General features: G+C 36.8%; 8 long non-coding RNA genes, 3 other non-coding genes and 3 pseudogenes across 14 annotated transcripts, besides 16 other annotated features; 8 read left to right on the top strand and 6 right to left on the bottom strand.

The window, feature by feature from the left end:
- Positions 29,676–30,288: an enhancer, noted in NCBI's record as "H3K27ac-H3K4me1 hESC enhancer chr18:37773350-37773962 (GRCh37/hg19 assembly coordinates)". NCBI's record gives its function as "activates a minimal SCP1, AML or CMV promoter by ChIP-STARR-seq in naive H9 embryonic stem cells {active_cell/tissue: H9 hESC(naive)}" and the evidence as "EXISTENCE:reporter gene assay evidence [ECO:0000049][PMID:30033119]".
- Positions 30,289–30,902: an enhancer, noted in NCBI's record as "H3K27ac-H3K4me1 hESC enhancer chr18:37772736-37773349 (GRCh37/hg19 assembly coordinates)". NCBI's record gives its function as "activates a minimal SCP1, AML or CMV promoter by ChIP-STARR-seq in naive and primed H9 embryonic stem cells {active_cell/tissue: H9 hESC(naive and primed)}" and the evidence as "EXISTENCE:reporter gene assay evidence [ECO:0000049][PMID:30033119]".
- On the top strand, positions 79,170–79,748 carry RPL17P45 (ribosomal protein L17 pseudogene 45; annotated as a pseudogene).
- Positions 101,746–102,945: an enhancer, noted in NCBI's record as "P300/CBP strongly-dependent group 1 enhancer chr18:37700693-37701892 (GRCh37/hg19 assembly coordinates)". NCBI's record gives its function as "activates an origin of replication core promoter dependent on BRD2, BRD4, P300/CBP, MED14 and CDK7 cofactors, with strong dependence on P300/CBP, by STARR-seq in HCT116 cells {active_cell/tissue: HCT116}" and the evidence as "EXISTENCE:reporter gene assay evidence [ECO:0000049][PMID:35650434]".
- LINC01477 (long intergenic non-protein coding RNA 1477) lies at positions 124,441–157,388 on the bottom strand. The gene is made up of 4 exons (NR_110791.1): positions 156,567–157,388; positions 153,255–153,315; positions 140,902–141,022; positions 124,441–124,662 (listed from the first exon to the last, which is right to left on the bottom strand). It is a non-coding gene; the product is annotated as a long intergenic non-protein coding RNA 1477 (long non-coding RNA).
- On the top strand, positions 157,209–159,279 carry LOC105372081 (uncharacterized). The gene is made up of 3 exons (XR_935407.2): positions 157,209–157,472; positions 157,714–158,102; positions 159,193–159,279. It is a non-coding gene; the product is annotated as an uncharacterized LOC105372081 (long non-coding RNA).
- Positions 181,318–181,852: an enhancer, noted in NCBI's record as "OCT4-NANOG hESC enhancer chr18:37621786-37622320 (GRCh37/hg19 assembly coordinates)". NCBI's record gives its function as "activates a minimal SCP1, AML or CMV promoter by ChIP-STARR-seq in naive H9 embryonic stem cells {active_cell/tissue: H9 hESC(naive)}" and the evidence as "EXISTENCE:reporter gene assay evidence [ECO:0000049][PMID:30033119]".
- Positions 203,306–204,046: an enhancer, noted in NCBI's record as "NANOG hESC enhancer chr18:37599592-37600332 (GRCh37/hg19 assembly coordinates)". NCBI's record gives its function as "activates a minimal SCP1, AML or CMV promoter by ChIP-STARR-seq in primed H9 embryonic stem cells {active_cell/tissue: H9 hESC(primed)}" and the evidence as "EXISTENCE:reporter gene assay evidence [ECO:0000049][PMID:30033119]".
- On the bottom strand, positions 245,752–264,564 carry LOC124904349 (uncharacterized). Its single transcript, XR_007066451.1, has 3 exons — positions 264,430–264,564; positions 246,931–247,009; positions 245,752–245,816 (listed from the first exon to the last, which is right to left on the bottom strand). It is a non-coding gene; the product is annotated as an uncharacterized LOC124904349 (long non-coding RNA).
- Positions 253,076–254,050: an enhancer, noted in NCBI's record as "OCT4-NANOG hESC enhancer chr18:37549588-37550562 (GRCh37/hg19 assembly coordinates)". NCBI's record gives its function as "activates a minimal SCP1, AML or CMV promoter by ChIP-STARR-seq in naive H9 embryonic stem cells {active_cell/tissue: H9 hESC(naive)}" and the evidence as "EXISTENCE:reporter gene assay evidence [ECO:0000049][PMID:30033119]".
- Positions 298,520–299,044: an enhancer, noted in NCBI's record as "OCT4-NANOG-H3K27ac-H3K4me1 hESC enhancer chr18:37504594-37505118 (GRCh37/hg19 assembly coordinates)". NCBI's record gives its function as "activates a minimal SCP1, AML or CMV promoter by ChIP-STARR-seq in naive and primed H9 embryonic stem cells {active_cell/tissue: H9 hESC(naive and primed)}" and the evidence as "EXISTENCE:reporter gene assay evidence [ECO:0000049][PMID:30033119]".
- Positions 298,807–383,378, top strand: LINC01901 (long intergenic non-protein coding RNA 1901). Its single transcript, NR_187474.1, has 4 exons — positions 298,807–299,020; positions 301,845–301,875; positions 361,425–361,530; positions 381,802–383,378. It is a non-coding gene; the product is annotated as a long intergenic non-protein coding RNA 1901 (long non-coding RNA).
- LINC01902 (long intergenic non-protein coding RNA 1902) lies at positions 333,681–381,965 on the bottom strand. Its single transcript, NR_151703.1, has 9 exons — positions 381,762–381,965; positions 359,526–359,621; positions 358,274–358,434; positions 357,763–357,905; positions 354,709–354,786; positions 352,706–352,844; positions 347,224–347,286; positions 341,159–341,253; positions 333,681–337,322 (listed from the first exon to the last, which is right to left on the bottom strand). It is a non-coding gene; the product is annotated as a long intergenic non-protein coding RNA 1902 (long non-coding RNA).
- Positions 383,379–471,678: 88,300 nt separating the features above from the next.
- On the top strand, positions 471,679–1,016,750 carry MIR924HG (MIR924 host gene). Its single transcript, NR_024391.1, has 4 exons — positions 471,679–471,769; positions 472,314–472,345; positions 688,059–688,216; positions 1,014,885–1,016,750. It is a non-coding gene; the product is annotated as an MIR924 host gene (long non-coding RNA).
- Positions 523,240–523,741: an enhancer, noted in NCBI's record as "H3K27ac hESC enhancer chr18:37279897-37280398 (GRCh37/hg19 assembly coordinates)". NCBI's record gives its function as "activates a minimal SCP1, AML or CMV promoter by ChIP-STARR-seq in naive H9 embryonic stem cells {active_cell/tissue: H9 hESC(naive)}" and the evidence as "EXISTENCE:reporter gene assay evidence [ECO:0000049][PMID:30033119]".
- Positions 537,886–538,456: an enhancer, noted in NCBI's record as "OCT4-NANOG hESC enhancer chr18:37265182-37265752 (GRCh37/hg19 assembly coordinates)". NCBI's record gives its function as "activates a minimal SCP1, AML or CMV promoter by ChIP-STARR-seq in naive and primed H9 embryonic stem cells {active_cell/tissue: H9 hESC(naive and primed)}" and the evidence as "EXISTENCE:reporter gene assay evidence [ECO:0000049][PMID:30033119]".
- Positions 545,052–545,154, top strand: RNU6-1242P (RNA, U6 small nuclear 1242, pseudogene; annotated as a pseudogene).
- MIR5583-1 (microRNA 5583-1) lies at positions 546,895–546,953 on the bottom strand. The gene has a single exon (NR_049847.1). It is a non-coding gene; the product is annotated as a microRNA 5583-1 (primary transcript).
- On the top strand, positions 546,897–546,955 carry MIR5583-2 (microRNA 5583-2). Its single transcript, NR_049848.1, has one exon. It is a non-coding gene; the product is annotated as a microRNA 5583-2 (primary transcript).
- Positions 558,186–572,741, bottom strand: LOC101927857 (uncharacterized). Of its 3 annotated transcripts, none has more exons than XR_007066448.1 (4): positions 567,999–568,114; positions 567,013–567,228; positions 566,183–566,252; positions 558,186–560,355 (listed from the first exon to the last, which is right to left on the bottom strand). It is a non-coding gene; the product is annotated as an uncharacterized LOC101927857 (long non-coding RNA). The 3 variants fall into 3 exon arrangements; XR_007066449.1 differs by lacking the exon at positions 567,999–568,114 and adding an exon at positions 567,687–567,775; XR_001753416.3 differs by lacking the exon at positions 558,186–560,355 and adding an exon at positions 560,487–560,574 and having other exon boundaries at positions 567,013–572,741.
- On the top strand, positions 601,499–601,551 carry MIR924 (microRNA 924). Its single transcript, NR_030628.1, has one exon. It is a non-coding gene; the product is annotated as a microRNA 924 (primary transcript).
- Positions 631,512–632,414: an enhancer, noted in NCBI's record as "OCT4-NANOG hESC enhancer chr18:37171224-37172126 (GRCh37/hg19 assembly coordinates)". NCBI's record gives its function as "activates a minimal SCP1, AML or CMV promoter by ChIP-STARR-seq in primed H9 embryonic stem cells {active_cell/tissue: H9 hESC(primed)}" and the evidence as "EXISTENCE:reporter gene assay evidence [ECO:0000049][PMID:30033119]".
- Positions 657,206–657,835: an enhancer, noted in NCBI's record as "NANOG-H3K27ac-H3K4me1 hESC enhancer chr18:37145803-37146432 (GRCh37/hg19 assembly coordinates)". NCBI's record gives its function as "activates a minimal SCP1, AML or CMV promoter by ChIP-STARR-seq in naive H9 embryonic stem cells {active_cell/tissue: H9 hESC(naive)}" and the evidence as "EXISTENCE:reporter gene assay evidence [ECO:0000049][PMID:30033119]".
- Positions 657,836–658,466: an enhancer, noted in NCBI's record as "H3K27ac-H3K4me1 hESC enhancer chr18:37145172-37145802 (GRCh37/hg19 assembly coordinates)". NCBI's record gives its function as "activates a minimal SCP1, AML or CMV promoter by ChIP-STARR-seq in naive H9 embryonic stem cells {active_cell/tissue: H9 hESC(naive)}" and the evidence as "EXISTENCE:reporter gene assay evidence [ECO:0000049][PMID:30033119]".
- Positions 833,510–834,219: an enhancer, noted in NCBI's record as "NANOG-H3K27ac-H3K4me1 hESC enhancer chr18:36969419-36970128 (GRCh37/hg19 assembly coordinates)". NCBI's record gives its function as "activates a minimal SCP1, AML or CMV promoter by ChIP-STARR-seq in primed H9 embryonic stem cells {active_cell/tissue: H9 hESC(primed)}" and the evidence as "EXISTENCE:reporter gene assay evidence [ECO:0000049][PMID:30033119]".
- On the top strand, positions 887,982–888,861 carry RPL7AP66 (ribosomal protein L7a pseudogene 66; annotated as a pseudogene).
- On the bottom strand, positions 895,666–909,434 carry LOC101927879 (uncharacterized). Of its 2 annotated transcripts, XR_007066450.1 has the most exons (4): positions 909,355–909,434; positions 905,743–905,856; positions 896,552–896,780; positions 895,666–895,851 (listed from the first exon to the last, which is right to left on the bottom strand). It is a non-coding gene; the product is annotated as an uncharacterized LOC101927879 (long non-coding RNA). The 2 variants fall into 2 exon arrangements; XR_001753422.2 differs by lacking the exon at positions 905,743–905,856.
- Positions 1,038,847–1,039,875: an enhancer, noted in NCBI's record as "VISTA enhancer hs851". NCBI's record gives its function as "enhancer in: midbrain (mesencephalon)[4/6]" and the evidence as "EXISTENCE:transgenic organism evidence [ECO:0001131][PMID:17130149]".
- Positions 1,054,488–1,055,446: an enhancer, noted in NCBI's record as "OCT4-NANOG hESC enhancer chr18:36748192-36749150 (GRCh37/hg19 assembly coordinates)". NCBI's record gives its function as "activates a minimal SCP1, AML or CMV promoter by ChIP-STARR-seq in naive and primed H9 embryonic stem cells {active_cell/tissue: H9 hESC(naive and primed)}" and the evidence as "EXISTENCE:reporter gene assay evidence [ECO:0000049][PMID:30033119]".
- Positions 1,105,108–1,105,307: a silencer, noted in NCBI's record as "fragment chr18:36698331-36698530 (GRCh37/hg19 assembly coordinates)". NCBI's record gives its function as "represses an EF-1alpha promoter that drives an FKBP-Casp9 reporter gene in an ReSE screen in HepG2 liver carcinoma cells {active_cell/tissue: HepG2}" and the evidence as "EXISTENCE:reporter gene assay evidence [ECO:0000049][PMID:32094911]".

The raw sequence follows: 1,137,431 nt of genomic DNA, 5'->3' as shown, positions 1-1,137,431 counted from the left end.
CAGAATGAGGCTGTTCTCTGAAGCTCCCTTATCTATGGAGAAACCAGATCTCCAAAAAAGGAATGCAATTGCTTTCCATCTCTTCCCTGAAATTTCATTAACCAGAGAAGATTAAAATTCATATAACAGAGAAAGAGACTGAAAATTAAACACCACACCTAGGGCCCAGAAGGATTTCAAACTTTGTCCCAAGCCATATTTTGTTCGCTGATCCCATTCAATTTTGAAAGAGTATCATTCACAAGATAATGTCTGCCTCCTGAGTCCATTCTTTCTCCCCTAAAAGTTATTTCCTTCTATACTCCACCTCCCCTTCCCCTATAAAAAAGTATATAAGCATCTACACTCCATTGAGTTATTGGGCATTCTCCTGCAATTTCCCAGTGTTATGCATGTTGAAATGAATTTGTATGGCTTTTTTTTTCCTATTGATCTGCCCTTTGTCAGTTCATTTTGTGTGAACCTTCAGTGAGTGAAGAGAAAATCTCCCTCTTGGCCCCTACAGGTTTGGCACAGGGAACAGGGTAAACCAAATCTACTCTGCTCTTCTGTGAGCTGCAGTCAAGGGAACCCAGGACCTGACAAGCCAGCAAAAGGGTCTTACCAGTCAGATTTCCGGTGGATCTCTGCCTATGGAATTTTGTCCAGCAGACAATAAAAATTCTGCTTGTCTCTTTTTTCTTTCCAAATTTAAGATTAATGCAAGAAAAGCATTTGTATGACTCATCTTAGGTTTGGCAACTCTTGTGTGTGTGTTTTATAAATATTCACATGATATGATCCTTTTTTCTCCCAGAAATAGTCTGTTTTTTCCTTTGTCTTTGACTTCCTGTCATTTTGTAATAAAGAGAGGTACCATGGGGTAGAAATGGGAGCCCCCATAAGCCCATTGTGTGAGCCTTTCACAAACTGGTAAGTTTCACAGTTTTCATCAGACCAGCATCTGTTTAGATAACTTGTGCTCTGGATCCTCAAAATAAAAACCAGATAAGGTTGCCCTCTAGTCTTGTTTTATGTCCTTGAGAGCTTGACTTATGACCAAGTGAGAGCACTCTCTCTTGGTCTCCACCACTCAGGAGTATGTGATTCTCAGGTCATGTTCAGTGGACGGGCTGAAAGGTCTGGGAACCCCAACACATATAAAATATGAAGCAGCATACTCTTTATTCTAAACATGCCAAGCTCTCAGAGGAGTTTATCTTAATTTAGAGTCTCATACAAAAGGGAATTTTGTTGTCTCAATTTTGTTGCTTGTTTAGTGCAGGGAAAGTCTAATCCCAGACATGCCTGCCCAATGTCACAGATTTAGTGGGTCTGGGACCAACATGTTTACATGTCCATGTGCTCAGGAGGAGATTGGAGTTATTATCCCCACAAACATCATCCTTAACTGCCCATCGTAACGAAGATCCTTTGCTATGTTAGCATATCTCTGGAAGTAAATTTTGGTGGAAGTTGGGGGCTGCCTCTTCTATGCCCCCTCCAGAAATATGTGTTGCTTATATGGTTAAAACTTATTCTAAGCCTGGAAAATTAATTCCTGGTCTTTCTATGAAGAGGTTTATTGGACTGAGACACTATTGACATAAATGCACAATTAGAAATCCTCATTGTCAATGGTCAGACAACAGAACTTTCGATTTAAAAAAGATTTATACATTTGAAAATACTTTTGCAGATATCTCACCCTAAGCAATTGCCTTATTTGTATTTATGGGATGATCAAATTTTAAAAGACACATAATAATGTCATACCTAGCCTCAGAAACAGTTTTGAGAAAATTAAACAAAACAAAAAACAGAAGTATGACCTAGAACCAAAGTTAAAATCATTTATACACTCAAGCTCCCTACTTTTATTCTCTGCATGATTTACAAAACTGCCATTCCAGTCTGTGGTCTGGTAGTTAAGATTTCATTATTTTATTGCTGTAGCCTGGGTTTAACTCCTGGTCAGAAAACTGGTCCCCTAGAAATGTAAATAATTATGTGACTCAAAAGAGACGCCTTCAGCCACCACTCAAATCAGAAGCCACAAGCAAGCCTGGCAGGTGCTCCTGCAGAGTAGCTGCTGTGGCTCCCTCCACCTCCGTTCCCTTGGCTCAGGTAAAAGGCTGTCTGCTCAGACAGCAAAAAGTTTGCTGCTTGTCCTAGATAAAAATCTAATAATAAAATATTTAAAAGCTTTCCTTTCTTAAAGCTCTATGGGCAGAAGTTGGCTTAACTAATAGCCAATGTTTCAACATATACATGTATTTTTAACTTCTTTGTTCTCTTTTGAATTCTATCTGTCACATGGAAATGTCTTAGTTGACTAGACCCACCTGCCTCCCACTTTTTTCCCCACTCTAACCTCTGTTAACTGAAAACTTAAGATCTCCCCAAACTGCCTCCTGTAAGACTTGTTCTTTCATTTACTTCTGCCCTTCCTTTCTTTTGCCACATTTAATACCACTTGAAGGAATCTAAAAGAGACTTCTAGTGACTCTAAAACCATCTGAAGCACAACAAAAACAGCATCACTGACCCCCTCTTTTGGAGTCCTCTGTCTTTCTCACAGAAAACCAAGTGTCATAAACAGGTTCCTCTCTGATCTAAAGTCCTACTCTCTTTCACACTGAGGTCCCTGATCTCTTTGGCTTTTGAATACATGTGCAGATATGTGTGTTATATGTCTACTACATGTGTGTATATATCTGTACATGTGTTTGTGTATTGTCTAGATGGCAACAAATAGATTTAGCATTAACATTCATAAATTAAGTGAATAACTAGCTCAAAGTCTTTTAAATTCGTGTCATTTTAATAATCTTTGGTAAATAAAGTTAGTTTAAAATTTTAAAAAAATCTGATTTCAATGTAGGCATTTTTGCTTGGGCCTATGGGCCAGAAAGATTTATACTGTCTCTAATAGGTGTTATAAGGTCATAAAATAGTTGCTTCTATAATATTTTTGACCCTTGCTTGATTTGTCTGTGAGTTAAAGCTATGAGGGCTGCCTTCTGGGTCCCCATATAGCCTTGGACAAATCTTGCTATGAGCTTATGTCTTTGGTTTTGAGCCTTTTGATTCTAGGGTCAGATATGTGGCCAGGGTGAGGCCTGCAGACATATGTGTGTCTGCAGCACCTGGGCTATCAGCTATACAGTAGAGCCAAATCTGATATGGCGCCATCCTCCATTGCCCAGCTCTGCCTCTTGGTCATACTGAGAGGAGCTGGATAATCCAAGAGTCACCTTCACAGTGCTGTCCTCAGTCCGGGGCTCCACACCTATTGTGTAAATCCAGGCTCAAAATAACAGTTAATGAGGCAGGATGAGCCAAGTTTTGCTTTTGTTAAAAAAAAAAAAAAAAACTTAAATGGCTAACTTTAATTTTCAAAAACAACTAAAATGTATTTGTTAAAAGTGAATACATTAGGTAAATATAAATAGGATAAATGTTCTCAAATGATCGTGTCATAGTTTCAAAAATCTTTCAGTAATTTAAAATCAAAATCATGTAATGCTAAATCAAGTAATAGATAATCATAAAATATCTGAGTCATTTATATTAAAGAAATAAATAAAATACTAGAACATAAACTACTATATATAGCTGTAAATGTATTTGCTTTCTAAATTTATTTTAAAAATAAAATATTTGGGTATGTGATTAAGTATGTTCTATTCTACATAAAAGTGTTCTATAAAAAGCTTGTATTTCTAAAAATTATAAAACAATTTTATTTTACAAATACTAATATGATACAAATTTAAATCGCTTACTTCCTAGATTTATCATGGTAAATTAGAGTTATTAAAAGTTAAAATTGTAATTAATATATGTAATTGAAACTACTAAAAATAAAGAAAAGTATGCAGAGAGGATAAGATATATTTTTGGTGAAGAAGATTTGAAAAAGACATAAGAATGGGGTTTTTATGACAGGTAATTTATCTACACATTATTTAAATGTTGTTTATAAATAAAGAAATAAAATGATATAAATAAAACAACAAATAAAAAATATGAGTTATAAAAAGTAAATCTCCTAAAATAAATTTTATGTGTAATCAAACTCACTAAAATTAAATAAATGTATTATAAATATTCCTTTTTTTAATTGAGCCTTAATATCAAAAGTACACTAACACAAAACTAAGACGTGGTGTTCTCCTTTAAACAACCTTTTTCTGGCCAGGTGCGGTGGCTCATGCCTGTAATCCCATTACTTTGGGAGGCCAAGGCGGGCAGATTAACTGAGGTCAGGAGTTCCAGACCAGACTGACCAACATGGTGAAACCCTGTCTCTACTAAAAATACAAAATTAGCCAGGTGTGATGGTGCATGCCTGTAGTCCCAGCTACTCAGGAGGCTGAAGCAGGAGAATCACTTGAACCTGGGAGGTGGAGGTTGCAGTGAGCTGAGGTTGTGCCATTGCACTCCAGGCTGAGCAACAAGAGCAAAATTCTGTCTAAAAGACAAACAAATAAACAAACCAAAAGCAAAAAAAAATTTTTTCTGTAATAGTGATAAAAGTCAATATTTTTTGTTCACCATTTGAATAAACTAAAAATTACTGAAAAGACAAAGAGAAATTCTGTATGCCTTACTGTCTTTTATTAAGTCTTCTGATTATTTAGAAAACTATGTGTCTTCTTTATGAAAGACTGAAGATATTTGCTTTTTGAAATATTTTAATAATCACTTTGGCTAAATTAAAGACTTTTATGTTACAATAATGTGACTTTATTCTGAGTAAGTGTTTTAAAGACTTATTTTTGAAAAAAAAAATTCCTAAAATCAATATTAAGTCTTTTTGACTGCAAACTAAGTTTGGGATGGTCCGGAGGACCTCTTAAGCATCTGAAAGAGATAATAATTGACTAATATAATTGCTAGATTACATGGGAAACAGTTTCAAATAAGAAATAATGTTTAACTTTCTTTGTTATATTTGTATGCAAGTTCTCAATATATTTTCCAAAATTATATAATATTATATAAAATGCTAAAATTCTGATATGTATTGGTATACGTTATCAGTCATAATTATGATTAGTACATTTGATTGTTGTAGAACATTGAAAATGACAAAATTTCCTTGTCAATTGTGTCTTTAACTATGGCCATTTGAAAACTTGGCTTCCTACAGTAAATTTCTTTCTTCTGATTTCTTTTTTTCTGAAACCACTTTGCAAATCCTAGTGCTGTTTCTTCAAGGAGGTTGATGGAAAAGACTGAAACAAGTACCCTTAAACTCAGGTTTCTGACAACTTTGGGAACATACCATTTGACTGGGTAAAAATTCTAAAACTTTAATGAAAAATAAAAACTGGACTCATAAAATTGCTTACTTGACATCAAGCAGAACAAGAATATGTGGGGCTGAACTAATGAAGGACTAAAATGATTTCTAATGATGTTTTATTTGACACATTGTTGATAAAATATTTTGTTTTCTAGAATTAAGAAAACTTTTTCATTTTAACCTATCTATAGATTTACAGCAACTTAGTCAAGTATTCTTAGTAAGAAAAACTGAAACATTTACCTTTCTCTCCATCTGATTCCTCTGAAATTCAGAAATTATTTGTGAATATTCTCGTTTTATGAAAATTTAGTTATTTGTATGAGGTCAAATAGAGTATTTTTATGTTTTTGTTTTTGTTTTTTGTATCAGGACACAATTGTAAATACTGACCATTTCAAAAAGACTTTGACTGAAATGTCGTATTTTCAGATATGACCACACTACTTTGAGATAATACAGTTGCCTTTTATGAAGAAAAAAAAAAAGTCCCTTCAACAAAATTGGTCTGGCACTTTGTATACCTAGTTTTCTTACAGTGTTCAAGATCTTGTGGTAGGTAAAGAATGTCACTTTTCAACAGGCCCAGGAATCTCAAGATATTTTGGAAACCTCAAAGAAAGAGAAATATACCCAATTTGTACAGGTATTTTAGACCAAGTCTGATGAGTTGGCTTGGCTACTAAGTCATTGACTTGCCTCTTAACCCTCATGAGACCTTTTAAAAGTCTAATCTGAAGTTTCCTATAAATAAATTCCAGTAAAGAAAAGTTAAAAAGAGCCATAGTCAAAATATATAGTCAATTTAGCACAATTCTTGCTAAAGTTATGTAAATAATGAGATTAAAGACTAAACTTATTTTGCAAACAAATTAGTCTTACTGTGATTATCTTTGGTAGAAATGGGAGTCAGGGAGAAAAATTATATTTTAGAAGAAAACTATATTGCACCTGTTACTCAGTTCTAGATCCTAGCCCAGCCCTTGTGTTTGAGATCTTATTACTTACCTACAATCTGGACTGGATCCTGAATTTTTAATTTACTCCAATATCTGGCTGTGACTTTCCAAATTAGCATTTTCCTTTTTTTTCTTCTACTCTTCTGGTTTAGAAGCACTAAATATTAAAACTGTCCTTTAAAAAAAATTAGAGCAAGTTAGCCAACGTGGCTTTGAAGAAAAATTATTACAACAGCTTATATTTGGATACACTTTGTATATACAAACTACAAACCAGAAAAATCTGTGAGATAGGCACTGATCTCAAAGGACTCTCCTCCAAATTCTAAATAAACTAGTTTATAGACTACTACAGATATTAACTTTGTTTTTCTTCTGTTTTCATAGAAATCCCTTTTATTAATGATCTGTTTGCCTACATGATATATAAATGCCTGGCTTTGACAGCCTATCTGCAACACCATCTTATAAGATAAAACACAACTGTTTAATTAGATGTCCTATTCCCAGGAAGGGAAAACTGTTTAAATGGGATCCTCTGACATTCAGCTATGAGCTCAATTTTTTCCTCCATAGCCACTAACTCATTTTAAATATGTGAAACTTACAGGGACATTTTAAACAAAGAAAAGTTGGTGATCAGAGACTGACAGCCCAAAATATATTGCTATGACATGCTAAACTAAAGAAGTAGCCTAATGTCCTCTCTGACCTTCATCCTCTCCTCTGTATCACAATACATTGTCTCTTCCAAAGCATAGAATGAAGCTATTTTCTGAAGCTCCCTTATCTGCCTAAAAACCAGACCCCCAAAGAAGAAAACAATTCCCTGCAATACTTTCCTTGAAATGTTATTAATAAAAGATTAAAACTCCTATTACAGAGGAAGATATTGAAAATTAAGCATCACACCTAGAGTCTAGACAAACTTTGAACTTTATCCCAAACCATTATTTTTCTTTCTTGAGTCCCATTCAATTTTCAGAGACTCCTTCACAAGATAATGTCTGTCTCTTGGGTTCATTCATTCCCCCCTGAAATCATTTATTCCTATGCCCCAATCTCCCTTCCTCTACAAAAAAGGGTATATAAGCATCACTAGGTTACTGGTGAGAGAGGAGGAAGGAAGAAACCACTCAAGCAGACAGTTTGGGCGGGTCCTCAGTTGAGTTCTTTCAAACAAAAAAAACAGCCTGCAGGCACAGAACTCGGAAAAGAAAGGAACTTGCACAGGGATGCTTGCCTGAGACATGTCCACAGCCCCAGATATAGGAAAGGCTATGTAAGAGACTTGCCCAAACATACCCACAATGGAAAATTCCATCCCTTGACATATGCACAGTAAGGGGAATAAAGCAACATGGAGTAACACAAGCTGAGGGCTGGCATGTGCACTACGAGGAAGGGGTAGAGCTACCACACAAATTCGCAACTTATGCAAATGAGACACCCAGCCCTCATTGGTTTCTTATAAAAGCCCCTGTATTCAACTGTGAAACAGCAACTGTTTTGGGGAGGCCCTTTCTGCGGCAGTGAGCATTCGCTCTTTCTTTCACTTATTAAACTTCTGCTCTAACCTTACCCTTGGTGTATCCACATCCTTGATTTCCTTGGCCATGAGACAAAGAATCACACCCCAGAAAACAAGGCCAGCTTCACTGGGTCATCACTTCTCTGTAATTCCCCCATGCTATAAACATTAAAATAAATTTGTATGTTTTTTCCCTTCTATTAAGCATCTTTTGTAGTTCATTTTCAGTGATCCTTCAGTGGGTGAAGAGGGAAGCTTTCTCTCCTTATCCCTATAAGAATGGTACCTGACATAGAGGAATCTTAGGAAAATGTTTATTGAATAAATTTTATGAGCCAGGCAAGTATAGCTTGCACATGAGGCAAGTCACTTTAGGTGGAGAAGAGGGTCAGTGAAATTAGATAGTATATTGTCAAAATGGTTCAAAATTTTTGTTGTATATTGTAAAGTTTTATTAGGAAATAACTTTAAAAATCCAAAGTACTATCACTGTTGCTGCTATTGTTCTTTTTCATTTTGTTTGAGGGTTGGTCATTTGGTGGTAAATTTTGGTTTGACAGGTATTGAGGACTTGGGGAAAAGTTAATGAAGTAATTCAGAAAAGAATGCATTGAACCAATGTTCAATGTGCTAATGATTTTTTTGCTGTTTCCAGAAGTAATCAGAATTTCATTTTAATGATGGTTGAATCCAATTTTTCTCAATATTAATTAAGTTTTGGTTGAAGCATTTACAAAAAATAAAGAATAAACTTCAGAAAATAAAAAATTATAAAATATTATACACTAAAAAAACATTAAATATTTTCTTATTTAAGATTTTGATATTTCATTTGGTTTATCTTATCTACTTCTTATTCCTTTCAGAACTTTTCAATAGCTTTTGAAATTTTTAAAAGGTTAAAACTTTTTAGATTTTATTCCCAAATTATTCAAGCCTAAATGTTACATTTTAATGATGAAAATACATATTAAATTATATTTAAATAGTGAATTGAATAAAATTAATACTGGTGTACAATTAATTTTATAATCCTAAATTTAAAAATATTTTTGTAATTAAAATTTAAATTATATAAATATAAAATTTAAATTTAAAAATTACCCTAGTCATATTGAATTTAAAGTTATTTTTATTTTAAATTAAATATTAATTTTTTTAAATTCAGAAGCATTTGAAAGAAATTACCAGAAAAATCCTATCACATAAGACGTTGCTAACCTTTGGAAGCCATGAAAGTCAGTCTGAATAATTCCACTTGGTAGCAGTTTGCACAAATAGCCAACATCAAAAGGTTTACTCAGTCAATGATAAGAAAAGAAAGTTCATATTATCAGAAAGAATTATTATATCCCCCTATATGATTGCAATCATAAATTTGAAGTATATTAAATATAAATGCAAAATTTTAAAGAAAGAATTAAATGGTTTGAAATGCCAATAATTCTTAGGCTAAAAACTAAAGATTGCCCAGGTCAGGGGATCACTCGAAGTCAGGAGTTTGAGACAAGCCTGGCCAATATGGTGAAACCTCGTCTGTAATAAAAACACACAAAAAAAACATTACCTTGGTGTGGTGGTGCATGCTTGTAATCCCAGCTACTTGGATGGCTGAGGTGGAAGGATTGTTTGAACTCGGGAAGCGGAGGTTGCAGTAAGCCAAGACTGTGCCACTGCACTGCAACAGAATGAGACTCCATCTCAAAAAAAAAAAAAAAAAAGATTGACAAAACAAAAAGTGAAATAGAAGTTTAGAAACATACCAGCTCAATCTTAAAATGTAAAATAAAAAAGCAGAAAAATACATGCCAACATTTTTGTTACTGTGATAAAATATACTTTTATAAAACATTTACTATTGAATATTCCTAGTAAAATTCTTATAGGTTCATTTTTAAAATATTAAACTTTTGGTGAAATAGTTATTTGGGAAATTAATCATTTGATGAATCAACTTTCAGCTGTTTCTAGTGAATTGACTCACAGCTAAATAATAATCACCTAAACCAAAGTTATGAGATTAAAATCTCATGGAAAAGAACAAAAAGTTGTGAGATATGAATACCAATTAAAAAAATAGAGTCAGAGACAGTTAAACCATTTGCCAAAGTCTCCCAGCTAGTTAGTATCCAAACTAGCACAGAGTTCAAGTGAACAGATTTGTCTTCTGGTGTCTTTTCAGCTTTGTAACCCTTGTTACAGGAAACAAAGAGGTGGAACAATATAATAACTATCTTTGTTCATTTTGTGAAAAATTATTACACGATGCCTCCAGTGCTACTCAGTGACAGTGGTTATCTCTGGATATGGAAGAACAGATTATTTCTGTTTTCTTCTTTGTGTGTGTGTGTGTGCCTTTTTTTGTATTTCATAATTATTTTCAATTTATATGCTTTTATTACCTTGAGAAAAATCAGTACAATTTATTATGTTTAATGTGGAAAAGTACTTGGAATAGTAACCTATAGTAACATATACTTAGTTCATTGATTTGTTAAATTTACATTATAATAAATAACTTATTTGCTTGATGGGAATATGTTTTTGTCAATTTACACAGTCTGTGGTTCCAAAGATACTTTAAGTAGCAGAGTATTGTTGTTTTATTATGTCTAAGTATTACCCAAACAAGATGTATCAGTGAGAATAAGCAAAGCTCATACTGATATAAGTAACCTCCAAATCTCAGAAAGTTTATATTTCTTCCTCAAATAAATACAATGTATGAATATACATGGATGTGTGTGTTTGTGTGTTGCCAGGGCTAGGATGGCTCTATTCCATATTACCCACTGATGAACAAGAGAAGAAAAAAGATAGAGAATTGAGAATGGGCTTTTTGGTCAGAAAGTAAGTTTATTTTTGCTCACTTTTCATAAGTCATAAAAATTACATGGCTCACCTCATGGCAAGAAAAATGATCAGTGTAGCCTTTTCAGGTTCAGGAAAGAAAAGAAAGTGGACTATTGATGAATGGTAGTAATGCATACGAGATAAGACATTTTTCTTTTTTCCTCAGTTATAAGGGTTTTCTAAAGCTTGATGCCATCTTGGAAAATTACTCTTCCCCTGTACTTTCAATCTAGTGGCTCTGGTTTACCCCAGAAGCTTAAAAAAAAAAAAAAAAAAAAGGACATTCCTTTGACATCTATCAAACTCTGAGGATTAGGGGAGGACAAATGAGAGATAATGTATGTAAAGCACTTTGACTAGCTCAGCAGGAAGGAGCTATCTACATTCAAGGCACTATTAAAAAATATGCTGATGAAACAACCTCTAGAAAGATGAAGCAAAAGAGAAAAGAAACAATTGTCAGCCCCCTTCTGCCTCCCTCAATTTCCCAAGGACCAAAAACAGCAAGACTTTCCAACATTGTCATCTCATGTTAATCCATTTTCAGCGGTTCCATGACTTTAGCCGCTCTGGCCAATACTAGTGTATCAATAGTATCGCAATGGCCAACTAAAAGACTCTCTACAGAGCAAGTTTGACTCTATCTCTGGAATCCTTAAAACATTAACAAGGATATTGTCTGTCTCTGTAACTTTAAAAGTCATTATGATTAGCATCTCCTGTGTTTAATCAGTGTCCACTCTGCTGTTGACTGGCTAGATTTGCATATAAAATGCCTTATGCAGATAGCTAGGTCCTCTCCTTGTGTTTAAGGAAAATGAGCTGTTGGAGAGTAAAAACTAACCCCTAATTTGAAGAGGCAAGATAATGCAAATGAAGGGAGATGCAAATCTGGCAGTTTGTGTCAATGTAAATAAATCCCTTAATAAATACTTCTTATAAGAAAGGGGAAAAAAATAACAGCAACAACAAAAATCTGCTACCTGGGAAGGGCTGCATGCTTTAGTAAGTGCTCATGACTTCATGAAAGGCTCCTTCTCTTACATTGGTATTATTTTCTCTTCCCATGTTTTCTTAAACAGAGGAAATGACATGGGCCTTCATTTAGAAAATTTTACAGTTCTTTAGGACGTATTTTTAAAATCTGTAATTGAAAGGATTCTAGTAGATGATATTAACGTCCTTCAATTACTTTTGTGTATATATGTGATATGGTTTGGATTTGTGCCCCCACCTAAATCTCACGTCCAGATGTAATCCCCAATGTTGGAGGAGGGACTTGGTGGGAGATAAGTGGATTATGGGAGAAGATTTCCCCCTTGCTGTTCTCATGATAGAAGTGGGCATTCTTGAGAACTACTTGTTTTAAAGTGTGTGGCACCTCCCCCTTTATTCTCTTCTCCCCCTGCTCTGGCCATGTAAGACGCCCCACTTTCCTCTATGCCTTCTGCCATGATTGTAACTTTCCTGAGGCCTCACCAGCCATGCTTCCTGTATAGCCTGTGGTACTGTGAGCCAATTAAAACGTTTTTCTTTATAAGTTACCCAGTCTTAGGTAGATCTTTATAGCAATGTGAGAACAGACTAATATAAGATTACAACAGGAAAAGCACAGCAATATCTCCAAAACCAATGTTGTGTGCTTTGATCACTTTTGTAATGTTCTGTCAAATTTCGAATCCAAATTTATGCTTCAGAATAAGCTACTTGTCTTGTTTAGATTGGGTTGATACAGCCCTGCATAAGTTATGTGGTTACATTTAAGGATTGTGTTGCAGTACCAAGAAACCTGTCTTTCTGTCCTTGTGACTCTCTGGAACACAAATAAACAAAGTTTTAATAAGTAGATTCTTGAGACTAATTAAGTGCTCTCCAACTGTCAAGCTGAATATCAGTGGGACTTGAGAAAGGAGCATTTCTACTCATGCTACAAAAAAAAAAAAGCCTTTCCGAACACAATTTATATAAACATGAAATGTTGGGTCTCAGAACATGATACCCCAAAACATGGCACCTTGACAATTGAGAAAAACTGCAAAAGTGAGGTCAGTCTCACTTTCCCTCACCTTTGTCTGTGAAGCATGGTCATAAAGGAATTCTCTGACTTACCTCACCTGAAGTAGGTCATGAGATGCTCATTCTGGAGGGCTCCTGATCTATATTCAGAGGAAAGGAATGCCATACAGAGAGGCTAAGAATAATCTGAACAAACAGGTCTTGCTGAGTTCCCTTTCATTTATTACCATTAATTAGGTCATATCTCTTTTTATCCAATTATATGTCTACATGACAATCCATTTTTAAAGAAACCTAAGCATAAAAATACACTATTTGCCACAGGTCTTTGGGTCTTCAATTCTGAAGGCTCTGTGTCACATAAAACTTTGATTGATAAATTTGTTATGCTTTTCTCTTGTTAATATGTCTTTTTTTAATAGGGATGTCAGTCATGACCCTTTTGATGAGTAAGGGAAAGATATTAGTTTTTCTCCCCTACAGAAAGAAAGTAAAATAAAATGGAATTTTTTTCTTTCATAACTGTTTCCTAGCATCATGTCCCCTCAATATTGTGAATCCCAAATAACAGACTGAGTGAAGAGTGCACAACGAAGAGAGACGAGAGAAATCAGATTGGTGTTGTGAAATCCTGCCATACATGCTTTTTCTGACCAGTGTATCATGTGATGATCACTCAGGTTGAGTGGTTGTGTCTTTCTCCCATATCAACCTCTATCAGATGACTGCCATAACTATGTAGAGTAGGTGGCTCTGTGTAATGGTAAAAGAAGTATGGCATTCAAGATGATCATGGAAAAGAAATATTATCTAGACCACATCAACTTAATGAGGATCCCAAAATGCTCCATAACTCTGATAGAAGCTACTTTTGACAGGTTACATTGATTCCTAAAAATTAATTTATTCATAGAAAAGAAAGCATTTTCTCTCACTCTTTCAGAAAAAGCCCCACTAACATGTACACACACACATTTCCTTTTACTCTGAATAATGATTTGTTTTTCTTTTACTCAGTCATAATTAACCTTTCCTCTTTATTTACTTTCAATAGAGGGAGGGACAAGACCTTACACCGTAACTAGATAACTCTTAAGCAGTTAGCTAATTCCTTGGTGGTTGGCTGAAAATAAAGCTTCTATTCTTTTCCAGGGTCTGAGATTTGCAGTAAAGTGGATCCCAGGACATCAAACTGATGACATTGACTAGTGGCAAGATAGTTCTGCTCCTATTCCCTTTCTTCCCTCCTTCAATGCCCCATAAAAAGAGTTGAAAGGTTTAGCTCTCAATAGTAACTAGAGAGATGAGAATACATGGTGAAAAAAACAAAATATTAAAAGGCAAACCCTATACAACTTTCAGAAGAAATCTAAATTGCAAAGCTTGAAATCAGCAGGGTCTCCCATAATGGTTTTTGGAAATACAGTGCTTAGTTTTGCTTTCAGCCCCATTTGTTCTCACATTTTTCTAAAATAAATTATTATTCTTTTCTCAATTCTCTTAATCTCATACTTTACTTTTCTTAAATTGAATAGATAAAATATAATTATGGTTTGAAAATTCTATCTTCCTTAGAAGAAAATTAGAGCCTTCCTTTACATGTGGCTAATTGAGGGCTGGGGATTGCTAATGTAGGCAGATAACCACCTTAGATATTTAATCAGAAAAAGAAGATTTTGTTTTTATGTAGGCGTCAAGCAAGCATTATCTGTAATCAAGATTTTATTTATTTCTTTTTAGTTCATTTTTTTAAAAATGTATTTTCCAAATTGCAGCTACCTTGGGTTTGAGGAAACTGTCCCTCACTTGAACATACCACACCCCTGGCATTCTGCTGTTACGTAAGTATTTTCATAATTAAGCAATAATAATTTCTCAGCACTGTGTGCCTTGAAATGTTCCCCCAAAAACAGAAGTGCATAGTCTTAAAGCATGCCTTTTCTCAGGCACAAGTGTGAAGAATGAAATTAAAACTATCAGCAACCTGATACCTGTTCCTGGCAGAGGAAACTGATTCCCCTTTGATCTGTCTGTTAGCAAAGTAGTCAATGGGCATGTCTTTACCAATTTCTCCTTCCTCTTCAGCATGAAGTTTCTGCAGAGCTTCAAACTGTTCTTGTACTGAACAGATTAGGCAATCACTTGGAACCACTTGCAATTAGGAACAATTAACCTCCTTTTCTCAGAAATTGTATCCTTAAATATTTCTTTGGTTTTAGTACTCTTCATGTTGTGTTGAAAAAAGTACAGATGGTAGTAGAATAAGTTTTAAGATAGTAACAGTTCAAAATAAAATGTTTTATGAAATGACAGAAAATACAAGAAATTTAGAACCAGAAAGAATTTTAGAGATTGTGTTCTCCTGTAGATTTTAGAACTTGACTCTGCAGAACTCTCAGTGAACATAGCTCAGAGTGAAAAGAAAGCTGAACACCTTGAGCTCTGCCACTTTGCCCCAACCAGCATGGTTCTGCTCAGTCTGCCCAATACTTCAGAGTCTGTGATAGAATAGGAAGAACAAAAAAGAAATTTTTCTTTGTTTCAGAAAGAAAAATCCATTACTAAAAGGATAAACTATATATGTAAAACTATCGTTATATTTGAAAACCACTAATTTAACCAAGTCATCCATTTGAAAGTTGAAGAAGTCCCAAAGTTGTCTAAATAAAAAAGTAAGAGCTCAAACTAGAAATCTGCCTGTTTTATATCTATTTTCTGTTTTTCAATATGATACTGCCTTTTTCACTTGTCACTAAGCTGGTGAGACAAATAATTCGAAGAAGTGGGGGTGCCAGGTGCAGTGGCTCATGCCTGTAACCCCAGAACTTTGGGAGGCCAAGCCAGGCGGATTGCTTGAGCCCAGAATTTCAAGACCAGCCTGGCCCACTACATATTTTTGTAAATAAAGGTTTATTGAAACATAGCTATGTTCACTCATTTTTTTTCATATTGTCTATTGCTGTTTTCATGCCTTAATGGCAGAATTGAGCAGTTTCAGCAACAGCTATATGACCATTTAAAGCCAGAAATTTGAATGTAATGGGAATATATGCTAAATATTAATAAGAGACAAAAGAGGAACAAGGTCCTTGATTATTATGAGGTGTCTTAAAGGAAAGCTAAAGAATTTTGACTTTGATCCATAGGCAATAGGAACTATTGTGGATTTTTACTTAGCAGGGGAGTGATGTGATGAACGACATACTTTGGAAAGCTTTATAAGGCATAATGAGAAGGAAGTATCAGAGCCTTGAGAGAAAAGAAGTGGATGGAATGTTATTTCTTTTGTGTCGCTCATATCTTCTTTCATATCTGTGGACTCAGCAACTGCTCTCATGGTAGGATAAAAGCTGTGACTCAAGGGTAATGTGATAATGAAATGCATCTCCTTCTAGCTCCCTAGTCATGCCACATGTCATACAATACACTGGATCACACCCACTGCACCACCAAAATGCCCATGCTTGAAAAATTGTGATGGGAATAAAGAAATTCCGGCACCTGGGAAAGGAAACATTGGCAGAGAAGAAGGAAGTGTCACAAGGGAGGTTGAGTCATGCCAGAGACACCCTCAGTCACTTCCCAATTAGATCACTGGTGGCCTTTATGGGCACTCAAATGAGGTGCATGATCAGGAAAGGATTGGAGAAATAATTATTTATCTAAGAGTTGCCCAACTGGCAGAAAAGCTGTCCTCTGGATGAGTGGGGTTGGAGTTGAATGGTTTGTTTTCGTTGTTGTTTGTTTGTTTGTTTGTTTGTTTGTTTTTGATGGAGTCTCTCTCTGTCGCCCAGGCTGGAGTGCAGTGGCGCGATTTCTGCTCACTGCAAGCTCCGCCTCCCAGGTTCACGCCATTCTTCTGCCTCAGCCACCCGAGTAGCTGGGACTACAGGCACCCGCCACCATGCCCGGCTAATTTTTTGTATTTTTAGTAGAGATGGAGTTTCACTGTGTTAGCCAGGATGTTCTCGATCTCCTGACCTCGTGATCCTCCTGCCTCGGCCTCCCAAAGTTCTGGGATTACAGGCGTGAGCCACTGTGCTCAGCCTGGAGTTGAAAAGTTTTATGAGACTGAACTTCATCTTGATCTCAAAAGTTGGCTGGGCACAGTGGCTCACATCTGTAATCCCGGCATTTTGGGAGGCCGAGACGGATGGATCACTTTAGGTCCGGAGTTCAAGACCAGCCTGGCCAACATGGCAAAACCCTGTGTCTACTAAAAATACAAAATTACCCAGGTGTGGTAGCGCATGCCTCTTATCCCAGCTTCTCAGGAGGCTGAGACAGGAGAATCACTTGAACCTGGGAGGCAGAGGTTGCAGTAAGCCAAGACTGCACCACGGCACTCCAGGCTAGGTGATAAGAGCAAAACTCTGTCTCAAAAAAAAAAAAAAAAAGTCACATACTTTCCTCATTCACTTTGCCTTGGTGAGTCAATGAGTAACCATGGGGATCCCTAATGGTACTCGAGGCTCCTCTACTTTGCCATACCCTTTTCCTCCTTCATCTGTATTAATTCACACTTTTAATTTTCATTTGATATTTCAACACTTGTTTATCTATTTTCAACCACATAGTTCCTCAATTTGTTCAAGTCCATTCATTTGAGGGTGAATTTTGTGATGGATGAGCAAGTCATTGCCTCATGTCCTCCAGGGTACTTTCACAGTTCTAGCCATTGTATGGTTGCTTAAAGAATGTGAGAGGTTATTCTACTGAATTAATTTTGCTGTTGGTGAAATTAGAGGGAGACCATTTAAACAAACAATTATATAGTCTACGTGTCAGAAAAGAAGTGCGGGATTGTCGAAGACATAGTGACTTAAAGGCCTTTGACAAGACCAGTTAAATCTCAAAGAAAGGTGAGCTCAGCCATCATCGCAGCCCAGGGAAGGGAGCCCTGTCCCTCACTTTCCTAGCAGGCTGCTCCTTGTTTGCTCTTCCGGCTCTGGTGAACGCTTCAGTTTGCAGCAGGCCTTATAACAGTACCATGCATAACAATCTGTCACTATTATTCATGGCTTTTCTCCAGTCTCCATACTTTTGACATTGCCATTAAAGAGATTCAGTGTGCTTAGTAGCTCTTTAAAAAATAAATAATTGAAAGCTAAATTATATTAAACTGAGCCAATGCTGACCCCTTCACCTCAGTCCATTGCTATCTCCTTAAATGTATTCCTTCTTAAATCATATTGTAATTTGAAGATGCTGAAGTCTAAGTTTTCTGACTCAAATGCAGTTCCTTCTGATGCATAATTCATTTTCACTTTGTTACTGGTGCTGCACACGCAATCGCTTTTTTGGCAGCTAAATGTAGGATGAAATCAACAACTCTGTAAAGGGTGAGGAATCGGAGTGGACATCTTGGCGGAAGAAATATTAAGCATGTCACAATGTTTTGTACTCTGTCTGGTGAAATGGAGACGAAAACCTCCAACAATCCTCAGTTAATGGGAGAGAATGGCGTTTTACGGCTGAAAATTATCTACCACTGATGTCATGCTGATGTTGCATTTAATTATTCTACACATCGCAGAAGACAATGACTTCTGAATGTTTTCAAGCCTCACAATTATTTGATGAGCATCTTTTTGGAGTTTTGCTGTTTGTAAGAAAGAAAACTCCCTTGGTTCGGTTTGCCTGTCACTCTCATATTCCCTAAGGGGTTCCAATCCCCAACAAAACATATGATCTTAAAGCAAACAGAAACTAGGCAGGGAAGTCTCAGAGTGAAGAGATTGTCAGCGTAAATAAGAGTTTGGATATTTGGAATATTAGGTAAAATTAGAGCTGTGACTGAACATTAAGTTGGCCTTAAATTAAAAAGCAAAGGGACCTAATATTATACACATCCAGAGATGTACCATTTCATTGGAACTTTAAAAACACATGTCGTAGGCTGAGTGGCATGGCTTATGACTGTAATGCCAGCACTTTGGGAGGCCTAGGTGGGAGGATCATTCGAGCCCAGCAGTTTGAGACCAGACTGAGCAATATGGCAAAATCCCATCTCTATCAAAAAAAAAAATTAAAGATACAAAAATTAGCCAGGCATGGTGGTGCACACCTGTAGTCCCAGCTACTCAGGAGGCTGAAGTGGGAGTATTGCTTGAGCCCAAGAGGCAGAGGTTGTAGTGAACCAAGACTGCACCATTGCACTCCAGCCTGGGCCATAGAGCAAGACCCTGTCTCAAGAAAACAAAAACAAAGCGCATTCTTTCTTCAAAATAGTTGTGAAATCAGAAACTTTGCTTCTGGTGCCCTCACATTGCTTTTAAAAAAAAAATGCTGAACATTTGACACATGAAATTTAGCAACATTCATGCTAAATGAATACCAGAAAAAAAAATTAAAATTGCTTAACATTTTAAAAATATATTATCACAAGATACATTTCATCAGTGAGCACCAAAAACAAAAAATGTGCTCTACTGCATTTCCAAATCTTTACTCCTTGTCTTATTTCCTATCTTGGGGAAAATTCCACCACTAACTCTTCCCTCAGCTCCTACCTTTTTGGCAAGGCCTTTTTCAGGTACCAGGTCATGACTGTCTGTGATGTGAGCATTCCAAATGCATAATTATATATCCGTTGTTTCAAATTTCATAATCGAGGACCATGAAGAAGACTGTGTGAGCATGAATGTGTGCAAGTGTGTGTGTAAAATGCAGCAGGAGGAGGATAGACAGTATGCCTTCTATTTCTAGTAATTAAGCTGTTACCTTTTCGGTCTGTTTATAACAGTGTGCTGCTGTATTGCATTGACTCTTTCTGAACATCCTGATAGAAGACAGTTGAAGATAAATTTTCAGAAACAAGGGATAAACAACCCAAAAGGTTAACTGTTTGGAGAGACTGCTTGATCAGGGCTGATTAAAAAAAATAAATCTTTGTAGCTTGATGCAAGGACAATGAGTGACTAAGGTAGGACACAGAGAGGAACACTGTACATTCCTCTCTCATCCATTCAGAATGACAAATTTGAGAGGGAAAAGACTTATGAGGTTCAAGGGTAGCTGTGGGATAAAATTTAGTCAATCAGTCAACATACTTATATGGAATCCTGAAATGAGCAAGCCCCATGCTAGGCACCAAAGGAATATCTGAGAACTGAAAGACAGCCTGAAGCCCTCATGGAATTTCTTAGGTGATAACAAATATCTCAAAGTCTTGAAATAGACACTGAAAATGCAGTATCAGATAACTCACATGAACACTTTTTAAATGACCTAATCCACATCACAAGAATCAGAATCCCTCTTGGTCACGAATGAACCCCATTATTTCACCATGCCCTTTAAGATTAAGTAGTATTCATTCATAGTTTCTCTGTTTACAAAAGTTTCTTCAGGCCAAGGACAATGGCTCTTCTTCTTGGGTGTGTATGTGTGTGTATTTTCTGGCTTGTTTATTCAGTAAACTAAAAAGGAAAATTGATTTTAGTGGACCATGTCTTTTTTGTTCTAAATTTGATGAAGGACGGAAGAGGTTTCCTAGGTAGTGGATTGACCATAGATTATCTTTGGCCTGGGTATTGCAATACCTATGAAGGCAAGAAACTTCCCTGGAATATCACAGCCCCTCCTAGCCTTGCCCTCTCTGGATATCAGTATAGGTTTATGATGCTTCATAGGCAATAATCCCGTAACTAAGGAATGTTTACTTAAGTAAGTCCAATCAAGCCAATGGTTGCAAGAAGATATTTTTGTTGACTTTTTCCTCTACTATCTCTTTTGGCATTTCCATTCTCCCTCTTCTCTTTCATTTTATTAGAATGTCTCTTATACTGAAAGAGTTGTCTAAAAGATCTACCTACCAATATAATTAAGCCAGGTGACACACAACATGGATCATGAGACTAGTATCTAAATTTAATAAGGATTTGCAAAGAAAAGACTAAATTCTCTAAGATCCAAAATATTAACTTGATAAAGCAAGAGTATGAAAGGCATTCTGAAAGTTCATCTGATCCCATGGCTTGTTAGGTGCACAGCCTCACTCAAATACTGGCTACTCAGGAAGTTCAGCCTAATTCCTAGTCAACTCAATATGGGCTTATATAATTCCCCTTTAGAGAATCGAGAAAGGAAATATGAAAGCACTCTACTTGATTTGAAAAAAAAACAAATATCAACAACAACAAAAAAACAGATAATTGGAAAGAATAATGAAATTCTTTGTAGAAGACTAGTGATATATATTGACTCTATTTAAATAAAAAAATAAAAGTCATACTTGTAAAACACAAAAGTTAGAAAATTATTTACATTTTCTTCAAAAAGCAGTGTTCTAATAAAAATAGCCAGTTCCAAGATCAACACTTTTATCCTCTTAATTATTAGCAGCAATGATTTATTCTCTCTCTTCAGTTTTCTTGACCCCTTCACAGAATGCACATACATTCTATTAATCTCACTGGTCCCTAGTACAGGAATCAGTTAAGTGTTTTGTATGATCCAAAAGTGAATATTTATTTAACATTTCAAAGGGTTATAAAAACAAACAAACAAAAAGCAAAAATGAATACATGAAAGACTGAAAAAAGAGACCAGAAGTAGCCTGCAAAGCCTACAATATTTACTATATGGCCTTTTATTTAAAAAGTTGCCAGTCTTTGTTCTAATAAGTAGAGCTAATCCTGTAAGTATGGACAAAATTCCTGAAAGATAAAGCAATGGTCAAGGTTGGAGAGGCTTGTGAATTGTGCTTTGAAAAACACTGGCATTTAATTAAATGGTGAAGCTAGAAAAGGCAGTAGAAAGAAATACGGAAGGACTCTTACACTCAAAAAAAGTCAATGAACATGAAAAAGTAAATGCAGGACAAAGAACTCAGATATGTCACTGATGGACTGTGTTTGTGGTACCAAAACCAATGGGAAAATACCAGAAGCTGTGGGATGATGATATTCAAAGGTCACACTAATCTAAGCCTATATTACAAGTTCAAGACATGAGACTCAAAACCTGAGCAAAATTTACTGCCAAAATGGGACAGAAAAGCAGAGGAACGCACAAGCAAGAAATGACAAACCAGATGAGCAGAAATATTGGTGACTTGGAATATAAGCCCAAAAGTTAAACAAGGGCCATTGGTTGCATTTAAAAGGGACTCCAAAGAAAGGATGAGTCTCCTAATACCATATTTTTCTTTTAAATGGTATGCAACTGTGTTTGCCATTTGGAATATGTTTTCACTTTATGTCCTGCCTGTATCTAAAATGCAACACTTCTAAAATTTAAATGATCATAATGCTCAAAAAATTAGCTCCTTTTCTAGACCATCGGAGGATGGTTGATTTTATCCACCACCCACCAGGTGAATTGGTGAATTGGTATGTGGCCAACTCCCTTAAGAATCACCTTGGTCTTGGCCTCAGTCCAGTGCAGAAAGAAATCTATCATTCTGTTCAACTCTGCCTCAAATAACTTGTAGGCAAAAGTGACATGCGCCTGTCTGTAACATCAGAAGAGCAAAGAAAGGTGATATACTGAGTAACAAAGCAAATTTCCCCCAGACATTTCCATGGAATCAACAAAATTAAGGTACATTAGAAAAAGAGAGTGATAAATGTATGTAATATAACCTACATTTCTCAGCTTTGAACTATAATATTATAGACTGAACTAAAGTTCTGTAAGTACATTCCAGGCTCCTACATTATAGTGATGTCAGCTCTTGTCAACTGAGCAATTGTCTAGATAGTAAACCACATACGAGTCTGAGGTAGAGCTTGGAATGAGCTTATGCATACTATGAGGATGCTATGAGTACCCAGGTGCTCAAAAAGAAGAAAAACGAAAAGGGTAAGAGTAGCTCACAGATGTCTATTAAAAACTAATGTGAAACATTCAAGGAAGGCAATACATGCTAAAGGAAGAGTTTCCCCTTTAAAGTCATCTCTTCTTACAATTGTGATATAAAGATCAATATGCAGCTCTGGTGACCCTTCTGATTTCACCAGACAGAACTGAAAATTAGTCTTGTTATTTTACGGGTCTCAAGGTTTCATATATATACATATATATATATAGCTGTATATACATATACGTGTGTGTATATATATCTGTATATACATATACGTGTGTGTATATATAGATCTGTATATACATATACGTGTGTGTATATATAGATCTGTATATACATATACGTGTGTGTATATATAGATCTGTATATACATATACGTGTGTGTATATATAGATCTGTATATACATATACATGTGTGTATATATATACACATGATACTTTGAGATCCACAAATATCTCAATATCCATAAATATCTCAAGGTCATAAGTATATATATGCACACACACACACACACATATATATATGAGCTTGAGATCCATAAAATATATATATGGATCTCACATATATATAAAATGTATATATGTGTGTATATATGTGATGTGTGTATATATGATGTATATATATGTGTGTGTGTGATATACTGACAATAGATATACTGACAACAATGATATACTGACAATAGAATATCATTATATATGCATATGTACATAATATATACACACATATATATACATCATATATATACATCTATATGATGATGATTGCCTGATTGCCAGGATATCATTATTCAACTCATTCATTCACCTTAATCACTTGGCTTCAGGTGCTTTTGCTCTTAAAAAAAAAAGTTGATTCTAGGGCTGGGGCATCTTATATTAAAAACCGTAAAATATTTAAAATGTTAAAAACATTCTCCTTGACCCAGTCAAACCTTATGTGCAAAGAGCCTTGTATGCAAATGTAACCTATTAGAGACAATAAAATGCAGACTCTAATATTTCTTTTTACCTTTAAAAGCAGCGTGGTTTTGGGGTGTTAGCAGGAGAGGGCATACAAGGTACATGTTACTCACTCATCACTTGAGATTTCCTCTTTCCTTATAGCACAAGGACTCTAAACTTCCCCTGTTTGAAAATCTGCCCCTTTGTGTTTTCCTTGCCTTTTTCAGTAACTATCATTTTTTAAGGTTTAAGTATCTCTGGACAAGTTATCAAATGCTATCTGTGTGCTTTGATAAGAATGATTTCATTAGATTTCTTCCTCTCATTGGCGAAATCAGAATAGCATGAGAATACTATTGATCTGAAAGGGAGAAAAGATGGGTCATGAAAAAGGAGCAATGAGGACACGTACCTTGAAGGGATGAAGAAAAATAAAGGCAAACTTCAATGATGTTGCAATTTTAGTAGGGCTTACTCTGACCACTCTGGTTCTTTGATTGTTTCCCTTACCTCCTGAGGTTAAGCCTGACTGATTTTCTTTTCTCTTTAAAATAGTGTTCAGCAAACACCACACATGTGTTGAGTTTGAAAGGAGAAGAATGCTACGAGCTCTCAAAGGGGTGGTGGAAATTATAGGTAGCAAAAATGTAATTATCCAACTTGGAGTTTTTCCAGGCCGGATCCACCTGATCAGAGACATTAGAGCAAATGCATTACACTTTTAAAAAGTCTCCTGCTGAGCTCACTGAATGAGAGTAATATCATATTGCCTATGTTTCTGGTAAATAAAAAACATCATTAACAATAACACAATGTGAAGAGCCTGCTGAAATGATATACTGTATTTAGCCACGATGGTCCATCAAAATCATGAGCCTGGCTTTGGAAAGGGCTGGACGCACTGGAGGGGCAAACAGTGATGATTAAAAAATGCAGTCAGAGTGAGAGCAAAAATCTTTCTAGCTTCTTCTTACAGGAACTTTCTTCTTCAAAAGCAATCACACTTGGAAACTTATTCCACTTCAGAATAGGAGGAGGCTATTGTACTGAATGTGTGTAAATAAAAGGGTTTGTTCTATTCTGGCACAGTGGCACAATCTCCAAATCAAGGCAAATGCATTTGCAGTGATGGGTCTCTGGCTGGGTACAGAGCTGGCAAAGCTGAGAATAAAAGAGAGATCAACAATGGATGGGGAACAATGAACGTGTCACTCCTCATTCCGAACAGACTAATTTCATAAAATTTACAAATATTTTGAAGTGTTTTTAATATGCAGATATTGCCTATGATATTATAAGTTATGAAAGAAGTGTGACATGCTGCCTTTCTGAAAATCATTGTAATCTACTTAGGGGATGGGGCATGGAAATTATAACATGAGAAACAGGCTAACGAAAAGGTATTCAATTCTCTAAAATAAAATAGACATGTTAAAATGTGCTATGGGAATTCAGTGAAAGAGGCTTTGTGAACAGTAGATGGTATCAATAAAGACATCAAGGAGAAAGAGATATTTAATATGAATATTGAATTTAGATAAATATGAGGTAGAGCAGCTTTTAGGCACAAATATGGCCACCCTAGTTGTTTAAGGCCACTCTTTGTCCTCAGTGGATGGAATTGGGTAGACAACTTAGATTTGTACATACAGAAAAGGAAGCAGAGACAGTACATGTATTGGCATGCAACATATCCAATATATTATATACAGAGGAAGAATTAGATGATATATATAAAATCCATGTCTCTCAATTGGTCACATTTAGTAAGTGTAATGTGTATTGTAATAACTGTAATATCTATCAAAGAGACTAACTTTGGAGAGCCCACTGTGCATACTCATATCATCTCTAACTTTCACAACCATGCCTATTATTCTCATTCCCAGATGAGAAAACAATTGATTACTCAGAGAGCAATCAATCTCTGAGTTTGATTGCTCAGAGACAGACAGGAAGAGAATACGGCAGGTTCATTCTCACTTCTGTGGTGATTAAAAAACCAAACAAAACAAAAAACTAGACTTTTTCCCATCACCATGCTATCCATATAGACCTGCAATATAGAGGAACCATTTTTGACAAAATATTGAAAGAATTGTGTGAATTGTGCTCAGTTCACAAGTAGTATGTGACACTGCAGGAGCACCGTCATCTTGGACACTTTAAGTTCCAGCTCCGTTTCTAACCTCATGCATTTCAAGGAAATCGCTTCTCTTCTAACAACAAGCAGCCAGGAAGAGCAGACAGTAAAACACAGATAAGACAGCTTGGGGACAGAGGGAGGCGGGAAAGTCTCTTGGGTAAACACCAAACTTCACACTCATACAATGGGCCCCAGTAAAACAGTGGGCTTTAATAGGTGCATTCCTTTCCTTTTAGGTGCACTTAGGGAAGCTAAAAGCAGACTGAGGGGTATGCCTGCAGCTGCAGGAAGATGTATGGGAACAGACACAAGACTCTGCCTCCCAGATAAGCACACAAAGAGACACAGAAACAGTTCAAGCCTCTGATAAGGTCTGCCACCTTGAATCCTAAAAAACTCTGAGTCTGTAAGAGAGAGTGCCTCTGACCTAACTCGGCCTGAAGCCCCTCTCAGGTTTATTCTCCAAAATAAACAGTCTTTGACTGTTGAGCTGCTTTTAGGGTTTCTTTCCTCTTTATTTAATGGTTACAGTATGCTTGCATAAGAAAGAACTAGAATTTTGTACTGTGGAAAGCCAAAGATGAAGAAGCAGCAGCACATAGATTGTGTCATCTTAGAGAACCAGGGCAGGCCCTTTCTTCTCAATGCATCCCTTCTTCTGCATTTCCTGCATCAAGCCTATAATTTTTAATAACATCTTTTACTTTTCTCTAGAACTAGCATGATTTCAGGTGGCGCGAAAGCATTGACCTTCCATTATTACGTACTTTCTTGAATGGAAAACTAAGGAACACACAAAAGGAGTGAGGGTAGAATATAGACATTCTCTTCTCAAACTGGGTCTGTGCCCCACTCTGGTGATAGATACTTTTTCTGATAACTCCCTGTTCTTTTAAGGTATAGAAATCCTAATAAATTCTAAGCATCCTGAGTAATTCAACAATCTACAAACAAGTTAAGGATATCACTGCATTGTTAGTTGTGCCTTCACATTTCTTTTGTTGAATGGATGGTCTACTTCCCTTCAATATTCTAAGCCAACCCTTCTGTTAACATTTTATTCAAGTCAACCTCTGTCCCAGAAGTCTACAAGATCCAGAAAAAAATGGTATCACATCTGACAGCCCTTTCTTTAAAACAACATAAGCCCATCCTCTACCAAATTTTAATTGAGTGCACTTGGCAATTAGCAAATGTTGTGTGATGATGGTGATGAAGACAGGTGATATAAGTTGGATTTCTGCCCCTTCCAAACCTCTTATCAAGCTATGATCCCCAGCATTGGAGGTAGGGCCTCATTGAAGGTGTTTGGGTCATGAGGGTGGATCCCTCATTAATGACTTGGTGCCCTCCCTCCAATAATGAGTGAGTTCTCATTCTATTTGTTCACATGAGAGCTGGCCATTTAAAAGAGCCTGGCATAGCCCTCGCTTCCCCTCAACATGTGACATGCCAAATCCCTTGCCCCTTCCACTATGTTTGGAAGCTCCCAGAGGCCCTCACCAGAAGCAGCTACTAGTGCCATGCTTTTTGTGCAGCCTTCAGAACAATGAGGCAAATACATCTCTTCTCTTTATAAATTACCCAGCCTCAGGTATTCCTTTATAGCAATGCAAAATGGACTAAACACAGTCCAGAAAACATCAATATTTGAATTTTTATATTAAAATAATCACAAATCATCATATCATATATTTGATCAAATAACTCACTGTTTTTGTCAGCTAGATAATAGTGTGTGTATATGTTTGTGTGTGTGTGTGTGATATAATGCTTTCCCCTTGTCTTTTGATGCTTACACTCTAATATACAAATCTCTATAAATGTACTTGGAAAGACTCTACATAGGGCATCGACTCTGGCAGGATTTCAGAACTCTTCCATTAAAAATAAATAAAATTCTAGAAATTTTATTTAAAATGTGAACTTTGGAATCTGTCATGGAAATGACAAGAAAATTAGTGTTCCTAAGTGTCTGGGCAGAGAATGGGAAACCAGAAAGTGAAGTGAGCTCTACAGCTGACTCTTGCTGGGGAGTATCTGCCTGCCATGGCCAGGAGCTAATTTAGCTCAAGCCCTTTTGTACTCTGCTATGCTTATTATACTAATAAGTTCTATATGGAAAAAAGACAAGGTGCTAGAAAAGAGAATGAGAAAGTTATTAAAGATTGGACAAGCAGTAATACAGGAATGGTATCTCCAAGGAAGTGTTTTTCAAGGAGACCTAAGAGATGAGATAATACAACACAGCCTGAGAAGGCATTAATGTGAATTTAAGGGAGCAATATCTGTGAAGGCCAATTGTTGGAAAAAGAAATGATACCTTAGAGCAACTGAAAGAAGGTCATGTCAATAACACCTTTGAAGTGAAAGAAAGTAAGTTGGGTAGAGGTTGGTCACGCAGTTATGAGTCAAACACATGCAGTATAGAGTTCTGGCAATTAAAATAAATTTCTATACACAGTATAGTCATTAATGGCTTTTCACCAGAGAGGTAGCATAATTTTTTTTGTTAGTTTTAAAATTGTTACTTGTTGCTGCTTTTGTTCATGTGGGTTTTATCTATCAGAAAGTAATGTTGAGACAAAATTAAATATTTGTTAATTTATTTTATTTTTGTCTTTTTCTCTTTTTGTGGAGAATGGGGTCTTGCTATGTTGCCCAGGCAGGTCTTGAACTCCTGGGCTGAAGCTCTGCTCCCTCCTCAGCTTCCCTAAGTTCTGTATTACAGGTGTGACCCACTGCACCCAGCCATTAATTTATTTTAAAGAAAAATGTAAAATAACCAATTAAATGTTAATGTCAGTAGCATATTTTTCTGAAAATAATTATTTAAAAAATCATGTTAGAAGAAATAGAAGAAATAGTTTCTTAGGCCATTTTTGCTTTGCTATAAAGAAATATCTGAGGCTGGGTAATTTATAAAGAAAAGACTTTTAATTAGCTCATGGTTCTGCAGGCTTTAGATGGCATCTGCTCAGCTTCCAGAGAGGCCTCAGGAAGCTTACGATCATGGAGGAAGGTTAAATGGGATCATGCAAGTCACACAGCAAAAGCAGGAGCAAGCAAGAGAGACTTGCGGGGGAGGTGTCACACACTTTTAAGTGACCATATCTCAGAAGAACTCACTATTACAGAGACAGGACCAAGTCATGCAGGATTTGCTCTCATAATCCAAACATTTCCTACCAGGCCCCAACTCCAACCTTTGGGACTACAATTCCAAATGAGATTTGTGCAGGGACAAATATCCAAACTATGTCAAATAGTATTATTGCTTTGAATTTTTGAAAATTTATTTGATGACTGATTGAATAGAAGATAGCTAGGTTCTCATGTGTGTATCTGCCTTTAATCTGATGCAGTATCACAAATCATGTAGCCTTTGGAAAACTCCACCATAGGCTCATCAGAAAAGTGTGAGTTAAAAAGACAAATGATGTCTTAGTTTTATTATGAAAATAGTTTTGACCTTGCTGACTTTCTGAAAGGACCTTTGGAATCCCCGGAAGATCCTGGGCCACACCCTGAGGACTGCTAAGCTAGATGGAACACATACAAGTTGGGAATTTAAAGGCCTTCGCAATCTATATTCTTTCAAATATATCTTCTGCTTGTCAAAATCTTCCTCCAAGACAAGCAGAAGCCAAGGCTATTGTATCTATATGGAAAATGAAGCTTAAAACAAGACTTACGCTAAGACCAGAACATAGAGTTAAAGCTAACTTGACGTACAGTATTCATGGATAAAAGAGAAATAAACTGCTAGATGTCAGTCCTACAGAGGCATTGGTCTCCACAGGACATCAGGCTACAAAAAATAAATAAGAAGCCAGGGGCTTAGGTTTCAGATAGGTGAGGGAGAGGCTGACCATCCCCCTGATAATTTTCAAAAAGTAAGATGAGAGAAATTTCCTGCACTGGAGAAGAGTCCCTGCAGAGCCGCAGGGACTTTAGTAAATATTTGCAGCACAGTTATAATTGGCAGGGAAGATATTTTAAGGACAATTGTATGTCAAAGTATGTATCCTTAAAAAATTCAGTAAGAAAAATATCAACATTACAAACAAAAGCAACAGCAAAAACCAAAACAGGAGAGCCAACCAATACAAATAGGAAATAAACTCATAAGCTTATTAGTAAACACAAACTGTGAAATCACACGAGTCCGTGTCCACATTTCACCCATCATATTGACAACGTTCAATCACCTGAAAATACAGCTAGTTATAACATAAGCATTTTAATACACTGGTGGCGGGAGTTCCAAATTTTGCTTTTCTAGAATGAAACTTGGCTGACTGTCACAAACTTACTTCAAGAATCTCTACTTCCAAGAAGGTTACCCAAAGAAGGCTTAAAATACATTGTCAAAATTTTATATATGTATATTAAATAAAAAACTTGTGAGTCCTCATCCTGGCTAACACGGTGAAACCCCATGTCTACTAAAAATTCAAAAAATTAGGGGAGGAGCCAAGATGGCCGAATAGGAACAGCTCCGGTCTACAGCTCCCAGCGTGAGCGATGCAGAAGACGGGTGATTTCTGCATTTCCATCTGAGGTACCGGGTGCATCTCACTAGGGAGTGCCAGACAGTGGGCGCAGGCCAGTGGGTGCGCGCACCGTGTGCGAGCCGAAGCAGGGCGAGGCATTGCCTCACCTGGGAAGCACAAGGGGCCAGGGAGTTCCCTTTCCGAGTCAAAGAAAGGGGTGACGGACGCACCTGGAAAATCGGGTCACTCCCACCCGAATATTGCACTTTTCAGACCGGCTTAAAAAACGGCGCACCACGAGACTATATCCCACACCTGGCTCGGAGGGTCCTACGCCCACGGAGTCTCACTGATTGCTAGCACAGCAGTCTGAGATCAAACTGCAAGGCGGCAGCGAGGCTGGGGGAGGGGCGCCCGCCATTGCCCAGTCTTGCTTAGGAAAACAAAGCAGCTGGGAAGCTCAAACTGGGTGGAGCCCACCACAGCTCAAGGAGGCCTGCCTGCCACTGTAGGCCCCACCTCTGGGGGCAGGGCACAGACAAACAAAAAGACAGCAGTAACCTCCGCAGACTTAAATGTCCCTGTCTGACAGCTTTGAAGAGAGCAGTGGTTCTCCCAGCACGCAGATGGAGATCTGAGAACCGGCAGACTGCCTCCACAAGTGGGTCCCTGACCCCTGACCCCCGAGCAGCCTAACTGGGAGGCACCCCCCAGCAGGGGCACACTGACAGGGTACTCCAACAGACCTGCAACTGAAGGTGCTGTCTGTTAGAAGGAAAACTAACAAACAGAAAGGACATCCACACCGAAAACCCATCTGTACATCACCATCATCAAAGACCAAAAGTAGATAAAACCACAAAGATGGGGAAAAAACAGAACAGAAAAACTGGAAACTCTAAAACGCAGAGCGTCTCTCCTCCTCCAAAGGAACGCAGTTCCTCACCAGCAACGGAACAAAGCTGGATGGAGAATGACTTTGACGAGCTGAGAGGAGAAGGCTTCAGATGATCAAATTACTCTGAGCTACGGGAGGACATTCAAACCAAAGGCAAAGAAGTTGAAAACTTTGAAAAAAATTTAGAAGAATGTATAACTAGAATAACCAATACAGAGTAGTGCTTAAAGGAGCTGATGGAGCTGAAAACCAAGGCTCGAGAACTACGTGAAGAATGCAGAAGCCTCAGGAGCCAATGCGATCAACTGGAAGAAAGGGTATCAGCAATGGAAGATGAAATGAATGAAATGAAGTGAGAAGGGAAATTTAGAGAAAAAAGAATAAAAAGAAATGAGCAAAGCCTCCAAGAAATATGGGATTATGTGAAAAGACCAAATCTACGTCTGATTGGTGTACCTGAAAGTGATGGGGAGAATGGAACCAAGTTGGAAAACACTCTGCAGGATATTATCCAGGAGAACTTCCCCAATCTAGCAAGGCAGGCCAACGTTCAGATTCAGGAAATACAGAGAACGCCACAAAGATACTCCTCAAGAAGAGCAACTCCAAGACACATAATTGTCAGACTCACCGAAGTTGAAATGAAGGAAAAAATGTTAAGGGCAGCCAGAGAGAAAGGTCGGGTTACCCTCAAAGGGAAGCCCATCAGACTAACAGCAGATCTCTCGGCAGAAACCCTACAAGCCAGAAGAGAGTGGGGGCCAATATTCAACATTCTTAAAGAAAAGAATTTTCAACCCAGAATTTCATATCCAGCCAAACTAAGCTTCATAAGTGAAGGAGAAATAAAATACTTTACAGACAAGCAAATGCTGAGAGATTTTATTACCACCAGGCCTGCCCTAAAAGAGCTCCTGAAGGAAGCGCTAAACATGGAAAGGAACAACCGGTACCAGCCGCTGCAAAATCATGACAAAATGTAAAGACCATCGAGACTAGGAAGAAACTGCATCAACAAACGAGCAAAATCACCAGCTAACATCATAATGACAGGATCAAATTCACACATAAAAATATTTACTTTAAATGTAAATGGACTAAATTCTCCAATTAAAAGACACAGACTGGAAAATTGGATAAAGAGTCAAGATCCATCAGTGTGCTGTATTCAGGAAACCCATCTCACGTGCAGAGACACACATACGCTCAAAATAAAAGGATGGAGGAAGATCTACCAAGCCAATGGAAAACAAAAAAAGGCAGGGGTTGCAATCCTAGTCTCTGATAAAACAGACTTTAAACCAACAAAGATCAAAAGAGACAAAGAAGGCCATTACATAATGGTAAAGGGACCAATTCAACAAGAAGAGCTAACTATCCTAAATATATATGCACCCAATACAGGAGCACGAAGATTCATAAAGCAAGTCCTCAGTGACCTACAAAGAGACTTAGTCTCCCACACATTAATAATGGGAGACTTTAGCACCCCACTGTCAACATTAGACAGATCAACGAGACAGAAAGTCAACAAGAATACCCAGGAATTGAACTCAGCTCTGCACCAAGCGGATCTAATAGACATCTACAGAACTCTCGACCCCAAATCAACAGAATATACATTTTTTTCAGCACCACACCACACCTATTCCAAAATTGACCACATAGTTGGAAGTAAAGCTCTCCTCAGCAAATGTAAAAGAACAGAAATTATAACAAACTATCTCTCAGACCACAGTGCAATCAAACTAGAACTCAGGATTAAGAAGCTCACTCAAAGCCACTCAACTACATGGAAACTGAACAACCTGCTCCTGAATGACTACTGGGTACATAACGAAATGAAGGCAGAAATAAAGATGTTCTTTGAAACCAATGAGAACAAAGACACAACATACCAGAATCTCTGGGACGCATTCAAAGCAGTGTGTAGAGGGAAATTTATAGCACTATATGCCCACAAGAGAAAGCAGGAAAGATCCAAAATTGACACCCTAACATCACAATTAAAAGAACTAGAAAAGCAAGAGCAAACACATTCAAAAGCTAGCAGAAGGCAAGAAATAACTAAAATCAGAGCAGAAGTGAAGGAAATAGAGACACAAAAAACCCTTGAAAAAATCAATGAATCCAGGAGCTGGTTTTCTGAAAGGATCAACAAAATTGATAGACCCCTAGCAAGACTAATAAAGAAAAAAAGAGAGAAGAATCAAATAGACACAATAAAAAATGATAAAGGGGATATCACCACCGATCCCACAGAAATACAAACTACCATCAGAGAATACTATAAACACCTCTACGCAAATAAACTAGAAAATCTAGAAGAAATGGATAAATTCCTCGACACATACACCCTCCCAAGACTAAACCAGGAAGAAGTTGAATCTCTGAATAGACCAATAACAGGAGCTGAAATTGTGGCAATAATCAATAGTTTACCAACCAAAAAGAGTCCAGGACCAGATGGATTCACAGCCGAATTCTACCAGAGGTACAAGGAGGAACTGGTACCATTCCTTCTGAAACTATTCCAATCAATAGAAAAAGACGGAATCCTCCCTAACTCATTTTATGAGGCCAGCATCATTCTGATACCAAAGCCGGGCAGAGACACAACCAAAAAAGAGAATTTTAGACCAATATCCTTGATGAACATTGATGCAAAAATCCTCAATAAAATACTGGCAAACCGAATCCAGCAGCACATCAAAAAGCTTATCCACCATGATCAAGTGGGCTTCATCCCTGGGATGCAAGGCTGGTTCAATATACGTAAATCAATAAATGTAATCCAGCATATAAACAGAGCCAAAGACAAAAACCACATGATTATCTCAATAGATGCAGAAAAAGCCTTTGACAAAATTCAACAACCCTTCATGCTAAAAACTCTCAATAAATTAGGTATTGATGGGACATATTTCAAAATAGTAAGAGCTATCTATGACAAACCCACAGCCAATATCATACTGAATGGGGAAAAAATGGAAGCATTCCCTTTGAAAACAGGCACAAGACAGGGATGCCCTCTCTCACCACTCCTATTCAACATAGTGTTGGAAGTTCTGGCCAGGGCAATTAGGCAGGAGAAGGAAATAAAGGGTATTCAATTAGGAAAAGAGGAAGTCAAATTGTCCCTGTTTGCAGACGACATGATTGTATATCTAGAAAACTCCATTGTCTCAGCCCAAAATCTCCTTAAGCTGATAAGCAACTTCAGCAAAGTCTCAGGATACAAAATCAATGTACAAAAATCACAAGCATTCTTATACACCAACAACAGACAAACAGAGAGCCAAATCATGTGTGAACTCCCATTCACAATTGTTTCAAAGAGAATAAAATACCTAGGAATCCAACTTACAAGGGATGTGAAGGACCTCTTCAAGGAGAACTACAAACCACTGCTCAAGGAAATAAAAGAGGATACAAACAAATGGAAGAACATTCCATGCTTATGGGTAGGAAGAATCAATATCGTGAAAATGGCCATACTGCCCAAGGTAATTTACAGATTCAATGCCATCCCCATCAAGCTACCAATGACTTTCTTCACAGAATTGGAAAAAACTACTTTAAAGTTCATATGGAACCAAAAAAGAGCCCGCATCGCCAAGTCAATCCTAAGCCAAAAAAACAAAGCTGGAGGAATCACACTACCTGACTTCAAACTATACTACAAGGCTACAGTAACCAAAACAGCATGGTACTGGTACCAAAACAGAGATATAGATCAATGGAACAGAACAGAGCCCTCAGAAATAACACCGCATACCTACAACTATCTGATCTTTGACAAACCTGAGAAAAACAAGCAATGGGGAAAGGATTCCCTATTTAATAAATGGTGCTGGGAAAACTGGCTAGCCATATGTAGGAAGCTGAAACTGGATCCCTTCCTTACACCTTATACAAAAATCAATTCAAGATGGATTAAAGATTTAAACGTTAGACCTAAAACCATAAAAACCCTAGAAGAAAACCTAGGCATTACCATTCAGGACATAGGCATAGGCAAGGACTTCATGTCCAAAACACCAAAAGCAATGGCAACAAAAGCCAAAATTGACAAATGGGATCTAATTAAACTAAAGAGCTTCTGCACAGCAAAAGAAACCACCATCAGAGTGAACAGGCAACCTACAAAATGGGAGAAAATTTTCGCAACCTACTCATCTGACAAAGGGCTGATATCCAGAATCTACAATGAACTCAAACAAATTTACAAGAAAAAAACAAACAACCCCATCAAAAAGTGGGCGAAGGACATGAACAGACACTTCTCAAAAGAAGACATTTATGCAGCCAAAAAACACATGAAAAAATGCTCATCATCACTGGCCATCAGAGAAATGCAAATCAAAACCACTGTGAGATACCATCTCACACCATTTAGAATGGCAATCATTAAAAAGTCAGGAAACAACAGGTGCTGGAGAGGATGCGGAGAAATAGGAACACTTTTACACTGTTGGTGGGACTGTAAACTGGTTCAACTATTGTGGAAGTCAGTGTGGCGATTCCTCAGGGATCTAGAACTAGAAATACCATTTGACCCAGCCATCCCATTACTGGGTATATACCCAAATGACTATAAATCATGCTGCTATAAAGACACATGCACACGTATGTTTATTGTGGCATTATTCACAATAGCAAAGACTTGGAACCAACCCAGATGTCCAACAATGATAGACTGGATTAAGAAAATATGGCACATATACACCATGGAATACTATGCAGCCATAAAAAATGATGAGTTCATGTCCTTTGTAGGGACATGGATGAAATTGGAAATCATCATTCTTAGTAAACTATCGCAAGAACAAAAAACCAAACACCGCATATTCTCTCTCATAGGTGGGAATTGAACATTGAGCTCACATGGACACAGGAAGGGGAATATCATACTCTGGGGACTGTGGTGTGGTGGGGGGAGGGGGGAGGGATAGCATTGGGAGATATACCTAATGCTAGATGACGAGTTAGTGGGTGCAGCGCACCAGCATGGCACATGTATACATATGTAACTAACCTGCACAAGGTGCACATGTACCCTAAAACTTAAAGTATAATAAAAAAAAAAAAAAGAAAAAAAGAAAAGAAGTGAGGAAAACCAGGAAAAAAAAAAAAAAAGAAATGATAAGTGTTTGAGATGATGGATATGCAAAAAAAAAAAAAATTCAAAAAATTAGCGGGGTGTGGTGGCGGGCGCATGTAGTCCTAGCTACTCGGGAGGCTGAGGCAGGAGAATGGCGTGAACCTGGGAGGCGGAGCTTGCAGTGAACGGAGATCACGCCACTGCACTCCAGCCCGGGCGACAGAGCAAGACTCCCCCTCAAAAAAAAAATAAAATAAATAAAAAATAAAAATAAATAAATAAAACAAAAACTTGTGAGTCCTTACAGTTAAGAAATGCAAACATAAGTAAATAAATGGGATGAAAAGAACACTTCTTTATAGTAGAATGCTTATTAATAAGTGGGGAAGACAAAATGGATTTGGAACATCACCACTTTATAATCATCACAGACATAATGATTCAGATGAAAATTATTAATAAATGCAAACATTTTATGATGAACATGATACTTAGAGAGGCTCTCAATATGCGTTCATTCAAAGAGAAAAGCAGTAACTTTAAAATGAACAAACTTGGCACACCTTAAACAAATCATCAAAGTTAATGTGACTAATAATGGGACACACCAACATCCCTGATTGATGAACTGAGACAGCATAACTTTATGTAGTATTTGTGCCAAGAATGAGTAACCTGAATCTAATTGTGAGGGAACACAAGTGAGGGAATGTCTACAAACTAAGTAGGCTGTTTATGCTTTTCAAAAGTGTCTATTTCATGAAAGACAAAGAAAAATTGAAAAACTGTTCCAGTTAAGAGTCCCAGTGAGTCATTATGGTTTCTAAATGCAATATGCAACCTGAATTGGATCTTGGGGAAAAGTTGGCATGAAGAATACTATTGAAACAGTTTGTGAAATTGGAATATGGAGTCTAGATTGAGTAATATTCCTTTATCAATATTAAAATTCCTGAATGTATTAACTGCACTATGGTCATTTAATTGTTTGTAGAAAATGTACTCTGAAGAATTTATGGTTAAAAAGCGTAATGTATGCAATTGTCACTGAAAGGGTGTAGAAAAATCAATACATAAATTTATATCTTGGCTGGTCACTGCGGCTCATGCCTGTAATCCCAACTTTGGGAGGTGGAGGCAGGAAGAGCACTTGAAGTCAAGAGTTTGAGACCAGTCTGGCCGACATGGTGAAGCCCCATCTCTACCAAAAATACAAAAATTAGCAGGGCATGGTGGCACATGACTGTAATCTTACCTACTTGGGAGACTGAGGCAGGAGAATTGCTTGAACCCTGGAGGTGGAGGTTGCAGTGGGCCGAGATCATGCCACTGCACTCCAGTCTGGGCAACAGAGTGAGACTCTGTCTGAAAGAAAATAAAACAAACAAACAAACAAAAAGTACTATATGTTATATCTATGTCTATATATAATGATAGAAGGATTAAAAAAATGTGGCAAAATTTTAAAAATTGTGAATCTGAATAAGGCATATTCAAGAATTCTTTATATTATTCTTGAAACCATTCTTGAAATTTATCTGGACATTTGAAGATATCCAAATAAGTCTGAAAAATATCACAGGTGTTCAGGTGCATGGGTGTTCATGGAAACCCTATTTAATGTATATTTAAAGGACTGCAAAATTTTCTCCAAGTATTGCTTTATCTAGATTCTATGGGTTTTGATATGTTGCACTTCCATTCTATCTAAGTAATTAAAATTTAAATTTAATTTTGTTCTATTTAGAAGAATGTTAATCACTTTCTAAAGGTGAAGAGAATTTGTGGTTGTTATGGATCTAGTTTGCTTTGTTATTCTTTTCTTTTTTAAACAAACTTTTCCCTCCTCATTCTTCTTCTTTTCTACTTTGCTTTTTTATGTTGGTTTTATGTTGATTTCTAATTTACTGCATTGTGATCACTTGATGAGGTCTGTGTAATATCAATTAAAAAGTATTGAGACTTTTACATTGGACCAGGATATAGGCAATTTATGTAAATATACCATGTCTGTTAAAAGTATTATAAAAGATTGTGTATATTGAGAGACTGAATATCCAAACAGAGAATAGCTTGATCATATGTAAAAGTAGAACTCTGACCCAAAACCTGCAGGAACCCCTTATCTACAATAACCAACCAGGAAGCCACGATTGTAGGAAATCATGCTGCTATTTCAGTACCAATCCAGTAAGCCAAACAATAACTTTTTTAACCATCACTCCGAAATGGCCAGGACTTGTTTAATAACGAACTGCTTTCCTAATTTTTTATCTCCACTTCCAACTTAGGACCAGTCAGAGAAAGCCAGATATGTACCCCCTAACCAGTGACATAGCATGTGCTGCTTCTACTTAGCCAACCTACAGCTTCCCCATACTAAGCATCTCTGTTAGAGCAGAACTGAAGCTTCCCTTTTGTTCGCTATAAAGCTTTACCAATCCTCCGCCTGCCTTTCAATTTCTGCCAAAACACAAGTAACAATGACTGACTCTCTTGCTATAGCAAGCTCTGAATAAATAACATTTGGTTGCTCTTCATTTATTTCCATGATATTTTGTTTGAGTTCTTTCCGTGTCTCTGTCTCTGTCTGCCTCGCTGTCTCCATCTCTCTATAAAAACTCATGCAAACATATCAACCTAAACACGAACACGGTGAAAAAATAAATAATCTAAATGCTCAGAAATTGGAAGATAATTAAGTACGTTATGAATCATCTACATAAAGAATAATTAAATATTTACATTAAAATTATGCTGTTCAAACATGAGGTTAAATGATAGCCCTTAATATATTGGAAAATACTTTTTTTAATAAAGGACCGTATATATATTTTTAAAAATCAAGATATGAAATTTCATAGGATGGCAGTCTAAATTTTTAGAACAACAGCAATAATAAGTTGTCTACATATGGGGAAAATAAGATCACTTAATTACTGAATATAGTAACAGTGACTTTTTGAAAGTGGAAAGATTATATAGTTTTTATTTATATGTAATTAGCTGCATTTTCTAAATTCTCTACTGTAAGTATGAATTTGTTTTATAAACAGGATTTTAAAAATCAACAAATGGTCTTGGAAAACTGCTTAATGAAGTATCAGTCGCTTAATGGAAGTTGGGAAAAGAGAAAGTTTAAGTCTATATAGGACGTAACTATATATATGTATAGTGAGAGATAAATTTAGTCACAGAAATTCAAATTACCTGTTTAAATTTATTAAATATTGCTAGGGCATACTAAAAATGTATATCCAAAGGGTTAATGACCTAAGCTCAAGGAAAATCTAAGGGGTCTGTAATGAGATAAAGTCAAACAAAATGTGATCAAAGAAGATGAAATGCACTTGAACTGGCAAAAAATCGTAAAAATGTCATAAAAATCCGTTCTGTGTATTAAGCTACTCATTTTTGGTGAGTGTGGTGGGCAGGGGAAGCAGCTTTAGGGAACCATATTCAGCAACTTATACATTTTTTTTTAACCCACATCTGTTTTGTTAGCAAAACCAGCAATATAATTTTGAAAATCCCATTTGAATCCCCCTATCTCAAAGCTCAAGGCAGTGCATTCCCTATAGTGAATTTGTTGTTATTTGTTTACTCTGTTTTTAAATGACATTGCTAACAATAATCCTCCCCTGGGATCCCACTGCCTCCAGCCCCCACCAAGGACAAACCCAGGGACTATTATGATGAACATTTAAACACATGTGGAGCATGGTGTTCACAACCGTCAAGGGGCACCCTCACACCAAAATCTAGAAGTTAGGGTGTGAATCTTAACTCTTTCCAGTCCAAGTCATCGTAGCAGAGCTTGCCAGGCCTTAACTTCATACCTCCATACCTTGAAGGCAATATCTTAGCACTAAAGCTTATAACAAATTCCCTTAAAAGAAATAAACCTCATGGCACCCAATACTAGATTTTAATCACTTTAATTTATATTGTTTCAATACCTTATTCCCAATATATTTTCACTGCATAAGACTCACACTGTTTTATTTGATAAGAAATTTTTCTTAACACTTTTAATGTAAAAGTGTACTCTGTTTTTTTTATATAAAAACAATGACAATTAATTTTATTAGGTTTTTAAAAATATTTTCCTTCATTTTTGTTGTAAAACACACATAACACACAATTTGCTATCATGATCTGTTTAGGTGTACAGTTCAATGATATTAAATACATTCATAATATGTTACCATCCACCTCTGTAACTCTCCATTTTGTAAAACTGAAACTCGATACTTATTAAACAATAATTCCTCAATATCCTGCCTCTGATCCCTAGAAAATACCATTTACTTTCTGTCTTTATGATTTTGACTACACTAACTAGCTAATATAAGTGGACTCACACAGTATTTGTCTTTATGTGACTTGGCTTATTTTACTTAGCGTAATGTTCCCAAGTTTCATCCATGTTGTAGCATATGCCAGAATTTTCTTCTTTTTTTTAAAAAAAAAGGCTGAATTATACTCTATTGTATGCATATACCACATTTATTTATCTATTTACCCATCTATGAACACTTGGGTTGTTTCCACATTTTAGCTGTTTTGAATAATGTTGCCATAAATAAAGGTGCACAAATATATCGTTGATACCTTGCTTTCAATTTTGGGGGGAATATACCCACAAGTAGAAGTACTGGATCAGATGGAAATTCCATTTCCAATTTTGGGAGGTACCTGGTACGTTATTTTCCACAGTGGCTATCTATTATTTTTTAGTAGAATGTTCTGTATGTGTCTGCTAGATCTAGTTGGAATATTATAATTTTTAAGTCCTCTATTATTTTATTTATTTTCTATCTCTTTGTTTCTGTCCATTACTGAGAGTGGGCTATGGAATTTACCAACTGTTATTGTAGAACTCTCTATCTCTTCAATTCTGTCAGTTTTTGCTTTGTATATTTCAATGGTCTATTATAGGTATCTAAATGTTTATAATTGCTATATTTGCTTGCTGTGTTAAAAATTTTTATTAATATATAATTTCCTTATTTGGCTTTTTACATCTTTTTTGACTTAAAGTCTATTTTATCTAATTTTAGGATAGCCATTCTTGCTCTCTTTTGATTACTATTTGCATAGAGTGTATTTTTTTCCATCCTTTCAGTTTCAATCCATTTGTCTCTAACTTAGAGTGAGTCTCTTATAAACAGCACATATGTGCATCATGTATTTTTAATCCATTCTGCCAATTTTGACTTTTCATTGAAAAATTTAATCCATTTACATTTAAAGTAATTATTAATAAGAATGAATTTATTTCATCATTTGCAATTTGTTTTTTATATGCATTATAGCTTTCTTATCCCTTGTTTCCTGTCACACTCTCCTCTTGTGTATGTGTGTACTTAAAACAATGTTTAAATTATTTTCTCATTTTTCTTTTGTGTATACTCTGTAGCCATTTTTTGTAGTTACCATGGAGATTATATTCAGCATCCTAAAGTTATAATACTATATTTGAATTTATAAGAGCTTAAATTCAATAACATGTGAAAACTCTGCTTCTTCACAGTTTGATCCTCATTCTTTTCAGTTGTTGATGTGACACAATTACATGTTATAAACTGTATGCCCCTCAAAAGTACTAATAATTCTTTCATATGTGTTAATCTCCTTTTTCTATTTTTCCTTTTCTATTTTTAAATATTTTAATAGGCTCTTACATGATGTAAAAAAGTATATATTTTCAAATCAAAATTACAATAATATTAGTTTTCAAACTAATAATTGTGTTTTTTAAAAAATGTGTTAGTCTCCTAAGTCATCCAAAATTAAAAAGTAGAGTTACAAACCGCTGTTATAATAATACTGGCTTTCAGAATTTTTCATTTATTTACCTTTATTGGCAGATTTCTTTCTTCATACAGCTTCAAGTTTCTGTCTGGTGTCCTTTCATTTTACCCTTTAGGACTCTTGAAAATTTTGTGCAGAGCAGGTCTGGTGATACCAAATTTCTTCAACTTTTATTTATCTGGGAATACCTTAACTTCTCTCCCCACTGCTGGAGGACAGTTTTTCTGGTATGGAATCCTTGGTTAACAATTACTTTTGTTGTTGTTGTTTTGTTTTAGCACTGTGAATAATTGCCTTTAATACTCTAAATTTCTGATGAGAAATCTACTGATAATCTTTTCAGGAATCCTTGTACGTAAGAGTCACCTGTCTCTTGCTGCTTTCAAGACTCTTTCTTTGTTATTGTCTTTTTTTTTTTTTTTTTTTTTTTTTTTTGAGACAGAGTCTCGCTCTGTCACCCAGGCTGGAGTGCAGCAGCATGATCTTGGTTCATTGCAACCTCCATCTCTTGGGTTCAAACGATCCTCCTGCCTCAGCCTCTCAAGTAGCTGGGATTATGAGCATGCACCACCATCCCTGGCTAATTTTTGTATTTTTAGTAGAGAGGAGGTTTCACCATGTTGGCCAGCCTAGTCTCAAACACCTGACCTCAAGTTATCTGACCCTTTCTGCTTCCCAAAGTGTTGGGATTACAGGCCTGGGCGCCTGCGACTGGCCTGTCTTTGCATTTTGAAAGCTTGATTATAATGAGCCTCAGGGTGGGTCTCTTTGAATTCATCTTGGAATTTCTGAGCTTTTTGGATATTTGTATTTATGACTTTTATCAAATTGATAAATGTTCAGCCATTATTTTTTCAAATATTCTCTCTGCCCGTTTCTCTTTCTTCTTCTCGAACTCTCACAATGTTTACGTTGATCTGCTTGATGGTGTCCCACAAGTTTCTTAGGCTCTATTCACTTTTATTCAATCTTTTTTTTTCTTTTTCTCCTACTCAATAGTTTCCATTGTCCTGTCTTCAAGTTTGCTGATTCTTTTAGACTGCCTGCTCAAATCTTCCTTTGAATTCATCTAATAATTTTTTAATTTCAGTTATTATACTTTTCAGTTACAGAATTTTTGTTAGGTTTCCTTGTAAGTTTTCTATCTCTTTACTGATATTTCCAGTTTGTTTACACATTGTATGTTGACTTTCTCCACCTCTTCCTTTAGTTATTTGAGCATGTTTTAAAGTATTTGTCTAATAGATCTGTCTTCAGATCTCTTTTATGATCAGTTTCTATTTATCTATTTATTCCTTTGAATGGGCCATACTTTCCTTTTTCCATGTATGCCTTATTTTTTTTGTTGTTAAAGCTAGAGATTTGAATAGAATAATATGGTAAATTTGGAAATCAGATTCTCCTTAACTGGGGCTCACTTTTTTTGTATTTTTTTAAACTATTTTATTGTTATTGTTGTAGGCTATCTGTGTACCAGGGAGTAGCCTAAGGGGTAAAATTAAGATCTTCTCAGTTTTTTTCTGAGCCCACACCTTTTCCTGGGCGTGCACATCACTTTCTAATTTTCTCTACATATGCAAATGCTTTTGAATATTTTAGTCTTTAATGTGAGGCTCTAGGAGAAGAAAAAGTGAGGGGATTGAAAGCCACTAGCCCTTTAAGTTCTTAGAAGTTAGTTCAGCCAGAAAGGAAATTGTTGCAACAATGGTAAGAGGTGCTACAACAATGGATATCCATCTCTTTGTCTGTATCTCTTTAATAAGAGCAGCAATCAGCAACCAGAGCACAGATCCCCAGTATGTGGAGGACAGGGTTCTTTTTGCTTATTGTGGCTCCTGCAAGCGGCTTGCAAGCTGTTCCAAGACCACAAGCACAGCTGCTAGGGAATGGGGAATGAGTAGCTGCTACTGTGCTAAGATCTGAAATTGACTTAAATTAACTACAATTTGCAGCCCAAGACTCCCCCTGCATGTTACAAACCTTCAATACACTCCAGACTTCCAAAATAGTTACTTTAGATAGATTCTGTGAATGAGTACAGTTGTCTAGGTGGGAGACAGCTTCCTCATGCTCTGTATTCTTCCCAGAATCTTTAGAATATTTTATTTAAATTAATTTTATAATGCACAAGAAGAAAGAAAGTGGAATAAAATTATTTTGATTATTTCAATTAGATTTTCTTATGAAAATAGTACATTTGTTACATGCAGAAAATATTAAAAGATAGAAAAGAGGAAATATTTTCACATATAATTTCTCCTGAATGGAGAGACACTAAATTTTGATCTATTTTTCTGTCATTTCCTTGGTTTTAGTGTTAAAAAGTTTTAAACTAAAATAGGTATTTAAATATGTGGCACTATGTGGTTGAATGAACAATAACAACAAATCAAAAATAAAATGAAAACAAAATGAGACTTTTGTTTTAACCTGTCAGATCAAATGTTTTTATCTGTTTCTTTCTAAAACTACACAACGATAATTTTAAAAAGGTATAAACTTATGAGGAAAATAAGAACAATATGGGAAATTACTCCAGATAAGTGATGTCAGCAAAATGTGGAAAATAAAAAACAGAGTGACGAGTGGTATTTGACTCAGCAGAGGAGGAGTAAAAAGAAACTTGAGATCCTATTGAAAAAAAAAATTAAAGCAAGCATATTTGTACTTCATAAGCCTGGAGAAACTCGTACATTAAAGGGAACTAGGTAACTTCTATAGGGAGTGGAGCAGGCCAGAAGGATCTCTTCCACCACCCAGCATAGTTAAAGACAGACGTTCCCATCTTGCAAAAGGAAACACAAAGCCAGTCTCCAGAGAAACTAATTCAGAGACGCTTTGGAATTTGGACATCAGCAAAGCTGAGAATTAGTTAGTGTCATGACATCCTTGGCTACCCTAGTATCTAATAAAACATGACATCTTTAGAATTATTCTGAGTATAACATAAAATGAAGAATAAAAGAAATTGCAAACTTAATTGACCAAAAAACTGAAATGTGACTAGAAAGAAATGATTTTTCTTATTTTAGAAAAAATCTGTACCAAGATTCATAACATGAGGAAAAAGTTAATATATTTAGTTTAGCAAAGTACAGTAAAAGAGGTAAAATGTGGCTTGATTGAGATGCTAGGCTTACTTGTTATTGAATTTGAGCTCTATGATGATAACATCCATAGATCAAGGCAAAAGACATTGGAGAAACCATTTCTACTTAATAACTGTTCATATCTGGTGGTTATAGAATAGTAATTCAGGAGAAAGCATTCATCTCAAGTCAAATGTGCAGAAGAAAATATCTCCTTTACAATCTCATAAATTCAGATTTAGAAAATTAGAAGGGATCTTAGATATCACTTAGGCAAAAATTCTACTTAATTGAGAAGTCTTTTTAAAAAAATATTCCTGACAGCTTGCTATTCAAAGTATACTTGGTCATTTTAGTATCCTCTATATTAAACATCATGCCTTCTTATGTGTTTGGTGAATATATATATATATATATATAGTTATTAGACATACATTTGTGTCTTTGGAATTTCCATCACTTAATCCTAGTTTTGTACTGAGGACCTATTCAAAACAATGAAATCATTCTTGTAGTGAACAAGAGTTCACTACAATTTAGTTTTCTAACCTAAATGTTCCAAATTATTTGACTAGTTCTCATATTACAGAATTTTGAAATATTTTACTACCCTGCTTTACCTATCCTGAATTTATTTTGACTTGTTATTTTCTTTAAAAATTGTAGGGCCCCAAATATAATGAAAATTTCTAAATTCTTCTAAACAATTTAGCTAATCCTACCTTGTTTTGAACACTAGATTTTGCCTTTATTTTTACTATTTAGGATTTAATTGGCTATTTTGAAAGTTAAATTACTTTCTAGCCTCCTCAGATCTTGGAGTCACCCATAATTTCAAGACTGTAAGAAATATCTCTTGATTTAAGCTTTAAAATATGTATCCAAATTTACATTTATCCTTATTAACTATCTTGGTTCTCACCTGTGATGCATCATTCTAGCCTAAACTTTTTCTACCAAAAGTCTCTGACTAATGATTTAGCTATTCATCTGGCTTTGTAAAAAAACTAAGGACATGATATAAACTTCTATTTCTACATCTACTTTTAAAAAAAATAAATCAAATTTATATAATCTCGATGGAAGCAGGAGGGGTCTATGCCAGTCTAGATGTTGCTTACTGCTGTTTTTCCAAACTCTAGCAACATGGCAGGCACATGACACATATGTGTGCAAAGAAGAAACACAGCCCTGAGACATCTCTTTGGATTGACATTCATCCTTTAAGAAACATAGTCCAACTAACCTTGACTTTATTTAAAATGTCAACATATTTTCTTTCATTTTCTTCAGACATATTGAATTAGAAAAACTTTGCTGATCTCTAGAAGTATTGTTACTGAAACTTTTTGCATTTCCATTCTGAAAACAGTATCAGAAACAGGAACAGAAGATGAGTTTAACATGTTATTATTTGTTTTTTGGTGAAAACACATTTGGTGAAAACACTTTGTTTCCATTACCAGTTTTTCCTTTTTTGAATATGGACAAATAGATTATTTAGTAATCACCTAGACAATTCTAGTAGTTATCAAAGTCAGGTCCTTGAGCTATAATTTTCAGAATCTACCTTTCTCTCCTTTTGGACAACTGATATGAGACTTTTGCATTTCTAGCACTTCACTGTTCCATTCTCCCAATTATTTTATAATGGCTACATGACTCTGAAATTATATATGCAATATTTTCTTATTTAAAATAACCACGCTTCCTCTTTTAATTTCTCTGCCTTTATTAGACTGTAATTTTTTAAAAATCTGATTGTTTTGCCTTTTACAGTTTTAATCTGTTTTTCTGCTTTAATAATGAAGATGGAAAGATATGTATTTCTTATGGGTGAAGATTTTCAGATCATAGAATGTGTCACTAATGGAGGTTATCTAGAGTCATTTTACTTTTTAGAAGACCCGAATAAAGAGGGCTAATGCTAATTAGTTCTGTTTTTTAAATTAGGAGTTTGTCTGTGAGCAGACACATGGTTTTATGACCAATTGGTACTCTTAAAAGAGCCTATCCTCCTTACTATCAGTTCCTTTAGCTTTCTCGGTGCACAATCTAACACATTCCTCCTGAAAGCATATGTCCTTTCCAAGCTTTGGGAATTCACCGAGGCATGAGCAGCTGTGAAAAAGTCTTCAGCCTAACACCAAGATGTTTTTCCTTGACTCATCATTCTCCTTTTGGCTTCCCAGGGGATTTTCTTTCTGGGGCTCAGAAAGATTTGATAAGACAATTGTTTTTCTTGTCTTCCCTCAGACTAAAATTTCTGGATATCTTCCTTCTGACATTCTCTGTGTTGTCATGTTACCTCATTACCTGGACGAACAGCGTTTGCATTCCTGGTGCCCCAGCAGCTTGCACAGGCAGGGAAGTTTGATCTTTTTCGGATTTTGCGGTTATATTAGATGAGATGTCCCTGTAAGCTAATTACTTTGGCAACCAAGAGGGCACCAACAATTCTGTCAGGCATCCATGGGGGCACCTTAATAGTGTTTTAAACAATGTGTACAGAAGGGGTTAAAAGCTACACAGGGAGGAGCAGAGCCTGAGGGAAAAGACACTGCAGGTGTGTGGTTAACAAGGAACTAATTGGGTAACCAGGCAGGAGGAGAAGCAAGCATAAAGCTGGTCAACAGGCTTGTGTAGAATTCCAGCAGTTAGCTGGTGCTGAGCCCTTGAGGAGTTGAAATAAAGACAAGTTGAATCTGGAGTCTATTTTTTCCTGTGATCTTTGCTAGAAACTGCAAATTGGGACTTGACAGCTTTCTTCGCCTCCTGTTGCTTTGTTTCAGGTGGTATTGTTTTGAACTAGCTAAGAGCTGACATTCTGGATGTCTAGCCTGGGTGTCTTGTATCCAGACAGAAATGTACATCAACTCTTAAAGACATGTTACTCTTTCTTCTCCTCTTAATGATCTCTGAGTATTGTGAGTGTGGTAGTAGATAGTGAAATGAGTGTTGGCCTGCTGTTCAGGAGACTTGTTTCTAATTCCAATTGTACATCCAGTCGTGTCAGCTTGAGCCAGTTACCTCATCTATATGGCCTTTGCTTCTTTCCAAGCTGCAAAAAGAATGACGTTCTATGTGTTTCCCTTTTGAATGTCTTTGTGCTCTAAGTTTTTTTTTTTGTAAGATTGATTAGTTTTCTTTGTTGAAACTTGACCAAGTGTGAATAAATAGATGAGGCAATATGGAAAATACACAGAGAACAGAAGACATGTATTCTGTCTTCAATAATTTTTCCAAAAAATGAAAACAAGAGGAGTTCTAAACACTGTGATATAGATGGGTGAAAAGGCCATTCTGCAGAAGCTAGCATGAGGATGCATACTCCAGAGAGTACCTGCAGGTTTCACAAAGAATGTGTCATGTTCTGAATGTTCGTGTCCCCCCAAATTTCATATGATGAGATCCTAACCCTCGAAGTGATGGTATTAGGAGGCAGGGAATTTGGGAGTTTATTAGGTCATGAGGGTGGAGCTCTCAGGAATTGGACAGTAGCCTTACAAAAGATACTCAAAAGAGACCTCACTAACCCCTTTCACTGTGTGAGAACACAGCAAGAAGACATTGTTTATTAAGTCAGAAAGCAGGCCTTCACCAGACATTGAATCTGTCTTGATCTTGGACTTCCCAGCCATAAGAACTATGAAAAATAAATTTATAAGCTATCCAATTTATAGTATTTTGTTATAGAAGCCTGAACAGACTAAAATAGGACAGGTCTTGGAATAAGCCTTCTTGAAGAAGCTGTCTTTGATGGGATACCCCAGGTAGTTCTCTAAGCTGGAGGAAACATTGAAATTATGGCTCAAGATTGATAATAAACCTATTGAGGGGAGCATGCAAGAAAGAGATCGATCAGACTGAAGTGGAGACCTGTTAATGAGGAGCAATAAAAATTGCTTTCTTAGGTAGAGAGAAATTATTGATAGCCCAAAAAGACAGGCAGGCAAGTCTTAGGGAAGAGACAGAAAACATGTTAAACTTGAGAATATTTTGAAAAACAGTATTTACAAAAATTATTCTGGCTGTTGAGTAACATATAAGATTAACTCAATTTTAATTATCATTTTTCTTTAAATGATAATAAAGCATATAATAAAAAAAATCTTTGCTGCAAACAAAGTAAGTTCCTAGAAGTTTCCAAAGGAAAGTGTCTGTTCACTAATATCCTTAAGCTTCTCGCTTTAGTTCATGTTATAAAGGTATACTTTCTCTGAGCTAAAATAAGTTGGCACCAAAGAAATATAAATCAACAATTTGGCAGTCATTGAATGAAAGACATCGTCTGATCATTTTTTAGCATAGATGCCAAAGGAGCTAATGTAGAGAGTCCATATGGTATATCATGTTCACAGGACTCAAAGTTGTGCACCAAACTTCCTGAAGACATAATATATTTGTTTACATGGTCAGTTCACAAATATGGGCATGCAATTTCCATTGAATCCAACACTCCCTATTGTCCTACACCTATTCCACTGGACTCCTTTATGGTTTGTGAGGTCACTCCCAGATATAACTGCAGATTAGGCTTGGCACTAACACTGAGTGAGCTGAGTCTTTGCAACCCATTTAAGCTCTCTAGCCTCTATATTCACATTTGCAAAATGAGAATGTTTGATGAAAGTAACTCTATTTCCTCTTCTAACTATGAAGTTCTGCAATACTTAATAAGAGATAATATTTTTATAACATGATGGTGTGATATGACAGTTTGGAAAGAGGGGGGAAGGTAACTTTTAAAGACCAGATTAATGAAATGCAAATTGCACCCATATAACTTTTATTTTAAAGAAATTGCCTCATTTGTGCTGATTTTTCTGAACAACCAAATCACAATTCTTAGAGAAATTTGCAAAATCAGAATCCTAATACCTGACATGCCTTTCTCCACCCACCTCCATTCAAGTTTCAACTTAGAGGAAAGAAAGAACATTTTTAAAGGAGCTTAGAATTAGACTCAAACAGCGAATTCTATAGTTCAAAGACATTTTACACATTTTTAACAATAGCTGCACTAACACTTTAGCAATTCATTGAAATCAGTGATTCCCTTAGATTAGCTACAGGAAAGTTCAACTTCTGAATAAAACTTGCTGGTTGAAATTTTATATAAAAATAGAGATATTCCATGAGATTTATAATATAGGATTACCAATTTCCAATTTCTGTTTCTCAATGGACAGTGTCATCAAGCAAAACTGACATTTATTTAAGTTGAGCACACATTCAATCTTATTTCTACAACACATCCTTTATTAATTACTTTCTTGTCTTTGATATGAGTTGAAGCTATGACATATAGCTTCCACACACCACCAAAGACCAATTTTCCTCCTCTTTTACTCTTGTCTAGCCAAATCCTTCAAGTTGGTTATTTATTTCTTTATATTGAATCTTTAAAGAGTGCTTGAATAACAAGCATTACATTTTCTTATTCAAAATCCTCTTTCATGCTATTTTCATTGTTTCTGTGAGTGAATGTTTGTATGTGTGTTCATGGCTGGATAACAAGTACAAAAATAAATGACTGACAATCATATTATGAGTGGCTTCTACAGTGATATAGGGATAGATTAAATTACATACCCAGTTTCCTCCATGTCTCTCACATGATGCCCTGAAGTCTTAATAATAATTGCTAATGACAGTGAATTTGTGGTTTTATTATTGAAAAACCTGTTTCTACATTTATAAAAATACTCGATGCTCTAAACATATCTACTTACCCCTTTGTCCAGGCCTTCCCTACTTCATGAACATACTCATGATAAATGCAAGCAATCAGTGTCTCCTTTGGTTTTCCTACTATTCAAAAGAAGCTTCAAAATATGATGTCATCTAACATGTTTCACCAATAATTATAAAATATGAATTTATATGATAAATAGGTTCCTGGAAGCCCATAGACATTAATTTTATTTATTCAGTCCATGTTTATTGAACACTTTTCACGTATCAAGCTTTCTGTATGGATCAGAAGACAGTGGTCTACAAGACAATATGATCTTTGCCATTTCAGCTCTAACATTATGGGAAAGATGTCATACAATGAATAAGTAAGTATAAATAAAGAAGTTATTTGTGAGAACTACTATAAAGAAAAAAAACAGAGCTCTGTGGTAGGAAGTAAAGAAATAATGTTTCAGTAGCTTGAGCTATGTTAGGCTGTGCAGTGAGCTAAGGAAGACCTCTTTGAGTAGGGGACATCGAAGCGAAGTCTTGAAATTGTAAAACACCTAGTCATGCAAAGGTTTAGGGCAGAGCCTAGAGTACAGCAGAGGTAGAAATGCAGAAGCAGGAAAGAGCTTGGTGGCTTTGAGCAGGGGCTAGAGTGATTGATTTCCAGGAGGGATTAGAGCAGAGTTTGCAAGGTGGGAAGTGATAAGAGCAAAGATTGCAGAGGCTGGATGTTGCCATATCATGAAAAGTCATATAAGTCACATTTAGGAGTTTGTGCTTAATCTAAGTGAAGCTGAAGATTTTTAATATTAGACTATAAGGTCGATCATCTACTTTCTCTCCTGGCTGTAGGGAATAGATTGAAGAGCAGCAAAAGCAAAAACAGGAAGTCCAGTTAGAAAGCAGTCCTGGGCATCGTTACCTGGACAAAACTGATTGCTCTAGAAATGGAGATAAACGGTCAGATTGGAAATATATATAGTTTGGAGGCAGAAAAATTAGAGCTTTCAGTTATATTTTCTATAGAAAGGAATCAAGGAAAAATCTTACTTTTCAGATCTGAACAACTTCATGTTTCATAGCATCATTTAGTATGAGAAGACACAGGGACAAACAAATCTGTGTGTTTACATATGTGGGCTCATGTGTGTATCAATAATTCTAGTTTTAAAATGTCTATGAAATATCCTTCAAGTAAACATGTCCATTAAGAAACTGGATACAGTAGAGTTGTCTCAAATTACATGAGGAGCATGAGGAGTTATTGCCTAAATAGTTAACTTTGAAAGTCTATAGGATACAGACCTTTCTCAGCATGCAGAAGGAACAGGGTCTATCTCTTGGAGAAGTATTTTAGATAGCCAGAGAAATAGAACCTAGGACAAATAGTCAACACATGAGGACATGGCTAGACATACAAGGAATCAGAAAATTTTTCAAGTGTTCTCAGGAAGCTTTTAAAGGATGATTAAATTAAAGGCCAATAAAAAGCAATCAAAAAGATAAACCAATAAAAAAAGGCATATGTACACTTAAATGCCTTAATAGGCACATTTGAAAAGCAATAGAAACCACTAAAATTGATTTTTTAAATATATTTTATTGGCTAGGCGCTGTGGCTCATGCCTGTAATCCCAACACTCTGGGAGGCCGAGGCGGGCAAGATCACGTGGTCAAAAGATTGAGACCATCCTGGCCAACAAGGTGAAACCCCGTCTCTATTAAAATACAAAAATTAGCTGGGCATGGTGGCACTTGCCTATAGTCCCAGCTACTCAGGTGGCTGAGGCAGGAGAATCGTTTGAACCCAGGAGGCAGAGATTGCAGTGAGCTGAGATCGTGCCATTGCACTGCAGCCTGGTGACAGAGCAAGACTCCTTCTAAAAAAAAATAGATGATAGATAGATAGATAGATAGATAGATAGATAGATAGATAGATAAATAGATAGATAGAGATAGAGATATATTTGACCAAATATATTCAAAATGTTATCATTTAAAAATGTGTCAAAATAAAAAAATTATTAATCAGATATTTTACTTTATTTGTCACTAAGTCTTTGATTCGTCGTGTATTTTACAGTTCAGTTTATGTCAGTTCGAACTAGCCACATTTCAAGTTCTAAATAGCCCCATGTATTTTGGGGCCACCATGTTGGACATCATGGGGCTGGAAAATTTTGTATGAATAATCTGGTAGAGAGAAACACAGGATAAAGAAAAGATTTCTTCTGAAAATCTGTTATTTTTCAGAGGAGTAAAAATGTTTGTGAGATTTAGATCTAGGACATAAAGTGAGAGTGGTATTTGGAGGAGTGGCACTTCCTTGAATATAACAGCAGAGAGAGAGAGAGAGAGAAGGATGCAGATAAGAGTAGAATAGATTTGTCCACGAGACCATATGACTGTAATTTAGGAAAAAATCATATTTTCTTCCTGAAATATGAGGGAAGGCCATTAACTGAGTGGAATGAGAACGTGGCGTTCTATCTGAAGAGAGCTTTCTAGGACTTCAGGAAGCAGTGCCTAATACATATTATTCAGTCACGATTTGACTTAACTCTGCCAGAGTTCTTTTGGGTAGTCCTTACCTCAGATGTGGAGTGGGCATCTAAGTGAGCATTTAATCCTCTCTCTCTCCTTTTTTCTTCTCCTTCTTCTGGTAAACATTCTTGTTATTCCATGTTCTTCGACTTCAACAACTGGCTTTTCACAATCCAAGGGAATGTTGCTTACATCTGAATTGAACAAAGTTTTTCAATGTGAGGACTCTACGTATATGTGTGCGTATTTCAACAAATACTGCATTGTGTACTTTGGAATTGTGCTAGCTGTGTTCCTACTGGATCATGTTATAGGCATGAATATCACTAATGAACAATTGGTGGTACTGCAGAATTTATGTTTCCCTTTTCAGCCTCGGTTTCTGCTTTCCCAGCTCCACCTCCATACATTTAAACTCTCAAAGTAGAGAAAAAATGAAGCCAGAAAAACGAAACCCAGAGATCCCCGGAAGGTCATATGGAGCAAGAACAGGATAGATGGCTGCCCTGTTGTGTTGAGAAAATAAGAAGACAGGAGTTGAGAAGTCAGATTGTATAAAAGTTACTGCTTTGTGCTGTGGCAAGGAGGAGGAGGAGGAGAAGAGCGATGTCACTGTGCACACTGCAATAGAACTGTTCAGTTTCCAAGAATGTCAAGGCTTTTAAATACAGGTCACTCCAAATCAATCCGCATTGCACTCCCCCAAAATAAAGAAAACAGTAAAACAGCTCTTGATGTAATTTATTCTTTCAGACCTGTGGCAGAGAGAGTTTTCTAAACCTTTAAGCTGTGAGTAGTTTTCTTTCTTTCTTTTTTTTAAAACTATATATCCCACTCACTTATCCCACACTTTCTATTTTTAGTTTTCTCTTCTGATGAAACCTTGCAGATCATAAAGTTAACATTCTCTGAGCAAGATTAGACTGCATGATTCCCAAGATTTGATTTCTATTCAGCATTCTCTTTATTTTTTTTCCTCTGGATTTCAGTATTACCTCCTCATTCTGTAAATATTGCACAAACTTCTGCTGTAATTTCTAATGTGCATGAAATCTTAGATAGGGAAGATACTGCAGGATTCCTTGTTGCAAGTGTTTTGAATAGGGGAGGAGAAGAGGAAAAGAAAAAAGTATGGTCCAAAGTTGACATTAAACATTTTAAAATTATGTTGCTTTATGCTTTTTCTCTCTATTCCGGACCCTTTTAAAATCTGTTCTTTTACAGGTTAGGACTTGTTCCTGAGAATAAGCCATTACTCAAATTCACCTTGTTTTTCTCCGTGGTTAATGAAACAGCTTACCATTGAGGCACTATTTAATTTCTACTTCTCTATAGGCCTTCCAGAATATTCCAAAACTTTTTTCTCTTTCTGAACTCTCATTTTTCTAGGAATGATGTAACAGGGCAGAGGGAACCTACAAGTAAGAATCTAGTTACATTATTCAGACAAATCTTACTTCGAATCCTGACTCTACTTCTCAGAATTATGCCACAAAAATAAGTAATATATCAGATTCCTATCTATAAAATGAATAACTCCTCAAACTAATGTTATAAAGAGTAAGTCAGATACTGTTGGCAAAACTATTTGCATACTGCCTCAATTTTAACCAATGCAATTCATCTGAGTCCAATTGGGCTGCTATAATAAAAATATAGAATAGGTGGTTTAAACAACAAACATTTATTTCTCACAGTTCTGAAAGCTGGGGAGGCCGGAATCAAGGCGCTGGCTGATTCAGTGTCTGGTGAGGGCCTGGTTCCTGGTTCATAAGTGATTCTCTCATTATGTTTGCACATGGCAAAAAGAGTGAGAAAGCTCTCAGGAGTCTCCTTTTAAAGCAATCAATTCCATTTATAAGGGTAGAATCTAATCACCTCCCCAAAATCCTCGTCTCCTAATATCATCATATTGGGGGTTAGGATCTCAACATATGAATTTAGTAAGAACATATACATTCAGTCCACAGCAAAAGTAAATAGTTATCACCCCCATTAGTTATGGTAAATAGGACAACAGGAATAAATGGAAGAGAATATCACTGTGCATATTTTTAATGAAGGATCTTGAGGATCACAATATTAGAAAACAAGACCAAAGGTAGCAGCAGAACTAAAACTAGAATTGATACCTTCAAACCTTTTGTTTGCAGGTGATCACATAGGCAGTTAATCACCAATTTGAGAAGCAGTGTCACACAATGGATGAATCACATTTGAAGTCTGAAATTTATGCATCTTAATTCTATACAAAAATGTCTACATGATGTAACCACATATAGTCATGCATCACCTAACAAGGATAAATTCTGAGAAATGCATTAAGAAATTTCGCTGTTGTGCAAACATCCTAGAGTGTACTTACACAAACCTAGATGGTATAACCTACCACATATCCAGGCTGTATGATATAGCTATTGCTCCTAGGCTACAAGCCTATACAGCATGTTACTATAATGAATATTGTAGGCAATTATAACACAATTATAAGTATCTGTACATGTACACATACCCCAACATAGGCAACATATAGCGGAAATACAGTATCAAGCTTTTTTTGTTTGTTTTTTGGCACACCTGTACAGGGAACTTACCATGAATGGAGCTTGCAGGTTTGGAAGCTGGCCTGGGTGAATCAGTCAGTGAGTGGTGAGTAAATGTGATGGTCTAGGACATAACTGGACACTACCATAGGCTTTATAAGCCCTGTACATTTAGGCTACACTAAATTTAGTTAAGAATATTTTTATTATTTCAATACTATATTAACGTAAGCTTACCGTTACTTTTTAATCAATGTTTATTTTTTAACTTTTTTACTGTTTGCTAATAACACTTAGCTTGAAATACAAACACATTGTACAACTATACAAAAAAATTATATTCTGAATGTATAAGCTTTTTCTTTTTTAAAATTTTTTTCTTTTTTCTTAAACTTTTTTTTTTTGTTAAAATCTAAGACAAGAATACACACATTAGCCTAGGTTTATACAGGGTCAGAATCGTCAATATTACTTTCTTCCACCACCACATCGTGTCCCACTGACAAGTCTTCAAGGGCAATAACAGAACTGGGGCTGTCATCTCCTATGACAACAATGCTTTCTTCTGGAGTATCTCCTGAAGGGCATATATATATATATATATATATATATATATATATATATATATATATATATATATATATATATATATATGGTGAGAGAGAGAGAGAGAGAGAGAGAAAGAGAGAGAGAGTACACTCTAAAATAATGATAAAAGAATAGTATAGCAAACACATAAACCAGTAACATAGTCGTTTATTGCCAGTATATAATTGTATGTGCTAGACTTTTATACAACTGGCAGCACGGTAGGTTTGTTTATACCAGCATCATCACAAACAAGTGAGTAATGCATTGTGCTATGACATTTTCAGCACCATATGCCATCTGTGATGGACCAAAACGCTGTTACACAAATATGGCGGTATACTTTGCGTAACATCTCTAGCCTATTTATTACTAACCTGTATCTCATAGGATTTATTTGGGTTTTATACAACATATTCCATATAAAACAATCATGGGCACATAGAAAGGGCCAATCACAGGTAAGGAGAGAGAGGGAGGCAACCCTTCAAATGCAAAGCTTCAGAGAAGGCTGGGGGCGAATATGAAGTAAACTGGGAGTGGAGGTGATTTGAATATCTAAGTAACTTTCTGCCTGGTGTGTGCTTTGGAATACGTGGCCAGTATTGGAAGTCCAATATTGGTTTAGGCTGAGGAGCAACATGTATGGGATAGCATAAGGATGAAATTGTGAAGAATTTCAGACAACAACAGCAGGAAGTTTTTATATGCTAAAATTTCAGTTTTATTCTTCCTTTCTTTCAATGTGTTTACACTTATGTTTAGAAAATGACATAGTTTTTAAGGTTACAACTGTGCCAAAATTTAAAATAGAATCTGTTAAAAATAGCTACTAAAAGTTAGGTTGCTTTCAATTCTGGAGCAAAGCAGTAGACATCCACTATTTTTTGTGTGTTTGTATATGTGTGGGTGTTGCAGGTATGTCTGGAACAATTCCATGTTTTTATCTGCCAACTATATGTTATAGTGTTTGTCTTAAAAAAGTCTTGAACTAAATGGTGTTATTTTTCTGTTTTTCACCAAGTTGAGCATTGTTTTTTACTTTTTATTGACATGTTATGCACTAGAATTGAGGGTTTTGATTTTTAACCACTTAAAGCTCCATTTTCTTTCTTTTTATTTTCTGTTTTTTCAGAAGTGCTTTTCTATTTTCATAAACCAAACACAGTTGACTGATAATTTCTCCCTGAAAGACATTGGAAGATGGCTTCCAAAATTAATGGTGTAAGACAAGTTTACAAACTGTCAGGCTTTGAAGTGAAAATTAGTGTGTCATTCTTTCTGAAAAGAGCAGAGCACAGAACTGACTGCTACGTTATAAGAATCTCTCAAGGCAAAAATACATTGTTTAGATGAGAGGACAAAAGTTAAACAAATGTTTTATTCTCCATCTCACTTCCCAAATTCCATCACCCTACCTATGCTCACACACACCCACACACAATTGGAAGAACAAATTATTTATTATTCTAGGAAATCAATACCCATGGGAATTATATGATGGTAAATCTTGGCATTCCACTTAAAAAAAATGTTGTATTGACACGTATAACTGAAGAGGGCCACATGGAAGAAATCTGGAGACAATGTGATTATTTTCTAACTTTCTAAAGTTAAAAAAGTCTCTGTTATTCAAAATTTGATGGTCCTGTTGAGAAAGAAGCTTCAGAAAAATAAGCTAACATTTTCAAATAGAGTCAAATATTGGCTTTATATTCAGGCCAAAATTCTAGTATCACTCAAAACTCTGTTTCAGCCACTATCTTACAGCCTTAAAATATTAGAGCCGTAGATTCCTCAAAAACTGTAACAAAAAACCTCTTCATTGTTTAAGTTGATAGAGGGCTTGGGATACACATTGTTGAAATTAGGCAGATTTGGTTGCATTCCAGACTTGCCTTTTCTTTTTAATGAAACTGTGAACAATTTACTTAATTTCCTTGAGTCTCAGTTTTGTATGACTATAATTGTAAAAAAAAGAAAAAAGGACACAATTCACAGGTCTTCTGAAAGGATTAAATTATACAATAGATTTAGAGCATGTGGCACATAGCTGAGATCTGTAGCAGGAAATGTGCCCATGCTGAAATGAGGAAATAAAAATTTTGATAATGGGAGCAGAACCTACTCTTGGGAGGAGGGATGTGGAGGTCTGCTTTTCTGAAGCAGATTTCATACTGGAGCATGTCTTTATGGGAATGCGCCATGTATTTCCTAGAGACAACTGGGCATGAAAAATTTCAGAGAACACATACTATACTATGCTATGTTATACTATACAACTATGTAGTTGAAGATCTGCCCATGTATTCCCTAAAATATATGTTATTGCAAAATTCATATTACCCCCCAAAAATTCTGAGTCCAATTCTCCTTCTCCAACTCTTATTTGCCAACTGTCCTTCTCTTACCAGAGAATGATCTTAGAGTGATCTTCCCCATGGTGCATTGACTTTCTTTTTTCTTTTTTTTTTTTTTTGAGACAGAGTCTCACTCTGTCACCCAGACTGGAGTGCAGTGGCATGATCTCGGCTTACTGCAACTTCCCCTCCCATGTTCAAGTGATTCTCCTGCCTCAGCCCCCATGTAGCTGGCATTACAAGCGTACACCATCACACCCAGCTAATTTTTGTATTTTTAGTAGAGACGGGATTTCACAACGTTGGCCAAGCTGGTCTCGAACTCCTGACCTCAGGTGATCCACTTGCCTTGGCCTCCTAAAGTGCTGGGATTACAGTATTGGCCACCATGCCCAGCCAACTTTATTTTCTATCCATCTAAATATCTACCTATCTATCTATCTCTATCATATGTCATCTATCTGTTAACAAATCTATCTCAATTAAAATTCAGAATGAGATATTGTGAGATTGAGATATGTATGAGTATATTTATTTCAATTGATAAAGTTAAATTCTTTCAACAAAAAGATGACATAGTATAAAAATGATAAATTATTAAGGAATTTCCTGTCATCTACTGTTTTAATAATGATGGTCACTTTCAAATCATAGTATTTAGCTTCCATTGTATACACTTAATAGAATAATTTAACAATTTTATATTTAAATGTCAACATTTATAATGTATTTATTTTGTATCCTTGTGTCATAAGTTTATGATAAAAACTTTTAGATGTCAAGTTAAAAATATGTTAGAGGGTAAATAGTTTTTCAAAAGTCTTTTTGTGGTACATGAACAAAGACGTTCATGGACACCTGCCATAATTGTTTACTAGAATTCTAAAAGAGCACACAAAACTCTTAGAAAACATCCTTTCTGCTTTACTCCATAGAACTAAACATTTATACGTGTGTTTAACATCAACACATGTTTTCTTTAAAAATGTTGCCTAAGTTAAATACACAATGAAATTATTATAGTGCAATTACACCCTGGGAAGTTATTAGGAACTGCATGTTAAGATAAATTTCTATTTTCTCTATAATTGCCCTGGTCAGAGACCTGTACCTGGAAATTAATGTAAGAAAGTGCATTCTATTGTATGCCAAAGAGGAGCTCCATAGAAGTCTTTAGGAAAAGAAAGTCTACAGGTTTGATTGTCTTGATAGACACTCTATTTTTGGTAAGCCATAAATATAGTGTCTTTTGGTATTCATTGTCATTAAATTCTTTCAAAATATGTTGAAACCCTTTAGGATTCCCAGTTGTGTGTTGGACTTGTTCTTCACAAACCCATTGTCACTCAACACAGCATTAGAGAAGCTGCCTATAGCTTCTAAAAGATGTCTAGCACAGAATGCCCTGTCTAACTTCTCTGCCTTAATTGAGTAATTCCCTCTTTTGTGTTCAAACCATCAATCATTCTAAAACTTTTGTCAGAGCCCAACTGTTCTTATAAGACTGCTTCATTCATGTCATTATCTGAAATTCTATCATACTTCTTCATAGAACTGTACTGTTTGCCACTTCATTGCATCATACTTTTATAAAAGGTTATACTTGAGCCTTCCCCTAAAGAAGAGACTGCATAAATAAGAGACTATTTCAGGTATTTTGGAATGTTTTCTATCTTTCATGATATTTAAGGCACTAGACATTTCACAAATTCTTCATAGTGGGCTGCTTGATGCTATTTGCCATATTTCTTCTCTGAAACCTAGTCCTAAGACATTATAACATTTCCCCTTTACTTGGTACCAAAAACTTATTAAAAACAAATTATTTCAAATAAAATTACTATAGATAATAATTCATGTCTACTGTTCATTAATAGCCTGGTTTTCAGAAAGCTACTTTCAGTCTAAATAATGTAATTATAATTGCTTCAAACTGAAAGTGGTGTGGCACAAAACCAAGTCTAACGCCCTCATTTTTTAGCTGAATTAAAGGCCTTTTTGATTCAAATTTCCAACCACATAGCAAGTTAGTTAAATCTAGATTTAAGACTAGAACTCAGGCTCCTGATTTCTGATCAAGTGTTCTTGGTTTAATAACATAATGCCTTTCAGACCGTAACCCAGAGCTGCTTTTTTGATGAACATGCTCTTAAACATATACACTTTGCAATCACTCACTGGTTCCCTGCTTCCTTTCACTTCTCTGTGAGTAATAAAAAGTAGGCTATTGACTGGAGTTTGAAAACATCAATGCATCACAATGTTATTAATATAACACATACAGAACAAGTTTACAGTCACAACTTGGGAGAGTTGTGGTGGGTTTCTCCTTACTCTCTTTCCACTTTCCTTTCGCTGATGAAAGATCTTTAGTAACAAACTGAGACACTATCCCTTTATGTAAGATCTTTACTTTGAAAGATATAACCATCTTTCTTAAAGAAAACACTGTATTTTAGACCAAGAGAGCATCAATCAAAACAAAGTGACAAATTCCATATTGTAATGGTTATGGCAGTACAATTATTTAATAGTTGAAATAATTGGCCAAGTATACTGGCTCACGCCTGTAATTCCAACACTTTGGGAGGCCTAGGTGGGTAGGTCAAGAGGTCAGGAGTTCGAGACCAGCCTGGCCAACATGGTGAAACCCTATCTCTACTAAAAATACAAAAATTAGCTGGGTATGGTGGCAGGTACCTGTAGTCTCAGCTACTTGGGAGGCTGAGACAGGAGAATCCCTTGAACCCTGGAGGCAGAGGTTGCAGTGAGCCAAGATTGAGCCATTGAACTCCAGACTGGGTGACAAGAGTGAAACTCTGCCTCAAAATAAAAGAAAAAAGAATAGAAAAAGAAATAATCAGAGTGTTTTTTATTACTGATAATAATATACAGAGTTACAAAAGAAGAATTATGACATTCAAAGGAATTCTAATGTAAAAAGATTGAAAAAAAGTTGTGATTCAATGAAAGTGTAAAATTCTAGACTAATTTTAACCAAGAACTTGGAGTGGCCAGGCATACCCTTAGCAATCAAGTATAGCGGCATAGTGCAAGAAATGAAGGGAATTCAGTATACAGTACCAACCGCAAGATATTAAGTAGGGGTAGATTAGACTAAGTAGGTGGCAGGGCTTTGGCTCTTACGGAATCTGGAGTAATTCTGCTGGATGCATGCTAGTTTCTAAAGATGACTTTTACTGCCCTTTTTAAAGTCGAGGCCAAGTTGTCTTTTCCTCACGTCTCTTCCCAGAAGCCTCAGGTAAACTTAGGGAGGGATGCAACAGTTCTAATCTGGGTTCTGGTCAGAATCGACTAGAGAAAATTAGAGGAGTGAATATGCCCTCTGAATATATTTTCCCGAATGCCTTCTTTAACAAACTTTAGGTGCTATGTTAGCACAATATTTGTTTGAATATGAAAATAATTTAGAAGAATCAAGTAAAGCAAGAATGTGAGACATGCTAGAAAGGTCATCAAAATGTGGCACCCTTTTATCATCTTCTTGCTTCCCATCAACTGATGACACAGGCTTCACACTCAGATTTGCTCTCCTCCACCTTCTTTTTATGAATGTTGGACCTTAGCAAAGTTTCTAATGTAAAAGGAAAGCTAAATCATCTTCCAAGTCAATGATTCCAATAGGAGTTTTTTTTAATAACTTGTTCATGTTCTCACCTGCCCAGAAATGTAACATTCCCTAGAGAAAGTGGAAAGACTGTTTTATTAGCTGTTTACAAGTCTTATTAGAGCAATTTAATGAAAATTCTATAAAAAACAAAAACATAAGGGGCAGAAAATATGGAAATGTTTACCCAAACTCAGATTTGAACAAATAAACAGAATAGCTTTAGTGTAATAATAAGAAAGAATTTTTCCTATAGCAGTGGCCAACCCAGTGGCATAATGGCACAGAAAAATAAAACACACTTTGGTGGCCTTTCTTAAAGGCAACTTCTCACTTATTTTATTTTTTTAACCTTTTCTCAAGGGTCTTTCACTCAATGCTCATATTTAGTGTCAAGAATTTTGACCATAAAAAAGGCTCAGAGAACACAGAGCTTCATTTGGGGGTATATTATTTTTTCTTTTGAGAAAATTGAGATTTATTTTAAAAAATAGGAAAAAAAGAAGTCCAAACCAAGGTACAAAGGCAAAGGTTTACAAAGAAAATACGCATTTTATACACTGGGAACCAATTTAATAAACAACCTCTCCCTGCTAGCTTGTGATTAAACTAAATTGCCAGCCTAAAATTTTCTGTGCAGAATTTCAAATGTCAACACATTATATTGCGATTCCTCTTAATTTCTCACAAAGAAAATGCAAAATGAATTCATTATGCTGGAGTAAGTGGAAAAAATGATGAGTTTCTCCAGAAGAGTATGCAATGGGGAGAGATTGGGCAAGACGATTATATTGAGATATTTGAATAGCTGGCCATTAGCAAGAGCATCCCCATTACTCTGCTGATAATTATATCTCTTCTGCTATGACTTCCCAGTAGAATAGTAGAATGTTCCCAGTGCTGGAGATAATGAAAAATACCATTCAGGTGGTACATATATGCCAGGAATAGAATGCAGTATTTCTTTCCTTTCTGGTTTTTGCTCTGCCTTAGCCCCATCAAATCCAATTCCCTGTATCTTGTCACTCTAAGGGCACACAGCTACACAATATATGTTAATATGTGTTTGGTTGTTCTTTGTTGTGTACAGGAAAAATAAATGGATCTTGAAAATGGAGATGGCAATGGAATATCATTCTTCCAACATAATTATCTCCTGTGTTTAGAAAGCCTGGTGTTTTGCTGAGTACATTTCTGTTAGCTATTATGTAAATGACTTTCAAAACCCGCTATAGTTCAGAGTGAAGGCTATGGATGGGATCTTATAAGGATAAAACTCTTTTTTTTCTCTGTAAGAAAGGAAAAGTGGTTGCATATTCTTTTAATTAATCCATCACTTTACAGACACTTTTCATTTTAGCAATCAAGTGCAATTATACAAACAAAAAGGGATAAAAAAATGAGATCAAACAATAACACCCATTCATCTCCAATAACAATTTCCCTCCCTCTCTCCTCTTTACTTTTTTTTCTCTGTTTTTCTCATTTGAACATTTCATACAATCTCTCATGTGTTATTGCCACCTTATCATCGTGTGGCATTTTTATTGCTCTTTATTTTCGGTTTGGGGAAATCTTGCTGGGTACTGTATGTCTTCACAAATTCATTAATTTTACAGAAAACTCAATTTGCATCCCCCCCCTTTGCTCTATCACTGCTATTTTTAATTCTGGATCCTTTCTTGAGAGTTTCATTTTAAAATTATATACATATGAGAAGAAAAGTTCCATCCAAACAGCTTACATTTGCATCCTGTAGAGGGCAGTGAAACGTTACATTGGTTTTACCCTCCATAAGGGTTGAATTGAGAACTGCTCGTTTTTCCATATTTTGGCACTCACTGGAGAACAGGACAAAAGAGCAGCTAAATTACCCGAGGGTACCTTTTTTTCTATTGAGATTGTATTTGCATTTAGAGTCAGAGAGGTGTACTTTATTATGTGAGTGCTTTCTAGTTAAAATATTTACCTGGAAATTTATTCAGAATGCAAAAGGTTGCAATGTGTATTGACAAGTGGCTATGACTCAAACCACAGGAAATGAAATATGTGTATTCATGGGGTCAGCTTTAGGATTCATACTCAATATTCAGTTAATATCTAATTGTAGTCAAAAAGACTGGTTTATATAGTCCATGATTAATGATAATTTCATTGTAAAATGAACCACTTTTAGTCTGGAAAATTTAATTCATAAATTGTACCTTGAAAAAGGCAATCACAGGAAAAAAATCACATTCACTTAAAATTTGCATGTTTTATCATCATATAATCATTAGTTTGTAACTAAGTGTAATGGTGAACATTATCTTTTAAAACTTATTAAATTATTTTTACATATTTTAGAAAATGCCTAATTTCCCCCCAAATTTAAGATATGTTAGCTTATTGATATCTAAATGAATCACATTTAAATTTAATGTAAGCCAAAATACATGGGTGTGTGTAATATATGTAGTATGTGTACTATTGGTTGATTGTAATGGCATATAGCCAATATATTACACATTCTAGGTATCCTAATTTTCATAACAGTCTTATTAATTCTGTAATAGACCTATAGAATATTTTGTACTCAATATGCAATGAAAATATGTCATGAAATATTTCAATACTTTCACCATACTGTATGATCAAATCAGTGTTATTTGTGATTGATTAAAACCTGTATACCACACCCTAATATTTATTTGGACACAACCCCTAACTTTTAATAAGGATATCTGTAACAAGACACTGTTATTTAGCATTACCCTGAGTGAATTCCCTTTGTTTCCTCCTGTTTTAATCTTCCTTTCTCTCTCCCAATGACTTTCCATTACATTTCCAAACTATTTTCTTTTTTCTTTGAGATGGCAAAACCTATATGATCAAGGTCTCTACTGCTGGTGCCTAAATACTTCCAAGTTTCCTTGTCATGTGTATGTTTTTCTTTTTTCTCTTTCTTGTTTATCTTTCATCTCTTTTTCTTTGACTATTCACATTCATTTCTTTCCAGATTCTTACCAGCTAATCCTCCTCTTGCTTTTCCAAAATTAAATTTACTAAGTTCAACTGGTCCTGGCCAGGGTAAATTTGCTCACAGTCAGAGGGGTACTATATCCCCCTTAAGAGCAAGTCCTGTCTGGGAGGTTGTCTTTCCTATTCTAATCTCTGTTTTGTGTAAAACCTTTCTAATTTTATTAGTTTAGGATAATCTAATATTGGCTTTTCTAATCATTTGTCTACTTTTTAACAAATAATTTCTTTTTCCAAGTTTTTGAGTCAAAATTGTATGTCAACTTAAAATTAGTAATACTGTTACTCTTAGCCTACTGTTGATTTCCATTGTAACTGTGCTAGCTTAGATTCACATTCTGCTATGAAGGTTTATACCCAAGGGTGCCCTTTGCCTCCAAATTTTTCCTATGATATGGGAGCCCATTCAGCCTGTAAGGGCAAGGGTACCTCTTCCAGGGTAACCATCACTAATAGGTATATAAAAAGTCTCACCTCCTGTGTAAACTAGTTCAACCATTGTGGAAGATAGTGTGGCAATTCGTCAAGGATCTACAACTAGAAACACCATTTGACCCAGCAATCCCATTACTGGGTATGTACCCAAAGGATTATAAATTATGCTACTATAAAGACACATGCACACGTATGTTTATTGCGGCACTATTCACAATAGCAAACGTGGAACCAACCCAAATGTCCATCAATGATAGACTGGATTAAGAAAATGTGGCACATATACACCATGGAATACTATGCAGCTATAAAAAAGGATGAGTTCATGTCCTTTGTAGGGACATGGATGAAGCTGGAAACCATCATTCTCAGCAAACTATCACAAGGACAGAAAACCAAACACCGCGTGATCTCACTCATAGCTGGGAATTGAACAATGAGAACACATGGACCCAGGGCGGGGAACATCACACACTGGGGCCTGTCATGGGGTAGGGGGAAGGGGGAAGAATAGCATTAAGAGAAATACCTAACATAAATGACGAGTTGGGTGCAGCACACCAACATGGCACATGTATACATATGTAACAAACCTTCACGTTGTCGTTGAGCACATGTACCCTAGAACTTAAAGTATAATTGAAAAAAAAAGTAAAACAAAAAACAGACAAAAAAACTCCCACCTCCTATCGTTCAAGGGGCAAAAATTTAGGAACTATACTGTATGTTTTACAGGTGGTCCCAGCCCCTGTGGTTCATAATGGTCAACTTAAAAGCACTAATCCACTTGCATTGGCTTTCCCACTGTCCTTGACTAATGATCCCTGATTCTTTACTCTTACTCCCTGGGTTATCTACTAAATGAACCACTTGAACAAAGGTCCTTCCTTGACTGAGGCACTACTTTATAGGAAACACAAGTTAAGATGCTCATCTTAAAATACAAGCAACATAACACATGATGATAATACGAGATGGTTGACATGTTTACATAGCTCTCAGTATAAATTTAGGGGATAGGAGCGCAGTTTTGATATGTGGATATACTGTGTAACAGTGAAGTCTAGGCTTTTAGCTTAGCCATCACACAATTAGATATTATACAAATTTGACTTACTGGATGCATTACATTTGAGACACAGCATGACATTTGATACCTTGATTTTCTAAGTTGTATCAATTTGTATACAGACTTAATAGTTGTCATAAAACAGAATTCTAAAATTCGGGCTTATATAAATATCATTTTAGCCAGTTGTACAGTGACAAAAATTATAAATGCCAATTTGTAAAATAACAGTAAAAGTTTATTTCATACCTCAAATTCTAAGATTAAAAAAAATCAATCAAATATAACTGGTGGAAGAATGTTAAAACATTTAATTCAATCACCTTTTAAACCTTGGATTAAATGAATACTTATAGGAACTATAAACAAAAATATATATCAAAAAGTAGAATTTTCAGATATACATAGAGTGTTCTGCAAGATAAACTATATTCTCAGTTCAAAAGAAGTTTCAAAAAATGAAAAATAAAGTTTTTTCTGACCAAACATAATTAATTATAAATAAAATTAATGGTATTTAGAAAATCTTGAATGTTTGAAAGAAAAAAAAATATTCTAAGCCAAAGAAGAAACACAAAATGAATTAGAAAATATTTTAAAATAATGATACTAACATACCAAAACCTTTGTGATGCAGCTAGAAAGTGTTTACTGTTTTAGCTATATCTTGTATCTTGTATAATATTTGTATTTTGTATATTTGTATCTTGTATCTTTGTAATATTTGTATCTTGTATCTTGTATCTCAATACATATATTTGTATATGTATTTGTATCTTGTATCTCAAATGTTTATTTAAGATAATAAACAATTGAAATCAATGATGTGATCTTCTACATTAAGAAGCTAGAAAAGAAGGCCAAACAGAAGATAGAAATGAGCTTTAAAAAAGAATAGTTTTCAAGAACACGGAAAACAAACAAATAGAAAAATAAATAGAATTATACTGCAAATCTAGGTCCTCGGTAGATTGTTGAATTCTAACATATAGCTAAGGAAGAAAATTTGTATTTATTTATATATTTTTTAGAGATAAAGTCTCACTCTGTGACTCGGGCTAGAATGCAATGGCATTATTTTGGCTCACTGTAGCCTCAACTTTCTAGGCTCAAGCATTCCTTCTACCTCAGCTTCCTGAGTAGCTGGGATTACAAGTCTGCACCACCATGGCTGGTTTCAAACTCCTGGCCTCAAGTGATCCTCCTGCCTCAGCTTCCCAAAGTGCTGGGATTACAGACGTGAGCCACCATGCCCAGCTTCTAAGGAAGAAATAATACTAATTTTTACACAAGTCCTTTCAGAGAAAGGAGGAGGAGGAAATACTTTCCTATTAATTTTTTGAGGCCAATAGAACCTTGAAACCATAACAAGACAAAAATACTACAAAAAATACGAACAAAAAATAATATATAAAAAAGTTTTATAAATACAGTATTCAAAAACTGAATGAAATAACGTATAAATAGAATAACTCAGGATGAACAGGTAAAATTTGTCATAGGAATGCAGCATTGGTTTAACACTTGAAAGTGAATCAGTATAATTCAATACATTAACAAAATCAATGAGCACATGTATATAATCACCCCAATATAGTCAGAAAATGGATTTGATAAACTTCAACCCATATTTATCATGAAAATTCTCAGCGAGCTAGGAAAAGGAGGAAATTCAACAATCTGACCAAGGGCACTTACAAGTAATTTATAGCTAGCATCACACTAATGGTAAAAAACGATATATATATTTTTCCTAATCTTTGGAAAAAGACAAAGATGTCTCCTATCACACACATGTTTGATGGAAATCAATCTTGAACATCAGAACTAATAAGAAAGATTTACATTACATAATTGAAAGATTTATTATAGTCCAGGTACGGTGGCTCACACTTTGTATTCGCAACACTTTGGGAGACGGAGACAGGTGAATCACTTGAGCCAAGGAGTCCAGACCAGCCTGGGCAACATGGTGAAACCCCATTTCTGAAAAAAAAAAAAATTAGCCAGGCATGATGGCATGCACCTGTAGTCCCAGCTACTCAGGAGGCTGAGATGGGAGGATTGCTTGAGCCTGGGAGTTTGAGACTGCGGTGAGCAGTGATCATGCCACTGCACTCCCACTTGAGCAATAGAGGGAGACCCGATCTCAGAGAAAAAAAAAAAAGATTTATTATAAGGCAACGTTAATCAGGACAGTGTGGTATTGGCTTGATCCTCAAATCAATGGAATATAAGGGTATAGAAATTGATTTAATATTAGATAATCAAATAATTTTTGACAAGGATGTCAATGCAGTGCAAAGAAGAAAAGTCAATACCATGGTATTTGAGCAATTACAAAGGAAGAAATATAAATCTCCAATAAGTACATGGACAATCCTCAATGCTACTGGTCATAAAGAAAATTAAAATGGAACCACAATTAGATACCACTATACATCCACTAGAATGACTAAACTTGAAATGGCTCACAATATTAAGAATTAGTAAGATGCAAAACAATTGGAATTCTCATAGCTGGGTAGTGAGAGTGTAAAATAGGATAACCATTTTGCATATTAAGCATTTTCTCATAAAGTTAGTTATACATTAAACTTATAATCTAATCATTCTACTTCTAGACATTTACCAAAGAGAAATAAAGACATATGTACACAAAAACATGTAAAAGAAAGGCTAATAGAAAAATTGTAATATAATCATATATTGAATACTGCTCTGCAACACAAAGAGACAAACTTGTAGTATGTGCAATAAAATGAATGAACAAGTTATTACACTGAAGAGAGAAAAAGACTAACTTTAGAGTAGAAAAGCCCGACAAATGGTATCTTAGGTGATCAAGGTCAACATTAATAATAATAAATAATTTGATATTTTGCACGCTTGGTATGATATAATGAAAATGGCGCTTTCCTCTCTCATCTTTCTACCCCAAACCCACAGCTCTATTCTAATTATGAAAAAAACATCAGACAAATCCCAGCTGAGGAAATTCTACAAAATACCATATCAATAATTTTCAAACTTATCAAGTTTATCAAAAACCAAAGAAATTCCAAGAACTTCCATAACGCAGAGCATGTAATGACTAAAAGTAGTGTCTTATCCTTGATGCAATCCTAGAACAGCTAAAGGACATTAGGTAAACAGTAAAGAAATCTGAATAAAGAATGGGCTTTACTTAGTAATAGTGTATCAGTATTGGTTCATTCATTGCAACAAATGCGCCATAGTAATGTGAGACTTTAATAATAAGGGAAACTGAATATGGGGTTTTTGAGGTCTCTCTGTGTTATGTCAATTTTCTTAAGTCTAATATTTTTTAAAAGTAAATATTTAAAAAATATTATGATGAATAAAAAGCTGGACATACAGGTGTACATACTGTACAATTTAACTTGTGGTATGTTTTAAAACAGACGACACTAATATGTGATGAAAAGAGGAATCAAAGCAGTGGTTGCCTCTTGGGAAGAGGAGTATAGATTGACTCCATTCAAGAGAATCTTCTGGAGTGAGAAAAATGTTCTGTATCTTGATAGGGATGAAAGTGATATGGATTTAATCATTTTCAAAATGTGTTAAATTGTGCATTGAAAATCTTTGCATTTAAAGTTGGGAAAAAAAAGAATGTAAAAGAAAAAGTTACTGAGGCCCAATAGTGAAGTATTCAAAAATCTACCTTCTTTCTGATTTACTTGTCCATCTGAAATGAGAGCAGACTTTTTTTTTTTTTTTTTTTTTTTTTTTTTTTGTAGCTCTTTGCCTTGTGAAATCTTTGCATAAAAGCTCCTTGGTAAGTACAAAGGCTCATTGTGACTGTACAGTATGACTCACTGCCAATAGAACTTTTAAATATGGAACTTTACTCCAAAATTTTACCCTCCTTTGTTTCTTGATCTGAATACATGTGGAATGAACTCTTTCTATAATCAGGATAAAATTTTCCCATTGCTATTATTCTCCAAATCATACTCTTTGCCCAACTTTATTTATGTTTTCTTACCACTCTGTTACTCAAATGTCCTTATAGTTGTTCACATTTTTGTTCATATGAAACAACTATTGTGTTGCACTCCAAAGCCCTTATTTTTACATATGTCCTACGAATGCATCTTATCACCATTTGTTGTTCATTCTCTTTCATATTTTAAGTCTCCATTTTAATGGGAACACAAAAAGAAATCAAAGGACAGAAGAGGAGAAAACAGAAATAAAGAGGGAATGAGAGAGAGAGTGAAGAATGAAGAGAAGATACCACGCTGAATGAGAAAGAGGGCCCATGACTCAATCAAGGTCCCCTAAACAGCCCAATGAAACTTAAGCTATCACTACCACGGCACTTTTAAACTAAATCATGCCTGCTCTTCCCACTTAAGATCTCTCCCCCTAAATTTAACCCTATGTGGAGACATTAAGGACATATTTATATAGGTTTATAATAAATAAAAATATGATATATAATTTAAAGGTGGCATCTTTTTACAATTGCAATGAACTCCATGATTTAATTTTTCTTTAACTTAATCTATACTACCTCATTTTGTAAATATCTGTTTTAATGTAATGTAAAGATTTGAGACACAAAACATCCAAAGCAAGCTACAAGTATATACCCCATGGCCTTGAACAGAGCTTGCTCATGTAGGATTTTAGTTTTACAATATTCTGATTGAGAATAGTTGTTGTGCAATACATACATAGAATAGTAATTCAATGAGAATTAGTATACAGCAACTATAATTAAAATTGTTCTGAAAATAATTGCTTCTTTTTACTGATTCCAAATGCATATATTGCTATTTCAATGACAAAATATCACTAAGAACTTTAAATATAATTTTCTAGAGGAGTGCAAAGTGCCACTTAATAAACAGTTATAGTTAATAGAATGTCCAGCAACTGAGAATTTGCTCCATTTATTTTCTTACCAAGGAAATAATGAGTGTTCAAGATATTCATGGAACTGTGCTAAATGATGTTAATTCTAGGAGAGGAACTGAGCTCCGTGTAGAGATGGCCACACAAAAACAGCAACAAAATAAATGGAATCAAATGGGTGAAAGCATTTCAGGAAAAGAGAGAAATTATTAATTACAAAAGAATCATCCTCAGTGAGAAGTTAATGAACATTGATCAAGTATATAATAAATAAGCATAGAAATACAAAGAAGTATCCAATCAAATAAACCAAAACAGAGCAAAATTTCCAAATACTGGGTTGTCACGGAGGCAAAAAGAGCAGTGCAAGGTCATCTAAGAAAATTTTGTCCAACACAAAGTGGAGAAGAACTTAAATATAGACTGATCTGACAAATGGACTGACAAGACTGATTCAGGTCAACAGTCTCCAGCTTGTCACTGAAATAAAAATATTGGGACCACTTTGTCAATTATGGATGTCAAATTGATGGGGGTAAAATAGAAAAAGAGAAAGTATGAAAGAGACCACAAAGAAGAGTACACTCTAGCTTTCTCTGTGAGAGATAACAAAATTTGAATCAGTAATCCCTAAGATACTTGCCCCAAGACCATAACTAATGTTCATGACCATATGAAAATAGGGCTTCTGACATTTTAGCCAAATGGTCTCTTCACGGATGCAGGCAAAAGCTCTACATCTTAAATATGTTGGAATGATCATTGAGAACTTCTTCACAGGTTTGATTGAAGCACAGACTACTATTGCTGACTGATAAATCAGGTATAGAATAAAGTAAAAAAAATAAATAAATAAAGATACCTTGCTCTAAGGAATTATTACGTAAACGTTCACCACAGCCCAGGAATGTATTATATGATGGGTAGCTGGAAGAAAAAGAGAACATAGGTAGTAAGGAGACATTCTAAAAAAGAGATATCAAGATGTAGGTGGAGAGTGTTGGAAAAAAAATATATTATGAGGCCTGATCCTAAAGCATGAACATTGTAAATAAAATGGTGGTATAGGGAGAGGGAAGGCAAGAGGAAGATACTTTAGGCAGGATGTACATCATAAACACAACAGAGGTTTATACTACAAAGTAAGTATATTCCAAATGTGGACTCTTGGGAAGTCAGCAGAACTCACTGATCTGCAGAAGAATATTGTTAGAAAATAGGGAAAGATAATAATATAAACTAGACATTATTCCAAGCTCATATTATAGATGAAAAAACTAAGACACAAAGAGTTTAAACTTGCTTGCTTGTTCAACTTGCTGGAGATAACGTAGCTAGTGAAACTCAAAATTGACTATAAACAAAGTGGCTCCAAAATTTATCTTCTAACTACTGTATTATACTTAATCTCCATATTTGATAGGTAGAGTGCTAAGTTCACCATCTACCTGTAACAAGTTTTCCAGACCTATATGAACACAGTAAAAACTATTTGTAACCAGTAAACAAATATTCTTTCTGTGAATAGCCTTACTCATCCCGTTAGTCTGTGCCCTGTACTCTGAGATACACAACAAGAAACAGTGAAACTTCAGAAAGGTTAAAAAGGTAAACTCAATTCATCTCATTACCCTAGGCAGAGCATTCTGCCCTAAAAGTAAACATGAATCTTGATCAAGCACTCAACTGAAAAAATGGCACAGATTATCTTTGTTTGATTAGCTATTACCAAGTTGTAGTCAGAAGGAAGAGAATGGCCAGTGAGAAACTGCCCTTTGAATAATCTCAGTTTATAGTTTAGAGGGAAAGTTTAAACAAACAAGGAAATAAACAAAATTCTATTATTATTGTCACATTGACTTAGCTCCAAAACTGTGGCATTAACACTCATAAAATCATCGAATTTAGCCCACAAATTGTATCATGCAGTTTGTCACACAGGGAATTCACGTGCAAAGAGGAGGTGTCAAATAAACTCAAGCTGCCTGGGAGAACCTTTAAGTGTAATTTCTTCTAGGTTTCTATTGGGGTATTTAACCTGCTTTGGGAAAATGCCACTCATGCTTATTATTGCAGTCTTTCTTGCCACAGAGGCTCCAGCTAACGCCCCCGCAGGGATTGCACAGTGAGCCCCATTTTTCAAGCACTTTCTAACTCAGTCATAAAAATTGGATCTGTGCGCAAGCTTGTCCCAATTGTGGTGCACTTTCTAGCTTGTTTGTTATAACCAGATGTATTTAAATTTTGTTCAGCTGTTTTTGAAGGTGGAAGGAAAATGATATCTGCTTTTCAGATGAATTTTGGCAATACTGGGAATCTGAAGGGAGTGTGATTTTAAAATTAAACATGAACTTTTAGATTCTATTAAGACCATACTTTTGATCTGAGGCCACTGCCGATGGGCATTTCTATTAGCAAGCAAACAGAAAATAAAACCCAGTGGAAATCATCCAGTTAAAAGGGAGCTGACAATTCAGTTCCATCCCAGGCCTTATGCTAATAGTCAGCCAATTGTGGAATTCTGTGACCTCCATGGGAGATGCATTCTGGCTCTGTGGAACATCAGATTGGGAGTTTGGGCCTAGATACAATTTTGGCTAGAAATTGAGAGGCAGGCACAATGAGAAGGGAAATTTTGATCACGTAATAAATACATGGAAGGAAAAAAAGAGACAAGACAAATTCAACCAACAGATATTTTTGAGAGCCTACTATGTGTCCAAAAGACTGATGAAAGCTTCTTCAGAGAGCGGCCATAAATATTGCGAAAGATGTGTAACAATGCAAACATGAAAGAGATGGCTGGAAACCAGAATGTGTCAATGTGTGCCGCAGATAAGTGCCCAGGGACAGAAGGCTTATGTTACTGTGGAAAAGATGCCATGCAGGGGCTCCCTAACATCATTTTTCCTTTGTGCAGCAGGGGAAATTTGAACTAGGCCCTGGAGGATTTGGCAAGAAGAGAAAGGAGACCTGCATGAAGAGAGTTACAGAGTGAGGATAGGATATGCAAGGCACTTCTAGAGGACCATAGTAGCAGGACCAGATGGAGTAGATGATGGATAGTCTCAGATGCCAGAATAAGGCTTATCAGCTTTATTTTAAAGTAGTGTTTAAACAGTTAATGAGGGCTTTTTTAACAGACTAGAAAGAAGTTTAAAATAATGTTTTAAGGTGGGCATGGTGGTTCACGCCTGTAATCCCAGCACTTTGGGAGGCTGAGGCGGGTGGATCTTGAGGTCAGGAGATCAAGAACAGCCTGGCCAACATGATGAAACCCTGTCTCTACTAAAAATACAAAAATTAGCCTGGCATGGTGCAGTGCACTTGTAGTCCCAGCTACTCAGGAGGCTGAGGCAGGAGAATCGCTTGAATCCAGGAGGCAGAGGTTGCAGTGAGTTGAGATCACTCCATAGCACCCCAGCCTGGGCAACAGAGCAAGAGTCTGTCTCAAAGTAAGAATAATAATAATAATAATAATAATAATATCTGGCTTTAGGAACCAGAAAGAATTATTTTAAGACTAGACTAGAGGAAGCAGGAAACCACTTCAATTAATAAGGTCTAAACTTTTGTGGTTATCAGAAAAAGAGATAGGAGGGAAAAACAGCTTGGACTCAGTGTCTTATTTTGTGTGAGGAATGGGAGGAAGGATGAAGAGAACTAGTAGGTGAGATAAGAAAACACTGAAGGACATGGTGCCCCAAAGTTCCTCGCTTTGAGGTGAGGTTCTTCTGTCTTAAACTTCAGGCTGTGGGTCTTTCCTGCCTGGCAACCTCAACATAGGCATCAAAGTTAGGGGTAGGGTATACATCCTCATTCTTGTGTTTTGAAGGAGAGGGAAAATGGAAGATTGCCTCCTAGAGCAGGGATCTCAAAACCCCCAGGCCATGGACCGGTGCTGGTACCCCTTCATGGCCTATTAGGAACCAGGCCACGCAGCCGGAGGTGGGTAGCAGGTGAGGCGAGCTAGGAAAGCTTCATTGGCATTTACAGCCACTCCCCATTATTTACATTACCACCTGAGCTCTGCTTCCTGTCAGATCAGTGGAGGCATTAGATTCTCGTAGGAGCGTGAACTCTATCGTGCATCACAGGGGCAAAAGATCTAGGTTTTGCACTACTTATGAGAATCTAATGCCGGATGATCTGTCACTGCTTCCTATCACCCCCAGATGGGAATCACCCCCAAACCATCCCCCCATCCCAGTCCATGGAAAATTTGTCTTTTATAAAACTGATCCCTGGTGCCAAAAATGTTGGGGACTACTGTCCTAGAGAATAATTTAATCTATAGTGGGGATAGAGTTGGCTACATAACTTCCATTATCTTATTCTTCACTATCGGTGTGCTCCCATCTTTCTTTTGCTAAGCAAAAAGAATAAAAGCAACAACATTGATAGTAACAACTTATTTTCCTAAGTTCCTTTGATAATAAAGAGGTCAGTGAAATCAAAATTACAAGCACCTAGTGGGAAGTTCAAAAAATCTCCTAGAGGAGTTGACTTCTTTGAAAGAAGGTCATTTTTCTTTTCTTTATAGCTGCTTTCTTCTGCTTGCTGTCTGGAACACAGTTATGATGGCTAAAGGTCCAGCAGCCATATTTTGACCATAAGGAAATTAAAAATGAAAATCATGAACAAAGATGACAGGAAAACAACATAACTCCAAACACACCATATGTACCTGGGTTGCCTACCTCTAAACTTTATGTGAGAGTCTCCCTCAAAGAAAATAAATCTCTGCTGTTATTTTGAATTCTTATCAGAATCTCAATTCATTCCTAACGGACACAAAGAGAAAGAAACATTAATTAATCACAGACATCTTGAAGATGTAAAACTTTTCTTGATTATGTTTTCTGTGGTTAGGAACTACTTAGAAATACATTAAATATGGTTAGTAAAAATGATTTTGTCCCTAGACCTAGTAAACAACAGACACTCAGCAAGTATTCACAAAATGTTTGTTGAATAAACCTGCAGATAGATAGGTGAATAAATCAACAAATTTGCCAGCAGCTGGGAGTAATGGCTAATACTTGTAACCCCAGTGCTTTGAGACACCAAAGTGGGAGGATCAATTGAGGCCAGGAGTTTGACATCAGCCTGGGCATAGGGAGACCTTGTCTCTTCAAAAACCTAAAAAAATTAGCCAGGCATGGTGGTGGCACACACTTGTAGTGCTAGCTCCTTGGGTGAGTGAGGCGAGAGGATTGTTTGAGCTCAGGAATTTGAGGTTACAGTGAGCCATGATCAGACCACTGAACTCCAGCCTGAGTGACAGAGTGAGACCCTGCCTCTAAAATAAATAAATAAATAAATAAATAAATAAATAATAACTTACCATTTATTTTGTCCCAGTGTGATTAATTTCATCTTTCCTTTTCCAGATATTTGGCACTGACACCCTTGCATCTCATCTGTATTATTATTGATAGCAAAAAAGACTCACATTAGCCAAATAATGTTTATTTTTAACTCTTTAATATCTTAGTACCTTGTGGGCAGGGTAATTTATTGCATATAATCATATTAAAAGATGTTGAAAATAGGTAGACAAAAATCAATGCCTAGAAAGTCTGAGTACTAATATACTAAATATTTAAAGAATAATTACAAATCCATAAGGGAAATGCCTTTACAAAAATAGAAAAAAAATTAAAGATTTGAATGGTGAAGTAACACAGAATGGTTCTCAGCTTCACATACTATTAAACATCACAAAAAGGGAAAAATAATTACTATTTTCACTAAACAGGTTAAAAAATATCAAAAAGTTGGTCTGGAGAGGGAAATATACATTCTCACTTATGTTATGTTGGTGGGAATACAATTTGGTGTAACTGTTCTGGACAATGTAGCAGTAACATCTATCAGTACCGAAAATACATGTACCCACTGAGCTAGTAATTCCATTCAAAGGGACTTATTATATAAATATATTTGCACATACTAACAGAAATGTACATACAATAATGTTTGTTATTAATGGTTTAAAAAGGGGCATAAATATATTTTCACAGAGGAGCTCTTTATAATGATCTACATTTCATAATGTAAACTTTTTATTTATATTATAAAATAGCGGGCTAAAAATAATCTGGATCTTTATGCGCTAAGATGGAATGAGCCACAGGACACAATAGTTAAGAAAAATGATGGACAGCTTTTGTGTATGTATGCTTGTACATTTATCTGTTTTTAGTATTATACATAAAACAATCATGTTGGTTAATGTTCTTTATCTTCCTAAGGTCAGAAACTGGAATTCTACCCTTGAGCAAGTTATTTAGTAAATTTTGTCAACTAGAGGAGGGTATTAGAATGGTTCAATGCAATTTACCCCCATTAGTAGAGAAGGAAATTAAAGTTATCTTTTACCCTGACACCATTCTATCACTTTCCTTTGGGGCCCATTGCACAGTAATGTTTAATACCTGAGCTAGGAATTCAGTCCAAAAGTAGGTCCTAGTAATATGAAGAAGCAAGCTCTAGTTACTCTGATGAATACTTTATCTGGTTCATGGGAAAATTAAATTTTCCTTGCCCTTGGGCTGATCAGATCAGGCTCATGAGATGTTGTGTATCTTCTTCAGCCAAAACACCAATAAGGTTATTGGTCATTAAATTATCCACTCCATAGTCCAGCATTGTTATTTGATTTAAAGATGTCCTACAGTAGCGAATCCCACAGACCTATTATCACTATATTTAAGGTTATTGCCTTTAATTTGTTTCAAATTTGCCAGCCTTTCTGCATTGCCTCTAGTTCCTTTTTCTTTCTTGCTGTACCAAAGTACAATAGAATGGAGTATATGTGAATTTTCTGTTCTTCTGTGCTGTCAGTTTGCTTGTTACTTTGCTAGAGTGCTAATGATGCCACATTTCATTATCTTGAGTGTTCTCTCACACTGTCCCAAGTTCTTTTATTTTAGTCCAGGATATCCATCTTTTGGAAGATAACTTTAAAGTTTACTCTGGACCTCCTCCAGGTTAAATAGTTCATGACAATGACAAATATCTACAATGATGTGTGACCTTGAAAATGACTGACATTTTAATTTTGCTTGGATGATCTAAAATGCCAAAAGGCACAAATATGATCTAGAAATTTCATACAACTCTGGCAATATTTTTACTGATTTTTTTTTTCTGTAGATGAAGTTTTAAGAGATAAAATGACATAGGAGGAAGATGGAAGGAAATAAATAAACAGGCTTTGGAGTGAGGAAGTACTGGTTTTGAAACCCAGAACTGCTACTTACTAATTATATCACCTTGGATAAATTATATTGATTCTCTGAGCTTTAGTTCGCTCTATAAAATGAGTATAATGATGAATACTCAACAATTTGTTCAACCTAACACATAACGAGTGTTCAATACATTTAGATCTTATTATTTAAATAGAGAGTCAATTTACTTTTAAGTATATTTATATACTTATCTGAATACTTCATCCGGAAAACCCCACAAAATTATGCAAATCAAGAAGTTCAAATCTTCATGTTCACTTTAAGAACATTCTTGAAACTGCCCAGGACATCAAGGTTATGCTTACATGAAAAGCCACCAAGTATCTGAAAGATGTTATTAGGTTGATGCAAAAGTACTTGCAGTTTTTGCCATTAAAAGTAATGCCCTTACCACAATTACCAACCTTACAATCATGGAGTTGGGAGGTGTGCCCAGGCCAAGCAGTGGGGCTGGACACATGGTCGGTGGCCCAAAAAGATTGCTGAATTTTAGATGCACATGCTTAAATCATGCAGAGAGTAATGCTAAACTTGAGTTTCAATGTATTATAGATTCTCTGATCATTGAGCATATCCAGGTGAATAAAGCACCTAAGATGCTCTGCCAGACTTACAGATCTCATGGTTGGATTAACCCATACATGAGCTCACCCTACCACATCTTGATTATCTTTACTGAAAAGGAACAAATTGTTCTTAAACCGGAAGAGGAGATTTCACAAAGGAAAATACACCCTAGAAGAAATTGAAGAAACAAAACTTATGGAATGGGAATAAATTCAGCTTCAAATAAATGCAATTAAAAGTGAAAAAGAAAAAAAAAAAAAGAAAGATCACTTCTGCTATTTAAACCTGGAATCTTGTTTGATTCAACCATTGAGTAACTAGGAAATCTTCTGGTTTCTCATATGTTAAATTGAAGTGTTGAACAAGAAGTTCCCTAAGGTTCTTTGCAGTTTCATCATTCGTGATTTAACAATACGTGGCCTTTCTAGGTGCTTCTTCACTTCTTCCCTCATTAGTCTGTCAATGAGTATAAATAGTATGTTTATCTATTTATCCTCGGGCAATCTCTGTTTTTTCTCCCCTTCTCTAAATTATGAAATCGCTTCCTAGTTCTTGATTTGCGGGGGGTATGCTGGTAAATGGTCAACAACTAGTACGCCACCAAAAACAACAACAACAAAAAAGACTCCTGATTTGTAGATTTGTAGCATTTGCTAATTGTTATGGTGTAAACACTCCCATACATGGTTTATTTGTTTAATGCTATCAATGTGACATTTCTGAAAGTGGAGATAAAAGAGAAGAGCATTAAGGCACCATTGTAATATCACATACAGATACAAGAGACAGTATACATAACAGAAGAGATAATATAAAATGTAGTAATTATAAAGTGATACATTCTGAGTATTGATTACTTTTGTTTCTAGTATTGTTTATTCAAGTGTAATTCTATGATTTAATTTTTAATAAGGGCTGGGTTAAAAAGTCTGCTTGGAAAATTTCTGAAAACTTAATTGATCCTTGTAAGCTGGTATGAGCTGACTCCAGCACATTATTGGTACTTAGTTCTGAAGTTTAATTTGAAAGAAACTCTCTTATTGGAAGATAGAGAATATTATACCTTCCAGTTACCAGAGTTTTGAAAGGCTGGCTGAGCTTCCAACCACCATGCCTCCAACTGTAGGAAAGAAAAAAGAGAATTGGTATATCACACAGTTTAATGTTAACTATTTGCAATGATATTTGTTCTAGATATAATTAATGAGTATTTTAACTTTAAATGTATATGTGTGTATATCTATATAATACATATATTGTTCATCAATTGGTGATTTATAAAATTTAAAAAATGTTCTTATTGTCTATACATTTTAATTGCTTGTGAAGCTAAAAATCTGAGAGTCATAGACATGAGAACTCTTTGTCAGTGAAGTAGAAATATTTATATGCATTTCTGAAAGTAACCAGTAACTATTGAAAGAAATTATGATTTTTACAAACTGCTATAAACTGTCAGAAAAAGGACTGTAATTAGGACAATGGCCAAGATGATCAAGTTCTTTGTGATAAATTATTTGTTATAAATGCCTAATTCTGAGGCTATTGCCTCACCTGTTATGAAAAATCTATATAGCTACAGATGGGCATTTTGAAGAACAAAAAACAGACCATAAAACATTCAAACTCTCAATGTCAGATCTAAAGGCAAGAATAAAATTAGTATATAATTTGCATATCAGTAGTAGGTAAAAAAGAGCAATGTTGGTCTAAAGTAAATCAAAGGAATAATACCAATATTATCATAAAAGTTAGTTTTTACAAAATATGTAAATGGACGCATAGGTTGATAAAATTGATGGTACATTGCTCAAAGTTGCCTCGTGAATGAATTTGAGGCATTCTCCAGTAGTTGTGCTATTTCTGAAGAAAAAAGAAATCAGATTCATATGGACACAATCACTGTAATAAATAAAAAGGTAGGTGTAGCAACTGCGGGAAGGGTGGCAGATAAGCAAGAAGCTCATAGTTGATTAATTGAAAATGGCTTCCCTAGGAACATGATAGACAAGCTACTAAAAAGAATATTTCTCAATTTACATAAATAAAGAAATCAAGAATGGATGGTCAGGAAAGTGAAGGCAGCCACCCAAGAAAAAAAATCGTAATTGTATGGCCAGGCGCAGTGGCTCATGCCTGTAATCCTAGAACTTTGAGAGGCCAAGGTAGGCGGATCACCTGAGGTCAGGAGTTCGAATCCAGCCTGTCCAACATAGTGAAACCCTGTCTCTACCAAAAATACAAAAAGTAGTCAGATGTGGTGATACATGCCTGTAATCCCAGCTACTTGGGAGGCTGAGGCAGGAGAATTGCTTGAACGGGAGGTGGAGGTTGCATTGAGCCAAGATCGTGCCACTGTACTCCAGCCTGGGTGACTGAGACAGACTTTGTCTCAAAAAACAAACAAACAAAAAAATCCTAATTGTATATCTATTTCTGAACTTAACTCAATTTTCAGGCCCAAAACCTATAGATTGAGAGAAAAGCAGGGAAAAGCAGAATTATTATGAGAAAGGACACTGTACTATCACAAGAAGTATATGTGACAATGATACTCTTAGTTGTTATCAAAAAAGATCTATGAACATTTATGCAAGTAACCATGCATACACTGATGGAGGGGAAAACCGAAACATTTTTAAGATGATTGATTATAATATATAATCTGTCATCAATACACAGATACTCAAAACCTTATCATGCCCTTAATACATGATTATGGTAGGGTCAACTGGGGGCCACATAATAAGTAGAATGCTGGAACAAGTTTGGCTCACAGTGATTCCACTGGATCCATGGATCCACCCATGGACATTTCTCTTTTTCTTAAACATGTAGTTGAAATATACATAGCTTTTGGAAGAACACCTATATTATTTCTTTGGCTTGTAGGATAAAAGCTATCATAATAGCGAAGTTCATGTGGAAGTCTCTAATACTGTTTTTCTCCAGGACCACATGGTAAATCAAAAATAATATTATTTAATTGTGTGAGAGATGGCACACTTAAACAACTAAAGTACATGTGTGTAAAATCTGGCTACAGCAAAAGACAGAGAGATACTAAAGGGGGATATTAGACTGCTTCAAACTCAGTGACATATTATTCCCAAATGCAGCTGATGTGCTTATGTAGTATTTTTGCTCAGGTACATGGTTTGGTATCATTGAACTGGTGTAAGCATTCTTTTCCATTCCTGTCATAAGGGAGGATTAGAAATATTTGGCATTCATATGGGGCAGAGAACAATTTACATCTTTCTCCAAATTCCAATAAAAATTCTATTTATAAAAACAGGTGTCAGACCGGATACAGCCCCTCAGATGCAGTTTTTCAATTCCTCATCTAGTGACCAGGATGGAAAGGGAGGTAAATCCTGAGAGTTTGTGTGTTTCATGCATTGTTTTTCAAGGAAAAGTAATGTGTGTGTGTATGGGAGAGCGGAAGAGGGGAGGATACCAACCATTAATAAGGAAGACTAGACCGCTTTTGTAGTCCCAAATGATTCAGGAGAATCTGGAGATTTATAAATTTATGATCGCATTAACAAAGATGCACAGATGTCCTCTTCCCACGTCTCTTTCCCAATCAGGGCACATCAGACTTCTATGGGCTGCAAATTTACTCTTCTCTGGAGCTCTGTTACAATTCTGCTTGAGACCTGGGCCTGCTTCTTCCCTTCTTTGCCCTCTGTTTGCAGGAGATGAGTTCTTTTTTATCATATCAATTTTATATGTTACCCTCTGATTTTCACCCTTAGTCTTTAATGGATAATTAATCATCTTCCACCACTCATTGATTTTCACCTAATCATCCATTGCCCAACAAGGGCACTTAAACTCTATTGTGCTTAGAATGGTTACTTTCCCTCAAATTATCAAAGGCATTTTACATTACCCTAGGCTACGCATTTGCGTCCACCACTTTGCCATTCCATTTTAGTGCTCATGAAAGATTTGACAATTGTACGGTTACTACATGACAGTGACTATCAATGCTCTACCTTCCATCAGTGGTCATATATTCATTGCTAGCTGGTTAGTGGAGAATTCTACTATAAAATTCCGTTTTGTGCTTCATTTTCATGGACCACCTTTACAGTAACCATTGCAACTAGGAATTCCTTAGGAAGCTGGCTCTGAGATAGAAATTTGCATTTTGTTGTTGTTGTTGTTGTTGTTTTTGAGACAGAATCTCGCTCTGTCGCCCAGGCTGGAGTGAAGTGGCGCAACCTCGGCTCACTGCAAGCTCCGCCTCCCGGGTTCATGCCATTCTCCTGCCACAGCGTCCCGAGTAGCTGGGACTACAGGCACCCGCCACAATGCCTGGCTAATTTTTTACATTTTTAGTAGAGACAGGGTTTCATCCTGCTAGCCAGGATGGTCTCCATCTCCTGACCTCGTGAGCCACCGCGCCCGGCGGAAATTTGCATGTTAAAATTTGTTCTGAATTAGAGCGAGAGGCCCAGACTCTCTAACTTCTACATTGACCAGTCATTGGGTGCAGGATGTCCCTTGGCAGAGAATGAGACTTTGAGTGAGTTGAGTCTTTTTGGCAACAGGTAGTTTCTGCGGGGGGAGGTTTTAGTCACTAGCAATCAGTCATCAACTTTCCTAGTAGCTGGGACAATAAGTCCTCAAAGTCGGAGTGAAGGATGGAAGCTGGATGGCACAACACAGTGTCTGCTACAGGGGTGTTATTATGGAAGAGGCAGTAATGAAGAGGATCTTTGCCTTGTGAATGTATAGGGTTTCAAAGGTTAAGATGATAAAGCTCACAAACAAAAGTCAAGGGACAAGAAAGAAAATTATAGAAAAGGGATAGCAAATGGCCCATTCATTTGGTAGAATCATAATAAGATACATACATACATTGCAGCAGTAAAAGTTGAGACTACTCATATCCATTCATAAAGGGCTATGTGAAGCCAGACTAAGCAGTTTGAAATATTTAGTCTGTCTCTTTCTTATATAGACATTTCTCCCCCGTTGTCAAGTTTCATGGGATCAAGACCAGAACTAGAGTGAGGCAAGTAAGCCACTTACAGTACACAATTTAAGGAGGCACTCATTTCTAGATACAACAATGTGGTGCGAAAGTTTGCAAATATCTCTTTCTCTTTGGCACCACTGAAGAGACCAATCTATTTTTTACTAAATGTTGTCTTGCCTTTCTTTCAGATTTAACTTGTGGTTAATAATCCATCAGTCAGAAGGATGCTTATCATAGAAGAGCGGGAAGGGAATTATTACTTCTGCGTAACCCACCCGGTTGATACTTCCTTAATCACATAATTTTGGGAGACCATCACCATTAACATTGAATCATCATCTTCTGCCCATCTCTTTGTTCTCTTTCTATTGTTTCTGACAGTCATTCAAAAGGACATTCTTTAAACACTGCTAGGCCAGTAGAGTAATAATATACGACCAATTAGGAATGCGAAAAAAATCATAGAAATTGCTTTAAACAGTCTACCTGTTGGAAGCCAGCTTTTTCCATGCTTTCTCCAATACCTCATCACTTTAAGAAAATGAAACTTGAAAGCTAGTCACAAGAATGGACTTGCTCTTGATTTTCACATTTACAGAACTTCAGTGCTTTGAATGGAGTATTTTCTTAAAAAAACTGAGGAGAGGCAAACAGATGAAAACATCATCAGACCACTGATTCCAACTTTAGCTACTTTATAAAATGCATTAACTAACATAGATTTAGGTATTAAAAGCAATCTAACTTTGAGCATACATTTCCAAGGAAATATAGCACAAGAGAAATTAAAAATATATGGCATCAGAATATAGACTAAGGTTACAATCATTGACACAATCAGATTATTTCAATCCATTATATTATGCATGTAGGCTTATTAACCATATTAAAGATACCTCATTGCTAATTTGATTTGAAGATGTAGAATCAGTCCATGCCTAATATGAACAGAAAACATGAAGTTTAATATAGCAATCATGCCAAGGCAACCTTGTACAGTATCAACTAGGAAATCCTTCAGTGAACTTTGTGATGCATGTGCCCTTATACCATACAAAACAGGGACGGGTGAAGGTAGAGAGCCACAACCTGGAAGTGTTTAGCACATAGGGTCTAGTTTATGTCCCAGATATTCTCTGCCAGGGAGAATTGGTGACTCCTGTTAAGTTTAAACTTCTCAAACTGGTGTACACAGACAGCTATGTCAGAGTGGATATGTGAACCAACAGAATAAACATAGGCCAACTTCCTAGGGCTTTCCATTTTTAGCATTAAAAATTTAAGAAAGTGAACTGAGAAGCAATTTTAAACATTCTTATATTACAACAAACACCAATATATTATGGAATAAAATGCAAGATATGCATGAATTTATAAGATAAAACGGGAGACTTCAAAGAAATTTCACACTTGCTATGGGCCATTTCAGTCTAGATCCCAGAGCCCTAGGCACACATGTCATTTTCTCTGTGCTGATAGGGATAAATCATTGAACAAAAAATTGAAGAAGTTCTTTCTTAATATAGGTTTGTTTTGTGGAATCTTTCTGAGTCCATTGGCATTTGGAGGAGGGGAATTAAGTGTTACCAATGAGATGGACAGTCTACTTAGTGAGATTTCTAATAATTTCAGGCTGAAACATTACAAAAGACTTAGCAAAAGATATAACATTCTAATTTATCCCCAAATGAATGGCAAAGTAAGTCCTAACTGGTGTGAGCTACTAAACCACTAATAAACCCAAAGCGCCTGAAAAAAGAGGTGTCCCTGTTCACTCTGCCTCTGAAATAGTGAGGAAAAGAATCCTAGGTTCAGGGTGGCAGACTCAGATTAGGAGTTGAAAATTAAAGGGTACTCTTTCAAAGAGAGCACAAATTTCCTACAAATTTGTTACTTTCTATACCAGAAGTAACAGATGCGCTGTCAAATCCTAGTTACAGAGCAAGTCTTCTGACAAGATGAGGTATTGACAAACAGCTCACAGGCCACATCTGACCCACTGCCCACTTTTCTATATTTCACAAGCTGAATGGTTTTTACATTTTTAAATGATTGGGGAAAAGATTAAAATGACTTACTGACATGTAAAAATTATCTGGTTTTTTTTTTTTTTTTTTTTTTCCTGAGACAGAGTCTAGCTCTGTCACCCAGGCTGGAGTCCAGTGGCGCCATCTCAGCTCACTGCACCCTCCACCTCCCAGGTTCAAGTGATTCTCTTGCCTCAGCCTGCAAGTAGCTGGGATTACAGGCACCTGCCACCATGCCCAGATAATTTTTGTATTTTTAGTAGAGTTGGGGTTTCACTGTGTTGGCCAGGCTAGTCTCGAACTCCTGAACTCATGATCTGCCCACCTTGGCCTCCCAAAGTGCTGGGATTACAGGCGTGAGCCACCATGCCTGGCAAATTATCTGAAATTTAAGTTTCAGGGTCAAAGTCTTATTAAAACACAGTCACACCTATTCGTTTAATGTATTGTGATGGTTGCCTTGTGCTACAACAGCATAATTCAGTAGTCAAAGCAAAGCCTAAAATAGCTACTATCCTGCCCTTCACAAAAGCTTGTCAACCTCTGGTTGAGTCTTGTAACTTCGTGTGTGGTCCTAGGACCAATAGCGTTGGTACCACATGGATGATTGTTAGAAATGTAGAATCTCGGTCACAATTCTGTCTCTCCCAAATAACACTTTGCATCTTAGTGAGTTTCATCATTAATTCTTATGTACAGTAAAGTTCTGGAATCATGCCCTGGGCCATAAAGACCTTGGAGAGATACATGCTTTAACTGGCTAAAGAAAAAGAGAGGAAGAGAACTGAGTCTTAGACCAAGACCACATAAACTAATACTTTCCATGGTCCCTGAAAATAAACATAGATCCACAGTCATTTTTTTTGCTCAAGAAAAAGTTTATTAAATAAATATATAGCGTGCACAGCAGATGATCAAACTTGTTATGATTTCTCCAACCCAAGATTTTGGTCTTTCAGGAAGTTTCTTCACTGAAATAAGATTCCATGAAGCCACCTGAGTACTAGGGTATCAGTGTGCTGAAATATAACTCTGATGAGAAGTGCCTGAATTCCGTTAGCCAAGTAGCCTCAGTTTGGTCATATCGAAGAGTCTGTTTGAGACTTAGTATTATATAGACTCCACTGAGTTTTGTGTTGCCACAAAACTCTCTCATTGTTCTCTTTGTATCTTAATGCCCTCTCCAGCCCCAATAAACACACATTCAAAGATACACACACGCGCGTGCGCACGCACACACACACACACGCATCCTGTGGTAAATTGGACAGTTCCCACAATTCATCCTGCTTTGTATACCATATATGAAAAGAGAAGTGAAAAATCATCTTTATTAGCTGTAATCATAAAAAGGATTTAAAAATAAGATGCATTCTTCTATTTTCTTTTTTGTTTCTTTTTTTTTTTTTTTTTTGAGACGGAGTCTCCCTCTGTCGCCCAGGCTAGAGTGCAGTGGTGCGATCTCGGCTCACTGCAAGCTCCGCCTCCTGGGTTCAAGCGATTCTTCTGCCTCAAGCGCCCACCACCACGCCCGGCTAATTTTTGTATTTTTAGTAGAGACGGGGTTTCACCATATTGGCCAGGCTGGTCTCGAACTCCTGACCTTGTGATCTGCCCACCTCGGCCTCCCAAAGTGCTGGGATTACAGGCGTGAGCCACCACGCCTGGCCTATTTTCTATGACTGAAACTGTAGACATGAGTGGTCAGAAAACAACAAAACTAAGGGAGACAGCTGTAAACACAAGTGGACTGAGAGCTGTCAGTGAGAAAAGGGATTTGTACAGTGTTGTCGAGATTCGAAACTACTACTCATGTATTTGTTGCTGGGGGTGAACAAATCCATGAAATGGAATGTATGTGAACTCCTTAATTTAGAAGAGCCAAAACTGTCACCACAACTCTGAGGTAAATTGTAACAATAATAGCAAACTTTCCTTGTGATGCAGACTTCTGAGTTTTCCCCAACCATCACTAGTGCTTTAGAAAGAATCTAGTAACATCTTGCTATGATTTGTAAATATAGACCTACTTAAACTCACACTTGCATTGAACACTGTGCTGAATAAATTACAGACATTAGCTCATTTAATTCCTACAACCCAGTGCCTGGTAAGATAGGCATCATTTTCTCTATTATAGAGAGGTAGTAAATGACCTTCAAAAAGACTCAATAACTTGCCCAAGTCACATGACGTTATAAGAAATGCCAGACTTTAACCCTATACTATTTCCACCTCATTATATTGTCAAAGGTGTTGGGTCTCTGACCAGAGATTTCATTTAAATATCAAGAAGTTAAGACCTCAATACTCTATTGTTTCTAATTAATTTGCACAAAGTCTTAGCCTTATGAATTCTCTAGGTACCATTATCATTTTAGAGCTAACTGGAACAAACTCATAATACCAAAACAACAGTGGGAAGCTTTGTCTGTCCTACTTGTGCACACTTAAGATTGATGTGTACCATTTTTTCTTCTCTCTCTAGACAATAAGCAGAGACCCTTTGTTACAAAATATTTATATGTACAAAATATTTATACAAGCTTCAAAATAGAGATCTGTTGAATATTGGGTGAAAGTACAAACAAAACGCTCCCCAAATATAAGGCTTAATGTGTTGTAATTTTTCACTAACACAAAGTACATTCATATGTGATGCTAACCTGTGTGGGAGATAAAAACTTGCAAGAGCAATAATAAACCAAGCTTTTTTCAATACTAGAAGGACTAAAAGTTTCAACATATCTCTTGTACCTTTCTTATACATACCAGATGTGATGGATCCCCTCACTATTTCACCTTTTACCCTGAATCATGAAAATTAACAAGTCAGTGGCTAAAAAGCCTTAATTACCTTGCTCATAGAGCTGGGAAGACCTTCTTGTCCATTCTTTCTGTTCAGTGATCATTTGTCTTTTGTAAAGCATGGTAATTTGAATACCAGGACAAGATAAAACAGTCATCATCATTCCGTTGAACATGGATTGCCAAATATTCACTCTTTTGGAAACATGTATCAGTAGCTCTATGATGGTAATTTGTGCTGTTTAAACACAAGTCCTTGCGACCTCTTTCCAAATTCCATAGAACACCTTTAATTTATGACAAGGTGAGGTGTTGGGGAAAAAAATCATCATCAAGATGGCAGATTGAATCACAAATGAAACTTAGAGTAGTTCTGAATACTGTTAAAAATAAAAATGTGTAAACAACTTAAAAGCATGAAATGGACAAATGCAAATTGTATTTCAGTTTTCTCAAAAAAAAAACTTGCAATGATTGAATGAGATAATACAATCAAAGCATTTAAAGTGACTGGTGCACAGTAAGTGCTCAGTAAATGTTAGTAATGGTTTAATAATTATTAGTTGCATTCAAGAATGCACTTTATTTTGGCCAACAGGTTTCATCAAATATTAATGACTTTCTGTGTAATACGGTAGCTTTAGAAAGTGGAAATTGGACTGTTGTAGGCTGACTAACGTGGAAATGACAGGCAGATATATTCACAGCACTCAGATGTGAAAGTCATGCTTCCTCATGGGGCCTTTCATGGGACACCTACCCTGAGGACACAGAGTTTGAATGTCCTTCACTCCCAGTGGGAGTCCCATTTCTAGGACACAGTGGCCTGTCATCTCTTTCAGAGAAGCCACAGCAGGAAGCCAAATTTGGGCTTAATGAACAGCCTTTGGGGAATTCCAGATAAGTGGTCATTAATGCTCTGCATATTTGCAAGGTGAATCTATCTCATTCTTCAACAGGTCTTCACTACAATTGCCTGTGCACTCATTCATTCATCTCACACCACAAAAGGTGAAGGGAAAATGTAAGGCTACTACGCACCTTGCAAAGGGTCAAATAGATATTCAGAACCCAGAATGGATTATAGGCCGATGTCCACTGTAGTGTTTTCGTGTCGGGGGGCAGTGGGGGGCATTACGTGTGTGGGGTGACTGCTTCCCTGATTAATATACATTCATAAATATACAAATGTATATTTTAGAAAAAAATTACATTATAAAGTATAATATAATCTTATAAAATTATATGATAAATAATAGATATTGATAAATTTATATTTCAGAATAAATTATAAAGGAGAGCAGTCTGCCTCATTTCCTGATGTATATTTGTTATATTTAATAGCATCTTCTTCACGACAACACTCCCTTATGTTTGAAACATCGTGTGTTTTTCCTGAGCACCGTAATATCTAGGTCTTCAAATTTATTGCATAAAGTATATAATATAGCCATTTGTGATTCTTAAAAATGTATTTGTTTTAATGGGCCTTTCCCTCTTCTCATATCTTGTATATTTTCGCTTTCTCTCTTTATTTCTTAATTTAGCTAGTAATTTGCCTGTTGTATTAGTCTGTTCTCATGCTGCTAATAAAGACATACCTGAAACTGGGTAATTTATGAAGGAAAGAGGTTTAATTGACTCACAGTTCCACATTGCTGGGGAGGCCTCACAATCATGGAGGAAGGCGAAAGAGGAACAAAGTCATGACTTACATGGTGACAGGCAAGAGAGCTTGTGCAAGGGAATTCCCGTTTGTAAAACCATCAGATCTCATGAGACTTATTCACAACCATGAGAACAGTATGGGGGAAACCACCTCCATGATTCAATTATTTCCACCTGGCCCTACTCTTAACACGTGGGGATTATTACAATTCAAGGTGAGATTTGGGTGGGGGCACAGCCAAACCATATCATCTATTTTGTTAAATTTTTCAAAAAAATGTAGAACGTAATTTATTCATTAGATCTGTTTATTCTCCTCTTTATTCTTTTTTATTCTTTCATTCTTTGTGCTTTCTTTGTATTTGTTCTGATTTTCTTTTTCCAGTTTTTGAGCTGAGACTAGGCCATTTTTCCCATTCTTTCATTTTTACTGATATTAGGGTTTGAAAATGCTATGAATTTTCCTCTGACCACTGCTCTAAATGCATCTCCTATGTTATGATGTGTAGTGTTTCTATTGTCATTATTTTTTCATGAAAGTTTAAAATTTCAGTTTGTATCCCCCTTTATGTTAAAGATTTTATAGAATTCTTTCCACATGGAAGGGTCTTTTTGTTTGTTTGCTTGTATCATTGTTGTTGATAATTTCTAGTTTACTGCATTTTGATCAGAAAGTTGTTTATATTTCCACATTATGGAAATTGCTAATGCTTTTTTTATAACCCGATTTATGATGAATATTTGGAACTGTACCATGGACACACGAGAAGGAACTGTGTTACCTACCATCAGGGTATGAAGGTCACTACATATCATAGAGTCTTATTGATTATATTGTTTTGATCTTCCATATCCTTATTGATTGTCCACTTGATTGTATTTTGGAGTGATCAATAAATGCATTCTATTATTAATGTGTTTATTTTTTACATTTTGTTTCCTATGTGTGGCCACCGTGTTACTTGGTGCATAAATATACATTCATTGTGAATTGTGTTTTTTAGCATTAAAAAGTATTCCTTGTCTTGACATTTAATGGTTTTGGTTTTAAATTCTACTTTGTCTGATATCAGAATTGCTACTACTACTCCCTCTCTCTGTTTCCATTTTCATGGTACACATCTGTCCAATTCTTTATTTGTAGTATTTATGAGTATGTTTAGTTTAGGCATCTTTCTGTTATAAAGTATATAGTTAGGTCCCGTTTTGTGAACCAATAGCAAGTTTTCTTATTTTATTACATGACTGAAATCCACGCACATTCTGGAATCCACTTACTGGTAGGCTTGAGCTAAAATCTGTCATAATATTTTATTATTACACATTATTTTATATTTGTTGTGTTTTCTTCTTTACATGATATGTATATTATGTATTTAAAAATATTTTATGTTGTATTTAGGAAGGTTTATATTTTTGTTCTAGTGATAACCTTTGCATTTTTATTTTTAATTAAGTGATCTTCACTACTTGTTTTCTTATTTAACATTTTACTATCTGATGTATTGATTTTTTTCCTTAGTGTGCTTTAATGCCTACCTGTTGCTTATACAACAGTGCACTTATTCTATTTTTTTGTTTTAGTTTCCTGTATTTTTCCATTATTTAACTGCATTATTTCTACTTTCTTATAACAAACAAAATTTTTACATTAATACAAACTTTTTTTCTTAATGTGTAACATACGTATATTAGTTAGCAACCCTCATTCCCCGTCTTTGTTTAAGTCTTAGATACATATTTACATAGTTATAAATGTTCACCATTAGTCTATCTGATGAATGTTTTCCAGTCATTACTTTGCTGGATGAACCTTTATCCTTTAGTAGATTCTGTAAGCAGGGGTAATGGCTGCAGAAGTCCTTACATTCTTGTAAGTTTAAAACTCTTTGTCTATGGCTTTGACATTTAAACAATAGCTTCACTGGTAATACAATTCTTATTTCACACTCTTTTCCACTGAATGGTTTATAATTCTGCTCTATTGTTGCCCTGATTTGTATGTTGTTTTATCAAAAGTTTGATACCAGTCTAATTCCTTTGCCAGTGCAAATTCTCTGATCATTTTCTCCTGTAGTCCTTGAGGATCTCATCTTTATCTTTGAAATTAAATAATTCTACTAGAATCAGTCTCAGAGTTTATCATTCTGGAGTCTACCCCTCCGCCCCAACCCAGGTACTTAGTATAGATTCAAGTCTTTTTCTATTTCTGGCAAGTTTTTTTGAATTACAATTTAATTTTATTTATTTATTTATTTATTTATTTATTTATTTATTTATTTTTGAGATGGAGTCTCGCTCTGTCACCCAGGCTGGAGTGCAGTGGCACGATCTCGGCTCGCTGCAACATCTGCCTCCCAGGTTCGAGTGATTCTCCCTCCTCAGCCCCCTGAGTAGCTAGGATTACAGACACCCACCAGCATGCCCGGCTAATTTTTCTATTTTTAGTAGAGACAGGTTTCACCATGTTGGCCAGGCTGGTCTGGAACTCCTGACCTCAGATGATCTGCCCTCCTTAGGCTCCCAAAGTATGGGATTACAGGCATGAGCCACTGTGCCTGGCTGAATTACAGTTTTAAATATTAGCTCTGCTCCATGTTTTATTTTTCTTCTTTAGGGAACTTAATAATATAAGTATTAGTTTACTTTCTACTCTCTGGCCATTTTTACTTTATTTATGTCATTTTCACTCTGTTAGTTGTTTTTCTGCCTTTTCTTCAATGCATTTTATTACATTTTTATTTAAATCTATTTTCCTGAATGTTTGCAATTCTTTTTCTTATTTAGGAATAATTTTTTTCTTTCATTTATTTACTAAGTTCAATGAACTCTCTTTTCATTTTTACATTTTTCCATTTTGGTTTATTTTATTGATTTTTGGATTCAATCTGATTTTTCATATTCTCAAGTGTTAGTGTGAGACTATTTGATTCCACTGGGATTGATAAAATTACAGTTTTTGTCTGCTCCAGAGTTACTTTTGGAGGGGCAAATCATCTTCAGTTGATATGCATGAAGATATGTATAAAATGCTATTTTTGAATTTCTGCAGTAGCTCTTAACTTTCTTTGTCCATTTTTGTAGAATTTGGACGTTTCAGTGGCATCTTCTTTCAGTGAAGCAAATTCTAGGTGCTTTGGTGGGGTTGTTTGCTTGTCTTTTGCATGTTTGGGAATAATAGTTATGGTGAGTTCTCTGATTTTATGGTTTTGTCTTACAACACCTTCTATCCTTAGATTTTCCACCATTTTCTTCCTTTTCCTTCTATTTTCCAATTGTCAAAGGGTGATTCTCCCCCATTCTTGACCTATATTCTTCCCTGCCCTTTTAAATCATACCTGCCACCTTTGAGTTGAAGGTACCTTAATGTTTCCTCCCTGTAGGTAGTGCTCTGATTCATGCAGACCCATTTTTTTTTTTTCTATTTTCAGACTTATTTACACTGACAGTCTTTTGGGGCAAAAGTTTAGCATAAAATTCAGGCTTCTCAACAGCTTCCGCATTCTGCATTTCCCACAGTTGTTCTGGGTCTGCCTTTGTACAGGGCAGGACCATAAGATATAAGCTGGTATTTGATTATTTTTCCTTTTACTCACAGTTATTTTGAAGTTTGGACAATCTGTTATGATAATGGTGTCGTTTCTGTATTGATTTGCATTACCTTTCTGATAATGTTTTAACTACAGGGAAATTCCTACCATGTAGGATTTTTGATAATAATTTATACTTGCTCCCTCAGGCCTGGGGTGAGATAAAACTTGTTCTTACTAACTCTGAAAGTCTGTCAATTTCTAGTGGGTTTTCTGTATCCTGACTACCTCTGTAAATAAATAACCCCTTTATTAAACTTTCCCCATATTACCTGATTTAAATGTCCTGAATGAGGTAACAAAATATATTATTTATGTACTTATTTATACCAGTATATATAATATGTTTTGATTAAGAGTGTTAGTGTTGTGCTATTTGGAGTATAGATATTTATATTAGCAATATTTCTGTTGTCGATTTTACACTTTAGCAGTTGAAAGTGACTTTTTGTCTATTGGCCATAATTTAATCATGTCTGATATTAGGATTATGAATCTTGCTTTCATTTTCTTTGAGTTTTTCTAGAAAGTTTTTGCCAGGTTTTATTTTTTGTTATATTTTGGAGTTACTTTTATATATGTGTGTACATGTGTGTGGTGGCTTATATTTATGGATTTACTGTAGTTAGAATTTTGCTTTCACTTCAGATCACATCTGAAAGTCATTTTCTTTTGAAAGATGAGTTCAGCCAGTTTAAATTTATTGATACGGCATACATATATGGACTTAAGGTTTATCTTTTTATGGCATTTTGAAATAGTTTTCTGCGCCCTTTGTTTTGGTTTGTTTTACATGTTCATGTTTCTGATATTGAAGAAATGCTGTATCTTTTTTCTTATCTTTATAGTACTAGCCTCAAAGTTTTAGACAATTTCTATTAGGTGGCCACTACAGTCATTTCTCCTCTTATCTACAAATCTCTCTAAGTTATTTTCACTTAATTTATTAACTAATATCTACCTTTATATTTTAATAGATTTATACTTAAATTAATTTGATTGATTTTGTCTCCCAACTTCTTAACTCTTTCTTTCCCCAATTTTAGTATTCGTATAATTTCTTAAACATGCAGCGTTTGCATTCTATTCCAACACCTCGTCCCCACATTAGTCTTCATCATAGGTCTACAGATATATGCCGATATTGGATACTGCCAATGCTCTTGCTGTACTTTCCCTAGTCATACCATGATTGACTAGTCTTGAACTAGAATTTTTAACAATTTCACATCAGAAAATATTTCATGAGTTCTTGGATTTTAAAAGTCATTTGTCACTTGATGTTATAATTGATTGGCATTAGATCTAGATACAAAATCCTTAAGTCATTTTCTATCTTCAAGAAATGTGTAGGTGTTGCCCTAATGTCTTCTGGTGTTGATGGTTGCCATAGAGAAGTCACAGGCAGCCTTGTTTGTTTCTTTCATTCCCATCTTACAAGAGAATTGGTTATTTCTCACTGAAGTCCTAAAAATTCTTTTTTAAAAATTCATTTGAGCTTAGTGCCTTTATTATCATGCATTTTAGACTTGATCATCATCAGTGTTCCCTGGCACAGGTATCTTATAATATATAGAAATGAAATGATTTTTTAAACTCTGTAAAAATTTTCTTTTTTTTTTTTTCTTTTGATAAGGCGTCTTGCTCTTGTCGCTCAGGCTGGAGTGCAATGGCGCGATCTCTGCTCACTGCAACCTCCGCCTCCCAGGTTCCAACAATTCTCCTGCCCCCACCTCCTGAGTAGCTGGGATTACAGGCGCCCTCCACCATGCCCGGCTAATTTTTTGTAATTTTAGTAGACACGGGGTTTCACCATGTTGATCAGGCTGGTCTGGAATTCCTGACCTCAGGTGATCCACCCACCTCGGCCTCCCAAAATGCTGTGATTACAGGCGTGAACCACCACACCTGGCCACAAATTTTCTTGACTTTACATAGTTAAATATTTTCTCTTTATGATTTTTTTGTTTTTATTTTTTCTTTAAGGACTCTGATAATATGTAGGCTCAATGTTCATTTCCTCCTTTTTTTTTAAATTTCCTCCTTTACTCATATTTCCTTTTGCTTTTTCATTTTCATGCCCTATGGACCTAATTATATTTTATTTTGTTCATTTTTATTTCATCTACATTTCTGTGATTACTTTATGGTTTATGCTATTTATTTCCTGAGCTATTTCAGCTCATGTTCCACTTCCTACTCCTACCCCACTTTCGCTTTCTTTAATATATTTTCGTTTATATTATTGCTTTACAGGAAAGTTGAGTATATTTTTTCAATGATAATGATATATTTGGCCTGGATAGTTATCTACATCTTGGCAACATTTTCTCAGGTAGTATTTCTTTCCCTTTTGCCTTATAATGTCCTGTGACACCTGTGTTTATATTTATTACTTTAAGTGAAAATGGTGAATTTATGTTGTACCAGATATTTTCAGAGGACTTCTGTGGCAGTTGAATGTCCAGAGCCTTTTTCTGGTAGAGTTGGGATTTTCAAAAAATTTATATTTTTGCATATGGGTCTCTGCAGTAGAATTCTGGCCAGTAGAGATAGGCCAATGGGAATAACAGAGGGTATTTTTTTTTTTTTTGCATTTTAAGGGTTCTTTTTCCTTCAACATCATACAGACAAATTATTTTATTAAAAAATGACTTATTTGTGTGTTTGGAGGTTCGCCCTATCATCTGCGCTTCTTACCTAATCCCATGATGTCTACTGCACCAGCCAGCACAGAAAACTACACTATTTTCTTTAAATATACAACTAGCATCTTAGAAATATTTGTTATTGCCTCATTAAATTAAATTAATAAACTACTTTATCTGCAGGAGTTCATAGTCTATTTGGTGTTATAACACAAATAAAAACCAGTAAATGAAAGATCTAAAAATTATAATGGGATGATACAGGCAAGATTTCAAAGAAGTAAGATGTTCTTATCACTACATGCCCAGAGCAAGAGAAAATGAGACAATGTTTAAGACCATGCATAGAGAAAAAATAAAATAAAATAATACAACAGTAAACAAATGTTCATTAGTAAGCCATTCTCTGTTGCATGTTTAGTGATGTTATCTAGCATCAATATCGTATATGATTTTAGTTTCAGGTTGATATTTTGTAATCAATGCTCATTTAGACTTAGCAATACATTTTATTGATTTCTTTGCTCAGTGCTGTTTCTTAAACTCTATTATCTTCTCTAGGATTCATTTACTTTACTTCCTGGAATGTATGCTCTAGTAATTCTTTCAGACTTGAATTATGGAGGATAAAGTATCTATGTCCAAAAAAAATTTTAAATGTCTTTATTTTGCCCTCAAAAATTAATAATAGAATTCAACATAATTTTCTCTAAGAAACTTGAGAGAAATGGGCTTCTTGCGTTCATTATTACTGATGAGAATCTGAGGTCAAATTGGAATACTTTGAAATCTCTTTTATTCCCTTTTTTTCTCTTAAGACTCTCTGTTCTCTTTATCATTGAAGTTTGTGAATTTCACCATGCTATTTTTATGTGTAGCATCCTTTTTATAAATCACACTTAACATTTTGTGAGCTTTTTCATTCTATTTATACATGTTTTCTTTTGTTTTGAGATGGGGCTTTTCTATGTTGCCTAAGCTGGTCTTGAACTCCTGGGCTTGTATGGTCCTCCTGCCTCAGCCTCCCATGTAGCTGAGATTACAGAGGTGAGCCACCACATCCAGCCTAGCTCTTTCATTCTAGAAACTTATATCCTTCTTCAATCCTGAGAATTTTGAAATTTTATGTTTTTGCCTATTTTCCTCTCCACTTCTCTATGATGTCTCTCTAGAACATTGTTTGGCATTATTTGGCTTACAATTTCCAAATTTCTGCACATGTGTTTTCCTGTCTTCATTTCTTTTTTTGTAAATATACCTTATAGAGTGGAATCATCTCCTCAATTCCACCTTGCAGCTAAACACATTTTTACTCTTCAGCGTTTTAATAGTCTACTATTCAACTTTTTAATTCACTTTATTTCAAAATTAACTTTTCAGTTTGCAAGTTGAATCCTTTTTAGACCACTTCACCATCCTGAAACTAAAATGTTTTTTCTAAAATAATCATAATAATCTCTGTGTCTCTCAGAGGAGATGTATATTATTTACCCTAGTGCATTGTTTGTTCTCTTTACTGTTTCTATGAGTACATATTCTTCTATTTGCCAAGTTTTCTACCTCTCCTTTATAGTATGGCTCTCCCCAGGTATTTGGTTATGCTTGGTTGTGGATTTATCTTTGTATTGAGATCCACTGTTACCTCTCTGGTAATGCTGTGTCTGTTTCCATAGATTTTGTGGGCTGTGAGCCAGGTTACACCACTGTAGTTTATATTGATTTCTGGGTAGATTTTTAGGAAGAAAAAGCAGAATTTTAGCTTTCTGGAGTATTCTCTTCTAGGTGTGGGGTTACCCTATTTTCCTTGAGCTTTAGCAGCCATTCAAGTCATTACCTTGTTCTTCACCCTAAGAATTCACATTCATTATTATTGTCTGTTCCAGTAGTCACTGTTGTTTGCTGCTTGGCCAAAGATTTGACAGTGAAGCAAGATGTAGTATTTCCCAGCTGTGCCACTCAGACTAATACTCCTGCAATTTTCACAGCCCCATCTTGTTTCTTCTATAACGTTTGTAAATGTTATAAACCACAACATTTGTAGAATCACTTTGACTTATTGTAGCAGTCTGTGGACTCACTCAAGTAGCCCTTCATACTTTAGGTATTAGTCATGGTTCCCCATCCAATGGAGGTGTTCCTCTGATGTCACCATGCGTTCATTTTCTTAGTAACATATTTTCTACTGATACTATACAGTGAGGATGTAAAGGAGGCTGTTTTGTGTGTTCTGTCTGCTCTTTTGAATGCATAGAGTAGGAATTAAATGTAACACTCTGCATATGGATGTGGGCACATCTCTGATACTTTCACATTTATATCGCTGGATATATAGTTCCATCTAATTGTGAGTTGGGAACAACCATCAACCCTTGCAAGACTGATACCTCAACACTCTAACCTGAGAACTTCTGGGTTATAAATATTGTCACTCTTACTGCTGAATCTAGTTGGGAAACATTTGAAAAAATTTATGAGACATGCCCAACTGAAACAGCCATCTTCCTTTCTTCTCTGTATTTAAATCCTAAATTACCTAACCACATTCCTTTTAGAATAATTATGCAACAAAGAATGAGTAGGCCAGATTCAGTGGCTCATGCCTATAATCCCAGCACTTTGAGAGGCCAAGGCAGGCTGATTGCTTGGGCTCGGGAGTTCGAGACTAGCTTGGGCAATGTGGCAAAATCTCATCTCTACAAAAATTATGAAAATTAGCAGGGCATGGTGATGTGTGCCTGTAGGCGCAGCTACTTGGAGGGCTGAGGCAGGAGGATTACTTGAGCCTGGGATGCAGAGGCTGCAGTGAGTCATGTTCATGACACTGTATTTCAACCTAGGTGACAAAATGAGATGATGTCTCAATAAAAATAAATAAATAAATAAAATTAAATATGCCCTATATCCATGTCTTTTAGAGCTCAACCCATTCAAAAAGCTTTCTCTAACCCATCAGCCTAATTTAACTCATGCACTCTATCATCAGGGTTTCAAAGTCAGGAATAAGGATGTTTCTCAGTGAGAAGGAAAGCCCATCCTGCTTGTCGATTGCTACCTTCTAGCTCCCAGTCTAACTGGAGATTTTGCTTCTTAAATATGTCATTATCACATGAGAGTAAAGATTTTTGTCATGAATATTGGCAAAACTGCATCCAGCAGGGAAAATGTTTGCATAGGCCACCAAAATCTCCAGAAACAGGAGTATCAAATGCCGCTTGTTGCACCTGTTCTGTTCTCGACATCAGTTCTGCTAATGTTTTATCAAACTATTCTTTTAATATCGTCAATGACTCTTAGCAACCTAATTATCTGTCTTGCCATTCTTATTGCTATAAACTTTTTTAAAAATTATATGGCCCAAGCTTTTTCTTCCTTACCTATAGGCCACTTTACCTTTATCTACTTCACCTACTTCTGCCATCATCTTAGACTGTGAATAATTTCCACCCTTCATTTACAATGCTACCTTCAAGATATTTACAATTCTTATTCATGTCCTTGTTTAGCCTTCCTTTTCTATATCTCTAGCTTTCCCAAACTCTCCTGTTTATCTCTGGAGACTTGTTTTTATTCTTTATATATTTCTCTAGATTTCTTGTTTCCTTCCAAAGAAAACCAAATAATACTGGATGTTCCAGGTGCCGTGGCATCCAGGAGGGGAGGCGTGCAGACATTATCCCTCCAAACTGTGTGTGTCCTCTTTAGAGTAAAGCCTCAGAACTGATAATAGTGCCACACATAAAAACAAGCATCATCCCAGTCAACTAGCCCTGTCAATAAATCAGAGAAACCCACCATTCACTGGCTGCTTTCACTGCTCCTAGGGTCTCTGCGATAGAAGAGGGCATAATTCACTCCTCACAAACACTTAATACCACATTTCTACGATTTACAATCTGATAATATTCAAATACTATTGCTGTATTATGCAGCTCACAATTGCAGATGCGATTCCATAACAGCCTGTCACTTTGGCATGCATTATGTAAGTTGGTATAAAATTGCCTGTCTTAAAACTCTTCTTCAATTGCAACCCAATATCATCGTTTCACACAGAGCTTTGGGAACATTAAAAATTCAGCTTCTTCCCTATTTAGCAAGTTCTGCAAAAGGGAGCAAAACAGACAAACAGATGTTCCCTCTTCTGAGTCCCCAGGAGGTCTGAGGCAAAGTAGAAAGACCCCAAAATGATACAACAGCAATGACACTCAAGATACATTTGTTCAGTTTTTTTGTTGTTGTTGTTTTTAAGAAAAAAAAAAGAAAGGGAAAAGAAAGAAATCTCTTACTGTCTCCTCTGGAAAAGTAGAAATACTCTACATTGGTACTGGTAAATGCTTTTCCACATAGGTGGAATTTTCTAGGAGGTTACCACCTTACAAAACTTCCTCATCTTACAGTTGTTCACCATTTTCTCACATAGTTTTCTGGAAGGTGAGGTGATGTGTGCATTTTGTATCGCTAATAATAGATAGTTTCTCAGAAACTAGAGTGTCAAAAACTATTCCAATTCTACCCCCAATTTGCCCTGATGACAGATCTTTTAACAGGACACACATCTTCCATTCCTCAATTCAGAATATATGGCTGAACACGAATACACCCTCAGGGAAGGTGGTGCAGGGATTCTCATTCATCTTAAGTGGTAAAAGACAGATATAAAACATTTTCCAATTGCAAGTTTTGATAGAAAAGGATAAAAACCAAGGCTTCTGATCTAAACTTAGGAAAGTGAGAAAGGCAGCTATAAAAGGCATAAAATACCATACTGTAAAAGGAAGATAATTTTTTAATAAGATATTATCTGAGCAAGAATGCTGAGTGAGGAAGAAGTCAGAATATCGAGTTTCTAGCACTGGCTCTGTTTCTAAGGAGCCACAGGATCTTGGCCAAGTCTCCTAACCTTGTGGGACTTCGTGGTTGTCATTATTGTTAAGCTAAGGGTATGGGGTACAGAACCTTCCATCTCTGAGCCACTAGGAGGGCTTTGCTGAGGAGCAGACTAGAATATATTACACACTTTAATGTCTTCAGGCTTAAATCAATGAGAACTTAAAAAGGAAAATAGTGAAGGTAACATAGAGAGATAATACATATAGACAGATGGTTTGCCAATTAGTCATTAAGATTTTTTCCTTTTTTCTCCCTTCTTGCTTTGCTGTCCTCTGCCTTTGAAGATGACTGTGTTAATGCAGCTGACTCTCCACGTTTGGGTGTGGCTGAGAAGATGAAAGAAGGCTACAGGATGTAGTTCCCTTTCCTGAGCAGGCTTGTTGGGGAGGATCAGTCTTTCCTGCTCCCACTTTGCTTTACGCCCCTGGTTATTCAGAGACCAGATAATCCTTAGTGACAGCAGTTGACCACTTCCACAAGACTTCAGAGAAATACACCCAGCTCCCATTTCTAAGAAGAGGGATTTCTCTGATGGTTTGGGAATGATTTCCTCCTTTTGTGAGGCTGCAGCTGCAAGGGAGACAAGGGGAGAAGGCTGCAGCTGCATTCTGAAGGTTTCTCTAAAGAACAAGCAGGGGCAAGGAATTAATAGTTTAAAGCCAAATCAAACCAAAATGCAACAAACTAAAAACCAAAAAAACCCCATAACTTGAGAAGGGTGAAAATTTGACTTTATTTCTTTCTAAGTTTACCTGAAATTATCTACATTGTTTGCAAATGTAGATAAATGCATTGTCTACAAAGATTTTCATAATTGGGCATTTTTCTATTTTTGGTGCTCAGCTTACTTACTTAAATGCATTGGTAAAATTGACCACTTACTGGGATTTGAGTATTCATCCTGAAGTGATCCAAATCCTTTCACTGTAATCTGCATCGGCAAAATACCAAATACAACAGATTGCTTCCAGAATGCTGGCCTCAATATTCACATGTCTTATAGTAGAAAGAGAGAGTCCTGGACTGGATGGGAGGAACCCAATATTCTAGCATTGCCTTTTCCCCAACCAGTTATAAATATGGGTGAATCACATTGCCTTGGAGATCCTGAGTCTTTGCTCTATAAAATAAGGGGGCTGATGTATTTGGCTCTTGAGAGACTCGTCAGTACCAGGGTTTAATCTTTACCATTAACAGTCTAATTAGCTTCCATGTTTCCTCCTGCACAAATATGCTAGGCCTTGCATTCTCTACTACACAACTTCATTGTTTTAAGCTGGAGGCAATTAGAAAAATAAACTGCTTTGGGGTGGAGCCAAGATGGCTGAATAGGAACAGCTCCAGTCTACAGCTCCCAGCGTGAGTGACACAGAAGATGGGTGATTTCTGCATTTCCAGCTGAGGTACCAGGTTCATCTCTCGGGGGAGTGCTGGACAGTGGGTGCAGGACAGTGGGTGCAGTGCACTGTTCGTGAGCTTAAGCAGGGCGAGGCATTGCCTCACCCGGGAAGTGCAAGGGGTCAGGGAATTCCCTTTCCTAGTTGAAGAAAGGGGTGACAGACGGCACCTGGAATATTGGGTCACTCCCACCCTAATACTGTGCTCTTCCAATGGGCTTAACAAACGGTACACCAGGAGATTATATCCCGCACATGGCTCGGAGGGTCCTACGCCCACGGAGCCTCACTCATTTGCTAGCACAGCAGTCTGAGATCAAACTGCAAAGCGGCAGCGAGGCTAGGGGAGGGGCATCCGCCATTGCTCAGGCTTGAGTAGGTAAACAAAGTGGCCGGGAAGCTCAAACTCAGTGGAGCCCACCACAGCTCAAGGAGGCCTGACTGCCTCAGTAGGCTCCACCTCTAGGGGCAGGGCACAAACAAAAGACAGCAATAATCTCTGCAGTCTTAAATGTCCCTGTCTGACAGCTTTGAAGAGAGTAGAGGTTCTCCTAGCACGCAGCTTGAGATCTGAGAACAGGCAGACTGCCTCCTCAAGTGGGTCCCTGACCCCCGAGTGGCCTAACTGGGAGGCATCCCCCAGTAGGGGCGGACTGACACCTCACACGGCCGGGTACTCCTCTGAAACAAAACTTCCAGAGGAATGATCAGGCAGTAGCACTTGTGGTTCACCAATATCCACTGTTCTGCAGCCACCGCTGCTGATACCCAGGCAAAAAGGGTCTGGAGTGGACCTCCAGTAAACTCCAACAGACCTACAGCTGAGGGTCCTGATTGTTAGAATGAAAACTAACAAACAGAAAGGACATCCATACCAAAAACCCATCTTTACATCACCATCATCAAAGACCAAAGGTAGATAAAACCACAAAGATGCAGAAAAAACAGAGCAGAAAAACCAGAAACTCTAAAAAACAGAGCGCCTCTCCTCCTCCAAAGGAACACAGCTCCTCACCAACAATGGAACAAAGCTGGAAGGAGAATGACTTTGACGAGTTGAGAGAGGAAGTCTTCAGAAGATCAAACTACTCCGAGCTAAAGGAGGAAGTTTGAACCAATGGCAAAGAAGCTAAAAACTTTGAGAAAAAATTAGACGAATGGCTAACTAGAATAACCAATGCAGAGAAGTCCTTAAAGGACCCGATGGAGCTAAAAACCAAGGCATGAGAACTACATGACGAATGCAAAAGCCTCAGTAACCGATGCGATCAACTGGAAGAAAGGGTATCAGTGATGGAAGACAAAATGAGTGAAATGAAGTGTGAAGAGAAGTTTAGAGAAAAAAGAATAAAAAGAAACGAACAAAGCCTCCAAGAAATATGGGACTATGTGAAAAGACCAAATCTACATCTAATTGATGGACCTGAAGGTGATGGGGAGAATGGAACCAAGTTGGAAAACACTCTGCAGGATATTATCCAGGAGAACTTCCCCAATCTAGCAAGGCAGGCCAACATTCAAATTCAGGAAATGCAGAGAACACCACAAAGATACTCCTTGAGAAGAGCAATTCCAAGACACATAATTGTCAGATTCACCAAAGTTGAAATGAAGGAAAAAGTGTTAAGGGCAGCCAGCGAGAAAAGTCGGGTTCCCCACAAAGGGAAGCCCATCGGACTAATAGCTGATCTCTTGGCAGAAACTCTACAGGCCAGAAGAGAGTGGGGGCCAATATTCAACATTCTTAAAGAAAAGAATTTTCAACCCAGAATTTCATATCCAGCCAAACTAAGCTTCAAAAGTGAAGGAGAAATAAAATACTTTACAGACAAGCAAATGCTGAGAGATTTTGTCACCACTAGGCCTGCCCTAAAAGAGCTCCTGAAGGAAGCATGAAGCATGGAAAGGAACAACCGGTACCAGCCACTGCAAAAACATGCCAAATCGTAAAGTCCATCAAGGCTAGGAAGAAACTGCATCAACTAAAGAGCAAAATAACCAGCTAACATCATAATGACAGGAACAAATTCACACATAACAATACTAACCTTAAATGTAAATGGGCTAAATGCTCCAATTAAAAGACACAGACTGGCAAATTGGATAAAGAGTCAAGACCCATCAATGTGCTGTATTCAGGAAACCCATCTCATGTACAGAGACACACATAGGCTCAAAATAAAGGGATGGAGGAAGATCTACCAAGTAAATGGAAAACAAGAAAAGGCAGGGGTTGCAATCCTAGTCTCGGATAAAACAGACTTTAAACCAACAAAGATCAAAAGAGACAAAGAAAGCCATTACATAATGGTAAAGGGATCAATTCAACAACAAGAACTAACTATCCTAAATATATATGCACCCAATACAGGAGCACCCAGATTCATAAAGCAAGTCCTTAGTGACCTACAAAGAGACTTAGATTCCCACACAATAATAATGGGAGATTTTAACACCCCACTGTCAACACTAGATAGATCAACGAGACAGAAAGTTAAGAAGGATATCTGGGAATTGAACTCAGCCCTGCACCAAGCAGACCTAATAGACATCTACAGAACTCTCCACCCCAAATCAACAGAATATACATTGTTTTCAGCACCACACAACACCTATTCCAAAATTGACCACATAGTTGGAAGTAAAACACTCCTCAACAAATGTAAGAGAAAAGAAATTATAACAAACTGTCGCTCAGACCACAGTGCAATGAAATTAGAACTCAGGATTAAGAAACTCACTCAAAACTGCTCAACTACATGGAAACTGAACAACCTGCTCCTGAATGACTACTGGGTACATAACAAAATGAAGGCAGAAATAAAGATATTCTTTGAATCCAACGAGAACAAAGACACAACATACCAGAATCTCTGGGACACATTCAAAGCAGTGTGTAGAGGGAAATTTATAGCACTAAATGCCCACAAAAGAAAGCAGGAAAGATCGAAAATTGACACCCTAACATCACAATTAAAAGAACTAGAAAAGCAAGAGCAAACACATTCAAAAGCTAGCAGAAGGCAAGAAATAACTAAGATCAGAGCAGAATTGAAGGAAATAGAGGCACAAAAAACCCTTCAAAAAATCAAGGAATCCAGGAGCTGGTTTTTTGAAAAGATCAACAAAATTGTTAGACCACTAGCAAGACTAATAAAGAAGAAAAGAGAGAAGAATCAAATAGACACAATAAAAAATGACAAAGGGGATATCACCACTGATCCCACAGAAATACAAATTGCCATCAGAGAATACTATAAACACCTCTACGCAAATAAACTAGAAAATCTAGAAGAAATGGATAAATTCCTCGACACGTACACCCTCCCAAGACTAAACCAGGAAGAAGTTGAATCTCTGAATAGACCAATAACAGGCTCTGAAATTGAGGCAATAATTAATAGCTTACCAACCAAAAAAAGTCCAGGACCAGATGGATTCACAGCCAAATTTTACCAGAGGTACAAGGAGGAGCTGGTACCAATCAATAGAAAAAGAGGGAATCCTCCCTAACTCATTTTATGAGGCCAGCATCATCCTGATACCAAAGCCTGGCAGAGACACAACCAAAAAAGAGAATTTTAGACCAATATCCTTGACGAACATTGATGCAAAAATCCTCAGTAAAATACTGGCAAACCAAATCCAGCAACACATCAAAAAGCTTATCCACCATGATCAAGTGGGCTTCATCCATGGGATGGAAGGCTGCTTCAACATAACGAAAATCAATAAACATAATCCAGCATAGAAAGAGAACCAAAGACAAAAACCACATGATTATCTCAATAGATGCAGAAAAGGCCTTTGACAAAATTCAACAATGCTTCATGCTAAAAACTCTAAATAAATTAGGTATTGATGGGACGTATCTCAAAATAATAAGAGCTATCCATGACAAACCCACAGCCAATATCCTACTGAATGGACAAAAACTGGAAGCATTCCCTTTGAAAACTGGCACAAGACAGGGATGCCCTCTCTCACCACTCCTATTCAACATAGTGTTGGAAGTTCTGGCCAGGGCAATCAGGCAGGAGAAGGAAATAAAGGGCATTCAATTAGGAAAAGCGGAAGTCAAATTGTCCCTGTTTGGAGATGACATGATTGTATATCTAGAAAACCTCCTTGTCTCAGCCCAAAATCTCCTCAAGCTGATAAGCAACTTCAGCAAAGTCTCAGGATACAAAATCAATATGCAAAAATCACCAGCATTCTTATACACCAATAACAGACAAACAGAGAGCCAAATCATGAGTGAACTCCCATTCACAATTGCTTCAGAGAATAAAATACCTGGGAATCCAACTTACAAGGGATGTGAAGGACCTCTTCAAGGAGAACTACAAACCACTGCTCAAGGAAATAAAAGACGATACAAAAAAATGGAAGAACATTCCATGCTCATGGGTAGGAAGAATCAATATCGTGAAAATGGCCATACTGCCCAAGGTAATTTATAGATTCTATGCCATCCCCATCAAGCTACCAATTACTTTCTTCACAGAATTGGAAAAAACTACTTTAAAGTTCATATGGAACCAAAAAAGAGCCCAAATTGCCAAGTCAATCCTAAGCCAAAAGAACAAAGCTGGAGGCATCATGCTACCTGACTTCAAATTATACTACAAGGCTACAGTAACCAAAACAGCATGGTACTGGTACCAAAACAGAGATATAGACCAATGGAACAGAACAGAGCCCTCAGAAATAATGCCACATATCTACAACTACCTGATCTTTGACAAACCTGACAAAAACAAGCAATGGGGAAAGGATTCCCTATTTAATAAATGGTGCTGGGAAAACTGGCTAGCAATACGTAGAAAGCTGAAACTGGATCCCTTCCTTACACCTCATACAAAAATTAATTCAAGATGGATTAAAGACTTACATGTTAGACCTAAAACCATAAAAATCCTAGAAGAAAACCTAGGCAATACCATTCAGGACATAGGCATGGGCAAGGACTTCATGTCTAAAACACCAAAAGCAATGGCAACAAAAGCCAAAATTGACAAATAGGATCTAATTAAACTAAAGAGCTTCTGCACAGCAAAAGAAACCACCATCAGAGTGAACAGGCAACCTACAGAATGGGAGAAAATTTTTGCAACCTACTCATCTGACCAAGGGCTAATATACAGAATCTACAATGAACTCAAACAAATTTACAAGAAAAAAACAAACCCATCAAAAAGTGGGCGAAGGATATCAACAGACACTTCTCAAAAGAAGACATTTATGCAACCAAAAAACACATGAAAAAATGCTCATCATCACTGGCCATCAGAGAAATGCAAATCAAAACCACCATTAGATAGCATCACACACCAGTTAGAATGGCAACCATTAAAAAGTCAGGAAACAACAGGTGCTGGAGAGGATGTGGAGAAATAGGAACACTTTTACACTGTTGGTGGGACTGTAAACTAGTTCAACCATTGTGGAAGTCAGTGTGGCGATTCCTCAGGGATCTAGAACTAGAAATACCATTCGACCCAGCCATCCCATTACTGGGTATATACCCAAAGGATTATAAATCATGGTGCTATAAAGTCACATGCACACGTATGTTTATTGCGGCACTACTCACAATAACAAAGACTTGGAACCAACCCAAATGTCCAACAATGATGGACTGGACTAAGAAAATGTGGCACATATACACCATGGAATACTATGCAGCCATAAAAAATGATGAGTTCATGTCCTTTGTAGGGACATGGATGAAGCTGGAAACCATCATTCTCAGCAAACTATCGCAAGGACAAAAAACCAAACACGCATGTTCTCACTCATAGGTGGGAACTGAACAATGAGAACACATGGACATAGGAAGGGGAACATCACACACTGGGGCCGGTTGTGGGCTGGGGAGAAGGGGGAGGGATAGCATTAGGAGATATACCTAATGCTAAATGATGAGTTAATGGGTGCAGCACATTAACATGGCACATGTATACATATGTAACAAACCTGCACTTTGTGCACATGTATCCTAAAACTTAAAGTATAATAATAATAATAATAAAAAGAAAAATAAACTGCTTCATTGTAAGTAAAAAGTAAAAGCTGAACAAGCATACGTATGAAGAAATCTTAAGACCCAGGAATTTTCTTAGAAGTCATAACTGACATTAGGCTTGGCCATTTAAATTGTCTTGAGTAGACCATTTAAGAGTGCACTGTAGGAAATGTTAAAGTTAAGATGAATAAGACATTAGGAGCTCAAAGATTTTATTTTCAAATTTTTGACTTCAAAGATTCCAGTTTAAAACCATGTAAAAATCACTTTTTGTTGATATTTAAGATAGAAGTTTTTCACCAGCCTCTTCAATAAAGATAGAATTGAAGATACAGTGGCAATCTGAAACAACTCTGACATATATAGAAACCAAGAATATGCAGAAAAATCAATAGAGGTGGAGAAGGATAGAGTCAATAAGGTTCTTGATAGCCTCAAGGGCAGATTCAAATGAAGAGTTGAACAATCGTTTGCTAAATCTAATAAAAATTAATGACAGTATTTCCATTCTCTGTACATTTATCAATTCACTTAATAAATAAGTAGCTGTTAGGAAAATGCATGAGATACTAAGGATATATGAGTGAACAAGATACATCCATGAGATTGACCCCTGTCCTCAAGAACTACATAATTTAACAGAGAATGTAGTCAGTGAGCAAGTAATTTCGAGTATAATGAGAGTTATGAAAGGGTAAGGGGGGCAAACTAACTTAATCACAAAGACAGAGAAGTACCTTAAGAAATGTCCTGTAACAAATATCCTTTAACTTGAAAACTTACAGATGGGTAGGGGTAAGACAGGCATTGGTCAATAATTGCTACCCGCCTATGAATGTCTCGCCTTGGCTGCAGCTGGAGGCTATGGCTAAGGTAAAATAATGATAATGGTGGGTGAAGATGCCTGGGAACAGTACAAGTGAGGAGGAAGAACTTGAGCAAGAATGCATACAACATAGGATAAATATGTTTTAACCCCCACCCCCTCTGATTAGACATAAAAAAGGAATATAAGAATGACTAAACTAACATTCCCCAGAGAGGTGGGTGGAGCCCCCAATTCCTGAAAAATTGGGGGCTCCACCCACCTCTAATGTATGGGCTTTTCCCAGCTTTGTGGAAATTGGATTGACTAGCCAGGAAGCAAGAGGTGTTAGAATGTAGAATCCAAATAATTAATGTGAGAGGCAAGTACTTTATACATCTGATATGGTTTGGCTCCATGTCCCCACCCAAATCTCATTGTAATCCCCACGTGTCAAGGAAGGGGCCCGGTGGGAGGAGATTGGATCATGGGGGTGGCTTCCCCCATGTTGTTCGCATGATAGTGAGTGAGTTCTCACAAGAGCTGATGGTTTAAGTGTGTGGCACTTTGCCCCTCACTCTCTTTCCTGCCTCCATGTAAGACATGTCTTACTTCCCATTTGCCTTCTGCCATGATTCTGCCTCAGGTTTCCTGAGGCCTCCCAGTCATGCACTGTGAGTCAAGTAAACCTCTTTTCTTTGTAAATTATCCAATCTCAAGTAGTTCTTTATAGCAGTGAGAGAACAGCTAATGCAACATCTAAAAACAAAAATGTACTAAGAACCCCACAATCTAAAGAAAGCCATGGAAAATTGCAGACAGTCTCTCCAGAGTTCATTAAAATTTAGCACAAGTGACCATAGTACAATGCGCATCTACCTCACTATCTTTATCTCACCTAGGCTATAGAAGTAAGCATTGTGATGGGGGAAGAGCCACTCGTTTTGTAACAAATGCCTTGTTCCATTGTCTACATGGAGGTCCAAGAAAATCTCCAGTGAATATGTGAGGTGCTGATGAGAAGAGACTGGATCTCATTTCCAGGTTGTATATCTGCATAGGTGGTCAAATTGATAATCTGATTATGCCAGTGGTAGAAAAGCAAACTGGATCAAAGAGACAGGTGAATAAAGGAAGGGGCAAACATTACTCACACCAGTTGGCTGGGCAAAATAAGCTACCTCTAGGTCAAGTGGACACTGTGGAAGCTAGGCTTAAGACATCTTGCCTGAAGCTTGCACAGCAGAGCTGCCCACTAAGTAAATGCTTCCAAGTTGCAAAAAGTAAGTAAAGCGATTAAAATTATGCCCATTAAGGTAAAGGGACATTTGCCTCTTTACCTAACTTGGGGTAATTTTTATCCCTTTGCCCTGTCCTAGTTCTTGAGACAAAGCTTAAGAGAAAGACAACTGCAAAGGAGTGAAAGGGGCAGTGAATTCTTACATCAGCAATAGCAGAGAAGAGAATTTAGAATCAGATGGGAGATGGAGCTTTTCATGTGGACTCACCAATTTTAATACCTAAAATAGCTAAAATGTTATACAATCTTCCCAGAATGTTACTAAAGATAGGAAAAAGGAGGAGGGCTTCAACATAGCAACATAGTCTCCAACATAGGTTAGGGCCATGATTAGAATAAATAATATCATCTCATCTTATACCCCAGTAGAGTGAAATTCCTTTGTGAAAACGTTGGAATGAATTGTGTGTGTGGTCCCCAGCCCAAATTGCATACCACTTTCTGTCAGTCTGTTGCTGTAATTTTGAATTCAGCTACTTTCGTCAAAACACGTAGGGTTTTGAGTACACCTGGGCCCAGAGAATAAGCAATTCTTTTAAGACAAAAAAAACACACAAATATGCAGCAATGCAAGTCTCCCTAGAATGAAGGCATTATTTTACAATAAACACAGAATAAATTTTGCTCTATTCCTCATTTGTGAATAGGATGCTTGCTTTTCCTCAATATAAGCAAAGTGTCCTTAATCCACTCCAACCCCAGGAATGACATTATCTTGAAAGGTGATGTCAAATCTTTGTCTCTAGAGAATAATAAAGTGAACCAAAATAAAATAAAGTAAAACTCTACTTAGTGTATACAATGATAACATTTCTCCTCAGCCTCATCTTGCTCTTGCCATGAGTGGGAGTTGCAGAACCCTGGCAGATTTAAAGAGCTGGGTAGGTGCAGTGCTGAGCACCCTGAAATTGAGACACAGCTCTAGATCAGGGAGTGGAGTATTTATGTCCAGTGAGTGGTATCTGTTGGAAGGAATCTGCAGAGTTCTAAGTGTATTTGTGGTGGCTGAAGTCATGGATGTGAATGATTTTGCCTGGGAAGCAGATATAGAATTTAAAAAGGAGCCTAGGAATTATGTTTAAGTAAATTTCATACTGAACAGTACTATTGTGCTTTTGCTACAACCTATTTTCTCATTTTATTTTTATTATTCCAATATATATATATATAGATAAGACAGATATTTTTAAAACTTTATTTTTAAATTATTTATTTAATTTGTTTTATGAAGACAGAGTTTCTGTCTGTGTCACCCAGAGACAATAGTTTCTCTTTCAGTCACTCGGCTGATGTGCAACGGCACAATCATAGCTCACTGCAACCTCAAACTCCTGAGCACAAATCATCCTCCTAACTCATCCTCCCAAGTAGCTAGGGCTACAGGCAGGCGCCAACACACCCAGCTAATTTTTCACAGAGACAAAGTCTCACTGTGTTACCCAGGCCAATCTCAACTCCTGGGCTCAAGTGATTCTCCTGCCTCAGCCTCCCAAAGTGATGGGATTACAGGCATGAGTCACTGCCCCTGGCTGGGTATGACAGCTATTATTCTTCCTTTTATATATTAGGAAATGGAGGCAGATAATGTTTAAATCTAAGTGGCAGATCCAGAAGGCGAAATCCAGAATCATGTTTCTTAGTCCAATGTCCTGTTCATTACAGCCCAGTCAATTTCTATGTTTTTCCCTGCATCAAGAAAAACATTTAACCTAAATTATATGAATAATAGTTTGAATAGTTAGCAATACCTCTAAAAAGTAGATTGTTAAAGGGAGAAACGTTTCTTTTTTAAATCTAAACCCCCATATATAATGATGATGATATCATATAGGCTCTCACTATGCTTTAACAACCTTAAATACAGAATCATCTTTTGGATTTGATGCATATTCCAGGTCATAATCCTAATGATATGTTACGACACTTTTTCCCATACACCAAAAAATTCATAGGCATTCTAAATATTATCCCCCATCTACTCTCTTTATGAAAGTGATACACTACCTCTAATTAGCCTGAACTCTGTGATTCATTTAGAATATTTCATGAAGCTCTATTTGTTACCAACAGATATGGCACACTCTAGGTGACTGGTCCTATCCCCTCAACCCCAGTGGAAGTCAGCTGATGAGAATTTACATTTAGGTTCATAAAAGAGCCCTGTGTTCATCTTAAGGTTTCTGTTTCTGTTTAGAATTGCAAGTGAAATGCCCTTTTCTCTATCAACTGTCAAATTGTCAAAACACACTGAGCTTGTTTGAAGTTGGGGTATTGGAATGATGGGGAGACCATCTGCTCTCTCTAACATGATGATTCCCCATATTTTGCAGGATGTAATTATTCAGTCCCTTGTACCCAGGCTTTTTCTAAGTCAAGACATTTCAAAATGTCCACTATTAAATGCTTTTCAAATAGGAAGCAGGATTTTATGACCTTGCAACTGCAGGATCGGTGGTTTTATGCTTCCTAGCCTTTGTCAGAATGTGTATGTGCTTCCCCCATGCAGGCTATGCATCAGTTAGTGTTGATTCAGTAAACGAGGTTTTGTTTCATTACCACAGATACTGTGTCTATGGAGGACAGATTGCATTTCCTGATAGAACCTCTTGGTCTTAAAGCACACTTCAGTAGTCCTAGCTCTCATTTGTGGTGTTCAGTATAAAACAAGGAAACTGATTATAAAAGATTCTGCAAGAAATAAGGAGAGAGGTAGACAGTGGCATATAAACAGAGAGCAACTGAGAAATGAAAGTATTCAAAAAGTAATACCTCTTATGAAATATTACTTAGATCACAATTTAGTTAAAAGGGTATTAATGCCCAGAAAGTCTTTGATCTTCTTCTCCCGGAACACAGAGGATGGTCTAGCTTATTGACAGATTTTAGTGGAACATGCTATGACCGAAGTTTACTCCTGGAAGAGAGAAACTCATAAATTTCTGCTCACACAGAGTTTTACAGTTAGGAGGCTCACATAACCTTTATTGACCTTTAGAGAGAGCTGTCAGCCTGCTGTGCCTGATTGTTTGTAGTGCTTTATATAAGACAACATATCTTTAAAGGCGGTACATGTGTCCTCCGACTCTCTATAACACAGATCCTGGTTATAATGAGAATGCCTTGAAATTGCTCGCCTGTGCCATTGTTGTGTCTGGCCCATTAAACCCTGAGCTCATGAAAGAAAGAACGTTACATTTAGTCTCTACCAGGTCAGAGACATATGCTTCCCTAAGAAAAGTTCTGGCTAGAAAGAAGTGATTGATTGGGTGTTTTGAAGTGTTTATACAAACACGTGAACTGGTTACACAGAAATATTGTACCTCTGGCCTGAAGAGACAGTAATGGAGGTGGCCATCTGGCAGCCTGCACCCTGTCTCAAATTTGCTCTTTTGGAGAGATGGTGATAGAGATGAGAGAAGTAGAGGTGACTTTCCTACTAAATAATGTACGGATACAAGATTATTTGTATTTAAGGCAAAGTAACTAGAGGAGTAATTTGCAAACTATTTACTCTTTATTGACCTGTTATTCCTTTAATTCCCCAGTGATGTGGAAATGATTCTTCTAAATATTAGAATAATTGGTTGATGACTTGATGATCTTGAAATGGGTTGATGTGAATTCCATGTGAAACTGGAACATTTTTTGTCTCCACGGAGAAATATAAAATGTTTCAGAGAAATATAAAATTGTATTTGCAAAGTAAGTGATATGGTGTGTGTCTTGAGGGGAATCAATGCTTAGCTGGGGCAGAATCAGGATTATTCTCTCCAACGAATATAATTCTTTCCATGGTTCTAGTACAGCAGAGAATATCAGACGTAACAAAGCACACTCACACAAGGACTCTGGGGTTGGAGAGAGTAGCTGTACCTAAAAAAACAAATTAAGGAGTAATCTTGAGGTACATAACACAGTCCTGGAAGCTGAGTCTGAGAATAACTCAGGGGAGCAGGTGATGATCTTGAAGCAAGGTGCTAGCTGCCCAAGAAAAACCTTCATGGAACAGAAACACAGGGAGAATCAGAAGACCCTGGAAGGCTAGATATCCAGATTTACACAGGGCAGGTTCTCTTCTATTGCCGTGTGGGTCAAGATTCACTCTCTGCAGTTTATTGAGTAAGAAAACAAAATTATATCAGAAACCTCTTGAATCTCATATGTTGTGTGCGTAAGTGTAAATATAAGATAAATATGTTATAACATATGTGTTCTATAGAAAACTATTTAAAATGTATATGGTTTTGGATATATTACTAAAAGGCTTTTCAGGCTAATGTGACTAATTTGTAATTCTAATTTTGAAAAATTTCCAGGATAAAATTATTTGTGGCATAATCTCTGGTGATTATTCATTCTTTCATGTATTGGGATAGACACAGATGAGCATTTTAAGAAAAAAATTCAGTCTTGTTTTAAATTTCTAGTTGGTTTCGCTACAGAAATAAAGGGACCATTTATTTATAAAAAAAATTTATTGTGCAACTTTATTTTCCTAGAGAGGACTATGCTCACATTCTTCACTTCTCACTAGTTAAGTTACAGTACACCTATTATCCGTAAATTTGACAGCCTCAGATTTATATTTGGGAAGTGCCTCTGAAGACGTATGTATCTATGGCTCTAGGATTCTCAAACCTGATTCTTTCACGCACAGAATCACTCAGGATGCCAAGCACCCATCTCACATATATACATGCACTCACACACACACACACACACACAAAGACACATTCTTTGTCTTTGCGCCTACACACACACACACACACACACACACACACACTCTGGGGACACGACTTACAAGAATCTGGTTTCATACCACATGTGGGGGCCCAGACATTGATATTAAAAATTTTAAAAATTAGCTTCCAATGGAATTCTAATTTGCAGCCAGAGTTGCAACCCACTGGTCTATAGCATGTAGTAATCTGCAGTTTTGCTGAGGCACAAAATTGAATCACTTGTGCTTGGAGTGAGTGATTCCGTTGGTGAAGGAGGTCAGCCTGCCAGTCAGCTTCTACACCTCTGGACAGCCTGGTTTTGCTCTATTTAAGTTTGTATACACACTGACTCTTATGAAGAAAACAACAAATTCGAAAAAAGCAAACAAACGAAAGCAAACCAAAACAACACTTTGCTTCATCTTCTTTGTGAAAACTGGCTGAACAGAAATAAACCGCTGCTCATGTCTCAGATATAAAGGAAGAGATTGTGAAGAAATCTAAGAAAACCCAACAGTAGGGGGATCAGTTAAATGGATTTTAATTAAACAATCTTCTATTACCTGTTTGCCCCTTATTTATTTGGTGATCCCTTTAGGATTCTAAGTTACTGCAAAAATGATACGGGTTTGCCTGATTAGCTAAATGATAGATTGTATTGGCCTTATTAGGTCCAGGATACATCATAACTCCAAGACTGGTTGCAGACTTGCTCAATAATGAACATTCTAAACAAGGAGAGAAGCATTTGGAATTTTATGCCATGGATGTGCATGCTAATGTGTATATGTATGCATACAAGAAAAAGCAAGAAAACACATTTTAAAATCTCCTTTGTATTGAAACAGTTCCTCCTAGAATTGTAGTGACTCACAACCATGACAGCCACTGATTTTCTCCTCATCCCAAATTAGACGTCTGTCTCTCAGAACTCTCCTTTATTTATTATTGTTAGCCCTTGGCACCTTGAGACACTCACTGCCCATGGGCTCTAAAGGGTCTGAGCTACTCTGTCTACTTTAGTAGATATTATTGAGATATTACTTTAGTAGATATTGACATTTACTAGATTTAGTAACAATATAATATCTAGAGGCAGAAGACTCATAACTGTTTTAATGAGAGAGTCTTTATTTTTTTTTCTTGTTTGTTTTTAATGAATTCAAATCTTATCTTCTGCCCACTAGAGGCTCCTTACTAAATATTCAATCCACACTTTCTAATGGGTTCCCATTTAGCCAATGGCATGTTCTTTCCTATTATCAATCATTCATTCAGAAACTTTTACTTGGAACTTCTCTTAATCTTTGCATCACGGGAAGGCTATAGAAGTAAGAATAAACTGTTCATTTTTCCTTACTTTTTTTTAATACTAGACATTCTTTTATGCCATAAGGTTTTTGTACCCCTCACAGAGCCAAGTAAGTAGGTACCTCAATCAATGTAAGCCTCTCCATAGGTGCCCCAGTTTTTGACAAAGTCCGTTTCTCAATGCTATTTTGATTCTCTTCTCATACTCATCAATTTAAGATTCAGACTATCATTCCAACTGTATTCAATATGATGGAATAAATGACACTGAAAGAAAGATTTTTCTCCTAAAAACCTTACTTGGTTAACTGGGCCACTCGATATTTGCATAGTTAACTTACAATTCCTATTCCTCTTTTTCACATGCCAGTCATACATGGATTCTTCCTGTATAGAGGCAGGAACTCTACAAAGAACAACTCTGCTCACTGATGCACAGAGATAAGCCCCTGGAAGCCCTTTCACTTAAGGAACTACATCAAACTAGGATCTTTAACCCTCCATCATTTATTTGTCCAGAATAGTGAGCACTAATCTCTGAAAAGTCTTGCACAATACTCCTACTGAGAATACAATTGCTTTCTGCCCCTGCCTTGCTAGTATTGAGCCTATATGTCATGTTTGAGTACTCCTTGCCACTAAGACCAACAGAACCCTAACATCTTCATATCCTATCCCCTACATATTGGTAAATTTCTTGCTTACTAGTTCCAGGTAAGACCCACTGACTGGCCCTGATGACAAAAATGGCCCAAGAATAACAGTTGTTTTTGCAATAGGAACCTCAAGTCTGATTGCATCAGCAGTCCCAAATGTATGTCCACTCTTAGCATATCCCCAAATGCAGTATTGCACTTTTGTTGTGTCCAGGAATAGCTTCAAAATAAATTTCTTTGCATAAATGAATCGTGTCTTATTACTATTTGTATCTTCTCATAATGACCTGCACATGCTTTGGATATAGTGGAGAATTCATTTATATTAATATATAAATTGGCACAACAAAATTGCACTTTATTACAATTGACAGACCTCCCTGGCTGCATTTTAAAAATGTCAGCCTCCTTGCCCTTCATTTTTTCCTTGAATTGCAGTTAGTCATGTCTCATTCAAAATTCCTGGAAACTTTCTTATTATTGCCTGATTTTAATTTCCTCTGAACTAAAAAAGCAGATAACTAAAATTTCCTAGAATTTGTGCAAAGTTAAATGGGACTCTTAAGAGTTTGTGGGATTTTCTCCTATAGATTAAAAAAATGTAATTATCGTTGAGCTTTGACATGAGGCTTTTGGATGCTGATGAGACATCACATTGCTGCTGCTTTTGCTGTTGCTATTTTCTTTTTCCATTCTCTTGCCCCTTCCCCTTCTCCTCCTTATTTTGCTTCCTCTTCTTCTTTTTTTTAATTGACTACTATGCTTAAATGATATGAAGCTGATGGAAATTCAAATTTATATTTCTAGAAATATGTGCCTTTACCAATTGATCATAAGATCTAATGGAAACAACAGTAATATCGCAAAAGGGTCAGGAATTACCAGTATAGGGGCTGCATATATCTAAGCATCTAAACTGGTAAACTCAGAATTAAAAACTGAACTTTTTTAGTGCAATATATTTTCTCTGTTATCTCTGCTTCCTATATGGGAATGAATGAAGAGGATAAAATACCCTGTAAGTGATATTCAGTTAAGTTATTTTAGTAGTAGTCTCATTACATCTAGCCATTGAAAAAGGCAGAAACTGAGCCCCAGGGACATGTAATGACTTGACAAAGGTCATTTTAGCAGTAAATGACATAGAAAAGAGTGGTTCCCAGAGACCTGACCTCTCAACCCTGCTTCACCATTCTCTAACATTCTACTTTCCCCTGATACTGCCATAAATGCTTATGTTAGTTGGAGATGACAAAACAACAGCAACACTTCTTACTTTCCCTTTTAAAAATTATTGTTCTTTTCTCAAATTGATTGTCAATTTTTAATACATACTGGTATTAATGAAGTGAACTTTTCCTAATAGATACACACATATAGGCCTAAAAAGTTGTACATTTGGTTTGCCCTACTAAACCTAGTGTTTTGCTTCTTTGATCTTAATACGATTGTAAAGATTCCAGGTCTTAATCCCACATAAAATAAGGAGAGGAAGAAGAAAGAAAAGAGGAGAGGGAGAGAGAGGAAGAATGGAAAAGGATGAAAGAAAGAAAAAGAAGTAAGGCAGGAAGGCAGGGAGGAAGGAAGAAAGGAAGAAAGGAAGAAAGAAAGAAAGAGAAAGAAAGAAAGAGAAAGAAAGAAAGAAAGAAAGAAAGAAAGAAAGAAAGAAAGAAAGAAAGAAAGAAAGAGAGAGAGAAAGAAAGAAAAAGAAAGAAAGGAAGAAAGGAAGAAAGAAAGAAAGAAAGAGAGAGAGAAAAAGAAAGAAAGGAAGAAAGAAAGGAAGGAAGAAAGAAAGAAAGAAAGAAAGAAAGAAAGAAAGAAAGAAAGAAAGAAAGAGAAAGAAAAAGAGAGAAAGAGAGAGAGGGAGGGAGGAAGGGGGAGAGAGGGAGGGAGACGGGTGGGAAGCAGGGAGGAAGGAAGGAAAGAAATGAAAAAAGAAGAAGGAAAATAAGGAAGAAAAGAAAGAAGAAAAGGAGAGAGGGAGATACTTATTTTCTTTCTTCAGTTAGGACCACAGAATAAGAAACTGTCAATATCCAATTTGTATAGTCAAAAATATTTTCAGCTGTCAACTAGTCTGACCATTTATTGCCAAACAGAAAATATTAAGATAAAAAGCATTTTAAACTTTATCTTACTATGTGATCAGTCTGTGAGGTGCTCAAAACATATTATGCAAGAAAAATGAAAGGCCAGATGTTACCCAGATATGGGAAAGATGACAGTCATGTGGTATGATGCAGGAGGAAAGTGCACATAAATCTGCCTACCTCTCTGTTTATCATTTTCATATTATACTTCTATTCCTTTTAAGTCTTAACATCTCCATTTGAGAATAGGTGTTTTCTTTTTCTAAAATAGATAACACCTTAAACTTAAAAGTGTCACTTTTATTTAATAGCTATCACCTTAACTAGGAAATTATTGGCCAATTAAAACCCAGAATTTGACATGAATTAGTTCTTAGGGAAAGGTGCCTGTCTGATTTCAACTCACCTCGTAATCAGTTAGTTCATGTGATAGAATGGGCTGTAGAGATAGAAAAAGAACTGATATGTCTCACTGGAAAAACACTAGCTAGTGAAGGTTTTGGCACACAATTCAGCAAGTGGAGGTGTGGAGTTCCTGTGGAGAATGGTGAAATTTCTATCAGCCAAGTAACCCACTCTCTGAAGTGCTCCGTTCTGGTGATGCTGCAGTTTTCTTATTAGGAACTTCTGAATGGTTAAAGGCTGTCCTTGCATTTACTTGGAAGCATTCACTTAAAGACACTTCTCCATGTTGTGTCCTAGAGTCAAAACAGAATAAAACAAAACAATAAAAAAACCACTAAATAGCATCTTCAATAAAGCACTGTTCATAGACAGTCATAATTAAAGATGCCAACCAAGATACCTGTTTGCTTTTTCTTGGCTATAAGAATTCAGTTTGGGCCGGGCATGGTTGTTCACGCCTGGAATCCCGGCATTTTGGGAAGCTGAAGAAGGAGGATCCTTTGAGCCCAGGAGTTCAAGACCACCAAGGATAGGGAGACCCCATCCTTACAAAAACTAAAAAACAAAATTAGCTTGGCATGGTGGCACATGCCTGTGATCCTGGCTACACAGGAGGCTGAGGTGAGAGGATGCATCACTTGAACCAAGGCAGTCAAGGCTACAGTGAGCCATGATCACACCCCTGACTGCACACCCTGAGTGACAGAGCAAGACCCTATCTCAAAAAAAAGAACTCAATTTTTAGTTTTATGATATTCTGAATTCATATTGATATTTCCTATAATGGCACTATATTTCCAAATAGAACTCATTTTGAAGGCAGCTGGAATCAGAAGACAACTGTGCAAGAGAAAACCATCTTATCCAGATATTTTAAATTAGTTAGTTAGCTTGGCAAATATGATCCATCCATTCATCAACAAATACAACTTATGGAGTACCACATTCTTCTACAGGATAGAAATATGAAGAAGTATAAGGGATTTTTCTCAGAATCTGTGAGGACACAGCATGATGCTGGGACCTTCTGTGCTTTTCCTCATGTTCTTAGTGTTCTCTCTCCTCCTGGGCTCATGGTGGGATTGTTCTTCTTGATATTTTGTCAGGTGGAGTAAAGTGTCTAGTTCTGTTCGAAAGCCTGTCAGTGGAAGTGAGATGTTTGATTGCTCATTTTAGATTCTGCAGTCTTCTCTCCTTTACTTCTACAATGGCAGTGGCAATATCGCAGACAGTAGCTGATCTGTTAGACAGGGTACCAGAATGTGGACAAAACAGAGAAAGAGCATTTTATTCTCGCTGAATGGAGGTAGATCAATAAGTTGTGTTGTTCCAAAATATGGAGATACTTGTTGCTGTAGAATAACCTAGCCTCTGTTGACTAGTAGGCATGATCAACATCTAGACATCTCTAAGCAGAAAGCAATTACTTGTACTTACAATAGATTGATTATATATACATATATATATACACACGCACACACCTCAAAATATGTGTTTACTATGCTAATCATAAATTAGACTTAAACTAAAACTCTGTGCTTTCCAAGTTTTCTGGGCCAGATATCTGATAAGCAAGAGTATATATTTGTAATTTATCAGAAATAATGAAACATATCCACTGTATTAGTTCCTTAAGGCCACCAGAACAAATTGTGCAAACTGACGGGCTTCAGAAAACAGAAATTCATTCTTTCACATTTCTGGAGGTCAGCAGTCCAAAACTGAGGTGTCAGCAAGGTCATAATCCCTCTTTAGGTTCTAGAGAAGAATCCTTCCTTGTTTCTTCTTAGCTTCTGTTGTCTCCATAATTTTTAGTGTTTCCTGGCTTGTAGATGCCTCACTCCAATCTCCACCTGCATCTATATATAGGCTTCTTTTCTTCATATCTTTATGTCATCTTCTTAAGAGGATGAAAGGCATTGAATTTAGGGTGAACCACATTCTGAGGTTCCAGGTGGACATGAATTTTTTAGGGCGGGGGGTGCATTAGCCAAGCCAGTACACCAGCAATGTATAGCCTACTTAGAGTGTCTTTGTCCTGAAATTAATGTCAAGGTTTAGGGTTACCAAACAAGCTTAATTTTAATTACAGATAACTAATTAGGACCTGCATTAACATATTGCATTGTCTGAAGAAGGTATGTTTTAAAAAATTAATGCTGGCAAGGTGTGGTGGCTCATGCCTGTAATCCTAGCACTTTGGGAGGCCGAGGCAGGCAGATCACCTGAGGTCAGGAGTTTAAGACCAGCCTAGACAACATGGCAAAACCCCATCTCTACTAAAAATGCAAAATACAAAAATTAGCTGGGTCTGGTGGCAGGGGCCTGTAGTTCCAGTTACTTGGGAGGCTGAGGAAAGAGAATCGCTGGAACCGGGGAGGTGGAGGTTGCAGTAAGCCAAAATAGTGCTTCTGCACTCCAACCTGGATGACAGAGCAAGATTCTGTCTCAAAAGAAAAAAAAAGTGCTTTGGCTCCAATAGCTTATCTGATGAATCTACTATTAGGTCCTGAAGTAATGAGACCCAGTGGTTAATGAATTTTGGAGGAAAGAGAGCTGAGAACATAATGTACTTTTTGGCTGTTAGAATTCAGTAATTTAGAAATCTTGGTTATCAGTAGATGATAGTTTAGAGACAAAGGAGCTTAGTCAGGGTATCTGAAAGAAAGAGCTGTATGTCCCTGAATACAATTTCATTTTTATCACTGTTTTGCTAAGGGATGTTCTTAAAAGCTTCATAAGTCTTGGTCTCTGAGATTATTATTTATTGCTTATAATAGTACCATGTTGCACTCTTATTTAGCATGGCACATCAGAGAATACGATGAATTTTTTCTACCTTAAATCCCTGCAGAGTACAATGATAGAGACATAATGCATCTGCATACACATGCAAGATAGTTTGAATTTAATGCATTTCATATCATTAAAGTTAACATTTCATGTATTATATTTCCTCTTAGAATACACTTGCATACATCCATATCCATATAGATATATGCACGCACACACACAAAATCCCATTATGTAGATCAATTTACTTGATCACAATGTTCATATCCATAAAGCAGTGAACTTCCCAAATCAGATGCATACATAAAAGCATTGATGCATAAAATTTCCATCTTGCAAGTACAGAGAAAGTTCTAGTAGGCATTTAGTGCCATGACAGGTCACTTAGGTTACAACTAGCTATATAGGACATGCTAATAAGATTTAACCTTCTTTGTCTGTTGCTGAAGAGGGGGAAAGAGCAGAGGGGTGAGACTTTCCTATCTTTGAAGATATCAAAGAAAATTAAAAACAACCACCTTCCCTCTGATCCCTGTGGCTGAATGTTTCTGAGCAGCATAAATTAGATACACACAAAAAGAATATATTTTTAGGGTGACAATGTGAGCTTTTAATACACTCTCTACTGATCATAGCATAAGTGAAATGGATTAAACATAATTTGATGGAGTGTCTGTACAGAATTATTTCCATAGTCATACTTGATATGACTCTTCATCTAAAGTAAACCCCACCGAGATTAATATTTAAAATGGAAAGCTAAAACTCAAAGTGCCATGTGACAACACTTAAGTGAAAATTTATTAGACTTGTCATTTCTGTTAATTATTGTCATTTCAGCTAATTAATAGCCATTCCTGTTGGTTATTAGATGTGTCGTTTCCCCTTCTGAGCTGCCATCTACAGTTGCTGATTCTGGTTTCATCGCATACCCTCAGGCAATGGGTCAGTGGCAACCCAGTGGATCCTCACACCAGAAGAACTATTCTTCATTCTGCCAAAAGACAGAAAGATTAGCAAAGAAATCATTAATAATGCTTGTCCTTACTTTCTAGGGTGGGAGTAAAGTGGCATTATTTTGTTATAAACAAAAACAAAAGAAGCAAAAGGGATTGTCTATGGGCTAGAGGTAATCTATGAGGAGTTTGTCTACAGCTTAATTAAACTCCAGAAATCTCATGAACTCAGCAACGTTCACTTCCCCAGGGTCTTGCAATCTATAGTGGACAACAGACTGAGAGGTGTTGGCTGAAGAGTAGCTTAGGAACAGCAACACGAGGGTGATTATCTTTGAAAAATTCTCCTTGTCTGAAATTCTCTCCGTGGATCTTGGAGCACTGGGTGTATGTGTGTGTATGCATATTATTTTCCCTCCAGGGAGTCCTGAAGTATAATCTGATGATGATAATAAAGAGCTTAATCTAGGAATTCTATCAATAAAATGCATTTCAGGTATCACAAGAAAGAAAACAAGGAATGCAGATGTTATATTTAAAAGAAATATCAATACACTTAAGCATCCCTAAGCAAGGAATATGGACACCAGATTTTGTTATCTTTAGGGTTTGATTGGGAATCACGGCATGGTCCACATGAATAAAACAGGCTGTGATAATCATAAAGAATATTTATGGCAACATTATTGGATAGCTGGATAAATGCCTTCTCATTATATTTTGGTTTTATATGTAATTAAAATAAAATAGAAAATTGAAAAATTGTTTTGGAATCTATTTAGTAGAAGTAACCAAATTCATCAAATAAATTACTTTTTCTGGAGAAAAACCTCCAGGATAATCAAAATACTCTATTATTTACTTACTTCAATTTGTCACTTTAGCCTCAGAATTCCACCCTTTCTCCAAAGGCCTTCAAAGTTCATAACTAAGTCGTTTTCAAATAAACCCATTCATACTAATATCATTGGCTTTTCCTCCATATATTGGTTTAAAGCAGTCATTCTGAATCCCTTTGAAATGTCTATTCTGTGTTAGTGAGGTGCTGTATTCTGGTCAAGAGTTATTATTCATAGTCAGAGTTCAAGATCATCTATCATACCTAATGCAACAAAGAGAAGGGAGGGCAAGAGAGTGTCTACAATCTGGCATAGTCTAAGATACACACCAAGGTTCTAAATACATGCATGACATTGTCGGCCTTTATAAGATGCTTCTTAGAGGCAGTAGCAGTAGAACAAAACTGAAGTTCCTGTAGCCTAGAAAACAAATCCAAGTATTCATTGGTCTGAAACTAGACACTTCAGAAAGTATCTTGTCCAACTTAATATCTCGACCACTACTGTCAGCTTAGCAGCTGAAATGTCTTATAGAAGACTAACAAGTAGATAGGATTTTGTTCATTGAACCGTTGAAGTTGGTCTATGTTTCATACCCCTAGACTGTCAGAACTTAAGTGTTGAGTTGGACACACCATCAACCTGTGCCTTCTGTGAGGTTAGGAAACCAACGGCAATCTAAAAGGATTATGTTAGACTTCAGAATCGGATTTCTAGAGTCTGAAACAAATAAATCAAATGCTGATAAATGAAAGAACATACACTATAGATGGTAGAACCTAGTCAATTAGTGATGAAATCAACAATTTACACCTAAATTACAAGTTGGCGTGATCATTATAGTACACAAATTTTCTGTTCTGCTCTGTATGGATAAAACAAAGGGAATGGAAAAGGATGCGAAATGATTCCCAATCTCTTCCAAATATAATTTTTAGATGCATTGAGGCCTGCTTTCTAATCTGTCTCAAGAAACCAGAATAAACATCATGGCAAAAGTGGGAGAAATTTCTCTCTATATGAAAATAGCCACTAGACACAATTGAATTGTTTGTTACCTGTGCAGTTTCCCCTCAAGCCTGAGAAGTTTGTTTCTATTTTCCTACCAAAAACTGGCAATAGGATACAGGTGTTTGCCTGGAGCAACCGTGGGACAAATTGGAAAGGGAATAGAAAAATAGCCTACTGCACGTGAGTGTGCATGTGTGTTTCACTACAATCAATCACATTTTCTTTGACGTTGCTTCATTTATGGATTATTGCAAAAACACAGGAAGAATGTGAAAAGATAATGTTGTAAAGCCACAGGAATGAAATTGGTGGGAGGAACCCATTTCTTACTGTGTTCCCAAGCACTTCTGCACTCAGAATCCCAGCATTGTTTAAACCACCATTCTATATGAGAAAGCTAATCAAATGACACTCAGGAAAATTGACTTGGGCTTTCAATCCAGTTTTAGATCTCTAGTGTACTTATTTCAAATGGCATTTGTTATTCTCTGCATATCCTTAGGAACATGCCCTGTCAAGAAATGCCATACAACTTCAAACCATGTTTTTTCCCACCTCTATAACTTTTTATGTATTCCCTTTTTACATTTTATTACAGCATAACATCTAAAAAATGAAATAAAGATTATAGGCAAAGCTTCAGGACCTTGAGTTCTATGCCTTGCCCTGAATATAAAACTGTGTTGATAGGAACCACTGTTATACCTCTGTAAATTGCTCAAATCTCCCCACTGACCATTGCTGTAATTATTTCTGCTCGGAAATAAAAGGTTTGATGGGCAGAAAGACTATTTTTTATGTCCATTTTTTTCTTCTATTTACCTGAAGTGCATATTTCCACTTGGTGGTGGATTCTGGAGATATAATTTATACATATATCTGAGAGGCAAGTAATCAAACAAAAATAAAGAGAAAAAAATAATCAATTTCTATAAATTTTTAAGTTAATAGGGAGAATTTGCCCTACTTCATCATATTTTAATGATATCAGATTCGTTAGGTTAATTGTTCTTTCTGAAGTTGTGTAATATAGGGAATGGTTGGGGGAGGGAAGAAGTGAGGGAGGGAGGAAGGAAGGGACAAAAGAGAGAGAGAAGGAAAGCTCAAAGTAGAAGTGAAATTTTACAGAGACAAAAAACCTTCATCCAAAAATTTCTGCATTAATACAAAAGATGCTATGGTCAGCTGACCTTAAAGGCATTGAGTTTGTGATACTTTAAAAAAAAAAAAAACTATAGATCATTTCCTATGTATTTCAAATATCTATGTCCCATACTTTCTCCATTCTTTTGCCTCTGCTATAACTTTTCAATATGACTCTCACTCTTCTCCTCTGGCTCAAAGCTAATGTAGGACTGATTAGTTCCTATGTTCACTTTGAACACATTCTTCCCCTCTGAACATACCCTATGACTTGATTTTTCTCTACAATTTATGGAAAAACAGCAAGTATGACAAAATGAGACCATGGGCCATTGTTGAGGGGTGGGGAAGTGGTGTATGTAGGGAAGAGAGGAGATATGAGTTCTGTCTCTCACAGACACCTACTGTGTTGCTTTCCTCCTCTGTCCATTGTAAGTCAGACTCAGTCATCCCTAAGGACTATTTTGTAGATCAAAATAAGTCACAAATCACTCCCCTTTAAGTAAGAAGGTACTCAAAAAGTATTAGGGAAGAGTAATTTTCGTTTATAACAAAATTAAAGTCATGACTAATAGTAAATCAGGACAAAAGGATGAAATAGAGAAATAAAGTTAGAGAGTATCAAAAATTGTTTATTTGTTGGGGTGGGGATCATTGTTTTATTGTGTGATTGTATAAACTGTTAGCTCATACACTTTTCCAAAGGCTCAAAAGTCAAAAGCCTTTTGTTTTTGATCTTTTTTATTTCTCTTTCTCTGTGTGTGTGTCCCTGTCTCAGTCTCTCTCTCTCTCTCTGTTAGTTCTTCTTACTTTGTTTCTTTCCTTTCCTCCTCTGCTCCTTAATTTCTTTTCTTTTCCTTTATTTCAGCTGGGTTTAAGGAGCCACATTAAAGCCTGGTGACCTCAGAATACCTTTCCTGGAAAGAAGACCCCTCTGAGTATGGAGGTCCCACACTAATGAGACCCAGGCTACAGTGTGGAAAGTGCTTGCTCCAGCATCCAATTCTCAGGGGATTGTAGGAATGAAAGTTTGTCGCAATCTTTCCTGTTTTGTAAAGAAAATATGAATGGAAAGATGCTAACTGTGGTCCCAGAGGATGTGTTTGCCCTGGACCTGAGAATACATAGATTTTCTCTGTTTGTTCAGTTTCTGAGGAAATTCTATACCTTGTACTCATGTCTTACATTGATGTATATGACCGCAAAGTCTTTTAGACTGTGTCCACATATGCCAGTTTAGCTAGTGGAGATGAAAAAAAAAAGACTCAGCTACTTCTTAGGATCACTGGATTTAGAGGCCATTCTACCCACTTACAGATGAGGAAACTAAGGCTGTGAGAAGCAAGGCAACTTACACAAAGCCACAGACCTAGTTGGAGGCAGAAATGACACTAGAATCTTTCTGTCCACAGACCAGAATGAGTAACACTGTAGTTATGAAAGTGAACTCATCCCACTGGATGTACGCTTCAGTTTAATCCCTTAACAGGCATTTATGGAACATCATTTATTACCAGTGAGAGAACCCTAGGCTCATTAGTCCAACAGAATGGCCCAGTTCAAACTTACTATGGTTATGCAAAGTCACCCCTCGTTTTAGGAAACCAAGAATGTTTTTGCAATGACCAGAGCTCTAAAAAGCATCCAAGATAAAAGCAAAAATGCTTGAAAGGAGGAAAATGGTGAAATGGAAATCGTTAGTGTGAAATGCAGAAAGAGTACCTGCCAGCACACTGATTTCCCCATGCTTTAGTTGACTTCAGGTTTAAGAATTGTTTTTGATATGCATATCACTGCTTCTTGTTCGAGTTAATTTGTTTAAACATTCATGAAGGAGAAGGTTTTTTAATAGAAATGTGCCAAATGTTTTTTTCAATTACAGACAAACTAGGGTGTTTGCTGATCCATGAACAACGTGAATATTCAGTTGTGGAGAGTTTTACTGCCTAGTAACAAAGTTTTTATTTTTACCCTCTCTGTTAAATGCCAGAATCTGTAAGGAAAATGATAGAACACCGCTTTAGCATCAGCTTCCTCACAAATGATTTGTTTTGAATAAGGCAGTGGTTTGACAGTAGCTTTGTCGGGATTGAAAACAAAAACAAACTATGTATAGGCAAGAAGCAGTAGAGGAAATGACGCTGTGGGCTGAAAAAATCAGTGAGGATGCAGCAAGACCAGCAAGAGCATAGGTGAGACTACGTTCTTTTTATAATCCAATAGGTTGAGGGCAGTGTTGTGTGAAATTGGGTCAGAGACTCCAGGGAAGTTTGTCTTCAGAGGCATCCCAGCTGACCTTCCAAAAACAGTCTGGCTTACAAGTGACAGTGGTGTGGAGAGCCAAAAAGGGTCAGGAGAGAAGGAAGAGGCTCTATGAGAAGGTGGAGCAGAAACTGTCCCATTTCTGTTTTGCTCATATCTTGTCCCAGCCCTAACAGAGTCTCTGGCAAATAGTATAAGCCTAATAGATCTTCTTGAATTAAAAATGAATGAATACAGGCAATAGACAATAGGAGAATTCCTAAGCAGACTAGCAATTACACGTAGGAAAAGTCAGTTTCAAATAACCTGTCCCAGTTAGGAAGTTTGTGGTTCACAAACAGGATTCTTCTCTAAGAAAGTAAACAAGAGATTTTCATAGTGAAACTAGGGCATAGTCTTATGAGAATTTCATTTTTACAGGCAGAATGGATTATTACTGTGATGTACTTGGTTGTGAACATCCAAGATCTTAAGCTACTGACTTTAGGCTTTCTGTATTCCCTCAACCCAAAAACTGGATCAATTCCAGAGACTGAGATGAAGCAGATGGGGAAATTGACCCCAATACAAAGCTACAAAAGAACTAAAAGCCAGGGAACAATGTAGTCATGTGCCACCGCATAGCAACATATATGCTGGTGGTCCCATATGATTATAATACCATATTGTTACTGTAACTTTTCCATGTTTTAGATACACAAATACTTACCACTGTGTTACAATTCCCTACATTATTCAGCACAGTAATATGCTGAGCAGGTTTTGTAGCCTAGGCTATACCGTACAGCCTAGGTGTGCAATAGGGTATGCCATTGAGATTTGCTTAGGTATACTCTCTAAGGTTGGCACAATGACAAAAATCACCTGCGGCATTTCTCAGAACTTGTTCCTGTCATTAGGCAACACACATAACTGTAACACAAATAGTTTCAATCGCTGTTTATGGAATTTGGGACAGAAAGGAAAACCACTGACAGATTTTTTTTCAAATTATCACTAGAGAAAGGTAGCTGTCACCCCCTGTCAGAACCATGAAGGAGTGGCCCCACTCCAAATTCCTTCCGTCTGGGAATACTGGTGGATTTTATTGACTAGAAAAAAAACTATTGTCAAGTTAAGCCTGATCACCACACTTCATGAAACTCTGTTCTCCACAACCACAGCCTCTCTCTGGATACAGGTGTCCCTGAGACTGGTAGCATTTAAGTCCATACCACTGAAGTCTCTGCAATCAGCAGAGAAGGCTTGGCTTTCGTTAGCTGCCCACCTCTAGTGTTGCACCATCACTGCTTCCTTTATCTAGTTGACTGTTGATTGGCAGAACTTGCAAAAGATATTCCTTCCTTTTGTCCTTAGGGAAAAAGAATAACGTTTCGTGTTATATGCTCTATTTCCAGGATATCAGGCAAGAACCCCTTCTCTCCTTCTTCAGGTTTTTCATGAAGCAGCCTCGGAATTTCAGTCTTTTATTGAAGACTAGATTAAAGAAGGGGGCATTGGTATGTGTATTTTCTGATGTAGAATATGCCAGATGAGAATAATACTATAGGTGCACATAGATGCAATGTATTTATTTGAAGTCTAGGTCAAGCTCCTTAGGAGATTGACGGCAGATGAAGCTAGGGTGATGCACATAGATTGTTCATACTGAGTTCACTCTGGACAATATTCAGACAAATTGAAATACGGATTGTCTCATCTGCTAAACCTTAGCAACCAGTGAAGATCCATGGGGACTGCCATTCCTAGGTTAGAAATAACGTTGAATGATGGAATAGCATGTGGAGTGATGATAGTGGTTCCTGACTGATAACACATAAGCAATCACCAATTCTAGTGATAAGGCTGATCTTATTACAAATTATCTTAAATTGTGCTGGTAACCTAATAACTAAATTTAAGTTTATTCTTTAGCTTAGTTTCATTTAAAACTGTGATTATTAGAGCACTAGTGTACAATGGAAGTGGCTGAGGGCCGATACAGAGGGAAAGAGAAGAAATGTAAATGGCCATCAGGTGGAGTGAGGGTATTGTGACTCTTCTTCTTTATTTAAAGTAGCTTCACTTTCATTTGTTTTGTGTAATAACATTTTGCATAATATTTCCCTTCCTTAAAAATGCTGATCTGTTTGCAATCTGAGAGATATTTATTGAGAGAAAAGACTACAAAGTTTCATGTATGAGAGAGTTCTTAATTTTCTTTATAAATAGGTAAATGAATTTAGTGACTTCTAAAGATCTAGTCTCAGCTTATCAATCGCAGCCCAGGATCCATAAGATTTAAACAAGCTGGACTGATAAGTCTTGCTGTCTGTTTGTACCTTCCCATCAAGGTAAAACGAAACCTCCAAGCTAATTCAGACATAGAATTCATCTTCTCAGCTCCTCCACTCAGGCTACTGTATGGCTTTTAAGAAATCCCACAACTGTAACCTTTAGGGCCCCCAACAAGCAATGGTCCCTAACAACAACTTTGGCTCCATTCTTCCAATTTTTGTGATCAATCTCTCTCATTTCTTTCTGAATTTTCTTGAAAAAAAATCACTAGTACTATAATGTTTCTGAAAAATCACCAGTAGCAGTTCATGAACCTCCAAAGCTGACCTCAATCCCTTCCAGCAAAAATTTTACTTTACATTTTAACAGAAAAATTCAGTTGATTATTGAAAAAAAATGCATCAACTTCTTGCCTCCACAACTGTGAATATAGCTCGGTGGTAATGTTTAGCCTTCTTTCTTTTCATTGCAGAAGATAAAATATTATTCCATTTCTTCAGTATCAATTGCTCTATCTCTGTGCTCAGTCTCATTATGACAGATTTCCTCTAAGGAATTACTCAATCAAAAATTTGCCTCTCTCCCATTGCCCTAAATCTTTCCCATTTATATTTCAGTTCAAGAGTATCTTATCTTCATTCTGCCTTTGACTCCATGTTTTTTTCTAACTACCAGTTAAGTTTACTCAAAGCATCAATGAAAACAATGTATGTGTGCGCATGTGTGTGTAAAATACTACCATAGAATAAATATACATATATTACATATATGTATATTCTATGGTAGATATTTATGTCAATTAGGCTATTCCCAGCTAAAGTAACAGAAATCAAATTAGGACTGGAATAGAAACATAAGAATGTTTTTAAATCTTGTATTCTAAGAATTCTGGAAGCTTGATTTTTCAGAGCCAATTACCAAGGTTTCATATCCCCTCTTCCATTTTCCAGATGTCAGCTTTCAGTTTTAGGTTTGTCCTCTTGGTTACAAAATGACTGCTGTATCTCCAGAGATCACAGCTTCAGACAGTTACACTGAAAAGCTAGCAGTGGAGAATAGGACATAAGTATTTCTATATCTCATATTTAAAACTTTCACATAAGCTCAACAACATGTTCCTCCTCATGTCTCCTCATGTTGTCCAGGGTAACCACTGTGCAAGATTCATCCCCTGGAACTGAGAAAGGGCCCAGGTCCCCTAACACTTATCGCACTTGATACCCAAAGCAAATCATAGTTCTATGAACAAGGAAGATGCCAGAGCAAAGGGGGTTCCAACATGTGGGTTTTTTTTTTCCACTCTGTTGCCCAGGCTGGAGTGTAGTAGCACAATCTCGGCTCACTGTAACCTCTGCCACGTGAGTTCAAGTCATTCTCCTGCGGCAGCCTCCCGAGTAGCTGGGACTACAGGCGTGGGCCACCACGCTCAGCTAATGTTTGTATTTTTAGTACTGATGGGGTTTCACCATGTTGTCCAGGCTGTCCTTGAACTCCTGACCTCAGGTGATCTCTCTGTCTCAGCCTCCCAAAGTGCTGGGATTACAGGTGTGAGCCACCACAGCCTGTCCAAAATGTTCTTTAAACTAGAAATTCAATTAATCAGGGTCCCAGACCTGAGCATCATTGTTGGTTACGGTTTTGTTCTGCTGCATACACAGGCTTTGCTCCATCAAGGTATTTTGTTATTTGACATTTGTTATTTTTTTGTTAATTGACTTTAGGATTAAAAAGAAAGCAAGCATGGTGCGTGTATGTTTGTAGATATGGCAGAGGAAGTGAGAAGTGTGGAGACAATTCAATAAAAGTTATAAATTCATGACTAGGTTACTGAACGGAATTCATAATCATTCATAACACTTGACTGCTTCTTATACATTTTGGGAAATCTACCATTTATATAGCCATAGGCCTACTGGCCCAGAAATAGAAGAAATTAGAACAAAGGATCAGGTTGGAATTCAGGGCTGAATAAGCATTCTGCATTACTCTAAATCATAGTCCTGTTGCATTACACGCTGTTGCGACCACAAAGGAATGATTTTGACAAAGTACAGAGAGAGATCTCTACTCATACCTGTGTTCCTTCAGGCTAAGGACCTATCATGACTTTTCAATGATAGCATGGAATACTGGAAACTTAAAGAGGAAGCTCATATTGAACAGTAGTTTCTGTTAGAGGAGAACTTGAACATTAGTCAGCTTTGGTGAGCAGATATTCTGAGAACATGTTCGTATGAGATGGCTGAACCGAGCTCTAATTTTTCCTCTCATTTTATGTTATCTGTCATTATTCTGGCACCACCTCATCTTCCCACTCATTCTTAGCCTCTGCCTCTCCTTACATTTCTTCCTGCTCTCCTATTTTTTTTCCTCCCATCTGGTCTTTTCTTTTTCTCCTCAATCCCTCCTTTTTGATTCCTTCATTTTCCTTTTCTTCTTTCTCTCTGATTTATTTAACCCCAGTAGTCAACTGGAGTAAATGTTTTTACGTATTGGACACTATTAGGGATCCACCCTGTTCCTCAAATCTTGACAGGATCAAGGTAAACTGCAATGAGCAGAGCCCTTGTTTAGTCAAGTTTAACTATGTAGACAAACAATCTAGATAAATAATTCCCAATTGCTGCTCACAAAAAACACCATTTTCCTCCTTTGTACTGTTTTCAGGCCTTAAATTTTTTATGTTCCTGCCTTAACACTTCACTTCACAATGCCTCCATAAAAAAAAAAAAAATGTCTTTTTCTCTTTTGTTAAGAGAGGAGTATCTTCCCAAGCAGCTATCTCTCAAGATGTGTTGAAATCCCAAGAGGAATAGTGTTTTACATTTTTAAAAAAATGCTTTCCCAGGTTTTATCTTGTTAGATACTCCCCAGAATTATGTGAAGTAGGCAGAAAGGTAAAACTGCTTCAGAGAAGTTAGGGCAATAATGTTACAAACTAATTAAGGGCAGAATTAGATCTGTCTCTGTCTTCATAATACTGGTCCTATGAGTTTGCATTAGAGTACTTTTGTATGAAATGAGCAGACATAAAGATGGTGAATATACAATAAACAAACATGTATGTTTTTCTTCCTCTATATTTTCAAGGGAAAGTAACGTTGCAATTGCTCACCCTATGGAAACTGGAATTGCTTCCTCTGGGTTACAGACACACCCTTATCTCTACAGGTCCAGCTGTGTGTCTCTGTCCTTTACTCCATTTTACTCAGCTATGTGATGTGGCATCAGTGCCGGTCAAAAACGGAGCATTTTTCCTTCCTTACTTCTTTCTTTCTCTTTTTCCTCTCTCCCTATCATCTTTCCCTGTCCTCCCACTTTCCTTTCCATGCTCCCTTTCCCCCTTCTCTTTCTCTGTCTCTGCTTCTACTTTCATTTTCTTTATTTCTTTAGTTTCCTCACTTGCTCCTACGCACACTCCCAAGAACAGAGAAAAAAAATCCGTGATTGCCTGCATTCACGTTCTCTTTGCTTTCATCCTTTTTCCCCCTCAGTCTTATAATGTAATGCCAATTATTAGAAAATATAATTCACTGTGTCTCACACTATTATTTATAATCTACTCAAGCATTTTCTTCACATTCTTAATATCCCCGGTGTCGGGGAGAATTACAGCTGGGAAGCTGACTGCAGGACTCTGCGTAACAAGAGGAGAGAAGAACATTGTTTTCACAGGCAAATTTTCTGTTGTGTGGTGAGCTTTCATGATTTTTCTGGAATAGTTAGATATTTTTGTTATGCCTTTAAAATTATTTTTGCCAAAAAACTCAAGGCAGTCTATGATTAAGTTTTGTCTTTTGTTTTTTTGTAGGGATAAGAAATTTTATAAAATCAGTAGACCATTTTAAAGGAAGGAAATTATAAAGATACCTAGTAAATAATGATTCTTGAGCAGTTTAAATCCATTGTTTGGCTCTGAGCATGAATGGCTCATTCTATACATTCTACACCTTTATTAACTTTCCCCAGCCTCTGGGCCTTCTCTCTCTCTCTTTCTCTTCCCTTTGGCTCTCTCTGTCAACACACACACACACACACACACACACACACACACACACACACATCAGGGTAAGCTCTCTGTGTATACATCAATGAAGTCTTGATTTTTCCTTCTTAATTTAGCAATTGACATAGTCTGTGTTCTGGGCAGTCTGGTCTATCTGTATGTATTTATTTGGTCAAGGATAAGATTCATGAACATACCTGGAGTCAAGACAATGCTGGACAGAACAAATAAATAGAAAAAATAGTATACATTTTGGAAATAGGATTGCAATAGGAAAGAAAGTGAAGAGAGCAGTTGAGAAATAGCTCATTTCTGCTAGGTTAGCAATATGCCATCTTGTCCCTTGGATATGAGAGAAAGCTAATGGAAGTTAATATTAAGACATTGGGTATTCTGTGAGGCCCACAACACATACACACAAACACACATACACACGCCTCTTCTTTCTGTACCATGAGCTGCAGAGACTTTGGCTGTCCTGTCTTGGTGACTGCAAATAGTCACCCTCTTGAGCTCCTTCTCCTCGAATAACTCAGAGGTAGACAGTAGTCTCTCTCCCTACCTGCTTCCCTCCTGCTCCCTTGCCCTACTCTACTTCAAATAAGCATATAGATGCCTTACATTTTGAGACTTTCCATGCTAATCATGACAGGAAAAGAGACATATAATAACAATAATAAACTAGAAGGAGTTACTAACCTTTTAGGATTTTATGTATGATCAAGCTCTCTAGCGTGCATTTTATAAAATGTTCTGAAATCCACCCATCCATGCAGCTAAATGATACTCTTGCATAACATTTTTATAAAGTAGATCATAGTCCTAGTAGAATCGTTTTGATTTTATCATACATATATGTCCTTACTGTTCAGCTCCACAGTTTAATTAATGAATCAGTCCATCATTTAGAATTTTGTTTTCTTTTGTTTACTTGTATTTTAAATCCTAACTAGACACTATACATTTCTCTATACGAAATAGACCAAAGAGTGTAAAATCAGCCACTGTCTTCATGAAACATATCCTGTTTAGACAAGGAGTCAAAGACAAATTTAATTATATATGGCCCTAAACTATTGCCAGTGCTCAATGGTGACCAGCTAAGAAATACTGCATTCATTTCCTAGGAATGCTGTAACAAATTAGCACTAACTGGGGCTTGATTAAAACAATATAAATTTATTCTTTCACATTTCTGGAGGCTAGAAGTTTGAATCCAAAGTGTCATCAGAATGTATTCCTTCTTGGGTCTCAAAGGGAGAATCCATCCCATGACTCTCCCCCACCTTCTGGTGGTCGCTGGCACTCCCTGGCACTCCTTGGCTTGTAGAGGCATCACTCTAATTTCTGTCTCCATATTCACATGGTGTTCTCCTTTCTGTGTGTCTCCATCTAAAGAGACACTTAAAAGTCTTCTTATAAGGACACTAATAACATTGGATTTAGGGCCCGCTCCAATCCAGTATGACCTCATCTTAACTAATTACATCTGCAAATATCTTATTTCCAATTAATGTCATAATATGAGATTTTAGGTGGACATGAATTTTCCAGGACACTCTTCAACCCACAACAGATGGTAAACATGGGTCCTGCTACTTACAAGCTTAAACAAGATGTTATTCTTAAATATTTTATTCCTCTATCTGTGTAGTATATATTTTGCTTTTCTGCACAATAGGGAGGTTTACGTGTACTTTCAGGGTACATCAGGTCACATAGTTAATGGCTACTTAATCACTCTCCGGACCTTCATTTGAAAACCAGCACAACCACTCAGAGTCCTATGGCCAGTGCCCGAGAGTCTGGAAATGTACTTTGTTTTGATTTTAACCTACGGACTTGTAACTCACTCAACTGACAGAACACTCCTAAAATAAACTTTATAACTAAATAGCTATTACCTAAATCTATTTGTAAAGCTCCAAGTAAAGAACTAGGAGTTTAAAAATAAGGCATTAGCTTTAAAAATGTTCTATCTGGTGGTAAAGTATAAAGTATTACAACACACACATACACATATATACAGGGAAAGGGACAGGGGCCTCCCCATAGTCTCAACCACTTTCATTGGGTCAAAAGAAAATGCTTGATATTCAAACTGCATAATCTCAAACCTATTTAGAAAACAAACTCACTCACTCTCTAGTCCTCAAATATCTCTGATTCTTGTCATAGCGGGTGTGATAGAGACAGAGAAAGAGAGAGCCTTTGTTACAGTAATTTGATGTAACCTTGGAGTACTTTAGGCTCCAGGAGCAGGTCTCATGAAACAGTGTCTCTCTGTCTCTCTCTGACCTTCTCCTCTCTTTCTTTCATCTGCCCAAGGCAGGACTCTAATCTATTGTGGGTCGAAAGACCCTCATTGCATACCCTATAACAGGGGTGTCCAATCTTTGGATTCCCCGGGCCACACTGGAGGAAGCATTGTCTTGGGCCACACGTAAAATACACTAACACTAATGATAGCTGATGAACTATAAAAAAAAAAATCGTGAAAAAACAAAACCTCATAATGTTTTCAGAAAGCCTACAAATTTGTGTTGGGCTATATTCAAAGCCATCCTGTGCTGCATGCGGTCTGCAGGCCATAAGTTTGACAAGCTTGCCCTCTAGGGAGGAATACTACCCTGAGACACCAAGAAAGGTCTGAACAGACAGGCCTTGCTGGGTTTAGATCATGTACTTTTTGTGTAGTCACATTTCTATATAGTTTTTAATTATGCTTATGTAATGAAGCCTCCATAAATGGGCTTGGAAGCTCCTAACACTTTTCCCCATGCCACACCCTACACATATCTTTATCTGAATGCTTTGTAATATCCTTTATAATAAACTAGTAAATGTGTTTCCCTGAGTTTTGTAAGTTGCTCCAGCAAAGTAATCAAACCCAAGTAAGGGGTCATATGAACCCCAACCTGAAGCCGGTTGTACAGAAGTTCCAAAGGCCCAAACTTATAACTGTTGTCTGAAGGTGGGAGAACAGTCATGGGGACTGAGCCCTCAACCTGTGGGATCTGACTGTATATCCAGGTAGTGTCAAAACTAAATTAGAAGACAGCCAGCTGATGTCTGCTGCTTGGCATGCAGGGGAAACCCTCACATTCGGTCACAGAAGACTTCTGTGTTGGTTTTCTTCTGTGATGATTGTTATGTGGTATAAGAACAGAGAAAAAACAGTTTGAATTTTTCCTGAAGCAGTAGGTTTTCAGTCAATCTTTTAAAAATTGTGTACTAAACCTCTCCCCGGTCTCATCATGCACTTTTAAATTTATTTTGCCTCATAATAAAAATAATTTGTGAATACGGCTTAGATGAAACCCAGATTAGTAAGCCTTGACTCTAGACCCAGATGGCCTGGATTCAAATCCAAGCTATTGTGAAAATTAAAGATACAATGTATAGAAGATAGCTTATATCAAACAGCCAGACATAAACAGTATTCCATATGTATGAGGCATTTTATTTGTGTCATGACTCAGGGCCAGCTCCCTAGGCTTGCAACCTGTGCAGTCAAACCCAGGTCTGTCTTAAAAGCGGACCATATTTGGTTTAATGTCCTATTGTCACTGTTTTGGATTCCTAACACATTTTATCTTTGAACTTGTGTTTTATAAGTGACGTTCAATGGGACAATGGAGCAAGCGTGTGTGCAGAGGAGATTCTCTCAACATGCAGGATTACCTTCCTTGCTAACCATTTGCATTTAAAATTCACAAGGTACCAAGAACACAGAATTCCAAAGGACCCAAAGTGAATTGGAGTGCAATGAGACTGAAAAGTACAAGGTAAGTGTGTAACATCTATGACTGACTGGGGCCACACTTTTCCCAAGAGGCCACACTTTCCATTTGAACCAGAAGTTGCTTTGAATGCAGAGTAAAGATGTGTGCAGTCTAAGAGTGACGAACAATTGAGAATGACTGTCCTATCTTTTCTTACACAAGTCACTTCCCTGTATTTCAGCTAACAACTTACACTGAAAATAATGCCCTAGTTGGAAAGAGAAAGTTAGGGCAACACATAGAGAGTATTGGTGGAATGCAAGAGTATCAGAAAGTACAAAGTATCAACAAACAGTTGAGTTAGTTTTGTACAGTGTTTCCATTGTTTTGGTAAGAACGAAATATATATATGAATATATGTCCTTGAAATACAAATTGTGCAATTCTGGTGATTCCATATACAATTTAAATGTTCTTACATTTGAATTTAAAACTGAAATCGTACAATATAAAGATGAATAGTAATATTCATGCTAATCATTTAAATTTAATGTTTCAAGAATGGCATTAAATAGCAAATTTTAAAAAACATATGGTAAGTCAATCAGGAGACCTGGAATAAAGGAAAAACCTTATATTTCAATATCTTATGGTCACATTTTTCCTGCTTTTTAAACTGGAACCCTGCAGTTCCATTTTGCACTAAGCCTCAGAAATTATATAGCCAGATCTCCCATCGTTATTATAATCATTATCAACAGGTCTGGGCTGAAGCTGCATAGTTAAAAATCACTAGGAAAACTAGAAATAATCTTGCACATTTTTAAAAATTGCACAAATATTGGATTCTGAGGAATGTCAGATTAATTATTTTATATTTTGTTCACATTCCCCTCATGAAGAAAGTGGCAGCATAGTGTTTCGTATCATCCCAGCTGGAATTGGCCTCTCACTTCTCTGAATGGATGCATTATTCCAGTTGGACCGCTCTTGTGGCAGAGAGCTTATTCTCACCTGCATTGTGGTTACTCATGGTGCCTCAACTCTCCAACATCCTGAGCCTTGGGGGCATCCTTGTAGCACCCTTTATGTTGGTCAGACTTTCATACAGTATCGTCTTGTCTTTTCCTGTTGACTGAATGAGTGAATAGGCCAATAAGTTGAACAGACTATAGATTTCTGTAATAATTACTATGGGAAGAGGGGCATGCCGTCCTGAGATATTACACTGAGTTCTGGTTTTGACTGCATTTATTCTTTCACCAGAAAGAAAGCAGCAACATGTCAGTTATCATAGAGTGTTGTCTTCATCTCTCAGGAATGGGGCTGTTTGATTCCACTGTTTCCATTTATTACTGTAAGATAAATAATAGTTCTTCTAATTGAAAATGAGCAGAGAAGCTCTGACACAAGTGAGCACAGAGACACTAGACACAATTTCTAAAGGTAAGAACTGCCTAAGTCCGTGTTCAATGGATGCAGCATCTGCCCTATTTAAACATCTTCAAATCCAGATTCCATTTATGTAGTCCCACCCCGACCAGTGGAGACTTTCACCCCATATATTGCGCTGCACAATTGACTTGCTGCCTTCTGGGGATGGGGGGAGTTCGCTCTCTTCCAGTGCTTCATGTATCATCTGGTGCCAGAGGCAGTGAGAATACAACATTGGTGGACCAATGGACTGATCTAATATGGCAAATCCTATATTCCTGTTTGGGTACAAATGAATAACCTCATATAGTTCTGCACACATTCAACAAAATGATGAAAGGGAGAAAAAAGCCAAATGGAATTTCCTGATCATTGCATTCCATTTTATTTCTCTGTTTAAACTTTGTAAGTGAATTTAGTGTCTGTAGAAGGCAATTGATGGCTCTAACAGAAAAGGAAAGAAAAATGTTAAAGCCCCAAACCACAATTTGAGCACTGTTAGGCTTGGTTATCTTCCCTTGCTGGGATCCTCAGCAGGATTCTGCACCTTACAGACTGCAAATGTCATCTCAGCATTTTAGGGACAAGGGCTGTAGATTCTGCAGGATAGGGCTGCAACCCTATGCCTGCAGCCTTTTATTAGTAGGGAATAGCGGGTAGGGGCAAAGAGGGAAGGAATTGACTACCGGTATTTAAAGGAAAAGAAAGGCTGTCTCAATTTTGCTTTAAATTTCTCAAATCTCTCATATAAGGGATTATGCTTCATGCCAATCATTTCAGCTTCTTCATAGCCCACCCCATGAATATTTTCAACTTCTAACATTCTAGAACGTCCTACTATTTGCTTTCTCTGCCTAACTTATTCCTGTGCTGTATTTCTTTGTCCTACCTCCTGCATGAAGTCTTCCCTAATCAACCCAGACTGTAATATCCTTCTGTCACTGTAAGTTTCTGAAAAAGGTGTTATATATTACCTGTTTGTCATCGTGTTCCTCTGCACTTTAATTTTGTTTTTCACAAATATATGTTTCTTCCAATTAAATAAGTTAATTAAGAGAAGGTCTGGAATCTTTATCACCCACAGTTCCTGGCAATGCCTTTTACATAATAAGTTCATAATTAATATCTGTTAATAAAAATTACTGCTATTCTTAAACTGAGTATATGGAGACCATCTGCTTAAAATATATGTGTGTTTGTGTGCATGTGCCTAAGTAATTTTTCTCCATATATGTATATTTTAAATATTCAATAAAAGGATAAAAAAACAGTTGATTTTTCTCACTTTGATGTATCTACACAGCCTGAAAGTAGTTAAAAGACAGAACCTACATTTCCAAGTGCCAAGGTCCACTATAGACTTAACTTGTCCCAAGAGCAGTCTTATTTTCTCCCCCTATTGGGCGTCAAGGACCAGGAAGTCTGATTCCAACATGGTTATATGTGGAGGAAAAAAGGAAGAAAGAGGATAAATTATCCATTATAACCCAATCAGCTGATTTAAAAGATCAGTCTGTATTAGCCACAGGAGCAGACAAAATGTGCAGGACAAATGTGCAAAAGGCCCAATGGGCATAAATAGTATATGCAATACAAGGAAGCAATACTGCAGAAAGAGCTCAAAAATAATTGAATGTGAACACTATACACAAATCCAGATGAGATTCGAGCTGTGACCTTGAGGTGAAAAGGCTCCTTAAACTGCAACCAAAGCTTTCTATTCTGAAGGGATTAAATCTCTGAAAATTATTCTCTTTCTTTGCATTCATGTTTCACACTCTGTAATGCTCACATAAAAAGGGCAGATATACCCACACTTTGGTGTTTACTTTCTTGTGTTTCTTTTCTTCCCAGATAGCTGATATCGGCTTTACTGTAGATCAGTGTGGGTGAGCCTTTTTCACCTTTTGATTATGGTTTATAATTGTCAATACCAGGTTAGCAAGCTTTCTGATGGAAATTACCAGTGCACGGAAGAATGATAAAGCAATCTTCTCGGATGAGAGAAGTATAGACTCTGGGGTCCAAGTCATCTTTTCTAGGGCTCACAAAAATTATGAGGACATATTTAATAAACTTTTGCATGAAAATTGTAGCAGAATATCCCTCAATCCTATTGCCTTTGCATTGCAAACTAGACAATACCAGCAGAGAATGAAAATGTTCAGAAAGGCTAGGCAAGGTTTTGGCCTAACTGCTTTTCTGTGGCCTCATAGTTAAATTTGAATCCAACTCTAAAGACAGGGTTGCCAGTGGCATTTACAAATTTGATTCTTCCTGTCTCACAGGACAGGTGGCAGTGATCACAGAGCTCAAACTTATTTTGAATAGCAGCTACCACACAGACAGTGGTTTCTGAGTTCAGAGCTTGAAAGGATTAAAACTGGATTAGGAGGAGGAAGAATGTTTTCCCAGCGGGCAATATTTATAACAAGGAGAAGGCTTTTTCCCACCCACTCTACAAGAATAACACAGATAAAAAAATGAATCCGAGCAATGATTCTCAAAATGGCAAGATGTGGGCAGACTGAAGAAATACACCTTTCTAATTCCCAGGCAATTTATGTGTGTATGCCTAAGTATCCAATTAGCAGGCACAGATGCCATTTTGCATTAAAAATATAAGGTTTTACAACTGCAAACCAGCTGCACCCATAAATTTCACCAAACACTTTGCAGAGGTCTACCAAGAATTTGGACCTGAATATTTTATAACTATTTCCCTCAGCATTAAAATAATCAAAAATTGATCAGCATATTTTTTTGTCTGGTAAAATATTTTCCTCAAAGAAGAATAGGAAATAACAACATATGTGCAGTGGTAAGCCTCACAGAAATCAATGGAAATGGATTGTTTCTGACCCACGAAAAGCCTACATTGAACAACCGCTCTTTCTAGTGGAAACTTTTGCAATGATAGGAAAATTCTATAGCTCTATTTTTCATTACAGTAGCTACTTGACAAATGTGGTAATTGAACACTTAAAATGTGGCTAATGCAAGTGTCAGGGTATATTCTTACTTTTATTTAATTTTAACTAGTTTAAATAGCCACATGAGGCTGGTGGCTACCACACTGAATAGCATAATTCAAATTATTCATGCTGTTACTATATCAATAAACAAACAAATGACAGTCTGAAATCAAATAGACACCTACTGATTTCTAGCCATGTGACTCTATACAAGTTAACCTGTATAAGGCCATTTATTTCATAAAGCCAATAATAATGGTTCTTCTAGTATTGATGGATAATTAAAAGCACAATATATTTAAATTATTGGACCTCTTGTCTGAAAAAAAGTGGGTTGTTAATCAATGTTTTTGCATCTTCCCTATTTTCCCTTTCCTACCTTTCTAACTTTTTTCTTTTCTTTCCTTTCTTTTTTTTTTTTTTTTTTTTTGTTTGTTTTTTGAGACGGAGTCTTGTTCTGTCACCCAGACTGGAGTGCAGTGGTACGATCTCGGCTCACTGCAAGTTCCGCCTCCTGAGTTCACGCCATTCTCCTGCCTCAGCCTCCCGAGTAGCTAGGGCTACAGGTGCCTGCCACCATGCCCAGCTAATTTGTTGTATTTTTAGTAAAGACAGGGTTTCACCGTTTTAGCCAGGATGGTCTCGATCTCCTGACCTCGTGATCCGCCCGTCTCAGCCTCCCAAAGTGCTGGGATTACAGGCGTGAGCCACCACCCCCGGCCTTCTTTCCTTTCTTCTTTTCTTCCTCTATTAGATAAGGAAGAAGAACCAAGAAAAGTAGCAAATATAGAGTATCCTCAATATATTGCCCAGTATCCAATAAGGGATAATGCTATATCTGTTATTTCTTCATATACTTTGTTCTAAATCAAAACTTTACATGAAGGTTCTCACAATCTAACCTAACCCACAGGCAACATTTAGGAAATAATACACAATACAGTCAATGTAAAGTGTATAGGCCAGGCGTGGTGGCTTATGCTTGTAATCCCGGCACTTTGGGAGGTCAAGGCAGGTTGATCACTTGAGGTCAGGAGTTCAAGATCAGTCTGGCCAACATGATGAAACTCCATCTCTACTAAAAATACAAAAATTAGCTGCATGTGGTGGCAGGCACATGTAATCCCAGCTACTCGGGAGGCTGAGAATTTCTTGAACCTGGGAAGTGGAGGTTGCAGTGAGCCAAGATTCTGCCATTGCACTCCTGAGTGACAGAGCAAGACTCTGTCTCAAAAAAAAAAAAAAAATATATATATATATACATATATTAAATAAATAAATTGTACTTACTTCACTTGTTGTTCTTTTAATATGTACAGTATTAAATTTGATAAAAAAATTGTCCAATGACTTCATGAGAGGAAAAATGATTGTCATTGGACCTAGAAGAATAGGTTCAGACAGTGAAATGTCAGGAAAAACTAAAACAAAACAAAACAAAATAGAGAAGGAAAACAAAATGGGGAATAATTGCATATAGTTTACATTTTTAGTTTTGATATATTTAATAAATGTTGGCAAAGCTTAATTGTCAATGTTTAGAAACTTATTTGTTCAAATGAAGGAATTAAGCCCCCTATGAAGATGTGACTCAAATAGGACGAGGAAAACTTCCCAACTCTCCCATCCTCCTCCTTTCCCAGGCCTTCCTGCTTCACAGCTGCTTGGGAAGAAGACACATCAACCAGGGGCTGGTTTTAGCTTGTTGTTTCTTTGTACGCTCCTCACCCCAATGTGTTTCTTCTTTTCTTCCTCTTTATTCTGTATTTTATAATTATTTTCTTTTCAATTACACTCATTTTTATTTGTGTATTTGCTTGTTTGTTTGACTGTTCCATTTTCTCAATACATTTTTCTCTGGGTATAGTCAAGACGACTTAGTGACTTTGTTTGAAAAGTTGTATTTTGTGCTTGACAAGAGTTGGAAGAGAGCTTTAAGTAGTTGATTTGTACATTAAGTTTTCACTTTCCTTTTGAATCCTCAGGAAAGATGATCATAGAAATTGGCCATGTAACTAAAACCACCAGAAACTCTTGATCTGTTTGGAGGCAAATGACCCTTATCAACATGAGATTATTTGTTTTTACTAATGTTGAGAACCTGAATTACTCTAATTTACAATTTAGATTGTGCACCTGTTGAAGGAGGAAAGGTATCCCACAGAAGAAATGAAAGAGGTAGCTAGCATTTCACAAAAGTATAGGAGAAAATGCTTTCTTATAAATAAATTGAATAGAGCATGCACCCACACATAAATGTGGAAGCTTCAAACAAGTGGATCACAATTTAAAGAATAACTAAGATATTCATATGGAGCGTAGCAAAGACCCTGATGAGAGAATTGCTTCATGGTATAGAACAGCATGAGATAAAAATGGGATGGATAGACACAAATGGGTCAAAGGTCAATGACAAAAGGATCCTGGCTGGCTTAACAAAAATATTGTTTTTCATCCCCCCCCTTCACAGGTTTAAGGTTTCTTCCAAAGCTCCTGGTAAAGCATAACTAGCACCTGCCCCAGAACTCTGCAGTGTCTTTGCATCTAGATGTGCACACTTCTTAACACCTCAGACATTCCATTTAGTTGTTAGCTCTTGAGTTCAGTGGTTCTCAATCAATTTTTCAATTATCTTCATAAATTTCAGGTTAAGAGAATTTGAATGGATTAAGATGTTCTTACCTGACTAGGATTGTCAAGATGTTGAGTTTAAGCACAAACCTGGGTGACGGGCCTCTCTGTAGGACATGTCTGAGATCAGGGTGTTCTTTTTCTGCCTTGATTTGCTACTCATTAAACATGACCTTTAGGAAAATATCAGCGACCCTACAGCAAATCGTTGACTCAGATCAAACATAAAAAAAAAAAAGAAATAAAGAGGATACCAAGATCCAAAAGAAAATATTTTTACTGATGTTCTCTGATATTTGCACAATTATTTAGACCTATTCATATAATTTTTATATTACTAACTCTGTCCATTTCTCTCACCAGCTTCTGGAAAGACATCATGCAAGCATTATATTCTCCATTTAATAGATGCAGAAACTAACATCCAGAAAATAAGTGGGGTGGTTGAGGTCCCTCAGCATAAGGATGACAGAGAGAAAACAAAAACTCTGTTCCCTTTTCATAATGCAGCTTTTTCCCCCCCTTTGATGGCCTCATATTAAATTGTGCAGGAAATGCAAAGGAATACAATCCAAATAGACTCCAGGTAGGCGGGAGACCTTCTCTTAGGCTCACATCAAAGAGTGTCTTTATATTAGAAGGTAGGCTCTTGTTTTTAAAGTCTGGCATGTATTTTTTTTTCTTTTTCTTTTCTTTTGTTGCAGTCATTAAAATGTGCCACTGGTACCCTGTGTGCTGACTGTTGGGAGGTTTCTAAGAAAGGCATTGTTATTTATTATGTTCAAGAGGGTTTGTGGAGGAATAAATTGCATACACATAGTGTGATGGCAGCTGGCAGTCAACTGTGACTGCTGTTGTGCACTTCACAACATGTTTTATGTGGCTGGGAACATTTACATTAAGGTCAATTAGGTTGCCAAAATAGAGAATCGCAGCTGAGGGATGCTTAGTGGAGTGCATTGGTGTTTGGCAGGGGAAATGGAACTGATAATCCTACATGTGCTTGGTCTGCCAGCTGGTGGGTGGTCTCAGCCATGCTGCTGGAACACTATTCAATTCAATTCAGCAAATATTTATTGAGTAACTAGATTGTGCAAAGCACCAGGCAAAGTGCTCACGGAGAGGCAAGTCAGCACAAACCATGACGTGGGTCTTAGAAAGGTTTTTGATAACAATAGATCCCAATATCCAGCAATGATTACAGGATCACCATATGCTGGACACTGTTCTAAATGTTCCATATGTGTTTACTACCATAATGTTCATAGAAACATTATAAAATAAGTGCTCCCATTTCCTTATTTTATCAATGAGGAAACTTGGTTGGTGAGGTAGAAGAGTCATTTGTGCCTTTGTAAGAGTTTTCATAATTTTCTCTCTCTGGGCATATGACAGATGGCATTTCATTGTTACTTTGAAGTTGAATGTGGCCATTGTCTTGCTTTAGTCAAAGATATGTGAGCAGCAGTGATGTGTGTCACTTCTTGGGAAAGTGTTTAAGAGGTAGTGTATAACTTTTCTGCTGCCGTGGTCCTCATTTACCTTCCAGACAATGAAGACTCCATCAGTCTGGGTCCTGGAGTAAGGATGAATTAGAGCAGGGACATCACTGATATACAATACACACAAAGTATAACATAATTTAAGCCTCTGAGATTTTAAAGTTGTTTATTGTAGCACCATAACGTAGAATGGGCTGTCTAATAAAAGGTAGGATCAAGAATAATACACATAAGAAGTTAATTGACAAAAAATATATAGTACATGATTAAGTTTCAGCAAAAAATACCAATAATGAAAGCAGCTCTCATTTTTTAAGTGCTTAGCTAGTTGCATACATTTTCTTTAGAAACAGAAGCTCAGGGAGGTTAGTGGAACTACTTAAAATAATGTAAGAAGATACAGAACTATGAACAAATCCCAGTCTTTTTGGTTTCCAAAGCTCACACTGCTTCTAGTATATTCTGGAAAGAGTGCTGCAAAGGGATCACACTTCAATCCTATTTTCTTTCTTTCCTTTTCTCTTCTTTCCCATTTCTACTCTTTCCTCCTTTCTCCCTTGTCTCACTTCTTTAATTTCTTTTTCCCTCCCATTATTTTTCCCTACTTTCTACCTTCTCATTTTATCCAGATATTTATTGTGCATTTTCTTTATGCCCATGTAAGAGGTGTGGACTTTTCCTCAGTGTTGTCTTCCCATTACTATTCCTTGGCTGAAGTAATTCTTTAATCTCTCCTCTTCAGCCCTGTTTTTCTGTTTGTTTGTTTGTTTTGTGTGATTTTCTTTCTAGCTATCACTGCCTTACAAAACTGGACACCAACTCTCAGCCAAATAATTTACAGCATTATATTATTTTCTTTCCATCTTGGTTCTTTTCACACTTGGCTAACTGCAAAGTTGAGCATAACCTCCTATATTTTCAAGAACCATGTTAATGCCTACAACTGGGAAAAAGCAAAAAGAAGTTTTAAAAGACGGCAATAAAGAAATTAGTGTTGAAAGACAGTACAAAAGTAGTGATAATAAATTGCATGGTTTTCTTCTTACTGTCTGCTAGAATTTTCTCATTAGTCAGTTAGGTTAGACTCAGATGTTTTGCCTTTCCTCAATAGAATCAGCTCTTCCTGCACCAAATTGGCATAACACTATATGAAGATCACCAGAGTTAAGGCCAAATTTGAGTTATGGAGTCACAGTGTTTTACATAACTCATTCAATTCTTTTTTTAAAATTGGTGACTAGAAATTTTCTCCATTCTTACAACATTCTGTATTTCCACTCTAGAACTTCATTAACAATCGTGGATTCCTTTTGGAATCCATGATTCAAAACTGTTAGAGAGAAAGCTTTCTTTCTTTCTTTCTTTCTTTCTTTTTTTTTTTTTTGACAGAATCTCCCTCTGTGGCTCAGGCTGGAGTGCAGTGATGCGATCTCAGCTCACTGCAGCCTCTGTCTCCCAGGCTCAGACCTCCTGAGTAGCTGGAATTACAGGCACATGCCACCACACCTAGTTGATTGTTGTATTTTTAGTAGAGATGGGGTCTCACCATGTTGGCCAGGCTGGTCTTGAACTCCTGACCTCAAATGAACTGCCTGCCTCAGCCTCCCAAAGTGCTGAGATTACAGGCATGAGCCACCATGCCTGGTGTGAGAAAGCCATTTTTTTAACCCACAATGTGTCATAGTATTTGCCATATAATATTGAAATTGTATGTTCCTTCATTTAGCCCCCAAAAAACTATCAGTATGTTTATAGTGAACATCAAGATTTATTCATCTTCACATTGACATGTGCCTAGCCCTTCCCCTAGCACATCGGTGGCCTTCAGTAACTGATTGATAAGGCAAACTAAAGTGATACTTAACAGTTTCTTCCCTTGACTATAGTTCATTGCACTGCTGCCTTCTATTTTTAAGAGGTGACTTTAGTTCCAACCCACCTCAGTTTCTGCAAAATTCCCTTTTCTCTACAAAATGTCTCTTTTTCAAGACCCAGGTTGACAGTATATTTACTCAATAGTCACTAATTAATTATTCCAAGCCCAGTAGATTTTCTCAGTGCACTTTAAAGGGGCTGGCTTCTTTCCTATTTTCCTAAGTTAATTTTGTATGAAAATCTCATTAGCTTCTTGAAGAGGGCACTAGCAACTGGAAGCTTATTGCTGGGGTTTAAATGTGTGCCATTCAAAATTCAGGTGTTACCAATGTGATAGTACTAAGAGTTGAAGGCTTTAAGGGGTAATTAGGACATGAAGCCTCCTTCCTCAAGAATAGGATTTAGACCCTTATAAAAAGGCTTCACACAGCATTTGGCCTCTTGCCCTTTTGTCTCCTGCCATGTGAGGACACGGCATTCCTTTCTTCTGGAGGATGCAGTCTTCACTAAATAGCCAGTCTTGCAAAGGCCTCGATCTTGCACTTTTCACTCTCTAGAACTGTGAGAAATAAATTCCTTTTTAAAGTAAATTACCTAGTCTGTGATATTTTGTTATAGCAGCAGAAAATGGACTAAGACGCCTGTGTCCTTTCCAAGACTCCCAGTAGACTCACCAAGATAGGTCTTTTTCTTTTCTCAAATGGCCTCAATGTTTTTATTCAACAACAAAATATAATTTGCATATGCTGTGCCAAGTGCTAACTCAACTTTTTTCTGCTTCAGTCACATGACTCATTTATCTACCAAATTCTCAGAATTTGCTCTCCAAATTCTCGTTTGGAAAAAAAAGAAATCATTTCTACAGTCTACTATTACAGTTTGGCAATATAAGAATATTTAAAGCATATTAATAACTAATAATGTGAAGATTCAAAATCGTTATTTTTAAGGGGATGGCTGTATGGTTGATCTGAGCAAAAGTTTTGGAATTAGACAGACTTAGGTTAAGATCCTGGCTGAGCCATCTGTCAGATGTCTTCAAGTTACTCATCTCTGAGTCTTCAGTTTTTCATCTATAAAATGGTAATAAAATACAACTCAAAATTCCTATCATGATTAAATGCAATAACAGCTGGAATATTGTACTTCTATAATAAATAGAAGCTCTTGCTATTATAATATCATTTGTGTAAGCACTACTTGAAGAATCAAGATCTGAGAGAAGTAAAATAATCAAAGGAAGCACATTTCCTTAGACCCCTCCCAAGAACTTTCTCTTTTGTTTTCCTTCTTTGAAAGATGTAGAAAAATCCATCCACTAGGATAAGATCTGATGGAAGAGAATGCCTCTTAGTTTTATCATCACCATGGGTGGATTTTGATAAATGTTTGGTCAATTAGAAACTGAAATTTGTATCCTTCTTGCAGAAGTCTCCTCTCATGTCTCTTCACGAGATGCCTGCAGCACTGGGGCCTATCCAAATGGCCAGGCCCTTTTCAGTATTAGATGACCAGAAGAAAATGGAGTCAGCAACACTGCTGTCTGCCCTTAATACCTTATCTCAATAACTTCTATCAGAACAACACCATGAAATAACACATTAAGTCATTTCCTAACAACTTAACACCAAATTGAGAAATAAATTATAACAAAGGTGGAACAAAGTTGGAATTCTGGCTAGTTTATACCTGCAGTAACCATTGCAACGCACCAAAGGTATGTATGTCTATATATATATATTACTGTCCCAGTAGGGTATTCTCTAATCTCAAATGGAAGAAGTTGTTTCCCAGGGTACATTTGGAAATATCTGGAGAAATTTTGATTGTCATAATGGAAGGAAGGGGATGCCACTTACATCTGGCGTTAGAAGCCAACAATGTTAGTAAATATCTCACAATGCTCAGGACAACCACCCTATCACAAGAATTATTCAGCTTCAAATGTCAGCGGTTCTTAGGTTGAGAAGCCCTGTTCCAAATTATGTATACACTTATCACCAATTCTTCAATATCAGGTTTGAATCTGGAACTCATTGCCACACTTCAAATCTCTTGGGTCAGTGTTTTAGTTTGTTCTTACATTGCTAAAAAATTAACTGAGACTGGGTAGTTTATAAAGTAAAGAGGGTTAATTGGCTGACTGTTTCACAGGCTGTACAGGAAGCATGATGCTGGCATCTACTGGGTTTCTGGGGGAGGTCTCAGGAAACGTACAATCATAGAGGAAGGCAAAGGGGGAGGGAGGTATCTCACATGTGAGCAGGAGCAGGAAAAGAGTTGGCTGAGGTGCTACACACTCTCTCTTTTTTTTTTTTTTTTTTTTTTTTTTTGAGACAGAGTATCACTCTGTTACCCAGGCTGGAGTGCAGTGTCATGGTCTCAGCTTCCTGCAACCTCCACCTCCTGGGTTCAAGCAATTCTCCTGCTTCAGCCTCCCGAATAGCTGGGATTAGTAACCAGACCTCATCAGAACTAATTCGCAATCACAAGAACAGCACCAAGGGGCTGGCACTGAACCATTGATGAAAAAACACCCCCTTGATTTAATCATCTCCCACCAAGCCCAACCTCCAACACTGTGGATTACAGTTGAATATGAGATTTGGGTGGGGACACAAATCCAAACCATAGCTTTCAACAAAACTTGACTTCCTTTCTTCCACAGCAGAAGGTCACACTTCCTTGTTTTTTTCTTCCTGAGTCCCCAGTCTCAGAGTGCTCCCTGGTAGTTTCTGTCTACTCTCTCTATCTCTGGGTAGAGGATGGTATCATTCATGGGCCAAGGTCAAAAATGGGGTCTCAAATTTTAGTCCAGTCCTTTTAGTAAGTGTATTAGTCCATTCTCACACTACAGATAAAGACATATGCAAGACTGGGTAATTTGTAAAGGAAGGAGGTTTAATTGATTCACAGTCCTACAGGGTTGGGGAGGTCTCAGGAAACTTACAATTATGGCAGAAGGGGAAGCAAACACATCCTTCTTCACGCGGTGGCAGGAAGGAGAAGTACTGAGCAAAAGGGGGAAAAGCCCATTATAAAACAATCAGATCTCATGAGAACTCACTCACTATCACAAGAACAGCAGCATGGGGATAAACCACCCCCATGATTCAATTACCTCCCACTGGGCCCCCCCATGAAATATGGGGATTATGGGAACTACAATTCAAGATGATATTTGGGTGGGGACACAGCCAAACCATATCAGTAAGACTATATTATACATAAGAATCCTATAATGTTAAGGATCTAATGATAACCTTGCATTTCCAAACAGTAGATCCACAGAAACTATGTCTTTGAGATGTTCATATTTAATGGAAAAATAAATTTCAAATATCTTAACATTTGGAAAATGCTATGATGAAATTAGACAGATTTCTTTACTAAAGGACTTTTCTGGGCTTTTAATATGCTATTTTGTCTTGATAATCCACAGTAAAAGATGATGTATGAATCTTCCTTAAATATATTTCATCTCAAAATTTTTTTAAAAAAATAATCTTTCTGGACTCTTGCTCTGTAGTTTGCAACTTCGCAAATTATGACTTATCTAACTTGCTCATTTGACTGAGACCCAGAAAGTGAAAGGACCCATTCCAGCTTACGTGTCCAGGTTTTTCCAGGGAGGGGATCTGAATGTAAGAGTGTTGACTCTAATTCATTGTTCTTTACAATACATGTTAGATGACAAAAGAAAGTATTGATCTAGTGCATTCTTACCCTGCAAGCATTTCCATTTAATTGAATTTTTTCTTTAAAATGTAAGTATTCACACATTGACATATGAATAACTATAAACTGGTGTATCATATGCTGCCCTCTTCATGTATTTATTGACATAAAATATTTTGGTTTACAACTAGGTTTACACATGTTTGTTAACATATTTATGCATGCCTAAACCAGCTGTAGTTTTGTTAAGATTTCCCTAAATATTATCAGCTGAAGAAAAATTGTACTTATATTGGTGGAAATGATTTACCTAGTTCTATGAACCCATAATATTTTACATTCATATAAGAATTCTTTGGGATTATTTTATAGTGGAATGCACCTTATTTCACTAAAATACTTATTCTCACAACTTTTTCCTATATGATGTTCTAGGTAATTAAACATAGGTTATTAGAGTCTTATCTTGGGCCCACTCAAAGCAGAACTTAAGGAATAAAGGTGAGGAAAAAGAGGAAAGGAGGTAAGCAAAGAGGTGAACATTTTGATGTGATATGCTGTCATGTGGCTGCCACTCTGCAATGAGCTGCAAAGGTTTCTAACCTTTGTTATTTCTACTTTTCTACATTTACCAACATATATTGCTTAATTTGTCAAATTTCTAATTTTTAATAAAATCTCAACATAATCCACTTTATTTCCAAACTCAACTACCAAATTCTCAAGTTTTCTCTGACCTATTGGAAGGGAATTGATTTGATCCTTTTTCTGAAATTTCTAAGTGGCATATTCACATAGATCTTATTTATTTATTATTATTTTTTTTTTTTCTGAGAAAGGGTCTCACTCCATTGCCCAGACTGGAGTGCAGTGGCACGACCTCAGCTTCCTGCAACCTCTTCCTCCTAAGCTCAAGTGATTATCTTGCCTCAGCATTCTGAATAGCCGGGATTACAGGCATGTGCCACCACGCCCAGCTAATTTTTATATTTTTAGTAGAAATAGGGTTTTGTTATGTTGCCCAGGCTGGTCTCGAACTACTGGCCTCAAGTGATCTGCTTACCCTGGCCTCCCAAAGTGCTGGATTACAGACATAAGCCACTATACTCAGCCTGCATATCTCTTGAAACAGTCAGTATATTTTATGTTTTATAACAGGATTTTCTTTGGACCTGTCTGATATTCCTATTAGATTATAGGAGCCCTAATTTGGCAAATATATTCCCTTTTAAAAATCTCTGGATTTCCCACAGCACTTTCCAGAGGGTCTTGCACATTTTCCAGGAAATTTTAAACTCCATTGACATAAGGCAATTGAAGAAAATGCACAAAAGAAAATGTTTTCTTTATAGAAATCTTAAAAAATTGTTGCTGAAAGGAATAAGTTGATGTAGTTAGAAGTACAGTAGGCCTATGTTTCTAGTTTTTGCTCTGATACTAATTAGCTAAGCAACCTTGAGAAAGACATCTTACCTTTGTAGGCCTTCATTTTCTTATCTTTAAAATGAGCTATAGTGTTTTCTATATGAGCTACCACACAGGAATTTTCAAAAGAACAAACACTATCACATAAATATATTTTGGAGGTGGAGAGCACCATATAATTGCAAACACTATCATGAATAGAAAATAAAAGAGTCTTTGAGTAGGCCAGTACTTTGAAAACATTTAGTCCAGTCCTCTTATGTTAGTGATGAGTATACTGGATACTAGAAGGTTACAGAACTTGTTCAAAGTCACAGAATTGGTTGATGCCAGAGCATAGAAAAAAACACAAGAATTAAATCACCCATTTTATTTCTTTTAAAATTCGACTTCCAGCTGTCCAGCTTACCTGATCTCTCCAGATTATTAAATGGTTTCTCTCCTCCCATCCCCAGTGCTCACTTTCTGTGGCTCATGATTAGTCTCCTCCGACTCTTTGAAGAGGTCAGAGTCACTGTCGTTGGCATTTGTGTAAAATCTTTCTACCCTTCCGTGATTCTAGGCTTTTAGGGTTCAACTTTAAACTGATATCCCAGCCGGTTCCCTGGATGGCTGGTCATGCTGGGATCTTCATCTTCTGGTCTGTCTATACTAAACCAAACTGCCTTGAAAATCATAAATGAGTATCTTGACTTTGCTTATTTGATCACCTGACTTTGCACTTTATTTGAGTAAATCTTCCAGACAGATGGTGCCACCCAGCTGTTTGGGCATTTATACAGCACAGATGACTTTTCTGCCCCACAGTCAACAACTGCCCAAGTCAGCTCATGTCCTCAGCCCTTCCCCATTCTCTGGCATATTTTTGGTGAATTATCATTCAGGTACTCCCAGAGATGGAAAATTAGTCCTTTTAATTGCATTCTCACAATCCATGGGATTTTAAGCAGTAAGATTAGGTACAAAGTTTATCAACAAATTCTGGTCTTCTGGTTTCTAGACAAGTTATTCTGGTACATAATACTATCTTTTGTTATTAATTTTCATTAGTGTTATGATTATTATTTTGAAGAACATGAAAAATAGAAATACCTTATTCATTAACCCACAACTCAATTTGTATTTTTCTCATTCAAGGAAAGGATGTTATATTACTTGCCTTTGAATCTCATCAGCTTATTATTTCTTTTGACAGTGAAAAAAGTCAGGAAATCCAAGCACTTTCTGTTGGCAGTAGTCAGATGAAACTCATATATACAAAATGGAATGAAAAACTGTCTGATGAGCTAGACTTGAGGCAGGAGGACAGGCATCATATATCTTATTGTTTTATTTGCCTTCCTTGATCCTCCAATAACTATTCCCAATTTTGCTTTGCATCATCTGTTCTCCCAAAATATACTCCTTAGGCTTTTATATTTATAGGTCCTACTTGCCTTTTCATTCGTTTTATGTTCTTTTTTTCCCCCTTTTCTTTCCTCTCCAATTATTCTATGGAGGTTTTTTATTGACTTTAGCCTTTGATAGCTCTATGTATTTGAAAGTAGCCATTCACCACCTCCTGTGGAGAAGTACCAATAAAGTGCAAAACCATTATCACAAAACTGTTTCTCAAAGTTTTGTCACATCCCAGACAGTTTCATGAAGATATGCTGAAAAGATTTGTTTTGTTTGTTTTTGCTTTAGGGATTGCTAAGGGCAACAGGCAGTCTTGAAAGGGATTGTAAATCATGACTTATTGTGACACATCTTGTTTGTTGCAGGGGGTATTTGCTTTCTTTGGGCCAAAAATTTCAAAATTTTGTTCAAAACTATTTTTCGATGTCCCATGCCATATCAGAAAAATAGTGCATGTTTTCTTGCCTGAAATGGAGAAAACTCTCCAAATTGCTTTTAAATAATGTCCAATCTCAGGCCAATAAGCACTGTATTAAGTAGTAACAGACTGTGAGGAGACAGAGAGAGACAGAGACTCAGAGACAGAGACAGAGATTCTAGAATATGCAAAGACAACAAATTCCAGAAGGCTATTACAAAATGGAAGCAAGAACTAACGTCTGCCAAGGTAGATCATCTGAATACCTGGACTCTCTAAGGAATGCTCATTGTGTTAGGTCTCTTTTTAGGAAACTCTGTGGTGTTGAGATAGGCCACTGGGAGTTCTACTTGCATGATTTTACTCTGACATGGTGGGCCGCTATTCAGGCAGTGTCAACATACTTGCAGTGATGGAAGATGTTTGGGTTTATTCTGAGTGGAAAATGATGTATTTTTGTTTGTTTGTTTGTTTATCTGTACTTTGGAAGTCCTGATTGAGGAGCCTGAAGATATCCACACTGAGCATTGATCTGTGCATCAGTAAGTCTGGATCTAAAGAGGAAGATCCACACTGGAGCACAGGTCTTCTACAATGTAGTCATCGTGCCCTGTGTGGGGGCCACCATGGGATGGGCCCCAAGAACATGGTGTGAACAACAACAGCAAAAATGGTCTTGACCTCAGAGAGTTCAGGTCTACTCTGATGGGAAAGAAAATATTACACAGTGCCCACCTTTCCGATGGAGCTGAAGGAGACGGAGTCAGAGGGACTTAAAACAGTAACAACAACAACAAAGTGACATGGAATCCATGAAAGGGAGTGTGACAGATAAGCAACTTTTCAACTGTATTCGCATTTATAGAGTGTTTTAGGAAGGTAAATATTGAAAGGAACACAACGAAGTAAATGAAATTAGAAATGCACATTTTATTTTGTGAAAATACAATTTTTTGTCTGTACTAGGACTATATCAACCAGAAAGATAGCTCTCCATGAGACATCATGACTCTCTAAAAGATGCTTATTGTACAGATGATGTTTTTCTAAATTTACAGATCTTTTTCACCTTTAGTGTTTATGCCTGGTATACATTTTATCCTATATTATCTTGCACTTTTATCATTCATGAAACATTCAGCAAGTCTTTACTAGCTCGTTGGTGAAAGCAAAATGAATACACATTTCTCCCCATTTGGCAGACATTTTCTGAGGGTGTAAATTTAATAAAGTTATACTGAGAACTTCTTAACTACCTCCTATACACAAGATATGCACACACTGAGAGAATGGTGCAGATGTGTTAATTAGTATACATAGAAAAGTAAATAACAATTCATGGCAATCATTGTATGTAGGCAATCAGTAGGGTTTCTATTAGATTCATTAGTTCTTTCATTCACTCTTCCAATTATTCATTTGAAATATATCTTCACATTTCATTCAAAACCTAAGATTCTCTGATTGTATGATATGATGGCTTCAAATCCACTCACTTGTCTAGGTTTACCTTGAACTCTTCTTTATGATGTGTGTGCTCTCTTTCCAAACAGCCCTAAGAAAAGAGGTCAGAGGACATAATTTCTCTTTCTTCAGAGGCGTATTCTCTGAAACTCCTGGAAGCATGCTATGAAAGCAAGTAATATTCTCTCCATATCTACTTGCTAAAAGAATTAGTGTATATATGCACATAAACATACAAACAGAGATACATAAATACATGTATTTTCTAAATGTGGTGTCAATATCTCATCAATATTCTGTATCTCATCCTGGATTGAGTTACTTATCCCAAGGAGTCTCTTGCTAAACTGTAGAATAAAGTATCACTCAGGGCATTTTGATATATCCAAATTAATGCAGCTATTTTAATGCCACCATTTTTATCCAGGAGGTTGTTTGTAGAATTTTTTTTATTTGGTCCCATTAAAATATGAACTCACTGCATTTCTTTGTTCTTATTTATCAGGGAGGCCACTTAAGAGAAGTCATAATTATCAGCCCATTCTTGATCCTATCTCCAACACAATTCCCATCCCTCGAGTGAGGTAGGCAAATAAATTTTCCCATTGTGCCTTCATTTGTATTTATGCTTATTTCCTGTCTATTCAAAATTCTCCATATTTTCAGTCCAAATTGCAGAAGAAGCTAGTTTGGTTGGCTTATTTAATTACTATTAACTTTACTGAGTAGAGTCATTTATGGCTGAACATGTTATTGTTCATCATGGAAAGTATGGCTTGGTTACCTTTCAATAACAAAAGCATCTGATCCTGATCTAATCAGTGGCCAACTCTGCCTATAGGATACTTCACTACTTATTTCATAAGCATTGGTTTGTGGATAATGCAGGTTCACAAAGAAACAGATATTGGGTATAGCTTGGCTGACCAAAGGTGCTAATTTGCCTACAACAACCCCAGTTTGCATCCGCTGTTTAGCTCTCCCAGCTGTCTAACTCACCTATCCTTCCTCAAGTATTAATGTAGATACAGTGCCCTTTGTGTCATTGGTTGCTATCTTTCTATATGCATAGTTTCAAGGATGTGCCTATCTAAAATGATCAAACCTACACACAATTATTGCCTTCCAATAAGGATGGAATTCAAAGGCATCTCTGGTTACTATATCCACAGAGAATATCACAGGCTCCTTTAAATGCTGTTTGTCTTGGAATCCACAGTCTCCATATGTTGTATATTTTTCCTCTAATTCCATCATAATTCCACCCAGATGTTACCAGATCATCTATAAGCTATGGACTACATAGTAAATTGAGTTACCAATACAGTTAGTGAAGAGAGGATAATTAGAACACATGCAAACACTTATGAACAATGGCAGTAATAACCAGGCACAGATGAAATCTGAAGTCCTTTTTCTACTTCACAACAGTTTAGCAGTTTTTTTGTTGTTGTTGTTGTTGTTTGTCTCTTATTTTCTCTGTGGCATATTCTTATAGTCTTTGGCTTTCACCCAGAACCCCAGTTGGCTATAACTCTTAGTATAATGGTGTGAGACAAACCCCTGGTTGTTCAGAATCCAAGGCCTTTGTGGTCTTGCCTGTGCAATGCAGTGGTAGACTGTTGTTAACTTTTACCACTGACCATGGTCATACAAGAACCATAGCAGAGATTCCCCAAGTCCCAAATTCACCTGCTATGAAAATTCACACCTAAGATGTCTGCATAGCATGATAGCACCTATGATCACTTGTTTCTCTAAAATTACGGAGTTTTGAGATTGTTAATGTGCAGTTTTAGTTTCCAACTTAATGAAATGTAGGTCTTTTCTCTAGGTTGAATGATACTTCTTTTGCCTTTTATAATTGTAGAGGAGAAAAAGTAAAGATTTTGAAATTTATCCATTAAGAATAATCATGAGAGATTAAATCCAACACCTCCAAAGCACGGTGTCAAGATTCAAGTGTTATTGCAGGGAAAAAAAGAGATAATGTTTCAGATTGCAGACCACATCTTAGAAGCAAGTTCATCAGGAAAACCTCAAAAATCCCATTTTAATAAAGACATTTCACTTCTAGAGCAGTCACTATTGCTTGCTAATCCCAATATTCATTTTTCTATCCCAGTTTATCAAAATAATTTAACTTGTATTCAACTACCCACCCCTCAGGGAAGCTAACACTATTCTAAGTTCCTTTTTTTTTTTTTTTTTTTTTTTTTGGACCAGGTCTCACTGTATTACCCAGGCTGGAGTACAGTGGTATGATCACAGCTAACTGCAACTTTGATCGCCTGAGCTCAAACAATCCTACCTCAGTGTCCCAAATAAGCTGGGACCACAGGTGTATGCAACCACATGCGGCTTTTGTAAAAAATTATTATTATGATTATTTGTAGAGATGAGGTCTCACTGTGTTGCCCAGGCTGGTTTCAAACTCCTGTGCTCAAGCAATCCTCTGACCTCGGCCTCCCAAAGTGCTGAGTTTACAAGTGTGAGCCACTGTGCCCAGCCTATCTCAAGTTCTATCTCAAGTGTAGGCTGGTCGCGGTGGCTCATGCCTGCAATCCCAGCACTTTGGGAGGCTGAAGCAGGTGGATCATCTGAGGTCGAGACCAGCCTGGCCAACGTGGTGAAACCTTGTCTCTACTGAAAATACAAAAATTAGCCGGGCGTGGTGGTGGGCGCCTGTAATCCCAGCTGCTCGGGACGCTGAGGCAGAAGAATCGCTTGAACCCGGGAGTCGGAAGTTGCGGTGAGTCAAGACGGCACCATTGCACTCCAGACTGGGAGAGAGAGTGAAAAAAAAAAAGGCTGGGTGAGGTGGCTCACGCCTGTAATCCCAGCCCTTTGGAAGGCTGAGGCGGGCGGATCACGAGGTCAGGAGATCGAGAACATCCTGGCTAACATGGTGAAACCCTGTCTCTACTAAATACAAAAAATTAGCCGGTCATGGTGGCGGGCGCCTGTAGTCCCAGCTACTCGGGAGGCTGAGGCAGGAGAATGGCGTGAACCCAGGAGGCGGATGCTGCAGAGAGCCGAGATCGTGCCACTGCACTCCAGCCTGGGCGACAGAGTGAGACTCAGTCTCAAAAAAAAAAAAAAAAAAAGTCCAAAAACGAAGTGTAGTAATTCCATTACATTTACCAGTAATTGGTTTAAGGGTGAGCATATAACCCAAAAGGTAGCTGTGTTGAAGAGCTTCTGAAAAACAAGAAAAAAACAAATATATACATTAGATATTACTCACTCTGAAGAAAAGCGACAAGAAAGTTACTTCTACTTCTGCTACATGTTGGTTTGTTGCCATCAGATGTATGTAACTTCAGCAGTCCTTTGAAAGTGAGAGGGAGGTAGGGGTTTCACTTAGAGGAAAACCTGGAGGGCAAGCCCCCAGCCCTGCATGGAAAGTGTCTGTCCTACTGGGGAATGAGCCTAAAGTATGGGAAAACTCAGAGGAAGATAAAACTAACTCTCCCTTGGAGAGTTGTAAAATGTCTCAGAGAAGGTTAATGTTTCAAATGCAAATTAAATATTCGTTCATCAAGGACAAGTATGGCAGGAAAAAGTGAATCAAGTAGAAGGAATAGAATATGCAGAGGTGAAGAGGCTTAAAAGAGCATGTCAGAGTAGAGAAAATTTTTCAGTGGAATATTTAGGGTGGAATGAGTCAGAAATAAAGCTAGAAAAGTTGATCAAGACCAGATACTGGGCGTCATATTAGGAATGGCTTTAAAGGGTGTGAAATTTGAATGTAACTGTTGAGGAGCAGTTGAAAGTGCTTCAAGATTATACATATTCAGATTCACTGTTAGAAAATTTCTTGAAAGAATGAATAGGACAATGTAGACTTAGGAAGCAGGGAAAACCATGAGCAGGCAGTTAGAATAGTAAAATAGGAGAAAAGTGAGGGAACTAAAAGAAGAAATTTGTTTCACTTAATTAACTCTTGCCTTTGAGAAAATTTTATGCCCTGCAGCTGATAAAATGCCACGTAGATTTGAAACCTGGTTTCATTTCTGCCAATTTCTATGGCAAGTCTTTTTATAAAATGCTCACAAATATTTAATGTTTTCAACCTAGGATAACTAACAACTCTAATTTTTGATGTTCTTTCTCTCTTCTTAAAGAATAGCATCAATTGTCTTTATGTTGTTTTTCCTCTTTCCTAAATTACATTGAAAACTTCTGCCAAAGGCATAAAATCGTCATTTAAAAAAAAATTCAGTCAGCCCATCTGTTGCAGAAGTGCCACCTTCCCTGAAGACTGCTAACACAATTTTTTCCCTCTCTGGCAGTAAGTGTTTTTCTAAATTGCCCAGTAGAGTCTTTGAGAGAATCTCAAACTCTTCCCCCAACCTTTTTGGTCTCACTCTCTGAAACATAGGGTAAGACTTAGGCTAGGTAGATGGAAAATATTTTTTCATCACATAAATATTTCTTTCAAGTTGGGAATAACTTAGTCTTTTACACTCTCAAAATGTTCATTATATCTTCACTCTCCTGAGCCTTGCATGAACTTTGCTCTCTACATAGCCTATACTAGTAGGCTTTGATTAGCCATAGCACATTAGGCTCAGGCAAGAGGATCCCTGGTCCTGGACCCTGACTTTAGAGAGCACCTTTGCAACCCTCCTGTGGCATGGCAAGTGGTAGGTGTCCATGAAGCTGTACAGATGTGCTCATTTGGAGCCTGTGGCCCTCATTTGGACAATGCTCCAGGTATCCGGGACCTTGAGATTTTTGGCCAAAACAATCCCAGCCTCATTTCCAAACTGTACAGATCTCTTCACTAAGTGTTGCTTCTGAGGAAATGGTCACTGTACTCACCCTTGGGGAAGGGATGACCGTAGGGTAACTGTTTACAACAGACAGAGACTGAGTTTGATGTTCAGACTCTCAGTCTGATTTTCAGACTGCCATGCTCCTAGCACAGAAAACTGAAGAGTTAAGTAATTCTAAATTCAAATGTATTCTTCCAGGTTTTTATGAAGGAATATTCTTTAAAGTAGGAGGATCAAATATAATTTGATAGTTTATTATCTTGGTTTTTTAAAAAAGTAAATATTTAACATATGTTATGTAGGTATCCATTTGTACTATTGCTCCAGGAATCACATGTGGTAAGAAGTAGCAAATGACGAAGTATGATTTTGTGGGTTGTAGACAACTTTCTTGTTCTAAGATGTTCCTCTATAGCTAGTTGCTACAGCTGAAATCCTACCATCATTGTTCCTTGTTCAAACGTAAATTCACCTGAGGTTATCACTTCTGTGGGATTGGCATATCTAAATTCTTTCCGGATGGTAGTTTTAGAGAATATGTTTTAATATGTGGAAGATAGAAAAGCTATGAAAACAGAGATGGCTGTGTAGGTCTGAGAAAGACTCAGGGAAAACCACAGAGAAGAAGGAATGATAAAGGGAACCCACAGAGTAACTAAGAACAATGTGGTGGACTTGCAGAGATGATGGCTCCCAAAGGTGCGTCAAGTTCAGTTACATCAGATCATCATTTCTGACCTTCAGATCCCAAGTGCATTTTGCTTATGTCTTCTGTGGGTCTGGTCCAGGGCTAGTGTTTTTCTCAAATTCATAGCAAAGTGAAACAGATGGGACAGGACTACTGTACCCAATGCCATCTCTGGCACTGGCAGGTTTCACAGTCTTATGAAAACAACTCTCTGCCATAATTTTCTCCTCTCTAGGACAGAGAGAATATTTCCTGACAAATCTTATTCTTGAGGCATTTTTTGTTGGTTTTACCTGTGTTTTTGTTTCTCCCTTTTATTTAGTTTTTTTTTTATTCTTTTTTTTTAACTCAGATAATAATGACTTCGAAGGGGATCCTATAAAATAAAGTGTTTTGTACATAAATATATGAATAGGCTGCTAACGTTGTGTGTGTGGGTAGGAGGATGAGTTTGTGTTGGACTTCTAATCATGGTAAAGGCATTGTGCAACAGGAAACACCACACTAATGGGTTGAGGTTGCTGTAACTGCTGTGGTTTAATACAAGAAGGGGGCCACCTCCACCATTTGTAAGAGAATAGTACACAGAAACAGAATTCAAATAGTTCACCAAAAGCCAAGTCCCTGAAAGTCCTCTGCCAACAAGCTGGAGGTTGGATAGAACTCTGAGGTAATGGATGGTTCCAGGACCATTGGAAAATCAGAGTAGACTTTTGGGGTGAAATTTTCTTTAGTGGTTAGATACAGAATGTTACCTAGAAGGTGCAAAAACACCTAAAAGTGTGTCTTATCAAATTCAAGATTATTCTAAAATCAGATATTAATTCAAATGATTATTATAATAAAATTATGATTGAATGTTTACTGTATACATAATGTGAGATGGCACATATTGAGGGCTTACCATATGCCAGGCTTGTATTACATAAAACATTACCTCTTTTTAGTTCCACAGCAATTCCCCAAGAGTTAGGTAAAATTTTTATTCTCATGTATCAGTAAGGATCAGGCAGGAAAACAGATTCCATGACAGAGATCTTGAAATGCTTTGAGGAACTGGAGTTAGTGGTAATGCCTGAATGAGTGATAAGTGGCTGGGAAGCTGTTTGGAAAGGTGCCAGCAAAGCAAACTGTTACAGGAAAGGATCCTGATCCAGACCCCTAAAGGGTTCTTGGATCTCATGCAAGAAATAATTCAGGGCAAGTCCATAGAGTAAAGTGAAACCAAGTTTATTAAGAAATAAAGGAATAAAAGAATGGCTACTCCATAGACAGAACAGCCCTGAGAGCTGCTGGGTGCCCATTTTTATGGTTATTTCTTGATTATATGCTAAACAAGGATAGATTATTTATGCTTTTCCTTTTTAGACCCTATAGGGTAACTACCTGGTGTTGCCGTGGCATTTATAAAATGTCATGGTGCTAATGGAAGGGCCAGATGTCACTCTCGTCACCATCTTGGTTTTGGCGGGTTGTGGACAGCTTCTTTACTGTAAACTGTTTTATCAGCAAGGTCTTTAGGACCTGTATTTTGTGCTTACTTTCTATTTCATCCTGTGACTTAGAATGCCTTAACCATCTGGGAATGCAGCCGAGTGAGTTTCAGCCTGATTTTATCCAGCTCCTATTCAAGATGGAGTTGCTCTGGTTCACATGCCTCTGACAATACTACCAAAGACAAAGTTTGTTGTTTCAGTTCCAACCATGAGTTATATATTCAATGAAAATAAAAACAAAAACATTGAGCACCTTATATGTATCAGAGCCTCTACAGAAGGTCAGTGTGTTAGTCTGTTCTCATGCTACTAATAAAGACATACCCAAGACTGGGTAATTCATAAAGAAAAAGAGGTTTGTTGGACTCACAGTTCCACATGGTTGGGAGGCCTCACAATCACTGCAGAAGGCAAAGGAGGAGCAAAATCATGCCTTACATGGTGGCAGACAAGACAGAGCTTGTGTAGGGGAACTCCCCTTTATAAAATCATCAGCTCTCATGAAACTTATTCACTACTATGAGAACAGTATGGGGGAAACCACCCCCATGATTCAATTATCCCCACCTGGTCCTGCCCTTGACAGGTGGGAATTATTACTTTTTAAGGTGAGATTTGGATGGGGTCACAACCAAACGATATCAGTCAAAATATGAATAAACACAATTCACATTTCTTATGAGAGAGGCAGATATTAAAATATAAATTCAAATTTGGTGTGATAGTTGTTCAATAGCAGCATGCGCAATATCAAGGGAAGGTCTAAGTAACTCAGCACATGGGGATAGGGAATAACTTTACTGCAGAGGCAACGATGTGTCTACATTTTAAGGGGCATAGGATAATAGCCACATATCTTAAAAGAAATTTAACAGAAATGATTGGCAGAGTAAGCCACACAAAACAACAAGCTTTTATAATACCTAACTAAAACAGAAAAGGGTAACTTACATTAGGAAATGATTAGATACGAATTAAACTGTTGTACATATCTAACTGGCAAACTAACTTTTTAGCAGAATAAGATATTATTTTTGAGTCTATCAGATACAGTATTTTATGAACCAAACTATCTCAAACTTAAAAAGAAAAAAAATTAAGACTTAGATGCAAAGAAATCTTGATTGCTTTCCTCCAACTACCCCTTGAATGTCCTTCTTCTTGTCTTCACAACCCACTTCTCTCATATTACACAACCCCAAGCAAGGTGATACAATTCCAAGACAAATACATTCTCCCAAGCACTGAATAATACTTAATATTTCTCCTCAGGTGATAGGGAAAAAATGGGGTGCTTCTTGTCACCATTCAGATCTTAATAGTTAGGGAAGCTATATATACTCTGAAAAGACAAATGAGTTCAAAATAACATCTGAAAATAGCCAGAAGTTAAGAAGTTCCATAATAGGAAGCTGTAAAGTGCTACCCAAACAGATGAACAAGAGAAATCAAGCAGAGAGAAGCAGAAAGGCTGCTGATTACTTTGCTCTAATATAAATCATTCTGTTTGGGGCTTTGTTGGTATTACAGTCCCTAGAGTATGTGCTGTGCTGGGAACCTCTGGTAGCATCTGATTAGAAAGGTGCAGTTGTCAGTGCATTTCTACTCTTTGGAAATGTGAAGTGATGAAATATCAAAGTCAATATTTTTGCCAATCTTCCCTGCCCTTTGCAAATCTTGCATCTCTCCAGGGGCCTGAAATCTGCTGGTCCTGGAGCGGATCCATGTGTGACTGCCAACAAAGCCTCTCCAAGGAGAGGCTGAGTGTTTGATTCCACATTGGGCAGACAAACACACTCCGCTGTGTTCTCCCCAGTGAGTGGAGAAAACTCCAAAGGCAGACACAGTGATGGAGTAAAAGATTCTGCAGCAATGAACCAAAAGGCTCTGTTGTGATTTTATTTACCTATTTTGTTTTTTCTCTCTGTTTTTTAATAAAAATATTTAATATAAAATGGCTATGTTTTGAAGAAAATGATAAAAAATTAATATGGAGCTTGGAGCAATGTGGTAGAGGAAATTCTGCAAAATCCAGTGGAGTACAATTTGCTCCTGCTAATACCACTTTTAGTGGAGTCTTGTTCCTTTCATTTCTTTCTAAATAATTATGATAAAGCCTGGCTATCCTACCAGTACCTTTGACTAGATACACCCTCATACAATATTGAGTTGTCTTTTACTGATTTATTTCTCTTTTTATTTTTCTATCATCACTATCTCTTCAATGTTTACTTGTTTCCTATATATTTTAAATATTAACCATTTGTAGAAATGTCAAGGTGATTACCATTTTCTGCACTATAAGGCTTCTCACATGACCTGGAAAGAGGTTGTACCTATGCTCTAGAAATCTAGCTGTCTAGAGTAGTTCAGATCTACTTTGAGTCCAGGCGTGACAACGAGGAGTAAACTGCACGATTATCGTTCAAGAATTTTGTCAAGTGTACATGTTCTCAGGACAAAGCCCTGGGATTCTGATTCTGTATGAGTGTTTTGGAGCTCAGGAATCTGATTTTTGACATGTACTCTTAAGTGATACTGATATAAGTGATCACTAGGTCATAAATCAAGATGTTGGTCTAGAGTATCATGTCCAAATTCCTTAGTGAGTCATCCAAGCTTCCTCACCATTGGCTGTCGAATGCATGGTTAGTTCTCACAATTTCAAAGTACTCCAAGGGTATTCAGAATCATTTTCCCACTCTCTCTTTCTTCCCTATGCCCTCTTTACTTTCCTCACTTTACATTATATTACATGGTATAGAGTTTAGAACTCAGCTTTATTATCAGGCATTCTTTAGAGTCAGAAAATCTTCCCTCTGCAGCTTCACAACCTTAGTTTCATAATCACATGCAAGCCAATTTACACTTCTGTTCTCAGTTTCTTCATTTACAAAATGGAGATCATTCAGGTTGTCATATGAATTTAGGGCTAACTTCATGGGTGTGCAAGCTGTGCAGTCACATAGAACCCCAAACTTACAAGGGCTGACACCTAATTTAATGGTCTACTCTTGGTGTCTTCAGGCTCACAGTAATTTTTAAGACAGGAATCTTGCATTTTAATTTTGCTCTGCTCCTTGCAAAAAAATGGATTTGGTCTTGTTTGTGTTAAAAAAAAGATAATTTGGTAACACTGAATTTTCATGGATGCATAGATGTTATTCTTTTTATTATTCTTGCACATCTTCCTATTCTAACTTAAAACAGCTGGAGTCAGCTCTGCTTTGAAATGTTGGTTTATGAATGGTGGAGGAAATATTCAAACCAAGGTCTCCAATATAACCAAGGGGCAGATTTAGCTTTTCTGAGGCGAGCATCCCCATTTATCTGTGGTTCAAGTCCTCAGGCCCAGAGGCAAGGCTTCTGACTAGTCCCTGCCTTCAGAATGAGTTTCTTATATCAGCCATTGAACTAATAATTATTTATATCTGCTTTGAGACTGTCAGTAAAATTTATTTCCATAACTTCTAAAATCAAAATAAATGTAAAGTCTTTAACCCAAATTAGCAAATACAGGATTATACAAACACAGAAACCAGACATTAAAAAAAATTTCCAACTTTCCCTTTTGAAAAATCAATTATCCACATTTATAGGAACACCTAGTATTATTGTCTAAAATGTTGAACCTGAATTCAATAAGTATTCCATGTATAACTCTTAGTTTACTGGAAACATTTGGGACAGAGGAACAAATTCAACAAGAGAAAGGTTTTATAAAATAGATTTAAAAAATGTAACAACTCAATGTAATTACTGATCTAGGTTGGAGCTTGATAAGCAAACCATCAGGACATTGTGATTGACAGAATAGTATTCATATAGGGCTTAAAAAGGTAGACATATAGGCCAGGTGTGATGGCTCACACCTGTAATCCCAGCACTTTCGGAGGCCAAGGCAGGCGGATCATGAGGTCAGGAGACTGAGACCATCCTGGCTAACATGGTGAAACCCCGTCTCTACTAAAAATACAAAAAATTAGCTGGGCGTGGTGGCAGGCACCTGTAGTCCCAGCTACTCGGGAGGCTGAGGCAGGAGAATGGCGTGAACCCAAAGGCAGAGCTTGCAGTGAGCTGAGATTGTGCCACTGCACTCCAGCATGGGTGACAGAGTGAGATTCCATCTCAAAAAAAAAAAAAAAAAAAAAAAAAAAAGATGGACATACAGATCAACAAGAACCAAACTGGGAGTCCAGAAGTAGACCAACACATATATGGTAAGATGTATTTGTGACAGAACTGACAGAGTAATTCCGTAGGAAAATGATATATTTTTCAACAAATGGTGCTAGAACATTGGATATCTGTAAGAAAGAAAGTAAACCTTAACTCCTACCTCATATGGTATACAACTTCTCTTAAAATGGATAAAAGTTATAAAGGTAAAAGTTAAAGGTATAAAATTTATCAAATTAAACATAAGATAAAATTATATAACCATTTGAATAGGCAAAGATATCTTAGAAAACAAAACCACGACCATTAAAAAAAAATGAATAAATTGGACTTCATTCAAATTAAATACTTCTGTTTTTTGAATAATTCAATTATTTAAAATGAAACAACAAGCTGTAGAATTGTATCAGTAACACTCTTGAACCTCAAAATCAGAAGACAAACCCGTAAAAATTTGGGCAAAAGATGTGTGAACACATACTTTACAAGAGAAGATGTATGGATGGCAAATAAGCACTGATCTCATCATCATTAGTCATTAGAGAAGGGTGCAAATTAAAACAACCATGGGATGCCACTAGACAGCCACTAGAATTGCTAAAATTAAAAAGATTGGCTATAGGATGGCCAGAGTGTGAACCAAATAGATCTTCCATATTTGTTGGTGGGAATGTAAAACAGCACAACCAATTAGAAAATTAAGCAATTTTCCAGAAAGTCAAATATACACACAGTATATGACCTAGAAATTTCACTCTTAGGTATCTACCTAAAAGAAATTTTAAAAAATCTCCAAACAAAATTTGTTCTCAAATGTTTCTAACAATTTTTATTTATAATTAACTCCCAACACAAATGTTCTTCAACAGGTAAACAGATAAACAAAATGTTGTCATCCATATAATGGAATACTGCACAACAAACCACTGATACATGAAACGGTATGGCTGTATTTTTAAAACATCAAACTGGCTGGACACGGTGGCTCATGCCTGTAATCCCAGCACTTTGGGAGGCCGAGGAGGGTGGATCATGAGGTCAGGTCACCAGCCTGACCAACATAGTGACACCCCGTCTCTACTAAAAATAAAAAAATACAAAAAATTAGCTGGTTGTGGTGGGGTGTGCCTATAATCCCAGCTAATTAGGAGGCTGAGGCAGGAGAATCACTTGAACTGGGTATGCAGAGGTTGCAGTGAGCCAAGATTGTACCATTGCACTCCAGCCTGGGCAACAGAGTGACTCTGTCTTAAAAAAAAAAATCATACTAACTTAATGCAGATATAAAAATGTATGTACTATTTGATTATAGTATATAAAATTATAGAAAATGCAAACAGACTATAATTGGATCAGTATTTGCCTGATGCCAGGTGTCCAGGAAGAAAGATTGAATGAATTTTAAGGTGTGCAAGACAAATTTGGGGTTAATGGAAATGCTCTAAAATTTAATTGTGATGGTAGGTAAATATATGTGTACAGTTGTGAAAATTCACCAAAATGTACATTTAAAATGGGTGCATTTTATTGTATCTACATTTTGTTTTAATTAATTTAACATGGATTTCACGTAGTTGAGGAGTGTAATTCAAATTAATTGAATTAGCTGTTTATTACTACAAATCAAATTTTTAATGTAAAGCATATATTGTGCCAATTCAATATTTTACTCAGGCATGACTTTATGATAGTGACATTAAGGGAAGTTTGAAGCCATTTATAAATATAATCAACAACAAGGATTTGGTAAGGTTTAAGGCTAGGGCATTGTACAATAATTTTTTCTTTGGAAGTCAGAGGTGTGTGTGTGTGCATATCTGTGTGTGCATGTGTGTGTCTGTATACATGTTTTTGTGTGTATACATTTCTCTACTAAGTGTTTTTAGAGTTGGGTAATGGAAGGCGGATGTGAGATTTACAAAATAGAACAGGCCTAGTGTTAAGAAATACAGTGACAAAAAATGCACATATGCTCCACCAATTGAAGATTAATTTGAATTAAGGAGCACAATTTGAAGATACCAATTGTACCCATCTGCAACCATTCAGACTGTATTATCAAATATAACTAATGGAATTAAAGCTTGGATGTTATATGACTTAGCAAATGAAAATTCCCATCAGGAAAGTGGTTAATTCTATAACCTTGGTTTTTGATGGGGAGTGCAGATATGAATAAAATGATACAAACTTTAAAACTGAGAATTTCTTGTTAGTGAAGGAGAAAAAGACCCATAGACAGTAGTAGAGGAAACTGGAGCATAAACTTGTGGGTGTTTAGCTTTGCTGATTAATAATTTCTCTTACATACTCATACCTTTCTATTTAATTGATCTCTAACTAATTTTTCTTAAAGTGTGCTTTGCACAGCACCTGCAGAGAATCACATGCATGTTAAAATTGGGATTTAAGAGATGCCTCCAAACACACTGAACTAAAATATTTGTGAGTTTTCTATTGGAGGGACAACAAACACCCAGGTTAATTAATCTGTGGGTACCCTGAAGTTTGAAAACTTCAGTTAAGTTTGCATCTATTTAAATACCGATTGGATTTTGTAAAGTTCTGTAGCCTACATTATAAAAGTAAGCTCCTAGTTTTGGTCATTTAATTCATCCCATTTTCTATAAAAGAAGTGTGAAAAAGAGCTGAAGGAACCCCGTGAAGAACACCTGAGGAGCCCATACAGTTAGAGAATGATATTATAATTGTCTAATCTTGAGGCATGAAGTGGCCCCAGAAAAGCGGTCACAAGAAGAATTATGGTTCTTAAAATTGCAAAACAATATGAATGGGAAATGAGGTTTATAACATGCATATAACATATACATATATGTCTATATGTTCATTAAAATTTTTTTAAAGTGTCCAACTATTACTTACTGAACACTATTATTGGTTTATTGGTTAACTCATTCCTCACTTCAGCAATTCCTCATATATTTACTGCCTACTCTGAGATTAGTATTCTGAGGGATTAAAAAATGCTATAGCCAATGGAGGTTATTTTCCACTGAATGAGAACAGACAAATATACATCTCTTAAAAACAATTTAAGTTATACCTAAAACTCTACGGAACGCTATATAAATATTACACAAATAGAGAAGAGATGAGTGGAGGTCAAAATACTGGATAAGAAAGTTTCATAGGGATGATAAGAAGATAAGAGATGACCTGTTCTTTAAGTTGATTTAAGGTTGAATAGAATTCAAACCAGGCTGTTTGTCATGGCTGTCACTTGGGAAGGGATGATATGAGCAAGTCATACACTGCAGGATAGGGTACTTCCTCAGTGAGCTTAGAGGGGTGAAGGTGGCATATCTCAAAGAGTCAGCATATTGGGGTGAAAATAGGACATGAAGCTTAACTGCCAAACATTTGAATTTATTGGGGACATAAGTCATATACATCCCCAACACTGGTGAATAGTCAGTGGTCACTTAAAGAAGGAAGAAAATCATGTTGGGGGATAATCCTGAAATTAACAAGAGTGGGACTGAGCCTAGAAGAATGAGTAACTTATGTGAGTGGGAGGGGGGTATCCTACCAAAAAACTAGTGGATTAAAAAAGAGATATTTAAATATTTAAATAAACCAATTATTGAAGATTAATACGTTAAATAAACCAATTCTTGAATATATTGGCAGGACCCCTACCATAAGGTATCCTGGTGGTCATATTGAGGAATTTTTATTGATCTGGAAAGCCTAAAGAATCCCTGAAGGTTTTTATCAGAGAACAAATGCAACAGATTATGGCGAAAAAAAATTCTTGCTGCATGGTGAGAAGTAAATCAAAGAAGCACAAGGGTGGGTAACTAGGCCAGTTACAAAACTAATGTGGCATCCTAATTCATTTCGGAAATGGCAGCGAATTCTCTAGAGTGGGAATGAATATGGGGTGGGGGCTGAGATGTAGGAATGCAGACGAGTAACAGGAAGCAGCAGCAGGAATGAGCAGCATTTGCTATCGGACCCTCACCACTCACCCATCCCCAGACTCACAGAATCCCCATTCCTTCCTTTCTCTTTTGATAGGGGAGTACCAGAATATAAAAAAGCAAATATTCTCCTTTGTTTCTTAATTTGTTGTATTCTTAATTACCTGGTGCCCATGTGTATGCTTAAGAGTGTGTGTGTGTGTGCATGCGTGTGTGTGTGTGTGTGGTGTGGGGTGTGTGTGTGTGTGTGCGCCTGTGACTCTGTGTCTATGAAAGAGAGAGAGAGAGAGAGGTGGGTTGGGGTATGGGATAAGGATGCTTGTTCCAAATACAGGGGCGTTTTCTTGGACCAGTGTAATATCTTGTTGGCTAAATGGAGATGCCTGTCATCCTTCATTAATAAAAATTAACTGTAAATCTCCCTGCTTCCCACAGGAGGGCCTTTTAAACATTCCATCAGGGGCCTGTGGAGGACGTCTGGCGGCGAGTCAATCAAGAAGCAGCATGAACTGGCAGTAGAATCTACGAGGAATTTTAAAATATACATTTATATATACATGCATATACTCTTTTTTTTCGATCTGCCATTCCTAGGCAGACTTCCTCTGAATTAGCTTCCGTGGTCTCTCCACAGACAGTTGTTTTTCCCACTCTCCCACCCCAGCCCCTTATGCTTCCCTCACCACCCTAGCACCCCCACCCTCCGCCGCCCCCCTAGTGCTGGAGACCTGTGCAATATCATTTTCCGCATAATGAAATCCGGAGTGACATTAATATAAGTGTAATTTTATAGAAGGGAATGGCCCTGGCTGATGGTTTCTACCTGCTGTGTTTTGATGATAGACATCGGGATGTCACCATCTGTGTAATGAAATTTCACCTCCGTAATGGTTCAGACTATCAACCGTTCTTCCAAGCTGGCTCTGGGAATCTATTTATTTATTTATTTACGTATTTATTTATCTGCAAACGGGTGCTGTAGGCCTGTTTATCATAGAAAGTATGGGTGAAAAGAGGATTAAGTGCATTAAGGAAAGTAAAGGAGAAGTGGATGTAAACATTGGCTATTGCCCCATAAATACATTGATCGTGAGGTGAAGTTACAATGCCCAGTCCTGCAAATGAGTTTTTTCTTCTACATTAACCTACATAGTTCTCTAATTGGGACAGATACTGATGAGTTAATTTCAGATAAGTGTAAAATTAAGGTAAGTAACATATATGGAAAGCCTATTATGTGAATGTGTAGAAATTATCTCATTTAACTTCCAAATAATGTTGTCAGGATGCAATGACTTAGCAGGTATAAAGTTCCAGAAGACAAATACAAGACAAATGTGTAATACTCAGCAAAAGGTAGGCACTCTTACTCACTTAAGCAAAAAGTGAGACTCAGAGAGGATAATTAACTCGGAGATGAAACACAATTTAACCCAGAACCGTCTTCCTCATAAATTCATGCTCTTTTCATTACCCCAAGCTGCCTCCTAGGCACTGAGGCCAAATTGGGGTTGGTGAATTGGATTCAGCAGGGAAAATTTCAGATATGTCCAAATGCCCAAATATGGCTGTATAATTTCAAGTTGGAATATCAACTATTTGTGTCTCCAGTTGCCAGCAATGACCTAGATTTTGTTTGTTTTCTATTTCTCTAATGCTTAGCTGTGACAATGGCATTAAAAAGATAAAGGAGACAGGAGAGAGGATAAATATTGATATGTAATTATTTCAGTTAGATTGCAAACTGCTTATTCCATTACATAACAAGTCCATTTGTTTATGAATAGTTAGAACTACACTTCATATGATATCCAGGAACAAAATACACGTTTTTGATAATTTTTGAATATTATGGCTGATTATAGCTCCTACTCATTTTTTAAATAAAACTGCTAGTAGTATTATTTCATAACTATTCAGTGTTTTACTCTTTTCAATTCTGATTTTTTATTTTTAAACTAAAAAAAAAAAAAAAACCTAGGTTTCAAATTTCTGTCTCAACTCTTTTCATTAGTGAGATTATTTAACTTTGAGGTATGCCACAAGTAATAGATAATAATAATAGCTATATAATCACATTTTTAAATTATTTATCTTTGTTGTAAATATGTTTGAGCAGATTCAAGATTATAATGTAATTTTTGATAATTGAAAACTCTCATATGATTTCTTCATATCAGTAGAAAAGAAAGGAATAGAATTACTATTGTTTGCCACATAAAATTCAAAGTCTCTGTACTTGTATCATGGCTTGCAGAACCCACCTGAAATTTACATGAGTTCTCGGCCAAGTGTGATGGCTCACACCTGTATTCCTAGCACTTTGGGTGGCTGAGGCGGGAGGATCACTTGAGGTTAGGAGTTTGAAACCCACCTGGCCAACATGGCGAAACCCCGTCTCTACTAAAAATACAAACAAATTAGCTGGGTGTGGTGGTGCACGCCTGTAGTCCCAGCTACTTGGGAGGCTGAGGTAAGAGAATTGCTTGAACCCAGGAGGTGGAGGTTGCAGTGAGCCAAGATCGTGCCACTGCACTCCAGCCTAGGCAACAAAATGAGACTCTGTCAAAAAAACAAACAAAAAAAAAGAATGAAAAAATAGAAGAAATTTACATGAGTCCTGACAAAAGCTTGAGAATTCAGGATCTACTTGGGTAAGTGTAGTTGGCATTCCAGCCTCTTCTGAATAATGTGTGATTTTCCCATCTTCTTTCTTTCACCCCTTCTGCATAGTCACTCTTCGTGTTAACTTGGTTTATATCTCATTCTGTGTATTTGTCTCATATCTCCCAGTTCTATTAGAACCTCCCCAAAATGAGGAGCTAATTTTACTCATCTTTATTTCTTACAACACCTGGCATAATGCACTGAAAAATTAGGGACTCAATTTACATGTGTTCAATCACCCTCCTTTAACCAGCATTAAAGCTTGAACATCATTCCTGGTTCTTCAGTTCTCCTGCATGGAGTCTTGAGCCTTTCTTCATCACCTCAGTCAGAAGACTCTGTGATTGGAGATTCCAAGAGATCATCCTCGATCACCATTTTATGCGGGCAGAGCAAAGAATAAAAATGCTTAATACCTGGACAGATGGCCCAAGAGTCATTGGAGTGTGAAGCTGGCAATGTTTCCTTCGTAGTGAGCACATGCTTATCCACTTTAGAATAAACAAACCCAGTGGTATAGGTTTGTTTATCAACAGGAGGTAAGGATAGAGGTGGGGGACAAGTTTATTTTCTTGACAACTTCCATCTGCATCTTGGGCCAAAACCCCTGCTAACTCAAGATTAGAATACTTCCCTTAAAAATGTGTTTACAGTGACCAGAAACCTTTGCATTGATGAGAGACCAGAGCTTGGGGTACCTATCCCAGTTAATGCAGCCCCCTAATAATTTCACCTATATCTAGGGGCATCTACAGCCTCTAAAATCCCACCTTACACTTTACCTTATTCCATGCAATCTCCTCTCCAATTAAACCGAACTTCACCCAGTTTGATCTAACCATTAAAACACGGATGACAATCCTTTGCATTGAACGAGATGAGCTTATCCTAGTCAATGTTTGTTGAGCGAAGCCCAAATCTCACTCACCACCTTTTGTCTGTTTTCAATTTCTGCCAAACCCCTCACTTTTCCCTTTTGGGAAGATGTCATTATCTAAGACTCATTAAGAGAAATTATTCACCATAATGACTACAATTGTTACATGTACTGAGCTTCTAACCCTGAAAATTCAAGTTCAAACGTTCCTACATACACATACTGAAACACACACCACCCACACATACAAAATCTATTCTTTATTTCTGGTCACATTTTGTTGAATGCCCCTCCAGGGTATTAAAGCTTCTTCTGTTGCATTGACACTTACTCTCTCTTTCCAGATTAGAGGTGGAACATGAACAGTTCAAATGCAGTCCAATCTCCACACATTGGGTCTGGAGTAACATCAGCAAGATAATTACATATAAAAGTTGAGCTTCAATTAATTGGGAGTTCTAGGCCTATAAACTAAGGTTTAGGAAATTTGCCTTTGCTAGAGCTTTTGAAGAGCAAGAGGAAGGAATCAAGGTAACTCAGGAAAACTTAGAAGCAGGAAGAGCCAGTGGCCATAAATGGTATGAACAGATGGGCTTCTAAGGGGCAAGAGGTCTTGTGTTTCAGTGTAAGTGAGAGGCCAGTAATCAAGGTCCTATCCTACAACAGTGAAAGTGAGGAAAAGAGATCAGAGCTGGGATCTCATTAATTTTCTGTGAAGTTTGTAACAAGGGCATGTTGTCGCAGGTCTCAAATCTGTGATAGTTTTCCAGGTTTATGCAAACTGTGTTAGCTATAGGAATGATCTAGTCCCTTTTCCTACTGCTCTAAGTCTATAATTCAGGCAGAAGGATGCAGTCATGTGCAGCATGTTCTTCTGTTCTCATCGCTTTATTCTGTATGGAATCTGCTCAGTGGGCCCCTTTGGTGACGTTTTTTCTATTTTACAGAGGAAAGCCAGGAACCTAGTTATAACCTGACGGCATGACTTCTATATACCGGGACAGGGGTGGGGAGGGGGAAGAAAAAATCTCACATTCAACTGTAAAATGAAATAAAAAGGTAATAGCACATATATTGTTGAAATTGCATCCTATATTTTAAAATTTTGATTAAAAAACTTAAAGATTTAAAACTCTACCTTATCTAGCCTGTATTCAAGGGAAGTTGTCTGACATTAGCAAGGTTGTAGACAATGTAAGTGTCTCAATAGACGTTACTCAGAGCTCCAAAATCATCCTTCCAAACTTTTAGAACTGCAGAGCTTCTCATGCTGAAATTGCCTAGGGATCTCAAAGGCCTTCTCTGGCAACCCAGAACACAGAAATAAATGGATGAGATTTAGAGGAGTTAGCAAATCATAGCCTATAGGCCCAATCTAGCCCATCGCCTGCTTTTGTTAATGAAATATTACTGTTATGTATTGTCTATGGCTCTTTTTGTGCTATGTTTGCAGAGTTGAGGAGTTGTGATGTGGCCTGCAGTGCTTAAATTATTTGCTATTTGGCCCTCAACAAAAAAAAAAAGTTTGTTAACCCCCACATTAGAGAATATGAACATTAGAAAGTGTCATGTAAGCATCCTTTAAGTGACTATACAAATAGGGACAAACAACTAACAAAACAAATAAAATGCCATGTATATTATTTTATAAGTAGCTGATAAAAATCTTAACTCATATGACAAATAACGTGACATTTATCCTGAAGAAGAAGAGAGAAAGAAGGGGACACTAAAGTCTTATTTTCAAGATAGTCCATCATAATGGAATTTTTGATATCATTTGTCCCAGTTTATAGAAGTAAAAGAAAATGCAACTTAATTCAAAAACAGAAATTGGAACTTTCTTTTAAAGGAATGAGTAAGTGTTAAAATAAAAACACGCCTCATTCCCTAGTTAGAAATTATTTCCAAATCAGGTAATTTTCTTTATGAGGCATCCCAAACCCATTTACTTTTCTCCATCCCCAATGCCCACCTTGGCTCAAACCATCACTGTCTCCCAAATGAATTATTAGATTCATAACTGGTTTTGTCTATTCACATCAATTCTCTACAATGCTGTCAGAGTGTTTCTTCTACAGACAGACTTGATTATGCTTAAAACTGTTAAAAGCCTTCATACTGCGGGGAGGACAGAGCTTAGACCTCTTACTCTGGCCTATAAGGATGTCTCTCATCTTTCCTTCTCCATTTCAAATCATTGGTCTCAACTCTTGACCTCTTGTGCTTCCCACCATAAAAGTAATTAATTGCTCTTTCATCAATGGCTAAACTCTCAACATCCTCCCAGCTTTTGCCTTTACCTGTTCCTCTTCCTAGACTTTCTTTCCCCACCCCTGTCCCAATCTTCAAATAGCAAGACTGAGCTAGATAGGTATCTTCCCTTAAATCTTACCAATGGAAGCACACTCCATTTACTATCCTACTGTATTAATTGGTTACTTTTCTCTGTCCCCAAATAAGTAGAATCAGCTTCAGAACAGAGGTCATGGTTTCTTTATTTTTCTATCATTAGAGTTTAACATGCCTGGTACAATTTTGAAGCTCAATAAACTGTCTCAAATAACACAGTAAATGAATAAATAAATGGATGAAAAGAAGGATGAGAGAAAAAGACGAAGAAAGAGAAAAAGAACAAATTTATGCCCTCTTGCCCAAGAAGAATATAAAAATACAGTTGGTTTGGGGGGCATGAGGATGGGATCAGAGGCACATGCTACTGTAAGATGCAAGTGTATTTTCAGAGAAAATAAATTATAGTGTGTTTCTTGTATAGCAAACTGTAAACCTATCACCTCCTGCTGTAAATCTGACCCTCCATGGAATAAATCTGTCCTGTAATCTCAGTGTTTTTCATAAAATAGCATTCCATTCTTTAAAAGAGTAAAATGATCTAATCTGCAGTTCCAAAACTTCACTTTTCAAAAAAAAAGAAAGGATTATTGAAATTTATAGATTTGGCCATGGCAAAATGGCATTTATATTTTTCAGAGTTAAAATGAAATAAAATATATAACTTGTTGGGTTTTGCTTTCATGACAAATAGGCACTGACAAATACATACCACATTACCATCCTTGATTGCTCTGATGGAACTCATTTTCATCTTGTGTTCCTCTAATTACATGAAAATTGCATACTTTTTATGCATGACACATTTTGCACAGCTTTAGCAAAAGGTTGTGATGAAAAGGAGAAAAAAAAAATTTATCAGTTTTTCCCCTTTCACAGCAGCAATTGATCACCTTCCCAGCAATCAGTCTTGCTTTATGGGCCTACTTTTCTCCACTATTGTTGTAACCAAGTGGCAGCAGAAGGGCCTGTATACAAGAAAATATGGTGGGGACTTTTAGGTCCTTTTCTCTACTCTTAATAGATGAGATTTAGGATGCCCTTGCTTTCCGATGGTTGTTGCTGAGTTTTCTTTGCTTTCTACATCCCTGTCTGCCTGGATTTGAAGCTTTCACCTTAGAAAGACTGATAGGACTCCTGTATAAGAATCTCATCTCACCCCTTATTTCTCATTCATTCAAACTACTTTACATTTATAGCAAATATTTAAAATTGTAAAGCACTTTCCCACATTTTTTTTTTTACATTTTAACTCCACAATTAAATGTAATATATTTAGGGAAGGCAATTTTAATCTACCTTTTTAAAATGAAGAATGATTACATGACTTGTGGTTTACCTAAGTTGATGTGATTTATTTATTTTAAATCTTGAAGCTGACTCAGAAGTCCTGGCCTCCTGTTCCAGCTTTTCCCAGTGTTTGACTTCTCTTTACTGAAGACCTCGGGAAAGAGTTTTTCTGCTACCTATCCCTAAAATGCATACAAAGAATACATCAATAACAAATACCCGAGCAAATTACAGGCAATCAATTGGGTGTTTCTTTTCTCATTCTTTATTTCTATTCTTTCTGAGAAAGAAGGCATTGGCATTCAGAGGAAGCTCAGCGTCATTGTATTTAACTCGAAAGGGATTGTAGAAGGCACATCTCATTCCTTGAAAATAATGACAAATTATGCAATTTTTGTTTTACCCAACTAGATTGAAAACGCCTGGGGAATAGCCAAGCTGCCTGGCAAAGGGAGGCATTTGATGTTCAGGCTTTGGAGCTCAGGGAACGACATTGCTTTTTAAACAGGTGCGGGCTCCTAACGCTGCGCTTGCTTCCCTTTTTTGGACAGGCACAGCACCTGACCAACTTCGGGAGAACAAAGCCTCCATCTGGACCAAAGGGAAAGAGAGCTGGTCGCCTGTGGAGCAGCAAAGAACAAGGCTTTGCTTCCCTTTGAAGAGCTGGCGTTCTTGTTAATCACCTGGCAAAGTCTTAATTTAAAGAGGGACTCTTAGAGAAGGGGAGAATCCCAAGTATATTTGACTTTCATATCTACCTACCTTTCATCAGCTTTATTAAAATTGGTGATGTCTCATGTATTAATTGTGAACCCCATTTGTATCTGAATATGAAGTATTGCCTTGAGGTCCTCTGTCATTGCTCTCTGGTCCTGGGATGTACTCACATTGCTGCCTTCTCCGTGGAGTAATTATTTCTGGGGATAAATACTGTAGTGTCAGGCACACTGGATTACAACTGTTGCAGGGTAAACACAAGGGGACTTCAGGTTTTTAGAATGCCTAATTAGACGACAGTAAATGCACTGTGCAATGACTGAAAAATACAAGCCTGGGAAGTATTGCATTTTCACCATTGCAGGCTACGTGCATTGACACATTTCATATATTTATTCTTACGAAATAAATATCATAAAGGAATTATCTTGTCCTGTTAGAAAGACATCTCAAATATTCACTTTGGATAAATATATGAATCCACAAAGCCATAGTCTTGGGAGGGGAGGTCAGCCCCATCTCATGTGTGGAATATGTCAATGATTCCTCTGTATGTATCTCACCCAGCTTCCACAGTGGAGTGCTATTAACAATCAGAGGGTAAGGGATTTCTTGATGTTATACTTGATACTTGGTGTTGGATGCAGCCAAATGCAGGAAATACAAAAAAACTAGGGTACTTCTGGCCATAAAAGGGTTTGTAATCTATGCGAGAAAAATAAAATCATCTGTGAACGTTATTGCGAAAAATAGAATTAAGCATTAAAACAAAATCAATGAGAAATAAGAGTAAGAGAGTTTTAGTCAAAGAAATAAGTAACAGGGTCCATGGAATGGCAGTTTAAGATAAACCTTACAGCTTGTATGGAGTTAGAAAAGGAAGGATACAGATGATGTGTTTTTAGTTTTGATTACTTCAAAGAGAAAAGACATACAGTATGCAAGAATAAACCAGCAGAAATTCTAGTGGGGATGTTCACCATGTGATAGTCGAGTTTTGAAATGATCCCTGGATAAATGGAGACTTGACTTTAGTCAGTTATCAGATTAGAAATTAAAGATGAAGTTTGGCTTTTGATGAGAGGAGTGTGTGTATGCGTACACACCCATGCACGCATGTGTGCATACATTCAGAAAACCCCTTGCTGTCTCCTTGTCTCATGCTACAGATTTCCATGAGGTGCCACACCCAGATACAACCCATTGACATGTGATCTATACTCCAAAATATCCCTCTCTTTCTTCATCATGGCAAGCTTTCACTTTCTAGCCTGTTTCTAGCTGTCAGGCTACGGGAGTGACCAACAAAATGATCTGACACCAAGTTGTGTATGTGTAACTGCTGTAACACATGCTACTTCTTCCAAACTGCATATATTTGCAAAGGGTATGCCTAACCCGAGGAGCCAGGGGAATACCTCTCCAAGGGGCAGATAACTGAGGAGTTTGAGAACAGGAGGACATCTGAGTGTCCCTCAGTTTCCTCCAGATAAGTTGCTGCCTACTCACTGAAATGTATCCTAGGACAGGAAAGGGCTTGCTCTGTAGGCCTGCAGACAGTCCCAGGCCTATAAACAATGGAGCTTGTCATATTGGGGGTTGGAAGTGAAAAGATAGAGAGGTGGTGCTAGCAAAATCCCATTTAGAGAATTATTTATTATTCTAGTTTGTAGTTTATGCTTACAGTATCTGTAATAAATAAACATGCTCCAGAAGAAGCACAACTTAACAAGGAGTAGATGAGACTGAATGTGACAACTCCAGCCCTGTACAAGAGGCAGTGGCCCATTAAATGAATGTTCACAGCTACTTCTTAATGCTCTCCCTCAGTAATCAATTTCTGAAAATACCAAATAATTTTGAAACAGCCCTTTCTGACCTCATTCTCCAGTGATGCTGGACCAGCCCTTGCTGATTTGCCTACCTAGTTTTTAATCAATCAGATTTGACATTTGTGTTGTTTTGTTTCTCTCCTTTGCCTACCCCTACACCTTTTCTCTTTCCCTGGCAATATTAAATGGTAGCTGCCCTTTCTCAAGGTTAGGGTCCAAAATGTAGCTTAATATTTATAGATTTGGGCATCTTTGGAAATAGCAGCAGACGAATCTAAATGCCATTGCAAGGGGCTAGAACATTCTGATGCTGCACTAGGATTTGCTTTCTGTTCAGATAAAAAGACCCAAGATGCCCAGAGCCTGAACACAGACAGAACTTGAGAAAGAAATGCTGTCAGCCTGAAATATCTCCTATCAGACTTTTAAACAGGGTCTGATTCAGACAAAAGGGTTAAAAAAATCCAATTTGAGTCTTCTTTCTCTTTTTTGACTGATTAGATTATCCAGGTCATCCATAAAAAAAGTCTCCAATTTCCCAGTGTGTAAGAGATAATATCTGTGAAAGGGTTTTTAGAGAATCGACTTTTTAAATATACACTGTATAAAATAACCCTCCTATTTATTTGTTCATTTTTTTCTTTGAAATCTCAATTCCCTCTTCTTGTTTTTCCCCTCCTCTCGCATCCTTTTAGCTTCTTTCCTGCTCTTCCTTTCTCTTGTCATCATTCTTATTTTGAATATAATTATAGTTGTTAAGATGTATCTTAGTAAGGGTGGAATATTGGGGATGTGAGAAAGGGAGTCACCATAGAAGGTCATTGGAGTTCACGATTTTATATAGGGGGAAAGGAGAAAGAAAGGTTAAGAAGATCAAATGAAGATTAGTGAGATTAGAAGTGATGCTCCATTAAAAAAATTAAAAAGCTTTAGATAAGAGAAGAAATTGTTTTGACAGATGAGAAGATCACAATCCATACAAAAAAAAAAGTTTAGATTCTCAGGAAGCAAGTTGATAGTTACTGAAAAATTAACTGTGATGATGGGGAATATACTCAAGAAGTAGATGGTTGTCAAACTATGGATCACACAAAAGTTTAAAATTTTAAATTTTAAATTTTTTAGAAAAACATGGGCCAGGATCTTTGCCTATAAGATACACAATCTTAACAAGTTTTAGAGGTCAATAGTTTAACAAACTAATAGCAAAAGATATAGGTGTAAATCAGTGACCTGGAAGACTTTCTGGTAAGGGTATGTCTAAAATGGCTGCTAGAATAAGACAATGCTATTAATATGAATTATGTCAAATAACAAATACGCTAGGCAGTTAGTAGAAGGGAAGAAATCAAATGTGGTCCATATAAAGAATTGACCAAATAAGGAACTAAAACTGTAACTATACTGTAGCATAGATCAACAAGTATAGTCAATATGGGAAAAGTCCAGCTGCCTGCATGTTATTGCATAGTTCTTGAGCTAATTGTTTCAACATTTTTAAATCGTTACAAAATAATCAAAAGAAGAATACTATTCTATGACACTTATAATGTATATAAAATTCAAATTTCAGTGTCCATTAAAAAAGTTTAATTGGAACACAGCCAAGCTTACTTTTTTTGTCTGTAGCTGCTTTCATGCTATATAAAAGGGTTTAATTGTTGCAACAGAGACCATATGGCCTGTACAGCCTAAAATATTTACTATCTAGCTCTTTACAGAAAAGCTTTCAATTCTTGATCTGTAGGCTCTGATTTTGGGAAAATTGGGTTCTTGTCCATATATTTAATTCAATTAAACAGATATTAATTGAATGTCTACTACTTTCAGTGATGTGTTCTGTAATACGTGAAATTACATTGTAAATGTCTGTTCCTTTGGGATTTCTTTGATAAGCAAAATTGGTATGAGAATCTACCATAAGCCCGGTATAAAGATTGAAATAAAGAGGTCATTTTAGTCAATTAAGACTCTGTGTGAGTTTTTCTGGCTCAAAAAAATACTAATAAAAAGGAAAGGTTATTCTAAAAGGAGATCACACCATGAGTTTTGGACAACAGGTATCAGAAAACACATGTCCTAGAAACAAGTATCTGTTTAATAGTCCCAGAACATGGCTGTGTGCAAGTAAGAAGTAGCAGAATCAAGGTTAAAAAGAAACATTAATTTGGCTGAATTATTAAGTCCCTTCATGTGATGTTAAGAATTTAGATTTTTCCCCTGATAAGAGATCATGAATTTTTGACCTCAGATTGATTGTAAAGAAGAGTGAGTTTGAGATATATTTCAGAGATAGAATCAGTGAACCAACTAAATATTGGAGTGAGGAGACAGAAATGGGGAGGTTTCTGGATGTGTTGCCTGCATGAACAAGGGCCTTCCTAAGGTGATGATGAAGGAGGTAGTAAGAGAATGGGGAGGCTGAGGTCTGAAAGTAGGTTTGAGTGGCCTGTGGGAAATTCATGGGCACAGATTTAAGCACAGGGAAAAGATATCTCCAAGTGGATAAGAAGAGTTGAAAACGATCATTATAAGCCAGGAGCCGAAGGCCTGGGATAAGTGGGATATCCAGGGAGGGCAAATCAAACAGAAAGCAAGGGGGACGGGGAGCATGATTAGGACGATAATACTCTTTAAGAGTTATCAAATGGATATAATATCAAATCCTCCTAAGCCTCCTTCAGACTTAAGACCTTATAGAACTGAGAGCTAGATTGCACACTGAGTGCATGAGGAAAAGGGAAAAGAGCTTATAAAGGGCTGCATGGATCTCAACAAACACGACTCCGATCACAGTCATGGTTTTTGAGAGAGTCCTCCCTGTGCCCTTGATTCCTAATTACGAGCCTAATTTCCTATGGTTAAAAAGGAAATAGAAATAATTTTAAAAACTTTCAAAAAGCAGGGTGACTCTGTGGCCCTCTGCTTCTGGGACAGCAACCTCTCCTCCATCCCCAATTAGTTACATTGTCATTTCTTGATTTCTCACCCTTTTCAGAGGCTGATCATATTTTGTTTTCTACCATCTCCCTTTATTTCTTCCTTTGCCAGTTGCTAAGCACTCCCTTGTTGCTAAGTGGGATATGAGCACTTAATTTACTCCATTCTTTTTTCTCATACCAGATTTTAGAAATTGCAGATCCTGTTTAATCAATGTGTAAATGCAATGCTTTTGATGTATTTTTCCTAAGAGCAATATTTTGATCATTCTTAATGATACTTAATGAAGTCACCGCATGATTTCTGATTGTACCTAATTGAAGCTTGTGACTTGCATTTAAATATTATCATCTTACAGCTTTAGGTCTATGAGATGAAAATTTTCCAGGGCCCAAAAATATTAGAAAACATAAAGAATTGATGTTTTATTTTAAATTAAAAATTATTCTAAAATATTTTTATTTGTATGCTAATGCACATATATGAAATTAAGTGAAAACTGAAGCAAATTTTCCAAAATGTGTTTTGTATGTTGATGATAATGGGAGAAACCTCTTTGATGAACTTATTTAACCACTAGTTTAATCTTACAATGGAATCTAAAAAGCCTTAATATTAATACTTTTATACAGATCCTACATTGAACTATATATGGTATCCAAGTGCAAACAAAGCCTGGCTCTTGGAGGAGGTAATACCTTGGAAATTTATTTTTTCTTGAATCCTCTTCTACAGACCTAATCTCAGTGATTTAGTGCCTAAAAACCATAGTGCCAAAATTTTAACTGGATCCAAACTGTCTCATTCTTTTGATTTTGCTTCCCTTTCATCGAGATTTGTCCATCATGGGCCCCAATCCCCCAGGGTCCTTTTCTTTGCTACAAGACAGTGGGTAGTAATGATTTAATCAGAGACAATAACCCCTGCTAATATGTTAACTAGCTAATATATGAACCCTCCTAGGATAACACATTAGCCTTGACCCAGATCAGAAAGGAAAAGAGAAAAAAAAAAAAAAGAACTCTAGCTCCACTAGAAACCCTGAAGGAATAATGCCATTACAGAGACTTAACCCCATAGGAAGCCAGTGGGGGAACTACTTAAGGGAAGCTTTTAACATTCTCCGGTATCATGTGGCAGTCTTTATGTTGAGTCAATGGTGGAAATAAATAGTAACTGTGATGCTGACAGAAATCAATTTCACTAGTTAATTTTAATACCTCTCTCAGGGATTTCCATGAAGAATCATAAAGCACACCCAAAGCATAGATTTTGCGTATCTTTATAAGAGGAAAGAAGGCACCAAAGTCAAGGGGGGGGAATACTTTTATCATCCACATCACTTTCATTTCTTCTTAATGCTTTTTCTAAATATTAAGTGTTTATAAAGATATCTCTAATAAAATATTTGTTTTTGGAGTCACCTATATTGGTATTTCTTTCTATTTTATAAATAAGAAAGTCAAGACCCAGATGATTTAAATTAAATAAGGCGCAAAGTTTAGTAGACATGAAAGCTGAGACTCAAATCTAAGACTTTTAGTTCTAAGTCTGGGTCATCTCTCTATCTACCCAGGTATCTACCACCCTATTCCTCAGAGAGCTTGGGAAATGTCAGGTGTAACCAATACACACATGGAATCGTACTAGCACGACGGACCTGACTTCTGGGTCACTGAGCCCTATCCTTACCTCCATCTAGCTTCTGACTTCCCAACTCCCTAGAGAAAAACATTAAATCTATTGAAGCAGAAGGAGTCCAAAAGATAACAGTAAATGTGTTTTCCAATAGACATATTATCCTAAAGGCTGTTAGTTACTACAGTATGACTACTATAGTAGTACTGCTAGGAGTAGTACTAACCATGGTATAATCAGTGTAAGCTTGATCATTACTTGGACATGTATTTGAGGATTAAGTTAAGATTCTACTGAAAAAGATGCATTCCAACTGTCATACTGTCTCAACTATAGACGACTTGAGACAAATAATCCATTTGTGGCTTGAAAAACACCAGTATAAGACAGCAACCTTTCATCAAGGTTCTTAAAATATAAATATGGAAACAACATACAACAGAGTCTATTATGAACCAAAGCAAACTCTAATAGACATAGTAAGAATTCAGACAAGGAAGGGAACATTGCTACATATGAAGCATTGTGCTAAGTTATTTGCATGGATTATCTTGTTTAATCTTTTAACACAGCTAGGAAACAGAAAACATTATCATTCTCATTTTACAAGTGAAGAAACTGACATGGAATGGTAGGTAAATGGCTCAAGTCACACTGAGAGTAAGTAAGTGGTCAAGACAAGATTGAAATCCAGGCATCTACCTTTTGAACACAAACTGCATTCAGCCTCCTTGGCCTTGGTTCACACTCACACATATTAAGAGCTGGAATACAACTGGGAAGGCACAAAGTGGGACACTTTAAAAAAAAACTTACATTCTACTCTGGGGAAGTGATACAACATGGCTTAAATTACAGTAGAATTAGAAGTTCTCCTACTTCTTGAGCTGTCATATACAAAGACTTTATTAACTGGTCATTACTAACTTTGAAGCAATTCTCTGATGTGCTATATTGGTTAATATTTTTCTCAACTCTGTGGATAATAAAAAGTGTCTCAAACTTTAATATGCATCATCTGGAGACTTTGTTAAATAGCATACATATTCATATTTGTTAAATAGTGTATGCACTCATACATACTTCTGAGTATCTACTCAGAAGTTCTGGGCTGAGGACCTAAGAGTATGCATTTCTTACAAGTTTCCTGGTGATTCTGACATTGCTGATCCACGATCCACTTTTTAAGTATCTGGGATGTAGATTATATATTTATCTAACAGGCAAATGATAAAAAGCTGTTAGAAAATAAATACTTGAACCATTTCAATTACTAAACTTTGAATGGATTAACTAAAATTTGAGAACATTATGATTATTGGCAATAAAGTGCCTTAACTGGAAAGATAACACTTAATTAAGAAGAATATATAAGGGAGCATTCAGTTGGTTAAAAAAACACAAATAAAAAAATTGATGCCAACCGATTAATTAGCTCTCTCAAAGCCTCTGAGCTGTGAATGGTCAAGCCAGAATATAAACGCATTTAGATCTGGCTCCAGTGTTAATTATACTGACTGTGCATACTGTCTCTGAAAGGATGCAGATTAGAGTATGTATACACGCTTCATTTTAGGACACAAAAGGTTATTTGAACGAGCTTACAGCCTGTGAGGGAAGAAAGGCAATACGATGCCCAGAAAAAAAAAATCTAAAATATTAATTCTGTTGAGTCCTTGCACTCATACTTATCAGGCTACACTTGCAGTTTTGTACTTACCAATGGGTCACACTTTAGGTATGATATTGACAACATAAAATATGTTCAAATGAAATAAAGAGTCGTTTTTTAAAAGTCTTAGAAATATGTCAAGAGAGCTATTGAAAGAAGCAGTGATATTTAGAGTGAAGGAGAACATACCGAGGGATGATGTTGGTTAGTGAGAGATAGTAAAGAAGGAGTGGGATTGTTCTGTGCAAGTTCTGAGAACACCATTAGGACTAATAAATGGAAGTTGTAGCAAAACAATTTGTCAGCTAAATATAAAATATCAGCATTGGTAACATTCAACTGGAGGCCCACTGAATATCTTCAAGTAATCATACAGTTGAGATTCCAGTCCTGTGTGAGAGGTAAGAGTGGATGGCTTATGAAGATCCATCTCTAAGTCTTTGTGTGTAAATACTGTGAACTTAGAAATCACGTGATAAAGTCTTTTTGCAATATAGTACTCAAGAAGCAGCTTAGCTAACAGAATAAATTAAAAGGGGATTTTATTATTTAGTTACAGGTTGAAGGATATTAAAGGAAATCTAATTTATGACTCACTGAAAAATTGTATAAATTGCTTCCTCCTCTCTCTATTTCTGTTGTATAGCTGTTTAAAATAACCCACATGCTCTAAACCATAGAAATTTCCGCTTCAGATTAGCTACATATGGCATTTGTTTTCTCTCTCTCCTTCTCCCTCCTTTAAGCAAGAAGGAGAAAAACAGGAAAGAGAATCTGTTTTTGAGAAAGTAAAAAAAAGATTTGTTAGGTAGATTGAAGGGAGAAGCAGGTAACAGTTTCTCACTCCTCACCCCTGAGTCCAGGGTTGGAAGATTCAGAAAGTCTTTGCTCTGGTTCACTCTGGTCAAAGTCCAGCTTGGACTTCAGCATGCATATATTTATAGGGAGGAATGTATTGTAGCAGATATTAGAAGAAGGAGTATCAGGGAAAGCTGGCTTACTTCCTCTCAGTTATGTAACAGAAATACAATTATCACTAAAGAAATGGAAGTGCCATTCCCTTCAATTCTACCAATTTACACACTGTTGGGAAAAAAGAATAGCAATCTAAAATCTTGTAACTGCCAAATTGCCTTCCTTTCTTTAAGGATCTAACTCACTTCCTTAAAGAAATTATCATCATTTGATGACCATGGAATTTCTCCCTGGCTATATATAAAATAGAATCTGCAGAGTTGGTAACAGTTTAAAAAAATCAATCAATACTTCAGTCAATTTGCTGAGCGCTGACTATGTACTCGGTCACTTATTTAGTGTTCTGAGAGGATATGAGAGAGAAAAGATCTGGCCTTCAGAGGGCTGTGTTTTGAGTTCAATACTAGCTAGTAGTCAAATTCTCTTTCTAAATTTTGAATGTGTTTACATTTCTGTGTATGTTTGTGTGTGCTTATATCTTATATGCTAGTGTGTTTATGTATGTGGAATGGTGTTAATCTGCCAAAAGCAGAACCATACGTAGGTTTGTTGTTATTAACAATTTGGGACAAGACATCAGTTAAAGAGCTTGCATTAGAGGCACTAATTCTGGGAATTTATTTGTCTGTTTATCAAGAAGTTTCTACTGTTTTCTGTAAGTATAATAATGCCTAGTAAGCTGTTGCAGATTTCCACATCATATGCAACTAGACGGTAATATACCAATGTGTGGCTCTCAGCAGAAGTTGGAGTAGTTAGTTAGTGTCTTTTGTAATGGCTCTATTGATAATGGCTAATACACTATCACCGAATCATCGTAGAAACCGTGATAGATACACCTACTGTATACATAATGCTTATTGAATACTGCATACTGTTAGGAAAATGGCTCATAAAAATCCTCAATGTCTTTTTTGTCCTCTCCTCTTTTTCTGTTTCTCCTTCTGTGTTTGCTCAGTGTCACTGTGCTATGTAAATAACTGCACTGGGGTATGCGATGGATGAATGAGCATATGGATAGATATCCCTGTCATTTTTGTTGATAGTTCTAGAGACAATTCCCTTGAACAATGAAAAGTATAAGTTTAGATGGTCCAATGAACAAAAACTGTGTGCCAAATTTAAAAGAGAAATGAAGACAGTAGAAAATATATAATATTTCTAAGGCCTCATTTATTAGGCTCTGTGAGACAGCTTATGATGTAATAGAGGATACTGGTTTGGGGAGTTAGAACACCTGAGTTCTTGTCCTGATGGCTACTGACTACTGGTGTAACCTTGGGCAAGTCACTTATATATTCTGAATTTTGAAATGTGCATGTGTGAGTGTGTGTGTGTTGTGGGTGGGGATTGTGGTTAGTGTCTAAATCCACTTCTGGTTTTCACATTTTTTTGTTTTAGCAATTGATTCCATCAGAAAATTATTCAGCAAGCATTTATTTACTTTCTTTAAAAAAGTTGTGTCCACCTGTGAGGTGGCTCACGTCTGTAATCCCAGCACTTTGGGAGGCCAAGGGGGGGGCAGATCACCTGAGGTCAGGAGTTCAAGACCAGCCTGACCAACATGGAGAAACCGCATTTCTACTAAAAATACAAAATTAGCTGGGTGTGGTGGCACATGCCTGTAATCCCAGCTACCCAGGGGGATGGGGCAAGTGAATTTCTTGAACCAGGGAGGTGTAGGTTGTGGTGAGCTGAGATCATGCCATTGCACTCAGTCTTGGCAACAAGAGTGAAACTCCATCTCAAAGAAAAAAGGTTGTGTCCTTTAATGTGTAGAGAATATAAAAAGGTAAAGGGCATTGTCCTTTCCTCACTTTAAATCTAATTCATCAGAAAAAAATATACAAATCTAGAAATCAGAAAATATATAGCTAAAGGCTTGTTCATGAATTCAGATCATATAATGAGTAAACAAGAGGTTACAGAGAGCAATGGATGTGGTAGGATAATTTGTGAAAAGCAGTTGATGGGTATAATTCAGCTATGTAGTCTCACCTCTCCACAGAGTAATTCTCTGTCTTCCTTCCATACCATGTACTCTGCTCACCTGAACACCTGACCTGATACTAATCATTTATGCTTTGTCATGGGGGATAGAAACCTAGTCTTATTTTAAAGTCTGAAAGTTTAGACATTAGCAAAGGATTACAATTGACATGGGAGCAACAAACACTGAAACTCTAAGAATCACACCATGGAATCAACAAGCTATCCTTTTTATCATCACAATTGTTGCTATTAGAAAATAACTTTCTTGGTTGCAAAATTATCGGTATAAAATTAGGTCCTGTCCAGATTTCAGTTCTCTCCCAGGTAGAATTGCTTATAAGCACAGACTTCTAACTTAGAGATTTTATCTGTCATGCGGCAGAGTTCCAGAAGGCTGGTCCTATTATACCAGCAACATTATGAGGCTTTCAACATAGCTTTAGTAGACAGATTTTGGTTCCCTTTTGGTCAGAGTCTGGTGGAAGCTCTCTCTCAGGACCTGCCAGAACAGTAGGCAACTGTGGAAGCAGCAGCAATTAGTTAATAAAACTGTATTGTTCCTGACAGCTTTTACACATCTATTTTCTTCTGCTGACTAAGAAGGTCACCCAAATTCTATCTTTTCCAGCATCTTATTTTTGACTGGATCAAGAAAGAGCAGTGACAAACTCTACAGAGGTGCCACAGTGGAATTTTTAAGATTAATTAGAATCTTTGTTTTTGCTAGGGAATCTCATAAGCAGAAGAAAGAGGTTAAGTACAAGAAAGAATCTGACATTAATTCAAATTTAAGTCTTGGCTCCTACAGTGACTAGCTGTGTGATCTTGCAGAAGTTATTTATATTTTCTACATCTCAATTTATTTATTGGTAGTAATAATGAAACTTATCTAATAGGGTTGTTATGAGAATTTAAAAGGTCTATTTAAATAATTTATCACAGTGCCAAAATAGCAGTAAACATTTGTGGTTGTGGTGGTTGTAATCTTTCTTGAGACTAGAGAATGATGGATTAAAAACCAAGCTTCTGTATACAGAAGGAAAGACACTACAAAGTACTTGTCTGGTGGCTACTCCTCAACCTTCTTTGTTTTTGTAAAAATCACAACATAATGGCCTTCCTGAGACATGGGCATCTTAAGAGAAACCAAGGAAAGGGAAACCCAAGAAAGCTAGGAAATCATTGCAAAAGGTCTAGGAATTCATATTTAGGATAAGCAGAGACTATAGGTTGAGCAAATTATAGATATAGATACAGATAGATAAACAGATGATAATGTACTAGATGTATTGCATGCATATAGTACTCAATGTAGTAAAGTATATGATTAATAAAATATAAATTTATTTTGCTAGTAACTGAATTATGCTAAACATGCTATAAATCAGGAGAGACAAACAAACACCCACTATTCTGTGGAGGCTCAGAAAAATACGGGACATGCAAAAAACATCCCTGCAATGGACTTTCTGGAAACTTCTGCTAAAGGCAAATAACCAAGTGGCCTTTATGAAGGTCCCCTACTGGACTGGGTTCTCCTTGTCATTGAAGAAGATTTTGGAGGGACGAAAAGATATGATTACAACTGAGATAAGCACCAAATATATAAAGTTGGCTCCATGAAGATCCTCACCATTATTAACCCAACACCTAAGCTACCTAATGTCTATGTTTGCCAGAGAATTAAAAACAAAGAAAATGAGAAGAAGCTGTTGTTGTGTTTTTTTGACTGTACAGATACTTTTTGCTTGTTCTGCTGACATACAATATTAGTAAATAAAAAGAAGAATATGACTCCTTGATCCTCATTCCTACACAAATAGTGCAAAAAGGAAACTTGAAGGATATGACTAGACTAAAAGAAACAGCATACAATATTATGACCTTTTGCATAGAATCAAAATTTTGTGGCAAAATTTTACTGTCTAAAACCCTGAGGCAGAAGACTAGAGCTAACTCCAATAAATGGAACAATTAGAGGGGTAAATTATTTTTTCAATATATGTTGCACTGGTCTGAATTAAGTGGTAAGTTTTCTGTTCTTGAAGGTATTAAAACTGCGACGTGCTGGGAATATTGGAAAAAAACATACCCTATTCTAAAAGAACCTTGGCTGGATGACCATTTAATTCTGGTTTTCACGTATTTTTGTTTCGGTGCATTGATTCCATCAGAAAGTTGGAAAAAAAGGATTGAAAAGGAGTCCTGAGGAAACACTTGATTTTTCCGTTCACCTTGGATTGATCTTAGTAGGAAATTTTATGATTAGTGTTCAGTGCAGGCAACATGAAGCATAGAGCTGGTGCAATAACCAAAAATATAATTCTGTTCTTAAGAAAAAATATCAGATCCAATTGCTTCCTTTTTGGCCTGACTTATTTAGATCAGTTGATCAGCTCGAATTTACCAAGTGTTAGTTTGAGATCCCCCTTGGGAGAATGTAGGCTTTTATAAACCCTTTTGTGGAAGAGTGTGAGCACTGAGCATGGTGAGACATAGGGCTAGGGGTCTTGCAAATGTCCTTCAAGCCATGTTGAATCTGCCTATCCTGCTTCTAGTTTCTCCAAGTCCCTGAAGCCCTGCTGTTTCTCACTGACCACAGAGGTCACAGCAAGGGCCCTACCCACATATAAATTACGGTAAATTATACTCCTATTAGATTGGTCCTTTCTCCCCAGAGCAATAATTTTCAATAGCAGCAGTATAGGGCATCTCTGAGAGCATTTTGGAAATTTGGCTTGTTGGGGTTAGGGGTTGCATTTGTGTTTGGAGGATGCTACTGAAATGTAATGGGTTGGAAACAAAGAAACCAATCTATTGCCATGAATGAAAAATCTCACATGAAAAAAATTATCCCAAGCCCCATCCAACTTCTCAATGACTCACCAGTCTTTCACATATGTAAGCCTAGACTCTACATCTGTTTTGTACATAGAGTTAGTTGTAATATATGCTGGCTTTTCTGTAAATGCAACAGTCATGTATACCAAAGGAAGACCTTTTTTTTCAGAACTTTATCAAAATGTTTTGTTATTTCAGTAAATAATGTCACTGGTGACAATACCACTCCTGGTATTTTGACTATCAATCTCACCTGCTATATTATTCTGATTTGTAGTTCATGGAGATTTCCTGTTTAGGTGAGAGCATCCAACTACTTCATCGTGTTTCCTGGTATAGCACTGCCTATGCATTTAGATATTGAAATGTGTGTTTTCCTATGATATATAATTTTTTATTTTTTTCTAAATCTTAAAGTTAAGATGTTACATTTCTTTTAAAAATCTGTATGTTTGGCAGGGCACGGTGGCTCATGCCTGTAATCCTAGCACTTTGGGAGGCCAAGGTGGGCGGATCACAAGGTCAGGAGTTCGAGAGAATCCTGACCAACATGGCGAAATCCCGTCTCTACTCAAAATACAAAAAATTAGCTGGGCGTGGTGGCACGTGCCTGTAATCCCAGCTACTCAGGAGGCTGAGGCAGGGGAATTGCTTGAATCTGGGAGGCAGAGGTTGCAGTGAGCCGAAATTGCGGCACTCCAGCCTGGGCCACAGAGCAAGACCCCGTCTCAAAAAAAAAAAATCTGTACGTTTATAAGTTATGTTATTCATTAATTTCATTTCAGGATACTACACTAGCAATACTAGTATTGTACAGGAGGCATTTGTAGCTGTTAGCATTGAGAATAAATGCTCTAAAGAATTTCCTGTTCCAGGGCAGGCACGGTGGCTCACGCCTGTAATCCCAGCACTTTGGGAGGCAGAGGCAGTTGGATCACAAGGTCAGGAGTTCAAGACCAGCCTGGCCAATGTGGTGAAACCCCGTCTCTACTAAAAATACAAAAAAAAATTAGCCGGGTGTGGTGATGCGTGCCTGTAGTCCCAGCTACTCGGGAGGCTGAGGCAGGAGAATGGCATGAACCAGGGAGTCAGTGCTTGCAGTGAGCGGAGATCGTGCCACTGCACTCCAGCCTGGGCGACAGAGCAAGACTCAGTCTCAAAAAAAAAAGAAAAAAAAAAAAGAAAAAAGAATTTCCTGTTCCAGGTATAAGGCTTTCTCCAGTCTTCCAAACATCTAACTTCTAAACTTCTAGATCTATGATGACGAAATTTATGATCCTTATCCTTAGGAAACAAATCCATGGAACATCTGGTTATACTAATACCCTGCCAAAATGATTTTTCCAATTTGTTTATGTACTTCTTGGAAAATTATATGAGTTAATCATATGGGAAAACATATGATGTAGTCAGGCTGAAGTACATTCCTTACCTACCATCCCTTACGTATGAATCAATATACGCATTTGGTGTCATGTTATGCCTGAGTCCCAACTATTTTAAAGTGTCAGCTTCAGATGGATCAAATTTATTATTGGTGAATAGAAAACAACAATTCTGAAGTAAGAAAAAATGGTTCAGAACCGGAATTGAAGCACCAACTAAACTACTTCTTCCATAATTCTGGCAAGGTTCAATTTAGTGGTTAGTTAATTAATTGAAAAGGAAGAGACAGAGGAGGGAAAAAATGAAAAAAATAAAAGAAAACCTCCATCCATGTTGAAATGTAAATTGCACAAAAGTATTTGGTGCCCCCAGCAATGAAAAGCCTGTGGCAGGCCATGTATGTACGTACGCTCTCCTCTTTGAATTGTGCATGACGTGGCTGGCAAGAACATCTACTTTTAGTATCCGTTTCTCATGGCTAATATTAATTTTTTTTCTTTTATACCTTTAAAAATTGTTTCTCTCCCACTTTTTAAGTCTTTGTCTCTGTTTTTGTCTTCCCCTCTCTTTCTTCACACACAGACACACCACAGATATGCACACATTTTTACTTTTCTTTTTTTTTTTTTTTTTTTTGAGATGGAGATTTGTACCTTGTACTGTGCCCACGATGGAGTGCAATGGGATGATCGTGGCTCACTGCAACTTCCACCTCCTGGGTTCAAGCGATTCTCCTGCCTCAGCCTCCCGAGTAGCTAGGATTACAGACGTGTGCCACCACACCTGGCTAATTTTGTATTTTTAGGAGAGACGAGGTTTTACCATGTTGGTCAGGCTGGTCTCAAACACCTGACCTCAGGTGATCCACCCACCTCGACTTCCCAAAGTGCTGGGATTATAGGCATGAGCCACTGCGCCGGATACATTTTTACCTTTAATCAAGGCTCAATCGAGGCTTTTCCTTGAGAAGATTTTGGGACACCTTTCATATGCCTTGACTACTCTGTGTCTCTTCTAATTGTTCTTATGCATGCCATGAAGCCATATTCAATTTTCATCTCTCCTCTCTAGCATATTAACTCAACTTAACAATCAGTAGATATTAACTGAGCATCCAAGCTATAAAATATTCCACCATATGCTCTAGAACACTTCTTTGCTTAAAGACATTATATTTAATTTGGATAGACCAGAACACATATAAGTATAGTAAATCGATTTCCCTGGTTATCAGGAACTTTCACAGATTTTCCCTCCATAGAGCCTCAAAATTGTAAAGTAGGACATATTATCATTATTATCTTCACTTACAAGTTAATACAATGAAGCTCAGAAAGGTTAAATGAGGTTCCTGAGGGTGATGAATAATCAGCTCAATCTCTTGTCAGTTGATTCTTAGGTTTAAGTTAGTTCTGCTGTTGATGCTACTTCCTAGAAAATAATAAACAACAATAAAATCATTCCCCAAAGTATTATATAATTACGGTCCCTCTAGGGAATCATCAGTGAATATCCTTAAGAGTTCATAGAGGAGAGACAACCACTGTAAGTGTGATAGGTCAGGGGAAACCTGCTAAGCCTAATGGAAACGAACAAAGCATCCACTTCAAATACACAGGGCAGAGGAAGTTTTCAAACGGAAGGGAGTATAATAAAAAAAACTGAGGCAAGAATACATGAGACTTACTTGAGGAAAAGAGGATATCTAATGTCAATTGAGTCCTTAGTATGCCTAGGCACTGTTCCAAACGCTTTACCTGAAATTATTTATTGACTCCTCCCAGTACAATCACATTTTCGCAGATAATGATCTAAGAAACAATAACTTGTTCAATGCCTCACAGCAGAGGAAGGGTTTGAATTCCGAAGTCTGGCCTTAGAGCCTGTACACTTGTCAGGTTCGGCCATGCCACGTGGCATCTCCAACACTTTGGTGAGGTGGAATATGTCTATATCAATCTATCTATAACTAAATCTAATCTATATCATCTATAGCTATTGCTCTATCTATATCTCTATCCAGGTGAAAACAACCTCAGTTTTTATATTCTTCCCTTTACCTCCTGAGTTTATTTGCACATTTCAGTTATCTATACTTACATTGTTTTAGCTGTAGAGCATGGTTGGTCGGTTGGCTTTTTAAAGCATTTCCCCAGCACATACACAAATTATAATGCATTTCTTTCTTACTAGAATTCTCTGATACCAACACACCAGATATTATTTCTATTTCAGAGACAGAGAAAAATGCCCTATCTGAGGGTCATATGGTAACAACTTGGCTCTCTGCTTCTTTATTGTCTTTCATTCACAGCAAGTTAACTGAATCACAGCCTGCTGGGACATGTCACCATCTCAGATACCTTTCACTCTCTCTTCTCTCTCCATGTCTGGCTCCTACTTGGTCCTCCCAAAATGCTGCATGTCTGAAAAAGGATAGGAAATACATTCACCTTAATTCTAACTCTGAAAGTGGCAGAATAAGAGAAGAATTGGGGGGTGGGGGGGTGGGGGGCGGGGGGTGGGGCGGGGAAGGAAGCTCCAGAGTCCATCTTCCAGCAGCTGTTGGAGATGAATGATTTAGTGGCCCTAAAATTCTTAGAAGGCCAAGATACCACATCCCATGAAAGCCATCACCCTAAGGAGGAGATGAACCCTGAGGGAGCCTTCAGGAATTACCAAAAAAAAAAAAAAAAAATCTATTATGCATGACCAAAATAAGCTTCACGCCTAAGCTTTTGATCTGTTATTGACTCAGTTGGCTATATCCTCTACAGAATTGTGTATTTCAATTAAAAACAGAAGATAAGAGAGAGAAAGGGGGTAAAGTGTGAAACTTTGGGAGATTTTCAGCAATAATAGACTTTTACCCAATTAGCTGGCCTAACTTTCAGGAACTTTATCACCTCTACAATCTGTCAGGGCTGTTTTTCTTTGCTATCTTCTCTTCAAACAATTACAGGAAAGAAGTCTGAAAGGGTAACCAGGTCTGGCCTAGTTGCACCTGAAGGCTGAGGCTCCTTTTTCAGAGCAAGCTCTAGGCATTCGGCACTGGGCAAAGGTTTCCATCTTCACGCTCATTATAGCATGGGCTTCTTTAAAGCAGAAATGCCTGCCAAGCCCCAAATACATGTCCCATAATGAAGACAAATGTCCCCTTGAAGTGAGTTCAAACTGTGGAATTCATTTTGCTATGGAACTTTATTGCCATCTAATTAGAATGACATTTGGTCTGTCTAGTTATTATATCTGGAATCAAACCACAGACTTGGAGGTAAAAGCCTCTGGGCCAGGCGTGATGGTTTGGCCAGGCGTGGTGGCTCATGCCTGTAATCCCAGCACTTTGGGAGGCTGAGGTGGGCAGATTACCTGAGGTCAGGAGTTTGAGACCAGCCCTAGCCAACATGGTGAAACCCCGTCTCTACAAAAATACAAAAATTAGCCGAGCATGATGGCGGGTGCCTGTGATCCCAGCTACTTGGGAGGCTGAGGCAGAAGAAACACTGGAACCTGGGTGGCGGAGGTTGCAGTGGGCAGAGATCATGCCATAGCACTCCAGCCTGGGCGACAGAGCGAGACTCTGTCAAAAAAAAAAGCCCCTCTCTGCACTGTCTCCCTTCCAGAACTAAGCTGATTCCTTGTGTAGGGGTGGATGGTCTTCCTTTTGAGAGTCCTGGTCCTCACAGCCTGATTATTATTGAGGTCATTACTAGTAAAAGATGCCAGAGCTGAAAGCACCTGAGATATTTTGATCTGTCTTTTAAAATATGGCGAGTCTTTACTCAGCTGTGTTCCATTTCTGGAGTAAAATTAGTGGTGAGTGCCAGGGTGGGCTCTTTTCTCACCCTATTCCCTGGAATAGTGAAGCTATAAGAACACAGATATGGCAGATGTGCAATGCTTAGTGCCCTTTCTTTGGAGAGCTGACTGGCAGGGGGCAAGAATCACAAGGCATTTAATTTAGGGGATTGTCATCCGGAAAACTCAAATCCCAGCATTTAAGCTATATGGAAATGAATATATACAGCCTTCCCTTGGCATGTAGAATCGCTGTATTCTGTGATATTTCAAAGAGCATGGAGTCCAGGTGGTAGATCTTCACATAGGCCTAAGTGAAGGAAAGGGAAGTAAACTACCAGAGGAGTGGGATGAGGTGTACGTTACAATTCCTTTGGCTGAAAGCCTGAGTTTCCTCCCATCATGGACCTCAGATAGCAGATGTCACATCTAGATCTGCCTTGCATTTAATAGAACAATTTTGTCAGGAGCCCTCATGCAGCCTGCCCTGCCTCAGGACCCTCACATTCTGGGATAATATTTGTCTTTGTTCAGCCTTAAATAGCTCTTCGTCTTCCCTATTCTCACACCTTCCTTTCCCTCCATAGTGAGTGAGATATTTTGATATCCAAAATCAATAAAAAATGCACAGTGCATAATATAATGGGAGGCAGGTTGCCTATTCAGTTTATAAATTTCCAGGTTACTGAGCAACATCTTCTTTCATAAATGCCCTTAGCATTATTAGTTATACTTATTTTAAATTCATAGAATGGTAATACCAACATTTCTTCCATACCTGAATCTGGTTCTAGTGCTTGTTCTGTCTATTCAAACTGTGTTTTTTGCCTTTGAGTATGTCTCATAATTTTTTTTGGAAGCTGGACATCATGTACTGGTAAAAGGAACTGCAAGAAATAGGTCTTTAGTGATGTAGTTACTAAGGTGTAAGGTATGGGGAAGCATCCTAGAGTCCTCTGACTAGGTGTTAGTCTTTTAGTGAGCCTGTACCCCTGGGCTGTGAACTTTGTGAATGTTTCTCAGCTTTTTTGTTTGTTTGTGTGTTTGTTTGGGTTCTTTTCTTACCCCTAGGTGGGGCTGAATATCTAAAGGGGGTTGGAGTTGGATATTTCCCTTCTCCCAGGTGAGTTAGGCTCTGATAAAACTCCAACAGGTTAAGCTCTGGTAAATAATTTTTCTTGAGAACAGACCTTATTAAGAACAAAATGCTGTGACGTATTTCAAAATGATCACATTTGCCCTTCTGCAGAAAGAACAAGGGGCTTTTTCTCCAATCTTCTCTGTAAGAACTAGTAGAGCTTCCAGAGATAAAACTCACAAAAGTGGGCCTTCCTCACTAAGATTGCCCCCTTTCTTCCCATTTCTGGATCTGGACTTTTAATCTCTCACACTTGTCTACACTGAGCCTGCAGCAATTTGTCAATTACAGTTTAGATTTTTCTATGCTGGTACTGGTTCCTGTGAAGGGCTCTGATTTTGGGTTACTGCTTTCATAAGTTGTGATTCTCTGTGTCTGTCTGTCTCTCCAATTTTGGGGGCAGCAGTTTGCTCTATGACCTCAATTCTCTGATAGATCTAAGAAGGTTGTTGGTTTTAACCTTGTTCGGCGTTTTACTTGTTTTTAGGAAAGAGTGAAAATTTCCAAGCTCTTTACATACTGGACCAGAAACTAGAAGTACAATATTTTCTTTCAATAATCATGGTGGTTTAGTACTACAAATCCTCCAGTATTCCTACATTACTTTGCCTAATATAATAATCATTACCATTATCGGAGCACTATTCCTATACGGGATTAGATTTTGATGGTTAACTCTGTTATAGAACAGAACTGGGGTCTACTTGCCCAGCACAGTAATACCAGATATACACATTGAGGTTTTTGCAGTGACAGAAAGGAAGGCATTAAGTTACAGGGTGCCAACCAAGCAGGACCAGGCAGCTATTGTTTAAACCCTGACCTCTCTGCTGGCCTGCAGGCAAAGGTTTTTAAAGGCAGAGGTAAAATTCAGGAGGGAAAATTGTAAATCAACACACAGCTGTTACACATTGGTTTTGGCATAAGGACTGGATATCTTGAAGCAGGGACTTACAGGTTGTTGGTAGATTCAAAGATGTTCTGATCTGCAATTGGTTAAGGAAGAGAAGCTTTTCTTAAAAATGTGAATTCAGCAGAAAAAAAAAAATTTGCCTGGCTCTGGGGTGTGGTTCCCTCCAAGCCCCACAGGAAGAAATTTAGAACACAGAACAATGGTCAGAGTTCAGTCTTCAATTCCTCCTTATCTGAGGTCTGTGTAACAGCATATCTGGATATATTTGGTGGGGGTCCTTCGCGGGGAAATCCAGTTTTGGAAAGATAACTCAGAGACATATGTTAAGCTATTATCTTTAGTTTCAATAGGAAAACCAAACATCTCTGTACCTTACTCCTTGGCTATTGTTTTAGGCTATTACTTTCTTGCATCACAAGTTATTTATTTACTTCTCAGGGCTAGTTTCCCTTGAAGAAACTCAAAATTTTATTTTATTTCCATGCCTGGGAAAGTCGGGGGCATGCAGACCCCAAAAAGGGACTCTCTGCTCCATCTCATGAGGGTGTGTGGATTTTTATACGTGAGCCCAGCTATGGGAAACTTAAATGCCTACTGGATCAAGGCAGGTAATGAGCTAAACTGGCCAAGGCAGATCTGGGAGAATCCTGACACTCATGTTCTTGTCTAAAGATGGCAGTGCTACTCAGTCCCAGAAGCTGTTGCTATGAAGAAAGGCAGGCCAACTCCTGCTAGATTGTCAGGCTTTTCAACAAAAGCTACAGCTATAGATATGTTTTTTTATGTTAAATTTCTAAATTAGCTAATGGTGTCAGCTACTTCAAAGACATTTTAATTGATCAAAACAAAACATGCCTGCAGGCTATAGTCATTCAGTGGGCTCCCTGTTGTGGAGCTTCTGCCTTATAGCAAAAAATGTAGGTGCTTTACCCAGTTTTGCAGTTACCTATGCTATGGGAGTAAATACTCTTTAGAGACTAATATATTACTCCATGTTGAAAATAGTTAAATCAGTCATCCTTTACTCTTAAGCACAGTACTTAAGAACAAGTCATGTTTATCTGTTCACCAACTCACACTGACAAAGAACCATGCCATTAGATCATTGCGCACTAACCAGTTGCTCCTTCTGTGTAGATCTGCAAATACTTACTGGAAAGGTCTTACGAGGCAATAACTGTGCTACGTTCAACTGATTTAAGATGAGAAATAAAATACAGTCTTTTATTAAATACTTTACTTATATCCATATAGTGATATGCTATACAGCTGTAAAAAATAATGAGAACATGCTCTATAACTTGATATGGAACAATCCCAAGATAAAATATCAAATAAAAAATAAAGTGCAGGACAGTATACTGAAATTTGCCTTAAAAGGGGATATATATGTGTCTCTCTGTTTGTGTGTGTCTGTATGTTTGTGTGCTTATGGACATAAAATTTCTATTAAAGAACACATGGTAATTGATAAAACTAGTTTCTCTAGGAGGAGAATTAGGAGGAAAACAGACAGCATAGAAGGAAAATTTTTACTCCCAGGTTAAGTTTACTATATGCCAATTATGCTAATAAAATGGCAAACATAAAATATCCTTTAAGAAAATATCTATCAGTGGGTTCTTATAGCCATTGACTAAGTTAGATTTCATGGAGGCAGACACAGAAAGATATATTGGCATCACTTCCACCCTCCACCACCCAAACAAACTCATACATTTTTAAAAGTTAATAAATAAGTAGAAAATTAACACTATGCAAATATATTTCAGAAGCAAAGCTCTCCATGGCCCAGGCAGATTTTGTTTGCAAGAAACCAGCATTGTAAACTGTGAAACAAATCCCAAATTGAATTTTCTTGGTCCCCAAAACATATTCTGGCTGCCCTGCTGATGAGAGACCCGGGGAGCCACAGCAGAAATCTCTTAGTTATTCATAAATTCTCTCTCTTAAAAAAAGTTGTTGTTGTTGTTGTTTTAAACACAAGAGTGGAGATGAACTCCAGAGCTCAGAAACCATTTTCATGCAAAAACAGGCGGCTCAGTATACAAATAAAGACCTAGCTGGAAACCCTGAACAGAGCAACATAAATACTCACATCTGGTATAAATAAATAACAAGATACATTGTTTTACGATTAATGCCCAGCTCATGAATAAGTACACACAATGGAGATAGAAATATTTAATTTTGGGTTGTAGAACATAATTAGAAATTATTAAACAAAGTCAGAACACAGAAGAGACTTCTCAAAATGCACAGGCGCCGGGTACAGCCTGGGTGTGTTTGGAACCAGTTTTGTCCAATATCAGTTTGTTTCGTTTTTTAAAGACAAACAAGAAAAGCTGCAACCTTAGTGTTTCATTAAATAGTTCATGAGAGTCATTCACTCTCCCTTTTTTCCCACTTCCTTCTGGGAGTTTAATGCACTGTGATAAGATAAATATCTGCCTTTTAATGATGATCACACCCTATTAAAACGTCTCACCCTGTTACCGATAATGCATGAGATTATGAAAGACGGAAAAAAGTAAAAGTCTCATTTTCTCCTCCCTGCTGATGCCATTTGTTTACCTTTAGCATTACCCTAGCTTACACAATGAAAAAACAGCAGCTAATTTTACTACATTTCTGTTTATTCTACTTTGATTTCTCCCACAGATGAAATCCCTGCCAGTTTTATTATTTTCTTCTTAGATCAAGAGTCCTAATTTTGTTTCATTAAACTTAACTGGACTTATCATTACCGCTTGCTTTAATCAAATAGGATAGAATTAGGTAGAACGAGGACAAATTGCCAGGGTTCATTAAGATAGCAATGCCCAATCTGGAAGTGTGGAGAGGGCCTGCAGATCAAACCCACCATAGCTCCTAGACACATATAATTGCATGTGGCCACCATTATGCATGGACACCACGGTTCAAAGAATCAGGGGAGTGATTTTCTTCTGATTTTAATGTTTCAAGACTGTTCTGAATCAGAAGAGTGGGAAATTTATGCAGACTTTGTTTTTAAGTTTTAGGAGTAAATAAGTCAAGAACAAAGGCCAAAGAAGAACAAGTACAAAGAGTGTTATGATGCGATAAAACAGGACCCAAACGGTGTGATTCTTGGCTTTGTGTGGCATGTTACAGAAAGCAAAGGAAGGGCTTTTGTCCTCAGAGAGTATTGTCCTTTGCTCTGACTTTCTGTCTGAGTAACCTTTCTAGCTGATTTATCTCCTTCTTAGAGACCAAAATGGTAAAAATACTGAATCTCTTCTTTCTGGCCTTTTCCTCCATTCCCCTGCCAGCAACTTATTTGTTTTGAAAATTAGCCATTTAACAGGGCATTGCCTTTACCAGCTATTTGTTCTGCTGACCTATGGTGGAAGCTGGAATTGGTACTGCAAATGTGCTTCTCTAACAGGTCTGTTATTGCATTATTCCTTTATGGGGGCTTCGACGTAATTATACTAAATGTTGTTATAAACCCCACCGGAAGCCACCTCTCCGCTGACGTCTAGAGGACACTTTCAGTGTATATCTCCCTCATCTGCCATTAGCACGCCTCCATGTTCTTCCTAGTATATTAGAGAGCACAGTGAACAGAAACAAGGACTACATGATCCAAACGGAGAGTTGAATGATTTGACAAGAAGCCAACCAGCACTTAGAGGAAAACTAACTACCATCAAAACACTTCCTTCACAACAAAGGTTGAATCATAACCTTATTCCCCTAGCATATGAATTAGAAGAACAATTGTCTGATTATGATTAAAAAAAGAGCATTACATTTTATGTTCCACCATAATTGGTATTTATGACAATTTATGTAAACAGTAATGAAGCCTATGTGATTTTTGCGGGGAAATTGCATTATGACACCAATGATCGTTACTGTTAATTTTCCTGAAGATGATGGCAATCAGCAGGCATAGTTTCATTGTAAATAGGTTAATTTAAAATTCAAACACTGCTGCTATTTCAAAATGAGTTCACATTTGATTTCTGAAAGCTTTGGCCCAGTCTTTTTCCATGTCAAGATAAAAATGCATAGATGACGTGTATCAATGTATAAAACCTTGTTCTTCAGGGTTATCTGGGAATAAGCATGTATGTGATATATGTGCAAATGTGTGTCTTACATACTACATATCCTTTTAATTTTTTCTCTGTTTTTGTGCTATAGAAACAAGTTTCAAAAACATATTACTAATATAATCACAAAATATACTTATCACAAACTAATTTGCTATGTATTAAATAGTATAAGTGAAGAGTGACATGTCAGCATTTTCTATTATTTCTATTGTGTACTGAAAATTGCCAAATCAAACTTTTAGCAAACAATTAAAACATAAAATGATCTTTCTTTATTGACCTTGGGCTTCTAGCTAGTTTTGAGTTAAATTGTTGTTCGACCAGTACATAGTTTGGACAAGCCAGTTAATTTTTTTTTTATTTTAAGATATATGCTTCTTACAGTGTAGATCAATTTCTGCCAATTTGTCCAAGCAAAGTGAAAGGGTCTAATTTTCACCTTTGGACATTTGAAGAAAAGGGAAATTAACATTCTTGAATACAGACACACATGTGTGTGTGAATATATATATATATGTATATATATATATATACATATATATATGCATGTGTGGATATATTTAAACAATGAATGTCATAACAATAAGATATTTGGAATTATAAGGAAAAAGAAGAAAAATTTTAAATGCTGACCAGTGTCTACTTACTTTAAGTAATATTTGAGTAATTATAACATATTTTCACATTTTTGTAACTATAATATATGAAAGTTGTACTAATATGTGCTATTAATTCTTCTTAAAAGTAAAATAGTATAGACTATGACTGTGAATCATTGCGATAAATTTTATTGACAACAGAAATTAACCATGCCTATAAATAGCTCTCTTTCTTTCTCACTCTCTTTCTGTCTTTTTCTCTTTGAAATCAGTTTTTCGGTGGCCAATCAACTGCTCAGAGTATGTTATTCTAATGAGAAAAAAATGTAAGTATAATTGTTCAAAATGTATCATAATTTTGACTATACTATTTCTACTAGTTTGATCCTGAAAATTTTATTATTTTTGAAGAACTTGTGTGACTATGCCTATCTGTATATGTGGTACTTTTAATTAAAATACCATTTTCAAAAAGACATGCCCAGATTGTTTTACCCTGGACCACTCATTTGAAGAAATAGGGATTAGAAAACAAGTGTTAGGTATCTAAACACCTGGAAAGCTGGAATAAATCTAATATGATTTCTAATACGAATATTATGAAATAGTATGAAATCTAATACACTTTCAAAAACTTGGATGTGTATACCCTGAAATCGTATTGCTTTGTATTGATTATAATTTTTAAAAATCAATAATTCTATGTGAAAGTATATTTACTTGTGGGAAATATCCATATACCTATATATGAAGTAATACACTATATAATCTCAAGTAGGTACTTCTATTTCCCCCAAGAGAGGGAATTACAAGATGTTGAAGAGGTTGTTCAAGTGCTTTCTACATTTTTCTTGCAATATTCATTTGTAACTTATTTTTTTATTCAAATAACTATTGTTAGTGGACTAGTTCTAGCCAGCTGTAATGCTTTAAGGGGGAAATATGGAAGAAAATCTTAAAATTAAGAAAATCATGTATATTTATTAAATGTTCTGAGAATTAGCAGAAGGCTCCGTTTAATTGCCTCCTTTAGCACGTATTTCTTCCATAGGAGTTTACATTAGAATTACTGCTCTGAAATATAATCAGGGTGATATAGGTTTGCTACTTAATACTTTTTTTTTCTTTTTTACTATTTTTAATCGGCAATTCTCTGCTATGAGTCTAAGTTTCTGTTTGGTTCCTGGGTAATCACATTTATTGTTTTTCCATTTCCCTACACACAGAATAATTCCTAAATCCAGACAGATTCCTTAGTCAGAGACAATGAATTGCTTAACACGAACCCTTTCTCATACTTTAAAAACAGAATCAATACAAGGAAACAAACTAAAACTTATATTCCGTTACTGAGAATTCAGTAGTGTTGAGTCTGTATTTTCATATGAAAAATGAGAGTCTCAATTATTTCTCTAGTTGCCTCTTCACAGGAACGTTTTACTATACAATCTCAGGATTCTTGGACTTTTCAAACCTTTAATAATGCCACATTCTGTATGGGTCAGATATTAATAAAACCTAATTATGCAACTAAGTTTGATTTAGTTAATGTAGTAAAACAATTGGCTAGTTACTAGTCAAAGAAAAGAAACGCAACCAAATTAATTCATTAAGTAAATACAATTTAACTTGAGGGTAGGGATATTTACCTCAATCATAAGAACAAATAAAAAGAAAAGAAAAGAGAAAGAAAAAAAAATCCCCTAAAGCAAAATGTCAAACTAATGTTAATGATGATTGTGTCAATTGACAGATCTTCTTTGTGCATTCCTGTGACTCATAAGTTGTTTTGGTTATAGTATATCATAAATGAGTTCTGAATCTTAGGTTTGATATCAGTGTGGGTTATTGTAATTAATTGTGTAGGCAATATATTTAGTTTTCACCAAAATGTATTTCTAAGCTTAAATACAACTTGTGCTCATAAAAATGGCCTCTAAACTAATCTGAAATCTCAGAAATGGCTATTGGTCGGCAAAAAAAGAAGTTGTGGCTCCATCAACCCATAGTCAATTAAAAAACAAAGCAAAGCAAAATAAAAAATGGGAAAAAAAACCCCACTATCTCACTAGTTGTACTATATGATGAGATTGCTTGTTCAAGATAACACTTCCCATGCTCTTTAGAACCTGTGGGTATTTAACCAACATACAACAGGTGTAGAAATGGATTTGCGACCTGCATATTCTAAATCCATAGGGTCCTTCCTTACATTATAGATTGGGCACTGTAGCATAATTGGTAGAATCAAAGAAGTATCTATAATGATTTCATTCATGCATGCATCTTCTCATGATCTGCCAATAATTTGAATTCAAAAATGTTACCTGAATATGATGGATGAATTACACAGGTGTTAAAGGTTTTGGCTTATGAGGGGCCTTTTAACATCCTTTATTTTGTTGGAAGAGGATAACATGACAGCAGTTTCCCGTGTCTTCACCTTCTTGAAAGGGAGTACATAAATGCATTGATCATAGCATGTGGACAGTGTTACCAACATTTTCCACTGATCCACAGAACATGTCCACACTATAGCTGATCAGCTGGTGTTTCATACTCCTAATTGTATTGGGGTGGGAGCTTACTAGCAATTATGCAAACCTTATGCTCTCTGTCCTATTGGGGGAAAATGATTGACAAAGTAACTTACCTCAAGAGTTTCTGATCTGAGGATAGTCAGAGAGAGTCTAATTTCATTTGTTGGTATCTGTCTTTCATCACTCATGGCTGATGAGAAAGAAAGAAAATCACAGTCAAAGAACATTCTTTTATTTCCAAGAGGAAAAGGAATTTGACCACAAAGATGACAGAGTTACAATTCTTTACTTTTAAGGGGCAACCTTTGGAGGATGACTCTCATTCTAAAAATGCAGGCATTGCTTTTTTCTTTTGTACCCTATTAAGAATTGTGCATGAGACCACTCAGAGTAGATGGGGACTCTGGGTCAACAGAACAGTGAGAAAGGTGACAAATGGCAATTCATTTCAGTGTTTGTTTTCTTGATGATGGCTGCCTCTTTTTCCTGGTGTTCTCATGTTTCTGGGGTGCTACACAATGAGTTCTATGTCCTTTTAAATGGGGGCAGAGCTGCCACAGTGTAAACTAATAAATAGCACAATTGAAGCCTTCTTGGTCATGAAATACAGCTGATTCCTCTCAGTTACTTTATTCATCCTCTCAATTCTCTTTTTTGAGGGAAAAAAGTTATTTTTTGACTTTATTCTGACATATGTGGATTAATTTTTTTAAACTAGTGCTGCTTTCCTGTACCTTTAATGTGGTACAAATTTAGACGAAACGTCTATTATGCTTGCTAAATTAGATTAAAACCTCTTATCCTAAGAAAATTTCTACAGTTTTTTATTTGGTAATTGGGCTATTTATGATGTATTAACTTTATGTTTTACTTTTATTAGAAAAAGAGTTTGGCAAATGAGTGAGAAAGAAATAGAGAATTTTCAAACTGAGCTTATTCTAGAGATGTGAATAGAATCAAACCAATCAGGATGCCACATCTACCTAAAAGATAAAAAAAATTCTACCGAATCAATACACTAATTTCAGTTGTCTTATAATTAATATCTATCAATCTATTCAAATAGATATTCAGTGGTCTATATTGATCTCTAAGACTTCCTGAAAACCACTAGGGAAAAACAACAGCATGCCAATATGTGTTAATTGCACTCATATTGACATTTTGTAAGTGCCAGAATTTCTATGATAGTGAGAAGTCAAATATTAGAATGCCAAATCCCAGAAAAGTGATATTATAATATTGATTTAATCAGATAACATTTTCTCCAAAAATTCGAATCATCTTTTCCTTTAATCAAAGTCTCATATATTTTCTATCTTATCAGCCCTAATATAACACCTGCTGATTTTAGGGACCAATGTAGTTCTCACATATTTTGGCTTAAAACCTCTTCCACTGTTTACATTACATTTTTTTAACCTAGCTTATTTTATATACTATCATTGCAATCACGTGGTGCTCTCTCTTTCCATAATACCTTAGATTGGGTAATAGTTAAAAAGATTTGACACTCTCATAGGAGGATGAGTACATTTTCATTGATGTCGAGCTAAATTTTGTGATCTCTTTCAGTCAGTGAAATGGAAACTGAAGAGGCCTGTAGCACTTCTTAGTGGAAGCATAGTAAGATTAAAAAATAAAAATAAGAGGCCAGGCACAGTGGCTCACCCCTGTAATCCCAGCACTTTGGGAGGCCAAGGGGGGGGGGTGGATCACGAGGTCAGGAAATCGAGCCCATGCTGGCTAACACGATGAAACTCCATCTCTACTAAAAATACAAAAAATTAGCCGGGTGTGGTGGCGGGCGCCTGTAGTCCCAGCTACTTGGGAGGCTGAGGCAGGAGAATGTCCTGAACCCCGGGAGGCGGAGCTTGCAGTGAGCCGAGATCGCGCCACTGCACTCCAACCTGGGCGACAGAGCAAGACTCTGTCTCAAAATAAATAAATAAATAAATAATAAAAAAATAAAAATAAGAAAAATACCACAACATCTGCTTTGCATTGTACTCATTTTTTCCCTCAGTTGTGAACCTAGCAATGTCATACACAGAGATAGCTTTGCCAAATGAGTGAAGACCTTTTGAAACTCAGCCACCTCTGACCCACAGTGAGCATGTAAACAGAGCAAGAACTAAACTTTTGTTATTGTAGATTTCTGAGCATTTAGGAGCTGTTGACTATAGAGGCATAACTTAGCCCATGCTTACTGCTACATAAATTGATACCAGGAAAGGAATGTTCCTGTGTTGCAACACAGCCTAAAAAATATGGCATTGCTTTCAAGACAGAGTAATACAGGCATGGAAATGGAAACAATTACTGAAGACGTAGTTAGGAAACAGTAAAAGTTTTGATAGAATTCTCCCCTGCAACAACTTGGACAACAAGGTATGTACCAAATGGACTTGGATTTGAACTAAGTTAACTCTGGAAACTGGAATTTTATAAGCATGCTTTGGTTGCAATGGGCTATATTTGACAAATGACTAAAATATAGAGGTGATTTAACAAACACACAAACACATAAACAAAAATGATTGTGGGCTGGGCACTGTGGCTTATGCCTGTAATTCCAGTAATTAGAGAGGGCAAGGTGGGAGGACTGCTTGAACCCAGGAGTTGAAGACTAGCCTGGGTAACAAAGTAAGACCCTCATCTTTACAAAAATGAATAAATAAATAAATAATTAACTGAGTTCGGCAGCATATCCCTGTAGTCTCAGCTACTTGGGAGGCTGAGGCAGAAGGATAGCTTGAGCCTAGGAGTTTGAGGCTGCAGTGCACTAGAATCATGCCACTGGACTCCAGCCTGAGAAACAGAATCAGATTCCATCTAAAAAAACATGGCTGTGTGCAAATTGTAGAAAGGAGAGAAAAAATGACTGGAAAACATCCAGACTTCAGGATATTGTAATATTGAAAGCTGCTGCAGTGTGTCACCAAAACAAGAACAAGCTAAACAGGCCTTTGGAAAACAAAAGTACACACAATTAAGTGCAGAGAGAGAAAGGGATATCTCAAAAATAATGGTAGGAGTGATGTTGGTAAATAGAATTGTCTAGAATCAAAAAGTTAAGAAACAAAACAAGTTTTTGAAAAGAGTCACTACTGAGAGACACCCTGAATACTTGAGGTTGAGAATGACCATGGGGCTCTCTGACTTTTTAAATGTAAGCCTCAAGGTAAGAGAGATTCTCAACCAACAATAACAAAACAGAATGAGTTTTTATAAAGAGCCATCACTTAAAGGCATCCTAAATATTTGAGGTTGAAAATGACCCTTGGGCTCCTGACTTTTTAAATGCAAGCTGCAAGGTAAGAGTGGTTCTCAACCAACACTAAGACATATCCCCAAAGAACTGTGGATTGAGCAGCTGTTTATCAGAGAGTAATATCAGCTGTTTAAGGATACTCCCAAAGCCCAGGGTAGAGTTTCCTCATAACTCTGCCCAGCATTACTATAGACCAGTGATAACAATGTGTTTTCCACTCCTCACTTTCCAAATGAGAATGTGTATTGCAGTTATCATGTCCTCTTCTCAACAATGCATTTGCTATCTGAAGAGACTGGATAATCTCACTTTGGAGACATAAATCTCTGGAGTCAAAAGATCCACATCTGAGTTTGATGTAGAAATCATCATAAGATCCTGGATTTGAACCTGTTGCTATGATTGGATAAAACTGTTGTGTTTTTTTTTCCCCCTTCAAGTTGGGTAAGTAAAGAGCTTTTATTGAAAGAGACGATTGGTTTTAAACACATGTTCTGCTATGCACTGTGGATGTGTGTATATATACATCTCTGCATGTTGGCATGAAGTTGTTCCATTTGACTTATGGTGTTCCACCCTGTGACATTATATTTACCCTTATCTTTCTGCTTGATATCAGATTCAACAATGTTATATGTTTTGGCAAACGACATGAGAATAGAAGTGAAGTGTTTTAAGAGCACATTTCACCACAGTGTCTTTTTACTTCTGTTACAAGCCTGGACATAGCTTCAATGGAAAGCAGCTCCATTAGATTGGATATTAGAGTATCTAGTACCTGTTATTGTAAGCTACTGATTTATATACATCACCCTTTAAAAACCTTAGCTGTGAATGTATAAAATTATTGTCTTTATCCTTTCGATATTCCAATTTGTTGGCCTGTACTTGAGAAAGTAGACAACTATACAATTTGTCATCAATATAAAATTCATAAACACCAACCTAAACCCTGTGATCAACACTTTGGAGAAATCCTACTGTGGAATTCAAGTATGCTTGTTCTCTCACCATAACAACTGCTGCTTTGTGTATTATTTTTTCATAGCTTTATTGAGGTATAATTGACATACACTAAACTATACATGGTTAGCAAATACCATTTGGTAAGTTTTGAACATATTATACATATTTCAAACCATCACCACAACCAAAACAATTAACACATTCAGCACCCTCAAACATTTTCTTGTGATAATTTGTAATTATTTCATTCTGCTCCTCCACTCTAAGAGAGTCACTGATTTGCATTTTTTCAGTTTAGATTAGTTTGCATTCTCTAGAATTTTATGGAATTTGCTTTAAGCAATATATATTATTTCTTGTCTGGTTTCTTTCACTTACAATTATTTTCAGATTGAATTCTGTCATAGTGTATATCAACAGTTAATTCTTTTTGTTACTGAATAGTATCCCATTGTACAGATATATTACAATTTATTTACCCATTCATCTGTTGGTAGACATTTGTTATTCTTATGCTATGAGTAAACATTTTGTTGTCTTTGACCAAGGATTCTTGTGTCTTCTGCTAGCATTCATGGAACTAGAAGAGACTAACATGTTAGCTTCCAAGTAAGGTAAAACTTCAGACCCTTCACAATGTTGACAGTACATATGCTCAATATTTGCCTGTAATATATTTCTCATATCTGATTAATTTCTTTGTTTTCTCATCCCCATAACTCTGTCTCTCAGTTTAATGGTAGCTTGCATCATCTGAAATAAAACACTTATTATGAAAATAAGACTTTTAACTCGATCTTTGATTCATAGTGAATAATTTATTTCAACTGAAAAGTTTTAATAGTCTAGGTTTACTTTCAGTCTTTCTTCTTTCTCTTTGGGGTCCAGAAGTAGTGGCTTTTCCCTTTAAGGACTGTAATCTCTGTATTTTCAGTATTTTTTTCCAATTCTGTTTGAAAAATCAATACATTTTTGCCTTAACTCATCTTTCTTATAACAACTTGCTAAAGGCAGCCAACAATAGCCATGCCACACTTGTTCTCTGAGCGCTCTTTTTAACCACTTGTCCTAGGGTTGCAGATTCAATAGCTCTATCAAACACTGTGCAGAGGCACAGGAAGGAATTGTTTAAATTCTTTGTTTAATTAATTTAATTAATTGTTAAATAGAATTGTCTTTGCAACAACTTGGAAGGAAGACGCATTTTGTCTGCCACTGCACAGCATGGGTCTCCATCTTTCTAGCCTATGATACGTATCTTTTCACAGCCCACTACTCGACTGCTCAACAGCTGAGCCGTTGTCACCCTTTTTATCATCCTTATTCTTAAAGCCCCTCACTTTAAGAAATAAACATCTATATTTGCTAGGTAATAATAACTTTGAATCAAGCTAACTAAAAAATGTAGAGTAACACTTAATTTCTCCAGAATGTGAAGTATAAAGTAGATGTTCCTATCCACAGATGGTTTTTCTCCAGGCAATGATTCAAGGACCCAGGCTTGTTCCGTTTTGAAACCCTATTATTGATAACACATGCTATTCAAACTCACTATTCTCATCCGTACTAAGATGTTAAATATTGGAAGCTTGTCAAAAATCACCATGGTGATTACAGAGGCTGGGGATAAGGGAAATGGGGTAATAGGGAAAATGATTATCAAAGGGTACAAAATCTCACCTAAGAGGAATGGATGGATAGATAGATAGATAGATAGATAGACAGACAGACAGATAGATAGATAATTTGAGTTATTTTCTACAGCATGGTGAATATAGTTAATAATTGAGTATTGCATATTTCAAAATTTAAAAATTGAGAGAATAAACTTCAAGTATTATGACCACAAAAAAAGTTAAATATTTGAGGGTATAGGTAAGTTAACTAACTTGTTTTAAGTAATCCACATTGTATTAATAAATTATAACATCACTTTGTATCCCATAAATTTATACAATTGTAATGTGTTAATTTATAATTTAAAAAGTCGTAATCATGCATGGAAGACTGTACTGAATAAGGCCTGGAAGTTTCATACATTGCTTTCTGTTATGTTTTGCTAGCCACCTAACTGCAAGGGAATATGGAAAACACAGTCTAGCTGTTGGCCCAGGAAGAATAGATAATTACTTGGCCAACAGTTTTTCAGTCTCTGCAATAGTATACATGTATATCTCCATCACTAGAAAATAAGCTCCATGAAGGAAAATTTTGTGTATACTTGTTTAGTAATTATACTAAGTGTTTAGTATTCAATAAAATATTTGTTAGATAAATGAGTGAAAGTGAAGCAGCATCATTGTCTGGGGTAATGCCCAAGGTTCGTTGCCTCATGCCAAGGAAATCAAGGACACAGACACACACAAGGAGTGGGTTTAGGAGTGGAGGTTTAATAGGCAAAAAAAAGAGAAAGAAGACTAGCTCCCTCTCCTGAGAGAGAGGGGTGTTGGAGTGGGACTTCTGGCCAGCTGCGGAGTGCACCAAATTTTATGGACAGGCTTGAGGAGGCGGTGTCTAATTTACATAGGGCCCACAGATTGGTTGGACCAGGAGTGAGATTTAAATAGCCCACAAAGAAGCTGGCAACCCCACCCTAATTTCTTATTATGCAAATGAGCTTTCAACTTGGCCAGTGTCATGTTGTCTGTTCCTGACTGCACACGTGGTTAGAAAGGAAAAGGGAAGATGGAACCATGATTTTGAACAAGCCTAGTAGCCTTTTCCTATTGGCACAACTGCTGGCATTCACCCGTGCAAGCTTCCAGCTTGCTTGTCTATGTTTGCAGCTCGATTTTACAGGCTGCTCTTTGTTAGAAAAGAAAATGATTTTGAAGCTGCTTCTTAATAAAAAGAAAACCTTACTGAGAACTTCGTTACCCTCATTATCTGCCTAAATAATTTCTTTTTAACTCCTATATCAAAAGAATTAAGGAGATTTAATATGACCACACATCCTTGGAGATACGAATACTGGCACCACAGTATATTTTACTTTCCCATTTTACAAAGTTCTGAAGAGTAGAAGCAATATAAAAGTCAGCTCTGAAGACTATACTCATTCAATGTTCTAGATAATTTTTTATCAGTATTCTTCCAGAAATTTCAGTGGCTGAAATTATAAATATACTCAGATATGCATTGATCTTTAGAAATGTAGTAATATAAAAATAACATATTAAAAAATATTCACCAGTTCTATTTACAGAAGACTTAGTCTTAAACTTAGTTAAATCATGCCTCAGATTCAGCTTCCTCTAATATGTGTAAGTATGCTCTTTGTCCAGATGCTTGAATAACAAACATGAAAAGTTCGTATATACTTTGTTTCTTTTCCAGCTCTACCTAGCTCTTGTTCAGCTCAAATGTGATTACCATCTTTTTTTTTTTTTTGTCATAAACCAAATCAGGCTAGGTTTATGTGAAATTTTGGAGTTTATTTGCCTTGTTAATACAATAATATAGTTTAAAGAGTTTTTCATAGCTGAAGAAAGTTTATGTTGCTCGTTGAAAAAAACATGTCTTCAAAGACAATGTCACCTCCCGGCCATTGCAGCGATGGTGGTTATATTGGTATGAAAACTTGCGTGTGCTTGAAATATTCTTATCATTGACTAAGAACAGTGATGTATTTCCACAATGGGAGAAGGATGATGAGAAAGTCTGGAAGATAGCTCTGACTGAAGATTGTGGAGCACCATCTACATTTCTTTCTGACAAGGTTGACGTCAAGGGCGACATTAACAACTTGTTCTCAGTCTAATGACACATTTAGATTAGAGTGTGCAATGTGCACAGTCTCCTTTTTTTCTTCTGTTCATTGCCAGATGAGATATTTGATAGGTATCTCCACAGTAACCTTTCAGAATTCATTTATTTAGATAAGTCAAAATAATGAAATGCCAAACAAATTAAGAATGATATTTTTATATCAACTGAAAACAATTTAAATAGTCCTTATGCATAAGCTCTGTGACATGAATGATCTTTTTATTTCATGGCTTAAAAAAGTGAAGAATTTATTAGTTACTATTGCTGTGTTTTTGTGTACAGAAGGAGGAAGAAATGTCTGTAAACTGAGGATTCACAGCTACCCTTTTCCCTAGGAGTCTCATTAGACCTACCATAACCAATAAAAAGTTAATAATACATATTTGCAAGATCTATTTAAATTTCTAGTGTTTAAAATCACAATTAAAGAAAGTTGTCTTTTCCTCTGTTTTCATTCCCTTTGAGGAACTTCAGCTTGTATTTCAGGAAGATGTAAAGTAAAACAAGGTCAACGGTTCTAATTATTGTATTTTTGTGATTTGCACCAAACTAAGGTCATTATTCGCTTTTCTTCCCCCTCTATTCTGTTCTTCTGCAGTTCTCTTTCCCTGATGAATCTTATCTGCCTAGGATAGAGAGTAACTCAGCAGCTGCCTGCCACTACATTTCTGGCAGAGTCATCCTCTCTGAATGCTCTGACAAACATATTCTGCATGTACCCCTTCTTGGTGAAGTCTCAGTGAATATATCATCGATTTCAGCACTTTGTATAGTCCTCAGATTGCTTCACATCTATGCGTCTTTAAAATCTCACATTGATTTTCTTAAGCAGGAACTATGTAATATCTTTCTTTTAAATCTCTCATAGCAGTTAATATAATGTTACATGCATAACAAACATCCTGTAAAGAGATATTGAATTGGATCAGTTAAAGATAATTGTCATTTATGACCCTGGAATTGCCTGTTTTATTGACAAGAAGACATTAGTATGAATGAAGCCTGATATTTGTTGAAAGGTTGCTGAATGCCATTTTGTCTAACTTTCCATTTATTCAAGATGGCTCCCAGCATTCTTTCGTGTTCAGTGGATAACTAACGTGGGACTACAACAGAGAAGCATGGGCAGATGAAATGCCATACTCATTATCATGTGTAAATGTCAACAGAGTTCATGTTTAAAAAAAAAACACCTTTTAATGTGAGAATAGGCATTGGGCCATGCTTCCTCATGTACCATCTGTCACATCACCTTTGAAGTCCTACTGAATCCTCATCCTTTGAAGTCAGACACTCATCCTTCTACACAAAAGAAGCTGCTAACATGCAGCAGCAGCAAAGAGATGAAAGAGTGTGCCTCAGCTATGCTGAATATACTGTCGGTGTTTTAATTTAAAAAGCTAATATTCACCTTTGACATAGAAAATTGGCCTCTGGTTATAGTTCTTCTAGAAGTGTATTTGGAGCAGATGGGTGCAACCTTTACAGATATTTTCTGGCCAAGTAGTCATTTCAACTGTAAAATTTTCTCATAAATGTTCATTACAATATGATAGCAGCTATGATAAAAACAATTAAACAGAAGTAAAGATGACAAAGACTCTCTCCTTGAGCAAACTTTAGAGAGGTTCCTTTGAGCCTCTTTTGACCAGGTCTCACACATGGCCCCTGTTTTCAGCCTGCTGAGTCCAGTTTAAGCAAAACTCCTGTTAAGTCGGTTAAGGTATAATCCTTCCATTTTGATATCTGATTACCTCTGATATCTGATCAATTTCCTTTCCCTACATTGATATCTGATCACCCTGACCCACCTTCAGCAGGAATCCAATTAAGTTAGTTTAAAAATAATTCTCCTATGCTGACGTCTCCCTTTTGTAATTGTCCATCTACCGACTCTTATCATTCTGCTTGTTGGATGTGAATTCCAACCAGTTCTTGCTGTACTCCTAATTAGGCTCAATTCTATACTGTGATCTCTTTTCCCCCAATTTAACAGTTTCTAAATTATATCTGTTTTTACTACTTTACCTACTATCTGGCTCTGGTTCTTTTTAATAAAGCAGATAATCTCCTTGTATAGATAATATGACTAAAGAAAGATATGGTACATAGGATTAGGAAACACATCCTATAGTTGTATCTGTGGTATTAAATTTGCTTCAAATTGTTAGGAAATAGATTAGGTTTTGGCAGGAAGAAATGTGTTTTGTGTATTTTATTTTTCTACCAGAAGAGGTATTTTCAATTAGGATATACTTACTGGGTGCCTGCTATGTATTGTGTAATATGCTAAGCCCTTGGTGCAAGAAATGAAATACAAGGAAAACCACTCTTTTATTTACTTCACATAAGTATGTAAATATATATATATATATATATATATATATATATATATATATATATATATATACACACACACATAGATTTTAAATTTTTATTTTAGGTTTGGAGGTACATGTGAAGGCTTGTTACATAGACAAATGCGTCATGAAGGTTTGTTGTACATATTTTTTTGTTTTTTATTTTTTGAGACAGAATCTCACTCTATCACTTAGGCTGGAGTGCAGTGGTGTGATCTCGGCTCACTGCAACCTCTGCTTCCTGGGTTCAAGTGATTCTCCTGCCCCAGCTTCCTGAGTAGCTGGGATTACAGGCGTGCATCACCATGCAGGGCTATTTTTTTTTTTTATTGTTTTTTTTGTATTTTTAGTAGAGACAAGGTTTCACCACTCTGGCCAGGCTGGTCTCAAACTCCTGACCTTGTGATCCACTCACCTCAGCCTCCCAAAGTGCTGGGATTACAGGCGTAAGCCACTGCGCCTGGCCTGTTGTACATATTATTACATCACCCGGGTATTAAGCTTGGAAGCCAATGGTTATTTTCTCTGCTCTTCTACCTCCTCCCGCTCTCCACCTTCAAGTAGATCCCAGTGTCTGTTGTTTCCTTTTTTGGGTTCGTAAGTTCTTATTGTTTGGCTCCCACTTAAAACTGAAAACATATAGTATTTGGTTTTCTTTTCCTGTGTTGGTTTGCTAAAGATGATAGCCTCTAGCTCCATCCATGTTCTGCAAAATACATGATCTTGTTTTTTGTTTTTTTTTTTTAATGGCTGCATAATATCCTGTGGTGTATATGAACCACATTTTTTTTATCCAGTCTGTCATTGATGGGCATTTAAGTTGATTCCTTGTCTTTGCTATTGTGAACAATGCTTCAATTATGATTCATGTGCCTATGTCTTTATGGTAGAATGCTTTATGTTCCTCTGGGTATATACCCAGTAATGGGATGGCTAGGCCAAATGGTAGTTCTGCTTTCAGCTCTTTGAGGCATCGCCATACTGCTTTCCACTATGGTTGAACTAATCTACTCTCCCTCCAACATTGTATAAGGGTTCCCTTTTCTCCACAACTTCACCAGCATCTGTTATTTTTTTACTTTGTAATAATAGCCATTCTGACTGGTGTGAGATGGTATCTCATTGTAGTTTTGATTTGCATTTATCTAATAATCAGTAATATTGAGGTGTTTTTCATATGCTTATTGGTTGCATGTATGTATTCTTTTGAGAAGTATCTGTTCATGTACTTTGCCCACTTTTAAATGGGATTATTTTTCTCTCGTAAATTTGTTAAAGTTCCTTACAGATGCTGGATGTGAGACCTTTGTCAGATGCATAGTTTGTAAAAATTTTCTCCCATTTTGTAAGTTGTCTGTTTACTCTGTTGATAGTTTCTTTTGCTGTGGAGAAGCTCTTAAGTTTAATTAGATCCATTTGTCATTTTTCATTTTGTTGCAATTACTTTAGGTGTCTCTGTCATGAAATCTTTGCCGTTCCTAGGTCCAGGTTGGTTATTGCCTACCTTGTCTTCTAGAGGAACCCACTATTTCGATGAGTACTTGATCTTGTGTTGAACAAAATTAATAAACATAAATAAAATATACAATGAAGAGGTACGACAATAAGTTTCTATAGAAATTAATATTACTTTTAGTAAGGGCTTGAAAGAAAGCTTCCTGGAGGCGGTGGCATTTGAGCTCAAGTATGAGATAAGTATAAGTAACCACAAAAAAGTAGAATGGTAATGAATAAGAAAGAACAAAAGGGAAAAGAGAGGTGGAATTTAGGGCATTCAAAGCACAGGGCAGGAAGAGAGAAAAAAACAATTGTGAGATAGATAGATTCAGGTAGTTCTCAAGATGTGATCTTTAGAGACACTTTGGATCAGAAATCACCTAAGATGATGGAAAAATGTACGTTTCCAAGTTGTTGAAACTACTGAATAATCCTCTTTAACGGGTACTAAAAAATCAGAGTTTTAAAGACACTTTCTACTTTATTTTTATGTAAATAAAAATTTCAGTCTTTGGCTGAAGACACAGAATGTCTACTGTTGCCCTCAGTACAATTCAAAATATACAAGCCAACATTTTCCAGTCATTACTAATTTAGCACACAAATCACTCAACATCTTTCAAGGACCAGGTGATTAAGATTATTATTAAGGGAACAGTGAGGTTCAGAAGCTTCTACTTTTTAGAAAGACAAATAAACCTGTATAAAATTATGGCACCAATATAGAGAACTAAGAACTTTGGAGGAACATGCTGGAAAAAAATCCTGCAAACATAACACTGAGAGAATTGCTGAGCTCACAAGAAAGCAAATGGAATCTCTAAGGAAAAATAAATACTTTTTTAAAAAAAGAACTACATAAATAAATGATGGTGACTTGAAACAAGAAGGAATTGTAGACAAAAGAAATGATAACCCTAGGGTAAAATGGCACCAGTGCTGGGATCCACAGAAAAAATTGTATAGATTCTACTGTGTTAAAGAACTGTATTTGAGACAGAAAATTTAAGCTGGTGTGCTTAAATAAAATAAAAATAGTGTCAGATCAATGTCACACCCTACAGAACCAAGAGCAAAACTTCTCTGGAGTAAGGTACAGCGTTTCACTGAATAATTTCAATAAAATATACCTTTCAACCCCAAATCATCAGACAAGTAAGCAAGTCACCAGTCTTAAGAGGTAAAATAATAATAAATACAGACTCCAAGGGCTTCATAAATTGATATTATTAGAATAAATTATGAATTAATTATTTATAAAATGTTCACAGATATAAAATCGAAAATAAAAAATCAACAAATATTATATATATTCAACATTGTCCTACAGTTATAATTCATAGACAAGAACATAGGCAAGTAAAATAATAAAATCATTAATAAAATAATTTAGCGAAGTGGCTAGATGTAAGTTCAACTACAGAATGCATTGCATGTTAATATACTTGTAACAATGTAAACTAAAATATTAATATCATTTACAACATAAATTTAAAGAGTCTGAAATCTAGGAATGCATTTACCATAAGATGTAGATGACCTTTATAGAGGAATTCTAAAATTTGATAAAAATTCATTAGAGGAGACATAATACATACAGATATACCACAGTTATAAGAAAAGCAATACTGAAATATGTCTATATTTCTCAAATTGTGTTAACTGTTCCAAAATAGCAAAAGAAAAAAAAAAGAGCTACAATATACTTGGCAAGCTATTTCTAATATATGTGTAAGAACAAAGTCCCACCAGTAGCCAAGATATTTCTGAAGGAAAGATATAGTAAGACATAGCGATTACGGCAACTTATTTGTGCTGTGATAGTCAAATTGATAAATGCACAAACTCACCAATGGAATGAAATAAAAGGACCAGAAACAAACCCATACAGAGATGTAAGATAATATTGTACATAACTGGCAAAAGAAAAAGTTTAACTCTGAAAAATTGGTGGATATAACATTTATAACACTTTGTTGTTGTTTTTGGAATTTAAAAAATCTTTACCTGGCAGGGCGCGGTGGCTCACGCCTGTAATCCCAGCACTTTGGGAGGCCGAGGCAGGTGTATCACGAGGTCAGGAGATAGAGACCATCCTGGCTAACACGGTGAAACCCCGTCTCTACTAAAAATACAAAAAATTAGCCGGGCACGGTGGCATGTGCCTGTAGTCCCAGCTACTCAGGAGGCTGAGGCAGGAGAATGGTGTGAACCCGGGAGGCGGAGCTTGCACTGAGCCAAGATTGCGCCATTGCACTCCAGCCTGGGCAACAAGAGCGAAACTCCATCTAAAAAAAAAAAAAAAAAAAAACACCAAAAAAACTTTACCTTACACCATACTTATTTTTAGGTATATTAAAAACTTAAATGTAAACATCAAAAATCAGAGACTCTTGGTAGAAGATATAGAAATATAGCCTTATGACATCAGATTATGAAAAAGTTCTTGCTTTCGATACAAAATCCACAAAAAATAACAGAAACGGTATAATGAACCATATTAAAAATTAGCAAATTGTATTTATCAAAAGATCAACCGTAAAAAAGCAGAGGAAAGCCAAAACTGGCAGAAAACGGCTCCAACTCACGTAACTTACAGGGAATTTGTGTCTATAATATAAAATAATTTTAAATTATTCTAGCCAAAGAAATGCACAGATATATTTTTAGAGAAGAGAAAAAATAAAAGTGGGCAATACACATACAGAAAGACACCATGTTTTAAACCAAAATATTGACAAAAATTTTATCTGAAACTATCACGAATGTATGAGTGTGGAGCAACAAGAATCCTTCACCACTACTGGATTCAGTAGTTAGAATATCAGTGGGAAACCATTTGACAGTCTTCTAGAAATCCATATATGGGTATAAATATTACTCATTAGTTCTTCTCTTATAAATATGATTCTCTAACCTATCACACAAGAGAGGCACACGAGACTATTCATTCTGTAATGTGGTAACTGCAACATAACAACAGAAAAACGTGAAAATGATTCAAGCAAGATAATAGATAAATATTGTATATTTAATCAATAAATGTTATAGAGCAGAAAAAGAGGTACAAACTGAAATAACTCACAAATATAACAATAAATGTTAAAAACATAACATTTAATGGAAAAAAAACCCACAGATGGTATAAAATCAACAGGTTTAATCCCATTATATAAAGGTCTGTTACTGGTGAGAGGCCTCCATAGTCTCTATTTAATTGAATTCAGAAAACAATTGTAAAGCATGGGCTCTGGGTAGAGCTTAACTCTTGTTTCTTAAGCACACTGGGTTTGATCCTCTGTCAGTGGTCTGCTGAGACCCGGTCAGCACAGATTTTCTGACAAATAATTTCCCTTAAAGATGAAGCCCAAAATAGCTTGTGTAGCACGGACAGGACTGAAGCGGCATTCTGATAATGATCTCCTACGGTTAGCGAAAATAAGTTTTGAGGTAAAGCGGACACATTTATTTTCAAGGCGGGAGACTATTTTTCAATCACGTTGTCCAATTTCATTTTCATTAATGCTATTAGAACAAAACAATTTGTGACAAGAAATGAAAAGTAAATAAACCACATTAAGAAGATTCCAGTGTTATTGAACTCTTGGGCTTTTTCTGATTTAGGGTTTAAGTGTTCCTAGCTAATAAACATTCTATTTAGAAAAAATAAAATTAGAAAAGTCTATAGCAAGAAATTCTGCATTTAGATTTTTCATAAATTTATGTTTAGAGGCAGTCTTTCCCTCAGACTTATTTCAGTAGATTTTAATGGCTCTGTGCTCCCACTGGCTAATCATGGCAAATTTTAACTCATGTCTATCTGGAGAAACAGAACTTACATTCCCATTGAGGAATTATGTAAACCATCCAAGGTGATAAGACAACCCAAAAATGCTTGTTTCAAACTCTGTTTTTGCTTTGCTGTCCTTCCTTTTGTTTTGTTTCAAATAGTGGGCAATTGCTTCAACTTTCCTGCATAGATATAGCCTTAGATAACAGGCTCCCAGAAATGCTGAGCAATTCTGAAATACAGATACAACAGAACAATGAGAAGTATATTTTTCCTCTGACACAGGTAGCTATTGTGCTGAAAGGCATTTTTTTTCTGATATCTATATCTTACTAATGTTTATCCATTGTTAGCAGAGGCTGTGGGATTTGGAAATTATTATTAAGGTTTCTAAAAGTCTAAATCAAAATGCCACAGTTCTCAATGGCTTATGGTGAAGCATCTGAAAGTGAAAACAAGAAATACTTTCCCAGCCTCTGAGAAGATTCCACATATCATCAGAGCCAATTTGAAAAGGTATAATTATCCAACTCTCACACTCCGTGTTTAATTATACAATTCTAAAGAAGATTTCATATTGAATCACTGTATTCTTAACTCATAAATTTCTTTCAGGTCTTTACATTCTTTCTGTGAATCTTTTAAAAAGTGATCCGGCCAGGCGCGGTGGCTCACGCGTGTAATCCCAGCACTTTGGGAGGCCCAGGCGGGTGGATCACAAGGTCAGGAGATCCAGACCATCCTGGCTAACAGGGTGAAACTCAGTCTCTACTGAAAATACAAAAAAAAATTAGCCGGGCGTGGTGGGGGGGGGCCTGTAGTCCCAGCTGCTCCGGAGGCTGAGGCAGGAGAATGGCGTGAACCCGGGAGGCGGAGCTTGCAGTGAGCAGAGATCGCGCCACTGCACTCCAGCCTGGGCGACAGAGCAAGACTCCGTCTCAAAAAAAAAAAGGGGGGGGGGGTTTCATTTGGCTTTCAGTGGCACATGGAATCCTGCTAAGCTACAGTGCTTAAACTTACTTTGACTCCCTCCTATCACTCTTATTCCTGCTTCTGATTCATACACCATTAGTCATGCTCTCCTCACAATCCTGACTGATGTCTCTTCATCTTTCAAATCAAATTTATCTTCAAAGTCAGATTGAGGTCCACCTTCTCCATGTTATCTCCCTTACTTTTCTGCCCTAGGCCCCTCTCTCTTCGCCAATGGTATTGACTTCACATTGTTGGATCACTGCTTGATATGTTTGTACCTGATCTCTAATTAAAACAGAACCCCTCAAAAATAGGTATTAATTGAATACTTTGCTCTGTGGCCCCATACAGACCTAATGTAGGTAGAATTACATGTTGGAACATACCCATCTTAGGAAATGAATTGAATAAACATGAATGAAAAATAATAATTAGGAGCACCAGAACGATGCTCCTAATTCTTACATATGTAATAGTATTTTCTTACCAGTTGATATCTTGGGTGATTTTTGAATGGATTTTTTCACCCCAGGATCAAAGTCCCTAGAGAAATTCATTGCCAGTGAATAACAAAATAAGAAAAGATTTACACTGAATAGAAAATATCATTTAGCTCCAATGTCCGAACATTATATGAGATTTAGAAGACGCTAGTTTGTCCCTTCATTTCTCTGATACTAACTTGATAGGACCTTTTATTGGATGCCAGTTATTAGTGCCTTTCTGATGATCTCCATCTCCTCAATATGTAGCCTCTCATCTTTCAACCTTGAGTGCAGCTGAAAGCCAAAGCGAGGCTCAAGATCTTGAAAGCTATCAGTAGTTGATTTCTAATATCATGATCATAGAGGGCTTACTCAGAGTCCCTTTCATCTTATGCTCTTTCAAATGCATTAGAAACCAATTACTAAACAGGACAGCCATCATGCATTACTTTCCAATCTTTTTTTCTTTCTTTTTCCTACCTCTCATCTTCTTGGTGCTCCTAATTATTATTATTTTTCTTTCTCTGTATTACTTCCCTCTCATTATGTTGAAAATATGAAATAAAAATAATTGGAGAAAAAAGACTTGTAATTATATTAATGGACAATGATGAGTAGATGAACCATAAGTAATAGGGTCCCTGTTCTCTGTTCTCTGGAATCATTATCTATACAACTCCTATATACAGTTAACTTACTCTATCAGTCTCAGGTTCTTCTGTAATAGTAATCAAATTTCATAATCTCTGCTGTCACATCTTCTCTAATGCACTATGAGTCTAAGTTACCTCTTTGTTCTAGGATAGGTCTTAAAGAAGGGTTTGCCCTTAAGAACATCTGAGAATTAGGTAAAATTTATTTTTAAAGACATCTCCCCTGGCTTTTGTTCTGAGATCATTGTCATAGAAACAATGCCTGCCTGCTATTTAATCCTGCCCAAGGATCAATCTGTTAGCACCAAAGCAGGACTTACTGTCTCTGAGCAGCTTCCATTTTTCCATCTTGAGTAGTTGTCAAATATTGCCATATTTTATTTATTGATATGAGGAAAGTTCTAAGAACTTGCTAACTTAAAAAATCTAATGTATAATAAAGGAATAAAATGCAAATTTCCATAAAAGAAGTTATAATAAAAATATTACCAATCAGGCAGAAATGAAGTCTGCAAATAACAAATATTTCCCTAAGAGCCTAGTTCCATCTGGTAAATTTTCAAATAGTACGTCAGATCAGTGGGGGAGATAGTGTTGCTTACAAGTTTCTTCCTCTTAGGTCACTGACCTCTTCCCCAAAAGATCAAATCACAAGGGAACATTTCTACTGTATTCATTGCCTAAAGTGTGTTAGAATCTTTAATGCATGCAGGGAAGACAGTAGAACATGGGTGCCCTCAGAAGCCTGAGAACCTCTGAAAGGAGATGTTGGAGTCGACTTTCCCCAGTACAGAGATGTGTTTTATCAGAGATATTTGCACAGTAGTTAAGAGTATGAGCTTTGTAGATGGATCTGAGTACATAAAAAGGCAGCAATGGTTCAAGGGGTGGCTCAGGACTTTTTAAAATTCCCAAATCATTATCAGTTCTTTTCAGTTCCCAAATAAACATACACGCTAAGTAAAATTAGTATAATTGTGATTCAAATGCAGATTTAAGACACATGCACAAGTACAGCAGTCTAACCGAACTATCTCTGTCCTATACAAAATCATGAAGTCACTATGAAACCTACATCTTTATTAGCCCCAATGACCCATCCATATCCTTGGAGTCTTGCCACTTCAGTGCCTGCAGGCTGATTGCCAGCTTCTAGAATCTATGGCATTTGCCTGAGGGCTTTCTCTGAAGCTTAGGGAAATTACTCTGGCTATGGGTTATGGGGAAATGCCACTCCTCTCAGTATTCCTCAATTAATGACTGAGCAGAATTGATGTATATATTGCAGTTCCCTCCCCTTAGATTGGGATATGTTTGAGACATGTAGTCCGCTGTTTCCAAGAATTTCCACTTAAGATAAAGCTCCAATAATCCATAGTCATTGCCTACTTAAGGATGCACCTAATACTGGCCACTTTCTCTCAACTTCTCAGTTCCCTTCTTTCTACTGCTGCTTCCTGCACTTCCCAATCAACTACTTTTACTTAAATCTTTGACTAGGGTCTCTTTCTGTGGGAAGCCAAAGTAAGACATCCTGGATTTGCCATTTATTGAAAGTGAGCTCTAGGGATGATTAGTTATACTTTTTTTTGCCTCCATTTCCTTATCTTTAAAATAGGAGTAACAATAATACCTGCCTCATGGATTTTTGATGAGGATTTAGTAAAATAGCACTTCTAAATCACTTAACACAATGAATGGCAAATACATGGTAAGAGCTTAGTGAATATCAGCTTGATAGTAATTATTATTGTATCTCTCTCATGATTAGAAGTGGGGTACAGCAAATTTACTAAGAGCGTGCAGAAGTACATTTAAAATATATACATGCTAATATAAACCACCACTATCCTGTTTACAATAACAGGTTTTGTAGGGCTTAAATATTATACATACTCACAGTCCAATGGACTTCTTTGAGATAAGAATTTTTCTACATGCACCCAACTGCGCTGCTTATGGTATCAGTGGGTAGTCTACTTCATCAAGGCTGCCTAGGAAGCAAGAAGTACTTTAATGTACCCTAAACTTTAAGATGCAAAGTTCCGTATGCTTCTGCAGAAGAGTGGAATTGTCATTCCGGTATTGTCAAAAATGAACAAAAAGTATTGACAGGTCCATAAGCAACTTTGTGCATTTGGGGAGTTTACTGTCCCAGATTCATGGGTCAGAATATGTTCAAATTGATGACACTTTCTGGAATTCAGGAGAACAAAGGAAGAATCTCACTTCTGATAAGTTTATTTTGTCTCCCAGTCTACTGTAAAATCATGCTCAACCTAATGAAATAGAGCAGCCATGGAAACAATACTGCATTTTTTAATTTTGTAGAAACTGAGAACTTTGAGCCAGTGTGGATCATCCAAGATATGTGTGTATGTGTACACCTGTGAAAATTTCATAATTTACTTACAAAAATTAACCGGATCATTCAAACCTTCACTATAAACATACTTTTGCCTGAAATATTGTTTATTATTGTTGCGATTGTTGTTATAATTTGTTTGAATTATCAAAATAATAGATAACATTTTACAGAACAGTCTTCTTGTGGAGATGTGCCTATTTAAAATGTCCAGTCAGAGAATATTTATATCTGCATGCAATTAAATTTATGTGTTGGTAGATGGCACATTCTCTTGAGGAAACTCGATGGTGGCAAATTATTTTTTTGAATATAGATTTCCTTTAAAAATCATGAACACTTATGAAAAAACAAGTTTTTTAAGGCTAAAGTAGGATATCATTTTGAATCAAATGTTAATGTAGTTGGTCAGTTTTCTTGTCAATATGATTTAAAGTTTTTTTAAATGAAAGAAAATATTGTATGATGTGTATATTTATTTATGCATTTATGTATTTATACAGATGGCATCTTTCTCTTTTGTTCAGGCTCGCCTCCAACTCCTGGCCTCAAGTGATCCTCCTGCCTCAGCCTCCCAAAGTGCTGGAATTACAGATGTGAGCCATTGCATCTGGTCTGAAATTTAAAGATTTGTAGTTAAAATTAAAAATTAAAGATTTTTAAAATATTAAAAATGAAGATTTAAAACTTTCGTTTGTTATAAATGAAAATTATTCTAAATTGTATTCTAGAGGGCAGCACTAATTCATATTGATATATCTGATGTTTTTACCATCACCACCTCATATTTCATTATCTTATTATTTTATTATGACTCATAGTTGAGAGTACTGGCCCATTATGCTAAAATGTGAAATATTAGGGTACTGGTTCATACACAGAGACAAATGTAATTCCTGTGAAGCTTGATACAATATAAAGTGTGTGTGTGTGTGTGTGTGTGTGTGTGTGTGTATTGACAGAAATGGATAGAGAGAAATCAGATGATTTGGGTTTATGCCAATATGTATACACTTATACAAACAAAAATATTATAATTGAGTGATGATGATATGCTGCTGATAGCTCATCTATATAGGCATATGCAAAATCCAAGACAGAAATGAGGTCAGCTTCCAATCTGAAGTGCACTTTCACCTGATATAGTCAGGTCAATCGCTGGAAGCAAAGGGAGTGATCTCATTTGAAAAGTGTAAATAATAGTGTGGATTCTCCTTATTACTACAAACAGGATCTTAACCATGGTGTGTGGGATTGATAGGAATTCATTGGAATTATATGTATAAAGCATGAATGTGAGCTGGATTTCTGTATGTCTGCAAAACAGCCTGTTCTTTTCGTTTACATTGTCTTCACTATTGTGTTTTCATTTGCATGAGTTGGCTTATGCACATGTGTGTGTGTTTTATGGGGATGAGGGCAACAGAGTCGTTACAAAAGAAACACATGTGTTTGTGGGTGATTAGATGAATAATAGTTTTATTACTATCCGTTAGAGAGAGTTCTCTGCCTTGTCCCCGCAAGGTGTGAGTGGGAATTAAAGCGACTTGGCAATTACAAAGCTCCTGCTGCTGAATGTGAGAATAGGCACTGCAGTTATTGGCAGAGATATTCCCCCCCTTTCTTTCTTGAGGCTTAAGACTAGTTTGGAGGCCAGTCCTTTCTCCTCTGCACTCTACTGGCTGTTGCAGCCTGAAGCTAGCTTGTTATAAACCTACTTAGGCGGTGGGGAACTGTCACTCACCACTTCAGAATCAATGGTTGCAGATGGAAGCTTGGATGCAGTGCCTTTTCCCCCTGCAGTAACAAGCAGTTAATAGATTTTATTATAATTATTTTAACTGCACAAGCTCGGAAGGAAACTTAGAGGAGGTATGCAGGTTTGCTCATCAAAATCACACACACTTGCACACAACAAAGGGCAGTGGAATCTTTTGAAGGCATCCTTCTCAGAGCTGAGTGTAATATTAATAATGATACAAATAATAAATTCATTCTATGGGGAATTTGTTTGCATGAATCTGAAATGTTGGTTCATCAGAATTTTGCTAAAGGAAAGAAATAGTCACTGATTTGTCATCAAGGGAGTGGTGTTTTGTTGGTATACACACAAACACACACACACACACACGACTATGTCTCTATGGATATGTGCATATATATATGAACATATAGCTGAACTTTTTATTTTTCTCAGGAAAATAGAATGCTTAAATATTTTCAAAAACTGAGGGTCACATCTCAATTCAATGGAAGAAAATTCATTTATTCTGTTTCTTTTGTTAAACTTATCAGTTATACTTCCTGACCTGGAATTTGCCTTAATCCAGAGACTGTTTGATTAGGGAAGGCAAGGGTGCACTTTTGCCATCATCTCAAGTCTGTATTTACCTATGACTTCCTGCTGCAGTTTAGTAATCACACTGCATCTCTTTGGCTTTTCAATTTTTATAGTAGAGATTAAGGAAAGCTCTGAGAACAATTCATGAAAATAAGTACTGGAAATGAAAGGGTTCATAGAAGGACTAATCTAATACACACTTTTAGGGTTACTAGAAAGTCCTCTGTATTTAAAAAAATTCTTCTCAGTTGTATAACTTTAAATCCTACCAGTAATTACTTCATTTTTATAAGTTAATGCCTTTTGTTTAAGAAATGTGACATTATTCTACTATGAGCCACTGTTGTAAATACTATTCCCTTTGTCTCTTCTTTTCCTTCTCAATGTCTGCCTCCCCAGAGGGAGGCTGAAAATGCCAGAGAATGACATTCCCAGCATATCTTTCCATAGTGGTGGCCATTTGACCCAATTACAGTCAATAAGACATGGAGGCAAGTCTGTTGAAAGCTTCTGAGGAAGTTTATCTCCCTTATAAAACATAAGAAGAGAGCCCTTGCCCCATGCTTCTCTCTTTAGACTTTTTGACATGGCTACCACAGAGTTGCTGTAGAATCTGTCTAGCTGCTAAGCTTAATGACCAAGAGAAGGCATCACTCACTCATTGATTATGACAAAATGAAAACAGGAACAAGCACTTGGTAAAAATATTGGTAAGCCAGTGAAGACACTCTGGAACCATCTGTATGCCATACAATTTTTATGAAAAAACCTTTCAGAAAGCCTTTCCAGACTTTCTCAAAATTAAATGAGTTAGAAGAATAATAGAGCTATATATATTTTTTAATTTTATTGAGATATAAATATTAAAATATAATTCACCCACTTAAAGTGTACAATCCAATACTTTTTAGTTTTCTCAGAGTTGTGCAATCATCATCACAATTAATTTTGGAATATTTTCATCACCCCAAAAAGAAGCTCTAGAACCAGCAATACTCATTCCCCATTTCTTTCCCCTCTCCACCCCCTAGACCCAAGCAATCATTTATATACATTCTGTCTCTATTCTTGACATTTTAAAACAATTTCCCCTATCTAACTATAATTATATATTCTTTGACCAACCTCTCCCTATCCTCCTCTCCCCTAGCCAGCCAAGCCTCTGGTAAGCACCATTCTACACTCTACTTCTATGAGATTAACTTCTTTAGAATCCACATACAAGTGAGATCATGTGATATTTTTATTTCTGTACCTGGCTCCTTTTACTTAAAATGTCTTTCTGGTTGATTGATGTTGTCACAAATGACAAGAGAATTGGAGGAAATATTGCAAATTTTATATCAAAAAGACATTAATTTCCCAAATATATGTGGAACACTGACAACTCAAGAAAACAAATCACCCTATTAAAAAATAGGCAAAAGACCTGAATAGGCATTTCTCAAAAGACATACAAAGGACCAATAAGTATATGAAAAAAATGCTCTGCATCACTATCCATCAGGGAAATCACATGAAAACCACAATGAGATCACACCTTACACTTGTTAGAATGACTATTATCAAAAAGACAAAAGAGAGTGTTGACAAGCAAGTAGAGAAAAGGGAGCTCTTAAATACTGTTGGTGGGAACACAAATTAGGACAGCCATTATAGAAAGTAGTATGGAGCTTCTTCAAAATACTAAAAAATAGAACTACCATATTATCCAGCAATCCCACTACTGCGTATATGACCAAAGGAAGTGAAATCAGTATGTCAAAGAGATATCTGTACTTCCATTTATTTTTGCAGCTCTATTCACAATAGCCAAGAGTTGGAATCAACCTCAATGTCAATTGCCAAATGATAAAGAAAATGTGGTACATACAAAAAAAGAACTATAAGTTTCAATAGATATCAGGCAAAAATATAATAGTACAAATGCAATAACAATGTTATTCAGTTCAAAAATTTAATTTATACAAAGTAAATTACCCTGTATATTAAATAAAAGTTTTGTTGGGCTTTTCTTTTTAAAAAATAATATTCCATTCTCTCACTTTTACTTTTCCTGGACCAAATGTGATGCAAGCTATTTCATAATTAACGTGTTTGAAAAATACTGGGAAAGATAAATTAAATTGGGTAACAGCAAACTTAGCATTTATTATCATCAGTTTATTGTATATTAACTCTATCATGTGGTTCGCAAGCCCCTGCATTCCTTTTGTGTTTGAGAAAGAGAAAACAGTGTTGACTGAAGGACCCAACTATGATTTGGTTGAGGAATATAAGGTGACTCTTTTCCCTTTCCTTACCCAACCTGACAACTCAATTACTTTATTTCTGCCAGTGGAAAAAGAGCCAGGTTGTGGACAGATCAAGATACTAATATGATTGGGAGGTAAATTTTCTCTTAGTAACATTTATTTTTGTTCTCTTTTTTTTTTGAGAAAATATAGTCATTATAATAAAAATCAAAGGTATTACTTTTCAAATCCCAATAGATATGTTTTACTAGAAGCATGAATTTGATTTTGAAAATGTAGTTCTGACTCTATAATAAATTACATTAAATAATACATTTAACTTTTATAATATATTACTAAAAGAAGTTTTACAGAATTTCTTTCTTGACAACAGAGCCCTGCAAAAATGTGATAGGATTTGAGCCTCGGACTGTATTTGATGAGATCTTTGGGTTTTGTTTTTTTGTTTTCTTTGAGACGGCGTCTTGCTCCGTGGCCCAGGCTGGAGTGCGATGGCACAATCTCGGCTCACTGCAACCTCCACCTCCCAGATTCAAGTTATTCTCCCACCTCAGCCTCCTGAGTAGCTAGGATTACAGGTGCCCGCCACGCCTGTAATTTTTGTATTTTTAATAGAGATGGGATTTCACCATGTTGGCCAGGCTGGTCTCGAACTCCTGACTTCAGGTGGTCCACCTAGCTCAGCCTCCCAAAGTGCTGGGATTACAGGCATGAGCCACTGCACACGGCCTGTATTTGATGAGATCTCAAATCCACCTTTGAGAGGTTTCCGATCAGACTTCCTCTCACTCAGCTGACAGAGTGGAATGAGAGGTAAAAGTGGGAGAAGGAGCACAGGCATCTGCTCTCTGATTTATCCCCAATAGCGGCAGGCTCTTATGCTTATAGCACCAGATTTCATACAGTTATTCACATCTTACCTACCCTCAAATATAGACTACAAAATTTAGTCAATGGAAAATGTTTCTTCTATTTCCTGAGATGCCAGTAAGTTTATTTATTTCTTGAGACCTTGATAAGTTCCAAGATAATTTGTCACTCACATGCAAGCTTACTCACTCACTTTCTCATTTATTAATTCACTAAATTATTCATTTGACAGATATTTATTGATGACCTACTGTGAGTGTCATAATCTGAAGTAGACAATTATGATTCAGACACAGTCCTTGTTGTCAAAAATTTATCAGTGTCTTTATTGTCAAAGAGCTTATCAATGCTCTTGTCATCAAAGAGAAAAAGGAAAAGCTGACATCTGAAAATATGATAATAACCTGAGAGTTATATAGCTTAAGGGACAAGTAAAAAGGACCTGGAGAATTATACAGGACCAGGTTTTGCTAGTTTTCTTTGTAGTCATTTTCTTGCAGATTTAGACAATTCTCCCAAGGTAAAGCTGAAGAGCTCTGGATAACATAAAAAATAAGAGTACAGAAAGCTACTGATGGATTTCTTTACACCAGTGTTTATCAAACATTAGTGTGCATCAGAATCCCCAGTTTATGCACAGACTGTGATACTATCCAATCTTTCTCATCCCCATAATTTCTGATCCAGTAGGTACAGGATGGGGCCCAAGAATTGAATTTATTAAAAAAAAAAAATCCCCATATGCTGCTGGTGCTGGTGTAGGGACTGCCTTTTGAGATGCATGCTATCACTTGCTGTGGTTCTTCTGATGATTGGGGTATTACAGACACATGGGTATATGTGCAGGGGAATGGGGCCTGTAGAAAAGACTTCTTTTCAGGCTACTCTATCCAGGATGGGCTTTTACACTCCTCTTGTTCCTAGTAAACTTTCCAGAAGCTAGGTTGGGTTCCTAGTGACCCAGCAAGAAAGTGAAATGGGGAAGAAAATTGTTAAAGAGATTAATTGGCTGCTGGTTCCCCTAAAAAGACGGCCATCCAAACATATCAAAAATATGTATACTTCAGAAGTGGTGTCATTAACACACACTGAACTATCAAAAGTCTCATATTACTATGCCCTCAGATGGGTGCATATTCGTACTTAAGCTACTTCGTTGCAATGTAGAAGAAACAGAAAATGGATTATATGTTTCCATCACTTCAGTATCTTCACCTCTCCAATGCACTGCTCTTTTATAAAACCTGTCCCATTTCATGTGAATTCCTTATTACCCGCATAAAGACAGGATTGTTTTTTAGTTGTTAATGAATCCATTTGTTTTCAGTTTCTTTATCTGTAAGGTGGGGATAAAAATAGAATCCACCCCAAAGAATCCTTCTGAAGACTAAAAATCCTTACACATGTAAAGCATTTAGAATAAAAGGTACATAATAATCTCTGAATAAATGCTAGCTATAGTCATATATTTAGCTTTTTTAAAAAAATGTAAAACTTTAAACATAAAGTTGAAGTAATTTTACAGCAAATCCCTTATATCAACTATCTAGATTATTGATGTATTTCAAAGCAAATTTCATACATCAATAGAATTCCCTAAATATTTCACCATGTTAATGATTAAGTATAGCTCAATATTTTTATGGATTTTTCCTTTTGAGTTAAAATTTACATTTAAAGAAATCTTAAATGTACAGTAATTGAATTTTGATGAATGTGTATATCTCTGTAACCCAAGCCTCTATCAAAACATAGAAAATCACTTGAACCCCAGAAAGTTTCCCCATGCCTGTTCCTGTCAGTCCCTGCCTTTATTCCCATCCCAATCATCACCCCCATGAGTTATGACTATTCCACATCTTTGCCAACATTTGCTGCTATTTCTTTAATGTTGGCACATAGGTACTGGTGTCTTGGTATGGTTTTAATTTTAATTTCCCTGGTAACTAATTATATTGTGCTTATTTCCAATTCATATATCTTCTTTAGTGAAGGTTCTCTTTAAGTAATTTGCCATTTAACACATTAGTTTGTCTGTTTTTTATTTTTAGTTGTAGAAATTTTTACCTATTCCTGATATCATTAGCATGTCAGATGTCTGACTCGTGTGTATTTTACTACCAATTGTAGCTTTCTGATTTATATTCTTAACAGTGTCTTTAGATGAGCAGAACATTTAAATTTTAATGAATTTGAACCTATTACTGAGTTTTCTACTATGGTTCTTTTATCTAATTGCCAGTTCTTCTACAATACCACCCTGTCTTGATTTGATGCTGCGGCTTTACATAAAGTCTGGGAAGCAGGCAATGTAAATTCTCCTACTTTTTTGTTTTTCAAGATTGCTTTGGAAATTCTAGGTTTCTTGCATTTCCATGTCAATTTTAGAATAACTTGCCAACTTCTAAGAGCTATTTAATTGGAATTGTGTTAAGATTGTGATAACTCCATTTAATTTTGGACAGAATTGACATTTGAGAAATATTGAATCTTCTAATCCTTGAACACAGTGTATCTCTCCATTTATTCAGGCCTTCTTTAATTTGTTTTAGCAATACACTATGTTTATCAGTATAGAGGCCTTGTACATCTTTTGTTAAATTTAAACATGTTTGATGTATTTTGATGTTCTTATAAATCAGATCATTTTGCAAGTTTATTTTTTATGTTTTTGTTGCCAAGATAAATATCTTCATCTTTATTTTTGCATATTAAGCTTATTTCCTATAACCATGGTACATTTATAGGTTAGTTGTAATGATTCTTTTATACATCTCTTTGAATTGCCTATATCAATAACCATGTCATTAATAAATAGTTTTAATTCTTCCTTTCAAAACTTTGTGTCTTTTTTATATTTTTCTTGTAATGCAATGCTTAATACTTTCAGTGCAATAAAGACTAGAGGTAGTAAGAAACCTCTCCTCATCCTTGCCTTATTCCAGATCTTAGGAGAAAAGCATTTACTATTCCACCATTAGTATGATATTGCTATAGATTTTTCTTAGATAATTTTCATCAGGTAGAGGAAGTTACATTTCACTCCTAGTTCACTTAGAGTTTTTATCATGACATGGTGTTAAATTTTATCAAATTTTGATAATTAAATGCAATCTTTAAATTGATTTACATATACAAAGTTTTTTCATCTTGAATTGACTTTCATCATTTTTTGAGAAATATTTCTGTTTATCAAAGTTGTTGGTTTTCTTGGTGGAAAGTTGTTCTTGATGATTCCTTATTATCCTTCGTGACCTGTAGTTTACATACATATGCTCTTGCTCTCATTACTGATAGTGGCAATTTGTGTTCTTTCTTTTTTTCATTTTATTATTGAATTTTATTAATATTTTTAAAGAATCAACTGTTGCTTTATTAAGTGCCCATATATTTGGGGCTTTTTTATTTCATGGACTTCTTATATATTTATTATTTTCTTCCATTTGCTCAATTAAGGATTGCTTAGCTCTTTGTTTTCTAGCTTCTTAAGTTGAAACTTTAGGGTGTTGAATGTAGACATGTTTTTATTTTGCTAATCTAAGCATTTAAAGCAAAGCCCTAGATAACCTGCAACCCACACATGTTGCTATTTTGTGTTTTTTTATAATTCAGTTGGAAATATTGTCACCATTTTCTCTTTTATTCTTATTTATTTAGGTATTTATTTATTTTTTTAGACAGTCTTACTCTGTCCCCCAGGCTGGAGTGCAGTGGCTCAATCTCGGCTCACTGCAAGCTCTGCCGCCCGAGTTCACACCATTCTCCTGCCTCAGCCTCCCAATTAGCTGGGACTACAGGCTCCCGCCACCACACCCGGCTAATTTTTTGTATTTTTAGTAGAGACAGGGTTTCACCCTGTTAGCCAGGATGGTCTTGATCTCCTGACCTCGTGATCCCCCCGCCTCAGCCTCTCAAAGTGCTGGGATTACAGGCGTGAGCCACTGCACCCAGTTCTTTTTTTAAAACTCATGTATTATTTAGTAGTTTATTTTTAATTTTTTAATACATACCATTTTTGTAGATACAGTAAACAATTACTTTTTTATTTAACTTCATTCAGGTCAGAAAATATATCCTGTAGGAAATATATATATTAAATTTAGTGAAATCTTTGGAGTTTTTTTGTCTAGCATATGGCCTTTGTTGGTATATATATCATCTGCCCTAAACTTATCGTTACAAATTACGTCAGGAGTTTGATAGTATTGTTCAGGTCATCTAGTTGTTTACTGATTTTTTGGTTTTGTTGTTTCATCAGTTCCTAAGAGAGAGTTGCTACAAAACTGATTATTTCTCTCCAGAATTCCATCCATTTTTGCTTCATGAATTTTGAAGCTCTATTATTAGGTTCATATGTATTTATGATTATAATTTCTTTTCTATGAATTGACACTTTTATTATTACAGTTGAATTTAAATTGAAAACTATCTTTTGGATGGCATTCAAACCTCAATTCCATGCTTTTATGTTTAACAAGAAGAGACATGGAGTCAGATTAACATATGTGTGGTTCAGAGGTAAGATAGAGATTCAGGAATGGTTCATTTATAGAATTTAGATCTCTCCCGCTCTGACTATCTCCTTTCTCATACTCCCTACTTTCTCTTTCCAGTGGCTGTAGTTGCCACAAACTCTATCTTCTGGTTCTTCAGGCCAGTAAAATTGTGAGTGTGCTATCAGAGTTTTAGCTTTACTACACAGTGCAGACTGGGGCAGTCCCCAGGATAGAATTCTGGAAAAATGAGACTCTTACCCAGTATACTTTCAAATGTATTTTTTTTCAGTCTTGACTTCCTTCTAGCATCTGCTGGTTTTTCATCTCCATTCAGTGTCTTCAAATAAGTATTTCTTTGCCTCCAGAATTTATAGCTATCACCTGTGGAAAGGCTGTTCTGATAGGTGCTTATTTATGTATTCCTGAAAATGAAACTCTTAGTTTGGTTTTAAAATAATAATCATTTTCAGAAATTATTTCCCCACCCTCCCCCAACAGCCTTCTTCTCTCCCCCTCCTTCTCTTCCTTCTTCCATTTTTAGTCTTTTCCATTTTTAGTCTTCTTCCTTCTTCCATTTCTCAGTCTTGCCAAAGACTGAGATTTTATACCTTTCTGCCTTGCCTTTTGTACTCACAGATTTTAAGAAATGTAGTTCCTGGCGGGGTGCGGTGGCTCACACCTGTAATCCCAGCACTTTGGGAGGCCGAGGTGGGTGGATCACCTGAGGTCAGGAGTTCAAGACCAGCCTGGCCAACATAATGAAACCCCGTCTCTACTAAAAATATGAAAAATTAGCTAGGCATGGTGGCAGATGCCTGTAATCCCAGCTACTCAGGAGGCTGAGGCAGGAAAATCACTTGAACCTGGGAGGTGGAGGTTGCAGTGAGCCGAGATTGTGCCACTGCACTCCAGCCTGGGCAACAAGAGCAAAACTCCATCTCAAAACAACAACAACAACAAACAGAAAAAGAAAAAAAGAAAAGAAAAGAAAGAAATGTAGTTTCCACTCTTTTTCCTATTAAAGATAGCTGTCAAGCTTGCAGTTCTTATTTAAAGAGCTAGGGGAAAAGAGGATCACCATGATAATCTAGAGTTCCTTAGTTCATGAAGGAAGTAATTCATACTCATAGAAGAAAATAACACAAGGGACAATATTTAAATAAATAGGTAAAATTAGAGTTCTGGGTAATAAGTCTATGTTTAAATTAAGACAAGAGGAAGACCTGTAGGAAGCCAACTCAGATGTCTGGAAGTGAATCAAGTTCACTGTGTTTCAATACAAGGCAGCAACTCCAGTGGAAATCTTTGAGGTATGTAGAAAATAGGGGCAGGAGCCAGTGTAGCAAAAGCTACAGAAGCCAAGAATAACCCAGTGTTCCAGATCAAAGCAGATTCCAGGTTTTAGGAAGCAGGACTAATCCAGTTCACCCATTATTTGTTATCGTGTTTTCTAACATCCCCTCTGAAAACTTCAGGTCTGTTACAAGGCAGGGAAGCCTGAGCCTCCTGTAATGTACATCAAAAACTACATACTAGCAGGGACAGGGAGTCAAAGACTTGCATGGAAAAAGCAGAATTCTTCTGCTTAAAACTACTGTATAGAACAACCATATAAACCAACTTTTTAATTTCACCAAATATCGCTGTTCTTCATATATTCATTGAAGGAGTAAATGAAAAATTGAAAGATCAAGCCAAGGCTAACCATAAACCACAAATGGAACAGGGCAAGTTTATTTTTCTGTTTGATGAGCCAATGAACTATTATAACTTATCTTAATATTCCACATCCAAATTCAGTCACCTTAGAATGGCAGACACTTGAATATCTCCACTAAATCATATTTTCAGAAGAATGGAAACTTGAATTTCATAGTCACTTCCACAGAAATCATTCTTGATGTCATTAGACATCTCTTTGGAAGCCAGAAAACTTAAATGGCAGAAAAGTCATTAAACAACAATAAAATAACCAAAGTCTATGTTGTTAAAATTTTTTTTCAAGAAATATATTTACTGTAACTTATATTTAGATGAAGTTTGCAGCAGCAGATGGCAAGAATTTCAGGCAATTTGTAAGACGTGTCAGACATTTTAGCCAATGAGATAATAAAATGCAATAGCGCCTGTCTTTTTCCTTATATTTCTTGATAACCATATAAAAATAAAAATGTAAACCCAAGATTTCCCATATTTAAAAAAAAGAAAAGCAATTCTTGCATTCTGATGGAAAAAGTCCAAAAGATTTCCAAAGAGAACATTTAAGCAGATAGGATTCAACTCTCTAAGGAAACAGTTAACAACCAGGTAGAATAATTGTCATTTCACCTATATATTTTTATTCTAAAATTATAACTTATAATTATGAAAATGCATGTGATATTGAACATGGATACCTACCTATCTTTGAGTTTATCTCCATAACTGATTGTCTATAATGTCTTCTAAGATTCAGTTACTTTTCATAAAATAACAAAAAAAATTGTCTACATATTGTTAAAAAATTAAACTCAATATGTGTGAAAATTTATGTGAGATATATATGAGAATTTTACAGTAATTTATGTCTTTGTTATTATAATGAATTATAAAAATTATATCATAGGACCTAAGGGAACATTAATACATATTTTCAGAATTTTAATAATTTTTAAAAAATCATTAGAATGATTAGAGTACTGAACATTCCAAAAATAAAGAAAGAAAGAAAATAAGAAATAACCAGAGTATACTAACAAATTTATCTAAACTAGTGTTCTTTTATTCATATAATTACCAAGCTGTTGATAAAGTGACTGTCTCAGCCTTAGAAAATCTTGGTTTTAGTAAAGATTTGTCACAATTTCTCAAAATATTTTATGCATAAGATTTTAGAAATACTGACATATATAATTTTTTAATTTAAAAGTGGTTAATAATTATTTATAGCAGCATTGATTATATAATGGGGGAAATACTAGAATATGAAATACAGTAAGAGGTCACAGCATATATACCAGAAGTATATATGCAAAGAAACAAATATGAGCCAGGAAATGGGTAAATTATTGACAATCCATTCCTATAAATGTGTTGCATCCACATCCTTACTGCCAGTTTACCATTATAACTTCATGACCTGCAAGGCTTTTAGAGGTACAGGGGTTCTACATCTGGCATAAACATCCTATGATCCAATTTGTTGGTTCCACTTACAGAAATTCTGTTTTCATAGATCTGATTAGAGGGACAGAACCCCTTGATCTGAACAGTTTGGGAGGTGATTTTGATATGCAGTTATGTCTGAGAACTAGTAAAATAGTGTATTTCTTTATTTTGCATTTTCAGAGAAGTAAAATGAGTTATCAATGGTTAAAATATAAATATAAACTAACCCAGGACTCAAACTGTCTTTTGTTTGCTGTTCAAGAAATTCCAGCAAATTATAAACTTGTTACTGATCCTCTGTTACTGGATAAAAAACATATGGATAGTCAAATTTTATCAGATCTGATTTAAGGGTATCTAAAAAGGGTCTCCAATCTTACCATCAATGATAGGCACTTTAAAAAATATGTTTTCACCTAGAAACCTCTATAATATGAAGGCTTTTGTGACATAAAGAATTCACTATTCCAAATCAAAATAAATGGGCAGTGTGTGGGACACATATTCCTCAACAGGTATTTGTTATACAGTAGCAGCTTAGTTATCAGCAGTGATGTGCTGGCAAATGTTTAACCTCTGGTTTGTCTCCTTCTACGCCAAAAACCCTCAATTGTGAGTGTGTGTATGCATGTGTATATACACATATACTTACATATTTGTGTTGTAAGTTTTAAAGTTAAAAAATATAACACAATTTTAAAATAATAACAAAACATACAATGCACATTGAAAATTTCATATAGCCAATTGATATGCTTTGTTGATTTTTGCTGATCTCTTATGGCCAAAGCTAATCTATGATTGTAATTGACTACTGAGTATAGTTTAAGCATAAATGTTAGGTTGCTATACTTGTGTGTGTTTACAAGTAACAAGAAACTAAAGCAATGAAGGCATGCCCATACTTTATTCACTTAAAAGTGACATTATTTGCTGAATTGGATAATACTTTTCAAATACTAGAAAAATATTTGCTCAGTTTTTGTGGTATTCACAGTATAACGGCCACTGAGGTAAACATTTTTAAGTTTAATCTGCATTAATAACACATTGTCTATCAGTTTCTTAAGTCAAGACAATCAACAAAACAATAAATCAAGGCTTTATTTGTAGTGTTTTCTAGTTTCCATAGATTTCAAGAGACTACATGAAACAACTGAATATGGGGTTGGGAATAGATGTGCAGTAGACATCATGATGCCATACTTCCACGCTGCAGACAGAATAAACAAAAGTATCGTCAAAAGCAAAGATAATAGTCAATATAGTAAAATATACAGGAGGACATGTGTTATCCATTTTTTTTTGGTTTTTAATATAATGCATTTAATAAGTACATGGAATTTTATTTTTAATAATAGCTTTGTTTAATAACTGGCTTTCAAAATTCCTGACAATTTAAAAAATGGGGCTCTTAAGCCAGTACACCCAGCACACCACTGGTTCAGTTAATAGTTTGCCTGAAAAGATAAAGAAAGAGGAGAACACTAATATGAAAGGTGAATGCATTAGGGGAGGAAAACTTCAATTAAAAGTTGCATACTTTAAGATAGTGCAGTGGAAGTAAATTTTTTTCAAGAGAATTTCTCTTTTAGTCCTTTTCTCTTCATATTTGGTGTTAAACTGAGATTATCACCTAATTTTAGAAAATCATATTTTCTTTCTGGAAGAGTAATTTCACAGGAATTCATGGAGTCAGAAAAAAAATGATTTGTAAGGAAGTCAGAGATAAACCTGACACAAATAATGCCTGGGAACAATGATAGGCTTGACAAATTGGCCCCCATCACCACAGCCCCTGAATTATTCTGTTTTTGAGATCATTTTCTGGCTTGAAAGTAATATATTTTCTGAAGTTTAATTACAGATGAACTTTACCAATGCCCACCACGCCCATGCTTTTTCTTCTGGGTAAAATTTGGACAAAAGTGAGCATAGCTTATGAGATAGTTTTTACTATGAGTGTTATAAAATTTCAAAATATTTTCTGTGAGTTTATAGCCTGTAAATAGAACATTAAAAAGAAGTAAATATAAAGGAAAAATATATCTTTCTAAGGTTTCCAGTCAATACCTTGTCTATGTCAGAAAATTATTTTAACCAATAATATTCATTGAGCAACTATATACATGGTTCAAGAAAATTCTCAGTGAATTTTAAATTTTCAGTTGATTAACTTCTAAATATCTAATCATGTTTAAAAGATAAGTTCCTCAAACATAGATGAACTTTGCATATAATAGCTGTGAAAAAGTTAATGACAATTTTTGTTTTTGTTTTCTGCATGAGCCATAGTTATCAAAACATTAAACCCTTCTTAATTCAAAGTTTCATAAAAAACAACCTAGGAGGTTTTCTTCAGAGATGGCTTGAAGGTGTTGGAAAATGAACTTCAGAAAACTTTTAATCAGCTCTTATTCTGGGAATAGTCCTTTGACTTTAATTGAGTCACTTCAGTTCTTTTGGAGTTCAGTTTCCTCACCTATAAGATAAAAACTGGGTCCTGGAAGTGTTTCAAGGGTCAAAGGAAACCACCTGTGACAAATTCTGGAAAAAATATGACATTGGGTAACAGCTCTTGTCATTTCCATGGCATTGCAATATTTAGTAATATTTTCATGTTTTGAGCTGAACTGTTGACGTGCTCCAATTATAGAACTATAATAAAAGTATTTATGTATTTATTCAGTAATATAATTTATAGGGATGGGGGCAGAGAAATTCAAGGCAGAAAAGAGCAGGTTTCTGATGAAACCCAACCCTCAAGCTGAAAAGCGTGAAACCACAGCCCGAAGTAAGAACTTATATCCCTGTTTTCCTGCTCAAATGCTGCTTTTTCCTAAACCACCCATGACCCCACCCCATCCCATCCTGTGCCTATGAAAACCCCAGACTCAGCCAGAAGATGGAACGACTACATCTGAACGTTGGAGAGAAGTGGCTTGACTTCAGAGGGACATCTTGATGGCATAACTTTGGAGAGGAATCTGCTGGATATGGCCAGAATTCAGGGGAAGATTATCTACCCACCCCATCCCCTTTTCAGCTCCACTTCCCACTGAGAGCCACCTTCATCAGCAATAAAATCCCCTGCATTTACCATCCTTCAATTTGTTTGTGCGACCTCATTTTTCCTGGGTGCTGGACAAGAGCTTGGGAGCCACAAGTGTGGATACAAAAAGCTGTCACACTGGCCCTTTGCTCTTGCTGGCAAAAAGCAGCCACCTCACGTGAAAAAGCAGAAGGCCAACTGAGGTGCTAACACTTAAGCCCTCTGCAGATGGCAGAGCTAAAAGAGCACTGTAATATTCCCTCTGGGGCTTTGGAGGTCACAGGCACCCCCACCTAGACACTGCCACGGGGCTCACAAATTCACTTCTGCTGGCGCCCAAAAGTGTTTGCAACAGTCCCTGCACCCGCTCACCGGCGTTCTCCCTCCCGCGAGGGGTGGAACACAGAGGGTCTGAATGAGTGGAGTTGAGTCCTGCAGGCACACTGAAACAGCCAGCCAGTTCCAATGCTCATGCACTCCAGTTCCCACCTTATTCTCTCGTGCACTCCCTCACACAAGGAGTTGAGAGCAGCAGGCTGAGTAAACAAGGTAGCCCTGTTGCGAGTCCCAAGGAGGGGTTAGGGAAATATCCTGCTTCATAATTCATACCTGTGAAGCCCTGGCTACACCAGCAACTGGAACACTGAAGTAACTTCCATCTTCCAGTGTCTCTCTTGACCATACCTGCCTGTTTCCACAACCCAAAACAAAGAGGAAATGGAAATTTTTATACATTTGTATTCTATGCATATGTAAAATGTATATGTTATATAAACAAATAAATATATGTAAAATACATATAAGTATGTTTTCTATGTCAGCCATAATTAACAGGAGTTTGAGCTGCATGTTGTCAGAAATTCTAAAGGTTTTCAGTAGATATTCCTGGGAGATGACAGAAAAGAAAAGGACATCAAATTTCCTGCACAGAAAAGCTAATCATCCACTTAGTGAAATCAACTTATTCACAAGAAACTACTAGAAGTATTTTAGGACAAGAAATTACCATACCTTAAATTAAATGATAGAAATTATATGATATGAATTATATGACTTGAAATATAGGAGTGCTATGAACCTTTACAAACAGAGAAAAAGCGTATATGTGAGTGACTAAATGCATATATACAGGGAGGAAGTGCATTTCCATATTTATTAAGTATTTTAATTTTGTATAATACTGGTAACAACTTACTGGGGGGAATTTAAATGTATGTCCTTCACTCTTTGAAATTTTAGCAGTGGATTGGAGAAAAATAAATAAATAAAGCAGAATATAGACAGAAATTCATTAAGCAGAGATAGAAACTTAATATACTTAGTTTTTATACAGTGAGGCAGTGCTCACCATGTATCTTATGAAGGGAGGTCATCTTTGGTTGAAACTGACTGAGAAGTCCTATCAGAAAAGTAAGGACTCATTTGAAGTTTGTGGCTGATAAATGTTTCTCTACTGAATAGGAAAACAGAATTCTGGGAAGGAAGAACAAGGGAGTTGAAAATTGGAAACTGAAATAAAAGTAGGCTGTCTAAATAGTAGTCATGATTAACTGAAATGACAGATCGATTGTAGATTTAAGAATTAATACTAAGTGAACAGCAGAGGGATAATGGATTTTGGAAGTTAGGCTAAGGAGTTGGCACTGAATTCTCATGGGCAATGGGAGACCAAGGGGAATAGTAATTTCTCACAGAGAGATTCAGAGTTAACAATGGTATAGAGTCAATGTTTCTTTCTGAATGTCCAAGCGTGATTCCTCTAAACTAACTTAGATATCCCATGCATTGGGTAGTTCTCTTCATCTATTCTTCTCCAGCAGTACCTGGCTGGCTAAAACCTTTACTATGGTACCATCGTATAATACTTGCCCAGTCTGAAAACTAAAATGATGCCAGTGAAGCATTCACCTCAAGAACAAAACTTAAGGGACAGGAAAAAACTCAGTAAACAATATGAATATTTTAATGCAATATTTCTAAAAATAAAAATCAAGACAAAATTCCAAATGAGCAAAATACCAAAAAATTATATACAGTATCAGTATTCACCGTGTGCATGTCCTGTCTCATTTGATCCTAACAATCACCATGTGGAGACCACAAGACAATCACTGTTCCTGTCATTTAATTACCAAGGACAATGAAACTCAGAGAAGTTCACTCACTTGCTTGAAATGGGGAACCAGAACGCAAACCTAGATATTCCTATTCAAAAGTAGTATATTTTCTGCTCCAGGAGACTAGCAGTTCCTTTTATGGATGTTCTCTGAATAGATTCAGGGAAGAGGCAATTCAGAAAGCTCAGAACATTCATAGTTCTCACTGATTTAAATCTAGGAGGTTTGCTGTGTAGGATGCTGATTCTGTGATATATTTTTCTCTCTGAGTATTTCTGTTAAGATTTCAGTGGAATAAAGGAAAAAACTTTGAGAAGAGATAAATAGGATCATCCTGAAAGAAAAAAAATATAGAAATTTTACTTGAAAAGAGACTGAGAATAGACCGCAGAGTCTAGGTAGAAGAGAGTAAATTGCATGCTAATCGCATACAAATAATGCATGGACCTACTGTTTCATATACCTGCATATGACCCTCAGGGATAAAAACCAGCTGAATCCACTGCATCTCAGCATAGTCCCTGAATTGAATTTACTAGTAAAACCAACTCAGATGAATTTTTATTTATTATTTAGCCAATGAGAATGTTTCCAAGGTCACTAATTAGCAGTTTTAATCTCTTTAAACCCCCATCTTATTTGGATTCATGGCTCTGATCTACATCTTGTGTTCCCATCTGCATTTACTTTGATTTGCCACTTGGACATTCATACTGACCCCATCTGCACAATGGTGTCTGCCAGCCCAGAAGCTGGTCAGTTGCATTAGGGGTCTGGATGCTGGGCCTGGAGATGGCAATGAGGACAGTAGGCAGCAGTGACAGTTATCAGAGGCCAAGACCCAAAGCCAAAGCAGATATTCAGTTGATTGGGCCTAGGAGTTGGGACTAAAGCGCAAGGTGCACGGCAGGTGGACTGATGAGATTGCAGAGCAGCAGCAGTTTGGAGTTGGCAAGGTTTTGCTCACAGTTTGAGTGCAGCAGCCTTATTAGCAGGGTTGAAGCAGTGGTTTCATCCACTGAAGTTTCCTGACAAAAACATTGTCCCACTTTCAAAACTCAAATAAAATCTCAACAGGAAAGAAAACCTCCTGCGTGTGGAAAGGTATTGCTCTTTGACCAAGCACTTTGCTTCTGGTGGGAGAGAGAAGGGAAGAGAGGGTACCTACCTGCCCACCAGGTTAGTAATAAACCTCTGTTTATCTCAGTTATCCAACCCATAAAATGGAAATAGTAACTGCCTTATCTATAGCACAGATACATTATGAAAATTATGTGAAATAATGTGCGTAACAGAGCTTTAAAAAGAACAAAGCCTCATATTTTAAAAGTTGTCTTTTATGAAAAATTAGCATTGGTTTTGAATATACTAATATGTATCCTTTTGATTTCTTCTGAGAAGGAATTTAGAATCATCTGAGCTATTGTTAATCTTGCATTATTTCTTTTTTGTCCCCAAATTCCAGCTAAGGTGAACTTTGTATATTACCTAATCATAATCTTTTGGATATTTTCCTGTCTCCATGCTGAAACTCATACTATTTTTTTTTCTACCCAGAAAATGTTTGCTTTCTATTTAAGTCACAACTTTATCATTTCTTCAAATCCCACCTTAAATATCATTTTCCCCATGAAAAGTTTCTGTCTCCTTACTACTTTAAACTTCTAATATAATCTTTTGAGTTTTATTATGCTACAACTTGCCTTATCCTTACAACAAAGTCATTTGTGTCCTTGAATTATTCCTTCTCACAGATTTTAATCTTCTCTTGAGCAAGAAGACCTATAAGGCCTAGAGAAGGGCTCCACCCATATAATTCGTCAACAGATATTTGTCAATAAGAACCAGACTCACTCTGGAATCTTCCTCTACAAATTTCCTTTGGTAAAGTATATTTGAACAAATTGGAATGTCTTCACTGTTCTGAAATGGGAGGACTGAAATACAGCAGGAATTTCATTTTTTGCTTTTTTTTTTTGTAAGTGAAGATGCATATATTAGAGGAGTATTTCTTAAACAGCAATCTTAATAAATCTTTCTCCCACCATTGGAAACCTGGCAGAAAGTGTCTGGCAGAAGCCTTCCTGTGTAACCTTAGGACCCATAGTGAAGCAAGCAGCCTGTAAGATACAAAACAAATTTGTCTGACTCACCTGGAAGAAAAATTATTAAAATCTTAATACACAATAAATCACAGTAATATATGTAATATTCCCTAGCATATTTCTGTACCCAACAGGTGTTCAGTATATGCTAAACTAAGGACAAAATAAGCAAGAATAACAAACATGTTTTGCAGACACCAGAGTGCTAAATAGAGCAACCAGGGTAACTATTGATGAAAAACCACCTCAAATGGTCATTCCTCCCTGAATCAGATGCAGGACACAACCTCTGCACCCAGGGAGTTTGTGAGAGGAGTACATATGTGCAGAAGGTCATCATGCCTCTCATTGACAAGTTGGCCAAATCAAAGTGGATCATGTCAGCCCGGTTTGGTTTGCCCAAGGGGAAAGCATGCTGTCAGAATCCTTTACCATCTCAAGTCCAGTGAGAAGTTAGGAGAATGCAGTTGCAACATTAATTCCATTTTTCTTAGGTCAGTGGTTTGATGTGACTTGTCTTCAGACCTTGGGCAAAATGATCAATGCATATTTCAGACTGAAAGACCACGAGCTAGTTAACTCATGTGTTACAATGTATTCTTAACGAGACACTAGGAAACCTGGTTTCTGATGTTGTGTAGCGCTTTCAATGCATGAGCCCAAACTACTTAATGCAATCTTTAAGACTAGGATGACCATTTACCCTTCGTTGCCTGTCATAGTTCCTGCTAATACCTGTTATATCTACCTAATTATTAGTAGTATGCTTTTTCATTTCCAAGAGTACATATGTTTGGACAATAAATTATATGGTCATTCTACTTATCAATAGAGGATGGGGCAGATGACCTTTAAGATATTTTTCTGTTTTGTATTTCCGGAATTTTAACTAATTGAAAAACACATATAAAATGGAATCTAGTTAAATATATATACATATGTGTGTGTGTGTGTGTGTATATATAATTGTATAATTATATATAACATATATATAATTATATAATTATATATAACATATATATAATTGTATAATTATATATAACATATATATAATTGTATAATTATATATAACATATATAATTGTATAATTATATATAACATATATAATTGTATAATTATATATAACATATATAATTGTATTATATATAACATATATAATTGTATAATTATATATAACATATATATAATTGTATGATTATATATAACATATATATAATTGTATGATTATATATAACATATATATAATTGTATGATTATATATAACATATATATAATTGTATGATTATATATAACATATATATAATTGTATGATTATATATAACATATATATAATTGTATGATTATATATAACATATATATAATTGTATGATTATATATAACATATATATAATTGTATGATTATATATAACATATATATAATTGTATGATTATATATAACATATATATAATTGTATGATTATATATAACATATATATAATTGTATGATTATATATAACATATATAATTGTATGATTATATATAACATATATATAATTGTATGATTATATATAACATATGTAATTGTATGATTATATATAACATATATATAATTGTATAATTATATATAACATATATAATTGTATAATTATATATAACATATATAATTGTATAATTATATATAACATATATAATTGTATTATATATAACATATATAATTGTATAATTATATATAACATATATATAATTGTATGATTATATATAACATATATATAATTGTATGATTATATATAACATATATATAATTGTATGATTATATATAACATATATATAATTGTATGATTATATATAACATATATATAATTGTATGATTATATATAACATATATATAATTGTATGATTATATATAACATATATATAATTGTATGATTATATATAACATATATATAATTGTATGATTATATATAACATATATATAATTGTATGATTATATATAACATATATATAATTGTATGATTATATATAACATATATATAATTGTATGATTATATATAACATATATAATTGTATGATTATATATAACATATATATAATTGTATGATTATATATAACATATGTAATTGTATGATTATATATAACATATATATAATTGTATGATTATATATAACATATATATAATTGTATGATTATATATAACATATATATAATTGTATGATTATATAAAACATATATATAATTGTATGATTATATATAACATATATATAATTTGAGTGTCATATTGTACCTATGTTTTTATATTCTATACACAATAAATTCACATTACCAAAAATACCTTTGCAGAGTTAGACTCAAGCCATAGAGCTTATTGATATCCTCAATCCTCTACCAGGACTCTTTGATAGAGAGATGAGAATAGACAGAGTAACTTCACAGACTGATGTAAAACCTTTTCTTATTTATTTTTATTTTTATCTGTTCTCATCTTTGCTAGTCTATAAAGGAAGGGAGTGCTTTACCTTCTGAAAGTCTTGTCTTTGGGAGTTTACTGGGCTTCAGTCTTCTTGATGGAATGTTTCTCCACACACAAAAATATAAAATTTATAACAGCAAGAAATGTAAATTTAGTTTGTGGGTAAGAGTGAGAACATTAAAATAAGAAGGGCTGCCATGGATAGAGGCAGATTGACAAATGCTTCTGAATGAAGGAGAGATAAATGTGAAAATATGAGAAAAATGAGAAAGTGCATTCAGACTTGCTAGGTCATATCCTTGGCTGTGAATATTTGTCAGATGTTGTGACAGCTGTGCCTCATAGTATGACTTTTGGAAATAGGCTATTGTATTTGTTTAAAGAGGAATTCACATGCTTAGTCAATATCCTGGAGCCAGAAATATCAAGGAACATTTAAGACAAAATGAGAAAAATCTCAGGAAATGATAAGGCCAAGGTTTGAGTACAAAGTTTCCCCCAAAACACGCATAAACTTTGGACATGCATATGAATGGGTAAACAGTGACAGTTTTAAGTAAGTTGAAAAGAAAAGTAATAGCAAAGACAATGATGTATAGTGTCTTTAAAATTGCTTTGACTTTAGCCTGTGTCTTTGTCTCTTAGATTGCTCTGTTTAATGATGTTAAATAATCTCAAGTACCCTTTGAAGTTGGGTAACCCACAAAGCTCTTCAGAGTAGCTTTGAAGTTAGATTCTGTAAAGCCTCAAATGAAGTATAATTTAGGAATCCTGGATGTGGTATACATCTTCAGTCACTGATTTGAAAGTAGGCAGACGGAGACTGCATCTGAAAAGCATATAGTCCCATTATGTGCTTTTATGTCCCTTTATGGGAAGTTGAAAAGTTTGCCTGCTGAGATAATCCTATCTGATATGCCAAATCAATATTTTTTTTACATTTTCTTTACTATTGAAATTTTGGCTGTTATTAATATATTGAAAATTTTTGTTAATATTATTTCAAATATTTGAGTTATTAATGTAAATTACATCATGCCTTCATTTTGGCCAGAATGAAACAAAACTTGAAGGTAGAAAAATAAATGAAGAAGTGATAAAACGGTGAGGGTTTGAATCAATGTGACTATCTCTTCAAGATTTCAAGTTCCTAAAAGAAGGAATTAGGTAATTTGTATTTATCATTGTTTTGTGCCCAGCAAAGCACCGTATAAACTTTAAATCTTCCTATAGGCTTTCCAATTGAGAAGACACAGGAAGTCATAGAAGCCATTCATCTTATGGAGGAAACTCCTGCTGGCAAAACACTTTTCTGGATACTATTTGAGAGAATCCAAAGAAATGAAAAAGAGTTCCCAGTCTTTTGTAACTCTAACTGAATGCACTAAGATATAGCACTAGGCCTAAAAATGACATGGCACTCCCACTAAAATAAATATATATGAAGAAACACATATAATCATTAAATATAAGAAGAGATGCTCAAAGTCTTTAGTGATATTGAATTAAGTGAATAAAACCCAAAGTAAGGTTATATTTAATGCAATGTGATTGGCAAAAATTAACAAGTCTATAATACCAAATGTTGAAATACAAATAGGCTCTTTTAAACTCTGGTGTTGAGTGTAAACTGGTACAACCACTTTGGAAAGCAGTTTGATATGATCATCTAAGAGTGAATATTCATATAACCTATTATCACAATGATTTGACTCCTTGGTAAATACCTAGAAGAAAATCCTTACACATGTTCACCAAAGGTATACAACAAAATTTATAGCAACACCATTTGTAATAGCAACAATCTACGGAAGATTAAAACAACAAAAAAATTCATCAAAATGAGAATAGTCATATAGTGTGTGGTATATTCACACAATAGAATAGTATACATGTGTGAAAATAAACTCAAGTCAAATGCTACAATTTTGATGAACTTACTTAAGAATATTCAGTAAAAAAGTAATTTATTGGAACTAGAAGTTAAAACAACAGCTAATACTAACTTAATATAACTGAGGAATGTTTAGCTTTAGCTGTTTGTGTGTGTGTGTGTGTGTGATATATAAACACACATATATATTTATACATATGTTTGTTAATTTATATTACAAATACATTTCACATATGCATAGTATACAAATAGGTATAAATTCCCAGTTCTTAGTTTCTCTGGGTTGTGGAAGCAGGCAGGTGTGGTCAAGAGGAACACTGGAAGATAGAAGTTACTTTTAATGTGCTAGTTGCTGGGTTGGCCAGGGCTTCACAGGTATTCATTGTATTATTGAATAAATACATAGTTATTTTTATAAATTAGTGCTGTAATCAGAGTATTTCAACAGTTCAGTTTCTTACACAGAAATATTGCTAAAAATAACAATGTCATGGAAATGGAAAAAGCTGTTACACCACGTCCTATATTTTTCTTAGAATTTTCACATATGTTCTTTCCTTTGAGCTTTAAAACACTCCCACAACCCAGTGTTTATCTGATAGATAAGGAAACTGAGACTCAAAAGGACCGAAGTGATTCAGTCAAAATCAAGGGTCTAGTCCCAGAATAAGAGCTGATTAAAAGTTTTCTGAACTTAAGTTGTCTATTTTCCTACATTCTAAGCCACATACTTTGAAAATGTCCTCTGATATATTTTTTACAAAATTTTGAAATGAGAGGGATTTAATGTTTTAATAGTAAGATGATGCTAAGTTAATGGAAATCTCTCTCCTCCCTGTATACTACCTTGGCAACTAAGAGCAAAGTAAAAAGCTTTATTAGAATAAAATATAATATGTCTTTTCAGGCCTACACAAATGAGATTTCAGCTCTCTGAACATTGGCTAGTCATGCTATAAGGAGGCCAAAATGGGGAAGGAAATTCTTTTTAAAATATTTATTCATTCTTTGACTTATCAAGAAATAGAGAAGAATTGTCCTTCACCTTCACAAAAGAGTTTGTGCCTTTATTTGATCTAATATGAAAGAGAAGTAGAAAGGTTTTCCTGATCCCAATAGAAAATGAAATGTTTCTATATTCCCCAGTGGTGTCACTGAAGAAGTCAATACTGAAATAAGCGTAGCATAGACTTTTATTAATTATTTCAATCTTTGTGAAGTAGACATCCTTCTCCCCCCATTCTTTACAGATGTCTAGATAAAGGTGATGTCATCATCTCAAAGAAGATCAGAAACACTGGGACAAAACTTTTGATGTCTTTCAATATTGTAAATGAGTAGAGAAACTCAAGCCTCATACTTAGAGACTCATCTTTTTCTGAATAGCCTATCTAGGAATTATTTCTCTCCATGGACTCCATTGATTAATTTAGTAAACATTAAATACCTTGCAAAGACCACCTCAATAAATATACACATGGCTAGATGCTCAATGTGGCTGTAGACATTTAGAGGCAAGTAGGCCTCAATAAAAGCTGGAGTGGCCAGGGAACATTTTCAGAGAAGGAGAAACAATCCAGGAGACAGAGTATCACACTGAGTCAACAGGATATTTGTAGATTTGGGAAAGATGAGAGACATTTTAATCAAAGGAAGACACACCATTCTTATAAATATTCCCTGGACAAAGGGTTATCGCTCAGGCCCTGAATCCTGTGAATGCACATCAGCCACAGGAGAACCATAAGATAAATGGTTTGCTTCCCTAAACATGGCAACAATCTATTAGGGGACAGGCCTATGAGCTTAAGGGCAGAGCCTCCCTGCATTAAAAATTAGTTTGGGTAGGATTCTATATAATCGGCTGATGCAAAGTTTGATAATAGAAACTTTCTTCCTATTATAACTCTCCTATGACCTGCCCTGATATCTGGTATTTCATGAAAATAATATCATCATTGTGTATCTTATAGAAGCTTCAACCTCCAGGAGGCATTGCTTATGTGCACATGCCCCCGGGATAAAGGACATCCAACACCTTCAGAAGAAAGTGGTATTAAGATACGCTCAAAGAAAGGATTGTGTGGTTGGAAAAAAACCAGCAAGTAAAATTATCATTTAGTGGGGTACTCCAGCCTCAGAACACTGGGATAGGGCTTGTTAAAAGAAAGTTGGAAAGCCATCACAGTCGACCATTTTTTCCATTTTTATTCTCCCCAAAACCTCACTGAAACATGGCTTGAAAGGAGTGAATTTGGATATACTTCAGCAGTTCAATCTCTCCCCACCAGGGTGAGCCGGGTCATTTCCCTATTTTGGTGCTTAACCTAATTTGGAATCCTCTTTTGCAAAATGCCTTTACCACCTGCCTGAGGTGAAAGGAACAAAGCTCATGCCAACTGACAGGAATGTTTTCTGCAAGGCTGAGTTAACAGGGCAACCTTACATTATCTTTTGCTGAATAAGGAGATTTTTTTCCAAAGGTGAAGGCTGAGAACGTTCTTTTTTTTATTATTCATCTTTTAAATGAAACTCAGGTTAAGTGGAGAGCAGCCAAAACAGTGGATGTCACACACTGAGGGTGACGGTGGTTTTCTCATGTCCTGAGGAATGAAGGGGCTCACGGAGAAGGAAAATGTTCTTCTCTATAGACCATTGTTAGAAAAGCAACATAAATCCCACAGTGGAATATTCTCTATGGAGCACCCTTGTCCTAAGCAAGAATTTTCATGTGATGGCTGTCATGTTATGATTTCCCATTATTCATTAAGAAACAAGCCCTCAAAACTTGCCTGGCCCATTGCAACAATCTTTAAACTCCCATCCCTAAAACACAACCTTCACTCAGTCACCAAGGCCACTTTCTCCCAATATCCTCTATACCATGTCTTTCTGGGGCCCAGAGATTTTAGGGCCTCCCCAGCACCATTAGAATGGTGCTTGAATTTAATTTGACATTGAAAGTCTTACATGCAGGTCCTGGCTCACTTTTATAAATCAAAGCCCCCCATTCTATTTTAAAATGCTCTTCTATGGCCAGATCTCTGTGGCCAGTCAATTCTATGGACAGCTGCTTCTTACCCCGTTTTACTGATTTATTTTGTAGTTCTCTCAACTAGATACAACATATGTTCTTTCATAAAATCCTATCTACCCTTTACATCTTCTTTCTCCTCCTTAAAATCTTTCTGATAACTTCAGTGCATACTGCATTGCCTCTGTCCACATCTTTCGCAGTATTTATGGCTAAAAAAGCCCCACACTGTCCACTGCGTCATAATACAGCTTGACATGTTGTGTGCATCAAGTGTGTTCATCTCATTCATTTAATCAGCTAGAGTCAAAAAATTATTATTTTTGCAAGTTCAGTGCTGGATCTTAGGCTGGTTTCTCTCTTCCCACCAAAAACCAGCACAAAGATCATATTCATGATGACATTTTAAAATAATTTTGCATTAATTTAAACCATCAAAATAATAGTAAAATGAAAGCCATCCCCATTAAATGAGCTACAAATTTTGAATTGACTGCAAGAAAAAACACTTAGGGTACAGTTCTTTTTAAAAAAAATTGATGTTTTCTGCTTCAGGACAAGTCATAAAGGATGCTGTAGTAGGTTTAACAGTATTGTCCAAAATTTTATGTCTACCAGAAACCTCAGAATGTGAGCTTATTTGGAAACTGGGTCTTTGAAGTTGTAACTAGTTAAGTTAGGATAAGTTCAAACTGGATTAGATTTGGCCCTAAATCCAATGGCTGATGACCTTAAACAAAGAGGACACACTGAAAGACACACAGGGAAGAACCATGTGACAAGAGAGTCAGAGCTTGGAGAGCTATGGTTGCAAGCCAAGGAAGCCAAGAATTGCCAGGAGCCATCAGAAACTACAAAGAGGTGAGGGAGGAAGATGCCTCTTAGAGCTTTCAAAAGGAACGTGGCCCTACTGAAATCTTGATTTTAGACTTCTAGCCTCCAGAACTGTGAGAGAATAAATTTCTGTACAGTTTGTAATTATTTGTTACAGCAGCCCAAGGAAATGAATACAGATGTTGAGTGACGCATTTAGTGTTCTGAATGTAAGTGAGGCGTTTCACTCAAAATAGAAAGTTTGATACTAGCTGAAAAACAGTTCTGACCAGGGAAAATCTTCTTCTACAGATGGCCTTAAAAATAGAATAGCTTCTTTTTTTTTTTTTTTTTTTTCACGATGGTTTTGGTGTGATCCTCCTTGAAAAGAGGTGAATAAACCAAGTGACCTTTCAAGATCTTCCTCAATCCTTTGATACTGGGGTTTTATGAACTCTGCTCACTTGATAATCTAGGCCAGCTTTACTTATGCGTGTATACTTCCAGAACAGTTTTCTATCTCAAAACTTCTACTGCAGGCAAGTAAATTCCCTCATGGCCCCTACCTCTCTCTTTCTATACATATACACTAAGGTGCAGCCGTATCTGTGTTTATACTGATATATTTGTTTTTACTAATCTCCTTAGAAAGAAGCCCCTACAGTATGTCTTATAGGCTGCTTTCGTTCCCTATTTTTGGTAGCCTTGTTTGATATGGTCTTATTTTTATTTTTAACCAATGGGATTTAAAGTGTTTTATTAAACTAGTTAGTGACATTTCTATAAACTTCTGGATTAATCATAATTGTATAAGTTGCAATAATAAATAATCCATAACTGCAGAGGCTTTAAATAAAACAATTTCCCCCTTACCTACCCAAGTTGTACATCGTGGATCAGTGAGAGGCTTTGTCCTATACCCTACTCATTAGAGAAGGCACACTAATTGAGTTCTGCCATCTGGGATAGCTCAGAATCTGGAAGGGAACATGGGAATGGGGCACTGGTCCATAAAGGCTTCTACTTCCACATGACGGATATTATTTACTATCACATTTCACTGGCCAGAGCAATAATACATCCCTGCCTAACTTCTAAAGAGGAGAGAAGTGCAATCCTACCATGTCTTAGAAGGAAGAATATGAATATTGGTTATTAGTGTAAATAATGACCAGCATTCCAGACTACAAATCAGAGTATTTGTTACTTTACTTCATACACAACTTAATGGGTTCTCAATGACTGAGTCCTCCTAGTCTTAAAGGAATTTATATTCTAGATGAGAAAATAATTCTCCTTGGGGGAGAAGCCACAGACATGGAGTTGACCCTCTAAACACAGAATTTGAGTCGACCCTCTAAAGCAAAAGCAGTAATCTAAAGTCTTGGCTGGGCGCAGTGGCTTACGCCTGTAATCCCAGCACTTTGGGAGGCCAAGGCGGGCGGATAACCTGAGGTAAGGAGTTCGAGACCAGCCTGACCAACATGGTGAAAGCCCGTCTCTAATAAAAAATACAAAAATTAGCCATACATGGTGGTGTGCACCTGTAATCCCAGCTACTCAGGAGGTTGAGGCAGGAGAATCATTTGAACTTGGGAGGCGGGGGTTGCAGTGAGCCAAGATCGGCCACTGCACTTCAGCCTGGGCAACAGAGTGAGACTGTCTCAAAACAAAAACAAAACAAAACAAAAAAAGCATCAAAGCCAGAGAGCATATTTTTTAGTTTTTTTTTTTAAAGCATAAACTAGACCAAAAGAAATCTCTCCAGAACTACTGCAAATCCATAGATCAATTTCTCGAGTGTTGGTTATTCTCCGTTGGCCCTCCCACCCACTGCACACTTCTCTATACTTGTCTGTCCTGCCCTGTGTTCCTACAGCAAGCCCTTTCTTCCATATTTCCAGTTGCCAATGGGCTCTACTGGGACTATTGCCTCCCTGAAATCCTTTGGCCCTGAGGATAGTAGAGGCTTCTCACTGTTGCTAGTATCTGAACGCCTCACTCTTTTTTCCCCCTAAACCTATCCACACCTCTATAAAAATGTCTTCATTAGTTTCATCTGAACCTGGGGTGAATTCTGTTTTCTTCTGAGACTGACTGATAACACCTTACTTAATCCCAAGAATTGATGAAATGGTATGTTTTCCATAGGTGAAATGTAGGAGAAACAACAGATTCCTGTTGCATGTATCTATCATGACTCATGTAAACCTTTGCCTGAGGCGAGTTTGCAGGTCGATCACATTTGTATCATCTATTATTATGATGTTCTCCTTATTTCAATTTAATGAAAAGGCCTGTCTTTCACCCTTTAACATAGCACACAAAACTCATGATTTAAAATAATAATAAAATATCAAAAGCTCATACTTTCCTCAACACAATCCTGAAGTTTCTCCTGAGAGGAATAAAAGCTGTTTTTCTGGCGATAAAAACCCACCAAAAAGTTTATAAAGAAAACAAACTCCCCTCGGGCAGTAATCGGTGGTCAGACGGTATCTGACAAGCACAGCAGAATTTTAGCTATTGCTCTAGGGCTGTTCTTAGTTCTGGTCAATTCCTTTGCTAACTGGGATATGAAAGGAACCCAAGTGAAAATAGTCCAGAGGGGGGAAAAATAAGAAAGATAATGTAAAACAAACTCATTATATCTGGAATATTAAGATTTTTTTCTTAGAAGATTTTCTCCTTTTTGCCCTAGAGCACTTGAAAGTTCTGAAGATACATTTTATGTAAAATCTAAATAATATTTTACATAACACTTACTTTAAGTTTAAAGGCTTGCTACAATGAAACTGGTACTAAGTGGAGTTAAGGCAGCAAAATAAACTGAAGAGGCCTCATAAAAATATATAGGCAGTAGTTAACTGATGCAAGGAAATAAGCTTCATGGCATGAGACCTCGGATTTGCGTTAACACCTAAATTTCCCCTGCCTCATTCTGGAGTTCTCATGCAGTAGTAGTGTTTCCTCCTATACATTTTTTTTTTCTCAACAAGGAATAGTAGTCCTATTTCCTGACTAATTAGAATGGTTTATAATTAGGTTTTGGCCTGTAGGAAGGGATTAATCACTGTAAGAGGTGTGGGAAATTCAGCAGCTTCTGTTAGCAAGGGTATTCATGCCAACTTGGTATTTATTTATTTACTTCTATTTTGAGTTTCGTTTAATGGGAAGTTTTATTTTCTACAGATTTAATTTTGATGTCAGGGTTAAAGTTTCAAACTCACTCTCCTTTGTTCACACAAATTTTAAAGTAAATGTTCAAATTCACTCTCTTCCATACCCTAACCTCCGGGTTTAAAGTATTCATTGCATGCCTCAAGATTAATAATCTGGCGATTTTCACATCTTCTTCAAAGACATGTAATTTGGCTACATCTGGTATTCCCCACCACCACCAATCAGTTTTACAAATGCGCTGGGCTCCAGATACTCAGCTAGATGCTGTGTGACCTGAAAATACAAGGACAAAGTCTTTATAGGAGTTTAGAGGATAGCTGAAGACTATACCTTGTCAATAACAATACCAGCTAAAAATGGAAATCAGGGTCATTGTGCCAGGAATGCAGGATTAGATGTCATATGAGCTCTCTATATAGTAAAAAATATATTTTTAGAAACGATTGTTCCAATTACGTCCCTGCCACCAATGAAAGCTATGATTTGGGGAAGTCTTTTTCCTGGTTAATATAATAAGTAACATTATCTCTGCGGTTTCCTCCTGGTTTAAAAACTTGTATTATTATTTTATACAGATTTTTTTATACCAGATATCTTGGGCATGGGAAAGACTCTATAATTTTTACTTGGTAACATGACCACACTCTTAATAAAGATGTTGAAATAGGTGAGAATGACTTTTAGTGTAAAAAACCCACTCTAAATGGAGTCGCTACTCCTCTCCCACATTATAGAGTTGATAAAGTACCTGAAAATACTCTTTTTGTATAAGAACATTTTCTCATTTTGTATTTGGAAGATATGCAATTAAAAGTTTTATTAAATAAGTCATACATTATTGAAGTTGTGTGTGGTAGAAGTAAAAGTTGTAGTGTCTCAGTTTTTCATATTCCAATTCCTCTGGAATCAGTTTCTTCACTCAGGATGATGAGAGATAGGGCACACACTCTCCTACCCACCTCACATTCTTAGCATATAGCAGTACAGATCATTCTCATGAGTCAGACTTTCATTCTGCTGCTGTGACTAGACTTAAGAGTCAGAATCAAAGTGAGATGGAGATATGAAATAGAGATAACGGAATGGGTGGACAGATTTCAAAACAATGAACCCAGATATTCTTCTCATTTTATCCCTCAAATTGATTGGTGGTCTTGTCTCCCTCCTACTGTGCCAGTTCAAATCTCAACATACCTTATTCATCCTTAAAAGTCCAGTATAAATTTTTCCTTCTCAAAGCCATTTGTGGAGGACCCAGTTCACAGGGACCTAATACTCTGGGCTCCTAAAGCAGGCATTGTCTCTTCCTGGTGTAAAGTGGCTAGAGCATATGCTCTTCAACCAAATCTCTTGCCCTTACACCCTAGAAAGCCTATTCACTACTTATGTGACCTAGGACATTTTTCAGTAACTGCTTGTTTCTCAGATTCTCCATCTGTAAAATGAGGATGATAATACGACTTACCAAAGAGTTGTGGTGAGAATCTCCCATAAAGTAGAACTTGGCACAGAGTAAACATTAAATATCCAATGATGTTAGCTAACCTTATTTTATACCTCACAATATTCCAAGGTGTATGTCCTTTTACATAACTTGGCTATAAACCCCTTGAAATCAGTTTAAATATTCATAGTTCTGGGTCTTGCTCCCAGTGCCCCAGCAGAGTACAGTGAACACATCAGACGCTAAGTCAGCATTAGTCAACTGATACTTAGCAGTGGTTTCTGGTTTCTTTAAGACAGGAAATAAATTACAGGTGATTACATAGTGGAATAGGTTTTGGAAATGTAGCTCAGGGACAGGCTAACTGCCAGATATGCAGACTACATTAGGCCAGAACTGAGTAAACCTACATCTGAGTTTCTCCCTTGAAAGTTATATTCTGTGCGTTTGTGACAACTGTCTTCCCCAGCTCATTCTAGTTGTGCCCCATTTGGGAGAGAAGACAAAAATAACTCAAATTTAACTCTTGTCACAAATGTATATGTTAAAACAAGTACTTCTTGGTTTCTACATATTCTCTTCCTAATAAATATACCAGCATGAGTATAATCTCTTTTACTCACATTTTTGCCAGTGAACCCACAGAAACACTACAATATGTCAGCATTTCTTATGCTCTTAAAACATTTGTTTTTTTCTGAGAAGAACAGAAAACACAACAGCAACTTTTTTGAAAGTCCACAGTCCAAATGAAAGTTCATGAAGTTCCTCTGATGGCCCCAAAATTTAAAAGTGGCTTCTGTTAAAGTGGCCAGAGAGGCCCAATGATGGTCAAAAGCTGAAAAGCATAGATAAGAGGAATGAAGCAATAGAAATGAGGATAACATAACCCTCACTATACAAGATAGTAAGAATAAAATGCTCTATTTTGTAGAAAAGGACTCCTTCTAGACACACACAGGTACAGACATAAGCACACACCTTCAAAAATGACTAAAGCATAGAGAGAGTCGTTTCCAACAATAATAATTGCAACTACTTTATAAGTTCTAATTAGGTATGAGATACTTACATGATTAATCTGCAATTCTTAAAGCAATCTTCTAGGAAGCTGCTGTTATCTTATCATTTAAAGTTGACAATAAAGCTCAGAGAGCCTGCTCAGGCCTTGATTCTGGCACATGGCTGAGCTTGGTGCAGCTTAGGCAGCTCCTGTTCCATGCAGCACATAGATCTGCATTCCACTTGGCACCTTCACACTGAATCATCCTTTTACTTCCATTGTATGTGATTTACAGATCCACCCACATGATAGTTTAAAAAATAAATGGCTAAATTTAGTCAATGTTTCGATTATTCTAACTAAAACCTATTCAAATGCCCCAGGGACCATCAAACTATCCTAGACTACTTCACAAAAGCTCTATACTATATATATGCACACACACACACATATATATTTACATCCATATCTGTATCTCTATATCTGTCTGTATCATCTGTATTAGTCAATTTTCACACTGTTGATAAAGACATACATGAGACTGGAAAGAAAAAAAAAGGTTTAATTGGACTTACAGTTCCACATGGCTGTGGAGGCCTCAGAATCATGGAAGGAGGCAAAAGGCACTTCTTATATGGTGGCAGCAAGAGAAAAATGAGAAGGATGCAAAAGCAGAAATCCCTGATAAAACCGTCAGATCTCATGAGACTTATTTACTACCACGAGAACAGTGTGGGGGAAACTGCTCCCACGTCTCAAATTATCTCCCACCAGGTAGGTCCCTCCCACAACACATGGGAATTATGGGAGTACTAGTCAAGATGAGATTTGGGTGGGGACACAGAGCCAAACCATATCATTCCACCCCTGGCTCCTCCAAATCTCATGTCCTCACATTTCAAAACAATTCATGCCTTCCCAATAGTTCCCCAAAGTCTTATCTCATTTCGGCATTAACCCAAAAGTCCACGTTCTAAAGTCTCATCTGAGACAAGGCAAGCCCTTTCTGCCTATGAGCCTGAAAAATCAAAAGCAAGCTAGTTACTTCCTAGATACAATAGGAGTACAGGTATTTGATAAATACAGCCATTTAGAAGGGGAGAAATTGGCCAGAACAAAGGGGCTATAGGGCCCACGCAAGTCCGAAATCCAGCAGAGCAGTCAAATTTTAAAGTTCCAAAATGTTCTCCTTTGACTTTAGGTCTCACATCCAGGTCACGCTGATGCAAGAGGTGGATTCCCATGGTCTTGGGCAGCTCCACCCCTGAGGCTTTGCAGGGTATAGCCCCGCTCCTGGCTGTTTTGACGGGCTGGCATTGAGTGTGTGCGGCTTTCCCAGGTGCATGGTGCAAGCTGTCAGTGGATCCACCATTCTGGAGTCTGGAGGACAGTGGCCCTCTTCTCACAGCTCCACTAGACAGTGCCCCAGTGTGGACTCTGTGTGGGGGCTCTGACCCCACATTTCCCTTCTGCACTGCCCTAGCAGAGGTTCTCCATGAGGGCGTCGCCCCTGAAGCAAACTTTTGCCTGGGTATCCAGGCATTTCCATACATCTTCTGAAATCTGGGTGGAGGTTCCTAAACCTCAATTCTTGACTTCTGTGCACTCACAAGCTCAACAACATAGAAAAGCTGCCAAGGCTTGGGGCTTCCACCCTCTGAAGCAACAGTCCGAGCTGTATTTTGGCCTCTTTTAGTCATGGCTGGAATGGCTGGGATGCAGGGCACCAAGTCCCTAGACTTCACACAGCATGGGGACCCTGGGTCGGCCGGCGTAACCATTTTTTCTTAGGCCTCCAGGCCTGTGATGCAAGAGGCTGCCATGAAGATCTCTGACGTGCCCTGGAGACATTTTCCCCATTGTCTTGGAGATGAACGTTTGGTTCTTCGTTACTTGTGCAAATTTCTACAGCAGGCTTGAATTTCTCTCAGAAAATAGATTTTTCTTTTCTATAACATTGTCAGGCTTCAGATTTTTCAAACTTTTATGCTCTGCTTCCTTTATAAAACTGAATACTTTTAACAACACCAAAGTCACTTCTTGAATGCTTTGCTGTTTAGAAATTTCTTCCGCCAGATACCCTAAATCCTCTTTCTTAAGTTCAAAGTTCCACAGATCTCTAGGTGGGGGAAAAATGCAGTCAGTCTCTTTGCCAAAACATAACAAGAATCACCTTTGCTTCAGTTCCCAACAAATTCCTCATCTCTATCTGAGACCACCTCAGCCTGGACCTTATTGTCTATATTGCTAAGAGCATTTTGGCCAAAGCCATTCGACAAGTCTCTAGGAGATTCCAAACTTTCCCAAATTTTCCTGTCTTATACTGAGCCCTCCAAACTGTTCCAACCTCTGCCTGTTACCCAGTTCCAAAGTCGCTTCCACATTTTGGGTGTCTTTTCAGCAATGCTCCGCTCTACTACTAACAATTTACTCTATTAGTCCGTTTTCATGCTGCTGATAAAGACATTCCCAAGACTGGAAGGAAAAAGAGGTTTAATTGGGCTTACAGTTCCATATGGCTGGGGAGGCCTCAGAATCACGGCAGGAGGTAAAATGCACTTCTTACATGGTGGCAACAAGAGAAAAATAAGAAAGATGCAAAAGTGGAAATCCCTGATAAAACCATCAGATCTCATGAGACTTATTCACTACCATGAGAAGTGTATGGGGGAACCACCCCCATGATTCAAATTATCTCCCACCAGTTCCCTCCCACAACATGTGGGAGTTATGGGAGTGCAATTCAAGATGAGATTTGGGTGGGGACACAGAGCCAAACCATATCATCGTCTATATCTACTTAACTCTCTGAGGTTGTTTATTCCTTGCCCTGACTATTATAATCTATCTCTACCAAAACTATAAACTATTTCCATCCATCTTTCACATGGTATTTGACAACAACTGACAGATGAGCTATCTATCTATCTATCTGTCTATCAATAGATAGATCTTTAATCTTGTTTCCAAAACCTAATGTGTATTAAATAGTAACACTATAAACACACACATACACATATATACACATATGTGTGTGTGTATATATATATATATATAGAGAGAGAGAGAGAGAGAGTTGAAATAATGACAGTATCCCCCTCTATATTTTAGGGATGCTTACTTTTCCATGAGCAATCTTGAAGTGTTTGTATAGTACTGTTAAACATAATATTCAGAAGAAGATAAAGTCAGAACCGTCATACAAATGTAAAATCTAAACACATTAAACTTTATGGCTTTTCTTATATGAGGGAACAAGGAAGATGTTATCACCAGTTCAGGAAAAGTAATTATATATACATACACACACACACACACACACACACACACACATACACACCCAAAGGAAAAGAATTACAAATGAGTACAAAACTGTTTTTTTTTAAATACAGAAGCAGAGAAAATCAATGGACACTCTTTGAAAAAGATAGAGTTTGCCTATCTATGTGTTCCTTACAATTAATAAATAGGTGTGAAATGCAGGCATACCTCATTTTATTGTGCTTTACTTTATTGCACTTCACAGATATTGTGTTTTTTACAAATTGAAGGTTTTGGGCACCCCTGCATCCAACAAGTCTACCAGCATAATTTTTCCAACACCGCGTGCTTACTGCCTACTTTGTGTCTCTATGTCAGCACTTCTTAACAATAAATTAATTTTAATTAAGCTATATACATTATTGTTTTAGACATAATACACACTTAATAGACTACAGTATTGTGTAAATATAATGTTTATAGGCACTGGGAAACAAAAAAAAATTATGTGACTCACTTTTTTGCATATTGATTTTATTGCAATGGTCTAGAAACAAACCCACAATGTCTTCGAGGAATGCATATAATTGAATATAATGAATAGCATTCGAATCAGACAGTTCATAAGGTTGTTTTAAAGACAATGCTTAGTTTTCCATTGAAGTGCTTTTTTTCCCACAGTCTCTTCTCTTTTGATCAAAAATAATCTCAAATATTTTTCTTAATCACAACGTAAGTCTGGTCTCATTAGTCTTAGCTTTATCATTGACATAGAAACAGCAACAGTGTTAATTTACTACATAGGTCTTTTCATGTTTACTTTGCTGAAAATTTTCATTAGGAATCAGATTGGATTTTTCATAGCCTCTTTACACTAGGAAGCCAAGTCAAGAAACTCTCTCTACCAGATTTCACCTATAATACCTACACATTGAGTGATTTCTTTTCTTTTTAAGGTCTCTGAAATATTCTGAGGTTCTTGGGCCCGTCTGAAAATGATTTCTCCTACCCACTTTTAAGGCTGAGAATCCTAAAAGCCAGTTATAAGGCCAGTTTTACCAAGAGTGCTTCCTAAGCATTGATTCCATAAAGTCAAATGTGGTTACTCAACAGTGGCTGGTAATACATGATTAAATAATCATCATTCTCAAACATGACATTCCAGATAAACTTGGCTATCAGCCAATGTTTTCAATTATGTCTTGGAAAAAGATGGCAAATTCTTAATGAACCTAGGCAAATAACTAAACTGCCATGAAAACAAGAATACTCAATAATAGAGTTTGAAGTCTGTAAGAATCATGCATGGAAACAAAGAATAAGACGCCATTGTTGCCTAATATTATAAGGCAAAGCAACACCAGAACTCTGATAAATAGAAACATATTTGGGAGAACTCAGGCACTGACCCATCTCCAGAAACAGTCTATGGATAATATAATTTTTCTTATTTAAATAACGGTATATCCCTGGAAATTTAATGTGGGGAAACAGCACCTCTTCAGATTTGAAAAACTCTTTCTATAAAATTAATCAATATTAACTTGTCAAATAAACTTACTTATTTCTGGTCCCTGTTTATTATAAGGTAGAACAAATCTTTGTGATTTTTAAAGGAGACTTTTGAAAAAAATCTCAAAGATACGTTAGGTGCAAAAAATATGTGAGTTTATCTTAATTTTATTTTATTTTACATTCAAAATTCATTTCCAGGAAGAAGGAAAAAAAGCAGTTGTCAGGAGATTTGACCTCTCAAGGTAGAAATAATACTGGTCTACCTATTTAAAAGTGACAATAAAATATTTAAAAATAAACATAGAAAGTAACATGATTATAAAGAACCGTGGTTCTTTCGTAAGTGAAGAGTTTTTGTTTTCTTAAATAATCAAGGACATAATAAAATAAGCATAAAGCCCAGAAAATTATCTTGCTAAAACACAAAATCTGTGCAGATTACACAGAATTACATATCATGGCTTAAGGCAATAAACAAAGAAAAAAAGCAAGCCCATTAAAACTGAACAGACTTTGTTAAGATTTTAGCATATTTCATAGTTTTTTTCACTAAACATTTGCACACACTTTATAGGCATGTCTCGTTTTACTGTGTTTTACTTTATTATGCTTCACAGAAAATAGTTTTTTCCAAAATTGAAGGTTGTGGTAACCATGTGTCAAGCAAGTCTACTGGCACCATTTTTCCAATAGCATGGGATCACTTTGTGTCTCTGTGTCACATTGTAATTCTTGCACTATTTCAAACATTTTCATTATAATTATATCTGTTACGGTGATCTGTAATCAGTGATCTTTGATGTTACTATTTTAATTGTTCGGGGACATCATGAACCATACCTATATAAGACAGCTAACTTAATCGACTCGACAAATGCTGTGTGTGCCCTGACTACTTCACTGACCTGTTGTTTTCTTGCCTCTTTCCCTCTCTTCAGAACTCCCTATTTTTTGAAACACAACAGAATTGAGATTAGACCAATAAATAACCCTACAATTGCCTCTAGGTGTTCAAGTGAAAAAGTCGTGCGTGTTTCATTTTAAATCAAAAGCTACACCTTGGGAGGCCAAGGTGAGAAGATTGCTTGAGGCCAGGCGTTCAAGTCCAGCCTGGGCAGTAGGGATAGGCCCTCATCTTTACACAACTAAAAAAAAAAAAAAAAAAAAAATCAGCTGGGCATAGTTGTGCCCACCTGTATTCCCAGCTACTTACAAGGCTGAGATGAGCATATAGCTTGAGCACAAGAGTTCAAGGCTATAGTGAGCAATGGTTGTACCACTGCACTCCAGACTGGGTAACAGAGTGAGATTTTTGTCTCTCAAAAAATTAAATATAAATAAATAAAAAGCTAGAAATGGTTAAACTTAGTGAGGAAGGTCTCCTGAAAGCTGAGATAGGCCAGAAGTTCAGATTCTTGCACCAAATAGCCAAGTTGCGAATGCAAAGGACAAGTTCTTGCAGGAAATTGAAAGTGCTACTCCAGTGAGCATGCAAATGATTTGAAGGCAAAACAGTCTCATTGCTGATGTGGAGAAAGTTTTAGTGGTCTGGATAGAAGATCAAACTGGCCACGACAGCTGGTCTAATTAAGCCAAAGTCTAATTCAGAGCAAGACAGGTCCTAACTCTATTCAGTTCTATGAAAACTGAGAGAGAAGAGGAAATTGCAGGAAAAAAAAACATTTGAACCTAACAGAGATTGATTCATGAGTTTAAAGAAAGAAGCCATCTCTGTAACATAGAAGTGCAAAGTGAAGCAGCAGGTGCTGATTATAGAAGCTGCAGCAAATTATCTAGAAGATCTAGCAAAGAAAATTGAAGAAGGTGGCCACACTAAACAATAGATTTTCAATGTTAACAAAACAGCCTTCTGTTGGAAGAAAATGCCATCTAGGACTCTCATAGCTTGGGCGGAGAAGTCAATGCCTGGTTTCAAAACGTCAAAGACAGGCTGACTCTCTAGTTAGTAACTAATGCAGCTAATGACTTTAAGTTGAAGCCAAAGTTCATTTTTTCATTCCCCAAGTCCTAGGGCCCTTAAGAATGAAGCTTAATCTACTCTGCTTGTTTTCTATAAATGGAATAACAAAGCCTGGATAACAGCACACCTGTTTAAATAATGGTTTACTAGATATTTTAAGCCCACTGTTTATATCTACTGCTCAGGAAAAAAAAGATTATTTTCAAAATATTGCTGCTAGTTGATTATGTACCTAGACACCTAAGAGCTCTGATGGAGATGTACGAGGAGATTAATGCTGTTTTCACACCTGCTAACACAACACCCATTCTGCCCACCATGGATCAAGAAGTCATTTCAACTTTCAAGTCTTATTATTTAAGAAATACATTTCATAATGCGATAGGTGCCATGGCTAGTTATTCCTCTGATGGATCTGGGCAAAGTAAATTGAACACCTTCTGGAAAGGATTCACAATTCCAGATGCCATTAACAACATTCATAAATCACGGGACGAGGTGAAAATATCAACATTAACACGGGTTTGGAAGAAGCTGATTCCAACCCTCATAGGTGACTTTGAGGAGTTCAAGATGTAAAAGGAGGAAATAACTGCTGATGTGATGGAAGTAGAAAACTAGAATTAGAAGGGATGCCTAAAGATGTGACCGAATTGCTGTAATCTCATGATAAAACTTGAGCAGATGAAGAGTTGCTTCTTATGGATGAGCAAAGAAAGTGGTTTCTTGAGATGGAATCTACTTCTGTGAAGATGGCTACGAACATTATTGAAAAGACAACAAAGGATTTAGAATATTACTTAAACAGAGTGGACAAAGCAGTTGGCAAGGTTTTAGAGGGATGACTTCAATTTCGAAAGAAGTGGGTAAAGTGCTATAAACAGCCTCACATGCGACAGAGAAATCTTTCGTGAGAGGAAGAGTCAATTGATGTGGAAAACTTCATTGTTATCTTTTTTTGAGAAATTGCCACAGCCACCTTAACCTTCAGCAACTACCACCCCTGATTAGTCAGCAGCCACCAACATCAAATCAAGACACTCCAGTAGCAAAATGATTATGACTCACTGAAGGCTCAGATGATTGGTAGCAATTTTTAGCAATGAAGTATTTTAATTAAGGTATGTACACTGTTTTTTAGGCCTAATGCTATTGCACACTTACTGGACTATAGTGTAAACATAAATTTTGTATGGACTAGGAAACCAAAAAATAATTGCGTGACTTGCTTGATTGCAACATTCACTTTATGGCAGTGGTTTTGGAACTGAACCTGCAATATCTCTGAGGTATGCTTGTAATTGAAAGCAAATACAATTTTCTTTCCATGGCCTTTCTACAGCTTTTTATATCTATTCAGGTTTTTCCTTCACTACCCTCTTTCTTTTTCTAAAACAACCAGTCACTTTAGACTGAAATTATTATCTTTCCCTTTACTGAACAGAAGCAGATTACATCACTTCACCTACCAGGTGATAGTTCGCTGCCACTGTTGTTCCTAGTGCATGTTCATTCACTTAAGTAACTGTAACTTTTTACTAAAGTAACTTCTATTTCACAGAGAAAAATAGGAGGTGGATAATAAATGCATGCATGTATTATATTTAACACTGATAGCTGTTTTCATTAAACCAAAAATATTAAGCTGGTCTCATTTGCCAAAGACTTATCTATATTCTGTTCTCTTGATTTCTTAAAGTATTTTTAAGCTGGCTTATATAAAGATAGCATTTTTTATAATACATTTAAAGTACTAAAGTTCAATTTTCTGGAAATTTTAGGAATATTCAATTGATATGTGTTTATCTGCCAACTAGAACGAGTTTGTTTAGGAGGCTTTTTAGGCTAATCTATCAGTATCATCTGGAGATTGGAAAACACTACACATTCATACGGTCTGTGGTAAATGTGGTAAAGCCTTCTCTGAGTGATAGACCCAGGATATACATACAGTTAAAAATAGAGAGCTTCAGCTGGGCATGGTGGCTCACGCCTGTAATCCCAGCACTTTGGGAGGCCGAGGCGGGTGGATCATCAGGTCAAGAGACCGAGACCATCCTGGCCAACATGATGAAACCCCGTCTCTACTAAAAATACAAAAATTAGCTGGGCGTGGTGGTACATGCCTATAGTCTCAGCTATTTGGGAGGCTGAGGCAGGAGAATTGCTTGAACCCAGGAGACGGAGGTTGCAGTGAGCCAAGATGGCACCACTGCACTCCAGCCTGGGGACAGAGCAAGGCTCCATCTCAAAAAAAATAATAATAATAAAAATAAAAATAGAGAGCTTCACTTCTAAAGTTGAGCCAAGGATTCAGAGCAAATAAACAACCACAGAACCTTACTGGCCTATCAAAAACCTGGTCTCCTTCTCACTGGAAAAATTCTTCATTGTCTGGAGGTAAAAATAGATAATTGAAAAAGACTAACAAACTAGATTCTCTATCATCTGTTATTTAACAGAGAGTAAAAATTACCAAGTGGTCAGACCATGAAATACAACTCTTAATCAATAAAATTAATAAACCAGAGTATCTGTTGTCTCTTATGCAACAGGGAATAGATCTCTGTAAACAATTAAACCTCATACAGATATTATCAAATAATCAGTCAATAAAACCAAATATCCAAACATTGCTGCTAGCAATCGGGAATAATTTATTGGCTGAAAATAAACCAAAACCAAAGACAAAACACAAAATTAGTAGAAAGTAAAATTAAAATTGAATAAACAGAGAGTCATTAAAGCTCTTTTACCTCTTTGAAGTCACCTCTGGGGGCAAAGACAGGATGTACTTTTTCCCAAGATGCTCACCTCTGGTGAGGAAGGTTACCTGGCCCTGGTGGGAGAATCCACTGGGCATATTGGTGGAAGATCTCCAAACTGTTAAAAGATAAATTTCAAAAAGATGAGATAATGACTCTCTTATAGATGGAAAAATGAACATGTGTTAAATATTTGATGTTTCTCATATGAGAGAATCAGTCAGATGCTATAACTTGTTCAAAGAAAAAGTCAAAGAAAGCATAGATTTATACTAAATTACACATGGATGCAAAACTGTTTTTTCTAGGGCAGGAAAGAAGTCAATGAAAACTCTGTTGGAAAAGATAGTTTGCCAATTTATCAGTTACCTACAATTTACAAGAGGTACAAAATAGCCCAAAGATAATTAGCAAGGCTACAACTAGAGAGTTTATGAATGTGTGCTATGGGCACTGAAGCACAGCTCATATGTATCATTGTATAAAACTCACTTAGCTACTCAGTGTGGTGTAAGACTGTCACTGTTATCCCCATTTTATAGATAACAAAGTAAATAAGGTAAGAGCTCAGGGTAACAATTTACATTCAGGTGTTCAACCACAATGATTGATGTTTTTGTCCATTTTTACCAGGCATAAACCTGTACTATAACCTGCAGAGGATATAAAATAAGTAAAACTCTGGACTGATGAACTTTGCAAGTTTAAATAATGCAAATCATACGAACTTGCAAGAGAAAATATGTGAATCTAGTGACAATGTTTAAGAGCTCAAAGAGAGGTATGATCACTTAAAATCCAAATGCAACTTTTATCTAAGCATGAGTGTTCAGGATAAAAAGTCTTCAATTTATTTAATAAATTTGCTTTCATAACAGAAATAAAAACCAACACAATTTTTTCATATGCATACCATCTTACTCTGCTGTCAACATTAGCTTGATTTTTATTTTTGGCCCAGGCATTTATCCAGTCAAAGAAAAGGACATTTGACTGTAACTAGCCAGAAATGTGGGGCAGTCATGGCTGCATATTCAGTTATTTCAGAAAACAGCAGTTGCCTCCTGTGTCAGACTGAAACACCTTCAGTTGAACATCTTCAGTTTGACCCTAAGTCAACTCCTCCTATATCAGGTCATGCAGTAATAGGGGCTGTTTGACTAAGAGGTCATTGAAACTGGCATCAACCAGGAAACAATTCTTGAAGAAGAACAAACAGTAATCTGGAGAAAGACTTTGAAATGGAGATTGTGCTAGATGTTAAGGTAAACTTGAATTGTCAATGAGCTGGCCTCTCAGTGGCTGTCTTTCTCTAAAAACAAAACCTGCATCTCTGTGTTCTCTAAACAAGACTGTTTTCTGTGCTTCTTATAGATTTTTGTATTCAGATATTCTGGGGTTATCATCACAAAAAATGGAAACAAGGAAGTAAACTGAGACCGAATTGCAAATTACATTTTTAAAAGGCTTACAGTAAAAGAATGCAATAAATGGAAACTGTGATGAAAGTGAGAAGGTAGACCAGCAAAAATGAAGGCAAACATATCCAAGACCAACTGAGCCCTCCAACAGTGAGAATGGTACTTAGTTTCCCTCTTCACATTACTCATTTCCAATTCCTCTTCTTCCATCTTCTGTGGGCTTTCTCTTTGTAGTTTCAATATGGCTGTCAATAGCTCCCAGGCATAGGTGCTTTCTTGTATCTAGTTCAGGAAAAGTTGTGAAGTTTACTCTGTATGGAGCAGTTTGATCATGAGCATCCTCTGCATCACTTATTGTGACCATTGTGTTGGGATATGTTGATACATTAATCCAGTAACAACCAACTCTGGAGTTGGTAGTTAAGTAAAAGTGCCATCTAAACTTAGAGCACAATGATAAGATAAAGATGACTTTCCATAACAAGTATGGGGTCCTGTTTTCTTGGTGGAGAAACATTGGATTCTGGACAGATAGGAGCCCCATCCACCATCTTCTAAATTGATTTTGGAGAGCCATGCTGAGTGCAATCCTCACTTTCTTGTCATGAGGAGCCAGGAGCACCATTTCTGCTGTGACTGCACATGAGCCTATGTGAAATCAGTCAGTGCTTCTTTCTCTTTATCTGTCAAATGAAGGTAATGTTTACCTCATATGGTGAGAAAATACATAATCTGAAAATTTTTTTAAATAAAATTTCTATTTCCACACAAATGACTTTTTCAGGTTAAGATGTGGTTGCTTTCTTTCTTCAGCTCTCTTCTCTCAGTTCAAGTAAGGAGACAATGACTTGTATCAGTGTTACCACATTAAAAATAAAATAAATATTTTACCTGTCAACTCTATGCTGCCTCTTAATATATGTCAGAGAAGATCTGAGTGGGCTTGAAATGGCCCTGCCACCTGAAATAGAGCGTCTCTGGCCTCACAGGCTCTTCTGTCAATGAAATCCTGATGGTACTCTTGGAAGTGTCTCAGACATTCAGCAAAACTAAAGATTCAGGCTTTGATCATGGTGATCACTTATTGAAATTACATTCTTACAATTTGGTAGCACTTTTTGTCTACAAAACACTTAGTGAGTACTTAAAATATGGAATTAGACACATTTATAGGTTGCCACTATGCATACTCTCTTTTGGTTTGCCTGTGCATTCTTTTCTCTGAGTGTCCTGATAATACTTAATGTGTCACCAAATGAGTTTGATTGCTGACACAAAGCCTCAGAACTGACTACTGGCTTACCCTGCAGTTGTGCAGTGATGGCACATTAGGGGAATAAGAGTGATTCTGTCCTTTTCAAAGCTACTTCCTTCACTGTGGGGGAGAAATGAGCTGTAGTGCATCAGTTGGAAACTATGCTGATTATGGCTTATTTACAAGCAATGGACCTCCTAAAGCCAATATGGGTGACTCACACTATTAGGAAGAGAACATTGTGTAATGTACTGAAGATGCATCTTGGAAAATATTAGAAACATCTATGCAAAGATAAGCTCTGATAGGTCAGAAAAGGAGTTGCCAAGGCCAGCAATGAAGAGAGCCAAAAATAGGTTGAGAGAATCCTCTAACCTTTCAGCTTTCTGATGCTTACACCTGCCCTGCCAGGAAGCCCTGGTTCTGAGAGGATGACTCAGCCCTAAAAAATCTTGGGGAGTGCCAGTGTCACATATTTTACCTTCTCAGAACCAGAGGACAGCAAAATTAAAAAAAAAAAAATAGATCAGCTTCAATTAAAGACTTTTGGACAACAGTTTCTGTATAAAGGATAAATTTTTCTATCATTCAAACCCCAGATTATATAAATTGCTGGGTTTTTTTCTTTAAAAAAAATCTGAAAATACAGCCAGAAATATGATATGGAGGGCCGTGTCTACATAGAACTAGTTCATCATTCGGCCACAACTTGTCATTACAGCACAGAAATATGGAACTGATCAGAATTCCAAAAAATCTAGTTCAATTCTTTTTGTTTTTAGGTGAGGAAACTCAGGCCTGGAGAGAAAAAATGGTTTTAGAAAGTCACACAAACTTTAAATATAGTTTCTTTATATTTTAATACAGTTTGTTGAGTTGCTTCCAAATTGGATTATTTTATGTGAGAACTTCTTTAACATTTTGACCTACAAACGAAAACACTTGGATAAAATATATATTGCTAAAACATGTATTATGCACATGTCCATTCCTTCAAAAAGTAGTCAAGCCAGTTGTTTAACTTAAGTAACTTATTTAATACTTTAAAAACAGATAAATCAACTAAAATTCAGCCAGAAAGGAAAAACACAGTATATAATATTTTTAAATGTACCTAGCATAATTTTTTGACATTGTAATAAAAAGTGGGGTAAATGCCATTTCCTATTTAGGTGTAGATACAATCTTAATATCAGGTGCCTGTGGTTCTAAATCTTCACCATTCATCAGAATTACCTTGAAAACTTGTTAAAACACATAAGTTGGACCAATTCGAGGAGTTTCTGATTTGGTAGTTCCAGAGTGGGACCAGAATTTTCATTTCTAACAATTTTCCTGGTGATGCTGATGCTACTCCTTTGAATATCACACTTTGAACACTACTTGTGTTTGTGATATAAAATATAAAATTCTAACCCAGGAGTTAAAAAAAATGGATTCTAGGTTTAGCTCAGATAATATCTTGCCATGTGACTTTAAAAAAATGAACTGGATTTTTCTGATCAGTATTTTTTCAACTGAGAGGGGAGAAATTTAAATTGAGTCCAGTCTAATATACCGGAGTTGGCATTTTGCAGTAACGAGGGTATTAAGATACTTCAAACTTCACCCATGACTAGATTTAAATTCTTTGCTAAAAATCAACTCTTACCTCTTTTTTAAAAATCAATTTATGTAGTTGAAATCCCTGCTGATCCAAGATTTTTGCCATGGACTCAACCTACACTGATGTAGCTGTTGGTGCACACCCATATCTTAGCAGTCACCTCTACCCACAGAAGGCAGAGCACTAGGGAGCCCTGACAATCTCCGTCTGTGGGGCTGCTTTCTGGCCACAAGAGCATGTTCACACCAAGCACAGGGCAAGCTGGAAATGATGAAGAGTAAGTGCCTTGGAAATCTGATCTCAAACAATGACTAAGGCAAGTAAAAGGATAACTACACTGCTGCCTTGCACCTGGGTTGGGATATTTCAGAGTCACATTCTACGCTGGCCCCCCAAGTCCCCCAGTGGGATGGAGCTCCACTTGGCACAGTTATAACTGGCTTGATTGTGCATGTATATTGGCTTCTATTCTTTCTTTCCTCCCTGCTCCCTCCTGAAATCACCTCAAAAAATTAACTACTTTCACTTAAGTCCTTCTTATAGGATCAGATGCTTGAGAACACAAACCAGGGAATTGTTTGTTTGTATATTACCATGAATAACAATTCATTTTTATTCTTACTCTTGCTCAGTGTTAATTTAATACATACAGATTTGTTGATGTTAAAAAATTCTAGTAGTTTTGTGTTTCTAATCTACCCAATCTATGGCATTTCAAGTTGTAAGATTCTTGAAAAAAGGTAATTTTAGTGTCTCCTTTTTGGGCTTCATATTTAATGATCAACAAGCTTTATATCAGACAGTGATAGAATCACTAAGAAAAAGCTAATTTATTAAAAATTATTAGTTAATACATGTTTTAATCATAAAGTGTTTATATACAATGCACACTTTTGGTGATTTAAGTTTGGATTGCTTTATCTCACATTTAAACTCCAACCATAGTAAGCATACATTTATAATTATAGCTGGAATGGACCCTAGATTCATTTTTAAAACAGTCATCTCTCGATATATGAGGAAACCATATTCTATGGATTGAATGAGCTTCTGGGCAGGGAATTTGGGATTTAACTAGGAAGATAATTTGTAATGTAACTAGAATTTGTGACATTACTAGCGAATTTGTGACATGAATACGAAAAGTGTGATGTCCTAACTTCTAGGACATTTTTCTCACTGAGTTTCTAGAGAGTACAGCTGGGTTGGGATATTTCAGAGTCACATTCTACGCTGGCTCCCCAAGTCCCCCAGTGGGATGGAGCTCCACTTGGCACGGTTATAACTGGTTTGATTGTGCATGTCTATTGGCTTCTATTCTTTCTTTCCTCCCTGTTCCTTCCCGAAATCACCTCAAAAAATTAACTACTTTCACTTAAGTCCTTCTTACAGGATCAGATCCTTGAGAACACAAACCAGGGAACTGTTTGTTTGTATATTACCATGAATAACAATTCATTTTTATTCTTACTGTTGCTCAGTGCTAATTTAATACCTACAGATTTGTTAATGTTAAACAATTCTAGTAGTTTTATATTTCTAATGTACCTGATCTATGGCATTTCAAGTTGTAAGATTCTTGAAAAAAGATAATTTTAGTGTTAAAATTGGGCTTAAAGGATAAAGACCATTTCATTCCATTCTCCCTAATAACCAGAACTTTTTGAATGAAGAAGAAATCTCCTATACAGTATATCATTAACATCTAGAATGTCTGAAGGTTAAAACATATATAAGGACTTATATCCCAAATATAGCTACTTGAGTAAAAGGTGGTAGTGTTATGCCTTCTGGGCTAAACTCACAGAAAATTGAGGGAAGAATAGACTAAAACGCTAAAGCAGTTGATCAAAATGTTAAGAAGAGAAAACGTATTTACGGATAATATTAGGAGAGAGACTCTTATGGTGAAGATGGGAGGAGATATAAAAAAAAAAAAAAAGCACGCGGCTGGGCGCGGTGGCTCATGACTGTATTCCCAGCATTTTGGGAGGCCGAGGCAGACGGATCATGAAGTCAGATCGAGACTATCCTAGCCAACATGGTGAAACCCCATCTTTACCAAAAATACAAAAATTAGCTGGGCGTTGTGACAGGTGCCTGTAATCCCAGCTACTCGGGAGGCTGAGGCAGGAGAATCACTTGAACCTGGGAGGCAGAGGTTGCAGTGAGCCGAGATCATGCCACTGCACTCCAGCCTGCTGACAGAGCGAGACTCAGTCTCAAAAAAAAAAAAGCATGCAAGCTACATTTAATATTTACGAGAACCTTGGATACATCTGGATACATCTGAATAGTTTAAGGATGGTTAGGTTGTTTTGAAAATCTGTGTCCTAAAGAGTTTAAGCAATCAAATACCAAATTCTTGGGCTTAAAGGATAGCAAATAAGAAATGAAACAATTTGCTGTAAAATTGAAACTGAAACTGTTCCTCAAAGAGTAAGAAACTAATGACTAACATATTTTTGAGCTTGCAGGATAATCGATAAAGGAGACAGCACTGAAACTCCCTCCACTTGTGAGATCAAGATAAAACTGGCTGAAATAGGTTGAAACCAATATGGCTGACTGGAGCCTGTGCAAAGTGAGCTTACTAACATCACAATCTGAATTGCCACAGCATGCTTTATGCTAACTCCCCCTGAATTTGCACATGCAATCCATGAGGTAGCATAAAGAGATAACTGCGCATGCTCAAGGACTCTCCAGACCTCTCCTTTCCTTCCACAAATCACCTGCTAATCTCAGAATCCACCTCAGAAAATTTTCTAATAAAAAATATTGCCTTGAAGCCAGCACAGGCAGAAAGATTTGAGCTTGATTCCTATCTCTTTGTGAGTCAACTTGCAATAAAGAGCTGTTTTTTTTTTTTTTCGCCTCAAAATCTAGTGTCATAGTATTGGCTTCCAGTGCATTGGGCAGCAAGCCTCTTTTGCTAGGTGAGTTTCATGGTTTCTGTTCCACTTCATGATTAAAACATTAATATTACTCTTGTGTTTCGGAGTAAACCCAACTAATTTTTTAATTCAAAACTTTTGTGAAATATACCTGATAAAAGTTTATATTCTCTTCAATAGAAAAGCCCACAGCAGTATCACCCCCTAAAACATTGAAAACAAAAAGCATTACACATGCAGAGAAAAAAGGGAGAAATCTTTCAAACCATCAATTAACCAAAGAGTGAAGAAAAAATGTAGATGGCAGAAGCTCTAATAATTCTTCCAATATAGGTTCCAATGTAAGCCAATTGCAGGTAGAAAAACAACTATGGATATTAATTTTTGTTAGGATGTAATTTACACACAGTGAATGTCAGATTTCAAGCATAATGTCTAACAAATACGTGTAAGGGCATATCACATTTTTTGAACCCAAGAATCCTTCTAAGTCAACCTCCTCACCCTAGAAACAGCCGCTGACCTGATTTCTATCACCTAGATTAGTTTTGTTATTCTACAATCTCACTCAAATGGAATTGTACAATATTGACTCTTTTGTGTCCAGTTTCTCAACATAACACGTTTGTGTGCCTGTTGTTGAATATATCAGTAGTCTTTCCTTTTTTGCTATTGAGTAGTATGCCATTATATCAATATACCAGGAATTTTTCATCCATTCTTCTATCGACAGACATTTGTTTTCTATTTTTGTTTTTTTTAATGAAACTGCTATGAACACTGTTATACAAAGATCATTATAACCTTATGTTTTAATTTCTATTAAATGAATAACTAAATAAAATTACTGGGAAATAAATTATAGATATTAATTTAACTGACAAATCTCATGTATCCTAGAAAACAGTCTATGAGAAAGTATATCTGAGTTTTCTGAGTTTGGGACAGTCTATTATATCTCACGTTATTTTAATGTCTTCACTGATATTAACATGATTTCTTCTGGCATATATTAAATATATGCATTTAATTATTGACATATAGGCCAATAATATTAACCAACTTAAACTGAGTACCTCTGAGATACTTAAATAGTCTAATAATTGAAAAACTTTGATAGATAGTTAATTAGATTCTGTAAATTGGTAGCATGGTATAAAAGGTGCTCACATATTCTTTGAGATTGAACTTAATGTCAAAATCCATGTAGCTCAGGATTCTGACAGAGTCACCAAGGAACGGTTTGAGCTCACTAATTTACTAACGTTCTATAAAAATTCTACCCCCCCTATTAATAATATATTAGGTATCTTATGAATTAAATACAAATACCTCCAGCTAGATTCCATGGCCTGCCCAGCTGTCTTTCTATTGCTCACTCTGAATGTCTTCAGCATGTATTTTGTGCTGTGAACTTGGCTGTCCCTTCATTGAGATTTCCTGCTACTCAAGGTGTTTCTACATCCTCAATTTTGCCCATATTCTTTCCCACCTTGGGATATCCTTTCATCCATCTTTTTACCCAATTGTCAATCAAAACTGCTCTGGTTCCATCTTTTGGTGAGGCTGATGTTAGCTGTATGAATAAGCTTTTCAAAATTACAGTAGCTCTGAAAAAATTATCTCATGGGAATTGACAATCATTTAGAACTTTTTCACGTTTAAAATTTTTGTTTAATTTTGCTTCAGGTTATTTTATCTTATTTTTAGTTTAGCCTCACCATTCTATTGTAAGTCTGTGAGCATGTATTAATTACACAAGTAATGATAGTGCTAAGTGCATTGTATTATCAAACCTCTATGGCTGATTGATGGATTCTTATACAGGAATGTCCTTTACTACTCATTAAAGTGGTAGGTATAGTAGTCTCTAGGTAAAGTAATGGTTGCCTCCAATTAAGTAATTTCATATTTTAAAAGTACTTTCATGCACATCATTTTATAATGAAGTAGAAAAATAAAATTTCCTTTCTGTTCTACTTATATATTTTCCATTTTTAATCTGACCTGTTAGCTTTTGCCTTCATGTACACAATTTTAATGTATCTTAAACAAATTATCCTTTAGTAGGTGTGTCCCACAGTCAGACTCCAATTTTGGGTCTCAGTTTTTGACTCGTTATCAGTGTCACTGCTTGGGGACTTAGATTCTTTACCTATAGGTTAAAATGTTTCCACTTGTTAATTTCTAAAATTATTTCAAATTCTATAGTTTTCTATTACAAATATATGGATAATATGTTAAATGATTTTAGAAAATGTGGTAATCAATGTAAAATTGAATATAGGATTTTCCTGTTTATAATAAACATATTATAAAAGATGGTATTTATTTAGATTATAAAAGACAAATTTGAACTTTACTTTGCTTTAATGACATATATTGAACAGCATTTAAAAGAAAGTCTAGGTGTTTATTTTTTATTTTAAATAGCTTTAGTTTCCTGTAAGACAAATAGTTCTTTAGACATGGGCTTTGTGACAAATAGCATAGTGTTAAAATGAGGGCTCCTCAGCAAAGCTATGCTTGGGAAGGCCCCATGAAAAGGTAAACCCCGGTTTGTCTTGACATATTTTTCATGAGATAAGGTGGTCAGAAAGATATGGACAATCGAATTCTTTATCAAGGAGCTAATTTGTATATATTAACATATTTATTTGTTCAAATTTTCTGTGGAATCATATGCAAATACAGTTGTGGTGAAAAGAGTTTCAGACATCAATTCATATAATTTGCTTTGAGGATTATATGTGCATTCACCCAGACATCTACCTGGCATTTGGAGGACGTGAAAATTACAAGCAATAAATAAGTAAATATGTTTTCCCTTGTCTTTCGCATTGCCTGTGCCAAAAAAACAGTCAAATGAATTGTTCAGCATAATCAATATAATAGAAAAGAACACTTCCCCACAGATTGTTTGATAAAACACAAACAAATAATTAACAAAATTTCCACTTTTTTGCTGGCAGTGGTGCCATCTCCCTTACCTAATCAGAAGTTATTGCTCCCCTCTATTATCAGTGGCAAATCTCATGACTGGGAGCCACACTCTTTCTTCACATTGTGTCGATGGGTCATTCAGGAGGAAAATAAATGTGAGAACCTATGACCTGCTTTTTCTGCTGACACTTTTTGTACTTTCAATTCTAGGTGTTTACTATGAATCTGACTGTTCAAGTTTCTTAGAATGGCTCTCACTTGGTTGCATGCAGAAACTATAAAGAGCTGAGTCAGGAGACCAAAAAAAAAGGAGAGAGAGAGAGAATAGTCCAACCGAAGACAAAACGCTGGGTTTTGTAAAGCTTGGCCTGATATGAACCCTCACCAAAATGAGAGAGAGAGAGACATAGAGACACTAAAAGAAAAAAAAATAAATCCAACAAGAAATTATGAGTCTCATTAAAATGAATCTAGGTTGATTTACTACAGTTGTAATCAAAGGTTGCATGACCTTATAAGCTTTGCTACTCCATTTATAATAAATCTAGGCAGTTAAAAATAGATGAGCTTTAAGACAGATAATAAATGGAACACTTTGAAAAAGTACATGATTATAATGAAAGGTCTGCCCTACCATCATTGGACAACCCTGCTTAATAATTAGGCCTGTGGGCTTATTGGTTCAGAAGGTGCTTTGGCCATGTTAAGGAGTAGAATTGTCTACATTTTCATTTTTTTAATGCTGGCTCTAAATGCTGGGGATGCAGAGAGGCCCAACTTAGCAGCCTTTGGCTCCTGGCCAACCGTCACTATTATAATTGGAACTGAGTCCATCTACCAGTATGAAGCAACACATCTAGATTTAGATCATAAATATAAATGTCATCCACCATTATGAATAGGGAAATTATCAGGTCATCTAAAGCTATGCATTTTAAGAAATTATATCAACATTTATATGTGAGAGGAAAAGAAACAGTTTCTCTAAGTTCTTGCTTGGGAAACAGAGACAATACATAGTCTAGTTGCCTCCTTCTCTTTAAACAAAGTTTGGCAGGAGAGAAAGGAGAGACCTTGTGTGTATTAGAGAGGAGTGAAGTTAGTTTGTACCAATTAAGGAAAAATGTAATTTTATTATAGATTATTCTATATAGTTAATAAACATGTGGTACATCTTCTCATATGTCTATTATATTTCCCTGTCCCATCAATGTGAAGAATGGCATGTAACTTGTTTCGGCAAGTTGAATGTGAGAGAAGTGATTATGCCACTTTGAGAAAAATGTTTAAAGAGCTCCATGTTCTTCTACCATCTTCTGTTTCTCTTCACCAGAAGGCCAGCCATGTTGCAGCTACGGGCTGCTCCTTTAATCTGGACTCTATAATCAAGATTTATCTGAGCTAGGTATGTAGCATGAAAAAGAAATAAATTTTTGTTGTACGAGAACTCGGAGTTGGGGTTTTTGTTGTGTGTCAATATGTAGTTTATCCTGAGAAAGGGTGCACTCTGCCTGTTTATTGCATATTCAAGGGCAGATTAAGAGGTTGATAGAAAATTTGCATGGAAAGGGAATTAAGGGTATTTAGTAGCTCCAAAAGTAGGCCTGGCTAGTTTGAGGTAGAAGATAAAAGTAATACCAGTAAAAAGAAACAAATTTTTGACTTTTCAGGTGAAGGCTAAGATAGAGGAGGTCAGAGGATGAGGAATCCCAAATTCAGAGAAAAGAATACAGAAGACATTGATAGAAAATAATAAGAGGCCAGTACAAGTTGCTGACCAAGAACTAAGGAGGACCTGAAGACCTGAGCCGATGATAAAGTTCCCATGGTGAATAATGAATGACACATTTCTGAGGCAGTGATGCCAGATACAGAATGTGAAATTATTTTTTACTCAAAGATATAATTATACCCACTATCCACAAAAGCTCTGTAAATATCTATCTCACATGTCAGAGTTCGTATTGATCCTTGGGATAAATTAGGATGAAACTATGACAGCCATGAAGCAGTGGTAAACATAATGCAGAAAGCAAAATAAAAGGGAAGGCAGAAGAAATCTGCAGTAAGAGCTGACAAGAGAATAATAACTCAACCACATGTAGTTGCAGAAACTTGGCGGAATATGGGATTTGAGTTTTAACTGTTTGTTTGAGTGTTACAGTGCTTTTGCCTATGGGAACGTCAGTGTTACTCAAGAAAAAGTCACATATGGAGGGTGGAGGCTGCTAAAATCATGTCCTGAAGGCTGACCCAGTTCGGTGTGTTGAGGATTAGAGTCTTTCTGCTGACATCAACAAGTATGATCTGAGCATTTATAAGGAAATGCTCTTATATGGGGCAAAATGGAACCGTGATGCTTGGGGTAAAGTTTATCAGCATCACCATATCATCAATGTCATCACACTAAAGTTTGTATTTACCGTACAATATTATAATTAATTTGCATAAATTTTCTTATTGGATTGTTGTATGGACTCCTTGAGATGGGATAAACAGGTAGTAGACTATTTTTTAAATGAAAGAAAAAAATTATCAAGCTGATAAGTGGCTGAAGAAATATTTAGTACATATTAGAGCTGGGAATTTGGCTGAGGCTTTTTGATTTAGTAATACTTTTTTTCTGTCAGTGATTTTCTAAGAGGATAAACAAGAAATCAGAACAACCTTGGGCCCTAATCCATATCTACCTGGATGCAGGGATGTTAAGAAGGAAAGAAATCCCATGTTCCCTAACTCAAAGGAGATAAGAGTGTCTGCCATGGGGAACAACTGTTGCTGAGCAGGTGTGTTTTATTCCTTGGAGTAGAAAACAAGATCAAAATTCCTCAAACATATGAAAACAACATAAGCAAAATCTTCTCACATTAAAAATTATGGAAATTTATTCATATTTGTTTTAAATAGTCATTATTAGCATTTAAGGACTTAAACATATATACACACACACACACGCATGTATTAGTCAAGGTTCTCCAGAGAAACATAATATATCTACATATATGTAGATATATTTACTAAGAGATTCATTATAAACAATTTTCTCACAGAATTATGGAGGCTGAGAAGTCCCACAATCTGCTGTTTGCTAGCTAGAGACCCAGGAAAGCTGGTGGTATTTCAAAGGCCTACAAGCCAGGGAATCAAGGGTGTGGATTCCAGTCTAGGTCTGAAAGCCTAAGAACCAGGAGTTCCAAGGGCAGGAAAAGATCCAAGTTCAGCTCAAGTAGATAGGCAGAGTTTAGTCAACCTTTCCCCAACTTTTTGTACTATTTCTGCCCTCAGTAGATTAGATGGTGCCCATCAACATTGAGGTGGGTCATTTGCTTCACTCAGTCCACAGATTCAAATACTAATCTCTCCCAGATATATCCTCTCAGCAACATCCAGAAATAACATTTAACTTACAGCTATCTAGGCATCCCCTGGCTCAGTTTAGTTGACACGTAAAATTTGTCAACACAAATCTACCCTTTGTCAACTTGATACTCATAAACATCTCCTTAAACCATATTTAATCTCCAAATAAACATAGCAACAAGGTCATAATTCGCCTAACATGATACAGCTATTCTGCACACCACCTAAAATGCACTGTCTGTGAGTGATGTTTACTCTTCTCTTTGATATCTTATAACTTAAATACTTATATGGTTTGGATTTGTGTCCCCGCCCAAATCTCATGTCAAATTGTAATCCCCAGAGCCTGGTGGGAGGTGACTGGACCGTGGGAATGGATATCTCCCTTGTCATTCTCATGATAGTGAATGAGTTATCACGAGATCTGGTTGTTTAAAAGTGTGTAGCATCTCTCTTTTCAATCTCTTCCTCCTTCTCCAGCCTTGTAAGATGTACCTCCTTCCTCTTGGCCTTCCAGAATGATTGTACATTTCCTGTGGCATCCACAGCCATGCTTCCTGTACAGCCTGTGAAACTGTGAGCCAATTAAACTTCTTTTCTTTATAAATTGCCTCAGTCTCAGGCAGTTTTTATAGCAACACAATAACAGACTAATACAAATACTATGATGTAAAATTAATAATAATTAAATACTATAAAATTAAGTCAATACATATTACGTTATATGATAAGGAAATAAAAGAGGAAAGAAAACAAAGATATGTATATACACACAAACATATTCATAACAAATTAAGGAGAAAATACTCAAGACAATTACAGTACTTGTTTTTGTAACTACTCACTTGGTCATAGTTGGTATTTATAATTACCTTCTTCTCCTACCCTGTCTAGTTACTTTTGGTTTCAGAAAGCACCTCAATTGGTTGTAGTTCTTTATCTGGCAAAGTGATCCAAATCTTTATTCCTGAAAGGTCTGGGCCATAAGTAGTCCTGCCTGGATTGCGTTATTGTAGTTTTCCATTGACCTTAATCACAGGGTACAGAAATACTTAGAGACACCCTAAAGGATCTCCTTTAATCCAAACATACTCTTTTTTTTAACTTCTATCATACAATAGTGGTTTGATATTCTCTTGGTAGTCAGAATCAATCACCCCAGTCAACAGAGTAACTCCCTTCTTTGCCTATTGATCCAGATGCATGAGAAGTCTAAAGTCACCCTACTTACATTGAACTTCCAGTTCAATGGAATAAATTCCGTTTCTCTTGGTAGAAACCTTTTATCTCTGGAACTAAGATTTTTATATCAGCAGAGCATAAAGTCATAAGAACATAAAGCAATTACAGAAAGCATTAGTTTTCAATGGACACCTCAAAGTACATGGTAACTTGGTGGTTCATGGTGAAATATTCAGTATCTACTAAAACTCTATAGCAGTCTAAGAACTATTTCTCAAAAGAAGAGCAGTTGTCTTTGAAAGGTGATAGGGCTTTGCTCTAAAACTGTAAGAGCAATTTACCTATAGGAATTGCTTTGACAACAGTATCCTTACCTGCCACTGACACTATAAGTACCACTGGATCTGCTGAATCATATGGCCTATGTGGCAGAGCAACTGAACCTGCTGCAGAGCCTTCAACCATTTTGAGCCCCACTCAAAACTAGCTGCTTTTCAGACCATTTGGTAAATGCTAAATGAAACAACAAATTGGTTTCTAATTTTAATGTTGATTTTAATTGGCACACAACAATTTTTTTATTTGGGGATACAATGTAATGTTTTAATACACTACATTATGTAATGATCATTATGTAATGATCAAGTACAGGTATTTAGCATATTTATCACCTCATTAATTCCTCATTTATTTGTGGTAGGAACGTCTAAAATTCTTTCTTCTAGCTATTTTGATATATACAATACAACATCATTAACCACAGTCCCTCTACTGTACAATAGAATACCAGATCTTATTCTTATCTGACTTTGTACCTGTTGAACATTCTCTCTTCATCACTTCTGCTTATCTCTCTAGCCTCTGGTAACCACTATTCTCCTTTTTATTTCTATGAAATTAACTTTTTAAGATTCAAAATATGAGTGAGATCATGTGTTGTCTTTCTCTACCTGGCTTACTTTACATAACATAACGCCCTCCAGGTTCATCCATGTTGCCACAAATTACAGCATTCTATTTTTTATAGCTAAGTAATATTCCATTGTATATATGCACAATATTTTCTTTATCCATCATCCATTGATGAACACTTAAGTTGATTCCATATCTTGGTTATTGTGAATAGTGCTGCAATAAAATGAGATAGTAGATATCTCTTCAACACACCGATTTTATTTCCTTTGGAGATACACCCAAGTAGTAGAATTGTTGTACCATATGGTAGCTCTATTTTTAATTTTTTGAAAAATCTCCATTCTGTTTTCCATAATGGCTATACTAATTTACATTCCCTCCAACTGTGTATTAGAGTTACTCTTTCTCCACAGCCGCAAGCAGCATTTGATAATAGCTATTCTAATCAGGGTGAGGTGTTATCTCACTGTATTTTTTATTTGCACTTCCCTGATGATTAGTGATGTTGAACATTTTCTCATATACTTATTGACCATCTGAATGTTTTTTTTTTTTTTTTGAGGAATATCTAGTCAGGTCTTTTGCCCATTTTTTAACTGAAATATTAGGGTTTTTTTTTTCTTTTGCTATTGGGTTGAGTTCCTTATATATTATGGATATTAATCCTTTGTCAGATGCATAGTTTGCAAACATTTTGTCCCATTCTGTAGGTTGTCTTTTCACTCTGTTTATTGTTGTGCAGAAGTTTCTTAGTTTGATGTGATCCCATTTGTCTATTTTTGCCTTTATTGCCTGTGTTTTGAGTTTTTATTCAGAAAACCTTGCTTAGACCATTGTCATAAAACATTCATCTTGCTTGCTTCTAGTATTTCAAAATTTCAGATCTTACATTTAAGTTTTTAATCCTTTTGATTTAATTTTTTGTATGGTGAGAGATATGGGTCTAGTATTTCTTTTCTGCATGTGTATATCTAATTTACCCAAAACTATTTATTGAAGAGGCTGTTCTTTTCCCAATAAGTGTTCTTGGCACCTTTGTTAAAAATCAGTTGCCTGTAAGTGTGCGGACTTATTTCTGTGTTCTCTATTCTGTCCCATTGGTCTATGTGTCTATTTTTATATCAATACCTTGCTGTTTTGGTTACCCATGGCTTTGTAGTATATTTTGCCATCAAGTAGTGTGATGCCTTCAGTGTTCTTCTTTTTGCTCAAGATTGCTTTGGCTATTCGGAGTCCTTTCTGATTCCACACACATTGTAGGATTTTTTTTTTCTATTTCTGTGAACAATGCTATTGGCATTTTGATAGAGATTACATTGAGTCTATAGATCACTTTAGGTAGTATGGAAATTTTAACAATATTAGTTCTTCCAAGGCATAACCATGAGATATCTCCGCACTTAACTGTGTCTTCAATTTTTAAAAAATCAGTGTTTTATAGTTTTATTGTTTTTTATTTGTTTGTTTGTGTTTGTTTTGAGACGGAGTCTCACTCTGTTGCTGTATCACCCAGGCTGGAGTGCAGTGGTGCGATCTCAGCTCACTGCAACATCTGCCTCCTGGGTTCAAGCAATTCTCCTGCCTCAGCCTCTCGAATAGCTGGGACTACAGGCATGTGCCACCATGCCCAGCTAATTTTTGTATTTTTAGTAGAGACGGGGTTTCACCATGTTGGCCAGGCTGGTCCTGAACCCCTGACCTCAGGTGATCTGCCCACCTCGGCCTCCCAAAGTGCTGGGATTAGAGGCATGAGCCACCACGCCCAGCCCTATAGTTTTCATTGCAGAGATCTTTTACCACCTTAAATTTATTTCTAGCAACATTTTTTGTAGCTATTGTAAATGGGATTGCTTTCTTGATTTCTTTTTCAGAGTTTGCTATTGGTATATAATGGTACTAGTTTTTGTATGCTTATTTTGAATCCTGCAACTTTACTAAATTTTTTAGCTCTAACTTTTATTTGTGGCATCTTTAGGGTATTATATATATAAAATTATTTTGCCTGCAAACAGGAATAACTTGATTTTATCCTTTCCAATTTGGATGCCCTCTACTTCATTCTCTTGCCTAATTGCTCTGGTTAGGACTTTTGGTACTATGTTGAATAAAAGTAGTAAAGTGAGCATGCTTATCTTATTCCAGATTAAACACATTTTTATATGATATTGGCTATTTGGATTTCTCTTTAGGGAAATATCTATATGAATTATTTTTCGTATTAGGTGCCTCTCTTTTTTCTTATTGATTAGCATTAGTCTACACATTATAGATTATAAGCCTTTGTTAGCCTTTTCAGAGTCTGCTGTGTTTCTTACTACTGTTATTTCTTTTGCTGAAGAAAACATTCTAGATTTTTGAATAGTCAAATTTATCAAATATCCATATTCCTGGGGCTGCTTCTAAACTACTTTGTTTTATTGGTTTCTTTGTCTATTATTTTCCAATTCACAGTGGCTTATTAGTAAAGATATATATATATATATATAAAATCTCCATATTTGATAGTGAATGTTCTTTCATTTTGTCCTTTTTGTTAAAAGTGACTTGGTTATACTTGGTTCTTTGCTTTTCCATAGACATTTTATAATCAACTTATCAGTCACAAAAAAATGAAAAGTAGAATGGGATAACATTGAAGTTCTGACATTTTGCATTGGCTCTTACAGTTCATGCCTATGATAAATCTCTATTTATTTGGTGTTATTTTTAATACTGTCAATAAAGTTACATAATTTCCCCTACAGAAAAATTTCTGTAGAGGAATTGCACATTTTTGGTTAGGTTTATTCATATATACCTAGCATTATTGATAATATTGTGAATGGCATATTTTATATTTTAATTTTCTATAATTATAATATGAAAGTAGCTGATGTTTATATGCCAGTATATTGTTCAGCAATGCAACTCAATTTGTTTATGATTCTAAAATATTTTTTGAATACTTTTTCAGGTGTTCTATATTCAAATTCATAATCATACTATTTGAGACTGATCAAACATATTCCCAATAGTTATAGCTTTATTTTATGTGTCACTTTATTACACTGCCTGAGAACTCGAGTACAATTTTAAGAGCTGTAGTAATAGTAGATATCTTTGTATCAGTTGTAATGTCAAAGAGAAAAACGTTCAAGTTTCATCATTAAGTGTGTGATTTGTTTTAGATGATATGATTATCTATATCTACAAAAAAATTTACTTTTACAAATTTGATTTTTAATTATGAGTAGTTGTAGAATGTTTTCCAAAAATATTTTCTTGTTTGATTGCAGTATAAAATACTACTTCTTTAATTTCTTAATGTGGTGAATTACATTGAATCATTTTGTTTTTGGTGTAAATCAATCTTGCATCCTTGTAATCAATCCAAAATTATCATGATAAATTATCATTTTTATATATTGCCGAATTTCTGTTCAGCATAATTTTGTTGATCATTTTTTTTCTCTATTCTGGAATTATATTTGTCTACTCCTCTTTCCACACTGTTCTAGTCATATTTTGGTATAAACGTTTTGCTAGCTACAACAAATAATTTGGTGGACTCTCTTCTAATTCTGGAAGAATAATTGAAAAATTGACTTATTTCTACTATGAGTTTGTAAATCTATTTAAAAATCCATCTTGGCCTACTTATTTTTGTAGGAATATTTGTATTATAGATTCAATTTATTTCTTTGATTATATGCCTATAAAAGTCTTGTTTTAGATGATATGATTATCTATACCTACAAAAAAATTTACTGTTACAAATTTGATTTTTTTTTCTTTTCTCTTTTTTTTTTTGTTATACTTTAAGTTTTAGGGTACATGTGCACATTGTGCAGGTTAGTTACATATGTATACATGTGCCATGCTGGTGCGCTGCACCCACAAACTTGTCATCTAGCATTAGGTATATCTCCCAATGCTATCCCTCCCCACTCCCCCCACCCCACAACAGTCCCCAGAGTGTGATGTTCCCCTTCCTGTGTCCATGTGATCTCATTGTTCAATTCCCACCTATGAGTGAGAATATGTGGTGTTTGGTTTTTTGTTCTTGCGATAGTTTACTGAGAATGATGATTTCCAATTTCATCCATGTCCCTACAAAGGACATGAACTCATCATTTTTTATGGCTGCATAGTATTCCATGGTGTATATGTGCCACATTTTCTTAATCCAGTCTATCATTGTTGGACATTTGGGTTGGTTCCAAGTCTTTGCTATTGTGAATAATGCCGCAATAAACATACATGTGCATGTGTCTTTATAGCAGCATGATTTATAGTCCTTTGGGTATATACCCGGTAATGGGATGGCTGGATCAAATGGTATTTCTAGTTCTAGATCCCTGAGGAATCGCCACACTGACTTCCACAATGGTTGAACTAGTTTACAGTCCCACCAACAGTGTAAAAGTGTTCCTATTTCTCCACATCCTCTCCAGCACCTGTTGTTTCCTGACTTTTTAATGATCACCATTCTAACTGGATTGTGATGCTATCTCATTGTGGTTTTGATGTGCATTTCTCTGATGGCCAGTGATGGTGAGCATTTTTTCGTGTGTTTTTTGGCTGCATAAATGTCTTCTTTTGAGAAGTGTCTGTTCATGTCCTTCACCCACTTTTTGATGGGGTTGTTTGCTATTTTCTTGTAAATTTGTTTGAGTTCATTGTAGATTCTGGATATTAGCCCTTTGTGAGATGAGTAGGTTGTGAAAATTTTCTCCCATTTTGTAGGTTGCCTGTTCACTCTGATGGTAGTTTCTTTTGCTGTGCAGAAGCTCTTTAGTTTAATTAGATCCCATTTGTCAATTTTGGCTTTTGTTGCCATTGCTTTTGGTGTTTTAGACATGAAGTCCTTACCCATGCCTATGTCCTGAATGGTAATGCCTAGGTTTTCTTCTAGGGTTTTTATGGTTTTAGGTCTAACGTTTAAGTCTTTAATCCATCTTGAATTGATTTTTGTATAAGATGTAAGGAAGGGATCCAGTTTCAGCTTTCTACATATGGCTAGCCAGTTTTCCCAGCACCATTTATTAAATAGGGAATCCTTTCCCCATTGCTTGTTTTTGTCAGGTTTGTCAAAGATCAGATAGTTGTAGATATGCCGCATTATTTCTGAGGGCTCTATTCTGTTCCATTGATCTATATCTCTGTTTTGGTACCAGTACCATGCTGTTTTGGTACCAGTACCATGCTGTTTTGGTTACTGTAGCCTTGTAGTATAGTTTGAAGTCAGGTAGTGTGACGCCTCCAGCTTTGTTCTTTTGGCTTAGGATTGACTTGGCGATGCGGACTCTTTTTTGGTTCCATATGAACTTTAAAGTAGTTTTTTCCAATTCTGTGAAGAAAGGCATTGGTAGCTTGATGGGGATGGCATTGAATCTATAAATTACCTTGGGCAGTATGGCCATTTTCACGATATTGATTCTTCCTACCCATGAGCATGGAATGTTCTTCCATTTCTTTGTATCCTCTTTTATTTCCTTGAGCAGTGGTTTGTAGTTCTCCTTGAAGAGGTCCTTTACATCCCTTGTAAGTTGGATTCCTAGGTATTTTATTCTCTTTGAAGCAATTGTGAATGGGAGTTCACTCATGATTTGGCTCTCTGTTTGTCTGTTGTTGGTGTATAAGAATGCTTGTGATTTTTTACATTGATTTTGTATCCTGAGACTTTGCTGAAGTTGCTTATCAGCTTAAGGACATTTTGGGCTGAGACAATGGGGTTTTCTAGATATACAATCATGTCGTCTGCAAACAGGGACAATTTGACTTCCTCTTTTCCTAATTGAATACCCTTTATTTCCTTCTCCTGCCTGATTGCCCTGGCCAGAACTTCCAACACTATGTTGAATAGGAGTGGTGAGAGAGGGCATCCCTGTCTTGTGCCAGTTTTCAAAGGGAATGCTTCCAGTTTTTGTCCATTCAGTATGATATTGGCTGTGGGTTTGTCATAGATAGCTCTTATTATTTTGAAATACATCCCATCAATACCTAATTTATTGAGAGTTTTTAGCATGAAGGGTTGTTGAATTTTGTCAAAGGCTTTTTCTGCATCTATTGAGATAATCATGTGGTTTTTGTCTTTGGCTCTGTTTATATGCTGGATTACATTTATTGATTTGCGTATATTGAACCTGCCTTGCATCCCAGGGATGAAGCCCACTTGATCATGGTGGATAAGCTTTTTGATGTGCTGCTGGATTCAGTTTGCCAGTATTTTATTGAGGATTTTTGCATCAATATTCATCAAGGATATTGGTCTAAAATTCTCTTTTTTGGTTGTGTCTCTGCCCGGTTTTGGTATCAGAATGATGCTGGCCTCATAAAATGAGGTAGGGAGGATTCCCTCTTTTTCTATTGATTGGAATAGTTTCAGAAGGAATGGTACCAGTTCCTCCTTGTACCTCTGGTAGAATTGGCTGTGAATCCGTCTGGTCCTGGACTCTTTTTGGTTGGTAAGCTATTGATTATTGCCACAATTTCAGATCCTGCTATTGGTCTATTCAGAGATTCAACTTCTTCCTGGTTTAGTCTTGGGGGAGTGTATGTGTCGAGGAATTTATCCATTTCTTCTAGATTTTCTAGTTTATTTGCGTAGAGGTGTTTGTAGTATTCTCTGATGGTAGTTTGTATTTCTGTGGGATCGGTGGTAATATCCCCTTTATCATTTTTTATTGCGTCTATTTGATTCTTTTCTCTTTTTTTCTTTATTAATCTTGCTAGCAGTCTATCAATTTTGTTGATCCTTTCAAAAAACCAGCTCCTGGATTCATTAATTTTTTGAAGGGTTTTTTGTGTCTCTATTTCCTTCAGTTCTGCTCTGATTTTAGTTATTTCTTGCCTTCTGCTAGCTTTTGAACGTGTTTGCTCTTGCTTTTCTAGTTCTTTTAATTGTGATGTTAGGGTGTCAATTTTGGATCTTTCCTGCTTTCTCTTGTGGGCATTTAGTTCTATAAATTTCCCTCTATACACTGCTTTGAATGCATCCCAGAGATTCCGGTATGTTGTGTCTTTGTTCTCGTTGGTTTCAAAGAATATCGTTATTTCTGCTTTCATTTCATTATGTACCCAGTAGTCATTCAGAAGCAGGTTGTTCAGTTTCCATGTAGTTGAGCAGTTTTGAGTGAGATTCTTAATCCTAAGTTCTAGTTTGATTGCACTGTGGTCTGAGAGATAGTTTGTTATAATTTCTGTTCTTTTACATTTGCTGAGGAGAGCTTTACTTCCAACTATGTGGTCAATTTTGGAATCGGTGTGGTGTGGTGCTGAAAAAAATGTATATTCTGTTGATTTGGGGTGGAGAGTTCTGTAGATGTCTATTAGGTCCGCTTGGTGCAGAGCTGAGTTCAATTCCTGGGTATTCTTGTTGACTTTCTGTCTCGTTGATCTGTCTAATGTTGACAGTGGGGTGTTAAAGTCTCCCATTATTAATGTGTGGGAGTCTAAGTCTCTTTGTAGGTCACTCAGGACTTGCTTTATGAATCTGGGTGCTCCTGTATTGGGTGCATATACATTTAGGATAGTTAGCTCTTCTTGTTGAATTGATCCCTTTACCATTATGTAATGGCCTTCTTTGTCTCTTTTGATCTTTGTTGGTTTAAAGTCTGTTTTTTTAGAGACTAGGATTGCAACCCCTGCCTTTTTTTGTTTTCCATTTGCTTGGTAGATCTTCCTCCATCCTTTTATTTTGAGCCTATGTGTGTCTGCACATGAGATGGGTTTCCTGAATACAGCACACTGATGGGTCTTGACTCTTTATCCAATTTGCCATCCTGTGTCTTTTAATTGGAGTATTTAGTCCATTTATATTTAAAGTTAATATTGTTATGTGTGAATTTGATCCTGTCATTATGATGTCAGCTGGTTATTTTGCTCGTTAGTTGATGCAGTTTCTTCCTAGTCTCGATGGTCTTTACATTTTGGCATGATTTTGCAGCGGCTGGTACCGGTTGTTCCTTTCCATGTTTAGTGCTTCCTTCAGGAGCTCTTTTAGGGCAGGCCTGGTGGTGACAAAATCTCTCAGCATTTGCTTGTCTGTAAAGTATTTTATTTCTCCTTCGCTTATGAAGCTTAGTTTGGCTGGATATGAAATTCTGGGTTGAAAATTCTTTTCTTTAAGAATGTTGAATATTGGCCCCCACTCTCTTCTAGCTTGTAGGGTTTCTGCCGAGAGATCCGCTGTTAGTCTGATGGGCTTCCCTTTGAGGGTAACCTGACCTTTCTCTCTGGCTGCCCTTAACATTTTTTCCTTCATTTCAACTTTGGTGAATCTGACAATTATGTGTCTTGGAGTTGCTCTTCTCGAGGAGTATCTTTGTGGCGTTCTCTGTATTTCCTGAATCTGAACGTTGGCCTGCCTTGCTAGATTGGGGAAGTTCTCCTGGATAATATCCTGCAGAGTGTTTTCCAACTTGGTTCCATTCTCCCCATCACTTTCAGGTACACCAATCAGACGTAGATTTGGTCTTTTCACATAGTCCCATATTGCTTGGAGGCTTTGCTCATTTCTTTTTATTCTTTTTTCTCTAAACTTCCCTTCTCGCTTCATTTCATTCATTTCATCTTCCATGGCTGATACCCTTTCTTCCAGTTGATTGCATCGGCTCCTGAGGCTTCTGCATTCTTCATGTAGTTCTTGAGCCTTGGTTTTCAGCTCCATCAGCTCCTTTAAGCACTACTCTGTATTGGTTATTCTAGTTATACATTCTTCTAAATGTTTTTCAAAGTTTTCAACTTCTTTGCCTTTGGTTTGAATGTCCTCCCATAGCTCAGAGTAATTTGATCATCTGAAGCCTTCTTCTCTCAGCTCGTCAAAGTCATTCTCCATCCAGCTTTGTTCCATTGCTGGTGAGGAACTGTGTTCCTTTGGAGGAGGAGAGGTGCTCTGCTTTTTAGAGTTTCCAGTTTTTCTGTTCTGTTTTTTCCCCATCTTTGTGGTTTTATCTACTTTTGGTCTTTGATGATGGTGATGTACAGATGGGTTTTTGGTGTGGATGTCCTTTCTGTTTGTTAGTTTTCCTTCTAACACACAGGACCCTCAGCTGCAGGTCTGTTGGAATACCCTGCCATGTGAGGTGTCGGTGTGCCCCTGCTGGGGTGCCTCCCAGTTAGGCTGCTCGGGGGTCAGGGGTCAGGGACCCACTTGAGGAGGCAGTCTGCCCGTTCTCAGATCTCCAGCTGCGTGCTGGGAGAACCACCGCTCTCTTCAAAGCTGTCAGACAGAGACATTTAAGTCTGCAGAGGTTACTGCTGTCTTTTTTGTTTGTTTGTCTTTTTTGTTTGTCTGTGCCCTGCCCCCAGAGGTGGAGCCTACAGAGGCAGGCAGGCCTCCTTGAGCTGTGGTGGGCTCCACCCAGTTCCAGCTTCCTGGCTGCTTTGTTTACCTAATCAAGCCTGGGCAATGGCGGGCGCCCCTCCCCCAGCCTTGCTGCCGCCTTGCAGTTTGATCTCAGACTGCTGTGCTAGCAATCAGCGAGACTCCGTGGGTGTAGGACCCTCTGAGCCAGGTGTGGGATATAATCTCGTGGTGCGCCGTTTTTTAAGCCCGTCGGAAAAGCGCAGTATTCAGGTAGGAGTGACCCGATTTTCCAGGTGCCGTCCGTCACCCCTTTCTTTGACTCGGAAAGGGAACTCCCTGACCCCTTGCGCTTCCCAAGTGAGGCAATGCCTCACCCTGCTTCGGCTCGCACACGGTGCGCGCACCCACTGACCTGCGCCTACTGTCTGGCGCTCCCTAGTGAGATGCACCCGGTACCTCAGATGGAAATGCAGAAATCACCCATCTTCTGCGTCGCTCACGCTGGGAGCTGTAGACTGGAGCTGTTCCTATTCGGCCATCTTGGCTCGTCCCTCACAAATTTGATTTTTAATTATGAGTAGTTGTAGAATGTTTTCCAAAAATATTTTCTTGTTTGATTGCAGTATAGAATACTACTTCTTTAATTTCTTAATTTCTTTAATTTCTTAGTTTGCTTTGGTAAGTTATATTTTTCCAGCTATCTGTCTATTTCATCTATTTTCATATAAATAGGAATATAATTATTTAATGTAGTCCCTTATTAATGTCTGGAAAATCTATTGTAATGTCCTTTTACATTCCCATCATGCTTATCTATGCCACAAATCTCTCCTCTCCCTTTTTGTTTTGTCCTGCAATAATCCTGGTTGAAATGTATCAACTGTATCAGATTTTTAAAAAAATTACTTCTAGCATTATTAAGTGCATGTATTGTATGTATATTTATTATATAAAATATATATTTTTTAATTTTGAAATTGACTACCACTATTTTATAATTCACCTCTTTCACATAATCTCTGGGCTTATTTTTGGTACTGTTTTTCAAGATTCTTAGAACCTATAAAGCTCATTAATTTTTAGTTTTTCTTTTTCTCAAATATACATACATATATATCCTTCTCAGACAGACAGATAAATAGAGATATATATTCTTTTCAAGGCTATAAAAATGTCCACCTTAGTGCTACATTGGCTGTGACTCACAATTTTTTCTATTTCTATTATCATTTAGCTTAAAGAGTTTTCTAACTTTTATTTTCATTTCTCTAACTCAGGACTTGTTGAGAAATATTTCTTAACTTCCAAATATATGTGCATATCTGACATCTATCTATCAATCTATCTGTTATCTATCTAGCTATCATCTATCTTATTTACATAGTAGTCAGGAAGTGTATTCTATATGATATAAATCCCTTGAAATTTGTTAAGGCATGTTTTACAACAAAATATCCTATCAATTTTTGTAAATGAAGTCTGCTTTGCATCAGCTAGAGTCATTCCATATATGTCCATTGAATAATTCTATTTCCTTATCAATTTTTGACTTGCTATATCAATTGCTAGGATATATATTTCACAATGTTTGTAAATTTTCTATTTTGTTCAATGGATACCTTTTTTCTATATATTTGAGGTTATATTTTAATAGCATACATATTAAAATTTATATTTTCTTGATAATTTGAAACTTTTATCATTATAAAATAATTATCTCTATTACCAGTGTGTTTATCTCTATAAAATCTATTTTGTGTGACACGTAGTGTCTAAAACATAACCTTTTTTATTTTATGCTGTATATATAGCTCTTGTAAGTAGCATTTGTTTTCTTATTCTGATCTGAACATGATTGTGGTTGCCTTTTGCCTGAATAATTGAGCTTTTATATTTAATGCAGTGTAGGCTTACAGCTATTATGTTGTTTTGTAATCTTTATGTATTTTACCTGTATTTATGCACTCCTTTTTTATAGCTAAGTCTGAAAAAAATAACACATATACTTAACTAGCAAAAGTATAAAATTAATTAAAGTTTTTAATTTTCTTCCTGGATTACTGTTAACCCTTTATAACTACATGAGATCTATGTCTCTTTATTGTCTGGCACTATAATTCTATTTGAAAACTTAACTATGCTTTATTACTATTGTTTTATGTAGCCAGTATCTATTTAAATTGTCCACCTGTGTATTACTTTCAATACTTTTTGCATCACAGATAAAATATCAGAGAAATTTTATTATCATTCATATTCTCTCTGTCTGTAATTCATATTTTAATAGTCCTTAAAGAAGGATTTCTATGGATTAATTCTCTCAACTTTTGTTTTAAAATGCCATGATGTTTGCTTCACTTTTTCCAGATTTACAGATATTTTCATATGTAGAGAATAAATGCACAATTGATTCTCTTTGGTTCTTTGAGATATCCTTCCACTTTTTTCTCCACATTCATTGTTGCATTTTTGAAGACAGTTGTTCATCTACCTGTCATTCTTTAAAGGAAACCTGTGTTTCATTTGCTGACAGACTTTGGTTTTGCTCTGGTTTTCATTTTCAAAAAATTTTTTCTCCATTCATTGTTGCATTTTTGAAGACAGTTGCTCATCTACCTGTCACTCTTTAAAGGAAATCTGTGTTTCATTTGCTGATGGACTTTGGTTTTGCTCTGATTTTCATTTTCAAAAAATTATCTGTGATGTCTTAGTATGAATTTCTATATAATTATCTTGCTTTGGGCCGAATCTGTAGAATGGTTTATTATCAAGTCTGAAGAATTCGCAGTCATGATCTTTAAGCATGTTACCTCTATCAAGTCCTTTCTCCACTATTTTACTTGGATTCATTCTACTCTCTAAAGCTATATTCTCTCTCTTATATGTTATGTTTGGTTTTTCCATGTGCTTATTACGAATAATATCTTCTTAGCTATCTTCTATAGGTATTTTAACTCTAACTTCAGCTATGTCAATTTTACTGTTAAACATTTCACCAAGGTTTTAATTTGCTTTATTGTATTTTATATATATATATATTGCTCTATTTTGTTCTCTTCAAATCTGTATTCAGATACTTTCATTTGTTCTGCAGGTATCACCAGCTGTTTATTTCTTCAGACATAGTAAGTGTGGTCATTTTGTAATTCATTTCGGACATTTTCATTATTTAAAGTATGAGTTGGTCTTTTTCTGTTATTTGTATTTTTCACTCCTTGTTCAGTTTGCTCTTCTTTTGGGGGTGATATTTATTTTTAACTAAATGCTGGACACCCTTTTCAAAGAGTTTTGGTGTCATTCACAATGTTGGTTTTCAGTCTGTTTTGCTATTTTTCAATGGTTTATTTGAAATAAATTAATTACCAGTAAGGATACTCCTATGCATGTTCTCTTCTTTTAAAATTTAGTCAATACACTTCAGCCAATAAGAAAAAATAATTTATGCAAAAGGAAATATTATATTTTATAGTATCATTTCTCTAATTTCCTTTTATTATGTTTCCTTAAGCTTAATAAAACTGGTTATGATAAAAACTACACTGAACAGTGTCACTATTTACTTAAAAGGAATTTATCTAAAGCTAGCTATAGATAGCTTTAGATAAGTATGGGCAAAAACGTATCAACACTAATTTGTATTTCACCTATATTTTTGACAAAAATTTAAAACAAATATCTAATATTGATGAAAAAACATAATATGAAACATGTAGTAGTTTAATTGAGATTTATAAAGCATTCTTAATGATATACAGAGGTACTCATGATATAACATTTGGTATAATAATGAAGCACATAAAATTATTTAAATAGTATCATCTAAGTAATGCATAACAATACATAGAAGTTGTCTTTAGTAACAGAGAAAAAAAGAGAGAGAATGTTGTTTTCTGTTTAAATTGGGAAATTTTCAAAATTTATATTTAAACTGTATATTACTTAAGACCAAAAAGGAATACCTGGTAAACAAAATAAAAGCAAATGAAAGTAATTGTATGCTTACTTACGATGGCTTTGCATAGCAAGGGCAGCATTTTCTTCTTTACTTTTGTGTCTAATAATTCTAATCTGAAGATTATTGCTTTACAGGAATGGCAATAATACAAAAAAGAAAGAAAAGCAGTAATAACAGCAACAATTCAAAAAAAATACAGTTATGAAGTTCTATCTTCTCTTTGTCATTGATCAACCTTCTGTCATTTGCCTTTAGCCATAGCTTATTCTCCCCCTCAGTCTTCTTTCTAAACTTAGTTTCAAATACTCCTTCTATCCTGCCTATCTTGGGAGCCGATCACACTGTGCTGCAGCTTCCCCACCATGACCTTTGCATGTGTAGGCAACTTGTTGTTATTAATCTTGGTTGAGTGTCCTTCCTTGTTATTAATCTTGGTTGAGTGTCCATCCTCTCATCATCTTTGCAAATACTTTTAGGAATCAGAGCCTAGAGAAAGTTACCTGGGCCACAAAGCTGGCTCTTATCAAGTGCCATTTAATTTCTTTATTTTAATTGCTAGCAGAGATCTCGTTAGAAAGTGACTTTTTTAGTTTACCATCCTTTACCTATTTATAGGATACCTGTCCATGGATTATCAATAATCTTTACTCCAAGCTTATTAAGTTTGGTGTCTCCCTAAAATAAAGTTCTGACTGAACCCCGACTTCCTTTTTTTTCCTGTTATTGAATCCATGGTGGCACTCTGTATAACCAAACACCGCATGTTCTCATTCATAGGTGGGAATTGAACAGTGAGAACACTTGGACACAGAGTGGGGAACGTCACACACCAGGGCCTGTCATGGGGTTGGGGTGAGGGGGGAGAAATAGCATTAGGAGAAATACCTAATGTAACCAACGAGTGAATGGGTGCAGCACACCAACATGGCACATGTACACATATGTAACAAACCTGCAACATTGTACACATGTACCTTAGAACTTAAAGTATAATAATAATAATAATTAATAATAAGATTCTTATTATTTCTACACAGACAACAGTTTTTCCCCATTGGTGCACATTAGATACAAAATAGAACGCTTCTGGTTGCTTTTGCCATTTACTGTTCATTAAAGTAGCCAATAAGGCAAGACAGAATGAGCCCTTGTTCATTATCAGGATACAGAAACAAGGCTGTCATTCTGAAAGGGCCAGGACTATGTGTCCAAGATGGACAAAATATATCCCTATCTTTTTTGTGGTTATCTGAGATCCCAATGTTATCATTGTTTTTTCACCTTCATAAATGAAGGTGGCTTTCTCAAACTTCCCCTCTTCCCTTTACTTCCTATAGTTTTTCACTATTAAATATAAATTCATGGGCTTTTGTGTAGGTCAGTATAATTTAGAAATTATTTCTTTACATCCTGAACACCCCAGAAATAGGAATATTTTCATCCTTCAAGGGTGTTTTAAATACAACTATTTACCTGTATATATGTGCAGCCAGCCAGGATTATGTGCAAATATTGCCATTCACATGGTCTTTGCTCATTAATTTAATTGGCCTATAGTTATCTAGTCTCCCACAGGGAAACAAAATAGCATGAAACCCTTCACTATTTGTATTTTAAGAGGAAGGAAAAATGCTTTATTTGGAATATTGCAACTTTTATTTGATGAAAGTTACTATTAACATATTTTCATAATCTTCTCAGCCTAGCAACAGCAAGAGTAAAAGGTGTGAGGGCCATGTAATATTCATGAAATTAAGACGACTTGAGATGAAAGGGAGTTCCATTAGAGAGACCAAGTGTGACAATATGACACATATTTGCATATTTTACACTTTAAATCTTTTCAGCACATCCAAGTTGATATATGGATGTAAACATGCATTGCCAGTTTTTAGCATATTATAAGCCCTCAAGTCTTTGCATGCATTTTAATATGTTTCATTATTGCTGTAGATTTTAATTTCCAAACTGCACGGCTTTGATGGAAGAAAGCTGGAAGTCAAGGCATCTGGCCTCTGCCCCAGGCAACCACAGTCTTTTTCTTGAATATTTTGGGCAGAAAACCAGTCTATTTATTTGTGGGGCAGTGGGGGGGAAAATTTAAAAAAAAAAAGTGCTGCCCAGAAGCGCGTTTTGTTTGGTACACATACTAATTAAGTGTTAACTTAACCATCCTGGCAGGAAGCTAAAGCATTCAACTGTAGGTGTGCCGAAGAAGGCAAATTGTGTGGAGCTTTTATAATCCCTTTTTCCCTCCTTTAAGCCAGTCTCAGCTCCTATACTTTGAATGTAGAGATTATTGAAAACAGGTTAAAAAAAAATAGAGTTTCAAACTGTGTTTGTTCTTTAAAACAAGGGAAAAGATTTTCAGCTGCCCATTTTGTTTTCTGGAACAGAGTCTCTTGTTAGTAGAGGAAAGATCTTCCCATAGGTTAACAAGGACATCTTTGGCCCAAAGAACATGGCATCCAGATAAATTTCTCAGAGGTGTTTTGGCTTTTATATTTTACAAGGCTATATATTTAAATGGCTAAAGCATTTAGCATAAACTAAAGTGCAATCTTAGCTCGCAACGATCTTAAAAGAAAAGTTAACATAAGTTAAAATAATAAAAACAAAACATATAAAATTTGGCTTTTAGTCCATTATCTTAACCTTTAAGGAAAATAGATGACCTTTAAAGATAGTTTCTAATGATCACATTAAAATTTATTTTTATTGTTATAGAAGCATGAAGCTTTATCTATTAGCTTCTCCCAAGAGTTCAATAGCATTTTATTTTAATTTCCAGTTATATGTTAAACCATTAAATTCAGGAAATATTCTAGTTACCCATCTTCCCATAAATGATAGAAAGTATGGAGCAGTCATCTACTATTCAGGAACATATTTGGATAACTCACATATACAAAAATGCTGCAAGAAACATAATAATAATGGAAAAGAAATCAAAAGCGGCATTACTACTCGAAAGGAGTTTGTAAATAAATGAGGGAAAGATAATTCTTAGATTTTTAATACACATTTACCATCCTAAGAACATATTCATTGATTTGCAAATGAAACAAACAAAAAACAGAGGACTATTTTTTTTCCTGGTCATTATTTCTTTTCTAAAACTTTATATATAATTACAAAATAACTAAAATAATATTTCCATGAACTACCTTGGCCTAAGTTACAGTAGTTCAGCCAGAAGCGGTTGAAGCTCTCATCGCATTTTCAAGCTAACGTACAATCATATATTGCTGCAGCAAATAGCCAGTTTACCAAAAAATATCCCCGGTACTCAGGACACTAGAAGGTAGATATGGTCGCTTCCATCATTCTCTCCTTAGTGAATAACATGTTGTTGCCTTATGGAGCATAGGTCTGACAATACTGTCTTAGACAATGGAGGTTTCTAGCTGCTGTTTGGTTTCTCTTAGTTGTACCATTTTTCAGCTCCCCAATGTTGAGCTTTTTTATGGGTAGAACCATAGGTCCATGGCCCTACCTTTTGAGTCAACTTTGATAGAGATGGGAGGAAGTTTATCAGTTAGGAATTATGAGGTTAGCAATTCCTACTTAACATATCATGTCCTTTGTTATTGTACTGCCAAATATTCAGAATGTCTAATGACATAGAATGTGCTTTAAATTCTGTGAGGGCGTTCTACTGAACTATATTATAGCCCTCCATCATGTCATATTTAATCTTTACATTTTTCTCTTCTATTGTATCCTGTTTAGTAAAAACTAAGCTCCATCTTATCCTGTGGCCGTAGAGCTCAATCAACCTGGATGGCATACTATTTCCCTATCTAGACCCTGCTAGATTAATTTCCAAAGTGCTGAAGTCCTCTTCTCTAGCTTTTGCCATTGGCCGGGAATCTGCTGTGAATGAATTGCTCTTCCACAACAAGATGGCATTGTGCCTAATTACAATAAATATTGGTTTCAAGGGTTCTGCTCTGTACAACCATTGGGCTTTCTATCCTGATATGCACTGACCTGTGGCCAAGCTAGGTACATCTTTCAGAACCTTTGACTTGGAAAAAATCATCTTTGTTAGAGCCAGTATCTTCTGTCAACTCCATTTCCCTCACGCGTTCAGGTCCTAGCCTTCTCTTCCTCACCAGCAAACCTCCAGTTTTACAATGCCTTGTCCCAGAGCATAGTTGCATTAATTCATCTGTATGCTGCCCCATATGTGGCTCTACTTTGAGGTCTAAACAGAGTCTGCATGTGAGAATGCCGTTATCAATGCTATTGTTTGCTGTGCAAATCACAGTTGTCATAAATGAAAACATAACATTTGTTGATTTATCATTTTTGAATATTTGATCAAATGAGTCAACTCACTAATTTACAAAATATCAAGTTTTTCTAAATGTTTCATGGTTTTTCAAGTGAATTAAACAGTGTCACAAGGGGTGAAATCCTCCTCACCTTTTATGTTCCACGGTTCTTTTGTGGTATAACATCTTGCATGTATGATTATTTATTTCTGCTTTGACTCTTACATGACATTTAATCAAAAACCACAATCAGAAAACTAATTTAACAAGGATACATAACTCATGCTGAACCTTTCTACCTTAGAATAGAAACTGTGAACACAAAGTAATAAAATAAGCACAATATGTCATGAAAATAATAGAAACTTTCATTGAATGTTTACTAGGAGGCAAGCACTTTATCTAAATGACATTATTTCGTCCTCATGACAGCCTTATGAGGTAAGTTATTTTATCCCCATTTTCACAGAAGAAAACTGAGGTTTAAGTAGGTTAAATATCTTTATTAGTATTATACAGCTGGGGCATAGAAGCACATTGCTTTAGACTTAGCCATCAGACTAAAGAGCCTGCCAGCTTATGTTTTCTGGCATCCTACCTGCTGATCACAGTTTTAAAAAATCATCTGCCAATTCAAGGATTGTACAAAGAGGGTCTCTTGCTGCTTTAGTTTCTCAATAAGGGAGAGAGTAATATTTTAGCTTCTTTCACACAAACCTTTCTCTGACAGGTTCCAGATACTGGGTCAAATATTTTATATATCCTATGTTTATTGCCACTTCAAATATAAATTTCTTCCCTGTCTTCAAGGCCTTCTACTTTCTTATAACTGTGACTCCCCACATGTAGGTAAGTGTCCCCATTTCCTAGTGTATCCACCATCTACCTACTGCTACTATCAAGTAGATAGTCTCTCCATTGTTATACTGATAACTTTTTTTCCTCATATCATTTCCCAGAATGAAAGGCTCTCTGTGGATATCTCAAATCCCAGTCAATCTCAATTCTTTCCTGCTGTTTTATAGATCAGAGTTACCCTTCTCTTACAAAACTTTATTTTTGTTTTGCCCAGTTTCACATTTATTCACTTAACTGTTAGTTACCCATTTATTTAATGCTGAGTACCGATCTACGCTCAGATAACACAATAAAGAATGTCAAACTGAGCCCTGCCCCTATCGAAGTATAAAGAATAGAAAGAATAACCAATTATCATAAACTGGTGATTTTTTTATGTGTTTAAACAAAATATAGTAGAAATACAAAAGAATTGATGCAAAGCTTTCCAAAGACGGGGAAAACAAATGAACCATAGTGAAAGCAGGGGGTGTCGGGAAGGTAAGGGAGAAGCAGAAAGGAAGTCAGTGGCTCAGGTTGCACATTTTTTTAGAGAGTGGCTGGAGAAAAATGCTGGTATTCAAGACGGATAGAGCAGCAAGTGACTTAAAACCATGACGAAGAGCTCAGGCTCTTATCTTAAGAGTAAGAATGAACCATTGAATTATTTTAAACAAGATGGTTTAAACAGGCATAGGGAAAAGAGGTATAAAAGTGTGGATGTATGTATAAAGTTAAAGATATTGTCATTCTTGGTATTTAGAAAGATCACTCTGGCTCATTATGGAGAATAGATTAGCAAAGGGTGTGGGTGGAAATCAGGGAAACAGTTAGGAAACTGTTGCTGTAGTCCAGGTAAGACTGGATAGTGGCTCAATAGGATGATGGCAATAGGGACCAGAGATAAATGGACATATTCTAAAGATACTTGGGTGTAGAAGTCATATGACCTGGCAGTTGATCAGACATGGGAGGTCAGAAAAAGTCAGTTCTCTGACTGTGGGACCTAGGAGAATGGATGCAGGAGGAGAATACAAGTAAGGGAATAATAAATACAAACAGTGCTTAAATATCTACAATTTTATATTATTCCTTATCATCAAGTGCACAATTAAACCCTATCTCATAAGTCCAGGAACTGCCTAATTTTATTTCTTCTGCATTCTTTTAACAGCTAAGCATTGAGCTAAAAACTCAATGGATTCACACATGTTTTTCAATAGTTTGAATGATTAGTGTTGAGAGGTAGGACATTTAGGTTTGACTCAGAGATATCACTATGGAGTGTATTTTCCCCAATTATAAAATAACAATTGAATATAACATGTGTATAGATAGCTTTACCTTCATGCACCTGGTCTCAAAATAAAATTTCTAAAATCTGCTTTATAGAAAAATATGCGATCACAAAGTGAAGGTGGATGGGGAAAAATCAGTTGTCAGAAGCTGGGAGATGAGGGTATATTCAAAATATTCCTGTGGAATTGGGGGAGATAGAAAAACATAACAAAGCTGGCCAAGCTTCTTTCTGTAGAAATTCAGTCAGGCATCACAGCTCTTTTCCCCTGGGTTTGTGCTTTTCCTCTCTTCATGACTATCTATCACTGCTTGTAAAACTCCTCCACTAAAAGATCTTAAAGTTCACAGTAAAGCAATGCAATTATTCTGAGTCATTCCTTCTTACCTTTTAACCTAATCTTCAGAGGTGCCGGTACTGAAGAAGTACGGCTCCTGCCCAAAATGAGCCTAATCTTGTCTCTGAAAATAGCACTTCCTTGCCAAGAAGAACTTTCTCCTTTTGAATTGCTGCAATGATGAGAAAAAGAAGCCAGGATTCATTAATGGCCCCGGGCATGGTGGGTGCTAAGTCAGAGCGCCCTTCCTCTCTACAGAGAATAGCACTGTCTACTTACTGAAGGTTTTTCTTTTTTTTTTTTTTTCTTTTTATCCTTACAATGACTGTTGGCAGAAAGCTTTGAAACAGCTCATTACTGACTTCTAATTCAATAAGCTAAAAGGGTGAGGTGCAGGGCAATGCAGATTCAGATTTAACTATAATTTTTTGGAATGCCTACTATGTGGCAGGCTCTGCATTAGGCATTGCCATGACAACACCAAAATTGGGAGATATGAACCTGGTTAAGTAAATAAAAGAGGACAGCTCAGATACTGTCAGAAAGTCATCAGAGATAAAAAAAATCTGAATTCAGATCTTCAGATTCCAAATTCAGTGATCTCTTCACCTCTCACATCTGAGTTTGCCAGATTCTATTTGGCTCTTAACAAATGAGCTTACCCCCTACATTTCAACGAAGCCATTAGAAAGAAATGACATTTTCCCCTCTATTTTTCAATTTCCACTCAGCCCCATGCATTCATCTAGTCACTGCTCAGGTGAAAATGGAAGGTATTTTGGTCCTCTTTCTATTATTTTAGCCTCATTGGTCCCCTTGGGCTGTGCATCCATTGTCTTTTGCCTTCTTAGCTAAAATCACTCTCTGTGCCATCTGTCTAGCCTGCAACCCCTGATTCTCTACAAGACCTACTGTCTTAGTTTATTTGTATGGCTATAAGAAAATACTATCCATAGGTGGCTATTATTTCTCATAGTTCTGGAGCTTGGGAGGTCCAAAATCAAGGCATCAGTAATGTTGGTGTCTGGTATAGGCTCATTTTCTAGTTCACAGTTGGTGACTTCTCACTGTGTCCTCACATGATGGAAGGAGCAAGACAGTTCTCTTGAACCTCTTTTATAAGGGCATTAATCCCATTCATGAGAACTCAGCCCTCATGATCTTATTACCTTTCAAAGGTTACCACCTCTTAATAGGATCACATTGGTGAATAAGTTTCAACATATGCCATATTTTGAGGGAACAGCACCTTCAGACCATAATAGTCCACTGCTGTCCTCCCAAAATGTAGTCATTCTCGTAAGCAAAATGCACTCATTCTCTCCTGATAGCCCCAAAGTTTTAACTCATTTCAGCATCAACTTTAAAGTTTAAGTCCAGAGTCTTCCCTAAGTATAATCAAAATCAGATACGGATGATATTGAAAGAATTAATTTATATGAAGGCAAATTACTCTCCAACTGCGAGCCAGTAAAATTAAACATGTTATGAGCTTCAAAAGTACAAGGATGGGACAGGCATAGAATATACATTCCCATTCCAAAAGGGAGCAAGAGGAAACATAAAAAGAGTAACAGGTCTAGAGTAAGTTCAAAACCTTATGGCTTGAGAATAATCCTCGACTTGAGGTTCTGCCCCCCGAGCCCACTGAGGCAGAAGCCAAGCCTCTTCTGCAGCTTTTCTAGATAGGGGATGGCCACCCTAGACTCCAGATGACCCTGGCCCTACAGTTTTGGTGGACACAGCCCACACCACATTGGTTGTAGTTGGGTGCTTGCAGTTTGCACAAACTGAAATTGAAAGCTGGTGGTGGCTGTAGCAAACTAAGATTGGAAAGTAAGAGGAAAAGGCCCCACCACCATGGCTCCATTAGGCATTGCTCTAACGGGGGCTTCCTCCATTGGGCATGCCTTTGTAACAATTCTGTGTCTGGGTCTCATACACAGGATCTGGATGGCTCCATCCTTCAGATTCTATCTTGGTGGAGACAGCCATGCCCCAAAGACTTGTGCATACTGCAAGCCAGCAGAAATGGCACCACATGGATGCTGCCATGGTTTCTTACCTGTGTCCTATAGAAGGGTCACCATCACAACATATGCTTCACCTGGGCCTGCTGGAGTAAAACCTAGGGCAGCTAAGGAGCATTGCACTGGAATGCAGGGAACAGAGCCTTGAGGTGTGACTGGGTGAAGAGCACTGATGTCATGCAGGTGCCTCCATTTAAAATTGTTTTGCCCCAAGGCCTTTTCAGTCTGGGCCTGTGATGGCAAGAGCATCACTGATGACCTCAGAAATGCCTTCTAGGTTATTCTTCTGTTGGTCTTGATGAATAACATGTGGCTAATCTCTATGAATTTCCTTATTCAATTGTCTCTTGGCCACACCCTTGGTGCACTCTCCCAAACAAGCATTCTCACTTTTTACAATAGGAACAGGCTGAGATATTTCTACATCTTTAAGGTCTACTTCCCTTCTGATAAAAAAAAAAAAAAAAAAATTCCATTTTAAAATTGTTTCCAGCTTCTTGCATCTTACTACAAACATTCAAAAGAAGGCATGCTGCACCTTCACCACTTTGCTTAGAAATGTCTTCAGACAAATATCTATTTTATTGCTCATAATTTCTATCTTCCACAGAATATTAGGACATAAACAGAATTCAGCCAAGTTACTTGCCACTTTATAACATTGACCAGCTTTCCTCTACTTTTCATTAACATGTTTCTCATTTCATCTGAGACCTCATTAGAATGACTTTCACTACCCTTATCGCTGCAAACATTGTTTATGACCAATAAATATTCTCTAAGAAAATAGAGGCATTCTCTACAGTTCTTTCCTTCTTCTGAGCCCTCACATATTCATCTTTTATGGTCAATTCATGAAAATGTAGAATTTTTCTAGCAACTCTTCCAACATCTATTACACAGTTCCAAAACCACTTCTACATTTTAGGTATTTGTATAGCAGCACTCCAATCTTTGATATCATTTTTTTCTTAATGTGTTTGAGCTGCCATAACAAAATATCATAAACTGGGGAGCCTATAAGCAACAGAAATGTATTTGTCACAGGTCTCATAGCTAGGAAGTCCAAGATCAAGGTGCTGGCAGATTTGGGGTCTTTTAAGGGCCAACTTTTGATTTGTAGGATGGTATCTTCTTACTGTGTCCTCACATGATAGAAAGAGCAAGGCAACTCTCTGGGTCCTCTTTTATAAGGCATTGTTCCCATTCATGTGGGCTTTGCATGATGATCTAGTCACCTACCAATGGCCTCACCTTTTAATATTATCTCATTGGTAATTAAGTTTCAACATATAACTTTTAGGAGGAGACAAACGTTCGAACCTTAGCACCTACCAGTTAGCATTAAAACTTGCTCAAATCTAGAGCTTCTCACTTTACTCCATAACTCTTCATAGGCAAAAACCTATCATCTCACTAGATTAGGATATTTAAATAAATTATTATAAGTCAAGTGTTTGGCACATAGTAAATGCACAGTAAAGTTGACCTGTTCCTCTCAATCAATGTTGAAATACATTGCATCTCAGTCCTTATCTACATTGGATCTGTTTTCATGGTTTGGCATTGCAAAGCCTACTTTTATATTACTTTCTTCTGTTGATTCTCATGCTACCACACTGGGTTGTTTTTTTCTTTCTCTAGCAGCTTCTTTTTAGATTCCATTTATTAAATGTTAGGTATCTTTGGTGTGCTGACTTGTACCCTCTTCTTGACTCCCTCTATGCTCTCTTCCTTGTTCCTCTCATCTATTCCTATGAGTAACAATTTGATAATAACTCCAATTTTATATTCTTTAATCCAGAATATGCATATCAAAATTAATACTCTGAATATCTATTTGGACAACTCAAAACCACTTCAAACTCAGCACTCCCTTTTAGAAAATTAATCAACATGAAAGGAGAATAATTCACTATTTCAGAAGATAGTGACTTTTGCTATATACTAGATTACTGGCAATAGGAAAGGGGACAAATAGGTAGATTCTTAATATGGAAATGGCAGGTAGAAATGTCATGATTTGATGGCTGATTGTTTGTGGAAATGAAGAAAAGCATGTAAAGGCAGTAAAGTAGTTATCCTGGCTTAAAATTCGAAGAAGGAGAAAAAGTAAACATGAGAATAGATTAAGCTAGAGAGGTAGTCAGATTGTGAGAAGCCTGCACTTGGGCTTTTTCCTAGCCACAACGAGGAGCTGTTGGAGAGTTTTAGACAAGAGAAAAATGTAATCGAATATGTCTTACAGGGAGCTTACTCTGACTGCCTTGTGGGACTTACCATGCAGCTGAGTAAACAAGAGATGCATATGAAAAAATAACTAGAATCACTAATGGTTAAGTTGTGCCAACATGATTAACGCAAGTAATAAATGTGGCTGAAGTTAAGAGGAGGGACATTCTTTTAGACTGCTAAGGAAGGACTCACAGAAAAACTAAACATTGAAAATTTAAGTTAAGATATGGATGATGCATTAGCTCTAAGTAGAAAAAAAAGTAGAATGTTCTAGGCAGACAGAATTGATGTGGATATGAGTTACATACAGTAGTTAAAATCCACCAGGATTTTTTTTTTTTTTTAGGGAAACGTGAACTGCTCAACCTGCCTGGTACAGGGGATTCACATGGAGGAGCAGCTTGAGAAAGGGAAGAGACAAAAGCACTTGTGAGTGGCACTGAACTCAAAAATGCACACATCCTTTCCTAGGCAATTGGAAGCCATTTCAGAGTCCTGGAAACTTAGATAAACAATCTGTGCTTTAGGATAGTAAGCACGTTGGAAGGAAAGCCTGTAGCTTAGACTAGAGGGATTCAACACAGAAAAATAAGTATTGAGGGGCTTTATGAAGTCTGAGGTCATGAGGCAGTAAGCTAAGATAGCTTCAAAGGAAGTGGAATGAAACTGTTAGATATGACAATATCAAGAAAGAAGAAATACCAGGATTTTCAGAATACAAAACAATTAAATATATTGCTCTAGTTATCTAATATCCCTTCAAGGTGTAAGCAGGAAATACATTTGGCTCTAGTAAAATATAGCTCAGTGTCTCTTTTAATGGGGAGGGCTTACATACTGCAATGGGAAACAAGGTTGTTCTTATTTGCAATTTTTCTTCTAAGCTTACACCACAGCTTTTATCTTAGTACTGTAATGCATGACAATTTAGGAGTAATTGTTTGAAGATGATTACAAAGTCAGCAATGAATCCATAATTCCTGTCTAATATCTATTGAGAGGCTTCTAGTATAGGAAATGCTACCAGAGAGTACAATGAACACGGGAGAAACATTGCTATTTTGATGACAGGCATGTCAAAGGTAGGTAAAAGAAGTTGTGGAGACTTAGGAAACAAAATCTTCAAGTATGGTATATAAGCAGGATTTAATATCTTCCACTAAGCAAGCCAAATTAATCTCAGGACACCAGAATACTTGACTGGGTAAATGAACTTCAAGGACAATCGTGAGCTGCTTGCCAGCTGATGCTAACTGGGATTTTGAGTAGTTCAAAATAAATAGAAGAGGGTGTTGAATCACAGAATGAGGAAGAAAAACTCAGATCTCAGATATTTCTCATTGAAGAAAGAATCCAAAAAATAGTGCAGGCACAGGAACCAACCAAAAGAAGAGTAATAACAACTAGGGCAAACCCAGAAGAAGTTTGGGTACCTGAACTTACAGTTTAAGGCATTAGCCCAATAATTGCAAAGATAAAGAAGAATGGGCTATTTCTTAGGCTTTCTTTTACAAATGTTCCAAATTCTTTATACGTGTGTGTTATTAATGGTGATAATCATAGGTACTGTAGGTTTGAATGTAGCATTATTACAAAAGTCTAGTAAGAATCAACTGATAGTCAAAGTTTTAGAAAATTGTAAGCTATCCAGGGAATGTACTACTTTCCTCTGCACTATGCGCCTTTCAATGTGACAGTATGGCAAAAGAGTGATACAGGACTCCAGGTTAGTAAAATATTTTCTTGCTCCTTTATCATAATTTAAACCCTTACAACAATACAACTCCCACAGGTGCAGACAGAACCATTGGAAATACCATCAGTAAAGAGCTATCCCTTTAAAGAAAACAATGCTATCTTTCTGGAACCTGCTTAAAATGAAAACAGTCCTAACAGAGCAATAGTGGGAATTCCTAAACACTTTGGGAAGTGAAATAGCCTTTTCCTGCACTTTAAAGAATGCCTAAGGAAGCATAGGAACCCCAAGATTTCAGAGAAATAGTTAAATTAGGCAAAATAGCATAGAAAGAGGAAATGTTAGGACCCTGGAAATAAACTCCCCACTTTCACCCAGAACTCGTTTCAATGGTCTTCCTCTCAAAAATGTTTGACGAAGAAGGCCCATGTATGTTCATTTTATGACTGTCATTTTCTAAGCCTTCAGAGGGGAGTCTAAAAGTTAAATTAGAGTCAGGGAAGTACTTACATTGTTTTTCTTAAGGTTGTTAGTGTGTGATTCAGTGACACGTGGGGACACTCACTTTCCACACCACCCATAAAAACTTTGTTTGCAATTAGATGCTTTGACCCTTAGAGAAAGACAGTTATTCTCCCCCTGTGAAAAGAGAGGAACCAGATACTTATTTATAAAAGAACATTTCCTTAATACCCTAACATGAACCTGGAAAGTGACTTTCCCAAGAATATGACTCTTCTCCAAAACTAGAAGTAATTTATAGCTCTACACATCATCCGCCAACTTGCAACCATCACTTCTCTCAAGGTGCCGAAACAGTTTAGCCATCACATCTGTCTAAGGGGCAAAAACAGTTTTTGGTGGTGCTCTCTCTCTACACAGTTGTTAAGTAAATTCCAGATCAAATCAATCCTTCATGTGCAAAGCCAGGTGTGCTGAAAGGAATTCAAGGATACGAAAGCCAGGAAGTCTTGAAGCCCCCGCTAAAATCATGAAAACCAACATCAGTGTAGTATAGTGTGACGGTGAGGGAAAAGAATAGGAAATGAGAGAAGGCTGAAAGGCCATCTTGGAATGCTTGCTCTCCCACAGATTACCCAAATGAATCTGGGCAGATTATTCGAAATTTATCTGTGCATATGGGGAGTTTGCAAAATGGGAGTATGGAAGGATTGTTACTGGATAATCTCTTCTAGCTCTAACAGTTTATGATCTTACTGTGTCCTTTTCAGGCTTTTTGAGATAATCCCATTGCTGTTTAGTCCTATAGGAGGTTTGGGAAATTAATCAGTATCCTCTTCATTCTGAAAGCATTTGAGCAAAGCTCAAAGAAAGGAAGTGGGCAGTTCCAATCAGCTTGTTTACACCTATAACAGAGCTACCTACATGCTTATAGTCACAAATATTAAGTCTGCTACAGGTATGCATAGATGCATATAAAAAATAAAATACTGCATTAGGGCTTTGAGATGAATGATATTCATTTTCATCTGTGCTGGCAAAACTGTTTTTTCTCTGTTCGTTAATATTATATTTCATTTCTTCTTTTTCTTTTCTTTCTTAGTATTAATATTTATTCATACTAGTTCTTCTAATGTAGTACCTATATTTTCGTATATTATTTCATTTAATCTTCATAAGGACCTCATAAGGGAAAACATGTAAGATTTTTTTTCTATATTTAACAAAAAAAAAATAGAAATCCAGTTAGGATATGTGATTTAACTATTCGCATGCAACTAACAGGAGAAAGAACTGGAATTTGGACCTAGCCTCTTCCGATTTACTATTCCTTGTTTACTGATTGATCATATTGCAAAAACTAAAACAGAAAATTTAAACAATTATGTATTTAAAGTACATCTCTTTTATTTCCATAAACTTACAAAATCACTTTGATATTATGGAGGAAAAAAATTATTTCTTCTCATTCAAGTTTAAAATAAAGAAGACTTCATATGGCAAGAAAAGCCAGGACACTGATTTGACATGTAGATACATTAAACATTTTGCTAGTTAGAGTCCAGTGAAGTGGTTGATTCTGGAGACAACAAATGTATCATGAGGATCTACAGAACTCTGCTTTACGGAGCATTCTGGGCTCATCTCTAGAGCTTGTATCATGGACTAGACATCTTTATTTTAAAAAGGAAAATGTACTTCATCTTTATATTTTAAACAATTTTTCATCTCTTTCTTTAAAAGTCTTCTTCTCTAACACATATGTATTTGTTAGGGTTCTCCAGAGAAACAGTATCAATGGGAGATAGATAGACAAATAGATAGAAATGTATTATAAGTAATTGGCCCATACGATTATGGAGTCTGACAAGTTCCAAGATCTGTAGGGTGAGATGGCAAACTGGAGACCCAGGAGAGCTCATGGTGTCGTTTCAGTCTGAGTCTGAAGGCCTGAGAATGAAGGAAAGCAGCTAGTGTGAAGACCAGCAGGCCCAAGACCAAGGAAAACCAATGTTTCTGTTTGTATGTGAAGACACACAAAAAAAGCCAATGTCCCAGGTCAAGGGAGCCAGACGGGGAGAATTTTCTCATACTTAGGGGAGGGTATAGAACTTTTTTTCCGTTTGAGTCTTCAATGGATTAGATGAAGCTTATTGCCATTAAGGAGGAAAACCTGCTTTACTCAGTCTATTGATTTAAATATTAATCTTATCCAAAAGCATCTTCACAGAAACATCCAGAATAATGTTGGATCAAATACTTGGGCACCCAGTGAAGCTGATGCGTAAAATTAACCATCACAACACATTTATGAAGGCATCAGGAGGAAAATCGGTGGATGTTGAACTCATTCTGCTTAATCAATGGAGAACACCCTGGAAATTCCAGAGAAAAAGGATAAGCCTTCACACAGCTATATATCTATGTTTCTTCTCATAGTCTGTATTATAAGCTGAAATTTTTAGAAGTTCACTTGTTCGTTAGAACAGAAAGAAAAAAACATGGTAACAGTGACTTAAAATAACTTTTGCCTACAGTAGCTTCAAAGGATCTTTTTCAAAAGCATATTTTAAAAGTCCTGGGAAAAAATGTTAGTCTTTCTAGTTCTTATACACAAAAAAAGTAAAAATTTGGAGGGGGAGCTTTACAGAATATTTTTCTACTCTTATTAAAGTAGAAGAGTTTATAATCTTCTGGGACTCTTAGATTGGACTCAAAGGGTCTGTGAATTCCCTAAAATATATAATCAGGAATTCTTATATGAGGGGGTTTTTTTAGGAGATAGTTTATTACTTTCATCAGATTTTTAGTTTTTGGCCCCCTTAAAAACAATATTTAAAATCTGACATCCAATGATGAGGAACAGAGATTAAGAAATCTGAGCAGGGTATAACAACATCATAGGATAACTCACATATGGAACAAAGTGAAGAGATTTTCTAAAACAGGCTTGACTTTTGAGGTGATCTGAATCCCTGCTTATACCTGCTAGCAGGGTTTAAGAGGCAAAATAAAAGGGAGCCTCTAGCTATTTGTGGCCTTAGGAGAGAATCCATACTCTAATTCTTGAAACTGCTTCTTGCCCATGCTACTCCTTTTTTTTTTTTTTTTTTTTTTTTTTTTTTTTTTTTTGAGAGGGGTCTTGCTCTGTTGCCTAGGCTGGAGTGCAGTGGCAAGATCTCGGCTCACTGCAACCTCTGCCCCCTAGGTTCAAGCAATTCTGCTGCCTCAGCCTCCTGCGTAGCTGAGTATTGAGCGTGTTCTTGGGAGAACTGGTTGTTGTAAAGTGTGGCACTGCCCCCATTCCAACTCTCTCTTTTGCTCCTGCTCCCACCATGTGAGATGCCTGCTCCCCATTTGCCTTCTGCCATGATTGTAAGCTTTTTGAGGCCTCCCCATACGCAAAAGCCTATGCTATGCTTTCTGTACAGCCTGCAGAACTGCAGAACCATAAGCCAATTAAGCCTCTTTTTTTAAATAAATTACCCAGCCTCATGTATTTCTTTATAGCAAAGCATGAATGGCCTAGTACATATGCCTTGCCAAAACAATCACGTAAATCAAAGAAAGAAAATATGGCATTATAGAAATGTAGATTCTGACCCAAAGAGAAGCAAAGGGAGTTTTCTGGATGACAATAAAGAAAAATCTCAAAAGACAGCTGGGCAGCAGTTCTAGAGTTCACTCAACCCAGATTAAAACAAGCTAGAAGACACCTGGAAATACTGCTTCAAGATGACACAGAGAAAATACTTAAAGTATTTTAATGCATTGAAATAAATTTCAACAAAAAAGCGTAAAATAAATTAGTAAGAACTAATAGAAAACTAACAAACAGAAAAGAAACTTGAAAATTACTAACCAGAGAAAACAAAAAAATTTTTAATGTGTGTAGATCTAACCTAAATTATGATATAACCATTTCTGAACAATGGGGAGATACAAAGAGTGTATATATTTAAGGATGTGGTAGGCTAAGAAAGACTGCTAAATTCTCCTCTTTCTAAACAATTATAAAGTAAGGATTTCAGTATGCCATTTAGAGATGTATAGAAAAGTAGCAAATAAATCCATTAAAAGAGGCAAAGGGAGTTTTCTCTGGGTAACAAGCAAGGTGGGGATAGAGGTGAGGTCAGGAAACTGATTTTTACAATGAATTTGATTCAACTCTTCATGTTTATCATAATTAAAAAACAAAAACTAGAAGCATGCATAGCTTTGATAAAATAAAAACTAAAAAATACAGTGCCTATACATTGTAATTTCTCAATATTATTTCTATCAGTAGGAATAATTAAAGAACTGTAAAGATTTGTTCTCTTAAGCACCTTAAACTTTCTTTTTTTCAGTAGTATTTACATTATCCATTTTCCCAGTAAACACTTTTGTTCTATGATTAAGAAGTATATTTCAACATAGCATTGTCAGGGTTATCACAAAATCCCAGTCAGTCTGAGATTGAATTAATATGTTTCACAATACTTTACTTTTTGTATAGTTAAAAATATTATTTTTTTGTACAGAGACATAAGAAATGTGTGTACGTAAATACTGAGAAAACACAAAGTGTAACCATAATGTGAGACTCATCTTTCAATAATCTAACCAGATAATAGTTTTTAAGAATAACAATATTTTAGTGCATTCAATGTGAAATAGTATATTTATCTCATTTAATCCTGACCACATTCTATTTTAACTGCTACTATTTTAATTTTAGCACAGAAAATGTTAATATTATTAAGTAGCATTTATTGAATGTAAATGTGCAGGAGTCTGTATTAACATTTCCTTTAAATTACCTTATTTAAACCATTTTACAAATGAGTAAACTTAGATTCAAGAAGGCTAACTAATTTGTCCATGTTCACAGCTAATATAGGATGTAACTAATTTCAAAAATATTTTTTGACCCTAAATCCTGTGTTCTTAATTTCTGTATATATTGCCTGTGCCATAATTACTTATTCAATCCTACATTCTGGAGAACAAAATGAATGTTCGGTAGACTGTATTCTCCCAAACAAAAGTATGGCAATGGTTGCAAGAACATACACAGTGATCCCAGTAGGAGAGTGGGGAAACGTAATTATAAGAACTTTATCAAATTCCTTATCATTTGTAACTTCTCCAGCCTTCCCATCTTGGGTAGATCTTGCCTATTTTTTTGTAATGATTGTTGTAAGAACTAGAGTGGAAAATAATTATTGAGGAGATGGAATCAAAGTACACAGACAATTTTGTTTCATCCAAAGGAATGTCGAACTAAAGAAAGTGATGAAACTAAGATATGATATATAACAGATAGATTGAAAGGACTGACAAATCCTAATTTGTTATATCTGGTTCTGATTCTCCCTTAACTTCCAGATGCATTAGGATGGCCAATAACCAAACATGGCTGACATCAAGTAACTACTCTGTGTGTTTGGTTGTGTAGTGCCTTTTCTAGAATAAAAGTTCTTTGATTGGCATGAAAATATTTTAGAAAGATATTTGCACATTGAGACCTTCTTACATTGAGACCTTCAACTAGCCATTTGTCACCTGCCCACATCCAAAAGTCTATTCTTACCTCAGGCCACCTGTCTCTCCATATATGGTGAATGGTCAGGTGCAACACACAAACCTCTGCCTATTGGAAGGAATTCCTCTCACCACTGTCTGTTATGGCAACCACTGAGAAAGGATATATTGCTGTTATGGTCCATTTTTTATTTGTATCCACCTACTGAGCCCATTAACCTATAAAACAAACTTCACCTTTTTTCTCCCCTGTGAATTGGTCATATCAAGTCAGGCAGTCCCATCACAGGTGTGGTCTGTGGAAGAGGCATTGGTGCAAGGTGCAACTGTGGTGGATGCTGTGGAAGTCTGGGACACCTGCTAATGCAGCTTACTTGTGACTCCCAGTCTTGCTTATGCCTCACTCTGGAGGTACTACTTGTATTTTAAAACGGATTGTTGATAATGCCCAATCTTATTACTTGGTGGATCTACAGAGCCCTAATCAATGGGCATTTCTTGTCCTATAATCACATTATGATACTTGGTCAAATAATTTATTTCTTGCCTAATATTTCCTGAAAATCGTATAATTCCCTGTTGCAAATGGCATATACTTGGTGTAGAAACTTAATGGCCTACAATGTGATTATCCTACTAGTGCTTTCTCTGTACTCTGAATATCACCAAAAGAATACCTTTGATTCTATAGTCGAGAAGTGCTGCAGAGCCCCTTTTACTTCCAGACTCCACCAAAGCTGGTGGCCTTTAAACCTAAAGGACACTACAGATGTAGAAGTTCTCTCAATCTTATGAAGGCCTTCTTACAAGCTGTAAGGTATACGATATTTTATCCTATTTGCAAGCTAAAATTATTAGCCTGTAACAGTTTTGTGAATGCTGAATGAATAAAGACAAAAAACTGCTCTATCAGAGATGAAGAATTGTTTTACTCACAACACAGCCTGCAGCATGAGCATCATGCTTGCATCAGTTCTCCTTGACCACCAAGGCTGATTAGAGTGATGGAGAAGGACTAGGAACAAGCTGTACACATAATGGGATTGCATTACAGCCAAGCAACCCTGAGCTTAAGAAACCCAAATCTTTAAAAATGAGTAGTAAATCTGCCTGATCTATATCCCAAGGGAAGACCTGGACATTATCACCATGGACAGAAAAATAACAAAAAAAACCTACCATCTGCTCTAGAGAGAGACACTAACTATATGTTTAAATACTCTCTGCTATACATTTTTGAAAAGATAGTCCAGAATAAATGCAGCCAGTGCCTGTGCTTCCAAGGCTGTAGAAACACTGGAGACCCATAGAGAATTGTGTCCCAAAAGGCCTTCAATGTACTTGCCACTTCTAGTTCATTTGGTCCTATGTCTTTGGGGAAAGACTGAAGGCATCATTACCATATATATTGCCCAGGTTGTTGTAGGGCTACTCCCCACAGAGATCCAGTATCTCCTTCAGTTAATGGATTGCAGTAGAAAAAAAAATGAATGATGTCTGGAATCTTGGTAAAGGAATTATGACTTTTACGGAGACAGTAGGCGTTGCCTTCCTGATTCCTGTACTTGTATTTTTATTTCTGTACACTTCAAGCAATATTCTCGGGAGCCTGTCTAGCCCTTAGGAAGACTTGCACTATGAACCATCTCTATAGCTCTCAACAATTATGAACACACTGGCTGTCACTGTGACTTTGCTGCATATGATGATAACTATACCCACTCTTCTAAATGTTGAACGCTGACACCTGACATTTACTGAATGGGGCTACTATCAATTCCATTGTTTTTAGTGAGTTCAGTTATATAACAGTATCTCCTACAGTCAGCCCTGTTTCTCAGAGGACCACCACCACTCAGCTTCTTAGTGATGCTAAGAAGTCACTGCCACTGATGCTAATAATTCACTTATGTCACTGTCATAAATGAATTCATTGTTTTGATAAGCAGAGTGTTCCTCTCTGTATCCTCTAACAAAGCATGAACATTTTCTGGTCTTTCTAACTTTAGGTAGCATATCCAATTTCTGAGCCTCTTGATCCCCTTTTTACCCATCTTCCACAGTAGTTTTGCCATTCCTAGGTCATTTGAAATGGGCATTTCTGTTTCCATGTTTCTGAAATTTATCCTAACAATATGTTAGCATTATAACCCAGGGTCCTTTCTAGAGTGTTAAATTTTATTTTATTTCATTTTATTTTTTGGAGAAGAGTCTTGCTGTGTCTCCCAGGCTGGAGTTCAGTGGCACGATCTCGGCTCACTGAAAGCTCCGCCTCCCAGGATCACACCATTCTCCTGCCTCAGCCTCCCGAGTAGCTGGGACTACAGGCACGTGCCACCATGCCTGGCTAATTTTTTGTATTTTTTAGTAGAGATGGGGTATCACCATGCTAGCCAGGATGGTCTCCATCTGCTGACCTCGTGATCTGTCCACCTCGACCTCCCAAAGTGCTGGGATTACAGGCATGAGCCACCAAACCCGGCCTCTTTTTTTTTTTGGAGTGGGGGTGGTGGAGTCTCACTCTGTCATCAGGTTTGCAGGTTGGAGTGCAGTGGTGTGATCTCAGTTCACTGCAACCTCCATCTCCTGGGTTCAAGCAATCCTCCTGCCTCAGCCTCCCAAGTATCTGGGACTACAGGTACCTGCCACCATACCCAGCTAATTTTTGTATTTTCAGTAGAGACAGAGTTTCTCCATGTTGGCCAGGCTGGTCTCGAACTCCTGACCTCAGGTAATCTGTCCCCCTTGGCCTCCCAAAGTGCTGGGATTACAGGTGTGAGCCACTGTGCCCGGCCTGGAGTGTTAAATCTTGTATTATCAAATAGTGCTCCTATTTCAATAAAGTCTCACTTATCCAACTTTATGTTCTATCCCCCAGAATCAACACTATCACCATCTGTCCTGTACATACTCTCCTGACTCCTGCCTATATGAAGGCTAGGTTTTTAGCTCTTTCAAGGTAAGGTACCTTTCCTTTCCAGACAGTCCCAACAGTTCCCTTAATGTTGTGAATTAATTATTTTTGCCTATTGGTCAGAAAAAAAAATGAAGTGAGATCATGTTGTCTTTCAAGACAGAAGCTCCTGCATTATCTTCAGGCATGGAAAGTGTTAGCATTTAGCACACAATGGACTAAATCTGCAGCAAGAAGATTCAGAAGAATGAAAGCATTCACATTTGAGTACATCAACTCAGATGTCTCCATCCTCTTCTTACAGGCACGCTACTTCCATTTATCTCTACTAAAATTGAGAATGTAACTCTGCTATGCTTATAATTCAGTAAGACATCTGATCCTTAGCCTTTCCTGCTGTTGTGACAAGAGTGCTGTCTGGAAATTAAACTTAGCCTTTGATTGGTGTTGAGTCACTTTCAGGCTTTTATTGTTTTTCTCAAGATATAAACTGCCCTAAGCATCAACCATCAAATTTCGTAGCCCTTATAATGATCATTTCCTCCATATTGTTAGGGCACTGTTTGTTCATTCCTTTCTGTCAGTTTCAGTTCATCTCAGTTCAACACCTATAAAAGTTTTAACAATTGCCCTAATGACCATGCCAGAAGTCACCAGTTCGTCTACAACTACTACTGGCGGACCTTAGGTGGCCTTATTGTCAGATGACCCGGAGCTTCAAAATCTCAATTTTGCAATGACCTTTTGTTAAAGTCATTCTTAGTATCAACTGTCGTAGATTGGCTTTTAAGAAAACAGACTCTGAGATGGAGAACACCCTCGAGGCCAAAACTTATGAGTGAGTGAAAGAAGCAGGATTTGGCACAATTTGGCCTGCAATGCAATTATTAAAAGGCATTCAATGGACTTTTGGAGAACTCTGGAGGTGGATTTGCTGTGTGTAGTTACCCAGATTTGAGGCAAATGAAGTAGCCTTTTGACCAATCATTGGATGTAGGCTGCCAACAAAAAGGGGAAAAGACCTTGAGGTTGGATGGTCTCTTCAGACCAAGACAACCTCTAAAGTGTCTCAGCTGAAAACTGCCAATCGTTGACTGTGCCAATCCCACCTTTGGGAGTGAGTGCTTCTTTTGTTAAGGAGAAGATCTAGGTAACACAACACAGCATATATGATAGCAATAAAATAATTGAATCGTATTCTATGGCATAAAAGTATACCAAGTATTACAGAAGCAATAAATTTCCAAGTTCCTATAAGACTCTATCCCTTCACTTTATGTTCTAGATTCTACACCCTCTTGTCAAAAGAACTTTGTTCTTGTAATTATTCTTCCCACCCCAGCATCACCACTGTCTCTATTTTATCCCTAATGACTGTGTGAGTCCAGTGAGCATGGAAACATACTCTGGTATCTTCTATCAATTAGGGAAGAAAGAAGAAAGAAGCAAGGCAAAAGGTGTGGGGGAAAAGAGAGAAAAAATAAATTTTAAAAATCTTCTGAATATACATACACTTCTTCCAGCATTTCTGTCTTTGTCTGCTTCCTTATATAGAAACATTCTTGAATCAGTTATCTAAAATCTGTCTCCTCTTTCTTCGCCTCTCTCTTACTACCTTCTCCCTTCAGCCTACTCTAAAGAACTGATGCCACTCCATGACATTAAAACTGCTCCTATGAAAGTCCCTAACAACTAACCTATTGTCTATATTAATAATTTTTTCTCTTTATTTATTTTAGGGATTACTCTTGACACTTTTCTAGCTGATATCTACATTCATTCTTTAGGGAATATCATCTAATCATCTGGCTTTAAATACCTTCTACATATTCTAAACACCCAAAGCTCTACAGGTCTGACCTCACCTGTAAGTTATAGAACTCTTTGTTCTTTTATCTGCATGGCATCTCCATTTGGATGTCTATTAACACCACAAAGTTAACATGACTAAAATAGAACTATTGATATCCCCATACAACTGTTCCTTTTTTTTTTTTTTTTTTTTTTGAGATGGAGTTTTGCTCTTGTCACCCAGGCTGGAGTGCAATGGCATGATCTTGGCTCACTGCAACCTCTGCCTCCCAGGTTCAAGAAATTCTCCTGCCTCAGCCTCCCGAGTAGCTGGGATTGCAGGCACCCATCACCACACTGGGCTAATTTTTGTATTTTTAATAGAGATGGGGTTTCATGATGTTGGCCAGGATGGTCTCAAACTCCTGACCTCAGATGATCCACCATCCTCGGCCTCCCAAATTGCAGTGTGAGCCACCGCAACTGACCAACTGTTCCTTTTTTTAAAGCAATGGCATCACCATTGAACAAGTTGCTTAAGCAAAAAATCCATGTGTCATCCTTTATTCTAGTCTTTCCTTTTTTCCCATATTGAACTTATTACCAAGCCCAGTTGACTTTCTCCTCCAAATCACAATGCAGTATCTTCCAAGTTTTATGTCTTCTCTGTGACCATCTTAGTTCAAGCCATCATCATCTCTTACAATATTTTAATAACCTTACTGTCAGACCATGTTCCTCAACTTTTGCTCCCTCCTATAAATTACTCCACGCACAAGATAATTCAAGATTATTTTGGAATTTTAAATCAGATCGTAGACTTTCCCGAGTTAAATTATTTCAATAGTATTTATTGCAATTAGCATAAAATATAAACCCATACCTTGGAACACACAGGTCCAGATAATCAGGTGATACCTATCTTAGCTATGCCTCCCTTCTTGCTAGCTTCTCTCCAGTTGGAACCATACAGACCTGCAGTCAGTTCTTAGATGACCCGATACATGTTCTTTCCCAGAGTCACTGCACTGGCTGTGCCATCTGCTTGAGATTACCTCTCAGTTTGGGCCACTGCAAGTTCTATCTTACCATTAAATGTTTTTCAGTCTCTTGCTCAAAAAGAGCTCTCATGATCACCAATATAAGCAAGTTATCTCATTACGCTTTATCATATTACGCTGTTTATTTTCTGCATTTCACTCATTAATGTCTAATTTTATTTTATTTATTCTGTTTCTCTCTAATACAGCATAAGCTCAGGTAATTGATACTGTCCCTGGAATATTTACTGTCTCATCTTCACTGCTTTAGAATGTGCCGTGCACATAATAAATACCCAATATTCCTTGTAGGAAAGAATGGAGACAGGAAGGGAGAGAGGCTTACAAGAAAAAAAAAAGAAAGAAAAGAAGAAAATACAGATTATTCACCAAATTTTATTTGCTGAAGTTAGTTGCAGTAAAAGGCTAAAGTAAGGTACACATCATTGCAGATCGTGAAATACATTTTATTTTACTGCCTTAAAATTTTTTCCTGTAGAATTACATTAAATATTTGCAAAAAGGGACTATTTCTGGCAATTACCACATTATTATATTGTGCATGTAAAATGTTGCTATGTTCATTGAAAACAATGGATATAGCATTGCATTTAAAGTACTTATCAAGTTAAAGCACCTATGTTTTGAATGTAATTTCTTAAGTGTTGTGTGTCTGAGTTCAGGGATGACATTACATTTTTTTTCTTCTGTTCCACTAACTGAGAAGTAAGCATGTTTAACAAATATTTGCTTAAAACTAAAAGATTATAAATTTAAACAACTTTTCCGAAGTTTTCTTTTTGAGTAATATCCTATACAATTTGGATTATTTTTCTGCAAAATTGATATATAAACTTTTTCTTCTAGTAGGCTGGAATGAATTCCTACTAGACTGACAGTCATGCAGGTAACAACTATAAAGTCTGAATATGCACAATCACACACACACAATTCCTGAGACAGAACAGTTTTTGTAAGAGATTTGACATTTAGAAGAAACCAGCACTAGGTATTAGAAAGACAACTTAAGGTACAGGATAATTAGAATAACTGAAACTCCTTTAAAAACCTTCATATTTTGTGTTGGTAAGAACCAGATGACAGGACCCAGTGCAACCACAGCACCCCACTGCCCACCCACCCCAAAAATGGAGAGGAAATCCTGGGAAGAAGGCAGTTAAAAGTCTGCATATGAACTCTGGCCAAGTCTGTATGTGAACCTTGAACCATACTTGTTGGGGGAAAAACAGGACAGAAACAAATTATCTCAGAGCTGAGGCTAAAATAACTACAATTTGAGCAGTCACCTACTGCAAACAAGGCAGAGCTTGCAGTTTGATATTAATCAGGTTAGTTGCCTTCTAAAACAGGAAATGAAAGCATCCACATTCATCAGAGGAATGTAACTGAATCTATGGTCTCAATAGCATAATATTTACAATGCATCTGTGTCAATGTGTCACATTCATTTGGCTACTAATATTTCTCCATATTGTACATCAAACACACAAAATAACTAGTCAATATAACTGTTTTTCTTATGATCATTGACTTGCTGAGGACTTGTTCTTCTATTTTTTTTTCACATAGCGTAGTTCTCATTTAAGGGATGTATTTTATCCAGCTTGATTGTCCATTTTCTTTTCATTGAGGTTTTCTCTACACACAGTACTATGGCACTGAAGAGTTATTGGGGACTAATTGGCCAAGCAGGCATATATTCCAGCATCTTTCAAAGACTAGAACATAAAAACAACCAAATAGTTCAGAACAGACTGACATTAATCATCTACATTTGCTATCTTTCTCCCTAAGTCCTCCCTTTTATTTAAAAGTCCTTCCTTGCTGTGTGGAAACCATAACAGAGGAACAAGTATAAAACGTGTTAGCCAAGAGGACAGCAATTTTTTTTTATAAGAAGGCAATCGGTAAGTTAGTGAATTGTGTTCATAATCTTAATTTGAGCGTTTGCTCCCAAGAGCATTGTAACATGACTGATGAGGAAGGCTTTAAGCCCGGTGGCAACAAGCTTTTCTACCAATTTCAGAATTCCGCTAAGCAAGACATTGATGGTATGTTGAAAATGTGCAGGGGTAACTGTGCCTATTTTCTTTTAAATTAGCTCCATAGCTCCATAGATAACAGCTAACTGCTTATGTTCTGATCCAGACACATTAAATATGTTCATCATACTTAATGAGTTGATGTTTCCTCTGTGATAAAGGCATCAGCCAATTACTCAACTAGTTCTTTTTTTTTGACTGGAGATAGATAGATAGATAGATAGATAGATAGATAGATAGATAGATAGATAATAGGTTGACAGATAAATAGATATTTTAACAAAAAGACAAGTAATGAACACATATAATGATAGGCTTGATCTATTCTTAATTCCTTATCACAACAGCTTTTTCCAAGCATTTACCCAGTGGGATATTACAGAGCATCTCCTGGGTTTGATTGCTTAAGGTATGTGTAATTATGTGATTGTCTGTATAATTAAGGCGGTGAACAAGTAGGTTAAAATATACCCTGATTTTGATTGCATGCTTTTCAAAGAGGGGCTTTTAAGCAATATCCCAAGAGAGGCTAGTGTGAAAGCTCAAAAGAAGGTGTTCTGTCTGATGCCTATGGGAGACATGACGCAAACCCAGACAGCAAGCCTCATGCTTGTGTGTTCTCTCATGCTGTTGTGCTACAATGTACCAACGATCATTTGCTCCCTTAAAAATCACCCCAAAACTTAGTAACTTCAAACAACAGTCATTTTATTTTATCGCAATTCTGTGGGCCAGCAGTTTGGTCTGGGTTCAGCAGGGTGTTTCTTCTGTTGGTCTATTCTGAGATCATTTATGTGACTGCACTCTACTATGAGTTAACTTGGAGATGACAGACTTAAAACATTTACTCTTACAAGGCTTTATTCTCTAGAAGACTAGAGCTTCTTCAACCTTCTTCACATTATAGCACCAGGTTTTAAGAGGAAGAAATAGAGGCCAGAAGGTTTTTGAGGCCTAAGCTTAGAAATTGTACCCAATTACATTCACCTAATGTTATTTGTCTAAGCAAGTCACAAAGCCATTCCAGAAGGAGTGAGAAAACACACCTCATGTCAAAACCACATTGAAGAGGGCCATGTGTACAGGAAAAGGAGAAATGTTAAAAGTCATACTTAAAGTTTACTACAAACAGAAATTCTAATTCTCTACCACCTTGTCCTTCCCATAATCTTCAAGACAAATTCCTCCTAAGTTCTCACAGAACCCAATAGGAGAGAAAACTCTACAGGAGAAACAGAAACAAATAAGGGTTCAAAACAAAAACAATATATTCAAAGTATTTCTTCATATATCCTCTGGACTATTCAAATGTAGCACTTATAAGACCTGTTTTTAAATTAATTTCTATTTATTTGAATAACCATACTCCAAAGTGTTGTAGGTTTAAGTTACCTTCCTCAACCAAAGAATTCACATGTCCCAGAGTCAAACTCTGGACCTATAGTATATTTGTTCTATAAGAAAACATATTCTCAACAAAGATCTTCTGAGTTGATTTAAACACTTTTCTTCTTGGTTCTGCCTGGATGTTCCCCTTTCACTGAATTATTTTCTCTTGTCCATTGGGTTCCCTCCAAACCCCACATCCACCTCTACCTCCTAATAATTAACAAGACAACTTGTTTAAAACCTGATAATTTATTTCAATAAATTCTCAAGTCCTCCTTCAGCATGTTTTTGAATTTCATTCTTTAAAGCACAGATAATCCACTGATCATGTTTACATAGCACAGCTATGTATTTTTATTACCTGGTAGTGGATATTGTCAGTGCTCTATTTGGATCTCTTTGGATCCTTTTTAATGTTTGCTTTATTTTGCTTGTAATAGCCTGTACCTCTGACTCTTTTCAGAGGAATATCCTTGAAAAAAGGGGGTGATTTCCTGTCCTCAGAGAGAATGGGAAGTACCTAGGAGTTTGGATTCCTGGGGCAGCCCTTGGCAAATAATTCAATGGTATGAAAGCTCAGCTCCCTTGCCTGTAGAACTGGCAAATCTGAGGTGTACTTCATACATCCTAATCCCCCTATAAATCAGGCTGAAGTCACCTTCTGCAGTTCTTTGCCTAAAACTGTACTCTTGCTTGGCGTCCTTCCCTTTTCTGCTTAGCATCCCTCAAGCTCATCTATTTCTCCCAGGAACACATTTCCTAATAGATCACGCTGCACACAAATGCTTATCTCAGGTTTCTGAGTAATCTCACCTCAGATAATGAACCAAAAATCTGCATACGATTCTAAACTTTAAAAAGTTGTCTGTTCTCAACCCCATTTCTGTCATTTTATTAGCTGTATTAGGCTAATTATACCTGATGCTCCACCCTTTGTCTATGGCTGTGTCGAGTTGAATTTTATGATCTATGCAAGCTTGTACACGAATACATATGCTTTCTTTTTAAATATGATGTTAGATAACCTCTGCTTAATACTCACAAACACTCGAGTTAATTCCAATGTAGCAGAGAAATTTTGCTATACCATATTAAATAACCACTAAATCATGTGTTACATCAATAAACGAAAAGTAACTGATTGAGCTAAACATTAAGATTATTTCAGATACATGAAATAATCCTCCAGCCTAAAATATTTAATTCAAACTCAGAATTTCTGTAAGTCTGTCCTTCCTAGAGTCTTCATAGAAAATTCAACAAAGGTTCTTGCAAAATCCAACAGAAGATTTCTTTTTTTTGCAAATTCATTCCATAAATATTGGTGCTTATTGTTTGCAAGGAATAGATACAAGTTGGCTATAATGGGCTTTATCAGTGCTTAGGCAGTTCAGTAATAGCAACCTAGAGTATTTCTAAATCAATGCTATTGGCTGTCAAACATAATTAGACCAGTCAGTAATAGATGTTCCTAGTTCACTATTAATCTCATCAGTTTGTTGGCCAATCATTAATGTAAAAGCATAAATTGAGTGCCTAGTCAGTGCTAATGATTAAGGCATTGCAAGCTTCTGGGAAAAAAAGTAATCACAGCATTTGTGCTAAAATAAGAATTTTACTTAACTTTGAAATAAATAATATATCAAACAATAATAATCTAAATAGTGATTATGTAAAGTCTTTACAATTTGTATTGATGATAAGTGTTGGAGTTTAGAAGAAAAGAAATGAGGACAGAATTATGGACATCTTTACTGAGAAGTAGGAAGTAGACAAAAGAAGTGTGTTGGGGGTTCCCAAGACCACCCACAGGTTTGATGACTTTCTGAAAGGACTCCTAGAACTCAAAAACACTCTTATATTTGTCTACCATGGTTTATTACAGTGAAAGGCTACAGATGAAAATCAATTAAGCAGAAGGCCCATGGGCAAGGTCCAGGGAACACCAAGTACATGTTTCCACATGTCCTCTGGAGGTGTGCTTAGTTACCCAGAGACAATGTGTGACCATATTTGTGCAGCATTGCCAACCAGGGAAGCTACCCATGCCTTAGTGTCAATGGATTTTATTGGGGTTCAGTCTCATGGCCATGTAGCTCCTACATGTCTGACATTTAGTTTGCTTAGACTCCAGACTACTTTTCCCTCCAGAAAAAAACACAAGCATTTACCAAAAACTACATTATCAGAATGAACTTACATGGTCAGACTGGTCTGCTTGGCCAAAGACCTCAGGCATACCAAATCAATCTCATCAGGTAAAATATTTTACAAGCTCACAGATTATCTCCCAGGAGCTGGCCAGTGGTCACTGAGGATTGCCCTCCCTTTGGAAAGTCCAAGGTTTGAGCAACCCAGGCTTGCTAAATGAGTACTTTCCTGCCCAAGTAGCTTGGCAAGGAAAGTTTGTAAAAAAGTGATCAAAGTGCAATTTCAGCTTGAAACATTCAGTTTGACATACCAATTACTACATATTCCACTATCAATAGCATATCCACTGGTATTCTCCATTTCTGGAGAAATAAAAGTATGTATTAATGTTGCAGAAATAAGTTATGGGACTAGATGGATCTGTGATTGGAGTGGGTAGGAAAGTTGAGAACCCAGTTGTGTTTCTCTTATTTGAATGTAATAAAACATCATGAATTTCAGTTGTTTCATTATATCACTTCTATCTTATTTACTCTATTTCATCAAATCTTGTTTTTAATATTTTGTTCTTTTTAGAGGATGGAACATTTGTGTTTAGCAAGTTGACATCTTGTAACTGATGAAAATCCAAAGTGTGGGGTATATGAAACAAGCTCTTTTGGCTTCAAAATGTGCCACTCTCAGCTAAATCCTAAGCTCTTTGTCTTTATTTTCTGGTCTTCAAAAATATACTAGAAATGCTATTTGACAAAGGAAAGATAGTCTAATTCTGTAGGGAGAAATAAAATAAGAAGATCCTAGTGCCATTAGGGGCTTTACATATTTAATATGTACATATCTTATAACTTTTCAAATAAGAAGTAGATTCTGAATTAATAAGACTTTAAGAAAAAAATAAATTCAGCAATTTTAATGGTCATATTTAGGTTAGCATAACTCAGTAAACCAATAACAAACAACACAAATGAAAATATATTGAGCATTTAGTCTGTACATTTTATATTTGATAATTAAAAAGCATATGTCAATGTAAGTTGGCAGCATGGTTGTTTGTTTGTTTGTTTTTGTATTTTAGAGATGGGATCTTGCTTTGTTGCCCAGATTGGTCTCAAACTTCTGGCCTCAAGCTTTCCTCTGACCTCAGCCTCCAAATAGCTACAACTACAGGTGCATGTCACTATGCCTGGCTAGCAGCAATTTTTTTGTTTGTTTTGTTTTGTTTTGTTTTGTTTTGTTTTGTTTTGTTTTTGAGATGGAGTCTCACTCTGTCTCCCAGGCTGGAGTACAGTGGCGAGTTCTCGGCTCACTGCAGACTTCGCCTCCTGGGTTCAAGCAATTCTCCTACCTCAGCCTCCTGAGTAGCTGAGATTACAGTCACATGCCACCACACTCCACTAATTTTTGTATTCTTTAGTAGAGACGGGGTTTTGCAATGTTGGCCAGGCTGGTCTCGAACTTTTGACCTCAGGTGAGCTGCCTGATTCTGCCTAACAAAGTGCTGGGATTATAGGCATGATCCATCTCGCCCAGCCCTGACAGCACTTTAATGAAAATAATATATAGATACTTCACAAGGCCAAAGGAAAGAAGGGAACAGGAGGGGGATGGAAAGGGGAAGGGGAGGGAGGAGAGGGGAAGGAAGAAGGAAAGGGAAAAGCGAAAAGGAAAGGAGAGGAGAGGAGAGGAGGCTGGGCGCGGTGGCTCGCGCCTGTGATCTCAACACTTTGGGAGGCATAGATGGGCAGATCACAAGGTCAGGAGTTAGAGATCAGCCTTGCCAACATGGTGAAACCCCGTCTCTACTAAAAATACAAAATTAAAGTGGGGCGTGGTGGCTCACGCCTGTAATCCTAGCACTTTGGGAGGCCAAAGAGGGTAGATCACCTGAGATCAGGAGTTCGGGACCAGCCTGGCCAACATGGTGAAACCCTGTCTCTACTAAAAAATACAAAAATTAGCCAGATGTGGTGGTGCGCCTGTAATCCCAGCTACTAGGGAGGCTGAGGTGGGAGAATTGCTTGGACCAGGGAGGTGGATGTTGCAGTGAGCTGAGATCATGCCACTGCACTCCAGCTTAGGCAAAGAAGGGAAGGAGTAGGGAAGGGGAAGGGAAGGGAAGGAGAAGGGGAAGGAGAGGGGAGAGGAGGGAAGAAAAGAAGGGAAAAGGGAAAGGAGAGGAGAGGAGAGGAGAGGAAAGGAGAGGAGACGAGACAGGTAGGCATCTCCCAGTGTAAGATAATAATCACATCTGTTGACTGAAAAAATATAGAATGGCCTATTACAATAAATTATATTCATTAAATTTATTTTTATTGTAGTAGTCATATTTATAAGCATTTTGGGGGGTATTTTTTTGTAGAAACAGGATTTCACCATGTTGCCCAGACTGCTCTTAAACTCCTCAATTCAAGTGATTCACCAGCCTCATCCTCCCAAATTATTGGGATTACAGGTGTGAGCCACCACGCCTGGCCTATTTATACATATTTAAAGGAAACATGTTGAAAGTATGTTTATTGCTTGGTAGATACATGTTTCAGTGTGTATGTGGAGCTACATGCAACTTTATTTCCACAGCCTTCCTAGCATCTAAAAACCAAAGAATGGAACCACTACCCTTGATTAATCTACCTAACATAACACTTTTTATCACTTAACTCGATAAAGTTTGGTAAATCATTATTCCCTATGGCATGTCTGTAATTGAATTAAATTCTTCACTGTCTCACGAACATGCAATACCGAGTACTGACTTCATGGCTTATTTTGTGCTTTACTTCAATGTGGTATTTATTCTCTCTATAAATTCAAATATTATGCAAGTTAAGACCTATCACCGCTGTGATACCCTACTAGATTGTTCCAGTTTTTATTGACTGTTTAAAAGGTAAATTATCATAAAGGCTAGATTTTATGATATATGATTTAGCAATTAGACCTATTATATTATTAATATTAATAATTATTCACTATCATTTTACATGGTAGTCTTCTCTAAAAAATCTAGAACAGGAGCCCCCAACCCCTAGGCCACAGACCAGTACCAGTTCATGGCCTGTTTATAACCAGGCTACGCAGCAGGAGGTAAGCAGCAGGTGAGTGAGCAAAGCGTCATCTGTATTTCCAGACACATTACCACCTAAGCTCCGCCTCTTGTCAGATCAGCAGTGGCATTAGATTCCCACAGGAGTGCAAAACCTATTGTGAACCACACATGCAATGGATCTAGGTTGCAAGGATCTCAGTTCCTTGCTTCTTATGAGCATCTAATGCTTGATGATCTGTCACTGTCTCCCATCATCCCCATATGGGACCATCTAGTTGCAGGAAAACAAGCTCAGGGCTCCCAGTGATTCTATTTTATAGTGAGTTGTATAATTATTTCATTATATATTACAATGTAATAATAATAGAAATAAAGTGCACAATAAATGTAATGTGCCTGAATCATCCCAAAAGCATCTCCTACCCTGGTCCGTGGAAAAACTGTCTTCCACAAAACTGGTCCCTAGTGCCAAAAAGGGTGGAGACCGCTGATCTAGAACATGAGTTTCAAGGTCTGTAATTATAACTTCTACTTGTTAGATCTTCCCTCCTTTAATACCTAATTTCATTCCTGATGCAGAGCATTATTGCTTATCATATTGCTACCTATGAGGAAGTCCTCAGAGGATGTTTGTTTTTTCTAACAAGAGTTGAGGGTTTAAAATATACTGCTTCTTCCACATACCTTCTTGTTTAGAATTCCCTTCTTTCGGAGTCTACTAGTCATAGAAAAACTGCACCTGGTCTACCCTCTCCAATGGTAATCTTGTTCTCAGGTATTGATGTCTTATCATATTTCTTGCCTATATTTTCCATTTGGAATTAGATTTTATTAAATTCCATAATTTTTCATCTTTTTACACATATTCTGTTTCTCCAACTGGATTAAGTTAAAGCACAGAGTCAGAGACTGTATTTTATGCTTTTAAATATTACCTGTAGCAACTAGCACAGCTATGTAAGGGGAAAGTGTACTCTTGAAGTCAGTCAATGGTGATGCTAAAGGATAGACACAATGAAGCATAGAAGATTATACATCATAGTATATGACATGGAATTTCACATTTTTATTAATAATAAAAGTTTTCTATTTTACTCTATTGAATGAAGCTACACACAAGAAAATATCTGATTTCTTGGTAGGCACATGTGCATCATATAGTGGTGAAAATAATCAGTAAATTGTTTAATTGTTTTAAAGAATGATTCATTTTCAATATTTTCTTAGGATTACTAACGTAAGGAGAAAGACGCAAATCATTCTTATAGATAACAAAATTTTGTTTCTATGTAATAACGTAAGAGCCTCTCAGACATGAAACTTGGTCTATAGTCCTATAAATAATGACTTCTCCAGCCAAGCGACTCTGCCTTAGGCCCAACTATGACCTGAAGTCTCTGGTGAAGTGGAACTATGCTTGCTAGTAGTGTCACATTGCTTGGATTTTTCTGAGTCTTTTTCACACACCAAGATGGTTTGTCAGTGCATTGTGATTGTGTGCCAGGAGACACCTCATTACTGGTCTGCATGGAGACAAGAAGGAAGTGAAGGAAGCTGACATGGTTTGCATTAATTACATAGCTATCTGTTGTTCTTGCAGCCATCCAAGCATATAATAACTTAAGTAGAGTTTCACTGAGTTAGAAGCTGCAGACTCTTGTTATGTTTTAGCAAGCTGATTCTCTATTATAGCAGTCAGTACTTTTATGTAAAGCCTGACAAAGAGCAATAGGGGCCACAGACCTTTGTTTTCTCCTGGCACTCAGTGCCACTAGGATATTTTCAGTGTGCGAATACAAGAGAGGAGGTCATGGATCGTGCCTTTAGAGCCAGAGTTAACTCTTCTAATCATTTCAAGCTCACGTACGAGTCGATTCTGTTTCCAATCAGAAATTTGATCCAACCAGAAATTTTATCCAACTAGAAATATGTTACACTAAATATAAAAAAGAGGCTCATCTATTTTTATATTTTTTAATTAAAGACATTAAAAGTAACTACAACTTCTATCAAAGAATATATAGTTGCTCAAAAATCACTGATGGAAATGTGAGATACAGTGGCATGTTGTGAAGAATGGTAGTCTTTTTCATTCACAAAGCGGTGTTGGCACTCACAGAGTTTAGCAACAGTGAAAGCCAAAAGGGTTTCTTTCACAGAAGAAACAGTGTATTAGTCAAAATGAAAATACATCTCTTAAAATTTTGGAAATTGACGTTTACTTTCTTCAGTTGAGTATACCCTAAGTTATTATTGGGAAAAATAAGCAAAAGAGTTACACCTGGAGAAAGCAAAGGTCAGCTTGAGAATAAAGCTGTTAAATGGAGAGGCCTAAGGAAGTGGGGCCCCAGTGCTATTCTACCTAAACATAATAACAACAATGTATGACATTTGTATAGTCTCATTGAATCAGAGCTCAAAGTGTTTATCAAAGGAGAGTTAACACTCATTAATTAACCCATCTGGCTGCCCCTGTCTATGGCTCTAAAAATTAAGCAACAGTTTCTTCATTACAGACATTTCTAATTGCATTTATTACACTAATTAAGCATCCCTTGTGCTTTAATTAAGTGCGCAAATGTTGGGGCATAGGACCCATCTCCCCCAGAATGGAAGATGATCACCTCCAAACTGAAAGGATAAACTTGAGATACTTAATAGCACTTTAAATAACAAAGATTTGATAAAGTTTGAAAGGGAGAAAGAAGAATTCGATCTGAGAACCCTGATATTTCAGACACATACAAGTAATAAAAACTTTCAAGTGTATGTATCAATCAAGAAATATTTACTAAGGGTTTATTATATGCAGAGCACTGGGATGAAGCAAGTAAGGGTGACAGATAAGCATAACCCACTCTGAAGCTCAACTTTTGGAGGAGGAAATGCTAATTTCATTATTGTATTTATGTCCCCAAACACATTCCAAAAATATATGAGGCAGCTTATAAGCTAATGTGATCAAATAAAACAAATGAAGAAATGAAGACCTCTAGGGGAAGAATGAGCTAATTTAAAAATACTTAAACCCTCTAGAGCCAGAAGGGAGAATATATGAAAAGTGTAAAAGAGTTGGAATCAACAGTTCCAAATCTCAATCTTTTATGAGTATTTAATTCAATTATCATCTTATGGTTATGTTGGGGCACATTTGTCAAGATTTCAGCAATTACTGATTTTTGTGACATTAGCCAGTTATAATGTGCAAAAAATAACTGCTTCTGGTCCTGCACTCTGCAGAAAATCAGAGAAGCAGAGCACCCAATTCAATCAAGATGTTGTAGTTAGCGTCAAAGTCATTGCTTGAATATGGGAAGACGTGCCACAGTAACCATCCTGGACTCTCTATCTCCTAACTACTTCATAGACCAGAGGCTTATAAATTTCCAGGTAGCTTGTTAGAAATGCAAAATCTAAGATCCCAGCCAAGACCTATTGTATCAGTATCTTCACTTTAACAAGATACCCATGTGATTGACACACTTGTGGTTATGCTCCAGGACCATTGCTTACTCTTCTCTATGGGAGGTGAAAGGGTTGTCTGCTTTGAGAATGTAGAAGAACCTGAGAGTGTTTGGCCCAATACCTCTAGATTGTTCTTTTGGCTCCCCTATGTGTAGAGAGGGTACTTTTTGCTCTGTGTTTCATCATGATGTCAACTTCTTGAGACAGATTCCTGTTGAAGAGTTCTATGGTAAATTAGCTTTGTCTGGGATAGACAGTGTCAGCAAAGTACTAAAGTGCTAGAATAGCAAATTAGGAAACCAATGCAGAAACAATTCTCGTCAAGTGTTCCAGTCAGCTTTACTAAAAAAAATTGATTGTTTTATTCTCTATGTCTGATCCCTATGAATGATTTTTAGACTATAAGGGTTAATGGATGATCCCAATACTTTTTGTTTTAAAAAATACCGTATTTTTGGCCAGGCACAGTGAATCACATCTGTAATTCCAGTACTTTGGGAGGCTGAGACAGGAGGGTAACTTAAGGCCAGCAGTTCGAGACCAGCCTGGTCAAGAAAGGGAAATTTCATCTCTACAAAACATTTTAAAAATTAGCCAGGCGGCCTGCACCTGTGGTCCCTGCTACTCGGGAAGCTGAGGCTGGAGAATTGCTTGAGCCCAGGAGTTTAAGGATGCAGAAAAATACTTTGTGTATTTTTTGGCAGCTCTTAACTATTGCAATTTTTTCCTGTTACTGAGTTATTCGTGACCTCCATTTTTTTGACTAACTAGCTATGTCCTCCAAGAGATGTCTATTTCCTATTTCATTTGATAGGACTCAGATTTTTTAAACACGACCATCTTTTCACCAGATCACCAGGAGTTATAAAGCTTTCAAATCTCTTTAATCATTCCTTGCATAACTTATTTTTATTTGTGCAATCACGATTTAAGTAATTTCCACAAATATTTCTAAGTATTTATTCCATATCTACTCGAAAGTGATAAGGTACACTAGAGATAGACGTGAGAACACCTATTCACTCAGCTATCTTATATATAAAGAAAAATAAGAACGTTTCCATTTCCCTCTGACCTATTGATGTTACTTCAGTAATAGGAGAATGTAAATATAGCTCCCTTTTGGGGAATAGTATTAGTAAATTCAAATTAGTATAATTTAGTAACAACAAGGGAACATCTTGATTGGGTTTGGTCAGTTCTGAGTGTTGGCTCTTTAGGTGCCAGTTCATAATATTTTAATATAAAGGAAGACTCAGCTTTGCCTAACCCAATGCAAGACAGTATCCCCATCAGCCTTTGCAGGTCTGCCTCATAGTCAGTGTGGACTTTCTACAAGCAGATCAATTCCTTTGGCTAACTTAGCAAGAGCAGCACAATTTCCTCCACATCAAAATGGTCACATTTCAAAGAGGGGGCAGGAGTATCCGGAGATATCCTCTTACATTTTCTATTCACAGGGTAGCACCAACTCCAATACCTCCTAATAATTAACTAAAGAAATGTAAAAACATGAAAGGATTCAATTCGTTTTGTTTGAGGGCACATTGCAGAGAAGAACACATCATAACGCTGGTCAGTTTGAGCGGGACTGAATATGCAGTGTGAATCCACGTTACAGGAACAGATGCCCAGTGGGAAGAATGCTTAGGAGCTAAAAGGCCCTGAACTATAAAATATTCAATAATGGACTCCGGAGGTGTGTGAAGAATCATACATTAATAAGGATTAAAGTCACTTTGAGGTGATTGTATAGAGAGTGCCCATTTTTATATGGATGGAAGTTTTCAAGTAAGTTGAGAAAATACCTAAGAGAACAATTGCAGGAATGTATTCTAAGACTAGGTTTAGCTTTGTAAGAAATTTCCAAACTGGACAGGGTATGGTGGCTCACGTCTGTAATCCCAGCACTTTGGGAGGCCAAGGCAGGTGGATTGCTTGAGCCCGGGAGTTCGAGACCAACTGGGGCAAGACGGCAAAACCTTCTCTCTAGAAAAAAACACAAAAAATGAGCCAGATATGGTGGTCATGCACCTGTAGTCCCACCTACTCCAGAGGCTGAGGTGGGAAGATAGATTGAGCCTAGGAGGCTGAGGATGCAGTTAAGTCGAGAAGGAGCCACTGCACTCCAGCCTGCGCAACAGAGTGAGACTGCCTCAAACAAAACAAAACAAAACAAAACAAAACAAAACAAAACAAAGAAAACAAACAAAAACAAAGAAATTGCCAAACTCTTTTCCATTGTAGCTGTACTATTAGTATTGTCACCAACCATAAATGAAAGTTCCTGTTCCTCCTAATTTAAGCATTTGATATTGTCAGTATTTTAGATATGACATTGTAAAATGCATGTATTCATATATTATGTTTTTAAATTTTCAATTCCCTAATGACATATGATAGTAATCATCATTTTATAGGCTTATTTGCAATCTACATATGTTTATTATTAAACTGTCTGATCCTATCTTTTGCCCACTCTTAAATGGTTGTTTGTATTTTTATTGTTTAGTTTTCAGAGTTCTTTGAAGAACATGGTGACTATAGTTAATAACAATGTCACTTGAAAATTGCTGAGAGTAGATTTTAAGTGTCAGTACCACAAATAAGTATAGGAGGTAATACATGTTAATTAACTTGATTTAGCCATTCCACAATGTATACATATTTCAAAACATCATGTTGTACACTATATATGTGCACAATTTTTGTCAATTAAATACATAATTTTTTTTTAAAAAAAGAATTATTTGCATGTTTTGGACACAATTCCTTTACCAGATATGTGTTTGGCAAATATTTTGTCCTAGTCTATGTCCTTGTCATTCTTTTAACAATGTCTTTCATAGAAAGGAAGATTTTGATTTTAATAAAGTCCAATTTATCAATATTTTCTTTCATGGATCACGCTTGTGATGTTATATATAAAAAGTCATAACCAAACCCAAAGTCACCTACATTTTCTCCTGTATTCTAGAAATTTTTTTGTCATGTGTTTTACATTTTGATCCATAATCCCTTTTGAGTTAATGTTTGTGAAAGATGTAAAATCTGTGTTTAAATTATTTTATTTATTTTTTGCACATGGATATCCAATTAATTCAACACCATTTATTGAAAAGATATCCTTTCCCCATTGAATTGCCTTTGCTCATTTGTCAAAGATCAGTTGACTATATCTGTATGGATCCATTTCCGAGCTCTCTATTCTGTTCTATTTATCTATGTGTCCATTTTTTCACCAATATCATATTGTCTTGATTACTGAAGCTTTATGATAAGCCTCGAGATCAGTCAGTGAATGTCTATAACATAAAATAATGGGCCATTCAACTCTCCTTGGCATATTCCTATAAAGACTTTCATAAGTATCAGGGTTTGGAGGTCTTCTGTGGACACTGTAAGCATAAATAATTATCTAAAATAAATATTCAAGATAGTACATCTTAGGAAATAAACTCCTCTTTCAACCCATGTAAGTGAGTTTGTAGAAAAACTACATTTTGCTAGCCTCCTTTTAAGGAAAGTACTGAAAATTCCCAAATGGAGGAAATATAGTGTTCATATTTATGACACAGAACTAAGAACTGAGTCTTCAAGATAATTCGATAAAATACATTAAACACAAATAAGACTTGGCAGCTCAAACTTTTTTTTTGCCTTCTTCTGGGTTAAAGAGTCTCCCTCCTGAAGTAGTAGATACCAATTTTCCTGCAAAGCCCACTTGAACACTTACGAGATGAAGGTGATTGAACATAGCTTACCCCAATGGAGGGTTTGGCGTCAGAGAACAATAGCAAGTTCTAGTACAGCTGGTTGTGGAGCACAGCTTTTTTTCTCTGAAATGTCTCTTGTCTCGCCCTATCCTCCATAATTCCATTCTCCATAATACCTTGGCCCTCAGATCCTCATGTTATGGGGTATGTCAACCACTCCCTAACCAGTTTCTGTCTTCTCCAATTTTTCATTATAAATAACAACTCATTTTCCTTCTATAATAGAAAACTTTGATTTCACTTACCTTTTTCTTATTCCTTTTGGCACTTTGATTTTAGTTACCTTTTTTTTTATCGTAGAAGCCTTTATTTTAAGATGGATTTCAAGTCCTTTAAGTCATTTGATCCAGCTTATCTTTCTCATCTCTTCTCCCATCACGGTGCTAAACGTACTTTATTCTCTAGTTACACAGGACTGTCTTATGTCCACTCAAAACAGTACGAATAACATTCAAATCCCCATGGATTTGTCTTTTTCTAACAATCTACACCCCATTCTTCACTATTAAGATTTATCAAAAAACTTACATCAAGCTCCCTGGTTGGCCCTGTGTTTCCTTAGCGCATTTAGATTAAACGCAATGTGATATTAAAAAACACATATGATGGTGCTTGCTCTTTAACACTTGAGAAAGTTTAATTTTCTTGTCTTATCATATGTGTACTTGTCTGTCTTCCTAGGATGAGACTTATAATGAAGAGTTTAATTTTTTTTCAATTTTTTATTACAAAGATCTAGCATATGAATGAATGAGGAATGAATGAATGAATTTATGAATGAACAAATGCAGTAGTATTGGTAGATTTATTTCTTTTCTCTTTAATTGATGGAACACACCATTAGCGTTTCTCTATTTAGGCAAATACAAATAAAAAATCCCTTATTTCACAAATTGATCATCTGTGCAATGTTTAGGCCACAGACAATGCAGGGTTTCAAGTCTGCCTCTTCCTACAAACAGCAGAAGCAGGAGGAGTTCACATATCTGCGATTCTCCTTCATTGAGCAGATGCTTCAAATGAGAGAATATTTAAAACTTGTTGGTTATAATTTACATCGTATTAGTCCAGATAAAAACATGCATTATCAAAAGAAAAATTAAATGATCATTAAGTTAAATAGCTACTTTGTTATCATTGTGTTTGTTTCAATTTTATCAGTGCAAATAGCAAAAAACATTAATTTGTACAGAAATCAACATATTCATTTTGACCATTATATGTGTATATCTTCAGACTGAAATCATTTAAATAAAAACAATACTATGTGGTGAAGGTTTGCTTTAGATTTAAAAACCACAGAGGACTACAACCTTCTCCTTTTACAGGATGCAGAGACTGAAGTTCAAAGAATAGCTTGTTCAAGGTCGTTCTTGAGCTCTGACCTGCCTGGCTTCAAGAGGGTAAGGCTTTGTGATTCATTCATATGTACATGGGCAAGTAGGAAAGGACATTTATGTGATACTCATCAATGAATACCAGAAACATTTAAGTGAGGTATTATGTGAAGGAGAGAAATGTGTACGTTTTTGGATGAAATACTAATGAATAGGATTAGACAACTGGGTTTTAGGCTCTGGAATTTTGGCTTAACATCTGAGCAATGATTTAATTTATTGAGGCATTATTTTACTCATCCCTTTTCATTTTTCTCCCATTTGTTCTTCTCTTCCTTCTTGTTGCCCCTATCTTTTACTATCAAATGCATAGTTCAGGCTCCATCTCCTTTTAGATCTGTCTTGCCCTTTACCCTTGTTAAATTTCTTCTCCCCTCTAATTTTATAGTGTATAGAATCTAGAAAACACAAACAGCTCTTAGGTTTATTTAACAAGTATTTACTAATCAATCACTTTGAGCAAGGGTGTTTTAGAGGGACTGTAGAAACCAGTATTCTGTACGGTGAAACAGTATTTTCTAATTGATTCATATGCTACCTTGGTCTTCTAACTTCCCTTAAGGAAGCATGTATTTTCTGTTGCTACAACACTTAACAGAGGGATAAGTTCAGTTGGAAATCTGATTGATTGATTCTGTCTTCCTTGTCTATAGCCTTTTAAATACTGGTGGTAATTCCATGCATCTCACCATGGAGGCCAATTAAATGTCAGTGATAAATTACACTCTTCTTGATTTTTTTCCCAAAAATAACCCCTCCCCTAATCTCTTGACCTCTGTTCCCTACTCTGGATTTCATTGTCCCTGTGACTTGACTTCATACCGAGCTTTTGACATCTGCTTCTTTTTTTCTCAGTTTGATTTTTAAAAGGGATTCTTCCATTTCTAGCCTTATTGACTGTGTTTTCTCCCCCTGGGTCCTTTATGCTTCCCAGGCCTTCTTACAGATTTATTTCTAAATATTCCATTGTGAGATCCAATGTATAGAATTCCCATTTGGTTAATTAACCCCTACTGGAAATAGGATTCCACCAACTTCTACACTTACAACCAAAACAGAGAGATCCAGGTATATTTATGGAGAAAGACCAAGGAATATAAGTGTATGTAAATTCATACTTTTTTTTTTAATCTGGATTTTTCAAGGGGTGATATGATCATCAGAAAGAACCAGAAAAAGATGTATGGGGTTCTAGGAAAAGCAGTCTAAATAGACAGTGCATTTGTATAAAGGATTTAGTAGTTAATGTTGAAAATGTGGACTAGAACAAAATTACGGAAGCTTGGTCATTCTTTTTACAGTCTCTAAAAGTATGAGAAATTTTTTTGTTCCTTAAGGGCCATTTCTATTCCTGTAAGTTCACCAATTATCTTAACATTTCAAGCTGGCTCTTTGGACCTTGAAGAAGAAATTCTAAAGTTTGTGAATAATTTGGAAGGTGGTTTGCTACCTTTTTTTTCTTTTTTAGCTTGTAGGAGGGTGAATGTACTTCTTGCCCTGATTCAGTGTCTTATACTCCTTCCTTGTTTCCGGAACAGTAGTTAATAGCTACAATGCAATCAATATTACTTTACCCTCTATAGAATCTCCCATACAGGCAATATTGCAAACTGCTTTTTTCTTTAAATAATACAGTAACCAAGTTAAATAATAAATAATAGCCCAGAGAGAGGGGAAAAAAATGAATGTTGTGTACAAAGGAGGAAAAATCGGCCTTTCTATACTATTTGAAAGGAAGTTAGAAGTTTATGAGGTAGAGGCCCAGGAAGATCATATATCATGGGAATAACTGTTCTCTGTTTCAAGCTTTCTGGGATCTTCCTAATTTTATGAAGGCAGTTTTGAACTGTCACCTCAAGATGATGAGCTTTTCAAGGAATATGAGAATTTGCCACTAAAGTAACATAGTATTACATCATGGAAAAGAAATGGGCCTCAATTTTAACTCTGGATTTTGAGTATAGAATACAGTTTTGTAAAATATATCAACTAGTATTTAAATGTCTCCTAAATTGTGTGGAAGGCTCTTGTTTGACAAAATGCAATTAACACCAAGCAATGGATCTGATGAATATACTCAAAAATGGTACAGAGAATCAATATTAATATTCTTCCAAACTATGCATAATGATACAAAGCCATGGCCCAGGCTCTTACCTGCTCGGATTGTTCTGTTAGCTTGTTATATCTATGCAATTTTTGTAGTGCAAAACTCTGTTCATCCTTTGGAGTTCAGTTCAAGTGAAGTCTCCTCTGGGATGAAACTCCCAGAGGAATTGCCCTCTCACCCCTAGTTCCCTATCCCCATTCATATTACTTCCATTGAGGACTCTCTCAATAGAGCTTGGTATGATTGCTGTTATTTTATGCTACTTCCACTATTGAAGGCTCACCACTAAATTTCCCAGTTATTTATGCATAATGATTGGTCAATGACCCTTCACCCTAATGAAAAATCAGCCGAAGACAATAGAGTTTAAGTCCAATAAGTGATGAAGAGATACAGCTCTGAGAATGTGAGCAGAAATTTTGACTGCAGGATCTTGCATTTTAAAAGGTAGTATGTTGGTCAAAGGCCATTGAGTGACTATTGAATACACTCACAGAGGACACATTTCCACCTGTGCCATTGCTGATTAGGAAAAAGTCTATTGTATATTTCTAAGTTCTGACTCCTGGATTTATCAAAGGAATTAGTTAAAGAGCTGAGCCATTCAAAAGTATTTCATATCATCTGTGAAACACCTTGGATATAAGTGGAATGAATGTTTTTTTTCTCTTCTTACCCAAGACGGACCATCTAGAGTCTTTCATCACCCTCATATTGTCTTTTCCATTCAGGTTAAAATCTAAAAGAAAAAAGAAAAAAAAGTCCAACATTCAGAATCCCCAAGATGCATACGTAAATCCTAATAGAAAATGCTCAGTTCAAGGTAAATATAATTTAGCCATTAAAATTGGATTCTCAATTTCAGGGTATTTTTTTAGGAGGGATTTATGGTATATTTGGCTTAGCCAGAGAGAGAATGTGTTTACTCCTGATGAGATGTAGGTAAAGAAATGAACAATTTATTTTTCTCATGCATATCGGTACTTAAGTTTGTTTTCATTTCAAAGAAAAAATGAAACTTTCCCCACTCAATTTTAAGCTCATAGAGGTAAAGAATATGCCATATTTAACTTGTATTTTCAAGGTCTAGGACAGAGAATATCACATAGTAAGGAGGGACTATGTTAAGAAAAAATGAATAAATGGAGTACATAACTCCAGACCTCAATTGACTATGTTACTTACCTCAAAGATTTCTGGGAGCAAAAAAAAACAACAAAAAAAGAGGTCCCACAATATCTGACTCATTCTTCCTTACTGGTCCCAATACTCTTCTCATTGTGCACAATGTCCCATCTTTGAGTAAGCACAGGAGAAGGACAAGCACCAAGAAAGCTGCATGCAAAATGTGGAGGCTCAATCTATTTTATTTTTATTTATTCATTTACTTATTTTTGAGATGGAGTCTCACTCTGTCGCCCAGGCTGGAGTGCAGTGGCACGATCTTGGCTCACTGCAACCTCTGCCTCCCGGGTTCAAGCAAGTCTCCTGCCTCAGTGTCCCAAGTAGCTGGGAATACAGGTGCATGCCACCACGCCTGGCTAATTTTTGTATTTTTAGTAGAGACGGGGTTTCATCATGTTGGCCAGGCTGGTCTCGAACTCCTGACCTTGTGATCCACCCTCCTCATCCTCCCAAAGTGCTGGGTCACCAGTGAGTTAGCTGCACACAAGAAGCAATCAGACAGTTAGTACCTCTTAATGATCACATTAGATGTAAGAGACTCCAAGAGCTCCAAGCACTCAGAATAGGGAAATATCATGCAGGCTATAGGGGCAGGTAAAGCAGTGGGTTTCATTTAAGCTGGGATCTACTCCAGTGTCACTCCTTTTTTAGCTCTGTAACCTTGTTTGCTAATCAAAGCACTCCAAGTCTCCTTTTTCTCATCCATGAAAGCAAAAGCACAATACTTGCCGGGCTAAGTGTCTAAGGTTGTGTGGAGATCGCTGAGTTAGATTATCTAAAAGTAATTCGAAAATCATAAGCACTAGCAAGGATGTAAATGATTATTACCAGTTGAGAAGGCTTCAAGGAGAATCTATATGGTTTTAATATGAAGAAAGAAAAGGGTGGGCCTGCATTGAAAGCACAGAGGAAACATCTGAGCAAACCTCTGGGATACAAATAAATCTCCACATGTGCAGAATTTAAGAGTAAGGTGTTCTAATAGGTGCTGAGGTGGAAGATGTGGGGATCGTGAAATTTATGGGGGATCTTGATTTGCTTTTGTTTTTTTTTAATTCATCTGCTCTCCCAACCCCTCCACTGTAAATCTGTCAATGAAAGGCAACTGTGTCAGAGATACAGAGGGTCAGTTTCTGTCCCATTGGTTAGAACATGGGCTCACTATTACTTAGTAAAGCAATTGTTCTGAATCCTTTATCTGGCCTGTTATTCAATCTAGCTGTATTCGGAAAAAGAAATGCAGAAGAGAAATAGTGGATTTTTCATCCTTGAATAGGTGGTTTGTCAAAGGCCCAAACCTATAGCAGAACTGTTATAATGATTTTCCAAATCCACTCTAGGATTTTCCATTAGTATTCATTTTCTCTTCATATAAATGGCTACCAACTCAAATAGAAAGGGTTGAAAAAGTCTCCCTCAAATGAAAAATTCTGCGTGAAGCCTGAACATACAACCTTTCATAATTTATTTTAGAAAAGAGGGAGGAAAGCTACAAAGTTTATATATAAACATGTATGATTATATACATATATCAATTTGCATGAAAGAGAGGTTTCTCTGTGGCACAATGACAGCTAGTATATTCTAAAATAACTTTAGTTTGCCATTGATAAGGGACTAGAAAGAAGAATATGTGTGTTCATGAGTGTCCATGGGTGTCTCTAAATATGTATGAGTGTTGGGGGCAGGGAGGCAAATAATGAAACAAAAGAAGTAGTATCAGTTTCTGAATTCTAGTGATTTTTAGAAAGTAGATTAAATGCCTTTAAGAAAAAAAAATTACACACTTGTGATTTGCTGCAAACCCCATGACCAGCACATAAACAGATAGTCATTTAAAAAATATACAAGGCAGCCTACGCTAGCAGAATAAGTGCCATGAGAATGCTAGGAGGATATCTAGTTTAAATCTTAGGTTAATCATTAAGTCTCTCTGATCTTCAGTTTCCTTATCTATGAAATCACTGGAGTAGTTTCTACTCTTGTCTGTCTTAAAAGGTTATTTTGAAGCTCAAGTGAGATATAACATAAAAGCATTTGTAAATTGATAACAGATATTCAACTTTTAAGTGAAATGTTATTTTGGGATATATCTTCATTCACTAAAATCCTGTTCACAATAGTCACAAAAACCTGGTCCTTGAAAGCTGAAGTGTTACTGAGGGTAGCTTGATAAAGGATTCAACTGCCATTAGGCAGTTGTGGTCACCTTCCTTTGAGATGGCCCCAAGTGATGCCTGCTTCTTACCCTTATGTACAGGGTCATCCCACATTGGTCTTATGTTGGTCCATGTGACCAATAGGTTATGTTGGAAGCAATGGTATGTCACTTTCTACATTAGGTTAGGAAAGACATTGAGCCATTGAGAGTCATATATAAGGCTTCGTTATGAAGCCTCAGGGCTTAGGAGGAAGATGTAAAAATTCTTTATAAAACATAATGATAACAGCCAGCATTTGCTGAGGGCTTACTATATGCCTGGTCCTCTACTAGGCATTTTACAGAAATTGCCTCTTTAGATCCTCACATCAACTTGTACAAAAAACGTGAAAGTGACATTAAGTTTCCTTATGCTTCTCTGTGCCCTTTCTATTAGATCTTAGCATTGGGTCTGTTTTAGGACAGGAGCCTCTATTCAGAATTATGGCCCCCTTTTTTACAGATGCCAAAGAATTAGTTCCAGGATATAGTATATTGCCTCTTTCTTTCCTATAGACAATTTTTCTTTTAATGTTGTATTGAAAGCAAAAGTGAAAATTACCATCATATAACATGAATGCAATAACTGTATTGCTTTTAGTGAAAGGGCTATTTGTTCCAATGAGGATGCTAGTGTCAGAGAAAGGTTTGAGATGCAGTCTGAGCTTCCCAGAGAATGCCTTTATTAGGATAATTCCAAAATTGAAAAATAAAACAACAACATTGTGTGTTTTGGATTAGATGCACAGAAACACACACACACACACACACACACACACACACACAATAACTTTCTTTCCTCCTTCTTTGGGATAGGAAGGATGTGGATAAGTGTGTGAGAGCAGAGGAAGATTTATTATATAGACAGTGGATGGGTCATATTTCAAAGTGGAGTGTTCCAGGAGGTGCCTCTTCAAATTTCATTTCTCAATTAAATGGGGATAGCAGAATTACGGGCATTAATCCTCTTTGAGCTGAGACAGGGATTAAAACAAAAACATGTTTCACCCAGTCAGTAACCCTAGGAATCCATGAGACCTGAGCTGCTCAGATCAAATTTATTTTGAGAGCTCATTGAAGTATTTAAGCTCCCCTTGATTAGATGTTATAATGATCAGACAGAGAAGTACAATGAGCTAAACTTTGCTAAGAGCTTGACGGCATTACCAACCTAGTTTATTCTCAGACATGTGACAATTTCATTAATTTATTCATTTTAATTTGGAAAATTATTTGCTCTAGAAAAAAGACTTACATGAGGACTAATGTTCAATTTGTTTTTCATGTTCTTTAAATGCTAATGATATGTATTAGTTTAAAGGGCCTGCCCTCTCACTGATTCCCCATCCTGTGATATATGATATAATTACAATGGCAATTGATCTTTGACCGAAATGTTGGTAAAACGGAATGGAAGTTGCTTTTCATGTGCCAAGGTTACAGTTAAGGACAAAGGAGCTTGCACATTCTTGGAGATTGGCTTACAGAGCTCTGCCTAACCCCAGATATTAATTGCTTGCCTTTTATAGTCATCACGTTCACCTACTTGAACATCAAGAAGGGAATGAGGAAGAGCAAAAATGACTCATCAAGAGAAGATGGTTAGCCACTATCTGAAAGAAGTCAGAGGCAGGAACAAAGCTTGTCAAAATGGTTTGGTTTTGTAAGTTTATGGAGAAACTGGTACAAGCCTCACAATAGATAAGAATGACTGAAAGTTTTCTGCATCCAGAATGTGGAACCCACAAATCAGAAGGCTGCTCTCTTCTCTGCTACTAAACCTTTCTAAGCCTCTTCTTCCTTCATTCTAAAATGGTGTTAATAATAAATGAGCTGTACTCCTTATGAGATTCGTAAAGTATCCATGATTGCTGGAGAGAGAAAAGGACCTAAGAGGTCATTTAGGTAACTTCTTTCATTGTAGGTCAGCTCAAAGGAAACTTGAATTACATACATAATTATGGCTTCAGTAATTCAGTAGAAACTTTTAAGCATAGCTAATTGAAAAGTCTCAGTTTTAGCAAGGTTGAGACTTGCCAATCATTTATACCTAAGGGTTGATGCTTTATGTCACTTCATTTTCTTATACCTGCTTCAGCTAGAGAAGCCTTTGGAAATGCTCAGCACCTAAGAGGAAGGAGACTCAAGATATAGGGGGTGGGGATAGCTATATCCTACTAGTATGAGACCAATTAGTGGCTCAGTGCATATGATGCCTCAATCTTCCATTGACCTTACATGAACTTCATTGAGCCATTTTATCAGGGTAATCTATACATTTCATTGAATATTGATATGTCTAACTAGATCACCCCTCATGAAAAGGAGCAAGGCAGTGCTGAGTAAATGCAGGGCTAGATCTATGTCTAGAATAGTTAATAAAACATACCTCATAACTGTAACAAAATATAAAGGGAGAAGTTAAGAATAATAATGGAAGTAGAATTTTTAATTGTATAATTGTTCACAGTATTGGTTATTCAAAAGACTATTACCATGCCAACGAGGTAAGTGCACAAAAACTGGTCCAAATAAATTCAATGAAGAATTTGAGGCTTTCTGAGTAACAAATAGTTTACTAGAATGGCTGAGAAGCCAAGGGCAGTGTCTGACTCTGAACTATAAGAAAAAGGCTCTGTTTTTAGAGCCACACTGAAAATACAAAGAATGTCACTTCTGAATATAGAACCTAATTTCTCCCTGCACACACTTACACACATAGCTGAGTGGCCTCCAATCTTCTACCTGCCACAAATACCTTTAGAAAAACTACCTCTTTCCAATATTTTGCTGATTTTGCCTCTCTTTTCTGTTGAGGAAGAGCTGGAGAACAAGCTGAAGGTCACTTCAGATTTTCCAAATCAATGATTCATTTAGCAATGTAGTCATGGCTTAGAAAGGCAGTTGCATACCTGAAAATGAAAGGAAATAGGAGATTTCTGCAGCCCCAATGGGATCAGAGTGAGCAGCCCATATTAGTCAAGAGCCTGAGCCAGGATTTGAAAAGACATGCTACCGAACATTGAGTAAGCCAGTTTCGTTTGATTAGACAATGAATGCTTACTTAAGAATATTTGCGCTAATGCTCTCTGATTTAAGTAGGTTAGACTTGAGTTCCCAAGTCCCACTCATCTGTTTCCTAACAAAAAGCATCACATAAAAAGAAATTAGCCATGATTTATTTTTAAAAGTAAAGACTATAATTTGCAGGAAAACATTTATAAAACTTGGTGAAATTCTGCAATTAAACAGGAAGTAGGATAAAAGAAAAATAATAATAATAAATAAAAATAAATAAAACTTGATGAAATATATAAGACCTTCTGCAATAGTTATATTGTTATAATAAATATTTTAATAATTTCCAAAACAATGTCTGACCCTTAGGAAAGAATATGTTTATCACCATCTCTGTAGAAGTCATATTAAAAAGTATTCCTGGGGAAGAAAGGAAAAATTTAATTTTTAAATTAGCATGCTAGAAGTAGGTAAATAAATCAGAAGCACATCTTTCTTTAAATACTAAATACATAGCTGTAGGTAACTCACAAAAACAGACATGGAATACTTTATAGAAGACAATATTTTATAAAGTAGCTGGTATCAGCTTAGTATTCAAAGATTTCCTAGGAAAATGACACAAAAATGATTGTAATCAACAATAACACTGACTCTAATACTAATTAATTAGCAAAATTAATAACTTACATATTTCTCTCTGCCAGAGAAATGTATTTGCTAAAAGTAATAAGTAGAAATGTCTATAAGTGATTCTGAGGAAAACGAAGTATTCTGACTGATGAAGAAAAGTCTTAATAAAATATTGTTTTGCATCAATTTCTACATTTTAACTAAAAGTGTGCATACATTTTAGCAACTATAGTAATCAAATATGTATATATTGAGGTACTATTTTATAAAATATTATAATATTTTATTTAGAAAATTTTGGTCCAAATAATTCTACATTAAATAAATATCTTTGTCAAAATTTTTCAAAAACCTATCTGGATTGCAAATAAGTACTTTAAAAATCTGATGGTGGTATTTTATGATGAGAGTTAGTCTACCTTACCTTTACTAGTAATCTCCTTTGAGGCTCTGGAGTATCATATCATTTGGCTAACCACATCACTCAGTTTCTTCCTGCTGTCAATCTCTCACCTGCAGCCATGTAAAACCCCTGTCCTCTCTCCCTCTTTTTATAGACATATAGGTGGCTCAGTGAAAAGATAAATATAACTGAAAGAGTTAGAACTTGCTTCAACATGAATGATTGGTTCTATTGATCTGACTAAACTGACCTATCTGTAAGTTCAAAAACTAGATGCAGAAAATAAACTCATTTAAGCCATTTTTTTATTTTAAATAAAACACATACTTATTGTTATTTATGCAAAACAGTCAACTGAATTTAAAGAATTATTCAAGTGGCTACTACATAGGTAGGACCACACTAGCACCATCATGGCATTCTGAATCATGCAACAGAAACGGGATGTGGTTCTACACCAAAATATTTGTACTTGGTTTAGAAACAGAGTATGTATCTGTGTGATAAAGAGCAATATAAGGCAATGTATAATTAGGTACCAATATGTCTGGTTTATAGAAATAAAAACAATGAGATATCAAAAGAGAGAACTATGTTTAGACAAAGAAATCAGAACTGCGTCTCACAAGCGCTTTTTAGTAACAGGTATAACCTTTCCTGCTAAAATTATCTCTTTGCTGTATCCATCCATGTAGCTTCACCAGAAGTTGCCATGTGCTTACCTAACTCAGCTTTCTGGAAAGAGTATACTTGATTGTAGGATAACCTGTTATCAGTGCTGGACCAATACATCCCATTACCTGCCAAAAATATTTGAACTTTAGCTCAAGAAAGTTTCTGGAAGTTTGTAAAAAGAGGTAGAGGCTCCACTTCATACTTTTCTCTTCCTTAGATTAAAGAAATATAAGCTATCATTCTGCAGAAAAGAATGAGGGAAGATTGAGAATCTGTTTGGAATTTGAGTCCCTTTGTTTAGCTATTCTTTTTTTTTTTTTTTTTTTTTTTTTTTGGAGACGGAGTCTCGCTCTTTCACCCAAAGCTGGAGTGCAGTGGCACAATCTTGGCTCACTGCAAGCTCCGCCTCCCGGGTTCACGCCATTCTCCTGCCTCAGCCTCCCTAGTAGCTGGGACTACAGGCGCCCGCCACCACGCCCGGCTAATTTTTTGTATTTTTAGTAGAGGCGGGGTTTCACCGTGTTAGCCAGGATGGTCTCGATCTCCTGACCTCGTGATCTGCCCGCCTCGGCCTCCCAAAGTGCTGAGATTACAGGCGTGAGCCACCGCGCCCAGACCTGTTTAGCTATTCTTAATGCCAAGTCAAATTCTTATCCTTGAGTTCTATGTGACTTCCCATATCTTTATGAAATGTCCCTTTCTTTTGAATTTAGATTGAGTCGAGTCTTTAATTTGCCACAAAAGCCTTAATACAGAAATGAATGGGATTTTGTTTTTTAGCTCTAGTGCTTTATTCTTATTAGGAGTATCATGATCTATGAAAACTGTTTGGCTGACATGTGTTATTACAGTTAAGTGACATATCCCAGGCCATTTTGGAGTCTCCTCTGTATAACAGACACATGATATATTTTAGCAATTCTGACAACACCAAAAACTCTCTAAGAATTTTGAGAATGAAGATGCATAGCCCGGCATCATCTTCGTACTGATATTTGAGTGATAACTTCCAATATGTGTTTCATTACTGAAAAGTAGAAAATTATACCGTATTCAAGAAAGTCACAAAAAAGAGAAATAAAAATGCCAATGATTGATTTTTTTTTGTATCAGAGGAACATGTATTTGTTTATTTTGGTTTTCTATAGGTCTGTAAGATAATATGTCTTAAAATTACTAATAGTTTTTAAATTATTACAGCGTATAATTTTTAGTAAAGGGGAGAAAGTCTAAGAATGACTTATTCAATTAGAGCACATTATTTATCAATCTATTCATCTACATTTAATAAAAATCTCAATTTAGCTTTACAATAACCCCATTTTATAAATGGAAATATGTACACACATAGAATAAAAGTGTGCTCCAAGCTTATAAACAAAGTGGCAGATGTATCACTAGAATTTAGATTTATTGATAAAATTCATCATTTCCACCAAGCCATATTTAATTCTTCTTTAAAGTCTTAGAAAATTTTAAATAATAATAAAATAAGAGTAAGTATGAAGTCTGTGATCTACTAATATGTAGTCTTAGAAACGAATCCTATTTCTTATAGTTGATAACTAATACTTGATCTTTGGGTTTCTAGAATGAAAGAATTGTACAGTTAGGAAAAGCTTCAAGGGGATAACTTACATCTGTTCTTTTAGAAATGAGAAGCTAGAGTCCAGAGCTCCTCCTCTGTTTGTGTTACTTTGCTAAAATAATCAGTGACTGGAAAATCACGTGGATAACTTCAGCATTTCCCAGAAGTAGTACAACCAAGTTTTTATCTCCCTCTCAGCTTTAAACCTCAAAAGGGTTTTCTTCTCCAGGTTTGTGACAGTGAATCGGTCTCATACATATAGTATTTGTTTACTGTGTAATTCATGGATTGTCATTCTAAGGACAGAAAATAAAATGATTTAAGGTTAAATGTCTTATGTCAAAATCACAGATGTAATAGATTCCTAAGAGAGTATTAAAGCAGTAGGAATGGAATTACCCTTAAAAATTAAATGCTTAGCACTAAGAAGAAAAAAATGCCTGCCAAACAATAAAATCTGTGCATTTTCAACCTGGACACCTTGCCAAAGTTGATTCATCTGAAACATGTATGTGTGTTTACATGTGTTTTGTGTGGGGACATTGCTCGTATTTTGTGTAGGGCAGCATATAAGAGCTCCAGGGAAGAGGGACCCAAGCCATCAAAGATGTAAAAGCAAAATAATGTAAGACGTATTTAAATAGTGGCAAAGAGCCAACCATTTTTAGAAAATAAGTTTTATGTAGAAGAAAAAGAAAAAGTCACAAAAGAAATGGAAATGGCACCATGTTTTATGCTCTTTGCATATTGGACCAAATTTTGTACTTAATTTGGTAGCAATAATAAGTAACCCATGGCTTATAAACAGAGAAATGATAAAGATAAATCTGGAATGAATACATTATTAGATAGATTGATGAGGAGGTTGACTACAGCGGGAAGGTCAGTTCAGAGACTATTACAGTTACCTAGGTAATAGCAATGGGAACAGAAAATAGAAGAATACATAGGACTTCTAGTTAAAGGACTTCATAGGATTTACCAAGTTCCTTCCTCCCAGAATCTTATACATTTTGCATAACATTCTGAAGGGAAAACAAAATGAGGCATCACCATCACCACCACCAATAACAAAATCCATTGATTCCCTTAAGCTGTTTACCTAAGTCCACACTACTACTTAGAGGCACACAGGCCTAGAACTCAAGATTCTAAATTGTTTTCCCCAGAAACTTTTTGGTACTGCTACTTTAAGACAGCCTTAAGTTTGCTAATGTAGTTTTTCATTGTTAACATATCAAACTTTTTGATATCCAGACATTTAACTTAAAAAAAAAAACATAATTGAACACTTTCCTTAGAGGACTGAATGCATTCTCTCAGAGCAGTTCTCTGAGAAAGTCAGGCAAGCTATTCCCTCCTTGAATGTTAGCAAATAGAAAGTTACCTTTAATTCATCCTCGTGTCCTTTGAATAACTGTTTTGTTATTTCAATAAAGGTCAGAAGGCTTAATGCACAGAGAAAGGTTTGCTCAGGGTTTTTTTCTTTTCTTAAATGAACACAAATGCAAACCTTGTTCATTGGTGGCTTTGAAATACATGATTTCCTCAACGAAGAAGCAGTTGTGATCTTTAATCAGAGAATGAAGTCCAGAGTATTCTCAGGAAGAGACATAGCCTTATTTTAGTGCTGCCTTTTGAGTACTTGAGCCATCCCTGGGATGATAGAGGAGGAAAAAAATGGTGTTATTCCTGCAGAAAAAAAAAATGTGTTATTTAATATCTAATTTTGGGTTGAATTACAAGTACCATTTTATCACTATGACTATGTGGTTTAATTTTTGTGTGATTTTATTGTTTGTTTTATTTTTTAAAATGAGGCCATTAGTTTGAATTTTAGGCCAGATAATACAATTTTCTCTTTACATAGGGATACAACTTTCTCTTTACATAAGGATGCAACATTCTATCTCAGGGAGGATATGCTATCTCTATTCATGTTGATCTTTATAAATTAAAGCAAACATCCTTTTGCTCCCTTTCTATATCTTGCTAGACATTTTTCATGCATGTATCCAACTTACTTTTTTTGTTGTTTTTTGATGTGGTATGTATCTCTCTCTTCCAGACAGCTATTATCTCTGCCAGCTGGTATCTATTGTTTCGGGACTAGTGGACTAGTTGAGAGCTTACATTCTTCCAATTATTTTAAAAGTAGAAAGTTATCAACTACTGGAAGACATTGCTGTGTAAAATCAACAATAATAAATATAAATAATTGCAGCAATACATGTTTGTTGATCATTTATGAAACAGCAGACTGTATTAAAAATGCTTGGCAAATATTGTTTCATTTAGTCATTAAAAAAACACACTAAAGGGTGCACTGTTTTTACCCCTATTTTTCAATGAAGTCAATTTAAAGAAAGACAGGTGAGTTTAGGCAATCCCCTCAAGGCCATGTAGCTTATAGATATATTGCTGTATGTATTTTCACCCCTACTGTCCTATCAGCCCTCATGGAATCCACTCTAAGAGCCTGCTGAGATGCTAGAAGCAGCCCTACGTGCCTGTACATTTTGAAGCAAGGCATAGTTTATTGATGAACACAAACCCATCAAGGAAATATCTTCCTGAATGATGAAAAACTCTTTTTATTTTATGAGTAGTTTCTGGAATTTACGTATGTGGAAATATTACACAGTCAAATTTAATTTCTCAATTTAAATAGAAAATCAGTAAAAGAAAAAGACACTTTAGCAGTCTTTAACTTAGGTGTAAATTTGAGGGTTTTTTTTCAAACTTCACTTCTTTCCTCTTTTCATCAATTACAAAGAGAGCTAATGTCAATGAATTAGTTTTTGTTTTTATGTAACTGATTTAATGTTGTAATTTTGGAGACTCGAGTAGCTTAATGTAAACCCTATCATGACATAAAGATAACTGATTTCTGATCTTAAAAGTGCTGAACTGAATGAAAGGAAAAATAAAGTGCAGCTTTGAATTAAGATTTTGGTCACAAACCTTCAGACTATGGAATTCCAGTTCCATTTTTGGTTTTGATTGTCTAGGGCTCCAAGCAAGATCAAAGACCTCTTTCCAATTTCATTTTTAATGAGTTACTTCTTAAAAAGCAAAGCCTGCTGCACTCCTGGGTCTTCCACATTGGGACTCCCCTATGAGCTGATTCCAACTTCTCCAGCACCACAAAGAGATCTGTGTGTGATCTGTGTGTAGACCAGCTCACAACCAACAATACCCCAACTACCGTGGACACACGTCCAGAGTGGCCTCCATCTGCATTTAAATTCCAATGTTCAGAACTTGGAAACCCACCAAAATAGACACCAGTCTGCCCTGGCACTGAGTTTGGAGTTCTTAGGTGATTGCCATCCAAGTTCCTCTCTGGCAAAGCCCCACATGCTCTCTCTCCTGCCAAAGGGAAAGGGAAAAAAATTTTCACCATGAACAAAGAGAGGCAAAACATTGTCAAAATAAACCAAAACCCTGGGACAATAGGGTTCTACTAAAAATGTATTCCTATGTGAGCATTCATTAATCCTTGGTAATTTGTGGCTGTTTGAAACTTGTCACGTTATTTATTGTGCATCATACATAAGACTAACTGTAGAAACCCATGAGTAGATTAGGATGCTTTTTTTTAAACCCACACTTATGCTTTTCAGTCCATTTTATGTTTTTCCATTTTTCTTTGAAATTACATTTTTAAATGTTGTTAATTGGATCACAGCACTCTATAAAATGGATAATTAGATAATCCCAACATGATTTGAATTGTGACCAAAAGGAAATCTCATTTTGCTGGATTCATTTTTTCATATGGTAAAATTGGAGAATGACAAAGAATGAATTGTGAAGAACAAAAATAGATGACTCTGTGTGTGTGTGTGTGTGTGTGTGTGTGTGTGTGTGTGTGTGTGTGTGTGTGCGTGCAGATAGGAAGTTTTGGAAGAATGAAAACAGAAGCCAAAATCTGAGGAAACAGGAAGAAGAAAATAATGAAAGCATGAGAACATTCTACTTAGAGCATCCTCCTAGATTCACAAATCCTGTTACTGTTCCAGCTCAAAGTGGCTTGCAGTTCAGCAAACAAGAGAAACCATTTCAAGGACTAGATTACAATTCATATCTACAAACCATTAACTGAGTACTGTACACCCAGAACCATGATAAACCTGCCTGTCTCTGAATTGCAACAAACCCTTGCTATCAGACTTTTTCAGATGCTGTTTCTTTCCTTTCTGATTAGAAAGAAAACTTCCTTAAGCTTGCCCTCTTTTTTACCAGCTGCTATTGCACTTTTCATTTAGGTAATTTCCTCTCAGATGCCAGGATTCAGCTTAGTGCCCACATTTTCTGAAGACATTGCCTTGATCCCTTCCCACTCACCAAATATGTTTCCTCTGTGCTTCCAATGCATCCTATAGTTTCCTATTGGTGTCATTTATGACATTGTATTATGACTACTTATTATCGTGTTTGTCTTCACCAACAAACCAAAAATTCTCTAAGTCAGAAACCATAGGCTATCTTGTTTACAAATAGTACCTCAGTGCCTAGCCTAATATTTGATATATTGTGAGTTAAGCAAATATTTTTAGTCTAAATGGAAAAAAATAAAAAAAGAATGCATCACACAGTTTATCTTAGACCTGATGATCTACTCAAGCCATATAACATGTCCCTATGTTCACAGGGAAACTGGAGCACAGACTACCCACACTAGAACTTCCCTACTTATATTTATTCTATCCACCACAGGTCAACAAAAAGCAGAACTTCTTCATTTCTCTCAGGCTTCACCAAGGAAAAGTTGGCTTTAAACCATTGCTCCCAAGGCCCTTACATGATTCCTAATTCTTGTGTATACTACTGGCCCATCTGCCAGTGGGTTTGCCCAACCACTGGCTGAGTCATACTGTTTGAATCTTTGCTTCAGTGTCTCCTTAGAGAATTTCTCCTTCCTTTCCATTGTGCAGTCTTCCCACTTTCTGTCACCTCTCTCAACAGCTGCTGCGGGAGCTGCCTCTGCTCTCATTTGAGGGCATTACGAGTCTGGCCCCAGAGTACTGGTATGCAGAAACATGGCTTCCTTCATGCCAATATTGCTCAAGATGCTTTTGAAACATTTTGGGGGACCACTTCAGTGCTTTTTAGGGAGGCTGTCTTTTTATTTCAGAAAGATTTCAATAATGTCCTATTCTTCCCTTACAGAAGTTCCATTGAGGTGAAGCAATGATGCAAGGCTTTTGGCAACCGTTCCCCAGCTCCCAGCCACACATCGCTCCACTTACCTTGAGTGACAGCCTCCAAAGAAAAGGTAGGATTGGCCTATCCCCCAAAAGGAAAGCTGGCAAATGCCATCCTGGGGCCTGATTTTTGTTTTAAAAAGTAGCTCCAATGACATTTTAAAAATAATTATGAAGAGAAACAACCAAAATATATTCCCTATAAATTTATTTCCAAATGAGTGAATGCCAATAATTCTCTTTTGTTTCATGTAAAAGTTTTAGAAAAAGTAAAGTTGGCATTTCCTGCACATAGAAAATGTACAAACACATGTATGTGATATATGCACACACACACACACACCTACCTCATGAAACGTAAATATCTTAGAAAGAAAAATATGCTTTCACACATTAATCCTCAAGGAAGTTACCCCTACTTGATGGCAATACAGCCTAATAAAAGACTTAGCTCTCAACTTACAAGGGATGTGAAGGACCTCTTCAAGGAGAACTACAAACCACTGCTCAAGGAAATAAAAGAGGATACAAACAAATGGAAGAACATTCCATGCTCATGGGTAGGAAGAATCAATATCGTGAAAATGGCCATACTGCCCAAGGTAATTTACAGATTCAATGCCATCCCCATCAAGCTACCAATGACTTTCTTCACAGAATTGGAAAAAACTACTTTAAAGTTCATATGGAACCAAAAAAGAGCCCGCATCGCCAAGTCAATCCTAAGCCAAAAGAACAAAGCTGGAGGCATCACACTACCTGACTTCAAACTATACTACAAGGCTACAGTAACCAAAACAGCATGGTACTGGTACCAAAACAGAGATATAGATCAATGGAACAGAACAGAGCCCTCAGAAATAATGCCGCATATCTACAACTATCTGATCTTTGACAAACCTGAGAAAAACAAGCAATGGGGAAAGGATTCCCTATTTAATAAATGGTGCTGGGAAAACTGGCTAGCCATATGTAGAAAGCTGAAACTGGATCCCTTCCTTACACCTTATACAAAAATCAATTCAAGATGGATTAAAGATTTAAACGTTAGACCTAAAACCATAAAAACCCTAGAAGAAAACCTAGGCATTACCATTCAGGACATAGGCGTGGGCAAGGACTTCATGTCTAAAACACCAAAAGCAATGGCAACAAAAGCCAAAATTGACAAATGGGATCTAATTAAACTCAAGAGCTTCTGCACAGCAAAAGAAACTACCATCAGAGTGAACAGGCAACCTACAACATGGGAGAAAATTTTCACAACCTACTCGTCTGACAAAGGGCTAATATCCAGAATCTACAATGAACTCAAACAAATTTACAAGAAAAAAACAAACAACCCCATCAAAAAGTGGGCAAAGGACATGAACAGACACTTCTCAAAAGAAGACATTTATGCAGCCAAAAAACACATGAAGAAATGCTCATCATCACTGGCCATCAGAGAAATGCAAATCAAAACCACTATGAGATATCATCTCACACCAGTTAGAATGGCAATCATTAAAAAGTCAGGAAACAACAGGTGCTGGAGAGGATGTGGAGAAATAGGAACACTTTTACACTGTTGGTGGGACTGTAAACTAGTTCAACCATTGTGGAAGTCAGTGTGGCGATTCCTCAGGGATCTAGAACTAGAAATACCATTTGACCCAGCCATCCCATTACTGGGTATATACCCAAAGGACTATAAATCATGCTGCTATAAAGACACATGCACACGTATGTTTATTGCGGCACTATTCACAATAGCAAAGACTTGGAACCAACCCAAATGTCCAACAATGATAGACTGGATTAAGAAAATGTGGCACATATACACCATGGAATACTATGCAGCCATAAAATATGATGAGTTCATGTCCTTTGTAGGGACATGGATGAAATTGGAAACCATCATTCTCAGTAAACTATCGCAAGAACAAAAAACCAAACACCGCATGTTCTCACTCATAGGTGGGAATTGAACAATGAGATCACATGGACACAGGAAGGGGAATATCACACTCTGGGGACTGTGGTGGGGTCGGGGGAGGGGGGAGGGATAGCATTGGGAGATATACCTAATGCTAGATGACACGTTAGTGGGTGCAGCGCACCAGCATGGCACATGTATACATATGTAACTAACCTGCACAATGTGCACATGTACCCTAAAACTTAGAGTATAATAAAAAAAAAAATTAAAAAAAAATAAAATAAAATAAAATAAAATAAAGACTTAGCTCAGATACTACTATAGTTTATAGATTATGAGCCCACATTAATGGGAAGGTTAGAGAAATTAGAAATAGGTGGTTATTTTACCTCTTAATGTCATGTTTCTTAAGGCAGCTCTTTAAATAGTTCCATGAGTTCTTCCTTAAATGAACAAACATCACTCATATACAGACATTTATGCTGGGAAATGTTGACAAAGGAAACAAAATAATGCAAGTAGGTTCCTCAAGAACCTCCTTTGTATACTATGAAGAATGAGGCCTCCAGAGTTCTTGTTTCCTCCCTAACCTTGTTTATAGCCCTCTTAGCTTTTTGCTCTGTGTTTTAGCTCTAGTGTTGCAAATGCCTCCCAAACTGCTTCTTGAAGAGCCTTCCTCACCCTGTCATCCCAGACCAGGTGAAACCATTTTGGTTTCTACCCTTAAATAACACTGTATTTCTCCACAGCACTCAACACAATTGCGAGTTAAATAATCATTTGTTTACTGTTTTCCATGTGCTAGACTACAAAGCTCAATGAGAATTGGGGTGGCAGATATCTGGCTTGCCACTATAATTCCCAACATGGTTATATGTGGGTTTTCAGCAAATATGTCGAATGAATGAGTGGCAAGCTAATATCCAGGTGTGTTATGATCTCCGCATACTCCCTCTAACACGTTCATGGTTCCATGAAGGCAATAATAGGCTTTCCCATGTCTCCTGCCTTCAGAATTATTAAGATTCATCTTTAGTCTCAACAATTCCATGAGTTTCATATGGTTCTTCCCTCCAGAATGATTTTGCTCTTCTCAAGGTGTTTGCATTGTATATTTTGCACTGTTACTTAAGTGTGTACTCACTAAGCATTTTTTTCTCCCATTAGTCTGTCATAGTATATATTAGTCCATTCTCATGTTCCTAATAAAGATATACCTGAGACTGGGTAATTTATAAAGAAAAGAGATTTAAGGGACTCACACTTCCATATGGCTGGGGAGGCCTCCCAATCATGGGGGAAGGTGAAGGAACGAACAGCAAAGTCTCATCTTACATGGTGGCAGGCAAGAGAGAGCACGTGCAGGAGAACTTTCCTTTATCAAAACATCAGATCTCATGAGACTTATTCACTATCATGAGAACAGCACAGGAAAAACCCACCCCCATAATTCAATTACCTTCCACCCGGTCCCTCCCATGACACATGGGGATTATTACAATTCAAGGTGAGATTTCGGTGGGAACACAGAGCCAAAGCATATCATGGTACTTCTTTTTTTCTATCTTTTTTTTGGTGGTTCTAAGACAAATAATATATGATGTAGGAGAAATACAAACACACACACACACACACACACACACACACACACACGTACATGCACATATACAAACAGAAACCAGATAGACAGATAAGTGTTATCTCAGTGATTTTGTCTCATACTGATCCCACTGGCCATTTATTAAACTTAAAGGTGGTTTTGACATCCTGGGAATACCTCGTTTTCTCCTCAGAATGGCATTTTGGCCAATTAATCTAAGCTAAATGACCTTGACTATATTCAATAAGTACTCCTATCATCCAATTATTTTCCTTCTCTCAAACAAAGAATCACTTTCACAGTAAAAGATAAAACAGGGATGTGTTCAATCAATTTATATTGAACAAATGAATTATTGTCTACATATCTCTAGCCATCTTTTAAATACATATTAGATATCAAACAAATAGAGGGAAGTACTTGGTTTTAAGTGCTATAATCCTATTGACAACATGGCCTGTGGTTTTTGAGAATATAACAGCCAGGTTGGACTTGCTTATGTAAAGGTAAAAAATAACTCCCAAATCTCAGAAACAAACAAACAAAGAACCAATAACGTTTATTCCTTACTCATGTTATTTGTCAGCCACGAGTTGGGTGGCTCTGTTTTTAACATACTTAATCAGGAGATTGTCTGAGCAAAGCTTCTATGCTGTGCTTATGATTCCAAAAGTGGGAGAGAGGAGCCAGGCAAATGCATACCTTGGCCAAAGAAAAGTCAAGACAAACCTCCGAGGGTATGGAAAATGTTATCTTATGATGTGCCTGGAGGAAAGAAAACAGGCATCATTTAGAGCATAGCACTAATGTCTAGCACAGAAGGAAATTGCTAAATTTTGCGATGTAAATTATAGATTACAAAAGAATAAAAGAACTAAGGGAAAAAGGGAAGATAGACTTTACAAAACAAAAAGGACGTAGATCTTTGTTGTCAAGAGAGAATACATTGTAGGGCTTATTTTTAAAGGATTAAACTAACAATGAAATGTAAATTCTCTTATTCTCAAATATTTAAGGGGGAATAAACAGTTGCAACTTGAGAGACTTTAGTCCTGAGGGGTCCTGAGATTTCAGTACTTTAAACCAGTGAGGAAGGGACTTTATTTCAGGATTTAATGCCTGGAAAATGGGACTGGCAGGGCAGTCAGAGAATGGTTGCTAACACTGAGAAGAGTGGTGTCAAATCATGGGATGCAGGCACAGAATCTGGAATTTAACTGAGAAGCACTACATGAAGTCAAGCACAGTGGAGGGCCCTGGCGAGCACAGTGCTTCTGCTAACTCTCTCTGTTTGGAGTGACTCCCCACTATGGTGGACTGGTAAATGAGATGGACCTTCCAGGAGGAGCCTGTGCTGGCCATAGTGAGGGGATGTGTTCCACCCCAGGCTGATTGATAGGATTCCCAAATTGGAGGGCAATTTGAGGTGCTTACCAGAAAACTCAGGTAGAAGACAAGCTGGATGGAGAAGGAAAACCTGGTGGTGTGTGTGTGTTTACATTAAAGACATTTGCAAAGTCTGTATAGGAACTAGTTGTGTGGTAGGTTGATATTTACAAACAGCAGACCAGAAAATCAGATCAAGAGAGGGGTTCATGGTAAAGAAAATATTTCTGCAATTCATAAACCACACATGGTGACTTTTTTCAGAGTACAAGGAGGATAATTAGGCAAAGATATTTAAGAATGTGTTTGCCTAGGGAAACCAACCATGCTGAATTCAGTGCAGGGTAGTAGAGAGAAGAAAAGGTGCAGACAAATCAGATGTCTTTAAAGCAGAGGATGAAGCTGATAAACTCTGAAATTTCCAAACAATACCAGTTGGGACAAGCATTATCTATACCCAGGGTGTCCAATCTTTTGGCTTCCCTGGGCCACATTGGAAGAAGAACTGTCTTGGGCCACACGTAAAATACACTAATACTAATGATAGCTGATGAGAGAAAATAATTGCAAAAAATTTTATGTTTTAAGAAACTTTACAAATCTGTTTTGGGCCACATTCAAAGCCATCCTGGGCCACATGTAGGGCACAGACTGCGGGCTGGACAAGCTTGATTTACACCAAGGACAAAAAAGCAAAGTGCTCACATAGAATCTTCTGCAAGACCAAGAGGACTCTGGCCTCTAACTCTGCTATCTCCAGTTATTTTCCTCATGGTTCACATGGAGCCGAACCACTCTTGTTGAGTACCAGATATTACTCCGTGTACATTTTTCCTTCAAAGGTTGCTATGGAGTCTGACTTAGGTTTTCTCCACTGAGTTACCCTGGTAATTTTCCCAAGGTCAGGTAGATGTCAGATATGGTCTTCGAGAAAGTTTCACACCATGATTGTAACCCTTAGTGTGCTTTACTTGCCATTGGATCTCTGGCCAGATGATACCAACACCCTCAAATTTGCCTTCCCATGTGTGTAATATCAGGTTTCCAGAAGCATCCTTACTTATTTCTATTTAGAATTGAACTCTTAGTTGCTCAGACATACCAAATTCCAATGTCACCAAGTGAGTATTAATGCCTCATATGGCTAGGGGAAAATTTTGACTTCATTTTTTTACATATATCATTTGTAAATCTCTACTAAACTTTTAACATTTGCATAAAATATTCTGGCACAAATGTGGCAAAGTTATTTGTTTAATAATCAGTGATTGAGAAAGGACTATGTTCCTTGATTCGTGCTTATTGGTTGAATAGATGTGAGGAATGCCATCTTTCCTGTTGAAGTGTTCACAGGACAGTCTGGAAATAAAATAAATGGACAAATAGCTGTAGTTCAGCAAGTTCGGTGAGAGAAGATGGTGATGATGAAAATGGTAAAATCTCCTGTAGCCCGCAGCTACAGGACCCCAATAACTGTGCTCTCTGGGGTTCCAAAGTGTAACTGAGTGGACATACTACTGATCTGATACTTTTTACATTACTTGGGCTACTGTGAAGAAAGACTCATTTTTTTTGTGGTTGTTTTGTTTTTTAGAGAAAGGGTCTAGCCATGTTGTACAGGCTGGTCTTGAACCCCTAGGCTTCTGCGGTCTTCCTGCCTCAGCTTCTCAAGTATCTAGGACTACACACAGGTGTGAAGAATGACTGGTTTCTAACTTCTCTCTGAACTCTGCTCCCTCCGATTAATTTTAAATCTCACTGGGCCTCAGTTTCCATTTGCATTCACAAGAGGGCATTGCTCTTCCTCCAAGTTCTGTTTGAAGGGATAATTAGGGGAGGCATTGAGCTTCATAAGAGAGCCACTACATCTGGATGCCATACATATTTCTGGGGGCAGCCTTGCCTCTGCAGTGAGCCAGGGCCCTACATGGTTTCCTGCTTTGTATTCAATGGGTTAAGATGGAACAAAACAAAATTAAACAAAGCAGAATAACAATAACAACAAAGAAACCCACAGGCATCTGTGGACAGGACTGCAGTGAGATCCTTGACTGCAGAGGTTTCTGTCAAACAAAGAGGTCAGGAAAAGTGTGACTTATACACCATTGGTTACATATTTTGGCCAAGATGGGAGATGAAAGAACACAGTCAATATTCTGTGTAATTGTTGATTACCAGTGCTGCTCATGGCAATTATATTCCTGAGATGGTCAGGAAAATTGTATTTCTCTGGAGAAAGCTGCTTGGGAGTTATTTCATCTAGTACCCATATTGATACTATAAAATAAGAACTAGGGGATATAAAAATTAGAAAATCATTATTTAATCTCAGGAGTTTGTTGTTTCTTCTCTTTCTTTTTTTTTAAATTTAGCATCAATGAAAAGGATGAAAAGATTATGACTGACAGAGTTTCTGCACTCTTATTTGCCAATATATTGGGAAGCAACAGTAAGGAATTCATCTTCTATTAGCTGGACACAAAGACTGTTGGCATCTAAAGTGTTATGCCCAGGAAAGTAACACTTATGAAAAGGCTTGTGAGAGTGGCTTTCATTAGAACTTATCCAAAGGGTGCTGACATAATAAAGGCTAGAGCCTCAAGGTTCTCTGTTGGGTTCCAAATCTGGAAGGACATCAATCCTCTCTTCCTTTTTTTTGTTCTCCGTCCCTCCTCTCTTCTCTCTCTCCTTTCCTCTCTCTGTCTTCCTCTCCCTTTGTCTATATTTTCCTGCGGAAACTGTGGTCTGTATGTATCACATCTTACCCAGTGGCTAGAGTGATCTGAGCCCTAGAAATTCTGCTGAGTAACCATGGTGATTTTCTTTTCTGACATCCTCCCCCTCGACTTTCACTGACCACACCACTAGTTGCTGATGTGTAGAACCACTCCTGATGAACCTCATAAACTCTGACTTCCAAAATCTCCCACTACTAATACCAGGATTTGCATAATGCATGTTTCAAAGCAGGGCCATCATGCAGGACCTCCCAGTGGAATCACTAGGCTTTCCATCCAAGCTACCTAAATTTCAGAAAATTTTAATTTGACAAACATTCATTAGATGCTTACCATAAGCTGAATATTGCATTTAAATGCATATTAATAGTAATTTATATATTTTTAATTAACATGTATAATAATGTGTAATAAAGTGTAATTAATATATAATATTGATAAGATATATTACACTCTAGATTGCAAATCCAATGCTTAAGAATAACAGTCTTAGCGACTGTTTGATTATTATATGGCTGGTGTTGTATAAAGCACTCTTTATATATTAGTGCATTTCATCTCCACAACATACCAATGGGACAGTTCATATTACAATGTTCTCGTTTCTCAGGAGGAACTTGAGGTTTAAAGAGATTATATTATTTGCAGTCACATAGGTAGTTAGTTGTAAAGAAGACTCAAACCCAGAGTGCCTTACTGCAAAGACCATGCTGTCAACCACAGTACTCTCTCTCTTTGCTTCAACACAGGTAACATACCTCTTCTCTGTTTAGTGATTATGTGCTCCAACTTCATGATGTGATTGTGTCATTATTCTGTGAGTGGGGCCACAGATGCTGCTGGATTCATCTACTTCTAAATTATTGTAGAGATTCTTAGGTACGATCCCATAGCTGGGCTCACCTGTTCTCATATTTGCTTGCAAAGCGTCACTGTCCTGTTTTTAGCTCTGCGCCATTCTAGGGCATGGTGACAGTAGTTGTCACTTTAGGAGTCTGCATACCATCTCTGTCCTTTACATGCTCATAAAGATGGCACAAATCCCCCATCCAGTGCAACTAGCTTCTGCTTTTGAGAAGTCATCAGCTGCCAAAGCCTCCTGTTTCCTCTTAGTCAAAACCCAAGGACCAAAGAAGTCATCTGAATCCCAGATTACTTCCTTGGGATCTTTGTTCTTTATATTCCAACCTTAATCTGGTGGCCAGGCCAAGAATTAAAACAAAATTCTAAGACACTACGATGCTTCGCTGATGTCTGCATTACCTTACTCTCCACAGCAGAACTTTGCTAAAGTATTTAATTTATACTGAAAGTAAAAACCACTGTATAGCAAATATGGAAACCTATTTAGCAAATCTATACACAAATTGAAACCTGCTCCATCCTAGAAGTTTCTACTGTACATATCTGTCACTCAAACCCTAAATAGCCTCCAGATCATGCCTTATGGTTGAAGTCCTTAAGAGGTACCATCTGTGGCATGGCCAGGATAGGCTCCTCCTAGAAAAACAGGCTGTATAGTAGCCCCAGGGCATCTCTGCTGTTCTGTCATCACTAAATCCTGCCTTCTTGCCTATGGCTCTAATTTTCCTCTTTCATGCAAGGTTCTGCCTATAGGGTCATAGTGTCTAAGAATATCCCCCACATTCACCTTCTTCACCCACAGTAGCTGACAGTGAACTTGTATATAACCAATAACTGATGCTAGGATTTTAGTATGCGGTCTCTAGCAAACAGAAATATTTGGGCCAATTATGATTCTTTCACTGCACAGGTTCTCAATTTGCTGTCTCCCCCAGCATAGTCGGGACAGGACTGGGTTTTGTGGGATCCTGAGAACTAGGCAATTGAATATCTCTTTCAGGAAATCAATACAATATTATGAACAAAAAATCACAAACAATATTTTTAAATTAGTATTTATTTAGTATAATGAAATAAATGAAAATAAATTATAATTTTTAAAGGTGAAAAATTCCAGATATTACTATATAATGGTATAAAAATACTGATTTCCTAAAACACCTATATAATATTTTAATTTTGAAAATATTTTTGCAATCTTTAAATTAATGTACTATGTAATTAACTTTGTTTTGATATACAGCTTATCTACATGTATCTACATGTAGATACATGTAACTACTAACAAAATTGAGATACAGAACAGTTAATCATACCCCAAAATTTCCTCATATTATTTCTTTGTAGTTAAAACCATCTCTCAACCCTATTCCCTAAAAAAACAATGGTTTGTTCTCCTTCCATATAATTTACCTTTTGCGTAATGTCATTCAAAGGAAATCATATACTATTATGAATTTTTCAGATTGACTTTTACCACTAAAAAAAAACTTTCTGATTCATTCAAGCTGCGTGCCCATATACAGTTCCGTTGTTTTTATTGTTCAGTAGTATTCCATTGCATGGATGTACCCATAGTTTATCTCTTCATATTTTTTCTACACTTGTGCTTGTACACTATTCATAAGATTTTATAATATTCTCTCTAAGATAATAGAAAATCAGACTTTCTCCTAACAAGATTGAACTTTGATTTTTACTGCTGTAGTTTTAAAAAATGTATTTCAGGGCTGGGTGCGGTGGTTCACGCCTATAATCCCAGCACTTTGGGAGGTCGAAGCGGGTGGATCACCTAAGGTCAGGAGTCCGAGACCAATCTGGCCAACATGGTGAAACCCCATTTCCACTAAGAATACAAAAATTTGCTGGGCATGGTGTGTGTCTGTAATCCCAGCTACTCAGGAGGCTGAAGCAGGAGAATTGCTTGAACCCAGGAGGCGGAGGTTGCAGTGAGCCGAGATTGCGCCACTGCACTCCGCCTGGACGACAAGAGCAAAACTCTGTCAAAAAAAAAAAAAAAAACAAAAAGGCTTTCAGTTTTATCATGTTGTTTCTGGTGAATTTGGAAAACATTTTCAGATTGCTATCAAAGTTGGGGAAATCTCCATCAACTTTCCTTCATACTTGAGCAGTACAGTTTGGAAAAATTTTCTGCTGATTAGATCTCGCTACACACATTTCACTCGTTGATTTTCCTTCAGTTGCCCAATCCTTTGGGTGCCAGGAACTGAACGGCACATTCATAGGACAGTCAGCCCCTGACCCTATGCTTTCATGTTCGCAAGTCCTTCGAGTCAGCACAGTCGGAAATAGGAAAAGTCCTGGATAGCCATGCATCCTCTGATCTAGTAAGAACTTAATCATCCATAAAAGGATTGCAAATCACTTAACCATATCCCACTATATCAATCCAAATGTATCCTCAAATCAACTTTCCCTTAGCTCAGTGCAAATTTGCCTGCAGCCATTTTAATGCCATCTTGAGAAAGAGCAAGTGTGAAAGGGAGAAAAACTCAAAGTAGAAATAGATAATGGTCTTAATTAATGGAAGTTCAAATATCTTAGTCTGCAAATTTGTGAAGCTCAGAGGCTTTATTCTTAACCATTCTACTATAGCTGCCCTCCATAGAGACTAGGCCACAACATTAAATCCTGAGGTCTGGTTGGTTTTGAAAAACTCATTCTAATCCCATGTCTCTCTCAGAGCTCCTGTTCTGAGGATGGGAAATGTCAGGAACTACGGAGAATAGTATACTTCTAATTTCTCTCTTGGGTTTTAGAGAGTGGTTCTCAAGATAAAATTCATATATGCATTCTCTGTTTTCCCAGGTCTCTCTTAGGGTTTCAGCTGGTTCCAATCCTTATAATGCTTGCTCCCCGCTCAGTCCATTTCATAGAAAATATCTCATTTTTTCTCCCCTGATGGTCTTAGGAATATTCTCACATGTGCTCCTGAATGAATTATATTGGTTTCCCAAGGTAATCCACAAAATATTCATTGTCGATTATCTCTGCCAGGTATGTAGCATGACAATGTTCTCAGTGGACACCATACAACACTCTCCTAGAAAACCAGCACCTCCAGGGGACTTCTGTGGGCTGCAGCCACCTCTCCTAGCTCTAGAAATGTTTCTAAAGGGATCTACAGGTGAAGCTATCTAAAACTTAGTGGTGCTGCTATCCTGGAGTAAAATAGAGAAATGTCTTGTTCCTTGCTGATGGACAATGTGATTAATTGCTTTCAAAAATCAAACCATCAAACATGCTAAGCTAACATGCTTAGCACAAACATGCTAAGGTGCTAACAGCCTGAAGGACCCTTGTAAGTATAATATTTCCCTTTCCAGCTGAGGGGGGTGATTTTTAGAGGCAATTATCTGGTCCTTATTTCCCCAAGAGGGATCCTCTAATTCTAGGAAGCATCTTCTATACATTATTAAGATGTATGGAATGTGGTCTGAATGACAGTTATCCTGCTGCCCAGTGATGAAGCACCATGCAATCTGTGGGTGCATGACTGTTCATTGGAAGGGAACCCTATAATTATGAACTTTAGGACACAATTTGGTCTTATACTTGGTCTTATTATGTTCAACATGGAGATAAAAAATCAAATGTATTACATTTGTGAAAAAAAGAAAGTTGAAAATAATAATATACTCTATAGTAGAATTAATAATACAAATTATTAATAATTTTTGGAACCAATAATTTCACCTCCAGCACTGATTCTAGGAAAATAATCAGTGATGTGTAGCAGGATGTACAAATGTTATTTATTAAATAAACATTGTGAGTAGTAGTTGCTGTATTAATTTGCTAGGACTGCCATAACAAAGTAACACAGACTGATAACTTAAACTGAAGGCATCTATTTTCTCACAGGGCTAGAAGTCCGAAATGAAGGTGTCAGCAAGACTGGTTTCTTCTGAGGCTGCTCTCATTGGCTTGTATCTAGCCATCTTCTCTTTGTGTCTTTATATGATCTTTCCTCTATTTGCTTCTGTGTCCTAATCTCTTCTTATAAGGACACCAGTCGTATTAAATTAAAGCCCACCCTAATGTCCTCTTTTTTAACGTAATTTCCCCCTTAAAGACTTATTTCCAAATACAGTCACATTCTGATATACTGAGGTTAGGATTTCAACATATAAACTGTGGTAGGGGACATATTCAACACGTAACAGTCACATAATAGGAGACTCATTAAATTCATTTTGGTACATTGTACTTGATACTCTGCAGCCACTAACAATTATGATGTTTTGTGAATAGCTATGGGCATAAGACAATGTTTATGGTAAAGAGTTAGTTTTAAAAATGTGTTATAAGTCAGGCATGGTGGTTGTGTGACTGTGGTCTTAGCTACTCAGGAGGCTGGAGTGAGAGATCACTTGTGGCCAGGAGTTTGAGGCCAGGCCACAGTGTGCTATGATTGTGCCTGTGAATAGCCACTGCACGTCAGACAGGATGACATAGTGAGACCCTATCTTGAAAATACATACATATACACACACACATACACACACACACAGACACATAAAGTTGTTAAAAAGTTGAGAATATAATCAATTTTATCAAATTAAAATAATTTGTTGCCTTATCTGCTCATGAAAACCTAATTCCTTAAACAAATCTCACTGTCAAAACTTTCCGCAGATCACTTCAGAGTGATCCACAGATGCTCAGTTAAAAGTCAACATTCAAGGTGTCCTCCATGCCTGGCCAAACAGGGCCTAGGCCTGCCCTACTGGCCATGTAGTCTCTCCTGCTGTTCTTTCAGGCAGAACTACTTCCTTTCAGAAGCCACCACTGCTCTTGGCACAATGGTGATGCTGCCACTCTACTCTAGGCCTTGCAGTGCACCCTGCCTTTCTTCTTGTCTCGGTATCATGTCAAGCCCCCAGGCACTGCTTGGCCCCAGTGTTTTCCTGGTACCCTCCTGAGACCCTGCAGCACCAGGCAGCTCTTGGAGGGCCAAGGCTGAGTACCATCCTATGGTAAAGTGAGAAGGGGTGTCCTGTTCCCATTGTGTTGCCAGTTAAGTTGCTTGGGTTCTAATAGGATGCAGGTTTGTAGGTGAAATAGCACTTGCTGGGCCGGGCGCAGTGGCTCATGCCTGTAAATCCAGCACTTTGGGAGGCCGAGGTGGGTGGATCACCTGAGGTCAAGAGTTTAAGACCTGGCATGATTAAACCCCGTCTCTACAGAAAATACAAAAAAATTAGCCAGGCATGTTGGCGGGCACCTGTAATCCCAGCTACTTGGGATGCTGAGGCAGGAGAATCACTTGAAACCTTGAGGTGGAGGTTGCAGTGAGCCAAGGTTGCACTACTGCACACCAGCTTGGGCAACAAGAATGAAACTCTGTCTCAAAATACAAAATAAAAAAAAAAAGAAGAAATAGCATTTGCTGTTTCTAATTACAGATTTTCTGTTTCCTACAGCTTTTAAACATGAGTCAAATGGAGATTAGGTTGGGAGACAACTCTAAAGACAAAAAGTTCTGAAGGATTTCTAACTATCAGGTTGGTGCAAAAGTAAATGCAGTTTTTGCCATTGAAAGTAATGGCAGAAATTGCAATTACTTTTGCACCAAGCTAATAGTTCACACTAAGGTGCCTGGATCCGTCATCGTTCCAAGAGGTTGCAGACATCCCACAAAGGTTTATCAGATATGTCAAATCCCTACTTAGAACTAAGTTGGGATACCTGATGTGTATGTGTGTGTGTTTGCATCAAGATTTGTTCTAAATAATACAAATTATAATATGGTCATATATTCAGGGCATGTGTATGTATAGATATAGATATTTCTGCAGAGAGAAGGAGAAAGACAATTACTAATTACTATTTCTTCTGGATTGTATAATTATAAGTGTTTATTTTTCTCTTGTTTGCCTTCCTAATTTATATACTTTTTTAAGAAGCATTTATTATTTACACAACTTTTTTAGCCTTCTAAAACACAGGGGAAATACTGTCAATAAAGAAGGAATAACAGAGGAAAAGTTCAACAGGTCAGAACTAATAATGTCAATTTTAATAGATTTAATTTTAAAGTTCTAAGTTCTATTAAAAATTATTTGCATTTGTATACACAGGAAACTCTGGTCTATTTCCAGATGATATGTAATGGTTCTGAGGTTTTTCATTGTTCCTAGAAGATAAAGAGTCCACTTCCAGAGGACAGTCAGCAGGGGATGCCTGAGTTTGTGTGCAGTGTCCTCTGACGTGGATGCGAGAAATCCAGCCATCATTAACTTAAAGAAGAGAGGACTTGCACATCTTAGTAGCTTTCAATATCTGACAGGCTGCCTCATGAAATAAAGATAAGATGGATTTATTGGATTAGATAGGTTTGTCTAGAAAACAAAACTAAGGCCAATATTTTCTTCATTTTAATACAAATATATTGACCACCTACTCAATGCCAAGCATTGAAGATAAGAAGAATAAAAACAAAAAGAATGCTATAGAAGTAGGTATCTCTCAATACATTTTAAAATGACTTTTTGAAAACATTTACTCACAGAATAGGTTGATTTTTTTTCAGGTGGCTTTTAATATAGTGAGTCTCCCATCCTTAAAATGTTCTGAGTGAGGCTGTACAATCATCTCCCAAGGATGCAATATCAGGAATTTCTGAATTCAGATAACCTAGAGCTATGATTCTCAAACTTTAATGTTGAGCAGAATCACCTTGAGGGCTTATTAAAACACAGATCCCTGGGTGCTCCCCATAGATAATTTGCATTCTAGTAAGGTCCCAGGAGACACTGATGCTGTTGATCCATGGACCACACCTGGAGAAGCAATGGCCTACGATAGGATGTACCAGGTTCTTCCTTCCAAGATTTGTCATTCTAAGACTACAGAGAAGAATGTCTCCCTTCTCAAATGTATTTACTTCAGCTTACTGAAAAAGAAAAGATGGTTGAAGAAAAGAAACAATCTGCTCAAAAGCAAAAACTACCCAAAGTGATAGACCTGTTTCTGGGGCAGTGAGATGTTAAGAAGAAAAAGTTTCAAGCAAGCCTCCCCTGATGATTCTTGTAAAATGGTTTCAAATATATATTTTTTTCAAAGATCCCCAATTACACTGTACACAGCTCTTAGACTGCACTGACAAAGCTTTAAAAAATGATGCATTTACTCCATGCAGGCAGCAGTCTCTGGAGCCAAAGCCTCAGCGTTAGAGATGTGTCGCAGCTGGTTTCAGGGCTGCGTTGAAAGCTTCAAGCTTTGGCACGACTGAGCATTAACTCAGCATTAAGCAGAAGCTTTGACACTGGAGACTACAAACTTGGATGGATTAAATACACATTTTGAATATCTTACAAAATACTAGCATTAAGGGAGAGAAGGAGATTGTTAAAAAGAGAGAGTATGAAGGGTATAAAAAGCATGCGACATAAATGAGAAGAGACATTGGTCTGGCAAAGCTATCCTAACCTTTACCACAGCTCCCTTGTCTCTCGGACTTTAGAACACTTACATCCATCTTTTCAACAGGAGCGGCTTTTTGAGATATTTGAATATGTGTGTACTTACCATCAAAAGACAATGCAAAAATTTTTGATAATATGACACACTCTGCACTAGCAGATTTCATTAAGAGATTCAGGCAAATTGGAGCCCAGCTTCTGGCACCAGAGCAGCAAAGTCACCATAAAGTAAGCATTCAATATATTTGGATAGGTTACTAAAATATAAGTAATAAATAATGTCTTCTAGTTCTAACATGCATGTAACTTTTTTCACAATTTCACAGATACTGACTCATTTGATTCTCACCATAATTCATATGTTAGATCAGCATTGTCTCACCCATTGCCTTCCCCAACACATTCTCTTTTAAAAATATAGAAGATATAGTATCTGAGAGATTTAGTTCCTTGCCCAAGGTTATATAGAGGATTAAAGGAAGTATCAGGGCAAAATGCCAGTTTTACTAAAACCAAGTTCTCAGACTTTCCTTCGCACTATGCATACATTAGTTCCAATTCCCAGTTCTACCACTGTAAATAAATTCTACTCATATATTTAAACTCCACATTCAATGAGAGCCCTCTAAAGATTCTGGAGAATCTCTCTGTAGAAATATAACATAATAGTGATAACCAGCAATAACCTACTATTCTCACCATCCAATGTTTTAAAAGTAGGAATTTAAAAGTTTTCCTTTAGAATTGCCCAACTGGCTTGTCAGAATTCCACTTCAACTCCAGAGTAGATGTATCTGTTAAATACAAAGTTTCGTTCTTTTCCTTCCTTCCTTCTTTCCTTCCTCCCTTTCTCCTTTCCTCCCTCCCTCTTTCTCTTTCTTTCATTTTAGTGGTAGTGTTGAGGACAGGAAATTCTAGATCAGATTAATAAACTCAAGTGGACTAAGGAAACAGAAGTCATGCTGGCAAATTTTCACTGTAAGCATGTCTTAAGTAAACAGCTTCACCAGCTAAAAGAATGTTTTGGGATGCACATGCATATTCTGTCAACTTAGACTATATGTGAAAATTCTAACATGATTGTTTGCAGGTATTAATTAATCCAGCCATCTGATTGCTTTTTTGCTGGCCCAACACGATGACAAATTTGGTTTTTATTACTAAATTGCTTGGAAAATATCTAGATATTATGCTATTACAGTCCCAGATGCATTTTCTTTTTTATATTTCTTCAACCTCCAACAATTATTTATTAAACATCTACCCTTAAGTTCCTGAACTATAAAGTGGATAGATATGATCCTTATTTTCAGTAAGTTTGGAGAGTGGGAAGGAGACACACATATGTCCAATTATTTACAACAAATTGTTACCAGTAGCTAATAGAAGCTGCTATGATCTAAATGATTTTGTCCCCCGCAAAATGTATATATTGAAACCTAATCCCCAATGCAATAGTTTTAAGATGTGGGGCTTCCGAGAGGGGTTTACATCCTGAGAGCAGAGCCCATATGAATGGGATTAGCGCCTTTATAAAAGAGGCCTAAAGTAGCTTGTTCACTGACTTCACCATGTGAAAAAATAGCAAGAAGTCACCATCTGTGAAGCAGAGAGGGAGCCCTCATCAGACATCAAATCTGCTGGTGCCTTATTCTTGGATTTCCCAGCCCTTATAGCTGTGAAAAATAAATTTCTGTTGTTTACAAATTACTCAGTCTAATGTGTTTTGCTATAGCAGCCTGAATGGACCGAGACAGAAGTTTATATGGGAAGAAGTGCTGCACAATGAAGAAGTAATTGTTATCTGGGCATGCTAAGAAAACTTGTATAACAGATGCAATATTTTAATGAAAATCTGTAAGAAAGAGTCTACTAGGGCACAGCATATTGCATACAGGTATGGGTTGATAGAAATCTAAAAGGGTAAGACACTGATTTTGTCTATTCAATCTTACCAATGAAGATAATGCCACTAGGAGAACTTTGACACAGCTAGTGGCTGTTGTTACAGAAACTCTCTCTATCTTTGCATTCTAATGAGTTTAGAGAGTTGTAATGTTCTTCTCCACCTACCCTTCATTTAGGGTTGATAGGCACATCTGATATCACCACAATATTACAATATTATTGAAGATGAAAAAAGGTTTAGGGGCCTGGTTTATGCAGGTGGGTCATCTTAGAATGAATTCAATTTACAATTCTGCTTCTTCACTCTGCTTATCTAACCAAAAAGTTATTTGTACGCATATTTAGAAGTTAAAGCTGTAGTAAATCAAATATTTCCTGGTAGATAAGCCTATCATGGCTTATCTACCATGGCTGGTCCACAGGAAATAGATTCATTGGTACATCATAGGAGAGGGTACACCCCTAGCCCCATACCTGGAAAATAAGGTGACAAATATTAGACAGAAAGACCAAAGCAATTGGGCAGGAAAGCAACTGGCTTCAGGAACGACTGGCAAGTGAGTGTAGCAGAGCGGCAGGGAGCACGGGAAACACACACAGTGAGCATGAGGAAGCCTGGCAACAGAGAGTTCTATCCCCAGGCCATTCTGCAGACCTCAGGAATACTGGCACCAACAAGCCAGGTTCCCACTCCAGAAAACTGAGCTTGTTAAGATCACCTAATCAAGCACAAGACCTAGGGAACGTGAGAAGAGGGTAAAGCATCAGTATGGGTTTGTTCTATTCATGTGGCCCCTCATGTAGTCTGAGTAGTGAATTCAGGAGGCTGATACTATGGCTTATTTTAGAAAGGAGAAAACTGAGTGTCAGGAAATCCAGACAGAGAACAGTCACTGGGCCAGAAGCAAAGTTAAGGATGCTAGATCATTAAACTCCAGCCCAACACTTCCAAAATACCTTGTGACAAAAACTGACTGTCAGAACCCCATAGGGCTGTATCTCTATCTGTGGGGATGTCTGTGTGTTTCTGTACCTGTTTCAGAGGGGTATAAAAAGTGGGAAGGGCGAATGAAGATGATCAGGTTATTACATTACCCTTTAAGGTTTTAAAATCTGATGGCATTTATGACAATCATATTGTGATCCATCTACTAAAACATAAAAACATGGAGGCCTAATCTCTCTAGGTTTAGGATGCAGTTCTGTCTCTGGAATATCAAGTAACGCAGTATCGAATGTAAAGGCTGCCTTTGACTGAGGACACTCTGGGAAACAATTTTCCGCTGCATGTTAGCCTATCTGCAATCAAAGTGTGTGTGTATCTCTGATTTTTTTAATCCCTTCACTTCTTTCTCTCTCTTTTCCCTCATTGTGTCCTTACTTCCCCCGCCTCCCTCCCCCGCAAAACACTTTTCTCTTGCCTATGGAGATGGGCACCAAAAGGAAATTGATGCAGTGGCGGGTTTAATATGACATTTGAAAAGTGACTTTTTGATTTTCAATTAACCTTGCACAAAGAGGAAATATTGAAATTCGCCCCTTTGTTCTTGGCTGGATCTGCAGACAGGCTGGTTGGTACCAAGAGCTGAACCGGGTTTTGGGTGGGGCGATAGGGAAGGAAGAGGCAGGTTGAGGAAAGTAAGAGAAAATCTGGCACCTACCAAAGCCGCGCTCTGCTTCTATTTGCACGAAATGAGACAAGACTAGCCTGTACTAATTACTCTCAGAAGGGGGAAACAGGTAGGAGAGAAAATGCTCTTGTCATTTGTTTGACTTAATTGTATGCTTTTATGAGCCGTCTGGCTGGAAGGATTAAAGTTACTTTTAATAACACTTCCTTTCAGAAAGAATGTGATTTGAAGTTTCCCAGCAGGGCCTCCCAGTCAACAGCAGGACCCTTTCCCCAATCCCTGACCCCTCCCTTTCCCCCACCGCCCACCCCCCCACCAGTCAACCCTCTCCCCTTCCCTTCTTTGAAAGGCCCATTGTTCTGTTTGTAGAAGAAAGAGATGCTTACACCATAATATAAGACAATAAAGTTAACTCCATAAGTCTCCTCTTTCCGGATTTTCTATGCAATCTTTACTAAAGGCAGTAGTATCTCCCCCGCCCACCCAGCCTCTCCGCTCTCCCCCCTCCCCTCCTTAACTTCCTCCACCACCCTATTCCCTGCACTCCCCCCTACACAGCCCCCGCTCCTTTTTGCAAAAGGAAACATTGAAAATCATATATGGAAAATAAAGTAGCTTGGCGCTTTGGACCTCATTAAGCTGCGTGTGGACACCAGCGTGGTGACAGTGACAAGGTTCCATAAACACACGCATCGCAGGTGATTAGGGCAGCCCGCTTCCGCTGATGGACCTTCCGCTTTTTGTCTCTGTTCTTGCAGGGTTTCTGCTCCTTGCTCCCTAGCTGTTTTCTCTCGCTCTCTTTTTACCTTCTCACTGTTTTTGTCTGTGTTTCCTTTTGCTCTGCAGTTTCCACCGCGCCAGAGTCTTGACCCTGAGTGGCATCGGCAGGGTCTCCTGCGGCAGACCAGGGGTGTTGCGGGCTGCGCTGGGTGGGGGACCGCGCGCTGCACGTGCAGTGCCGCCCGGACGGCGGCGAAAGGACAGCGGTGCACCCCGCCCGAGGCCCCAGCGATCCATCAGGGCGGCTGTACGCGGGAAGACGCTTCATCTCATCCCTAGATGGCAGCAGGATTCTGAAGCTGGCGCAGCCCTGGGCAGCCCTTTCTGGTCTATTTTCCTGAACAGATTGCCAGGGGATACGGCGGCTAAACAGCCAGGCGCCTCCCCGGAGCGCAGCTCAGACAGAAGAGCAAGCCGGACAGACGCCGCTGGCGAGGCTTCGGGGGTCAGATCCTGCAGCTTGGACACCACATTCTCTCTTTTTGCACACAGATGTGCTACTGTGTAAAAATAAGCAAACAAACAAAAACGGGAGTTCAGCTTCTTGGAGAATGTGTCATGGTCAAGACCAGTGATTCTGGACGGTGACAAAAGTCCTGGAGGCCTGAGTGCACAGAGGACACACGCACAGATGCACATGAACTCATGGAGAAACACTGGTCTTCTCTGCCAGGGACCAGGCTGGCCATGCAGGAAGGGAGCAGGATGTGAAGATTCAGACTTTAGCTCCAGCTTCACTACCGTCCTGCCGTGCACTTTGGGGGAAGATTCGTTCTGTTCCTGAGCCTTAGTTATTTTATCTGTAAAATTGGGGTTATTATAGCTTTCAGCTCTGTGTACATACAAAAGACTGTTAGGATTATCAAGAGGAACAAAGAAGGGGGAAAAATCACTTTGGCAGGAACAGGCTCACTGCTGCAGCTTTTGGCCCAGAGCAGGCATTTTTCTTCAGAGGAAGCTTCCAAATGGTGCTACAGTATTTATTTTGATCAGCCAGATATGACTTATTTGAAAACAAAGGGCAGAGGTTGTTTCGCACCTTAAAAGCTGAGGGCTTTTGTCTCCAAACCACTTATTTTGTCCACACCCAGTCCCTCATCATGGACTTTGTCATCCCTTGGAAATCCTTTACATCAGAAATCTTTATCACCAGAAACTACACACAGTAGCCCAATAGCTGCATCCCCGAGGGCCCCAGGATGAAATAGGAAAAGCTGAAACTACTCTGGTTGGAGTATATGCTATATTGGAAAAAGTTACTGTTAACATGGTATATAACATACTGAGTGAGTCAGAAAATTTTCTCACCAAGTCTGAGTCAGAGGAAAAAAAATCAAAGATTTAAAAAAATTCCTCATATTACGTTCAGTACATTTTGCTTGTTTTCTTTGAGTTCTGTTCTCTTCTAGCACCATGGCAACCTTCGTCACACAAGGAGCAGGAGGACAAAGGTGACAGATGTTTACCTCTTTATTTTGTCTAGGGTCTTGTTTCCTTCACTCTCACCTGATTCAAACTTTCAGCAAATGTACAAGGGCCAGAAACACTTCCTCCTGACCCTGACCCCAGCAATTTTGTAATATGTGTAAAACCTTAAGTAACTTTGATTATTTACACCAAATAAAGTAGAGCTTCACAGTCTACAACTTTGCTTACTGGGGGTTTTATAGGACTCAAAGTAAAGCTGTTTCAAAATGATGAGGAGGTGGGACAAGGGGGAAAACAAGAAGAAGATACTATACAAAAGTCTAGCCATTGAGTTATCCTTCCTTAAAAACATTATGCCAGATCATGGGGCAGAAAACAGAGTCGAAATTTTCTATCATTTGACTACGTCCCCTGTTCGGTTTGAATATTAGGCCTAATTTGAACTATTATTAGCTCTAGCTTCCTGTAGCATCAACCCCAGAATTATTATCACATCAGTAATTCCAGCAGTCTCATACTATACTGTTGACTCACCACATCACCTCATCTTATAGCTTTCTAATAATCTCTCTCATTCCGCCAATTCTTCAACCTCATAAAGTCCTCTGCTTGAGTGATCCTCACACTATCCTGAAAATCAGCTTCTCTTTGTTCCCCACCTAGCTCTTGCCATAAGCCTTGCCAGCCTGACCCCCAAGCTTGGTCACCTGAATCATTATTACTAAGAGCCCTCCCACCTTCTCTTCTGGAAAAAGCATAACCCTAACTGGAAACTTATAGAGAGCATAGAAAAAGATCAAAACTACAATCTGCATTCTTTTCTCCTAGAGCCAGGGAACAAGACAATGTTGGTGGAAATCATCCAGCCTTGCTTATTGTTATCAACAAATTCACTGCACACAATCTTGGATGGACCTTTTATGCTGCCTAATATTTTACTTATTCTTGATTATTTATTTTTCACTAGTTATTTTGTTTACTTACACATAGTGATTCTTCTTTCCTGGGATCTTTAGTGAATATGCCAAAACATTGGCCTTCTCTTCAAGGTTTTTACCACCCTATACACTCTCATAGCAGGCAAACCCCTCAACTACCTCACAGAAGAATGAAAGCCACTGGGGAAATGGGCCTCATCACTCTGCTCCCCATCAAAATGTTTATCTACCTGTACTCCTTTCTTTACTTCCTTTCCTCCTGTCTCAAGGGAGAGAAGCCCTTTATAGTAGCACTCCATCCAGCAATTCTCTCCATCTCATCTTTTCTCATTTCCGCTAGGACAGAGATTCATCAGTTATTCTCCCTCTCTTCTATGTCTTTAACCACCCGCTCTGACCCTCACAGTGTTTTTCTTTCTATACCCATTCCCTTCTCATTCATGTATTAATCATCTGTCCTACTCTCTAGATGACCAGAAGTGCTGAGCCACAGTCATGTGTCACTTAACTACACGGACACATTGTGAAAATTGCTTCACTGGGCAATTTTGTTGTTATGCAAACATCATCATTTCCCTCCACAAACCTAGATGGTTTAGCCTACTACTCACCTAAGCTAGAGAGTATGACCCATTGCTCCTAGGCTGCAAACCTATAAAGCATAATATTGTACTGAGTAATGTAAGCAATTATAAAACATCGGTAAGTATTTGCACATCTAAACATACATAAGCATAGAAAAGGCATAGTAAAAATACTGTATTGTAATCTTATAAAACCACCGCCCTAGCTATGGCCTATTGGTGACCAAAATGTTGTTACCCAGCATATGGCGGTAGTTGTAGGATCTCACACACACACACACACACTCACACTCCAGTCCTCTGCCACACTTCTTTACCTTTGTTCTTCATCCATGTCTCTGTGATGTAGAATGACTTTCTGACACTTTTTTTTTTCCAGATTCTTGCTCATCCTTTAAGACTCAGGCTCAAGGATCATACTCTAAAGAGTAAATGTTTCTTAACATCCAACATAAGCTAAGATCCTTTTATTTTGCCCTTGCAGAGAGCACATACCTTTTGATAGCAGTTACGCACTCATTTTATCTCAATGTAATTTCTATTTAACACATTAGACTATGAGCTCCTGAAGGGCAAAAACTATGTCTTATTCAGCTTTATTTTCTTGGTGCCAAATGCCGGCCCAGGCACATAGTCTTAAACTTTGTTTTATATGAATCAGTCATATTGCCTTCTATACCTGTTGCCTTGTAAGAAAAACGTTTGCTTACACCAGCAGAATAGAGTTTCCTAAACTCTGTTCTGGGTCATCAGGCCCCTCTCCTCATTTTGGCTGTTTGGACTGTGCAGTGTACTAGTTTAAAGGCCAGCCAACCTAACTTGTCAGTTTTCTATAAGATGGACTGAAAGAGAAAGCTCTTCTGAAACAATCATGATATAATCAAGGAGACTTTCAAATTTGAAATGGATGCTGTAAAGGAGGAAGGTGGCAGCAGAAACAACAACTTCAAGGTCAGGAGACAACTAGAAGCTAGGAGACAAGAAGAGTTATAATGGTCCTTCAGTGAGCTGAGTTTCAAGAGCAGAAGTAATAAATGTATATTTAGATTCCAAGTAATAATTCACCTCAAGCTCTCATAGAAAGTGTCAGAATGGGGACTAGAACCCAGCTCTCTTTCTATTAAGACCAGTGCTCTTTCTAGTTCAACTTACATGTTTTGTTCATTATTTTATATAACTTAATGGGCATTTCTAAAGTTAGGTGTAAAATATTCAGGCCTTACCTAGTAAGAAAGAAAGGAAGACAGATACAAAGTTAGGAAGAAAATAAAAAATAGACCATTGAAATAGAAAGGAAGAGTGTGAAGTTAACAACTATGTTATTAGTTAACACATTATAAATTACTGAAGGTGGACTTTTTTAAGTTAAAGAGTTCTGCATAGAGAATAAAAATTAATGATCACAATTGATTGGTGTTTACTACAGCCAGGCAGTCAGTATATCATCATCATCATCATCATCATCATCATCACGTGTACTTAATGGTCACTACTTAAAGAACTAACATGTATAAGATCTTCACAATAATCCCTTGAGTAGTTACTATAATAAGGCAAACATTAAAAATCAGAAAATTGAGGTGCAGGAGTTAAGTAAATTGATTAAATTACACAGCCAAAAAGTTGAAAGCCAATAAATATACATTTATTCACATGAATTATCTAATTTAATCATTGTAGCAATTTTTAAAAGGAGTAATATAATCATATTTCACAGTTATATAGCTATCATTTTATAAAGGAGAACTCTGAGACATCAGTTGCGTAACATTTTGTGCTCTTTGCTGGTATGACCCTATTCTATCTGATATAAAAATACATGTCTTGGCCAGGTGTGGTGGCTCATGCCTGTAATCCCAGCACTTGGGGAGGCCAAGGCAGGAGGATCGCTTCAGCTCAGGAGTTTGAGATCAGCCTAGTCAACATAGTGAGACCTTGTCTCTACAAAAAATCAAAAAATTAGCCATGCATAGTGGCATGTGCCTGTTGTCACAGCTACTTGGGAAGCTGAGGTAGGAGAATTGCTTGAGCCCAGGAGATCAAGCCTGCCGTGAGCTGTGATCACACCACTGTACTCCAGCCTGGGCAACAGATCAAGACCCTGTCTCTAAAATAAGAAAAAAAAATCCACACCTTCTCTAAAGCATATTATGCTTTTGTCTTTCATTTTGAATATTGAGGAATAACTAGGATGTTACTATGAGCTCATAAATTATCTTCATATATGATCATTTTTGTTCACATGTAAATAATGTTTTTAAATCTTCCTTAGGAAAAATAATTTCTAAAATAACTCAGAAAATAAACTTGTAGCTCCCAGTCTGCTGTGGGTCTTCAACATCACATCAAAGAGGAAATTTGCCTTTAGACTTCTCCTGTTACTCCTTTAATTGTAGCTTCTGATCTCTTTCAACCTCCCAAAGTTATCTGTTCAGATTTTTTCTTAGACAATAAAGTTATAATAAAGCTATTATTTCCTTAGAAATATTTTTGCATCAGGGTGCCTCTTAAGCCTTGAATTAAAAGAGGACTCCTTGAGAAGACAGTAGAACCGTGACCCTCTCTCCTATATGTAGGGGTGAGGTTCACCAAGTAACCTGAAACAGACCAGCAGTGATCAGAAAAAACCCTCTGCGATGTCTTTTCTCAGTACCACATATATGAGGCAGTAGTCACTGACTGTTCTTAGAAAATGCTAGTGAGTAACAGCTTCTATTTGTTGAGAAGCTTAGTAAACCTGCCTTTCTGTTGGCTGAGGGGAAAAAAATGATTACTTTGGATAATGAGGCATTGGTTTCTGGATATAAAGACCAGGCTGATCTTTTTCTCCACCCACTGACAGGGAAAGTCAAACTGTTCCCTAAAATAAAATTTCTGGAAGAAAAGAGAATCTAGACTGGTATCCCAGTCCCAGTTTACGAGCCTCTAAGATTCTCAGGAACGTCTGATTTTTCTGTAGGGACTCCATGGTTGTGCATGAAATGGTATGGTGAAAAGTACGGAAAGAAGAAAGGAGGGAGGGAGGGAGAAAAGAATGAGTCTAATTCAAGATACTTGTGCAGACTGGGCAAGATCTGGGCTGCAGGAGCATCCTGTGAACAAAGAAATACTTCACTGAGTCAGAAGGCCCTGTCCTACAGAGTGATGCCTTGAGGCCAAAAATAAACAAACATAAGCAGAACTAATCTGTTTCTCCTTGGCCACTTGGAAGAGAATTGAAACACTTCAATGGATAAATTCCCATGTCCTTAAGAAATTACAGAAGGGAAGTAGGCGCCAAAAAATATTTGTCCTTAAGCGGGATTGGGTGGGTGGTTGGATTAACTAAACACAATCAGAAATTGAAGTATATACCAGTTCTGAATTTGTGGAACAAGTCGTACTGATCATAGGTTGAAATCATAGGGATCCCCTCTTGATGACCTAAATATCCCTTGTATCCATATGGATGTGTCTCTAGTGGTAGGAAAAGGAGTTGTAGGCAGGAGTTCTAAAATCACAACACAAAGGAGACCAATCCACTGTTGGCTTCCAAAGCCTACTGCCTTTATCAAGCACTGCCTTGTTCCATGATACTTGCCACCAGCAGCTCCATAAATATCTCTCAGTGTTTATTTTTATGGTCATTTTGAAAAAGACTTGTTTGATAGGTTGGAAAAATTAAAGCTTATAAAGGTTGAGAAAAAATGTCTTTAGTTTCAGCAGCCACAGTTCCTGACCTATGTATTGTGTTGGGCATGTCTGACTCAGAAACCTCTGTTGGACCCACCAGCAACCTTTATGTCCTGCAGCATATGGGTCCTAAAATATTCTTCCTCCATGAAAATTACCCCAGTTTTAATATTTCATTATCTTTGGATTATTTTCCTCCCTGAATTTCTGTAATAATTATTAGCAGTATAAGGGCCAAGGGAAACCCCCCTTTCACCCTCTGAAAGTTCGCTGAAAATCACTGACGAGAAGCTGACTAATAGGAGAAAAGGCACACACATGTACATGGGAGCCTTCAGAATGAAGACACAAAGACACAATGGAAATTGTCTATTTCTGTGCTTAGGTTCAATAACATATGGACAGCCATGTAGAAATATGATTGGACAAAAAGGGTATGATCTAATGCTTCTAGACCGAATGGGGAAACCATCCCGGCCTGTCCATCTAGATTCTTCTTGGCCTCTCTGAGCATGCATTCTTCCCTTCTTGGTATGGAGCAGGACCCTGTCCTGAATGAGGTTCTCATGTCCTACAGCCAAACAACGTAGGTCAGATAATTTTTTATGGCCAGTTTTTGCAAAGAAAGGCAGAGGGAAAGTTAGATTCATATTTTTAGGGTTTTTGGCTGGCTTTGGAAAACAGGGTTCAAGTTTCTATGACCCACCTTAAGGAAAAGGGGTTCTAGTTTCTATGGCTAGCCCTGGGGAAGGATAGGACTGGGAGACAGGAGGGCAGCAGAAGGTGAGAGGAAAACTTTTGCTTCTGAGGCTTTCATTTTGGGGTATTGTTTTCTGAGTTCCAACAGCTGCAGTATTCATCATGTCACATTTTTATATGCCACTCTACCCTGTTGTTTGATAGTAAGTATAGGGAATCTTACAACCTCAGGATAATGTAAAGCTCTTAGAAAATGTACCTAATGGAATGTTTGTCACATGTTTTTTTCCAGAGATCACTGGAATTCCACAGAAAACTATGGGTATTCTATGGGGGAAAAGGGTGGTGATGTGTGCTCTTTTAAAGATTTTGACGAGCTGTCTATTAAAAAATCAGCTTACTTTCATTTGACTTATACATTCATAATTTTAACCCTTTCTTTTTTCCATAGTAAAAAAATTTTAATAGTCACAAACCAAAAGGAAAAAAATATTTTTTAGTGTTTTGTTCAACAATACAAATAAAAAATTCTTCACAATGTTTTCAAATATAGAAGATGGATTAATTGGAGCTTGAGTGAAAATGGTTGAACAAAAATATAAGTATTTAAAATTGTTATTGTCAACCTGGAAAGATATCATTTTGTTGAGACATAGAACTTTACACTTGGTCATCTCTGTTCAATATTCTTATCAGTGTTAATGTACCAAGAATTACTTTAAAACTATAGATACTAAGATGTCATACCATACTTTCCACACCACACCAAGATGCTGGATTTCATTTCTTCCTTCAAATGTCCGTAGCGCTTTTTTGCCTCAGGGAGTTTGGAGCTGATGTTTTCTTTACACAAAATACTCATTCTACTCATTCAGTTTCTCCACTGCCTACCACATGTGACAGGGAGTAGCGGTGCTGGATGTATAGAATTAATGTTTTGTTGCCATTCCCACCAAAACACACAAAATGCTCACATAAATGCTTCAGATATATCCTAGCTGTCTTCCAGAGATTAGGGAACATATTTGTATATAAACAAATATTAAAATGGTGATGTCTACTTGCCAACTGAGTGAAGATGATGCTTGTATCAAACTGGTGACATTTGGGCTGAAATTTGAAATTTGGACTGCATAGGATTTTTATAGGCTAAAGATTGAGGACATTTATTTGTCCCACTATATTTTGGACTAGCCCATGACTCAAATATTTTATTGGATTGCATAGGATTTTTATAGGCTAAAGATTGAGGACATTTATTTGTCCCACTATATTTTGGACTAGCCCATGACTCAAATATTTTATAAAGTTCTGACTGCACATTTTAAAAATGGGCATGGATAAATGGGAGTATACAGAAAAAAAAGCAACTAATAGTAAAGTACAGGACATATCAGACAGGGCATTGCTGAAGGAATTGGACGTTGAACTTGAAGAAGAGAAGGAGACATGTCATGATGGTTTTTCACCATGATACCATGATACCCATAAAGAAGAGAGATTCACATTATTTCTTGAAGTCCCAGAGAGAGTTTAACAGAGGGCCATTTGGTAGAAGTTACTGGGAGAGAGAACTGGGCTCAGTATATGAAGATCCTTCTGCAGACTACAGTGAGTAAAATACAAAATAATTACATACTGGAATCCCTGGGTCTCGAAGGATTTACAAGGGGACTATGTGACTTTCTGCCTAAAACTAATAGAGGGCAGCATTGAACTGGGTGCAGGACACAAATAGATAATCTCTAACCTCTTGTCAAATTCTCATTGGTTTAGAGTGGCAGAGATTATGTTTATGCCTTGTTTTGTTTTCTCACTTGTAAAACTTGAGTGAGGATGATAGTTGTAATAACACTAATTAAAACAATAATAGCTACTTTATAGATTCCTAATAAAATTATATATTGTATGTGACACAGAAAAATAAAACAATAATAATTAACATTTATCAAGCACTTATTAGAGCTAGGCACTGTGCTAATCATATTTTGTTCCATAAATATTTATTTGTTGAATTGAATGCATTAAATATTGTTGTTGATATTAATGTTTTATAATAAAATAAATAGATGACCTTAATTGAATGATTATTATATCCCCTAGATCATGATAGATTCATTCTGGCTTTCTCTTTTTCCAAGCGTCATTGCTTACTTTGTGGAGAGACTGTCCCATCAGCAAGAGCAGTGTGCCTGGGTCTTTGCAACAATGCTGAGAAAAGGCTATAAACCCACCATAGCTATTCACACTTACACAAGCAAGAATTATATATTTCACATATAGAAATTGGCCCACAGTGTAGGAATTAAAAACATTAAATAGGAATTGGTAGGCTTGGGTCTAGTCATCAATTTGACATCAGCTTGTTATGCCACCTAACCTCATAGGTTGTGTGTGCACATGGGAAATAAAAGTTATTTATTTTTGCCTACTTTATTTCTATTATCTATTTTAGATTCAATATTCTCTTTTCTCCTTAAAAGGTGAGTCTGGATAAAGCTGAAATTTTTAAACTTTATAGTTGTTTTAAATGGGAATCCAAAGAGTCAGCAAATGAATCCTAGGACTGGAGGATTGGTACGGGAACAAATTTATGCAAATGCAATACATAGAGTAGATTGTAGAGAGTCCAGTGCCTTAAGAAGAAAAATTATAAGACAAGGGAAGCAATCAATTTTGCAAAAACTCGTTTCCTCATTGGGTGAAAGACAATACGATTTCTTACAGATAAGGAGTTCTGTGGTTACGTGTAATTTTTATCTATTCTCTTGTCCTTGTAGAAACTAAATATAAGCACAGGAGTCCTCTCTTCCCTTTGCTTCTAAGCTAGTTTTAAATTTTCTTGCTAGGAAATACAGCCTGTGGTGGCAATGCAGTGGTGCGGAGGAGGGAAAGTTCTGGTACCGGAAGATTTCCGAAGAGCTTTAACAAAGTGCCAAAAGGTTTTATTGTGCAACTCTTCTCACTGCGATAGTTCCCCTCCAGCCTGATTACAGAACCGCTGTCAGAACACAAAGTCATCGACTGCAATTAAAAACAGAAATAAAGCCTTGATATTTGAAAAGAAGTGTCCACAACGAACAAGAAGAAAGAAAAAAGAGAATATAATTCATGATAATTGAATTTCTATTTTGTGTGAGGAATTTAGGGACTTTATAACAATTATATGATTTAAGTGTTATCATATCATTTTTTACCAGAGGAAACAAGTTCACGAAGGCAAAAATTTTTCCTGAAGTCACACCACTAGTGAGGAACAAAGGTAGAATTTAAGCAAAGACCAGCTCATGCCTGCTCTTCGACATACTGTTCAAATATAGTATTGTTTTCAAACTATTTAACAGCCATTCTTAATTATTTTAATAGACAGTTCAATTGAAGAAGGCAACTAATCTTTATTTCTGAATTAAGTGGAAACTTTTTAAAATTAGTAGCTGGGACTATAAAATAGTAACTAAGGCATTGCCTATAGTTTAGTAGCAAAATTATCTAATTACCAATTAAAGTACAAATAGAAAAAAATTGAGCAAATTGATATCTTGGATTTATTTTCACTTTTCTCACTCCCATTTTTTGAGTTATTTTTATCAGAAGCTGTTTATGACATTATTATAGACTACAAAGTGTTACAGCTCTATATCTAGAATCTCTATAACTAAATGATCAGATTGTTGTCCCACCCTAGCAATAAAGAAGCTAATTGCTTCAAATACGGTGACATTCATAGTTATAGAATTAACACAATAATTCTGAAGATCATTTATTCACCAAATATTTATTGGAAACTAACACTTTTCTAGGCACTGGATATATAGTGGCGAATTGTAAAGGCAATGACACCGTTCAACTAGAAATTATTTACTGATACATACTTTGCAGAGAATTAAAATGGAGAAGTCCTAAATTATAAGAAGGAACCAGCAGCATAAAAATTAGGGAGGAAAGCATTCCTGACAGATAAGGCATTAGGAATAATGAGCCTTAAGGTGAGAACAAGATTGGCATGTTTCAAGATCAGAAAGAATGCTCTATGGCTTTAAGAGCATTGGCTCAGGGGAGAGGGCTATTAGATGAGAGCAAAGGTAGACTCAGGTCAGATTATATGGGTCTTAATAGACCAGGGTCAGAAATTTAGATTTTATTCTAAATATTTTGAAAAATTGTTAAGATTTTAAGCAGGAGAGACATGATCCACGTTACAATATTTGCAGACTTCCTGGTCTGTTGCATGAGAGGATAGACCAGGAAGGAGCAAAAAGATCAGTCAAGAGATAGGGGATACTGGGTCTATAGATGAGACTGGTAGAGACAGAGATGGAGTGAAGTCAACAGATGGGATATAATTTGGTGGCAGATTCAGCAGGTCCTACTTGTGAATTTTATGTCAAGAGAGAGGGAAGGAGAAGCATCAAAGGTGCCTTTTTGTTTGGCGTGAGCAATAGGATTGGCTGGCTGGTGAAGTAGGTAGCTGGGGAAATGAGACAAATTGAGGCAAAAGGAGATTGAGGGTGAGAGATGGGGAAGGTAGTGAAGAGTTCTGTTTTGAACATGATAAATTTGAGATGCATATTAGGCATCCCTTAGAGATACTCGCCTGGAGATGGGGGAGAGGTCAAGGCTAGAGATACAGTTTAGGAGTCATTATCATATAGATGAATTTGAGGCCATGGGAGTAGATGAGATTACCTATGGAGAGGAGATAAAGGATCCCAGGAATGAGCCCTAGGGCACTTGAAAATTTTGAAAGCAGTATTTTTCCTTAAATAAATATCTTCCTGTTTAACTAGTAGATTTAATTTTAGTAGTTTTCTATGAAAGGGTAATAATCCAAAGCAAAGCAATTATTATTTTTTCTTTGAAATTTTCTCTAATCCCTATGCCCTAAAGGCTATATATAAAGTTATAAGTAGTTTAATGAGAGAAATATGAAAATATAGGAATAATGCAATTGGTTTAAGCAGGTCTTCTTGAAGATTGCTTTGTACTTGATAGCATTTCTATCTTTGGACATTACCTGTCATTCAGCCTTCCCTAATAATAGATAGTGATTGTGCATATTATACCTCTCCAAACTCGGAAGGAAGTGTTATATTCTGTACCCTATGAACTATACCCTCATGAGTTTAAACCCTGCCAAAAGCACAGCTAGGGAGTACCTTTGTCACTGAGCAATTGTAGCTCAGTATTACTGAAATCTTCTTTAAGCTGCTCATTGAAGAGTACCATGGTGGCATTTCCATCCTAAGGAAGTCTCAGTTCCGAAGATCAGTGTTATTATGCTGTATCAATTCCATGGCCTGCCAGCTGCAGATTTGAAATAGCTACACTCCATGAAACCCAACTTTTAAATCCCAGAAAAGGGAGTTCAACCTTTTATTGTCCTAAAATAGACCAATGTGATATGACTCAGTAAGGGGTCTGATGGTGCCTTCAAAATTACCATCCTCAATGTTCTATGTGGGAAATAAAAGTCCAGGAGAACTTTTCGAAGGCAGGCTTTTGGCCTGCGTCTCTTGAACAATATCTTTTCAGTTTCTTCCTGGCTATATACATCATGATACATGATTGCTTATCAACCTGTGCTGGGAGAAGGAACTATTGCTTTTATGAAGGTGCATGTCTATTTTATGTGCAGGGCTATATCAAGTGGTTGAATTGCAGATGTAGTTTATGATTGATGTTAATAACATTGGTTGCTAATTTTTAAACATCTAAAAGTGTTGCATGAAATATAATACTTCCATGATTGCACAGGAGAGAGTGTAGAAAACTTAGCTGAATCTATTTCTAATTTCAAGTGAGATTTGTGTCCTTCAATATGCTCAACACCCCACCCCACACTGCCACTCCTTTTTGGGACTGTTTATACACACACACATGTATGCACTCTCACAGAGACAAACAAACACATTTGTCTTACCTTTGCCTTTCCAATTGTTTATACCTAACCCCTTATTCTGACCCTAAAAGTAATGATTAAAATCATCTTCCTGGATTCTCCTGTCTCCAGGTGAAGGGTGTGAACTTTCCTGCTCCTGTAACCTGCCTTCCAGATCTGCTTCCGGGTCTGGATTCTAATACTATCATGATCTTATCTGTGCTGCCTTTATTCGCAGACTTCTCTCAGGTCTGATGAGGATGTTCTTACCATAGCCCAGCTCCTCTGGTCTTAAAATTCCCTGTGATTCCCCTTCCTCTGTGATATCTACTTCTTTGATCTTTGGGTTCCTCATTATCTCATTAAATTTTCTCATTTAACACAATTTCCTCCTTAAATTTTCTCATTTAACACAATTTTATGATTCACTTGTCTTTGGATGGTAAATACACTTATATCTGGCTCTAGAAAGTCAAAGTCCCATAGAGAGGAGAATAATTCTCTTCACTTCCTTTAGGACACTCACTTGAATTCACTGCAAATGAAAATGAGAAGGTCTATGACAATATTTTCCAAAAGCATATACATTAATAATATGCCATATTTTCTATTACATTTAGTAAAATAATTATCCATCTGAATGTTTCTTTTATTATTCTTATTATTTTCATGCTTTTTAATATGATTTAGGTTTCCCTTTGAGGATTAAATGACTTGAAACAAGAAAAGTCTTGAGCATCTTTTTTTTCTTTGTACATCCTTTGTAAATCCTTGTCTCATTGACCTTTCCAAAGTAGAGATGATGACCAGTAGTATTTCTTCCACACTGACCTTCCACTTCCTATGCCAGTTTTCAACTCTTTACAAGTAAAGAAGTTAATAAAGGAAGAAGAGGAAACTTTGATGCTGCTAACTCTTAAGCAATTTAAGCTGTGACTTTACTAACCTTAAAGTAAACGAAGCCAGATCCACTAGCTGCATGATCAAATGCTGTTACAGGATAATTTAGTCCAGTTGAATATTACAGTAATGGGGGGAAAATATATTCTGTGCACATTTAAGTTTCTACTTCTTCAGGAGAATTAAATTGCTGAATGACCATGTACCTCACTGAAAGTATCTCAAATACATACATTCAGAAGGCTAATATAACAAGCAAATATAAGGAAAGATCTGAGAGATATAGAGAAGTTTAATACATTTCAAAGATAGAGAAAAATATCTAATATAAAATCACATTTTATTAGTGTGTGTAGGATCACATTGTTATTTTCCATATTTTCAAAAGAGAGAGAAGAGAGATTCCAGATACTTTTCATATCCTGGCATCTTAAACAATTGTGTGATCCAGCATATGTAATTCCCCCAAACATATATGTTTCTAAATTAAGCAACTACTTATGAACTGCATCCTATATTTGAACATCAAACCATTTCCATGTTAGATGGGATGGATCAGTAGTGGATGTTCAGTGGACACCCTAGCAGATGTTGATCAAGATCTGTCAATGGGCAGCATCCAGATAGCAATTCCCCCTTGAAGGTTCATAACATGTTAACTTAATTCAAGCGTTTATGGGATTTCTCTGTGTGTCTCTAGAACTTCCTACATTAGGATACTAACTTCTACTGCTTCCCAAATTCAAAGGTTCATCCCTAATTTTATATTGACTATCGCAAAGGAAGAGTCCCTCCCATTCATCCATGTACCCGTCCATCCATCCATTTATCCATCCATCCATTTATCCATCCATCATCTATACGAAAGGATTATTTATTGAGCAGCCACTCTTTGTCAAATACAGTGCTAGGTACATATAAACATATAAAAAAATTTGAAATGGCCCTTTGCCTCATATAATTTATCAACATTTTGCAAAGCTTACCTGAAATTCTCATTTTCATTATTTCTTATTCTATTTTTCACCACGAGTATGATTATTTTTTATGGACATAATTTTCTTGCTCTAAGAGTTCCTTTGTTTTTATTTCATCCACTTGCCACCTTGCTTACTCTAAATCATAACTAAGGATTGCCTAGCCTTTCATTTTTGTCCAGGAGCACCACTTCTCACACACCATTTCAGCAATGAAAATCTCTCCTTATGCCCTTCATTTCCTGCCCTTTTTTTAGTCTCTCTTCACTCGCTACAAAAAATATATATCCAAATTTTATTTATAGTTAGATGCTTACAATTAAAATGCCACAGTCCTTGTTAAGTTTCTTTAGTAATATCACTCGCTGCCAAAACTGTGGTAGCTGTAAATGAGGTTTGAGACTCATTTTTTTTCACAGACCAAACAAAACCTAAATTTATGTGCACAATTGGTAGCCAGTTTTCTTACTTCTGCAAACAAGATGCAATCAAGTGTTCAGGGACACGTGTCACCTTGATGCCTGTCTACCCAGTGGCAATTTGCTACCCTTCTTATTCTTTTTGTCCTCTGCAATGTTTTGTTGGCCCCCGGTTTCCTCATCATAATCATCATCATTTCTATTAGTCTCAGGTACTCCAACTTTAACTAACAAACTCAGTATTTCTAGACACAAAAGCCACAGTGCCTGTGACTATGTCACTTTCTGTATTAGCAGGAAAGAGAATAAGTAAGAGAATATGAGTGAGTTGAAAAGAAACACTTAATAGAGTGCTTATTTAAACATATTCTAAAATATGTTTGTCTACTTGACCTAACTACTGACTTAAATGCAATAAGAAAGCATTTTAACACCATTAGTATCTGGATTTCTGCCAGAGAAAGCTCCTTGCTTTATATCCCCTTAGGCTGTACTGATGAAACTACCTAAAAATGGGGTTTAATAGCATTTAATTCATTTTAAATGCTAAAGCAACCAGTAAAGTGTATCAGATGATTAAAAAAAAAAAAAAAGAAAAAGTACTGTAGAGGTTACAGAAAGTATTCCAGCCTGGACTTTCTTGCTTATATATAAAGTATGTCATGTTTTCTCCTGGAGTCATGGTGAAGACTTGTCTTTCACTAGGCAGTGATTCATGACAGACATTGTTTTGCTCCAAAAACAGTGACATTGCAGCTTTCACTCACGTGTTTTTCCAGTCATCACAGTCCAGTTCTGGTGCAGATATGGCTTATGTTGGCAGTCTTGGTGGTGGTTGGGGTAGCAGCATACTAAAATTCTTTCCACTCAATAAAATTAAGCAGTTCAAATTTCAGATGCAAACTGCTCAGGGACAAGATGCTAAGTGTTTCTAAGTGTTTTGTTGAGAGCCAGTGTTTAAGTAAACATTACAAATTATGGTTGTCTAGTAAATAACGTAGACTGAAGCCCTTGAGAAATTTATTATTCATAATATACATCATTTTGTCAGCTGGATCATGTAGCTTTTTTCTCAGAGAAATTGATGGAGGTTTTGGTTTGATCACTGGCACGGAACAGTAAGTACTTTTCAAAGACCCAGGCAAGGGCAGGGCTTAAGATTGTTCCAAGCTGAATCTCCATCAGAAAAGGCAGTCCAGAGAGGCAAACAGGTAGCCCATTCTCCCTGCACATGCTTTGACAGGGGGTTTCGGCATTTGGTCAGCTCAGCCGCAGCATCCTCATAAGAATACATGGTTAGTCCAGGTCTTCGTTTATTGTATTTGCCCTAAGGAGCTGCATAGAAATTATTCCACAGAGCCTATGGATTAGTCACTTGGGTACAATTTTTAGCTGAAAGTGTTTCTCTCCTTTCAAGCTCTATCATTTTAATATGTGTGTGCACATGCACAAATTTATGCATGTGGTAAAGTGAAATAAAGTTTAATAATACATTAATTTCTAATACTATCACAGATGAATTAATGATTGAATCCATTTTTTTCTGTTATTGTCTTGCACACTGCCCTCTATGTTCATATTTTTGTTTCAGTATGTATGAGCATTGGATTCTACTCATGAAATTGTTCATAAATGTAGTGAATATTCCTCGAGCTCCAGCTATGAACCAGCCCTGTGCTGGGACCTGGAGAACAGGCAAGCAGAGAAGTCAGTCCACAATTCCGATGCAATAATATACATACTGTGGTGTCAATAAGAATAGCGCTTACCAGAAGTGTAATGAAAAGACACTTATCTCAGCCTTTCAGGTCAGAGAGATCTTCCTGAAAGAGGTAACCTTTGAGCTGAGTCTTAAAATAGGAAATGTGCAGTGAAAAGGAAGAGATTCTCCCAACAGAAGGAGGAGTGTATTAAAAGTGCTGGAGAAGAAAGGAGAGGCCATGCAAGGGATTTGCACTTCACTGGGCTTGCCTGGAACTCTGCATTTGCTTGCAGATGAGGCAGAAAATGAGATATTAGAGAAGGTGAAAGATGCTGGCTTTGGTGCTTGGGGAAGAAGAAAAGAGTTATATGTGGCAGAGAAACTAAAAAGAATGTTCTTAGTTCCCTTTGTGGGTCTGGGAAATCAGTTTTCAGTTTTCTCATGTGTAAAATGAGATATTTAGACTCTACAATCACCAAGGCCTTTTCCAGCTTTAAGATTCTGTGATTCTGTGAATTTTTGGTACCTTGCAGGAAAACATGAAAGTATTCATGAAAACACAAATCAACATTCTCTTTTCTAGGAGGCAACAGTTTCATTATTTGAGATTTATATTTGGAAAATTGTTATTGTGCTAACCGTGTTTCACAAGCAATCACATCATTATATTATTGAAATGGTGTCTACTATTGGTATAAGGGAAAAAATAATTACAAACACATTGTCTTTTTAAGAATAGTTCAAATCTTTAAGAATGTTCTTTAAGAATAGTTCAATTTTTAAAGAAAATATGAGCCCTCTTGTCTTGTGCTTAAAATTTCTCAGTAAATTGAAGTGTTAATTGAAGCTAGTTTCCTGAAATGAAGGGCAAATATATTAGGTAAAATATAGTGGTAAAAATTCAACTAAATATTAGTCATCATTATTTTTATCAGAGTGGAAACTAGGCCAATAACTTTTAACTTTGGGAGTATTTATAAGAAAAGAAAAAATATAACTTATGAATTTGTTTACTTTGTTTACTGTGGAATAGAACTTCATGTGTGCTATATTTTCAGCCTCACCCTTATTAGTAATTGCTACCTTTTTATTAACCAAAATTGTAAATCAACTTACACATAATTATATGTAGATATAGACACGCATATCCAGACATATACTTTTTTCCAGAAATATGTGATAACCGTAAAACCCAAACATGACTACATATGTAATTAATAGACTTTATCTCATAACCCGTTCCTTAAATCCTTTAAGAAGAATTGAGCAAAGTAGTTTAATTATTTGAATACTTAAATGGAAAAAAAGTTTAAAAAAACACAGGGGCCCTGAGTTGTCTATTGAGAATCACACAGCAATCACTATAAGGAGATGGAAATAAATTTTGGTGGTTTAGAGCCATCTAATTAAACTTACCAGCCATACTGAACCCATTAATTTACTGTTTTTCAAATATCCCATATTATATCAGATAGTCTGGAAACTTTCAGAAACCCAGTCTCCCTCAGTTACAATAAAATTTTATTCAACAAATATTTGTGATGTGACAAAAGTTTGTCAACATGGAGTTCAGTGTTGAAGTTACAAGAGCAAAGGTAAGCCAATACTTGTTTCCAAGGAATTCATAGTTCCATGGGGATGTCACCCTGTAAAGTAGCAATGACAAGATTTGAAATAAATGCAAATAGGAAATAGGCTTGAGGTTCTTTGGAAAGTTACATTGGAAGGACTACAACCCTATTTGTGAAGATCCCCAATGGAAATGATTTCCAAGCTGAGATCTATTGAAGAAGGGGAAGTTAGAGAAAGAGAGAGGAATTTGGACTTGATAAATATTAGTGTTTACAGCCTGTGTGGAGGAAGGGAAGAGCAAAGAAGCCTGAGCAAAAGCAGCCAGAAGGGTGATGGGAGATGCATATAGCTTGAGTTTACAGAAGACTAGGACGTGAGAAATTTCTGGAACAGAATGATTGTCAAATTTGAAGCCTATAGAGATAATAGCAAGCAAATGATCAGAAAGCAAATGACGGATTCAGCAATGACAATGTCCTTAGTATCATTGACAAGGGTTATTCCATAAAATGATGGGAATAGAGCCCAAGGACAATAGGTTGAAGAGTAACTTTGAGATGAAGAAAGGTGACAACTCTTTTTACAGTTATAAAGAGAAAAGATGTAGTAGGGTGGAAAGAGGAAATGTTCCTGTTAGTGTTTTTTGTTTTAAATTATATGAGAGCCTGAGTAACTTTCAATACCAATGGAAAGGAATCCGGAGCAACAGTCAAGTAGAAAGAAATTCAACTTGACCCAAAGATGGTTGATACTGTAGGGTCAAATGCATACAGTTAGGGATGAGCATTAGATGGGAAAGGGGAGCTCTTTCAAACACAAAGAATGATTTACTGAAAAGCTATCTTGTAGGGAGGTGTTGCAAGTTGATGGTGTTTTAATCTAATAGCTTCTGTTTTCTCAGTGATGTTGCATATGGAAACAGCGCTGGAGTAGAAGGAATTAAATGTTTGAGAAAAGATATTTTAAAACAATACTGGAAATGGTACATTCATCTAGTAGCACAAAGGGCATAGTTGTGACTGGAGACCCTGAATGTTAATATAATATTGAGTATTTTTTTCAATAGTGTTCAGAAATCAGCTATAGGAAAAGAAGGACTCTTGAATGGATAACAATGTTGCTATGTTGAACAACAGAAGCCCGATCACATGACAAGAGACAGCAGTGAGGATTTATATAATAGATGGAAAAAAAACCTAGATAGGTGATCATACTACAGTATCAATGAGATTGAAGTTTAGATATATTGGGGATAATAACCAAGCAAGAGAGCTAAAGGGCAACAGATTGGAGTGTATTAGAATTTAATATTTTATAAATAGAACAGGTCAGCTGTTTGGTCTGATTTGGTTTGGCTTGATTTTGGTTTTATTGACAAAGCCTAAATTTTGGTCATAGGAGTGGATGGTAAGCAATTATTTTCTGAGACGAAAATGTTAAGGAACTAAAAAATGAGTATGTTGAATGAGTGGCCTTGATGTCATTTGGGACAATGGCAGAACCGTCTCCTTCTCCAAGTTCTAAAAATGAACTTAGATGACTGGCAAAACCCCCAGAGTGTGAAGGCTTGTAGCTGCTCACTGTAGCACACACCACTGCTCTCTCACTGTCAGCCAACATTGTGCCATCATTTCCTTTCACTGCTTGCTGTGGGATAGGGCATCTGCAACTTGCAGAGGAAAGGTGGCAGAAACAGGCATGCAGATTGATACTAGAAAGGGTACAACTCATCTGGACAAATGTATCCCAGTTTGAAACAAAACTCCAGGAGTGGACAGATGACTGATTAGCCAAAATGAAGTCTCTGAAATGTCCCAATAGATGAATAGAGAGCCAAGTGCAGAAGGCAGATTGGGACCCAGTTCTCTCTAGAAAAGTTCTCTCTAGAAAGACTGCCTTGATGTGGCTTCTGAGAGAATTCTATTCTGATAGGAAAGGACAATTGAAACATTTCAGCTCCAAAAACACTGACCATGGATAAATTCTGTGTTTCCCTTACTTTTATGTCATGTTTTCCTCTCACCCCTTCTTCTGTTTTTCTCTCTCACCCTGCCCTCCCTTCTCTCTCTTTGTCTACCCTCTCTCTGTCTCTCTCTCTCTTCCCTTCTCCATACTCTTTTCTATTTCCTATCTCTCCCCCTATCATAAAAAATAAGCTTCATTAAAGTTCAGGAACAGCCTGTTGTGGCAAAGAAATCTCTGCAGAAACTTTTGTTGCTGGGCTGTGGGCACTTCCTCGAGGTGTCCATGGTGCTCTTTGTCTGATTCAAGATTAACCAGCAGTTCCAGTTCAGCCCAAGGTCAGCAGGCTAGGCTTCCAGAAGTATCCTTTACACGCAGTGTTCCCTTAATTCTGCCTGCCCATGACCTTTCAACAGAGTATAATTCTGCAGACCTGACTCTGGTAATTTTTTGCCCAACCTGTAAGTATCATGTAGACACAGGGATGTACGCTCCAGTGCAGCTGTGCTGCCTGCCCTCCTCCTGTCTCCGCCGCTTGGCCTTTGCTCCTTGACTGCTTGTATGTCCCATTGGAATGGTACTTATCCATTTCCTTCACAATAAAATAAACTCACTCCATATATGATTATCAAATTCTGAAGGCCTTGGCCAGCTAGAGGTCACCATCAATTGTTGAGCAGCTCATTGTAGGACATCACCTCTTCCTTATTTCAGATGAAATGGCAACAAGAAGGAATTGGCAGGAGTGCTTTTCTTTCCTCTTTGTGGGAGAGATAAAAAAAAAAAAAGAAAGAGAGAGCAACACCTTCATGAATCATGCAAGTTGTCTTCCACCATGCCAAGGAAATTATCTTCTCTACACTACCCATCAATACCATTGACCTTTGTCATAAAAAGCAGGTCGCTTATATCTATATCCCATTAAAAAGCATCATCTTACAATCACTTCTTCAGTACTATTAAAGTCGCGTCAAAAAGAATCATTGACTTATTGTCAAACACATCCAGCCTTCCACATTAACGTACCTAGAGACACCTCACTAATCACCAGGCAAACAATGCCAGATATCCAGGAAGCCAGGGGAGCCAGGGGGAAATTTCTCAGGTCTCACTCTCCCTGGCTGACCTGTGCATTTGCTTTGTATCCTACACATTGGCACAGTCGTTAATATTTAGTTTAGCCACTTCAGCACTTATAAATTTAGAATAAATACTACTTTTTCACTTTAGCAGCTCAAAATGTGTCAATGACAGAAATTCTGTTATGTTCTAGAGGGTGCAAATAAGTTTTCCTGTCCCCTCTGGTCCTAATATAGCAGTGGGCATTAAATGGGTGCCAAATGACTTGTGTGTTGAATGTGTCTTTTGGTAAAATTAACTGGAAGCGTAGGACTGTTAGCTTGCCATGTGGCAGAGATTTGTATGTTATACGAATTCCAGGAAATAAAACAATTTTTGGCTTGGTTTGGTCAAGTAAGGCTTCCTGCTTTAAAAGGGGCATAAAAGTGGGGCTTTAATATAGGTCAAATTGAAATATTTGGATACGAATAGGAAGGGATTTCCAGACAGGAAACTGTATTAAGGAAAATCTAATTCTAGAAGTGGGAATACACAAGGAGGTGGGGAAAATTATGGAAAGAGAGATTTGTCTAAGGTTGGATGTGTGTTGGTGATAAGAAGATACATTTTCAAATGGGGAGAATATTTAAAAATGTCTGACTTCCAGACAAATATCTTTTGATTTTTTTCAAAATGCAGAGAGTAATTTTCAGAGGTTTTTGAGCACAGGAGATAAATAATAAAAGGAAAGAGAGTTATTTGGGGTTACCCTTCAGGTGAGCTGGATCCATGAGACATAAATGAAATTGCTGCAAAAACTGCCAGAGTAAGGAGATGAGCACATGGATTTTACTTGGAGAGGGATGGAATTGAGAAGATTTAGAAATAATTAGCTCACTGAACTTGTAGAGTTAAGACACTATGTGCCACTTAAACCCAGAATTCGATTCAAGTTTTCCTTCCTTCCTTCTTTCCTTCCTTCCTTCCTTCTTTCCTTCCTCCTTTTCTTCTTTCCTTTCCCTTCCTTTCTTCCCCTCACCCCTCCCATCTCCTCCCCCCTCCCTTCCCCGCTTCCCTTCCCCTCCTTTCCATTCTCTCAAAGGCTATGTTTTGATGTAGCCAATGTATGTTGGCTGAAATTGACTCTCCCATCCAAAATGAAAGGTGCTGGTGTGATCAGAAATCAGATGGCAGAGTGAAAAAGGCAGACATTCTAAAGTTAGAAAGACCTTGTCAGAAGTCCTGCCTCTGTACAGGATACTCAATAGTTCTGTGATGTGGTATTTCTCATATTTTTGTACCCATTATCTCTAATCACTTTGACCCTACAAAGTGTGTGATGTGTGTGTGTGTGCAGGCACAATCATCAGCAATCTACCTTCACTTTTCCAAGTCCCTTGGTCACACAGAACTATTCAATTCCATGACTCTTTCCCTTTTTGAAACATATTTTTACTTCGCTTCTGCATCACACACTCATGGCTTTTATCTTAAGTCAATGACTATACAATCTCAACCCAATTGTTTGGGTCGCCAATCCTGGTTTCAAACATTAAATGGTAGAGGGAATGAAGGCTAGGGCCTGAGTTCTCTTTTGTTGCTTATAATTTCTTCCAAAGTATTATCCAATTCCATTTATATATGGATAATTGTCAAATGCATATCTCTCCCTCTCATCTTTACTTAGAGCTTAAGATCCCCTGGACAACTGTTTTTATCATAGCCTAAGTGGAACTTTTTATTTACCCTCCAAAATCTGCTTCTCAACAAGTTCCCTGGGGAAATCAGTAAATGGGTCTATCACTGAGCAACTCCAGCTAAGAAACTGAGAGAAATGTTTACTCTCACTTCTTTTTTTTTTAATTATACTTTAAGTTTTAGGGTACATGTGCACAGTGTGCAGGTTAGTTACATATGTATACATGTGCCATGGTGGTGTGCTGCACCCATTAACTCGTCATTTAACATTAGGTATATCTCCTGATGCTATCCCTACCCCCACCCCCCACCCCACAACAGGCCCCAGTGTGTGATGTTCCCCTTCCTGTGTCCATCTGTTCTCATTGTTCAATTCCCACCTATGAGTGAGAACATGTGGTGTTTGGTTTTTTGTCCTTGCGATAGTTTGCTGAGAATGATGGTTTCCAGCTTCATTCATGTTCCTACAAAGGACATGAACTCATCATTTTTTATGGCTGCATAGTATTCCATGTGTATATGTGCCACATTTTCTTAATCCACTCTTACTTCTTATAGCCAATCCATCAACAACTGAAAATGAAAACCAAAACATTTCCCTAATCTATCTGTGTTCTATCTCCATTTCTATCATCTTGATCTTATCTACCACTATGTTTTGTTTTTTTTTTTAACCTAGACAGCTGCAGTGGCCTTTAACTAGATTTTTTGCTTCTATTTCATAACCCATTCTCTGTGTCATATCCCAGAATGAGCCTAGAAAATGGAAAGTAGATCATTGTTTCAATTCTGCCATGGTCTCACTTAACACTGAGAATAAAATACAATTCCTTACTGCAGATTTTATGATAGAACCTTGACTCTGTCTCTTGCTCTCCTTGGATCACTATGCTTAAGCCACAAGGGCCTTATTTCCATTCCTTTGACCTGCCTATCTCTCCCTGCTCCTAAGGCCTTTTGTAATAACCCCTTCCTTTGCCTGGAATGCTCTCCCCCCATACCTTCAATGTCTGGGTTCTCCACTTAACCATAGCCTAATGAGAAAAGCTGACCCATGTCTACACAACCTAAAATTAATGCTAGTAAGTAGCTGAAGACTTGCTATTAAAAGTGTGGTCCAAGGACCAGCAGTGCTGGCATCACCTGCAAGCTTATTAGAAATACAATATCTCCAACCTCACCCCCAAGGACTACTGAATCTGAATCTGCATTGTAACAAGATCCCCAGGTGATCTGTGCGCACATTAAAGTTTGAGATTCGCTGACCTAGCACTCCACTCTCTGTTTTTCTTTTACCACTTACATTTCCAAAGTTTCTCTTGTCTGTCAATGTTTATGTGTATGAGCTATACTTCTCCACTAAATATACACTCCATTAGAGCCTGGGCCTTGTCTACTTTGCTTACCTCTAACATGCTCAGGAACAAGAGTAATCCCTAACACTCTCATGATGTGTTGAATTAATAAAGAAGTATCCACATTTGACTGAGACTTCTCCAAAGCCATACTCTTTAAAGAGGGGAAGATTTGAGATCCAAACTCATCCACTCACTTCACAACTCCTCAGTTTATGAAATAAATTATGCCTCCCTTTGGTAGGCTGAAAGAGATCCACAATCCAAAAGGTGATTTGCCTTCAAACTGAATTGGGATTGAATGGAATGTTAAGCCTCCTTTAGCTTTTTGTTCAAGAATGGCTATAATAGGAGGGTTTCTGAGTGCTGTCCTCAGAGTTCTCATGAGTGACGCTGACCTATCAGTGGTGAAAGCTGAAGCTGAAGTTGTGTTTACCCCTTTGGCAAAAAAGTGAGTTTATATCACTGAGGTATTGCCATGTAAAGAATGAATTATAGCAGGATAGACAACAGACTGGCATGGGGCTGAGGGTGGAGTGCAGGTTGTGAGGAAATTCGGAAAGAGGAGAAGAAAAGATAGAGGAGAATATCTGATAAGTGGGTGACAGCAAAAGTTAATTCCCTAAAGCTATATGTAATTTCATAAGAGAAAAAGGACGGGTGCAGTGGCTCACGCCTGTAATCCCAGCACTTTGGGAGGCCAAGGTGGGCAGATCACCTGAGGTCAGGAGTTCAAGACCAGCCTGACCAGCATGTAGAAACCCCGTCTCTACAAAAAATTTAAAAATTAGCCGGGTGAAGTGGTGCATGCCTGTAATCCCAGCTACTCGGAGGCTGAGGCAGGAGAATCCCTTGAACGTAGGAGGTGGAGGTTGCGGTGAGCCGAGATCTTGCCATTGCACTTCACCCTGGGCAACAACAGTGAAACTCCATCTCAAGAAAAAAAAAAAAAGAGAGAGAGAGAAAGAGAAGGCACAAACCTTTCCTTCCCCAGAATTATTTTGTCTCTCTGTCATCATAACATGTTTTAATTTATCACTCCACACCCAAAAAATAAGATTATCGAAAGAGTGAACCATTGAACATATAATGAACTTTTGTTTACCCAAACAATGACTTGAACTCTGCAAACAGTGCTCAAATATACATATTTTCCTTTTCTGCCTTCCTCATGTTCTCTTGTACCAGTACCTCCTCTAGTTTTTCACACAGAATTCTTCATTGCTGGACAGCTTACAACTCTGCAACAGAGAAGAACTAATTAGCAGTACCCATGGTCTTAAATTAAGAATTTTTATAAGATAACTTAGATGCATTAGGGGCCCTTCTCTTCTATAAAAGCATGCATACAGCTAATTTGAAGTATGAAAAAGAGGACTGAGGCAGAGATGGCTAACTAGAAGGAACTATGGTGTGTGGCTCTCACAGAGAGGAATGAAAGAGGCCAGTAAATACAACACCTTCAAATGAAACAGATCAGGAAAACAGCTTTACCCAGGGAAAACGCAGAAAAGCAAAGCAGGGCGATGACCCACTCAGGAGCCACATGAAGCCAAGGGAACCTCTCTTGCCCAGGCAAGTGGAGAATGAATCTGTGACCCAGGAAATCATGCTTCTTCCATAGATCTTTGCAACCCTCAGGTCAAGAGATCCCCCTCATGAGCCACTTCAGCAGGGCCTTCAGTCTGAAACACAGAGCTGTATGGAATTTTGGCAGAGCAGCTGCTCAGGCCTATGTGGAAACTGAGGAGCTTTACATATTCTGGTTCTGGGCTTCCCAACAAAAGTGACTGCGTCTCTGGCAAGGCAGGAGGTTGGACCTCTGTACACACCCCTGGGAAGAGGAATGAGTTCAGGAGGATAAGCAGCAATGGTCTGCAAGCCCTACTTCAGTGGTGCCCCACAAGATAAGAGCCACTGGTTTGGAATTCCAGCCAGCCACCAGCAACAGTATTGTGCCTACATGGGACGGAGTTCCCGAGGGGAGGGCTGGGTCACCATCTTCACTGTTTGGGCTACTCAGCTGTTGCAGCCTGTGGGCTTTGGGGAGTACAAACCAAACTGGGGGTGGAAGGGATCCCCCAGCACAGCACAGCTCTTCTACCAAGATGTGTCCAGACTGCTTCTTCAAGGAGTTCCCTGATCTGTTCTCCCTCACTGGGCAGGACCTCCCAACTAGGGTCTCCAACCACCCTCACCAGTGTTCTTCAGCCAACAGAGGTTTGAAAACTTCCTGGGACAGAGCTTCTAGAGAGAGGGGCGGCCCACCATCTTTGCTGTTCAGGCAACTTAGCTGTTCCAACCTCCAGGTTTTGGAGAGCCCAAGCTGACCAGGGGCAGAAGTGGTACCCCAGCACAGCGCAGTTGCTCTACAAAAACATGGCCAAAATGCTTCTTTAAGTCTATCTCTGATCCTGTTCCTCCTGACTGGGTGAGACCTCCCAGCAAGGGTCTCTGTGTTGACACCTACAGGTGCATTCAGGTCAGCAATGGCTTCATACCTAACTGGGACAGAGCTCCCAGAGAAAGAGGTGGGTTGCCATCTTTGCTGTTTAGCAGCCTTCACTGGTGATACCTCCAGGTACTACAGAATTTGAAGTGACTGGAGACTGCAGCAGACCACCAGAAACCCACAGTAGCCCTACAGAAAAGTGGCCAGACTGTTAAATGAAAAAAATCAAAAGGTCAGCAACCTTAGAAATCGAAGGTAGATAAGTCCACAAAATGAGAAAGAATCAGCGCAAGAAACCTGAAAACTCAAAAAGCCAGAGTACCCTCTTTCCTCCAAATGATCACATCACTTCTCCAGCAAGGGTGTGGAACTGAGCTGAGGCTGAGATGGCCAAAATAAAAGAAGTAGAATTCAGAATATGGATAAAAATGAACTTCACTGAATTTAAGGAGCATGTTGTAACCCAATACAAGGAAGCTAAAAATTACAATAAAACCTTTTAGGAGCTGACAAACAGAATAGCCAGCATAGAGAAGAATGTAACCAACCATATAGAGCTGAAAAACACAATACAAGAATTTCACAATGCAATCACAAGTATTAATAGCATAATAGACCAAGTGGAAAAAAGATTCTCAGAGCTTAAAGACTGTCTATCTGAAATAAGACGGACAAGAATTGAGAAAAAAAGAATGAAAAGGAATGTAGAAAATTTCTGAGAAATATGAGATTATGTAAAGAGACCAAATCTATAGCTGATTTGTACCTGAAAGTGATGGGGAGAGTAGAAGCAGTTTAGAAAACATGTTTCAGGATATCATCCATGAGAACTTCCCCAACCTAGGTAGACAGACCAAGACTCACATTCAGGAAATGTAGACAATCCCAGTAAGATATTCCATAAGACACATAATCATCAGATTCTCCAAGGTCTAAATTAAAGAAAAAATGTTAAGGTCAGCTACAGAAAAAGGCCAGCCATCTATGAAGGAAAGCCTGACAGACAAACAGTGGACCTCTCAGCAGAAACCCTACAAGCCAGAAGAGATTGAGGGCCAATATTTAATATTCTTAAAGAAAAGAAATTCCAACCTGGAATTTTATATCTGATAAAACTAAGCTTCATAAGCAAAGGAGAAGGAAGATCTTTTTCAGATAAGCAAATGCTGAGGAAAATTATTACCACTAGACCTGTCTTACAAGAGTTCCTGGAGGAAGCTCTAAATATGGAAAGGAAAGACCATCACCAGCCACTATGAAAACATACTGAAGTACACAGATCAGTGACACTATAAAGCAACCACATAAACAAGTTTGCAAAAGGTCCAGCTAACATCATGATGACAAGATCAAATTCATACATGACAATATTAATCTTAAATGTAAATTGATTAAATGCCCCAATTAAAAGACACAGAGTGACAAGCTGGATAAAGAACGAAGCCCATTGTTATGCTGTCTTTAAGAGACTCATCTCACATGCAATGACACACATAGGCTCAAAATAAAGAGATGAAGGAACATCTACCCAGCAAATGGAAAACAGAAAAAAGCAGGAGTTACAATTCTAGTTTCTGACAAAACATACTTTAAACTAACAAAAATAAAAAAAGACAAAAAAGGGCATTGCATATTGGTAAAGGGTTCAATTCAACAAGAAGAGCTAACTATTCTAAATATACATGCACTCAACACAGGAGCACCCAGATTCATAAAGCAAGTTTTTAGAGACTTTAAAACAGACTTAGGCTCCCACACAAAATAGTGGGAGACATTTACATCCCACTGACAATATTAGACAGATCATTGAGACAGAAAATTAAAAAAGATATTAAAGACCTGAACTCAGCTCTGGATCAAATGGACCTGATAGATATCTACAGAACTCTCTACCCAGAAACAACAGAATATACATTCTTCTCATTGCTACATGGCACTTACTCTAAAATTGAACATATAGTCAGAAGTAAAACACTCCTTAGCAAATGCAAAAGAACTGAAATAATAACAATCTCTCAGCAGCACAATCAAATTAGAACTCAAGACTAAGAAATTCACTCAAAACCATACAATTACATGGAAAACAAATAACCTGCTCCTGAATGACTTTTGGGTAAATAATGAAATTAAGGCAGAAATCAAGAAGTTCTTTGAAACTAATGAGAACAAAGATACAATGTACCACAATCTTCTTGACACAGCTAAGTCAGTGTTAAGAGGGAAATTTATAGCACTAAATACTCATATCAAAAAGCTAGAAAGATGTCAAGTTAACAAAGTAATATCACAACTAAAAGAACTAAAACATCAAGAGCAAACAAATACCAAAGCTAGTTGAAAATAAGAAATAACCGAAATCAAAGCAGAACTGAGGGAGATAGAGACATGAAAAACCATTCAAAAGATCAGCAAGGCTGGGCACCATGGCTCAAGCCTATAATCCCAGCACTTTGGGAGGCCAAGGTGGGTGATCACAAGGTCAGGAGATTGAGACCAGCCTGGCCAATATGGTGAAACCTTGTCTCTACTAAAAATACAAAAATTAGCTGGGTGTGGTGGCAGGCGCCTGTAGTCCCAGATACTCAGGAGGCTGAGGTAGGAGAATCATTTGAACCCAGGTGGCAGAGGTTGCAGTGAGCTGAGATCATGCCACTGCACTTCAGCCTGGGCAACAGAGTGAGACCCCATCAGAAAAAAAAAATCAACAAATCCAGGAGCAATTTTTTGGAAAAAATTAATGAACCAGATAACTAGTTAGACTGATAAAGAGAAAAAAGAGAAGATTCAAATAAATATAATCAGAAATGATAAGAGGGTTATTACCACTGATACCACAGAAATACAAACAACCATCAGAGAGTATTATTAACACCTCTATACACATAAACCAGAAAATCTAGAAAAAAAAATGGATTAATTTCTGGATACATACACCCTTCCAAGACTGAATCAGGAAGAAACTGAATCCCTGAACAGACCTACAATGAGTTCTGAAATTTAAGTAGTAATAAATAGCCTGCCTACTAAAAAAAGCCAGGACCAGATGAATTCATAGCTGAATTCCACCAGATGTACAAAGAAGAGCTGGTGCCATTCCTACTGAAACTATACTAAACAATTGAAAAGGAGGGGCTCTTCTCTAACTCATTCTATGAGGTCAGCATCATCCTGATACCAAAACCTGGCAGAGATACAACAGAAAATGTAAACTTCAGGTCAATATCCTTGATGAACATTGATGCAAGTATTCTCAACAAAGTACTTGCAAATCAAATCCAGCAACACATCAAAAAGCTTATCCACCATGATAAAGTAGGTTTCATCTCTGGGATGCAAGGTTGGTTCAACATATGCAAATGAAAAAATGTGATTCATCACATAAACACAACTAAAAACAAAAACCACAAGATTATCTCAATAAATGCAGAAAAAGCTTTTGATAAAATTCAATACAGCTTCATGTTAAAAAAATCTCAATAAACTAGGCATTGAAGGAACAGACCTCAAAATAATAACAGTCATATATAACAAATCCACAGCCAACATCATACTGAATGGGCAAAAGCTAGAAGCATTCCCTTTGAAAACTGGAACAACACAAGGATGCCTTCTGTCACTACTCCTATAGAACATAGTGTTAGAAGTTCTGGCTAGAACAATTAGGCAAAACAAATAAATAAAGCACATTCGAATAGGAAGAGAGGAATTCAAACCATCCCTGTTTGCAGATGACATGATCATATATCTAAGAAACTCCATCACCTCAGCCCAAAAGCTTCTTAAATTGGGCTTTAACAATTTAAGCCCAATTTGTTTGATAAGCAACTTCAACAAAATCTCAGAACACAAAATCAATGTGCAAAAATTGCTAGCGTTTCTATACATTAACAAGAGTCAAGCTGAGAGCCAAATCACAAATGAATTCCCATTCACAATTGCCACAAAAAAAGAATGAAATACCTAGGAACACAGCTAACTAGGGAAGTAAAAGACCTCTACAAGGAGAACTACAAACCACTGCTCAAAGAAAGCAAAGATGGCACAAGCAAATGGAAAAATATTCCATGATCTTGGATAAGAAGAATCAATATTATTAAAATGACCATATTGCCCAGAGTGATTTATAGATTCAATGCTATTCCCATTTAACTACCATTGACATTCTTCACAGAACAAGAAAAAACTATTATAAAATTCTTATGGAACCAAAAACCAGCCCGAATAACCAAGAAAATCCTAAGCAAAAAGAACAAAGCTGGAAGCATCATGCTACCTGACTTCAAACTATACTATAGGGCTACAGTAATCAAAACAGCATGGCACTGATACAAGAACAGACACATAGACCAATAGAACAGAATAGAGAACCCAGAAAGGCTGGGCGCGGTGGCTCACGCCTGTAATTCCAGCACTTTGGGAGGCCGAGGGAGGCCGATCCTGAGGTCAGGAGATCAACACCATCCTGGCTAACATGGTGAAAGCCCATCTTTATTAAAAATACAAAAAAATTAGCCAGGTGTGGTGGTGGGCACCTGTATTCCCAGCTACTTGAGAGGCTGAGGCAGGAGAATGGCGTGAACCTGGGAGGTGGAGCTTGCAGTGAGCCGACATTGCACCACTGGACTCCAGCCTGGGCGACAGAGCAAGACTCAAGACTCGGTATCAAAAAAAAAAAAAAAAAAAAAAAGGAAAGACAGAGAACCCAGAAATAAGACCACAAGCCTATAACTATCTAATCTTCAACAAACCTGACAAAAACAAGCAATGGGGAAAGGATTCCCTATTCAATAAATTGTGCTGGAATAACTGGTTAGCCATATGCAGAAGATTGAAACTGGACTCCTTCCTTACACCATATAAAAAAATTAACTCAAGATGGATTAAAGACTTAAATGTAAAACCCAACACTATAAAGAAGCTGGACGATAACCTAGGCATTACCATTCAGAACATAGTAATGGGCAAAGATTTCTTGACAAAGATGGCAAAAGCAACTGCAACAAAAGCAAAAATTGACAAATGGGATCTAATTAAACTAAAGAGATTCTGCACAGCAAAAGAAAATATCAACAGAGAAAATAGACAACCTACAAAATAGAAAATGTTTGCAAACTATGCATCTGACAGAGGTCTAATATACAGCATCTGTAAGGAACTTAAACAAATTTACAAGAACAAAACAAGCAATCCCATTAAAATGTGGCCAAAGGACATGAACAGACACTTCTCAAAAAAAGACACAGGTGCGGCCAACAATCACATAAAAAAAGCTCAACATCACTGATCATTAGAGAAATGCAAATCAAAACCACAATAAGATACCATTTCATACCAGTCAGAATGGCTATTAGTAAAAAGTCAAAAAATAACAGATGCTGGCAAAGTTGTGGAGAAAAAGGGATGCATATACACTGTTGGTGAGAATGTAAATTATTTCAACCATTGTGGAGGACAATGTGTGGCAATTCCTCAAAGACCTAAAGAGAGAAATACCATTCAACCCAGCAATCCCATTACTGGGCATATACCCAAAGGAATATAAATTGTTCTGTTATAAAGAGACATGCACGCATATGTTCATTGCAGCACTATTCACAATAGCAACCTAAATGCACATCATTAACAGACTGGATAAAGGAAATGTTGTACATATACACCACTGTATACTATGCAGCCATAAAAAAGGACAAGATCATGTCTTTTGCAGGGACGTGGATGGAACTGGAGTCCATTATTCTTAGCAAATTAATGTAGGAACAGAAAATCAAATACTGCATGTTCTCACTTATAATTGGGAGCTAAATGATGAGAACACATGAACACATAGAAGGTAACAACACACACTGGGACCCTACTTGAGGGGGGGAGGGTGGGAGGAAGGAAAGGATCTGGAAAAATAACTAATGGGTAGTAGGCATAATACCTGGGTAATAAAATAATCTGAACAACAAACTCCTATGACACACGTTTACCTATGTAACAAACCTGCACATGTACCCTTGAACTTAAAGTATTAAAAACAACAATAACAAAAAAGTATAAATAAACACAGAACTGCAAATGTGAAAGATTAGCTCTGGAGTGAAAATGATCAAACAGAATGCCATAATCTGAGAGAAAAGAAAGAAAGAAAAGCCATGACAACCAAAGAAGAAAGCGATGCTTGCCTTTTGAGCCCATGGTTCTGATTGGTCTACAGAAATTCTGCCATTCTATCCTAGCCATTGGGCTGTATCCTCAGGTAAAATCACTGGGAGATTAATCAAAGCCAGCCAGAGTGAAAATTCATATTCTTTTGCTTGAAAAGAGAATGTGAATATCTCTATATCTCCATAATTTGTTTAATGTCTTTATATTAGTGAAATATAATGTCTCATAATGATTATAAGACAATTAAAAGGAAATTAAGAAAATAAAATAAAATATAATATGGATTTAAAAACGACAGCCTATTTCTTCAAAGAGATAGGCCACATGATCTTTCCTGTGCACCCCCCACAACAGGTTTAATTAGCTTCACACCTGCACTGATGTCTTTCCAGATCTTTTAACACCTATGTTCATATTGAATAATCTTATCAATTACTTTTGGACTAGGCTGTGATATCTATTTGAAAAATGAATGCAGCCATCTGCACAAGTTGGATTTACACATATACACATGCATACACATACAGGTGTCATGTACACATGCTATAGGAAACACAGGAGAGCAATATTAAACTCAACTGAATGCTTTTCAAAACTGCTTGTTACGATCCTGAAACACATTTCACTTTGTCAAGACACTGGAAAGGCAAAGATAGTGGTGGAAACAAATAATAATAATAATAATAATAATAATAATAATAATAATAATAAAGAATGAATAGCAAATCTGGTGTTTTCCAACTCAAGAAGCCAGAGTTGATTTTAGAAGTGGCAGAATATATACGCTGCTCCCAATTTTATTCAAGCAAAATCTTCCATCCTTGCCTTTGTATATGACTGGCCTCACATTTTGCAGTTACACACCAAAGCCCTCGGGAACTAGGGTTTTCGATCAGTGTCAGAGCATTTATATTTTAAAAAAAAATACCTTGAAAATGCCAGCTCTACCCCAGCTAGGATTGCTTCTCCTGTGTCCTGCAGTTACAGTTGTCAATATCAGTAGTATACATGACGTTTGAACTTCTTGCAAGTGACTTGCCCACACGCTCAGTCTCCTGAAAAATTTCAGTGTCTGCCCACCTGCTGTTCAAGTGTAGAGAAGAGATGAAAGATATTTTCTCCCGAAATTAAAAAGAACATAAAAATAAACAATTCCAATTGAATATCTTGATTTTTGTCAAGTCCTCCTCTGTCCTTCTTGTCAGTTTATCTTCTATAAGTAGTTAATTTCTTGCCACACCCTCTTTAACACAAGTAGATGCATAGGAAGACTGATAGGATACAATTATGATGATATGATACCTAAAATATATTTTTCCACTCAAGGCTTTTTTTGGTGGTGATAAAAATAATTGTAACTATGTTCATAGAAAGAATCAAGGAAGCCCATCTCACTCAAAGGAACTGATGCACAAATGCTAGTGTTTTGCTCATTAAAAAAACAAGAAATTTTCCTGTGCATTCCCTATGAACAATTTTATATAAGCCTTTGAACTACCCTAAATTTACTAATTTATCCATCCATTCATTCATTTATTTATTTGATTTTTGTTTATTTATATATGTTTTTTCTGTACTACTACTTTGGGGGATGATATGGTTTGGCTGTGCCCCCACCCAAATCTCATCTTGTATTGTAGTTCTCATAATCTCCATGTGTTGTGGGAGGGACCCAGTGGGAAGAGACTGAATCATGGGGTGGTTTCCCCCATGCTGTTTCTCGGAATAGTGAGTGAGGTGTCAGGAGAGCTGATGGTTTTATAAGCATCTGGCATTTTGCCACTTGCACTTCTTTCTCCTGCCAGCATGTGAAGAAGAATGTGTTTGCTTCCCCTTCTGCTATGATTGTAAGTTTCCTGAGGCCTCCTGAGCCCTGCAGAACTGTTAGTCAATTAAACCTCTTTTTTTTAAAAAATAAATTACCCAGCCTCGGGTATTCATAGCAGCATAAGAATGGACTAATACGGGGGATATCATATGATCATGATAAAAGGAATTAATCTGCCTACCCCACTTTCTGCTCTCAAATAACATATTTTTTTTTTTTTGCAGGGAAGATTAGCTATATACACAAAACAGGTAAAATAGCAATGCACTGATTAATAATGCAACAATTTAAGCATAAGGGGTGGAGTATTAAGTGTAAAAACGACCGCTGAGGAATGTTTTCCAGAGATATTGTATAGGCAGAGTAATCAGGAGGTTAGGAGGCTTTCACTGGGCATTTTATAAATAGCTAGGTGTTATAAAGTTAGAAAGAAGTTGGAAAGACATTTTCCATGTGGAAGGACAACATGAGCAACTGGAGGGAGGTAGCAATGTCACACATGGGAGGTGGGAAAAATTAATGTCATGAAGAAATGCCTATATTAGCTTAATTAATTCATTTGCTATTAATACACAGGTCTTCCTCTATCTCCCCAAATGTTTCTAAGACATTTTATTTAAACTGAAAGTTTTACTTTGTTACAATAAAGCCATTTTTATAGTTCAAGATGTGGGGAATGTGAGAATGAGGAGGAGACCTAAGCTACTCTCCTGCGAGGAGCAATTAGGGCTGGGATTCTCTCAGATGGAGAAATTCTGGTCACACAGCACCTCTATGAATCACAATGACAATAATTTGTGGTGGATCTTCTTTTTAGTTTTCTCTTTGTTTATTCCCTCAATCTTTGCTTCTCTGTATGTCTGGTCTTCTTACTTCTCCATCTATTCTTTGCTACTTTACTTTGTCCTCTTAGTTTTCATTCTCTATTTTGCTGTGTCTCTTTATTTATGTTTTCTATAAAATCTTCTTTGTCTTTGTCTGTCTCTTGATATTGGTTTGCTTACAATTCCTTACTCCCTGCTCTAACTCATCAACCGGATTTAGTGTAAGCTCCTTCTCATCACTAATTTCTCTCCCTATATTTCTACATTCTGATTCTTGAGAACAAGAATCCAATTGTCCCAGCTCACTCACCTAAAGCATCTATTTCATATTAGTCTATTCATGTGTTGCTGCACAGTCTAAGGACCGGCTGCCTTTGAGTCTGGAGCACTTCCCATTCAATAAGGCACATCTAGGAAGTAAGTGCTTGCTTACTTTATCCAGGAAGTACATGTTTGCCATCATTAAGTGTTTGCTTGCTTGGAACCTAGAGCTGGGGCTCCTCCCTCAAAAAGAGCTGTGAGCAAAACAGCTTTCTTAGAGGATACTGTGGAAATGAAGTAAGTCACAATGACTGACATATCAAATAGAAAATGTAAAGAAAATGTTGAATTTATAATCTGTTTCAAGAGAGATGGATAATTGGTATAGTAAGGAGTTTATTGAGCATATGCTATGCCATGGATAGCATCAATAAAATTGCGTATACTCTATGTTATTAATCCTTTATTTTATTTAATATCTAAAACAATTTTGCAAAGTAGTTAATGTTCCCATTTTAGAGATGGGGAAACTGAACCTCAAATGCAGTAACTAGTAATTGAAGTTCTCTCAAATGAAGTAAGTAGTAATTGATGAAACTTCGATTTTAATGTATGTTTATTAGACTTGAAAGAATTGGTCAGCCTTCTGCTAGCATTCCTCTCCTTCTTATTACACAACTTCAGAGAAAATTTAATTCAGTAAGTTGGTGACTTTATACTGGTATAATCAATCATTTGATTAACCAAGTAATTGATTTTGCTCTCTCACTTACTTTGACCTTGGGCAACATTGGGTAACACTAGTTTATGTTTGTCAAATGTGAAACTAAAAACAAAAACTTGTTGATACTAACTTTAATTTTAAAGTAGTCCTTTTAAAGTGCCTATTGATTTTAAAGTAGACTGTTCTTATTTTCTACAAGGATGTCACTAATGATATTGCTTAATTCATATATTTATTTAGGGTAAAACTTTTAAAAATGACTTTTTACACATAAGGGCACCATTATCCTAAGCAAAACATTTAGTAGTTAGTAGTAATAACTTTCCTGTTTAGGGAGCATGACATATTTATAAAACTGGATCTGGTATTACACCATCCATTCATGGTACAAATAAAATAAATTTATTTGTTAATTATTTCAATTTGAAACAGGAATGCATTGAGCACTTATTTGAGTACAGCTCCCTCCTAGGCACTGTAGAATGTCAAAAGTGGTATTCACAATATCTGGCTTCAAAGTATTTTAAGCTGATTTCATGTGTGAAATGTACTCAAAATTGACAGGGGATAAAAATAAGGCATAATGTAGGCAACAAAATAAATAGCATAGAAAAGGTGCACAGTCAGAGTTCAGAAAAATGTGTCAGTGTGGTCTGGAAAAAAAAGCAAGGAGAATGTGATGGAATTGGTGATGGAAAGCTCAAGATACAGAATTAAAGGAAAATAAATACATACTAACACATCAAAACTCATTTAATGTATACGCTGCTAAATCCTAAGCATATTTTATAGTGAAAAGTGCTGAGTGAAATTAGTTAGGATATAGATTTTATTCTATTTTAGACTTTGACATCCCAAAAATATATATTATGAAATCACTTTATTTTTAAAAATCACTTTCAAATTAATTATTATATTCTTGTCTTCCTCCTCATTTCTACAACAAAGAAAAATTATTTGGTCATTAATAGTTTCTCTATAACAGGTGTCTAATTACCTTAAGAACACTAAGATTTGCTGGAGTAATGAATATATCACTCATATCTAGATTTGATTTTGAAGAGTACTTTAGCCTCTGTGAAAAGTGAAATAACTCTCTGGCTTCCATCATTAAGTGCTTGCTTGCATGGAACCCAGAGAATGTGTGTACCAAGCTTTGCTTTTTTCTTATTTTAATTGTACATGATGATGAATGATTAGGGATCAAAGTCTATATTAGTCTTGCCTGATCAATTCTTCAAAACTGCTTAGGACAACAACCTGTCAATTCCATTCTGATCAGCAAAGCAAAGTAGAAAGAAAAGAATAAACAGGCCATTGACAATAGAAAAGATGCTTTTTCCAAGGGTGGGAGAAAATCTGTTTAAAAAGGACTTTTTTCTTCTTTTAATATATTACCGGGATTTCATGGACCTTTAATTTTTGTTATCTACCTTTTGGCTTTCTGGACTCTGAAAATGTAAGCTCTTCATTATCTGAAAGCTATTACAGATTTTACTTTTTCGTAACTCTGTTAGCATTGGAACGGCTTAAAATGCAAAAGATTAGTTTTAGGTAAAAAAGCTGGAGATTATAGAACTTTTAGTGTTTTGTATGATGCATGTGTCACACAAAAGACATGCATGTCATGTACAAGTCACACATGATACATTAATTTATAACTACAGGACACATACACGTCACTTGCTTGTCACACATGACACACACGTGATATGAGGAGCACACTCAACAAATGACATCTATGGCACATACATGTCACATGCATCACACATATCGCACACACGGCATATGTATGGTGCATACATGTCACATGTCATACATGACGTTTATAGAGTGCACAAAACACATAACATGTCACATGATACACATGACGTGAAATTCATAATACACATGACTACATAACACGAAACGTACATGTCAGCCATAGTACATATGACACTTCACATATGACATAACACATGCATATGACACATATATAACATGTCGCATACGACACGCGTGACACATGCCTGTCACATATATGACGCATGTCATGTGTGGCATATGTGGTACATATGACACATTTCACGTCCCATGACACATGCACATCACACACTTGTCACGACACACATGATGCGTATATGTCAGGCATAACTCATTTATGACAAATACATGTCACATAAGGCACATGACAAATACATACCATAAACTCGCACATGACACATGCATGTGGCAGGCATGCATGTAACATGTAACACATACAGGTCACACACATACATGGCACACATGGACGTCACATGCATGTCATACATGGCACATTTATGTCACATGTATGACACAAAGTGTCACATAACACACATGACCAAATAGAACAAACATATGCCCATATCACATATGTATGACACACGTCACAGATGTGTGACACGTGCAACACATACACGTCACACACCTGGACACGTGAAACATTCATATCACATCCGTGTCACCTAGGACACATGAAACATCACAAAAGACACATGTGACACACATACCACCTATATGTCACCCATGACCAATTCATGTCACATATAACACACATGTTACATAGGTCGAATGCATGATGTATATACGACACATGACACATGTCATATATAACACATATGGAACAGAATGTCCCGCATTCCTGTTACGTGACATATGACATGCTTCACATACAACATAAAGGAAACAACACAATGGTGTGACATATGTATCATATATAACACATGTTGGATATGCATGTCACACACGACACATGCACAACACATGACACATGCGTGACACATGTACGACACATGAAAGACACGTGCACGTCACATGCATGACACATGCACGACACATGCATGACATATGCCACATATGACACATGACAAACAAGTGACACATACACTTCACATGCATGACATTTCCTACAGATTACAAAGGACACATGTGACACATACAGGTTTCCTGCAAGTTACATATTGCACATACATGACACATGCATGTCACATGTCGCACATAACATGCATTAGCGTGTGATACATGCATGTCGCATGTCACACATGACAAACGCCAGAGATATATGGTACACATATGCCATATATGACACTTATACATAACACCTACATGGAAAACGCCATATATGACAGCTACATGGCACGTGTATGCAGGATATGGCACGTATGACACATGCATATTACATACATGTGACAGATGACACATACATGTCATGTACATGTTACATATGACACACTACACATTATAAGACACACAGGACACGTCACACGTGACACACGTAAGTCACATATGGCACTTGCATGTTATGACACATGTAACATACATACCACATTCGTGCCACATCCGTGACACAGATGACAGGGACATGAAATATAACTCTCATTTGACACAAGTCACATATGACACATGCAAACGTCACATACACGTCGCACATGGCATGCATATTTACATAGAAACTAACGTCTTACGAACGACTTGTATGTGACATACATGTCACACACATGTCACACACAACACGTATGTCGCGTGTATAACACAACACACGTTCCATACGACGCGTGTCGCCTATGACACATATGACACACATTTGTCATGTATGACCCATATGATCCCTGTATGACACACCACATGCATGCCGCATGTCATATTTCACACCTATGTCACGTGACTCATGTCTTATACATGTCGCATAAGATGCATATTTGACACATGTCACATATTTGGCATATGAAACGACATACATTTCATATGCTGTATGACTAATGCATGTCACACATGGCATATGACAAATATATGCCACATATGACATACATCTATATGTCATTGTGGCTTATTTGTATCATAAGTGATATATATGTGTCGTGTGTGATATATGTCGTATTTTTGTCTTGTCATATATTATTTCACAGATTACCCATATGTCTATATGACACATATATGTCACATATGACACATATGTAAAATATATTTTTTCCTTCTACCCAATGCCAAGTTCAAGACAGGCACGTTTTCTCAGCATCTTCTTTTGTGAATCAGTGGACCTCTTTGGGTTCCTACTTTTATGGAGTGGTTCACTTTTAGTGGTCAAGTTGACACTCCACTTTGAATCAGCATTGTTTCATTTCTTGTTCTTATGCTTTAGGCTTATATTAGACAAAGCTGAAATATTCAATGTTACAATCAGGTTTGAAACTCAGTTACCTCCCTGGTGTCTAATTTTCACTTCATTTGGAGGAAAACAAAGTTTTAAAGTTTTTATGTAATACTTTAGGTCTTGTCTTTTTAATTCAGGAGGGTCACCATGTTATTATTTAGGAAAATGAGATTACATTTGACAATAGACCAATCTAATTTTTTCTTAATGTAGACATCTGGGCTATATGCAAAGTTGCTGTCTTAATTTGTCAATTAGAAAGAAATCCCTTTGAGACAGCCAAGTGACAGAGGGTCCCTGGAGAAATTCTAACCAGCCTCTCCACTGAGGTGAAGCCTCGGGAAGTTCGCCAGGTTTGCAGCATTGAGGAGCCTGGCCCCTCCCCTTCCTGTGTGGAACTTGGGATTCGAACGGCAGGCGGGAAGTGCTCTAGCAGGGGAGTCTGACCTTGTGAGGGAATACCTGTGTCCCCCCTTTTTTCCCCTTTTTACCCAATAAAACCCTGCCTTACTCACCCTTTAAATCATCTGCGAGCCTGAATTTTCATGGCCGTGGGACGGACAAGAACTTTATCTTCAGCTGAACTAAGAAAAAGTCCTGCAACATTTTTGGCGCGCAATGTGGGGGCACCAGAAGCGGTGAGTGAAATGGAGACTCAAAACCTCTCACTGTTGCTTGACCTTTTCCTTCCTTTTTTGGGACCAACTGGTGAGCAGTGTCTCCCCTCCACCCCCAACTCCCTGCCGGAATGGGAGGCACGGCTCAAGGATCCCGGGGCAGCTGGCTGGCATTTTCCGCCATGAACGGCTGGAGCCTTCCCCTTCCCCGCCAAGAGATTCAGCTCCATCAGCCAGTAATCAAACTTTTCTCCCTGGTGGAGAAACCACTTGCATAAGAATAAGAGGTTCTTCCCCAGGATTTTTTTTTTTTTTTTTTTGAGACTGAGTCTCGTTCCGTCGCCCAGGCTGGAGTGCAGTGGCGCGATCTTGGCTCACAGCAAGCTCCGCCTCCCGGGTTCACGCCATTCTCCTGCCTCAGCCTCCCAAGTAGCTGGGACTACAGGCACTCGCCACCACGGCTGGCTAATTTTTTTTCTGTATTTTTAGTAGAGACGGGGTTTCACCGTGTTAGCCGGGATGGTCTTGATCTCCTGACCTCGTGATCCGCCTGCCTCGGCCTCCCTAAGTGCTGGGATTACAGGCGTGGGCCACCGCACCGGGACTTCCCTAGGCATTTTTAAACTGTTTATTTTCTTTCCCTTTCTGTACCCAATCAGCAAGTTAAGTTTTAAAGTTTTTTTTTTCTTTTAGAAGATGTTTTGCTAGGCCAGGCACCCCCCGCCCCCCGCCGCCGCCCCCTCCCGCCCGCAACAACCATCACTGTTTATATTTTCTGCAAAGTTTTGGTTGTGAAATTAAGCCTCCATCTTGCTTTATATCCTGCGGGCCATGGCCGGTAACCACTTGGCAAAGCTTTGTTTGGCAAGCCTGCCATAGGGGATGAGCCCTTTCTGGTTTGACATCTGCATGTTTTCCTAGAGCTGTCTCTTAAAGGGCCCCACCCAGCGACTAGGTTTTCTTCTACCTGTATGTGTACTGTGTGTGATGTGTGTAAGAAGAGCTCTGATTAATTTGGCTTAAAGAAAGACAAGTCCTTTGATCAAGTATTTTGTAAGGGAAGTGAAAAGCTATGGTACCTTTCAGCTCACGTGATTTTAATCTTTAAGAAATAAAAACAGTCCTAAAGACTATTAGTAAAATGTATGTCAGGTGCAAGGTATGCTAAGTGTTTTGAGGTTACAAGCTGCTTTTTGGGTTTTGAGAACTATTTGACTTGCTGGCTTCACAATTGGTAAGGCCTGGGAACATATGGAATTAACCACACCCTTAACTAAGAAGGCCAATCTTGGCTTTAGTTAGCACGCAATTAAAGCAACTTACCAAGTTTTACCTTACAGTTAAAAATTGCTAGGCTACTAGAAATAGATTTACATCCAAGGTGTGTAAAAACAGTAAAATGTGTTTTTTAGTAAAGATTATAAGAAGGCATGGAATGTAAACTTTTGCCTAGGGTTAAAGGATTGTTTTGTGTTAAATTAGGAAAGCTGAAGGTTCAAAGAAGTGGTGGAAGAATTGTGGAATTAATCTTTTAGAAGAGGTTCTCTGTGTGAACATAGTGACGAAATTCAAAAACAGGGTATTATACGGTTTTCTGTAAATTGAGCATTGAAATAAAAGCATAACAAGATTTTCCTAAGGCATTAATCTGCTCTTTGGCAATATTTGTAAAGGTTTATAAAGGTTTTTGCTTCTTTAAAACTTCTGCATCATCATTTGGGCAAAATGAGTAACTTATGGTAATCTTGAATTCTGTTTTGTAATATCAAGTGTTTGAAACCTCGAACATTTAACAGCCTTCCCAAAATCAAACTTCAGTTTCAAAATTGTCTTCCCTGATACCTGGCTTTTCAAATACTTCAGAGTGCCCCTGAAGTGTCCAGAAAAGAGAGGTACATAGGATTATTTGACATGTTTAGCTACAAGGGATTGCCAAAATGATGCTCAATTTTTCTTAGGTTATATCTTGGTGAATAATGCTAATATATGTTTCAAAATTGTATGGGATTTCTAAAATTTGCATGTCAATCATGATAGCATATACTTAATTATGATTAATTAAGATTTTGATGTTATTATAAACCTCAGAGATAACCAAACTTCTTTGTCAATTGTGTTTCTAAGTGGAACTACCCTGGGCATTTTGTTATTCACAAACAATTGTTGTCTTTTAAGTCTTTTCAAAAGATGGTTTATAATAAGCTATAGTAACAGGTGCTCTCAAATACAAGCTTCTGATAATTTTGGAAATTGTAACATTGGAATAAAGGAAAATGTACAGGACTCATGAAGAGCTGAAATGTTCATGAATATCAAGCAGAACAACAGTTAACTAAATGGACTGAACTCAGAAAGCTAAAGCAAACTTTTTGACGTTTGGTTAGGATATTACTGATCCATTTATTTTTCATAGTCAAGGGAACTTATTTTGAACTATTTATGGCCTTTAATAATTAAGCAAGGTGTGCCCTTATGATCAAGATTGGGAGTGTGTTTGTTTCTCTCTGCCTGGGTACTCTAGAATTTGGAAACTATCTGTGAATACTCTTAACTTATGGCAATATAGTTGTTTGCATCAGTGCAATAAGAATCCATTTCCTTTTGCAACAGAATGCAATTGGAAGAATTGGTTATTTTACTAAGGCTTTTATGGGAAGGGTATGCTTCCCTTTAAGGAGTCAATATCAGCTTACAGAGCTGATAAAAGCCCAATGGGGAAACTGGCCTGATACCCTTGTCTATGCAGTCCCTGTACAGGGTTCCTGACTGTGGTCAGTAAAGAATGTCACTTTCTAACAGGTCTAGGAGCTCCAAGTTTATCTTGGGACCTTAAGAGAGAGGATCATCCAACTCACAGGTGTTTGAGGATACAAACCCATGGTTGGGCTTGGCTTTAAAAAGTCTTATCTGAGATTCCTTGTGGAAGAGAATTCCATCAAAGCCAATCCAAAAGCCCTATGTAGAAATAATTATTGTGGCTGTACTTTATACAAATAATCAGGCCAAGTATAAAACTAAAGTCTATTTAAACAACTTAGTCCTATGATGATTTTTTTTTTTTAACAAACATGAGGAATGGAGAGAGATGAATCATGTTTCAAAACTTATATTTGTCATTAATTTCTAAACTCATTACTTGTTTTTAAGTTTTTGCCTACATTTTTAGACTAACCATGCTTGTTCGTGTGAACCAACCAGCAATCTCTGGTTGCAGCTCAAAAAGAACAAGAGGGATGGGTAATGTAGAAATCCAGATTAATATTCTAGTTCTGAGCAATTATCCTGCAGATCCTGCCAGGTGATGGAATAAATAGGATCCGCATCACCCAGAGGTTTCTTTTTGGGAAAGTAAAACCAAGGGAGCTAACCAAAGCCAAGCACCATGCACCCAAATCCTAGCAAGCATAACTATAGCTCCAAGTTATCTGGGTGTGTCACATGACATCATTTTCTCTCCCTTGTTGGTAGAGGACTCAGTTTCAGTTTCACCTTAGCATTTGGCTTATGATAAGCAGTCCATGCAACCCCTCGAGATACATTTTTGTTCCAGACTCAATTCCAAGCTTTGGGTCAAAGTCCTAGGAAAAAATACTGGATCTGACGGATCCAGAGGCAAATGACAACAGAGGTTAAAAGGCACAGCACAGGTGAGTGTGGCTGATTCCTGCTGATTAAGTCAACCCCAAGCTTCCTGTTTCATAGATAAAGGCCATGTTAGTATCCACGGCATAAATGAGGTCTAGGGAAACCAAGGCTACTGACAGCAGGGGAGTTAGGGCATATGTGGGAAGGAGTGGATGATTGCCACCCCCTTGGCCCCCTTGCTTCATGAGCGCAAGCTGCTTTGCAATTCATGGCAGCACCTGCCAAGGTCACTGGAACTTGGGGATGTGAGGATGGAAGAGGGAAAGAGGATGCTTTTCTCTCTGTCCCTCACTTACCCCTGGATATCTGTTACAAAGAGAAGGGAACCAGGGATGCCTGCTCCCCTCTTTCTAGATGTGTAGCCATTCATTTTCAGTCTGTACCCCTTTAGAATGCATCCTGAAACCCTGGGACTTCTTTGAAAAAATGCCTTCTTTTTATTCCTTTCTCGTCCTCGGTCCCCTCTTCACTGATAGGTAATTGTGTCTCCGTACTATGAACATACTCTCTTCAGATGCATCTTCCAAACTGAAAAGAGTTAATTTCCCAAACCCTAAACTTGTTGGCTTAAGATTGGGCCCAGGGGAAGAGAGCCCAAAAGCCCAACATGCCGGCAAAAGGGTAAAAGTTTTTTTTACCAGTCAGGCTTTTGGCCTCCCTCTCCCTCTGCAAACTGGTAAAAGGCCTCGGGATCTTTGAGCTGTCCTTACCCTTCCCCTTGTTTCATTTTGATACTTGTTTTCTAATAACCTGGTTTGTCTCTTCTTGCCTTCAGGCCATCAAACTCCAAACAGTCACACAATGGAGCATCTGACAATGACCCCTTCTGCTGGGAACCCTTAGATAGGCCTCTAAGGGAACTCTGCCGTTTCCCCAAAACAGTGCCCCCTGTCAGCAGGAAGCAGTTAAAGTTGGTGTTCTTCCTTATCCTTAATCTAATGGCAGTTAGATGAACTTCTTTAGAGGGGGAATGAGAGAGTCCCTGGAGAAACTCCAACCAGCCTGCCCACTGAGGTGGAGCCCCAGGAAGTTCACTACATTTGCAGTAGGGAGGAGCCTGGCCCCTGCTCTTCCTGTGTGGAACCTGGGATTCAAATGGCGGGTAGGAGGCGCTCTAGCAGGGGACTCAGGCCTTGTGAGGGATCCCTGTTTCCCCTTTTTTCCCCTTTTCACACAATAAAACCCTGCTTTACTCACCCTTTACAGGGTCTGTGAGCCTAAATTTTTGTGGCTGTGGGACGGACAAGAACTCCATTTTTAGCTAAACTAAGGAAAAGTCCTACAACACCGGGGTGCTAACTTCAGAGGCCATCAATTGGTTAACCAGAGTAATCCTAAAGATCTGGGACTTGTGTTCATAAAACCGGCCCCTGATCACCAGCCTCGTTACACCAGCACGAAGGGAAATTGTTCTCCCCTTCTTCCCATATAATTTTTAAATCATCTTGGCTGAGATTTCTTCCTGCATGACTTCACTTGATGTAAAAATTAACTTAATTTTCACCTTTTAAAGAAAGTGAAAAGATCAGGGATATTTAGGCCATGACTTTGCCTCTGAAAATTGCATTTCTTCCTAAGTATCACTGTGGTAGAGATACAACCTAAGAAACACCCTTCTTGGAATGAGAAGTGAAATACTGAAATATATTCATTCATTGGTTTCTTGTCATCAAGGATATAATCTAAACTTCTACTTTCTCTGCTATTCAAGATCCTCAAACTGTATAATGTTGTTCTCCACCTTTCTTTCCTTTGCCCTTTTATTCTTGTGTGCCTGCGTTTAAAATGGTGATAGATTGAATATGCTAAGATATTTCTTGCCTCTTTCTCTCTGAACATAACTTTATCCTCCTCTTCAATATATCAAACTGTTATGCTCCAATACCTATCTTAGATGCTTATTTGGTTATGGATCCTTCCTGAATTTTCTTTCCATCTTCTACTAATTTCTCCAAAATTCCCAGTAGAAGTTAGGTCAGATATAGCTATTCCCATTTTGTGAACCGTGGCATTTTGTTCAGGAAAAGTCACAGTGGCTAACATTAGTCTTTACATTCAATTAGTATTTATTGCTCAGATTGACTTGCTAGCTGGAGAGCCAGAACTAGCCTTTCAGTAGTCAGAATTACAGCCTGAAAACAGACTCACCATAGACAGCTGACTTCATATACCCACGGCTGAATATTCAGCCCAGTGATAGGTTTTTGAAGGATTTTTTGGTTGTTTTTTAATCTCCCCATAAAATCACTGCATTTCCAAATGGGGGTTCTAACCAGACATCTGAGTCTGTTTTCTGTTCTTGACATTGCGCTTGTGTCATAGTGCTTGCTTCTTGGTTGTTATTTTTTACTTTGTTTTTGTTTTCTATTTGTTTTGCTTTCTCTGGTATTTTGGTTTAAAAACAAATGACTATTGCTCTTATGTGTTTATGGAGTAAAACAAACAACAAAAACTACCTTGAAGAAGGCTGCCCAATTATCTTTAGGCCCACATTCTAAATAGAAATGAAAATCAAATAAATGTCTGGTAATACTTGTCAATGGTGGGAGTGAGGATGTGCTTGCAAAAGATAGACTCAATTGCTCGTTGAGCTGCTGGGCAGCGGCAGGGCCTGTAGGGTTGAGGAAGCTTGGTTGCTGAAAGCTGATGCGGGGAGCAAATAGACATTTTTGTGTGAGTTGCCTGGGTGCTGGGAGGCATCCGAATGAATATGAGGTGATGTTCAACCCCATTGTGTTTATATGAATACACATTACCATTTCCCGCAAGGAAGCTGATAACAGCACCATGATGCTTTGCTATAAAATCAGTTGAACATTTTCCTGCACATTTTACTCTCTTTAAAATGGCTCAGGAACAGACATAGGAAATGTCATTGCCTCTCTGTAACATTCTCTTTCCCCAAATGAGAACCCATTGGAACACATTGTAGGGGTGTTTCACTGCAAAAAGCTTGGCATAGACAACTGGAGCAAATGAGGGATTTTTCTTTAAAACCAGCAGGTTTGTGGGTTGTGTGTGGTGAGGGTGGGGTGTCATTCATTTTTTTTTCTCCCTGTATCTCTATGTTAAAGCTTACAGAAGCAGATAAAGAGCAAGGGGATTTAATTATGCATAAATAGAAGACAAAGACGAGTACTTAGGAGTATAATTAGTTGTGAATGTAGATATATGCATCCTTGTAGATACATTTTATTTGCATAAGAATATCAATGTTCAGAAGCACATGTGTGCAGGACATGTGTAAGACCTTTGGCAACAGAGGCACATTTAGAGGTTAGCATGGTATTTTGCAGATACCTTGAGTTAGCACTGAATTTGCTTTAAAAAAATGAGTGAAAACATGTTCCACTTAATTACAACAACAATAATATTGAACTTCTTCTTATATTTAAATGACTAACAAGGTTTAAATATATCCCTAAAATATTTTTAAAAGTAAAAAACAAAAAAGAAAGAAGAAAATTAAAGTCTCAGAGCTACGACTAGAGTTCTATTCGTAATTTAATTTCCTCTGGTTCTAAGCAGTCCAGGGGTTGAATCTAGGGATATATTGATGCAATTGGAAAGTAAGATCATGTGACTGGATGGTTAAGGTTCTGGATAACAAGTATATTCCTCTCTTGTATATATTTTATTAAAGAAATATCAGTACACATTGTGCTTTCTTAAGACGATGAATTCCTGTAGCTTGGACATTTCTGCATTTTTCATAACCATCCTTAATAACCTGTCCTAGTATTTAATAATAACCCCTTTCCTGTCAACAGTTATTGCTCAACCTAGATCACTTACATCTCTCCTGTTTTCCTGCCTATTCATTTCCTCCTGATCTGTCTTTGGTAAAATTTGAAGATAGTTAGGCTTTCAATTTTCATGTATAACTGATAATATTTTGTCATTGTTTTTCTCATCTCAGGACAGACCCCATGAAAAAGAGGTCCAGCCAGTATTTTTCCAGGGATGAAGAAGTTCTTTCACCATAGAAATAGACAAGAAAGGCTCAGTGACATTGGTCATTAAAGGACATTTAGGTGACAGACTTTCAAGTTGCTTAAGTAGTGAAATTGGTTCCTTAGTGACAAGAAAAGTTATTAGGGACATTAAGAAGATATCAGTGAATCAGAATTAAGAATGAGTTGGATGATATAGGCAGGAATACAGGGAAGAATTAGATCAGGAATGTATAGACAGGTCATAATGAGAAAAGTTGATGGAGAACTGGGGTTGGCAACCAAGGAAACAAAGGGTCAAAGGCTACATTTGGAGCTGGAGGAGCTGAGAAAATTGTGTGACTGAAGTTTGCTTGAAGATGGAAGCAAACAACAATATCAAACTTTACCTGAGTCTATACTCCCTATTTTTTTATGTTCAACTAACTACAAAGAACAATTATCTTCTCACATATTTTGAGATATGGCCCATCTCCCTTCTTCCACATAACTCCAATAAGACTCATGAACCACTTCCTCACCTATCTGCCTCTGTAACGGTGCAGGCCCTCTTTCTCTTCCTTGAACTGTTTTTCATTAATGACCCCTCTCCATATTCAAGAACCTGAATAAAATAATCTCCTTGATTGTCTGGTGCATTTTGTCTTTCACAAAGCAAGACACATTTTTTTTGAAAAGTTATCAGGTTATCAGTTAAACGTACATAGATTTATTGCTCAGTGTTACTCCCATCCAGGAAATAATAATTACACCTGAGTCCTAAAAGGGGAAGGAGAAAGGAGGAAGAGTAATTCAGGATTATTAAAATCTTCATCTTTTCTGAAAGAAGTTTCTTCTGAGTCTAACTCAAGAGACAGAGCAGTGTCCCAAAGCCAGGTGGATTGCTTAGTTTGGATCCTGATTCACCCCCAATTTCTACAGCATAGATGGATGTGAGTAAGTAATATGGGATGAAAGATGATTCTCAACAAGGATGATTGTACATTCCAATTTGAATGCCCTTTCTCCTATAATAAGGATAAAAACTGTGCCAGATAAAGCTACAGAGTTAATGGCCAGACTTTAGATTACGAAGCCCCAAAGAGTCTGAGGGTGGAGGTGAGAGAATTGATCAGCTGTAGGATGAAGAGCTTCAGGCAACAGGAAACTACAAATCCACCACCTTTACCAATCTGTTTTGTTAAACTTGAGAGGCTTTTGAGAGAGAAGCAGCATCTAGAAGGGGCAAATTTGCTTAGCATGTAAATAGATTGTAATTCAAGATGCTCAGATTTTACTCCTGAAGAATCTTATTTACTATAGCTGTGCAGGACCCTCCTGCGCTAGGCCAGAACTAGCACCCCTCACAGTCCAATTCAAAAGTGTCCCAACCTGCCTTAACTTGGTCACCCAGTCAGCCCTGAGTGCTGTCAGAATTTCCTGGGTGTCTTTGTGTTTTCCTTTTACAGGTCCTTCAGAGTGACCTTGAGGAGAGACCACCAGTCTAGAAAGTGAATTTGGTAGGAACTAGAAGCTCATTCATTTTCTGGAGATGGGGGTAAACTTAGTTACCTTCACACCACACTCAATCACTATTCCAACTTCAATCCCGAAGTAGGCTTCTTCCTCTAGTAAGGTCTCAGCGTATCGCCTTGAAGTACACCTACATTTCACTGACTTCCAGCAGTAGAGAGTCTGTTATACTCAACCAATTCACATCATCATGTGTTTTGTTTTACTAATTTTCTGTATTGGATTAATTTTAGAATAGGCAATATATGTGCACACAAGACCACAAAACAAAATGATAAATATGCAAAAAATATACAGTTAAAGTTTCTATTGCTTCCCTACCCCTAATCCTTGTTCTGCTTCCCAGAGGCAAACTCAGTTTACAGTGTGTTTTAGGCATATACATGGGGTGTGTGTGTGTGTAAAAGAGAGAAAGACGTGTATGTGTGTATGTATATGTATGTGTGTAAGTATTACAAGAGACATTTGCATTTCTCTTTTAATGAATAATTACATTTTCTAATGTCTCTGGCACCTTCTCAAATAGACAGTGGCTAGTGAAGTAACTTTCAGGAGATGTATATGTGTGTTTGTGTGTGTGTGTGTGTGTGTGTGTGTGCATACATATATATCTCATGAATATATATCTCCTGAAAGTAATTTAACTATAACATATATATATATACACACACACACATATATACACACATATATATCTCCTGAAAGTTATTTCACTAGCTCATATTTATATGTGACATCTCTGATACATTTTATAAGGAAACACTATATATTATACTGTACTCTTTGTTCTATACTTTGCTTTTTGATTTATTAACCAATATGTATTGAAGATCTTTTTAAATCCATACATAAAAAGCTACCCCATTATTTTGAATAGCTACCAAAATTCATCAGATGAATGTGCCATAATATAGTTCAGCAGTCCCCAACTGGTGGGCATATGGGTTGTTTCAGATATTTTCAAATATAAAATATCTGTACATGGACTTGTTTTGCTTATGAATCATTCTTGCCTGTGTGCCTTTATATCTGTAGGATGAATACCTTGAGAAGTAATTTCAAAGCCAAAGAGTAAATGTCTTTGTATATATGACATGTAATGCTAAATTGCCTTCTGTAAGTGTTATACAATTTTACAATGCCCCGGGATTTTTTCCCTCATATTTAAATGACACACTGTGGAATTAGCTTTTTGGTCTGGGTATACAAATAGTTAAAATATTTTTTGTCATCTGAAATTTGCATTTATCTTGTAATGTGTAATTACTTTTTCTAATGGTTATGACACCATCCCAAATAGACAGTGGTCATCTTGAATTTCAGAATCTTCCTTTGTATTACCCTCTCCCCCTCCATGGCATCTAGCCCATGACTCTGTATGTGAAAGGTATTCAAAATAGAGTTATTAATAAATTGATTCTACACCAAGCTTTGATTAGTTATCACCAGCATATGAACTCGTTGTGCCTGATTTTCCTTTCTTTCTCAGTTCCCAAATTGGCCTCATTATATAAAAAACAGAAAATGGTTCTCACCTACCCCTCTGTGCTATTGATATTTAATAAGGAATGTTTAAGTGGAAGATAAATATAAACTCAGTTTTATGTGTCAATAGAATAGAAGAGGATGTATGCAAATGAACTTCTTGACAGGATATAGGGCTTACAGCTTCTTTGGATGGGAATTCTTCACTTGTGAAGCCTGTTTTCCTTTGAGGGAGAAAAACAATATTTAATTCAATTTTTTTAAAAAAATTAAATAAAATGGTCATATGGTTCTCCAGGGGGGACATACTTCAGATTCTGAAAGGATGATGAGTTACTCTAAAACAAGTAGCTTTTGTATAAATTGGAACTGCTTCTGATGAGATATGGGGGAGGGAATGAGTTGATGTACTAGTCTAATGAGCAATATTGCTAAAAATCAATTCTAAACATCAGGGTGTGTTCACGGCAGGTAGTTGAGTAAAATATTCACTGAGGAGAGTATTACCTCAGTAAATGCTGCTGGTGTTGGTTTATTTTTTCATCAACCCTCAGTAACCCCAGGAGATCAGAAAACAGGTAGGGAAGAATAATTATTTATTGTTAATCCTAAATGTACTAAAATGCCTTTTTTTCTTATTTCATAATGACCATTGGTTTTTAATTTGACCAAATTAATGAGATCTAGTTCTCCTCAAGTCTAGGTATTTTTTTACTCGCAACTATGTGTTGCAACTTTGCATAATATTTATAAAGAATTTATAGAATGTTTAGTAAGTGACTAGTCCTGACATATTTACTGTACAAGTACAAGCAAAGACAGTTTCTAGATTTAAACACAACAAAGGGACATTGCATACTCATATAAAACAAGTATGACCTCTCTAAGGCAATAAATGAAGTACTCATGTTTCTCAGCCAGCTCCAAGTCCTCACTTCCTTGTTTCCATTCTTAATTTCCCCAATTACCCAGACAGGATTCATTTGAGTCACACAGTTATGAGTTCATATCCCACCCCCTCTGCTTACTATGTAGCCTCCAGCAAATTAATCCATTTCTCTGAGCCTTGCCTTTCCTTTGGTGTGACTTGAAAATAAATAAGATATTCCTCCCAGGTCTGTAAAATATATGTACAAATATATTTTACATACATTATTTAAGCATAACATGTAAAGCATTAAGCACATAGTAGGTATGCCGGAGATTTAAGACTTCAAAATTATCACTTGAAAAGCCTGCTGCTTCACTGTCCTCAGTTAATCATTTAGGTTTCCATTGTCTCTGTGATTTCCATTATCTTTCTTTTCCTTGGAATCCCTGCTGTCAGCACTCTAGTTATGCTCATGCATGTGGCCTATGATTTCTCCTTCTTGCTCACTCAGTTCGATATAGCAATATTTGTCTTCCTGAGGTTCTGCTTTCAGAATGGCACTACCCTGGCTCTCATTTCCTGCTGGAAAAAATAAAGCCCCTAAGCATCTAATAGTTATCAAATTCAGGACCTGACAGATATGTCTATTTTATTCTTGCCTCTTCCCCTTCATGTAGCCTTTCCTCAGTCACGCTCAACTTCTCACCACATTATTGTTCTGTATGCTTCCTCTAGTGGATCTTCTTTTATAATAAACTCTTTTTATTGCCCATGCACCAGAATCCTATCAGCCTTCAAATCTACCACAAATGAAACATCTAACCATCCCACCTCACTCACATTTCAATTTCTATAACTTTTTTTACACCCTTCTCAGTTAGAATGCTTAACACATACTTCCTTAGAATTATAGCTAATTGTTGTCATTCTTTATTTCTGCATAATGTTAGATTTTACTGAAAGAAAAGAATGAATATTTGGGGGAAGTAGGGGACTAGATTGTGTTAGCCTTGAGATGCAATGTGGCACAGTGGCTGAGAGGAAATGCTAGATCAGACTACCTGAGTTTCTATTCTCAATTTGCATTTTATTATTTGTGTTTAACAAGTTTGTTATCTTCAGCTCAGTTTCCTTAACCTAATTAATTAATTCAACAAATAAATGAATAAATAATGTATTCAAAAAATGTATTCAAGCAGCTACTATGTGCTTGAGTACAATGATGAACAGACTTCATAAGCCTGCGACTTAGGTGTTTACACAGGTCCCCGAAGTTTAGAAGGCCATGCACTTGGCTTAATGTTCTGCTGTCATTGTCTTGACATTTTTAGTATTTTTTCAACAAAGGACCCCATAATTTCATTTTTTGCTAGACTCTAGAAATTATGTAGCTGGTCCTGATAGTAAATAAGATAAATATGACCCCTGCTGTTATGAGGAGACTGAATATGAATAAGCAGATGAAAAAGTAAGAAAGGGAAATATCAGGCAGTTGTAAGTGTTATGAATAGCTAGGTGAAAACTTTAAATTTGGTGGTTAGCAAAAGCATCTCAAGGTTACATTTAAAGCTGAGATTTGAATGATGAAATGTACTCTGTAAAATGCTGCAGAAGAATATTCCAAGTAGAGGAAATAAGTGTGAAGATGCTAAGGCAGGGATGAAATTGAAGAGTTTAGGAAACAGTCTTTTTGGGAAAGAAAGAGCAAGGTAGAGAATGATCAAGCCTAAAGATTGGTCGTGGCCAGATCATTAAGGCCAGGATACAAGGGTTTGCATTTTATTCTAAATGTGATAGGAAGCCATTATAGGGTTTATAGTGAGGACATTAAGTTTGATTTATTTTTTAAAAGATCACTGTTTTCAATTATAGTGAGACAGAAATAGAAGCAGGCATGCCAGTAAGAAGACTACTGCACATGTCTAGACAAGCAATGGTGGTGGATTGAACCAGGACAATACACAAGCAGCTGGAGGGAAGTGCAAGTGTTTAGGATATATTTAGGAGACAGAGTTGATAGGACTGCTGACAGATGGGATGTGGAGGATGAGAGAAAGAGAGAGATCCAGGATAATAACTGTATTTTTGGTGATCATGTCATTTATTAAAATAAAGAAAATGGACAAAATTAATTTATGGAAAGATATTATGTGTTCTCTCTTAGGTATCAATGTGGATAAGTAAAGAGGGAAAATGAGTATCATCACTATCAAAAAACAGGGATAACAGCACCTACCTCATGTGATTAATATGCCTATTAAATCAGATCACGCATGTAAAGAACTCGGCTGCATGCTTGCCACCTAGAAATCCTCAATATATGTTATTATTTGCTATTTCTAAAATGCATAGCCAAGTGGAATTGTATATTACAAATCAGAGAACTTCATAGGAGTTAAAGTAGCTCTAGAAGGTCAAAAGGAAAGTTGGAGGAAAGAATAGAAAGATTTTTAAATAAGAGACAGCAGGTGCAAATTGTCCCTCTCTTTAATACATACCTTTTAGTCATTAATGCCTTCATACGTCTATAGTCTCTTGTTAGGAGTGTTTCCCATAATCCAGGAGCTGAGGATACAGCTCACACAATAGTGAAAAATAAGCTAGGCACAGTGGTGCACACTTTTATCCCAGCTACTCAGGAAGCTGAGATGGAAGGATTGCTTGAGGCCAGGCGTTCAAGGCTGCAGTACACTATGATTATGCATGTGAATAGCCACTGCACTCTAGCCTGGGTAAGATGGTGAGACCTCATCTCTTAAAAAAAGATGAAAATAATAGAAAAGTATGCAGCAAAGAGAAAGTGCACATTCTGTGATATGAGAAAGCAAGCTAGGTACAAGCACTCCTTCAAGTAGTCGGTAATTGGACCTGATTCAAATTCCCATTGCTATTCCCATCAGTGAGAAATAAAGCCCATCAGTAAGATCTGGCTTTATTTTGGAAGTCACAATATTCTTATTGTAAACATGAAGATTGAATTTAATAGGTAACATCTCTGTTTAAAATGTCCTTCTGGTGTTTTCTACATGTGTAAAGCTGTTCTAACCTATAGCAGGTCTCTAGAAAAAACTGTTTTAACATATTAATATCATTGGTTGGACAGTGTGGCAGGCAAAAGTTACTTAGGACTGGACTTGCTGTTAAGCCAATAGACACTTGAGTGACTTTTGGTGTATCTTATTTTCACTTATTTCTTCATCTTAGGGTGTGGAAAGGGCACCTTGAAGAATTCTAAATCTTATAAATCATATATCATAGCACATGCAAGCATTTGTTGTCTAGCATAGAGATTGCTGACAGTTATATTAAAATATTTAAAATTTTTATCTTTAAATATCATCTAAATATTGAGGTGATAAGCCTGTTCTCAAGTGATAGCCTTGTTTTCTAGATAGTATGTAAGCATAGTTTGGAGTATAAAGTAGTGCAAGGGAACCCTTCCTGGACATCAGAGATGTGGCTCTAGCATTGTCTCCGATTTGTTCCTAAGGCTCTGAATCATTTAGGATCTGTAGAATGGATGTAAAACTATGTGCTTTTCTATCACTCCTGTACCAGATGATAATTAAAAAAAAAACTCAAAAGGAAAGAAAAAGAAATGGTAGTGAGTGCAATTTGTAAAGACAGAGTTGCCCAAAGTGGAAAAGATTATTATAAATCGCATTTCTGCTGTCCAGAGACCTTTCCAGGGTCTCCACAAATTCATTTTCTGCTGACTAGTTCTTCTCAAGTATTTTCTGTGCAACACACTCACCAGGGTCCTTTGCATTGTCTCCATTCTATTGCTCTGCATAGGAAACTAAAAATACATATCTCGCAGATTTGTGTTACGCTAAATGATCATTTAAATGCTCAGATCGGAACCCCTGGAATTTTCCATCTGCCTTTCATCTGCTGGGCTGGTTCTGAAAGGGCACTGCTGAGAGCCTCCCTGCAGATTGGCTTTGCCGGTGGGTGTGATTGAAAATCTGTAGCTAACACTCGCAGAAACAGGGTAAGGGGATAGTTAAAAAGGACAAAAATAGAGATCAAAAAGATATAAACACACATCACAGTTTGATATTCAATATCATTTTTTAAATAACACATTTGCACGTTTTCAAGATCAGCCTCTCTGGGGTTTCTTGCAGGGGACAGAATATTCTTGCAAGTTGCAGGAAAGCTGATCTAGTTTTAAAGACAAGGGTAGAGGTGGCAAATTGCCAATTAGATTGGGGGTAGGGATGGGGTAGGAGAGTGGAGATGGATGGTCTTAATGTCCAGAAATTCATACTGATGACAGAGAGAGAGTAAAGACACACTCGAGGCCTGGGAGAAAGAAAGCATGCCAAATGTAGGAGGTGAAGCAAATCACACACATGCATTTTGTTTTCGCTTATAGAAAGAACACCCCCTCTTAAACATGGAGATCGTTATATAGAATGTCCAAGGCAAATTAAGGAAAATAATTATTGTAGCTGATGAAGCAGAAACCCTATTAGAGCTAAATGCTACTTCACAGTACTCAGTGGTGGAGGTTCTGAAGTAAGTGCATTTTTCAGCATCTTTAGTAAGTATATTAAATTAAGTTTTTAACCACTTTTCTCTTCCCCTTTATTTTCCTTTCTACCCTCCTCCCCTTGGTGTAGTTTCTCAGGCTGGTGGGACAGGGTTGGAGTTTGTAGAATGTGCTACAAGAAAGGAACAGCTGGGAAAGAAATCTATTCCCCACCTCCTTTTCCCCTAAGATGAAAAATAAATAAAAACTGAGAGGGGCAATTAATGGTGAAGGGCTGGGGCTTAAAGTGACAAGGAGTGACCTGTCACCACAGAAAACTGGGCAGAGAAGAGGCTATTGAGAAGCAGAGTGAATTCTTAAGCTTGTCTGACTTGTTTTCTGTTTTTACTCAAGGGGGCTCTTGCAACCTGAAAAAGATTCCTTTATCCCCTAGTCCCCATTTGTTCTGAAAAGAACAGGTCTGGGATGCAGCATAATTGCTGTTGATTTGAGATGTACATGTTTCTCTGCTTTCTTAGCTTATGTAGCCCTGGTTTTTTTGATTGATATTATTTGTTAGTGCATTTTTCTGTTTTATACTTGCTGTTTTTTAATCCATAAGTTGTATAGTTCTCTAATTAGATGACAAGTTTTTTGGTATAGGGTGTTGAGTCTTATACGGCTTGTATATCCCATGATGCTCCAGCAATATTTGCCATTATTAATCATATGATAGATGTGTATTAGAAAAGAGAGAAACAAATTATTTTTTTGTTAACCACAAATGTTGATTTTTTTTTCCTTAAGGAAGTTTCTAGTGTAAAGGAAGCCCTATGGATGTTCTGTGATCACCCACTCTCACATCCATAATGGGTCAAGGTCAGTAGTCTCCTGAACTGTTTTGGCCTTACTTTGTCCAGCCCTCTCTTAACCCAAATGCATAATTTCTGCTCCCACTTCATCCAGGGAAAGACAAGGCTTTCATGCAGGTCCTTCCTATCCCAGATGGATGTTCATACTCACCAGCACATGTTATCAATGCCATGTGTTTATATACTGAACCGTTGGTAGGTATGTGGAGAGGAACTCTGTTGTAAGACTTCAGTTTCTCACTTCAGAGTCATTATCAAAGTTTTACACATAGCAGCTACTCAATGTCTTTTTTTGCTGGGGAGAGGGTCTCACTCTGTTGTCCAGGCAGGAGGACAGTGGCATGATCACCACTCACTGCAGTCTCAACTTCTTGAGCTCCAGCAAACCTCCCACCTCAGCTTCTCATCTACTAGGGTCACAAGTGCTCACTAGCACACCCAGCTAATTAAAAAAAATTTTTTATAGCAACAGAATCTCCCTGTATTGCTCAGACTGATCTTGAACTTCCGGGCTCAAGTGATTGTCCCCACTCAGCCTCTCAAAGCTCTGGGATTGTAGGCATGAGTTATCACACCCAGGCTCAATAAGTCTTTGATACTAATTTTGATTATCAAAAAAGGGTTTCAGATTAGATAATTCCACAAAAACTGAAATACATGTTTGCTAATAAGCCTCAACTCCTCCCAACCCCCACAAAAAATCTGTTAAAGTGTTTCCATCAGCTGCAGTGAGTACTTGCTTCCCTTTGGACACTTCAGAGGGATAAAGGATAATTTGTATTCCATAGAGGGGAATGCCTGCTCCCTTTTTGCCACTCTGCTATGAGATCATGGAAATCTGTAGGTTCAGCTTCAACCATCATTTAGATCAGATCAGAGTAACCATAGTTCTCCTGAATTTGAATGACTTCTAACATTGAGGCTTACTTGGTACCAGTCCTGACCCTTAAGTGTGTTTTACATGTTTTTTGTATTTATTTCTTACAACAACCCTATGTGTCAGCTACTATTGTTATCCCCATTTTTCAGGTGGAATAATGAAGCATGGAATGTTAAATAACTTGACCAAGATCACAGAACTGTAAACAGCTGAGCAGAAATTCAGCCAGTCAGTTTGGCTCTGGCACTCAGGTCTTTAATCCACACAGCACATCCTCTTGATGATTTGCTGCAAGGATCAAAACCAGTATTATATAAATTGCTATAGTATATTAGATTTCCAAAGATGGTATGAGGAATATTGAGGGTGCTTTAAAAAAATGAAGGTGCTTACCAAGCTGGGCCATGCTAAGCTCCCACTCCATCTGACTTTACTTGGTCGCTGGCTGAAAATCCGAGATTTTCTCCTCAGCATTAGCAGAGAGAGACAGTGGCAACCACACATGCCTCATTCAGCCCATTGCCTTCTGAGGACTGTTGTGGCTATTTGCAGGAGTGACATATTTCTCCCTGTTCTCTGTAGTGAGCCAAGAGAACTGACTCTGAGAAGGCGTTCCAAGCTCTTTGTGCAATGGTGTTTAAAATGCAAGATTCCTGTCTGAGAGAGAAATGACTTGAAGAGCGTTAATGCAAACCCCCGTTCTGCTCTTCAAGCAGCTGTGTGCCTGGCAGACCCCATAGGCAGAGAAGGGACTTGCATGGGCCATGATGATACATATTCAGCAGTGAAGAAGACTTGATTCTGCACCTTGCCGGTTACAGCTGCCAGATTGTGAGTGATTGATAGAGAACTTTGTTAATGATGTGGAATTCACTTCTGGCATGCTCTGCCCAAATACGTATGCAATATATTATTAGTGCCCTCAACAACAGGCCTGTCCAGATGTGATTTAATTCAAAGCCTGATTACCTTTTTCTCTTTTTACTCTTATAATTGGAATGTTGTTGATCAGATTCTGCTTCTAATAAAAATGGCAAAGCACGCAGGATTTTTCTGAAACCATGTATTTGGCAGCAAACATCAGAACATCAGAGAGTGGAGGTAATGGAATGACATTACCAGTGGAGGAGATGTTACTGTAGCTTTGGGGAGAGCAACTTAGAGAGTCCTGGAGTCTACATTTTTAAGAAACACGGCAGGGGATGAGGAGGAGGAGAGGATTATCTTTGGATATTATTAGAGAAGATGTATTTATATAGATTCCTTTCCAAAAGATGAATCCAATCATCATCCCATAGACAAATGTGGAGTCTTAATGGCAAATGTTGATTTAATATTTGAGTCTGAGTCTTGCAGTAAAAAGACTGAATCGCATTAGAAGAGCTGGACTAGAACTGGGTAGACATGGAAACCTAATACCGCAGCAAATAAATCTGGCAGTGCAATTTAAAGCTGAAAAGAAATAGAAAGATAAATGATGTCATAAAAGATTCACAGGGGCGTTTTTAACTGAACTGCTAAATATTTAAAAACAGAATAGCCAAGGCCGTTTTGTATTAGAAACCCAAATGAGTGGCTCTCTCAATTTATTAAATTTAGTCCACTCAGTGTTTATCAAGCCTGTTCTATCTGAAAGGTACTGTACTAGGCACTGGGATGTTACTCAAGGAGATTACTGATTAGTAGGGGACATAAGGCAAGTAATAAGTTTGGAAAAATACTGTGCTGATGAGGCATCTTAGCTTGCCATTGCTGAAAGCCTATTTTAAGGAAGAAGTCGACACTCTACAGTATAGACTTCTTCTATTGTATAGAAGTGTATTATAATAGTTGCCTCCTACCAAGCTCCTATACCTTTTGTTAAATGACCCAATGGCCCTTGGTGTAAGCAGGGACAGCCAATGACATTTATATATCAGCCATCATTAAGAGGTCAATGACTTACCATTGAGTGACCATTCCATACTGGGTGAGAGCTAAGCCACTCCATCAGATCAGGTTTCTTAGTTTGGAACGCTGGGTTTGAGAAAGAGGATATGGAAGCAGGACAGTGGTAAAAGCACAATGCAAAAGGGAAGGGGTTATTCCTAAGAAACTTACGCCTTGTGACAAACCAGAGTTCACATCTGGTTTGCCCCAGAATGCTGCCTTATGATCAACCACTCTTATATTCACAGAAAACAGATTTTCCCATGGAAATTCATACTGCATTTGGACCTTGATGAGGAAATATGAGAAGTGCATGAAATGATACTAAGCAGAGACATTTTTAGCTGTTAAGGAGACTGCAAAGGGAAAATCACTTGCTTAAGGCCCCCACAGAATTTGCTGACTGAGGAGTAGGTTGATATGCTCAAGGCCACTGTTATTAAAAAGGAGTAAGAACACATGCGAAAGGATCCTAGAATCACAGCAGGTTTTTTTTTTCTGAACATTTACAAACTTTTAAAAACTGGAAGACTTTTAATAAAACTAGATCGAACTTTTAAGAGGTTTGAGCTATTTGTCTAGACTCGATCTGAGTGGAATAAATCATCAATGACTATGTCAAAGCAAACACCCTTTACTTACCAACTTCAGCCACCACCTCTGGTGACTTCATGTGTCACCCTTTTTTATGTTCAGGGTGTATCAACATCAAAAGACTTGGAGTGTAGTTGAAAGAACTGGCCACTTAAGTAGTGGGTATGCTTTGAGGGACAAAAGGGAGATTCCACCTGTCCCCAAAATAGCACAGTTTCATCCTACATTAGAGAGAGGATCTCCTGCATTAAGGAAAATAGAAATATCTCTGGGAAGGCATGTTTATCTTTTTTGTTTCTTATCCATTGGAAATATTTTATGAGATTTAGTCTATCAGCAAACTAGGCCTATAAGTACATTGGAGGGGGCCATATCCAGGACCTGTGATGTGTATAGGCAGACCAGACTGGTAGGGAAGAAAAGCAGAGATATCAAGTGGGGGACATGTGTTTGCCCTGGGGCTCTATTGGCCTGGAATTTTGTGGTAGGAGGAAGGCACAAAAAGTAGACTGGGCACAGTAGTTCATGCCTGTAATCCCAGCACTTTGGGAGGCTGAGGTGGGAGAATCACAACAAGGTCAGGAGATCGAGACCATCCTGGCCAACATGGTGAAACTCTGTCTCTACTAAATAGAAAAAATTAGCTGGGTGTGGTGGTGCGCACCTGTAGTCCCAGCTATTTGGGAGGTTGAGGGCAGAAGAATCGCTTGAACCCAGGAGGCAGAGGTTGCAGTGAGCCAAGATCGTGCCATTGCACTCTGGCCTGGTGACAGAGTGAGACTCCGTCTCAAAAAAAAAAAAAAAAAAGAAAAAAGTGGAAGAATGTTGAATATAAGTTTCACTCATTTTTAAATGATGCTCACGGCTGCTCATGCTATGAGTTTTCACAGATGAATATTTAAAATAAGTGTCTTTCTCATTTTTATACCCCACTCCTTTATCCAATCTTGTTCAGACTTTGAAAACATGTATCTTCATATTTGCTTCCCAACCTTTAAAAAGCTATTGTCGGAACGAATCTTAGGGTATTAGTTAATATTTGAATGTGAACTCCTTGTAGCTTACCCTGTGTTTCTTTCTGGGCACATTTGTAACTAAAGGGCTCAATTTTTAAGATAAAGGAATATGTTTCTAATCATGCAAAATTGTCAAAATAGGGCCTTTGAAAGTGAGGTTGTCTTCCTGGGTGCCTCAGTTTACCCCACAATGACAGGTTACTCTCGTCATTCTTCAGGCAGGGTCATGCAGGGCTGACATGATGAACCCTTCTATCTCCTTCTCCCCAGGCTGTGCCTCCCTTACTATGGGAGGCATACAGGCCAGGACTGCAGACCTTGGCCTATACATGAAATTATTCTGTGCTTAAATTCATGTATTCCAGAAGGTAAAACTCTGGTTCATTAAAGTGTGTTTTATTTATTTATTTATTTATTTATTTATTTATTTATTTATTTATTTTTTTTGAGACGGAGTCTCGCTCTGTCGCCCAGGCTGGAGTGCAGTGGCGCAATCTCGGCTCACTGCAAGCTCCGCCTCCCGGGTTCACGCCATTCTCCTGCCTCAGCCTCCCAAGTAGCTGGGACTACAGGCGCCCGCCACTACGCCCGGCTAATTTTTTGTATTTTTTTTAGTAGAGACGGGGTTTCACCGTTTTAGCCGGGATGGTCTCGATCTCCTGACCTCGTGATCCGCCCGCCTTGGCCTCCCAAAGTGCTGGGATTACAGGCGTGTGCCACCGCGCCCGGCCTAAAGTGTGTTTTATAATAAAACCTCAATCTGAAACATTTTAATAAAACCTTTAGATGACTAGATTTATGTTTATTTTGGATTTATGTTTATATGAATAAAAAAAGAAAAAAGACGAGGTAGGAGGAGACAGTAAAGTGTGGTGATTGCTGAACTTAGACATAAGAAGAAAAATAATCGCTAGGCTCTGTCTCAGGATAAAGTCTCATTTGACTACCTTTTACATCTTTTTATGACCTTATAATGTCTGAATCAGAATGATGCATAGAGGTCCTGCAAGGTCTTATATTGGGAAAAAAAATAAAAGGAAAAAAGAAAAAGAAAAAGAAATCAAAGATGTTTACAAGACTCTCCATGCTGAAACATGGAAGTAGACTGGCACATCAGAGTAATATTTTCAATATCAAATTTTGAAATTGAAAAATATGATCCTCAATGACCTAGAGAATTTAATTCATCAAATTTCTCATAATCTTACTAAGAAGTGTAGACAGTGACCCTTTGATTCTCTGAGTTGTATTGACAATAGAAAGGCTCAGTGTCCTGAAAAAAATTATAGTTAGCAAAATAATCTCTCTGATATCTACAGAGGTTCCTTGAAAGCCACTAATATCTTTGATCCATATTTTCCATGTCACATTTTTTAATGTAAAGCAACACTGTGGTTGCAATCATTTGCAGTTACCTAATAAAGAGTTACACTTTTCAAAGCTGCTTATGTCTAAGAAATCTTGGTTACTTATTTATTCCATATTGCTACTTTTCTAAATCTTAACAGTGGATATAAAAAAATCACAAGAATATAAGAGAATAGAGAATACTTGAAACTACCTTTTTATTTCATTATTCTACCACATTAAATTATTCCATTATAAAAATACCAACTAGTGGGATATATTTATCCTTGTTTGTTTTCCACATAGAATACTAAAAAAATTATGCATAAACTTGCTTCTGTGCTGTTACAGAAAGCATGAGTGATTTTCCCCTCACCAACTTGGACATTTTGAATGCTGTGAGATAAAGGTCTAAAAAGTGTTTCTCTTCCCTAAGCCATAAAATTGAAGACCCTGAAGGGTTCTGCAGTCATGTTATATCTAGGTGACTGACTCTGGAAATGCTTCACCAGCTTTACTGGAGGTGCTTAGTCAAGCAGTGGTCAGGGACAGCTCTACCATGTTCTCAGCATTCCTTCCCTTGAAACCAAGAAACCTTAGCAGCAGGCAGCATGCAACATTCAAATAGGACTTTTAAGTCTGACTAGATTGGCAGTTAGTGATTTAAGTAATGTGAAGCTTCTGTCAGTAGTGACCTCTTTCTCTAAGCCAGAACTTAGCAGACATGCAGGACCTCCACACCAATGTCCATGTACCCCGGCTCTAACATGGATTGGGTCTGGGCATGCAACATCTCTGCAAAACAAAATGTAGCTTGCGGAAGCTTAGCCTGCGACATTCACCAAATCTCTTCTGCTAAATGGAGTTTATTTCACTGTGAGAGTGTCCACCTAAGAGAACCAGAGGACCCAGAAGCATAACCCAGAGGTAGAGAGATATTTTTAATCCTTCTAGGTAGTTCAAGGTACTGTCCTCAAAGCAGAAACCAATGTACAGGAAAAGACAGCAGGTAATGGAGTGGTTTTGCACCATTACTGCCACAGTTTTACCTGAGCAATTCTTAAAACTGTGATCATGATGCCTACAGTAATTTACTGATCCATATTTTAAAATAATCAATTGTACCACCTTGTAAAACACCAGGGAACACCATTCCCACTGTGACCAAAGTGACTAATGCTGCCTAAGGTTATATAATCCACAAGCCAATGTTGGGGCCCTGTTGGCTCTTTCCCCTACATATTTTAGGAATTCTGGGTTCTCAGTTGTACACCACCAAAAGCTATCACATTTTTAAAAATTAAGTTTACTATCATAAATGTCACAATATTAGGGAACAAAACAGGGTTCTATAGAATAGCAAATATGTAATTTTAAGAAAGACAAGGATAATGGTGGGGGTGGAGGTAATCATTTAAAATCCATAAGTGAAAAACAGATATTGAATGACTGACTTGATCAAAGTTGTCAAGAAATTAGGGAGTAAATAAGTAGCTAGAGGAAAGTTATTTATGACCTGAATACGAGGACAATGTCTTTCTCTCCCTCTGTCCTCCTCTGTGAGATAGCCTTACCTTGTTCCTTTTATCAAGGAGACATTACATTCTGTAATATTTCTACCTCCCACATTGTCCTGTTTACAGTTTTTAATTTTTTTCTCCAAATTCACCTGTGACTCCCACAGAGCCAAGTCAGAGGTTTGCACAAATAAAAAAAAATACTTCAGCAGACTTTCAAGAATATGTAACTTTTTACTAAAATATTTTCCAGTTGGTGGTGTCCATATTTGACCCCATATCCTCCTCCATACCTCCAGGCTTCTGGTGGTATTTGCCAGGAATCACTGCTTTCACAAACAAAATCTGTATATAGGGGAGCATAAGACAAGGGTTTAATCTCAAAAGGGCCTTATCTTTTTCACACATTTCCTCTAATACAGAACTTGGTGGTATTTGCAACTTTTAGATCATAAGGGAAACACATTTTTACCACATAGTATACTAGAAATACCCATGGACTTGGAGTCAAGTGGGAAAAGATATATATTAAACTTGTCATTATGACTCTGGAATGCCTTATTCAAACACATGCACGTCTGTGACAACAAAAGATTTGTTCCTGCACAACCCCACTCAGCATTCTTCTTTTCAAAATGAAAATGCCACACACAATGCTTCTGAGAACACAAACTTCACTTTATTCATCAAATGATAAGATATGACTTTAAAAATAACAGAGAGAAAGAGAGGGAAAGAGACAAAAAGCTGGGGGTGGTGGGGCATGCTAGATGAATCCAAAGACATTTATTCAGTTTTGCCTGCAAATATGAAAAACTGATGGGCATGTTCTTAGGGGTCTAAGCATTTCTATGAGTTTTCATATTTCTTTGAAAAAGGACACTATGCGTTTGCTTTTTGAAGGCAGTAGACATTTCGATAGGAAAGCCTGCATTTGTTCTGCTTTTCCAGTTTTCCATGGTGTGACATTATGAACAATGATAGGTTTCAGGGACTTAGTAAAATGTGCTGTTGTCCTCAACAACTTGGCCTTCCTGCCTCATGGTGTAGAGCAGCATGGAGTTCAGCATACACTGTTCTGTATCATACCACCTGCATGCACAATAAAATCTCACACCCAGGCAGAGCTGGGGGGAGGAGGGATTATTCTTTTCTTTCTCTGTCTGTTTACACAGTTTTTGTTGCGTATTTATTCCTGGGATCTTCAAGGCAAGGTTCTGGTGCTCTGTAAATCACTAAACCACATCCATTCTTATGAAATCTGGTGATTCTACTGCATACCTGGTCACTTCTCCCAGCTGTCACTTCCTCTTTTGACAGAGGCCAAAACCTCATCAGACAAGGCCCTCATTCAAATTTGGATGGAATTCAATTACTTTGGTCCATGCTGTGAGCGGATGCAATTCCTCCAACTAGCTTGGTAGCATACAGACTGAGATGGTAAAATTCTACACATAGTTTTGTTGTTTTTTGTTTCTCTTTATCCTTTTATTTTCTCATCCTTTTGGGGAGCGTGGAGGAATAGAAGGAGAAGTCGAAGAGAGAGGTAAATATTTTTGTTTGTTTTTATGTATGTTGCAGGTAATTACCTAGCCCACCACTTATGATTGTCACCCAAAGGCCACCTCTAGCTTGGTACAGAGAATACACCACTTAACAAATTTTATTTGACCTCCAGGCCCATGGCCTTTTATGACCAGGCCAGTGGTATTTCCTGAGACAGCTGTCACTTTCAAAGATGAGAATCTTTTCTCTCCCTGCAAGAGAAGTTTAAATATGTACATATGTTGTCATTTGCTCTCCCAAAATTCTAAGTCCTGCAGTATCAACTTGTGCCAAGCAGTCATGCAGAAACATTTTAGACCTTCTCTCTGGGAAATGTCCCTGTGCCAGGGCAGGGTGGCAGAGAACAGTGCTGAGGATGATGGAAATTGGCTGTGTCTTTTGAATTAGAGTCAGACTTCTCCTCTGAGCAGAAGAGGAAGTAGCTGCCATGGGTGGTGTGTTAGTCCATTCTTGCATTGCTATAAAGAAATACCTGAGACTGGATAATTTATAAAGAAAACAGGATTAATTGGTTCATGGTTCTGAAGGCTGTGCAAGAAGCATAGCGTCAACATTACTCAGCTTCTGGCGAAGTCTCAGGGGGTTTTTACTCATGGTGGAAGGTGAAGCTGGAGCTTTCATGTCACATGATGAAAGCAGGAGCAAGAAAGAGAGAGAGTGCATGGGGGGAGGTGCCACACACTTTTAATTGATCAAATCTTGCCAGAACTCACTATCAGCATCAAGACAGCAGCAAGCCATGAAGGATCTGCCACCATAATGCAAACACCTCCCACTAGGCCCCACCCCCAATATTGGGGATTACAGTTCAACATGGTATTTGAGTGGGGACAAATATCCAAACTATATCAGGTAGCAACTGCCTGAGAACAGAGAAAAGGTGACATGTCAGGGACATCTGAAATATCCCCTATCTTATATAGACCTCTCCCACAGACTGGCTGATGACCCACTGCCCATATTTAATGAGTTTTTGCTTGATTTTAAGAAATAATACCAAAGCCATGTCATTGTGAAGGTGGGGAAAAGGCAGGAAAATATCACATCATCTTTTTCTTTGGCCTTTATCTGTCTGGGGTTGAGGTGCCTCCAGTTTGAGAATGGGCCCAACTACAATAGGAATGGAGACTGTGGCAGGCACTGTTCCCCCTCCAATGACTATAGCAATGATCTTCATGGTAGATTTCCTAGATGGTAATAATTGTCATACAAAGACAGGAATGTTCCCAAATATCACATTATTTTCAAATAACTCACACTTTATTATTGTTTAGATACTACCATGTTGACTGGGAGAAACTTTAACCACAGTTTTTTGGGATCCACCTCCTATGACCCTCACTTCCCTAGGGTTGTGCCAGTTTTTGGCAGGTCTTATAACTGAAGAACAGTTTTTGGTTGAGGGGGGCTTAGATTCTTGGATATTAACCCACAGAAGTCACTATTGAAATGTCCCTTGTTCCAGCCTGCATGGCCTCTCTAATTTCCAGATTTCATCTTAGGGTACAGTAGTCTCTACTATTACTTTACCAACAAGGGCATGGTCTGCTTGGAAGACTATAAATGTCCTTTTTGCTCCAGTCACAGTCATTCTTTCTGTGATATTTCCTTGTTCTTTCAGGGATCTTCTCATTGGGACTCAATCACACCCTTGCTCGGCCCTCTTCCTCCTTCCTCAATCTATTGTATCTTTTTTTCTTTATGACTCTTTCAAGCAGAAAGATCCTATCCCAAGTCATTAGTTTGGAATGTTCTGGAGTGGGATTTCATCTTCCTTATTTCAGCAGTTCTTTCTGCCCTCTTCTCTGAACACAGAGGCCTTTCAATGGGAAAGAAAGGGAAAGGGAAAATATAGAGAGGCATAAAGAAAATATGAACATCAAAATACAGTTTCACTACTCAGGCCTCCCTGTATCTTTCTGCAGGATGGTAACTATACACTGGCCCATGGCCAAGGGAATGAGTGTGAACAAAAATCTATCCAGGCCTTAGCTTGCCAAGCCATGCTGCATCCACCAAGAAGGGGCATCTCTTACCAGTTCATATGAGGCTACTTATGACCTACCAGTGGCCTCATTCAGTCTACATCCACATCATCAGGAATTCCTGAAAGCTGAGAGGAACTTTCTATTCCTGGTGCCTTTGTCAACACACATCAGCCTTCTTTGGTCTTTGATCCAGTCTCTCCTCTAACTGAGCATAGATATCATGTATAAAAGAATGTGATTTTATATTTGCCTAGTTCTGGCCTTGATTTTAAGAGAGCTCTATTTGTGGAAAAGTGTTTTGGTGTTTCAGAAAAAGAGAAGGTCATGAGTGAAGGTGCGGACCACATTTTCTGTTAAGAAATGCCTTTTTATCCAGTGAAACAACAAACTACAACCTGGGCTTGGAAAAGGAATGTTCTCAAAAAATGATGATGACAGCTCCAACTTTAATTCACTTCTCTGACTCTGACAATAAAGTGACAAATGAAATCAGTGACTCTCTTGGAAATAGCTATTGCTTTGGTTGTTAAAGAATGCAGCCCTACGCACCAACAGAAACATGTATCATCAGAGAAAATGGTTCCTCTTTACCAATTTTTCATTTATGTATTGAACTTTGTATTTACATATGAAACACTTGTTTTAAGGACTCTAGCAAATGCAAGTGTCTCTAAAAAGTAGACAGGTTACTGCCATAAAGTAGTAACATACTTTATGGTGGCCACATTTGTACAGTGGAGAGTGGTAGGGACAGGGAAACCTGGAGAGGCGTGCTTGGTCTAGAAACATTCAAACCATAATGTTAAACACACTTTTGGCCAATATTAAGGTTACATTTGGGCCATCTCACTGCAATTCCTGCCTGAGAGGATATTAAGTTAGGAGAAGGAAATGAACATGACTATGCACATTCACTGTTATCAGGCACCTTAACAATCTACAATGTCTTCTCATTTTGTAAATGGGTAAGCTAAGGCTCTGAGAGATTATGAGACTTCTCTCAGTTGACACTCTTCTAGTGGGGCAGAGCAAGGAGTCGATCACAAAATAAATGTGCTTTTAATAAAAGTATCATTTTATACTGTCATGCTACCTGCTGTAGAGACCTTATCATCTTATTGAAGAGTGGAGAGGTATATATATGAAAAGATGGGCCACTTGGGTGAATTGCAGTGAGAAGACCAGAGGAAGACAAGCTGCTTGAACTTAGGGTGGGTAAGAAAGGTTTTAATTTTTTCAGAGGTTGGGAGGTGGTCAAGAGCACATACATAATTGCATGAACAAATGCTGAAGTGACCACAAAGGTAGGCACTAGCACTGAACACTTGTATTTGGAGAGGAAGGAATAGAGGTGGTTAAGCAAGGTGTATTGGGTAAAAGGAAGAAAGAACTATGTGTGATCTTTATTGGAAAATATACTTTAAAAATCATTATTTCCAATCCATGAATAAAACCATAATTTGCCTCATCACTTCCAGCTTTAAAACTATGACTCTGTGATTTTATCCAATAACATTTCAATAGGTAAATTTTCCATAACTGTGTAAAACAAAGGAGTTGTTTTCTGCTCAATATGAATACTTAATTCTAGTTTATGTCAATGGGAAGAGAAGTGGAAATAGAAGAAAGTGCGAAAGTGCAAGGGATTCTGATTTTGAAAAGCATTTGCCAGTGTTTCATGGAATCTTATGGAAGAAATTAATTCAAATTGGCTTGGATATGAGCCTTGTCATATGCGTCAAAGACTCTCAGAAGAGTCCAAACCAATAATGATAAACAAGACTGTGTCTTGCTGGGAGGAGGTGGTTATTACTGTGCCAAAGGCTACATTTTCAAAACAGCAGTAATCAGTTAATTGCTCTAGTGTGTACCACACCATGGGGAACCCTTTCAGGGTTAGTTAGACTGCACAGAATTTTACAACTTGAAGGTTTAAAAGACAGGAAGAGAAGGGTTTTTTGTTGTTGTTGTTTTTATTTTACTTTTTTTAAGATTCAATAATACTTACCTAGCTTTGAAAATAGCCACAAACCCACTAGAGATACCAAGGGGGTAACCCTGATCATCATTACCTGAGATCATGGAATATAGAGCTCTTACAAATGGATGAGTTTAGATTTAATGCACTAGCCTTAGGCAAAATAAAGTAGTAAGTTGTTGGGCAATTTCTCCAGTGTTCCCGTGCCTCTTCCTTCTCACTAAAATAGTTTCTATTTGTTGAGAGCTAATAGAACACACTACACTTTTTCTACTAATTTAATCCTGAATATCCCTATAAGGTAGGTACTATTATTACTGCCATTTTACACATAAGAAAACTAAGGGTAAATGTCTTCCCAATCCCATAGCTCTTACATGGTGGAGATAACAAGCAAACCCAGAAATAATAAATCTCGAACACAAGTACCTAATTTTTGTAAGACAGTAATTGTCAAAACAACCGGCTTGACTTTTCCTGTATATATAACGGCTTTATTCTCTCCCACAATAAAAAATTTAAAAAATAAATTCTAAAAGGGACAGACATGACTTAATGTGCATGCCACTATAGTAACTTAGTATGAATATGACCTCTCTCAAAATTGGCATTTCAAATAAAGATTAGAGTCTTCCGTTAAATAAGTGAAGTTACTTTTACTAGTGAAACTTGAAGTATCACAAGCAACTTGTGAGGGGCGTGGATGAAGGAATAGTGCTTTGAGATTGCAAGGTATTCATAATATGGGCCACTCCAAGGGGCAACATTCAGTAGCATTACATGGGAATGGCGCCCATTGAGGTGGGCAATATGGCGGCCATGGAAGTGGGCAATATGGCGGTTCTGTTCACAATGTCTTTAAAATCGTGACACGTAAGCCTTGACCTAGCCCTGGGCTGTGATTCTAAGACAGTTGTTTCCTCCTCTCCCACTACCATTTACCATATAGGACATAAACAAAACAATATTGAAAATACTTCAGATGTACCTGGAGTATGAGTAAAATCCTAGGAGCAAATAAAATAATGTTTTTTTTCACCCCTGTAGAATCAGATATTTTCAAGAATTTTATTTTTTAAACTAAATTAGTAAAATTGGCTTTTTTGTGTTGTACTGTTCTGAGTTTTAACACAGGTAAGTTTAGGTCGCCACCACCACAATCAGAATACATAACAGTTTTAGCAACCTCAAAAATCTCTCTTGTACTGATATGTTGTCTATTACTTGAGTTTTGCCTTCAGGTAAATGGATTAATACATTTATATGACCCTCTGGAGACTGGCTTCTTTCATTCAGCATAATTCTTTTGAGGTATATTGATGCTATTGCATGTACAAGTAGTTTGTTCCTTTTCATTAGTATTAGTATTATTAGTATTTACGTGTAGAGACATACCACAATTTATTAATTCGTTTGTAGAAAACTATTCGGGTTATTTCCAGTTTGGAGCTATTATGTACAGGTCTGGCTTCTTTCATTCAGCATAATTCTTTTGAGGTATATTGATGCTATTGCATGTACAAGTAGTTTGTTCCTTTTCATTAGTATTAGTATTATTAGTATTTACGTGTAGAGACATACCACAATTTATTAATTCGTTTGTAGAAAACTATTCGGGTTATTTCCAGTTTGGAGCTATTATGTACAGGTCTGCCATAAATATTCATCTACAGGTTTTTGTATGAACATAAGTTTTCACCCAGGGAAATGCCTAGGATTGAAATTACAATGGCATATGATAAGTGTATATTCAACTTCATGAGGAACTGCCAAACAGTTTTCCAGAATGGTTGTACCTTTTGAATCCCATCAGGAATGTATGAGAGTTCTAGGTGTTTCACATCCTAGCCAGCAACTGGTACTATCACAGTTTTTTGTTTATAATCATCCTAATAGATTTGTAATAGTATCTTATCCGTGGTTTTAATTTTCATTTCTCTAATGACTAACGATATTGAACGTCTCCTCATGTCACATTCATCTTCTGTGTATCCTCTTTGGAAACAGCTATTCAAGTATTTTGCCCATTTTTAATGAGTTGTTTTCTTAATATTGAGATTTGATAATTGTGGTGGTATTAATAATTGTATACTTTTTTTTTCTCCAGTACACAAAGTTAAGGAGTATATTTGAAAAATTTTTTACATAGTCTGGAAATGTGTTGTGTTTCAGATATGTGCTTTCTCCCTGTCTGGAATTTGTCTTATTCTTCTAACAATGTCTTTCACAGAGAATAATTATTTTTTAAATTTTGATAAGGTATAACTTTTTTTTTCTTGTATAGACTGTGTTTGTTGTCATATCTGAGAACTCACTGCCTAACCCAAGGCCACAAAGACTTTCTTCTGTTTTTTTCTAGAAATTTTATAGTTTTATGTTTTATATTTAGATTTATGAATCATAATACGGTGTGGGGTATAGATTGAAGCAGGCTTGCTGTTTGTTTGCTTATTCATTTACTTGTGAAGGTCCAGTTTTCCCAAAACTATTTTTCAGAATATGATCCTTTATTCATTGAATTGACTTTCATCTTTGTCAAAACCAGTTTGCTATACTGTTGATTTATTCTTGGACTGTATTCTGTTTCATTGATTTATGTGACTTTACCTTCATCAATATCACACTCTTGGTTTTGTAGCTTCATAGTGGTTGTTAAAATCAAGTTGTATGAGTCCATCATCTTTGTTCTTTTTTTCAAAATTGTTCTGGCAGTTAAAGGTCTTTTTCCTTTCCATATATATTATAGAATCAATTTGTATTTTTTAAAGTTATATTTTTCTGAGATTTTATGTGGCATTGCATTAGCTCTAGGGATCAATTTGAAGAGAATTAACTTCTGAACTATATCAAGTCTTCCAATCCATTAACATGATATGTATCTACATTTATTTCGGTCTCCTTTGATGTCTTTAATTAGTGTTTATAATTGTCGGGATACAAATCCTGTACCTGGATGTATATTAGATTTATACCTAAGCATTTTATTCCTTTAAAGCTATCGTAAGTGGTATTAATTCTAAGTTCGGTTTTCAATTTGCTTTTTAGTAGATCCAATAAAATTTCCTATAAAGACAACAGTACAATTTGTGAATAGTTAATATTTTTTCTTTGCTCTCTGTACATCTTATAGAGTTGTTTTTCTTGCCTTATTTCACGGACTAGATTATTCAGTATGATGTATAGGAGTTGTAGAGCAAACGTTTTTGTCTGATTCCAGATCTTCAGGAGAAAGCATCCAGTTTTTTATCATTTAAAATGTCAGCTGTACTTTTTCTGTGAATGCTCTTTATCATGTTGAGGACATTCCCTTCAATTACTAATTTGCTAAGCGTTTTTTCTATCATTTATGCAAGTTGTTTTCTCAGATGAGTTTTCTACATCGATTCATATGTGCATGTGGTTTTTCTTCTCTATTCTGTAACTATAATAGATTACGCTGATTGATTTTCAAAGATTGAACTAGCCTCACATTTTCAGGATTAATCCCAGTTGGTGATGGTGTATTATTGTTTCAAATATTGCTGGGTTGATTTACTAGTATTTTGTGTCTATGTTTATGAAAAAAAATTAGCCTATAGTTTTTTTGTTGTTTAGTTTTTGGTGAGTTCTTTCAGGAGGATGTATGGTTTGTGTTTGGTCTTGGTGCCAGGATAATTTAGTGTCATAAAATCATTTGGGAAGTGTTTCTTCCTATTTCCTGGAAGAAATTGTGTAGACATATTATTAATTCCTCTTTAAATATTTGGTAGCAATCACTCGTGACACTACCTAGGTCTGGAGACTTTTTTTTCCAAAAACTTTTAATAATAAATTATATGTAATTTTTATTGATTTTTTTTTCTTTTTTTTTAGATACAAGATCTCACTCTGTTGACCCGATTGGTCTTAAAAAACTCCTGGGTTCAAAAGACCTTCTCATGTCAGCCTTTCAAAATGCTGGGATTACAGGCGTGAGCCATTGCACCTAGCTGAATGTAATTTTTAATAAATATAAGATTATACATATTATCTATATCTTCCTGTGTGAATTTTGGTAATATGACTATCATAAGATTGGTGTACTTCATCTAGGTTGTGACATTTATTTAGCATAGAGTTATTTGCGGTTTTCTCTTATTTTAATGTTTGTGCAGTTGGTAGTGATATCTCCTCTTTTTTTCTTGATTCTTATGATTTATGTATTTTTTCTCCTTAGAAATGTTGAACATGGCTGAATGCTTATCGATTTTATTGATCTTCTTTTAAAAATTGACCTTTGTTTATTTTTCAATTTCATTGATTTGTGCCTGTTATTATTTCCTTTCTTCTACTTGCTTAGGCTTATTTGCTCTTTTTAAAAAACTGTTTCCTTGGGTAGATTAAATTTTTTATTTGAAACATTTCTTCTACTCTAATATAATAATTTAATGTTATAAATTTTCTTCTAAACATTGTTTGCCTCAATCCCACAAATTTTGATATGTTGTATTTTCATTTTCAGTCAGTTCAAAATATTTTTTTAAATTTCCCCTGAGACTTCTTTTTTGAAAAACAGGTTATTTAGAATTGTTTTGCTTTGTTTCCAAGTGTTTGGAGATTTTTAAATTTTCTTTAAATTGTCAATGTCTACTTTAATTTCATTTTAATCAGAGAACACATTGTATGATTTCAATTATTTTAATTTTATTCAAGTTTGATTTATGAAACAAGAAATATTTTTTATTTTGATGAATCATCTATGAGCACTTGATAAGAATATGTATTATGTTGCATTGGGTAGAGAGTTCTGTAAATGTCAATTGTATCTCATTTATTGATAGTGTTATTTAGTCCTTCTACATCTTTCCTGAATTTTTGTCTAGTAGTTTTGACAATCGTTGAGAAAGGGATATTAAAGTCTCAAAGATAATTGAGAATTACTCTAATCCTACTTTCAGTTCTACCAATTTTTTCTACTTGCATTTTGAAACTCATTGTTTGGTGCATACATATTTTGGATTGCTGAATCCTGGGTAGATTGAACCTTTTAACTTTATGTAACATTGTTCTTTATTTCTTGTAATTTCCTTTGCCCTGAAGTCTACTCTGTCTTATATTAATATTATTTTGATTACCCAATTCTATTTATTCGAGTTTGCATGGTGTGATAGTGTGTAGTAAGAAATATATGTTTGGCTTTTGATCCTGGTTCCTGACGCAGAGCTCATAAATTCCTTGGAATTTCCTGGGTGATAGGAGCATCTTTTATTCTAATGAGGTGTCTCTTAAGGAGTTCCTAGATAGCCTGAGGATTGGGATTGATTGCCAGGGGAACTAACCATATGATTAGAAGATTAAAACTTTCAACCCCATCCCTCAACCTCTGGGGAGGGGAGAGGTACTAAAGGTTGATTTGGTCACTAATGGCCTATGATGTAATCAGTCACACCTATGTAATGAAGCCTCCATAAAATCTCCAAAGGGCAGAGTTCAGAGAACTTCAGGATTACTGAACACATGGAGGTGCCTAGATGTTTTTGCACTGGGAGATGGCATGGAAGATTTACCCTCCTTTCCACATGCCTTGCCCTGTGCATCTCTATCATCTGGCTGTTCATCAGAATCTTTTGTAATATCCTTTATAATCAATCATTTCATGTGTTTCTCTGATTACTGTGAATTGTCTTAGCAAATTAATCAAACCTAAGGAGGGAGTCATGGGAACCCTGATTTACAGCCACTCAGTCATAAGTGTAGGTGACAACCTACTACTTGTGATTGGCATTTGAAGTAGGGGACAGTCTTGTGGGACTGAGCTCTCAACCTGTGGGATCTTATGCCATCTCCAGGAAAATAGTATCAGAATTTAACTGAATTATAGGACACCATTGTCTTCTGGAGTGATAGTTGTTGGTGGGGTGAAATCTCCACACATTTAGGTGACCAGAGGTGACCTAAATTCTGTACTGAGAGTAGGAATAGAAACAAAACAGTTTTTTTTAATTCCTATTGCAAACACATGGTGTAATTTAATTTCTATCTTTTTACTTTTAACTTAATTATATCATTTTATTTGAAGTCAGTTTAACATAGGCAGCATATACTTGAGTGTTACAAAAATCTATTTTGGTAATCTCTGTTTTTTAATTTAAATAGTAAGTCATTTGCATTCATATTATTGATTTGTTTGGATTTAGGTCTACCATGTTATTATTTGTTTACTGTTCATTCTCCTTTTTATAATTGTTTTCTTTCTTTTATGACATTTTGAATAATTTGAATATTTTTAGTGTTCTTTTTAAATGAGTTTATTGAGTTTTTTAACATTGGTTTGTATATATTAGTGGTTTCTCAATATTACAATATGTATATTTAACATTTTAGAGCCTATTTAGAATTAATATTTTAACACTTCAAATTAAATGTAGTAAATTTACCACTTCAAATTAAATGTAGTAAACTTACTGCTGTCTACATTCTTTTTCCCTTCCTCTTTCATGTTGTAATTGTCATTTACATTGCATCCATATACACTGAAACTTCTTCACATAGGCCTGGTGTGGTGGCTCTCATTTGTAATCTCAGAGCTTTGAGAGGGCAAAGCAGGAGAATTGCTTGGGCCCAGAAGTTTGAGACCAGCCTGGGCAACATAGTGAGACCTCATTTCTAAAAAAAATACAAAAATTAGCCAGGCCTGGTGGCATGCACCTGTAGTTCCAGCTACTCAGGAGGCTGAGGTGAGAGGATCCCTTGAACCCAGAAGGTCAAGGCTGCAGTGAGCCATGATCGCGCCACTGCACTCCAGCCTGGGTGACAAAGCAAGACTCTGACTCAAGCAAATAAACTGACAAACAAACAAAAACAACAACAAAAAAGAAACTTCCTCCGGTAATATTACATATTTTTTCTTTAAATAATCAGTTTTTAAAATTTAGGAAGTAGAGAATACACGAGTATATTTATTCTGATAGTTATTATTTATTCTGTTCCTTTTCTAAAGTTCCAAGACTCCCTCTAGATCATTTCCCTACAATGTGAAAAACCTTTAACGTATTTCTAGAGTATATTTGCTGAAAATTAATTTTCTTTCTTTTTTCATATAAAAGTATTTTTATTTCACCTTCATTTCTAAAGAATAATTTTTTTTCCTGGAGATAGGAATACTGATGGCTAATTCTTTATATGAACATTTTATAAATTTTACTCTGCTTTCCTATGGTATCTATGGTTTCTGATGAGAAATCCACAGTTATTTGAATCATTGCTTATGTATATGAAAGCGTTATTTTCCTCTTGTTGCCTTCAGGATTTCTTTTTTGTCTTTAGTTTTCAGAAATTTAATTATGATAAACTTGGGCACGGATTTCTTTGAGTTTATCTTCTTTGGGGTTTGATGAACATTTTGCATTGCATTCTTCATCTAACTTGGGAAGTTGTCTGTCATTTTTTTCTTCAAATGTGCTTATTCTTCATTATCTTTCACCTTTCCTACTGGAACTTCAATGAATGCCAGACTTTTTTATATTATCTAACAGGTCAATGAGTTTCTGTCACTTTTTAGAATTTTTCTCTGTTTAGATTGGATAATTTTTATTCCTATATTTTCAAATTCATTGACTCTTTCCTCTGTCATTCCCATATGTCATGGATCCCATCCAGGATTTTTGGAAATTATATTATTTAGTTCTAAAATTTCCATTTGTTTCTTCTTTATATCATCTCTATCTGTGCTGAGACTGTTGGTTCATGTGAAGAATGTCTGTCCTTACTTCCTGAAGCGTGGTTATAATAGCTGCTTTAAAGTCTTCTAATTGTCCCTACTTCTGTGTCATTGCTGGATTGGTATCTGTCAATTATCTTTTCTCTTGTGATTTGAGATTTTCCTCATTCCTTTTTATGCCACATAATTTTTAATTTCTTATTATACATTTTGACAATTATGATAGCCTGGGTGTCTTGTATAAATCCTAAAATCAACATTGTTGTCATTTTAATTTGATTTGGTTTGTTTTAGCATGCATTTGGCCATGTTACACTTGGGATGCAAGTTCTAATCTGCCTTTTGTGACCTTGGTTCCATTGTCTGTTCAAGATTGTTGAGCATTTTCATTGTTATTCTGATTAGTCCCACGTGTGCACAAACCAGTGGCCAGCCTGAGACCTGGATGGAGATCTACTCTGCACCTCAGTTCTCAAAGCCTGAAATTTATTATTTATAGTCAAATTCCTGCTACACTGCTGACTTTGAAGATGGAGAAGGGATCACAAGCCAAGGATTTAGGTGGCATCTAGAAGCTGGCAAATGCAAGAAAAAGGATTCTCTTCTAAAGCTTTTAGAAGGAAACTAGCCCTGTTAACACCTTGACTATCAGCTTAGAGAAACTGGATTTGGACTTCTGGCCTTCAGAACTGCTTCTGGAAGTGAAGCATACCGAAGTGTAATTTTGGGAACAAGAGGCTGAAGATGAATAGAAATGAAGAATAATAGACATAAGCAGGTGGAATAACAAATATGAACCAATATGCCAGGTTATAAAATAGACAAGTAGGTACTGAAGTCACCCAGCAAAATGTTAGGACCTTGAGTGAAGAAGAGAACCAACAGCATATCTATATCCAAAATCGTGACTAAATAAGGTAGACTGGGAGATGCTCGGCTCAAATAGCAAAAGCTTCAAAACGGCAAAATGTTTTACAGAAAGAACAGGTAAGTATTTAGAAGATGCACTGAGACCCAGCATAAAAGCTGCAGACCCAAATTCCAGACCCAAATTCCCAGTCTCAGATGCACACAGAAATGGGCTCTGGTGGTAAATGAGAAACATGTTTCAGCCATATCACCTTGGGTGAGATATGGGGAGGTCAGACTCAGATTAAGAGAGATCAGATAGAGTTTTACAGTTGTTTTTAATACTTATAGTTCCCTGCAGAAAGTGCATCTGTATGACACATGGTCATATGAGTAAGCCCTTGGGTTTCTCATAGGACAGAATAATAATAAGGGAAACCATGGACAAGCACCTTTATTGTGGTGTCCACGAGAAGGAACAGGCAAAGCAGGGTAAGCAAGTTTAGGATTGGCTAATTCCAATAATTCAACAGCTTCTGGGGCATAGACACTGTCTCTGGTTATCTGGTACCTGGCACTGGGATGATCAGGGCTGTGTTTAGAGTCAGAGCCTGACATGAGAGGTGGTTGAGGTTTGGAATTAATGGGCTGAGCAAAAGGGGAAACTGATTGGCTTCTAGCCAGGGATCAAAACTGGGTCAAGACAGCATTAAAACAAAACAAAACAACTACATTACAAAACTGTGTTATTCTCTGTGCTCTAAATGCATCATTTAAAAAATCTAGGCTGGGCGTGGTGGCTCACGCCTGGAATCCCAGCACTTTGGGAGGCCGAGGCAGGCAGATTGCCTGAGGTCAGGAATTTGAGACCAGTCTGTCCAACATGGTGAAACCCCACATCTACTAAAAATACAAAAAAAAAAAAAAAATTAGCCAGACATGGTGGCGTGCACCTGTAATCCCAGATACTCAATACTCAAGAGGCTGAGGCAGGGGAATTGCTTGAACCAGGGAGGTGGAGGTTGCAGTGAGCCAAGATCACGGCACTGCACTCCAGCCTGGGTGACAGAGTGAGACTCTGTTTCAAAAAAAAAAAAAAATCTATCAAACCTTGTTATAATAACTTAAGAGCCTTAAGCAAACTACTGAAGTGTATTTCCTAAGAAAGATAACTTTTTTATTTTGGATTCTCATATTACAATGTTTTAATAATAGGTATGTTTTTCTCCACTATGCATAAAATGAAAGAAATGTCACATTTCTTTATCTTTTGAATGCAATCATATCCAGCTCAGAAACCTCTCTCAGGAGCATACTTGTGGGGGAGAGACTTCCCTCTGGGCAGTCCAACATTACAAACGCTGAGCTTCATTGTAAGACTCATTGTTCTAATCACCATGGTCCACTAGAAATCAGAGGTATCCACCTCTTTCACTGCAGGTCCCAATGGCATGATGATTAATGCTCAGTGTCCAGGCATCTATTCCCAGACCCTACTATGACTGGATACTTGTTGTATCCTGCATGAGCATTATGGCCAGTCACAGACCCCTCTACCCCTCTGTTTTTCCATGTGCTTAGAACTCAACTCTCTCCCAGGCTGGGAGCAGTATCTTTCCCTAGAAACAACAGCCCACATCTCCCTAAAGACAATCCAACAATATTATTTCAATCACAAATACAAATCAGTGTCATTTTGAGGGGTTTTTACATTTGCATTTACAGCTTTTTTTTTTTTTTCTTATGATTCAGAAATACAAAAAGATGTGAATTGCCCTCTGGGATAAAGGAACTCTAAACATAATAAGACTTGGCTGGAGTTCCTGGGAGAAGGAAGGGAAAATTTGTACTTTTTAAATGCATTTTAGGAAGAAGAGATTTTTTCATTCATTTTCAAATAAGTACACAGCAACAAAAGAATGGAATAACGGTTCATTAAAGAAAATATTGCAGTGAGGTGATAACTCATTCCTTCAGCGTGCACGTTGAGATGGGGTTGTAAAATTTATCTAAGATTTACAAAAGTTATTACACGCGTGCAGTTTGGTCTTGGTGAGGGCAGACAGAAAAACCCAGTGTGCCTCAGAACAATGTACTATTAATGCTTCAAATATGCTCCAAATACATCATTTTAAAAATAATAAAACATTTAAAAATAAAACAAAACAAAAAGTTAATTTTTTTCAAAGCAATAGAGGAACACTTAGTGTTCTCAACTATTGTTTAATGAGTTTATACAGTCGGGACCAAATAAAAACAACTAAATAACTTAATACAGATCACAATCAAACAGTATACTAATTTTTTTATGAGTCAGTTTGCTTTCATGTTTTCCTCAAGGTCCCTGAAGAACCTAATGTAGCGGTAGATAAGAATCATTTATAACCAGCACTTCTACCAAAATTCAAAAATAAAGATACTAATAATTTTCTAAGTACAGTTGGCTTTTGAACAACATGTGTTTGAACTACAAGGGTCCACTCATATATGGAGTTTATTCTGCCTCTGCCACCTCTGAGACAGCAAGGCTAACTCCTCCCCTTCCTCCTCTTCCTCAGCCTACTAAATGTAAAGATGAAAAGGGAAAAGACCTTTATGATGATCCACCTCCACTTAATGAAGAGTATACTTTTTCTTCTTTGTGATTTTTTTAGTGACATTTTCTTTTTGCTAGCTTATTGTATTATAAGAATACTATATATATATATACACACACACACACACACACACATATATGTACAAAATATGTGTTAACTATTTATGTTATTGGTAAGTCTTCTGATCAATAGTGGGCAAGTAGTAGTTATATGTGGGTTTTTGACTCTGTTGGAGGGTTGTTGTCCCTAATCCCTGCATTGTTCAAGGGCCAACTGTACTCAAACCATTAACTTTCAAGGAGGCACCTATTTTCACTCCACTTTAGCAATTTTATTTTAGCTTCATTCAAAAATATAAGGCTTTGTAGTTAGATACTGCAATGACCAATTTCAATCTAGTCAGTGTCTGTATAATTCTATGTTTAAGATATGTAGGGTCCAAATTAATGAGGTTTCTTGCATATCTCTTTTAGGCACATTGTTACTTTTCATTTTTGTTTATTTGCTTTTGCTTATATCAGATTATATATGTTTATCTGCACTTGTGAAATATTTTCCCTTTTCAACCAGGAAACTTAACTTTATACGCAAAAATAATACGATGTTGAATGCTTAAGTTGGTGATACATTATATTCAATGCAATACACTTTAAATACTTAATGTAAAGCAATTTGTAAAACAAAATATTATCTTAATCTTATAGAGTTAAATACTTTACTTTTTATATATTCTTAATTTATTAAAATTCAAATTACATATATCATTACTAAGAGAAGAAATTGAATATACATCAAGGATTTTCAACACAAATTTATAAAGCAAATCGTCAAAATATCCTATACTTTTTTTCCTTTTTTTTTCTTCATCAACTTTTATTTTACCTTCTGGAGTACATGTGCAGGATGTGCAGGTTTCTCATATAGGTAAACATGTGCCATGGTGGTTTGCTGCAGAGATTAACCCATCACCTAGGTATTAAGCCCACAATCCATTAGCTATTCTTCCTGATGCTCTTTCTCCCCCACCCCAACAGGCACCATTGTGTGTTTTTCCCCCTATGTGTCCATGTGTTCTCATTGTTCAGCTCCCACTTATAACTGAGAACATGCTTTATTTGGTTATCTGTTCCTGTGTTAGTTTTCTGAGGATAAAAGCTTCGAGCTCTATCCATCTCCCTGCAAAGGATATGATCTTCCTTTTTATGGCTGCATAGTATTCCATGATGTATATATACCTCATTTCCTTTAACCAGTCTATCATTTATCTGCATTTAGGTTGATTCCATGTCTTTGCTATTGTGAATAGTGATGCAACAAACATACACATGCATGTATCTTTATAATAGAATGATTTGTAGTCTTTTGAGTATATACCAGTAATGAGATTGCTGGGTCAAATGGAATTTCTGCTTCTAAATCTTTGAGGAATTGCCATATTGTATTCCACAATGATTGAACTAATTTACATTCTCACCAACAGTGTAAAAGCATTCATTTTTCTCCACAACCTCTCCAGCATCTGTTGTTTCTGACCTTTTTAATAATTGCCATTCTGACTGGCATGAGATAGTATCTTATTGTGTTTTTGATTTGCGTTTCTCTAATGATCAATGACAATTAGCTTTTTTTCATATGTTGTCTGCATGAATGTCCTTTTTTGAGAAGTGTCCATTTATGTCCTTTTCCTTCAATAGCTAGTTTATTGAGAGTTTTAACATGGAAGGATGTTTAATTTTATCAAAGGCCTTTTCTGCATCTATTGAGATAATTATTCATTTTTTTCTTTAGTTATGTTTATGTGATGAATTACATTTATTGATTTGTTTATGTTGAAGCAACCTTGCATCCCAGGGATGAAGCAAACTTGATCATTGTGGATAAGCATTTTGATGTGCTGCTGGATTCAGTTTGCTGGTATTTTATTGAGGATTTTTGCATCTATGTTCATTAGGGATATTGGTCTGAAGTTTTCTTTTTTTGTTGTATCTCTGCCAGGTTTTGGCATCAGGATGATGCTGGCCTCATAGAATGAGTTAGGGAGGAGTCCCTTCTTTTCAATTGTTTGGAATAGTTTCAATAGGAATGGTACCAGCTCTTCCTTGTACATCTGGTAGAATTCAGCTGTGAATCCTTCTGGTTCTGGCTTTTTTTTTGTTTTTTTGGTTGGTAGGCTACTTATTGCTGCCTTAATTACAGAACTCATTATTGGTCCATTTAGGGAAATAAGGCACATACAGACCAGAGTTTTTCCTGGTTCAGTCTTGGGAGAGTGTATGTATCTAGGAATTTATCTGTTTCTTCTAGATTTTCTAGTTTACATGCATAGAGGTGTTTAAAGTATTCTTTGATTGTTGTTTATATTTATGTGGGGTCAGTGGTGATATCGCCCTTATCATTTCTGATTATGTCTATTTGATTCTTCTCTCTTTTCTTCTTCATTAATCTAGCTAGCAGTCTATCTATTTTATTAATTTTTTTTCAGAAAAAAACAGCTTCTGGATTTGTTGATTTCTTTGAAGTTTTTTGCGTGTCTCTGTCTCCTTCAGTTCTGCTCTGATGTTGGTTATGTCTTGTCTTCTGGTAACTTTGACATTTGTTTGCTTTTGGTTCTCTCATTCTTTTAGTTGTGATGTTAAGTTGTAAATTTGAGATCTTTTTAGCTTTTTGATGTGGGCATTTAGTGCTATAAATTTTCCTCTTAACACTTCTTTAGCTTTGTCCCAGAGATTCTAATACATTGTCTCTTTGTTCTCATTGGTTTCAAAGAACTTCTTGATTTCTGCCTTAATTTCATTATTTACCCAGGAGTCACTCAGGAGCAGGTTGTTCAATTTCCATGTAGTTGTGTGGTTTTGGGTGTGTTTCTTAATCTTGAGTTTTAATTTGACTGCTCTGTGATCTGAGAGACAGTTTGTTATGATTTCAGTTCTTTTGCTGAGGAATGTTTTACTTCCAATTATGTGATCAGTTTTACAGTAAGTGCCATGTGGCGATGAGAAGAATGTATATTCTGTTGTTTTGGGGTGGAGAGTTCTGTAGGTATCTATCAGGTCTATTTGATCCAGAGGTGAGTTCAGGTCCTGAATACCTTTGTTAATTTTCTGTCTCCATGATCCGTCTAATATTGTTAATGGGCATTTAGATTTTCCATCATCATTGTGCTGGAGTCTAAGTCTCTTTTTAGGTCTCTGAGAACTTGCTTTGTAAATATGGATGCTCCTGTATTGGGGTCATTTATATTTAGGATAGTTAGCACTTCTCAGTGAATTGAACCCTTTACCGTTATTTAATGCCCTTTGTCTTTTTTGAACTTTGTTGGCTTAAAGTCTGTTTTGTCAGAAACTAAGATTATAACCCTTGCTTTTTTTGTTCTTTTCCATTTGCTTGGTAAATTTTCCTTCATCTCTTTTTTTTTTTCTTTTTTTTGAGATGGAGTCACCCAGGCTGGAGTGCAGTGGCACGATCTCGGCTCACTGCAAGCTCCGCCTCCCAGGTTCTTGCCATTCTCCTGCCTCAGCCTCCTGAGTAACTAGGACTACAGGCTAATTTTGTGTATTTTTAGTATAGACGGGGTTTCACCGTGTTAGCCAGGATGGGTTCGATCTCTTAACCTTGTGATCCACCTGCCTTGGCCTCCCAAAGAGCTGGGATTACAGGCATGAGCCACCATGCCTGGCCCCTTCATCTATTTATTTTGAGCCTATGTGTGTCTTTGACGTGTTATGGGTCTCTTGAAGACACCACACCAATGGAGGTTGACTCTGTATCCAGCTTGCCATTCTGTGTCTTTTTAGTGGGGCATTTAGTCCATTTACATTTAAGATTAATATTGTCTTTTGTGAATTTGATCCTGTCATCATGATATCAGCTGGTTATTTTGCAAACGTGTTTATGTTGCTTCATAGTGTCACTGGTCTGTGTACTTCAGTGTGTTTTCCTAGTGGCTGGTAATGGCTTTTCCTTTACATATTTAGTTCTTCCTTCAGGAGCTCTTGCAAGGCAGGGCTGGTGGTAACGAGTTCCCTCCCCATTTGCTTGTCTGAAAAGGATTTTATTTCTCCTTCACTTATGAAGCTTAGTTTGGCCAGATGTGAAATTCTGGGTTGGAATTTTTTTTCTTTAGAATATTGAATATTGGCCTCCCATCTCTTCAGGCTTGTAGGATTTCCAATGAAAGATGCGCTATTAGTCTGATGGTCTTTCCTCTGTAGGTCACCTGGCCTTTCTCTGTGGCTGCCTTGAAAATTTTTCTTTCATTTTGACCTTGGAGAATCTGATTTTTATGTGTCTTGGGGTTGATCTTCTCATGTACTATCTTACCGAGGTTCTATGCCTTTCCTGAATTTGAATGTTGGTCTGTCTAGCTAGATTGGGGAAGTTCTCCTGGATGATATCCTGAAGTATGTTTTACAACTTGTTTCTGTTCTCCCTGTCTCTTTCAGGGACCCTAGTCAGTCATAGGTTCAGTCTTTTTACATAACCCTGTATATCTCAGAGGTTCTGTTCATTCCTTTTCATTCTATTTTCTGTACTCTCATCTGCCTGTCTTGTTTCATAAATATAGTCTTAAAGGTCTGAGATTCTTTCCTCCACTTGGTCTGTTTGGCTATTGATACTTGTGATCGCATTGTGAAGTACTCATGTTGTGTTTTTCAGCTCCATCAGGTCATTTATGTTCCTCTTTAACTGGTTATTCTGGTTATCAGCTCATATAATGTTTTATCATGATTCTTAGCTTCTTTGCATTGGGTTACAACATGCTCCTTAGCTCAGCGAAGCTCATTATACCCACCTTCTGAAGCCTAGTTCTGTCAATTCATCCATCTCAGCCTCAGCACAGTTCTGTGTCCTTGCTGGAGAGGTGTTGCAGTCATTTGGAGGAGAAGAGACACTTTGGCTTTTTGAGTTTTCAGCATTTTTGTATTAATTCTTTATCATCTTTGTCAGCTTATCTACTTTTGATCTTTGAGGTTGCTGACTTTTGAATGGGGTTTTTGTGGGGTCTTTTTGTTGATGTTATTGTTGCTTTCTGTTTTGTTGTTGTTGTTGTTGTTTTTCAGTTTGTCCCGTCTTCCATAGGGCTGCTGCAGTTTGCTGGGGTTCCACTCCAGACCCTAGTCACCTCATGCTCTCCCATACCTGGAGATATCACCAGTGAAGGCTACAAAACAGCAAATATGGCAGCCTGCTCCTTCCTCTGGGGGCTCCATCCCAGGGGAGCACCGACCTGATGCCGGCCCCAAGGCTCCTTGTAGGTGTCTGGAGACTCCTACTGGGAAGTCTCACCCAGTCAGGAAGAAAAGGATCAGGGACTTGCTTAAAGAAGCATTCTGGGCCAGGCGCGGTGGCTCACACCTGTAATCCCAGCACTTTGAGAGGCCAAGGTGGGTGGATCATCTGAGGTCAGGAGTTCGAGACCAGCCTGGCCAACATGGTGAAACCCTGTCTCTACTAAAAAGACAAGAATTAGCCGGGCATGGTGGCATGTGCCTATAATCCCAGCTACTTGGGAGGCTGAGGCAGGAGAATCGCTGGAACCTGGGAGGCGGAAGTTGCAGTAAGCTGAGATCAGCTACTGCTGCACTCCAGTCTGGGTGACAGAGTGAGACTCCACCTCAAAAAAAAAAAAAAAAAAAAAAAGAAGCAGTCTGGCTGCCTCTTGGCAGAGCAGGTGTGCTGCGCTGAGGGGAACTTTCTTCATCCAAGCTGCCTGGACATTCCAAAGCCAGCAGGCTGAACTGCAAATATGGTGTTTGCCCCCCTCCCTTCAGTGGCTCCATCCCAGGGAGAGATCAGAGTTCTGTCCCTAACACCCTGGCTGGAATTGCTGAACTTCCCATAGGGAAGTTCTCCCCCGGCCTGGTGAGGAGAGATGGATTGGGGTCCCACTTAAAGAAGCAGTCTTGCCATGATCTGCCACAGCAGCTGTGCTGTGCCATGGGAAATTCCTCCCAGTCCGGACTGCCCAGACTCCCTGGAGCTGGCAGGCCAAAACAGCTGACTTGAGCCGCAGAAATGGCAGCTGTCCCTCTCCCAGATAACTCATTTCAGGCAGTCTCCAGTCTGCTGCCACTAGCTGGCTGGCCAATGGGTCTTTAACTTGTGAGGTGCCAGAGGTGCCATGGGAGTGGGGCCCACAGAATGACACCGCTTGGCTCCCTGGCTTCAGCCCCCTTCCAAGGGGAATGCACAGAGGATCTCCTATCTCACTGGAATTCCCAGGGCTGGAGTATGCAAAACCTCCTGGGTCTCCACGCATGCCTGAGTGGCCGCCAAGAATCCACACAGCTCTATGCTTCGGACCCAAGTCCTTGGTAACATGGGGTCACTAGGGCATCTCCTGATCCACGGGTTGCAAAGATCTGTAGGAAAAGCATGGTTTCCCGGGCAAGGTCGCACAATCAGTCACCGCCTCCCTTGGCTGGGGTGGGGGCTCCCTTTTTATGTGTATTTTCAAAACTCTTTTTTGAGTTCTAAGAAGGTAAAAAATAATCATGCCACTAGATTAGATAAAAATATTTTTGTAGAAATTGAGCAATTATCTATTTAACTCAGATCCATAGAAACTGACATTCACACAAGAATGGATTGTGGTTAGAATTCTGGAAGAGTAAGAACTGGTGAATATCTATGCTTTGTTAAAGAAGATTTAATTGTTTCATTTGCTTTAACAACATGCCTAGGATCGAATAGGGAGGGTGTACAAAAGCATCTTTGGGGCATTTTGGTGTCCGAGGGTGGTGAGGAATGCAGTGCATGTGGATAACAGAGTTCAATTGTTACTTCAAATAATCTGGAACTATTCAGATCACCTCAGTCACTATTTGAGGACAAGAACAATGAGCTGGGAACTATGTGGGAGAATTGTGGCTGCTGAAGTTCTGCTCACAGAACAAGTTTTTTACATTAATAACAAGGGGTTTCACCATCAAACCTTTGAGCTGGAAGACTGGTTTTCTGAGTGCATTTTTAAAGAATACCCATTGGAGATATTTGCTACACAATGTACAATAATTTGACATTCTTTGAAGCAGCCAACAGAAGAGAAGGATCAGAAAGATACAAACTTTTAAGACATTGCTCATTCTAGCTTACTTTGAACTTTAAAGCCTCTTTTTCAGTGATAACAGGGTCTACAATGAACGATCAAACTTGGAAATCACAGCTTGAAATGCCCATCCAGATGAAGTCATGCAGAAAATGAAACAAATCTGGCAGAACAAGACTGTGGTCAGAGAAACAAGACAATGTCAAAGAAAAGGGCAACAAGTAGATAATCAGTACCGATTTCTTTTCTTTCCTCCAACTCCCTCTTGCTCCCATGACCCAGTTTCTTGTCCAAAGGTAGGAATCGTAAGAGTGTACAGAAATAAGTCACATGCAGACCATATTGAAATACGCAGAGAATTCCATGGAGACTCTGATGGCTAGGTAAGCTCACTTTAGCTGCACACCCACTTCAAGAAGGTGAAGGAGACAATTCTGGGATAATAAAGATCTAGGAAGTATGTATCTGCCATATATAAGTCAGAGGTTCAGAATCAAGACAAGTGATGATGAAAGATGTCATGGTCCTCCTAACTGATTCAGAACATCTGTGTATGTCTTTCTTTTCACCTAGATTATATATTTGTTGAGACGAGGAGTTATCTTAGAGCTCTTAATGTTACCCCCAGTACCTTGTACTTATGGGGCATTTGATATGTGAATTTATTTTAGTAACTGTTTTTGCATGTATGTGTATCTCTGTGTGTGTTTTGTTGTTATTTGCTAATGAGCATTTAATATTAGATGATAATTTTTTCCCCAATTAACTGGTATTTATGGAGTTTTAAGGGTGTTTTTTTTTCTAGGCCACTGAAAACTTTCCAACCAAGGAAATTTTTTCTCATCTTGCCCTATCTAGCTACATTTTGAATATTTCCTTGGCAAAAATCATTAAGAATGACTCATTTCTCTAATTCTTCTTTTCCAGGGCACCGTTGAGCTGTTGCAACTGTTCTGCTGGTAAGTGCTTTTATGTGCTTGAGAGAAGTGGAGTGGAAACTAATTTTTCTGTGACCCATAATTTTATAATTTGTATTTTTAAGAAATAATCCATTTTCAAAGTCACTCTCCCTTAAGTCTTCATCTTTTGTTCTAACTTACTTCCTGTATTAGATTTGTCTTAAAATTAAATGAAAAGTAGAAGAGAAAAAATAGTAAAATCTCAGAAATAAACATAGAGCTTTTTAAAATATTAGAGCTGGGGACAAACTTGTTTGATACCTGGAGACATAATCTTAGGTTGAGTGGCTTGTTTAACATAACATGGTTGTCTGCTAATGGTTACAACAGAATTCAAAATTCCTAATTGTTCAGTGTATTATCTAGTAACTGATAGTGGCTAATTCCTGCCATGAAGTAAATAGAAAATATAAATATATCTTAGGTACTAGAAAAACAAACTCTATTGAGGATGGTTTTATATTTGCACGTTATTATGTTATGGAATACAATTATACAAAAAATGTATATTATATAATTTCATACAATTTTATAATAGCATTTAATGTTAAATGTGCTTTCATATACATTCTCTTTTGCATCTTTTTCCCATGAAATTTATCTTTTTATTATTCCCAGATTAAGCCTCATAAATATAAAATGGTTAATAAGTGATGAATCTGAGATTTAACTTTAGTTTTTAGTTTTTTTCTCTAGGAATCATGCCCAAAGACCCAGATTTCACCAGTTTTCTGGTGGAACAAAGTCTGTTAACTTTTATTCATGTCCTTGAATGGCCTATGTCCACATTCTTTCTCCTCAGGAGGTAGAGATTAGTTCTCTGCAGACTCCACAGCTAGACTGTGCATCTAGAATTATTTAAATGAATGTGTGAGGTGGCATCAACCCTTGACTTCATTCCAAACTGTAGCTGACCTTCACTTATATTGACCTTATTCTAAATTGGTCTATTTTTTTAAGTGAATTTAATGCTATCTGTTAAATTTATACAAATAGTTGGCTAGGTTTTTTGTTTTTTGCTTGTAAGAACCCAAAGAAGTAAACCAACAGGAAAAATAGATAAAAGTGAATGGAATTATATTTCTTGGATTTCACACTGAGTGGGAATTCATTTAATACATTTAATGGATGTTATCTTTGTTTTGTTTTGCTGTCACACAACACCTGAGGCTGGGTAACTGACAAAGAAAAGAGGTTTATTTAGCTCATGATTTTGTATGCTGGGAAGTCCAAGAACATAGCACCACATCTGACTTGTTTCTGGGGAGGGCTACATGCTGGATCAAAACACAGCAGAGAAGTGGAAAAGTGAGTGAGTGTGTGCAAAGAGATCACGTGGCAATAAAGGAAGCAAGAAAGAGTAAAGAAAGTGAAGCTCACTTTTATATCAACTTGCTCTCTAGTAACTAATACGTCTGTGAGAGCAAGGATTCATTCACTCCCATGGGAGGGCATTCATCTATTCATGAGACATCTGTTCCCATGACGCAAATATTTTGCACTAGGACCTACCTCTCAACATTGCCAGACTGGCAATTAAGCTGCAGCATGAGTTTTTGTGAGGACAAACCACATCCAAACCATAGCATTCTGCTCCTGGCCCTCTAAAACTTATGCCTTTCTTGCTTTCTTGGGTATAAAAATATAATCATTCTATCCCAATAGTCACAAAAGTGTTAACTCATTCCAGCATCAACTCAAAAGTCCAAAGTCCATGTGTAAGCCTGTAAAATCAAAAACAAATTATTTACTTCCAAAGTATAATAGTTGTACAGTCATAGGGTAACTACTTCTATTTCCCAAAAAAGAAATTTGTCCAAAGGAAGGAGTAATAGACCACACACAAATCTGAAACCCAGCAGGGCAGACATTAAATTTTAAAGCTCTAGCATAGAGCTTTCATTCCATGTGCTGTCTCCAGGACATACTGGAGCAAGGGGCAGATGTCCAAGCCCTCAGGGAGTCCCATACCCATAGCTTTGCTGGGTGCAGCCCATGTGATTACTCACAGGTTAGAGTTCTGTGCCTGTGGCTTTTTCAGGCTAGAATTATATCCTGGTAGTTTTACAGTTCTGGTATCATGGCAGCAGCCCGTCTTCAATAGCTCCACTAGGCTTATGGCTCTGTGGTGGCTCTGGCCCTGTGACAGGTTTTTGCCTGGGCTTCCGGGATTTTTAGTACACCTTCTGAAATCTGGGTGGAAGCCACCAAGCCTCCATAGCTCTTGAATTCTGTGCATGTGCAGACTTAACACCATGTGAAAACCACCAAGACTTATGGTTTACACTCTCTAGAGTGGTAGTACAAGTCATACCTGGGACCGTTTGAACCATGGCTGCTCCAGGGAACAGTGTTCCAAGGTGGGGCAGGACAGCAGCAATCTGGGCCTGTTCCCCAAAAGTGTTTTGTCCTCCTAGTCCTCTAAGCCTGTGATGGGAGGGGTGGCCTCGAAGAATTTTGAAATGCCTTCAGGGCCTTCAGGGCCTTTTTTCATTGTTCTGATGCATAGCACCTGGTTCCCTTTTATATATGATAATGTTACTAAGAGTAAGCAGTCTGTTTGGCTGCACCCTTGGGTTTCTCTCTGAAAATAGTCTTTTATTCCCTATCAGATAGCCAGATTGCAAATTTTCCAAATCTTTTTGCTCTATTTCCTTTTTCTCTAGAAGCTCGCTGTAAGTAGTTAGAGGTAACAATGCAGCAGCCTGAGCGCTTTCTTGCTTCAAAACTTCTTCCACCAGATGCACTATTTCATTACCCTTAAGTTCAGCCTTCCACAAACCCCTAGAGCATAGACAAAATGCAGCCAAATTCTTTCCCATAGTTAAAAAGGATGAACTTTCCTTCAGTTCCCAATAAGTTTTTTATTCATTTCCATGAAGAGACTTCATTAAAACAGCCTTCACCATTTATATTTCTTTATTATTTTTTAAATATTTAATTTATTTTAATTTCTATTTTATCATCTATAATTCTAGCAGCATTTTGGTCACAACCACTTAACCAATTTCTAAGAAGTTCTAAACTTTTCCTCACTTTGTTGTCTTTCTCTGAACTCTCACCACAATCACCCTTAATGTTGTATTTATGGCAATTCAGGCTTTTTGTAGTCTGCTCCAAATTTTTCCAGTCACTACTCCTTAACCAATTCCAAAGCTGCTTTATAGTATCTTTATAGCAGCATCCCACTCCTCAGTATGAATTTTCCCTCTTAGTCTGTTTTGTGTTGCTATAACAGAATACTTAAGCTGTGTAATTTACAAAGAAAAGAGATTTATTTAGCTCACAATTTGTGAGCTACAGGCTCACAGCTACAGGCTGGGAGTTCAAAAGCATAGCATCTCATCTGTCCAGCTTCTGGAGAGAACCACGTGCTGGGTTGAAACATGGCAGAGAAGCAGAAGAGTAGGCAGGCATGTGCAGAGAGATCCCATGGTGAGAGGGGAAATAAGAGAATGTCTAGGAAGCCAAACTCATTTTTATCACAACCCGACCTCTGGTAACTAATTTAGTCTCATAAGAGTGAAAATTCACTAACTTTTATGGGAAGGCATTAACCTATTCATGAGGGATCAGCTTCTGTGAGCTAGACACCTCCCATTAGACCATACTCCCCAACACTGCTTCACTGGCCATTAAACTTCAACATGAGTTTTAATGGGGACAAACCACATCCAAGCCATAGCAAATGTCATCTTCCCTAATAGATAGAATTCTTAATCTGGGAGGAGCCATTCACGGTGTATTTGGGGAATATTAAATACTTATGCATTAAAAATTACAATAAAATATAATCAGATGAAATTCAATGTTGACTATTCCTAATTTTTCTCTTTTAAGGCCAGAGTTCATGTTATCAGAAAGTACACTATTGGGGTCCCTCTGGTTTGAAAACATTGGTTAAAATATTATTGTCTCCTCTAAATAGTTGTTGAGTACCTCATATGTGTCATGCACTATGAGAGGAATAGGGAGTCTGAAAGAGTTTCTGCACAGAACTTTCTGTTCAGGGGGTGGTGGTAATTACTTCTCTTAAGGAGATTAGGATCTCTCAAAGAAAGCAGAGACATATATAAGCAATTACTTCATATTATGGTTAGTGATATGATATAATACAGCAGGGACTCCAAAGGAACCCAAAGAATAGACACACAATCCAACAAGGGAGAAAAACTGCCGAAAAATTTCTGGAAAAGAAGACCCATGCTCAAAAGCCTGGGGGACTGTTGGTCATTCTAGCAGAGGGATCACTGTGGACAAAGTACAAAGGACATAGACAAACCCTGAGAAAATAAAAGGTATTTCAGTGAGTCTGGAGTACAACACGCAAGGAGGAAAGTGGTGCAAATTAGGTAGGACTAGACATGGGGGAGATCTGACCTAAATAATGATAAAGAATAGAATTGTAGATACTCGGAAGTTGGAAGAAAGAGGACTTTCTGATTCGTTGAATATTAGTGGCAAGTCAGGAATCTAGGGTGAGCTTTACTTTTCTGACTCAGATAGAGGATAATTTGCTGTGCCCTTGACTAGGAGTGGGAATATGGTAGCAGGGAAAAAAAAGATCATTTCAGAATCTAAAAGTGTGCAAGGATTAGTGTTGCTTGAATTGCTCTAAAATATCCCCAAGACAAGCAAAAGGAAAGCATGTATAAACATGTTTTTATGCTCCACAGAAAACATTTTAAGAGTTTCATCCTGCCTGTGACCTGAAAGTGTGTGAACGTGAATGTAGACGTTTAGAGTCATTCACATAGGATTATTCTACCATTGCATTGGAAGGTGAAATGTTAGCATCTCTGTCTGAATAAGAGACATCTCTCTAAACACGAGTCTTCCTTTTTAAAAATATGGGTAAAGCCCTTGTGTGACTCCCAGGCACAACAGAAATCAGATATGTTGTTGGCAGGAAACCGGCATAAGTACAGACCCACAGAGTTTGTTGTTTTTGACACTGCTTCTTGGGAATCTAACATGCGCTTCTCATTCCTACTAAGAGGCTGTCTGGTCCCTGAGGCTTTTCTGATCAACCCAATTGAACAAGATAGTCTCCATCCTCTGAAGCCCATGAATAATATGTGTCATTCTTAAACCTTTATCATGAATTTCTTTGTGTTGTAGCTGCTTTTTGTTTTTCACTTGTATATGTCTTGCCTGTCTGGTAGCCTACTTGCTCTTTGAATCTAGTTATAATTTCTATACAGAACTCATTGGATCTTTATATCTGGCCATATAATAGATACACAATTAGACAGAGGATTTGGGCACTCATACTGGGAAATGTCATCAGTACTTCATATAGCTTCTTTAAAAGGTAACAGTTTTAATGAAAATACCAATCAATCTTCATGGCTGTTAAAGGGCATTGCTGCTGTGTCTTAATAAATTTAAATGATCAGATGTTCTTTAAGAAAATCTTGCTGATAGAAGAAGCCTAGTTATTTCAATAAAAGTATTAGACAATGTTCTGGTGTAAGAACAGAATTAAGAACCTAATTATAGTTCAACTATGCGGTAGTAGGCTACCTAATTTATAAAATTGATGCGTTTCAACAGGCATGGCTTTTTCTACTCTGTGTGAGAGTGCATGTGGTGTGTGTCCGTGTGTCTGTGTCTCTCCATTTATAGCATTGAACTGCGTTTTACTTTAATTTGAAATAGCTCTGTGTTAAGAGGTGTTGTGTGTTTGATGCTGTGGGCAGGCTGGTAAGGATTTTGGCAAAGATACATTCCTAAAAAGGGATGGTAACTGCATTATTGCACTGTACTTCAAGGCCCTAAGACATAATATAAATAAAATAAATTTAATTTATTAAAACATAAATCTATTCTGCCTACCTTGTACTTTCTGAAGTAGTCAAATATTCAGGATGGGATACTTACAACAAAAAAGGAGAACATGTACTGAATGGGCCAATGAAATAATAAAATTCGGAATGACATCCACTAGGTCAATCTGCCACCAAACGTTTGCCAATTGCCCACTTTGATGTTAGCTTTATATTTTGCACCATTTGGATTGCCAGGAAGGCAAAAAAAAAGTTTTTTTCCCTCAAAAATCTCTATAGCATTTCTCGGATATTGATGCTGATAGAAAGCAAAAAATTGAATGTAAATAGTATAAGAGATATAGAAAGAAATTAATATTAATTGAGAATACATTAAGTGCCAAGAAAAAAAAAGACCATTTAGTTCACATATACAGTATAATTAAACTTTATACTGAGGAAACTGAAACTTATTTGATTAGATAAGTTACTCAGATTCAGAAAGCTTGACTTTTCTGCTAACTAGATTGCCTCAGTATAAGGGCTAAACTCCACAGAAAGGGAAGCGGGAGATACCATATACACTGTTATTAGACAAATCTGAATTTGATCAAAGTCCCTTGTTTTTCCAATTAAAAAAAGAGCCAAATGAAATATTTTGCCCAATTTAAATAATTAAATGCAAGATTTGGGGGCTGTAACATAAATATTCAAAAGTCTACTTAAAACAGTTTAATTAAAACTTAGTATTATATGCTTTTTTAATGTTACATATTTAAAATGTGTTTATCTGGTGATATTGCAGTTTTCCACTCTCAATTACGTGAAAGAATTTTATTTAAACTACTCTTGGTCATCTTTAATGTTATTAGCTTCACTAGAGCTACACATTAAGTCATTGGATACACTTAAATTTTCCAAGGCTTACTATATTTATGGATGTCTGATATGTTTGAGATAGTGATTTTTTGTATATAAGTATTTTTATTTTCAAACAATCTCAAATTTTTGCAGGTACAATGCAGCATCTTTTCTTTTCCTGAACCACTTGATAGTAATTTTTTAATTAGATTTCCCAATACCCCTGGTAACTTCAGTGTATATGTTTGTTTTTATGAAAAAGGCATTTTTCTATATCAGGAGTCAGTGAACTGTGGCTCACAGGCCAAACCTCACCTGCTACCTGTTTTTGTAAATAAAGTTTTATTGGAACACTTCCACATTTATTTGTTTACATGTTGTATGTGACTGCATTTATACGACAGTGGCAGATTTAAGTAGTTGTGACTGAGGCTGTATGGCACACAAAGCCTAAAATATGTACTCTGGATCTTTACAGAAAAAAGTTTGCCAATACTTGTTGCGCATAATATAGTACAACCATGAAAACTAGAAAAGTAACATTGCTGCATCACTACTTACCACCTAATCTGTAGACTCTAGTCAAGTGTCTATAATTGCCCCAGAAATGCCCTTTAAGCAATCTTTTTCATTTACCTTCCATGTCTCTTTGGTCACATTCAATCTAAAATGCCTCCATGAAAGCCTTTCTTTGACTTTCATGACTGTGACACTTTTAACCATTATAGGCCAGTTATAGCAATTTGGGTTTCTTCTGAGGTTTCCTTGCAGTAGGAGTCAGGTTATGCATCCTTGGCAGGACTGTCACAGACAGACCCACCTGCTGGGTCCTTCCCATTGCACCCTTTCATGTGTGCTCAATTTGATCAATTGATTAGGGTGGTGTCCAGCAGACTGCTCCACTGGGATATTACTTTTCTTCTCTTCATATTTACTAAGTATTGTGTATTTTCACACAATATATTTGAATATATATTAGATTATATATAAATGTGTTATACATTATATAAATTTATTATATATAAATTATATATAATATAATGAATATAATATGTATATAAATATAACTTTATATAACATTTATTATATAATACATTATATATTAGATATATTTATATATAATATTATATATATGTTTATATATTGTCAGAGCATGTATGTATGTGTTTATGTGTGTCCCCAGGATTTGATGTGGTGAAGGGAGCTTAGTCATTACTTATTCTACTTCTTCAAAAAGGTATTTGCCTTAAACTGAAAATTATCTGAAAAGCAAGATCTTTTTTAAGATTAAATAAATAACAGTTTGCTTATTGTGGCATTTCAGACACTGAGACAGGTGGTACATAAGAATCATGATGACTAAAATATCAAACCACTGTATCATTTAATGAATCCTTTTAACTTCATTAGGTGTATATTTAATGATCCCTATTCATGTGGCACCTGTTATTTGTAGCCCGTAAGACAAATACATGAGAACATGTCTGCACATCACCATACAGCTCTAAAGAAACTCCTGTCCTCAAGTCTGAGCCTTCTGTGTTTTTCTTTTTAAACTCATACATACCCATCACTTCCATTACCACCTCTCATAGATAATAGTTGCTCCAAAAACATTTGTTAAATAAATGACCAAAGAATGAACGAATGATTATACACATGCTAAGACTGGCCTTACAAGCCAGCATACTATATTTTGCAAAAGTACTTCTGACTAATTCTTTGGAAACTATATGTTGCACACACACTTGAGAGTTATTGAAAAGCTGCTATATAATTAAAAATATTGATTCGTAGAAACATAAACCTAGAAGGGACAAATAAGCCAACTTTCATTTGGTCTGCGTCTACTGCACTTTAAAATGGAAGTTTATTTTTAAAAATCAAATAGGTTGTTTGGCACCCTGCAAAATAAAAATCATTGACTAGATTATTTTTTAAAAATCAATCCATTATCTTACAGTTGTGTAGACAAACACTTAGAGATTTCAGACAGGTAAACTAAAACATAAGCACACACTCAGCTGTATATCCTGAGATGCCCAGGGCCCAGAAAGCACACAGCATTTCTTTGTTAGCTCTTTGGTGAGGCTTACACACAGGAAGTTAAGGCTAAGGTTTTATATTTTTTTCTCTTTATCTCTCAAAGATATTTTAAATTTATTCTTCCTCCCTAAATTCTGCCCTAAATCAGAAACATTCAGGGAAAACCAATCCACAAGCATTTTCTTTTAACTTTTTCTGTGTTTCATCCATCTGTGAGCTAACTAGAATGAATTCCAAAGGCTTGGAAAGGATTAGGTTAAGATATAATCTTGAAAATACTTAATAAACATAGGGAACTGGAACACATAACATTCAGCCAGGAATCCAACTGACTTCTACTCAAAGTGGCCCCCTACGATAAGCCTACAGACTTGCAGAGCATGAATCCACAGATTTGATTATATTATCCCTCCATTTCCCTAGCCACAGGGGTAAAGCTTTTGCCTGCATGTCTCAGTGCCAATCCAAACAATGATATGACTTACCACTTACAGCCATGGCGCGTATTCCTCATCAGAAAGCTTTATGAATGGGAGCTCATTAATCAAGCAGTCATCCCAAGAGGCAGAGCAGAGGCAGAATCTGAGCTTGGAAGGTGTCCGGAAACTGCCAGGTGCAGAAGCATGCATTTACTCGCTCGTTCATCAGTGCCTGGATGTCAAAAGGGCTTTCTAAATAACTATGCTGAGTAATGCTCCAATTCTAGTTTCTGCATTTCTGCATATTTCACAGCCTGTGCCTATCAGCTCCAAGACAGATCCTAACCTTTGCCTTTAGACGGACATCCATTTGAAATCCGTCTTTAGCAAATATTAAGTTTGTGGGTTTGGACAACTTAGTTGAATGTTTTGATCATTAATTTTCTCATCCATAAAACCAGGATCTTTATTTTCTAATGTTGCTGAGAAAATTTTATAAGGTGACGTAAGCAAAGAACCTACCAGGGTCTGGTTACATGCCTGGCTTTCTATTAATTCTTTAAGAAAAAGTGTGTTATAATTGCTTCCCTGAAGCACTCTCATATCTCTGTTATTTTGGTCACATCATCATCATCATATCTCTTTTATTGAGTGTGACTGTTTGCCATGCTATTGCATGTGTGGGGAATGTGTGTATGTTTATGTATGCATGTATATATGTATGCATAGTAAATCACCTTTATGTATGCATAGTTAAGAAACCTGGAAGGGACTATGATTTATGTGATTTATTCATGTTAAGCAAATAATATTCACATTAACTCTGTGAATAAATATTGTTCTCATTTTACAGCTGAGGAAACCAAATCTGAAAGAGATTAAGAAACATGAGCAGTATCAAATGACTAGACAATGTCTCAGCTGAATTCAATCATCTTTTTAAACTCCATCTACCTGCTCTATCTGACATTAATAAACATTCCAAGAAGAATGTCTGCAAAGAGGAGAGACTGAGAATTACTAGCCACTCAATTAGGTCACTTAACATCTTATATTAGCTGCTCATTTCATTTGGGAGCAAGGAGAACTGGGTTCTCATTCTTCAGCCAATGAGCTGGAGAAACCTGGACAAATAATTTAATTGCTTGAGGCTTAATTGTCCAATCACTGAAATGTAAGAAAATAAGAAATAATCTTTAAATTTACTTTCAATTAAATAAAACACTGATTGTTAATACATATTTGAAAATATACTAGAAACTGAACGTGCAAATTAGGATAATGAATTGCACTCTAAATTTAAAATGCAAGAAATGATGTATTTTATTTCTTATTTATACATATATATTATTTCAAGAATTATAAATCTCAACATGCTTTCCATATAATAAAAATGTTTAATATATGTGTATTGGCCCTTGTTGTATGCAACCATTTTCCATCAAAATGTTCATCTAAATGTTCACAACCACTCAGTGAAGAAGACATGGCAGGTGCAATGCCCCTTTTGAAGATGAAAACACCAAGTCATTGAGAGTTTGAATGAGCTCATGTTTGTGAATATATTGTGTCTTCCTTAGGACTAAATTACTACTGTAGTGAGTTGAATAGTGTTGCCCCCCTCCACAAAAAAAAGCCTTCATTTCCAACTGAATTTTCCTAATGTGACCTTATTTGAAAATAGAGTCTTTGCGGATGTAATTAATTGGTGTAAGATGAAGTCATGCTAGATTAGGGTGAGACCCTAAATCTAATGACTAGTGTCTTATAAGAAGAGGAAAAGAGACACAGACACACTGGGAAAGATATTATATAATGAGGGTGGCAAAGATTGAAGTGATGCAACTGTAAACCAAGGAATGCCAAGGGTTTCCAGCATCCACAAGAAGCTAGGAAATGTAAGGGAAGGATCTTTTCCCCAGAGCTTTTAGAAAGTGCATGCCCTGGTGACACACTGATTTCAGAGTCCTAGCCTCCAGAACTGTGATAAAATAAATTTCTGTTGTTATAAGCCACTCAGATTCTGGATATTTTATTACATCAATGCTAGGAAAATAATACGATTACCAGAAGGTAGAAGTCTCAGCACCATGTTTTCTGATTATGTGAGCCTAGATTAGGGTGAGGACAATGAGGACAACACAAGTGGATAGATTTAAAGAATTTATTATTTCCTTCCACAACCATGTACTGAAGTGACTGGCATGATCTAATATATGATTTTAAGAGACTGTTAAAACAAAGGAACAAAGTTGGGGGCAAGGAAGCCAGAGGGAAGACTACACAGCAATGCATGAAAAAGATTATGGTGGATAGATACGGGTGAATAATGATGAAGATGCTGAGGTTGCTCAATTTATAATATACTGTTGTCAAATCATGGGGATGAGAGAGCTGCAATAATAGAAGTTAAGAGAAAGGAGTGTTTGAAATTGAGATTTTAGAGGGGTGAGGCTATTGATGGTGGTTTTGACAATGGGATTAAATGATTGAAAGAAGATGGAAGAAGAAACATTTGAAGTACAGAGGCAAAACAAAATAAGAAGTCAAATTTTTAAAATTTCATTTTAGTATGGTAAGAACACTTAATATTCAATCTACCCTCAACAAATTTTAGGTATACATTATAGTATTATTGATGATAGGCACAATGCTGTACAGCAGCTCTCTAGAGCTTATTCCTCTTGTGTAACTGAAATTTATGACCATTGATTAGCAATTTCCCATTTTCCCCACCCCCAGCCCCTGGTAACTACCATTCTACTATTTGATTCTCTGAAGTTGGCTATTTTAAATAGTTCCCGTAAGTGGAATCATGCAGTATTTGTACTTCTGTGATTGGTTTATTTCACTTAGCATAATGTCTTTGAGATTCATTCATATTGTTGCATATTGCAAGATTTTTTTCTTTTTTAAGGGTGAATAATATTTCATTGTATACTTTTACAATAGTCCCTGAATATGGCTGAATACTGTAAGTCATCTCTTTCTTAGCTTCCAAAGGGCAAATACTGTGTCCTAGTCATCTTTGCATTACTCATACTTGTCATAATCCTGTTACTAAAGAACTTAGAAAGTGCTTGCTGTAGGATTAAATTATTAGAATATTATCTATGTCTGATTAAGCTGATTTCTAAAAGAGTTTCTACTTCAAGTAATTAATGATGTGCTAGTGTTTTAACACTTGTGGTGTAACTGGAAGTAGACAAGATCAGTATACTTACACACACACACACACACACACAAACACACCCCCATACTGATTCTGCACTTTGGAAAAGCACAACGTAATCACCCAAAGTACCTAAAGCAGAAAAGGAGGTAGCGTGGCTGTCTGTGACCCAAGGCACAGGGATTCTGCTGTCAGCATGAGCTTTCATGGAAGAAAAAGGGGTTGAAAGCTACTTTCTCCGTAAGTAGTATGTTTATGTATTATTCACAGTAGCAAATAATTGCAAAATGTCAACATTTCATCTTCTTCTTAAGAGCTTCTTTAGTGACCTAATTAACCATTAAGAAGAAAAGATTTTTTAAGTGTAAATATGAAAAGTGAGAGTGTTTCTTAGCAGCAATTTGTGATCTTAAAATGTCACAAGCAGGCACATCACGGAGGTGCTACCAACCAGCACTTTTCAAAATATGACTCTGTGTCAAAAGCGTGTGCTGTGGATTTGTATTTTTTGTCTTTATTCTGAAACAAGCAATGCAAATATAGATACGGTTGCCTGAGAGATTTCCTTCTCTTTTTGAAAACCCTTCAACATTTTCTCTGACAGCCTAGGAAAGGTTGTTTTTAATCTATTTAATTTGAGGCTGTATTCTCCACAGATAATGCCATATTTTCTCTTTCACTTCCTGAGCATGTACAGGAAAAAAGGCAGAAATGTCTCTCCTCACACACACTACATTTACATATATATACACACACCCCTAAACATAACGTATATATGTTCAATGCACACATGCAACACACATTCACAGACACACAGCATACGCTAATATACAACCCAAACATGCATATATAACACAAATTATGCACATAACACACATGTACACATTTATATGCTGTCACGTACATACCACATGCATACTTATATAACCATAACATCTACATGCACTCAATCAAATGGCATATTTACATATAAATTTAAAGGCATCTCCTTAAGTCCTGACACACATGTCAAGGTGTGACATCTCCTGCGAGATCTCAGCTGGAAGCATTTCTGAAACAGTCTTTCTCACAGTTGACAGTAACCTGACCTTTTATTCAGACTGTCCACAGGGACCAGGAATGAGCAAGATATATAAAATGGGAAAACACAAACAAACATCTACAACCATGTAGATTTCTTTTAAAAAGGTCCAAGTCAGCTTTAAATCTATTCTACCTGGCTTACATCGCATATTGAGATATGGAAGTTCTGTTATCTGAAACAAAGATATTTTAAGAACATGCCTCTCTTTTGGGGGTGATGATCAAAGGCAGAGTCTAGATAATATACTATATTATGCAAATCAACATAGATTAAATTACTTTACACTGTTTTATTACAGCATGAAATTTCTAAAATCTTCTCAAGTAGTTAAACACCATCTGAAAATGTCCTTCCATTGTTACACACACACACACATACCCTTTATAAAAAACCTTTTAAGAGTATTTGCTTTTTCTATTTTTGTAACTACCGCCTTTGTAATCACCAAGCATAAATAGTGGGTGCTAATAATTTTTTGATGAATAAATTAATTCAACTTTAAGAATAAGAATTCATATTTAATTAAAGCATCAAATGGTAACTATAATATGTAATTTATTTAAGAACTACTGAGACCTCACTAGGAGCCAGGCAATATGCAAGACCTTACTAGATAGAAAATATGAGAAAACCCTGCCCTGCAAGAGCCTTCAGACTCTTGGGAAAGACATCCATTATAATATTTAACGTTACTGCTATGATAAGGGAAGGCACAGAATACTGCTAGAAAAACAGAAGGGAAATCTAACCAAACTTTGAGAGTCAGGAAACTCTTTCTCCATCTCAGGTCCTTCTTTACTTTCTGAACATAACTTTATTTCCGGAAGCAGGTACTTGGAGGCCTATGCACTGAGGCAAAGAAAGCCACATTGATGGTGAGGAATCAGAAATACACATTGTGGTATCACAATGTCTGCAAAGGCTTGAACCATCCATTCTAAGCCCACACTTTGTGGCAAATTTTGACAGGAAAAAAAAAACCGTTTAAGAAGCCATTTCAGATCTCAGTTTGGATGCTGTAACAATAATCCAGCTGTGAGACCAACTTGACTTTGTTGGGATTAATGACATCCCCCTATTTCTTTGCTGTACTTGTATGAGTCCATTTTAATGCCTTTCTGGGTTAGGCAAAAGTTATATTGACAGAAGGCAGATCATGGCTTTTTAGAGGATCGAATGAGGGCAAAAGTTATCTACAAATGGGTATGAGGGAATTTGGGGCCGTGATAGCAGTACAATATATTCTGATTGTATGGCTGCAGTTATGCATCATTATGTGTTGTTCAAATCTCACATAATTGTATATTTAAGAAGGTAACTTTTTGTTACCAATTTATTATTTTATTTCAATAGGTTTTGAGGGAACAAGTGGTGTTTGGTTACATGAATAAAATCTTTAGTGGTGATTTCTGAGATTTTGGTGCACCCATCACCCAAGCAGTGTACACTGTACCCAATGTGTAGTCTTTTATCTCTCACCCCCCTCCCACCTTTTCCCCCAAGTCCCCGAAGTCCACTGTATCATTCTTATGTCTTTGCATCCTCGTAGCTTAGTTTCTACTTATGAGTAAGAACATATGATGTTTGGTTTTTCGTTCCTTAGTTACTTCACTTAGAATAATGGTCTGGAGTTCCATTCAGGTGGCTGCGAATGCTATTATTTTGTTCCTTTTTATGGCTGAGTAGTATTCCCTGGTGTGTGTGTGTGTTTGTGTGTGTGTATGTATATAAACCACGTTTTCTTCATCCACTCTATCTGACTGATGGGCATTTAGGCTGGTTCTATATTTTTGCAATTGCAAGTTGTGCTGCTATAAACATGTGTGTGCAGGTATCTTTTTCATATAATCACTTATTTTCCTCTAGGTAGATATTCCCCTATTTCTATGCACAGTCTGTGTCCCTGTCTTGGACCTCCAGCTCTCATTGAGGGCTTCAGCTGCTGAGAACATTTTCCATGTGTATGTGGATATGTATCTGTGTATGTCTCTGCACGCGCATGTGTTGTTGTGTCTTTATGTCTATGTGAGTGTGTATGTGCATACGTATGTGTATAGGCATGTCCTACAGCACTTTGTTCATGACCAATTGGTTCCAGCATGTGCCTTGAATGACTGAGCAATGACTGGATTTCTCTGGTTCGGACATTGGCACTTCCAAAAGTTAGATAAAGTAGTTTGTGCCAAGCCATCTCTGTGGAAAGGATGATCTCTAGAAACAGCGGAAGGAGAAAATGTCTCTATGAGATTGAGTACAACAGCAACTAAAGGGACTGAGGTCATGCATTCCACTTCTGAGCTTATGGCCACGTCCAACTCTTACAAAAAATAACCTTTCTCTCCTGCACTCTTAGTAGTTTGGCCAATTTTATATGGACTTGTGCTATTCCTTTACTTTTTGGCTTAAGCGTATATATGACTCCCAAGGCCATGAAAGCCCTAACCATTTGGCTGAGGGTGGTATTTTCAGGAACTCCACCAGTGAAGCAGATACTATGTATTGGACAACATCATGTGTTCCTAATGATAGGTTCTTATTCAAATGACAATAAATATTGTTAGAAAATTCAGGCGTAAGTTTGAGTGACAATAGTGATAAAAGGAAAGTCTCAGCAGCTGGTCTAGCAAGGTTATCTATGATAGCTGCTTGTTGCAGGAAGCATCATTTGAGCGAGTTTACATGTTCAGTTCTGATATTTTCTCTAGAAGATGTTATTTTTTTTCTCCAAATTTTAGGTAAGAGACAAAAGACCAGTTGGGATGGCACAGACATTGTTCTTCCTCTTAGGGTTCCCCATTGGTTGTTTAAATGGAGATTACAGTGGGCCCCTAACCAATGTCATGATTTCATGTCTCTTTGCTCTCAGAGAGGTTTGGTAATCCTTGATTTGAAAGTGGTACTATTTATAGTACTATTCATATCCGGAGTAAGGAGAGTCATAAGATGCTGAGGATTTGGGGGGAAAATGAGCAAACAAAAAAGCAAGAAACAAAGTTCAGATGTACATATTAGAAATTCTCTGGGTTCTGTCTCTGAAAGAAAAAGGAAACTTATCTTTAATAACCTGTAAAAGGAAAAAATTAAAAGAACCAAAGTTCTTGGCCCAATAGCCTCCTTGCTCTACCATCCACAGGGCTCTATTTGAAGTTGTAACAGCCCATGTGTGGAGTAGATAATGTCACTATCCATGAGAAAACAGCAATGGGCTGGCTTCACACACGCTTCAGACTCCTGTAACCAGGCAATATATAAGCAGGTTGTGCAAGTGAAAGATTGGTGAATCCCGACAGCAGAGACTGCTTTTCCCCTTTAGTGACTAAAACCAGATGGAATAATCCTCACATAAAAAGCAGCCAGAAATTCTGTACCAATTGCCTGAATCCCAATCAGTTGTTTTTTTTTTTCTCATGGTTATGGTGTGTTTCATTCCAATTTCAAATCTAATCTCTTTTGGTTACTGACCAAAACTAGGTGACTCCTCTGAACTCCTGGTCTGTAGCAAATGAGGGAAGATGTCCTCACTGAAAGCCCATTTTCCCTCCTATCAGCAGTTGTTAAACTGTCTCTTATTACATTCTATTAGTTACTGCAGAATGTATGTCAGTTCCTAGGTTAGTTTCCACAAAACTCATCTCCCCAGAGATTTTCAAGTATAAATTCCAGCAATCATTAATTCAATTTACAGTTTATGGAAGTGAGGCATTTAAAACTATGATTCTTGTAGAAACAGATTCCCAAAGCAAATTGATTCTTATAATAAAATGTATGTCTTTTTGAGATGATTTTGCTTATATTCTGTTTGAAAACAAAGAAAAATATGTTGATTCTTAGTCACATCTTCTTCTCTCCAAGAAGTTTGTGCAAGAGGTCAAAGTAGTTAAAAGACTAACAAAGACCCTAAATTTCTTTCTTTCTTTCTTTCTTTTCTTTTTCTTTCTTTCTTTCTTTCTTTCTTTCTTTCTTTTTCTTTCTTTCTTTCTTTCTTTCTTTCTTTCTTTCTTTCTTTCTTTCTTTCTTTCTCTCTCTCTCTTTCTTTCTTTCTTTCTTTCTCCTTCCTTCCCTCCTTTCTTTCTTTCCTTCTTTCCTTCCTTCGTTCTTTCTTTCTTTTTCTCTTCTCTTCTCTTCTCTTCTCTTCTCTTCTCTTCTCTTCTCTTCTCTTCTCTTCTCTTCTCTTCCCTTCTCTTCTCTTCTCTTCTCTTCTCTTCTTTTCTTTTCTTTTCTTTCTCTTTCACAGCGTTTTGCTCTTGTCACCCAGGCAAGTACAATGGCATGATCTTGGCTGGAGTGCAATGCAGTGATCTTGGCTCACCGCAACCTCCGTCTCCCGGGTTCAAGCAATTTTCCTTTCTCAGCCTCTCAAGTAGCAGGGATTACAGGCATGTGCCACCATGCCTGGCTAATTTTTGTACTATTGATAGAGACGGGGTTTCACCATGTTGGCCAAGCTGGTCTCGAACTCCTGACCTTAGGTGATCCACCTGCCTCAGCCTCCCAGAGTGCTGGGATTACAGGCATGAGCTACCGCACCCGGCCTGAATTTCATTTTGCAAGGGGTGCAACCCTGTTGATTTGGGCACTGAAGACACTATGTTTTCTGTTCTAGCAAAAACTTTACACCAGATCTGTCTACTTCTCTTCACCTCCACTGATGACCAATTCAGCCATCATCACTCATCTCTCAGCTGGGCAACTTCAAGACCATTTCAACCGGTCTCCAGATTTCTAATCTTGACAACCTACCAGCCATTCACCATAGCAGCAGTTACTTAGAAACATGTAACTTCCCTGCCTGAACCTTACCAATGACTTCTTATTTCCCATAGAATAAAATCCAATGCCATATTTTGCGCACTGCTGCCTCCCAGGCCTTCTTGTGAATGACACTCTACCTTTTCCATTGTATATACTCTTCCTGGCTTTCTCTGCATTTTTCCAACAGCACTCATTATTAGTTCCATCTTTAGGCTTTGCACTTGCTATTGTCTTTGCCTGAGCTTAAACTTTCTGGTTTCTCTGTACCATGCAAGCTGTAGGTCAAATGCTCTCTCCTCAGGGAAGCCTTCTCTGATCACCCATTTGAGAGTAACTTCTCAGTCAATCCCTGTGACATAACCCTTTGCACTGTCTTTGCCCTTTACACTCAGGGCTATTTTGAATTATGAGTACACAAGCAGTGATAGCTAGCCACTGGTATTCTTTCTATAGATATTTTAGGAAATTTGATCTGAACTTCTATCATTGGATTATAACTTTATTAGTTATACTATTAATCCTTTGATATATTGTTTATATCTAAGGTTCATTCCAGCCACATAATCCCATGGTTGAACATAGAGTTATTTGGAAAGATTTTAAGACACAATGTTTTCCAATAAAAAAACGCTAGTATGCTGTCAAAGCATACGGCTTACACTAGGCAAAGAATAACGTGATTGTGAGCATAGAACGGACCAGGTTCCTATCAATATGCCATAAAAATTTGCCACTCCACTGATATGTGACCTTTATAGCTTGTAGCTTTTAAAGTCATACTCTTACCCAGTGCTGCATGTCATGCTCATTAAAATAACAATTAACCCTATAGACTGCTGAGTGGCATTAGTATCTTTTACAAGAAAAGCGCATGATTTCATTTCATGCAAGACGAATATAAAAGGTCATGCAAATAACTCAACTGTTTTCTTTCTATAAGTCACCATATGAGCTGGAAGAAAACCAGCACAACTTAATTCACAGGAACATAAGCCAACAACTTCATAAGGAAGATAAAGGTGAAGGAAATAGAGGCATGAAAATTTTACCTGTAGGGTGACATAGTAAAAGATACAAAATTGGGTTCCAGCAGTCATGTCTGAGAGAGATGGTTGGAAATCCTCATCTGTGCAGGGATGAAAATTCAAACATCCCCAGACTGGATGGATTTATCTTGCTACTTTATTAAGCAGCCTTGCATCCCTGGATCATTTGCATTTGCATTAATGACTCTATATTAATGTAATAGCTTTATTACCACACATAACCATTATTTGATCATCCAGTTCACAAATAGGTGTTTCTGTTTCTAATAATAATAAAACTGTTTGAACTTGAAGATGTTGGAGTTAAGCTAACAAGTCCAGCAATGGTTAAGAAAAACTTATGAATGAGATAAAAGGAAATGTTTTATTTATAAATAGTTGAAATAGGACTCCATTGTATAATATCATTTTTATAAAAATGCAAAAACAGAGAGGAAGTTGCATCTTTTAAATCTGACATTCCTTAAAAATGGGTATACTAAACAGCATGATAAAAACTTAACTATGGTGATATACGTTCAAATTCAGAATTGTTTTCTTTTCCAAGTGGTGAAATTGTGGAAAATATGCCTGAAGACAGATATATTTCTAATGGACAGATGCCTGTTATTTCCTGTAGCAATTATCTGTTGTGGAAATCTTCAGACAATTTAGCACATAATTAAAATTGTATATAGAACTATTATTTGTTTAAGCTCAGTTTTATGGATGGAATTAAAATATTAAAAACATGTATTGTTGTAAAAACTTTTAAGTTCACATTGTGTAATTTCCCATCTAATATGAAGTCATTGTATGGTACAGATACAAACTGTGGTTTCATTTCTGCTGTAATATTTCTAGTGATAGGGTCATCATCATCTGCCAATTTATGTAGTTCCAAGTACTTTAGGTTTTTTGGCATTGAGAATCAAAGTCCAATAGATTTCTGCAACCCACTCTTTCTACGGTTTCTGAGAGTACTCTACTCCTCTTCCACATACAACTCTCCAACTATTTAAGGACCTGTTTTGCAGTAAACATGTCAATCATTCCTCATAAGACAGAGTTTCTTGTTTCTTAATTACAAAACTAGTTTCCGGTTTCACCTCTTGTCTGAATACAATTTTTAGTGCATTTGATTTGTAACCAAAATGTGGTATCTGGAATTGAATGAAATTCTTTAACCATGGCCTATGTCCTTTCTTTTTTTAAGATGCCATAGTTCTATTAATGTAACCCAAATTTTGTTAGTCTTTACATAGTTACATACTTCATCATTGGCTCATATTATTTTGCAGTCAAACTTTTCTTATTTTTCTAATCATAAGCATGTAAATCTTGCAAATCTCCTCACCAGAAGGTGGTGACTGTGCTTAATATAATGCCCAAAGAAGCCAGAATGTGTTTTCCTCATCCATTCTGCCTAGCATAGTCTCATTTCATTTCCCACACTGTATATCCACTCAGCATTTTGCTCCCTAACTGTGTTTGTGCAATTTACTCTTATTTACATACCCAACAAGATTGCCTACAGATTCTATCTGTCTCAATCTTACTGGACTTTTTAAAGCTCATATCAAGTGTTTCCATCCATGTCATATTTCTATTTTTTTTTTTATTTTTGAGACAGAGTCTCACTCTATTGCCCAGGATGGAGTGCAATGGCACTATCTCAGCTCACTGCAACCTCCGCCTCCCAGGTTCAAGCAGTTCTCCTGCTTCAGCCTCCTGAGTAGCTGGAACTATAGAAGTGCACCACCATACCCGGCTAATTTTTGTATTTTTAGTAGAGATGGGGTTTCACCATGTTGGCCAGGCTGGTCTTGAACTCCTGACCTCAAGTGATCCACCCGCGTCGGCCTCCCAAAGTGTTGGGATTACAGGGGTGAGCCACAGCTCCTGGCCCCATGTTGTATTTCTTGATGAGAATAGTCCATTGTGTTTTATTCTGTCCTCTGAATTTTCACAGCTAAAGAATCCATTCCCTTTGAGATTAATCCCACAAAGTTTTGTATTATAATTGAGCTTTTTATAAAAAATATACTTTGGCAGCCGAGCTAGGACATAAAGTGTTTGACAAAAGAGATTTTATTCTTTGAATTTTTCTAAATATACCTAATGAAGACTCAGGATATTCACTCCATGAATACTTTAAAAGTGATAACAAAAATGAAAAAAAATATTGTCTATCACGGTGGCTTGAAGAAAATTAGACTTGGGTTTCTACCTTGAAGGAACCTTGCCATATATTTATGAGGCTTTCTCTCATTTCACGATAATTTGATTTTTGCATTGAGTGCTGGTCTGCAGAAGGGATTACAGAGAGAGAGAGTAGTTCCAGCACTGTTGCAAATTATCTATTCTGTTCATTATCAAAAGTATAATGTTGCTTGTTGGGCATTGTTTAAATTTTTGTCCCTTGGTATATATATGCCATTTGATAGGTTTTGATGTAGGAGTATGTTTTGCATAGTGTAATTATGTCTTGCATAATTCTGGCTGGATTCTGGGTATTTTCTTTTTTCCTGAAGGTTCTAAATCTTTATGTATGATCTTCTCTAAAAAGCACAAAATATATGTGAATGTGAGTCCCTGTGTGTCCACATATATGACATTTATTGAATGCCTACTGTGCACCACTCACCCTCTGCAGGATTTACTGGGATTGCTTTCACTTTGTAGATTAGGAAAATGAACCCTGAAGGAGTTAAATAACTTCTTCCAAGGTCACACAAATAATAGGGGGTGAAGCTGAGATCTGAGGTTCACATCCTTTCTGTCTTATTTGACTTTTATTCACTCTGCTACATTATTGGGACAGTGCTAAGGGAGAGAGAGAAAGTTAGAAAATTAGTTTATTATTAGTAAAAATAATTGAATTTTAAGTGTGTATTTTTAGACCCGGGTTCTAATTTCTAGAAACCCTGAGGAGTCAAAGGTGATACCAACACAGTCCTTGTACCTTATAGGCACTAGATGTTAGTTGAGTGTTTTAGTCATGGGGGCTCTCTAAGCATGGGTTTACAGACTACTTCATGGGAATATTTATGACCAGGTAATGAAATTCTTCCTTACATTACTGGTTATGATACTGGCAAACCTCAAATGCATTTGAATGGATTCAGAAATTGTAGGATTTAGAATCCCATGTGGTATTCCAGTTAGGAAGGGAGGCGGTAGAATTTTCAGCACACATTTCTCGTACCTTTTCCTGTGCCTCATCGACCTTTCTTTCAAACTAGGCAAGAGCATGCATTAACCCAAGCTGGACTTTAAAACCTCCTGAGAAACAGCCACACACTGGCACTGGATTGGCCAGGACTCTACTTAAATTATACTTATTGAATGATAGAAGAGTAGAAAACATTCTCCGGTCTCTTTTATTTATATAGTGATTTGAGGTGATAATGTTTTATTTTGATTTGAGTTTCAACATTTTAACTACTTAAGACCAACATAGCCAAATATTTTTATTGCCTTTGCTTTTGAGGGCAGCTTTTTTGAAAACCTGTCTTTGATGCAGGGCAGGTTTCCCTCTCCCTATGGGTGGGGTTTTAACACCAGTTTTTCTACAGCCACTCTGAAGGGAACCAATAAATCTCAGCAAGTTCGTAAGGTTTCACATTCTATTAGAGAAAGAGAACAAAGGAACAACAGAATTAGAGACAAATGATTTGACGGAGTGCCACGAAGAAGGTTCATTAGATACTAAAGACAAACCTGTGAAACATTCACCTGAAAAATGTTTGCATTTTTATAGAAAGGCCTGTTTTGGATGCAGTGACTGATTTGTGAGGGGTCACAATGACACCGGTGAAATGGCATTCTTTGTTCACTGAAGCTGCCACCCAAACAACCTGAATTTTAATCTCTTTCATTTTGAAATACATTTTCCTGTTTTCTATGAACAGTCATCAGGAGGCTTAATTAATGAATTAGTGTTTGTAGAAATCTTTGATATTCCAAGATGAAAGATTTTGCATAAGAGTAAAGCATCAGCACCAGCAGTAAAATGTCCTCTTGATGACAGAATGTGTAAAGTGCTAGGCTGGAATACATTTGACAACTGCAATTAAAGGGGTTTGATCCTGTTTTCCTGCTCCATTTTTTATCATGTACATTATTCTGGAGGATATGAGGCTAATAGGAAAGGTAAATTCTCATTGGCCAGAAATCGTGGATACCCACACATTCCCCAGCGGTTAAAGCAGGTGGAAAGTTTATGGGCAGCCTCTTTCTAGGGCAATAAAAGCTTCTTTTATTTCAAATTCTCTTTTTACACCAGTTGTTATTACTCTGAAAAGCTCCTGGCATTTGGAAGGCAATAAGCAGGGCATAAAATCCATTCTTTCCTGAACAGGTCCCATTCCTAGGACCACTTTTAAACTGACTAGTTTACAGCAAAGAAACAGACAGCCAGGTCTCCGGCAAAAGCTCTCAGGAAAAGCCGTGGACTGGAGACCTGCTAACTACCTCAGTACAGTACATGGGTGATAGATGAGTTGCCAATAGCATCTATAGCGATTTCCTTATGCTACTGAAATTCTCTGGATCTGAAAAATTAAGTTGACAGAATTCATGTTGTTGTGGACAGAGGAAATTACTTATAAGTCCCCATATTCTGCAGGATACCTCTTTCTTGATTTAGGGTTTCTTCTGAGATAATCCAAGTTCTAGCTCCTTCTCTAGTTAGGGTATGGATGGAAGTAAATACAGAGTTGGGGTAAATATTCAGTGCCTTTCCGGGGCAATAGTTTCAGTGTTCCATCTAATAAAATGATAGCCTATGTGATATTATTTTAGTGTAATAATCATATCAAATCATGTCTCATTGCATATCCAAGTATCTTTGTCAAATATCTCTACATGCCTTCCCTAAAGTCAGCCTCTGTCTTCTTTTCTAAGAGTGAATGGTTACTGTCATCTGTAAGGGAAGCTGAGCCAATGAAACTGATCTCATTTGTTTGGGCCTAACATGGAATGAAATTTCATGAAATATGTATGAAAGTCCACTGCTAAATTTCTAAAGAGAATTTTATGTCGGTTAACAATAAGCTTAAGACAGGTCCACATCTTGCAGTAAGTAGCCAGACCAATTTCAGAACCACAGTGGAAAATTTCTGAGAATAAAGGCAACTCCTAGGTGAGAAATAACTTGGAAACTGGGTGTGAATTTGGACTGATTGCTAGATTGTGCCATAAATTGGGTCCTGTTCACCTTTTCTGAATGATAATGGTACAAAAGTACTTACTGAACACAGTTGCAGAATTACAATTACTAATAAAAGTATTTTTTTTCAATTTAGTAAGCACTTTAGTAGAGAAAATTATATTAAATTTGTGAAATGACTTGCTCCAGCTGGCAGGATATTAGCCCCACTCTCTTCTATAGGTTTTTTGCACAAGACTGATAAAATTTACCTGCCATTTTTGTTTTTAAGTATGATTGGGCAGCTTCCAACTCCCTCCTTCTGAGCAGAGAAAGTGGAAAGCATGTTTTTGAGCACAGGAGGTTAACCTGCTACAAAAGATGGATCGGGGGAGGGATTTAGGGCAAGAAGTATTTGTTATCTTCAAGAGAGCTTTAAATTATTTTTCAAAAGAGCATTAATGAGGGAGTTGTCAAAGACACAATTGATAGAGCCACAGAAGGAGCAGGGCATGTGGCCAAGGATATAGTCAAGGTACTATTGATGGGGAACAGAAAGAATCCCTGCACCTACTCTAGAGTTGGTGGTTGGCTCAAGACCATGGTTTCCCAGTGTTTTTTGTTGGAATTCGTAATCTGACAAGTTAATGTGGGTTGATTTTCTTTCTCTTAATTTAAATTCTTTCTTACAATATTGCTTTTGATGATTCCAAGTGTGGCTATTCTATAGAGTTCTGCAAAAACTGATTAATAATTAACTAGCTTTAAAATATATGTCCAATCCCTCAAAAATTTTTTATGCTCACAAAACAAATTAGCTCTTCATAAGCAAAGGGATATAATGACAGGCAGTTTCATTATTAGCATTGAATACACACTATGTCAATGACCATGTGGTTACATGACTTAAGAAACTTAAATTTTGGATAGTATCTCAAAGTAATGTATCACCTGGGAAGGCTTGTAGTTAATCTCTACTGTTGTCAATTGGAAACAAAGACCAGGTCCCCTAATTCAATGCCCTATTGATGGGATGGATATAGCCCTGGAAATTTCTCCAAGAATCACATTTTGAAGATGTCTACCTACTGGACCCCCACCTCATTTCACCTACACACCCAAGATTTTCAGAAATGGATCATTCATACGTGATAGCTAAAATGTGGTGTGTTTGAATGTCCCCAGATGCATGGTTAGTTTGAAGAAAAGAAGAAAGAGATAATTTGGGAAATACAGCCACACAAATGTCATCTGTCCAAACATGAATAAACCAGGAAATGGTTTCTACTTTTAAGGTCAAATATAAAGCAAAATGGTAATTCTCATAATTTATTGTGCTTGTCAATTTGATAAATTTTTAAGGAGGATATTTATTTATTTTAAACAAAGCCTTTGGTCAAGAAGTTTATTTATCCACTGGTTTATTAGCATTTATATCAAAATTCTGAATTGGAACACTGGTTTTTCATTGTAAATTTTGCGGTCTACAATATTACCTAGGATATCTTATATTTGAAGTTGTCCTTCCACTCTAGTCATCAATGTATGTCCTTTCTCAAGCTCACACTTGTTTCTTCTCCCCATTGTGGGTGGTTGTGTGATATTTTACTGTCTCCAGTCAGCTCTTTCCTTTTGCCATCCTCTCTCTAATTCTTTGTTTACACTCAATTTCCTAAGGCTGATAACAGATCAAATCAGCATGCCTGTCCTGGAGAGTTCATATTTTAAAGGAGAAGATATTTAGGCTCAGGAAACAGGAGAGTAAAACATAGGAGAGATATGCTCAATGCCTCTGAAATCACATTCTATAGATGTTAATAAATGAAAATTTTCTTCTTCAGTTCAAGGTGTATTTATGTGCTTTCAGTTCATAAATTTTTACCTCTAGTCTTATTAATGCATTCTGATAATGCTGAGACAAGAAAGTAAATTTACATCACAGTATGAAGATGAGGAAATATGAGCCCTCAAGATGATTGTTACGAGAATTAGCAGCCACCTGCCAATTTCCTTAGGACCTAAACCAAGTGTTTTAATTTGAAATTTTATGATGATCTGTATATTTTAAGTCCAAACTAGAGACAGATACTGGAGATTCTACCTCACCATAGTCTGTATTCACAATGCACCTACCTGTCTTCTCTGAGACATACACAGATAACTTAACCATCAGCTTTTGTTTCCTCCAAGTACAATGATGACTAACTCACTGCTTTCTCTGCCCCTTGCCAACTTTCAGATTCTTGTTATAGAATCCCCTGGGAAAATCTATGCTTCATACATAAGTGATTATCAAAGGGGTTAGTTGTTAATATCTTTATCATAGTTAAATAAATAAATGATGGCAGAACCACAATGGGCACTAGGAAGCTAGTTTTTCACTATACATTTTGCAGTCTACAATATTACCTGGAGTATCTTATATTTGCAAAACAGGTTTTCATTACTTCTGAAACTCTCACACACACACTTTTTTAAGAGTAATACGCAAAATTTAACTAAGTTTAAATAATTACCATAAACCTATTGTTATTATGGAATGTCACTCTTCAGTTAAGAACTGGCTCTAAGTAGATGCAGTAAACCATCAATGAAATAAAGCTTCTGACAAAACCAGAAAAGCTAATTAATGATTTTAACTTCCTAAATAGGTTTCTGCTTTGGGGCTTAGAATTTCTTGTCTCAAAGCCAAGCTTGGTTCTGCTTTTATCAGAATTGATATCGTTAAATCTATTTTTACAAGAATATTTTTGTCAAATCCTAAGACAGGCCATCAGTCAGAATAAGAGTTTAAATATATTGGCTGGAAGATACATCTCATTATCAGTAATCAGCCTGTATCCTGGAGGAAGAGTTATTTGTGGATATTTATGCATGTGTGTGAACAGGTATATCTTTATCTTATTATTCTTGTTTTATTTGGGATCTTAGAGGAATTAGCGATAATGGTTATATTCCTTATAATATTTATAATAATTATCAAATCTATATTACTTATCATCTCCAAAACAGTTTTTAATAAATATACCTTCAATGCGTTTTGGCGTAACATAGGCAATGACAAAATTTCCATTTTATAATTATTGAAACTTGGTCCCAGGGCAAGTTATTTACTCAAGGTCACTGCAATATGTTGGGGACTTCACCCACTGACAGAGTCAGAAGGTTCCAGGAAAAGCAGAATGGTTAGCTCTGTATATTTCAGCATGTTAGATTAATATTTTTAATTTATCTTCGATATTCAGGGATGTGTTTATTAAGTGGTGACCCTGGGACAGACGTTGGGGAAATGGAAATATTATAAAAAAGTTATACTCCTCAATATAGATTGTCAAAACAGGCATACAGAAAAAAATGAAAACAACCAACCAAACAAATACAAAGCAATATGACCACAACCATAAGAAAAGCATGTGTAAGAAAATTATCCCACAATGGATGTACCCTAGGAGATCAGAGAGTACTTTATTAAGGATGTGATATTTGTGTTTAGTGCTTTAGGGGGTATGGGGTTGCTAAGTAAGGATTGAAGGAGAGTGAACAGAGAGCATAGCATGCCTGAAGGCAAAAGAATAAATGAGGAATCCATGGGACTATGGAAGGGCCTTGGTAAGGTCTGAAAATTGGGCAGGGAACAAATCATTAAAGGACCTACTTTACTGTACTAAGAATATAAAGTTTATTTTAAAGGCAATGGTGAGAACTCATTGCAAGGAGAGGATCCGTGGTGAGGTATTGGGAAATTATTAAACTGGTATAAGACATAAAGTGGTTCTAGGTTAGAACAGAGTGTGTGAGAATAGACAGGAAGAGGCAGATTCAAGAGATGATTAAGGGAGATTAAAGGATCGAAAGGAGAGTTTGGGTGACATATAATCTGCTCTCTAAACCAAGACACTTTTGAGAAACATGAAGGATGCACCACTAATAATTATGCCAGAATAAAAGGCACAAATAAGGATTATCCTGGACCACCAAACACAAATGGTCACCCTGATCTTAGTACAGGTCATACTTGCAGAGCCTCGCCTGATGCAGGATCAAGGAGACCAGAGAAAAGCACTCATTTTCTTTTTTGGTTGTTTATTTTTAATATTTTTTCGAGACAGGGTCTCACTCTGTCATCCAGAGTGGAGTGTAGTGGTGCAATCATGGCTCATTGTAGTCTCAACCTCCTAGGGCTCAAGCCATCATCCCACCTCAGCCTCCTGTGTAGATGGGACTACAGGCCCACACCACCATGCCTGGCTAATTTTTGTTTTCTTTTGAAGTTTTGTAGAGACAGGGGTCTCACTTTGCTGCCTAGGCTAGTCTCAAACTCCTGGGCTTGAGTAATCCTCCTGCCTCAGCCTCCTAAAGTGCTGGGATTACAGGCCTGAGCCACTGCACCTGGGCTCCAGATGTTTTTAATACAGAGCCAATGTTAGGGACCACTGGATTAGAATACAACATTCTTGAAAGAATGGTTTATTTTCTAAATTTCTTTGTATGTGTTCAAGTTCTTAATGCATTACTTTATATTTGGTAGATACTCAACCTTTTTTCATCCATTGTTTGGTAAGCAAGGTACCGAGTCCCTTCAGATGAATACATAAAACTCATTTGTAATTGCCATATTAATTGTGTGTATGCAAATGCATGGTGTTAGGGTACTTGAAAGAAAATTCTTTTAAGTGGTTAAACAGACCTTTATATAATCTTGTTTATGTGAGTAATTTATTTAGCAAACTCTTTTTCATAGATAGTGCAAGGGCAAACTTCAGTCCCACCACCTTCTGAATTATCAGTGTCCATATTAGTGAGTGTCCAAATTAATGAGTTTTCAGAGAGCAGATTGTTGAGCTGTCAAGACTGCAATGCTGATAGTGTTAATGCAGGGCTTTTTAATCTCAGGGAATAAATGAAGTTTTCCTAGATGGTAGCTGATCTACAAGATATTTGTATTTCATACCACTAATAAATGTTCATTAAAACATGTTTCATTATTAATTATACAGACCAGCATACAGAGCTCCAGTAAATTGTATCCCTATTATAATAAAAGTATTTAATTACAGAAGTTCGGTAGTAAAGCTTATTTTTGTAAAGCAGTTTTATTAGGTGTGTCATATGGTTTAAAAACCACAGAAGCAGACTTCACAGTACATCAAGACTGTTTAAACATACTGAAGAGGAGATTACTATGTTATGTGATAACTGATCTCAAATTTACAATTACCACTTTTTGTTATATTTTATCTAACATTAGTCTTGTTAAAGCATAATGGACTGGCCACTGGTGTTGAATAAATGATAGGCCTCATCCACTCTGTATCTTTGGTGCCAATACATCATCTGTGGTTTTCTGCATTTATATCTTGGCCCCTCATTATTAAGCCATGGTAAATCACGGCTTCCCAGAATGGAAATCCTGTCTGGGTATCTGGGTGCTTCTACATGGTAAGAACCTCCTCTGAGGAATGTACTCTTGGGGTAGTAGCTACTGTGCAGCAAATAAACTTAAGGCTTACTGTATACATTATAGTTGTGTGCTCATGGAAAATGTTGACAGTTTTGAGCTAGAGGAAACTGAGCCCCCATGAGGTTAAATGAACAGCTCCAAATTATACCACAAGGTTAGGCAAGCAGATGGGGACAGAATCAGCACAGAGCGGCAGCATTGTGTATTGTGCTTGGGAGATTCAAAGAGACAATGAATTATACCTTGCCTCTGCTACTTAGAATCTGTGACCTTGGTCAAGCTATTTCACCTGTAGGACTCAGTTTCCTTATACGTATGATGGTTAAGTCCTATCTGCCTCACTGGCTTGTCAGGAAAAGACCTACCATAGTGTCTGGCGCCCAGGAAACTTGAAAATATAACTTTTATTTTCCCCAGAAGCTAGATTTCTCAATTGAGGACCCGTCTGTTTTTCATTGGATCTCAGCTGCTGTTCCTCATTTTCACTGAGATTATGTTTTAGATTTATTATTTTTTCCTCAATGGCATATATGGCATATCTAAGAACAAATTCTAATGAGGGTGTTTTGGGATGCTGGAAAATGCTGCCTCATAATATTGCAAATGCTCCACTTTTGAGGTGGTGCTTGGGATGACACTAATCCATTGCAGAGCATATTAGGAGAGAGGCTCATAAATAAAAACTTTTAGCTAAATGAGTTCTAACTTCCCTTCATATCTGAGTTTCTATGGTAATATTTCCTTGACTTTTAGAATAAGATAGGACATTTGATAAAATTTTTTCTGACCCATTCACCTAGATCTCCTTGAGGACAGGAAGAAGGTCTCATTCACCCTGTCCTTCCTGTACCTGTAACTAAGCCAGACACACAAAATTTAACAAAACATCTGTATTTTATAGCCTCTAAAACCTGGAGGGGTAAAGTGAATTGCTCATGTTTCTACACACTTACTTGTAGAACTTGGAGTCATCACCTCACATCTATATATAAAAAGGGCCAGTACAATATTGAATTATCTACTGGCTCTAGAGGCACATACTGAATATTTGAGCTGCTATTTTTTCAGCCTGGTCTCATTTGATCCTCAGTGTTCAAATCTTTGCATCCCATATGTGAGGGTTCATTAGACTATGTGTGTGTGAGTATGTATTTAATAGATTGGTTGACCTTCCTGGGAAGTGACATGTAGGTATCATTTTTTTTTTCCTTTTTTTTAAGGTCAGAAGTTTTCCCAGTTGATTTCAGTTTGTTCAGAAATTAAGCTGTGGTATATCTGTCTCTTGGGCATGATAGAAGCAAGGTGACATAAAAATAAACAAGGAGAGCGTTTTCTTTTAATAAAGCTACACCCCCTTTGCCAAAAGGCTATCTTAAATTTCTGTACTTTAAACTAAGGTATATTTTACCATAAACTTTAAGGGTTTTTTTGTGGGTTTTTTTCCCCCTTTTTTTCCTGTTTTGGCTCCAGGGAAGAAACAATCCCTTTCTTGAGCCTTGTCTATGAGTGGCTTGCTTTGGACACAGTGGAAATAATTAACAGGGAGAATTATCCAACAAGAGGATTAGGCATTCATATGAGTAAGAATAACATCTGCAGTGACCTGATAAAAATGATACAGACCATTAAATCGCATACATCAGGGCATAAACTGATCACCAGCTGGGGAAAGAAATAAATCTCCCCTCCTGGTATAATATTGTACAATTAAGCAAATTTGGGGGTTTTGTGCCATCTTTTAGAACATTCATTTTCATCTAGGCTCAAAACTGAACTTCTGGATCTTGATTGTCTTCCCCTCAGCATTTCAAATGACTTAAATGCTCAAGGTTGGTGCTTAAATATACACTGTCCTTACTACCCACCCATGTCCCCATGGACTTCCTGTTTCTGCCACTCCAGTCAATAATGGAGTGGAGCTTTCTACTCTCATGCTTGTCCTTTTTATGGCCAATGGTACTCATCAAGGAAATGGATGGCCAAAGTTTAACATATAAGTTTGTAGCTAAGGGTTGATGTATGTTCTAAAACTGAACTAAAATGTTCCTGTATTCCTTCTTTCATGCATATGATGTGCCAAATAACTAATAAAATATCGATGTATTAATTATTTAATGATGTCCTATTTGAAAGATATTATTCTAGATACCAATAATATGGCAATAAATACAACAAACAATTTGCCTCATGGAGAAGATAAACAATTAAGGACAATTAGAGATGCCAAAGCAAACAAAAACTAACAGAAGAAAAAGGAAGAATAGACAATCAATAATAATGGATTTTAATAATAGATTGATTGAACAAGTAGGCAGAAAGATCAACAAAGAAATAGAAGACTTGAGAAATACTATAGCCAACCAGACCTAACAGATCCCTATGGAAACACTCCACTCAGCAACAGCAGAGTATATTCTCCTCAAGTGCATGTGGAATATCCTCTAGGATAAACCGTATGTCAGGCCATAAAACAAACCTCAGTAAATTTAAGAGGATAGAAATAATGCATGTGTTCTATGAGCACAATGGAATAAAGTTAGAAATCCGTAACAACAATTTATTTGGGAAATTTGTAATAATGGAAATTAAATAACACATTCATAAGCAGTCAGTGGTTAAAAAAGAAATCAAAACAGTTGAAAATACTTTTAGATGAACAAAACTGAAGGCACAAAATACCAAAACTTATAGGATTGCAGATAAAACTGTGTATACAGGGAAATTTATAGCTGAAAAACCTATATTTAAAACAGAAGAAAGGCCCCAAATCAATTACCTTCCTGTCTACCTTAACACACTGAAAAATAAGAAGAACTAAATCTAAAGGAGGAAGATGAAAGGATACAGTAAAGATTAGAATGAACATTAATGAAATAAAAAATAAAGAAAATCAATGAAACTAAAAGCTGGCTCTTTGAAAGATCAATGAGGTTGGCAACCTTTTAGTTAGACTGATCAAGAAAAAAAGAGAAAAGACTCAAATTACTAGAATCAGAAATGAAAAAGCATATCACTACTGACATTACAGAAATTAAAAAGGATTATAAAGGAATACTATAAAAAATTGAATGCCAATAAATTAGATAACTTTAGATGATATAGACAAATTCCTACAAAAATACAAGGTACTCAAACAGCGTCAATAAGAAATAGAAAATCTGGATAAACCAATAACAAGTAAAGAGGGGAATTAGTAATAAAAACTACCCATAAAAAAGTTCAGACCCAGATGCCTTCGCAGACTAATTTTATACAACATTTAAAAAGAATTAATAGTAATTCTTCACAAACTTTTTCAAAAATTACAAGAGGATGGAACACTTTGCAGTTCTTTCTGTGAGGTCAGTTTAATACCAAACCAAACAAGATAGCACACAAAAACAAAAATGACATCCAGGTATCATTTATGAATATGGGCTCAAAAATTCTCACAAAATACTAGCAAACTGATGCCAGCAACAAATAAAAAGAATTATACACCACATCTAAGTGAGATTTTTTTCTCCCATAATACACAGTTGGATCAACATAAAAAAGAATAATGTAATATACCAAATCAGTAGAATATTAAAAAGCATCATAAAACCATATGATCTTATTATATGCAGGAAAAGCATTTGGCAAAACCAATGCCCTTTTGTGATAAAAACACACAACAAACTAGAAATGGAAGGAAACATCCTCAAACTGGTAAAGAGTATCTATGAAGAACACAGGACTTACATCATACTCAAAGTGAAAGACTGGATGCTTTCTCCCTGAGATAGGAGCACAAAAATGTTTGTTCTCAACACTTTTATTCAACACCATACTAAAGGTTTTAGCCATAGCAGTCACACAAGAAATATAAATATGGTTCTAGCCATAGCAGCTACACAAGAAATATAAATATAAAAGCATCAAACTGAAAAAGAAGTAAAACTACATTTGTAGATGGCTCGATCTTGTATATAAAAATCCTAAGTAACCACCAAAAAAAACTACAAAATGAGTTTATCGAGATTGCAGACTATGAGATTTATATACAAAAATTAGTTATATTCTTTATAGTATCAACAAAAGTGCAAAACTAAAATTAAGAAAATAGTTCCATTTACAATATCATCAAAAAGAATAAAATATTTGGGAATATATTTAGCAAAGTAAGTATAAAGTGTATACTCTGAAAACTGCAAAACATTGTTGAAAGAATGTAAAGGAGGTCTAAATAAATGGAAAAATATATCATATTCATGGATCAGAGGACTTAACATTTTCAAGATAGTAATAATCCCCAAACTGACCTACAGATTCATTGCAATTTTTATCAGAATCCTCGCTGGCTTCTTTGTAAAAACTGACTAATTCTAAAATTAACATGGAATTGCAAGGGACTCAGAAAACCCAAAACAATCTTTAAATAGATTAACAAAATTCTAAGACTTGCACTTCTCAATATCAAAATGTGTAACAATAGTGATCAAGACAGTGTGTAACTGGCATAAGTATAGACATATAGATCAATGAAATATAATTGAATACAGATGTAAACCACATGTCTATGTTTAGTTGGTATTCAAAAGATGTGCTAAGATCATTCAATGAATGAAAGAATAGTTTTTTTAAGAAGTAGCTATGAGCCAAGTAGAAAACCACACATGAAATAATGAAGTTGAATCCTTCCCTAACACCATAGGCAAACAGTAACTCAAAGGGATTCATGCCCTAAATGTAAAGGCTAAACTATAAAACTCAGAAGAAAACATATGTCTAGAATAGGTAGTTCTATTGAGAAAGAAAGTAGGTTAGTAGTTGCTTACAACTGGGAAGGGGAGGTTGGATGATAGAAAAAAAGAGGAAAATAGCTAAAGATCACAGGGTATCTTTAGGAGATGATGAAAATGTTCTAAATTGACTGTAGTAATATTTGCACATGTCTGTAAATATACTTAAAGCTTAGAATTGTACACTTTAAATGGGTGAATTTTAAGGTATATAAATTATATCTCAATAAAGCTGTTTTACTAAGCCAACAGATAAATAAAAATTATGTCGGATGGGTTGAGTTTTAGACAGATAGATAGTGATGGAGATGAGTCGCTATTGTATATGTGGGAATGACTTGTTCTGACATCGTTATTTAGAGTGAGGCCCTAATTCTGACATAGTTACTTAGAGTGAGGTCCTATTTTCAATATACATTAGCACTGTGCTCTTATTGTTCAATATAGAAAGATCTCTTCTCATTTCCCTTGACAGATGTGGTAATTGGCTCCTCTGAAGGATCCATGGAAATGAGAGAAAAAGATGCTTAGAGTACTCTTCTAATAATTAAAGATTTATCCATAATCTTCATTATAATGAAAGTATAATTTGGATTGTACTACCATCAGCCCATTTCCTCCTCCACTTCCTTCTTTTTTCTACTTTTACTTCTCCCTTTTGCCTTATATAATCTTCCCCTCACTTTCTTTCCCTTTGTCCACTTCTCTCCCATGCCCTTTTAGCTCTTCCTTTCATTCTATTTGACTTTAGTTTCTTCACTTTTAGCATCAAAAAGAAGTGAAAGTCAAAATAGGAAACATACTTCTGTACTATCAGCCAAAAGTCCCTTCCTTCACTTTATAGATTTTTTTTTTTTTTTTTTTTTTTTTTTTTTTGAGACGGAGTTTCGCTCTGTCGCCCAGGCTGGAGTGCAGTGGCGCGATCTCGACTCACTGCAAGCTCCGCCTCCCGGGTTCACGCCATTCTCCTGCCTCAGCCTCCCGTGTAGCTGGGACTACAGGCGCGCGCCACCATGCCCGGCTAATTTTTGTATTTTTAGTAGAGACGGGGTTTCACCGTGTTAGCCAGGATGGTCTCGATCTCCTGACCTCGTGATCCGCCCGTCTCGGCCTCCCAAAGTGCTGGGATTACAGGCGTGAGCCACCGCGCCCGGCCTAGATTTTTTTTTTCTTATCGGACAAAGTAATTTGGTGATGTTAATTATATAGATAGTTTCTTGTGTGCTTCCTCACTATGTAAAATACAGTCATAATTATAATCCAGGGTTTCTCAGCCTCAGCATTATGGACATTTTATGCTGGATGATTTTTGTTGTCGTTGTTGAGAGAAGCTGTGCTGCACATTGCAATATGTTAAGCAGCATTCCTGTTTTCTCTGTACTTGCTAGACCCAAACACATGTCCACCTACAGCACTGGGAATCGATAATATGTTCAGATATTGTTCAATGTCACCTGGGGGCAAAATAACCCCTTGTTGAGAACTCTTACAAATCAAACCTGAAGATATCTTTTTTTGATCAACTCACATTGCTTCTTTGTTATAGGTTCTTTCACTCTTCCAAAAGAAAAGTAAACTTTGGGATGGATATGCCTAAAGGTGAGAGAAGGCCAGGAAGGTGGCTTACTTTTGATTTTGTCTTATTGTGGGATACAGATCCAGTGACCTTGTGAACAGGAGTGGAAATTTTCACTTCAACATTTGGACCATATTCCACATAAGATAATTATGTTTTATTATCTTTGGCTTTCTTGATGAAAATTCAACAGGGGCTATTTTTCCCCATTGTTTCTCAGCCCCAACACATAGTTTCAACATATATTAAGTAGCTTTCTGTTTCATTATAGAGCTAGCTGGCCTTCAACATTTGAAAGAATTGACACAAATCTGGGCAGAGTGTACTTAGATATGTCTGTTATAACTGCGGTGATGGCTACCTAAAGATAAATAATGAAATAGCCCATAGTCTCTCCAGGACTTTATTCTTTGTCTGGCTATTAGTGGCATCTCCCTTTCCACCCATTTTATTTTGATCATCAGGATAATAGACACTATTGTGTACTTACTTTGTGCAAGGCACTATATAAGGCACCACAAATTTCAATAAAAGATGGTAAGGAATGGAGCCAGAATTCAAGCACAAGACATTAGGAGAGCAGAGAGGGCAGGTGCAACCTTAAATATCAGTTATTCCCTGTATCCTGCAATGTTGTATTTGGATCGGGTCTTCAAAACACTTCTTGAGTATCCAGTTTATCAATGAAAATGTTGCCTCAAGAAAGGTAATAACAATAAATTAATCCCATTTCATTATTCATACCATTTTAACTACTAGAAATTATATTTTTTCTGGTATGATAGTTTTCTCTGCAATTTTTTTAAACCTTATTCATACTGGATCTCACAGAATAAGCCAAATTCTTCATATAAATAATAGCTTTAGGCGTATTTGAATCTATTTGTTATGGTATTTCTATCCCCTGCCCCAAATTTTTCTAGGTTAAAATCTTGTCTGCCCCTAACTCTTAGTTGACTGGCATGATTCTGTGCTCCATGCCTTGGACTTACTTCAAAGATTGTTTTCAGTCTCTTAAGTGTTGGGTGCTCAGATTTCAACACAGGACTGCACTCACCATCTGACAGCAAATAGCCCCCAGTTGCTAAAGACAGAAAAGCCTTAAGGCACATGTGCGTAGGGCGGGACCATCTCCATAAAAGTCAGCACAGCAACTTCCCCAGCGATGAACAGAAAATAAACCAGAGTTCTCAGGGAGGGCAAACCACCAGTTTTTCTAGAAGCCCTACAGCTTTTCAGCAAAGCTAAATCATCCCTGAGATGAGGATAAATTCCAACCCCTAGCATCAGTAGGCATATGTGCAAGGCCTTGCTATCCCTGAGTGCAATTGTCGAGCCAGCCAGGCAAAATATGTCCTTTGGGGTTGGAGTATGGAAAGATCAAATGAGTAATATTTCAAACATTTTTTTCTTTTGAATTAAAATGCACAGTTTAAGCCATATTTCAATTATCAGCTTGACATTACTCTGTAAGCAAATGACTAGAGTTAACAAGAGAGCTACTACATTTTGAGTACATTGATTTTCTGCTTGGTATAAACTCTAAATAGCCGATTAGAAAGCTGTGAATCAGACAGACTCAGTGTACCTAATACATCCTGCAATATATTACAAACTGGAAACATTCAGATCTTTGAAGGTGAAATGAATTAAAAGCACATGATTGTTACAACTTCAATATATAAATAGTAGCGACATACTAGCTCTTATCTGGCAATTTAAAAAATAGTCCCCATTTTGTTATGCACATCAACCTAATGCATAAAACTACTGAGCTTAAAGGTATAAAGATACACAGATTTATTTTTCAAAAATGACTGTGAAATGAAATGAATACTTAATTGAACAGTTTCCAGTTACAGAATATGCTGATGTGGCCCTCCATTATTATCATAAGCAGCAGGATATTTCCACTGCTGTGTCTCTCACTTATGTCTTGATTTGACACTCTGGTTGTCCATATTGAGCTTGGGCCTCCATTTTATTGATCACAGGAGTAGCTCATCAGCTTAAATAGTATTATTTGAATTAAGAATTAGTTGTCTTTTCTTAGCTGTATTCCTAGCACTGACAGTGTGACCTTGGAGAAATGACTTCACCTCTCTGTATCCTGAGTTTCTCTACCTATAAAATTATATTAATGAAATGATAGCACGTACCATGTCATTGAGAAGGGTAAAAGGTGACTGTAACAGCTCAGGCTTGTTGTTGCAATCATAATGTCAGGAAAAGAATCCTTGTCATGTTTCTAAGACCTCCTCTTTATAAAACCCTAAAAAATATATTTCACTATATTTTTGTTCTGAAATTTAAACACGATAATAGAATTGAGAAACTGGAAGGAGACTTTATCTATTGATGTGATTATTTAGCATATAAATTGCATTTATTGATGCAAAGCACCTCCCTGTAATTTTTGCAAGCTGTTTTCCTCACACAAATCCAGGTATCAGATGGTCTTTGAGCTCAGAAAACTCAAGCATGGCGATTTTAAGCCAAGCACAGTGAGTAGCCGCATACAAAGATGGAAGCAAATCTGGAAGAAATATTTGTACCTTCAGCTGCCTTGGTGGGAAAGACAACGTTATTTTCAGGTGAATTATGCCTTTCCTTTTACCTTCATTGGCCCTTACCCTACTTCTGGCACACCTTCAAGAGCCACTGTCCACTGTCAGATGTAATGACTTTGTGCCACTTCTTTCTTCCCCAGCAGAGTCAGTGGAGTGTTTTCTCCCATCTAGTTTTCTCAAGCAGGGCCAGGAGCTCTAGAAATATTGACGTCTCTCCATATTACAATATAATTCAGAAATCCAGTTTCAGGAATATGACAACATGTGGAGATTTTAATAATTAAAAAGACAAAACAGAACAGTGATGCACTGCCCTTCCTATAGGCCATTTGTATTTTCAAACAGTCGAACAACCTTTAAAATCAGATTTCAAAATCTGGGGGAAAAAAAAGGAGCCGTTTTATTGGAGCAGTGAATAATCTGCATTTATTTAAAATCATGCTTTTCCTGCAGGCACAAACTGAGCCTCAGGTGTTAGGTTAGCTATGATATTACCTTAATAGAAAGGTTAGTGACAACGCAGCCCAGTCCACGTTGCCAAGCTCCACTTCAGGCATTAGCCATGCTCTACTTGGTTGTGTTATGTTTAAACTGTCTTTTGTTTCAAAGATAGCTAGAGACAGTTTAGAGAATACAGCAATGAAAGTGACCAAATAAATGGAGATATTTTCTTTGAGGATATCATATAATCAGGCTCTTCAGTCTGTAAAAGTCAAAGCTGAATAGACTCAAAGTCTACAAGTCTATAAAACTGAAAAGAATAGAGAGAATTGAGATGGTCTTATTCATCAAATTCCAGAACAAAGGGTCCCCTTTGAAGCTTAAAAAAGGAGGATTTAGGATAAATGGAAAGAACTATTTTTTAACACAGTGGGGGATAAACTTATGGAACTCATTATCCAAATTTTGCTATTCATTAAAAATATAAATAGACTCAGACAAAGATTCATATCTGAATAAAGATCAGTAATGGGTTACTAAGGAAGGTCTGGTTTTAGTTTAATGGTAGAGAGCCTTTGCCTTATTTTCACCTATGTCGGGTTTTAAGTTCTAGCTCAGCCCTCACTGGAAAGATGACTTAACCTTCAATGTCCCAGTTTGTATTAGAGGTAATAGTACTTATGTGTCCAAATTGTTGGAATAATTAAATGAGATGAGGCACATTAACTTCATTGCAGCACCTGATGACGATGAAGGAGACAAAGGAGATAAAGGGGATGGAAGGGATAAAATGGTAGAAAAAAGGAGATGAAGAGGAAGAGGATGAGGAAATGATGAATGATGGTGGTAAAATCTTTCCAGGTTGATGTCTCGCCATTCTCAGTGGCATCTTGAACAGCACATTTCTGACATTCGCAGGAGAGTTCTACCTAGCAAATAATTATACTGTAGAGAATACAAATAGGGCACCATTTGAGAAACACAGATTTAAATCATAGGTCTGCATTGAGGAGAACTATTCTATTCATACCCTCTTAGTTATAGGTTACTAAGCTCTTTTGACAAAATTACACATACACATGCATCCACGCATATGCATACACATGTGGACAAACACACACACACACACTTAGGCTTGTTGGTCCAATGAATCATTAATTTAGTAACAGATTAAACATTTAAGTTTGTAACTTGATTTAACCAGGAAGCCCAACTAAACTAACTGAACAATTTCTGCTTTTAAATATAGGCTATCTTTCATTGTATACTAAATTCTGAAATATTTTCCCTTTGAATTGTATTTTCACTCTCCTCTATTTTTAGTATCTTCTGGAGCTCTGAAGAGCCAGACAACAATGAGTGAAAAGAAAGTAATTCCATGTAGAACACTGAAAAGCACTGTTCTGCACACTCTCAGCCTTAGATTTGTATAAAAATTTGAGTCAAGCATTTTCCTGCACCCTCTTCACTCCTTCCTGAGGATGGTCTGAAATGAAGTATACTATTTCTGATGGTTCACCAGTGATCATTCTTTGCTTTCCATGCTTGAGACAGCTTTTTTACCCTTCTTCTTTAATTTTATAATTTCTGATTTTGTTATTTGCTCACATACCATATGGCTCTTCTTTTCTGAAAATATGTGTTTCTCCCTTTTACCCACTGTAAAGCCAACTACACCTCCACAATTCTTCCTCAACAATCAAAAAGACTCACATGAAAAGGCCACCCCTTCGTACACACACACACACACACACACACACACACACACACACACACATCTTCCTCTCTTGTCCTCTGGAAAACACATCTCTAACTCGCGTTGTGGTGCCTTCACACTTCAGGCTGAGGTCCTGACACTCAATCTGCATAGCTCTTATCTGTCCTACACAGGAGGAGGCAATGGGGTCTGGGGGGCAATGGAGAGAATATTTGTTGCAGTTCAAAGCAAGCCATCTTTTTTTTCCTTCTCTCTTTTTTTGCCCTTTCAAGATAAATAGAAGTAGAAAGTACAAGCAGTTTTGATTAGCATTTAAAATGTTGTCAATTTTTAATGAAAGCGTAACCTCCAGCCATCAACTTCACACAAACTGGAGACAAGGTTGCAAAACGAATGCTAATATATTTGGCACACTTTCTCACACTTGTCCTTCTGTGAACTTTTCTTGTTGCTAATTTGTTATGTCAGCCCATGTTAGTAGGTTTCAAAAGTCCAAACTGGCAAGTGTGGTGACCCAAAGAGAACCAGCCTTTGGAAGATCTTTAAATTGAAACATAGGAGATGGGCAGTTTATTAGCTGTACCTATAGTCCTATAAATGTGACTATGTTAACTTGGAGGAGGTGCCAAGTTTCAGGAGTAATCTTCAGAGTCTTTCAAAATCCACTTCGTAATGTGACATTTTTATTTAGGAAATAAATGGTTGCCGGTCAGTTAACAACATTCATTGCCTGCAAATAATATATTTACCTATCTTGTGTTGATAAAGCCCAAAATTCCAACATGATTGCATGATACAGTGATTTCCCTCAATGAACTTACATTTTTAATAGCAAAACAAGGAAACATACATGAAAAGGATACAAAAACACTTGGAAAATACATACATAATTAGGAGAAGATCAAGAGTGAACTGGGAAGGGAAATTGATAATGATGTTGTTAGGGACCGTATACAACTGAATGTAGATTGCAGTGTCTTTCTCAGAACAACCAGCTATAACATGAGAGAATTCAGGACAGTCTGCTCTCTTACTGATAAATTTACTTGGAAGTAGCCAGGTAGCAAAATAGGTATATCAGGTTATCTCTGATAGTAGCACGTATTAGTCCATTTTCACACTGCTATAAAGAAATACCCGAGATGGGGTAATTTATAAAGGAAATAAGTTTAATTGACTTACAGTTGCACATGCCTGGGGAGGCCTCAGGAAACTTACAATGATGGCCATATGGGAAGTAGGCACATCCTACTTGGCAGCAGGAGAGAGAAGAAGGCAAAAGGGGAAGAATGCCTTATAAAACCTTCAGATCTTGTGAGAACACACTCACTCTCATGAGAGCAGCATGGGGGAAACCACTCCCATGATCCAAACACCCCTCTCCCTCAACATGTGGGAATTACAATTTGAGATGAGATTTGGGTGGCGACCCGGAGCCAAACCATATCATAGCACAAAATAGAGAGGGAAAACAATGAGTCATATTATACAAAAAAAGAGAAACATTTGATTATTGAGAGCTTTGCTTAAATCTTATTTAAAAGTGAAGAAAGGGAAAATAAACATACTCTTAACATATGGTCCTTCAGTCATGCTCCTAAAGGTGTTGGAAACATGTTCACGTGAAAACTTGTACACAAATATTTATAGCATCTTTATTCATAATTTCCCAAACTTGGAAGCAATCAAATGCCCTTCAGCAGGTGAATAAATATATAAGCTGTGGCATATCCAGACAGTAGAATATTATTCAGCTCTAAAAAGAAATGAGCTATGAAGCATGAAAAAACATGGAGGAAACCTAAATGCATATTACTAAGTAAAGAAGCCAAACTCCAAAGGATACATATTATGTGATTCTAATATGACATTCTGGAAAAGGTGCAACTGTGGAGTCACTAAAAAGATCAGTTGTTGCCAGGGGTTAACGGGGAGTGAGGGATGATCAGGCAGAGCACAGAAGATGTTTAGGGCCATAAAATACTCTGTATTATAATATAATGGTAGAAATATGTCATTATACAAAATATATCAAGAGTGAACACTAACATGTAAACAATGGACTTTGGCATACTTTCTCACACTTGTCTTTCTGTGAACTTTTCTTGTTGCTAATGTGTTATGTCAGCCCATATAAGTGATAGGGATGGGGGCAGGGAAGTGCTGGAAAGGGAAGGGCGTAGTCCGTGGCTAGGGCTCTATCTTGGGCCTTTGCCTACGGAGCTAGGTGAGGACAGGCATTTCTGTTTTCATGGCCAAATCCACCCTGACCTGCCTTGCCGTCATCCTGTGCCTGTAAAAACCCCAAGACCCTAGTGGGCAGAGACACAAGTGGCTGGACTTAGAGAGAAACACACCAGCCCAAGAAGACACAAGTGACTGGATGTCGAGAGGAACGCACCAATGTAAGAGCACACTGACAGGTGCCTGCAGGCCGGCAGGCCATCAGTTGGCAAAATGATGTGGAGTTTGGCCAGGGCAGTCGGAGGAGAACCCGGCTGCTGAGTAGCCCCACTCCAGAAGAAAACCACCTTCCTCTTCCATCTCCCTTCTGGCTCCTCCATCTGCTGAGACTGCCTGCACTCAATAAAACCTTGCATTCACTCTTCAAGTCCATGTGTGATCCAATTCTTCTGGTACACCAAGGCAAGAAACCCCGGCATACAGAAAGCCTTCTGTCCTTGCAATAAGGCAGAGGGTCTAACTGAGCTGACTAACACAAGCCACCTATAGTTGGCTAAACTGAAAGAGCATACTGTAACACACGTCCACTGGGTTTCAGCTGTCAACATTCACCCCAGACACTGCTGTGGGGTTGGAGCCCCACAACCTGCCAGTCTTCATGCTCCCCCTAGAAATTTGAGCAGTGGGACACCAAAGAAATGAGCCGCATCCCCATCGCATGCCCTGTGAGGAGTATAAGGGGACTTTTCCCATTTCATCAGTAGATTTCAAAAATCCAAACAGGCAAGTATGGTAACCCAAAGAGAATCAGTCTTTGGATGATCTTTACATTGAAACACAGGAGATGGGCAGTTTATTAGCTGTACCTGTAGTCCGATAGGTCCTATATGTACCTACAGGACTTTAGTCTCCTTGGGAGATTATGATGTATCAATGTTGCTTCATCAATTGTAACAAATAGACCATTCTGGCAGGGGACACTGATAATAAGAGAGGCTATGCATATTGGGGTGGGCAGGGGTATATAGGAAATTTCTGTACCTTCCAGTTAATTGTGCTGTGAACTTAAAACTTCTATATAAAACAGTGAAGTCTTTAAACAAACAAAAAAAAGTGAAAAAAGTATGTCAAATTATTTTCTACTGCAGGAGTATTTAAAAATACATATATTGGCTAGGCACAGTGGCTACCATCTGTAATCCCATCATTTTAGGAGGCCAAAGCAGGCAGATGACTTGAGGCCAGGAGTTCTAGTCCAGTCTGGCCAACATGGTGAAACCCCGCCTCTACTAAAAATACAAAAAAATTAGCCAAGCGTGATGGTGCACACCTGTAATCCCAGCTACTCGGGAGGCTGAAGCACAAGAATCCTTTGAGCTGAGAGGTTGCAGTGAGCTGAGATTGCACCACTGCACTCCAGCCTGGGGGACAGGGCAAGACGCCGTCTCAACAAATCATAATAATAAAAAATAAAAATATGTATATTATTTAGGTTAACCCGGGTTTACTGTTCTCTCTCCTTTCTCTCTGCTTCTTTCTCTTTCTTGTTTTTATTCACTGATATTTTCTACAAACCAGAATGCTGTTTTAGGGTCCATTTGCAGCAGACAGTATATGAGTTATGTAACTTGGGTAGATTTAGTCAGAAAGGCCTTAAATGCAAGATGTTATTTATTCCAGTGCTTTTAAAAAACTTCAAATTTTATATATGTGTGTATATATATATATATATATATATATATATATATATATATATATTTATCTATATAAACACTTTGTTTTGACACAGGGTTTCACTGTGTCACTCAGGCTAGAGTGCAGTGGTGCAATCATAGCTCACTATAGCCTCCAACTCCTGGGAAGAAGCGATCCTTCTGCCTCAGCCTCACAATTATTCTAGTACTATTATGAGGAAGTTCACATTCTCAGTTTTTACTGGGAATGGAGCTTGAGGAATATTATTTTCTTCAGGTGTGTGGCATGATACTTTATCTTGTTGATCTATGTGGACCTATGGATATTAGTTCATCAAATGTAGTAAGCACTTATTTGCTGTGTGCTTATGGATTTCAACAAGAATATGTGATTTTTTCTGGACAAATATACACAAATTCACTCTCTTAGGGCCTATTCTTTTCAAATTCTTTTACCATCTTTTGAGAACTGTTTAATACTCTAGAGAAGGCTTTTCCATTGTTGTCATAGGAGAGTTTTCTATTAGTGACTAATCTTAAAAATAAAACATCTTGTCAAAAATAGAATTTAATGAGCTAGCTCTTCATTTTATTATAAACTGAAATATGCAAAGCAATAAAAAGAAAATCAAAGATTGAGTCTTTTAATATTGTAATGTGCCCCAGCACACTTTAAAAATAATAGTCTCTTAAAAGTATACAGTCATAAAAGTAATATAGATAAGCTTACAATAAAAATAAGCATATTTATATTGTCATTTTCAGGCTTTTGTGTTTAACTCTAAAGTGTTAATGTATTAAGTGTCTAAGTTAATTTAGGCAGAAACACGCACATACACACTCACATACATACACACATCTTTATTAAAAATAGGAATTGCACACAAAGATAAGATGGAAGAATTAAAACTAAAGGTCATGAAATTTGATCATCTCCATATTTAAGGTTACTCTAAGTACTCTGCAAATAACAAGGTGCTTTAATGCCGCGCCTGCACTTTCGTCTCATTTAATGTGAAACCTGTGAAAGATTGTTCCTGAAGTCATTATCTTCAACTGTTGAGAGCATAGATCATGACTAAGTGACTGAAGTGCCATGGGAACTCTCAATGGGATCCTGCTCAGCATCTGATATATGTCTCTTGGTATCCATCAAACTCAGTTGATATGCAAAAGATAAGAAAGACAGAACTTTAATTTTTGTGTGTGTGAAGTTTCCTTCCTGCTTTTGAAATGCAGGCCCAAGATAAGTTAGTTGAGAAACTGATGCCCAAGAAAATTAAAAGTCAATTTTAAAAAGTCATGTGAGAGAATTTTTAAACATTCCTATGAGAAAATGTTTTCTGGCTCATTCAAAAGAATACATATTGCAAACATTTGAAATAGTAAAGGTTTTGTGAATCATACCTTACTTATTTCCACTTTCTAGGCACTTTTCTGGTTAATCTATGTAACAAATATGTTCTGAATATCTAATACTTATAAGTGTATATAGAGGAATTTGCCATAAAATAATTTTACTTTAAGAAAAGAGGTAGCTGGCTTGAGTGATCGGGGAAAGCACTTGATATGAACTTTAGAGAGAAGAATGTCTGAGAAGTGATTTCAAGGTTAAAGAATCACATCAGTAAATCCACAAAGGGGAGTCTACAGGATTGCTTGTAATAAGTAGAGATTATTAATAGCAGAAAATAGTGTGCATCTGAAAAAGTAGGGGTGACTACTTTAGTTGGATGAAGGCTTAAAAATTTGGGACTTGGGGCATTGAGAAACCATTGAAGGTTTTGAGGAAGAAAATGACACTAGTCAAAGTAATTGGAAAGGACAACTCTTCCAGAAGCATATACATGATAAGGTGGAACAGGGAGAGACTAGGGGCAGAGAAATTCATTAAGAGGTTGTTAAAATAATGTGAGGCACAGTACAATAGGGATTTTAACTGTGGCAGCCATTGGAAAGACACCAGGGAGAGCATAATTTACATCAAAGGAAGATTCTCTAGACTCTAACTGAGAAAAGTTATGGGGAAAAGGGAAATGTCTGAGTCAATATTATCCAAGGCTCAAAAATAGGTAACAATGAAAATGAGAGATACTTTTCTGTCTCTGTGAGGGAAAGAGGAAAAATTCTTTGATTTAAATTTCAAGTGTTTTCAGTTTGCTTTGTTCATATCATCTGAGGGTAACAGTACAACAGCTACTTGTAAAGTCAGGGTTGGGTATTAGATCAACAATCTCCCCTGGATATTCACAATAGAAGTCCTCTGAATAAAGAAGGCAATCAGAGAGAGAAGATATTACCACAAAGAGCATAAGCAAAAGATCAGAGAAAGCAGGGCATAATAGACTGAATAATGACCCCCAAAGATATCCATATATTCATGCTTTGAACCAGTGGTTGGTACCTTCTAGGCCAAAAGAGACTTTTCAGGCTGGGTGTGGTGGCTCATACCTAAAACCCCAGCACTTTGGGAGGCTGAGGCAGGCAGATCACTTGAGGTCAGGAGCTTGAGACCAGCCTGGCCAATGTGGTGAAACCCTGTCTGTACTAAAAGTATAAAAACTAGCCAGGAATGGTGGCACCTGTAATCCTGGCTATTCTGGAGGCTGAGGCAAGAGAATCGCTTGAACCCAGAAGGTGGAGGCTTCAGTGAGCCTAGATTGCACCACTGCACTCTAGCCTGGGTGACACAGTGAGACTCTATCTCAAAAAAAAAAAAAAAAGAGAGAGAGAGAGAGAGAGACTTTTCAGATTTAAGTAAATTCAGGACCTGGGAAAGGGAAGATTATCCTAGACTATTCTGGTGGGCTGTAAATGTAATCACACGTGTCCTTATGGAAGGAGGCAGAAGGAGATTGACTACAGATGAAGAAAAGGCTATGTGATGATGGAAGCAAAGATTAGAGTGATACAGCCACAACTCAGGGAATGCTGGAAGCCTTTAGAATATGGAAGAGTCAAAGAACAGATTCTCACCTAGAGCCTTCACAAAGAACCAACCCTGCTGACACCTTGAATTTAGCCCAGAAATAACTGATTTCAGACTTCTGGCCTCCAGAACTATAAGAGAATAAATTCTTACTGTTTTAAACCATTAAGTTTCTGGTATTTTAAAAAAATTATTATTATTTTTTGCAGCAGCAAGAGGAACCTAGTACAAAGTGGTTACATAAAACACATGAAAGAGCCAGGCATGATGGCAAGCATCTGTAATCCCAGCTACTAGGAAGGCTAGGTGGGGAGGATCACTTGAGCCTGGGAGTTTGAGATAAGCCGGGGCAACATACAATATAACAAGACCCCTATATTTGTCCATTGTCACACTGCTATAAAGAACTACCTTAGACTGTGTAATTTATGCAGAAAAGAGGTTTAATTGACTCACAGTTCCATAGGTTGTACAGGAGGCATGGCTGGGGAAGCCTCAGGAAACTTACAATCATTGTGGAAGGTGAAGGGGAAGCAAGCACATCTTCACGTGGCGAGAGGAGGGAGAGTGAAGGGGGAAGTGCTGCACTTTTAAACAACCAGATCTCCTGAGAGCTCCATCACAAGAACAGCAAAAGGGAAGTCTGCCCCATGATTCAATCACCTCCTACTAGGCCCTCTTTCAACATGTGGTGATTACAATTCAACATGAGATTTGGGTGGAGACACTGAGTCAAACTATATCGACCCTATTGCAAACAAACAAAAACCTTGCAGTTTAAATATGTATTTATATGCTTATATATTTATATATTTTAATATATAATATATATTTCAATATAGAATATATATTTCACATTTATATTCTAGGAGGGGGAGGAGCATGTGTGTGTGTGTGAGTGTATGCACACATACAGTAGAAGTGGGAGGAGAGGGATGAGACTGAGAAAAAAGAGTAAGAGGTGAAACAAGAGTGTTCAATGAGTCATAGAAATAAAGACAGGAGAGAATTTCTAAAGAATATACAGTTTTGAAAATTCTGTATATTCAAGATTTGAAATTTCTGAAAAGACAGAAATTCTTCACCTCTCAGGTAGGAAGTTTGGGATGCAGCAAGGTGGAGGGAGTCAAGTGCAAGAATTTTAAACTGAGTTGGGTTCTTCCTCAGGTCCATAGAGAAATTAGGTTTCCGGTGTCCCAAGACCAACTGTCTTCTGCTTTCTGGTGTTCAGGAGAAAATAATTTTCAATGTATCTTATTGGACTTTAAGCCTTTTATAGACACATCTGGAGGCAGCACAAATATGGTGGGGATCTTGCTGGGAAGATTTTCATATGAGCTCCAGTAAGCTGGTGAGCTGGGTAGGCTGAATTTCTGTGGTAAACTGTTAGTTTCTGAGTGATTTTGTTTGGAGTTCCAGGAAGGTGGAGTACAAACATTTTTATACCTAACTGCATAATTCCTTTACAAACCTTTATGTTTCAGAAAATAATAGTTTAGATGCAGACATAGAAACATATACATTTTATTCAGTAATTATAGGACAATAAATAAATTACGTAAACTCAGCTATATAGATCTCTGTATGAGGTTGTCCTGGCTTCCTACCTAATCTGATCGTGAGACTGAGGAAGGTTGATATCCACAATGAGTCTATCAGTTCTTGATGAATCACAGTGTTTGTTTATGGTTAATCATTGCTGATAGTAACAGCTGACAGGAAGACCTGAGGAGGGAAAGGGGAAAAAAATCTAAAGCAACTCAATCCTATTTAACAAAGGAGAAAAAAATCCCTTTTTTTAAACAATTTTTTTTGCATACAGATAGAGTGAACTGAAGGATATTCTGCATATTTTTATAAAGCATATGAAATTACAGAGGATGCATTTATTTCCCTTTGAATACAAATCCTGAAAATGTTTCCTGATAAGTCTTTTTAATTTAAGATACCAGAATGAATTATCCTTTTACTTTTTAGCATGAGAATTGTTTGTCCTAGCATTTGCAAGAAGTGGGAGATTCTATCTCATAGTCCAAAACTGGTTTTAATTGGGTAGAAGGTAGATGTGAGAAGGCCATTATGTCATTAATGGTCTTAGTCATTGAGGGTGAGCAAGAACAAGATTTTTAGGTGGTGTGTGCTTCCCTCAACATACCATCCCTTGGCCAATGATGCATGTGCCGAGCTCTGGTGGATAAATGATTGGATTTTACTGCATGGGAAACCCTCCACTTCTGTATATTTGACAAGGAAATGGTTTCTTCACTCAAACCAAGCAGAGCAAAGCAACGTTACATCACCAACCTGAACACAGAAATATTTTCTTCTCCATAAATGTCTTTAAGGAACTATGGATTCCTCAGCAAACCAGTTCTGATAGGTTACAGCTGAGGATGTTTTCAAAGGAATGCATTTGTATTGATGCACTAGCTTTGGTGTAACCATAGCAACAACAAGCTTCTCCTCTAGAGTCTTAATTTGGGAGAGAGCAGGGAAAATAGCGTGTGACCTGGGAGACACTCTGATTTCAAGCTGGGCAGAGAAGAGGAAGCCATGGCTCTTGCAATTTGTCCTTTTCATACCTCACGTTACAGAGATAGACCCTGAGCAGCTTTGGAGTTTTTCTCCTTGTTTTTGTCATTCATTAGTGCTCCCAACAACAGACTGAGTTCTAAGCAGTGTTTGAAAAGTAGTGGGTAATATTTCGATGCCCCCACTCTGCTACGTCGCTTCTACATAGACTTAAAGCTGTTAAAATTTAGAATTAAACCTCAGGCCAAGGCCCAAGGGCCAAGGTCCCTGATGCAGTTGATCCACACAATTTCTTATTTCTTCACATCCTCTACCTCTGCACTGCCCTTCTCTCCCATACAAATACATTCCAGTCTCCTTTGTGACAAGCTGACATAGATCCTGATTCCAGGAACCTTGAGCACTTGTAAATTACCTCAGTCATTAATTCCTCAACACTCAGCTATATGATTGGTTTTAGTACCATTCCACACTTTCCTAGTTCCACCCTATTTTCTAGAACCCCACCCCCAGCCCATGAATGGAGCATGGCCCTCTCCTGCCCTGGTGGTTCCCCACCACCCCCACTGTGAGATGTCTGGTCAAGCAAGAATGCAACTAGATGATGACAGTCTTCCTGTTTCCTGAATATCAGGTATTGTCTGGATATGTTGTGTGTGGAGTGTGTCTCTTGGAATAAGGTCTAAGAGTTTTTCCTGCTATCGGCATTGTGGGTACAGTTGTCTTTGTCTGGAAGCTAAGTTAGGCCGGGGCCTGGGGATTGGGCTTCTTGCACTGAGGTAGGAGGCCATTGTAAGTCTGTCTTTTGCCTATGCTGCACCTCCTCTGTCCTCACAGTAGCTTTCCTCTGCAACATGTGCTTTGGGGAAGCAAAGAAGAATGATGGATGGTTGCTTGGGTCAGGAATATCCTAGGTGGAAGAAAAAGGTTGCTCACTTCATTTTACCAGTATCACAGTAACATAATACAATAGCCTTGTTTGAGAGTTGCTGGCTGGGGATGGAGAAAGGAAGATGCTACTGTCAATGTGAGCCTTGGGAAGCAGGACTAGAACCAGTGCTCAATCTGACAGTGGATGCAGAGGATGACAGAGACATCACTGGGCTAGCCTTTCCATTATCCTCCTCTTCCACCCCAGCAAAGGCTTTTCCCCTTTAGGAGCAGGGATAGGTGGCTATGCACCACTTAATTGCTCTACATGCAAATAATTTCTGTGTACTCAGTGAAATATATCTGTACCATATCAATGTGCAGATTTATTTCTATCATTTTATCTAAAGTGCAACATTTCCAAGAGCTGATTATAAGCATGTGAAAGAAGGCTTAGTTGCTATTTTTTCAAACTCCAATCAATTCACAGGGATGATTAGATTCAACTATTGAGGGAAGAGTTGACGTAATCTACCCAAACGTGTTCCTGAGTCATCGCTGAAAATGTGTGTATCCACGGACTGATGTATCCCGCCTTGTTGTTTCTTTCCCTTTTAATTAGCAATCTTCTTCTCTTGTTTTTTTTTTTTTTCTTTTTCCCTCCCCATCCATTTAAGATTTCTATCATGGAAAATATCCCTGCAAGCAGTAACCACTATTTGAATGGTGAAATCAGCAGCACAGCAAACATGGTTCTTAATGAGGTGAGACCTGTTGCCTCCTTAGTCTTATAAGAAATATTTATGCACATACATATTTTAAATGTTAGGAAAGACTGTGTGTAAAAGGCATATTGACTCCACCTTTTACAGATTGGAAAGATTGGTGCAATTCTGTTCCAACATATTACTTTTTCAAAGGATCATTTTATAGCCATTTTCTTTTTCTATTACTTCATTATTCTTGCTTCTTTATTTAGACTCTTTGCCATGCAAATATTATTTAAGCCTTGCTCAGCTAATGTAGTGATTTTTAAATGTTTTAATGTTCCATTTGACATTCCCGCTGGTCCCATTTCTTGTGCTGAAAATGTATTAATTCCCATATCAATATATATGTATATACATTTTTTGCCCATCAGAGGTACAAAAAGATATTTTCTGTGCATACATTAGAGAAGTTATTACAGGTAGATGATAGAAGAAGAGAGAGAAAGCAGGGAGATAAAAAGGCAAATAAGAAATTGAGAAAAATATAAACCAAAAGCAAATGAAAGTTAGAATTTCAAAATATGGAAAAAGCAAGAAAGGTGGAAGAAATTCTCAAGGTAAAAGAAATATATGGGGAAAAAAGTGAAGCAAATTTAGTGACAGAAAAAAATAAACAGCCAAATAAAATCGTAACCAAATAAATCATCCGAGTAAAGAGGAAAAGAAACAGATTATGGACTGACAGCAAATCATAAATGAAAACAGCGAAGAAAGCGTACTGCTAGTGCTGGGTCATTTCAATTTAACTGAAAAGCTCTATTTCCTATATTGTCAGCCATATTTTTTCCTAATTTTACCAAAAATATTATCTTCCAAGTATTATTCTTATTAATGTTCTCTTCATTTCTGTAGGAGGCATAAAAATAACAGATGAGTGTGGGAACATAAGCTGTGTGGTTAGTGAGGCAGGGGTGATAATTAGAACATGCTGTACTATGCAGTAAACAAAGCTATTATGAACGAGAGGGTTCTTTATAGAGTGTTTAAAAAGAGGATGGAAATAATATACTTTTCCTTGACTGGCTTAACAGCTCAGCTGGTTACTACCCTGAGAAATCAAAAAAACGGTTGGAGTTAATCGGCCACTGGATTTGGACTCTAGTTAAATGCATCCACAAATATTATTGATATATGTCTTATGCCATATAAAACTTTTTCTTTTCATGATTCCTTTCCTGTCCAAAGCTTTTAGTTTTTGAACTAAATCTCAACAATTTCTACTCAATAAACCTTCATAATTTTTGAGCCCATTATTTAAGCTTGTTTTTTTAGTAATTTTTGATAATTGTGATTTGGAGTTCTCAGAATGTGCAATACTATTTGTAATTTCTGATCTTACCTCGAATCTCCTAGTTCTGTTTCCATTTATCTAGGTCAAATAAGTCTCTGATTTGGAAACTATACCTAGTCTTTACTAACTATATTAGTCAGGGTTCTCCAGAGAGACAGAACTAATAGGAGATAGGTAGGTAGGTAGGTAGGTAGGTAGATGAAGAGGATTTATTAGAGAAACTTGCTCACTTGATTAAGTGGAGGCTGAGAAATCCCATGATTGGCCGTCAGCAAGATGGAGAACGAGGGAAGCTGGTAGCATGGCTGAGTTCAAGTCCAGAAGTTTCAGAACCAGTGAAGTAGATGATGTAACTCTCAGTCCAAGCGTGAAGGCCTGAGAAGCTAGGGGTCCACTGGTGCAGTTCCTAGAGTCCGAGGGCCAAAGGAACTAGAACCAAGAGAAGGAGAAGGGGGGTTCCAGGTCCAGAATAAAGAAAGAGCAGATTTGCCATTCCTCTGCCTTTCTTTCTTTCTTTTTTTTTTTTAATTTTTGAGATGGAATTTCACTCTTGTTGCCCAGGCTGGAGTGCAATGGCGCAATCTCAGCTCACTGCAACCTCCACCTCCCAGGTTGAAGGGATTCTCCTGCCTCAGCCTCCCGAGTAGCTGGGATTACAGGCATGTGCCACCATGCCCAGCTAATTTTGTATGTTTAGTAGAGACGGGATTTCTCCATGTTAGTCCTGACCTCAAGTGATCCACCCACCTCAGCCTCCTCTGCCTTTTTTTCTATCCAGACCGTCTAGATAGACTGGATAGTGCTCACCCACTTTGGAGGAGGGTAGATCTTCCTTACTCGGTTCACTAATTCAAATGCCCATCTCATCTGGAAACACCCTCACAGACATACCTTGAAATAATGCTATATCAGCTACCTGGGTATCTCTTAGTTCACTCAAGTTGACACCTAACATTAACTATCACACTAAGTAATTCTAATATGATTATATGACTATATTTGGAAAGGTTTTTTCAAAGCTACATCAAATTTATAAAATACTACAAAATGCTTTTCCTTTCTTCAGAATACCCCATAAACCATGGTTATATTAAAAAAAAAACTTGCATTATATTTTTTGCCATCTCATCTAGGTCCATGCTCCCCATTTTTTTCGGATGCAAGTTCTCTTAGTTACTATAAAATACTGTAGTAGTGTTTGACCCCAAACAAATAGAAGAGAATAATTATTCACTAAACTAAATGATATAATTTGAATATGTCCCTCAAAATTCACATGTTGGAAACTTAATTGCCATTATAATAGTATTAAGAGGTGACATTTTTAAAAGGTGATTAGCTCATGAGGACTCTGCCCTTATCAGTGAATTAATGCTGTTATTGTAAGAGGGATTCCTTGTCATGGGAGTGGGATCCAGAAAAAAGGGTGGAGTTCTGCCCAATTTTCTCTCTCTATTTCACATGCCCACTTGCCGTTCTGCCATGGGATAATTCAGTACAAAAGCCCTTGCCAGATGCTGGCACCACACTCTTGTACTTCCCAGCCTCCAGAACTGTGAAAAATAAACTCTTTTATTTATATATTAACCAGTCTGTGGTATTCTGTTGTAGCAGAAAATGGACTAAAACACTAACAAACCCCAATAATCCAAAATTGTGCATAGTGCTCATTTTGTCAAATTTCTTTCCTTGGTAAGCATTGCTTAATCACTTATTTGGTTTAATCACCATGGTCTGGAGATAAAGTGATACAAATATGTGCTTTCTTTGACCAAAAGCTCTAGGAAAGAACAGTAACAGAATTATACTCACCAATGCAACAAACTATAAACTAGGTCTGAAAATGGTTTAGCAACATGGATAACAGGTAACAGTTGCAGATGGCCTCATAAGAGAGGGTAGACTTTAACTGACAAGTGGAAATGCAGAGACAGATCTCCAAGTTACTTTTTAAACAAGGAAATAAACATTACTGCCTTCAAATGCAGAGTTTTAAGGCCTGCCACTTGTAAGGAGCAGTAGAGAAATTCAGCCTGATTTTATTGAGGTATTCATGTATGTGGCCAGCACTGGCTTTGGTTCTAGGGATAGGAAGAGAAGTAAACCATGGTCCTTACCTCTACAGAGCTGACCGTCTTCCAGGAGTGGTGGAGAACGACTTTTAAGCAGTCAAGCCCACTGAAAGTAGATGGAGCTAGAGTAGAGGCATGTACAGAGCATCACAGACCCAGAGGAAAGATGATAGATTGTCAAGAATGAGGTGTCTTGGGGATTCACTTGATTGCATTGGTCTCCTGTCTTGTTTTCTTGCTTCTGCTATTGCCTTTATGATCTATTCTCCGCATAGCAGTCAAAGTGATCCTTCTGAAAACTTAATGCTAGTAATATTATCCATTGGCTACAAATCTTACAGTGGCTTCTGTCCTCCTAGAACATAATTCAGAGGCCTTAGCCTGGTGTCACATCCCCTGAGATCTGGCCTCTGATAACTCTCCAGCTGCAATTTCCTTTCCTTTCTTTTTTACTGTAGGGGTTATTGGAAAACTTTCCCTTTGGCCTCTTGAAAGTTCATTGTAAAAAGGCAGGTTAATAGGAGAAAAAGAATACAAATTTATTAACATGTATTGGGGAGAGAACCACAAAGTGAATACCCCAACTCCTCAGTGAAGTACAGAAGCTAATATGCCCTTTTTCATAGGGGATGGGGAGATGGAGAATGTAGATAATTCTTTTGAGAGGCATTAAGTGATTGTTAGGGAGAATGAATGAACCAGGGAGACAGAAATTAACTTGCAAAATGATTCTCTTTGGAATTCGAATGAATCCAAGAGGCAGGCATTATTTTGTGGAACAAATTATAAGATCTTAAAGAAAGGGAAGATAGTTGACACCTTTATACCACCTAGAGATTACAGAAAGAATAGGGGCTTAGATTATGGTAAAATAAGTTACGGTAGCAAAACAGGTTATGGGAGGGAGAGAAGAGGAGGCCTGGCTAGCAAAGATGGTCTTGTTAAACATATGAAATTTCATAGAGAGCATCCTCAGAGAGAATAGATGGTAAATGCTTCTTTCAGACCTTTAAGATGTCAGAATCTCAATTAATCTTTCCTAGATCCAGAAAAGGTGAGGCCTTCAGAGAAAGCCTGGCTGTATCAAGGCAGATTTTCTTTACAGTTGCAAATCTCCCCTACAAAAGACAGCTTTTCAGCTATTTTTACATGTCCAGCTTTTCTAAATAACCATCTAGAAATATGTCAAAAATATTTTGAGGTAAAATAGTTTGGTTTTTATTCATGACCAAGAGCCTTTTTGCTACTCCTCCAGTTCAGTTCATTCATGCTGTTGGGACCTTGTTCCACATTCCTGCTGCAAGACTAACCTTCCTTTCACCTTTTTTAGGTGTCTATTCAAATGTCTCCTACTCAGAGAGAACTTCCCTAACCAGAATGCTTCAAACAGATCAACAGATAGAATACTTCTATCCCTTCTTCTTTCTCTGTCCCTAAAATGGTTTTCTCTTTTTTTCTATATCCTTTATTACCACCTAATGTTATTTTATTTATTAATGAGCTTGCTTCATGTCTGTTTTTGAACACAGAATGCAAGCTCCATGAGGGCAGGGACTTCATCAGTCTTGTTCACTGAAATATCCCCAATCTCTAGAATAGTGCCTGTCACATAAAAGATCTTCAATAAATATTTTTAAATGAATGAAAGAAATTGGAAGTGAATTTCTAAGAAAAATTGTAGTTAGTGGTTAAAAATGATTAGCAAATAGAATTTTCATTTAATCTGGATCTTTGTCCAAAAATGAACACTTTCTTTCATGAGTCTTTCCTCATGAGGTGGGATTTTAAAAAGACATTTAAGCAAGTTCTAAGTGTTCATATTGTAAGAGGAAATCCATGCATGCATTAGGCACAGATTTGGATTCAATGAGCCCAAGGTCCTTCTGATATTAATGGTTCATGATTCTATACATAAAATTATTTAATCACAAGAGGCCTATGGTCTAATACAAGATATTTAAAACTGTTTCAGAAGGCAATCATTTCTTGGGATGTTAATTTTTGTGATAAATAAAAAGTGATTCAAATACATTCCAAAAAATTTGGATTAAGTAAATTGAAATAAGCTCCTTGATAGAATGAACTTAACTATGAATGGGCATTGTTAATTTTGAAAACAAGAATAACATATATAACATTAACCAGTTTATTTGAATGAGAATATATTGGTTACAGAACAACATATACTTTAGGAAACACTTTTTCCAACAAAACAAGTAAAATTGATGGGACTTAGCAAATGTGCAAAGTGTAGAAAATGTGTTCTCTGTTCCACATCTTGGTTTTCTGAGTACCTTTCCACCACCTTTCAGTGCCCTCTTACCTAAAGCAGCTCAGAATTTCAACCTTCTCTGTATTTCAGATATTATGAAGAGCAATCTGATAAACATTCTCCCCCACCCCCACCTGCCTCCCAACGTTGTCTGTGTAGGAGAGAACAAATGTGCGCTCAGCTTGGGGACAGAGTTCCTCTTGGTGGGGAGAGGTCCCCATTCCACTTATTTTTGTTTCCCTGCACTGAGTCTGACTGCTCTGCCTCTCCTCCATTACTATTAACAACAGCTGAAATAGAAGGATTGCTTTTAGTAGTGAAGACACAATGAAATGAATTTGGGAGGCTTGCCAAACATCTCCTCTTTCTGAGCCTCCACTGAGATTTTTTGCTACCAGCTATGGAGAAGGTCAGGAGAGAAAGGCATGATGATAAACTCACTTATAAAATTGTTCTAACAAAGCATCTGTGAGCTACTGCTTGATCAAAATGACAGACATCAATCAGAATAATAACTTCAAATATGAGATTTTCAATTAGTGAGTGAACATAAATAAATGTGTCTGGAAAATCAGCATAAGGAATTTTAGATAGAGACAGCCCATACATAACAAGAGAGAGGAGGGCAGCAGGGAAAAGGTATACTATTCAGCAAATGCAAAATAGCCCCCCACCAGAACACAGAGTCAAAGACCTAGAGAAATCAGCATGCAGATCAACAAAGACCTATGCACACTTATCCTTGAGTGATGCTTTTGAGCTCGTGAACCTTATTAGAGGTCTGCAAAGAAGACTAGCTTCCATTTAATAAGGGGCAGAATAAACCTTTCTGGGATGCTTAACTTCGTTTCCCAGACCTCCCTTACCAAATGCAGTAAGTCAGACAAATTATCAAAATAGAAAGTCTAGCACACAGAGGGGATACTCTGTTGGAGTGTGAAAGAAAGAAGAAGAATGTTAGGAAGGTCAGGGAATTTTCCAAAATGTTGATTTTGGCTTTTCAGCTGACTAAATAATCCAGAGTTTACCCCATGGTGTCTGACAGCAGAATAAAAAGTGATTAACGCAACCAAGACCTATAGAGGGCAACGGGCTTACTTTTCAAGCACAAACAAGGAAGGAGAAAGGAGATGATGCTTGGCTGGTGGTGTGCTTCACACACTATACAGCTACTCTAATTATAACAACAACAGTAACAAAATAAAACCTTCCAAACTCTATGCATATTCCACCTTTCATCAGAAAGCCACCAAAGTCTTTTCAAACAATAACTCATTAGTCTTTACAATACCCTTGTGAAAAGAGTTAGATATGTATATGTTATTAGCACTTTGCATTTCCATTCTATTTATCCTCTAAGGAACTCCAAGTAGGGGTGGATTCAGACTGTAAAGCAGAAACCACTTCAAATTGATAGATGGTTTGAGAGGAGGGATTTGCCATGGCTGTGAATATGCTTTTCAGCAGGGAAAAAAAAAAGTATTTTGTGGAAGGGAAAGAAGGAGGAAAAAGGAAATGAGTAGGTATCTGCCTTGATGATTCTTTGATTTTTTTTTTCTCATATCTGTGTAACAAAGTGCTCTAATTTCAGCCACAGAACACTTGGTTACACTGAGGGGAGTCTCAACCCAGTTGTCCCATGTTAAAGAAGTAGAAAGCTGACTTTTAGGTCCTTTTCTTCCATAACTAGTCCGATGTACATGTGTATTTCTCTAGTTTTTGGTAGCAAGTAGCCTATCATGGTTCAAGAAACTTCTTTTTATTTATTTATTTATTTATTTATTTGAGACGGAGTTTCGCTCTGTCGCCAAGGCTGGAGGAGCGATCTCGGCTCACTGCAAGCTCCGCCTCCCGGGCTCACGCCATTCTCCTGCCTCCGTAGCTGGGACTACAGGCGCCCGCCACTACGACTGGCTAATTTTTTTGTATTTTTAGTAGAGACGGGGTTTCACCGTGTTCGCCAGGATGGTCTCGATCTCCTGACCTCGAGATCCGCCCGTCTCGGCCTCCCACAGTGCTGGGATTACAGGCGTGAGCCACTGCACCCGGCCGAAACTTCTTTATTTTATTTAATTTATTTTATCTTATTTTAGGCAGGGTCTTGCTCTGTCACCCAGGCTGGAGTGCAGTGGCGCGATCTCGGCTCACTGTGGCCTCAACCTCCTGGGCTCAAGCAATCCTCCCACCTCAGCTTCCCAAGTAGCTGGGACTATAGGCACATGCCACCCCGCCCATCTAATTTTTGTGTTTTTTGTAGAGACGGGGTTTTGCCTTGTTGCCCAGGCTGGTTTCGAACTCCTGAGCTCAAGCGATCTGCCCAACTTGGCCTCCCAAGGCGTGAGCCACAGCGACTGGCCTAAGAAACGTCGGCATTGCTCATTTCACGCTGAATGCCCAGGATCCTGGGTAGACACTCTTGGCTCTTAGCTGGGAAAAGCAGCTGAGGGCCTGAAAAGGTTGAATTATAACCACTGTAGACATTCTGCTTTGTATCTAATGGCTACGCTTTTCTTAAGGAATTTTGCCTCACTGGTGTTCAAATTAAATGATCCTTTCCAATATGCAACTTCTCCAGGAAGTTTCTTAGATATTTCTTGTGATCTCAGCTTCTTAACAAAAAAAAGAATGAGAAATGTTTAGAATGATCCAGATGAATCCTCAGTTTGGTTAAATGGTTTTATCAAATATTCAGTAAGAATTTTTTAAACCCTATGATTTGAGGATACAATGTAAGATATATAAAATAATGGCCACAAAACAGCACAGGATTATCGTATGTACAGAAATAAATGAATATAACCAGTAATCAATGATCTAAGCTAATATCATAGACTAATAGGAAAAAGAGTTCTTGGAATATGCTAGCAGTTTCTCATGTGTCATGGGAGAGTTCTTTCTTTTTGTGATGCTGTTTCTGACTTGAGAAGTCAGGTCATTCTTTTAGACTGTACTGATTTATGATTTCTTTTTTATTATGTATCATGAAAATTTTAAAACTTGAAGAACTGTGTTCTATTACCCAGATTTATCAAAAGTAAAATTGTTTTGAGGACTATAATGTTGCAAATTCAATTGAAACGACCTTTACCGTTCCTTAACTCATTTTGCTCTTTTCTTCCCCTGGGTTAACCACTGTCTTTTATTTGGTGAGTATCTTCACATTTGTGCTTTTTTACTTTTATTATTTATGCATATATCCATATACAACACTTAAGATTGTTTTGCATTTAAAAATTTTATGCACCAGGCATTTTACAATGCAAATGATCTTGCTTTTTAAGCCAATATTATCCTTTTAAGATAATTTTGATAATGTAGATATCGTTCATCGTGTTTTGATATAAGTTTTAATCAGGCAATATTTCAATTAGATAGAAGTATGTACAAAAGTAATAAACTATATCTCTGAATGAACAACTTGGTATTAACACATGGAAATCTTTTTGCTGTATTTTAGATTTCTCTCTTCCTTACTTTTTCTTTCTTTAATACTAGGAAACATGACTGATAGAGTAAATCCTCACCTTTCATCCCTTTCCTTCTCTCATTCCCTAGAAGTAACCATTACTCTGAAGTTAATATGTGTCATTTCCATGCATGTTTTTACAATTTTATTATTAATGTATCATTCTGCAAATAATATAATTTATGAGTATTTATAGTATGTTATCAAATTCAACTATATTTAAAATATTCATATACACAACAAGTTGGAAAGAATTTTACAGTGAGCACCTACATACCTTTTACTTAGATTTATCAACATTTTGCTATTCTGGCTTTATTACACACCCATTAATACATATTCGTTTTTGGATGCATCTCAGACTAAATTGCAGAAATCACTTACATGTTCTTTTGCAATTGCATTTTTGCTCATTATATTTAGTTGATTTGTTTTAACTGTTAGTAAGTAATTGATTAAAACAGTAAACATTTACCTATATCTACTAGTGGTTCGAAATTATATGGACTATAATTTTTCGCTGTTATTAATAATAGTGAAATAAATATAATTTCACGTCATTCCTTGTATAACTGCATAATTTTTTTAAATCATGTAGGTGTAGAAATTGAATGGCAGGTCATAGAGCATGTGTGATTTTACTTTTCCTATGTATTGGTAAATTGCTTTCCAAGATAGCTTTACCAGTTTATATTTCAACATGTCACTATTAGAGTTCCCATTTACCCACAGCCATCCAAACACTTGAAGTTGTCACCTTTTAAAATTCTATCAATCTAATGGCTTTCAAGTGATCAAATAATCACATTGTTTTAATTGACATTTTCCTCATAAAGGGTAAGGTCCAATATGTTTTTAATGTTAGACATTTGCTGTTGTTCTTTGTGGAACTTTATGATCAGATCCTTTCTCATTTTTCTATTGCACATTTATTTTTCTGATTGACTTATAGGTATAAATTATATATCATGCAATGTAAGCTAATGTCATATATTCACTCAATATTTTTTCTAATATGTGGTTTTAATTTTATTTGAAATGTATTTTTTATATGAAGCTTTAATTTTATACATCTCTAGTTGTGTTTTTTATATCTTCTTAAAGATGTTCTTAAAATTTTTAGTATAGTAAAATTTTCCCTGTATTTTCTTCTGAAAGTTTCTAAGTTCAGCTTTTAGCACATAGGCCTTTTCCATGTGAAATTGATGTAGGTCTATTTTGTAACTCAGGGATCTATATTTATTTTTTACCAGTGAATAGCTATTTTCCAAACAATATTTGCTACATTGTCTCCCACTGGCTTTTAATACCTTTTTTTGTCATGCATCAAATTTTCACATACAAGTGGGTCTAAGATTGTTTTTCCATTCTGCTCCGTCGTTATAATATGTCTCTACTGCTCCAGCATTACAGTATTTTAATAAATCTTGTTAAATAATAAGACAAGTTTTTATTCCAGCTCCTTCTTTCTTTTTCTTCTAGAGTATTCCTTGTCCTTTATCCTTCCAAATAATTCATGGGTCAAGGTCTTCAAAACACTCTTTTACAATTTTATTTGTAATTAGATTAAAGTTATATGAAATTACAGTTAAAATCAACATATTTTATGCAATTAAAATCTTATTCGAAGTTCTTCAAAATTGTGTTTCCTAAATTTTCATATGTCATTTACAATATCTTTTGTTAGATTTATTTGTAAGTGCCTTTTCACTATTGTTGTCATTTTAAGGGTATCTTTTGTCATTACTTTACAGATGCATGATTGCCAATGTGTAAGGCTGTTAAAAAAATCATAGCTTTTTTAAGATAAATCTTGTCTAGAGCAATGTTGCTGCTCATGCTCATTCACAGGTTATAACAGACGGTTCTTTGCAACCAGTGTGGCTTTATCATTAAGTTTTAAGTCATCTGTTTAATTTGCCAATTCATTAGCTATTCTTTATCAACTTAAGGATATGCTCTTCTATTCTCATGTTACTATAACTTTTTGTTTATCATCGATAAGTGCTTATTTGATTCAATTTGTTCTCTGCATCTATTAAGATATTCTTAATATCGTTGCCCTTTAATCGTTCATAAAGAACAGTAGGTTTTCTTACATTAAACCATCATTGTATTACTTTGTATAAACCCTAGTTCTTTTATTATGATGCTGAATGTAGGTTTTAAGTTTTTATTGCTTTTTAAATTTTATATTCATGTTCATGGTAACATTGGTCAATCATCATAGTTTCCTACATTTTTTCTCACTCAGTCTTAATAAAAGTTCTCCTGGCTTTATAAGACAAATTGGGTATCCCTGTAAGACATGGCTTACATATGCTTGTAAATCAATCTGAGTATAATATGTATAAAATTGGGCAGTGAAAAAAGGAAGAGGGAATTGTTGATTGTTATTTCCATAGTCTGTAATACATTGATTTTATTTACTCTGTCTCTTTGAATTTATTTTTGCAGTTTATACGTTTCTTTCAGATTGTCCGTTTCATTTTTCACCAAATGTATTGGTATAAAGTTGTTCATAGTTTTAAACTATGATTTTAGAAAATTAACACTCTATTTGAAGTTCTTTTTATTTGTAATATTATTTAGTTGAGCAATTTTTTATTTCTTGAACAGCCTTGCTAGAGTTTTAAAATCCTTGGTTAATCCTTTTGTTAATTGTTTGTAGGAAAAAACTCAATTTTATTATTTATTATATTGTTGAGGTTATTTGTTTCCCATTTCATTTGTATATGCTTTAATCGTTATTTTCTCCCTTTTACTGTTTGTATTAATTCTATTAGTTTTCTGGCTTTATCAGTTAAAAGTTTATTCATAAATTGCCAATCTTTGTTTATATTAAACAGAGAGTTTGGAACCATATATTTACATTTATATTTAAATTTAAATACCATTATAGCTCAAAAAGTTTGTTTATTGATTCATTTGCTAATTACTTCTAATACTATTTTATTTCTATTTTTCCTTTAATTCAGAACTTATATAGGTTTATTCACTTAAAACATTCTAAACTTTCTTCATTATCCAATTTTACATTGTTCATAGCTAAACTTATTAAGATGCTGTCAGAAAATACGGCTGATATGACATTAATTATTTAAAACATAGGCCGAGTACAGTGGCACATGCCTGTTACCCTAGCACTTTCGGATGCCAAGGTGGGCGGATCGTTTAAGGTCAGGAGTTCAAGACCAGTCTAAGCAACATGGTGAAACCCCATCTCTCCAAAAAATATAAAAATGAGTCAGGCATGGTGGCACACACCAGTGGTCCCAACTATTAGGGAGGCTGAGGTAGGAGGATCACCTGCGCCCAGGAGATTGAGGCTGCAGTGAGCTGAGATCACAACACTGCACTCCAGCGCAGGTAACAGAGCAAGACCTTGTCTCAAAATAAATAAAATAAAATAAAATAAATAAAATAAAATAAAATAAAATAAAATAAAATAAAATAAAATAAAACAATGTGTAGAAACTTCTTTTCCTCCTTAGAATGTAATCAAATTTTTAAAAAGTGTTCCATATATATTTGAAGAAGTCTATTTTATGAGCATAGAGTTTTACAAATATTTGTTTAAAAATTTTGAAATTGATGTAGAGGGAGATGGGTATATTCAAATTTGTTAATATGTTTATTTTAATCATTTAGATGTTGACTTTTTATCTGCTTGATCTTTGAGTATCTAAATATATATATTAAAATATTTGGTATTAAAAATTTATTTTTCTAATTATATTTTTGCTTCATATTTTGACATAAAGACTATTCATGCCTACAGTTGTTATATATTATCGGAATTGCTCTTTTTATCACTATATCACTACTCTCTGCTGTATGACATATGTTGTATGACATTAATGTTACTATATTGTTATAAAGCATTCCTTTGGTTATTGTCTTTCATAGTATCTGTTTTATTTTTACCTCTTTTTCTCATTTTTAATAATTCTATGTCATTTTGTTTTAATGTATTTTTTTTTTTCTTTTTTTGAGATGGAGTCTCGCTCTGTTGCCCAGGCTGGAGTGCAGTGGCGTGATCTCAACTCACTGCAAGCTCTGCCTCCAGGGTTCACACCATTCTCCTGCCTCAGCCTCCCGAGTAGCTGGGACTACAGGTGCCCGCCACCACGCCTGGCTAATTTTTTGTATTTTTAGTAAAGACGGGGTTTCACCGTGTTAGCCAGGACGGTCTCGATCTCCTGACCTCGTGATCCTCCCGCCTCGGCCTCCCAAAGTGCTAGGATTACAGGCGTGAGCCACTGCACCTGGCCCTGTTTTAATGTATCTTTTAAAGCAGCATAATAAAGATTTTAAGACTGTATCACATTTTCTGATATTAATAAGAAAGCTTAATTTCTTTATATTTATTGGAGTTCTTGATATATTTGAAATATTTCTACCATACCTAGTGTTTTCTGTTTATAATATTTTTCTTTTTTACATTTTTATTTTCCTTCCAATATTTATTTAATTATCAGAATTTTATTTATTTCCTTTGTTTTTCTTTCTTCTGGTTTGGAAGCACTGCATTATATTTTTATTATTTCTAATGTTTAGCCATAAATATATAGGTACATTATACATAGATTATAATGTTACTGGAAGGAAGATCGTGAGTGAGAGTTGTCCAGGTCCTTGGTGTTTTGAACAAAGGATTGAACAAAATGCACAAAGTAACAGGAAGGAAGCAGGGAAAGCAGGAAGCAAAAAAGCACTCCACAGGGTGGGAGTAGGCCCTAGCCTGCAGCTCAAAGGGCCTGGGTACAAAGTTTTCTGGGTTTTAAGTACTCCTTTTGAGGTCCCTATGGGCTACCCCTTATCTGGATAAAGGATTTGGTCCATGGCTAATTAAAGACTGAGGTGAATTTGTGCCCTATGCAGATGAAGGGATGGCTTATCCTTGGCCCACTGCCAATCCAGGACACTTTCCCATTCCCTCTGCGATGTGGTGGAAGGGGGAGGGTTGCAGAGAGAGTAGCCTTTGATCCTTTGTTACTTGGGCAGGGGGAGATGGGGTTTTTCCTTTTGGTTGAGCTTTAGGAAGTCGGTGTTAATTGGCCTTAGATTCCCTGCCCCCTAGACCTTGGTGTTTTCCTTTTATTCAGCTTTAGGAATTCAGCACGAATTGGCCTTAAAGTCCCCTGCCTCCAGACCCTATTATCTTGCCTCAATAACTCTTTATTAACAATCTAATTTATTATTGGTTTCTCTTTCAAAATACATGGACAGTCTTATGTTTTAATAACAGATTGAAAAAAATCTCCCAAATATTCTTATTGTTTTTAATCTAGAGCCTCAATTCTGTCTTTTAAAATATGCAATATAGTATTACTTATTTCTTGTATCTTTTTTTTTTTTGAGGCGGAGTCTCGCTCTGTCACCCAGGCTGTAGTGCAGTGGCGAGATCTCAGCTCACTGCAACCTCTGCCTCCTGGCTTCAAGCGATTCTCCTGCCTCAACCTGCCAAGCAGCTGGGACTACAAGTGCCTGCCACCACACCTGCTAATTTTTGTATTTTTAGTAGAGATGAGGTTTCATCATGTTGGCCAGGCTGGTCTCAAACTCCTGACCTCAAGTGATCTGCCCGCCTTCGCCTCCCAAAGCGCTGGGATTATAGGCATGAGCAACTGCTACCAGCTACTTATACCATAAAGTTAAATAATTTACAACATATCTATGTCAGTATTTACCATTTTTGTAGGATCTTACCTTACCCCTTGCTAAAGTTGATTCTTCACTTGAGATTTCCTTAAAGACCTATGTATAGTTTTTTGTTTATTTGGTTGGTTTTTTTTTTTTTTTTAAGATGGAATCTTGCACTGCTGCCCAGGCTGGAGTGCAGTGTCTCTGCTCACTACAACCTCCGCTTCCCGGGTTCAAGCGATTCTCCTGCCTCAGCCTCCTGACTAGCCAGGATTACAGGCGCCCGCCACCATGCCCACCTAATTTTTCTATTTTTAGTAGAGACAGGGTTTCACCATGTCGGCCAGGCTGGTCTCGAACTCCTCACCTCAGGTGATCCACCTGCCTCGGCCTCCCAAAGTGCTGGGATTACAGGTGTAAGCCACTGCTCCCAGCTCATTTCTTATATCTTAAAGTTAAATAATTTACAGCATATCTATGTCAATATTTACCAGTTTTTTAGGATATTACTTTGCCCCTTGCTATAGTTCATTCTTCATTTGAGATTTCCTTGAAGACCTATGTGTAGTTTGTTTTCTTTGTTTGTTTGTTTGTTTTTTTGAAGGAGTCTCATTCTGTTGCCCAGGCTGAAGTGCAGTGGTGCAATCTTGGCTCACTGCAACCTGTGCCTCCTGGGTCCAAGCAATTCTCCTGCCTCAGCCTCCTGAGTACCTGGGATTACAGGCGCTCACCACCACGCCCGGCTAATTTTTGTATTTTTAGTAGAGACAGGGTTTTGCCATGTTGGTCAGGATGGTCTCAAACTCCTCACCTCAGGTGATCCTCCTGCCTCGGCTTCCCAAAGTGTTGGGATTACAGGCGTGCCTGGCCTATGCGTAGTTCACTCAGTATTTGCGTAAGACAAAACATAGCTATTTTGTTAATTTTTCAATAATGCTGATTATACAACTGTAGACTGATGAATGTTTTTCATTCACCCATTCAACATTATTACTCATTATTGTGTGGCATCTCCCATAGGCAATGAAAACCCTGTTCTCAGTCCTATTGCAGTCTCTGTGTATAATATCTGCTTTATTTTGCTGGTCATTTTAAACTTTGATATTCATTATTTTTACTATTATCTGTCTAGGGGTCAATTCCCTTTTTTTATATCCCATTTTTTATTTTTCTTAAACTTTCAGTTTTTAGACTTGAGCTTGAATTTCTTCAATTTGAAAGCATTCAGCAACTGTGCTTCGGATATTGCCTTTTCTCATTCGATTTAATCTTGTCTTTGAGAACTGCCATTATAAGTAACCGTGTTCCAAGGCCACTTGCTATGATAAACATGTGGCCATGATAGTTCCAATATCAAAGGCAGAGAGGATGAGGTATGCGTTGACTCACCTTGCCATCTGGACTGAAGTCTGTTTTTCTCTGTAGCATTGTTTCTCCTGTTGTCTGGTTAGGGCAACGAGGTTTTTGCAGAATGTAACCCCCATCCTTTGTTTCACCTGTTTCTAATTGCTATATCCAAGATAGGGTGCTTGAAAGAACAGGATGCTGGCTTTGATTCTGATTCTTCCATTTACTGCAAAGGGATGGTCTGATCTGCAACAAGAGGCTGCAACAGGTGTCTGATAAGCGTAGGACAATACCTGGGTTTGTGTCCATTTCCACATCTGTAGTATAGTCATGCATTATTTCTTAACTAATATGACTCTTATGATATTAAATAGGTTGATATTTTTAATGTGCTTGAAAGAATGTTTCCAGGTTCTATCCTTTCTTCCCCTCACACCTCTATCCTCTCACACTCCATATCTTACAAACATTATTTCCTAAGTCTCTCAAATCCCCATCTGCTATCTACCTACCTCTGCTTTAGTGCAGACTTTCGTTATTGCTCTCTGGACCACTGTAATAATTTCCTAACCTGCCTTCATGCCTCCAGCTTCATCTCAGTTGAATCCATCCTCCACAATGTCACCAAAATTCTTTCTGAACTGCAAATCTGTTAACATTACTACTATTCAAAATTTTCTGGTGGATTCTAATCACTGTCATGTACCTTAGTGTTACCTGTATTAGCTTCTGGCCTTGTTTCTGCAAACTCCTCTCAAACTATGATTTTCTACTTACCTCTCTTTTTGATTCTCTTGATCTGTATTCAGTTCCCTAATTGTTTATGTTCTGTCTGTCCTCTGCTTGTGTCCATGTTGTTCCCATTTGGTATACCTTACCCAACCATGGCCACTTGCCTAATCATCACTCATTTCCCAAAGGTCAATGCCAGCAGCTCCTCTTCCTGACAGTGTTTCTAATCTCAATCCCCAGGCTGAGGTTGAGAAGCCTTGTTCATATTGGATAAGTGCAGATACTGTGGCACTTACTCCTTTGTATTGTGATTTTGTCACAAAGGTCATTTTGTTCCTTCTTTCATTGATTCTAAAGTGAACTCATTGAGGGTAGGAACCAAATGCTTCTAATCTCTATGTCCAAAAAGTGACCACTTGGCACACAGTGAGACAGCTTAACAAATATTTGCTACATTCGTGAGCAAGTGATTCACTTAATGAATTTCGATAAATAATTCACAGTGAGGCTTGTGGAATAAAGATGGCTACTATTAAAGAATTAGGATCCTTTAAGACTTATTTTTAATATTACCATATAATTTAAAAGCTAAGAAGTAAGCACCACCCTGGTGATCAGCAATTTGCTAGCAGGCATATTGAGTCACATAAAGGATATAAGATAATTTTGGGTCCTCATGATGCTAAGAGACATTAAAAGAAACAGTTAAATTTTTCTATAGTAAAATACAGGTTGTTATTTTGAGCCTTAACATCCCCAACAATTTTGTGAAATTCTGATTATGTTAGAGTCCTAGCCTTTTTCATCGATCTCCTCCCTTGAAGTAAATGCTTAATAAAGATATGGCCACCCCTTCCTCTGCCTGCCCACCCACCTTTGTCGCCTTCACCTCTGTACCCTCTAACACAGTATGGTCACCCTTAGCCCTTTGGTTCATGCGTTCCATTCCTATTAATTTCAGAAAATGGCAACTGCCAAAGCAATAAGAGTGAATTTAATTTAAAAAGTGCAATCATGTTCTGGCTTGTGCTGAACTGGACTTGCAAGTATTTGTGTCTGTGATTTAGCATTATTTCTGGGGAGAGAGTCTCCCTGTTTAATACTAATAGTCTTCCCAGGAAGTTTCATTAGAGTGAACTACAATTTTTATTGCCCAGGATTTAACAAACTCCAATCTAAAGTCTCAGTGCCACTTTCGTCCAGGCTCCCAGTCTCAGATGAAATTCTAAATTCTAACAATGTCAGCCCAGGACTCAGTGCATCACCCAAGTTTCTTTGCTGAATCTCATACACCAGAGACCTCACGCCTCTTCTCTTCTCATGTGCACCTTTCTCCTGAAATTTCTCTGCTCAACACTCCTGACAGCAACCTGTCTGCAGATGCACCAACAGCTGCTGCTGCTGAAAAATGGGCTTGTCTCTCTCACGGGGGCTATGATTTCTGGCATATGCATGCCTCCTACTGTCTGTTTGGTTTTAAAGCAATTTTCGGCACACCTGCTTGCTTGAACTTTACTGAGAAGCCCTCTCAAGAGTTCACTGAAGAAAAAAATAATCCGTTTCCTAGGTACTTCTGTGTAATTCTAAATTTCACTTTAAACCTCCCAGTAAAGTGTTTACCCCTGTGAATGGAGAGACAATCTGTGTTGAGACAGTCCCGCTGCCTCAGGCAGGATCTCATCAGCTCTCATATCACAGCAGATAGAGAAAGGGATGATCCATTAGGGCAATAAGGCCAACTTGTTCCTACCACCGAAATTGTTCCTTAGAGTGCATTTGCTACTGCCATGTCCAGTCTGGTTTTTACTGTCACCTACGAAATTACATCTCACTTAAAAAATTCTCCAATTGGATGGTTCTGCTCTTTTAGTTTTGACTCTACCAGCTTTTTTTTTTTTTTTGAGTCAATCTCTTAGAAATACCACTCAGTTCATTTTTACTCTAGTTTCTAGACTTACCTTACAGGAGTTCTCCATAATGTTGCCCTTTTGATTATTGTCTTTAAGATTCACCATTTAGTCTATCCATGGGTTATGCAAAAAGTGGATATTTAATCTGATTGTAAACAACCAACCAGCAATTGAAAAACAAAAAAACTTTTTTTTTCTCTTCTTTTGGTTTAGGGGCCTTGATCTTAAGGTAATTGTCTCAATGTTCCAGGTAGTCCCTGTGTGACCATAGCATTGCTCAGTGTCAGAAACCACTTCTGATTATTGCTCCTGTGGAACTGGCAGGTGCTCTCAATTGTAGCCAAGGTTTTTAGGTAAACCCATCTAAAGCATTGCAAAGCAAGTGAATTTGGGAGTAAATGTACATTTGTAAAGCAGGTTCGTGTCAGCTAAACTTCATGCAAAATAATAAGAAACAGTGATCTACATGCAATTGTAGGAAATTTCATTAATATCATGAAGGTAATGTGAGTATGGCTCATGAAAGATATCTTGAAACCCAAACCAATAAGCATTATAAAAGGAGGTGATGGGTGGACATGGGTGGGCTTTAGGACTTAGAATGCTGTCACAATGTCCAAAAAAAAAGCAACATAAAAATACAGGAGAAGAAGCAAGACAGAGTCCACACAGGACAAAAGGCAGTGCTATGAATTCCTTGCATTTAGAATTTGGCCAATGACGTGATCATTATTTAAATAAATATAACTACTTTTTATTTGACACATGAATTTTCTTTTCTGCTCTACAACATTATGAAATAGCTGTTCCTTTGATGGGCAAAACAGAAAGTTGAAATAATATTGCCCAAACAACTACTAAGTGTCATATTTACTTAAACACTGGATGTTGGTATACAGTGATGCAATGGATATTATTATCCCTGATGACCTCTGATTAAGCTTATAATCAACAATGGTCAAGCTACCCAGTGAATGAGTCGGGATATGAACTCAGGCAATTCTGATTTTAAAGCCAAAGCTCTTTACTTTCTGTCTCAAGGCCCCTGTGGCTTCCATTTCTAGCTAAAGCATAATGTAACCTCAGCCACTAAAATCACATTGCCATTGGTGCCTCCCTCATTCTCTCTTCATCTTCTTTTATTCTGTTTCTATGCCTGTGCAAAAAGGCAGCTGCCCTGGGAGTGGACTCTGCAAGGACACCAGATGCATTCACACTCCAGTTCTGCGTCATGCATGCTCTATGAACCTGGGCAAGCAGAGTAACCTCTCTGAAACTCAGGTTTGTCGTCTGTAATGTGGGAACAAAAATCTTGAACTAGGCCTGCTGAGAGATTAAGCACCCAGTAGACAATAGGTGCGAAGTAATTATTAATTCCCTTCTCTCTCCCTGTCAATTTGCTGGCTCCAGATTGGATACAATCTTCCTGCTTTGACCTTGAGTCTCCCTCCTTACAAAATGCAATTCCATTTACTGAGCATCTGAACATAATTGGCACCTAAGGAATACATGTTGAGTGACTGAAAGACCTCTTCAAGGCTCAAATGTCCTCAAGAATCTGAAGCCCAGCCTGAGCCTTGTGAAGATCTTTGTAACTGCCTTATATCCCCACACTGGTTTATGCACATTCATTATCGTTTACCATATTGGCTTCTAGTTTTTCTTAATACATCATAAGTTTCTCAAGAGCAAGGACTATGTCTTACTTTTCTTTGTAAACTTAGCTATTACAAGATATCCTGAATATTTATTTGACAAATTACTATTTGAAAGATTTAAATTGAATCATTATTCTAATATCAGTAGTTAACACTGATTAATCTTGCCTGTAATACTAATTCCTAGAAGTATTTGAAAATATAATGAAGGCATTAAAAAGGTTAGTGCTCACTTCAGCAGCACATATACTGAAAATAATACAGAAGGCTGGGCACAGTGGCTCAGGCCTGTAATCCCAGCACTTTGGGAGGCTGAGGCGGGTGGATCACGAGGTCAGGAGTTCAAGACCGACCTGACCAACATCGTGAAACCCCATCTCTACTAAAAATACAAAAATTAGCCGGTGTGGTGGTGGGTACCTGTAATCCCAGCTACTCAGGAGGCTGAGGCAGGAGAATCGCTTGTACCCGGGAGGCAGAGGTTGTAGTGAGCCAAGACTGCGCCACTGCACTCCAGCCTGGGCAACAGTGTAAGACACCATCTCAAAAAAAAAAAAAAAATACAGAAAAGATTAGTATGGCCCCTGTCCAAGGATGACACAGAAATTTGTGAAGTATTCCATAGTTTTAGCCAAGATATGGAATCAAACTAAGTGTTCATCAGCAGATGAATAGATAAAGAAAATGAGGTATATGTACACAATGGAATACTAGTCATACAAAAGAATGAAATTCAGTCATTTGCAGCAATATGGATGAGCATGGAAGATATTATGTTAAGTAAAATAATTCAGGCACAGAAAGGTAAATATCACATGTTTTCCCTCACAAACAGAAGCTTAAAAAGTTGGTTTCATAGAAGTAGAGTATAGAATAATGGTTATTTATTTATTTATTTATTTTTTGAGACAGAGTCTCACTCTGTCACCCAGGCTGGAGTGCAGTGGTGCAATCTCAGCTCACTGCAACCTCCGCCTCCTGGGTTCAAGCAGTTCTCCTGCCTCAGCCTCCCGGGTAGCTGGGATTACAGGCAAGCACCACCACATCTGGCTAATTTTCATATTTTTAGTAGAGATGGGGTTTCATCATGCTGGCCAGGCTGGTCTCGAACTCCTTACCTTGTGATCCACCTGCCTCGGCCTCCCAAAGTGCTGGGATTACAGGCATGAGCCACTGCTCCTGGCCCAGAGTCTAGAATGATGGTTATTAAAAGCTAGGAAGGGTTGGGTCAGGAGATATGGAGAGGTTGGTTAATGGAAACAAAATTTCAGCTAGACAGGGGAAATAAGTTCTAGTCTTCTAAAACATGGTAGGGTGACTAACAATTTATTATATATATATATATATTTTTTTTTTTTTTTTTTTTTTTTTTTTTTTTACTGTAGAGACGGAGTCTCACTCTGTCACCCAGGCTGGAATGCAGTGGCGCAATCTCGACTCCTGCAACATCCGCCTCCCAGGTTCAAGCAATTCTTCTGCCTCGGCCTCCTGAGTAGCTGGGACTACAGGCACATGCTGCCATGCCTGGCTAATTTCTTTTGTATATATATTTTTAATAGTTAGAAGAGAGGATTTTGAGTGTTCCCAACACCAAGAAAAGATAAATGTTTTAGGTGGGGGATAGGCTAATTACTCTAATTTGATCATTACACATTGTATATATCAAAATATCTCTCTGTACACCATAAACATATATAACTATTAAGTGTCCATTTAAAAATGGTACAACCACTTTGGACAATAATTTGGCAGTTTCTTATAAAATTAAACCTATAGTTATCATATGGCCTAGAGATTCCTGTCTTATGTATTTACACAAGAGAAATGAAAACATGCCCACAAACACATTTATATATAAGAATGTTTATTGCAGTTTTGTTCATAACCAAACATAAAAAAATTACAAATATTCATGAACCAGTGAATAGTTCCAAGTTGTGGTATGACGATGCAATATGTACTCTCTAATAAAAAAAAGGAACAAGCTACTGATACATAGCCTAACATGGATTCAGAAATGTTATGTTGTGTGAAGGAAGCCAGACATAAAAGAGAACACAGAACATACTTTATGGTTCTCTTTATATGACATTACAGAAATCAAAACAGCAGTTGCCTCAGAGATGGTATGGAGTGGGATATAGTGGTAAAGGGTGGGAAGGGAATGCTCTAGGGTGATGAATACATTATGTATCTTCATTGGGGACTTATTATGTGGGTGTATACATTTCTCAAAATTCATTGAACTATATACTTAATTGAACTGTACACTGTATTTTATTGGATGTAAATTATACCTCAATTTAAAAGATAATATACAATTCAAAAAACAGAAGGATCTATGGAATAGATCTACAATGTAGAGCTAACCAAACTAATATACCCATATTCTGATGATCACCTAGCCAGAATATGGGTATATTAGTTTGGTTAGCTCCACGTCATAGATCTATTCCATATTTGTGCAAAAGTTATATTTCGAAGGGTCTCATGTTTAATGATTTAGACTAGAAATGTGTTGGGGTGCATAATCTATAGATATCTCTATGGTAGGTTGGTTTAGAAAATGAAGCATTTTAAAAGGTAAATGACTTCTCTAATTAACCATGTAGTAAATATTGTCCATAAGATATATACACATTATATATATATATAATATACATATGTGTATATATGCCCATATAATACATTAAAAATATATTTTTTTGACCAAAGACAAGCAAAACAAAATAAAAGAAAACATACCCCCCTACCTGGTGAGGGCTCTCACATTCTCACATTTTGGATCTGGCTGGTGGTCCTGGTATTGCTGATTTTTTAGATGGTCCCTGAAAGCAGATGCCTCTGTCTGTATTTCCTTAGGAAACTCCAGAATAGGATAAGCTCAGAAAACGACCACTGTACCCTGGAAGCATAAATTAGCTTCGGAATAGGGATAGGGCTCAGTTATCTCCTTTAAAAGGGGGCCTGCCAACCTCGTCTAACTGTTTTAAGAATTCTTTGAATGGTAAGAGCATTGCATAAACAGGAGCATTCATTGCAATATCGGCTTTGACCTCAACTCAACCCTCTTCCCCTTTCAAAACCACTGAAGAACATTTTACTCCATTTATAAAATATGAAAGGGAACTTTTAAGGTTGTTACTTTCTAATTTTCCCAACTCATTCTCTTCATCCTGTTCCTGGTGGCTCAGGACAACTTCCTACCTCGCATTGCCTCTCATTCACCTCTAACCATCCCCTTAGATGTTAGCTGATAATTACATAATACCTTTGCTGTTTCTCTCAGGCTTGTTTTCAGTTTTAAATTAATTATGAAAGTCCCTCAAGTAGCATTTCACCTCCTAAATGTGGCCCTGCCATCCTGGGATCTCCTGAAGAAAGTGGCTGATGGCTTTGCCCACTCAGAAACTTGGCCATGCCGAAGGGACACCCCATCTCTGACAGGACAGCAGTTCTCTTTGGGCTGAGCCGAGGGTGGGACATGACAGAAGTCAAGGCTGATTTCTGTTTCCCTTGAAAACACTGGTCAGAATGGAGAGGCTGCCCCATTTAGTGAGCTTGGGAGGATGACTCATCCCTGGGAAAACTCATTACTTTCTCAGAACCTTGATCTGTTCCCAAGTTCTCCTTTTTTATGGCAAATATAAAGTGGTTAGAACTCCCACACATTTTTCCTTCAGTGTCTCTGAAAATCATTCAGCCCTGTTCAGGGTTTCGCCAGTGATGAAAAGCTTATCCTACATATTTTCAGATAGCAAATGTCATAGAACACACATAATGTGACTACCTATTGCACTGACATTCGTATTTAGTACTCAAAGGCGAGCCATTTCTGAGGGAGGGAGCCCGGTTTGCTCTATAATGCCCTGAGACAGTCCTGTATCTCCTGCTGCGGCTCCTGACAGATCTTATAAAAGATCGTAAATTACTATCTGTTGAAATATATGAATTTAATGAATTCCATTAACGCACACCTGCACAGAAGAGATTTCAGGAACCCAAAGATATGATCAGTCAAACAGCTTTAATAGTTATTAATTACAGAAGCAGACTATTTATCCCCTGCCTACATAGAAATCTGAAAGTAGTGTAATACTCACACTTCAAGGGTTTTTGGGTGGGAGAGAAAATGGGCTTTGGTTGAAAGGATCAAATACTTATTTTAGCTAATGCACTTACATGCTGGGAGTTTTATATTTATATATGAGAGAGCAGTCACTACTTTTATGTGTAGATTTTAAGAAATTTAATGTCATGAGAGTTTATTTTTTTTTAAGAATTATAAAAAAGGCTTTGGCCAGTATTTAAAATAGGCCACTTATTTTTGCTTCTACATGCATGAACATCCAAATGTTTAGATGAAAACCTAAACCAACCATTTAGGAAAGTCCAAATCAAAGTCTCCTATGTAGTCTTCATAATATGTCCATAGAAATGGTTGGGCAGGTGGCATACATGAGGTTTCCAGGAAGAGTAGCCTTGATCCAGTTATCTGCGTTCTAGGGACAAATATCTCACCATCTTTACCTAGTCATATGAATAATGACAGAAATTAATATTTATCATGTTATATTCCTCATGGAAAACTCTATAAAAGAAACTATTATTATTCCCCTTTAATAGATAAAGAAATTAGGGCATAGGAAGGCGAAGGATGCTACCCTTGATCCCACACCTAAGGCTTGGGTATGAAGTGCCTATTGCTTGACTCCATACCCTTAACCACTGTGTGATGCTGCCTTCCAACCATTCTAAAAGAATGCCACACAAGACCCTATTTCTGTTCCTCTAATAGTGACTATCTACCTGGATGCAAACTTTGTGACATCAGGTAGATAGAGGCACATGCCCTAGAGGAGGATAGAACACTCATCAATGAAGAATCACAGTCCCGAAGCCTGCAGGATCTGATGACAGAAGCAAAGTCAGAGGGCCAAGAGCCACATCCAAAGACTGACTTCACTAAGACTTTTCTCCAATTACAGAACCAGGAAAAATGTCTGCATCCTAGGAAAAGGATGTCTGTCCTCAAGGCTCAGCAGAAGGAAGAGTCAGAGTTGGATCATTGTCATGTACAGCCCTGGCCACCCTCCTGCATGCTGGATTCCATATCTGGATATTTAACTGGATATCCTGTGTCAGATATCCCTTCTCTGATGATATTTCTGTTGCTCAGTAAATTGATCATCCTATCCTCTGACCCATTCTACACTGCAGTACTTGTATTTCCACATTATATTTAGCTAAGACAGCTTTTCTCCCTGTTGTCTGCCTGTAAATTCACTCATATTTTAAGAACCACATCAAACATCACCTCCTTCATAAAGTCTTTTCTTTCTCCCCAGGCAGAATTAAACATTCCCTTTTGTGTCTCCCTGTGTATGCTGCATATACTTCTGTCATAACAACTATAATGTTTTATTGCCCTGATTTGTTTACATGACTGGCTTTCCTTAGTATATTGAAAGGTGCTTGAGAGCAAGGGCAGCTTGATTAGCCTCCACATTCTCATATGAAAGTAGCATGTAGTAGGTGCCCAGAAATTAGTTGTGAATGAATGAATAAATAAATGTATAGTCATAGAAATGCAGGAAATATACTTTCAGGTGATGTGGGAGAGAAAAATGTGATGAAGGCATTTTTCCTTCTTTTGAGAGCTGAAAGAATATACCTGGTTTATTAACAAATCATTCCTGTTTCAAGAACAGCTGGGTAACTGTCTCAATAAGTGAAGGACGTATATTAGAAAGGCATTACATTTGCTATTGACATTTCATTTCCTGTCCTTTTTTATGTGCCCATACAGCTGCAGTAACCTTGCACTTACTATACTGGTGATTGGGAAAGCCATTTCTATGCATAAAGTTTCTGTGTGTACAAATATGGCTTAGAGTAGGTGGATAGAGCTGATGTAGTTCTTGGTCATAATTTTGAGTTCCCCAAACTCACCTTTCTTGGCAAATGTCCTTAGAAATCATTGAATGTGTTGTATGTTATACCAAGTAGTATTACATCTGTGGGGATAGCATGTTCCTTTTCATAAATATAGGGGTGGGTTGTTTTTTTTTTGAGATGGAGTTTTGCTCTTGTCACCCAGGCTGGAGTGCAGTGGCGTGATCTCACCTCACTACAACCTCTGCCTCCCGGGTTTAAGCAATTCTCCTGCCTGAGCCTCCCAAGTAGCTGGGATTACAGGCATGTGCCAACACACTCAGCTAATTTTTGAATTTTTTTTTAGAAGAAACAGGGTTTCACCATGTTGGCCAGGCTGGTCTCAAACTCCTGACCTCAGGTGATCCGCCTGCCTTGGCCTCCCAAAGTCCTGGGGTTACAGGCATGAGCCACTGTGCCTGGCTGGGGTGGGTTTTCATATTCTTTTATTTGACCAGAAAATTAATCCAGTAGAGGAAGCCAGAACTGTAATACTATCCATCCCATGGCTGTGAAAGCAAAAAATATGATTAGTAATGAAGCCAGAACGAGCACCAGCACCTAGCAGTTCTGACTCTACATTCTATCATTTTCAATATTCAAAATGATTTTTCCAATGGAAACTATATGGGAAGGGAGCACCACTAGCCAAATTCAGAGCACAGTTTAGATAGTAAACATATTTGGGCTTAACATGATTAAAGATGTTCTCATTTCATAGGTTCTTATATCTGAATTGTATGAGAGTGAAAGCATTTCTGCATGTCTGACTACTTGAAAATTCCTTATCTTCATGATGGACGTCATTGTTGTTACCAACATTGCTAGCGGTTTTATAGTATTGCACAATTCCTGTAACATTTTCACTTATATCATCCCGTCTAATTCTCACAAAAGCCATATGAGATGAATATTCTAGTTATTCTACCCATATTACACATGAGGGAATTGAGGCTGAGTAATTCAGGTGGAAAGCAGCATGGTTTGCTCTTCATCTTAGGTATTCTTGCTTAAATTACATGCTCCTTGAGTACCTGTTGTATCCTCAGACTTTACTAGGGGAGCCTTATGCCTCTTTTCTGGCATTCTCCCCCGGGAGGATGCCTAAGTCATATAGTCTTAGCAGTATTTCTTTTTTTGAGCATCTGTTTAGGCAAATATATATGTCAGTTACTGTAAGGAATATTAAGATAAAGAGGGCACAATTCTGTCGTACAGACACTCATTTGTTGGAATGATTTAAAAAACCAAAATAAATATTTTCAAAGCTAAAATTAAAGAGTACTGTGGCAGGAAAAAGGTAAATATCTTCAGATATGAACTGCAAGAACTGTGGAAGTTAAAAGGAAGTGATAGTGCATTATTCTCTTGGGATCATGGATCTTTGCAAATGAATGAGACTGTACAAAGGTTTGTGCTTTATATTATGCTCCTCATGGGTTTAAGATCTTCCCATGGCTTCTCATTGCCTGTAGAATAAAATCCAAAAATCTTCCACATCCTGGCCTCTCCACCTTCCCAGCCTGATTTCTAACCATGACAGGACTCTCGCTATACAGCATTTCTGACATTTCCCTAGTTAGAACACACCAAAAAACATGTTCTTTTCCATGTCTCTTCCATTGCATATTCTTTGCCTGTAATGGCCTGACTTTGGTTTTGCCTTTCTTAGAAATCCCAGGCTAAGAGTTACCTTCTCAAAGATACCCTCCAACAAGCCTTTGGAGAATGTCTGGCTCTCTGTGAACTAATATGCCTTGTCTCTACTTCCAGTATAGAATTGTTGGTCATCCATCCGTCTCCCTTACTAGAATGTCAGCTATTTCAGATATGTGAGGGAAAAGGACTTTAACTTATTTGACCTTTATAAATACATCACATTATAACTTATTTGACCCAGTATCTGTCAAATGTTTGTTGAACTAATAATGAACAAATCTTAGAGATCATAGAAGGCAACTCTATTGTTAAATCAAACACATTAGCTTCAAATACATACATTTATGTACATTAACCCTAATGTTGAGGTGGCTACTACTTCAAAAACTAACAGTAAACTCAAATTACTTTGCAATTTCTTGATTACTTATATATATATATGACACTGTAGAAATAATGAAAAACAGTAATAGTACTCTCCCTATGTTCTTTCTCATCTAGAATAAACAACCATTGTTCATTCAACTATTTCAGGCATGATATAGCTACCTACATTTTGCTTCACTATTCTCTAGTCTCAGAGAATTTTGCCAGGGCTCCATTTCAAATGGATTTCCTGGAGTCTGCTTGTAACTCTCCTGAACACTTAGCAGAAACAAGGAGAAAAAGTCAGAATTGGCCTGGAGCTCAGAGCCATCTTAACATTGAGAAAGGGCTCAGAGGAGTCTTCTAAAAGTGAGAAGGGTAGATTATTATATTGCATTATTAATATGCAATGGATATGCATTTATTCATGTATGGTTGGCTCTACCTTTTCAACATTAAATTACTTTCTACCTTATGAAAACTTAGTTCCAAATGCTTTTCTGAAGTGTAAATTGTCTAGGGAGAAAAGATGGTTCTGTTAGGTTGGTATTCGAGGCCAGCCCTAGGTAAAATAGTGAAGCAGATGAAGTTTTTCTTGGAATCCTTCCATCCTAAATGAAAAATAAAAGAATAAACATAAAGCAAGCCCACTCTGCTAAAGTGTCAGTGTTCTCATGTTATTTCCATTGCCTATCATTGCTACTGAATGCATATCCCTAACCTAAACTATTGCCACTGCCTGCATGCCCCCATACATACGCTACATACATTATTGCACATACACTTTTTTGGGGTAAGGTTAGGATAGGAATATACCATAATAGCAAACTATTTTAGATCTCAGAGGGTTAACCCATAAAACATTGTTTCTTCCTCATGCAAATCTGCTGTAAGTCCAACAACTCCACAAGGAAGTCCTATGACCAGAGCAAGTCACACGATCTAATTTCAAGGAGACTCGGAAATGTGGGAGAGTTCCCCAATATTTAGTGAGCAGTAAACTATCTATGCTTCATTCTTGATCTCCAGCATTTTCTTTTCTTTTTTTTTTTTTTTTTTTTTTTTGAGACGGAGTCCCTAGGCTGGAGTGCAGTGGCGCGATTTTGGCTCACTGCAAGCTCCGCCTCCCGGGGGTCACGCCATTCTCCTGCCTCAGCCTCCCGAGTAGCTGGGACTACAGGCGCCTGCCACCACGCCCGGCTAATTTTTTTTTGTATTTTTAGTAGAGACGGGGTTTCACCGTGTTAGCCAGGTTGGTCTCGATCTCCTGACCTCGTGATCCGCTGGCCTCAGCCTCCCAAAGTGCTGGGATTACAGGCGTGAGCCACCGCGCCACCTATCTCCAGCATTTTCTTAAACAGCAATAGGCAGGAAGCAAAACTAAAACTAATCCAATAAATCAAATTAAAACTTCTCAAGTCATAGCTTTACTTTCTGATGGAGACCAGGGCAGACAACCAAACCAATTTATTGCTTCTATTGCCTTCACTTGTTCATATGTTTCTCAACATCTTAAACAGATTATGATATTTTTCACTGTTATGGATGAAACTGTGTTGCTCCAAACTTCATATGTTGGAGTCCTAAACCCCAATAACTCAGAATGCAACTATATTTGGAGATAAGGCCTTTAAAGAGGTGATTATGTTAAAATGAGGACAATAGGGTGGGCCCTAATCTAGTTTGACTTTTAAAAAAGGAAATTCAAACACACAGAAACCACATATTCTCCTGCACAGAGGAATGATCACCTGAGAACATAGCGAGTATGTGACCAATTGCAAGAAAAGGAGAGGCCTCAGAAGAAATCAACCCTACAGACACTTTAATCTTGGACTTCTGTCTTTCAGAACTATGAAACAGTAAGTGTCCGCTGTTTGAACCACTCAGTCTGTGGTATCTTGTTATGACAGCCCCAGCAAATGAATATACTCATTTTCAGCATGCCCACTGTGTTGGATGGGATGGGCTAAGTTACACTGTAGAAACAGCTACGTCCAAACTCTGTTGCTGAAACATAGGTTAATTTATTGATCCTTGTCCTTTCATAGACCAGCTTGAGGCCCCACTCTATGTGATACTTACTCAAATCCAGACTCACAGAGCTTCCACCATCTGAAATACTAAGAGCCAGTCTGATGGAGGAAAAACAAGGCACCAAAGTAGTCTGTGGCATCTGCTTTCTCATCTGTCACACTGGCTCAGGCAAGTCACCAGGCCAAGTTCAAATCCAAAGGAAGCAAGGAGTGTAGTCCTTCCCCCTTGTAGGAAGAAGGAGAACAGGAACATTTGTCAACAGCCCTATGACTACACTACTACACCCCATGAAAGAGGAGGGTAATAATGAAACATCTGCAAATTTGGAGGGTGATAAAAGCAGGTAATTTAGTGGTCCATTGACATTGATTATTTATTTGTTGACAGCATGGTATCATATAAAGCATTCTGGGTCAGGTATATTCCACATCTGTGAACTTAACCTAAATCATTTATTTTCTTTCTAGACAAGACACTTAAAGTCTCTGAGTCTTGTTTTTTGGTTTTTTTTTTCCTTATTAAAAGATGGAACAAACAAAGATGAACACCAAAGATCTTTTCAGCTTTAAAATTCTGAAATTTTATAATTTTGTATGTGCTTTCTCTATCAAGTTATCAACATGTTTTCCTTCCTTCCTTCCTTCCTTCCTTCCTTCCTTCCTTCCTTCCTTCCTTCCTTCCTCCCTCCCTCCCTCCCTTCTTGCTTCCTTCTTTCCTTCCTTCCTTCCTTCCTTCCTTCCTTCCTTTCTTCTCTGTTTATACTAAAAGTACATACATCCTGAAGACCTACTACACACTGGCCCCTGAATGAGATACATTGAAAAAATAAAAAGATGCTCAAGCTTCATGGTGGTTACTGCTAAAAGAGAGAGAGAGAGAGAAAGAGAGAGAAAATGGACACACACATGAATAATTACACTCAGTCATTCAATCAAGAGAAACCAAAGTCCTTAAAAATAATCAGAAAACCATTTGTTCAGGCTTCAGTAGGTAATGAATCTATGCTTAGCAAATCAGGAAATGATTCATAGTGAAAATATCAATAGCTGAAAACAATATGAAGATTCTCTAGGAGGAGAGACTCAAAAAAGCAAAGCAAGGAAGAGTCTAAGCTAGAGGGCTGCAGAAGGCAGAGTGACTGGCTGAAGTACAAGCTTGGTTTGCAGGAGTATCAGGGAGTTAAATGGAGAGGCAGAATGGTATGGGGTCAGATAGTGGGGAACCTGTGGATGTTATCCAGAAATGGACTGGGGACCCTCACAAGTTTTATGAAGGAAAATAACCTAATGAAAACAGTGGAATTGATTTTGTGAATACTTAAGTACAGCAAGTAATAACAATTTTAAGAATGGTATGAAGAAGAAGGAACTGGTCATTTAGAGGAGAAATATGTTTTAATGCACATGCATTGTTTAATAAGCTGCCTTGTGTGTGTGTGTGTGTGCGTGTGTGCAGGAAACCTCTATGGTTGCTGCAATGGTTAATTTTACATGTCCACTTGGCTGAGCTATTGTGCCCGCTGTTTACTCAAACACTAGTGTAGTCTAGTTGTTACTTTAAAGATATTTTGTTGGTGTGATTACATTTATAATCAGTTGGCTTCAAGTAAAGATTATCCCAGATAATGTTGATGGACTTCCATTAGCTGAATGCCTTAAGAGCAAAAACCTGAGATTTCCCAGAGAAGAAGTAATTCTGCCTGAAGACTGTAAAATAGAGATACTGCCTGGGTTTCCAGCCTGCCAGCCTGCCGGCTTTCCCTACAGTTTCGGGCTTGCCATCCCCCAAAATCACATGAGCTAATTTCTTAAAATGTAATCATCTCTCTCTGTCTGTCTGTCTATCTATCCATCTATCTATCTATCTATTTATCTATCTATCTATCTATCTATCTATCTATCTATCTATCTATCTATCTATCTGTCCTCTATCTTTATCTATCTATCTATCTATCTATCTATCTATCTATCTATCTATCTATCTAGTTGCCTGTTGGTTCTGTTTCTCTAGAAAACTCTGATTGAAACAGGTGGGAAGGGAGAAACAAAGAGAGAATCTTCCATCCACTGCCCTGAGAGCAAACCTAATTATGTCTTTACATCCCTTGCTAAGACTGACAGATATGATATAAATTGTTTCTGGTAAGTGACAAGGATCGATTTCTGAAACGTCATTTCTCACAGGAATTCCTCCTCTTCTGCACAGCACTCTTTGCTGCAACAAATGTTTACTTTGCTTTTCTTTTACTGTCTTAAACTGCCACTCGTATTTTTCATTATTTAAATTTTTACATGTTTATATTCTCTCTCTCTAACCATATTGCTGCATCACGTACAAAATCTCACCCTGCCCCCAGCCCAGTTCTTTCAGACATGTTTGCTGATTTGATTTGAGAACACTTGATCCAGAATCTGAGCTCTTGGAATGCATCCTGGAGACTCTCCCCCAAGCCAGGCCCAGGGTGGCACTGGCAGGATTGGAGAGGGTGTGAAATGGTTTGGATTTGTATCCTCACTCAAATCTCATGCTGAATTGTAATCACTAATGTTGGAGCAGAAGCCTGTTAGGGGGTGATTGGATCATGGGGGCAGATTTCCCTCTTGCTGTTCTCTTGATAGTGAGTTTTCATGAGACCTGTTTGTTTAAAAGTTTGTAGCCCCGGGCCCGGCGCGGTGGCTCACGCCTGTAATCCCAGCCCTTTGGGACACCGGGGCAGGTAGATCACGAGGTCTGGAGTTCGAGACCAGCCTAGCCAACATGGTGAAACCCCGTCTCTGCTAAAAATACAAAAATTAGCTGGGCATGGTGGCGGGCACCTATAATCCCAGCTACTCGGGAGGCTGAGGCAGAAGAATCGCTTGAACCCGGGAGGCAGAGATTGCAGTGAGTCGAGATCACGCCACTGCACTGCACTCCAGCCTGGGCGACAGAGTGAGACTCCTCAAAAAAAAAAAAAAAAGTTGGGGGGGTGTAGCCCCTCCCCTTTGCTCGCTTCCCTACTGCTCCAGTTATATAAAATGTGCTTGCTTGCCCTTCTGCCATGATTGAAAGTTTCCTGAGGCCTCCTCAGCCATTCTTCCTGTACAGCCTGTGGAACTGTGAGCCAATTAAACCTCTTTTCTTTATAAATTATTTAATTTCGGTATCTATAGCAGTGTGAGAATGGACTAATACAGAGAGGGTGTTTGCTCCCTGCTGTTCATCCACAGTAGTTGCTCGAGGAGGCAGGAAGGGCCTCCTCAAAGGAAAGGAACACCTATCTGTCTCGGTAGATCACAGAACCACTTCTACCGTTTCCCATGAGTGCCCTCATCTCACTCTGCATGGAATAAGTGATATGACTGACAACCGAGAAGCTCACCCAATCCATTTCCACAGACACTTCAATTTGGACTACAGTGTAATCATAACCCAAATCAGATTGAACAGTTTCTTGTCTCTCAAATAGTGAATATTCAGACACAAAAATGATCAATTTAGCATATGCTCTTTGTCTGTCTTTGCCTTTGTTTGCAAACTTCTCCGAGGCAAATGTGTTAAAAAAATTTGTAGCACAGGGTATCTAGATCAGGAGATTAGAACTGTCTTTCTTTTAAAAAATAGATTCTTCATCCCACGTGTTATATCAAGGCATTATGAAAAGCAACAAGCTTTGCAATACAGAGCAAATTAAAATATTTTATTGTTGTTGTTCTAAACTTTCTGCAAATTATCTGTGCATGTTGTTTTCTTAGGATATGTATTGTTTCATATTGGTCAAGTTCTGCTTCTGACCGATTGCAAGAATGTAGTCTCTCTGTTGCACATCAAGTGCCACAGTATCAAGAAGATAAAATGGTTTTTGCTCTTTGTTTTGTTTTGTTTTATTGTTTTTTTTATTTTTTATTTTTTAGCTGACAGGACAGCAAATGGCTCAATGGAGAAAGTTCTGTTTGGGTGGAATACTCAAACACAGGAAAGGTTTGAGCAAAGTATGTCCAAAAACACTCTTCCTTATTGTCTGCCTCTAAAAAAATCTGCTTTCAAATTTCTTAACCGTAGCAAGTTTAATCTCCTTGTCTCTCAAACAGCTACAATAACAATAATATTTTCTTGTTTAAAATAATGGAGAAGGAGCCATATTTCCTTATGATTGGTTCATGTCTTGTTTAGATCCCCATCCAAGAATGTAAAAGTCCTGAAGTCTGAAGCCGAATTTTAACAAGACAATATTATCTTGAAGACATTCCCATAGTATGGACATAGTAGAGAGAGTTAGAATTAAGCTCCAAGATAAGGTGGTGAAGAAGTTTTGGGAAAAGTTAACGGAACTAAATTTGCACAAACAGTAATATGTATCTCAGCACAGAGACCACTTACAGTAAATTTCATTTGCCATGCTGAATTCAATGTTTGGCTTGACCCTGACTAACATTCCCCTACATCCTCCTTTTTACTTCTTAAATTGCTGTGTTCTTCAAGGGCCTGCTGAGGTCTCCTCTGAGCATTTTAATGATTAACCTCTTTGGACAGAATCATTCATTCATTTATCAAATATTTATTGAGGGCTTAATATTAAAGTCCGCTTACAAACATAGGCTGCATTCCATTTCTTGTGTCTTCTTAATAAAAAAGTATATATATTCTCCCTGGAGTGGGGCATATTATCTTATCTGGATCCCTGGGACTTTACAATGGGGATCATTATTCATCTCTGCTTTTAACCCTGCTCCAGATTCCGGGAACACTTGTGCTCCAGGAGGAATTAGAAAGAGGCAAATCCCTACTGGCTCATAAAGAATCAACATTGTTTGGACCTTAGAACTTCAGTTTCTTTTTGTTCATGGATTTATTGAACACCTCTCTGTTCCAGGCATGAGGATTGTAGTGGACATATAGAAACTGAAGATACATAGACACATTTCTCATCCATGGATGTCTAATTAGGTAGACAGATAAGGAAAGGCATGATTTTTTTTTAAATGTGGAAGGTGCTGAGACAGCAGAAGAACACTGTAATTTCCATGGTAGTATAAGAGGAGAAGGCACTTCAGAAATTAAGTCTGTCCAGAAAACATTTTTTTTCTGCTGTGCCCTAATATAGCTGGCACTTCATGTTGTCAAATGCCCTTGAAACTCCTTGTGTTTCTGTCGTATTCTGAGGATCCATACCAACTCCCTTTTGCTTCTTCCAACTTCATCAAGTTTTATCAGTTTGGATCATACCTCGGTTCAGACTGTTAGCTAATGCTTCTTGCACCCAATTTAAATTTTCCCAAATAGAATGATCTTCTGGCTCACACTCATGTCCAAATGTGCCTGCAGAATTCATGGCACATGACTGTTGGGTTCTTCATATTATTCTGTCAATTTATCGACATTCTGGGCATCATCCCACTCCACATGAGTCTGTAGAAAGCCTTTGGCATTGGCGTGTATTAAACACAATGTTTTAAAAAAATATATCCATTAGTTTACAAAGTGAAAAGATGATCAGAATTTGAATCCCAGGCTGCCTATCTTTTGAAATCCATCTTTATACATTAGGAGAGAAATATAAAAAAAGAGTAGTACATGAGGCAATCATACATTATTACTAGCTAGAATATCAGCATCTAAACTTTAAGTTAAACTTTCATCCTCTTGTGCCTTGTAGGCCCTCACAGACATCATTTGCTTCTCTAACTCTGACTAGACAATAGGTAGGCCTAGGGGTTTACTGAATGTCCCAGTACAAAAAATCTTCCATCCCTTTGTTCCACCTGACATCCAAAGGGCAAGGGTAACCTCATGTGAAAGATATCCTAGGATCCACTGGAGCATATTCATGTCATTAGATGAAGAGGAAGAAAATTCTAGAAGAAAAACATAATACATAAAGAATTAAAGACATAAAAGGATAACATTTCTTCTGTACGGATCTGTTCATATTCACCTTATTTTTCCCATTAAAATATTTATTCAAATATAATCACTATTTGGGCTTCTTGAAGATTCATTTAATTGTTAATGAATATCAGAATCTTTCTCTTCCAAAAGAAGGCTGCACGTTTCAGTAGATTTAGAGAGAGGTGCTGTAGAGGGAAGGAGAAGGGAGAGAGACAGAGTAAAGAAACACTGTGGTTCACCCAAACAAATGCAGTATTTCCCTCAATGTCTGCCTTTGATACTGGTATGACCACTGATACCTCTTCCACTTATGTGGCACCTCAATGCCTAGAATAGAACCAAGAACTAGGAAAATGGTCAGGAAAACCTCTAAATAACCAGCACGCTCTAAATTCCTGAGATCACATACCATCCCAAGATAACCACTCAGGCCTTCACTCAGGGTCTTTACTTCATTACCCAGAGATCAGAAAATGATACATTATACTCATCATTCGATTTGTTACTTTGGAAAGTTTATGAAATACTTTACAAAGTTTTCAAAACAAATTATTTCAGAATATTTTCAAGCAATGCACAGGACTAAAATATTTTCAATTAAAAAAGCCATTTAAAAGAAAAAAGATAATTTTTTAAAGAATTATTGTATACGCGTTTTTGCCGTGTTTCATGTTATTAAAATAGTAATAAATATATTTCTTGGTGTGCATGGAATGTTAAAATCTCAGCCTATGGGAGGTATGAGGCTGAAGCCAACCACTACATAGATTGGGAGATTAGGTGTTAATTATCATGACTTAGTCATTAATAGCTTGTGTTTAGGCTCAAAACCTGGCTCATCACTTACAAGCTATGAAACTTTGGGTAGATTACTAAAACGTGCTCGGTCAAACATACTTTATATATATTTTTAAGTGGTAATGATTATGCTGTCCAATTTATGGATTATTATGAAGATTAAGTTAAATGATATATACAAAGTATTTAGAACAGTGCTTGGCACAAAAGAAGCACTTAATAAATATTAGCAATTTTATGGGATTGGTCCTTGAGGAGCGTAACTAGCAGCATTCATTTTGATGTTTCATGGTGTGTCATTATCTCAGGCTTGCTTTAGACCAATGTCTGTGTCTGAAGGTTTCCAGCCTTGCCTGCTGGGGCATGTGGCAGGAGGCCTCAGGCAGTAATGACCATCAGGTGGATGGCAGCACTGCAGGTCCAGATGGTCCTCTGGCAGAGGGTCACATCCATGGCTGGAAACCCAAGTGATGGGGTCCAGCTCTCAGGGGATGGTAATGAAATGCTGATTAGTAATCCAAAGTGAATACAGTGATGCTTGGGGGAAGGCTGTGGCCTGGTAAACAAACAGATGTCTGAGGCTCACTCTACACACAACAAGCACTGGGCCATTGGCAGTGGAGACAATCGTACTCCGCACTGTGTCTCCACGATGATGCTATAATATTCTGCATTTGGGGGGCCAATATTGGCTCAAAAACTGGATTAGGCTAGGCCTGCAGTTTGAAGTGTCTGCAGGTGAGTGAGTTGGGCAAAAGCCATTTTAGAAATTACAATGGTATTCAAAATATTATCTCATATATCTTCCAGTTTAAAAATGTCAGAGTAGGATAGGGCCAGGCTTAGAACCTCACTTGTCTCTTTCAGCGCTGTCAACTATTCCTCCTTTTAATAGAGGTGTTGCCCCAACTGTGGTTTTGTATATATTGAAGACTCCAATGTACTGGAGGATTGGAGTATTCAATATATACAAATGTATGGAATGTAAATGCTGTAAAGTGGACTAAGCATTGGGCTACTTTAGACCTAGCCAAGATTGCTGCACAATAGTGCTCCATAAATGATTATTGATTAATTCATAGATTGCTTTATTATAGCCTAATTACCTCATTAACTGTGTCCACTTGTGCATGTAATAATTATTGCTTATGGAGAATGGTGATATTTAAACATTTTAAATGTAAAGATTAAGTTGTAATTGTAGGGTAATAGAAGCAAAGTATACTTACAATGATAACTCTGCAAGCATTTTTTTTTAATTCTTTAGTCAATATTTTATGGGTTTAGGTATAATTTGTTCTGTGAGTCTCATGAAGTTCTGAATGGCAGTATACTGAGAAAACAGTCACATAGATACATGTCTAGTAGACAACATAATACATTAAATCCCAAAGTAGATAAAACAGACACAAATTTAAGACTGTTTCAGATAAATTAATGTGTGATGGCTCTGTGGTGAAAGTTTGTCATAGACAGGATTCTTGTTGCAGACAATCAAATTCACTTTTTCTAGTTTAGACAGAAAGAAAGAGACTCTCAGCCGAGCTTCCAGAAACACAGTGAGAATACTGTTCCTCTGCCATGATCGGGTAGTCGCCGAATCAGGAAGCCTCTATCAATGCCACCTCCTATGCCACCAACTCTGCTTTGATCCACCTTAGACAAATGGGTTCTCTGAAACTTCCACTTTCCCCACAGAATTCAACTACAAATCAGTTTGGTAAAGGAACAACTGATTGATGGAACCTAAAAATCTCTTCGGGGGCAAGGAAGCTCAAAAATACATTTTTTTTTAACTCTTTTATTATAATTCTGTCCTGGGAAAGTAGAACTTATACTGCATGGAAACAATCCAGCTATTGAAGGGTATTTTGAATTGTTCCGAATGTGTAATATTCACTTCAGAAGTCAAAGAAAGATGTAGACATTAGAAATGTTTTCTCATCTGCATTTATTTCACGCTCAACAAAACATCCTCTAAAAGTCCATTTCTGTCCTCATCATAGACTGGACTGAATAGACTGTAGTTATCTAAAATCTGCGCAAAACTTTTTGATTAAAAAAAATACCAGATATTAGTTTTGTTTGTTTGTTATTGAATGCCTCCAACAGTGCTCTGAGGGAACTGGGAATTTGGATGTGAGTCATCTACTTTGGAAACCACATGAATTCTGATTATATCATCATCACATTATTCATAAAGTAAAATCCTGAATCTTTATCTTTGACTATAGGCATCAGAAATATGTTAAATTGAAAAGCAATATATATGTCAAGCCCATTCTCATCATTATTATTTTAGTACTTGAAAATATTTCTATATGTATACACAAAGCAATGTAGAAGCTCTTTAATAACTTTAATAATCTATCTGTTGCAAATTATGCACACAATGTGATACAGTGCAATGCAATTGCATTGCACACATTTCTTTATTACACAATGCAATAAAATAAACCTTTAAAGCTACATGTTAGTAAGAGTTTAACATTTGCCACTTGATTACCCAATTTTATTTTAGCTATACGCCAAATATTATGTTTAAATTAACATCCTTATTTTAGACAAAATTATTTAGATTAATGGTTCTCAGATGGGATGTTCAGGATGTTAAGCTAAATTGGGGGATTGCACCATGATATAAAAATGGAATAGAAGTAAAACAAGTGTGAGGACAGAGAACTGTAGGTAAGAAAGCTAAAAAGTGAATTATATGATGATATAAATATTTGTGGTAGACAGGAACAAATCTGGTCCTATGTATTTTATCAGTCAATATAAACTGAAAAACAAAAAACATGTTACTTATACAATTCATGGTGTTAGAAATAGAAATTCTAGTGTTGTCACGTGGGATGTGGCAAATAGTTAATAAAGAGCGAATATAAGGTAATGAAGTCTTTACACTCCTATCTAAACATGCATTTATTTACAAGATTTGAGATTTGTAGATGTTAGCCATCTGAGTGACTTCTCAATTGAAAGCAAGTAGAAAAGTCCTTAGACTTCCGGAGAGACGTAGTATGAATTAGTATAAAAAGTCAGAATAAAGTCTTCTCTTAAAGGCTGAGTCTGCCTGGAAAAGAAGTAGCAACAGAAAACACAGCAATCTTTACTACTCCACGTCCTACCAGCACTGCCCGCCTCTCTCTTTGTATTTTTTGCTAATACAAATTTAAAAATTGCAAACTTATATCGGAAAGCTGTAGATGCAAGGCAAAATTCATCTTGACAATGTCTCTTACTTTATCTACATTAATAGAGAGAGGGTCAGAAAGAAGAGAGATCCTGATTCCAACTATCCAAATGATTATCTTGCCACTTCCCACTTCCTATGGCAAACAAACAGAGCTGCTTCTTTTTTCTCCTTTTCTCACAAGTTCCTTTCTTTTCTACTTACCCAAATCCCACCCAGCCTTCTTAACTGAGCTCACATCTCAGTGATTCTATTCTTTTCTTATCTAGTTCACATGTTCAAGTTCTACCTCTTTGCCAAATTCTGCGAGCATTTAAAATCTGTAGCTTACAATTCAGAACTTAATATATCATTTACTCTTTGTTGTTGTTTCCTGTATCTTAATCCTCTTTCTCCTCTTAACAAAATTGCAAATAATACAAAGCTGTGTGAGACAGTTAATCACAGGGAATCAAATTACAAGAAGCAGGAGTAATGAGTCCAAGATACCATGCTAAATTTTGATAGCAACAAATGAAAAGTCTGGCCTTGGCCAATGACAATTGTGTGCCATGAACTATGGAGTGTCATTAACTGAATTATGTGCACTTCAGATCTTTAAACAACAACAAAACGATACAATTCCGTGCTTAGGAGCAAAAATGGAGTTGCGTAGGTAAAATAGTGATAAACATATTCAAAATAGTTTGTATTTAAAAACTAGGTCTTTCATTTATTTGTCATTCAGTCATTAAGCGTTTAGAATGACCTGCAAATTTCTTTACATTAGAATTTAGGAATTTATAGGTGGAGAGTGAGTTGTCTCTCCACTCAAGGATCTCGTACACTCCTGTGCAAACTAAAGACTGGTTTACAGTACAAGGATCACACAGTAGAGACATGTTCAAACTGCTAGGTAAAAAGCAAAAGCTCAATATTAGTCATAAATGGGCAAATTGTAGTGGATAAATGCTGTGTGCAAACTGAGGTGGATTTCAAGATGCATAGTTCTGGAAACAATAAGGGAGATGGTAATCCTATGGTCCTTAGGCAGTCAGGCCAGAAAAGGGATGCTTTTAGATTCTAAATAACACGTATTATAAAAGGAATTAGGATATGATGTACTCTGAAGGTGGCCACATGAAATTAAAATGTCTGGAAAATGAATTGTGTAATAAAAGATGATAAAAGAAGAAAAGACATAAAGAAGAGATAAAGATATTTAAATACTTGAAGGGCTCATGTAGGAAAAAATATGTTTATACTTACTCTGAAAACATACATGGGACAAATGGGACTTGCTGGAAAAATGGTAAGGAGGCAGAATTTGGCTAAATATGAAGGAAATTATTCTAACAGAAAAAAGTGACCAAAATTAAAATGTGCTGCTTTTAAGAGAGTCCTGAAGTAAATGACGCATTTGTCCAGTTGGAATTTTATTGCATCGTATCTGTAGTTTTTTTCCATATCTAATAAGATGATAAAGATTTTGATTTTGCTTATTATGTCTATATTGATTCTCATAGTACTTATTAAGAATCTATGATATTCTAGGTACCATATTTGGCAACTTAACATGACTGATGGAAAGTCACCAGTAGGCCAAGATAACAGATATGGAGAAGGCAACTCGAAGTAGTAGATGTGCACTCCCAACAGAGGTACAGGCTTTCTAGGTGCTCTAACAGGCTTTCCAGGTGCCAGCAACAGAAGTACCACAGTGAGGGGCCTGGGAGTCCCACGGTGGTGAAAGAATTCTGACTCCATATTTAAGTACTGAGAAACATGTAATAAACAAGATGGCTAGCTTTCATCATTACCACGATATTGTAGGGTGCAGGAACTGTGAGCCACCATAGAAGACCAGGTTCTGAATTGATTGTGGATCACCTATAATAGAATTAAAATTAAAATTAAAATTAAAATTAGACTGACAGCCAGTCTCCATAGCTGTAGAGCTACAGAAGACAATAAAAGAGGATCATCAAAGTGCTGAAGTTTACCCAAAAGATGTCATAAACAAAATCCTTAAAGTAAACTAACAGACTGGAAAAAGATATTTGAAATATACACTGGGTAGAAACTTGCCAAATACACATGGTGGCTAAATAACAAACATATGGCTAGCTCTGATTGCCAATATTACAAATTTAATTTCTTAGGTATGAGATCAAATCTGATTTTTTTTGAAAAAATGAGTAAGTATGGCAGTTTACTTATTGCTAATTTGAACGGTTGGATTTAAAAGTTTGACATCATGATGTAGGGAAAATTACTGCTCTGCACTCTTGGCTACTGTAGGCTAATACAATCACTACTCTGAACACTGATGCACTAAAAGAGTAGTTCGTTTGCAACAATGTGGCATGTCATAATATCACCAAGATATTTATACACACATAAATTAAAATCAGAAAAAAATCTGTAAAATTTCTGGGAAAAAAAGTTAAAAAATTTGTGGCGCATTTTAAAAATCTGTAAGCTTCAGATATCTAATATAGGCAACTCTAAACATTATTTCAGTGTTACTTAAAATTTCAGCCTACATAGACTCTAAGGGATAAGAAATTGTTTCCTTAAATTATACTTAAAGTATGTTCTTTTAAAGTTTGGTAAGTGAGAAAAAAATGGTTTGAATTATTTTATTTACCTTCTACTCTTTCTTCTAGTCTTTATACTCCTTATAGTCTCCGTTATGTTGAGATCAAAGATGATTTATCATGGATATTGTTGCACATGGTTTTGCAGTTTTTTCTCTCCGTGACATTTAAAGGTAGCAAAGTTGAGATTCTGCTTTTAATTCATCCTCACGAGATATGAAGACTTCTCTAATAAGACTTTTTTTCTTGAAAGACTCTGGCCTAAGCTGAATTAAATAACAAAAAATTAAATATAGCTCTTAATGCTTCTAAAGATTAGCATTGTGATATAATCTAATTTCTATTATTCTCCTGTTTTATTAGCATTTAAAATTTTATAAACATTTGCTGGCTGAAAACGGATATTATGTTCTTGTTAGTGTTATCTATCTAATGCACTCTCTCTTATTCCTAATAACTGCTAACATTGTTTAACTGTTTGAAAGTTCTTAATAATTTTTGTACAGCAAATTAACAGCTTTCAAAATCAGCATATTTCAACATTTTATTATTGAAACACATAAATATGCTTATATTTTAACAGCCTGTAGAAGCCCATGGAGGTTTTTATTCCAAGTTACATCTAGACTGCTCTCCTAAGTTTGAAAATGAATACTTAGTATGTATTCAGATGTTAATAGCCAATTCGAGGGCTACACCTTGTTCGTAATTTGAGTGGTCCTACCTCCATTGAACAAGCAGATGATGAAGGGGCCAGAAAAGAAGTAGCTATTTGTTACTCTGTCTTTCAAAGCCTGAAGCCAAGGCTGAAACCAAGTATATCTTTTCCTGAGTACTGAGGCCAAAGTTAAACTTTGTGGCATCTCTGTGTAAAGAATTCCTAGATACAATTAAGAAAAACAGAAAAATGACAAAAGCCTATCAACAACCCCCAGAGGAGAAAACTGGAATCACCAATAAACCTATGAAAAACTGCTTAACCCTGTCAGTAATCAGATAATGAAAACTGAAACAGCAATGAGATGTCATTTCATACCCATCAAGTTGGGAAAAAAATTAGCAAAAAATATCACACATTGGTAAGAATACATGTAAATGGAACGCTGCAAGCAATTTGCTAATAAACAGTAAATGTGATGATTCATGTTACCTGGCAACCAGCGGTTTGATTTCTAGTCTGTGTGCTAAATGAATACTTGCACATGCACGCCAAAGACGATACATAGGAGCTGGGTTATATCCAAACAAGGAAATACTATATAACAACTAAAAAAGAATAAATGGAATCTACATTTGTCAAGTTTGATAAATACAAGAAATAATAATTTTGAGTAGGAAAAGCAAGCTGCCAAATGATATCTAATACAAGATAACATTGATCTAATATGTTATAGGTTGCAAAATGTCTTTTGTGGCTACAACCACATAGTAAACAGAAAGAAAATGCTTGGGAAGATTGCATAACAATTTTAAGATGGCGATTATCCCTGCAGAGGGAGCCAAGTCTAGCTATTCCATTACCTTATAAAATGATCTGAAAAATAAAATCTCTGAGAAGCAAATAATATTTATTGTCCTCTTTTTACAGATGAAGAAACTAAAGTTTACTTTACAGATGAGGAAACTAAAGTTTACTTTACTCAGTGAAGTAACGGCCCAAAGATTTGATAAGTGATCAATGGTATTATTGGAATTTGAGTCAAAGGTTTCTGGTTCCAGAGCTGGCACACTCAATTATTATCATACACTGTGCTGGATAGTTAAGTACTGATAAAACATGATTTCTATTTATTGTTATAGAGGGGATATAAACCTATTCTAGCTGACTCAAAATATATTTACTAATAGTATCCTCAGGGTCCCAGAGTTTTGACATAGGGGAATATTCAAATATTTAACTCCAATGAAGGAAGATATTCTTTTAATGAAATTAACAATCTACTGTGGACCATAAAGTACAACTGGTCAAACCAGGGATTTGGTTGCTCTGATAATCAGTGTAACTGTATAGAAATTCTAGCCTGGCATTTCTCTGAAAATTTATGTGACTTTCCATATCCTGAGAAAAATTAGTCAAGGAGTCAGGAAAACAGGGAAAAGTATTATAATTCTGTGAGATTTAAAGTATAACAATCAGCATAGAGATCTTACTGATTCAAAGTAATCTGCTGATATCATATCAAATGCAAAAGCAAGAAACAAGACATGAGGAATGGAAGGATAATGTGGACATTTCTGGTAGTGAGGACAGGAGTGCCTAAGAGAGAACTGGTCATAATATAATCAATTGCTCTTGCTTATAACTGGTGCTATAAGTATGTGTTTATGGGCCTGTCTGCTGGAAACAATGAGTCATTCTTGCAAATAAAATAGATACTAATAAGTTTATATGCATTATATTTATTATAGAAATTCTATGAGTGATGTTCCAGTAAATAAGTTTTGAAAGCAAAATAAGTTCTTCAGTTGGCAATTTTGACACGAGTGTGTGTGGTATTCTTAATGATGCTAGGAGATCTGAATATATCAAAATGATGTTTGCTGGTGTTTTCCTGTCTTGAATATTTGCTATAAGCCAAGATTATATATTTTAAAAATATAAGAAGTGACAATAATAAGAAATCATTCTTCTATGGGTTATATAAAGCTTTAGAGTTTTTTAAATGAAATATACAATAATAAATGTATAGTTTTGCATTTTAAAATCTGCAGATAAATTATGAAAATATAGAATATCTTAGAACTTTAGGAATTTCTGAGGATTCTTGATAATTTTGGTTTATTATTCATGAATCCTGAAGATAAATGTCTGTTTGGAATTTGACAACACTAGGTTGTAATGTGCAGGATTGTGACTCCTTTTGGAGACTACAAAACTCAAGTATGCTTTCTGAGTCCATGCATTCAACGCTATGTTCTCTAGAAAGCGTAGTCTGTTAGACTTACTGTATCGCCCAAATCAGCACTGGTAGGAAATGAATTAAATGCTATAAACTAGAAAGACAGATTGCTGGAAAACTATGATACACCTATGATTAAAGTCATACTGATTTTATTGTCTCTACTGTATTAAGAATAATGAGTGAAACATTTCACATTACGGCACCATTTGGTGCAATGAAGAATAATTGGAATAGATCTGAGAGAGCTAGCTTTATTGATGAATAACTATTTCTGAGACTGATTTCACAGTATAGTATTATCATTTGAGTCTCCCCATATTGTAATATGGGAAAGCACAGGCTCAGAGTGGCTAAGTTACTGACAAATTCCCCAATTCCTGTTTTCTTTGGCACTCTCAGGCATTCACACAATTAATCATCTAATGAAATATGAGCACAGTCATTTAATCAAATATTTCCAGAGTTGGGATGGCTCATTGTGTTATACTTTTAACTAGTGATTTTGATGAATTCAGTGCAATCTAAACCAATCATTGACAAGCTAAAACCTTGAAGAGGGCGCTGCTCATATATGTTTACCATTTCTATGAATACAACATCAGAGGGATCATCCATGCACCCATAGATTTCAGAGACTTTCAAACAAATGTCTTAGATTATTTAGACAAAACCTCATTGTTCGACATCCCCTTTCCAGGGGACGCAATGGTGACCTTCGTGTTACAATGAAGTTTACACTGGGCATGATTGTTCCTTAGAAGCTGTAGCAAGGAGGAGAAATGGTTTCGTGAATTCCATCTCAAACACAGAAAGCAACCTTCTACTCTGATATGATTAGAACTTTAATTTCCTAATTAGGAAATTAAGGTTATTGAAATTGAGATAATAAAGTAAAAAACAATCTATTTTATTTCTTTATTTAGAAGTCTGACCAAAAAAAAGGATGATGGCACATCTGTTGTGTAGTATGTTTAAAACAAAATCACAACGAACAAGTTTTCTGTGTCATTTGAGGTAGTGCCTGCCTTGTTGGATCTTGAGCAGACTACTGAGAACTCCAAATATTCTGTATCCTCCTGTCTGTAGTTGATGGCTACATCTATTCTTTCTCTCCTTCTTTGAAGGCCTTCCATAATCTACTTATCTATTTCCTCTAGTCCCCCTTGGTCTCTCAAAGAAAATAATACCAATGAGACAAATACCATGGCCTTTGATTAGAATAATTAAACTTTAATCACGCAATGATTAAGCTGAAAAACACCTTAATGATTATCAGTTTCAACCCCTTGAATTTTTAGAGTTACAAAGTTAGATCAGTGTGATTTGGGGAGTACTGTATATTACTTTGAATCCATAATCCTTTCTACTTAACAGTAGATATTCTGTAGACACTTATTTTCTTCCATTCTCTTTATTTTGATATATTTCAGGATGTCAGAAATCCAACAAGCATTTTTATTCACGTTGCTAATTATTGTATTTTATTTGAAGCCCCAATCAATCTTTAAAGAAAAACAAATTACAGATAAATATTTAATTGCACAAAAAATTAGCAAGTAGAAGGCATTGATGAAGACATAACACTTCAATATGTTATAAATCATCAAAAATATGCCAGGAGATACATTTCACGGAATGCATTTAAGTGTAATAAGCTTTTCTGAGGTATTCAATAGAGAATATTTTCATTTTCATGTATATATTTAATTTGTTATATTCTCTCAAGTCAAAGTTAATTTTTCAATTAGAAAAAAAAATTGTGCCCTGCAACTTAATTTTTTAAAACCAATGTGTTGCATTTCTTCTTTATAGGATCATCACTTTTGTAACAGTTCAATGACACATTTAGCTGTTTGTTCTCTATAAGATCTATATGGGCACAGTCTCATCTGAAATTGTTAATTTTGAAATAAGTACTGTGATGCAATGGTATCAAATTACAGGCATACAAGTTAATTTTTCTATCAACAAAAAATCCTCTAATTTTCCTTTGCAGTTATAGATTCACAAGACATGTGGGGTTAAATTCAAGCTTCTATTGAGTGAAGATGTGTTAATGGGAGCATTACTCATCATGAATTTACTGAGCACCTATTACATGCCAGATTCTGGGTCTCAAAGACACTTTTTCTATTTAACCAGAAATTTAAAGAATACAACATGGATCAGATTTAAATAATGTCATGAGTTGAACTGTGTTCCCCCAAAAGCTATGCCATGGTCCTAACCCCCAGTACCTATGAATGTGACTATATTTGGAAATAGGGCCTACAGATGTGATTAAGTTAAGATGAAGTCTATTACATTAGGGTAGATCCTAACCCAACACAACTGTGGTCCTTATAGGAAAAGAAGAGATACAAACACACAGAAAGGAGAAAACACCATGTGAAGATATTTGAGTTTTTTAATAAAAAATGCTTTCAAACCCATGTACATATTTAATATATGGCAAAGATAAAAGGCAGAGATTGAAGTGATATGTCTAGAAGACAAGTGACCCAAAACATGCCTGCAAACACCAGAAGCTAGGAGAGAAGCATGGGACAGAATCTCCCTCAGAGTTTCTAGAAGAAACCAACACTGCTGACACCTTGATTTCAGATTTGTAGCCTCTAGAAATACGAGAAAATACATTTCTCTTGCTGTAAGCCACCAAGTTGTGATCCCTTGTTACAACAACCCTAGGCAACTACTATGAAGAGTTAGTGTGGTGTGGTAGAATTTACACTTGGGCAATAGACAGTTGGGAGTTTGTATTCCAGTTCTTCTACTCAATGACTGTGTGGCTGGGCAAGTTATTTAACCACTTCTACCACCAATTAGTGTCTTCATTTGTAAGATGAGGATTGCTATACATATCCCAAAACTTGCCATGAAAATTAGAGAAAAAACATGAAATACCTAGTACAGGCCAGGTGCAGTGGCTCATGCCTGTAATCCCAGTACTTTGGGATGCCAAGGCACTCAGATTACTTGAGGTTAGGAGTTTGAGACCAGCCTGCATAGTGAAATCCAGTCTCTACTAAAAATTAGCTAGGCATGGTGGTGAGTGCCTGTAATCCCAGTACAGTGGGGGCTGAGGCACAAGAATTGCTTGAACCCAAGAGGCAAGGGTTGCAGTGAGCCAAGATGGCACCACTGCATTCCATCCTGGGCACCAGGGCAAGACTCTGTCTCAAAAAGCAAACAAACAAACCTAATACAATGTCCAGCAAATACGTGTGTGTGTTTGTGTGTGTGTATATATGTATATTTATATATATATATATCACAATTATATATATATATTCAATATTATCAGTTACTTATTACCTAAAGCATTAGACTATTGTTGACTGTTATATTGTTTAAGATTAGAGTTGCAATGTTTTTATTTCACTTTTATCTTACATTGTGTGAAATACTACAGGAAATTGAGACACTCAGTATATACTTCTTTGATTGATATAATAATTTTGAAAGCCATTGCAAAGGTAAATATCAGATGCCTAAGCTGTCTTCTTTTTTCATGTTTTAAGAAATAGGGACAAAATAATTGTTTTATCAACATTAATTTTTTTTGAAATGGACAAAATTATGCAGCCCTTTAGGAAAAATATGAAAAAGTTTCAGCTGGTCTTTGACCAGAAAGTATAGGATGCAGAAGTCATCTTATAGATAGTGATGTGCCTCATTCTCATTGATTGTCCAAGAAACTAAGCAGCAATTGTCCTTTATAGCATGAAGATTTGTCCATAGCTCTTTAAACATGTCTTAGGAAGCTGAATGAAACTCAGCGTTTGTTAGTAGCACTTGCTCATTAGTTCCTTTCCATCTTTGCAAATAAGATATTTAATTTTCATTGGGGAGGACTTCTGTCTCATCTTGATTGATTACTCATTATCTACTGGGGACAATTCCTGTTGGTTAGTGAGAAACATAGACTCGTTTATCTTTACATCATATATTGTGTAAATTAACCTAAAAATGTAGAATTTGCACACTAAAATGGTTCTACTGTGGAGAAATGTGGCTATAAAACAGCATGCTAACAAGCATGATATGATGAATGGAATAATAAACTGCCATGATTTCCATTTTACCCCCCAGTAGATCTCAGGACTCTCACCTATTGGAGACACAATAACAGTACTCCAGGAAGCTCAGTAAACCACCTTAAAGGCAGCAATCCTCAGCAGGCCCACGGTAGCTGTTTAGCTAAGAGAGGATGAGAGACACTGGGCCTCACTACACATCATTTCCAGGTATTTCCTCCCACTGCGTTTGAATGCACGGCCTGACAACTGCCTGGTGTGCAATATTGGTAGGTAGTGGGCACAATGTTAGAGAAAGAAGTACTTTGAGATGGTGTGATACAAAAGGCAGGGAGAAGGACTAGGAACTTCTTCCAGCCTTCCCAAGAAAAAAGAGCCAAGGGTGAGTTGTTCATTCCTTTGCTATCTTTCAAGGTACTATTTTAATAAAGAGTAGGAAAGTCACAACTCTGAAGAGATTTTAAATTTGAAAAGATTTCCCAACATAGATCAAAATCAATTTAGTAAACTTCTCTTTTTGAATTCCATCTGCACTCTATAGGAAGTCGGGACTCCAAAAATGAGACAACTATGATGATACATCCCCTTAAAGGTTCTTCATTGTACTATGGATTTTTTAAAATTGTAAGTCAAGTTCCAAGTTCTGTGAATCTACTGATTTTAAGTCTGTGACTCAAACTGTGCCACAAGGAGTGCGTCTTTTCTGTTTCCCTAGGCTGCTAACAATCTAAATTCCTCACATCATATCTCCCTATCATCTCTAAATTGTACACCTGCCTGGCCAATGTCTTTACTTTCCTAGAATACGAAAGGTATTTGTTTAAGCTTTATGAAAGGGAAGAAGAAAGGAAAGAAAGAAGGAAGGAAGGAAAAAGGAAGAAATGAGAAAGAGAGAGAAAGAAAGAAAGCAAGAAAGAAAGAGAAAGAAAGCAAGAAAGAAAGAGAAAGAAAGAAAGAGAAAGAAAGAAAAGAGAAAGAAAGAAAGGAAGGAAGGAAAGAAGGAAGGAGAGGGCAGGAAAGAAAGAAAAGGATGGGAGGGAGGGAGGGAGGAAGGAAGGAAGGAGAAAGAAAAAAGTTAAACTGTGAAAACATCAGTTGTAGTGACTAGTAGATTCACAAAAGATATTTTAACAAATTGATGTTAAACATAGAAACTTACCAGCAAATCAAACAAATACTCTGTTGATATTCTTGATACAAGTGGCTTGGATCCATAAATCTTATGAAAAATACTGTGATCTGGGTACTTCCCCTTTTAACCAAGATGGAGTAATTATAATTAGATTTACTCTTCTATCAGAAACAGCTATAGACATAATTTATGAAACAACAGTTCCCAAGAAGCTGGGGATCAACCTAGAAGGAAGAACAATCTCTGACATATGGGAATCAAATTACATAAGCCCTTGATTGTTCCTGCACGTTGCTGGGAGAGTTTCCAAGCTATGACACAAACTGTGAGAACCCAGAAAGAGCTTAATAGACTTCTCGAGTTGAGGAGATAGGGCTGGAAGTCCAGGGAAACTAGATGACTAAAAATTGCAGGACAGAGTTTCTGAGAGGTGAGAGCTACACAAGAGAGAACTCTGAGGATCTGCTAATGAAGCAGCTATGGTTTGGATATCTGATCTGTCTAAACCTCATGTTGAAATTTGATTCCTAATGTTGGAGGTGGTACCTAGTGGGAGGTATTGGGTTATGAGGGTGGATCCTTCATGCATGGCTTGGTGCTGTTCTCATGGTAATGAATGAGTTCTCATTCTATATTAGTTCCCACGAGAACTGTTAGAAAGAGCCTAGTACTTTTCCTGTCTCTTGCTTCCTCTCTCACTCTGTGATCTCTGCACAAGCTGGCTTCCCTCTTCACCTTATTCAATGAACTAAAGCAGCCTGAAGCGTTTCCCAGAAGCCAATGCTAGTGCCATGATTCTTGTACTGCCTGCAGAATTGTAAACCAAATAAACCTTGCTCTTAGTAAATTACCTAGCCTGAAGCATTTCTTTACAGCAACACAAATGGACTAAGACAAGAGGCACTCAAGTATTCAGCTAAGTACTGGTCAACACATTAATGTGAAGCAACATTCTAAAATGAGGGAAAGACTTATCCATAGGATTAGAACAAACAACCTGTACAGGTCATACAGGGCCAGGAATAGTTTGTGTTGTCACCAGCCTGAGTAAAATTTCTTATAATGCACAGGACCTTAGGTAATGAAGGGCCTTGCCTCAGAGGTAGAGAAAAATTAACCCTAATATCATGTTTTACTTTTTCTAACTGATAAGCTTAAAAGTAAAACCTGAAAGTATCATAATGTTTCCAAATGACTCTACTCTGTCCCAGAACAAAACCAATAATATTTATAGGAGTATAGCAATTTTTGGTAAAAATTAAACAAGTTAAAATCTATAATGTCTGACATGTTGACATGTATTGAAAGCAGTTAAAAAAGCAAGAAAATAAAATTCATAATAAGGAGAAAAAATAATGGTAGCTAACATAGAAATTACACAGATAATAGAGTTAGTATAATTGGACACTAAAACAGTTCATGTTCAAAAATCAAGATGAAAGATTGAACATGTTAAGTAGAGATGTGAGAGATTTAAACACAGTCTAAATAAAATTTCTAGGGATGAAAATTTTAAAATCCATAATGAAAAATATGCTAGATAGGATTAATGGCAGATTAAACAATGGAGCAAAAAGATTTGAGAATTTAAAGTCATTGCAATAGAAACATTTCGAAATGAAACAAAGAGTACAAATAAAAAGGAGGGAAAAGGGGAACAACACACACTGGGGCCTGTTGGGGGGGCGGCAGGTGCAAAGGGAGGGAGAGCATCAGGACAAATAGCTAATGCATGCAGGATTAATACCTAGGTGATGAGTTGATAAGTGCAGCAAACCACCATGGCTCATGTTTACCTATGTAACGAACCTGCACATCCTGCACATGTTCCCCAGAACTTAAAATTAAATTAAATTAAAAAAAAGAAGGGAAAAAAGTGAACAGAGCATAAATCAGCTGTAATTGGAATCCCTAAAAAAGTAAAAAAGAAACAAGTATTTGGAGAAATAATGGCCATATATTTTCCAAATTAGATTAAAGAAAAATCCAACAATCCAAGAATTTCAACAAACCCTAAGCTCTTTAAATTGAAGAAACCTAGCATGTTACATCATAATGAAATTGCTCCAATGGTTAATTGAGTGAAAATCTTAAAAGTCACTAGGTGGAGGCAGGGGTAGTATATTTTTAATGGTGGAACAAAGATAAATATTACAATGAATTTCTTGTTGGAAACAAGAGAGAAGACAGTGGAGCGCCATCTTTAAAATAATAAAAGAAAAAATATCAACCTGGAAATAATTACTGAGTAAAAATATCCTTCATAAATGAAAGGGAAATAAAGACATTTTCCATTATACAAAGCTGCAAAAACTCATCACCGGCATACTTACTTTATAAGAAAGTTTAAAAAAAATCCTATATGCAAAAAAAGTCTGCCTATACACCAAAAAATAAAGAAAATTGAAAACAGTAATTAGTTAAATAAATCTACATACCAATTTTTTATTACTTGAATATAATTTAAATATGCTGGAATGTTTATAGTAAAAATAATAATATGTTATATGTCTTATAACATATGTAAAGGTCATATATGTGACAAACGTAGTGTACAAGCCAGTATTCAATATAAGAAATTATACAGTTCTAAGATTCTTATACTGTGCATCATGTAATACAACTGGAAGGAAGCCTATTATAAGTTAAAGTAATCCTAACTCTAAAAAAAACACTAATATCACAAAACAAAATTACCGTTGACAAAATCCAAAAGGAGATAAAATGGCATTAGAAAAAAATACCCAATTATTCTAAAAGGACAAAAAGGAGTCATGGGAAAAAGTAAACATATCAACCAAATAAAAAATAAGCAGAAATTTGGTAGAGTTAAACCCAACCATATCAATAATCACATTAAATAATTTAAACAACCCAATTAAAAATGAGAGATTATTAGGTGGATGAAAATGCAAGATAAACTGATATGATACTTCCAAGAAATACTTCACTTTAAATAAATCGACATATATATGTTAAGAGTAAAAGGATGGCAAAGATATACCATTTTAAAAGTAGTGATCATAAAATATAAAGAGCTTTATTTCATAATGATAAAGAAGTCAGTTCAACATTAGGAAATAACAATTACCAATATTTACACACAATACAAAACCCTTCAAAATGCAGGGAGCAAAAACTGATATAATTGCAAAAGAAATATACAGTCCTCTGCATATGGTCTCATATTCAATACTCTTTTTGCAATAATTGATACAGCATGCATATATGAAATTAAAAAGCATATGAAAGACTTGAATAACATTATTTACCAAAGTGATCTAACTGGCACTTATAGAACACTGAAAAACAGTAGAGTCTATATATATATATATATATATATATATATATAAAATATGTATAATATATACACATTATATATTATATATAATACTTATATAATATATAATATATATCATATTGTGTATATAATGTATTTTATATATACATTATATATTATATATAATACTTATATAATATATCATTGTGTATATATAAAATATGTGTATATATAATGTCCATAAAAATAATGTATGTATATATAAAATACATTTTCAAGAGCATATGGAACTTACCAACATACACTGTATTCTGAGCCATAAAACAATTCTCAATAAATCTACAAAACTTCAAGTTATAGAAAGTATGTTATTTGACTCAGTAGAAGTAAACTAGAAAACAGTAAAAAAAAATTCTCTGAAAAGCTCCCAAATATTTAGAAACAAAATGGCAAACTTCTAAATAACACAAATGTCAAAGAAAGAGTCAAAAGGCCAATTTAAAAATATTTTAACTGAATTAAGGCTAAAACATGACATATCAAAATTGATTAACAGTAGCTAAAACAACACTTAGAAAAAAATATCAAACTAAAAGGAAGATCTAAAACAGAAACCCAAAGTAAGTAGAGGAAAAAAATAGAAATATCACAGTGAAAGTCTAAATACAGAATGGAAAAAATAAAACAGCAAATGAATAAAACCAAAAGTGGGTTCTTGAAGAAGATTAATAAAGTGGGTATATCTTAACCAGACAGGTTGGGAGAGAAAAAGAGGAGGCGAAAGAGAAGGAGAAGGAGGAGGAAGCAGAGGAGGAGGAAGAAGAGGAGAAATTACCAATATCTGAAAAGAGATCAGTACAGATTATAGAGATATTAAAAAGACAATAAGGAAATATTATGAACCACTGTTTGGCAATAAATTCACCAACTTAGATGAATTGAACAAATTCCTTTGTAGAAGCAATCTATCAAAGTATTTGTGTAAAAATTTATGTTTATTTGAAAAGCTAAAATAGTCAAAGCAATTTGGTAAAAGAACAAATTCAGGTATCTTACACTAGCTAGCTTCAAGGCACTATAAAGTTCTAAAAATCACAAATAAATTCTTTATTAGAATAAAGAATCCAGAAATAGATCCACACACATGTGATCTAAAGCAATTTATTAATTAGTCTTTTCAATAAGTGGTGCTGTGGAAAATCTGGAATTAAAGACTAACCCTACCAAATGTTGGAGGAGATATGGAAGAACTGGACAGGTGGGCATGTAAAATGGTATAAACAGTTTGGAAAAGACTAGCAATATACTAAAATATTAAATATACAACTACCATATAATCTAGGCATTACACTTCTGGGTATTTACCCAAGAGATATGAATGTATATGTCCATGCAAACAAAGAGTCTTATACTCACATATTTATAGTTTTGCTTATTATAGTCAAGAACTAGACACAGCCCAAATAATCATCAGTAGGTGACTAGATATGCAAATAATAGTATGTCTACACAGTGGAAAACTACCAATTAATTTTCCAAATGAACTATTAGAAACTACATACCACAGATGAATAAATTTCAAAATAATTATTCTGAGATTCTGAGTGAAAGAAGTGAGACAAGAAAGAGGACCTACTGTGTGATTCCATTTATGTAAGATTCTAGAAAATCCAAACTAATTTATAATGACAAAAAACAGATCAATAGCCTTATGAGTGCTATGGAGGGTCAGGGAGGAGAGATGAAGACTGGCAGGTGGGAGAGATTACAAAGGGGTGTGAAAAACTTTTATGGATAATGTATATATATATATATATATATTTTTTTTTTTTTTTGAGACAGAGTCTTGCTCAGTCACCCAGGCTGGGGTGCAGCGGCTTGATCTCAGCTCACTGCAAGCTCCGCCTCCTGGGCTCACGCCATTCTCCTGCCTCAGCCTCCCGAGTAGCTGGGACTACAGGCACCCGCCACCATGCCCAGCTAATGTTTTTGTATTTTTTTAGTAGGGACGGGGTTTCACCGTGTTAGCCAGGATAGTCTCGATCTCCTGACCTTGTGATCCGCCCTCCTCGGCCTCCCAAAGTGCTGGGATTACAGGCGTGAGCCACCGCGCCCGGCCAGATAATGTTTATGTTTCTTACCTTGATTGTAGTCTTGGTTTTCATGGATGTATACATACATTTAAAAAATAAAATTTCACAAGTTAAATATATACAGTTTATCATATGCCAATTACATACTGTGATTAGAATTTACTAATTCTAATTTACTGGTTTTATAGCTAATTTTTACTGTTGTTATAGCTAAATTTACTATTGTTATAGCTAAAATTATTTGGCATAAAAGGCTTTTTCTGTTGTACATGTTGACATTACCTAAAAATAATATGAATATGTGTAGCCATCCTTGTGTGTTATGTTTCCCTTTTCCCTTACAATAGCACTGTGAATTAACCTGATTTTTTTCATTTACTCTAAAATAGAATTAACTTTCTTTTTAATTTTTCTTTAAGTTAGATGAATGTTCTAGAGCTGCACTATCCAATACAGTAGCCACTGGTTACATATACCTATGTAAATTTAAATTAATTTTAAAAAATATTTAAAAACATTAGTGCGAAATCAAATCATCCACATTTCAAGTGCTCAATAGTCAGTTGTGTCTGGTGGTTACTGTCTTAGACACAGCAGATATAGAACATTTCCATAATCTTAGAAAGTTCTATTGCACAGGGGTGATGTTTACTATTCAATCGAAAGTACAAGAAGCATAGTTATTAGTTCGAGCTCTGCCTTGAGACTGAATAGCTCTTATGAAAATCAGGTAACCCTAGTCAGCCTCAGTTTTTTAATTACCGATATAATGGAATCAACTTTTATAAGGTTCTTATAGTGTTTCTAAGATCCCTGTATATTATCGGAGAAAATATTTATGGGTACTTTGGGACACTAACACGTGTCTCTCACACCCTATCATATGAACATCTGCCACTTCTTTTATACATTTTGTATTTAATGTTTGTGGGAAGAATGGGTAAATAACATCATTGTATCTTCATTGCCCATCTAAGCCATCACCCATCTTTGAGGCAGAATATTATGAAGAGCAGAGACAACGTGGGCGGGTGACAGTCGAGACAGACTGGAAGAGTTAGTTTTGGAATTGAATATATTTTTCCGTAAAGTTCATTTTTTTTTTTTGAAATGGTTTTTCTCTATCAGGCCTCTCCTCCTATCACCCCCTCCTTTCCTTCCCACCATCCTGACTTTTTTTTTCTTTTGAGACGGAGTCTTGCTCTGTTGCCCAGGCTGGAGTGCAGTGGCAGAATCTTGGCTCACTGCAACCTCTGCCTCCTGTATTCAAGCAAGTCTCCTGCCTCACCCTCCTGAGGAGCTGGGACTACAGGTGCACGCCGCCATGCCCGGCTAATTTGTGTGTGTGTGTGTGTGTGTGTGTGTGTGTGTTTATATTTTTAGTAGAGACGGGGTTTCACCACTTTGGCCAGAATAGTGTAGATCTCCTGACCTCATGATCCACCAGCCTCGGCCTCCCAAAGTGCTGGGATTACAGGCGTGAGCTACCACACCTGGCCCCATCCTGACTTTTATGAAAGTGATTCCTAATCAGTTTTGGTATTCAACAATGTCATCATCCCTTCAAGTTCACAAGAAGGTCTTTACTGATACTCCAGAAAAAGTCAGATCCGTCCTGTTACTCCTTGTACTTACTCTTTGAAGAATTATTTCTAGTCTGGTTAAATAATACATGTTTGACTATCTCAAGTAGATTGTTCAGTTGAAAAGGGCAGGGACCTTATTTACCTTGAACCTCTCTATCCCTGGAGTCTGGCTCAGTGCCTGGTACATAGTGAGCACTTAATAGATTTGTATCAAATACAGAATAAAAGAACTTGAAAACTTAATAGATTTGTATCGAATGCATGTATTCCATTGGGATATGACAAAGTACTCCTAAAAAGAGCCACTGGCAGTTCTCTATAGGAGTTCAAAGACATCATAATATTCTTCTACACATTTTTTGAGATCTTACATAGCTCTCCTGACTTTCTGTCTCCAGGGTTCTTATGACCCTCCGTCCGTACCTCCAATTACTGCACTTCCTGCCCCATCTTGTAAATCATTTTTCTAATGTTCAGACTGAGATTCTCAAAGGGCACACTGAACACATTGTCTTTTGTAATCTTTTAGGTATGTCACAGGAGTTATATTATATTCTTAATAGATTTTAGTTCATAATATTTATGCAAATATAATGTTATTTGCCATTTCTAACCTAGAAAGAAAAGTTAAGGTGAATTCATAAAATCCTTGTTGTGCACTTGACTTCTGAAGTTAATCAAAACACTTGATTTCAGAAGCAGACCAAAGCAAAACGCAATTTTCATATGATTTCAGAAGCTGGCCAAAGGTACCAGAGATGGGTCAATTTCATATATTTACACTGTATTAAACAAAGCATTTGAATGGGAATTGTGTGATCTCGGAACACAAGAAGCCATGAGTTAAACATGGATTCCTCATGGACCATTATTTATTGTCAAAGAGTTTTTAAGTAAAAGTTAAAATTTGTCCCTTAGTCCAATAGTTTAATGTGTGGTGACCTCTTCCGTTTATTTTTTAGTCATGTTATGGAAAATTTTAATGTAATCATATGGGTTCCTATTTCTTCATCTAGTGCTGAAATATTGAAGATGAACACTATAGTGAAATGGTATCAAGCCAGGCGTAGTGGCTCATGCCTATAATCCCAGCACTTTGGGAGGCCGAGGCAGGTGGATCACCTCAGGTTGGGAGTTCGAGACCACCCTGACCAACATGGAGAAACCTGTCTCTACTAAAAATACAAAATTAGCTGGATGTGGTGGCCTGTAATCCTAGCTGCTCGGGAGGCTGAGGCAGGAGAATTGCTTGAACCCAGGAGGCAGAGGTTGTGCTGAGCCGGAGATCGTGCCATTGCACTCCAGCCTGGGCAACAAGAGCGAAACTCCACCTCAAAAAAAAAAAACAAAATTAGTTCAAAATGTTTTGATGAACTAAAAGAGCCTTAAGAGCTTGAGCAATGGGTAAGGTTTCGGTTAATAGCCTTGATATATTTCAGAAACATCCTTTATTTAGAAAATATATTTCACACATTTTATACTTTTTTACATTAGAAGTGATCTCATAGTTTTAAGTGTGCAAACCTGGTTTTCCAATTTATTTGTAAACTCTTCAAACACCAGTCCCATATCATCTCTTACATCTGTTAAGTTACTTAACACAAAGCAGAGTGTAGAAGAGAGATGTGGTCAATGATTTTTAAACAGCATTAAAGACTTACCTTCTATAACTAAAAAAATCTGTTTTAAAATCTCTTCATTTTAATTCTGCTGTCCCTGAGTGAGATTATTTTCTTCTTTGCTTTTCATGATTTTTTAAAGCAAGTACTCTATACCTATTGCCCTCTTTTCTCCAAGTAGTGTTTGCTAAACAACGTGTATAATTATGTGCAATTTCTTTAACCCCTAATAGCTGGTTTTCACAATCACAACTCTCAGATAGTTTACCCATAAGGGAAGATAATAATGCCTGATTTTCTTAGACAACTGAGAGAATCAAGTAAAATTGTGAATGAAAGATGTTTAAAAGTCTGAAGTATTTTGAAAATAATATAAACTGTTTGGGGGAAAAGGGGATATGAATCCAGAGAAAATATTATGAAATAGAGGCCAGAGACCAGATTTCACTGGCTTTCAATATTAACAAACATAAAAATGTGACACATGAGGCCAAGCTCTCAAAAAAAATGTAATATTTTGGCTACTTTGGAATGATCTCCATTAATAGAGGCTGTAATCCCATATTTAAGGAAAAGCCAGTCCAGTTTCACTCTGGGTAGGCAAACGTCTCTTATATATGCATGTTTCAAAATCCCACCTTTCAAGAGACAAATAGAGAAACTGGGTTTTGCCCGGAGGATGGCCGTAACAATTTTAATGTATCAATTTTCTAAAAGAATTTCACGTTTTAAAGGCCACCCGTATAGGAATGAGGCTTGGATATTACTTCATATGCGGGAAGTTTGAAGATAATGGAATATTTAGTTTTAAGAAGAGAAGACAGATATTTTTGATGATTTTCTTTAAATATATATAAGTTACTATATTTATTCAGGTTGTACCTTATGGTCAGAGAGTTTTCAGAGATAGTTATAATACATAGAGAATACAGCAATTTCAGCTTAATTTAGAAATTAAAGTTTAATAAATGGAGCTGCAAGTGAGTGTCTCAATATGAGCTGTCCATCCCTAAAGAGATGAAAACAGCCAAAATATTAATGTAATCTTTTGTATTGTACAGATCAACCTCCTCATGAGTAGGTGAGCCAAATAAACTCCATGGTTTCTTCTAAAGATAAGACTTAATGTGTTCTGATGAGAACACTCATGGTGAGTCTTGGAGCTCAATGTCAGCTCTGCGTTTTGTAAATATTAAAAGATTTTGGAGCACTGCAAATTACACCCAGACCAAAGTCTTAACATTCCCTTTAGTTTATGAACAATCCTACCTGGCTTATTGCAACATGTGCATTTCCTCCTTGTGATTTAATCAATACCATCTAAAGTGTTTATTTAGCACCTCCCAAGATACTTTATTATTGGATTATTGCAACTGTTAGACATTGTATTCTTAGTCTACTGAACCTCGGCCAGTGAGTTCACCTTTTTGATCTCCAGTTTTTTTAATCTATAAAATAATGTGTTTAGTTCCAATTTCTGTGCCTTAGCATAAGCCTAGTCACCATCAAACACTAGCCATCTATTTAAAGAAAACTGCCATGCTTCGGTTTTAGAACTCTGTTTTGGAATTCCTCTCAGAGTCAATTTGTGAGCAGCACAAGAATATAAGTCTCATTAGGTTATAATCAAATCTTGTTTTTAACCAAAAACTGCATTACCCAGCTTGATCACTCATCTTATTCACTAGACTTGGCTCTGAATGACTTTTAGCTATTTCTAAAAATTGAATCCATCTGCAAGAGATGAAGATTTACCACTATTGAGGCTTTCAAAAAAAAAATGTGCTACAAGCTTTGAAGAAAATTCCAAAAGAGGAATTCAAGCAGTGTTCTAAGTTAGGGCTCCATTATTAAAATAATTGTATAATTGCCCAAGGGACAGTAATCATTTCAAGGTATAAGTTCTGATAGAAAAAAGTAGTGATATTGCATAACAGTCATATTTTATTCACATAAAATACTAAGTAATAACAGCAAGCAGCAGGTGAGTGAGAAGGAACAGAAGTCAAGGGGCAGGGGCTGGTTATCACTTTATACTGAGATAGTCAAAGAAGGTTAAATGGAAAAATAAAATCTGTTCTAGATTTTGAAGGGTGTATATATTATTAGCATCCATTATTATCTCAACTTTAAAACTGCATTTTGTTTCATTAGACAGCAATAGTTGGTAATACTAGTGTCTTAGTTATTCAGGCTGCCATAACAAAATACCTCAGACTGGGCAATTTATAAACAACAGATATATATTGCTCACTGTTATGGAGGCTGGAAGTCTAAGATCAAGGTACTAGCAGATTCAGTGTCTGGTAAGGGCTCGTTCTTTGCTTCAAAGATGTAACATTTTTGCTGTGTCCTCACATGGCAGAAGGGGCAAAAAATCTCCCTCATGCCTCCTTTATAAGGGTATAAACCAAAAGTATCTGAGACAAGTCTCAATCAATTTAGAAAGTTTATTTTGCCAAGGTTAAGGATGCACCTGTGACACAGCCTCAGGAGGTCTTGATGACATGTGCCCAAGGTGGTCAGGGTACAGCTTGGTTTTATACATTTTAGGGAGACATGAGACATCAATCAGTACATGTAAGATGTGCACTGCTTTGATTTGGAAAGACAGGACAACTCAAAGTGGGGTGGGAGGAGGCTACCAGGTTATATGTAGATTTAAAGATTTTCTGATTGGTAATTAGTTGAAAGAGTTATTAACATAGAAACGAATGTCTGGATTATAATAAGGGGTTGTGCAGGCCAAGGTTTTATCACGCAGATGAATCATCCAGGCACAAACATTCAGACCATAGCACCTAGTTACCTCTCACTCAGAAAAGTTAAATTCTGAAGAACTAGATAAAAGACAGTGAAGCTTTGCCTAGGAGGGATCTGATAAAGCCAAAGTCAGGGGCCACAGTTCACAGTAGGATGAAGTGGGTGGGCAACCAGAGGGATGACCTTTGTTCTTTCTGCCTCCCTGGCAACATGTGCAGTTCTCCTGCCTGTCAGGACATTTTCCTAAAGAGGTAAAATCTCATCCCCAAAACAACTGCCACCACCAAGACTGCCCATAAATGATATCAATAAGAAACTGAAGCAAGGTCTGTTCTGCTTGTCAGGGAGGCAGAAGAGGACTTCTGGAACCCAGATACAGGATCATTATCTGTTCTGAATATCTATTTGGTTCTGAACCCCTACTTTCCTACCCAAATTTACAGGGTTTTGTTTTGCTTTGTTTATTGTTTCTAGAAAGATGCTATGAGACACTATGGAATAGGACTTTTACTTCTGACTTTTATAACCATACCAGAATAACGGCTACCAAGTGAAAAGATTATCAGGCATTTAAAAGTCTAGAGATGGGTTCACAAAAGAAGATTGGAGATGATTAAAATGACCTTCCTTCACTTAGAAGTGTCACTCAAGTGAAATCTATTTGCTTTTTCTATGCCTCAAACAACACAGGGATGGAGAATGTCAGTAAACCAGTGTGTCACATGTAAGTAAATCTCTCAGTGCAGTAAAGGTCATTTGCAACTCATGTGCCTTGGTATTTGCCTTCCAATACACTAGAAGTAATAACATACTCTTCTAAGGAAATTTAATCATATTAATTAGAATTTAGGCAGATCAAAATTTTTTAATCTAGTATCTGGAAACTGAAAAATATGTAATACAAAAAACAGATAGTTGTGTCACTTTCCATAGATTCCATAGTGAATCTATGTTTGCTAAATTATGGTTAAGAAGTTCTTGAAAAGGAGATCAGAGCTTAGTGTAGAATAGTTTCACCTTGTTAGAATTCAGTCTAGCACTCTGGTATTTTTTTTCTTGGCCCCTTTACCAAATTCTTAATCTGTAGAAAATATGTCAAAAATGAGTCAATAACAATGCTTGCTGCTGAAACAGGAGACTCAACAACAAATACTGCCCAACTGTCATTGTTTAAGCTACAGTTTACTTATGAGCAATTGAATCTCATTATTTCAGCCAAATTATGTTTTACTGTAGTGAGAAGCCAAAAATATAATAATAATTTAAACTGGTTTTTTTTTTCTACACTTCAGACTTTAGTGATATGGAAAAACATTGAGCTCTCAAGAAAACAGAAATGTCTTTTTACCCAAGAGGAATATCCCAGGAATAATAACCAGGAAGTGTTATTGACCTAGAAGATAGGGAAAAAAATTGCAGTTTAGCCAGATCTTTATCATCCATATAGTTACTTAGAGAGGGACTGTTACAGTACAGAAAATAAACAATGGATACTTTTGAAAGTTATATGTGTTTAACAGAAAAATGCAAAATATGTTATATCTTTCAGAATATTTGTCTTACTAAATGTCTAAGCATTATAATTAACACTAATAAAACTACTTACATTGAGTGTGGCAATGCACTAAAATATTTGCATGGATTATCTCCTTAAACTGTTATGAAAACACTGTGAAGTTCTACAGATGAGAAAACTGAGACTCCAAAGAATTGAGTAATTTGGTTGAGGTTACTCCCTCAGGTAATAAATGGGTTACACTGCTGTCTTAGTAAGCTGGAATATAATTTGAACTGGCTTAGAGTTAAAAAGAAAAACAAAACAAAAGGAATGTATTATTTCATGAACCTGAGCAGTCCCAGAAATTTATATTTTAACTGGGCTTTTAACTGAGCTTTGCTAGTCAGAATGGGCTAGGTTCCATTGCAATAACAAACAAACCCCTAATCTCAGGGACTTTGAACAATTAAAGTTATTTTTTTTTCTTTCCTAAATATACAAATGTAGTTCAGCTAGAGGCTGACTTACCATAGGAAAAGAAAGTATGTTGGACTGATCCCCTTGAAACTTCCACCCAGAAGTGAAATCCATGCTTCTATTTATTCTTCTTTAGATACAACACATTTTGTGGCCATATCTAAACTCAAAGTTATAGGGAACTATTTAGTGAATAGTATTTATGCAAATATTCTGAAGACTTCATTTTGAGACACAGATACCACTTTTTGATTCTGGGTTAGTTTTTTCATTAACACTTTACAAACCTGCCTTTGGTTTTTCTCTATAAATTTGGATATCCGTTATTGATGCTGAATTCATCTTCCTCATTTCTAGGTATACCAGAAATTCTAACTAAGTTATTTTTCTCCAGCTAAGAAGTCAAAAGGCATTTCCTGCTCAATAATTTAGTTGCTTTTATTGCATTTGTTAACACTCAACTTGTTCCAAAATCATTCAGTGTACCCCTAATGTACAATAAAATCTGATACTTTTTAGAAGCCATTCAGCAATCAAACAGGGCAAAAAAAAAAAAAATGAAGAAAGGTAACTTTATCATCTCAGCAGAATACAACTACCAGCTATTTTCTGAAAGTTTGTATATAAATTAATTATTTGTAATATTTTCTATTTTTCCATTGGGATGATACTAATTATAGTGACTGGCATTTCTGGAAGACTATTCCAATGCTTAATTAACTCATTAGGCTGTATGTTCAAAATAAAACAATGTAAAATAAAACAGTGTAAAATATAATGTCTTTACTACACTAGTAATTCAATAGAACAAAGAATGTAAAATTCAAATAATATATTTGTTATGTGTATTTTATGCTAACACTGAGCAAGTCTTTTTAATTAGAGAAGAATGAAGAGGTAGGTAGAAATTTTGCTGATATTTCAAAGGGGACTTATGGGCATTTCCATGGGTTTAAATGTTATTGGCAGTGGATCTCAATTATTCCTAATTGCTGCTTCAAATTGTATGATGTCCTTGCTTTAATACAGGTATATCACTAACGATACTTTAAAATTTCAATTTATGATTAGCCTATTGTTGGAATCATGATTGCAATAATGAGAATGAGAATAAAATAGTTAATGAGTGAGAAAAAAAGGAGAGAGAAAATGTACTGTGTTAACTGGGACAGAGTTTTAACATAGCAGGGGAAAAATAAAATTGAACTGGATGCGTTTACATTGTGAAAAATTGTCTCATGGGAAATACCTGAACTATTTCTGGAAAAATACAGAGAAGAAAGAAAAGATGTGGTCTGTGCATGATCCATTGGAAAAAAAAATAAAGTTGATGTGGTATAGAAACATTTGAGTCAGAGAAGTTATGTAACCAAAGACAGGAGAAAAGGGGAGAATAGAATCACTTGCTGGGTTTTTAAAGTAATGAGTCTGAGTGGGACTTGAGGTTGTGAGGTGACAGGAGGGAGTGAGAAGATAAAGGAGGAGACAGTGAGAATGAGCTGAAAAGGAGACCGAAACATGTTTTTGTTAATATTTAAGAATTACACAGGCTAAATGTCATCTCCCTACTTAAGCTTCCTGAAGATGGGGTAGAAATTCCCACTCCACAGTCATATCCTTTTTAATGGACCTAGCCCAGAATCTCTATCTGCTTTTTATCTGTGGATCAATTATCTGGCAACTTTCTGAGTTAGCTCAAGTTTTTTGGACTTCACTACATTATGCTCTCATCTCCCTTCTTCTTCTGCCTTATACCAATCCCCTCATCAGGCTCAATCCTAGGGAATTTCCCCAGAGTAGATCACAGATTAGAAGCAAAATATTAACAAACACAGAGGCAGAAAAAGTTGGAATGGCAGGGGTCCAAGGAGGACAGTGATTTGATTCAAAAGAATCAAGTATGGATGAGTGACTACTTATGGGTCAGGCACTATACTATGACATTTCACATATAGAATTTCTGTTTAACATCTAGTCAGTATTTTAGTGCTTATATTCTCAGCAACCATAGATAGGAGCTAGAGAGCTAACTGGCACAGTCTTAGGTTCAAATCAGAGGAGGCAGAAACCAGAGTAGGATGATGACAGGTGGAGACCGCTGGAGGGTCCGCCTGAGGGTCAAATCTGGGGTCTAAAAATGTACCTTTTGTGTCCCTGTCTTTTCCCACATCTCCCACCTTGAATACCCCTTGAGGAACAATTACATATCAAAGCTTGCTCTTAAAGCCTTCATCATGTTGGAATGTAAGGGAAAATCAGCCCTAGGTGCCAGCAGTCTAAGAATACCAGGTAATGTCTTTTTAATTGAACCCCTAGGATAAGTAAATTCACTTATTTATATATTATTCGGCCACGTATTGAATATCTTACATGCCAAGCACTAGGCTAGGCTTTATGGATGCACATTAATAGGAGCTAAGTGGCACACTGGAATTTCAGACATTAGTCAAGAAACCTGCGTTTGGAGGATGGAGCTAGCAAGGGCTTCTGTCTCCTCTGAAATCAGAGGACAATACCTTATTTCTCAACTTCCACTTTCTTGATTACATGTCCAGGGACATGAATAGTTAAAAACAGTAAGTCCAATTGCCCCGTATAGGTTGGCTATACCTGAAACAATGGAAGAAAAAGTACATGCATGAACTCTGAAGGCAGAAGGCTATAGAGAGACTCACAAAAGTTTAAGGAATCCATGCAGCAACTGGCTCACACAGATGCAGCAGGAACAAGTCTACACTACAAGGAGTAAGTCTAAACTTTAAAACTACAATAGACCTTCCAAGAGTTTGGTAACAAGGAGAAATACATGAATGAAATATAGTTTTATCCAATAGTCAGAAATTCAAAATACCATTTTATATATGTTTAAGAGCACATATATGTTGATGAGTAAGAATCTCATGAAATTTTAGACAAAGTGATATCCTGAGACACCCTAGTTGGTTCCTGGATCATAAAGCTATGTGTCTGAGCTCCTGTGCAACAGGGGCAGTGGGAAGGAAAGTCTAAGAAGCCCAGGAATGGCTGCATGAGAGTTCAGCTCAGCCTGAATAGGTCATGTGGTAGGTCTGCTCTGTTCCAGCAATATCACCTATCTTCTTCTGTCACTTAATTGTATCCTAAGACATTCATTCTTCTCCGGTAGCAACATCCACAACCACCACTGCCACTTACCCTAGAAGTGCAGATATTTACTAGGAGGAGCAGCAAGCTGACACAAGTCAGTCTGAGGTGGTGAATTAGGTTATCAGAGAGCTATCCTCCCAAAGAGCAAGCTCACCTCTCAGAGTAAGGGACAAGGCCAGGAAAGGCCAGGCTTGGAGGCTGTGCTGAGAGGCCAACTTGCTCTTACTGGGCTTCTTGTGTCAATTAAGCTAACATTTGAAGAAAGCAGGTAGATCAGTAGCTCACTGGTTCTTCAAGGCTAGTCCCCAGACTGGTGGCATCTACATTGCTTCAGAACTTCATAGAAATGCAAATTCTTAGGCCACACTTCACAACTGCTCAGTGAAAAAACCTGGGGTTGAGGCCCAGCAGTTGTGCCTGTGCAAGACTTCCAATTTATGTGCAAGGTAAAGACACACAAAACAGGCATTCCCACTGCAGGGCCACCCTATATTTAATGAGTTTCTGATGCTTGCCTGAAATCATGTTTTGATATCCTGGAGGAATGGGCTAGAATAACAGTTTCTAATGCTGGGGGTTGGGTGGGGTGTGTGAGGTGGAGGGGGAATGTGTGTGTTGTTGAAGAAAGCCCAGAAACAAAAGAATAGAAAAGGAAGGGAGACAAACATATTACCATTTTTAAGTTTAGCCCTAGTTTGACTTTAGTCTTTTCCATGATAGAACTTTACACTGGTGACTGTGAGGTTGCAGATGTGGATTAAGGCTGCACTGGAGATGATTTTACCCGGGTTTTTTTTTTTTTTTTTTTTTTTGTCTCCCAAGGCAGTAGCAGCAGGTTAAGCTACTTCCCAATTTGTGAGCTTCCTTCCACCCCAATTTGTGTTTTTCTTTCTTTTTGTAATGAATTCTAATGTACTTACATCTTTCCAGGGATTAGGCCTGACAGCGACATCCCACAATAAAGTGAGCATGAGGTCACACAACAATATATGAAGAAGAATGAACTACAATTAAGCCAACATAATTGCATACAAGCAACACCCTCCAAAGTAGGGAACAATAAATCTTTTGCTCAAAGTAATGAGGACAGGGAGATGAGAACATTGAAACAGCTTGATTGAGCAGTCTTAAAGCTCATAGTGAAAGAAAAACACGTAACAAAAATTGTAATGGGTTCCTAATCCCAAGAAATAAGTCTGTCCCCCAAAATGCAAGACGTTTACTTTCTAAGCTGCATCATTATTGCCAAGCTCTTAATTCCTTCCTGGTTTGTTGTTGGATGAACAGTTGGCCCTACCTTTATTACTGGAGCCAGTGTTCAATTACCAGGGTAATGGTAAGAGACTTATCAAGAATACCAAACCTGAAGCTAATCAGCACAATATTCAAATTAAGTCATGATTCATTCTGTTTATTAGTATTTTCTTTCCAACAGCCAATTGAATGTATACTTACCTTGAAATGATTTTTTAAACTCTCCAGTCCCTACAGATCAGGGACAGGTTTGTGATCAAGTAAATTTTCTTACTGCAAGTCATCTAGAAAACTGACCTGCTCTCAGAAAGGGTGTGTGACTGAAGAACTTGGAAGTCCACACGAAAATGAATATGGTAGTTACTTTTTACGTCTTCCTGGTGGAGGAAAAAAGAGGCTATAATATTGTCAACAATGGAAAAAGAATAGAGATGAGAACTTTTTTCACTTAGAAAGTATTTGGCTACATGGAGATCCATAACAAAGGATGATTTAACTTGGACGGAGTCTATTTGTTCCTATACTATACACATAATAAAAATATTAATAATTAGGACATTAATGAACTACAACTTAATCACTGAGAAAATATTTGGTGAATTTTTACATGAATGTGGCCTAGTCATACACAAGCAAGACATGATATCAGTTCTTTTCCCAAAGAATACATTTTACACTGTAGGGGTGTGTTGGATCAAGGGTAAGACACATGACAAAATCATAGACTAGTTCAATTATGAGCTGTAGATTATCAAATAATAGGGAATCATACAGAGAGAGAAATTACTGTAGAACAGAGAAGCTGTAAATATGGAAAAAGAGTTGGACTTCAACTTAAATGCTTGGCAAAACAGCAAGGAACCTGCTCCCTACTTCTTCCTTGTACTTTTCCTGCAAACTAGGCACCAAGTTTTCAGTCCACTTTAAAACTATTTAGACCATAATTACACCAAGAATTGTATATTATCATATTTGCCTTTTGTAGGCCACTGAGGACATCATCTATAACTCAGTTCTTGTCAGTTGAGAAACTGGTAGAAAAAGGAAGGAGACTAGATGGAACCTTAAGAAGGTGTGCCTTTTAAAAATGTCCCTACAAGGAGAAAAAGAAGAGAGAAAGAGAGAAAAGTACAGAAGAACAGAGATGAAGAGACAGAAAAATAGTGAGAAACAAAGAGGCAGAGAGAAAGGAAAGAAGTCAAAGTATCAAAGGAGAAGGAAGAAAGAGAAGAAGGGCGAAAACCAAACCAAACCAAAACCAAAAGTTGAGGAGAAAAAAAAAAGTCAGGATATTTGAAATGTTTCAGAATGTTGTGTGAATTCTTATATTTAAAAAATACATTCTGTGTGTGTGTGTGTGTGTGTGTGTGTGTGTGTGTGTGTGTTGGTGCTGTCTGACAGATCTCTCGCGTTAGGAATGATTGGTTTTACAACAGTGATTGGCCAGTTATGTTTGAAAACTGGTCTCATGTGGGAAAACTTGCTCTGCTCCCTATACCAGGAAGAGCAGGGTCCTGGAGCCAGAGTTCAGGGCAATGAAAAACAGCCTTGTCAAGAACTCTTAAGGCTTCATGACCCTGCATATTCAAGTCAATAGGTTGTCAGATACAGTGTTTGGTACCTACTAACCTATTGACTTGAATATACCAGGTTAATATAAGATTTTCTTTGGCCCAAAGTGAGTTGACTTCAAAGCCAGTAGCCATAGACTAGAAAGCCAGAGAAAAATGAGGCTGTAAGAACAAAGGAATCTGGGGAACCCTCTCTTACCCTAGAAATGGAGCGGGCATGTGTTAGAAATATTTGTGTTTACTAATTAAATACATATCATTTATTTTTACATCTTTTTTGCTTAACTCAGGGGAAAATGTGCATTATTTAAAAGAACCACACAGAATGAAAACACGAAAAAGAAACCGTTTGTATTCAAATCTTGGCAAATATCCAACTAGCAATAACTTGAAGATTTAATATTATTACATGCAAAAAAAAAAAAAGCCTAATGCTCATCCAAGCATATTTCAATCAAAGCTCTCTCTGGGAACATTCCTACTGACAATACAATTTCGTGCAAAATAAACAATAAGATGCAAAAACTACAGTAAGCAGTTTAGGAAATTACATATCAAATATCTTCCTAAGAGCCTGGGGGTCTTATAAGCAGAAGTTTTGCCTAACAGGTCTCACTGCATATGCAGATTTAAATAATTCACTTGTTTAAGAAATCTCCTATTCTCTGTTTACTCAGGCACTTCAGCAGTAGGTTGTTGCCGGCAGTCATGCCACAAGTCAAAGGGAAAAAAGGTTCTTTTTCTAGTTTTGAAGGGAGTGATATAAAATTAAGTAGTAAGCCTAGGGTTTTGCAGTAAAGTCAGGTAACAATAGTATATTCAGTGAAAATATGTTCTAAGTGTGACTTCAGAAACCAGGGTAATTGCATTTGTCTATTCTCACACTGCTCTAAGGATACATTCAAGACTGAGTAATTTATAAAGAAAAACAAGGTTTAATGGACTCACAGTTTCACATGGCTGGGGAGGCCTCAAAATCAGTGGCAGAAGGTGAAGGAGGGGCAAAGGCATGGCCTGTGCAGGGTAACTGCCCTTTATAAAACCATCAGATCTCATGAGAACTCACTCACTATCACGAGAACAGCATGGAGATAACTGCCCCCGTGATTCAATTACCTCCCACTGGATCCCTTCCACGACACATAGGGATTATACAAACTACAATTCAAGATGAGATTTGGGAGGGGTTACCCCCAAACCACATCAGTAATTCATACATATATGCAAACATAAACACTGAATATTTGTGTGGGCATGTTTAGCTGCGTAGCCAACTGGATAAACTATCTGTCCTAGTATTTCCCAAGAGAGAAATACTTCCCAAGAGAGATGCTGTCCAAGTCACAAGAACAGTGAGTATAGGTCAGCATTGGAATTACAAAATAAGTCTTCTAAATGTTGGTTAATCTTTTCACTACACAAAAAGACCACACGTGGCATTTGATATATACATAAAAATATATATTTTTTATATATATAATTTATACGTATGTGTTTAGGCATATATATTTATAAGATCTTAAATTTGTGTCTGTGTATCCTTTCAGACTCCCAAGTTATTTAGACTTTGATTAAATTGAATAAATCTTTAGTTCTCTCATGCATTCACATATTTTCTCTGATGATTTGGCCAATAATAGCATAATAAAATAAAAAGACAACAATAATAAACTAACCAGATCTCTCCAAAAGAAGAAAGTAACAAAATCAATGTCTGCAACCAAAATAGTAGTGAGATAGCTATTCAAGAGTTTTTGGTCTGAGGATCTATATTGAAATAATCTTGGTATGGACAGGATACAGGGAAATATTGGGTATAAGAGGATGGTTCCCTGGCAAAGGCCCCACCCTCAAGCCTGAAAACCCATGGCCCTAAATGAGAAAAGCCATTCCTGTTTTTGCACCCAAATGTTGCCTTTTGGCCCACCATGCCCACCCACCCCCCATCCTGTACCTACATAAACTCCAAACCCCAGGCTCCACAAGCAGCAGAGCAGCAGAGTGGCATGGCAGAGAAGGAGAAAAGAGAGGAGGCATCTGAATGTTGAGAGGAGTTTGGCTGGGGACAGTCAGAGAGGAGGTAAGCCACAGGAAAGTCAAACTCCAGGGAAAAATCATCTTCCCACTCCATCCCCTCTGCAGCTTTACATCTAGCCGAGAAACACCTCCATCACTGAATAAAATCCCCACATTTGCCATCCTTCAAGTCTGTGTGACCTGATTCTTCCCGGACACTGGACAAGAATTCAGGATGCACTGGGTGTGGGAACCCAAAAAGGATGTCACACTGAGCTTTCACTGAACTGTTTAACATTTAAGCCATTCCGGAATGGCAAGGCTAAAAGAGCACTGTAACACCCCTAGACACTGCCACAGGACGGAGCCTAAAACCACTCACCCAGACTCCTGCACCTGCTCACCTGCATGCTCCCCCTCCTATAAGGACTTTGAGCATGGGATGGACAAACAAATGAGCCACACCCCTGTCTCATGTGCCATGAGGTGGTCAGGGAACTTTCCTGTTTCAATCTGATTATAAAAATTCTTAAACTTTAAAAAGATGCATTTTTATTTTAATCCCATTTTTAAACAAGTTTTAAAATAATCATGTATTGAAGATGATATAAAAACACTTTTTAATAATAACCTCTATTTCAGATAAATATAGCCCACAGAGTCTAAAGCATTGTTGATAACAAAAGCGCATAATAGAGCTGAACTTAGTTGGATGTGTTCTTTATGATTTCCAGGCTGTATGCCACACTTTCAGTTTTTCTCTATACAAATCTCACAGATATTTCAAGATATCTACTTTCTTTATTAAAAAAAAGTACACTGTGCCTAGGACAGTGGGAAATTCAAAGTACAAGAAATCTTCTTGCCTCTAGTAGAGTTCAGAGTCTTAATGGGATAAAATGTCCTGTTTAGATGAAAAGTTAATTTTCAGTTCAAAGCCATATGCCATTCAGCCAAAAGACTATCTTAGAGGAAAAGCCAGATTGTTCTGGGAATCAAGGAAGCTTTCCTTGGAAGATGGACTTGTGAGGAATAGACACTGATGAGAAATGTGAGCTTTCATTTGAAAAAATTGTCTGGAAGGATGAAGCCTAAATTGTTAACAGCAATTTCCTCTGATGAGATTTGTACAATTTTGGTGTTTAAGTGAGAATAGGCTTAAAGTTTGTTCTGTATATGTCTGCAGTTATTGAGGTTTTTCACAATAAAATATATATTTAGATATTACTGTTGCCATTATAAGAAAAATAATGTTTGGGTTTACAGACTGGATGGATGAGTTGAACAAAGCAAGAGAAGCTAGATCTTCTAGCTTCACACACAAGCTAGAAGCTAGATACACACAAGCATCAGAATGGTGAAGAAAGTATAGTGCTTAGAGTCCACGGTGACAGGAGCAGAGTGTGGTGATAGGATGGAGTTTAAGAAATGTTATACTATAAAATTGGGTCTGGAACTCATTGCCTAAGGTAAGGCACATGATGGCCGATGTTTATTCATTTAAAAAGTCATCATGATTTTCAATAAATATGTATTCAACATCTACTCTATCATTGTTCTTGGGGGAAAATAGCTCAGCTTTCTTGGAACGTGCATTTCATGGAGAAAGAGGGGACAGTAAGTAAATCAATGGTTAAACATTTTAAAATCAGACCAAGTTATGTTCAGTAAAGAAAATTAAGTCAGGGGATGTGAAAGAGATGAAATGTGTAGCTACCATTGCTGATGGCTCAAAGAAAGTCTGTCTCAGAGGATGATATGAGCTATGATATTAATGATGATAAATTATAATGAAGGAAAATGGTGTGAGTCTGGCCTAAATAAGGTTTAGGTATTGACCAAAATACAATCAATCACCCATGCATAGAGATATAACACACCAATTGAAATCACAAGGCTTCTCAAAAACCTTAAAAATTGGTTTTGCTTTCTTTGACAACTATGTGGACCTAATTAAGGGCAAACTGCCCTCTCAATGGCCTTCATTCAATCAGCTTACCCAAGGGAAAACAACAACAACAACAACAACCAAACAGGCCAATAAATAGCAAACAAATACAGGACTGTGTTTCACAGATAGTCTGCAGTTTTCACTTTTATAAACTCGTCCTTTATCTTTGTTTGGAGAGATGATCTATACAGCATTGAGCTCCCTCACATATGTGCATATTCAATTACACTCCAACTAAGTATCTTTGAGTCATTCCTTGACAATGCTAAAAAGAAACAAATACGCTAAGACGAAATGCAGATATCAGGAGGAGGCACATTCTTGACAGATGAAACAGCTCTATTAGGTAGTAAGGACTCTACCTTAGAATAATTTGTATTCAGATAGAAACTGAGAGTGGAAATGAAGCTGATTAGGTTGGGGTAGGAAGAGGTGTTATCCGTAGTCTTGTTTTGGCTACACAAAGCGTGGATACACTTCAGATTTATATATGGAGAGGGCAAGGATGCAGTAAAATGTTTAAATTTGGTGTTCTGAAAAGAGAGAAAATTAGGATATATGAGTTGAAGAATCACAATATATAGATGCTTTTTAAAGCAATGGGACTAGATGATGTGGAGGGTAAGGGAAAGAGCATGTTGAGGGAAGAGATGGGAATCTACATTCATTTATAACAGCAACAACATTCCTCAACCTCAGAACATGATTAGCACTTAAATCTTATGTAACCTGTATGAAACTGCAAGCCAATATGCAAACAGGTTAGTTAAATCAAGCATAAAGTCACCTTTGTCCTATTTTCATTGGAGTTAACACAATACAAGTCTTGTTCTTCATCCTCAGGCTTACATGATTTAAACTAATCATTTCATTTAATACATAGTTAAGTGTATCCTGGCATAATAATTATCATTAATCAAACTTAAAAGGAAATGTTTGTTACTTGGAAATTAGGTTTTATTCTGGCACAGTATCTTTAACTAGCTGTCCAGATGTTAAAATTGATTTCTGGAAGATCTAAGTTGAGATCTCAAGGCATATAAACCTCTAATTCTTACTGTGATTGGTAATCAGTAATTCTCAATTTCTTAAATTAATTATTTAATTCTGCCAAGAAAAGTGATCTTGGGATTCAAATAAACGTGACTTTGAATCTGAATACTATACATTACTGATGACTTTAGCTAAGTTACTTAACATTTTATGAACAGTTTTCATACATCTAAAATGGTAGTGATAATGCCTACACCCTAGAATTGTTGTGAGAATTAAATAAAATAATGGATGTATGAAGGGATTAAGTATGTGACTGGCACATAGTAAGGGCTCAGAAAATGCTATTATTTTGTTAAAGTCAGAAAAAAGGAAACGTACTATCAGGGATTCAAGTACTTGGATATAAGCAATAGTTTACAAACATTTAGTTTCTTTGAATCTTGCGTTGTATTTTAAAACTGTGTGCATTTTTAACTTTTCCTCACAACAATCTGTTTGTGTTAACATGAAATTCTCCATCAAATAATAGGTCATATTGACCTTTAAAGAAAAGAGTATGTAAAATTCTACTTCCTAACACCTAGAACACCATGCTTCAAAACAAGATGCTGGGATAGAGGAAAGCTCATTTAACAGTCTTAATATTGTCAGTTAGTATTAATGTAACATTCATATTTGTGAGAGATAACATTGACTCCCAGAGGAAAGAATGAAAATACCCTAATATTTGCCATATTTACCCATCTAAATCTTATGATCTGAATCTCAGTGACCTTTATTGATCAGTCATAGTAAGCCTAGGAATACAGGAGTGAAAGCTTATTAAAAAGTTTTACAGTAGGAATGAAAAGAAGTAAAGTAAACATGGAAAAGGGCCAAGTGGGTGACTTGAGAGATCCACGTGCTCTCCATCCGACCCTTGACTTGGGGTTTTATACATTGGCGTGGTTCTGGGGTTTGCATTTCATCTCCCTTGATTTTTTTTTGGGCTGGCTATCTGTACATACGTGCAGTGGTCTGTCAGCACTTGAGAGGGGCTGCATGCACAGTGTTTACTGCAATTGTGCACATGCTCATTTGAGGCATTTTTCCCTTACCAGTGGAGTGTTCCTAGAGGAAGGTCATATACCAATTAAACTCTACCATTTTGCCTTTTACTGTGCATACTTAAGCCTGCTCACCAAACTCCTGAGATCTTAGGAAGCTACTGATCACCAGTTTCGCGTGTTTTCTGTCTTTTGGGAGACTGCCATTTCCTGGCACCAGCTATGGTTGCCCTTCACGGGGTAGAAGGCCCTCTCCTGCCATGCTCATGTCTGCCTAGCTACCTATTCTAACATTCTGTGCACCTAAAGGTTGAAAATGAAGCAAAATTAATATAATTGAACAGTTTATTTGTGCCAAGGTTGAGGACTGCTGTCCAAGAGTCATAGATTCAAGTAGTCCTGAATATATGCTGCTGTTAGCATTTACAGCAGTTCCAAGTGGATTTTCAAAGAAAAAATGAAGAAGTAGAAGTTAGAGGCAGTTCCTAAAAATTTTTTAAATAAGGTATATTGTTTATTGAAATAATAAGCTGTTGACTATTTATTATTCTTTGTATCATAAATCCCAGGAACATGAAGAAAATAGGTGAGAGTCACATTGTAAAACTTGGGGTAATATTTTAGGAAGTTTATCAGCTAGTCTGGAAACTACACGGAAGGAAAGAAAAAAACCAAATGCCTTTAAACAATTACCCTCCAAGCATGGATGTGTGGGATGAGAGGGTGAGTGAAGTCTCATGCTCATGGTTCTCTGGGCATGAAAAATGTTACATACCTCACATTCCTCAGACTACTTTGAGGAATCTATAGATAAAAATTGGGGCAAAAAGGAAAATTTAAATTCATGTCTGAGCTGGAGAGTAGAGAAAATGGTACAAAGAGACTCATATAAAGAAGGATTCACTTAGGGTTTGGGTTTCTATTCCACACACTGTTAAAATATGCTCTTGGCTGATGGACAAAATGGACTTCTCTTGGCTAACTGAGGTGCTCAAGGTTAAAACAGAACCAGGCAGCCAAGGCTGGGTGAGGAAGGGATCACATACTCTGTATTCTTGGGAAAATGTTTTAAAAGTGTCACAGGACCTCTTTCTGCAATCAAACTAAACCAGTTTCTGTTATTTATCCTAAGATAGATTGCTGGTGAAAATTCCTCAACTGACCACCCACAGACCACCTAAGCCAGTCAATAGAGTCTTGTGATGTCTTGCTTAAGGGCCATCCAACCTAGAGTCTACAACTGATTCCCTTCCATCCTATGGTTTTTGCCTTTATAATAATTTTCTACTCCTTGACTCCTCTTCGGTGTGTATTTTGGTTTGCACTGAAGGCTGCATCTCCCCAGTCTGCAGATTGCTTTTAGAAAATAAAGTTCTCATTTTGCCTCTGTAAATCTCATTGGTATATACTGTAGGAGCAAAGAAAGCTTCCCCTCTGCCCTCTAAAGGTTTGCTGAAAATAAACTGAAAATAGGCAGATTAATAATACAAAAAGGCATACAACATTTATTTAATGTGCAGGAGTACGAGGGAATCACAGGAGAATGATGGCCCAATAACTCAATGAGGTCCAGGTATTTATATAACCTTCTCAGGAGAAGGGGCAATCAAGGTTGTAGCAATTTTGAGGGGTAGTAAATGATTTTTAGGGGGAATGAATGGACTCAACAGACAAAAATTAACTTGGAAATGATTCTCTTTGGAATTCAAATAAGGCTGAGAGACATTATCTTATAAAAATGTCCCTCCAGATATGGTTGCATTCCTGTCTTCTTTTCTGTGATAGGTAATGAGATTTCAGAGAGGGAATGGAGGGCAGTTGGGTTCCTTTGGCAGGTCCAGTCTTAAAGTAGATAAGGAAATTTCAGAGAAAAGCCTAAATCCTGTGCTTTGTTTGGAAGAGCACATTGTCATATTTTTGGGTATTGTTTTCTGAACCCCAATAATAGGCACACAGATAATTTTTCCACTGAGGACTCCACATTTTAAATTATTTAGCAATAGGCTTTTTGACATTTTTACTAATCATAGGTATATACTCTCCAAATTTTTTGATCAGCACAAGCTATATCACTTCAACCAGAGTTATTCCAATGAGTTGTTACTTTACACAAAGCAAAGAAGCCTGACATTGATCTAAGTCTGAGCAGGTTTTTCTTAGTTACCTGAAAAAGGCTTTAATTTAGTGTTTTCTTGTTTGTTTGTTTGTTTTCAATATTACAGAAGACTTGTGAACCTTTATCACTTAGCCCCATGGGTCTAAAGACCATATTAGAATGACAGACCAGAAGTGAATCTTTCTCCTCTGGTAGCCAATATTGAAGTATTTGGAAGTGGTGACATGTCTGGTATTCAAGCCCTAGGAGATATCTGAGAGACTGATCAAAGGAGCAGGGGAAGCCTGTCTCTTGTATGCCCCAATTTCACAGAATACCTCTTTGTATTTTATAGTCTTTTACTATCTGTTGTTGCACTTAGCATAGAATTGCAAATTCCTATTGATTGATTAAACCAATTTAGACTGGTTCACTTGTAGACGGCCCAAAGGGAAAAACAGAAAACAAACAAAAAAGAAAAAAATATCTAAGTTATTTCACTTCAAGGGCCTCTGAATGTGTGTTGCAATACAGAGAACAATGATCTCCTCTGTCACGCAGTTTCTTTTTTCAAGATTCCTTATAGGTTGTTACTGTTTTCCCCCACCACAGTTTGTAAATAGCAGAATATGAAACAGGCAGTTGTTCTAGTAATTTGCAGTTTCAAACCTACATCTTAATGCCTTTCCCCCTAAGTCATTAATTACAGCACAATGGATCAAAATCTCAAGCACACACCTCCTTCAGAGGACTATGGCTGGTTTTATAGTTCAGGAAAGGGCAGAGCCAACTGTCTTTTCTTCTGACCCTTATGAATTGCATGCACACCCAAGCCAGCTTGACCTCTTTATCTAAAATCTTGAAGTTGTGACCCAGGGAGGGCCTGTGAAGACAAGATCTATAATGAATGTGTGACTTAAATATGCTTATACTATGATTGACTTTGTGGTCACAGTGGCTATATGATATAGTTTAGATTAGTGCACCCACACAAATCTCATGCCAAATTGTAACCTCCACTGTTGGAGGAGGAGCCTGGGGAGAGATGACTGGATCATGGGAGAGGACTTTCCTCTTGCTGTTCTCGTGATACTAAGCGAGTTCTCATGATATCCAGTTGTTTAAAGAAGTGTGTGGCAACAACTTCTTTGCCCTCTTCCTCCTTGTTTGGCCATGTAAGATCTGTCTGCTTCTCCTTCACCTTCTGCCATAATTGTAAGTTTCCTGAGGCCTCCTTAGCCATGCTTCCTGTACAGCCTGCAGAACTGTGAGTCAATTAAAACCCTTTTCTTTATAAATTACCCATTCTCAGGTAGTTCTTTATAGCAGTGTAAGAACGAACTAACACAGAAAATTGGTACCAGGAAGTGAGGCATTGCTAATAAGATACCTGAAAACATGGAAGGAGCTTTAGAACTGGGTAATGGGCAGAGGTTGGAACAGTTTGTGGGGTTCAAAAGAAAACAGGAAGACGAAAGAAAGTTTGGAACTTCCTAGAGTTGTGTTGAATGGTTGTGACCAAAATGCTGATAGTGATACGAAAATAAAGTCCAGGCTGAGGAGGTCTCAGATGAGATGAGAAATTTACTAGGAACTGGAGTAAAGGTCACTCTGTGTCCCAAATTGGTGGGTTCCTTGTCTCACTGACTTCAAGAATGAAGCTGCGGACCCTCGCGGTGAGTGTCACAGTTCTTAAAGATGGTGTGTCCAAAGTTTGTTCCTTCTGATGTTCACACGTATTCGGAGTTTCTTCCTTCTGGTGGGTTGGTGGTCTCGCTGGCTTCAGGAGTGAAGCTGCAGACCTTCCCGTGAATGTTACAGCTCTTAAGGCAGCGCGTCTGTAGTTGTTCAATACTCCCATCTGGAGTTGTTTATTCCTCCCGGTGGGTTCGTGGTCTTGCTGGCCTCAGGAGTGAAGCTGCAGACCTTCGTGCTGAGTGTTACAGCTCATAAAGAACGTGCGGACCCAAAAAGCGAGCAGCAGCAAGATTTATTGCAAAGAGCGAAAGAACAAAGCTTCCACAGTGCGGAAGAGGACCCTGAGAGGGTTGCCACTGCTGGCTGGGGCAGCCTGCTTTTATTCCCTTATGTGGCCCCACCCACGTCCTGCTGATTGGTCCATTTTACAGAGAGCTGATTGGTCCGTTTTGACAGGGTGCAGTTTGGTGCGTTTACAATCCCTGAGCTAGAAACAAAAGTTCTCCAAGTCCCCACTAGATTAGCTAGACACAGAGCACTGATTGGTACATTTACAAACCTTAAGCTAGACTCAGGGTGCTGACTGGTGTGTATACAATCCTCCAGCTATGCATAAAGGTTCTCCAAGTCCCAGCTAGACTCAAGAGCCCAGCTGGCTTCACCTAGCGGATCCTGCACCAGGGCCACAGGCGGAGCTGCCTGCCAGTACCGCGCTGCATGCCTGCACTCCTCAGCCCTTGGGCGGTCGATGGGACCCGGCGCCACAGAGCAGGAGGCGGTGCTTGTTGGGGAGGCTTGGGCCACGCAGGAGCCCACGGGGTGGGGGGAGGGTTGGGGAGGCTTGGGCATGGCGGGCTGCAGGTCCTGAGCCCTGCCCTGCAGGGAAGCAGCTGAGGCCTGGCAAGAATTCAAGCATGGCACGGGCAGGCCAGCAGTGATGGGGCACCCGGAGCCCCCTCAGCAGCTGCTGGCCTTGGTGCTAAGCCCCTCACTACCCTGGGCCGGCAGCTCAGACCGGACGCTCTGATTGCGGTCCCGCCGAGCCCACACCCACCTGGAACTTGTGCTGGCCCATGAGCGCTGCGCGTTGCCCCAGTTCCCACCCACGCCTCTCCCTCCACACCTCCCCCCAAGCAGAGGGAGCCGCTCCAGCCTTGGCCAGCCCAGACAGGGGCTCCACAGTGCAGCGGCGGGCTGAAGGGCTCCTCAAGCATGACCAGAGTGGGCGCCAAGGCCGAGGAGGCGTCGAGAGTGAGCGGGAGCCGCCAGCATGTTGTCACCTCTCAACTCTGCTATGCTTTAGCAAAGAGACTGGTGACAGTGTGCGCCTGCTGTAGGGATCTATGAAATTTGAACTTGAACATGATGATTTAGGGTATTTGATGGAAGGAATTTCTAAGCAGCAGAGCATTCAAGATGGGCCTGGCTGCTTCTAACAGTGTATGATCCTATGCGTGAGCAAAGAGATTATCTGAAACTGGAACTTATATTTAAAAGGGAAGCAGATCATAACAGTTTAGACAATTTGCAACCTGACCATGTGGTAGAAAATAAAAATCCATTTTCGGCCAGGTGCAGTGGCTCACCCCTGTAATCCCAGCACTTTGGGAAGCTGAGGTGCATGGGTCACAAAGTCAGGAGTTCCAGACCAGTCTGACCAATATGGCAAAACCCCATCTCTACTAAAAATACAAAAATTAGCTGAGCATGGTGGTGCACACCTGTAATCCCAGCTACTCAGGAGGCTGACTTAGGAGAATCACTTGAACCTGGGAGGCAGAGGTTGCAGTGAGCAGAGATTGTGCCATTGCATTCCAGCCTGGGTGACAGAGCAAGATCCGTCTCAAAAAAAAAAAAAAAATCATTTTCGGGGGAGGAATTCAAGCCAGCTGCAAAAATTTGCATAAGTGAACAGGAGCCACATGTTAACAAACAAGACAGTGGGAAAAAATGCCCCAAAGACATTTCAGGCTGGGCACCGATGGCTCATGCCTATAATCCCAGCACTTTGGGAGGACAAAGTGGGCAGATTACTTGAGGTCAGGAGTTTGAGACCAGTCTGGCCAACATGGCAAAACCTCTTCTCTACTAAAAATACAAAAATTAGCTGGGCATGGTGGCATGTGCCTGTAATCCCAGCTAATCAGGAGGCTGAAGCAGGAGAATTGTTTGAACCTGGGAGGCAGAGGTTGCAGTGAGTCAAGATCATGCCACTGCACTCCAGCCTGGGTGACAGAGCGAGATTTTGTCTCAAAAAAAAAAAACAAAAAAAACGCCTTTCGGAGACCTTCACAGCAGCCCCTCCCATCTGAAGTCCAGAGGCCTGGGAGGTTTTGTGGGCTGGGCCCAGGGCCCTGCTTCTCTGTGAAACCTTGGGACACTGCTCCTTGCGTCCTAGCCACTTCAGTTTTAACAGTGGCTAAAAGGGCCCCAAATGTACCTCAGGCCACTGATCCAGAGGCTGCAAGTTGTAGGCGTTGTTGGCGTCCATGCGGTGTTAAGCCTGCAGGTACACAGAGGGCAAGCGTTGAGGCTTGGGAGCCTCTGCCTGGATTTCAGAGGATGTATGAAAATCCTGGATGTTCAGACAGAAACCTGCTCCAAGGGCAGATTTTCCTCTGCTTCAGTGCAGAGGCAAAATGTGGGTTTGCCCCCCTCCCCCCAGACACAGGGGCACTACCTAGTGGAACTGTGAGAAGAGGGCAACCATCCTCCCTCCTAGAGAGAATGGTAGATCCACTGACAGTTTATACTGTGCACCTGGAAAAGCCACAAGCACTCAATGCCAGCCTGTAATATCAGCTGAGGGGGCTGTACCCTGCAGAGCCACTGGGGTGGAGCTCCCCAAGGCCTTGGGAGCTCCATCTCTTGCATCAGTGTGGCCTGGATGTGAGACTTAGAGTCAAAGGAGATTATTTTGGAGCTTTAAAATTTAATGACTGCCCTGCTGGGTTTTGGACTTGCATGGAGTCTGCAGCCCCTCTGTTTTGGCCAATTTCTCTCATTTGGAATGGGTATATTTACCCAATGCCTGTACCCCCATTGTATATTTGAGGTAAGTAACTTGCTTTTTATTTCACAGGTTCATAAGCAGAAGGCATTTTCCTTGACTCAGATTAGACTTTGAACTGTGAACTTTTGGGTTTATGCTGAGGGGGACTGTTGAGAAGGGATGATTGTATTCTGTGATGAGAAGGACATGAGATTTGGGAAGGGCCAGGGGCAGAATAATATGGTTTGAATTCATGTCCCCACCCAAATCTTAGGTCAAATTGTAATCCTCAATGTTGGAAGAGGGGCCTGGTGGGAGGTAATTGGTTCATAAAGGTGGACATCACCTTTGCTGTTCTCATGATAGTGAGTGAGTTCTCACAAGATCTGATTGTTTTAAAGTGTGTAGCACTTCCCCCTTCTCTCTCTTCTTCTGCTTCAGCCATGTAAGATGTGACTCCTTCCTCTTCACCTTCCTCCACAAATGTAAGTTTCTTGAGGCCTCCCGAGCCGTGCTTCCTATACAGCTTGCAGAACTGTGAGCCAGTTAAACCTATTTTCCTTATAAGTTACTCAGTCTCAGTAATTCTTTATAGCAATGTAAGAACAGACTAACACACCTTTAAAGGAAAAACATCTTCACTTAAAATATAGCAGGCAAAAAAAGAGAAAATATTACTTGGGAGTAAATAACAACAACAAAACAACAAACAAGGCAGTGTTTCTGTCCATCTTAATTTTAATTTTTCAACTTATGAATATTCAGAAACATAGAAAATGTTTCCAAGTCAGCCACACAATTCTTTCGGTCGTGGGCCATAACTCTGATAAAAATTGTACCCCTATTTTGGGAAATAATTGTTCTTCATGGCAACAACAGCTCAACATTTGGAGGGGTAGTCTTTGGAGAGGTTTCTTGATGGTCCACTTTAGTGCTATCAGCTACAATTATCTTATTATATATTCAGTATTTTCTTTATATCACTTCTTGGAATTATGAGATTTGTCCCTCTATTTTCTAATGATTGAATATATATTTTCTCCATTTTTTTTATTTTTAAACTTGTTAAGGCCTAAATATATGGAAAGAAGCACTTTATTTCCTAAATTATGTACTTTAGGATTGCAGGAACATAGTCTAACTTCAACTACTTGAACTACAGGATTTAGAACAATTTTTTAAATGCCCACTCCAAGTGTTTATTTGATCATGAGTTTTCAATTGTGTTTTAGAGCCTTTACTAGGGTCTGGGCAAAAAAGAGAAAGAAAGCAGAATGAGACCTTTTCTCCCAACATAACCAGATTATTTCCACTTTCATTATTTTACACATTGGGCTACATATTTGAAAACTAGAAATTATATAACCATTAGTCAAGAACAAGAATTTTAGTTCTTTTATTACATAATGTGTGTTTATTTATTTCATACATAGAGATTGATTGTTTTTTTCAAGGTTCCATTTATATGCAAGTAAAGAATATAAACTAAATAAGCAAACCATTTTGAGTTCTTCCCTGGCCCACTCCAAGGCATAGCCTGGAGAGTATTCCTTTTTCAGTGTCCAACAGCATGTTTTTTCCTATCCTCCACATAGTAACATGAATTCTTTGGGGGCAAAGACTTTGACATTTTTCTTTGTATACATAATATGCATCACAGAGGCAGAAACTAATAGGGGTGTAAATCAAGAAGCCAATTGAATTTGATCTAATCTGAGCAGAAAACCTCAAGAAATGGTGTAAATTTTACTTAAAATAGGTAATCAAGTGGGAGAAAGACTTTCCTAATCACACAGATTGTATATTCTCTCCACAAAAGATTGTGTGAAAGACAATTATTATATCTTTGAAATAGTAGCCCATTGCTACTCAGCTAAAGACCTGATTATCTGAGTGATGAATTGATTCTTTCCTTCATTCTTTCAACAAATACTCATCACAAGCTGCTATATACATAAGCCTGAGCTAGGCACTGCGGGTGGAGGCGGGGGGTGCTATAGAGATAAACTGTAGTGTATATTTCTGAATTTCACATAACGTAAACGAAGAAATAAGACCTGCATGGAAACAGCATCAAATTGTAGCTCAAGGCATACTGTAGATGACCAATTAGTCCTAAGAAGAGAATGTACTCCAGCAGGGTTCAAAGGAAGACAGATGCCCGGGAGTAGGGGGTTCCCGTGTGGAGTGGAGTCTAAGGGAGGTTTTTAGAAATGGTTAAGGTTAAGAGAGGCAAAGACATGTGTGTGTGTACGCCTATATGGAGTTAGGGGATGCAGAGGAAGCCTGGATAAGATGGGGAGATGCAGATTGCTGTAGCCAAGCTCAAAATGAGCAAGAGATCATCAAAACAAGTGGAGTAACCTGCTAGGAGCAAAGGGTTCAGGTTCAGTTGCTTAGTCCGCAGCTAACTAATGAACGTGTTGTGTGTGTCCAGTACTGTTCTAGACTTTGTGTGGGTTACCACCTCCTTCAAACATACTCATTAGAAAAATAAACAGGCACACACACGCACACACATATATACACACAGTGTGTAACAAGAATGCTCAGGTTTCTGCATCTCGCCAAACAACAGCAAAGAAAACATGAGCACTATGCTTCTGCAATAAGAAGAAAGCAGGAAAGAAAATGTTAAAACGTAGATGGAAGTTATTAAACATTGATATGGTTTAGCAGGGGAAGAGATGAAATCTCTTCTGTTTTTGTTTGTTTTTGGTTTGATGCTCACCTGCCTACCCTGGAGGCAAGGAATGGAACTTTCAAGGTCCTTTTATGTAATTCTAAGAAATCGCAACAGAATAACCCCAGGATTTCTGGTAATCACACACTGATTTTTCTGAGTTCTCATCCTGTGACAGCCCAAAATGCTAGAGTTGAAAACAAAATTTGGGGTAGGCTCATTTTGTAAAAGATGAGTCTGAGAAGCAGAGAGCATCTTTCTTTGTTTTGGAGATTTTCTATCATATTATTTGAATCCATGTCAATATGTGCTTATTCTTTTGTTTTGATTCACATGGCCAGCTATAGTTCCTGTGGCCTCCTTTGCACTCCTGTTTCAATCTGAGGACACACACACCCACCCGGGAACCACACCCTGGACGCTACCTGCTGCCTGTACTCCAAAGTGGGGAGAGAACTTTAGATTTGGGAATTTTGGAAGTCATCTGGCCTCTGGCCTCCTTGGAGACAAGGGATCTTACTGTAGTAATTTTCAGGCTGGTTTGCTATGCAATTGAGTTGTTATTTTGGGGTGTTTCCACCTGTAGAGTGAAACTGCAGTGAGCCCAGCTAAGGAAAACGTAGGAAAGTATATATATCCTTGAGATGGCTATCTTACTCTCCATCCCATGTATTGATAAATTTCCTCAGCCTTTTTAAAGAAAAAAACAAAACATAACAAAACAAAGCAGTAATCTACAATTTGTTCTTTTATTTTGACTGATTTAATTTTAAATCTGAAATCAACACCATCCTGTGTGTCTATTTGTATTTTCTCCCCTTTTATGGATATTAATAAGTGGGTCATCTGAATGTCCTAGGAAAAAGTAAAATGAAAAAATTTTGCATTTGAATTTTTCAGTCCTCTTTTTCCCATGTATAAAAACATCAGATGTTCATTCAGACTTAGATGTAAATGTTTAAAGTGTTAATGAGTCAGATATTTTGCATTTTAAATACAGAGATCAATTTTTTAAAGAATAGAAGTTTCCATGGTGGGATATAAGCATCACTAATATTTTACTCCAATATTTCTAAGATCAGATGGAGTGGGCAATCTGCTTGCCTTTCAGGTGAGAGGACTAATGTGTCTAATGCTCGGTCGGACCAAAACATGTATCTGCCGCAGTTTGCTGTCTGTTTTTCACCCTTAAAGACTCAGTCTCTGCAGAGAAGCAGAGCTGTTTCTCAGCTAGGTGCATGGATAGTTCTTTAACTCTCATTTGCCTATAACTGGTTAAAAAGAAATGAAAAACTAAAAGAAAAACATTCCAGACCAAAACAAAACAAAAACTTTATTTAAAAAAAGGAAGGCTTTCATGGGCTGGAATTTAAGACAGTTCAACTTGTCTTTTTCTTCTTCCACATCCAAATATGCTCTTTTTGCTTTCTCTTTCTTTGATTTCTCCTTTTTTCTTTTTCTTCACATATTTTTTTCTCCTCTCTTTAGGGTGTGCTGGTAAATGTTTAGCAACAAACTCTCTGAAAAACAAATAAACCTGATTTATGTGTGTGTGTGCACGTGTGTGTGTGGTGTTGTGATTTTCATGGTGTAACTATACTCCTATCATGGCTAATTTGACTTACATGGTTAGATGTCAGTGGACGCCAGCACATCACTAATTCATTTTCTCTCTCTCTGTCTATCTGTGTCTGCCTCTCTCTCACTCTCTCTCTCTCAGTCATACACACATACACCCCTAAAAAGCCATTCATCAGAGAGATAAAGGGATGAACAGAGAAGAAAACCTTGCAACCAAAAAATATTTTCAAGCATTTCTCCACTTATTGAAGTGTCATTTTGGTCTCCTGGTATTTGAACTTTGGGGCCAGCAATATTCTACTCCTTTTCCTGTTGAGTTGGGGGAAAAATTCAGATCTCAGCTGGGTTCTCACATTTTTTTTTTCTTCTAAGAAAAAGTGAGCCCTAGGGAAGAAGAAGAATCTCAAGAATTTGTGCGTGTGTTTTCATTAGTTGCTTTGAGATTCAGAACTTTTGTTCAATTGCCTATATATATATACACACATATTTCTCTTTAAGCCAGCAGGGAACTGGAGATGATGAGCCCAGGACTTGGTTTCAACCCTGGGGCACAACATCATAAGATTTAAATAATGTCTTATAGGTTTTCATACCATTCCCCGCCCCCTGAGCCCCGCAACAGGGAGTTTTAAGCATGTTGAACTGTGCAAGTTTTGCTCTCAGTATTCATTTCCCACTGGCTTTCTTTCTTTTCAATATATTCTCCTTTCACTTTTCTCTTTCTTTCCTTTCCCTTCTTTTCATTTTGCCTCTCTTTCAATTCTCTCTCTTCTCTATTAATGTTTGACCAATCACCCTTTCCCTTTGCTTTTTTTCAGTTCTCTTTCTAGCTTTCTTTTAACCTCTGACATCATCTTTCAAAAAATCTTCAAACAAGTTTCTCTTACATAACACCATGCAATAATTCCCCACTGTAATGCATTGAATCATTTGGAGTAAGGAAAAAAATCATCAATGTAAATAATTAGAATATCCCAAATAAGAAGTGAAGCTGTGGAATGAGAGCAAATATTCAACCAAAACTTTAAGTTTGAGTCTAAGTCAATATAACTGTGGCTATCATTAGCATGGGTCACCACATATTTCTTCTGCCTTTTCCTGGCACATGATATACACTTCTTTCTCCTCTTAAGTTGGTTAGGACCGTGGCACACACTTTGCCAGGTAAAATGTCAGTGGTAGCAAAATTACCTCAAGACAAATGTTGCAAGAACTGATGTCATGACAATATACAGTGTTCAAGGTGTGGGGCTCAGTCAGCCTGAGTCCCAGGGTGAGGATAAAGCAGGAGAAAACCTCCAGAAGACTTGGAGTGGAAATGTAGCATGGGCAAGAAATGAAACTCATTTTAAGCCTAGGAGATTTGGAGGTTGTTTGTTACACTGTATATAACATACCCTATTCTGAGGAGTACAGTAACCAAGAGGAGAAAACATAAAATAAGCTATTGGCTTTCAGAGATAAGAGTGTAGAGGCTCAAAAGAAAATGAGAAATGAGGTTAAATTATTGTCACTTTAAGGAAGATTTTCTCAAAAGTGTAAAAGATGGCTGAAACTAATCCTGTATTTTGGATGAATGCAGAAAGTGCTAATTCCTGTTGTCCATGCACATGACATATTTAAGATCCAAAGAATACTTCAGAACATTTGCAAATGTTGCTGCAGCTAGCCAAGAGGAAAATGTGCCTTGTCAAAGTGTTTTCTTCCATGATTTGAAAATCACTGCTAGATCCAAGCCCAGGCCTATGTCAACCTGGACTGTTATGTGAACCCATTACCCTGTTACCACAGGGGATAGGTAATATTCATTCCCCATTTTTGTACTTTACTCACTAAAAATTATCTATCAGTTACCTTTTTGAGACTAAAGTAGACTATGGAGTTTAGTTTTTATTATAGTCAATGGAATATGCTGAGAAGAACACCAACAGAAAATCAGAAAAATTAAGTATCTGCTCAAATTCTGCCACTAAGTGTGTTGTTTTAGGTAAATAAACGAGAGCTTCAATTTTCTCATACGTAGAATGACGGATAGCTTCTAAGATCACATTCAGATTGAATATTCCTTGATAGCAAGTATGAAAGCCACAACTTACAAGAAATACTAATAATTGATCCTCCAAATGACTGGTTTGCTAAAGGAAGTCTATTCTACACTATTCCATCAGGGGCTACCAGGAACCCTGAAGGGAATGTAATTTTACCCCTTTTGCAGGCTAACAACTTTACCTGCCACATCTTCATGGATACTGGCAGAAGTCAAGACATTCCTGAGTCAGAGACAAATGACTTTTTTTTAATACAACAATAGCAATAGTGAGACTGTCAACATTTCTTATGCTGGTTCCCTAAGCACCAGTTTCCACAGGGTGGAACCCCTGCACACATAGTGGGTTGCATTTTAGGAGAAAAATTGTTAGTTTTGAGAAGGCAAGTCTCTTATAAAGATCAATAAGTAAGTCTGCTATTAGCTCCAGAGGGAGATACTATCTTTGTTACACTAGGCAGAAAGCATTGACTGCTGTTTTCTTTAGAGGATGGGTGTCCAACTTTTTGGCATCCCTGGGCCACATTGGAAGAAGAATTGTCTGGGGCCACACATAAAATACACTAACACTAACAATAGCTGATAAGGTTAAAAAAAATCCATGTATAATTTCTGTGATATTCATCACCACAGATAAGCAAAGAAATCCTATATTCAAAGGGTTGGACACCCGTGCTCTAGAGGGAGACACTATCTCTATTTCCAAGGCAGTAAGCAAACCTGCTGTTTCTTGAGGGAGACACGAGCTCTATTTTTCTAAAGCACTTCACTATATAAACATCTTTAAAAAGGTAATCCAGAACAAAGACAATCACCATGTTTGCTCATAGCACATGCAGAAATACAAGATACCCACTGAGAATTGTCTCCCAAAAATATGCATCCATTGTTTTTTTGTTTTGTTTTGTTTTGACGGAGTTTTGCTCTCCAGGCTGCTCTCTTGCCAGGCTGGAGTGCAATGGCATGATCTCAGCTCACTGCATCCTCTGCCTCCTGGGTTCAAGCGATTCTCCTGCCTCAACCTCCCTAGTAGCTGGGATTAAAGGCATGCGCCACCACATCCGGCTAATTTTTGTATTTTTAGTAGAGACGGGGTTTCACCATGTTGGTCAGGCTGGTCTCGAACTCCTCACCTCAGGTGATCCACCTGTCTTGGCCTCCCAAAGTGCTGGGATTACAGGTGTGAGCCACCACATCCAGCGTATCCATTGATTTTATACCATCTGGGCGTGTAGAAAATTGTTTTCCATGAGTAAGTGACTTGATCAACCACTTTCATTAATCTGACCAACAAAGGCTGGAGCCAAATCTGTTCAATTTATCTGGTAGAGCATTCAGTTAAGGTTACTACCAACAGGATTCCAAGAAACAGCATGATGTCAGCCTGTAGTGATTGACTTCAGTGATGTCCCAAAGTTCTTGTTGCCTACCAGCTGAACAAAGACCATAAACCTTTAGGATTTACCTTAGAAACTCAGGTGGCTTTCTCCTTAAGTTTTTGTATTGACCTTTCCATTTGATGCAAGATATGAATGCAAATATAGTAGAAGGTATTAGAGATTACACATATACCACATTGGACTGCGTGGAGGAAGTATATGGAAATTCTGTCATCTTCAATGATGGCTAGTGACTAGGGGCTCACCTGAATGCCTTCTAGGCCCAACATGGTGTTATTGATCTGTTCAGGTAGAGTCAAGAACAGTTTTTACCCCACCTGTTGTAATTGAATGGCCCCTATTATAAGGATAGTGCCCAGCAGGTGCACATAAATAACAAGAAAAGATAGTTATTTCTCTAGTAATTAGGGATAATTTCATACCCAAATATATATTTTAAAACCATGTTTGCTTATGAAGTTGCTAGAACAATATATCATAAATGATATGTTTAATTTTTATCTAAATATTATAATTTAAAGTTTCCTTCTGCTAAGTCTGCTAAGTAAAAATGTTTAGCCCCTAGGCCCCTTTATTTTAAAAATATTATTCACAAAAACATCATCACAAAGGCCTTATCTGCAGGCAGAATAGGTGTTTCCCCACACAGTGTGCAGATAAGCCGCTCTGATCAAAAGAAATTCCTGCTATTTGCTTGCCATTATGTCTGAAATTCCCAACATTAGATATGTATTTTTTTTTAATATAAGGGAAAGATTCCTGTGTAAGCAAATATTTATAGGGGGAAAAATGCTGTCAGTCAGTGTTTATTGTCTACAAACATTCAACTAATATGAGATCTTTTCCACTGTGACAATTATTTAAAAGAAGCTGCTTATTAAACAAGACCCACAACAGTTCAGTTTTGAAGAGAACAGAATAGAGAATTGTCTAGGTTAGACGTGAAAACAGAAGAATGTTTGGGGTGAAAAGGAAGCCAGTGAAAGTTTTAGTATCAGGACATAAAGCAACAAGAGATCTCTAAGGCAAAAAAAGAGACACCGTAGAGATCAAATTGTGCCAAAATCTCAGGTTTATCTAATAATAACCTTTTAGGTTATAAGGACTTGCTGAATGATTGGAGGCTGGAAGCAGAGCTTTTTCTGTGATGGAGTGTACCGTTAAACCCTACTGGCTCCTTTTATTTCAGAACAATGTTGACCAAAGTCCAATGAGATCTATCAACATCCCATCTCTGCTGACTCATTTAGCTGTAAAAAGGGGTTCACAAATCAATTCAAAATAGAAAAAGAGGGAAGGTGCACAAAAGAAAGGATAATTGAAAGAGATATCAAGTAAGACTTCTAGCACCCTTTAAAAAATTACATACCAAAAAAAGGAGAAAAAAAAACTGTTTGAAAATCATTTTTAGGGAGTATCTATGAATGTAAGACCCCTGTGCCAGGTGCATAATAAGCAGAAGATATAACCTTTCATCTCTCAAAATGATGAATGGATGGTTGTAAAATTGTAAAATCTGGAAATGTTTTTCCCCACCACTGCCTGAATACCTACCTGGCTTCTGCATCTCAGCATCCACAGCCCAGATTTTTATATTCCAGAAGCTAAATGGAGGCACGCCGGGCTCAGCTGTCAGCCTGTGTTGACACCACACAGCAAACGCTGTTCAAATGGACAGATTTTCACTGGAATTATGCCTAACTCAATCGTTAGTCACTCACCCTTCATGGCTTATTTGTTTTAACTTGTTTATCTTGTTTGGTCATTAGTTTTGTCTAGATTTTATATTCATTATTCTGTATCGTATCTCTGACATTTCAGTTTAGGAGGTGATTGTTTACCATATACATTGATTCTCCCAGGCCCTCAAATATTCCACAATCGATGCTAGCAAGATAGTAACTACGAACAGTCATTATTTGGCTATTTTGGGACACATTCTCCATCTCATTTTAATGCATTCTTATGTTTCCCGTCTCCTGGGGACTCTCACATATTCCTTTTGAACCTTTACTCTTTAATGCTACCCAGACAGAGCCTTTGTACCTCTGTGGAATGAATAAATACAGACTATCTCGGGTGATTTAAATCTCTCTCTCATGTGCCTTTAAAAATGCACACTTTGCTTTTATCAACCACATGTTTTGAACTTTCAAGAGAAAACACTGCAACTGGCATAGGTTCTCTTATCAGCCTGTATTATAGATGAGGGGACCAAGTCGGGACAGGCTTGTCTTCTAGGTTTCTAACAAGTCACAGACACAGGCAGAATGTATTGTGGATGCTGTAGATCATTTGTCTGGCCTGTTTGCTATTGTAGTTTTTGTTGCTAGTTTATCTATTTACTGCACCTGGAGTTTCTATGTGGCCTTTAATTGGGACTGAGCAGGGGAACTGTTACTCCTGAGGCCCAAGTATATTTACACAACAATGAATTTCCAGGGTATTTGCTAACGCTAGTACAACCAATACCCTAGTTCTAAGGGAGAAAACCCAAATACAAAAATAACAGTCCCATCTACTATCCTTTTTTGGGCTCCTTTGACTTGACGTGTGTGCTTTTTTTCATAGTAGAGTCACCACTGGCATAACTGCTATTGTTCCATGGCCCAGGAAGTCTGTGGGGGAGGCCCCTCCTCCACATATCCAATATATCCATATATTGGCAAAATATGTGCACCATATCTCTTCTCTAGTTTGTGTCCTCATCTTGCAAATTTCATATAATATATAGATAAGCTAGCTTTAGATGGCACTGGTTTTATTAGTAGACCTGAAGCATGTTCTACCTCATGCTAATCTAAAAATATTTTACCTATTTATGCCAAACTGCTAAGACATACTGACAAAGCAATAAATGAGAAATGTGGCTGACTTCTGCGGGATTGTATAAGCAGTCAAGCATCTCCAGCAGAGTCCCAGACTGACCAATAAAAGTCTCTTACATTGTGTTTCATTGCACTATGCACTGAGATTTGTATTTTTAGAGATATAAGATGGAGTAAGGGGAGGGAAAAGGGGGTCCTTCTCCTCAGTGTCATGTGAGGCCCATACCCTGGTGGTTTAATTTTGAGCATAAATGAGCCACCTATCCAAAGGCAAGCTTTTGTTTGCAGTATTCTGCTATTATCTCTTTCACAATAGCCAAAACACAAAAACACTTTCAAGGAAATGATAAACCCCAAAGTAGAAGACAACTCAGTGTATTAGTAATCTAGATTAACTCTGTTAGATATCTAGTCCAGGGAACAGAATATTCAACCTTTAAATAAATACACAATAAAAATAGCACACCCTTACTATAGGGTTACTGGACTGTAGCAGTAAATGAACTGAATAAAATTTTATGGCTTCTTAACATGCTGAGGTTTTTGCAGTGTCTTCCATCTTGTAGCTTAACAACATTTTGCAGTCTGCTATCAGTGAAACTAATAGTGCAGATGAAAATTTTACAAAAAATGGGAAATCTACATTGGTTTTATATTATGTCAGTGAAATGAATAAAGATCATATTTTGGCATTAACAGCTAATGGTGGGAAAAGGAGTGGGGGCTGGTTGCTCCATTTTGGGTCCCGGAATTGATATTTTTTAAAGAGTCAGCTGTAATTATGATATTTGAATGTCATTATCATTAAACTGATGAATTATTTAGAAAGAAGGTGAACAAGGCAAAGAGTTCCTCAGTGTGTTCATGCATTTTACTTGTATTTTGCCGGTTGAGGTGCTTCTTTCGGTGGGCGGTATTAATCTCATGGATGGTGCAGCTATGTTGTGTTATTATTTCTCTCAGCAAGGTCGAAGTTTTCTACCACAGAGCATTTGAGGGTAGGAATAGAGGAAGGGCGGATGAGAAATTGTGAAATAATGAGTCATGTTACAAATGCTGATGGAAAACAGTCTCTACTCTTTGAAACAGATTATTTTATATCTTCCATTTGAGTTGTTATAATGAATTCTTTTTAAACCTTCTGGTCTCCCACCTTGATTGGCTTGAAAAAAGCTTATTTGATAAGAAGGAACCATGATTTGAAAAAAACTATTAAAATTATATCTTGTGATGAGAAAAATATTAAGTGTAAGATACAAGCAACTTTGCCTGTGAACATTTTCCTTGAACCAAATGGCAAATTAATAATGAACAACATTTATTTTCTCATTTCTTTCTCTTCCATCCTCTCTCCAGGAAATAACATTTGCTTGTTTATAGTGCTTTCATTCCTTAGGAGTCTGTAAAATAATTTTCCTTCTAGATCTATTTGCAAACTTAGGTTTCGTTTGCCTGACCTGAATTGATAAGTCTCTGCTTTTGAGAAGAAACTTGCCACTTTGAGTCCTTCATGCCAGTCTTTGATTGATGCTTATTGAGTAATCAAGGTACATAATTTTGTGTGGCATATGAGATGGAAAAGACAGAGCTTTTTACTTTTGGATGTTATTGTTAGCAGAATATCATACTTAAACTACGTCCTACAAAATGCAAGTCAATATATTCTTGTATCCTGCAGATTTTCATGCCTTTCCATAGTTTGTAGTATGAAGACTTCGGTTGAATCGCATGCTGAATTGTCTTACTTGGTCATGGAAGTCCTTACTTTTCTGAAGAATCCCATTTATGGTTCCAGTAATGTGATCTCTTCCAACTGCCCTTATATTTCTCGCTTTTCTCTCATTGTGGAGCTGAGTACAGTTTTAATGGGGCTTCCCCTTTGATTCAGGTCCCAGAAGAGAATAAACAAGGAGATGCATGCTTGTAGTAGGTTTTGAGGGTATGATTTAGGGTAATCAATAAAGGGTAATTTTCTCCCAAGTTTCCTCTTTTCAGTCCAGTTCATCTAGAAAAGAATACAAATTTCACAAGCAATCTCCTGTCTAGTATAAACAATATGCACTATCTTTCCCGCTCTAAGATTTGGGGAAAATGGAAATGAAGGTAAGAAAGACTCAATAGCTAGGCAAACACTAAGCCAGTACAGCAAGATTAAAACTGAATTGTTTTATTTCATTAATCTTTTTATGGATTTGTTTTTCTTCTTATATTTTAGTCTTAAAAATTCTGGACAATATTTTTCCCTTTTATATATTGAGAAAATATCCAATAATTACTTTTTGTTAAGGTAATTTCTTGATACTTGAAAAGTATTCTTAACTTGTGCCACTTTTGTTTCTGCTCTGTACTTGCTTCATCTATTTAACCAAGTTATTTTCCCTCTAGTGCTTCGAATATCTTGTGTTCACATATGCACAGATACACTCACACACATACAAATACACTTTTATAACATGTAAATATTAAAGAGAGGCTAGTCAATTTATTAATTTATTCAGTGTTATTTGCACTGAATGAAGGAGATTTTATATTCCCCAATAGTATTTACATTTTAGACTGTTTAATTTACAATAAACAATACAAACCAGCCACACATTTCATTCATGTCTGAATTTTTAAACACTGGCGCTTACACAAATTAACAAATGATTAGCCTTTACTAAAGAGTAAAAGCTGAATATTAAAAAATTGATAATATTTTATTCCTTGTTACTAAACATGAATTCCTATAAGATCTTTAACTCTTATTTTTGTGTCTATCTTTTTTCTCTGAATTTTACATTAATAAACACATTCTGGAAATTTCATGTTCATCCAGTTTTGATTTTAGATTTATTTGATACAAGGCTAGTTCTATCTATCTTTTCAATAGAAGCACAAGCTCCTACTAAAATCAGAATACTTTTCACATCATTTAGTCCATAAGAACCATATAAACATACACTATGTTTATATTCTCCTGGATAGCTAATATTATGTATCCAATACCTCAAATTGAAGTATTAAAAAAGTGTCATAAGAAATAATAACATTTTTATTCCACTTATATGGTTTGAGTTTATTTATTTGCTCATTTACTTACTCAGGCCTAGTTTAATGGAACAAATCACATCACTTTATTTTAATTTTTTTTAAGTTGTAAGAATTGATTGTTTTAACTGGAGAAGGATTAAAAAAAATCCAAAATTCTTATTTACTTCTTATACAACTGGATATGGAGTAGGGAGGAGGGATGCAGAGATTAGGTGTTTTCTTCTGGAACATTTCAGAATCAGAGTTAGAAAAAAGCATTTCTTGGGATTTCATCAATCAATATTTACAAGATTTCCATGAAATGGTTAGGACTGAGACGCCATGCTGAACAAGTCAAATGTGGCTGAAATTCACCCGGGGACGAATGTTGCAGGTATTAAATTATCCATGGGCTCCAGTCAAGCAATTCAATACTCAATCTGCTCAAAGCCCAAGGAAATAAAAATCACATGAGGAATTCCAGTTTGAAAGAATATTTTCTTTTTAATTTCTGACGTACAATGGCAGGCCATCTGACATCATGTCACATCAGCTTAACTCCCTGGCTGCAACAAACCTGTTGTGCCATATCAGTGGGGGAAATGTACAAAGAGATTCTTGTCCTCAATCAGATTTCCCTGGTATCAGTCTGGACAGCAAGCAGTCAATCCCAATTGAGCAGGCAGATGGAGACAGAGCAGATTAATAAGTGGATCCTCTTTATCTGAAGAGCTGGCAGGCATCATGGTTCGCCAGGCACCTGAGTTATATTTTTAAATAGGTCAGCACATCGAGCGTTTACAAAGGGGAAATGGAGTTAGCTGGAAGATTGGCACCAGTGGGGAGCACAATGTGGGAGGTGGAGCTCAAGGTGTGCTTTGATAGAGTCTGAGGATTTGGGACAGTGGAGAATGGAAAATAACGAATTGCTGTCCCTTGTTTGATGAAAATTGAATGAACCATAAAAAGCACACAGAACATAACTGGGTAATGTCTCTGAACCTGATCGGGTATTTTAGTTTTTAAAACTTCCAATAACATCATCACTGCCGCTACACAACAATCATCAGGGCAGAATGCAGGGAGTTTCTTTCTTTCTTTTGTACTTTTTATGGCCTAGGACCCTCTGGAAAATACACAGGAATTAGGAGAATTAGACCTTCAAGGCAAGGAAACAGGATCTATAAGGTTCAGCTATAAAACAATAACATCTGTATGAGTGTGTGTGTGTGTCTGTGTCTGTGTCTGTGTGTATGCTTTAGCAAACTTAGTAAACTGTCTTTAAATCAGGCCCAGAGGAAATATAATTTTGTTTTTAACTGAGACAATGTATCAACCAACATGTAAATAACATAAACTAACACTCCTCCCAGTGTGATAAATTTTATTATATCTATTCATTGATAATGTTTCTTAAATGAATTTAAAATTCTGTGACACATTTATAATGATATACAAATTTTTTCAAATAATATTTCATAATATTCCTTACAAATAGAACTTTTTATGCCCTCATCAACAATGTGGCATTGCTTACATTTTGAATATTAACCTGTCTCAACCAGGAAATTTTAGTACCTAAAACAAACAGGGAAATCTTGTCAATACACTTTCCAAGGTATGGATTATCAGGAATGAAATTATAAAGAGGCCTGAGTTAAATTCTTAACTGCAATCACAGGGTGGTCCACTTAAAATATTCCATTTCAAACCTTCACCCTAACATATCAAAGAAGTCCAAGGAACATAAATGAGGATTCATTATTTAGCTACCAGTTTGTATGTGAATGAATAATGTATAATGTATAAACAAGTATATTTTTCCAACTTTTAAAAAGTGTACCGTTTGCTTTTTCCTTCTTTCTCTCTCTTGGTAGTAGGGGAGAATTCTTGGGACTGTGCCACATTACCCAGATTGAACAAGGCAAGATCGTGTGATTCACGCTCACAGGGTTTGCCTCAACACTTGATTTGACAGCTGGAAGTCAAACTCCATTTGCTTGTGTTGTTTCCAAGGGTAGATAAAAAAGACATTTGAAAAGAATAATTTGGGACCTCTAGGGAGAATAACGTATTGATTGAGATGAAGTGTGCAAGGCTACAGGAGCAAATTTCTCCTAAAATTAGATTCAGGAAAATTAAGTAGCAAGGGAGCAATGAAGTAACAATAAATGCTTAATTTGGAAAGGTTTTTAAAGTCTCCCAGAGTTTTTGAATCCTCTGATCTGGGTGTCTCAGATTTAGTCAGTGATTAAATGATTATTCAATATGACAATGCAGTGTGGTAGGCATTTCCTCAAGAACTTGTGTGGGAACAGCCATTTTCTCATCTTGGAGGAGAGAGAAGTAAGTATGGGGATTAGGATGTAAGAGCAAAATGATAGAATTCTGAATTTTCTTTCAAGTCCTTTGAGGAACCAAAGAAAACTGAGGATGTAGAAACAGTCTTAGCAATCCTGGAACCTGGAAAAAGTAGTCAAGTGGCCACTGGAAGGCTGTAGATATTGTGGAGCAGACATTATGGGCCAGACAGATACTATAGATCTGGGGTGAGTGGCAGGACTGGAGATAAGCTTGATAAATTCTGGGGAAGCCTGGAAAAACTGTTGGATCTGAAAGTGTTTCTCAAAGACCTCAAATTAGCAATCTAAGTAGTTTTGTCTGTCTTAAATTCTCTGCATGCCCAGCAGGAAACCTCTCCAATTTTTTGGTTCTTATTATCCTTCCTTTTCCCACACTCTTCCTCAGGAGTGTAGCTGTTAAAAAATGTTAGTCAAATGATTCTACCGAAGAGACAAAAGGACATTGATCTGTGAACAATGTCCAATTAAGGGTTGATTGTATCTCTGACTATGGATGTGGGTACAACTAAAGATACCAACAACAACAAAAAATGTAACCATGTAGGTTTTCACAGAAAATAATAAAAAGAAAATAAATTTGGAAGTAAAAAAAAAAAAAAATTCCCACTGCCCTAACATAACACTTTTCGTTTCTTGAAGTCTTAATACTTCAATTCAGTTCAGTTTATTAGACAAAGAGTGGGCCCTGTGACAGGGATAGAAAAATGAATAAGACACTATCGCTGTTAACAAGAAATTTCAAATTTTAAAAATGGGAAGAAAATTTTCATCTATAATAAGCATGATATATTAACTGTTGTATTATTCATTTGAGAAATGGTGTAAGAAAAAAGAAGAAGCGGATATTGTAACCATTTCTTATAATAGGTTAAAATATTTTTCATATTGTACATAGGATTCTAATGTATCAATCTTGAGAGTTCCATTGTGGGACTTTACTCAAATTTTCTTAGATATTTTCCTTTTTGTTGCATATAAAGATGTTCCCAAAATTTTCTTAGTGTATAGTGGTACTAAATATCTTTTAATATATTATTCTTCTCTTGTATTATATCTTTACACTCAATTGACATGAGATGACTACTATGTCAAAAGATAAATAAGCACATATTAACTTTTTTCTGTGAAGAATCAGATATAGATCCATTAAAAACCAGTTGGCTTTCTTTCATTTCTCTAAAAATATGCCACACCCCAGTAAGAACTGGTTTGTTACTCATAAAGGAAACAAGGAAGAAAATTCTGAGGTGACTGATAAATTCGTAGTGGAATTTATTTTATGTATGTGGATACTTCCATTCTTAAAGTAGTTTTGCTAGTTTTCTATCTTTGTTTTGTCTGTCATTCTCTCCAAGCTTTAGCTTCTCTTGACTTTACTGATCTAGTTAAGGTTAACGTTTTTTCCCTACTCCTCTACTGAACAGTTTCCCTCTGAACAAACACTCAAAACTTTCTCTGCTCCTTCTATACAAGGTGAATTCCAAAAACACCTTCTCTCAGCTTAATGCAGAACTTAGTTCCTTCTCTCCTATGGCCAGCTCAGTAGGGCAAAACCATAGATGAGTTTAACAGCTGGCATACCTAAATCTGGCTTTAGAGGTTGGCATTCACTCTGCCTATTCCCAGTAAATGTGTGAATGGCACGTAAGCGCTCATTACATGTTAAACATCAAAAAATATTTTAAGAGAATTTCTAAACCTGCCATTTTCAGTCAGCTGTCATATGACAGCACTTCCTGTGAGAAAAGGCCTTTAAGTTGCTTTCATCCATCAAAATTCCCTTCCCCATCAATTTACCTGATTCTCCCTGTCCTCCTCAGAGTGTGAGTGAAATGACTGGATCAGAATACATACTTCTAAATAGATCTTTATACTGAAAGTATTTGTAATTATTCATCAATTTTGTGCATGTGTATGTGTAACATAAGCATATATAAGTGAACAGTTGACCCTTGAACAACTCAGGAGTTTACAGGCACCAATCTTTCATTCAGTTGAAAATTCACATATAACTTTGGACTCCCCCAGAGCTTAACAACTAATAGGCTATTGTTGACTGAAAGCTTCACCGATAACATAAAACAGCCAATTAACACATATTTTCAATGTTATATGTATTGTACACTGTATTCTTACAATAAAGAAAATACAGAAAAGAAATGTTATTAGCAGAATTATATGGAAGAGAAAATAAATTCACTATTTGTAAAGCGAAAATGAATCATCATAAAGGTCTTCATTCCCATTGTCTCCATGCTGAGTAGGCTGAGGAAGAGGAAGAAGAGGAGGGGTTGGGCTTGTTGTCTCAAGGGTAGCAGAGGCAGAAGAGGTGAAGGAGGTGGCAGGGGACACAGGAGAGGCAGACACACTAGGTGTATCTTTTATTGAAAAAAATCCACATGTAAGTGGATTCACACAGTTCAAACCCATGTTATTCAAGGTTCCACTGCATATTCAGTTCAAACTGGCTTTAAAATAACATGAACATAAATAATAAAATCTCACAGGAAAAACAGTGCTTTTTAAGAAAAGAAAAAAAGAGAACTAATTAATCTTTCTCAGCCTCTTTGACCACTTTTCAAAACACTTTGTCCAACAGTAACGTTTTAAATGGATTTTTTTAAATCCATAGAACTCATTATCATAACATTTGGAAGTCATTACATATATGTGTATATATATATGTGTGTGTGTGTGTATATATATATACACACACACACACATTTATATGTGTATAACTACATATATAAGTAATATATGGGATGATATAATCACATACATTAGATATACATGGTTGTGTGTAAATTATTATCCTCATATATATATAAATATATTTGAAGGCACATATTTTTCAAACATTTAGAAGCTCCTGAGAACAGAGGTTTTCACTTGTATATCCCTTGTATTCCCCTCAGTTATTAGAAGAGTACTAAGTAGAATAGATATCAGCATATTGATTGGTTTTAGATGTTAGATATATAACTAAGGTAGCCTTTAGTCTATTGTCACAAATAGCCCTTAGATTGCATTTTCTACTGATAGATTCCCTAATTATTTTATCATCATTCACAACCCACTGGAAGACCACAAAGAAGAAACATGTGTGTTTACAAGGGCTAGTATTAAAATTAAAGCTGACAAAGAAGGTTGTCATTGAGAAACGAGAGAAAAAGCTCATGGTGTGATTAGAATCAACTCTCTGATCCCATATTGAGCAGAAGTCAGAGCATAAAAGCATGCCTAAGGCCCTGCCTCTGTTGCATCTTTAATCAGAAAATGTGGCAACCTCCTTTTTTTGCTAACTACTGGTCTTCACCTTCTTCCTAGCATAAAAGGCCACTTCATTATTTTTCTTTGTTTTTCTTTGATAAATGATTCCATTTTCCCCAACTTGGTCGGCAGAATGGCCAACATTAAACGTTCATTTGTTTAAACTAACAGAGTGTGGTCAGCTGATTCCCGAGGGAGGAGAGGAAGCCAAACAGGTCTAAAATGGCATCATTTAAGAACACAATCAATTCGTTATCTTTTTCATAAAGTTCACATATGTGCACATTAATCATTGTGGCGTGGCACTGGGCAGGAAGTTCTTACCTAAGCAAGTTCCACTCTACAATATATCTTTAGTGTTTAATGGCCTTTGCAGCTTAGATTTTATTGTGTGCTCACTCATCTGTTGTTTTATGAGCCAGTCTGTGTCTTTGTGACGAACTGATTAAGCAACTGGTTTTGAAGTTAAATTCGTAGGCAAGTCAACACTCCATCCATATCTAGCTAAGGATATTTGCCTGTTAAGATCTTGTCTCTTCTCTAGTATATTACTGTTAGAGGTAAGGAGAAGTTTCTGGAAGAACTTAAGGCTCTTTAATAATTAAATAGCTGATGAAAATCTGGATGGTGACTGAAAAATAAGGATGTTAAGGTAAAAACCTAGTGGCCATCTTCACATATGTACACGGTTGTCTATGTTAAAGTAAAAAGTAAAGTCATTATGCACTGTTACAGAGAACAAACAATAGTCCTATGGAAAAGAATGAAGGGCAAGATAAGAAAGAACTTTCTCAGCACTCAGCAATGAAACAAATGAACTAAAGAGCTGAAGTCAAAGGAATGATTCCAGAAGAATCTAAACAAATGAACTAAAGAGCTGAAGTCAAAGGAATGATTCCAGAAGAATCTAAACAAATGAACTAAGGAGCTGAAGTCAAAGGAATAATTCCAGAAGAATCTGTGCTATGATGAGTCAAGGATATTGAAGTGGATCAGGCATTTGCTCTTGAGATTGGACTATGTGACCTTCCCAGTAAGAATTCATGATGTTCATCACTTTCTGAGTATTCTTACCTCTTACCAACCAATCAGTCTGGTAAAATAACCAGATTGGTTGTTTTCTCTCTTCTTTTTCCTCTGTTTCTTCTTTATTAATTTCCTCCCTCCATTCCTTTTTTTCATGAGTTTGTTGCTCAACATAAGCCTTTTAATAAAATGATTATTTATTATCTTATATATAAAGATAGTCGTAGCTATTAGTGTTCCAGTGATGTAAACATAAATTTCAGACCTTTATACCCTTCCCTGGTCAGCTACCTTTTCTGACTACTGTGAGTCTACTCTTCAAACTAACTGGCTTATATTATCAAAATTCAGAAGAGAATATCTAATTTTTTTCTGGAAGCAAAACTAAAAATTGCTATTTTTTTGTTTCATAAGTAATCCTACATTTTCAGGTTATATATATTAAATAAATAGAATCCAAGAAAAGAAAAAAATATGTCAAGGGCATTTCCAATTCATCCTAAAACACATGCCAATTTCAACTTTATAGCTCACCTAGAGAAGATTGTAGAATCTTTTCAAAGCCTTTTAAAAAATATGATAGCCAAACAATATTCCCTATGTCCTTAATTTAATCTAATTTGAGTTTCATTGGATATGCAAAATAGTTTGTTTCTTATAAAGATTTCTCCTATATTTGTAGATTGCAATTAAATCACTCCTTAGCCTTCACTTCTCTATATTAAATTAAAACTCTATCTCCTCCCCAGCACTGTTTTATGCCAGCTCTTTAACAATTTATGATGCTTTCTGCTGAATTCTTACTCAAAAGTGTTTCTATACAAGATTGGGTTGAATTCTTTACATGCTAAGCCCTTCTAAGATTGATGTATATCATCATCTATATTTTGAAAGTTGAGGAAGAAGTTAAAGAGGAATTAGGCCTGTCATCATTAATAGGCCCTGAATCATGGCTAAGATTAGAAATCAGGACTTCATACCACAAATAATAGTGAAACGAACAGCAACTTCATCACTCACCAGTCACCAGTCACCTAACAGGTTGCCCTCCAATATCATCTTTATTTTATAGCACTATATTTCTTACCTCTGAGGATCTTTGTGAAATAGATGGGATGATCAGCTGGGCTGTGATGGATGAAACCATGTTGATTGCTGTTTTCCAAGATTGAAGACTCTTTGAATGTTAAACCATACCCTATCTTCGGCAGACAACTCTAAAGTAGCTCTATGACACCCATCCCCCCCAACTCCTGATGTTCATGCTCTAGTATAATCTTCTCCTTTTGAGTGTGGATGCAATCTATGACTTTCTTCTAACCAGTAGAATATGGCAAGGGTTATGGGATGTCACACCATGATTATGTTATGTTATATATTAAGTCTTGCTAGTGGACTTGCAAGTCCATAGGCAGTTCATAACATAGCAGCTTGCTTCTATGTTATGAACTGCCTATGGAGAAGACCACATAGCAGGGAGCTAAGGAGTAAAGAATGACCTCCAAGTAACAAGCAGCAAGAACCTGAGGCTCTCAGTCATACAGTCACAGGGAATTGCCAACAATTAAATGAGCTTGGGAGTATATTTTCCCCAGTTGAGCATCCAGATGAGAATGCAGCCTAGCTGAAACATACCTTTATTGCAACTTTGTGAAACCTAAGCAGAAGACCCAGACTTCTGATCCACAGAGACTGTGAAATAATAAGTGTGCATTATATTAAGCAGCTAAGTTTGTGGTAGTTCTTTGCATAGCATAGAAAACTAATTGCTGTCTTTCCAGATGAGATAATTGAGGCTGTTGACTGTAATAAAGACATCTTTCCAGTAAGCTCAATAAAGAGACCAAAACTCAGAGCTTCAAGACTGATGATAAGGTGGTTTTGTTTGTCCATTTTTGTATTTGTTTTGTTATGTTATTATAAGAAGAAACACCACAAGAAAATCTCAGGAAGAAACTCTGGACAGCTGGAAATGTAGGAAGAATGCCTGAGGTTGCCACAGAAATGAGGACAAAATGTTCTGGATTATAAAGGAACTATGGTTTTATTATAATTCTAAAAGAAACTTTTAAATTCCTACCATGAATATTGGCCTACTTTTCAGATGGTTGTTTTTAAAATAAGAGTGAAAACATGAACTATGTCAAGCATTTGATATATGTCTATATGTATATCAAATATTTTATATGGACATTTCAGCATTGGAAAAAATGAGAAAGAAAAAAGGAAGAGAGGAAGGAAGAAAGAAAGCAAATTAGGAAGGAAGTAAAGAAAAAGAAAAGAAAAGAAGTAGACAGGAAGGGAAGAAACAAGGAAGAAAGGACAGAGAGAAAGATTTATAATAAAAATTCTTCTGATAATATATAAAATACAATGGCCTATAAAACACTATAGCCAAGTAGTTACTTTGACTTTACATAAATATGGAATGTTCACATAGAGCAACTGTCAAAAAAAATAGAAATTCCTTATTTTATGTTATGGACATTATCACATTTAAATTATTATATATTTCTTTAAAATAACTTGCTAAAAATAAGTAAGTCACCTTTGCAGAGGTTTGACCACAATGTTCACAACTTCTGGATTCTTCTTACATTTTAGTTTATCTTAAACTTCTTGTAGAGTTTGTGTTACCAGCCACCCGCATTGAACACAGTCATTTAGATTGAATATCTACAGACTCCAAAATCATTTCCCATCTTATAACTCTGGCTACCTGCAAGACTGGTACCTACAATCCTTGCTAATCAGCCATAGTTAACTCTGCTCGCTTTATACAGAAAATAAAAGGGAAAGAGTCTTTCATAAGCTTTGACACACTACACTAGGCCAATGGTCCTCAAGGTCTTCAGGAATAGAATTAAACACTTTTGACAGTGCTTACGTTTGATTTCTCAGGGAGAGCAACATTAGTCATGAATTTTGCAGCTTATTACTTGCTCAGATTCCCTGGAGGGCTCGGACACTGTGATTGGTATTTCAGATATTGAGGGTCCCTCATACCTATCTTGGATAACCAAGGTTTTCTATGTGTGTTATTCCGCCTTAAAATGCCCTGCCTCCTATAGTTTCTCACCTTTTACATTCACCAGTAGAAAATTCTTCTTCTTATAAAGTGTTAGGTGATGTTCATTATCAAAACCAGTACTCTTCCCATATTTGTGTAGATTTCCTCCTAAATGAATCTACTCAAACCAGCCTCCCACTTGGAATAGTCATTCCACTTTTCTATTTTTAACTCATGGTATACAGACAACTGTCAAAGGAATGCTAAATTTGAACTTCAAATGAATGCTCAAACACTTTCACATTTCAAGGTTCGACACACGCCTTTCCTCTTCCATGTCTCTTTGTTGACCAACCTTGATTACCCAATTCTCACAAATATTTTTAATCTTGAATTTCTAGGATCTATTTGAGGACTCTACAGTATTTCTCAAATATCATAATAAAAGTATTGTTCTCTTTATATTGTGCATAGGTGTGCTTTGTGTGTAACTATGCATCTGAAGGAGCCCAGAAAATTTCACCCCAACATATGGCACCCCAGAATGTGATTATTTTAAATTAAAGGCCCTTGAAGGTCAGCAGATGCTAAAAGTTTTACTCTGCTATTCCCTTATCTACCTCAAGATGGTCCCACCAAAGAGAACATGATTGCCTCCTTATACCCTCTTTGGAATTGGATTCTTTATCACTGGTAGAAGACTGAAGAATGCAACTACGCCTGGATAAACTTTTTCAAAAGATAATATCAAATTCCAAAGGGAATCATTTGTAAGCAAATTTCTGTTCCCCAGGTTCACTTATTCTTCCTAATAAACATTTTACTACCCCTCAAAATAATTGCCTACATTCCCCATCTCCTCTGCCACTATGAAGAGGGGTATATGACCATCTGACCTCACTGGGTTATTTGGATAATCACTCTCCTGTGATTCCCCCAACCTTGCACATTAAAATACAATTTGTATTATATTTCTCCTGTTAATCTGACTCTTATCAGTCCATTTCCAGCTAACCTTCAGAGGGCTAAGAGAACGCTTTTCTTTTTTGACCCCATACAGGTGGAAATTAGGTTTCAATTACTTTTTAATACTCATAGTCAAATAATATTGTATTTTGTACACAGTAAATACTTAATACATCTACCATAAAATAAATAAGTACTTTGATAAAATAACTACTTGCTAATCACTGGTTAAAAACCAGTGAAAATCCAGTTCAAAACCGGTGGAAATTCTAACTCTTACATGTAAACAGTTCAAAAAGGTACATTTTTTTTTCACAATGATATCTTGAAAGGCAGTATAGCAGGCATTCAAAGTTCCCAATGCTAAATGTGGAAAAAGATCCCCAAGTAAAGGTAGTGAAGAAAATATTGTAAAGAAATAGGACCAGGTCCCTAGGAGGCCAATAAGGTTATGTAGCCTCAGCCTCATGATTCAGTGTTTGCCAAAGAGATCATTTGAATAACAAATGCAAGAGAACAGCTGCAAGTTTGCATGGGGTGGAGGTAAATTTAGGTGTGAAAGAAAGCTAATTGCTTTAGTGTGTGCCAAACTTTTCAGGTGCTAACAAGATCCTGCTTAAGGACCCTGGGGGAGCTGGAAGGGGATCCCAGAATGCATTTGAGCTCAGTTATTGACTTGTATCCTAAAATCAGTCATAATTAAAAAAAAAAACAAAACACAAAGCAACTTAAAAAAGACCTTGAGTTTGAGTACAGGAAGAAAGGTTAATCTGCCAAATGTTAACCTATATAGATAAAATAAATTTCATGTGATTAATCCACATTAACTCAGGGGAAATGTAGATTGAGTCTAAACCAAATGCTTTGACCAAAGTCGATACTTAGGACAAGATTTAGAATTTCTAAAATCTCTACTTATGTCTGGAGAGTAATGAATATGTTGGCCACAATTGCCACAATGTTTTGAGAGAAGATGGTTCTAATTTCAGAAATAAATTAAAAGTTATTTCAGTTCTTCATTGTCACCTTGTAATGCATACATATGCTTGTGTGTGTGTGTGTGTATGTGAGTGTGTGTGTGTGTGAAGTTTCTGGCTAAGAATCAAATTAGAAAGTTCCCAGTGCTCGATTACTTATATTTAATGGGTTAGCCAACTATCAGCTTATAATGCTTTGAGATGATAAAGAGAAAAGCCGAAAAATAAAAGAAAATAATTGATTTGTTCTTAAGGTGATTAAATTATTTGACAGCATCTGCCACCTCTTCCCACTGGTTGTTTTATTGTGGGCCTATTCTTATGAAGCATTTCTGCTTATACCATCACAGGCCAACTATGGGGTAGGCACAATGATAGGACTGATGAATTTCCAACTCTGACATCTTTAAAAAGTCATAAATTTACCATGCTTCCTGGTATCAGCATTAGACTAGTTTCAAGCAATAGCACAAATAGGTGTTACTCTTCAATTTGTTTGTCTCCTATGTAAATGATCCACTATTATTTGCATTAGTTCTTTTTTTGTTACCTATTTACAGATACTTAGTCAGGGATAGTGGGCAATTATAAACCTGGAATTTCAAAAAGCTAACATTTGAGCCTGATCTCCTACTATATGAAGCATAAACTGATACTTCTGGAATGGCTAAAACATTCTCTATAATTTTTCTAGAATGTTTTACTTCCCTTATCCATTTGCCCAACTTCTTTCTCTACCTTTGGCCAAAAATCATTTCTTATAAGCAGTCTTCCAAGATTCTCCCAGTCCTTATTTTTGCATAGTATTTTGGTTACACATAAATTATAACTCACCTCCAGTGATACAGCCTCCTATATTTTCCTATAAATCTCTGCCAGTTCCATATGGGGCTTTCCACTCCTCACACAGAACCATGCTTCTCAGACTTGGACTCCCTGGATTCATGAAATGTCAAGGCACTCAGACAATTTCTTTTTCTTTTTCTTTTTTTTTTTTTTTTGAGACTAAGTCTCGCTCTGTTCCCCAGGCTGGAGTGCAGCGGCACGATCTCGCTCACTGCAACCTCCATCTCCTGGTTTCAAGCAATTCTCCCACCTCAGCCTCCTGACTAGCTGGGATTATAGGTGCACGCCACCATGCCCAGTTTATGTTTGTATTTTTAGTAGAGACAGGAGTTTGCCATGTTGGCCAGGCTGGTCTTGAACTCCTGGCCTCAAGTGATCTGCCTGCTTCAGCCTCCCAAAGTGCTGGGATTCCGGGTGTGAGCCACCATGGCTGGCTGATCAGACAGCTTTCCTTCCTTCTAGCCTTCTATACTCTTCCCTTCTTTTTCCTCTCTAGTTTTCTTTCTCACTAAGTGTGATGTTAGCTGAGGGCACATTTTTCTTAGGTCTTGCTTTCTTGTGGCACGTAAATTCAAGCTCATACATCATTTTCATATTAGGAATTGTATTGGTTTTTAGGAAGAGAGACTTAGGAAAACAAAAATAAGAATCACATAGGACACACTTCTTCTAAATTCTAAAGGTCTTATAATTATGTCCATTCTTCTTTTCTTCCTGCCAGTTGTGTTGAGATAGGCTACTGGCATAGGATTTAATTTCTAAGAGTGGGGATTACCAAACTCCCTGTTGATATCCTGACTTGGCTTTGGGAGAGGTAATGTAAGACCTCCACTTTTGAAGTCCTCATTTTTCTCCTCTTGTCTATGATGCAATCAATGATACTCTCCCTGTTGCCAATGATGAATTCTATTTTTGAAAAACATTCAAGTTCTACTCAGCCTCTGCCTCAAATTGGGAGATTCACATCTGAGCATTTCTTCATTCCTCTTTAACATGTGTAATTTTGAAGAGGAAGGATCAGGAGTTTTTGTGTTTAGATTTTATGTATTTTGTATTTTGTTATTATATTGTATACAATAGGTTTACTGTATATTTACTCAATAATGTTATTTGGATGTACTAATTTTCCACAAAAGATGTATGTGAGATGATATCCAGGTTTTCTCTTATTTCTGTGAAAATACTTTGCCTTGAAAAACAATATAATACGTGACTGATAAATATGGTAATGTGATAGAACTTGGAAAATGAGCAAGAGCTCTCTGTGGGGTATATGTGTGATGGCTACAGTGGTGGTGTTAAGAAAGAAAAGATACTTGCAGTGATTCTTAGCTCACCATGGAGAATTAGAGTAAATTTAGGTTTGTTTTTTATACTCAGAAAATTCCAGGATACTAAATAAACCATAGGCAAGCATTAACTGGTTTTTAGGGAAACTGTTCATGCCATTGGGTTGCTTACTAAAGATTCAAAAGTAAATCCTATGCACTAAGTTTAACTAAGGGCAGGTACTCAATATGTTTCTTGATAGACTAAAACTAAAATATCTAAGGATGATATTAGGAATATGAATATACATATAGAATGTTATGCTGTATACTAATACCCAGGATCTAATGAAGAAAGGAGAAAGTAATATTCAGAAAAGGAGTGGGGTTAATTAGGAAAGGCTGATTATACCCAAATCTGATTTTTCTATTAAATCAATTTCCAATTCTTTCCTCACTGGAGATGAAGAACAGCTGTCCTTCTTTAAAGGCTCTATTAAAGATGTCTTTCTTTAACAGATCATCATATTTCAAACACAATTCTCAGAGCACCCTTTAGTCTCCTCTTTGCCAAGCTAAACAATACCACTTTCTTCAACTTTTCCTGTGAGACCTATTTACCCTTGAATCATAGAGCACACACTTGAAGAATATTGTCTTTCATAATCTCCAGCTTAAACCTGCTAATTTTAGGCAAAATTTTAAAAAAATATATTTTGGCAACTATTATGCCTTAGTAATTAATCCACTCAAGAAAATAATACTTGCACCATGGATACATATAAAAGACAGTTTAACTTGAAAGATGTCTATTTAAATCTCTTGTTCCAGACACATCCTTAAAATATGATTAGATAATAAGGGTTATAGTTGACTTCTCCATCACAGTTGCCTTTATGGGTCTTAGTAATAGTCATAAGCAAATGTACCATGTGGTGATCCATATGGAGTAACAATGGAGATAGGTCAGCCAATCAACTGACTTTCTTAACTTAGAAGCTGATTTCTACCACAAGGCTTGAATCTGAACCCCTTGATGCTGTTCTTTAAGGGAGCATAGCCCAACCTAGAGACAGGAAGTAGGTTTTATTCCGTCTGCCAAGTGGATTCCTTGACTATTTTGATGAGATGCAATATTTTCTGAGGCTGCTTCCATGCTTAGCAGGAAAGCAAATCATCATTGATTAACAGTGTCTGCCATGCACATGGCCAAAGAAAATGACATATAAAATACCTATTTGTCACATTTGAATAGCAAAAGGACACTGTTGTGAGGCATAAGCCTGAATTCTGGATCTTTCCAACATCACTTTATGATCTTAAGAAGCTTATTTTACCTTTTTGAACCTCAGGTGCGATAAAATGGAAATATTATTTTAACTCCCTGAAAGCAGTGTGCAGAACTAGAAGTCTTGAAATTACTTAAAGCACCAAAACACATTATTCTGTGTGTCATTGAAGAACATTACTGACTCAGATTTCATCAACTCAACCAAGAGACTTACAGCTGGCATTTTGCCATCATATAGTCTTCTTGGCTGAAAGTGACTATTTCCATTATTGAATCCAATAATTTGTTCCTGGCCCAACTAAATCTAAAGTTACATACTAAAATATCAAAAACAGTAAAACAAAGTGGGAAAGAAAAATAACTTGTACAATTGCCATTTGATTACTACACTCAATTTTGGTGATTGTCAAAAACAATATCTAATTTATAGTATTTTATATTTAAGCATCTGGCAGTTTGATTAATTTGATTAATTAATTTATTAGAATTCTGTCAAGTCTGCTGCACCATAACTCACATAAAGAACTAAACAATAGAAAATAACTTTAAAAAGAATTAAGGATGTCATGATTTGAGGTTTAATATAATTAAGTTTTCACCTGGAAAAGGCAAAATAAGGTGAAATTAGGAAACGAAGAGGCAAAAAAGTAGATTTTCAAGCTAAACGCACATTGCAAAGATATTTAACAGATGTTTTATTTTAAGGCATTAGGTTTTGTATATATTCTGAAGGATGCTGTAATAGATAACTGATTTCGTTAAAGGAGTATATGTTGGGAAATGCTTTCTTATATTTTGGGGCTGGTCTTTGATTTCCAGTTAAAAATTAGGCTGCTGGAACTTTTGGATACTGCTTTCTGTTGGGCACTGAAGTGTGCTAAGTCCAGCAGGACCCTCATGGAGAAAGTCTGCTAAAGAAATGGGTCATATCCTTGGGTGAAACATTTTCCTCTAGGGGAGGGAAATCAATCTATTTGCTGCACTAGTTGTTATGCAATCTGCTATCTGGACATCATACCGCTGATATGTTGGAAACAACTCTCAACTGACAGCTTTCCGAACTAGTTTTTCTAGCTATCCAGCTGATGAGCTTCCAGCCACCCCACATTTTCCTGACCTCTGCAATTTTGCAAGCAGGGGCCTAGTGAAGTAATCACCTGACCTCAGCAAAACCATCGTATAAAGGGAATTTCGTTAACATTGTTGTAAGCGCAGCTGGATGGACTAACTGCTTTCCTTTGCAGATTGGAAGTCTGTGAATTCCAGCAGCTTGAAATGGTGTTCCTGGGTTCTTGCTGGCATGTGGCTGTGTCTGCCTCATGCTTCTTTCTTAGGTGGTTAAGAAAACTTCCCATTTCTGAAAAAATGCAGAAGCATGCACAAAAAGTTTCCATGTGGCCCCTTCCATGACAAGGGATTGCAGGATTAACCTATCATTTCAAAATTAAGGTAGGAGAGTATGCAAGGGGAACAAAATTCACAATTCTTCTTGAGTGCCCATTTCAGGTGTAAATGCTTGTTAGGTCTATGTGAGCACTTGAATAGAGATTGCATAAATTGACAAATTTTATTTTTGCCTGCATAGATGGTTTATTCTGAGGCAAGATTTTCATCAAGAAGAGTATGATCTTCTCAGAGACTTTGTGTTTTTTTTTTTTTTTGAGACGTAGTGTCGTTCTTGTGGCCCAGCTAGAGTGCAATGGCACGATCTCAGCTCACTGCAACCTCCGCCTCCTAGATTCAAGCGATCCTCCTGCCTTAGCCTCCTGAGTAGCTGGGATTACAGGGGCCCGCTACCACGCCTGGCTAATATTTGTATTTTCAGCAGAGACGGGGTTTCACCATGTTGGCCAGGCTGGTCTCGAACAGCTGACCTCAGGTGATCTGCCCGCCTTGGTCTCCCGAAGTGCTGGGACTACAGGCGTGAGCCACCACGCCCAGCCGAGTCTTTGTGTTTTGAATGATCTAACATTTATCTTGAAATATCTTTTATATTGATTGAGCACTTCCCAGACACAGGAGTGGGAAAGGGAATATATGCTGGGGAGGCCAAAGCAACTCCATCTTGGATGCCAATCTGCCGTGTTGGCTTCTCATTAACCCCTGTTCCGAAAAGTCCTCTAAGATTTCCAGTTTATCTGTTGTTCCTTGTGTAAAACCAGGTACTTACCATAAATCCTACCCTTAGGCCAAATAACCTTGATATTATCATAATTCAATTGTCCTACACATCCCTTCTGAATCACCCTTCCCCTATGGTGTATAAGTCCTGGATCTGGGGAATAATGGTAGATGGTTCCACCCTTTTGTCTCACCATCTCCTGAGACACAGACATGGCTTCTGTTAGTAAGTCTGTATTAAATATTTCTTTCTGAGACATATCAGCCTCTGTCTTCAGTCTGTCAGCTTCCTTGGACTTTGGGGGTAGGTTTTTACTGACCTGACCATCACAGAACACAAACAAACTGAAGGCAGATGAAGAAAGGTCCAGAAACCCCAAGGTTTTAGAAAGAGTAAAAACAGACTCAAATTTACTCTGGTTTATTGGGAGGTGAGGGAGGGGAAGTGAGATCCTAGACTGATGGCATGGTACAGTCAAACTTATACATACTTGACATTAGTGTTTGTGTTCTCTTATCATCCCCTTGTGCCTCATCTAAACTCCAAAGTCCCAGCTGTTTTCCTTTTTTTCAGTATCCTACTCAGGCCAGGCATGCTTTCTTATGGCTGCAGATGAACAAACAACTTCACTTTCACCCCAGATCCAATTTTCCATCCCTTCAGTTCTGACTTGCAGCTAGATTTTACAATATGAGAAGATCTGATTAATGAATAACCTGTAAAGAGATGCCTAGCTATCAGTGACCTAGAATTATAGATCTCAATGAGATGTATATCTCTAAATAAAAAATCGGTAGAGATGGAGATACCTTAATAGAAATAAACAATGGGTGACACAATCAGTCTCTGGTGCTATAGGGTGGAGGAGATGATTGGCCAGAAATATTATCCTGATATTCCTCAAATCAATATACAAGTGTCTACAAAATTGCAAAGCACTCTGCAGTGTTGTTCAACAAATTCCATGTACAGCAATCAAGGAGTGCCCCTTAAGATGGAAAGAAATAGGTTTTGCATCTAATAAATGGAATCTGCCATTTATCGTAATCGGACATGAAATGAAACAAACAGAAACAGATATATGAGAAACAAAGAGGCTCTCACAGGCAGCTTGATGGCATTCATTGGTGTCAGAGGACAGTGTAGCCATTCAGTGCCAACATGGGGAAGTGAGGCTTGACCCCCTATCCACCACCCTTGTGTGGTTCTGAATCATGTGGGCCACTGTGCAGAATTACTACCAGTACCAATGTGACTACATTCTAACTGCATTTGAAAGAATCCTCAAACCCAGAAATGTTTTATAGTCAAACAATTGTTCTCTGTATCCACTTCAAGTCATGACAACCTGTGAGCTCAGGGACTTTGAGGCACACACCTGGCCAAAGAATACTTCTCAAAGAGTCAAGAGACTTTCTGCAGGGTTGTAGGTCAGTACTGGGAAATAATGTCCCTCTCGTTTTTCATCTTGACTTTAAAAAAAAAAAGGGTTAGCAGAGCTAGTATGTCTCTTTCCACACAGCAGAAGATACATTTTTCATACAACTTATATTTGGTTTCAGTACTGAAAGCCAGAAGCCTTGAGCTCTCTCATCCCACGACCACACTAAATGAAGTGTCTTGAATGTTATTTTTCATATATGTAATGTTTCAATGAAGTAATGTGCATGAGTTGCACTGATCCATGGACCTATCTGTGGTTATTTGCTTCTGCAGCCATTCCAAGGTAAGTCTCTATGAAATAGTTTCAGCCTCTTTGCAATCCTGGCCTGGGTTGAAGTCATCTCCTTAATATTTGGTCCTTCACACAGCTTATTTTATTAATTGCAATTAACATGTGTAGATGGACTCTACATCTTTGTGTTAAACTCTTCACCTAAGCAAATAAGAACATTTGCTGGATGCCCACTGTGAATAAAGCACTCCATTGGAAATTGTGAATTTGTAGACAAAACATTAAAAATAAGAACAAAAAAACCCCACACTGCTCTCCTGGTTCGAAAATTGAAATGGAGGAGAGATGCTATAGGTGAAGATCCTACTTCAGATCATAATCAAAGCTCTAATAAAAACTCATCCTCTGAAAGTTGATTCCTCTACTGACTGAGATTGAGACTTTCTCTCAGCTCATTCACTGCTTTGCAATTACAGTGCGTGCAAGTTTCTCTGCTCACTTCTCACATATAATACATTTTGATGAGACATAAAACCATATTCACTGGACTGATAATTATTGGTCTGTGCCGGCTACCTTTCCACTTATATGGTGATTTCTGAGAGCAGGAATCTAGCACTAACACCTTCTGGTATTCCTTACTATTGGCACAAGGCCCCACCCAAAGGATTCAATAATGCTCTTTGTCAAAATGCTACAAGACAGCCACTTTTCAGATGTAAGATCTGAATTTAAATGGTGCCTTATCAATGAGTCCTCCCTGGGATATCTGTCTAAAATATTGCCCATCCTGTTAGTCTACTCTTAAACATCTCAGTTATTTCCTTCAAAATACCTCTTTTGTTATCATTCATGTGCTTCTTTATTTTCTGTTCAACCTACTAGACTAAAATCTCCATAAGAATAGGGACTTTACTGGTTTCATTCCCTACTGTACCACCAGAGTTTAGCTATTTTTCCAGGGCATTAAAAAAAATCAATAAAAATTTTGAATGAATTAATAGTATTATGTATTTGGATTATCAAGATGATGAAGTTGATGGTAATAGAAGTAAACCTTTCAAAACATCTCTTGCATGTAATACATTAACTATAAATGAGCTTCTCGTCCCTATTCTTTAAAGGCAAAAGTTTGCTAGAAACAATTAGTGTATTTAAAGAAGGTAGAAAAGTATGTAGTTATTGATGAGTATATATACAAAGATAATGTTGACTAGGGGTTATTGATCATTAAGTTCCATGGAAAAAAAACTGATCCAGTCTGCATAGGCTCTGGGCAATTGGCATTGGCCTGGAGTCAAGGTATCTAAGAGTGTCCCATTTAAAAATGGCCAAAAAGAAAAAAAAAGTGATACAAGGAGCAGCTTTATCAAGACCAATTGCCTTCATTTTGGTTTTTGTAGCCCATCAACCGTCTTCACATTAGAAATACCTCTCCTTTTTTCCCCGAACACATTTGATAGACACAATTGTTTTTCTTTCATGCATATTCTATACTTGCTGCCAGTTAAATAGCTACACATGTGGGTTTCTTGCCAAAATGGTCCCATTATTAAATCCTAACTGTGTAACCAAGCACTATGACCCATATATTTGGCAATAGTCTGGAGCTTTTCATTTCTATCTATGGCAAATTGAGGTCAAAGGAAAAGACCTGGAAATTTCATCAATAAAGCACACATATTCTTTCGTTTATTTCCTTGGTTGTGTATGCGTATGCTCACCAAGGATTCGACAGTATTTTTGGAGTAGCATAGAAAAAAAATCAAACAGAAATCTTAAGATCATATATACGTGGCCATTTTCATTACTCGTTTGTTATCAACATGACCTCAAGAAAAGCCAATGGGCTGAGTCATTGATTGCTTATTGTCATCAAAAGTAATCAATTAATCAAGATTAGACATTTAGGGGGCTTTTAGGATGAAATGAAGTATAAGAAATTTTTCTAGAATCCAAGGAACTCACAAATCATGGGCTAGGGAAGCTTTCTCGACCAATTAATACCATGGAATCTATAATCATAGGGCAGGAAGCAACATCAGAAATCATTGTAATCAAATGCCTCACTTTATGGCAATGCAAATTAAAGCCCAGAAAATGCAGGTGAGTTGTTCAAGGTTATTACGTGTGCCAATGGCAGAGTCAGAGCCAGGGCCCTTGACTCCCTACCAGTTAATAATTTAAAATAAATTAATTGACATCAACTGAAGATAGTATAGGAACTGGGACAGCATCTTGGGGAGGACAAAAATGCTCAAGAGCTGCCAAATAGAAACTAAGAGAAAGAAATTACAATAACAGCCACCATTTATTGAGAAGCTATTATGTACAAAGCACATCACTTGGCATTTTATAAAATGATCCCTAATACAACAGCCCTGCAAGGTAGATATTATTCATCTTATTTTCCAAATGAAAAAACTGATTCAGTGAAGTTAATGAAGTAGCCAAAGGTCACAGAGTTAGAAACAAGATTCACACTGAGCTATGCCAAACCGAAGCTCATGCTCTTTCTGCTAAACCAAATTTTCTTGAGGGAATACTGATGGTAGGGCCATGTTTAGTCTGACCAGATAGCTCAACTAATGGAAGCATATGAGGAATATGTTCAAATAATCTAACTGGACATGATCATGGAATACTTTTCATCCTGGACTAATGAGTTAGGACTTTCATAGGAGTTTACTGAGTCACATTTGAAAATTGGTGCTTTGGGAAGGAAATTCATGTAGTGAAGGCTGTATAATCAATTAGTTGGATGATTGATAAGGACATGAATACCAGTAGTAAGGGTTTGATTTTTTTATGTTTATTTTTCTCTTGTTTCCTCAAAACACTCAGAAATATTCTGGTAGGAGGATTTGAAAAGTGATCTCAAGTCCTCAGAGGCATTTTTCCTTCCTGCACAGCCAGCATTGATTTTCAGCATGTACTTACTTTCAGCAACTGTTTTGATTGGACACACATCTGTTCTGATAAAAGTACCCATGCCACAGTAGATGTTTCAATTTTGCATATGACTCTTGTGTATATATAAAATAAATCCAAGCCATCCTTCAAAGGTGCAGCCCTACTTCATCATGTGTTTCTCTGAGTACCTCATGATTCAACGTCTTCATTACTAAGTCTTTATTATATGTTAATGTAATATTAGTATGACACAGGCCCCTGAAATTTTAAATTTTAGTCAGAAACCCTCCCATAGGTAGAATAAAGGTATCCTTCAAAATGAGAGATGAAGAGACAGAGAGAGATTGACTAAGTGAACGTAAAGTTCTATCATTTCTTCTTGTGAATCAAGATTGCTGTTGGTGGTAGTTTTTCCCAGCACAGCACATAAAGCTGTTCAGCATTTTGCTCATATCAACCTTTCACTCTGGATCTTTCTACCCTTCGTTAACAGGCATCAGTCATTCCTAACCACTAGAGACCTCTTTGTCTTTTTTGCTCTATTTGCAAGAACTCCCTTCTCTCTTTATGCTACCATGGAATCCTACACTTGAACACCTCAGAACAATTACATTTTATGGCTGTTGATTTGATTGCATGTTTTCCCTTTAAACTGGAAATTTCTCATCAATGGAAATTTTGATTTTCAAATTAGGTTTGCTTTTCAACCTACAACAGAATAGGCACTGCTCTATACATGTTTTCATAAGGAAATATGGAAGAAAGGAAAGATAGAAGAATGGAAAGGGGTGGAAAAAGAAATCAATATCTATATGTTGCAGAATTAAATCTGCAAGTAGTTGTGATTGATTTTTTCTGGGACTTATAATTTCTCAATTTGTGGTTGATAAAAAGAGTGAGATCAATTGTGTTACCTCAACCTGGAGACCAGTTCTATATCCACCTGTTCTACCAACTAAGAAAAACATCTCCAGAAACATGTGGATTATTGGATACACCAATCACACATAAATACTGAATTAGTAAGAGTCCTGAATTAGTAAAAGTCTCCAAATTAGTAAGGAGAATTTGGTCATTGTTTAGGTTAAAACATGATCACTTTTAGCTATTACACAGTATTTAGCAAAGGACTAGAAACGTGTCTTGAGGGAAGAGATGATAATTTAGTCATTATATTGTTTAATCTCTGGGCCTAGCACAGTGTCTGGATCATAGAAATGTGGTTTGGTTTGGTTTGGTTTGGTTTGGTTTGGTTTGGTTTGGTTTTTTGAGACAGGGTCTTTTTCTGCCACTCAGGCTGGAGTGCAGTATCATGAACATGGCTCACGGCAGCCTAGACCTCCTGGGCTCAAGTGATCTCTCCACCTCAGCTTCCTGAGTAGTAGCTGGGACTGCAGGTGTGCACCACCATGCCCAGCTAATTTTTAAAATTTTTTGTGGAGATGGGTGTCTCAATATGTTGCCCAGGCTGTTCTGAAACTCTTGGGCTCAAGTGATCCTCCTACCTCAGCCTCCCAAAATGCTGGCATTACAGGTAGGAGACACCATGCCCAGCTTGAATCTTTTAAATCAACATTTGGGTGAATATTAAAATGATGTTACATATTTTATGCTTATTGACTGGTTTCTGGTTTTGTTACCAAGTAGTTCTGTAATCTCTGCAAGCCCGTTTCCTCATCTGTGAAGAAGAATGAATATATGTCTACCTGCTTTTTTTATCCTGAAGATTATCAGGGTAATACACACACACACACACACATAAATGCTAACATGCTTAAGAAATGTGAGATACTATTAATGAACTGAAGTAAATAAACTAATTCTCCTTGTAAAGATAGCAATTTTCAGGGTACATAATAAGAAAGAATTGTTGGTAAATATTTCATAAGTTGAGGCTGAGGGAAATCTACCTTTTTCTCAGTTTTTGCCTTTCGAGCTATTCTTTTCATGCTGTATCATTTTTAATAACTCAGTTAAAAGTTGTCTTTTTAGAATGCCTTCTTATGGTGTTATGATCTGGCCTCACTTCGCGAATACTAATTGAAAGAGCCAAGATATGGTTACAGAAGGTCCAGATGAATGGAGATGTGTCACTAGCAGAACAGAGTTGACTTTCTCCATGGGAATCTATCCCTGAAACAAAGGGACTGTCACTTCAATGACCCATGAGCCTCAGTTAGTCACTAAGCAGACATATTTGAGAAACATGCCTTATCAATTACTTCAGGAAATAAGTATTTTTAAAAAATGAAAATTTATTAACTTATATCTGATTGGATGCAGTACTTTAAAATTTATCATCAGAAAACTACCCTGCGACTGTTGGTTTATTCATTTGGTTTAGCATAGCTCTAAAGAAGATAAAGTTGTGGGTTAAGTTCCTGAACAAATACCTTCACATTTTCTCAAGAAGTAAGACATCCTCTCTGTGTATATCTGATATTAATCAAAGGAGAAATCAGGATGAGAATAAGAATGGTTATGGAAAACCGGTTGCCGCTTGGAAAGGGAATGGGGAAAAAAATCCTCTCTAAGTTCTTCCTTTGTTCCAGGCACTAGCCTTGGTGATATATCTACATTCTTTCATTTAATCCCTTTAGGGGAGAAATCTGAATCTTCATACTACGGAGTGGAAAATCCGGGCTTAGTGAGCCCAATTAACTTGCCTAAGGTAACTCGTCTGCTAAGTGCCAGAGCAGATACGGAAACAAGTTGTGTTGGACCCTTGCTATAGTAATACAGTGTTACAGCTTACGCAGGACATTTTACTTTTGCCCCCAGAACTTTTCTCTAGCTTCTCCATCTTTCTTACATCTGTAATGGACTGACCTCTAATGGACTACATTAAGGGACTCCCACACCATCTGGCTTTCATGTCAATATAAGCCTCAGGAAGACAAGGGAAAAAGGGAGACAGGAGCTGAAGGGTGGGTATTTATTACCTGCCTTTTTTCCTGTAATGTCTTCTTAGGACAGATATGTTCTTCAACAGAAGATCACTGCTTTTCTGAGGGTGGCCTGTTTACTGTGACACTGTCCTTGTGGATCCTGGTAACTTCTTCCTCTTGTTGCCCTTCAGGCATAGGGCTGATAATCACAGCTGCTTGACAGCTAATCCCAGGTTCCTCCCCTACTTACACTTCCTCTATACCAACCCACATCTTGGTAATTAGATCCTCCTGGAATTATTCTAAATTGTATCCTTCATTCCTTTTCTACTGGGACCCTGACTGATAAGGTGTATCTGGAATGTCCTCCTTGTATACAAAACTTGCATAAAAATAAAATGGCAAAGTAGATACTTTGTCCCAAATTCACAGAGCCACAATTTTGTTGCTAAATCTACGTATCTTGAAATGAATCAAAGTTTAAAACTGGTTGTGACTTAGGAACTCATAAGGAAGAATGACTGCTCTCCTAGAACGGTGTTCCGCAGACAAGAAGCATGCTGTGACTTTTAATCATGAAAAATGCATTCACTGCAGAAATTCAACACTAACTCCATGAAGTTTATGTAGAGAATGTTTTCAGTCAACAAAACATGTCAGAGCAGTGAGTAAAGTTTTAGAGGAAAGGCAGAGTTTGGGGATGCTGGGGGAAATACAAATTTAGGATCATACATTTTAAAATGTCAGTCTCAGACTCCAACAAATAAACGTATCCTTCAGGAGTTTACAATGAAGTAGGAAAATCATTTAAATTACTGTTAAATGTTTGTGATAATTACTTGCCCTGTAATAAAATCAAGTTCTTAAGAAACTCATTGGAAACTTTTTGTGGTTGGTTAAAAAAAAAAAAAAAACTTCTTAGCACAAACTATATGTTTCTTGGTGAAAAATGAAGGACTAAAGAGAAATGGTTCTTGGATAAGCTTATTTTTTCTTGTTTATTTCTTATTTTCTCTTTATTAAAAAAAGGCTCCAGATAAAGGCAAAAGAATTAAGTAACAATTATGAGAGCTTATTTGAAATACAATTATTAGTTTCAGGGCACCCCCATTAAGCAAAAAAAAAAAATGGTTTTAAGATATGCAGATTGCAATTCTAATTCACTTATTAAGGAATACGTATTTCTTTCCCTTTGAGGATTTAGACAAAGTCACATGCAGAGCTCCTTAAAGTTAAGAAGGAAAAATTTCTTTTCTTAGATTCATGTCAAGAAAGGTAATAATGTTTTTATACTTCTTAGAAATGGAACCACATGCTTTAGAGTCAGCCTGTTAGCGGTACATGGCACCAAAGTATGTTACAGCAGCAAATCTATACATATTTGCAGCAACCTCAGTTCGTGCCTCCTCAGAAGAAAGAATTGACTGAGTCAGAGTGGGAGATCAAGGCAAGTTTTAGAGCAGGAGTAGAAGCTTATTAAAAAGCTTTAGAGCAGGAATGGAAGGAAGTAAAGTACACTTGGAAGCACGCCATGTTGATTCCTCAAGAGGTCAAGTGTACTGTTTGACCTTTGACTTGGAGTTTTATATGTTGGCCTACTTTCAGGGTCTTGCATCTCTTCTCCCCTGATTCTTCCCTTGAGGTGGGCTGTCGACATGCACAGTGGCCAGCTGGCACATGGGAGGTGAGCATGCACAGTATGTTTACTAGAGTTGTACATGCTCACTTGTGGTGTTCTTCCCTTACCAGTTGAATGTCCTTACAAGGTCATACATTAGTTAAACTCTGCCACTTTGCCTCTTAATGCACATGCTTGAGCCCACGTGCCCAGCTCCTGAGATCTTATCAAGAAGCTTCTGATCATCAGTTTCAGGTTTTTCTACCTAATGGGAGACTGGCTTCCCCTGGAGCTGGTTGCAACCAATTATAATTTTGGTGAGGCAGTTAACAACTGCCTCACCATCACCTGATGGTCACCTGACATTCCTAGTGTGGGGGCTAAGGGATTCCTGTCCTGCCCTGCTCATGTCTGACTAGCTAACTACAGAAACAAGGCTACCTGAATTGGAATCCTGATTCTGTCCCTTATTGGTTGGTTGTCCTTGAATAAATTACAGAAACTCTGTGACTCAGTTTCTTTTCTGTATAATGGGTATGACACCATTAGTGAAAACTCCATAGCCCTGATGTGAGAATTAAATACAGTTACATGTATAAAGCATGTTACACAATTCTGGCACAAAGTAAGTATAAAATAAGTGTGAGCTAACATAGTTATCAAAGAGGGTGACCTCACTGGATTATGCTATTATCATCTTTTAGTAGAAAGAACTCTCCAGCTAGGTCTCTTGCCATTTTCTGTTCCATCCTGGCAGAAAAGTGCAGCTACACCTGACCTGTCCCATATCCTCAGATGATTGGCCACCTAAGGTCTTCAGCTGCTTGAGGACACTAACAATGTCTTTCTCATGTTGTTTATCCTTGTGTTTGACCTGAAATGAAGGATTACAAATAAGCCTGCATTAAGTTAATAAGCCTCCTAAAATGTCAAGCTAGCCTTTTATGTGTTTCTCCATTGGCTAGTTTGCCAGAATTTTGCTATCACAAATTATTTGGTGAGTGTTATCAATTTCTTTGACCTAAACAAACAAACAAACAAACAAACAAAAAACACGAAGAAACTAGAGTTGAAAAATATAAAGGATAAATAACATGATAAGGAAGAGGAATGGCATAGACAGTTCTAGCCCTTCAGTTACTCCCACTAGAATCATTTTTATGCATATGAGGTGCACATGAACCAGAAGGTACTGGTTCTTCAAAACCAGCCTGTGCGGGACTGCATTTGGGTGAGCTGACATCAGGCAGGTTGGGCTTTTGCTAAATTCCCTTTCTTAAAAAGCAGATCTTTTCCTGTTCACAGGTTTAACTGTTGTATGGATCCTTCCGCAAACTGGGTTTCAAAGTTAGAGGAGAGAATAGTGCATGAGATGCTTACCCTGCCTCTTGGACTAAATAGAGTGACTGTTGTTTATCCTCTCTTGAGGTGCGACTCTGTATTGTGAGATGCAGCAAATATTGCATTACAAATTTGAGACATTGCTGTGAATTGTTAATGTTGTATCCATCCCATACTTGGTGACTCTGCAAGGGTCTTATTTGCTCCCCACTTCCTGAGGAGGTAGCTGTGTTGCAGTGATTTTGTCCATCCAACTTAGCACTAGCCTGCAAGGTCTCTTGTGACATGAATAATGTCCCGGATAATCCGAACCACTGCAAGGCCCCACAATCAGCAGAGCATTTGTGGTCTTGGGGCTGGGCCTGAGTTCCGCCTGGGACTTAACTATGTAAATAAATGCTAGAAATGAGATTCAGAGAGCTTAATACTGCATTGGAAGAAAGGCTGGAGCCAGCCTAAGCTCCAGACAAGCTTTCACTCAGAACTGCAATAAAATTTGACCATTTCAACTTTTATTTCTCATTATTTGTCAGAAACGTGAAATAGTTTACTAAGAAAAAAGAAAACAAAGGAAAAGAGATGAGAAAAGACTAGTCCATATCCTGTCTGAAATCCTGTTCAGAGGATTTGCTGCAAAGGCGTTCCAGCTTCAAATAAGACTGATTAAAATAAAATTACTCAGTCTCCTGACCCATAGCAAATTTCATGAGCTGCAATTTGTCTAGCAGTTGAGCTGTGAGTACAATCTGATTGGCTATAATTTAAGTTTATAGTTCCTACTTTTTTTTTTCTCAAACACAGTAGAATCCAGTGATCCTGAAATAAAGAATTAGAAGGGAAAATGGAGGATTTAGTATAAGCTAAGAAGAAATGGAAAGAAAAAAATTAAAAATATGATAATACTGTTTGCTTTTCTAAAAGCTTGAATTTGCAATATCTCTGGAGCTTTGCAAGAGAAAAATGTCTTCGCATTTGCATTTATGCATTCCATCCTAAACTACCTAGCTGTTTTTGTCTTGCTAGATTGCCCTCCTTTTTTTTTTCTTTCTATAGTGTTTGTTTTCCTTCTCTTTGTTTCCATCTCTGATCTCTAGGTCTGTAAGTCATGAGAGTTTCCTATAGTGAAAATGCTGAAGACCCACAGAACTAAGAATCTGCAACGTAACACCAAGGGAAACTGGCTCTTTCTTTCCAGGATCTGCCACTTTCATCTCTTTGCAGAATTATCAGAACTCTTAGTGACAATGTAGTATCTTTCAAAGCCTGGAAAAGTACATTAAGCCACTCTGGCTGGAGGAAATTGTGGTAAATGCCTTTTTTTTTTTTTTTTTTTTTTTTTGAGACGGAGTCTTGCTCTGTTGCCCAGGCTGGAGTACAGTGGCGCGATCTGGGCTCACTGCAAGCTCCGCCTCTCGGGTTTACGCCGTTCTCCTGCTGCTCAGCCTCCCGAGTAGCTGGAACTACAGGCACCCGCCACCACGCCCGGCTAATTTTTTTGTATTTTTAGTAGAGACATGGTTTCACCGTGTTAGCCAGGATGGTCTCCATCTCCTGACCTCGTAATCCACCTACCTCGGCCTCACAAAGTGCTGGGATTACAGGCGTGAGCCACCGCGCCCCGCAGGCAAATGCCTTTGACTTCTTGTTGTCATCCAAGATGTTGGAACATCCAGAAAGAGAAATCCATGCTAAAGCAAAGAGAAATATCAGCTAACACGTAATTGTTTAATTTTCTCTTTTCCAAGCAAAACCACAGACTTGACAAATAGAATGAGCCCTCTTTGGCCTTAGAACATCAGTCCTGCCGTTCTGTCTCTGAGATGAGTTAGAGTAAGGTATCTGGTACAGAAGTTAGAGCAGAGAGACAATTTGGAATATAGGTGGGTGTTTTGATTTCTCAGTAATGCATCACTGTGACTGCAGAGGAATTATACACAGTTTTAGCAACAGAATTTCCACAATTCTTTATAAGGTATGGAGACATTCTGACTCTTCTCTACTCTTCTCTTACCGGACCTTACTTCCTAGCAGTGTGGGCCCAAAAGGCTTCCTTAGTTGTAGTGGCTAACAGCAGATGGATGTGGGCACCAGCTCAGTTAGCTGACCTCCTCCGGATACTACAATGTGGTGAGTTCTTATAAGGGGGGAATTGGCAAGGCCTTCCTTGTGTCTCAGGTAGAGACATTTGTGACATTTCTTCTGACAAGTACAGGCTTTTAAAGAAACAGCTCCAGTTTTATTTTATCACCGTAGAAGTATATGATACATAGTAGATGCTCAGTTACAGTCTGTAGCAAGGTGAATAAGAAAGCAGAGGCTCTACTGTAGATTGTGTGTCTCTCAATAGGGAGAGTCCCAAATTGGTCGACATACTTTTCATTGCCAGGGAGACTTAACAGACACCAGACAGCCTGCTTCCAGGACTTCTTTAAACCATCTATTTTTAGGAAAACAAAGTCTTGAGCTAGTCTGCCAGAACAATGGAGTTAGGAATTTCTTCCTCTTCACCTTTGCTTTCTAAATTAAGAGTCTGGTTCTATGGAAAGAAAACAGACTTTGAGTTTACTGTGAGCTAGGTCTGAATATTGGCCGTACAAGTTGCATGTTAACTTGGACAAATTGCTTTGCATCTCTGAGGCTTAGTTTTCTTTTCTACAAAATGAGAATAATAAAATCTACCTTGCAAGAATGTTAGGAGGATTAAATAAAATGAGGTATCTAAAACTCTTGGTACCTAGTAGGATCTTAATAAGTAGCATGGTTATGTTAGAAACTTACATGAAGAACACTTGGCACTTTTCTGCAGAAATCCCTCTCCTAATTCACTTCTTCTCATATATTGCTTAAGGCCACCTTTTTTAAAAAAGGAGAAATTTTATTGAACTACCAACGCTTATTCCAAAATATACAATCATGAGAGAGTCTAAAATGAGAATCAACCATTCTTATGTGTTCAGGATTGCTGTAGAGTCCCAATAATTTAATATTCAGGGGAACACGGAAAATTGATTCCAACTGCAAGTCATTTAACTTTTTTATTATGAAAAGATTCAAACCTATGCACAGGTAGATAATGAACCCTGTGTACCCATAAGCCATCTTCAGGTAGTATGGAAACCCAAACCCTGGTAACCTCATAGGATATTGAATTTCCTTCTCAAGTTAGTAAAGATGACCTATGCCCATATGCTTGTTCTATAGTTGAGAAAACTGAAGTTCATAGAGATTGTGATGTGTTCACAGTCTATTTCAACCTGAAAGGGAAGTCCAGCCTACGGCCCAGATCTGATGCCCACTGCACGGCATTTTTCTATTCTAACATTCCCTAATGGATAAGGGTGGAGAGAAGTGCCAAGAGGAAAATAAATCTGCTAGTTTGGTTAGTATCTCTTTGACTTTCCTCTTATTGAAATAATTCAAATTAGTTAATGGATTCTACATAAACAACCTATTTTCTAGAAAATTTTTACTTTATGTAACCCAAAAGATAATCCAGATTTAAAAGCAGACAGTTTCATATTACTTACATGCAAAAATGCGAAGATGAGGTGATACCAGTTCCCCTAATTAGATGATAGTTTGAGGGGAAATTTTTCTCAGTAGTTGTTTTCTTTAGTCAACGGGAATGGTAATGTCAGGTAAAAGAATTCCCTACTCCAGATCCCTGTTCATTACAAGGAGATGGATAGCTTTGGGCGGGAATGCTCGTTTTAGAGTTTTTAAAACCCAAGCGTGTTTTGGGTGTTGGTAAGATTGGACACCAGAGGGTGCTAAAGAGCTGCATAATTTATTTCTGGGCCTTTGCCCACCAAGTTTTCTTTTATTTATTTATTTATTTATTTATTTTTTTATTATACTTTAAGTTTTAGGGTACATGTGCACATTGTGCAGGTTAGTTACATCTGTATACATGTGCCATGCTGGTGCGCTGCACCCACTAACTTGTCATCTAGCATTAGGTATATCTCCCAGTGCTATCCCTCCCCCCTCTCCCCTCCCCACCACAGTCCCCAGAGTGTGATATTCCCCTTCCTGTGTCCATGTGATCTCATTGTTCAATTCCCACCTATGAGTGAGAATATGCGGTGTTTGGTTTTTTGTTCTTGCGATAGTTTACTGAGAATGATGGTTTCCAATTTCATCCATGTCCCTACAAAGGACATGTACTCATCATTTTTTATGGCTGCATAGTATTCCATGGTGTATATGTGCCACATTTTCTTAATCCAGTCTATCATTGTTGGACATTTGGGTTGGTTCCAAGTCTCCTTGTGAATAATGCTGCAATAAACATACGTGTGCATGTGTCTTTATAGCAGCATGATTTATAGTCCTTTGGGTATATACCCAGTAATGGGATGGCTGGGTCAAATGGTATTTCTAGTTCTAGATCCCTGAGGAATCGCCACACTGACTTCCACAATGGTTGAACTAGTTTACAGTCCCACCAACAGTGTAAAAGTGTTCCTGTTTCTCCACATCCTCTCCAGCACCTGTTGTTTCCTGAATTTTTAATGATTGCCATTCTAACTGGTGTGAGATGATATCTCATAGTGGTTTTGATTTGCATTTCTCTGATGGCCAGTGATGATGAGCATTTTTTCATGTATTTTTTGGCTGCATAAATGTCTTCTTTTGAGAAGTGTCTGTTCATGTCCTTCGCCCACTTTTTGATGGGGTTGTTTGTTTTTTTCTTGTAAATTTGTTTGAGTTCATTGTAGATTCTGGATATTAGCCCTTTGTCAGATGAGTAGGTTACGAAAATTTTCTCCCATGTTGTAGGTTGCCTGCTCACTCTGATGGTAGTTTCTTTTGCTGTGCAGAAGCTCTTTAGTTTAATGAGATCCCATTTGTCAATTTTGGCTTTTGTTGCCATTGCTTTTGGTGTTTTGGACATGAAGTCCTTGCCCATGCCTATGTCCTGAATGGTAATGCCTAGGTTTTCTTCTAGGGTTTTTATGGTTTTAGGTCTAACGTTTAAATCTTTAATCCATCTTGAATTGATTTTTGTATAAGGTGTAAGGAAGGGATCCAGTTTCAGCTTTCTACATATGGCTAGCCAGTTTTCCCAGCACCATTTATTAAATAGGGAATCCTTTCCCCATTGCTTGTTTTTGTCAGGTTTGTCAAAGATCAGATAGTTGTAGGTATGCGGCATTATTTCTGAGGGCTCTGTTCTGTTCCATTGATCTATATCTCTGTTTTGGTACCAGTACCATGCTGTTTTGGTTACTGTAGCCTTGTAGTATAGTTTGAAGTCAGGTAGTGTGATGCCTCCAGCTTTGTTCTTTTGGCTTAGGATTGACTTGGCGATGCGGGCTCTTTTTTGGTTCCATATGAACTTTAAAGTAGTTTTTTCCAATTCTGTGAAGAAAATCATTGGTAGCTTGATGGGGATGGCATTGAATCTGTAAATTACTTTGGGCAGTATGGCCATTTTCACGATATTGATTCTTCCTACCCATGAGCATGGAATGTTCTTCCATTTGTTTGTATCCTCTTTTATTTCCTTGAGCAGTGGTTTGTAGTTCTCCTTGAAGAGGTCCTTCACATCCCTTGTAAGTTGGATTCCTAGGTATTTTATTCTGTTTGAAGCAATTGTGAATGGGAGTTCACTCATGATTTGGCTCTCTGTTTGTCTGTTGTTGGTGTATAAGAATGCTTGTGATTTTTGTACATTGATTTTGTATCCTGAGACTTTGCTGAAGTTGCTTATCAGCTTAAGGAGATTTTGGGCTGAGACGATGGGGTTTTCTAGATAAACAATCATGTCGTCTGCAAACAGGGACAATTTGACTTCCTCTTTTCCTAATTGAATACCCTTTATTTCCTTCTCCTGCCTGATTGCCCTGGCCAGAACTTCCAACACTATGTTGAATAGGAGCGGTGAGAGAGGGCATCCCTGTCTTGTGCCAGTTTTCAGAGGGAATGCTTCCAGTTTTTGCCCATTCAGTATGATATTGGCTGTGGGTTTGTCATAGATAGCTCTTATTATTTTGAAATACGTCCCATCAATACCTAATTTATTGAGAGTTTTTAGCATGAAGGGTTGTTGAATTTTGTCAAAGGCTTTTTCTGCATCTATTGAGATAATCATGTGGTTTTTGTCTTTGGCTCTGTTTATATGCTGGATTACATTTATTGATTTGCGTATATTGAACCTGCCTTGCATCCCAGGGATGAAGCCCACTTGATCATGGTGGATAAGCTTTTTGATGTGCTGCTGGATTCAGTTTGCCAGTATTTTATTGAGGATTTTTGCATCAATGTTCATCAAGGATATTGGTCTAAAATTCTCTTTTTTGGTTGTGTCTCTGCCCGGCTTTGGTATCAGAATGATGCTGGCCTCAGAAAATGAGTTAGGGAGGATTCCCTCTTTTTCTATTGATTGGAATAGTTTCAGAAGGAATGGTACCAGTTACTCCTTGTACCTCTGGTAGAATTCGGCTGTGAATCCATCTGGTCCTGGACTCTTTTTGGTTGGTAAACTATTGATTATTGCCACAATTTCAGCTCCTGTTATTGGTCTATTCAGAGATTCAACTTCTTCCTGGTTTAGTCTTGGGAGAGTGTATGTGTCGAGGAATGTATCCATTTCTTCTAGATTTTCTAGTTTATTTGCGTAGAGGTGTTTGTAGTATTCTTTGATGGTAGTTTGTATGTCTGTGGGATCGGTGGTGATATCCCCTTTATCGTTTTTTATTGTGTCAATTTGATTCTTCTCTCTTTTTCTTTATTAGTCTTGCTAGCGGTCTATCAATTTTGTTGATCCTTTCAAAAAACCAGCTCCTGGATTCATTGATTTTTTGAAGGGTTTTTTGTGTCTCTATTTCCTTCAGTTCTGCTCTGATTTTAGTTATTTCTTGCCTTCTGCTAGCTTTTCAATGTGTTTGCTCTTGCTTTTCTAGTTCTTTTAATTGTGATGTTAGGGTGTCAATTTTGGATCTTTCCTGCTTTCTCTTGTGGGCATTTAGTTCTATAAATTTCCCTCTACACACTGCTTTGAATGCGTCCCAGAGATTCTGGTATGTTGTCTTTGTTCTCGTTGGTTTCAAAGAACATCTTTATTTCTGCCTTCATTTCGTTATGTACCCAGTAGTCATTCAGGAGCAGGTTGTTCAGTTTCCATGTAGTTGAGCGGTTTTGAGTGAGTTTCTTAATCCTGAGTTCTAGTTTGATTGCACTGTGGTCTGAGAGATAGTTTGTTATAATTTCTGTTCTTTTACATTTGCTGAGGAGAGCTTTACTTCCAACTATGTGGTCAGTTTTGGAATAGGTGTGGTGTGGTGCTGAAAAAAATATATATTCTGTTGATTTGGGGTGGAGAGTTCTGTAGATGTCTATTAGGTCCGCTTGGTGCAGAGCTGAGTTCAATTCCTGGGTATTCTTGTTGACTTTCTGTCTCGTTGATCTGTCTAATGTTGACAGTGGGGTGTTAAAGTCTCCCATTATTAATGTGTGGGAGTCTAAGTCTCTTTGTAGGTCACTCAGGACTTGCTTTATGAATCTGGGTGCTCCTGTATTGGGTGCATATATATTTAGGATAGTTAGCTCTTCTTGTTGAATTGATCCCTTTACCATTATGTAATGGCCTTCTTTGTCTCTTTTGATCTTTTTTGGTTTAAAGTCTGTTTTATCAGAGACTAGGATTGCAACCCCTGCCTTTTTTTGTTTTCCATTTGCTTGGTAGATCTTCCTCCATCCTTTTATTTTGAGCCTATGTGTGTCTCTGCATGTGAGATGGGTTTCCTGAATACAGCACACTGATGGGTCTTGACTCTTTATCCAACTTGCCAGTCTGTGTCTTTTAATTGGAGAATTTAGTCCATTGACATTTAAAGTTAATATTGTTATATGTGAATTTGATCCTGTCATTATGATGTTAGCTGGTTATTTTGCTCGTTAGTTGATGCAGTTTCTTCCTAGTCTCGATGGTCTTTACATTTTGGCATGATTTTGCCGCGGCTGGTACCGGTTGTTCCTTTCCATGTTTAGCGCTTCCTTCAGGAGCTCTTTTAGGGCAGGCCTGGTGGTGACAAAATCGGTCAGCATTTGCTTGTCTGTAAAGTATTTTATTTCTCCTTCACTTATGAAGCTTAGTTTGGCTGGATATGAAATTCTGGGTTGAAAATTCTTTTCTTTAAGAATGTTGAATATTGGCCCCCACTCTCTTCTGGCTTGTAGGGTTTCTGCCGAGAGATCCGCTGTTAGTCTGATGGGCTTCCCTTTGAGGGTAACCCTACCTTTCTCTCTGGCTGCCCTTAACATTTTTTCCTTCATTTCAACTTTGGTGAATCTGACAATTATGTGTCTTGGAGTTGCTCTTCTTGAGGAGTATCTTTGTGGCGTTCTCTGTATTTCCTGAATCTGAACGTTGGCCTGCCTTGCTAGATTGGGGAAGTTCTCCTGGATAATATCCTGCAGAGTGTTTTCCAACTTGGTTCCATTCTCTGCATCACTTTCAGGTACACCAATCAGACGTAGATTTGGTCTTTTCACATAGTCCCATATTTCTTGGAGGCTTTGCTCATTTCTTTTTATTCTTTTTTCTCTAAACTTCCCTTCTCGCTTCATTTCATTCATTTCATCTTCCATTGCTGATACCCTTTCTTCCAGTTGATCGCATCGGCTCCTGAGGCTTCTGCATTCTTCACGTAGTTCTCGAGCCTTGGTTTTCAGCTCCATCAGCTCCTTTAAGCACTTCTCTGTATTGGTTATTCTAGTTATACATTCTTCTAAATTTTTTTCAAAGTTTTCAACTTCTTTGCCTTTGGTTTGAATGTCCTCCCGTAGCTCAGAGTAATTTGATCGTCTGAAACCTTCTTCTCTCAGCTCGTCAAAGTCATTCTCCATCCAGCTTTGTTCCGTTGCTGGTGAGGAACTGCATTCCTTTGAAGGAGGAGAGGCGCTCTGCGTTTTAGAGTTTCCAGTTTTTCTGTTCTGTTTTCTCCCCATCTTTGTGGTTTTATCTACTTTTGGTCTTTGATGATGGTGATGTACAGATGGGTTTTCGGTGTGGATGTCCTTTCTGTTTGTTAGTTTTCCTTCTAACAGACAGGACCCTCAGCTGCAGGTCTGTTGGAATACCCTGCCGTGTGAGGTGTCAGTGTGCCCCTGCTGGGGGGTGCCTCCCAGTTAGGCTGCTCAGGGGTCAGGGGTCAGGGACCCATTTGAGGAGGCAGTCTGCCCGTTATCAGATCTCCAGCTGCGTGCTGGGAGAACCACTGCTCTCTTCAAAGCTGTCAGACAGGGACATTTAAGTCTGCAGAGGTTACTGCTGTCTTTTTGTTTGTCTGTGCCCTGCCCCCAGAGGTGGAGCCTACAGAGGCAGGCAGGCCTCCTTGAGCTGTGGTGGGCTCCACCCAGTTCGAGCTTCCTGGCTGCTTTGTTGACCTAAGCAAGCCTGGGCAATGGCGGGCGCCCCTCCCCCAGCCTGGCTGCCGCCTTGCAGTTTGATCTCAGACTGCTGTGGTAGCAATCAGCGAGACTCCGTTGGCGTAGGACCCTCCGAGCCAGGTGTGGGATATAGTCTCGTGGTGCGCCGTTTTTTAAGCCGGTCTGAAAAGCGCAATATTCGGGTGGGAGTGACCCGATTTTCCAGGTGCCGTCCGTCACCCCTTTCTTTGACTCGGAAAGGGAACTCCCTGACCCCTTGCGCTTCCCAGGTGAAGCAATGCCTCACCCTGCTTCGGCTCGCGCACGTTGCGCACACCCACTGGCCTGTGCCCACTGTCTGGCACTCCCTAGTGAGATGAACCCGGTACCTCAGATGGAAATGCAGAAATCACCCGTCTTCTGCGTTGCTCACGCTGGGAGCTGTAGACCGGAGCTGTTCCTATTCGGCCATCTTGGCTCCTCCTCGCCCACCAAGTTTTCTATGGTAATGGGGTCGTCTGGTGTTGAGAGAAGAGGTTGGGTATATTTGGTGTGAGGGGGTGTGTTCCCTGGCTCAAGGCTTTGTTGGTGGTGTACACCCACCTGGAGCCACAGGCCACATTAATGGACCGCAGTTGGGCCATGCTCTTGTTGCTGCTGACTTCACTGTTGGTTTGGTCAATCCCATTGATTGTAAGAGTCAACTGTTAAAAATAGAATCAATGGTGCTACCACCAGCTCACTAGCCATTTACAGGCAGTCATAAATACTGAAAATGACTGCCCAGAGGCTGAGCTTCCAGGCTTCTTTTAGCTTTACTTTGAATTTGCTGCTTCTCGCTACATCAGCAGAAGAGAGTACTTGAAAGAGCTGAAAACAGCCCAAGCTGCTTAAGTCTCTCAAGAAAGGAATTATTAATTAAACGTCAACTCCTGTGCATTAAGCTTCTTTTGAAAACCTTTCCTAAATTCATGAGATTTCAGGTTTGGTGCTTTTGACCTGCTCCGCATTCCCGGTACCCACCCTTCTGCTTCTCAAGGACAGATGACCCCCTTTTTACCTATGAGATCAGGTCCATCTTCTCACTTGAATGTAATTACTGAATGTTTACAATGGTGCTCAGCACCACAGAGAGTGCAAATAATAACATATTCTGACCTCAAGGACCTAACAATGACGTAAACATAGGAAAACATGCACTGAGCAATAAAGACTCTTTTACAAGCTGCTGGTTTGGTTGGTGTCACAATGTGACACAAAACTTAGTCTATCTTTTTATTACTTGTTAAGTCGAATATGAAATAATAGTTTACAGTTTCTTCAAATAATAGAAATATTTATTTAATCTTTTCATTATATTTTGTCCATTTATCTTACCCTTTTTGCAACAGATTTATTTTCTTTTCCTCTTTCTATAGGAGCATGAATAAATATGTTTCCCTTGGACATGTCTGTTTGCTCCTGGACAATACCATGGTGTTCAAATTATTGTGGCATTACCATATGCTTATAAATAGCAAACATTTCACAAGAGATGCATATTTTGCAAAGTTTTGAAAGAAATAACCAATTTTAAAAAACTTAGGAGGCCAAATTTTTACAAATTACTCTAATAAATTTCTAAATTTTCTCTGTGGTTGAGTGTTTTTTTTTTTTTTTTTTTTTTTTTTTTTTTGAGAGAGAGTCTCACTCTGTCACCCAGGCTAGAGTGCAGTGGCGCGATCTCGACTCACTGCAAGCTCCACCTCCCAGGTTCATGCCATTCTCCTGCCTCAGCCTCCCGAGTAGCTGGGACTACAGGTGCCCCCCCCACCACGCCCAGCTAATTTTTTGTATTTTTAGTAGAGACGGGGTTTCACCGTGTTAGCCAGGATGGTCTCAATCTCCTGACCTTGTGATCCACCCGCCTCGGCCTCCCAGAGTGCTGGGATTACAGGTGTGAGCCACTGTGCCCAGCAGTATGGTTGAGTTTTATTTTTTCATTTAAAAAATCAATTTTGATGTCAATTTTGTCATTTCCATTTTCCTAGTACATTATCATAGTTATTCATATTTCCAACATAATTTTCATAGGATTTGATGAATTTCTTTCTTTTGACTAGTTTAATTAATTAAATCTATGCTGTCTTTCTTTTTGATAATTCTTACATTTATGTACTATTAGGTTTTAACACTTATTGTTGGACAAATTGGAAATTTCTGTATTTTTTTTCTCTATGCAAAGAACCTCTTTCCGGTTAATTTATGTATCAACTTTAATTTTCAAAAATTTATAATTAGTGCTAGCACTTCTATTAAACTTATTAGTTTTTTTGTTTAGCAATAATTGCACTTTTATGAAATTCTATAGTTTATTTCAAGAGCTTTATTGAGGCATAATTGACTATTTATATTTAAAGTATACAGTAAGGCATTTGACATGTTGTGACATAAGTATAAACCTGTGAAGCCATTACCACAGTCAAAATAATAAACATATCTATCCTTTCAAAAACTGCCCTTATGCTTCTATATCCCATTGCATTTCTTTCCTTCTGCTTTTCCCCATACTCTATTGTTTATCTCTAGGTAATCACTGATCCACTCTCTGTCACTTTACATGTCCTAGAACTTCATGTAAGTAGATCATACAGTATGTTCCTCTTTTTGCTTTTTTTCACTCAGTATAATTATTTTGAGATTCATCTATGTTGTGGCATGTATCAGTTATTTATTTCTTATTATTACTGAATAGTATCCTAATGTATGTATATATTGCAGTTTGTTTATCTATCCATTCATCTGTTGAGGGACATTTATGTTGTTTCTAGTTTGGATTGTTACAAATAAAGATGCTATGAGCATTCATGTACCCATTATAGACACAAGCTTTCATTTTTCTTGGGTAATTACTTAGAAATAAAATGGCTGAATAATATGTTAAATAATTTTTTTTAACTTTTTAAGAAATTGCCAAAGTTCCAAATGATTGAATTACTAAAAATCACCTCAACAGTGTTCAAGAGTTTCAGTTCCTCCATATATTCAACAACACTTTGTATGCTCATTTTTTTAAACTTTGGCTATTTTAATAAGTGAATAGTATTTCACTGTGGCTTCCATTTGCATGAAATTCTACATTTTTATGTGCCCTAGATATTCTGTGATTTTTTGAGATAATAATTATTAAAGAAAATGAAAAATTCCTAAAGTTAGATGTTTATTCATTCTTATTAGATTATAATTGTCATGTAATATGCTAAGACTATAATTTGCAATATTATTAATGGGGATGATAATGGTATTTACTTCAGCTGACATGATAGAGTCATGAACCTAAATATGATAATTATATAAATCACTTAGCACAGTGCTAGAAACATAGAATCACATAAGAATGGTTTCTGTAATTGCTATACTTATGGAATACTCTTAAGGGTAAATCTATCTTGCTTATAATGGGGCATTGAAGAGAAAGAACTGAATAATGTGAGAGGAACCCTAAATTGCCAATCTTGAGATTGGTTATTCTATATTTATTTGTTGATAGATAACCCCAGAATATGTCTCAACAAGACTCTCAACACTATTCCCATTCTCTTGAAAGATTAGCTTCAGTGTTACACGAAGAACCATCTGCCTTCAAGCATCCTAGAGTCCTTGGATTCCATATTTAAATTTCATTTAGAATGGTAAAAGAGTCATAAAATAATACTTGCATAAAGGTAATGACAAAAATTGATATGCAAAGTATCACTTGTTGAGTGTTAAAATATCCAAAACTGAAAACCATAAACCTGTTCATTTAAAAATTACAACTGCTCATTCATTTTGTTATTTGTATTTTTCCAACAGCCAGGACTCCTCAGCATACATATATAAGAGATGATAAGTATCTAAGGAGAGTAATTATTATCTAATAAAATCACAAATTTTGATAACACAAGTAACCGATTTTTAGACAATTGGGCCATTAAGAAATGGTAGAGATAGCAGTAGAAATAACTATTGCTCAGTCAGCATCAGTGAGGAATCTATAAATCTTGATGGGGTTAAAAAACTCTATTTTTTGTAATCCCAGCACTTTGGGAGGCTGAGGGGGGGGTGGATCATGAGGTCAGGAGATCGAGACCATCCTGGCTAACATGGTGAAACCCCGTCTCTACTAAAAATACAAAAAATTAGCCTGTAGTCCCAGCTAGTCAGGAGGCTGAGGCAGGAGAATGGCGTGAACCCGGGAGGTGAAGCTTGCAGTGAGCTAAGATCACGCCACTGCACTCTAGCCTGGGCGACAGAGTGAGACTCAGTCTAAAAAAACGAACAAACAAACCAACAAAAAAACCCCTCTATTTTTTTAATGACAACCTAGACTACTTATGAGTACCCGAGAGTTAATCATTATATCCACTTAGGAGGCCTTGCCCAAGTCAGACAGAAATTCTAGGCCTCAGTTTCCTCATTATTAAAATGTTGATGTACTTACATGGTGTCTACATACCCTTAAAGCTCTTATAGTTTATGATTGTGTGGGCTTATGAGCCCTCCTTTTAGATAAGAGTTGAAAAAAGTTCATGACTTGGATAGAATTACTTATTCCTACAATTTGGAATAGTGGCCAGGAAGTGTAGTCCTTTAGAGGGAAATCTATAAAGAAATCCTGGAAGAATTGGGTCATTTAGCCTTGAGAAAATACTCAGGGAAGGTTTCTTAGGATCTCCTGAGGCATTTTCTCAGGATCTAAGCCAGAAGTCTTTGCTGCTTCCTGTTTAGGCCATCTATAAAGGAAGTCATTAATATAGCCTGGTGACAGCTTTCTTTCTGCCTTACTGAGGCTGCCAAATGTTTGTGGAATACACTTTCCCGTATGTTTCCCTGGATCTGGGAGACAGGAGGTGTAAGTTCGTGAATCACTGAATATGAGGATTCTTACTGAACAAAAAGAAGGAACCCTTTTGACTAAACCCAGAAGAGCCTGGGCCAATAAACAAAACCTTAATTAATGTAGAAAAATATGTCTCTACTTTTGAATATGTGCATCGGAGTCTTTGTTCAGTTAGACAGTGGATTATACCACTGAGATCTGGACTGCCCTGATGTTACACACACACGCGCACATACAACTACTATTATTGTAGTAACAACTCTTCTCATAGTGAACACCTTGATGCATTTAACCATCCCCCTCAGAATATTTATTCCTTTATCCATTTCACAAATGTCCTTTCAGAGCATACTATATAGCCCACACTAGCCTAAGCACCTAGGATATTGGCAAGCAAAAAACACATGTTAATTGTACTCTTAAAGCTTATGTGCAGGAAAGGTAATGACTAAACTTTTGCACAATTTAATGTAAAATTATTATAAAAATGTTGTAAATGTAAATGGAATGGTGCTACAAGTGTCTAATAGAGGGAACCACCCTAGGGATACAAAACTTCATGAAGTAATGTTTGCAGTGTGTTCTGAAGGCTAAGCAGAAGTTACGGTGAAACAGAAAGGAGACTATTCCAAGCAGATGGAACAAGATGTTCTAGGATCCTGCAATAAGAGGGTGATTTAATTAACCCAGTGTGTGTGGCAGACATTAGATGCTAGCCAGTACCCATTCATTCACTCATTCCAAGTGTCCACCATGTGCTTAAATGTAGGCACTGTAGTCTGTGCTGGGAACAGGGTGATGAAAATGAAAGACTGGGTTTGCGACATCATGAAAATTTTAATCTAGGAAAAACATACCTATTAAATTAAGTCAAATGGAAAATAGGTTAAGTTATAATTATGAGAAATCTCAAAATGAATATTACAGAATACCCTGATGTGGGCATGTGGCACAGTTGTGATATGGAATAGAAAGAATTCTTTGGTGAAATGACATTTAAGTTGAAGCCTGCAAGATAAAGAAAAAAGAGTTGATTATTCCAAAAGCAAGAAGAATAGCTGTTAGGAAGGGAAACTTACTGATTCAAAATTGCTGAGACAAGAAATACCTTGGTGCATAAGTGGAAAAGAAAGATGGTCAGGGCAGCTGGAGAAGGTCAAGAGAGCTCATCTGACCTTGAGAGTCATGGTAAGGTCTCTATTTTAGAGGCACTAAGCAACCACTGAAATAGTTTAGAGGACAGAAGAAAGCAGATATAATGAGATTTATGTTTTCAGAATATTTTATGAGTGCTTTGTGGAAAATTTGTTAAAGGTAGGCAGCTATGGAATAGGTGAGCAGAGTGGAGGCTATTGAAGTTATCTAGGTGAAAGAGGAAGGTAACTCAGAATAGAGATGTTGAGCAGGAGTGAATCTGATGTATGTTTAGAAAGCTGATCCAACTTGATTTGGACACCATGACCCAGATCTAGGCCCCCTTTTGCCAACACAAATAGATGACAGCATGTATCACATTCATTGAGCTCTCTCCATCATAGTATTACACACTGGAAAGGTAATTTTCCTATCAGTTATTGCTCAGTGAGTAAATATATTGTGCTTCATTACAGAAGTGTCTTGCAAACATGCTTATATTAGTGTGCTAAATTAAGTCATATTGTGCCCTACCTCTTTTAAATAGAAAATACGTTTTATGAGTAGAGATCAATAACGCTATAGAACATGTTTAAAAAGTAATGTGTTTGATTATAAACATCTTCCATAAAACAAAAAGAATATGTTTCTATTTCAATAAAAAGAATTTAGGTCAGAGACCGAAGAGTACTCTGATGAGAATTTTTAAAAATTCAATAGTTAAAGGAAGTAGGTTAAAAAGATACTGAGTCATGAAATGGGCTAAAGACCTTAAAAACATCCAGTGCCACTGCATGGGGCTCTGCAAATTGTTCATCATAATTTTCATGATTGGCCCCTCTTAGAGTGGGGCAATATGCAACTTGCCCAGATATTTGTGGCTATCCTGTTCTGGCTGTGCCCTATGACAGATCCACCTGTTAAATCTTCTGATTTCAAAAGGTTGGACTATATTGCCAGTACATGCCAATCTAGCTCTACAATTCTGTGATTCCAACCCAGTATTTCTGTAGTTGAATATAGGCAGCTTCTTAAGGTGTTCCAGATGTATTTTCTATCTAGGTGTGGAGAAGACTTCTGTTCATTCATATGTTCTTCTAAAAGTAATTTTAGCCAGTGTGGGAGATTTAGTGAAACTGAACATCAGACTTACTTACATTAGTAAACCTCAGCACAACCTCACTTTATAATCCTGTGGCTCATTCAGGTATGCTTTGTCTCTCTGAGTCCTAGATTAGCAAGTGTTTACATGATGAGGTGTCAGTAAATCTGCCAACACAAAAATGTGCAATCCTCAATCCTTGAACTCAGTTTTCCATACAACTTGACAAGAGGTTTGCTATGAGACCAAAATATATTTTCAGCTGTTACAGACAGCCCTTAAACATTTGCAGCTTGATGCAGTTGAATATTCACACTGTGTTTTTAATTAGGCTAATGTGTGCTTGCTCCAATGTATAATAAAAGACATAATCCATAATTATAACCCCTTTGCACTGCTTCCTGTCAGAGGAATTGGTAAAAAAAAAAAATAAAAAGTTCTTGTTCTCTCTTTCAATTTGTTAATGGGATTATGATGAGCAAAAAGGGCCTGATTACCATGGCCGAGCAGACACGTCTCAGCAAGGTGAAAGGATTAATACTACAGGTCATCAGTAATTTAAAGATGTCAATTGCCAAGCTCGTCTATGGGATTCTGAGAAACCAGAGGATCTAGAAAATGTTTGCTCCTGAGAGGCAAGCACGTTAGTCACCCTTAATAAGTTCAGAGAGAAAAAGTGTCCTCCCACAACTCTGCAATTCAAAACTATGCACCAATCAAAGAGAACTGTTCCAATCATGAAGCTACATATCAGAGAGAAAAAATAAAAGTGAAAAAGAAAATTGCTTCGCAATGAATAAAGTTTAGAACATATTCTATGTAATGTATTCTATCTTGATCTTCATAATGGCTCTTAGCATTTATTATAATATACTTTTATTATTATTATTATTATTATACTTTAAGTTTTAGGATACATGTGCACAACATGCAGGTTTGTTACATATGTATACATGTGCCATATTGGTGTGCTGCACCCATTAACTCGTCATTTAGCATTAGGTTTATCTCCTAATGCTATCCCTCCCACCTCCCCCCTATAATATACTGTTATTTGTCTTTTCTTGTGTAAGATTTTTTCCTCCCAAATGGATTTTAGACTCCAAAAAGGAGCAGTACTCAGCATGTAGCACTGGACATTGCTGTCTGTGGGTGCAGCACACATGCTTATTGATGGTTATAATGAGAGTAAACTCTAAGTTTTTATAGATATATAGCCCAGGAAAGGTCATTTAAGTTAATCTTAGTAGACTTTAGGGGTAGCTATATTAGGCTGTTCTTATGTTGCTATAAAGCAACACCTAAGGCTGGGTAATTTATTTAAAAAGTTTAATTAGCTTACAGTTCTGCAGGCTGTACAAGCATGGTACCAGCATCTGCTCAGCTTCTGGTGAGGACCTCAGGAAACTTCTACCCATGGCAGAAGGAGAGGCAACAGGAGCATGTCACATGGTTGAGAGGGAGCAAGAGAGGGGGACAAGTGCCACACACTTTTAAACAAGGAGATCTCTGGTGAACTCACTCATCATCACCAAAGGAATGGCACTAAGCCATTCATGAGGGATCCACCCCTGTGATCCAGACACCTCCCCCTGAGCTCCGCCTCCAACACTAGGGATTATATTTCATCATGAGATTTGAAGGGCCAAATATCCAAACTAGATCAGTAGCTTTGTTTTTTAAAAGAAATGTATAAAATTAAAGTTTCATGAACGATAATACAAAGTATTTAATCTTATGTCTTTTGCCATATACGTTTTTGTCCTCTGGATTCTTTGAATAAAGAAATAGTGGCGGTCAGGTGCAGTGGTGTGTGTCTGTAGTCTCAACTACCTAGGTAGCTGAGGCAGGAGGATCGCTTGAGCCCAGGAGTTTGAGACCAGATTGGGCATCACAGCGAGACCCCATCTCTAAAAACGAAAGACAGAAAGGAAAGAAAGAAGCTACTGAGGATGCTTACCTACTTCATAATTATTACAACCTCGTGTTCCACAAGGATGACATGATGATGCCAGCAGTCTTGGGATGGGTAGAATTGGTGTCCAGAGTCTCAAAAACAGAATCAAAACAAAAATTATCCTATTCTCAATATAAACCAAAATCTATTCCCCAATTGGTTAGGAGAGAGAAAATTCTAAACCCCTGTACAAATTATTTTGTTAAATGATGTCCCCTTTTCCCAGTAACTGAGATGACTTTCTTATTAGGCTAGAGGACAGCAAGGGGGTGAAGGGAAGCCAGCTGGAAGCCTCTGTTTATGCTATGTGAAGGAGAGCATGATGTACACTGGAGATGAATGAGTACAGACAAGCTAAACACTGGTTCTTTGGAGTATAAGTTTTAAACCATTTCTATTTCAGTAAATAAAATTCTGAAAATAAAAATAAAAGAGCAGTAATTTAAATATCTTAAAGCCAATAAACCAAGCAGGTTATATTTTATTGATTCTGACACTTTATAAGTAGTAATAGTTCTTTTTTCTAGGACTGTTTTTCAGTTTCCTTTGATGTATCTTTGTTGTCTTAGAGGAAAATAAAAGTGCAAAATTGTGTGGGGTTTTTTTGCATTAATTTTGTCAATACTGTCTGTTCTCTTTATTACACAATATAAGAACAATTTAGCCATTTTTAAAAAGAAAGTTACACTAACAATTTTAGGTTATTGGCTTTCTTAAAAAAAAAAAAGTTGAGGGACCTAATAAGGAAATACATTTTATTACATTTGTTATTGATGCTATAAAACACAATTTTAACAGCCAGAAAATGCAATGCAATTGATCATATGTTAGAACTGCATTAATTTGAGTTACTGTATTTTTCATATGTAATTTGAAATTATGTATAGACATAAAAATGTCTTATTGCATGGTATAAATCTATGCATTACTATTTCATTACATTAAATTAAAATCATGTCTATAAGAGATTTTCCCTAAATTCTCTAGTATCTGACATAATTTCCTGGAGGACGCTTTCTTAGACTGAACTGACCACGGTCTATTACTTGGGGTAATTTTCTTCACAGTTCCAGCTTTGGTCTATAGTTTGCTGCTTTTGACCTATTGCTTCTAGAAACAGTCATCAGACAAAAATAATGTCATTCATAAAAATGACCATTTAGTAGTAAAAAATAGAGGACTTTACTGAGGACAGAATAATCAAACATGAGACAGCAGTTTAACAGCCCTTTTTAAAGGCCAGTTTGTTTTCAGAAAAGGAGATGCTGCCTCCCAGTCCATCTCCATCACTCAGCATGTCAAGCAGTGGTGGCAGAGGAATGCGTTCCCCTGTGTGTCTGGGTTTGTCTTGCACAACTAGCTCAGCTCAGAAGAAAAGGGCACCTTCTTATTGGCAGAGTGAGAAGCACATTTTTCAGATCACTTTCCAAGATAATAGCATCTTCTTGATTTAGTTATAATGAAACAATCAGTATGTTAACAAAATATCCTACTTTTCACCATACATGGGGCCCAAACTATTTGTTTGCAAAGTAATTGCAGCATGTACGCATGAGTTTGTGTGTCTGTGCTCTTCAGAGCCCAAATGTTTTAATTAATTACTAATCCTGTCTTTGGCATAATTTCAGGAACATGATTAGGCTGACATTGCACAGATCTACATCCCTCACCCGAGGTGTCCAATGTAGGATCATCTTGGTATCTCACATTCTATCTCTGTCTATCAGAAACTTTCCTCAAGTTAAATTTTTAAGAAAGTGGAGTTTCTTTGGTTTCCAACTACTAACTGAAGAATGCTTCATATTTTACAGTTCCTTTTTCATGTGATGATGCAGTCTCCTGCTCAGGTTCATAACCTTGGAGGTCATCTTTCATCCTGAACACCCTTTGATTATAAATTTACATCACACAAATCTCCTTCTATCATCTCCAGAACATAGCAAGGCTGTGACCAAAGCTGTCTCAGGAAGATGCCAATTCAATAATTCATACTGTTATTATATCTCAGCTGGCTGCAGTAATTCATCCTAGTTGTAACACCAATAACTGTCTCAGCCCTGTATTTTAGTATTGCTGAAGAAGTCTCCCATCTCTTGCCAGTGCAGTGGCTCTAACATATCTGATCTATTTGTCTAAATCAATTGAATTATGCATCTAAGTGTCTCCATTCCATTAATTATTTATATAGCTTTTAGCACCTCTGCCTAAATTCTTCAGCAAAGAAATATAGTCAATGGTTACAAGAATTGGGGGTTATCATAACCTGAGAAGTACTCCAGGAAAGCTGAATGTTGACCCTATTTCTGTGAAAAGAACTGCCTAGAATATCGCAAAGCAATCAGAAACATAAAGGAGAATAAATGTCAAATCAATGTGATTAAAAGAAGAATCTAAAAGTGCAACTCTAATAGAATAAAGGAGATCTAGCTGAAACTGCTCTTCAAAGTTTTGAAGTCTTTACGTTAAGCCAAGAGGGAGAATACAGTGATAGGAAAATAGTATACGTTTTATTCCATTATTCAAGAGCTGCCTAATATGTCCTGGGTGCTGTTCTAGAAACTGGAGAACAAGCAGTTAACAATATAGAAAAAGTCCATGCAGCATTAATGGAAGTGAATGAATGAAGGGGCAATTACTATATGATCGCACTTTACCATGCCTGACCCTGCCACCTAAAGATGACGGTACCTTGCCGTGGTTTGAGAATCCCACCCTCACTTCTGTTTTTTTTTTGTTGTTTTTTTTTGAGATGGAGTCTCGCCCTGTCACCCAGGCTGGAGTGCAATGGCACAATCTTGGCTCACTGCAACTTCCACCTCCTGGATTCAAACGATTCTCCTGCCTCAGCCTCCCGAGTAGCTGGGATTACAGGCACCTGCCACCATGCCCAGCCAATTTTTGTGTTTTTAGTAGAGATGGGCTTTCACCATGTTGGCCAGGCTGGTCTCAAACTCCTGACCTTGTGATCCGCCCACCTTGGCCTCCCAAAGTGCTGGGATTACAGGTGTGAGCCACCGCACCTGGCCCCACTCTCACTTCTTAATAAGCCTAACAGAACATTCTCTTTTGTCCTTGTGGGAGTTTCCTACTCACTTGCATCAAGGCAGAATATGGGCAAACAATTGCCTAATTGTCTAAAATAAATGTGTGTTGTCATGTTGTATTCAAGTTTATCAGAAGAAAGGGACCAACAAATGAGAAAGAGAAAGGTAGAAACGTTTTAAAATTCAATTTATGTCAATGCTAAGCTTAATATGCTGTTAGCAATGGGAAACAAAATAATTTATAGAGAAGAGATGAGTTGGTAAACATTTTCTTTTTGATGAAGGTTTGTGGGGAGCCCTCAAGAGGAGATTAGTTTTTTCTATTATAATGCCTCTGAACATCTCAGTGAGAGGAATAGGTTTAGATAAAAAATTTAGTAATTTGTTTGATTGTAAAGTGTAGACAGCTCTTTCAAGATGTATGAATGAATATTAAAGTAGACAAGGTGGAGTCAAAAGAAATAGCATGGTTCAGAGTGAAATTTTCTGGAACAGGAGAGAGCTGAGCTTTGCTGTACTTGACAGAGAGAAGTTGACTTGGAAGAAAAATGACAAAACAAGCAACAGTGAAACACAGTCCTACGTGAATAGTAGAAGTGTCACCATGCAAAGATGAGATTGAACAGTAAACTTGAATAGTAATACAAAAAGGGTTGGTTGGGATGGAGAAAGAGTTAAAGTGGGATTTCAGGGTGGAATTGAGCTCCCACTTTCATCAGATGTTTCAATATCTCATTAAAGAAAGTTACATGATATTTGCTGAGTATTGTATGAATTTACATACATTTATAGTGGGTTTATAAAGAGGAGATGCTTTGACACAACCAGAGTGTATGTAAAACTTTCATGTGATATGTTTTAGTTAACAGTTTCTTTGCTGACCCTGCTAGACACTACAAGAAAACACATTTTCAGAAACATGTCATTGAACAATGCTGGTTTAATGAAGTCATCCAGCTGAAGTTTACACAAGTTGTAAGTCTCGCAGTGAGGTGACACTTCAAGGAAATGTACCTGTAGCTATAAGCCATGTAACTATTTGATGTGGTGTTTTTGTATAGTGAGAGAATCCAAATTCTAGCATGAGCTTGTAAAATAATGACCATCTCTTAATCTTTTCCTGTCTTACACAACTTCAAACCTTGTGTTACATACACACTCTGGACCTTCTCTTTTATTGCCCAGGAAATTTTCTATATTTATTAACTATCTTTGGAATAATTTCTACCTCTTCAACTACCCCAAACTCTTAACTTTCTTTTAAGAGCACATACTTATAACCTTTAAGTGGCAGTTTTTCATTCTTCCAGGAGCATTCTCCAGGACCAATAGTAAGCTCACTGGGATGCAACACTTATACTGGCTCATCCTCCTGAGGCCACTTCCCTGAGTTCACTTTCTTGGAAGCCATTCCCAAATTATACCACCCTCATTGCCTGTCACTGTCACCAATGATGTTCAAGTCACATCCACAAAATCAATGAAGGTTGTGATAACTTTCTTGCTACCCATTCTTATTTGTGTCACAATCCCAAGAGAATTTAATATTCATAATTATGTTCTTTTAGTAACTCTGGGCTTTGAGTGTGATTCCAGCTGGATTTCCTATTTACTACTACTTTGGTGTTCCCAGATTAGGTATACACCTCCTCTTGAAGTATTTCTAAGTCTTCTCTTCAGCTCAGCTCATAAACTGCATGCACAGTAATATACCTAACACCTATGATCCTACTATTACCCCCAAATGTCCTATGGATCTCCATCATATATTAGAACACATTAGTGATACCACTTAGCAAGAAACCAAAGGCCCTTCACAATTTTGTTTTGACCTTTCGTATCAACTTCCCTGAAAACACCTTTTCCTCTAGAAATAAGATTGTTCACTTTATGTTCTCTGAGTAAACTGTGAACTTTCATGCCTCCATGGCTTAGCACATTTTGTATTTTTCCATCAGATCTAAGCTTTCCTTCATTTTTCTCTCTTCGTCTATTCCGGTTCTTCTGGACTGGGCTTCAGTGCCCCACATTTAACCTTTCTCAGATCTCCACTTCTAACCTAACCACGCTTGTGCTTCATTGTGACTTCACAGAACATGGCTTATGTCTCTCTCTTCCCCTTATTATGGTGAATTCATAAATAAAATAAGCATGCAATACTGACTTAGTGAAAACCTTCCTTGGCCCAAGCTTCCACATTTATGAAATAAGAGAATTAGAATAGTTAATACCTAATTCCTTTTAGCTCATTTTTTTTTTTTTTTTTTACTATTTCAACAAAACAGACTATTGAACTTTTATCATTTTGCGTTTACCAACTACTTCCTCTAAATAGTTTCTATGGCACTTGTATTGAAATGCCTGACCAGCTTCCTTTATCTAGTTTCTGTTTGTTGAGAGTTTGTTGTATACAAAGCACAGTATGAGGGGTATGTGTGTGTGTATGTGTGCATAAAGTCATGGGCCATAACTTCAAATGATAAATATGATTAAAAATCAGTTCAATGTAATTCTCTGGGCCATCTCATTTACATGGACTCACTGGCTTTACAGACACTGCCTATTCTTTCTGTAAAACATACTCTGGAGTCCTACAGTGGAATGAAACTCCTACCAATTGAGTTGTATATTTCTCAAGAGTCAATTGTGTTCATCACCAAGTCAGCTTATACTCATTTAACCTGATACTCAAATTTCATAATTATATGTTTGATATACTGATGTATGTTCGATAAACTAATGAAAGATATATACAAAAAGAGAGTTAGTATTTCTATGGAAAATAATTTAATTTGAATGCCTGTCATGAACATACCCTAAAGTGAACCCCAGTGACTCATGCTCTTATATAATCTCTTACTTTTAAGTGCAGGTGAAAGCTATGACTTGCTTCTAACCAATGGAATTTGACAAAGGTGATGAGATACCACTTTCTTGATTAGGTTATGTTGTATAGTAAAACTGGTGGCATGTTTCTCCCACGATTGTATGATATTACCTAAGATTCTGCTCAGCATACTGAAGATAGAGCTTCTTCTGCTGACCTTGAAGATGCCATGTTTCTCCATGTGTTGGAGAGAGCCATTTGGCAGGGAACAGTGGGCAGCCTCTAGAGTGGCGTCTAGCCAACAGTGAATAGGAAGCATGGAACCTCAGTCAAAAAGCTTCAAGGAAATGGATTTGGCCAAGAACCTGAAGAAGCTTGAAAGGACTCCCCCCTAGCTGGGAATTAGATGAGAATGCTATCTGGCAGACATCTTGATTGCAGCCTTGAGAGGGTCTGAGTAGAGGCACCAGTTAAGTGCCAGGAGCCCTGCCCTATGAAAACTGTGAAGTAATAAATAATTGTTGTTTTAAGCTGCTAAATTTACAATAATTTATTATTCAGCAACATAAAACTAATACAATGCCTTAGAAAGGCTCGTTAATGTCAATTTATTAGCCACAAAAAAGAGCCAACACATAAACTTGCTGTCAAATTTAGTCAAGGCAGGACAACAATAAATGTTTGAGGGGGTACAAACTATAAATGTCTATAAAAAGTATTCCTTTAGATTCTCATACAAATGTATTTAGGAGGTTGCTCCATTTTAAAGAATCTCCATATAGAATATAGTGATGTTTATTCAAGAAAAATAATGATAAACTACAATCATCAGTTCTGTACTCAAAAGATTTGTCAGTACTAAAAGAATAATAATTTTATGTATCTCTGTTTTAGGTTAGCATAAAAATTTAGAATATATCCTTTTAAAAATTATTTGATACTTTAACTTTTTCAATTAGCAAACCAACAACAGGTATTGATTGTATTGCATAAGATAGTTTTCTCTACACAATAATATGTAGGTTATGCATCACTATAATATCCCTTTTTACAGACATTTGTGTGGAGAGGAGAGAAATTCTAGCTGAGACTGTCAGAGAAGATTTCATAGAAATGAAGGCATTTGATATTGACAGTGTGTAGGGAAGGCCAAATGGAAATGCCTTCAATAGAGTATGCTGGTAAAGTCCCAGCAAACAACATACTTCGACGTCAAATGCAATGGTAGGATACAATAACATGGGTTTCAGAAATGGTGAGACTCCAGTTTGAGAGTAAGGAGTCACTAAGTAATCATCAAACAAATGTGAGTGGACTTGGAAGTGTGTTGTTAGTCTTAGGGGTCTGTACTTCAGTTTGCAGGAAATAAGATGTTAAAAATTACAAAAATACTGAATCTATTATGTTTTTAGGCAAAACAGTTGGGAATTTTATCTATAAATGTAGGTAAGACTCAAGGTAATTCCTGAAAAGGATAATTTAAACAAAAGGGCATCTCATAATCTGAGGAAGGAGCCCACTAATATTATTCCAAGTGGGAAGAAAATCAGAGGGATGCTTGTAATGAATCAACCTATCCATGTGTCTGCTATTGAAGAAAGCTCACTTAGCCAAGAACTCCATTAAAAAGTATGGTATATAACCTTTGGTTATTGAAATTTTTATTGCTGCTATATTATCCTTACACTGAATGCCTATTATCCCAGCTACTGGTTCTCATAGGTTTTTGTTAGCAGCTTTATCATGTTGCATTTTATACTACTTAAGCAGGCCATGATGATATATTACAGTCAGCTGGAGTGTAGAACATTCTTAGATTTATTTTGACACCTAAAGCAACTTTTCATTAGGCTGGTAACAAGCCATATAGATGCCATAGTCCTAGCAAAAGCATCATTAGGATGTCGAAAAAGTGCTGACATAAATGTGGACATTCTCAAGAACATGTTTAAGAAACTGATAGGGTGGAAGCTCTTAATTTTCTCAGGTAGCAGTAGGGGGAAAATCTATATGCAAATGGCAAAGCAATGATGCTCATTTTTCTTTACAGAAGAAGTTCCCATCATGTACGTGTAACAGCTCCACCCTCCCCTGACTGACTTTTCATGAAATTACAGAGCGCGCTGGGGCATTGTTTGTGCAATATCAAGTGCGTCCAACAGCTGCTTTGCCATTCTTGAAATGGCACAAACATTTCATGGTATACATAAAAGCCTTAGGATGAGGTAGGCAGTGGAACTCACTGAAATGTATTATTTAGTAATGAAACTTAGAAACAAAAACAAACCCATGCAGTTTATTATAAATCTATACATAAATTTATTTCACCATCTAAATGAGGGATAAAAAGGGTGCAATCCACATGGACTACATTCCACCATTACTTACCAATGTGAGGCCATTCTCTGCATATTACTGTGGAAAAACTTCCACTAGAATTTCTGTAGATTTGAAATCAAGAGGGATTACCAGCCTACCAGATGCATTGCTTTAATAAAGTAGGGTTTTTTCATAATTCAAGTGAGACTGTTATGAATATATATATATATATATATATATATATATATATATATATATATATATATATATTTTATAAATGATCTGCCAGAATGAATTAAATGTGTAAGACAGAATAGCAATATCATTGGTGAATATGCATATATTCATATTGTGTAACAGCAATCATGATTGTCCATCCAAACTCCTCCACCACCCTATCCAAACTGAAAACCACGTTTCAATTACCCTTCTTTTGTTAAGTTAATTTGGTCATTCTCCAACATTATTAATATCCTTTCAAACTTTGAGTCATGCTCATTTTTTTCTAGATCATTTCCTCCTCCATTGTGCCTAGTTCTTTTCTCAAAACTTAACAGTTTTGAAAAATCATTCTATTTTTATTCTCACTATTCTCAGTGTAACTCAATTTGAAGAGTTTTTATTATTTAACACTTACCATTCCATAAAAAATTTTCTTCAATTTTCTTTGTGAATGATTTGTTATCCTAAATGTAGTATATTCTTAATGGAAGGAAGGTAAGGAATCACTTCGCTCACTTAACCCCTTCTCTTTTCCCCCCAGAACTTCAGCAAACTACTTATTCTCAATTGTAATACCTATTGGTAATAACAATTAGTGATTAGCAGCTGATAATAGCATTATTGCTCTACTCAGATTTTTTTAACCATAGTGTAATTTCTTTTGACTATGTTTGTTGGTACATATGTAGACCCAGCCAGAGCACTGTTGACAATATCTCTCAGTGTTTAAACACCACAATTACAGGTCATTTTCTCTGTCATGATGATAAACCTGGTATGCTGTACCATCTATTCAGCTGTATCATAACTAGATAAATCAACATAATACACTCAAATAAGTTTAAATTTCTTGTTAAAATCATGTATGAGAAGTTTAGTCATTATCTATACTAAATGTTCACTCATCCATTCATCTTTTTTTTCCCCTCACCTCAGAGAATTAACCAGATAATTAAGAGAAAGATTACTTGACACAGAACAAATGAAGCACAAATGAGATCTAGGGAAACACATCCAAGAGATATAGGAAGATGTGAGGGGCATTAACAAGATCCTTCTATGTGCATTTTGTTTCTATGATCTACTCTCAGTCTCTGTATACAGTACCATGCAAATATCTTGATTCTCATCTTTCACTGAGTGCCATTGTTGATGCTTGCTTTAGTTAAGCACAAAACCACCATGGTGTTGGCCTTCATGTATTATTTTACCAAAGCATAAGTGCCAGAGCTAATGCATGGCTTACAGGAAGTTCTATTTCAACTACGTGAAGAACTCATTCTTTTACATGCTAACACATCATATGCATTCATAACATGCAGTTTTTAAAAGTAGCTTATTTATTGGGAAGCAGTGTATCAAAAGCCAAGTAACAGCACCAGTAGATGCCCTCTGATCCCTCAAATGTCCTCCTTAAAAAGGATGGTCTTGGCCATAGAAACAAAGACTTTCTTAGATAAATTTGAATCACTACTGGACTGCCACCTTCAATAACTTGTTTAAGGAAGAAGTGAAGGAGCTGAGTCAAATCTCAAAGCATCTTATGAGCAAACCAGTTGCTTATCTTATCAGTTCCTGCTAGAGTCCAAGATTCAAGATTTAGTCTTCTTTTGTCTTTTCTTTTTCTTCTAATTTATTCATTACGTTTCCTAACAAGTGTTATAAGAAATTTGGATCTGCTTAAAATGGATTGTTCTTCTGAAGATTGTTACATCAAAATAATATTCCATTCACATAGCCAACTTTTCAGAAGAGGGGGCTGCTTTACTGATTTATATGCTTTATCTTGCAATTAGAACAAGGTAGAGAAACCATAACCCCAAAGGAATAAAAAAGCTTACGGATATGCATATGTTTTTACTGAAAGAAACTAGGAAATTGAAACAAATAACAAATAAAAATGTTTAGAGGCATTAGAAAGATTAAAAAAAAAAAAAGAATTGTGAGAAGAAAACCCAGAGAGATGAGACCAGTCCAGTTTTCAACCAGAAGTAGACTGACCTGAAAGAAACTTAATCCCAGACCCAAATCACTTCAGTCTTTGGTCAAAGTAAGGTAGTATAGAATTACTAGTTCCCATATAGCCATGGGAATTAAATTTAAATATTTTCTTGTGGCAAATAATATCTCCTTACACCTCAAAACATACAATGGCTAATACTTAATAGAAAATAACCAGAAAAGTAAAAGATGAAATAGCATGAGTTAAAAATCAAGAGAAGCAAAACTTTAGAAACTCATTTGATATTTACAATAGACTTAATGGTCATAAATTGTAAAAATGTAGGTTTAAATATTGACAAAAAAACAAAAAAATGGCAGAAAACCAAAATACTATAAATGTGAACCATAAAGAAATTCTATACCTGAAAAATAAATAATTTCACCAAAGAATTGGACTATACACACATACATATATAACTGTAAATATAAATTTTAGAAATTAAAAAACACAAAGTCAGGAATTCAATAGATACGATTAATAGCATGTTAGATATAGGAGAAAAAAGGATTACAGAACTGGTCATTGGAAATTAAACTAATTAAAGCTCGAGAAGACTCTTGAATAGAATAATAAAAAGGATGATAAGAGGTATAGGAAACCTGGTAAAACACTCTCACATATAAATAATTGAATTCCAGAAAAAAGTAGGAAATAAAATGGATAAGAAAGAATATTTTGAGAAATTTTGGCTGACACTTTTCTGAAATTTTTTCAAGATATGAAATTCCTGTTTCTGGAAACTCTGTCAATATCAAACAGAATAAATACAAGAAAAAAAGAAAAACTACCTATAGCATATTGTAATGTCAAAAAACCAAAGACAAAGAGAAAAATCATAGAAGTAACCAGAAGTGAAACAAAGCCATTATTCTCAAAATACTAATAATAATAGATACAGTTGATTGAAAGAAGAAATGATGACAAGAACTAAAAGAATATAACTGACAAGCTAGAATTTTATATGAAGCAAAAGTATCCACCACGAATGAGAGTAGATATTGCCAACAGATCTGCCTAAAAGTTGTGCTAAAGGGACTTGTTTAGGCAAAAAGAACATTACCTGAGGTGGAATCTAGAAGTGCAAAAGGTACAGAAGAACTCTGACAAGGTAAACCCATTGGTAAATCTAAATTTTTATTGATAGTTAAAGCAGGGAATCAACATTTTTGGTAATGGGTCAACAGATCTTTTAGGATCTGTTGTATATTGTTCATTCTTTTTTTAACTTTAAAAATAATATTCTTAGTTCACAGGTAATATACAAACTAAGAGCTAGAGTAGGCTTATGTGCTGTAGTTTCCTGAAATGTGCTTCAAAGCAACAACAATAATATAGTGTGGAATGTAAAAATATATGTAGAATCACAGTATTAAAAAATCAGACTACAAAATGCAGACAGAAAAGGGTCATTAAAGTTGTTAAATGTTCTTGCATTTTCTAGTTAAATAGTAAAAGTTCCATTATAAGTTTGATTTTAATAAGATTTAGTAAGATTTTAATTTAAACAAGATAAATGCTAAAAATCTCTAAGACAGAAATAATAACAAAAGCATGTATAATTAATAAGCTATTACAGGTTAAAATGGTATAAAATATGTATTTGATTAATTCAAGAGGAAGAAAAAAAGAAACAAAAATTTTGTGGCATAAATAGAAAATAAATAGTAAAATGTAGTTTTTGACTCCCCACGTCAGCAATCGTATTAAATATATAATTTAAACTCTAATTAAATCACAAAGATTGTCATACAATATTGAAACAAAACATAAAGCAAAGAACTAACTATATGCAACATAGAAGAAATATCTCAAATACAAAGTTAAAGAAAAGTTATATATGCAAGGATGAGACCTCCACTTGCAGATAGAATGTAGAAAGTTGTAGCAAGTGATGGATTTGTCAAAAATAATTAAGAAGACAGACAAAATGCTGAAATATTTTGTATGATAACATCAGAAATTTGTGGAAACAAATACTACAGAGACTAAAACTTACTCTCTCATAGGAGAGGTAAATCAATAATCTGAACTTTTTTCTTATTGGAGGCATTTTGCAATTTTGTGCATTAAATAGAGGCTCAGAATCTGGGCATGAAATGGCAAAAGATGACTGCTGGGGTATGGAGAACTCAGAAGAGGTGACTGCAATTTCAAAGTCTATATACATAAGCCTGTGTGTGTGTGTGTGTGTGTGTGTGTGTGTGTGTGTGTACATTTGAATATATAATATACACAACAATACAAACATATATACATACATATGACATGTATACCTTTATAAATATACATATATATTACACACACAGACACACACACACACACACACACACACACACACACACACACACACACACATACATCTCTCCATGTAGTTCCCATTACTGGTATTCTTTAATTTATCATGTAGACTCAAACTACTGTATAGTATTCTTTTATTTCAGCCTTGATCCTATTCCTATTTATTACAAAGCAAGTCTAGCAAAGATAATTCTCAATTTTTGTTCTTTTGGGAAAGTTATCATTTTTCCTGTATTTTTGAAGAATAGTTTTGCTTTAAATAGAATTCTTGGTTTACAGTCTTTATCTGTCAGCACTTTGAATATGTCATTCCATTGCTCTCTGCCTTTCTGGTTTCTGGTAAGGAAGCAGCAATTCATCTTATTGAGGTTCCTTGTACATCCTTGATCATATCTCTCTACACACTTTTAAGTTTCTCTGTAGACTTGGTCTTTTAATGATTCATTACAATGTATCTGGGAGTGATTATCTTTGAGTTAATCTTTCTTGAAATTTGTTTAGTTTCCTGAGTGTGTATATTAATGTTTTTCATCAACTAATGCAAATTTTTGTTTGTTAATACTTCATATATTTTTTATATTCCTTTCTTTCTCTCCCCTCCTTCCATTATTCCAATTTTATGTTATGTTGGCATACTTGATTGTGTCCCACACGTATCTGAGTATGTTCATTTTTAATTTTTCTTTATTCTTTTTTCTATTCTTTGCAGAGAATAATCTCAATTGACCTATCTTCATCTTCACAAATTCCTTCTTCTGCCAAAGAAAATGTTCTATTGAGCCCTTCTAATAAATTTTTCATTTCAGTTATTTTAATTTTCAACTTCAGAATTTCTATTTGGTTCTTTTTTACACTGTAAAAAAATTCTCTATTTGGTGTGACATCATTCTTTTTTTTTTCTTTTCCAGATACAGGGTCTTGCCCTGTTGCCCAGCCTGGAGTGCAGTAGCAAGACCATAGCTCACTGCAGCCTCAAACTCATGAGTTCAAGTATTTCTCCCATCTCAGCTTCTTGAGTAGCTGGGACTACTAGGTCCCAGATATGATGAAATGTCATCATATCTGACTAATTTTTCTTTATTTTTTACTTTTTGTAGAGATGAAGGTCTACTTATGTTGCTCAGGCTCATCTTGAAATTCTGGCTTCAAATGATCCTCCTGCCTTGACCTCCCAAAGAGCTGGGATTACAGGTGTTAGACACCATGCCCAGCCCCTTTGTTTCTTAAGACACAATTTCTTTTAGTTTTTAAACATATGTTAAAATAGCATTTAAATTCTTAGCCTCCTAACATCTGTGCTTCCTCAGGAATTATTTACTTTTTTTTTTCTCTTAACTTTTTTTCCCTTATGTATGGGCTGTATTTTCTTGTTTTTGTATTTGCATGTTTCATAATTTTCTGTTGAAAATTGTACATTTAAAATAATACAATATGAACACTCTCTAAGTCAGATTATTTTCTCTACTCAGGGTTTGGTGACAATGGTGGTGGTTGTTGTTGCTGTTGCTGTTTGATTGTTTAGTGACTTTCTAAACTAATTGCACAAAATCTAAATTTTTTGTAATATGTAACCACTAAATACTCTGTTTAATTTACCTAGTGGTCAGGTAGTTATTGAACAGTAATTTCTTTAAATTGCTGGAACCAATTATTCTCTCAATCTTTGTTGAGAGGTTCTGTGTAGATTAAAAACCCTACCTTAGTCTTTGCTTCCTCCTTGAACAGAGGCATTGAGAGGTGAGAGCTTAGGAATTTCTGAGGTCTTTTCTAAGCCTGTGCACAACCATGGCTGTCCACACAGTCCCATTAATGTGCATGGGCTTCTAGAGTGCTAGCACTATGTTGGCTCTTTCTTCTATGAACACCTCATTTTTTAGTTTTCCTTTTAAGCTTTTTGCCAGCTTTGTTTTTTGTTCCAACTCTTATATCCACCTCAGGCAATCGTGTTGTTAAAGAATTGCTGTTGATTGTTTTTAACAAATGCTCCCAGGGAAAATGATGTTTGTACTGGGTAAAGTCTGGGTTAGGTCAAATAAAGATAAATTCTTGAAGTGGGTTTTTGGAGGGAACTACTAAACATCACAAATAATAATAGTTCTCTGGGAATGGAACTATTTGGAGGGAACTACTAAACATCACAAATAATAATAGTTCTCTGGAAATAAAGCAAGGATCCTCACCTTTACTATAAATATTTGGCATTATATTAAAGTACCTATCTGATGTATAATGCAAAAACAATATTATGAACATTTTCTTTATTATATATATGCAGAGAGATAAATAGAAATGGATTTTTATTATTTATGCAATAGTTATGTTCTATAAAGTCATTATAAACACTTAATCAGCAAATACTGAACAATTGCTTTTAGGAGAAATATAAGGCTAGGTTCCTGAGAGCCTCTGCCCATGTTAGTTTTATGACTGATCAGTATATAACATAGTCTTGTGTGTATTTCCATTTAAAGACACCCTATTAATAGTAATATTTACCACTGGTTTATTACATGGAACCCAGATCCAACAGCACTATAACTGGTGCCAGAAGAAAGCTTATCTAACAATGGATTTTCTTCCTAAGGCACATCACAGCCTTCCTCTACTGAGGAGTGCCAGATAGCACTTCAGCACTAGGCTTGGAGCCCATTTTAAGCAATCACATCACCAATGAAAAGCATAAAAATGCAAAAAATGTGGCACAAATGGACTGCAAAAAGGACACTTATTTATAGTATGTGACCCGAAACAAGAAGATAGAGCTGGGAAAATCGGTGACTCAAATTGTTCACCACTCTGTGTTTGTTTGCAAATGACCACAAAAGTGCCATTAATATTGATTTTAGGGATACAATTAAATTATCTCAAGTAGGTAAATTATCTCAAGTAGGTAAAATATATATAACTGTTGTTTGTTTGTTTGTGACAGAGTTTTGCTTTGTTGTCCAGGTTGGAGTGCGGTGGCACGATCTCAGCTTACTGCAACCTCTGCCTCCCAGGTTCAAGCAATTCTCCTGCCTCAGACTCCTGAGTAGCTGGAATTACAGGCGACCGCCACCATGCCTGGCTGATTTTTTTTGTATTTTAGTAGAGATGGGATTTTACCGTGTTCCCCAGGCTGGTCTCAAACTCCTGAGCTCAGGCAATCTGCCCGTCTCGGCCTTCCAAAGTGCTAGGATTACAGGAATGAGCCACCGCTCCCAGCCACACATATATATTTAAATTAACTATATGAATTAGTAAGTAAAATTAGGAAAGTTTCTAGATACATGGTTGATTTGCAGAAATCAATTGTTTTTTCTAAATAACACTAAATGGTAATTTGAAAATATTTCAGAAACATACGATTTTCTGTGGCATCAATGAAAGATCAAATACCTCTAAAGAAATCTAATAAAAGATGTATAAGTCCTTGTCAGAAAAGTATAAAATATTATTATGGTGATGCATTGAAGCAGTCAATATTTTAGAGTTGAATCTTTGTAATTGATGCATAGGTTTAATTCAATTATGTAGCCAAATTACAAAATTTTAGTAGTTTATTTTTGTGGAAAATGACAAACTTAGAAGTATGTATGAAAATATGAATGGTCAAAAAGAATGAAGATTAAGTTGTAATGCCAACTAAGAAGAATGTTCTTCACAAGATAATCAAGCCTTCTTATTGGAAAACCAAATAACACGTGTTCTCACCTATAAGTGGGAGCTAAGCTGTGGGTACACAAAGGCATGCAGAGTGGCTTAATGGACATTGGAGGTTTAGAAGTGAGGAGGGTGAGAGATTAAAAACTACCTGTTGGGGACAATGTACACTACTCAGGTGATGGGTGCACTAAAAGCCCAGACTTCACTATACAGTTAATCATGCATCCAAAACCACTTACATTCCCAACACTATTGAAATTTTAAAAACTAAAAACAAGTCCAGAGTCTGGTTGTTTAAATACACATCTCGTATGTAATGAAAAAATATATAATAAAAAATATAAAAAATTAAGCCTTCTTGGAAGGCTATAGTAACTATTGAGGATGATGTGATATTAGCAAAAAATTAGAAATTAAACTATTGGAATTGGATAGCAAGTACAAATTCATATTCACGCCCAATTTTGTAAAGATAGCACCACAGAACAGACAAGAAGAGATAATCTTCAATAAATGAACAAAACTGATAGGGCACATTAAAAGTTAAAACTTTGCTTTATTAAATGACAACATTGATAAGGTAAAAATGCAAGCTACAATGTGGGAAAATATACCTGCAGTACATACATTTAACAAAGCATGTGTATCCATAACATATAAATTATTAATGTATACATTAATAATGAGAAAAAAAATTCTTATAAAAAATACATTTATAATGAGAAAATACTTATTTTGTGAATAATAAAAAGACTGTCAACTCACTAAAAACATGAGAAAAAGACTAAGTAGGCAAATCACAAAATAGTAAATCTGAATAGCCAATAAATATTTTTAAAAAGGCATTCATCATAATTAGAAATGATGGTGCCAGGAGTGGTGGCTCACGCCTGTAATCCCAGCACTTTGAGATGCCGAGGTGGGTGGATCACTTGAAGTCAGGAGTTCGAGACCAGCCTGGCCAAAGTCGTGAAACCCCATCTCTACTAAAAATACAAAAATTACCCAGGCGTGGTGGCACACGCCTGTAGTCCTAGCTACAGGAGGCTGAGGCAGGAGAATCACTTGAACCCGGGAGGCTGAGGTTGCAGTGAGCCCAGACTGTGGCACTGCACTCTAGCCTGAGTGGCAGAACGAGACTTTGTCTCAAAAAAAAAAAAAAAAAAGATGAAAAAGTAAATTAAGCCATAATAACATGCCATCACAAACTCACACAATGACTACAATTTAAAAGACTGACAACTGGTAAGGACATGGGACCACCAGAACTATAATATACTTCTGGAGAAAATGCAAACTTGCACAACCATTTTTGGAATCTATCCAAAATTATCTACTAACCTGAATAAATGCTTACTCAATACAATAGCATTTCTAAGCCTAGGTATCTACCCAACAGAAATACATTCATGTCTAGGCCTCAAGAAGGATAAATGATATGCACAGCAATATTTTTTATGAGAGCCCAAAGCTGGAAGCTACTCAAATGTCCATTAACAGTAGCAGGGATTAAAAGAAAAAGTGTCTTACTCACCAATGGTGTCATATACTACAGACAAAATGTGCTGCAGCTACGAGCAATGCTGTGGATGAATTTTGCAAACATTGTAGTGAGTGAAAGAAACTAGACCTTAGAGAGTGCATGTTGTAACACTTCATTCACATACAGTTGAAAATCAGGCAAAAGTATTCTACTCTGTTAGAAGTCAGGTCATGGTTTTCTTTTTTTGGAAAACGGAAGGCAGCGATTGAGAAGGGCAGGAGGAGAGCTTCTCTGATATTGGGGAATTTTGTTTCTTAAACTTGGTAGTGAATATATGTGTGTGTTATCTCTTAGAGACTCATTGGCCTATATTCTTAAAATTTTAGCATTTTGAGTGTGTTTTATTTGAACAATTATTTTTAATCACCTCACACAATTTAATGGGCATGTTTGTAGGACCAAGTTCTGCACATGAGACAGAGGTAGGTGCTATGATTGCAAAAATGAGTAAAACAAAACATCTTTCCTTAAAAAGCTTAGAGCCTGCTGGGCACAGTGGCTCATGCCTGTAATCCCAGCACTTTGGGAGGCCGAGGCGGGCAGATTACCTGAGGTCAGGAGTTTGAGACCAGCCTGGGCAACATGGTGAAACGCCGTCTCTAATAAAAGTACTACAAAATTAGGGGGGCATGGTGGTTGGCGCCTGTAGTCCCAACTGCTGGAGAGGCTGAGACAGGAGAATCGCTTGAACCCAGAGGCAGAGATTGCTGTGAGCTGAGATCATGACACTGCACTTCAGCTTGGGTGACAGAGCAAGCCTCCGTCTAAAAAAAAAAAAAAAAGCTTAGAGCCTGCATACTAGAGCAGAAAACTTGCTGCTTTATTCAGTTCCATAATTTTATTTTCCTTCAAAAGCAGATATTTGGTTACATACAGAACTCAACATAAAAGCTCAAGAAAAATTACTTACCTGACATAGCTCTTAGTAGCCTGTTGTCACTCAGTTAGGGGGTGATTGGAAGTGAAATAAATTTGGTGGCATTAAATGTACACCTTTGTAGAAGTATTTGTATCAGAGAAACCAAGTATATTCTCAAATGATTACAATTTTTAATCTCCAGTATTACAGAGGATAAAATCAATAAGGAATGGAAAACTCTCTCTTTCCATTTAATCATTAGTTAGTTATATCAAAGCTTCTATCCACGTTTGTAATTGAAGGATGATGACACTTCCTTATCCTCACAACTTAGCTTGAGCTTTTCCATGCTAGAAATGAAAAGAGTGGTTTGCCTTGTAACATAATCTTCACTGCCTTAAAAATAAAACCATCACTAAGAAAAAATATGTTTATGTTTCACTCTGAAACAGTTATTAAGGGAGTTGAAAATGTATATTCTGTTACTCTCAACTTACACAATAGTGACTAAGACATGGACCGTGGGCTTAAATGCCTGGGTCTGTATCCTGGCATTTTCACTTACTAACTACTTTGCCTTTAGCCGGTTACTTATCTTCTCTCTGTCTTAGTTTCCTCATTATCAAAATAGTGATAACAATAGTAGCTATCTCCCCAGATTGCTGTGGGGATTAAAGGCCTTGGTACATGTAAAGTACTTAGAAAAAAATCAAATAAAGCTATGATTATTATATTTTATATGATATTACTTAATGGCTAGAAAGAAGCCATCATCTAGCAAAATAATTGTCTCATTCACACTCAGTATCATTAAGTAACCTCGGAAGGAAAACCATGACACAGGAAGATGTCTCCCATATTTATTGTAAAATGGCTAGCCACAAAGACATCTTAATTCTCAACATTTTATAAATGAAGAAAACAACTAAATATCCACAAATAAGTTTATTATTCTGACATAAATGAATTACTTGAAAGGGTAAAGCAAATGAAAAGAGTCCCAAATTATTTCCATGTAGTAGGTGTGATACTGTGAATTGATGTATGAGGTGGTATATGGGTCTTTGCTTTCTTAGTAAAGCAATGTCAAGTAGTAATTTATACTGAAGAAGAACCACAACATAGAGTCAATAAGTCAATGCTATGTTTTTGTTCTAGATAGAATTGTGGTTTCATAAATCAGCACCATTGTGATATTTATTTATTTTTTGAGACAGAATCTCATTCTGTCACCCAGGCTGGAGTGCCATGGCATGATCTCGGCTCAGGGCAATCTCTGCCTCCCGAGTTCAAGTGATTCTCCTGCCTCAGCCTCCCAAGTAGCTGGGATTACAGGCGTGCACCACCACATCCAGCTAATTTTTGTATTTTTAGTAGAGTTGGGGTTTCATCATCTTGGCCAGACTAGTCTCAAACTCTAGCCCGTTTTGACCCCCCAAAGTGCTGCCTGCCCAGCTTATTGTGATATTTATAGGTGTATATATATTTATTTAAAGTGTGTTAATATTTGTGTTACATATTTAGATATGGAGCTTGGGTAGGTGTTATGAGGTTTCCATTGGAATGTGAAAGAACATATAAATACTTGAATAATTGTTTTCTTGTTTTATTTTTGACCAGGATCAATTATAAGGACTATTGAAGTGAATATTTTCAAAAGATATTAAGTTTATTACATTTTACAAGCATATTTAGAATGTAATCCTTTCCTTAGTTTAAATGAAACGAGCCCCAGCCTGATTCAATAACCTGGCAGAGGTCATATAGCTTGCCAGAGATGGAGCTGAGACTCATATTTTCACCACCTGTTTGTAAGTCTTGGATTCCTTCCCTTTCACTCTGCTAAAAGTCAGAAAGAATAGAACTACTGAAAAATGGTGTATAGTGGAATTAGATGACTACTAAGGTCTTTCATTCCTGGGCGTCTAGGAAATTCAGTAGACAATTAGCAATAATAGTTTCTGATTTTATCAGAAGGAAGATACCCTGAAGTCAGCATCCAAGCATATATTTAACCTTGATCTATTAAATTCAAAATATATCAGTAGCACCTGGAAGCAATCCAAAGATGACTGAGTAAAGGTTTTTTTCTCAGAGATTTGCAATGATATAGCTAGCCGATGCCCTTCTTTCCAGGTGCAATGATTTTTGCCACATTCTGAGTTGCTAAGCCCTTTTCTTCTAGCCCTCTTCTCTTTCCCTTCAACCCCTCTCTTATACTGCAGTTATTTTTCTCTCCAATTACACTGCATTCTCATGAAGCTTGCTTTCTTCTGTTTGGAATGAAAAAAATAAAAGCCAGAGTCGGCTTGCTTTCATGATTGGCTGCTAAGGTAGTGAAATAAAATGAATGCCCAAGGGAATTGTATATTATTGTATATTTGGTTGCACATACAGAATAATTCCTTCAGATATTTTAAAAAGGAGAGCATTTAAAATGTACTGTTAGAAAACCATTACTTCTTTCTGGTCTTTTAAATTTTTCCTGGGTTTTTTTCCCTAAACACCTAGAAGCTTTTCCATATTTCCTCTTAGAAGATCTTGAAAAATTAAAGTACTTTAAATCTGCTGTTTCTTCCTTAAACCTTTTAAATTTTTTTTCATATTGATATATGGTTAATATATGTGTTTTTATCCTCCCCACCAGGAGCCTTATGTATGTGGTTGAAACCACCTGTACTACTGGAATGAAAGCACCTTTACAGAAGAGGCAATGCAAGTTGTATTCATCACATGTGTAGAATGAATTAAGATTTATGCCAGTTGCAAAGAAGAATATTGGCTCACTATTTTTCCTCTGGGCATGTGAGTATTTTATATTATATAAATTATACATATATATATATAAATATATAAAATATAATTCCTTACCATCTGAGAGGGTAAGGAAGAACAGTGAGGAGGATGATGGAAATCAAATAAGCTCCTTTGGCCTCTCTATGCCTTCCTGTGTTCAGACCTCTAGGGTTCTCTTCTATACATCCAAGAGAAAGTGTTTTCTCTAATGCAGACTGCCTGGTGTATGGTCAGAAGTAAAAATCCTCTGAAGGAGGCACTGTAGTTGTTTGCAGGATATTATTATATATGTATGTTATATTATTCTAGAGTCTCCCTCTAACTGTCTGAGGTTAAAACTTGAAATAACCACTTTGATTTGAGGTATTCTTATCTGCTGAATGGAGTGAATATTACTATTTCTTTGCTTATAGGCTTATTGTGAGAATTAATATGAAGTAGAATGAGAAAACTTGCACATGAATAAAGAATACACAGATTTAGAGGGTTATCAACACTATTTCTGTAATGATATATTCTGAATCCCCTCATCTCAGATTTATAATAACCTTAGTTCTTCATATGTCCCCAAAAGGGGTATGGCAGATATTTCCAAGTTTTAAATTGAAGTGATTCACTAAAATTTTTAATTATTAATAATAATAATCATATACTGTTCATCTCTCCCTCTCTTTAAGTGCTTATCACAGCACCTGGCACATAGTAGGCACTGAACATATATTGGTTAAATTTAATCAAAAAATGTCGAATAGCAAAAGTGATTTCAATATGGAGTGAAAGACCACTAGAACAGAAAACAGAATCAATTACTAGTTGTGATGTATTTTCAGGTCAAATTTGAAACATTTGAAAACAATTTTGACTCCCCATAAAAATAGAATTGTGATCAGTTATTTCCTAGGCAAACTACACTTCAAAAAAGTCCAAAACTGTTGTTAAGGTACATGAAACAATCCTCTCTGCATTGAAAGGCGTCAGACTTCTTTGCTCATTTTGTTTCTTTTTGACCATGTTTTCTGAAGCATGCTTTCTGCTTTCAAGAAAGTAACCACCATTTGTCATTATGGAAATTCTGTCTTTCCCTTATAATTCTCTCTAATATCCAACTCACTTTTTTTTGTATACTATGTTAAACAGATAATCAAGATGATAAGTTCAGTATGGCTCTTAGAAGGATATACTTTATCTTTGAGGGAGGCCTATGAGGTTCCTTTGGGTACCTGGATTTTGTGACATCCTTTTGCTTGACTGTAAATGTTTAAGGCCCCTATCCTACTCTTAGTCTGACTACCCCTGGAGGTAACATAATAAGTAACCTTGGAATAAATATATTATTATTATATACGATCTGATCAGGTGTGAATTCAGTTCTTGGCCATCTACATATATATTAGATGTGTGTAAAATGAAACAATTACGCTTCTAAATTTGTTGTAGTATTAAAAGCTAAAAATAATATATTTTCTAACAATATTGTAATTTTATGTTTTGTTAGGAGTTTTCATCCAATATTAACTGAAAAGATCAATAGACTATCTCAGCATGTTATGCTGTGCATTTATTTTACTGTTGCCACTGATGCAATAAAATTAAATTACAGTACTTCATCAGCCCATACTATCCTGTACTTAATTTACTTACAGTGTCATTTCCAACAATATCTGATAGATCCTGTGAAAATAACAAAGAAAATTCCCTATCGAGTGAGAGAGGTGGGAGTCAGTGGGAAACAGAAGTAATAAGATGTTGTGCAGTATGAAGGAGAAACACGTGGTCTCAGTTCAGTGTGGTGGCAGGGTGCATGTCTGTTTGAACAACCTTCATCATCCTACTTCATTTTTTGTATTTGATACCCAAAGTCATTGATATCAGCATTCTTGAAATTTCCAATAAAAACATTATTGTCACTATCAATATTAAATTGTAATTCAGATAACGCAGGATGTCTTTGCAAGAGCTTCTCAAAATATAAAGGATATTACCTGCTTTGGAAATTATGTCTGGAACCTAATGTTTTCCCCTTTGTGTGCAGTAATTTATTGGAACAGAACAGTGCAGAATATATTGGTGCAGATTTATTCATTAATTGATTCATGCATCAGACTACTAATTCAACAAATATTCATTTAATGTTTTTCATTTACCTTATGATGTGTTTGGTCTTGGGGATAAAGTCAATCTTGTAGCCAGAAAAGTGGCACTATCGATTATAATACAATAGCAGTAGATAATGAATTTAATAGAGGAAAATGCATTGTTGTCTGCCTAAGAGGGTCAATATTATAAAGTATGTGTTGATTTGCTAAGTTTTTAAGAAAGGATAGGAATATCCCAGGAAGAAAAGTGGGAAAGCATATTCTAGAGAGAGGAAACTGGATGTACAAAAATCATGTAAGTGTGAGAAAAAGAATCACTGGGAACTCTAAGTATTAATACTTGGGTATTGTTGGAGCCTGGCACATAGTAAATGCTCAATAAAATATCACATTGTTGTTTTTGTCATGCACTGCAAGAGGTTGGAAAGCAAGAAAAATGCCTAAGCACGCTCAGTGTCAGCCCTTTTATGAATGTGATTGCTTCCCATATTAAAGGATGACTGAAGTTATTCCTTTTTATTTCATATTAAGACCATGATAAGGTCAAGGTGACTTGAAAAAGCTATTTAATTCAAGTTTAGTTTTTACAAAAAAATACATAGAATTAGATTCATATGCATTCTCCTTCTCCTCTTCTTTCCTCCTCCCACTTTTTCTTTTCAGTATTTGGATACAACCCCCATCTCTGACATTGACCTGATGTATTTAGAAAGAGCTCAGACGTGTTTGTGAAATTCTAAGATAACATGTCAGTTTTCTGTGGGAGTGGTTAGGACAAGGCAGAGAATCTATTTTTTTTGTGGTATAAATTAACAGACTAATTGCCCCAACAAAGGAATCTCCCAAATTGTGAAACAAGAGTACAAAGAGGAAGATGAGAGACAGATATGGCCAATTTTATCATTGGACCTTGAATACACCCTATAGTGGAGGTGAAGTGGAATGGCTAAGGGCTTACTAGCATCCTAGGGTAATGAAGTCAGAGAAACTGAGAAACCTTGAACTTACTATTTTCTGAAGTGCTGGGGAAAGATAAAAGTCCCAATTAAAAGGTAAAAATGATACACAGAAATTAAAGGCGGATTTCATATCTGAAACTGCAAATTCATGGCAATAAAATTCTTCCCTTTCCCTACCTGAGATCATTCTTTTCAAGATGAGTTCATTCTCTTATAGCTCCAAGGCTGATCTCCTAGGATGATAAGGTTCTAGTTGGATTTCCATTGCAGTAGGATCAAGTAGAGGACCTTGGAAAATTAATGTTCCTCTGCTGCTCTGAAGATAAGTACTTGGCTGACCCCAGAAGTGCAAAGCTGACTGTAAAGCTCACCTTCTTTCCATATCCCAATGTTGAAAGAAGGCTGAAATGGTGAATAATTCATCTTGCAGTGATAAGGAAGGTGGCCTTGTTGGTAAGGGCTTTGTGATGCTATCACCGTCCATTCTCTGCATGGAAACCTATCAAGCGGTTTTACTGTGTGTCTATTCCACTTCGGAAGCAAACAAAAGAAACTAATGGAGGTCAAAGTGCGAAGGTTCAACTGGAGTAACTTGGGTCATTTTTTTAAGGTCGGATATTATGTCATTGGGGATATTGATTATATCCCAAATGCAAGGTTCTCTGTGTGGAATTTCTTTATTTCCATCATCTAGCTAGCCAGTTAAACTACCATGATTTATTGTGGACCAGGGAAACCACCATTAATAAGCTTTTCTATACAAGTACATTAGCCTTCAGTGTACCTGAAATTTGTGATTTCAGTTCCCCCAATTTTTTCAATCCCCCTCCTTTCTCTTTCAGGGGTGTATGTGTACCCATCACTAAAAAAACTTTCAGTAATTTATCAGAAACTTATTACAAAAGTGTAGCTAGTCAACAGCATCAACCCTGAGCACAGGCCTTGATTAATGGCAGCATATTTGGATCAAAGGGAGTCAGGGAAGAGGAAGTAAACTCAGGAGAGGACTTTAGTTGTTATCATGATGAATCTAGAATAGCCTGGAAACACAAGAAAGAGGGACCTTTTCAAGAAACATTTATATGTAACAAAAGTTAAAGTCTTCATTTAAACTAAGAAAATAATTATTCTGACACTTAACTTCCTGTATCTATATAGGAACATTATTTGTGTTTCAGAAGCATTTTATAGTGCACGTAAAGCTAACCAATACATTTTGCTACCAATTCATAAGGCTGGCCTTCCTGGCATCATTCATTCATTCGTTTATGCCACAAATATTTATTTTGGGTATAACATGTGCAAAGCACCATGTAGATACCATAGAAATCAATATAAATAAGACATCTTTCCTGTCCATAGGCCAGGGATATAAGCAAGCAGTTGAAACTCAAAAATATTGTGCTGCAATACAAAAATAATTGGGGGAATGCTGTGATATTTAGGGCTGTCTGCATATACCAGGGAAAGTTTTACTAAAACTGTTACATGTAAGTGCATTTTGGTGGTAAAATTTAGATAGAAATGTATAACAAACAAAACAACAACATAATGTTTTCAGACAATGAGGAGGGGTGTATTATAGGTAGTATGTGTATTTCATCCTTGCCTGAGTGTCTAGTATAAGGAAAATAAATGGCCATAGAGTGGGCTAGTTAGGTAGGTTGAATGTCCATGTTAGTGTGTTGTGCACAGAATTTGATTTTATTCTGTAGGTGATGGGAAGCCCTGAGAACAATGATCAGAATTGGGGCCCAGCCACTCACCCCAATCTTTTGATGCAACTCTTGTAGCTCTATGCACAAGCATTTTCGGATCTGGTTGCCTTCCTTTAGCGTTTGTGTTTTTTTTTCCCCTGGGTGTATCTCACATTGTTCAAGCAAGCCATATATATGAAATGTATACCAATTCACTCATTTTATACAATGTATACAAATTCACTCATCCTACCAGTAGGATGGGATGGGACACACGCTGTGATTCTCTGAGTCCATGTCAGAATGTTACGGATATAGAAAGAATGCTAAGTTGGAAATGGGATAGGGTGAGGCACAAACTGGAGAATGGAAATAACAATGAAGTGGAAGGGTGGATTTTCAATTTCAAAGAACATAATTACTGCTAATGATTTTTTTCCTTCCTTGCCTTCCTTCTGAATAAGGGTCTCTCCCCCACTTAATAGGTTTTAATTAAATTTGAGAAACATTGACCAAGATTCACAGAGTATAACATAGCTAAGCCTTTCTGAATCCATCTGGTTCTCTTGAAAAGATTTCTAGTCTACTTCCTGACATATGCCTGCAAGTTTTTCCTACCTACATGTGAGACGGTAAAAGTTCCCTTGTTACCCTGGCAGGGTGTGCGATGGGGGTGTGGCTCGCTTCTTCAGTGCCCCGCTGCTCAAACCTCTAGGGAAGCATACAGATGGGCAGGGAGCCCCACGGCAGTGTCTAGGGGTGAATGTTTACAGCTGAAGCTTCAGTGGGCGTGTGTTACAAGGTGCTCTTTTAGTTTAGCTGTCTATAGGCAGCTTGTGTTAACCAACTCAGTTAGACCCTCTACTTTGTCACAAGGACAGAGGGCTGTCTGTATCCTGGGTTCTTGCCTTGGTGTATCGGAAGAATCAGATCACATCTGGGTTTGGAGAATGAGTGCAAGGTTTTATTGAGTAGAGGTAGCTTCCAGCAGATGGGGAAAGTCAGAAGGGGATGGAATGGGAAGGTTTCCCTTGCAGTCGGGCCACTCAGTGGCCTGGGCTCTCCTTGGGCTGCCCCAGCCAAACTCTGCATAGTTCTGCCGGTCGTTGGCCTGCCACATGCCGGTACTTGTCGGTGTGTTCCTCTCCACGACCAGCCGCTTGTGTATTCCTCGCTGATGTGCTCCACTCGACATCCAGTTGCCTGTGTGTCCACCTGCTCGGGTCTCGGGGGTTTTTATAGGCACAGGACAGGGGCATGGCAGGCCAGGGTGGTCTTGGGAAATGAAACATTTGGTTACAAAGGCAAGAGTGCCTTTCCTCAGCTAGGTCCATAGGCACAGGCCCGAGGGTGGAGCTCTAGCCAGAGACCCACCTTTCTCTACCCAACACTTCCCTTCCCCGCTCCCATATCACAATGGGCTCATTTTTGAACATTTTTATCTTACTTTTATGGTGCATAAGTACCATTCTTCTGGACTTCTTCCAGGCCTTAACTGTCTCCATTATTTTCCTGACGTTCTACCATTACTGTTACTGCCATTCCTGAGTCTCTTTAGTGTTTTACCTATCTTGCAGCTGTGAGACTTTCTATGAAAACCACCAATAATTGATTATTTTAGAGGTATAGGTTTAAATCTTAAGGTATCTAGGAATATCATAATAATTATAAACTTTTAAAAATAGTTTAGAAAACTATTGCTTATGGTTCTTTGACCAGAAGGCTTATATCTGCAGCAAAAAGTTATAGAAAAAAATATTCAAATTGACTTAAATAAGAAAGGGGATTTATGGTATCACATAAGTGGGAAGGCCAGGGATAAAGCTGGCTTCAGAATTTGCTTGATTCAGTAGCTCAAAGGTGCCAAGGAGACAGTTACTTCTGGTCTTTTTGCTTTGTCTTCTCTAATGTTAGGTTACTTTCATAATGGCAGAGTGGCTGTAGCAGTTTCAGACTTCATATCTTCACACCAAACGGACTGGTAGAGGCGCTGATTGGCTTTAGGGCACTGAGCTTTTAGCTAGAGCCATAGATCAAGAGAGTTTTCATGTCTGGGAATCTTTGTCTCTTAGTGAAAGACTTCCAAGTTCTGCCCATCTCCAAGGCCCTTACTTTAAAGGTGTTTATAACAATGATGACCTCTGCCTTTAGGTGATTCACAATGACAGATTCTGGTTCAGAGATACTGATAATTTCCTCTTGTCCCCAGACTGCATCTTCATGAGGAGTTCAGCTGTCCTGTTTGTAGTCGTAGAATGAGGCCCCCACTAAATGGTACAAGATAGCAGTACACGTGACACATGATAATGGTCAAATGAGACTGGCAAAAGTTTATTAGTCACGTAACCCTACAGCCTGGGAGCGGAGGACACACATGCTTTGTCCATGCAGGGCACAGAGGGCATCACAAAGCCCTTACCAACAAGGCCACCTTCTTTATCACTGCAAGATGAATTATTCACCATTTCAGCCTTCTTCCAACATTAGGATATGGAAAGAAGGTGAGCTTTACAGTCAGCTTTGCACTTCTGGGGTCAGCCAAGTACTTATACTTTGCCCATGCAGGGCACATAGGGGCTGCATTTGGGAGCAGAGTGAAACAGAAGGGGGTGTGGGAGGCAGGCTTTGTAGAAACGAGAAAGTGAGCTGCCCCTCATTCCCATGGGAGGATGTGATTGGCTTGATTGACTGATTTTTAGGTCTGGCAGGGAGGTGAAACCCATTAGGTTGAGGACTGGCTGGAATGCAGTGGATCGGATAGATCGGGGAACTAGATGAGTGGGGAGCTTTTCCCAGTGACTGGGGACACATCTGACTAGAGCAGGAGAACTCTCATTTAGGCCTTTGGGACCTTCTAAGGATTGAAGATGTCAAAAATGTTAGATCTTACAATATAAGTGGCTCTCTATTAACAATGATGTTTTCTTTTTCTTTTTCTTTTTTTCTCTGTTTTCAAAATGGCCAACATCACACTAAGCTTAAACCTTTGTTTCTTTCTGAAACTGACAAGAATTCCATTATACTGCTCCTTTTTCCTAGGCGATAGTTGTGCTTGGTATGTACTTCTACTACATAAAAGCTCTGAGTCAAACATTGTTTATGCTATCAAATAGTAAATATTTAAAATATCCCAGACTGGAATATTGAGATTTTCTCTCTCCTACATTTTATATTCTCTGGCTAGCCCATTGAATATTTTGGGGCTAGTAATTTGCAATATTTCATTTTTGATACATGTTTCATTGAGATATTTTGTTGCAAGGAACAGAAATAAACTCTTAGAAGTTTAGGCAGAAAAGAAATTATGAGATATTAAATAGCTCATAGAATCAAAGGGGATTCTGGAGGACCAGCAAGAACTAAAGAAGTCTATACAGGAAAAAACACAGGCACATGATGGTACAAGAATAGTCTTGACCTCAATACTGCTAACCCTTTCCTGGCACCATTATCACCACAGGCCCACTAAAAATGGGGTTTCTGCTCAACTCCCAGCCCTTCTATTGTCACCAGACTTCTGAAGCCATCACCAGTGTAAAAATATTCCGATTGTCTAGCCTTTTATTCTTAGCATATATTAGTCATTATACACGTAAACTGAAGAAACTTCAAGCGTGCAGCTCAATTAATTTGTGCAAATCTAGTCACCTGTGTAAGCAGAATCCATATCAAGCTGTTGAAGATTTCCAGCACACTAGATATCTCCTTCAGTATTTCTTCTTCACTACTATTTTTCTCTTCATTTGTACTGGATTAGTTTTTGTTATACTCATTCTTGAGCTTTATGTAAATAAAATCAGATGTATGTATACATCTTGCTTTTATTAACTATCTGTGAGATATAACCATTTTGTTGTTATATATACCATGCTAGTCATTTTTAATCACTGTATATTATTTCACTGTATTAATATATCACACTATATTTGTTCTTCCACTGATGTTTCTTTAACACACCACCCCTCTTCCCCCACCTCCAGTTTTTTTCCTTTTCTGAATGAAACTGCTATGAATTTTATTGTACCTGTCTTATGCAATACATTTATACTCTGTTCCATGATAAGCAGGTTTGTGCAAACCTACCTCCAAAGACTGAGGGAGTTGAGAAGCTGAAGAAAGAGGCCAAGAAATCCACTTTCACTGGAAAGGTTAGCTAAGCATCTTTGTGAGGGGTAGTCTATACTGCAGGCATGGTTTAAAGACCTTATTCCTGATCACCTTGGTATGTGGGGGTCAAACATCAGTCATCATTGTGGTTTTGCTTCAAGATGGCATCACTCATGCCATGCAACAGACTGTTTTCCCACACCCTCATTTCTGTTGGGGGCATAGCTAGAAGTTGTTCATAAGAGTATGCAGATGTTCAATACTATTCATAAATACCAGTAGTTTTCAAAAATGCTTTACCAATTTGTATTCCTGCCAGTATTGTAGGTGTTCAAGGTGCTCCAAATCCATTTCAAAAAAATAATATTGTTAGATTTTTAAATTATTTTTAAATGTTAGCCATTGTAGTGGGTGTGTAGTAGCATTTCTCCTTGGTTTTGATTTGCATTTCCCTGGTGGGTAATGATGTCTAGCACTTTTTTATAAACTTATTACATTTTAAAATCCTCTTTTATAATTTTTGCTGGTTGCTGGTGTCTTTTGCTCAATCTTATCACCTTGCCTTTTCTTTAATTCATAGAAGTTCTTGATATATATATATATTCTTATTTGGTGGTCTTTGTTTATATCCACGAATATTACAGAATCAACTGGATATCTATATGTGTAAAAATAAATCTGGACCCTTTCCTCACAGAATATACAAAAGTCAATTAAAAATAGGTCATTGGCCTAAGTGTAAAAGACAATACAAAATAATACGGTAATACAGGAAAATATATTTGTGACTTGTAGTAAGCAAATACGTTATTTTAAAATTTACACTATAAAATCTAATACAACTTCAGAAAAAAATGTTAAGTTGAACTTCATTAAATTAAAAAAAACTTCTATTAATCCAGGGGCATCTTTAAGAGATTAAAAGTGCAAGGCACAGAATGAGAGAAGGCATTTTCATTAAACAGATCTGTCAAAAGAGTCATATAGAAAATATATCAAGTGGCCAGACATTGTGGCTCATGCCTGTAATCCCAGCACTTTGGGAGGCCAAGGCAGGTGGATTGCCTGAGGTCAGGAGTTCGAGACTAGCCTGGCCAACATGGTAAAACCCCATATCTACTAAAAACACAAAAATTAGCCAGTTGTGATGGTGCCTGCCTATAATCCCAGCTACTTGGGAGGCTGAGGCAAGAGAATCACCTGAACCTGGGAGGTGACATCCACATTATATTAATCATCATAATGCCTAAAAAACAGATAAAAAACAAAACCACAACTTTTTTTTTTTAGCCCAGCAGAATATTGGGGTGGCAATGCAACCCAATAACCTAAAATTCTAAGAGGAAGAAGTTTCTCCAAGGAGAGCTAGGGCATGTGATCTCTCTCGCCTATGGCAGAGCATGGAGAAAGAGGCTTCTCAAGGCCACAAAACAAACAGATAAGAATATGCCAAAAATTAAAGAACCCCTCACCACCAAAGGCCTATTGTGGGTAGTAAGTAAGAAATTGCCGGGGGCGTCTGACAGGGAAATCTGTACTCACTCACTTGCAAAGTCTTCCCCAGGGGCCTGTACTGGTTGCTCAGGAGCAACTTTGGGGAGAGTTGGAGACTGAGCAAACTGACTGATGGTGCAAGTGCTGATGGCACCACAGGGAGGGGCAGGCATAGGACATCTGTGAGCTTTCTGACCCTTTTCTCCCATGAAGTGAAAGCTGTAGGCCCTTTGGTGAGGGACAGAGAAACTACTTGTCCACAGGGCACAGGCAGTGAAAGTTGTCACTGGTAGGTGGGTAAGAGAAATCTCTCCATTCCACAGGCGGGGGCAAGAAGTTTTCTTGAACTGAGTCTTTTATTGAGAAAGGTGTGCCACTGCTGAGTAAGGGGAGGGGAGAAGGGCTGGACCAGAATGCAAGAACTACCAGATTCAAGGCAGTTGGGCTGCCACAGGGAGGTGAGGCAGGCAGGCTGAGAACATTCCATCCTGAAGCTGATGCACATGGCTTTCTAAAACTGAGGTTGGGTCAGAATGGAGAAACCTCTGGCCAGGTCAATAGCCAGCTGGTATATAGGCCACAGCAGTCACATGGAGCATGTAGATATGCAGTTGCCTGATGGGAGGTGTTTTCACCAAGATTCTCCTGTGCATATTTAGAGATGAAGCATCTAAAAGGGAGATAAACTGCAACACCCTTTCCTTCTCCTTTTTAAAATTTCTTCTCCTTGTGTCTGCAAAATGCCAGCTTCAGTGTCCTTTCTCTCTGAAGTCTTCTACTTTATCTACAGACTGTCTTCCTTTTGCAGTATGGTGGATGGAACTCTCTCGCAGCTTTCTTTGAGCTGTATCTAATATTTGCATCTCAAAAACAGGATTTATATAAAATTCTTCTTTGATGTTTCTACAGTAAATGGCATTGGTGTTATCTGTCATCTATTGATCGATTTATAGTAAATGAGAAAATGTATAGGTATGTAACTTTTGGCAATTTTCTTAAAATTTCCCAGTTTCAGTTTTACAAATGAATAATACTCATAGCCCTGTCTGTAACATTCTAGGTATTAATAGCTCTTATATTTCTGTGGATCTTCATGCCAATATCTGGACTCCTGATTTTATGTCCTCTGATTTTTTCAAGCATTTCTGATAGGCCACTGTGAATCCCGAAAAGTCCTAAAGTAGCTATTGTATTAATCCGAATTCCCCATGTCCTTGGTGACCCATCCACACAGACACATTTTTCCCATTTCTGCTCAACTGCAAATGATATCAATGCAGCCAACTTAGAAGCTAAGAAAGAGAACTCCCACAAGGTGTCAAGGTATGTGTTTTGGGGTAAAGAAATGAGAAAAATGGACAGGTAATTAGACATTAATCTTTCCCAGTTTTTGAAGAAAACATAGATCATTCTTATTTCCTCTTGATGAGGGGACATTGACACACAGACATTTGCTGGAGTATATGCTCTCAAAGAGGTAGTTTAGGATTATAAATGTTCACAATTCCAGACTAGAAAAGGTGCAGGATGATGATGAAGCTAAATCAGGGCTGTTGACCAGTGAGTCACAGGTCCTGAGTAAGGGCTGTTGACCAGTGAGTCACAGGTCCTGCCATGCTGCATTCTTTTTATCAGGTCAGGTCACTCTCTAGTTGGTGTCAAAGTGATAGGTCTGGCCAAGTGCAAATAATGTTGCCTCAAACTGGTTTTGAGAGAGGTCATTAGGGTTTCCCCTTCTTATGTTGCATCTAGATATAATCTAATTTACAGAGAAGCTTCCGAGAAAGTGAAGACCTACTACCTTATTTAATCAGGGATGAGTAGATATTTAGTACTGAGCTGCCTAAGTAAATCCAATGTAGTCAGTGCTTCTCTGGCCAAAGAAAAACAAAACAAGCAAAAACAAAACAAAACACCCATAACAACTCACAAATCCTTTAAAAAACACCTATGCCACTCATTTTTCACATATAACATTGGTAACTAAGCTCAAATTTTGTATTGTGTGAAATATCATATAAAAGATTATATGAAATATTGCATCTGTTCAGCCAGATTTATATTTAAATTTTACAAACTTTAACTGGAAAAGAGAATATGGTGAGCTCTCGAAAAACGTTACATCACAAAATATTTTTTGGGAGATTCTCTATACTTAGAAGTATTGTCCCAGGGATTTCTAATGAGAACAACGGAGTTGTTCTTGGGTATGTGAAGCTGACTGAGTTTAAGACTGGTGCACATGTAGCTGTGGATATATGTATTTATGTGTGTGCATTTGCTTTCCTCCTAGGTTAAAATAGAAATTCTCTGGGAATTTAAACCAATTCTAGTTATAAATTCATAAGGAAAATATGCTCATGCTGCTTTAAAAAAATGTATCTTAGGCCAGGCGCGGTGGCTCATGCCTGTAATTCCAGCACTTTGGGAGGCCGAGGTGGACGGATCATGAGGTCAGGAGATCGAGACCATCCTGGCTAACATGGCGAAACCCCGTCTCTACTAAAAATACAAAAAAATTAGCTGGGTGTGGTGGTGGGTGCCTGTAGTTCCTAGCTACTCGGGAGGCTGAGGCAGGAGAATGGCATGAACCCAGGAGACGGAGTTTGCAGTGAGCTGAGATCGTGCCACTGCATTCTGGCCTGGGGGACAGAGGGAGACTCCATCTCAAAAAAAAAAAAAAAAGTATCGTAATGAAAAATAATCTTCATCAGAAGGTATCTATGGGGCCAAGAGCAGTAGCTCACGCCTGTAATCCCAGCACTTTGGGAGGCTGAGATTGCCAGATTACCTGAGGTCAGGAGTTCGAGACCAGCCTGGCCAACATGGTGAAACCCCATCTCTACTAAAAATACAAAATTAGCTGGGCGTGGTGGTGTGTGCCTATAATCCCAGCTACTTAAGAGGCTGAGGCAGGAGAATCGCTTGGACCCAGGGGGGCGGAGGTTGCAGTGAGCCAAGATCATGCCACTGTACTCCAGGTTGGGGGACAAGAGCAAAACTCCATCTAAAACAAAACAAACAACCAAAAAAGTATCTATGAATCCCATTTCATTCCGCACAATACATACCCTTTACTCTCCTGAGATAGTGGAAATGAGTATAATGAAAACATGCATTAGTTTACAATTATTGCCCTGATAATGCTTTCAAAGCTCAAGTAGCCTTTATTTTCCCACTTTTAGAAATACTAGTTAGCAAAACATTGAGCAAGAAGATTTGAAATGACATTAATGAATATGCTCTGTTTTGTACCACTAGCCTTTCTCTTTGAGATAAAACATCCACATGATTATTCCCTTCAGTTCTGAATTTTAAACTCTGCACCAAACCCTAGAATTCTTAGGAAATTCTCCCCTAAAAGACTTCTGCAGGATTGAATGAGTTTTGTCTTTCATAATCTTAACCTTCCACGATCCTATTCTGTCTTTGTCCTTAACATCTGGCACTGTGATGATCTCTCAGGCTTAAAAAAAAAAAAAAAATGAGCTGGCAATCTACTACTTATTAAATAAATCTAAAATATACTTTCCATGGATGTTTTACAAATAGAATGATTGCAATTCTTCCTCTACCTCCCCCACTTCAAACCAAGGTTTTACATTATTCAGGTCTTCCTTGCATATCAGTATTTTTTATTCTTTTTTTTTTTTGTCTTATGTGTCTGACTTTGAAGATCTATAGCTCCTTTCAACATTCAAGGTCTTTGGGCCTCTTACCTGTTCACAAGGCTATGTTATTGGAATTAATATTAACCATCAAAGCTTGCTGAATTCCATTGACAGTAGTCATCATGTAGTTAGTTTTGTTTAAATGCTTATTGCCCACATTTGTCTTCTGGTTTTCAGTGGCCTTCCATCTGTATGACCAAATAACTTATTTGATTAAAAACCTAGTTGTTCTTCAATGGTAATATTTCATGTCTCTGAAAAAGCAGAACCAGGATCAGTTGTTTACTTTTTTAAAGATCATAGAGGATTGAGCAATGTATTATCATCTGTGATATAACGAAATGTAGAATTAAAAGCAATACATTACTTTCAAAAAAGAATAATTTATTTTTAAAAAAGACAAGAAAGTTGTCAGACTGGTGATATTTCAAAAGATGAGTACAGATTCCCAAGTGGTTGGGGAAGAGGAGATAAGACATTAAGCACTAATTTAATTCTCCACTCGTTCATTTACTCCCTTATTCATTCAATTTAGTTTAAATATTTCCTGAAAACTCATGGTAGAAGACATTTTGCTAAGCACTATGGGAACCACAAATATACAAGGAAGAAGAAAGAAATTAAGAAAAGAAAAGCAGAAGAGAGAAGGGAAAACATGGAATGATAATTAACATTTACTGAGTAGACCATTGCTGCTTTTGTAAGTTTTTGTTTGTTTGTTTGTTTTTTGAGACGGAGTCTCACTCTGTTGCCCAGGCCATCTCAGCTCACTGCAACCTCCGCCTCCCGGGTTCAAGAGATTCTCCTGCCTTAGCCTCCAGAGTAGCTGGGAATACAGGCATACAGGTGCCTGCCACCACGTCCGGCTAATTTTTTTGTATTTTTAGTAGAGACAGGGTTTCACCATGTTGGCCAGGCTTGTCTCGAACTCCTGACCTCAGGTGATCTACTCGCCTCGGCCTCCCAAAGTGCTAGGATTACAGGCATGAGCCACCACGCCCGGAGTATTTTTAATAAGCTACTTTGTGCCAGATGTGTTTGTCCTTTGAAGTCATTAGGCCATTTAATAAAAATACACCCAATACATTGGGTAAGAAGATGAAATTGAGTGCCATAGCAGTTACATGACTAGGATGTGATAGGACAAGGATTATAACCCTGGATTTTTAGTCTGAAGTCCATGTGCCTGCAGGCTACCGCCTATTCTTCCTCCTACCCATGTCAAACAAATAAACAATAAACAGACACTTACACCTTCTTCGCACAAGACATTTGAGATTTATTCCTTTAAGCTGGTTTTGCTACTCACAGTTGCAGGCAGCCTGAGGACACTAGAAGTTCTATGAGTTGTAGTCAGAGAGGACAAGGGTTGCTAGGAAAGTAAAACAGGAGGAGCAAAAATAAATTTTGTCAGATCTCCAATTCTGACCAGACTTAGTTATAAATGCCCTCTTCTCATACCTTTTTCTCTCTACCTTTGGCTCTCCCTGAAACTGTAGTTGGTGAGTCATCTCCTTTCCATCCCACCTATGTACTGAACGTTATTGAATATCCAGTATGTGCCAGAAATGGTGCATGTGCATTCCGGCAGGAGATTTTACATTAGATGAATGCTCAGGTAATTCTAGTGTCAGAGGAAGCATTCAGGTTGCAGGCTCAGAATTAATACAGGAGTGCATTGGGAAGAAGGACTAAAAGTAGAGACAGTGAAGACCCAGCTTCCTAACCTGCTTTTGGGGCAATGTCACTAAAATGTGAACTTGACTCACTGGTAGGAAAAATATTTTCAAAGAAAAAGCAGGAGCATGGTTCTTTTCGTTTTGCCTTGTGATTGTATTTCTTCATGTATGTGTACCTGGGTTAGAGACATTGAAATTGCTTTACAAGAGGAAGGAGAGAGAAGGCCTTTGTCCCTGAAAGAATCACTTAACTCAAGCTTGAGTGACCACAAAAAAGGCCAGGTAAAGTCAGTGGCAAAAGGTGATTCTCCAATAAGGGCTGTTTGGAGAATTGTGTCTCCTTTCTGTTTCTGTACTTCCCCGTTCTCCTTTTTCTGAACTTTCCCAGATCTGTCTTTCTCTTCATTTCTATCATTTTATTTCTTTTGCTTTCTATATCCTAACTAGTTTTTACAGACTGAATTGCCTATCAGTTCAAAGAGAGTAAACTTTAAAAAAATGATTTACCAGGACAATCACTGTTCTTAACCAGAGCATGTTTACTGATACAGTGTGTATGCATGTGTATGCACACATATATCACATTTATAGGGTCACGTGACAGCACAGGACCTAGACAGAGCCCGATATCAACCTTTTTCTCTAATTAAATTGATTGAGCATTTTGCTTTCAAATAAGTCCCTTCTCATCTTAATGCCTGTGTTCATTTTGATCCTTCATTCTACACAGCCCTCATATATACTTAACTCCATTGATAAAATGCCTAGCCATCCTCAGAGGCCTAGCTCAGAGACCAGTAAATATTTATTGAAAGGATTTGTTGAATGAATACAGTGCTGTCCTCTGAGATGAGCTCTCATTTCCCTTCTCTATATGCTTAAAGATTTCACAATAAACAGAGAAACTTTATGGAAAGGAGTAAAGAAGAATAGTTCCCAAATCTTCTAGTGATGGGGCTGCAACATCTGTCACTCATTCACTTATTTATCACACAATTTATAACTTCACCTGGCTATGCCATTCTTTCTCTTTTAAGAATGGCTGCTCATTCTATTCCCCAGTCACTGTAAGCCCAGAAGGAGTATCTGCCTATTACAAAAGATATTGGACATTCATAAATATTATCGGCATTTGGAAATAATCTTCAGAGCTAGATGACAGAAGAAGTCGAGAAAAGGAAGAAATAAAAGAGCCACAGTCATTGGGGTGAGATCCTAGGAAATATAGGAAGACAGTGCTAAATCTGGGAACATCTTGGATTGAGGTAGAGAATAGATGGTATCTCTTCTTTCTGTAAGAATTTCTTGGTAATAACTTTGGACAAAAGATATATAGAACTGGATCAGTGAAATGGATGAGACTAATTCTGTATCTCTGATGATGAATTTAGTTTTTGTCTTTGCCCTCTTTTGCTTTCAGTCTTATTTAGACAGGAAGCCCACGAACCGAAACAGGCATCACCCACCCACCGTACAGAGCTGGATGTACTGTCACTGCTATATAAATTGACTTCTTCTTCAGGATAATAACAGTATAGATCATTCCTCTCTTCTGGGATGGCAAATCTCATGTTCATTTATAATACTTTGGACATCCAATTCAGTTTGCATCTTCATATTTAAACACCTTTGCAGTTGTAATAATACTAATAAACAACTAAGGAAGGTTGGCATATTTCACATTTGAGACATGGATCTCAAAAATCCCAGGTGGGACTTTCTCTCCTGGTTCTTTACTATGTAGTGCAAGTATCATCAGGATGATTTGCGGGATGCTTATTCCTTACTTTTACTAATTAGTGGAATTTTGTCTTTGTTTTCAAAGGGAGTCTTTCTATTCCCCAAGTTAAATTGTCAGATTCATTGTTTGTTCTGTCATATATTTATGCATGTATATTAAGATAATTACTAGAGAAGTTTCTTAAGTTTTGATATTTTATATATATTTGAAACCCTCATACTGACTCCAAATGGTCTGATCATTTGAATTAGATTACAGATTACCCCAAGAAAGATAGTTTTCTTACATCATTCTGTATGAAAATATTTTTGTATATAATAATTGCTCTATATTTTTTCTTTATCCAAGTAATGGCTAACACTTTTCTGAACTACGACCAACATTTTAAATCATGGAAAATTCTTAGCATATCTCTTTGTATTTATGAAGTTGAAACAATCAGTTTGAAGTAAAAAGGCCTATGAACAATGATTTGATATCAAATAGGGAAAAGCAACTTCTCATGCTATTTTACTGAATTGGAATCATGGTTTCAGTAATACATGGTGTTTGTATATAAATATCCTGAAGTTCTCAGCTGGAAAACAAGTCACAAACTATTCTCTGTAAAACATCAGGCTACCTAGGGACCATTTTGTAGGTGTATACATCACCCAAAATATCAGTTTTTAGAAGGAAAAGGAAACGTTACTCTGAATTGTATATGCCAACATATGTGTGAAACTGATATGACTTTTTTTATTTCTTGCTTTGCTAAATAAGTTGTATGCTTAAAGCATCCATATATATTTACTATTAAAGCGTCTTAAATAGGTTCAGGATATTCCAAAATGATTATGCAGTTTTTCCCTATTGCTAGCACTAAGAGACAGCATGGATCAGGGAAACAAAGGTAAAAGTATTCTTTCTCACTCTCATTAGAAAAGATGAGATGATTTGAGGCACATCAGAGAAATTGCTGGATATATCAGTAAAGAGATAAAATGTAGAGTGTTTTGACTATAAAATAGGAACCTGGCTTTGGTTTCAAAATTTCCCAGTCTGAACTCTGCTGGGTGACAAACAATATCTAACTCTTAATTTGTGCTCTTCAGTGTATGTTCAACTTCTGTTGCAGCTCAGCTGCTCAACACGAAAGGCACAGTTGATGACCTGGGCTGCCTCTGTATGGCAGTGAAGTCACAGCTTTATAAAGTGACAACTGTCATTTTAGATTCTCAGCAGGGAGAGTAAGAAGAAATTAATCTTTGTCAATTCTAATATTTCCCCTTGTTTTGTTGTTATTATAAACCATTCTGTGGAAAGGAAAAGTAGTTTCACCACAGGTTCATCAAACTTGAAACTAAAGGTTAAATAAATTTCTCATAGTGAGCTCATGCAGAGGGAGAAGACACACACATCTGTATATAACACACAGATTAATCTGCATTGACTGGACACCTGGCTTTATTTGGCAGCTAGGTGTTTGTGATTAGAATATTGAAAGCCATATATCCATTTATTGAAAGTAGTAGGAGAAAGTTAGCATTTAAATTCCTATCTATCTACTGATTAGGTGTGGTGGCCCATGTCTGTAACCCTAGCACTTTGGGAGGCCAAAGCAGGTGAATCACTTGAGATCAAGAGTTCGAAATCAGCCTGGCCAATATGGTGAAACCCTGTCTCTATTAAAAATACAAAAAATTAGTAGGGTGTCGTGGTGGGCACCTGTAATCCCAGGTACTCTGGAGGCTGAGGCAGGAGAATTGCTTGAACCCGGAAGGCAGAGGTTGCAGTGAGCTGAGATCACACCACTGCACTCCAGCCTGGGTGACAGAACAAGACACTGTCTAAAAAAAAAAAAAAAAATCTATCTATCTATCTGACTGTTAGATGAAGTACATACCATACAGCAAGCAGACATGCCACAAAGGCTTTATAACTTTCCATGAATGGTTATTTTCGAGAGATGCTGGTGAAAATTATCACCTCTACTGTCCTAACACTGTATTTGAAATGTCTGATTTTGGAAACATGGATTGATAGAATGACATTTTTGGAAGAGATCTAAGAGATTATTTACTTTAATTTTCTCTTTCTTTACCTACAGAAATGAATGGCTGCTAGAGTTTGTGGATCTGGCTGGGGAAAGAGGGGGAACTGGAGTTAGTATTCCCTATTTCCTAGTCAGCTCTCCTTTTCTTGTGATTAAGAGAGATTCCTATCACTAACTCCGGCATGGCTAAGACCTCAGGTGCTCACTTAAAAGGGGAGCACTTTCCGTTACTATTCTTTAGAATTGTAACATAAAATACATTTGCAGATATTTTCAATTATGACAACTGGCTAACAAATACGTCTCTGAGGAATCAGGATGTAGAATGGACATCTGGATAATTACGGTGCTAGAAGGAATGAGGGGATACTTATTTTTGCTTTCATTCTATATGCAAGGAGAACACACGGATTAGTGAAGTCTTATACTTTCAATATGGCACACAACTATGGTATGCATACTCATTTGTATGCATATGTGTATTTTCTGACCAACACAAAAGAACAAAGCACTATGCTTATTTTATTTATGTGTATATTACAGATATTTGCTTAGCCTTTAATGTTCCTTTGAAAACAGAATTCATAGTTTTTGCATCATACTCCACCAAGCAGAGGAAAGAGAATCAGGCTGCTGGTTTGGGAGAGATTATCTAAGATTAAATTCTTTGACCTATCCCATTGGTTTATTTCTCAAGTTTTTCTGCTTCCATCCCAATCAGTGTGTATCTGTATAAAAAGTAAATTAATTCAGCTTTTCTCAGCCTAATCACAGTCCCCAAAGACCATGTAAGGACTGCCTGAGTGAAATAACTAGTAAAGTCAGTAAGGGACGCATCTGGGACCCAGCCCTTGAAGCGTAAGAATCAATTAAAAATGAACAAATACTATACTGAGTGAAAAAGTGGTTCTAATTTAACTCAGTTCAAGCTGTAGATGGCATCAGGTAGTAAAATCAAGAGAGGGAAAACCTCCAAAGAATGTCAATTCTGGCTACTTAAGGGTTCTTTGTGGGTTAATCACAAATCTCCACCTTTGTTCAAGCTAATCACAGTGCCTCTGCTCTGTGTGCAAAGTGAAGAGGACAACCCAATCCTGTAGACTGAAGAATTATACCCCCATATTAAATAAAGTGGATGTTCTTTTTAAAGCTAAACCTTGTTATGGGAAGTCTTCATTAGGGAATCCACATTCCATCTCCTGAGACAAGACCCCAGGGGTGGTTTTCTGTTGCAGAGCCCACTGTCATCAGTACATTACTCCCTTTAAAAGTCCCAAGGCGGAGCTCACTTCCTGATCCTACCTCTTTCTACCCAGGAATAATGCATAAGCTTTTTGACCCATAGTTTTCTCATGTGTAAAACAAAATCACTCTAAAGATTAAATGAGGTGAAAGTAAAAATGCTTAGCACAAAAAAGCCTAAGATAGGGCAATGAGTGTAATTTGTTATGGAGTTAATTCCCTATTTCACGTAGCTGCTACCACTCATTCATTCCATATGGGCTTCTTTCTGCTCATTTCAGATGACAGGGGTGATACTTCCTTCCTCCCTCTTGTCTTTTTTGCTGTCCCAAGAATATACCCAGGGGTCCTTCTCATGTAAATCCAATTATAGCAACTTCCTAATGAGAAAATATTTTAGGAGGCAAAAATTATCAACAAATCTGGGGACCCAGCAATTTTACAAGTGTTCAGAAATATTATTACCAGATCTGTTACTCTCTTACATTTGAAAAAATACCATATCATGTCTAACCACCATTTTTCTTCTGTGATAACAAAGCCATTTTGAACATGAATCTGCTTTTAAACTCTTGGGCATAATACACAGAGGAGGCTTAGTCGTGACTAGTTATTTCCTGGAATATAGCATATTCTACTGATCCTCTACCTTTAGCATCACGGAAATTTCATCAAGCATTTTTGGGCTAATCTTGACAATCAAAGCCTAAGCTCAGCCGAGCAATTCTCTTTCAGGGCAACCCCAAATACCACCAGCCTCGCCTCAGAGCACTTCCCTGCTCAATAGGAGAATGTGTTCCTTTGTCCTTTGTTACATCCTTTCCCCATTTCAGACAAAAGGTCCTGGTCATTTTTGCAGGATCTACTATGAAACATTACTGGAGAAGGAAACATCTTTGGAGGGCAAAAGGCAATATGCTGATTCTTCCACCTGAAGAAGGTCAGGAGCTAGAACTTGCACTAGAGCCAGCAAGGAAAACATTGACATTAGACTGTAGCAGCTCTGGTTTAACTTTTTTCAACTAGTTAGTATTAACCTAAAGTTTGAGGAGCTGAGGCACTGACCAGGTAGAAGGAGAGGTCTGAGTGGGGTAGGTGAGTGGCCAGTGGGCAGCCTGGCTTCCTGATGGCCCTGAGCAGGTGGCTGCCTGCTCTGCCTATCCAGAGTTTACTTCTTTCCAAATAAAGAATCCAAACCAACTTCTTCCTTCAAGAGTTCAGCCTTAAGTGAATGTATTCACTCCTCATTCGCCTTTGTAATCTGCCTTTCATGAGATTTCCTCTCACTCGGCAGAGTTCTGTGACTGATTTATTTGCCTTTATTTCTTGGCAGCAATCAGCATGTTTCCCTGCAGCTCAGCAGAAGTGCAAACCTGCTGCCTCCTGACTTTTGAACTGGAAACCAGGCTTTCATGAAGGTCCTAGGGTGAGCTATGCACTCAGCAGGTCCCTGGGAAGATTACAGAGCCCGGCAATGACACCAATGATAGGGCTGAAGATGTTAGCAAGCAGCAGAGACTTCTTGGCCCAGGGAGTCAATACAACACATTTGAAGTTTTCAGCCTATGCACACATTGGTATTGCATTAATAAGAGAACATTGTGAAGGGGAAAATATAGCCAGAAACCTAAAGTTTTGCTGAAGTATGTTCTCCTACAACTGGTTAATTAAGAGTCGGAAGATCACTCTGAAATGTTTCAGTTCATGTACCTACAATATTCACCTTAACTTTATAATACGTCAGACAAGAAAATGATGTCTTAGAGAAATTCTAGGAAAAAGTCATTTGAATGATTTGAATGCACTTTAAATCTTTTAAAACAACACCCACAGTATTTGAAATTCTACATTTAAAAATTTGTCTTTAGTTGACTAATACCAGTGTGTGTGTGTGTGTGTGTGTGTGTGTGTGTGTTTTAATTCCCACTCTCCCTATGGTCTAAGATTAAATGTACCATGAGGAGAAGGAGAAGGATGGCATCTGGCTTGTTCACTTCATGTGACCTGGAACTGAAGCTCTGAGACAGTAAGGAGAAAACAGGGGAGAGTTTGGGTAGGATAGATGAGAGGTAACTATGCAATGCAGCCAACAAGAGCTCCTGGAGTTGCCTCATGAGGAATTGTCTGCCTTGTTTTCTTCCTTCCAAACAGAAAATAATACAACTTATCTTACTACTTCTTAGAGATTGCAGCCTAGAGCATAGAAGGGGCTCAGTAAATTCATATTCCCTGAATGAATAGCTACATGAGTGAAAATGGCACTTTGTATAGAGGGAAGTTCAGCAATCACTGAGCTAAGCACTTCATTCCTAGGCACCAGGGAAGCTGCTTCTCAGCAACAGTGCAGTTTCTTCACTCTCGGGAGACTGTTGTCCAGACTCCTACTTCTGAGTCCTTCTGGCCAACTGAGTCAGTTTTCTTTCAGATTCTTAACAGCTTTACCTGCTTCTTCTCATCTAAGATCAAAGTCTCTTCACTTACAAACTCTGAAATCAGCCTCAGATACCTAAGCAGGAATGGAAGTCACTTTGTTTCTTCTCACATGGGTTTTTCTCCTCCTCCTCCCCTTCTTCTCTTCTCCTTCTCCTTCTTCTTCTTCTTCTTCTTCCTTCTTCTTCTTCTTCTTGTACTTCCTTCTTCTTGTTCTTCTCCTTCTTCTTCCTCTTCTTCTCTTCTCCTTCTTCCTCTTCCTCCTCTTCTTCTTTTCTCCTTCTTCCTATTCCTCCTTCTTCTTCCTCCTCTTTTCCTTCTTCCTCTTCCTGTTCTCTGTCTTCTCTTCTCCTTCTTCCTCTTCCTCCTCTTTTTCTTCTTCTTCTTGTTCCTCTTCCTCTCCCTTTCCCTATTCTTCTCCTTCTCTTTCTCCCTCTCCCTCTCCCTCTCCCTCTGCCTCTCCTGCTCCTTCTTCTTCTACTTTGAGACAAAGTCTCATTCTGTTGCTCAGGCTGGAGTACAAACATAGCTTACTGCAGCCTTCACCTCCTGGGCAAAAGCAATCCTCCCACTTCAGCCTCCTGAGTAGATGTGACTACAGGCACATGTCACCATACACAACTATTTATTTTTTGTTTTTTGTTTATTTTTTGTAGAGACAGGGTTTCACTATGCTGCCCAGGCTGATTTCAAACTCCTAGCCTCAGGTGGTTCTCTCATCTCAGTCTCCCAAAGTGCTGGGATTACAGGTGTGAGCCATGACATACGGTCTCTTACATGGGTATTTTATCCGTGGATTTTCCCATGTGCCTTCCTGTCTCCCTACAGCTTGGTCTTACCTATCAGTGGTCTGCAATCTCTATCATTTTGCAGTTCTTAGGCAATCTTGTCAAAGTCAGGTAATATATTACAAATCAGTAAAAATCGAGAGGACAATGCTGATTGCTCCTCTGAGTCTTTTGGAGAAAGCAGATCCAGGTGCCCCAGTAAAAATCACTGATCTCCTATAAACTACTTTGTTTCTCAGTTTAAACTTCCCCTTTCCTACCTCTTAAATTCAGAGTAGTAAGGATGGTGTTTCTGACCAAAAACAAGCAAAAAGCAAAAGCAAACAATGCCAAAAAGCAATCTTCAAGCAATCACCAGTTTCTGAAATAATATCCAATTAATCAAGATAATCACTCAATTCTAAAAGTTTGTAATCTTTCAATTTTTCTCATCTCTTGCTATCCCTGTATGTCGAGCCATCAATACAGCTTGGATAAATTCTGTAGCAAATTATTTATTGCTTTCTCTGCATCTTCTCTGACTCTGAGTCTATGCTCAGTTTTCAGCCAAGACATCTAGATAACACAAGTAGGATCATATAACCTCTCTCCTGCCATGCTGGTGTAGCCTGTCTCTCCAGTTTCACATCTGCTCGCTTTTCTCATCACTCACCGTACCCCAGCCACACTTGTTTCCAGCATTCCTTAGAACAAAATAATCTCTTTTCCACTCCAAGGTCTTTGCACACATTCAACCATAAACTAGAGATACTAGTACTCTATTTCTCCATGTGATGCCTTCCATTCTTCTTTGAGATCTCATGAATCACAGCAGAATAGCTATTTCTATTGTTTTACCATCCTGGACAAATTTTACCTGTATTCGTATGTACTCCTCCAACCCTTTATTTATTTCCTATAACTGGACTGTTCTCATCATAGCATTTATCACAAATTATACTTATTTTACTTACATATTGTCTTCCTCACCAGACTGTAAACTCAATGAGGACAAAACATTTGGTTTTTCAATATTCTCTGGCCCACACATAGCACTGTGACCAGCACATTGGTGTTTATTAAACATTTGTTGAATGAAGAAATGGATGAATGGATGAATAAAATTAAAATCTAGTTTTATTTTATGGGTATTCATGTGGTTTACCTGTAATCTGCACCATTCAATTTTGAGTCTCATAAAACAGTATAATATTTTATAACCGGGTTCTGGAAGAATTCCCACATTCCTCAATTAATCCAACTGAAACATCTCTCTTATAAAACATCATGGTTTTCAAATCTTTTAAAATTATTTTTCTAGTTCTGAATACTTGTATATATGGCTTGACAAATAGATGAAGTATACTTTTTCATACATATAATTATTTAAGGGACATTAGGGTCTCCTCTTTTAGGGGACACATTGCTGAATATTACACTTCTAGAAAAAGGGCAGTGATTAAAAAGGAAAAAGGGACTACTCACTTCTTTTTCAACACTTTTATGTGTGTGCCAAATAACACTGGACTCTGGTTCTTTTCATAGAAGATGCAAAATGTATTACAATCTTTCACCCAAAAAGGAAAAGAAATGTTGTATATTTGATCAAATACCAATTTCTATTGCCTTTCATTGTCATTAATACAGCAGATATAGATAGAACCAATCATTCCAATTGTGAAGAGGAAGAAGAGAGGGGAGGAGGAGAAGAAGGGTGGCTGTTTTGCTGCCATTCCTTCTTTCTATTCAGTCACTATATTCCTTTCCTGCACCTTTGCTTGTCCTAGGTTTTCATCTGACAATTTCATTTCATGAAAATCTTGCTCTCAAAGAGCACTGAGATAGATTTTCATGACTTCGACATTAGGAAGAGCTGAGTTGGAACATTGGTTGTGCCACTTACCAGCTTTAGACAGTTTTGTTTTCTATAAAATGCTCTCATTAATATCTATCTTCTTGTATTGTTATGTCAATTAAATGAAATACTGAATAAGCAGTAAATCTAATAAACCTCAGTAAAAATTTACCTGTTTTTATTGATAGATATGTCAATGTGAGATCCAACTATCAGAAAGCCTTTTCCACAAAATAACTAATGACAAATTTTACATATCAGGCATCACTATGAAAAGATGTTGGGGTGAAGGAACTTAATTAGGTAGTTCATTTGTTCTCTAGCCCTTTCAAGAACTTCTTAGTTTTTTCTACACATTCTCTAGACATAACTTCCACCTAACTTCATGTGCACAATTAAACCTAGAGCAGTTTGTTTTACCAAATTGGTTATTCATAGATAAAAGGTAGTTAATAGGATAAACTCTTACCTAAGAAGTCACATATTTACCTAAAATGATGGACCAGAGTTGACTACAAACCACAGATTTCACCTGTGACATTTGTTAATTTTGAAGTTCATGCTGGAATTGTAGAGATCCTTTGCTCAAAAGCAGGAGACCATATATACAATTGTTTATGGGTGATGGTCCCAGTTTATGGTCTTGGTTTCCTATATTCCTTTGGGCAGGGATAGAATAAAAATGACAGTGCAGGATGGGCCATACTGCCATTCATTTACAGTATTTAATTGAACGTGCTGTCTTTGTACTTTATCTGTTATTCTTGGCCCCTAAGGACACTGGGCAGTATGAGGTTCTAAGTCACAATTCCATTCACTAAGTGTGTGCTGGAGCTTGTAATGAGTTTGTCTAAAGCCTTTCACACCTTTGCTTTCCATAGAAGGTTCATTTACCTCTCTGAAACAGAACAGAGCTGTTTTTAGATTTCCCTGATTTCCACAGACAAGTCACTCCTGGGAGCCTGCTGTAGAAAATGTTCGCTAAGGCACATTCTTAGCTGACTGGCTGATGGGTGAATAGGGAAAAGCAGCTAGAAAGCCCATGTCCTGTATGCCTCGTCCCAGCCTCAGAGTTATTAATTGTACATCACAGCATTCTCTTTCCTCTAAATACATGTCTAACTCCTTTATTAAAACTTCATGCTAATTACTTCCATTGCATCCCTCAATGGGTTGATTCCATATGCAATGTATTAATTACTCTCCCTGCAAAGACTCTAACATAAATTCGTCTGGTGCCTGTCCCCTATTGCTTCTTAAAATTGTGTCCCTTCATTCCCCTTCTTGATGATAACTTATTCTAGTTGCTTTCCCTCCTGCTCTGCCTTCATCTTGACACAGCAATTATATTGGTAGGGGAGATTTTCAGCAAAGTATTGCCAAAAGTGAATCCATATCTTTGCATATATTCCTTCTTATTTCAGCAAACCCTAAGATCTGCTGAACATTTTTTGATGGGCTACTGCCTTTCCAGATCTTTGAAAGCTTGTAGACATAAATGGCTAAGATCAGAATATTGAGTCATCATAATTGGACACAACCAACTTCCAGTATTAATGAAAGAGTGAAAGGCTAGGGCTATTGCCTTAGGAAGGAAGAAGGAGCATGAGGAAAAATGGAAGACAGATGAGAAAAAGGAGAACACTTCCTGGTGTTAACGTTTCACAGGTTTTTACCCTTAAAAGGCAAGAAACAGTCATTGTAACCCCTTGGATTGATTACAGCAGACCATATATTCTGTCCATGGTGATAATGTGCCTCACTATATATAAAATTAGAAAGGGCTTAGCTGTAGCAACAGAGCATCAAACAAATAATCAGCTTTTTGCAATTATTTAATTCCTTTGCACTCAAGAAGGAACACAGTATTTGACTTATTTCAAAAATACATAGTTACCCTAATGACCCAAACTGGATGTTTACCTTGATCACATATAAATAATTTTAGAAAACTGAGGGTGTAACCACTTACCCGCTGCCTAGACAGAACCGATTTATCAAGACAGGGGAACTGCAATGGAGAAAGCATAATTCATGCAGAACCAGCTGTGCAGGAGACTGGAGTTTTATTATTACTCAAATGAGTCTCCCCTAGCATTTGGGGATCAGAGTTTTTAAAGACAATTTGGCGTGTAGGGGCTTGGGAAGTGAGGAGTGCTAATTGGTCAGGTTGGAGATAGAATCATAGGGGGTCGAAGTTAGGTTTTCTTAAAGTTAGGTCTTCTGTTCCTGGGTGCGATGGCAGAACTGGATGGGCCAGATTACTGGTCTGGGTGGTGTCAGCAGATCCATCAAGTGCAGGGTCTGCAAAATGTCTCAAGCATTGATCTTAGGTTTTACAATAGCGGTGTTACTCCCCGGAGTAATTTGGAGAGGTCCAGACTCTTGCAGCCAAAGGCTGCACGGCCCCCAAACCATGACATCCAATCTTGTAGCTAACTTGTGAGTACTATAAAGGCAGACTGGTCCCCAGGCAAGACAGGGATTTTTGGCGAAGGGCTATTATCTATTTTGTTTCAGAGTTTAAACTATAAACTACATTCCTTCCCAAGGCTAGTTTGGCCTATGCCCAGGAATGTATGAAGACAGTTTAGAGGTTAGAAGGAAGATAAATTCGGTTAGGTCTGATTTCTTCCACTGACATAATTTCCTCTTTTATAATTTTGTAGAGGCAGTTTCAAGGGACAAATATGACTTTCTGTTAACTGTTGATGTGGTTTGGAGATGTCTCACGATTTTTGACATTTGGAAATTTGTAATGTTTTGAAGACCACTATTGTGAAGTCTTGATAGTCATTTTTTCCTTGTAATGCAGGTTGAGCTGTAAATGCTATTTTTTGTAAAAACTAACACGGTATGGTCAGGATGTGACCAATAGTCCAGAGGGTAATCTAGCCAGATTAGCATGGGGGAATAAACCATACTTCCTATTCCTATTTGCTTTGGAGCCATGTAAAACATCAAAATCCATCACAGCACATGACTGGAAAGAACAGAGTCTATTTCATAATTTGTAAAATGAAAACATTGCCTGCCTTATCTACATTTTAAGGATCCATTGTTTGATGATTATAAAACTTTAACACTGGGGAAATGAGTAATTATCATTGGCATTGGTCAAATTAACCATTGCCTAATTGCAGACTAATCTTATATTTATATGTTACTTTTTTCCTTCTTTATTCCAAAAGTATAGCTATAAATTGTTTGATTCTATTTTGATTTTTATTCTATTATCAATTGTTTGATTCTATTTTGATTTCTATTCTATTCTATTCTACTTTATGATATTTCTTTGATGAATTAACTAATCTTATTTAGTGCCTGAAGCCTATAAATTAATTCTGAGAAGGCTAGAAGACTTTTGGAATTATCGTGGAGCTCACATTTAATTACATGGAGATAGTTATTTTCTATGTATTCTGTGAAATAACTAGACATTTTAAATACCTCCCCATAGATCTGCATCTCAAAACATAGGGCTGATTTGAAGGAATGCTTCGTAAGAACTTGGGGCTAGAAATGGGATCACCATTGCTTTATTGAAGTTATATGCCTGAGACAACCTTCTAGAGAGTTTTTCTGTGTTGTATTTCACTATTATAACTCCATCATGGCCAATTAGCAAGACAGACTCCTGGCTTTTAGGCTTGAAATGAGGCTTCTTGATTATTTATGTTTCTAAGATGTTATTGAGTAATTCAGCTTAGTAAAGATCTTCCATGTGTTCCATCATGATGACTGTAAATCCAGGTGTTAATACTCTCGGATGGCCCATCATCTCACTGGAGATACCTAATAAAGCAGCCATTAACCGACTGTATATGGCGATGTAAACTACACTGCTAGCTGAACTTCCCATTACCAAGAGTACCACTGTGGAGGTGGAGGAGATTATCTAAGTAGGGACTAGCCATGATCATAAAGAAACCTCAGAAACAAAGATGTTTCCTTTACCCAGGGAAGTGTGTATGCATAAGGAATCAGGCCTGAAAGTTAGGTATGAAGGAAAGATTTGATCTGTTACACTATAAAATTAGAAGGATAAATTACTTTCACACTGCAGGCATTAAGCAGGTGTTGAATGCAGCAGCTTCTACAGATGCTGGTTTGCCCCAGAGGATATTCAGTTATTTCCCTTTGGCAAATCTAGCATCACAGAGGACTGGAAAATCAGACTCTGGAGGCAAAAGAAGCTTGTGCTTCCACCTATAAGGACATCAAGAAAAACCTCTGGTATTATGAATGTTTGGGTCAAAAGTTGTCATTTAGCTTTATGCTTTTGGAGGATGGAGATAAATAAAGAATCCCAATGTACTGAACAAAATGGCATGTGGGGTATTCAAATAGTGAACAAAGGCTAAATGTGTCCCTGCAATGAAAAACTCTACTCTTGGGTCCTCCATTTACAAGCTGTTTGGGATTAGTTACTTCACTCTGGGTCTCAGTTTCTTCTCAGTTAAGAAAACTGAGATCAAACTAAGTTGAGATTGACAAAGACAGGGCTTATGTGCTATCATTGTCTCATCCCATACCAGGGCATACATTATTTTTACCTTTTTTTTCTATAATCGAAACCCAGGAGTGGCATCACAGTCTTCTACACATTGCTTCACAGAGCTGCTGCTTGCCACATGAGCAGAATTGGAATATGGGGGGAAATTATTTTGGCTATAATTATAGACCTGTGTGATCTGGCTCTGTGATCTTTTCAGTTCCCAGTCTTTGTGATTAGCAAAGTTATTCAATCTTCTACCCACATGGAATTAGAGGGCATTTCTCACATTATTAGAGTCTCTGTGCCTTAACAAATCTATCTCTTGTAGGCATCGTCTCTTCTTCCTCTTCTTTTCCTTCTTCATTTTCCCCTCCTTTTAAATAACTTCTCATGATATTGAACTCAGGGTACAAAAATCTCTAACTCAGAAAAAAAAGAGAATTATTTTAATTTAGCCTAGGAAAGACACTGTTGCTTTGTACTTAGTAGCTTGAAATATTTGAATATTTCCCATCATTAGGTGGCTTTTCTGCACTCCTAACCATCAAGAGTAACAGACCAGCACCGGCTAAACACTGTGGGAAATTGAAAATGTAAGCTGAAAGCACAGGCTATGCCTTACAGGAGTTTATAATCTAACAGAGGAGAGAAAAATATATACAAAACACCCCCAAGGAAACATAAAGTACCATAACAATATACAGTCTTTAAAATAGCATCTATCCTGTAAACTGTTGACAGATTAATCTTCCCCAAGCACTGCTTTTATCATATCCTCTGCCTCTCAACAACCTTCACAGTCTTATTTCTTATTATATTAAGTCCAAACTCCTCTGCTTTTTTTCAGGACATCTTTAATAGGGCTTCACCTGATTTATTCAAATTTATGTCCTACTCTTTCTCCGCCAGCCAAAATGTCTCCAGATCCTTGGTCGTGATGATTTTCCCAGTTCCTTCATAGAAAGGATAGTTCCAACCCCACCTCACCTCTCAGCTCTTGGGAATATTACCCATCATTAGATGCATATATTAAAAAATAAAATAAAGGTCAAATCTGGCTTCCCCTTTGAAGCTATTTCTTAATGGCCATATTAATTTTTTATTTATCTGAATACCAAGACAGTGTCTATAGCTTTATGTTTATTTTGGGGACATTTTCCTCATTATCTGTGTGACTGTGAACTGAAAGTCGCTAGTCTCCCTAAGCCTGGTTGCCTGAATGATAAAGTGGAGAGAGGCCTCACAGAATTACTATTATGTTTAGAGATGTTATCTTTAAAATACTGAGAATATGGCTTGACTAGTTAGCGTTGAATAAATAGCTTTAAAAACTACAAAAACAAAAAAGTAGAATAACATTAATGTAAAGTTAATTTTATTTACTGTCTTCACAATTTGGACACACGACCAAGATTATACATTGTGTGTGTGTGTGTGTGTGTGTGCGTGTGTGTGTGTGTGTGTGTGTGTGTACGCATGGCTTCACATTGTTTATCAGAGATGCTTAATAAATATTTGGTAATTGGTCAAAGTTTAAGTTCAATTTTGAATTTAGAGGCATCATTAATGTAGTGGATGAGAGGCTCTACTCTGGAAGATTCCTGAGTTCACAGTATAGCTCTTGCCCTCACCTACTGTGAGGCCTTTGGCAAGTAACTTCAACTCTGTTCCCTGGTTCTCATCTATAAAATAAGGACAATAGTATCTATTTTGCAAGGTTGTTATGAAGATTATGTGAGTTAAAATTTATAGAGTTAATATCTTTAATATAGCAGGTATGTGCTTAAAATGGTGATTAGTAAACAGCAAGTTCTATACCAATATTAATACAATATTAATATATTTCTAATGTATTAATTAATATTAATATTAATACATTTCTAAGTATATATGACTTTCCTTGACCAGCCTTTCAGCTCTTACATCTTTTATGACTCCCTCTTTATCTCATAATTAAAATATAAGTATCTTACATTTCATATTTGAGTTTTGATAATTCTTCTAATAAATATGTGATGTAGTTGAACTAGGTTTGGAAACAGGAAAAAACGTATAGATTATTTGATGCAGAGCATTTTTCCAAAATTATGGAGTTAAATTTACCAACATGTATGTCAATGTGCGGCAGAATACATTGGCCCTCACTTATGTGTAAATTTACTTCAGATAATAAAGATTTACTGCAGAAAAACTTGAGAAAGAAAGGAAGAAATGTAAAACATTCCAGCAGATACTCTTCAAGGCTGTGTGGCACCTGGAACCTCATTTACAACCCTTATGGATGGAAACAATTGCTAGCATTTATTTTTGGTTAACTCTAGAGATCAGATGGAATCTCCTGTGACTCAACCACAAGACTTAGAATAGCCCCTCAGTAAAGTTTGCCTGTGACCTCACAATAATGCTGTCCACTATGGACATTGAATGTTCTCTCTTTCTACTAGTACCACTTCTCTGGTTATTAGCACCAAATTCACTTTTCTTCTGTTTCCTTCTAGTAATTTCTTACTCATGGTTCTACTTGATACCTTTTCTCTCTGCATTGCATTGACTATGCCATGCTGCTGTATTGATCCTTCTCTCTGTGTACTGCATTCACACATTCCAACAAAGAATTGATCAAAGAGTTGAATGCATGTCCAGTCACCACCATAAAATGCCCTTGTTGGCAGTGCTTTCATGTCTAGTTACCTCATGAGATCCTGGACAACTTTGATTTGATAAGCAAATCAAAGTTTTCTTCTGCTTGGTGACTTTTCACCCCTTTTCCATCAACTGTGCCCAGAGAGGCAGAGACACAGGTCGTAACCCATTCCAATTGTGAGTGAGGGGCCTTTCACAAGGAGTCTGTGGGCTTAGCAACCCACAGAATAGCAGAGACTTCTCTTCAGTGTAGTTAGTCCATCAACTTCTGATGAGAAGGTAGGTCATTGACAGGCTAAGACTTATGAACTAGGGGCACAGGGAATTCTGGAATATTCTAGGGAGAGAGTTGGCCTTCAGTACACAAGGATTCATGCACTCATGGAACTATGTCTTTGTAGAAGAAAGCAAGCAATTTTAGGATAACATGATGGAAACTTAAACTCTTAGGGCTGGTAAAGATTCTAGGCATTTGAGGCATTAAAGAGGAGTTACAGAAAGCAGCTTAAACTTGGTCACAAAGGCCCATGCCCTCCACTCTTCTTTTCTCCACATCTCTTTTTCTTTTTTTCCATCCTCTGGAACTTTTTAAATTTATCTTTTCACTGTAGTTCTGAGAACTAGGATTCTTAAATTAAAAAGAAAAATTATTTTGTTTCCACAGCAAGGTACTAGGCCAATGAGTTTAGACATTAAACACTTACTGACTTCCTTCCCAAATTAGAAATATGGTCAGCATGTTAAAAATTATCTTTGAAAGAAGGAGCATCATATTAAAAGAGGTAGTACAATATTTTTGTGTAAAAACATTTCAGTAAGCCAGACCAGAGGCACATGCAAGCCTGGGGGTGTATAGAGCAAGATGGGGGTGTACGTTGTCCGTCAAGAGACTGGTGTGTCAGGCAGTTCCTTCAGCTCAGCGATGAGTATTGGAGGCAGAAAGAAGAATCACCTGGTTCTTGGGGAGCTGAACAGTTTTTGAATATGTTTTTTTCAAGCCAGGAGATGTCAAGGACATCTAATCTGGGGCGCTGCATCTCACTGCTACTTTGCAAAATTGCTCTTCAGTTTTGAACTAATGAGTATGCATGCCCATGGAGAAACAGACAGAAAATGCAAATTATCTTATTTGTCAAAACAATATATATTTGCATGATAATATACAGAGATGTGAGTGTTGGTTCAGGCTATCCCTCACACAGGCCATATGACCTTTGGCAACTGATCACCAACTCAGGTCTCCAGGAAAGTCAGAAAAACTGCTAAATTATTTCAGCAATTCCTCTGGTTTCCACAGTGCAATGATTTCATTAATCTCTAAAAAAAATAGGGAGAGTTAGGGCAATTCTTAACAACTCTTAACCTTGAAAGGGAATTTTAAGGATACTACAAAGTGGTAGTATTTTGTCATGGTCTGCTGATTTATTTCATGTGCTCCAGTGGTTTGGTCAATTTTACAAAAGACAGCAACAGTTTAAAGTGCTAGACTTAAAAAGTCTGCATTTTCTCCATATGAAATCTTAGGTCCGTATGACAGCCAACACCTCAAACGCTTCTTCTGAAAGTACCTTCTTATTTTGTGCGTTTCTGTGTTATACACATAGGTGTCTGTGCTTCACTAATTAGGTAGCTGAGGGACTGGAGGGAGGAAACTTGTCCAAGAATATTGAGTGATGAACAGCACACACCATTAAAGTAGGTAGAGGGAGTATTGCACACATTCTCATGACCTTTTTTGGTTGAATTAGGGGCCCAGAAACACTTAGCTGAGCAGCTCTGACTGTACTTGCCTTTTTTCAATTCAAACAGTAAAAAAAAAAAAAAAAAGCTAAGGGGGCAAAACCACTATTATATTTATTGTTTGCACATCTGGTGGTGGGAGGATAAATTTTGAAAATGTCCTAATAAAAATTGAAGGGAAATGAAGTAACATCCAAGGAAAAAAAATGTTGTTCCCAGATTAAAAGCACCTCGTTTACACCAGCTCATTCTAGATGCACAGCTGGTTGCCCTGCAACAGCCACTGTAACTCTGTAATAGCCTCCCTTGTAGGCTGTGTAGCCTGTCTGCTTTGCATCCCCTGCGGTGCCTTAGCCCCTTTTTACTGTTTCTGTGTTTATCCCAAGGAAAAGTAAAAGAGGAGACAAATATACTACTTTTTTTTTTTTGAGAGCACTTGTGCAGTGTGAAGCAACATATCTACGCTGCCTAGTGATTCAATTGGGAACTATAAGACTATACTACATGCCATAGCTTGGCCTAACTTTTATGGCTCAATAAATTTGGGGTTTGTTAATGGATCTGCTATAAAAGATTAAAATTCACTTATAAATATTGATTCACAGTCTATTATATTAGGATTATCTACAGATTAAAAATGAAAACTATGTTAAAACAACATGAAAACATTAGATTCAGATCTCTGCTTGGCACAAATCATCTTCAGGCTTGAGAGCAAAAGCAAAGAACAGAGTAGCTATTATTTTGTTTGAGAGAGAAGAAGAATAAATCTTCTTAAAATCCTGGTCCAATATACATCCAGTTAAAGGGTCCTCTGATAAAAATTTCTTCCCGTCTTATCAGATTCAGACTTTCGTCATTGAAGATAAACAATTATCATTTGGAGCAGAGTATTTTACTTATAATGTAATGGTAATAATCAAAAACAATGTCATGTATTTTTAGCTTTATGCTGCCTAACATTGGCCATTTAACTGACCTCAGTTACAGAAACACACTGTCAGTGCCGGATATACAGTCACAGGCATCAGAAATTATGAAACTCATTCCTCATTTACTGAGTGTTCCTTTTCTAGTTTTACCCTCACTTTTTATGGTTAGTAAAAGCACATCAATCTTGTGTTTATTGGTTAAGCATCAAGTTGTGGGTAACAATGCCTGGTATTTGTAAAGCATTGCATACTTCCAAAAGAGAGTTTGTGTATGCTGTCCAGATGACCCTCACCATGTTTCCATGAGGTGGGTGTGGTTGTGTTTAGACCATGATATAGATGAAGACATGGAGCAGAGAGAAGATAGTGGCTCAGATCAGCCCACGATTCCTTGCACCTACTGGCCTTCCTCCTCTACTCCCTGCACCCTTACTCCCAAACCTGGCTCTTCCCAGCACTTTCTCATTTTTTCAAATACAAGTTCAAGAGTTTGTTCTTTGTCAGAGAACCTAAAGGAAATGTTTTCTCTAAATTCTAAAACCTCATCAGGGAATTTCATGTGATGCGACTCTTGCTAGGTTGATATTATCCTAGTGACAACTTATTTCATATGATAAACATGAACACATGACTCCAGGTCACTCAAGAAGAGTTTGTTTTTGTTTTTTGCATGTGTACACTTTAAATCTAGACTTCTAATTTCATATTCATTAAACCAATCATACAGAATCTGTCCTGGGTTTGTGTGTATGTATGTGTATGTGCACATGTGTGCATGTTTGTATGTGAACAAGCAGGGGAATAGCAATGTAACATGTTACTGGCATAATTTGTTTTAGGTAATTTTAGTTATTCAACTAATATGTGAATGTGTTGCTGATATGGTTTGGCTGTGTCCTCACCCAAATCTCATCTTGAATTGTAACTCCCACGATTCCCACATGTCATGGGAGCAGTTCCCCTGCACAAGCTCTCTCTCTTTGCCTTCTACCCTCCATGTAAGATGTGACTTGCTCCTCCTTGCCTTCTGCCATGATTGTGAGGCCTCCCCAGCCATGTGGGACTGTAAGTCCATTAAACCTCTTTTTCTTCCTAGTCTCAGGTATGTCTTTATAAGCAGCATGAATATGGACTAGTATACTTGTTCTTGTTTAAAACAACAAATTTTAAAAAGCTACACCTGAGGAAAAAATTTCCTTTAACCAATCATCCCAATTCTGGCCCTCTACAGAGATGTCAGTTACTGCTACATATTTCTACATGTATGTTTATGTGTATTCTGTGCCTGCTTGCTTCACAGTAAAGACATTGTAGTTTGTGTAGTATCCGGACAATTTTGTTTGATTTTTACTAAAAAATATGTCTTGACAATCTGTAAATCTATCGGCTTAATCTCTGTATTGATCTTCTTAGAGAATGCCACAATACAAATGCAGCACATTTTTGAGCCATTTCTTTGCTAAATTAACATTTGTATTATTGCCAGCCTTTCTGTGCTATAAAAAGTGCCAGGGTGAACATTCTCCTACATGATTCACTTTGCACATGTGCATGTTTTTCAGAGGCTGAATCTAATAAGTGCTGGTGCTAGATCACAGGGTATGCAGATTTTTAATTTAAATAGTTACTGCTCAATGGAATCCCCATCAATAATTTCCCCAATTTACACTTCTGCCAGTTGTATATGAAATTACACTATGCCCCACACAGTTGCCAATATGTGATTCTAACAGACCTTCTGATTAAGCACTTAAGAATAGTTGAAATAACAAATGTGAAAGTTATAAGCACTAAATGGGGAGAGCAGGGAGGAGCCACTTATACCCTGGAATGTGAGTCTGAATGAGAATGTTTATCTGGAAGAAGAGACTTAGGAACAAAAACATATGACTGTCCCCAGATGTTTTAAAGACTTATACAGTAGGGCTCCAAGCATGTAAAACCAGAGCCAAAGTACCAAAGAGGAAAGAACAGAGAGGCATGTTAATATCAAGCCAATGAAAGGCCCTTCACTTTCATGGGCCAAAATGTGGGCTTCACATGTCAGGGTCCTTCACTTGCATGGGCCAAAATGTGAAAATAATCCGTGCAATTGTTCACATGATCATATTCTTTTGTAAAATTTGGAAGTAAGATATTTTTTACCTCAGTAAGTTAAGACCATGTTTCCCCTCCACCCCCCAACTGTGACATCCATTGTATCAAATTGGCCCTGTGTCATGTAACTAGAATGGCTGCAGGCATTTTTGAAATTTGGGTAAGGGGAGGTGATTTGTAGCTACAGTTAATGTGGGTTTAGTGGGATATATTTATGTGGTGCACAGTCTCTTAGGTGAAAGGTTAAATTACCTCCAGCTAGGTTACATAGGTTAGTAAGTATAAGACTTGAGTTTGTGGAACTCAAATGCAAACCGAACGTAAAACTACACTGCTTATGCATAATAATTCAAGAACTGGCTGTCATTTCCTTAGCTTTAAAGCCTGATGGGCTAGAAGCCACTATCCAGCGTTCAGCTCTACCTTCCACCTCCTTGCCTAGCTCCAAAGAGTGTGTCCCTTCACGCTTTGGTGCTCTCCACTCCACCCCATTCAAACTGTTACCCTGTCCTACCAGGTCAGACCTTTGTCATACTATTCTCTGTCTGACATGACCTTTTCCTTTACATCTATACAGGTTCTTACTGATTTCTTGATGACTTGACATAAAGTAAAAACACTGATAAAGATAATATACAACTCTCGAAAGATCACTACTCAAGAGGATATTTACTACAAATTGGTCAGCGCATGTCATCAATTCAAAGAGGATATTGTGTTTGTCACTACACACATACACACAAACACACATACTTTGAAATGCCCTGACATCTTACAGCTTGTATTAAAAAAAAAAATTGAGATGTTTACCCAAATTTGAAAACAATCTTAACAATTTACATGACATTACCGACAAGTTAAGATGCTGAAAGAAAATTTAATAAAGCATCAATGATTAAAAACACATTTCTGTCAACCTTGCTAAAGGAAAGATTGAATGATCTTCCTATTCACTCCATGAAAAAATGATGCCACAAAATCATTTTCATATGGCAATGTGATCAAAGGACCAGCAGTCAAAAAAGTTTAAGAAAAATGATAGATTATTAACTGCTAGGCAGTAAATAAATAAACATTATAATAAATGTAAATATACTATTTTTTCTGGATTTTAATAGTTTTAAAAATGTGTAATGTATTATAGTTTCATTTATCATTTTAAATAAAAAGTTGAATACTTGATTTTGTATTTATAATTTTTAATATTTTCCTTAAAACAGGTCTTCAAAATTTATAGACCTGTAGCCCCACAAATCTTGAACACTTTCCTCAAAAAGGAAGTAAATTTTGGTGATTTTTAAGGATGTGCGTTGCCCCCTCTGGAGTCAGTGAACCTCATATATCTGGAATCAAGTAGAGGCTAGGTCTTTATAAGTATGGAATTTTAACAGAAAAATTTATGAACCACTTGAGGGGTTAAAGTTTCATGACTCTTTTAAGGTTGCTCTATATGTCCATTTTTCCACCTGAGAAAGATTATCCTAAGAGAGAATATTGATTAGACCCAGTGGCTCTTTTCATATATTAAAAGGAAAGAAAATGAAGGAGAGAAGGAAGGAGTTGGGGAGGAGGAGGAGAAGTGGGTAGAGATGGAAGAAGGAAAGATGCTAATCTTATGTCTGTATCCTGGTCTTCCTAGATTGATATTAAAATTCTTATTCTGTAAAATAATATAGATTATAAAGATTGATTTGTGACTGTATAAGACGAAGGTACCCATGTATGCACATACAACAAACTACCAAGAGCTCTCTTTTCCCCAATTTAGACATTACTCAAGATTCACAAGTTCAGAGTAAAGTAGCACCCTGCTTCCCTGGCATTCAGTATGACTTGCCTTTGGCGAAATGCTACTTCTTATATTAGGGGAGAAAAAAAAAGATTTTTCCAAAGCATGTTTGAAAAGCCCCAAGGGCTCTTGAATATCAAATAGTTCATATTAAACAACATGGATGATTGAAGTGTAAATGAATTTAAAAAAGCATTTTTTTCTTTTTCTTTATGTTGAATGTCTTCAAAAAGCAAAGAGAGGGCTAAATATCTGAAAAAATAATCTGAAGTGTTTGGTGAACAAAAACCAAACTATGCTTATTTATGCACACAAAATGGATGTGCGTATGTAGAGGCATGTGGATATATGTGTAAAGACAGAACTAGGTTGTATTTATTTTACAGCCTGAAAAGGCTTTGATGATGACAATTTTGAGTAAATTTTGATAGAATGGGAGGTGGTCTGTTCTGTTCTGTTTTAGCTATGAATAACAATGTACCATTTCAAACCTTTTTATTGAAAATAATATTTGCAACTATAGTAAGTCAGATTCTCAGGTTTGATTTTCCCTATCACTATTATCACCACCATTCTCCTCCATTTGGCCAGCAATACTTGCTGTCTTTCTGATTAGATGGAGGCTACAACTGATTAGCAGGTTGGATACATAAATGCAAACAGTAGCTTTAGCTTTCCTATAACAAATAGGCAGGTTCTCCATATGAAGCTAATGGTAAGCATGCAGGTGTGCAAATGTACACAACTTCACTGGCCCACATGTGGTAAGATAACATACAGATGGCATATTCATTGCATTATAAACCCAGCTGAAGTTCAGGTACCCAGAATTTTACAAAGATTTCTGAATTCTTAGCGTTTTTTTGGAACTAGCAATATGCAGTATACTTAGAGCGTGTTTTGCTTTTCTATTTTTTAATCATGTGCATTTTAAGTATGGCAGTGGATAGAAAACAGACACATCTAACTTTTGAGTCATGAAACAAATGATGGACAATTTTAACTCATCAAAGTATATATGCATATTCAAGATTAGCCTCTGTCCAGAATGTCTCACTTTTTAGTCACTTTGAGAATTGTATAGACCACAATTTTAAAGTTTCATTTATGTCTCAGATTTTTCATTAAGCTCCTCTTTTTTACTATAAGCTAAAATGAATGTTAATCTTCTTGTTCTCATTAGAGAAAGCATGAGTGCATTTCAAAACTGTGTGTGCATGGTTTTGGTTTTCACAATGACTGGGATTGAGACATGATACAAAGTGACAGGGGTCAGGTAGATTGTCCGCAAGGAGAGGGGTGATCCTTCACAAGAAAAGATTTGTTTGTAGTTCAGGTTATTTTCAGACATTCCATTGGATGTTCACGTAGGTGAAAAGGCAGTTTATTAATACCTGAGACTAGAAAACAACTCCACTTTAGATTTTAAACTCGAAATATTTTCCCCAGTGATAACATGTATGAAAATGTACAGAAATGCAACTATTGTGAAAATCAAAGACAGATATTACTTCCATTTATTTGGAGCTTTGTGAAGTGTTGTCACCATTTGAGTAAATCATTCACTACTGGTGTTATTTGAGCTGTTCAGAAAAGATACCCTTATCAGTCTTCACTTGCAGCTGTCACTAGCCCAGTACAGCTGACCTCTCATTGTTCCTTCTGGGGTAAATATAAATGAGCACTGATGTGTTGAAATAATTTAATATGTAATCACTTTATCTTTTAAAATAGTTTACTTTTATTTTGCCTTTATTTATACATATATTTTTAAATTTTGTATGAATTTTTTCTTTAATTGACACATGATAGTTGTATATGTTTATGGGGTACAATTTAATGTTTCAATACATATGTGTGTTGTATAACTATCCAATCAAGCTTGTTATTGTATCAATCACACATGTGTTTGTTGTTTCTTTGTGGTGAAAACATTTAAAAGTTTATCTTCTAACTATTTGGTAATATACAATATTTTATCATTAACCATATTCACCCCCTCTGTGCCATAGAATTCCAGAATTTATTCCTTCCATTTAATTGTAGCTTTGTACCCAGTGAAAAATGTATCCCCATCCTCTGCTTTCTTCTCCCCTCCCCAGTCTCTAATAACAACGGTTTTACTCTTTGCTTACGTGACATCCACTTTTTTTTTTTTTTGATTCCACAAGAGGGCCAGGCATGGTGGCTTATACCTATAATCCCAGCACTCTGGGAGGCTGAGGCAGGAGGAGTGCTTGAGTCTAGGAGTTTGAGACCAGCCTTGGCCAAACAGCAGAGGCCCCGTCTCTACAAAAAAAATACAAAAATTAGCGGGGTGTTGTGGTGTGTTCCTGTAGTCCCAGCTACTTGGGAGGCTGAGGTGGGTGGATCACTTCAGCCAGAGAGGTGGAGGCTGAAGTGAGCAAAGGTCACAGCACTGTACTCCAGCCTGAGTGGTAGAGCAGGACCCTGTTTCAAAATATAATAATAATAATATTCCACATGATTAAGATCATGTGGTATTTGTTTCACCGTGTCTGGCTTATTTCACTTATCAAGATTCCCCTCCAGCTTCATCAATATTATTGTACATGACAGTATTTCATTCCTTTTTATGGGTGAGTAGTATACCTCTGTGTATATGTACCACATTTTCTTTATCTATTCATCTGTTGTGGATGCTTACGTTGATCCCACATCTTAGCTATTGTAAGTAGTGCTGCAATGAACACGGAAGTGCAGATAACTCTTCAACATACTGATTTTATTTCCTTTGGATACATACCCAGTTGTGAGATTGCAGAATCATATGGTAGACATATTTTTAATTTTTTGAGGGACCTCCATACTGTTCTCTGTAATGTCTATACTAGTTTACAATCCCACCAACAGTGTATAAGTGTTCCCTTTTCTCCACATTCTCACCAACACTCGGTTTTCTTTTGTCTTTTTGATAATTGGCATTCTAACTGGAGTAAAGTGGTATCTAATTGTGGTTTTGATTTGCATTTTCCTGTTGACTAGTGATGTTGAACTTTTTTTTTTAATATATACACTTGTTGGCCATTTGTATATCTTTTCTAGAGAAATGTCTATTATGGTCTCTTGCCCATTTTTTAATTGGGTTATTTTTTTATTTTTATTTTTATCTTTTTGCTGCTGAGTTGTTTAAGTTCCTTAAATATTCTGGATATTAACTTTTGCCAGATGTATAGTTTGCAAATATTTTTTTCTCATTTTGTAGATTGTCTCTTTACTCCATTAAATTGTTTCCTTTGCTATGCAAAAGCTTCTTAGTTTGATGTAATCCCATTTGCTTATTTTGGGGGGGTTTGCTTTTGCTTTTGAGTTATTTTATTAAGAAAAATTATTGCCCAGCCCAATGTTGTGAAACATTTCCTCTGTTTTCTTTTAGTAGTTTAATAATTTCAATTTTATATTTGCCTTTAATCCATTCTGAGTTGATTGTTTTATATAATGAGAGGTAGGGGTCCAGTTTCATTTTCTGATATCCAATTTTCCCAGCACCATTTATTGAAGAGACTCTCTTCCCCAGTGTGCATTCTTGGCATCTTTGTCAAAAATCAGTTGGCTGTAGGTGCATGAATTCATTTCTGAGCTCTCTATTCTGTTCCATTGGTCTATATGTCTATATGCTGGTACTATGTGTCTTGGTAACTATAGTTTGTAATATATTTTGAAGTGAATAATATGTTGTCTCCAGCTTTGTTCATTTTGCTCAAAATTGCTTAGGTTATTCAGAGTTATTTCTCTCTCTCCCTAATTGCTCTGGCTAGAACTTTTTTCTTTTTTTTTTTTTTTTTTTTTTTTTTGTGAGACGGAGTCTCGCTCTGTCACGCAGGCTGGAGTGCAGTGGTGCCATCTCGGCTCACTGCAAGCTCCGCCTCTCGGGTTCACGCCATTCTCCTGCCTCAGCCTCCCGAGTAGCTGGGACTACAGGCGCCCGCCACCACGCCCGGCTAATTTTTTGTATTTTTAGTAAAGACGGGATTTCACCGTGTTAGCCAGGATGGTCTCGATTTCCTGACCTCGTGATCTGCCCGCCTCGGCCTCCCAAAGTGCTGGGATTACAGGCGTAAGCCACTGCGCCCAGCCTAGAACTTTAAATCTTATGTTGAATAGAAGTTGTGAGAGTAAGCATCCTTGTCTTGTTCCTGATCTTTTGCCCATTCAGTATTATGTTAGTTGTGGGTTTGTCATATGTGGCCTTTACCATGTTGAAGTACATACCTTCCGTTAGTAGAGGAAATACAAAATCAAGCCATGTTTTTTTTTTTCTCTGTTCTCACCCACAATGACGATAAATAGAGAAGACTTTGTTGACCAAATGTGTGGGAGTTTTTCCCCAGAAACTGAGTAAGCAATCAATTCTGCAGCAGTTACCAGCTGGGTGTTCTCCAGCTTGATTCTAACACTATCAACCTGAAGATAGCATCAGATTCCACAGAGTGAGGGCTCAGTCCCCAAGACTGCCTCCCTTTCAGACATTAGTCACAAGTCTGGACTTCTAGAATATCTGACTAGTTTCAAGTTAGGGTTCCCACAACCCCATTTTTGGGTTCAATTAATTTGCTAAAATGGCTCACAGAACTTAGCAAAACATGCTTATCATTTTATTATAAAGGATAGTACAAAGGATACAGATAAAGTGATACATAGCATGAGGTATAAGGGAAGGGGCATGGGGCTTCCCTGCCCTCCCTAGGCCTACCACCCTCCAGGAACCTCCTGATTCAGCTTTGCAAAATCTCTCTGAATTCAGTCCTTTTGGATTTTTATGGAGGCTTCATTACATAGGCATGATTGATTAAACCCTTGGCCATTGGTGATTAAGTTAACTTCCAGCCTGTCTACCCTCCCCAGAGGTTGGGGAATGGAGCGGAAAGTTTCAACCCTCTAAGTCTGTGTTGATCCCTTTTGTGACCAGCCCAATCCCGAAAGAGGTACCCAGGGGCTGCCAGCTGTCAATCAACTCTACATAGACTAGAAGTCAGATTTATGAAGCCTGTGACTTCTCGAGGCTCTACAATTGTTTGATTCTGCCACCTTTCCAGTGTCCCTTATTCCTTCCCCATGCCCTCATTTTCTTCCTTACTTGAGATTCTTATTTTATTATCACTTTCTTGTTCACTCTTTCAACTCTGTTGATCCTCTTCCTATTTATAATCACTTGGCAAAATCCCAAACTTGGTCAAATCCAGCTCCCACCCATTGTGACCACTAGAGCAAAAACCAAACCAAACCAAAAAATATATACATAACCCTGATGACTGATATCACTTTAAATTCATGACCACCAACCTCACAGGGATCCTTGTTATTGAGTGGCAAGAATAAAATATTTCTTTCTCTGCTTCCTGTACCTGAAGCATGCTTTCTCCAGATATCACATCACTTATTTCTTCAACTATTTCTCTGCTCAGTAGCACAATATCAGTGAAACCTATCTTGATATTTGTACTTAAACTAGTGCACACCAGTCTTGACAAGCATCCCGTAACCTCATTTTAGTTTTCTCCTAACCTTATTACTGTCAGATGTGCTGTGTATTCTACTTATTTGTGTAGTGTGACTCCTTTAACTACATTCAGAAGTAAGTTTGATGAGGTAAAGGTTTTCCCTAGAATGGTTCATAATATACCTACACTTTTGTTTGTATGATGGCCAAATATCAGAACAGAGTTAGCTTCCTAATATGAAGAGATGAATTCTCTTTCTCAAGCCATTTCAATTGTTCTGTGGGTCCCTCAGTTTCAGGAAACTTCATGAACCATTTCATTTTCAAAAATACCATAAGAAGTTTAAAGTCTTTCATAAAAATGTTATAGATGTCTGTTTGCCATATTGTAATGCAATCACTTTCTAATTTTGTTTATTCTTTTCACTATAATAATCTATAATCCACAATACACAAATAAACTCCCCTAATAAATAGGGGGAACACTCTGATGATGCTTTACTGCTGTTTGCATATTTATAGCATTTTGTGATCTATACCATTGCCAATTAATTTGCATGAATTCCAATTATTATAATTATTTTCTATAATATTTTGCATCACTATTTGAGCTCAAGAAGTTGTCACTAAATATTTTACATGTATTATATACAATACATATAAAATTATATAATATCTGTTATTACTATTATATTATCATGGGGGAAAATGAGGTATCTGTCTGGGGAGGCATAGATGGCACTATGGGATGTGTAGAGGTAATGATATGAGCAATACCAAAGAAGTGAAAAGGCATATAGTTTCTATAAGGCAGTGATTCTCAGGGCTGGAGCCCCAGAGAGGGAAAAGATTCCAAGGAGAAAGGCCACACTTAATCAGGCTGTATCACGGGCAGTTCACAGGAAGTTACCACAGAGTCAAACATGAAAAATTTGGCAACAGAAAAGCCCTTAAGTTAAAGGGAAGGAGAGGAGAGAAGAGGAGAGGCAGAAGAACTAGAAGACTGGAGAATAAAGCTAGAAATTGTAAACTGAGAATTGAATGAAGTGAATATTCAAATTTACAGTGAAAAGAGATCATGTAAGAAAAGGAAGATTTAGGATGGATTAGGGGAACATCTTACATTCAGCAACTGTATTACTCCTTCCAATGGTGGACAGCCAGATCCGATTAGATGATCGAATGGTGTCTTTATTGTATTAGAATCATACTGGGTACACGCTGTTTTTGGAAGATAATCATTAATGAATGTATGAGCACTACCACATGCCTAGGACTAGAGAATGCATTAAAGCTTTGATAAAGAAGTATAATGACAGCATCTTTCTTCATAAGAAGCTTATAATCTAGTTAGAAAGAAAAGGCAAGCTTTATACAGGACATAATCAGCAAACTGGCTAGCATATAACGTAACACATTGCATGATAGGAAATAAGCTAAACTGATTATCATAGTTGGCAGGATCCAAGTTATAGGGCATTCAGAAACTTCCCTGAGTAGAGATAGGATAGATGGTTCAGATAATAAGGTTGGTCCTCCTCCCCAGAGTGGGATCACTAAGCCGAGGGAGGAATAGAAAAATCTTCACCATGCAGATTATGTTTGATATTCAAGTTGCTGCATGAGAAATGACTGGGTGGGATTGAGAGCAGGGCTTCTAGGCAACAGTTATTATTGGAAACCATTGATTGAGTCATTGTTCAGAAAATGTATTCCAGACAACAAAGGGTCACCAGAAGCAGGGTCTAGCATGGTGGAATGGCAGGAGCTAGATTAGCAAGTAAGAAATCATGTGAATAGATTGAACTGTGGGCAGCATCCTGAATATCAATGCAACGTAGTTCTCATGCTGCAGCTGACTGTTCCATGGGTAATGAAAGAGAAAAGGAAGTCCCAAATAGGACTGGTCAAATATCATTTAAGGTTGGAACATGTGGCCCTAATGTACTTCCAGGATTGACTCTCTATGATTTGGTGATGATGTAAGATTGAGCTGTAAGTTGTATTCAATTTTTTAAAAAGAAAAAAATAGGCAAGAATTGAGGCAAGAATGGACCCTGACTATGCAGGCCAGATAAAAGCTCAAAGGTAAACGTTGATGTGGGCTAGAGTTACAGGGAAATCTCTGTGAGGAAACATAGCTTGATGTTAGCTTACAAGGATGAGTGAGGCATAAAGGCTACAAGAGTAGGGCACAGAAAAAAAAAAGCCTCTTAGGTGGAGAGCAGGGTATCAGCATTTTCAAATAAAACATGGACGAATATTAAAACCAGCATGACCACGAAATGCTGAGAAGGCTTAGCTAGTGAACAACAAAGGTAGCCAGATTGCTGATTCATTTTCAGGCAGATCTAGTTTGGACCTCACTCTGCTTCAGTTCTTATCAGTCTGGCTGGGTTAGCCCTGTGCTCAGGCAGGTGCATAAAAGATCCTAAAGTAAACCCATATACAGTCATTAGGAAAATGAACCAGGTCCCCAGGGAAGCATTGTGATATACAGTGTCTGAGCTTCTCCAATATCCTTATGTAATAAGGTGCCTTATAAATGTTATTAGCTGCAGGTTTTATGGCAAATTTTATGCTATTTTGATTATGATGCCGCTGGATGACAGCTAGTTTACGTTGCTTAAACATCCTCCGTATCTAATGTCGAGACGAAACTAATTAGCTATAACCATGAAAATGGCTGTGTCATGTGAAAAGGAAACTATGTAGAGTAAATTTCTTTACCCCAGGATGGAGACTGTTATACAATGATTACCTTCAATTTTAAAACATTTACACGAGCTAAAAGTCACAGAAAGGTAATTAAAAAATGAGAATGTATAACTGTTGTTTTCTAAATACATTTTTATTTGTAGCAGGCATTCATGGCCCAAATTCTTTAATGGTTTATGACCCAATGAATCACTTTCTCTCGGTCACCAATTCCATGTGGTTATGTGTTTATTAATGTTTCCTGATGGATCATCAGTCCATATTTCTTTAGAATATCCTTGACAACATATTCAGAACATTATTTAAGACTCATTATTCACTGAAATAAAACATGCAAAGGCACAAGTTGGGTAGTGGGGATATTTTATTAGTGTGTGCTGTATTCTAAGTCCCTCATCAACATAAAACACTGTAAAGAGTCTATAAATCTAATTAAGGGCATTAGAATAAGAAAAAATCACTGAGTACTTAGTAAGGATAGGCAAGCCTTATGCAGAAGCAAATTTTTCGTTGCAGTCATAAATGGCAATTGAAAAACCTTCATTACTTTTTAACACTTGAATACAGAATTGGCGGAGATGGTGTTTATCATTAAACAAGCATAAGGAACAGAAGCAGGTAAAGGCTACTACTTCTTTTGTTGTAGTGACTAAATTTTTATCTAGGGAAAGGTAACTTCAAAAGATCAGAGGCACTAATTAAAAACCTTTTCTTATATTATTTAAAAAGGCACTCCTTCAAAAAATAGTTTTCCCTTTGTTCATTGACAAGGAAATTGACCATGTGGGCCTCCAGTGAGCTGGGGATGGAAGTGGGTGGGTGGATGGGGTGGGAAAATGAGAATTACTCTGGTTGTGAGAAATGCAGTAAAGTGGTTAAGGGCCCAGACTCTCCACACACACTCTATCACACCACAAATTTGCTTTATTTAATATATATGTGTGTGTGTGTGTGTATATATATATACACACACACATATATATATATAGATATGTATATCTATATATATACACAGAAACAGAGTCTCACTATGTTCGCCAGGCTGGAACTCATACTTCTATGCTCAAACAGTCCTCCCATTTTAGCCTTTGGAGTAGCTGGGACTTTAAGGCATGCACCACCATACCAACTCACAAGTTTACCTTTTTAAAAATCAGAGGTGGCAAACTTGTGGGCTATGGCCTGGATATGGCCCACAGACATAGTTTACCTTTAACAACATGTTAATATTTTAAGCCAACATTTGAAAATTAGGAGATTTTAAATAAAACGTCCATTTTCTGGCTTTTTGTGAAAATCTGGCAACACTGAGCGTGCATTCCGGTATGGCAATGGACAGCTGCCCCCTAGAGATGGGTCTGTGCTCTCCAGCCAACTGCCATCTCTGCCTCTCTCTGGTCATCCCCAATCTGGCTTTATACATGGTTTTATGAGCTCCCTGACCCTGAAGGGGCCATTGCTTCAGGAAATGAGAGACTCTTTGACCTACATTTGATAGCTGAGAAGGAACACTCACATAAATCTTCCCTGAACAGAGAATATTGTTTACTAGTGACCCTGTGACTCCCCATATAGGGGGAAGTAGTTGGAAATTTCTTCCCAAAGAGAAAATAATATGAACAGTGGAAGTCCATTCTGCCATTGAGGTCATCAGGCCTTATTGGATTCTTTGTCAGTAACAAAACTAGTACCTAAACTTTAGAAAACTAATGAGTAAATGCAATCATCAAACAGATATCTTGTGCCTAAGTCCCTTGGCCACAATGACCTTTTCACAGGGTGATTAAAATGGAAGTTACCTAATTAGTTTAATTTTAATTTTAGGGCTGCTTGCCCTTAAAATGTCCTGCCTCACACAACTTTCTGTGGTCTGGCATTCCACAGAGAGTGATGTATCCCTTGAGATAATTATTCGTCATGCTGAAAATGAACTCCATTCCAAGAGCAAGGGAGTTTATCTGATGCTGTCTAGTGGATCTCTTTTGAATAGAGAAAGAGTGAGTTCAGGGAGCCTCAGGCAGAAAAAAAGTGGAAATTAATGAGGAGGAAAAAGAAGCATTGAGAGGAAACTATGTGGTATCCACTAATGGTGAGCCAAATTTGCTCCCTCTATCCACCTAGTTCTGTATGGCCTTGAGCATTTTAGATAGTATCAGACACCACCATATACCCGCCCACTGGGGATTGTGTTTAGGTTGTTCTAGGGCTTACCAGAGAGTAACTGGGCTTATAGAAGTCATTTATGTTTCCTTTATTTCTGCAGCCCAAATGAAGCAGAGGAATCCTATACACCTTTGCATTCAGTTTTGTCACTCCCAGCCATTGACACAAGTGTCTTGTAGAGTACACATATGTGTTAAAAACAAACACCAAACCATATCTCAATACTAGGTCTTCTTGATTCTGTTTATTTATTGGAGCATCCTGATTGTCCTTTGACAAAAAAAAAAAATTCAAGTGAGAAAAATCATTGAATGCCATTTTTAACAATATCCAGATAAGCAGGGGATAAGAAATTAAGTGAATCAACTTACTGCTTTATCTAAATTAGCACATGGCTACCTAATATGATTATTTTTCTCTCAAATTGAGCAGTTCAATTGTCTTGGAATTATATATACATAGCTTGATGCTCTTTCATTCATTTCTTCTAAGAAAGATACCATAATAAGCAATTCAGTAAGTTCAAAAATGACTAAAGCAAAGCCTCAGCCCTCAAGGAACTTACCCTACTGTGCTGAGATAAAATCCACGTGCAAATTGCTATAACATTCAGCAGAATATATCAAGAGCCATGTGGTTGGTCCAAATATAAAACTAATATTTTTAAGGGAGGGCAGAGCCTACCACAATGCCTGGCACATAGTAAACCATCAGTAAATGTGTGTTGAACAAGTGAATGAATGACTGACATAAAACTATTTCCAACTGGTTTAATCAAGTAATGCCTTGCAAACTGGCTAAAGTCTGTGCTGTCTATGGAGGCTAAAATTTTCATAGATGAAGATAGGGTAGATAAGAAGACATTCTGGAGGCAATGACATGTGGGAAAATGTGGGAAATATTTGAGGAGAATGAGTAGGTAAATTTGGCCAATTAAGAAAATTAAAAATATTTAATGGAATAGTAGAACTCTGAGTGGTGAGGTAAGTTAGAGACAATTTGTGGATATAAAGGTTGCATTATTTAAAACAAAGACAAGCTTGAGAACACTGACAAGATCAAGCTTTGTATCAAATCTGTATTAAATGATTCGGAAAACAGCATACCAGACATCTAAATATGTTTTTCTCCCTGCATTTCTCCTATTCATGACATCACACTGTCAAAACTCAAAAAAAGAACAGTGTATGTATATCAATAAATCAACCAGAAAAGATATACGGCTAGAATATACTTTCTATACCCTTTATTTTCTCCCACTGCATTGTTATCTGTTTTATTTTAAAAATTGGTCAGTTTAATTTTTAAAATTAAGAAGTTGTAACTTACTTCTTCAATGCCCATGCTATCTTCAATGTAGGTAATCAAACTGGGCAATGATTGCGAGGTAGCCACAATAAATTGAGTATGTAAAATATTCAGTTTTTGACTAATTATTTTATTGTCAAGTAGACATTTACATAAAATGATTATTGATTGTGTAAACAGCAATTTCCCAAAATGTCTTTTAAATCTTTTTTTCCCCCAACTTGGTGATTTTACTGTTCTATTAAAAGTAATTAAAAATAAACCTTCAAAAGATTAACCACTTAAGTCTTACTTTTGAAACAAAGTGGAAAACCTACTTATAGAGGAACAAGTGTAGAGGTAGACATGCAAGACAGGTAATTTGGAATTTTACATGCCTTTTTTTATCATCTTTTGTTAACATTCCCAATTATAATAGAAAAATTTAAGAATGCATTCACAAATACCCAGAAGTTAGCTTGGTAAGCTATTCTCAAACTCTCTGGTGAGATGTCCCTTTGGTTGTGATGATTGGCACCACTCTGTTGTTTTATGGAGATGGGCTGTCTGTCCCTGGTTGCAGTCTTGTCAGTGAAATGTTTAATAGTTTTCTCTGGCTAGAACAGGGCCCAAGTGAGAAATGAGACTCTTGTGCCACTTTTGGAAATAAAGAAAGAGACTTATCTAGAGTTCTGACCAACAGCCTCATATTTCAGCAAAACAAACAAAACATCTTATGTATAACTTGTACAATCTTATGAATGAACCAATTACAAGTCTACTACTTACTTTTGGCAAAAGAATAAGAACCTTATAAAAACATGTGCCCCTGACATTCCTCCAGTGTCAGAATATACTGCTGTAGTCTGCACTACTATTTTTTCTTTCTTTATACATTTTTTTTTAAATTTTTATTATTTTTTATCCCATTTAACAATACTTTCTCACGTGAGATGGGTGCACTTTCCAACAAGGAATTTAATGAACAGAATGCAGACATGTATATACTTGTCTTTCATTGCCTTAAATAGTCTCCCCTATATTTAATTATTTGAAGTGAAAGTTCTGCTTTAAATAAGTATTAGAATTAACCCAATGAGAAACACAGTTTCTCCAAAAGGAGAACAAGAATCCCGATTGCAATATATCCATTAAAATGTCCCCACAAACTGTTCCAATCTAAATTATCTCAGGCTGCTGTGTCTTTCCAGCCTTATTGATTTGAAAAATAACAGACAAGTATAAATGACATTTACAGCTCTTAATTGGTGTCATTAGCGGTTCTTATTATTCTGCAGGACAAGCACTAACCCTTTATTGAGAATTCAGTGATGCAGGTCTGCTTGGGACTCATCAGCCTTAAAGACAAGTAATAAAACAGCTGAGTGACTGACTTAGAGCGCTATTCATCAACAAAGGCCACAGGCAGCTGGGCCCTATTTTCCCTTGATTTGTTTTATGCAGTTATTTAGACCTTGGAACTCCAAAAGGAAAAAGGCACAGCAATGGAAGAAACTTCAACTGATTTTGCATGCCCTCTGGTCTCAGTGATCCTAGGGGCAAATTTTAGGGTTATATTTGAGTCTCCAGTCTTTGTTTGCTCCTTAGTGGTTTCAACTAGACACAACGGACAAAGGGTGGGTGAAGATGGGAACTTCCTTGCTCTTCCTGATTTGAAGTCGTCTTTGACATCCACTAGGTTCCGCTGAGGAGTAAATGGCTTACAAAGAAGTTTTGCCTTTTAACAGGGCTCAGGGTCTCACCTTGGGCTTTCCAGGTTCAGGCACTCACTGACTATGGGAAGGTGTTTGGAGACACATGGCTTCCCTGGCTCCTTGAAGTCAGAACTGGCTTTCAGCTGGGCATTAGCTGATTCCTATTAAAAGAGACTCAACTTCCTTAGGCTCTTTATGATTCTCAGCCTGGTGAAGGGACAGGAGACACCTATATGGGTTTTTCAGGGCAGGTCATCTCCTCAGGCTTTGAGAGCTCACTGACCTCCCTGTGCAATGATCTATGGCTCCCACACTCTTTTTCTTGTTATTGCCTTTTGATTTAATTTGGGCTTGCCATTTGTTTAGTCATTGATGTTCTGCTTGGATAGCTGTGATGAAGATATGTTTTGTTTTGTTTTTATCTTTCATATTAACTGCAAGATGATTGCTTCTTGATATCCAGGTAGCAGTTTCTTGTTATGTTAAAACACACACACACACACACACACACACACACACACACACACACAGAGACGGGTAACAGAAAATATTCATCTTTCAATCTTGTAACCCTGTCTCCATGGCATTGACTGAATAATTGAATGTAAATAGTTGTGCATAAAAACCTAACAGTCTATGAATCTGATTCTTTTTTTTTTTTTTTTTTTTTTTTTTTTTTTGAGACGGAGTCTCGCTCTGTCGCCCAGGTCGGACTGCGGACTGCAGTGGCGCAATCTCGGCTCACTGCAAGCTCCGCTTCCCGGGTTCACGCCATTCTCCTGCCTCAGCCTCCCGAGTAGCTGGGACTACAGGCGCCCGCCACCGCGCCCGGCTAATTTTTTGTATTTTTAGTAGAGACGGGGTTTCACCTTGTTAGCCAGGATGGTCTCGATCTCCTGACCTCATGATCCACCCGCCTCGGCCTCCCAAAGTGCTGGGATTACAGGCGTGAGCCACCGCGCCCGGCCGAATCTGATTCTTTATGAGTTGCACAATCCATATGTGAGCATTTATCTTTTTTAATTTCATAATTTATTTGCTGTGGAAATCTCAACCGAGAAACATTATCTGGTTTTCATCCACAGCCTGCTTTTTACCTAGTTGCATAAGCTGGACTGTATGAAGCAGAAACTAGGTCGAGTAGCACACGCTGAGGAAGTGGCTCCATTAAAACCTGGCCCCTGCTCCTCCATGTTCCTTCTCAATGTCCCTGTTTACCATTAGACCCCTGTGCAATATGATTACTCAGCCTTGCTCTCAAACTTTATTGTAGTAGCTCGCAATCTGCTCAAAATGACACATTTAAATTAATAATCCAGGAAGTTAAGAAAAAAAAAACTACATTATCTATCCAGTTTATATTATATGAGACTGAGAGAGAAATGTATATATTGAGAAATCAAGGACAATTTGATTAGCAGGTTCAACGTGTCATTCAAATATTGAGAAAAAATATATATGTTTCTGATGAGTAATTTATATTCATTTCCTTACAAAGATGACAATCTGATGTAAATTTCTGCCCAGCAGTGAGGTGTTTACATTCCATAAGGAAAGGGTGGATGTCTTTTTTTCATTTTCATTTTCCTGCCAAAACCAAGCTTAGAGTTATATGTGTTGCATGCTGGAGCCAATGTTATGACTTGTCTATGTAAAACAGGGTATAGGTGACAAATGCAAGCTGTTGTGGGCTTCCTACTGTGAATCTGTGAGCACCCGAGATTCTACACTCCTATTCTGGCACTTAAGCTACATAAAGCAGCACTCCTCAATTAGGAGGGCATGGTGACCAAGTGTGGGTCTTTTCTGCTCTCGTGTGCAAAGGTCAATATGGGTCAGAAGACAATCTTAGTAATAAAAATTTCCAGTCTCCAAATACAGTCCTTCTGGTCTTTCCTTCACTGATACCAGCAGGGTAGGATGGGTCTTACTTACTCCTGCATAGCACTGTATAGCAGCCAGCTGTTGACAGTCATCTCCAGAGAGCCAGTAAGCAGGACTGGTTGTAAGCCATCCAAACAGGCGCAGCAAAATGAGCAAAAGTTGGGTTTCTGCATCACAATGTAACTCTTTGTTCTTAGTCCTCAATGATATTTTTCATACATTTGCTGTTCAGTTGACTACCCCTCTTTTTGTTGCTTAATTTACTATCGTTAATTTTTATGTATTTCTTAAGACCAGCTCCATAATATTTATATACCATTTATGTAGATGAAAACAGACACATATAAGGTGATATGAAGGGAGAAATGTCTTGGTTGCCCTGATATACTGCCAGCAATTCTGCACTTTCTCAAAGTTATACCTACCTAGAACTTATTAGTCCTTCTTAAGGATTATTTTTACTAGCAATTACTATCACTATAACTTCTATTTGCTGAGCATTTGCAGTGGCCAGGTGCTGTGCAAAATGACTTACATACACAATTTCATATGACCTTCACTGAAACTCAGAGGTGAGTATTGCAACCCTTAATTAAGAGATGAGAAAACTGAAGACTCACAAAGATTACGTGCTTTGCCCATTGTCATGCCATCGGTGAGTAACAGAGGCCAGATTTTAAAGCCCATGCTCAAATTCAAAGCCCGTTTTTTTTTTGTTTTTTTTTTTTTTTTTTTTGTTGTTGTTGTTGTTTTTATCATGATTCTATTGGGCTGCAGCTAATTAGAAACATGTGAATGTTTCAATACAGAGACAAGGTGGTGGCACTCCGCAGATTCTCACAAGGAGCCTATCCCAAAATGGCTTGGGCAACTAACTTAGTTTTACTGGTCTCAAGTGTTAATGTTTGGAGGAACACTGCATGCCTATCAGCTCAGGGCTGAAGTGCATCCTCTCAAATGGAGGTAGTGGTAAACTGGTGGTAAGCATTTATGTTTAATCACATGCTGTAAACTCTGAAACTTGGAGGAGATGCAGACAGTGAAAATCAGCCTCCAGCTTCATCATGTTGTTGAAAGGGCAACTAACTCTAGAGGGACACTTCTTACATCAACACATAAAAAAAGTGATTAGATACAAAGGTGGGAGGAAGCCAGAAGTTGATGATGGAAGCAGGACCATGGAGGGTTTGGGGGAAGTGGTTCTCAATTCCAGATATCCAATAGGGTTACCTGCAGAGTATTTTTTCTTAAATTCTGAGACAGAGCACCATCCTAATTCAATAGAATCAGACTTTCTGGGGGAATTGGGCATGGGTATCCACACTTCTGATGCAGAGAGGTCTGAGGACTACTGATCCGGTGAACAGCTCTTTCAAAACAGGAAGAGCAAGGTCTTTGGGAGGCAGAGGACTGTAGATAAGTTTTACTGTTAGAACCTTCTCTTGATTTCTCATCATATCCCAAAACATAAGTGAGTACACATACACACATATGCATGCACATGCTTATATCCTCCGTGATGCCTTCTTTCTCCTGTTTCCCCTTTTTATCATCAAAAATTATACTAGAATATTTTCAAATAAATTCATTCATTCTAATTGTAAATGGCAGATGATTTGATACCTTTCCAGAAATATAAATTTGTAGGAGAGATGACGTTCATATGCTGAAATTTCAGGCATCCAAAAATATAGGATTTTAAAAACTATTTCTTAGAAAGCACAAATCACATTGCATTGACATTCATATATTGGTAACCTATGGAAATTAATTAATTAACTACAAAAAGGATTTACTTAGAAGATGATGAGTTAAGTTTAAGATATTTCAAGTTCGAGGTCTCCATGAGAGATTGAAATGGAGATTGTGGGGTTGATCAATCTTAAGAGAGAACTCAGGATTGATGAACGTAGCATTTCAAACTATTGGTTTCTAATCTGATGAATTAATGGCAAAATATCTGTTCTACCTGATCCAACTTTTGGAAAATAAATACAAGTTTCTCAGTGACTGGCCCTTTACATGGTAGCTTCTTATTTTTGTATCATCTTGCAGTGAAACTGTGTAATCAACCACACTAACATACTGCATACTTGAACACCAAGCATTATATACAGTAAAGATGTAAACATCATCTGGTACCAAAGGATATTCATATATCTAGATCTACATGGCATTTCCACATTCTTGGTTACTAGCTTTTGCAAAGGGAGGATTCTAATTAAGGTTCCTCCCTCATATTTCATTACAATGGGTGTGAAGCTTTTCTGCCAGGTTCTTCAGGTCTTCAGACATTCACAAACCTACCTAGTTGTGATGAGAACTAGTTTAGAAGCCCTCAAGGGCCAAAGTGGAGACTTCCTCTGATGGTAAAGTATACTTTAAATGGCTCAATAGAGGATGTCAACTCAGCAACATTTATTTCAGTGAGCCAATGTACTTTGAGAATGGTACTAAACCCTTTCTTAAACAGATCTTGATCTTTTGGATTGCTATGAAAAGCCATAGTTGAGCAAGTGAAGGCTGTATTTATTGCTTAATGCAAACATGCAAGGGAAGCAGACAACAGATTTCTCCCAACTCGTGCAGCAAAAAAAAATGCATGAAACCTGTTATCAACAGACCATCGAAGGGAAAGGTAGGTATTTATGATATTTAGACACTATGACATTTGAGCCTTATTATTCTACAGGTAGTACCCTCTTTTAAATGCTATGTCTTCAGAACAAACACATGTGAAGAGTGAAAGAAAGACAACCAGAAGAAGCAATATTTTAATATTTGATTCTTTTTTTGTTTATAAAAGTCCTAACCTCAAAGGAAAGGTGTCATTTACCCCGGTGTCATTTCAATTAATGATTTAGAAGAAAGTACAGACAACTGGGATTTGTGAAAACCTGGGTTTTAGACCTGGCTTCCTCATGGACTGACTTGGTGACCTTGGACTATTTACTTAATATTTCAAGACTTCAGTTTTCTCATCATAAAATGAGGGAATCAGACTAAATGATCTCTAATATTCCTTTCAGCATTAACATTCTGCAAATTTATTCTATGAAGATAGGAAACCTCAAATGAGCATTTGGTTTAAAGTGTGACTGGTTTTACAATCAGATTTATTGTCTATGACCTATTCAGAATCCAGTATCTACCTGAGGAACTCTCAACTCTGACTTCAGATGCCACAGTATTTTGAACTTTAGCACTGAGAGACTTAAGCAGGTTTCTATCCTGACTTTTTCTTTAATAAATTAGGGAACTGGCATCAGTGAAAGGATATGGCTGCTTAAGGCTACATAGGTAGTAGCCTGAGCTGGACATAGAACTGGAATATTTTAATTGAAAATCAGCACTCTATACAAAATATATCTTTATTTAAAATGTATATGTGTATGTATGTGTGTATATATATTTATATATATTTATATATATTTATATATATATTTATATATTTATATATATTTATATATTTATATATATTTATATATTTATATATATTTATATATATTTATATATATTAATATATATTAATATATATTTATATATATTAATATATATAAATATATATATATATTTATATATATATCTCAGGTTATATTATATATATATATCAGAATATATATATAAAACCTGAAACCTAATTCTTGTATTCACCTGCATTTTAAGGAAAAGTGTCAAAGTTAAGTGAAGTGATGGTTGAAAGTTAAAAGTGTCACAATGGCCAGGTCTAGTAGTCTTATACCTCCAAAGTTGCGTAGACAAAATCTACAATTGATAAATTAGGAACTGATCCAGTTATTTCATGTTGTTGTTAAAGTTCACATGAATTAATCATAGCTTTTCCCTCTATCAGTTTTATAAGTCTTCTCAAGTAAAATCCATGAAGGTAGGGCTACTGTTTCTCTCTTTTATTATTTGCTCTGCACCTGAATTAAGGCCAGACAGCCAAAGATTAAGGATAGAGATCAGTTCTGGCACAAATCACCCTTGCAAACTTGAGCAAATCACTTCATGTCTCAATACAAATACTTTCTCCAGATAAGTAAAGCAAGTGAATTGGAATATAATGTCCACTTTAGCTCTGAAATTTCAAAATTCCAGCAAATGGATGATACAGATGGATAGATTAGATAGATAGATAGATGATAGATAGATAGATAGATAGATAGATAGATAGATAGATAGATATAAATATAGATAGATAGGTGGCTATTTTTAAAAATTAAACTAGATATTACCAAAAATTAAAAAAAAATGAGAAATTCAGGTTCTCAGTTTATGAGATTTTTTCCTCCATTATTATTCCCTGATATGCAGTAGGAACTGGTTAAATTAGAAAACTTCAAGTTATAAATATTTAAACTGCTTTTTTACAACATGAAGCTTAGATGCAAAGGCGTTAAGCACTTTAAGAAATAGATTGAAAAGAAATGTCATTATCTTGATTTTCTGAATTGATTTGCTTAATAACAATACTTAGCATTTATATAGTGTTCTGTATTTTCAAATTGCTTTATAATCATTAATCAGTTAATTCATGCAACCTCTCTGCGAGGTCAAGATTATTATCCCAATTTTACAGACAAAGAAATTGAGATGTGGAGAAATTAAGTGACTTGCCCAAGGTCATTGAGGAAATGAATGACAAGCTCTAGTTTAAAACTATGAGACTGAGTCTACACTGGCTGAATGAATTGTAGATTTGACATAACTAACTGAATAAGAAGAAATAACCATATTCTCCAAAATAGATAGAAACTTGATTTAAAGATGGTCACTTACTAACCCTGAATTTCCTAATTGCTTTTTTTCCTGGTAGTTATCTTACATTTCATATATAGAAATAAACTATAAATCTACTTGTAAAAAAATCTAATTTGTGATGTGTTGTTCTCATTAATTGTGACACTCTACCCGAAGTTTGCTGACTTATTTGTGCTCTGCAAAGCTTTTTCTTTAATATTTATTTGAGAAATCCTCAAAACATGCCTGTGATGTGTTGCATTTAATATTTTTTCCCCTCCTCCAATTCAGGGGAGGAAAGTGGTGAACACCTGAATTAAAACAGAGTATTTTCAACTTCAAGCCCGGTGTCCTTAGTACTATACCACTAAGCCTAATAAGATGGGAGCTAAACATGGGGTACATGTGAACATAAATACGAAATAATAGACACTGGGGACTACTAAAGGGGAAAGGGTGGGGTGCAAGGGCTTAAAAACTACCTTTTGAGTACTCTGCTCACTACCTGGATGATGGGTTCAATTGTACCCCAAAGCTCAGGATTACATAATATAACTTTCTAACAAATCTGCACATGTACTTTCTGATTCTAAAATAAAAGTTGAAAGAAAAAGAAAAGAATTATTTTGGTAGACCAAATAGATTTTCACTTGGTCCTCAAAAGGTAAATCACATTCTGATAAAAAGTAGTATTAAGGTAGAAGGAATATCTGAGTGGGAAGAAAAACGTGAGGCATAAATAGTCTGGATGTTAGAAGTTTTCAATACAGAAATCAGGCTGCACAGAAAAGATGGTGCAAAAGTCCAGGACGTAAAATATAGACCAGACGGGCAAGGTGGTTGATGCACACCTGTTGCTCTAGCTACTTGAGAGGCTGAGGTGGGAGGACCACTTGAGGCCAGGAGTTCAATGCCAGCCTGGGAAGCATGCTGAGATGTGTGTGTGTGTGTGTGTGTGTGTGTGTGTGTGTGTGTGTGTGTACATACATGCACGTTGAGGCTTATTAAGCACGTTATAGCTGTATTCATGGCAACATTGGAGACTCTCAGGTAGGAGAGTGGAAAGCCATTCAGCAGTTTATTTATTTCTCTCAGTTATTGCTACTGTTATTTTCTCCACACTGCCTTTAATGTTTTATAGTGAAAGCAACGGTTGAAAGAGAGATACTTGAAAACTTCTGGGCTTTGCCATGCTTTAAGTAGCTCTGGAACCTGGGACAAGTTGCTTTTGTTTTGTGGACTCAATTCCCTCATTAAACTAGGTGGAGTGGAGGCAAGAAAAATCGGAGCCAATGTGATCTGAGCACCATATAGTAGGTATTGTGCTCGATCTTGTCCACTTATCTTCTCATTCAATACCAGAGAACATTGGAAGGTAGTTGTTATTTATCTACAGATGAGGAAACAAATATTTAAAAATGTTAAATAATGTTCTCAAAGAGGTGGCAGAGCTGGTTTTCGAAGGTCTAAATAGACTTTAAAACTTTAGTTCAAGAATATTTATCTGGCATCCACCTATTTTAGAATAATAGAAAATTAAGGGCTCATGCCTGTAATCCCAGCACTTTGGGAGGCCAAGGCGGGCAGATCACAAGGTCAGGAGATCGAGACCATCCTGGCTAACACGGTGAAACCCCGTCTCTACTAAAAATACAAAAAATTAGCCGGGCGTGGTAGTGGGCGCCTGTAGTCCCAGCTACTCCGGAGGCTGAGGTAGGAGAGTGGCGTGAACCCGGGAGGCGGAGCTTGCAGTGAGCCCTGATCGCGCCACTGCACTCCAGCCTGAGTGACAGAGCGAGATTCCGTCTCAAGAAAAAAAGAAAAAAAAATTAAGATAAATTTAGGATTAAAGAAAATTAACTGAATGATTAAGTAAACCACTGGTCCTTAAATGTCTTGCACATTAGAATCACCTGGGAATCTTTAAAAACTACTATGCCCGACTCCTACTGTAACTTTCTGATTTAATTGGTAAGCGATGTCATCCCTTGGCAGTAGGATTTTTTTTTTCTTTTTCTTTTTTCTTTCTTTTTTGTTTTTAAGACGGAGTCTCACACTGTCGCCCAGGCTGGAGTACAGTGGTGCGATCTCCACTCACTGCAGGCTCCGCCCCCCAGGTTCAAGTTATTCTCCTGCCTCAGCCTCCCGAGTAGCTAGGACTACAGGCGCCCACCACCATGCCCGGCTATTTTTTTTGTATTTTTAATAGAGACGGGGTTTCACCGTGTTAGCCAGGATGGTCTAGATCTCCTGACCTCGTGATCTGCCCGCCCGGCCTCTCAAAGTGCTGGGATTACAGGCGTGAGCCACCGCGCCCGGCCTCCAGCAGTACGGTTTTTTAAAAGCTTCCATGTGGTCAGGCACGGTGACTCGCGCCTGAACCCCAGCACTTTGGGAGGCCGAGTTGGGCGGATCACCTGAAGTGAGGAGTTCAAGACCAGCCTGACCAATATGATGAAACCCCGTCTCTATTAAAAGTACAAAAATTAGCCGGGCGTGGTGGCAGTCACCTGTAATCCTAGCTACTAGGGAAGCTGAGGCGGCAGAGGTTGCAGTGAGCGGAGATCATTGCACTACAGCCTGGGCAACAAGAGCAAAACTCTGTCTCAAACAAACAAACAAACAAAAACACACACAAAAAAACAAAAACAAAACAAAAAACTCCCATGTGTCTGGAAACCAATGACATAAGCATACGATACTAAACTCATCTGAGACATGTAGCAGCTAGCCATACTCAATATTAGAAATGAAAAAGACCTATTCTGGTTGAGAATTTTTAAAAAAAAATTCTTTAATACATTTAACATTGTCTATTTACTGACTGGTATGATGATGATAAGATATATTGAATTCCTTAAACAAAATGAAAACTATTTCACCTGGCTCATGATAGTCTCATTTTCTTCCTCTGATCCTGTTTTTTTTTCGTTCTGTGTCTGTCCTATTTTATTTTGTCTCTGCCTCTGTATATCTCTCTCTTCATGACATGGAGATCGAATTAGAGTCATCTTAAGCTCTGATAATTTTGAAAATGATCCCCAGCAATAGTAGTCATTCTCAATATCCCCTCAAGCCCCGCTCATGAGAGGGGAAAAGCAAACACTTTGAAGTTAGACACACCTAGGCTGTAATTTTAATTCTACCAATTACATAATTGTGTGATCTTGAACAAATTGATTAACCTCGCTAAACCTCAACCTCACTACTTGTAAATTGAGAAAAAAGATATTTAACTCATGGAAAAATTTTGGGGACTAAATAAGAGGACTCATATGATTCCATAATTCCAAACCTGGTATGGCCTTTTTAGTTCATTTCACATCTTATCACCAAATAAGCTGTTCAAAGCAGTAATTTCCTCCTTCCATGACAAAGTCTTTTCCACATAGTTTGGCATTAACTAATTTTTTTCATGCCATATTGTCTCATTTCAGACTTACCTTATTGTCTATTATTGTCTCTGTTACCTTTTTTTCTTTTACACTTTACGTGTTTATATTTTATGTGTGTCTTATTCAGCTACCTTGTCTCTGCAAATAGTTGATAAGTTATTTAAGGATAGGAGGATATCATGATTTGTTTTTTTAAAAAAATTTACTCCTCTAGCGCCCTCCCATCACATCTCTTTCCTCTCTCTGCTCCTGGGCATCATGCAAAACTCAACATCTCAGAGGATCTACATCTATAGCTAGGGAAATATGTGAGAAACATAGTTCATCATTATATTTTCTAAAAAGCAACGAGGTTCTCATTACTGGCATCACTTCTCCTTTTGGTCTCAATGTCAAGAATTTAAGACAACAGGGGTTTTGGGAAGATTCTCTGAGTCTGCAGGAAAGTGAGAAAAATCCATAGAATCTTTTTTTTTTTTTTTTCCTATGGCTATGTTCAAGCAGGACATCGATAGCTCGATGTTGAACACAGCTTCTTCTTGATGTTATGGGGCAATGAAACTGGGTGCAAATCCTCCTCATGGCCCTACAGCAAAAAACCTGATGCCCTAGCGCATCGGATTTGCTCCCTCCATCTTAGCACAAAACTTCAAATGTTGTTTGAATTTAGAATTCTTTTAAATCCAGCTACAGTCCATAACTGGAAGGAGGCAGTGAATTTCAACAACTGACATATACTGTCGTCTAGGGAAATTTACCCATTTTTCATTTCAAATTTTCTAGGTAATGTCTTCATTCAAAATTCTTTATTTGAAATTTATGGGTAAAATAAATTGAGATTTCCCAGTTTCTGTCCCTATATAATGAATATTTGTATTGCATAATGCATTTTCATATCATTTTCTTTCTGGACACTGTAATCTGGAATGTTCTTACTCTTCTTTCTATTTATTCAAATCCTGCTGAGCCTTTAAACACCATTTCAAATATTCCTGTGAAGACGTTCAAAACTCTAGCAGTTCTCACTGATCTCCTCCTTTAATCTGTTCTAGTGAGAATGTGCTGCACCACAACAACTGAACAATTAATTATTATATGATATTTTTGTGCCCTGTCAACTCCTATTTTCTACACTGCATATGTTTTAGTTTCATGTGTCAGCATTGATTGGAAGATTCTGAATGGCAAGGAACTTGTTTTCTCAACATGCATTCTCTGTAATTATCTATTTATAGAAGGTACTCACAACATTCATGCTTATTTGTTGATCTTCAATGACTTTGGTTTTGGGGAGGAGAGGAATGGAAATAATTTTAAGAAAGAGAAGTTGGCCTACAGAACAAAGGGCAAATTTAATGAAATCTGGACTATTTACGTACACATTTACTTTATGAATTCTCTAAGGCATTTGAAAAGCTTATTCTGGTCCTCTCTCCCTTGCTTTTTTCTAAGTCCTCTTCCTCTGTTGTTACTTAGTACGTGCTTTGGGAATGCAAATTAGTTTCTTTGACATTAGACCAAAGTGAAACATAATTAGAGAGGGAGATCAAAGATGCATCCTGTAATACGTCTCAAGGCCAAATATGAATGATTTCTGAGTGATCTGCTATTTTACCAAATTGTGTCACACAGATAATCAAAAGTTATGCTGCCACATTTAATCTTCCATTAAACCCGGCATCTTGAGAAGGATAGTGTTAAGTCTGTCGAAAATAGTATTGATCTCCTTTAACTCATTGCAAGTGGACTCTGGGTTGTCAGATTAAGACTTGGTCTGAAAGCTAAAGAGCATAGGGATACTTTAAAAGACATAAACAGAAATAAAAAGTGAAAAGCAATAAAAAACAAAGCACTGACTAGAATCACCAGCTCTCATGATGCCTTCGGAATCTCTTTGGATTGGCAAGAGGGGGAGGTATTCATAGCAGTATCAGGAAGGAAGGACTATTCTGCATAATTTTCTCCCCGGCTTGGCATTCCTACTTTATAATAAAATGGTTTGCTGAAGTTGTGATGCTTAATTAAAGTATACTCAGTATTTTCCCTTAAAGGAAAATAAAATATAGAGTGGCACATCTATTTTAATCTTCATGTAAACAAAACACTATAATAAATGTAAATAAGAAGACCCTTTCCATGGCCTCTTTGTATGTGATAGATGGGAGCAAACAAATAAAATTGGGCTGGTTATGTAATCTCATCAGTTTGATAGGCTGAGATGGGAGGACCATTTGAGTTTGAGACCATCTTGGGGCAACATAGCAAGACCCCATCTCTACAAAAAAATTAATTTTTTTTTTTAATTAGCTGGGTGTGGTGGTGGCATGCACCTGTAGTCTTAGGTACCCAGGAGGTTGAGGTGGGGGGATCACTTGAACCCAGGAGTTTGAGGCTGCAGTGAGTTATAACATGCCACTGCACTCCAGCCTGAGTGACAGAGCCAGACCATGTCTCTAAAAACAAAAATCTAATTAATTAATTAATTAAATCTAATCAATCAATCAAGACAAAGAGAACCATATTTGGGGTAGACCATCCTTTGTAAATCAAGTAATCCAGTTTCCTTATTCTGCAAATAATGTAACTGTATCCTAGGGAGAGAAGTGATATGCCTAACATAACACATTCTATTCAACTTGGCAGAAATATGGCAAAAACTGAAAACAGTGAATTTTCAATTCATCATTCCTTTCACTACATTATCATTGAAAGAATGAATTTTGATAGAAGCAGTGGAAATTGTGGGATGTATTTTCAAGGAACATGGGTATTTTTTCAGAAAAGCTTTTCAAAATATACATACATAATGAATAGGCTAGCTCAATAGGCAGGTTAACAAGAGAGGAGACATCGATTAGATGACATTTTATATGTCCTTCTACCCTAGAAAGGAGTTTCAGGAGCATCTGTTTTGAAAGTGAGATGGTTGAAATATCAGAAGACTTCAAAAGTGATTCTGTGTGCCAATTTGAGGTAAATAGTAGTTCCCCATTTCTATAGTATCTTTCACCAAATCACCTCACTTCCTAAGTAATGTCAGACTGGTGTGTAAAATGTTCAACACCCCTCCTTGCACCAGATTTTGTGGCTACATGATATGACACTTCAGAGGATTAATCAGTTCTCAAATTTGAAGAGGCTGACACTGGGGCAAGTTATATGTGAAAAACTTCACCATCCTGGAATTTCAGTAATGAACTTTGTATTGCCTTCTTTCCCAGTGATTTGGGAAAGTTGACTTACTATTCATTTCATTTCATAATTCATTAGTTTGATTGAGTGTCACCAAGTTGAACATCTGGAGACAAATGAAAGGTATATAAATAAAAATCACATTTTTACGGGATGGGAAAATAAAAATCTATTTTGGAAAATACAATGGTAATAAGCTGCTCTTGAAACTGTGTAAGTAAACGGAAGCGAAGCATGTTCCACTTTGTCATAAACCCCCAAAAATAGCTTGATTGGAGATATTTAGAAGATTCTTCCTGGATATATCTTCTATCTTGGTACTTCCTATAAGTGTGTGAATATCTTCCTAAAATATATAATTATATATTATGTATATAATAATACATGTACATTCATAGGTAAATACACACATCTAGATTCTGCAAAGATTTTTATGAGGTGAACACGTTAGTAAAATTTCTTCTACATGCTGATTTTTGCTTTAGAATCTTAAGAAGAGGATTGGAAAATCCACTGACTATACCATGATTGTACTGTCCACAGTGTCAGCCAGAGAGTAGAACCTTGTGCACACTCAACTGACGAATAAGCACATATCATTTATTTCTTTAAAACATTCCAATGGCTTCCAATTATACCTCAAATAATTATCTACTCCTTGCTGTCATCATAAAACTTTACCTCTTCTGGCCCCTGCTGATCTCATTTCAAACCATTATCTCCTGTTATTCAACCATTAGCCCATTGAATTTTTAAATTTTTTATTGAGCACCACTGCAACTTGTTCCTATGTTAGGCCTTTCATCCCTGCTACTCCCTGTCTGGAACTCTGTGGCTCCAGAAATTTTATGCCTAGCTCCTTCACTCTTAAGAGCCTCTTCAGATGACCTCATCTAAAACAGCCCATGCATCCCAGGGATTCTTCTCTGTCATCACCCTGGCTTCCTATCTTCACAAAATTTACCTTTTTTCTTTTTTACATTTTATTAACTTTCACTCTTAAATAATAATACTAATAATTATTATTTTTACTTTTGTGTCTGTCTTGCTCAACAGAATCTGAAATTTCTGATATCAGGGTTATTTTTGTCCTCTTTATTTCTATATCCATGGTGTATGGAAGAGTGCCTGGCTTAGAGTAGATGCCAAATAAATATGAATAGAATGAATGAATTCACTGAAATATGGGATTACAAAGATGAGAAAGAGCAAACATATCTACATTTCAGAGCAGCCTATAATATCACATTTAATATTTCTCACTCTTTCTGTCTCTTTAGTGGGGGAGAGTGGTAAGGACTGAGCTCTTCTCTCTGCTGAAAGGTAGATACTCAAAAGAAGTAGGGGAATTAGAAATAATAAATAAAATGCTTGTCCACTGACACTTTCTTTTACAAGGAGGAAAGTTCATTATTTGACTCTGGAAGGTGGACTCCACATTTCCTATTCAATACTTCTGTTCACATGATTCTTCTTAAATTAGTAGGAGGTGATGTAGAGGCCATCAAGGTTTTAACAATATTCCTAGTTGTTGCTGATGCCCTCACATTTTGGAGAAAAACTGTCTTTCATTCTACCTTATGAAGCCTATATGCAACTGTCTTCTCTGGTGTTGTGTTATAAGGAAATACCTTCTTGGAAGTCTCATATGTATTCATCTGTTGATGTGAGCCATGACAGAGGTAGTGTCAGATGCCTCAATTAAACAATTAATATCTCTTGAGTATCTTTTATATTTCTTGCAATATGTTGAGTTCTAAGTGTTAAAAAATTAATGGCATGGATTCTAGTTCAAGTAACTAAATGATATTGTGAGGAAATAGATTTATATGATACAATCAAGTAACTGCACAATCAAATTGAGGGCTGTACAAACCTAACTCATCCTTCCTTGCTGTTTCCAGCATCATAATCCTGAACTGGATAGACTCTAAGTTAGGATATTAGATGACTGAGCTTACTTTAAAAGGTGTGTGTGTTTGTGTGTATATGTGTGTGTGCATGGGTGTGAGTTGTATGAGTGTAAGAGTGTTTGGATTCCAACCATGGAGCTATATAAAACAAAGAAGACTGAGCTTGGCCAGAGTTAGAAATCAATTAGGTCCAAGGCTCACTTATTTTAAGTGGTCTTCAGAAAACATTCTGGACCCTTAGCATCAGTTTCCCCATTTCTAATCTGGAATAAACTTAACTTTAATTATGAAGTTACAAAGAAAATCACTCAGAACCAAAATATTTTTGAAATAAAGATATAAAATAATAATTTGTGATGTATAAACAATGAGATGAATATGATCTAAAATAGCCATAAAGTTTTGATTTTGGAGGTGAGACTGCTGATGGTGTCTGAAAGGCTGTTTGTATTCACATGGATAGAAATGAGTGAAGATGTCACCTAAAGAAGTGAGAATGATGAGCATGCTACTAATAGTGACAAAATGATATAATATGCCCTTTTTGAAAACTTCATTAAACTATATATTTTATTCATTTAACATTTATAAAGCACCTTGTGTGCATATACTAGAATATCAAGAAAGGCAATGTGGAAAAGAACATGAACTTCAAGGTCAGATTCAAACATTTGCTAAATTTTTTGCTAGTTTTATGACCTTGGCTACTATATTAGTCTGTTCTCATGCCGCTAATAAAGACATACCTGAGACCGAGTAATTTATAAAGAAAAGAGGTTTAATTGACTTACAGTTGAGCTTGGCTGGGGAGGCCTCAGGAAACTTACAATTATGGTGAAAGGGGAAGCAAACAACATTCTTCACATGGCAGCAGGTAAGGAAAAGTGCCAAGGAAAAGGGGGAAAGCCCCTTATAAAACCATCAGATCTCATGGCAACTCACTCACTATCAAGAAAACAGCATGAGGGGAACTGGCCCCATGATTAAATTACCTCCCACTGGGTCCCTCCCACTACATGTGGGGGTTATAGAAACTATAATTTAAGATGAGATTTGGGTGGGGACACAGACAAACCATATCAGCTAGCTTACCTAATTTCTCTAAATCCCATTTTTCTGTCTATAAAATGGGAATTATAATATCTACCTCAGAAAATTATTTTCAGGTTTAGGTAAAATAAAAAATATCTTCTATCTAGCTCAGTACTTGGCATATTCAAAGCATTGTAGGAGGACAGGCATGGTAGCTCACTCCTGTGCTCCCGATACTTTGGGAGGCTGAGGCTGGCAGATCACCTGAAGTCAGGAGTTCAACACCAGCCTGGCCAATATAGCAAAACCCCGCCTCTACTAAAAAATACAAAAAATAGGTGGGCCTGGTGGCATGTGCCTGTAATCTTAGCTACTTGAGAGGCTGAGGCAAGGAGAATTGCTTGAATTCAGGAGGCAGAGGTTGCAATGAGTCGAGATCATGCCACTGCCCTCCAGCCTGGGCAACAGAGAGAGACTCCGTCTCCAAAAAAAAAAAAAAAAAAAAGGAGAAAGAAAAAAAAAGAAAAATTGTAGGTACTTTTCTTCACCCTAAGTTGCAGGGGAGGGTGGTTGTCTCCTAAGTCCTACATTAATTACCAAAGTGTAGCTAATAAAGATGTCATCACTGTATCAAGTTAAGGATCATCATGGTGTGATAGAACACATCACAGAATGTTCCTTATCTTAGTTATTAACAGCTACAATCCCACTTCTCAGAATTCAATTCCACTGAATTTATTTTTTAAAGGGTTAACTGAATACTGCTGTGGGCCAAGCCACATGTTCACAAAGGAGCAGACAGCATTCTTCATCCCGAAAAAAAAGAAAAAAGTAGAGTCATTCCTTAGTATTCATGAGGAACCAGGACCCCCAGTGAATACCAAAATTCATGAGTATTCAAACCCTACAGTAGGCTCTGCTGTGGAGCTTGTTGATATGAAAAGATGGCCCATCATATCCACTGGTTCTGGATCATGTTAATACTGTATTTTCAACCTGAAGATTGGTTGATCCCAGGATGCGGAACCCCAGATACAAGGGCCAGCTGTATCTTCTTTAGTTGGAGAAACAACTGCAAATCAACACATAAAGCAGGTAGACAAAAGAATTAGAATATGATTAAGTCTCTGAGTGAAGGGTACAAATTTACAAAGGGGAGAAAGATTCCTGAAGGACATGGGTCTTGAACTGGTATGTGAGAGATTGTCAACAAATGGGTATGCAGAAAGGAGAGCATGAGGGAAAGTAGGAGGAGAGGGAGAGAGAAAATATGTGAATTTTTCAGGTGATGGAAACTTCCAAGTGGCTGGAAATGTATATGTTCTCACTGCAGGAAGCAAAGCAGTTAAGCCTGACTGTAATGGGAGGAGTATAGAGGGAGACAAATTGGATAAGTAAAGTTAGGGTGACATTGTAGAGGGCTTTAAAAGCCAGGCTGGTGAATTTGGAGTAACTTCTCCATGAAATATAATAACTAACCTCACTTTGCAGATGAAAGATGAGAATTTGGGGTCAGTCAATCTCCTATCTCCAATGATTGGTTCTAATGTTAAAGTTCCCAATCACACCAGTGAAATGCACAGCATTCAGCCCTGTAAAGCCATCACAGGTAGGAAGCCCAGAAATAGCACCCTAACTGAATACATTTAAAATATAATTTGAATTCTCAGGTATTTTATTTAAACACTATTTGCATTGTTTGTGAAAAAATATGGGTCTCTCTGTAATAGCAACAGGATATCCAGAAGAGAAAAAATTACTAATCAAGCTTATGTAATTCTATCTGATGCTCTTATCCTTTAGATAGTGAAAGTCTGATGGATTAAAACAGCATAATAGACTTACAACCTTTACAAAACTCCATGGGATGTTTCTGGGGTGAAAATCAGCAATTTTGAATTCTGGTGAGCAGCAAATATTGTTTGGGCAGACTTTTTAATATTTCTGGTCCTCAGAAACCTAATCTTTTCCCATTTGGGGGTGACAGTGACCTTAAATCAGCTATTCACAATCTGTTGGCAAGTGAAATCAAAATATATGCTTAGACAACCTCTTTTTGCACATCTTCACAGAGGGAAAAAAATAATAAAAGGAGTTCTCAGCCCAGAATATAAACTATGCTGACAATTACAACTCATCCTGCCTAGACATTTCCTGTGCTAAACTCCACAAGGGGAGTAATGCAAAGCTGCCTTGCACATGGAGAAAAATCAATTTCATAAGAGATATATCTTCATGTGTCATGATCCAGTGTATGACTGGCCTTTGATGTCTATTTAGCTGGCAGCAAATTTACAGCCATAACTTTTAATTCCCAGCAATGAGTGCAGCAAAAATAACTTAGTTAAATAGGAACCTTGTGCTCATTGGATGACTGTAATCAACTGCCAGGAATGACCTTGAAATTGGACATTCCTCTCTGCTTAAGCACCATTAGCAATATTTTTCAGAAAGCCAACCATTTAGCTGGCTGGCAAAAAAAAAAAATGCCAATAAAATCTACTCTTGGCTACTCTCTAAATTGCATTATACTATCTGTTCACCAGCTGAGGGTGAAGAGCATTGTATATTAAAAGATTTTCATTGTGTAATAATGTGAATACCAGCAGCAGTAATTATAAAATCAATAATTCGTAATAAATATGTCCTCCTTATATAATTACTAAATGATTGCAAAACCAATATTATGCACTAGTTAGAATGGTAAAGGTTGCTGTTAAACACTTTCTATATTATACATTATTGTTCAAATCTTAAACACTTTTGGTCAAATGAAGCAAAGCTTTACCCTCATCAGAAGTAAACTAGATACTCTTTCTTTTGAAATTACTAAGAAGTGTTTGATTCATGAAATAGTCAATTATTAGATTAAAATACCTATGTTCAACTTGACTATGTATGGGTACCTCTACTGCCTTTTTTGTTTCGTATTGGGTTATTTTTTTTTTTTTTACCTCAGTGAAGGTATATGTATGTCCATTCATCAGCATCAGGAATCCATCTAATTGCCATTTCTCATGTCATATTAAAAAAGTCAAACCCATAGGAATATTATTGTTAGCATTTATTTTCAGTTCAAAACTAAGGGAGCATTTTCCTATTGGAAGAAAATCAACAAAGTTCCCTTCCTGCAAAGAGGGAGTCTTTTTGGTCTTTGATGGCATTACTTCTCCTGAATTGTCCATAACCCTGTGAGGTTACTGAGAAAGAGTCACTGATGTTCCCTACTGGTCCTACCAGCACCCAAAGTTGAACACTCACTAGAGGAACCACTCAGAACACAGCACCACTGCCATCTGAAGATGTGGAGGTTAGTCTCCTAACTGTGCATTCTCTGTACAATTTCTCAGATAGTATTTAATGTTTGTGTTTGTTAAGTTCCTACTGTATGTGCAGCCAGCTTTGTGTTGGGCACTGTAAGAGAAAACTATCAGGAAACAGAGGGAATATGACATTCTTACATTCAGGCAGTTTGTTTTCTAACTGAGGACATAAGCATTTCAGAAATGTTCTAGAAGAAATAATTTTTATGTCAGAGGCTCTGTGAAGGTGGTCTTGAGCTTCAGGAAGATAATATTAATTAGCCCACCTAAGGAAAACTTGTATACGACCACATGATACAAAAGAATCTGATCTATACATACCCAGATAATGTCAAAATCAAAATGGATCCTGTGGGCTACTAGCCTTGACAACTCAAATATGTATCATGGATTTCATATTTCTAGGGTGTATTTCTCTGACCATTTAGCACTAACCTGATAGCTCAGCTTCCTGGCCTGCCGTAGAACAGAACAGTCATCAGCCCTCACAGTATTTTCTCATGCCCTTTTACTTATTGTATTAGTCATGGTTTTCTAGAGAAACAGAACATATATCCTGTTTGTCATCTCATTCTCTCTCTCTAATATATGACAGAGAGAGACAGAGCAAGCAAGTGTGCACTGTTTTAAGGAATTGGCTCACATGATTGTGGGAAGTCCCAAATTTTTAGGGCAGGCCAGCAGACTGGAGATTCAAGGAAGAGTAGATAATGCAGCTTCAGTCCAAAAGCAGTCTGGAGGCAAAATTTCTTCTTCTTCGGGAGACCTTAGTTTGTTTTCTCTTCAGATCTTCAACTAATTGAATGAGGTCCTATGTGATGGAGAGTAATCTGCTTTACTCAAAATCTACTGATTAAAATAAATGTTAATCTTATTTATTTATTTATTTATTTATTTATTTATTTATTTATTGAGACTGAGTCTCGCTCTGTCGCCGAAGCTGGAGTGCGGTGGCGCGATCTTGGCTCACTGCAAGCTCCGCCTCCTGGGTTGACGCCCTCTCCTGCCAGAGATGGGGTTTCACCACGTTACCCAGAATGGTCTCTGTCTCCCGACCTTGTGATCCGCACGCCTCGGCCTCCCAAAGTGTTGGGATTACAGGCGTGAGCCACCGCGCCAGGCCTAATCTTATTTTTTAAAAGATTCCTTCACAGCAACATCCAAGCTGGTGTTTGACCAAATATGTACGGACCAAGTTGACATGCTGACGCACAAAATTAACCATCACACATTTTTTCTCTCCACTCAGTAAATAATTTATTAGTTGTAGGCACCTTTTCTCTCTCTTTTTTTTTTTTTTTTTTGTTTTGTTTTGTTTTTGAGATAGGAACTCATTCTGTAACCTGGAGTAGAGAGCAGTGGTGTGCTCATAGCGCACTGTGCCACTTGGAACCTTAAACTCCTGAATTGAAGCAATCCCCCACCCCGGCCTCCCAAGTAGGTAGGACTACAAGCATATACCACAGTGCCTGGCCAGCTTTTATTTTTTTCATTTTTTGTAGTAACAGGGTCTTGCTATGTTGTCCAGGCTGGTATGAAATTCCTGGCCTCAATTGATCCTCCTTCCTTGGCCTCCCAAAATGCTAGGATTACAGACATGAGCCACTGCAGCAGGCTGGAGGGACTTTTGACACAAATTCACTTCAGAACTCTTCATTTTATAAATGAGAAAACAGAAAACGAGAACTTTTGCCTAGCTTCCTGTAATCCACACGGTACCTAGCACAATTTGGGGCTCATCTGTTCATTTGTTCTTCCTCATTCAATAAATATATATCGAGAGACAACTCTTAAATGGAATTCCCATTTCTAATCTAGTCTTGTAACATGCTTTGTATGTGAACGTAACATAAGATGAGTGACTGTAAAGCAACATGATGACTTGTTGGTGTCTAATGGAAGAAGAGAGATGGTCATAGCAAAGAAACAGTGTCACATATTTCTCGTTTTTTGCTTGGTCTGGTGCAAACATTTGTAGTGAATAGAAGGATATGTGGTTGTTCCATGCTATTAAAAACTGAGTGACTAGACTCACTATTTTGGTACAGTACATTAGTAAAGCTTTTTATAAATGGCTATTTGGCATCAGTTTAGGAATTAAAATTGCAAATTTTTAATATTTATAATTTTTGTTCCAAAAATTTTATTTCTAATAATTTAGACTACAATAATGCATATTCACATACCTAAAAATGTATCTGCAAGCATGTCCATTGCATTATTTTTGTCACTAATAAAATGGAAACAATGTATGTTTATCAGAAAGTATCAATAATTACGGTATTAAGTATTAAGAAGGGTGAGGAAGATTTATGCATTTTCTATGGGACAGAGGTCCGAGATTCCAAGAAACATTTTTAAGCAAAACAAGAAGTCACAGAATAGTATGTGGAGTATGATCTTTCTTTCTTTTTTTTTTTTTTTTCAAAAGGTATTCTCACAAGTCTAATTATATGCAAATGAATAGCAAAAAAATTGTTAGGAGACATAGCAAACTCCTTAACTGTTATCACAAGGAATGAGTAAGATGTGAGTAAAATGAATATTTTCTATTTTAATTTATGTTTCTCTGTATTTTTGAATCAATGAAAGTTATTGTTATAACTACTTTATTCACTTTTATTGCTGTGTAGAATTCCATTTTACAAGTAAATACAAATATGGTATTAAATGAAAAAAAGAAAAGAGGCATGCATAGAGTATGGTACTATTTTTATAAAGTTTAAAAGCAAAGAAAACCAAACTCTATTGTTTAAGAATACATCATAGTAGGTGAAGCTATAAAGAGTAACAAAAACATAGTAACCACAAAAGCCAGGGTAATGGTTTGCTCCAGAAAGAAGGGAAGATGTTTTCATTTGAAAGATGTAAACAGTGTGGGGAGTGCCTGGCATGTTAGCAAATGTTCCATTTCTTTGATGTGTTGCAGTTTCTAGGTGTCAGTTCTGTAATTGTTAATGCAATTTACATAGATATTTAATGTGGTTTTCTGTCCACATGATGTATTTAAGAATAATGTGCAGGAAACTATAACTGTGTAATATAAACAAGAGAACAAAATAAAAGTGAATGGCCACTGTTTACAGAATTAATATAAATATGAAAGAAGAATAAATAGGTATGTTAGAGACTTTTTCAAGTTTTACAGAACTCAAAATTATTTTTGCATACAGGCATCACTTAGTTATCAGAACAGCCTGATAAGATATTTTTACAGATGAGACACAGACACTCAATAAATCAGAGACATTGCATAAAAGTCTGCCCCCTCTTCTAGGGTGATTTTATTATCAGAGGACGCCCCACTCCTATCTTTTCTTCAGGCCCAGCAGTGAATCTTGAGATGCAAGAATCTGCTCTATCACCCCTTTACAGCTGACTGTATCCAAGAGGGTGAGAAATACTGGTTAATGGTTCCCCAGGCTCAACAATTATAGCCTTCAACAAAGAAACACTGAGTATTAACAAAAATCACACCCGTTTTTGATTGGATAACAAAATAACAAAATATGCAAAGCAGTTATGTTACATTTTTGGTATTTAATTGGGCACAATATTAAATTTTATTTTACTGCATATTAGTAATACCACAGTTAATAAAGTTTTTTTAAAATAATCCTAGAAACTCAGTTATTTGCTTTATATATATTATCAAATTTAATCCCCACATAATCTTGTGAAATTGTTGTCTCCATATTACAGAGAAAGAAGCTAAAGCAAGAGATTTTGGGAAAGAGGCTCACATTCCAGTTACTAGGTGGCAGAGCTGGCTTCCACAAGTGTGTCTTTTGCAAAGTCCAGCCTTCTATAGGAACCCCAAACTATTTGAAATGCATCCCATATTATACATAAAACACAGCACTGTAGATTGAATTGTGTTCCCCACCCAAATGCATATATTGAAACCCAAACTCTGAATGGGACTGTATTTGGAGATGGAGCCTTTAAAGAGGTAACTACGGTTCAATGAAGTCATATGGATGGGTCCTGTATTACTCAGTTCTCACACTGCCATAAAGAAATTCCTGAAACTGCATAATTTATACAGAAAAGAGATATAATTGACTCACAGTTCCCCAGGCTATACAGGAAGCACAGTGACATCTGCTTCTGGGGAGACCTCAGGGAACTTCTAGTCATGGCAGAAGGCCAAGAAGAAGCAGCTATCTTATATGGCAGGAGCAGGACTGAGAGAGGGGGGTGGTGATATACACTTTTAAACAACCAAATCTCACAATAACTCACTCATTCACCATCAGAAGAACAGCACTGAGAGTTTGGTGCTAACCCATTCATGAGAACTCTGCCCCCATGATCCAGTCACCTCCCAGGCCCCACCCCCAACACTGGGAATTACAATTCAGCATGAGATATAGTGGAGAGACATAGCCAAACCATATCAGGTCCTAATCCCATATTACTAGTGTCTTTGTAAGAAAAAGAAGAGACACCTGTGATGTGTCTCAGAAAACTTGCAATTATGGCGGAAGGGTGAAGGGGAAGCAAGCATGTCTTCACATGGTGGCAGGAGAAAGAAAGTGAAGGGGGAAGTGCCAAATACTTTTAAACCATCAGATTTCAAGAAAACTCACTCAGTCTCATGAGAGAAGCAAGAAGGAGATCCTCCCGCATAATCCAGTCACCACCCACCAGGTTTTACCTCCAACATTAGGAATTACATTTCAACATGAGATTTGGGTGGGGACACAAAGCCAAACATTATCACTGGTATTTTTAATAGAAGGGTATGTTAATTGAAAATTTATTTTATGGAAAGTAATTTAAACATTAAAAAGTGTGTATAATGAAATATTAATATAATTCTACTCACCTTGTTTGCCAAGAATATGTCCCCAAAATATTCTCTTTCACCTTTTCTTGCTTATGTTTTGAGAGATGTTCAATGTATACCTAAATGTGTGTGTAGTGTGTGTATTTACTAAAATGTAAAAATATTATTTATATACTTTCTTCTTTTGCATTTTAATTTAGCCATATGTCAGAGATAATTCAATAATAACACATTATGTTTTAAAGATATTTTAAAGTTTTAAACAAAGTTTTAAAAAAATAGCATGTAAGTATATAAAGAAATAGAAGAAACACCACTTTAATATCTACTCCTCCCAAACCCACACTGTATTTCTTGTAATCATTTTCCCTATTATTATTTTCCTATTCCTTACACAATAATGTATGCTGATATGTCTTGATTCATACATTTCAGATACTATATCTATTGGCTATTCTTACTGGAGAGGACGCCTTATCACTCTTCAAAGAACTCTTACTTGCCCTTATCCGTTCTCCCAATGTGGGTAGTTATTTAGTTACTCTACAAAATTTATAAAATAAATTACCCAAATTCAAAAAATCATGACAAAAATAGACAAGGTTTAATTAAAATTGTGCAAATATTGTATGTTGATTGGCCAAGTATTTTATCATTTTTTAGAGTAACTTTTTGCTGTTGGAGTTATTAGGTTAATTGACTTTTACATTTTTATCATTTTCTCTTTATTCATATTTTTCTATAAAGCTATTATGTACCTATCAATAATTTTTTCCAGGTGCAGAAACACATCACATAAATTGCCATTTGTCTTTCTTCCTTTCCTCCTTCCTTCCTCTTTTTGTTCCTATATGTATGCATGAATCTCTTTCTAGCTATCAATCATCTATCTATGTATCTACGTATCTATCTAGGTATCTATCTATCTATCTATCATCATCATCATCTTCATCATTTACCTGTTGTATAGACTATCTTTGTCATACCTGCTACATTTAAGGGTTGTTTCTCTTTAGGCTTCTGACTTGATTGTTATTCTGGAATTCTGTTTGCTATTTATTCATTTGGGAGTATCTATTTACTGTATCTTACACCTTCTTTCTTCGTTTTAATCTATTTTTTATTAGTGTTTATCCTCTAACAGTTTTCTAAGAGAGTGCAAGGGACATACGTAGGGAGTACTTACATGTCTCAAATGTCCTTGGCTATTGATGATCTAAAATAGCTTAGGATAATTTTCACACAGGTCTTTGAAGCCTTTCCTCTACTCTCTGCTGGTTTCCAGTGTTGCTTTTGAAAAGTCCCTCTTCTATGTGCAATACTCCCCACCCTAGTTTAATTGATTCTTTTTATGTCTGTTGTATCATAATATTTCAGTGCTGTGCTTCATTGCACTCATGTCCAATGCTTACTCAGAAAAAATTGTCATATTCTTCGGCCTTGTAACTATTGAATTGGAATATTTCTAAGAGTCTTCCCTTCTGACAAGATAGCGCAGTCTAGAATAACTCTTTTGAGAAACTTGTGCTATGAAACTATTGAAATATATCATGAATAGTTGTAAAAAAAAAGACTTATAGATGAATCAGGCTTTAGGAGAAGTTCAAGAGTTCATTTCAGACCTGTTGAGTCTGATCTGTCTGTGAGACTTCCAAGTAGAGATGAAGAATTACCATTTAGTGATGCACATTGGGAGTGATATATGAATGGGAATGGCAAACTTTGGAATTAGCACCTATGAGGCTTTAAAACTGCAAGCCAGAATGTTATCATCAAAGAAATCAATGTGGTTTGAGAATAGAAGAGGATTAAGGACTGGGTCCTGAGGCACTACAAAACAAGGGATCAGGGAAAGGAAAAGAGATTGAGAAGGAGGAACTAGTGAAATAAGAGAAAAACTAAGAGAGTTTCTCATCCATCCTTTCTCTTTGTTGTTTTTGCTTTTTATCTTTTCATTATAGTGAAGCTTAGTTATGAGTATAATTATTAAAAATCATGTCCTAGACAGTAGGCAGGGTAGGTTTTTCATTTGATATGTCCCTAAGTCAGCATAGATATTGCAGAGTACATCTAAATAGTAATAGTGCCTGGACAAATACTCTCTAGTGTTCCTTTCAATTTCCTTCTGTGTAGCTCAGAGCTAGCAACACATCACATCATAACACAATGCTATCTTTTAAAACGTAATGTATATCTTTCTTGCTTTCTCACTAGATAGAAAGTTCTTTTGTGGCTTGAGTTTTTATGTTGTCTTTGTGTGCTTAACCCTACCTACCACTTTATTACATGTGCATAATCCTCAGTGGGTTTTTGTTGGTTGCTTTCTTGTGAATCTATTAATATAGTTTTTAGCTCTGAGCCTTTACTTGGGCTCTCCAAAAATCATTCACAAGAAATGAAACCTGGTCTTAGCAAAGCAGAAAATAAGGCATCAGAGCAGACCTTTGATATTCTTCTATTTTCCTCTGCTCAAATATGCTTTCTCCCTTTTCTGCCCCCCTTTCACCTGTGCAGTGGATTTTCTTTCACTGTCACTTAACTTCTCAATGTCCTCAAACTAACTGCACTAACAGTGCTGGCCTTCTTGTCATCACCTTATTCTGCATTTTTTTCTATCCTTTCTCAGGCTTTGTACCAGCATAGCTAAAAATTTGCATCTTTTTAAAAATTTTCCTGGATGTATTATAAGTTATCCATTCTTGGGTAACAAACCACACCAAAATATAGTGGTTTAAAAGAACAGATACTTATTTCTCAGGAGTCTATGGGAAGTTGGGTGTGCCTGTTGACTTGGCCAGGCTTGGCTGATCTTAACTAAACTCACTCTAGTATATGTGATTCATTGCTGGGTTGCTGGGGGCTGACTGGTCTAGGTGGCCTCACTCTCATGCCTGGCTGTTGGCTGGCAGTCAACTGGAATCATGTGAATAGGTTCCTTGTCTTTCATCACCCAGCAGGCCACTCTGGGCTTGTCTACATCAGGACATAAGGGTTTACAGAAGGAGAGCAGACATGTCCATAGCCCCTTCTGGCCTAGCCTTCAAACTGGCTTACTGTTACTGCCCCTGAATTCTCTTGGTCAAAACACCTCACAGGATTAGTTCAGATTCAAAAGGTGAAAAAATAGATTATGCCTCTTGATTGGAAAAGCTTCAAAGTTTCATTGCAAAGCAGTGTTGATAAAAGGAGAGAAATAATTGTAGCCATTTTTATAATCTGTTTACAACACTGTGCCCTTTCGTCACAATTATTCATATCCTTCCCACATTAAAGAAAAACATACCCTCTCCCAACACACCATAAAAGCCTCATTTCATAATGATATCACACATGAAGTTCAGGGCCTTATGATCTCCATTAGGTCCAGAGGCAGTTTTTATTGTGCAACTTTTATTAGTTTCTATACTTATGAACAAAAAAGACAAATTTTCCATCCCCCCTTCACCCATCACAGTCAATATACAATTGTGACACAGGGACAGGAAAACAAAACACATACTCCCATTTTTTTTTAAAGAGATCATTAATCCAGAGCATTACCGAGGTCCCACTGAATCAATATTGCAGGATTCCAAAATCAAGACCAGAGGTATGCCAGGACTATTAGGCCTCAGCTTAGACGAGTACAATTTCACTTTTTCTGACTCCGTGTATCAAAGCAATATACAAAAGCTTGAAAGCCTGGGGAAATAGACTATACTTCTTGATGGTGAGAGTTGCAGAATCACATCGATGGCTACGTGGACAAAAGCAAGAAGATAAGTGCAGCTTTTTTTTTCTTTGCAAAATCTACCATAAGGAGTTTCTGGGTAACAAAAGCACAGCTGATATGTTAATTCAACTGAAAATAACTATGAGTAATAATATATCCTGACTTCATCACATTTGCATTTAAACTAAGAACTTCAATATCTTAATACTTATTTAATAAGTGGAGAACTCACTATCTCATAAACCTATCTTACATATTCTAACTCCATATTGTTGTCTACATGCATTTATTTTCTTTTTGACTCAATTTTATCTTTTTAAAAAATGTTTAAGGTAATACTTACTGCTGGAACAAACAAACCACCAAATCTCAATGGCTAAACCAATACAGTGTATTTCTGTCTTATCCAATGTCCTGTGCAGACATTCAGCAAGAGGCCTTTTGTGTACTGATTCAGAAACTGGGACTGCTTTCAGTTTCTGTTTGCCTTTCCCTAGGTCCTATCTCCTGGTAAGAAAAGGCAAACGTAGAAGATACACTTCCTAGCTTATATACAATTCTGCTAATGGAATTTGTGCAGGACCCTTTCCCTGGGAAGTTGGAAAAGTGCCTGGATTAGGTCTTCTTTGGCAACGTTTCCTGTGCATTGTTTTGCAAGGCCCCTGGCTCACACCTCTGGAAAAATTTTCACAGTTCATTGTCCTACTTGGCCACAGTAACATGCAGTGTTCCTTAGAATCTGCACAATTTTTGCAACCCTCTTCCTGATAATGTGATTGACACCCAATGTTGTTTTATAATTCAAACACCTAAATCATATTTTAGTCCAGCCTTCAAATTCTTTGACAATACAATTCTCTAACATATTAGCAGATTTTAAATGTGCTGTTTCTAGACTTTTCATTGCACTAGTAATTATACCCACAGTTCTTCCAATCTAGGTTTCAGATGTATTCTTATTATCCTAAACCTATAAAGCCCTTTGCTTATTTGTTTCTTCTCTTTCAATGTCTGTTTGAAAATCAGCCAATTCTCTCCTGAACTCACCTCTTTCTTGTAATACTTCGCTAAAGGCCACAATTAGAAGCTAACTCACTATTCTGCTGCATCTTTCCAACCACTTCCCCTAGAGCCACAAGCTCAGTGGGCAGGATCTTCCTTCCAAGTTATTTCACATGGCAGTTTTACCAAATATTTTGCTGCCAGACTACTGTGTCTGTTTTCTTGCCACTGGCTAACGCTACACTAAAGTAAAAAAACTAAAGGTTTTTTATGATGACAATGCCTAGCTTCTATTATCAATGTATTTATTGCTTAGTTTAGTAACACTAACTGCTATTAAAAAACAAAACCCCCTATCTTAGGGCTTAACACCATTAAGAGTTTATCTCTAGCTCCAGCCAATTGCAATGCAAGTATTTGGTGGCCAGCCTTCTACATCTGATTAAAAAACCCTGGGTCCATTTTTTTTTTTTTTTTTGAGATGGAGTCTCACTCTGTCACCCAGGCTGGAGTGCAGTGGACGATCTTGGCTCACTGCAGTCTTCACCCCCGTGGTTCAAGTGATTCTCCTGCCTCAACCTCCCAAGTAGCTGGGAATACAGGTGCCTGCCACCACACTCAGCTAATTGTTGTATTTTCAGTAGAGACAGGGTTTCACCAGGTTTCACCAGGGAGTTTGTTAGCTGAAATTCTCTCAAACTCCTGATTTTAGGTGATCCACCTGCCTCGGCCTCCCAAACTGCTGGGATTACAAATGTGAGCCTGGGCATATTTTTAATGGGAAATATAAAGAGGTAACATACACTAGACCCTTCAAGTTCTTATGAAATGCCAACATTGAAAAATTTCCAGTTCTTGGAAGAAGTTACCTCCAGCTACACATGCCTTCTACCTTAGCCCAAAGGCAATGAAGTAATTGGACTTAGGAGGTTAATAAGTTAGCAACTGACTGCACCCACCGCTTCTGTTTTCTTTTTTCCTACCCCATATGATTTGGGTTTTCTTGCTAAAACTTTCAGCATAGTGCTGTGCCTCTCAAGATTTGGATATGTGTGTGTATGTGTGTTAGCGTGTATGTGCATGTGTGTGTAGGGGGTATGTGTGAGACAAGGAAGATCACCTGTATCTAAGGAGAGGAAGGAAATTGAGAAAGCTTCAATGTGCATAACCTGACAGGGAAGAGAAACTCAAGACTGTGTCACTGGCCAGAGCAACAGTGAAGTTCACTCCAGACTATATTCTCCACTGAGAGCAGAGCCAAAGACATGGCCCTGATGCTGTAACCTGCAAAACGTTTTTTCTAATTTGTATTTCTTCATGATTTTGACCTGTACATGCCTCAAATTTTTGTAATGTTTATCATCTTTGTCATTGATTTGGCAATTCATATAGTTTAGCATCCTTGTTAAAAATATTTTCAATTATTTGAATTGTCTGATTGTTTCTTAAAGGTTTTTATCTAAACTTACTCATATCCCCACAAAATCTAGCACAATTTTTTTCCATGGTAGCTATCAAGTAATTTTTTTTTATTAACTGACCAATTATTCTGAGTCTTAGGAGACAAACTGAGAGGTTTTTTTTTTTTTTTCTTCTCTGGCACCAAATGCATGTGTCATTTTCGAACACCCCTTCTTTAACTCTCTTACACCAACTGGGTGTAAATTATATTCAGTTCTGACACTGTCTATCTAGTGTCAGATCCTGCAAGAGTTAATGTCAGATCCCACAAGTTAAAGGGCTCAGTCCCATAAGACTGCCCCCATTTCAGATGTCAATTGCATGTCCTAGACCACTCGTATTTCTGAGTGACCAGCTATAAATGAGGGGTTTCCATACGCCCACTTTAGTCTCAATAATTTACTAGAACAGCTCCCAGAACTCAGAAAGGCATTTTACTTATATGTACTGCTTTATTATAAAGGTTACAACTCAGCAACAGCCAAACAGAGGAGATGCATAGGGCAAGGTATGAGGGCTAGGGGTGCAAAGCTTCCATGCCCTCTCCTAATGTACCACTCTCCCAGACCTCCATGTGTTCACAACCAAGAAGCTCTTAGAATCCCACCCATCATTTAAGGGTTTTTATGGAGGTTTCATCATGTAGGCATGATCAATTATTATTATTATTATTATTATTATTATTATTATTATTATTATTATTTTGAGACAGAGTTTCACTCTTGCTACCCAGGCTGGAATGCAGTGGCACTATCTCAGCTCACTGCAACCTCTGTCTTCCAGGTTCAAGGTTCTCCTGCCTCAGCCTCCCAAGTAGCTGGGATTATAGGCATGCACCACCACGCCAGGCTAGTTTTATATTTTTAGCAGAGACAGGGTTTCACCAGGTTGGTCGGGCTGATCTTGAACTCAGGACCTCAAGTAATCCACCTGCCTCAGCCTCCCAAAGGGCTGGGGTTACAGGCGTGAGCCACCGCGCGGCCATGATCACTTATTAATCAATCTCCTACCTTTCTACCCTCCCCAGAGGTTGCGTGTGTGGCTGAAAGTTTCAGGTTTCTAGTTAAGGTTTGGTCTTTCTGGCAACCAGCTGCCATCCTGAAGCTATCTAGGGGCCTGTCAAGCAAGGTTGCTTTATTTTGAGAGACAGAGGGAGAGAGAGAGAGAGAGAGAGAGAAATGAAATCTCCTATGACTCTGGAAATTTCAACAGATTTAGGTGCTCTGTGCCAGGAACCAGAAACAAAGATCAAATATATATTTCTTATTATATCACATCCTCCTACTTTAGTTGGTAAGTATAAGGCAAGATATATTCTGGATATTGAGAAGTCTGTTTTTCTGTGTTGAGAAAAGTGAATCTGATTATATGCACGCTATAAACAAGACAGTATTTTTCTAATAGACACAGTGTACTCAGTAAATTAAAAGGGCTGCCACTGTACTTTCATAATTCTTAGTCTTCAAAGTGAATGAAATAGAATACAGTAAGTAAATAAGCAAGTAAATAAAATAAACAATAAAATTTTTATCACTTCTGTCTAGAAATAAGTATACATAATACATCTCTCATATTGTGATTTTTTTTTCCTCTAGTTAATAATGTCATTTCTCCTTTGTGGAATGATCTAAGGATGGGTCTAACAAATGTCATTTTAAATAGAAGGGGTTTTTTTTGTTTGTTTTTCTTAAGAAATTAATCAATAAGTGTATGAATAAATATTTATTTAGGTTAGACATCGACTGGATGAACCAAAACGCTACTTTGTGAAGTACTTTGTAAATGCATGAAACTTCATAATTTCACTTATTTGGAATGATTAGTCCATTCATGCTTGCTGGAATAAAGTTAGCTCTTCCTTGACTATTAAAATAAAATTGACAATATTAAAATTTAAAAAATATTAGCGTTTTTATTAGTGAGGACCATTAGGATTACCTCTTTAGCTGCATAAATAATATTAATGGGTCATTAAAAATGGCTCCTCTAAATAGATTAGTATGTCTTTGTTTTGTTAAAATCTTAAAACTTGTTCCAAGAATTCCCTCCAACTTTAGAGCAGCATCACTTTCTTACTCTATAATAAACAAAGGTTCTCTACATAAAATCTTTCATTAAGTTTTTATTTTTCACCTATTTAATAGAGTAAATTTACAGAATTCTACTGGGCTGCATTACTGTCTATGAAAATTAATCATTTTTATATTAAATTTGTAGATTGTCACTTATTTACTGGCCTGAGGCAAGACATGTTTTACTTTTCTTATCCAAGTATTTAAGAAGTCCCATAGAATAAATGAGTTTCTAATATTAGATATTCTAGAGAAGTGAAGGAAGAAACTATTCTGTGAGCAGGAACATAAATGGTTCGTCTATGTTAGGCTGCATTAAAATATACTCAAATGGAAGTAAGAAAACTTACTTTATAACATGATTTTCTTTGGCAAAATGACAGGAGTTACAGAAGACGTGTTACATGGGTTTCTTGGATACAGAAGTACGTGAAAAAGATTACATGTCTTGAATGCTCTTCTACCTTTATTTTGCTTTATTTTGTCATTACAAACCCTACCTCCTATGACTGTATGTATGTATGTTTATGTGCCTGTGCTTTCATATTACAACTTACAAGCCTATGAAGGCTTAATGTGTCACTATTCCTGAAGACTATAACTGGGGATTCATATAAAGTATGAATACTAAGACAAAACATGTCAAACATTTTTTTTTCTTAATAAACTTTTTTTTTCACACAAGTTGATATTTACTGAAAAATGGTAGAGATGATACTGGGATGCCATATGCCTCTCACTCATCTTCCTTTATTATTAACATCAATATTCCTTTATTATGATGAATTTGTCACAATGAATAAATTAATATTGATGTATTACTATTATTAACTAAAATCAATATGGTATGCATATTTCCTTAGTTTTAATATAATGTCTTTTTTTTTCTATTCAGGCTATGACATTAGAGTTAGTCATCATGCCTCCATAGACTCCTGATAGTTGTGACAATATCTCAGACTTTTCCTGTTTTTCATGATCTTGGCAGTGTGACAAATACTGGTCGACTGTTTTGTAGAATATTGCTTGATTTGGATCTGTCTGGTGATTTTCTCATGATTAGACTGGAGTTACAGTTTTGGGAGGATAACTACAGAGGTAAAGTGATATTCTCATCACATCAGACCAAGATTACATACTAGCAACATGACTTATCATTGTTGATGTTGACTTTGTCCACCTGGCTCAGTAGTGTTCGTCAGGTTTCTCAATGGGAAAGTTGTTCTTTATTGTCTCCTTTTGCATATTGTTCTCTTTGGAAGGAAATCACTATGCATAGCCCACGCTTCAGAAGTGGGATTTTATGCTGCAGCTCTTTGATAAGAGAGGATCTGCATGGATTATTTGTAATTCTTCTACATGGGAGATTTCTCTTCCTCTCAATTTGTTTATTATTTAAATAATTATAAATTCATGGGTATTTACTTTATACTTTAGGGTATTTCCCAACAATATTTATTTTGTTTCTCAAGTTGTTCCAAAAATAGTTATGAGAGCTCTTTCAGTTGACTCCTATATTCTTTGGTTATACACCCAATATTGTGGGTCTTCTTTCTTTGGGCTTTTGTCTCTCTCTCTTTCTTTCTTTGATGTACACCCATCATTGTGGGTCTTTCTTTAGGCCTTTTTTCCCTCTCTCTTTCTCTTTCTTTTCTTTTCTTTCTTTCTTTCTTTCTTTCTTTCTTTCTTTCTTTCTTTCTTTCTTTCTTTCTTTCTTTCTTTTCTGTCTTTCTTTCTATCTCTATTTCTCTTTTCTTTTCTTTTTCTTTTTGTAGCTGTTCTTTTCCGTCTGGCATTCTAAGATGCTCCAGGTTCATCTTGCATATTTACTGCCTCCATCTTTATATCAGCTATCTGCTTTGTTGTTGTTGTTGTTTTTGGAGACAGGGTCTCACTCTGTCACCCAGGCTGGAGGGCAGTGGCATAATCTTGGCCCACTGCAACCTCTGCTGCCTGGGTGCAAGCTATTCCTTTGCCTGAGCCTCCTGAGTAGCTGGGATTACAGGTGCACGCCACCATGCCAGGCTCTTTATTTTATTTTATTTTATTTTTATTTTTAGTAGAGACGTGGTTTCACTATGTTGACCATGCTGGTCTCGAAATCCTGACCTCAAATGATCCGCCTACATTGGCCTCCCAACGTTCTGGGATTACAGATGTGAGCCATTCCCCCTGCCCTTGTTTTTTTTGTTGTTGTTTGTTTGTTTGCTTGCTTCTTTTGTTTTTTGGTTTCTGTTTAATTGTAGAATTACATTAGAATCCAAGATTTGGACACTAGAGTGTTCATTTCTATTGAAATGTTGTTGTTTGTATGTCACCTCAGAGCAAGAAAACATGTATGTGTATACTAGCCCATGTGGATGCATACTTCTAAAAATATTTGTATATGTAATTTATCTGTATCAATATTAAAGTAAATATAAGTTCAAACTGATATCTCCAGCTCTAATCCTTTTTTAAAAATTATACTTTAAGTTCTGGGGCACATGTGCAGTATGTGCAGGTTTGTTACATAGGTATACATGTGCCATGGTGGTTTGCTGCACCCATCAACCTGTCATCTACTTTAGGTATTTCTCCTAATGCTATCCCTCCCCTAGCCCCTCACCCCCACCGACAGGCCCCGGTGTGTGATATTCCCCTCCTGTGTCCATGTGTTCTCATTGTTCAACTCCCACTTATGAGTGAGAACATGCGGTGTTTGGTTTTCTGTTCTTGTGTTAGTTTGCTGAGAATGATGGTTTCCAGCTTCATCCATGTCCTGCAAAGGACATGAACTCATCCTTTTTTTTGGCTGCATAGTATTCCATGGTGTATATGTGCCACATTTTCTTTATCCAGTCTATCATTGATGGGCATTTGGGTTGGTTCCAAGCCTTGGCCATTGTGAATAGTGACACAATAAACATACATGTGCATGTGTCTTTATAGTAAAATGATTTATAATCCTTTGGGTATATACCCAGTAATGGGATTCCTGGGTCAAATGGTATTTCTGATTCTAGATCCTTGAGGAATTGCCACACTGTCTTCCACAATGGTTGAACTAATTTTCACTCCCACCAACAGTGTAAAAGTAGCAGGATGCCTCCAGCTTTGTTCTTTTTGCTTAGGATTGTCTTGGCTTTGTGGGCTCTTTTTTGGTTCCATATGAACTTCAGTTTTTTTTCTAATTCTGTGAAGTAAGTCAATGGTAGCTTGACGGGGATAGCATTGAATCTATAAATTACTTTGGGCAGTATTGCCATTTTCACAATATTTATTCTTCCTATCCATGACCATGGAGTGTTTTTACATTTATTTCTGTCCTCTCTTATTTCCTTCAGCAGTGGTTTGTAGTTCTCCTTGAAGAAGTCCTTCACATCCCTTGTAAGTTATATTCCTAGGTATTTTATTCTCGTTGTAGCAATTGTGACTGGGAGTTCATTCATGATTTGGCTCTCTGTTTGTCTGTTATTGGTCTATAGGAATGCTTGTGATTTTTGCACATTGATTTTGTATCCTGAGACTTTGCTGAAGTTGCTTATTAGCTTAAGTAGGTTTTGGGCTGAGATGATGGAATTTTCTAAATATACAATCATGTCATCTGCAAACAGAGACAATTTGACTTCCTGTCTTCCTATTTGAATATCCTTTATTTCTTTCTCTTGCCTGATTGCCCTTGCCAAAACTTCCAATACCATGTTGAATAGGAGTGATGAAAGAGGGCATCCTTATCTTGTTCTGGTTTTCAAAGGGAATGTTTCCAGTTTTTGCCCATTCAGTATGATATTGGCTGCAGGTTTGTCATAAATAGCTCTTATTATTTTGAGATACATTCCATCAATACCTAGTTTATTGAGAGTTTTTAGCATGAAGGGGTGTTGAATTTTTTCGAAGGCCTCTTCCGCATTCATGGAGATAATCATGTGATTTTTGTCTTTGGTTCTGTTTATGTGATGGATTATGTTTATTGATTTGCGTGTGTTGAACCAGCCTTGCATCCCAGGAATGAAGCCAACTTGATCGTGTGGATAAGCTTTTTGATGTGCTGCTGGATTCAGTTTGGCAGTATCTTACTGAAGATTTTCGCATCGATGTTTATCAGGGATACTGGTCTGAAATTTTCTTTTTTTGTTGTGTCTCTGCCAGGTTTTGGTATCAGGATGATACTAGCCTCATAAAATAAGTTATGGAGGATTCCCTCTTTTTCTATTGTTTAGAATATTGTTTCAGAAGGAATGGTACCAGCTCTTCTTTGTATCTCTGGTAGAATTTGGCTGTGAATTCGTCTGGTTGCGGACTTTTTTTGGTTGGTTAATTAATTACTGCCTCAATTTCAGAAGTTGTTATTGGTCTATTCAGGGATTTGACTTCTTCCTGGTTTAGACTTGGGAGGGTGTATGTGTCCAGGAATTTACCAATTTCTTCTAGATTTTCTAGTTTATTTGTTTAGAGGTGTTTATAGTATATTTGTATTTCTGTGGGATCAGTGGTGATATCCCCTTTATCATTTTTTTATTGTGTCTATTTCATTCTTCTCTCTTTTCTTTTTTATTAGTCTGGCTAGCGGTCTATGTAGTTTGTTGATCTTTTCAACCAGCTCCTGGATTCATTGATTTTTGAAGAGTTTTTTGTGTCTCTATCTCTTTCAGTTCTGCTCTGATCTTAGTTATATCTTGTCTTCTGCTAGCTTTCGAATTTTTTTGCCCTTGCTACTCTAATTCTTTTAATTGTGATGTTAGAGTGTCAATTTTAGATCTTTCCTTCTTTCTCTTGAGGGCATTTAGTGCTATACATTTCCTTCTAAACATTGCTTTCAGTGTGTCCCAGAGATTATGGTATGTTGTGTCTTTGTTCTCATTGGTTTCAAAGAACATCTTTATTTCTGTCTTAATTTCCTTATTTACCCAGTAGTCATTCAGGAGCAGGTTGTTCAGTTTTCATGTAGCTGTGTGGTTTTGAGTGAGTTTTGTGGTTTTGAGTGAGTTTCTTAATCCTGAGCTCTAATTTGATTGCACTGTGGCCTGAGAGACATTTTGTTATGGTTTCCGTTCTTTTGCCTTTGCTGAGAAGTGTTTTACTTCCAATTATGTGGTCAATTTTAGAATAAGTGTGATGTGGTGCTCAGAAAAATGTATATTCTGTTGATTTGGGGTGGAGAGTTCTTTAGATGTCTATTACGTCTGCTTGGTCCAGAGCTGAGTTCAAGTCCTGAATATCCTTGTTAATTTTCTGTCTTGTTGATCTGTCTGATATTGACAGTGGGGTCTTAAATTCTCCCACTATTATTGTGTGACCTGATGGAGCTGAAAAACACAGCACAAGAACTTTATGGAGCATACACATGTATTGATAGCCAAATCAACCAAGCAGAATAAAGGATATCAGAGATTGAAGATCAACTTCATGAAATAAAGCAAGAAGACAAGATTAGAGAAAAAAAGAATTGAAAGGAATGAGCAAAGCCTCCAATATATATGGAACTATGTGAAAAGACCAAATCTACATTTGATTGGTGTACCTGAAAGTGATGGGGAGAATGCAACCAAATTGGAAAACACTCTTCAGGATATTATCCAGGAGAACTTCCCCAACCTAGCAAGACAGGCCAACATTCAAATTCAGGAAATATAGAGAACACTGCAAAGATATTCCTCGAGAAGAGCAACCCCAAGACACATAATCATCAGATTCAGCAAGGTAGAAATGAAGGAAAAAATGTTAAGGGCAGTCAGAGAGAAAGGTCGAGTTACCCACAAAGGGAAGCCCATCAGACTAACAGTGAATCTCTCTACAGAAACTCTACAAGCCAGAAGAGAGTGGGGGCCAATATTCAACATTCTTAAAGAGAAGAATTTTCATCCCAGAATTTCATATCCAGCCAAGCTCTAATCCTTTACTATTTCTATCATTCTAGCTTTCTCCAAATACTTATCTATATACTTCCACTCCAAGAGTGAGACACCTGACTCCCACTACCCTTGATGCATTTATTTGTGTTCATTCTATACTGAGCACCTGCTATATATAGCAGTGCAGCAGGATCAGAATTTTTAACCCCATCGTTGTGAAAAACAACTTTCCCGACTATTACATTGTTTATGTGCTGCTTCATTGCCTTTAGTTTTACACATTCCCCTCATTTCCAAAGTAACTTAAGTCAGCACATCCTCCCTACCATATGCTTTTGAGTAAGCTTTTTCATAAATTTATAATACAGTTATATTATTTTGTCATATTCTTCATTTTATCCTGTTATTCATCCAACCTCATAAATAATTTTAATATGCATGCATTACGGTCCACTCTTCTGTTGTAAAGTTCAGTGGGATTCGACAAATGTATAGTGTCATATATCCACATTATAGCACTATACAGAATAGGTTCAGCACCCTGGAAAGTCATTTGTGCTTCAACTTTCTCCTCCTTCCTCTAAACCCCTGCAACATCTATTTTTATAGTCTCTAGAGATTTGCCTTTTGCAGAAGGTCCTATAATTTTAATCATATACTATGTATCTTTTTCAGACTGGCTTCTTTCACTTGGAAATATGCACTTAAGATCTATCCATTTCTTTTCATGGCTTTCTACCTCTTTTATTTTCCTGTTACTGAATACTATTCTGTTGCACAGTGTACTACAGGTTACATGTGTATCTATTCACTGAGTAAATGACTGGTTGTTTCTATTTTTTCTTGATTATTAATGAAGTTGCTCTGTGTGTTTGTGTGCAGGCTTTTATGTGGACATGTTTTTGAATTACTTGGGTAAATACCAATGAGTGTGATTGCTGTATGGCATGGTAAGACTGTGTTTAGCTTTGTAGGAAACTGCCAAACTGTCTTCCAAATTGGCTGTACCATTTTACACTCCCACCACTAATGAATGACAGTTTCTATTAGTCTGCTTCTTTGCTAGCAATTGGTATTGTAGGTCTTTTGAATTTTAGCCATTCTCACAGGTTTTTAATAGTATCCGTTTATTGTATTAATTTGTAATTCCCTAATAGCAAATAAATGTTGAAGATCCTTTTATGTGTCTGTTGCTATATGTATATCTTCTTTGGAAAGTATCTTTTTAGATTTTCTTTCACATTTTCAATTATGTTGTTTGTTTTTCTATTGTTTAATGTAAATGTTTAGTCTATTCTCATGCTCCTATAAAGGACCACCTGAGACTGGGTAATTTATAAAGGAAAAAGGTTGAATTGACTCACAGATCAGCATGGCTGGGGAGGCCTCAGAAAACTTACAATCACGGCAGAAGGGACAACAAACAAGTCTTTCTTCGCATAATGGCAGAAAGGAGAAGTGCAAAGCACAAGGGAGAAAATCCCCTATAAAACTGTTAGATCTAGTCAGCATGAGGATAACCACCCCCATGATTAAATTACCTCGCACTGTGTCCCTCTCATGACATGTAGGGATTATGGGAACTATAATTCAAAGTGAGATTTGGGTGGGGACAGAGAGCCAAACCATATTATTATGAGTAACATTTCTTTCTTAGATATGCGTTTTGCCATGTTTTCTCCCATCTTTAGCTTGTCTTTTTATTCTTTCAATAGTGTCTCTAACAGATCAGGGGATTTTAAAGTTAATAGACATTGTCTTGTCGTTTGTTTTTTCTTTCATTGGTCATGCTTTCTGTGTTTGTCTGAAACTTCATTGCCAAACCCAAAATCACCTATATTTCTATGTTTTCTTCTATAATTTTTATAGTTTTTAATTTTATATTCATTTTATTTGACATTTGATTTAATTTTTGCAAAAAGTGGATCTATGTTCCTTATTTAAATATATGAACCCACAATGGTTCAGTACAATTTTTTTAAAAGACTGCCCTGTTTCTATTGAATCTTATTTGCTCCTTTATTATTGTAACATATAAACAAATGTTGACTATATTTGTTTAGTTCTATTTCTGAGCTCTTTCTTTCGTTCATTGTTCTTTGTCTGTTCTTTCACCAACATCACAGTGCTTTGGTTATTAGCTTTACAATAAGACTTCAAGTTGGGTAGCGTGAATCCTCCAACTTTGTTTTTTATTTTCAGTCTTATGTTGGCTATTTTATTATGTCTTCTGCCTTTCCGTGGAAATGTATAAATGAGAGTATTTTCTGACTTCACAGTGAGAAAGTGATGGGGCCCCTGGCAGTAAAACCTATAGTAATGTCCCCTCGTACCCCCCTCCCCCCAACACAAAAAAAAACCCTGGCAGCTCCCAGGAGTTTCTCACTCTGACACTAGTACTAGTCTACACTTAGCCTCCAGCAAATTGTCAAAATTACAATTTTAGTGATCTCACCAGTTTATGACTCAGGTGATCTCACCAGTGACTTTGTATTTACCTTTCTCTCTATATTTTTGATTTGCCAGTGACCTCAGTTTTCTGATGAATTCAAAAGTCATTGAATTTTAGTGTGTTCAGTCTTTTCTGTTTTTGTTGTTTTGAGAACGGGAGTGTTGATTTCTAAGCTATTTGCATGTAGGATTTAAAACTAGAAGTCAGCATGCCAACAACTTTACAAAGAAAAGTGAGTTCATCTGCTTTTTCAAGAAAATATTCTTAGCTTATTGTGCATGTCTCATCATAACTTTGAAAGTATTCAATCAGTATCTCTACCAAGTCTTACCCTATGATTTTGGTCAAGCGAACACTGTGTTATTCTCAGTTTTTTCTGTGTCATCACTACATACAGAAAATGACATAAAAACTTATAATTATACAACTTAAAACTTTTTAATTCTTGTGTAAAAACACATTAAGTTATTATGAATAAAAAATAAATCTATTTAAAAATAAAAACTAGTCAATACTTTTCATATTCTTAAATTACCAAAAGCCTAAGATATTATCAAATGTAACTACTTTTTTTCTGAATCATTTTCATAAGCTACATTTTTTTATTGTGGCCCGTATTTGTTACATTATCTAACTATGTAATTTTCTTTATTTGAAAAGTATACCTAATGTAATAATTACCATACTTAGACTAATTCAGACAACAAAATTTTATCTCAGGAGAGTGTTCTTGAATTATTATTATTTTTGCACGGTCCTATGTTGTTTCTCTTGTTCTCTTCTTTGAGGACCCCTATAGGTTGAGTTAAATATATGTACTTTTTTCTGATATAAATAACATAAGTCTAAAATTGTATGACTTTATAAGTTTTCTTTATGTATTTCCTTTTTCATCTCTCAAATAAATGGGATTTATATTTTAGTACATCACTGAAAAAATAGCCATCTCATAGCTAATAGAATGCCCACAATAGAAAATTCTGAGACACAGAGTGAAGAAGTGGAGTAATTTGTAATTTTTCTGAATTCCCTTGTTTTAGAAAAATATAGCAACAAGGGTAATGGACATCTATAAAAATATTATGTGGTAAAATAGTTCTGTCAACTTCCAAATTATTCCAGGGAACAGCACTGTAGCAGCTTCCAGACAAGAGTAAGTGGAGAGAAGGCAAAAGGGGCATCTAACTGCCCTGAAAAGAGGAAAATCCCAAAATAGCCAGAAAATATTCACTAGGAATGGTGTGAACAATCTAAGAAGAGACAAATCTGCATGGACCAACTACAGACAGAGTTTTTTGTTTTCTTTTGTTTTCTTTTGTTTCTCAGACAGAGTCTCGCTCTGTCACCCAGGCTGGAGTTACAGTGGCATGATTTCAACTCACTGCAACCTCTGCCTCCTGGGTCCAAGCGATTCTCCTGCCTCAGCTTCCCGAGTAGCTGGGATTACAGGTGCCTGCCACCATGTCTGGCTAATTTTTGTATTTTAGTAGAGATGGGGTTTTACCTTATTGGCCAGGCTGATCTTGAACTCCTGACCTTGTGATCCGCCCACCTTGGCCTCCCAAAGTGTTGAGATTACAGGCGTGAGCCACCACGCCCGGCCAATTATGAGTTTATTACAGTAGTCTTTCTACCAAAAAATACAAACAAGTAGATAAATAAAAACTAAAAAAAAAACTTACTTCCAGTGATTGGGGGAGCATAAGAAATCAGGTATCATCTGTTGTTTAATTTTCTCACAGCTGATGAGCTCTCCAATACATTGAATTGAAACAAACAAATAAAAAATGGTAGAGGTGTCATTCCCATACTAATCCTGATTAGGTTCTCTGAAGTAAACAATTGAAACGCCATGCCCTTCTCAACCTGGCCTTCTTTCAAATATGTGAAAGCACATATTACCCTTTTCTCAGTACCAAACTCCTTCAATTTCCTTATTTGACAACTGTGCTCTTGTAGTTGTTTTTCTCTGGATGCAATCTACTTTGACCACTCCTCTTTTTAAATGTATTTGCTTATATTTAAACACAGAAGTTCTCCCATTTTAAAGTTAGAATGCAGTTAGACTATTATTTGTTTGACCTGTATATAATACTTCTAATTATGCCTGCCAATATTACTTTTCTTTTTTCTTGTAGTGGTTGTTTCAGACTAGGGGTACTTAAGATTACAAACTGCTGGTTTGTTTTATTGGTTCTTGAATACAAAGAAACCAACAGCATAAAATTTTATAATCAAGAAGCCACCATCTATGTTTCTGAAATATTTGGTGTTTGCTTAAACACCAAATTTTGAAAATCAATAGTTATTAATTGCAAAAAAAGATGAAGATTAATAGAGTATATATTCTGGAGTGAAAACTTCATAAACACTAACTGCATAACTAAAATTTGCCATGAATGTGCTCTCCTCTCGGGATAGAAAATATATCTGATATAATTTTTGATGAGTAAAAGCTGTTTATTTCTTACCTATTAATGGTGGGGGCTAGGAGAAACAAACTAACGAACAAATAAAAATAAAAGAAGAAGTAGACTCTCTTATTTTTCCTTGTAATGGCTTCCCCTCTCACTGCTAATCCAGATTCTCAGTGTCCTTTTGATGCCATTTCAGATTTAACTCACTTAAAATATTTCTTTGTCGTGGTAACCTATGAAAATCTAACTTTTTAAAAAATGTCCAGCTTTTATTTTAAGCTCTGGGGTACATGTGCAGGATGAGTAGGTTTGTCACATAGGCAAACATTTGCCGTGGTGATTTGCTGCACAGATCATCCCATCACCCAGCTATTAAGCCAAACATCCACTAGCTATTCTTCCTGATTCTGTCCCTTCTTCCACCCCCTACCCTTCAACAGTCCTCAGTGTGTGTTGTTCCCCCCGTGTGTCCATGTGTTCTCATCATTTAGCTCTCACTTATAAGTAAGTGAAAACATGTGTTATTTGGTTTTCTGTTCTTGCATTAGTTTGCTAAGGATAATGGCCTCCAGCACCATCCATGTCCAGGGACATGATCTTATTCCTTTTTATGGCTGCATAGTATTCCGTGATGTATATGTACCACATTTTCTTTATCCAATCTATCATTAATAGGCATTTAGGTTGATTTCATGTCTTTGCTATTGTGAATACTGTTACAATGAACATAAGTGTGCATGTATCTTTTAAAATAGAGGAATTCTAACTTTTAAGGTTGGTTCAGTACTGTAAGTTTTGACATGATTCCATAGGTTATTAAATTAATCTTTAGTGAGTCTATATGTTTATGTCTGGCTCCCCATTGAGAACATGAGCCCTCTGAGGGCAAGATCACCTAGTGCCCATAAACCTCTGAATCTTTCTTGTTTACATGTGCTCTTTGTTCTAGCCAAACTTGGGTACTTACTAGTTAAGTATACCTTACTGATGGATTCCTGTCTCTGAAGCTTTGTCCTCGTATTTTTTTCAGGTAGAAACCTTTTACTCCCCCTTTTCTGCTTATATGTCTGATCTGTAAATTTATCTCATATCTCTCCTGCTCCAGAAGACCTTCTCATTTTATCACACAGAATTCACTACTATTGAAGTTATTGTCTATATAGAAATCAATTGTATTTTGTGTTTTTATCATCTCTTGTGGTTTTTTATGTTGTCATTTTAATCTTCCTAAAATTATTTCTCATCTCCAAAATGCAAAGATTATTTCTTTGATTTGTTATATTCTCCACATACCTAATACTGGGGAATATAAAGTATGCCATTTATAATTGATAAATTTAATTTCTTTAGCATGAAACATTTCATCCAATAATGATTAAACAACCAGTTTATCTCAGTCCTAAATACATTGTACAGAGAAGTCACTCTTAAAAATATAAGAAAGTGTGAGGTGAGGAGTGATGAGTCTGAAACAACCTTGAAGAAATAAAGATGGACAGAAGTAGGAAGATAATACATTTCTTCCTTTCCAAAGGCAAAATGAAGGTACCTGACTCAACTGAGAAAAATGGCTTCATTAGTGAGAGAAAGAGAAAATTGCAGATAAAAAGTAGATAAAATCTGAAACCCATATGTATAATAGTAGAGGAAAAATTGAATTTACAAAAAGGAAATCAGGAACCAACTTAACATTCTGAGCATTTTAGTTACAAATCAATCCTTGATTACTTTCTCATCATTTACTTAGCATTTATTATAAGCAATATAGGATTCTAGGCATGGTGGTGCTTCAAAGACGTACAAATCATAGCCTTTGTCTTAGAGGGCCTTACAATTTCCCGATGAGGCACCGGTGTCATCTCTGTCCCACAATACTTTCTGTCAAATCTCGGATTAGACACTTTGCCTCTCAGATTTCCATGTTCTTCCTCAGTAAAATGATGGTGTTGGACTAGATGAGCTTTTCTTCTCTAGCATTCTGCAATTGGATGAAACAAGTGGCCCAGTCATTTTCCTTCTTAACATACTTCTGCCCCTCTATGCCCCCCAACATTTGTTTGCTGTCATAGACAAAGCTTTTAACACTAAACCAAGTCTGCTAAGATGAGATTTTGACACTCACCACACCTAGTGCCAAAGAAAGAGGAAGCCTCCAAGAAGTCTAACTGGGGGACTTGTCATTCTGCAGGCTTGAGTGAATAAAAAATTAGCTGATACCCAGTGGCAGGAGTGGAAGGCTGTGGGTGAATCATTCAGGAGATGCAAATGTTTTGGAACCTGCCAAGAGCAACCTGGTAGTTATCTCAGTGGCAGGAGTGAAGCTTGGGAGGGAAAGCCTTGTTGGAAAGAGAAGCGTACCTTTTGGAGAATAGGTGTGTATACATCTGCAGTGTGCACAGGGAGAGGAAAAGTGTTGTTATGGCATCAGGATGCACCTGTGAGATGTCACATTGACATCTCTAGCTTCCTCTTAACAGTATAGTATAAACAAGATTTCTCTCAAACCTGCAATGCAAACTATTGCTTTGGTTCTCATTTCTACAGGTTCTACTAACAATTTTTCAGTTCTAGTTCATATAATAACTCTCTCCCCAAGTTGCAGTGGTCAGGCTCTGGTACGTGGAAGTACCTGGATGAAAACTTATTTTGTGCAGCTCCAGTTTCTGCATTTTACATTTACTCCTTTCTCTCTCCCCCAATCAAAACAAATGTGTCCCTCCCTTCTTTCCAGCCCATGAAAATCTGATATATTCTTAGAAATACAACCCAAATTTTTTGTACCATGTTTGTATTCTCTTTACTCTCACAATATAAGACACATCAGATATAATTTTTGAAGGGTGAGAAGCAACTCTTTGTGGTTGTTTTAATCTATTTCTTCATTTTGGTTATTTGCTAATAAAGTCTTACTTTATTTTGGGGTTTTATTGTGACTTCCCAACTAGTTAATAAGTACCTTGAGGGCAGACAGCAGGTCTTCTTTTTCTTTGTATCTGTCACAGCACCTTCTATTGTCTGGGGGCACATATGAGATACATAAATAATACTTTTCAAGAGATCATTGGCTTGACTTTCTCAGTTAAAAAATAGCCTACTACTCTAGGAAATTTTATGTTTGATTGACTGCCACAAAATAGACTGGACAGCTTTTAATGATGTCAAGTCACTGATAAAGGTTTACAAGGGTCTGGGTTAACCTTTTTTATTCCTTTAAAAGGGCAGATTACCTCACAGGCCACGGAGCAAATGTCAATGACTCACTGCATAAAATTGAGTCCAGCTGGTGCTTGCCTTAATCATTAGCTCTGGAGAGTGCTAATGAAATATTGATCCCAATATAACACACTTTGGGAAAGTGTGTAAGTTAATATCTGCCCCCTAATACATGTGGGTATATTAAAATCACTGGGCTGTGAAATGTGCAGAGATAGAAGTTCATGGCTCTCTTCAGCTTCATGAAAACTAGATTCTATTTTGTTTCATGGGGTTCACCACTAAAGCATAGTTTTCTGTGGGTGATGTATTCAACCACATCAAAAAGCCAAACAAAGTAGAAAGTTTGAGAAGGTTCATATGACACCAGTAGTTCTGGATCAGACCAATATCTGATTCAGAATAGAATGTTATCCAGTGAGGTTCACATTCTCTGTAAGTGGTGGACTAACAAATTTGTGGACTAAATGGTATTTTAAGAGATCATGAAGCCTAATCTGCAGATAGAAAGCTGTTAAGTGTCTTTAGGGAAAGGATTAGAGATAAAAGATGAAGCAAGTACATGTTAATAACTTTCCATTTTTGAATTCTAGTCCCTTCCTGAGGATGGGATTTTTGTTTCTAATCCAACAAGAACATTCCCTGAATAATAATCTTCACCATTTTTTTGTTTGTCTTAGGTTGAACCTATTTCTTTATCTTGATTCAAATAGATTTCTATCCAATACAAATATTGGCAAAATAAATGAAGCAAAGTAAATGCAGAATGGACTGAGGTGAGTTGGCTTGGTCAATAGTGTAGCTTTACTCATCACGGAGTGAGAGAGTGTCAGAATGTGCTATTGAAGGTGAAGCGGTCAGTTAAGATACTACCTGTCATCTACTGAGGTACCACCCACATGACCACTCTTGGAAAGGTTTTGTAGAACTAGAATCAAATTAGCAAGAACACAGACTCTATTGATTACTCTTGGAGTCCTTCAATAAGGTACAACAAGAGAGAAAGAAGCTCTGGACTGGAATTTTTTACTATTAATATAAGCTAATGTAGAAAATCTGGGTTGCCAGATTAAATTTGCCCAATGCCAGAAACACATCATCTGACTAGAAGTTAATATTTATTTAACTTGAGTTATTTAACAGCTTCCAATAAAAAAAATTTATTGTTTGATTTCTTCTCCATCTATAAATTAATATTCTCATCTAGAAATGCTAGTGAGCTGTCAAATAGTATAGGAATGTTCGGGAGGAGAAAAAAGTATTAGGAAACCAAACCTACCAGGTCTCTCTTGAGTAGCTCCTGCTGCACCCTCCTTCCCCCAACTTCACTTGCCATTTTAAGTATATCCCATGACTAAACTCAAAATGCAACAAGGGGGCCACATTCTGAGAAGAAAATACACTGTTTGGTAACACAGCTTTACACTTTATTCTCCAAGCAAGTCTTAAATCTAATGCAACTAAGCATAGAAAGCCAAGAATGGGCAGAGCGCTAGTAACAGCTGCAAATCAATTGAAACAAAGTAGTTATGGTGCTAACAGATCATTACATAGTTTGGTAATCAGGGCTCAGGGATTATTCTGACCAGCCAAGAAAGCTGGAGTTGGCTTTTAGAAAATAGAGTCTCCAAAATATAAAATTGGTGGCAAAATAAATTTTATGAAAGTTTCATCACCAGAAAATTGTAAGCGTGGAAAGCAGAGTTCCAGAATTAACTTAAAACCATTAGGGCAAGGAGTCTCAATCCCTGCAATAGAACAGTTTCACCTAAATACTAAGCATGCCAGGAAAATTTGGACATGAACCGCTAAGTCAACAACATCCTCTACCAGGACATTCTTGGAAATCTTCCTCTCAGACCAAGAACAATCCTCTGAAGAGAATAAATACATACAAATTTTAAAAAAGTATTGGACAGCTGACCAAGGAACTCATTTCTATAATAAATAAATGAGACAACCTAAGGCTGTCTTTCAGCTTGCTTGGTTCTGTCATTTACCTTTCTACGAGTGGCCAACAGAGTGCAATGTATTTTAATGGGTTGCTGTCTTTGAGATTTATTTTCTTTGCCTTGTTTATTAAAGAAGTGGTGTATAAGTGCACACATATGCTATATTCTTTTTTACTGCTATCTTTTTGATATTGGAAGAGTTAAAACTTATGAGTTAATGCCATTAATTACAGGATAGTGCCAAGTTACATCTCTCTGGCTCCTGTCCCCACCGTAAATTGTATCCCATCAATATAATTGACATTCAAAAAGGTGGCATATAAGAAGATTGGCTAAATCACGTTCAGAGAGAAACCTTGGTATGAATTCTAGAAGATTATGTGATTATTCAACCTTTTCATAAAGTACACAACAGAATAGAGGAGTGGACAAGCATCCAAAATAAGATGAGTCATGTCATCTAATTAGAAGCATCCTGCCACAATCATGACAATTCTGAAATATTGTGCTTTATCTGTAACATTTAGGTACATTTTTAATGCAATTCCCACTACTTTCCATTAAATTAAGCTGACTTCAGGGAGATAATCTCTGACTGTCTGTGGCATTCTGCATCCCTCGCATATGGTTGGATACCCTTGTTTGAGTTATTGGTGGTGAAATTACCAGACTTTTGATTCAAATAGCTTAACTGCAAAGGTTTCACTTGGGAAATGAGTGGTCTTATGCAAGTTTCTTTCCCACTCTAATTTTCAGTTTTAACATCTCTAAATTTGCAGAAAATATCTCATCCATACGATTGTTAAAATAATGAAATGAGGTGTTGTATGCAAAACATATAGTACTGTACAGTGCTTAGAACATAAATGACACTTGGTGATTGGTACCATTAATTCCATTCATAGTTATTGGCTCCCTTAGGGAATGGTCTTCAATATGTAGGCATCCATTTTCATTAAGGACCACTCTCAGATGATATGTTTTTGAACACAAATAACCACAAGGTTGCCCTAGGCAGTTTCCGAAATGCTTGATCCACAGACTATATTCATTGTAATCTGACACCCATTATGTAAGACTTTTACATGAATGTTGATCCTATTGGGTTATATTGTAAAACATTTGGCATACTGAAGCAGTATGGTAAGGCAATCTACCCTGTAGAAGGGAATAAATTTTCCTCTGAAGAAAATAGAATGTTTCCCATGTTAAGTCATCAGAAAAATAAGCAAAGCCTCGAAATGGAAACAAAAATTCTGAAAATAAGACTTTTGTAAACAAGGTGAGTACTGTAGTATCTCAACTTAGGGTCTCTGGCTTTGGATTTGAAGGGTGGAAATAGGCTTGAGGACACTCTTTGGGGATAGAACCAGATGATTCTCTCATGTGAATACTGGCCATGAGTAGGCACAATGTCTTTTCACTAGATTTCCCTCAGTTGACTTTCATGTTACTTCTAAATCTAGCTCTCTTTAATAAATCATCAGTAAAATTTTCCATGCATGCTTAGATGTGAAGGACTAGGCGGGCTCATTCTTGAACGGCATGGGAGCTATGACACTGAATCCATCCAGATGATGGCAAAGGTGCTCAGGAGAAGATCCCTAGAGAAATAAAATCTGTTCATCAAGCAACACTCCTTTGGTGGTGCCTGTTGATTTAGTGATATTGGTAGAGTCAGCATGTTTTCTTAAAAAAACAATCTATGTATCTCTCAGTCTCCTACCTTCCAGCGTGACTTGGTCAACCCTAAGGCTTTCTTGCTAAAGCATGTATCTGCAAAAGCTACTCAGCTCCTTTTTTGAATGTAAAAACTTTCCTAACTCAGAAACATTTAAGATATGGTCCATGTGACTCAGAATCGTAAAGTGGGAAAAACATAATTAGCACTTTTCAGCTTCAAAGAAGATTACAAACACTGGCTAATTAAACTTTCCAACACCTCCCTGGTACCAATGTAGTTATTTCCCCTTTCTGGACAGGTTAAGATACTTACTCAAGGAAGGAGAATACGGCTGCTCCTCTCCTGCAGGGCAGCAATATAATCTTTCTCCACTCAGCAGGGGTCTAGACACAAAGTTAAGTTTAATCAAACATTTAATCAGCATCACTTTACTGAAAAGCTATGTGCCTGACTTTGTGCTCTGTGGTTGCAGGGAAAACAATACAAAATAAGACAAAAAGCAAAGTGTCAGCATCTCCTGTCTTTGGAGAGTTTAACATGAAATTGAACAGAGAGCATTCAAACATTATACTAAAAATAATGCAAATGAGAATATAATAATGTATAAAATATCCTTTTATCAGACTGCCTTTTTGTTCTTCATTCTGGGTACTGGGTACTGGGTACATCAAAAATATCTTTCTGGAATGCAAATCCAATCACATTACACTTTTGCTTCTTTAATTATTTTGTAAGTTTCGAAGAATCTATTTATACACCTGGAGTAATATTAACTAATCTTTGTGATCTTGGTCACCATCTACCTATCTGGGTCACCTTCCATGCCCACATTTGTACAGCAAGTCCCAGCCCTAGAAAATTTTCTAATCTATACGTGTGTGCTCTTCTTTTAGTGATCCCCATACCTGTACGATCATGCCCTCTTTGCCCAGAATGTTTTCTCTTCTCCTCTCTCTTGTGAATTCCCTCTCTTCCTTTAAGAATAAGCTCAAAGGTCACATGTTCCTTCATCCTTTAAAATATATATATATATTTCCATAGGTTTTGAGGGAACTGGTGGTATTTGATTACATGAGTACGTTTCTCAGTGGTGATTTGTGAGATTTTGTCGCACCCATCACCCAAGCAGTGTACACTGAACCTAATTTGTAGTCTTTTATCCCTCACCCCCCCCCCACTCTTTCCCTCAAGTCCTCAAAATTCATTCTATCATTCTTATGCCTTTGCATCTTCATAGCTTAGCTCCCACTTATGAGTGAGAACATACAATGTTTGGTTTTCCATACCTGAGTTATTTCACTTAGAATAATACTCTCCAGTTCCATCTAAGTTGTTGAGAATGCCATTAATTCATTCCTCTTTATGGATGAGTAGTATTGCATCATATATATATATATATATATATATATATGTGTGTGTGTGTGTGTGTGTGTGTATATATATGTATGTGTGTGTATATATATGAATGCATATACACACACACACACACACACACACATAAACACACATACGCACACACCACAGTTTCTTTTTCCACTCATTTATTGATGAGCATTTGGGTTGGTTCTATATTTTTGCAATTGTGAATTGTGCTGCTATAAACATGTGTGTGCAAGTATATTTTTGTATACTGACTTCTTTTCCTCTGAGTAGATACCCAGTAGTGGAATTGCTGGATCAAATGGCAGTTCTACTTTTAGTTCTTTAAGGAATCTTTACACTGTTTTCCATAGTGCTTGTACTACTTTACATTCCCACCAGCAGCATAGAAGTGTTCCCTTTTCACTGAATCCATACCAACGTCTAATTTTTTTATTATTTTTTGATTATGGCTATCCTTGCAAGAATAACGTGGCATCACATTGGGGTTTTGATTTGCATTTCCCTGATTATTAATGATGTTGAGCATTTTTTTCAAATATTTGTTGGTCATTTGTATATCATCTTTTGAAAATTGTCTATTCATATCCTTAGCCCATTTTCTGATGGGGTTGTTTGTTTTTTTCTTGCTAGTTTTTTTGAGTTCCTTGTAGATTCTGGATATTAGTCCTTTGTTGGATGTATAGATTGTGAAGATTTTTTCTCCCATTCTGTGGGTTGTCTGTTTACTCTGCTGACTGCTCCTTTTGCTGTGCAGAAGCTTTTTAGTTTATTAAGTCTCACCTATTTATCTTTGTTTTTGTTGCATTTGCTTTTGGGTTCTTAGTCATGAAGTCTTTGTCTAAGCCAATATCTAGAAGGGTTTTTGCAATGTTACCTTCTAGAATTTTTATAGTTTCAGGTCTTAGATTTAAGTCCTTGATCCATCTTGAGTTGATTTTTCTATAAATGAGAAATGAGGATCCAGCCTAATTCTCCTACATGTGGCTAGCCAATTATCCCAGCACCATTTGTTGAATAAGGTGTCCTTTCCCCACTTTATGTTTTTGTTTGCTTTGTTGAAGACCAGTTGGCTGTAAGTATTTGGGGTTATTTCTGGGTTCTCTGTTCTGTTTCATTGGTCTATGTGCCCATTTTTATGCCAGTACCATGCTGTTTTGGTGACTATGGCCTTATAGTATAGTTTGAAGTCAGGTAATGTGATGCCTCCAGATTTTTTCTTTTTGCTTAATCTTGCTTTGGATTTGCAGGCTCTTTTTTGTTCCATGTGAATTTTAGGATTTTTTTCTAGTTCTGTGAAGAATGATGGTGGTATATTAGTGGTAATTGCATTAAATTTGTAGAATGCTTTTGACAGTATGGTCATTTTCACAATGTTGATTCTACCCATCCATGAGCATGGGATGTACTTCCATTCACTTGTATCATCTGTGATTTCTTTCAGCAGTGTTTTGTAGTTTTCCTTGTAGTGGTCTTTCACCTCATTGGTTAGGTATATTCCTAAGAATTTTTTTGTAGCTATTGTAAAAGGGGTTGAGTTCTTGATTTGAGTCTCACCTTGGTTGCTGTTGGTGTATAGCAGAGCTGCTGATTTGTGTACAATAATTTTATATGCTGAAACTTTGCTGAATTTATTTATCACTTCTAGGAGCATTCTAAAGGAGTCTTTAGGGTTTTCTAGGTATGCAATCATATCATCAGCAAACAGCAACAGTTTGACTTCCTCTATACCAATTTCAATGCCCTTAATTCTTTCTCTTGCCTAATTGCTCTGGCTAGGACTTCCAGTACTGCGTTAAAGAGAAGCACTGAGAGTGAGCATCTTTGTCTTCTTCCAGTTCTCAGAGGGAAGGCTTTCAACTTTTCCTCATTCAATATTATGTTGGCTGTGGGTTTGTCATAGATGGCTTGTATTACATTGAGGTATGTCTATTGTATGCTGATTTTGCTGAGGGTTTTAATCATAAAAGGATGCTGGATTCTTTCAAATGGTTTTACTGTGTCTGTTGAGATGATCATGTGATTTTGTTTTTAATTCTGTTTATGTGGTGTATCACATTTATTGACTTGTGTATGTTAAACCATCCCTGCATCTCTGGTATAAAACCCACTTGATCATGGTGGATTATCTTTTTGATATGCTGTTGGGTTCAGTTAGCTAGTATTTTGATAAGGGTTTTTCCATCTATGTTCATCAGGGATATTGGTCTGTAGTTTTCTTTTTTGGTTATCTCATTTCCTGGTTTTGTTATTAGGGTGATACTGGCTTCATAGAATGATTTCAGGAGGATTCCCTCTTTCTCTATTTTGTGGAGTAGTATCAATAGGATTGGTACCAATTCTTCTTTGAATGTCTGATAAAATTTAGCTGTGAATCTATCTGGTCCTGAGCTTTGTTTTGTTGGTAATCTTTTTTATTACCATTTCAATCTTGCTGCTTGTTATTGGTCTGTCCAGGGTTTCTAATTCTTCCTCATTTAAGCTAGGAGGGTTGAATTTTTCCAGGAATCCATCTCCTCTAGATTTCCGAGTTTATGTGTGTAAAGCTGTTCATAGTAGCCGTGAATGATCTTTTGCGTTTCTTTGATGTTAGTTGTAATATCTCCCATTTCATTTCTAATTGAGCTTATTTGGATCTTCTCTCTTCTTTTCTTGGTTAACTGTGCTAATGGTTTATCAATTTTATTTATGTTTTCAAGAACCAGCTTTTTGCTTCATTTATCTTTTGTATTTTTGTTTGTTTGTTTGTTTGTTTTGATTTCACTTAGTTCTGTTCTGATCTTTGTCATTTCCTTTCTTCTGCTGGGTTTGGGTTTGGTTTGCTCTTGTTTTTCTAGTTCCTTGACATGTGACCTTAGATTGTCTATTTGTGCTCCTTCAGATTTTTTTGATTTAGTCATTTAAGACTATGAACTTTCCTCTTAGCACTGCCTTTGCTGTATCCCAGAGGTTTTGATAGGCTGCATCTCTATATTCCTTCAGTTCAAAAAAATTTCAAATGTCCATCTTGATTTCCTTGTTGACCCAATGATCACTCAGGGGCGGGTTATTTAATTTCCATGTGTTTGCGTGGTTTTCAGAGTTCCTTTTTGAATTGATTTCCAATTTTGTTCCACTGTGGTCTGAGAAAGTACTTGGTATAATTTCAATTTTATTAAATTTATTGAGACTTATTTTGTGGCCTAGCATATGGTCTATCTTGGAGAAAGTTCCATGCGCTGATGAATAGAATGTATATTCTGAAGTTGTTGGGTAGAATGTTCTGTAAATATCTGTTAAGTCCATTTCTTCTAGGGTATAGTTTAAATCCCTTGCTTTTTTGTTGATTTTCTGTCTTGATGACCTTTTTAGTGCTGTCAGTGGAGTATTGGAGTCCCCCACTATTATTGTGTTGCTGTCTATCTCATTTCTTAGGTCTAGTAGTAATTGTTTTATAAATTTGGGAACTCCAGGGTTGGGTGCATAAATATTTAGGATTGTGATATTTTCCTGTGGGACAAGGCCTTTTATCATTATACAATGTTCCTTTTTGTCTTGTTTAACTACTGTTCCTTCAAAATTTTTTTTTTTTTTTTGGTCTGGTATAAGAATAGCTAATCCTGCTCACTTTTGGTGTCCATTTGCATTGAATATCTTTGTCCACTTCTTTACCTTAAGTTTATATGAGTCCTTATGTGTTAGGTGAATCTCTTGAAGGCAGCAGATAGTTCGTTGGTGAATTCTTATCCATTATGCAATTCTGTATCTTTCAAGTGGAGCATTTAGGCCCTTTACATTCAAAGTTAGTATTGAGATATGAGGTACTATTCCATTCATCATGCTATTTGTTGTCTGAATACCTTGCTGGGTTTTTTGTTTGTTTGTTTGTTTGTTGGCCTGTTTATTATATTTTTGTTTTATAGGTCCTGTGAATTTTATGCTTTAAAGAGGTTCTCTTTTGATGTGTTTCCAGGATTTGTTTAAAGATTTAGAGCTTTGTTTTAGTAATTATTGTGGCACTGGCTTGGGAATGACAAATTGTCTCAGCACTTGTTTGTTCGAAGAAGACTGTATCTTTCCTCATTTATGAAGCTTAGTTTTGCTGGATACAAAATTCTTGCCTGTTAATTGTTTTGCTAAAGAAGGCTGAAAATAGGTCCTCAATCACTTCTAGCTTGTAGGGTTTCTGCTGAGAAATCTGCTGTTACTCTGATAGGTTACCTGGTGCTTTTGCCTCACATATCTTAAGATTCTTTCCTTCGTCTTGACTTTAGATAGCCTGCTAACTGTGTGTCTAGGTGATGATCTTTTTATGATTAATTTCTTAGGTGTTCTTTGAGTTTCTTGTATTTGGATGTCTAGACTTCTAGCAAGCCTGAAGAAATTTTCCTCAATTATTCCCCCAAATGCGTTTTCCAAACTTTAAGATTTCTCTTCTTCCTCAGGAACACCAATTATTCCTAGGTTTGGTTATTTTACATAATCCCAAACCTCTTGGAGGTTTTGTTCATTGTTTTTATTCTTTTTCCTTTGTCTTTGTTGGGTTGGGTTACTTCAAAAACCCTGTCTTCAAGCTCTGAAGTTCTTTCTTCTGCTTGTTCATTTCTATTTCAGACAAAAAAAAAAAAAAACTTTGAAGCAACAGCAGTTACAAAAAAACAAAGAGGAACATTATATAATGATAAAAGACCTTGTCCTACAGGAAAATATCACAATCCTAAATATATGTGCTCCTAACACTGGAGTTTCCAAATTTATACATCAAAAAATCTGACTTTCCAGTACATTTTGCATTTCTCTAAGTGTGTTCTTTATTTCCTGAAGCTTTGATTGTTTTTTATTTATGCTATCTATTTCACTGAAGATTCTCCCCTTATATGTTGTATCATTATTATTTTTTTTATTTCCTTAAGTTGGACTATACCTTTCTCTGGTGCCTCATTTTTAGCTTAATAATCAATCTGAATTTTTTTTCTAGCAATTCAGGGATTTCTTCTTGGTTTGGATCCATTGCCAGTGAGCTTGTGTGATTTTGGGGGTGTTAAAGAACCTTGTTTTGTCATATTACCAGAATTGTTTTTCTGGTTCCTTCTTATTTGGGTAGGCAATGTCAATGGAAAGATCTGGGCTCAAGACTGTTGTTCAAATTATTTTGTTCCCTTGATGTAGTACTCTTACACTTTTCCTAGAAATGTGGCTTCCTGAGAGCAGAACTTCAGTGGTTATTTGTCTTCTGGATCTAGCCACCCAGCAGGGCAACCAAGCTTTGGGCTTGTACTTGGGGGTGTCTGCACAGAGTCTTGTGATATGAACAATCTTCATGTCTCTCAGCCATGGATACAAGCACCTGTTCCAATGGAGGTGGTAGGAGAGTAAAATGGACTCTGTGAGGGTCCTTAGTTGTAATTGTTTATGAACTAGTTTTGTGCTGGTTGGCCTCCTGTCAGGAGGTGGTGTTTTCAAGAGATAATCAGCTGTGGTAGTATAGGGGAGGATCAGGTGGTGGGCAGGGCCCTAGAACTCCCAGGAGAAGATAACCTTTGTCTTCAGCTACTCAGGTGGATAAGAAAAGACCATCTGGTGGGGGCAGGATTAGGCATGTCTGAGCTCAGACCCTGAGACTCTTCTTGGGTGGGGCTTGCTGCAGCTGATGTGGGGGATGGGAGTGTGGTTCCTAGGTCAATGGAGTTATGTTTCCACAAGATTTATGGCTGCCTCTGCTGTGTCATGCAGGTTGTCAGGGAAGTTGGGGAGAGCCAGCAGTTACAGGCCTCACCCAGTTCCCATGCAACCCAAAAGGCTGGTCTCACTCCCACCTTGCCCCAATCCAAGCAGCACCGAGTTTGTTTCTAGGCATTGGGCAAGCTGGGCTGAGAACTTGCTCCAGGCTACCAGCTTCCCGGCTGAGAAAGCAAGCAGGGTTTTCATGCCTCCCTGCCAGTCGAGTCTGCACACTCTTCCCCCAAGTTCTGATCAGGAAACTTCGTGTTCAGTTGGAATTGTTACAAAGTTTAGCTGGAGGTTTCCTTCTTCCTGTGATCTTTTCCCAGTTCCCCTGGCAGCCCTTCCCAAGGTCCCTTGTGAAACAAGTCAGAAATGGCTTCCCTGGGGAACCCAGAGAGCCTACAGGTCTTTTCCCGTTGCTTCCTCTACCCTTGTATTTCACTTGGGTCTCTAAACTGTCTCAGCTCCAGGTAAGGTCATATCCTTCTCCCATGATCTAGACTTTCAGGTTCCCCAGTAAGGGTATGTGTTTGGGGGTGGATGATTCCCCTTTCCCACTTTCACAGTTTGGACAATCACAATATTTGGGCTGTCTCCTAGGTCCTGCATGAGCAATCCGCTTCCTTTAAAGGGTCTATGGATTCCCTCGGCTTTCCTGGTATATTCCTGAAGTAGTTCTTGGAGCAAAAGTTTATGATATGAGTCTCCACACACCGCTCTCTCTGTCTAAATGGGAGCTGCAACTTAGTCTTGCCTCCTATCTGCCATTTTTTCCTCCACTCTCCTTGATGCTTTTTCTAACTCTGCCTTCTTTCTACTCCTGCCTCCTCTAAGTCCTCTCTGCACTAAATGTAAATAAAGCAAAATAAAACAAGTAAAATGGTTATTATATTTCCACATTCTACTGTGATTTTTTTTCTCTCTCTAGTTAGGCTATAAATAAGGTCATAACATAAATCTGGTTTTATTTATTTTTACATCTCCAGATTCTGGCATGGTTTCTGAAAAACTGAACTTATTGCTTAATGGCAAATTTGCTATCCAGGCACACCCTGACACTTCAGTCTTCTCACACTACTGTATTATCTTAGTGATTGTGCCCCGTCATCCCAGGGCCTTTGTATGCTGTTCTCTTGGCCTGGGATACCTTTCACTTCTCCTGCATATTATATGGCTAATATTTACTTATACATCAAGACTTAGCTTCTCAGCCAAAGTGACATGCCACTCAACAGCACTCTGTGAGTAAATTAGGACACATCTTATGTCCTTTTAGAAAAGCAGTGCACGGACATCCACATCAAAACCATTTTAACTTTGCATTCATTTCCTTATTTGAGCCACGGTATGGTGAGCTTGCTGATATCAGTCATTGGTCTTACTGATTTTGCTCACAACTTAGCACACAACTGATAATTTACATTTGGTGGGGAAAATACTAAATGCATAAGCTAAGTGAATAATAGATTCACATGTGTTTTAATAATATGAGGTTTCATAGAAGAGGGGTACATTGATGGAAGGCATGTGGAATGCAGAGAGAGGGAATGATTCCATCTGGAAGAAACAACAGCAGAGACTGATGTGATAATTCATGTCGTTGCTATAGTAGCCAAGGAGAAACCACCCTTATCTTTAGAAGGAGATTCATTATGTGGAATTGTCCAAGAAAGTTCATAGATAGGTATGTTGGGAATAGTTAAGAAAGAGCCAAGGAAAACACACTCTATTAATTAGTTTAGGCAAATTCTCTAATTTACATGCCTGAAAAAGCAAAGGTTTAATTTTCACTCCTGGGTCAGTCAGCAGTGGGTCAGCCATTGGAGTAATAACTACTCCACTTAGACATTCAGGAACCCAGGTTTCTTTCATCCAGCAGTTTCACCATGTGCTAGGCCTACAACATCTTGATCAAGTCTACACTTGCTTCTCTGTATTTGGTAGTAGGTAAGTTAAGAGAGAAAGCTTGAAGGTAATGGGAAGGGGGTCCTAGGATTTAGGCCTGGAAGAGGCATTCAGCACCTTCACTTACATTCCACTACCCAGAGCTCAGTTATATGCAAACACCTAATGTTAAGGGAAACTGGGAGACAGCATACTTCTGTTGCTTCATGAAAAAAAGAATTGGGAATTAAGAAGCTTTTAGAATTTCCTCTGCTACAAACACAAAAGAATTTTATTTCATAGAATAGAGAAGAGGGAGCTCAATTGTCATTTGCCAGTGGAAAGACAGTAGCATGAAATGGTGCTAAAGGAGAACCAATCTCATGACAAAGCTCAGGAGAAAGGAATAAAGGATGAAGAAAACTAAAACAGGAAAATCATATAGAGTTTCTACAAGCTTAATAAAAAATACACAACATTAACACAAATATTGAATGAGTTTATAGGAAACGGAAGTAGGGGCCTGTCCATGTGCAGTAGCCCTGTGTTTGATGAATGACTCCTGTCCAGTGCTTTGGTCTTTTCAGGAAGCATAAACAAATTTAATTAAAACATCCAAATTAGGCCGGGCACGGTAGCTCACACCTGTAACCCCAGCACTTTGGGAGGCTGAGGTCCATCACCTGAGGTCAGGAGTTTGAGACGAGCCTGGCCAACATGTTGAAACCCCGTCTCTACTAAAACTACAAAAACTAGCCGGGCGTGGTTGTGGGTGCCTGTAATCCCAGCTACTCGGGAAGCTGAGGCAGAAGAATCACTTGAACCCAGGAGGCGGAGGCTGCAGTGAGCCGAGATCATGCCACAGCACTCCAGCCCTCCAGCTGGGGTGACAGAGCAAGAGTCTGTCTAAGAAAAAAAAAAAATCAAATCATATTTGAAGCCCCAGAATTGCATGTGGAGTTACATTATGGCAATATCTGACATTTTGGGAGGAATGATACTGTAAAAAACATTTAATTTAAAACATGTGCAAATATACAAATTACATAGGTATACATACATGCACATAAATATATATTGCATTCGAAATACATACATATGTAAATACATATTTTTATATTACATAGACATTTATTTTCAAAGAAGTCATATAGTAGTAGTTGTGCAAGTGCCACCTATGCTCATATCACTAATGAAAAAACTGAAAGTGCTTTATCACACCCAGTATTCAAAATTGGTTCACGGCTGGGTCATGATGAAAACTTTGATCTCCTGATACCCAGCACAATGCATGTCCCATCTATTGGTCAACTAGATTATTATTGTAAGGGTACCTTAGTAGGATTATAAGCAGATCTCATTTTAAAAATTATTTGTTCTAAATGCTTAACATGTTTTAATTTCAACATATTTTATTGTGATTTTTTTAAGACACTAACAGGGAGATAACAATACATTGAAGGTAACATGGCATAAGAGTGGTAGAGCTCAGATTTGGAATCACATTTCTGGTGCAAGTTCAAATGTGTTGTTCTGTAATGTATAGGGTTAGCAATATGGTTTTCTTGAAAGTAAGTACCACACAGTGCTTACTATGAATTATACCACAGATATCATTTATAGTGACAGGGATTTGGGCTCATACTCTGATTTTCTCTTTTAGTAACTGTGTAACATTGGGGAAGGTAGATATGCTTTTTGTACCTCGATTTTCTCAAATGTAAAAAATATTAGTGCATACTTCATAGGATTTGTGTATTGATCAAAGGAAACGGAACCAGTAATGCCCGCCTTGGAACAATGCCAAGCATAAAATAAGAGCATAATAAATTAAAATATTATGCTTATTATTAAAGATAGTTGTATGTGCTCATAAACATCAACAAAAATGCCTTTGAAACTGAGCTTCCTTATTGGGAATGGTGTGTCAGAACCTCTGCCTTTTGTTTTGCAGGATGTCTTCCTAGTTACCCTATTACAGAGATTCTCAAAGTGTAGTTCCCAGACCAGCAGCAGAAGAAGCTGGAAACTTGCAAGAAATGCAAATTCTCTGGCCCCTAGTGAATTAGAAACTCTGGGCATGGGGCCCAGCAATCTGTGTTTCAGCAAGTCCTCCAGGAGAGCCTCAGGCATTCTGGAGTTTGAAACTACTGCTCTGTTGGAAAGCAGAATTATGAGGATTGGTCTTAACGGTTTCTAATATTTATGGTTTCTGACAACTTGGAAAACCTAAAAGAAGAGCCCCTATCCCTTGAGATCTACCTTGGCCAAAACCGCTTACGAATCAGCAAGTCTTCAGATAGCTTGAATTCACTCCTGCCCAGACTGAAAATATGAATGACAGTGGAGGATCTTGCTGATTTTAATATGGTAGGCCAAGTAGATGTTGCAAGACTGAGGATCGGGGAGTTGTGCTTTTGCCTTATTTGTTTCATTAAACCACATGAAGAAAGGTAGAGTGGGAAGCCTGGCAGTTTCAAACATCAGAAGGAGCATGATCATGTGATTGCTTCCTTGATCCCAACATCTCTGTATCTTTTCTACTACATTATTTTTTGTTTGTTTGTTTTCCTTTAGCCCTTGAAAAACTCCATATGTTACTCCCTTGAAACAATCTATTGATGCCATATTAAGTTTTGTAGTGATTTTAGAGACTTCATTTGAAGTATAATATCAGTGGGTCTCAATGAACAGAAGCTGACTGTTCAAATCCAACTTTGGTTTCTTCATCAGCTACCACTGAAGCCACTTTTTTAGTTAGTTTTCTTAACAGTGCCTCATTTGAAAGAGTAGTGTTCAGTTTCCCCTCCTGGAAGCACAAATAATCCTATGCAAAAAGTATATATCATCTCTTAACATAATTTCCTTGAGGAATATTAAACTTGGCATTCTTGTGTTAAGGTGCATTTTGACTTCTTCTTTTTTTTTTTTTTTTTTTTTTTTTTTTTTGAGATGGAGTTTCACTCTTGTTGCCCAGGCTGAAGTGCAATGGCGTGATCTCGGCTCATTGCAACCTCTGCCGCCCAGGCTCAAGCGATTGTCCAGTCTCAGCCTGCCGAATAGCTGGGATTACAGGTTCCTGCCACCATGCCCGGCTAATTTCTTTTATTTTTAGTAGAGATGGGGTTTCACCATGTTGACCAGGCTGGCCTCAAACTCCTGACCTCAGGTGATCCACCCACCTCAGCCTCCCAAAGTGCTGGGATTACAGGTGTGGGCCACCATACCTGGCCGCATTTTGACTTCTTATTGAGGTAGATTACATTTCAAAGGTCATCAAATTAGCTGAATGAACCTGGACCTGTTTGAGCTACCTAGAATAACGTGAACTAATCCCAGATATATTATTCTTGATTCACAAATTTCTTCTGTGATAGAAAAAAGAGTGAGAGGTGGCCTTCAGAATTAGCAGTAGTGGAATGATTCAGGGGCAGGGCCCCAGGATTTTTTAATGATCAATCAACTACTCATTGTGGCAAGAACCATTAAGTCCCTGAGGGAGATAAATGCCTAGAAGTGAGGCAAAAGGAAATTCTAACTAGCTGAGGGTTTTGGCCCCAAACATCTAGGTGGTCTCTTGAGAACTGGACTAGGCCACAATAAGTCACAAAGCTCTTGCTTAAAAGTAATGTAACTGCTAATTTGCCTCTCTTGGAGGTTAGTATTTCTTAATAGTACTCAGATGTATTGGCTGTGGAGAAGGGAATGTGCCATGTAAAATACATTTTTCAGGACTTGAATCTCAGAAAAACCAATTCAGAAGATGTGAGATGGGTTTCAAGAATTATTTAGCAGTGCCTCAGGGTTCTCTGAGGTAGATGGTTAGTGCATTAGACTATAGCCTCCGAGATTTTGGTGCTGCAGTGATATAGAAAAAAAAACAAAAGAAAGAGCACAATAAAAAGAAAAATAATGGGAAAAATCACTTGCCCTGATGCCAGAGCAAAACACTCTTAGCCCACTCTCAGGCAGGAGGCAACCCCCATGAGCTTCACAGCTCCAGCTCAATGTCCTCACTCTTCTCCCACCACCTATTGTCCTTGAACTCATCAAAGCTTTGATGAAAGGAGTCTTGAGCTCCACTGCATGGCCAGAGAAGCCTCTATTACTATTATGTTTATTTTGCCTGAGTCCAACTACTAAAACAGACAAAAAAACAAACCAAAATGTAAACATTGAATGGAAACTTTACTGGAAACCATTAGAAACAACAAAGAGGAGATGTCAAAGATGTTTGAACTGTGCCTTCCACTGACAGTTTTAACACACTGATGTTGGAACATATTCACCTGAATTCCTTTTCCTAGGTTCTTGTCTTTGCCGTCTTTTGGGAAGAGTTTTGTTTCTTATGGGTACATATCTTTGACTTCAGGAAGTGCTAACTCAATTTAATTAAAATAAAATGAAAATTTTATAATTCAATCTTTTAAGAATCTAGATTAGATTAAGTAGGGCTGAAGCCTGACTTTTGACTTGGTGGCCTCCTTTTTTTTTTTTTTTTTTTTTTTTTTTGATGAAATAAATTATTTCTCTTTGAGGTGCCTGGAACTCTTTTCATAGGAAAGGCTCTGGAAACAATAGAAAGAGCATATATTTGGTGTCATAGTCAGATGGGCAGGCTTTTTTTTTCAGCATTAATTGTGTAGACAGCTCTGTAAAGAAATAAACTTTTTGTTATATCAACTTTGACATCTGTTAAATGAAAATTGAAACATGCTAATTTCAATGGGTTCTATTTGGCATCAAAATGCATATGTGGACAAATTTAAAACTACAAAAATTATATCACATTTTTATTATTAAGAAACATCAGATTTCTAACTAAGGTTTATAATTCACCTGTAATTTCTCTTTGTATATGTTCTAGGGAAAGATTAGGTCATTTATTCACTTCAGCCACATGTAGGTAAGCTTTTCTTCCTTTTCCCTGAATTCATTTATTTATAGAATAAAACCACATTATATTAAATATACTTTACTTTTGCTGTTTTCTACCTTGCTGCTGCTGCTGCTTCTTCTTCTTCAGCTTCTCCTTCTCCTTCTCCCCTTCTTTTTCTTCTTCTGCTTCTTCTTTCTCTTCTTTTGCTTCTTCTTCCTCTCTCCTCATCCTCCTCTTGTTGTTGTTGTTCCTCCTTCTCCTCCTCCTCTTCCTGCTCTTCCTCCTTCTCACATAGGTCTCAGTCACAGACCTCACTTCTGAAATTTCAGTTAGAGCAGAATTCTCTTTCTGGTTGGCTCTATGTTCTCCAATCACGTTTATTCTTTCACATGGCAAACTTTTATTGAGTATCATTTGAGCTGGATTTAGTTCTAAGGCTGGAATTCTGAGAATAAAACAACACATTTGTCCTCAAGAAGTTTCCAATGAAGTGGAGATTGAATACAAATACCATATAGTGGGCTATACTATGGTGCACGGTGCCCTGTGGCAAAGAGAAGACATGCATGCAGTCTGTCACAATCGAAGGAAGTCTTCTAGGTGAGGTTAAACTGAATCTTGAAGGAAATCTTGAACAGAATCTCCATATTAAGGAAAGAAAAAAGAAAGGATGTTTGAACATCGGTATAAGCCTATCCCCCCAAAATGGCTTATTCAAATAGCTAGTCTTGTTTATTGAATTGAAAGTAGTTTAGTATAATAAGCAATTTAGTGCAAGTTGAGAAGCAACAGGGAATAAAGCTGGAAAATCTGGAAAAAGATAAATCATACAGAGTAAAGCAATACCATGCTATGAAAGTTGGTGTCCATATTGGAGGTAATGGGAAATAATGAATGATTTTTTGTAATATAAGACATATGTAATAACTCACTGTAACAGGATAATGACTTGTCTATTTAGTTTTTATTTATTTTTTGTGGTGATATTAATAGGTGATCCACAATACAGTTTCCTAATAGCTTGGGTATAAGATTGGAAAAGCCTAACAGAGTTTATATTTTATTCATTTAAGTATCCTCATTCAAGGTTAAACTACTGGTTGGTGACATGTTAGAGAACTATTACGTTGGTGCAAAAGTAATTGTGGTTTTACTTTTAGTGGCAAAAACCACAATTGCTTTTGCACCAACCTAATAGAAAAATTTCCATATACACAATTTTGCATGAAATTGTTGAGATTCTGATGATCTGCCAGAAAGGAGATTTTAATTCTTCCTTGGTAATAAATACAGCCATGTATTTATATATATCATCTAAAGATATATTATTATTATATGGCTGTGATCCCAACAGATTATAACAGAGCTGAAAACTTGCTATGCCTAGTAATGTCTGAGCCATCTTAGCAACATAGTACAACATATGCATGTGTTTGTGGTGATGCTGGTGTAAACAAACCTAATGCACTGCTGGTCATATAAAAGTGTAGCACATATAATTATGTACAGTACATAATATTGATAATGGTAATAAATGACTGTTACTGGTATATGTATTTACTATAATATTTTTGTTCTCTTAGATTGTAATTCTTATATGAAGTATAAGACTTTTTTTTGTTTTCTTAGAGTGTAATTCTTTTTTTTTTTTTTTTTTTTTTTTTGAGACGGAGTCTCACTCTGTCACCCAGGCTGGAGTGCGGTGGTGCAATCTCGGCTCACTGCAAGCTCCACCTCCCGGGTTCACTCCATTCTGCTGCCTTAGCCTCCCGAGTAGCTGGGACTACAGGCACTCGCCACCACGCCCGGCTAATTTTTTGTATTTTTAGTAGAGACAGGGTTTCACCGTGTTAGCCAGGATGGGCTCGATCTCCTGACCTCGTGATCCACCTGCCTCAGCCTCCCAAAGTGCTGGGATTACAGGCATGAGCCACTGTACCCAGCCAAGAGTGTAATTCTTATACTTATATTTTTTAAAAGTTAACTGTAAAACAGCTTTAGGAAGGTCCTTCAGGAGGTATTTCAGAAGAAAGCATTGTTGTCATAGGAGATGAAAACTCCGTGCATATTGTTGCCCCTGAAGTCCTTCGAGTAGAACAAAATGTGGAGGTGTCAGACAGTGATATTGATGATCCTGACCCCATGTAGGCCTAGACTGTTGTGTGTGTTTGTGTCTTAGTTTTTAACACAAAAATTTAACAAGTTAAAGAAAATTAAGAATAGAAAATAGAGGATGGAATAAGGGTATAAAGAAAACGTATTTTTGAATACTATACAATGTGTTTGTGTTTTAAGCTGTTTTATTATAAAACAGCCAGAAAGTTAAAAAATAAATTTAAGTTTATGAAGTAAAATAGGTATAGTAAGCTAAGGTTAATATGATTGAAGAAAGAAAAATAGCTTTTTATAAATTTTATGTAGCCTAAATGTACCGTGTTTATAAAGTCATCATCTTCTTCTGCTGCTGCTGCTGCTTCTTCTTTCTTCTTCTTCTTCTTCTTCTTTCTTTTTTTTTTTTTTTTTGAGACGGAGTCTTGCTCTGTCACGCAGGCTGGAGTGCAGTGGCACAATTTTAGCTCACGGCAGCCTCCACCTCCCGGATTCAAGTGATTCTCCTGCCTCAGCCTCCTGAGTAGCTGGGATTATAGGTGCCCGCCACTACGCCTGGCTAATTTTTTGTATTTTTAGTAGAGACAGAGTTTCACCATGTTGGCCAGGCTGGTCTCGAACTCCTGACCTCAAATGATCCACCTGCCTCGGCCTTCCAAAGTGCTGGCATTACAGGTGTGAGCCACTGCGCCTAGCCAGGTATATCATTTAAAAAAAAAAGTTAGACCATATTTATACTGTACCTTTTCTGTGTTTAGATACATTTGCATACACAAATACTTACCATTGTGTCACAGTTTCTTCCAGGATTCAATACAGTAATATTCTGCATAAGTTTGTAGCCTAGGTGAAATAGGCTGTACCATGTAGCCTAGGTGTGTAGTAGGTTATACCATGTAGGTTTGCGTAAGTACACTTTATGATGCTCTCACAATTACAAAATCACCAACGACAAATTTCTCAGAACATATCCTCATTGTTAAGCAATGCATGACTATACCAATATAAAATAGTCTGCTTTTTTTCCAAGTATGTCTCCACAAAAGGAGAAACACAAACATATATATGACCTCATCACCACACATTTTACCTGGATTCCATCAGAACATTTCTCTTACACTTGAAACCTCAGTCGAAAATATTCGTAGGCTGAAGAAAACAAATACACATTTTCCTCTCTCTCTCTTCACTCAGGCTGCAAGCTGGCTCATCTGATTAGCATAGTTGAAGATTATCCCCAGGTTCAAAAAAAAACTTGAACTTTTTCAAATATGTGCAGATGTTTTATTTATTTTTTTTCTAAAAATAAGTCCATCTCTTTCCAATAGATCCCTGATAGGCATTGCATTTTTTTTTACCCTAAATCAATTTAGCCTTAAGCTCAATTTTCCTCAGTTGAATGCTCATCTTGATAAACTCCTTAGGGCTTGATCCCTAGAGAATTTTGTTAAACCTAATTTTATTAAAACTTAGGATATAAAAACCTTGTTTGCATAATTATCTATATTAAATATTTCTACCTGTTTCTTTAGAGACTTCACTGTAATCTCCCCATTAAAAAAAAAAAACTTTACTATATTTTACAGGATTTCAGACTTGCTGTTTGAATGAGGAAAGTCTAAAAAAAGAGAATGTGGCGTAATTTAAAAAACTGAAATTAACCAAAACTACATGTAATCCATTGTGTTGGCTAGATAACTAGAGTTATTATTTTTGTCATATTGGGTAAAAAAAAGAAAAAAAAAGAGCTCTGGTTTCTCTTTTCCTATATAGGTAAACTAATAATACCTGTCCTATTATATCACACACAGCTGTGAATAATGAAGGTGGTTTTATTTGAAAATACTCCAAAAGTTCCAAAATATCACATGTATATAAAATATTATTATGTTCTTCTTATACCAAGAAGTCATGTAAGCAGGAATTGTGTTAGAGCCCTTTTCCAAGTCAGCTTACTGACAGGCACTTATTTCAAAGGTAGCGTGTGCCTACCACTGTGCTAAGTGCTTTGAGATAGTCTTAGTCTTTTCTCACAATGAGTGAGCTGATTTACAGCTGAGTTTTTGCACCTGACCAATTTAAAACAGGAGATCAAGAAACTAAACTCTGAAGTAAAAGGAAGATGAGTCACCTTCCTATCAAATCACCTCTGAGTCAAACTACTATTCACAGTGTGGGTGTTGGCACTCCTTAAGAAAATCATGTGCCTCTTCTACCAGTGCAGATTGTGGAGGTTCATAGGGAGAGGGCAAAAGAGGATAAATCTCTATCTCAGTGGGGACTAGCCTTACTAAATGAATGAGGTCTTTTCATGTTGCAGAATACCATCTAAGGGAGCAGTTCTGGAAACTAAGTATGAAGACTCTCCAACGCTCTTCAGATGATGTCAGATAAATTTCTCCTTCATGTAGGAGAAACTGAAACAAAGTTATATACGGGCTGTGGAGTTTGCTGTCTACAAACTTGAAAATAATTCTGTCGCCTTGACATATATTATAAGTATTTTACAAAATAATCAGAGCAGAAAAATGCAAATCACCAAAGCCAGTGATCATAGAGTGATTGGAAAAGATAATATATCCCAAGAAAAAATGCCTATAGCAGAATAGGTTAGCCAGAGATAAAAGAGACAACATTTAACAGTGTAGAGGTCAATCAAGTACCCCATTTTCCTGACAAAAACTGCTTTTTGTATACAGGTATCAGAATCTGGTGTTGTTTACTGTGTGAATCTTGCTCAATCTCTCTTCCACTTCTCTCACAAGCCTGTCACTGCAAATGCAATCACATTAATGGTATCACTACTGGAAGTCCACCACAGTACCCACCTGTGCTCACAAACAAGTCTCTCAACTACCAGTTAGTTATTTGTGTCCACTGCTGAGCATTTGGCCATCACTTCACAGAACCACGTGGTTTCTAGAAGGACTATTGTAACTTTCACTATTTTCTAGCATGCCTACTTGGTGCCAGCCTTCCACTTTGAATTCTATGTATATTGCTAAGCTACATGAATTTCACTGGTCACTGCCACATCTCCTGGACACAACTATCTTTGCACAGTATTTTTTTCCTTAGGAACTGCTGCCGATTTCTTAGATCCTGGTGGGTCACGGGAGCAGCCCTGATGTGTTACAGTCACAATTTATAACATGTACTCATGTTTAAGAGAATTCTTTAATGGCATATGTATTGTTCTTTCTTCTGAGTGCATGGCTAGTCACCCTTTATAAATCTTTCCATCTTTATGAAGGTTCAAATGATAGAACCCCACTAGTTTCTGTTGTTATTCACAATCCTTTCTGAAGCCTTACTCAAATTTAGGTCCGTTCACTTTGAATTCATCTGCTTCTTTATTACAAAGACATAGCACACTATTGTAGAAGTAGCATGGCCTAGGAGTCAATCTGCTCTGGGTTCTAATTCTGGCTCTTGCACTAATTATCTGTAGAACTTTGAAATAGTTTCTTGATTCTTTGAACCTCGTTTTTTTCTTTAATCTGCAAAATTGGCATAATGTATGCTGTAATTTAGAAGGTCATTGTGAACACTTAGCCAGATAATATCTGTTTAGGAATTATTACAATGCTTGGCTAATGGGAAAAGCTAAAAATTTGTAGCTCTTATTATCATTGTTATTAGCTGTATTTCCCTGCTCTATCCTACAAGCCTGTTTTTACTTCAAAGCAGACCTCTCTGAAACTTCCTGATTATGAAGGAAAGAGATAGAACAAGCAAATTTACTCTGATGGGTTAGTGACCTAATGTGGTGCTCTATGGGGTGGTAAATAAGAAAGATTGGGAAGAAAAACTTTTATAGCAAAGACTGAATATCAGAGGTAAAATATGGGGTTCTGGCTCTTCTGATGAAATTAGCTTTAGTAACTTTGCTAAAGTGGTCTAGAGAAGCTCTACCTGAATGGGTTTGGTTTCAGAAATCCTATTATTCTGCCCCCAACCCATCACACCAGCAAGCATGGAAATAGCCCATTTTATTACAAGCTACTTACTATTCACTTTTTATCAGCCAACAAATCGATTTGCACAGCACTTTTTAAAATTCAGGAACTGCGATATGAATTTGTTGAAACAAAGAGGGTCATTACCAAGTCCTATTATCCATCCTGCTGGCTCTCTCTTGGGTTTTAATTATTCTGGCCACGAGTAGATATTGGATAGGAAGGCAGGTCACTGAGGTCCTGCCAGGTTGAGTCATGTGTGCTTGGTCTTTCTAAACCTCTGTCAGCCACATGGTCTTCCTCGCCTTCGAGATCCAGCAATGATATTAGATAATAGTGAGTTGCTCCTTCTCCTCCTCATCATCATCCTCAATTAACCAGCACTCAGCTCCCAGTAGTGCAGATTATGAAGGCAGCGAGTCCCTGGGGTTTGGAGAAATTCTAAAGGTCTATAAGAAGGAAGTGAAGGAGAGAGGTAATTGTAAAAGTGAGGCCTTAAAATTAGTAATGTGATTCTGTAGGTCTGCCAGAACACCTACCAGCATGTTCCATACCCAACTACAATTGTTTTGAGTGACTGCCTCAGGAGAGAGGAGTTTGGAGTTATGGCTCTGTTTGGTGTCTCAGAAACCAAAGCTAATAACAGTAGCTGACAAGGAGAGAGTAATTAAGGTAGACTCTGACTCTAAAATGCTCCTTAAAAGTATTAGCTCTCGTCACTTCTAATATACTACACAACATATTTATTATGTTCACTGTTCATTTTTTCTCTTTTGTTAAAATATAAAGGTCAAAAGACATAGCCTTTTGTTTTGTTCCCTAATGTCTTCCAAGCACCTAGAAGAGTGCCTAGGACATAGTAAGTGGTGAATAAATATTGGTTTGATAGATGCACCCTGTTCATTCTCCTAAATAATTAAAGGAACTCTTTGAAGAATGTATCCAGTCTATATTCCAAACCCTAGGTTTGTCATTTGTGGGTCCTGTATTGAAATGGTAATAAAGTAATAGAATAATAGTTTAATGCTTGCTTCCAAATCTTATTCCTAAATATGGAGCTAAGCCGATTTTTCTTCTCTCTTCAGCTTTGTGGAGAGTTAAAGGCTTGCTGAGCCCATCATCATAATCTCTTTGACCATCCCCATCGACCTCCCTTAATTCTTTACTTATATTTGTACTTTTGCCATGTTTCTTAATCCCTCTTATAACCATTCCTTGTATTTGGTACAATGTCCGATTGACTGAATGGTTCATGCTTTTGGACATGGATGTCTAGTTTTTCTCTCTATGTGAAGATTATTCTGTAAAGTCTTTCTCTCTCTTCCTGTATTTCCCTCCTTCTCTCTCTCTCTCTTTCTCTCTCTCTCTCTTTCTCTCTCCTCTGTCTTCTATTGCTCAGAAGACTAGCATCAGAATCAAGTAGACTTCCACACATTTTTTTGCATTGTCTCCCCTGGTAGCCTACCCTGAGCTGTGCCTGACAGGGTAGAGGAGGGAAAGGTGAATTCTGAATGTTGATCTTTGCAAAAAATGACAAGAAACTTAGTCTATTTTCTTTTTATCTTTTAAAGTGCAATAACTCCTATATCTTGCAGCATATTGAGTATGAAAACAGGGATTTTATGTTCATCTAAGTCAGGGATCCATTTTTGATAGAGTCAAAATCATGATAAACTCTTTATCCACTGATACTACAATTCTGGATATAAGAGTGGCTCACTATTTTCCTAAATTTCTATCTCTGGTTACTTCCAAATGAGGTGAAATCTTTCCCCTTTAATGCTATCTCTTGAAAACAATAGTCTTTAAATGCATTTAATGCAAAAAATGCAATTATTGATGCTCCATAGTAGCCTATAACCAAAAAGAAGTTCATTTTTATACCCACTTTTGAGCTCACATTTGCAGTTGCTTAAGTCAAACAAATCCCTGTGCTAGCATTTGAAGACATATTTATAAAATTAAATGCATGTGCATGCATGCACACGAGTGTGCACATACACACACACACCATTTATGAATAAAAATACCTCTTTATCCTTTAAATTGTTTATTATTTAAATGCTGTTTAATTAGAGTGATTTGATTGACAATGATAGCACCTATATGTCCCCATTTTGTTTTACGTATCACTGATTTTTTTAACATTAAAATATAAGGATCACTATTTTGTAGGGGAGAAACTGTACTAAATATTTTGGTCTTAAAAATTTTTTCAAAGCATATGTAAATTGTAAAAATTGATTTATTTTATTAAATGATAAAGTGAAGGGAGTTTTTAAAAGTTTGTCAGCTTTCTCGTTTACCTAAAATTATTTTTAAAATATATCTATTATAATAAAGGAGGGCCTTTGATTTCAAGGTATAGATGTGAGTGTGTTAAGTGATTAGAAATGCCTGAGAAATGTGTGCTGTGCTTGTGTTCTTTCTCTCCACCATTATTTTACGTTTGAATAAGTGCCATCAGCTATCTGTATCTTTACTGAGGCTGACTCTCCCTGGGCAAACCTTGTCAGGATGTATGTGTAGGTAAAAGCCCTCTCACATTTTGTGAGTAGAGCAGCCCCGCACATGTGAGAGAGTTGTGGCTTATATTGACTGCGACAAGCCTAACAACCTTGAGTGATTCAGATGCCATCTCCCTAATTTAACATCTCATCCAATTTGTGAATGAAATGTAGCTTGGTGCTTTTGAAGTTTTGAATTAATGGAAGAAGAATAGGAAGCTGCCTAGAAGGCAAAATGTTCAAGTAATGGCTAGGTCTATTAAGTTGTCTGGTGGTGTTTAGGGATTCTCATTAACTAGGGTTGAAAAGGTTCTAGGCTACATTTACCTTATCTCCCAATCTCTGTGGTGTCATACCTTATTACTATCTATTTTTTTATTGTTAAACTAGTCCTGTGGTACAAGTGAATTATGAATTCAACCTTATTTCCCTTTCCCAGATGTGTGGTGGATTAGACAAAATTCTGTTTCTCCCCGAGGGTTGTTCTAATGTTCCTAGATATGGTAAATCTGCTTGGCTTCCTTGTTTTGTTTTCAAATAATCCTGTGAAATATCTGTTAGTAATGTTTACATGAGATACAGCTGGAGAATAAAACAAAAAAAAATTATAATGCTGTGAGATAAAGACCTTAAACTTGTAGAGATCTTAAAATATTTTTTATTTTTCTTGAGTAAAGGACCTTCTTTTATACTAGACTATAATTTCAATAAGAATATAAAATATGACTTTTTCATTCAGTACTAAATATTCAATGCCTAGAAGAATGCTTGGCATATGGTAAGAGGTCAAAAACCCTCTTAAATGAGTGAAAATATATATATATATATATATATATATATTTATATTTATATTTATATCTATATAAATATAGATATACATGTGTGCATGTGTGTGCATATATAAATAAATGTATAAGTGCTTCCTACAGTTAAACTTGCACCTAAATAGGTATCTCATTGAAAAAAGAGAGATACTACCTGGTATAGGTAGTAATAATCTAAGAAGCTTTTATCAGAGTTAAGAGATCAAATGGATACTTAAATAGCTATTGAACATACTCTCTATATCAAGAATTCCATGGGAGAATTATAGCCTACAATTAAGTGTCTTCGTTTAGAATTTAGCATTATATATATGTGTGTATATATATATAAACATATATAACTTGTGTGTATATATATAAATATATATAATTTGTGTGTGTATATATATAAATATATACATAATTTATATATACACATATATATGTATAGTCTATTCCAGGGATCAAATATGTGATCAAGAACAATTTCCTTGGTTTCACTCTAAAAGGAGAACCATATCTTTGGTATATAAGCCTTGGGCCTCTTTTCCATGTTTCAGTAGACCATGGGCAGAGCTGTTAGAGATGGTGTTTAGTGAATGAATATGAGATCATGGAAGTCTCATAAGAGAGAATGTTTGCCCCAACTGAGTTCCCCAGAAAGTAGAGTTCAAAGCAACAACTAGCAAACTACTGTGTTATTTCCTTATCAGTAGGAAAAATTTCAAAGAACCAGGACGGAAGAAAATGGAAATGAAAAAAAGGAGAGACAGCAAATACATAGTGCCTAATGGTGCTGAATTCTGCTGTCCCTCAAGCAAAGCTCCATTTTGTAGGATGGCCTTCCAAGTCCCAACAAATCGTTGCTAATCTCAGGTTGGTAGGTCTCAAAGTTGGAGAGAGAAAACTTGACCCCTTGATTACTATTTTCTCATAGGTCAATGGCTCACTCACAAGAGATGGTGCATACAAAATGCCTTTCAGAGTTGAGTCTATGCAGAAGCTCGGTGGGAATTCAGCATCTCAGTCTACAGTGGCATTGGTGAAGCCCAAAATCTCAGTCATGGTCATTATCTCAACTATGGGTTGGGAGTCCAAGTGAAGTCAGCCTGATCTTATGCAGTGCTGGTTGCTGGAACCATGACTGGGAGAAATAACTGACTCAGAATTCTGGAGATAGGTGAGGCTAGGAGGCTATGAGATGGTGCCTAAGTAGTGTCTAATTCCCGGTGGGAATTACTGATACATCAAGGAGCCCTGGATCAAATTTCTTTGGAAGAATGCCCCAAATACATGATCCAGGAGAGCTAGGTGGTAAAAATAATTCTGTGATGGCAGAGAGGCCATAATAGAAAAGATGTAGAAAAATGTGACTCAGAAGTCAGTCAAGAAAAACAGTTAAAGTTTGTGAGACATATTGAGTTAGTGAAAGGATGTTCTTTTGAGAGAATAAAGTGATGGATATTACAATAAGGGTTGGCATCTTTGTAATTATTGCTTCAATCTAGCATCCCTGAAAGTGACCAACGTACTACTGTTTATGCAGATCTGACACTCACATGGCAGGAATGAAGGATTCCCAAAATGAAAACAGGAAGAAAGGATGAAAGGAAAAAGTGAGGAAAGGCAAAAGGAAAGAAATAATTTAATGGTTAAGGAAAATTAAACTCAAACAAGTCCTCTCTCTGTTGATGAAAATAACACTATTAGCACTTTTAACCTATATTTTAAAATGTAGATCATATTCTGAGAAATTAAATATTTGTGCTTGTAAAAGAATGGGAGTAAATGTAGATATTGAGGGACATTCATTGAAATCCAGGTAACATTCATCATATGCTTCCATGGAGCACCATTGAAAAATAAACATCTGTGTAATTCCTGGAAGGTTTCTCTCATTATCTATACTTAACAAGTCATTAGTAGATTTTCTTTCAAATTTTACCTCATATTACATTGTATTAATAGTACCTAAACTGATGGAGAGTCATCATAATTTATTCCAAAGAGTCTCAAAATTTTTTAGAGAAAAAAATATAATTTCAGAGATTCAGGGTGTTGAGAACTTACCAATATAATTTTTCAAGCTTTACCAATACCCCTTAAGAGACCTTTAGCTTATTGACTAAAGGTGGCATCCTGGCACCCAATACCATTTCGCTATCTATTTGTTCAACAAATATTTGTTGAGCCCTGTATCAGGCACTATGCTGGGTGATGGTGAGTCAACGGAGAACAAGGTGTACATGCTTCCCAATCTTATGGAGCTCACGTTTCAGTTGGGAAGACAGACAAATACAAATAACCTGAAATACATTTTAAAAGAGTATAAATTCAGTATGTACAATGGGAGAAATAAACAAGGAACTGAAGGTCAAAGAGTTTTTCTGAGGACCTAACATTTAAGCTGGAACATTAAATATAAGTAGCAGTACCCACGTGAAGAGCGAGGGAGAAAGTGTTTCAGCAGAAAAGGTAGCATCCAGTGTTTTATTCCTTGAGAAAGAAAGAGCATTAGGTGTTTCAAGAACTGAAAGAAATTCAGCATGGCTGTGGAATAAACAGGTCAAGGAAGGGTGGTTTACAATAACGGGAGAGAAACAGGGTGAAGTCAGATCATGCCTGGCTGGTCAGACCATAGTAAGAAATTTGGGGTTTAATATAAGAGAAATGGGAGACCACTTAAATGTTTTGAGTGGATTAGTAGCTTGATTATAATTTAGAAAATTACTCTGGCTACTGAGATATGAATGAAACAGGGCCAAGAATGGATGCATGGAGACCAATTAGGAGGCTGTTGGCATTAGTTAGGGTAAGTGATGGTGGCAGTTTAAACCGGGACACTATAGATTAGGAGATGAATCAATGTTGCAAATAATAATCAAATAGTAGAAAGAGATGTGTGCCATAAAATCATTCATATGTACTATAATGGGAGATGAGAGAACAGCAAGATTATGTTTGATTTATGGCAAAATATGGATATAACAGAAGATAATTTAAGAAGATGTGGTATCTGAGCTTCATATTACAGAATTGGGGGGTGGAAGAAAGCCATTCAAACACAATAGACAGTATATGCCAAGCTGCAGAAGGAGAGGGCACAGCCTTTGAAGGCCTATTGAGCACTTCTGTTTGAGTGGAGAGTGGGCTGGAAAGGGCATGACGGGAGATGGGTTCATGAGGCAAGTGCAAGAGAGTGCAGGGGACTTCAGTCCTGGGTGGAGGTGACAGGGTATTAAGCAAGGTGACATTGTGACCATAACTTTGCTTTTGAAACAATGGAGAAGAGACAGCACTGGATGAAGTTGATTCTATGGATCATAACAGAATTCTTGAGATGACTGAGTATGCAGTGTAATGGTTCTGAAGTAGGAAGATGGAGAGGCTTTTCCCAAGAACTAAAAGAGGGAGTGCATAGTTAGGAGCAGATATGCAAAAGAAAATGATGCCTCTAGCTCCTTTTATTTTTCAGTCATATTTAATTCTTTTTTTGCTCTTCATATCTTTGAAAGTCCTTGGTTGTGGGGCAAAAACTGTTCACATTTGAGAGCTTCAAAGCACCATTCTCCCCAGTCTAACATGATTTTGAATATATATTTCAATTGATTTGATACTTCATCCATGTATGTTCCTGCACCAGAACAACCTAAAAATATATAGCTGCTAGATTGGTAGCAATCATAGTAAATTATTTGTAATCTGCACCCCTAAATTCCTAAATGTAATTAATACACTTGACTTCAAAGCACTTCTTCACTTACATACTTATTCTATTTTTGTCAGTGTCTTATTGTGAAAATCTCTTTATTCCCAATCATGTTGACAAGATTATAATTTAAATAAATAAAAATAAAAAGTAGTTTACAATCTTGTTTTTGAGTACTTTGTAGCCATATCTATTTCTATATTTATCCTGAGATATTATATATATTATATGAATATATATACTATATATAGTTTATATTTTATATATATAAACAATAGCCAATATTGAATGAAGGTCTGTGATGTAGCAGTTTCGGCACTAGGTACATTATTTAGGTTACTTGTAATTCTTATAAAAACTGTATCATGGAAATATTTTCAAACTCACTTTACTGCTTAGAAACTAATGTTCTGAAAAGTTAAGCTGCCAAGAACACACATAATTAAATGCTGGAGTTTGCATTTACCTCCAGGTTTGTCTGATTCTGAGGCCTGTGCTTCCTTTTTCACTAAACATCCTTTCCACCAAAATGTTTTAACTGACTTAGAGTAGAGGTTCTTTAAAATGTTGGTCTCTGGATATCTTTTATACTAAAAAAATATTGAGGACCCCCAAAGAATGTCTGATTATGTGGGTATTACATCTATGAATATTTATTGTATGAAAATCAAAACTGGATGTTTAAAATATTTATTTATGTATTTATTCATTCACAAATAAATAATAATCCCATTACATATAACATAAATAGCTTGTTTTGCATGAAAAAATAACTATATTTCGCATAACAAGAAAAATGTAGTGATAAGAATAGCATTATTTTATGTTTTAAAAATCTCTTTACTGTCTGACTTACAAAAGATGCCTGGAATCTCAGATCTGCTTCTGCCACTGAGCTGCAGCATATGTTTCTTTATTGAGGTATATGGACAAAGCAACCCTTACTCAAAGAAGTGTGAGGATTAATAAATATGAGTTAGAAAATGGAGGGGTATATTAATAGCCATTTTGGACAGTTGTAGGTATAACTATATATTTTTTAATACTATACCAAAACTCGACAAGTTACATATCAAGGTTGGGTGCAATGTGAAATATGAAATCATACCAATAAAGTTTACACACTGTTTCATTAAATTCACAGATATATTTTGCATCTTGAATTAATCTTTTGCCTAATTTTGTGATATTATGCATTAGTCATTTGAAAAATATTGGTTTCCTGAGCTTCGCAGATCTTCCAAATATTGATAAATTTATTCATTAATGTTATCATTGATCCTATCAGAAAAGTCATTAGCTATTAGGAAGCAGTTCTGTGCATGGTGGCAGATATAAGTTTTCCACAATTTTAATTTTTGCTTGAAACCTCACATTTGATCAATGGCAAAAACTACTGTCCATTGCTTTATTTGAAGTGACAAGTTCACACAGTTAATTTTATGAGACAATGTCTACTCAATACTCATGTCTTAATAACCATTGTTTTTTACATGTCTTTCAACAGCTTTCAAAAATGACATTCCATTTAAAAAAAAAGTGGCTAGTTCAGCTTGCAACTCAATAGCACGCGTGTTTTCCTTGAGACCACCACTGTGGTTGGTACGCAGCAGAAGTGCTTTGTGCATACCACTTATTTTCACACACAGAACAGTCAACATACACTCAAGATGGAACTTAATGAAATTAATAATTTTCACTACTTCTTTAAGGACATTCTTAGGTAAAGTATCTTTTTTTTCACCTGAGCTTATGTGGCAATGAGTAATGCAATGACTACTATAGTTTGGTGCCATTGCCTTGTTACACATATTAAGACATTGTCAGTTATACTCACTGTTTCATTTATACCATTGGTGCAATTGTCAGCACAATAAAAAAGGCAAACATTACCTTAATTTTTTAATGAAAATAGTTTGACTCTGCACTTAGCCTGAAAAAAGTCTTGGGTACTTCCAGGGATTCACGGACTCCACTTAAAGACCTGCTGATCTAGATCACAGTTTTAGCCAGCTGAACAGAATGTATAAATATTTGCCCTATGCATTTTTTGGTGTCTTCCATTCCAGCATTACATAAATGTCTCTTGAATTTGACCCTTATTTTAGATGGACTGTGAAATTACGTAAAACAAATTCATGTAGTATGGAGATATAAATGCTGTCCTGGTGAGATTTTTTTAGCAATGTGAAAACTTCAGAGCTTCTTCTTCCTCTAAAACCACTTTTTATTTCTATTAAAAGGAATCAGCTTCTATTCGTATGCCCCTTCCTTCTGAAATCATTGCATGCTTTCCCAAATGTAATAAATACTTAACATTTCAAACTGTTGAAATAAGTTTATTTTGTTGTTGTTTCCAGAACAGTTGCTTAGCAAACCTTTGACCAATTTTTTTGATAATGGGCTTAACAATGTTTGTTTTCTTTTTCTCTAAAATTTTTGACAAACATCAACTCAGCCTAAAAGTGAGCAGAATACATAGTTTGACTCATATGGGAAAATAGCTATGGACTTTCTGTTGGCCAAAAAAAAAAAAAAAATAGCTATGGCCTTTCATAGGATTATACAGGCAACAAGAACCAGCATCCATAGAAATCTCTAAAACTTGTCAGATGATGAAAATACATTGAAACCGGTCTTTGCCTGTTGTATTACAGGACCTTACATAAAGAATATATAATTATCTGGTTAATGAAGATTTTGTTGTTTTTCCTGTTCTCTATTCATTCTAACTCAGAATTAGTCCAAAAGGTTTAAGATTTCTTCGCCTTAAATTCCCCTTTTCCTTCTCATCTGGTAAATACTGTTGATAACCAAGGAGGTTTTTGTTGTTGTTGTCATTTTTTTTTTTTTTTTTTTTAGATGGAGTCTTGCTCTGTCGCCAGGCTGGAATACAGTGGCATGATCTCGACTCACTGCAACCTCTGCCTCCCGGGTTCAAGTGATTCTCCTGCCTCAGCCTCCCGAGTAGCTGGGATTACAGGCGCGTGCCACTGCACCCAGCTAATTTTTGTATTTTTAGTAGAGACAGGGTTTCATCATGTTGGCCAGGACAGTCTCGATCTGCCCGCCTCAGCCTCCCAAATTGCTGGGTTTATAGGCATGAGCCACCACACCCAGCCACCAAAGGTATTCATGTAGTTTCTGACCATCCCTCCTCTGCATCACGGTAACAGCTCACTGCAGCCTTGACCTCCTGGGCTCAAGTGACCTGACTTTATTCAGATATACAAATATGCTCCAAAGACTGTGCTCTTCATTAAGATAACCAGACCAACTTCTTACCGGTCTCCTGGCATCAGACTCCACATATTACCTCTTCTTTCCTTTCTTCCCCTTTGCCTCTCCCCCTCTACCTTCTTGACTCCCTCTTTATTTTTTAAAATAATTTTTTAGCATGTTGCAGCCATTGTAAAATTGAAACTTGTCTCTTTTTCATGAAAAATGAAGTTTTTTTGAAATTTTGTCTTAGACTAGTAAAAAACAATAAACTTATACTTTTGAGTTTACTTTTATATCAGATATAAGTTGCAGTGCTAGCTATTTTTCTTGGTTTAGCGAAACTAAGTTCATGCCAAGGTAGTCACTGTCTTCTTTTAGAATTGGCAAAATCTAGCACACTGTTTCTTACACATAGCAGGTGGTCAGTGAATATTCTTTGAATGAATTAAATTTTGAAGGAAAGATATCCAGGTTAAGGAACTCCTTCTCAAAAAAGGAAAGGTAGCAAGAAAAGATGAACATTTGCACAGATGCGTATTTCACATTCAGAAGCAAGTTATTTTCAATTTAATTTAATTTATTTATTTATTGAGACAGGGTCTTGCTCTGTCACCCAGGATGGAGTGCAGTGGCACAATCATGGCTCACTGCAGCCTCAACTTCCTGGGCTCAAGCTATTCTCCTGCCTCAGCCTCCCAAGTAGCTAGTACTATCTGTGCTCATCATCACACACAGCTAATTTTTAATTTTTTATAAAGATGGGCAGGGGGAAGGGTGTCTCATTTTGTTGCCCAGGCTGGTCTCGAACTCTTTGCCTCAAGCGGTCCACCCATCCCAGCCTTTCAAAGTATTGGGATTACAGGCGTGAGCCACCATACCTGGTCAGAGCAATTTATATTTGTGTGCTATGGAATATAACTCAATTCTATATCAGTCTGAGATATATCTGGGAGAGATTTTCATTCGTGTCTGTTCATGTTGTTTACATTTTCAGATTTCCAAGGGGGTAAAAAAAAAAAAGTAAAAACAAAAGGGGAACACATTCGTCTCTAAAACATACACATTTATTACTTTGTCCTACTTATTCAGAACAGATTGGTTGCCAATGCGTAGGAAGCTGCTTCATCTTCATACACGGATTCAACATTCCATTTTCTGAATAACATTCAGACTGACCATACAACAATTCCGTATTTATTTTAATGCGATTTTAAACACCATTACACTCGGCGTCTGAATCTATATCATCCTACAAGTTACCAGAATAATCTTCTCAGTTTGGTTATATACATATACATATACATATACATATACATATACATATACATATACATACACATACTTATACATATAAGTACGTATACACAAATACATGCATATACCCATACACATATATACACATATATTGATATGTATAATATATAGTATTATACATTTATAAAATTTAAACATGTGCAAAGTTAAGCTAAATCAACAAAATAAATGTATTTAAACCAATGCTAAATATTACTTTCTCTAATTGACTATATCTCTCAATAAAATAATCTAAGCTAATTAATTATCTTAGAAATTATCTTTTTTATTATTATTATACTTTAAGTTTTAGGGTACATGTGCACAATGTGCAGGTTAGTTACATATGTATACATGTGCCATGCTGGTGTGCTGCACCCATTAACTCGTTATTTAGCATTAGGTATATCTCCTAATGCTATCCCTCCCCCCTCCCCACCCCACAACAGTCCCCAGAGTGTGATGTTCCCCTTCCTCACAAAAATAACATTGTCTTACAAAAATTATCGTAGAATTATCTTACAAAAATAACATACTCCTCTGGCATTTTTTAAAAAATTGCTTTCAAAGATTAGCAGACTGGGTGAAGGGTGATTCAAGGAGAAATGATCCTCTGTATTATTTATACATGATTTCAAAAGGAATACATTCAATATTCCATGAATTCTCAAACTTGAAGTGGGACAAAATTGCCAGTATTTCATATGGACTTTCTCTTCTTCTCTTTTACCTCAAATCTTTCTTTATACCACACACTTCTATACATTTTCAAATATCACATCTGTTATGTGAGATTTCCCAGTCTCAACCCTGGGAAGATTAATTAATCTCTGTGATGACTTATACACAAATTACATATTTTTACCTTCTCAAATTATATGTTTCTACAAGCATATAAAAATATAGACTATTTATATATCTATGTTGGACCAAACACTTTGGAGAAAAAATTATCTGCATATGTCTCTAAAAGTGTGAATAATTGTATATTCATTTTATCTGCATGCTTAAGATATACATATTTATGTATACATATGAACAAACATAGTACTTTGTACTTGCCTCAAATACAGTAATTATTCATGTTACATATCAATTTTTATCATATAGAAATCCATGATTCTAAGTTCCTAGATGTAAATTAAAATAGTCTTTCTATTTTCTACAGTCACAGTTTCTAAAATAGTTTCCTACACAGAATAGGTACCAACAAATGTTTATTGCATAGAGTTGCCAACTTCATTTTGCATTGCAAACACATCTCTCCCACGCTTTTAGAAGAACCATTGAATTCTCAAAATCTGAAATTTGAAGCCAAGTCTGTGTTTGCACTCAGCATTTCTTCAGAGTGATGTACTCAGTTTCTTGTATGGTATTCATGTGTTGTCTTTTTTATCAAGCCCATTTTGTTCATATAAATAGATCTACAAATTAGCATAAAAAAGAAAATTTCACTGATTTTTCTGAATCTAGATGGCTTGACCCTACAGGTCAAAATGGATATCTCTCTGTTCTAGATGGAATCTGGGGACATCTGGTGTTTCCTTGACCCCCATGACCACTCTGAACATGGAGAGTGGCACTGTTCACTATCCCAATGTACTCTCCCATATTGGCTTCCGTGGCACCACTGTCTCTCATTCTTAGACTCTCTTGGTACACATTTCTTATTTGTTCCTTCTCAGTCACCTCTGCTTTTATCCAGCCCTTTAGCGTTGGTCACAGTAAGTACTCTAGTTGTGCCCTTCTCATGTACTCCCATAACTGCATCAACTCTCTATTAACCATGGGCTGAGTCTTTGCTCTCCTGCATTACAGAAGCTTCTCCTGCATTACAACAGCATCTGCTGTTGCATACTTTGTCAGTGTTACAAATAACAAATTCTGATGTTTTTTCAGTATTTTGATATAATATAATACCTTTTAGTTTGGGTTTTTTTAAAATAAATGCTAGAACTGAGTTGCTGACATGTAAGTATACAAAAGTCCATGGGAACTCAACAATAGCTTAGATATGTGTAGGGAGATTTATGTAATACAAAATATCTTTGTGAATTTTTTTTATAAATCCTCTTCTAACACTCTTTATGATAATAATAATAAAATACTTTCGGAACAACTAAGAACATTTTGTTTTGTGATAAGAAGTAAAAGAAAAAAAACAATAATGAATAATCACCTATATCGTTACAATCTTACAAATAATTTTAATTCAATGTGATTCAGAAACTAGACTTTGAAAACTCCACTGGAAGGTGGGCACAGTGGTTAATACCTGTAATCTCAGCACTTTGGGAGGCTGAGGTGGGTGGATCACTTGAGGCCAGGAGTTCAAGACCAACCTGGGCAACATGATAAAACCCTGTCTCTACTAAAATAATAAAATACAGAAATTAGCTGGGTTTGGTGGTGCACCCTGTAATCCTAGCTACTCGGGGGGCTGAGGCACAAGAATTGCTTGAATCCAGGAGGCAGAGGTTGCAGGGAGCCGAGAACGCCCCACTGCCCTCCAGCCTGCGTGACAGAGTGAGACTCTGTCTCAAAAACAAACAAATAAACAAAAATCTCCACTTATATCTCAGTTTTCTTCTTAATTGAGGAAGGAAAGATTTGGTAAGTGATAGTAGTGACATTTATTATATGGTTGAGAGATAAGATGAAAAGGCAAAAAACAAGGATTGGTTTCAAAAATATTTACCGTGTTAATAATAAGTATTTTGGAAGTTTATAGTAGACACCTTAACATAATAGAGAACACTTATAGACAGTTAATTAATAATGCCTGGCACACAGTCGGTATGAAATCTTTAGATTTTCAACAAAAGTATAAAGAAGAGTTTAAATTTTCTTTGTCTTTCTATTAAGCATTTCCAAAGTTATTTTGTGGCCAGAGAGTTTGGTCTGATATTAAATTTTGTTGATCTTTGAGATTTCTTGTGTGCCATTTGTGCCAGTTACATTGTAATACCTGGTCCAGGTATATTTTAAATAAATCTATATTTTTAATTTGATGAATGCTTCATCTCACATGATAATTAAGTCAGATTTTTAATGTACTTCATCAAATCATCTACATTCTTGCTAACTTTTTGAAAAGCTATATAGAGAAATAATTGACGTGCAGTAAAATTCACATCATGTAGAATTTACTAAATTTCATAAGCTTTGACATGTACACACCATGAAATTATCACCATGATCAAGATAATGAATATATCTATTACCCCTAAAAGTTTTCCTGAACCACTTTGTAATTCATCCCTGCCTTCCCCTTCTGCTTTAAAGCAACCACTGGTCTGCTTTCTGTCACTATAAATTAATTGACATTTTTCAGTTTTAAGTAAATGGAGTCATACAGTAGGTACTCTTTTTCATCTGGCTTCTTTTGATCATAGTAACCATTCTGAGATCCATTCATGGCATTGAAGTGTATAAATAATGCATTCCTTAATATTGCTGAGTAGTATTTCACAATTTGTTTATCCATTCACCTGTTGATGGACATTTGGATTGTTTCCAGATTTTGGTTATTAAAATAACCTACAATGAACATTTGTGTGAAAGTATTTGAATGGATGTATGCCTTCATTTCGGGGCAAATACATAGACGTGGAATGGCAGTATCATATAGCTTATGCATGTATAACTTTTTAACAAAACCGCTGAACAGTTTTCCAGTACGATTGCATCATTTCATATTCCCTCCAACAGAGTAAAAGAGTTCCAGTTGTTCCACATACTTGCCTGTCATTGGTATCGTCAGGCTTCTTAATTTTAGCCATTTTACTGGTGAAGAGTTGTAGATCATTGCGATTTTAATTTGTATTTCCCTAATGACTAATCATGTTGAACTTCTTATCATGGCTTACTTTCAATGTGTATATCTTCCTTGGTAAAATCTTTTGCACATTTTGTGTTAGGTGTTTTATTTTCTTATTGAGTTTTGAGAGTTCTTTATTTATTACTTATACAAGTATTTTATAATATATATGCTTTGCAAATATTTTTTCCCCAGACTTTGGCTAATGTTTTCATTATCTTAACAGTGAATATCAAAGAACAACAAAAAAAAAGTAATTTAGATAAAGTCCAGTTCAATTATTTTTTTACCTTATGCTGTTATACGCAAACTACTGTCGTCTAAACCAAGGTTACGCAATTGTATCCTGTTTTCTTCTAAAAGTTTTATAGCTGTAGATTATATATTTAGTTTTGTCGTTTACTTTGAATTAATTTTTGTATATGGTTGAGGTATGAATTCAAGTTTTTGTTTTTTTACATAGAATTTCTGGGTATTCTAACAACACTTGTGAAAAGTTAGCCTTTCTCCATTTAATTACCTTTACAACTTTGTGGAAAAATAGGGATGTATATATGTGTGTGGATCATTTTTCTGGACTCCCTATTTTGTTTAATTAATCTATTTGTCTATATTTGTGGCAATACTACACTGTCTTAATTATTGTATAATACCACCATCGTCGGATTAGCACTGTAGGAAGTGTGCACTGTAAGAAGACTTGAAATCAGGGAGTTTTTGTACTCCAACTTCTTTTTTAAGGGTCTCTGCTGCTGAGGCTCCAGTACAGTGGTGCGATTTGATCATAGCTCACTGTAGCCTTGAACTCTGGGCTCAAGGAATCCTCCCACCTCATCCTCAACAGTAGCTAGGAGTACAGGCATGTATTACCCTGCCAATTAATTTTTAAAATGTATATTAAAAATTATTTAAATATACAAATATGTTATTTTAAAATAAATTATTATATATTATATAAATAATAAATTTATTTTAAACTTTATTTAAATTAATACATTTCCAATTACTTAAGTCTTCAATTTTTCTTTTCTTTAATTTTTTTTTGTTTTTTATGGTTTTTTAAATTTTTCTTTTAATTTTACTTTGAGTTCCAGAATACAAGTACAGAACATGCAGCTTTGTTACATAGGTACATGTGTGCCTTGGTGGTTTGCTGTACCTATCAGCCCATCATCTACGTTTTAAGACCCGCATGCTTAACTGTTTGTCCTAATGCTCTCCCTCCCATCATCCCCAACCCCCTGATTGGCCCCAGTGTGTGTTGTCCCCTCCCTGTGTCTATGTGTTCTCATTGTTCAACTGCCAGTTGTGAGTGAGAATATGTGGTGTTTGGTTTTCTGTTCCTGTGTTAGTTTGCTGAGAATGATGGCTTCCAGCTTCATCCATGTCCCTGCAAAGGACATGATCTCATTCCTTTTTATGGCTGCATAGTATTCCATGGTATATATGTACCACATTTTCTTTATCCAGTCTATCATTGATGGACATTTGGGTTGGTTCCATGTCTTTGCTATTGTAAATAGTGCTGCAATAAACATACCTGTGCATGTGTCTTTATAGTAGAATGATTTACATTCCTTTGGCTATATACCCAGTAATGGGATTGATGGGTCAAATGGTATTTCTGGTTCTAGGTCCTTGAGTAATTGCCACACTGTCTTCCACAATGGTTGAACTAATTTAGATTCCCACCAACAGTGTAAAAGTGTTCCTGTTTTTCCACAGCCTCACAAGCATCTATTGTTTCTTGACTTTTTAATAATTGCCATTCTGACTGGCATGAGATGGTATCTCATTGTGGTTGTGATTTCCATTTCTCTTATAATCAGTGATATTGAGCTTTTTTCCATATGTTTGTTGGCTGTATAAATGTCTTCTTTTGAGAAGTGTCTGTTCATATCTTTGCCCACTTTTGGATGGGGTTTTTTTTTTTCTTGTAAATTTGTTTAAGTTCCTTGTAGATTGTGGATATTAGATCTTTGTCAGATGGATAGATTGCTAAAATTTTCTCCCATTCTGTAGGTAACCTGTTCACTTAGATGATAATTTCTTTTGCTGTGCTGAAGCTCTTTAGTTCAATTAGATCCCATTTGTCAATTTTGGCTTTTGTTGCAATTGCTTTTGGTGTTTTTGTCATGAAGTCTTTGCCCATGCCTATGTCCTGAATGGTATTGACTTTGATTTCTTCTAGGGTTTTTATGGTTTGGAGTTTTACATTTAGGACTTTGATCCATCTCGAGTTAATTTTTGTATAAGGCATAAGAAAAGGGTTCAGTTTTAGTTTTCTGCATATGGCTAGCCAGCTTTCCCAGCACCATTTATTAAATAGGGAATCCTTTCTCCCATTGATTGTTTTTGTCAGGTTTTGTCGAAGATGGTTGTAGATGTGTGGTGTTATTTCTGAGGAATCTGTTCTGTTCCATTGGTCTAGATGTCTGTTTGGTACAATTGCCATGCTGTTTTGGTTACTGTAGCCTTGTAGTATAGTTTGAAGTCAGGTAGTGTGATGCCTCCAGCTTTGTTCTTTCTGCTTAGGATTGTCTCAGCTATATTGGGCTCTTCTTTGGTTCGATATGAAATTTAAAGTAGTTTTTTCTAATTCTGTGAAGAATGTCGATGGTAGTTTGATGGGAATAGCATTTAATCTATAAATTACTTTGGTCAGTATGGTCATTTTCACAATATTGATTATTCCTATTCCATAAGAATGGATTTTTTTTTCATTGTTTCTGTCATCTCTTATTTCCTTGAACAATGGTTTGTACTTCTCCTCGAAGAGGTCCTTCACATCCCTTGTTAGCTGTATTCCTAGGTATTTTATTCTCTTTGTAGCAATTGTGAATAGGAGTTCATTCATGATTTGGCTCTCTGCTTCTCTATTGTTGGTGTATAGGAATGTTTGTGATTTTTGCACATTGAATTTGTATCCTGATACTTTGCTGAAGTTGCTCATCAGCTTAAGAAGTTTGGGCTGAGGTGATGGGGCTTTCTAAATATAGAACCATATCATCTGCAAACAGAGACAATTTGACTTCCTCCCTTCCTATTTGAATATCCTTTATTTCTTTCTCTTGCCTGATTGCCCTGGCCAAAACTTCCAATGCTATGTTGAATAAGAGTGAGAGAGGGCATCCTTGTCTTGTGCTGGTTTTCAAAGGGAATGCTTCCAGATTTTGCCCATTCAGTGTGATATTTGCTATGGATTTGTCATAAATAGTTCTTATTATTTTGAGATATGTTCCATCAACACCTAGTTTATTGAGAGTTTTTAACATGAAGAGATGTTGAGTTTTATCGAAGGCCTTTTCTGCATATATTGAGGTGATTGTGTGGTTTTTGTTATGGGTTCTGTTTATGTGATGGGTTACTTTTATTGATTTCCATATTTTGAACTAGGCTTGCATCCTACGGATGAAGCCGACTTGATCGTGTGGATAAACTTTTTGATGTGCTGCTGGATTCGGTTTGCCAGTATTTTATTGAAGATTTTCCCATTGATGTTCATCTGGGATATTAGCCTGAAATTTGTTGTTGTTGTGTCTCTGCCAGGTTTTGGTATCAGGATGATGCTGGCCTTATAAATTGAGTTAGGGATGAGTCCCTCCTTTTCAATTGTTTGGAATAGTTTCAGAAGGAATGGTACCAGCTCCTCTTGGTATCTCTGGTAGAATTTGGCTGTGAATCCGTCTGGTCCTGGGCTTTTTTTGGTTGGTAGGCTATTAATTACTGCCTCAGTTTCAGAACTTGTTATTGGTCTATTCAAGGATTTGACCTCTTCCTAGTTTAGTCTTGGGAAGGTGTATGTGTCTAGGAGTTTATCCATTTTTTTTAGACTTTCTAGTTTATTTGCATAGATGTGTTTATAGTATTCTCTGAGGGCAGTTTGTATTTCTGTGGGGTAAGGGGTGACATCCCCTTTTTCATCTTTTATTTTGTCTATTTGATTCTTCTCCCTTTTCTTCTTTATTAGTCTAGCTAATGGTATGTTTTGTTAATTTTTTTTTAAAAAAACAGCTCCTGGATTCATTGATTTTTTGAAGGGTTTTTCATGTCTCTATCTCCTTCAGTTTTGCTCTGATCTTAGTTACTTCTTGTCTTCTGCTAGCTTTTGGATTTGTTTGCTCTTGCTTCTCTAGCTCTTTTAATTGTGATGTTAGGGTGTCAATTTGAGATCTTTCTAGCTTTCTGATGTGGGCATTTAGTGCTATAAATTTCCCTCTTAACACTGCTTTAGCTGTGTCCCAGAGACTCTGGTTCATTGTCTCTTTGTTCTCATTGGTTTCAAAGAACTTCTTGATTTCTGCCTTAATTTCATTATTTACCCAGGAGCCATTCAGGAGCAGGTTGTTCAATTTCCATGCAGTTGTGTGGTTTTGGGTGAGTTTCTTAATCCTGAGTTCTAATTTGATCGCACTGTGGTCTGAGAGATTGTTTGTTATGATTTCAGTTTTTTTTTGCATTTGCTGAGGAGTGTTTTACTTCCAATTATGTGGTCAATTTTAGAATAAGTGCCATATGGCACTGAGAAGAACGTATATTCTGTTGATTTGGGGTGGAGAGTTCTGTAGATGTCTATTAGGTCCACTTGATCCAGAGATGAGCTCAAGTCCTGAATATCCTTGTTAATTTTCCGTCTTACTTATCTGTCTAATATTGACAGTGGGGTCTTAAAGTCTCCCACTATTATTGTGTGGGAGTCTAAGTCTCTTTGTAGGTGTCTAAGAACTTGTTTTATGAATCTGGATACTCTTGTATTGGGTGTATATATATTTAGGACAGTTAGCTTGCTCTTCTTGCTGAATCGATCCCTTTACAATTATGTAATGCCCTTCTTTGTCTTTTGGATCTTTGCTGGTTTAAAGTCGGTTTTGTCAATGACTAGCATTGTAACCCCTGCTTTTTTTTTTCTTTCCATTTGCTTGGTGAATTTTCCTTTGTCTATTTTGAGCCAATGTGTGCCTTTGCACGTGAGATGCATCTCCTGAATACAGCTCACCAATGAGTCTTGACTCTATCGAATCTGCCAGTCTGTATCTTTCAATTGGGGGATTTAGCGCATTTACATATAAGGTGAATATAGTTGTGTGAATTTGATCCTGTCATCGTGATCCTAACTGGTTATTTTGCACACTAGTTGATTCAGTTTCATCATAGTGTCATTGGTCTTTATATTTTGGTGTGTTTTTGCCGTGGCTGGTACTGGTTTTTCCCTTCCATATTTAGCTCCTTCAGGAGCTCTTGCAAGGCAGGCCTGCTGGTGACAAAATCCCTCAGCATTTGCTTGTCTGGAAAGAATGTTATTTCTCCTCTGCTTAGGAAGCTTAGTTAGGCTGCATATGAAATTCTGGGCTGAAAATTCTTTTCTTTTGGTCCCTACTCTTTTCTGGCTTGTAGGGTTTCTGCTGCGAGATCTGCTGTTAGTCTGATGGGCTTCCCTTTGTAGGTGACGTGACCTTTCTCTCTGGCCACCTTTACCATTTTTGCCTTCATTCTGACCTTGGAGAACCTGAGGATTATGTGTCTTGGGGTTGATTTTTCTCGTAGCATATCTTAGTGGTGTTCTCTGTATTCTTAAATTTTAACGTTGGCCTGTCTTACTAGGTTAGGGAAGTTCTCCTGGACAATATCCGAAGAGTGTTTTCTAACTTGGTTCCATTCTCCCTGTCTCTTTTTTTTTTTTTTTTTTTTTTTGAGGTGGAGTCTGGGAGTCTGGCTCTGTCGCCCAGGCTGGAGTGCAGTGGCGCGATCTTGGCTCACTGCAAGCTCCACCTCCAGGGTTCATGGCATTCTCCTGCCTCAGCCTCCCGAGTAGCTGGGAATACAGGCACCTGCCACCACGCCCAGCTAATTTTTTTTTTTTTTTGTATTTTTAGTAAAGATGGGGTTTCACCGTGTTAGCCAGGGTGTTCTCAATCTCCTGACCTCGTGATCCACCCGCCTCAGCCTCCCAAAGTGCTGGGATTACAAGCATGAGCCACTGCTCCTGGCCTACCCCATCTCTTTCAGGTTCTCCAATCAATCGTAGGTTTGGTCTTTTTACACAGTCTCATATTTTTCGGAGGTTTTGTTTATTCCTTTTCATTCTTTTTTCCTCTAATTTTGTCTGCATGTCTTATTTCAGCAAGATGATCTTCAAACTCTGATATCCTTTCTTCCACTTGTTTGATTCAGCTATTGATACTTGTGTATGCCTCACAAAGTTCTCGTGCTGTGTTTTTCAGCCCCATCAGGTAATTTATGTTCTGCTATAAACTGGTTATTCTAGTTAGCAGCTCCTGTAACCTTTTATCAGTTCTTAGCTTCTTTGCATTGGGTTAGAACATGCTCCTTTAGCTCAGCGGAGTTTGTTATTATCCACTTCCTGAAGCCTACTTCTGTCAATTCATCCATCTCATCCTCCATCCAGTTCTGTCGCCTTGCTGGAGATGTGTTATGATCATATGGAAGAGAAGAGGCACTCTGGCCTTTTGGGTTTTCAGTGTTTTTTTAATTGATTCTCATCTTCATGAGTTTGTCTAGTATCAATCTTTGAGGTTGCTGACCCTTAGATGGGGTTTTGTGGGGCCTTTTTTTGTTGATGCTGTTATTGTTGCTGTTTGTTTTTCTTGCAATGGTCAGGCCCCTCTTCTGTAGAGCTGCTGCAGTTTGCTGGGGGTTCACTTCAGGCCCTATTCATCTGATTTGCTCCCACACCTGGAGATGTCACTCAAGGAGGCAGGTTGGAGAACAGTAAAGATGGATGCCTACTCCTTCCTCTGGGATCTCTGACCTTGAGGGGCACTGACCTGTTGCCAGTAGGAATGGTCTTGTATAGGGTGTCTGACAACCCCTTTTGGAGGGTCTCACCCAGTTGGGTGGCACAGGGAGCAGGACCCGTTTAACAAATCACTTTGACTGTCCCTTGGTGGAAGGGATGTGCTTTGCTGGGGGGAAACACACTCGTCTGCACTCCCCGGATGCCTCAGAATTAGCAAGAGGAAAGATTAAGTCTGTTTGTCTGCAGAGACTGTGGCCACCCCTCTCCCTAAGGGCTCAGGCTCACGGAGATCAGAGTTCTGACCTTGAGCCCCTGACTGGAGTTGCTGGAGTTCCCGTAGGGAGGCCCAGCGCAGTGAAGAGGGATGGGTCAGTGTCAGGCCTGAATAGGCACTCTGGCTGCAGTCTGCCACAGCTGGTGTGTTTGGCTGTTGGTGATAGCTCTTGGAACCAAGCCATCCAGCTTCCCTGGCTCCAGTAGGAAAAAAGGGTGGCCTGGAGCCTATAGAAATGGCTGCCACCCTTCCCCCACCCTGGGAGCTTGTTGTGTTAGGCAACTACCAGTCCCAGTGTTGGCTGTCGCCTCTCTTCCAAGGAGCTCAAAAGGCTTAGACAGCAGGCAGCCACAGCTCTGGTGCTGGCTGCCCCTCCCCCTGGGAGCTTGGTAGGCTTAAGCAGATTCTAGCTGAGTGGCTGTTGAGAATCTGCTCTGCTCTGTGGCTGGGACCCTAGGCCCTGGTGGTGTGGGCTCACAAGTGAGGTCTTCAGATCTGTGGGTTGCACAGTTCCATATAAAAAGCACATTTTCCCAGGCTGGGTAGCATGCTCACTCACCACCTCCCTTGGCTTGGGGGGTGGGGGCTCCCCTGCCCTGTGTGGCTCTCAGGTGGACAGCCACATCACACTGGCTCTTCCTTCCTCTCTGTGGGTCACACCAGCTGCATAGTCCGTTCTGATGACAGAACCTGGATACTTCAGGTGCCTGTGCAGGATTTGCATGCTGTTATGGTTCTTTTCGATGAGATCCTCCAATCACGCTGCTTCCAGTTGGCCCTTAGTCTTCAATTTTCATAAGTGAGGCTTTGAAGTTTTTAGTATGTGTCATAAACATATTTTGTGAGATTTAAACCTAAGTATGTCATAATTTTTATGCTATATAAATGGGGTGTGTTATTAATTTTAATTTCTGATTTAAAAATATTTTTAGTGTATAGATATACAATTGATATTTATATAATGGTCTTTAATTAGTCTTGCTAAACCCATTTAATAATTCTAGTTTTTTAAAAAAAATCCTTTGTATTTTTCTTCATTAAATACAGTTTTAAATATTCCTTTCCAAACTGAATGATTTGTATTTATTTTTCTTGCCTCATTGCATTGGGTAGAATTACCAGAACAATATTGAAATGGAAGTTGTGAAAGCCAGCATCTTTGCATTTTTTATCTTTGAGGCAAAGCACCCAGTCTTTTCCCATTAACTATGATGTTAGCTGTAGGTTTTTCATGAAACTTCACGCAGTTGAAGAAAACGAGGAGGTGTTAGAATTTCAACATATGAATATCAGGGGGACAAACATTCAGACAATAACACTGGCTCTGTGTAAGCACTGGAAATCTAACCTCTAATTCTCTCTCTTGGTTCTGTCTCCAGACTCCGGACATTTTCTTCTACATATACACTTATAATTAATCAGCTGGATATTTAAATGAGACTCTTCAGATTCCCCCAAAATTCAGACTTTGTACAGCTGTCTCCTCTCTAACTCTCTGTGCTATAGACTCTAGCTGTTTTGGAATCTTAAATTCTTGTTCTCAACTCAGGGAGTCCTCTGGGACTCCACCTAGAAGATTCCTCCCTGTGTGTGTTGTCTGGAAACTCTTTTAGAACAAAAAGCTGGGGCAATCATAGGGTTCTACTCATTTTTCCTCCATCGCTCAGGGATCACTGTACTTCTTTACATGATATTCAGTATCCTAGTAATCACCTTTTTCATATATTTTGTCCATTTTTTGGTTATTTCAGGTGGAAATGTAAATCAGTCCATGTTACTCACCTCGGAGAAGCAGAAGTACGATTTACTATTGTTGCTTGCTTACTTACTCTTATCAATTTCTATGAGAGGTATGATTTTCTATGACTTTTCATTTTTCAAAATCTTGAATTTCTATTATAGATTCATGTTTATATATGTGTTATATTTGTTTGTGCAATAACCTCATGATAATTATTTTTCTACTGGTTTCATGTTCCTGAATGACATACTAGTAGTAACAATACCTCAAGCTATAAAGTATATTTTTAAATATATATGATTGTGATTTTTTGAATTTTTTTTCTTTTAATAATTGGATTCTGTTACCCTAAAAAGAATCTAGTTTTCAGGCAAGCTTTTATTTAATCTCTTTTGGCTTTATAGACAGGAATATATTTCTGCTTCCATTTTCCAAAGTGTTTGCTTGTGAAACATAGGATTTGGAAAATCTGAGTACAAAATTATCAGGAAGAAGTAAAAATCTCTGATAATATATCACTTAATCATGATTTCTACATGAATTAATGCTGATCCTAGGCTTCAAGAAAACAAAGATTTTTGTCAGGTTTTAAAATAATACATTGGTGGTGTCATAAACAAGGTTTGTCATAAATATTCATTGAATGAATGAGTAGATAAATGCATAAAGAAATGTAATATTTAATCAATAAGGTAATGATTAATAATGTGGTAAATTGTGAACGGTTATAAATCTAGGTAGCAATCATTTGTGGTGGAAGTGAAATATTTCAAAAAGCAACTTTAGAAATTGTGGTAAAGATAATTGATTTGGCCAGTAGTCAATTTATAATATATATTGGAAATACATTAGTCGTGTTTATAAATAAAACAAATAAAGTTGGCAATTAAAGTTATTGTCTGCCGGCATAATGTGATAGATGCTTGTAGTTCTAGCTACATGGGAGGCCGAAGTGGGAGGATAGCTTGAGGTCAGAAGTTTGAGTCCAGCCTGGATAGCATAGCAAAACCTCATCTCTAGTAAATTTTACAACTATATAAATAAATAAATTTGTTATTTATATAACTTCTACTTTCTTCTTTTCACCAATCTAAATTTTCTAACTGATAGAAATTTGAAGTGTAGGAAAAAAAAGTTTGGTTCTTTCAGCCTTTGATTTTGCTTTGTAAACATATCTATTTGAGCATAGTTGAATTGAATGTGATGGTAAATATAATTGTTTCACATCAATAGGGTTTGGAGAAAAATAACTTCCCACAGTGACATTGCTGAAGTGTCTATGGGGCTCTGTTTCCATCACTGCCAATAAAGACAGTAGGCACTTTAAAAGCAAACATTTCTGTAAGTACATCAAATTAAAGAATTACGTGATGGGACTTTACAGTCTCTTTACAGTGAAGAAACTGAAAGCTTGTCAGTTATCTATAACTTTACAATTATCTAAATACTTGATACTTTGTAAACAGTATAATTGTCTAGTTGATGGTCTTTTTTGGTGTTCATCTTGATACTTAGTATATGAATTCCTTCTTGAAGGAAATATACAGTAAGAGAGGGAGGTAAAGAAAAACAACAAAAAAAGTATACCTATGCCTATTTATACCTATTACTATACCTATTTAGTACATTCATTTAGTAAATATTTACTGAGCACAAATTAGACATAGATATATATTTCTCAATGTTGGGAATTCATCAGTGAACAAAACAATAAATAAATAATATACATAATAATTAAGTTGATTATATAAACATTAAATAATATAGATTATAGGAGGTGACAATTACTGCATAAGTAAACACAGCATGTTAAAGATCAGGAGTGCTGGAAGTAAGAGGGTGGCCAGGGCAGGGCCAAAGAAGGTGATTGTGAAGAAAAGACTGGAAAGCAAAGAGGAAGTGGTTTCCATACATTTACTTATTTATTTCTTTCAATATACTTTTGATATACTCGTTATTTTTCTAACTCATTAATTTTCTGAAATTTAGAAGGTGAGGTTAGAGAGGTTAAGTGACTGTTTAAAGCTCCATGGCTGAAAAACTGCCAAACCATGATGGTCTTAAGTCAGACCGTCTTCAGTATCCTGGCCTCTTACCTTGTTGCTTCACTACGTGTCAAGAAGTAGGATCTATTAGATGTAGTATCTCACCATAAGAAAGGTAGATACAAAGACTAGAAGGAAAGAAGTAACCTTAATCTGCACTTGCATGTGGAAAATGCATATTTTTAAGAGGTAAGAGGTGGAAAGAAAGTAGAACAGGATTTGATGGAAAGGTAGGAGGAAGTGAAAGACTGGATGGAGCTGAGAGAAGTTCACAGAGATGGGACAGTTAAGGAGTATGAGAAAATAATGCATATGTTGATTGTTAAAAACTCATTACTCTTCTTGAAAAGATTACCTTCTAAGCCAGGTGGAGGAAAAAATTAGATTGAAAAGATCTGATAGACAAGACTGTAAGAGATAAGAAAGTACATGCCAGAGGCTTCACTTTTTATTTCCCAAGTCGGATCATGAAAAGTTGGGAAGACTGAAGGAGGCAAACTGAAGGAAAATGAAGGTCAAAACAGTTGTGGGTATTTTGCCATAATAATGTCTTAATAAAGAGGTTAATCACAGGGCGCAGTGGCTCACGCCTGTAATCCCAGCACTTTGGGAGGCCGAGGCGGGCAGATCACCTGAGGTCAGGAGTTTGAGACTAGCCTGACCAACATGGAGAAACCCCGTCTCTATTCAAAATACAAAATTAGCTGGGCGTAGTGGTGCATGCCTGTAGTTCCAGTTACTCTGGAGGCTGAAGCAGGAGAATCGCTTGAACCTGGGAGGTGGAGGTTGCAGTGAGCCGAGATAGCACCATTGCACTCCAGCCTGGGCAACAACAAGAGTGAAACTCTGTCTCAAAAAAAAAAGTTAGTTTATATTTGTATACAAAGGAAGGTATTGGTAGGTAGAAAGAGTAAAGACCATAGGTGGTGTGGAAATTTCTGATGGAGCAGATTCCCTAACTGAATAGACAGTGGTAAAATTATATGAGAGTTACAAATGAATTCTTTATCTTTGGTAAGAAGAGAAGTGGTAGGGCTTCATCTGAATTACATAAAAAAGGGTAAGAAAGGTGAAAATATAAAAAAGAAGTAAATGATTAAGAACATTACCTGAGAAGCAAGGGAAGGTCAATAGGAAGGACAGTGGTCACTCTCTTCACAAGAGCAGCATTTTAAAATAATTTCTACTTACATTTATAAGTTAGATAATATTCCTTCAGGTCCATAAACCATCCACTCAAAGGTGCTGCCCCTTAAATAGCCACTAAAAGTAATTATAAATGCCACAGATTTTCCTCTAACCTGAACTTTACAGAATTCAAGAATTGACCAAAACATGGCTGCCACCTTTCCAATTACCTTATGGGACTGGACATGATAGCAGGCAGTCACAGGACCTTTGACAGACATTTTTTTCATTATGGCTTACAAGATCTATCTTGTTTCTTGACTTGCAGTTACTTCCACTATGAGGGCTTTGTTTTGTTTTGTTTTGTCTTTTTTGTAAATGAGAATTGAAATGTTCAAAATTTTCACCAAGCCATGAAGAATTCTATTTTTCAGCCAAACTCTCTTTTTTTTCCAAGCAGGACACATAAAATTTAATTTCCTGACCTCTTCTGCTGATGTATAGCAGTCATTTTTCCACAACATTAGACTAGGTAATCTATTCTTAGGGGAACCTCGTCAAGCCTGACTGATATTCAGCATTTTTCTTTCTTTTCCCTATTTCATATTTTATTTTTTGCTCTTTTTTCCCCTTCATATTTTCTGCAGTGGAAATATGATAATAGTAATAAAACACCTAGGAAAAAATAGAACGTATTTACCAATCCATGATGCTAAGATGAAGCAAGAGAGAAAGGTCATGTTTTCCATTCCTGAAAGTAAAGTAAAATAATAAATTTGCCTCTTGAGAAAAATCCATGGACTCCACTAGTAACATCCCATCTGTAGATTGTTCGGATAATGATTTCATTTTGGAAGATGAATTTTAGTATCTGCGAAAAGTACTAATATGATGACAGCTTTGAAGACCACTATCTTCTACTAATGCAAAGAAGACACAAGAATACTATTGGGTTTTCTACTGTCCTATCAGAATTAGTCAACACATTTATTTAAGGGGACTTTGAGTATGCCACCTTGTTTTCATGACAAGGCTGAGCACAGCACCAAGAGATTAGAGTAAGCATGTTTTCAATAGTCATGATAATGTTAGGTTCTTCCTGTTTTCTTTCTTTATCTTGTGGCCCATCAAAAAAAGGAACACAGTCAACATGTTCTCATTTTCTCTTTCCACAAACAAGACACTGGACGGTTGTCACATTGGAATAACTTCTACTCACAATTAATTTGTATCTGAATCAAACAACTGAGGTTAGAATGCAATGAGAAAAGCCCGTTCTAATTGCCTAGAGACCTAGGCCAGATTTGTCCAGAAGGTGGTGAGCAATGAACTGGTGCAGTTGGTTGGTACAGAGAGCTCATCTTGTAACATAATAAGCAGCATTAAGCATTAATTGAGAATTTTCTGTGATTGTGCCATTCTAACAGATACAGGGGAATAATTGTACAATTTAGTTGGAGACCTACTTATAAAAAGATAATACAAAGCCATACACTCTCAGCATCAAATGGATGATACTGACAGTAAAAGCTATAGGTCAGGCCAGGCACGGTGGCTCACGCCTGTAATCCCAGCACTTTGGGAGGCCAAGCAGACGGATCAAAAAGTCAGGAGCTCAAGACCAGCCTGGTCAACATGGTGAAATCCTGTCTTTACTAAAAATACAAAAATTAGCTGGGTGTGGAGGCGCACATCTGTAATCCCAGCTACTCAAGAGGCTGAGGCAGCAGACTCACTTGAACCTGGGAGGCAGAGGTTGCAATGAGCAGAGATTGCACCACTGCACTCCGGCCTGGGCGACAAAGCAAGACTCCATCTCAAAAAATAAAAATAAATAAAATATAGGCCAGAGGAGGGAGAGCCCAGCGGGTACCCTGAGGTGGTCAGAAAAGTCCTCAGGGTCTTGAAGAATGTATAAGAATGAGATAAGTGGGATATAAGAGGAGAGGTTTCCTGGACTGACGGAGTGGCACAAGTGAGAGCACAGCAGACCAGCAAGTACAAAGGAAGTAAGTCACGCCACCAATCTGATTGGTCACAATACAGTCCGGCATTATCAAAGTGCCCCCCAATTCCCACTCCATGTACTTCCATATTCAATTAAGATATATGTAGATAAATGTATATCCCATGTAATCTCTTACAATGCAAGTGATTTTTAAATTTCCAGTTATATGAATTGGAGATCCATCTCATTGAATTTCACTCAATTAATTATTTTATTTGGCTTTGTAGTCCAGGTAACATAGTGTGTCTTTTTTTTTTCCTATAAGAATACGTTGAAAACTTTATTATATATAATGCCAAATATTTTGCTTTTATATACATTTAAAAAGGCAGTTAGTATTTCATTAGCTAAATAGAACTATAGCATTTGAAATAATATTAGCCGGGTATGGTGGCTCACGCCTGTAATCCAGCACTTTGGGAGGCAGAGGCAGGCGGATCACGAGGTTAGGAGTTCGAGACCTGCCTGACCAACATGGTGGAACGCTGTCTCTACTAAAAATACAAAAATTAGCTGGCGTGGTGGTGCAAGCCTGTAATCCCAGCTACTCAGGAGGCTGAGGCAGGAGAATAGCTTGAATCTGGGAGGCGGAGGATGCAGTGAGCCGAGATTGTGCCACTCCACTCCAGCCTGGGTGATAGAGCAGGACTCTGTCTCAAAAAAAAAAAAAAAAAAATTACTGGAGTTTACACTGAAATCTATGTAGAGCACTGGCAATATAGAAAACAACTACCCCCAATGTTATATATGGTTTTAAACAAAAGGATTTGGGTTTTAGGGCAAAATTGAGATATTCAGTATACAAAATGCAAATGAAAAGTCAGATGAAGAGTTACACAGAGCAATGTCCAGAAGAGTCTAAACTCAGTAGTTTCTGTCCCCATGAGTTAATGTGCGCCACCCTCTCAGCATGTGAGTATCTTCACCAACTCACAATCTCTCTGAACCCCTAAATTTAGGGTTTTGTGGCAGTTCCATTTTACAGGCATGATTGATTAAATCATTGGCCATTGGTGATTGAATTTCCAGCTCCTCTTACCTCCCCAGAGGTGTGGGATGGTAGGGAGTGAGGCTGAAAGTTCTAAACCTCTATTCATTCTAAACCTCTGGCAACCAGCCTGCATCCTCCAAGAGTTACCTCATTAATATAAACTTAGGTATGGTTGAAAAAGGCTTATTATAAATAATGAAAGGTGGTAATCTCATTTCTATCACTCAGGAAGTTGCAAAGGTCTTAGAAGCTGTGTACATGGAACCAGGGACAAAGACCAAAGACCAAATATATATTTCTTATTTTATCATATCACACAGCTTCTGACTTTTTGGTTTTGGGTTTTTTGTTTTCCTCTCATTTTCTTTTCAAGATTTAAAAAAACTGGACACCTGTGAATCTAAAATAAGTTTTCATCCCCAATCTCTTTCCCTCTTGTCTAATTATCCACATTCTGATATATGTGGCACAAGGCTTCATTTTGGACATGGCAAATTTGAGATGAGATATACTTAATTCAAAAGTGACGAATAAATTTTTTTTTCTTTGAGGTAAGATAACTAAACTGTGATTATTGCTAGAGTAAATGAGAACCGAGTCCAAATATAAGTTGGAAAATAAGAATGAACGGTGCCTGGTATGCTGTAAGCACTCAATAATATTAGTTGAATTACTGAATGAATGAATGAATGAATGAATGAATGAATGAAATTCATCTATAACCCAGTTGCAATTAGTTTTGCTTGCTCCATAGTCCTAAATAACTTCAGAGATTTCCAACAACTGTGTTAACTTCAGAGCTTTTTATACTTCAGCCAGTACCTGAAGTTTTAAACCAATGCAATCTCTAAAGGGACACATGGAGAAACTGAGGCTGAAAGAAGAAATGCTGAATGATAAATTCCTGTCTTTACGGCCAGAGAACAACAAGGCTCAGTGGTGTCAAACTCCCATCTACTGTGTAAACCCAACCAACCAAATGAAAGAGCAGAAACTGTCAGAATGATGCTCTGATAAGGAATAAGAAAGGCTTCTTCAAAAAAAGTCCATTGCTGGAACAAGACAGTTTGTCGAGGGTGGGTGGAAAAGAAGAAATTGCCACATGAAACAGCAGAGCTCTGAGTTTAGATTTAAAAGTCCCCATGGTTGGAAGTGTTTGGGACTTCAATTGGCAATGTATTCCAAAGTACTTTCCTCTGGCTTTGATGAATCGTGGAATTGTCTCCTCGTGTACTCATTACCACTTTAAAAAAAAAAAAAAGGAGATCTGACAATCCCAGCAATCGTCTTTAGCTTCTGTTGTTTTCCATTAGCAACGGGAGCATATTCTTTTAGTGAAACACAAAAGCTGGTATCCCAGGCTACCGCTGCGCCATGTAGCATGCAGGGCGATTCACTCATTCGGAGAGACGCTCAGAAAGGTGGTTAGAGACTGTTTTAGCACTTTATTTGTCCCAATTATCTGTTCCTGCCTATTAGGGTGAATAGAACATCATGGCATTGTTTATCACGGGCTTTATATTTGCTAATAACACTGTTGTTTATTACCGCAAACATGCTGTATGCAGTCAGCTCCGCTTCTGTTAATCCCCACTGCTCCAAGTTCTGTTTTTTTCCTTTATATTTTTTCCTACCCAAGACAAATTAGATCCCACAACAAACTAAGTTTCCCACAGCTTCTGATTGTAAAGATGCCTTCTTGAATTGGGTTTCAGGTTGATTGGTTTCAGGCTGAAAACCCCAAAGAAAATAACAGGGTGATACTTACATGCAGGAATGGCTCTCTAACCATATTTCAAAGGCAAGTGCCTGCCTGGGCATTTCCTTCCAGGTGCTCGCAGCCTGAATTGCTGTAGTTCGTGTAACAGTCAGAGAAAAGAATGCAGCAAATGGTTGCCATTAGATCATTTAGACTTCCCCAAAGTCCTCTTCTTCCATACACTGTTTTACACAAACATATCCAGGGACTCTACATAGCCTGAGGCCTGCTGAATGTGCTTTTAAAAAATGCCCCTCATTTGGGCGTATGGGAAAGATAGTATCACTGTAGTCTATTATTCCCTGGACCACAGAGAAGTGCAAGAATTCTGTGTTGCTTCCTCTGAATAAGGTTGCTACATTTCTTTACTGAGAGCTTTATTTAATAAGCAATTAAGGTAGATGATTAATACCTAACTAGAAGAACAATTTCTCAACTATGCACATAGTAAATTATCTTTTGGGCCATCTCTCCTCCCTCTTGGAAGGTGTTTGTAATATGGGCTACTTAAAGATGTGCAGGTCATGATTAGAATATGGCAGTGAGGAAGATAGATCTTGTTAAACTAGATACAGATGCTACTCGACATATGATGAGGTTACATCCTGATAATCCCATCGCGTTTAAAATATTGTAAGTTCAAAATGCATTTAATACACCTAAGCTATGAAACAGCATAGCTTAGGCTAGCCTACTTTACTGTGTTCAAAATACTTTTATCAGCCTTTAGGTCGGCAAAATCATCAAACGTAAAGGCAATTTTATAGTAAAATGTTAAATATCTCATGTAACTTATTGAACACTGTACTAAAACTAAAAGTGAAAAACAGAATGGTTGTACAGGTACTCAAAATATGGCTCCTACTCAATGGGTATTTCTTTTATTTATTTATTTATTTATTTATTTATTTATTTATTTATTTGAGATGGAGTCTCACTCTGTCGCCCAGGCTGGAGTGCAGTGGCGTGATCTTGGCTCACTGCAACCTCCGCCTCCCGGGTTCAAGCGATTCTCCCACCTTAGCCTCTAGAGTAGCTGGGACTACAGGCGTGTGCCACCATGCCCGGCTAATTTTTTGTATTTTTAGTAGAGACGGGGTTTCACCGTGTTAGCCAGGATGGTCTTGATATCCTGATCTCATGATCCACCCTCCTCGGCCTCCCAAAGTGCTGGGATTACAGGTGTGAGCCATCGTGCCCGGCCCTCAATGGGTATTTCTTTTGTACCATCGTAAAGTCAAACAATCTTAAACTGAGCCAGAGTAAACTGGGGGATCTTCTGTAAATAGATTAATAAGAGAAACCAAAGAGAATATTTTGGAATACTTTGTTGAAAAGTATGTGCTAATTCACTGCAGATAATCAGAGACATTTATGTTTCTAACTGATACTAAAATGTAAGTTAACATGCTTGGGAAATACATGTTTAGGTTTTTTTTTTTTTTTTTTTTGGAATTTGCCACAGAAACATATGTTTATAGAAGACCAAAGGAGATCACTATGGAAGTGAAAAAAAATCTGTTTTTTGATTCAGTGTCTTTTTCGCATTAGAATCTTCATTAAGTTACTTAGTATTTTTGGGTTTCAGTTTCCTCATTGTCAAAAAGGGGACAAAAACCATCTTATAAGATTGTGCTAATTAGAAATAACTAATAATGATTAGAAATTTATAAATATTTGAGTCTTAGTAGAAGCCTTCAGTGGACATTTTCATCTTACATACTTGAAATGGAGATGTGCGAACTGAGTAATATTTCTACTAAACTAGCTGTCTTAACAGCAAGAGGCAAGTCCAACAATATACATTTAAATATAATCTGTTTTACCAGCTTGAGAAGGTGAAACAGAATACTTTTTAAAGCTCAGGTTAATGAAGGACAATAAGAATTTCTTCATGAACAAAAGAAATAATACAAGAAGGAAACAAGAAAGTAAGGTGCAATTCCAAAGTATTGGTCATGAGGCAATGGCCTTTTTAAAAGTTAGGAGAGTGTTGTAATTTGAAGTAGCTTGGTTAGAATACCCCATCCACAGAGAAAATTGATAAAATTGGAAAACAATATTTAACAACAATGAATTGTGGAACTTTGGAGGATATATACTCTTGAAATATTGACTGCAGTAGGTTAGGATTTGTGAATTTGAAGCACTTTGCCTGAGAGCACTTCTGGTTAGCAGGCCCCAGAGCCTGAAAAACAAGGTATCAGGCAGCAGAGTTTAAAGATGGTGACATAGTCAGAAAGTTAGTAGTGGACTCCTTCAAGGCAAAAAGCTGAAGAAATTAGTCTGAAAATATGAATATAAAAATCTATCCATACCCTTGGTTGACAATTAAACTATAATGTGAGAAAGGAGGACAATGTCTTAAGAACTTAAAGACAAAAGAGAAGCTGGAAAGTACAATAATTATATAGAGATTCAGTAGGCAGAGTTTGGAGTTTGAATCCAGAAGTTTAATTTTTTTTGCAACACAGAAATCATTCTTCAGAGGAAGATTAGAGAATTCAGAGCTTCTGTATAATGTACAGAATCCAAAAAGAGAAATTAAACAAAACAACAACAACACACATAAACTCACAAAAAACACTATGCATGTAAGGAAAATAAGAAAATGTGACTTATATTTAGGAAAAAAGAAGTCATCAAATGAAATTGACTCCAAGATCACCCAGATGCTAAAATTAGCAGAAAATGACATTAAATCATCTGTTATTAATATGACTAAAAGCTTTAAGAATTATGTGTAAATGATGAGAAAAAATGAAAATTCCCAACATAGAAATTGGTTGAAACTACAAAAAAAGAATCAAATAGAAATTCCACAGTGGAAAATATCATAGCTAAAATATCAAATTAATTGTATGACATTAAAAGTAGATTGGAAATGACAAATAAGGAATAAATGTACTTGAAATTAGATTAATGAATTTACTTAATTTGAAAAAGAAAGAGAGAAAAGACTGAAGATAAATATCAGACTTGCAGAAACCTATAGGATAATAATAAGTAGTCTAGCATATGTGTAACTGAAGTTTCAGAAGAAAACAAAGAAAAAATAAAACAATAAAAATTTTGAAAAAAAAGGCTGAAAATTTACCAAATTTGATGAAACTCACCAATTTCCAGATCCAAGAGGCTTAATAAACCCCTAGCATGAGAAATACAAAGAAAATCACATGTGAGCCCATCAAAGCCAAATTTCTGAAATCCAAATATAAGAAAAACCTTGAGATTAGTTATAGAAAATGATAACTTACATAAGGGAAACCAAGCAAATGATTGCTGATCCTCATGGTTAAAAAGGGAGACCTGAACACTGTGGAGGACCTTTAAAATATAGAAAGAAGGTGGAAATAAAGCAGATAGCCCACAATTATATGCACAGATGAAAACCCTTCTAAAATAATACTGAAATGAATACATTTTCAATTAAAGTGAAACTAGCCCTCAAAAATGAAGATGAAATAAAGACGCTTTTCAAATAGACAAAACCTATAGGCATCATCAGCTGTTGTTCACATAACACACAGAAGAGCACAAGCTGAAGACTTGAATCTAAAGGAAGCAACAATGATCACTGAAAATGATAAATTGTAATAAATATAATATTTTTAAAATTATTCTTCTAAGCTATTTGAACAAATATGACAGAGCAAACAGTGCAACACTGTGTTAAAACACTATAAACATATTAATGTATTGTATATGGTAACACCACAAAGAACAGGGATGGTAAATAGAAATATGGTATTGAAAATTCTCATGTATCACATGAAAAAGTATTATCCAATTCTGAATAGGATTAGTATAAGTTAAAAAATACTTAAGTTTTGGAGAAATGACTTAAAATTCAAAGAGCTAAAGAAATATAATTAAACCATAAAGAAGTCAAACTGTAATATTATTATTTATTTATTTTTTATTTTTTTGAGATAGAGTTTCATTCTGTCACCCAGGCTGGAGTGCAATGGTGCGATCTCGGCTCACTGCAACCTCTGCCTCCTGGGTTCAAGCGATTCTCCTGCCTCAGCCCCCTGAATAGCTGGGACTACAGGCTCATGCCACCATGCCCAGCTACTTTTTGTATTTTGAGTAGAGACCAGGTTTCACCATGTTGGCCAGGCTGGTCAAACTGTAATATTAAAAAAAAAAAAGATTTTTAAAAGAGACAGAAATGAAAGGAATTAAAAAATAGGTAGTTACTTCTGGTTTGTGGTTTCACATGTAAGGAGTTTAGAAGTCACGACTTCATCCTAAAAGCAAGTGAAACACTGAACGAATTACAACTTCATAGAACCAAAAGAGAAGCGAGGTCACAGAGCAAGCTGCTGCTTCTTAAATTGGAGAGACAGACAGGCTGGTAAATAAAATTAAAACATACCTGAGCAGAAACCTTTATGGGAACCAGTTCTATAGTAGTAAAACCTGAACTGTAATTGATTAATTACTGAAGCCTAGGTGTGAACAAATCTGAATTAAAAACTTCAGGAGGCTGGGCATGGTGGGTCACACCTATAATCCCAGCACTGTGGGAGGCCAAGGCAGGCAGATTACTTGATACCAGGAGTTCAAGACCAGCCTGGACTACATGGTGAAAACCCGTCTGTACTAAAAATACAAAAAATTAGTCGGGCGTGGTTGCCCTTGCCTGTAGTCCCAGCTACCTGGGAGGCTGAGGTGGGAGAATCACTTGAGCACAGGAGGAGGAGGTTGCAGTGAGCAGAGGTCATGACACTGAACTCCAGCCTAGGTGACAGAGTGAGACCCTATCTCAAACAAAACAAAACAAAACTTCAGGGAAACCCAGTCACAGGGAGAGGGGAGACATATGCTTTTGTGAGTTTTGCCTCCAAGAGATCAATAACATTCTCATAGTAAATAGTAGAGAATAATCCCCTGCTCTGGCAGGGGGAGGGAAAAAGAAACCTTTTCAAAATATACCAGAGTGCTATATTTTATCTTAACAAGGTCTTCCCTCAGGAAAAACAAGTTAACCAGGGCCTAACTTGGTGGGATTTTATCTAACTGACCTGGAGAAAGGGAAATAAACTCCAGCTCACTTCAGTCATTCTGTTCCACCTGAGAAGGAAACAACAACAGCAACAACAACAACAAAACTGAGAAACACCTGTGAAGTTCACACTCCAGAGGCGTAGGCACACTAAAAATCAGACCTCATCATGAGACTATAAAACACATCCCCTGCCCCTACACTTCACCACCACATTATTAAAGGCATATTTATAGCAGTTCTTTTTACTTGGTACATCATGTCTGCTATCAAGAAAAAAAAATTACAAGGCATACTAAAAAGCCAAAACCACAATTTGAAGAGACAGAGTAAGAATCAAAACCAGACGTGGCAAGAATGTTGGAATTATTAGAGAGGAAAGTTTAAACAACTATGATTACTATATTAAGGGCTGTAATGGATAAAGTAGACAGCCTGAAAGGATAGGCAATGTAAACAGAGAGATAGAAATCCTAAGTAAGAACTAAAATACTAGAGAGAGAGAGAGAGAGAGAGAGATACTGTAATAGAAATAAAGAATATCTTTGATGAGTCTATTAATAGACTGAGCACAGCTGATAAAAGAATCTCTGAGAATGATTATATACTCATAGAAACCCCCCAAACTGAAAAGCAAAGAGAGTAAAGACTTAAAAAACAAGCAAACAACAACATATCCATGAACAATGGAACAACTATCAAAAGGTATAACTTACATATACTGGGAATATCAAAATGAAAAGAAAGAGACAGAGAAACAGAATAAATATTTGAAGCAACCGTGACTGAGACTTCCTCTAAATTGATGCCCGACACCGAAGGGAAGATCCAGGAAATTCAGGTAATACCAAGCAGGATAAATGCCAAACAAACAAACAAACAAAAACAAACAAGCCCACTTTAGCATACCATTTCAAAGTTAAAAAAGAAAATCAAAGAGTAAATCCTGAAAGAAGCTAGAGGGGCAGACAAACAAAAGCAAACAAAATCTTATCTATAGAGGAAAAAAAGATAAGAATTACTAGCAACTGTTTCCCAAAACCCATCCAAGCAAGAGACTGGAGTGGAATAAACAAAATGTTGTGAGAAAAAGAAAAAAAAAGCGACCACCACCAAATTTGTTGACAGTAGGCCTGCCTTGTAAAACATGTTAAAAGAAGTTCTTTTAGAGAGATGACATATAATATAGGTTCAAAATTGGTCTATGTAACGAAAGGAAGAGCATTAAAGAAGGAACAAGTAGGGTAAAATTAAAAACTTTATTGTTTTTAAATTTTAAATTGATCTAACATATAATAGTTTGCTCAAAATAATCATAGTAACAATACATTTAATTACATGTTTATTTATAATATATTTGCTTATGTATACATAAAACTAATGATGGAAATGATACAAGAAAATGGCAGGGAGGAATTGTAATTATTTTGTTGTAAATTATGCTACTCATGAAGTGGTACAGTGTTATTTGGAAGTGGGCTTGAATTAATTGCAAATATATATTGCAATTTCTGGGTAGCCTCCCAAAAAGTTAAAAGAGAATAACTGATATGCTTAGACAAGAGGAAAAAAAAATCATATAAAATACTCAATGAAAATTCCAAAAGGCAAAAGATGCATACAAAAACAGAAACAAATAAAAGGGCAGCATATAGAATACAGTAACAAATGTGGTAGATATTAACCCCATTAAACAAATAATAATTTTGAATATCAATGGCCTAAATGTATTTTCATTGTAATATCAATTAAAAGACTGAGATTGTCAGAGTGGATCAAAGATCAAGAGGCAACTATGTGTTGTCTACAAAAAAACCACTTACAATCTAAATACATATATAGATTAAAAGACAAATAAGAAAAAAATGAATGAAATAACGACATGGTAAATCTATATCCAATCATATAAATAATTACATTAAATATAAGTGGACCAAACATGCCCATTAAGTACAGAGATAATCATATTAAATAATAATTTAAAACACAAACACAGATCCATCTATGTACTATTTAAAAGAAGACTATTTTAAATACAAGGGCAAAAATGAAGTGGAAAAAAATGAAAAAATCAACCAGTCAAACACCTATCAGAAGAAAAGCGCTGGCAAGGAGTTACATAAGAGATGAAGAGGGACATTGTAAACAACAAAAAGTGTCTGAACTTCGGAATACATAATGAAATCTAAATGTTTACGTGATCAATAGCAGCGATTTATGGTTCAAGGAGAAACAACTAACAAAATAAAAGGGAAAATAGACAAACCCTCAGTCATAGATGGAGATTTTCAAATCCCAGTCTGTCACCCAGGCTGGAATGCAGTGGTGCGATCTTGGCTTACTGCAACCTCTACCTCCTGGATTCAAGTGATTCTCCTCCTACCTCAGCTTCCTGAGTAGTACAGGTGTGTGCCACCACACCCAGATAATTTTTTTGTATTTTTAGCAGAGACAGGGTTTTACCATATTGGCCAGGCTTGCCTAGAAGTCCTGATCTCAAATGATCTGCCCACGTCGGCCTCCCAAAATGCTGGGATTACAGGTGTGAGCCACTGCTCCAGCCTGGATAACCGGCTTTTGATTTTATTTCCTCTCTTGATTTCTTTTTTAAAATTTCATTGATATCTCCCCTAATACTTATTTTTCTCCTCTGCTTGATTTAGGCTTAAGTTGATTTTCTTCTCTAATTTCCTTAGATAAAACCTTATATTGTTGAGTTTAGATCTCTCTTTCTTCAAGTGTGCATCCAGTACTATAAAATTTCCTCTAAGTACTACTTTTGCTGCATCCCACAAATTTTGATAAGTTGTATTTTAATTTTTCTAAAACTATGTTTTTAGATTTTTTTCTTCAGACTTCTTTTTTTGACCTTTGGGGTCAAAAAAAGAAGTAGGTATTTGTAGGTAATTGTAAGTGTGGTTTTATTTTTATTTTATTTCATTTTATTGTTATTATTTTTATTTAGAGAGTGAGTTTTGTTGTTTTGCCCAGACTGATCTCAAACTCCTAGCCTCAAGTGATCCTTCTGCCTTAGCTTCCAAAAGTGCTGGGATTACAGGTATGAGCCACTGAACACAGACAATAAGTGCATTTTTCAATTTACAAATATTTTATAAATTTTCAGCTGCCCTTCTGTTATTGATGTCTGGTTTAACTCCATTGTGGACTGAGACTATATTTGTATAATTTCTATTTATTTTTTAATTTATCAAGATACGTTTTATGGCCCAAAATATGGTATATCTTGGTGAATATTCCAAGTGAACTTGAGAAGAATGTTTATTTCACTGTTTTTGGATATAGTATATTAACATCAGTTAGATTCAGTTGATTGATGTGGCTCTTCAGTTCAACCATATTATTACTGATTTTCTGCCTGCTAGATCTGTCAGTTACTGACAGAGGAGTGATGAAGAGTCCAACTACAATAGTGGATTCCTTGCAGTTGCATTAGTTTTAGCCTCATGTATTTTGATGCTTTCTTGTTAGGAACATATACATTAAGGATTGTTATGACTCCTTGCAGAATTGACTCCTGTATCATTATGTAATTCTCTCCTTTATTTCTCACAAGTTTCTTTGTCCTAAAGTTGTCTTTGTCTGAAATTACTCCAGTTTTATTTCTTATTATTAGTAACATTGGCATGGCATTCCTATTTTTTCTTTAACTCTTTTTCACCAGTTGTGGTTTTAATTTAGCATTTCTTATGATTATATTTTCTCTTCATTCTTAGCATATGCAATGTTCTTCTTTTAAAAATTTGATTAGTGGTTGCCTCAGAGTTTGCAACATATGTTTACAATTAATCTAAGTCCTTTTCAAATAATGGTACATCACTCATAGTGCACGTAAATTATAACAAGAGTATTTCCAATTCTTCCTTCTGATCCTTTATACCATTCATGTAATTCATTACAATTACTCATATATCGTAATCATCAAATGCATTGTTAATATCATTATTTTGAACAAACTGTTATCTTTTATATCAATTAAAAATTTAAAAGAATTTAACCTTCATTTATTTGTCCTCTGACACTCTTCCTTTTTTTTTATTATACTTTATGTTTTAGGGTACATGTGCATAACGTGCAGGTTTGTTACATATGTATACATGTGCCATGTTGGTGTGCTGCACCCATTTACTCGTCATTTACATTAGGTGTATCTCCTAATGCTATCCCTCCCTCCTCCCCTAACCCCGCAACAGGCCCCGGTGTGTGATGTTCCCCTTCCTCTGTCCATGTGTTCTCATTGTTCAATTTCCACCTAGAGTGAGAACATGCGGTGTTTGGTTTTTCATCCTTGCTATAGTTTGCTGAGAATGGTGGTTTCCAGCTTCATCCATGTCCCTACACAGGACGTGAACTCATCATTTTTTATGGCTGCGTAGTATTCCATGGTGTATATGTGCCACATTTTCTTATTCTGGTCTATCATTGTTGGACATTTGGGGTGGTTCCAAGTCTTTGCTATTGTGAATAGATACTCTCCCTTTTTTACATCAATCCTGGTTTCTGATGTGTGTTATTTTTCTTTCTAAAGAGGAACTTCCTATTACATTTTTGCAAGACTGTCCTATGGGTAATAAATTTCCTCCAATTTTGTTTATCTGAATCATTTTTTCTTTTAACAAGATTACTTTTTAGTGTATATTTAAAGTGTACAATATAATGTCTGAATATACATATACTTTTTTGTAGTAATAGCACCTAAATCTACTTTCTTAGAAAACTTTCAGTATACAAAATTAACTGTAGTCTTCACACTGTATATTAAATCTCTAGATTTAATCACCTTATCTAACTGTAAATTTGCATTCTTTTACCTACTTCTCTTAATTTACTTTCCTTCCTTGGTCCTGGTGGCTACATTAATGCTATTTATTTCCATTTATTCTACTTTTTTAAGGTTTTACATATAAGTGAGAGCATACATATTTGCTTTTCTACTCTGGATCATTTCACTCAGCACAATGTCCTCCAGGTCTATTCATGTTGTCACAAATGGCAATATTGCCTTTTTTAAGGCTAAGTAATATTTTTTTATTTAAGATATATCTCTCTATATATAATAAGATATATATATATATATATCTTACATTTTTTATCCATTCATCTGTCAATGAATAGCTGGTTCTTTAAATATCTTGACTATTGTGAATAATACTGCAACAAACTTGGGAGCACCGATGTCTCTACCAGGTGCTGATTTTATTTTCTTTGGGTATCTACTTAACAAAGGGATTGCTGGCTTTTATGATAGTTTTTTTTTAATTAGTTAAAATCTTCAATATCATTTTCCATAACAGATGCACCAATTTACATTCCTACCAACTAGTGTGCAAGGATTGCCTTTTCTCTGCAGTCTCACCAGCACTTGTTATCTCTTAACCTTTTGGTAATATCATTCTAACAGGTGTGAGGTGATAGCTCATGGTGGTTTTGATTTGCATTTTCCTGATGATTACTAATATTGAACACTTTTTGACCTACCTGGTGACCATTTTTATGTCTTCTTAAAAATGTCTATTCAGGTCCTTTGCTTATTTATTATCAGGTTATTTATTTATTTATTTATTTATTTTATTTTTCTATTACATTGTGTGAGTTGCTTATATATTTTGGATATTGCCCCTTATTATATATGTGGTTTGAAAATTTCTTCTCCTCATCCGTATGTTGCTTTTTCATTTTGTCATTTTTTGGTTTGTTTTACGTTTTTTGCTTGTTTTTTTGGCTGTACAGAAGCTTTAAGTTTGATGTAGTCCTACTTGTTAGTTTTTGCTTTTTATGTGATAGCCACAAAATTATTGTCAAGACCAATGTCAAGAAGATTTTTTCTCATGTTTCCTTCTAGAAGTTTTATGGTTGCAGGTTTTACATTCAAGTCTTTAATCTATTTTGAGTTGATATATGCGTATTGTGTAATGTATGCACTGTTTCATTCTTCTGCATGTGGATATCCAGTTTTTGTAACACCATTTATTGAAGAAACTATTTTTTCTCCCATTGTGTCTTCTTGTTGGATTTGTCAAAAATTAGTTAACCATATATGCTTGGGTTTATTTCTGGGCTCTCTATGCTGTTTCACTGATCCTTGTGTCTATTTTTATGACAATTTCATACCATTTTGATTACTACAGCTTTGTAATATAATTTGAAATCAGGAAGTGTGATGCCTCCAGCTTTGCTCTTATTGCTTAAGATTGCTTTGGCTATTCAGGGTTTTTGTGGTTCCATATGAACATTATAATTTTTTGAAAAATTTCTGTATAAAAGTCATTGGAATTTTGATAGTGATAGCATTACACTTGTATATCACTTTGGGATATTTTAACAATATTAATTATTACAATCCATAAGCATGGAATTTTTGTTGTTATTGTTGTTTGTTTGTTTGAGATAGGGTCTTGCTCTTGTAGCCTAGGCTGGAATGCAGTGGAGTGATCTTGGCTCACTGCAACCTCGTCCTCCCGAGTTCAGGCGATTCTCCTGCCACAACCTCCTGATTAGCTGGGATGACAGGCATGCACCACTATGCCCAGCTAATTTTTGTATTATTAGTAGAAAAAGGGTTTCACCATGTTGGCCAGGCTGGTCTTGAACTCCTGACCTCAGGTGATCCGCCTACCTTGGCCTCCTAAGTTGCTGGGATTACAGGCGTGAGACACAGCACCCAGTCAAACATGGGATGTTTTTTATTTACTTATGTCTTCTTTATTTCTTTAATCAATGTTTTATAGTTTTCAATGTACACATCTCTTACTTGTTTGGTTGAATTTATTCCTAAGTATTTTATTATTTTTTGCTATTGTAAATTGGATTTTTAAAATTTTCTTTTTCAGATAAAACATTACTTGTGTAAATAAATGCAATTGGTTTTTTCATGTTGTTTTATTCTGCTACTCCCCTATTTGTTATAAGTTTTGTATGTATTTGTACGTGTGGAGGAGTCTTTATGATTTTCTACACATAGAATCATGCCATCTGTAAACAGTGATAATTTCCCTTTCTTATTTGAACATCTTTTATTTCATGTTTTAGTGTGATTGCTCTTGCTAGTACTTCCAGTAGTGCATTGAATAGAAGTGGCAAGACTGAGCCTCCTTGCATTGTACCAGATCTTAGAAAAAAAGCTCTCAGTTATTATCTATTAATTATAATGTTAGCTGTGGGCTTTTTCTTGTAAATGGCCTTATAATGTTGAGAAAATCACCTTCTGTATCTATTTTGTTGAGAGTTTTTTATCATGAAATAATGTTGAGCTTTGTTGAATGCTTGTTCTGCATCTATTGACGTGATCATGTAATTTTACCCTTCATTCTGTTAATGTAATGTCACATTAACACAATGTTAGTAATATAAGTCAGTGTTATTATTCCATTTATATGAAGTTTTAGAACAAGCACAACTTTCCAAGGTGAAGAAAATGAATCCATCAGAATCGTAGCTGGCCTTCAGTTGGGAGAATATATAGTGAATGGATGTGAGAACTTTCTGGGGAGGTAGAATATTTTTTTTTATTGTGAAAGGGAGTGGAGTGGGTTGTATGGATGTTTGCATTCATCAAAATTGTTCAGTTAAGATTTCTATGTAACTATGTGTAAATTTTACTTAAAAAGAATTTTAGGCTGCTCTGTCTACAGAGTAGCCATTCTTTATTCCTTTACTTTCTCAATAAACTTGCTTTCACTTAAGAAAAAAGAAAAAGAATTTTAAAATCAGCCATGAAATATATATACAAGGTACTTTGACATTCTGCACCAATAAAATGTAAAAAAAAAGTTATTTGAAAGAACAAACATCATAGAGAAAAAAAAGAAGAGGAAAAAGCAGTAAACCAACTGAGATACACAAATGAAATGAGCCTTTTCTAAAGAGTGGTCAATCTGCATTTCTATGAAAGGTAGTAACATTTTATATTCTATTATACAATAAAGATAATTCTGCTTTTGACAGAGTCAAGGAAAACTTTTACAGGCTTTTGAGAAATGAGAAACTGGTTATATAGATAGTGATAAAGAATAAGATTTTTGTTTTGTTTTTGTTTATGTGTTCATTTTTCCTGACAATCATTTAAGGTAATACCTAGGGATGGAGTGACTAAAAAAGGCCAGGAATGGTGTTTACAAGTGTTAGGAAATATATTTGGGATCAAACTGGGATCAAGTCTCCCTGACCCTGTGACTCTGGTGAATTGCTTCATTTATTTTAACCTCCCTTATTTCACATACAAATGGATGATATTTATACCCTACAGGGTTGTTAGTGGAAAGAATATATGTGAAAGCAGCTAGGATAATGAACAGTAGCAGAGTAGAGCTCAAGGTTTTATGAACCAGATTATATTGAAATATGAAGTTAAACTGAAAGTGAAAAAAGAATAAAATTAATCCCGGTTAAACTTAGAAAAGAAGTTATATATTTTGTGTTAGATGAGCCCCCAAAGAAAGAGAACTTAAGAAATTTATGGAGTGGAATGGGGAGAATAACAAAAATGGTGTTAGTTATGCATTAATTTTATTATTTGTTAACCATCTCTTATGTTAACTAGGCATTGTTCTAAGCTGGGTAATTATAATGATGAAGAAAACAAAGTCCTTAATTCATGGGTCTTGTATTCTGTTAGGTAAAATATAGTACTGAAAGCTTCAGATAGTTTTATATCAGTATTCAACATCTGGGTAATAAATTTAAAAGTCTATCTGATTTTTTCAGAAGAGGAGGAAGTGATTGTGGTGACTGATATAGTAGTATTCTTGGTTTTCACATCGATGAAATGGAAGTCTCATTTCCTATCATTTCTTCAATACCCAGAATAGTTTCTAACACAGTGAGTATTCACTGAATATCAGATAAATGAAAGACTCATGGAAAAATACCTCTTTAGTAGTCTATACAACTAAGAAGGGAAGGATTTTACATAGTTAAATAAGCATTTTTGCACTAGAGAGACACATTTCGAAATACCTCTTCCCATGTCAGTTCCTTTAAGCTGAAATAATCGAGTCCAACTATAATTAGTAGACTTGTAATGGCCCTGGGATAAGCATGATCCTAATCATCTACTGATTTTCCTTCCTTATTCACTTGTGATCCAAGCTAAAATATTAGGCTTCTGACTGTTTTTACCATGTGTTTCTATTTCCTTCTTTCAGGCCTAAGCTTTTTCTGAATTCCAGCTTGATCATCTGTCTTGAATGTTTCTGAGTTTCTTTTACCAAGGAGTACTCATCTCTGACTATTTCAGCCACCATGTGAAATCTGGTTTCACTGTGGATTGTATGTCTAGATTCTAAAAAGTAACCTCATATGACTTTGAGGGTTGCCACTATAGACTCCTGTACAACCCTCTAAAAAAATCACCTTTTGGCAACAATTTGACATTATGACTGAGTTTACCATTCTTTTGCTCTCTAGACACTGTAGTCTGAACTGCTATTTCCCCTACCAGCCTGCCCCCAGTATCTTATGCTGAGTCCCCTTAGCTGCTCTCAGCACACAAACTCCACTCTGTTTCATGCAGAACTACAGGGCTTCTGCAATCTGGAACACTGTGGATCACTGTCACAGGAAGCAGGCAAACTTCTGCCTCGAAAAGTATATGCGGTCTCCTTTCAAAGGTGGGGATCAAAGCAAGTCACATGGCCAGGGAGGAGAAGGCAGAGAACTGAACGTATTTAGTGATCAGAACTAATGACTGCCAGGATGAAAAGCTGTTCATGATTTGCAGTTAAATAAAAGATGTAGGGTACTGTAGGTGCTTGCTTTTCATTGTTGCTTTGTTTTTGTATGTGTTTGTTTTTTAATGGCAAACAAAGAAATAACAACAACAATAAGTAATTTTGTCTGTGCACAGAAATGAGACTGCTAAGATGCCACAGTGTGAACAGCATTGGAACCAATCAGAGAATGAATGGAAATAACTTCTTTCTCCTATTTGCTTATTTTTTCCTAAATTTTGTATAATAAATTATGAGAAATTATTTTAATAAGAAAAACATACATATATACACAGATTAACACACATACATTTCTTTCTCCTTATAACAGCTCTAATGAAGGAGAGTAATGTATGTATTATTTTAAAAAGGTTTCCAAACTTGAAACAAACTTTCAGAGTGGAAGGAAGATCCCAACCTAGGATTAACATAAAGTGATAGACGCTTTTTCTTATAACGAAATAATAAAAATGAATAAAATAATGCTTAAATAAAAATGTATTAGGGGAACTTAATGGCTTTTTATAGCTGCTCTTGGGATGGGTGGATTAATTTAACATTAAGAGAAAACAGCAGTACAGAAAACTCTTTGCAATCTATATTGCTCCATTCTGTTCAATTAATGATAATTATTTTAAAGCATGAAAGAATAAAACATATTTGAAAAAAAATTAAAACCAAACATTTTCCAGAGAGTTTATATTTACCAAGATTAACTTAAATCTCTTTGTCATTAAGTATTGCGCTTCGGAGTATTGAGGGAATTTGCAGATAAGGCTATAAAATTAATATTGGCCATCTATGAAGAGTTTTGGAAACGAGAAGAGGAGATGAGAAATTAAAGGGGTCTATCAATATAATTTTCACAAAGGAAAACAAAAATATCATGACTAAAGTGATTTGTGGGTAGGGCAAAACATTACAAAGCAATGGTGGGTCTCATCGCTCTTATTTTTTGTTTTTTTCTAAATTTTGACAAAAACGTTTATGATTTCAAAACTGGCAAATCCAATTCCATGTGCTGTAATGTTTCATACTCATTATTGTTGGGCGTGTCTTTGTGTGACATTGGGATATCAGAATCTTAAGAAGGATGATGGGCAGAACGGGCCTATTTACATGTTTTCCCTTATCCGACACTATTAGGTTGGTACAAAAGTAGGGTGGTTTTTGTCATTAAAAAAAAATTTTTTTGCACAACCTAATATAATTATGAAAGAGAAGATGTTGGATTTTATAAGCTACAAATAAGTGACTTTAATGTTGGTCTCAATATTTATCAACATCGTATTCTTCATTGTATTCGTGTTTCTTAATATAAATCATTTAGTTCAACAAAAAACAAGTAGTTCCAGATTTACCTTCTTTCTTTAAGTGCTATTTTTACCTAGTGAGTAGATCAGATGAGTAGTGTGTATGCACTTCAGCAAAATATTTTTCAGCTCTGGGCCCTACATAGCATCCTTTATGATAAATATGAAGATGTGGATTGAATTATTTTGAAATTGATTATAACTGACTGATGAAAAGGATTCTGATTAAAGTGATTAATTTTAACCTGGTAGAGGGTCTTTCCTTGTGTTTCCAGGTCCCTGTCATGAATCCTAGCTTTTTGTGCATTTATATTAAAGTACAGAAAAAGGCCAGTGATGGCATTCTGATCAGATTAATAGATGAGAGCTAAAAATAGGTAGAAAAAATTGTATGATAATATCCAATTTAAATATAATAGATGGATTCTGATTAGATGTATTTAATAAAAATAAATGTTAGGTGGAATTCTCTGCCCTATCTTTACCTATTTTAAAACCTATACAGTTTTGAAAAGGGCTTAATAGATAATAAAAAAGAAAATCTGATGTTTTGATTTTAGGAAAATGATCACTTAACTCATACTTTACTCTTTTTGGAATTGGTCAACTAGAATCAGAATATTATATCTCTTTTTAACTACTAAATTGCTGGGAAAGTGTTTATAAATACTGAAAAGGTATGGGTGGCTCGGCACTAAACTTTACTGTAACCCAATAGAGGAGGCAGAAAGGCTAATACTGGAGAATCAGAGTCTAAGGAACACACAATGGAAATCTGAAATTATTTGAAGAACTGCGATGTGGATGAGATGTAGCTTCTATAGCTATATGTAAGATTGAAGAGTCAGAGTCACAAAAGAAATATAATTTTAGTTCAATAAAATAAAAAAATCAATAATTAATGTCTGAAATTAAATCACCTTTCTTAAAAGAGAATGATATTTTTCATTTGTTGTGTTTTTTTTTTTTTTGGTTTTTATGAAGTATGCTACAATTTATCAATGATGGTGAAGAAGAAATTAAACATCCAGTGTAGGGTGTCAATGTGGTAGGGTAGAGAGAGAATTTGTCATGTATAACTTATATCGGGGTCCCAGCACCACCCCCACCTCCATTGCACACAGCAACAGCAGGAGGTGAACAGTGGGCAAGCATTACTGCCTGAGCTCTGCCTCCTGCAAGAGATCAGCAGCGACATTAGATTCTCATAGGAGCAGCAAACCCTATTGTGAACTGTGCATGCAAGAGACCTAGGTTGAATATTCCTTATGAAAATCTAATGTCTGATGATCCAAAGTGAAACAGTTCCATCCCCAAACCATCCCCTGACATCCAGTCCATGAAAGAATTGTCTTCCACAAAATCAGTGCCAAAAAGTTTGGGAACCACTGACTTATATAATCTCTCCCAATCATGTAATCCTCTTAGAAGTTTTACAATTTTTTCTCCCAAAGAGCTCAATTGACAATTTGAGAAGAGATGTGGAGGCTTAGAATCATTGTTTCATAACTGGTATAAGAGGAACCTAAAGGTTGAATAGTATGTTGCAAATGATAGAATATACTAGTATAAGAGCAAAAGCTGGATTTGATGCCTATGAATTTCCAGTTGGTAACTTAAAGAATATGGCTGTGACTAGTACTCTAAAAATGAAACTGCTGAGCTGTTGAGCCAATACATCTGGTTTGCCTTTGAAATATAAACCCATTTTCTCCCTGTAAAGTCTGATATACTGGGAAGTAAATTAATGACTTAAGTTTGACTACACGGAATACCTCTAGGTTGGTAGTATATTCTGTATACTTTGTAATTAAGAACAGCAATTCTGACCATTTCCAGTAAAATGAATCATTCTAAATGACCAGAGACTTGTGTTCTAGGGATGCTGTAGCTTCTGGATGTGAAATTCTAAAATACCAGAACACAAACTAGGGCAACCTATTCTGGAGCAAAGCTGGAGTAGTTCAGCAGTTGGGGGAAGTAAATTCCTACCTTCAGCCAATCACTAATGGGTTGAGAACTCATGAAAAGTCATGTGACTTCTATAAAGATGTTGGACTAGCATAATCAATAAAAGTCTGCCAACTCTAATATTTTGTTGTTTTTCATGAAATTGCTGGCAGTCATGATCTGAAATGAAGGTTAAAAACTGACCACCAGTGGAATAGATCTGCTTCACAGATGTGCTGTCTTTGCCTCTTCCCTCCATATTACTTTTAAGCAAATTGAATCAGACAATATTAACAAGTAGGACTATTTTGCCACCTTTGGTGTTTAATCATCTAATCTAATTGAAGAAGTGACCAGCCCATCATATTCACAGGTCACACCATATTCAATTGGAGAGGATTATACACGGCACCTATACCAAGGGAAGAAAATCTATAAGCTATCTTAGAATTCTGCCTATTATAGAAAGAAACATTTAATTTTGAAGATTTAGAAGTCATTTTAGTGATAAAATTCCAGTTCCTTCTCTGAACATCAGTTACATCATCTGTAAAATGAAGATATAACACTGTTTTATTTCTCTCTAATTTGGTCTTGAGCTCTCTGGAGAGTGGCTGTAACATCTAGCCCAGCCCTGACAAGGTTTCAGGGGATTTAGTTGCAGACATTTACAAGGTGCCTTTCATGAATATGTTTTTTTCCAATGGACAGCCTAATGCCTAAGTATTCAACTCCATGCCTGTGTCCAACCTGGACTAGGTATCCTTTTTGCAGGAAATTTGTTCATACTGGTAAATGTCCATGTGGCTCTTGTCTGACCTAGTTCCAGTTTACTTCTGCTAAATTAGCCACTCTTTAAGAGAGTGCCATTGTCTATGTAGACCAAAATGACAAAGGCATCTCTCAAACATCCTTTCATCTTGTATTATCTTTACTGGTTGAATCTCTATTTCTACACTAGAAAACTCATTTTCCAGAATCACCTAAATAAATTCCTTAATTCAGCACAATTATCAATTAATTTACTAAAAAGATAGTTTGTATGATCTTTTGCTTTAAATGCAATTACATTCAAATGTGAATTGTATGCAATACTGAAAAGAAAATAGCCCAGATAACAATGTTTATTCATCGAGTTACCATGAAATATGGAGGGGATCCTACAATTACTAGTGTAACTCCATCTATCTACATGGTAATTCACAACAATGAGAAGTTCTATTGGCCATTTGTAGGTTGATATGGTTATGTAGTACTAACAGATGTTAAATTAGTTTATAAGAACACCTAGCAACAACTGTAGCAGCAGATTGCTTGTAAGTAATAGGCAAGATTATAAAATTCAGATAACATGAAATGCAATAGGTTTATACTGAGACAAAGAAAAAGTATGTATAAATATTAGACACAAGGTGTGAAACGGACCAAATTAAGATAAAACCAAAATAAATGGGTTCAATATAAGTAAATAACATTAACAATAAAGATAGTTCAATAGTAATTTTCCTACTAGAGAACTTCCATGCATCTTTCATGCATTTTTGAGATGTTTGCTTTGAAATTCATGATGGTATTTCTTACATATAAAAGTATATATCACATATAGAAAATTAGTATTTCATGAAAAATAATCAATACATTTTACCTGGAAATTAGAAGATTGTAGAAGTTTCATATTTCCTCTCACTGTATTAATAAGCCAGTAAAGATAATCAATAAAATTGAGATATTTCAATCATATTCTGACAGAAACGCTGGTGCCACCTTAACCACAACCACATAAGCCACACTTCAATATAATGAGGCTGGATTTGATTTCATTTTACTTCTCTTCAAAGACTGCGTTGTTTAATAAGAACTACAACAAAGCAAATGCTAAAAACCCAACAGCAACAACACCAAAAATAAGGAAGTATTCATTTCTACCCTCCAGAAGTTGTTGTAGTTTTCACATTAATTTAAATAAGATGAAATTTCTCAACCTAAATTGCAGATAATTTGAGATAAACTTTGATGTGACGGAGGATATTTCTGAAATAAATAGTATTGTGGTATTTCTCTGTAGAAAAATATTAGAACCTTTAATGGAAAAGATGTATACATGCTGAAAACTGTTAATTAGTAAGCATTTTTTGATTCCTTGTTTTGTAAAGGGGGGAAGAAAGATTGGTGAGAAATTCGAAAAAATGTATACAGAGTATATTTTAAACAGCATTTTAATTCTGCTCAGTAAAATCATTTATTACTCCTGCTACAAAAGAGCCAGCCCTGTTGATTCTCAATGCTTTTTAATGCATTGTGACTAGCATTACAATGACTGATGCAACACAATGAGTGGAGGAAAAAGTTCTCTCTCCCTCTTCCTCTCTCTTGCCGATCAATATGCTGGAAGAAAATGTCACAGACTCCATTGAAGGTAATAGGTTTAGATCACCATTACACTTTCTATTCAATGAGCTGAGGCTGTTTGGGCCATTTCTGTTGGAAAATTCACCTGTTTGAAAAGATTCATTTTATTCAATGCAGTAGAACAAAACAGCAGAGCAGTGAGCCTGCTACACCTCCGGCTTACGCCGTTCCTTATTTCTGCCGCACAGGCACTCCAGTCTTGCCTATGCAGCCAGATCTAATTGAAATATATGAAAACTTCAGAACGCAGGCCATTGAAAAAGGTAGCAGACAAAGCAGGCATGTCATTTTCTTTGTTACCTTCCCTCTACTTTTCAGCACTCTTTCCTCCCATTATGTGCTGTCTGCAGTGCCTTCTTATGCTGTCCTACTGAGAGACAGGACTAGCTGGATTTCCTAGGCCGACTAAGAATTCCAAAGCCTAGCTGGGGAAGGTGACTGCACCCACCTTTAAACACAGGGCTTGTAACTCAGCTCACACCCAACTAATCAGATAGCAAAGAGAGCTCACTAAAATACCAATTAGGCTAAGAGCAGGAGGTAAAGAAATAATCAAATCATCTATCGCCTGAGAGCACAGGGGGAGGGAAAATGATTGGGATATAAACCCAGGCATTCAAGCCCCCAGTGGCAACGGCCTTTGGGTCCCTTCTCGTCGTATGGGAGCTCTGTTTTCACTCAATTAAATCTTGCAACTGCACACTCTTCTAGTCCGTGTTTGAACCGGCTGGAGCTGAGCTTTCACTCGCTGCCCACCACTGCTGATCGCTGCCATCGCAGACCCGTGCTGACTTCCACCCCTCAGGGTTCGGTAGGGTGTCCGCTGGCTTCTGATCCAGCCAGGCGCTGCCCATTGCTGCTCCCAATTGGGCTAGAGGCTCGCCATTGTTCCTGGGTGGCTAAGTGCCTGGGTTCGTCCTAATCGAGCTGAACACTAGTCGCTGGGTTCCACAGTTCTCTTCCATGACCCACGGCTTCTAATAGAGCTATAACACTCACCGCATGGCCCAAGGTTCCATGCCTTGGAATCTGTGAGGCCAAGAACCCCAGGTCAGAGAACAAAAGGCTTGCCGCCATCTTGGGAGCAGCCTGCCCCATATTGGGAGCTCTAAGAACAAAGACCCACAGGTAACACTACCAGGCTTCTCTGAAACCCTCTGTCATATGCTTTATGAGGCCTGCTCTTTGCAAGATGCCCTGGCCTATGGTCACCCCATTCCTTTTTTTATTGATGTCTGGGACAAGTCCTATGATCCATGACTCTGCTAGGAGATTAAAATAATACCAGGCCTAGATTCAGATGTTAATGCAAATACTGGGGTAATGGTTATCCCTTCCAGATACTCCTGCATGTTACAAAATTATTATCTTATCCTTTTTTTGATTTTTGTTTTTAAAAATTTTATTTTATTGATTGATTGATTGATTTTTGAGACAGTCTTGCTCTGTTGCCGAGGCTGGAGTGCAGTGGCATGATCTTTGCTCACTGCAACCTCTGCCTCCCAGGTTGAAGTGATTGTTGTGCGTTAGCCTCCCCAGTAGTTGGGATTACAGGTGCACACCCCCACACCTGGCTAAATTTTGTATTAAATATTTTTAGTAGAGACAGGATTTCACCATGTTGGTCAGGCTTGTCTCAAACTGCTGGCCTCATGTGATCCCTCTGCCTCAACCTCCCAAAGTTCTGGGATTACAGGCCACTGCACCCTGCCCATCTTATCCTTAATAAGCACCTTCTCCAAGAAGCTTCAGAAGATATGCTTTTGGGAGAAGGAAACAGTCTATCCCATATTTGTATAGACCTGATTTGAAGATGTTTGGCCACAAAATTATGGCCTATTCTCTCATCTAATAATCAGTAGTGTACAAAAGGCATTTTGTGTGAATGAACAGGAGTCTTCAGTGAGTTCATAAACTCCCATCAGTCTCCCTACTTTCAGCTTTTTTTCATCTAGTATTTTTTAAAAATTCTGTAGAGTGATAAATAATTGCAGCTTCAAACTCTGTTTCCAAATAGATTATTATCCCTAAGCCTGACTTAAATTAATACTGCAACCAAAAGTGGGTATGAAATTAGGCTTTTCCTGTAAAAGTTTCCTATTCATACTTTTTAAGGTTTGTCCAAGATGTTTCCATTCCAGAGACTAAAAATGCATCATTTTTCCAATTTTGTTATTTGTTTTTAAAGGCAATCTTGCATAGTAGTTAACATCTGAGGTCAGACAAGGTATAGGTTTTGGGTCTCAGCTTGTTGACTTATTAGAAGTATAACCATGGAGAATTAACTGTTAAGTCTTAGTTGCTTAATTTACCAAATCTCTAGAAACTGGTATGTAGGGATAAAACACCAAAGTTGGTGTGGAGTTGGGGGAAGAAAGTATGTATATAGGCCTAGTGTGGTGGCTCACGCCTGTAATCCCAGCACTTTGGGAGGCCAAGGTGGGCAGATCACCTGAGGTCAGGAGTTCGAGATCAGCCTGGCCAACATGGCGAAACCCCGTCTCTAATAAAAGTACAAAAATTAGCCAGGTGTGGTGGTAGGCACCTGTAATCCCAGCTACTCGGGAGGCTGAGGCAGGAGAATTGCTTATACCTGGGAGGCGGAGGTTGCAGTGAGCCGAGATGGTGCCACTGCACTCCAGCCTGGGCGACAAGAGCAAGAGTTCATCTTAAAAAACAAATAAAAAAAAAAAAAAAAAAGTATTATATAAAGCATTTAAAGTACTTAGCAAATATATCGCCTTGTAAATAACTATTTTTAAATTATTTTACTACTATTATGAATGAAATGATTAATTAACATGATCCAGTCAATAATATGCTTATAGGAATGAGATTTTTAGAGTTCCTTCATCTGATGAACAATGGATTATCAGATGGAGGTTGGAGTTTAGAGTGCTCACATTAAAGAGCATAAACAGAATGGCAAAGGGGAATATGGGGGGAAATGGAAGCAGACTTGACAGTGTCCCACTTTCTCCCGAGATAGACACTCATAGAGTATTTACTTATGGGACACATTCCAGCCATTGGAAAATGCATCGAACTTTGTTATTAAAAAGCACTTTGGCATTATCATCCTATGAATGATGTTTATGTTGGGTAAGAATCATTAAAAGTTCAGATTCCAAACCTCTGGACATCCTTAGGCCCTCAAATTATTTAGTCAAGCAAAGAGAATTCTCATGCTAATGAGAGCAAAAAATTGGATTCCCCAGTTTACAGAGTATAGCAAACTGAACAAAATTGTCAGCAGAACATTTAAATTACTTTTTTGATAAGCTTGGCTATTTACAAATCATCAGACAATTACATCTTCCAAAAACTATTTAGCATCAATTCACTCTGCCTTTTCAACAGTGCACTTGACTAATTCCAAATAAATTGAAAAAAATTACCTTGCAGATTGCAAGAAACTGACCAAAAACAATTGCTAGGGTTTTAAATTGTATATTGTTAAGCAAAAGAGTTTTCCTTTGCTTCATCACCCGTGTTCCAGACATTAACCCATTCGGACAGAGAGAAAGACAAACAATGAACCTAATACCTAAGACGAAGCTCCATCTTAAGAATCCCTATGAAGCAATTTTCATGAACTTTGAAATGTTACATTTAATGACATGGGGGGAGATCATTCTTTAACGTGGGTTGGTCTTGCAATTTATTATTATTAGCCATAGTCTTCTTACTAAAAAGGAAATTAGAACTCATAAAATGAGGCCAATATTTAAGGGATCCAAATCTATGCCCTAAGAATCAATTATAGCATTCTCCAGCAAAGCAGTGAAACCATAAAAGTTGATTCCTCTCGCTACACACTCTAGAGATGCTCAGGACTCCACTCCTTACCACACCTATTAAGCTGTCCCACAAAACCCGCTCTGCGGAAAAGATGTGCAAGGGAGAATTTTCCTCCTGAAATAGCAGGGCTTGGACAATTCCTCAGTCCATCTAAGAAAGTACAGAGGACAGAGAGCAGTGGTGACTCTAGTTGATGGAGCTTGATAAATGTTATTTCAGCATCCACAGATCTTAGGTGTGTATGCGTTCATAAGGGATGGAATATTTTGTATTCAGATATGGGGTACTTCTTTTATTAAAAATGTGTCTTAGTCACCCCCACAATGAATTGGTTTTTAATCAGAGAAGGTTTTTTTTTAAATATTATGTTAACTTCAACATTCCTTAAGAAGAAAATTAAGACTGTTCACTTAAAAATAAATAAAAAGGAATTTAAACTCAAGTATCAGTAGTAAATAAGTTCATGCTTTATTTTTTTGTCTGGACCCTCTCCTAGCATTCTCTAGTTGCCTTGGAAATGATGGCCGTGACTATCTGAAGACTGAAGTGATTGCACCAAGAAGTCATAATAGGCAGATTTCCCTCAATCAGTGCACCGCCTTCCATGTAACCTTGTCTTTGAACATGTATGCCTTTTTTGAGATGGACTAAACTGGTATGGTGTTTAGGGTAACATTGAGATGATGAATTCTTCTTGATCAAAGAAGTGGAAATGTCAAAAGCCTATTATCAAAAATACCAGGGGTTCTGTCTAGGTTCTGCTGCTTACTGCACAGAAAGCCAATCACTGAGACAATTAGTATTTCCAAGGAAGAAGGCTTTCATTGGATGCTGCAGCAGAGGAGAACGAGAGATAAAGTCTCAAATCTGTCTCCCTGACCAACTAAAATTGTGGTGTTTATATAGCAAGGAAGGCAGGAAAACAGGAATTAAGGAGAAGTATGGAAGCAATCATGATAGATGAGGACTCTGGTATCTGGTTGTTTGGTTGCAATGATCTCAAGAGTTTCAGTTCCTTGCCTGTGGGTTGGTTTCCTGGGGAAAAAACTCAGAGGAGACAAATGTAAGTTTCAAGTTTTAAGACCAGGGAGGGCCAATTTCTATGTTTGTTCAAAAAACCTTAAATATTAGCTCTATGGAACAATGGGTGGGTTTCATCTTGATGGATATAATGTATATTAAAGATGTTTTAAAATCCAGTCAAAGGAAAAAAATTCACGAGGTACTGAGAGTGGAGATAAAGCTGTAAGTAAAAGGTAGATATAAAGGTCATTGTCTTCTGTGGGCTTTATTCTGCTCCCACAAAAAGAGAGGCTTCTGAGGGGTAGAGAGTTTTTAGCTAAACAATGCATAACACTTTCACCCTGTAAATCAAGGTTTCTTGAGGACTTTAGGAAAGGTGAATAGATTGGTATTGCTCCAGTTCATTTCTTCTATCAGGGGAATGACATTATAGGACAGTGATTAAGTAAAGACATATTAACAGTCCAGTGGCCAAATATCCTCTGCTTAGGACAGTTTTGGGCAAAAGTAATTAATTTGATTTACAACAGCTACTGGTCCTAGAATACACTTGAGACTTTTGTCTCTCTGTAATTGTTAAAAATTTTCTTAAATGATAAAGAAAACACAGACACATGTGTTAACCCTTTGTTATTTATAGTACAGTTGTCATTCTTATCTTGGTAGTTATTTTATCCACTATATGGTTCTAGGTTTAATTTCCTTCAAAAGTCATAATAGTCTTTAGCTGAAGTGCTTACAACTGATCATTAATTTAGCTTCAGGGCATGAATACTAAAGAAAAAAGATACCAATTAAATTTCAATTGGCTATTTTTTTAAAGGAGCAAACAGCAGAATCCCCATTTCAATTTAATTAACTTGGGAGAGGAAGTTAAAGAAACAAAGAAGGTGAACTTCAATATTTTGTACTTATATATACTGTTTCAAAGAAGTTTTTCTAGAAATTTTTTCCATATAAACAGGAACTGAACATAAAAAACTGTAAGGAAACAGAGAGTGCTGACTACACAGGACAATTACCATTGCCATTATTATAAATTTTATTATATTTTGCCACAAACCCAAACAATAGTCTCTGTGATTATGAGGAATACTCCATTTTTTTTCTTGTTTAGCTTCAAGCCACCTGGAATGACAGAGGTCTGTGCATCCCATACAGCTTGAAAATTTTTCAAATTATTCCAGGGAGAAATGAAAAATGACATTTTTCAGTGCATGAAAGAGAGGTTGTTCCTCACAGAGGAAAGACTATTCCTCTCTTGATGGAATGGTGAAGTACAAGAAAGAATGCAGAAAAATACTTTCCTTTAAGCCATACAACTCATTTTCTTCCTTTCTTTTCACATTTGTTTTCCTGCCAGGCCACTGCCAGCTTTATGTCTAGGTAAAAAATTCAGACCAACCAAATAATATGATATGAAGGTTGCAGATCACTTATTTGACCTAAAACAGTACTGTAAATTTAACCATTACTGCCATATTTTCAGAACTCTCTAAATGCAAAAATCTAGAAGTGTGAAATAGTAATAACTTGAGGTGAATTTATCTTATTGGATTCCTAAGGGTATAGTAAAGATCTGAGGGAATAGTTTTGTTGTTCATAGGTTTAATGGGATATTTACTTGTAAGGTGCGTTGCTTTTTTGAGAGTACTGGAAAGAAGCATGAAGTGAAGGTACTTGAATTTAGAGGTAAAGAATTCAGCAATAGTACACTTGAAAGATTTTATCTCTCTCTCTCTCTCTCTTATCTATCGATCAATAATTTTAATACCTATTTCTATGAAGAAAGAAGAAAAGGAAACTTTGGAATGCTGTCTGTATGTATTAAGCACATATAGAATCATGGATAAATTGATTTATTTAGAGATTAATAATAATCAAAATGTGAACCCACTGTCAATAATTTTACATACCTTCTCTCACATTTGTCAGAATTACAATTTGAAGACAGAACTCAAAGACTTTAAGTTTTGTTATAAGAAGTTCTGTTTTCATTGTCATAGCCTAAGATGGTCTTGCTTCCTTGAAGACATCCAGATAGGTAGTAGTAGAAGATGGGGCTCCTGTCCCATTTTCGTCGTGAGGCTGTGACTGGGGTAATTGCCTAAGCTCCCAAAGCCTTAGTGACCCTATTCATATTATTCTTCAAATATGTATTAAGCCTTATTTTGTGCTAGGTTCTACTCTAGGTACTGGGAATACATCCATGAACAAAACATGGGACCTGCTAGTCAGGGAAGAGAGTTAACAAATGAATTAACACATAAACATATTCCAACATGGGAAGTTTATGGAGAAAAGAAAAGTTAGATGAGAGGATTGGCTGTCAGGGTAAGGCCTGCAATTTCATTTAGGGAAATTACCAAAAGCCTTCCTGATAAGATTAAAGTAGAGAACTGAAGAATCCTGATAAGATTAAAGTAGAGAACTGAAGGACTTGAAGCACCGGAATGTGGGTGAGTCCTGGAAGCATCAAAGCCCACCATGGGGACACTGAGGAGAAAAATGTGTCCAGTGTGCAGTGAGGGAAGGGAAGAGTGGTAGGAGATGAGGACTGAGAGGTGGGGGCTCAGGCAGAGCATGGAAGAGGAAGGTCGAATCCTACCCAATGGGCTTTGCAGCCGTGTAAGAACTCTGCTATTACTGAGCAAAAGAAAAGAAACTCTTGGAGAGTTTTGAGCAGAAAGTGAACGTGATGTTTATCTAATACCACATGAATGATAACAATATCTACATCCCTGGATTATTATAAAGATAAAATGAGATAATGCTTGAAAAGTCAGCACATAAAAATTGCCATTGGCTTCATCAGTGCCAGCTACATCTAACACCACAAACTGTAAAATCCGTTCCATAGGCTTCTCCACTTTCTTAGTGTTCTTTTCAGTGTGGGCTTTACCGCCCAACTAATCTGTAAACTCCCTGAACACAAGGCCTGTCTTACATCTTACTTTGCGTTAAAGAACCTAAATTTGCCCCGGTAGCTGATTTAAGATTTATGTGAATTGCTTGATTAGTATAAATAAAAGCAATGAACTGTATTAGGCATCAGCTCCTAATGCAAGCAAGCCTTATCACTGGTGAGAAGGAGTGTGAAAACAAGGCTGGGAACAATCCCTTTGTAAAGAATTAGAGCAGTCCATCCCCTGACAATTACTCATTCAGACCCTTATTCCTGAAAGTCTTTTCTTACTAATTTTTCTCACAGAATCCTAGCAAAGAATTGGATATAATTGTAAACAATATGATTTAAGATTGTTTAATAAGACTGTGAGTGTAAAGAAGTAAGCCTAAAATACATATTTATACATATTTATATTTTTACAAACTTAGTAAAAATATTTTTTTTCTTTTTTTTTTTTGGCCTCCATTTCAAAACTGTAGTCTTTAATTTGAATTTTCTCTTTCTGAATCAGGCCAAAATATTTGTTGAGTACTTATAGCAGGTTCAGAAGGGCTGAGAGCATGCAGCTGGCCTCTCTCTTTCCACATGTCAACATGAAGGAGCAATGAATTTGGTTCTAGGCTCAGCTTTGCTACTTTGGGCAGCAGAACCTAAGCTGCACTTTAGTGCCTGGTTTAACTATAAAAGCAGGTATCAAGCATTTACTGTGTAATGAATCACAGGGACGTGGAGGTAACCAAGCATGGAAAAATATATAAAGCCACTTCTTAAATTGTCTCAACTAGTCTGCCACTATCCCCCCTGAATATATGATCATTTATAATTAGAGGGAAAAAAAGTGAAGTCAGTAAATTCTGACTTCTGTCAACTGAAGAATGGTGAGGTTCAGATATTTGGAAAGGAGAGCTTTATTTCTCATAAATGGTTGCAGCCTGCAAGGTGGCCATTTTGACAGGCTGGGAAGCATAGCCTCCAGTCAGAAATCAGAAACAGAAACTTCAAGTGAGAGGTAAGGGGAACAGGAATTTATGCTAAGCAGGGTGGCTGATTATACATATTCAATAAACTATAGGAGGAGTCATGAATATTTATAAAAGGAGAAATGTGCACATGTGCAATTGAGCTTCATGCCCTCCTGGGTCCCATGTACAAAAAATGGCTGTGTAACCTCGAACCCAGGGTGGAGTTTTCAGCCCTCTGATGTCAAAAGGTGAAGCACAGGACATGAAAACCCTCACTACACATCTGCCATAGACTGGCCAGAACCACCCTGTGGCAGATGGTCTCTTACCAGGAAGGAATGTTGGTCAGTTGTGTCAAAACTGCAAAAAGGGGAGGGCAGCCTCAGGAGGTTGAATAATACCAGCAGTGGAGCCAGTCTTTCCAAAGGGTTGGTTTCTGCTTAGCCCTTAGGGAAAAAAGCCTAAAGGCAATTAGGGAGGGAGGAGGTATAATAGGGTGCATCTGGCCTGGGGTGGTGGCTCACTCCTGTAATCCCAGCAATTTGGGAGTCCAAGGCGGGAGGATTACTTGAGCCCAGGAGTTCAAAATCAGCCTGGGCAAAATGGTGAGACTTTGTCCGTACTAACAATAAAAAATTGGCCAGGTGGGATGGTGCATGCCTATAGTTCCAGCTACTCAGGAAACTGAGGTGGGAGGATTGCTTGAGCCCAGGAAATGGAGGCTACAGTGATCCATGAATGCACCACTCCAGTATGGGCGACAGAGCAAGATCCTGAATCAAAACAAACAAACAAACAAACAAACAAAAAGTGGGGGAGAAGGGAGGCATGTCTGACCTGTTATCCCTTCATAGTCAGAAACTTGGTTTTCAAGGTTTCTCTGGGGTCTCTCTGGCCAAAAGAGGGTCTGTTCAGTGGGTTTGGGGGCTTAGAATTTTATTTTTCTTTCTTAATAGTACATTTTAAAAATGATTAATATGAACTGTAATGGCCAGGGAAAGCTAAGTGAAACAGGCAAGTTTTAAGATGAATTAGAGTCACAATTTTTTATTTTGCTTTGCAGTTTAATATCAGGCTTTTGGTGAAGTCACAGGTCTTCCTCCTCAGCTTAATTTAACTTGCTCACTTTGTCTTCTTTCTTGGTCTTTAAATCTTTTAAAAATTCCAGATGCACATTACATCCCATGTGTTTTATTAATTTAGCTAAGATGATCCTATTTGCTCTTTTACTTATTTCTCATATTTTTTTCCCTCGGATATTATTGAATATTCCTAATTTTTCACCTCCTGAATCTGAGGAGGAAATTCAAGGTTGCACCATCTATCACATTTCCCCTTAGAAATTCCTCCAGGACTCCTGGTTTATGCGAGCATCATCTACCTCTGGCAGCCATTTTGCACTTCATGCTTCCCTTATTAATGTGCTAGAAATGTAGCTGATTGCCTCTGTGGCCCCTTAATTAAAGACAATTAAAAGTTGCTGGGTTACCATGGGGATGACTGATTACCCAGCGGAGTTCACATTTGAGAAGATGAACCCTCAATAGCCCTCTTGCATGAGAAACAAGGACTTAGCCCTCAGGCCCCTTTATTTCATTCCCACAATACTAAGAAGTTACCTAAGCTTTTATTAAGGCTGAAACTCCAGGTCCCTTTTCATACTACAAAACAGTTTATTAAGTGTCTCTTTATTCCCCTCTCCCAGGCTTCTTCTTAAATATGCTATGACAGAATGCTAGATAGAAAGGTACTTAAAAAGCTAGTTAAACAAGCTAAACAAACCAGCTTGGCTAACTAGAATCATCACAGTTTGTTTCATATCCCAGATCTGGAGAGGGAATCTTCTAGCTTGTCCCCTGGTCCTCTTGCTTCCAGCCCAGTTTTTATTAACTAGTATGCAGATTAATGTAAACTGTCCCTGACTCATTGCCTCAGTCCTGAGTTGGCAAAGGCAGAGACAAACTACTGGGTTGCCATTTCTGCCCCAGTCTTATTAATTTTGTTAGGATGACTCCCTGAGCTTTGATAATTGGCCACTGTAAGGAGAAGATGAAGAAAGCAGAAGTTAAAAGTTAAGGCTTCAATTTAGTCTGGTCCTTTAGAAAGCCGATAACTGACTCAATTATTTCCCCTAGTTCTTACGTTACACGTTATTTTTATTTATTTTGCTTTACTGAGCTCCATAGTCTGATGCCTGATCCTGTTTTCTTTAAGTTTGCCATAGAGGAGAATCTTCCTTGAAATGTCACTGTTATCTCATGAATCAGTAATACGTACACACTGTGCCACAATTCCTGCTGGGGATCAATTGCTCAGCTCTTCCAGTGCTATCTGACAGGCTAGGTCTTCTACTGACTCCAGCTAGACCTGTTCACTGAGTGGCTGCCCCACTCCTTGATCTGGTTCTCATCTACTCCTAGCACATGAAACCTCCTGAAGGGGAATCATCCTATACCTTGTCAAGTCACAAAAGGTTTTGCCTTGATTAAGTTACTGAGAAGACGTTAAACTGCTTTCGCCTTAAAAGACAGATTTAAGGCAAAACTGTGGACTCATCTCCTGTCTGTGTAAGGAACTCACACTTCCTCATTTATGTGACCAAGCATCCAAGACTTTGGTCCTTGCTGTTTTCAATGGATTCTATCCTCAGAAGTTCTAGGTAGGTTCTCATGATGATTATGGATGTCTAGATAATTAATTGACCAAGGCGTCTCCTCTATTCTAATATTTGTCCTCAACTCCTGCAGCAGCATATGATCCCCTGTTGAAGACAGACAAGTACATCTTTCTGGTGGCTCCTAGACCTGGCATTGGGAACAGAAGATTATCAGTATGATCCGTACGCTTAAGGAAAGATCTCATATTATTGAAATGAATATTTTATTTGATAAATTGAACTACAGAATAAAGTACTTTTAACAAACCATACTTTCTGCAGTGGTTCTTTCTTTCTCTTGTTTCTTTTCTTCTTTCCTTCCTCCCTAGCTGTTTCCCTCATTCTCTTCTTTTTTTCCTTCTTTCTTTTCACTTCCTTTTTTTTTTTCTTGATTAGAATTCTAGAATTTCTACTTAATTCAAGAGATTCCTACCATCTGAAATGCTTGGTTTCAAAGGGTGAGAATAGTAACCCACACATTTTTTTTCAATACAAGGGAAATAATAGAAAGATTTGTGCCTTACATTTCTTCCCATTCTTCCTACGACTATATGTTATTCACAAAAGCACATGGCACTTGAATTCTAACAAAATTGTATTACTGTTAAAGTGAGCTTCTCAAATGCACTCTGCATGTAACACTCCAACAATTCATGATGGATTTGCTGCCTTAAAAATAAAATAATCTTAATAATTTTTAAAACCAATAAGCAGAAACTAATTTCAAGAGCCTGCTTTGTGTGTTAGATTCAGAGCATAGCACTTAGTGTTTTCCTCAGATAATGGAAGCATAATAGGTGTGAAAGGCTGACAATTTGGACTTTGTGGGTGGTCAGGAAGGGGTCACTCATGGGGCCACCTGTCCTTTGTTCATGAGCAGCACAGCCATGTTTTAAGTAGTCCTGGGGTAAGGTTCCCTGGCACTGTGCTCTCAGCAGGATGCTAGCCTGACCTGTAGAGACCACCTCCGAGAGTGTGTGTAGTTCACTTTCCGGGACCGGCTCTGTCCTTGATCTCCGTGCTGTGACTGACATCAAGGTGACCAATTAGTGAGCACCATGATGGTGTTTTCTGTGATGTTGTAAGGGCACAGAGGTCACAGGCGATTCAAGCCCAGCTAAATCCCAGGAGGCTGCACAAAGCCATGTCTCTGAAGTCTGACTTCAACACAGCATCCCGCAAATGAAGGTATGGCTCCTTTTTTGAACTTGACCGGGAACCTGCTCACTGAGCAGGTGCCTGAAATGCAGCTGCTACAGCAATTTTGAATAGCAAAGACATTTACTGATTGCCAAAACCCAGCTTTACCCTGAAACAAGGTAACCTGGGTCATTCTCAAGGGGAGATGAAGGCTGAATGACTAGGAAGAAAAAAATAGCTTTCAGGGTTTTTAGGGTTTAGGGGCTAAACTACAGTAAGTGAGTGACCACATATCAAAGTTTTCTTTCAGCTTCCTTCTCCACTACATAATTTGTCAATATTTATTTTATATCAGGGTAACAGTCACGGAATCTTATTTTGTTTCTCATTAGAATTTGCAAAGAGCTTTGCCATTCTAACAACGCTCTGAGTTAAGGGGATTAATTGTCTTCAAATATCTGATGAAACAAATTGAGATTTCTAGAAGCTCCTAGCCTTTTCTTTTCCACTCATTTGTATTCTTTGCCCTGTTTAGTTGGCAACTGCACAGGGCCAGTTCAGTCAACCCAGAATGAAGAATTGGCTGCATCCCTGATGGAGAGGCCAAAGGTCTCTGCACCAGCAGGATGGGCTGCTCTGGGATAGTGGAAGGTAGGAACAGGAGGCAGCTATGATTATTGAGTCTGGCATAGAAAAGATCAGAGATCATCAGCTGAGCACAATTCAAAATACAGCCCAATGGTGAATTTTTTACCTGTACACAGACCAGTTCTGTCTGATTTATTCTACTGAGATGTAGCTTTGGTAGAATTGTCAGATTTAGCAACTAAAAATATAAGCCATCAGTTACATTTGAGTTTCATACAAAAAGCAAATAATTTACATATAAGTATGTCCCAAATATTACATGAAGCACATGTATACTATACATACACACATATATATGTATATCTACACACATAAGCATATATATATATATATATGCTTTGTTTATCTGAAATTGAAATTTAGCTTGGTGTTCTGTAAGTTACCTGGCAGCCCTAGGTTCTGGGGTCAGAAACCCACACAGCCATGGAGACCAAAGAGCTGAAAGGGTTCTGACACCAACTGGTAAAAGTGGCCAAAATTCCGTTAATGGTTGGGAGTAGGGGGAGACAAAGGTCTGGATAAAGGGAGACACTGATATTTCCAATGCTGCTTTATGCCACACACAGTGCTTAATTTTTCTCTTTGTTTGTTTTATTCTCAGTAAAAAATGTACAGAGAAATGCCACCAAACTATTCAATATCACATGGGGGGTCACCTGACTTAGTAGCACGTGATCAGAGCCGGTTTATAGCATCCTTCTACTTTCTGTTTACATCACCTCTTCTTCTGGTGTTGAGACCCTGCATAGTTTCTTTTGGCTTCCACACTCACCCAGACATGTTGTGGGCATTCCTCTCCCTAGCACCCCACAAAAAAAGAAATTTGAAATCTGTTCAGTGCCCTCTATCTTCTCAATTTCTTATGAAGTGGTTAGAGCTAATTCCGTAGACTAAGTCATGCCGTCTTAATGGATGGTGATAGTTTAAATTACCAACACACATGAATAGAGCCTTTAGGGACTTTATCTTGACTTAGTGGCTAAAGTGTGCATCTCTAGCAATTAGGGAGAGGATATTTTCCAAATAGAGAGCCTCTCCCTGTTTTTTAAGTCATGCCATATTGAATATTGCTTAGAAGTAGAGATTAATCTATTTTCAGAGAATGGGAAAATTTTTGGACTCTTCGGTTACATTTAGGCTAACTTTCAAGTGATAGTCTGTGTTCTCCTGGAGAATTAACACATAGCCACTACCTACCCTATTACTTAAGACTGCCTTGTGAGTTTTGATCTCACACATTTCATCAAATTCTGAAAGGCTGCCTTTCTCAATCCTGATGGCAATATTCCAGATCACTTCCTGCTCTCCCCCTACAAAAAAAAAAAAAAAAAAAAAAAAAAAAAAGAAGAAGAAAGAAGAGGAACACTCACTAAGCTCATTGATATATACCCTAAAGCAACACACAAGAATCTGGTTATAATATAAACACAGCTCCATGATTTTCAGATGAGAAAGGCTATAAAATGTGCAAATGCCAAGTGTCATTATAATCACAGAGTCATCTTGCTAAAGAAGCTCATAATTTCTCAGACATTTACGACAGCTATTTCTGCCCCCATGGAGATGAGTTATAATCAAATACAACCACAGGCCATTGTCTCTGAGCCAAACTCCAAGGCAACCTCCATTAAAAATTACCAACATTTTTCATTTGTCTTTATTTTGTGTAGTGATTATGTCTGGGGAGCAGGACACCAGACCAAAGCATTGCACTATCTAGTGAGGCTGGGATGCTACCGGATTTTAATCTAAAAACATACTACTACTCTGACTGGCATTTGTGTGGACAAAGGAATGATAACGATTTACAGCTGAAAATCTCTTTATTTTCCCTCTTGAATATTTATACTTGTTCTTCTCTCTCCCTATTTCTTTCTGTCTAGTTTTCCCTTCCTATATTTTTCTTCCTATCTTATTCTCCCCTCTTCTCTCCCTTTCCTCTCTTTTTTCTCTCTTTTTTTCTTTCTGTGTGTTAGTGCTGTGACTCTTACTGTTAATGCCAGAGGACTCTTCTTGAACTGACAACTGAATTGCCAGTGTGAATTTCCAGTGCTCTGGTTTATTTTCATTCACAGTTGTTTTGGTAGGATTTCAAACTGTATTTACAAAACAGGAGAAAACGAGCCCATTAATCTCCTTTGCCTTCTCATTCTAACATTCTAACTTGCTGTATTTCTTCAAACTCTTTTTTTTCTCTCTTTCTCAGAAATAGACTTTGAAAATAGACTTTGGTACCAATAAAATTAAGCTGATAAAGTTGTGTCAACTGGAATCCCAAGATGTGTAGGGTCCGATTATCATCCCTGCTCCTGTTTTGTGATCACTTGAGTCTCCCATATAGGTGAGAGCCCCTGTAAAGATAAGAGCCCCTGTGAAGATGAGAGGAGAACTTTGCACAGGATGCCACTTTGATGTGTAGACGTTTAACCTGGTTTGTCCTTGCCCGCATGTTTCTATAGCTTTGTCTTTTGCTCTTCCCCTTGTCATTTGATCGTTTTTACTTATTCAAAGGCTTCATTCCTATACCGCCAATTTACTTCTTGCTACTGGATCATTTCCATCAGTCTCAAGACATGTTATAATCTTAAAAGGAAACAAACAAACAACAGTAACAAGAAGCAATCTTCCATTAACCCACATTTCAATCCAGCTACTGTCTCATTTCTCTTCTCCCTTTGTGGCAAAACATTTCAAAACATTGTGTATATTTATGTGTTTGTGTCTTTTATACACATACTCTTTCATGCTATTCTGAGCCTATAGTCATCCCCATTACACCCAAAACTGTTTTTGTCAAGGTCACCACCAAGTTGTTAAATCCAATGGCCAATTCTTATACCTTTGTTTATCTGTAGAAGTGTACTCAGTATGGACAACTGGAGACTAACAGTATAAAGAAAATAAACTTTTCTTAGAAAAGAAGGCTTGATTAAAAAATAATGAGTCGGTACTGGAAGAACGAGGTGAGTTGATGTCTTAAATTCTAGTTCTGGTTTGGTGCCCATCAGTTGAGAATTGAGACAATGAATGCAGGATTATAAAATTGGAAAAGCCAGAAGCCAAAACTACCATTTTAATGATGTTACCATGGGACACTGGGGGTACAAACTGTGGAACAGTGGCATTGGAAAAATTTTTGTAATAATGATAATAACATTAAGGAGGGCATCTCCATATTGGTGATGCTTGAACATTGTTTTGCAGAAGTACTTGTGGAATCAGAATTAGGGGTATTGGTCATTTGCTTAGAGCAATTTACTAATTATTTTATCTATGTTCTTCAATATACTATATATGGCCTATTTCTTAACCTAAATAGATTTAATAGCATGTAAACCCATTTATTGCAAGATTGTGTATTGACACTTGAGAGTGTTGCTGCTTTCTGGTTGCTGAGTTGTCAGGAGCATTAGGCTCACAGGGAGAACTTTAATTTGCTATCCATACTCAGGAGTTCTGTCTGTGTTTTTACGCTTTCTCTTCCCTACTCTGATTTGGTTGTCATTTCCTGTTGTCAGAGTTTTTATTACTTCTAATCTATTGTGAACTGAGAAAACAAAAACAAATGTGCTGAAATTGTGTCTAAAATAAGCCAAAGAAGATCTGATTGAAGGCCATGTGTCTTAGTCTGTTTTGTGTTGCTATGACAAAATACCACAGATTGGGTAATTTACAAAGAACATAAATTTATTTCACACAGCTCTATAGGCTGCGAAGCCCAAAATCAAGTTGCCAGTGCGTTTGGTTGTCTAGTGAGGGTTTGGTCTCTCTTTCCAAGATGGCACCTTAACACTGTCTCCTCTAAAGGGGAGAAATGCAGAAAGTAGGAGAAAAAAGACAAAGTCCCTCTAGCAATCCCATTTAGAATGGCATCTAATCCCATTCATAAGGAAAGAGCTCTCATGACTCATCACTTCCCAAAAGCGACACCTTCCAAGTCTGTTGCATTAGGGATTAACGTTCAACATTATTTTGGAGGGGAAGAAGCACTCAAACCATAGCACCATGAGAATGACAAAATAAATTTTGAATTTTTTTTTTTTTTTTTTTTGAGATGGAGTCTTGTTCTGTAGCCCAAGCTGGAGTGCAGCGGTGCAATCTCGGCTCACTGCAACCTCTGCCTCCCAGGCTCAAGGAATTCTCCTGCCTCAACCTCTGGAGTAGTTGGGACTGCAGGCATGCACCACCACACCCAGCTAATTTTTGTGTTTTTAGTAGAGACAGGATTTCACCATGTTGGCAGGCTGGTCTTGAACTCCTGACCTCAAGTGATCTGCCCACCTTGGCCTCCCAAATTGCTGGGATTACAGGCCTGAGCCACTGCGCCTGGCTGAAATTTTTGATTTTTAAGACCTTTAACTTCCCTAATCTGCCTATCTAGGTGCATATTCCCTTACTTATTTATATCATATGTGGTTTCATGCCTAGATGTTTGTGTCCCACTCAGTATCATAAAACTGACTAGAGATTCAGTATTTAGAATAGAATTCCATCCCAACATCAATTTCACCTGAGTTCTACAACCCAGGTTAATCTCCCATCCTCTCAGGTACTATTGCTTTAAATGTCTAAAATGTATTGGCACATAGTACAGCCCTCCTTCTATCTTTATCTTTCTCTAAATTTACACAGTCTCTAGAAGTAATTTATGGGCTCCCTGAGGTCAGAAACCAGTTTCATCTCATTTCGTTTTATTTTACTTTGTTTTAGGTATTTATATCTACCTTGTTCTAAAAAAAGATTTAAAGTGACTAAAAAAATACCCACAATTCTGAAAAATAAATGCATAAAGAATGAAAAATTAGGAGGACAGAAAGTCACAGTAGAAAATAAGATGAATTCAAGGGTGAGATTGATACATACAAGTGTTTGCTGTGAGGTTCTCTGCAATGCTCTAGATAGGTTATTATGCGTCATCTTTCTAACCGCAGACCCAAAGATGAATTATTGGTCAGACGCTTGATTTACAATAGATAATAACACAGATAAACAAGTAAACAATAACATCCAGTCGCTCAGGGAGAGCCTACTTATTTCTCATTTTCAGAAATAATGTCTCTAGGGGTCTTTATAAACCTGATGCTGTATCAAGTAGTGAATAAAGTTTTTTTTTGTTGTTTTTCTTGTTTTGTTTTGTTTTGTTTTTGTTTTTGTTTTTTGAGACAAAGCCTTGTTCTGTTTCCCAGGTCGGAGTGCAGTGGCCTGATCTCAACTCACTGCAACTTCTGCCTTCCGGGTTCAAGTGATTCTCCTGCTTCAGCCTCCCATGTAACTGGGATTACAGGCATGCACCACCACACCTGGCTAATCTTTGTATTTTTAGTAGAGACTGGCAATTTTTTAACAGTATCTCCACATTAAGTGTCAGCCAAAGAGTTTCATCTAGCTATTTTGTATAATGGCCTTAAGCTCAGGCTAAGGCACAGGATCAAGAATTAGATTTTCTACATTGTTATGCTCACATTGATTCAGGCCATTGATACAAACAATATTCAAAGGAAAAACAAGCTGCAGTATGCCTCTGGAATAAGCCAGCACACAAATTGAACACACACATATACATATTCTGTGAATGTTCGTTTCAGATTACTTTGTGCTTTTATTTGTCTCTGGGAGTAAATGGGACATTTCTAATGAGTGCTCATCATTTTGGCAGCCAGACTACTCACAGATGATATGAGCCGCTAACCACCAGGGACAATGTTTGCCCAGATGTGACTCTATCTTATGCTACAAAGCATTGTAAATGTCAAACCCCTGGTTGGTATGCAATTCTCCATTTACCATACACAAAGCCTGCTGGAGAACAAAAGGTGCCAGATATGGATGTGTAAATCATTATAATGGGACCAACAGATCAACAACATCACCCCTTAGAAATAGGATGGCCTGAGGTCACACTTCTTAGATCACTAGCCCCTTTTCAAAATGTCCTTTTTTGTTTGTCCTCTTTTTCAAGAGGCACCACAGGCTTTTTGTAATTAAAGTTGTATTGATTTTGTATTTTTAAAAAAGGATTATAAAAAGACTAGCATGAACCAGAACAAAGGCAGATAATGGATGGTAAACATGAGGAAAGATAATAGTCCAGCAATGCGCTCATAATAATTCCCACATACCTGCTTCCCAAAGTTGATTCAGATGCTACTTTGTTTTAAAAGCTATCCTATGTACCAGCAATTTTCAATAGTGATCCTAGGCAGTTACTTAGGTTGATTATAGCAATTTTGCTACATCATGATATAGCAAATTGCTATATTTTTGCTATATCATGCTATATTATGATTGCGGTCTTTTTATTTTCCAAATCTTTAATTCATTTTAAAAGAAAGGTTTGTTCCAGGATGGCAAATACAGTGGTTGAAGCTGGGGGCATGATGATAAAAGAACTCTAGAACTTCAGGATTCTCCATTGTTCTGGCATTGCTGCCCACCAGCAGAGGATCAGGCTGACATCTTCAGGAGGCATATGGAGGTAATGGTTAACTTTGCTACAGTGAAGACCAAGGTAAATTGGGTGCACTGAAGAGAAAAACCTGACCACTTCTGCAGCTGTGCATCTGGAGTCTGGTAGGACCCTTCAGTCCCTTTTGAGACATTAATTATAATGTGCAATGCTAATTTACCAAGTTTTTCAAATCTGTGGATAGAAAGAAGTCATCAGAATAGGTATGCCAAAAATCTCCCCAACTCCAGCCCCCTGAAGGTGTCTCCTGAGTTACATCTGTGTTCTCGCCAGGATATGTCACTGGTCTGGTCTTCTCAGTCTGTGACTGCACTGTATGTCATCTGCCACGTTCTTCCTGTCTCTCTTATTCTGCTTCACTGACTCATGTCTTCTGTCTGAAGAACATTTGACGGGGCCTTAGCCTTGCCGTCACTCCCATGGCCAACCAAGACAGTGCCATATCTGGGGTGGTAGGATCTCCTGCCACTTCCAAAGCCACTAAACTGTATACTTTTCCATCTAGGCTGTTTTCCAGAATGAAGATATCACCCCTCTCTACCACACTTCATCAACATTTCTTATCTTGACCTCTATAGGACTGCTGTTTCCTCGTGTGAAATCAGTAACTTTACTAACTACACTTGGGCATCAGGTCATGTAATTGAACTAAGGGCAGAGATCATGCTGCTGTCTCTGCTTTCTCTTTTTTTCTTCCCCTTTGCTGCCTCCCCTGCCTTACTCCCCAGGGACTCATGAACAAATTCCCTCTCCATTTCAGTCAAAACCTAAAGTCTTTGGCAAATCAATTCAGATAAATGAACTGGTGTTACTTGAATCTCAGTTTGTGTAGAAGATTGAAACTAAAGAGAAAATGGAATGTTAGATTAGCAGTGGTTTCCATATAGCTATCTGGTGCTTACCAGCTAGCATGCATAATGGGGAGTTGACTAAAACAATCAGATGGATCGCTGGAATAGCTAAATGAAAGTGATTGATGTGACACTTGTGTAAATTATAGGGGGAAACTCTAGCACTTTGAGTCAGGAAATCTCTGATCTAGTTACAGCTCTACTACCCACTAGTTGTGGGACCCTAAAAAATATAATTAAATTTTCTGGGCATAACCTTCCTTTTTCTATTAAATGTAGTAAAATATACTCTCTCAAAGTCAATTCTAGCTCTCTGCTTCTAGGAGAATGAACTCCTATGCGGATTCTTTAATACAAAACAAGGATATATTTATTTTCCAGGTATAGCTTTGAAACCTTGCTAGATCCTTAGGAGAAAGTCCATAGGCAATCACTAAATCAATATTTAACGAATATCTGCTTCAAGCAAGGCCTTATGCAAAACACCATGAAAAACCCAAAGGCTCTAAGGACGTGGTCTTTTCTGTAAAGTTATTTTAAGAGATAAAAGAGCCATGAATGTAAATGAAGTCAATCTCTGACTCCTGCAGCCAGGGGAATGGAGTATAGTTCTCTGTGCTTGCATGGGATGATGTGACAAGAGAGGTTCTGAGACTGGAAATGGGCCATGCTAGGACTCTGGTAGAAGGAGGAAAGTGCGCAGCCATGTTGATAGGAAAGAATCAATAGAACAAGTTGGGGGTGTGTCTGCTGGAGGTGGTTTTTTAGGAGGAGAAAGCCCTGCTGGCTGGCAGCAGTTCTGGGATTCTGAGGGAAGACATTTGGAGTTCATCCCATTCACTCTAGGGAGCAATTGGAGGTTTCTGTTTTTACCAGGAGAGTGAACAACTGTATTCTTGAGATAAAGGTTTCCCCGTGAAGATTGAATGTTGATTTCATATTAACCTTTAAATTCTGAGGTGACACTGAGAAAATCTGACTTAGAAAAATAAAGGAATGACATCACCAGAATCTTTAAAACATCTATGAAGGTAGTTTGAAAAAGCTCATGGGGAGTGTCTTCTCGGGGAGAAAGAGATGAAGAAACAAACATGAATATAAACTCTACATTTGGTTTGTGCCTTGAAGCCATTGGCATTAATTAAGATTCTATGGCTTCCAAACAATTATGACATAATTAAAGTAAGATTCTTTCTACAGTAAAACGATAAGAAATGACTTTTAGAAACCATGGGAACCATTAAAACGGCACATCAGTATCAAAATGAGCAATATTTACTAGTATTAGCACTATTAAAATGCCTTTTGAAGACAAACTTGGGCAATTATTACTCAGAAAAACTCACATTTGGAGATATAGAGCAGTGATAATTAAATCCCACACTCTATATATCTCTCTTTTTTGTGTTTGACAGAACAGAGTCTTTAAGATTCTATTTTAATGGCATTGAATTAGCAAGAAATTCAAACAGAGAAAGGGCACTTAGCAGGAGGTTGGTATTCAAGGAGACACAGCCTTCATTATTATTATTGTTATTTTTATTATTATTCTTACTCTTTTGGAGGTACTAAAGCTCCACTTGTGGGATTGGAACATGCACAAATAAGTTCAGTCTCTGGCTCATAAACTTTCTCTAATGGGTGTAGCACACCCTTAATTAAAATGGACAATGCACAGCTAAGCTGGATGATTATGCAGGTCTAATAGATGGAGCACTGGGGACTTGGGTCATTGGTTTGGATCAAATGGTGAGACTGTGTCCAGCTGGTCAAAAGCATCTTGCAAAACAAAGTTAGGGCTTCTAGGGAATTTTGAGGCCCTGAATCCTGGACAGGCAAAAACATCAGTCCAATTAAAGACAGCTTTAGTAGAGGTCAAAGATTGCTTATTTTCTTTCTAGTATATGTGAGTTTAAACACATGCACAGGAGGTGTGTATGTCGGGGTGGGGAGTAATTAAAGTGAGAAATAGAAAAAAGACCGTGAGGAGCCAATCATTTCCACTCAGTGGGACCATCAGATTAAATCATGGTGGCCCTTAGGAGGGATGTACTTAAGGAAGAATGGGAACTTAGGTGCCACTTACAGCCCCCAATCACATTCCAGCATTTATTTTAAAGACTATAATGAGACTGCTTCTGAAAGAGAAAGCAAATATTCTCCAAAAGTATTAATTATTCTAAAATAGATGAATGAGAAGGGACCAAAAGCTATACACCTTGAATGGAATCTGGTTATGTTCTTTTTTTTTTTTTTTTTTTTTTGAGGTGGAGTCCCACTCTGTCACCCAGGCTGGAGTGCAGTGGTGCGATCTCAGCTCACTGCAACCTACGCCTCCCAGGTTCAAGTGATTCTCCTGCCTCAGCCTCTCGAGTAGCTGGGATTAGAGGCATGCACCACCATGCCCGGCTAATTTTTGTATTTTTAGTAGAAGAAGTGTTTCACCGTGTTGGCCAGGCTGCTCTCCAACGCCTGACCTCAGGTGATCTGCCCGCCTCAGCCTCCCACAGTGCTGGGATTACAGGCATGAGCCACCGAGTCCAGCCTGGTTATGATTCTTAAAAAATATACATGGAAAGGACTAGAAGACATAACATCTGCTACTCTCAGTGATCCGTTGTGAGGCCTGTCTATGTGCTGAAATTTCCCTGATTTTTCATTTTTTTTTAAAGGCTGAATGAACTGGTCTTAACAACTGTGTATACAATTACAATGCTATACAACATGAAAAAGAAAGCACATTTCTAGAGTTACTTTCTATAGTTTTGAAGGCAATTTTTAAAGAAAAGTAAGAAATAAAACTCAAAGTCATCTAAGACTGCCAATGTTATAACTATGGTAGATTTTTAGTTAATTGTTTTCTGAGGTTTAATGTTGCTGATGTCAGAAAGGTCACCAGGTTGTAGAGAAAATAGTCTTAGATTTCAAAAGTGAAGAATCCAAACTAAGGAGGTGTTATATCAGATCCTAAGCTCTCAGAAGGGATAGCTGGAAAGGTAGCAGCATGCAGCAGGCAGGGTGGGAGGTGGGATGCCTCCCTGGAACGCTGGGTGGTGGGTTTGGTTACTAGTGAGGATCCAAAAATGCAATTCACGTTTGGTATATGACTTTTCATGGTTGGCATGACATTTGTGTGCACAGTTTTCTGCTTAGACTTTAAGTTCCTAGGAGGCAGAAGGCACATCTGATGAACTTTTTGTACATAGGGCTTAGATCTACCCTTTTAATACTTGTAGGATCTCTGGACTCTTTTGAGTTCAGATTTCAGAATGACTGGCCCTACAGAAACAGAACCATTTTGGAAACAGGAGTACTGATGGTGATGAAGTAAAGAAAGCCTATTTCTTCATCTGTAACTATTCACAGCTTATTAGAGGAAAAAAGTTGTCCACATGAAAGAAATAGAGAACAATGAAGATCAGGCTAGGAGCCCTTACCTGTCCACTGGAGTCTCTTTTTCACCTGTTCTCATTGATAATTCTTCTCCCCCGCCACATTGTCTTACCTACCATCTTATTTGCTTTAGCGTTCGCTTTTCCATCTCCTGGAATGCCTTCTATCCTGCTCTCTGCTGGTCCATTTTATCCCACTTGGAATTTTTACCTTCCTCATGCTCCTATAGTACTTACAAACCATACCCCAAAGTTAATTCTTTAGTCACGCACTCATCTGACTTGCCCTAGAATTCTTTTGTGCCCATTAGCTTTGTCTTCCTGGGAATGTTAAAGCTTCATAGATGGAGAGTTTCTCTTATATTTCCTGTGGCATTGCACAATGTTGGGCACATAATTTTTATGACAGATAGATTGCCACCGAATAAATACTTTTGCAGAATATTTACAAATATAGAATATTAATTAGGTTATGTTAGGCTAACTTATGCTTAGGCTATGCTGAGATAAGAAACAACACACAGCCTGGGGCAGTGGCTCACGCTTGTAATTCCAGCACTTTGGGAGGCCGAGGCAGGTGGATCACCTGAGCTCAGGAGTTTGAGACTAGCATGGGCAACACGGTGAAACCCCATCCCTAATAAAAATATAAAAATTAGCTCTCCTCCCGCCGCCCAAGATGCCGAAAGGAAAGAAGGCCAAGGGAAAGAAGGTGGCTCCGGCCCCTGCTGTCGTGAAGAAGCAGGAGGCTAAGAAAGTGGTGAATCCCCTGCTTGAGAAAAGGCCTAAGAATTTTGGCATTGGACAGGACATCCAGCCCAAAAGAGACCTCACCCGCTTTGTGAAATGGCCCCGCTATATCAGGTTGCAGCGGCAGAGAGCCATCCTCTATAAGCGGCTGAAAGTGCCTCCTGCGATTAACCAGTTCACCCAGGCCCTGGACCGCCAAACAGCTACTCAGCTGCTTAAGCTGGCCCACAAATACAGACCAGAGACAAAGCAAGAGAAGAAGCAGAGACTGCTGGCCCGGGAGGAGAAGAAAGCTGCTGGCAAAGGGGACGTCCCCACGAAAAGACCACCTGTCCTTCGAGCAGGAGTTAATACCGTCACCACCTTGGTGGAGAACAAGAAAGCTCAGCTGGTGGTAATTGCACATGACGTGGATCCCATCGAGCTGGTTGTCTTCTTGGCTGCCCTGTGTCGTAAAATGGGGGTCCCTTACTGCATTATCAAGGGGAAGGCAAGACTGGGACGTCTAGTCCACAGGAAGACCTGCACCACTGTCGCCTTCACACAGGTGAACTCGGAAGACAAAGGCACTTTGGCTAAGCTGATGGAAGCTATCAGGACCAATTACAATGACAGATACGATGAGATCCGCCGTCACTGGGGCGGCAACGTCCTGGGTCCTAAGTCTGTGGCTCGTATCGCCAAGCTCGAAAAGGCAAAGGCTAAAGACCTTGCCACTAAACTGGGTTAAATGTACACTGTTGAGTTTTCTGTACATAAAAATAATTAAAATAATACAAATTTTCTTCAAAAAAAATTTATAAAAATTAGCCAGGCGTGGTGGCACACACCTGTAGTCCCAGCTACTCAGGAGGCTGAGATGGAGAATTGCTTGAACCAAGGAGACAGAGGTTGCAGTGAGCCAAGATCATGCCATTGCATTCTAGCCTGGTAGAAAGAATGAAACCCTGCCTCAAAAAAAACAAAACAAAACAAAAAAAAAAAAAAGGAACAATACACAAATTTCAATGGCTTAAAATAGTAAAGGCTTATTTTTCACTCACCCAGGGTTTCCTGCAAATCCTGCTGTCTGCAGGACAGTTATCTTCCATATAATAGCTCAGTTTTACATTGCATTCATGGTCATAGAGGCAGAGAAGGGTGTCATGCAGGGGAGTGTTATACAAGTGATTAAATATTTCCACCATCTCTGCTTACAGTTCATTGGTCAAGGAGAATCACAGGGTGATGGCAAGCCCAGAGATTTAGGAAGGGATGAGTCCTTTGATGGCGCAGAAAGAGAAGAGCCAGGAATATTGATAAGCAACTCTAGTATTTTCACGTATAAGAACTGGAACAGTGAAAAAACAAGCACCTAGGATTCTATAAAGAGCACTAAATGCCAGAAAAGCTGATTAAAATAAGCCAGAGAAAGAATTCAGAGTCAAAAATATATATCATGTGATTTCAGTAAGTGCAGTTGAGGAATGATGTTTTTAGTATGATTTTCATTTATATTTTAGAAAACAAAATCAAACTGATTATTACATTGAGGGTGAATCAAAAAGGGGGAGAGGCTATATCGAGAATATGAATAAAAAACTAATAAACATGCTAACAAATGAAATAAGTGTGATATTTGATAACAGCAAGACTGGTTGCAAATTAAATTCATGAAATAAAAAAGAAAGCCTATGTGAAAAAGCAAAGTAAAGAAAAATGGCTAATTAGATGGTAACATAGACTTGGGATGAGCAGCATCTGACAAGGAAAGATAAGCAAACACCTTGAATTATTGAGTGTATACAAATCAGCATGTCTCCACTCATTCCTGTCAAGGTTACCAGGAGCCAGACAAAGAGATGAATGACACACACCTTCATTATTTAGGCCAATTCTCTGCTCTGGCTGGAGGTGATTGGGTTGCCCAGATAAACTATTTAATGTTTATCCCCAAGCAATGGGCCGAATAGCAATTTATCTCATTTGGTCTCTAAAGGAACTTAAAACAGAGAAAGAAAGACCATGAAACTGCCAGCTCTGTTATTCAAGCATCTGAACTCTGCGTCAGATTGATCTCTGACCATTGCTTGATTGAACTGTTGCTTACTATATTAGCATATTCTAAATGTTAAAAACATTTTTATATATGTAGATGTGGTCAGAAAGAATATTTAAGCCTGGGGGGAGTGCCTCTTGGAGAGCAGTGAACCATTCTATTAGGTTGTTTTGACACAATATAGCATCTCTGGGATAGCTTAAATATAGACTATTAAAAACAGAAGTCTGTATCCCCAGGAAACAAACCTGACAGAGCAATTAGTCGAAACACAGAATATTTCTATAGCCAAGTCAGTCATGGATGACATTGCTTATGAGTTACCAAATAGTGAAATAAAAACTAATAAAATTTTAGAATATGTCAAACATACTGATTTCTAGCACCATTTAGGCTAATCATACCAATTGTTGCCTACATTCTCCCCTCCCCCTTTTCACTATATGTTGACTTTTACTTTGTAGAAAGTGTGTTTGTCTAGTAGTTTTTGACTGTCTCACTAAAATTATCCCCTTTGGGATTTTTATCTCCCTTTGCCTCCAACCATAATATTTTATGGCTTTGGGTGTTAATTATAGTTCTCTTTGCATGTGTTTGGGGATAGTTCTGCTGTTTTAATGTATGGCTCTTTCCCAATTAAATGGAAAATCCTGGTTGGTAAGAGACATAATTTTCTTTGTGTTTGTGTCCTACCCCTGGCACAATTCATGACACAGTGCCTTCTACATCATAGGCACTCCATAAATGCTTGTTGGAGTGCATTGAAAAGTCAAGCCCATTGTGAGTAAAGCCACATCCTGATAACTTCATGCCATGCACATACCACCTTTGAGCTATCTTCTCTCCGTAAGACCAATTATTTATTTCCAATGACATAGGTAGCACCTGTTTTGGGCTTATTCCCAAAAAAGATCCCACAGAGATATGAAGAAAGAAATCTTTGGCTCTCCTTTGTAGGTTGGCCATGTAGGGTTTCCACATAAAAAAGTTATAAACCACTAGAGACAAAATTTTAAAAGCAGCAAAATATGTCATTCATATCATATCACAAACGTTATGGAAGTTTACTTCAGGAAGAGGTTCATGCAAACTGAACAGGAAACTAGAATTCTTGCTAGTGAAGCCCCCAGTTAGAAACTCACATCTCAGCCGCATGTTCACAGTCCAATGTCAATGTTTAGCCATTCTCAAATATGTCAAAAATAACATTGGCAGTAGTATTTAACTATGAAGGAAGAAGAGACCTAGTTTTCTTTTAAGGATTTTTATTAGCAGTCATATTGAGAGAAGAAAATACCAAAAAAAAAAATAGCACATGAAATTGTGGAAGAAGCCTTCTGTATCACTTATTACTTATCAGTAATTCAGATTCTAAGTGATATGTAAACACACATGTATGACCTCAAGAAATCTCTTTATGGTCAAAAAGACTAATGAAGGGAAGCTTTTAGAAACAGTTTCATCACAGTCTAACCCACAAATCCTGTGTTAATTCTATCTCCCTCCTCCATAATACCAGCTAGTTAACTGTGAATGGTCTGAGGTCTGGCCTAGTATCATCATCTCAGATCTCTGAAAATAAACATATTTCACACCTTTTCTGTGACAGGTTTTTTTTTTAACACTGTGCTTTGAGGAAATATTACCGAAGTTTATAGAATAAAGTTTAGACTGATTAGATTAATAAGCATTGTCTCTCATGCCCAAATTTTCTAAATAAACAAAGCTCATTTACGTATCAATTTCTCTTTAGAATTAGAAAAAAAAATGCTTGTCTTACGTTAGTACATACAGTCTGTCTTCCCTATGTGTAAGTTCTGCATTCAAGGATTAAATCAACCTTGCCTCAAAAATATTCGCTAAAAAAACATGGATGGTTGTGTCTGTACCGACTACGTACTGACTTTTTTCTTTATAATAATTCCCTAAACAATGCAGTATAACAACTATTCACATAGCATTTACATTCTATTAGGTATGAGAAGTCATCTAGAGATGATTTAATGTGTATGGGAGGATGCGCATAGGCTATATACAAATACTATGCCATTTTATATAAGGAACGTGAGCATTCGCAGATTTTGATATCTGCCAGCGATCCTGAAACCAAACCTCCCAGATATCAAGGAAAACTGCATTGATAACTAGGTTGGCATTCAAAAGAATAGATATGCTTGAAACTTTTTAAGATAATTATCCAACACAAGCATAATTATATTTTAAGTAAAACTGTGTGTCTGTCCATCTCTCACACTGTTTTGGTTCTGTGTATCCCTTCAATGGCACTGCTTTTGAGACTCTTCTATGTATATCCTATTTTCCCTCCTCGATAGTGGGTTCTCTAAGGATAAGGGCTGTGGATTCCCCATAGTCTTTGTGCAATACCCTATCCACAGCAGTATTAGGTAAATCCTTGCTGAATGAACTGATCGAAGTTGGTCTGTGGTCTTGACTGATAAAAATCCTTGATCAAAGTTGGTTTTCCTTCAAACATAAAAAAACAGAATGAACAAAGCTGAAAACATTGCTTTGAGTTGAAGAATGCCTAGAGCAGAGAAAACAAATTAAAAATTAAATTATCACCACACTCCAGCTGTTTCTTCTTCACCTGTTATGAATCTTGGCTTAGAGAAGAAAAGTTAAATGTAATTTTTTCATAAGGGATCAGGCATACCCTTTTCTCCTACTAGCTGGTATTCTTGGGTAGAATAGTGAGGCTACTTTTTCACTGAATTGCACTTCGGCTTTGCATTCTTTTTCTTCTGGACAGGTTTACTAATGTGCTTTCAGGTGACTCATACAATAACCTACTAGTCTATGGCAGTGGGTCCTAGCCCTACTCAGTTCCTGAGGCCCATTTACTCCATGGTCTTTACTTCAACAGGACCAGCTGCCATTGGCCTCATTTGGTGAGCTGGTTGCTCAGTTGTAACATCTGTGGAGTCCTGTGGAGGAACCCCTAGTAGGTGTCTGATGTGAGGTGAAAATGCTTCTGCATCACACTGATGGACCTTGTGTTCAAAAAGTACAGTGTGTCAGTTCCTGAGCCCGCTTACTTTTCAGCTAAGCTCCAAAGCTTCAGGGATAAAGGTAATAAAAGGCCACACTGGCTGCAGAGGAGTGAGTAGCCCTCCCTTTTTATTTTAGTCAGCACTTTTGGTTTATTGCCCCTTGCCTTTCTAAAATTGTGAGCTTTTCCATAGCCTTCTAAAGACATGCCATCCCTCCAGCTGGCTGCATGATCGGTTCTCATCCTTTATCTACTCTTTAGGTGGTTTTATTTTTTTCTTAACCTGGAAACCTCATGGAATAAATCCTGCTTTAATTTATGTAACTTATTTGTGTAACTTTTTAATGAGCCAGATCTGCATGGAAAAATGCAAAAATAGCTGGGAGGAAAAAAAAAAAAACAGAAATAAACAAAACAAAACAAAAATCCCCACACCTACTTTTTTTCCAATTAGAGCCAACAGTTTACCAGCATTGGAGCACATTTCTGGCACCAGCCAGCCTGTGTTTGTTTTTAATACCACTGTGCCTTGTCATATAATATAACAGCTTTTTATTTTCAATGATATTAACTGTCTGCAGGGAGAAAGAGGCAGAAGACCTCTCCAGGACCTGAGAGTCTTATAAATAAATGAGTTTTTTAACCTCTGCTGTAATACAGATATCTTTTCAATATAATATTAAGACCCTTTGTGACAGGATCTGTCATTTTAAATACAAAAACACTATGCCCATGGAATAAAAATACTTACTTGGCAGATGAAAAACATTTATGCTCCATTTTTACTTCCTGTGGCTGACAGTACAGAATTCTTTGTTGTTTTACCCTGTTATAATCACAGGGGATAAATGAGAAGGAAAGACATGGCCAAGCTATAATTAGGTGGGTGCCAGCAGATTGATGGTAAATCTCATTGCCAGAACCTCTTGGAAAGCCTCATTTCCTCAACCCTCAGTCATCTTCATCAAAGAGTATAACATAACTGGACATCTCTGGAAATACTCAGGAGTTCCAGGAAGTTCTACATAAAGAATGAAAATTATAATAAGCACCAGTAGGCTTGTGATTGAGTTCACTTGTTACCCTCTCAAAATATCCTTCTTGCAGAAATAGAGAAGACTCCTGATTAAAGTCATAAACATCAACCAACTGCAGCATTTGCTGGGGTATGAAATTGTCAACACTGGGTAATTTGGCCACCATTAATAACTAGACATTTTTTGGAGAGACACTATATACAAAGCCCTGTCCATGATATTATTGTGGATATAAAAAGGTATCCCTGCTCTGAAGAAGCTTATATCAACCAAATTTAAATAAAATTCAATATCCCTCAATTTAAATACATATCAAATTTTTGTGGCAATTCAAAAATCAAAACAGAATATTATGTGTATCACACAGTGCCAAGTGGTTAGTACAAATGTATATTGTGAGATTGGAGATAAGTAAGATGTCTGTGTTCTTTAATCTGTGAAAATTTAATAATAAGATCAAAAAAAGAATGAGAAAAGTTAAGTTACAAGAATTGGAGAGAGTCTCTCTTAGCCAACTCTGGCTCAGGAGGCTGCCTGCTTCTTAAAATTAAAAAATATATATATTTGACAGATGATAGATGGATGGATAGATAGATAGATGACCATTTCAGATGGGCCATTGGGCACTTTTAAAGGATGATGGTGTGTTCTAATACAGTGATTAGCTTGAAATGACAATAATGGTAACAGCTAATATTTTTTTCACTAAAACTAAGTGTATGTAAATTCAATACCTTTTAAAATTATAGTTATTATTTATGATACTCTTGATAGAGTGAACTAGATTGAATTAATTAACAGTTATTTAATTACAACTGAGGAAACTGAGGTTCAGGTAATTTAAGGGACTTTCTCAGTAATGCAGGTGGTAGCAATACTTGTTTTAGAACACAGAACTTCTTTTTTTTTTTTTTTTTTTAAGACAGATCTCACTCTGTTGCCCAGGCTGGAGTGCAGTGGCATGATCTCGGCTCACTGCAATCTCCACCTCCTGGGTTCAAACAATTCTCCTGTCTCACCCTCCCCAGTAGCTGGAATTACAGGTGCATGCCACCACGCCTGGCTAATTTTTGTATTTTTAGTAGAGGCGAGGTTTTGCCATGTTGGTTAGTCTGGTCTCGAACTCCTGACTTCAGGTAATCTGCCCGTCTCGGCCTCCCAATGTGTTGGGATTACAGGCGTGAGCCACTGTGCCTGGTCAGGACTTCTAATTTCTAAAGATTTGGCATCTAATACAGTGCTGTTTTAGATCAAGAACAAAGTATAATAATAATAAGAGGAGATGAAAGAGGAAGGGGAGACGGAGAAAAGAAAGGAAGACGAAGGAGAATAGGGAAGGGAGGAGGAAAGAAGAGGAAAAGAAAAAAAGGAGGAGAAGGAGAAGGAAAAAGAGAAAAAGAAGAAACCATCACTACCACCGATGCCATCATCTTGTAGACATAGAATATCAAAGGCCTTTAGCTACAGGGAAATTCCAGAGGAAAACACAAGAAAAAGGAGTCAAACAATCAAGCAGAACACATCTGTTTATTACTTTTTTCTTGTTTTTTCTTTTTCTTTTGAAGAGTTGTACTGCGACATTAGCTCTTTTGACTAGATGTGATGACAGACTGTCTTTGGTCCATTCTCTTTTATTGCCTTGGAAGAGAATAAATGAGGAGTAGTTCTCACCCATTGCAGCTGAGGCATCACACCTGTAATGGGATTAACAAGATGATAATATATCTTTTGCCAAGACCACATACTAGCAGGTAAGTCAACTGATGCTGCATGTCATTCAAACCCCTGCATTCATGTCTGCAATGGTCCTTTGCTTACTGGAAATGGACAGATCTTTTGCAAAGTCCTCACATAATCTTAATTACTACATAGAAACACTAAACATCGAACAAAATCAAAATCAGGAGACACATAGCACAGGCTGTTATAATTTTCACCACTGCCCTTTCTCCATGCTGATTAGCTCCCCATAAAGCATAAGTCCATTATTGAAGTGAAATCCCCTATTTTCTGGAAGTTGGAGTGCATGTTGGTTATACATTTAGTCAGAATCGGGTTCATGGGTTATAATCTTGGCTCCAGCACCTACATAAATGGTGGTTTTGGGTAAATTATTTTATATTTCCATGTATTAACTTTCTCACCTGTTAAATGGGAATAATCGCAGTGCTTACTTTCTGCATGTATCTAAGGATATAAACAATGTGTGAAATATATGGCACTAAGAACAGTGCTTTGTATTTTGTAGCTCTAAGTTATTATCTGCTATTACTATTTGATTGCAGCTTTTCAAAACACTCGTTGCAGCAAGAGAATGGAATTGGAGTAAAAAATGTCTGGGATCCTCTGAGTCTTATATCCACACCCCAAAATAAGAATAGAGTTAGTACTTACCTCTAAAATAAGAATAATATTTACATCTCTGCTCTATTAGGTAGGGTAGACAATGTGAAAATCATGTTAAGCCCAAGTCTCAGGGGCTGAACACGATAGTTCATTTCTTGTTCCTGTAGGAGTCCAGTGCAGATGTTTGGTGGGAGGCTTTCCTTGCTGTGACTCATGGCCCAAGATCCCTCTGTCTTTTGGTTCTGCCTTCTTTTATGATTCCCACACTTTCTCACTCCTGTAGGTAGGTGGGAACAGGGAAACACGCAGATGGATTTACTGGGGATTTTTTTTTTTTTTTTTAGTTCAGGTTATAAACAAAGAGAACTCTAAAGACAAGCATTTAGCAACTTCTTGTGGCTTAGGGACAAACTCAACCCATTCTCTACATTCACAGTTTGGGGTTCTTAAGACCACAATAAAAAGTTGTAAGGGGAAGAAATAAATTTTGGAAGGCTTTATGCTAGTTTTTCCTCTGGAGCCTGCTACTGTCTGACTGGGCTAGTCCTGGAAGAATAACTATTTTCAAGCACCTCCAAGAATTCTTCTTTACTCTAAGGAAATATTAATTAAATTACTACAGTTGCTACAGCCACCTTGACCCATGAGCATTCACACTTGTTCATTTCTTTGGCAACAGCTCTCCTGGCCAGACCATTTTTCAATGGTCTGGAGCTGATGCTAGGGGTTCCTATGTATCACACAGCCTCTGTAGGTCAGGCACTGCTCCAAGTACTTTATATGTATCAGACCATTTCCTTAACATATGCTTAGAAAATCATTTGAAGGCAGGCACTACTACATTCATTCTATTTTACAGAAAGTGTGCCCCAAAGAGAGGATTAATGTTCCCAGAATTGCAGAGACCTAAGTGGCCAAGCTGAAAATCAAACCTAGGCAGCCAGGAACTGAAGGCCATGCTCTTAATCCCCCTACTACACTCTACATTATTGCAACATCAGCGATTCTCCCAGTTTTGATTTTATGATACATATGGACAAAGCCTCTCCTCTCCTTCTTGCTTCTGTAAATTATTTCAAAATCCATATTACTTAGAAGTAAAGAATCTTTTAGTGCTTTTTCTGCTCAATCCCTGCATCATGCCCACCCCTCCCCACCCATCTTCTCTTCTCCAAGTCAAACTGCCTGGGTTTTCCAACCATGTTTCAAACAAGGCAATGATCTGCTTTTGCCATACTTCTTGCCCCCTAGTTGTCAATGCCTCTTAAAATGTTGCCTCCAAGATTAAAGAAGAAAATAACTCTAAAAATGGTCTGACTAGACTATAATGACTTGGGACTTCCGTCTCCATAGATTTGTTCACTAAACCTCCCTCTTCAATTTCAAGAATGTATTCCTTGCCAGCAGCTATGTGACACTGAGTTTGTGGTTTCTTTTATAGACTTAGAACCTTCTAGAAACATCATTTTTCATACTCTACCCTTCTTGCCCTATCTCATTCACTCTTTTTCCAAACATTTTGCTGAGGAAGCACATCAGATTTTAAATTTTAGCTTTGGAAATAAGGCTCTCCATGCCAGAGAATATTTTGTACTTTATGCTTTTATGAATGCCTAAATGATTCCTTTACCACAATGACCTTTCTAAAGTTTTAGGTTATTAAGGCAAGTTTAAGTATCCTTCTTTAAATTACTGTACTCAAATATAATACTAACTCCAAGCTTATTTTTAGCAGCTAAAAATTGGAAAGATGTTTTAAACTTACTGAATTTGGCCTTTTAAAAAAGACAACAATCAAACAAGCAGTCACCCAATTTTCTATTATTCCAGTACTCGGATTGCATTGGAGTTTTAACTCAAATGTCTGTAAATGTCATCATGGAGAGAGACTAGAACATCTGGTTCTGTGACATCCTGACTTAATCTGCTGTCTCCCAGGTGGGAGGGGAAAGGAGGGTTTTGAAATGCATTAACCTTTTGTAATTGTTCATCTATTACATAAACCTTGGAAGATGGAGCTGAGTAGAGCTTTGTGGAATCCTGTACAATCACTTTGTACCCTTTATCTGTTTGATTTGATTGGGTTTCTAGCCTAAGGAAAATGAATTTCTCTCTCTCTCTCTGTCTCTGTCTAAAACACTCATATATATATGTGTGTGTGTGTGTATATATATGTGTGTGTATATATATATATGTGTGTATATATATGTGTGTATATGTGTATGTGTATATATGTGTGTGTGTATATATATGTGTGTGTGTATATATGTGTGTGTGTATATATGTGTGTGTGTATATATGTGTGTGTGTATATATATGTGTATGTGTGTATATATATGTGTGTATATGTGTGTGTGTATATATGTGTGTGTATATATATGTGTGTGTATATATGTGTGTGTGTATATATATGTGTGTGTATATATATGTGTATGTGTGTATATATGTGTGTGTGTATATGTGTGTGTATATATGTGTGTGTGTATATGTGTGTGTGTATATATATGTGTGTGTATATATGTGTGTGTATATATATGTGTGTGTATATATGTGTATGTGTGTGTATATATATATGTGTGTATATGTGTGTGTATATATGTGTGTGTGTATATATATGTGTGTGTATATATGTGTGTGTATATATGTGTGTGTGTATATATATGTGTGTGTATATATATGTGTATGTGTGTATGTATATGTGTGTGTATATATGTGTGTGTGTATATATATGTGTGTGTATATGTGTGTGTGTATATATATATATATACACACACATTTGTTTCATATATATATATATATATATATATATCTTATATCATGCCTTGTTTTATTCTCCTTTTTTTGCATCATCACACCCAGGTTGTATTAGTCAGATCTCTTCAGAAGGACAGAACGAATAGTGTATAGCTATAGCTATGGTGACATAGCTATCATATCATATATCATATCAAATATCTCTATCTATAGCTAAATATCATATCTATAGCTCTAGCTATAAGCTATTATATCTTACATCATATATCACATATCACATACATCATATGTGCGTGATATAAGAAATCAGACAAAAGACTAACAGCACACCTCATTCTGTCACTTCCCTGGATTTCCTGGGGTTTTGTTTCATATATATATATATATGAAACAAATGTGTGTGTGTGTATATATATATATATATATATATATACACACACACACATATATACATACACATATATATATACACACATACACATATATATATACACACACATATATATACACACATGTATAGCTATAGCTATGAAAATCTATATACACACATACACATATATATATACACACACATATATATACACACATCTATAGCTATAGCTATGAAAATCTTCTGGGGGCCCAGATAGAAAAAAAATAATTCCTCTAATAAGTTCTAGCTATAGCTATAGCATAGATATAGGTGTGTGAGACACAACTTATTCGAGGAATTAGCTTATGTGATTATGGAGGCTGAGAAGTCCCACAACAAGCCATCTGCAACCTGGAGACCCTGGAATGCTGGTAGCATAGCTCAGTCCAAGTCTGAAAGCCTCAGAACCAGAGAAGCCAATGGTATAATTCTCAGTCTGTGGTGAAAGGCTTGAGAACCTGAAAGCTTCTGGTAAAAGTCCTGAAATCCCAAGTCTGGAGAGCCTGGAGTTCTGATGTCCAAGGGCAGGAGAAGGAGAGTCTTCCAGCTCCAGGAGACGGAGAGGAAATTCTTTTTTTTTTTTTTTTCTATCTGGGCTCCAAGCTGATTGTCACCCACATTGAGGATGGATCTTCCCATTCAGTCTACTGACTCACATGCCATTACCCTCTGGAAACACTCTAAAACATACACCCAGAATTATGCTTTACTAGGTCTCTAGGTGTTCCTTAATCCACACCTGAAACCTGAAATTAACCGTCTCACAGGTATACTCTCTTTCTATTTCATTAATGCAACTCTCTCTTGAATTATATCTTTCTTATAAGGCTAGGAGTGGTAGCTCATATAAAGTCATTATTAGACAAATGTCTGATTGCTATTTAGTTGTCAATGCCTTCTAAAAATGTTGCACTCAAACTTCTCAAAAATAAACAAACAAAAAATACTTTAGAAGTATTTAATTCAACTAGAATTTCCCTGAGCTCATTGTTTGCTGGGTCTCTCTTATTTCAAAGAAAAAGTAGACTACTTTTAGAAACTCCTTGACACTTAACTTTTTGCTTATAGTATAAATTCAGAGCTTTCTAGAAGCATTGCTCTTTATCCTCTTTCTCTCCCTTTCATGCAGTTACTAGAATGTTAGATTTTCAAATCAAGAAATGTGCCTTACATGTTGTCGTAGCTCCACTGTATATCAGGCAGACCCCGGTACATACTAGGCACTAAATGTGAGGTTTTGATTCCAGTATTAAGGAATGTTTACCTCCACAAATTAGTATTTTTAGAAATTCTGTCAGCCATGTTTTTTTGTTTGTTTGTTTGTTTGTTTGTTTGTCTAGCAAGTCTTTAGTCTCACAAATTCCTGGAGTCAAATAGTGTTGAATTTTTAAAATTCTGCTATTTCCATAGACCAAAACTGTCCTTGGTATAACTAACATCAGTGATACCCTGACTATTATGGCCCAAGTACCAGAACACCATGCACAGTGTCAGTTATTCTATAGACATTGTCTCTAGTGACTGGCAGCTGGCTCCTGTCATTCCACTTTCTCATCCACCAAAACAAAGAGTGCATACAACAAGCCACAGTGTTTGCACATCATTTCTAGAGTTTCCATAACACAAGCTCCCATTTTCATTTGCAGTAATGAGAAAAGCTCACAACAACAGCTCTTGCCACTTCCCTCCTTATTGTTCTTGTTTGGAAATGGGCTATAAAACTTTACCACCTCATCACTATAGATCACTTTAAAAAAATAAAATAAAATCGAATTTACATTTTGTTCCAACTGGTTTTCTTGACTGACAGTTGTCCACAGCTCAGTGGCTGCTCTGTTCAGTGTACTTTAATTTTGAGCTTTCAAGTATTTCGGAAGCCCATTCAGAAGTAAATTCTCAGAGAAAATTGAGCTCTGTCATGGATGGATTAGTACTATAATAGTTGGTCACATATCTTGCATGAAACCTTTCAGAAGCAAGGCAAATGAGAAGGAAATGAAATTCATTTCATACTTCTTCAAGCACGCTGAGAGACTTTCTCTCCAAGTAATCTGTGAAGTAGCGCTGGTTTATTGGAGGTTCGCATAACTACCATTACATTATACCTTGTCACAATCTCATGTATTGGGTGACTGCTTTTTCTGAACGGATGGTACCTGCAAAGTGCTCTCTGAAGGCACTGAACAGAGAGTGTCGTTCCTTTCATCAAAATGTATAGGTCTAGGGAATAGCATAAATAAAAGTACTTGAGCTAAATTGGACAATTACAGGTCAGAGGTGAATGAAATCTGAAAAGCAGATATATGGGGGAGTCATCACATTTGCTTTTTGATATATTGATAAACCAAAGACCAGAAAGGGAGGGTGACTGGGGGAAGGAGTGAGAAATACAGAGAGAGAAATTGAAAGAGAGAGAAATAGAATTGTTGCTAGATATGGCTCTTGGAAAACAAGGAAAGCTTTATTACTTTTAGCAATATTGTAACATAGTATTTTGTTACTTTTCCAACTGCAATAATGCCAGCATTTCATTGGAAAGCATGTGTGTTGGGGGGTGCGTATCATTTTACCATGTGATAAGCACTTTTCATAGGTAGCAAAGACACATTATGTAAACTTAGGAGGAGGAGAGAATGCAAATTTGCATGTGAATTTTATTTTGATTAATCGCTTTTTTTGCTTTTCAGCAATGTTATTTATGAACAACAAAATTATAGAAAAAGTGAGAAAAAGTCAATTATCAATTATTTTCTGATGAACAACAACAAAGACAAAAAAATGGTGGGATTGATTTATTTTCCCCTGACAGAATTGATTGTTTCTTTAGGTTCTATGCAACTTGCAGACTCACTGAGGGTGAATGGAATGTGCTGAAAATTCAGCCTGACTTGGCAGCTCCAAGGGACACACCTCAATGTAGAGAAAGCAGGAATTAGAGATGAGGTTTTTTAATCCCTGTCTCAGTTTTGCCTTATAGATGAACCACAATGAGTCTCAAGCAATCTGAGTTGAAGTAAGTTGGTATTAAGCAGGAGTGGTTTGGCCATGAGTATAAAAATCTAGTTGTGTCTTACCAGTGGATGAGGAGGCAACAGCCTGTGCTACCTCATTTGGGAGAGGGTGAGCAATACCTCATTCTGAAAGGTGACATGTATTCCATCAATGGAAATCACTGAGTTCATACTCCACCATTAGTGGCTTTACCATTGGTCTTCCTCAAGGCTGTCAGAGAACTAGTAACTTGTATGGAAAGGAGTATGCAGGTATAGACAGAAGAAGGGTTTGAAAAAGGGAGTCGGAGGATATTAAAAACAAATCTTATCAGTCACATTTTCATGTAGGCCTGCCTTGCAGGAACCAGTTACAAAAATTAAAAAAAAAAAAAAAAAAAAACCCACCAGAATTTACCCATTTGCATCCACTAGCTTTTGCTTAATTTAAATTGTTTGGAGAGGCAATGGTGTTTTGTGTCAACCAGAAAGAATGCAGTCTCTTGGATTATCCACATCTGCATCTCCCTTGCAGTGGACTTTCCCTTTACTTTCTGGAGTTAACTGTACATTGCTTTCAGACACAGAGGCCTTTCTGTGAGATGCCTCCCACTGCCTACCATTGTGTCTTCCTCTAATATGGGCTATCATACCATGTCTCTGCTTATGTAGCTAGTATTCCAGGTTAAACAGACAGAATTACATCAAGTAATATTGTAACACAAGTAAATTCATCAATCAATTAATCAATCAATCCTGGGGTATTTAGGAAAGTTTCTAGAAGCAAGCCATTTGGGGTGCTTGCTAAATGCTGTTATTATCTCACATATTCTGATCTGTAGTGCCTTCTTCTGTGTTAGAGCTTTAGACCATGCATTTTAAACAAACCTTTGGTGATTCTGACCCCAAAAATCTGTAGACTTCCTCTAGAATGACAATCAATGATGATTAATGGTAGGACTCAGGAATCTAGAATTCTAATTTATAAACTCTATAATCCTTAGTCCATTAATAGAAAAAATGAAGTAAACTATTCCTGCCATGTCATTTCACAAGGTTATGTGATTCACTAATGCTCACAAAAAGCTTTGAAATATAGTCACTAAACGTGTTGAGTGTATATTAAATAAATTAATACCAATATAAGCTGTTATTAGTGAAACACCTATTATTGCTAATATGCAAAAATCAAATTGTGTGTTGGCTATTCAACATAGTGTTAAGATATTTAGGGTACAACAATGTGTGCTGTATGTCTGTGTGTTGAGAAATCATCAATATGATGAATGTTGGCTTCAATTCCATTTGCTGTTTATTCACCCATGTGCCCAAAGCACTTGGACAGTGGGGATATTTGTCTCATCATAAGTCATTTAACATAGTATGTCAAGAATGGAAGTTAATTCTTTCATAGCTGAGCAATGTTTTACAGAAACAAAGAAACAAAAGTTATTAGTGAGAATACTAGTAATATTTCTCTGAGCTTAATGTATTTAACTCCTTATATTTGGAAATCCCAGTGGAAAACACAACAGGTGGGCTTTTCCAGTTCCTTTTGGACTTTAGCAGGATGATTGTTTTCAGTTGTGATATATCAGTTGGCCAAGATATCTAATAGTTAAGTCTGCAGTGTAATAGTAGGCATTTACCTGACTTTTGCTACTTTCCAGGTAGAAAGTTTGCTGTCACATGCATCTTTACTGTCAGGAAATTATCCCTAGCCATGCAAAGTCCCTTCTTGCTGAAGTGTTGTAAGTCTATTCACAGAACAAACTTCCAGTAAGCTATATTTTATTCATTTTTGGGAATATAAGCACAAGATAGTTTTTAAAAACACATTAGAATGTACTAGTATCCACCAAAAAAAGTTATCTTTTTGCAAATACTTGTGAATTTTTGCAAGTATTTTTTTCCCAGCTAGGAAATGTCACTGCAGCTGAATTTTAAATCAGGTGTTCATATTTCTTTGGGGAGTTTCAGATCAGCAAAAGAAATGGAATATTTACAATTTGGTGCATAATTCATTTTCTGTGTGTAACTTGATTTTTTTTTTACTTTTTTTAAAAGGCTGAATTGTGCTGAATTTTAGACAAAAATGGAGATCATAAATTATTAAGAATCATTCCAGAGGGTGGAATAAGTGGCTTCTTATTAGCATCATTATCATTGTGGCTAATAAAAGAACTTAGCAGGAAAGGAAACAAAAAGGAGGATGTAAGACTGCTGACAAAGGTGGCTTAATGTTTTAGTGCTTGCATGTTTATCAGAACCCATGTGGGACAGGATTTTCTTGAATCACCACTCTGATCTGTCTTTTCCAGCTGCAAAACCCTGGGCACATTTCAGGGCTGTCAGCCTGCTTTCCCTCTCCCAGAAAGGCCTGTGTTCAGAGGGCTGGCAGGGCGATAACATCTTTTAGCAGATAGGTGTGAAATCAAGGCAGGCTTTCATAACAACTCCTATTCAATCTGACTTGGAATCCACTGGAGTGGCATCGGACTCTCAAAATTCCTCAAGTTCTTCCCTTAGGCATGCTGACATGTGAGCAAAACAAGAGTAAATATCTTAGCAGGTAGTTTTATCTTAATGTTCTCATTATTTTTCCTTTGGACCCAGGATCCCAGCTCCAAAACCTCTCCAGCACCAATGTAGTTCCTCATATGGAATCCAATCATTACTCATTCATGCCTTTCTGTGAAAGTCTTACCCTTTCAAAAAAAGGTTAACCGGCTTTCTAGGGAGCACCCACTGAACTGCTCCCAATCATCAGTGTTCTATTTGCTGGCTGCGGTCTAGAGCTCATGAAGTCTGGTTTCAGTTCCTTTCTCTGTTGTTTGTGCCACAAGGAAGGTCTCCTGGTGAATGACACAGAGGGTTGGCTAGGCTACATTTCCCTGTGTGACAACTCTCTACTCCCGATTTTTCTTTACAGCCTCCACATAAAGTTGTGTAGGTGCAGCAGTCTCAATGAAAGATTAAGGACATTGCCACAAAAGGAAATTAAACTACGTGAGGAAGATAATTTTGAATGTCTACCGACAGAAAAATATGCCCAAGATTAGGAAATGGTCAAAAAGGCTTACTGTATTTTCTTTCACTGGAGTGTTGGACATTGTCTAACAGATCCTTCAGGGGTCTGAACCTGTCAGGATGTATACCTTTGATTGTCTTTCTGTTGAAGGTGCTACATTATAATTCTGTAGGGGAAGAAGTGAAGTAGTAGAACACTGATATTACTACAAATTATTCTCGTTCTTAAGAATACAAATAATTTTTGTCAAGTAAAGATATAATTGATTTCTATCCTGTAGAAAAGATGAGTCTAAACATCACATTGTATTGTCCTATAGATTATTAATATGTTTTACATCTATTAGCAAATTCATTCATTATTGCTGATTATATATCTATATATGGCTGTTTTTCTACTATTTATTTCAACTGACTTTAATATCTTACTGGCTTCTCATTAATTAGTGAGATGAATAAAATGTTTGCAACATGTTCATTTTGTATTTGCCTGAGAATAATATTTTAACTGTTTGAAAATTATAATTTAGCATACTGATTATGACTTTTCTTAATATCTAAGAGAAAAGCTAGAATAAGCTAAAATCACCTTATAAGTTTTACTCATGACGTTCCCTGGTTTCCAATATAGCCCTCCTCCTTTCTCCCCAGTTTCTGTCTCTTTGGCTTTAGGAAGTCTCTCTTTTAGAGTCCAGATTCTCTTTTTACCTTGTGGGAAATCCATCCAAGTACTTTGGCAGTTATTATATGTAGCTGAACAGTCTAAGTTGAATATTAACATTTTAAGTAGAATCTTTTTAAAGATTTTTCACTGATTAAACTTTTAAAGTCTTAGTCTACTAAGTAGCCCCTGGAATGCACGCTTGTGCACACACAAACACGTATATTCTCACCTGCACACACATACTCACCATTTTTCTAAAGAAAAACATTAAGTGTCATAGACAGTAATTTTGCAATCTAAATTTTGCTAAGTCATAAAAAGGAAAAAAAAACATTTTCCTAATTGAACTATAAGTTGAAAAGCTAAAATGGAATATACATAATCTATTATTAAGAAAAATAGCATAAGCTTCTTTCATTTAAAAATTTTGCCTTTTTGGACCCATCAGGAGTAAGAAATCGGCTAATTATTGGCTCATATGCATTTTAAGGACTGCTTTCTTAGCTGCACAAAGAAAAAATTTGTGTAACGATAGCTACTAAGACCAAATTTTAAATCAAGGCACCATTTTCTCTTTATTCTCTGGATATAGGAAGTTAGATAGTTTCATTCTCCTAGTTTCATAACAAAATATAAAGACAGAAACATTTTAAATCCAGGGCATAACAAACAAATTGAGAATATCTATTCATGGTTTTTTTTTTTAATTTAATAAGGAGAGTAGAGAAGAACTGGAGACATATCACAGTATTTTGTCATTGTGAGTGTTGTAGATAATGGTCTAATCCAGTGTTACTCGAAGTGTGGTCCTTGAACCATAGAAACATCTGGGAGCTTATTATTTATTTATTTATTTTGAGACAGAGTCTTGCACTGTTGCTTGGTCTGGAGTACAATAGCTAGATCTCGGCTCACTAACCTCCGCCTCCTCAGTTCAAGCAATTCTCCTGCTTCAGCCTCCTGAGTAGCTGGGATTACAAGCGCCCGCCACCACGCCCAGCTAATTTTTTGTATTTTTTGTAGAGATGGGGTTTCACTATGTTGGCTAGGCTGGTCTCGAACTCCTGACCTCATGATCTGCCCGCCTCGGCCTCCCAAAATGCTGGGATTACAGGTATGAGCCACTGCGCTCGGCCTGGGAGCTTATTAAAAGCACAAATTCTTAGGCTCCATCCTGGACAGACTGAATCAGAATCTCTGGGAGTGAGGTCCAGGAATCTGTTTTCTAACAAGCCCTCCAGGTGATTCTGATGCACTCTCAAGTCTGAGAACCGGGAACCATTGAATTCTGATATAAGTTTTCCTAATAGTGAAGAGCAAAGATTAGGATTAAAAAAAAAAAACTGGATATACTGGTTAGCAAAAAAGTTTACAAAGCACTTTCTATAATATGATGAAATATTAAAATTAGATAAAGTATGCAATGAATCCTTTCTGGGAGCATATGCTAAAATACCAATAGTAGTTATTTTACTGTGGTGAGTTAGTGATCTTATTATTACCTTTCTTCTTCATTGTTATTTTCTTATTTTCTACAATATTCATGTTTAATTTTTGTAATACTCAAGTTTGTTCAGTCATTTATTGAGTATATATCATGCTTTAGCAAAGCTCTGGCTGTACACATATGAATATTATCTTCTTTATCTTTGAGGAGTCCAGTAGACACACATTGTAAATTCTAAAAGAAGAGATGCCTGTATAAATATTTTTAACAAAGTAAGCTTACACTAATGTTCATTGTCATCACATTGTCATAGCTCAGACATAGTCAAATATAAGATTTTTTCATTGACAGTTAGAGGTACCTGTATATAAGTGGTCAGATGGACCCTGACTGAGAACAGATATTTAAATGAATCTTAGACTTCATGCTACACAGAAGAGATAATGACAATGCAAATAAATTTTACATTCCTGTTGATTTAGAAATAATAAATGCAATAATAACTCATTAGTAGCTATTTTTGATACCTCTAGTCTTCAAGAACTTTTCTGTAATTATGTGATAAGTTTGAAAGCTGAATCCACTGTTGTAGAAACAGCTCGGCATGCGTAGGCCGGAGCAGGTAGAATCACCTTTGGTTATGTCTATAGGACATAAAGTAAAGTGGAAATTTGGGAGTTATTAAGATCTAGTTTGATCTATGTAGATAACCAGCCCAGATAATAAGTCCTTTGGGTGAGTTATTTGTACTGAATTATCTGGTTTGGCTATATACATGTAAACATAGATCAAATTAATAGGATAATTGTCAAACTTGTTCTTCACCTTGTGTGTGTGCTGACTTGCTCTCAGGACATAATTGGTACTCTGGGAGAGTCTAGCTCAAAACTGAGTAAACAGGAACAATAACTAATGGAGACTATGCTGAGTCTAGTAGAAAATGCAATGTGTTACGACTGTGCCCTGTAATCGGGTTTTTGGAACCAGATGTTCTGAATTATTAAGGCTAGTTGGTATTTAATGACATTAAAAAAGAAGTTGCCTAACAGTTCTACAAACACAAATGTGGAAATGACAGCTTTAATTCTGATTTATGAGGGAAGAGATAATAAAAAAACTAATATTTTAAAATGTACAAGTAAAAAAGAAATGGACACTATACAGAGGGCAGTTAAAACACAACTTTAAATAGCCTTAGTTAAAATTTTATTTTTTATTAGATAATTGTCCTTCAGAAGCCTGACTGACAACAATGAGTTTATAACAAAACTAATACATGAATATAACAATTATGTCCTCAGAAAATGACATTTATCAGCATTTGGATCTCATTATGTATTCTCAGCAAAATCCAAAAATGAGAGAGACTATAAATTATAAGGTAAAGGCAAGATTTTCCATTATAGAAAATTTAGAATATTCAGAGTGAGTGTTTCCAAGGCAACTGTCTATGCATTACCCTGCAAATAAACATGAGGAAAAGTTTTACAAGTATCATTATTTGAGAGATGTTATTTGAAAGATACGATAATACAAATATCTACATATGCTCACCTCCATTTCCATACAGTAATCCAAGTTCACATAAAATCGCTGCCGCAGGTGCAGTCCTCATGGGAGGTGGAAGTAATGGGAGAGAAACAGCCACTGAGCTGGCAGTAAATCAACCCACTAATCAACCAGTCAAGTTAAACAAACTTCCTCTACACTTACTATTGACTGGCATGCTTTTCTAATCGCTATGGGAAGGTACAAAGAGTAAGAAGAAATATCTCTTGGACTCAAGGGACTAATAGCTAGGTAGGAAACTGGATCTATGCAACAGGAACATTAGCTCAGACCAGAGGGAATGTTTGGCAAATGCTGAGGGAGCCCTTTGGGGTAGTAAATGGTGCTCTGTGCATGCTCCCTGGAGCAGCAGCAGCAAGATCATCTAGGAACTTGTTAAAGTGAAAATTCTCAGGGCCCACCCCAGATTCCAAATATTAAACTCTGGAGGTGATGCCAAATGCTGTGCATCTTAATAGGCTCTTCAGATATAGACAATAAATCACAAGAGTGATTCAAATAAAAGGGAATCACTGAGTATGTATAGTTATGGGAGAGAATGATAAACGTGAGCTGAGGCTTGAAAGATAGAAGGATATCAGGATCTGGGAGCCTGAAACAAAGAGAATGTATTCCAGGCACAGATGTTGATGTGAGAAACAATGGCACTCCATGCATGTCCCTGTTGAAGTCACCTGTTAAATTGTATGCATCTTTTCACATGCTTTTGTCCTCCAATAGACTGTAAAATCACTACAGACAAAGAACAAATTTTAACTTTCTTTTTTTTCAGTGTTTCACACATAAGGAGTGCTCAAAAAACAGGAAGAGAAGTAGAAAATGGGTCAGCAAGAGGAGAGGGGAGAAGGAAGGAAAACATGTACATAAGCTCTGTGTTGGGGGAAGAGCACATTGGATTTAGAGCCAAAAGATACTATATTTAAATGATATTTACAAATCTTTCTTACCATATGACCTACAGTATTCCTTTGAGTTTTGGTTTTCTCACCTACAAAATGACAAAGACAAAATCCACCTCAAAGATGTTGGTGCAGAATAGGCTACATTACATAATTTAATGGCGTCTGGCATTGTGTCTAGTCTGTGATGTGGCACAATAAATATTTTTTAATATCGAAATAGTGATTTTTCCTTGAACAGTTGAGGGCATGGTGATCTAAAAAATTGACTTAGTGTCCTCTAAATACTCTTTCTTTATTTTTCTCTATTCCTTTAGTTTTTACACTCATTCCTTTTATAGTCTTTCACATGCTTATTATTTATATTTTCATCTCTGGATTCCTATTGAACCAATTTCCCTCCCCATTTTCTTATTTAAATTGCTAACATTTACAGAGCCCTTACTAAGTGCCAACAGAAGGGCTAAATATTTTGCAAGGATGATCTTATTTTAAAATTACAATAGAGGGATCATAATTATTTCTATTTTGTGGATCAGAATCCAGACTTTTATAATGATTCAAAAAATATTTCCAGCATCACACAGTTATTACATGCTGGATGAGATTTGCACCCAGGCAGTCTGAGCTTCAAGACAAGTGCAGAACCTTCAACATTAAGCTGCTTCAATTCCAAAATATTCCGTTATGCTCCAGTCTCTAGTAAGAAAATGAGGTTCACAAAAATAGCATCAAATTATTTTAAGTGTCTGTAGTTGTATCTCATTTAATTTTAGAAATATCATCTGTTTGGCTTATGTTGCTTTGCACCTGCAGGGTTTACATAGGAACCTGTGAACTCCTTTGGAATAATGCCTCTACAAGTGTACTTACATGTCTTCATGCCATCCTTCTGTAGAAAATGGGAGGCATTACAAGAATGTGGTCACATTCTTAACCCAGGTAGTAGTTTCTGGGCCACCTTTCCCTAATAAATGTTTTGTTTGTTTGTTTAATCGAGAGAACTATCAAAATATAATCACATTTATAGACTCTGTTTAACTAGAGAGAAGGATTAATAATACATTTTAAGTAAGATATCCATCCACAATGAATGCATTTTGAAAATGAAACATTTTGTGCTTAAACAATAAGTTTTGGTGTTCAGGAAAATTCAGTTATTTGTAACTCTTCCTTCCTGAACAATGCTCAATAAATGACAACTTGCCCACCTCCCTTTTTTTGTGGGGCTATTTCCTCAACTATCTGTACAATCACCTCATTTTGTAACTTTACTTTGCCCTGTGTAGGGCATTGTCCTGGTTGGTAATTGTGTGGCCTATTGTTTGCAGCACATGGATAATTATTATGCTGTGAACATCAATTTGTTGTACAGTGGCGAATGGTGCGATTTCCCGAGGGACATGATGATAACTGTGATTCTCCTCAGTAGGGGGTGGGATGTTGCTCAGGGCTAGAGCTCTGCCCAGTAATTCCCTCTTTACAAGTAAGACTATACATAGTACATCCTAGAAGTCCTTCATTATAGAATTTGTTTTCTGCTTGTTAACATCATTTCACGCTGGATGGGCACTAGTGTAATTTTCCATTTTGTTTCATCAGGTTGAAGGAAGAAAGGAGACTATCTTGAAAGTCTTTTATTTTATAGACAGTTGGTCATTTCATTAACACTTTTCATATTCTTGTTTGTCATGATGACTGGTGATAGTAAAAAGATTTTCTCCCCATTAGCTTATGAGAGAACAGCACTTTTATTTATTTATTTATTTTTGGGCTGAGGAGTATTGATCGACCAAAGAGGACATTTATTAAAATGTAACCAGCATCTTGGCATTTGCAAGTGGTGCACACTTTAACCGATTAAATAGTCATGAAGAAAGAAATCAATACATCTTGGATTCCTCTACTCTGCTCTCTGCCAGCAAAGTGGCCTCACAAATTAAGAAAGAAATAAACAAATGTGTTTACACTGAATGTTTAAAGCACTTTGCACTTCAATCAGGAAGTAAAAAGACATTACTAATATTGGTTGGGTAGGTGGTTTGGATGTGGTTACGTTCGTACAAATCTGGTGATAAATAAGAAATCTACGACTAAACTTCCTGACCACAATTGGACGGAAGTATGTCTATGGGAATAATGCAACTGCAGTTGGTTGTCCTACGAAATGCAAGAGGAAGGTCATTTGAAGTCTACAGGACTAGAAGCTTATTGAGTTATTGTTTGTTTTGTTTGTTTGTTTGTTTGTTTTGGTAATTCTAGTTTGCATGGCCAAAGGATTCCAAATCTTTGATTCCTAGGGTCAGATGATCTGGTGGCGTAGGAGTGATGCAACATGCAAGGATACAAAATAAATATATACTACTAATGTTAGTGGCTTCCGAAATCAGTCATGGGTAATTTCACACTAAATTCTAGAGTCTTAGCACACAATTCTTTATCAGTTCACATTTTCAAATGTTTTCAGAGATGACTAACAGAGCATCTAATTTTAATTTTTCACATTGTGAATTTTTTGAAACACTTGTGATTATTTTGAGTGAATTGTTACAGGTCTGTTAAGATCACACTAATTCTTTGCCTTGATTCTTGTCAAATTTCATCTTCTTGGTTTTAGTTTACCGTTTTAGTCTATGGTGGTGGTCAATATCCCTGCCAGGTTTGTGTCATTTGAACATTTGAAGACTACCACAGAAATGGGAAAAGTTCGCTTGTCCCCCTCCAGGATGTGCAACAGGAGGTGTGGCTTGCCTCTTCAGTGCCCCGCTTCTCAAACCTCTAGGGGAGAATACAGATGAGCAGGTTGTGGGATTCTAACCCCATGGCAGTGTCTAGGGGGTGAATGTCTACAGCTCCTGAAGCCCCAGTGGGCGTGTGTTACAGGATGCTCTTTTCGTTTGTCACTGGCAGGCAGCTTGTGTTAACAAGCTCAATTAGACCCTCTGTCTTATTGCAAGGACAGAGAGCTTTCTGTATCCCAGTTTTTGCCTTGGAGTACTGGAAAAGTTAGATCAGACGTGGGCTTGGAAACCAAGTGCAAGGTTTTATTGAGTGGAAGTACCTCTCAGCAGATGGGGGAGCCAGATGGAGTGGAAAGATGGTTTTTCCCCTGGAGTTGGGCTATTCAGTGGCCAGACTCTCCTGGGACCACCCCAGCCAAACTCCACGTTGTTCTGTGTTTGGAATTGGTGGGTTCTTGATCTCACCAACTTCAAGAATGAAGCTGCGGACCCACGCAGTGAATGTTACAGTTCCTAAAGATGGTATGTCTGGAGTTTGTTCCTTCTGATGTTCGGAGTTTCTTCCTTCTGGTGGGTTCATGGTCTCGCTGGCTTCAGGAGTGAAGCTGCAGACCGCGGTGAGTGTTACAGCTCTTAAGGCAGCGCGTGTGGAGTTGTTCGTTGCTCCCGTCCAGAGTTGTTCATTACTCCTAGTGGGTTCGTGGTCTTGCTGGCCTCAGGAGTGAAGCTGCAGACCTTCGTGGTGAGTGTTACAGCTCATAAAGGCAGTGCAAACCCAAACAGTGAGCAGCAGCAAGAGTTATTGCAAAGAGCGAAACAACAAAGCTTCCTCACTGTGGAAAGGGATCCAAGCAGTTGCCCCTGCTGGCTAGGCCAGCCTGCTCTTATTCCCTTATCTGGCCCCACCCACATCCTGCTGATTGGTCCATTTTACAGAGAGCTGATTGGTCCATTTTAAGAGAGTGCTGATTGGTGCGTTTACAATCCCTGAGCTAGACACAGAGTGCTAATTGGTGCATTTACAAACCTTTAGCTAGACACAGAGTGCTGACTGGTACATTTACAATCCTCCAGCTAGACATAAAAGTTATCTAAGTACCCACCCAATTCAGGAGCCCAGCTGGCTTTACCTAGTAAATCCTGAGCCGGGCCACTGGCGGAGCTGCCCACCAGTTCCGCGCCACGCGCCCGCACTTGTCAGCCCTTGGGCGGTTGATTGGACCAGCCCCACGGAGCAGGGGGTGGCTCCCATCGGGGAGGCTCGAGCAACGTGGGAGACTACGGGGTTGGGGGAGGCTCAGGCATGGCAGGCTGCAGGTCCCGAGCCCTGCCCCGTGGGGAGGCAGCTGAGGCCCAGAGAGAATTTGAGGGCAGCGCGGGCAGTCCAGCACTGCTGGGGGACCTGGCACACCCTCCGCAGCTGCTGGCCCGGGTGCTAATCCCCTCACTGCCTGGGGCCGGCAGCACCGGCTGGCTGCTCCGAGTGTGGGGCCCGCTGATCCTGCGCCCACCCGCAACTCATGCTGGCCCGCGAGTGCCACACGCAGCCCTGGTTCCTGCCAGCACCTCTCCCTCCACACCTCCCCGCAAGCAGAGGGAGCCGGCTCCAGCCTCGGCCAGCCCAGAGAGGGGCTCCCACAGTGCAGCAGCGGGCTGAAGGGCTCCTCATGCACGGCCAGAGTGGATGCCAAGGCTGAGGAGGTGCCGAGAGCGAGCAAGGGCTGCTAGCACGTTGTCACCTCTCAGTTCCACAGGTCGATGTCTTACTGGCGTCTGTCAGTGCCTGTCCGTTGTGCTCTTCCACTGGTGTGCCCCTCACAATGTCCAGTCACTTGTGTGTTCTTCTGCTGATGTGTTCTTTTCAACATCCAGCTGCTTGTGTGCGTGCCTGCTAGGATCTGGGGGTTTTCATAGGCACAGCATGGGGGCGTGGTAGGCCTGGGTGGTCTTGGGAAATGCAACATTTGGGCAGGAAAACAGAAATGCCTGTCCTCACCTAGGTCCGCAGGCATAGGCCCGAGAGTGGAGCCCTAGCTGGGGTCCCGCCCTTCTCTACCCAGCCCTTCCCTGCCCCCGTCCCATATCACCACCATTCATCAAGAGAATAGGGGAATGCCAGGAACAGTGCTTTACAAGTCTCCAGTGTAGGGGCTAACTCATTATTAACTCTAGCTTAAAGTTATCTGACATTTATTACATACTTTTATCATGCTTGATATAGAAATTATTTTCTCCAAGATGAGAACATTTTTCCACTTAAAAAATAAAATTAGAACCTTTATTATATAATCCAAATGTATACACACAGGTATAGAGCACATAATCCAGCATTATGTACTCAAGTTATTTACTGGAAGTTTTTTTAATCTCAGAAAAGGATTATAAAGGTATTTTGTTGGAGTTGGAGGGTATTAGAAATACACAGATTGAAAATATTACATTCTCAGGGAAACTGGGTACTAGTGAAGCCTTTACTTTACACAGATAGTCCACATCTTCTGGGTGTTCATAAGACTGACTGCATCTATTCCTCAGGGAAGAAATGGCCTGTATCAGGCAGGAATAGACTGTATTTATATTAGCACAGATGAAATGGACATAATGTACTTTTGGTTAATCATATTTACTTAGCCTTGTAAAAAATGGCCACCTTAACTGTGACTTTAAAGTGTTTACATAAAATAATTTGTGAAGGTTGCATTTCTCGTTTTAACTCTGGTGTTTTTGCTTAGTTGTTACTCTTTCATCTACCCTCCCCCTGTCCCCCATTATGTCTACAAAAGGAATATCAATGCTGAAAGTATGAATACAGTACTGATATGGTTTGGATGTTTTGGCCCCTCCAGATCTCATGTTGAAATGTGACCTCCAATGTTAAAAGTGAGCCTAGTGGATAGTGGTTGGATCATAGGGGATGATCCCTCTTGATGGCTTGGTTCGAACCTTGCAGTAATGAGTGAGTTCTCAGTCTATGAGTTTGTGTAACATCTGGTTGTTAAAAAGGGTTGGAACTTCCTCCTCTCTCTCTCTTGCTCCCACTTTGCCATTTAATATACTGTGATATACTGGCTCCTCCTCCACCTTCTGCCATGATTATAAGCTTCCTGAGGCCCTCACCAGAAGCTGGTGCTGGGACCATGCTTCCTACACAGCCTGCAGAGGCATGAGCCAAAATAAACCTATTTTTTTTTTTTGTAAATTACTCAGCCACAGATGTTCCTTTATAGCAATACAAATGGACTGACACAATTACTGTCTTCATGTCACCACATCCTACATGCATATTCTACCTTCCACAGTGGGTTCCCAGACAGTGCTGCCATACAGGATAATCTCCTCCCTCACTCCTGTAACAAAACCTCCACTGCACATTTCCCCACATAATTATATTCCCATTGGATTAATTCTCTCCTGTTTTAAAATCTTGTTCCCCTGCTAGTTCATAAAATTTGGGGGAGAAAAAGGTAATAAATGTTGGTTATATTATATTCCTTGACATGCTTAGCACATTTCCGGGAATACACAGGTTGAGTATTCCTTATCCAAAATGCTTGGGACAAAAAGTGTTTCCGATTTTGGATTTTTTTTTCAGATTTTCCATATATGCATTATACTTACAGGTTGAGCATCCTGAATCTGAAAATCTGAAATCCAAATGCTCCAACATTTTGGCCTTTTGAAGGCCAACCTAATGTTCAAAGGAAATATGCTCATTAGATCATTTTGGATTTTGGATTTTCAGATTTGGGATTCTAAACCTGTAGTATATGTTGAAGAAAATATTTTTTCATTTAAATTCAATTTTATATTATCATGTTTAGGTGTAGACTCTTCATTCAAATTGTTATCCAAATAAAGCCTTTAATTTTAATAAATTATGAAATGGCAACTTCATGCTTAGGTTATCCTCTAACCTTGGAGTTATATACTGCTTGTATACTTTATTCTATCTGTTATAATTCTCCTGGTAAATAATGATACTGTTGGAACTGGCCTCCATCTCACAATACTAAATAATAATATATAATGATTGTGCCAGTTCTGAAACAGATGCATCAGATTTATTCTAAAAAAAATGATTCCTCTACTTAAAATAGCAACACTTGCAATATGTGGTCAAGGATGAAAGAGGTATATCTTACCAGTGAAGAAACAAACTTTAAGGTAATTACCAAGAAATAAAGAAAGTATAAAGTGGTTACAAGTCCATCATATGGTCCTGCATTAAATTCAAAACTGCCTTACATGAAAGAGACTTGTTAATTTAGGTATTTGCTTAAAGAAATTGTGTTTTGGATAGGACAGATGATAAATGTAAGGATATCATTAAATGGCCAAAACAATCTATGAAAATAAATTCCAGTGGTTACTGGTTTCTAAAGGACAGTTGAACTAACAAAAGAGGAAATCGAATTTCCATATACTTTGGACAATTTTTTTAAGCCAACCAGTTAACGATGAATAAAGAAGGGAATCAAAGAGAAAAAAATGTACCAAGTCCTGAAATCAGTAAAGATCTCATAACCCAATGAGATATAAAGAAGCAAAACAAAGCAAGACATAAAGTCATTAAACTCAAAGAACAAGCTGAGACACAAGGACTGTGGAGATAAAGGGGAAATATGAACAGAGTGAGGATCTTATCTCACTTAAACAGAAGAACAATAGAAGCAGGTTGCGTTTCCTTTTCTACTAGATGGAGTTAGGGATGAAGTGCACAGATAATAAAGGGGCCAATGACTGTTGAAGGTTTTCTATTGTTAGGTTCTCCATGAAAGCTTTTTCTGGCCCAAGTTAGTGGTGGGTGTGGGTGAGTTGGGGGGGTGGGTGGTTGTGTAAGAATATGTATGTGCTTGGATGCATGTATATGGAATTATTCTCTAATATTTAGTAGGATTTAGTGTTACATTTTTAAAGAAATTCATGTAAACCAGATGCAGTTTGTAAACTGCTGGCTTTTTTTGTGTCCCTCACAAAAAATATACAAGACTTACATAACAGCAGACTGGGTTTAGCTGGCCTTAGGCTTTAATTTTCATTCTGAGTTTATCCCTCTATGCTGTCTCCCCTTCCATGCATGACTATTTTCTGTCCACATGTATCTGTTTCCCTTTCCACATATAACTTTATTTCTATCATAAGGAATCTCATTTTGGTGGATTATATTTTCCATATAATGGGATTCCTTATCAGTGAGGTTGGGTGTCATCACTTTGTCCACTTTTTCTCAAGGTGAAGAATTATAAACTCATCTTAAGATATGCAAGTCTTTTGGGTTTATTTAATAGAGTCTGTATTGGTCAGGATTTTCCAGAGAAAAAGAAACAATAAAAGATAGATAAGATAGATAGATAGATAGATAGATAGATAGATAGATAGATAGATAGAGATATGGGCATATATATCTATATGGGCATATCTATCCATCTATCTGTCTATAATAAGATGTATATCTCTGTGCGTGTGCCTGTGTGTGTGTGTGTGTGTGTGTGTGTGTGTGTGTGTATGCAATCCATATATGTAGACAGTTAGCTATAGATATAGATACAAGAAGATTTGTTATGGCAATTAGCTCACATAATTACGGAAGTTGTAAAGTCTCACAATATGCCATCTGCAAGCTGGAGAACCAAGAAGGCTGGTGGTGTAATTCAATCCTAGTTTGAAGGCCAGACACCCAGTAGCTCCAATATCCAACGTCTGAGGGCAGGAAAAGATGGGTGCCCCAACTTAAGAAGAAAGAGAGAAAACGTACCCTTCCTTTACCTTCCTTTTTATTCTATTTGGATTGGATGCTGTTGGCCCACATTGGTGAGGTAGATCTTCTTTACTCAGCCTACTGATGCAAATGTGAATCTCTTCCAGAAACAACCTCACAGACACAGCTAGAAATAATGCTTTAACAGCTGTCTTGGCATCCTTTGGTCCACTCAAGGTGACACATAAAATTAACCATCACAAATTTCAAAGGTTGAATGACCATGAATCTTTTACAAAATATTTCATGTCAATGAATTTCATAGTATTTTAGAAATTCAAGAATGATGTTACTATTTATTCAATGGCAGAAAAGACTGTTGAAGAGACACAAGCTTATTTCAAGTACATCAGGTGACTAGGTTGAGAACAGTTGTAGAACAGGATTCAAATAAGTGCTTGTTTAATTCTTCTCTTTGTGCAGCTACAGGGCCTTATGTCTGAGACTAGGACACCAACTCAGTTGCGGATTCAGTTTTACCTGTGTATCTGTACTCACATCATGCCCCACAAAGCTCAATGGAGTCATAACTGAGTGGCAACTAAATGATTATTTCCAAAGATTTCCTGTAGTTACATGTGAGTGTGGCTACTTACACAACATAAACTCCAATCAATTTATATTTTTTATTCTTGTATTATGTTATTTGTTCTGCAATCGTTGCTAAAGGAGTAACAAAGAAATGTGGGAAATTGTTTGTACACAAAGCAAGCTGCATTCTCCCAAAGGGAAAAGGTCATATCTAAATTAAGTGTAGATGCTTGTTCAACAGAGGCTTAAGAAAGAAAACAATCTTGTTTAAAAGGGCTTCATGGTCTTCCAGAAACATCTTAGTCATATACTTTCCATGACTCTTGCTTTTTAATTTTAATTTAATCTAAGTTTCTCCTTTTCTTCTTTCTGATAACTCAATATTTTCAATGTGTAAGATGTGTAGTGCTAACACAATACAACATGACTTCCTGTGCAAGATTCAGACTCATTCCAGTGATGTGTGCATAAGGCATTAAATATCATTGAATCACATAATGAGAGAGTTATTCTTTTTTCAATTCTACTCCAATCCTGCTGGTTATGGGAAGATGGAAGTCTCCTTTGCAAGTTGGGGTGTTTTATTTCATTTTCTGTTGCTATAACTGAATACCACAGACTGGGTAATTTATAAAGAAAAGAAGTTGGCTCAAGGTTCTGGAGGCTGAGAAGTCCAAAAGCATGGAAGTGGCATCTGGCAAGGACATTCTTAATGCATCGTGGAGGGCATTACATGGAGCAAGGGCAAGCATCTGCAGGTCAGCTCAGGCCTCTCTTTCTCTTTTTAGAAAGCCACCTATCCCATTATAGAGACCCCAACCTGATGACCTTATCTAATCCTAATTACACCTAAAGGCCCCCCTTCCAATCAACATATGAAATTGGGTATTAAGTTTCCAGCACATAAAATTGAGGGGACAGACTCAAACCATAGTAAGTATTCCTTTTTAAGAAAATTGGAGTAGATATTAGACTCCTAGCTTTAAGCATGCAATAGGTGAGAGCTACAGTTTTAAAATATTATTTTATTTTTGTTGGTTTTGTTTCTTGCTCTAACATCTTAAATTCAGGGAAAATTTACACACACACACACACACAAATCTATTTACTTGATTAATTTCAAGGATATGAATTTTTCTGATTAAATTGTTTTATTTAAGTCAAGCATAAAATTTATATTAATGGAAAATAAATAATTTGGGTGGCAGATGAAGTCATGAAAACCTCACACTAACCCACGTCCTTGCAATTTATGTCACCCTTCTTCTAGAGACTTTCTTGGAAAACATGCACCCTGATTGGCCTCCTTACCCCTAATTTTTTTTTAGCCTTTTAATATATCCCCATATGTAGTGCCCAGTAAATGAGATGGATCCTTGATTGACACATATTTATTGTCTGGGGTAGACATTTACTTAAGTAGTGAAAGTGAGAAGGATTTGAATCATAAAGAGCAGAGAGGGGGCATTCCAGAATAGTAAAATGAGAGCATCCAAGGTAGAGATACCAGCATCTCTACATTTTGAGTTAAGGGAGTAGTACTACACCAACCACTGAAGTTCTGGCATTCAATGTTCTTAAAAGAACAACAGGAAACAAAATTAAATAGATAACTAACAGTTCTGAATGAACTGCTTGATGCATGTTGTTTTACTTTGAACCTGCCCTTAACCTTGCCAAACATTTTTGCCTAGTCATGGTTCACAGATGCTACCATTGGCTGCAGGGCCTCTCATCACCACCACTTAGATTTTAATATCATTTTAGCCCATCTGCTAAAGCTAAAGCAGCCTTTTGTGCACTTCTTTTTCTGGTATGCTTCCAGATTCACAGAAACACCATGCCTTGATATTAAATCTAAATTATAATAGGTTTTGAAGTTTTATTCATCAATTTTCCTGAAAGTACACCTAGGACACCCTGGTTATTTTCCGTGCTCAGATCTAATGCTCAGAATGGCAAGTAAAGGTAATGCAATGAGGTTCCTTTGGTAATAGTTAGCATTATTTCCCAGTACCATGATCTGCCCAATTTCCAACATAATGTGAAAATCTTAACAAAACAAGTGATAAAAGGAGAAAAACCATAACACCAATAAAAGCCTCATGCTTGCAGGATGTGTTTAATAGTTCTAACATGTATAACATTAAAATTTTATCAACAAATCAGGGAAAGGACATTTTGTACGCAGAAATCAATTTACCTAGCTACTATCTGGAAGACTTGCTTGTAATTTATTTTGTCTCAAAGAATACATTGCTTTTAAACCTAATTCTACAGCATTTTAGAGTGTATGAAGAGGGAAGGGATATGAATATTTTTGCTCAAAGCATAATCAAAAGATTTAGAAGACTTCCAAGTATTACAGACAAAAATAAATGCTTTGGTGAAGTAAAATGAAGTTTTGTGGCACCAACTTTCCTGAGTGATTGTATCTCTGTTTAAAATTGTTTTTACATTATAAGCTGCTTTAATGCTTTGTCTGAAGAGCCAATCTATTTATTAAAGGAAAGCATATAGGCCGCAGGATAAGTCAGGTTGAGGAAAGCCAAATGTAGTGGCTAAGATTATGAACCATTATTTCTACATGAGTACAATTGGAGTGGGCCCCACCATGTTCTATCTGGTGAGACACAACAGCAACAAAAAATAAACAATAACAAGGAAAAAATCCCCATAACCTTGTAATTCACATAAACCTGAGTTTGAGTATCAATAGCAATACTTATTAATTATCTGACTTTGAATATGTTACCTCTAAAAAGGCCTTACTTATATTATCCATGAAATATGGAAACTTGATTGCAGATAAGCCATGTGATTTTTTTCAAGGCTTAAATGATGTAACAGTTGAAAGCTCCTAGCATAGTGTCCAGACCTTACTAGGCCACAATAATTGCTAGTTGATTCTTGACTTTACCTTTATTATGAGAGTGCTTTAGACCAGATAAAATCCAGGAGTCCCATGGCTGATGAGATCTCAGCCATTGTTGTTTTCCTTCAACAGTCAGCTAGCTTCTGCCTCTCTTACCATTAGAGCAGTGTTACTCAAAGAACAGTAACCCCTATCAAGAGGATGAGGGACCTAAATGTAACATCTGAATGTAGCACTTCCATGTGATGTGGCCCAACCAGCCATTCTGGTGCCTCCTCTGCTTTGTCGTAACTTGCTCTATACTCCAAACGTAGTCCCTCAGAGTGGTACAGGTGTGTAATGATTTTGCAGAGTATAACAGCTATGATAGAAAGCAAGTCACTGGCTTGCATAAAGTGTCACAATAGGGAGGTAGAAGATCAATAATAATCTCACAGTTTGCTAAAGGCTTTTTATTTATGTGATGTCTGCTATAGCCCTGCTATAGGAGTGAAGAAAGAGTCCCAGTTCTCAAGCAACTTAGGATTCTGAAAGAGAAACCAGGTACAAAGAGCTAGAAACCTTTGGTAAATACACTTAGGAAGGCAAACCAATGGAGCGGTCAGTCCAGAAAATCTCTGGTGGAAGGGAATGCAGGCATTGGAGTTGATAACAGGGATAGATTGCGGGGTTCTGGTATTGAGTTGACACTGAAGCACCCCCCTTAACTTGAGCAAAGGTGTATAAGGTGCTCAGAATAGAGGTGCCCAAGAGAGAAGTTAATCAACTATACTTATGAGAAACAAGCATGAATGTTAAAAAGAAAAAAAAGATTAAAAATAAATAATTAATGTAAAAATAATTTAAATTGTCTTAGAGTAACTTAAAAAGATGCTTCAAAGCAACTATTTCCATTTTGAAATAAAATTAAATTAATACTAGACCTTTAGGCCTATTCTTCTTTCTTGACATCACACACATAAACTCACACACACAACTTATGTATGCATGGATGTATATATACATCCATGCATACATATGTGAATGTATATACACATATACACGCATATACACATAAACATATATGTGTATGTGCACACACAAACATACATGGGATGCCTGGCACTACCTTTGATTTTGCATGCCAGAATCTTATATTTATATAATATATTACATTTGCCAAAGTGCTTTCACTCTTCTCTTTGTCATTATTTCTCACTAAAGAAGCTGCATGAATGGAGTGGTGAATTTGTGGCCAATGAAACAAGAATTCTTGGGTGTGACTTCTAACATTGCTATAGACTATGTGACACTGGGCAAATTACTCAACATTTTGTATTTAAGGTTTCTAACTATGAAATGGCAATAATAAAATTACCCATGTTCTATGTTTATTACATTTATTGAGCTAATATATATATGTGTGTATATATATGTGTATGTATATATATATATATATAAAGAGAGAGAGAGAGAGAGAGAGAGAGTACTCAAAATAGGATCACTTAAATAAACCTTAGTTCCATAAACATTGACTGTTACAGTCAATGTTATAACATTGCTATAACTACCAAAGCTATAACTTGCTGTGGTAGGTAGGTGTGATATGATTATCCTGGTTTTATTAATAAAGAGCCTGGTTGGGAGCTGGTTAGTATGAACTTTGTCACTTGGCAATATATGACTCTACAGTTAGGAATAAAAAAGGGAGCAACTTGTGAGAAAGCATTTGAAATACAAAAAGAAAGAAAATGAGGCATCTCTATTGATGTTGAAAATATAGTATTTATAGAAAAATCAAGAAGGTAACCCAACAGATTTGAAAACTAAGCCACTTTACTGTACATATTGGAATTGTTAGCCTTCACATGTCTAGAGGGGGGTGAAGCAGCTGGGACCGTGAGCACAGCTGCATGTTGGCAGACCCCAGGCTGCACACAACCCTGCAGAACTCCTCTTGGTCCAGTTCTCCAAACCTCACTGCTGCCTCGAAGGCAGAAGGAATTCTCAGGATGATGGACCTTGGCTGTTGATAGTGTCGGTTTGATATGTTTACATCCTGTACACCCCTGATGGTTCCTGTTGTTTGTATAAAACCACACTAATGAAGAAGGATCCTGACATTGGTTGGCAAGTACAGGACAGCCTAGAGGGAAAAACCTGGCGGAGAGCCAGCTCAGAGCCCCTCAGCTGCGGCCTACTCTGTGCCTGTGCCTGCACTCAAGAATGAGAATTTGGAATCACAACTGGGAAGGCTGAAAAATGTGTTGCTATCTCTATTTTCCTCTCAGGTATGGCTGGAGACCAGAAAACACCAGGAGTATACACTTTCAGACAGACAACACCATTTGCTAATATCCAGAAATGGCTGAATTCAGAGTCACAACTAGATTCTATTTCTGTTTTCTCTCTGCTTAATTTTATAAAGGATAAGACATTTTCTGGGTATTTCTATTGATTGCTTTGCCATTTTATACATTAACATTTCCAAAAGAAAAGGTTATTTTAAAACTTTCCATAACAAATTTGTATGATAAGTACTAGGTGAAACAAAAATAAATAGGTTGTGTTTTGAAGCACTTCTATTGTTTAGTAAAAAATATAGTTGGTCTTTTACACAGTTTTTTAGTACAGAGCTTCAAAAACCTTTGACATTTCCTAAGTAATAGGAGTGTCTTGTTATGCTAATGAGGTGACTTGTGGGACTCCTAACTAGTGTCCCTGTGGGAGGCCGTTTGCCAGAAAAACCAACCACATGATGAGAATGTTTTGACTTTTGGCCTTACCTCCAGACCTCCAGTGTGGGAAGACGCAGGAGGAGCAAGGGATTCAGTTCAACCACCAATGGCCAAAGACTCAATCAACGATGCCTGCATCATGAAGCCTCAACAGAAACTCTTGAACAATGAGGTTTGAGAAGCTTCTGCGTCTGTGACCATATCAATGGCCTGGGAGGCTGGCACACACAGAGGGCATGGAAGTGCTGTGTACTCCTCCCCATACATTTCCCTATACATCTTTTCCTTTTGGCTGCTTGTGAGTTGTATTCTTTTTTGTTGTTGTTGTTTTTAAGATGGGGGTCTTGCTCTGTTGCCAGACTGGAGTGCAATGGTGCGATCTCAGCTCACTGCAGCCTCCACCTCCCAGGTTCAAATGATTCTCCTGCTTCAGCCTCCTGAGTAGCTGGGACTATAGGTGTGCACCACCACACGCAGCTAATTTTTGTAGTTTTAATAGAGACAGGGTTTCACCATGTTGGCCAGATGGTCTCGATCTCTTGACCTCATGATCCGCCTGCCTCGGCCTCCCAAAGTGCTGAGATTACAGACGTGAGCCACCGCGCCCGGCCAAGTTGTATTCTTTATAACAAAACTGTAATCTTAAATATAGCACTTTCCCAAGTTCTGTGAATTGTGCTAGTGAATTATTGAACTTTAGGGTGAAATGTTTTGGGAACCCCAAATTTGCAGTCTTTTGGAAAAAAAGTGAAGGTAACTTGGAGATACCGAAAACTTGCAACTGAAGTCTGAAGTGGGAGCAGTTTTGTGGGACTGAGCCCTTAACCGGTAGGGTCTCCACTAACCCTGGATACTTCATATCAGAATTAAAGGACTTTGTCTTTAACTTGTAGGGTCTATACTAACTTCAGGTTAAACTGAATTGTAGGACATCCCTTTGGTGTCAGAAAGTTGTTGTGGAAAAGATGCAATTTTTAAGATATTTTGATATGTTAAAAGAACATTGAAAATAAGAAAAAGACATTGAATTTTTAAAAATTATTGATTTACTCTGAAAATCTTTGCTTGGGGACATCACAGGGACTTATACTATTTTATACACACTTTAGGAAATCATTTGATAAAAACTGCTTCCATATACTTAATATTCTGTGTCTACCCTATGTTAGGCACTTGTGAATAAAGCAAGAGGAATAAAATGTTTAAATGCAGGTGGACCTTTTATTGTTTTACTTACCGTCACAGCATTCCCAGACCTCTCCTTGGTTCTATTTCTAGTTTTCCCTTGAGGTCTTAGTTCTTCAGAATTCTTTAGAAACCCAATTCTAAAATCCCTGAGTTGACAAAAATTATAATGAATCCATTGGTTTTGAAGTAGGTGTAAGAGGGCTTGAGGGCTACATATTTACTATTTTTCTTAAGTGATCTTGAAACAAGCCAGGGCCTAGATCAAGTTTTGCCAACACAAATCATCAGAGATCAGTCACTGAACATACAAGAATGAGGCAGTTTGTTAAGTGAACATGTTTATTTCAAGGAGAGAACTCTTCTCCAGCACCAATCGTTACTAGCCAGAAATCCAGGCCAAATGTGGGCACCTCTTCTAATTTTTTAAGAGAGGCAGAAATTCTACGTAAAATCCTACTTTTTTTCCAAATTTAGTTGAAAAAGATTATGTGTGTGGACAATAAAATTAAATAAAAAAAAGGATGTCTGTCATTTGAATTTGGGCCACCATCTGTGGTTTGCAAAGATTTTCTCTTGGAATAAAAGACTGTTCATAATGTGGCCCCTGACTCTTCTTCAGCCATGTTGCTAAAAGTCCAACCTATTTATACTCTTTCTTTTTGAGACTGAGTCTCACTCTGTCACCCAGGCTGGGGTGCAGTGGCACGATCTTCGCTCACTGCAATCTCCACCTCCCAGGTTCAAGCACTTCTCCTGCCTCAGCCTCCCAAGTAGCTGAGATTACAGGAGCCCGCCACCACTAATTTTTTGTACTTTTAGTAGAGATGGGGTTTCACTGTGTTAGCCAGGATAGTCTCGATCTCCTGACCTTGTGATCCGCCTGCCTCGGCCTCCCAAAGTGTTGGGTATACAGGCATGAGCCACCGTGCCCGGCCCCAACCTATTTATACTCTTGATCTTACTGAATTACCTATGCTTCTACCTGTATTTTTTTATTTATTTTTCTTGGATGCTTCTTGGGCTCTCCTAACATCTAATGACCTACTACATTTGTAAATAATTTTCTCAAACGCCATTTCCTTTGTGAAACTTTTGCTAACTCATTCTTGTTGTGCCTCCATGATAAGCTTTGCCACTTCCTCTTTGTACAGCAATAGTACATTAAAATGTTTGTATCATTGTCTCATAGCTTATATTGACTGCGTAGTTTTGAACATCGATCTTTCTGTAATGGACTATGTGAAAATACCAACAATGCCTGGTACATAATTGAAATGTAATCATGTTAAATGAATGGATGAATCAAAGAAGAGGGATATAATGACCAGTTAAATAGTCCACCATTGCCTTGATATAAGCTTGACCTCCTTAGCCTGCCACATGAAATCCTTTTTGTATGATGATCAAAAAGAAGATAATTTTTTTGGAGTCTCTGTCCTTGACCTGCTGTATAAACTTGTGTAAGATAATGAATGCTTTTCATTTATTATTATTATCAATTTTCTTGCTTGTGAAATAATGATAATAGATGCCTTGTAGTATTGTTTTAAATGTTTAATTAAATAATAGAAGTAGTACTTCTGCCACAGTAGCTGCCACAGAGGGGGTTCAAGTCTTGATTTTCTACCTGCTACTTATCATCAGCCCAAGCCTATGCTATTTGCCAGTACGAGTCCTCAATACAACATTTACTCAGCTATATTGAATTTCCCTGTTGTTACCACACAGTGTGTTTACACACATGGATTTCTACATGCTGGTTCTTCCATCTGGAATATGCTCCATCCCTTTTCCAACTGGTGAAGTCCTACTTGTCCTTCAAGGCTTACTTCAAATTCTGTCTTTCTTTCATCTCCCAGGGAGAGTTAGCTCTTCTGTACCTTTGGGTTAGCACCGGGACACAGCTTGGTACATAATAGGTGGATAATAAACATCAGTTTATCATATTACTTTCTTTCAAATTCTGAGTTATCCAAGGGTAAAGAGAATGCTTCATTTCTTCTGGAACTCTATTGCCTTCCAAAGTCTCTGGGAAGACGTCATGTATAAATATACATCTGATGAATGGATGAGCGAAACCAAATTGGGCTTTGGGAACTGAAGGATAAGATTATGGCTACTCTTGCCAGGCAGCACATTTTTTGTTCCTGGGAAATTCTCTAGAGAATTAAATTCTACACAGCTTTGTACTTACCAGTAGACATAATCCCTTGTTTACTAGCAAAAATATTTGTAGTTTCACTCAAAGGTATTATATTTGTGATTACAAATCAAGAAATTGTGGGCTTTACTTTCTGTATTATACTGGACTTAGATGAGTATAATCTCTAAGGTAGGTATCCAAAGTTAAGCACACTTTCCATTTCTGATAATACCTATTGAAAAAGGAAATACGTCTAAAAACAATGTGTTTCAATCCTGAATGTGTATTTCCTAAATGACTGAGAAAATTATCTTTTTATTTGAACATAAACACACACAAACACACATACATACAAGATTCTTGAAATATGCAATTATATCCCAATTGTGCTCTGTAACACGAACTGACAAAAAAAGAAATGTCAAAGTCACTTCCCACAGTTAACAACTTAAATATAGAAATTTTTTTTTTTTTTTTTTTTTTTGAGACAGAGTCTCACTCTTGTCGCCGAGGCTGGAGTGCAGTGGTGCAATCTAGGCTCACTGCAACCTCCACCTCCAGGGTTCAAGTGATTCTCCTGCCTCAGCCTCCCAAGTAGCTGAGATTACAGGTGCCCGCCACCACGCCCAGCTAATTTTTGTATTTTTAGTAGAGACAGAGTTTCACCATGTTGGCCAGGCTGATCTCGAACTCCTGACCTCCAGTGATCTGCCCACCTTGGCTTCCCATGGTGCTGGGATTACAGGCATGAGCTACTGCGCCTGGCCAACTTAAACACAGAATTTTCTACAACTTTATCATACGGTCTTATTTATGTTGCTCAAAGTTTCTAGTTTTTTAAGTTTCAGGGTCATGTGCCTTCGGTGTCAGCATAGCGATCCTTTGATCCACATGTGTTTTGGTATTTTGATTCTTACTAGGCTCCCCTGCACACCACTTCCTAAGTATTTCTGGGGCTCTCTCTGGGATGATTATGCATCCAAAAAATCTGACCTGCTTGTCATATGGATCCAGACATCTAGGTGTTTTGTTTATATCACTGCTCTACTCCCTGAAGGACATCTGTAATTACCTTTTGCCTGGTTTCTTCTTTCTGTTTATCTGTGCCACTTCTTCTCAAGTCTGGAACATTTCAAGGCAGAGTTAAGAACAGGTCACAAAGGACAAGAAGATTTCACAGATCTGAGGATAACAGAAGGGAATTAGAAGGCATGAAATCAAACCTTCTATTGACTACTAAAATGTCGTTTGCTAGAGGTATAGGTCATCCTCTTTCTAAAATTGACTCTTACCAGCCACCCCTCCACTTTGCCTAGTAGTTGTCATGTCTGGTAGAGAGGTAAGCTTTCCCCTGACACGTGTGCCTCTAACTATGCCCCCTTACCCAGAGTTTGTGCTCTCCTCTCCCACTTCTCTGAGGACCAGTGGGAATAGGAAAATATACTTTCCTTATTTTTTTCCTCAATTAAAATCTGTCTTAGGGAAAAGCAAATCTTTTCCATTAAAAAATTAATTGCATCTTTTCTAAAAATTATCCAATTCAGAAGATAAGTTTTATCTTCCTTGGATAAATAAATGACTCATTTAAGTTGCTTACCACTCATTTCTCTAAAACAATGGCTTAGCTCAATTTCACAGATGACTCCATACCTTTTTTTAGAACAACTAAAAAGTTGCTTCAGTTTTAAGAAGCAGTTTCAGACCCACCATCACTGCCCACATCTCTGCCCTTCCAAACCATAAGCCTTCCAAAACACTGTGGTTCGTATTAAGTTACATAATCCTATTAAACTCCGATAATTTATATTTAATAGGGAGAGGCAATCAATTACACATCTGAATCAATGAGGAAAGATACAGCAGAGTCATTCTAATGTTTACTGCTACATGAAAATAAGAGTTCTATTTTATTAGAAATACAAAATGAGAAAGTTAAATATTCTCTTCTTTCTTATTATAACATTATTTTGAAAAGTACAATGCAATGATTTTATATACTCTTCCAATGATTTCTAATGAGACTATAATTTTTGTGGATTTTTCCAGAAGAATTCCAAATGTGCTACCATCCATGTAGTTTTACTTGAAAAACCCCCTTGGAAATTAACAATAAGGCACTGACTGGAGCTGAATTTGCAAATGTTTTAGGAAGAAACTTTATCTCAGACTACCCTTGATGTATCAAAATATTTAAAGCAATTGGCAAAGGCAGTGAGCAATTCACTCTCAGGCACATGAATATCACCGGGAGAGGGCTGAATGTTCAGGTGAGTTTTGCTAAAGGCAATGACTATAAGTCAAATGTTGCTCCATAGTTTCTAATTACAGTTTGTAATTCCTGGAGGTTCAAACTCTGATAACCCCCTATTTCTAGGCAATGAGCTAAATGGCTTTGGAAATGGTATTATAGTGAGATTGAAAACTGGAGCTATTAATATATGTTTGCATGTTATTTATGAAAAAACTAACAGAAATATGATGAGAAATTACAAATAGCAATAATAAAATATGGCATTATTACTATATCATAAAATTTTATCATATTGTTGATTTGCATGTTATCTTTGAAAATGAATATTAAACATTATGTGATTTAAAATCAGTTGCACAGATGTCACTTGTGTATTAAAATATGGGACTGACAGCAGAATTCAAGAAACACCTGTTTCTGTTCACATCATTTCTCCAGGATAATTATATAATTTTATCGTTAAAATTCCAATTCTGAAACACTAGATAACACAAAAAATTTATGGAGAAAAATACAAACACAAGATTCCTCTTTTTAAGTAAAGATTCTATTCGTTATAAAAATAATCCATGTTTCCTTCAAGAGAACTGGAAAAATTTAGAAATACAGAAAGAAGAAAATTCAGAAATAAGCAAAGTGCAAAATTTGAAGCATTTCATAACCATAATATTTCTGCTTCATTGTTTGCATTTGCATGTCTATGGCATATTTTGTTTGATAATGAACAATTTATAGACAGGGTTTTGGATAAGGGGCAATACAATGGTTATTAATCTATTTTACTTTTAAAGATCATAAAATATCTCTGGTCATTTAACATTTATTTTTAAAACCTTCAAATTATTTCAAAATTCCGTAGATTTGTGGAGGGGAAAATTATTTTTGTTTATAACTTTTCTGATAAAAGAACTACATTTATGATTCTAGAAATGTATCAAAAAGAAGATGTATTTGCAGTTCTAACCGTTGCCCTGGGGCTATAGAAACCACTCTACAAAGTATAATTCAAGTGAATTTTGAAGTTGAACATCACAAAACATACAAGTAGACCTAACACATTTTATACCTAGACTTTCCTGATCTTGGCTTCTTAATTTTTTTTTCAGACAACTTCATGATAATTGAGTACAATTTAAAAACCCTTTCCATTATCTTTGCCTTTACTTATCTCAGGATATTTCTGTATTATCTTATAATTTAAAATACAAAAGGAATTGTCCTTAATTGATGAAGTATAACCTTAATTATGTTATCTTCAAATATTTTGCATTGGAGAGGACAAGTCTGGCATAAAACAATCTTTGATTCTTTTTTCTTGCTTTTATGTGGTTATTTTTAAAAATGTTTCAAATTTTTGTAACTAAAACCATTTTTTCAGTACCTATAAAGGTGTGGTTTCTTGTTATTGATTTCTTAGTACTGTGTTTAAAACTCTTTTATCTGAATCTATGTACTCATCCCCTTTCCTCTCATTCAAGAGCAATCCCTTCATTTTTATTTTTAAGGTTTTTTTATTTATTGCTTTTATAGTTTCTAAAATGTTTCTTTTTAAAACACTTCTATTGCAAACATCTCTCATCTGTCCATCTATATTCATTTATTTACTTATTTTATTATATATTTTGAATGAGATTTTCAAATTTGTGCTATTTATAAATTATATTCTTTTCCTCTGTGAATATATGCCTTTTTGCGTGAAGAGTTTATTTTTATTACATCCTTAAATTAGTTTTTCCTATTTAAAAAATTTAAGGTATTCAATTTTTTCATCTCATGATTTTTTTTTATGTTCTGCCTATATTTTATGGGGAACAAATAATCTAACAACCTTTTGATATTTTCAGTTTTCTAAATTTTTTAATGGCTCTTGCAATAGGTAAGTTTTAAGAAGTCTTCTTCAGTTTTCAATTGTGTGTTTGAACCACTCTAAACCTTTTAAACAGAAATCATTTATCATCACTCATGAGTCTATGGTTGCCTGTGGGTATTATCTGATATAGAATGGGATTGACTGGAGTATATTGGGTATTTATTGTATTTGTGACTAATTGGCTGGCTCAGACTTACTTTTCTCGTGGTGATCACAGATATGCAAGAGGGAAAGCTAAAGCACACAAGTCCTTTTAGACCCAGGCTCAGAAGTGATACACCGTCTCTTTCAACTCATTCTATTGGCCAAATAATCAGGTGGGGAATTACACTTTCATCCAGAGCAAAGTCAAAGGGTGGAAAAATACATTCTGCCTTTATGGAATGCATTCTAAAGTTGCATGGCAGAGGGCATGTGTATAATGTGAGGTGAAAAATTTGAGTAAATAATGTCTTAACTTTATTTAAAAATTCTTATGCAGTTTTCTTTTCCTTAAAGTACACCTATGAGTGTTACTCCTTTTTCTTTTTAAAATTTATCTTTGATCAAAATATAATATAACCAGATTAAATGGTTATCAATAGATATGTTGTGTTAACTGGCCTTAGCTAGAGTCAGTGTCTAACACATTCATGTAATGTGGCTCAGTGGAACTGAACTGCAATTGTTGCCATTCTTCCTTACCTGGCTCTCTGTCTCTCAAGATAGATGGAGTTCCTGTGATATTCTAGAGCCCAGAATATTCCACTTCTAGGACTTTTGCTGTTGTTTTCCTGCTTAAACTATGTTTAAGAACAGCATCTTTCAGAATGTAATTTACCTCCACTATCCCTCTGTGCTTCCTACCTACTCATAACATTACCCTTTGCTCTTTTGTTTTCTATGACTTTCACATTTAAAGCAGATGTAAGAAAAGATATATTGTTAGAAAAATTAAAAGAATAAGAAAACTACCCAAGGTTCTATCTTAAGATAATTAGGAGTTGCAAAGAAAGTGGCAGACATGCAGAAATTTTGCATTCTGAATTCAAAATGAACTTAAATGGAACAGGAAGAAAGGTTTTTATATGTTAAACAGGTAGTCTCTCTAGCTGCTCAGCATGGCTCAATACTATCCAATACTTCACAGGATTTAATCTTCGGAGACTAATATTTGACTGAATTTTTCAATCCTAGCTTTAGCCATAATTGTGAATTATCATCTTTTCCAGTGTCCTCATAGGAATTATATATGTAATTTGAGAATGCCTATATAAGAGGCTATTTTCCAAACACCATTTTAAAACAGTAGTCAAAATCCATAAAGGCATTAAGTTCTGACTGGCTGAAGTGAGCTTAATTATTTGACTAACATATTCAGAGACACTTGAGTGGTATGCTTCTTAAAGGTATGGAAAAGGCTCTCCCTGTCCCTAATATCTCCTGACAGTTCACAGTAATGTCCATGAAAAATCATAGTAAGACTTACCAGTACAAAACTATCATTAAAGCATGAACAAATTTACTATAGAGATCATCTTTGAATGATGGGTGAGGTGGGGGGCAAAGAGTGGATATCATCTCAGGGCAATGAGCAGTCTAATAGTTTGCACAGCAACTGGTAAGGTTGGGGTATATTCAGTCAATAACCATGTTAAATTGTTAAAATATCTCTACATATAGAAAAAGAGTAAGATTATGAGGTTTCTTATGGTCTCTACCATGTGGCTAGAATGTAGGTATTTTAATGGCCTGGACTACCACTGGATCTGTTCTAGGTCAGGATAACATGACAAATGTTTGCTGACTCCATGAAATCAAAATTATATTGTATCTGTTGTATCTCTTCTCACAGAGTTCTTCCATTTCAGTGCTGTTGTAGCTAACAGGATATAACATATCAACCTCATCTTAATATAAAAAGGTCAAGGTATGGTTTCAACATTTACCATACCTATCAACTTTGATCACAGAACCCGAAATTTCTGTTATTGGTCATTGAAAAAGGGTCACCATGATGAAATCAAGGCCAAGTGTTGGAAGGGTAGGTTTAGAATGATGATAAAAGTGGACTAAGCAGGAAAAGGGAAACAGGGAATTGATATAATTCAAGGGTGGCTTTACATAAGGAAATAAATTAGTACAATATCCTGCATTAATACAAAAAAGGGAAAAATACATGATCATATTAATTCACACAGAAAGGGCATTTGACAAAATCCAACACCCTTTCATGATAAAAACACTAAAAAAATAGAAAGTGAAGGAAATATTCAACATGATAAAGGACATTTACAGAAACCCACAACTAACATCACAGGATGTTTATAGAAACCCACAACTAACATCATACTCAATGTTAACTGAAAGCTTTTTCCCTAAGATTAGAAAGACAAAGATGACCACATTTGCCTCTGCTATTTAGAATTTTACTGGAAGTTCTAGGCAGAGAAAGTAGACAACAAAAATAAAAGGCAACTGAGTTGGAATGAAAGAAGTAAAACTACCTCTATTTACAGATGACATAATCTATATGTAAAAAGTCACAAATAATTCATAAGAGAGCTACTAAAGCTAACAAACAAATTTAGAAAATTTTTAAGTCACAAGATCAACACAAAAAATCAGTTGTTTTTCCATACACAATGAACTATCTGAGAAGAATATTGAGAAAACAATTGCATTCATGATAGCATTCAAAAAGATAAAATACATGGGAATAAATTTAATCTAGGGGTAAAAGATGTGTATACTCAAAACTACAAAATATTACTTAAAAAAGACAACATAGGTAAATAGAAGTTCATTTTATGTTCATGGGTTGGAAGACTTAATATTATTAAGATCTCAGTACTACCCAAAGCAATCTACAGATTTCACACAATTCCTATAAATATTCCAATAGCCTTTTTTTTTTTTTTTTTTTTTTTGCAGAAATGGCGAAGGTGATTCTAAAAATCTTATGGAATTGCATGGGGAATTAAATAGCCAAAACAATCTTTAAAAAGGAGAATATTGTTGGAGGACTTCCATTTCTCCATTTCAAAATGTACTATAATGCTACAGTAATCAAAACAGTGTGTCACTGCTATAAATATAGTCATAGAAATCAATGGAATAGAATTGAGAGTCCAGAAACAAAATCATACACATATAAGCCGGGCACGGTGGCTTATGTCTGTAATCTCAGCACTTTGGGAGGCTGAGGTGGGTGGATAACCTGAGGTCAGGAGTTTGAGACTAGCCTGGCCAACATGGCAAAACCCCATCTCTACTAAAAATACGAAAATTAGTTGTACATGGTGGTGCACACCTGTAATCTCAGCTACTCGGGCAGCTGAGGCTTGAGAATCACTTGAACCCAGGAGGCAGAGGTTACAGTGAGCCAAGATTGCGCCACTGCACTTCGGCCTGGGCGACGGAGCAAGACTCTGTCTCAAAACAAAAAACAAAAAACATACTCATATAGCCAATTGACTTTTGATAAAGATGCAAAGTACATTTATTAAATGTAACAGGAAAGAATAGTCTTCTCAACAAATTTTGCTGAAAACTGGATATCCATATGTAAAAGAATAAATTTGGATTTCTACCTCACATCATATACAAATATTAACAAAATATGGAACAATGACTAAATATAAGAACTAAAATTATAATAATCTTATAAGAAAACATAGGCCACATCTTCATAACCTTGAATTTAGCAATGGATTTTTAAATATGACATAAAAAGTATAAACAAAAAAATAAATTAGACTTCATTGAAACAAAAAATATAACTTTTATTTATTAATACACATTATCAAGAAAGCAAAAAGATGACTTACAGAATGGGAGAAAATAGATGGAACTCATATATCTGTAAAGTGTTTGGTGTTCAGAATATATATATAATTCCTACAACTCAGCAACAAAAAAGACTAACAACCCAAATGAAGAATAGGCAATTGACTTGAATACATACTTCTTGAAAGAAAACATAAAAATCACCAGTAAGCACAAGAAAAGATGCTCAAGATCACTAATCATCAGCGAAATGCAAATCAAACCTGCCGTACTACTTAACACCTACTAGGATGGCTATAATAATGAAAAAAAAAGGAAAATAACAAGTATTGGCAAGGATATGAAGATATTGGAACCATTTTGTATGCTGATGGTAATGTGATACGGTGCAGCTGCTGTATAAAACAGTTTGGCAGTCCCTAAAATAATTAAACACATAATTCTCAGACACAAAAGGACAAATATTGTGATACCATTTATATGAAATACAGTCACACGTAGCTTAATGACAGAGATACACTGAGAAATGTGTTAGGTTATTTCACTGTTGTGTAAACACCATAGAGTGTGTTTACTCAAATCTAGATGGTTAGCCTGCTACGTACCTAGGTTATATAGTATAGCCTATTGCTCCTAGGCTACAAACCTGTGCAGCATACTGTACTGAATACTGTAGGCAGTTGTAACACAATGGTAAGAATGTGTGTATCTAAAATAGAAAAGGTATGGTAAAAAATACAGTATTATAATTCTGTGGAACCACTGCGTATATATGGTTCATCATTGACCAAAGTGTTGCTATGTAGCACGTGACTGTATATAGAATAGGCACATTCATAATTATGGAAAATAAATTAGATGTTTCTAGGAGATGGGATAAGGGGGAGTGAAGAGTTGTTATTCAATACATACAGAGTTTTTGTTTAAGTTGTTTAACATGTTTAAGAAGTTTTGCAAAAAGTGGTAAAGTTTATGCAACATTGTGAATGTAATTACACTGAATTGTACACTTAAAGAGAGCTAAAATGTAAAATTTTGTTATATATATTTTATCACAATTTCAAAAATTACATATTAAATTGGATTCTAATAATGTGCCACTTTATAGACTAGTTACTCCAAGATAACAAGAACCTAACACAGTGGCTGATTCAAGAAAGGTCTTGAATTTGGTAAGCGTAAATTAGTAACTGTCCAGTTATAGAATAAATGAATGACTGCATATGTGATGATTGTGGTATTTCTATATAAAGGAAGTGGATAGGTGTATATGGATTCCTGGTATGTCTACAACTATAAAGACTATGTGACACCATGCACTTTGCAATTTGCCTCAATAATATTTTTGGAAATTAAATCATATTGCAATAATTAGGAATGTTATGTAATATATATCCCAGAATTGAACAGTAGAGAAACTGACACATGAAAAATTTTATCTTATAATATTAATCGTAGGATCCCATATTAATATATTTGCTAAGCTTTTCTCCAATAAAGACACCTTTCACATATTTACCTGATTTAATCCTACAAATAACTTCGTTGGATTAGTTGGTTATGAATTATTACACTCATCACAAACAAGAGTAACCTAAAGTCAAGATAATTCCAGTGATTTATCAAAATCTTTTAGTAAATTAATGACAGAGGTAGGGCAAGAACTCACATAGCTAAAATTAAGATAAGTTGCTGAGAAATTCTAATCCCAGAGTTTCTATACGTTAACGGAGGACGTTGAGTATTTGTGAATCTCTGTGTGAGGGAAGACTCTGGCAGTCTCTGTGAGATGGTCCTATTCTCAAGTACCTTTTCCCCTAAGGAGCTACCTTATGGCTGGCACTTGCAACCATCAGAAAAGACAGTGATCAAGGGATAGCTATGGCATGCAGCATGTAGAGCTAACAAACAAATTTTATTTGGAACATATACATAGTATGCTTCTCTCTGCAGCTAGCATCAGCTACAGTGAAAAACGAGCCATTAACTGGTGTTCCCTGAGTAGTCTAATTCTCACCTTCAAGATCTGTGGCATATCAGGAAATGGGGAATCAAAAGGAGTGGCGATGCAAATGTAACTTACATTGGCGAAGTCAAAAAAGGTCTGTGTAAAATGGTTTCCAGGTATATGAGTTTGAGGTGAGGCAATATGTTAAATCACTTAAAGCTAAGTATGAGGCCTTAAATTCTAGAAGCTAAGTATGAGGCCTTAAATTCTAGGATGGAGGGTTAGGAACCACACCTTCAGGCAATCCTCTATTCTCTAAGGCAAGGAGCAGATACAGTGATTAAATCACATCATTTCCAGAACCCAATTGTCTGCTTTCAAATCCCAAACTCAGTCTCCCAAGTCCTCTGCCACAGTCCCTGACAGAACTCCCCATTGCCAGGAATGATTGGCAATGGTAGGAGTGTCTACTCTTTTTCAATATAACTCCTTTTTGACTCCTTCTCTTCTTGTTTTCACTCCCCAGAATCTCTCTTACAGCCACACTGTCCCATCAGCGTGCTCCCTCCTCTTTTTCAAAAATTTTTTCTTCTTCCTTTCTTCTGTGTCATTCTGTATTTTCTTTCAATAAAGTTTTTGTCTCATTACTAAACCATATAGGTCTCCTTTCTCTTCAGTTACAATGCTATGCAAACCTGCCTCACCTAGGTTGTACTTTGCAGCTTTTACTATAATTGATTTCACAATAAATATCTCATGATGCTATTTGTTCACCTTCATGCATCCAGTGTGCTTGCATGTGCTCTTGAGCGGTTACACCAAGACTACTGACTAATGAATATGATTCTCTCCATATATGGTCAGGAACATCCAGAGCAAATTTTTAAAAATGTACATAATATCTATATCGTATCTTATTTTGAAATGGTTTCCAATCTGATGCTTTTTACCATCTAATCCTAGACCAAATGTCATTAGACCTTAGAATAAATTATCGTGTGCTTCTCTCTCTGAAATGTTCCTGGCTATAAACTATTCTAAAATCTGTGATTAGGTGCAGTGTTATATAAACCTGGGCCAATATGAAGGAAATGTCACTTAAAGATAAGTCTGGAAGATGAGGAGTTAATGATACAGAAATATTCCTCTGGCATTATTGCCCTCAAATAAGAAGTACACAGTACAGCCAAAAACAGCACACCTGAACCAAGAAACTTCTTCTTTAGTCAGCTTTATCATAATCAAACAACATAAGTTACACCCAAAAGCTGCCTCTCTCTGGGTCTTGGTTTTGGCATCTGTAAAATGAGAGGGCTCAGATCACATGTCTTTATACTGTACTCTGTAGGGTGCCAGAGGTCTTCAGGGGTTGCTCAGGGTGCCAGGGGTGAATGAAGAAAAAGAGATGGTGTGTAGGCACTTGGCTAAAGACCAAGTTGAACTGAAATGCCACCCAAAGCGGGTTTTGTATATTGTAGTCCCCAGTAAGGTGCCTGTATTCGTCCATTCTCACACTGCTAATGAAGAAATAGCTGAGACCGGGTAATTTATAAAGGAAAGAGGTTTAATTGATTTACAGTTCTGCATTGGTGGGGAGGCCTCAGGAAAGTTACAATCATGGTGGAAGACAAAGAGGAAGCAGGCACCTTCTTCACAGGGCAGCAGGACAGAGTCAGTGCAAGCAGGGGGAATGCCAGATGCTTATAAAACCATCAGGTCTCATGAGAACTCACTATCACGAGAACAGCATGGGGGAAACTGCCCCCATGATCCAATTACCTACACCTGGTCCTGCCCTTTACATGTGGGGATTATGAGGATTACAATTTGGGGTGAGATTTGGGTGGGGACACAGAGCCAAACTATATCAATATCCTTTGAGAAAGATTACTATTTTAAAGTTTGTAAACTACAAGCCAAAATAGTGCAGCAGACTTTGCCTAACCATATAAACTGAAATAAATTGTTTTACATTAAAATATTAATTTATACTTAAAAAAAAATGCTGCCAGATGCCTCTTTTGTCTGCAGTATTCCAAAGCACTAAACACGTGGCTAACTGGCTGCCTTTCTTAACCTCCTTCTCTGGCCTATGTTCCAGTTTGTTATGAAGGAGAAAGATAAACCAATTCCAATCCATCTATCCCAGTGCTATTCACAGCCAAGCAGTAACAATTATCTCTGTCTTTACATTTTCTCCCATCTCTTGCTATTTCTTGTACAGTAATGAATTGTAACAGCTACTTCTTGTTGACTTCTCTCCCATATAATTAATGTCCTAAGATATTCTATTTACTGGTGAAGCAGTTTGAATCAAGAAGTGATTACTTTTAGAGTAAACAGAGCTGCTAAACCCTCTCCACAAACAAAGCTGACAGCAGTTTTATTCTTAAAATAATCAAATTGAAATCCCCAAAAGATTCAAGTTTGGAACTTCTTATTTATTATGTGTATGTAGGTATTTTGTGTGTGTGAAAAGTATATTAATATTTAGAACAGACAATAGAAAAGTATATAGATTGATAGAAAGAAATGGCTTAAAAAAACCCATAACAATGTGACCCACTCAGGCTTTCTTGTTAGGCCTCACCGTAAGCCTTCACATCAGGTGAAAATAATGGAGAAGAGAGATTGTTTGTTTAAGAGCATAGATTCAATCCTTGAAAATATCAAAATTAGATATTGGACTTTCTTTGTTGGGGAGAAAAAAAAAATTGTCTGGAATCAAGACTCCCATAATCTTTAAATAGAAAGAAAGAAAAAGGAAATGCTATTGCCAAAAATGTTGCAGTGTGGAGTTTAATCTACCCAAGAAGAGGTCTCAAGGTTTACTTTCCCCTACATTGAAAGAAGAAAGTATTATTAGCCATAGCACTAGCCATAGCTATCAATTGATTAATGTATATCACTGGGTGACTGGTTGATTGCTCTGATGACCACACCTTAAAGTCTAGCAATTGTTTTTATAAGCACCACAGTACCAGTCCCAGCTGCTCATCTCAACCGACCCCCACAGCTTCAGGACTCCATGTCCCCTCCAGTGCATCCTCTTTTAATATTGCAGGCTTTTGCCTTCAGCCTGTACTTCAAACACATTCCCTCGGATTTCTGTTCTGTTAGGGATCGTTTAATGGTATCAAAGCAATTCCCCAAACTTGAAACTTCACACTAATTTTGAATTTATTTCTCTCTTGCCTTCTCTTATTCAATAGTTAATTCATTTTGATTATTTTACACATTTTTTCCCTTTCCAATCCTGTCCATGTTTATCTTTTCATTACCTCAAATGTGGATACAGAAATGACCTTCTAAACGGCCTCCTTGTCAATATGCATTGCCTTCTTCACTTCATGCAATGCCTCGCTCCTAGATTAATCTAAAATCTTCTCTACTCAAGCATCAGAACTAGTGACATTCAGAAAATGGAGAGATTTTTGACAGTAGAGCAGTTAAGGAAGACAACCCTGAGGAGATGGGCCTTAAAGTATGAATAACGAGGATGTAGATAATCAGAGCAGAGGTTGGAAACCGTCCTCGGAAAAAGGAAGCGCATCAAGAAAGCCATGGATGGTGAGCTTCAATATTGCGCCTTGGATTGTTTCCAAGTCTTCTAGCTGCCCAGACTTAACAGAAATTCAACTCATTTACAACTCCCTGACAGACATGCTCTTTTGCAAGGACAGAGAAAAGGTTTGACAGCATGGCTTTTTTGAATGCCTTCATTGCCCCCACATGCGACCTTGTCATATTTGCATATTGCTTCACGGGGAATCCGAACTTATTTTCTAAACTATATCCTCAGCAACAGTTACACTAGTCTAGTCACACTCCACAAAACATAATCCTTTCCTATTGATCATTCTGTTGATTCATCTAGAAGTCTCCTTTTTCCAAGTTCTGGTCACTAACCTTATGAAATTTTACCCCAGGCTGAAATTTCCTTTCACCTAGCTATTGTTCTACACTAATCAGGAAAAATGAATGAGCTGCCTTATATTGTTAGTTATTTTTTAACATTGTTTTATGCATATATCAAGCTTGTCCAATCCACAGTCCACGCATGCAGCCCAGAACAGTTTTGAATGCAGCCCAACATAAATTTGTAAACTTTCTTAAAAAATTATGAGGATTGTTTTTGCAAATTTTTAAAGCTCATCAGCTATCATTAGTGTTAGTGTATTTTATGTGTGGCCCAAGACAATTCTTTTTTTTCCAGCGTGGCCCAGGAAAGCCAAAAGATTGGACACGCCTGCCATATATAGTTTTAAATTACAAGATACCTTGGTTCACTAGCTATTTGTAATACTTAGAATAAAGAATGAATTCCCACATTCCATACCTTGTGTGTTACTGAAAAACCAAAGTAAAAGTTTCCAGAAATTTGTTCTTAAAGTAAAAGGTGAATAATTAAATATCACAGGATGTATATAGTAGCATAGAATACTATATGTTGGTGATAAAGAATTCTAGCAATTCAGTTGATCAGTCTAGTCAGTTGTTTTGATGAGTTACCATCAACTAACTATTCCTACCAAGAATTTCATTGTTAGTCATAAATCTAAACGAATTTATAGCTTTTAAGACTGTAGCCTAACTAGAGGTCTAATTTTTATTTTTTAAATTTTTTTGTACCAAAATAAATTACTTCTAGAAAAAGTGTTCTACGGGTCCAATTCTACAGTTTCTGTAAAATTGAGACCAGCCAGTGTGTGACTGGTCTCTATATATATGCAGTTGCTCCTCTAAGTCTAGGCAAGTAAAATAACAGGCTGAAAACGCCATGAGTTAGACTTTAGACAGCATCGATGAGTAGGACTAGTCATTTATCAAGGATGATTATGACAGCAATTGACATTATAAGCAGGCAGAAGAAGAACTGGAAAGCTGGATTTTAAGATTTTATGAAGAAATGGACTTTAGCCACGACCTTAGGCTACGTGTCTTTAGTCTTGAGGATAGAATTATTTTCCTAGTCATAGTGTTTTCCTTCCTAGGGGAGAGATCAAAATGAGTTTCCGGAAGACAAGAGGGAATCTTGGCTGTGAGCATGCGTCTGTATGTGTAGTAAGGATTAAATCAGGTCAATTTGATTACCAAAACTAGGATGCATGAGAGATTTTTCTTTTATCCTTGTTTATCTCATATTATCTTAGTCACTTATACAATATCTTGTACATAGATGTAAAAATAAGTACATTAATTGTTTTCATTGTCAAACTATAATTTCTTTTGCTAACCTATTCTTAATTATCACATCTATCCCTGACCAAAATAAATAATAACTTAGGAGTTAGATGTGTGTCTAGAGAGGGACTCATTAAACCATCACTGGTTTTCATAGTCTCTATCATGCAATCAAGACTAGGGATTACTGGCTTCGACTGTGAAGCAGAAAATGTGGGATGTGGTCCTCACTCTGCCACTTGGCAAGTATATGATCTTCATGAAATAATTGAGCTTTTATGAACCTCTTTAGCTGTTTGAGAGGTTTGGTGCAAACAATTTCTCCTTATTCCTTCCATTTCGGCAATTTCGTTAATCCATGAAAATAGTATGAGTGTGATTTCAGGAGTCTATTTTTTGGTGAGGAAGTCATATGAACAATTTTATGGCATGTTATACTACGTTTGTTTTCTACATTCACCTTGTGTATGCTAAATCTGTTTGACATAGTTAAACCTTTTAATATCAAACTCAATTCACAGTTCTTTACAAACTAATTTTAGCCTATTTTTACAGCTTCTTAGGGTCACCAGTCTTTAATGTAAATCTTTTGTCCAGTCAGTATGGTTCCTTTACCATTTTCAAGCTTGTCCAACCCACGGGTACATAAGTACCCAGGTGAGATGTGGCCAGTAGAAGTGTGAAAGCGGTGAAGTTAAATCTCATTATACCTCAGTTGTGGCAAGTACTGGGTCATTTCCTTGGTGCAGTCATCTCACTTAATTCATCTAATAACCATAACAATGGTTAAATGGTTATTAAATCACAAAAGCGGTTACGTAAAATATTTATTTTGAAATTTTGAATGAAATATTATATTTATTTTGTAAACACATACTGTGCTTACTCTTTGTCAAGCACTGTTCTAAGCCATTTGCAAATATTACAAGTATGAATTCCTTCATTTTGTTTCTCAAGGTAGTGAATACATAGTTCTGCAGTAAAAGATTGTCTTTTATGATGATGTCTTTCACATCTAATGTGTAAGGGTTCTGATAAATGCTATAGCACTAGTATTCATCTGTGCTTACAAAATGATTCAATAAAAGGAACCATAAACACTTGGAGCATCGCTTTATCTGCTTGTCTTCTACATACTCTCATTGAGTACCCATATGAAGAAAATCTCCATATACACACAGAGAAGAGCTTGCCTCAAATCTTGGAAGAGCAAGAAAACACTCATAATATAAACTTTTTTGAGCCCAAAATGGGAAACGTAACTATTCATAAAATATTTCCTTCACCTGTAATATATGAAATGTTATTTTTAATATTACAATTTTATTTATCCAGTAAGTATTGACTTATCTAAAATAAAGTTTAAATACCTTTGTATTTCAGTTAGAGTTTTGTTGAGCTCTAACTATGGGCAAGTCACTGTGCTAATCTTTGAGTGCTTATACCTTCAGTAAACTTAAAATCTAGTGAGTTGATGCATCTGCATAACTATGGCCTAATTCAATAAATGAAGAGTGTCATAAGGGAAAGTGCTTTGGGAAAGAAAAGAAGGAACATATTCTATGGTGCTAAAGAAAGATGAGAAAAACCTGCAAAAAGGTACTAGCATTTGACCTGAATTTAGAAATGTTAGTATATAGGAAGGAGTAGGATAGGAATGTCAGCACTGAAGAAAAAACATCAAAGCATGTGCCCATGAGGTGGTTGACCCTCTGAAGGAAACATAAGTACCCAGGTGAGATGTGGCCAGTAGAAGTGTGAAAGGAGGCAGGTAAGATAAGACCGAAGAGCTTTCCTTGGGCCAATTTGTTTAGGACACTGGGCTTTATTCTATGAGCACTGAGACATTATTCTATATTTGGATTAGAAATGGAATCAGAGGTTCTCCTTGGACTCCTTGGAGGTCCAGGAGCACAAGAAGGAATGTGCCTAAAAGGTTAGAATTTCAAGCCTTTCTCACTAATTCTCAAACGTGTAAGAATGAGCTTATCATATTTCTGGCTAACAGCAAGCACTGTTAGTGGAATGGGAGACCATTTTGGAAGGAAAAGCACTGCCTACATTGATTATATGCAGAAATACAGTAGCGTGGGCTTTAGAAGAGACCTAGGGGGCCATGGTAGGAACAACTGAGTGAAAAGTAACCCAGACAGGGAGGCTGGTGGGGCTCTGCTTATAACCCTGGCCATTTCCCTTGGTGTCAACTTTGTACCTATGTGCTAACAGAATTCTTAAAAGACTCTTGAGTAAACTGTTAGTACTCTCTCAAAACAGTGCTCATTAAATTATATAAAAAAGTAAACCACACCAATAAATTAAAATAAATTGACCATTTTATTAATAGGCTTAATTATTCTTTTGATTCATTATTCTGGTGACTGAGATAGAGCAGACATAGATGGAACCATTCATTTCATGAAGGAGAACACTCCGCATTATCATCTTCAGAGTGACTTATAGGCAGAGACTGACTGAAGGTAAAGGCAGATACTAATATCTTTCCCACATAGGGTCTGTTTAGCAATGCTCTCATTTGAACTGATTAAATGTCATTATTAAACAAGCTGAATGAACTTCACCTGTATGGAAAGGCACATTGAGCATCTACACTAACTCTTAGGTAAGCGCACTTGTCACCTCATTGAAAAAATGCAAAGACCGTGCCCTAATCATCCTCCCCTAAAGATCTTCTTCTGTGGCTCATGTATCTCGTAGGTTATAGAGATGTAATGCTATAAAGAGAGAGAAACAAGTAGTAACTCCATTCACATTTTCAAACTCACCACACTTATGCTCACATTAGATGCTATCTCTTAATTATGTCCATGAACAGGTAAAACTATTTCTATTACCACAGGTGTATTTTTTCTTAACTTTTAACTTTTCTCTGATTTAACAGAGTAATCCATGTTTCTTTAAAAAAAATGACAGAATGACATAATCAGCAGAAACAAAGCAAATCACACACAACATATTAGCCTGAAGAAAAATAAATTGTGGAAAACTTCACAGGTCAATCTGAATATCACACCTTTACTAAAGTTATCTTCAGTTAATATAAGCATTTACTAAATATGTATTGTGCAAATTTTATGTGGCAAACATTGTGTATAGATGACTATAACATATCCCTGCATTTTAGGGAATTACTCTCTGGATAGAGAGAAAGGTATATAAAAAACTAATTACGACACAACGTAATATGTGCTATGATACCGGTATGCTGCTTGCCAGGATCGGGGCATGTTGTGGAGGCATGAGGCATTCAGATGTCATGTGGACTAAGATGCAGGGTCTCTGGAAGGATGATACACAAGTCATTCATGACAATTTACAAATCCTAGTCATGCTTTTAAAAGTAAATATTGGTTTTGACTTAGAATTATATTATTAGCAAGATTCCATACACTGCATACAAGGTTTGGTCATATGTAATTATTTAATGTTTCCAAAAGTGAAATTCATCCTTAGCATATCTTAGCATATTCAAAGAGCATTCCACAGGCTCTGGAAGCCATGTGCCATTTGTGGTTGCTTTACTTGTCAGAAAGGGATTGCTTTACTTGTATGTAACCAGATATTAATGAACAATTTAAGGCATGGTTGTAGTATCCTCACTTCATTAAAGATAAGTCAAAGAGTAATTTTAAAAGGACTTCTACAAAGAACGTAACAGTTCCATAGGATTTAGAAACAAGAATTTATCAAGGGCAATGGCATATTTAGAGGAAAGAGCAGAGTACTTGGCAATGGGTAGAAAAGAAAGACGAGGTAATCGGTGGAAGCTAACAGATATGGAGCTTTTCTTGGTAATATGGAGGAGAGGGAGAAGCATTCACTTTCTTCCAAGTTTCTTCAGACTTCTCTACCAGCAGCAGACCAGTAATAATTTCAGATCACCTACTGCCAGCTGGAGAAGATCTGATTAGAGATTGGATTGGCCTAACAAAGACCCTTTCCATCTCTCAGCCTCAGCAGTTCTGCAGGTCACATTGATTTCTTTATGGGCATGTCAAGTAAGGAGATATCCTCTGCGTAAGGAAGAAGCAGGTTCACCCTGAAAGACTTGCATTTGAGGCCAGAGAGCAAGTCTTGCTTTCCAGGGCAAGATTAATAGATAAGGGCAACGTGCTAAACAGTCAGGCAAATCCACAGCCGCGAGTCTCAAGTGGAGAAAAGTGGAATCAACGGCCAAGGGAAGTCACACATAGCCAAGTTAAGGGTAAGAGATGTTTCAGGGCAAGGCATTCTAAAGGCAACTGGAGACTCAGTCCCAGGACTGAACTCATACCCTGTGTGGCAGTTGCCAAACCTTTCACCACAACTCTTGCTTGTAAAATGGAGAGAATGATGCCAATGTACAAATAAACTCAAGGGAATCATAAACACAGAGAGCTTGTTGGAGCTATATAACCCTTTGTAGCAAAGTTACTATCTAGGGATAAGAATGGGAAAACCAATAAAGGAGGGAGAAACTGTAGAAAACATAGAAGCACTTAATAGCTATGTGTTGTCAAGCTACTGAAGTCAGCTACAATGATAAATTGAATTTTCCTAACAGTGTGAAAAATTTCTTCCACAGTGCGGACCCATTATATATTTCTAATCTGATTTTCCATAATTTTCTCTACAGACCATATGATGTCCTGAAAATTCTTCCACAATATTTAACCAACACTTTCCAGAAAAACTTCATTTATCTCCATGTACCAATATTTTGGGGTCCAGCCCAATTCCTGTCCCTTCAGTGAAGCCTTATTTAATTTTACCAATAAATAATAGCTCTCTTTTTTGAATACCTTTGGTGGTTATTATTTGAACAAGTTACTTGGTGGTTATGATGTTAACCCATACCTCTCCCAACACAATTCTATGCCTCTTGGTGGTCAGACCCATGGCTCATGTAAGCCCTCAGAAAACTGAATATATTGAAATTGTGCATTAAAAAGAGCAAAAGGGATTTACTGGCAATTTATCATGATATTTTTATTTTGGGCCATAATATTCAAATAAATTATGTTCCTATAAATATCTATAAAATTTATTTTAAATTTTATTTAAGAAGGTACCTTATGTCTTAACCTCATTTTAATTATTATGGATGCAGAATAGAATTATAAAACTTATGACTGGACATCATTTCAAGATATTCCCTGGCTTATTTCCTTATCATCATAGAACCCCTGATGTACTTAGTGTAATTTCTTGTTCCAAATACCTGTTCAATAAACATCAGTAGAAGATGGGTCAGATGCAATCCCATTGAGAAACAGCCCCTGCTTGCCCTGATGTCTTATAAAAGGGTAGACTTGCCATTTGTCATGTGAGCAGGACTTCATTGCCTGAGCAGTCTTCACTCACTCCTCAGCTATAATGCTCTGGACCGATCTCCACCTTTGGTTCTCTCCTTATACCTTGCCACTTTGGTGTCACATCCTTTATTATGATTCCCAACTGCAAACCTGCGTGTTTCTTACGTCCTGATTCCAAGTCCTGCTTCTGGTGGTCAGAACTCCATTCAGAGGGGAATAAATAGAATTCAGGTAGGTCTGTGGAAAGGTGATGACTGGTCCAGGCTGGGGCTACAGGCTGCTGAAGAATTACACATGGGGAGTGCATGGTTGCAGCAGAGGATCACAGGATATTCTCACACCCACACTGCTGACCAATCTTTAGGCTGCCAAAAAAAACAGCAGCAGAGTCCCATTCCTCCTCCAACGTCCCTCAAGCACCCTCTGCTGAGAAAGGTTAACAGTGTGCTGCTGTGAAGGAGAAATGCTAGAAGGAATTCCAATTGCTGCAAATCATGTATTGAAGGGTGAATTGGAGCTGAGAGAAAATACTTTGATAACTGGAACAGCCCTGCTACAATGTTAGAAGAGGTGTTTATCTCATATACAATAGGTGTTTTACTCAGGAAGTGTATGTCAATTGATTTTTTTATGTCACAAACTATTTCAACCGCATTAGTGAATACCTTTTGCTTAATTAAATTGAAAAATTAATAGAGACAGGGAAAGACAAAGAAGAGAGCGAAAAAGAAAATAGAGATTCTGAATGAATAACTCTTTTTTTCTCCAGAAACATACTTTTATATATTAAATTAATAATGACTAAATTAGAATGATGAAAAAAGAAGTTTGGGCATATTACCCTTTAAACTCTCTTATTTATATAAAAATATATAAATGTATGTAAAATGTAATATGTTCCATCATTTATCAGCTTATTTACTATCAGAAGAATGTGAACTTTTTAATACAACATAGATTTTGAGATTTATATTAATAATATTAAAACTAAAAACCTAAAATAATTGTTCAAAATATAAGTATCTATACAAGAACCATGGGAAGCATAGTATTCAGGGCTTGTCTATAATCAAGCAAATGTAAAAAGCAATAATATTGGAGAGTACATGGAAAAAATGCAATTCTTATTTAGACAGTTCTGATATATATACAATGAGGAAGTCAACATTTCTCTGTTTTAGTCTGTTTACTGTAGAATACCTGAGACTAAGTAGTTTTTAAAGAAAAGACATTTACTTAACTCATGATTCTGCAGTCTACAAAGTTCAAGAGCATATTGCCACATCTGGTTGGCTTCTCTTGAGGTTCATGTGCTGGCTCAAAACAAGGTGGAGAAATGGAAAACTTGAATGGATATGTTAGGCTGTTCTTGCATTTTTATAAAGAAATAACTGAGACTGGGTAATTTATAAGAAAAGTGGTTTAACAGGCTCACAGTTCTACAGGCTGTACAGGAAGCATCGTGACATCTGCTTCTGGGGAGGCCTCAGGAAGTTTCCAGTCATATCAGAAGGCAAAGGAAGAGTAGGCATGTCACATGGCGAAAGCGGGAGCAAGAGAGGTAGAGAGAGAAAATTGCTGGGGAGGTGCCACATACTTTTAAATGACCAGATCTTGTGAGAACTCACTATCTCAAAAGCAGCACCAACCATGAGAGATCCACCCCTGTGATCCAAACACTTCCTTCCAGGCCCCACCTAGTCTAGATTTGTGGGGAGACAGATATTCAAATCACATCAGTGGGCATGTGCAAAGAGATCATGTGGCAAGAGAGAAAGCCAGAGAGTTAAGGAAACCAAACTCACTTTTATAATAATCTGCTCTTGAGGTAACTAACCCAGTTCCACAAGAGCAAGAACTCACTCACTCTTGTGGCAGGACATTCATCTATTCATGAGGGATCCACACCATGACAAATACCTCCCAGTAGGCCCTACCTCCCACCACTGCCACGATGGAGATCAAATTTCAACATGAGTTTTGGAAGAGAAAAATTCAAACCATAGCATTTCCGTTTTGGCCTATCTTCCCATATCCCTTGTCTCTTATATCAGGAACAACCTAACTCAAAATGCCTTGTCCTCTACTCCTGACATACTTAGGTAGTCCGGCACAACCACCTCTGCACTTTAAGTAATTGTGGACTTTGTTCTTTAAAGTCAGAATTTTTGGCTTTTCCAAGTTTCTTTTATCTAAGAAACCTTAGAATCAATCTTGAACCAATCAAAAACCAATCTTAATTATGTCTTCAGTAAAGTAGGTGCAATTGTAGAATAGGGTGGTGATTTGGGATCTCTCTTATTGTTTCAGACTTAGCAACTATGCCCTAAAACTGGGGACAAATCAGTGTGATTAGTCAAGCCTAGTCTTATAAGGGACACAGTATAAAATTAGGGCCAGGGACTTTTCAGAGCTTATTGAAAGAGGGCAGAGTGAGCTCTCCTACCACTATCCCTCTCAGCAAGCCTCTGCCTCCTGTTAACATCAGAAGGTTGTAGAGGGAAGACAACTGACAGAATAGGAGTGTATGGAAGTGCAGGGTGTGCTGAGAGGTTACTCCTTCCTTGCTCCATCAAGGGGATGCCAAATGAAGGGGAGCCTCATGAGGATTACTTGCAGATACTGGCATCTTACTGAGAGGTAGAGTTGCTGAGCTGTGGAAACTGTAGACCAAACACATAGTAGCGAGGGGTGTGGTAAGGGATTGCCTAACTTTTAAAGTGATTCCCAGAGTTTGGTGGTCTATATGAATATGGACAGACTAATGCTGAATTTTTGCCAGCAAGTTTCTGAAAGCAATAGATTACAAAAGCAATTTCAAGAATACTGTGACTAGGGACTGTAGCATAGTTTTATCTGAACACACTGAAGATAAAGAAGACAACCTCCTAGTCTCCAGGGCTTCATGTAAAGGGACACAGAAGATAAAGGATAGGACCAAGTGATGGGGGAAGGGCTGCTAGTGACAGCAAAGGGAGGCAGGGCTGCGGCTCTCTGAAGGGTGTCCTTGATGATAAAGTCGACCAGAATAAAGCTGAACACAACTCCAAAAAACAAGCACACCACACACATTTACATGAAGACTACAGTCATTTTTGCTGGAGCATAATAAAGGATGTTTCCCCTCCACTCTGAAATGATTGAAAACCAAGTTACATAAGAAAAGCTCTACATGCCTGATTATGCCTTCTATCATCCAACTCTCGAAAGGGAAAAAAGGCATTGTCCCAGGCTAAGAGCAGGCTCCAACTCCCCAGAGGAGACCTGGAGCGGGAGGAAGAGTAAAAGGACAGGCACCGATCCTCCACCTCTGCTCCAGTTTCCTTGAGTCACAACCTGACTGCCTCTAGGGGAAGGGAAAGACATGAATTTTAAATCAAATCAGAGTTTGGAACTTTTAATAGGTATGAACTTTTAATATTTGAAAGTGATCAAAAGTTTGAACAAAAAGCCGTGAGATCTGCCTGAGGTGTTAGTAAGTGACAGGGCACTGGACAGAATATAGTTGAAGTCAGTGACAGGAGAAAAATAACATTTTGTATTTACTCTCCACCGAATTGAAGCTTCTTAATAAACTGGTTGCAGCAGCCTGGCTTGGAAAACAAATCAAACAGAAAAAAACAAAAACAAAAACAAAAGCATGGAGTACAGGTCTAACTAGAAACAGCAATAGGAGAAGGGACAGGTGAGGTGTGAGTACGGGGAATGAAGTGGAGGGGTGGGCTTCAGATCTACAGAGGCAGTGAGCCTAAAGATAGAAAATTATAACTCATCTAAAGTAATTACTTATGTGTCAAACTTGAACAAAGGCTTTGGGCTCAGGCTCAGTCTATTTTGAGTACATCCCTCTGCAAAATGGAGGAAGGAGCCCTGGGAGAGCTCATTTCTAGTAGAACTATCTGCTACCTACAGGTACTGCCAAGTGAAGTGGTTATACGTTCTGTGGTAGTCACAGCAGACACCAACCAACCTGAATGGTTGCAGTTAACTGCCAGGAAAATTCCTGGAACATCAAGAGAAGAGGAGCTAGTAAGAAACGTTTCTCTATTCACCCTCACTGATATCTCATACCAACTGTATGAGAGCTGGGAAGGGGCTGTTGTCTGAGCTGCTTTAATATGAAGGCTATAAGATACCAGAATTCTGCCTTTACTCCATTAGATTGAGAGTTATTGTGCAGCTCTTTTCACCCTCTCTTAAATAGTTATGCCAAGTACTCACCCAATCCCCATATACTGACACACAGTTAGACCCTACCGACAGGCATAGCTTCTGAAGGTCAGTGACCTCCTTGATAAGGATCTATAATCTGGACATAATGTCAACATCTCTAGTTATTGCCACCAACATATTCTGCACCTATCGAAAAACATTTTTTCCCAAGTTTCCCTCTATTTAATTCAAGCATTATTTGGATTTACTAAACATGCTTATTAATATCAGACATATGGAAGTAACCCTGAAAAATCCAAGACCCTATTTAAAGGAAGGCAATTGAAGTGTATAAATTATAAAGTGATTGGAGAGAAAAATTACTGGAAGACAGTCTTCCCAAAGTGAAAGGCCACAAACTATTTGAGTTATTGGCAAAACTCTTTGGTATTTTCTTGGACTTACCTACTAGCATATATTTGGAATCCTAAATAATTTGCTGTGAAAACAAAAACAAAACTAAACGGAAAATACAGTTTTGCCTAGCTAATATCCTTATGTGTTTGCAATATCTCCCTGTTTTATATGTTTGTAGCAATACTGCCTCTTGTCAGCCTGGAAAACATATTTTTCAAGAGCTTATTTTCCTCATATTTAGCATGAGGAACAGAATACCAGTCTGTCTTCTCTCACTGGGTAACAACCAGTGGAATTGGGTCAGCTATAAGGGAATGTATACTGTAAACCATAAGCAGTTACGGTTTATGGTTTACAGTATACATTTATCATCTATTATGGAATACAGATGAAATTGATTAAAATATGCTTTTGTTTTCTGCTAATTCATGTGTGGTTTACACACTGGTTTTTGTGTGCTTCACATGTATTTTACATAGTAAAGGTCAAAGGAAAAACAGAAGAATATTATATTATTTTAAGGCAGATGTTTAACTCAGTCCTTAGGAGTTCCACTGCAACCCAAGAAAGTCTTTAAAGATTTGAACAGGCTGCTGTTGCTGAAATTCTCCCTGCTCTGTGTTCTTTAAAGGAACTGATATTAATTCAACCTTCAAGGATGAATGATCAAAATCTTTAGGATCCACTTCTTTGTTAGATGGCCATATAAACACAATAATGAGGATGAAAGGGACTACTCAACTTAAGACAAGGCAGAATTTGGGGGTATTATTGAGATAAATGGCTGAACAAGATTCTGTTACACCAAGATTAAATCACAACACCCAGAACAATTATCTCTTCAATATGGGGCATGAAATAAAATTATTCAACTATTATCAAAAAAACAAAATGCCATAACAAATACACTGACATGGTGTTTTTCATCCAAATGTTGGTCATATATTTCTCAGAATCAGTATATCCTGTAGTAAAGAGGTCATGCAAAACATTTGTGTTGAGAATTCAAATATTTAATTATATATTCAGTTTTTCTCTCTATATTTCATCCTTCCCCAGTCTCTCTCCCTCCTTCCCTTTTCCACTGTGGTCTTAATTTTCTATGTCATTATTTACAGGGTATTTTATACAATCTATGACACTTTTGTGCTTTTAAATTTTATAATTACAGTGTCATAATTTATCAAAATCTTCCACATACTTTTTTCCCTTAATGTTGTTTGTGAGATTTTAACCATGTTTTATGTATGGCTCTATTTTATTTTAACTTTTGTATTATGTTGTTTTAATTTACATATTTTATCTGTTCTTCTTTTGTTTCTGAGATTCATCTATGTTGACATATCTATATCTATAGCTATAGCTATATATTTTTATATATTATATCTATCTCTATATCTACATATAAAGTTTTGCCCATTTTCATGCCTGTAAATTATTCCACTTAGGAATGGCCAACAATTTGCTTATCCATCATAGAGTTGATGGTATTTTTATTGTTTCTAGGTTTTTAAATTTAATTTATATTATTACAAACCATGATGCAATGACCGTAGTTGAGCATGTGTCTTTATTATGGAATAGTCTCTGTCCATTCTCAACTGATTAGTAATAAGAATAAAAGTTTGATTAGATTTTACAAAACAGCATAATTTTATTTTACATTTTTTGATGGTGGGGAGACTTAGCAAACGTTGACTTAGCATTTATTGAACCAATATCTTATCACGTTATTTCCCACTGTCCAATTCAACAATCAATATATACATTTGTCCATATTTTAGCATCTTTATAATTTGGATATATTTTATAATTGATGGCGTCTTACAATCACTTTCCACAGAGGGGAATTGTGGCAGAAAGTGTGCTACGTGCCTTATCTTAATTATTACTCCTGTTGGTATGACAGGATAATCACTATTACTCAAAGTTTTCGTCAATACATTATTTAGGAATCAATCTGAGAAAATAATATGGGTCCCAATAATTGTCTGAAAATATTCAATTGATAATTTTCTGGTAAGATCAAAAAAGTGCCAGCATTAAAACTTGGAGAATGGGTATCTGTGGCTTGGGTAAAATCTGGAGATAATAGTGAAGCACTTTTTAAGGAAATGGGAATTACCAACACTCTTGATGATATAGTGAATGATATTGTAAAGAAAAACACAGATATTGATGACTCTAAATAGAAGAGTGATTCAAAAGATTTATATGCTAAAATGGGAAAACATTTTAGTAATACCTTAACCAGTTTATTTTATTCATATTTTCATTTATATTGATACATAACATACGTGTGTGTGTGTGCGTGTGTGTATACCTAAATGAGCATAGAAGAGTACTGGTAAAATCAGATATTTTAAGTGTTGATATCTGGTATCAATCTTGCACTTCAAATTTGTCTTGGCATTCAAAGACCTTAGTTCTACCATGTGAATTTTATGATAAATTTATAGGCTTGTTGAATTTATTTTGGCAGTCCTTCAATACACATTTGTAGGAGAAATTCAATCCTATATGTTTTCCTCACTAAAAGTTTATAATTTTTCCCATGAAGTTCAGGCACATTTTTGATAAGTTTATTCATAGTTACCTTAGATATTATATTTTTATTTTAAGTGTATTATTTAAAAATTATCATTCTAATGGCTGGTATACATGAATGACATTTATTTTTATGTATTGAGTCAGAACTAAGCAGCTTTGATAAACTCTCTTATTAATTCTATTGATTGTCTTGGATTTTTTGTATAAACAATCATAATGAGGATTTTTTTTTTCTAACTTTCTGAACCTTTAACTATTTATTTTTCTTATATGGCTGCAATGACCAAGGCCTCCAGTACAATATTCAGTTGAAATGATGAGAGTGGACATTCTTTTTGCTTTTAACTTTAAAGCTAAGATTTAAAATATTTTAAAGCACTATATGTAATGTTTGTTTTACAGTTTTGGTGGATAGTCTTCTTAAAGAAAAGGTTTGTTAAAATTTTCTTTTAATCATGAAGGGTAGTTGAATATTATTAAATACTTTTCAGCATTTATTGAGATGATCACATAGTTTTTTTTCTTCTTTGATCTGCTAAGTGTTGAATTTCATTAATAGATTTTCTAATTTTAAAACATATTCCAGGAACAGTCTCAAATTGGCATGTGCATATGTTTGAACACTGCAATAATTGGTTTACTTCTATGAGAAAGGCTGTGTATTACAGATGAACTCAAATCCTACTAACTATTTTGTTCCAATACTGGATCTCCCTCTTAGTGGCTGGTTACCTTTGAGTGAGTTACTTAACCTCAATGTACTTCAGTTTCCTCATGTATAAAATAAAGATGATGAAAATACTTCTCTTTCATAAGAGTAATATAAGATTTACATGGCATAATCGTTTATTCATTAGAGAAATGATTAGAATGTAGAAATCACCACAGAATCATTTATTAGTTTAAAGTAAATTATATTTTCCTTGGAATTTTAGCTAGATGTTCCTTTATACATTTCTCACCTATCTTTTTCTGGTTTGAGTAAGAGATAATAGTAGACTTTTAAATGATTTGAGAAGTACTTACTCTTTTTTAACAGCTGTATTGTTATAATTGGCATAGAAGTTGCTCGTATTTAAAGTGTATAATTTGATGAGCTTTGAAATATGTATACACATATTTCATCATTACTAACAAGATACACTCCTCTCCCAAATTTCCTTGTGCCCCTGTGTAATTGCTTCCTCTCAACCCCGTGGGCATATCTGTTCCCCAGGCAAAATTGATCTGCTTTCTGTTACCTTAAATTAGTTTAGATTTTCTAAAATCTTGTATATGTGCAATTATATGGTAGGTATTATTTTTCATTTGTCCTCTTTTTCTCAACACAGTAATTTTGAGATTTATCCATGCTGTTACCTGCATCAATAGTTAATTTTTTTAAATTCCAGAATGATTATTTTATTATATGGGATATACCACAGTTTGATTAATCATTCACCTTTAGAGGAATGTTTGGTTTGTTTCAAGCTTTCTGGCTATTACAATAAAGCTTATATGGACATTTATATACAAGTCTTAGATTTCATTAGATCATTGATTAGACATAAGATTTCACCATTTCTCTTGACTGTTTGGGGAACCCATCACCCAAGTATTTAACATTTCTATGTGATAGGAACATATCAAGTCCTCTCTTATAGTTATTTTGAAATATAATGTCTTGTTGTTAACTTAATCACCCACTCTGCTATCAACCATTAGAACTTGCTCCTTCCAAATAACTTCCTGTTTGTGCCTATTAACCTACCTCTCTTCATTTTGCCCACCCACATACCTTTCCCAGCCTCTGGTATCTATCATTCTACTCTATCTCAATGAATTCAACCTTTTTAGTTCCTACACAAGAGTCAGAACATGCAATATTTGTCTTTCTGTGCCTGGCGTATTTCACTTAATATAATGACCTCCAGTTCCATCCATGTTGTTGCAAATGACATGACTTCATTCTTTTTCATGGTCAAACAGTATTCTATCATGTAACATACACCACATTTTTCTTTTTTGTTGTTGTTTGCTTCTAAACTTTTAAGCTCAGGGGTACAAGTACAGGTTTGTTACACAGGTAAATTTGTGTCATGGGAGGTTGTTGTACAGACTATTTCATCACTCAGGTATTAATCCTATTACCCATTAGTTATTTTTCCTGACTCCCTATCTTCTCCCACTTTCCCCCATCAAGTAGGCCACAGTTTGTATCGTTCCATTCTATGTGTTCATTTGTTTTCGTCATTTAGTTCCCACTTATAAGTGAGAACATGTGGTATTTGGTTTTCCATTCCTGCATTAGTTTGCTAAGGACAATAGCCTCCAGTTACACCCAAGTTCTTGCAAAAGACATAATCTCATTCTTTTTTATGGCTGCATACTATTCCATGGTGTATATATACCAATTTTCTTTATTCAGTCTATCATTGACGGGCATTTAGGTTGATTCCATGTCTTTGCTATTGTGAACAGTAATGCAATAAACCTACGCATATATGTGTCTTTATAATACAAAGATCTATATTTCTTTGGGTATGTAACCAGTAATGAGATTGCTGGGTTGAATAGTATTTCTGTCTTTAGGTCTTTGAGGAACCAACACACTGTCTTTCACAATGATGGAAGAAATTTACACTCCCACTGACAGTGCATAAGCATTCTTTTTTCTCCATAATCTTACCAGCATTTATTTTTTTACTTTTTAATAATAGCCATTCTGTATGTTGTTAGATGGTATCTCATTGTGGTTTTGATGTGCATTTCTGTAATGATTGGTGATGTTGAGCTCTTTTTTCATATGATTGTTGGCTGCATGTACGTCTTCTTTTGAAAAGTGTCTGTTCATGTCCTTTGTCCACTTTTTAATGAGGTTTCATGTTCTTTTAATGAGGTTCACGTCCTTTGCCCACTTTTTAATGAGGTTGTTTTTTTTTTTCCGTGAAAATTTAACTTCCTTATAAATGCTGGATATTAGGCCTTTGTTGGATGTATGGTTGGCAAGAATTTCCTCCCATTCTATAGATTGTCTGTTTACTCTGTTGATAGTTTCTTTTTCTGTGCCAAAGCTCTTTAGTTTAATTAGATTCCATTTGTCAATTTTTGCTTTTGTGCAATTGCATTATGAAATCTTTGCCCATGTCTATGTCCTGAATGGTACTGCCTAGGTTGTCTTTCAGGGTTTTTATTTTTGGGTTTTACATTTAAGTCTTTAATCCATCTTGAGTTAATTTTGTTATAATGTAAGAACAGGGTCCAGTTTCAATCTTCTGCATATGTCTAGCCAGTTATCCCAGCACCATTTATTGAATAGGGAGTCCTTTCCCCATTGCTTGTTTTTGACAAGTTTGTCAAAGATCAGATAACTGTAGGTGTGAGGTCTTATTTCTGGGTTCTCTATGCTGTTCCATTGGTCTATGTGTCTGTTTTTGTACTAGTACCATGGTGTTTTGGTTACTGTAGCCATGTAGTATAGTTTGAAATCAGGTAGTGTGATGCCTCTAGCTTTGTTCTTTTTTCTTAGGATTTCCTTGGCTATTCAGGCCCTTTTTTGCTTCCATATTAATTTAAAAATAGCTTACTCTAGTTTTGTAAAGAATGTCAATGTTAGTTTAATAGGAATAGCATTGAATCTATAAATCATTTTAGGCAGTATGGCCATTTTAATGGTATTGATTCTTCCTATTCATAACCATGGAATGTTTTTCCATTTGTGTCATCTTTTTTTTTGTTTTTGAGTGGTGGTTTGTAGTTCATCTTATAGAGCTCTTTTACCTCCCTAGTTACCTGTATTCGTAGACACTTTATTTTTCTTGTGGCAATTGTGAATAGAAGTTAGTTCTTGATTTGACTCTCAGCTGGACTGTTGTTGGTATTCAGAAATGTAGCAATTTTTCACATTGATTTTTTATCCTGAGACTTTGCTAAAATTTTTTATCAGCTTAAGAAGCTTTTGGGCTGAGACTGTGGGGATTTTAAGATATAGAATAATATCATCTGCAAACAGGGATAGTTTGACTTCTTCTCTTTCTATTTGAATGCCCTTTATTTCTTTCTCGCCTGTTTGCCCTAGCCAGAACTTCCAATACTATTTTGAATAGGAGTGGAGAGGAAGGGCATCCTTGTCTTGTGCTGGTCTTCAATGGGAATGCTTTCAGCTTTTGCCCATTCAGTATAATGTTGGCTGTAGGTCTGTCATAGATGGCTCTTATTATTTTGAGATATGTTCCTTTAATACCTAGTTTATTGAGAGTCTTTAACCTGAATGGGTGTTGAATGTCATCAAAATACTTTTCTGCATCTATTGAGATAATCATGTGGTTTTGGTCTTTAGTTTGTTTATGTGATGAATCATATTTTTGATTTGTATATGTTGAACCAACCTTGCACCTCAGAGATAAAGCCTACTGGATTGTGGTGAATAAGCTTTTTGATGTGTTGCTGGATTTGATTTGCCAGTATTTTGTTGAGAATTTTTGCATCGATGTTCATCAAGGATATTGGACTTAACTCTTCTTTTTTTGTTGTATATCTGACAGGTTTTAGTATCAGGATGATGCTGGCTTGTTATTAATAGAATGAGTTAGGGAGGGGTCTCTCTGGCTCAATTTTTTGGTATAGTTTCAATAGGAATTGTACTAGCTTGTCTTCGTACATCTGACAGAATTCAGCTGTGAATCCTTCCAGTCCTGGGCTTTTTTTGGTTGGTTGGCTGTTTGTTACTGCCTCAATTGCAGAATTTATTATTAGTCTGTTCAGGGATTCATTTCTTCCTAGATTAGTTTTGTGAGGGTGTATGTGTCCAGGAATTTATAAATTTCTTCTAGATTTTCCAGTTTATATACATAGAGGTGTTCATAATATTCTCTGATGGTTGTTTGTATTTCTGTGTGGTCAGTGGTAATATCCCCCTTGTTGTTTCTGATTGTGTTTATTTGAATCTTTTCTCTTTTCTTCTTTATTAGTCTAGCTAGTTGTCTATCAGTTTTATTAATTTTTAAAAAATAATCCAGCTTCTGGATTTGTTGATCTTTTGAATGGGTTTTCATGTCTCTAACTCATTCAGTTCAGCTCTGATTTGGGTTACTACTTGTCTTCTGGTACCTTTGGGATTTGTTTGCTTTTGGTTCTCTAGTTCTTTTAGTTGTGATGTTAGGTTGTTAACTTGAGACCTTTCTAATTTCCTTATGTGGGGATTTTGCTCTCTAAATTTCCCTCTTAACACTGCCTTAGCTATGCCACAGAGATTCTGGAACATTCTATCTTTTTTCTCATTAGCTTCAAATAACTTTATGATTTCTGCCTTAATTTCATTATTTAACCAAAAGTCATTCCTGGAGCAGGTTATTCAATTTCCATGTAATTTAGTGGTTTTGAGTGAAATTTTTAGTCTTGATTTTGAATTTGATTGTGCTGTGGTCTGAGATACTGTTATTATTTCAATATTTACATTTGCTGAGGAGTGTTTTACTTCTGATTATGTGATTAATTTTAGAGTAAGTGCCATGTGGTGATGAGAAGAATGTATATTCTGTTGTTTTGGGTTGGAGAGTTCTGTAAATATCTATCAGGTCCATTTGATCTAGTGTTGTGTCCACGTCCTGAATATCTTTGTTAATTTTCTGTCTTGATTCTCTAACACTGTCAGTGGGGTATAAAATTCTCCTAATATTGTTGAGTGGGAGTCTAAGTGTCTTTGAAGGCCCCTGAGAACTTGCTTTATGAATCTTAGTGTTCCTGTGTTGGATGCACACATACTTATGATAGTTAGATATTTTTGTTGCGTTGAACCCTTTGCATTACGTAATGCTCTTCTTTGTCTTTTTTTTTTTTTTCTTTTTTGAGATGGAGTCTTGCTCTGTTGCCCAGGCTGGAGTGCAGTGGCGCAATCTTGGCTCACTGCAAGCTCCACCTCCCGGGTTCACGCCATTCTCCTGCCTCAGCCTCCTGAGTAGCTGGGACTACAGGTGCCTGCCACCACACCCGGATAATTTTTTTTGCATTTTGTAGTAGAGACAGGGTTTCACCATGTTAGCCAGGATGGTCTCAATCTCCTGACCTCGTGATCCACCCACCTTGGCCTCCCAAAGTGCTGGGATTACAGGCATGAGCCACCACGCCTGGCCTTCTTTGTCTTTTTTGATCTTTGTTGATTTAAAATCTGTTTTGTCAGAAACTAGGTTTGTAACCCCTGCTTTTTTTCTGTTTTCCGTTTGCTTGATAGATCTTTCTTCATCCCTTTATTTTGTGCCTATGTGTGTCACTGCATATGAGACGAGTCTCTTGAGGACAGCATACCGATGAGTCTGGATTCTTTATTTAGCTTTCCAATCTGTGTTTTTTAACTGGGGCATTAAGTCCATTTAGATTTAAGGTTAGTATCGATATAGGTGGATTTGATCCTGTCATGATGTTACCTGGTTATTTTGCAGACTTGTTTATGTGGTTGCTTTATAGTGTCACTGGTCTGTGTACTTCAATATGTTTTTGTAGTGACTGGTAACTGGTTTCCTTCAGAAACTCTTGTAAGAAGCACGTCTAGTGGTAACAAATTTCCTGAGCATTTGCTTTTCTGAAAATCATCTTATTTCTCTTTTGTTTATGAAGCTTAGTTTGGCTAGATACGAAAATCTGGGTTGGAATATTTTTCTTTAAGAATGTTGCATATTGTCTCCCAATCTCTTCTAGCTTGTAGGGTTTCAGTTGAGAGGTCTGTTATTAGTCTAATGGGCTTCCCTTTGCAGGTTACCTGGCCTTTCTTTCTAGCTGCCTTTAACATTTTAATCTTTCATTTTCACCTTGAAAAATTTTATGGTTATGTGTCTTGGAAATGACATTCTAATGAAGCAACTTACCGGGGTTCTCTGCATTTCCCAAATTTGAATGTTGCTCTCTTTAGCTATGTTTGGGAATTTCTCATAGATGATATCCTCAAAGGTGTTTTCCAAATTGGTTCCATTCTCTGTATCTCTTTCAGGTACACCAATGAGTTGTAGATTCAGTCTCTTTACATAATCTCATATTTTGGAGATTTTGTTCATTCAATTTTATTGTTTTTTCACTATTCTTGTCTGCCTGTCTTATTTTATAAAGGCAGTATTCAAGTTCTGAGATTCTTTCCTCCACTTTTTATACACATTCACTCACCACTTCCCTGGGTAGAGGAGGTTCCCTTGGCTCTGTGTTGCTCCCAGGTGACATGTCATCCTGCCTTGCTTTCTTCTGTTCTCCACGGGTTGAGTCATGTCCTTAATTAGTCTCAATGTGATACCTGGATGTTTCTGTTGAGGGTGCTGTATATACTCACCCCTTTCATTCCTCTCCATGAGAGACACACAACTAAGCTGCTTCTAGTCAGCTATCTTATGACTTTACCACATTTTTCTTATCCATTCTTCTGTTGATGGACATTTTGGTTGATTAAATATATTTGCTATCATGAGTAGTTCTGCAATAAACATGGCATTGCCAAGATCCCTTTGATATACTGATTTTGTTTCCTTTGGGATAATGTCCAGTAGTGGGATTGCTATATCATGTGGGAGTTCTGTTTTTAGTTTTTAAAGAAATCTTCATAATGTTTTCCATAATGGCTGTGTTGCATTCCCACCAACAGTATATTAGCATCTCTTTCTCTGCATTCTTGTCAGCTTTTCTTATCTTTTGTCATTTTAATAATAGCTGTTCTAACTGGGGTGAGATGATATATCATTGTGGTTTTGATTTTCATTCCCAAATGATCAGTGATGTTGAGCATTTCTTCAAAACCCATTGGTGATTTCTATGTCTTCTTTTGAGAAATGTCTATTCATGGCTTTTGCCCACTTTTTAACAGAATGATGATGATGATGATGATGATTTGCCCTTGAGTTGCTTGAGTTCTTAGTAAATTCTAGATTTTAGTCTTTTGTCAGGAAAATAGTCTGAAAATATTTTCTCCCATTCAACAGGTTTTCCATTCACTCTTGATTGTTTCCTTTGCTGTACAGAAGCTTTTCAGTTTAACATAGTCCCATTTGTTTACTTTTGGTTTTGCTGCCTGTGCTTTTAAAGTCTCAGCCATATGATCTCTGTCTAAACAAATGTCCTGAAGTGTTTCCCCTATGCTTTCTTCTAGTAGTTTATAGTTTTGGGTGTTAAATGTAAGTCTTTAATCCATCCTGAGTTGATTTTTTGTATATAGTGAGAAATACAGGTCAAGTCTCATTCTTCTGCATATGGATGTTTAATTTTTCCAGCACCGAATATTGAATAGGGTGCTGTTTCCCCAATGTATGTTCTTGGTGATTTTGTTGAAAATCAGTTATCAAATAAGTACATGAATTTATTTATGGGTGGTCTGTTCTGTTCCATTGGTCTAAGTATCTGTTTATATACCAATGTCATGCTGTTTGGTTACTACAGCCGTGTAATTTATTCTGAAGTCAAGTAGTGTGATGCCTCCAGCCCTGTCATTTTTGCTCAAGATTGCTTTGGGAATTTGGGCTCTTTTTTGGTTCCATACAAATCTTAAAATATTTTGTTATTAATTCTGTAAAAAATGACATCCCTTTCTATTTTCACAGGGATTGCATTTAATCTGTAGATTACTTTGGGCAATATGGTCATTTTAACAAGAATAATTATTTTGATCCATGCACATGGGATATATTTCCATTTGTTTGTGTCCTGTCCAACTTATTTCATCAACATTTTTGTGGTTTTTCTAGTAGAAGTCTTTCACCTCTTTGGTTAAATTTATTCCTAAGCTTTTTTTTTTTTTTTTTGCTGTTATAAACAAACTTGCCTTCTTGATTTCTTTGTCAGCTAGTTCACTGTTGGCATATAAAAACAATACCGATTTTTTTTTTACTTTATACCTACAAGTTTATATTCTACAACTTAACTGAACTTATTATTTATCAGATTTCAGAGTTTTTTCATACAGTCATTAGGTTTTCATATACATAAGATCATGTCATCTGTAAGGTGGGACAATTTGACTTTCTCTTTTCCAATTTAGATGCTTTTTGTTTCTTTACCTTTCCTGTTTGCTGTGGCTAGAGCTTCCAGTAGTATATTGAATAAGAGAGGTGAATATGGTCGCTCTTGTCTTGTTCCAGTTCTTAGAGAAAAGACTTTAAGCTTTTCCTCATTCAGTAGGGTGCTAGCTGTGGATTTATTACATATGGCCTTTATAATGTTAAGGTATGTTTTTTCAGTACCTAGTTTGTTGAGACTTTTTTTCATGAAAAGATGTTGAGTTTTATCAAATTTTTTTTCTGTGTCTACTGAGATGATCATATGGTTTTGTCCTTCATTTTGTTGATATGATTTGCCACATTTATTGATTTGAGTATGTTGAACCATTCTTGCATCCCTGGTATAAACTCTCCTTGATCATGGCATGTTATCTTTTTGATGCATTTTAGATTCAGTTTGCTAGTATTTTGTTGAATATTTTTACATGTATATTTTCCAGGAACATTGGCCTATAGTTTTCTTTTCTTATTATGCTCTTGTCTGTCCTGGTTGGCTTGGGCTCTCCAAGGTCCACAGGCTGGAATGGCTAAGTCACCCAAACAGCAAAGACGGTAGTCCAACCCTCCCTCTGGAAGTTCTGTCCTAGGGAGTTTTGGCATCAGGGTAATGTGAGCCTGGTAGAACAAATTAGGGAGAAATCTTTTCTTTTTAATTTTTTTAGAATAGTTTGATATGAATTGTTGTCAGTTCTTCTTTGAAAGTTTGGTAGAATTTAGCGGTGAAGCCATTCAGTCCTGAACATTTCTATGTTGGAAGACGTTTTATTGTGGATTCAATCTCATCACTCATTATTGTTCTGTTAAGGTTTTCTATTTCTTCTTGATTCAGGTTTGGTTGGTTGTATGTGTCCAGGAATTTATCCATTTCCTCTAGGTTTCTCATGGTGTCAGTGTATAATTGTCAGTAATAATCTCTGATGATCTTTTGCTTTTTTGTGGCATCAGTTATAATGTCTCCATTTTCACTTCTAATTTTGTTTATTTGGGTAATTTCTCTTTTTTATCTTTGTTAGTCTAGCTAGCGGTTTATCAGTTTTGTTCATCTCTTCAAAAAACCAACTGTTCATTTTGTTGATACTTCTTATTATTTTTTAGTCTACTTTGTTTAATTCTGCTCTGATTTTTGTTAATGTTTTTCTTCTACAGTTCTGGATTTTGGTTTTTTTATTTTCTAGTTTTTTGACTTGCACTATTAGTTTATTTATTTGAAATCTTTTTACTTTTCTGATGGAGGTATTTACTGCTATGAACTTTCCTCTTAGCACTGTTTTTTTTTTTTGCTCCATCTCATAGATTAGTGTGCTTTGTTTTGATTTTCATTCATTTCAATATATTTTGATTTTCTCCTCAATTTCTTTGTTGACACAGTGATTATTCAGGAGCACATTGTTTAATTACCATGCATTTGTACCATTTCCAAAGTTCCCCTTGCTATTAATTTCTAGTTTATTTCATTGTGGTCTGAAAGATACTTGATATAACTTTGATTTTTAAAAATGTGTTAATATTTGTTTTGTGCCCTAACATATGGCTTATCTTGCAGAACGTCTCAGGTGCTGATGAGAATGACATATATTATGTAGATGTTGGTTGAAATGTTCTATAAGTGTTAGGTCTGTTTGGTCTAATATATAGTTTAAATGAAATGTTCCTTTGTTATTTTGTGTCTAGGTAACGTGTCTGATGCTGAAAGTTGGGTGTTGAAGTTGTCAACTATATTTTATTGAAGTCTATCTCTCCCTTTAGATCTAATAATACTTGCTTTATATATCTGAATGTGCTGGTTCCAGGCACATATATTTTTAGAATTGTTACACCTCCTTGCCAAATTGATCCCCTTATCATTACGTAATGACTTTTTTGTCTTTTGTCTTTTATTATTATTTTTTATTTAAAGTCTGTTTTATCTAAGTATATCTACTCCTATTGGCTTTTGGTTTTCTTTTTTATCTTGAAACGGAGTTTTGCTGTGCCACCCAGTCACCCATGCTGGAGTGCAATGGCACAATCGTGGCTCACTGCACCAGCCACCTCCCAGGTTTAAGCAATTCTCTTGCCTCGACCTCCCAAATAGCTGGAACTACAGGTATGTGCCATCACACCCAGCTAATTTTTGTATTTTTAGTAGAGATGGGGTTTCGCCATGTTGGCCAGGCTGATCTCAAACTTCTGACCTCAGGTGATCCACCCACCTCAGCCTCCCAAAGTGCTGGATTACAGACTGCTTTTGGTTTTCTTTTTTTTTTTTTTCTTTTATTATTATACTTTAAGTTTTAGGGTACATGTGCACATTGTGCAGGTTAGTTACATATGTATACATGTGCCATGCTGGTGCGCTGCACCCACCAACCCGTCATCTAGCATTAGGTATATCTCCCAATACTATCCCTCCCACCTCCTCCCACCCCACAACAGTCCCCAGAGTGTGGTGTTCACCTTCCTGTGTCCATGTGATCTCATTGTTCAATTCCCACCTATGAGTGAGAATATGTGGTGTTTGGTTTTTTGTTCTTGCGATAGTTTACTGAGAATGATGATTTCCAATTTCATCCATGTCCCTACAAAGGACATGAACTCATCATTTTTTATGGCTGCCTAGTATTCCATGGTGTATATGTGCCACATTTTCTTAATCCAGTCTATCATTGTTGGACATTTGGCTTGGTTCCAAGTCTTTGCTATTGTGAATAGTGCCGCAATAAACATACGTGTGCATGTGTCTTTATAGCAGCATGATTTATAGTCCTTTGGGTATATACCCAGTAATGGGATGGCTGGGTCAAATGGTATTTCTAGTTCTAGATCCCTGAGGAATCGCCACACTGACTTCCACAATGGTTGAACTAGTTTACAGTACCACCAACAGTGTAAAAGTGTTCCTATTTCTCCACATCCTCTCCAGCACCTGTTGTTTCCTGACTTTTTAATGATCGCCATTCTAACTGGTGTGAGATGCTATCTCATTGTGGTTTTGATTTGCATTTCTCTGATGGCCAGTGATGATGAGCATTTTTTCATGTGTTTTTTGGCTGCATAAATGTCTTCTTTTGAGAAGTGTCTGTTCATGTCCTTTGCCCACTTTTTGATGGGGTTGTTTGTTTTTTTTCTTGTAAATTTGTTTGAGTTCATTGTAGATTCTGGACATTAGCCCTTTGTCAGATGAGTAGGTTGCAAAAATTTTCTCCCATTTTGTAGGTTTCCTGTTCACTCTGATAGTAGTTTCTTTTGCTGTGCAGAAGCTCTTTAGTTTAATTAGATGCCATTTGTCAATTTTGTCTTTTGTTGCCATTGCTTTTGGTGTTTTAGACATGAAGTCCTTGCCCATGCCTATGTCCTGAATCGTATTGCCTAGGTTTTCTTCTAGGGTTTTTATGGTTTTAGGTCTGACGTTTAAGTCTTTAATCCATCTTGAATTGATTTTTGTATAAGGTGCAAGGAAGAGATCCAGTTTCAGCTTTCTACATATGGCTAGCCAGTTTTCCCAGCACCATTTATTAAATAGGGAATCCTTTCCCCATTGCTTGTTTTTCTCAGGTTTGTCAAAGATCAGATAGTTGTAGATATGCGGCGTTATTTCTGAGGGCTCTGTTCTGTTCCGTTGATCTATATCTCTGTTTTGGTACCAGTACCATGCTGTTTTGGTTACTGTAGTCTTGTAGTATAGTTTGAAGTCAGGTAGTGTGATGGCTCCAGCTTTGTTCTTTTGGCTTAGGATTGACTTGGCGATGCGGGCTCTTTTTTGGTTCCATATGAACTTTAAAGTAGTTTTTTCCAATTCTGTGAAGAAAGGCATTGGTAGCTTTATGGGGATGGCATTGAATCTGTAAGTTACCTTGGGCAGTATGGCCATTTTCACGATATTGATTCTTCCTACCCATGAGCATGGAATGTTCTTCCATTTGTTTGTATTCTCTTATTTCATTGAGCAGTGGTTTGTAGTTCTCCTTGAAGAGGTCCTTCACATCTCTTGTAAGTTGGATTCCTAGGTATTTTATTCTCTTTGAAGCAATTGTGAATGGGAGTTCACTCATGATTTGGCTCTCTGTTTGTCTGTTGTTGGTGTATAAGAATGCTTGTGATTTTTGTACATTGATTTTGTATCCTGAGACTTTGCTGAAGTTGCTTATCAGCATAAGGAGATTTTGGGCTGAGACAATGGGGTTTTCTAGATATACAATCATGTCGTCTGCAAACAGGGACAATTTGACTTCCTCTTTTCCTAATTGAATACCCTTTATTTCCTTCTCCTGCCTAATTGCCCTGGCCAGAACTTCCAACACTATGTTGAATAGGAGTGGTGAGAGAGGGCATCCCTGTCTTGTGCCAGTTTTCAAAGGGAATGCTTCCAGTTTTTGCCCATTCAGTATGATATTGGCTGTGGGTTTGTCATAGATAGATCTTATTATTTTGAAATATGTCCCATCAATACCTAATTTATTGAGAGTTTTTAGCATGAAGGGTTGTTGAATTTTGTCAAAGGCCTTTTCTGCATCTATTGAGATAATCATGTGGTTTTTGTCTTTGGCTCTGTTTATATGCTGGACTACATTTATTGATTTGCGTATATTGAACCAGCCTTGCATCCCAGGGATGAAGCCCACTTGATCATGGTGGATAAGCTTTTTGATGTGCTGCTGGATTCATTTTGCCAGTATTTTATTGAGGATTTTTGCATCAATGTTCATCAAGGATATTGGTCTAAAATTCTCTTTTTTGGTTGTGTCTCTGCCAGGCTTTGGTATCAGAAATTGCGTGGTTTATCTTTTACCATCCCTTTATTTTCAGTGTATATGTGTCTTTACAGGTGAGATAGGTTCCTTGTAGGAAGCATAACATTGGATCATGTTTTTTATCCATTCATCCAGTCCACATCTTTTAAGTAGAAAGTTTAATCTGTTTACATATAAAGTTATTATTTGTATGTGAGGGCTTATTCGTGGCATTTTATTATTTGATTTCTGGCTGTTTTGTATATTCTTTCTTTCTCTCTTACTGTTTTTATCATGTGGTTTGGTGGTTTTCTATAGTAGTAACTTTTTAGTCCTTCCTCTCCTTATTTGTGTGTTTGCTCTATCAGTGGATTTCATACTTTCATGTGTTTTTATAATGGTCAATATTGTCTTTTAGCTTTTAAATGTGCAGCTGCCTTAAGTATTTCTTGTAAGTCTGGTCTAATGGCAATGTTTTCCCTCAGCATTTGCTTGTTTGAGAAAGACTTTATTTCTCCTTCATTTATCAAGTGTAAGTTGTTGGCTATAGTATCCTTGGCAAGTAGGTTCTTTTTGTTTTTCCTTTTAGCACTTTGAATATATTCTTCAATTATCTCCTAGCTTGTAAAGTTTATGTTGAGAAATCCACTGTTATTCTGATGGAGGTTCCCTTATAAGGGACTAGAAGCTTTTCCTTGCTTTTTAAATAATTCTTTGTCCTAGACTTTTAAAGTTTGACTATAATGTGCCATGGAAAACATCTTTTTGAATTGCATCTACTTGGAGATTTTTGAGCTTCCTGTATCTGGCTATCTAAATCTCTTGCTAGACTTGAAAACGTTTTAGCTATTATTTTGTTCAATAAAGTGTCAATCTTTTTGTTTTCTCTTTACCATTTAGAACACTGAAGATTCCAATATTTGGTTGCTTTATGGAGTCTCATGTGTCACATATGCTTTATCCATTCTTTTTTGTTCTATTATCTTTATTTTTTTCTGAATTGTTTCAAAATACCTGTCTTAAAGTTCTGAAAATCTTTCTTCTGTTTGTTCTAGTTTACTGCTGAAGCTTTTGAATGTATTTGTTTTTAAAGTAATTAATTTTTCAGTTACAGGACTTCTGTTTGGCTCTTCTTAATGATGTGTATCTAATAAATTTCTTATTCATATCCTGAATTGTTTTTCTGATGTCTTTCTATTATTTATCTGTGTTCTCTTATATATCATTGAGTTTCTTTAATATCATCATTTTGAATTATTTTTCTAGGATTTCATTAATTTAATTTTCCTTTGAATCTGTTGCTGGAGAATTATTGTGTTCCTTTGCAGGTATCATATTTCCTTGCCTTTTTATATTTCCTGAGTTTTACATTGACATCGTTGCATCTGGTGTAATCGTTACTTATTCCAATTTATTGTATTTGCTTTTAAGGGGAGGACTTTATTTTCTGAAAATATATTTGGTATTGGTTGGATTGAGCACTTTGGCTTTGATTTTGGATACATGGAGTAATATAGTCTCTATATAATTTCTTTGGCTGTAAACAGTGTCGGTGGTGTTTAATTTCCTCAGTGGTTTAGGGTGCGATTGTTAGTAGAGGTTGTGTCATAGTTTCGGTGGGGACAGGAATCCTAAGTGGACCAGTCCTTGAGCTTCAGTTGTGGCAATGTCAAGCTGAGTGTGTCTGCCCTTGGGCCCTAGGAAGGTATATGCTGGCACTGGTGTTAGCAAGTCCAGGCAGGCCAATTTTTGAGTGTTTAGTTGGCTTGCTTGTGTGCCAGTAGTGACAGCAGTTGGCTGGGCTGGTGAGCATGTCCTTGGGCCCCTTGGAAGCAGGCATATTGTGGCAATGGCAGTAGCAGTGGAAGGACAAGCCTCTGGCTCCCAAGTGGTTCTTGCTGGCATTGGAAGTGGCTGTGAGAGATTGGAGAAGGTGGGGGGTGGCCGGAGGCAAGTCCATTGGCCTACAGGTGGCACATGAGGGACAGTGCCAGCTGTGGTGGTAGCAGCAGGTTGAATGGGCCCAACCCTTTCCCTCCAGGCAGAGTGCTCAAGTGCCAATTGTGGTTGGGGCTAGGGAATCCCCAGACCTGCAGATGGCATGCTCAGGCACTAGGGACATAGGAGCCAGGATAGGTGAACATATTCCCCAGCCTCTTTATGGTGCATGCAGTCACTGATAGGCAGGAAGAGTATGATCCCCAGGCTCCCAGAGGAATGTTTGAATGGAGGGGCAACCACTGTGCTTCTTCCCAGCTAATTGGGTGCGTAGGGTTGTTTCAGTGGCAGCAGCTGTAGAAAGGTATCTTGGGAGCACATGTTTTGGCCCCAGAGAGTGGCTCTGGCAGCTTAGCCTGTCCTCAGTGTGTTTGTAAATATATGATAGCTCCACTGCTGGGAGCAGCAGGATTGTTGCCAGGGGCTTGTGCTTTGACTTACTTTTCAGGGCTGCATTTTCTCTATGTCTATAGGCATGAATGGGAGAAAGAAACTTATTTCAATTACTTCTTGGTGACTGCTGTGGGTAGGAAAGCTTACCTTCAGGGCACAAGAAATATGCAGCGGGGCTCCACTGCTGGGGTAGTGGACTTGTTGCCAATGGTAACACTTTGGCCTTGGCAGTATCAATTAGCTGTAAGTGGGGAATGTCAGTGGGGTTCCAGAGATGTGGAGATGCAGGAGCTGCTGGGCCTCATGGAAGGATGTAGTCTGGTGGGGGCTGAACTTTCAAAATTGTGCCTTGCTGTAGCTACTTAGGACTTGGAGGGAATGTGGGACACAGCATGATCTCCCTCTCTGAAGTAATGTCAGCATACAGTCTCCAGGCAGCTCCCTATGTTAGTCTCAGGATCCACAGGAGTTGAGAGGTGCTCTTGTGGCTAGAATTACAGGAGTCTCTAGTGGGAATGTGAACCAGTGGGTCTCTTACTTACCCTTTTCTCAAATTAGGAAGCCTCTCCAAAGGTCCCTGCTGATCCCAGGCAAGCAGGCTTCCTCACTTCCCTCTCTTTCCTTGCTTTAGATAGTTTCTGTCACTGCTCTGTTGAATGCTATTGTTCTCTCATAGATAATCTATTCAAAATGGAATTATCTACTCAAAATTTTGGTTTTTATTTATGGAGGAGGAAAGTAGAAGACACAAGATGCTTCCAGTCAGCCATCTTGAATTAAGCCTATTGACATCATTCTGTTTTTTGTTTGTTTGGTTGGTTGGTTTTCCTTCTCTTCCCCCACTCCTCTCTCTCTCTCTTTTATTTTATTTTATTTTATTTTATTTTATTTTATTTTATTTTATTTTATTTTATTTTATTTTTGGTGACATGGCCTTGCTCTGTCTCCCAGGCTGGACTGTAGTAGTGTGATCATGGTTCACTGTAGCCTCAAACTACTTGGCTCAAGTGATGCTCCCACTTCAGCCTCCCAAGTAGCTGGGACCACAAATGTGCTCCACCATACCTTGCCAATTTTTAAGTTCTTTTGTAAAGACAGAGTTTCAGTATGTCACTCAGGCTGGTCTCAAATTTCTGGCCTTAAGTGATCCTCCCACATAGGTCTTCCAAAGTTCTGGGGTTACAAGTATGAGCCACCATGCCCAGGCCCTATTTACATTCCTATTATTGAGTTATAATAGTTCTATATAAGTTCTTTGTTTAAAAGTTCTTTACCAGGGATATACTTTGCAAGTATTTCCTTTCAAGAGAAAATTGAATTTGTCTTTACATTGTCAATAGTGTCTATCAAAGAGCATAAGTTCTTAATTTTGATCAAGTTTAATTTATCAATTTTTCTTCTATATGTGGCTCTTTTGGTATTAAATCATAAAATTTTTATTTTGTCTAATCTCAAAATATAAGGATTTTACATTTAACTCTATGATTAATTGTGAGTTAGTTTTTGTGTATGGTATAAGACAGGATTAAAATTAATTTGTTTGCATGCAACAACCAAATTTTTCAGCACTATTGTTTGAAAAGACTACTTCCTCTGCTAAATTGCCTTTATGCTTTTGATGATAATCAATTCTGCATATATTTGTGGGTCTAGTTGTGGATTATATTTTGATCATTAAATCTATCTATCTACCAATACCACAGTCTTTTAGTTGTATGTTTTTAAGTCTTAAATTCAGTTTATGTTAGCCCTCTCACTTTATTTATTTATTTTTTTGAAAGTTGTTTTGGCTATTCTAAGTTCTCTGAATTTTTAAGATTTTGATTTAGCTTGCCAATTACTACAAAAATTCTGCTAAGGTTCTAATTTGAACTGTGTTGAACCTACAAATTATTTCGTAGAACATTGATTTTGAAACAATATTAAGTTTTATGAACTATGAGTGAAACATACCTATCCTTTTATTTAGGTGTTCTTTAATTTTGCTCAGCAATATTTTGTAGTTTTCAATTTGCAGTTCTTGCACGTCTTTTGTTAGATGTACCTGTAAGTATTTCACATTTTTTGATGATGTGGTAAGTGGTAATTTTTTTAATTTAAATTACCACATCTTCATTGTAGGTATATAAAATAAAGCTGATTTTGGGGTATTAATCTTGTGCATAACAACTCTATTAAACATACCCATTAGTTCTAGTGACATTTTATAGATTTCATCAGAATTTCTTCATATTTATTAAATAAAGTTTTTGTTTTTTACATCTGGATTAATTTTATTCCTCTTTCTTGCTTGATTGCACTGGCTATAACCTCCAATACAATGTACAATAGATGTTAAGAGGTTACATTTCTGTCTTGTCCTTTATCCTAAAAGAAAAGCAGTGCATCTTTTACCTTTAAATATGAGATTGTTCATAGATGCCTTATATCAGGATAATGATTTCTTCTATTTCCAATCTCCTGACAGTTTTCATAAGAACCAGTAGCTGGATTGTGTCAACTTTATTTGTTAAATACGCATGTGAGTTTTTATTTAATTTACTAATTTGGTGAATTAAATGGTTGATTTCCAAATATTAAACCAACCATTAATTATTGGTAAAAGTGCACACTTTATCACGATGTATTGTCATTTTTATATATTGTAGGCTTTGCTATAATTTTGTCTTAAATCTTTATTTGTGTTTATAAGGGATATTTATGTGAAGTTTTTATTTATTTATTTATTTGTGTCTTAACTTATTTTAGCTTTAAAGCACTACTGAAAGTATTCAATCACTCTCAATTTTCTGAAAGATGTGTAAAACTGGTATCAAATCTTCCTTAAATATGTTACATTATTCACCAGTGTGGTCATCTGGGCCTATCAGCATTTTTTGTGAGAAATTTTCAACCTACAGGTTTAATTTTTATTAGAAATGGGACTATTTACTTTTTCTCTTTTATCGTCAAAATCTTTTATACTTTGTGTCTTTCAAGGAATTTTTGCACTTCATCTAAGTTTATAGGAATGAAGTTGTTTATAATAGCTCCTTATTATTTTTAAAAATATCTATAAAATCTGTAGTGATGTTCTTATTTCTCCGATTGGCAATTTGTATCTCTTTCTCTTTCTTTCTTCCTCTTTCTCTATCTCCTAATACATCTGAATAGAATTTAATTCATTTTATTGATATTCCGAGAGAAACAGCTTTGGTTTGTTGTTATTGCTGTTGATTTTTTCATCTTTCACAGATTTGTAAATTCATGGTTATTGTTTATTTCTTCTGGTTATTTTAAAAATAACTTCTCTTTTCCTATGTTTTTAAAGTAGAAGCTGAGATCATGAACTTAAGAGCTTTTTTTCTATTAATATGATTGTTTAGTACTCTAAATTTCCCCTAAAATACTGCACTAGTGACATTATACAAATTTTGATATGCTGTATTTTGATTATAAAATTACTTTATGATTTTCATTTTTTTCTTTATCCCAAGTTACTAAAAACAAGTTTTGGGTTTGAGAGAAGAAGACTACAGAAGTGCCATTTTCATCACATCACATCAGTGATAGAAAAACTGTCACCAGTACTCATGATTGCTGATGTTAAACTTGATCGTTGGCTGAAATAATGTTGTTTATTCGATATAAAATTATTATTTTTTTCTATACTGTACTCTTTGGAAGGAAGTCACTATGCATAACCAACACTTATGCAGTGTGAAGTTATACTCCACCTCTTTGGAGGTAGAGTATCTACCTACATTATTTAGAGTTATTTTTGACAAAAGATATTTCTATTCCCTGCTCACAAATTTATTTATTAAATTATTTATTTATACCAGTAAGGACTCATGGATAAACATTCTATTCTTTGAGGTAAAACCAAATACATTTAATTTTTTTTCACTCAATCATTTTAAATTCTGCCAGCTCTTTTTTTTTTTTTTTTTTTTCCACTTTGTTCTTCTGGTCTGACAGATTCTGCTACTGAAAGTTCTTTTTATTTGGTTCCTGTGTCTCTTTGACATAGCCCACTGCCAAAATGATTATTTTTTAATTTGCATGCTTAGGGTTCACTCTTTGTGCTGTAAGGATTGTGGGTTATGAAAAATGTATAGTGTCATCCACAATTACAATATCATACAAAATACTTTCACAGCCTAAAATATCGCCTGTACTACACCTATTCAAGCTTACATACCTTCCCACATCCTCCTGGCAACCATTGATCTTGGAATCATGTAATCTTTTACATAACAATAGGTATTTAAGATTTAGCCATGTGTTTTCATAGCTTGATAGCTCATAGCTCTTTATCATAAGATAATATTCTGTTTTATGGATGTATCATAGTTTGCTTATTCATCACTTATTGAAAGACATCTTGGCTGCTTCCAGATTATAGTGGAGATGAATAAAGCTACCATGAGCTATCACATGCAGGTTTTTGTGAGGATATATGTTTTCACTTCAGTTGGCTAAATACTTAGGAGAGCATCAGCTGCATGGCATAAGACGACAATGTTTAGTTCTACAGAACTAAACATTTAGTTGGCAGAAACTGCCAAATTGTCTTTGGAAATGGCTATAAAATTTTACATTCCTACCAGCAATTATTGAGAATTTCTGTTGCTCTGCATCCTCACAAGAAATTAGTATTCTCAGGTTGTTTGTGTGTGTGTGTGTGTGTGTGTGTGTGTGTGTGTGTGTGTGTGTTGTGTGTGTGTTTTGGTGTTTTGGCTATTCCAAAAGGTGGGTAGTGGCATCTCATTGTTGATCTGATACCTAATTCTCCAACTGCAAATGACTTTGAGCATCTTTTAATATGTTTATTTACTATCTGTGTGTTTTCTTTGGCGAGGTCTCTGTTCTAATTTTTGTCCATATCTTATTGAGTTGTATGTCTTTTTATTGTTGAGTTTAAGGAGTTTGGATATAAATCTTTAATCACATAAACAATTCAAAAATATTTTCCCCCAATATGTGGTTTGTCTATTTATTCTGTTAGTAATCTCTTTCACAGAGCAGAAGTTTTTATTTGTAGTGAAGTCCAAATCTACATTTTTTTTATTTTATAGATCATACTTTTGGTTTTGTTTCTAAAAACTATCACCAAACGCAAGATCATGTAGATTTTCTACTAAGTTTTCTTTTAATTATTTCATAATTTTGCATTTACATTTATGTCTACAATCTATTTTTGGTTAATTTTTTGAAAGATGCAAGGTTTGTGTCTAGGTTCATTTTTTTCACATAAACATATAGTGATTCCAGTTCTATTTGTTGAAAACACTATATCCTTTCTCCATTGAATTACTATTTCATGTGTGTGTGTGTCAAACATCAGTTGACTATATTTGTGCGTGTCTATTTCTGGGCACCCTATTCCATTCCATTGACATGTGAGTCAATTCTTTTATCAATAACGTGGTGTTTTGATTACTATGGCTTTATAATAAATAATGAAATTGAGTAGTGTGAGTCTTCTAACTATGTTTATTTCCTTCAGTATTGTGTTGGCTATTATAATGTCTTTTTGACTCTTCATTTAAACTTCAGAATCAGTTTATAAATATTCACAAAATATCCGCCTTGGATATTGATTACATTGAAACTATAGATCAAGTAGGAAAAACTGATATGTTAATAATATTGTCATCTAATTCATGAACACGGAATATATCTCCAGTTTATATCTTTGATTTTTTATCAGAGTTTTATATTATTCACATGTAGATATTATACATATTTTGTTAGTCTTATATCTAAGTATTTCCTTTGTTTGGTATTGTAAATGGCATGTTTCAATTTAATTGTTTATTACTACAATTTAGAAAGGCAATTAAATTTTGTATATTAATCTTGTATCCTGCGACCTTGCTATAATTGCTTAAAAGTTACAGAACTTTTGTTTTTGTTTGCATCAAATATCAGTTGAATAAATTGTTTGTTTGTGTTTTTTCTTTGTCAGTTCTGTAGAATTTTCTATATAGATGAGTACGTCATTTGTAAACAAGATAGTTTTATTTTTTCCTTCCCAATATGTATACCTTTATTTTTCATATTTATTGCACTACCTAGTACTTCCAATATGTTGTTAAACACAAATGATAATATGTGACATCTTTGCCTTCTTTCCAATCCTAATGAGAAAGTTTCTAGTTTCTCACCATTAAATATAATGTTAGCCATAGTTTTTTTGTAGATTTTTTTATTAAGCTAATGAAGTTCTCTGGTATTCCTAGTTTTCTAAGATTTTTTTTTTTTAGAACAGGAATGGATGTCAGATTTTGCCAAATGCTTTTACTCATCTATTGACATAATTATTTCATTGTTCTTCTTAATTTATTGATGTGGTAAATTACATTGATTGTCTTTTGTTATCATTGATGTATTCAAAAATATCTTTCATGTGATTCATCCAGGACCTTTGTGCTTTCCAGTTGTAAGTTTTTAATATATCGAGTCTCTTATATTCTCTGAAGTAGATTGTTTTAATAACAGGTATTTGTCTATTTTCTTCACTTTGATTATTTCACTGTGCTTGAATTCTTACATTTTGCTATTTCAGTATTATTCTCTCTCTGGCTTATGAACTTCTTCAGATGGGCAAATATTTAGAACTGTTGGATTACTGGAGATTACATCTGGAGATTGCAGGGGAGATTCTGCAGATGATGAAAAGCCAACTGAACAAAATTGCTCTTAGAGGTCACGTATACAAAAACTGCAAATAAATATATTCTTTACCCATGAATAAATTATAGTATAATAGGAGATACCAATGGTAAGAAAATTATTATAATACAGTCTATAGGAAATCTTAAACATGAGTAGCTGACCACTTTATAATTTATTTGTTGTTCTTATAAGAGTGTATATTGAAGAACATAAATTTATATTTCTACTATTAGGAAAATAAAGACTTAAAACATGTCTCTTACCCATGAATCCATTCATTTAGTAAATCTTTCCAGATCATCTAAGAAAATTATTATAATACAGTCTATAGGAAATCTTAAACCTGAGTAGCTGACCACTTTATAATTTATTTGTTGTTCTTATAAGAGTGTATATTGAAGAACATAAATTTATATTTTTACTATTAGGAAAATAAAGACTTAAAACATGTCTCTTACCCATGAATCCATTCACTTAGTAAATCTTTCCAGATCATCTGCATGGCACAATCAACTTCCCACGGAAAACAGATTGCAGTATGTAAGACTCTGGATAGAAAATCAAAGGCGTTACCAGAGATCCAGTATTTACTGTATAAAATGAGGTAGTCTGAAGTCATGTTCACTAAAGTATATTTTACCTTTAGTACATAAGAATAGCAACATTCAAAGGCATTTCTAGCAGCAACATGATTAATTGCAGTTCAATGACTAATGCTAGACCATACACATATAAATAAACAATCTTTCTATATATACACTGGGAAATGTGTGACCTAAGTAAACAATTCTACTGCCTTCAGCAATATAAACAAACAACTAAACAAACAAACAGATCAAAGTGGCACATAGCTGGTAGTGTTCTATACCTGGCCAATCCTTTGCTCACATTCTAGGTGACACCATCACTGTTACAGAAAGCGGGTGCCAGGAATCAGCTTTTCTGATTGATTGTATCCTATTGAAAGAGCATATTCATGAACAAAGACATAAAACTATTCTGAGAGGGTATTTCTTGGGGAATTTTTGCCTACTAGATGAACTTAATGCCATAAGAAACATTGATAATATATTCAGGATAGAAGTTAAAAAGTGAATACAATACTCTAAAAACCATTGAACATTAATCAGGAGGCCCCATTTAATCTTGGATCTGTCTTTAACTGGTTTGAGGACTTTGAGCAATCATTAAGCTCTTCTGGGTCTCAGTTTCTTCATCTGTAAGATGATATGCTTGTGTAAGGTCATTAAAATCCCTTCTACACTTAATCTATTATTTCATGAAAATTAAGCCAATAGGCCAGAATTTATTTTGATCAAAGGAAAGATGATCTTAGAAAAGCAGAGTGATGTGGGAGAGGTCAGGGCTCAGTGTTAGATGTGTTTTCTAGAGCAGAACAGGCTCAGGCTGCAAGTATTGCCAGGGAGGTGGAACTGGGAGCATATGTGGCATGTCCTTGTTGTACAGCAAGTGCTGATGTTAACAGTAAGCAAAAAGCCTGAATGAGAGATTTCTAATTGAGTTCCAATATTTTATTTAAAAAAAGGTGACATGAAAATCCTATCAGAAATGGTCAATTTAGGAAATTATATACTCACAGAATTGTAGAGCTGGGATTTAGAGACTAATGTTCAAATTATTTTATGTCTGTGAGTTAACTGAACCTCAAAGAACTAAAATAGCTTGCCCAAATTTACTAGGCTAACAGTGGGAGATTAAATAGTCTACCATGTAAAGTTCTATCAGTTCTCTTTTATAGGATTTTCTCATTTAAAAGGGGGGTGCTAATTCCTAGGAGAAAGGAAATCTCAGAAATTAATATACAATTTACATTTCATACACATGCAGATAATCTCATGAAATCAACAATGAATTATGGTGCCTCTGTAGGTCTACCTGATGTGTGTTTTGTGCTGCTGATGCAATAAGATTAAAAACAAAATCAGAGAAATAGTATTTCATATGTGCTCCTTTGTATCTTGTAATATCCTTTCTGGTCAAGCACCCTATCTCAGGAGCAGGTATTGATTTTTTTCCAGCTTTAGTACAATGCTTCACCCTTACCCACCTCATTCCAATAGCTTCTAGCTTGTAATTATAAAATGTTAAAGGCACAGTAAGTTATGTAGTTTCTTGTACTTGTTTAGTATATTAAAAAGCTAGCCACACCTTATTAGTAAAATCACATTACTAATAATAATGCATCTGGGGAGAGAAACAGTACCACTTGCTTGTATAAACCATGTCATGCCCTCCCACAAAGAAAAAGGTGGGTTGTTTTTTTTTTTAAGACAGGAGCTGGGAGTTACTCACCACTCAATGCGTAAAATCCCATTTCTTCTGCTCTCAGTTCTGTGCTATTGAGATTCTCTGAACCTGAGTCTCAAGGTGGGAAACGTGAAAATTCAACTTATGGAACACCTTGTTTTTTTATGTCAAATTTTCTATTTTCTACTCCTAGGTCTGTCACCAAGTGGTGCAGTTACTATTTTTCCTATCTGTGAAATGGGAAAAAATATTTTCTCTAATCATCTTTAAAAGCTTTTATCAGGGGAAAATATGAATGCCTGGAAAGAATGTTGAATTTGGTATTGTTTTTTCTAAGACATGATTTACAAAAGTATATTTGTATTACATGGAGGGACATTTTATAAATAACTTTTAAAAACCATAAATATTGTTCCTGCTTCTTTGTCTGAATAAGAGAAATAGACTGATGCTTTTGTATTTTTGTAAGAAGTAATTCTATGGTTAAGAAGATGGAATCATGAATGACATGATTCAGAAATTATGAGCTGGTCTTTCCTAACTAAAAACTCTGCTAACTTCTCTATGTGGGCTTTCTGTGAGTAGGTTTCCATTCTATTGAGAACACAGGGAACTAAATCTCAAGGATGGTTTTATCTACTAATAGTGCTCATTTGCATTCTGGGGGAACCTGGATTCTTGACATTTTGTTGGGAAATCATACCATTTACAAATAATAGCAAGCTAAGAGAAAATAAAACTACGGCAAAAAGAAAGAAGCTTTGCCTATATTGTGAAAACATCTGAACACAAAAGTTAAAAAAATACATTTAATTATCCAGATATTTACTGTACATTTCAATGTATGTGTGAAAATCAGAAATATGTAGATGATGTTCTGTTTTCTTTTTTTCATCCAGGCTGTCTTTCAGGACTTTCTGCCATGATGGAAATGATTTGTATCCATGCTTTCTAATATGCCAGCCACTTGCCAAATGTGACCATATGACACTTGAAATGTGGCTACCGCAGCTTAGGAACTGAGTGTTTAGTTTTAATATTTTATTTATTTTATTTTTAAAAATTTTGATTATTTTATTATTGTGATCAGAACACAACGTTAGATCTATCCTCAACAAATGTTTACCTATGAAATACAGCATTGTTAACTATAGGCACAGTGTTTACAGATCTCTAGAACCTATTCATCTTGCAAAACAGAGACTTTGTACCCATCGAATAGCAACTCTCCATTCCTCCCTCCACCCAGCCCCTGACAACCATCACTCTGCTCTCTGCTTCGATGAGTTTGACCATTTTAAATAGTGCATATATGTGGAATCCTACAGTCTTTGTCTTTTTGTTACTGACTCATTTCACATAGTGGAGTATCCTCAGGGTTCATCTATGTTGTAAAATATTACAAGATGTTTTTAAAGCTAAATAATATTCCATTGTGTAAGTTTATGCCAATTTTCTTTATTCATTCATCTTTTGATAGACATTGAATTTGTTTTTCTTTTCTATCTTGGCTATTGTGAACAGTACTGCAATGAACATGGGAGTATCTCTTTAAGATCTTAGTTTCAATTCTTTTGTATAAATACCCAGAAAAGGGATTCCTGGATCATCACGTAATTTTATTTTCAATTGTCTGAGGACCTACATATTATTTTCCACAGCAGTTGCACCACTTGTCATTCCTACCAAGCATTCAAGAGTTCCAGTTTCTATACATCCTCATCAAACCTAGTTGTCTTTTTTTTTCATAGCCATCCTAACAGATGTTAGATGATATCTTGTGGCTTCAATTTGCATTTCCCTGATAATTAGCAACCTTGAGCATTTTTTTCATAGACCTGTTGGCCATTTGTTTGCTTTTTTAGAGAAATGTTTAAGTTCTTGGCCCATTTGTAAATTAAATTTAATAACCCAGCTTCATTCTGTTTTTTGTGTTTTTTTTTCCTATTGAGTTGTACAAGTTTCTTACATATTTTGGAAATTAACCTCATATCAAATATATGGTTTGCAAATGTATTTTCCAATTTTACAGGCTGTCAATTCGCTCTCTTCGTGATTCCCTTTACTATACAGAATATTTTTGGTTTGATGTAGTCCCACTTGTTCATTTTTGCTTTTATTCCCTGAAAGCATTGCCAAGACCAGTGTAATCTTTCCCTATATTTTCTTCTAGAATTTTTGAAGTATTAGTTCTTCTTCTTAAGTCTTTAATTCATGTTTAGTTGTCTTTTGTGCAAGTTGTAAGAAAAGGGCCCAATTCCATTCTTTTGCATGTTGATATCCAGTTTCAGAATTATTCATTGAAGAGACTATCCTTTTCCCATTGTGCATTCTTGGCCCCTTTGTTGAAAATTAGGTGACCTTACATGGCCCGGATTGATTTACTTTTAAAAAGCCTCATGCGATTAGTGACAACCATATTGTTTAGGTCACATCTAGATGTTTGCTTTTAGCCTGTATTAAAACTTCAAAAAAACTTCTTGAAAATAATCCTACCTAATGGCTGATTAGACAATTGTTACTTCCTCTTAATGATCTTTCTAATTTCAAATTCAGGAAACAAATTACTGTTAGAATGAACCCCTGTCTGATACTAGTTTCATCATCTAATCCGATTATGAAAAACTAATCCCTTTGAAAGTGCTACTTTTATTTACTTAATAATTATAATATTTATTCTTTTCAGTATAAAATTTCCATTATGCTTCACCAATAAAAATAAAATAAAACTTGGCAGAAAGCCTCTGTCAGCATGCACATAATCTTACCATTAAATATTTGTGATACCCAACGGGAAAATCATCCATGACTTCACAGACATGTAGCGCAGTAGAAGTACCTACTTCCCACACCAGACGCCTTTCAAAGCGAGCCTCTCTTCGGGATGCAATTCATCACAGTTATCCCAGGTCACCTCATGTTCCTCCGTGTCATTTCACAGGGGAACACGACATGACACTGTGTAATTAAAGGAACGCAATGTGGTGGCTCCCATTAGAAAGAAAGGACGTATTTTCCAGATCAGCTCATAGGTCTTCACTCCAGCTGCCACGGAGAGGCTCAGAAGCTTTTGCGATGAAAGCTGGCCAATCTTGTGTGTTCAAATGTACAAGGTCTCTACATTTCTGCCCATTTCTATTAAAAGCCAAGTCAACCACTGTCAGAGAGTGTTACAGACCTTCTCCCTCAAGCTGTGATCTTGTTGGATCTCATAAGCCAAACAGGGTTGGGTCTGGGTGTATACTTAGATAAGAGACCTATTAGGGGAAAATAAAGGTATTCTGGGTTGAGGACAGGCAGCTGTTTTACCTTACTGATCCAAGCAGGATTACCTTATGGCTAATTCATCCTGTTCTAGTACCTTGGCCTGTGAGCTAGACTAGAAAAGTGCTCATGTATCACACATTGCACTCTCCTTCCCAAAGTTGGGGAGAATCTTGCCTTGCTTTCCTGGCTCTGTTCCAGTTCAGCTAATTGCTTCCTCTCGCTTTAAATTCCCCCTGCAGTGTCTATTGAAGGCTGTCTTCTTCATTTATGATTCTAAACTTGTGCCATGTTGCCGTGTGCTGGCAAGCAGCTGTTGCTCTTTACTCCAGCTGTGGTAGAATTTTTGTAGTGGCCAGAGTGAATTGTACACATGCCACACTCAATTGAGTAGAGGGAAGTCGTAAAGTCCTGGAGCTCATCCCAATGATGCATGCCATTTCAGTGAAAAATTATTCTATATAATCATATAGATGCAAATGCAGATATATACTCCTACAGTCTAGACTTGTTAACTCACTACCATCTGTCTGAGACGAATTCTCAAATGGAAGCCAGGGTGATGAGGCAAAGCGTGGGTTGGAAGTTGTGAAATTGGAAACCCTTATTTTCATGATTTTTATTCTTATTTTTTGGTTTAGCAAGATAACTCTAATTTAAATCAGTCATTGAAAAAACTTACCCATGTTGGTTTACAGAATTTTTCTTTAAACATTATTTGTCTATTTATTGATTTTAAAAAGGAGGCACTACTTTGCAGTTGATGAAAATAACTTTTAACACACAAAGCACTGCAGAGCATAAAATGTTTTACTTGGAGACATACATGAAGACTTGGGAAATCATTTGAAATGATTCTGTTTTGGACATGGGTCTTCTTTAGCCCCCTTCCCATTCCCTTTTATACCCCATTCCCAAAATAATCATAAAATCTTTGGATCATTGGAAATTTCCCACTCTGATATCCCCTTATTCTAATCTGCACTTCCTTGCCCCACCATAGGACCACATACCCCGAAGCAACTTGTTTATGCATATACTTTTCCTATTTTAATACCTCCATTTTCGGCCAGGCACGGTGGCTCACGCCTGTAATCCTAGCACTTTGGGAGGCCGAGGCGGGCGGATCACAAGGTCAGGAGATCGAGACCATCTTGGCTAACACGGTGAAACCCCATCTCTACTAAAAATACAAAAAATTAGCCGGGCGTGGTGGCAGGCTTCTGTGATCCCAGCTACTCTGGAGGCTGAGGCAGGAGAATGGCATGAACCCGGGAGGCAGAGCTTGCAGTGAGCCGAGATCGTGCCACTGCACTCCAGCCTGGGCGACAGAGCGAGATTCCATCTCAAAAAAAAAAACAAAACAACAACAACAACAAAAAAAAAAACCCTCCATTTTCTCATTGACAGAAAATCTAGTTTAAGAAGAACAGCCTACTTAATTTTTACTAAAATGAGTATAATTGCATTTGTCTGTCTGGTCTGTGGTCTTTAATTCAGTTTAACACAGCCAGGCAAGGACTTGGGGCCACTATTGCAGTTACTTCATTACCCTCTTCTTTGTTCCAAATCTGTTCTCTATCAAATCCAATGCAATGTTCACCAAACTCTGAAATCCAGGTGCAGGATGCCTCACTGTAATTACATCTCAGGCAGTTTAGACTTGTATTTCCTCTCCTTGGCTGTTGAGTCTTGGGTTTCCACTTGTTAAGGCTGGGCTTGTTTAACTCCTCTGATTCTCCTCGCATCAAGAAGACAGTTTCTTACTGTAGCAAGCTGCACCCACCATGAGCCACATGGGAAGGGCTGAGAAAGGCCACTTTTGACAGCCTCCTATTGAAGCATGCAGCAAAGGGAGACAGGGAGGAATAGATTCAGACGGAATTGCCTTAAACTCCTCCATGCATATTTATATTTGAAAAAAAGTGCTTGGAACTAAAAGTCAAGAAACCTATTTTCTACTATAAAATTTTATTTATTTTCTGTGACTTTAGGTAAGTCAGCAATCCCTTTAAATGAAAAATGTTTAATAGAATTAAAAACTAAAATTTGGCATTACTAGAAGTTATTTGATAATTCTTACTACATGCAGAAATTTGGGGGACATACCAGAGACAAATACCTATCCAGATATGAATGTTTATGAGAAGTCAGAAACTTAATGAGCTCCATGTCCTCTATTTTTAAGACACTCACTCAGTTGCTCAATTCCTTCTTTGGAGTTGGTTAAGCAGGGAGCCTGGTAATATTTACAAAGCATCTAGTATTGCTAGGTTCTTTGTATATATCACTTTACCTCACCACAATCTGTTACAATAAATATCATTTGTTGATGCTGAAGCTGAAGCAGAGATTTTAAGTAACTTGCTCATGGGAGTTCATTAAGTGTGGGGAGAGAGTTTGAATCCCAGTCTGTGAGTCTAATGTCCTTTCTCATTCAGGTATGCCACAACACATCTTGGAATTTCTCTTCCTCTTCAGACATGAATCTACAGGGAACGCTGTACTTGTTTATACTGATACTTATTTGACAAGTGTCATTCACATATTAGAAAATCATAGAATTCTAGGATTGCAAAGCTCTTTAAATGCCATTTGGTTCTGCATTCTTTTAATGTTTGTGTGCTTTATAAAATAGTGCTATATAAAATGAACTTATAAGTCTAAATAAGACTATTCTTTATCAACAAAGAATGTCATCTTTGCCAAACTACCTGACCAGCATGAAATAAAGAACATGTGGCTACCATGCTCCCTGAAACTCATATACAACTTTTTGCAAGGTCCGTTATTTTTTTCTTTCTAAAAACAGAGAATTGGCTGGGTGCAGTGGCTCACGCCTGTAATCTCAGCACTTCTGGGAGGCCGAGGCATGCAGATCACCCGAGGTCAGGAGTTCAAGACCAGCCTGGCCAATATGGTGAAACCCCGTCTCTACTAAAAATACAAAAATTAGCCAGGTGTAGTGGCAGCAGGCGCCTGTAATCCCAGCTACTCGGGAGGCTGAGGCAGGAAAATCGCTTGAACCCAGGAGGCAGAGGTTGCAGTGAGCTGAAATCGTGGCATTTCCCTTCAGCCTGGGTGACAAGAGCGAGATTTCATCTCAAAAAAAGAAGAAAAAAAGAGAATCATTAGGAATAACAATTACAAGTGCTATAAAAGAAATAATTCTGAGGTAGTGTTTTCATTTTGTGTCCGGAATTTGTGGGTTCTTGGTCTCGCTGACTTCAAGAATGAAGCCGTGGACCCTCACGGTGATGTTACAGTTCTTAAAGATGGTGTGTCCGGAGTTTGTTCCTTCAGATGTTCAGATGTGTCTGGCGTTCCTTTCTTCTGGTGGGTTCATGGTCTCACTGACTTTAGGAGTGAAGCTGTAGACCTTCACAGTGAGTGTTACAGCTCTTAAAGGCGGCACCTCTGGAGTTGTTCGTTCCTTCTGGTGGGTTCGCGGTCTTGCTGGCTTCAGGAGTGAAGCTGCAGACCTTCGCAGTGAGTGTTACAGCTCTTAAAGGCGGCACGGACCCAAAGAGTGACCAGCCGCAATATTTACTGCAAAGACCGAAAGAACAAAGCTTCTACAGCAGGGAAAGGGACCCGAGCAGGTTGCCGCTGCCAGCTAGGGCAGCCTGCTTTTATTCCCTTATCTGGCCCCACCCACATCCTGCTGATTGGTCCATTTTACAGCAAGCTGATTGGTCCGTTTTGACAAGGTGCTGATTGGTGCGTTTACAATCCCTGAGCCAGACACAGAGTGCTGATTGGTGTATTTACAATCCTTTAGCCAGACACAAAAGTTCTCCAAGTCCCCACTAGATTAGCTAGAAACAGAGCATTGATTGGTGCATTTATAAACCTTGAGCTAGACACAGGGTGCTGATTGGTGCATTTACAAACCTTGAGCTAGACACAGAGTGCTGACTGGTGCATTTACAATTCTTTAGCTAGACATAAAAGTTCTCCAAGTCCCCACCCCACTCAGGAGCCCAGCTGGCTTTGCCTAGCTCATCCTGGGACCGGGCACCACGGAGCAGGGGGCAGTGCCTGTTGGGGAGGCTCAGGCTGCACAGAACCCACGCCGGGGGCCGGGGGGCCGTGCAGGGAGGAAGGTGGGCTGCAGGTCCGGAGCCCTGCCCAGTGGGGAGGCGTCTGAGAACCAGCAAGAATTCGAGTGCAGCGCGGGCAGCTCGACAGTGCTGGGGGACCCAGTGCACCTTCCACAGCTGCTGGCCCAGGTGCTAAGTGTCTCACTGCCCAGGGCGCTCCGAGTGCAGGGCCACCCGAGCCCGTACCCACCTGGAACTCATGCTGGCCCATGAGCACCATGCGCAACCCTGGTTCCTGCCTGTGCCTCTCCCTCCACACCTCCCCGTGAGCAGAGGGAGCCAGCTCTGGCCTCGGCCAGCCTAGAGAGGGGCTCCTACAGTGCAGCAGTGGGCTGAAGGGCTCCTCAAGCATGGCCAGAGTGGATGCCATGGCCTGAGGAGGTGCTGAGAGCAAGAGAGGGCTGCTAGCATGTTGTCACCTCTCAATTTCATAACAGGAATGTGTGGATATGAGTAAGACCAGATTGGAAAAAAAGTTTTAGTTTTGGTTTGCACTTCCTAGTCTTAGGTAGCCATGATGTTGTGACTTCATTATCATTCAGTTGAACCAGAGTGGAGGTATGTGACCCAAACTCACTGCACTTTTGGTGGGCTAAACCTAATTATCCAAACTCTTCACACTATTCAGCTTTGTGATTTGTGCCTGAATTTGGATGTCCACTTTTGGAGTTAGCATGAAAATCTCCCACCCTCTCTTTGAATGGAAGTCATCTTAGTGGCCTCTCAATTACATTGCCTTACTTCCAGGCTGGTCAACAGGGTTGAGAAATCCACCTTTTGCTTCTGCCTATGAATTCTGCTGGTTCTTTAAGACCTAGTTTCTTTCATGAGTTGTTGTCTAACCTCACCTGCACGGGCTGCTCTCTCCTACTTCTAAAGTCCTATTTAGACATATATAGACCTTAACCTCATAGTTTTAGTTCTCTGATGTGCTATTTTCTTTTAAGCATATGCTCTTCAAGGACAATTTCTACTTGGCATAAGTGTGAATGCTTACTATCATGGTAAACATTATTGCCATGGTAAACATTATTGCCATGGTAAACATACAGAAGGTACTCAATACATTGTTGCCAAATAAAAGCTACACATTTTTTTTTTTTGAGACAATTTCCCTCTTGTCACCCAGGCTGGAGTGCAGTGGCACGATCTCAGCCCACTGCAACCTCTGCCTCCCAGGTTCAAGCGATTCTCCCACCTCAGCCTCCCAAGTAGCCACTGCCCCGGCCAAAAGCTACACATTTTACTTACGTGTCTGTAATCTCTGAATACAAAGGAAGATTTAAAATGGGAAAACTGGCTGGGCATGGTGGCTTATGCCTGTAATCCCAGCACTTTGGGAGGCCGAGGCAGGCAGACCACCTGAGGTCAGGAGTTCGAGACCAGCGTGGCCAACATGGCAAAACCCCATCTCTACTAAAAATACAAAAATTAGCCAGGCGTGGTGGCACGTGCCTGTAATCCCAGCTACTCAGGAGGCTGAGGCAGGAGAATCACTTGAACCTGGGAGGTAGATGTTGCAGTGAGCCGAGATTGTGCCATGGCACTCCAGCCTGGGTGACAAGAGCAAAACTCCATCTCAAAAAAAAAAAAAAAAAAAAAGACAGAAAACCAATTTAAATAGGAGAGATATTCTAAACACAAACCCCCCTTGTTTTGTTCAATGTGAGTGCATTCTACTGATAGTGACAGGAGGCATAGAAATTCTCGGCAGACAGTGGCAGGTCCCTGGCAAAACCCACCTTCAAGCCGTAAAGCCTGGAATCCACAGTCCAAAGTGAGAACTTCCAACCCTGTGTGCCCACTCTTTCCCAATTGGTTCTTTCTGAATGTCTTTTTACCGGTTAAATGTTGCCTTTTCCAAAACCACCTATGGCCTGCCCTGCCCCCCATACTGTGCCTATAAAGAACCCAGACTCAGCTGGCAGAGGGGAGAAGCAGCTGGACATTGGGGCGAGGTGACTTTGAGATAGCAGCTGAATGAAGCAACTTGACTTCGGAAGAAAGAGGCAGAGAGGTGGCTTGACTTCAGGGGAGAGTGACCTGCCCTTCCCATTCCCTTTCCAGCTCCCCTCTCCACTGAGGGCTGATTTCATCACTCAACAAAATTCTCCGAATTCACCATCCTTCAGTTCATCCACATGACCTCATTCCTCTTGGGCACCGGACAAGAATTTGGGATGCACCAAATGCAGGTACCCAAAAAGGCTTTCACACTGGCCTTTTGCCTTTGCTGGCAGAGGGCAGCCATCTCACAATGAGGCAAACGGTCCACTGAGCTGATAACACACTGTGTCTGTGGACAACAGAGTTAAGAGGGCAATGTAACAAGTCCTCTGGGGCCTTGGGATCACAGGCACCCACCCACACCTGGATGCTGCCATGGGGCCTGCACAGAGTTTGCTCCTGCTGTCGCTAAAGCTGCCAGCCCCGTTCCTGCACTCGCCTACACACTCCCTCCCTCCAGTGGTGCATCAAGGCGGACCCAAGTGAGTGGAGTTTGCTCCTGCTGGCACTGAAGCTGCTGGCCGGTTCCTGCAATTGTTTGCTCTGGTTCCTGCACTCATTTGCTCGCGTGCTCCCTCCTGGGAGAGGTTGAGTGGGGTGGGCTGAGTAAATGGGGCACCCCTGTCCTGAGTCCCATGAAGTGGTCAAGAAAATATCTTGCATCACTACGTTCAATGAATTCAAGAAAGGTGTTTCCTGGTGCTTCAAAAGCTTGGGTGAACGTCTAACCAATAACTGTCCCAGTCACTGAGAGAAATGATCTCCAGTATCTGAGTGGTATATTTCTTTCTGGATCAGGCTGTCTATTTAATCACTTTCCAACAGGCTGTTCTATTCACATGTCCACTCGATCTACATTAATTATTTTAACTGCCATCCTTGTTAAGTGAAATTGTTTTTCCTAGCCAGACTATAAATAGCCTCCACCTTATTCATCATTTATCTCTTTAGAGATCACACTGGCTGCATTTATAAAGAAAGAAAGGCATAACTTGGCCAAGATACATGAAGCAGCCCTCTCTAGGGGCAAAGGAATTTCACAGTTATTGGAGAGACACAGCTTATGGGTTTTGGTTTTGTTTTTGTTTTTGTTTTGACAGCAATGCCCAAACAGGGCATAGGCTTTCTTTTAAGTGTGAGAGATTGCTTTTTGTAATGTTCTTTTACTACTCTCCAAGAAGGAGGCAAAGGAGAAACACCAGTAATACTGAAAAGCATCAGAAATAACTAAAATTAATAAAACCTCATCTTCTGTCACCTCTTCTCATCCACACACTCCCACACACAAAGTAATTAAAGGTTGAAATTTATTTTTAAAGAGAAGAACTAAAGGGAATAAGTTTACTGTGACTATGTAAAAGGGTTAGCATTAGTCAACTTCTCATTATGTTTAAAAGAACCAACAGCTGAAAAGGAGATGAAATTCACTATAAAATATGCCTGAGATCCTAGCGCATATTATTGCTGTTTCTGCTGCTGTGTTAAGATCCCTTATGTCAGTCAGAGCTCAATTATACTACAATAGCAAACAATCCCACAATTGCAGTGGCTTCAAAAGGTGCTTATTCTATGCCTCCACCTATGGTCAGTAGGGTGTTCTGTCCCATGTCATCCTCAGGCAGACACCAGTAGAGACTTCACTTTTGAACACTGCTGATCATCTCTAGGGTACGGGTAGGTAGCAAGTTGCATATAGATTTGTAAGACTTTTGTCTGAAAGTAGCATCACTTCTGTTAACATTTGATTAGGCAGTGTAAGTCAGCTAACCTCAACTAAACTCAGGGATACAAGAAAGTGCAGCCTCTCCATGCTCTTGGAGGAAGAGTAACAATAGCAAACATGTTGGTTGAACAGCATGAATTAGTTCCACAAATCATTTCTCCCAGCATTGAATATGCATTTGCAGTTTTCTTCCTGCATGTCTTTATTCCACAGGAGAGAACATCCTGAAGTCCCTTACAGTCAAGCTCTAAGTCCAGCATTTCTTGGGAATGTGGAGTGGCTCTTATGTTACGGTTGGATATAGTTCCTTTTGATCTGGACACTTATGAATTTAAAAAATGGCACTTTCTATGGGCATCATATTGACTATGCAGAGGCTGGCCACAAAAAAAATCAATGAGGTTGTCACTTTCTCTTGTTAAAACAATTTTGCTGTCAAGCTGGTTATTTCACTGATCTTAATTAACAATTGAATTCCATGGACCAAAAGTCAGTCTATTTGGTTATGTGGCAATTAAGTATTATGACTTTTGGGAAGATGCATTAAATAAAATAAAGGCAAAAGTACTCTATTTGACCAAAAGAGCTTTACAGACCTGAATGTTATTCTAGTTTTTCTCCTGAGTAGTTTTTTAAAATGGTTTTAACATTTCATTCTTGTTTTTCGTATATATTGGTCCACAACGTGTGGATGTGTGCATGTGTGTGTGTGTGTGTGGAGAATAGGTAGGGTGGATGAAAAATTAATTGGATCATTTCTAACATTATGCAAGTTAATAATGTGAGTTTTAGAAATTTGAAGACAATAGCTGGAATTATTGTGACTACTCTCCATCATTTGATATTACTACTCCCATTTGTTCTTACTTTTCTCAGCTTCATATGGCCTCAGGTTTTATTCCTCAGCTTTCTTACATTCTTCCTATCTATTGCCGGTAAAATTTCAAAGTGAAATCGATCCTAGAATTTTCCCATTAATAAAAGCTCAGACTAACTATTATTTCACAGGTTTATTTCAAAAAAATGAAAGTTTGCATATTAGTCAAAATTCTTTCAGTAGCAAGCAACTGATTCCTGACTCAAACTAGGTTACATTTTAAAAAGGCATATATCAGCTATTGGTCTGTATCAAACCACATCCAAAACTCAATGGCTTAAAATAACAATAATTTATTTTCATTCAAGAATGTATGGGTCAGCTGGTCTCAGCTGAACAGCTCAGCTTTAAGCTGCAGATATAGCTGAGCTTGGCTTCTTACTGTGGGTTGGGCTTACGTCTGTTTCATGTATATAAATTACGAAGCTCAGGCTGAAAGGATAAGTAATGCTTTTCATGGTGATAAAAGAAGCAGCAGAGGACAAACCCAATGGAGCAAATATCTTTTAAACCATTGTTTACCTCACATTTGTTAACATCCTATTGTCAAAGAAATTCATAGGGATTAACTCAGCATCAAAGTAGAGGGAAAGTGTATCCCTCCCACGGAGGTGGTAGAAGGGGAAAATGTACTTTTGAGCAGCAATCTAATCTTCCACAAAGGGCGTTATATTGGTTCATGTATCAGGGCAGTTCAAGGGCAGTAAATCAGACTGTGTGCACAGCCAGATCCAGGTCAGATCATTGCCTTTCTCTTTCTCTCTTGCTCTCCCTCTGTCCATGTCCCATCTCTGACGCCTCAGTATGATGATTTTATTCTCTAGCAAGTATTCTAATATGGCTAAAAATACAACCTCTGGGAGTTTGGGGATTATTTTCTATGTGCTATTTTCCAAATGGAAAAAAAGACCTTTCCCTACCTCAGAATTCATCTATCAAACCTCAGAGAAGATTCTGATTGATGCAGCTGAAGGTCAATACCTAGTCCATATCAGTCACTAAGGTCAGAGGAATGATGTGTAGGATTAGCAAACGTAGATTAACCCATTTGTTGAGAGAATGGGGCATAAGATTTGACAGTCTCAATAAAGTCACTTGGAGTTGTGGTTGGATGGTACCATATAGGCAAATTGGGTGGGTGTTACGTGCAAAATAAGTGATTAATATTGAGTAAGCAGAAACATTAGATGCTCACTGCAGTAATAGTGTATAATTAATATGCACACATTTTACATAAAATATTAAGTAGGTGATTTCACAAAAATACATAAAATGGAATTTAGTGGAATTTACCCATTTACAAACACTCAGATTAACCCTTTATCTCTGTTTTCAGAGAGGGAAACCTTTCTCTAGGTTCAGAGCTCAAAGCTCACTTAGTTCTTATGTGAGTTTTTAAGACTCACGTAAGAACTGATTATTTCTACTTTACTTTTAGATATTCACAGAAAATAGTACCAGCCTTTTAATTAATACGTTTCCAGTAAGATTCTGATAAAAATTACTTAGTTTCCAGAGATTTTAGACATTATGTAATGTAGCACCTTCATTTAAAGAGAAGGAAACAAGGGCTTCAAGATAACAGGTCAATTTCCCAAAGTTGTAGTTACATATTGACAGGACCCCACCAGACCAGATCATGTAAGTCAAAATAAACAAGCAAAAAAGAGAATAAAAAAGAAACTAATTTGAAATTAGATTCATCCAGACCCATTACCTAAATAGATCACATTACCAGGAGATTAGGGAGCCTCCTCTGCATTCTTTGATTTATAGAAGCAAACCATCCCTTTTGTATTAGTCTATTTTCACACTGCTGATAAAGACATACTTGAGACTGGGAAGAAAAAGAGGTTTAATTGGACTTACAGTTCCACATGGCTGGGGAGGCCTGAGAACCATGGTGAGAGGTGAAAGGCACTTCTTACATGGTGGAGGCAAGAGAAAATGAGAAGGAAGCAAAAGCAAAAACCCCTGATAAAACCATCAGATCTGTGAGGCTTATTCACTATCATGAGAATAATATGGGAAAGACCGGCCCCCATGATTTAATTACCTCCCCATGGGTCCCTCCCACAACACAGGAGAATTCCGGAAGATACAATTCAAGTTGAGATTTGTGTGGGGACACAGCCAAACCATATCATTTCACCCCTGGCCCCTCCAAATCTCATGTCCTCACATTTCAAAACCAATCATGCTTTCCCGACAGTCCCCCAAAGTCTTATTTCAGCATTAACCCAAAAGTACACAGTCCAAAGCCTCATCTGAGACAAGGCAAGTCCCTTCCACCTATGAGCCTGTAAAATCAAAAGCAAGCTAGTTACTTCCTAAATACAATGGGGGTACAGGTATTGGGTAAATACAACCATTCCAAATGGGAGAAATTGGCCACAACAAAGGGGCTACAGGGCCCATGCAAGTCTGAAATCCAGTGAGGCAGTCAAATTTTTAAGCTCCAAAATAATCTCTTTTGACTCCACTTCTCACATCCAAGTCACGCTGATGCAAAAGGTGGGTCCCTATGGTCTTGGGCAGCTCTGCCCCTGTGACTTTGCAGGGTACAAACTCCCTCCTGGCTGCCTTCATGGGCTGGCATTGAGTGTCTGAGGCTTTTCCAGGTACACGGTGGAAGCTGTCAGTGGATCTACCATTCTGGGGTCTGGAGGATAGTGGCCATCTTCTCACAGCTCCACTAGACAGTGCTCCAGTAGTGACTCTGTGTGGGGGGCTCTGAACCCACATTTCCCTTCCATACTGCCCTAGCAGAGGTTCTCCATGAGGGCCCTGCCCGTGTAGCAAACTTTTGCCTGGACAACCAGGCATTTCCATATATCTTCTGAAATCTGCTTGGGGGTTCTCAAACCTAAATTCTTGATTTCTGTACACCCGCATGCTCAACACCACATGGAAGCTGCCAAGGCTTGGGGTTTCCACTCTCTGAAGCCACAGCTGGAGCTCTCTGTTGGCCCCTTTCAGCCATGGCTGGAGCAGCTGGGACACAGGACACCAAGTCCTTAGGATGCACACTGCATGGGGACCCTGGGCCCAGCCCACAAATCCACGTTTTCCTCCTGGGCCTCCAGCCCTGTGATGAGAGGGGCTGCTGTGAAAGTCTCTGACATGGCCTGGAGACATTTTCCCCATGGTGTTGGGGATTAAGATTAGGCTCCTTGCTACTTATGCAAATTTCTGCAGCTGGCTTGAATTTCTCCTCAAAAAAATGGGTTTTTATTTTGTACTGCATTGGCGAGATGCAAATTTTCTAAACGTTTATGCTGTTTCCCTTTTAAAATGGAACGATTTTAACAGCACCCAAGTCACCTTTTGAATGCTTTGCTGCTTAGAAATTTCTTTCACCAGATACCCTAAATCATCTCTCTCTCAAGTTCAAAGTTCCATAAATCACTAAGGCCGGGGCAAAATGCTGCCAGTATCTTTGCTAAAACAACAAGAATTGCCTTTGCTTTAGTTCCCAACAAGTTCTTCATCTCCATCTGAGACCACCTCAGCCTGGACCTTATTTTTCATATCGCTATCAGCATTTTTGTCAAAGCCAATCAACAATTCTCTAGGAAGTTCCAAACTTTTCCACATTTTCCTGTCTTCTTTTCAGCCCTCCAAAGTGTTCCAGCCTCTGCCTGTTACCCAGTTCCAAAGTCACTTCTACATTTTCGGGTATCTTTTCAGCAACGCCCCACTCTACTGGTACCAATTTACTGTATTAGTCCATTTTCATGCTGCTGGTAAAGATATACCCAAGACTGGGAAGAGAAACTTACAGTTCCACATAGCTTGGGAGGCCTCAGAATCATGGTGGGAGGTGAAAGACACTTCTTACATGGCAGCAGCAAGAGAAAATGAGGAAGAAGCAAAAGCAGAAATCCCTGATAAAGCCATAAGATTTTGTGAGGCTTATTCACTACCACAAGAATAGCATGGGAAAGACCAGCCCCCATAATTCAATTACCTCCCCTCCAGGTCCCTCCCACAACCACAAGGGAGTTCTGGGAGATACAATTCAAGTTGAGATTTGGGTGGGGACACAGCCAAACCATATCACCTTTCTAGACCATGTTGCAATTAGAGAAGAATGGAATGTCTGGTCATACCAATTTTCCACAATTCAGAGATTAGCAGAGATACTTTAATGCATACCCTGCTGCCCCATGCCCAGAGTTGTAAATAAGTGCCTACCCCTCAAGCTCTTCAGACTCCATCAGGCACTTCCAGGCAGAGCCATGCACATAGTTGGCATTTGAGAAAATTAACCTTAATCTTTACTTTCATGATTTAGCTTTTGTAGGATGTTTTGGGATGAATGGAAGGTATGCAAAATGGAGGATCAAAGTGAAGAATAAGTAAGTTTAGTCAAATAAGGAGTATATGTGTTTGAGTGAGAAAATCACATTGTAGCCATCACAATGGAATCTGTTTCCTCTCTGGGAGGGTAGGCATAATACCATATGTGTGGTATACGTATGCACACCTGACAACTTTTAGAGAATAAGAGGGAAAGCAAAGACTTTTAGTTCAGCTAGAGTGTTAGCTGAATTGTATTCTGTTCTTTCTCACTTTGGCCAGAGCCAATTTAAGCAGATCTTCATTTTCTTCTCATGCTCCATTTCCACCAAATGTCTTTTCAGTTCAGATAAAGCCTCTCTCAGCCAGACTTTACTTCTGTCTTGCACTGGCATAATTACAGAAAATTGCACTGTTTGCTCAATTTTTGCAAATTGAGCTAATGCAAAACTATGTAAATTATTTACCAAAAAGAGGCAAAATCAAACAAGTAAATGGGTTTGTGCTACGCATTAAGGGAGCACAGTGGCACAGCCGGCATCTTGGTTCCAGAGCCAGCTTGATGAGCTCAGCCCTGGGCCATAGAGTGGGACTGCTCTTGTTTGGCGCTGGTGAGCATTAGAAGGGGCGTTCCTTTCCTGCCACTTCGAAATCCTAATCAATTTTTTTTTCCAATTTTTGAGTCAGCTGAAGGATTTGGAGAGGTCAATATTTTGCAGTCTGATTAAGGCAAAGTTCTCCTACTACTGTTTCAATTCCTTCTCATTCTTTCCATTTCCTACTTTGTCCTGCCTTTCTCTTTTTCCTTTCCTTGTCTCCTCCTCTGTTATAAAACACTTGGCACTCTATAATAATGATTAACTAAGAGTGCAACTTTTAATTCCACAGTTTTGTTTTGATTTAATTTGTTTTTGTTGTTTTCTGAAAGATACTTGTACTTGAGTGGACTTCATTACATTTGAAATACTACTTTTCTAGTTGTGTGGTCAGTACAAACCTTAAAAGAGTCCTTGTGGCAGTGAGTGCTTCATTCACACGTAACCTCTCAAACCTACACACTACACATCCTGTTTACCTAAATCAGCACTTATTGTTTCCATAGCTGTCTTCTGTTCCTGATGACTGTTGGTCTCTCTCCCACACTTAACTTTAACAAAGGGGTGGAGATTGATGAAAGAATGAATTTGCAGCTGACATTGAAAACAGATGTTTGATCATAGATTTCACATTCATGTTGGTCCTGGGAAGAGAAGCTTGTCTTTTTATTTCAATTCAGGTTAATTCAATTTACCACATCTTTCAAATACTTCTAAATGTCATGTGAAGAAAGAAATTATATGTAAGAGAAAGAAGCCCAAACCAAATAAATATGGTGTATAGTAATAATATAATGGATCTGGGTTACATGAGGTCTAGGGGTTCAGAAAAGGAATGAGTTGGTATAGATTTATGAATTCTAGTAATTTAAAAAGCTACAATCATACAGTAGTTATTCAGCATGTACTCTGCAATGCATACAGTGGTGAAAAAGACAAACATGATCCTTTCATGAGACAAATATGGAAGAAAAATGACCTGAATTAGATTTGAATAATAGGTAAGGTTGAATAATTATACCAGAGGTTTAAGGGTATTACTAATAGGGACAATGGTATGATAAAAGATATTGGAATGTGAGGGAATTTTTCAGGGTCTCTGGGCAGGAAGATCTGTCTGGAAAAAGAAAAGTTAACTGTGTATATGTGGGTCACACACACATTCACATTCACATTCTAATTTACACACACACACATGCATTTATATAAATGTGTTTATGTGTGGGCTTCAATGTGTGAAAGGCTTAACATTTTACATAAGAAGGCCATTTATCTGTTTAATTAGTGTGCTAGGAAAACTGATCTTGAGAAATCTCCACTTGATTTTAGCGTTTTCTTTGGTGTCTGGTTGCTTATGATTTTTTCTGTTGCTACAGCATTAGAAGCTTTAAGATTCCTTTTTGAACCTTATGATCTATATGTACATTAAAATCATACAACCTAAGATTCCTTGCTATGTTTTATGGGCCAGAGATTGTTTTCCTACTCTCTCTTCTGCCTATTATGTTTGTAGAAATCAAAATAAAGGAAAGAAGTATAAGCTCTCCTAGGTTATTCATTGCATGCTATCAAGGATTTAGAATTTTGTTCTGATGTACATTGTCAATCTGAGAAGCACAGTTGAGGCAAAAAATTCAATGAATGCATTATATTTAATTCAAATTCAATTTGAAAGATCTTGTAGAAATGGTTGATCCCTTAAATAGTTACTATGATTATTTTAATAGTTGATATTTAAGATCTGATAATTTGGGATTGGTTTTAATTAGTTTAAAAGTGACATTCATGTATGGGCCATTAAGACTTTACCCCTCCAAGTATATCGTTGGAATTGCTTTACAAAATTCAGAAAATCTCCAATAAAAAAAAAACAATGATTTTGTTGAACCTGGTCATCTCAATTTCAGCATTTTCCTCTGACAGATAATCTCTTTGTTTTGATTATTATTGCTTCATTTGTGCTATTTTTATATTGATGGTCTTTCTTTAAATTCTGTCTAGGTCCTTTGCTCACCCATGATTCCTTGAGGTTTGTGTTCTCTATTTTCCTCTTCTCTCCTGAAACAATTCCTTCAAACAGTCTCATTGATTGTCACGGCTTCAATTCTCAACTCCAAGGAGATGACTCACAAATCTGACAACTTGTTTTAATCTGACTAATTCTCTGCATCCCATTTTCTCTTTCAATCTGCCTGCTAAATATTACTGTCTGGATGTCTGACCATCTACAAAACTTCAAACAAAATTTTCTTGCAAACATTTTTCTTCCTATTTTCCAACTTTTTGCTAATGAAAGCTCCACTCTTTTAGTTACCTGGATAGTCTCAGAATCATATTTGATTCTCTCTTCTTTTTTGTCAAGATAAATCAATGTTATTTAAAAATATTTCTCTTTTATAGTGTTTGTTGCTGTTGATGATGTTCACATCCAATAGATTTGATTCCCTTATTGTACTTCTACTTTAAGCCCCCAGCATCCTTTATAAAGTGATGCTACAAAGTTTGACTGATCTCTGTACTGTACTCATTGGCCATTTCACTCATGACCTTGTAAGAGATAACTCCCTTTTACATAAGACTCTACCCCAATTCTTATTCAGGCCTGATTATGCAATAGATCAAAGTGACTATGATTGTAAGAAAGTTTAGAATCACATTGGGAAACATCTTTGACAAATTTAGGGGATTTGCTTCATTTTACCTTTCTTTCAGTTTCCTGTTTAAATTTTCTCCTCCCACTTTTGAATTTTTAAATTGTATTTAATCATGTTTTTAAAGTTTCGGAAGGATTTTACAGATCCAGATACTCTAACCATCTAATGCCTTACAACAGACCACATCAAATATTGTGGCAATAAACAAAACCTGTCATTTATTATTATGTGTCATGGTTTTGGGTGGTGAATGACTGGAACCAGTTAGGTAGTTCTTTGTCAGGGTGTCTCATATAGTTGTAGTCAGACAATGGCTGGGGCTGCAGTTGTCTCCAAGTCATCCTTATCACATTTTTAGCATCTGGGCTGGGAAGATGCACATGGCTGATGGAGGAACAGCTGGAGCTCCTCAAGCATTTCTCTTTATCACTATGTGTTTTCTCCAGCATGATAGATTCAGGGTAGCTGGACTTCTTATGGGATGAATCAGGGCTCCAAAAGTGCATATATTGAGAGAAAGTCAGGCAGAATCTGTATCACCTTTTATGACCTAAACTCAGAAGTCACATAACTCAACTTCTGTACCATTCTATCAGTTGACACAGCCATAAAGGCTGACTCAATTTAAAGATGAAGCAATGTAGACACCACCTCTTGATGGCGGAGTGGCAAGGTTCTGGAAGTTCATGTGTGATGTTAATGTTGGAAAATACAATCTGCTATACTGGATTAAAGTGTAACAAATGTAAAAATTTTTTTAAAAAATAATGTATCTTGCCATCTCCAGTGTTTGTTCCTACTAACCCAGCCTGCTAAAGATTAATTTTCCTATAGCATAACACTTATCCTATAGTAATCTTCCAATCAATAGACAAACATTCTTACTTTTGTGATGTCTGAATTTGCATCTTGTGATGAAAAGGTTTCTGTGGTTAAAAATTGTTAAAGCATTTAAATAGCCTTCTACACTATAGGACTTGTACATGTGCATTGTGAATGTTCAAGAAGGACAGATATTACATAAATGATTCTCACAACAGTTTATAGAAACCTTTTGTTCAATGTCCCTATCAGCATTTTTCAGTACCTTTATTCTGTAGGATGTGCTGTGGAAAGCATTGATCTATACTACCATGTCACAGTTCTATATGTACAGAATAATGACCTAATCTGCTAGTTAAGCCACACACTTTTGAGAGACTGGAGGTAGCTATTAATGACAATAGGCATTAGCCATTCCAGACACCTCAGTGTAAGGGTCACTCTACTTAGGTGGCATTATATGCTCTCCATGCTGGTGCCTAGCTAGCTTTTTAACCTCATTCTCTTGTCCTTAGCAGCCCGTTTTTAATCTCCTGCTACTCATAGGCTTTTGGACACAGCACATACTTTTTATTCTCTGTGCCTTTGTATTTGCTTACGCCTAAAACATTTCCACTCCCATCAGGAACTTTAACAAGTTCTCCAGTGAAAGGTAGAAACCTTTCAGTGAACAGTCATACCACTTCCCCAAGGCAAACTCTGTTCCATCCTATATTACAGCCAACTATAATCTAGGCTTCCTCCTTCCTTTACATTGTGAAATGCATGTGTTTTGGGATAATTTTTTACTGTATTGAATTGCTAAGCATTAAGCTATATCATATCCAAACTAAAAGTTATGTATTTCTCCCATATTCAATACGTGCAGATATGTATTGAAATGTTAGAGCAGAAGTCATTTTTACTCTAACATAATTATTTAACAATGGTTTTATGGATCAATTATCAGCCTTTCCTAGTACTAGATGTCAAGGGAGATTTGAATGAAGATGTTTAAATCTTCGAAAGGGGTAGAGACACACACATGTGCTATGTTGAGTTTATGCAAGTGTTCAAAGCAACAAATAAGGTTAATACAAATATACTGACATTATGACAATTTGAATAAAAATCTAGACAAATATATTGGTATTATCATAGTTTTGATTTATAGGAAAGGTAAGAAGAGAAAGAGCAAATGAGAAGGGATGGACTAGAACATTTAGAAGTGTGACAAGAAGGAGAGGATGGACTTCTATTAGACAGCAGTGACATTTCCTACCTCTCCTTCATTATCTTAATTATAGTACCTTTCATAAAGACGGTTGCTTATTTTCAAGTTGGAAAAGAGGAATATTGGACTAAACAATACCCTATACTCAACCTGAACTATAAGAAAACTGAAGAATGAGAATATTTATTGCGGTCTACTTTTCCATTTTCCCACAAAGCTTTGGACAACCACTCTGTTTAGTTCACAGACGGATCACAAGTTTATCTTTACAATGTTGGGTCTATCTCTGAACCCCTGGATGTTGAAAAAGAACCCACCTTTGAAAAAGAATAATGAGAATGGGAAGATCTGAGCTGCTGGAGTGCCCAATGGCAATGATGGGAGAGGATACAGGCAAGTGATAGAATCCAGAAAAAGGACAGAAAAGAAAGACTTACATAATTAAGTTGGTTTGAAGGCGCAAAGATACTGTGGTGGTTGAGAGCCTAGATATCTGATGGAAATAAATACAAACATGGACAAAGTAAGCAGAGATGCAGGAAGCTAAAGAAATGAAGTTTACATTTTAAAAACAATATGAGAAGTTTAGTTTGAGGGAAAGAATGACCTGACTATTAGAAAGAAAGGTGAGTTTCCTTATCAGAAACATTCAGGATTAAGTGCAAAAAAGAAAAAGCTATGAGAAATATTTGTTATAGGAGTTTTTCTATAAGGGACATTGAGCAACATTGTTAATAATATATTTACCAGCTTTATTTATAGACAAAAAAGTATAAAATTAACACATGATCTGTGATTATCTTGATTGTCAGATAAAGTCAAGAGTTAAATTTCAAAGTTTCAATCTATACAGACAAATATATAGGGAATATAAACAACTTTAGTTACAAGAAAAACTATTATAGTTATTCAAATTCTCATGCACCTTTTATCCAGTCATCTGGATTCTGCTTTTAATTCAGTATTAGGCCCTCCTAGACCTGGATCCACAGTTTAATGGGGAAGCCTGGGACTCATAGTCCACAAAGTTTTTCAAATTCTGAAAGCTTGAATCCTCTGCTTGTTTCTCTTATCACTCATGGCTGCCTGTCTTAGGAAGTTAGTCAATTTCTCTATTGAAATTAGTAGTTATTTTATAATATGGTAACTATAATTAAGAATTATAAGATAACTCACATATATATCTTCAGGTGAAGACATATATCTCTCTAACCCCAAATGTGTGTCCAATAGTCTTCTCACCTGCCATCTCCTCCTAAATATTTCAAAGACATTTTAAACTCAATATGGTTAAAACTAAATTAGATAAAAATCATATGATTTCTTACCTCTCCAAATTTATGTAATCTTGAAACTAGGAGTAACTCTGACACTAAAGAGGTATGTTTGATACCCATATCATTAAATATTCTTTTATCCCCCTTATTTCTCTTCATACACCTACCACTTTTGTCCAGATCTTTTTTTTTTTTTTTTGGTCTAAGACTTTTATATTAGCCACTTTACTGTTCTACCTGTGTTTTTCTCTTTTCCACCTTGACTTCTCCATATACTAGACAATCGTATTTTCAAAAGGAAAATTTGTATCATATTCTCTTTATGTTTAAAATCACTCTAATCTCATTGTTTTTAAACTCTATGTGGCATCTTGCAACTTGGCCTTCAAGGCCTGGTATGACGGTATCAACTTTAGGAGTTCCTCTTCAGCTTTATTGAACAGTTGAATCTATCCCACTTTTTCTGTTTCGGAGTCTGTAGTCTTCTCCTGCTCCTTTAAAGCTCCATGCCTAAACCTCCCTTGTATCTCAATGTTGGCACATCTTATACCACCAACATGAAATGTTTTTCTCTGTCATCAGTCATTATCTTCATAACTGTTCAATTGCCATTTCTTCGGAAAAGTGTCTCTAACTTTCCTGATTGCGATCAGACAAATACTCCTACAACTCATGAAATCAAGCACTTCAACTTTAGAGTATTATCAATGTTACAGTTTTACATCGGTTTGTGTGGTTGACAACATTTGTCTATTTTACTGGCATAAACATTCTATAAGATCAAGGACTCTGTTTGCTTTTGTTCATCATTGTATTCCCACTACCTCAGACTGTACTTGGCATATATTAAGCATTTTGTGAAGACTTGTTACTTGGATAATTGTATTAATCAGTGAATTAAAAGGTACATCATAGCCCAGATAAACACAAGTATCGTATCTTTTTGCCCTTACTAGAAATATGGTGAGAGGTCAGTCAATATGCATGATATTAATATAAAAAGTAATTAATTGTTGAGGTTCTTTTTCAGTAAACTTCAAAGGAATGCATTATTCCAATGAGGATCTTCTGGATGGCCAAAGTTGATATGCAATTAAGGGGGTCAGACTATTTTCAAGTTATGCTATAAAAACTTAGAGTGAGGGAGCAATAGAAGAAAGAAATACAGCAGGCCAGAGCCAGTTGGCAGTAATGAGGAAAAGAGTGATTGCCAACAACTGCACTTTTCAGGGAGACAAAAATGTGATCAAAACCATTAAAACCTCAGGGATCAAGTCAGTGTACTTGCCAGCCAGCAATCAAATCTTCATCCAATGTACCAGAAAAACCACTGGCAAGATACCAGGGCCAATTTGTATTTGGTTATGAAGTGTCTTCATTGTCATCAACCTTAGGAGTGTAATGTTTCACCTGCCAATAGTCCTAAAAAAGTTGTTCAACAGAACATCCAAACAAAAGCCCCTGCCATCAGTCCTGAGACAGATAATGCAAACACAGATTAGAAACTCCAGAACACATATATCACTGAACTCTCTTGAGTCCCAGTTTTGTGTTAGGCACTGAACTATTTTCTGGGGTGTGTTTGTTTGTTGGGAGGAGGGGGCAGTTGAAGGAGGGGGAATTAAAGTCCTTGTCTTTAAAGAGCTTTTTTAATCTTAGCATTAAACAGTCTCGGCTTCCTTCTGCAATCTGAAGTTGACTAAGAAACTTATAAAGGGTTTACTGTGCCCCATGCATTGTTGTAAGTGTTTCATGTAAATTACTTAAGTTAACCGTCATGACAAATCCATATGATAGATATTACTGTCTCCTTTGAGAAAATTAGGAAACAGAGGCATTGGGAGGTTACAAAATTTGTGTGAGGTAGGAATTGAACACAATCTGTGTTACTGCAAAACCTGTGTGTCAGTCACTGCAGGATTTAGCCTCCAACCTCTTTGCCAACTCCAAATATAAGCTATACTGTATATTTGGTGGAAACCTTGGGGAACATAATCTAAAAATAGTGGTTCTGACATATCATGTGATGCCTTACATTTATGTATTAATTCAATGGTATGCACAGAGAAAAAAAGCAAACTAAATATTTGAGTCTCATAAGATTTATCTCTGTTGATTTTCATAAACACAAGTAAAACAGATGCAAACACCTTAGCTATCTATATTATTTTGCTCATGGAGGAATCTTAAGTGAAATTATTCACAATTACCTTAGTTGGCCTTGTTACTTGGCAAGCATGCATGCAATCTCAGTTTGTCTCTGAAGCAGAAATCAAACTACAGTGTAGTTAAAAAGCCATGACTACTTTCTACCAGGTTCATCTCTTTTGGACTATTTTGGTTTGAAAATAAAAGGTGGCATGTGCCTCCTTGTCACCAACACATAGTTATTATGGGAATGGACTAGAAACCAGCTATTATTATGTGGGATATGATAGTACAGCACTGTAGAGCTAGAGAAATAGTAATAACAAAATGACCCCATTTTAAATGATTCAGGAGATTCACCAAGAGAAGTTTGGGCACCCTATAAAATCATTATATTGTTATTTCTGGGTAAGAGTGTTAGGTACCTGAAGTCTTCGTTAGCTCACTGCCACTAGCCCCTGAATAAGAGATCTCTAGTGAAGAAATAGAAGAGACTAGAAAAGCCATACTTACTGAATTATCATCATCGTCATCATCATCATCCTGCTTGATATAATTTTTTTATCTTTTGTTAAACAAGGATCTCGTGACTCAGTGAAGTGAGCTATAAGTTGTATATTAACTATGGGACCTGAGTGTCCATTTGCTATAATCTTCACACCCAGGGGAGTCTTTTAACTTCTTTGGTTGTCTTCATCAATGGTATTCATCACCTCATAAGCCTTACATGCTTACTTAAATAGTTTGAATGATGAGTGATAGTGAGTCAACAATAACTTTACTTAGTGGCTTCAGGAGTGAATTTAAAAAAACATTATTATCTCTCTCCACTCACTTTAGCTACCCCATTTTTTTAATGGCACATAGCCCACAGTGCATTTTTCTTTGAGAAGCAGAATACCCATGATTTATAATGATATCTGTATAAGGAAGATTTAAGTCAGCATGTGTCCTCTGCAGTGTTGCATTTCATACATTATTTTTCAGTTTTGATTTTTGTTTTATTTTTTGGCAGACGATTAAAGGAACATCAGACATCTGTAAGACAATAGATATTGTGTGTTGGGGGGGATGGGGTAGTGAAAGGGCTTCCAGTGTCCCTGAAATCACACAGCAGAGAGACCCACTTATCTGCCAATGACTGACTAGCTGGCACTGTAGAGGGGGGACAGGCAGAGACAGATAAAGTGGCTCTCACTCGAAGCACTTGTACCTAAGCCTCCAAATGGCACCCACAACATCCTTTCCATGCAGCAGGCTCCCTTGACATTAGAGAAAATATCACCGATACCAGCTTGCCATATGGGCATCTACAGGCAGGGCATCTGCTGTGTGCTGTGGCGGCACTTGGTGGAGACAAGAAAGGTTTAACATTTTTCATTAGTGTATGCCATAGACAGTTGAACTCCATTATAATGTCTGCAGGAAGAATCTGATCCATTCCATTATCACAGTGACAAAGAGAAAGGATGGCTTATGACTCCAGAAAGGTCAGAGAGAACTAGTATTCAGCTGTAAGCACTCAAGGTATGATGATAATAATGGGAGAAAGGCTTTAAAAGATGAAGTTTACAGTCAGATAAAAATTAACATTTAAAAAGAAAGCCTGATCTATGAGATATCCCTATTCCTCTCTATTTCTTTCTCCTAGAAATTGCTGGTTGTTGGTGTATTTATATAAAAATATGTTCTTTGTCCTTCAAAAATCCATATCTGCTCTCTGATTCTTTCCACACTGAAGTATTAGAAGGAGATGCCTGTTGCTATGGGAGTGATTTCGATGTCACGAATGGAAGATAATTGTTTCATTGTGTGATTAAACAAAGGAAGGAAATGAATTGGGAAGGGAAAGCAGGTGGCTTATCTGTGTTTCTGGCTATAGGTAGCTAATTATTAATCTTTTGACAATCCTGGGAATAACATTAATCATAAGAAACCTCCTGGGGTACAGAAGTGAATGGGGTGTGATATGTACTTGAACCAGAATTCACATTTTACAGTGACATGTCTAAAATAGTGACTAAAAATTACTTACTTGTTTCAGAACATTACCTGCATGACTAACAATAAATTCGGACAACTGGTTGCTCCCTCCTGAAAACGTCTCTGATTAATAAAAACTTCTGTGATATATGTTTACCGTCACTCATCCACTTCTTTTTTTTTTTGACAAAAAGGGGTAAAAGGGTAATCTGAATTCATAACGTACTTCCCCCGTCACTACATGGGCTGAAGGAATAAGTGTCAGAATTACTTAGACAAATTTTTCCCCCTCTCTTCACTTGATGCCCTCACCCTAATCTCAGGATACCTCTTTTCACCTTTTTAACTTAATAGTCAGGAGATAACTATGTGAAGTGAATCTAGTGTTAGGTGTTTGAGACTGCAGCTTTAAGATGGCTCAATCAAGTCTATGTACACTGCAGCTTCCACCTAATCAAAGTAAACAAAAACATGTTAGCACTGTTTGTTGCAATCAAATTAAGTCTTAAAATGAAGATCTCACTCTAAATATCATCCTCATTATTTCATCCTAAATTGAACTTTCAGTATCAACCCTGATGTTACCAGCCTTTCTGGCCAGTAGCCACTTTATCTGAGATCAACATGACCAAGGGTGCTATGCTGAACCTGATAGGCATACAACTCTGTATCCCTTTGACTTTTGTCCCCTGTACTCAATAAATCTTTGATCTTACAATCTTCCTCCTCCACTCCTATAATCAGATGTCCATCCAGATAATATGATGCTCTTACTGCTAAGATAACTGCTCAATCCAAAAATATTAGTCCTTATTGCTCTAGAGCAATATTTAATACTATGGACCAATATCTTCTTTTCCATTTTTTTCTCCCTATATTTTCATTCTCTCCTTTTACCTTTCTAGACATCTCTTGATGTATTTTCTCACCATTCGTTTATTCTAACCATACTCAAAATGTATGTAGGACTTTAAGTTCTTCTTTTTTCTTCTGCTCTTCTCTCTACATATTTTGCAAAGAAAATGGCATTTATATGTTGCCCATCCATGGTTCCATCTACCATGTATTTCCTCAAACCATGTGGACCCTCAAATCAAAATATCAAGCTCAGACAACTTGGCTATACTCTGACTTCATATTAGCCATCACTACCTGAATATCACATAGGCAGCTCTTGTGCAATTCAACTCCAATATAAGTTCATTAATTGAATAAGATCTTGACTTTCTCCATGTACAAAGCTGTCTTACCTTAGGAATCCCATGTTTCAGTGCATGGCCAACTTATGTAATGATTTCCAAAGTCCAGTTAATTTCATATTCTGCAGGGAAAAAAAGGAAGCAAAAAAAAAGCAGACCATAACAAAAGCAGACAGCAAGAGGGCCAATTAAAAAATATATTAGTAATTACATTAAATATAAGTGGTCTAAAGTAATGGCAGAGATTGTAATATAGAATAAACAATGTAAATTAAAGTTAATGGTACCTAGTTGAAAGATACTTTAAGTAAAAGGATCTAAATAGCTTAAAAGTAAAAGGATAGAAATACACATCTCATGATAAGAGTAACCAAAGGGAATTGAAGAGGCATGGTTAATATTTTATATTTTATTTTTGAATAACATTTATATTTTATAAATATTTTATAACACATTTTCATTGGTGTTTATTTAATATTTTAAAATTTGTCTCTTCTTTCCTTTACATATGCTCTCCTGGTGCCAAGCTATTACTAACAAAGAAAAGACTGCTTCTGTAATACAACAATAAATTTATTGAACTAAAAGTTGAGACTGACATCTGGGCACATTGGGCTCCTCATGCCTCTGAATAAACAGACAAACAAATGAGTTACTATACCAGCAGAGGTAATTGATCCTGATTGTCAGAGGAAAATTGAGTTGCTATCTGTCACAAAATAAGGGTAAGGTACAGTATGTCCAGAATATAGAAGATTCTTCAGAGCATCTTTCGGTACTGTCATTTCCTGTAATTAAAAGCAATGTGTTGCGGGAAGTCAGGGACCCCAAACGGAGGGACCAGCTGAAGCCATGGCAGAAGAACGTGGATTGTGAAGATTTCATGGACATTTATTAATTCCCCATATTAATACTTTTATAATTTCCTATGCCTGTCTTTACTGCATCTCTAAACATAAATTGTGAGGATTTCATGGACACTTATCACTTCCCCAATCAATACCCTTGTGATTTCCTATGCCTGTCTTTACTTTAATCTCTTAATCCTGTCAGCTGAGGAAGATGTATGTCGCCTCAGGACCATGTGATAATTGCGTTAACTGCACAAATTGTAGAGCATGTGTGTTTGAACAGTATGAAATCTGGGCACCTTGAAAAAAGAGCAGGATAACAGCAATTGTTCAGGGAATAAGAGAGATAATCTTAAACTCTGACCGCTGGTGAGCCAGGCAGAACAGAGCCATATTTCTCTTCTTTCAAAAGCAAATGGGAGAAATATCTCTGAATTCTTTTTCTCAGCAAGGAACATCCCTGGGAAAGAGAATACGCGCCTGGGGGTGGGCCTATAGATGGCCCCCTTGGGTGTGGGCATCTTTTATGGTCTGTAGACTGTAGGGGTGAAATAAACCCCAGTCTCCCATAGCACTCCCAGGCTTACTAGGAAGAAGAAATTCCCACCTAATAAATTTTGATCAGACTGGTTGCTCTCAAAACCCTGTCTCCTGATAAGATGTTATCAATGACAATGGTGCCCGAAACTTCATTAGCAATTTTAATTTCACCCTGGTCCTGTGGTCCTGTGATCTTGCCCTGCCTCCATTTGCCTTGTGATATTCTGTTACCTTGTGAAGTACGTGATCTCTGTGACCCACACCTATTCATACACTCCCTCCCCTTTTGAAAGTCCCTAATAAAAACTTGCTGGTTTTGCAGCTTGTGGGGCATCACGGAGCCTACTGACATGTGATGTCTCCCCTGGACGCCCAGCTTTAAAATTTCTCTCTTTTGTACTCTGTCCCTTTATTTCTCAAACTGGCCAATGCTTAAGGAAAATAGAAAAGAACCTACGTGACTATTGGGGCAGGTTCCCTGATAGCAACGGAAAACTACAGCAACACAGTTTAAGCAGAATGTATAATGGCCCAAATCTTTCAGCACTAAAGATTTGGGTAGCCCCATCAGGCAAAGAACAAGGTACAACCATATGACCTGCTGCAGAAATAAAGGCAGTAATGATAATGAACATTTCTACTTTAATTTGTTATAAATATGTGGCAGATACATTTGATCTTTGAACAAGACAGGTGTGAGCTGCACAGGTTCATTTCTATGCAGATTTTCTTCTCCCTTTGCCACCCCTGAGATAGCAAGACCAATTCTTTCTCTTTCTTCCCCTCCTAAGCCTACTCGACATGAAGATAATGAGGATGAAGACTTTTATTATTCAGTTAACAAATACTAAATATATTTTCTCTTCTTTATGACTTTATTGATAATATTTTCTTTCCTCAAGCTTACTTTTTTTTCCTGAAACAGGGTCTCATTCTGTTGCCCAGGCTGTAGTACAGAGATGCAATCACAGCTCACTTTAGCCTCAACCTTCCTGGGTTCAGGTGATCTTCTCACCTCAGCCTCCCAAGTAGCTGGGACTACAGGTGTGCACCACCACACAAGGCTAGTTTTTGTATTTTTTGTAGAGACAGAGTTTTGTCATGTTGCCCAGCTGGTCTTGAACTCCTGAGCTCAAGTGATTCCACCAGTCTGGGCCTCTCTAAGTGCTGGAATTACAGGTGTGAGCCATCGCGGCCAGCCCAGTCATACATATAACACACAAAATATGTGTTAATTGACTGTTTATGTTATTATCAAGGCTTCCAGTCAACAGTAGGTTATTAGTGGTTAAGTTTTGGGGTAGTCAAAAGTTGCACACAGATTTTCAACTTTGTGAGGGGTTAATGTGCCAAAGCTCCAAATTGTTCAGGTATCATCTGTATTTCCTCTCATATTCTCACTATCATCTAACACAAAGTGTATTAATAGCAGGTAACTTTATATCACAATATTTAAGTTACAGGATATTAAGAAGACTAGGGAAAATCACTCAAAGACTTTCCATTCTTTTTTTTTCAGAGTTAGTGGTTTTTGGTGTGCCGAGTGTAGTACTATAATTACAGGTGGAAAAAATGACTTTGTTATTATGATTATTTGTAGATTAAGCATGTCTTGAGGAGCTGTATGTGAGTGCCCAGTTGACAAGAAGTGAACTGTGATGGCCAGTTCTATGTATCAACTTGGCTAGGTTATAGTACTCAGCTATTTACACATTAAACTTGGTGTTGCTCTGAAAGTAGTTTGTAGGTATGATTAACATCTACAGTTGACTTTAAAAGAGATTATCATAGATAATCTGGGTGGGACTGATTCCATTGATTGGAAGGCCTTTGAGCAGAAGTAAAAAAAAAAAAAAAAAAGAAGAAGTTCTTCTTGTGAAATGAAGCTTCAGCTTGTGCTTCGTATTTTCCAGCTGGTCCTTCCTGATGCCCTGTCCTCTGGATTTTGACCTACCTAGCCAGCTCTCACAATGGCATAATCCAATTCTTTGCAATAAATCTCTTAAAATCCTCCTGGTTTTATTTCTCTGGGTAAACACTGACTGATACAGATGTGTACTAAAATTTTAGTGATGCTTTTTCTCTGGATGATTAAACTATCAGTATTTTTCTACTTCTTGCCCATTTTAAATAAAATTGGGGAAATAATTATTTCTTTAAAAAATGCTACCCTCTAAGTTTCTTTTGAAATTGTCTACCCAAATATTCTGTACATTTTTTTTTAACCTTTGAATTGGGTCCATGCTATTATTGCTCTTTTCACTGTGCATTGCAATTTTTTGAGTCCATTTTTCTCTCCTACTATTTTGCTTGCTCTGGTGCAAAGGTAAATCTAACACAAATACATGTGAATCAGATACTCTTTTATTAAAGTGAGGTTTTACTAATAAAATTATGATACATGGTCACCCTTCTGATACCTGAGCTCTTGTCTGCAATTGGTCATAACTTCTTATACACATCTTGCTGCCAGAGACATCAGCCCATTTCTTGAGCACAGTTTCTGTTTTTGGGGTCTTAGTGTAGAGTCTTGCATGAGATCTTATCTGATCTATTTTCTACATGACACTTTTAGGAGAAAAGCATTGAGAGATAAAAGGTGAGAGTGGGATGGGACAAACAGAGTTCAATTTTCTTATCAACCTGCTACACCCCAGTTAGTCCCAATCCAAATATTCCATCTCTCATCTGGAGTTGCTGTGTGTCAGATGTTTGATATTGAAATACCAATTATATGACCCAAGAAAATGAAGCATCTGTGGTTAAGGACAACAATTAAAGGAGGTGTTGTGAATAGTCAGCCTAACTATTATAGTGTGAAATGGAGAAAGAACAAAATCACAACACATTGATGTGAGGGGTTGTTGGCTGCATATCTCTAAGTGTAGCACTTGCCTACTCATAACCAACTTAAAAAATTGTTGCTTGTAGTATTTTGCTAAGCTAGTTTGAAATACTTAACATTCACCTACACAGGTGTGAGTGTATGCACTCATACACTCATCCACACCCACCCACCCACCCACATATATATACATATATATACATACACATATATGTCACATGTCATTTTCCAACATAAATTACTGAATATGAAGTTCTATTCATAAATTACTGAATTTGAAGTACTATCCTTCTCTTAGCTAGGTAAAAAGATCTTCCTTTTAGCCTAAGAATATTCAGGAAAAATTAAGAATAGATATAAACCTAAGTGGTTATTTAACATTAGAATTATCTGGGGAACTTTGAAAAAAATAGCTTTGCCAGAGCTGCACTTCTAAAGGTATAGCCCAGAAATGAGCATAGGCCTTTCAGATTATAAACTCGATTTCCTGTTCCTTTAATTTCTGGTGAAATTTAGGATAGCTCTGATTCCTTCATCTCTAAGTTAAGATGCTGGATTATGTTAAATACAGAAAAGAAATAGTTTTCATAAAGGTTAACTGTATGTTTTGGAGCTCCAAATAAAACAGAACAAAACCACAGAGCACGAGGAAAAAAAAAATACAGAATCTTTTCACTGATTTTAATGGGACAAAATACCTGGAAAGAAAGATTTGACAGCCTGTGTCTTAGGCAATGCACCAAAAATGAGTTCATCACTTTTTCAATAAAATCAAGGTTATTAAGATAGAAAAATTATTAATAGAGATGAAGAAGATGTAGAAATTATGGACATTTATGAACTGGGGGGTAAGGACATTTATGAACTGGAGGGTAAGGACATTTGAAGCACTTGGACTTAGGTAAAGAAAAAAAGAAGGAGACATACTATTGTTAAAGTTCTGTAGACTGCCCATGCAGATAGAGAAAATGGATGTTGCATGTTTTATAATCATCTCACATTTGTGATATAAAGTATGATTAGAGAGCATTAGTTTCTGCTTTCCTTTTTCAGCTAGTAATTGAATGTCAGACAACTGCTTATATTTTCTGTCATGATTTCATACTCTAGGAGGTAGAAGATAAATATTAGAAAATTCCCAGTGGGCCATACTAAATCCTATCATTTATGCTGCTTCTCTTCCAAACACCAAGGCTAATACTGACATGAGACATGACATATCCAAGCCCTTTTAGAATCATTATATGGTTTTCCATCATGCTTCCCCGACTGACTGTTCATCTAAACGTGATGATGTTTTCCTGTCCTAAACACCAGTCTTTCTCATTCAAATACCTTAATTCCCTTTCTTACCTCCATGAGTAAGACTTCTGGTAACAGAGTTTTGCACTAGAAGCCAGCGCCAAACACTACACCTCTCCACCAATTTGGCAGCGTGCATTTTTAGCATCCTCTAGAACTGTAGTTCTGCTATGATCATAATCTCCTGACTTGTAGTCGTAGCAATAAAGCTGAGCCTGATGGCTGGATCCCATTTCCTGTTGACATATCATCCCTAATCATGATTGTCTGCCTGCTTGTATTTGTCCATTTCCCCATATAAGTGTTCCTTTGACTTTGGGGTAACATCTCTTGCTCAATATGTGACTTCCCTTTTACTTTCCATCTTCAGCCTAGTAGTTATTTAATCTAGGTGGTGAAATGTGCTGTGATGGTCTCTGTTTGTACCTTAAAAACTCATCAGTCTTTTTTTCCTATCCATGTCTCCTAGGGGTACAAGCAATTTTCCAGTCTTGACCCTTTATCTGTTGACCAAGCTAAGGCAGAAACCAGCTAAATTCTGGATTTAATCTTGAGCAGCAAAAAAGATCAGCTTTTGAAGTGGATCTGCTTTTATTCTTGGCAAAAGTTCAGCGGAGACCAACCAGAGTGGTGACAAAGTTCTTCAACATCAAGCCAAATGTAATACAAGGAATTACGGATAGTGCTTAATCTAAAATAAAGAAATTCCACATCTCCCTAAAAAGTTATTGGCTTCAAGAATGAAAACAAAAGAAGCATATTTGTCTCAATCCAAACACAGACACCAGAAAGACAAACCAGGAGTATACAGCAAAGTAGCTTGCAGGATAATACATTGAAAAATGTAATTGTGCATAAATCATGCACAAAGTAGAAACCACAAATTCTGTATTTGGCAAGGCTTCGGTTCCTTTGCATAATTCTTTCATTTTCATCTTGCTGCTTCCATTCTCTTTTCATCAAAAAAAGCTACATAAAACAAAGACATAAACTGTATGCAATTAAAATGAGAAAATAGCTGAAAGGAATGTATTGATAATTATGTTAAAATCTATACCATAAGTATTCTTGCATTGTTAAGCATCTAATTTTTCATGTGTTGACATCAGCATCTCAGTTCTCTCTAACATCTGAAAGCTTTTTTTTTTAAGGCAACTTCTTTTAGAGTGAACAAACTTATGTACCACCGAGTTGACAAAAGTATAACTATATCCTACAGAAAGAGACCTCAAGTAAACCTCCAGCAGCCATCTGGACTTCCATGAAAACAGAACAATCAGTGAGATGCAGAGCTTGGAGGAGACAGTTTCCATAGACTGAAGCACGTGCTGAAGCAAAGTTCACACTTGCAGGATTAGAAGAGGTTGACCGAAAGAAGGAAGGACATGGACAGCTATGTTGTTGTGGAGTCCTGTTTTATAGTCATAACCTTGAGTCAAGTGAGTTTGTCTGGACAGACAGAGCTTGTTGCCTTTACTTATAGGGAAGGCACCGGACACAGACAGCCTCAAGGACATTTGTTCTAGCCTTTCAGTATCCTTTCTCTTAATTATCTCACCTCATCCATGAAGCTGGTATGTACGATTTTTCCTTTCTTTCTCAATCCTTTAAAAAATTAAAGCTCTAAATCTCATTTCCACTTAGATTTTAATGTTGCATTGTAACTTAAGATAAAACCTTGCTCTGATGTTAAAAATACTAAAGTAAGAAGCAATATGGCATAGTGCTTATGAGCAGGACTACATAGTTCTTTCTGAATACAAATCTCAGATAAAACACTATCTCAGTGATCAACCAGGTTAAGCAACCTTTTTAGTGCCTCAATTATTCCATTTGTAAAATTGTAATAATGATAGTACTAACCTATAAGATTGTGGTGAGGATTAAGTCAGATAATACAAAAGAAGCATTTAGAGTATTTCCTGGCATTATCTACCATTTATTGAATTTTTATGGTTAAGAAGAATAAGGAAAAGCAGAAGAAAAGGAAAAGAGAAAAAATACATAAGAAGAAGGAAGAGTGGTAAGCTCTAGTAAATTACAACAAACGGTAACGTAGAAAACATTTGTTAGCCCTTAATATAGGCCAGGCACTGTGTTCAATGCTTAAACCTCATTACTGTTCTTTGAAGTGGATAACATTATTCCTTCCATTTTAAAGAAAGGAATACTAAAGACAACTTTGTCAATATTATTCATGTAATAAATGACAGAATTTGACCAAGACAATAGAGAATGAACTCTTAATCACTATATTGTTTTATTTTTTGAAAATAGATTTTAAGTTCTTATTAAATGTTAATGACTCACATCAAAATAAAGCCAATCAAAATTGACAGCAATTTATTTGTATTTTCTGTTTTTTTTCCCCTCCCTCTAGTGGGATATAGTGGGAAAACATTCGAATAAGTAATTAAGATACTTGTGTTTGGGCTGGGCTCAGTGGCTCAAACCTGTAATCCCAGCACTTTGGGAGGCTGAGGTGGGTGGAACACCTGAGGTCAGGAATTCAAGACCAGCCTGGCCAACATGGTGAAACCTCGTCACTACTAAAAATACAAAAATTAGCCAGGCATGGTGGCATGTGCCTGTAATCCCAGCTATTCTGGAGGCTGAGGCAGGAGACTCGCTTGAATGCAGGAGGCAGAAGTTGCAGTGAGCTGAGATTGCGCAACTGCACTTCAGTCTGGGCAACAGAGTGAGACTCCATCTCAAAAATAAATAAATAAATAAAATTAAAAAAGAGACTTGTGTTTGTTGCTAATTTGTTAAGAGATCTGTGTGTGACATGTGAAAGTGGATTGAAAACATGTAGAACACCAAACACATGAAAGACATAACAAAATATTTTGCAGGGACTGTTGGGGAATTTGGTACACTAATGGTATCCAATCTTATTTACATTGCACAAACCTGCTGCCTGAATCTTACATGGCATAGACTTGAAAAGATAAAGCAGAGATGGAAAATCTTATATTCCAAACATTTCAGATACTATGTTCGTTCAAAGTATATGCTCTCTGCTTCTCTCCCATTAACTAGTTTTTGGCTGCTTGCATTCTTCTGTGTTTCTCAGTCAGGTGAAGCTTCCTGTTGTCTTTGCACCCAGCTATATTGTCACATTTTCTCCTGGATTAGCAACATCCAGAAGAGTACAGGCACCTAAGGAGACAAAAAATCTACTCCAAAGAGGCCCTGAGTATAATTATTGTTAAAGTTCATTACGGTGGCAATGGAGAGAAGTAGAGCATTCATAATTTGGTTAAGAAGGAACTTGAACATCAAAGCCGACTACTATGGTGCAGAGCAGTGTCAGAGCAACGTGGTTTGCTCTGCTCTGGAGTGGCTTGTGCACCAATCAACACACCCTTGTGTAAGCAACGCATATAGCATATCCAGGGCAGAAAGCAGCAATTAGATCAAGGTTTGGCCCCACAGGGAGCTGAGTCACAGAGTCAGAATTGAATCAGAATTGGTGAAACTAGGAAGTAGACACAGTTTTTACAACTCATCATCTCCCCGTTTTTGTTTCTCTACTTACTTTTCCCCACGTTCCTGAAACTAATGTCTCACATTGACCTCACAATCCACAGTCCTCCACTGAGTCTGGTTTCACAACCTTAGACCAGTAGCTCATTTGGCCTTTGTTGTTTAATTTGCTTTGTGTCATGTACTGTCCTTAAAGGCAGCAGGGCCCTCCCCCAATCAGAAGAGGTGGCCTTCACCTCTTATGCTCCTGAAATTGCTATTTATTAAGCACTGGAAAATATGTATATTTATGGTGTTAGGATTTATTAGTGATATTTTACAAATAAGAAAACTGAGGTTCTCATTAACAAAGTGACTGGCCCTACATTACATAATCAGTAAAGTCAAAATTCAAAATCACACCTAACCAAATGCAAAATATAAGCATTTTTTTCTAACATCGTCTTTGTTTGCTGTAAATAGGCTGTGTAGACACAATAGTGCCCTCTTTCCCCAAACATTTTATGAAAAGTGCAAAGTTCACTATTCTGTAGGTGTAGATTAGTTTCTGGAATTCGGCGTTAGTATAAGAAAAAAAGGAAAAAGAGAAAAGAAAAGAAAAAAAAAAAAAGGAAGGAACCAGCATGGAAAACAACCTATTCTCATATTTTAAGTAACAGGCTTTGATGTTTCCGATTATTTTTGTTTTGTTTTGTTTTGTTTTGTTTTGTTTTGTTTTGTTTTGTTTTGAAAGTCATAACCTCTTCACTGAGACATACTATTTATTTGCAGTGACGCAAGCCAGCAAATCTCTGTTCTATACATCCTAAAAGCATGAGTTAATTTGGCAAAAGACTCATGCAAGTGTTCTGCCCTTTCCTGCTCCTGGTGTTTTATTTCTGCTGTCATGTTCCTGCTTTTCCCCCAAATTTTCTAAAATGCTGTTTCAAACCCCTCCTATGACTCTGCAAATAAGTATCATTTAAAACCTCTAACTGATTAATCAATTCATTTTTTATATCAGGAATGGGTTTGGGACAAAAATGTTTCCATCAAAAGAAGTTGCTTGCTTCTGCCTTTTCCCTTCTTGAAGGTGTGTGTGGTGATGGTGTATTCTGGAGCCTTGAGATGGCATTGAAACTGATAGAGGGTCACACAAGACTTGGGTACAGAGTACAGTGGAGGTAAGTACCTTGCTTTATTGTGTCAGCATTGCAAACAAAGAAGGGAATTATCTTATGTTCTACCAAACTTGACCTTCTTGAGGAAGTAACTTTTAGAGGAAATAAAGAACTTTAGAAGTTTTGTAGCATTTTTTATTGAAAAAAATTCCATTTTAATACTGAAAAAATTCCTCTGCAATCAAATGGAAGATTCTTTAAAGGATGTTTATGCTAGGGGTTTTATTGTGCTAGCAAAATAGTTTCTCTTTTATGGCTTATCGCAGCAGAACAAGGAAAACCCTTCCTAGCAAAATGCTTCCACATGCCAAATGACAGAGTCTAAGGAGCTTTCAGGAAACCAAGAAATCTGATCGCTCCTGGGGGTGTTTTAATACTTTAAATACAGAAATCATTTAAGCTTTGCTTTCTCACTACTGATGCTCTACTAGAATGAGAGCTCAAAGTGTATTTTGATGGTCATTATTTTTCTCAGCCCATATTAGCACTCAAAGAATTTTTGCTAATAAGCACTATCTCAATAAATATTTATAAACACTTCTTTTGTACAAAGCTCTTAGCAGGATATTAGGAGAATACATAAATGTAAGCACATTTGCCTTTTAGAATGGCAAAGATCAACAAGGTATAAATAATACTGTTTTTAAAATGGAAGCAATAAGGAGAGTGTCCAGAAATTGGCCCAGGGAAGACACGCTATGAGAGTGCAACCCAGGGTGTGCACACATAGCCCATCTCCCAAATGGGAACCTCATAGCAGAGAAACCTGATGCATTTGGAATCATGAGCATTTGGAATAGTCTCATTTGGACCATGCAACATAAGAGAATGGCTGCAGGGACCTTTTTTTTTTGTTAAACATTATGTCCATGCTCCCTATTCTAAGAGATGAAGTGGTTTGCCCAAGCTCCCAAGCAGGATTAGAGATCATGTCTTCTGACTCTGAGGGCCATGCTTTTTGTGGGTCTTCCATTTTTCCTCTTGTTCACATTGCCAGCAATATGTAAGGAAGATTTTGGCTGATCCTCAGCGTGGAGAATAGCACAAGTCTAAGCTTCAAAGTCAGTGAACTTGAGTTGGATTTTAGCTCTGAATTGGAACCACTGTGGTAACGTGCAAGTTGAAAGGAAATGAGAGCACTCCTCTTACCAGGGACTAGATAGAGAGCACAATGAAACATGTAGAACAATCCTTGGCATAGACTTACTATTCATATCTATTTTTTATTGTTGTTATGTGAGCTAAACCATACTTACCTGTTTTAATGGGATGCTTTTGTTTAGGTATATAGGGGTGGGAGACTACCTTTTGTCTCAAAAGTATCAGTTCTCTCAGGGCTCAAGAAAAGAGTAAACATAAAGTGTTTAAAGGATATTGAGATTGTTTATTAATAATTATAATAATAATACATTATTATTTATACAATATATACTTGAGAAATACCTACTTTGTGTCATGTATTGGGGCAATAGGAGAGAATAAGATAACAAGGTCTTTATACTAACTGCTAAAAAGTGATGCTAGAATTAATAAATGAGTATGATAAGAGAAACCCCTGGACTCTGTAAATACATAAAAGGGGAAGCTATCCCAGATATGGAGTAAAGTGGGGCAATTGGAAATGTTTTTCTGGAAAAGAATCTTTAATCTGAAACCTGAAGTAGCCAAAGCAGAGGAGATGGAAAGGCAGAGAATGCTCCAGTCAGTAGAAACTCTAGGCATAAATGCTCAGAGGACAAAGAGGGGCACGAACATGAAGAGGAAGAAGATGCTCTGTGGCCTGCACACAGATCAGGCGCTACCATTCTGCCCGCGGAATCTCTATTCTAGGTGTTTCCATGCCAAAATCAAAGTCTGACTTCAGTAGAAGAGGTCAGAAGCCAAGACTCGACTATCTCCGTGCCACTTGCTCTTAAACACATACATTGTATTTTAGTTCAGTGATGTACAGTTCCACTTGCTGCCCCCTCAAGCTGAATGGAGCCAAAGGTTTGTGTCTGGAAACCCCTGGAGGGGGTCTCTATTTATTACTCTCAGCTTCCACTACTTGCACCAGTCGTTCTGCTAAAGGTTAGCTTTCGTATTTGACCTTTTGCCTCCCATCCAAAACCATGTGGCTTGACTTTACTTTTTAATGTGTTTCCCAGAAGAGAAAGTGGTTATCTTTACCAACTGTCATTCAAACATGAGGAACAAGGGTACTTTTAAACAACAGGATACAATGTGATTGCAGTGGTACAACATGTACCAGCCAGAGATATGATCCCCTCACTGATGACTAGCAATGTTGGTCTCACACCCAATCTCCAGAATGCCTCCATCAAAGGGAAATCAGAAAATGTCTTGATGAGGAAAGAACCAGCTCCAGTCAGGATTATCTTCTGCACAACTAAGGACTGTCCCTCAAAATGTTTCCTTTTTCACCTGAGCAGTCCAACACCGGGAAGCAAAAGAGGAAAAGATGGAGAAGATTATTTCTGCTGGCCTCCAGGAAGCAGGGTGAGTTGTAATCTTCCTTTGTTAGCATCACAGAGAAGTAGAGGTAGATACAAGTGGTTGAGATAATGTGTGTCATATCAGAATACACCATCGAAGGAATTACTACATCATGCTTCTCTATCTCCTGTTCAATGGGTAGGACCCTGACCCTACACTGAACCCATGTCATTGATTCTTTGGTAGAATGGAGTCTACTTTGATGGTTACAGAGTTTTATCAGTGGAGGCAAAGAGTGGGGAGGTCAACTACCCTAGCATTCAAAAGGGCTAGCCATAAAGTCTATGCATAAGGGTGTGTATGAGAATGTATGTGTGAAATGTTTGATATAAACCTTATGAATAACAATAGGAATCTTTAGAAAAATCCTGCATATGCAAAAATTGCATAGCCTATGTCTGTGTTGATCAGCATCATGACCAAGAGATTAAATGGTACTCTTGGTACAATACATCTTAACTCTATCACAGTGAAGATGCATTATGTGTGCCCCAACTCAAGCAGCAGAACACATGCGGGGTATTTCCCTGTGACATCCATATCCAGATTAGGATAATGTACATAGGAGGAAAGAAAGAAAACAAATAACAATCATTGTACTAGTACGAAAAAACAGCAACAAAAACAACAAAGAAGGCCCTGAAGTCAACGACACAAAAACCAAATCAAAATCTACCTAACTCGCCAACTCTGTTTTCTTTATCTGTGTGATTAATTTTCTCCATGTGCATTGTGTGGTTAGCTTTATCCACAGTAGCTACATTCATGTTTAAAATAATGGCAGTATTTAAGGACAAAAAAATACACACTGATTATCGCATTCCCCTTCATAAAGGTTACTTACTGAGTGGAGCGGCACGTAGACCTGTAGACCCATTTTATGTGGCAAACCTTAATTATTCTACTCCCTCACAAGATACCACTCGTACTTAAAGCATATTATTTTAGAATAAAGGTTTCACTTTGCCTAAGCATTAAGACTTAAAAGAAACATTTAACTTTGACATTTCATTTATAGGCATTTTAATTATCTGGATGGTTTCCTTTAAATGCTAGATGTAGGCAGAGAAATTTTGTACTTATATAGAAGAAAGTGCTTCCAGGACTCCCTAATTTTCATGTGTTATGAATTTTAATGCCTTATGTGGGTCAGGTTTTCATAGCCATGAAGAGGGAATACATTGACCTTAAAACTATTGTACAGTTGTAACAGTATTTTTAGTCTGTGTTTGTTATGGGCAGACAGGAAATATATTTTGTTTATGTTTTCTTTTTCAAAAGTTCTTGCAGCAGAAGTAAGAGAGCCCCAGGCATCTAAGAAAGGTCTCGCATTTTTGCTATTTTCTTTCTTTCTTTATTTATTTATTTGATGATGAGGTAGCAACGAGACAGACTGGATCTGCATGGCTTAAAATCAATGGAGTACTGCCTAGCAAGTAAGGGTGGCTAGGCTGGCAGTGGCCCCTCCCTGAAGAAAGGACTCTGGTGCAATGCACATAAAATTGGTTATCTGTGACCTTCACTTTTCCAGTCTCTGACCCCACCCCTCCAAGATAGTTTCTCTCAGGTGTCCAGAGTCCCTGTTGCTCCTCGACACTCAGGATTTTTACTTGGCTGCCCTACCCAAGCCTTTCCTCCAAGGGTGACAATCCTGGCTACGCGTTTCTTGTGTCTTCTCCTACCTTATCAAAACTTAACCATCCTCTCTACTGTTATCTTTCTAAAGTCTTGACCAGTGATATAGCCGATAGAATTAGAATAAGCTGATTAGGCATATATACTATCTCAACTCCTGTGTCAGTTATTGCAGATACGGACAAGTGAATTTATGGATGGATGAAAAGAAAGATGCCGGAATATTGTTTCATTTGTCATTATTTCCAGACAATACATGCCCTTCAAGTTTGGGTACCTGGAGGCACAACAGTTCAGCTATAGCAAGTGATTCACCAATGGTGTATTTTCCAGCTTGTAGCAAGGATATATAGGGCATCATCTGTGCAGGTAATCAAATGTTCTTAAAATAATAGCCTGGCCTGGCTACAGTCATGTTGACAAAGTGACAATTTTGGTTATTAAGACAATGGAAGCCAAATTTGTGATTGTGCACAACTAGCTTAAAAAATGGGCAATCAGGAATTTTTAGTATGAAAATAAAAATATTTTCCTTTCTTTACTCCCAGAATGCATATATCCTGTACCATACAATTTAGTTCATGGTAAACACCTGAGATTTATTATTCTCCAACAATTTGGGCATGTAAATATTGTCTCTTCCACGTGATCTCTTAAATTGCATCTTTTGTATCCCCAAAGTATCCAGGACAGGGCTGAGCATGTGACAAACCATTAATAAATACTCACTATAAATACTGTTGGACTCCCCTTGTGTTTCAAAGTCCCTGTGTGTCATGTAGGCCACTGCCAACAAGCCTACCATGGCCCTGCAACCGCACATTTGCATCATCCCAGGGAATCCATCTAAATGAAGTCTTCTGCATCTTAAAATAAAACTGTGCCAGATTCTTTTATGATGAAGTTAAACCACAACCCACAAACTTTAGTAAAATGGAAGATTTTCAAGGTCAGAAAAATCTAGGAAGGCTCTGTACCCCACCTCCTGAACCCCCTCCTTGGACCTGGAATGGCCATCTGTTGCTCTGGCAGATTTACAGTTCACTCACACTGTGAGTGATAGGAGGAGGAAGTGAGCAGAGCTAATCAGAGCTAAGTAGTTAACGAGCAGAGGGCTAACGAGCTGGTGAGTTAACGAGCTAAGCAGAGAGTTAATGAGCTGCTGTTTCCCACTACATGCAAGCAAATATATCTTTCAGGTGATTGTTTACCTTTAGCATTCTTAGCAGATGTCCATAATGACATAGCTATGTCTTTGACGGTTCCCCAAACGTCTCAGTTTAAAGCAAATTCAGCCATACCTTCAGCCTAGTCTTATGCACCTTCCATGCCACCTGTGTGACCTTGAAATAAAGCCACCTTACTTTTTGACTCAGGTTGATGACCATTCCATCATGGGTTTTTTGCATAAATATTATGGTCATTTACATAAAATTAATGACCATTATCTACAGGGCACCTATTCTGTACTAATTAATAGGTATAGTACTAATGAAGTAGGAGAATAACAAAATTTAAAACATTAGTTTCCATCCCTCAAGAACAGGCCGTCTAATTGGGAAGAGACCTGAAGGACAGTTGAACAAATAGAGTACTGGGTATAGGTGATGATTGTTACTAGGAATTCACAGAGATCACAATGTACGGGGGAGCCCAGAGAGGGCCTGAGGGGTCAGGGAAGGCTGTGCTTTATCTGGGCCTTGAGTCCGAGGTCAAGTGATACATTCTAGAGATGATATTCTAGAAGAGAGAAAGGGTAAAATCATGGCCTGAGTCGAAAGTGGCTAATTATTGCAACAATTACCCCAAATGTAATTTTGCATTAATTAACTGTGAAGTGCTCCTACTGCCACCTGTGTCTGAGTCAGCTTGGCAGAACTGCTAGCAGAGGGGAGCTCACCCGAGGCTGTGGGAGAGCAGGCCAGGTTAGATGAGGGCTCAATGACTCACCCTGCTATGAGTGTGGAAAAACATGTACAGTATGGATTAGTGCATTTTAACTTTCTACTGTGATTGAAATGGCGATTCAAGGTCTTCCTCAGTTATGTGCTTGGCAAAGAAGAGCTAGGTGCAATGTTGCTTCTTATCATCTAAGTTGGTGGTTGTCAAATAGGGATAGGGATGATTTTTGCCTCCCAGGATTACATTTGAGAATATCTGGAAACATTTTTGATTGTCACAAATGAGAGTGAAGGCTGTAGCCCCCACAATGAAGACAAATCTGGCCCAGGTACTAATAGTGCCAAGGCTAGGAAACTCCACCTAAATCTACGCTTTGAAAAAGGACCATCTTTTGTTTCTCACATAGGTCTAGTCTCACAATGGTTCCTTTGTCGTTTTTAGACACTTCTTCATTTTGCTTCCTACTTCTTGTATCCTCCAAATTTGTCATCATATCCAATTTTTAACCATTTATTTAATTAATAAATATTTCTGTACTCAAAGGGTGCAAGCCTTGTGTTTGAAGTTATAGAGAGGAAAAACTATAAGTTGGTTGTGCTATTCCTAGAGCTAGAGACATAAAATCTGCACTCTCAAAGATCGAATAGCAAGAGTTAGTTACCAATGCAGATTGGCAATGCAGTTGCACACCATGATATTTATTTATATACTAAATGAATAACAAAATTGCATTTAGATGTAACAGTTCCAGATTTTTGCAAGAGACTCCTAAATAACCTTTTTGTCTTCTGATTTTTCTTCTGCACTCATTCTTCATTAAAGAAAAATTTAATTGAGCCTATTCTAAGGCAATGACTGTTCTCAACACCAAAAATAAAAGTGGTGAACAAGGAAAGCAGATGGGCTCGTAGAGTTGATCTTAAATGTTAGCAGCAAGAAACAAACAAATAAAAAATAAAGAATGTTTTTAAAATAAGTGCTAGGACAATAAACAAAGCAGAGTGAGAGGAAAGAGAAAGAGATTATGAGGTGGAGAGAGAAGACTGTTTTAGAGAGGTGGTTAGGTCAGGTCAGGGAAGCTCTCATTAAGGAGGAGATATTTCAGTAGAGACCTGACTGGGGAGAGACATATAAGCTTAAAATGATCTGAGAGAAAAGAATTCCGGTTGATAAAACCTCAAGGGTGAAGGATTAGACAGGATAACAAACAGGATTGAGGTGTTCCCCAATGGCAAGAAGGCCAGTGTGGGTGGGTAAAGGATAGGAGATGATGACGATCGAAAAGAGTGAGCAAGGTTTGCCATAGAGCAGGGGTCCACAACTCCCTGGGCCACAGACCAGTACCAATTGTCCTGTTAGGAACCGGGCCTCACAGCAAGACGTGACTGACTGCAAGTAAGCCAAGCTTCATCTGTGCTTATAGCCACTCCCCATCACTGGCATTATCAACTGAGCTCCGTCTCCTGTCAGATCATCAGCAGCTTGAGATTCTCACAGGAGGGCAAACCCTACTGTGAACTGTGCATGTGAGGGACCTAGGTTGCAGGCTCCTTATAGAATCTAATGCCTGATGATCAGTCACTGTTTTTCATTACCCCCAGATGGGATTATCTAGTTGCAGGAAAACAAGCTCAGGGATCCTGCTAATTCTATATTCTTGTGAGTTGTATACTTAGTTCATTATATATTACAAGATAATAATAATAGAAATAAAGTGCACAATTAATATAATGCACTTGAATCATCCCTAAACCCCCTCCCCACAACCACTGGTAGAAAAAATTGTCTTCCACGAAATCGGTCCCTGGTGCCAAAAAGATTGAGGACCACTGCCATAGAGGATTTTGTGAGTCAAAGAAAAAAGGTTAGATTCCATTTAAAATGGAATAGCCAGTTATTGAAGGATTTGTGCTAGAAGAGTTTCATTAAAGAATTTACATTTTAGAACACTTATTCCAGTTAATCCATGTTTAAAAATGTGTTAAAATTTAAGCGTTACCAACATGAGAGAGAATGGGGAAGAGCAAGTCTCTTGGCTGGTGAAGTACAAGATGAGATCACAAAGGTTTGTTTTTCTTTTGTTTTTTTGTTTTGTTTTGTTTTGCTTTGTTTTCAGATTTGTTAACTTTGAGAATCTTACAGCACTTTAGACTGCATGCACATGCCATTGGATTCCTCTTCCATTCCATCCTGTTGTCACTTCCCCCCACTGAAAACACATATTTTTTCGATATCATCTCATTCATTATACTTTAAAAAATTACTGTCTCCTCATTTATTGTCAACTGAATAAATTTCAAGTTATTTAGAATGGCATTATGTTACCCTATTGACTAGCTTTAGTCAACCTGACTACCTTTTTTGTGATGCTTTTTTTCATAATTATTTAATAACTCATCAAATCAAATGAATTGTAGTTGCTCATATGCAGCCTGTGACTTTTATTTGTTCATGAAGTATGTTTTTCTTGACACCTCTCTCTTCAACAATTTTTCCATTTTTTCCAACTTTGCTCAAGAATGGCCTCTGCTGGCAAGCATTACGCAAACTTTCGTTCTTCTAAATTCTCCACAGTTTTGAGTCCATGGGGCTCTTCTTACTTATTCCTTCTCCTGCACTCCAAGTCTCTTGAAGACAGAGACGATGACTGCTTTATCATCACCACTTATGGGGAGCTGGGCTTGGTGCCTAGGAAGTCTTTTTTTTTAACATAATATTTGTCAAATTACTACCTAGGAAAATCATAGAGAAAAGAGGAATTGATGTGCAGCTGAAAGATAATATAAGATCTGGATGTGTGGGGAAAAGAGGGAGACATGATTATGAGGGAAAGAAACAGAAACTTAGATTTGTGAAAGTGAGGTGTACTTGCAGAATGGCCAGGGAGAACACAGAACATTTTTAGAAAGATAGTTTTGGTTCATATTGTATAGGATATTAAACAGTAAGCTGAGGAGTATTGAATTTGTATACTCCTATTTTTCCACCTTTTTTACTTTAAAATAGACTGTCATAAAATGTCACATTGCAGCCAGATGGAAGCTGAAGCTGAGCACCTTCAAGGAGGTAAATAGATAGTTGTCATTCAAGATGGTGTCAGAGAGCATGGATCCCAAAATCTTACATACAAGAAAATTCTATAGGGCTCACAATAATCTGCAGCTAGTGAACATGACATTGTCATAGAGGAAACCCTGAATGCACTCTGGTATGCAAAGGACAGATAGAATCATGACTTGAAAATAAGAATTGGCATGTAGGCCTACATTATATGGGTATATATAGGGATGGGTTTAGAGAGCATAGCCTGGATGTGTGAATGACCAACAAAGGCTGGAGACCAACTCTCTAAATTATAATATTATTTACAACCAGCAAACACCCATCTATTCAATCATTCATTTCAAAATTATGTATTGAGTATTTCAATGTGTTAGGCACTGTTATAACCATTGGGAATATGATAGTAAAAACAAAAAATTAGAGACAAAAGTCTTTGAGCCCATGGAACTTATATTCTGGGAAAATGGCTTTGATCCAGTGAAATAATTCTGATCAATAGTCAATAAATCTCCACAGAGGTTTTCTTAGTTTGCAACTGAATACAGGCCATTGCTGGTGTCACTAGAAGCGTAGTTCAATCTCTAGGGAAAACAAAACAAAACAAAAACAAAAACAAGAAAAACCTGGATTGGAGGTTAGTCTCTACTGTGGAAAACCCCTGTAAGTGTGACTCTTAACACCTGTGGGGCATAAATATCAAGAAGTAGGAGAATGTAGTAGCAAATTAAGTATTTAGATATACACACATACTGGACCTGGGGCAGTCAGATTTATTTTATATCATACCTCCAGCTGGGAATGAATCTCCCATCTGATTAAGCATTTCTATATGGATGGAAATGAGCTGGTTGAAGACCCCTGTTTTCATGTGATAACTGGTGAAGTGGCAGTGTTGGGTGGTGGTCTTACACATGGATTTTACCAGTACCTACATCTGGTTTTAAGTACTAATTGCTTGATGTTAAACGACTTACTTAAAACCCCTATATTTTAATTATCTCTTTTGTACAATGTACTTGCTTCATAGAAGTATATGTACATGTGTATGTTTGCGTTCATACTCATGTGAAAGAGAATGACATAAGATGATTTTTTTTTAAATGTAATAGGCCAGACATTTTACTGGCCTGTAATCCCAGCACTTTGAGAGGCCAAGGCAGGTGGATCACCTGAGCTCAGGAGTTCGAGACCATCCTGGCCAACATGGTGAAACTCCCTCTCTACTGAAAATACGAAAAAATTGGCTGGACGTGGTGGCGCATGCCTGTAATCCCAGCTACTCAGGAGGCTGAGGCAGGAGAATCGCTTGAACCCGAGAGGCGGAGGTTGCAGTGAGCCGAGAGTGCACCATTGCACTACAGCCCAGGCAACAAGAGTGAAACTCCATCTCTAATAATAATAATAATAATAATAATAAAATAAAACAAAAAAGTAATAGTATGGTGTCTGACACATAGCAAAACTCAAAATTGACAGCTCTTATTCTATTTTAGTAGAGACAATTAATAACGATAGAAACAACTGTAATATAATGAGATTGGCCTTGAAGCAGTGAGAGATTTAGAAGATGAGAAAGATCTTAAGGTTAAGGGAAGTAAAAAGGGAAGTTTGGTGGATTGTGGACTGCACACAATGTAGTCTTTCCTGACTGGGGAAGTGAAGGTATATAAACCCTGTGTCATGACACAGAGTTCCATTTATATAAATATATAAAAAGACAGTCCCCTGGGAGAGTTGTGACCTGGATATTTGATTTGCATATAATCAATTAAACCAACTGCCTTCAATTTTCTCATATGTAAAATGAAGATAATATTAAAATTTCTCCCACAAGATTGTCTTGTGCATCTTTAAAACCTTGAGTGTTAAAGTGCCTATACTGATGCTTACCCTGTGATAAGTACTCAAAAATATATATTCATCTAAACCTGTTTGGAGTTGGATAAAAAGAAAGATAGTTAAGGGGAGTATCAGTTCTTGACATAAAGCAACTGTGATGGTAAATTTTATGTGTGGCCTTTGCTGGACCACAATGCCCAGGTATTCGGTCAAATGTTGTTCAAATGTTGTTCTGGATGTTTCTTGGAGGGTGTATTTTTGGATGAGATTAACATTTAAACTGGTGGACATTTAGTCAAGCTGATTGCCCTCCAGAATGTGAGTGGGCATAATGCAATCTGTTGAAGGCCTGAATAGAACAAAAGACTGACCTCCCCTGAGCAAGAAGGAATTCTGCCAGCCATACTGCCTTTGTACTGAAACTGCAATTCTTCCCTGGGTCTCCAGCCTGCCAGTTTACCCTGGAGATTTAGGGTTTACCATGCAAGCCTTCATGATGTGTGAGTCAATTCCCCAAGATAATTTATCTTTCTTATTATATATATATATATATATATATAGTCACTGTATATGTGTGTGTATGTGTGTATATATTTATATATATATTTATATATTTATATATATTTATATATATATTTATATATATTTATATATATTTATATATATTTATGTATATATTTATATATATATTTTTATATATTTATATATATTTATATATTTTTTAATATATTTATATATATATTTATATATATCTTTATATATATTTATATATTTTTATATATATTTATATATTTATATATTTTTTATATATTTATATTTATATATATTTATATATATTTATATATTTATATATATTTATATATATATTTATATATATTTATATATATTTATATATTTATATATTTATATATATATTTATATATATTTATATATATATTTATATATATTTATATATATATTTATATATATTTATATATATATTTATATATTTATATATATTTATATATATTTATATATATATTTATATATTTATATATATTTATATATATATTTATATATATTTATATATATATTTATATATTTATATATATTTATATATTTATATATATATTTATATATTTATATATATTTATATATATATTTATATATTTATACATATTTATATATATTTATATATTTATACATATTTATATATATTTATATATTTATACATATTTATATATTTATATATTTATATATATTTATATATATTTATATATATATTTTTATATATTTTTATATATATATTTTTATATATATTTATATATATATTTTTATATATATTTATATTTATATTTATATATATATTTATATATATATAAATATATATATAAATATATATATGTTGGTTCCCTTTCTCTAGAGAACCCTGAGTAATACAGTAACTTGAGTGTTATAGTCAGAGAGACAGAATTTCCAGCAGCCAGCAGATTGTCATCTTTCTTTGTAGACCTGGGAGGCAGTAATGTAGCAAAAGACTGACAAAAGCAAGAACAGATGTTGATGAGTGCTTGGATAAAGATATCTCCCTAGCTAAAGGGTTTCCCTGAAGAGACATTGGTAGATAGCAAATGACAGGGCCCTACTGGGAGAATGATTATGTATTGTTTGAAGTATGCTGAAAGTTTTTGTAACTCATAGTAAATCATTTGTTCATTCCATAGTTAAATTTTGCTTAATTAAAGTTCGTAGTTAAGAGAACTATTTCAGATATATATTTTTAATTTAAATGCTTGAATTGAGTGGAACTTAATGGCATTTTAAAACTTTTTATGGTATTTTTATTTTAAAGAATTCTAAAGTATTGCTATAGACTGAATATTTGTGCCCCCCTAACATTAATGTTGAAGCCAAAACCCCCAGTGTGATGGCATTTGGAGACAGGGGTTTGGGGAGGTAATTAGGGTTAGATGAGGTCATCAGGGTGGTGTCTTCATAAGGGATTAGTGCCCTTATAAGAAGAGACCAGAGAAGTAGCTCTCTCCCCATCTCATGATGGCACAGAAAGAAGGCAGCTCTCCTCAAGTTAGGAAGAGAGCCCTCTGCAGAAACTGACCATGCTGGAACCCTTATTTCAAACTCTTAGCCCCCAAAACTGTGAGAAAATAACTTTCCATTGTTTAAACCACCTAGTTTAGGGTATTTTGTTATGGCAGTCCAAGTCAACTAAGATAAGCATATCATCATTTTAAAAAATGACATTTTAAACTAGAGCAATGAAAAATTCCTATAAAATCATTCTTCTATCTTTTCATATTATAGTCCATGTATTTGTCTATATACATGGACATTTTTAACATAGCTGTTGATCATAAAAATGCCAACATTTGAAGTCATTATCCTTCTGATAACACTAGGTAAATCAAGTAAGTGCATGCCTTACAATTACGCAACAGTCTTTTTAAGCAGAATTTTATGAACATGTGGGACCTAATAGATATACGGTTACTTAAAAATTTAATTTATCTTAACCCAATAAAATTTTATGATCACAGATAATGATATGATGAATAATAAAAAAAACCACCATATATGCCCTGGATGGTATCATATGCTAACATTTGCATAAATGATGTATGTTAATTCCATTTACATAAATGGTTTAGATAAATTGTGACTATTACTATCATTAGGTGTATTAATAACGTGTGTCTGGTGGCAATTTTAATGGAGTCTGTTTGCAATTGGTGACCCTCAATTTCAGCCTCTTTTTACTCTTCCTTCAAAGCAGGATTAAGTGTCTATCTACCCTTAGAACAGAATGAAACTGACACTGACTTTCAAAACCCTTTTCAAAAAATGTAGTCATTAGAAGCTCCTCTTTTATGATAGGGACATAGAATTGGAAAATGTAACAACTTGCTGCCCACAGGTTTTAGGGAAGTGAGCCCTGGGCATGGCTCACAGGAAGTCATTGTGAACCAGCAGAGCCAGATAGTCTTGCCTGAAAGGTCACTAATCCCATGACCAGTCAAGACTATTCCGCCAGGTGTATGCTGCAAGTATGCTGCAACTAGATATGGGCTGGTCTCTCATTTAGCTCGACTGAGGTCTTGGTCAGGCTGCTAGTTCTACCCTTGGCTTTGATCTGAAGTCATCGATTCCCTGTCATTTCACATTTGCATAATGAGTGAAATACTCATTAGTAATAAACTTGAGAATGTGAAACAAACACAGTTGCACAGGGAGCATTCACACCTTGTGGATATAACATCTTAGTGTTAAAAGGGTTAGGGCTTGGTGTTTGTGAGAGGATCTAGGAAGGAAGGGGTTTGAGGTAGAAATTTGTCATCAAATCAAAGTGCTAGAACAGAGTCTCTCTCTCCCTCTCTCTTTCTCTCTCTCCCTCTCTCTCCCCACCACCCGTGTGTGTGTGTGTGTGTGTGTGTGTGTGTGTGTGTGTGTGAGAGAGAGAGAGAGAGAGAGAGAGAGATTAGAGAGTAGAGAGGGTCTTTTTTATTTAGTCTATTTCTCTGTTTCTGGCTAGGAAGACAATAGCAAATTATGAATAGTAAATATTTATTTCATTTGTGTTGCCTTCCAAGAAAGATATCAGTCTCTCCATATGATACTTAAATAACAATCACCCCTCAACTGCCCCACATGCATTTTGACACTTGTTTACAATGATTAAGACCCTTGACTATATAGCTGTGTTTTCTAACTTTATCATGAAGCTACACAGTGTTGGAAGATAGCTGGAAACCCAAACTAGATGTTTTTGGGGAAGCATCTTCTATATATCCAGAAGAGTGTGAAATATTTTCTATTCTATCTCTTACCTTTTCTGTATTTTTCTTAACTTCTAGTTATAAAATAATTAATAGAGGGTGCCCTCTGAATCTTCAGCCCTTGGTATATCCTTGGTCTTTGAAACTTGGTCAAGTGTAAAAGAAGACACATAAAAGAAGCAGTCAAAATATGGTTCCTGCAAGATAGGAAAAGCCATATTATATATGATTGTAATTATTATACATACATATATGCTTTTGTGTGTGGGGGGGTACACACACACACACACACACACATCTATAAAATGGGAAAAAAAATAGTGCCTGGTGTGCCTACATTACATTTTGGTTAAAAAAAATCAAATAGAAGGATGTGTGGGAAAGTTTTAAAAGCTCTGAGACACTATAGAAATGCAAGGGACTATTATTTACACTAGAATATATATATATATACACACACATACATACACACACGAGCATATAGTATGTATAATAATTATGGAACCAAACAAAGTACAACTTGTTCTTGCCTTATGCAACAGGAGATATTACAGAATTATGCTAGAAAAAGTTGGTAATTATATAGTATAGTCTATAAATGCAAGAAGGAGTAGGGGAATGAATATAATATAGGGAGGGGTGCTGCAGTTTAAACATGCTTTCATTTATTCTAAAATTAACTCTAGTGTAAATAATAGTCCCTTGCATCTCTACAGTGTTTCAGGACTTTTAAAAGCTTTCTCACACATCCTTCTACTTGATTTTTTTAAACCAAAATGTAATGTAGGCACAGCAGGCATTATTTTTCCCCATTTTATAGATGAGCGCATTGATTCCCAGAACCGTTTAGTGATCTGTACAAGGTAAATGGCTAAGACAGGAAAGAGCTACCTCCCTGCAAGCCAGTATCAGTATTTATTCAACTGTTCTGTGTATTCCAGTTGGAAATAACCAAACCTGTCTGACTCCCTCGCAAAATTTGGTCATTAGGAAGAGATTAGCTTTGGTGGTTTGTATTAAAGTATGGAATTTGAATAGTTAGGTTGTACACTAGATTTAATAATTCTTCAATTGTGGAGATATGGACCTTTTGAGGATCATGTGATATTTATTTATCTCACAGGTCCACCAGTAAAAAGCTAAAGAAAGGAAACCCCTTTTAAAAAATTAAAGAATATGATAAAGGTAATAAATATTATGTATGTGGAGAACACAAACATATATACGTGTACACTACCAGTTTATGAAAGCTGGTACTTTCTCCCTCAGCATATGCTGTTCTCCCAGCTCTCAGCTGAATGCCTTATTTTTAAAGGTTTCAGAATAATTGCTGAGGCTTTCTCCCAACTTGAAGGATACAGTTGGCAGCACTTGTTGGAACACCTGTTCAGAGCACATCCAGGTTCTAAGAGCCACTCTGCTGGGAAGTGATTTCAGGTTGTGCTTCTCAGTGGGAGGTTTCCTGCTGAGAACTCGTTGAAAAATCTCTGACATTCAATTGCAAAGCACTTGTTTACTGATGATGTTGTTGTTATTGTTGTTGTTTTAGTAACATCTTCCTCCATTAGGGTTTCATAAAGTTGAAAAAAGGATTCATATCCAGATGCCCGTGTCTTCAGCTCAACCCAACTGAGGCAGCTCAAGTCATATCCAAGACTCTGAAACTGCTTGGGAAGAAAAGACAAAGGAATATACAGCCATTTTATGGTCACTTAACATTTTTAAGGGAAACATTTATTTTTTAAAGAGATAATTTAATTCAATAATACTCAAAAGTTACTTTGGACTTTACATTTTTTTTCCTGAGAACAGTCACCAGCTTCTGTCCTTGCCTCAGTTTAACCTGTGGTTCATCTCTCATTTGCTGAGTAAGAGCACAGCCTCTCTTGTACATGTACTCTTGTGGCCTTCACGTGTTACATGTTTCTTTCCCTTTTATCCTGAAGCTAAAATTGTGGATTCTTCTTATTCTCTAATCAACACAAAATTTCTTTGTTTTAAAGCCCATTATGTTCATATTGTGAAAGGTAATTTACTCTCTTCCTGGATGATGATGATGATGATAATGATGATACATCTAAAACTTCAGTGGTATGTGACAGACACTCAGTTGAACAATTTATAAATATTACCACACTTAGTTTATAAGACAGTCCCATGAAATAGACTGCTGTCTTGTCCATAAGATCGGGGAGGAAACTGAAGCTTAAAGGGTTGATTATCCATGTTCACCCAGTTATGAAGTGGCAGAAACAGGCATTAAAGGACAAATCTCTCTAGAGCCGAAACTATGCTCTTCATATTTGCATTATTTGAACTCTAAGCCTGTTTCATGAAGGCAAAATGTTAATGGTTCCTATATAAATCAGAAAAAGCTAGACTTTACACATGATACTCACTCAATGACCCAGTGGACAGAGGCTTCCTCACAGCACATGACTATCCATGGAAAACACAGGAAAAGAGGAGGAGGCAAGGTCTGCACAACCTCTGAGAGCATCTGGCCAGGTGTGACTCATGTTACTATATTTTATAAGCAGGAGCAAGTCCCACAGGCAATCCTATCTTTAGTGGCATGGGGAGTTGTAATTTGACAAGTACCTACAGGGAAAATTGACCTGAATATCTGTAAACAACCCTTAGGGTACCCACCATGCTTTGTGTAACTCTTTTCTCAAAATAGACTTGTTTCTGAACTCTTTTACAATAGGTGCCTTATAAGTTCTTCTATTATTTTAATCTCTAAGTTCCTGAAGTTCACTTATTTAGGAAACCTCTTTTCATACTAATTGGAAAAGTAGAGGTTGGAGTATATGGATGTTTATGTTAGATGGTGTTGGGTCCTACCTATAATGCACACAGACCTTATAATTTCTTCATTTGGAAAATGGTGATAATGGGACTTATAGCTCTGAGATGAGAATAAAATCACATAAAAACATAAAAGTGTCTAACGTGAGCCTGAAACACAGTTGACACATGGTAAATGTTAGAATATATCTCTACATTAACTCATTTTTTCCTTTTCATCCTATAGTGTATCCCACAAAAGTTAAAGAACATGATTTTCCAAAGTCCTTTCTAACATATTATTTTTACGAATTTAAGAATATTTACATCACTGGAAAAAAGTAGTGATGCAGACGGTTCAATATTTAAAACTCTAGTAAGGGACATCTGTAATTCTAATCTTCATTAAAGTCCTTTTAACTACAATAATTTTCTATAGAAATCAGAACATGAAATTATAAAATAGAAGTCTTATGTTTACTGACTTGTCACTTCTAAGGCAAGCCACTGAGCCTCACTAACAGCACAGTTTTCTCTTCCCATGGGGCATAAAATAGAAAAAAAGCTTGAACACCAGTTGTAAAAAGTCAATTAACTGTCTTCAATTTCTGGGAAATACAGTGTGGAATTAATGCCCGAACATGAGGTCGAGCAGCCAAATGCTGATAGATTTTACTCACATGCAGGAAAGGGGAGACGTTCTTTCACATACTCCCTCATTCGGGATCTTCTCGTTTCACTTTAGTTCAAAAATTTCCCTGTCATGTATGTTCATATCAGAAGAGTGAAACCTACTATGACCATGATAAAAATTGTGCAGATGTAAAATAATGTGGCTACAAACCTATTATTTGCATAGCTTATTTATTAAAAAGTCTGAGTCATTCTAACCACCATGTAGTAACTTTGCAGGTACTTATTATTAGAAAGCTGTTCTTTTACAGTGAGTGACTTAGGACTCTTTGGAGTTGGACACTGCAGTTACTAGGTCTAGAGCTTTGAAATTTGTACCATCTGCATTTGTTTAACATTCAATAAACAACCAGTGACTTGGCAGCTGCTTTGAAAGCACCTACTAAGTAAAAAGCACTGAGTTAATAACTACAAGATACAGTCTAATTGGGAAAATAAAGGTGATACATGGCAAAGAAAACCTATTAACACCAACATGATGAAATCTTGGTTCGTCCCAGAAGTTGTTTCTGGCTATGGCTCAGGGCATGGGGTCATCCGCTCTGCATTTTGTTTTCTCAGATTTTCTCTGACGTGTATGCATTCATACCTGGGTCGCAGGACACTATCTCTGGACAAGCTGGCTCTCCACTGCCCCAACTTACCCTCAATATGAATGTCCTAGATGTTTTTCAAGGGTTTATTTGTTTTGTTTGATATATTTCCATTAGCATGCTATTGGGGTAGTTATCCACTTAACCACAACATCTAAGCCTCCATTTTGGACATTACTCTCCTTTTGGCAAAATAGATTATTGTTTTTCTAACCTATGTAAACTTCCATTACTTAGGGGCATTTGTAGCACTCAATGCAGAGTCTGTGCTTAATCAACCTTTGTTAAATAATTGGTAGGAAAAAGTTGACCAACAATAGGTCTTGACTCCCAGGATGACCCAGTCTTCTGTTCTACAAGTAACCAGCCATGTTCCTTGTTCAGAATTTCTCTTAATGAGTTACTGTGGAGATTTTTTCCCATGGGAGCTTTTTTGTTTAGAATATTGACACTATCATTTTATTTTTAAAAAATGCATGTAAAATACAGGAAATATAGCAAAAGCAATTCCTACAAGGGAAAGAAGACAAATAGCATAGTATATAAAGTCTTGCAGATCTTCCAAACTAAATTGCATTTGTAGAGGCAGATCCACAAGAGTATAGAATCCCTTTCTACAGTAATACTAGAGAAAGTAACAGTTTTCCCAACAGTAGTTTAGAAGCCAATAAATTCAGCCCCACTAGTTATAAACTCCCAGGGACAGGGAGTATATCTTCTTTTTCTTCTGACATACTTAGTAGTGTATCTCAAAGGACAATAAACACACTATGAGAGATCAGAAAAAAAAAAAAAAAACAGAAACAGGATAGAGGGGGTTGAAAGGAACTACATTATTTCTAAAATGCATCCTCAATAGGGAAGTTACAGGAGGAAGAGGATACTCTCCATGCACCGTAATGGAGGTTTCTTTACCATTTTCCCCCTTTGTTCCACCACTAAGAGTCCAGTCAATGCTGGTTAAGTCAGTGGCTATGCTATTAATTAAATTCCTGTTTGCCATAAACCACTGGTGCCACAGATAGCACTGGGATGGAAAATGTATATAAATATATAATGGAAAAAAGAATCCTCTCTAAAATCTAAAATAATTAGTTAATATATTCTGATATATTTAATGAAATTTTATTTTCTTTTGGAATTGTAGCTAATATTTTAGAAAACTCAAATACTCAAGAATCAAAATTTTCCAAACAGCTGTTCACCCATATCTGGGTACATGAAGATACTATATTGCAAAAAATACAACTTTCTTGTATTTGTTAGAAAATGAAAAAAGGAATTATATGATATCCAGGATATGAGAGATTCCCAGAGAGATGTCCCTGTCCTTAATGAGAAATCACAGAGAAGGCTGCCATCGCTTGCCTGGACGCCTGGGCTTATCAGCAGGTCTCAGAGTTTAGGCTTCTGCGATATTGAGTGAAGATTATAAGCCAGATGGGCCACAAATTCTGTCAAGCCTTCTTGGCAGCTGTTCTCATTACAAAAGCCAGCCAGCCTTTTCCAAAAATAAGAATGTGAAGCAAATTGGGCTTATAGACCCTTATAATGCAATTGCACGCAGAGATAGGGGCCTGAGCGGGCAGGCAGAAATATTATTGATGGCTGGTGAAAACAGGGAATAAGATGTTATTAAGGCAACTCAGAGATAGATATCGATAGCTAATATAAAGCCTTTATTGGTTTACAGGCTCTAGGAAAAAGGGTTCATAGCTTCAACCCTTTACTTTGCTTTTAATTTCACTGGAGGTGCAAAGTTTATGAATAAAACATATCTTCACTCATGATTCTGATATTAGTCACTACTTTCTCTGTCCCTTGTTCACCAGGAGCAAGAAACATACATTAACAACATGAACCTTAGAGGCTTTTTCTGGGAAAGGGACTTCTATGTAAGTGTTGGAATGAGGAGGGACCATTTTCTAGAAACACTGAAACTCAAAAAAAAATAAATTGCATTTAACAGAAAATTTCCAGAACAAGATACTAAGGCATAATATAACACCCCAAATAACCTACATGATAAAACAGAAAGTAACTTTCATGACACAATATCTCAAACTGGGAGACTTCAGGAGGATCATCAAAGGTCCCCCATGTGTCATACTTCTAATGCTTAAAAAATCATGGTTCTGAAATGATATTGACTTGAGAATAGGGGATCGGATGGAAGAATTAATTATTAGTTTCTTCAGACTTCGCATATTACAAGTAAGACTGCTCCTTGGTTCCTATCTGCCAGGCATTACCATGATGGTGACAATTTTGTTCAGTTTCTTCCATTCTAATGGAAAATAATAGCTAAAATGCATATAAAACTAACTAAGCTAATCAACCATCCATTTGATGTGCTATTATGCAGTCACTGCATTTTCTTTCAAATTATTTATAAAATCAAGGGTGATGCAATCCAGTCTGTATTACAATTAGAAATAGAGCTCAATTTGCACTAATCCTTTCTCTCTTTCCTTCTTGCACTCCCAAAGAAATGTAGAAAGCACAAGGATAATATTCTTAGCTTATACCTGTAAACAACTCATTGGATCAGGCTCTGTAATTTGAGAGAATGTGTTTATCTGTTGTATATCTCAGGCTGGGTCAGGAATATACTTTTTAACTAGAAAGCCCTTTGTGTATTGCTTATAGTCCTCCATGAAACTGTTGGGGAACTCTATAATTGTCACTTGAGACATGTCCTTCATACACATCACAGTTAAATTATTGCCATGTGTGTTATTATGTTGGAGTTGTGATATATCACATATCACATATCACATATGTGATATATCACGTATCAACTCCAAGAATATCTATACCATGTTAAATTATCTGAAGAAAACATGAGAACTTCAGGCAGCTTTTTTTTTTCTCATTGCTATTTAAGTTTGGTTGAAATTTTATAAGAATTTTATTTTTCTTTTAATTTCATCAGAAAAAAATATATTGTTCTTTCAAACTAATCACAATGTTTTACATTTTTAAATTTTTTTACAAATTGTTTTATAATGACTGCCAGTTTTTAGATTTTCAATGAGTTTGGAACTTCTGTTTCTATTTTTTTATGTGCAAACTCCTAACTGATGTGTTTGTGGTTGTGTGTGTCTGTGTGTGCAGATGTGGATTTATTTAATGGTTGCTGCACTTATGTCATTTCCAACAACTAAACTATGAAAAATTCCAAATATCTGTTTCTTTTTTCTTTCCAGCTTTATTGAGGTATGATGGGCAAATAAAAATTGTATGTATTTGAAGTATACAACATGCCTTGGTATACATATACAATGCAAAATGATTGCCACAGTCAAGCTAATTAAATATCTATTATCTCACAGTTATCCCTTTTTCTGTATGTGTGGTGAGAACACATAAGATATACTCTTGTGGCAAATGTCAAGTATACATCATTATTAACTATAGTCATCATACTCTATATTATATCTCCAGAACTTTCTCATCTTATAATTGAAAGTTTTTACCCTTTGACCAACCTTTTCCCCATTACCCCACCTTTCACTATGTGGTCATCATTATTCTACTCTGTGTCTGTAAGTTCAATTTTTATTGATTCTACATATAAGTGACATTAGCCAGTTTTGTCTTTCTGTGCCTAGCTTATTTCACTTAATATAATGTCCTCCAGGTTCATCCATGCTGTTGCAAATGGAAGGATTTTATTCTTTTTTAAGACTGAATAATATTTCAATATACATACCCAGTTACTTTTATCCATTCATCTTTTGGTAGACACTTAGGTTGTTTCTATATATTAGCTATTTTGAATAATGCTGCAATGAACCTAGTAGTGCAGGTATCTCTTCAAGCTAGTGATTTTATTTTCTTTGGCTATATACCCAGAAGTTGAATGGCTGGATTATAGGTAGTTCTATTTTTAATTTTTAAAGAAATGTCCATAGTATTTCAATAATGACTATACCTATTCATATTTTCATAAACAGATACAAGGGTTTCCTTATATCCACAATCTTGATACTTGCAATCTTTTGACTTTTTAATAATAGCCTTCCTAACAGGTGTAAGGTGATGTCTCATTGTGGTTTTTAATTTGCACTTATCAGATGATTAGTGATGTTGAAAACTTTTTTATATGTCTATTGGCCACTTGTATGTCTTCTTTGGAAAAATGCCTATACAAGCCCTTTGCCAATTTCTTAATCATGTTTTTCTATTATTATTATTCACAATAATATTATTTTATTTGTTTGGTTGGTTTTTGTACTATTGCGTTGTATGAGTTGTCTATTTTGAATATTAACCCTTAGCCAACATAGAGCTTGCAAATATTTTCTCCCATTCTATAGGTTGCCTTTTGATTTTGATGATTGTTTCCTTTGCTGTGAAGAAACTTAATTTGATGTAACGTCATTTTTAAAATTTTTGCTTTTGTTGCCTGTGTTTTTGGAATCATATTCAAAAATCATTGTCAAGCCAATTTCAAGGAGGTTTTCTCCTATGTTTTCCTCTAGGATTTTTATAATTTTAAGTATTATATTTAAGCATTTCATCCATTTTGATTTGCTTTCTTTGTGCTATGGTATGAAATAAGGGTCTCTGAGTTCATTGTTTTGCATGTGGATATTCAATTTTCCCAACATCATTTATTGAAGAGACTATTCTGTTTTCACTCTGTATTCTTGGCATTTTTGGTGGAAGATTAGTTGACCATATATTGTGGGTTTACTTCTGGGCTTTCTATTCTGTTCTGTTGGTTTATATATCTTATCTGTTTGTGCCAATTGCATACAGTTTTGACTACTATAGCTTTGTAATAAAATTTGAAATCAGGTAGTGTGATGCTCAAGTTTTGCTCTTCTTACATAAGATTGCTTTAGCTATCTGAAGTCTTTTCTGGTTTCATATCAATGTAAGGATGGTGTTTTACTATTTTTGGGAAAAATGACATTGGAATTTTGTCAGGAATTACATTGAATATGTCGATCACTTTGGGTAATATGAACGTGTTAACAATACTAATTCTTTAAATTCATAAACATGAGATATCTTTTCATTTATTTTTGTCTTCAATTTCTTTCATTATTGTTTTCAGTTTTCAGAGTACAGAGTTTTCAACTTCTTGGTTAAATTTATTTCTAAGTTTTTTATGTTGTTATAAATGAAATTATTTTCCTAACTTACATTCAGAGAGTTCATTGTGAGTGTATAGACTCGCAACTGACTTTTGTATTTTGTATGTTAATTTTGTATCCTGCAACTTTAGTGAATTCATTTATTAGTTCAGACAGTATTTTTGGTGGAGTGTTTAGGGATTTATATATATAACATCATGTCATGTGCAAAGGGAGACAATTTAGTTATTACTGTGTGATTTGGATGCCTTTTATTTCTTGTTCTTGCCTTTCATTTCTTGTTTCTTGGTATGTGTTCCTTGAAGTTTTGTGTTGCTATCTTTATATTTGAAGATACAGTCACCTCCTTCGTCTTTACTGACTGGTTTTGGGAAGGAAAAACCTTTACCAGTCAGCCTGTCTAGGGATTATATGACTCTCCTTGTCCTTTTCTATGAATCTTCTCACTCCACTCTTCTTATTCCTTCTGGGAGAAAGAGGAGAGTTCTTGAGATTCTGTGTCTTTTCTGAATCCCACAAATGAGGCGTGGTTTTGAGAACCTTTCATTTATTTTCCCTAGGTGCCCTAAATGTTTGTTTTTCTACCTTCTTCTAATATCATTATTTAGCTGAGTGACGGCAATGTGCTTATGGGCCATCTGCAAAAGCTTGTACTTACCATATGCGGGCATGTGAGAAAATCCTGCCATCCATGGGTGGGAGGAACATGTGTGTCAGGAGAGTCTGTGGCCATTTAAGGGGTCCACAGGCAAGTCAAATCAAATGGATCATGTGTGGGCCTCCTGGTACAACTTACGAAGTAGTTGGTAAGATATGCAACCCTTTTTTGAGTTCCATGACCTGACTGCTGTGAGTCCCTTCCTCATATCCCTGATTCAATCTCTAGCGGCCATGCAGCCATGAAAATTTCCTTAATATTCTGGATAGGTTGAGAAAGAGGTATTCCTCTTGGGTAGAATCTGCAAAGCTGTGGAAGACAGGAGCTCACCCTCAATGCTCGTATTTTCTCCCATGGAGGAAATTACAGGTTAAAGGGTTATCTCTTGGCATTGGGTTGTGCCACCTGAGGAGATAGGTGACATGGGGAAAGTGAAACTGTTATTCTTACCCTTTCCAATGTGTCTATTCTTAGATTTTTTTCATTCCAGTGGTGTACTGGAACTTCTCTGCTGAAATCCCAGACTCCCAAAAAGGCACTTTCTTCAGTGAGTAGCTGTCAAAATCTGTGTACTTTGGAAAGATGATGGTAGAAAGCTTCTATTTTGCCATCTTGCTGATGTCACTTCTCTTTTAAACTATTTAGATAATAATAGTCACTGCATTGGTTGGACTGGCAGAGATAAAATCTATTTATATAACATATTATCATTACTTTTATTCCATCTAAGTCATTTGACTTATATTAGCAAAAATCTGTAACATTTAATTGGCTTATTGTTCTTTAGAAGTTCTAATAAATCTGGGTTATTAAGGTTACTGCATCCAAATAGCCAAACTACTTAGAAGTCCTTTATTCTCTGATTATATAACAATGGTCATTAAAAGTGTCACCAAATAGTTAAATGCAATGTGTCTATTAATTTTAAGCTCACTTCAATAATTACTTCATTTATGTGTGTATGACTATCAAAGAATTCTGAGAAATAGTTACCCAACATTGTTTAGAATATTTTAGCCTAGACCCTCCAGATAGATTGTAAACTCACTGAAGAGAAGATGAATAATTTTAAATTTTATTTTTTTTATGTTTTGTTCTTTTTATGATGAAAAACCTAATGGTAAACCACATAATTAGCAAGTACAGAATATGTATTATAGTGATTGCTTATTCTCACCTGCATTTCTTTAATGGAAACTCCTACATGGAAGATATTTTCAGACCTTGACCTTCCACTTTTGCGTGTTTTCTGGCACTGAAAGAGACTTGTATTTCTTCTTCTTTTATCTAACTATTGGTCCTGCTCACACAGACTCAGTGTTTAGTAAAACACATCCACTAAAATAATTGGAACTGAGTAAGTGTCTTTTATAAGAGAACGGGGTTGTAGTGGAAAGAAGGGAGTATATCAGATAAAAAAGTATATCAGATAAACATATGTATTATGCAAAGGTACATCTTTTTTTCTTTGCAATGTGAGCTTAGGAATGACATTAAATTATAATAAAAATTATCATGTCATCACATGTAAGCCAACAGAGAAGCACCTTTTGTTCTGATAGTTGCTTTATTTCTTTTCCCACTGACTCCAGGGAAACTGCTCCTTGCTTCCTTGCTCTATGCTCTATGACCTCATTTTTGTACCTTGTAATGTCTATGTCCAGAGGGCCACTCAGGGGCATAGGATTCTTTTCGTGCTTTTCTGCTCTGTGCTGTCAGGTCTTCTTAGCATCAGCCCTCATGTTGCCTGTGAATTGGCAATTGTTACACAGGACGGAGATCTTAGAGATTTGGTACAGACAGACTGTTGAAGTGTTGAGTATGAGAGAAAAACAGAAAATACCTTGAGTATGAGAGAAGAAACAGAAAATACCCTTTTGTCTTCCCTATTCTTGCTGGTTTTACAGATTTCCTTAATTACATTGATGCCTAATAATTTATAGACAATATCATATAATTCTTGCATTTTTCATTCTCACTGCTACCTTCCAGGATAAAAGTTTGGTCCAAGCTTCATTGAGTGGGGAAAGGGACAAACTTGTCTTGGTCAAATACTGTAAGTTAAACACTATTCTAGGTACTTTTTGCATGTAAATGTTAAATAAATGAATACCAGATTTCCTGTGCCACATATCTAACCACTTATTTTTAAATTGAGTACTGGAGATTCCTCAGAAATGCTTCAAATCTTCATTGTTCTTGCTCAGCAAAGATACTATTGAATTTGAATACAGAATAACAGTTCTGAGAGTTTCTTAACATTGCTTATTTCAAACTTAAAAAATATTTTTCATATTTGACTAAAATCAAACTTTTTTAATGTGCAAAAAGTTATCTGATTTTTTAGAAAGATCTTAATAAAAATTAAAATGTGTAAGTAGAACATAAAAGAGTATGAAAAAATAGACATTCTGGATTACTTTAGACCCACAGTAATACTGCCAAAAGAAAAAAAAAACCTCTAAAACTTTTTAATATTTTCTCAGCAGTCATTGCAAAATGAATGAGAAGATCAAGTGAATAGTTGCTCTCAGATAAATAGAATATAGGAAGGCATGGGTTTACTTGTGAATATTGTTATAGAGAAGAGTTTTTTGGCTGTTACCAAAAATAAATTATACTTAGAATTCTTAGAATTCTGGTTTTATTATGGCAGAGAAATAATATATCTGCCCCACCACAAATGAAAACAATAAAAATAAAAAATATATTTGTGTGATGAATCTAGGAGAAATCTGTAAATCCAAATCACAATGTAGGAGAAATGATTATCATATGCTTAGCAATGGGTGAGTTGTATGAGAACAGATACTGTCAGGGGTTACCTATGACCATGCATTATAAAGAGAGCTGAAGAACAGAGCATTCTCTCCAGAAATGGGACAATGATGACTGGAATAAAAGCTTTGTATTTGAAATAAGAGGTTTTGGAGTACACAGGCTGACTGCTGAAGATTCTTGGAGCCCCACTTGGCATTATAAAATCGCGGAGAGAGAAAGATATAGTTCACTGATGTGATATTTTTGAAAGCTCTGCCTGTCACTGCAGCAAGGTCTAAGAGAGACTGGGCTTTTGTCAGCAGCCTCATAGCTGCCCCACTTTGTTATTGAGGAAAAGTGGTAGATTAACTCTTTTTCTCTGACTTTCTCATTCTCGATCAGTGTTTACGGGTTTCAGTCTCTATCTTTCTCATCTATATAGTCAGACACATGTGCACAGGAATTAATAAGAGCATGATTTTAATGAACAGATAGACGAATGTAACTCATTGAAAAGATAAGAATATGACTAATTTTATTCCAAAAATCAGATACATGTATAAAAATATATTTTCGAACAAGTCCAGAGATTTTAACAAAATAAATACTCAGTATAAATACAAGCCCATGAAAAGATAAATGGTTTTGAGAAAGAAATACTAAAATAACAAATAAATTTAATATCTTATGCAAGATCTGGAAAATATAAATGAAATGAAAAAAATAGAAATTTCAACACAGGAGAATGAGTACTATGCAAATCACAGCCAATAAGATAAAAATAAGCCTAAAAGGAAGATTAAAATTAAATTTACAATACACAATTGAAAAGGACTGGAGTTGTAAAGACAGATATGAAAGATAGGCAAAGTAAAAGAATATAAGCATAATTGGTACCCCAGTAGAAAAACAACCAATAAATGAGAAAAAAAAGATATAACTCAAGAAAATTTCCAGGTGAAAAATAAAGCCTAAAATCTAAAAATTGATGGGGGAAATTATTTCCCAGGGAAAATTGATATGTATCACTCCAGAGATATGTTCTGGTAATATTATTGGACTTCAAATGTAAAAAAATAATCTTAATGGCATATAAGCCAAAAAAATTAAAAAATCATCTCCCCTGTAAAGGCAGAAAAAGTAGACTGGCTCTAAACTTCTCCACAGCAACATTCAAAGTTAGAAGATGGTAGAGTACTGTGTACATTGTTCATATTTTCAATATGATCAATAAGAAAATTTCTTTTCTCATTTGACAATGAGAAAATTGTCAAAAGAATGAAAATTTCTTTTCATTTAAAACTGTTAGGTATGTCCAAAGGCATTTGATAGATCGATATTTTCAGGCTATTAAGTGTTCAGACAATTGTGTCTTATGAAAAAAGAAAAACTAAAAGTAATATTCATCCAATCTAGAAGCAAATGGATAAATTAGTAAAAGAACAAGTAAAGAACACACAATATATTTAAAAGTAACACAAGGAATAAAACAACTGTCTGAAGTCAATGAGCATTAGATTTAGGATCCCTCCTCTGCACGTGCACCTTCCAAGGCAGGTGTGTATGCCTGTGTTTCAGGGCCAGGGGGTCCTAGCATTGTGTTCACATGTTCATATATTTTAAAATTTACAAACAACGGATATAACTACTATGGTTTAGGACTTCCATCTCTACTTCAGCTTCCCTTCTGACATTTTTTTTCTTCTGTTGAAAAACTGCAACCACTTTTGGGAACCGGCTAAAGGGAAGCTTACTTGGAAATAATGTTTAGTTGGGGTTTAATAAGATATACTCATGTGACTCACTGTCATTTCCATGGACTATGGTAGCAATAACTTATTCCTATCACCCACTATACCCAGTGCCAAGTTACAATGTTGTAAAGCCACAGGACATATGACAATGAAAATGAGCAAGCACCAGAGGTGCCCTGGTAGCAAAAGAGTACAAGGTTTGACAAAGATAGAGCTAGAAGCTAGTCCTTGAAAATCCTTAGAATTATGAAACATTCTATCAACACCTAGTCAAAAATGCATGTTTTCTTACATCAGAAATACACTCAATATGCAGTATATACAGTTTTAAATGCACTGTATTAATTTATAACATTTCTAGTTGGAATCATGTGAAATAGAAATTCTATGTGGGTAGAGAATTAATCTGTATCAATGCTACCAGCAGCAAGTAGGTCTGTGTGGGAAGTCACACTTTAAATCATTTTTTAGTGTACATAGTGACATATCTTGGCCTGATGTCTGAGGGCTCCAGATAAAACTGAAAGGAAAATGGCCACCAGTGCAGCAAATGAAACATAAATGACAAACAGGTTAACATGCGTTTTCATTTAAAGCAGAGTTTAATCATGGCGTGAAGAAATTTAAAATGCTCTCATATCTTATAGCTTGTTATTTGGATAAATGTTATCCTAAATTTAATAAATATGCAATAAATTTATTTATCAAATTAAAAGTTTGTAATCAATAGCAAATTATGAAACTGCAAGGAACTTTTCTGGCTATAAAAAATCCATTGACTATTCTAGAAAGTAGACTGAGTTATAATTTTGTTCATTTTATAGGAAATATTACAAATTCGTCATATGGAAAGATGAGCAAAGAGTATACAGCAAAAACATAAAAGGACAAAAGTATTTTGAGGCACATCTGACTATTAGTAAAAATATGCAATTTCTATAGATTTTGGGATAATGGTATTTACTTGATTTTTGAGATTTCTTATTTGTTGTGATTTCTCAAAAGAAATAATGCTTTTAAATGTACTTTTTCAATCATAGTTTTAGATTTTCTTAATTAATGAGGGACATATTGTTTATGCTTTGAGCACCACCAAACCCAGATCTACACTTTGGTTATGGAAAACAAAATCTTACATCATATAAATAATGACAATGTGGGAAAAACAGATGGTCAGAGTCTGTGTACGTAGGCCCTCAGTTGTCATTTTTGATAGGTGAGGGTCAATAGATATTTTTAAATCCTTATAACTCAAATTATAGGAGTATATTATTGAAAGTCATGACTACAAGAATAAAACTTTCTAAGAAAAAATATATAAAATATCAATGAAGAAAAAAGCTGTAAAAATGAAAAAGGATGGTTCATTTACTTTTATCTCATGGTTTGGTGTCTCAAGAGTTGTTGATAAAGTTGGAGAACAAAAAGCAAGACACACAGGCATAAGAATATTTAAAAATCTTTGAAATCATTTTCTTATGCATTTATTGAACTTCATGTATTTTAGGGCAATATTAACTTTCAATGATGGGAGGGAGAATGTTGTATATCAGAAAATTTAGTAATTTGTTGTTATTTATATTAGGGTGCTAATAAATACCCCTTGAGGAAAAGAGAAATTAAAGCTATAAAAACAAATAGATTTTATAAATGTGCAAATACAAAACAGGAAAACACATCTGTCAGAGAGATATTTATGTATTAAAGAGCACTGAAAACTGAAAGTGTAACAGAAATTTTGAATGAACATTGCATGGAATCGCTTCAGAAAATATAGTTTGAATTCAATTTATTGGGACCTTTCTCAGTCTAATTGTTACAGTTGAAGTTTTCACAAACAATGCAACTTTCCAAAGGTATATAATGAATCTAGAAAAATAATCTCTGATTAGTACTACATCTTGTAAAATTATAGATAAACTTTAGAAACACTTCTACCTCAAAAGTGGGTACATTGTATGTGTATTTTGCATGTGTGCATCAAAAATGAAAAAAAAGTATTCCATATTTGTATGATAGGATGCTTTTCCTAGCCAGCCTTCTCAGGGTAATATAAATTGGATTCTGTTTACATTTATAAAATAAATAGTAAATGCAATTGCAAGTATTTGGACACCTATCCAGTGAGTAAAGTAGAATAAACCCTTACCTTGCTTGTGGTTTCAGTTCTAGGACTGAGTGAACAGCCATTTTGGAACCATGTTAACCAGTAATAATAGACCTGTGTAACAAGCAGGCAGAAATGGAAGGATGAATACATGATTTTTTTTTCCCCAGCTGAGCTTCAAGAAACAGTCACTGTTTCATCCATGACATTCCTACATGATGACTGTCCTATCACACCTACTTTGAAAAATCCACATCAAAGTCAATGCAAACCGACAGAAAAATTCACCTTCAAAACTCTTGAACTAAATCACAATCTGCAGGGTGATGTGTGGGAGCAGTCGTCTATTTATTTCCAATTACCTGCGAATAGCAAGAAAAATTTGCTTCCAATATTCTTGCACCCCAGCTGGTCCTCAGCTTTCTGGGATGTGACATCGAGGGTCATTAAAGCCAGAAGCACTTGTTTTTCAGGAGATCTGACTAAATGTTTCACTGTGCTGGCTGCTGTTGGCTCAGCTGCTACTTGCTCTGGGTGTACTTCAATTTCTCCTTTCATTTTAGATTTCAGTCTCCCCTTTTTCCATTATAGTGAGTAATATATGACTCTAAATGATTTGTGTAATGGGAAACTGATGTTATGTTTGTACTTTATTGACACAGCTGCCCAACAAACAGCTTAGCCCACATCTCTAAGTAGTGTAATTTATTGTTCACTATCCCCCTCTCACCCACATATAATGGTAAATGAAAGGGAATGATATATTGTAATTTCAACTATTTCCCTAAACACTTAAATATTATCCAAGCCCCAATAATTAAATATGAAGCATGTAGTTCTTTCTTCTTGGATTTTCAGGTCCTGAGATATAGCTTCCATTGCAATACAACTGTTCACTAGCTTTGGTGGTTCCTTCTCACCCATCAAGGGGACAAGTTGAGGCTCAGTTATCATCATTGCATTACCAAAGAGCCAGAGACTGCCCTTGGAGAATATTCCCATATCCTTTACTAAGGAGGTGAAGTGATACATCACTCCTTTCACTCAATATAGAAACCTTTCAGCATCCCTTATGGGCCTATGGTGATGGTGAGAAAAAAAATTCTTCAGTGATATGTTGGAAGAAATTGTCACTTCATGTTTTCAATTTGTAGCTATGAATTATACTTATTGTACATTAACTGGCTAATGCCTATCAGTATCTCCCTAGCACAGGACAAATAAACTTCTGTTTTCAAAAAAAATTTATATAGAGAATGCTTTATGTGCTTAAATATTTGTGTTAGAACAGTTAACTAATTTATTTATTTAATTAAAGTAAGTATATTGCAAGAATCAACCTTGGTAATCAAAAGTGTAAGTGTCAGCATTGTATAACATTTTGCCAGAGATCAAAAAATATTACTTGTGTGTGTGTCAGGAGAATGGAAGAAGTGGAGGATCCAAGAGTTTATAATGAGGATAAAAATTATCCATCAAAAGAACCAATATTCTTACAGACTAAAAAGCCAAGCTGCAATTCTGCTGATTACTAATGGATTGTATCTACTTGCTATGGATTAAATATTCCCCTCGAAACTTATGTTGAAATTCCAGTATCATTTTAACAGTATTAAAAGGTGGGACCTTTAAGAGATGATTAGGTCACGAGTGCTCATGAATGGATGAATGCAATTATCATAGGAGCTGTTTAGTTAGTGTGAAACAACTTGTTACCAAAACAAGTTTGGCCTGATTTTTTTTTCTGTCTCACATGCCCTCCACCTTCTACTCCTTCACCATGAGATGACCCTCACCAGATGCAGGTGCCATGCTGTTAGGCTTCTCAGCATCCAGAACCACGAGCCATATAAATCTTTCTTTTATAAATGACTCAATCTGTGGTATTCTATTATAGCAGCAGAAAAGGACTAAGATTTTACTTGATCTGAGATTGTATGTGTGTTATTTTGTATGTGAACTTTGTTTTATGTACAAATGTAGCTATACAATAATGAGTATTTTGTGTATATTTTGAAGTATTAAAAGGAGAACACATTGTACTTTGCAGAAAGAAATCTAATCTGAAAAACCCTGCTTGGAAATGAGATATAAAAATAAAAATACTGTGTAAACAGTAATATGTTACACATGTGCTAATAATTGCTATTGTTATTGTTATTATTAGTGCATAGTAAAATGATCATTTTCCCATAGAATTGTGAGCCACTTCTTTAAGTAGTTTGCCGAAATTTAAATTGTTCTACATTTGAGTGTTACAGTTTTGACTGTGAGTGCATGGCCCCTCTGCAGTTCCTCAAATCCTTAGATTAGATTTAAGAAACTTAAATTTTTCTAGTGCAATGGAATCATCACTAAACTATCTTGGTTATTTTCCAGCAGCTTTCATTTTAGATAAATAACGATAAATTATTTTTATTTTTATTTTTTGTAGCTTCCAAGTTATAGTACATGCTTTGAATCACCAATGCACAGTCAAGGCAGATCTTGGTCTACTTTTATAAGATAAAATTATTTAATTATTTTCAATAGAGAATCTATTTTTTCCAATATATTATCAATCCACTGAGTTCTCTATGTTACTTTATTCAATCAATATGTATTATATATTATTACTCTGTGCCAGGCACTCTACTACCACTGCAAATAAAGCTGTGAACAAATAGATACAGTCTGTCTTCCTGACACATTGAGTCTAATGGAGATATAATTAAATACCTGTCTTAGTCCGTTTTGTGTTACTATAAAGAAATACCTGAGACTGGGTAATTTATAAAGAAAAACGGTTTATGTAGCTCATAGTTCTGCAGGCTGAGAAATTCAAGAGCTTGGCCTTGGCTTCTGGCAAGGGCTTTCATGCTGCATCAAAACATGGTAAAGAGGGTCAAAAGGGACATGAACATTTACGAAGAGAGAGAAGCCTGAGGGGCAACCTGGCTTTATAACAACCTACTCAAGGGAACTACTTTATTCCCATGAGAACTAATCCAGTCTTGCAAGAGTAAAAACTTGCTATCTTTAGAAAAGCATCAAGCCATTTAGGAGGGATCAACCCCCATAGCCCAAACACCTCCCACTAGGTCCCACCACCCAACACTGCCATACTAAGGATCAAATTTCAACAAAAAATTCAACACAAGAAAAGTATATCAAACCATAGCAATCCCCAAATGCATATTTTAACCCAATTACTGTAAGTACCACTTGGGAAGAGTAAAGAGTAGAGTAAAATAAGACAAACTAGATGTCTGGTAAAGTTAGAACAAGAGAGAAGCAACTGGCTAAAAACAGTTATCTGAGAAGTAGAAATTTAAAAATACAGTGGAGTTAGGTAAGAGTGATGGAAATAAAAGGTGTGCAAGTTCTGAGGTAGGTAAGAGCTTGCAATGCTCAAGGTTAGCACAGAAAGGTAAAGAAAGGCCGCCTTAGCAAAAACACACCAACGGCTTTGTTTTTTTTCTTGGTGAGATGAAAATCAATAGAGATTACAAAGGAAACTTGAATGAAATTAAGAGCAGTATGGAAATAAAAATGAAGACATTTCTATCCACAAAATAATAAATTTATAAACTAAAATGCAACCTACCTTCTGATTCCCTAGTGATGGCAATGGAAGAGTGTCTACTGAGGCCAGATATATTTTGGAACAAGAAGATACAGTATTGATTATAGATTGAATATGAAGAATAATGGAAAAAACATTTCAGTACTATCTGTTAAGAGTCATCGATAAAGTGAAATGTACTGAGATTGGGAACACTGGGGAAATATAACTGTGGAGCAAGAACAAAAGTTTATTTTGCATCTCTATTTAGTTTGAGATGCCTCTGAGCTATCTTCATGGTGCCAGAGATGTGCATCCATTCCTCATGTAATAAAGTCCAGAAATAGAAAGTTCAGAAATCCTGTAGACGCTGCCCATCCTCATCAGTGTCTGAGACTTCTTCAATCTTTCTTCTGTTTGTATATGGTTTCTTTCATCCTTACGGCCATATTATGTTCACAAATGGCTAGTCTGTCTCCAGTTTCACATCTACATTCCAAATAGGAAGGAAGAAGGAAAAAACAACAAGGAGGAAAGTGAAGCAAGTATATCATGAAGCGTCTTTTCCAGCAATTCTCCATAGACTGCCAATCACAATTCCTAAGCTTCAAAGGAATGTGTGTAATGTCTTCTTTTTTTATTATTATTATTAAGCTGAGTACATTGTTTTCCTAAACATTCTTTCTCTCTCTTTCTGCCTCTATTTTTTCTCACTCTTTACCGACTTAGTGAAAAAAGAAGAGGGAAATGGATATTAGAAAGGCAACTGTCAGAATCTGCCACAGATGTTGTTTATGATCTGAGTGAGAATAGTGTCAGTGGTGAAGTGGAGGCAAAAGTCAAATTTAAAACTTTAGAGAAGTAATTGAAAGAGAAAGTCTTGGTAAAAGCAAGCCTGGGCAGAAGCTTGCCTGAGAAGAAAAGGAGAGAAAAGGGGCCATATAAATGGATGTAGAGGCGAATCCATTCATGTTTAAATGGTGTAGGAAATGACTCTTGGCTTTTCTTGCTCTGTACTCCCTTGGCACCTGAAACTTGAGTAGCCACTCAATAAATACCTGTGAAATTAATGAGTAGTATTGTATTGAGATCATTGAATTTTTTTTTGTTTTTGGTCAGCCTTTCCCACATGTAAGCAGAAGTAATGTAAAGAAAATGCCATGAAATGCATGAAATGGAACTGAAATATTGGGAAGCATCAGACCATGCAGAGCTATGTAAACCCTGCTAAGGTTTTTGTATCTTAATATAGAAATTATGAAAATCAATGAAAGATTTACACTTGCACAGACATGATATTCACAGTTTATAAGGACTCTCTTTGGGTCCAGGTAGAATTGGAGGGGGAGAGTGAGACTGCAAGTCAAGAATTCAGTATCTACTGCAATAGAAAAGGTGAGAGATAAGAATGCATGGAATGTACTGGTGATGGTGACTTGAACTTCCTATGTTCTTTGTTATATAATAGAAATATTAATGAAGAATATTTTAAGTGCTGTTTATGTGCTAGTCATGATTCTAGTGTTTTCTGTCATCTATATTACAAATAGATAATATAGATACTTATATAAATCAAATTCCAATATGTAACTACCTTTGATTAAGTGACATGTAGCTGATAACAAATCACTGCAGGTTCTTGCCAAAGCCAGAGCCAGGATTTAAACTCAGGTCTATCTGGCTGAAGAGCCTACTAGCTCACCACATACTCCAACAGGCAGCAGCGTTGCACTGTGGTTTAGGGCCAGGCCTTCTTCGTGCATAGTATAGCAATTCAGAGCCTGCAATTCTGAGCTGACACATCTGTGTTCAATTCCAGCCTCCATCCCTTCCTTATTGTATGAACACCAGTATTTGTTTACCAACCACTCATTGCCTCAGTTTTCTATTTTGTAAAATGAAGATGATGATAATAATGTCTAACTGATAAAATTGATATGAAGATTAAAAGAGTTAATATTTATAAGTCCTCTTAAAGTAAGCATGACATATAGAATAATATAGGTCTTAATTAAATAAAAGAATTTTTTTCTGTGTGCTAGCATTTAAGCCCTCTGTGCAAGTATTACTTTGATGTGCCTCTTTCACTCAGATATCTTACTTTTAAGTGGATATGAAAACTTAATATTTTATTTGACTGTGTCCTTTGTTTTTCTGTGTCAACTTTGACTTCAGTTGCTCAATTGACTTAATAGCTTCTTGAAATGGAAGAAATTTAGTATTTCATGCTACTCTACAAATTTGGATTATCTTGAAAGTGTGGCAAACATGCTTTCTTTTACTTTAATTGCTCATGCGGTTGTGGGGAAGTAGTTTTATACCTTGGGTAATTCTCATATGTAACTAGCCTACATATAATTAATATTTTCTTTTAACTCCTTCTGTTGGTAGACACTGTGTCATTTTTCTCAGAAATTGTCTTGTGAAAGCAAGACCCAGAGAGAAAGTAGAAAGTATAAGAGAAACAAACCTGTTTCATTGCTTGGTTTTTACTTCTAACAAACAGGAAAAGAAGTCACTTCTTCTCTGGCTGAAACAGTTTTAGCTGAGTCCTGAAAATTACATTTTATGTTGGTTATTGCCACTGTTGAAAAGTTCACATTTTTTTCTCATGTGACAGTAATGATGTATTTGCTAAGCCAATCATGAATCTAACTATAAGATAACAGTACCCAAGACTACCTGAGACAGGCCTGTAAGTACTGGGATGGATGTTAAGCCAGGCATCTGACTAGAACTGAATTTCAACTCTCTCAGCTTCACTGTGATAACTCAAGATTTTATCAGTTACTTGGATCTGGTATTGGGCAGATTGTTGGGCTGTTATCTCCAAAGCTCCAAGCATCCAAGAAAATGGAAAGTTTCTTTAAAGACCCAACACAATTCCTACTCTCAATCAGGGTATCTGTCTGGAGAATGTGCATTCATGGAGTTAGGGAGGGTCATCAGGGAGTATGGCTGAGATTCTTTCTATACATATCCTCATGCACTTATGGTCTTGAATCATTCTCTATCTCTTGTCTAGATCTGTTGATATCTTTTTGTCTTGGACTACTGTCTCCATGGTGACAGCCATGGAAATAGCAACACTGAAGAGAACTTTAAACTTTACTAAATTCACAGGGAAGGGAGATAGAGAAGGAGACATAGATGTTAAAAAAAAAAAGAAAACTTTTTTATTTTGCATTCACACCACTACTAACACCAAATGTCTGGAGTTTTTATACAGGAAGCATTTCTCCAATTTTCCTAACACCAACCGGGTATTTTACAATTTAATTCAATTCTGACATGATCTACCTGAAGTTGTGGTCAGATCCCACAAGTTAAGGGGTCAATTTCATTAGACTGCCCCCATTTCAGATGTCAATCACAAATCTGGGCTTCCAGTACTTTTGACCAACTGGCTGTAAATTGGGGATTTCCATGATCCCTTCCCTTGGGTTTAATAATTTGCTGGAATACTTCACAGAATTAAAAAAAAAACTTACATTTACTAGTTTATTACAACTGAGGAAATGCCAAATGGAACAGATGCATAGGGCAAGGTAGGGGAAAGGGGAATGTGGTTTCCACACCCTCTGTAGGTGTGCCTGGCTCCTAGCACATCTAGGTATTCATCACTCGGGAAGCTTTTCAAACCCAAATTTAGGTTTTTACTGAGGCTTCATTACACAGGTAAGATTGATTAAATCATTGGTCATTGGGAATTAACTCAATCTCCAGCCCTTCTCCCCTCTCTGAAGATAGGGGGGCATTAGGGATTGCTGAAAGTTCCAGCCCTTTAATCACATACTTGGTTTTCCTGGCAGCCATTTATCTCCATCCTTAGGGGCAGTCCAAAAGCCAGCTCATTAACATATACTCAGGTGTGGTTCAAAGGGGCTTGTGATGTATTGCAGAGAACACACCTTTCACCATTATCACTCTGAGCTATCTCAGGAAACTGGGAAGACAAAACCCCACATATTACAACAAAATATGTTCCCATAACTCTTGTCAATTAGGACATTACGTGGGTTTCAGAAACTCCAGCCAGTATTTGGGGATAAAAACCAAAATATATATTTATTATAATATTTACAGATGTTATGATTTGGACCTTTTCTGTTGCCTAAGCATTGAGGAGTAAAGCCTTCAAAGCTCAGAAAAAAGGGTTGTCAAGCAGACCAAGGGCATCCCAACTGGAAGAGACTGCAGATAGCAAGATAGAAATACTTGAATGCATACTCACGTAACAAGATTTTTTTTCCTGCATGTAAAGGCTAGATGAAATTGAGGTTGAGAGAAAGAGAGGTGATGTAGTGAAAAGAGGCAGGTTTGGATAAGAGGGAGTTACTGGGGTGGTTGATCTTAAGGAAAATGCCATATTCAAAGTAGAAGAGATTTGCGTGGTTCACCCTTTTCCCCACCCAGAGACCAATGAGATTCTAAGGCACCCTTCCTATAGTATATGAAGACTATACTGTTTACTTTTTGAATGCATGCCTAGGCTTTAGATTTGAGTGCTACCCCTGTGCCTATCAGAGGAGAGCAGAGAATTGGAAAGAAATGGCAGGACCTGGGGAAGGAACAGCTTCTTCACTATGCAATGGCAATAAATTTTCACTGAAGCTAGTGCATATACTTGAAAAAGTATCCTGGATAGAGCCACACTTCATCTATGTGGACTACCTCCTTGTTGAAATGACCACAGCAGCAGAATAGACTGAGGTCTATAAAAGCCATACTATGTACACATCTCGTCTACTTGCTGCAACTAGAACTCCAGCTCAAGATAGTACTGGAGAGAGAGAGCAGGAAATAGGATGTAAATTGAGTTTAAGATTAAAGTTTTAAACTGGCTTGAGTTTTGATTGCTGGATCAACTGGAAAGTTACGGTTTCCATCCAAGATGTCATTAAAGGACAGGAAAAGGAAGATTTAGGAAAGCAGCATTCAAACCAGTGGTTGGGGAAAACATTCATATTTATACCCTATTGCATAATTTAGAATAATCAATAAAGTGTTGACATATAATATGTATAATATATGTAGTAAAAATTAATCTTAAATCTTCTTGTTTATTTGAGTGTTTATTTGTTTATTTTCTTTCTCCTTCCACTAGATTATAAGCTCCATTAAAATCCCAGGGAAAATAAGTGAATTTTAAAGTTATGCTGCATTAAATCAGCCTAACAATGGTAAAATATAAAAAGCAAATTTTCTCAATCCATCAATGTTTATTATTATACATTTAAATTTCCAAGAATCTCCCAGTCCTCTGCTGTCCCAAGACTTAGTAATTCAATTGCTCATTTCCCCATTTATTCACTCAATAAATATGTATTCAACTTCATGCACATTGCAGTTTGTTAGGTAGTGTGGGGACTGCACATGGACTTAGAAACAGATTTTTCCAAAGAACATAAAATCCGAGCTGGGCTAACAAGATGGAATTCAATAAATCAGTTGAGAAGAAGGTGTGAATTGTAGAATGAAGCTGTATTTATAGATGCTGTTAGCTTTTCAGAAGATGGCAGGTTGGTCAGATGCATGGTTATCAACGAAGCAGTAACAGACCTGTAGAGTGTGAAGAGGGAGTGGAAGCTATTTGCATCAGTTAGAAGAAGTGAGGAAGGGGAAGAAATAAGTTGGTGTCATTAATGAGATTTGTGGGCCTCTCCAAGTAAATCATTAGTTATGTATAGGGTCTAATAGGAGAGGACCTAGAAAACAGGACTGAGAAGTTTGACTTAACTGGATGGAAAACCTTGTACCATCTTTCCATAGGAAATCCACAAAACACAGAATTAAGATACAGACAGTGAGAAGAGACTACTGACAGCCAGCCTGGGTGTGTTTAAGAGCAGGATTGGGCCTAGAAATTGGGGTAAGAGTCACGATTCAGGTGGAGGTAAGCTGCAGGTAGTAGAAGTACATAGAGGTAGAAAAACAGGCAGTTGCATTCTTCCTTCTCCCAATAACTATTATAAAGCTAAATTTATAATCTTGGTCATAATATTTCCAATATGATTAACATGACTTTTGAATGGCATTGGGGTAATAAATGGATAACAGTGATTCTAACCCAAACTTCCTTAGCTGACTGGTTTAAGTTGAGAAATTTAGAAGGTTATGGAGAACAGTTTTTGTCCCCATGGTACAATCCAGGAGATGTATTAATAAAAGACTGTTACATTTGATGTAAACAATAGGGGCCGTATTCATGGAGTTTGCTACTTCTGTGGTTTTGTGGCTCAGCCACTGGAACATCTACAATGTGAACAAAGTGAATTTAAGACCTTTTCATGTCGCTTTCACCCTTAAGAAAAGCTCAATAACTACTGATCAATATGCTGTGCAGAGCTCCTTCCTGAAACTGCTGGATAATTTTTACTGCAGTTATAATTATAACATTTGCTCATTTTTTGGTGTAATTACTGATGTTCACAGTAGCTCAACTTGAATATTTCAAAATCATTTGAATATTAATTTAACATACATTTCTTCTGTTTATTCTTCTTTTATTTTGAGCTGCTATGGTTGCTTCCTTTCTAGAAGGAGCCAAAGAAATGTCACTTCTTGGAAGCCTGCCCTGACCTTTGCCACCAAATGATGAAGTTGTACCACATGAATTCTGCACTATCCATTTGTCATTGTGATATTGTGATACAGTAATAAATACATATTTGGTCCTCATCCTGAGCTCCTGGCACGGAGCTCCTAAAACCCTTGGAATTCCTGAGTGATAGGGGTGAGAAGAGTGTCTTTTATTATTCATGACAAATTGCTTTAAACCATACCTGAATTTGTGCTAGTGAGGTGACTGTGGGAGGATGTGGGCTCCTTGCCAGAGAAATTAATCATGTGATTAGAGGGTGGAAGTTTAGTCCCAATCCCTCACCTCCAAGGAGAGGAGAGGAGCTGGGAATTCAGTTAATCACCAATGGCCAATGATTTAATCAATCATATCCACATAATGGAAGCTTTAGAAAAATCCTGAACTATGGGTTTAGAGAGCTTCCAGGTTGGTGAATGCAGTCACATACTGGAAAGGTAGTTCCTCCCACTAAAGCTCCTGCACTCAGGACCTTTCTAGACTTCGCCTTATGTAACCCTTTAAGGTAGGAGGTGGGACTTGACTCCGGAGGTAGGCTTGGGCTCCAAATCAGATTGAAGACTAGCTGAAACAGGGAAGAGGTAAAAACACCTCTTCATAAGACATGCCTTGTCAGTTTACCACTGCCATGGCAACATCCAGAAGTTACCGCCCCTTTCCATGGCAACAACTCAAAGACCCAGAGGTTACCACCCTTTTCCTAAAAATGTCTGCATAATCTGCCCCTTAATTTGTGTGTAATTATAAGTACGTATAAATATGACTGAAAAACTGCCTCTGAGCTGCTACTCTGGGCGTATTGCCTGTGAGGTAGTCTGGCTCCACAAGGAGCGGTACATCTGCTGCTGCTACAAACTGAGGCTTCAGTGAAAGTTGCTGTTTAATGTTACCAACTCACCCTTGAATTCTTTTCTGAATGAAGTCAAGAACGCTCCTGGCCTAAGCCCCAGTTTTGGGTTTGGGACTTTTCTCCTGTCCTGCATCACCTTCCTCAGGCTGTTTATTGGTACCTTTATAATAATCTTTTTTTTGTTTTTTTTGTTTTTTTTTTTTTTGAGACGAAGTCTCACTCTGTCACCCAGGCTGGAGTGCAACAGCGCCATCTTGGCTCACTGCAACCTCCAGCTCCCAGGTTCAAGTGCTTCTCCTGTCTCAGTCTCTCAAGTGGCTGGGATTACAGGTGTGCGCCACCAGCCTGGCTAATTTTTTTTTTTTTTTTTTGTATTTTTTTAGTAGAGACGGGGTTTTGCCAGGTTGGCCAGGCTGGTCTCAAACTCCTGACCTCAGGTGATCCACCCACCTTGGTCTCCCAAAGTGCTGGGATTACAGGCGCGAGCCACCACACCAAGCCCCTTTATAATAACCTTTGCAATAAACTAATAACAGTAAAGTATTCCCCTGAGTTCTGTGAGGTGTTTTAGAAAATTATCGGACCCCAGGAGGGGGTTGTAGGAACCTTCAATTTGTTGCCAAATTGGAAAGAAGTGTGAGCAACATGGAGACCCTCTGCTTGTGATTGGCTCCCGAAGTAAGGGGGCAGTCATTTGGACCTCAGCCCTTCATCTGTGGGGTGTGCACTAACTCTAAGTAGTTAGTGTCAGAGGGAATTTAATTGGAGGGCACCCTCTGGTGTATGCAGAAAATTAGATAATTTCTTTTTGAAGAAAATTCATACATTAGGTGTTACAGTTTTGCAAGTAGAGTAACATTTTTCCATTTAGTCATTAATTATGGAGTGAAACGTATAAATTTCTTATGTTGCTTTTAAATCATTAGTTTTAACTCTGTATATGCTTGTGAATTTAACCAAATTTTAAATTATTTGAGAGAAAAAAGGTGGACTGTCAATTACTGTAGCCAGAAATCATAGCTGTTATTTTTTTAAAGGAATATGCCTGAATTGCATAAAATATGACCACTTTTCCTTGAGTCATTTTCATTTGCCTTTCAGAGACAGCAAACAGGGCTAATTTTCTTTTTGTAACACTACTCAAATATTCGCACACGGTCTGAGTTGTCTAAAACCTCTCTCTTTTTCTCCACAAAATTACCTACTGAGTACAATGTCCATTATTTGGGTAATGAATATAATTGAAACCCAAACCTCATCATTACACTATATAGCCATGTAACAAACCTATGCATGTACCCCTTGGGTCCCCTGAATTAAACTTTCTTTTTTTAAATTTTGTTTCCTACCAGTAACTTTATGAGTTTCTTCTCAGATGCTTTCACTTGCAGCCATCCGGTGCTCTGCCTGAAAACCAGGACACTAGTTTCTGCAAATATGTTAAATAAGCAGTGATCTTACCCAGGTAATATAATGGCATAGTGACTTAATAAGAGAAATTATGTTAGAAATTTTAGAAAAATGGTTGTATTGGGACAACTTTTGTTACCAATAAAATCCAGTTGTATTGGTAGTTATCTACTTCACAACCTGTGCAGCTTAAAATCTTGGTAATCCTAAAAAACCTTTATTTAGAGTGCTAATATGAAGCTCTTTAAGTTAGTTTGGAGAGTGTTTTTTTTTTAATTTTTGCAATAATGCCATTCTCTTTGCACTGATTTTTCTTCTGAACAGAGAAGTGTGCACAATTGGAAAGAGATCCACAGTAAAAAAAAAAAAAAAAAAAAAAAAAAAAATTAAAATGTGGCGATTAAGACCCCAGAGAAGCAAATATGGATTGCTGCCTACATTAAAATGTTTTTGAGAGCACAGTGGCTCACACCTGGGCTTTGGGAGGTGGGAAGATTACTTGAGCCCAAGAGTTAGTTTCAGGTTACAGTGAGCTATGATAATGCCACTGAACTCCAGCCTGAGAGACAGAGTAAAACTCTGTCTCTAAATAAAAATGAAAATAAAAATAAAATTCTTTTGGCTCAGAGCAAATCCATATGGTGTGAAATAGCAATCCATAAGTAGTATGATAGAGGAAGATGACCCTATACAACTTATAAGGAGTCCACTTATTTCTTACAACTCTGCTGATCTTGTATATACCAATGCACAGAGCAGTCGTTTACACTATGCCTTTCCCCTGTGTGATACATTCTGTTGGGACAGAAAAAAGATTTAAGTGACACACAGTCTCACCTTAACTGCATGACACAGTGCTTGGTAATTAACAAACAATCCATCTGCTCATCTCTTTTAAAGAATAATTTTCATTTCATAACAATTCAAGTGTTTATTTTTAAATCAATGATCTGAATTAGATGCTCCAGGAGGAATTGCTGAACTTCAAAATGCAACATGCTGCTAAGATAGAGATGAAACCCACCCAGTTGTCCCATAGAACTTGTATTTATGGCTTCTTTTAATAAACATAGAAACTGATCTTCCCAGTGTTAAAACTTGAGAAAGTTGCATTTGTCTTTTCTGAGTTCCTTTCTCACGAAATCACCCATCAGGGCTCCCAGATAGTATTAAGGAGCTAAAACTTACCAGATCACCACATCTGGACAATAAGAAGCCAGACCCCTCACTCACCATGATTGCCTATCCAACCACCTGTTTCCTGTTGACCAACTCCTCTTCCTTACTTCTCCCTAATTCCTGTTTTCCCATACATGGTTACATTTCTTCCCTGCTATATAAACCCCTAATTTTAGTCAAGGAGATGAATTTGAGACTGATCTCCCTTCTCCTCAGCTGCAGCACCCAATTAAAGCCTTCTTCCCTGGCAATAATTGTTATCTCTGTGATTGGCTTTCTGTGTGGTAAGCAGCAGGACTTAGACCAGCCCTCTGAGATTTTGGTAAAAGAGATAGTTTTCCTGTTTGAAATGATTTTAGCTAAAATAAGAAAGGAGAGTTCTAGAAAGTTCCTCAAACTTTCCTGTGACATCCCAGTACCTTTCCCCACCATGGACCAAATCCAAATAATCCTTGAATAACATATTTTGATGGTCAATTAGTCAATTAATATCTCGTGTGGTAGCCAAAATAATTGCTCAACTTTGTTCATGGTTCTAAGAACAAATTTCTGGCCATCCCACACATTTTGCTCAAAATGTTATTTTTATTTCTTCAACTATAGAAGTGTAAAAAATAAAACACAATGTTGGAAAAATATGTCAGTTCAATATAAATTTTTATATAAAAGTTGATCACTAAACTCTATATCAACATTCAATGGTTCATATAGTTTACTTTTGTAAAACTGCCAAATCTTATTATTTCAGACATTAAAATAACCAAAGCAGATTGAGCATTTAACCCGTTGGTGATGAATTCAGTCTGTAAACGTTCAACCTGGTGGTGTTGTCTTTAATGGTGCAACTAGTGAAGAATGCAGGTGGGAAGAAAGGTATGACCCTTGATTAATTTGCTATAATCTCTTCTCAGAACAGTATGAAGTGACTATTATCCTAATGACACATATGGGAAAAATGATTTTAAAAAATGTTGTGGTTTGCTAAATATTACTGAAATAATGATGAATGGTTAATATCCAAAGCCCCTAATTGATGATGAATCTGATCTTTATTGACTGATCTTAACTGCTTCAATTTTTGCTGGCCATTTATACCTGCATTTTTCTCATTTACATCTCCAAGAAGATTTTAAATTTGGTTTCTTGTTTCTATATTATGTTTGAGGTAACAGAGATCTAGAAAAATTCTGAAACTTGATTGCTAGCAAATGATGGGATGAATTTGAGGCCAAATCTATCAGATTTTACTCTGCTAGTATGTCACACTATATGCCACCCACAAACCAACAAGAAGGAAATGTTATTTCCTGAATATTTCCAAATGATTGCAATGTTGCGGGTTCATGATCATGGGTACATCTTTCTTAAGTGAGAAAAATATACGATTTTCTGTTTTAGAAAGAGATTATAAATATTATATACTATATTAAGGCCTACAAATCTTATTCAGATGTATTATCTTGTATTGTTATTTCTATGTTATCATATATGATAAATAAGTACTTTTATTTTATTCCTTTTGTTTTGTTCCTTTTACATTGGAAAAAGAATATTAATTAATTCAGGAACATGTTTCTGCTTAGTTTCATGGTTTTCTGGGACCAGAGGCATTCTCTACAAGGGAAGCACCAAAGCAATTAATGACTTGATAAAAACACGACTCTGCCCCATTGCCATTCATGTCAAAAAGGGACACTTGTAGTGTTAGCAATTCAAGTACATATACATACAAATTTATAAGAGCTACTATGCTTTAAGCTATCTTTAAACAATGTATGTTTTTCTCTCTACCATCACTTGGATAATGAATTCAATAATAAGTTGAGAACTAATTTGTTAAAATGGTACCTTCATTTATTTACACTGTAAGTCACTCAATTAAACTTCAAGTCTTCATAAGAGAGAAATAGGCCTTCTTTCTCTTTACTTCTGTGTAATTCCTGTAATTCTGTTTCTTCTCTTGAACTACAGTCCTATTTTTGCATACTAAGTTCTCTTACCCTCTATTTATCTCTGCCTCCTTCACAAATAGGGTCTCATTATGTGTTCTCTGAAACTTCCTTACATTTGTCATTCCATTGATGTAAACGTACTATTAGTCAATTCAACATTCAAGGTGAGTTCATAACACTGACTTACAGAAGAGCATTACAGTGTTTTTTGTATCATTCTCAATCATATCCTCATTTTTTTGCCAACATTGTACATTGAAATACTCACAATGATGCATAGATCCTTTTCCTGAGAGGTTACAATGCAGGGTGAAATAAGAATACTTTCTGGTAATATATTACATGTCACACAGTGATTTCAAAGCACTTTGTTAACAAAGAAAGATTATTATCATCAATTTAACGGAGACTGAAACACACAAGTTAAATTACTTTTTCAAAGTTGAACAGAAAGGAAGTTACTACATTATGAAGATAATTCATATTCTTGTCATTATGGTGTTTAATTCTATCTACTGGAATACACTTCCTTTCAGGCTGTCTTCTATATGACAATTTACTGCCCACTTGGCAGAGCAGAGGCTCAAATTCATGAATATGAGAATCCACATGTATGTAGGCAGCATCTGGGTTTATCTAATCGTATGGTGACATGGTTTGTCTGGTTGGAGCCAAAGTGGAACTGGTTCACTGCATCTGAAGCTGCTCACATTTTCATATGTACATAGTTTTAAAATTTGGATAAAATAATATAGTAAAAAACTAAACAAGATAAAAAATAAAAGAACAAGCACACATTTCATTAACTGAAAATCAACCCTGAACTAATTTTGGTATTACTCTTTTTTTTAATCATGTGTATATGCACATAGGTGTGCATTTTAAGAATTAGGATTATAATTTATATATCTGTATCTTTAAAATTTTTCACATAATATTATTTCTGAGTATTTAAACATTAATGAGCACTTTTCACAGTATTTTAATGAGTCACTTTTAATGGGCTCTTAATTTCTTATATATGTATAAGTATACATGCATATTTATACATAATTTATTTAAATAGTCCACTATTATTGACCATTTCTGTTGGGATTTACTATTTATTTTAAAAACCTTAAAATTTGTTATGTGTTTGTCAAATTATCAATTTCTTCCTTCTGGACTTGCCATTTTTTATATTGTTTAGAAATATCATATGCTACCTTGAGGTAACTGAGATACCCTATATTTTTTCTAAAAAATGTGTTTGCATTTATTTTTAATAATATATTTTTAAATTTTGAATTATACAATAAATTGTTGTTATATACAATAAATTATTATTAGCTATTGTTGTCCAATTGTGCTACTGGACACTAGATCTTATTTTTTCTCATGCAGGATTTTTCTCAGTTACTTTGCCAGCTGGGACCTCTGGCTGGCAATACCCCTGCCCAGGCCTCACTTGGGCATGCTCACCTGCTGCAGGAGGTGCCCCACCCACTCAGCCTGCCCAGGCCAAGACTGGCTTGCACACCAACTCAGCCCGTGGCTAGGCCTGGTGTGCCCCAGTCTGCCTGTGCTATAGCTTATACCCACATTTGGTGATTCCCAAGCTCTTGTTTTGCATCCAAGAAGAATGAGGATACACTGACAATTGAAGGGTAAGGAGGGCAGAGAAGAATTTTATTGAGTGACAGAGCACCTCTCAGCAGAGAGGGGATGCAGGGTTAGTCCCCCATCCCTGCGGTTCAGTGATTTCTCTTCCTGTGTGGCTGAGTCTGGGGCTTTTATGGGCTCGGGATAGGGAAGTGCATGCTGATTGGTTTGTGAGTGTGCAAAGAAAGGCTAAAGCAAAGGCATCTCTGAAAGATGGGCACAGCAGCATAGAAAAGCAATTAGAAAAGGGTAGGTATGGCCGGGTGCGGTGGCTCACGCCTGTAATCCCAGCATTTTGGGAGGCCAAGGTGGGCGGATCATGGAGGTCAGGAGATCAAGACCATCCTGGCTAACATGGTGAAACCCTTTCTCTACTAAAAAATGGAAAAAATTAGCTGGGCATGGTGGCGGGCACCTGTAGTCTCAGCTACTCGGGAGGCTGAGGCAGGAGAATGGCATGAACCTGGGAGGCAGAGCTTGCAGTGAGCCAAGATAGTGCCACTGCACTCCAGCCTGGGCCACAGAGTGAGACTCTGTCTCAAAAAAAAAAAAAAAAAAAGAAAAGGGTAGGCATATGTAAAATATGTGAAGGGTGGGGATCAGTTAGAGGAAAGCACACCAAATTGGAAGACAGGTACTCAATCTAGTCCATGGAATTGATTTGAAGCTTGGCTTTCAAGCTTCAAACTGTCTCTGGCTTGGAGGTTGGGTTTCATTGGGGACTTACCCCTATCTGCCTAGGCATTTGTCTACCTCCTGCCACTGTCACTTCTATCTTACTATGTTTGTACCTATTAACTAATACTTCTATAACCCCCCTAATGCCCCCCACTACACTTCTCAACCTCTGGTAACCACCATTTATAATGGTGGTAATTATAATAATTTTTTTTTTAGCTCCCACATATGAGTGAGAACATGTGATATTTGTCTTTCTGTTCCTGACTTATTGCACTTAGCATAATGTCTTCCAGTGCCATCCATTCTTTTTTAATGGCAGAATAATATTACATTGTGCATATATGCTACATACATTTTCTTTATCCATTCATCCATTGATGGATACATAGAATGATTCCATATCTTGGCTATTGTGACTAGCACTACACTAAACATGGAAGTGCAAATATTTCTTTGATATACTGATTTTCATACTTTGGATATATACTCAGCAATGGGATTGCTGGATCATCTGTTAGTTATATTTTTATATTTTTAAGAAACATCCATATTATGTAACATAATGGCTGTACTAATTTACATTTCCACCAACAGTGTATGAGAGTTCCTGTTTCTCCTCATCCACACCAAAATTTGCTATCTTCTGTCTTTTTGTTGATAGCCACTCTAACTGGGGTATGATGATATTTTACTGTGGTTTTGATTTACATTTCCATGATAATTGATGATTTTGAGCAAGTTTTTCATATACGTGTTAGCTATTGGTGTGTCTTCTTTTGAGAAATGGCCAATCAGGTTTTTTTGTCCATTTTTAAATTACATTATTTGTTTTTATTGCTATTGGGTTGTTTGATTTCATTATATATTCTGGTTGTTAATCCTTGTTAGCTGAATAGTTTGAAAATATTTTCTCCCATTCTGCAGGCTGCCTCTTTACTTTCTTGATTGGTTTCTCTGCTGTGTAGAAGCTTTTTAGCTTCATGTGATTCCATTTTTAAATTTTGGCTTTGGTTGACTGTGCTTTTGAAGACTTACTCAAGAAATCTTTGCCCAAATCAATGTCCTGAAGCATTTCCCCAATTTTTAAAAGTAGTTTCATAGTTTCAAGTTTTACAGTTAAATCTTTAATCCATTTTAATTTGACTTTTTGTAGGGTGAGAAATAGGGTTCTAGTTTCATTCTTCTACATATGGATATCCAGTTTTCCTAGCATCATTTATTGAAGACTGTCCTTTCTTCAGTGTATGTTCTTGGTGACATGGTGAAAAATGAATTGACTGTAAATGTGTGGATGGATTTCTGTCTATTCTGTTCCTTTGGTTTATATGTTTTTATGCAAGTATCATGCTGTTTTGGTTATTATGGCTCTTTGTAGTAGAATTTAAGTCAGGGAATGTAACTTAAGCTTTTATCCTTTTTTCTCAGGATTGCTTTTTTGGTTTCATATGTATTTTAGGATTTTTTTCTATTTCTGTGAAGAATGTTATTGGTAGTTTGACATGGATTTTATTAAATCTGTAAATTGCTTTGGATAGTACAGATATTTTAGCAATATTTCTTCTTCATAAGATTTACTCCATTTGAAATTTATTTTTATTGTTGTAGAGTTACATCAAACCAAACTACTAGCACTGGGAGCCAGATATTAATATATTTTTAAAAACTTTCCCAGTTGATTCTAATATTCAAGGAGCATAGAGTATGAGTGCTTCATATAAATAATAAAATTGAAAGTTAGTTATATAAATATAAAAGGTAGTGACTTTTTTGTCAAAATATTATTGTTATTAGCATATACATTTTTCTCTGTTGTATAATTTTTTGGCTAAAACCTGCAAGTTTTATTACTTAATGATTTCAGTATATTTTATGCAAAACTTTTAGGTTTCCATTTTTAATTTTCTCATTGACAAAGTGTTGTTTATGAGAAGTCCCCCATTTCCTAATGATAGGTCCTTTTTGAAATTAATTTCTCATTATGTAATAGATTTTTTATTTTATTGCATCAAGAACAGAATCAATGGTCTTCATTATTTTAACACATTGGATTTTATTATTATTTTATTGTAATCTAATATTTGATAGGATTTTGAGAATGTTCTTTTGTCATTTGAAGGAGTGGTGTGTTCTTTAATATGATGGTTTAGTATTTAGTATACACATTGACCAAATACATCTTATTTACTGTGTCATTTAAGGCTTCTATAACCTTAGTTGAATTTTGTCCAGTTGATATGTCCTGGATTGAAAAAAAAAATCTTACTTTGTTTTTTTTATGTGATTTGTTTTGTTTCCTTTTCTTTATGAAAGTTTCTGCTTTGCTATGTGCTGTATTCATATTAATAAATGTGATAAACGAAAAATTATACCTTCATCTCATTTTCTGTGTTTTTGTCTGTATTCTACTTTCTCTAATTTGAAAAACATAATTTCTTTTTTTTCTTTTTCTTTTTATTTACCTAGTAGAACTTTTGTCATATCTATCTACACTTTTAAATTCTTTATTATTTTTGTTGCTTAACAATTTTACTTTAGGGATACTTTTTGTTCTATGAAATAGATTGAGATTTCGTTTTGTGATCCAATCAGTAAGGAGTTATGTGAGATTATCTATAGATAGATATGAAAAAAGTTGTGTTCTTTTCTATCATGTGTATTGTTTTAAAATATATTAAAGTCTTTTACTACAAATTTTTTTGTTCCTCAGTTATTCTGAAATTCAGAAAGTTTTTTTTAGGCTACTGGTCATCTTCATATAATGTCCTTAGCTTCTATTTTTTTAGGTAGTATCCTTTTGTTTCTTAGAATGAACAACCTGAAATGAGCTTTTATCCTATTTTTAATGCTTCCTACTTTCCTTCCCAATCCATTCTATAAATCATCTTTTTTAGTATTTTCCTTTGTATTTTTAAATATGCTTTAAAGTCTAATACTTATTTTATTAGTTTCTAGTGGGGTCTTTGAGTTTTGCTTATTATAAATGAGGCAATGAAAAGGCTTATTCCACTTTTCATCTTTTAAACTTCTTCCCCCATTTTTGTTAGCTGTGTCATTTCTACATTCATAAATAGCTGGCATTCAAAATTGTATTCTATCACTCCTTTTTCCATCTAAGTTTTTGTTTTGATGTGGCAGTTATTTTGCATTCACCTTCCAGGAATCTCTGGAAACTCTGAGCAATATTTCTTCATTTATTTTATGTTCAGAACAATAGGCTTTATCCTTGAGAAAGAGTTTATTGGGACATAAAAATATGGGGCCGCCCATTACCCTCCTACAGTACTTGTGGGCAGTATTCATGACCTCTGCATTGATTATTACTGTAGAGAAGTCAGACACATTCGTGAATGTTTTCCTTGGGAAGGTCTTGATCTTTTTGTGTGTATAGTTGCCTAAAGAATACATTCTTTATATCTGAAGTCCAATTGATGTAGGAGATCAGCATTTATTATTTTCCAGTTATGACAGGATGAAATAAAAGAAAAATGGGCAAAACCAGTAAATGGTGCTGAAGGCATACTATATTAGCCTTTTATACTCATCCGCCTAAGAAACTCCCACTAGTGCCATGACAGTTTATGAATGCGATGGCAACATCTATTAGTTACCACGCCTTTTCTAGAGATTTCAGAATAAACCAACTCTTAATTTGTGTATAATTAAAAGTGGATATAAATATAGCTAACCAACAGCCTGTATGCTGCTACTCTAGGTGCACTTTCCATGCTCCCTGCTCTGCATGGAGTAGCTACTCTGCTGTACACTGCCCCTTCAAAAAACCTACATTCATCCACTGCTGGATCACTCTTAAATCCTTTCCTGAGCAAAGCCAAGGATCCTCCCATGCTAAGCCCAAATTTTGGGGCTTTCCTGTCCTGCATCATCTGGTGCCCGACATGGAGTCAACAAGAAAGCAAGAAGTGAGAGAGCAGGTGAGGCAGTGATCTGGCAATCAGTAAGATGGCAATAGATGATGAGGTGGCAGTTGAAGCTACAGAGCTGTAACCTGAACACTAATACTAAAGAGCTGCCAACACTGCAGAGATGTGTATTAACCAAAGACTCTTTCCAGGGCCATCTTATTTCCTGGCAGAATGGCAGAACTGAGCAAATAAGCAAGTGGCTGCAGTGCTGCCACTTCATGTGGGACCCACTGCTCTTGCTGGCAGGTCAGTCATCTATGCATTGATCCCCTTATGACAGATGAGCCCACCCATATCAAGGAAACCCAGGGGAGACCTTTACCAGGGCCCCAAGTTGGAGACTAGTCAGTGTCATTTTGACTCCTGCAGACAGGTGAGTGTTCCCCCTGCCCTGCCTTTGATATTGAAGGAAATCACCTACACCCCAGACTGCTGGTTTGCTTAAGTCCATTTTTTTTTTCTGGGGTTTCCAGATTCCCAACTTGACAGATGACTCCCTGCAGCAACAGACAAGTGGTCACCTAAACATTTTGGTGTCTCCACTTCTGCGTGAGTTCTCTGTTGGCTTGGGAACTCCAGGGCACCCTTTGTGCAATTCTATTTACCCCTTCCTTCTCTTCTTTCATTAAAAAAACATGAGATAAAAGAAGATTTGAAATCAAAATTACCATGAAAACTACCTTACACAAGTTCTGGTCTGTAGCTTTCCCTGGATTACTTATCAAGGCAAACAAAGTTTAGCCTTGTAGACAGGTCTTAATCTTGTGAAAAATAATTTGAAATCCATCTATTTTTTATAAAGTGGTGAATTTATATTGCCATCTTATGACTAGAATTCTGAGGTAGATGCTATTGGACCTTTGTGTATATGTATACACATTTAGATATTTTTGTGTGTATGTACGTGTATTATGTGTTGTGTCTAGCATGCTATCAAATTGGCTTATAAGTAAGTGAATACTTATAAGTTAAGTAAGTTCATATGCTTTTCAAGTTTACATGAATCTTGGATAAATAAAATTGATTTTAAAATTATTGATAAAAATAGAAATGTCTTCAGAATTACACAAATAAGGCTAATTTAAGATTGTTGGCTCAATAAAGACAGCTGAGTCTTCTGAGTTATTGACAAAATAGTCATATGTTCAACTTTAAGAGTTGTACCTAGCAGTTTACCTAATGTTTAGACTTTAAAAATCATTAACTAGGATATAACTTTCAGTGATTATTAGCTTTGTCTAATATTGCATTTTTTCATAAACAATTTCAGTAAACTCCTAAAAATTAATAATGATGAATTAGGTAAATGAAATGAGATAAACACTTATAGATGAACTCTTTGTGTAATTTAAAATTTTTAAATTGTTTTGGATGCTTACTGGGTGTCTGGCTCATTGACACTTGAGAGGATTTTTATATGGGAAAGCTTCTTTTTTTAATTGTTAAATGTTTCTTGTCTACAAAATACTAACATCTAAAAGACAATTTAGAATTTCTCGTTTGCTTGGTTCATATAAAATGTGCCAAAGACAATGTGTTTTTATTGAGAAAAAGAACAATTTTGTCAAATTCAACTTTTATCAAAGGTTGTTTAAATTATGGACTTTAAAAGGTTAATTATCAAACCAGGCAGAGTAGGGGAGAGAAATGTGAAATTTCTGTGAAGAAATGTGAAGTAGGGAAGAGAAATTTTGTGGATATAAAGATGTATTTTTGGTAAGGAAAGATACAAAGAAAAGAGTAATTTTATATAAGAAAGAATTTTCTTTGATGACATAGCTTTGCTGTATTCCCACTCAAATCACACCTTGAATTGTAGTTCCCATAATCCGCATGTGTTGTGGGAGGGACCTGAAGGGAGGTAATTGAATCATGGTGGTGGTTGCCCTCATGCTGTTCTCGTGATAGTGAGTGAATTCTCACAAGAGCTGATGGTTTTATAAGGCACTTTTCTCCCTTTTGTTCATTCTGCTTCTCCTTGCTGCTGCCTTGTGAGAAAGGATGTGTTTGCTTCCCTTTCTACAATGATTGTAAGTTTCCTGAGGCTTTCCCAGCCATGCCAAACTGTGAGTCAATTAAATCTCTTTCCTTTATAAATTACCAAATCTTCAAAAGTTCTTTACAGCAGCATGAGAATGGACTAATACATATGGGAAGTTATTTTCCTAAAGTAAAACGACTGGTTATTAAGAGATAGTATAGGACAAGTCAGAAAGTCCAAGCATGTCATAGATAACCCGTGTAAGTTGTGATAATGTTTGTAAAGGGCAATTTGTGAAGAAATTTTGCATATGATTAAGTTGACTGAAATTAAAAGGGAATTGTTTATGTTTATAATAGTCTTTGTAAAGATTGGTCTCCTATGTTAAAACAAGTTTTCTCAACTTATTGAGAAAGCCTGAGATGATAGCTCTCTATTTCAGCTTTTTCATCAGCTCCTGAAATTTTTTTCTGCTACGATTCTAACTATTGTTATGGCCTGATGCTGAAATATTTTATCTTAGAGGTCTATAAAAGCAATCTTTTTCTCCAATGTAGCTTGATTCTATATTCTTGGTTATTTGAGATGTGTACCTTTATTTTTGCATTTTGAGTTTTGACTCTCATATTGCTTAAAAAAGGTTTTAAGGGCTAATGAGTGCCTTCCCACCCCCATTCTCATAAGGCCTGGAAAATTTAATTGGCTATAAGAAACCTGAAGAACTAACTTAAGACAATACAAGAAATAGGGAGTCAGACATGCTTCACTATGCCCCCCATTTTGGAATTCAGGCCAGGTTCAAAAGGCCCTTTGAAAAGATGAGATGAAACATTACCTCCTCCCACAAGGGAAAGAATCAATTCCCCCATTCATCCAGGGAATTAGGCTTACTATAAACTTGGAAAGAAGTATCCCCTGAGGATTAATTTCAACCAAAATGGGAAGGCCCTCATCAGATATTATTAAATACTTCCACTACTGTTTAACTTCTGGGGATCACTAAATGGGCACACTTGTCCAGAATACTTCCATCTGTAGATAGGTGGAAGACCTCCACACCTATTTAAGATAATTAACATTCAGTCAGAAATGGTAACATGATGCTGTAAGTAGGCATAAAAGCATACATTTTTCTGTTCTTTCTAATTGTAATTTTTCTATTCCACTGTTCTAGACAGTTTTTCCCAGGTAAAGACCTCTTTTATACCTGCTGTTGGAATTCAGTAAATGGATTTCTAGTCAGTCTCTTGTTTTTTACCTTTTCTAGGACCTTTAACAAGCTATCTTGTTAGTATTAATCATTAGCTCTTGCTTATTTAAACTCTTAGTAAAATTTGTATTATCTACATTACAACAATTCAATGCAAAGACACTGCTGGCAGAATGCTTCCAATGTATCCCATTTTCTGACCTGGAAAACAGACATCCTGCCTTTGGGTCCCTTAGATCACTTATCCAGAGGTTTATACTCCTCCAATGCTGGGCTGGACCTACCCTCATAAAATCATCAGGAAGCAGTTAGAGAAGACAGACCTTTGCCCTTCTACAACCCTTTAAGATTAAAGAGGAGTATATAATCTCTGAGGGGAGAATGAGGTAGGAGACTGTCAGGACTTATTTCCTGTTCTTAACAGGACGAAAGGAAGAAACTGACTGAAACCAACAAATGGTGCCAAAGGCATCCTCTAGTTGCCCTCATTGATCATCAGCATAAGATCCTGTCACCAGCACCATGACAGTTTACCAATGCCATGGCAACACCTGGAAGTTACCATCTCTTTTCCAGAGATTTCTAAATACCTTGCCCATTAATTTCCATATAGTTAAAAGTGGGTATACATACAGCTAGCCAATAGCCCATACACAGGGTGCACTGCCTGTGAGTTAGCACTTCTCTGCAAGGAGCAGCCACTCTGCTGTACACTGCCACTTCAATAAACCTGCTTTCTTCTACCATCAGCTTGCTTTTGTATTCTTTCTTGAGCAAACCCAAGAACCTTCCTGGGCCAAGCCCCAACTTTGGGGCTGGCCTGCTTTGCATTGCAATAACTATTTTTACATATTTAAATTTACATTTACATTAACTTGTTATTATGAAGCATTCTGAGCCAACTTTGCTTTGCATATTGCATGAATGTCTAATTTTTAGATGCAAGGCTTCTTTCATTTCAGGAAAGATTTCTTAAATTATATATTTAAGTATTTTATTTTGCTTTATTATTTTGATTTCAGTTGCATATTCCTGTTAGGGAAACATGGTATGTTATTTTCCTTACTCTTCTTTTTTTTTTTTCTTTTTTTGAGATGGTGTTTTGCTCTTGTCACCCAGGCTGGAGTGCAATGGCACAATCTCGGCTCACTGCAACTTCTTCCTCCTGGGATCAAGTGATTCTCCTCCCTCAGCCTCTTGAGATTACAGGCATGCACCACCATGCCCAGCTAATTTTTGTATTTTTAGTGGAGATGGGGTTTCACCATGTTGGCCAAGCTGGTCTCGAACTCCTGACCTCAGGTGATCCACCTGCCTCTGCCTCCCAAAGTGCTAGGATTACAGGCGTGAGCCACCATGCCCGGCCTAATCTTCATTTTTTCTTACTCTTTTGACCTTTATCTCTCTTTTAGCTTGTTTTTCTGTCTCAATTCTATTCTTTGTAGCTTATAATGCAATATCTGTGGGATCTATTTTCCTTTGCACTCATGTTAGTTTAGTATTCATTTCTCAAATTGCTTTTTTCCCTCCTCTATTTCTTACTTTAGTTCTATAAGTTTTCCTTTCACCCTTTCATTTGGCCTGGATACTGCCTCTTGTTTTCTGGTATTTCTATTCCTGATTTCCTGTTTTGGTGTTTGGCCTTCTTTCATAGCTGGAATTACTTCATGTACTTCAAAAATTAATATATAAAATTATTGCTAGAAATTTAATTTGTGTACACTGCACACACACACGCGCACACACACACACACACACACTGAGTGGCTACATTGTCTCCTAATTTCACTTCTCTTTTCTTTGTATCTTCTGATGGTTACTGTCTTTACTCATTTTTTTGGTATTACATATATGTAAATGATATGAGTTTTTGTTCAGTTTTTGCAGAAACATCAAAGGCAGATGATTCCTATGGAAAATGACGAGAAATCAAAGAAGGGGTCAAATTTATATCTTCAATGTTGTCCTCCCCTGTAGATACAGGGATGGATACTTCCTTAAAAATATGGTCCCCAGGTTGTAATCTCACTTAAGTACATTCTTTCTCCACCAACATTCACCTGACTCCTTTCCTTCACTGGCTATTGCATCAAAGAATAAAACCTTTCCTTCCTTCTCTCAGTCTTTGGCCTCTCTTAATTTTTTTTCTAATTCTAGCTCCTCTCGTCATTCATGCTCTGTTCAATCTTGAGCCTGATCACAGAAGTGCCAGTCAAGGTGAGGCGTGGACCTTTGGGTAGCAGTTACTGGCTTGTCCATTCTAAGATCTCTTACCTCCCCACCTCCACCCCACTGTGGCACCTTCCTTTCTTCCTTTCTTGTTGCCCAGCTGTAGTCTTGTGCCTTGATTCCACTGTTTTTGGTTCTTTCTGGCCCACATACATACAATTAGAGGAACATGGTTCTTTTTGTTTGTTTGTTTGATTTTTGTACTTTTTTGTCATCCAACTTTAACCTAGGTTAAAAGTGTGTCTGTCTTTGTATGTATGCACTTGCCTGTCCTTCTTGTAGCACTGCATGGCTTTAGGACACTAAATAGAAACCTTCAGAATTAAGCTGACTTTATTCCTAGTATACCCTCTCCCTTTTTTTTTTTTTGAGACAGAATTTTGCTCTGTCACCTGGGCTGGAGTTCAGTGGCATGATAGCTCACTGAAACCTCTGCATCCCATGTTCAAGTAATTCTCGTGTCTCAACCTCCCAATTAGCTGGGATTACAAGCACATACCAACACACTTGGCTAATGTTTGTACTTTTAGTAGAGACAGGGTTTCACTATGTTGTCCAGGCTGGTCTCAAACTTCTGGCTTCAAGTGATGCACCCTCCTTGGCCTCCCAAAGTGTTGGGATTACAGGCGTGAGCCACCACACACGGCCCTTAGTATAGCCTCTATTTAAAAAAAGAAATCTTCATATATAGGGTAAAATTGAACACATAATTACCTTATTAAATATCTATGCACTGTGAAGAATTAAATGTGAAGTAAGGCTTAGATATGCACGAAAGAGGTGTGTCTTTCAGGTGTGTCTTAAACTGTGGAAGGTTGAACCTTAGTAACCCTGGACCATGATTTTTAGTGAGGTGAAGTTAATTGGGTGTGCTTCTTTGATTTTTACATTTAAGAAAACATCTACCTTCTAAACTTATAAAAATTCTATAAGTAGGTATATATTTTTCTGGTAAAGTGAAATAATTCTGTAAAAAAATGGAGCATTGATTTTGAAAAGAGGGAGTTTTAAGATAAAATCTGATCATGAATATAAGAAGGATGATTCATCTTAGGTTCAGTTGCCACAATGTCTTATATTAGCACAAATTATTTTTCAACTGCAGTCAAACATACTAGACATACACACCAAATGGAAGAAGTAATATGCTGAAATTTCTCACATAAAGACATGCTGAGTTTCTTTGTTGTGTTTTGTCATCTTAAGTTGGATGACAACTAATTATCAATGAAAATTTTCAAAGTCCTCAACATATGGGAGGTAATAGAATTTTACAAAATTTTTCTGCAGCTTGAAAGAAAATAGAGTCATTCTGCAGGGAAGCTACTTAGCTTCTTTCAAAGTTTATTCAAAACCTTAAGGTTACCATTGAAATTAATCAAATGAAACTTAAATATTACAATGAAATGTACTTACATTAGTAACATCAGAAAAATGGATTGTTACATTCCACATGAAGGCAAGACTCACAATGGAGCAATTGTGCTATTGACCTTAAAATGTTTGTTATGTGGTCAAGCTATTTATACAATTTTATAAGCAGAAAGTTTCAAAACAGAATTAAATATGTAAATGCAACTGTATTGGTGAGCTACTAGAAAGGCAGGGAGGGATGTGGGAAATATTTTCATTCTGCTTGGAAGAGAGTAAAGCTATGAATGTTTACATCTTACTTTGCTTTTGTTTGGTATGTACATGCTGGAAACTCAAGAAGAACTCATAGTTAAAAAATTTTGACACATTAGGAGAAAAAATTAGATATTTGGATATATTTTTATTTTATTATGAAAAACCTAGGCAAAAATTAGCCAACATTGATACTGAAACTGATAGCTATGGCAGAAACACACACTCTAAACAACACACACACACAAACACACACACATGTATACAAAGATGATGGCTCCTCCAGAAGCTGTTGCCAACTTTATTTTCCCAAGAAGATGGGGAAAATATCATGAGTTTTTGGCTTCTTCCTCTATCCTCATCTAAATCCAACCTTGCAATCCTACAGAAGGAATTTGGAGATTTTCAGATCTGTGAAAGTAAATACGAAGTCTCTGAAATCTCTGTGTAAGAATAAAATGGTTGGTTGCCAGTGAGAGATGGAGGGAAGGGAGCTGAAAAATGTGCACTCCATAATCAAGGACTTCTAGCTAAAGAATAAGAAAAGTAAGATCTTTACATTTGTGTTATTTCTTGCCCCCAAATTGCCATTAGTGTATCACTACTCACCCCAATATTCTAGAATCAGTTGCATCAACTTAGAACAGGCCAGGGAAATCCTTAAGGACTAGTTACATTAGGGCAGAGATTTCAACAGATTCAGAGAAAGACTCTAGTTCCAGAGAGTTGTCTTGTCCCCGGAACAGACACGTTATGGTCCAAGGCAGGTTTCTTTGTTTCATTTTGTTTGTAAGATGAGCACCTCTAACTTATTAAGGGCAGCATTATCTGATATGTGTTGGTGAAAGTGGTTGGAGAGAGCTGGCGAATGGGCAGCACTGAGGCACAAACCCTAATACCAGCCAATTTAGTTGATAGCCTCAGGAAAACAGGTCAAGACAACTAAAAGGTTATGACTGCTAGATAAAGACAGGAAACTAAGTAAGCTATGTGTTATGGCAAAGAATTAATGGGATTAATAAACAAAAACCTGAATAGACTTTATCCACAGGAAGATATAGAAAGATATTGGAAATATAACTTAGGCCAAACAGCTAGGCATAAAGAAGAGTCTATTGGAGATGCTGGGTGTCTATAAAATTTAAAAACAAGGCCAAAATGTAATAAAATAAAACTAAGAGAAGCTTAAAGCATTGAATGAACCCTGCCAAGAAATCAACTTGATGTATTTAGTGAGAGAAAATAAAAGCATAGTGAAATATTGCATATTTTGAAATGAAGCAGAAATAAGTTGTAATATTAGAGTAATGCTTATGAATAAAAATAGGCTCTACTCACCAAATAAAATCTAGAGACATAGGTTTGCATAAAAAGGAAGAATCTGTAAGATTGGTAGTTCATAAGAAGCACTTCAAATAAAAATAATACAGAAAGCTTGAAAATGACAGATTGGAAAAAATATAACAAGCTAACAACACAAAAAATGCAGCAATTTTATGTTAAACAATACAAATTTTTGATAGAAAATATAAATATGAATGGCTATTCTATATTAACAAAGTAAATAATATAATGAAGATATAATTAACATAATCATCATTAGCATATAAATACATAACAAAATAACTTAAAAACCAAAAAACTGACAGCACTAAAGAGGAAATAGACAAATCAGCAATTCTTGCTTGATATTTTGTCATAAACTTTTCAGAATCTGAGGAATTAAACAGAGAAAAAGTAATAAACATTGATTATTGAAATAACATGATTAAGAAGAACAAATATTCTACATATTTGTTGGACATAAAGTAATAAATATTTCTAAATAGTGTATTCACAGTAATGTTTATACATACATAAAATTTTTGTCCAACAAAGGCAACAGTCATAATTTCCAAGAATACATGGAGCATTCGTGAACAGTAACTGTGTCTTGACCTACAAATGAAACATCAAAAATTCCAAAAAAATAAAATAGTTTTTCACATATATTCTCTGATGAGCATACAATTGCCTTATTAATTAGTAGGCATAGTCTAGCATTAAAAGTGTATATAAATTTAAGTTGAAATTTTACTACTAAACTTTTGAGTTAAAGAGCAATCTAATTCCAAAAGAAACTATAAAGATCTTACAGAAAATTGACTTATAATAACTAACAGTTTTATATATATATATACACACACATACATATATGTATATATACATACATATATATACACACATACATATATATACATATATATGTGTATATATATATGTATATATATGTGTATATATATATGTGTGTGTGTGTGTATATATATATATATTTGAAATGGAGTCTCACTCTGTCGCCAGGCTACAGAGCAGTGACATGAACTTGGCTTATTGCAACCTCTGCCTCTCAGGTTCAAGCAATTCTCCTGCCTCAGCCTCCCAAGTAGCTGGGACTACAGGCATGCGCCACCACGCCCTACTAATTTTTGTATTTTTAGTAGAGACAGGGTTTCACCATGTTGGCCAGGATGGTCTCAATCTCTTGACCTTGTGATTTGTCTGCCTTGGCCTCCCAAAGTGCTGGGATTACAGGCGTGAGCCACTGCACCCAGCCTAAAATCTATTAAACACAGCTAAACCAGTGGTACTCAGAGAAAAATTCATATTTAGCTATAAAAAATACCAAGAAAAAATCCAGAAAGACAGAAACTAAATAAAACATAATTAAAAGATAACAAAAGAAATCATAAAGACAAGGGCAGACCTCAAAAGGATAAAAATTTCAAGATTATGAAAAGCCAAACTGGTTGGGGTTTGGGTTCCCTTTAAGACTATCCTTTCAGCCATCATTTAGTGAATTCAGTGGATGTGATAGAGTAAAAAGATAAATAATAGATTGCAAAGAGATATTTCCAATGCCTAAACTCCATAAGGAATTAATATTTAAAAATATAATAAATAGCTCAAAAAATTAGAAAAAATCGGAAAGCAAATAAAGGACAAAATATCTGAATAGGTAATTACTACTAAAGTGATCAAGAGTGCTGGAACAGAAAAGTATTTCTCACTAATAATCATATAAGTACACATTAGAACAATGTGATACATTTTGACAAACTTCAGATTGTTGAAAATTAGTTACTCACATAATACTTTGGCTAACTTGTGAGAGAAAGGAAATTTCACGTGTTGCTAGTAAGAGTGTAATGTGATACTTCCATTTAAGTGAGCAAACTAGCCATGTTTAGTGAAAATGGTTGTGCATACCCTATCTCTTTTCTTGTGGAAATATGCTGTAGAGAATCCCCTGCAAAGGAACTATGTATGAATTTGTTTATCACAGCACTATTTGTGGTTGCAGAGAGTTGGTTACAACTGAAGTGACAATTACAGGAGCTGGGAATATTGTTACTGACAGAGAATCCATATGAGTCTGTAGCAACCTCAATTCTTGCCTCCTCAGAAGAAATAATTTGACTGACGGGCATAAGGCAGAGCGAGATACTGAGGCAATTTTAGAGCAGTAGTGAAAGTTTATTAAAAAGCTTTAGAGTAGGAATGAAAGGAAGTAAAGTACACTTGGAAGCAGGCCAAGTGGGCAACTTAAGAGATCAGGTGCCCTGTTTGATCTTTGACCCTGTTTTATATGTTGGCATACTTCTGGGGTCTTGTCTCCCTTCTCCCTAATTCTTCTCTTGGCATGGGCTGTCCACATACACAGTGACTGGCTAGCACTTGGGAGGTGAGCATGCACGGTGTATTTACTGGAGTTGTACATGCTCATTTGAGGTGTTCTTCCCTTACCAAATGTCCCTAGAAGGTCATATACCAGTTAAAATGTGCCATTTTGCCTCTTAGTGAACATGCCTGAACCCACTCACTCAACTCCTGAGATCTTGTCAGGAAACTGCTGATCACCAGTTTCAGGTTTTTGTCTGTTAGGAGACTGCCTTTCCCTGGATCTGGCTGGGACAAATTATTCTTTTAGTGAGACAGTTTACAACCACCTCAACATCACCTGATGGTCGCCTGACATTCCTTGTGGGGTGGGGGAGCCCTCTCCTGCCCTGCTCATGCTGACCTACTGTAACAGTATGAGTGACATTAGATATGTGTACGTGTGCATGTGTGTGTAGAATCTGTGAAAGGAAAATAAACCTCGGGACCCCCAAATCACTAAGCCAAAGGGAAAAGTCAAGCTGGGAACTGCATCAAGTAAACCTGTCTCTCAGTATATTCCTAAATAAGATAGCTACAAATATTTTTATTTATTTATTTATTTTTAATAAAAAGCTACATACCTCCCTCACAATTTGCCCACTAGGAAATTCCCTGTGGGCCCCAAGATCTTTATTCTAAAACGGTTCTGTTGAATGTCACCATGGCAGTATATATCGATAGCTTATCTTCACAGATGCCAGAAAAAGGACAGAACTCTAAGTCATCCCTCGGCTCACCTGAGACAAATGCATATCTGATTGTTTCCTCTGATGTAAAAATGCAGATTCACTGAGCTAGAGGAAGGCATAAGTCACAATTCCTCTACTCGTCTTTTACGTGTAAATTATGTATTTGGTGAAAGGCTGATCAGAGACTCAAAAGATTCAACCGTTTGTCTATTTACCCACACCTTTGTAGAATTTCTTCCTCTTTCCCCAATATCCACTCTTTCCCTTTTAAATATTGAAGCTCTCAAAATCATATTTGAAGAAGGCACAGAACTACTTGTATGCATGTCCTTATGCTTGGCAAAACAAACTTTCTAAATTGATTGAGACTTGTCTCAGATATGTTTTGGTCCACAAATCCATGCGTGTAATGAAATACTAAATGTATTAGTATGTTAGGGATGCTGTAACAAAATCCCAGAGGCTGAGTGACTTAAACAACTGAAATTTATTTTCTCACCATTCTGAAGGCTGGAAGTCCAAGATCAAGGTGTCATCAGGGATAGCTTCCCTGAGCCCTTTCTCCTTGGATGACAGGCTCTCTTGTTTATCTTCACATGGTCTTTTCCCTGTGCACACCTGCCTCCAATGTCTCTTCTTCTTCTTATAATCCATCAGTCATATTGAATTTGGGTTTCATTTTAACTCAACCATCTCTTTAAAGACCTTATCTTCACATACAGTTACATTCCCAGGTACTGGAGAGTTGTAATTTCAACAAATAAATTTTAGGGAGACACAATTCGGCCCATAACATAAAGCACTTAAAATTAGAAGCTCCAAAGTATGTCTGGCAACCCAGATAGAATTTGAAAACTGTCGAGTGAAAAAATATAAGAAATATTCTACCTACAGCTCAACAATTTTTTTTGGTAATTTACAAACACATAGACAATAAATAATTACCATATGTTGTAGAAGAAGGCATACATATATAAAAGATATTTGACATGAAAGTTGGAGCCAATGAGAATGATAGAATAGAATTGAAATTTGGGTAAAAAGAGAATAAACACTAAAAGAAATGGCCTTGTATGGACTGATGATGATTGCATCCTATAAACTGAGGAGTTTGATAAAATCAGATTTCAAAATTGAGGTAAAGATTTTTAAAGCTGATAATAAAGTGTTTGCCGATAGCTATGTTGCATGGACTTACATTACATTTACATTTGAAGGCATTTGTAAATGTTTAGTGGGCACTGTCATTGCCACTATTAATTTTATTGCTGCAGTGTCATTAAACTACATAATAATTATTGGGTTTATACAGAGGGGACACAAACAGGTAGAAGGACATTAGTTTTAAAAAAGAGTGCTGGACAGAAGAAATAAAATAAGAGCCCACAGTAGACACTGGGATACAAGATTAATGTGTGGTTACAACAAAACTAAATTGACATCAAATTCTGCTGTTGCAGGGGTGAATATTCTTACAAAGAAAAACATGGTAGCAGAATCTGTTGCTGGACTTGTTTTCATCTATAAGGGTTGGGGAGCTAAAGGATAATAGAGGGCATTATTTAGAGCCAACATCATGGAGAAGAAGAACAATAATATCCTCATCTGAATTTTTTTCTGGTATCCTGGCCAAACTATATGGGTTGAATAAATTCAAAGCTTGACCCTGAGCTATGTTAGAGATTATTTCATTTTCCCCCTCAAATAAAGAGAGTTCTGTCTATACATAGAATTTAAATATACATAACCTCACTGGGGCCTCTACCTCAAAATGACCTTATGTTCCAGCTAGATTTCTTTCTATTCATTTTTTATACAAATTAAGCATAATTTGGGCTTCATTGAGTTTCTCACCTAAACATTTAATTATTTATGACCATGTAACATAGCAATAACTGTACATAATAGTTACTACTCATTTTTGAAATAAATATTCATTGATTATCTAATGTGTACCAGGAAATATCCTAAAAACAAAATATTAAAGACACTCTGTCAATAGTTTATCTCATATTCTTATAAAACAAATAAACAAACTAATACAAACACAGCATCATTTCCAGCACTGAGGAAGGTGTGTTCTATTTGGGAAATTGGTGGTAAGTCCAGCTGGAAATGTTTTGGAGGCAGCTGGCTATATGTGTCAGAATCTTAGAATGTGGCCAGGATATATAAATTTTGAAGTCATTTTCATCTAAGTGATGGTGAAGCCACAAAAGTAGATTAAATTGCTTAAAGAGAGTTTGGGGAATGCTTGATTTAACATTAACTTTAATTTGATTTGATAACTTTGTTGTTTATAATCCATGTTTGTAATATATTGTTCATGGAACCATCTTATCTGTTCATGACTTAACAACTATGAAGTGTATCTTTTTACTTGGATTTTGTTATAATTCTAATGAGAAGCAACATTATGCCAAACAACCTTGTCTTTCCAAACATGCAGACAAGGATTGAAATCTAGTGTGACACTCGATTTCTGAGTGGCTACAATGAGGTACCCAATGTAAAATGCATAGCACTTACTTTGAATTAAGAGTGAACATTTTATTAAATATTATCAGATTTTGTTCTTTGTAAATTTGTCATTTTTGTGGGCATGGAACAATAATTAGATCAGAATCAACAGTTATGGATTATTGAAAGATATCGAGTGCCTCAATAAGAAACCAGGATTTTAATTGACTCTAAACAAAGAAAACATCTAGGGGAAAAGGAGACAGAAAAGAAAGAGTTCTATATTTCCATCCTACATGAAGCATTATTGTTTCTTCCCTTCCTCTGAACTTTTGGTTATTCTTGCTCTAAAGCTCAGTCAAAAAGCCTGTGATTTAGGTTTTTAGTGCCTCTAGAGTCTACTAGGAGAAAATTATGCCCGGCATGATAGAAAGAAAATGGATTTAGAAATCAAATCCTGTTTCAGGTCTTAAAGTCATGTTAACACACCATGAACTGAGAGACATTACTACATTTTGGAGGTCTTCAGTTTTACTATCTGTAAAAGGAGGTTGTATATATTTGCACTGCATATATAATAGAGCCCTGATGAGAACAAAATAAAATGAGTATATATTAAAGTGATATTAAAAACATGATATTATAAGTTTACATATACTTAAAGGGCCTATTACCATGTTATTCTCAGTATTTTAAAACAATATGAGAATGTCAACACTTTATTTCATCCCATTAAATGTGCTGTTATACTTGCGAAGAAATGAGACTGACTATACTTGCACGTGGAGCTTTTCATCTCAGTTTTTTTTTTTTTGCTTTTTTTATGTGTTGTCATCAGTCTATGATTACTTTTTTTGCAGTCAGTTTGTACAAATACTTCTTTCATAAGAAATTGTGCTATCTATAAATTGCTGAAATTTACAATAATTATAATATACTTTTTTTCACTGATTCAAGGGTACTATTATTTAGAAAAAGCACCATTATTTTATGTTGAACTAAGGAGACAAAAAAAGCACCAACACTTAAACTCCAACACACCTCAATCTTAACTTCGGAGTTGTTAAAATTTCAAGAAATATGCCTATAGGGTATGTGGTAAATGTTAATAAACGGTGTCTTAAATATGTATAACTATTATAATTTAAAAATAAGTTTTTGCATACATTGTCTCATCTCACCATGGCAGGATATTCATATTTCCCTTAATACAGAGTGGTGGAGGTCAGGCGTGGTGGCTCATGTCTGTCATTCCTGTGCTTTGGGAAGCCAAAGCAGGAGAACCACTTGAGGCCAGTAGTTCCAGGCCAGCCTAGACAACACAGCAAGACCTCATCTTACAAAAAGGTGAAAATGAGTCAAATGAACTTAGCTGGGCAGGTGGCATCCACCTGAAGTTCTAACTATTCAGAAGGATGAGGTGGGAGTATTGCTTCAGCCCAGGAGTTTGAGGTTACAGTGAGCTATTGATATGGGAGTTAAGAAAAAAATCACTTAGGCAGATAGTGCGGGTATGAGAGTCCTTGGTAAGGCATTTCTTCTTAATGAAAAGCAGCCCCAAATCATTTTATAACAAAGAACAGCCTGTAAATTCGAGCTGCAGACATAGACAAGCTGGGAGCTTGCATGGGTGAATGATGCCAGGAACTAGGGACTAGACATGTTCAAGATGGCCGCTCCATCCTCCCTTCTCTGTAAGCCACATGTACTGTAGGAACAGATAAGATGGCCCCGGTCAAGTGGAGAATTTATTTGCATAATAACATTAGAGTGGGGCGACCAGCTTTCCCCGAGCTCTGTGTAAATACCACACCTGATTGAGCCAATCTGTGAGTCCAGTGTTAATCAGACACCGCCTCCTCAAGCCGGACTATAAAATCCTGTGCATCTACCGCCAGCCGGCTGGTCTTCCCTTTTGGAAGTCCCCAATCTCTCTCAGTAGAGAGAGAGCTGTTTTTCTTTCTCTTTCTTCTGCTTATTAAACCTCCACTCCTGAACTCCTCATGTGTGTTCGTGCCTAAATTTTTCCTGTGGAAGATAACAAACCCCGGGTATATACCCTAGACAATGTAGCCACTTCACTATGATCACACTACTGCACTCTAGCCTGGTCAACAGAGCAAGATCTTATCTCCAAAAAAAAAAATAAAAATAATAAAAAATAAATGAAAAATAGTAGTGAAACTATAATTTACAAAACATAAATAATTTACATAACATCACAGAGTATAGTATATTTTGGGAACAACCCAAGTTTTCTTGTAAGGGAATTGATCTTTCTTTTGTATCATATATTTTTATTTTTTATTTTATTTTATTATGTATTTATTTATTTGTTTTTGAGACGGAGTCTCGCTCTGTCGCCCAGGCTGGAGTGCAGTGGTGCGATCTCGGCTCACTGCAAGCTCTGCCTCCCGGGTTCACACCATTTTCCTGCCCCAGCCTCTCGAGTAGCTGGGACTACAGGCGCCCGCCACCAAGCCCGCTAATTTTTTGTATTTTTAGTAGAGACGGGGTTTCACTGTGTTGGCCAGGATGGTCTTGATCTCCTGACCTCGTGGTCCGCCCGCCTCGGCCTCCCAATGTGTTGGGATTACAGGCGTGAGCCACTGCGCCCGGCCTGTATCATGTATTTTAATGGAAAAATGAGAAGATACAATTTTGACAGTCATAGAAACTTGGAAGTGATGGGAATAATTGAGGCACTAGTTTACCTTCTCCACTAATGCAGAGATCCATTATTTAGCAGTTTATTTGCTGGCTTAAATTGAGCACTTCTCCCAAAATTAAAATTTGACTTAGGCAATTAGTATGACCCAGTGAATAGAGAGATTTAGGATTCTATCAGTCATGATGAAATGAGAATGCTAATGGAAATACACGCATGCGCGCACACACACACACGCACACACTGGTGTCTTAGTTTGGATGCAGTCAATCATGCTTTTCACAGATAACCACAAAAAAAAGAAAGATGGTGAAATAGTCAAAAAATATTAAGACCTGAAGGCATATATAAATAAAATAAACACAGACCGTTTGTATCTTGCTCACAGAAAAATTCTGATCTCACTCAATAGTTTTTTTTTCTAATACCCAAGTTGAATTGTTCTTTATCAAACAGAATATTAAAATTAGTTTTCACTGTCTTAGATTTAAGTGAGGAATGAAGCCAATAGATATTACATTTCAGATTTAGACTGTGATACTGACAGCAGATCTTCTTCAGGTAGTCAGTGATAAACTGGCACAGCAGGAGGACCTGCCCCTTCCTAAACCTTCCATGGCAATCCATAAGCAATTAAATAACAATACAGAAAGAGATCGGGGGCTTTCATCTTGAGTACCACCCACAGTGTATTCAGTTATGCCTGACCCAATCTTCTCCCCATGTTATACCTGCGCTCTCAGTTCTGTTTCTGAAGCAGCACCATGTAGCATTTACGGTCTTTTCCTCACTGCTTAATCACTCAATATAGATCACAATGCAGAATATCCAAAAGAGATGTCTTGGTTTTATCCGAAATATAGGAGGCATAAGAAAAAGGCTAGAACAAATGCAATCAGAAGAGACAAAGCAATCAAGAGAACTAGATTCCTGTTTGGAACTAATCATGTTGGAACTGTATGAGAAGGAATTTAAACTATCTATGATTAATATATGAAGCTTTCAATAGAAATATTAGACAGCATGTACTGTTAGATGAGTAATTTCAGAGAAGATATGAAATCTATCCAAAAACATTAAAAATGTGAGAAATAAAAAACACAATGAGAGTGATGAAGAATTGTTGTTTTTTTCAATGAGTTTATCATCAGTAGATTCATCTGAGTTAGAAAAGAATTAGTGAGCGTGAAGATGGGACAATAGAAGCTACACAAATCAAAACAGAAAGAAATAAAACGCTAAAAACACTATAACAGAGCATCCAAGAATGGTAAGAAAATGTTAAGTGTTCAAACATATTTGAAATTGGAACCATGAAGTATAGCGAAAAAGAGAACAGAAGAAATGTTTGAAGAATAACATCCAAGGATTTGTCAAAATTAATTTCAGACAATAAAACAGAAATCCAAGAAGCTTAGGGAACATCACATAAAATAAAAACCAAAAACAAGCAAATAATCAATTTGGAAAAAAAACAACTAGCTATATCAAAAATGTAAACTGCTAAAAGCAACAAAGAGAAAATTCTGAGGGCAAAGAGAGAAAAAAGTACATATTGTCCATGAAAAAAACAATGCTAGCAATTACAACGAATTTCTTTTTAGAAGCCATATAAGAAAAAAGACGATGGAGGTACATGTTTAAACTCTTAAATAAGAACAAAAAATAGAAAGCAATTAAATAACAAACAATCTTGTCAATCCAAAATGCTACAGTTAGCAAAAATATTCTTCAAAAATTAAGGAGAAATAAAGTAATTACTAACTGACCTAACCTACTCTTCAATCAATGGTAAAGGACAAAGTATATAACACCCATCAGCAACGTGGATCTACAGTAAAAATCAAAGAGAGTTAGAGAAAGAATAAATCAATGAAAAATAAAATTCATTTTCTTTTAATTTTTTATTAATAGATGAGTGACTTTCAAAAGCAAAAATAGCAAGAAGGTATTGTGTGCTTACAATATATAACAGTTAAAAAATGACAACTATTACACAGAGGTAGAGAGGGAATAATTATTAATGTAATATTGTCTTTAGTTTACATATAAAGCACTACAATTTTATCTTAATATAGATCATTAATTTTTAAAAATATGTATAAATAATAACTAAAAAGCAGACATGGAATCATAAAAAATATTCAACCCAACATAAAGCAAAAAGAAAGGAAGATAAATAATTAAAAAAAAAATTACACACAACTGGCCAGGTGCGGTGGCTCACGCTGTAATCCCAGCACTTTGGGAGGCCGAGGCAGGCAAATCATGGGGTCGGGAGTTCAAGACCAGTCTGGCCAACATGTCGAAACCCTGTCTCTACTAAAAATACAAAAATTAGCCGGGTGTGGTGGTGCACGCCTGTCATACCAGCTACTCAGGAGGCTGAGGCAGGAGAAGTGCTTGAACCTGGGAGACAGAGGTTGCAGTGAGCAGAGATCATGCCACTGCACTCCAGCCTGAGTGACAGAATGAGACTCCATCTCAAAAAAAAAAAAATGACCCACAACTTGGATGAATTTCAAAACTATGCTTAAAATTTGCATATTCTATAATTCCATTAATATAACATTCTCATAAAGACAAACAATAGTGATGAAGCACAGATCAGTCATTGCCAGGTGTTAGGGAAAGAGAGAGGATGACTATACAATGATAGCATGATAAGAGTTTTTTAGAGAGATTTAACTGTTTTATATTCTAATTGTGTTGGTAATTACATAAATCTATAGTTATGTAAATATTTATAAAAGTAAACATCCTAAAAAGTAAAGCTTTTGGTATGATAATTTAGAAAATACAATTTAAGTACAAAAAAAGATACAATAAGCATATAACAGAGTGGGGCCTGTGTTATCAGACCACATCCTAGGGCCATAATTTCATACAAGTATAGGAATTGATGGTAGTGTTACTTATAAAGTGAAGTGCAGCAAAGTTTCCCAATTGGGTGGTCATGAGTAAGAAAATAAAGAAAAATACTCTTGATTTAAAGAATGTCATGCATGTGTGAAGACAGGAAGTAAAGAGCCTGGGCCATTCATGGATTTGTAAGTAGTTCTATATGGAAGGACAGTAAAGTGAAAGGGAGGAGAGCAGCAAGTGGAAGTGTACAGAGGTCAGCTCAGGGAGAACATAAAAGTTATCCAAAAGATCCTATTTTATCCTGAAAGCAATGGGGAAGACCTGAAGGATTGGAGAGCTGGAAAGCAACACGAAGAGTTTAATATTTCAAATGACCAATTTGGTAAGAAATAAGTGCTATGCAGGGTGCATGGGTGATATGGTTTGGCTCTGTGTCCCTACCCAAATCTCATGTTGAATTATAATTCCCACTGTTGGAGGTGGGGCCTGGTGGGAGGTGACTGGATCATGAAGGTGGTTTCTAATGATATAGCACCATCCCCCTAGTGTTGTCTCATGACTGAGCTCTCATGGGATCAGTTGTTGAAAAGTGTGTAGCATCTTTCCCCTTGCTCTCTCTTTCTCCTGCTCCAGCCATGTAGGATGTGTTGGCTTCCACTTCACCTTCTGCCATGATTTTAAGTTTCCTGAGGCCTGCGAGCCATGCTTCCTGTTCAGCCCATGGAACAAACTAATACAAGGGGGAAGATGGTCCAGTCTGTAAAGTAGCATGAGAGATTTTTTTGTGGTGATGGGAGAATTGTATATCTTGAGTAAGATGGTAGTTAAATGAATGCATATGTATGTCAAAACTCAAACAGTATACTTGAAAATGAGTGCAGTTTATTGCATGTCCAATGTACCTCAATAAAGTTGATTAAAGAATACTGTAGGGCAATTAAAAAGAACAAGTACCTCATATATGTCACTACATGGGTGGATCTCATAAATGTATTGAATTTTTAAAAGGTTATCTGTTTACAGAATGTTGAAAAACAAAGTTAACCCCTGTTACATAAGTCAAAATAAACATTATTTTTCTGATAAATAATGATCAAAAGGGTCATAAAGGAGGGTCAAGTGTGTTAGTGATCATTCCTGTCTTTAACTGACTGGAAATTACATGTGTGTCCTTTGAAAAATTCACTGGAGATGTACTCATAATTTGTATGTTGTATATAAATCTGTTATACATAAGTTTTTAACTACAAAATAAAAAAGAAAAAGGATGGCTGGAGAACTCTAGTTGGTATATACAGTATATGAAGAAGGAATTTAACTATATTACAATAGATGACATAAGCTCACTGAAGGGGAAGGAAAGGAAAGGAACTCATCTAAATACCTTGGTAAAACAGTGCCTTGACTAAATACTGATAGGCTAGAAAAATTGTACACAAAACATTTAGTCTTATGTCTAGATTTATTTTTCACAGGGGTACAGTTTAGCAGTTTTGACTACATTTATGCAAGACTTGAACAAGTAAATATACTATAGATAATGAGAACCAGTTTTGCCCTTGTAAGAGAAGTTAACAAAAAATAAGCAAATAGAAAAAGCAACGAAGAGCTCTGAGGTGGTTTGTCAGAGTGGGAGATATCAGAATAAACTCATGATTATTTTAAAAGATAGATTATAGATAGATAGATTAGATATATAGATAATAGGTAGATAAAGTAAACGTAGATTGTGTGTATACATAGGTTAGTATAAATATATACACTCCCTACCATGTTGGCTGAGAGGCTTTAAATTAGTGAAACCTCAGGAGAAATGAACACACCATTTGTTCTCTGAAGACTGTTTTCCAGGGCCCCTTGTGGAAATGGTTAAATCTAGAACTGAGACAAGGAAAATATCGGAAGATTCAGATAAACCTAAATGGTCAGAAAGTGTACTATAAAAGACCTGCTACAAAAGAAAAAGAGAGGATAGGCACATAGGTCAAGGACATAGGTGTAAACATGAAAGAACTCCCAATGGCCAAAGCTGAAACAATTCAAACAACAAAACAATAGCAATAGTAATAAATTATTACCTAAAATATACATCCATGAGTCCATTCTAATATGAATAAAAAATAAATAAGGAAGTATGACAACCCTTCTGTAGAGAATAATAAATTATTTTATATTTATAAAAATATGTTTTTATAAATACAAATATCTATATATTTATATATGTTTATAAATAAATAAATAAGGAAGTATGATAACTCTTCTGTACAGAAGAATTTTAGTTATTAAATGTGGGAAGAATGTGGAAAGTAAAACAATTATCATTGCTACATCATAGTAGTAATTATTTTGGGCAAGATCAAATGTGAATGCTAGAATTAGTAGGCAAAACTCTAAAGAGGAACAGTCACAAAGTATTTCCCCATGAAATTTTTAATTGCTGTGCTTTAATTAGTTTTAATATTTTTTAATTTTTAAAATTTTATTTCAATAGGTTTTTGAGGAACAGATGGTGTTTGGTTACATGAATAAGTTATTTAGTGGTGACTTTTGAGATTTTGGTGCACTGGTCACCCAACCAGTATACACTGTACCCAATGTGTAGTCTTTTATCCCTTGCCATCCCCCAACCATTCCCCCGAGTTCCCAAAGTCCAATGTATCATTCTCATTCCTCTGTATCCTCATAGCTTAGCTCCCACATATGAGTGAGAACATATAATGTTTGGTTTTCCACTCCTGAGTTACTTCACTTAGAGTAATAGTCTCCACTTCCATCCAGGTTGCTGCGAATGCCATTATTTCATTCCTTTTTATGGCTGAGTAGTATTCCATTGTGTGTGTGTGTGTGTGTGTGTGTGTGTGTGTGTGTGTCTGTGTGTGTGTCTATACAACATTTTCTTTATCCACTCATTGATTGATGGGCATTTGGGCTGGTTCCATATTTTTTGCAATTGCAAACTGTGCTGCTATAAACATGGATGTGGAATTTTTGTGTGTGTGTGTGTGTAATGGTTTCTTTTCCTCTGGGTAGATATCTAGTAGTGGGAATGCTGGAACAAACAGTAGATGTACTTTTAGTTCTTTAATGAATCTCTACTCTGTTTTCCATAGTCATTGTACTAGTTTACCTTCCCACCAACAGTGAAGTGTTCTGTTTTCACCATGTCCTCAACAACTATTATTCTTTCTTTGATTATGGTCATTCTTGCAGGAATGAGGTGGTATTGCATTGTAGTTTTGATTCACATTTCCCTGATAATTACTGGTGTTGAGCATTTTTCCATATGCTTGTAAGCCATTTGTACATCTTCTTTCGAGAATTGTCTATTCATGTCTTTGTCCAACATTTTGTTGGGATTGTTTTTGTTCTTGCTGATTTGTTTGAGTTCTTTGTACATTCTAGACATTAGTCCTTTGTCAGATATATAGATTGTGAAGATTTTCTCCCACTCTGTGGGTTGTCTGTTAACTCTGCTGCTGCCGATGATGATTATTATTATTTTTGCTGTGCAGCTTTTTAGTTTAACTAAGTCCAATCTATTTATCTTTGTTTTTGTTGCATTTGCTTTTGGGTTCGTGGTCATAAAGTCTTTGCCTAAGCCAAGGTCTAGAAGGGTTTTTCCAATGTTATCTTCTAGAATCTTTATGGTTTCATATCTTAGATTTAAGTGTTTAATCCATCTTGAGTTAGTTTTTGTGTAGGGTGAGAGATGAGGATCCAGTTTCATTCTTCTGTATGTGGCTTGGCAATTATCCCAGCACCATTTATTGAATAGGGTAACCTTTCCTCATTTTATGCTTTTGTTCACTTGTCAAAAGTAAGTTGGCTCTAAGTATTTGGTTTTATTTCTGGGTTCTCTATTCTGTTCTATTGGTCTATGTGCCAATTTTTATACCAACACCATACTGTTTTGGTGACTATGGCCTTATAGTGAAGTTGGGTAATGTGATGCCTCCAGATTTGTTCTATTTGCTTAGTCTTGCTTTGGCTTTATTGACTCTTTGTTGGTTGCATATGAATTTTAGGATTTTTTTTCTAGTTCTGTGAAGAATGATAGTGGTATTTTGATGAGAATTGCATTGAGTTTGTAGATTGTTTTTAGCAGTATGGTCATTTTCACAATATTGATTCTACCCATCCATGAGCATGGAATGTGCTTCCATTTGTTTGAGTCATCTAAGATTTCTTTCAGCAGTGTTTTGTAGTTTTCCTTGTAGAGGTCTTTCATGTCCTTTGTTAGGTATATTCCTAAGTATTGTATTTTATTTTTTTAATTTTATTTTTGCATCTATTGTGAAAGGGGTTGAGTTCTTGATTAAATTCTCAGCTTGGTTGCTGTTGGTGTATAGCAGAGCTACTGATCTGTGTACATTAATTTTGTATCCTGAATCTTTGCTGAATTTATTTACCAGCTCTAAGAGCTTCTTTGATGAGTCTTTAGGGTTTTCTAGGTATATGATCATTTTATCAGAAAACAGTGACAGTTTCACTTCCTCTTTATGGATTTGGATGCCCTTTATTTCTTTCTCTTGTCTGATTGCTCTGGCTAGGACTTCCAGTACTACGTTGAATAGAAGTGGTGAAAGTGGGCATCCTCGTCTTGTTCTGGGTGTCAGGGTGAAGGCTTTCAACTTTTCCCTGTTCAGTATAATGTTGGCTACGGGTTTGTCATAGATGGCTTTTATTGCCTTAAGGTATGTCTCTTTCATGCCGATTTTGCTGAAGGGTTTTAATCATAAAGGGATGCTGGATTTTGTCAAACGGTTTTTCTGTGTCTCTTGAGATGATCATGTGATTTTTGTTTCTAATTCTGTTTATGTGGTGTATCACATTTATTAACTTACATATGTTAAACCATCCCTGCATCCCTGTTATGAAACCCACTTGATCATGGTGGATTATCTTTTTGATATGCTGTTGGATTCAATTTGCTAGCATTTTGTTGAGGATTTTTTGCGTATATGTTCATCAGGGATACCGGTCTGTAGTTTTCTTTTTTTATTATGTCCTTTTCTGGTTTTGGTATTTGGGTAATACTGGCTTCATAGAATCATTTAAGGAGGATTTCCTCTTTGTTTATTTTTTGAAATAGTGTCAAAAAGATTGGTACCAACTCTTCTTTGAATGTTTGATAGAATTCAGCTGTAAATCCATCTATTCCTGGATTTTTTTTTGTTGGCAAATTCTTAATTACCATTTCAAGCTTGCTGCTTGTTATTGGTCTGTTCAGAGATTCTATATTTTCCTGGTTTAACCTAGGAGGGTTGTATGCTTCCAGGAATTTATCCATCTCCATTAAGTTTTCTAGTTTATGCATGTAAAGGTGTTCATAGTAGCCTTGAATAATCTTTTGTATTTCTGTGGTATCACTGTGGTATCAGTTGTAATAGCTCCCCTTTCATTTCTAATTGAGCTTATTTGGATCTTCTCTCTTTTATTCTTCATCAATCTCACTTATCTTTCTCTGCCCCTTTACCTTAAATTTCTGTGAGTCCGTATGTGTTAGGTCAGTCTCCTGAAGACAGCAAAAACTATATTGGTGAATTCTTATCCATTCTGCCATTCTGTGTCTTTTAATTGGAGCATTTAAGCCATTTACACTCAATGTTAGTATTGAGGTGTGAGGTGCTATTCTAGTAATTGTGCTATTTATTACCTGAATACCTTTTTTCATTGTGTTATTGTTTTATAGGTCCTATTAGATTTATGCTTTAAGGAGGTTCTATTTTGGTGTATTTCAAGGATTTGTTTCTATCGATTTTATTTATCTTTTAAAAGAACCAACTTTTTGTTCCATTTTCTTCTTTTTTTTTGGTTTATGCATTTGCTATATTATAATTTTATTGTTATTTTAGAATATGCTCCCTCTATTTATTTATTTATTTTTATTTTATTATTATTATACTTTAAGTTTTAGGGTACATGTGCACAATGTGCAGGTTAGTTACATATGTATACATGTGCCATGCTGGGGTGCTGCACCCAGTAACTCATCATTTAGCATTAGGTATATCTCCTAATGCTATCCCTCCCCCCTCCCCCCACCCCACAACAGTCCCCAGAGTGTGATGTTCCCCTTCCTGTGTCCATGTGTTCTCATTGTTCAATTCCCACCTATGTGTGAGAACATGCGGTGTTTGGTTTTTTGTCCTTGTGATAGTTTACTGAGAATGATGATTTCCAATTTTATCCATGTCCTTACAAAGGACATGAACTCATCATTTTTTATGGCTGCATAGTATTCCATGGTGTATATGTGCCACATTTTCTTAATCCAATCTATCATTGTTGGATATTTGGGTTTGTTCCAAGTCTTTGCTATTGTGAATAGTGCCGCAATAAACATATGTGTGCATGTGTCTTTATAGCAGCATGATTTATAGTCCTTTGGGTATATACCCAGTAATGGGATGGCTGGGTCAAATGGTATTTCTAGTTCTAGATCCCTGAGGAATCGCCACACCAACTTCCACAATGGTTGAACTAGTTTACAGTCCCACCAACAGTGTAAAATTGTTCCTATTTCTCCACATCCTGTCCAGCATCTGTTTTTTCATGACTTTTTAACGATTACCCTTCTAACTGGTGTGAGATGGTATCTCATTGTGGTTTTGATTTGCATTTCTCTGATGGCCAGTGATGGTGAGCATTTTTTCATGTGTTTTTGGCTGCATAAATGTCTTCTTTTGAGAAGTGTCTGTTCATGTCCTTCGCCCACTTTTTGATGGGGTTGTTTGTTTTTTTCTTGTAAATTTGTTTGAGTTCATTGTAGATTCTGGATATTAGCCCTTTGTCAGATGAGTAGGTTGTGAAAATTTTCTCCCATTCTGTAGGTTGCCTGTTCACTCTGATGGTAGTTTCTTTTGCTATGCAGAAGCTCTTTAGTTTAATGAGATCCCATTTGTCAATTTTGGCTTTTGTTGCCATTGCTTTTGGTGTTTTATACATGAAGTCCTTGCCCATGCCTATGTCCTGAATGGTAATGCCTAGGTTTTCTTCTAGGGTTTTTATGTTTTTAGGTCTAACATTTAAGTCTTTAATCCATCTTGAATTAATTTTTGTTTGAGGTGTAAGGAAGGGATCCAGTTTCAGCTTTCTACGTATGGCTTGCCAGTTTTTCCAGCACCATTTATTAAATAGGGAATCCTTTCCCCATTGCTTGTTTTTCTCAGGTTTGTCAAAGATCAGATAGTTGTAGATATGCGGCGTTATTTCTGAGGGCTCTGTTCTGTTCCATTGATCTTTATCTCTGTTTTGGTACCAGTACCATGCTGTTTTGGTTACTGTAGCCTTGTAGTATAGTTTGGAGTCAGGTAGTGTGATGGCTCCAGCTTTGTTCTTTTGGCTTAGGATTGACTTGGCGATGTGGGCTCTTTTTTGGTTCCATATGAACTTTAAAGTAGCTTTTTCCAATTCTGTGAATAAAGTCATTGGTAGCTTGATGGGAATGGCATTGAATCTGTAAATTACCTTGGGCAGTATGGCCATTTTCATGATATTGATTCTTCCTACCCATGAGCATGGAATGTTCTTCCATTTCTTTGTGTCCTCTTTTATTTCCTTGAGCAGTGGTTTGTAGTTCTCCTTGAAGAGGTCCTTCATGTCCCTTGTAAGTTGGATTCCCAGGTATTTTTTTCTCTTTGAAGCCATTGTGAATGGGAGTTCACTCATGATTTGGCTCTCTGTTTGTCTGTTATTGGTGTATAAAAATGCTTGTGATTTTTGTACATTGATTTTGTATCCTGAGACTTTGCTGAAGTTGCTTATCAGCTTAAGGAGATTTTGGGCTGAGACAATGGGGTTTTCTAGATATACAATCATGTCATCTGCAAACAGGGACAATTTGACTTCCTCTTTTCCTAATTGAATACCCTTTATTTCCTTCTCCTGCCTAATTGCCTTGGCCAGAACTTCCAACACTATGTTGAATAGGAGTGGTGAGAGAGGGCATCCCTGTCTTGTGCCAGTTTTCAAAGGGAATGCTTCCAGTTTTTGCCCATTCAGTATGATATTGGCTGTGGGTTTGTCATAGATAGCTCTTATTATTTTGAGATACGTCCCATCAATACCTAATTTATTGAGAGTTTTTAGCATGAAGTGTTGTTGAATTTTGTCAAAGGCCTTTTCTGCATCTATTGAGATAATCATGTGGTTTTTGCCTTTGGTTCTGTTTATATGCTGGATTATATTTATTGATTTGTGTATATTGACCCAGCCTTGCATCCCAGGGATGAAACCCACTTGATCATGGTGGATACGCTTTTTGATGTGCTGCTGGATTCCGTTTGCCAGTATTTTATTGAGGATTTTTGCATCGATGTTCATCAAGGATATTGGTCTAAAATTCTCTTTTTTGGTTGTGTCTCTGCCCGGCTTTGGTATCAGGATGATGCTGGCCTCATAAAATGAGTTAGAGAGGATTCCCTCTTTTTCTATTGATTGGAATAGTTTCAGAAGGAATGGTTCCAGTTCCTCCTTGTACCTCTGGTAGAATTCGGCTATGAATCCATCTGGTCCTGGACTCTTTTTGGTTGGTAAGCTATTGATTATTGCCACAATTTCAGAGCCTGTTATTGGTCTATTCAGAGATTCAATTTCTTCCTGGTTTAGTCTCGGGAGGGTGTATGTGTCGAGGAATTTATCCATTTCTTCTAGAGTTTCTAGTTTGTTTGCGTAGAGGTGTTTGTAGTATTCTCTGATGGTAGTTTGTATTTCTGTGGGATCGGTGGTGATATCCCCTTTATCATTTTTTATTGCGTCTATTTGATTCTTCTCTCTTTTCTTCTTTATTAATCTTGCTAGGGGTCTATAAATTTTGTTGATCCTTTCAAAAAACCGGCTCCTGGATTCGTTAATTTTTTGAAGGTTTTTTCGTGTCTCTATTTCCTTCAGTTCTGCTCTGATTTTAGTTATTTCTTGCCTTCTGCTAGCTTTTGAATGTGTTTGCCCTTGCTTTTCTAGTTCTTTTAATTGTGATGTTAGGGTGTCAATTTTGGATCTTTCCTCCTTTCTCTTGTGGGCATTAAGTGCTATACATTTCCCTCTACACACTGCTTTGAATGTGTCCCAGAGATTCTGGTATGTTGTGTCTTTGTTCTCTTTGGTTTCAAAAAACATCTTTATGTCTGTCTTCATTTGGTTGTGTACCCAGTAGTCATTCAGGAGCAGGTTGTTCAGTTTCCATGTAGTTGAGCTGTTTTGAGTGAGTTTCTTAATCCTGAGTTCTAGTTTGATTGCACTGTGGTCTGAGAGACAGTTTGTTATAATTTCTGTTCTTTCACATTTGCTGAGGAGAGCTTTACTTCCAACTATGTGGTCAATTTTGAATCGGTGTGGTGTGGTGCTGAAAAAAATGTATATTCTGTTGATTTGGGGTGGAGAGTTCTGTAGATGTCTATTAGGTCCACTTGGTGCAGAGCTGAGTTCAATTCCTGGGTATCCTTGTTAACTTTCTGTCTCGTTGATCTGTCTAATGTTGACAGTGGGGTGTTAAAGTCTCCCATTATTATTGTGTGGGAGTCTAAGTCTCTTTGTAGGTCACTCAGGACTTGCTTTATGAATCTGGGTGCTCCTGTATTGGGTGCATATATATTTAGGATTTTCTTTTGTATTTGTTTGTTTGTTAGTTTCAATTTTACTTAGTTCTGCTCTGGTCTTTGTTATTTCTTTTTTATGCTGGGTTTGGGTTTGGAATGTTCTTGTTTCTCCAGTTCCGTGAGGTTGACCTTAGATTGTCTATTTGTGCTGTTTCAGACTTTTTGGTGTAGGCATTTAATGTTATGAACTCTCCTTTTGGCACTGCTTTTGTTATATCCCAGAAGTTTTGATAGGTTGTGTTAATATTACTGTTTAGTTAAAATATTTTTTTAATTTCCATCTTGATTTCATTGTTGATCCAATGATCATTCAGGAGCAGGTTATTTAATTTCCATGTATTTGCATGATTTTGAGTGTTCCTATTGTTTTTAGTTTAGTTTGTTTTCTTTCGTTTTGATGGATTCTCATTTTGTCACCCATGTCTAGCTAATTTTTGTATTTTTAGTGGAGACAGGGTTTCGCCATGTTGGCCGGCTTGTCTGAAACTCCTGACCTCGGGTGATCTGCCTGCCTTAGCCTCCCAGTGTGCTGGGATTACAGGCATGAACCACCATGCCCAACCTGAGGGTTCCTTTTGGAGTTGATTTTCAGTTTTATTCCACTGTGGTCTGAGAGAGTACTTGATATAATTTCAATTTTCTTAAATTTACTGAGACTTGTTTTGTGGTCCATGATATGATCTATCTTGAAGAATGTTCCATGTGCTGATGAATAGAATGTATATTCTGCAGTTGTTGGGTAGAATGCTCTCTAAATATCTGTTAAGTCGATTTATTGTAGGGTATAGTTTAAATCCATTGTTTCTTTGTTGACTTTCTGTCTTGATGGCCTGTCTAGTGCTGTCAGTGGAGTATTAATGCTCCCACCCCCCACCTTATGTTGCCATCTATCTGATTTCTTAGGTCTAGTAGTAATAGTTTTATAAATTTGGGAGCTCCAGTGTTAGGTGCATGTATATATTTAGAATTGTGGTATACTCCAGTTGGACTGTCCTTTTATCATTATATAATATCTCTCTTTGTCTTTTTTAACTGTTGTTTCTTTAAAGTCTAATTTGTCTGATATAAGAAGAGCCACTTTTGCTCACTTGTGGTGTCCATTTGCATGGAATATCTTTTTCCACCCCTTTACCTGAAGTTTATGTGAGTCCTTATGTGTTAGGTCAGTCTCCTGAAGACAGCAGAAACTTGGTTGGTGAATTCTTATTCATTCTGCCATTCTGTATTTTTTAAGTGGAGTATTTAGGCCATTTACATTCACTATTAGTGTTGAGATGTGAAGTCCTATTCTATTCATCCTTCTAACTGTTGCCTGAATACCTCCCTTTTTTTAAATTTTATTATTATTATATAGGTCCTGTGAGATTTATGCTTTAAGGAGTTTCTATTTTGCATATTTTGAGGATTTGTTTCAAGATTTAGAGCTCCTTTTAGCAGTTCTTGTAGTGCTGGCTTGGCAGTGGCGAATTTTCTCAGCATTTGTTTGTCTGGGAAAGACTTTATCTTTCCTTCATTTATGGAGCTTAATTTCACTGGATACAAAATTCTTGGCTGATAATTATTTTGTTTAAGGAGGCTAAAAATAAGACCCCAATCCCTTCTAGCTTGTAGGGTTTCTGCTGAGAAATCTGCTGTTAATCTGATAGGTTTTCCTTTATAAGTTATCCGATGCTTTTGCCTTACAGGTCTTAAGATTCTTTCCTTTGTCTTGACTTTAGATAACCTGATGACCATGTGCCTAGGCGACAATCTTTTTGTGATGAATTTCCCAGGTGTTCTTTGAGTTTCTTGTATTTGGATGTCTAGATCTCTAGCAAGACTGGAGAAGTTTTCCTCAATTATTCCTTCAAATAGGTTTTTCAAACTTTTAGATTTCTTTTCTTCCTCAGGATCACCAATTATTCTTAGGTTTGGATGTTTAACATAGTCCCAAACTTCTTGGAGGCTTGTTCATTTTTTAAAATTATTTTTTCTTTGTATTTCTTGGATTTGGTAAATTCAAACGCCTTGTCTTTAAGCTCTGAAGTTCTTTCTTCTGCTTGCTCAATTCCATTGCTGAGACTTCCCAGTGCATTTTGCATTTCTCTAGGTGTGTCCTGGATTTCCAGAAGTTATGATTGTTGTTTTATTTATACTCTATTTCATTGAAGATCTTTCCTTTCATATCCTGTATCATGATTTGATTTGTTTAAGTTGGACTTCATTTTTCTCTGGTGCCTCCTTGATTAGCTTAATAATTGACCTTCTGAATTCTTTTTCTGGCAATTCATAGAGTTCTTCTTTGTTGGATCCATTGCTGGTGAGCTGGTATAATTTTTGTGGGGGTTTTAAAAACCTTGTTATGTCATGTTATCAAAATTATTTTTCTGGTTCCTTCTCATTTGGATAGACTATGTCAGAGGAATATCTGGGCTTCAAGGGCTACTGTTCAGATTCTTTTGTCCCACAGTCTGCTCCCTTGATGTGGTGTTCTCCTGCTTTGCCTAGCAATGGGGTTTCCTGGGAGCTGAATTGCAGTGATTGTTTTTGCTTTTCTGAGCCTAGCCACCCAGTGGAGCTACTGGGCTCCAGGTTGGTACTGGGGGGTGTCTGCCAAAAGTCCTGTGATGTGATCTGTCATCAGGTCTTGCATCTGTGGATACCAGCACCTGCTCTGGTGGACGTAGCTGGGGAGTGAAGAGGACTCTGTGAGAGTCTTTGATTGTATTTTTGTTTAGTGCACTGGTTTTGAGTTGATTGTCCTCTGGCTAGGTGGTGCTTTCAAGAGTGCATCAGCTGTGATCTTATAGGGAGGGCACAAATTTGCCCTAAGGACACCTGGTTAAGTATTCCAGTTTCTCAGCTGTATGTAAGGCCATAGGGCTCCCAAGAGATTATGACCTTTGTCTTTGGCTACCAGGGCAGGTAGAGAAAGACTATCAGGTGGGATTAGAGATAGGTGTGTCTGAGCTCAGCCTCTCCTTGAGTGAGGCTGCTGCTGGGATTGTGGTTCCCAGTCCAGTGAAGTTATATTCCCAGGAGGATTATGGCTGCCTCTGCTGAGTCATACAGGTTGCCAGGAAAGTGAGGAAAGCCGGCAGTCACAGGCCTCATCCCACTCCCATGCAGCCTGCTGTCCTGAAGGCCAATCTCACTCCTACAGTGCACCCCCAACAGCACTCAGCCTCTTTCCAGGCAGCCAGTGACCAGTGCTGAGAACTTGCCCCAGACCACGAGCCTCCGCATTGAGAAAGCAAGCAGATTCACAGTTTTTTGGCATCTCAGGAAGCCTTCAGGGATAATCCAGTTCCTTCGAAAGGTCTCTGGATTCTCTCCAGTTTCCTCATACGTTCCTGAAGTAGTTCGTGAGCAAAAGTTCATGATGTGAGTCTTCACACACTGCTCCGTCTGTCCAAGTGGGAGCTGCAAGCTAGTCCTGCCTCCTACTTGCCGTTTTAATCTGTTTTCTGCTCTGCTTTTATTAACATATGATGTTGAAAAACATTTTCACAGGTCTCCCTTCAGGAATTGAAACTTAATTTCTCTCCCTTTTTGTGTGTACTGGACTTAGGGACTCAATTTTTAAAAGTGGAGCATGGAAGATAAAAAATAGTAGCTTCATATTGGAGAAACCTGGAAGAAACTCCCTTTACCAAGTTGCCAAGGTTAACATCACAAATAATGAGACATAAGATAAGATGAAGTGAGAAAGACACTTCTTTCTTTGGTATTCTTTCCAAATATCCATAACATCAGTCTAATCATGAGAAAAAGTCAAAAAAAAAAAAAACAAAGTAACTGATTGCAAGTTTGAAGGTCATGAAAAACTTAGATTGAGAAGCTGTCACACACCAGAAGAGACTAAATGCAATGTGGTGTCTTAGATTGGATTATTCTACAAAGAAAAACATTCGTGGAAAACTAAACAAATTCAAAAATGTCTGTAATTTAGTTAAGAGCTTTGCACCAGTGCTAATTTATTTCTCCTCCTTTTCCTCCTTCTCCTTCTTCGAAACAGGGTCTCACTCTGTTGCCCAGGCTGTAGTGCAGTGGCATAATCATAGCTCACTGCAGTCTTAACCTCCTGGGCTCAATCTATCCTCCAGCCTCAGCCTCCTGAACAGCTGGGATTATAGGTGCTTACCACCACACCCAGATAATTTTTGTATTTGTTGTAGAGATGGGGTTTCATCATGTTGCCCAGACTGGTCTTGAACACCTGGGCTCAAGTCATCCTCTCGCCTTGGCCTCCCAAAGTGCTGGGATTACAGATGTGAGCCACCACGCCCAGCCACCAATGCTAATTATGATAGTTGTGATAATTATTAATGTGATAATAGTTAGAAAAGAGGTCAACATTAGGGGAAAGTGGGTGAAGGGTATCTGTGGCCTCTCTGTACTCTCTTTGAAAGTCTTTAGTAAGTTTAAAATTATTTCAAAGTAAAAAATTTAAAAACAACTCAAAAGATTAAAAAAATAAAGTTGGCAACATAATTCTGGAAGACAGAAGAGAGATTAGAGCTAGAGATATAAATTTAAAAGTTGCAGTTGAAGAGGTAGAAGTTGAAGCTTAAAGAAGGAGAAATTAAATTACCTGGAGAGAGTATGAATGGTTTTGAGGAAAGAGAGCTGAAGCCCAACTCCTCTAGAACAATCAGGTCGGTTCAAGGATTTAACAAATGGAAATAGCATAAAACTGTACCTGTGTGTTTGAGACCAACATCAATGGTCATGGTGTAGCTTTAAGATTAGATAGACATGTTATCTAAACTTCATCTCAATTTCAGCTCCAGAGAATAAATTAATTTATTAATCTACTTATCAACAAATTAATAATTTAAATTCACACTTAATTCAATTATATTTTAAGTAATGTCGTTCCCCCCACCCACACACCATTTTAAGGGACTCTTGCAAGAGATGTGAGTACTTAAGTATTTAGCAGTGTGTCCAACACTTAATAAACACTGGGCCATTTTTAATATTCACTTTGAAAGATGTCTAAAGAAGGTGAAAGGCATGAGGGTTTGATTTTTTAAATAACTACTCTTCATTAATTTTCAGCATAAAAGTTTGGTGAATTTGAAAAATCCCGAGGGAACCAACATCAGCATTCAAGGGTTGACAAAGTGTCTGTTTGTGCTTCTTATCTGCTAAACCTTTCTACTTGATTTTTGCAGCCTTTGTTTTTATCTTGGCAATAAGGGTCTTACCAATGTTAATAGGTAGAAGCAGAGGTATGAGGCTCTAGATATGAGACAACATTGTCTCTTAGGGATTTGGTTCTGTTTAGACCCATGGCCTCATCACCCTTCTTATCTCACCTCTGAAATTATTACTTGGAACAAGTGCAGTTCAACATTGGAGTGCCTCCAAATGACCAATGCTTCAAGCCTCAACCACATATTTGCCCTTCTTCAATTATGGATTTTTAAATTAAAGGTTTATAATAGCAATACAGCCTTTGTGCAGTTATCTTGAACCTGAGATATGTAGTATATGTAATGACAAGATTTATTGCCTAAGTAAACAGGCAAGAAAGTCTATAATGAACTGCAGTAATCCAACCAAGATGTAATGGGACATGAATTAGTGTCTCATTCTCCTCTTGAAGACAGTAGTGGTTTTGTGCTTCAGAAAAGAAGACAGTGAGAATTACTATTGTTATTTAAAATGGACTTATGATGAACATTAGAGTTAGAATCTGATGTTGAAAATCATTCTGAATTTTAATGAAAATTTATGTTAAGCATTTATTTCAAGTTTATAAAGTAACTGAAAATACGTTTAGTGTATTAAAGTTAGAAGAGAGGCAAAAGAGAAAAAAACCTTTCCCACTTTCAATGTCATTTTCTAACAATTTAACTGCAAGACATTCAGACACTCAAGACTGAGTGTCAATTGACTGGAAAGAGCTTCCTTTTGGTCAGGGAAAAATAATTCATATATCAATGTTATCTTAAGTGATTCCTTTGAGTGATGATATGCAACCACCTGGGAACAAGGAAGTGAACCCTATCGGACTATGCCGCACATTTATAACTAGTTTGGGAGAGCTGAGCCGTGATTCCAAGTGGTGTGCCCTGCATAAAATAAGTCCTGAAACTTTTTTTTTTTTTTTGAGATAGAGTCTCGCTCTGTCGCCCAGGTTGGAGTGCAGTGGCACGACCTCGGCTCACTGCAAGCTCTGCCTCCCGGGTTCACGCCATTCTTCTGCCTCAGCCTCCCAAGTTGCTGGGACTACAGGTGCCTGTCACCAGGCCTGGCTAATTTTGTTTTGGTATTTTTAGTAGAGACGGGGTTTCACCATGTTAGCCAGGATGGTCTCTGTCTCCTGACTTTGTGATCCGCCCGCCTCCGCATCCCAAAGTTCTGGGATTACAAGAGTGAGCCACCGCGCCCAGTCGAAACTTTCTTTCAAAGTGTCCTAATATAGTAGTGTAAAGTTCTAGGTATTTTAATAGTCCATAAGAACCAGACTGACAGGAATTTGTAACTTTTTATTATAACCCCATTCTCTTCTGGATTTGTAAGTTTCCACCAGGTACCAAGCAGCTAGCTCTCCTTCTGTGCCCTTTTCTGGGTTCTCAGCCACAGGATCTCCTGTGTCAGCAGCAGGGAGCAGAGAATGGTTGACAGCATTGAGGGGGGAATAATCAGAGTGTCTGGGTGGGAGCTAGGGTAGGAGATACTCTGGAATAGTTATTTCCTAAAGCTTCACGTTCCACTCGGGCAAGCTATGTATAGTGGAATCCATGAGTGTAAGCAGAAGAAAATTTCTCCATCTAACTTGCCACTTATGGAAAATTTAAATTTCACTTGTTTTTCACTAGCCTAATCTCTGTCCTCAGGTCAATTTTCTGAAGAGCAGATTACATTAGGCTAGTGGAAAACAAAGTGAAATTGAAATTTGCATTGAGTCTTTCTTTTTTTGGTTTCCACAGGCTTGCATGAAGGTGATGTGATCAAGAGCAGAGCTGAAATAGTTAAAATATTCAAGACTGTCCAAGAATTTCAGTTACTCATATAATTTTCTTGTTCCTTGAATGTGGGTTGTTAGGAATTTTTTCATTAAAAAATAGAATCCTTATTGCATACAAAAAAAAAATGGTATGGCTTCTGTGTTTGAATACTGGCTCCTCCCGTTACTAATTGTGTGACTTTGAGAAGTTGCATCTCAATTTTCTCATCTTAAATCTGGGGATAAAAATAATATCTATCTCAGAGAGCTGTATGGGAGGATTAAGTGGGCTTTATATGTGTAAAGGTCTTCTGAGAGTGCTTGACACACAGAAACAGTAAATAGTATCTATTTTCAAACAATCATAGTTTTTGTATTTGAGTTATTTTCTTTGCAAATAACATAAAACACAACTAAAGCTGACTTATAGAAAGGGAAAAAACTCACTGGATCACAGAACAGTACAGGAACATGTATGCATTCAGTCACAGCTTGATGTAGGGTTTCAAATCATTTCAGCAAAATCTGATTTTTGTCTTTCATGTCTTGGGCCTACAAACTCTGCGAATATTTCACTCTCAGACATGTGTTGAATTTAGTCACAGAATGGCTGTTAGTTCTCAGGGGTACATGCTTTCCAGTTGATATCAAGTAGAAAAAAAGCAAGAGAATGTGTCCCAGCATTTTCAGCTAAAGTTTTATTGCAGGTCAGTTCTTGGACAAATATTTGAAGTTGAGGAAATGCAACACTGATTGGCTTATACCTAATTCACTTCATTTGTCTCTGAGGTAGAGTCAGGGCCTCTGGAAACATATGAACAGACTCAGGGTAAGGAACGGAATAGTTCCAGAAAGAAATTGAAGAACCATTACCCAGAAGAGGATGTGTCTGCTAGTTGGCAGAAACAGATGACGCCCATAACAACCGAGAAATAAGAACATAGCAAGCAAGAAATAAGATGATAATCTCAACATATGCATGAGATTCACTGGAATGAGAGAGTAGAAATTTAGAACAATGTAGAAATGATGATGGAAATAATAACAGGATAAAAAATGATAATGAATACTATGCTTTAATATTCAATAATGTTTTCCAGTTTTTTTTAAAAATTCATACGTGCAATCTTATTTTTTCTGTGCAACATCCTGTGAGATGTCCGTGCCATCATATTTACCATTGTACTTAGAAGGAAACTGAGGCTCAATTTTATTAAACAATTTTTCCTAAGGGTATACCAATGACTGAGAAGAACTAAGATTGGGACCCAGGTCAACTAACTTTTAGTCTCTTACCACTTTCATTATATTTCTCTGTTTTATTAGAGCAGTTTAACCAGCGGTTCGTACTCTGAGATGTCAGAAGGAAGGTTTACCTATATTAGGTGTTGACACCTTAACAAGATATACAAAGTGGGTAGAAATTGGTAAACACTGCCTGTTTGATGCTTTAGAATTCTACTATAGGATACAGCTACAAAAATCATGCCATTCTCTCTAGAGAGGGCAAAAAAAAAAAAAAAACAACAAAACTTAGTTAATGGAAAAAATGATTAGAGGTAGAAAGCTGCTCACCAGCTCTAATGGTCTCAATTTTGTTCACAAAATAACTTATAAACCATTCATAGTATTCTACCAGTACCTCTTTCTCTTGATTTATAATCTCTTTTTTACGGTTTCAGAATGGAATCAATGGTCTGGAAGAGCACAGGAGGGTAATGTTTCCCAGAAGAGATGATGTTAGAAAAAAATGTGCTGCCCCTGCAGCTTTTGATGCACTTTCTTATTGGTCTACAGGTTGTTTTCTTTCTTGACTGTGATCTGGAAATGTACAACCAGAGGATCTCAATAAATGCTCCAATGTGTGACCAGCTAATTTTATTAACATCAGTTCTCTATGAAATGATGCTGCATTTACTCGGTAACAGAATGAAGTGGCATAAATGAGAGGCGGTGGACACTAACCTGTGACTGAGAGAGAGGAGCTACCACCGATGAAGACTGGTCATTTGGGTTTCACATTTCTCTGTGAATGAACAGTTTTGAAAAACTAAGCCTCGTGTATCTATTCTCCTTTAAAAGTACTGCCTTCCTAAGGAAAACACCCTCAATGTATTCATTTTGTTTCAGTTCTTTGTCTGGAGCTGTTGCTACAACTGCTTTAATGAGAGACAATTTTTTTTTCTGTCATCCACAGTGTCTTTTGCAGCCCTCTTTTGAATTAATAAAACGCATTTTCAAAGTGTTTTGTTGGACTTAGAAGTGCTCTTATAATCCTCCACAAAGTGAAACTAACCATAACTTCATGAACGATTTAATAAACTAGTATCCAGTTATTCCAAAGAGCCATTTATTCATTTATTAAGCCAATTATTAAGCCTTGAGACACGTAATTACCTGGAATTTAAGAGACTATATTCTCATTGCTCTTACCAAAAACTATCACCTCAAATTTCACTTGCAAGTTACTGTCTGCCTAACTCAAGACAGTTATTTGTGATAACAAAGAAGTTTATCACCATTCTATGTAAAAGAGTCTGCTTGTCAAAATCCATAGTATGTTTGTCACTGTTGCTATGGGACACAGCAATGGAAAGTAATCATAATTGCTGTTTTAAATATGTGACTTATATCAGCATTTGCCTTAGGGTAATTTAAATAAATTATGCTAAAATAGCAAATTTTCTCTTTCACTTTTGTCTGGTGCTTATAAAAAAGTTAAAAAGATAAATTAATTATCGTCTACTAAACTCGTATATCATGTTAGGATTATATTCTGAGGATTGAGAATTTATATCATTTAGTGAATTCTAAATGCAAAGATAAAGCTCAATGCATATATTGTGATTTCAGATACTGAAATATAATGATCAGACTTTTGATTGTGGTGGTAAAGTTATGTTTAATTGAAAAAAACATGAAAAGAAGACCTCCAAGAACTTTTAGATAGCAGTGCCCTGAACACCACAGAAGCCTGCATGATGGCCAAGTTGGGAAGCATACTCTCTAATGATTGAAACTAATCCCTGCATGTTCCAGAAATGACTACCAAATATAATCAGAAGCATCTATTGTATTATTGCAGGAAGAAAAACAAATTCACACTTGACCAACCAAAGGTGCAATGAGATCCATAAATCAATATGAGTCTGGGCTCTGTTCTTCCGCATTTGAGCACAGCTCTCTGGCAATTCTTATGATTTATGGAGGTTATCTTTTTGCCCTACCTGTTCATGTAGTAAACAGATTTTCACTGAGTGCACAAGGATGCGAACATCTCTTTCTTCTCCCCCTGCAATCCCCTCCATGGTAGCAAAAATCATAGAATATTAAAACTGGCTGCCTTCTAGTTCAGAGGCTCTTACTCACCTGAGACTGTGTGCAAAATGATTGTGCATTTGTGATTAATACGTTTTTTTCCCCCAGTGGAAAGGATCCACAGATTTTACTTCATTTGAAAGATCTCCCCAAAAGTTCAGAACGACTGGTCTAATTCAGTGCTAATGAATCACAAAAGAAGAGAGGACCATAGATAGATAGGTCTCAAGAGAGGCAGTTTGTACCCACAACTCGTTTGAGTCAGAGGCAGAACTGCAGCTCAAGTCTTCCTCACTCTAATAGTTGCTACTTCGACAGGAGGACTGGCCTTCTTGGAGGACCGTGCCAGTGGCAGCCCAAACAAAAGAAGTGAAAGAGGAAGGAAGTGAAAGAGGAAGAAAGGGAGAAATGGAGGGAGAAGGGGCTGGAAAGAAGAAGTATTGGAAACACAATGCCTCCAAATGTACAGGCTTCAAAAGCTTATATCTTCTGTTGTTAGCACAATCTTTCATTATTTACACATTCAACATTCAGGGTTATTATTTAAATTAAAACTTCCCTTCCTTTACAGAGACAAAAATTAAGAATTGGTTTTTTTGAAGGTGGCTCTAGGCCCTCCCTAAAGCTAAATCAGATACTAAAATTGTAACTCTATTAAATGGAAAAGCTATTGATAAAAATATCAATTAGCATATACTGGTCAGCTATAAAGAAATATATTTTTTAACTTCAACTTTTAGTTTCCCTCTATCAAATTTTGGAATCCATCACTTTCAAATGCAAGATAATATATCAAATAACATAAATATAATATATGCATACTTTGGAAAATGAACTCACATATGCAAACATGTATATTAACACATATGTAGACATGCACATTTGTCTTAGGAATTGATTAATGCATGCATAGTAAATTCTGGTCATAACAGCATATGATTTATGTGTTATATGTGGGTAAATTGTTGATTACTCAGAAGGTGGTTTACCCTACCACCTTCTCCTCCCAATTTTTGAATATTTTTTTCTAGAGAAGTGAATTTCAAAGCTTAGACTCAGAATTTATATTAGAATCAAGTGATACTAATATGGTTTTTCTGCAATTACTGCTTTTTCTGCAATTATTGAATTAGTAATTGTAGAAATTTTTCTAAAATTACTGAATCAGTATCTCAGGGAGTAGTCCCAGAAATCAGAATTTTGGAAGAAACTCCATAAATAGTGCTATTGCATACCAATGTTTGATACCCATCCCATCCCTTCCCTTCAGCAGCTTTCATGTGCCCTATCCCTGTAGGGCACTATCACCATTGAGGAAGAGGATACAATTTGATTTGTCACAATTATTGAAACTCAAGTTCATATATTGCTTATGGAAAAGAAATTAAAATATGTAACTTAATAAAAGAGGAAATTAAAGTACTACTGATTCTCCTTTAAAAAAAAACACAATCATACAAAACACAAAAACAAATAAAAATCCCTGAAATTGGGCCTACTTTCTTATCCATTTTATTACAAAGACATAATGTTTTTGTTTTCTTGTTTTTTAAATAGCTTTATTGAGGTATAACTGATATTCAAAAAGTACACAGTTTAATGTATACAATTTGATGAATGTAGACATAGCCATACACCCAATAAACCATCATCATAATGAAAGTGATAGACGTATCTATCACCTCTAAAGGTCTCCTTATGCCTTTATTAAATTTTGTTGTTGTTGTTGTTGTTGTTGTAAGAACACTTAGCAAGGTTTATACTATTTGGGGAAAGAGACAAATATTGTTACTTGTCCCTATTTCATTTAGCATTTGTAAAAGTAAGTTTCATTTTGTTTACTTTTTCCGTCAATAAAAATATTGTTACTAGAAAAGATTTATAAGGTCATCCCAGTAGGTTTATTCACTTGAAAAACAACTTAGCTGTTTTAAACAACTTATAGAGGTGGTCAGTCTCTGTCCTTTAAATCTGTTAAATTATAATTACAGGCATGGATATAGCAGGAAGTAGTATTACTCAAGTGATTCCATTTATCAACCATGTAAGAAATTGGTATTTGACTACTCTATGACTGGATTCATGCAGCAAGCAATGTTATGTAAAATCATGATTTAAATCTATCTATCTATCATCTCTCTATCATCTATCTATCTAATGTGTGTGTGTGAGTGTGTGTGTGTTGTGTATAAGCAACTGCTTGCAAAATCCAAAAGTCAGTTTTCAGTCTTCTTACTCAGCTTTCCCATGTCATTTTACAGAACTGGCTACTCTTTTATGTCTGAAATATTTGTTTCAGACTTTTTGAAACCACATTCATCTGGTTCTCCTTCCACTCCACTGGCTATTCTGTCTTAGTCAATTTTACTTGTGCCACTTTCTCATTGTGACCTCAAAATGCTCTTTATCTATATACATTCCTCAGGTGAACTGATCCAATCCATATCATTTAACTGCCAAAACATGCTTCTCACATACAAATTTCTACTGCTGATTGTGAGCTCTCCCCTGCACTCTATACTCATATATCCAATTGCCTACTTACCATGTTTTCTTGGTTGACTGTTCAAGCATCTCAAACTTCATTGCAAGTAAATGAATAAACAGAAAGATATTATCTCCAAATACACTTTCTCTTCTCTACACTTTTCCACTGCAAGTAGTTGCTCAGGCCCAAAATGTAGTGTCTTCCTCAATTCTTCTCTGTCTTCACACTACTCTTCCCATTGCCTTTTCCATCAGCAAATGTGATTGATACTGGCTTCTGAATGTTTATTATATTCACCAATTTCTTCCATTTCCAGCACTATCACCTCTGAATAAATCACCATTATTGTTCAGAGACTACTGAGATAGCCTTTTCTTTGTTTTCTGGGTCTACTGTCGCACCTGTGTGTTACATTCGCCACATAATAGCCAGGGCAATTTTATTTTATTTAAGATCATGCTATTTCCATGCTTAAAATTACTCTATGGTTTCCAACGATGCATAGAACAAATCCAAACTTCTTGCCATGATCTTCATGGCCATATAGGATCTCACCCTTGCCTACTTTTCCAATATCATTTCCTAATGCTTTGCCTCTCATTGGCAGTGCTGTAGCTCAAAGACAAACATTCTTTCCTACTCTGGTAACTGTAAGACTCATCACCATTTGCACCTCTTGGTCCCTCTGGAATTACACTTCTTGGATCCCTTCCCATCATTAGATATTAACATAAATGGCATCACCGCTGATTGTAAAGCAAATCATCCATTACTATCTCATACCACTTCATATTATATTTGACTTTATTATTTTATGACTTAATTACTCTCTAAACTCATAGTATTTATTATTGTTCAATTCCCCACAAACCCTGATTATAATGGTTCTTGCCATGGGGGCAGAATTTTCTTTTATTCAACATTGACTCCCATTATTTAGATTAGTGCTTGTATATGATAGATACTCAATGAATAATTATTGAGTGACTATATTTATCATTGTCACTCATTCACTATGAAAAGAATTTTCTTAGTAAACCCAATATAACAAAACTTGGCTTAATCAAAACTGAATTAAGTATACAAATGTAGATATAATCATCTTCTGATTTAAACCAAACGTCTAAGTGTTTGTTAGGGAAAAAGTCACAAAAGGAAACAGATATCTCTATAGTAATTTAATAAAATGTTTAAAAATAAATCTAATTCCATGAAACCTTTTCAAAATAATGACCTTGAGGCCTTGTGAAATTTGTAGTGATGAGACAGTTTGTTTTGACCTTGACTGATCTATTTAAGGTAAGCAAAAGTATTGGGAAATTTTGAAATGTGTTTTGATAGTCAGAAATAAAATGTGTATTTTCAGCCTTACTGATAATTTTGTTTAAGGTGTTACTATATAAAGATTGTTCTACAGAGTATTTTAACTGTTGTATAAAGTCCCATAACTGTTGTATGAGGTTATTTTTTATCTTTTCATCTGAAAAATATTCAGATGCCCCAGCAGCAATAAGAAAGGACCTGAAGAGAGCATCTCTGTGGCAAGTCTGCACCCCACACTGTTGTGGCATTGATACCAGCTGTATTAGTTCGTTCTCAAGCTGCTGTGAATAAATTCCTGAGACTGGGTAATTTATAAAGAAAAGGGGTTTAATTGACTCACAGTTCTGCATGGCTGGGAAAGCCTCAGGAAACTTACAATCATGGCAAAGACACCTTTTCACAGGGCTACAGGAAAGAGAATGACTGCCAGCAGGGGAAAGGCCAGATGCTTTAAAAAACCATCAGATCTCATGAGACTCACTCATTATCATGAGTACAGCATGGGGGAAACCACCCCCATGATTCAATTACCTCCACATGGTCCTGCCCTTGGCACATGGAGATTGTGGGGATTACAATTCAAAGTGAGATTTGAGTGGGGACACAGAGCCAAACCATATCACCAGGTTTACTCCAACCAAGTAGTGTTGCACTCCCCCATCTGACAGGTAGGTAGGCAGGTACTTGCAGAAGATACTTCATCCAGACAGTTACAGCACAGCTGTGATTGATTAGAACTAGTTCTAGATATAAGTCTTATCACTTTTTAAAGTGCATTTATTTTCATGGGGAAGCAAATAATTCCAATAAATAAAAATTGCTCATTTCGGCCAGGCGCAGTGGCTCATGCCTGTAATCCCAGCACTTTGGGAGGCCGAGGCAGGTGGATCACCTGAGGTCAGGAGTTCAAGACCAGCCTGACCAACATGGTGAAACTACCCGTCTCTACTAAAAATACAAAAAATTAGCCAGGCATGGTGGCAGGTGCCTGTAATCCCAGCTACTCAGGAGGCTGAGGCAGGAGAATTGCTTGAACCCAGGAGGTGGAGGTTGCAGTGAGCCGAGATTGCACCATTGCACTCCAGCCTGGGTGACAAGAGTGAAAATCTCCATCAAAAAAAAAAGGCTCATTTCACTTACTTAGCCAGACTTATTCAAACATAATCTTTAAAATTGTGAAAAAAATTTGTTTTTGTCTTCTAAACAAACACTTCCAAAAATTTTTGCTGTAAGAAGTTAAGGCTACAGGGTCACTCAAGGTCTCATTCTGAGAGGATTAAAAAAAAAAAAAAAGGCTGGGGGAGAACTTTGTAAATCATGTAGGTTACAGAACTGAAAAGAAAATCCTTTGAAGAATAGGTCATTGGTTTTGATATTAGAGAATAAGGTATGAGATGCACTTTGAGGAACTGTAACCTAACCAAGCAGCTCACACATAGTGGTTTTCATTAAAAAGTTGCCATTTATCTTATCGTGGTGAGTTTATCTTACCATGAGCTGTCATTGAAAGGATAGAGAAATACTATGACTTACTACAGCATAGTAGATATCAAAAAAAGACAGATGGCAACTTTTTAATGACAGACACTGTTCTCCAGGCCTTATTCACATCTCCAAATTCAGAAGCAGCCACCATCAATATCAGCCTTTGGGACTGGGCGGAAAGGAGACACTAATAGAGTGAAATCTGTATTAGTATTATAATCTGGAAGCCTTGGGGAAAATTTGATTTCTTTTGGAATTAGTCCTGCTTTAGTTGAAAAAAAAATTAGCATGATGATGAGAGACAAATTTGTATTTTAATGCTTTCATTTTAACATTTTTAACAATGTATATTTTTAATAAAATTTGTGAATTTTAAAAATATGACTTCATAGTTAAAAGCCTACAATTTTGAGCCACATATGCTTGGAATCAATCTACTTTATTTCTGTTTCTCATTTTCCTCATTTATAATGTGGGAAAAAAGAAACGTTCCCATCTCACGGGGTTGTGCTTAAGGACTCCAGAAGATAAGGAATAGAACAATAGTGTTGTTATTGTTTTTGCTGTTAGCATTAACTAATGACTTCCATTGTACTTACTGTTGTATTTAGTGAATCAAATATTAACTCTCTAAGTAAGAAAAGTGACTCTACTAGTGTCCCCCAAACACACAGAGACACATTAAAAAAATTGATTCTTAAATCAGTCAGTTAAATGCCACACACCCATAAATTCCAATTCTACACTCAATGGCAGGCATTTTTTAGTTCTTTTGTACTCTCAAGTCCTGATTAACTGTTTAGAGAGAACTTTCCTTACTTCCATAGTCTTTCCATTTGGGATAGCTCAGGGTCATGTCTCTTTTTCTTGGCCACTGAGAGCACTCATTATTCATGCACACATTTTGATCCTTCTTATACATTACATTGTATTGCTCTGTATCTGAGTCTTTCTCTCCCAACTAGATACAGATTACTTGAAAGTGAATATACGTGACATTTTTCATAGGCTTTAATATTTTATCTTAAAATAATATACATTAATTTACATAAACAATTTATAATGCTATCATTATATGTAGCTTCCTTACATTCCTCAATCAAACAGTGTGATGAAGAAACAAAATACGAAGCTGAAAAATTGCCAATCCTGTATTTTAGAAGATGACTTCCCTAGAAAAACCATTTATCCTTTTGGGGCCTTGGTTTCATCATCTGTTAAATAACAAATTGAACACTTTACCTTAAGATCTATTCCAGATTGAATATTATTGAATGTCATTTAATTAAATTTGGCAATATTTGGAATATGCTCACTAATTTCAACACGTATTTCAAAAAAGTGGACCAACATATGTTCTAACCACATGTAATGGCATTAGCCATAGTCTTAACAATTTGAAACAAAGGTAAAAAATAGACAGCATGACCACTAGTCGTTTTACTTTAAGACAGAATAATACTGAAAATATTTAAAACCTGAAAGTCATTTCCTATTAGAATGCTTTTAATTTCCGTCAGTGCTTCACTCAGAGCATTTTTCTTTATTTCCCCGTTTATCAGATGCTTAAAAACTCTGAAGAATGAAGTTAACTAATTGTCCATTAGATGCCATGGATCTTTTGTCTATTTAAGGATGTCTCCTTGATGCAGTTCCTCTCATTAGACAGAGCTGAGAGCTTTGCTGTGTGCTCACAGATGGGATCCTGGCTTCTGCAGCAATGGGCACTTAAGCTCCAGGAAGCCCTGTTTAGACAGGGATGTTTTAATAGAGCAGTCCACATCCAACCTCTCACTCTTGTCTAAGTACCTGCTGGTGATGATCACTTAGCTTCCTGCTGCTCTAAGTGGAGTCATTAAAAGAAATGCAAGTTTCAGCACGATTGGAAGAGAGTGGAAACTTCCTTCTTCACGAGAAGGTCAGCTCCATCAAACGTTTTACGTGTCCACCTCCATTAATTTAATCATTATGAGAAAATCCGATAACCCTTATTATTAAAGAGTCCTAAGAGATTAGTAAGTCTCTTTTTCTTCCTAGCAGTTGAAAACAAAAATTTAGAAAGTTAATAGTCTTTCTTATTTTTTAATTCTAAGATATTGGCAGGAAGATTATAGTACCCTTCAGAATATATTTCAATGTTTGATATAATTAAATTTTGGAGATATTTTTATCCAGCATCTCCTCAGCCCTCTATCCTGTGGTAATAGAGGGGACAGTGATAATTTTTTTAATTTGCTTGGGATGATCGTATGAGAAATGAAATGAAAGAGAAAGGAAAAAACCAATGGTAAATGAGTAATTTACACTATTTATGACATTAGTGTTATACGCACATTTTCAATTAATGGTACAGGTATTTCTCAAGTAGTTATGGACATTGAGCTATGCTACTTCCTGAGGGATATACGAAAGACTCACCTGGATGACATCTACTCTCAGGTTTCTGAAATCCATTTGGATAAGAGGAGACAAACATATATAAAGGATGTAATGTATAATTCAATATAAAACAAGCAGAGCAAAACTATCAGCTAGGATACAGTCAGGTACTACGTTTAGTATCATCAGTTACAAAAATAAAGCCTGCAGCTTATATTTGCAATAAGTAGTCAAGAGATTCAAGATATTATGATTATTTAGGTTAATGCCTCATATAGAATTTTGGACTTTAAATGATTTTTGAAAAAGCAGGAGAGAATTTTTAGGTGACAAAGTGCAATGAACAGAAGCTATGAACTTCTTTAATTCGGGGATTCTAATGCAAATACTCATCTGGGAAGAGCTCTACCTCTTTATCTAGCTCCTGAAGGACTTTATCACTTAATATCCACATGGTCTCTATGCCCATCTGTTTTATTTTTTTCTTATTTCAATTGTATATTTATATAATTGCACCCTCCACTTTCAACAGCCTCAGGGTACAAGCACCAGTAAAATTTCCATTGATTAAAGTATTAAAATACATGAAAAGGAACAATAGCCAGCAGCAATAATGATTAAACACGTAAGTATCAAACAAAACAAATTTGTATTAAAAACAACAGTCCCCTCAAATCTATCCCTTAAAATGGAGCAGGTTTGCTTATAATGTAGGAAAAATTAGGTGAATTGTAACTATATATAACATCTCTGGCTGTAATATATAGTAAAACTCTCGTATTATTATTTGACTTAGTTTCTAAAGATTCTTGGTATAATTTTCTTTCACCTTTATGTGCGTCCATCTCATTAGCTATCAAATAAGAAGGATACTGTTTATCATGGAAAAACACTGTCTCCTAGAAACATTGTAAGAAACAATAAAATAAGAAATTTAAAACAACTTAAAAAGTGGATCAATACAAATATTAGTCATTCCTAACCTTACCTATCATTCTAATATTTTTGGAATATCTAATCTTTGCCTGTGACCTTACTCTGATAGTAGAGTCTGTATTTTCAGAGATGCATTCTGTGGTTGCAGGTGTTAAACGTCATACATATAGGAATACTTATGGCCTTATCATTTTGTAAATTCTTATGGCTAATGATAACATCAGAGGTAAAAATGACTCTCCCTTCTCTGATACACTTCAAATGTTGCTTGGCACATTTATAAAGCTCTTATTGCAACAATAGAGACTGAATTCTACCAACTTTGCATTACAAATTCAACAGCCAGGAGCATGTGTCTACCTAGGCCTGTGAACACAACTCTACAAATGAACCTATTTTCCAAGAAGAATACCAGTCTTATTTCCTTTCAAGCCTTAATTTCCAAACTCTAGGAGACTATTCTTTATTGTAGCTTTCACAAATGCTTAGCGGACACTCACATGCACAAACACACACATAGCATTTGCCAATCAGAATGTCCTAGAAAGAGTAAACATCATTGTTTTTTACCCTCATTGCAAAAGTGTACTGGGAAAATAATTCAACAAAAATCAGATCAACTGTGCATGCTATTTAGCAACAACAATGACAGCAAAGGAGGGTAATGATCTTTATGTTAATTTGTCATCAAAACAGTGGCAGTTCTCATTCTTTGTTGGAAAACTGGTGAGGTGGTTACCATGCCAGTGGCAATCATGAAACATTGCAAGAATAGGATTTCATAAGAATGTCTTACGTACTGAAGCCATTCTTCAGTATGTTGAAGGCACTACAAACTCAGATGCATCTCTTCTGACACTTATGATGTATCTTCTGGTTAAAATTAATATATATTATATAATTCTAAGATTGTACTGAATCTGTTATCAGCAAGATTATATATAGTAAATGTGTCTTTAGACACTCGGCAGATTTTTCTTAAGCTCTGAGTTATGCACTGCTGTAGAAGGAGAGAGGTCTAACATGTAAGGTCAATGCTATATAAATGAAGGAAGTACTTTGATGTAAAGAGGATAAAGAAGCTCTATTGCACATACAACTAGATTTTCATCTACAGTAATAAAACCTGAAATCTTAATTTTTTGGGCTTGCATAAGTCTTTGGGTTATAGTTATTTTTACTACATTATGAGCATACCATGATATATTTAATAGAGAGAGATTTATTGAATGCCTGTTAATGGAATTTATAATTTCAAAATACAAGTTATAGCAGTAATTAAAAGATAAGACTCTCATCTGAGGGGGCAAACAATTTACAGACCCAAATATATATTACATCAGGTGATGATAAGTGTTGGGAAGATAAATAAAGTGTTATAAGAGAATAGAAAGAAATGGAGATGGGAGAAAAATCATTTTAGGTAAATTGGTCAGAGATGACATTGTATAGAGATCTGAGGAAGTGAACAGGTATTTGTGAGAAGACTATTTTGTGGGAGAAAATACATTTTTCAGGACTCTACAAGTATTCTTGGGACTTTTATGAAATAGGAATAGCCAATCAAATTGAGATGAGTGAAGAAAGTTTATGATTTCAATGCAAATTCCTGTAGCCCCATATACATTATGAAGAATTTTCATCTCATTGTCTGATTTTAGTTTACAACAACCAAGTTCCTTACATAGCACAATATTGTGAACATTGTCCCACAATTTTCAGATAACAAAATCTGAGTTTCCAATATTCATTTTTATTTTCTAAGATGCTGGTGTAAGGATGGCAAACCTTGAAGCTAAGTTTATTAACTTGAAGTTTAGAACTTTTTCCAGTACACCACATCTTTCCTGCTGGTAGATTACTTTCAACTCTAGAAGTCTGTCTTTAAGGATTTGTTTTCAAACAGTGTATATAAAATCTTTATATGTTCATACAAATTGTCACACTAATATATAAATACAGAAAAAATGATATATATCAAAAGTAGGGCTTTTGTATAACAGAATATGGATTAGAAAGAATTCAAAGAGAACATAGGCCTTTTATCAAAAAAACATAAATTTTTTAGGGGAAATATACATTTGAATATTTATTATTCATGTCAAATGCCATAAAACAAAGGGCCCCACGAAGGAAGCTTCTGGTGCAGGTAGGCAAAAGACCACTAGACAACTTGAAAGTAGTGCATTACAAGATGTTTAGGGCTTCTAATGAAAGTTTAGCTCAGAGAGACCAGTTGTAGCAATAAAACAACTCTTAAATTCTGTATAGTGAGAGTCTCTGCATCCAGAAGATGTCTGGAAAAAGCAATGAAATAAAAAATACAATAAAAATACTATTACAAGATGCAATACAAAAAATACAATTAAGAATTCAGCAGTGAAATAAAAAACTCAGAAAAATATAAATACAATAAAATACCCATTTTATTTGTTGTCAGGAAGAGCATCCATTAGCAGCCCAGCCACTCCATTAGTGCATCAACAGTGACAATAATATCTGTACTTCTTCATAATGGCCCGCCTTGCCTACTTCTTGGCAAACTCAGCCAAATGTAAAACTCACAGCAAAACGTAAAACTGACTATATTTGTCTAACTCAACCTCAGCCTTATACACTTTGAGAACACGTACATGTGTGTGTGCACATACACGCATTTGTCTCTATTTGTCTGTATTCCATTTTAGATATGAAGTATTCTTTGCATGTATTCACTTTCCTTAATCTTTCATCCTAATACCAGAATATGAGTGACAATGGATATTGGGTTAAAAGATATACTTTTATATGCAAAATATATATTGTAAACAGTTTCACAAATGTGAAGCTACTTTGTGCCCAAGTAAATTAAATTGGGATACTAGTGTGCAGATAAAGGTGTGTGTGTATGTGTGTGTGTGTGTGTGTCTGAATGTTTTTGGAAGCTCTTTAGTAAATAACTTGTTTATAAAGCAATGACCTGTTCTTCTTCTGGAATGTGCAGTTTTGTTCCTTTAGGCAATGCTCTGAAAGGAGGGGTTGGGGGAGGGAACTTTTCTGCCCAATGAAATATGCTGCACTGAACAAATCCGAGAAACTTTGGAGAAGATTATATACTCCTGACGGCCCAAATGTGATAAGTATATCAAGATTTAGTGTCCCTTTATTAGTTTCTCTTACAAGAGAATACCACAGCTGCCAAATCTGAATCATTACCCTCATTTTTCCTGATATAATCAGTATGAAAATGGTGACTACTTCGATATTGCCTCAATGTGAGCTTTTCTAACTGAATAAGGTAAGATCAACCTTATTGTATCACTCATTGATTAGAGTTCTGATTAATGCTTCTTCTTTTATTTTCATTCCCCAGGTTGAGATCATGCATATGCTCCTGAATTACTGGGCCTGGCACCTGTCTCTGAATCAGGCCTTTTCTAATATGTTTGCTAAGGGTTTGGGAAACTCATAGGCTTCTCAGAAAGTTTAATTACTGCCAGTGTCTGCTCTTTCATCCCTCATTTATTTCTCACAACTTTAACTAAAAATAAATAAATAAAAATGCCCTAAAGCTGTGCAGTGTGTTTATTTCATTATATTGAACAACGTCCTGGTCCAAATATCATTGGGTCAGCAGCTCTAAATACAGATACTTTACATTTTCTACTGAAACTCTTTTGAAGAAAGAAGACAGAAAAACATTGAAAATTCACTACCCCCCAAAATTCAACTGACAGAAAATCTTTTGTTCTTATCTGAAAAGATTTGGCATTAAGTATACAGACAATTGAGCTGGATTGAGAAAATAATAGGTGGCTCTCTCGTTGTTCACTTTTCTAAAAGGAATAGTCTCGTCCCCTGTAAGTAAAACGGGGAGAAAATGCCTCCCTCAGAAGCCTAGGAAGTATAACAGATAATAAAGCGGCTTCTTGACCATTGCAAGAGGATTGCTTTTTTAAATGGACGATTCCTGTCCCCTGCCAGAGACACAGTATCACTTTTGTCTAATGCTCATTATAATACTTAATTTACTTGAAAAAGAGTAGGACATATACTAGAAATTACAGACTGAGTAATTGCAGAGAATATGCTGTGCAATATATACTTTCTATAGAAACGGCACTGAAAGTTTTTTTCTAAGTGAAGCATCTTATGACAGCAAATAATATAAATACGATTATACTTCAGAAAAAAAGAAAATTTTTTATTTTGTATCAGAGGTTGACAAACTATGGCCTGAAGCCACTGCATATTTTTATAAATAAAGTTTTATTGGAAAAAAAGTCATATTCATGCCTTTATGTATTGTTTATTACTGTGTTCCCACTACAACAGCTGAGTTGAGTAATTGAGACAGAAACCATCTGGCCGTCAAAACCTAAAATATTTACGGTATGGTCATCCACTTATAGAAAAATTTCACCAGCTCTCCTCTTCCTTCTTATATAATTAAATTATGCAAAGATGATTCTAAATTGAGAATGTTTAGAGCTTAAGGCCTTTCTCCTCCACTCCCATTTCTTTATTTTCTTTCTCTTTCTCCCTCCATCTCTCAGCACTGTATTTAGTAAGTTAGATTCATTCCTAGGTAGACTTTTTCAAAAGGGTGACAAAGAAGCTACCACTGGTAGCTTAATATTCTTACTATCATGTTAGCAATACTTCAGAAAGCAAAGCGTCTTTTAAACATGCGAAGCAGAAGCCCATGGTGGCTTCTGGCCTGACATGGCTACTATTTCCATCCTTGAACTATTTACAGAGGCCAGGGAAATCGAGTAGTGAGATTTGGCAGGCCTGCATTACACACTGTCTGATTAGTGACATGGGCAGAGTAAGGCTAATTCAAACCTCATACATTGAACATGATTGTTATTGACTTATGGAAGTGTGGTAGACCAAGGAGAAGTGGGGCAGATACAAAACATGTCCATGTCAATGGTGATGGAGAAGAAAGGAAGAGTGCTGGTAACTCAGCATGCAGAGGTTTGTGGGTTTTGCTTGCTATGAAAGGGTTAATCTGATTTCTCATGTGTTTAAGTCCCTCAAACCTTTGGATCCTCTATTTGAATGGCCATTTGGTACTATCAATTGGACCAACTGGCCCTCCTGCTATTACAATAAGAGAAGATTTAAACCAGGATCAAAACGAAAAATGTGAGACTTGCTCACACATTCGAGATACTGACAGGCCTGAAGTCTGTATATTTTTGTCATGCAAAAGAATACTTTTTGAATTCCAGTTATGATGGAGTCATGTCCTATTTTCAGGTGCTCATTATAACATGAGAAAACGTGAAGAAACACGTTATATGACTATAGACAAATTCCCGGGAAATTTATAGTAGTTTCTTATTGTTTAAAGGCAATGAAGTCCCCTGTAAACTCTCTGTGAAAGAGAAACATATGCATTCTGAAGTGTCAAAGTAAGAGCATGCTATGATTTGAATGTGTCTTCTCCAAAATTCATGTTAAAACTTAATCCCCATTGTGGTGGCATTAGGAGGTGGGACCTTTTGGGAGGTGATTAAGATATGAAGGCTCTGCACTCATAAATGGATTACTGCCTTACAAAAGGGCTGAAAGGAACTAGATTAGGCCCTTTTGCCCTTCTGTATTCCACCATGTGAGGACTCAGTGTATCTCCCCTCTAGAGGATGCAGCAACAACTCACCATCTTGCAAACAGAAAACAAGGCCTTCAGCAGACATGGAATCTGTCTGCATCTTGATCTTGGACTCCTCTGTCTCCAGAACTGTTTTTCATACATTACTCAGGCTGTGGTATTTTGTTATAGTAGCACAACAGACTAAAGCAGAACATATTTCTGATTTGCTAAAATTTTCAAAGAAAACTTAAGAAATTTTTATGCTATCATAACAGTATGCTACGTGAATATGTTAAACAGAAAAAGATCATTTCATGGACAGAATGAATTAAGGTACAATGATCTGATATAAAAACACAATGAAATGAATGCAAAGATAAGAAATAGAAATGAAACAGGAGATTATTGACATAAGAAATATTAAGATACTATTTAAAAGAATGAGCTTTGAGGTTTCACAAATCTTGCTTGATTTCTAGGCTTTTGCGTTATTTAACGTCACAAAGCTAGACAACTTCAGCTTTCTAGAAAGTCAACATATGTATAGTAACTACTTAATCATTTTAACTTAAGGCTAAACTGTCCATATATATATATAGAGAGAGAGAGAAACAGAGAATGTAACAAAAGACCAAATACAACAGAAAGAGCAATAAATCATAAACAAAATATTTAAGAATATAGTCACAAATAAAATCAAACATATTAATTATCAAAATAAATATACATTTATTAAAATTTACTTACACAGGTATTAACTCTCAAATTGGGAAAGTGTGGCTAAGAGGAAACATTATTTTAAAAGGTGACATCATAGAGCTGTTGAAGTAAATGGATAATATCCACTGGGTGCTATTAACCATGATAAAAATAAAATAGCAATATTATTTTTAGAGAAAGTAAAATCTTAACAAATTTCCATTAAAATACAATGAAAAGAGTCTATTAACTCTTCTCTCTCTATATATATATATATTTATACACACATATATAAATGGTTTAAGTTAACCTTAAACATTTTATGTATATATAAAATGTTTTTATATTTATAAAATATAAAATGTTTTTATATTTATAAAATATAAAATGTTTTTATATTTATAAAATATAAAATGTTTTTATATTTATAAAATATAAAATGTTTTTATATTTATAAAATATAAAAATTTATATTATATATATGTATACACACACACTGATATGATTTGGCTATATACCCACCCAAATCTCATCTTGAATTGTAGCTCCCACAATTCCCACATATTGTGAGAGGGTCCTGGTGGGAGGTAATTTAATCATAGGGGTGAGTCTTTCCTGTACCATTCTTGTGATAGTGAATACATCTCCTGAGATCTGATGGCTTTATAAAGGGGAGTTTTCCTGCACAGGCTTTCTTCTCTTGACTGCCACCATGTGAGATGTACCTCCACCTTCCACCATGATTGTGAGGCCTCTCCAACTATGTGGAACTGTGAGTCTATTAAACCTCTTTCTTTTGTAAATTGCTCAGTTCAGGTATGTCTTTATCAGCAGTGTGAAAATGGACTAACACACACAAACACACACACATACATAAAAATGCATATATCTTTCGTACATGATAGTCATGCAATTTTATGTACCAACTCATTTATCAACTATATATACATACATAAACTCTATAAAATATGAAACACTGAGAAAGTCTGTATAAAACCTCAAACATAACTCCATTAGCATTAGACATATAAAGTAGATGCAATAAATATTCAATATGGAAATAGATAATTTAACATAGTAATTTAAAGAGAGTAAAAAGGCTTCCAGATATGAAGCAAAAAGTGCTGGATATAACTGCTCACTATAAACAACCCACCTGGACTAAATGCATGAAACTATTTTTAACTATTGGATAACAGGCAGCTTAGCACTGTGATCCTGGGTAGAGGGAAACAAATAAGGTGAGTTCTATAGTCACCTCAGTTTTTTCTGGTGGGTAAATGTGAAACCATGTAAGTACCCACAACATTTCCAAATGGTTGGAGAAACACACTCAGCCTAGTGATGCCACTGAGATGAAGAGTTGGAGATTGAAATTCAGAGGCTGAAGTAGCTAGAAGTTGTAGAATAAAGAGAGAGAAAGCATGGACTATTCAAAGATCTCCAAAGCGAGATTAAGATCCTGTTGGGTTTTTGCTAAGCACTGCATCATGTATAGAGTGAAACGTCACAAAGCTGGTGAAAGAATGTACAGGGATGATATGCTTTGTAAAAAATATTTTTTCCCTTCAACACTACATGATGCAAGGAAGCCTGACACAGCTTCTATTGAACATTGCATTTGAGTCCTATTCTGGGCCTAAAGTAATAATGGAAATAGAGAAATTATTAACAGAAATGAAGGAGAATATTTCATAACAAAGAAATATTGACAGTAGTAAAGGTATAAAGACTTAACCAAAGGTATATTATATACACAAAATTATAATTTAAGTTTTTAATACCCAACTGTCAGTAACTGATAGAACATTCAATAGGTTATATGTTCAAAAAAATTTGAACAGAACTATCAAAAACATACCTAAATGACATTCATACACTACTAAATTCAACAATGCAAAATACATATTCTATTTAAATGCACATGGAAGAGTGCCAAGGTAGTCCATATACTGGGCCATAAAATAAATCTCAATAATTTTCAAAATCATAAAACATGTATACTATGTTTATGTTGACAATTAATACATGAAAATAAGCAACTGTACTAGTCCATTCTCAGGATCCATGAAGAAATACCTGAGAATGGCTAATTTATAAAGAAAAGAGGTTTAATTGACTCACAGTTTCGCATGGCTGGGGAGGCTTCAGGAAACACAATCATGGCAGAAGGGGAAGCAAACACATTCTTCTTCACATGGCCACAGGAGAGAGAACGAGAGCCCAGTGAAGGGGAAGCCCCTTATGAAGCAATCAACTCTCATGAGAACTTACCCACTATCATGACTACAGTCTGGGGGAAACCATTCACATGATTCAATTAACTCCACCTGGTCCCACCCTTGACACTATAGGGATTATTAAAATTCAAGGCAAGATTTAGACAGGAACACAGAACCAAACCATATCAGCAACATTGTTTTAAATAATGAATGGGTCCAAATAAATTTGTAATAAAAATAAGAAAACAGTTTAATATAAATGATACTAAAACACAATATACCATAATTTGTGAAATGTTGCTAAAGCAGTTATTAGACATTTATAGTTTAAAATGTAAATATTAGAGCAGAAAGAAGTTTTACAATTAATGGTCTAAGCTTTCAACTTGAGGATTTAAAAAAATCACAAATAAACTCAAAATAAGTAGAAAAAATAAATAATAAAAATATAATCAAAATAAGAGAAAAATTAATTAATTAGAAAATGGAACAACAAAAGAGGAAATCAACAGAAGCCAAAAACTTTTTAATATAAAAATTGATAAAATCTGGAAAAGTGATAAAGAATAGAAGAAGAAAAATAAAAATTTTAAGTATTAGGAATGAAAGTGAAAACATCACTAGAAAACATGACAAGAGTATTATAAGAAAATGATATATCAGACCAATAAAATGCATGAAAACAATTATTCTTAACAAAAGATTTGCGAAACTAATCCAAATCTTTATTTGACAAAAAGGTGTCAAAGCAGTTCACTAGAGAAAGAAAGAAACAAACAAAAAAACCCATAGGATGCCTGAAAAACTGGATATCTGGATGAAAGAAAGTAATGAAACTCAATTATTTACTTAGCATCATATACAAACATTAATTTCACACTGATCATAGATACATTTAAACATAAAGGCTAAAGCTATAAAGCTTCTTGAACGAAGTATAGAAGAATATTACATAACTTTGGGGTAGAGATATTTTGCAGAAGAAAATAGAGGGTTTTTGCAGAAAAGAGAAAAATGAAGTAAGCTCAAAAGAAAAAAAAATAAGCTAGAATACATAAAAATTAAATATATCTGCTATTCCAAATAAATCATTAAGAAAATGAAACTGCAGACCAGATTGGGAGAAAAACAGTATTCTTAAATATATGTGATGAAGGATTTTTTACATCAGAATATACTGTTAATTGCTACAGCTCAATACAAAGACAAAAATCCAAAAATGCAAAACACCTGTGGAGATCACAAAAGAAGACAAAAGAATAGCTGATAAGCAAACTTAAAGGAGGTTAATATTGTTAGATATCAGAAAATAGTAAATTCAAATTACAATGAAATATCACTTCACATCAACTAGAATTGATAAATACTGGAATCTGAGTACCAAATGTTCTTGAAGAAATAGAACAACTAGAACCTCATAGTTTTTTGGTGGGAGTTACAAATGTTGAAACAACTTTGGAAATCAGTCTAAAAGAGTTTATTTTATTTATTTTTTGCTCGTTTGTGTTGATTTGCTTGTTGGTTTTAATAAAGTTAAATACAGTCATGCCAATCTACCGTTAGTGGATAAATGAAAGCATACATCCTGAAAGATATTTTATTCATAATAATTCTAAACTGGAAATAAAAAAAACTAATACTCATCACCAAGAGAATGGAAAAAATAAAATTGTGTGATATCTGTATGTAAGATATTCACCAAAAATTATAAATAAAAAGAGAATGAATTATAAATCAGTGCAACCACATGTACGAATGTCAAACGTTATGTTTGGCTAAAAAAGTCAGGCACTAGCCTGGTGCAGTGGCTCACTCCTGTAATCCCAGCACTTTGGGAGGCTGAGGCAGGCAGATCACCTGAGGTCGGGAGTTCAAGATCAGCCTGCCCAACATGGAGAACCCTGGTCTCTACTAAAAATATAAAATTAGCCGGGCATGGTGGTGCATGCCTGTAATCCCAGCTACTTGGGAGGCTGAGGTAGGAGATTTGCTTGAACCCGAGAGGCAGAGGTTGCAGTGAGCTGAGATTGCACCATTGCACTCCAGCCTGGGCAACAAGAGCAAAACCCCTGTCTCAAAAAAAAAACAAAAACAAAAACCAGGCACTAAAGAGGACTCAATTCAGGCACTAAAGAGGACTCAATTTATAGGAAGTCTTAGGTAAAACTCCATGCTAATATAAATCAGAGCAGTTTTGGGGAATAAGAATTGCTTGAAAAAAGTGTACAAGGGAACATCTGGGTTGATAAACTTTTGCATATTTTTTTATGTATTTGTCAAAACTCATCAAATAACATTATTTAACACCCATTCATTTTAAATTGTGCAAAATTTACAACAATAGATAATCAGACAAACAAATGGGTAAATAAATATAAAGTTAATAAACAAAACAACATTTATTCCTGGTGACTGTCTCTTTCTAAAGGAGAGCATTCTGGGCAAAAACAGTTAAATTGTTTAACTTGAAATTCCAGGTACATCACTTTTAACTATAGCCTTAGCAAGTTACTCTATTATTCTTTGCAAAAATTTTCTCATCATCTCTAAAATGGGACTAAGAAATGATTAAACATACATCAACAATATACAATAGAATTTATCATGTCAAAAACTACATAACTATTATTATTTTTTAAATGACTGTTAAACAAAACTAAAAATAAACATATATCAAAATGCACAAAGTTTAGCCAACATAGCTTTACAATTTTACATACGTTCATTATTTTTATTTATTTATTTTTTAAGATTGATTCTCTCTCTGTCGCCCAGGCTGGAGTGCAGTGGCGTGATCTCGGCTCACTGCAAGCTCTGCCCCCTGGGTTCATCCCATTCTCCTGCCTCAGCCTCCCGAGTAGCTGGGACTACAGGCGCCCACCACCACGCACAGCTAATTTTTTTTGTATTTTTAGTAGAGACGGGGTTTCACAGTGTTCGCCAGGATGGTCCCGATCTCCTGACCTCGTGATCCGCCCGCCTCAGCCTCCCAAAGTGCTGGGATTACAGGCATGAGCCACTGCGCCCAGCCTTACTTTCATTATTAATGAAAAGAAAAAGTACTAAAATACAAAGAGCAAACAATACTGAAATAAACCTGTTCCCAGGCAGCTTATAAAATATGATAAGATGACCCGATACACAAGAAAAACAAAATAAATTAATAAATATGTAAAGTTAAAACAAGAGGTATGTAAATTAAATTTAAAAACCTCTTGTTTAAAACAAAGTAAAAATACACAAAATTAAGACACTTTAATGAGAGACAAAATAAAAATAATCTATAACATGAAGTTGTAAAATAATGCACAAAATTATGCATGTACTTCATAATATATTTGCTAAAAATTTGGTAAGTTTTTAAAAATATGTTAATTTCTGGCAAAATATAAATTATCATAAGAAATACAAAAGGTAAATAATGCAAAAATTTACAAAGATATAACAATTTATTATAGATTTAGCTTCTTACAAGAAAAGATAGTGTATTATTGAGTTAATTCAAATTGTTAAATAGGAAATAATTTCTTTAAGATTATTTGAGAACATAAAAAAAATTTAAAACTCTTCAATTAAGTATTGAAACTTAAATTACATAATCATTTCTATTTTTATGTGTATATTCAAAAGTTTTAATGAAATACTTGAATAATTTAACAATATATCAGTTGAATCATTCTAGAGAAATAATTCCATTATTACTAGGACATTTAATATTATAAAAACTATTTTATCATTTGAAAATCTAGGCATATTACATTAAAAAGCACAATAAGAAATATATTTATATTTTTAATATATTGTTATTCAAAACAGTATTTACATACTTATATAAATTGATTTTTAACATTGTCTAAAACTAAATATTAAATTAACAACTTAAAACTAATAATATGAGTAAATCTTGCCTCTCAGTATTTGAGATATTAAATAGGTTATATATATGACATGACAGTAATTAAAATAACAATGTTATGTAGAAAAACATAGATTGTTTTTCTAAAACAGGCATGTGTGTTTTTCTGTGTGTGTGGCATAATATAAAATGAAGATAAAATTCACCATAGTGAGAAGTAGAATTAAAAAATTAAGAAAGCATCTAACAGAAAAGTAAAGTTAGAGTCACATTTCAGACCACATTAGAAAACAAGTGTGTGGTAGGTTAAAGAGAAAACTACATCACAAAATTATTTGAAATATAAACAGTAGAATTCACAGATAAAAACTGATCTTAAGAATGACAAATGTTAAGGGTGCAAATACACTATATAAGAAAATATTAATATGTTTACTACCCCCAAAAATCTCTGTACTTTAAAACTTGACAAATAATAAAAGCCTAAATGAAAAACTATGGAAATATTTTTAATATATTTGACAAAAGGTTATAACTAAGAGACTTTAGAAATTAAGAAAGTCTAAGTTGATTAAAAATATCTTAAATATTTCAGAAAAAAACTGGAAATTCCTAATAAAATATAATAAATGTTTCCATCATTAATAATCAAAATAGGTAAATTAGACATTGTTATGCATTAGAAAAGGCACAGTAAAGGTACATTAAAAAGTTTTTCTTAATCCCCTTTCAATGAAAGAGTAAGTTAATATACTGTTTCAAAATATCTATTTTTCAAGATAAATCAAGAAACTTATAAATGATAATATCCTGTAAACTCATTATTTTTTTACCAGGATTATATAAAAATAATAATCAGACATATAGAAAACATTAATGCACAAAAATAACAAGTTTTGCATTTATTAACAATAAGAAAGGGAACCAAATAAGTGATGAATAATATTGAAGTGGCTGAATAAATCAATAAATAAATCATGGATTATTGAGTAGTTAAGTAAAATCATGCATTGAAAACCATTTATAAACTTGGAACATTCTCACATTTCTTAGGGGAAGTCAATATATTAAAATTTAAATAGATTCGATTATACCATATGAAATGTCCAGGGTTTAGCTGCTTTTGATCAAAAAATGGTAACATCATAAGATTCAATTTCTATAGAAATTTTAGAATATTTAATGATATTTAAAATATAGCTCAAAATATTTAAAGAATTTCAAATGGTTCCAAAACAGATATCATTTCTATATTAGTAAAATAGTTTAAAATGTACATCCTGTTTCCAAAATGAGGTCATTAACATTTTTTACATGTGCACTCTGGTGTGCTCTCGCTCTCTCACTCTCTCTCTCCTCTCTCTTCCTTACACACACACCCCACAGCACACCACACCACACATACATAAAGATATGTGGAAAACCCAGTCTACTGAACAAGTCCTATAGGCTTCACACTAGGCTAGATTCTTTAGAAAATTCAAAGAGCAATGTAAAATAGAAGTCACATATTCTAGTAATTTGTTAGGAAAGATTAAGCATATAAATATAAAACATTAAATTAATAATTTGTATTTTACATATATTTACATCAAAATAAGACAGGTAGATTATAAATATTTATATAAATCTATAGATGTAGAAAGAGACATTTTATTGAGCTTGGGACTTGACTTTGTTCCTGAAAAATGAAATCTGGGTAAGTAGAGGTTACAAATATTTCCTAACAGAAGTATTTGGTTAATTCCTTAAGAAACTAGGTAAGATAACATAAACCCATAGATAAAATCTATTTTCTGTACATATGCTCTGCCAATGGTGGGTCAGCAGAATCATCTTTTGCTGTGAAAGATGGCATAGTAATTGTGGGCCCTTCAATAAGTAACATAAAATGCAATCATGAAGCAGCCTCCAGAATCAGTCAGCCGGAAATGCTGAGATGTATTCTGCACCAGAAAATAGCAGCTGTCTTAAAAACAGTTTCTTATTGATTAGAGAGTAGGGAATGCCATTTTTAAGGCTCACTCTGTGGAAATTTTACCATGTTGTTTGTCATCATGAAAATGTGTGTGGTTTGTTCCAGAAAAAAATTCTTGTAACAATAGAAAAAATGTTAGGATTAAGAATCCAGACACTTACTTTCTTTCTGTCCCATATCAACAGTAAACCTGTTTTATAATACCTCCCCATCCCAGGTATTCCTAGGTAAATTTACTGTCTATGGCTGAACCTATATCTCCATCCTCAGTGACTTCCTGAATCACCAAGACCACATTTATTCTTTATAACCCTTACTAATCTATACTATACCAAGCAAACAAGCTCAAAGTACTGCTCTGGATTTACACCACAAATCTGCACCCCCCACACATCTTTTTCATCATAGTAAGTAGACACCTTGTTTTCACCAAAGACAAAAATGTAAATATTATCCTTCCCTCCACAACCAATCTCTCAAGAGATCCAGTCAATTTTACCTTCAAACATATTATAAATGAATCCACTTCTCTCCATCTTGACTACCATCATATCAACACATTTCCTAAAAGACTGCAACTGCCTTCTACTGGGTTCCCTCTTCATTGTGCCCGATATTCATTTTCCATATAACATCCAGACTGATCTTTTAAAAGTGAAAATAAGATTATATGATCATTTTAAAGCATCTAATAGTTTCCTATTATCCTTAGGATAGAATCCAAACAACTAACCCTTGAATTACAGAATCCTTAAAAAATCTTCAACTGTATCTACAATCTCATCTCATGCCACTTTCTCCTCCTCTCTGCATTCTAGTACTCTCTGATTGTACTGTGTCCCTTAAATTTTTCAAGCTGTTTCTCTACCTAGGGGAGATATTATGAGGGTTCACCACTATCCAGTTCTTCTCTGACTCTAAGCATGTTAGGTTTCATTTCTAAGCCCCCCCTTTCAATTGTGGAGAATGTTTGATAAGATCTAGCCAGAAAATGAAAGCAGAAATGACACCTAAATTCCAAGCCAATTCAGTGAAAGCCTATGTGTGATTCCCTACCTTCTCTTTCCTTGCCTTCCCATCTGTAAAGGCCTTGTGTTGCACATGGCACAGCCAAAATATTGGTAGGGTCTCAGTCAGGTGAAGCCTAAACAAGATTCTAAGTGGCTTGATGAAACAATATTTGCGAACCCCTGTTGCAAAAGCATTTGAGAAGTAATCTTTTATATGTTAAGCCATGATCATTAGCTTTCCCTAAATAATATATCACCTTAGGGTCTTTGAGCCATTTTCTTTGCTTTGAAAAGTCTTCCCTTTAATCAGTCCATTCCTTACTTCTCGTCATTTAGTGTCTGGTTTAAATAATATTCCATCAGAAATATGTACCTATGATTACACAACCAAAATTAGCCCCACTCCTACCCCACCCCCTGACATTCTATATATTGTCGCTCTTTCAAAAATTCTCTACATAACTCTATCTGATATTTTTCTGGTCCATTTATTTATCTGTTTGTTGTTTTCTCTCTGTCTCCCCTTAGCCTCCATAAAATAACCTTCAGTTTTGTTGGCTGCTTTACCTCTAGGAGTTTTCTTGTAGCTTGGAACACAGAAGTGATGAACAATACTTCCTGAAATATTTGTCATATTAGTGATTATTAGTTTTCTCATTTTGTATTAAAGATTCTTACTTTATGATTCCATTTTTATGACATTAAATTAACAAATACATAAATTCAAAAGGTCAATAATTACCTGAATAGTCAATTCAAGTAGTTTCTAAGAATTTGTGAAATTATATGTCTAGGTTTATTGGAAGAGGTACAATAGTATTTTGCATGTGTATTATTTAAACTTTTATGTTTTTTATAGAAGAAAAGTATATTTTCCCAGAGGTGCTTACATAAGTAACACAGTATAAGCATTCTGATATTGGAATAGTAATATCAAAAGAGCTTCTTACAAGCCCCAGCAAGTGTCCCCATAAATAAAGCCATATTATGCATATACCTTATGTGCATGATGCCTGAAGGTACCTTAAAGGAATACTACAAAAAGTGTGAAATTGTTGAAAGCTTTTCATTTCTGAAAGCATCCAAGGCAAACATCAGAGATAAAGATCACTTGAGCTATGTTTGTCTGCCTCATGGAGTTAATTAAACGCCAATTTTTTTTTCTCTTGAGAAGCTCAGAATTAGATTCATATTGTCCTCTGAGGAAGACAAGATCATCAAGTATGCTAGTCACATCGTATAGGCTTCCCATCCTTGTGTGTAATCCCCAGGTGGTATTTTCTGTTTACATATTTTTCAACAGTTATTTTAGGTTGCAATTTTTAAAGTACTATATATATTTTATCAGAGTATTAAATCTTGCAATTTTATATAACCTAAAAATAAAGCAGATATTATTTTTTGGTGTAATTTTAAAATTCAATCTATATCTTTTATTGATGATAACACTATGTTTGCTTACCGTGTACATACTATGTATGTACTTATAAAATGTGCTAGGTGCTATTGATGGTAGAAAAGAAGTACAACACAAAATCTTGATGTTAAAGAAAACTTAAGGCCATGAAGTTAGATTTAACTGTATAAAGTCATAGGACCCCAAAATAAGCTAACATATATTCAAGGGTTATGCTGAAGGCAGGAACACTTTCAGAGATGTCAACAATTGTTAAGATTTGTAGGGATAAAGATGAGACATATGCAAAATTTCTAAGTGATAAGACAGATATCCTAAAAAGACAAAAACAAAACACAGTTTTATAAAAGGTAGCTTCAAGAATACCTTGAAGTATGTGAAATGTTATATTATTATTTCAAATGAAATGATGTCATGTAAAAACTACTGTAATATTCCAGTTATCTGGACTTCTGTTTCTAGCCAAGATGGAGAAATAACCAGACTACCATCTTCTATAGGTTGCATGTCCCATCCAAAACTCATGATGAGATTTAATTGCCATTGTAACAGTATTAAAACATCGACACTTAAGATATGACTAGGCCAAGAGGGAGGGCTCCACCCTCATGGATGGTATTAGTGCTGGTATGAAAGGGCAAGTCTGACCCTTGTTGCTCTCTTTCTTTACTCTTCAGCTTTTCTGCCATGTGAGAACAGTGTTCCTGCCCTTCACACCTCCACACCCACAACAGAGGATGCAGTGTTCAAGAAACCATCT

The sequence above is a fragment of the Homo sapiens genome, chromosome 18 (assembly GCF_000001405.40).
Source record: "Homo sapiens chromosome 18, GRCh38.p14 Primary Assembly".
Taxonomy (NCBI): Eukaryota; Metazoa; Chordata; class Mammalia; order Primates; family Hominidae; genus Homo; species Homo sapiens.
This window is presented reverse-complemented; position numbering and strand designations above follow the sequence as displayed.